General features: G+C 41.5%; 10 protein-coding genes, 5 long non-coding RNA genes, 3 other non-coding genes and 3 pseudogenes across 32 annotated transcripts; 7 read left to right on the forward strand and 14 right to left on the reverse strand.

Moving 5' to 3' along the window:
* Positions 1-9,959: 9,959 nt before the first annotated feature.
* On the forward strand, positions 9,960-10,211 carry LOC101081821 (annotated as a pseudogene).
* A 12,515-nt stretch (positions 10,212-22,726) lies between these two features.
* On the reverse strand, positions 22,727-89,363 carry ARHGAP29 (Rho GTPase activating protein 29). Of its 5 annotated transcripts, XM_045036220.1 has the most exons (24): positions 89,215-89,321; positions 86,993-87,063; positions 83,942-84,178; positions 68,750-68,884; positions 57,278-57,374; positions 56,853-56,925; positions 53,737-53,785; positions 52,970-53,107; positions 52,029-52,093; positions 51,252-51,362; positions 51,079-51,159; positions 50,258-50,446; positions 49,405-49,542; positions 38,021-38,178; positions 37,368-37,507; positions 36,768-36,872; positions 34,454-34,552; positions 33,073-33,212; positions 32,606-32,794; positions 32,199-32,336; positions 27,676-27,908; positions 26,125-26,455; positions 25,894-26,002; positions 22,727-23,871 (listed from the first exon to the last, which is right to left on the reverse strand). In XM_045036220.1, exons 3-24 carry the CDS (start codon positions 84,144-84,146, stop codon positions 22,982-22,984), a joined length of 3,813 nt encoding a protein of 1,270 aa, XP_044892155.1. In that variant the 5' UTR covers positions 84,147-84,178; positions 86,993-87,063; positions 89,215-89,321; the 3' UTR covers positions 22,727-22,981. The 5 variants fall into 5 exon arrangements, with proteins under 5 accessions (XP_044892155.1, XP_044892156.1, XP_044892154.1 ...); XM_045036221.1 differs by lacking the exon at positions 86,993-87,063 and having other exon boundaries at positions 83,942-84,170; positions 89,215-89,352; XM_045036219.1 differs by lacking the exon at positions 86,993-87,063 and having other exon boundaries at positions 89,215-89,348.
* A 20-nt stretch (positions 89,364-89,383) lies between these two features.
* LOC111561635 (basic salivary proline-rich protein 2-like) lies at positions 89,384-103,725 on the forward strand. 2 transcript variants are annotated; one of them, XM_045036223.1, is made up of 3 exons: positions 89,384-89,709; positions 92,614-92,803; positions 100,348-103,725. In XM_045036223.1, the coding sequence occupies exon 3, from the start codon at positions 100,531-100,533 to the stop codon at positions 101,356-101,358; it is 828 nt and encodes a 275-aa protein (XP_044892158.1). In that variant the 5' UTR covers positions 89,384-89,709; positions 92,614-92,803; positions 100,348-100,530; the 3' UTR covers positions 101,359-103,725. The 2 variants fall into 2 exon arrangements, with proteins under 2 accessions (XP_044892158.1, XP_044892159.1); XM_045036224.1 differs by lacking the exon at positions 92,614-92,803.
* Positions 103,726-144,265: 40,540 nt separating this feature from the next.
* LOC109502474 lies at positions 144,266-148,956 on the reverse strand. Its single transcript, XR_002745022.2, has 3 exons — positions 148,625-148,956; positions 145,744-145,847; positions 144,266-144,902 (listed from the first exon to the last, which is right to left on the reverse strand). It is a non-coding gene; the product is annotated as an uncharacterized LOC109502474 (long non-coding RNA).
* Positions 148,957-159,026: 10,070 nt separating this feature from the next.
* Positions 159,027-326,315, forward strand: ABCD3 (ATP binding cassette subfamily D member 3). 6 transcript variants are annotated; one of them, XM_045036227.1, is made up of 27 exons: positions 159,027-159,142; positions 210,717-210,904; positions 212,083-212,224; positions 212,384-212,489; positions 274,645-274,710; positions 275,663-275,699; positions 282,505-282,603; positions 286,411-286,499; positions 293,498-293,567; positions 294,896-294,993; positions 295,338-295,461; positions 295,996-296,052; positions 298,000-298,142; positions 302,200-302,269; positions 304,329-304,398; positions 304,488-304,585; positions 304,698-304,789; positions 306,371-306,462; positions 306,544-306,619; positions 306,746-306,809; positions 312,462-312,539; positions 312,646-312,711; positions 312,808-312,897; positions 313,372-313,491; positions 319,733-319,837; positions 322,825-322,881; positions 324,847-326,315. In XM_045036227.1, the coding sequence occupies exons 8-27, from the start codon at positions 286,438-286,440 to the stop codon at positions 324,922-324,924; spliced, it is 1,710 nt and encodes a 569-aa protein (XP_044892162.1). In that variant the 5' UTR covers positions 159,027-159,142; positions 210,717-210,904; positions 212,083-212,224; positions 212,384-212,489; positions 274,645-274,710; positions 275,663-275,699; positions 282,505-282,603; positions 286,411-286,437; the 3' UTR covers positions 324,925-326,315. The 6 variants fall into 6 exon arrangements, with proteins under 6 accessions (XP_044892162.1, XP_044892161.1, XP_044892165.1 ...); XM_045036226.1 differs by lacking the exon at positions 212,083-212,224; XM_045036230.1 differs by lacking the exons at positions 212,083-212,224; positions 286,411-286,499.
* Positions 161,685-168,828, reverse strand: LOC123379703. Its single transcript, XR_006584561.1, has 3 exons — positions 168,256-168,828; positions 162,257-162,307; positions 161,685-161,882 (listed from the first exon to the last, which is right to left on the reverse strand). It is a non-coding gene; the product is annotated as an uncharacterized LOC123379703 (long non-coding RNA).
* Positions 178,960-183,559, reverse strand: LOC102901205 (60S ribosomal protein L39-like). The gene is given in 1 exon segment (XM_045036231.1): positions 178,960-183,559. A coding segment is annotated over 1 exon segment (156 nt). The 5' UTR covers positions 181,091-183,559; the 3' UTR covers positions 178,960-180,934.
* On the reverse strand, positions 191,348-204,730 carry LOC123379704. The gene is made up of 3 exons (XR_006584562.1): positions 204,616-204,730; positions 193,210-193,279; positions 191,348-192,867 (listed from the first exon to the last, which is right to left on the reverse strand). It is a non-coding gene; the product is annotated as an uncharacterized LOC123379704 (long non-coding RNA).
* LOC123379083 lies at positions 221,535-228,796 on the reverse strand (annotated as a pseudogene).
* LOC111562116 lies at positions 266,462-266,572 on the reverse strand. Its single transcript, XR_002745163.1, has one exon. It is a non-coding gene; the product is annotated as a U6 spliceosomal RNA (small nuclear RNA).
* Positions 326,316-349,730: 23,415 nt separating the features above from the next.
* Positions 349,731-360,781, reverse strand: F3 (coagulation factor III, tissue factor). The gene is made up of 6 exons (XM_006934929.5): positions 360,470-360,781; positions 359,232-359,343; positions 354,912-355,102; positions 352,819-352,997; positions 352,118-352,265; positions 349,731-350,743 (listed from the first exon to the last, which is right to left on the reverse strand). Exons 1-6 carry the CDS (start codon positions 360,567-360,569, stop codon positions 350,607-350,609), a joined length of 867 nt encoding a protein of 288 aa, XP_006934991.3. The 5' UTR covers positions 360,570-360,781; the 3' UTR covers positions 349,731-350,606.
* Positions 360,767-684,352, forward strand: SLC44A3 (solute carrier family 44 member 3). Its single transcript, XM_045036232.1, is given in 22 exon segments — positions 360,767-361,172; positions 371,631-371,851; positions 434,831-434,947; positions 529,942-529,997; positions 534,860-534,976; positions 546,302-546,477; positions 586,944-587,313; positions 587,824-587,931; positions 591,494-591,636; positions 593,774-593,910; positions 594,835-594,928; positions 619,052-619,212; positions 621,099-621,188; positions 622,408-622,532; positions 627,052-627,238; positions 638,439-638,604; positions 647,927-648,083; positions 651,296-651,379; positions 680,106-680,243; positions 682,538-682,633; positions 682,635-682,775; positions 684,165-684,352. Coding segments are annotated over 16 exon segments (1,956 nt in total). The 5' UTR covers positions 360,767-361,172; positions 371,631-371,851; positions 434,831-434,947; positions 529,942-529,997; positions 534,860-534,976; positions 546,302-546,477; positions 586,944-587,286; the 3' UTR covers positions 684,267-684,352.
* Positions 374,889-374,995, reverse strand: LOC111562099. Its single transcript, XR_002745152.1, has one exon. It is a non-coding gene; the product is annotated as a U6 spliceosomal RNA (small nuclear RNA).
* Positions 446,507-449,533, reverse strand: LOC109503019 (annotated as a pseudogene).
* On the reverse strand, positions 484,693-486,985 carry LOC109502477. 2 transcript variants are annotated; one of them, XR_002744605.2, is made up of 3 exons: positions 486,762-486,985; positions 485,380-486,650; positions 484,693-485,290 (listed from the first exon to the last, which is right to left on the reverse strand). It is a non-coding gene; the product is annotated as an uncharacterized LOC109502477 (long non-coding RNA). The 2 variants fall into 2 exon arrangements; XR_006584563.1 differs by having other exon boundaries at positions 484,694-485,497; positions 485,888-486,650; positions 486,762-486,984.
* Positions 684,353-684,815: 463 nt separating the features above from the next.
* Positions 684,816-711,939, reverse strand: CNN3 (calponin 3). The gene is made up of 7 exons (XM_011284861.4): positions 711,652-711,939; positions 690,813-690,934; positions 690,439-690,505; positions 689,576-689,713; positions 689,084-689,200; positions 687,244-687,390; positions 684,816-685,921 (listed from the first exon to the last, which is right to left on the reverse strand). The coding sequence occupies exons 1-7, from the start codon at positions 711,706-711,708 to the stop codon at positions 685,580-685,582; spliced, it is 990 nt and encodes a 329-aa protein (XP_011283163.1). The 5' UTR covers positions 711,709-711,939; the 3' UTR covers positions 684,816-685,579.
* Positions 696,397-711,645, reverse strand: LOC109502478 (40S ribosomal protein S7-like). The gene has a single exon (XM_045036234.1). The coding sequence runs from the start codon at positions 698,190-698,192 to the stop codon at positions 697,560-697,562; it is 633 nt and encodes a 210-aa protein (XP_044892169.1). The 5' UTR covers positions 698,193-711,645; the 3' UTR covers positions 696,397-697,559.
* A 59,681-nt stretch (positions 711,940-771,620) lies between the features above and the next one.
* On the reverse strand, positions 771,621-879,272 carry ALG14 (ALG14 UDP-N-acetylglucosaminyltransferase subunit). Of its 2 annotated transcripts, XM_019837480.3 has the most exons (5): positions 879,020-879,272; positions 873,083-873,234; positions 841,886-842,017; positions 794,403-794,537; positions 772,448-772,550 (listed from the first exon to the last, which is right to left on the reverse strand). In XM_019837480.3, the coding sequence occupies exons 1-4, from the start codon at positions 879,156-879,158 to the stop codon at positions 794,415-794,417; spliced, it is 546 nt and encodes a 181-aa protein (XP_019693039.1). In that variant the 5' UTR covers positions 879,159-879,272; the 3' UTR covers positions 772,448-772,550; positions 794,403-794,414. The 2 variants fall into 2 exon arrangements, with proteins under 2 accessions (XP_003990396.1, XP_019693039.1); XM_003990347.5 differs by lacking the exon at positions 794,403-794,537 and having other exon boundaries at positions 771,621-772,550; positions 879,020-879,260.
* On the forward strand, positions 781,088-785,974 carry LOC123379705. Its single transcript, XR_006584564.1, has 2 exons — positions 781,088-781,176; positions 783,893-785,974. It is a non-coding gene; the product is annotated as an uncharacterized LOC123379705 (long non-coding RNA).
* On the forward strand, positions 804,037-804,140 carry LOC111562064. The gene has a single exon (XR_002745123.1). It is a non-coding gene; the product is annotated as a U6 spliceosomal RNA (small nuclear RNA).
* Positions 879,273-913,173: 33,901 nt separating the features above from the next.
* Positions 913,174-984,634, forward strand: TLCD4 (TLC domain containing 4). Of its 3 annotated transcripts, none has more exons than XM_023258929.2 (7): positions 913,174-913,309; positions 934,060-934,225; positions 938,696-938,785; positions 940,457-940,515; positions 942,827-942,921; positions 963,334-963,407; positions 978,704-984,634. In XM_023258929.2, exons 2-7 carry the CDS (start codon positions 934,071-934,073, stop codon positions 979,020-979,022), a joined length of 792 nt encoding a protein of 263 aa, XP_023114697.1. In that variant the 5' UTR covers positions 913,174-913,309; positions 934,060-934,070; the 3' UTR covers positions 979,023-984,634. The 3 variants fall into 3 exon arrangements, with proteins under 3 accessions (XP_023114697.1, XP_011283149.1, XP_019693041.1); XM_011284847.4 differs by lacking the exon at positions 913,174-913,309 and adding an exon at positions 913,627-913,771; XM_019837482.3 differs by lacking the exon at positions 913,174-913,309 and adding an exon at positions 914,162-914,918.
* The last annotated feature ends 30,343 nt before the right edge of the window (positions 984,635-1,014,977 follow it).

A 1,014,977-nucleotide genomic window follows, 5' to 3' on the forward strand; every position in this document is an offset into this window, starting at 1 on the left:
TGACACACCTAGCATTTGTGAAGCACCACGGAGATCAGGAAGACAGGTCCTTCTTCCTCTAGGGTACCAGGGCTGGCCTTCAGGCCCCATCGTCTAAATCCAGTTCATTCTTGCAGCTTTAGGATTGCCGCAAACTAATCGCCGTTGTTGGAGCTACCAAGCGTGGAAATGGTTTATACCAAGAAAATCTAACACTGACTTCCATTACATTACCCGCAAATCTTCAGGAATTTTAACTTACTGCATCATAAAACTCAGCTCTGGGATCTTATATGTGAAGCGCTTATTGGAATAGATGGTTATTTCCCCACTTTTAAGTCAAGGAAAAGAACTCCATAAATATAAAGAGTGTTTTATGACAACAGAGGCATATTCTTTCTTAGGTTGTTAGCAACTAGAATCTTTACACACAAAAAATTTTTTTAAAGATTTTATTCTATTTCTTTTAAAGTAATCTCCATACCTAAAATGGGGCTCGAACTTACAACCCTGAGATCAAGAGTTGCATGCTCCACCCACTGAGCCAGCCAGGTGTCCCACAAAAGTTTTTTTAGTTATAAAAGAGGTTGGGCCTGTCCTGGTTAAATCAATAATCTGGTGGGCTCAAGGGACACAGGTCAAGTGCATCTGTGGATTTGTCAGCATTGTATTTCCTTAGAATCACTGGACTGACTTGTGCAAGGACTGCCTATGACCCCTCAAGTGAGGCTCCATCTCAAACCAGTTCACCAGTTACAGAAAGAGTTTTTGAGGGTCAGTATGCTGGGTACTATGGACAGGACTTGACATAATATTAAAAAGAGTGCCTCTCAACTCTTACTTGTGCATCAGAATTAGTGGTAAGGCCCACTTCACATATTTTTTTTTTAATTTTTTAATGTTTATTTACTTTTGAGAGAGAGAGAGAGCACAAGCAGGGGAGGGGCAGAGAGAGAGAGAGGGAGACACAGAATCCAAAGCAGGCTCCAGGTTCTGAGCCTGACATGGCGGTCGAACTCACAAACCATGAGATCATGACCTCAGTCCAAGTCGGACGCTTCACTGACTGAGCCACCCACACACCCCAGACCCACCCCACATCTATTGAATAGGAACCTTCAGGGGCAACATCCATGTTTGAATAAACAAATCACCCCAGGTGGGTGTAATGCAGACCCAAGGCTCAAGACATTGGCTATTAAAACTCCTCCCTTCTGAAGGGCACCTGAGATTTTTTAGCCTATAACAAATGCATCTGACATAGGATGTGTATTAAGAACACATTACAGACGGGGCCCTTGAGTGGCTCAGTTGGTTAAGCGTCTGACTATGGCTCAGGTCATGATCTCACGGTTCATGAGTTTGAGCCCCACATTGGGCTCTGTGCTGACAGCTCAGAGTCTGGAGCCTGCTTTGGACTGTGTGTCTCCCTCTCTCTCTGCCCCTCCTCCACTTGCCATTCTGTCTTTCTCTCTCAAAAATAAATAAAACATTAAAAAAAAAAAGAGAGAGAACACATTATAGACAAAACACAACAGCCACAGATAACATCAAATCCAACATAGAAACAAATGCATAGAAGGAAGGATAAATGCAAAATTGGCAGTAGTTCACGAAAGCACAGATGTATTTCTGTGCAGATTCTATGGCCTCTGGTTGATGGGAGGAACAACAGACTTTGCTCTTGGTTTTGGTATTTCAGATTAAAGGCTTAGGGTCAAAACTGGTTCTAGTTTAAAAGGCATTGCTTTAACTTTTTCATAATTCTGATGTATTGGAAGTTATATAAAAATCATATGAAGAAAATACCTAGAGTATATACAATTTGTATTAAGATTGTATGGTCTTTAATTTTTATTTTAGGGTAGAGTGATAATTTAACTGAGTTCTGCATAAGACTGAATATGGTGTCCAGGAAAAATGAAAGACTAAACCGAATATTCTGTGAACACCTATGAACACATATTACATCCATGTTTAAATGAAACCCAGGCAGTCGTATAGCAAGTGAAAAGAAATCAAAGCTTTGCAGTCTGGCTAATGAGAGGTTCTCTGAAGGGCATTCTGCGGAATGCTTTTCTCTTGGCAGTTGATCTAGTGGACTCAATTCACTTCTAAGCAGATTTCTTTAATCCTTAGCTCTAACTGGGTCAGCATCATCTGATTTTAAGTATTATTACAGGAGACATATGCACAATGATTATTGAAATAGCTACAACAAACCTGCCTGGAAAGTTACCTTTTCTTGGAAAAATGCTCAAAAGACCCAATTCACATAAGTGGACAGATCTCTGGTGGGACCACTGCTATCGCGGGGGAAGGAACAAATGGAGGTGGCCCTCAGATGATAAACATGCCAAAACTTCCATTGAGATTTTTGTTTAATAGGCTGCTTAGGAAAAATGTTTAATTAGCTTACCTTATTCTCTGTATTGGCTCAGGAAGATTCTGTTGGGTAATTTGTGGACACGGACTTGAAAAGAATTTTCACAGTTGGGAGGGTAACACATTTTGTTTTTCAATCAGAAAATCTAAATAAAACAATCAATCGTGTGGTTACCCCTTACCAGCGGCAATTATCAACAGGTGGGTCAGTGCTACTCGTTCAAGATAGCTGTTAGGTGCTACTCATTAACTTAGGATCCTTTCCCTGTACCCGATCATCTTGCTGGATTCTCCTACTCTTTATACTTTGTTGGTGATTCTCTTTGAGGTTGTAGGCTTACAATTATATTTCATCTACAAATAGTGATCATTTTATCTTGTCCTTTCCAAGTTTTTTACCTCTACATTCTTTCTCTTGCTTAATTATATTAGCTGATATTTCCAGTACAATGTTCAATAGTAGTTAAATAGCAGTAGTGATCAGCATTCTTACTATGTTTCTCTAGATCAGTTTGCCTCTGGTGTTGTTCATCCATTAAGTATGATGCAGACATTGGGTTACTACTCCACTCCATCCCCAAATACAATTACAAGAATAGATTTTATGTTACAGGACCCTCCAGAGTTTACAAATGTAACAGGCATTATACTGGCTGGGTCCAAGGAAGCCATCGTACCATTTTTCAAGTAAATGATTTAAGGAAGAGAGGGTCTTATTCTGTTTGCTTTTGAGGTCTCTAGATCAAAAATTCACCACAGGAAACACACTTTGTTCATCTCCATATTCCTAAATATTTATTGCCCAAATGTGCACGGTAAGAACCATCTTCAAATGCCCTTTCATCTTTGTAATTAACACTTGAAGTTATGGAGCCAGATTACCTAGAATTCCCCAACTCCTCAGGTACCATTTTCATGCACCTACACAGTTCACTAACCATGAGGACTTCTGGTAGTCAGTAGGCCTTTTAGCTCAATACTACTGCTCTTTTCCCTCAGGCAAATTTCCCTACCCATTTGTAATGTCACCTTCCAGTTAGTGATTTCCACAATAGAAAAAGTAGCAACTCTTCTTGTTTAATGGCCTTCAGAAGCTGGTGAGTGTCAACAGGCTGAGGATTAAAAATAGGATGAGACTCCAGGGACCCTGAAGGCAGGATTTCCTTGCTTGTCTCAGATTATACAGGTAGGGTGTTGGGAATGGACAGAAAAATCAGGCAAGAAAGAAGGAATGACAGCAAGGAACAGTTCTCACATTGACATTTGCCAGTGAGAGGAAACAAAGATGTCAATTTACTGAGTAATTCCATTATATTCTCTGGGTTGGTTATATTAACATGTTAAAGGACATGTGAAAGTATATTAAAGTGCAAAAATACTCACACCTATTTTTAATAGTGAGATTAAGCGCCCTGATTTAGTAATCTGACCATTCTATGTGTGAGTCTTGGTTCTGTTGATTACGGGTTCTGTGATTTTGGGCAAGTGTCTTAATTAAGACTTAGTTTTCTCATTTGTAAAATGGAGAAACTCACCAACCTGTTTCTTCTGCTTATGTGGATGTAATGAGAGAATGTATATAGAGTACCTAGCAGTACCTGGCACATAATGGAGTCTCAATAATTGTTAGGTACCATGATTTTCTATTTAGGCTTCCTTAAGTAATGTGATTTATATTTCATATAGTAAGGACTAAAGGCAAAACTCCAGGGCAAAGAGGGCGGGCTATTCATTTCCCTCTAGTTCTTAGTGCCATTTAGAACTATAATATAACTTCCCATGAAATGTATTTCATTTCATAACCAAAGGAAGTGTGATTCAAAATGTTGAAAACCAAATGTATGGCTCACCGTCTTGAAAAGTATCTGAGGCCATGATTTCAGAGGAGACACGAGTCTTTGAAATAGGTTTTAAAAATGAGTGTATATATGTATACTATATATACTATACTATATATACATATATATATATATATATTAGCTCTAACAAGGTCATAAAAAAATCAACAAGTAAATACGATATGAATGGACTAATGTGGACATTTAGACTATCTTGGCTATCTTTTAAACACATTAGTCAAAAGCCAGAAGAGGGAATTCCTATAGGCACAAACAACACTTACTAGAATAGCAGGTGAAATAGTCAACTCATAGTCGGACTCATTCATCAAATTCAGGGATCAGCAAACTTTTTTCTGTAAAGGGACAGATAGGAAATATTTTAGGCTTTGCAGACCATAGGGTCTCTGTCCTAACTACTCAACTCTGACTTTGCAGCTACAGACACTAGGTAAATGGATGGCATGGCTATGTTCTAATAATACTTTATTTATGAAAACAGGTGGCAGACCAGATGTGCTCTGTGGGCCATAGCTTTTTCATTCTGATTTAAACCATATATCATACTCTAACGTGACGTACTCAACTATTCAGAAACAAACTTAATCTGATCTCTGTACTGGTTAACAATTTGTGCATCGTTCACACATAAAGATCTATAATTATTTATTATATATACTATATATAATTGATGTATTATAAATATGTAACAAAGTTTAAATGTTTTATTTAATTGTGAAAAAACTTAAAACTGTATTGTATTTGTTTTATGCCAATATTTCAGTTGTTCACAATTATGTGTCCCTTTACAATAAAAAAATACAGTTAATCTCATTTGTGAATGTGAGATTCACAGAAGTCATACTATTCAGAATAAGGTTTGATGGCTTTGAAACACTAGGAGTCCATCCCTCTCCCAATATTTCTGCTTTGTTGTGTATACACTTTGATTTTTTAAATCTGTAATCCAGTTCTGGATTTTTTCCACCATTACATAAAATATTTATGTTGTCAGCACTGAATTTGACTGGAAATTTAAAATTTATATATGTCAAAGACTAAGTGCTGAAACTATCAACATATTTTAAAATCCAACTAATGAGATTTAACTAAACCACATGATTCAGAAACAGGCTTAGGTGCATCTTCTTTATGCAATCCAGATGACCATCACTGATAAATACTATGATTCTGGTATAAAAATATATAGGGATGCCTGGGTGGCTCACTCAGTTAAGCATCTAACTCTTGATTTCACCTCAGGTCATGATCTCACAGTTCATGGGACTGAGCCCCATGTGGGACTCTGTGCTGATGGCACAGAGCCTGCTTGTGATTCTCTCTCCCCCTCTCTCTGTCCCTCCACTGCTTGTGCTCTTTTTCTCTTAAAATAAATAAATAAACATTTATACACACACACACACACACACACACACACACACACACACATACATAAACACAGTTGCTAGCCTATGGCTATTACATAAAATATTTGAAAATGAAGCTGTCAATTGTCATTTGGAGGACAGAAGCTTATGTTTACCAGGAGACAACTATTAAAAAAAATCCTGTCATCTCTTTTTACAAGTACATAATTTATATTGGAGACTTTTTTTTTAAACTACTGTAGTCAGAAACATTATTTCTATAAATCAGCACTTAGTTCCATTCTAGAGGGTAAAATTGCTTCTTACTGATTGTACTTATTAGTTTGACAGCTGTGCCTTATTGAAAATAGATTAAAAGAGGGCATTTTATGGAAACAAAATAATCAATGGAATTTAAAAAATTTTAAATCGGCATTTTGTATTTGTAAGCTTCAAAACATAAAATGTAATGATGTCACTCAAGAGGTGTACAGAATGTCACTGCTTGTTTTGGGTGCAATGTTTTCAGTGCTCTGAAAGCACAAATTCGGAAAGAACTCGAAGTTGAGCAAGATCTGGATATTTACTGTTTTTTTTTAAAGAACATCTTGGTCCCAGGCCAAAAACCTGTTGTTTTCTTTAAAAAGGAATGAATGTCAATTAATTTTTTACAAACCCAACTTGAAGGGCATTTAATTAATAGCCAAGTTTGACTGAATTCACAGATGTATAACCTCATAAATCAATAAAGAGCTCACTAGAGTTTGTTGAGAGGTAGAGGCAAAGTATGTAAAACAGTACCTGACCTAATAAAATCTGTTTATTTTAGCTATTTATTATGATCAACATTTCTTGTAATATATACTTCATTATGGGATAGAACTACCACAGTCTTAGAAATCAGATTTGCTTGGGTTCACATCCTGATAAAACTAAATTACTTAACCTCATTGGATGGTTTCACCAGATTCTATAGAAGACCTGAAAAACTGTTCTTAATTTACATTTCTTATTTCTTCTCTCTCTCTCTCTCTTAAAATAAATAACTAAACAAGCAACTAACTCTTGATTTTGGCTCAGGTCATGATCTCATGGTTTGTGGGATCAATCCCCGCTTGGGGCTCTGTGTTGATGGCATAGAGCCTACTTAAGATTCTGTTTCCCTCTCTCTCTCTCTCTGCCCCTCTCATGCTTCAGCGCTCTCTCTCTCTCTCTCTCTCTCTCTCTCTCTCTCTCTCTCTCAAAATAAAGAAACTTAAAAAAGAAGAGGAAGCTGATAAGGGTTTTTTTCAGGCATTTTTCATTTTGAGTTCTTGTCTGCAAACAGGTATATAATGTCCTAAAGAAAAAAAAAGGAAGAGAAAAGAAAGGAAAAGGGTTGTCACTTTATATATCAAAATCAAACTTGGGTATCCCTTGATAAAAAAGCCCAATTGACAGATGGACTCACTCTCAGAATAATAGAGAAATTATATAATTTTTTTAAACAAGTTATTCTCAGTCTACAAGATGCATAGGTATTAGTGAATATTCTTTTCTGCTTTAGAGAAAAACTGTTAGCTACTCACTAGAAATACCTATCCCCAAAATTATATTAAAAGATCAAAGCTATACTTTGAATGAAATAGTAAAGTTATATATGAGTGTGTATTTATTTATTTTTAATGTGTATTTAAGTTAATGTAATAAACAACTACAAAACACAGTTTTTGTTTTGTTTTTTTTAAACACACTTAGTTAAAAAAAACGTTTCTATGAAATTACTTTTATGAAAATTTCAGCAAATATTTCCACAAGACAAATTCATAGGAGTGAAATTGTTGGATCAAAGAGTTGTCATGATTTTAACAGGCATATATTGATAAATAAACCTCAGAAAAGCTACACCAATTTACACAACAACCAAACGCAGGTGTGCCCTGAATCCCAAGGCTTTTGCCAACTCACTCTATTTGCTGTTTTCAGTTACATTCAACCCACAGTGAGAACATATCCTATTAGATGCCTTAGATGCCCCTTCTTATCTGATCAACTAATAAATGCACTATAACATTCGTCCTGTCCCATTAAGGTTGAATTGTTCTGTTTTTGGTAAAGACAACACCATTCTCCCCATTTACTGTTTACCCCCAGGCTTACTTTCTTCTCTCTCCTACAGTCTGGACCCGTGGCCCACGTTTTCTCAAACTAGAATGCTCAGCTCCTTCAAACCTTGTCCTTTTTTGCAGTGTCTGTCTCCCCCGAAAAATTCCCATTCCTGGAAAATTCCAGCCCTCTGCTCATGGCTCCTCTTTACTGCTGGAAAACATCAAACAAGTCTGTGGCTCGGCACCATTCTGGCTTTGAACTTCAGCTGCCCTGAGCACAGCAGGCAGTCCTTTCCCGTTGCCGGGCCCTCCCCCCACATCTCTTAGGCAGAGCTTTGCAGACAGGAGGCCATCAGAATCGCTGGTCAGTCTTCATCTCAGCTGACCTTCCTCCTTACCTGACACCACTGACCTGTCTCCCCTGGGCTTCCAGGGCAATGCTGTCTCGTGTTTCTTTCCCAGGTCCTTCCCCACATTTAAGGACCACTCTAAGGGAACTGAGCGGTTGTGGTCGGGCTATGGGCACCAACTAAAATATGTTCCTTAAGTTCCGAGGGACAAACTTATCGTGTAATGGGTAAGAGTGCATACTCTGAGGCCCACGTGTTGGGTTTAGCTCAGCTCTACTGCTTTTGCACTGGGCAAGGCGATGTCACTGTCCCTGTCTTCATCTAACAAGAAAAAAAAATCATAATTGTATCTATGATGATGTGTGGCCTAAATGATGTAATCATGAAAAGTGTTCACAATTTTCTGGTATATAATAAGCACTTGAAAAATGACATTGCTCTTTCTACCATCTGAAGGTACAGTAATAAAATGGCAGACTGGAGACCAGGAAGAGATTCATCAGACATTGAATCTGCCGACACCTTGATCTTGGAGTTCCCAGTCACAATGAAAAATAAATGTGTTTTCTAAGCAAAAAAAAAAAAGAAAAAAAAAAAGAAAAAAATATTACTATTCATAATTGGGAGCCCTAAATAATAGGATAATGAAATAAGCACAGATACAGGCATCAGACTGGCTTCAAATCCTGACTGAACAATTCACTAGGGGTATGATATGGGGTATGCTGTGACACTGATCTTGGCCTGCTGGACTATGTGTTTAATGAAGCTAATTCTATCTTTTTTATATCACAGCATTCTTATATGAGGTAAAATAAATAGAATTAAGTATCTAGTGCAGTACCCAGAATAAAGCCAGCAGAAATTTTCTGTTTTTTATTGCCATGCTTTTTAGACCCTGTGATTATTGATACTATCAGCAAGCAGATAGTAAGCAGACCAAATTTAACATGTAGGGTTCTACTTTCAAATATATATTGGAATTTAGCTCTACTAGTGTATAAACAGTGCTAGCATAAACTAGCAGTTAACAGTGGAGACTTTGCCATCGTGGCTATGAAGTCCTGCAACTAAAAAAATTGTCATACAGAGAAAAACAGTGAATAAAGTGGTATATTTTAAAGAAATAAAAAATATACATATATATGTATGTGCATAATGAGTTAGAGAGACCATAGCCAAAACCATTTAGGAACAACATAAAATACTCTATAAATTTCAGAAGTCTAGTTTGACCCCTTTTGAGCAGTTAGACTAATATACTTAACTGTGGGACCAGAAGTTGTAAAGAATTCTCACTTTACACAACACATACCTTAGGTGTCATTGATTCATGGCAGAATTTCCAGTCTGTAATTTTAGTACTATGCCAGTACATATTAGATAAATTAGTTTTACTGGCCATTTTAATACCTGTACTTGTAACATTTGATTGACACATTATCAACCCATATTTGTACAAACCAGGGCTATAATTAATTCTGATGCCTTTTGTATCTAGATCCAATAAATGGCTATTTTTCAAATTATCTGCTTTTTGGAAAAATACGAGTCATACTATTTTAGTTTCAATATAAACATTTGCTTGTATCCTCAAACTTTGTATACAGGAAAATTCTGCTATCATTCCTGGAAAAAAAAAAGGTATTTAGCCAAACTGGACTTTTCTAAATGTAAACTAGAACTCCCTGAGGGCCAGCTTCTGACAGTAATAGGTTGTCCGCTTCACAAAGACAGGAAGTATTTTTTAACTTCTATTTTGTCTGCATTATCTGGTATAGTGGATGGCACATGGTAAATTGTCATTAAATGCTTGTTGAATTGAATTACAAAGAAATGTATACAATGTGACCTAAAGCTGTCTAGAATACACAAAAATCTTCCTCTCTCCGGAGGTGCCAACATTTCCACTTGTGCCTGGTGGTCACTGTTCAGGACCTCAAGCCTGGGAGGATGGTGTGCATTGGTAGCCTTGTCATTCCATTTCTTCTCTGAATCTACAAAAAATTCCTGGAGCAATACACATACCCTCTGATATCCCCTTTTGTTAGTCCTATGTGGCCTAAAAAAGTTCTTTGAGAGTCCCGTGATAAAAACAAAGGCAAAGTAGAATATAAGGGTGCAGACATAAATGGATTACCAAGAAAAGGACCAATGGAAATCTCTGGTAAAAAAAAAAAAAAAAAAAAAAAAAGACTGAAATGATTCTTCCAAAAGATCTCATTGTTTTAAATGGACCTGCCAAGGTGAAGCACCTTGCTTATAATGGTCTCTGACCTTTTTCTCTGAGACCAGAATTCGGGATAGATAGCTTAGGTATGTACCTGACACTAATCAGGAAATACATGACATTTATATTTAAAATGTGTTTAGTTATATTTAATGATCTCATTCCCGAGTTCCTTTTTCATTAAAGTAGCTTTCATTGCTATTTTTGTAGTTATGAATAATTAGAAGGTTTGTGCCAGTAGGCCCTGCTCCTAAATCAGTACCCCCAAATCCTTGGGCCTCTAGCTTTTGTTCAGGCTCTTTGAATTTGAGCAGAGTACACTTTTACTATGAAATGGTGCAGTGAAACTGTGCAGTGAAAGGAAAGGGGGGTTGGGGTGATAAGCCTTAAAACATAAAGATATAATTACTGTCCAATACAACCGAGCAGCTTCCTTACGAGAGTAGTAATTATTGCTTATTGCTCTAAGGAAAATAGAACAGGGAAATAGGAGAAACTCCTTTGAAAAATGGAATACCTTTTACAGAAATATCTAATGTATATTATAAAATTCTAGGGGTGCCTGGGTGGCTCAGTTGGTTGAGCTTCCGACTTCAGCTCAGGTCATGATCTCATGGTCTGTGAGTTTGAGCCCTGCATCGGGCTCTATGCTATCAGCTCAGAGCCTGGAGCCTGCTTCAGATTCTGTGTCTTCCTCTCTCTCTGTTCCTCTCCCACTCTCACTCTGTCTCTGTCTCTCTCTCTCAAAAATAAACATTAAAAAATAAATAAATACAATTCTAAAAATAAAATAAAAAAATATCTATGAATACAGCAACAGTGAGATCACATTCATGTTGCCCAGGAAGATGGGAGAACAGGAAACAGGAATAAAGATCTCTGGCAGGGAGGTGAGAGCACAGGACACAAGCCATGTCAGTCAGCAAAGGATGCTGTGTGGACTAGGTAATGAGGTTTATCTGCTCCCTGCTGATGTTACAAAGAGGGCGATATCTAAGAGGAAGATTTCACTCACCTCAAGGCCTTAACGATCTTAGGGCTGAGAGATGACTTAAACCAACATCTTTCCCTCCAAAAGATTCCTTTCGAAATATGTTTAAGAGATATGTGGTCATCTAGTCTTTGTTTTGAATGTGTTCTCACCGACTGAGAAATCATGGGGTCACATGTTCCATTTAGAACTATTCTAACTGTAAAATGGCTTCCTGACATTTTTCAGCAGCAGTCTGCCCACCTATGAATCCCAGCCTCTGGTCACACTTCTCCCTAAAGGAGCAGACAAGCCGTGTCCCTGTAATCTCTTCACACTCCAGTATGTGAGGACGGCTGTCATGTCCCCGGGTTTCCTCATTCCCAGGCCAGTGCGTCCCCAGTGGTCCATCCCCACTACCAACAAGTGTTATGTCTAAAATGTTTTAAAACTATACATTTAATGATCACATATCATACCTCAAATATTTGGCCAGTCACGACTTCTATGTGATTTCAATGGAGTTGGCTAACATCGGGGAAACCCTGAACAGCTCTGGGAACATTATTTTACGAGGAACGTTTTCAGATAATAGCTTAGCCCAAATAAGATTATAGGCTTTAAAGAATTCCCTTTGAAATTAGATTTAGTTTAAACAAAGGGAAGTAGTGAGGAAAGAAAAGACTTATTCAATGGCTAACCAAAAGAATTTGCAACTAACATAACCCACACAACTCTGTCATGTTAGGAGATTTTTGTCTTTATTACATGAAGTCTTTACAGGATCCTAAATAATTTAGGGCTTGTTCTAGAATGGGTCTTAATTTCTGGTGATAGCTAGAAACACTTTGTTTTCTACAAAGCTAATTATAAATATTCAGTTAAATGTTTAGGGCCCACATCTCCAGGGGGTCCCTCAAATAGCACTTGGTTTAAAGTGGGACCCAAAGTAGTTGCTAACAGTCAGCCTATAAGCCCCAGTGCTGTGTGGAGAGGTTTTTCTAAGTTTAAATTCAAGGGATTTATTTAAATGAATAAAATTTCTGTAATATATAGCGTGCACGCACACACAAACACAGCTGTGGACTTTGAGGTAGGTTAAATCCTAGACTGTACCTTATGCAGCCTGGGGTCCTAGGAGGAGGGAACACAGCCAGGAAGAACAAGACTGGAGCAGTCTGGTGGGAGAGTGGAGGAGAAAGAAAAAGGTCAAAAAAAGAAGCTTGTGGGTTCTTCTACCTTCTTCTCTTGTTAGCCATATTACCTCTGGGCAGATATCCTCTTTGAGGCCACTAAAGGAAAGTTCAGAACACCTATTCTGCCTCTGAGGATCATAAGACCGCCTATGTTAATGTACCTTAAAGCACATCTGTAAAAATTAACAAGAATCAGTAAGACTGGGTTGACTGTCTACACCAGTTTGGTGAGAACTACTATCTCCATATTTTTGAATCTTCCAACCCACAAAAATGGAATATCCTTCTATTTGTTTGGTTCTTCATATAAAAAATAGTTTGTGTATTTCAGTATAGAAATAAATATCTCTACACATGTCCCCTTAGACTTCTGAGCTCTTGGATGTTTTGAGTGTTATTTTAAATGATATCACTTCATAAAGTCCATTTTCTATTTGGTATTGATTTATAAATATAAGTGACTTTTGAGTACTGTACTTGTAAGAAGTTTGTTAAATTCACCTACTAATTCTAATAGTCGGTAAATTCATTTGGATTTTCTATGTACATAGTATCTGCAAACAAATGACTATTTTATTTCTTCCTTTTTAGTCTTTATGCCATTCATTTTCTTTTCTTGCCTTATTATATATGGCAAGAATCTCTAGTACAATGTTGAATAGAAGAAGTGATTATGGGAATCCTTGTGTCATTCCTGCTCTCAAGGGCAAAACTTTCAGTATTTTACCACCAGATATGTCTGCTAGTAGACTGTATAGCAGTTTACAGAAGTTCTACTCATAGTTTGCTAAGAATTTTTTATAAATGGTTGTTAAATTTCATCAAATCCTTTTTCCAATTTGTATCAGTTGAGATAACTATTTTTCTCCCTTCATAAAAATTAACGTGGCAGAGTACATTGGTTTCTCAAGTGTTAAGCCACATTTGCATACATTGAGAATTAATGTCACTTGGTAGTGAGATATTATCTTTTGTATCTATTTCAGGTTCCCTTATTATACATCATGATGCCTTTGTCATGTTTTGATATCATGATTAGGATGGACTTAGTTGGGAAATATTCCATTTTTCTATTTATTGGAAGAATTTGTTTAAAATTAAGGTAATTTCTTCCTCAAATGTTTGAAAGAGCTCACTGAAAAGGCTTTATATTGTCTTTGTGGAAAGACTTTTGAATAACTGATTCAACTTCCACTAACAGAAGACACTCTCCAGATTTTCCATTTGTGTTGTCAGTTTAATTTTTTGAGGTATTTGTCCTTATTCACATTTTAAAATTGATGTTAAATGTTCATTTTATCATCACATCTTTTCATTGTTGGTGTAGTCTCCAATGATAATGTATTTTTCATTCCTGATGTTACTTTTTCTCTTTTTTTATTGATGTCTTAATGGGGGTATGTCAGTTCTCTTAAACTTTTCAAAGAACAAGCTTTTAGCTTGTTTTTGTTTAACTTTTTTTTTAAAAAAAAGTTTATTTATTTTGAGGGACAGTGGCGGGGTGGGGCAGAGAATGGGGGAGGGGCAGAGAGAGGGAGAGAGAGAATCCCAGTCTCCATTCAGTCAGTGCAGAGCCCAATGTGGGGCTCCATCTCAGGAACTGTGAGATCATGACCTGAACTGAAGCCAAGAATTAGACACTTAACTGACTGAGCCACCCAAGTGCCCTTAGCTTCATTTTCTATTTCACCGATTTCTGATTTTTATTGTTTTCTTCTTTCTGCATTCTTTGTTTTACTCTTCTTGCTTCTTGAGATGAAGTGTAAATGATTTTAGTCTTTCAACTTTTCTAGTAACTATAGTTAAGGCTATACATTTCTCTCCAAGCATTGTGTTAGCTGTAGCCCACAACTTTTGATATGGCACATCTTCATTATCATTCAGCTTAAAATATTTTCTAAAGCCTGTTATTTCTTCTTCGTTCCATGGATTATTTAGAAGTGTGTTCTGTTTAATTTCCAGGCACCTGAGAATTTTCTAGTGATCTTTTGTTACTGATTTCGAGCATCATTTCCCTGAAGTCAGAGCATATTTTCAATTATTTTGATCCTCTGAAATGTTTTGGGGCTTCCTTTATGGCCTGCTTATTGTCAGTTTTGATAAATTTTAAATATGGTTTTAAGTAAAACATTGTCATTGTTGGCAGTATTTTCTATGTATCAATCACATCAAGTTTGTTAACTGTTCTTCAGATCTATTATTTTTCCTACTTTTTTATCTGTTTGTTTAGAGGTATGTTAAAGTAACCCTTATGATTGTGGATTGTCCATTTTTCTTTTTAGTTGTCTATTTTTTGCCTTATAAATCTGAAATAATGTTATTTACAATTGTGAAATCTTCCTGGTAAACTGGCTTACCATTTCAGAATATCCCTCTTCCTCTCCAGTAATGCTTCCCGACTTCAATCTGTTTTATCTAACATTACTGTAGCTACACCTGTTTTTTTCATTACCTGTTATATGGTTGATTTTCTGCCATCCTTGTACTTTCTACGCACCTTTACTTAACATGTGTGTCTTGTAAATCAGAAATACATACGTAGGCTTTGTTTTCTTCCCCAATCTGACATTAGCTTATTACTTGAAGTATTTGATCCATTTTCATTTAATGTAATTACTGATTTAGGTGATTTTATACCTACTATCCAACTACTTGTTTTCTATCTGACCCACTGTTTCATTTACCTTTTTTTTTTTTTTCTGTCTTGTCTTCTTTTGGATTACTCTTTTTGATGTTATGATACACATTTGGGTTAAATTTAATACAAATTATTGTATTTACCACTTCCTTGATGATACCAGAACTTTATTCTTCCATGTTTTCCACCTTTTCCATATTATTGTTACCATGTATTCTAACTCTACAAAATTTTTAAACTTCACATTGCCAGTATTGTTTTGTAACAGTCAAAATTCACTCGCATTCACTTTTTGTAAAAATCTTCTTTCCATTTCTGTATTTCTACTTAGGATCACTTTCCTTCTGCCTAAAGACCTCTCTACAGACTTTAGTTAATGCAGCCCTGCTAGTAACTTTTTTTTTTAAACTTCTACATTTCACATTTATAGAGAATATTTTTATTCTACATAGAATTTTGGGTTGACTTTTGCCCCCCAGCACTTTAAAAAGTCTTTAATGGGGCGCCTGGGTGGCGCAGTCGGTTAAGCGTCCAACTTCAGCCAGGTCACGATCTCGCGGTCCGTGAGTTCGAGCCCCGCGTCTGGCTCTGGGCTGATGGCTCAGAGCCTGGAGCCTGTTTCTGATTCTGTGTCTCCCTCTCTCTCTGCCCCCGCCCCGTTCATGCTCCGTCTCTCTCTGTCCCAAAAATAAATAAACGTTGAAAAAAAAAGTCTTTAATGATGTCTCTAATGAGGTATAATGTTTCCTTGCCTACATTAATAAGAGGGGCATAATGAAAAAACTAAAATTGCTTAATGCAGTGATTTTAGAAACATCTCCTTCACTTTAAATTCAAGGTCATAAAATTATGATCAGAGCTTGAAGACTTTACAGATCTAGCCCAACTTCCTCCCTAGTAATAATCCTTATAGGAGGTTAGTGTTTGCCTTGAATACTTTTCCGGTTTTGAGGAATTCACCAAATCACAAGATAATGCATTCTATTTATAAACAGTTCTAATCATAAATGGATTCCTTAGAGAGCACTGAAACAAAATCTGCCTCTGTTTTACTACCAGTCATGGGATCTCATTCTGCCTAAAGGAGCAAGTAAGATGTTTAACTTCAATCCTTTGTTTTCACTTCTAGCATGTAAAAAGAACTACTCTGTCCCTGGCTTCCAGGGTAAGCATCACTTTCTCTACCCTGCCAACTCCACCCTCAACCTTCACTAACTCCACATTCACAATGGGTCACTAATCCCTGTCAATTATGTTCCTAAAAATAAACTGGAATTAGGTCAGTGGCTTAATTTAGGACCTATTTCTCACCTGGATTGCTGACTCTTTTCCTGATTATAAACAGAAGCTAGGAGATCTCATGCAAACACTATTCTCTATATACTTAAATTCCTTAATAGCTCTCCATTACAGCACTGTTTTCCAAACTATTCTTTTGGAACTGAGTGTGGAGAGGTAGAATTGTTTGTTTATTCCATCACTGCTCTGTTATTCTCTCATTATTAGCAAAGTTTAACCTACAAAATTTGCTGCAATCCAGAAAAACTTCAATTTTAGATGCAGTGGTTTTAAGAAATGAATAAACTTTAATACGCATGTACACTAAAAATGACCTTGGAGTTGGAATATAACCCTAAATTTTAGTATCCTAGCAACTAGTAGGAAAAACTTTAGCCTGAAAGTATATTATTTATGACAGCCTCTGGCTTAAAAATTGAAGATGAATTTAGAAATGACAGCATTTATAATAAAGACACCTGGGTCCAAGTCTTAGCACCCTTTCTTATTAGCTATATAACATAAAGTTAAGTTATTTAATCTCCTTGAAGTCTATTTGCTCATCTGAAAAAGGCAGTTAAGAATTCTTGCCTTGGTAAATTTACCACAGGGATACTTTACAGTACTTAAAAAAAGGAAAAATATGCTTGCAGCTACAAACATTTACATAGATTAATCTCAAAAATATGAATGTAAGAAGCCACAAAAGACTCTGGTGATGCTCTGGTAAAAGGTTAAAACAGTCAAAATTAAATAATATATAGGTAGCAATTTTTTTTTAAAGCCAGGAAATGGTGAACATAGAATTCAAGACAGAGGTTACACCAGAGAGGGTGTGTGTCGGAGGAGGGGAAGAGACAGTCATGTGATCAGGGAGGCTGCTCTGGTGTCTCCCTAACATTCTCTGAAGGGGATATTGAGAGTACATTTTATTCTTTAAACAATACACATATATTATACACTTCTGCATTTATGACTCAAGTTAAAACAAAAAGTCATTTAAATCTCCCAGTGAATCTGAGTTAAATATGTATCTGCACTTGTCGACGGGGAATTCATAGGTTCACAGCTTTCTCCTGTGCTGAATACCACCACCATGGACTGATTTCACTGGCACCCGGCTAGATGAACTCTCACAACTTTCAAGAAAATAGCTGGATGCAGGAAAGTTTTTAATTCATTGGAAGTAGATCTCAAAAAGCAAATTTCTGGTGTAAAATGAAATGAGATACAGATAATTAATTTAGTGGAGAGCAACCTTGTGTCAGGCTTTGTGCCTACAATTGTAAATAAGATCTTACCATACTTGGTCTGTGCCCTGATTTTATTTCAGGGCCACATTCATTTACCAATTATCACTCTCTAGACAATGAAAAGCTCATTGGTCTATTCACATTTGTAACTCAGAAACATGGGAAAGTAGTCTTTTTCACCCTATTTTCTGAAAAGTATGTTAATTTTATGTATATAGGGTAATAAACTTTGGTTGTAAAGACATTAAAAAACAGCATATGTAATATGGCTTAGTTATTCAGGAAGTATTAATATTTAAAATTTACTTGCAAGTATTAGAGTGGGAACAAAAGGGATATTAAAATAATTTAAAACATTCTATGAATTTCACAAATATACCAATGTATGTTTAAACATTGCTTATATGTATAACCTTTCATTTGCAGACTTGTCCTAGTGAATTTAGTAAACAAATACTTAATACTTGCTTATTATCAAAAGATCATGAATTTGTCCTTTCCCTTCCTTCTGATTGGGGTGGAAGATTCAGCCAGATGACCAGGGCTGAGGATTGAATGGTTAGTATTGACATCATTAGGGTCAAGGCTCAGCTGGCCTGGTCCTTGTGGTTGAGACTAGGGTTTCAACTGGTGTTATTAGGGAGTCGTGTGGTCAGGGCAGTGCAGTGGTGGCTGACATATTTGACATATTTGGAGCTAGGTGGCCCAATGCAGCAGCTAGCATTGTCAGGAGGCTGGAACATAAAAAGTAAGCAAATAATATATTTAGGTTTATGGGAGCCAGATTCCTCACTATGAGAGAAAGGAGTTACAAATATGGAAAGGGAAATACTAAACTCTAAACTATTGAGTTAGAATTGAAGGTACTAATGTGAACTCAAGGTTTTTCAATATATACGTATATATAGATACACATATAGCATATGTCTGTGTGTACACACATGTATTTCTTTGATCTGTCTGCCAATAGGGCTTAAAACCAATGACTCTCCAAAAGCAATGAGCACTTCTCAGGTCTTGGTTTCCATATACTATTTTCCATTTAAAGGAACCAATGTTCCTCAGGAAAAAGTACAAGATAAGCTTGGGATACCTTCATGTGCCAAAAAATAAGGAAGAGCTAAAAAAAAATCAAAAGGACAGGGGAGCCTGGGTGGCTCAAGTCGGTTTAGCGTCCTACTTTGGTTCAGGCCATGATCTCACGGTTCATGAGTTTGAGCCTTGCGTCGGGCTCTGTGCTGACAGTTCAGAGCCTGGAGCCTGCTTCAGATTCTGTCTCCATCACTCTGCCCCTCCCCTGCTCATGCTTCAGCCTCTGTCTCTCAAAAATAAATAAACATTAAAAAAAATTTTTGTTTTAAATCAAAAGGACATAGAAGCAAGGTGTAATAGACTCCCATAGACCAAATCTGGAAAAAGTTCAGTATCGAAATAAATGATAGTCATATATAGGAATTTACTGAATAAAGGAGGAATCCATAAGTTCACATTGATATAAATGAATAAACAATAAATGAATGGAGAAGGGACTGCTTTTCCTCACATCAATCAAAGCATAAGCAATGATGAATTCACCATTTGGCAACCAGAAGAGTAATAATTGATTCAGGCAACAGGTGTTAATAGACTCAAACTGGTGACAATTTGATGGGAAACAGGACCTTCACAGTCTCAAAAACTCTCCTCACAAAGTTCTTTTTATTAATTTTAAAATAGACAAAACTGATAGATACTATCCTAAACCAAGTGATCGAAGTTAACATGACCAGCAATGGGACAATTTGACATTGTGTATCTCCTGGTAGGATATAATGAGAAGAATATCATTTCTGACAAAAATGTGTATCCTGAGGAAAAACTGGATAAATCCAAACTGGATAAACCCATGTAGGGACATGCTACAAAGTACCTGGCTTATACTCTTCAAAAAATCAAGGTCATGAAAGAAAAGACTGAAAAACTGTTCCCGGTCAAAGGAGGTAGTAAGACAGGACAACGAAATGCACCATTTGATCTTGCCTAGGGATGCTGGAGCAAAGAACACTGGGACAATCAGCACATTTGAATGTAGTCTATGGATTGGATGTCCTACATCAATGTTAATTTCCTGATTTTGATTGTCCTACTATGGTTCCATAGGAGTGTTCTTGTTTCAAGGAAATACCGTTAAAGTATTTAGGCGGGATGGGGAATCATGTCTGCAGCCTACTTTCAAAATTACATTGGATGACCCTACATTTGAATCGATAAGTGATAGGTAAATGAACACCTTTACAATTTTGAGGCTTCCATTCCATGCGCATCACAGAGCACCCCATTTTTTCCAAGATCTCTTTAAATGCTTCTTGATGGAGTTTAGATTGTCTCCATGAAGATCTTGTATATATTTTGTTAGATTTATTCTTAGGTATTTCAAACTTATTTTAAGAGATCTTTCTAAAAAATTTTATTGCCTATTAGTTACTGATATGTAGGAATATAATGGACATCTGCATATTGTGAATGTAGCAACTTTGCTAAACTCCAGATGTTACTGAATTATCTACATATATAATCATATCAGCACATCAAAACAATTTCTTGCCTCTAGGAAAGAAAAACCCAGAGATTACATTGATGATAACTTATCATAAAATATACAATGGTTGCCATTGAAAGAGACTTTTATAGCTGTACAAATGCTGTAAGCAACACAATGTTAGCTGGAAGTAGTGTCGCTTTAGTATCATGTTTAAATTAATTTTAATCACTCAAGGAAGGGAGGTGTGATTTCATTTGCTTCTGAGATCTCTGGACAAGTCCTTCACAGGGATCATCTCTTCTTCATCTCTACATCAAAAGAAATACATTGCCTGAAGTGCACCAAAAGTGACTTTAAATATTCATAGATGCTAATTAACTTCTCACTATGTAAAATAAGCCTATCTAAGAAAGTCTGGATCAACCCTTCACAAATGACTTCTTGCAAACTTGAATGAGATGCTTTCCACAAACCTTTCTAGTGGCGTGGCAGCTCTAAAAGGACTCCCCACTATTGCTCTTTCCCTTGACTCACATTCTTTCCATGTGTCATAAAACAATTTCCTATGAGGAATTGCTGCCATGTTACTGAGTAGAGTAGGGCACAGTGAGTACTCTAGAAACAGCAACATCTTCTGGGAGATACTTGCTTAATGTCTCAGGAAACTAGAAGCACCCATAGACTGACGGTTTAAGCTGGATGAGACGCCAGAGGGCCCTAAAGACAGAAAGGCCCAAGTGGAACTCTCACATGTGAGCTTTAACGGTAAGGGGAAACAGAGACGCCAGTTGATTCTATGACATATGTTTTGACTCTGTTGTCTCAATACATTAAAAGAAAACTGAAGGAACTTAAAGGTATATTTTCTAAGTTTCATTATGGGATAATGAGAACGTTCTGGAGATGGGATAGTGGTAACAGTTGCAGAATAATGTGAATGTAGTTAATGTTATTGTATACCTAAAAATGGTTAAAATGGCTAATTTTATGTTACACATATTTTACCACAATGAAAAAACTTTTAAGGTGCATTTTATATTGTTAAATACTACCTGATAATACTTAGTAATAACACAGTAAGAGTAGTAACCACCAAGAGTCTGATAACCAGTTTGAGACTTGACTCCAACTGTGATACCAGTGGAACCTAGAGCACATCATAACTAAGCCTCAGTTTCCTTATCTGTAAGACAGGAATAGTAAAGTACTTACCTACATATTATAGGTTGCAGTGAACCTGAAATGAAATCATTTATGTAGGGATTTAGCAGAGTTCATGGCACAAAGAGAGGGCTCAATAAATGTTGGCTCTTATTTACTTTTTAGGTTTTTGAAGCAATACGATTCTTTTATATTCTGTACAATATAGGCTAACTAACAACAAGGCTCCAGAACAAAGGAGTGATTTACTCATTTCTCCCTAGTCTCTAATGTCATATAGAGCTATAACAGCAATGTCCCATAAATGCATCCCATGTTATATAGTAAGGGATGTATGAGCCCAAGTGTTGACCATTAAGCCAACAGTTAATAAATCTTAAAGTCTCATGCCCTAAGAGGCAACAATTTCAGAGAAGCCATGAGAACTTAATTTATACATGAGAAGCCATGTATACACACACACACACACACACACACACACACACACACACACACACACACATATATTTTTTATCAACTATAACAGGGTCATATAAAAGCATTTTCTACAAATATAATTCACACATAGGAAAAGAGGCTATTTTACTTTTTTAGTCCCTTTTATACCCTATTTTAGGCAAAATAATGAAACCCAGAAAATAACAGGACTGTACTAGTTCTAAAAACTGAGAATTTGATAAATGAAATACATCTGTCCAATCATCTACACCTTCTCTCAAGTTCCAAACAATGATCCTTATCGAACTATACTCTTAGAATCAACTTAAATAAATCTCTGCATGATTTGGATGAAACATACATCGTCAATGGTTAAAAGTCCTGGTAGAAAAAGTACATAGAATTACTTAAAAGCGAAAACATTTCATACCAAAGGAGTGGTTAAAAAAAAAAAAAAACAGACAATATGAAGAGGAAATGCATTGAATTTTAAAACATTTTTGGGCCATTATATAAAATACCAAAAGGTTCAGAACTGTTGAACAACAAAAGTTTATGCAGAACAAAGCCAAGAGGTAAAAAAAAATATTAAATGTATTAAAACCATCTAAAGCCAAATAAGGCATAGCTGAACTATGTAATTTAGAAACAAGCTTAAGTGCACTTTCTTTGTACAATTCAATTGACTACCACATGGAAAATCTGACAATTAACCAAAATGCAATTAAATAGAGATTTGCAAGCCTTTTGGCCATTATGTAAATATTAAAAAGTGAACTGCCAACTGAAAAATAAAAGGTTACATATATACCATACAAATGGTCGAAGACACACTATAAAATTGTGTGAACAAAACAATCCTACCAAACAAAGATCTTTCAGGCACTTGCATTCAGAAATATTTCTTTTATAAATAAGCAACGTAGTTTCACTTCAAAAAATAAAGCTGATTTTCCCCAATTGCACCTGTTAGTTGAGAACTATATCATATATTAGGGATGCATTTAAATGAACCATTTTATGGGAAAAATCAACTGAACTTTAAAAAACATGAGTCCACCTATTTATTCACAACTTTAAAAATACATATAATTCCAGTGAGGCACAGATGGGGCCCTATCAAAACAATCTACCATTCAACATAACCAACACAGTATAATGTAATACGACGACAAATAGCAAAATCCATGATTTGGCATACTATACAAAAGGGGCCCTGTCAAAAGTTTCTTTCACAAAACATAATACCACAAAACAAAACAAAAAGAGAAAAGCTGAATTCTGACAACCCTACACAAACTGTGGGATTTCATCTTCAAGGTCTTCGAATTGTTGCATTCGTTTTAGCCTTGGTCTCTGGCAAGCTGGCGGCACATCAGGCAAGTCCCGCTCCTCAGGGCTCTCTTTAGGCTTCCTGGTGGGCTGTGTGGGGGCAGCTGGGGCGTTTTCAGAGTCTGGCACTGTTCTTAGCGCATGCCCCTGGGGGGTGGGAGTTGTGCTGGGAGGCGGTGCTGGGGAGGGTGCTGCAGCTTTCTCCTCATCCCCTTTCACACCACCCATGGGAGCACGTGGTTTATAAAACGTTGTCCAATGCTGCGGCTGCAGTGTTCTGGGCGCTCGGACAGGAGCAGGAGGACAGGAATCAGAGGACCGTCTCCCAGACACCTGTCTCGCTGGCCTCACTGGTTCTGAGTATGGCTTACTGGGCTGGGCGGCACTGACTGGGTGGCCCCCAGTGATCCTGGGGCTCGTTGTCAGTCCTCTGTCCTGGAGTGCACTGGGCACAGTCACTGCAGTCTTTACAGGTAGGCCATTTTGTTCCCATTGTTGCTCCCAAGGGCTTTGTAGAGTTGACTGCTCAGAGCCATCCAATTTGGAACAACCAACAGAAGGAGTATCTTTCTTACTAACTCCTTCAAAGGTAGGATTCTTGCAAAACTTGTCGGAATTTACAGTCCCCATATTTCTGCCATTTCTCTCATTTGGGGGGCTTGCCAGAAGAAGTAGTCTATCTACAGGCAAACTTACAGGTCTCATCTTGGTCCTTGGAGCATGCCTTTCAACACTGTTTGCTTCCCTATCTGATTTCAGATTAAGTGGCTTGGAGGTTTTACAAACATCGTCCATCTTCTGTGATGCTGATTCAAGCTCTAGGTCTATAAGCAAACCCACTTTGTTGTCTAAAAAAGGAAAAGATTTATTTAAAAATCAAATTTCATGGCATGTGGTTAACAAGAGAGTCTGAATGATTTATAGATGAAGAGCCAATCAAAACAGCAAAAGTCTTATGTATTTTTCCAAGTTATTCTCAATTATCTATGCAGAGCTCAATCTGCTATTTTCAGTTACATTCAACCCACAGTGAGAACATATCCTATTAGATGCCTTAGATGCCCCTTCTTATCTGATCAACTAATAAATGCACTATAACATTCGTCCTGTCCCATTAAGGTTGAATTGTTCTGTTTTTGGTAAAGACAACACCATTCTCCCCATTTACTGTTTACCCCCAGGCTTACTTTCTTCTCTCTCCTACAGTCTGGACCCGTGGCCCACGTTTTCTCAAACTAGAATGCTCAGCTCCTTCAAACCTTGTCCTTTTTTGCAGTGTCTGTCTCCCCCGAAAAATTCCCATTCCTGGAAAATTCCAGCCCTCTGCTCATGGCTCCTCTTTACTGCTGGAAAACATCAAACAAGTCTGTGGCTCGGCACCATTCTGGCTTTGAACTTCAGCTGCCCTGAGCACAGCAGGCAGTCCTTTCCCGTTGCCGGGCCCTCCCCCCACATCTCTTAGGCAGAGCTTTGCAGACAGGAGGCCATCAGAATCGCTGGTCAGTCTTCATCTCAGCTGACCTTCCTCCTTACCTGACACCACTGACCTGTCTCCCCTGGGCTTCCAGGGCAATGCTGTCTCGTGTTTCTTTCCCAGGTCCTTCCCCACATTTAAGGACCACTCTAAGGGAACTGAGCGGTTGTGGTCGGGCTATGGGCACCAACTAAAATATGTTCCTTAAGTTCCGAGGGACAAACTTATCGTGTAATGGGTAAGAGTGCATACTCTGAGGCCCACGTGCTGGGTTTAGCTCAGCTCTACTGCTTTTGCACTGGGCAAGGCGATGTCACTGTCCCTGTCTTCATCTAACAAGAAAAAAAAAATCATAATTGTATCTATGATGATGTGTGGCCTAAATGATGTAATCATGAAAAGTGTTCACAATTTTCTGATATGTAATATGCTTTCAAAAAAAGGACATTTATGAAAACTGCTGTTCCTAATTGGGAGCCCTAGATCACAAGAGTGAAATAAGCACAGGTATAAGTTCAAATACTGACTCAACAATTTATTGGGGGCATGACCTTTGACTTTATTTAACCACCCTCAGACTATTAGGCTATGAGTCAAATGGGGCTGGTACTACCTACCTTACAGCACAGAATTGTTATGAAGATCAACTCAGATATACGGAATCGAACAATAATCACAGTGCTTAGCACAGAGCAGGCAAATACTTAATGAATGTTAGCTTCCTTACCTTTTAGATCCTGTCAGACTATGATCATTGATACAGGATTACACAACAAATTTAATGTGTATCACTGCATTTTTAAAAACTAGAAGTTAGCTCTGGTGATACATCGAATTATAGTAACAAATGGAAGCCTTTCACCAGCTTGACAGCTAACCCCTGCAACTAAACTTATCATACAGTGAATAAATTGACTGTAGTCAAGTAAATAAAAAAAGATATACACATATTTATGCTTAATACATGAAAGGTGACAGGTAAAAGCACTTGAAAAAAGTTTTAGGAGTTTTAAGAGTCTATTTTTAATTTTAGGATTCTAGTTGACTTGGTATGAGCAGTTAGGTCAATACAATACTCTATATACTAACAGATTGTATGATAATTCATACTGTTCAACACATTTCTGCCTTGACTTTACTTGAAGGCAAAAATGAAAAAGAACTTTTTGGAAAGGGAACAAAAGCGACTATGAATTCCAAGATGTCTTATTGTAAAGAATGACATTCATTCAAATGTAAGGTATAGTATAGAGCAACTTTTTAATGGCCAGTAAAGATCCATTTACTAATGAAATTTCTTTCTCTGATTTCTTTTGACTTCACCATTTTGGCTTTTAGACATAGTTAACTGGCACAGTTTTAAGTCAGCAAACATGTATTTTACATGGCCACTCACCGGTGAGACATGCATCACATTTTTCTAATGCGTTTTGCTTTCGTTCTGATTCCTCAAATGATGTAGCTGGCTCAAAACTTTTGGTTTCACTACCCACAGTATGCATATCCTGTTGATGGAGAATTTTAAATGTAAGAAGTAAAACACACTTTAAAACAATTCAAAGATTTTTAACTTACTAATACAAACATTACAAATTTCCAACACAATTCCATAAAGGTCAAAACTCACTTCCTTTGAAGAGAAAAACAGTGACTTCGTAGAATGTTCTGGGTCTCTTTCTTCTGGTGACAATAGAGGCTTTGGAAGACAGCCTTGATCAACATGAGATGCAACACCACCTATACTACACACAACTACATCTTGTGGCTGCAGGGACCCATCGAAGATCTTCTGTGAGTAAGTAATGAGGAACTCTACCAACCGTGCTTGATTTGAGTATTCAGCAAGAGAGGAGATGGTGACAGGTGCTGTTGTGGGCCTTGGCCTAATGAGACTTGGGCCAAATATCACCCCCAAATTTTTGGAGTTCATTTTGTTTTCTTCTGCATGATCCACGACTCTGTGAAATAGAACACAGAAAACTGTGTAAGATTCGCCTATTAGATTTCCTTGATGGTAGTTTACTATGGGTTGGGAAGGGTGGAGGAAAAATGGGTGGTACAAGTCTAGAAAAAGGATATATTTATTTGATTAGATATTGACCACACAGAAAATTGGGTTTCACAGTATTGGATCAAATTTAATTAAGTAGAAAGAACTACTAAAGTTTTACCAGCAGAAAAGCAGAAGCAAAAAAACCCTAAGAGCTGCTCCCATCTTAGTATATATATAGCACATCCTCCAGGTGTTTACGCTGGAAAGTTAAACATTGTCGATTTCTCTCTCACTGCCACAGCTAGTCTTCTGATTCTGCCTCCTAAAGATCTCTCTGCTCTACTGCCTTGTTTCAAGCTCTCCACACCTTTCACTTCTAGACTACCCAAGAAGTTCTGAACTGCAGTAGAGGACCCCCCTCCAACTCATTCTCCATATGGCTGCCAGAAAGACCTAACGAGCAAATCCGAACATGTTAAATTCCTGGATCAAAATTCTTCAGTAGGTACAGAAGGAAGACAGTCAACTCATCTGGCAGGTATGTATGACTTTATCAGGCCTCTACCTAACTCACTTCAAGCTACTGCTTGCTTTGTCCTAGCCTAACTGAATTACCTATACTTCCCAAATGCAAACTTATCTCGTGTCTCTGTGTCTGTTACCTCCTACTCGGAATGCCTTTTCAGATTCTTGGTCACCAAACCACCACCCAGTTCTTCACATCTGGCTAAGGGCTACCTTCTCTGATTCACGACCTTCCAATCCCCCATGTTCCTTTGCATGCTGTGCACGACTCCCTTAGAACAAGAACCGTGCTGCAACTGCACTTGTCTGCAGGTCTGCCCCGAGGCTGACAAGCACAACAGGTGACAGAAACCTTACATTCTCATCCTTATTTTCCCAGCAAGAGCCTGGCACATAGGAGGCAACTGAAGGAAGGATGTTAGCTGTAAGAACATATACTCAATGTCTCCCTTTCCCTAACACATATTAGAAAGAAAATGTTCCTTTTAAAAACATCACAACAATATGAATGCACTTAATACTACTGAACCATACACTTAAAAGTGGTTAAGACGGTCAATTTATGTGTATTTTGCTACAATTTTTAAAAAACCAAAAAAGCAAAACGAAAACACTGATTTCCACCCACTAATGAATGCTTGTCTTATACAAAATTCTTACCGCTTAAGATGAACTATGAGATAATGAAGACTGTTAAAATTTGACACTGGCAGTTGTCTTAGGAGGTCCTTGCTTTTTATAAGAATTCGGTTTATTTCTATACATATACTCGGCCATTTTTTGTCCTCGGAGTTATCCTTTTTTGACTCCTGTTCTTCATTTACATGTTGGATCTCTTTTGCAAGGTCTATAAATTCTTTGTACAATCTGAATAAAATGAATGGTTCTGGGAGCTAAAGAAATAAGATTACATTAGGAATATCAATCTGTCCATTTTTCCCCCGTTAATAATTTACTGACTAGCTACTGAGTGATTTAGCATGTCCATTATGATTCACAAGATTTAAGGTTAATCCTCATTATAAATGTACACGTTTTGTTACCGATGCGATCTATAAGGTGAATCTGACATCGCCAAAAATTATATCTATATTAAATATGAGTTAATTGATAATCAGTAAAACTTTTTTAAAACCTAAAGCTGCATGATGGGAATTTAAAACTCTGCTGTACCCTATACCAATTACATTTATGACTGCCCCAAAGTTAGCTGTTTTATTAAAACCATATTAAAAGTCATATTAATAACATTAACTAGAAAAAGTTTATATTCTGAATTTTATTGGTATGGGGTAGACAGAGAACAAAATAATACAGGGTCCTTGTGTTTTATTTTGGCCAGACTGAAGACCAGCATAAGACAATATGGCTTACAAGAAAGACACTGTCAACATTTTATCTAATTTTTAAGCACAACTTGAATTGCCCTAAGTGGGTTGAAGAAAAGTTCCTCTCTCAAACTATCAAGGGGCATGATCTCCCTACCGGCATAACTGATTCCAACGTTTACACTGCTCAGCAATGGAAACAGCATATCTCTGGCTAGCTGGTGTCCTACACTATCTGTGGTGAGGTTGGCACCCACCTCTCTGATCTCCCCTGCTGGAGGAGAAGCCTTGACATTAATTTTTACCCCTACTACTCTGGGATCTAAAGGAGGTCACTTAGCCTCTTGAGGTTTCAAATTTCCCATATATAAGTAAAATGAAGACTGCTTTCTAAAACTGTAAGAATTGAATAGTTTCCCACACTAAAGTGTTGGTCCCACAGTATTCCTGAGACGGAATAGTACTGGACTCCGTTTATTTCCTCTCCCTGACTGGCTAGGAGAGATAAAGGATGATTCATTGTGAGATTAAAAGTCATTCAGAGGTACTCTGTCTCCATTTCTTAGCTGAATTCTGCAAATGTGAACATCCTGTAAAAAGAAATATAAATAGTTTTGTGGGCTAACATGACGGATCCAACATTTGTACCCAGTTTCTTTCCCTCTGCAACCCCACTAAAACACAGTTAAGCCCACAAGACTAGCAGAAAAGGAATGTAGATAAAAGCAACATTTCACCACTGAAGAGCAGATAAATAAGTAATGACAGCAGTCCTGAGAAAGGTGAAATGAGAAACAACACAATTTATAGGAGACTCAGGAACTGTCAGCACTAGGTACTCTGATCCTGGAGAACGGTGAACTATTTAAGAAGTATTAGATATCCAGATCCTTGTCTCAGCAACATGCTTCTGACCAACCTCTTCCCCAGAAGTGTGAGAATTTTTTTTCTCAGGGCAGTGTAAAAGAGAGGGCTTCTGGATGGGCAAAGTCAAGCACAAACAACAGGTGGTCAACTTCTAAAAATAGGGATTTAGTGATTGTATGCATGCTGAGGCAGAGACCATGGGGTCTTCTTACCCAAATTGGCTCACAGAGTTCTGGCACCACACCTATAGACAGGGAAAGACCCTTCGGTGGGGTATGAAGCCAGCCTGAGAGCACAGACCTAGAGATACAGACATCAGGTGTTTCCCAAATAGCCCTTCTAGATGACACTAAAGCTCAGAATCTTTAAAGCCTTCACGTATTCAAAAACTTCCAAAGAGACTTCAATTTCCAATTCTTCCATTTCAAGTAGACAACCACAGAAGACAGAATCAAAGTAAGTTTCAAAAAAACCAAATGAAGGTCTAGAACTGGCAATATTGCAATCACTAGCCACACAGGGCTACTGAGCACTGAAAATGTGGTTAAATGACATGTACTCTATATGAAAAATACACACCAGAATTCAAAGACTCAGTAACCTTTCCTTCTAATAATTTAAAAATACTGATTAGGGGGGCGCCTGGGTGGCGCAGTCGGTTAAGCGTCCGACTTCAGCCAGGTCACGATCTCGTGGTCCGTGAGTTCGAGCCCCGCGTCGGGCTCTGGGCTGATGGCTCGGAGCCTGGAGCCTGTTTCCGATTCTGTGTCTCCCTCTCTCTCTGCCCCTCCCCCGTTCATGCTCTGTCTCTCTCTGTCCCAAAAATAAATAAACGTTGAAAAAAAAAAATTAAAAAAAAAATACTGATTAGATGTTCAGATGATATTTCAGTATGTTAAGTATGAAAATTAACTTCACCTTTTTATGTGGCTCCTAGAAATTTTACTATTATATATAGGGCTCACATTATATTCCTACTGAATAGTGCTGAAGGCTAAGCAAAGAATCCTTTTTAGAAAAAAAGCTGTGAATATCTCAGATAAATAAAATATTACATTCATTAAAAAAGGATGCTGTGCGGGGCGCCTGGGTGGCGCAGTCGGTTGAGCGTCCGACTTCAGCCGGGTCACGATCTCGCAGTCAGTGAGTTTGAGCCCCGCGTCAGGCTCTGGGCTGATGGCTCAGAGCCTGGAGCCTGTTTCTGATTCTGTGTCTCCCTCTCTCTCTGCCCCTCCCCTGTTCATGCTCTGTCTCTCTCTGTCCCAAAAATAAATAAACGTTGAAAAAAAATAAAAAAAAAAATAAAAAAAAAAATAAAAAAGGATGCTGTAAAAGGAACAGACAGCCAAGTTCTTGGAAATTAAACCATGATCTCAGAAATGAAATAGATCAAAGTAGATGTGGAAAATAAAACTGAGGAAATCTTTTTAAAAAGTGTTAAAACAAAAACAAAACAGAGAGAAGATGAGGGAACTAGAGAACCAGTATAAGGTGTCAGGTATACATATTTAAGTTCCAGAAAGAAAATACAGAGAAAACAGAGAGGAGGAAATGAGCAACAAAATTAGTCCCAAGAACAAAAGGCCAAGGAGGACAGAGCTTGTGGGGTTCCTGGAAGGACAGAGGAGAAGACACATGCATCAAGGCATCAAGGTTGTGAAATTTTAAAACAATGGGGAGAAAAGAAGATTTGACAAGCTTTCAAAGAGAAAACAACAGCCCTCATACAAAAAATCAGAAATGAGAAAGATTTCAGGCTTCAAGGAGAATAAAAAATGTCTCAAAAAAAAAAAAGTCTTCAAAATTGTGAAGGAAAAGAATTTCTAGAGTAAGATACTATAACCTTCCATACTATCCATACTCTTTCATCCCATTTAAGAAAGCAGAATAAAGACATTTACAGATAAAAAAGATTTCAAGAATCTACTCTTATTCCACCTTGCTCAAGGATGGCATGACCTAAACAGGAACATAAACCATGAACAGGAAGACAAGACACAGAAGACAGGTGTCCCCCTCAGAGGGGAGAAGGTGAAGGGAGATCCTAGGATGACAGATATTCACAATAATTAAAAAGGATCTAGATGCAGAACAGAACTCCAGAGATGGACATGGCCAAGACCATCACTGCTCTGCTCTCTGTGACTCTCTCTTCATTTTCACCCAAGGACAGAATGCAGCCACACTTGACCCATATCTTTTTTGTATTTGGCTCATCATAATAATGTGCTGATTGTTTCTACAACTGCTCCATGAACTGCTGCCTGAAGCCACTAAGGCCAATTATTACTTTACCCCACAGGAGTGTTTTCTTTGGATCTACTCCTAAAAGCCCCAGATTCAACAGTGAGCATAAAAAGAAAAAATACAGAGCAGCCCACCCCTGACCATATTCCTGCTAAATCTCCAGTACTCAGCTTATTTGAAAGCCCTGCAGATGCCCCAGATACACTGAACTTCATGTTCCCAGGATGCACTCATGATCTTGCCCACTGGCCTCCCACATTAGCTATGTGAGAATATCAATGAAGGTAAAGTTGGACTATGGCCTTTGCTTACACAGCTAGATTTATGCTTTCCTCTCAGTTACCTAAACTCATTACCTCTTAGTCCTCAATGACACATTAACGACACACTGTGTGGGAACATACAACAGGTATTAAAACTATTAAGAAAAGAGAAGGAGGTATTAACAAGGTTAGACAAGAGCCCAGGGGCCGAGTTGAGCACCACAACTGGAGAAGGGCACACAGGAGCCTTCTACAGGGTGATGTTCTATTTCCTTAAGTGAGGTGATGGGAAATGAATGTTTTATTATTGGTCTTTAAACTATATATGTATTTTATATGCTCTTTGATCTGTACAATTAGAGACACATCAATATAGTCTATGTCAATGAAAATATATGTGTAGTAAATGTTATCAGCAAAACACAAGTCATATTTTTTCTTTCTGTTTAATGGTACTTTTCAAGGATGAAAACGTTACCTGTCGAAGGTATAATTTCAAGACGTCACAGATGTCATGTGAACTAAATTCTGAAATGTCTACCAAGTGCATTCCATTTTCCAAGGCTTGACACAGTTTTTCAGTTTTTATTTTGTTTCCACATACACGATAAATTCCCTTAAGAAAATGGAAAAATTGGGCAAAATTCGCCTTTAGTATCAATGGTTAAATGAAGACATATAAATATATCTGATGTGTCTATTTCAATTTTTCTTAATAATTAAGGAAAAAAACTAGGGCCAAGTGAGGTATTTTCCAAATAAATCTGAATAAATTCAGTTCCTTATTAAAAATTGAGAGCACTGTTTTCCTTTAAAGTCTCACCATTAGAACAAATCACATAGGGATTTGTGTTTTTAAACTTAATTTTAAGAGTTACAATGTACCTGTAGACACAAGGCTCTGTGTTCAATCTCTGAAGCACATATTTTGAGTATAAATGGGATGCCATCTGATTCCTTTTTTGCAACTTGTGTGAATTCTGCTCCAAATAAGTGTATTTTCCCTGGAAGTTTCTGATGACCACAAATGATGACTAAATTTTCCAAACACTTTCGGTGACAAACAAGGAGACACTACAAGAAAATAACAGTTAAAACATGGTTCACTCACTTTAAAGCTGTGAACAACACAGCAAACTAGGTAGAGTGGTAACATAACAAAAACGAGTTTAAAAGGTACTGGTGTTTGAAATACACTCAATATCTGAATGAAATATAAAATTACAGAAAGTACACAATAGTTTAATTTCTTAAAAATATACCTGCAAGAGATCTCAATCAATAAAATTAGCAACAAAAAAGTATACAGAAAAGAGCATAAAGGAGCTAATGTAATTCCAGAAATGTCTTACCTCTTCACATTCAACACCTTGGAATACTACAATGCCTTCACAATCCCTACATTTTGTGGGGGACCTTAATTTTCGAAACTTGTGAGTGAGAGCTGCCTTTGACATCAATGTTTTCTTAAATGTTCCAAGGGAGTTGGGTCCTTGAAACAGAGATAAATTAGTATAAGAATTATAAAATGGCATAAAAATTATAACACATGATACTAAGTTTTAAAAAATCTTTAGACCTTGTAATAATTCATGCATTACAAAAAGCTGTTAATTTGAGTCTGTAACATCAAAATAAACATTCAATTTATAGATCTCTTCAAGGTAAATATTTATTAAATATTTGAGCAATGGGTAAAAATCATGACCAAACCAGTAAGATACTTCTAATATAGCATGGCATAATGTTTTCAGAATCAGTAAATCTACACTGTTATTAATATACTCTTTATAGCGCCTGGAAGGGTGTTATGGAGGTGGCATTACATTCTTAGAAAATGCCCCTATAAAAGCTTGAAAGAAAGAAAACTAGCTGTATGAAACCAGTTTGTATTATTTGCATTGAAGATAAAGCTACTCTTTTTTTTTTTTTAATGTTTTTATTTATTTTTGAGACAGAGAGAGAGCATGAGCAGGGGAGGGGCAGAGAGAGAGGGAGACACAGAATTCAAAGCAGGCTCCAGGCTCTGAGCTGTCAGCACAGAACCCAACACAGGGCTCGAACTCATGGACTGCGAGATCATGACCTGAGCTGAAGTCGGACGCTTAACCGAATGAGCCACCCAGGCACCCCAAGCTACTTATTCTTAATTCATTATAAAATTACAGATAATACTAGCTAGTTCTGTATCAATACCCTACCAGAGGTCAGATGTTCCATATTATTTTAGTTAATGATGCCCAAAAAGGTATATCAAGTTTTCAAATGTGCAAAACTTATTTATATGAGTCTAATTCAAGTCATTAAGGTTAACTGATATCTTTTGTATCTGTCAACCTCTATAACTTTCCTTGTCCTCAAGAATGTATTTACTTTTTCTGCCTAGCTTCTTCCACTATTTCTTTTAAAGAGACTTTTTCTGAGTTTCTCATGCATTGCAACCTTTTAACAGTTCAGTCACTGTATTTGTTTTATAAAAGATCAAAATAACTAGCCTATTTTGGCATCAAATACATTTTAGAGTTAGTTTTGTTGCTTATTCTTTTATTTTTATTTGTAACATTTCACTAGTACATTATTAACCCATACTTTACATAATTTTGGGGGATATATTTAAGTCATTATAATGTCTCAACACACAGCAAAGTAATTCTTTATACTATTTTCCTAATATCATGCAGTGCTGCTGACTCAAAGGGTTTAGTGGGTACTTGATTCACATTAAAGCAATACCAGCTTCTGAAGGGGAAGGTGGCTCTCTCTCATCTAAATCATCGGCAGAAGACATGGTTCCACTGGATGGAGTTCGTGGAAGTTTTCGATGAAAGTCTCCTAAAAGAAAATTGTGAACACAATCACCTGAACAATGTAGAATTTAAGAAATGGGTAATGACACTATTTTTGGAATAACACAATCATACTATTCTGCTCAAGAGAACAAACAGAAATAGAAAAAGCTGCTTCCATTCGCAGACTTTGGATATAGGGAATTATGATATTTATTACTAGGAACAACAGAAAATTCAACCAAACCTGACTTTTCCAAATAAATTTAAAATTGAGGAATCATACATTCCAGTAAGACCTTACTGCCAACTTCTGATAGTAAGTGTTAGACACTGTATGCTTTACAAGGGCAAGGAATACTGGCACAATGGTAAATTGTCATTAAATACTCGTTGAATTGAGTTACAAAGAAATGTATACAGTGTAACCTAAAGCTGTCTAAAACATACAAACATCTATGATTACAGCAACACAACAGTAAGGTCACATTAATGTTGCCCAGGAAGATGGGAGAATGGGAAGCAGGAATAAAGATCCCTGGCAGGGAGGTAAGAACACAGGACACAAGCCACGTCAGCAAAGGACACTGTGCAGGTATCAGAGCAGCTGGACTAGGTAACGAGGTTTATCTGCTCCCTGCTGATATTACAAAGAGGGCGATATCTAAGTGGAAGATTTCACTCACCTCAAGGCCTTAACGATCTTAGGGCTGAGAGATGACTTAAACCAACATCTTTCCCTCCAAAAGATTCCTTTCAAAATATGTTTAAGAGATACGTGGTCATCTAGTTTTTGTTTTGAATGTGTTCTTACCGACTGAGAAATCATGGGGTCACATGTTCCATTCAGAACGATTCCAACTGTAAAATGGTTTCCTTACATTTTTGAGCAGCAGTCTGCCCGCTTATGAAACCCAGCCTCTGGTCACACTTCTCCCTAAAGGAGCAGACAAGCCCTGTCCCTGTAATCTCTTCACACTCCAATATGTGAGGACAGCTGTCATGTCCCCAGGTTTCCTCATTCCCAGGTCAGGCATCCCTAGGTCTTTACCATTTATCTTGTGACTAGTTTACAAATTTTTGTCTTTATCACATGAAGTCTTACAGGATTCCAAATAATTTAGGGTGTGCCCTAGTTTGGGTCTTAATTTCTGGGGATAGCTACAACCGTCTTGTGTTTACAAAGCTAATTAGAAATATCTAGTTAAGTATTTAGGCTCTTATCTCCGGGGTGCCGCCTGAATGGAGCTAGTTTTAAAGGAAAACACAAAGTAAGCCTACAAACCCCAATGCTGCATAGAAGTTATTTCTAAATTTAAACTCAAGAGATGTATTTATATGAATAAAATTTCTGTAACATGTAGAACACTATAAAAAATATCTTGGACTTTTGAGGTAGGCTAAATCTTATAATATATCTCCCACAGTGCCAAGGATCCTAGGAGAAGGGCCAGGAAGAATAGGACTCGAGCAGTCTTTGGTAAAAGAGCGGAGGAGAAAGAATGCCAAAGTAAGAATCTCATGGGTTTGAAGGAAAAATCTCATGGGTTCAAACGCCACCTTCTTTTCTCCTGTTAGCTGTATTACCTATGGCTTATCTTCGTTAAAGCCACTAAAGCAGAGTTCAGAATATCTATCCTGCCTCTCTAAGGAGCATGGAATTCTCTTTATCAAAGTACCTTTTAAGGTGCATTTATAAAAATTAAGTAACTATAGGCACAAAAAGTGGTGTTAACTATATTGTTCATCTTAGCAATTAACTACAAAGCAATCTAAAACATACAGTTATGTTCACAGAATAGTATACTATAGAAGATATGGTATGAAATAAATACAGCTATTCACATCAACATGAATCTTAAAAAAAAAGATGAAAGAAGTCACACACAAAAAATAGTATATAATTCCATCTGTATAACATTCCAAAGAGGGAAAAGCTCAAGTAGATACAGGCACTAACACATTTAAAATAGCTACAGAATTATTAACAAAATTCAGGATGATGGCTTATTCTGGTGGGCAACAGGGCAAGGTTTTCAAGGAGGTGTCCACAGGGCCTTTCTCATATACTGATAATATTTTATTTCTTATAGGCTGGGTGGTGAACACATGAGGATCTGTTTATTTTTCTTTAAACTGTGCGTGTATATACACACACTCCTCTAGGACACAGTTCCTTATAAAAATAGTGTAGTTAAAATATATCCCCCAAAAGGAGTATTTCATTGAATTTTCTCTGCTAGACTTAAATACTTACGTACCTGGACTTATAGATTCAGAATCCAGAGATCTAGATTCACTGCTTCCACCAGTGCTCTCAGAGTCACTAAACATCCCAAATGTCCATGACCTTATAAAAGAAGGACCTTCAAGAAAAGAATATTTAAAGTCAAACTTGGCTACAGAAGGATTTCATCAGGCAAAATACTGACATTACAGAAATGAGACAAGTCAAATTCCTTTAGCAGTGATCAACCATTGACTTTAAGATAGTTGCAGTGTGGGGTGCCTGGGTGGCTCAGTGGGTTAAGCATCCAACTTCATCTGAGGTGATGATGTCACAGTTCATGAGATCGAGCCCTGGATCTGGCTCTCTGCTGTCAGTGCAGAACCTGCTTTGGATCCTCTGTCTCCCTCTCTCTCTGCTTCTCCCTCACTCACACACTCTCTTTCTCAAAAATAAAGATTAAAAAAAAAAAAAAAAAAAAAAGAGCCACAGTGCTTACAACTTTGACTAAGGTCTCACAGAGTTATAATTCAAGGCCTGATTTTTAAACTTCAGAGCTGCAACTCATTTAATAATCACATTTAAATAATTTGATCTTTCATAAATTAGAGCTCCCTTTAATGTTAAACACTACCTGTTACATCAGCACTATTGGAGCATCTGTCCTCTTCAATCTTACTAGAGGGGTCAGCAAGGCGCACTACATCTTCTAACGAGTCACTGGGTCCATATCCAGAAGTGTGAGGACTATTTGTTAACTGCTTATTTACATTCCTAAGAAAAACCCAAATAAAATTCATCATTTAGGAGAATGACTAATTAACAGCTTATTTTATTCTATTTTCAGAAAAATCTGTTGATTTAATGAAGAGTAATTAAACTAAGTGAATATCAAGAATAAACATTATAAGGTTCAGCTTCTTAAAGGAGATGTGAAAAAAATTTATTAATCACTTGAACTTGTTACAGCTGAAACATGGAAAAGAGGAGCAAAAGTATGGTTAATAATTCGTGTCATGGTTAAACGTTTCTAGTATAACCACTGCAGAAAATGGAGGTTGTTAAATGTGTGGGCATTCAAAATTGACATGGTTTGCCACTCTCAGAGGATGTCTAAATCTCAAAGAACTGAGCCTTGTGTCAAACTGAAAAGCTTTAGTCTTACATGAGTTACATCGGGATATTAAAAAAATTCAGAAATTCTGTTGTTAGAAAAGACACCAACTTATACCAGATAGAAACTTATTTTATCTTTTGAAATAATTTCATCTATACATTAATTCTCACCCATCAACTTTTTCTTCTTCAGTTGAATTTGTGGCCTTGACAAACTCACTGTACTCCTGGCCTGGGTCATAGAGTTTGGCGCTATCACAGAGAGACTGTAAATTGCTTGCAAGGGAGGCTGCCTGTAGGTGTTGCATCTGGAAGAGGTTAACTGTTACCTATGGTCACAGAGACAAAAGGCAAAATAACTTATGCTATCCAGAATGCCTTGTAAATATACATTTATTTCAAGTGCCAGCACCAAGAAAAAGGCCACACTGGGAAGCATACAACACTGAACATCATCGTGAGCATATTATGTTGCCTGACTTTGGGCAAGGTCTAGAAAAAACAAACAAACAGATTTAATCCAACATCTAGAAGTAATCATTGCCGCAAAACTGTCTTTAAACTGAAAAGTTCAAATCTTTTTTGTCCCCCAGTCTGCTCCCTGAGTCAGGAACTTAAGTCCTTTTCTTCTGGATCCTCTATGGTGGTAGCACAGTGTCCTAAGTGCTTTGTAAAGGGGAAATGACCAAATGAACAGTAATAGAAAGTGTCATTAGCCAAAGTCATACTGTAATTCTGCACATTTTCTGGTATTGCTCACTCAAACATATACGACTTCCAACTCCATGCCCAGCTTTCATCACCTACATCAAATTTTTAGTTATTCCAGGGTACATGGATTAGAGCAAATGTTTATGACAGCTATTCAACTAGAATTTACCTTAATTTCAAATAAGGGAAAAAGTTTCTTTCATATAAATTAGTAATAAATCTAAAATAAATTTAGTTCAGTGTAATTTTCTACCCTGTATTTTTTAAAGATAAATTTTTCTTAAATGTACTTTAAAACAAAACAAAAAACAAAGCAAAACAATTCTTGTTCTAATTCTTTTCACTCTTCAAAGCCCATTGATTTGCTTAGGTCTTTAATGACTGACCTGGTCATTTCTCCTTCCTCTCAGTCATGTAATTATGGTCTTTATCCCATAACCTTCAACACTTCATAATTCAAGACAATTTTAGATATTCAGAAGTAATCCTTGATGTCCATGATATAACTTACAATTTTTCTGGGATATAATGTCAGTTCTGTATCTTCTCTAAGATAGTGAGAGAACCTGTCTAGCATCTTTGTATCTCAAATAATTTGTCTTTTCTTGCAATCTCTAAAAAATGCGGTATGTCCTAGGGTGAAAATAAAATTTTTTAAAAAACAATTTGAGAGATGGTGTTGAAAAATAAGTCACCCAAGTTCCCAAGTTCTGCTTTTGATGGAGGAGAAGAGAACATAAGGAAATATGAGAAAGTCATGGTTCTTCCTGGAAAATAATATCTATATTCAAGAACTGAATGTTGGATTTGGTATATGTTTGGATCTGCATGTGAATAAATGCTAGTCAGAACAACTAAAATTGATCAACTAAATTGGTTCCAAAGAACTCTAGTCAATAAGAAATTTTTTTCACAAATATATACACAGAACACCTTTATTATAACTGTCTCTATACATTACATGCTGTAGAGATTTTTGTAAGTTTGGGGATTTGTCCAAATTTGAGAGACTTTAACCTCAAAGTCTACTTCATACACTGATAGGTATTGCTCTCCAATTTTTCAGATGGGTTAATTCTCTCTTCCTAAATATATGCTACACTCTTTGAGAGCATATAACTGACTTAAATTTCTTTTATATACATAGTGGGCATTAATAAATACATACATGCTATATACAAAATTAAGTAACCTCTTATTTACATCAAATTAAAGGAAATCATAATTGTTGGATCACCAAATAGCATCATTTTTTAAGAGGTATGTAGACAAATAAGATTATAGTTTGTGAAAGAGCTTAAAACCATGCTGTACGAAAAAAATCTGATTTGCGGGTGTTTAGTCTGAAAAAAAAAAAAACCATCCAGGAAAGGAAGATAACAATTATCTTTAAATATTTAAAGTGTTATTCTGTAGAAGAGGGAGTATATCACAGTATAGTATGGCCTGAAAAGGCCACAAGAAAACATTTTTTTCACTCAGTAGAAACATTATATTAGTTTTGGAGCTGTCACACCCAGGCTAAATAATCATTCAGCAAGACAGCACGGTATTTAAGAGCACAGGTTCTGAAGTCATTCAACCAAGTTCTATCCTAGCTTTACAACTTACATGCTGGGTGACCTTGATCAAGTTATTTGTAACCTCTCTAAGCAAATGCTTCAAAAAAAAAAAAAAGTTAATGTGCAAATGAATCATATGGGGGATTCTGTTCAAAATGCAGATTCAGATTCCAAAAGTCTGAATTGAAACCTAAAATTCTGCATTCCTCACAGGTTCCCAACGTCATGAGAATGGGACTGGACCAAGGACTGCATTTTGAGAAGAAAGGTTTTCTAAACTTTAGTTTCTTTCCCAGTGAGACGGAGCTAAAAAACAGTTATATTTACTTAATGGAATTGTGTGAGAATTAAATGAGTTAATGTAGGCCAGGAACTTAATACACTGGCAGGTGCATACTCAATTTTAGCTATCATTAGCTATTGTCTGAGGTGAAAAGGACTCTTTAAATGTAAAGGGTTGGCCTAAGTGACTCATAAGGTAATTTTGATTCCTGGGATTTTATAATTCTTTTACATCATTTTGTTAAAATTGACTCTATAAGTTAATCACATACTGATTGGAATTTCGTAAATGAATGAGATACAATTTTAAATACTCAGGAACATTTTATGGAGAGCTTCTGATTCAAATGGAATAGGCTCAATGCTCCCAGTCTCCCACCGAATTCTCAACTATCTGAAAATGCTGAAAAGTAAACAGTAGCAGGCAGATTGTAGAAAGGAACCACAGGTGTGCGTGGGTGGCTAGGTCGGTTGAGTGCCCAACTCCTGATTTCGACTCAGGTCGTGATCTCACAGTTGTGGGATTGAGCCCAGTATCTGGCTCTGTGCTGAGCATGGAGCCTGCTTGAGATTCTCATTCTCTCTCCATCCCCCCACCCCCACCCCCGCCTCTCTCCCTCGCTATCTCCCCCTTCTGCCCCTTTCCTGCTCACGTTATCTCTGTCTCTCTCAAAATAAAGAAATAAACATTAAGAGAAGAAAACTACTAACCAAGGTATGAGCAGTCCAGTGCTATGCTTCCTGTATTTCTTTTGCTACTTGTTTCCCAGCCAATACTGAACTCCTATTCAAAGACATGTGACTGAAAGAGTGGGGGGAAACCTTCTGGTTTCTTTTGTATGTTTGTTTTCTCTTGTCCCCCAGCCCCAAAGCAAGTTCCAAGCACAAAGACGCAGTGCTGTGGCAGTGGTGGCAGTAGCAGCTGAGCAGACATCTAAAACTTGGAGAGGAATTCTCTATGATCAGATAAACTGTGATCTGAAGAGGGAGGGGTCTGAAATACCTGTTGTTTTTTGTCTTTATCCTTTTCCTACTTGACCCTCACAGCAGCAGAGTAGGCCTACTAGGTTTCAGAGCTAGAAAACCTGGAAGGGATTCCTTAGGGATTCTAGGGAAACCTAGAAGTGAACCTAACTACGTAGATCAAATGCTTGCTGAAATTTTTTAACAATAAACATTCAGTATAGGTTATAAAGTCACATAAGGTAATACTGGAAAGTGCAGGATATTATCCAAAATTACTTGTTAGAAGAACCAGGAAATCTCAACTGACAAGAGAAAAGACAATAAACAGACACTAACCCTGAGATGACTCAGGTATTGGATTATTAGATAAAGACGTTAAAGCAACTATTATGACAGTTTAAGTACAGGCAAACAATCTTGAAATATGGTAAGACTGAAGTCTCAGCAGAGAAATGGAAGATATTAAAAAATAAAAATTTACTACTGAAAAATATAGTATCCCAAACAAAAAAATTTACTATTTTGCCTGTATAGGAAAATGGAGATAACAAAGGGAAGAGTCCATGAACTCAATGACAGATCCAATAGAACAACAATCAAGATAAAAAAGAGGGGTGCCCGGGGTGGCTAAGTTGGTTAAGCATCCAACTTTGGCTCAGGTCATGATCTCAAGGTTTGTGGGTTCGAGTCCAACGTTGGGCTCTGCGCTGACAGCTTACAGCCTGGAGCCTGCTTCAGATTCTGTGTTTCCCTCTCTCTGTCCCTCCCCCACTCCTGCTCTGTCTCTCTCTGTCTCTGGATAATAAATGTTAAAAAAAAAAGAGAGAAAGAAAAAAGATTAGGAAAAAAAAAAAAGATCCTCCAGCCCCTTAGGATAATAACAAAGGTCTAAAATTTGAGTCACTGAAGTCTCAGAGAAGAGGAGAAAGGGCTACAAAAAAAAAATTTGAAGAAACAATAGCTGACAACCTCCCAAATATTCCAAGGGTCAAACTTGTAGATTCAAAAAGTTCAGGGAACCAAAAAGAGAACAACTTCAACAAAATTCACACTCAAATGAGTGTTGTTTCAAAATGCTGAAAACCAAAAACAAAGGAAAAACCTTGCAAGCAAAAAACAAAACAACCCCCCCAAAAACATTCCATATAGAGGGAGCAATAATTCAAATGACTATGGATTTCTCAAAGCATATAGATGTAGCATACATGTATCAACTACAACCCAAAGCAAGTAAAAGGGACTTACAGTGGGACTACGTGCTTTCTACATTCCACTTGAAGTGGTAAAAATATTAGTTCTAAGTAGAAGAAAGTTTTTATAAACATGTCCCTACAGCAACCATCAAAAAAAAAATTGTATAAAGCAATATAGTCAAAAACCCAATAAATCTAAATGTGGATAACAAATTAATTAAAATGTAAATGAGCATTTTAGGTAAATTAAAATATAACTCTAGGGGCACGTGTGTGGCTCAGTCAGTTAAGTGTCTGATTTTGGCTCAGGTAATTATCTGAAGGTTCATGAGTTCGAGCCCCACATTGGGCTCTCTGATGTCAGCATGGAGCCTGCTTCAGATCTTCTGTCTCCCTCCCTTTGCCCCTCCCCTCCTTGCTCTCTCTCTCTCAAAATTAAATAAACATTTAAAAATATATATAATTGTAATACCTAAATAAAAATAGATTAAATCTGTAATATAGATTAGCTGTAATTCCAAAAAATTATCAATTTATCCAATATAAGGCAACAAAATGGAAACAAAGGGAAACATTAAGGTATAAACAGAAAAAAAGAGTAGGCCTAAATTTGAACATACATTTGCATTAAATAGAATGGTCTAAATATTTCACTTAAAAGACACAGATTATCAACAGATTAAAAAAAAAAAAACAAGACTGAACTATATGTTATATAAGAAATTCACTTTAAATATAATGAAACATAAGATAAAAACAGGGAGGCAAATAAGAGACCCTTAAATACAGATAACGAACCAAGGGTTGCTGGAGGGGAGGTGGGTGGTGGGATGGGTTAAATGGGTGATGGACATTAAGAAGGGCACTTTACAGAATGAGTGCTGGGTATCATATGTAAGAGATGAATCACTGGGTTCTGCTCCTGAGGTCAAGACTACACTGCATGTTAATGAACCTGAATTTAAATAAATAAATAAAATGATAAAGCTAAAACTAGAAGAATGTAAAAAGATATACCATGATAAAAATTACTAAAAGAAAACTGAAATACTTATATCAGTATTAGATAAAGTAGACTAAAAAATAAAATAAAAATTACCAGGATAAAAAGAAACATTTTGTAAGGATAAAAGGATTAATTTACCAAGAATATGTAACAATCATTAATGCACAAGCAACTGAGTTTCAAAATACATAAAGCAAAAACTGATACAACTAAAAATATACAATATGTTGAAGACTTCAAAACTCCTTTCTCTGAACAAACTGATGGTTACCAAAAGGGAGGTGAGTGGGGGTTGGGTTAAATAGATGATGGGGATTAAGGAGGGCACTTGTTGTGATGAGTATACTTATTGTATGGAAGTGTTGAATCACTACATTATACACCCGAACCTAATATTACACTGTATGTTAACTAGTGAATTTAAATAAAAATTTAGGGGCTCCTGGGTTAAGCATCTGACTCTTAATTTCAGCTCAGGTCATAATCTCACAGTTTGTGGGTTTGAGCCCTGGGTAGGGCTCTGCACTTGGGGTTCTCTCTCTCTCCCTCTCTGTCCCTTCCCTACTCTCTTTCTCTCAAAAATAAGTAAACATTAAAAAATTTAATTAAATAAAAACTTAAAAAAAACCCTCCTTCCTCTGTAATTGATAGAAGTAAAAGGTAAATCCTCAAAGATATAGAATAGCACCATAAACCAACAACAACCAATTGACATAAAATACCCGAGAAAACAAAAGCAGAATACATACACATTTTTAAAAATATATGCATGGAACGTTCACCAAGACAGACCATATCCTGAATCATAAAACAAACCACAATAAATCTAAGAAAATTGAAATTATACAAAATATTTCTCTCATTATAACACAATTAAACTAGAAATCAGTATCAGGAATATATCCAGAAAATCCTTAAACACTTGGAAATTAAACAATCAACTTCTACATTACCCATAGGTCAAAGATGAAGTCTCAAGGGAAATTAGGAAATATTTTGTAATGTACAAAAATAGAGCCATAAAATTCAAAATTTGTGGGATGTAAGCATTACTTAGAAATCTAAATACTTAAATATTTGTATTAAAAAAGTACAGAGGTCTCAAAGAACAATCTAAGCTTCCACCTCTAAAAAAGAAGAGCTAAAAGAAACTAAGATGAAGAGCAAAATAAACCCAAAGCAAGCAAAAATAAATGAAATTTTAAAAAGAACAATAGAGAAACCAATGAAATTAAAAGCTAGCTCTGGGACGCCTGGGTGGCTCAGTCAATTAATCATCAGACTCGATTTCAGCTCAGGTCATTATCTCATGGTTCAAGCCCCACATCAAGCTCTGTGCTGACAGAGAACACTTGGGATTCTCTCTCTCCGCCCCCTCCCCCATGTGCCCCTGTGCACTCCCATGTGCTGTACTTTCTCTCAAAAATTAATAAACATTTTAAAATAAATTAAAAACAAATAAATAAAAGCTAGTTTTCTGAAAAGGTCAATCAAAATGATAAACCTCTAGCCAGACTAACCAGAGGGAAAGAAAGAAAGCACAATTACCAATATCAGGAATCAAAGGATATCACTACAGCCTATTGAGACACTGAAAGTTTATAGAAAACCTATGAACAACTTTTTGCACATAAATTACACAACTGAGGTAAAAGGGACTGATTACATGAAAGCCACAAACTACCAAAAATCACCCCAAAAGAAATAATTAACTCAAATAGGCCTATATCAAAATAAATTGAATACATAATTCCAAAAAAATGGGGCACCTAGATGGCTCAGTCAGATGGCATCTGAATCTTGGTTTCGGCTCAGGTCATGATCTCACAGTTTGTGAGTTTGAGCCCCACATTGGGCTTAGCGCTGACAGCACAGAGCCTGCTTGGAATTCTTTCTCTCCCTTTGTCTCTGCCCCTCCCCTGTTCACTCTCTGTCTCTCTCTTAAAATAAACAAACTTAAAAAAAAAAAAAAAGAAAGAAAGAAAGAAAGAAAGAAAAGAAAAACTTTCTAAAAATGAAAACCCTAAGCCCATTTGCTTTCACCAGAGAATGCCACCAAACAATTGAAGAAATAACACCAGTTTCTCTTCCAGAAAACTGATAAGAAGGAACACTTCCCCATTCATTTTATAAGACCAGAATTACCCTGATATAAAACCAGATTAAAAAAAAACAATAGCAAGATACCAATGTCTTTCATTAACAGAGAAGAAAAAGAAAAAAATACTCAACAAAATACTAACCAAATTGAATCCAGCAACATATAAAAAGAACAATGTATAACAACCAAAAGCAGCTTATCCAGAAATAAGACTAGAGATCAACACTCAACTATTAATATAATCCATCATATTAACAGACTACAAAAGAAAAACTGTGTTATCACATCAAATGATGCAAAAAAATCATTTGATAAAATCATCTCTTTTTTTAAAAAACAAAGACACAATTATAAATGTTTATAATAATTTAATTAGCAAACATTGCATATTTAAGTTTTGTAAATTGTATTTATACATTATTTGTTCTAAATATGTTCCTCTCCCATATTTAGGTGTACATGAAATAGTATATAAAGGTACCTATAAAAGAATTTAGAAAATATATACACATATATTAAATACATACTATAGCAGACAGATTTGCTAGTTTATGCTGTAATAAAAAACAATCCCAAAATTCTCAACAGTTAAAAAAAATTCTCTCTTCATGATAAAACTCTCTGCAAATTAGAAAAAGGGAAATTCCTTACCCTGATAAAGGGCATCATCAAAAGACCTATAAGCTATTATATTTAATGGTGAAAGACTAAATGCTTTGCCCTTAAAATCCAGAATAGGACAAAGATATCTTCTGTCACAGCCACAGTCAGTGCAAAAAAGAAAAAGAAATAAAAGGAATACGGACTGGAAATGAAGAAATAAAACTGTCCCTATTAGTAGATAATATGATTTTCTATGTAGAAAAGCCCAATGTTTCTACAAAAAAAGTTCTAGGACTAATTTCAGCAAGGTTGCAAGATTCAAGATCAATACACAAAAATCACTTGTATTTCTGAATACTAACAATGAACAATTGAAATCTGAAATTAAAGAAATGTGTATGCATAGATACATACACATAAATTATATGTGGTATGTATTTAATCTATTTATTTATTTGTACCAATCACATTCACAATAGCCGCCCAAATAAATACATACATGCATAGGTTTAAATCTAACAAAACATGTGGAAAACCTTTATGCTGAAAACTATAAAATTCTGATTAAAAAAATACCATGTTTCTAAATAAGTGGAGAGACATACTCTCTTCATGGATTGAACAACTCTATATATATTTAAGATGCTACATATACAGTCAATTCTTCCTATCTGATCTAAGGTTTAACACAATTCCAATTAAAATACTAGCAGGCTTTGTTTATAGATACAAGCTGATTCCAACATTTTTATGGGCAAAGAATCTTAAATACTCACAACAATTCTAAAAAAGAATAAAGTTGAAGACTCACACTACCTGATTTTAAGACTTGATATAAAACAGTAATCAACATAGTAGAATTTGGGCCAAAGGAAAGGTACATATATCCATGGAACAAAATAGGGAGTCTAGAAACTGACCTATAAAAATTCGGTCAATTGATTTTTCACAAAGATGCAAAGGCAAATCATTGGAGACGGCTCAATGTTTTCAACAAATGGTACTGAAACAAGTGGACACCTGTATTAATGCTTTTCATTTTCCATATTTTATAATGTTTTGATATCTTAAAAAGCTTGCTGGCTGGGGAGAGTCTGCTCCTCCCAGGGCTAACCAATTCTTAGCCCAGGGGTAGAGGGTGGAGGGGGCACATCTTTCATATACAACCTGAACAACCTCATTAACTAACTCTCACACACCAAGTCGATATTTTCTCCTGCTCTGAATCATCCCAGGGCTAGGTACAAGCAACTAGAGACCACCCCTATATCCCAAAGCACACTGGGCTTATTCAAGCTAACCAATCCTATACCGCTTATCCTGATGTACCTTGCTTTTCCCTTGAAAACCCAATAAAGGCTATGTACTCAGCTTTCCCCTCACTCCTGCCTCTGCTTCACCAAACCTGGCACTTCTGTGACCCTGTGTGGCACAGCATGTTCCCTTCTCTCGGGAAATGGAAGTAAGCAGTTCATCTTTCAATAACATTGACCTCTCCATGTCAGCATTCAGTCATTTCCATAAATTAAAACCCCATGGGTATAATTTTAATACATCTATATGCAAAAAAATACACCTCGATCTATACTTCATGCCTTATATAAAAATTAAGTCAAAATAGATCATATATCAATGTCGAACTATAAAATTTTTAGGAGAAAACATAGGAGAGAAGTTTTTGTGACCTTTAGTTGGGTGAAACACTCTTAGATATAATGCCAAAAGCATGACCCATAAAAGAAATTCCTAAGTTAGACTCCATCAAAATTAAAACCCTTTGTTCCCTGAAAGAAACTGATATATGAATAAAGTTTCAGACTGGAAGACAAAATATGCAAACTCAACAATAAGAAAACAAACTCGAGTTTTAAAAACTGGCAAAATAGAGATGGCAAATAAGTCCTTGAAAAGATGCTCAGTATCATTAGTCACTCCAGAAATACAAATTAAAACAACTACCACTACACACGTATTAGAACAGTTAAGATATAAAAACAACAACTGACAAGTGTTGTGAAGGATGCAGAACTACTGGAACTCTCGTATATTACTGGTTAGAATGAAAAATGTTATGGTCATTCTGGAAAACAATTTGGCAATTTCTTGTAACATTAAACAGACATTTACCATACCATCCAGTAATCTCGCTCCTAGGTACTTACCCTAGAAATATGAAAACTTATGTTCACACAAAAACCTGTAAACAAATATTCATAGCAGCTCTATATTCACAATCACCCAAAACCCGAAACAACACAAATGTCCAACTGATAAATGCATAAACACTGTGGTACACTCATGTAACGGAATACTATTCAGCAATAAAAAGAAATGAACTATTGATCCATGCATAGCACTGCTGAATCTCAAAGACATTATGCTGAGGAAAAGAAGCCAGTCTCCAAGTTACATGCTACAGGATTCCATTTATATGACACTCTGGCAAAGACCCACCTATAAACACAGAGCACAGGTCAATATTTGCCAGGGGTCAGGGTTGGGTAGACAGTCTGACTACAAAGGGGCACCATGAGCAAAATTTTTTGGAGTGATGGAATTGTTCTGAATCCTGATTGTGATGGTGGTGGTTACACAAATTTATACATGGGTTACAGCTTGTGAAATGTATACCCAAAAAAGGTATTTTGTATATAAACTTTTAATACAAGTCATTTTAAAGAGGCAAATGAAAATATTTGAGGGAAGGATACTTTTTTCCCAAATAAATCACTGGGTTCAATTTTAATATTTAGTTTATGCAAATTTTGAAGAATAGATCTTATAGTACTGATAGAAGTTTCAATGGTCAAATCCATTTTGTCAACCAAGTTAAGAAAGACAGTGGCTTAGAGGCATGTTCAAACTCTCAGACTTTAATTTTAATTGGACAAATCATCAATCCATGGGGTGGCTGTCCAGATAAAAAATGTAACTCAAATCATATACTGCTATGAAAAACTGAAAGTCAATTTTCAAACTCTAAATGTTTCATTAATCTAAATGTTTCTTTAATTTCATTAAGAAATTAAATCCCTTAAGAATCATGACCCATCAAGCATCGCACTCCCTTCTGCAGATATTTACTCTTTTTTGCCCCTGGCCTTCAAAATACTGAAAGAAAAAAAACTTACAGCTTTAAGGGTAAGATCACACTGAAAAACAAGTTTCTGGAGTTGTGTTAAAATTTCTCTTTTGGTATTTTCTAGATCATTTCGTCTCTCTTCAACATTTGTCACACAAACTTTGTAGAGTTCATTTGCTTCTTCTACCTTCAAGAATATCACAGAAAAAAAAATAACACTGACCACTAGAATTTACATTTTAAAACAAATACATATATAATAGAACTCAATTTAAATAATTGAGAAATCTTTTTATACAAAAATTATGAAATAATCTGTTTCAAAGAGAATATTTCTAAAGATAACAATCTGTTCTGGTCAGTGATTCATGGGTACCTGACTTTAATGGACAGTCAAGTAGGACTTACAATTAGTATACTATGTACGAAATACATGTGTACTTCTATTTAACAGCCTTTTCTATTTACAGTCACCATTTTCTTTATAATCTTCTTATAAACAATATAAAGTTCCAGCCTAGCTTTGCTATCAGGTACTGGAATCAGTATACATATACACACAGTTGCCTAAAAGTTGAACTTCCTGAATAATCAAGTCAAAATATTAAACTACTGCTTTCTCTAAGATACTTTTTCATAAACAAACCCAAAGATTTAGAAGGTAGGCAAAAACCTCTTAGCATACTGATTCTCAGCGTGTGGATCCCACCACCAGCAGCAGCAGCATCACCTGGGGACCTGTTGGAAGTACAAGTTGCCTGGGGCCAATCCTAGAGCTACTCAATCAGAAACTCTGGATGGGGGGAGGAGGGGGCAGTAGCCTGTTTTAACAAGCCTTCCAGGCAATCCTGAGCCTTAGCAGATTATTGCTAATTCAACTTGCAAACAAAAAAGATGATTACTTTTTGAAGAGCCTCCTCTTCCAACCTTCGCTTTTTTTCTAGCTGCTTGTTGAGATTTTTGACTACTCCACCACTTGAGCACAGATGCTCCTCTTCTGCACGAAACATGGAAGATTTTGCTTTTTCGTACTCATCCTGACGTTGCATGCATAACAGTTTTGCCTTTTTAAGAGCAGTCTCTGTTTCAAGCTACACAGAAAAAAAAAAGACTATTAAATGCAGAATAAGAAACCCTAATGTATAAGCTTCTTTAGCATATTGAACAAGCTAATTAAGACAGCATTTTAGAAAAACTACAGAGTAAGATGCATCTTCTACGGTAGATGCTTATATACTGCAGATGATTTTAGATATTCACAAATAGGTAGATGAAACTCCATCATAACTTATTTTTTTGTTTTTGTTTTTTAAATTTACATCCAAATTAGTTAGCATATAGTGCAACAATGATTTCAGGAGTGGATTCCTTAGTGCCCCTTACCCATTTAGCCCATCCCCCCTCCCACAACCCCTCCAGTAACCCTCAGTTTGTTCTCCATATTTATGAGTCTCTTCTGTTTTGTCCCCCTCCCTGTTTTTCTATTATTTTTGTTTCCCTTCCCTTAATGTTCATCTGTTTTGTCTCTTAAAGTCTTCATACGAGTGAAGTCATATGATTTTTGTCTTTCTCTAATTTCACTTAGCATAATACCCTCCAGTTCCATCCATGTAGCTGCAAATGGCAAGATTTCATTCTTTTCAATTGCCGAGTAATACTCCATTGTATACATATACCACATCTTCTTTATCCATTCTAGATGAAACTCCATTATAATACTAACCATTTTATTTTGTTCCTGTTTCCAAAGTTCTTTTATTTCTTTCCTTTGTTTTTCCATTTCATTTTTCCTCCCAAGTAGAGGCTGTCAAGAGCATTTTGAAAAAAGGAAAAAAAGCTGTTATCTAAAGGTATGCTGTTGTTAAAGAAATGTGTATTACACATATACATTTTTACCTGCACAAATTTGTTGGCTTGGAGTGCTGCGATTGTTTGTTGCAAAAGGTGACTGTTTTTGATATCACTAAGAAGAGCACTGGTAAATAGAGACTGCAATGGCATAAACTCCTAGAATTCAAAATTGAAAAGTAAATTTTCCAATAGAAATAGCACTAAAGTTCTAGATCTCCCATTACTCTTCTTCAGAAGGAGAAATTTTAAGTTTAGACTTTTTTTGCAGAAAAACTAGTCATAAATACGACTATATGAAAAAAATACTGAAGAATATTAATTATAAAACTAGGTAGCAAAACTAGTGGCTAACAAGACAATCAATATTTGCATAAAATTGTGAATTTCCTCATTTTTTTCCATAATGGGTATCCATGTAAGTTTAAAAGGATTTTAAGTCTAGGGGTGCCTGGGTGGCTCAGTCAGTTTAGTGTCCAACTTCGGCTCAGGTCATGATCTCATGGTTCACGAGTTCAAGCCCCGCATCAGGCTCTGTGCTGACAGCTCAGAGCCTGGATCCCACTTCCATTCTGTGTCTCACTCTTTCTCTGCCCACACCTGCCACCCCCCAGCCCCCCCCCCCCCCAGCCTGTGCTCTATCTCTGTCTCTCAAAATTAAATAAATGTTAAAAAAAATTTTTTTTTAAATAAAAGGATTTTAAGTTGAGCATTTCATTTCTTTCCTATATTAACTACACAATGTTCTGATTTTGAGAGGCACTATCAGTAGCTCATCTGGGTAACCTCTTGGTACAGAACCCTAGGAGTTCACTGAACACTTACCTGCATTCCAATGTTACTTCTAGTTGCCTCTGCCAACTTGACAATATTTCTAGTGGACTCCAATTCTGAAAAGGTCAAAGAAAGTATCAGAAGGTAAATTATTTTTCCCTTCTATACTCTAAAATTATTTGTAATTCCCAATTCAAAGAGTGAGCACACACAGTAGTCTGCATCATATGATACTGTGACTCTTAACCAGAAATGCTCATGAAACCCACTAGGAAACTTTCAAAATATAGTTGCTTGGCCTCAATTCTTAGGAGATGTGACCTAGGCCTGTGTATTGCCCTTTTATAAGGCTATTCAGGTGATTCTGATGGGCATTCCCTACAAAGGGCAAATAATGTGGTAGAAAGAGCACAGGCTTTGGGTAAATCCCATATTCTTCCAGTTACTTATATAATCCTAGATAAATCTGCTATCTGACCTCAGGCAAATCACCTGTCTTGTTTGCCTGAGCTGTAAAATGGGAAGAATTCTTTTCTTGCCTTCTTTCCAGGGCTTTGGTAAGGATTAAATGAAGTACAGGATGTGAAAGTATTTTGTCAACTGAAAACACTGGGGAAAAAACCTAACTATTAAGATGTTTCCATCGCCTGTGCTCATACACCTATTGTTGCTTTTATTTCTTTTAACCATATTATCTGATTGCAATTCTTTTCACCCACTGAAGTATGACTTCCTTAAAGTCAAAGACAGTATACTAATTGTCTTTGTGTTCCCAGATCGAGTGGTTGGCCCACAGTAAAGTTCAGTAAGTACATTTATTGTAAGAAAAGTCTTTCCTATTTCAAGAAGACAAAATGGACAATGATTTTATTCACTACAATGAAACAGCTACTAATTTGGAATCATATTAGTCATCGTCTGTAGAAAATGAATTGTGAACAATTTAGTTCTTACACTCCAAAGTTAATCAGATGCCCTAAAGGGCAACTCACCCAAGTTAAGCTTCTTCTCAACCCATGAAACTATGTTCTTGGTATATTTTGACCACGTTTTAGCATAAGACAAAGCCAATTCTACAGAATCAGTGTTCTTTAATAGCACGCTGTCTAGCTCTATGGGAGAAAAATTTCCTGAAAATAAAAATACCAAGTATATATTAAATATCAGCACATAACTCTAAACAAAGAAGCATTCAAATCCTAAGATGTTCTTCAATGAAAACTGTTTTAAAAAATTTCAAGTGGCAAATTTAGACATAAAGGTCACAGTTCAAATTTAAAATGGTTTTAAATTATAATGTATGTTTTATTCTTAATATATATTCCTATTATTCATCAAGTTACAAGCCCTATAGAATTTTTTTAAGTTTATTTATTTATTTTGAGAGAGTGAGAGAGAGCGGGGGGTGGGGGCAGAGAGACAGGGACAGAGAGAGACTCCTAAGCAACTCCACACTGTCAGTGCAGAGCCAGATGAGGGGCTCAAATCTGAGATTGTGACCTGAACCAAAGTCGGACGCTTAACCAACTAAGCCACCCAGGGGCCCCAAGCCCTTTAGAATTCTTGACCAGTCTCTCCATTATCTATCTACTGTAGCAGGTTTTTTTCCCTTAAGTATTTATGTAAAGTTTGACACATCAGTTTGTGTTAAAAATGAACACTTTAGGTTACCAAGCAAGACATTAAGTAATCCAAAAACACTTATGAAAAGTAATTGCAAAAAAAATTTGACTAAGATTTTAAGTACCTCAAGCATTACCTTTTTCATTAGATGAGTCCACCGATTCCACAGAGACATTTTCAAAAGACTTACAACATGGAAGAAAACAAACTTAAGATTAGAGCAGAAGCTAACAGATTTTTGCTTCAGAAACTTTTCATTCTGATTTGTTATGTGACATAATTCCTGTTAAAGAATGTCAAGTATTTAGAACTCAAAGGGCTTAAGAAATCTGTTTAAATGCTATGACATCTTATAAGAATTGTATACCTATTTACAACTGCAGTTCTCAAGATCTAAGAATAAATAACCTCATTGTTTGCTAACAGCATTAATTAACATTAATAAATCCATTCAAAACATACAACTCTGCAAATTTTAAAAATATTAGTCAGGAAGTTATAGAAGCAATCTAAATATTTATATTGTCACTTAAACAGAACACAAAGACCTGCTTCTTCCAGCCATCTTTTACCATTTTATCATATAATAAGCATTTCTCTGAAGGTCTAGTGAACAGCTTAGTGCAGAATGTTCTATGATGATGGAAATGTTCTGTATCTGCACTGTACAATAAGGTAGATACTAGTTACATGTGGTTATTTGAGCATATGAAAAGTGGCTAATGTAAATCAGAAGTATATTTTTAATTTTACTTAATTTAAATTTAAAGAGTTACATATGGCAAGTGGCTACCTTACTGGACAGTGTAGGAAAACACATCTACCAAAATTGTGAGATCTTAAACAAATTTGATCTCTTTGGCTGGGCAATACAGACCATGCAGGGATTCAATGCAAAAGGGATTAAAGAGACTGGGTTTGAAGTCCAGCACTCACTTAGTAGCTGTAGGACACTGGGCTCAATATTTAAGCTCACGTAACTTTGGTTTGCCCTCTGTAAAATGGGGATAAGAACACTACTTCCCTAAGGCTACTTTAAGGATTAAGATGGTGGAGGCTGAGCACAGTGCATAGTACATAATAAACAGCATTAAGTAAATGGCCACTAGTATTTAAAGATATTTTTCAAAACTCTTCACCAAAGTAACTTTACTTTATGATTAGAATTCTATCATCATGGACCTTTAAAGCTCAATCTCAGTTTAATTAAAAACTGCAAAAAGGAAAACAAGGTGCAAAAGAAAAAAGGAAAAAGTATTTTCCTATTAAGAATTATTGGGGCGCCTGGGTGGCGCAGTCGGTTAAGCGTCCGACTTCAACCAGGTCACGATCTCGCGGTCCGTGAGTTCGAGCCCCGCGTCAGGCTCTGGGGTGATGGCTCAGAGCCTGGAGCCTGTTTCCAATTCTGTGTCTCCCTCTCTCTCTGCCCCTCCCCCGTTCATGCTCTGTCTCTCTCTGTCCCCAAAATAAATAAACGTTGAAAAAAAAAATTTTTTAAAAAGAATTATTATAATAAGTGTGCACAATAGAGGCACAAAAACAAGAAATACGAGTCACACCAAAAATTTTAATTGTCCAGAGCTGTCACACTGATATAATGTTATTATATCTTCTGAATTAGTAGTTATGTTTGAAAGATAAAATTAAAGGAAAATTATAAATGATAGAAAAATAATTAAAGATCACTAGTGTGATATGGTTTATACATTACCCTCCCTGACTAATCAATGGATGACTTCAGAAATAATCATTATTGTTTTCTCAGTGTTACTGTACATATAACAAATACTTCAATTAGTCGTTCATATTTTGTATCATTTTAAGATCTGCAGTTTTTATACTACTTTGATATAATACAAATACTTGGCACAGTTCCAAGTATTTGCTGAAATCTTTTTGGATTTGAACATTCTTAACAAGAAATGATCAACATATATCCTTATTGCAGTTTTTTAAAAATGATTATTTATTTATTTATTTATTTATTTATTTATTTATTTATTTATTTATTTATTTTGAGAGCAAGTGAGGGAGGGGCAGAGAGAGGGAGGGAGAAGACAGAATCTCAAGCAGTCTCCCAGTTGTCAACCCAGAGCCTGACACAGGGCTCAATCCCATAACCATGAGATCAGGACCTGAACTCAAATCAAGAGTTGACGCTTAACTGAGCCACCCAGTGCCCCCTTATCACAGTTTTGAAAAATAGCTTCTTGCATTTAGAGAACAATTTTTAGTCAAACAAAAATATTACTATTATAAATCTTTAAAGCAATATTCTACAAATATTCTTCATGTTCTATTATTCCACAGCAATTTTTCTTCAAATTGGGAACCAGAACTGGAATCCTCTGACATAATACTCTTAGGCAGAATTAAGACCTTCAGGTCTACTAGTAAGTGTTTCATGGTAACAAACTATAGGCTGTGTAAAAAGATTAACACCCTCTCTACTTCTTGCATTATTTTTCTGTTTCCACCAATCTTTAAGATCTGTGACAATATCAGGAAGAAAAAATGGTTAAGAATTACTTACTAAAATTTTGGACCGTATGACATATAGATTCATTACATAAAACACCATAAAACTATCAGAGACAGTCTTTTAAAATGATAGCTCCATTTAGAAAGTATAATTAAATTTTTTCTCCAGAAACTGACCATAATTATATTTAAAAAAATTTTTTTAGGGGCGCCTAGGTGGCTCAGTCGGTTGATCGTCCGACTTCGGCTCAGGTCATGATCTCGTGGTCCGTGAGTTCCAGCCCCGCGTCGGGCTCTGTGCTGACAGCTCAGAGCCTGAAGCCTGTTTCAGATTCTGTGTCTCCCTCTCTCTGACTCTGCCCCATTCATGCTCTGTCTCAAAAATAAACGTTTAAAAAAAAAAAAATTAAAAAAAAAATTTTTTTTTAATGTTTATTTATTTTTGACAGAGAGAGCATGAGGAAGGGAGGGACAGAGAGAGGGGGAGACACAGAATCGGAAGCAGGCTCCAGGCTCTGAGCTGTCAGCACAGAGCCGGATACGGGGCTCGAACTCACAGACTGCGAGATCATGACCTGAGCTGAAGTCGGACACTCAACCAACTCAGCCACCCAGGTGACCCTACCATAATTATATTTAAAATGAACTGATCTGTTTTTCTTGCTCAACTCAAAAGCTATCAAAGACTACTGCTGAGATTAAAATCAGGAAATTACTGAAATATTATGTTAAAAATATTAAACTCTCTGATTTCACACAAACCTGGCTTACCTTGCTTTCCCGAGAAACAGGCACCCGCAATAATGAATCATTGCCTACATCTCCCATAAGGAAGTTTGTCAGGCTATCCAGGGAAGTAAGAATAAGAAACAGAAATAAAAAGACAAGTCATTACATTGCTCTGTCACAGGCTTTACATTCAACATGTAATCTAGAATAAGTTTTTTTTTAAGTAAGAACCTTAGAAATAAACTCCTAGGAACTTATTCACATAGTCACTTGCAAATGGATGTTGCTTCTGAACAGCTCTAAAGACACTGGCAAATACAGTAATAAAACAATAATGAATATAGCTTTTCCAGTATTGTGATAATATTTTATATTGGTTAATATTTACTTTCCAAGTCTCTACTGAATTATGTGACATATTCTGAGATACCCAGGCCCAAATTCTTTAAATGACAGTCTCTACTTACATATTCCCAAAGGTAAAGGCCAAGGTTTCAATGGAAGAAAATACTTCTTTGAAGAGATCGTTTTTATTTTCTTCATTAACTTCTGTGAAGTTCACAGCTATGGGGAAAGGTTGGTTACAATAAATGAGAGAGAAAACATTTTATTTTTTAATTATTTTTTTAATGTTTATTTTTGAGAGAGAAAGAGAGCACATGTGAGCATGTACATGATCAGGGAGGGGCAGAAAGAGAGGAGGAGAGACAGAATCCCAAGCAGGCTCCGTGCTGCCAGCCTGGAGCCTGACACAGGGCTCAAACTCACTAACTGTGAGATCATGACCTGAGCCAAAATGAAGAGTTGGATGCTTAACTAACTGAGCCATCCAGGTGCCCTGAGGGAGAAAACATTTTAAACTAGATTCACACAAAGTCATTTAATCTCTTAAAAATTCACCATTACTTCTAGAAGCACTAGAAGATTTGGGAACTGAGAAGCCTAATACACAAAATGAATATGATGTTCAAGTTCTTCATTAAAAAAAGTCATACAAAAGAATCAGCTTGCATAAAAGTAGCTGGCATTCCAAACTTCCTACTCCATGCATTACATAATTTGACACATCTAAAAAGTGATGCAATGTGAAATCAATCCATCTTGAAGTCACAGAGTCCATATTACATCAGACCTCTCATTAAGAGCACCCTATTTTCTCTATGTTTATTGCTTTACGGCATTTAAAAAAATAGATAAATGCATTGTGGGCCCACTTTAGTCAAATGAACTATATTTTTCACTAAGAATTACCACTAATTGACACCATATATACATTTGACACAGCATAAATCCTACATACAAAGCATATCACATAAACACCCAATGCTTTAGAAAATTTAAATTCCTAGTTATTTATAGCTTTATTTCTTTCAGGCTCTTGGGCTCTGAGGTTCAGGCTAATTTGATATATATAGCTGTCTCTTGTTTGCCAAAGAGACAGTCCAACCACTTTGCATTTTGTGAAAAGCAAATTGTGAAACATAACTAAAAAAGGTTTCTTATTATAACTTCTCTAGGCACCTTTGTTAAAAGCCCAGATATAATTTACCAAGACAAAATCTGAAGGTGGAATTGGCAATTTTTTTTAAAGTAACCGCTTCTACTTAAGTTGAGTTTAATGAGCAACTGGCTCCCTGTGTCCCGTCCTCCCTAGGATCCTAGCCAGTAAAGGAAAGGTAAAGAGACCAAGTGAAGAGGAAGCCATCCTTTGCTTAAAACAAGATGTTTTAAAGCTTGGCTGCACAATACAATCATTGCTTAAAACCAAAAACCTGGGTCCTACCGCCAAAAATTCAGATTTCAAAGATCTGATGAAGCATTGGTATTTGTTCAAAAATCTAGGAAGTTTAAAAACCAAAAATCTGGTCCTACCACCAAAAATTCAGATTTCAAAGGTCTGATGGAGCATACGTATTTATTCAAAAGCTCTCCCAGGTGATTCTAATGTGCAACTGGGGTTGAAAATGCTTGCTGGAGAGGCGCCTGGGTGGTGCAGTCGGTTAAGTGTCTGACTTCGGCCAGGTCACGATCTCGCAGTCCGTGAGTTTGAGCCCCGCGTCAGGCTCTGGGCTGATGGCTCAGAGCCTGGAGCCTGTTTCCGATTCTGTGTCTCCCTCTCTCTCTGCCCCTCCCCCGTTCATGCTCTGTCTCTCTCTGTCCCAAAAATAAATAAACGTTCAAAAAAAAAAAAATTAAAAAAAAAAAAAAGAAAATGCTTGCTGGAAAGCAAGAATTCCTAAGCAAGGATGAATGAAACCTCAAGCCTCTAAACCTCATGAAATTACAACCAAGCTTTTACATGGATAAGCCTCTGTAGACATGAGGGGCTCAGGTCTATATCTTTTATTAGACTCTTCTAAAGTATCCCCAATACAAACAAAAAGAAAAACTTAAGAACCACAATAAATAATTTAAAAACTATTTTTGGACTTCTGCTCTGGCCAAGATGGAAAATCAGGTTTATACTTCTGTCTGAAACAACTAGAAGAAACTCATACCAAATACATGAAACAAAAATTTTCAAGACATTGGCTATCAGGCAACAAAGGACAAGTATCTTGACAGACAAGAAACATGGGAAACAAGAAACATGGAAAACTCAACAAGAGCCCCAGCTTACTGCCTAACATCACACAAATTACATTTCCCAGCAAAGGAAACTACTATGGATAAAGGTTACTTTATAATAATGCAGTCAATTTATCAAGGACATAATTCTATACAGTTATGCCCCTGATAAACAACTCAAAATGCATGAAGCAAAACCTAGTAGAATTGCAAATAGACAAATTTATTTACAGTTACAGCCAGAGATTTCAATAGCCCTCTCTCAATAATTGACAGAACAGGTAGATGGAAAATCAGTAAGGATATGGAAGACTTCAACGATACTATCAGCCACCTCTCCTAGACAGACATTTATAGAACGTTCCATCCAGTAACAGCAGAACACATGTCTTTTCAAATACACACTAAATATTTGCCAAGATAGACTACATAATGGGCCATAAAACAAGTTAAAATGTGTTTAAAAGGATTCAAATCAGGCAAAAAATGTTCTGTGACTAGATGGAATTAAATTAGAAATAACGGAAAGATCTCTGGAAAATCCCAGATACCAGGAAACTAAATAACACACTTCTAAATAACCCATAGCTTGAAGAAGAAAAAAGGAAATTAGAAAATGTTTTGAACACAAGGAAGATGAAAACACAACATATCAAAATTGATGAAGGAGGGGTGGCGCCTAGGTGGATCAGTAGGTTAAGCATCTGACTCTTGATTTTGGCTTAGATCATGATCTCATAGTTCATGGGATGGAGTTCAGCATCAGGCACTGTGCTGAGAGTGTGGAATCTGCTTGGGATTCTCTCTGCCCTTCCCCCCATGCCTTTCTCTTGAAAGAAAGAAAAAGAAAGAAAGAAAGAAAGAAAGAAAGAAAGAAAGAAAGAAAGAAAGAAAGAAAGAAAGAAAGAAAGAAAGAAAGAAAGAAAGAAAGAAAGAAAGAAAGAAAAAGTTTTAATGAAAGGCAGGCAGGTGTAGAAAGGAGGGTTTACAGAGGGGTACACATCATCTGAACTGTGACAGTTTCACAGGGTATGCATGTCAAAATTGATCAAATTGTGTCCTTTAAATACATGTACTTTATTGCATTATCAGTTATACCCTGCTTTAAACATCTCATTGGAAAGTAAACTTTATTATTTTTTTTATTTGGATTTTATATGGAGGTGGTTTTTTTTTGAAGATTTCATTTTTTATTTTTTATTTATTTTTCAACATATGAAATTTATTGTCAAATTGGTTTCCATACAATACCCAGTGCTCATCCCAAAAGGTGCCCTCCTCAATATCCATCACCCACCCTCCCCTCCCTCCCACCCCCCCATCAACCCTCAGTTTGTTCTCAGTTTTTAAGAGTCTCTTATGCTTTGGCTCTCTCCCACTCTAACCTCTTTTTTTTTTTTTTTTTCCCCCTTGGAAAGTAAACTTTAAATAGTAACTTATAATGTATATTTAAAATAACTTATAACCAGCAAAAATGTAAAGCCTACTTATATTTCCTAACCTTAACCTGTTAGACTTTAAAGAAAAAAAAATACCTTATAACACCACACCAAATTCTACAATTATTGTTTCTTTCCTAAATGGTTTTCATAGCACTAAACATGACTGGGAGATTTAAGAAGTAATTGTGAATAGTGAAAAGACACTTACTTGAACATCTTTCTTTGCCTTCCTCCTTACTTGAATGAGATTACAACCATCCAATGAAAATTCCTATTATTGCCCTTGCCTCCAATTCAAAACAGCCCTATATTTCTAATATCCTTTCTCTTTTTTTTTTTTTTTTTTTTCTTTTTCTTCTGCTCAGTGTTTCAAAGAAAAGTCTTTGGCTCCTTTCCAGTAATAAATCTTCCCACTCTCTCCTGCATTCTCCAAAACTCTGGGCCACCTTCCTCCATAGTTTTATTATCTCTTACTCAACTGACATTTTTTCTGGGGCGCCTGGGTGGCTCAGTCGGTTGAGCGTCTGACTTTGGCTCAGGTCATGAGTTTGAGCCCCACATCGGGCTCTGTGCTGACAGCTCAGGGCCTGGAGCCTGCTTTGAATTCTGTGTCTCCCTCTTTGCTCCTCCCCTGCTCACACTCTTGTCTATCAAAAATAAATAAAAATAAAAAAAAAATTTAACTGACATTTTTTCTTATGCTACTAACATACTCAAATCTTTCCTATGTGAAAAAACTTTAATTTTACCATATTTCCTCTTAAACCTAACATCCAACTTAATATTTATTTATTTATTTATTATTATTATTTTTTTTTACTGCCAAACCTCTATAAATAGGTCATAACTAAATTCACCAGGATTTGGCTTTTCATCCAGTTTGATCGTTATCAGAGGCTGAAAAACTTTGTCTGTAAAGGGCTTGAGAGCAAATAGTTTAGACTTTTCAGACCATACGGTAGGTTGTAACTATTCAACTTGGTCTAAAGGAGCCATACATAAATGAATGAGATATGGTGATACATAAATGAGTAAGAATGGCTGTGCTCTGGTAAAACTTTATTTACAAAAATAGGCAGGCCAGATTTGGCCCACCAGAAGTAGTTTGCTGAGCCTGGTTAAGAGGATGGGTCCCGAAGCCAGTCTGCCTAGGTTAAATCTAACTATGTCTCCTACTAAGTTAAGTAACACAACTGCTCTGTGCCTCAGTTTCCTTAGTTATAAAATATGGATGATAGTATGTATTTTGAGAACTGTTATAAAAACTGAATGAACTCAGAACAGAGCCTGCTACACAGAAAATGCTCAATAAATGTTAGTTATTATTTTCACTCAAAACCACTTTGAACACTGGCAACAAAAACCTATTGGTCAAACTTGGAGGCCTTTTTTCTTCCAAGTTTTCATCCTACCTGACTACTCTGCAACTCTCAACAACTCTACCACCTAATTTGTGTGCAACCTTGGGCAAACCTCTCTATGTCCCAGCTTCCTTATCTGCAAAGTAAGAGTTGACAGAACAATATAGTATTGACCTGAAAAATTTGCTGTGCAGATTAATAGCATAATCCAAGCAAAATTTAACAGTGTCTAGCATACAGGAAGTGTATCGTCAATAATGTCTGCTATTACTACTACAAATATTAACCACTTGCTTCCATCTTGAAGTCTTCTGCACTGTTAGAAGCAGTTTGTTATAGATAGTAACTAGAAGGAGAGGGCTTCAGAGTTTCAGACCAGAGTTCAAATCTAACCATTACCACTTCTGGAGTTATTCTGGATACATCACCTCACTGCAATTTCTTCGTCTGTAAAATGGTGTATTATTCAAAGAAATGTCAAGTGCTTAGAGTACCCTGCTTGACAGTGAACATGGTGCCCTCACGTTCTATATCTATTGACAATTTTACTTAATAGTCATTCCACTCAGCCTGCAGTTCTCACTTTGGCTCTCTTCTCTATACATTATGCCCACAGAATCACATCCTCTTTCATATCTTTGAGGTAAATGGATCCTTAAAAACTACCTGTCTAGTTTTAACCTCTGAGCTCCAGATCCACACTTCCAATGGTCTGTTTGATATATTCCTTCTGCTTCCCAGGCTTTACCCGCATTATAATCTCAACATGTCCTAACTGAACTCTACCCTCTCTTCTAGTCTGCCCTTTAAGCCAACTCTTTTCCATACATTTCTTAGCTCATTATCTTTACTTTCAAGATGCCTCTAAAATATTTTCTTCCTTTCCATTCCCACTGCCACTTAGTTCAAAAGGCCACATTTTACTTCTAGTCTGGACTATTTAACAACCTGCTAACTGGTTTCTCTGTCTCCACTCTCTTCTTCCTATTAGACATTCTTCAAAATTCCATCAAAATTTTGCTCAAGGTTTAAATAATTGTCTCCCTTGGGTTCCTTATTAAGTCACTAAGCACTAAGGCACATTTAGTATCTCTTTAAGAAATCACATGAATAGCTTTCATACATATCATCTATTAGTGACTTTCAAACTTTTTTGACCACAACCTTGCGTAAGAAATACATATTATATCATGACCAAGTATACCATACTCACATAATAGTTATAAGTTATATAACACCTATAAAGTTTCTGAAACATTCTTAGGTCTTTTTTTTTTTTTAAGTTTATTTATTTATTTTGAGAGACAAAGAGTGAGCAGGGGAGGGGCAGAGAGAAAGAGAAAGAATTCCAAGCAGGCTCTGTGCTCTCAGCACAGAGCCTGATGTGAGGGTCCATCTCATGAACCGTGAGATCATGACCTGAGCTGAAATCAAGAGTAGGATGCTTAACCGACTGAGTCACCCAGAAACCCCACATCCTTACATCTGATACAATAGTGTTGTATTCTGGTTTTTCTTTTCTATTCTCTTTTGTATTTTAAAAATGTTGGTCACAATCCACTAACCTGATGTCATAAATTAGGGACCACAGGTGAAAACCACTGAATTAAAAGATATAATGAAGCAAATTTTCACCTTATGCATGGGAAAAAATGTTTAGGGGAAAAAACAAACCAAAAACAGTAAGACTTACAAAATGAAAACCTTAAGTTGCTTCTGAGAAACATAAAAGACAACTTGAAGAAATGAAATGCACACTATGTTTTCAGAAATGCTAAGTATATAACTTCTCCTTAATTCATAACTTTAATTATGACTTTATGAATTTATAAACCTTACTCATCCCCTCAAAAATACCAATAGATATTTTTGAGAACTACATAAGCCAATTCAAAAGTCCTGATGGAAAAATAAAATCCTGAACAAAAAGAGTAATAGAAAGAGGAGTTACTCCTTTCAGACACTAAAACATACTTTACAACTACAATAAAGATGGTGTGTATTGGCACATGACTAAACAAATCAGTGGGACATAATACGGTCCAAACATGGATATAAACACATATGACAGTTTAGTGTATTTATGATAAAAATGGCATCTCAAATCAGTCAGGAAAAGATGAATTATGTGATAAGTAAGCCAGACATGTAGATACTCTAGAATGTATCAAGGACTTAAATTTAGTAAATGACACCATGACAACATTCAATGAAAAAACACTGGAGAATGCTATTATAATCTCAGAGCAGGGAAGTCCTTCCTATTACTTAAAACCCAAGAACCATACAAAAGATTGATAAATTTATTCTTTTTTTAAATGTTTATTTATTTTTGAGAGAAAGAGGGCTGGGGAGAGGCAGAGAGAGAGGGAGACAGAGGATGTGAAGCAGGCTCCGCACTGACAGCACAGAGCCCGATGTGGGGTCTGAACTCGTGAGATCATGACCTGGGCCAGAGTCAGACACTTAACCAAATGAGCCACCCAGGTTCCCAAGACTGATAAATTTAAATGCAAAAATAAAATAAAATACCATAAGCACATCAAAAGATAAAGGAAGTCTGCAACTTACATCAAAGTTTAAGGACTAATTTCACTTAACACAGAGTTTCTACAAATCAAAATAGAAAAAAAAGACCAACCATCAAAAAAAAGGGCCAACTCACATAGAAGGATGTATAAATGCCTCCAAAGCATATGAAAAGACAACTGCACTCAAAATAAGGGAAATTCAAATCAAATCTACACCGAGATGCCAATTTTTACTATTAGACTGGATAACAAAGTGTGGTAACCAACTGTGTTGGCAAAGGTGCAGTAAATCAGCATTTTCAGCACTGCTATCAGAAAGGCAGAACCACTGCAAAGGGTGTTTAGCAATATCAGAAATACAAATACAAATGAATAAGGCTATTCATCAAAGCATTATTTGTAACAGAAAAAAATTGGAAACAATCCAAATATCTATTAGTGAACTGGTTAAATAAATTATATAGCACATAAATATAACAGATTACCATGCAGCTTTGAAAAAAACAGAACAAACCACAACAAAAGAATTAGGAAATGCTTTATGTACAGAACATAACTCAGAACAATGAGCAAGGAGCAAAAAGGCTACCATTTGTGTAAAAAGGAGGGTAAAGAAGAGAACATATTGTATCATTTATATATGCATAACATGTCTCTGGAAAGATACACAAAAAAATCAATAATAGTTGTCGCTTATCCAGGTAAAGGAAAGGGTAGCTAAGTGAGATAAAATAGACACTTCACTGTTGAATACTCTTTTATGCCATTTGCATTATGAACCATTTGAATGTACTGCCTATTAGAAAATTAAGTTTTCAAAACAGAAAGAAGACACGAGGCTTCTACAATTTTAGATATGTAATTAAAAGCTTTTTTTTGTCAATTTTTTGTCAATTTTTAAATCTAGGGCAAAATACAGATCATGAAAAACCTAAATAAATGGTCCTAGTCTTATTAATTTATATTACAAGACTGACCAAAATAACTATAAATCATGAAAACACAAATACTTAAGTACCTAACAAATTACTGAGCGATGAAGATGTCTTTTATCTACTTCAAAAATAAGCTGTATCTCTCTTACCATATTGCAAATATTTTGTCAGACTGAACTTCCTGCTTGGAAACAGGAGGAGACACAGGAAATACAAATCACTATTAGAATGAATGAGGAAAACCTTATCTTTTAAAGTTTTTAATTTAAAGTTTTAAAATGTTCTTTTAAAGTTATTAAAAAGGTAAATTCCAAAGTTAAAATAAAAAGTAAAAGGAGTTAAAGATTCCAATTTCATTCCAATGCATTTAGTATGCAGAGGAAGCAGACAGACTTTATGCATTAACACCTGTAGTAGCACAAACAAGATTAGACCTCCATGATTCTAAAGTCATTCTGTGTATGTCATCTTTTAATGTTTTGGTATATTTGCCAAATGCATCGACAGTGAAGACATTCAGAATAAGTCATGTCACCTTTGTTTTTTTAAATGTAATCACGGGTTTAAAACAAAATGATCTTCACGTTCCTGTCAGCTTTCTGATCCTAATGTATGACAGCTTTTTTCTTTAAATTTTCCCCCTTTAAAATAGAAATAAAAACACGCTTTTATAGGTTTTTTTTTAAATATTAAAATGGCATATGCAAAATATCTAGATTGCCAGAGAACAGAGATTCAAAAATAGTTTCTACCTCCCCCTTGCCTTTCCAGGGTTTTAAAATTAAATTATCATTAGAAGAAAAAATTAAGTATGTTTGAATTTGACCTCAATTTTTCGGGTCACTGAATATTTTTCATTTGAGGTATCAGTGATGTTCTTAGATGGCCTCAACAATAAGAGTGAGCTGGAAAGGTTTTATTTAAACACATAAATTTATACCAAGGAAAACACAATTTAAAAAATTTTCTAATCTCATGGGGCATATTGAAACAGAAGTTTAGGAACAAAAAAGTAATCTTTTAAATTTCACCCAACACAAAAGTAAAATTGTAACAATAATCCCAAGGGTAAAGACACTCATAGTGGGAAATAATATTCAAAAGATTGCTTTACCTCAAAGGAGAAAAGATCTCCAAGGCAGCTGAGGGGCCACTTTCTTCAAGTCTGTTTCTGGAATGTGGACACCAACTATACACAGGCACACTCCTTCCCCAGGACATCCTGACTGCACACAATAGCTACTGACAACAATTGAATGAACTGTGGTCGCTATTTCCAAGCATGGAAATTTTACTATCTATAGACGCAAATTTCCCTATCTAAGTTAAATGACACTTATAAACAATCTATTTAAAAACAAATTTGGTTACCAAGCACATTTTTAACCGACCGTGCCACCCAGGTGCCCCAACCAAGCACATTTTTAAATTTTTTTTTTTTTTCAACGTTTATTTATTTTTGGGACAGAGAGAGACAGAGCATGAACAGGGGAGGGGCAGAGAGAGAGGGAGACACAGAATCGGAAACAGGCTCCAGGCTCTGAGCCATCAGCCCAGAGCCCGACGCGGGGCTCAAACTCACGGACCGTGAGATCGTGACCTGGCTGAAGTCGGACGCTTAACCGACTGCGCCACCCAGGCGCCCCCCAACCAAGCACATTTTTAAAAGTCGCAACAGAAACTACCCATTTTTCTCATTTAAAGCCATCTATATGTTTCTCAATGTTTGAAATACGGGGGGAAAAAAAAGAACCACACAAACACAATACATCTATGTCAAAAAACAGAGGAAGTGTTCCTCAGGTATATGGACCATATTTTATTGACAAGCTTTTTATTTTGTCCTCATGCCTCACTCATCCCTTGACACTTGCCCTTTGCCTTCTCTAGATAGGAGTGTGTTCACCAATTGCACCATGTTCTTCACATCCAGATTTCTCGTGCAAGTGCCCCAAATCACAGTCCCAACCTCCACCACCCCAACTCAAAAATGCCCACTCAACCTCTGAGACCCAGTACAGTAATTTCCCTGCCCCAAAGAATCCTTTCCTTTCCTTACTCAACCTGCAGGTAATCACTTTCTACAATTACATTACTTGAATTCATATTACTTGTAAGTGACATATAACACTGACAATCACTTCTTGTACTCTAATTTAAAATTCCATGACCTCTTTCTCCAGACCATCTCCTTACTTCTTAGGTGTCCATCAGGTTTCTCCATCCTCTCTCTGTCCCTGGGATCTCTTACTCAGCCTATATTTACTCTGCACAGTCTGAGTTGGTCACCTTCTTCCATTACCACCTAGACACCACACCTTTCAAGTCTGCCTCTTTAACTCACATTAATCATCAACATCCTGCATTTCATCAAATCAGTATCCATCCCCTCCTCTAGAACAACCACATTCCACCTCCACCACACTCAAGCTTCTGCCTTAGATCAGACTGCCAATCCACATCCAGTCCCTTATTTCTACTAATCTCCTAACTGAATTCCGTCTCATTCTTCTCAAATACTCCCTTCACTTTCAATCCTTCTTATATACTGTAGTCCAGAAAAACAGATTCTAACACTTTGGGTGGCAAGTCCTTTCATTAGAGGATAAATCCTAATTCTTGATTCTTTATTATATGTAATACACGTGTGTGTGTTTATCCATACATATAATTAGTTTCACTTTTTTTACATTAAAAAAAAGTCTTTCTCTATTCAGCTCCCTCCTTTAAGTGGAGTTGCTACAAATTACCATTTTCCAGCACCAATTGTCCTCACAAAACAAAGACTTTTGTACACTAATGACCTACTTCAAAAGAGCATGCCCTCTTTCAAAAAACTCAAAAATTTTAAATATCATTTGTTTAATTTATTTCAGGTAGTATTTTTAGGCTGCTTCCTGCCAAATAAGTTTTAATTTTCGAAAGGAAAAGAGTTTTAGGTGTGACTCCGTGGGAATATCCACATATCAAAGTATACATAACTCCTACTGACACGTGATACCAATACCACATGGGGAGATGGCACTATAGTCATTATAGACCAAAATGTATCACTTGGATGCCTTTTGCCCACACCACCCACATTTAATAGATCTTTCTTACCTTTTACTTTTGCAGTAAGCATTTCTGCAGCATTTTGAAGATCAACAGAATTGAGGTTCTGATGTTTATTCATTACAGATTTTAAAACACGGAGGAGTTCATCCAGACGTATATGAATGACTTCTTTAAAGCAATCTTAAAGAAAAAAAAAAGGTTTGTTTCCCACCAGGTTTCAGGAATGCAAACTATGACAGATCATTTTGAAACACACTTTAAGTAGAAGCAGTGGCCCCACAATTTTTGCCCACTATACGTCCACTTGTGTTTTCACCATTGCAGTTAGTGTATATAGTTTATACAGCCTTCAAAAATTCATAATCGTTTTAAGTCAGTAAAGATTTCAGTTACAGTCAAGTTAGTACTACCTTTTTCAGTTTTCCCAGTCTAAATATGTCTCCAGATTTCCTTTGAGGCAACTTCGAGGTCAGTTTTTCCTGTTTTATAGTTTCAACCATAACATGCTTTAGAATATATATATGGTAACAGAATTAAAGCTCAACAATGCCTGGTATATAAACTAATACTAAAGAACACTTACATGTCAAGTTTCCACATTAGAATTGATTCTTTGCATTAGGTAATTATTAGATTAAAAGTCATATAAGAACTACCATTTGACCTGCCCATTTTAAAAACCTGTGATATAATTTACATATGATAAAATACACAGATCTTTATATGGTTCAATGAATTTGTGTGCTTTTAGGAAAATCGAATTTGTTGCCAATGATGAAAAATTGAGACATCATTCCAAAAATTCCAGATTTCTGGAATTTACTCTTGAAAACTCAAAATCTGGTTATAGCAGGCTCACATCCTCCTTGGCCATAAGCAGCTGTAACAAAGCGGCACTGCTCTCTTGGGTACCCCCTTCTTCCCAGTCTCTACCTGTCCACCCCAAGCCTGCTCTGCTCATTTATACCAACTCTGGGCAGATGGAGGCAGGCAGGATTTTATAATCCCTGGAAATAAGGTGGCCATATGAATTATCATTCAAACCAAAACACTCTAAGCAAGTAAAAAGGGTAATGCTACCCATAATCGTGTCAGCACAATAGGCATATTCCTGGACTGTCATCCCAGGCAAATAAGAACGTATAATCACCCTAAACTTTGAAATCCCTCAAGTAATCCTCAAACATCTAAAAGGACAACCACCTTAAATGCAATACTCTGATGTAATATTCCTTTCTGTAGCCTTACATATAGTGCTAGTTTAATAATAGTTAACATTTATTAAGGGGTTCCTAGGTGCTAGGCACTGTTAAAAGCACTTAAAAAGGTATTATCTCATTTAACTTTCATATCAATCTAATTAGGTAGATAATTTTAAAATACCTATTGTACAGTTGAGAATATTGAGGTACACCTAAGTTCACCAAGTTACTAAACTGTGGGGCCAGAATTTGAACCCAGAGAGTATAATTACAGAAGCCATGCTCTTAATGTTACACTGCCTCCCTACTGAAATAGCTTAAAAAGCAAACAAAACCCATTTTTTAAACACAATGTCATCTTATACAAATTTTTCAGAAATGTTAAAAAGATAACCATCAGAAAGAAAGACTATCTTTAGATTAAAAAACAAAAATGAAAAACTCTACCACCATCTACCAAATATTCCATTCATTAACTACATTATCAAGAGAAAAAAAATATACATAAGAGGTGTAGGCAAGGTAGGGAGGTAGATCTATCAGGGCAAAGAGTATTCCAGGAAGAGGCAAACAATAGTTCAGGGAGAGATGGAAGCAGAGAGAACAGAGTACCTTCAGGAGAAAACACGACTCATTCATCCAATAAATTTTAATTTTAAAGGTGCTGGCCTAAGTAGCCTTAGAATGAGTGAGTCTATAAGACTAAAAGAAAACAAAACGCACAAAAGTATTATACTCTATTGTATTGACAAAGTGCTTCCAATGAGGCTTTGGTTAATGGTTCTGATGTTGTTATACATATGTACTGGAATTGAACAACTGGGTAAATGGATGGTGGATGGTGGGAACCAGGAATCTCACTGTTGGCACAGAAATTCACAAATAAACAGGAGAAGGAGGCTATAAGGATCCATACTGTGGTAGATTACAGTTGGATGCTTCATAAACCTATGTTTATGGAGCACCTGGCTGGCTCAGTCAGTAGGGCATGCAACTCTTCATCTTGGGGTTGTGAGTTCAAGCCCCACGTTGGGTATAGAGATTATTCAAAAATAAAAGCTTTAAAAAACGAATTCATGTTTAGCTTAATACAGACACAGGTGGCTGTATCTAATATAGAAATGTTTATAGATATGTGTATTTACACAGGTTAGTATACACACATATATTTCTTTGATCTGTCCACTGAAAGGGCCTAAAGGAAATGAAACCTATCACTGTGAGCTTGGTTCTAATACTGTTCTCTAATAAAAGGAAAAGGAACCAGGGCTTCTTAGAGAAAGGGATGACCCTAGGACCAGGGAAGGAAACATGCAAGATGAGTTAGAAGGATACAGTAGAACCAGAAAGTAAGAGCTTAGAAAAACTAACCCTCACACTGAATAAGGTATGCCAAGAGCACAAAGGAGCCAACTGAGAGAGCTCCTAATGGCCAAAGCCAGAAAAATTTGAGCAACAAATAAAGTAGTACTGGATTATAACCCAAAATATAAAATAAATATAAATGAGCACATACTGACACAAATGAATAAATTAACACGTGAAAGAGAAGAGACAAATCTCTTGTATAGAAGAATGCCAAATAATTTATGTAGATCTTTTGTCCTCAAGGAGGTGGAGCATGCACATAGTGGCTTCCTTCCAAAGAATACAGTAGAGAAAGGTGAACAAAATGAGTAACTTTAAAGTAGAGAAACTTTACTATTAAAGACAGGTGATCAAGGTCAACATTAACAGTGATATACCACGTTTATAGTAATTATTCTTGACATGATCCATGATGAAAATGGCACTTCACATATGTTATCTTCCTCCTCAATATCCCAACCTAATCATGAGAAAAACATCAAATTCTAATCAAGGTGCATCTTACAAAAAAACTAGTACTCCCTAAAATCGTAAAGGTCATCAGGGCGCCTGGGTGGCTCAGTCAGTTACGCATCCAACTTCAGCTCAGGTCATGATCTCATGGTTTGGGGGTTGGGGCCGCATGTCCGGCCTTGTGCTGACAGCTCAGCGCCTGGAGCCTGCTTCAGATTCTTTGTTTCCCTCTCTTTCTGCCCCTCCCCAGCTCACGGTCTGTCTCTCTCTCAAAAATAAAATAGACATTAAAAAAATAAATAAATATGGGAATGCAAGCTGGTGCACCCACTCTGGAAAGCAGTATGGAGGTTCCTCAAAAAACAAAACATAGAACTACCCTACAACCCAGCAATTGCACTACTAGCCATTTACCCATGGGATACAGGTGTGCTGTTTCGAAGGGACACATGCACCCCCATGTTTATAGCAGCACTATCAATAATAGCCAAAGTATGGAAAGACCCCAAATGTCCATCGATGGATGAATGGATAAAGAAGATGTGGTATACACACACACACACACACACACACACACACACACACACACACACACACACAATGGAGTATTACTCAGCAATCAAAAAGAATGAAATCTTGCCATTTGCAACTACGTGGATGGAACTGGAGGGCATTACGCTAAGTGAAATTAGAAAAAGACAAAAGTCATATGACTTCACTCATATGAGAACTTTAAGAGACAAAACAGATGAACATAAGGGAAGGGAAACAAAAATAATATAAAAACGGGGGGGGCAAAACAGAAGAGACTCATAAATATGGAGAACAAACTGAGGGTTACTGGAGAGGTTGTGGGAGGGGGGATGGGCTAAATGGGTAAGGGGCACTAAGGAATCCACTCCTGAAATCACTGTTGCACTATATGCTAATTTGGATGTGAATTTTTAAAAATAAAAAATAAAATTTAAATAAATAAATAATAAAATAAAATAACTGTCAAGGGCATCCAAAGTGAAGAAAGTCTGAGAAACTGTCACAATCACGAACAGCCTAAGGAGACATGAGAATTAAATGTAATAGGATAGGATCCTAGAAGAGGAAAACAACATTAGGAACAATTTATGGCAATATGAATAAACTATGGGCTTTAATCAATAAGAATGCATCATTAGTATCAAATATTGGTTCATTAACAGATGTACTCTACTAATGTAAGATATTAATAAATAAGGAAAACTGGGTATAAGAATATATGGGAATTCTCAGTTTTTCTGTAAATCAAAAACTGTTCTAAAAATAAGGTCTATTTAAGCCAAAGTGTGGAAAGAGCCCAAATGTCCATTGACAGATGAATGGATAGAGAAGATGTGGTATATATATACAATGGAGTATCAGCTGGCAGTCAAAAAGCATGAAATCTTGCCATTTGCAACAATGAGAATGGAACTAGAAGGTATTATGCTAAACGAAATAAGTCACAGAAAGACAAATATCATATGACTTCACTCATATGAGGAATTTAAGATACACAAGAGATGAACATAAGGGAAGGGAAGCAAAAAGAATATAAAAACAAGGAGGAGGACAAAACGTAAGAGACTCAAATACAGAGAACAAACTGAGGGTTGCTGAAGGGGCTGTGGGTGGGGGGGATGGGCTAAATAGGTAAGGGGCATTAAGGAAGACACTGGGGATGAGCACTGGGTGTTATACACAGGGGATGAATCACTAGAATCTACTCCTGAAAACATGATTGCACTATATGCTAACTTGGATGTAAATTAAAAATAAATTAATTAATTAAAAATATACATATAATAAAAAAAATGTCTATTTAAAAAATGACATACAAATGGGCAAGAAATATTAGGAATTTTATGTACTGTTGGAATTTTCCCCATAAATATATGTTACTTTTATAATTAAACATTTGTTTTAATTCCTAGGGAAAATGTGGTATGCAATTTAAAGAATTATCTTAAATGATCACTATATGGTCTGTTTTATAATTGTGTATGTTAGCTCATTCAGTAGGTTTACTTGATTGTAACAATACAGCTTAGTGGTTGGTTAAAAACATTATCTCTAGAACCAGATTGCTTGAATTTGAACTTCAGTTCCATGGTTCATAAACCTTGGGTGAGTTACTTAACCTCTCGGTGCCTCAGTTTCCTCATCCATAAAAGGAAGATAATGGTAGCTACTTTATAGGATTATTGGATTAAATGAGTTAAAACACATAATGTACTTGGAACAGTGGCCAGAACATAGTAAGCCCTCCATAAATGTTTATAGCTATTTTTATTAGTGTATGCAATAGTAGAAACAGGTTAATAACATAGATTAGGTCTGAAATGGAACCTCATAGCTTTGAAATAAAACAAACTTCTGGAAAATAATACAATTTGAATAGCTTTAAAAAATAACATATAAAAAACAAAATAAAGCTAGTTAATGGTAATACTGCTGCCTACTTATCAAAATCAAGGTTGAATGATTATCTAATATCATAAACCCTAACCTATGTTAGTCCTAAAAAAGAGAAAGGAAAGCCAGTTATCTCTGTCCTGTATTCTTGATGTTTCACAACAAAATCTACAGATATTAATACACTTGGGGAATGCTGTAAAAATACTTATTTTAAGATCTCAGGTCAAAAGAGCTTGATTGTGGAGTGTCAACAACCATCAATATTCAAAATTAGTGTTGGGTATTAAGCAAGAACTACAAGATACTAACGGCTTAAGTGCCTAAATAAACCAAGGTAATAAATTCTGGACTTTTCAGAGCCAAGGAAATTAAATACGTGGAATTAAATATATTTCAAAACTATTATGTTTTTCAATTTTCTTAGTTTTAATTTCTAACACAATAAATAGTAACAGATACAGCCCACACAAACAAAAATCTTCAGGATCCTCAATAATTTTTAACAGTATTAAGAGGTCTTAAGATCCCTACCATGGTTTTTCTTAAAAATCACTGCAAAACATTCCAATAACTGTTAACATAAATGTTTTATCAACTTGAAATTCTTTTTTTCCTATAAGGAAGCCTTTATAAATAGATATTGAAGTTGTTTCAAATCAAACTATAAAAAACAGTAACTGAGTTCTTTAGTAATAAATTTCAGAAGTGTCTCAAATTACCCTGTAATTCCAATTTCCTGTAACTGAACACTTTTCTGAAGCCTATAAATCAACCGAAATAAACATGATAGCTACTTTTTAGAAATGTTAATTACAAGGATTCATAAACTTTCCTGAGTAGATGAGTCAACTACTAGAACATCGGTATGTCCTGATAATACTTCAAATGGGACTTAATAATTTAGCAAGCTCTTAATTATGTATTATAAGTGGTAAAAAAAAAAAAAAAAAAAAAAGAAGTTCCATTTTTACCAAACGTTCTTTCCCCTTATAATAGACTAAAGCTATCTCATGTTATTTTTATGAAGCAAAAAGCCTCTTAAACTGAAAATACAACTTTGTAAAAAGGGCTTAAGGAATTTAAGCAGCTCTTTCACCAACAGTACTCTTCCCACTCCACACACCCCCCCACCGCCCCCCAAAAACAGTTGCAGTAATGAGCAAAGCAAATGAGGTTAGTAACTGTTCTTCCCCAATACAAAAGAAAGCTGTAAGTGGCTAATTGGTGTGATAGAAAATAATGGATTCGGGGGGGGGGGGGGGGGGGGGGGGCCTGGCTGGCTCAGTCAATAGAGCAGGCAACTCTTGATCTCAGGGTTTTTCACATCAGGTGTGGAGCCTACTCAAAAAAAAAAAGAAAAGATTTAGATCAAGAAACCTGGGTTCCAATGCTTGATCTTCCACTTCCTTGAAATAACCATATGCAACTAACTCTTAGTTTCTCTAATCCCTGATTTATCATCCATAGAACAGAATTAGTAAGAACACTGTTCTAGCTACTTTGTTATTGTGAATGTCAAATAAATGAACAAAAACAAAACTGTTTTACTGACTTAATACACATAAATAGCTATTATTTCTGTTAAACCTGTAAGCCAAACTAAATACCTTTGACAATAGATTTGTCTCACATAGAATTACATTCAACAAATACACTTACAGCAAGGTCCTACAATATTTTGGCTAATGGAAAAGAGACCTTTAAGTTTCAATTTCATTTTACATGTAAATTCTAAATTAATGAATTAACTAGCAATAAAGTTATTATTAAAGATATATTTTATAATATTTCTATTTTTATCACGTTATAGTATTTAATTTAGTCATATAACTAAATACAAGACCATTTTTAAGTTTTATAGTGCCCACATTGTAAATGCAATGAAATTTATACTACAAAGATATTCAATATGCAGTATTATAACATTCAGCCAAAATCTTAATACTAGTTATCTAGAAAAGTAAAACTCCTGTATCCCAATGTTTGCTTACCTACCATCCCTGTAATATGGTAATTTGAATTTTAATTTATCGTTTCACTCATTTGTGCCACTTATTTTCGGCTTCACTCAGCTTATCAAGTGAAAACAGATTAGCTAGCTCCATTTTTTGGTTCTCATATATTAACACAATACCACAGTGTTTATATTGCAAACACTTCATGGAAATGCTTAAGTAAATAAATGAAAAAACCATGGTGTTTTCCTTGATTTAAAAAAACTGACAATAATTTTTAAAACCAGTCTTGTTAATTCAGCTTAACCTCTGTGGGAAAGCAATGAAAACAAGGAGGAAAATAAGTTTCAGAACATATCACTAGGAAACTCCCCTTTTTTGCTGTAATGACTTCTGAATTTACATGATAAAAGCAAAGCCTGAACAGCAGCTTTCTTTATCCAGCCACTTGGGGATTATAAAATAAATAGCTGATGTTCAAAAACACTCATTCTAAGAGCTTTACAAATATGAACTCTAATGTTCACAACATCTCACTGATGTAGATACTATTATTTCCTTTCAACAGATGTAGAAACTGAGGCACTTGAGAAGGTAAGTAACTTGCTCAAGGCTATATACAACCAGCAAGTGTCAGAATGAGGATTCCACCTCAGTGTTCCACCTCTAGAACTGTGCTCTTGATCACTAGGATACATTAACATGATTAAAGAAGTTATAGCTTAATGACAGGTGATCTGCAGTCTGTAACTTCTAATCAAATATGCCAGTTACTATTATAAACGGTGTTAAATTATATAAACCATTCTAGGCAAGTGCAAAAAACAGTCTCCTAAGAGCTGGTACGTGTGTCATGAATGAGCTACCTATATTTCACACTTCATTCCTCAAATGTTCACTTCTAAGTCATAACCTATCAACATTTACCTGAACTTCTCCTAAGTGCTATCCATTAGAAATCACTTCTGGAGAGGTTTCCTTCTAAAAGAACACAGTAGGAGGACATATCTAAGACTAGCAACCTAATGTTTTCAATATTTCACAAAATTTCTGGCACAATATAGAGGATGAAAGTTAAATAATAATATAAATATTAAGTATTAAGTTAAATATAAATATTCATCAATGGTAAAATTAACACTCATTGATATTTGTTGAAATAAATTTACACATTCTCCTATATATTCATCTGAGGAAATCTTAATTAATCAACAAGACAGGATTTCAATTGAAACTCTGAAAATTTATGCAGAACTTCCCTGTCACGACTGAATGTATTAGTTAATGGCATTAATTTTTTTTTTTAAGTTTATTTGAGAGAGAGAGCGCGCGTGAGCGAGCAGGGGAGGGGCAGAGAGAGAGGGAGAAAATCCCAAGCATACTCCATGCTGTCAGCAAGGAGCCCAACGCAGGGCTTGAACTCACGAACTGTGAGATCATGACCTGAGCCAAAAGCAAGAGTCAGACGCTTAACCCACTGAGCCTGAGCCACCCAGCTGCCCAAGCATTAAACTTTTTATCTAACTTCTCCTATTCAAAAAAATTTGCTTTACAAAGTTAACATAACTCTTCTGACTAAAGTTCTGCCAAATTCAGGACCTACACAGAATTCATCAGAAGTTATCACTTATAAGATTCAGTTATATTATTATAAAATAAAAGTGATACACCCTTAAATTAGAAAGTTCTTTTTTAATTAGAGAACTTTATTTGAAACAGATGATAAAGTTTTATCTTCCTTTCTAGCCTATTTAAAGAACAAAACAGGGGCGCCTGGGTGGCTCAGTTAAGCATCTGACTCTTGATCTCGGCTCAGGTCAAGATCTCACAGTTTGTGAGTTCAAGACCTGCACTGGGCTCTGCACTGACAGAGGGGAGCCTGCTTGTGATTCTCTCTCTCCCTCTCTGCCCCTCCCCTGCTCGCTCTCGCTCGCTCTCTCTCTCTCTCTCTCAAAAATAAACATTTGAAAAAATAAAGGACAAAACAAAATAAGGCACCATTGTCACAACAGTAAACTTTTATTAAAATCCATTCTTAAAATAATGTTACATAATAAAGAAGATGTAAGAAGTATTAGACTAACTACTGATTTTCCTTAAAATATATTTTACAGTGGCAATGGACCCTTCTAAGTGCTGAGTGCAGAAAAATTAAGTAATTTGCACTATTCTTTCTAATCTAATTAAAAAGCCTTGCACCTTTCAAAAATCACTGTTGAACCTCCTTGAATGGTGTTTTACCTGGAAATGAGGAGGTATGCCACAGAGTTTAAGATTATTCTATGAACTAGAACAACACTTATGAATGTGTTCTTTGGAATTCAGAACACATTATTCCTCAGGGGGACAGCTGTGAACTTGAAGTAGTTTATACAGCACATATGTTAATCTGCAGTGTTAAATATAAACACAGACAGTATATGTATAACAGAGTGCATTCAGCATTTTAATATAAAATGTAAAATTTGGCCTTGTAATTATTCATACTGCACCTTAATAGCACTGGATAGAAATCTAAAACTTCAAATTCCACATGTGCTACTTATATAAGAGAAGAGGATAACCTCCTCCTGGAAATAAACAGTGGTCAGAGAAGCAGCAAACTCTATCAGTCATCCTATCTAAGTATGTGTTTTCAAAGTCCTCTGATGTCGCACATTAAACTCTCCATTTTTATTTGTAAATAAAAAGAGCAAAAACAAACTGCATACCTATCTTTCATATTACCACAGAGCTCTTTGGTAGATGCTTATTTCTGTCATCAGTTCCTCAACAACTATGGCAATATGAGTTTCACATTCTCACTTGGGAAATTTTCACAAATACCACACTTAAGATAGTTATCATAAAATTCACCTTTAAAAAATCCTATAGGGGCACCTGGCAGCTCAGTCGGTTAAACATCCGACTCTTGGTTTCGGCTCAGGTCATGATCTCACGGTTCATGAGTTCAAGCCTTGCACTGGGCTCTGTGCTGACAGCATGAAGCCTGCGTGGGATTCTCTCTCTCCCTCTCTCCCTGCCCCTCCCCCACTCCCACTGTGTCTCTCTCTCTCTCTCTCAAAATAAATAAACTTAAAAACTTTTTTAAAAATAAAAATTAAAAAATTCTATAGACTGGTGGGAGGCAGATGTCCTCTAAAATGCATTATATAGTTTAAAGACATATACTTAACTGTCTTCTCCAGCTCTGAACTCTTCAATATTTAGAACAATGTAGAATCTCCAACTCCAATCAAATTTTGGGAATCACAGAATTATAAAACTGATAGCATCTGGTATAGCACCTCATTCTTAAATCATTAAATGACTTAAACCATATTCTAAAACTAGTCAGTAGCAGAACAAGGCCTAGAACCTAGAAAATGTGATTCTCTTTCCGGAGCTCTTCTGCCATCAATTACTGACAATTTTTATCAATTTGTATAATTGGGCTGGAAACTGATCTGCTAGTTCAAATCAAAGAAGGGCATGAAAGCTATATACTTCAAAAGCAATTTAACAGGATTCCAAATAGACTAAGAGTTCCTACTTCTAGGTAAAATTTTCTTAAATTTGCTCTGATAACTTTTTCTAGGTTTCTTTTAATGCTATAGAATTAAAAAATATTTACAGTTCAAGAATTCATCTGAATGTTCTTGAGATTGATAAAGATCAAATGTCTATGCCAGCACCATCCAATAGAAATTTCTGCAATAGTGTAAATATTTATATCTTCCACTGTCCAAGATGATAGCCACTAGCCACATGTGGCTAATAAGCACTTGAAATGTGGGTACTGCAACTGAGGAGCTGAATTTATGTTAATTAAACAGCCACATTTCTAGAGATTACCATATTGGACAGTGCAGGTCTAGATAATCTCCACTAAAAACAGAACTGGTTGATGAAATAATGAAGACTGAGTGGTATTTTTAAAGTACTTGCCATGTGAAGCAGTTGAGACACCAAGGAAAGAAACACCATTCTGCATTTATAACCTCCAGATTCCAAACGAAATCACTATATATCAGCAATGAGAGGTTGATGAAATCACACAACCTACGTTATACATACAACTCATCTGTGAAATGGGGCTAAAAGTACCTGTCTTTGGGGGCACCTGGGTTGCTCAGTCTGTTGAGCATCAGACTCTTGATTTTAGCTCTTGTCATGATCTCACGGTTCATAGGATTGAGCACCACATCGGGCTCTGCTCTCATAGTACAAAGCTTGCTTGGGATTCTTTTTCCCTCTCTCTTTGCCCCTCCTCCACTCATGCATGCGCTCGCTCTCTCTCTCTCTCTCTCTCTCTCAAAAATAAACATTTAAAAAATGATAAAAATAAAATTTCCTGTGACTTAGTAAATATGGAAATAAAATGGAAATCACTATGTTTAAAAAAAAAAAAAAGGTACCTGCCTTTGTGGAACTCTGTGATTAAATGCTGTTTCCCTGTAAAATGTAAAGCACCATATATAATTAAGTATCGTTTCTAGAACTAGTTTGAGAAAAAGGAAAACGTGGCTGTAAACCAATCACAAAGCTGTTAATCCAAGCCTAGCCTCAAAAATATGAACACCGGAAGCAACAGTCAACTGATTTTGCATATCATTGCCTCATGACAGGTAACGTATATAAAGAAAATGGTATTCAGATTAAACCAAAAAGTGATTTAACTGTATACCGACATTCTGTATTCTTAAAAGCTAACTTTTCAGCAATTTTAACAGCCAATTGATATGAATTAAAGGGTAACAATGCCAATAATTTGGCATCCTTCCTCTTAAGGAGGCAAAAGACAAAGTATTGACAAGGCCACTGACAAGGCTCTGTCACTCCAAAAGGAAAACAGTGAAACAGCTCTCTGTCTGACCAGTTTACAACTGTGGTGGAATAAAGAACAGCAGAAGTCCAGGGAAATTTCTCAATACCCAGAAGACAAAAGTATGGCCCATGTCTAGTGTAAAGGTATATAATAACACCATATTAAATAATTACAGAATTTTAAACTTTTTATCTGCTTTCCTGAACATTATATCTTGTGTGATTCTTATAATAATTCTGTTAAGGAATAGTCTGATACTCTAACAAGCTAGAAATCATAACCAAGATTAGACACAAACATATTATTATGTAGCATTCTTATTATATATAATGAGGTGAATTTATATATTTATATATAGTCCCTTGTTTAAGAAAAACAAACAAAAAAAGTTTCTATCGACTCAAAACTAGTATATTTCTGGATCTCGATAACAAGGATCCAAAGACAGAAAATAAATTCTTGTTAAATCCAAGGTTTATTTTGAGATAGCATACACATATCCTTTTAACTCTGATTGAAGAACCAAACATTAAAATCAATCCAAGGTAAATAATGAAAATTCTCTGGCCACAGCTTACTAATGACAGCACTGGTTATCCAAAAGATGGTTTTTACATTTTAAAAATTAATTTACCAGCCATAAATGGCAAGCATTTTTATTATTAGCAATAAAATCAAGTATTTAAATTTTGAAGTACTGGCTTTCTTATTAAAAAGATAGTATCTTTACAAAATGTTAATACTAAATGTCCATAAAAACTTTGTTTCCATATGCCTCCTTTCATCTCAGGGGTTGGCCTCCTTTTGCCATATTATAAATTTTTCTCCTTTTTCACTTAGAATCAACTTTCAATCCTCTTCCTTCCTAGTCTCTGAATTGTCTATTCACAAATTAAAACTCACATTAAAAAAACTGAAGTTAAAGAGTTGTCCAACTTGTTTTAAATTACTATCATTTTAAATCTGTGAGAGAAGAGATAAATATGCAAGATCAGGATTTTTAAATGATATCAATCCCCTGAGAACACAAATAAAAACAAAAATCAGACCTAAGAATCTTATTTATATTGATGAACATTTACTTAAATTGATACATTAAAGAAAACCATACTTTACCCTAAATTGAGGTAAATGATTTGTCAACCAAGACATCATTTTAAATTTCACTTTCAAAACTAACCCAGTTAATGAACTTACATCAAAAAGAATGACTCTTACTGTAAAATTTTCAAAACTAATTTAAAACAATCAACCCAATTAAGAACAAGCCTTTATTTAAAGCTAGGCTTTTTTTTTTTAATTTTTTTTTTCAACATTTATTTATTTTTGGGACAGAGAGAGACAGAGCATGAACGTGGGAGGGGCAGAGAGAGAGGGAGACACAGAATCGGAAGCAGGCTCCAGGCTCTGAGCCATCAGCCCAGAGCCTGACGCGGGGCTCGAACTCACGGACCGCGAGATCGTGACCTGGCTGAAGTCGGACGCTTAACCGACTGCGCCACCCAGGCGCCCCTAAAGCTAGGCTTTTTAAAATAAATGGCAGATGGTGTCATTTGGCAGAAATTTGTTCCTAGTATAATGCTTAAAGTATTTAAAATACCTTTTCACAATAAATTAAAACTTTATTACCATTGAATCAACTATAATTAGACTTGAAAATCAAGCTATTAAAATGAACAAGAATATAGGCAACTTATTTATTTATATATATATTTATATATAGTCTCAAAAACATGATTTATGTGACTGTTTTAAGGCAACTTCAAATACTAAAATTTTGAGGCTACAATTCAAGTCCAGTTATTTTGGGCATTTCAAATTGAAAAATTAGGTTAGAAATAAACTCTTAAAAGCAGCATACTTGTACTAAAAGCATCTTAGTACAAGATGTGATTTTATGATATTTCTAGAACATGTATCAGAAAATGAATATTTAACATATATACAAAAAATATTTATTAAACATTTATGTCTATGAAGCCCAAGGAGGTGTCATATAAATAAAACTAGTATCTTCATTCTCTACATCCAGATCTACCATTATGAATATGGAAATGAACTACTATTTATCACAAAAGAATAGGGGCTGTATCTTTTTTATCACTGCCATCAAATATGAATATAAAACAGGCATCAAAAGTTAAAAGACTTAGAGACTAAGATCAAGTTGGGGAATGCAGATGTGTGTAACTCTTTAGAAGAATCAAGTCTTGGGCTTCATTGTCCATTTCTAACTAGACAGAGAATAAATTCTGTGACTATCCCTTAATTCTATAATAGGTTATATATGGGAGGAGCACCTGGGTGGCTTAGTCCGTTAAGCCTCTGACTTCGGCTCAGGTCATGATCTCACCGTTCGTGAGTTCAAGCCCCGTGTCAGACTCTGTGCTGACAGCTCAGAGCCTGGAACCTGCTTCAGATTCTGTGTGTCCCTCTCTCTCTGCCCCTCCCTTGCTTGCACCCTGTCTCTCTCTCTCAAAAATAAATAAACATTAAAAAAATTTTTTTAATAGGTTATGTAGACAGCAAAACAGAATTGCGATTTTTGAGGAACAAAATTCACTCAAATGCAGAGATTCTAGATTAAGTTTTAGGAACAATATAGAAAACTAAATCTAGGTGTAAGTATCAAAAATGTAAATTATAAACATTAGTTTGCTTTTTATAGACCAATCAATGCACCGTGGTACCATTAACAAGAAGGTTACAATTTCAATGATCTAAAATTTTTCCATGTTCAAATGGGCCCAACTGCTTAGAAGCAAAGACTGAGTTTTGGTTTTTGTATTATTATTTCCTCACATCTACCAACGCTTCTATTATGTATTATACTATATCTAATAATAAAATAGTTTACATCGTAACACCAAACACCAAACATCTGTTGGGGAAGAAGCTGTTAATTAACTAAAGCAGAATACCCTGTTCCTACCACTGTGTAAGCATTTATCTGAAACTAGGCTGGCATTTAAAATTTTACCAACTATCCAGTAAGAATGCTAAGAGAAAATAATTGACAAACCTGAAAGAATAGCTTCTTTCAAATATAGTAACATATGCGAGAACTTCCTGATATCATTCACCAACTCCTTGATGTAATCCGGATCAAAAATGGAATTGGAACTTATGGACTTGAGCCCCATTTCAGGAGCTGTAACATCGGTAGAGAGTTGGCCTGATGACAAAACACGTTTTTTCTTTGTCTTTTTCTGTTTGTGAGCAATCATCCTTTCACAGAACAGTCAGAAAAACTGAAATCCTTAAGCAGAAGGGAAAAAAAAGAAAAGAGAGAAACACAAAAACTACATCAACCAGGGGAAACATTATACTAGGTTTTCACAAATAGCCCATAGCCCACCTAGTATTCTATTAGTAGTATTCTATTAACAACAACAAACACTGTACTACTGATGGCAGCAGCTTCCATTTATTAAGTGCCATTGATCTTGACAACTCTATGATGTGCAAACTACTGTTCTCTTCATTTCACAAATAAGCAACCTGAGCTTTGTAGGTGAAATAATTTGTCTCAGTTCTCAGCTAAAAAATGATGAACTGGTACTTAAAACCCAGATCTGTCTTGTTGCCAAAATCCATTCTCTTAATAACTTCCGCTTAACTCCTAGGGTACAGAATTTTTTAAATTGTAAAAGTTATTCTGAAATGTCATTTAGTAGAAGAATATATTCTGCCACCATGACATCAACTTCAAAAATAAAGATGCAGTATGAGTTCTGAAAAAAGAAAAGACCTGTTTTCAAAACCCCCTCCCCATCACTTACTATGTGTATCGTGATAAACTGTTAATCCTCTCTTAACTTTGGTATGCTCATTAATAAAATGGGAATAACATTCTAACAACACCTACATTGTGAGATTATGGTAAGCATTAAAAGATACAATGGTATAGAAGTGTACGACACATAAAAGAAGTTCAATCATTGTTATTTTTCAGTAATAACACAGATAATACACACAGTAATACACACAGACACAGACACACACAGACACACACACAGACACACACACACACACACACACACAGACACAGATTTGAGATTATCAATTTCCAGCAAGAACATTTTTTTGTTGAAAACAAGTTCTAAGGGTGTCTACTAATCTGATACACCCTAATTGATTGAACAAATAAATGTATGAACATCAGAGCAATATTTTTGTTAATTTCAGGATGGTATAGTAAAAACACAGTCTTTTGAAATGAGATTTAGACTTGACTTCTGGCTGAATCCTTTCTAAACATACAACCTATACAATTTGCTTACAGGCTGTGTGAGAATTAAAAGTGACCACAAAATTAAAAGATCTCATATGTTAAAACACAATCCTGGCACATAGTTGGAACTCAAGAAAATCTTAGCTTGTTTCTGCTTCATCCTCACATTTTACCTTTCCAGAACTGAAAGTCCTAATTTTGTTTGCACTTCTTACAATTAAAAGGAAATTACTGGAGAAATTATGTTAGTTCAAGCATATCACTAAGGCATTTTACAAATATTTTGTCTTCAATATTTTGTTACTTTCAGAATGGTAGAATTACTAAGGACTCTGTGAAACTTACAGTGGGAAGTTTTATGTAATATTCACTTCCAGGTCATGTGTAAGATTTATTATTGAATCACTTATTCTTTCCTATACCTCACCCAATTCTCTAAATTTTTTCCTTCCTCATCTACAGTATCTTTAATCTATCTACTTCTATCTATACTATCATACTAGGTAAATTTTGTGAATGTTTCTGTGCGGTATGTGTGTTGGAATGCATAAAACATAAAACAGATTCTAAGGAACCAGGTGATATACTCAGATGTTTTCTATGCTATCGCATTTCATTTTTTAAAATGGTGGCTACAGCCCACCAAATTGGTTTTATACTCATAATGGGTCATGACCCTACAACCTGAAAAACACTGACTATTTGACTCAGGATCCTGTCTATATACATTTCCATTTGCCTGGGGTACTCCTTCCCCTTTGTTTACTCATTCTGACCTCAGCTCAAAGATCATTTCCTCAAAGAAATCTTCCTAGACCACCAATACCCCTGTAAATACCACCACCAAAGCAGAATGGAATCTCCTCTTAGATGCATTCTAGCATCTTACACTTTTCATCACTGCACTTATCAAAGTTCAAATAGACTATTCATATTTTCCTCTCTAGACTATAATCTCAAGGGATCAAGGATTCAGTTTGCTAACCATGTGTTCTCAGCTCACAGCACAGTGCCTGGCATAGGAGGGATGATCTACTCAAAACTATTTGCAGAATAAATGATTTTGTAGAATGAATACTGGGCTTATAAATTTGTAAAGTTGCAATTAATTTTTACAGAAACAAAAAAGGTTAACTTTGGATTATTGCAGTAAAATCTGTAAAAATCTGTCTCTAAAACAGCATATTTCAAAAAAGAAAAAAACAAGTATGTAAAGCCAATAAAGGCAAGGTCACACAAAACTGGAATCAAAGTTGGACTTCTACTCTTCTTTCTCTACTGTTGAGGTTTATATAAGGTTATATAAGGTTTCCCTACCTCTCTTAGCTTTTAAAGTTCTTTTATTAAATATTTTTGTTAATCTCAAATTATTTCTCAGAATGTGATTTCTACATTTAAGCTAGTTCCAACTTACCTAACATTAATCCTTAAATGTGTAGATAATTCTAAAATGAGCCTAGAACAATTTTTTAGTACAATTATTATATGTCTTCCCACCAACACTAAAAACAGGACAGTACCTTGTGTGGGAAGCTTTCACAAATCACTAATTGAGAAGACAACTCCTAACATCACTTTTGCAGCTTACTTATTAAAGTCACTCTGATTAATTCTGACAGCTTTTAGTTTAGTAAAAAGATAGTTATTAAAGACATATATCATAAATTTCAAATAAAACAACTCACCTATCTAAGCAATTCACCTATTTCACCATCTTCCCTTATGTCAAGTTAGTAACCCAAAGTTGTAAAAAGTGTTTCAATACTCAAGACTAAGAAAATCTATAAGCAAACAAAATGGGGGGGGGGGGCAAAGGAACTAAAAAGAGTTATACTTTACCTCTATTCAGCATTATAGTGAGTAATGTACTAACTTTCTTATATATACTTTACTATTTTTCATACTTCAAACTGAAAAAAAAAGGAAAGATGAACAAAGTTTATCCAAGTTTTTATAAAATTGAACTATGACAGTGAAAACATTTGGAGGATATACACTTTCTGAGATCATACTACTTTCCTATGTCCCAAAATGAATACCCTCTAGTTGGTGGTAACATAAAACGTAGTTACTCACATAACATACTGCAAGAGGCAATTTAATTAAATGAGGTGATAATATAAAAAACACTTAATGCTGTGCCTGATTCATCATGAACACTCAAAAACTGTTAGCCATTATGACTAGCTGTGCTTTATTGTGGGAGATTGTGGGGTTTTTTTTAACATACTTAAGTAATGAACAAAATGTGGGTTTTACCACAATATATCTGTAGATTGTGAGCAAGAAATATAGCACTGGAAACACTTCTAGACACTTAACTGACTTCGTGGAAACCTACTAAATGGCTTCCAAGTGAAGTTTGAACTATGCAAACAGACTGTTGAGCAAAATATTTGTTAAACTCTAATTCTCATGCATCTCTTCCAACTTCAAACCATCAACATTTACAACGTGTTTTAATCACTTAGCAAAGAACTTTGTAGCAAACAAAATATTACTATGCAAAACTACTTTCTCTGTATGTTGTAAATTCTAAGTAATATATGCATTAGAAATGTGAACGTTAACTTCCCAGTACCCTGGAATGTGACTTTCCCAAGACTTGAGTAGCCTCTATTAATCAAATGTCCTATGCCCCATGTACATCCTCCCAAGAACACATCATTACAGAAGTGTTTTCATTTTAGGCACTGGGCTGTTTAACAGAAGTATAAAACTGCCCCCAAATATCTACTTAATAGCTCCCATTTTACTATTCCTACGTCAGGAAAAATTGCCAGATATTTCAGAAATCTGCCATTTCAGCACAATTTGTGATTTGGTAAGAATCTACTTAAAAACGCTTTTAAAAATCAGAAAAATTCATTCTGGAGGTTTTTGATTATACTTTTGTACAATACTCCCCACAAAAACAGCATACGGCCATGTCAAAAGGTTTCATCAATAATAAGCAAATAACTAATTTCTAAGAAAGGCATGCAATGCACATACACTTCATTCCTGTGCAGTTAGAACCTAGCACGTTTAAAAAAGAGGAAGCTGCCCAACCTCCCACGCCTCCAGAATGTCTAGCATTCCTGGCAGGCATGGCTCTCTCTTGACCAGCCAAAACTACTCAATGCCAAAGAGCCCGCTCCCCATCCCCATATTTAAATACAGAGTGGGGAAATGGAGCAACCGAAAAGGGCAGCGGACATGGATAGAGACGGACAAGAGATGCCATCACAGAGACAGCTGGAGAAAGGGGAAGGGGTGCTCAGCTCCTGACCTTAGCAGCTAACAGTTCTGCCCTCCCAAATCAGGTGAGGCCAATTCCTTCTTGAGAAGGAGAGTAGGAAAAGATTAACATGGAGACACAAGGCTCATCAGTCGCTAGGGCTCCTGAGCTCACCCACCAAGAATAAAACAACAGTCAAGCCAGAAACAACGGAATTGGGAAAAACAATTGACACTGAGGCCTTAGAACGACAGAGCCCTCCTCAGCCCAAAAGACCGAGACGAGAACAATGCACCACGGAAATCCTGAAATGTCTGAGGAATGGGACCCAGCTGAAGTGAGGACTGCTGTCAGGACAGGTGGGAGCGAGACGGGTCAGAGCCAAGACCAGGCTCTTAGCGGTCAAAAGCATATACTTTAAACCTACACTGACAATTACTAGCCTGTGTGCTCCGGCAGGTTAACCTCATTTTCTCCGCGTAAAAAATGAGTTAAAACAATCATGGAGCTGTCGCAGAGCTTAAAGAAGTTAAAATGTGGAGCATTCTTAACAGTACGTGCACGGTGGGACGTGCTATGTGCCTGCTTTAATTTTAATCGTCATCTGCTCTGGGCTACCGCTCCCGCCGCGCTCCGCTCGCCCCGTCGGACCCCTCCGGGAGGACAGGAGCACGGAGGACACGCGCCCGGCCTCCCGCGCAGCCCTCAGCCGCCTCAGCTCGGGGGCCGCCGCGTGGGCCGCTCACACCCTGGACCGCAACTGGCCGGCAGCACCGCCGACGACCCCAGCCCGGAGCCCTGGCCGCCGCGGCCGGAGCGAGCGCCGCCGCCCCACACTCACCGCGGCGCTCCATCCCGCGTCCTGGACGCGGACGCCCGCCCAGCACTCACGGCCGCCGCCGCCTCCGCCGAGGGCTGGAGCTCGCCGCCCCCATCCCCCACGGCCCGCGGACGCCCGGCCAAGCCGCCGCCGCCGCCGCCGCCCCAGCAGCTACGGCCACCACCGCGCCGCTCGGGCCGCCCCGCCCCCAGGCCTCGCGCCTCGCGCCTCCCGCCCGGCCGCGGCCCGCCCCCTGAGGCCCAGCCCATTGGCCCGCGCGCCCGGGGAGGCGGGGCTCCGGCGGCCAGCCGCAGGTTGGGGCGGCTGCCGGCTCAGGCGCGCGGGGCGCGGGCTGTCAGCTGCGCCCCAGCCGGCAGGCTGTCCCCAACATGGCAGGTCGTGTTAGCCACCCTGTTGGGTTTGTGGCACAACAGGCGAACCTCAGGCACAAGTCACCTGAAGAGTAGATCTGGTTAAATGGAGCTTATCAGATGATCAATCTACATTTCTTTTAAGGTACGTCTTCCTCCCTCTCCAAACCATTTAAGAAAACAAAAACAGGACTCCACACAGGTAAAGTGTAATGCAGGCCTGATCCAAATCCCCTCTATAGAGGAAAAATATTTTCCACTTAGACATATTACTTTCTTAAACTACAATCTCAAAGTTCACTCGGAATGAGAAAAAATGTCTGAGGAAGATAAAATAATTACAGAAAGCATTAGGGACCCAAAGCAGGTAAGCTTCCATATCCTACTACACACTGAAACAAGCAATGTCCTCTGTCTCAGTGCTGGGACATTTAGAAAGAACTGATGGAGAAACACAGGGCATGTGGGGCAGGCGACTGTGGGTAGTGCTGGAGACAGAAAAATTATCACCACGGGAGAAAGGAGAAAAGGACACAAGGAGGGTGTGAGGAGGAAAAGTAGAAAGAAAATGGGGGTACAGACATAGGGAGATGAAACCAAGGAAGGCAGAAAAAGGTGGTGACAGAGAAAATAAGAATGATAAATAAAAGAGAGAAGGAAGAGAGACTACCTACTTAGAAAAAAGAAGTGAGCATGACAGAGCCAACACATGGAGTAGTGAGACTCATTGACAAAGAGATGCATCTTTGAACTTTTACAGGAAAAAACAATGTTGGGGAAATAAATGTGGCCCCTCAGATGCTACCTGGAAAAGATAAATATGAAAACGCTCAGTTCCATGGTTATTTCAGCTGTACACTGGATTTTCAGACTCAACCTATACAAATTTGCCCCTTAAAGACCCCAAACACAGCAGTACTAAACATGCCAGGGATACTGAGTTTCGTCAAAACCAAACTGTCCTTATAAAAACACTTAAAAAGAAAACTGCACCATGGACTCTCACCACAGAAACTGATGATGCCCTGAAAAGAAACAACTAGTAGGAGGAGAGGTCAGGAGTCGCCAGGCCAAAAGGGGACTGGAGCAGTGCAATGCTGATTAAATCATAAGACTTGGGGGAAGAAATCTGAGGTACTCCAGCAACCTCAAACATCCCCTTACATCTATTTTAAACTGTATTAATTACTGAGTGCTATCTTATCCACCATTACCCTTAATAAGGAGGAATGTGTTCCTTACTAAAGTGGAATTTGCAATGTCACTGCCAATGTCATGAATAAGGTCCTGTTGGGGAGAAAAGATGTGTGGGGAGGAGGTGGTGGTATGACAGAAACAGTAAGGAGCACAGAGAAGGGAGGAAGAGGAAACGTGAAGAGAGACAAAGATGTGAGGAGGTGAAAAACAACTGTGAAGAGGAGAGAAAGGCAGAGGGGAAAAGAAGACAGACAAAGATGCAGAGACAAGTGGAAGGAAAGGAAGAATTTAAATGGAGACAGAATAAAGAAGAGAAGAGAGAGAAAAAGAGGTGATAGAGAGAAAGAGATTGACAAACTACCCCCTGATCGAGAAAGGGAAGAGGGATACCTCTCATAGTTCTAGGGAAGAGAAGCCAAGCAGGCCTCTATGTTGTTACATGAAAAAGATAAATATAAGAACCCAGGGTGAAGAGTGAGTCTTCAATGAATATTAGACAGTTGGGGTGCCTGGGCGGCTCAGTAGGTTAAAGCGTCCGACTTCGTCTCAGGTCATGATCTCACTGTTTGTGAGTTCGAGTCCCACCTCGGGCTCTGTGCTGACGCTCAGAGCCTGGAGCCTGTTTCAGATCTGTGTCTCCCTCTCTCTCTCTGCCCCTCCCCTACTCACTCTCTCTCTCTCTCAAAAATAACTAAACATTTTAAAAAAGAATATTAGACAGTTAAATTATAAGTAAGGTTATCTAAGGGAAATTTTAAGAAGTCTCTCAATCCTAATCCTCCTTTTACAATTTTTTAAAAATACATTATCTGTCATCTTCTTCACCCTATTCTTTAGTAAGGATGATAACATTTGGAAACATTTGTAAAAATGTTAGTTCACCTTAAAATTAAAAGGGTTATTTTATTAACTCCCCCAACTTGCATTTTAAGTAATTTTATATCACACAAATAATATCTTTCTGTAAGTTCAAGATTCTTGATTTAATAATTAAATTCTAAAGTGCTAAAAAAGAAAGAAAGAAGAAGTAAAGCCATCTGTATATCTATTGTAGAAGTCCAACATCTTAAAATGTATAACAAGTTGCAGAAAAAACATGGAAGATACATAATGGGGAATAAACTACTTGTGTTTTTACCAGTTTACATTATTATTGTCTCTAGTATTTTTTCCCTCTGAAAGAGAAACTCGCATCCTCTATAATGCTGCTCTTCTGTCAGCCATTCTATAAAGCCTCAACTTGCATATTATTAAAATCTTTTTCATGTGCCCTCTGCAGTGTTAACATAGTCAGCATTGTTATTTTTGCTAGGTATGTGTCTTCATATTCCTGAAGTTATTTCTGTGGTTTAGGTAGCCAACTTTTCATACCAGAACATGGGTCTAAAAACATTTTACAATGTCTGGAGACACTTTTGGTTGTCACAACTGGGGAGGAGGTTGTACTGACATCTAGTGGGTAGAAGACAAGGATGCTGCTAAACAGCCTACTTGCACAGAAGAGCACCCCCCAATTCTTATACCCCCCCACTCCTAACAGAATTGTCAGGTACAAATAGTATCAAGTTTGAGAAATAATGTCAAGGTTGAAAAACTGTGCACAGGCCTAATTACTACTTTATAAGCAATATAGAAAACAGAGGAACATGTTAAATTATATCACAGGATGCACCCAGCAAAATCTAGACTGTGGGTCATTTTATAAAGCAAATAACACAATTTCTTAAAAAGTAAATTGCAAGGAAAAAGATGGAAAGAAAATCTCTACATTAAAAAAGACTTAGAATTTTATATATATCAAGTACAGGAATAAATGAGACAAGACTTATCCTTTCACTTATATCCTTTTCAGAACTGGACTATAGACAGCATAGAACTGTGATCCTTGAGATATGGGGTCCCAAACAAATGACGTAGGCCTTCAACTGCTGCAACTTTCTGCCTGGAGACACATTCTAGACCATGGCACAGGAAATGGAAAGACAAGCAGAGCCAACTGGGGCAGCTGGAATCTTTAGGACAGAGTACCAAAGAGGAAGGAGGTAGGCAAAGGAAGAGCTCCAGAAATTTGCACAGGCAATTCTTGCTGAAGTCTCTTGCTGAATACAAAGTTGCACATGTATGGGTGAAACCCCACAAGGATAGACAAAAAATTTCCAGGGAGCTGTAACTGAACAATTCCCAGGGTTTCCACTGGGTTGGAAGACCTCTGAGTATTCACCAGCCAGTGCTGAGACCTGATGAACACTGAATGGCACGTGTTAGTAGTGTATCTAACCCAGACCTAACAAAAATGGTATTCTAGATTAACCCCCAAAAAAGCTTCAAAACAAGCCTCATTTGGTAAATTAAAAAAATTAATATTTAAAACAAAAGTAATAACAATGTGTCGTGGCATTCACAACATACAGAAGTAAAACGTACAACAATAACACAAAGTAAGAAAGGAGGGAAATGAAACTATACAATAAGGTTCTTACATTATATGTAAAGTAGCATAATATCATTTAAAGGTATATAATAATAATAATTAGAAAAACCGTAACAGGAAAAAAATGTTTATTAAAATCTTCAGAGATATATTTAGGAAGCCAATAGAAGACATAAATGGAATTTATGGAATGAATCCAAAAGAAGGCAGAACAAGAATAAAATGAGAGAGAAAAAAAAAAAGCAGATAAGACAAATTAAAAACAAATAGCAAGATGACAGACCTAAACCCAATCAATATCAATAATTACACTAGATATAAATACTCTAAACACCCCCACAAAAAGGCAGAAATTATCAAATTGAAAAGTAAAACTCAACTACATACTGTCTATAAGAAACAGACTTGAAATATAAAGACTGAGATAGATTGAAAGCAAAACAAAAGAAATAGATATACCATTAAAATACAAATCATAAGAAAGCAGAAGTAACTCAATTACATCAGACAAGGAAGTTTTCCAGGGATAGAGTATCATAATGATAAATGAGTCAATTCATCATAAAGACAATCCTACAAATATATGCATCTAAAAAACCCTCCAGAATATATGAGACAAAAACTGGCAGAAATGTAAGGAAAAATAGACAAATCCCAATGATAGTTAAGATTTAAATCCCCTCTCATTAATCGATAAACAACAGAAAATCTGTAAGGATATAGAAAATTTGAACAATGCTATCTACCAACTTGACCTGATAGATATTTATATAAAACTCCACCCAACAACAGCAGAGTACACGTTCTAATCAAATGTACATGAAATATTCACGAAGATAGACCATATATGGGCCATTCAACAAGTTCCAATACATTTAAGAGAAAATGAAAACATATAGTGTAGGGGCACCCAGATGGCTCAGTCGGTTAAGCATCCAACTCCGGGTTTTGGCTCAGGTCATGATCTCACAGTTTGTAAGTTTGCACTGTCAGTACAGGGCCTGCCTGAGATTGATTCTCTGTCTCCCTCTGTCTTTGCCCTTCCCCTGCTTTCTCTCTCTTTCAAAAATAAATAAGTAAACTTAAAAAGAAAAAGAAAACATAGTGTATGTTCTCTGACCCAAACAAAATTAAATTTGGAGTAACAGTAAAATAATTGGAAAACCCCCCAATACTTGGAAATTATAAAATACATCTTTAAATAATAGTATTCTGAACTGAATGAAAATGAAACATAGCATTTCAAAATGTGTAAGTTACACAGTGAAAGCAGCAGTTAGATAAATATACAGTTCTAGATGCTTTTAAAAAGAAAGTTCTAAAAATCAATGATCCACTTAAAATCAATGTTCTACTTTAAATTTTTTTTTTCAACTTTTTTTTTTTATTTATTTTTGGGACAGAGAGAGAGAGAGCATGAACGGGGGAGGGGCAGAGAGAGAGAGGGAGACACAGAATCGGAAGCAGGCTCCAGGCTCTGAGCCATCAGCCCAGAGCCTGATGCGGGGCTCGAACTCACAGACCGCGAGATCGTGACCTGGCTGAAGTCGGACGCTTAACCGACTGCGCCACCCAGGCGCCCCTCAATGTTCTACTTTAAGAAGCTAGAAAATGAAGAGCAAATTAAACACTAAGTAAGAGCAGAGAAATAATGCAAAGAGTGGAAATCAATGATATAGAAAACAGACAAAAAAGTCAGCATTGTTATTTTTAATTTTTAGATGGAGACAGAATAAAGCATTGTAACAATGTAACTGAAAACTACTTCTTTGAAAAGATCTATTAAACAGATAAATGTCTAGCTAGACTAGTTAAAAAATAAAGGGAGAAAATGCAAATTATTAATATCATGAATTAAGAAGAAACATCAGTATAGACCCTACAAATATTTAAAGAGTAACAGGAATGTTACAAACAAGTTGCCAGTTCAACAACTCAAATGAAATGGGAAAATTCCTAGAAAGACACAAATGACCAAACCTAACACAAGAAATAGAAAATGTGAATAGTGTTATATATATTAAAGAAATTGAATTCATAATTTGAAATGTCTCACAAAGAAAACTGCAGACCCAGATGGCCTCATGATGAAGTCTGTTGAACCAGATAAAATAATCCTACGAAACAGAAAATAGAGAAGGCAGGAGCACTTCTTAACTCATTTTATGAGATCAACATTACCCTGATAACAAAATCAAAGACATTACAAGAACACTTTAGGCCAAATTTCTGAACACAGGATTAGCAAGTCAAATCCAATAATATATGAAAAAGGATAATACATTATGATCAAGAAGGGTTTGTCCCAGGAATGCAAGTTTATTTTAATATTCAATAGAGAAAAACCATCTGACAAAATTCCACATCTATTCATGATTAAAGCAGTCAGCAAAGAATAGAAAATGATTTTTTCAACCTGATAAAAGGCATCTACAAAAAATCTATAGCTAACATTATAGTTAATGATGAAGGGGATCATGTTTTCCGCTTAAGATAAGAATTAATATTGTTACTGAAGGTGTTAGCCAGTACAATAGAACAAGACAAACAAAACACATTGAGGGGCACCTGGGTGGCTCAGTTCATGATCTCCTGGTTTGTGAGTTCAAGTCCCCCTTCGGGCTCTCTACTGTCAGCACCAGAGCCCACTTTGGATCCTCTGCCCCCCCCCCCGCCCCTCCCCTGCTTGTGCTATCTCTCTTTCTCTCTGAAAAATAAACATTAAAAAAAGGGGGGGAAAACAGAAAACACACTGAGATTGAAAAGGAAAAAGTAAAACACTTTATTCTAAGTTGACATGTTTGTGTACCTAGAAAATCCTAAGGAACCTATAAAAAAAAAAAACCACTATACCTAATAAATGAATATTATAAGATCACAGAATATAAAGTCAATATACTTTAATCAATTTTACTTCTATATACTAGAAACAAACAATTGGACAATAAAATTTTAGAAACTCATACCATTTACAATAGCATCAAAAAACAAGATTTTTAAGGAATAAATTTAACGAAATGCATGCAGGATCCTAAATTTAAAACTACCAAACAGTAATGCAAGACATTAAAGAAACAAGTTAAATTAAAATAAATTTACTTAACAAGAAATTAAATGAACAAGTATACCATGTTCATGGATTGGAAGACTCTCTACTGTTAAGACTTTAATATCTCTCAAATTGATCTACAGTTTCAAGCAATCCCAAACAATATTCTCCCTGGGGTTTTTTTGTAGAAATTGACAGACTGGGTCTAAAATGTATAAGAATAAAAAAACTGCAACAGCCAAAACAATTTTGAAAAAGAACAAGTTGGAAGACTTATACTGCCTGATTTCAAGACTTAACTATGGACCTACAGTAGTCAAGACAGCACGACACAATAAGACATAGACCAATAGAATAGAGTCCAGAAATAGAACCATATATATATAGTCAAATGATTTTCAAGAGGTGTCAAAGGAATTCACTGGAGGAAAAGATGGTCTTTTCAATAAATGGTGCTGAAATAACTTGATCTTCACATGAAAAATGATCCTGGACCCTTACTTTACAGCACACCTGAAATTAAACTCAACATGTATCATAGACCTAAACGTATAACCTAAATCTATCAGCCTTTTAAATTCAGGATTCAGAGAGGGCAGGCAGCTGCCTGTTTTTATAAATAAAAGTTTTGGGGGAAGACAGCCATTCCTAATTGTTTACATATTGTCAATAAATGGTTTTGAACTAAAACAACAGTTGAATAGTTGAGGTGCTATAGTCTATAAGCCTAAAATATTTATAATCTAGTCTTTTCAGAAAACAATTGAGGATCCCTCTTTTAAAGAAAACATGAGAGAAAACCTAGGGAACAATTTCTCAAACAGACACAAAAAGCAAAAACCACAAAAGAAAACACTGGTAAATTGGACTTCATGAAAATTTAAAACTTCTGGTCTTTGAAAAGCAACTTATGAAATGAAAGACAGCCAAAAACTGGGAAAAAATATCTGACAAAAGAATTATATCCAAATCATATCAAGAACTGTTACAACTCAATAAGAAACAACCCAATAAATTAATGAGTGAAATATTTGAACAGAAACTGCAAAAAGTGGCACACAAATGGGCAATAAGCACATGAAATAGTGTTCAACATCATTAGTATCAGGGAAATGCAAATTTAAACCGCAATGAGACACCACTAAATATCTACTAGAATTCTTCATTTTAGTTAGGTTGAAATACCAAATTTGGGGTAGGATGTGGAACAACTAAAACTCTCACACATTGCTGCTATATCAGGTACCACTTTGGAAAACAGGGTGGCAGTTTCTTATGCAGTTACACATACGTTTACCATACAACTCAGCAGAAATGAAAACATACATTCATCCAACCTGTACACAGTACATAGCAACTTTTTTCATGATAGTCAAAAACTGGAGAAAAATCAAATGTCCATCAACAGATGAATGAATAAACAAATTGTGTTACAGCCTTACAAGGGAATACTACTTAACCATAGCTATCCATGATACAACAAAAACCATGGATGAAGCTCAAAAGCATACTAAATGAAAGAAGTCAGGCACAAAAGAATATATACTATATAATTCCATTTGCATGAAGTCTAGGAAAGATGAACCTAATCATCTGATGCCTGGGGACAGAGGTTGTGGTGTGGTAGGGGATGGAGGGGAGTTCCAAATGAGCATGAGGGCACTCATCACTTTTTGGAGTGATTGAAATATTCTAATATCTCGATTATGGAGGTGAACACATAATGTACGCATTTGTCAAAACCCAAAGTGTATAAAAACCTAATAGCATGCTAGTGCTTAATGGAAATATTAGGTAAATAAATTATAAAATTATAGAATGTTACATTTGAATAGTCCCTCAAACTCAACTTACTCCCCTTTCTTAGCACTTTTCAATATGTTTTCCATCTTCTTCCTTAAAAGGGAAGACTATGGTATTCGAAAACTTTCTCAATGCAAGTATGAAACATTTTCTAAGAAAAATTCTTATCTAGGGAGGCAGTATAATCAAATGGCTCTTTTGCTTAATCAGAGTAATAATAAAGAAAGGGCAAACGCTCCATAAAAATCCTAGTTCCTGACTTTCGTTTTAAACCTTCCTTGTCTCTTTACACATGAATGTGTCCTTACGTATTGGGGGCACTTCAGTGGCTGAGTCAGGTGAGCATCCGGCTCTTGATTTCAGCTCAGGTCATGATCCCAGGGTTGTGGGATTGAGCCCCATGTCAGGCTCTGTGCTGAGCATGGGTCTTGCTTGAGATTCTCTCTCTCTCTCTCTCTCTCTCTCTCTCTCTCTCTCTCTCTCCCTCCCTCCCTCCCTCCCTCCCCCTCTGCCCCTCTCCCCTGCTCATGCTGTCTCTAAAATAAATAAATAAATAGCAGAATCAGTGGCATCCTGGTAAGCATAGAGATAACCAACAATTCTCTTCAGAAGGGCCTTTCTGCCTGTGCTTATTAAAATCATTCTCTTAATTTCAATCTCACACAAAACATTGTTTCTTCCAAGAAGCCACTGAAAACAAATCATTCTTCTATTTTCCTATAGGACATTCAATATACTTTCTTGGGTAACCCAATATATTATGCGTTGGGCCCTGTTTATTTGAAATTACCTACTTCTACCCAATAGACTGAAAGGATCCACAGGACTCTGTCTAACATAGAGTGGGATGAAACTAAAGTTTCTGGGTGAATACTGAATGAATCATCAATGGCACAGGATTACAAATCCTTCCAGGGGGGCCTTCTGGGTGTGAGCTTTGTTCAACATAGTGCTCACTCCTGAGACCAACAGCAGTGGTTGTAGAAGCTCACATTCCTAGGTCAAGGGCTTCTGCAGCTGGGAAGCCAAGGCTCGATAATTTAGGAGGATGTTCTATTTTAGGCAGGTGGGCAGAGTGGGAATTGACCAGCCACCACAGATTTTGCTGAACAGTGCTTTCTTCGTCTCAGCCAAAGTTCTATTTCCTACCAATTTGGGGACTAAAACATTTTCTACCCAGGCCTACCTTACTTTCCTTCAAGTTCACTCTCAAACCCTTCTCAGAATCCGGAGACCAGAGCTATTTGTACTATAAAGCTAGCAGAAGTTAAGCTCAATGCTCCTCACTTGCACCCTTCCTACAATCAGGAAGCATTTCTAATTACGCATTTCTGGCAAACTGCCTAAAGAAACCTCTGAAGAAAGGAATCTAAATCTCCAGGACTCTCATAATTTGTTCTGACTTCTTTACTGGTGAATTCTTTTTCTTGAAGAAGCTATCCCTTTCCCAAACTGAATAAAGGGGCAAAGCTAATTCCCAATCAAAGATGAGAAAAGGAAAAAAGAAATGAGGAACAAAAAGCTCCTCGGCGATTTTGGCTCTATCACAGTCTTGAAACTTTCACAAAACACTTCTTCACACTCCCAAAAGGTAAAAAAATAAAAACAACAACAACAAAAAAAACCACAAAATCACACACACTCTGGGAAGACCCAACATTAGAAGACAGAGGAACGTCAAAAAATTCAAAAATCCCAATGTATGGAGGGGTGGTAGTGAAAACAGTGATCAAAACAAAAAACAAAAACAAATAAAAAACACCTCACCCTTGTCTGGAAAGAGGAGCGGTGGTGAAAAGGCGAGATAGACCCTGGACATGTCAGAGGGTTTCAAAGACAAGGAAGGTCCCTGGCTACTCTTCAGGTCAAAGGAAGGCCGCCCCCAAGCACCAAGTTTTGATCACAGGGTCCTGGGACATCCAGGGAAACAAACTCACAGGGATACGTTCTCCTATTAGGTAGCTGCAAGCCCCCGCCTGTCAATTCCATTTTGCAAAGCACAGGACTTGTCCTAGAGCCAAGGCTTGGGAAAAGGTGGATGGAGGTGATGGTGAAGGGACAGTTACTCAGGGAAAAGAGAGGAGTGGGGAGAAGGGAGAGTGGAGGGGAGTGGTGTGAAGACAGTGACAGATACGCACAAGTAGGGGCACTCAGAAAGGGAGAGTGTTTTTCTACATTCCGTTCTTTCTCTGCCTCTCCAAATAATAAACAGCCTGGGCCTAGGTTAGGTGAAGTGTGATAAGAAACGGCGGATATAGAATACGAGATGTCTGTTATTTTATCTCATCGTTTCCATTTGTCAGACTGAAATTTCAGCAAATGCCATCAAACTGCCAAAAAGATCCCAAGTGTCGAAGACGAACGTGAAGTCCCAGTGAAGTCCCAACCAAGTAAGGGTAAAGGAACTCCTGAATTGCGCACGGAAGCGATGAGGGCGTGTGGCCAGAAAAGGGAGAGGGGCTGCAGGACGCTCAGGGGCACCAGAAATGGGATGGAAGCCCGGCGAGCCTCTCCCCCGCGGCCGTGCGGCGTCGCCTAATTCAAGACACCCATCCGGGGTCCGGAGTGCCCGCGCAACGACTGCTCGCGCCCTTCCCGGTTCCTCCGCTCCCGCCGCGCCCCGCTCGCCCCGTCGGACCCCTCCGGGAGGACAGGAGCACGGAGGACACGCGCCCGGCCTCCCGCGCAGCCCTCAGCCGCCTCAGCTCGGGGGCCGCCGCGTGGGCCGCTCACACCCTGGACCGCAACTGGCCGGCAGCACCGCCGACGACCCCAGCCCGGAGCCCTGGCCGCCGCGGCCGGAGCGAGCGCCGCCGCCCCACACTCACCGCGGCGCTCCATCCCGCGTCCTGGACGCGGACGCCCGCCCAGCACTCACGGCCGCCGCCGCCTCCGCCGAGGGCTGGAGCTCGCCGCCCCCATCCCCCACGGCCCGCGGACGCCCGGCCAAGCCGCCGCCGCCGCCGCCGCCGCCGCCCCAGCAGCTACGGCCACCACCGCGCCGCTCGGGCCGCCCCGCCCCCAGGCCTCGCGCCTCGCGCCTCCCGCCCGGCCGCGGCCCGCCCCCTGAGGCCCAGCCCATTGGCCCGCGCGCCCGGGGAGGCGGGGCTCCGGCGGCCAGCCGCAGGTTGGGGCGGCTGCCGGCTCAGGCGCGCGGGGCGCGGGCTGTCAGCTGCGCCCCAGCCGGCAGGCTGTCCCCAACATGGCAGGTCGTGTTAGCCACTCTGTGCGGCTTGTGGCACAACAGGCGAACCTTAGGCACAAGTCACCTTTTGCATCCTCCCGCAGGTAGCTGGTCCTCTGTTCTTGTTTAAGTGGACATTCCTTTGGTGGGCACTGAGCACTGAATTTCTCCCAGTCGGGAATCTGGTCTTAACTTGCTTTGTCCGCCTTCTTCCCACACCCTTCTTCTCTCCTTCTGAACAAAAATACATTTTGTGCTCAATTTTAAAACTGCCCCCACGCTCTTCTATCTTCGACTGATTGTCATTGTCAGAAAACAAACTACTCAAAACATGAAAATTTATATATAGTACCTCTCTATATAGAGAAGTATATAGTACTTCTATATATATAGAAGTTGCTCAATAAATACTAGTTGAGTGCATATCCCCCTGATTATGTTCCTTGCTTCTTACCATTAGATGCGCCCTGAGTGATGGGACTCATCAATGCTGTAAGGGAAACGAACAACCAAAATTAAAGCCTTTATCATGATGTTGGATCACACATCATATATGAAAAAAAGTACAGAGTTTCTATTTAATAGAGTATAAATGAGTAACACTTAACATCTTACAGGGAATATCCTTCCTATCATCTATACTGAGACATAACAGGCACCTGATGAATACTAGCTAAGTAAGTGGGCAAAATTATAGGAAGGGACTTTAAAAAAAAATCCCTCAATCTCATACTCCCTTAAATCTTTCTCAAAATATATTAAATACCTGCCATAGTCTCCACTTTTCCTCATTCGTCTGGAGAAATAGGATATTTGAAAGCATTCTCAGAGAAAGATGGTAATTCATTTCAGCAATAAGTACAATTTTTAACTAAGAAAGAATGAACATCAAAAATCTGTGCCCTGGGACAGACAGCTATGGGTTTGGTAAATAAAGAAGGAATAAATGGCAAGCCCTCCACCAAATCCTATAGCAGTGTCCCAGTACATGGCCTTGTAAGCTGAGTTGTTTTTTACCTATAAATGTTTCTTGGTTAAAGAAGTGGTACAGAATCACAGCTTTGGAGCATGAGGAATCACAGACAAACAAAAAGTCAGAGACATATTGGATGCTGAATTAATAATGAAGCTTTTTCACAGATGTATTTCTATTTCATAATTATAATATCTGTTAATAACACATAACCACTCTGTCCATTTAAATGTTCTTCGTTCTTTCCATGATAAAGAGAATACCACTTCTGTTCGCAAGCTTTCCTGTTCTCCCCGAAAATCAATCATCCAATTTGACATTACATGATACATAGAATCCTATTTTTTGTGCCACTTATGATTCTCATGAACTATGTGATTGTTTATTTGTAGTTATTAGCGTATGAAGGCCTACAGTACTATGTTACTTGGCCTATGTCGAATGACCAGTTAGCCCAGGAATGAAAATCCTTCCAGGATGCTTTTTCCTTTTTTTTTTCCCCATAAGCTCTGCTCAACCTGTTGGAACTAGTGAAACCGAGTGCAATGGCCACTAAACACAAAAGCTATTCCAGGTACCCTTTGCCCTGACTTGAAGGGCCTGATAATGAAGGTGGATATTCCATGTGGCCAGTGGAGATGAGAGTCCAGCTCCCACAGAAGAGTACAATAAATAGGTGCTATACTTCTTGGTCATGCTTCAGTGACGGTCTGTTTAGGAGAGTGCAACATGGTCCACCAGACCTCTCCCATGTTTATTTATTCCACAAATACTTAGTACGTCCGATATGCCAGGCATTGTTCTAAGCACAGGGATTATATTAATGAACTTTAAATCCACTTCCAGACTCCCCTCAGCCATGATTAAATGCCTGGAAGAAGAAAAGAAATCATGGAAGCTGGTAGCGGTGGCCCAAAGGCAGGTATATTCCTCTTCTTTGCTATTGTCCTTGACCCTCGCTGCAGGAGCATTTAGAAAGAACCACAGAGAGCCTGACAAGACATAATGAGTACAAAGGCTCCAGATTCCAAAGTGTACAAAACTCACCAAGCAGGTTATTAATCTTGATTCCATGATGGTTGTAATTGAGAAACAAGGAATCAATTCAGACCACATGCTGGAAATGAATGTGAAAGAGATTGCAAACATCCAAGAATTCTGTGTTGTCACAAGGAGAGGAAACTAAGATTGACTGAAAGAAAGAAAGAAAGAAAGAAAGAAAGAAAGAAAGAAAGAAAGAAAGAAAGAAAGAAAAACTCGAGTATACAGATATATCATATTCATTTTATGTCTAAATTAACATATTAAATTTCAAACCCCAGTTCTTTTTCATGTTAAGTTCTCTGTAAGACATTTGATGACATGAACCTCTGTGCTTGAGTCACCACATACCATGACCCTAGCTAATGTCCTAAGAACATGTATGAAGAAACTCCCAATAATTCATGTTGGCACAAAACAATACTATTGGTCTCAAAAATTGAATTATTGACATTATTGTAAATAAAGAGATGATGATAATGATGATGATAGTAATAAAACTAGCCCTCCATGATCTACTCTGTGGTAGATACTGTCTTAACTATTCTTTATATTTGGTAAGTCCTTTCCTTCTCACAACAACCTTATGAGGTACTATTATCATCCTCACCTTACAAATGAAAAACTGAGGCACAGAACCAAAGAAGTGCAATGAAGAGTTTCTGCTGGACTTAATGAAAGTAGATGTTAAGATGAAGATAAGCTTTATTATTTTTTTTTTTTTAATATCATTTGTTGTCAAGTTAGCTAACATACAGTGTGCTCTTGGCTTTGGGAGTAGATTCCCATGATTAAGATGAAGATAAGTTTGATCATTCTTTCCTTGGAAGAGATAATGGATAATCATTCCTCTCATTCTTCCTCTACCACTCTGGCCTTCTTGCTGTTTCCCAGATACCCCAAGGTCCCTCTTGCACAGAGCTTTTGCCTTTGCTGTTCCCTCTATGTGGATTGTATCTCCATGACTTCCTCTCTGTTCCCTCCCAGTCTCTACTGTTGTTCCATATCATTGACATATTCCCTGGCCACTCCATAGAAAACAACATGTCTCCTTTTTGATACTCCCCATCTTTCTTAACCTGTTTTAAATATTGCCACGGCTGTGGACACCTGGGTGGCTCAGTTGGTTAAGCGTCAATTAAGCATCCAACTCTTGGTTTCAGCTCAGGTCATGATTACAGTATGTGAGTTCAAGCCTTGTGTTGGGCTCTGCACTGGCAGTGCAGAGACTGCTTGGGATTCTCTCTCTCTCTCTCTCTCTCTCTCTCTCTCTCTGCTCCTCTCCTGCTCATGCTCTCTCTCTCTCTCAAGATAAATAAACTTAAAAAAAAAGTTGCAATGACACTTACCCCTCTACAGATTTAGTATAGTTATTAGTTTATTTGTACAAATTTTAATTTCCCCTCACTGGTGTGGGAAGGCAAACTCCCTGATGAAGGGATTCTGCTTGTTTTATTCACTATTGCATCCTCAGCCCCTGGAAAAGTACTTGAAATTAATAAACAAATGAAAAAGTTTAAAGAAAATAACATGTGCCTAAATACTAGATTTCTCTTTTGAAAAGATTAGTTTGTTAACCTTTTGAAGATGTTAATCTGAAAGGAGAACCATAATGCTTTGTTCCACAAAAACTTTACATTAGCTGCTTAAAACCAACATATTAACACATGACAAGTTTAATTACTTCACCCAATCTGTATCTGAAAGAACCATAAATAACTCTAAAATCTAAAATCATTTCCTTCCTTCTTTAAAGTGGAGGGGCAAACATTTTCTACTATTGTTTTTCTTACATTTGTTCTGCCAAATGCTGACTAGATAAGAAAGCAAATATGGCTACCCCTCACCTGTACATTCTATTCCACGGTTGACACTACATTTTGGAGTGCATCTTGTTATTTGATCCTCACAAAAACCTTATGAGAGAGGAAGATGAGATCTGTTTTTCCCAAGAGCATATCATAAATTTTCAGAGTCAGAGGGATATTAGAGTTCAAGTACTCCATTTCTCCTTTACTTTATAAGGAAAACCCAGCTCAGCATTCCCAGGGATCACACGGTTAGTCATTGGCCTGATTAGACTGGAACCGAGACCAGAGCTCTTTCTATACTAACTGATAGACTACCTTTTTAGACAATCTGTCAGTATATGAAATGATATTGGAGCACCTACGCAACTCATTCTTTGCTTCATGTGTAAATATTTAAGCTATACTAACATGTTTAAATAGGAAATTTGTTCTACATATTTACTCCTATTATTTTGGAGGTCTGACCTATTAAGTAACTAAAATTAATGGTCTTCAAAAAAATGCATGGCTTAGCATGGACCCAATGAGGAGTTTGGTTTGCTCTTGAAGTAGAAAGTTGTCCTGAGACATTCTGGAACACATGCACAGATTACTGCCTTTCTCCTAGGGAGAAGACTGGCTGGCTTTAGGAAGGAGTAAAGCCCAATGGAAACATTGCTAATCTCTTTCTTTATCTACCCACTGAACAAATATTGCTGAACCCTGAGAAACAATGCTACCACTAGGGACTTTAATGAGTGTTTATCTTTCTAACTGCATATTTATATAGGGGTGGCTGCCTGTGGCATGCTTGCCAGAGGATTGGGAAGTGGCTGCTTGTAAAAGTTGAAAAATATTTAGTTTTACAAACCTGTTTCAGCAAAGTCTCCTTTTAAGTTTATTCAAGAGGAGGTTGCATTCCATAGCATCAGAAGAACTATTATTATCTAGTCATTTAGATGCCTGGATTTAAATGATTTTACTCTGAAACGATCTCAATAGCTAGGGCTTAAATTAGAAGGAAGAAAATATAGGGAAAAACAGTACTATGAGTTAATAATCCTATTTACTCCTATTGGTCTCTGGAAATGTCTGTAAACACTTCTGTTTCAAAGACCTTAGAAAATATTCATTGATTATCATTGATGGACTGATATCGTGTGCCAGTGACAGATTTGACATTCTTATTATGCTTGATGACAAATTCAGTTTAGGATGCTCATCAGTGTAATTAAATTTTGTCTGGGAGCTACAAGGCCCTAAAGTATATGAGGTCACAAATATAATCATATATGCTACTAGCCAGAAAGCTGATGAAATACCTGTTATGTAACATCACTGAAACCATCAGCTTAGAATATTCAGGGTGGAGAACAAATGGAGTGGCAAACAAGGCATCAAGACAGTAAGTTGCCTTGCTTAGGAGTTAGCCTGAGTTGCACTGCAGGGTGAAACATGCTTTAGATCTCTCCTGTGAATAGATAAAGACAAATACTCTTAGTTGGAATGGACAAGATCAAGCCAACTTCTAATGACTTCCTTCTGGGTAATGACTAAGGATCAAGAGGGAAAAAAAAAAGAGTTCCATTCTGGAAAAATGACTAAAAGATAAAACAAACTTACCAAGAAACCAGAATCTAAGGAAATGAGTAGACCGGTAGAGAAGAGGTCTTGATATAGACCTTGGAGTTACTTAGCTGCTAAAATAAGTAGAAGCATAGGATGTGGGTCAAAGAATAGTGGCTTCTAAAAGGACTCTATGAAGATGTCTCACAGACAACTGATACTTTACACAAGTTTTTCTTGAACACCGAGTCAGTGAAATGGAGCTGCCAATCCCAACAGCAATGTTGTATTCATGAATTAGTGTTTGAACTGCTATGAAACTGAAGAGGCTAGATGGTTTTTGTAGTGGGGACAAGGAAGGACCATGGGGAGGAGGAAAAGATAAAGGAGATAGAAAGCACAGGGAAAATTTCTTGAGAACAAAGTAGATCACTGATTTATCTTACGAAGTGTTATGCGCTGAATTTTGTTCCCTTAAAATTCATATGTTGAAGTCCTAACCCCTCATATGTCAGAATGTGACTATATTTGGAGATAGGGTCTCCAAAGAGGTACTAAAATGAGGCCATTAGTGTGGGTCCTAATCCAAGATGACAGGTGTTCTTATAAGAAGAGAAGATTAGAACACAGACACACACAGGGAGACCATGTGAAGAAACAGGGAGAAGATAGCCATCTACAAGCTGAAAGAAGCCTCAGAAGAAACCAGTCACACCAAACTCTTGATCTTAGACTTCTAGCTTCCAGAATTGTGAAAAAGTAAATTTCTGTTAAGCCACCGAATCTTTGGGACTTTGTTATGGCATCTGTAGCAAACTAACACACAAGATAACACCATTTAAGTTCTAGGAATCCAATAACAATACCATTAATGGGTTCTAGTTCGACCTAAGACCATTCCCTTCTCCTGCCCCTTGAAATATTAAGTCCAAGTCTGGCTGAATGTTGCCATTAAGGCATGTCTTCTTCATAATATTCACAAGTCGCAATGAGTCACTATCACTCCCACTCTAGGGTGTAGGCCAGGATGCAGCATCATCTCCATTGTAATATTGTCATTAAAATCAGAAGGCAGGATGTTTATAAGTCTGGTATTCTGTGAGTATTTTCAGTGGGAGGGGACTGGTTTCTGCTCATTGTAGAAGGGATGCTCTGGTCTCTTTATTTGCATCTAACAGAGAAAGATTTAGATTGGCAATTTCAAGGATACCATAGCTGCCACTGCAATTAGTATTGGTAGCTAGTTAATAATAGTCATTCCATTGCAGTTCTTGGTTCATAATAAGAGCTTAATAAATATTAATTTACTTTTTGGTTATTGTTTCACAGCATTTCATAGTGTACAAAGCTGTATCACATATGTTATCTCAATTTATCTTCAAAACAAGTCTGTGAAATATGAATTATTGTTATCATTCTTATTCAGATTTCTGATAAGAAAGTCGTATCTCAATGAGGGTAAGCTATTTACCCAAAGTTGCACAAGCAGTTAATAGCAGAGATTGAACTCAAAGCAAGTTCACCTGTGTCCTCAAGCAGGCCTCTTTACAACTCACCCACCATCTCTAAATAGTCTTGTTGCACACTGTAAGTTTCAAACAATCTACTTTAATCAAAGAATGACATTTCCTCTATATTTCTGCATTACGTACATTTATGTATGTCAAATATTCTGGATAATAAAGAGCTTTGACATTAATTATATATATTGTGCCTATTTTACAAATACTACATGAATAAACATTTTGCACATACAAATTAGCGGAAGAAGAGAATGTCCACAAACCCCCTCGGTAAATTACTTCTCCCACTACTGGCCTTGGTTCAGAATTCCTAAAGAGTGAGTACTCAAAAAAAAAAAAAATAATAATACTTAGGAGATACTTTCTCTTACGTACAGAATTCAAACTACTAATACCAAGGGATAGATTACTACCAGGTACTAATCTTTAGATATACTATGGTGTATTTATTTTATAATATATATAATTTATTTTATTTTGGCTGTATATATGTGTGTGGGGTGGAGAGGCGACAACATTGTTTTATAAGGATATGTCTTTTGATTCTTTATTCTAGACTTACAAGTAAACTTTTGGAACACAATCCATTCATGGATGGGGACTCCTTAAAAGTTCAGAATTGTCAAAGAACTAGTTTATGTTACTCTTAAACCAATTATTTTATGAGTCAGGGGCTCTTCAAGAATCTTACAATGTCTCTAGATTATTGTGACATATGTGACATAACCCAGTGATGTATGCCCTAAAGATGCAGAGAAGGTCTAATTAATAAGACACTGGATAATGACAAAGCATTAATGAAATTACATAGGTGTTACTATGATGTTGGAAATTCTGTAAGAATCCCTGATAGCACCTGAATGAAGTCCAGCAAATGCACTGACTGATGACTCACCTCACACTCTTTCCTTCTTAGAGAAGGAAGATGACAGAAGCCCATGTCAGAGATCTTTGTGGCAACAAAGGGCCAATTATTAGGCATAATATACAAACATGTTAAAATAGAGGTTGAAAATTCAAAACGCTAGAGGTAGAGTAGGGGCTGAGAGCGCCAAGAAATAGGCATTTTTTCCTACTTAGCTCCAGACCACTGGGATCATGGGTAGGGTGACCAAACACATATCCCTACTTGCCTCAGTCAGTTTCACTTCATGCCTGTTGTTCGGGCATAATTATTAATAGAACTTCCTCTGACTCTCAAAAATGTGCCAGTTTGTAAAATCTAGCACATGGCACTCTAGTCATAGGAAAATTTAGGCATAATATTGCCTGGTCTTCTGATTTTTCAACTCAGAAATTTGGGCTTTTAATAAAGAACACCTTTGGATCTTTAATATGGGCAACAAATTCCAAATTTGTAAAAACTTTGTCCAGGCGAAGGGGAAAACTCATGTGGGGCAGAAACTGCCGTGAAAGCTGCCAGTTTCGAGCTCTAGGTTAAAACATCTGGATGATATGAGGGTGCTCTCTGGTTTGTCTCAGGAGAATTTGTCTCTCATTTGGCTGGTGAGAAAAGTTCTTTGGGTCATTCCTATATGGGAAGGCCTTCTTTCTCTAGGAAGTTCCAGTGGAAATCAGTGCAGGCTTTACGAGAATAAAGGCCTTATATGAGCAGCTTGGGCCAGTTGTTTGCCTTAGTAATGATTATAGCTAGCACTTCACATGTACTAAATTCATCACATAGATGATCTCATTTACCCTTCACAATAGTTCTGTGGGGAAGATACTACTATTTCCATTGTTCTAAAGAGGAAACTGAGACTTAAAACGACTAATTAGTTTGAACAAGGTCACCCCGCTAGTAGGTGGTGAAATCGGGATCTGAACTCATGTCAAACTTGACTCCAGGGATGCCTGGGTGGCTCAGTCGGTTAAGCATCTGGCTTTGTCCCAAGTCATGATCTCATGGGTCATGAGTTCAAGCCCTGCATCCAGCTCTCTGGTGTCAGCACAGAGCCTGCTTCGGATCCTCTATCCGCCCCCCACCCCCCATCCCTTCCCTGCTCACAGGCTAACCTGCTCTCTCTCAAAAATAATAAATTGAAACAAAATTTTAAAAAACACAAAACTTGACTCCAAAGCCCACACCTTTATCCTCTGTGTCTTCTGCTTCCCAACATAGTGAGATCAACTTTCCACCACCTTCACTTTGGGACATTTTTTCATTTGAGTGAATCCTTTTTGACCTCTTGTCACTATGGAAAATTACAATCTTGACTATGGGTCTATAAGAAGATATTTTCTTGCTTTTATTTAGGGCTTTAGACCAGAGGACCAGTGGTCAGCCCAAATCCTGGAATGGGGGACACCTTGGAAGTTTAGAGCCAAAGTCCCAGTTAGTTATAAGCAGTGTTCACTTGCCAGGTATCCCTTCTGCTCAGATCGTTTGAGAATCTATGATGATGCTACACAGTTGGTCAAAAATTTAAGGTTTCATAATCTTAGACATCTCTGTATCCTGTATCCATTTTAGAAATATAAGTAAGAATTAGACCTCATCCAATGGAGACTAAGAAAAGCATAGGATTTCCTTTACATTACCAAAGATTGGAGAATGTTTAACATGTTATACTGGGCTGCAATATGTCCCCCTAAAACTCATGTCTGCCTGGAACTTCAGAATGTGGCTTTATTTGGGAAAAAAAGATCTTTGCTTATATAATTTATTAAAATGAGGTCACACCAGATTAGGGTGAACCCTAATCTGATGACTGGAATCCTTATAAGAAGAGAAAGAGACACAGAGACCTACATAGAGGCAAAATGGCTATGCAAAGATGAGTAGAAATTAAGGCAATGCAGCCTTAATTTTAAAACCAAGGAACACCAAGAGCTGCTGGTAACTATCAGAAGCTAGGAAGAGGCAAGATTCTCCTCTAAAGCCTTAAGAAGGAGCATGGTCCTGCCAATACCTTGATTTGGGACTTCAAGCTTCCAGGACTGTAGGAGAATACATTTCTCTTGGTTTTAACATCCAAATATGTGGAAATGTATTACAGCAGCCACAGGAAACTAATACATATGTTAAAGAAAAAATGTTTGCAATTTCTATCAAAATAACACCAGCATTCTTCACTGAGTTAGAACAAACAATCCCAAAATTTGTATGGAACAAGAAAAGACCCTGAATAGCCTAAGCAAGCTTGCAAAAGAAAACCAAAGCTGGAAGCATCACAATCCCAGACTTCAAGATGTATTACAAAGATGTAATCATCAAGACAGCATGGTATTGGCACAAAAGAAAAGACACTCAGATCAATGGAACAGAATAGAGAAGCCAGAAATGGACCCACAAACATATGGCCAGCTAATCTTTGACAAAGCAGGAAAGCATATCGAATGGAATAAAGATAGTCTCTTCAGCAAATGGTACTGGGAAAACTGGACAACACGCAGAAAAATGAACCTGGACCACTTTCTTATACCATACACAAAAATAAACTCAAAATGGATGAAAGACCTAAATGTAAGACAAGAAGCAATCAACAAAGTAGAAAGTAGGCAAAAACCTCTTTGACCTCAGCCACAGCAACTTCTTATTCAACATGTCTCCAGAGACAAGGGAAACCAAAGCAAAAATGAACTATTGGGACCTCCTCAAAATAAAAAGCTTCTGCACAGTGACGGAAACACTCAGCAAAACTAAAAGGCAACAGACAGAATGGGAGAAGATATTTGCAAATGATGTAGCAATAAAGGGTTAGTATCCAAAATCTATAAAGAACTTATCAAATTCAACACCCAAAAACCAAATAATCCAGTGAAGAAATGGGCAAAAGACATGAATAGACACTTCTCGAAAGAAGACATCCAGATGGCTGACAGACACATAAAAAAAATGCTCAACATCACTCATTATCAGGGAAATACAAAACAAAACCACAATAAGATGCCACTTTACACCTGTCAGAATGGCTAATATTAACAACTCAAGCAACAACAGATGTTGGCAAAGTTGCAGAGAAAGAGGAACCCTCTTGCACTGCTGGAGGGAATGCAAACTGGTGCAGCCACTCTGGAAAACAGTATGGAGGTTCCTCAAAAAATTAAAAATAGAACCACTCTATGACCCAGCAATTGCACTACTAGGTATTTATCCAAGGGATACATGTATGCTGTTTCGAAGGGGCACATGTACCCCAATGTTTATAGCAGCACTATCGACAATAGCCTAAGTATGGAAAGAGCCAAAATGTCCATTGACAGATGAATGGATAAAGAAGATGTGGCATATACATGTATACACACACACACACACACACACACACACACACACACACACACTGGAGTATTACTTGGCAATCAAAAAGAATGAAATCTTGCCATTTACAACTACGTGGATGGAACTGGAGGGTATTATGGTAAGCAAAATTAGTCAGAGAAAGACAAATATCATGTGACTGCACTCATATGAGGAATTTATGATATAAAACAGATGAACATAAGGGAAGGGAAGCAAAAAGAAAATAAAAACGATGAGGGAGACAAAATTTAAGAGACTCTTAAATATAGAGAAACAAACAGAGTGTTGCTGGAGGGGTTGTGGGAGGGGGAGTGGGCTAAATGGATAAGGGGCATTAAGGAATCTACTCCTGAAACCATTGTTGCACTATATGCTAACTAACTTGCATGTAAATTTAAAAATTAATTAGTAATTAATTAAAAAGAAAAATAACAAAACGAAAGAAAAAGAAAAGAAAAAAAAATTGATACTGTAATGCCCATTCAGAATAGAATGGAGGAATCTGTGTTGACTGTTTAAATTCAGAGTTTCCAAGTTAAACGTTCAGGAAGTATTTCCTAACACACTGTTAGCTAAAGAATATATTCCTCAGAGAGGCAAAATTCCCTCCCTAGATAATGTGAAACCATCTGTGGAATTTCAGCAGAGGACCTTAGGCATCCAGTGCGTTAGGTGGATATGGCTGACTGTGAGCTAATCTTGACCAAGACTTGTGATAGGAAGTCCATCTAATTAATATACTATCATTTGGAGTATTATCCCAAGTCTGAAATCCAATATGGCTAGGATGAACCATAGACATTTGAATATGTGTGGTAGTCTTTTCCCATTCTCTGCCATGTGTGCCCTGTCTGACTGGCATGTGATTCAGTTTCCTTTGTGGGACTATAATTCCCACAATCTCACCAGCTTTCATTTCTCTAAGGGCAGATCCTTCTGGCTAGGGTCTGTCCCAAATTGGATGGACTCTGTGCAACAGCGAGGAATCCCTTATACTCTCAATTACTAGAATGCCTCCATTCTGAGGAAAGCTAGCCACAGCTTCCATATCCTGGACTCAGCTACCAGGACGCAAATTCTACCACATTTGCATGTCTCATCCAAGAGCAGCCCATATGTAGTATTCTATGAAGTAATCAGACAAGAGAACTCTACCCAATGAGGAAAAAGGTAAGCAACAGCACTAATCAGACCTTCTATGTTGGAGAGTTTAAGTCTCTGGGGAATCCCTACTGTTGGTAGCAGGGACAGAAGTTGGAAAGAAAAAAACCTATATAGAAAAACCATACACAGAAAGTAGAAGCCATGAAGGTGACAGATGCCGTTAGTGAGCAGAAGCCATGAAACAAAAAGAAAACATGAAGTTGGCAGCAAATGGCAGGAATAGTAAAAATAAAGACCATTACTGGTGACTGATGAATGGATAAAGAAATTGTGGTTTATTGTTTCCGATTCTGTGTCTCCCTCTCTCTCTGCCCCTCCCCCGTTCATGCTCTGTCTCTCTCTGTCCCAAAAATAAATAAACATTGAAAAAAAATTAAAAAAAAAAAAGAAATTGTGGTTTATACACGCAATGGAATACTACTTGGCAATAAGAAAGAATGAAATATGGCCTTTTGTAACAACGTGGATGGAACTGGAGTGTTATGCTAAGTGAGAAAAAGTCATACAGAGAAAGATACCGTATGTTTTCACTCTTATGTGGATCCCGAGAAACTTAACAGAAGACCATGGGGGGCGAGGAGGGGAAAAAAAAAGTTAGACATGGAGGGAGGCAGTTTTAAGAGACTCTTAAAAACTGAGAATAAACTGAGGGTTGATGGGAGGTGGGAGGGAAGAGAAAGTGGGTGATGGGCATTGAGGAGGGCACCTGTTGGGATGAGCACTGGGTGTTTTATTGAAACCAATTTGACAATAAATTTCGTATTAAAAAAAAAAGATACAAAATGATGTTTCTACAAGTCCCAAGGAAAATAAAAGATGAACAGTGTAAAAACAAAACAAAACAAAAAACAAGGCCATGAAATCACCATGTGTCACTGCCAAGTTGCATCAGATTAGAATTCTTGGATACCCTTACAGTGATCCTGAGTAGCCAGTCCCCTGTTGGACATTGACACTAAGACTGCTCATTACCATAGCTTGGCTAATCCTTGCTACCTCCACTCTGCTGTTTCCCCTTTCCCAATTTACTTTCTGCAGAAGTTCTGGGGTGCCTCATAAATCAAGACACATGGGTTATAATACTGATTCCATTCGGTGATGAAGTAATAAACATTTGTGTTTATTTCAACAAGGCAGAGTCTCATTTATCTTTACTGTGTTATAAATATGGGTCAAGTATTGCTACATCTCAACAGAATTAAAGATTTCAGCAATTTAGAAGTAAAAAGTTTGGGGCATCACATGTCTGGTTTATCTGCAATCAGAAACAGCAGTGCTCTTTGGGGTGCCTAGGTGGCTCAGTTGGTTAAGCGTCTGACCTCAGCTCAGGTCATGAACTCATGGTTCGTGAGTTTGAGCCCCACATCGGGTTTGCTGCTGTCAGCACAGAGCCTGCTTTGGATCCTCTGTCCCCTTCTCTCTCTACCCTTCCCTTCTCATGCTCTCTCTCTCAAAAATAAATAAACATTAAAACAAAACAAAACAAAACAGCAGTGCTCTAAAGATGTTACGGGGCGCCTGGGTGGCTCAGTCGGTTGAGCGGCCGACTTCAGCTCAGGTCATGATCTCATGGTCCGTGAGTTCGAGCCCCGCGTCGGGCTCTGTGCTGACAGCTCAGAGCCTGGAACCTGTTTCAGATTCTGTGTTGCCCTCTCTCTGACCCTCCCCTGGTCATGCTCTGTCTCTCCCTGTCTCAAAAATAAATAAAATGTTAAAAAATTAAAATTAAAAAAAAAAAAAGAAGGCTTGCAGACCATATGCGCATGTGTGATTTTTGAGGCATGTGCCCATGTGTGAATTTTGAGGCGTGATTATGAAGTGTCAAACAAGGAGACAGAACTCCTCAATGTAATGAATTTCACCCCATGCCCTAATTCCCCTTAGGTATTACACAGTATGTTTCTGCTTTTTGTTTATAATAACACATATTCATTTTAGAAAATTGGTGAGAATGTTAACATGATCTATAACATTCCTACCCAAGATAGTAATTATTAATGTCTTAGTATTCCTCAATTTATTCTTTGTGCATTTGTAGATATATCTAAATTTTTTCACAAACCCACAAACCGTGAGGTCATGACCTGAGCTGAAGTTAGACACTCAACTGACTGAGCCACCCAGACGCCCCTGTATCAATCCTTACTTTCTTAGATTAGATCCCTAGAAATGTACGTTTTGGGGGTGCCTGGGTGGCTCAGTTGGTCGAGCGTTAGACTCTTGATTTTGGCTCAGGTCATGATCACAGGGTCATGGGATCGAGCTCTGCATCAGGCTCTGAGCTGGGCATGGAGCCTGCTTGAGATTCTCATTCTCTCTCTCTCTCTCTCTCTCTCTCTCTCTCTCTCTCTCTCTCTCTCTCTCAAAAAAGAAAAAAGGCAAGGCAAGGCAAGGCAAGGCAAGGCAAGGAAAGGAAAGGAAAGGAATGGAAGTTTTGGGCTAGGCATATTTTCACAGATCTTTCAACATAATGCCAAATTGGTCCCCAGAAAGAATATACCTATTCGCAGTGTTTGCAGTGGCATATCAGAATGGCCATGCCACCATAGTGGCATTTGATTTCTTTCTCCCATGAGTTAGTGTAAGTCCCACTGAACCAAGGAGTTATTGCTGGCTCCTCTCTGAGTCTTTCTTTGTTAGGTTCCATACTGATCCTCATCTCATCTCCACTGTTCATAATTGGCGTCCAGACATTCAAAGACTGCCTCTTCCATCCCAAGAGTGGGAAGGCTTTGGTCAGCAGGAACATCAATAGCCTTTGCCCTGCTAGTCAGTGCAAGTCTGGAAATGGTCTTTGGCTCTCAGGCTGAAATAAGATCTAGGTGCTTTGATGTCTTTGGGCAATGTTTCTCCCTGGATGCCGCTGGGTGTCCCTCTATAGCCCTCTTCCTCTTTGGGCTTTTGAGTTCACTCAGGGGAGTCCCAACTTGTACTCCACAATCAAGCTGGTATCTGCTTTCCCTGCATCACTTTGCCTGCCCCATTTCCTGGGACTGGGCTATCTCTTGCTCTTCCCTACCTCGTTTTGGATGGCTTTCCTTGAAAGATTTAGCTTTATATTTCATAATCCTACATTCCAACAATCTTCCATCCCACCTACTCCTGGTCTCTGCCAGAAGCCATTGAGGCCATTCTCTTTAACTGTTGCCCCGTGTTAGTTATCCTTCTGACCCTGACATCTATAAAATGGGCCAGTTTTTTCAATATTTTTGCTTGGTCTGGGTCTCTTATTACCATCCTCTCCTCGGGGAAGCCACCTCTGCCCTAGATTTGCCCTAGCTTTGCCCTTGACTTTGGCGAGTGCTCTCACTTTGGCTCAGAGTTTTTTCTCTGTTCCCAGCACACCCTGGCCTGTGTGCTGCAAGGCCAGTGAGAAGCTGACAGCTCAAGGCCTTGTTTCAGGATATTAAGGGAGTGTACTAAATGAGCACTGAAGGGCTGTGGCAGATTGCCAGTTTCATCTTAATAAACTGTGTTCCACTCCCCAGACTTATCCTCTCCTCGCTCCACATCCATTTGGTCCTTCCTACCTCCCGTTTATTTAAGCTCCCTCTCTGGCATCAGTACCTTGGTTGACCTTCCCTCTGGCCTCTGGCCCACCGTATGTTATTCCTTTTCCCCACTTGGCTCTTCCCTCCTACCTTGGCATTACTGGCCTGGTCTGGCTTCCCTCTGAGCTGTATCCATAAGCTGTCCTAGCAGGGATGCCCTGGCATTCCTAAGGGCACTGCCTCCTCCTGGGCTTGGCCCTGTTCCAGAAGCTACACAGATGGGATATTTTAACCCCTCCAGTCTCAGTTTTCTTCTGAGAAGATAAAGCATAGTACTTGAACATGGGCAGCTCAAGCTCAGACCATCCCTTTCCAGCAAATCCTTTCCAGGGACATACCTTAGGAAGAAATGTGGAGAATAGGGGCAGCCACTTGGATCTGAAGAAACGCTAAGAAACAAACCATCAGCTGTTGCCTAGAATGCCCTGATCATCTCCCTATGGAATGTCCTTCCCCAATTCCAGATTGTCAGTTGATTGGGAGCTACCACAGTGCTTTCATCACACAAATGGGATCTCTTCTCCTTGCTGTTGCTCCTGTTACTCAAGCCCTCATAACTTTTTCCTTAGACCAGCTACTGACTGTCTAAATCACCCTGCTTCAAGGTTGGGGTAGCTGGTTTCCCTTAGTGAATGCTACACGGCCAGGGGCTACCTCACCAAAAGTAACAGGGGACACCAAAACCAAGAGATTGAAGAGATGTCTCTCAGTGTGTGAATTCAAAGTCCAAAAATCCAAAAGAGTCTGGTGCCTTTCCACTCTGGCAGCTGTTACAGACTTGGCACAGCACCAGGAAAGCAGAGGTAGGAAGAGTGGGAAGAAGCACTCTTCTTGTTTCTGGTCTGTTTTATGAACCAGCAGGCAAGGCACATGATGGTATTCTTTCTAGTCAAGCTTTCTAGTCAATTCTTTCTAGTCAAGCAAGAGCCCAAAACCTACTCAGAGTTCAGGCAAATGGAATGAGAGGAAGGGCTGGCCCAGTTAAAGCTAGTAGGGAAGTAGGGGTGACAGGCTCATTGGCGTGGCCAGAGCAGTGGGTGGTCCAAGGGTCAAATGCCAGGCACTAAATAAACACTGGTCACTGTCATTCCCCTCCTTTTGTAATGCTTATTCCCAGGCTCCCTCCTGCTTCAACAAGGACCGGGAAGTCCTGAAGCCCATGCTATTCCAGAAACAGCTCTCCACAGAATGAATACTCTCTCCCCTCCAGAGTATGTTCAGGAATTATCAGAGCTTTGAATGGGATTCTGAATCTCTCTCCTTAGGGTCTAACTTTTCCTGTGCTTACTGTATAGATCTAAAACCTAATACTATCTTCGCCCTTCTACTTTCTTCTCCTCCCCATTTCATGAACTGGCCCCCTTAGTGCTATGGCCTTTGCTTCTTTTCTTTTGCTCTGTGGTGGCATTTGGGGTGTAGAACACATAGTGATGCTGGGAGAACCAACTTACTCCCCTGGTTCTAAAAAGGACTCTTTCAGGTCAGTAGATTTCCTGTTAGCCAATCCTTACTAAATTCATGATAGCTTACTTCTCAGTATTCATACCCCCCTACCCCCCTCCCCCCCCCCCCCCCCCGCCACTGCCCAGCATTCCTATTCTCAGCTTTCTGAGTCAAACTTTCTGGTTCCAAAGACACATATACAAATAAATTATTTGTGACAACCTATCATTAACTCCTAAAGGAAATACACCTATTGCCATTCTTTAATCTTTACAGCATTGGGCCTTGTATGCATGAGGAAACCAAGGCTCACAGAGGTGAAGTGACTTGTCCCAGGTCACATGAGTCAATAGTAGAGGCAGGACAGAACTCAGATCTTCTGTCTTCAATCCAGGAACCTTTCCATCATCCTATCATGCCATCCTCAGTGCTTGGTTCACTTTGGCTTTTGCAACATTGTCTCTTGAGTCGAAATTACTTCTATAGCTAAGAAATAGGCCAGTTGCCCCTGCAGCATTTTCTTTTTGGCTTTCTACAATGGAGCTTCAAAATAATATGACCTGCTAAGGTATAGAATTGGGGCATCTTGGGAGTATCTTAGATCCTCAACAGCTGTGCTAGTAATCTCCAATCCTGGAAAGTGCTTGTTGGTATGTTCTCACTTAAGATGCAGGGCTACAGCCTTGGTTTCCAAAGGCAATAGTGTCACAAGAATGTGAATGATGGCCATAATGTCTGTAAGTCACTGTTTCTAAAGTTCTGGGACCAAGTAACAGTGCAATATGATTATCAAATCCTGTTTACATTTCTCTTCTGTTCCTGTGAAGATTTAACTCGCTTACATTTTATCTCCCACAATAGACACAAATATAATAGTAAGATGTAGTGGAGTGTGCACTGTCAAGAGTGACATGGTGGATTCTGACATCAAACAAATCTAAGATCATATCCTGACCTTGTTATGATTATCGCATTCCTTTGAACTACCTCAGTCTTCACTATATAACAGGAGACCTTGATATTCAAACTACTAGATGATATAACTGCATTTCTTTGGCATACTGGCAGCGTTAATATTTGTTCTGTTACCTTTTCCCTGTTTCTCTAGCTCTCTTAGTTATTTTTACCCTGTGTAAGCTTTAGTTAAACATAGGCTTCCTTTGACAAACGGAAAAGAATGATGAGTAAATTTCATTAATTATAGTTCTGTTTCATACTTTGATTTTTAAAATTAATTATGTCTGTCTTAATTCAGATACTCATTTTATTTTTTTTTAATTTTTTTTCAACGTTTATTTATTTTTGGGACAGAGAGAGACAGAGCATGAACGGGGGAGGGGCAGAGAGAGAGAGGGAGACACAGAATCGGAAACAGGCTCCAGGCTCTGAGCCATCAGCCCAGAGCCCGACGCGGGGCTCGAACTCACAGACCGCGAGATCGTGACCTGGCTGAAGTCGGACGCTTAACCGACTGCGCCACCCAGGCGCCCGAGATACTCATTTTAAATATAGCCACTGAAACTCTTACCTTAATTAAAACATTTGTATTATATGGCAAGAACTATAGACGATATTCGATATGTTAATTTCAAAGATGTTCACTTTACTAATTCCCTCTCCTTCATATATAAATTTTTGTTCAAATCTCACCTCATTAATAGGGTTTACTCTGGTCATCCCATTTAATTCTGCAAGCTTTCACCTTCCCACACTCCTGCCACAACCCCCACCACTACCACCGGCACTCTTGAATCACTTTATCTTGCTCACTTTTTTCTATAGCACTTATCACCATCAAACATACTATGTAATTTTGTTATGTTTAATGTGTGTTTCCACATGGACAGAAGTTTCTCTCTCTCTCTCTCTCTCTCTCTCTCTCTCTCTCTCTCTCTCTCTTTTTCTTTCCCTCTGTCTTCTTCTCTCTCTTTTTCTCAATATATCTCAAGTCCTAGAAAAGTGCCTGGGACACAGATATTCAGTGACTATGGTATATATTAATATTTGTTAAATGACTACACTGGTGTATTTAATTAAAGCAGGTCCACTTAGAACTACCAAATGATTATCCGCCACAGTAAAAATATAGGCAAATCTCTGGGCCATTATTTCTCTTTTCTTATTTTCCTGCTAAGCTAAACTAGACCTTAATAATGACTATTTATATATACCTACATGTGTATCTATGTGTACTTATAAGTACATATATAATATGCATAGAAATGCACATACATACACATGTGTAAGAAGATAAAATTTTGTTCATACTGCAATAACTTTTAAACCTGTCAACAGAGTGTAACACTTTTTTCCTTTTTTCTATTTTGAGATAATGAATGTTTATTTTTAAAGACATGGATATTTCATCACATATCCCTGGGGTGAATGCCCTGGGGTGAAAGTCCAGAAAAGGTTCCTTTTCAAAACTCCCAGAGATGAGTTCAGGTTTGGCCCTGATCCACTTAGGCAACTGGATCATTCTCCATGTTGGTGCTTGAATATGGAACATCATTTTAGAGGGAAGCTCAGAAGGAATCTGTTTTTATCTAAAGTATAGTTGTTATTTGCTGTTTAGCCCTGGCAGGCTGACTTGATTCATTTGTTGATGAACATTCATTTCATTAATTTATTTCTCATTCTTTGTCAGGCATTATGCTAGGTCCTGGTTATATACAATGAAAGGACAAAGTTCCTCTCTTTAAGGAATCTAATCTAGGACTAGTAATAGACAAGTAAAAAAGGCAATTATAATACAATATGAGTGCCTCTTTACAGCTGACAGGATACTAAAGGAACACAAGGGGTTAGGATATATTTGTGGTCTCTCAGTAATGCAAACCACTGCCAACTTCACCCTTAAATAACCAGATTTTTGAGACTGGATCAGCCCTTCTGACTGCTCTGAAGTGGCAATTGTTCATGGCCAGGAACAGAAGGAGCAAATTTTATTATTATTACCATTATTATTATCATCATATTTTTAATGAAGAAAAGGCAGTTTACAGAACAAGGAATACAATCATACTTATAATTAAAGCAATGCAAATTAAAATAATAATGCAATCGATTTTTTAAATTATTGGGCACCTGGTATGTGCCAGGCAGTATGGAAGGTGCAGGAGATATAGCAGAGACTGAAACCTATGAAGTTGTGGCTTTCAAAGAGCTTATATTCTAGTTGGAGAGACATAAAATAAACAAATGAGTAAGTAATAGGTAAGTGCTTAATCATATAATTAGAGTCCTGGCTAAAGACCCGTTGCAGTGGGTCCACTGGGCCCATGGATCTAAATGGGGGTCACGTCCCTTGTTCTCAAGTGTGTAATTGAGACTAACAGACTTGAAAGTTGGAGATGGAGAAAGCCAAGGGATAAAAAAACAATATTATAGTTTTGCTCCAGAGTTATGCTAATGACCCCACTTATCCCAATATAGTCTGAAAAAGAGAGCTGGATTTCTCTCAGGACATTATTACATTGATAACATCATGCTGATCAGGCAAAAAAACAACAAAAACACAACAAAAACACAAAAAAACAAAAAACAAAACACAAAACAAGAGGTGGTTAGCATCCTGGAGACCTTGGTAAGATACGTGCACTCCAGAGGGTGGGAAATAAACCCTATGGAGATTCAGGGATCTGCCACTTCAATAAAGTTTTCAGGGTCCAGTGGTCAGGGGTGTGCGGGATAAGCCTCCAAAGTAAGACACATGTGACTGCAGCTTACATCGTCTGCCACAAGGAACAAAACACCACGCCTGATAACACTTTTGGGTTCTAGAAGCAACACGTTCTACGCCTAAAAATTGTGCCAGTCCATATACTGGTGTCTTGGAAGACTACCAGCTCTGAGTGGGGCCCAGAGGAGAAAACAGCTTTACACCAGGTCCAATATAAACACCTGAGCTGCTCAGGCTCTAGGTTCCAGCAGATCTATAATGATCAAGTTGTTAGCAGTGGAAAAGTGGAGTTCATGGTAAGTCTCAGTGGGAGAGTCACAATGTAGGCTTCTGGAGTTTTGGAGCATGGTCATGCCATCTGTATGTAAACATTATACACCTTTTGAGAAAGAGTTCTTGATGTGCTACTGAGCCCTAGTAGATGTGAACTATTTGGCAATGGAATACCAAGTACCTAGTGCCTACACCTATCCGTGATGAGTCGGGTCATTTGGGTGCCACCAAGTTATGAAGTCAGACAGATCCAGCAGTAGTCCATTAAAAGACGGAACTAGTACAGCCAGGATTGAGCCTAAGCAGCACCAAGAGGCACAAGTAAGCTTCGTGAGCAGGTGGCCAAAATCCCCATGTCACACACAACAGTTATAAAAGCATTTCTCCTGGGGCATCTGGGTGGCTCAGTCATTTAAGTGTCTGACTTAGCTCAGGTCCTGATCTCACAGTTCGTGAGTTCGAGCTCCGTGTTGGGCTCTATGCTGACAGCTCAGAACCTCGAGCCTGCTTCAGATTCTGTGTCTCCCTCTCTCTGCCCTTCCTCCTCCTCCTCTCTCTCTCAAATAAATAAACATTAAAAAAAAAAAAGTATTTCTCCCTGGGGCACCTGGGTGGCTCAGTTGGTTGAGTGTCTGACTCTTGATTTCAGCTCAGATCATGATCTCATGGTTCATGGGATCAAGCCCCATGTTGGGCTGTGTGCTGACAGCAAAGCCTGCCTGGGATTCCCTCTCTTTCTCTCTCCCTCCCTCCCTCCCTCACTAGAGTTCTCTCTCTCTCTCTCTTTCTCTCTCTCTCTCTCAAAATAAATAAAATATTTAAAAAGAAACCAACAAAAGCACTTTTCCTTCAACCTACACCTATGTATGCTATACAGGGGGTCCCTGGATGAACACCTCAAACAGAAGGACAAAGCCTGAGTCTAAATTATGAATGGGTTGACTTCACATATGGGAGCAAGCCAAAATTGGACAGCAGCTACATTACAGCCACCCTCAGGGTGGGCTTGAGAGAAAGCAAAGAAAGAAAATCTTCCTAATGGACAGCTGCCGGCAGCATGCCTTCCTCTTTGTGAAGAAAGAGAAGTATCCCAAGATAGGAAAGTATATTTCTTAACTACTGCTGTATTACAAATGATCTTACCAGTTTAAAACAACACATATCTCATAGTTTCTGTGGATTAGAAAGCTGGGTGTGGTTTGGCTGGGTCCTCTGGCTCAGAGTTTCTCTCAAGGCTGCAACTAAGATGCCAGCCAAACTGGGGTCATCTCTAGGCTCCACTGAGGGAAGATCTGGAATCAAGCTCACTCACGTAGTTGTTCTCAGGATGCAGTTTCTTACAGGATGCTACTCAGAGGGCCTCTGCTCCTTGCTGCCTGTTAGCCAGAGTTCCTCTGTTCCTTGCCACATAGGCCTCTGTAAAATAACTTACAACATGGCAGCTGGCTTCCATGGGAGTGGGCAAGTAAGAGAGTAAGAGAAGGTGAGCATGATGGAAGCTAGTCTTTTTGTAAGTAATCTCTGAAGTGATATCCCTTTGCTTTTGCTGTGATTGATTTGTGGGAAGTAAGTCACTAGGTCCGGCCTGCAATCAAGGGGGAGGGAATTACATAAGGATATGGACACCACTAGGTGGGGGTCATTAGGAGTTATCTTAGAAACTGCCTTTCACAGTACAGATTCCCAGGCAATGGCCATTAAAGCATGTGAATGGCCTAGTGAAGGTAGAGCTGAGGCATCCATTTGGTTGTAATACTTACAGGATGGAGTGCCATCCTTCAGGATACAGTCTCTTTTAGAGACTTTTTTATGAGACTGTATCCCCTCTAAGAATAATATTAAGGATGGAAGCAGTCTCACCATTATTCCCGATGACTCATCCTAGTTATTCTGGGATCTGCACAGTTAGAAGTCCTTGTCCGCCTTGGGGCGCCTAGGTGGCTCAGCCGGTTAAGCAGCCAACTTAGGCTCAGGTCATGATCTCTCGGTTTGTGAGTTGGAGCCCTGCGACAGGCTTTGTGCTGACAGCTCAGAGGCTAGAACCTGCTTCAGATTCTGTGTCTCCCTCTCTCTCTGCCCACCCCACCTCCCAACCCACTTTTTCTCTCTCTCTCAAAAATAAACATTAAAAAAAAATTTTTTTAAGAAAGTCCTGGTTCTCAAAGGAAGTGCCCCCTTGCCATCAAACAGAGCAAGGAGTGCCATTGAATTACAAGGTTTAGCTCCCTCCCAGATACTTTGAAACCCTTGTATTCAGAGACCAGCTAACAAAGAATAAAATCAGAACAATTAACCCTAATCAGCAAGAGAGATGGGCTGATTTTATACAATGGAGGCATGGATGAACACATGTACTTGGGTACCTCCTGGTAATATAGCAACCCTGGTGCCCAAAGGATACGAACAGCCCTCAGGAATGAGGGTTTGGATTCAACCCCCAGGAAGGTCACCAAAACTTGTTGAAGTGAAGGTAGAGCATGAGGGAGATTTAGAATGGATAGTAGAGGAGGGAGAGGGTGAGTACCAGTGTTGACTCTAAAACTAAGTACAGACATGGGACAATAGCTTATTCTACTAATCTCCTTTTTCTAAGATTCTCCTTAAGACGAAGGGACTATGGGAACCGTGGATGAGCTGCTCTTTGAACTTGTATGAAGTGAGTGCCTTGTGAGGCGCTAGGTGTAGACTATGGTGACCATGGAAGTGTGTGGTTCAGATCTCCCTTCAAGAAAACCAGATGTAAGGCCAGTTGTTGCACCTTTGAGGCCACAGTCATCCTAGGCTGGCCCCAGCTAATGCCTGAGATGGGGGCGGGGGGACGGCTATTGTAGAGCTAGGCCATTTCTGCCTAACATGAGACCTCTCTAGTAGACTATCTCAGCTCAGAGTAGAGCTACAGCACAGTTCTCCCTCCTCTTCCTTCTTCACATGTGTTAGACCTGCATCACAATCAGAAGACTCTTCCTGCCTGCTGCCACTCTCTCTCTAGCCCCTTAATATCCTTTGGGGGCCTTGCCCCCAGTAAATTTGGGCACACCTAATTCCTTCTTGGTGACTGTTTCTCGGAGGACCCGAACTGACACAAGAGCAGAGTGAACTTACCCCTTGGAGTTCAGGGTGAAATTCCGAAAGAAATTTCTTAAATCTAGATAGATTCTAACTCAACACATAGGTATCCCAACTACACACATTCACCCTACAGTCCCACTTATGGAGCATAGATTTGTCCATTAACAAAAACTATAAATTCCTGATGCTCTGGGCAGTTAGCCACAGTGCCCAAGCAGGTAAACCCTCCGATGGGTAGATGAATACTGAAAGAAGTCAAGGTAGGAGTTGCTTGCTGCTGCAAATTCCTGCAGGGCAGAACCTTGGTCAATGCCAAGACTTTGGTGAAATCTTGGATGCTAAGGGAAAAACTAAAATTCTACTTAAGTTCCATGATCAGAAAAGGAAACGAATAAATAAGATGTGAGGTGAGTCAGAGAGCTGTCCTCCTTTACATGAGCTACAATCCACTCTGCAGGACATCTGTCTGATGAAAGGACTTAAGCAATTTAACAGGAGTGGTCAGCAGGCTTTCCAGAAATAAGAGTTACAAGTTAAGTAAAAGATGCCTTTGGAGATTCTTGGCTTGGTTTCCTATTTATTACTCAGACCTTTCTTGCTACAAATAAAAAAAAAAAAAACTGATATATTTTGTGCTCTTCCCTCCCCCCTGCATTTTTTCCAAGACATTTAATAGAAGTGCTGTGGGTGTTTGGTTTTAGAAGCAAGGGAGTAATATGTAAGACTGATGCCAAGCTCAGGGATAAAGTAATATCTAAGACCAATACCAAGTATGTGAGGTCAAGCCCCTCTTCTGTCTCTTACGATTGAAGCTTGTGCAAAAGCAAACTTCTCATATCAAAGCATGTTTATTAAAAGATCTTGTCTTAGATTTTTTTTTTTATAGAAATTAAGACTTGTTTTAGAGTCTCTGTTCTGAGGAACTGAGCATTTTACCATCAAAAAATAGTTGAACCCAAAGTTCTTTCAAATGGCAGTGCTCTAAAGCTAGAGAATGCTCTGGGTTTTTTTAAATTATTATTATTGTTATTATTATTATTATTAAAAAATTGAAAGCAATGAGGAATAGCAGAAAAAAGACAAGAAGGAATTTAGGCAAGTTTTTAAGTAATAAAAATAACAGCTACCATATGCTGAACACGCAGTATGTTCAGGTTTGCAAGGATTAACCCATTTATTCTAAGCAAAAACCCTTTTAGATAGAAGACCATTATTACCCCATTATCCAGATGAGCAAACCGAAATTACAAAAAATTGAGCAACATGTCCAATGTCACACAGGTCTGTACAACTCTAGGACGGGAGCTGGCAAACTCTTCCATAAAGGGCCAGATCATAAATATTTTGGGCTTTTTGTGGGCCATACGGTCCCTGTCTCTCTGTTGCAACTACTCAACCCTGCCTTTGCAGCATGAAAGCAGCTATAAACGATAAGGTAGATGAATGGGCGTGACTGTGTTCCAACAGGACTTTATTTACAAGATCAGGCCAGCTGGGTTTGCAGGTGAGCCTAACCTCTGTGAATGTTGTTTGCTGTTCTCCGGTGGGACAGTGTTTTAAATTGTGAAGCACATGGGTTGCTTTTCAAAATAAACGCATTTGGAATCCTGCAGAGAAAATTCTAACCAAGTTGGAACCATGTAAAATACAAACTCATTCATTCAGCAAACACTGGGTGGGTGCTTGGTGCCAGGATACTGACAATATGGTGATAACAGATACCTTAGATGGAGTTCACAGTGGAAAAAAAATCATGTAAATAGACAATTTTTGTGTTAATTTACTGTGTAAGTGCTATATGATAAGGGCAGTGATTGGGTAGCAAGGGGATGTAGAGGCAGGGCAACTATCTGACCTGAGGAGTCTACCATTGGCAGAATGGGCCAATGATCCAGAGTCAACTCCCCTTAGCTCATTCTCCAGGAGCAAAGGCTATCTGGGTAACAGAGGGAGCATGGCTTCACCCTGCGGTGCAGTCTTCATTCGTTTGAAACTCTGCCTCTTTACAGTGTAGATTTTTCACAGCAAGGGCTTGACGATGTCACCTGGAGGTCTGTTCAAAAAAATTAGCAGTTTATTTTTAGGGATCTTAGCACTGTGTTCACTCTCAGCTGCTATCCACTCCCCCAAACAACAGTGAGTAAGTGGCTAGCTGTGGATTGGTCTACCAGTAGTTCTGAAACCAAGCTGTCTATGAGATACTTGGTGGAAATAGCATTTCCCTGATCCTACAGATCGTGATTTAGAACATCTTGGTTAAGTGTCTGAGAATCCAACTTTTTAATAAGCACCACAAGTGATTTTGATGTGCATGAACTATGTTTAGAAACTGCTGGTCAGGAGGATTTCTAAAGTTGCTTTTAACCTTTCCAGGCAGCTATTCTGTGTTTATTGCCATGACTACACTTACAAACATCCTACCAAGAAGGAAGGAAAAATCTGACTGGTTTTAGGGATGTTTACCATGGTTACTACCTTCCCATCGCTACCATGTAGGGACAATGATTTGTTTGATAGGCTGTTGTGTGGAAGTCAACTTTGTTGCCCTAATATGCTGAAGGATGGTTAGGAGTTCCTCCTTGTTAGGCAACAGAATAAAAATGAGAATCTTGGATAGATCATGCCTGCATGCTTACTTCAGCAAAAAAGTACACACAGCAGAAGAGCAGCACTTGTGTATAAATCAGGTCTAGCAAGGCTCAAGCAAGATTCTTCCTGCCTCCAGGCTCTGGATAGACAGAGGTTGGCGGTCTTCTTAGCTCCTGTGTTGGATTAAACTAATGTTCAGTAGGTGGGGCGCCTGGGTGGCTCAATCGGTTGAGTGTTGCACTTTGGCTCAGGTCATGATCTCGCAGTTCCATTCGTGAGTGTGAGCCCCGCATCAGGCTCTGCACTGACAGCTCGGAGCCTGGAGACTGCTTTGATTCTCTGTCTCCCTCTCTCTGTTTGCCTCTCTCCAGCTTGCGCACGCTCTCTCTCTCTCTCTCTCTCAAAAATAAATAAATAAACATTAACAAAAAATAAACTAATGTCAGTAGGGTCACTGAGTGCCAGCTGGCAAAACTTATAAACTGGAAAAGCAAAAGAGTAAAGGAGAGGGAACAGAGAAGAGAAGGAGTTTTAGAAGGCAATGAGAAAGAAATGCTGGGGTGGCAGAAGGTTTCTAAATTCCTGATTCAGCTGTACAAATTAGTCCAATTATTGGCTTTTCAGTTCTCTGGCTCTCCAAAGACCTGGGATTTTCATCTTTTATTCCAAATTAGGGCACTTGGGTAGAAGCATAGCCATGAGCCCAGCAGGAGGATTTTCAACCTAAAAAAAAAAAGTTCTGGACACCATTCTGGATATTAAATTATTTCATTTGTCTCTTCAGAGAGTATAGGGAAAGGAGTCTTATTAGGCTATAGAAATATGACTAAGATGATCTCATAGGCACAATCTTATAAAGGCATCAAATGATCACATTAAGCTGTAACTGTTCGTGCATAGAGCTGATTTTTAGAGATTTTTAAAAGATATAATATAGGTATTAGAAATTCCTGGGTCCCTGTTTTCTTTTGCCACTGTAGTTCCTATTATTGGTATGTTGAAAAAAAATACTCCGTAGGTTTCTCGTTTTCTTTTTGTAGTGTTTTCCACCCTATTTCTGAGTATTGTAAATGGCCAGCTAACTTTAGCGAATATTATGACTTTAGAGTCTTAGCACTAACCAGCCCATAGGTTTAACTCCCATAGCTGTGACGCCCCCAAATTGTTACCATGGCCTTTACGAATACTAAAAATGAAGACAGGCAATGCTTTCAACTGGTTTTGACACAGCAGAAACTTTCCCAAACAGCCAGCTCTTAATTTTCCATGCTTTAGAGCAGAGTGCACTTTTTCATCTTACTTTGGAATGTGTTTTTATTCTAACATTTGAATATGGATGTTTCTCGAATTCTGGGAATTCAATGGACTTTAAATAAAATCATGTTGCTATTCGGGGAAGATCCAGCTCTGAAGAAATTGGAGAGCAAGCCAACTTCTCATTCTTAAAGATGAGTTAAATATGCAGGGGGAGGGAGTAATGTCACAAAGAAACCGAAAGGCAGATTTGTCATGGATTTGGATAATCAACATTTGGCTGTGCTGAATGAGACAGTTCAGACCTTGTTTTTCCACAGATCATGTTCCTCTAAATTACTGCTCAAGGTGCAAGCAAATGCTCTGTTTTGACTAGGATTTTAAACAAATTATACAATGGGTATATTTAAAGTACCATTTATTTTTTTAGGTGCTAAGTAGATGGGATTTTGTTCTACCACGTGTGTGCTTGCAAGAGTGTGTGCCCGTTTGTGAATAAGATGGTACTCCCCAAGTCTACTGGGGAGGAAGGACCATTCCACTGTAGCAATGAAATAATTTTAACCTTTTAATTTTCCTCTTTCCCTTTCTTTGAAATTCTCTCCTCCTTCCTCCATCAAGGTAAATATCCCAAAGTGTGATCTGCCCGTCAGGGAGAGAGGAGAAGGAAGACAAAAGAGCAAGCTGGTGATTTGCTTTTCCCTAAAATCCCTACTGGAGGAAGGCAGGTTGGTGAGAGCTATTCTTCTCCATCAATGGCTAGGGGATTCTCCAAGATGTAACACCTGAAGGGAAAACAACTCAAGCCCTCAGGAGCAGAGGGGTTAAGTCATCTGGGGAAAATAAACACATCTTGGTAACTCCAAATTTTATCTGTTTATTGACCAGTTGATTAAATCTTGCAAGGAACTTTCTGTACACCGATAACATACCCATTCCTAATTCTACTATTTGCACAAAGCTATGAGATTGAGATTCATTTACACACACACACACACACACACACACACACACACAGAGTGTATTTTGTACAGTTTAGGGTCCTCTGCTTCCCTTAAAGGGGATGTACTGAGAACAGTCATTCCACGTTGCCTTAATAAAAGGTAAGAACTGGAAAGGCCTTTGACAACCTTGTCCAAATCTCTTCCTTTAATAAATCAGGAAGAAGCAGCCCAGAGAGGTTTAGTGATTTTTCCCAAAGTTACACAGCTAGTACCTGGCATTTCAAAGCCTAAAATCCATCGTTAAGGTATATGCATGCATGTGTGTGTTTCTCACCACCAGGGAGGAATGTTCTGAGAGACATTGTGAAACTCATTAAAAAATTAACCTAATGGAGGTTGAAATTGAGGGTGTCTTAATTAGTTATTAAATTTATTAAACCAAACTTTGCTCTGGACCCTCAGGGAACTGTCACATTAAAATATTTTGAGCCATATAAAAACCTCACTTTAATTACTAAGTAGGTGTGCTAGCCTGGAAAGATGGGTTTTGGACCAACCCGACAGTCAATAAATACGAGCAAATGCTTCACAGCATTAGGCTGCTCGTCTGGTAGAACTGCTGCCTTTCTCTGTCACAGGACTGAGAACGAGTGGGGTGAGGAGGACTGTATTTAAGCTAATGGGTAAAGGCACACATGTGACCATTAGGAAAGATACTACCTTCTGATGTGCAGGAGATGAACCGGTAATAATATTGATCAATTTGCATTTGTAAGGAATCAAGGTAGTCTAATTACCACGTACATTTGTAAAGCATCAAGTTTACTAGCAACTTGTTAATCCAGCTAGTATTCATATGAGCGTTGGACACCAGTGTCCTACTTTCCTGCTTCTCTGACCATTTGGCCAGGTTTGCTATTTCTCATGGTTTCCTTTTGTCCCTTAATGCAGTGGTTCTCAAAGAGCAGCTGTGAGGGTCCTCCAGATGGTTAATCTCTAGCAGTCTTAATATTTCTGCGTAGATTAGGGAGCAGCTGCTTATGGTATGAAGCAATACTTCACGTGCCATGTGATTTCATGCCTCTTTTTGTCTGTGTCCTACCCTCTGCCTGGATTGCCCCGCCTCTCTTCTCTGACTGACAACTGTCTACGTTATGCTTCAAAGAGAAGGTTCAAACGTCATCGATGAGGTTTTTCCCTGACCCCAGATGGGTGGCACTAATCTCTCCTTTGTGTGCCATTTCACTTACCACATAACCTCTATGACGACACTTTCAGAGCATGTCAAAATCGCTTCATTTACCTTTCTGTCTTTCAAAGGAGGCCATGATGGCAGTGACTTTTATCCAGTTCTGTGGCTACAGGGACGACCTGAGTGGCCTTTAATTCATGTTTGTCAAATGTGTGCTGTTGTTTCACTATTTTATGACTCACTCCATGAGTGTCTTCATAGGATCTCCTCTCTGATCTAAATTTTGTCTTAATTCTAGGACCCCACCTCTACCCGCATTCCCACTCACTGTCCTAAGGGCCCTCACTTAAGAGTGGGGTTAACTTGGGCTTTCACTATAGCTATAATCTTTCCCTTAGGGTCTTTCTTTCCATTTATTCTGAAATAAATTATTTCCATTTATTATCTCTTTGAGAGAGAGAGAGAGGCAGAGAGAGAGGGAGAGAGAATCCTAAGCAGACTCTGTACTGTCAGTGCATAGCTCAATATGGGGCTTGAACTCCGGAACACAAGATCATGACCTGAGCCAAGATCATCAAGAAGTCAGTCAAGAATCGGACACTTAACCGACTGAGCCACCCCAAGATTTTATTTCATTATGTTTTAAATGTTTATTTACTTTTGAGAGAGAGAGACAGAGACAGAGCACGAGTCAGGGAAGGGCAGAGAGAGAGGGAGACACAGAATCTGAAGCAGGTTCCAAGCTCCGAGCTGTCAGCACAGAGCCCGATGAGGGATGTGAACTTGTGAACTGCAAGATCATGACCTGAACCTAAGTTAGGTGCTTAACTGCCTGAGCCACCCGGGCGCCCCAAGATTTTATTTTTTAAGTAATCTCTATACCCAATGTGGGGCTTGAATTGCAACCCGAGATCAAGAGTCTTGTTCTCTACCTACTGAGCCAGCTAGGTGCCTCTGTCTCCTATCATCTTGATGCTACTCCCCACCACACATCTTGACCACGCCGAGCTCTTACACACCATTCATCAAAGTTTCCTTCTACTTTCACAGTCCCCAGACTTTGCTCAGATTTGGCTCTCATTGATTTATTCATTCACACTTGCATTTCACTCATTTATTCAATAATTTTTGAGCACTTACTATATGCCAAGCACTGTTCTTTCCTGTGTTCTTCCAGGACCACCCTTGTCTTCCTTTAGAAATTTTACTCATCTCCTAATCTCCTCTAGTTAGTCCTGATTCTTCCTTCTTCTTCCACCGTTTAGCATTTGGTTGTTTTGTTTTATTTTGTGTTTGTGTTGCGTTTTGTTTGATTCATTTTTTTTGGTCTGGCTTTCTTCCCCAGCAGATGAAGAGTGCTTGGAGGACAGGAGATGGTCTGCTGGGTTGTGTCTCCTATCCAACCTGGCAGAACCTTTTACAGGGAAATTTCCCACAGGAGAAGTCCCTTGAATTGAGAAGTAAGTAAACTGTTAAGAAACCTGTAGAGGGACATGGAAAGGTTGGAAGCTTCCAGGGTTCTTACTTGTACACTCTTACTAATCTCTCCCAGAAGCAGCATAAGCCAGCTACAGTCAGCATGGTGAGCTCAAGGAATTCACCATTAGGTACAGAAATCTAATGCTACTGGATTGTATACTTACAGATGGTTAAAATGATAAATATTATATTATTTATTTATGTTACCCCAATTTAAAAGAAAGAAATGTTTGCCCTGAGTTAGGAAAATAAAAAAAAAATAAGACAAATAACTTAGGAGCACTATCAGGAAGGGGAGTTGTTTTAGGAATGAAAGAAAGAATGTCTATAGCTTATCCTGATGCCTTTCTGCAAACTACAATCTGATCCACTATCGCATTCCTCTTCCATAACTGGGAGCGGGGGATGGATTTGTCAAATTATCTTACAGATGGAATGATGGTGGGAGAAGTAGAGAAGACCGGTGTTTCTATTCCACTCTCCTGGGCCACATCCTCCATCAGTCCTTACTTTCTGGGCATAGCTTCCCAACTTTGAATAATAACTTCCAGTCACATAGAAGGGTATCCATTTTGAGGTTTAATTATATGGGATGCCTGGCTGGCTCAGTCCTTAGAGCATGTGACTCTTGATCTTGGGGTCGCGAGTTTCAAGTCCCACGTTGGGTGTAGAGCTTAGTTAAAAAAATTGTATCTCCACAGGTAACAACTGTGGTCTGTTATGATCATCAGATACCAAAATGGCCATAATATTGCTCTTTGAGATACAAAAAACACTAGAAAAAAATTTGTGTCATATAATATATTGGTGTACACGTGCATCTTAATATCACCCATATCTACACACATATCCATACCTCTGCACTTACAAAATATTCACACAGATAAGTGTGTACACACATCTAAACTCACTTTCTAAAGCAAGTGTCTGTGATTTTCTAAAATGACACTAAATCCTTGGGTTTGCCAAGCAGGACAGCATGATAGGGAAGGGAATGGAGCCCTTGTGCCATCATATCTCTCTGGGCAAGCACAAGGTGGGAGGTGTGCTAGAGGCTGCTTTTTCTGAAAACAGCCCAGCACTTAAAGCTAACCCTGAGTTCAGCACCATCAGTGAGACAAGCTACAGGACCTCATGGCAGGGCATCACAGAAATTCAGGAGCATATCAAAGCATTCGTCACTCTGATGGCAGGAAATAGGCTGAAAGAATTTGGAGAATTGCAATCACACATAATCGCGTTATCATTGGGAACTGCAGAATTTGGATTATGTGCACATAGGCTTCTCCTTTTAAATGAGTTCCTCTAGCAGGTACTGTTATAAGCACTCAAGGGAAAGGGGATTCTGGATAAAATCAACAAGGAACCAGCTGCCCATAGGTGGGCAAACGCTATACAGTGTGAGCAGTAGGATGAGAAGCAGCTAGAGTGGGTGGTAATCAACTTGGAGTGATAAGCACAGCCTTGGCAGCACTGTTGGGGGAATTTTCCCCCAGGGGACGTGATGAGTTAAGGCTGTCATGTTGATGGACATGCAGTCACTGAGGCCCTGCATGGAATATTCCATAGGGTTGAGCTTCCCAGCATCTACAACAGCATGGTGTATGTGGGGGAGAGCTATAGCTCTAACCAGATCTATCTAATTGTCAAAATGATCCGAGCTCCAGGTAAACCTCTTTTACCAAAGGTAGAGACCAAGGTAGCCCACAGCCTGGCAATCCTCTCAATACCTCCCAAAGTTGGCAGATAACCAGAATCACCAAGGAATTCTTTAAAAAAATACAAATTCCTAGGCTCTACCACCCAAAGAGCCTGATTCAGAAGATCTGTGCTAGAGCCCAGAATCCTGCCTTTTAAAGAAGTTCGACAGGTGGTCTTGAGGTCCGACAGGTTTGGGAACCACTGGTTTAAGTGGCAGTGCATTTTTGGTAATGCTTGGTAAGGAAAAAATTAAAGAGACGAGAACAAGAAAGATGATGGAATGGGATCTAAGAGCTCCTTACCATCTCTCAGGGTCTTCGGTGCCCTTTTCTGCAGAAACCCACAGCCCTGAGGGTTTTGAGTAGCTGATGAGAGAGGAAGCCTCGCAACTCAGAGAGCTCTGAACTGCTTCATGCCGAAGAACTAAGAAAGGGTCAGGTGTAAGCTGGTTAGGATGATTTCCCTCTCTATGTGTTTTGTCCCCAGGTAACAATTAAGACGGAACATCTGAGTGAATCTAAATTACTCACATCTAGTTCAAATCAGTGTTTCTCCCTTGTGAGTAAGAAAGGATGTATTTGTCCCCTGTTTGTGTACATGGTTCCTCGCTTTTCTCTCCCTTGACAGTCTAGGCCCTGGTATTTAGAACTTTAGAAATACCCAGTAAAAAAGTTTAGCAAAGACACAGACCAGCTGTCAGCAACCTTTTTTTAAGCTTATGAAAAAATGCGTAAAGCATTGTTCTAATCCCCCGTGCCAACTCTATAAAATTCCTACTGTTACTGAGCATATTTTAATGAGATTACAAACATGGCAGTCTGTTCTCTTACCAAAAAGGTGGCCACTAGTTTGAATGGCAGCCTAGGTACCACTGCCCTTATCTTCAAAGCACTGCATAATCACAAAGGTATTCTGCACAAGATGACATTGCTGAGGGACAGTCTGGTGGCCATGCACACACAGTTCACAGGGTCGAGTGCTTTATTTTTTTTTAATTTTTTTTAATGTTTACTTATTTTTGACAGAGAGAGAGAGACAGAACATGAGCAGGAGAGGGACAGAGAGAGAGGGAGACACAGAATCCGAAGCAGGCTCCAGGCTCCGAGCTGTCAGCACAGAGCCCGACATGGGGCTTGAACTCACGAACTGTGAGATCGTGACCTGAGCCAAAGTCAGACATTCAACCGACTGAGCCATCCAGGCGCCCCAGGGTTGAGTGCTTTAGACAATTCTTAAAAGGTACCACCCATGTGACTTCTGAGCATCACACCTGTCCCTCACATCAAAAGAGATTTCTTAAGAGGTTAAATAGGAAGATACATAGTATATTTCAAAGTCACACTTTGGAATGCCTCCAACTGCATATTATTTCTTAAATCACATTTGATAGTTCACATGGTTACCAAATTTCTAGAAGAACATAGAATTTCTTTTAGTCATGCTAGGAAAAGTAATGAAAAAGTGGTAAATTGTTATTCTATTTGTTTTTCAGTGGGTGAGTCCAGAAAGCAATCCTACCAGCATTCATGTAACTTGAACTATGTGCCAAATTGGACAACCATGCTCTTTGCTCTGACATCTTGGTAGAAAATGATGTGTAAATTTAATAAATAAGTAAGATTTTTTTTAAAGTAAATATTTCAGGGCACTTGGGTGGCTCAGGCAGTTAAGCATCTGAATCCTGATTTTGGCTCAGGTCACGATCTCACAGTTTGTAGGATCGAACCCTATGTAAGGCTCTGCACTGACTGTGTGGAGCCTGCTTGGGATTCTTCCCTTCTCTGCCCCTCCCCCACTTGTGCATGCGCACTCTCTCTCAAAATAAATAAACATTAAAAAAATTTTTAAGTAATTATCTCAAAATGTAACTATAAACTTAGAAAATCAGTGGATACTGTGAAATGACAACATAAAGTTATTTTATATATGTATATTTTTAAATATTTATTTATTTGGAGAGAGAGAAAGAGATAGCATGAGGGAGGAAGGGGCAGAGAGGGAGGGTGAGAGAGAATCCCAAGCAGGCTCCACAATGTCAGCACAGAGCCTGAAATGGGGCTCGATCTCATGAACCGTGAGATCATGACCTGAGTAGAAATCAAGAGTCACTTAACTGAGACACCCAGGCATCCCAACAACCTAAAGTTCTAATTCCATTTCCAAACATCTTTATTGGCACCAGAAAATCCCCTGGGTGGGGAATTGTACTAGTTTCTAGTCATGCAAAATGTATGAGACATGGCTCTGTCCCAGTTGCTTACAATCCTGTTTGGAAAACAGACTTTGAACATGAAGAAGAAGAAGAAGAAGAAGAAGAAGAAGAAGAAGAAGAAGAAGAAGAAGAAGAAGAAGAAGAAGAAGAAATCACAGAATTTTCATCAAAATGATTTCTTCACAGATCATTTTGATCCTGGCAAGAATCATTTGAGGGACAAAACATCCTACATCTGGAAACATAGTTCAGATAGTTTAAGTGTAGTCTTCAAAGAAAAAAGTCAAAAGAAGAGAGAACTAATTTACTTTATTCTGAAGTGCTTGAAGAGCTTCCCTTCAGTAATTTCTTAAGCTGAATATTAGGATTTGTAAACTTTTAAACCAAAATAGCTACCATTTCCTGAGAGACTTCCATGTATCAAACATTTTACACCCTCACCTTGTCTTCAATGTAGAGATTGTTATAATTATTTTACAAATGATAGAGCAGAGACTTGAACAGGTTAGGACACATACTATGGTAGATCATATTACTGTTCACCCTTATTTGTCGCTCTCTGTGTGAATGCAGATGTGCTCATATGATGCTTCAACCAATAATACAATGTGAGCAGACTTGATGTGGGTCACTTCGGGCAGAAGCTTTAAGGACCGGTGCATGGTTTGCCATGCTTTCTCTCTTTGCCATGAAACCCAGATGGAGGCAGCCCAGGTCCTGGAGTGAACACCACCAGAGTAGAGCCATAGTCAGTCCATGGTGGACATGCGGCATAAATGAGAAACGAAACTGGGATGTGCTAAGCCACTGGTATTTTTGGATTGATTGTTCTGCAGCAAAATCTAGTCTATCCTGACCAATATACATAATAAATGGCAAAACCAGGATTCAAACCCAAGTCTGTTTAATTTCCAAGTCCTGGGCATAGAAGAAAAGTGCTTGGCACAAAGTAGGCACTCCATAAATATTTGCTAAAGGAAGGAACACATAGCTATTGCCCAGAATCAAACATAATACTTCAGATGTGATCTGAGCCACATAAGAGCCATTAGGAGTACACATATTTTTTTTTTGCGCTGAATATCTATTAATAAGGTTTAGACTGCATTAGTTTTTTTGTCAAATATTTTTATTTATTTAACAAAAATGTATTATCTATCTAACATGTACAAGTACAGAGTGAGAGGTCATGGCTGATACAAAATTAAAGGTAAAAATAATTATCTTTTAGATATTAATAATCTCATGAGTGAGAGTCACACATTCGTAACCTACTGTGTCACAAAACAATGCATAAGGAGTTGGAGAGAGTATATTATTGAATGCAGACTGAGAATGGACCCAGACAGCCATGAATTTCAGTCATTAATTCTACAAATATATGTTGAGTATCAAAGAATGATTTGGGTGCTATGTTTGCCTCTGCAGATACAGATTTTAAAAAAATACCAGCCCCTTGATCTCAAAAATCTCACAAGCCAGTAGGAGAGACAGATTCATTAATAGGGAAGAGTTGTGATAAGGTCAAGCTCAGGAAGCTACGATCTATAGAGGAGGAATATGAAATCGGTCTGGAAGAGCCAAAGAACGCCTTATGGAGGAAGTATTCCTTGAGTTGATTACTAACAGATGAGTGAGCTTTTGCAAGATGAAGAAAGGAAGGTTGTACTGGTGAGGAGAAGAAATTGATTCAAGTCCCAGTGGACAGTGGGTAACAAAAGCCAGGCGGGTTGCAAAGGCAAGATGGTATGAAAGAGCATGACTTGCTCTAAGAGACAGCAAGTGGCCCACTGTCTTAGCTCGGGCTACCATAACAAACTAGCATAGGCTAGGTGGCTTAAAGAGTCATGTATTTTCTCATAGAGTCACAGTGGAGGTTAGAGCTTCAGCATATGAATCTTGAGGATACATAAACCTTCAATCCATAACATAAGCCATGGTGGAAAATATGATAAAATTTGAGGAACAGTGGAGGAAAAAAAATGAAGAGGTAAGACGTACAAGGTACGGTAGACACCCATTTAGATATACTCTCAATTCACAGTGATTCCCAGGTCTTTGAGACTGTCCTGTATACAAGAGGGAATCCGTGCCATGTGCTCCTTCCGTGAATATAGAAATGAATTGATTCATCCAAGCCAGGCCACTCAGAATATTATTTCTAGGAATTTTGAACCTAGAAGCAAGGGACACAGAGCCTGAAAGTCTTTAAATTGAGTCACATTAACGACAACCCTATAGAGAGAAGGGCCACCATAAATAGTGCACAATCAGCGCAATGATGAGTGGTAGCCCCGGTTAAGGGTTTTTTTCTTTTTTGTTTTTTAAGTGAGCACTATGCCCAATGTGGGGCTTAAATTCACAACCCTGAGATAAAGAGTTGCATGCTCTACAGACTAACCTAGCCAGGTGCCCCCTGGTTAAGTAAGGTTTTTTTTGCTTTTGCTACTGAAATCCTCAGAACTGTCTTGGTTCAGGTTCTTCCTGGTGGTTGGTTGTTCAATTCCTCCAATTCCATAAGCCTCTCCAATATCTTTCCAATAACTATACTCTTTTTTTTCTTGAGTTAGACAGAAGCTGGTGTTTGTTCCTTGCAGCCAATGGAATTTACACTATTAGAGATTATCATATCATGCTAGTGTGTCTGGATTTTACCCTCAAGACAATAGAGTCACTGAAGGGTTCTGAGAAGGGAAGTAACACGGTAAGACTTTTGTTTTGGAACGTTACACTTCTTGTGGTATAAAAGATGGGTAGATTAGAATTATAGAGATTGGTTAGAAGGTTGTTATAACATTCTAAGCAAGAACTAATGAGGTCAGTAGGAAAAGAGAGGATGAATGGATTTCAAAACTGTTGAGAAATAATTAGAACCAACAAAGGCTTGATGACCAAATGAATGAATAAGAATTAGTGCATTATGAGTGAAAGATGGTGGCAGAAAGATGGATCTCAGTGACTGGGGAAATGGAAAACAGAGCCATTTGGTAAAGGGGGAAGACTTGGGCCGACTGTGAAGAGAAATATCAATCATTTAATTTGTAACCTATTGAGTTCTAGGTAGTGGTCAGACATAAAATTAAAAGTCTCAGCAATTACATATTCTGATTTAGAGCTTAGGAGCAAAATTTGGCCCCTAGACTTAGGAACCATCTGCTTATAGGTTGTTCATGCTGGTGACCATTAGCAGTGGATAAGACCACCTGGAGAGAGGAGAAGAGCATTCAGTGAGAGGAGGATGAGAACAGAGAAAGGAGTGGAACCTCTGGTGACAGGAGATAATGTTGAACTGAAAGGCAAGGCAGCAGAGGGTTTCAAGAAGGAAATTGACAACATGGTCAATGTCTTCAAGAGGCCATATAAGACAAAGCCTGAAAATTCAACTGCGTTGAGAAATTAAGAATGTGTTGCTGACAATGGAAAAACAACGTCAGTGGGCAGTGTGAGACTGAAATGTATTGGAGTGAGTTAAAGTGAGAAAGAGGTGAGAAGGGTAAAATGGCAGTGTAGATGCTCCTTTCAATTCAAGCAGGTTTGAATTCAACTTTTCAGGAGAAAGAAAATGTTGTCTAGGGACGCCTAGAAGGCTTGGAGGTGATTTGGAGATCGTAAAAGAATAGCGCCACCCATATGTACAAATGCATGTTCCTCTCCATCAGTGCTAGGTAGAGAGTGGAGAAGGTGGATAGTTGGATTGACTCAGGAATGGGATTTTTCCAGGTGGACATGTAGCAGAATGAGGGGACATGCAATTGAGAGTATTAAGCAAGAAAGAGATTGAGGGAAAAATATCTTTGTTTTTAAACTGCCTGGAGAAGGAATAAGGACAAGCTGAGACTAAGAAATTGGAGGTGGGGTGTAGGAGTCAAGAGTTTTAGTGCTTTTGATGCAATTATGAAATATGTATTGACAAGTTTAGGAGACTGTGCCCAGATACTGGAGTTTAAGATTTCAGAGATGGAATAGTTCCAGTTGATGACAAGATCTGGGATGTGAGCAAGAGTGTAGGATAGGAGCACCTGGGTGGCTCAGTCAGTTAAACATCTGGCTCTTGCTTTTAGGTCAGACTTTGATCTTAGGGTTGTGGGTTCAAGCCCCATGTTGGGCTCCGTGCTGGATGCTGGGCATGAAGCCTACTTAAAAAAAAAAAAACATATAATAGAAAAAGTAGATAATAGGTAAAGATTAAGGATCTGTGAAGCTAAGCTACTTGAGTACATTTATAAGTCGATGAGAATTCATTAGAGAGGGAGAGTGTATTAGTCCTCAGGAAACATAAATAAATACATCAGGATCATTTGAGGAAGGGAGTGTTTACAATGGTGTAGTTACAATATAGGAAACCTACAAGGGATTGTAGAGTACCCTGGGGCAAGAAATAGTGGAACAAGTAACTCAGATTGAAAGGAATGAGGGAAGGGAGAAATTATCAGAAGCCAGAAGGAAAAGGCTGTCTTGAGAAAACAATGACTTTGCTCAAAGAAATAGCCATCCCCAAAAGACTTTCAGGTGAAGAAGTCAGAGAAATACATGCTCCTATCTCAGGCTCCTCTCTCTCTCTCAGACCTCCTGTTGGGGCTTCCCATTGGCCAACCCCCCAGAGGACAGAGGGCAAAGAAGCCTGCTGATATAGTTCATACAGACTTCACCTCCCCCAGCAAAGGCAGGGTAGAGAAGGATAAAAAGTGGCTCTGAAGAGGCAAACAGAGCTATCTAGACGAGTGAGGTTAGAGATACAGGCTAGAGAAGGGCAAATTGATACTGTGGATTCTTGACAAGGTGGGAGGGGATGAGATCCAAGTCTCAGATAGATGAATGGGGCTTAAATAGGAAAGATAACTCCTTTATTGTGCAAAGAGAATTAATAGAGGATGAGTTCCATTTTGTGAAGCAAAGTCATCAATAGAGATGGAGCGGGGAAGAGATGATGTTCTCATTAGGGAACATAAAAGAAAACCAACCAGAGAATTGTAGAGGATTGCTGACCATCCTGAGAACCTCTATGAGGTCTAGTCATGAACTTGGGGTGAAATCAACCTGACTTTGTGTGATTTTTTTCTCGACTGCTGTTTAATTGCTCATGTTCAGGATGGAGAAAGCAGGTAGTTAGACTCCACAGATTGAATTTTTGCCAAGTGGAGACCAGGGAGTTTTTGAAATGTTGAACCGTAAATCTAAGTTACAAAGGGAGGATACTGAAGGCAGGAGGGGACTAATGCAAATGGAAAGAGGGGAGGAGTTGGTAGAAAACCTGGCATCCTGAGAAGGCATCATTGAGCAAACTAGCAGGAAAGATGAAAGGTGTAGAAAAGAGTATGATGCTTGAACTCATGATTTTGAGGTTTGTATTGGTCTGCAGAGGGGGTTTCAGACATATCTGGATCCATAGATTTGGAGGATACTATTACCATTAGCTATTTGGGTTCTTCCCCCCCCCCCCCATTTCTAAGTTTATTAAAGGTTTCTATTCTTTACTCTCTCCGGCAACAGACAGACTTTCTCCATATGACTCCATATGGAAATATGGCTACTGGCCGCTGCAAACTCACCTCCTGGCATTTCATGATACTTTAGGAAGAGAAACTCTGCTGCTTGAGTCTCAGCCCATCCCTTGGGCACTTATATGCACCGGGCACTATACAAAGTCTTTTACCCATAAGGTTATTTAATCTTCGTGACAACCTCTGTGAAATACTGAACTGGATGGTCACTGGTTGCCTCTTTACTGTCCGTTTCCCCTTCCCTTTTCCTAGTAGTGCCCAGATTTTCTTTGGGGATATAGGAGACCCCCCATTCTTTGCAAAATTCTTAAAGAATGACAGATTCCACTCTCAGATCCAGTGATTGTCTCTGACTGGTTAAACTGAGCCAGAGGCACCCACCCACCTGGTCTTTCATGAAGATTTATTAGCAGCTCTTTTTAACTCACGTACATATACTTTAGAAAGCTTTATACTGCATAAGTATAAAGAAGTAAACTTACTTTAAAAATAACATGTATTTTCTATTATAAAATTATGTTCATTGTAGAAAATAAAAGTAGTATGTCATTTATAGTGAAACTGAGAGTTTATGGTTATTTCTACAAAGATTGAGCATTGGGTCTTTGACCAGGAGAAAACAAAACAAAACAAAAAACCCAACCTTCCTTATTTATCATTCCATAGAAAAATCACCTTGACTTTGATCATTTTCAACTTATATTACCTAATTTAGAAACACCAGTCATGACGAAAATGAAGATCACCTATACTGAAGAAGTCTCTCATTCTCTCTTTTTCTTTCTCACATTCTCTTTAGATTTGTGTTTATTTATATTTATAGGATTTTACATAAGACAAGTTCAGCACAGTCCTTAAAAATTGTTTTTGTTTAGCCTACAATGTACTAATGAAAAACATATACTAAAGAGCGATGAAATAAACATGTCCTTATGGTCAAGAATCTATGAAACTATTTGCCACAAAAGTAGATGGAGACATGGAGGGGGCACCTGGGTGGCTCAGTCAGTTGAGCGTCCAACTTCGGCTCAGGTCATGATCTCACGGTTCATGAGTTCGAGCCCCGCATCAGGCTCTGTGCTGACATCAGAGCCTGGAGCCTGCTTCGGATTCTGTGTCTCCCTCTGTCTCTGCCCCTCCCCTGCTTGCTCTCTTTCTCTCTCTCTCTGTCTCTCAAGAACAAATAAAAATAAAATAAAAATTTAAAAAGTTTAAGAAATAGATGGAGACATAGAAGACTAAATAAGTATACAATGAGATCATTTATATAGTTCCACATATTTAATCTTGCAAACCCAACTCATGACAGCACATTTATGAAAACAAAACAAAAACAAAAAAAAACATTAAAAACCTTAGAAAGTAATAATAAACACAATGCTGCCGAAACTCAGCTCCACCACATCCTCAGTTCTGGTTTGGATGTAACACAAGTGTTTTCAATTGCACTGGGTGGAGGCCCTGGCAGGAAGGAAGCATCGGATATTGCTGGAACATATCTTTGTTTGAGCAACAGCTAATGAGAAAGGTCACCATTATGCTTTGCTTTCAAACACTGTGCCTGTTTTGAAATTAGTACCGAACATTTCATCATAAATGTTGATTTATAATCATGGAAGTCTACAACTGGGTAATATTAACTTTTTTCCTCCTAAGTGGAGAATAAGAACCAAAGCTTATGTTCTCACCACTGTTTTGATCGGAATATGTCAGTAAAAGATAGAATGACTTCCAATTTATGGGCTCAGGGTTCCTGGCTATTTACAAAATTCCAGTAGTGGATTTAAAGAAAATGTAGCCTTATACATTCTACCCCCGCCCCCCCCCCCCCCCCCCCGCCGCCGGAGTTTTAGTGTTATTTGTATTCCTGTTAATCTCACTGCCAGTGTTTGAGATGCAAGACTTTTGGGACTTTGTTTCCTAACATTTTATTGTGTTTGTTTAGTGGATCCAGTCAGTGGACTGAGATCCTAAGAAAGAGCTCAATTTTTTTTCTGTGCCAAGTGTTTACGGACAAATGCAATAAACTTGAGAAGGCCTCCTTCCAGAATGGGCTGACTTATATCAAGGATGGTGAAAGCAGCAATAACAATAAAAGCAGATATTTGGGAGTGGGGAGAGGAATCTCTTAAATCTCTCCGTTTATATTTTTGGTTTTCCCTGTTGGCCAGGCTGTTGTATTCCCATGTCCGCAGCACGTTCCACTGTGGGAGCCTGGAACTCTGAGAATAAACTTTGGGAAAGGCTGGGTCCACCCTCTGGGGATAAGGGAGCCAGAGGGAGGAAGGGGAGGGGGTAAAGGAAAAGGCAAGGGGCCGGCTGTCTTCCTGTGTTTGGATGACCTTTCCTTATGTTTATCTGGCAGGACTGGGCAGCTATGCCGGGTTCGATGTCAGTCTGCCATGTTGGCTGCATGTGACCTCTTTCTTAGCTTCAAGTGGGTAAAGGAGCTTTGTTCCTGCTGGAGGGACTGGATTAAAATCTCTGAGAAAACAAAAAAGTGTACAAGTTTGTGAGGGGTGAGTGCCTAGACAAAGAAGGCTTCGCAAACAGACACATATGCCTGTGTCTAATGGGTTCCCAAGGGAAAGATCTGGGTGTCTCTTGGAGCCATTTGAGGCAGGACCCACCTGTGCCTCTGCCCTCTTGCTGGGCACAAGACTAGAGACTGCCTTCCTTCTCCTGAATCCTCAGCATTTAGTATAATGCTCCCCACCCACAGGGACTCCATAAGTATTTCGTAAATGAGTAAATAAATGAACGAATGAATGAGCAGTCACCAAGAGGTGACTGGGCAACAGGCAGCAGGTCATACAATACCTAATCTATTCTCCAGTCCCTGCTCCAAGGGCCTTGGGTAGTAGCTGTAGCTCCACTTCAAAGCAACCATTTTCAAACCTCCCTGCCTCACATTCCTAATGGGTGAGTCACTTGTTTCTCCTGGGCAGCTGGGTCGAACTTTTTTGGTTTCTACCTTTCCTTTGTATTTCATTGTGAACCTCTCACCCTGGTCTGGCCTTAACTTAAATGTTACTTCCCCATAGAAGCTATCCCTTCATACCATCCCTCTCCTCCATCTAAATTAGAGGCCCCTGAGAAACTTCTTATGAAACTCTGTTTTCTTCATAGCACTTAAGACAATGTCTAATCATATTCATTTGTGTGACAATCCATGCCATGTCTGTTTTCTCCACTAGATTACACACTCCTTAAAGACAGGGAACCATATCTATTTTCTCATCACTATAGCACAATACCTGACATATAAGCACTCAGCAAGTATGTGTTACATGAATGAATGAGCCAATTAGGGAATGGATTATACCTGAGAGGAGAATTCGTAGGTTACTGAGTGGAGGTAGAGGATAAAGGTCAGAGTCCAAAAGTTCTATTCCAGTCAGACCTTGGACACTTCACGAGTTTGAGATTCTGGAAGAGGACAGAGTGGTTAACAGACATAAATAATGTTGTTCATTTACCTTTGGAAGCTAGCTATCACTCAGCGTTCCTGGGAGTACCGTAATTTTCTTTTTCGTACCCAACATAGCAACTTCTTCCACCTTTTCAGTAACAGAGGAGGGTATTTTGGTCACCGGGTATCCAAACTTCAGAAGGACTCTTTTTTCTTCATACCACACAGCTCCATAATACTTCTTGTTAGTTTCATCCTTCCCATTCCATTGAGGACCACTTGATCCAGTGGACTAGTCAGGTTTCTTTCTCTTGCAAGTTATAGAAATTCAACTCCCACTAGCTTAAAACCAGGAATGTATTGGATCATGCATCCAGGAAGTTGATGGGGACAGTTGGCTTTAGATGTGTTTAAATCTAGGGGTCAGACGATTGCTCAGGATTCCGCCATCTCTTTGCTTACCTTAAAAAGGGCAGCTATGACCCCTGGCTCACAACCTCCTCGTAGCCCCAGAGAGGACTCTGAGTGCCCCCATGAGACCACTCCTGAATCAATCCCTTTTTGGGGAGAAGGGGCAAGACTCTGACTGTCCTGGCTTGGGTAACATGCTCACTCTTGTGGTTCTTGTATGAGGCTGGGGGTGGGGCACGGTAGTAGAATCACAGAAGGAGTTCCTCAAGGAAAAGACAGATTGTGTAACTAGGATGACCTGAGGAAATGGTGCTAAATAATCAAGAACAATAGAATGCCTTCCTGCAATAGACACCCTGTGCCAGGTGCAGCGGTAGGTCTTTAACCTACACGAGGCAGAATGTACAGGGGAGATAGGGATGCACTATGGAATCGGATTGCTTCAGTCTAAATCCTACCTCTTCCTCTTACTAGTTATGTTATTTTGGGCAGATTAACCTCTCTAGGTCCAATTTTCTCATGATGAACCAGTGATATAAGACTTTCAATAGACTACTAGCCAGCCTTGAAAGGGAAGGAAATTCTGACACATGCTATAACACCGATGAACTTTGAAGACATTATGCTAAGGGAAATGAGCCTGCCCAGAAGGACGGATGCTGTATGAGTCCACTTATATGAAGTGCCTAGAGTAGTCGAAAACATAGACACAGAAAGTGGAAAGCAAAGGGCTGGGGCTGGCAACTGGGAGTTACTTTTTAATGGGCATGGACTTTCACCTTGGGAAGATGAAAAAAGTTCTGGGGATGGATGGTGATGGCAATTGTGCAATAATTGCATGTTTGTAACCCCACTGAACTGTACGCTTAAAAGAGCTAAAATGGTCAATTTTGTGTTATGTATATTTTACCAGAATAAAATAAAATGGTGATGTAAGGATCAAATGAGACACCAGGCATAAATGTGAAATACTATTAATTCTCATAATAATCCTTAGAATGAGGTATTGTGATCTCTAGCTTTCTCACTGGATGGAGACTTGGAGGTTAAGCAACTGATTCAAGGCTACCCAGCTAGAAAGTGGCAGAGCCAGATTCAAACCCAGTACTTGACCCCTGAGCCCTGCTGTTTTCCATTATACCACATTTCTTCCCAACACACTGCTTACTAGCTACTGTTGCCTGATTAATATTTTAAGATGCTACTTTGATTATATCAAGCTCCTGCTTAACAAAAACTTAAGGGATCTACCCCTGGTCTAAAGCCCAAATGCCTCCCCAATGGCAACTCTCCTTGCCATCTGACCCGTTACTTTTCCAGTTTCACCTCAAGGTCAAGGACCTGCTTTACCATACACTGTGTTATCTATGTCCATAGCATATACTGGTTCTCCTGCTGGGACATTGTTGAAATTCTCCCCACCTTTCAGTGCTCAGCTCAAGACCCAACTCCTCCAGAAAGCCCCACCTAACTGAAAGAAAGACATTATTACTTCTTTCCCTTCCCTGCCACAGTATGTATTATTTGATAGTGATGCATAATGGGCTTTAATAGAAGTTATTACTTCAGGGGTGCCTGGGTGGCTCAGTCAAGCGTCCGACTTCAGCTCAGGTCATGATCTCATAGTTCGTGGGTTCGAGTCCCACATTGGGCTCTGCGCTGACAGCTCAGAGCCTGGAGCCTGCTTCCGATTCTGTGTCTCCTTCTCTCATTGTCCCCCTGTCCCCACCCCCACTCATGCTGTGTCTGTCAAAAATGAATAAACATTTTTTAAAAAGTTATTCCTTCAGTTGTTTATGTCTTATCTCCACAGCAGGCCACCTGCTCAGGGAGAGCAGGGATCGTGTTGGTTCTTCTTTACATTTCCCACAATGCTGCCTTAGTGTTTTGCTTTGCACAGCAACTTAATAACAATGTCTTAATGATGCTGATTCAGGAAACATGACAAATGATGACTAGTTCACTCAACCATGATTTGGACTGAGGAAAAACATGTATTATTCCCTTTCTTGTTAGAGAAGGTGCTGGAACTTTTCCTTGTACTTTTAGGCCAATTCAGGACATAATGTTCCTAGTCAGCTTGGAAATGAAAAGATTGAGTCTGGTTAAAAAGCTGATCTGCTGGTAGGCCTGTGTGAGAGGTAGATGTCTCCTACTGATTAAATTCTGAGAAACAGAAGCAGGCAAAACTATTTACAAAGCCACCAGAGACAAAGCAGTGTTGTTTTGTTTTGTTTTGAGCACATCCCCCAAAATATAAAAGGTCGTTTCAGGTTCTGCAACTAGTATCTACTGTGCAAATACGGTAGTCTCTACAGAGGTACTGGAAATGTTATCATAATGTCTTCAAGTCCATAAACCTTGCTAATGACACTGTCCTTACCTCCAGCCCCTGCTCAAATGCTAGTCCTCTGTGAACCATGTAGAAGATCTGCAGACGTTCTCCAGGAAGAGAATCAAGGTCAAGGTGCTGGAAACAGTGCAGAGATGATATTCAGCAGAAAGCCCTCTTGCAGTAGTTCTGAGTGGTTATCAGGTTTGTCCTGATTGGCCAGTTCCCATTCTTTAAATATTTTGAGCATCATCTCTGAGCAAAGGGACCAGCGCTGGAAGTGCAGGTAATTCCATTTGACTGGAGCACAGAACACCAATAGGAGAATGTCAGATAAGGCGGGGCAAAGGTAAGGACCAGACCTTGAAGGAATTCAAATCAACCATTTGGGCAGATAATCTACAAAAAAACTGTTAAGGAGAAAATGACTATTCAGCACATTTTCAAAAGATGAGAGATACCAGCTAATAGGTTTTTATAATGTACTGGGTGAGAGATGATGAAAACTCAAACCAAGATGGAAACTCAAACCAAGTGCCTGGGTGTTGTATGGAAACCAATTTGACAATAAATTATATTGGGGGAAAAAAAAACTTGGCCGTGCCAATGGATAGGAGGGGATCGATGTAAAAGGTATATTTTTAGGTAAAATTGACTAGATTTATGATTGATTAGAGGTAGTGGGAGAAGAAGTGTCAGGAGGAGTCAGAATCTGAAATGTGAATTTTCCGATTGGTGGTATGTGCAAAGAATACATTGATGTTTCGTGTTTATTTTCCCTCCCTTACCTCGAAGTTCAGGGAATAAGTTGTGGTGGATCATACAAAATACATGAGCAGAGCAGATGACCATGAGGCTGCTGGCCACTCTTAAAAACTGCAGTCACCTGATTTGACCACATTTTGGTTCAGTGAGCCTGCACAGGAACTGCTTATTTGAAATTGCATGAGTTCAGCTTGCCATGACTGAAGCAGGTATGGAGAACATTCTGAAGGCTTATGGCAACTATGAAAGCAGCAGGCAGAAGCCTTTGGATGAGGCCATTTCCAAGCCTTCTCACAGGACATCGTTTCCTCTTTGCAGTAGTTGAGCCCTGGGTATCATCGGGACTGCTACAAATACTTTGGGGCTTTCCTCATCTACAGAGCAGTTGGGATGGGAATGGGGAGCATGCCGCAAGTCTGGAGAGCCCCAGGGGAGAGACTCTGAGTTATTTCCCCAAGGTGGAACAGAGAATCACCTGGGTTTGCAAGGGAGATAAAATGTAAAATGATTGATTTTATGATATCCATCATCGAGTCCCTTATGACTGCCTTCTTGAATAGTTTTTTAACTTTGCTTGTCCAAGTAAAGGAAAACATAATAAACCACAAACAATTTGAAACATTAGTAGACTTTTACATTTCATCTAGATCTTGGCTCTTCGATTTTATAACTCGGGATTTTATTTTGAATGGGATTTCTTCCAAATAGCAGCAATTTCTCCTCTCAGTGAGGACCAAGACTATAGTATCTTTATAATTTTAAAAATAAACTGTTCTTTGGACCTGCAAAGAAGTATTCAGATGTCGTAACCTGAAAATGCCTCAGAATTTTCCCACACTCTAACAAATCCCTAAACAGTCAAATGGATATGCACCAACATTTCTAGATCCCCTTGGGAGCACATTTGAGAATGCTTAGTACCGAAGAAAATGTTAGGGAAATATATACACGCTCAAGAAATAGGGGTTTACACCAAAAGTGTTCTCCTGTCAACACAAGGAAAGTATCTCAAATATAACATGGTAATACGTATAAGATAAATTATTTATACAATACAGAGAGCAGTGTCACTTAACCTTCCTGCCAACAGGTTAACATTTTTATTTTAGTAACATGTTTAAAGAAACAAACCAGTAAAGAAAAAGAGAGAGAGAGACGAACCAAGAAACGGATCCTTAACGACAGAGAACAAACTGATGGTTCCCAGAGGGGAGGTGGTGGGGGATGGGTCAAATAGGTGATGGGAATTAAGGAGTGCACTTGTCATGATGAGCACCGGGTGATGTATGGAAGTGCTGAATCACTATATGTACACCTGAAACTAATATTAAACTGCATGTTAACTGTATTGAAAATAAAAAAAAAAAAGATATTTGAAACAACACAACAGGAAAGTTAAATGCCTCTTCATTTATTTGGTGAATAGAAAACATACATATTTCTTTTTTTTTTTTTAATGTTTATTTTTGAGAGAGGGTGCAAGCAGGGGAGGGGCAGAGGGAGAGGGAAGCAGAGGATCCCAAGTGGGCCCTGGGCTGACAGCCGGGAGCCCTGTGAGGGGTTCTTGAGATCATGACCTGAGCTGAAGTCGGACGCTGAGCCGCCCAGGCACCCCAAGAAATAAAAATATCTTAATTTCTTTTCTCCCTCCCTCCCTCTGTTATGCTTATCTTAGCCACACCCATTCCCAGAATGAGCCCAACGAAACCATTCTTTGGCCTTCTACTTAGGGCTAAGCACTGATGGAAAGCATCACCCAAACTGGAAATAGATGCTGTTATAAATTCTTGGCTGCCTCCTCATCTGCAGGACAATCTAATAAGCTAGCTCTCTATTATCCATAACAATTGTTTCATACTTCACTCTCCTCAAACATCTGATCTTTTCCTCTTCCTCCACGCCTTATTGTAAATGAATGGCTTCGGATAACATTTCATTACAGAAAATATAAGCAATCTTGACCGAAACCATGAAAGGATTTTATCAAGGAACATCAAGTGGTTATAAAGATTGTCCAAAAAGTAAATACACAAGGATAGCCGAGAAAATGGCAAAAACAAAAATGACAGGGGCAATATTGCCCTCCCAATTATCAAACAAACTATAAAGATTCCATAATTAAATAACGTGGGGTTGCTGAAATAGATAATGCCTCAAATGGCACAGGCCGGAGACCACATCTTTAGAATATAAGATAAGATAAAGGTAACATTTCAAAACAGAGGGTAACGATAGAATATTAACAAATGTTGTTGGAAAAATTGGCTGTCCATTTGGAAAAGATAAAGTTTTATCTCTGCTTCTCAGAAATTCAATAAAAATGGATAGATTTTAAAAGCTGTGTGTTAAAATACAAAACAAAATTATAAAAGTACGAACTGGAAATATGGGAGAGCGTTTATAATTTTCCTGACGGGAAAGGCCTCAAAAAGCCAGACTTAAAACCAAGAAATAAATAACCCGAAAATCCGACAAACTGATTATCATCCATCCAGTGTACACCCTGACCTGGTCACCGTGGTAACATCTATCAAAATGTTCCCATCTATTTATTTCCAAGATCCTTTCTCAAAAATGTTCACATATGCATAAAGACATTCCTTGTAGCACTCTTTGAAACCATTAAAAATTAGAGATGAGGGGCGCCTGGGTGGCTAAGCATCCGACTTGGGCTCAGGTCATGATCTCACGGTCCGTGAGTTCGAGCCCCTCGTCGGGCTCTATGTTGACAACTCAGAGCCTGGAGCTCTGATTCTGTGACTCCCTCTCTCTCTGTCCCTCCCCCACTCGTGGTCTGTCTCTCAAAAATAAACAAACAGGGGCGGGCGCCTGGGTGGCTCAGTCGGTTAAGCGTCCGACTTCAGCTCAGGTCACGATCTCACGGTCCGTGAGTTCGAGCCCCGAGTCGGACTCTGGGCTGATGGCTCAGAGCCTGGAGCCTGCTTCCGATTCTGTGTCTCCCTCTCTCTCTGCCCCTCCCCTGTTCATGCTCTGACTCTCTCTGTCTCAAAAATAAATAAAACCTTAAAAAAAATTAAAAAAATAATAAACAAACAAAAATAGTAAAAAAAAGAAATTAGACACACAAAAAAATTAGACATGATCTCACTGTCCTATAGTAGAGTAATACTTTGAATAAATCATATACACTCACGCAATAGAAAGCTACAAACTTTTCTTAAAAATGAGGTGGATAATAATGGATTGACATAAAAATACCTTCAGAGAGAGAGACAGAAGAAAAAAATCAAATTTCAGGACAATAGAATATGTATTTTCACATTTACAAAAAACAATATCAAAAACAGTTGTATGTGTGTGTGCATACATATGTAAATGTGTAGAAAATACTGTCAAAGGATATACATCAAACTGTTAATTCCTAGTACTCTGGTGAGTTGGCAAATTTGATTTGGAAAGATGGAAAGTATTTTAGCTTTTACTATACCTACCTCTGCCCTGTTTGAATTTATTACATTGAACATATATTCTAGTATACTCCTATAATGGAATTAAAAATTAAAAAGAAGAAAATAGAAATTATCAGAACCAGTTGCACATAGCAAAGGCAAACATTGTTTCATTTAACTATTGTTTTCTGAAACATTTGTTTTGATTGTATGTGTGTAGAGTACAATTTGTTTCAATTGTATGTGCTAGAGTACATGCTGAATCAGTGCAAAATAGATTTCTTTCCAGGAGTTAGTTGCATTTGAGTGCATAATAAATGACCAAGGATCTCCTGATTATTCATCCTATTCATTGATTTTTGCTGCCATAGAATCCTGTACATGTGTATTTAATTGTTTAAAAATTATTTTGGGGGCGCCTGGGTGGCTCCGTCAGTTGGGCGTCTGACTTCAGCCCAGGTCATGATCTCATGGTTTGTGGGTTCAAGCCCTGCATCAGACTTTGTGCTGACAGCTCAGAGCCTGGAGCCTGATTCAGATTGTGTCTCCCTCTCTCTGCCCCTCTCCAGCTAATGTTCTCTCTCTGTCTCAAAAATAAATTTAAAAAAAAAATCATGTTGAGGGGTGCCTGGGTGGCTCAGTCGGTTGAACACCTGACTCTTGATTTTGGTTCAGGTCATGACCTCACCATTGTGAGATAGAACCCCTGGGTCAGGCTCTGCCCTGGGCTTGGAGACTCTCTTAAGGTTCTCTCTCCCTCTTCCTCTGTCCCTCCCCCACTCACATGGACACATGCGCACATGTTTGCGTTTTCTCTCTCTCTCTCTCTCTGTCCCTCTCTCTCAAAAAAAAAAAAAAAAAAAGAAAGAAAAAAAAGAAAAGAAAAGAAAAAGAAAAAGGAAATAATTTCGAAAAGTACTCCTGAATTTAGGAGGGTAATTTTAGATAAACACCCTAGACAAGAGCAACGCTATACTTTACTCCCTATTAAACAAATGCTACATTTGGGAAATTAGAGAAAGTTACAAGAAGTCTAATTATTTCAATGGTTTTGACTGCTGGAAAACATATCCACATTTTCAACACCTGTAAGATGTTTGTTTCTGAACAGCTCCATCTAGCAAAGCTTCAATGCTGCTACTTTTTTTTTTTTCAATGTTTATTTATTTCTGAGAGAGAGAGAGAGAGAGAGAGTAAGCAGCAGGGGATGGGGGCGGGTGGTGCAGAGACAGAGACGGAGAGAGAGAGACAGAATCTGAAGCAGGAGCTGTCAGCACAGAGCCCGAGGCGGGGCTCAAACCCGCAAACCGTGAGATCATGACCTGAGCCAAAGTCGGACACTCAAAGGACTGAGCCACCCAGGCGCCCCCTGATGCTGCTACTTTTCATTCCTGTAATAATAGTACTCAAGAATGAGCATAACCGTTTATGTCATTCCTCTTTATGCATCTTTGAATCCTTAGTGGATTACATAGGGCCTGGCACAAAGTAGGTAGTTAGGTCTATTGTTTTGAGTTGATTGAACTTGAATTATTCTGATTATGATAGAATATCTTAGGGTGCACACGGGTGGCTCAGTTGGTTAAGGGTCTGACTCTTGATTTTGGCTCAGGTTGTGGTCTCACGGTTCCTGAGGTTGAGCCCCACATTGGGCTGCATGCTAACAACTCAGAGCCTGCTTGGGATTCTCTCTTTCTCTCTCTCTCTCTCTCTCTCTCTCTCTCTCTCTCTCTCTCTCTCTCCCCCCCCCTTCCTACCCCCTCCCCATCTATCTTTCTAAAAACAGATAAATAAACTTTAAAAAAAGAATATCTTAGAAAAACAGACTTTAGTGATCAATGTTTAATGATACCCAAATGGGAATAATTTTAACTAGTTTACAAAATATGTTCACATGAATTTCCCTTCACCCTGCCACTCTCCCCCCAAACCTCTATAATATAGGGAGGAAAGATAGTACCAGCAGTAGTAGCAATTTACCCCATAAGCCTGCCCTTGCTTCACGGGAGAAATTAAGCAGCCTACTCAAGGCCTCCGTCTGAATCTCTTTCAGTTAGGTCCTACTTTCTCTACTTATAGTTGGGTACACAAAGCCAGGCAGGGCATTTGGAGATTGTATTTCTTGATTGCACAGAAACACACAGTGTCTGGAAAAACACAGGATAGATAACTAATGACTACTCTCTTTTTCTCCAAGGAAGTGGCTTATGATCCCTGCTATAAATGCGAAAGCCAAGTCATGTCACCATCTTCTTCGTTTCCATTTGTGTTGGATGGGCTATATCTTGTGCAGCATTTTAAGTTCTCCTGACCCCACCTCTTACTCCAGCCACTGCTCCAGGCACCCATTCTGAGTAAATTGCAAAGGTATGAGACATGGCCTTCCACTTGCAACTCGGGTATGTACCGCCCAGTCAATGCCCACCAGGCCACCCTTGATCATTGGAGAAATCCTTGGATAAATTCTCCCCTTTAAGTCCTCTGAGGGGACAGTTCTGAAACGCTTGTCATAAGACTCCTCAGAAGCTCATCTGGGATTGAGCACCAGTCACCTGCAGTTCCTATAGCCCTGACCAATTTAGTAACACATCCTTGAACAGCCCTTCCCTCCCTCCTTCCCTGTTTACTCCTCCTCTTCCCAGTCCTGCTCCTCAGGATCACATTCCCAAATGTACAACATGGGGGCTGTGTGTGCGAGCCTTTGGCTCACACTTTCATTTTGGAGGAGCCCAGACTCGGACTGGGGTGGACCCCTTCCTTTAAATGGAGTGAAGAAATATTTCTGTACAATAATACTTACAAATATTTGTTTCACACTTTCAGGAATTCTATTTCATTATCACAAAAAAACTTATGGGGGAGATGTCTCTGCCTCCACTTGATAGATGAGGACCACAGAGGCTCAAAGAAGTTGAGTAACTTGACCGGGGTCACATCAGCTAAAGAATGGTAGGACCAGGACTCTGCAAAATTCTTGGAGGAAAAATCAGTGCCTGCTTTGCTATGACACAGCTGCCTTCTATCAGAATATTTGCAGAGGGCTTTGATCTCCGGGCCTCCCCCTCTGGAAAGTGCTCTTCCTCGTTTATCAGCTCTCTGCCACAGCACTCACAGCTGTTCCAAACACATCCATGATTTTTCCAGCCTCAAATACACCACATGTGGAAGGTTTTCTTTTCTTTTCTTTTCTCTTTTCTTTTCTTTTTCTTTTAAGAAGTTTTGTTGTGAGGGAGTACGAGGAATAGTGCAGTGGCTGGAGAGGGTAATGTGGATCAAGGAAAGGAGTTTTTTTTTTCCAACGTTTATTTATTTTTGGGACAGAGAGAGACAGAGCATGAACAGGGGAGGGGCAGAGAGAGAGGGAGACACAGAATCTGAAGCAGGCTCCAGGCTCTGAGCGGTCAGCCCAGAGCCCGACGCGGGGCTCAAACTCACGGACCGCGAGATCATGACCTGGCTGAAGTCGGACGCTTAACCGACTGCGCCACCCAGGCGCCCCTAAGGAAAGGAGTTTTGAAGGTGAGCAGGTGCATGAGCTGAAGGGAATCCCCCAGAAAAGAGAGAGAGTAGGTAAGAGGAGATGAGTACCAAAGTCAAGTACGGAGCCTGGCTTTCAAAGGGCTAAGAGTTAAGTCCTCTGTTACAACGAGAGGAAAAAAAGAAGAAACTCCAACAAATAAGTTCAGGTCTCTCGGTAAGTTAAAATCTTGCCTAAGCAAAAACACAAACCACAAGCTCCTTCTGATCCCGCCCTGCACATTCTGTGAAAGCAGGGCCATGTCTGGTTTGTCTGCTACTGCTGTATTCTAGTACCACCCTTTTGGAAAGTTCTCAATAAACGTATGTGATTGCTAAATCAATAGATATAAATCAATGGGGTGCCTGGGTGGCTCAGTTGGCTAAGAGTCCAACTCTCGAATTTGGCTCAGGTCATGATCCCAGGATCATGGGGGACGAGCCACGTGTTGGGCTCTGTGCTGAGCATGGAGGCTGCTTAAGTTTCTCCCTCTCTCTCTCTCTCTCCCCCCCACCACCATCTCCACTTGTGCGCGCGCGCACACACACACACACACACACACACACACACTCTGTCTCTCTCTCAAAAAAAAAAAAATAGGCATAAACCAAGTACACACTTCCCTCACTACCAAAAACTCTGAGACTAATAGTAAATGATGAAGAGATTGATAAAAATGTCATTAAGAATTTTAGTAAAAGTTGAAATGACCCGCAAAGAAATCATTCCTCCGAACTTTGCTATTTAATATGGGTAAATACACACATGAGGTCCAAAAAACCCAACTACTCAGGTATGCCATGGCAGAGCCCTCATCTGGCGGCAGTACTTGCACAAAAAAGACCCAGGGGTTGTGGTAGCCAGAGGGCTCAGGGTGAGTTATCAGGGGGAGGGAACCACTGAAAGGGGAACGAGATCCATGGCTTCCAGTACCTGTTGAGGGAGGGTGTCTCTGACCAGGGGAAGAAGGGATTCCTGCCTACTTCTGTAGGACAGAGTCTTTGTTATGGTCTCCCTGTGCCATCTTTTCACAGGAACAAGATTGAGCATGCTCAGTAGAAAGCAACCAGGCTTTTAAAAAATATACTTGAAATATTCTCATACGAGGACCAGTGAAGAAACTGGGTATGTTTCATTGCAGCAAAAAGACTCAAGAGGACCAGAATGGTGATTTTCAAATATGTGGAAGGCTATGTGACCTCTCCAGAACATTCTCCCTGAAACTTCAAAGCCAACCATTCTTTGACCTCACTTGGGTCCCAATTGATTGGTCCTACCTCCTTTTCACTATCTCACTTCCATGTTAGGTTAGCTCAGATTACATAGGTCAACATGGTAATCAATTTCCTGTTTATATCCTCAAAGTTCCCACTCCCTTTTACCTATCTGGTGCTTGCTTCAGGGCTGAAGCAGGGGTAAGGGGACTGGGTAGCCTTTCATGGTCCCCAAGACCTTTCTTTCAATTCATGACTATTCGGAGGGAAACTTCCATCCCCATACCTGCTACTTCCTTCCATGACACATAAATTATGTCCCATTCCTGGCCTCCTTCTCTCCCACTTGCCCTCCCCCACCAACCCCCTCCAGATAAAATGATGTACCTGACTGGTGACTTTGGAAGGAGAAACTGGGACCTGCATCAGATGGGAACACCTTCCTTGCCTTTCTCCTCCTGGCAGTGATATGCCCACATTAGGTCACTTGTTTTCAGCCCTTTCTCCTCCATGCTATGGAGGTCCACTGAAGCTTGGGCCTGGGTGAGTATGCCTAAATAGTAATGTCTGATTCTGGGGTTCAATGTGTCAAAGTTCACTCAGTTCTCAAATTAAAGCCATGTTCTCCAGTTGCCTCTCCCCTCAATCCCGAGGGAGCTTGCTGCCTGCAAGAAGCATCCGTTTGCCTCTGTACATGGGGGATGGATGCCAAAGCCCCAAAGGAATCAACCTTTCCAACCCCTTCTCACGCCTCCCTCCCTACCTCCAAGCCTGACCCTGGAGAGAACATGCCCTCACTGCATCTATGCACCAGGAACTAGGTTAATTGTGACACCAATGTTTGTAGATTGAATAAAATAATAGATGCCATATGTTTTGAAGCAGAGCACACTTGAGGGGTGGGGACAAAGGGAGGCCTGGGAATTGGTGGTTCAATCTTTATGACCCAACAACGACATCGAATCTTAAGTGACCTCAAACCCTTAGTGCTGCCTGGAGATCCTAACCGGTTTCCTCAGATGACTTACTCTCCCCTTCTAAAGAGAGGATTTCACTGATTCTCCTCTCTCCTCAAAACTACTCGCTTGTTGAGAAAATAAAAACATAGTAAGAGAGTTTCTACAGAGGTATCATTAAGGCTATCAAATGTCTGCCTCTGTATCTTTTTATTCTGTTCTTGCAAGCCTCCATCTGCAACTGCCCACGTTCCTCTCCAAGGCCAGCTCTCACCTGTGCCCTGGATCTCTTCCCCCCATCCAAAGTCCTTGCTCTTGTTCCCTGAACACCAGACCCCGGGTGGTCATTGTTAATCATCAATCCTTACAGATGAAGTCTCCTCTCTCCTCCCTGGCTTAGGAGACAGCCTTGAGCTGGTTAAGTCCTCCACCCCTTCTCTGACCCCTTGGCTGGCTTCTCTTCTTCCTGTGGCTCCTTTAAAAGTAAGTGGTATGCAACACTGTTTCTGAATTTCTTCCTTTTTAACACTCTCTCTAAACTCCTGTTAATCATTACCTTTAGATGGTATCAATAGTATGAGAAAGAGTAGCAAAAATGCTAGAAGGAATACTTTAATAAGCAAAATGCACTTTGGTTTGCATTTTAATGACAGTTCTGATTTCCATTAGGAAGACCTAAGATTGAGCCCAGCTCTGCCGCTTACCAGGTTTGTGACTCCTAATTTCTCTGGGCTTCCATTTCTGTGTTTATAAAATGGGGATAATAATATCTTACTTTACATACATTATCTCAATGAAGTTTGAATGATGTATGTGTAGAAAAGTTTTGTAAAATATAACTTGATCTGTAGGCTTAGATTCTATCATGACAGACCATAGAAAGGGGTCACTAAACCATTGTCTATAGGGAATAATAATTGATATAGGGAATTGCCTTTTCATTTCTTTTTTTTTTTTTAAGATTTTATTTTTTAGGTAATCTCTACACTCAATGTGGGGCTCAAACTTACAACCCCAAGATGCACCCTCTACTGACTGAGCCAGCCAGACACCCCTCTTTTCATTTCTATGTACTCGTGAGGAAGAGGCTGTACATGTAGGACCAAGATTGACTTTTAGGTCCTTTGTCAAGACCAGTCAAATCAATAATGCTCTGTAACTGCCCACGACCCAGGGTCAAATCCTCAAATAATCTAAAAATAGGCAACTGACAGATTGAGCTGAAATGCCTCTTTTGCCCAAATCAACCAGGACTCCATTTGGCCCCTAGAAGTTAACAATCCTAGAATCTTCATTGACTTCGCTCCCACCGGCCCTGCCTATTTGCTGATGGTAGCTGGAATCTGGCTGAATCATCCTCCCCAGTAAAGGGGGCTCATTTGGGGTTTCAAGCAGGCACGTCAGCACATTCCTACATAAGAGAGGGGAAGTTGAAACATATTCCAGACTGAGCTTTCCTTTTAGCTGCAGATCAGACAAGGAGCCGACCTTAGTTTAATTTTGCTTGTTTGTTGTTGCTGGGTTTTATTTTGCTTTTTCCCCATGACCTAGAAGTGCACACTTTAGGGGGAAAGGAATCCTACTGTTCTACGGTGGTTCCATGAGAAGCCAAGCTATTTATTAAAAGTAGGAAATAGTTTAAGCTGTTCGGCTGAGATTTTAACAGCTCTTGTCTAATCGTTAACATACAAACCTCCCTTACCAGAACATTTGTAAGGGATGACTTCTTAACAGAATCTGAAATCAACCTTTTCCCAAAAGGCCTGTTAAAAATTACACATTTGGAATTTTGTCCCAGCCTGACTCAGCTGCTGAATTCCCTTTTAATATTTCCTGAGGGGTGGGGTAGAGGCAAACAGCTTTATTCCATTTAATCAAGCACATGTTAAAAACCTGGTGTCAGATTTGAGTACTTGCTAAACGCAGGGTGACCAGCTGTCCTGTCCCAGTTTGCCCTGGAGGGGGGGATTTCCCAAGACATGGGCTGAGTCAATCACCCTAGAAAAGAAACCCGAGTCCAAATCACTCATGGGACAGGTGAGGACGCTGAGGCCCAGCAAGATGAAAGGATTTGCCCCGGTATCACTTGAGTGGCTAACACTCATTGCACTGCTGGACTAGGACCCAGATCTCTTGACTTCATGATCATGGCTGCATTGACACATTGCCCTTGTCCTTGGCAGTAAGATACGGGGTGAACCATGGAGAAGAATTTAGGTTTGATTACTGGCGAGGGACAGAAATCTGGGTGGGTGGGTGAATGCTGCCTTTGGGTTGATTGACAGCACCTCTCTGAGGGGTGGGAGTCAGTTGGCACACTTCCCAAGTGCCAGGCACAGTGCTAGGCCCAATGTCTTGATGGAAGCCAGGAGTGTGAAGGAGGTTTCTAAGCCAGAGACTCTCAATCTGAAGACAGTGGTATCCTCAACAGGAGAATATTTTTATTGTTATTTATTTTTATTTTTTAGGTTTCTTGATGTTTATTTATTTATTTATTTATTTTGAAAGAGAGAGAGAGAGAGAGAGAGAGAGATGGTGAGCAGGGGAGGGGCAGAGAGAGAGGGAGACAGGGAATCCCAAGCAGGCTCTGCACCGATCAGCACAGAATCGTACATGGGGTTTGAACTCACAAACTATAAGATCATGACCTGAGCTGAAATCAAGAGTCGGATGTTTAACTGACTGAGCCACCCAGGCATCCCAAGAGGAGGAAATTTTTTAATCCTGTGACTTTTCAGTTCTGTTCTCTCATGGGTCTCGAGAAATCTTAGAGAAGTAAAAAATTGTACTATTTGCTCCAAGAATCAGAATAAAGACAGGAAGCAGTGGTTGCTGGTTACCTTTTCCGGGAGTGGCCCAGAGGATGTTTACAGGAAGGATTCCTTTCTGCCCTCTGACTTATGGAGCTTTCAGACTAGAAATAGCACCTCCAGAGTAGAAGTCCTAGGGGGCCAGGGCAGATACAAATGCTAGATAAAACCGAAATGCAACATCCTAGGAGACAAAGTGCCTTTGCACATCCCTCATAAGAAAAGGAGAAATGCTGGAGAGCATGTGGAGAATTTTTGTTGATGCCGGATTGCATCTCTGTCCCTTCTGTTCCCCTCTTCAGGCTTGCTCTTTTCCTCCCCCCTCTTCCCTAAATTTCCTTCCATCTACTAAACAAGAATATTAAATGGAGACGGGGGCTGGAGAGGCCTGTAGGATACATGTTTTCCCCAAATCATAGGTTATTTTAAAAGACCAGTCATCATTGTCATTATTATAGTTACATCAAGTGAAATTATAGTATTTATCAAGTACACACCTAATTTAACATTGACTGGAGTCAGGCTTGGCCTCCCCTCCTCGGTGGAATTGTCATGCTAGCCCCACATGCCAGGGGACAAATCCTTGTGGATCACTGCCTTGTGGAGTAACTGTGGTCAAGTTACCCAGTTTCCTCATCTGAGAAATGGAGAGAACACACGGCTGTCAGGAGGGTTACCAGGCAACCACAGAAAGGAGTTAGCAAGTCGTTACCAAGGCAGTAAGTACAGCAGCCCATCCAGGTTTTGTGGGACCTGAAGATGATATAACTTTGGGGGCCCTCTTTCATAAAAAGAATATAAATCTCACTTTTGCAAGTTTTATATGAATATAGGACTATATGAACGTGTTGCTAAGGCCCCTCCCAGGGTCTGGGAAGGGCTTCTTAAATTGAGATTTTGAAGCTTAAGCTTCCTCAGCTTCAAGATATACCTGCTTCTAAATAAATGCTCAGAATAGATGTTAGCCTTCGCCGGTAGTTATATATTTGAAAATGTTTACGGAGCACTTACCATGTGCTGGGCTCGGTGTTGGTGGTGTTGCACATCTGGAAATGCTGTGCCCTAGGTAAAGGGAAGGTCATTAAATATCAAAGCAAACCAAACTCCTTATCTAAAGAATGTACTTTGATTTGACAAAACATCCCAAAGCTAATAAATGGCTGCAAAGCACTTTGCAGACCTCGTTAACAGAAACACTGTACCAATAAACCCGATGAGCTATTTGTGGTCATCATTTTTATCTTTTCCTTCTTTAAAAAAAATTGTGGTAAAATATGCATAATGTAACATTTGCTGTCTTGAGCATTTTTAAGTGTACGGTTCAGGGCATCGAATATACCCATATTGTTGTGCAACCATCACCAGCATCCATTCCCAGAACTAGTTTTATCTTGCAAAACTGAAACTCTATACCCACTAAACACCAACTCTCCATTTTCCCCTCCCCAGAGCCCTTGGAAACTGCCATTTTATTTTCTATCTCTATGATTTTGACTTCTCAGAGTAGTCAAATACTCTAAGATGGTTTGTATTTTAGATTTATAAATACCCACTTACACAGTACTTCATACGGGTAGAGTCATACAGTATTTCTCCTTTTGTGTCTGGCTTATTTCAGTTACCATCGTGTCCTCAAGGTTCATCCATATTGTAGCATAGGTCAGAATTTCCTTCCTTTTTAAGGCCGAATAATATTCCATTGTATGTGTATACTACACTTGGCTTATCTGTTCATCCAGCGGTGGACTTTTGGGTTGCTTCCATGATTTAGTTATTATGACTAATGCTGCTGTAAACATCAGTGTACAAGTGACCATTATGTTTGTGTTCCTTTAGAACACATACTTCAATTATCACTTTCCTTTGCTCACATGCCAGTTAAATAAACCAATCAAGTGCCCAGGAGCCAGTAATCAAACTTAAATTTTCCTCACAGTTGATCCCATATCTTACTGTCCTTTCCTCATTGTCAATTCTTGGCTCCTTTGTCATAAGTTAATTAACCGTATACACGTGGATTTATTTTCTGGGTTCTCTGTTTTGTTCTATTGGTCTGTGTCTGTTTTTATGCCAACACCATAGTGTTTTAATTACTACAGCTTTGCGATATAGTTTGAAATGAGGGAACAATGATGTCTCCAGCTTTGTTCTTTTTTCTCAAGATTTCTTTGGCTGTTTTGATGTCTTTGTAGTTCCATACAAATGTTATAATTATTTGTTCTATTTTTTTGAAAAGCGTCATTGGAATTTTAAGCTCTCTTAGAACACCTTTTGCTGCATCCCATACATTTTGGTATGTTACATTTCCATGTTCATTTGTCTCAGTGTATTTGTTAACTTCACTTTTACTCTATTCTTTGATCCATTGGTACTACAGTAACATGTTACTTGATTCACATATTTGTGAATTTTCCAGTTTTCTTCATGTAATTAATTTCTAGTTTAATACCACTGTGATCAGAAAAGATTCTTAATGTGATTTCAATCCTATTAATTTTACTAAGACTTGCTTTGTGACCCAAGATGTGATCTATTTTGGAAATGTTCCATGCGTACTTGAGAAGAATGTGTGTTCTGTTATTTTTGAATAGAATATTCTCTATATATCTGTTAAGCCCATCTGGTCTAATATGTTGCTTAAAGCTGATGTTTCCTTATTGATTTTCTATCCAGATGATCTATCCGTTGATGTAAGTTGGGTACTAAAATCTTCTACCATTATTGTATTGCTGTCTGTTTCTCTTCTTAGGTCCGTTAATATTTACTTTATATATTTAGGTGTTCCTTTGTTGACTGCATAAATATTTACAAATGTTATATCCTCTTGTTGGGTTGACCCCCTTATCATTATATAACGCCTATTTTTGTCACTTATTACACTCTTTGTTTTCAAGTCTATTGTGTCTGATATGAGCACAACTACCCCAGCTTTCTTTTGGTTTCCATTTGCATGGATTATCTTTTTCCATCCCTTCACTTTTAGTCTATGTGTGTCCTTACATCTGAAGTGAGCCAGCATATAGATGAGACAACATATAGATGGGTCTTGCTTTTCTTTTCTTTTTTTTTCTTTTTTAATCCATTCAACCACTCTATGTCCTTAGATTGGAGAATTCCGTCCATTTACATTTAAAATAACTATTGGTAGGTATGTATTTATTGCTATTGGGCTGTTTTGTAGTTCCCCTCTGTTCCTTTTTTTTCTTGTTCTCTTCGTTTGTGCTTTGATGACTTTGTTAATCTTTTAAAAATAATACTCCTTCAAGGAGGGCACTTGTTGGAATGAGCACTGGGTATTGTATGTAAGCGATGAATCACGGGAATCTACCCCCCGAAACCAAGAGCATACTATATACAATATATGTTGGCTAACTTGACAATAAATTACATTAAAAAAAATAAATAAAAAAAACAATACTCCTTCATGCTACTTTTCTGCTTTAAAACTACCCATTAAAATGCTGCCATTTCTCTAAAGTCTATCTCCTTATTTGGACATTCAAGGCTCTCCATAATCTGCCCCAATTTTACTCTAAAAACTAATTTCCCAGTAATCACCTATATGCACTCCCTACAGAGGACGGCTCCAAGCTGTTCATCTGCATTGTTATCTTGTGGCTTTGTTCATATAACCTCCACACAAAGCATGGTTAAATTCACCTCACCAAAAATGTGCTGAGACTTAATATATAATGTCCATCTGTATCCACTCTGATCATCAAAAGCCTACCCAGTTTATTCCATTTGGTCAATGAGCCCCTCCTGTCCATCCTGTTTGCTCTAATAGCAGCAGTTTCTAGTTTGGGGCATTTATGAATCAGTGTACGACTTCAACATAATAAAGTCCAGTATAGGGTTGTCAATTTTTTTATTCTGCCAAAATAAAGACTTTTTTAAAAAGACCACCATCACAATGATCTTATGAAAGAAAAGATATTTTACCACTCAAAAAGACCAAAAGGCACAGTCTCAGAATAATGGTCAGTTCTTTCAATGTTGTACCCTTAGCTTCAGAAAAACTCATTTATATTCACTTATATATTTTTTTATTATGTGACTGTCTAAGGGAGTGAAAACTACACAGGCTAGCACTTGGGAGTGATTGTACAGCACCTGGTCTTACCACCTGTTTAATACTTACAAGCTGCCTCAGGGCACAGTTTGCATTGGTCTCTTCTAATTTAACTTCTTGTGCATGTGTGTCATTTCCTCAACTAGAAGGTAAGCTTTATAAGGAACCCGTATAAGAATCATCTCTTTAACTCCCCAGAAAGGACATGCATATATAGAATGTTTGATAAATATTTGTTGAGTGCACGAATCAGCCTAGATTAGGCTTTCCAAGTCTGTGTAACCAATAAATCTCCTCTTAATGGAGTATGAGCACCCTATCCTGAGGCAATTTCTTTCAGTATACTTCTTTAAAAAGAGTTAACCAGTACAAATTGTTTTGCTTTTGAGTGAAATCTGAAAAAAAATTTTTTTAACTCTGACATGAAAAGCAAATAGCTTCTTCCTCGAAGCGGTAGCAAGCCACAGCAAAGAGAATCAGCGCAAACATAACCTGTTGTTTCATTGATCCCAGTTATTTGGGGCTTTGTTGGTAGGCATGCATGCAGTGGGTGCTTCTGACCTGACCTGACTTGATAGGGTGGTTGGCTTTTTTCTGTGGCTCCTCCCCGTGTGCGTGAAGCCTCCATAATACCCATGTTATTTCTTTATCTACCTGGGTGATTTAAAAAAGAAAGAAGCTTAACATCTTCCTGGCCAAGGCTTGGTTTTAGATGCTGGAGTTGATGGAGAACGATGTAGAGAAGTGTCTTTTGGACTTAAAACGTATTTTTTTCCCACTCAGCTTCCGGAGTTATCTTCCAAAAATATAAATAAGATCAGGTTGCATCCTTGCTTAAAATGCTCATTGCCTTTCAACTTAATTCCATTCAACAACTATTGATTGAATGCCTGCCACATGTCAGGCTCTGTTCTAGATTTGGGGGTTGTGCCAGTCAACAGAACAGATAAAAATCTGTGCCTTCCTGAAGCTAATGGAAAAGGGTAGGGGGGAGACAAACAAGAAACGTAATAAATAAATACTGTATTATACCGTTAGAAGGTGATATATGCAAAGGAAACTAATCGGAGGGAGGAGGCTATTACAACTTAGATGAGATGGTCATGTTAGGACAAATTGAAAGAGTGGCTGAGCAAAGACTTAAAGGAGCTGAAAGATGTTGGCCACGAGGGCATCTGAGACAAGAAATAATGCTCTCCTACAGCACGACCTCACAGGTACCTTGTCACTTCATCCCATGCACACTGGCCCTCCCTCACTGTTCTCCAGCCAACTCGGGCATCTCATTCCCACCTCAGGACTTTGCCGACACTGTTCCATCCACTCAGCATTCACCCTTCCCATCCCTGGCCCCTGGCCCAGCTCCTTGCTTTCAGGTCTCAATCTAAGGACCACCTCCTCAGGTGGACTTCCTTTGTTCCCCAACGCATTATAGCTTAGGTGCCCTCCCACAATTATTCTTATAGCCCTCCCTCCCTTCAGATACTCAATAACTAAATGAGATACTGGATAAAACAAATAAATATGAAATAATAAATAGGTGTTTGAATAAATGAACAAACAAAAAGGGCTAAAAAGGGGTGAGCTCGTTAAGAACAGGACTTCTGACTTGTTCATTTATCCTCAGTGACAGGCGCATTGTTGCATGTAGTTGATGGACTTTACCTTCATAAATAAATGTCATTATCAAGGATGGATAATAGGGCTTGGGTTATGATTTGCTCAAATTTAAGCATAATAATAGACAAACAAACAAATGAGATTTTAAAAGAAATATGAAGCATTGAATTGGGTTTGGAGAAGGATTTCCCTGCCTGCTTCACTCTTTCAGCAGAGTAACCCTTCCCTCCAGATGAGGTTGTCCTTGGTTTCAGCCCTTGGCCCAGATGGGCCCTTTCAGGACCATTTCCCACCTAGTAAAGGGTCAGATGTTACCTTCCTCCTTTCCTGTGAGTCCTGGTTTGCTCAGTAGTGGTGTCCTACCCTGCAGAGAGTTTTTGCTTCTTCTTCCTCCAGTCTGAAACCAACATGTGCTTCAATTTCCTCTGTGTTTCAGTCAAATTAATTAAAAATGGCTGCTGTATCTCAAATTCTCAATTACCTGGGGTAATAAAAATATTTAAAAACTTTCCCCCATTATCACTCATACTTTTGGGGGTATCTCCAGGGGCTATTTTCTTGTTGATGTTTGCTCAGAAAATGCCATAAGAATGATAAATGTATCCATTTAACTACCCTGACTTATTTCAAAATGTACCTTATGTGACTTATAAAAATCATGCAATAAGAGGTGCCTGGGTGGCTCAGTCATTTAAACATTCAACTCTTGATTTAGGCTCAGGTCATGATCTCATGGTTCATGAGTGTGAGCCCTGCAGTGTGGAACCTGCTTTAGATTCTCGATCTCCCTCTCTTTCTGCCCCTTTGCCACTCACTTATGCTCTCTCTCTCTCTCTCTCTCTCAAAATAATAAATAAACTTTTAAAAAATCATGCAATAAATTGAAACAAAAGAAGAAGAGAAAAAGACAGTAAAGTGAAACAAGAAATAATGCCACTGCAGAGCAATTCCAATTATAGGGATTCAAGCAGTTACTACAGAGGGACCACAGATTTGGCTCTGAGCAACAAAGAAACCATATCAATCATAAAACTCACCCTGTTTTTTTTTATTTTTTATTTTTTTTTATTTAAAAACATTTTTCTTAATGTTGATTGATTTTTGAGACAGAGACAGACAGAGCATGAACAGGGGAGGGTCAGAGAGAGAAGGAGGCACAGAATCTGAAACAGGCCCCAGGCTCTGAGCTGTCAGCACAGAGCCCGACGCGGGGCTCGAACTCACGGAGTGTGAGATCATGACCTGAGCCAAAGTTGGCCGCTTAACCGACTGAGCCACCCAGGCACCCCAAACTTACCCTGTTTTGTAAGATACCTACCAGGGGCTCAGGATACTGGAGACCTGAAAGAAGTTTCTCTGGTGCATCTTCGGAAAGGATACTGATGTCATGAATAATATGTAAAGCAACTCAGTTCCCAATAGTTGTTTCTCACAGGATCACCCAAGGGGACTTAAGTTAGGGCCTCACAGCAAAGTGAAGTCCTCAAGAACGCAGTTCTCTGAGGGAACAAAATGATACAGTTCAAACACGAAGTTCTTTAATTATCTGCCTTGATCCAGGGATTAAGTTTAAAATAGCTGAAAGAAATGACAGAATATATCCTTCCAGAGATGTTCTCTTCTTCAATCAGGCAGCAGAGAAGTCAAGGATAAATTGTGTGGCAGGGGACCTAACGTGTGTCGAAACTCTGTTTCTGATTAGATGCAGGTGCATGCCTAGGAGCTTGGCATCCACAGGTGAAGAACCAGGCCGGGTATCTGCATAGACCTATCTCTGTAAAGACACAAACTAAGGTGGACCCATGGGCCAGGGCCAGATTTTTCCTTCAGAGAACAGTTCACAGTTCACGTTTGCTCTAACACAACAAAGGGACAGCCAAAGCTCCATGGAGCGTGACCACCATGTGACATAAATAACAGCCCTCCCACAAACATACATTCCACAGTTAAATATCAATTCCATTTTCTGTTATCCTGTTTTGGTTTATTTATCCTATGCGTCCCCACCCATTAGTGTAGATAGTTGAGACTATTAAAAACAAAATCAACCTGCAGAGAAAATGTCATTTTGGATTAATGAGCGGGGCCCTTGGCTGTTGGTTTAGTGTTTAATTTGGCTTCCTCTCAATCTGGTCCTGTATAGGAGATAGGTCACCGCCAATAGCTTCCTCTACCAGCAGGATGATTTTGTTTTTTAGAAAATATGTACAATTGGTAAGCTGTCAAAGTGAGTTGCACTTAAAGTATGCGTTATTCAGAGGAAGAACATATTTTCAGCACTACTTGAAGTCTGTATTCCTGACAACGCATTAAGAGTTCAACACGGTAATCTTATTGTTTTAGCTCTTGCTTTTACCATTACTCATGCAGCATGACTGGAAAAAAAACTAATGATGATTTTTCCCTCCCACTGTGCTGTGTGTGTGTGTGTGTGTGTGTGTGTGTGTGTGTGAATTTTTTAAAACTTCTGGTTTGGGATGAATGCTCCTAACAATCCACCATCTGGTGTCCAAATATTTTTACGGACATGAATCCAAATACCACAAAATCACTGCCATGGCTCAGGTTATGGGAGTCCTTTTCTTAGGCAGACTTTTTATTAAACGTGATTATTCTCAAACTATGAGACTCTCAGCCAGGAACATTAAGATTTAGCCTCGATGACCAGTTAAAAAAAAAAAAAAAAAAAACTGATGGAAGGGAGAGAACTCTCCCTGGAGCTAATCTTGGGACCAAAAAAATGAACTTTTCTTTTTATTATCACACTCGGCAGTATACAGACTGAATCAAAGTGACACCTTGTGCCGCATTCCTGCGGTAATCATCACGAATGAAGAAGATAAGGTGTGAGTAGTCTCTGTGGGAATCAAGTTTCAGCCCTGTCAGGTGTAATCAGAACTGCGGTCTTAAAACAAAGGCCTCCACTCCACCTCCTCAGTCAAGGGACAGTTCATTTCCCCATCCCCCAAACCCTAAAAGGAAAAAGAAGGATCAAGTCTGCTGGAGCAAAATAAAACCAAACAAAACAATAGCGAGCTTGAGTGCTACCCCCCCCCGCCCCCCCCACCCCCCCGCCGACACCCTGGGATCAATGAACCTACGTTAAATATTGGATACCCCTCCTTCTCTAATGCAATAATGACACCAGCTTTTAAAAATTAAGATTTCCATTTTAACCCTTGGTGAAGAAACTTGGTGAGTGAGCCTACGTGTTTTGACGGAGTTCCTAGGACACCACCCTGTGGGGAAGGGTAAGAAGAACATTTTTTTTTTCCTCAGAAAAGAGATAATAGGTTTACTCAGGATGTCACTCAGATTTTTACAGCACAGAGAAAATTGCTCTGTCAGTGAATGTGCCACACAGAGAAAATTAGAACTCGTGTGGCTGGATTCCCTCGCAAAGTTAAAAATAGGGGCAAACAGAGCCAAAAGGATGACATATCCTCTCAGCTTCCAGCTTTGCTAGTGAAACCGATTGGAACGTTCATTAAAATAATCACAGAATGCAGCACGCCCATAGTTTGTTATTGGTAAGACTGTCCCAGAAAGACTGAATTTTGATCCAGCGGCTTTGGGAAGAAAGGGAGAGTTACCACTCCCATTTCAGAGATCGGCAAACCCGCGTACAGTGGAAATTAAGCAGTTGTGCTAGGGACCCTGCAGGTCAGCAGTGAGCTGGAGATAGGTCAGAAAGAGAGAGGAAGCGTAGACATTGGTGATAAGGTGATAACTAGAGGAAATTAAAACCAAGTAGTGTGGGAAAAGAACAATTAGCCAAGACAGAGGAGCAGGAAGGAATACAGAATGAATTACAATCAGAGGAAACAGCCAGGAACAAAGGAGAAGGGACGGGAGGTGGGACACCGGGTGGGAGCTTGAGAGGAGTCAGAAGAAATGATTTAGGCAGGCTGGCTCTCTTTGGTTCCGTCAGGGCCTTATTGTTTGGTTGCTGAGGCTCATAATTTAACCCCTTTATACCTCTGAGTGTCAAACTCTACAGTAGCTATCTTTATTCATGAAGCTCTTTGAGACTGTTACAGGAATATTATGAATTCCAGATGAGAATGACTTCATAATTAATTTAGAAAAACCTGTCCGTCACCCCAAAAAAAGGGCAAAAGTCTAAGCTTGGATCAGTCAGCAAAATCTTTCCATCAGAAACCTAAGAAACACCTATACCACAGGTATTAGCAAGTGTAGATGGTTTAAGACCAAGAAGGTAGTTTTCATGAAAATGAGATAGTTTTTTAGAGAAGACACATAGCAGTATTTAAAAGTTATTTCTGTGACTATCATAATTACCTAAGGAGATGAAATGTTTTATAACTAGTAGGAGGTCATGGGAAAAAATACGGTTGCTTTATGACAATAAGCATGTGCTTATTTTTAAATCAATGTGTTTAGCATACATGATTATTGGCACAAGTGAAAAAGAGTTACCATGAGCCCAAAATAAAATTATTTTTGACTCACTCTTAAAAATCATTTGGCAGAAAGCTAAAGGAAGCTCGATTTTGATCAGCCCGGATGTAATATCACGGGAGAAAGGCAAATAGAAGGATGAACCACAGAAGCTGGTCATTGAAGAGAATGGAGAGTTGATTATAAAGTAGATGAGGATGTTAAATAGGATTAGAAGAACCAGATACTATTACAAAGGGTTGATTGAGGGGCAAAGTGGATAATAAGGCAAAGTAAGGCTTCTTTAAAACCCTCTGTGTCCAGGAAATGAATTAACTGCTCAGAAAAACTACTAAATGAGGAAGGACCACATGAGAATAACCAAAAATGACCATGGGAAAAACAGAAGGCTCTTGATTTATAAAACCAGCATGCTTAAAAAGAAGAGGTTTTAAAAAGGGGTAGGAGGACTGAAACAATACTAACAGGGTACAAAAGTGAACTGAGAAAAATCTGGAGTAGACAGTGATGGAAGAATGGCTTTAGAAAAAGCCACACGATGAGAGATTCTTTAAATACCTTAAAAGCCATAGTGGGTAAGGGAGAACATTCAGGAACTTAAAGCATTGAAGTAGGTTTCATTTTAATTTATTTTAGTTTAGTGCTTTGGTCTTGTCTTCATGAAGCCAATAAAATGTATCAGCAATGGAAACAGGGTCAGAGGAGTGATACATTAAGGGCAATTAGGAATTTCCCTCCAATAAACGAAGAGGATTCAGGAAGAGGTAACTCCTGAGCGGGAAGAAACCCTGCAGAGATTAATGCTGCCTTAATGCAGCGTTTGGATGCCTCCTTGGAAAGGTATAGATATTCAGGGAAACCGGAGCCAAGTAAATCTCACACGTTTCTAGCAACAGACCAGGCAAGGAGCAGGAAATTGCTAGCCTTTCCCTTTTAACTCAGGAGCAACTGAACAGTGTAAAGGTAGATAAAACACAAGGATGAAATGACCAAATCCCTAGCTAGGTATAAGTTCAGAATATAAAGCAATCCAATTTTGAGAAAAGTTACCTCTTGATTAAAATCCTTATAGAGGTTTTGGCCACTTACATTTATAGAGAAGGCAGGTAAATACACATTTGTTGGCAATATCATCATATTCTACAGATGTTATGTGTTAACTAGTATCTCAGAGTAGAGACTGGTTAGGACATATTGAAAGCGGACGAAAGTCCTCCCTGCTTTGAGACTGGGACACTCTCAAGGAGCTGACATCCAGGTGGACACAAAGGTTCCCACAAGCTTGGCCATCCAATGATAGGAAAATACCTAAGCTTTACAGTGAACACAAGAGCAAGAGAATCTCAATCTCAGATTCACCCACAAAGAGAGGACCTCACAGAGAAGGTATCCATGAGGAAATCTTTGAAGAGAGGGGGTGGGGAAAACAGTTTGCTTGGCAGAGAGGGAAGGGGACATAGGGTACTTCTGATACAGGAGGAACCTCTGAGAAGGTCCAGAGTCCAGACTGGGAAATCAGACTGAGGATTCCTGGGCAGAGCTTGGTAAGAGCACACGTTTTGTAAGTCATGATGGGAAAGGTAAGGTATTCTAGAAAAAGGCATTTTATGGCATGGGCTGTAAGGTGAGGTGAAGTAGGTTGGAAGTCCAGCTCCATCACTGTAAACATTTTTTAAAACCTCTCCGTGCTTTGGTTTCCACCCCCTCAGAACTTAGCTTAAGGATTGTTTCAAGAGTTAAGTGAGATAATCATGCGGTTTGAAGTGTTGGGGTTCAGAGCCAAGGCCAAGTTTCTTTCTTGAGATGTCTTTGATGCAAAAAGGTGTTTTTATTTTATTTTTTATTTTTTAAGATATTTTATTTCTTTTATTTTTTTGAATGTTTATTTTTGAAAGATACAGAGCACAAGTGGGGAAGGGGCAGAGAGAGAGGGAGACACAGAATCCAAAGCAGGCTCCCAGGCTCTGAGCTGTCAGCACAGAGCCCGATGCAGGGCTTGAACCCACAAACCGTGAGACCATGACCTGAGCTGGATGAAGTAAGATGCTCAACCTACTGAGCCACCCAGGCGCCCCTAAAGATTTTATTTTTAAGTAACCTCTACACCCAGTTTGGGGCTCGAACTTACAACCCTGAGATCAAGAGTTGTGTGCTCCACCGACTAAGACAGCCAGGAGCCCCTTCGGTGCAAAAAGGTGCTTTTATTAAAGCATGAGACAGGACCCATGGGCAGAAAGAGCTGCATTTTAAGTGTGAGGGCTGACAGACTGTATACTTGAGAGTTGGGGAAATAAAGACCAGGGGAAGTTTCCGAAAGGGCTTTCATATGTTAAAGAAGACTTACAGATCCTAAAGACCTGACTATCCTCAAGCTAAGGTTTTTTGTTTTTTGTTTTTTGTGTGTTTTTTTTTGTTTTTGTTTTTTTTGTTTTTGTTTTTTTTTTTTTTTGCCTCTAAGCAGGCATTAGCATTAAGACTGTAGGGAGTTTCAGGAGAAATGTTTTACCCTGCCTGCCTCAAATATTTGTCAATGGGCTGTAGGTTATAAGGAAATTTAATTTTATCTCCATTTCCTTTGGCCTTTGTTCTCCACATCACCTCTGCCCCCCCAACAATTTTGACCCCTAAATCTTTAAGGCTGCTGAGGGAGGAAGGTCTTATCTTCTGTAACTTCTTCCTGCTGAAGAGGGGCAGAGAGATGTCCCTACCTATGGGTCAATATTGGTCAGTCTGGGAATGTATAGGGGAGTTACGAAAGGCAGAGGCAGCTGAATCCAATGTGGACAGTAAAGAAGTATCTCTGTGGAAAGGATCGTCTGTTGATGTGAAGTCATCGTAGTGATGGAGTCTCAGCAGAGAGACACTGAAAAAGGCAACATGTTAGGATGAATACGGCTATAAGAATGAGAAGTGCAACAAAGAGACCCTTAATAGTTGACCATAATGCCCCTCCAAACCAGTAACGTAACCAATCACTGAAAAGGAGGGAAAGATTTTGTAGAGCCTCGATTTGGGTATTCATATCTTTTAATAGCTTTGTGACATTTTTGTGATCATCTGGGATGTATACACAGCATCCTGTGTTAATAATGTCACATGTACCACCTTGTGCTGTTGTTAGGACATCTAAAGCCATTGTATTTTGTAGAACAGCCTTGCTTATCTGTGCGACTTAAGTATTAAGTAAGGAGATGCTGTTCTGTGAATCATTGAGGACCTTCACGGTGCATTTATTAAGGGCTTCTGTACGCCAAATTACACTTTCTAATCCTACAGATGGAGCAAAAATGGACACCAAGTGATCATCTGTTTTCTAGACTGTGTCCATCTTATTTTTAAATTGGGAAGATCACCTGGGGGAAGTGATGGTTGGATAACGCACCCGTGAATCCAGGCAAAACCTAAGGTGCGACGATGACCTAGAGGATATGTGGTTAGTTCCACATAACCAGTGGATTTCATTTGGAGCCAGCCATCTGATTCCAGGTTGCCTTATCCAACCAGTAGTAGCAAGCCAATCGGCTGCCTGGAGCATAATGGTTTGAGAACCTGTTCTAATGATAGCCATCCTAAATGCCATGTGCTATTTGCCCAAGTGTCATATGTATGATTTCTTGCCTCCCCCATAAAATTGCCGTTGGACTGAACTGTCCAGTAGTGGGTGTGAGCCATAAATATCCATCCCAAATTTGATATATGCCATCCTCAGGATAGTGATAAGTGGGGTTTTGTAAGTTAGGCACTCATTAGAGGGCATCAATTCGTGGGTTTGTAAAGTCAGTTAATATTTTAATAGTTTGAGGGTATGAAAAAGTCTGGTTATGTCTTGGTAAATTCCATGTTCTATTGGTCATGGGCTGGGAAGAAACATTCTAAGTAGCGATAGATTTATCAATGAAACGTGGTATCATTATATATTATTTCTGAAATATAAGTATACAGAGAGTGCCAATCAGTGCCTTGCAAAGGGGAAAACCCGCCAGGGAATTCAGATGAACTTGACTTAAGCAAATTCCATATATCCAACAAGTTGTTTGATGTCGCAGTTCAGTATAATACTGTGCCCGTTATAGAAAGGAATTGTCAGCTAAGATAGATGAACAGAAAACAAGGAGAAAATATACAACCTTCATTGTTGTTTGAAGAGGAATTTTAGATTTTCTACAGGTTCACAGGTGTAAGAAGGCATGTTAGTTTGCTCATTGGTTTCCTGTGAAGGAGGTACAGGTTTTATTCTAGATATGAGCCCATGAAGAGTGCCCCTCTAATTTTACTGCAGTGGGAGTACATATGGACCTTTCTATTTTGGATTTAAATCCCCCGCTGTATTTGACTTCCAATCTTTTAAACAAATCATATCTCCAGGACTTACGTGCGGCGGACTTTCAGTTGTAGTTAAATCAGGTTTGGGGAGCATGTGATCAGTATACTCATTAAGTAACTTACCATTAAACCAACCTTAAGTGAAAAATTTGATGGAGTATTATAATCTTGATCTAATAACAAGTCTACTGTAAGAAATGGCTTTCCATATAATAACTCAAAAGGGCTAAGTCCTAGAGGTTGTTTTGGAGCTGTTCTTACTCTGAGAAGTACTATTGGTAAGAGAGTAACCCAATTTTCCTGGGCCTCTGGACTAAGTTTAGTAAGGTATCATTTTAGAGTATGATTAGCTTTTTCCACCTTCCCAGAGGATTGTGGAAGCCAAGCTGAATGTAGAAAATATTTAATTTTTTTTTTTTTTTTTTTTTTTTTTTTTAGAAAGAGAGAGAGAACTGAGGTGGGGGGTGGTGCAAGGAAGGGGCAGAGGGAGAGGGAGAGGAAGAGAGAGAATATTAAGCAAGCTCCATACCCAGCAAGGAGCTGAAATCAAGTCTGATGCTTAACCAACTGAGCCACCCAGGCACCTCCAAAATATTTAATTTTAAAATCTTTGTGCTATTTATTTGCATAGTAAAAGAAGGACCATTGTCACTCTGAAGGGATCATGGAGGCCAAATCTAGGGATAATTTCTGGCAAGAAAACTTTGGTTATTTCCGTGGCTCTTTCCATTTTACATGGAAAGGCTCGATCCACCCAGTGAAAGTATCAGCAAACACCAGTAGGAACTCATAGCCTTTGCAAGGAGGCATCTGTGTGAAATCAGGCTGCCAGTCCTCTTATGGATATGTCCTATGGCTTTGGATTGGTTTTAAAAGTGGGGGAGGGCAGACCGCGTCTTCCAGATTTACTTGTGCAACAAACAATATAGGACCGGCAGACCAGTTTTATTGTAGCTGTTAAATTTATTCGATCAAATATATTTTTAATACAATGTTTTAAAGTATTTTGCCCAAATGAGTAGCCTGGTGTAAACCCTGTATTATCTTCCATTGGTTATTTTTGGGTATAAAGATTTTCCCCTTATTATTAACAAGCCAGTCCTATGCATTTTTTGAATATCCTCATTCCTGCACTTTGTGAATTTCTTGGTCTGAATAGATTGGAATTATGGACTTTATTGGAGTTAAGATTGGTATGAGACTGAATATTTATTTTGTGCTGCCTGTTTGGCTGCATGGTTTGCCAAGTTGTTTCCTTTAGATTCTAAGATCATATCCTTTTTTTTTTTTAAGTTTATTTATGAAAGAGAGAGAGAGAGAGAATGAGAGAATGCTTGCATGCAAGTGGGGGAAGGACAGAGAGAGGGGGAAAGAGAGAATCCCAAGCAGGCTCTGCACTGTCAGCACAAAGCCCTGTGCAGAGCTCAATCTCACAAACTGTGAGATCATGACCTGAGCCAAAATCAAGAGTCAGATGCTTAACCGACTGAGCCACCCAGGTCCCCCTAAGATCATATCCTTCTGAGGTCCTTTGAGGTGAACTGCAGCTACCTCCTTAGATAGATATACAGCCTCAAGAAGAGAAATAATTTCAGAGGCCCCTGGATGGCTCAGTCAGTTAAGCATCCAACTTCGGCTCAGGTCATGATCTTGCACTCTGTGAGTTCAAGCCCTGTTTTGGGCTCTGTGCTGACAGCTCAGGGTCTGGAGCCTGCTTCAGATTCTGTGTCTCCCTGTCTCTCTGCCCCTCCCCTGCTTGTGCTCTGTCTCTTTTTCTCAAAAAATAAATAAACATTAGAAAAAAAAAGAAAAGAAATAGTTTCAGGCCTATATTTGATTGGGGAATTATGGCTTGATAATAATCCCCTTTCCTTCCTCCATGGGTATGTAGCAATTGAAGAGTATGGATAAGTGCTATTAATTGAGCCTTTTGAGCAGAAGTATTTGTTGGAAGGGCTTTTGCCTCAGTGGTCTTAATTAAACTAACTATAGCACATCCAGCTTTTCTCCCTCCCTTATCCAGGAAGCTACTGCCATCAGTAAACCAATTATCATCTGCATTTTCAATAGGGGACTCCTTTAAATCTGGTCTGCTAGAATAAACAAGATCAATAATCTCTGAGTAGTCGCAGTCTATCATACAAGTATAATGGCCAGGCATAAGGATAGCTAGGCTTAAGGTTTGACAGGTTTTAAGTATTATTTCAGGTGTATCTAGCCTGGTATTTGCTAAGTGGCCTCCCGTCATCCATTGGTGGCCTTTGGTTTCTAAGACACTCTGGACCGGATGTGGAGTCATCACTTGCAGAGACTGTGTCAGGGTAAGTTTTGAGGCCTCTTCTACTGGGAGGCCTCTTGCAGCCACCCCTCGAAGACAAGCCGCCACCTTGAGCGACATTATCGAGTGACTTCGGAAAATAGCCCACCGGTCTTGTTTCACTTCCTAATTTCTGGGTAAGAACTCCCAAAGCTTGTCCCTGTTTTTCTGCTTCATATACAGTGAAAGGTTTTTCTAAATTTGGTAAAGCCAAATCGGGGGCTGGCAAAAGCTTTTAATGTTTGAAAGGCCGTCTGTTGGGCTTTAGTTCAGAATAAAGGTTCCTCATCAGGGCTTTTAACTGAACCATACAATGGTTTGGCTAAGAGCCCAAATCCAGGAATCCATACCTAGGAAAGTGTAAACTGGGAAGAACCTGCCGCTCCTAGGAAAGTACGGAGTTGTTTTCTCATAGCTGGGGGTCCAGGATCTAACATAGTCTTTTTCCTGTCAGTAGACAGGATATGGTGACCTGGCGTTAGCTCATATCCCCAATATTGTACTTTCTGTTTAGATATTTGCATCTTTTTCAGGAAGATGCAGTACCCTCTCCTGTCTGCCAAGAAATCAAGTAAAGTTACAGAATTGCCATCAGACATTTCTCTCGTGGGACTACGGATTCAAATATCATCCACATACTGAACTGTAGTCCCTTGAGGCAAGGCAATAGCATGAAGGTCTTTACTAAATGCAGTCTCAAAAAAGGTGAGGACTGTCTCTAAATCCCAGTGGTGGCTTGGGGAGACCATCCATGTTAACTGAGCAGCCTGGGGGCTCAAAGGTGAGCCCCATTCAAAGGCGAATAGTGGCTGCATTTCCTCACTTAGAGGGCTGCAAAAGAAGGTGTCTTTTAAATGAGTACTATAAACCAGTGGGCATCACCAGGGACCTGGGTGAAAATAGTATAGGGATTTGGGCCTATGGGATGAACAGGCATAAAGCTTCATTTATAGTTCTCAAGTCTTGTACCATTCAATAGTCCCCACTTGGCTTTTTGACTGGTAAAATTGGATTGTTATAAGGAGATTGACAAGGCTTTAAAATACTACGTTTGAGAAACTTATCAATAAGTGGTTGCAATCCAGCCTTTGCCTCAGGTTTTAAGGGATATTGTTTTCTATGAAGGGTAGTGATTGGGTCCTTTATTTATTTATCTTTTTTAAATGTTTATTTATTTTAGAGTTGGGGGCAGGGACAATGAGAGGGAGACAGAGGATCCAAAGTGGGGCTCCAATTCAGAACCATGAGATCATGACCTGAGCCAATGTTGGATGCTTAAGCGACTGAGCCACCCAGGCACTCCTGGTTGGGTTCTTTAAAATCACTTTAACTGGTTGGGCTTTAAGAGCCGTCCTAGGACTTCCTAGGACGTCCTAGGACATCCACAATCCCAGACTTGTGGATTTATTTCCTTCCAGCTAGTAGTAGGGATAGCAGGATAAGGTTTTAGCTCTCCAGGTGTTAAAGAGAACAAGCCATCCCCTTCTTTAGTAAGGGAAAACCTGCTTCCCAGTTTACACATTAAGTCTCGTCCAAGTAATGGAGTAGGACAAGACAGAAGGAGTAGAAAAACATGAGTAACCCATTGACTTTTGTATATACAGGTTAAAGGCATTGTCCAATGGCACGTAGTTTCCCCTTCTATGCCAACAATTTTATGGTTAGAAAAACAAGCAGAACCGGAGTGCTGAATAGGAACAGAGAAACTGGCTCCTATATCAATAACAAAATTGATAAACTTGCCTTCCACATCCAGAGTAATCCAGGGCTCAGTCATCTTGATGTCAAAGGGAGCCAGACCAGCCTCAGGGCCCCATCATGCCAGATCCTCTGGTTCCTGCTCTCAGGCAGGGAAGTGAGTTCCTGTCTCCCTCTCTCTCTGGAGATGAGGACAGTTTTTCTTCCAATGTCGTTTTTTTCTTACAGACAGGACATGGCCCTGGTGGAGAACATTTGTTTAGACATTCTTTTTTCCACTGTCTGATCTGACCACAGTGCTAGCATGGAGTCTTACCTGATTCTTTGATACCAGCTTTTTCTTTGGCCCCTAGTTAGTCTGGTGTCGTGGGGAATCCACAATAGTGGCAGCCAATATTTGAGTCTATATTTTACCCTGCAATTCAGCTCTCCGGTCCTTTCCTTGCTTTAAGGCCACATCTGTATTCTTGAGGACTCCAGTTGCTACCTCTAGAGGTTCTGGGGGAAGAGGGAAGATTTGAGGACCTAAGGCCATTTTAGTCAGTTTTTAGTGGCTGTCAGGTGCCAGCTGACTTATAAAATGCAGGTTTCGTATAGTTGTTCCCTCAGGTGAGGTTGGGTCCAGATTTGCATTTCTACGGATAGCTTCTATCAAATGACCCTGAAATAGTGCTGTATTCTCACCAGCTCCTTGAATAACTTCCTGAATGTTATCACAATTTACAGGTATAGTGAATCCTTTTTTCATTCCTTCTGTTAAACAAGTAATCACATGATCTCACCTTTCCCTTCCTTGTCTGTCCTCCGGATAATTTCAGTGTGCTTCGGTATTTGGAACAGCAGCGCCCCCTACCGGATAACGTTCCCTATCTCTGGTTGCCAGAGATATTCCAAATACATCCCCCATACAGTTCCTTTCCTCATGGGTGCAACGAGTTAATATGATGTATATATCTTGCCAGGTCAAATCAAACAGTATATACACTTGTTAATTGTTGTTTCAATAAATTGAGAAGGGTTTTCGCAATATTGTCCTAATTGTTTTTTTCTTTTCAGTCAAAAGTTCTCACATATTTATTACTAACCTACTGGTACAGAAGCATAATAGCAGAGAAAAATCATTTCCCCGATAAAGCATATCTATTGCTCAGGTAGTAGGGAGGTTTACAGAGTGATGGGATAGGAACACGTGACCTTCATGCAGCATAAATATGCGTGCCATCGCACGAGCGATCTCTTACAGACCCAGCTTGGTTCTTCTCCAATGCCGCCTCTTGGAGTTGTACCTGATTTTATTACCAGGCTTCATCTGAACTCACTAGGGAATGGGATGATTCTGCTTTTGTTTCCTGGCCAGAAATCGCTTGATCCCGAAAGTCTTGTGAGAAGACATGGCAAGGATCAGTCACCCGCACACACCATGATCCGTCCTAATTATTATTTTATCTGGGCCAGGTCTGCCATGGAGAAGGGGACATGGACTTGAATCATGCCCATTTCTCCATTGGCAACTTTCCTAAGAAGATGCATTCCAAAGTTAGCTGGAACTCCTGCAAGATAAGGAATCCCACTCCTAGTTTGTCCAGCTGGGCTGGGAGCAGACAGGTCTTAGGGTCTATAAGGAGGAGGGATAGCAACAGAGCCAGTGTCCTCTTTGTCTGGACTGGTCAGTGACTCCTGAAGCAGCCCTGGCTTATTAGGAGGAATGGGCCTATTTAGACGGTCATCATCCAGTATATCCAGATGGGGTTTATGAGCCTGGTTGGTGGTAACACATTCTACAATAGGCCCTCAGGTCCGAATCCTGACTTAGGGCCATGAAGGCCTGGTTATAGGTACCTCAGTCCATTTTCTCTGCTTCTTGCAGAAGAGATCTGATAGATCATACAGAAGCTTAACGTCCCAATAATGGCCATCTCCCCTCATCTCCTAAGGAGTACTGAGGCCATGCAATGTTACAGAAGAAGATCAGTTTTTTCTTTCCTAGATCTTACAATCTGAATTGATTTCCGTGAGTTAAAAGGCATCCCAAGGGAGAATCCTTAGGGGCTGAAGAAGCTCCCATGCTTCTAGAAAAGTAGAAAAGGTCCACTGCCAAACATCCCCTGCCCCTGTCTCCTGGGTGACATCCCAGGCGCAGGACATGTCAGAGCTTCTTGGTATCAAAAGCAATCTGAGGCATTCTTTGAACGAAACCACTGTTGGTCACCATTCCCACTGTAAAGACCTGTAGGAGGGATACTAGCTACCACCTTCCCCTTCCCCATTTGCTTTCTAGACTATAAATGGGTAGCACTGAATGGATCAAAATACATGCTTTGCCTTGAAGAATCCTTCCTTTTTAACCCATAGAAAGCACTAGGAGAGTTTCTCAAGGGGAAATTACCCAACTTTATAATTTAAGTAGCCAGTAAGGGACACTGATGGAAAACAGTAAAGACAGAAATCCATCATGATCTAACTGACATTCCAATACATGTAGTCTTTACAACCAGCTTCCCTAGGGAAAGATCCTGGTTGGGTTTAATTCAGTCGGTTACTGGTTTTGATGTGCTCCAAGTGGAGGTCTCGAGGCCAGAAGCAGCTAGGCCAGAGATGTGAAGGGTATCACATTAGACCAATGAGGAGGAAACCTCACACGGGAGTCTTAAGACTGAGCTGTCCTGGTGAGTTAGGTGGCTGTCCTGTGCCCAACACAGACAACTTTTGTATAAGAATGGGAATAAAGAGAGAGCATCAAGTTTCTGAGTCTTTATTAGCATTCCAGCCAAGGTACTAACTTCCAGCCAAAAGGCAGGCTTTCTCTTCCCCATAGAGGAGCCGTGGGTTAGAGGATTGCAGCCTGAGCAATTGACATGAGAGTGTTCCAATAAGACCATACTCCCTGAAAAGCTCCTGAAATGAAAGTAAAGGGAGAGGAGAGGAGTACTTAACCAAGTTTGCACCGAGACTCAGAGTCCAGATGAGAAGACGCAGGCCTCACGTTGGGGTGCCAAAATGATGCAGTTTGAAGTGTTGGGGTTTGGAGCCGAGGGCCAAGAAAGAATTCTTCAGACTTCTTTGGTGCAACAAGGTGTTTTTATTAAGACACGGGGTCAGGACCCCTTGTGGGCAGAAAGAGCTGCGCTGTAAGTGTGAGGGGTGACTGATCACATAGTTGGGAATTGGGGAAGGTAAAGGCACAGGGAAGTTTCCAAAAGGATTTTGGAATCCTTGGTCTGGTGACCAAGACTTACAGATCCTAGAGGCCTGACTATCCTCAAGCTAAGGTTGTTTTTGCCTCTAGCCAGGCATTAACGTTCAGACAGTTGGGAGTTCCCGGAGGAAGGTCTCACTCTGCCTGCCTCAAGTATTTGTCAATGGGCTATAAGGAAATTTAATTTTATCTACATTTCCTTTTGCCTTTGTTCTCCACATCAATAATATGTGAAAAATAAGAACTCTAACAATAGCTATCACTGTGAATGAATTGCCGTCAGCGTGAGGATGAGAACACACACCTTCCTAGCTTCCTCAAGGTCATCTCTGGCTGACTCCTATGGCCTTTTCCAACCTGTTATGCTCTCCGAAGACCAGAGCCCCACCTGGCCTTCTGTCTCTAAGAGGTGGGAGGAAGGCCCACTTCCCCCTCAATTTCCCTTTTTCCCACTCAGTCCATTTCTTCTGTGTTGATCTGCCCTCCTGTGTAGGAGAACACAGTGCCCCACTCCTTTCCAAGGCTACCTCTGACCCAGCCCAATCAATGGTTGCCTCAAGCCTCTGGCAGCAAGACGGTCTCATCACTAAGTCCCACCCACTCTCCTCTCTGGACCCCTTTCCCTCAGGCTCTGGCCACGCTCTGCTTTTCTCTGGCTTCTCTGGCTTCTCCTCTTTTCCTCCAATGTTCAGTATTCTTTTTTTTTTTTTTTTTTAATTTTTTTTCAACGTTTATTTATTTTTGGGACAGAGAGAGACAGAGCATGAACGAGGGAGGGGCAGACAGAGAGGGAGACACAGAATCGGAAACAGGCTCCAGGCTCTGAGCCATCAGCCCAGAGCCCGACGCGGGGCTCGAACTCACGGACCGCGAGATCGTGACCTGGCTGAAGTCGGACGCTTAACCGACTGCACCACTCAGGCGCCCCCCCAATGTTCAGTATTCTAATGCTAACTTCTCTCCTTCCAGCAAGAGCAAAAGTCCTCTCTGCATTTTGTCCCCTCACTGTTGAAACGGTGGCTCTGAGGGTCACCAAAGAAGAATCTAACCTGTTTTTTCTTCCTCTTCTAGTCTAGCTTCTTGTGATTCTGCATTTACCTTCAGTGACAGGTTGTTACTCTCTGTTCTGATTGTTCCTCTTGGAACAATCTTTTCTTTACTCTTTACTCTGTTTCTGTACACATCTCTGAGGATTCTAGACTTAGTGTGTTCTGTCTCTTATGCTGTCTGATGCTGTTCTGTCTCTGATGTACTGTAATGCCCCCGATTTCGAATCCGAGAGACCACCAAGGAGCCGATACCGATGCAAACGCACGAGGGTTTATTTGCAAGCTCGAGCTTGGGCCCAAGTATACCTGACACAGCAGAGCAGGGACTTGGACCCCTAGGTTAAGAGGAGTAACAGTTTTATACGGGCCAGTGGCCAATGAGATTCTAACACACACAGAAAGGTGCACAGTCATGTCAGTCCACATGCAGGTGGCCAACTGAATTACAATTTACCCTATAGTAACTGTTTGAACTAGCCTATCATTCTGGTCAGAATTGGCGCGCAAATTTGGCGGGCAAAAGGCGGGGTTTACATTCTTTGGCGGTTAGGGGTTCCGTATTCCTATACGAGCCGATTTCCAGTAAGGGTGTGCTCAGCGGCTTGACTAGGGTGGGGGAGTGTCTTAGGCAATAAGTAGGTCATGTGGGGGTTATACATGAGATGGTGGGTGTAGCACAAAATGGAGTTAGTCTTTCTCTGCTTGTCCAGGGGTAGGGGATTTTTGTTAAATTCCTTGGGTCCCACAGTATTTCCACTGGGCAGCCTCATCAAACCTACCACTTAACCATTTCTCTGCAGGCCATTCCTTCACCACCCTCCTAGGGTTGGAATTTCCAGTTACCTTTGAAAAGCTCATGCCATTGCCTTTTCATTTCATTTATTCATCCATTCAGGAAAATATTTGAGCACCGCTGAAACATCATCTATCTCTAAAATCACCTATTTCTCCATTTCCACCCCCATCTGCGTTTCGTCCTGTCCTTTCTCTGGATAAATTACATTAATCACTCCACCTGAACAAGGATCTCAGAAGCCATTTTCAGCCTCCTCATCTAGACATCTGCTCAGCCACTGAGTTGGTAGTGGATCCTTTTACATATCCCTACTTTTCTTTCAAGAAGCCGGAAGCTTATTTCTTAGGGGTAGGAGCTGATTTTATTTCTCTTTGCAAAATGACTTAGTTTAGTTTCTAGGACTGAGGGCAGCTCCATAAATACTGTTGAATTAAACTCAGTTGATGTCACTCATAGAGCAATTGACAGCTACGATAAGGATCTTAGAAGACGCCTCTGTTGGGGCGCCTGGGTGGCGCAGTCGGTTAAGCGTCCGACTTCAGCCAGGTCACGATCTCGCGGTCTGTGAGTTCGAGCCCCGCATCAGGCTCTGGGCTGATGGCTCAGAGCCTGGAGCCTGCTTCCGATTCTGTGTCTCCCTCTCTCTCTGCCCCTCCCCCGTTCATGCTCTGTCTCTCTCTGTCCCAAAAATAAATAAACGTTGAAAAAAAAATTAAAAAAAAAAAAAAAAAAGAAGACGCCTCTGTTAATTCCCTGGCAAAAAAAATGCACTCAGTTTTCAAATAATACCTACAATTAAGATTCTGAAACTCTGTAGAAATTGTACAAAAAAAAAAACATAATTGGCCTAAAAACATTAATTATAAAGATGGAAGTAGAATTGTTCAGAGAGAAGACTATCCTTTGTTTTGTGAAAGACCTGGCACGTGAAAGATGAAATCCCCAAGGATAAATTGCCTTGTATGAGAAGAATAACAAGAATTGAAGGTTAACAGCCAGAGGAAAGAGAAGAAACAAAGGGAAAGAGGAGCCAAGGGAAGTGAGGTGAGGGGGTAATGTGAGGGACCACCACAAAGAGAGCCACAAGTGGTTAGGAATGGCCTAGTAAGTTTAAAACCAGTGGGGTCCAATATTTATTTTCCTCTATTGGCTGTGCTGTGCTTTCACATGACTCCCATCATTTTCTCCTGTATTTTAGAACCTCAATAAAAGTCTGCTATGTGGTGCTCCAAGCCAGCTGTGGAGCGTCATTCACTCAGATCTCTCTTGGGGAGAAACTGCTACAAACAATGCAGTTAGGTTGGCCTCCAGCTCGTGCACCTTGGGGACCCACTGCAATGTTCACACCAAGGCCGCCATCTACCTGGGCTGCTCCAGCCTTGACTGAACTCAGCGGACACCTCTAGCTCAGCCATTTCTGCCCAACGCAGGACTCTTCCACTGGGCGATCTTTGCTCTAGATCTCCCATCTGCCTGCTCAGGACTTTCCCAGAACTGTACTGTCTTCTGAGGCTCTTCTTACAAATCCTCTTCCTTCCCCTTCTCTCGTCACAGGTGTCAGACCTGCATCATGTTCTAAGGTTTCCCCACCCACTCCTGTGTGTGTGTGCATGCGCGTTCTCTCTCTCGCTCTTCCCTCAAGAAATCTCAAGGTTTCCTCAAGAAATCTCTTGCATTTCTAATTCTGTCCTGGTGACCAAATCTCAGAGGAACTGACACAGTGTGTTGTTTTTCTTGACAGTAGGGCAAGGAATTGGAGCATTTTCCCCAGTGGGGTAACATGGTGTGGAAAAGAGGCCATGCACACAGGAGGTGAAGGGTTGAGTGGGGACTGAGAATTAACAGAAGCAGGAAGCTGAGCCCAGAAGTGATTAGGAAAAGAATAATCTAGAGATTTGGAGAGGGAAGCTGGGCTTTCCATTTCATTTTAATCTTAAAGGATAAGTTAACCTTAGTAGCTACAGAACTTTCCAGGGTCTCCAGGCATCTTGCTGTGTGTGAGCAGGTACAAAGCAAGAAGCTCATGATATGCTCCAAGGGAACTGGAGGGTGGTGAGAGAGCACTCACAGAGCTTGCAGCTGTACCCACAGCACCCGCCGCAGGGCCTGGCAAAGAGGAAGCTGGAGAGGCTAGCTGAATGAACAAAATCCGCTGTTCTAAGTGCACACAAATTTCCTGATCTGGGTGAATGACGTTAGATCCTCCATGAACTGTGAATGGTGTCACCAGTTAGTGACCACTAAGAAATTTGGAAGAGGGGAACAGCTATGAACTAGGTATGGAACAATGCCATTGTGCCATTTCAAACAAGATGACCTGCTTTGGTCACTCACAGTCTGAACACGGTATGATCACTTTTACATTACCTTTAATATAACTGCTTCATTCTGCAAGATGATCTGTATCTCTCTGCCTCATGGCCACCTCTGCCTCACTTACTTCCCATTGTCCAAAAACGCTGAGACTCAGTCTAAGAGGAGAGATGAAGAGAGCTGGTCTTACTGGCTACACTAAGTGCTTCCCATGCACTCTATCAAGCTATGTTTACCTAACTAAAAGAGTCCACTAAAGAGACTTTTCCTGAGCAAAGAAAGACTGCTCCATGCCCTGGTGTACATTTTCAACACCTCTCAGACACCCTGTTACCCCAATGTGTCAGGTGATTCTACCAACTAATGACCAGTGAGTTGATGGGATGTTCAACAAGATTCTCGAATGTGTTGTAAAGGCAGTTTCGATAACCTGTTGTATAATAAATACTTGAAGAACTCCCAGTGTTTAACTGAGGGTGTCTGGCCCTGCAGGGCCATGGGACACATGTGAATAGCTATGTAAAAGGGGAGATCCTGTAAAAATTTACTATTCGTGGTCTTAGTTCTGAACTGCCTTTCTGGACCTATTCTTCTTCCTGTTTCTCCTCTACTCCTGACCCTCTGAGCTAACAAATTTATTGTTTGATGTCCTTCCTCTGTTCCCCGATCTACTTTGGACTTGGTGTTCCACTTCCCCTCAGCCATGACTGTTGCTTCTCCCAGAGACGACTCTGATCCTCCCCTGCTCAGGGCTGCTTTTGGCCATTTCAGGTAAACACCTCTCCTGGGTAAACTGGAGAACGTTTCAACGGGTGCTCCGCTCCTGGGGGTAGAACACCTAGCAAGTTTGGAAGTAGAACTGGACACTGGGAAGGCATGAGCTGACACAGTTCTGCCTTCAAATGCTTGGAAAAGGCATTTTTCTTATTCTCTAAGGCCCCAAGAGATAGAATGAGCCATAGAGGGACGTTAAAGGGACAGAGTATAACTCGAAAGAAAAGCAAGAGGTATTTGACAGCAGTCAGAGCAGCCACAGCTGCCATTTCTTGTCACTGGAAGGCGCTCACGCAAAGACTGGCTAGCCATCAAGTGGAAACTGGAAAGTGGAAAAGTGGAAAGTGGAAACACTCGCAAAAGGAGTCACGCATCCTATGGGTCATTTTACTAGAGGTCTGCAGCGTCCTTCAATGTCGTGCTTCTCAGAGTCAAAACTTTCATGATTCTTTAAGTTAAAAACAGAAAAGTCAGATGCTTGCCTAGAGGGAACGGTTTGGAGTGAGGATCATCGGAGGGTCACTTGCATAGAGGAACTGCCAAGAGGGAAATTACAGGTTGGGATGAGAAGCAGGAGAGTTTGAATCTGGGCTGGGAAGGAACCATATCCTCTGAAGGGACCTGGTAAACTGTGCTTTTCTGTCTCAGATGGGTCAGCTTAGACCTGAAGAATGTCAGCGATTTTCCTCTTCCCACAGGGCCAATCTATAATAATTAATTTTACTACTTTTTTCACAAGCTATTAATTATTTTAATTAGCTTGTTCATGCACTCAAGTTGTTTACAAGCACTTTCCTTTTTGTAGCGCATCAATAAACAGTAGAAGGGAAACTACCACCTTGGAGGGACCCAGGAAGTTTTTACCAGGCAGGCCACGGCCCAGAGCATGAAGGAGTTTCTTCTGCTCTACACTGGGGACCTCCCAGCAAGAGCGTCTGAGTCAAATGGGTATCCTCTGTGGTCGTTGCCCCCTCAGTCAAAGCAACAGAGGGCAAACAACCTGTTTTTTGTGTGTTGCTCCGACAACCACCACCACAGAGTAAACCCCAAAGGTTGTGGATGGTTAATAGCAGGCTTTTATTAAAAACCCACATATTTGGCATCTCTTAGTTATCTGGTTTGACTTCTGATTTCACCCCTTACTGGTGTGTGACCTTGTAAAAGTCACTTCTCAAATTCTTTCTTTGCCTGTCAGTGAAGCCAAAAGCACCGAATCAGTGGAATTCTTTTGATTATTAAATGAGTGGGCACGGAGGGTAGGTGCTCACACAGCACCGGCACTGAGCACTCACTCGATCCTCACCTCCTCTTCCCTCTTGCCTTCTTCTCTCCTCCTCCCTCTTCTACTCTTCCCTTCGCTGCCAAAACTGGGACTCTTTGGCTCCAGACTTCAGGGCTCTTACTTCATTATTGTTCTTAAGTCTGTACTTTACAGAAGTATGAAAGAGAGAAAGTGAAATAACAATTTCCAAGGAATTATCGTTATTTGAATAGTCCTATTGGGACGTCTGAAAGACCTCAAGGGCCTTTTCTCCGGGGCTATTACGTCATGCTCTCGAAAATTGTGCACATGCACCATTTGGAAAGTGTGTTTCTCAGTAGGTTCTTTCCACCTCCTGGGGACAACCAGGGGCGGGACGGGGGCGGGGTTTGGTGCGCTAAGGTAAGAGGCTCCTCAGGCTCCACCCACGGCCTCAGGGGATTGACACCCCTCCCCCCCACCCCTCCCCTCCAGGGAGGAGACAGGGACTGGGAAAAAAGACCCTGTGTGCTGTTAATTTTTGTGATTGAAAATCCTATTTGGAGCTTTCCTTTAACAGAGCCCAGCACCCCAGAAGGCCATGCTGCTATGCTCCCCGCACTGTCTCTCATTTGCTCAGGTATGAACTTGGAAGAGAAACCCGGAGTCACCAAGGCAACTCTGCCTTCACAGTAATCTGTCAAAGCAGGGCACTGGGGCTCTTTATAGCAGATCTCAGGAACCCCATTTTTTTTCTATGCGACGGGGGTGCTAAATCACCACCAGTGAAGTGTAATGTTTTTTGAGAAGTTTTTCATTAAATCTTCAATAGATTAATGGAAACAGAAAAATTTTTCCAGGAGTTTTTCTATGACTAGAATCTAGAACAAAGAAAAAAAAAATATGGTGTATGTTGAATTGAAATGTTTGTACTTAACCCCATGTGTTGTATTTTTGTTCCAATTAAATATACTCATGTACTATTTTTTTGGTCTAATTTAAACAACCAAAGAAGGAACTGACCAATCAGGTTTTCAAAAGGAATCTTTTGGCCCCGTCTTGTGACCATTTATGGTACAATTTAAACAGAACCCAAAGCAGCCCTCTTTAAGTTTTTTAAAACGGTCTTCTGGAACTCTCTTGTGGCGCATCGTGGAACTGAAGAAAACAACAGCTACCGAATAAGGCCCCTTGTCTCACACACGGGGAACGCTTTTGCTCCTGCTGCTATTATAACTATGATTCCCTGAAGACTTACAGCGCAGCCACACTCACTGATCTCTTTGTGTGACTTTGAAGCACAGTATGAGAACGACCACGTCTCATTTTCGCCTCAAAGATGGAAATAAAAGGGGACTTGCTCCCACACGTTAACATCTGTCAAGAACCACAGAATTTTAAAGCTGATCAGTGCGATGGTCATGCAAGCAGGCCCACTTCGACTGGTAAAGAGAAGCGCCTGCCATCCTGGGCACCTTATTGTGCTCTCTAATCTCTTTATGTGTGTCAGTAGTTAATTTTCACCACTCTAAGAGGAAGGACTCTGTGATAATCTTATCCCCCACTGAGAAAACTGAAGCCCGGAAAGGCAATTGCCAGAGGCCAGTGGCTGACAAGAAAGTGCCAGAGCTGAGATGTGGCCAGATCATTCCCTCAGAGGCTGTGTCCCCAACCCCTACTTCACACCTCCTCTAACTCTACTAAGACTCTGGGCGTGATTTTAGTGACTATTGTCATTGTGCGTTAACCTTTCCTGTTGTCATAGCCCTTCAGCAATGTCACCTAAGTGCTTGTTAAATTGGTGATGTTAGTGTTAGTCTTGAAAAAAGTGACTGAAAATCCGCCCTTGATGTGAACATGGACTAAAGGTGTGATAAAATTTGAAGTGCAATATTAGCTGTCAACAAAGTCTCCAAAATGGAAATAAAGGAAATCCCTCTACCTTTTCTGCATTTATGAGGAACCACAAAATTTTGAAGCTGGCCAGCCAAACAAGTGCCATAATGTCTGTGCTGTTCATATAGGGGAGACTCTAAGGGTTTCTTGACTTTGGCGCTACTGACATTGGGGCACTATTGACACACAGGGCTCTCCTGTGCATTGTAGGATATTTAGCAGCATCCCTGGTCTCCTCTACCCATTAGATGCCAGTTGTGACGATCAAAATGTTTCCACTTTGGTGGTGGTGGAGGCAGCAGAGAGGCTCAGATTCTTCTGGGTTGAGAACAACTGAGATAGAATATACTATGAAATCATTGCAATAAAATGAGAAAATGCAAGGATTATAGCCAGCATAACTTTAATCTTCTCAAATTGTCCTCAGAAAGGGGGAGAAGAATGGAAACAATGAAAAAAATGCCATTGGCCTGGCTGCAAGATCAGCCCCCCCTGAAAAATGATACAAAACTATCACGTTTATACACCTGACAGCCGAGAATGAACACCCCCCCCCCTTACATTGAGTCCTATGGAAAAACCAACGTTGAGTATGTAAGATTTCCATGATTGCATCGCCACGATTGCATCATAAAATGTGACTGCTATGTTTCCAGAAAATCCTAAAGACTTATTCTCCTGATTTCCTGACCTTCAGGTTCTCTGTGGGCTCTGGCTTTCACCTTCATCAAATATTTCACTCACTTCTCAGCACCCTTCTTGAGCTATTCTCAGGTAATGACTGTAATCCCTCTTCATATCTGATGTCAGCTCAGATTTAGATCTCCTCCTTCCACATATAGAATCTAAGAGTTGCCAAGGATAACCTCATCTACTCCACCATTCTCCATGGATGTCAAAATATCCTAACTTAAATGTTTCAAAATTTCATCACTCTCTGCTAACACTTTTAACCTCTACCTTTTTTCTATGATCAATATTTCATTCATTTATTCACTTGTTCATTCATCACTGATTTGGTGATTACCTATTATATCTTCTAGGCACAGTATTAAATGCCAGGAATACAAAAAGCATTAAGCTGGTCTCTAGGGAGGGCACCTGCAGTCTAACACTGAAGAGGGAGGGAGCAGGGAAATGACAATGCATTGTGTGTGGCAAATGATAGGATTCAGGTGTCCACGAAAGGCTCTGGGAACATAGGAAAGGAACAAATTCTGCGTCAGGGTAGGATAAGGAGGCTTCACTGAGGAGTTGGGAATTAATCTGAGTGTAGAAGAATAAATAGGAGTTTGCCAGGCAAAGAGCATGGGGTGGGGGAGGGGGGGGGAGAGGTGGAGGGAGTGGGGGGGTAGAATGAATAACCTATACATAGACCAGATCTGTGAACAAGTCTGGTGAGTTTCTATTCTTGCCTTTTAGATAGTCTCTCAAGATGGGAATCTTTTCCCTTCCCTTGCATGTTGATGTACTCCATATTGAACTAATGGCCACCACCTCACAGCCACCACCTCACCAGATTCATTTTTTTCTAGCCACACTGTGGCCCTTGCTCCAGAAGGTTCTGTCACTCTCCCACTCACCACCTCCTCAGCTGATTCCTCTCTCCCTTTCTGCTCACATCCAGTTCCCAGAACCTGTCACTTCCATGTCTGTCATCTCTGCCTCGCTCAACCCATATCTCTTGTCCTATGACCATTACTGCTCTTCAGACATACCTTACCTCTGTTCTAGAATCCAGTGAAAGCCTCCTGACTGGCTCGTGACTTGCGGTCTCTCCCTTTTCCCATCTATCTGGCCGTAAGCTACAACTTATGGAACCATTGTGGGGATTTTTGAACGACTCGTTCATGCGTTGACTGAAAGGCAGGCATCTGGTATTTGCAGCCTTTCATGGAGATGAGCTCTGTGGTAGGGAATAAGTAGAGACAGCAGGGTCAGAGCAACCAACAGTGAGGCCACCACAGTTAACAACCAGACCTGGCTGATGTCATCCCTAGCCCCATTCTCACAGTCCTCGCCATGGCTTAGCAGGCTCCACACAGCCCTCGTGGTTGTGAATCACACAGGACATGTGCTCTCCCACCTCAGGCCTTGTGCTGCTTAGTGGCTCCCTGTATTCTTCACTCTCCCTCATTTCCTCCAAATTACGTCTCAGACGTCACCTTTTCTGACCCGTCTCTCCAACAACCCTCTGTAGAACAGCAGCTCTCTGTGATCCCGGGAATTCTTACCCTCCCTGACTTACCTCTGTGCTACTTTTTCATCTCCCCTCCATGACAGCAGCGACTTTGTCCATTTGTTCTCTGTTGTATTCCCTGGGTGTGGAAGAGTGTCTAGTCAGGACTGAGTCAACACCAGCTGAATACATAATGGAAGAGTCAAGTTCCATTTCTTCTTTCCCTAGCAGTATCTATATTTCCCAGCCATGGGATCTGGGTGAGGTTTTCCCACCTCTCCGTACCGGGATAGAGTAGAGGGAGGATTTGACTGGCCTAGAAGCCCCATCCTCTTGCCATCAGTCATTGGCTTAAAGGGGCACTTCCCCAAGTCCAAGTCAAACAGCGCAAGCAGTGGTTGGTTCAGGGCTGGGAAGGTGGCCCAAGTTGGTCTGATACAGGTAACACTCCTTTGGCTTGGTGGTCAGGGAAAAGGAAGCTCTGTTCTGTGGGTGGGCATGACTTGCCTAACAGTCAACAGCTGTAGGTACTTTGCTCTCAGGAGAGACTCCAGCCTGAGGACCAAGTCTGAAAGCCGCGCAGAGAGCATAATAGACAAGTAGAGCCAGGGCCTCCACCACCATGTGAATCTCTCCTTCTGAAGCCATTGCATCTCTACAACTTCTGGATTCCTTGTTTTGTGAACTGATGAATCCCATTATTGTTTAAGTCAGCTTGATGTCAGTTTTTCTTTTTTGTGCAATCCAAAGCATCCTAGCTGATACACTGCCCTTAAAATGCTATTGTGCCCTAGTGATGATTTAAGGACACTGATCAATTAGAATGTTTATTATTGAATCAATAAATTCATTCATCAAATATTTAGGGAGCACCATACAATGACTTTAAAGTCAACTAAACGATCATGGCTATAAAACCGACGTTGGGGCACCTGGGTGGCCCAGTCGGTTAAGCGTCTGACAATTGGTTTCAGCTCTGGTCATGATCTCACAGTTTCAGGGGTTCGAGCCGTGCGTCAGGCTCTGTGCTAGCAGTGTGGAGCCTGCTTGGGATGCCCTGTCTCCCTCTCTCTCTGCCCCTCCCCCACTCACACTGTCTCTGTCTCTCTCAAAATGAATAAATACACTTAAAAACAAAAACAAAAAACACCTCATTTGAGGGAAAATGATAAGAGACAGGGAGTGTTCAGACTCGAGAGAAGGCTTCTTAGACAACAACTTCATGATAGATGTGGCCTCATATTTGAAGAGGATGATGTGTTTAGACATGGATTTGGCTAACACCTGCTGGAATACAAGATATTCTTAATTCTGCTGTAGGTGCCAATCCCTTCTCCTAAGGTACCAGGGGGAAATACATTCACAGAGAACAAAGCAAGGAAAGGCAAGACCTTGTGATTAGCTCAGACTTCAGCTTTAGATCACTGTGCTTCCTCTCAAAAGAAAAGGGGTCTTAACCCAAGGCAGGCTGTCCTGGAGGAGCTAGCATCAAGGCAAACAGAAGGCCTCCTCTGTTTGCTTCCACCCCAAAGTGCAAACCCTTGTTGTGAGTCTTACCACTCCAATGGGAAGAGAGGATATCCATGCCGGTCTGAACCAGATGGGGAATCCAATGCAGGAATAAAAGATGCATATCTCTATCTCTACATTCCTTCCCTCTACTGAGCCACCAGATGAGATCACAGCCTTGGTCAGTAGAAATACAACCTTCTAAGATCTTGATCTGGGGTATCCAGCTAGGCCATGCAGGGATTCCTGCCTGCATGACCTATGAGATAATAAATTCTTGTTTTTAAGAGGCTAAGTTTCTGAAGTTTCCAAAGGTAATTTGTTACACAGCAACAGATAACTGACACAAATGGGTACGTAGAGTTTCATTGTGTAAATTTAGGTTGTTTCCAACCTTTCCCAACTGCAGTATGGCACTGAACACCTTTAGACATATGTCCCTATGTGTTACTGAAAGAAGTTGTGTATGATAATTACACATAGAATTGTTTACTCTTATTTTAAGTTATAATACTGTCAAGTTACCCTCCCAAAAGTTATATACCGATTTGTACTACCAATAAAATATGTTTTTTACCCCATAACCTCGCCAATACCAAGTATTATAGATCTTTATCATTTACCAATTTGAAAGGGGGAAAAAAAGGTTTCATGTATTGACTGCTTACCCCATGTCAAGCCCTGCCTCAGTGCTTGACATACCTTTTCCCATTTGATCCTTAGGGTAACTCTATGATGTGTTATTATGACCCCATTTATTACCCCAGTGATGAGAACAAGACCTAATCAAGAGTACATAATTAAGTAGTAGACCAGGTACTCTCAGGAAGTCTCACTTAGGAATCTGATCTTTAAATGGCTGGTGAGGGAGCCTGGGTGGCTCAGTTGGTTGAACATCCAACTCTTGATTTCAGCTCAGGTCATCATCTCATGGTTCCTGGGATCTGCCAGGTGTTGGGCTCTGAGCTCACTGTACGGAGCCTGCTTGGGCTTCTCAGTCTCCTCTTCTCTCTGCCCCTTCCCTGCTCTTGCACTCTCCTTCTTCCTCTCAAAATCAATAAATAAACTTAAAAAAATAAATGGCTGGGGAAATTTGACCAAGTCTCACATGGCCATTATACTCTTAGTATTTCTTTTCCTGTAATTGCATATTCATATTTTCTCCTTCTGTGCTGGGTGTCTTCTGTCTGCTGCTTGAGGATTCAGTCTTCCTACTCTGCCCTACTGTCTCCTAGAAGTTTGACTTCTCTGTCCTTCATTAGCAATGCCCCAGTGCTCTAAGGCTCCCTGCTGGGTTTAGCCAGTGGAGAACCTGGCAGGAGATTAGAGGTGGGAAGAAAATAAACTCCAAGTATTTACTCTGACTGGCTTTGAAAAAAGGTCATTGTTCTTCTCAGGTGACCCTCTCTTCTTCTAGGCTCCTGTAATTTTTCTCTCCTATTTTCACACATAGAAATGATTCCTGATTGGCTGCCAATAGCCTCAGGTAACTGTGGCTGTCCTATACACACAACTATACAAATAGTCTTTTGTAAATGAAGCCTCCTTGCTTTATCTTGAGTGTGCTATTATTTTATATTTTCTATTATGTTGTCTTTTCTCACTGAATTGTAGGCATTCTGTATGTTGAGGTCATAATTCTTTGTCACTTGATGTGGAAGCATCTATCTTGGTTTATTATTTTTTAGTATCATTCTTAAAAGTGAAACAGCTGTGGGGTGCCGGGGTGGCTCAGTCAGTTGGGCGCCTGACTTTGGCTCAGGTCATGATCCTGTGGTTCGTGAGTTCAAGCGCCACATCAGGCTCTGTGCTGACAGCTCAGAGCCTGGAGCCTCCTTCAGATTGTGTCTCCTTCTCTTTCTGCTCCTCCCCCACTCCACACTCTGTCTTTCTCTCTCCCAAAAGTAAATAAACATTAAAAAAAACAGTGAAACAGTCAGTTACTTTATGAATAAAATGGGTTTATTTGGGAATAGCAGAGGAATTTCAATTTAGGACATGTATGCCATGGCAAACCATAGGCAAGTGCAGAGATCAAAGGAGAGAAACATTACTTTATAGAGGAAAGGTAAACATTGGAAGGGGCTGCTTTGAGCGAGAGTCCAATTAAGGAAAGCATGAGTTCAGGCTGGTGATGGTTTCTCATTGGCTGAGTTGTGGCATTTTCTTATTGGCTGAGTTTGCTACCAGGCAAGAAGAAATACTCCCTTTGCTTTCTACTCCTGCTGGAGTAGTAAAATCGGCTCCTTCCTGTTGGGAAAGTGTATAAATCTCTTCCTGTTAGGGTCTGCAATTGACCATGAGTGATGGGGCTTGAGAATTCCTTTTGGCCTTGGGTTCATTTTATGAGGATTACTTTATTCAGTTGCAATAGTTTTATTTAAGATGATTTCTGTGTAGGGGTGCCTGCATGGCTCAGTCAGTAGAGCTTCTGACTTTGGCTCAGGTCATGATCTCAAGGTTCGTGAGTTTGAGCCCCACATATGGCTTGCTGCTGTCAAAGCAGAGCCTGCTTCAAATCCTTGGTCCCCTCCCCCTGCCCCTTCCCCATTTGCACTCTCTCTATCTCTCAAAAATAAATGAACATTAAACAAAAAGATGATTTCTGGGTAAATATTTTTATATCCTCACCCAAGACCCCACCCTAGAGAATGGGGCCTTGACCTTGACAAATCCATTGCAATTCACTTCTCCACTTTGGGGTGGGATGAAATGTCTGGATCCTAATCCATTTGTGCCCCAAATATCATCTTGCCCTCCTTAAAAGTTTACTTTCCTCTTCAAGTATATGGAAAGGTTTTGTCTGTACTCCACCTGACTTGTCTACTAGATGCTGTTCCTCAATGTCATGTGCTTCCTCCTCTGCTCATGGCTGCATCCTGCCTGGAATTCTTAGGCATGGTCCCCTACCAAAAAGGCTCCTCTACTTGTACCGGTGGAGGAGTGAATGTGGGGCAGGCCATGCTTTGTTTATCATATATTCCCTTTACTTTCTAAGATACCATTACATGAGCCTGTACGGTTAATCAGACTTTGGCTTTGGGGGTGGGAGGAAAGAGAGGATGCATTGCAATTGAGGTGGAAATGATTATAATACGGGATGGTGGAGGAAGGAGACTTACACTGAGGGTCTAATACGATTTTTCCCAAAGTACATGTAGGAGGTTCGGTTATTCATAGGGAGTTCCTTGTGGGCACACCTGGTCACTAACATCACTCCTTATCCTGGTATCTTTCTTCTAACCACCTAACCCCTCCTCTCTGGATTCCTCTCCTGAACCTCCCAGAGAAATGTTGTTCCCTGTCCACATGGTCAGTCTTGCCCCCAGAATTATTTTGTTACCTCTAGTGTTAAACTTTCCTTAGCAGAGTGAAGTGAAAGAGGAGCTCCAGCAGTACACCAATGGAACAATCTTGCCTTTGCAAAAGTCCCCCAGAACTGTGTGCGGAGGTACTCCAAACCCCATGGAAGAGTCTAGGATGGGCAGCCCGAGTCTAGTCCCTTTATGAAGAAGCTCGACCTGCAGAAGCTGCAGACCCTTTTTCATTTTTCCCATTCTCGAATGTATTCATTTCGGTTCTCGATCTCCTGTTTTCCCATTGTGTCCCTTCAGGCTTCACAGAGTAAAAAATGGACCATAAAGGGCCACTCCTTTAGCCATACAACCCCACAGCAGCTTTGAAAGCACCTTTTGTGAAAAGATGGGGTTTCATTTTTAACCAGGGGCTACGCTTACCCTCAGTTTGGGGGAAAAGGAGGGAGGAAGTCTTGGCTACATGTCTTAGGGAGAGGAAGGCAGATGGGAGACAAAAGAAAGAGGTCCATTTCACTCTGTCTCCTTAAAGGACGACAGGCCCAACAGTCAGATTCTAACAGTTGTTACTACAACAATGGAACGGGACACTTTGGAACACAAAAGCTCCCTGTCCTGGGAAGTATGTGATTAATGGGATGTCATAGAAAGGATTACCTGTCTTTTAAGAGCAAACACAAAGTCTTTCTCTTTACCTGACCTTTTAAATCAGTTCTTTACTATTTAAGGATATAAATGTAAAGTCAGAATTGGACTTGGCTGACTGTTCATGAGGGAAGAATGCCAAAGGAAAGGGGGATGGGATCCGGGCATGGGTTAGACAGGTAAAACAGGCTGTGTTACATTGTTGAAAGGAGAAGATATCAGTGTGTGTGTGTGTGTGTGTGTGTGTGTGTGTGTGTGTGTGTGTCTGTGTGTGTCTGTGTGTGTGTTGCATAAAGCTAGATGCTGGTAGGCTGAGCTGGACTAACAGATTCATGAAGAGGTAATTAGCTGGACAGAGGCTTCCCTAGACTCTTGGAACACAATCCACCGCATCCCCAGGTGTTATCTGCCTCTCTTCGCATTGCCCTGTGGGAGCTGGGGCTTGGGACACTGACACAAGTACTGATATTTGGCTACTCCTACTGCTATAATGAGGTCCTTTGTCTATGATCCAAGAGTCTTCTGTTTTCTCCCAATATCCATGAAACTGTGGCAGGCTAACTCAGATTATAGGATGGTAAAATCTCAGACTCTTCGCAGTTCTTGACAGTCTTGGTACCAAGAGGGGATGTAGACAAAGAGGCTAATTAGGAGATTTTCGAGGGAAGTCTCTGGGAATTGGCAGTGAACATGTTGACCAAGTTTTTGATCAATGAGGCACGGTTCTCCATGTTTTTGCCAATTATAAGGAGGAATTGAAGCAAGCTGAGGACTAGGAGGTAGGTTCAAAGTCAGCTGTGTGAAGTGGGGCTTGGAGCATTGCTAATTCATCTCGGTGTAGGGAGACCCTCACCGGTTTGGCAGGCAGCTTCAGGTCTGCCCTTCTGTAACAACTAGTGCTAATATTAATCCTGGATGAGCAGAAGTTTTGGGCCTTTTTAAAAAAAATTTCTTTTAACGTTTATTCATTTTTGAGAGATAGAGACAGAGTGTGAGTGGGGGGAGGGGCAGAGAGAGTGGGAGACACAGAATTTGAAGCAGACTCCAGGCTCTGAGCTGTCAGCACAGGGCCCTACACGGGGCTCAAACTCACAGACCGTGAGATCATGATCTGAGCCGAAGTCGGACGCTTAATCGACTGAGCCACCCAGGCGTCCCGGGCCTTTTTCTAGAAGAATGGCAACAACTGGATCATTAGTCCCTCCTATGGTCTATCATTCCACCCTCAGATTCGTTCAGACAAGAGCAAAGTGTCTCAACGGCTTTGCAGCGGGTCCCAGCCATTATCATGGTTCTTTGGGGGAGATATCCCTGAGACAGCTTCCAAGGGAAGCCACAGAAGAAATCTAATATTTGAACTCGTAAGAGTTCCTGGGATTGGATTTACAATGCCGCTGCAGGTGATCCGCTGGAGAATGAGAAACTGACCCGAAGAATTCTACATAAACTCTTATGGTCAGTTCTCACCCCGCCAAAACTTACACTGGAACTAGATGAAGTCTCAAGAGATGTTATTTTGATAATGGGCAGCAAATGCCCCAGATTGAGGTAGATTCCTTTAAAAAAAAAAAAAGTTGCTGCCGTGTGAGCCATGCCCAAGTCAGCAAAAAGGTGCAAACCCAGTAACACCAGCCAGAATATAAAGTGGCATGGCTACTGAGTCAAGGGGTTCCTAAGGCTAAAACGGGTGGTATTAGCCATGAGGATTTTCACCCAATTTAAATTGTTGAACCAGCCAAAAGCACTGCAAGCTCATTTGGTTGAGCCATGAGCAGACACCATACTGTTTGAAAGTAAAAGTAAATATAAAGCCTTACTGGCCTGGAGAAGCTCTTTTGTCCTGTGTCCCCCTGAACCCTTCCTCTTCCCTCTACCGTTGCCTCAGCTGATGTTAGTACGGATGTTTTATGGACCTTCCAGGATCCATAATGTCCACAGGCATCTGGCATCGACCTTCAAAATTTCTGATTCTGCTCCCATCCCCTTATCCTAGTCCACACACATAAGTAAATCAGGTTTGGTCACCGAATACAGCTGTCCTCGGAAAGGGATCATTTCCTCCTAGCTGCTTTCTGGGTAATGATCAGAACACAAGGGATGAGGTGATAGGGACTTATTTTGAAAATCTGAGATTTCTCCATGACCATTCCTGGGCATGGTATGTCTTTCTCTCCCCTAACAGCGACTCCAGGCCAGCATGGTTGGCACGTCTTCCAGATGGCAGCCCCATCAAAATGGGGCCTGGGAGATTCAGACTTAACTCTGGTTCAGCCACCTGGATTCTCTGGCTGGACTGACACGGCCCCAGATCATAAGGATAGTTGCCATTTGGTTGAGGACACCATCATCAATCCCCTATCACAGGCCAATGTGGAGGCTGCAATGGGTCTGTGTAACTTTTGTTAAAATGTCCAAGTTACTTTTTTTTTCTGAATAAAAGGTCTGAGTATGATTAGGGGATGATTGAAGCAAAGGTGAAATGATCAACGCCAAAAGTGGATGCAGAAATTTGAGGCAATGGAGGACAGGCAGCAGTAGCACCTGGGATGGGAGCATCTCAGACCCTGAGACACATGATAGACAGACAGAGAGAGAGAGAGATCTGAATGATCTTTGTTTTTCCAAATCACCTCTGGAGTCTTCCTCATGAAGGAAAACCTCTGGTGAGATTCTCCCAAACCATTGCAAGGACTTTTTTTTTCCCTCCCAAGGGCTTTTGATTTGACTGACTGCCTGATTTTGTCATCATCTGCCTGATGACTCTGATTGTGATTTGACCACTAGTCACCTTACCTTTACAGGGGAGTCAATCAGAAGAGGCAGAGGATGGTCCCAGCTCCTGCACCTCCCACAAAGATAATACCTGTTAACACATCCAGATGTCTTCACCCCTATTCTTACAACCATCAATAATAGATAATAGATATCTATTATAGATAAATGCCCCCCAACTGCCCTCAGGCAGTCCTTCTATAAAGAAAGACTAAACTCAATTATTTAAACTCAGCCGGGGAAGTTCAAGGTTTACCAGCTGGCCAAAAGGTAATGTTGGATGTTCTGTCAATGTCTCCCTTTAAATGATATAGGTCCTACTTAGCAACCCCCACAACTATAAACAACACTTTCATTTCATGGTCATGATGTACATATGCCCTCAGGACTATACTTGCTTTGTGGAACTAGGACATTAAGCTCCCTGCCTTCTGAAAACACAATGATTTGCAGCTTTGCCATGGTCATAAGAAATCTTCAAGTGGTTAGGGAAGCAATACTAGTAAATCACGAAGCCCTCACAACTAAGAGATCTCTCCCAAAAGATGCCACCCTTGGTTCTCAGGAGAGATTTCCCAAGAGATAACTGACTTGTTATTTATGTGCACCCTGTGTATACCTATCCCTATATCAGGACTCATCCGATTAGAAAAAGTGGTACAAAAAATTAGTCCCTGACTGTGGTTGAGGTGATCAGTGCTAGTGCCTCATCCCCGGGAAGCATTCAAGTGGGCCTCAACTCAGCAGGTAAGGTTGCTACAGATGAGAGAATTGCCCTAAACTTCCTCCTGGAGGGCCAAGCAGAGCCGGTGCCATCACAGATACATCCTGTAGTACCTGAATTAATGTCTCAGGCCAAGTGGGAACACCAATACAGAAATATAAGGAGAAAATCCCCTGGCTTTCTAAGGTAGAACCTGATGATATATGGGATTTGTTCAACTGCCTGGATCTGGAACCCTGGGAGGCATGGTTGGGGTGAATTCTACAGGTTGGTTTCAGCCTACTGGTTTGAGTCCTACTGATAGTAGACTAATTAGATGTTGTACTGTACAAATTGAACAGATTTGGTCTCAGCCTCTGTTGGTCAGATTCATTAGAGTAGCCAATGGAGTGGTAGACCCATCAGAAAAGTTTCCAGAGTATAAGAGAGTGTAGATAGATGTGCTTATCTTCTAATATAATAAAGTTTACTTTCAGAGCAAAGAGCCAGCAGGGTAACTTTTTTTTATTATGAAATATTTGGTTTCTCTAAGCTCAGGGCTCCTTCCCTTTATATGTACATGTGTCAGATGGCCCTTTCTGCATCACCCTGTGGGAATTGGAGCACAAATACTCATGCTTTGGTATTTACTTTGCGAGTAAGAAAGTCCTCAGCCTTTGACCCTGGAGTCTCAGGTCTTCTGCCAGGATCCATGAAATTGTAGCAGGCTAACTTCTTAACTTGTGAGTGAGGTAAAATACCACTCTTCACAGTTTTCAACGTTAATCTGTCCTATTTGTTTTGTACCTAATGGATTAAAGCTTTCCATCAAGTAAATCTAGGATAATCCTGTTCCTCTCCACCCACAAAGGAAGAACTAATGAAGGACTAGAGTGATGTTTGGTGTCCTTCACAGCTTTCTCCCCATTTGTGGGTTGCCCGTGCTCTTTAAACAGCCCTTTCCCAGGGGTAAAATGACCTCAATGGATCGCTCCAGGCTCTTCCTCTTGCTCTCTCTTATGCCATCCTATCTCACCCCTGCAGCCTGTTTCTTCTCTTTGTCCATGTTAGTTATAGTGGCCATTGTTGGTTGGCTCTCTAGTATCCATTGTCTATCATTCCCCCATCCTTTCAGTTGGAGCTCCTGTGGGAGCCCAATACCATTCAGACATATTTCAAAGCATCCAGGGGAAGCGAACCCTGTCCCCAGCTTCAGACGTGGAATTGAGTGGTGTAACAGCAACACATTCATTCTCTTTGCCAGGAGATCTATTCTGGCCAGTGAGATCTTAGAGGAAATCTGAGGAAGAGCTTCTCAGAAAGTTACCTTTCTCTATTAAAAGATAGCCACAGAAAGAAGCCCATCCTATTTCCAGTCGGAAGGTTTGGAGCTTCTGTAGCCATTTGATCCCAGCTTGCAAATGAGGCACCATTCAGGATGGCAGAACAGAGAGACGACCATAATGTCGTCATGTTCAATCAACTGTGAATCCCACTCTCCCTTGGGAGATAATGCATTTCCTAAATGTTTAAGTCTTCTTTTAAAATTTTTTTTTTCAACGTTTATTTATTTTTGGGACAGAGAGAGACAGAGCATGAATGGGGGAGGGGCAGAGAGAGAGGGAGACACAGAATCGGAAACAGGCTCCAGGCTCTGAGCCGTCAGCCCAGAGCCCGACACAGGGCTCGAACTCACGGACCGCGAGATCGTGACCTGGCTGAAGGCGGACGCTTAACTGACTGCGCCACCCAGGCGCCCCATGTTTAAGTCTTCTTGAGTATGCGATTCTATTACTTGTTAGCATACAGTGAACTAAGTTCTGGGCACTCTTCTAAGTACCTTGAATGAACGTGTGTAGTTAAGGCTTATAACAAACCTATGTTTATTATTTTCTTCACTTGGAAGACAAGGAAACCTAGATACAGACAGCGTAAATATCCTGCCCAGGTCACACAGCTACTTAAATGACAAAGCTAGGATTTGAACCCAGATCTGGCTCAGAAGCTACAGATATAACCACTAATCTAGCACTTCTCACTATGCTGTTACTTGCGGTCTAAAGCATTTCAACTGATACTAACTGTTCTTTGCTTCTCAAGGCTACTTCAACTGACACTTAGGCTTTGGACCCCTTTGACCTCCAAGCTCACAGCTGCAAGCCAGTTTCATCCTCCCATGTCCACCTTCAGGGCCCACTGCTTGCCCAGAAGAAGAGATTCAACTTTAATATCTAACTTCATCTCTTATTTGAACACCTAGGAAGGCAGCCCAAAGTTAATACATGAGTTCTTATTTAACAGTTTTAAGCACCTTGATATGACCAACGTGTTCAAAGGGCATCTGCAGTATTGACCAAATAATGCCAATTACCGACTGGCAGTAACTGGGAGCTCTTATATTTGCCCTACTCCCGTCAAGGAAACAGACAAGCAGCTTCTCAAGCCTGTCTCAGGGATATACACACACACATATATACACACACACGCACGCACACATATATCTACACACATGCACACAGCACAGTTACTCACCATGTATGACATGGGGCAATTACCAGATAGCAATTACCTTTGCTCCCCTTCCTTTTGTCTTGGAAGTCCCTTCTCCTCTCCTCATTGACTGTTCTGGCTACTGGTCACATTCTTCCCAGCCTGTGATTAAGGGGAAATCTGGACTTTGCACTGGACGCTTCTGCAGCCCACTGTCCCTGCCCCACCTCTCTCCATCACTATTATCGGTAATGTTTCAGATAAATTGCCAAAATAAATTTTTTTTTTAAATCACTGGAGAAATGAGGGCAAAAGTGAAAGGTGTTCTAAGGTGGGGACAGAGGGTATCAGTGGGTGGATCTGTTTGATTAAATCAGGAGTGCTCTATTGCTTAACATTTTTACAATAGAAATGTTGAGTAACTCATTTCCACATTTTCTCCGAACCACAAGGGGTGTGCCCTTGAGGGAAATGGAGATAGGAAGAGTTCACCTTTGAGAGATTCTTAAATGTTACAAGATTTCCTTAGAGCTACATGTGGAGAACTTGGCTTTTTTCCCCTAAAAGCTTTTGTATTATAAACATCCGAAGCTTCCTTTAAAAAAGATGTTAAATGTAGCAGATGGTTCAAACTGATCTGAATTTGGAGCTCAAAAAACTAGAAAGTCTCTTTTGTAATTCACACTGGACTTTGAAGATAAAGGTCAGAGTCTTGAGAGGTCTCCTTTTCACATGGATAGTTGAAGAAGAGAATGCTAATAGAGGGTTGGGATTTTTCAATGTGTGAAGAAAGTATTTTTTTTATATTTTAAAAATCCAAGTACTCTTTTCTCTAGACCAGACAGAGAGAGAGAGAGAGAGAGAGAGAGAGAGAAATGATCATAGGTATCAGAAAAAAAGACGGAGAACAACGATGAAAGGCTGTGCATTCTATTAGACTTAGTCCCTAAGACAACTCTATGAACCTAAATGCTTAACAAGAACTGAATGCTGAATACATTATGGAATACTCACACAATGAAATACTACATAATGATGTGAGTGAGCAATTTACAATTACGTGCAATAGATCAATCTCAGGATATTGGGTTTCGGAAAGATACCAGATGCAAAATAGTACATTCTGCATGACTCACTGACAAGAAGCACAAAGCAGAGAAAGCTAATCTATGCCATTAGACATCAGGATGGTAAGTACTTTGGGGCATCATGACGGAAAGGGAGCACCAGGAGGATGTCAAAAGTCAGTGAAGTGTTCTGTTTTACAACCGAGGGGCTGGTTAACATGGGTGTGTTAAGTTTGTGAAAATTCAGTGTAGCTTCAAAATTGCAACAAGTCTATGAGAATATAGTTATTACCATTTCCATTTGCACATGGGGAGTCTGTGGTTCTGAGAGGCTGATGACCTGGTCAAGGTTGCACATTTCTTAAGTGCTAGAGTCAGGATTTGATCTAGGCTGCCTGCTTCCAGGGCCCAGGTACATAACCATTCTGAGGAGTTTCTGTTGCTGCATATCCTGGCAACATTTGATGTCAGTTTTTTTGGATTTGGGCCACTCTAATAGGTGTATAGAGGTATCTCGTTGTTGGAATTTGCAGCTCCCTAAGGATATGTTGTACATATTTTCATGTCCTTATTTGCCAACCGTATATCTTCTTTGGTGGAGGGTGTCTGTGCAGATCTTTTGCCCATTTTTTTAACTGGATTGTTCATTCTCTTATTGTTGAGTTTTAAGTGTTCTTTCTATATTTTAGATAACAGTCCCCATCAGATATATCTTTTGCAAATATTTTCTCCTGCTCTAGGCCTTTGTCTTCTCATCCTCTTGACAGTGTCTTTTGCAGAACAGAAGCTTTTAATCTTAGTGAAGTCCAGCTTATCAATTATTTATTTGATGGTTCAGGACTTTGGTCTAAAATAGTCATTGCCAAATTCAAGATCACCTAGATTTTCTCCCATGTTATCTTCTAGGTGTTTTATAGCGTTGCATTTTATATTCAAGTGTGTGCTCCACTTTCACTTAACTTTTTTTGGGTATAAGGTCTGTGTGTAGATACATTTGTTGCTTTGTATGTGGATGTCCAGTTTTTCCAGCGTTAATTCTGAAAAACTATCTTATCCCCATTGTATTGCCATGCCTCATTTTTCAAGAGTTGATTGGCTATTTTATGTGGGTCTATTTCTGAACTCTCTATTTTGTTTCATTTACCTTACTTTTTTTTTTCTCCAGCACTACCCTGTCTTGATTACTGTTACTTTATAGTAAGTCTAGAAGTTGGATAATTTTGTTATTATCCTTTAATATTGTATTGACTCTTCTAGGTCATTCACCTCTTTATATAAATTTCAGAATCAGTTTGTTGAGATCCACAAAATAACTTGCTGGAAATTTCATTAGGATTTCATTAAATCTACAGATGAAGTAGAGAAGAATTGACATCTTGACAATATCGAGTCTTCTTACCCATGAGTATGGAATATCTCTCCGTTTATTTAGTTTTTTAAAATTTCTTTCATGAGAGTTTTTTAGTTTACTTCATATAGATCATGTACATATTTTGTTATATTTATACCTAAATATTTAAAAAATTGGTTCTGGGGAGCCTGGGAGGCTCAGTGAGTTGAGCATCAGACTCTTGATTTCAGTTCAGGTCATGATCCCAGGGTCTTGGGATTGAGCTCTGCATTGGGCTCCATGCTGAATGTGGAGCCTGCTTAGGATTCTCTGTCTCTCCCTCTGCCTCTCTCCCCCACTTGCATTCTCTGTCTCTAAAATTAAAAAAAAAAATTTAAGAAATATATAAATATCTCCTAACAATTTTTTTTATTCTAATGTAAATGATCTTTGTGCTTTTAATTGTAAATTCCATCTGTTTGTTGTTGGTGTATAGGAAAGCAACTGACTTTTATATATTAACTTTGCATCCTGTAACCTTGCTGTAATTATTTATTAGTTCCAGGAGATTTTTATTGATCCTTTCATATTTTCTTCATGGATAATCATGTCATAAATGAAAAAAAAAACAGTTTTATTTTTTCTTTTCCAATATGTATACCCTTTATTTTATCTTCTTGTCCTATTGCATTAGCCAGGACTTAAAGTGTGATATTGAAAAGAAATGGTGAGAGGGGACATCTTTACCTTATTCCTTATCTTAGTAAGAAAGTTTCTAGTTTTTACTTGTAGGTTTTTTGTAGATTAAAAAAAAATCAACTTGAAAAAGTTCTCTTTTCCTGGTGTGTGAGAGTTTTTATCACGAATAGATGTTGGGTTTTGTCAAATGCTTTCTTTGTGTCTATTTGACAAGATAATGTGATTTTTTTTCTTCTTTAGTCCTTGATGTAATGGGTTATGTTAACTGAGTTTTGAATGTTGGATCAGCTTTGCATCCCTGGAAGAAACCCCACTTATTGCAATTGGTCATGCTGTGTAATTCTTTGCTGAATTCAATTTGCTGATACTTTATTAAACTTTTTGTATCCATATTTAAGAGAGATGTTAGTCTTTGGTTCTCCTTTTTTGTACCATTTTAATTTGGGTTTGGTATCAGGACAATGTTGTCTTTATAAAATGAATTAGAAAATACTCTCTCCTCTTCTATTTTCTGAAAGTGATTATATAGAATGAGTGTTAATTGTTCTTTAAATGCTGGGTAGAGTTATCTAGTGAAACCATATAGACTTAGAGATTTCATTTGGGGAGGTTTCAAGATTACAAAGCCAATTTCCTTAATAGTTATGAGCTATTCAAATGGTCTATTTCATATTGACTAATTTATGGTTGTTTGAGCTTTTTGAGGAATTGGTCCATTTCATCTAAGTTGTCAAATTTATGTATGTAGAGTTGTTCATGATATTTTCTTATTATCCCTTTGATGTCTGTAGGGTCTCTAATGATATCTCCTGTTTCATTCTTGATATTGGTAATTTATGTCTTTCTTTCTTTCTTTCTTTCTTGTCAGTGTTGCTTGAGGTATGTCAATTTTACTGATCTTTTCAAAGAACCAGCTCTTTGTTTTATTTATTTTCTATTGTTTTTCTGTTTTAAATTTCATTGATTTCTGCTTTTACCCTTATTATTTATTTTATTCTACTTGCTTTGGGTTTATTTTGCTCTTTCATCTCTAGGTTCTCACGGTGGAAGCTTAGATTATTAATATAAGACTTTTCCTTTTTTCTAATGTATGTTTTTGGTGCTATATATTTCCTTCTCAGCACTGTTTGAGCCATGTACCCAAATTTTGATATGCTGTATTTCCATTTTCATTCAGTTCAATCAATGTATTTTTGTTTGTTTCTCTTGCAACTTCTTCTTTGACTTGTGTCTTACCTAAGTGTGTTGTTTGGTTTTCAAGTGTTTGGAAATTTTCTTGTCATCTTTATTGATTTCTAGTTTGACTCCATTGTTTTTGGAGAGACACTTTGTGTGATTTCAGTTTAGATTTGTCTTATAGCCTAGGATACAGTCTATCTTGGCATATGTTTCACAAGTACTTGTCAAAAATATGTGTTCTACTCTTGTTGAGCGGAGTGTTGTATCAATGTCTCTTAGATCTTATTGGCTGATGCTCTTGTTGAGTTCTTCTGTATCCTTACTAATTTTCTGTCTAGTTGTTCTATCAATTGTTAAGAAGGGGGCCTTGGGACACCTGGGTGGCTCAGTCGGTTGAGCATCCGACTTTGGCTTAGGTCATGATCTCATGGTTCATGAGTTCAAGCCCCACGTTGGGCTCTGTGCTGACAGCTTAGAGCCTGGAGCCTGCTTCGGATTCTGTGTCTCCTTCTCTCTCTCTACCCCTCCCCCACTCACATTCTGTCTCTCTCTCTCTCTCTCTCTCAAAAATAAACATTAAAAAAAAGAAAGGAACCTTGAAATTTCCATCTGTAACTGTAAACCTGTCTATTTCTCCTTGCAATTCTATCAATTTTTTTTCTTACATATTCTGGAGCACTGACATTGGTACATATGTTTGTTTTAATACACAGACTGTGGGGAAAGACTCAGCTAAAACAAGGACATGAACTTTGTCCCATGGAGTGACAGGCTGATATGACTATGCCAGGCACCTGAGAAGGACTAGCATTTAAGGTACAAAGGGCAAGTTCTTACTTCACTGGACAAACCATCACTTACCAGATGCCTCTCGATATTGCTATTTTCTGACTGAAATCTCTGAAATGAATCTCAGGATAGAAGTCTCCAAATTCTCCAATGCCACTTATGATTATCTTGAAATGGAGTCAACCCCACGGTTCTTAATAAGGGCTCTTAAAAATGAGTTTTTAAATGTGAACTGATGTATTTAACTCAACTAGGCATTATGATTTCCATTTTTCAAATAAGGATACTGATGCCCAGAACATTTCATAATTTGCCAGTGGTCACCCCACCAAGGTGACTGGGTCCAGTCCAGGAGCCTGTTTCCTCTTCACTCCAAGCGGTCCCTGCCGTTTGGTTCCCTGCTGTTCAGGAGACTGTATTTGCAAAGTCTGGGTGACTACTTTGTGCTAGGCTCCGAGGGGGATAGAGGAAAACAAGACAGGGGTTTTTGCTCTCAAGCACCTCACAATCTTAAAGCCTCAAGTGCTACCATTTAAACAGTAGTTTAATTCTTAACTGCTCACGTTTCTTGTTGTCTTCACCTATTCACCCTCAGCAGAGGAGGTAAAGCCGTGAAGAGATGGATTGTCTTTCCACGGTGTTGATGAATGACTTGGTGGAGTATAACGTGAGAAAACAGTCTGTACTCCACATTGCTTTAACAAGAAATGACTTGTTTCTTTAAATAGCCGATCCTTCTCGGTCACTTAAGGTATCATTTGATTTAACAAGTTTGACGTGCTACAGGTTTTGGGGGGAAACACACATTCGGTTTTAACCTTTAATCCGATGGCCGAGTTGAAGGAAGCTCAGTCCTGACAAGACTGTGTCCTGTGGCACAGGCTATGGGGAACTGATTGGGTCGCTGTTCGCCTTAACTTTCTCGACAGGTGTTTTGCTTGGCACACGACCTCCCTGGAAAACGTCTGGTCCAACAGGCCCTCACATAACCATTCCCCTCAAAGCAAATCCTGTCCCTGCCCTTTTACGCCTCGGTTCTCGCAGCCCACAGTTTATTTAAATCTTTCATTTCCTTTGAGGGTCAGAACCAGAGCCACAGCTGCCGCGAAGCCCTCCTATCCCAATCCAGCCTGTGGGGGTTTCCTCCCCCGTAGTACAGAATGGAACTTCCTGTACCCTCACTCAAAAACACAGGAAGAGCACAGCATAACGGTTAAGACTTCAGGCTGTTGCTTAGGCTTCTGGATTCAAGTTCATCACTTACTGGGTAAGTTATCTCAGCCTCAGTTTCTTCATCTGAAAATGGAGATCGACCCCACAGGTTAAATTAACTCCTAGGAAAGTGCTTGAGCAACCAAACGCCCGTCAAAAGCTGAATAGACAAACAGAATGTCATAGATACATACAAAGGAATATTATTCAGCCCTTCAAAAGAACAAAATTCTGTCACATGCTGCAATGTGGATGAACCTTAAGACATTATGCTAAATGAAAGAAACCAGACACAAAAGGACAAATACTGTGTGATTCCACTTAAACGAGGTAACTAGAATAGTCCAATACATGGAGACAGAAAGTAGAATAGTAGCTACCAGGAGCTGGAGGAAGGAGAGAAAGGGGGTTATTTTTTGTGGGGTACAGAGTTTCAGTTTGGGATGAGGAGAAAGTTCTGGAGATGGATAGTGGTGATGACTACATAGCAATGTGAATGTACTTAATGCCACTGAACTGTGCACTTAAAAATGACTAAAATGGCAAGTTTTAACAAAAAAAGTGCCTGATGGCACAAAGGCATTCTGGATTCTATTTTCCTGGCCATGGAAAATATTTATAATAATCTTCCAAAACCATTATATTTCAGCACCCCTATGTGTAAGTTATGAATCTTGGAGCAATCATTACCCACAAGTTGAGAAATGTCACCCTAATCCAACTTCAGGAGACATTTACCTATGTTGCTAAGCATTTATCTGGAAATTTTCATAAACAGTGGGGAAATACACACGCACACATACACACACACACACACACACACAGATTCCAATAGCATTTATAGTGCATAATCACAATTAAGAAAAAAGTTCTGGGGCACCTGGGTGGCTCAGTCGTTTAAGCATCCGACTCCTGATGTCAGCTCAGGTCTTGATGTCCAGTTTGTGCACTCAAACCCCATGTTGGGCTCCATGACGGGTGTGGAGACTACTTAAAAAAAGAAGAAGAAAAAGAAAAAATGAAGAAAGAAAAAAAGAAAAAAATTTCAGGAAAAAAAGGACTGGAAGGATATTCACCAAAATGACAGAAGCTATATTCATTTTCTCTTCACATTTAATATATATCTGTAGTTTTCAAATTGTAAGAAAGTGAGGAATTTTTAGAAGTGCAGAAGTTACTTTTACAATCAATCTCTCTCCCCTCACCCAGGCCTCCCCCTGCCTCTCTCTGCAGGAGGTCCTTCTCCTTTCCAAGCAGAATACCTCCCTGTGGGCCAGAGCCTGGGTAGAAATCTTTGTGGGATTGGCGATGGCCATCTATGACTTAAATGATGGCCTTGAAGTCCATGGTGGGCAATGAGTTCCTCAGGACAAAGGTGCGATATCAATTCAAGAGATCCTAAACTATATTTTAATTTGATAATAGAAACAATAAAAGCCTAAAAGTTTCATAAACACAGCTTTATCCTTTTCAAAGCAAATGTTAAATTACTAAGACATCTTAGATTTTATTCTCTTCTATTATATGTAACTAGCCCTGGGAAGACTGTCGATTCAATTCAGCGCATACTCATCACTTACTATAGATGAGGCAGTTTGAAGGAATGCAAAGCTGAACTTCAAACCACTGGAAGAGAAAATGTAAGTACACAAATAATAATATCACAGTTTGGAATATGGTCAACTCAGCAAAGGCAGTCAAATGCTGTAGGATGTCCATAATAATATTTTATACATTTAATACTTTGGAGTCATGATAAAGATTATAAATATAACTATTTGGGTTTTCTAAGTAGTCAATCAAATCTTTAACCATTAAAGAAATTCACTGGAACAAGTAAGGTTTTCAGTGAGTAACATTTCCATTTGATTTAATTTTCAGAGTTAAGCATCTCAGTCTGTAATGATTATTCTGAGCTGCTATAGAAGTGTAACTCATTCTTTGATTCTCTAACATTTTCTTCTCAGTAGATGTGCTCAGATAAATTATTTGACTTTGCTTCTATATTCCAAAACCTTTTTCTATGTGAAACTTACTCTGTTAAGATAAGATTAAATCTCCATTTCACAATTTAAGGAAAGTCTGATGCCCTCCCAAATGTGTCTGTCAAGCCCTTGGGTAAGACAGTGTGGGCATGCTACTGATGCGACCGCTTACCACTGTCACCTTGGATGGGTCACTTACTTCATTTTTCTGAGCCTTTATTTAACAATAGGCCTTGAGTGGTTGTGATAGTGTATGTCATCTACTACTCACTGTTGGTTTGCCAGAGACTAGAAGAGGTGGTCTGCAAAAAAAAAAAAAAGACACTGAAAGTTAGTCATTTCTGTTCTTATAAGTTCTTGGAGCCTCCGTTCCACCAAGCATGACACCAGGCTCTTATCTTGTCTCTCTTGCCTTCTTGCTCCTCCCAACTCTCCCTTTCACTCCACCCCTTCCCTTCAGGGTTCCCTGAAGATTTCCAGACTTTACTATTATGAAGAGCAATTCCATTTCTTGAACCCTTTTCACAAACTCAGTTTTTGGTTTACTTTTGCAAAGCCTTACCAATTAAGATACTCAATTCACAATGCAAATATAGGATCAGGTATTCATCAAACGTTACAGGAGAAAATAGCAACTTGTATTTTGCATGGATGAAGGTGTCAGCTGGACATTGTCAAAGGTATGTGATATTCACTTTTTGTAGATAATCCATGTTCATACAAAGGTAGCTGCAAAATAATTTGTAAGCAATTTATTCTGGGTGTATGCTAAGTTTTTCTAAAGATGTTTTGCATTTTAAAATAATTTTTAGGGAAGAACTTATTAGTAAAATACTGATTTGTGAAGTATATGTTGGCATATTATATTTTTTACAAGATCTTCCTCAGATGTTTATGAAAAAAGAATGTGTGGAATGACTTTAACTTTCCCTCTTACAGCTCATCATACTTTTTTTTTTAAGATTTATTTATTTATTTTGAGAGAGAGAGAGAGTGGGAGCATTAACGGGGGAGGCGCAGAGAGAGGCAGAGAGAATCCCCAGCAGGCTCCGTGCTATCAGCTCACATGGGACTTGATCTCATGAACTGTGAGGTCATGACCTGAGCCAAAATCAAGAGGCAGATGCTTAACCAACTGAGCCACTTAGGCACCTCATCACCACGTTTATTTGAAAGTACAGTCCATGTACAGAGCAAGACTTTGATCTCAGGTGTTTACACAATCTACATTTCCTCATTTGATGATCTGGGGTTATTTATTCTAGTCCCACAGTTTCAATTATATCTTCCACCTGAATCATGCACAAGTAGGTATTTCTGATTCATCCCCTAAGGGCAGCATCTGCTGGCTTCCTGCTGAACATCTTCCCTTGGTGTACATGCATCTCCAAACCAAACCATCCAGAGCAGAAGTCATCTTTTGACCCCAGACACCCCCACCTAGCGTTCCTACTCTACTCTGCCTCCTGTGGCCATCACCTTGAGTAAGTACCATCCTCTCAGTCAATCAAACTTGAAATCTGTGTAATCTCCAGGTTTCTCTAAAATTTCTTGTCAACTTGTTGATTCCATCTCCAAAATGCCTTTTGAATTTTTTCCCTTCTTTCTACTCTTAACCACTATAGCAACTACCCTCACGCAGGCCTCATGCATAGATCTCCTTTCACCTTTGGTCCTCTCCTACACATGGTGCCTAGGAAAGTGTTTCCATAGATTCCACAGTATGGTTGTTCTCTTTGCAATCCTCATATGACTTCCTATCCCATATAGAATGAAGTTCAAACCTTGTATTCAAAGCCCTTTAAATCTTGACCTCAGCCATGTTTTCAGACTCATCTTCAATTTATTCAAAAATATTAAGTCCACTATGTGCAAGGTGCTCTGCTGGGCCCTAATGGTGAGCAACACCAGACATAATTGCTGGCCTCACTGGGCTTCTTCGGGAATACGTTCCCCTGCATCTCTGAATTCAGTAGCCCCAAATCACTCATCGCTAGCCAGGTATGCTTTAGGCTTTCCTCTCTATAGGCTTGTCCTCTACCTGGAATGTCTTTTCCTTCCCCATAGTCACCTGTTGAATTCTTCAAAGACCTAAATCTTGCTTCTTCCAAAATGCTTCCCGGATTTCCTCTTCTGTTTATTCATTATGGTACAGAGTAAAAACTACAAACCTTGTAGCCAAAAAACAGTAGGTTCAAGGCCTGTTTCTGCTACTTATTGACCATGTAAACTGGAGCAGATGACATAGTTCTGCAAAGCCTGTTTCTGCATCTGTAAAATGGAGGCAACAGTATCTATCTCACATGGTTGTTCTATAGATTAAGTAATACAGATAAAGTAATATAAGGGCAGAAAAGATGGTCTCAGTCTATCTTTTATGTTATACATGTGTAGAAATGAATGGTTATCCCATCCCCGTAGAGGTGTTAATAATAAACAGTCCAGATAGATCACAGTTTTTCACCATGGCAGTATCACTTTACCTGCTTTTTGAGTTGAATATTGTTATCATATATTTAATCCTTACTCTGACCCAGTCATTGTATGGAATCTCATTTAATTATCGCCAATCCTATGAAGTATGCATTATCCCCTGTGTTTGATATTGCTTATTAGCAAAACAGCATCTATTTCCACCCTCTTCTGTGCTTTCCCTGGCATTAAAGGGCCTGGAGGTTAGGAACTACATTTCTGGATGCAATTTAAATTCTGCCAATAAGATACACTCAAGATAATTTGGAAACGGTAGAGAAGGTTGAGGGAATTCACCCAAAAGAGAGGCAGATACGATGGCTTGGGCAAATGTGAGTTTTTGCAGATCTGGTCAGACTCTCTGTTCTACCAGTAGTGCCCAGCCTTGGAGGCTATTTTTTCCAGTAGCTCCACATAAAGAAAATTTGGAGAAGCACTCTACTTGGCTCATTTTGTGTGTCTTAACTAACTACTTTGTTTATCCCATAACCGACCACTGTGGCCAAGGAAACAAAGCTCCCTAAGAATATGCAGCTCCATTTGGATCAAGTGGCCATAGAAGATAGAGGTACAGTTCCTCTAAATAAGTGGAGTAACACAGATACGGCCACTGAAGAATCATCTTGGCCTGAGTTTCTGAAAAAGCAGTCTTGCAAGCAGGTTGTTTGTTTAAGAAGGGATCCTAAGTAGTAGGAGTGAGAGTCTGGAGGAATAAGACAGGGAAGGGAAAAAAAATAACCCTAAAATTCCATGACGCATTATTGATTTGGCAATCACTGTGGGTAACTGGTACTCAATTCTGCCAGCATGTATTATTACTTTGATTTGTTAACTTGGCTGAAGGAAGAAACCTAGAGATTCTTACTTCACAGGTTGGGGGACCAATGTGAAGGCACTGTCAGCTACTAACTATATGTGTCCCAACTATACGCTCATAAATGAGAGAAATAACCGCAGGGTGGGTCCAACAGATCTACTGAACCCATAGTGAGACATATTTGAGCTAGGATTCCATTTATCACTTGGCCTCCCTATGACCCCATTTTAAGCAGAGAATAACAAAGGTACTTCAGGTCTCTTGATTCAGTATGAACACATAGCCCTGGTCCCTATATTCAACAGTTCTTAAAAAGTCTGACAATTCCTTTTTGCCAGTGCATATTTACCCGATGAACAGTCTTATATCCCTCTGGGAAAGGATCATGGTAGTGTTTATTATATACTTGCAGTAGCATTGCATTGTCTTTCCTCAAAGGGATCTACCTCTCCCTCAATGAATGGGCTTTGGGTCTGGGAAGTGACATACTTAGAAACTGGGTAAAGGGCTCTTTTTCTCTGAAGTAAGAGCTGGTGAAGATTTCTGTTCTCCAGCTCTCGATTTTTCTGTTTTATTATACAAGTCAAGTAACATTCTGGTTGGCTCTCCATCTGGCTCACCCCTAGGAACACCATGGTTTGTTGGCTAATTCCTGAGGGTCAAAGCATACTGAGTACTACTTACTATAGCCTTGCTGCCCATTAGGACGTATGCCCCCTTTATTCTAACAGGTAAACACTGCCATTGGTGTCTGCCATTCCAGAATCCTACCATTTCCTCGATAGTAGGAATCTCAGTTTCATGGCAACATCTTCTGTCAACCCCAGCCTATACAAGACAGCTGCCACAGAGCTTCTCAAATTAACTGGTATCCCTTAGCAATGCGTTCCTCACCGCGTTAGTGAGAGAAGGGTCCTCTGGTTCCTCCTGGGGAACGCTGTCAAGTATCGGTTTCTCTGATCACAGATAATAACCTCATTCTAATATTCTTATATCCCCCAATCTTCAGACCCCTTCCTCAGCACTATGCCAAGTCAGTTTCAGCACCTCCATCTCATTTATCCTAGGCTATCAGAGTGTGCAAGCTTCAAAGAGCCTTCTCAGCAGCATGTTGGACACATTACTGGTGTCCTTGACAGAACACCAAGCTCCAAGTCATGGAGAAGTACTCCCAATATCAATGAGCTATACTCCACCCAGCTTTCTATTCCTGCCTCCCACCACCATCCTCAATCCAGTATGCTCAAGATCCCTGCACATGTGTCCCCCAGATTCCTAAAATATTCCTATTAACTAGGTCCTGCAATTTTGGGGCTCCTAAGCCCTTCTTCTTGGCACAAGAACGGTATTTCTGCTCAGGGGGCTATGAAGTCTTACTGTAGTAGTCAGCCTGAGGAAGAAAAGTATTGTCTAGAGAAAAACCTGCCTCAGGTGTGATCTTTCAAATGTCTCCAGACCGGGAGAAGTTGCTCTCTTCTACAAAGGTCAAGAGCTAGTGAATAGAGAGCTGGTCTCAGTTGCCACTATGGAAAAAGGTAGTCCACTTCATTTATTGTAGATCTGTGAGAAGCTAGCTCTCCTCCAATGGACTGACATTGGCAGGGATGGTCTATATACCTTCTGGCCAGGTTTGTGCCATGTGGGAAGTTCATAAAAGGATATAAAATCCTGGGGCACATGGCTGGCTCAGTTGGTGTAGAGATTACTTTAAAAAATCGGGGCGCCTGGGTGGCGCCATCGGTTAAGTGTCCGACTTCAGCCAGGTCACGATCTCGCCGTCCGGGAGTTCGAGCCCCGCGTCAGGCTCTGGGCTGATGGCTCAGAGCCTGGAGCCTGTTTCCGATTCTGTGTCTCCCTCTCTCTCTGCCCCTCCCCTGTTCATGCTCTGTCTCTCTCTGTCCCAAAAATAAATAAAAAACGTTGAAAAAAAAATTTAAAAAAAAAAATAAAAAAATAAAATCTTAGGGGAAAAAAAGAATATAAAATTCTAACATAAGAACAAAGGAAATATTTATATTCAAGTTTATTAAATACTCCCCCCAAAAAAGAGGATACCAAACTTACAGGACTAAGTACACCTTGAAGCAGAGTTCATACTGGTCACATTTTATTCAGAACATGTAGCCTGAAGTCAGGACACAATACAGGCAGATAAGGAGAAGGCCTTGAGTAAGCAGAGGAGCTTAGATGCATTGTTTTAGATTTTTGGCTAAGGAAAAAAGAAAACTTAGAAATGGATCTTTAGTGCTTTTCATTGAAATGATAGTCACAGTTGCCTTGCCTCCACTGTAGCACTGAAAAAGTCCTCCAACCTGTGGTAATTCCCAACCATGTGCAGACGCTGTGATTGGTCTCTGTATGTGAACAGGTGAGCGGCTATGAAAAAAAATTAGTGAATTTAGAATTCTGTGTGTGTGATGATTTTTTTGAAATCTTCTTATTTAAAATCTAGCTTAGGGAAGAAAAGCATCATTTGTATTTTAATTGAAAATATTCAGGACTGAGGAATTTGCGGAATTTGCCCCAAAATATTCTTTTCAATAATTTAGTTGTACTGCAAGCAGTTTAAGCAAAGCTGTTTGGATTTACTGTTGTTTTTAATTTTTTTTTCAACGTTTATTTATTTTTGGGACAGAGAGAGACAGAGCATGAACGGGGGAGGGTCAGAGAGAGAGGGAGGGAGACACAGAACCGGAAACAGGCTCCAGGCTCCGAGCCATCAGCCCAGAGCCTGACGCAGGGCTCAAACTCACGGACCGCGAGATCGTGACCTGGCTGAAGTCGGACACTTAACCCGACTGCACCACCCAGGCGCCCCATGGATTTACTGTTTTGAGAACAGTTAGGCCCTCTACAGAAAGAATCCAGTAATTGTGACACCATCTTAAGCATTTTCCTGATGAGAGGGAATCAGATCCCTAAGGCTTGACCCTGGGCGAGAACTTACCCAGGTAGTTAAATTCTTTGCTTGGAATAGGGATGGGGTGAAATAATCCTTACCTTAAGAAATTTGGAACAAAGAGGGGACTGATACAGTATCTGGAACAAAGGTGGGCCTAAGATTCAAAGGAAAGACGTAAGTGTAATTATAGGGTAATATATAGTACAAAGTAAATATTGTTTTTTCTTTTCGTGAAAGCAGTTTAATAGGCGATCAATCATGGATCTAATCACTGGCATCTGCAAAGGGTGAGGAGTTCAAAGATAATCAGCATTTGCCTTATAATCTTGCGTATTTTTGTAATATGTTTTATATGCATTTTTCATGGTTCACAAATGTGAGGCCAGACACCTGCTTTCTTGACCTGCTTTGAAAACATAAGCAGAACTATAGTTGTATTAGTTGCATTATTAACTTAGCTCCACACACCATTTTGTTCCCAACTTATCTAGTATCTGATCTTATCAGGCCCCAAATTGCCTCATTGTCCAGAAGAATGCATACTTCCAGATTGTTTGAGGCCCTCCTTCTAAGGTTTCAAGAAGACCTCTCTTGTGGATAAGCTGTCCTTAAGCACAACAAAGCAAAGCAGCTTTGGCAATGATCCCCTGTCTTCTTGTTGGGCTGCCTTTCTGATAATAAAGCTTCCTTTGGCTTCAAAACCAGTGTCTCAGCCATTGGCTTACTGCACATTGAGTGCCTGGACAAGTTTAAATTAGGCAACATACGCACAACGTTTTTCTCAGCTAAAAGGTAAGTCCTTCCAACAGGAGGCCGAAGTACTAATTATTCAATAAATAACACAATGCCAATTACTATATCTTACAAAACAGTCAATGACTAAATGTTTTCCATAATTCAGAATACCATAACAATGTTCTAGTTTTGTTTTTAAAGTTGATCCCGTCTCTAAGAATTTTAACAGATTCTCTATGTTGAAATTAGTTTGCTTTATGTATTAGAAAGTGTGCCTTAACTTTGGAGCAGACAGATCCTGGTACTCTTATTAGGCATGTAAATTCAACCTCTATAAGATCATCTTACTCTGGAGGATGATCATGACTATTCAGTGAGTTGAATTTTGATTATCAAGCACTTATTAAATGCCTATTATGTACTAATATTATCATGCTGGCCACTGGGGCTAGAATGAAGCAGTATTTTATAAGGCAATTCATGTTCCACAGTACAGGGATTTAGGACCCTTGTACCTCATGTGGCCTAAAGAATTTTGGAACTCAGAGGAAATGAAAAAGATCATCTTGATCAATATCTTCACTTCTCAGATGACTACACAAGGCCAAGGGAGGTTAAATGAATAAAACAAAATCCCAAACCAGTTAGCTGTAGAGTCAGAATTACAAACTAGGTCTCCTTGTTCTTGGCCCTCTGTTTGTCCTGCTATACCTGACAGAGGATGTCCTCTCCCTGGGGATAATAGATGGATGCTTTTCCAGAAATAAAGGCAGAGCTTGAAAATAGCATTTCCTCCATACTTTCTGCCCTATTCTTTTCTTTTTTTTTTAAGTTTATTTATTTATTTTGAGAGAGAGAAGGAGAGAGAGAGAGAGAGAGAGAGAGAGAGAGAGAAAGTGACAGAGCACACAAGTGAGGGAAGAGCAGAGAGAATCTTAAGCAGGCTCTGCACAGCCAGCACAGAACCCAACACGGGGCTCAAAACCCACAAACTGAGATCATGACCTGAGCCGAGATCAAGAGTCAGATGCTTAACTGACTGAGCAACCCATGCACCCCTTATTTATTTTACATTTAAAAATAAAAAAGGGGCACCTGGCTGGCTCAGTCAGAGGAGCATGTGAAACTTTTTTAAATAAATAAAGCTGTGGAGTTTTAAAATTCATCAAAATACAGCCAGTCTAACATTAAAAAAAATTTTTTTTTAATGTTCATTCATCCTTGAGACAGAAAGAGAGCACAAGTGGGGGAGGGGCAGAGAGAGAGGGAGACACAGAACCCGAAGCAGGCTCCAGGCTCCAGGCTCCAGGCTCCAGGCTCCGAGCTGTCAGCACAGAGCCCGATGTGGGGCTCGAACTCACAAACGGTGAGATCATGACCTGAGCTTGTCAGATGCCCAACCAACTGAGCCACCCAGGCACCCCCAGACAGTCTAACATTTTATCTATTTCTTTTGTCCCTGACCACAGATATATGTATCAACATAAATGCAATTGTATGTATTAATTTTTTCACTAAAAAATCATAAGCATCTTTTCTAAGTTATTATAGTCTCATAAACATACTTTACACAATTAAGTTTATTGGTGGTTTCCATTATAAAAGATGCTACTTGGTCACTCTAGGAAATTCACAAGTCAGAAAAGTAAAAAATTAGAAGAAAAGAAAAAAGCACCTATAGTTTCACTGTGTATAAATTCACCCCCTATGTGTATTTTGGAACCATCATTATAATATTCAATGACTGAATAATTTTTAATATTTTTTTCCAACATCTACAATCAATTTTATTCTAATATAATCTAAACACATACCATTTAGGAAATACCAAGAAAAATTTATGTACAAGAGTTGACGCTATTTCATTTGGATAAAGCTGACAAATTCTTGCTATGAGTATAGTCCAGGAAACATCTCCGAGGAAACCTAAAATATTGGAATAGATGCTGTGGCCCCCAGTTTGATAGCTCTCAGAGACAACTGAAGTTGTCAATGTTTGGTACTAGATGTAAAATGTCATTGGTTACCCTGCAACTGTTAAGGCTTCTTATGCATCTTATATCTAAATTCTTAAGCAGATTGTCATCTCATAAATCCAAGTCTTCTGGAATAGCCTGCAGTGCTAAACCTGCAAACCAAATACAAATCTCTATGCCATCAAAACACAGTTTGATGTTTCTTCAACAGCCTTTTGTATGTACTCAACTTGTGAGATCCCAATGTAACAATTTTTCCTCCAACATTTTCAATTACAGATTGTGGAAGATTCTTGCTTTCACTGATTCCTCGGATCCACCCTTTTACCAGATTATTTAATTTTCACAAATTAAAATCCTGCGCTGCAGTTCCTTTTCCTCTTCAAAAACCCCAAAGGGCTTCACAGTCTCAATTAATTTCTGAGTAAGTTGGCAGTCAGTCTCTTTGGGAGCTGCTAAGAGGTGATGTCACGGCGCCTCTGTGGTCCCTGTGTTTGCTGTGATTCCTGAGGTTTTACCTGGAAGCCGCACGCGGTCCAGCGGCCGCAGCGCCTGGTCACTTCTCCGCCCCACCCCGCCCCTCACCTCGCCCCGCCCCGCACCACCTCCCACCGCGCCTCCCGCCGCCGCCGCCGCCGCCCAACTCAGGATCCCCCAGCTCCCAGGAGAGAGGGAGGTAGGGACGCCACAGGTCTGGGTCCAACCTCACTCCCGCACGGCCCCCGCCGCTTTAAGTGCTTCTCCTTCCTCCCCCTTGTCCTAACACAGCAACGCGAGTAATGTTTTATCTTGACAGAAATATTTTTTATTATATTTAGGTGATTGCGTTCAGAATCCTGGAGGGAAGTAGGGGCTGAATGGGTTGTTGAGTTGGTTTGTGATGTTGTGTAGTGCTGTTGTACAATATTTCTCTTTGAAAGCATATGGCAGAATTCTATTTCTCCACTCTCTTGAAGTCAACCATAGCTTTAACCAATGGGACAGGAGTGGAAATGACTTGTGTTTGTTGCAAGTGGAAGCCTTTAAAAGTCAGTGCACGGTTGGCTATGCCTCTTCCCTCCTGCTGCAGTGACATGCAAAGTACCAGATGGTGGAAGTTACATCAGCCTGAGTCTTTGTGTAAGGAGAACAGTGCCCACAGCAGGACAAAAAAAAAAAAAAAAAAAAAAAAAAAAAAAAGGACCTCAGCAAGAAATTATATTTGTTATTTTGAGACAGTGAGATCTTATTACTGCAGTCTATCCAGTTTAATGTTTTTGCTTTAATCGCAGAAGCATTCTATCCATCTCACATTGAAAAGACTGCTGGTTTGTCGTGTGATTGGACTTTGACATCTGCAACTCCCCTGATCACCTCATGTGATTGTACCTTCCCTCTGTTCCTGTTCCATATATATCTTTCCCAAAGACAAGATAATCTCAGATAGAAGAGGACCACTTTTTAATTGTGATAAAAATAGTTGCACTCTGGCCTAAAACCTGAAAACAAAGCAAATTTGGTTTTTATAAAGAGAATTGTGCTGCTTTGAGAAAAGAATCTGTCTCTAAGAGTCCAGATGGTTGTCATAATTCTTTGACTAAAGAACTTGAAGACTAGGAGCACCTGGGTCACTCAGTTGGCTGGGCAACCAACTCTTGATTTTGGCTCAGGTCATGATCTTAGGGTTCGTGGAATCAAGCCCCACCTCTGGGCTCGCACTGACAGCTCAGAGCCTGTGTAGGATTCTCTCTCTCTCTCTCTCTCTCTCTCTCTTTCTGCCCCTCCTCTGCTTGCTCTCTCAAAATAAATAAATAAACTTTTTTTAAAAAAGAACTTAAAGACTAGAATGCCTAGCACAATCTGATAGATGTTCAATATATACTTATTTGGAAAGACAGTCAAGTGAAAGAGGGAGAAGGAAGAGTATGTGGAGTTTTAAAATTCATAAAGTGTATTGACTATATATATATATATATATATATATATATATATATATAATCAGAATAGTATAATTTGCAGAAAGAAAGTGTATCTATCTTAACCAGGAGGCTCCTTACAACATCCATCTGATAGAGACATTTCCAACACCGTTGGGCCTATGAGATCATAAGGTCCAAGTAGCCTGAACCTAATGCGGAGCCTTTTCTTGATCTGGATGCCACTCAGGACTGGATGCCTCATGTGCTACTACTAAAAGAGTCAGAAAACCATGCTTAAGTATGGTATGTCCAAAAAGGTCTTGTCCTTGTGGTGGGACATTCCAGGTACAACTTTTCTATAACATTTTGAGGTGATATCTTAACATTGGACCCACAGACACTCACTGGTGTGCCAGAGCCCTGAACTCTCAGAATTTAGCTCCATCTTTAGCACCCATGTTTTTCATTAAAGCATCTATCTGTGATGGTTTATTTTTCTAATGCTTTCTTTTTCCCACTCACCAGGCACAATTAGCACAATGTAACCAATGTAATGGACCGATGTGATAATGTGTGAGATATTAAGATTGAAATTTTACTGATAACGAGTGAATAAAAGCATTTTCTAGGTCAGTATCTGCATGGTAGAGCCAGACTGCAAATGACATCATTACCTAATTAAGGCTTGCAAAATTCCACTGTTATCCTCCGAGACTTACTTCGGTTTTGCCACCAACTAGATGGACAGTGAGTGGGAAACTGAAGCCATTGGTAGGTTTTTATGCAGGGGCAGTTTGGTTCCCTTGGAGCAAGGGGAGGTGATGTTGCTGCTGGCAGTGAAAACTCAGAGGCTATGGGGATTTGAAGTTCTCAGCCCCATCTCTTCTGCTTAAAAGTCTTAGGTTCCTACTCCTTTCCTATTCGTGTCTTAACTGAGCATAAGAGCCTTAATGGTATTGTGCATTTAATGGACACTGAAACTCTGGAACTTTTACAGTTAGGTTCTATGTTTAATTCTCAGCTGCATCTGCCCCGTGCCTATAGGATCCAAGGGATTACTTTAAAAATGTGATGCTTTCTGATTATCCACCCATGCCCTGCATTGGGCTTTAAATGCCTTAAATTTTACCCTTTTTTTCTATATATGCTCTCCAGAGTTGTAAGACATGGCCATCCCAATCCACACAATCTTTGTACCTACCATTGCCACTAAATGCCATTCCTACTTGGTCTTCTAGTGCCTCGCTTTTAACCTTTCCGTCCCATGCTATGAGTGATCTGTGTCCCCATTTCTCCCTAGCAGGAAGGTTATTTATGTGTTCCATTTCCTGGAGCCATCCCACTCCCCTTTAACTGCTTGATCAGTCAGGGGCCTGGCAGGAAAGAGATGGAACCCTCAAAAAGATGACTAAAGAAAATTTAATGAGATTACTACTTACAATGTGTGACAAGATATAGGGAAACTATACAGGCTGGAGGAGTTCTACAGGGCTGGCAACAGCAGGAAGTCTACGGTCTCTAAACTGGGGAAAGCAAGAAGAGGGAGGGATGGCTGAAACCAGTGAGAATGCAGTAGTAGCAGGGAGCGAGGGAGCTGTGGCCTCAGGTGTAGGAATGCATAACCTGTCACTTCACAAACAGGCAGTCAAGGGAATCGACCCATCACACTTTCGCTGCCCTCTCATTTTCTGGTCTCTGGCCCGTCCCAGTTGGAAATCTGGTTAATGCTGTTGATAAAAGTCAGGGGCACAGAGCAGAGTGTGAAAAGATGGTGAATGGATATGAAAGAGCAAATAAAGACTCTGCCCTCAGTCAACCCTCTTCCCTTTTCCCCATCAGCATCCACCATTAGTCTTTTTTTTTTCTCCCCTAGGTGAAAAATTCATTTCCCCCAAACAGGGTGCATACCCAGAGTCCCATCAGCTAGTATAGCATTCCTGGGTGTTAACAATGCAGTCATATTCTCACCCGAAACCTAAGACATTGGCCACCACCAGCCATCGGTGCTCTTCATATAAAACTGTAGATCTTTTAGGGCACTTGGGTGGCTCAGTCGGTTGAGTGTCTGACTTTGGCTTGGGTCACGATCTCAAGGTTGGTGAGTTTGAGCCCTGTGCGTTGGGCTCTGTGCTGACAGTTCGGAGTCTGAAGCCTGCTTCAGGTTCGGTCTTCATCTCTCTCTGCCCCCTCCCTGCTTACATTCTGTCTCTCTCAAAAATAAATAAACATTAAAAAAATTAAAATAGGGGGCGCCTGGGTGGCGCAGTCGGTTAAGCGTCCGACTTCAGCCAGGTCACGATCTCGCGGTCTGTGAGTTCGAGCCCCGCGTCAGGCTCTGGGCTGATGGCTCGGAGCCTGGAGCCTGTTTCCGATTCTGTGTCTCCCTCTCTCTCTGCCCCTCCCCCGTTCATGCTCTGTCTCTCTCTGTCCCAAAAATAAATAAATGTTAAAAAAAAAATTTAAAAAAAAAAAAAAAAAAATTAAAATATTTATTTTTTTTGTAAATTTTTAAAAATGTTTTTATTTACTTCTGAGACAGAAAGAGACAGAGCATGAGAGGGGGAGGGGCAGAGAGGGAGGGAGACACAGAATCCCAAGCAGGCTCCAGGCTCTGAGCTGTCAGCACAGAGCCCGATGTAGGGCTCAAACTCACAAACCGTGAGATCATGACCTGAGCCGAAGTTGGACACTCAACCAACTGAGCCACCCAGGCGCCCCCAAAATTAAAATATTTAATAAAAAAAACCCTGTAGATCTTTTAAAAAGAAGAGAAATAGTCAATTACCATAGAACATTGTTGCTGCCATCTAACATGGACAATATCCAGCACAGTATGGTCCTCTGGCCCCTTAGCATCTATGTGACTCATAACATGTGTGCTCTAAGAGGCAGTTGGAGCTCCTTGGAAGAAAATGTTTCTCAGGTAAGAGACAATTTGATACCAGGGTAGCAAGGGCAGAAGGACAAATCAAGAGCTTCTGAGCTGAGTTGTTTTCATCATCAGGATCCAATTATCAGTCTTGATCAGCATGCTTTGATCACCATTTTTAGAGGAAAGCAGGATCCAGGTTCAGAGACGGGACTTAGTAGAAAAGTAGTGAGGTGGCAGTAAGAACTTCAACCTGTTAGGCCGGTGTTCAGGAGTGGGTACTACTTCTATCTGGTAACAGTACAGAAGGTGAAGGAGATGAGCCTCTTCCAGCCAATGGTTAGATAGACAGAAAGCAGCCCAATGCTCATGTAGCACACTGTCAATCCACAAATACTGAGCGTTACCATGTGTCAAGTATTGTCTTGAAAACTGGAGGTAGGATGTTTGAAAAAAAGAAAAAAAAAAATCCCTGTCTTTACGGAGCTTGGGTAGAAGCGAGGAAGGCAGAGGTCAGATACATTAATTCAAATGGTTAATTAGTTAGGGGCGCCTGGGTGGCTCGGTAGGCTAAGCATCCGACTCTTGATCTCTGCTCAGGTCATGATCTTATGGTTAGCGAGATAGAGCCCCAGGTGGGGCTCTGTGCTGACAGTGTGGAGCCTGCTTGGGATTCTCTCTCCCTTGCTCTCTGCCCCTGCCCCACTCGCATGCATGCTCTCTCTCAAAATAAATAAATAAAAAGGGGCGCCTGGGTGGCTCAGTTGGTCAGGCATCCGAATTCGGCTCAGGTCATGATCTCATGGTTCCCGAGTTCAAGCCCTGCGTCAGGCTCTGTGCTAACAGTTCAGAGCCTGGAGCCTGTATCAGATTCTGTGTCTCCCTCTCTGTCTCTGCCCCTCCCCAGCTCACGCTCTTCTCTCTCTCTCAAAAATAAATAAACATTAAAAAAATAAATAAATAAACTTGGGGCGCCTGGGTGGCTCAGTTGGTTGGGCGGCCGACTTCGGCTCAGGTCATGATCTCGCGGTCCGTGGGTTCGAGCCCCGCGTCAGGCTCTGTGCTGACAGCTCAGAGCCTGGAGCCTGTTTCAGATTCTGTGTCTCCCTCTCTCTGACCCTCCCCCATTCATGCTCTGTCTCTCTCTGTCTCAAAAATAAATAAACGTTAAAAAAAAAATTAAATAAATAAATAAATAAATAAACTTAAAAAAAGAAAAACCAAACGGTTAATTAATTAATACAGTGAAATGTGCCATGGAGAACTCTTTGGCAATATCAGAGCACATACCAGGGCCCTACCTAATCTGGAGAGTCGGGGAAGACTTCTCAGGGAAACAAATGTATCTCACGATCATTAGTGAGCAGGTGTGAGGGCAGCAGACCACTTCCAGATACCACACCTGTGAAAGGGCACCTAATCACTAGCCCACCAGCCTTGACTCTGCCGAGTTCTAGGCCCACACAGGATAGAGCTAGATGGAAAACTGGCCCCAGGAGAGTCCAGAAGAGACATAGCTGTGAGTGGTCACATGTAGTGGCTCCAATTCCATTTCCTCCGTGAGTCTAATATTTCTCTTTGTGTGGGTGTATATGACAGAGAGAGAGAGAGAGAGGGACAGAGAGAGGGAGAGAGAACACTTTCATGTCTTTGTCTCCATTGCTATTTCCTTGTTTGCTCCATTGTTGGGTCTTTAAACCTGGAAACCGACCCCAGCAACCATTGAAAGTGACTCTCAGATACTTGAGGTAAATGCTAAACTTTCTCACATTATTCCTGCCTTTCTTTCTCTCCGTGGTTCCTGCGTCTGCTCAGATTTTACTCTTTCTGTGTTGTGGCTAAGAACTCTGAAGTCCTATAAACCTGGGTCCCAATGCTGGCTTTGCCAGTCACCAGCTGTGAGACCTGGGACAAGTTCCTTAGTGTCCCTTAACTTCAATTTCCCCAGTTAGAATCGGAGGCTAGTAACAGTACCTCCCTCACAGAGCTCGTGTGAGAATAGAACGGGATATGCCACTGTAGGTGGAAGCTCTAGTTGTTCATTCAGTTTTTCCTTTTTCACCACTTGGACCTGACAGCAAAGTCTCGATACCGAACTTTGACACTCATCCTCCACTGGGACGCCGACTGCAGTTACTCTCAGGTCCCTTTCATGCTGGGCCACTTCCCATGAACCCCTCATCCAGCCTCGTGCTCTAGGATGCCATGACAGGTTTAGCCATGAAGTCAATGGCCCCGCAGGGGTATCAGGCAGCTCCTCCTCATCTCGCTTCTCAACTTCAACCTCTCTCATTCCTTAAACTGTTCCTAATGAGGAAACAAATTTCTGTGGATTTTTCCCATATTTATGGAACAATTTTACGTAAATTCTTAATTTTAAAGTCACACAAATATAATGATACACATTTCGCTATATGAAAAAAACTCCCAACAACTGAAATGGCATGAAGTTGCTTTGTACTAATGCTAATGTTTTCTATGTGTCTGTGAGCCTGGATGGGGATGAAATGGTTCCCCAGCCCAGGACTAGATGATCTCTTGAGGTTCTTTTAGAGATATGAACAGGAAACTAATGACGAAATAATGAGTTCTAGTCTTACATGATGTGCAAGGTGTATGCCCGGGCTTTGTTGATAGGTTCAAGATGTTGTTGGCCGGTATTTCAAGAAAAAAAGAGTGTTGTGGTCTATAATTCTCTATTTACATTTTTTAAAAAGAGTTATTTATTTATACTAGTTTCTTACTTGATCTCTGGATGCAACAATAAGGCTCCTGACTGGGCAAATATATTTTTAACTGCAACACTAAATGTACTTTAAAAAATACATTTTTAATGTTTGTTTATTTTTTTTTTAATTTTTTTTTCAACGTTTTTTATTTATTTTTGGGACAGAGAGAGACAGAGCATGAACGGGGCAGGGGCAGAGAGAGAGGGAGACACAGAATCGGAAACAGGCTCCAGGCTCCGAGCCATCAGCCCAGAGCCTGACGCGGGGCTCGAACTCCCGGACCGCGAGATCGTGACCTGGCTGAAGTCGGACGCTTAACCGACTGCGCCACCCAGGCGCCCCAATGTTTGTTTATTTTTGAGAGAGAGAGAGACAGAGAGAGAGTGGGGAGGGGCAGAGAGAAAGGGGGACACAGAATCTAAAGCAGGCCCCAGGCTCTGTGCTGGGGCTCTGTTCTGTCAGCACAGAGCCTGATGCGGGGCTTGAACTCATGAACTCCAAGATCATGACCCAAGGCGAAGTCAGACATTTAACTGACTGAGCCACCCAGGTGCCCCAACACTGAATGCATTTTATCCTAACATTTTTCTGAACTTTTCTTTCTTTTAAACAATTTAGATTTACAGATGTTTCAAAGATACTACACTGTGCACTATTTGGGCACCTGGGTGGCTCAGTTGGTTGAGTATCCAAATCTTGACTTTGGCTTAGGTTATGATCTCATGGTTCCCAGGATCAAGCCCATGCTGGGCTCTGCACTGATGGAGTGGAGCCTGCCTGGGATTCTCTCTCTGCCTTTCTCTCTGCCTCTCCCTCCCTCACGTCTGTGCACATGCTTTTTTTCTCTCTCTCAAAATAAACATTAAAAAAAAGATAGTACAAAGGTAAGTTAGAAAGATAGCACAGAGATGGGTTACAAAGATAGTTTAGAGAATTAATTCTTATATGTACATTTCTTGGAGATCCTGAGGGTTTGGTTCTGGATCTACCAAAATAAAGTGAATATCACAGTAAAGCAAGTCAAATGAATGTTTTGGTTTCCCAGTGCATGTAAAAGCTATGTTTATACTGTACTGCAGTCTATTAAGTGTATAATAGCATTACATCTTAAAAAAAAAGAATGTATATACCTTGATTAAAAAATATTGCTAAAAAATGCTAACCAATCATCAGAGCTACCAGTGAGTTGTAATCTTCTTGCTGGTGGAGGGTCTTGCCTCGATGTTGATGGCTGCTGACTGATCACGGCGGTGGTTGCTGAATGGTAGGTGGCAGTGGTCATCTCTTAAAATACAACAGTGAGGCAACTGGGTGGCTCAGTCAGTTAAGCATCAAAGTCTTGAGATTGAGCCCCACCTTGAGCATTGGGCTTCATGCTGGGAGTGGAGCCCGCTTAAGATTCTGTCTCCCCATCTCCTTCTGCCCCTCCCCCACTCATTAGCACACACACATAATCCCCCCCCTCAAAAAAAGAGACAACAATGAAGTTTATTACACCAGTCAACTCCTCCTTTCACAATTTCTCTGTAGCATGCGGTGCTGTTTGATAACACTTTACTGAAAGTAGAACTTCTTTCAAAATTTGAATCAATCATCTCAAACCTTGCCTTTGCTTAATCAGCTAAGTTGATATAACATTCTAAATCCTTTGTTATCGTTTCAACTTCAAAAAGGTCTTCACAGCATCTTTGCCAGGAGTAGATGCCATCACAGGAAACTACTATGTTTGCTCATCCATAAGAAACAACTCCTCATCCGTGAAAGTTTTATCATGAGATTGCAGCCGTTCAGTCACATATTCAGGCTTCACTTCTAGTTCTCTTGCTATTTCCACCACACCTGCAGTTACTTCCTCCCCTGCAGTCCTGAGCCCCTCCAAGTCATCCACGAGGATGGGAATCAGCTTCTTCCAAACTTCTGCACATGTTGATATCATGACCTCTTCCCATGAATATGAGTGTTCCTAATCACATCTAGAATGGTGAAATCCTTCCCAGAGGGTTTTCAATGAACTTTGCCCAGATCCATTAGAGGAATCACTATCTATGATTCCTCTATCTATAAGGCAGCTATAGCCTTATGAAATGTATTTCTTACATAGTAAGACTTGAAAGTCAAAGTTACTCCTTGAACCATAGGCTGCAGAATGGATGTTGTGTTAGCAGACATTAGTGACATTAATCTTGTTGTGCATTTCCATCAGACCTCTTGGGTGACAGGTTCATTGTCAATGTGCAGCAATATTTAACAAAGAATGTTTTTTGTGAGAAGTGGTTCTCAACTGTGGGTTTAAAATATTCAGTAAACCATGTTGTAAACAGATGTATGTCATTTAGGCTTTATTGTTCCATTTACAGAGCACAGGAAGACCAAATTTAGCAAAATTCTTGAGGCCCTAGGACTTTCAGAATGGTAAGTGAGCAATGGCTTCAACTTAAAGTTAGCAGCTGTGTCAGCCCCTGACAAGAGAGTCAGCCTATCTTTTGAAGCTTTGAGGCCAGGCGTTGACATCTCCTCTCTGGTGATAAAAGTCCTACATGGCAGCTTCTTCCAATAGACAGCTGTTTCATGTACATTGAAAATATGTTGTGTAGTGTAGCCACCTTTACGAATTCTCTTAGCTGGATCTTCTGGATAACTTGCTTCCGCTTCTATATCAGCACTTGCTGCTTCACCTTGCACTTCTATGTTATGGAAATGGCTTCTTTCCTTAAGCCTCATGACACAACCTCTACTAGCTTCAAATTCTTCTTCTGCACCTTCCTCACCTCTCTCAGACTTCATACAATTGAGGAGTTAGGGCCTTGCTCTAGATTAGGCTTTGGCTTAAGCGAAATGTGGCTGGTTTGCTCTTCCATCCAGACCACTAAAACTGTCTCCAAATCAGTAATAAGGCTGTTTTGTTTTCTTATATTCGTGTGTTCGCTGGAGTAGCACTTTCAGTTTCCTTCAAGAACTTTTCTTTTGCATGCAAACTTTGGCTACCAGTTTGGTGCAAGAGGCCTAGCTTTTGGCCTGTCTCAGCTTTTGACGTGCCTTCCTCACTAAGCTTAGTCATCGTTAGCTTTTGATTTAAAGTGAGAGATGTGTAACTCTTTCCTTCACTTGAACACTTGGAGGCCACTGTAGGGTTATTAATTGGCCTAATTTCAATATTGTTGTGTCTTAGGAAATAGGGAGGCCTGAGGAGGGGAAGAAAGATGGGGAAATGGTCCATCGGTGGAGCAGTGAGAACACACACAAAATTTATCACTTAAGTCTGCTATCTTATATGGGTGCGGTTTGTGGCAGCCCGGAACAATTACAATAGTAACAGATCATTGCTTTGTTCTTCAGAGATCATTGATCACAGATCACCATAACAAATGGAATAATAATGAAAAGTTTGAAATATTGTAGGAATTACCAAAATGTGACACAGAGACATGAAGTGAACAAATGCGGTTTGAAAAATGGTGCCAGCAGGTTTGTTTAAAACAGGGTTGCCACAAGCCTCCAATTTGTAAAAACAAAAACAAAAGCAAAAACGCAAGATCTGTGAAGTATAAGAAAGTTAGATATACCTAGATGGTTTTCATGCAGCTCTTTTAATGTTATTACATTGCATGTAAGTAGGTACCTTTACCAAACCTAAGGAATCAGCATTGGTACAGCACTATTAACTAAACCTCAGACTTCATTGAACTTTCACCAGTCTTTCACTTACTTTTTTTTTCTGCTCCAGGGTTCAGTAGGTTACCACATTGCATTTGATTACCATATCTCTCTTGTCTCCTCCAAACTGGGACAGTTTCTCAGTCTTTCCTTGTTTTTCACGAACTTGACACATTTGAGGAGCACTAGCTAGATATTTTGTAGAACGTCCCTCAATTTGGGTTTGTCTGATGTATTGTAATGACCAGACTGGAGTTTATGGGTGTTTTAGAATGTCACAGAGATGAAATGCCTTTCTCATTTCATCATATGAGGGATGTATGATATCAACATGTGCTAATCAACTTATTACAGTGCTGTAAACCTTGACCACTTGGTTAAGATGGTATGTGTCTGTCAGTTTTCTCTACTGTAATATTACTGGGTTCCCCCCTCCCCCTTTTAATACTCTGTCCATTAGAAGTCACTTACTAAATCCAGTTAACACTCAAGAGCCAGGAAAATAAATGACTCCTCCTAGAGGTGGGATTATCAAAACATTTGTGAACATACATTAAAAACACCAAAACATTTCATAAATGTTTTGGGGGAGATGCTTTGAGGCTATGCAACTATTCGGTTCCTCTTTAAAGTTTCACCCACTAATTTTAGCATTCATCCCAAATCTTGCCCACAATAATTATTGCTCAAGTGGTGCTCAAATGGTAACTTTTCTATTGCCCTTGTTCCTTCTATATTTATCATTCAGAACTTTGGAATTTTTCTATAAGGAAGGATTTTGCTTCTCCCCCATTTATCTGTTTCATCATTTGTTTATATCAGTTAAGGACTAATAGATACTTATTCTATTCTTGGGTCATAATCAAATACTATTGTCATTACTTTTTGTTGTTCAAATTGGTCCGAGTTTGGCCAATGAAAACTCCTTATTATTTCTGTACCATCCATCTATCTACATGGGTTCATACTGATATCTTTGACTCATTCAACTCCACAGGGTTCTTTCTAGCCTTCCTGTCTTTACTTGTTTGTAATTTACTCTCCCTGACAGCAAGACATGTGACTTCCATCATCTGTAATTTATTTATGTGTTTGTTCAACCCTGGTATCCTTGTAAAGCAGTTATCAGAATTGCTAACCTGTCCTCTCATGTGAAACATGGTTACTAAGTAGACTACAGTGTTTTTTGTCCATTCTTTTTGTCTTTAGTCTTATAGTTTCCAATAAAAATTACTTGGGTCAACTCTTCCTCCCCACTCCCATGCAGTTATGTCATACTTTCTCATATAGTTAGATGCATTTGTTGTGGTTGGTCTTCATTCTGTCTTGGGATTCCCCAACAATCCTGAGTTAGCTTTTCAAATTGCATGCAGTAAAAGAGTAAAAAAGTTTACTCTTTGTGGTATATAGTTCAGTGGGTTTTACCAAACACAGAGGGTCATGTATTCACCACCACAGTACCACATAGAATAGTCTTGTCATCATAAAATTCCCTTGTGCTGCTCCTTGTACTGAACTCCTTTCCTCTGCCCTAACACCCTATGATAGTGTTTTCAAAAATAAGCCTTTTTAAGTGATAAAGAATGTTAGGAAGCAACTTGTCCTAAACTTTTCCATTTTATAATTTTTGGTATTTAAAAAAGTTATGAAAGTACTGTATACACATTTCTGTTTACAGGTAGAGAAAGCCACAATATAAAAAACAATCCTCCTTCAGTAGTTAGCATGTGTGAAGATGTAAGAGCTTGTCTATCGGTATGTTTTTGGCACAGCCTTGGACCTTTAAATCTGAAGTCTTTCATGGTAGTAATAGTTCCAAGCCCCAATCTCAGAAGTAACCAGTGTGAAGCCCTTTATTTCCCATATGAGAAAGTTGAGAACCAGAAATTAAGGTCATGTAGTTATTTATGACAACACATGAGGTGGAACTCACACTCAAGGCTCCCAGTCCATTGTTCTTTCCACATCCTGGTGTTTTTTCAAGGCATGAGCTCGGATCAATCTGCCACCCAAATGCAGATGAATGTGAATCGGATAACTTGAAACCACCCATGAGGTAGTAAGTAGGCGGCTTTGACGTCGGTTGCTGCTGCTGTAGACAAAGGGACACTTGTGTGTGTGTCTAAATCCAGATGATTTTTATTTTCTAAGTTATGCCAGGAGGACTATAAAAAAAATCTTTCCACTCTGGCCACAGCAGGTATGTGATAGGGATTTGTAGAGAAGCTCATAGACAGAAGGCATCAGCAAAGATTCTCTTATGGAAGTCCCTGTTTTGCAAAGATTTAAGCAGTAGCAATTAGAAGCACAGATTCTAGAACAATAAAAGAATCATTGATAAAATCTGTGCCCTTGAAACTGGACGTGGAGGAACTGAAGAGAATGAGAAACTCTGGAATATGTATAACTGTGAAAACGGAAGCCCACCCCTCCCCCACCCACCCCACCAAAGGACCAATGTGGCACTCTGGAGCGAAAGGAGTCAAGGAGTGAATGAGCAGAACCAACCTGACCAAAAACATAGAGCTGCTTGCCACAGGACTGGCACAGGACGTCAGTCACCCTAGTGCTACCTGGCTGAAGGCTCCACCAGCATCTAGAGCACGGGAGCTGTGCAACACTAAAATTATACTGTGATTATAATACGTGTACTTGAAATATGGCACAGCTATCTCAACTTACATTATTTCCACTGTGTAATTTAGTTGCCTTGAACTAATCCTTCTATTGCTTGAGTAAAGAGAACTCCTTAAAAAAAAAAAGAGAGAGAACTCCTTTATTCTGTTAAAGATAGATGTCTGAACTGGGTGGAACTCACTAACGTGTGCTTACAGCCCTGATTGTTGCCCAGCGTCGGCAGACCAGGACAACATCCCCAGGAGAGGATGGTGCCCAAACAGACCCCAGTTCCATGGAGATATGCCACTTCTTACATATATGAAACAAAAGCTCCACGCAGCAAAATCCAGAAATCCTTCCAAGTGTAGAAATACATACATTTTTCGGGATTACAAACTTACTATTTTATTTTTTTTTTTTAATTTTTAACGTTTATTTATTTTTGAGACAGAGAGAGACACAGCACGAATGGGGGAGGGGCAGAGAGAGAGGGAGACACAGAATCGGAAGCAGGTTCCAGGCTCCGAGCCATCAGCCCAGAGCCCGACGCGGGGCTCGAACTCGCGGACCGCGAGACAGTGACCTGGCTGAAGTCGGACGCTTAACCGACTGTGCCACCCAGGCGCCCCTAAACTTACTATTTTATGTGTGAAATTAACTGTACATCTCACAGGGCATTCTTAAATATTCTAAAGGTTATCTGAGTGAATGGCAAGATAAATTATTTCCCTTGAATGTTTTTAAATACCCTAGGTCTTCATAAAATAAATTATGTCCCATTCATATTTTTAGATATTCCACGTCTTTCTCGGGACACGACAGCCTTAACACTGGAACAAATTCCAAGGACATTTAAGTGGATGCAACTTCTCTTTCAACCTGAATTTACCTTTAGATATCTCCTTTAAAAAAATAGCTTGTTTATTCATCATTTAATTGGAGTTACAATTTAAGGCACAGATCTAAAATGTTCAGTTTGATGAGTTTTGGCATTTGTAAATATCTATGAAACCACCACCCCAAACAAAATATGGAACATTTTCATCATCAGAAATTTCTCTTATGCTATCTTCCAGTCAGTTTTACCCCACTTCTAAATCCAACCACTTTCTGACTTCCATCATGACTTTATTTTGCCTGTTCTTACATTTCATATTCATTCAATCAAGTAGTGTGTTGTGTGTGTGTGTGTGTGTGTGTGTGTGTGTGTGTGTGTATTCTTTCATTCAGTGTTTTTGAGATTCATCCATGTTGCTGTACTTACCAGAAGTTCTTCCTTTTTACTGCTGAATGGTGTCCCATCATGTGGCTATGCCATAATCTGTTTACACATTCTGTTGTTGACACTGGGAGTTTTCCAGTTTAAGGCTGTTATGGGAAAGGCTGCTATAGATATTCTTGAATTAGTCTTTCTTTTTTCCTTTTTCTTTTTTAAGAGTTTATTTTTTAAAGTTTATTTATTTATTTTGAGAGAGAGAGAAAGAGAGAGGAAGTGTGTGTGTGTGTGTGTGAGAGAGAGAGAGAGAGAGAGAGAGACAGAGAGAGTGTGGGGGAGGGGCACAGAGAGAGGGAGAGAGAATCCCAAGCAGGCTCTGAGCTGTCAGCAGAGAGACTGATGTGGGGCTCAAACTCATGAACTGTGAGATCGTGACCTGAGTTGAAGTCAGAAGCTTAGCCAACTGAGCCACCCAGGAGCCCCTATATTTTTCTTTTTTTAAAAGTCTTATTTTGAAATAATTTCAAAATTATTCAAATAATTTCATAATTGAAATAATTTCAAAAATTATTTTTGCAGCTACCAAAGTTACAAAAATTAAAATGACACAAAATCACACATATACCCTTTATCCAGATTTATTGATTGTAAATATCTAACTTTTGTTTTATCATTTGTGTGTGTGCTATTTTGTGTGTGTGTGTGTGTGTGTGTGTGTGTGTGTGTTCTTGAATCATGTGAAGGCCCTTTACCCCAAAATGATGGCCCTTTACTCCTACAAAGTTCAGTGTAGGTTTCCTTAAAATATGGATATTCTCTAATATAATCACAGTACAGATCTTCCTTGACTTATAATGGGGTTACATTCTGATAAGCCCATCAGAAGTTGAAAATATTGTAGGGTCATCTGGGTGGCTCAGTCGGTTAAGCGTCTGACTTCACCTCAGGTCATGATCTCATGGTTCGTGAGTTGGAGCCCCACGTCGGGGTCTGTGCTGACAGCTCGGAGCCTGGAGCCTGCTTCGGATTCTGTGTCTCCCTCTCTCTCTGCCCCTCTCCCACTCCTGCTCGCTCTCTCTTTCAAAAATAAATAAATCAAAAAAATTAAAAAACAAAAAAGAAGTTGAAAATATTGTAAATTGAAAATGCATTTAATACCCCATGACCTACTGAACACTATAGCTTAGCCTAGCCTACCTTGATCATGCTTAGAACACTCACATTAGCCCACAGCTGAGCAACATCATCTCACACACAAAGCCTATTTTATAATAAAGTGTTGAAAGTCTTACGTAATTTATCGAGTACTGTACTGAAAGTGAAAACCAAAATGGTTGTATGGTTACAGAATGGTTGTCAGTGTATCTGTCGTTGCCCTTGTGATCGCATGGCTGATGAAACCTTGGTGGCCACTGCCCAGCCTCCCAAGAGAGGATTGTACCGCATATCACTAGCCTAGGAGAAGATCAAAATTCAAAACTCAAAGAACAGTTTCTACTGAATGTGTACTGCTTTTACATCATAAAGTTGAAGAATTGTAAGTCAAACCATCATAACTCAGGGACCCTTTACATAGTTAGCAATTTCAGTGAATTTTACATTGATATAATACTCTAAGCCATCAATCATATTCCAATTTTATCAGTTACTGACCCAATTATTGACCCAATAACATCTTTAAGGAAATCCTCTGCTGTCCCTCATCCCACAAACAACAAAATCCAGTTTAGGGTTAGCTACTGCTTTAATTGTCACCTCTTTTTAGCCTCCTTTAATCTGGAATGTTTTTAAAGCCTTTCTTTTTATGACACTGACATTTTTCACAACAACAGTACCCCTCTCTTGTTTAAAAAATGTTCTTCATTTTGGGTTGTTCTGATGTATCTTCCTGGTTAGACTCACATTATGCATTCTAGACCAAAACACTGCATAGGGGATGTTGTATCCTCAGAATAGCACATTTACAGGCATAAGATATCCATCTGTCCCACCCTGGTGTTGTTGATTTGAATTGCTTAGTCAAGATGTTGTCCAATTTATTCACTAAAATCACCATTTTTTACTGTTGTAATTAATAAATGGTCTATGGGAAGATAATTTAGGATTATGAAAATATCCTGTTCCTTATCAAAATTTCCTCCTGGATTTAGCATCCATTGGTGGTTTTTGCCTGATTCAATCTTTACTATGATTATTGCAAAATGGTAATCTTTCAACTTGTGTACTCCTCTACATTTACCAGTTTGTCCTCAGCATTGAACTATAATTAAGAGCTCTCTCCTCTGCTTCCTTATTTATTTATTATAGATATGAACTCATTAATTTCTGTTTCTTCATTGGCTTATAATTCGTTACTGTGCTTATTTTGGTGCCCAAATTATCCCAGATTTGGCCAAGAGGAGTCTCTTCAAGAGGGCTCTTGTGTTTTTGTGACATGCTTCATCTTTTTTTTTAACCACTTCTTATTTTCTGGCATAAGTAGCGCTTTCAGACTTGTACTCACTTTGTTCCATGCCTAGAATTAGCCGTGTCTTTGAGGGGCCCTCGTTCATTTTAGTGAAGAATGATATTAAAGACCAAGATCTTTAATAGGTACTAGGCATGATCATTGCTACCAGCATCTTTGCTTCTTGGTCCTTTCAGTGGACAGAATTAAGAAATACACAAATGTATACACATATATACGAATGTACACCTGCAAAAACATACACATACATGTTGCGACCAGCGCAACAAACACCGAGCTCAGGGTCCTGAGGGTAGGGGAATGTAAGAAAGAAAAGAAGAGAAGCCAGTTTGGGAACAGGAGGGTCCCCTGGGCTGATGGCCCAAGTGACGGCTTTATTGTTGCTGTACACAATCTTTTATATCAAGACTCTTATGGATCAGGTCATTCTAAGAAGAAACAGGTTTCACATGATCGCTGCCAGCCAAAACATTTAGTTCTGTGTACCTTGAACTTTCTAAACAGGTCACAACAAGACCTTGTTGATTGATTGCTAGCAAAACACAGTTCCCATGTTTGTTTCTCTTTTACCCGGGGTAGAAAAAGGGAGGTAACATTACTGCCAACACCCACAGACCACAGGCTTCAGGAATTAGCTTTCTCAGCCTTGACAAGGCTTTCGTATGCCTTTGCAAGTGGGGGAATGGGAGGGGGAACCACCGGGTTGGCTGAGTCAACAGGGAGCCGTTGCTCGACCCGGTCTCAGCCTGGCACCGGGGTCCGGCCTCCCACACATACATACTTATACACACACACCATATACATATTTTAGAAGTCATAAATTCATGCCTGAGATCTCCAATTCCAATCCATCCCCTCAGCATCCTTTTCTCATTTTCTTCCATTCCTTATTTGTATGCTCCCTCTCTCCACAAGATATCTAGCTCCCAACAACATCTGTATGTTGCTCAGTCCTGTAATACACTCTAACGTAACTTAGAATCACTTTGCTGACACTACTATAATAAACGAATCTCTAAAATGAGTCCAAGATTCACTTGTAATTCTTTTCTACTCCCCACCTTGCCCAAGACTAAGGGTGTACAGTCAAACATTTATCTGTAAGTTACTTGGCTTCCTTCCATCTTTCCTTCCTTGGTTCTTTTCTTCCTTAATCTTTTTCCTTCCAGTATGGTTATGGTATTCATTTGAAATACAGTTAGGTTCGTGTCTTTTCTTTTGCTTAGAGTTTTTTATTTTCCTCCCATTCTTAGCATTTGAATTTAATTTTTGAATGTGTAGGACATAAATATGCTTTCAAGATCCAAAATTTTGCAAAAAGATATTCTCAGAAAAGTGATACTCCCTTCACATCCCTTCCCATCCTCTTTCTTCCCACCCTTTGTATGCCACCAATTTCATTGTTATCTGGTTTGCTGGTTAGCATTTCTTTTTGTAAAGATTAAGCAAATATATGTATATATCCCATTTTCCCTTCTTTTGTATGTAAAAGGTAGGACCTGTTTAAGCTCTTATGCTTTATTTTTTTTAAGCTTATTTATTTATTTTGGGGTGGGAGGGGCAGAGAGAGGGAGAGAGAGAGAGAATTCCAAGCAGACTCTGCACTGTCCGCATGGAGCCCAATGTGGGGCTCAAACCCATGAGCCATGCAATCATAACCCAAAACAAAACCAAGGGCTGCAATCATAACCCAGTACAAAACCAAGGGCTGGATGCTTAATTGACTGAGCCACCTAGGCTCCTCTCTTACGCTTTTTTAAAATCTTAAGGGTACCTCCTGAAATAACTTCCTTGCAGTTTTTAGAGATCTGCTCTGTTATTTTTTACAGCTGCATAGAATTCATTGTGTGTCTGTGCCAAAGATTTTTCAATCCATATCCTATATTTAAGTCTTTGATTAGTTTCCATTATTTCATAACATCAAATCATGCTTCAAGAAGAAGTAATCCTGTGCCTATATGTTTTTTTGTTTTGTTTTGTTTTGTTTTGTTTAAATTTCTGGAGTGTACCTACTTCCTTGTGTATCTAAATTCCTAGAAGTAAGATTGCTGGGTTGAGGCACATATGCATGTATGGTTTTGTATTTGTTTCCATATTGCCAAATTCCCCATACTTTTTTCATTCTCACGGTGATGTATGAGGGTGTCTGTTTTCCCCATAGTCTTCTCACAGAGTAACATTGTCAAGCTTTTCAATTTTTGCCGATGTTACAGGTAAGAAACGTATATCAGTAGAGTTTATTTTTCATTTCTCTTATGAGTGAAGTTGAACATCTTTCAATATATCTAAAGGCCATTTTTTATATCTCTTTTTGTGAATTGTCTTTTTTTTGTCATTTGTCCATTCTTCTTTGTTTTTTCCCAAGTTTTATAAATTCTTTATAAATTCGGGAGATTAGCCCATTATCTGCAAAACAGTTTGCAAATATGTTCTTCTAGTTTGTCATTTATCTTTTGACATTGCTTACACTGTTTTTTGACATATCGAAGCTTAAAAATTTTCATTACTTATATTTTTTCTTTTTTTCTTTTACTGCATCAGGATTTGTTAGTCATAGTTAGAACACCTTTTCTGATACATAGGTTATAGAAGAATTCACCCACCTTTTCCTATAGATTCCCCATACACGTGTAGCAGGATAATTTCTTAAGATATCAGTTTTTGTTTTCTCTCATCAGTTTTCCCTCTCCCTTCTCCTACTCAGGGAGCAAGTTCTATGCATCATTACCTCAGCTGGGCTCTGTACGAGGGCTGCATGACTTTTGATCATCAAAGCTTAAAGGGAGCCTGAGGTTTGAGGAGAATGAAAAGGTCCTGCCAGAGACTGCAGGAGACAGGGGTTCTTTAACTGTATAGTGTACCAGCTCCAGCTGGAGGCTAGGTCAGAACACCTAGCCTCATCCAAGATCTCCTGACTTGAAGGGAACTGTGCAGGCTGAGACAATGACACTCCAGTCACAGTGAGTGCAGAGGACTGATAAATGGAGGGGCCTCTACAAAGCCTTTGTGAAGTGTTAGACTCCAGAACTTTGACACCCTCCATCCCAAAAGGAAAAAAGACTAAGTTTATCTATTTGTTTTATATTTCAATTTCATTTTAAATATATAACAGTTTCAAAATAGTTCTGGGATAACTGGAGATCCACATGCAAATGAGACAAATGAAATGAGAATGAAATTAGACAAATACTTCACATCATATGCAAAAATTAACCATAGGGGTGCCTGGATGGCTCATTCAGTTAAGCGTCTGCCTTTGGCTCAGGTCATGATCTCAAGGTTTGTGACTTTGAGCCCCTCATCAGGCTCTGTGCTGACAGCTCAGAGCCTAGAGCCTGCTTCGGATTTGGTGTCTCCCTCTCTGTATGCTCCACACTCCTGCTCGTGTTCTGTCTGTCTCTCAAAAATAAACAAAGGGGTAACTGGGTGGCTCAGTCGGTTGACTTCTGGCTTTGGCTCATGTCATGATCTTGTGGTTCATGGGTTCGAGCCCTGCATCGGACTCTGTGCTGACAGCTCAGAGCCTGGATCCCATTTTGGATTCTGTGTCTCCCTCTCTCTCTGTCCCTCCCTCGCGCTTAGTCTGTCTCTCTCTCTCTTAAAAATAAACATTAAAAAATTTTTTTAATTAAAAAAATTAAAAAACATTAACTCCAAATCGATCAAAGATCCAAATGTAAGAGCTAAAACTATAAAACACTTAGGAAGAAACACAGGGAATACATTTTCATAACCTTAGATTTGGCAGTGGATCCTTTGATATGTCATTAAAAGTACAAGCAACAAAGGAAAAAATAGATAAATTTGACTTGAACAAAATTAAAAAGTTTTGTGCATTAAGGGACATTATCAAGAAAGTGAAAAGACAGCCTAAAGAATGGAAAAAACTATATGCAAATCATGTATCTGATAAGGATCTAATGACCAGAATACATAAAGAACTTTACTTGACTTGAAAAGACATTTCTCCAGAGAAGGTGCGCAAATGACCAGCAAGCACATGAAAAGATACTCAGCATCATAGGTCATTAGGGAGATGCAAATCATTACCACAATTCACATTCACTAAGATTGCTATAATAAAAACAAACAAACAAATAATAGGTGTTGATGAGAACAGGGAGAAGTTGAAACCCTCATTCACTGTTGGTGGGAATATAAAATAATTCAGTTGATGTAAAAGGAGTTTGGTGGCTCCTCAAAAAATTTAACATAGATAGGACATCTAGCTGGCTCAGTCAGTAGAGTATGTGACTCTTGATCTCAGGGTTGTGAGTTCAAGACTCACGTTACATGAAAAGCTTATGTAAAAAAGAAAAATTGTCATAGAATTACCATATGTCCAAGTAATTATATTTCTAGGTATATATCCCAAAGAGTTGAAAACAGGTGTTCAAGCAAATACTTCAACATAGCTGTTCATAGCAGCACTATTAACAATGTCCAAATGTCCATTAGCTGATGAGTGGGTAAATAAAAAAAGTGGCTGGGGCGCCTGGGTGGCGCAGTCGGTTAAGCGTCCGACTTCAGCCAGGTCACGATCTCGCGGTCCGTGAGTTCGAGCCCCGCGTCAGGCTCTGGGCTGATGGCTCAGAGCCTGGAGCCTGTTTCCGATTCTGTGTCTCCCTCTCTCTCTGCCCCTCCCCCATTCATGCTCTGTCTCTCTCTGTCCCAAAAATAAATAAAAAAACAAAACAAAAACGTTGAAAAAAAAAGTGGCTGGTTCGTAACATAGACTATTATTCAGCCATAAAAAGATTGAAGTACTAATAAATGCTACAATGTGGATAAACCTTGAAAACATTATGCTATGTAAAATAATCCAGACACAAAATGTCACACAATGGATGATTTCGTTTATTTGAAATATCTGGAATAGATAAATCCATAGAGATGGAGAGCAGATTGGTAGTTGCTGGGGCTGGGATCAAGGGAGAGTGGGGAGCAACTGCTTAATAGGTATGGGGTTTTCTTTTGGAACGATGAAAATATTTTAGATCTAGGCAGAGGTGGTAGTTGCATAATCTTGTGAGTGTTCTAAATGCCGCTGAATTGTTGACTTTAAAAGACTTAATTTTAGGGGTGCTTGGGTAGCTCAGTTGGTTAAGTATCCGCCTTTGGCTCAGGTCATGATGTTCAAGCCCGGTGTTGGGATCTATGCTGACAGCTCAGAGCCTGGAGCCTGTTTTTGGATTCTGTGTCTCCCTCTTTCTCTGGCCCTTCCCTGCTTGAGCTCTCTCTCTCTCTTGTTCTCTCTCTTTCTCAAAAATAAACATTAAAAAAGTTTTTAAAAAGATTAAAATATTTAATTGTTATGTGAACTTCACCTCATTAGAATTTTTCTTAAATGTAATATATGATGTATTTACATGGTTAAAAACTTAAAGATACAAATTTATTCAGTGTAAATATTTCTTTCTGCATCTTACCCCCACTCAGTTACCTTTCCTACAGTCAATATTATCAGCCTCATGAATATCCTTCTAAAGATATTATATTTGCCCATAAGCAAATAAGTAGATGTTATTTCCTTTCTACTCTTTTTATGAATGGTAACATTTAACATACTATTCTGCTCCTGGCTCTTTCTTCTGCTTAATGTTATATTTTGAGATCATTTCATATTAGTACATATAATCAATATTCCATCACATTCATCTAACCTGTCCTCCACTTGTGGGACTTAAAGAATGTTCCTAATTCTTTGCTTTTACAAAGGTACCTTATATCTATGATATTTCACTGCCTGAGAGTACATTTAAAGAGTCAATTCCCTGAAGTAATTTACTGAGTCATAGGATGTGTGCATTTCTAACTATTTTTAAGCTTTTGATCAATTGTTCTACAATCTGTACTAATTTACATGCCTCCCAGAAATGTTAATAAAAAATTACATAATGTGTTATCAAACTTTGGATCTTTGCCATTTTGATAGGTGAGAGTAGTATCTAAGTGAGGCTTTATTTTCTCTATGTGTGAGAAAAACATCTTTTCCTATTAATTTTAATTTTTTATTATATGAACTATATTTCTCATATTATTTACCCATTTTAAAAATTCAGATTATGGCCTTTTTCTTACAGATTTGAAGGTACTTTTAGGAAAATAACCACTGGTCTATGAAATGAAGTACAATTTTTTTTCCTACAGTTTTCTTTCTGCTCTGTTTGCAGTGTTTTTTGTCACGAAAAAAAAATTTTTAAAGTAGGCTTCATGCCAAGCATGGAGCCCAATGTGGGGCTGAACTCATGACCCTGAGATCGAGAGATGGACACTTAACCAACTGAGACACTCAGGTACCTCAAGAAATTATTTTTAAGAGGCCAAATTTATTAATTTTTTTCTTTGATAGCTTCTGGATTTTAATATTTGTGAAGGTCTTCCCCATACCAAGATTATAAGATAATTATTTCATGAAGAATTCTTTCCTCTCTTTTTTTTCTCATAGTTTTGAGGTTTCTTTAATTTTTTTTTCTTTTTGTTCATTCTTTGAGCAATTTGGAAATTATTCTGTTTGGAGAATGAAGTATGTATGGATCATAGTCATTTTTCAGATGATTCGGGATTAGAGAAAAATAAGACTTGGTTTCTTCCCTTGTGATGGTTCCTTCCATTTAAATAAATAAGCATTATAGAAGCTGTGACAGAAATCTGAACAGAGTGCTTTGGGGACACCAAGGGAAGGAAAACAGAGTCCAGAAAGGGCTTCATAAAGAAATAGATATCCAATACTTACTGACAATCTCAATCACCATTCCTATACCCTTCTGGAAACTCTTCCATCGTGACTTCTGTGATCCTCATGACTCCAGATTCCCATATTGCCTCTTTAATTATTCTCACTGTCCTGGATTGTTTTCTTTCCTCCATTGATCAAATATATGTGTTCTACAGGATTATATTTCACTTCCCAACTGCCCATTCTTCTTTCTAATTCTTTTTCAGTTCCAAATATTCTCTTTTTTGTATATGAAGACCTCTAAGTCCATATACATTTTTTTCTGAGTGTATAACTAAAACTGTTTATTATATCTGGGATTTTATGAGTATTTGATTAGTATGTGTTCCCCTACGAGACTGTTCTGCATGAAGACTGTTTTGTTTTTATCACCACTGGTCCCAGTTCCTGGCATATAGTAAGTCGTCAATAAATATTTTCATATAAATAAATGTTTAGTACTGATCTTTTTTCCTAAAAACTAGTTCTTAATTTTTTGATTACTTGCTGAGCATTTCCACCAGGTATTCCTTTTAGCTCCTCAAAATCAATTTGCTCAGTTTAACAAACACTTACTGAGATTCTGGCTAACACTGTATAGGACCTGAGGATATATTTACTCTAAATAACAGAAAACACAATAGTAAGTGCATATGGTTTTAATCCGTATGACTTAGGGCAGCACTCTGCCGTAAGTTAAGTTCTATTTTTAACTTTTTGTTGAAACTCCACACTGGTTTCCACAGTGGCTGCACCAGTTTGCATTCCTACAAACAATGCAACTTACCAACAAGTGATTCTTTTTTAAGCAAAGATGAAAATGATGAATTTTTCCTGGTGACTTGAGGTGTTTACCTTGTTAGAGAAATGAATGCTAGTTTCTCTTAAAAAACATGCAACTATTCATTAATAGAATTATATATGAGACAGAGGTAGCACAAAGGGAATGATTAACTTGGCAGGAGGTGGGGAGTTGGGGAATGTGGTCAGAAAAGACAGTTTGCAGGAGGAGACCATCAAAGCTTTATTTTAAAGGATGAACTGAGTGGGGAGTGAGGATATTAGGGGAGAAAGGGGTTGGTATTTCAGGTAGAAGGAATAGAATATTCTAGGGAAGACCACAGAGGGGGAATATTAGTGTGTATTTATCTCCTAGGGCAGAGGTGGAATATGTCTTTTCCAGGAGAGGAGTGCCAGGGTAGGAATTCAGAGAGGTAGGCAGGGCTTATGTCATAACTAGCTTTGTGTAAGGTGCTTCAAGGCGGATTTGGAATTTACCTTGGTGATTAGGAACTAGTGAGGAATCAGTCATCTGCATTATCTTCCCTGGCAAGAATGTTCCCCTTCTGTGCTCCTGACTTCAGGTGACTAATGTCATCCTCTCAGGCACTCAACCAGGAAATCTCAAAGTAAATTGAAAACTTTCCTTTCCATTAAATAACAACCTCACCATCCCCAACCAATTTGAACCCACAAAGTGTTTTCCTTCCTGTTTGCTCTGTGCTGCCTGACTCAGGTACTTACAACCTTTCACCTAGATTATTTCAAGAGTGTTCAGACTGGATTCTCTGCTTGGTTATTTCTTCCTGCAATCCATCCTACACGCTGCCACTGGCATGGTCTTTTTAAATAAAAGCTGAGATCATAACTCTTCCCCCAAACCTGGACTCCTCCCTCTTACATGCAGAATAAAATTCTACCTGGTTGAATGGGTGTTTTAGATCTTCCACCTTGACCTCCATTAAACATTTCAAGCTTTTTTCTTATTTCACACCCTTTCATGAACCTCCACCCAACACCAGACTTAATCATCTTGCTTTGTGCCTTCTTGTCTTTGTATCTTTGCTTCTGTTATATCTTCTCCTTTTTAAAAAATTTTACTTATTTTGAGAGAGAGAGAGACGTAAGAGGGGCAGACAGAGAAGGAGAGAGAGAGAATCCCAAGCAGGCACTGTGCCATCAACGCAAGAGCCTGAGGCAAGGCTCAAACTTACAAACTGTGAAGTCATGACCTGAGCTGAAACCAAGAGTCGGACGCTTAATCCACTGAGCCACCCAGGCAGTTCTTCTCCTAAAGCCCCTTCCTTCCATCTGTTTTTCAAGGCTTGGCCCCAATCACATCAGCTGCATGACAAATTACCCCCAAACTTAGTGGCATAAAACAATGGTAAACATTTATTGTCTCTCACAGTTTTTATGGGTTATTTTGGAGCATCTTGGTGGAGCGTTCTGGCTCTGGATCGTTCATAAGGCTGCATTCACCCGTGGGGGTGGAAGATTCTGCTTCCAAGGCTGGTAAGCAGGTACTGGCTCTTGGTGGGAATCCATAATTCTTCTCTAGAGCTGTTTGAGTGTGCTTCGTAGTTTCCCTGAGAGCAAGCAATCCAAGAGACCAAGGTGGAAGCCACAATGCCTTTTATGATCTGGTCTCAGGAGTCACATGCTGTCACCCTCACCACATTCTTTCTGTCACAAAGACTAATCCTGATGTGAGGGAGATTACACAAGGGCATGAATACTGGAAAGCAAGGATCATTGGGGAGGATAATGGAGTATGGCTAACATAACAACTCTTCAAGAGGCTTTCCAGATTCTCTAGCTCCCTGTGCCCTTCTTTTCTCTGTCCGCTATCCTGTGCATACCAAATTGCCTGATTGTTAACGGAGATGTAAAAATCAGAGCTCTTGGATAGCTTCCAATAAAACCACATTTTTCTTAATTATTAACTATTATAAAGTGTGGACCTGAAAAATTGCTTTGGTTAATTATCAGAGGGCATGTACTGAGGAAATTTGTTCTCTAAAATCTTAAGTTGTCAGAAACTCTGTTGTTTCAAACTCATATTAGTGAGAGAGAGGGAGATGTAAACCATCGAAGTAAGTCACTTTGACTTGGAGAAGCTGCCTCTGAGTTTCAGAAAAGGGGTTTTTGGACACAACATTCTACATTGCTCTTAAATTTAAGTTACTAAGGGAATAGAACCCAGAGTAGACTTCTCAACTCAGGTCTGATTATTAACTCTTTATATACAGATCTGATTTGCTCTGAGTCTATTAAATACTGTTTCATTTAGATTTTATCTAAACTCCCTTCTTCTAATAGTATAATGACCCCCATTTCTCCCTTTTTTTTTGGAGACACACCCGTAATTCCTCTGCTGTGTGGCATCCTCTCTGTAGCAAGTTAATAAACTTAACTTTGTTGGGTTACAGGTTTGTCCTTTGTGGTTTTACCTGATGGGCTTTATGAACAGCTAAAATTATTTGAACACACATTAACTGATTTCATTTTTTTAGAATCGCTTATGCTTTTTGAACAAGGGTACCTTTTAGAATATTTTGCCCAATGAGTCATTTTTATCTTTCCTCTGATCTGTAGTCTATTTCCTAAGTATATCTTTCCTCTAAACTTGCATGCCCTTCCTTCATTGCTACAAACTTCAATATGTCACTTTCTCTTATGGTTCCTAACACTTTTATGTTACTATGCAATTTATTGGTGAATTAGTAATATTCCCTCTTGTCCTCTTGCATGGCTCTTTCTCTGGTCCTTTAGGATTCAGCTACAAAATCGTTTTCTGTCAAGCCCTAATTGAAAGTCCTTGTCAAAACTAAACATTTTCTTTTTTCATGCTGTCATAGTGCTTTGTCCATACCTTTAATGTGACACTTACATATTTATAATTTTTTTCAGGGGCACCTGGTGTCTCAGTCGGTTAAGCATCCAACATCAGCTCAGGTCATGATCTCACCGTTTGTGGGTTCGAACCCCACGTCAGGCTCTGTGCTGACAGCAGAGGGTCTAGAGCCTGCTTCCGATTCTGTCTCCAATGCTGTCTGCCCTCTCCTGTTCACACTCTGTCTCTCTCTCTCTCAGAAATAAATAAAACATTAAAAAAGATTTAAAAAAAATATTTTTTTTCATATTTTTTCCTCCTCTACCAGCCTTTGGAGAACAGGGATTGTGATCTGTTTATCTTTGTATCCTCTGTGCGTACCAAATTGCCTAATTGTTGAATGAGGTAATGAAAATGTCTACATGCCAAATGGAGAATTTAGTAGAAAGCTCCACCTTCGAAAAATGTAAACAGTTAACCCCACCACCCCCTTTGTGATTCTTGTAATCTGTATTAGGTTATCTCCCAGTTTATACTGGGAAAACACCTAGGAAAAGTTTTGTGGGCTGCTTTAATATGGGCTACTTTAACACGTAGGCTACTTCAATATGTTTTTATTATGCAAGGTTTTCTGCATTTATTTTCTGACTCCAGCTTCTTCAACCAAAGACAAGGATTCACTAAGTTACTGTACATATGCCAGTCTAAATGCTAGGGATAATGATTTCTGCAGCATAGTGCCAGCCAGAAGAATGCTGTAATCTGTAATGCCCTTCTGATTCTGGGAGTAAGGCCAACGCTCCCACAACGCACGATTGTTATTTCTGAATGTCCCTTTGCAAAGAACAGTGTTTCTCAAACTTTTTGTTTGATCAGACCCACATTAAAGAAATACACTTTATCACTGCTTGGGACACGTGGATACAAGACTGGAATAAAAATTTCTCAAAACAACTCGTTTACATGTGATGCACTATGAGATTTTTCTGTCGTCTATCCTTACCGATCTCTCTCTCCAACACACATAGACACACAGATGGTCTCAATCTACCAAACTGATTCCACAGTCTCCTAGAGATTATAACCCTTGGCTTAGAAAAACTGGCTTGTAAAAAGGTTCTCGATTTGTAGTCATTCTTCCCACATTTTCCTATATCTCTTCGGAGTTTCCGACGGTTATTTTCGTCTGGATAATTACGGTGCCTTCGGTTTTGTGTAAATGTTCTGTGATGAGGCCATTCCCCTTCTTCCTGCGCTCCTTTAAGAGGGTGGTAACGGCCCTTCACCGTGCAGGGGGGGAAAAGGGGAGGTGGAGTGGCAGGTCCCACCAGGTCCGGTGCAGGGCAGGCTCGCTTTTCCAGTTCTTGGGAAAGGTCGGTGTGCGCGGAGGTGGGAGTAGAGGTGAGGCAAGGGAAGCAACCAGGCCGGGGAGAAGTAACGAGCACCAGACCAAGGACCCACAGCGCCTCCGCGCCGGCAATCCCGGCGACGCTGCGGGGGTCCGCGCGTGCGCAGAAAGCATCCCAGGACTGTTCCGGCCTCCGTGGCGCCCGCGCGCGCTCCCGCCGAGCTGAAGTCAGTGGTGGGCAACAGCGCGCGGACGACGCGGCGGCGCGCGCTAGGGGGCGGTCCTGCGCGGCCGGCACCGCCCTCCCTCCGCGCGCCCCTCTCCTCCCAGTCTGCCCCGCGCTTCCTGCTCTAGGGTATCCGCTGCCGCCGCCGTCGCTGCCGCCGCGTCCCCGTTCCCGGCTCGCTTGCACTGGCGGTGCTATGGCGGCCTTCAGCAAGTACTTGACGGCGCGAAACTCCACGCTGGCCGGGGCCGCGCTCCTGTTGCTCTGCCTGCTTCACAAGAGGCGCCGCGCCCTCGGCCTGCACGGGTAAGAAGGCCCCTGGCCGCGCCGCCTTCCCGGGCCCGAGCGGGCGCGCCCCGCGCGCTCTCCCTTCTCTCCTGGCGCCGGGTGGCGGGTCCCTTTGCCCGGCGGGGTCAAGCGTAGAGGCCGGCCACGGCTGCTGCCAGGTTCCAATGTCAGGGTGTCTGGGTTTCCCTGCGGCGCCGTTGTCCCCAGTGTTCCCTGCGCCCCGCACTCTGCCCCCGGGATGTGACTCCCCACACCCTCTGGCAAACCTGTGCCTCTGCCCCGGGGCCTCGTTTCTAGTCCTCTCTGTGCCTTTTCACTGCCTCCAGGAGTGTGAATCTTTCTCCAGCGCCCGCTGGCATTCTTGTGCCCCGGCCGCGAGGCTGTTGCCCCCAGCCCACCTGCTGTGCCAACTTTCTGGGTATGTTCTAGTTTTGTCATCTCATTTCCTGAGAGACCGTGGGTTTGCCTTGTGGACGTGTATGTATGATTTGAGACAGGATTGTACTCACCAGGCTGGAGGCTGTTGTCTCAGTCACTTGGCTGGGGTTTGACACGATTCCCTAGTAGTTGCTGTTGAAAGTCGTGATGATGGTTCCTGCCAACTATCCTGGGTTCATTTGGCAAGATTGCTTTTGTAAAGTGGTTTCCCCATGGAGGTGGGTCAGTGAACTCCCTGGCATTTCATCCGGGAAGGCTCAAGTGGTTCCATAGCATTTGGAAAGCAAGTTTCCCTCCCCTGGCTCTTGAGGTGGAAGGTCAAAGTGTGATTTAGCTGGGGATCAAGATCCTTTTTGATTATGTTCCGCTGCTTTCTCCTCGAGAGAATCTTAAGGTTTAGCTTTAACTTTGGGCGATTGTAAGATAAGAGGAAGGAAAAGAGTATTGAGTTACTGTTGTGGGGTTACAGACATAATTTTTTATTAGCTGGGAGACACTTGGCTTCAGCAAATGAATGAGGAAAGGTTACTTCCCAAGCTTTCTTGCCATTCATTGGATATTCCACGTTAAATCTTGGCATACCGCTCTCATGTATTTTATTTCATTCATCTCCCTGGGCAGGTACTGTTGCCTCTTGTTTTTGTTTTGCTTAAAATGTCTGACTAGTAGTAGACTTAGGACTAAATCACTAAGAAGTGACCTTCCTTTCATGAAGTGTTTACTAACGTTCTCCTAGAAGTCTTCCCTATCTTACTAAGGTTTGAAGTGATGGTCTTTCTTTTCCTTTCTAAATTTGATTAACAAAGTTGAAAATGATCTGCATCTTTGTCCAGACACTACAGCCCCAACTTACTTTTCTTCTATTCAATTTGCTTTTAAAATGATTTATTCTGGAAAATATAAACAGTTTTTTTTCTATTGGATTGTATGCTTTCTGAGCTCCCAGTTGGAAATGGAAGTTGTTTTCTGGAATATGTCAAAATGTTAAATGCTATAAAATAGCGTTGAATTTTATTAGAGAAATGTTTCAGTGCATAGAACAGGTATTTTAGTGTCAGGGAGGGGATTTGAGGACAGCTCTAACAGATCTGGCTTACTTTGTTTTATCAGAGTATTACATGTGTAATGTGTTTGTCTGTAATATAGAAAAGTACACATAAGTGGAGAGCTTCAAGATTTTTACAGATAGAACTCACCCATGTAATCAGCCTTCAGATCTGTACCCAGATAAGAATATTATCAGCATCCCAGCATCTCTTCATGTCCTTTACAGTTACAGTTTAGGTGGCTCCTGATTTATAAGACCATAGATTATTGAGTAAGGAAAGTTTTATTTTATTTTATGTTATTTTATTTTACATTTACTTATTTTTTGAGAGAGAGAGACAGAGGGAGGCACAGAATCAGAAACAGGCTCCAGGCTCTGAGCTGTCAGCACAGAGCCTGAGGCGGGGCTTGAGCCCACGTGCAGTGAGATCATGACCTGAGCCGAAGTCGGACAATTAACCGACTGAGACACCCAGGGGCCCCGAGTAAGGAAAGTTTTAAATATAATCTCCTGGGAAAGAGTAGCAAAACAATACAATAGAAATGGTTTTACTGAATTTTAGGTGTTTTTATCATTTACATTTTATTGTAAAATGCGTTAAAACTATCTTTTTTGAGAAACTTAGTAAACTTTTGGGGGATTACATTATGCAACAGTTAATTTACTGAACAGAAGATTGTTTACCTTGTGTATTGGCATGAGTAAGGAAAATCTTTATTTTCCACATTAAATATTTTGTGGGAGGAGAATGCAAATTAAGAGCAGATAAGCATGATGTTTAAATTACTGAGATAAAGTAAGTGAATTACTTTAAAACCATTAAGAATGGCATTGAGTCTATTTTTGTAGATGTTATATTTCCAGAAACTTTTGGAGATCTTTCAGATGCTATCTTTGGCTGCACAGTTTGAAGATTAGAGGATTAGAAAATTCTGCCTTTATATTTTACTGGCTTTTCGGGCATCGTTTGTAACAGGGCTAATTAATTTTCCTATCTGGTGCTTAATTAAGGAACCTGTGGCTGCTTGACCTTTTTTCATCTGTGCTTTTATTTTTTTTTTATTTAAAAAAAAATTTTTTTTTTTAACATTTATTTATTTTTGAGACAGAGAGACAGACCATGAGCAGAGGAGGGTCAGAGAAGAGAGGGAGACACAGAATCCGAAACAGGTTCCAGGCTCCGAGCTGTCAGCCCAGAGCCCGACGCGGGGCTCGAACTCAGGGACCGCGAGGTCATGACCTGAGCGGAAGTCGGACCCCCAACCGACTGAGCCACCCAGGCGCCCCTCATCTGTGCTTTTAATAATAAGTTTGTCTTAGAAGATATCCCTTAGAATCAAATAGGTAATAGAGCTAGAAAAGCCACTTTAAAAGTTATAATGTCACATTATTCCAAACATTAGGAGAACAAGTAATTTAACTTCCTGAGTTATTTTTTAGTTTTGTTAATGCAGTTTTTTCCAAGTAGGCAGAATAACTACCTATACATACACTTCACCGAAGAAGTACCATCAACATTCTGCCATTCATGTTTCATCTATAGCCCCTTGCCTCCCACTCCTTATTTTTACAGATTTTTAGGTAAATATATATATTGAACAGTATAAATCTTGCTTATACATTTTTTACGTAAATGCAGTACAACAGTGTAACATACCCCTATCATAAATGAGAACATTTTCATCTTCCTAGAAAGTTGCCTTGTGTTCATTCCTCACTACAGTATACTAACTTTTTTCACCTTAATTTTGCTTAGTCATGCATTTTATTTTATTTATTATTTATGGGGAATAGTGGAATCTTTATTTATGGATAAAGGAGAACGCATAATCAGTTGAAAGGAAGTTAATGGGTTTCAGAATGTTGTGGGATGGAGAGAGTGTGTGTGTGTGTGTGTGTGTGTGTGTGTGTGTGTGTATGTGTATGTATTACTCACACATTAAAAAAATGTATGACAGGGATGCCTGGGTGGCTCAGTCAGTTAAGCATCTGACTCTTGATTTTGATGCAGGTCATGATCCCATGGTTTGTGAGTTCAAGTCCGGTGTCAGACTCTGTGCTGACAGTGTGGAGCCTGCTTGGGATTCTGTCTCTCCCTTTCTCTCTGCCCCTCCCCTGCTTGCACTCTCTCTTTCCCTCTCAAACTAAATAAATAAACTTCAAAAAATATATGACATCTTAGAAAGGATACATTTTTGTTAGGGAGAAGAAATTTAAATGCAAGTTAGTTAAAAATGTAAGGTGGTTACAGAATGCATTGTACAGACAGATATGCCTTAGAAGTTCTGAGAAAGGGGAGATTAATGTGTTTGAGAAAAGTTAGGGAAGGTTTTATGAAGAATATGAGCTAAGCCCAGAAAGGGGGTAGGAATGGATAACTGCAGATAAATTGAACGTTAATAGCAGCCTTTATCAGATTTTTGTTGCATTTTGTGATATGAAGATGCTTTGTGGTTCCTTTTTAATCCAGCTTCCACTGCCACTAGAACTCTTTTTAAGAAGCACAAATGTGATCATGTTATTCCTTCATTAAAGTCTTTTGGCTCTTCTAAAATACAAAATTCTTTTTTAAAATTAAAAAAATTTTTTTTGATGTTTATTTTGAGAGAGAGAAAGGGAAAGAGAGAGAGAAAGAAAACGAGTGGGTGAGAGGCAGAGGGAGAGAGAGAATCCCAAGCAGGCTCCATGTGGTCAGTGCAGAGCCAGACTTGGGGCTCGAACCCACGAACTGTGAGATCATGGCCTGAGCTGAAGTTGGACGCTTAACCAACTGAGCCACCTAGGTGCCCCTCTAAAATGCAAAGTTCTTATCATGAGAAAATCGTGTTCATGATCTGGTTCTTTCGTACTGCTTCTTATCCTCATCCAGCCAAATGGAATAGCAGTTCTGAGTAGGAGAGTTTGCTCAGCCTTTGCAGTTTGATTGCAATAACTGTCATCCCCACTACTTCTCCCCTACCCTTTGGTGTTTATTTTCTTTCAAAACTCAGTCCAGTTAACACTTTCTCTTAGGTGTTTTCTGTCTTTTCCTGATTTCCAAATTGATGTTGTCCTTTGCTCTAATGATACTCTAAGCATTTCTCGACTTTAGTAGTTAGCACTCTGCACTCTGTATTGTAGTAGTTTGTTTTCTTGGCTTCTGCCTGCATCATATTGAGTCTCTTGAGGGCATGTACTGTGTCATTCTTAAATTCCTAGTTTGCATATGTTACAGGATAGACAATTAAGTGTTTTATGGGGTACACAAATTACATAGGGTAGTTGAAGAATTTTTAAGTGTAATTGTCTGATAGACAGTTGGAGATGTAGGACCGGTAAAAACATGAGTAGAAATTACATGAGTGGGAAATTATAAGCCAATTTTAGAGGGCAAAGACACCAGTCTGCACTGCTGTAGTATTTTATGATCTTAAAACAAACAAACAAACAAACAAAAAACACGAAAAACAAAAACAGAACAAAGCAGTTTCTTTCCCTTCCCATGAATGCTTGTCAAGTTCAGATTTCTCATCCTGAATTTCAGAGCCCTCCCTCACCTGGTCTCACCTTACCTGGCTAATCTTATCTGCCATTGCCTGCCAATGAGTACTCCGTGTTCCAAATAGGCAATTTTGCACTGTTCTCTGAACAGGCCACACTCATTCTAGGTTTTGAAGCTTTATTCATATTAACCATCCTTGGAATATCTCTAGATTTTCTGTTTTTCAGCTCTTATCCTTTAAGGTTTAGGTTAGAGTCACCCTTTTCGTGAAGTATCATTCAACAACTCTGGATGATCTAAATAATGATTCTTTTAACTTTCTGAAGCATGAATTTAGCATACCTTTTCCTTTGGATCAAACCATTTTATTGAGGGGCTTCTGCAAAAGGTCATTAGGCTGGGAGCACAGTGAGATCTGACATCTGCAAGCCTGGCTGGGAATCTCTCCAGCTTCACATGTGCAAAAGGTGAGGCATTTTTAATTGCTTGACTGGGTGTGAACTAGTTGTCAGCTATCAGGGTATAGCTAAGTAAACCAGCTTATAGAGTGATCCTTTATCCTTTTCAGAGCCCAGTCTATATAGATGGTGGGAACACTGTTTCCTCCCCCAAATATTTTTCAGGAGTTTCAGGGAGATTGTGTTTTTCTTAATTACACCTTATTTCACTTTTTTGTCTCTGCTTTGTTTTATTTTATTATTTATTTTTTAAAATTTTAAAATATATATTTTCATTTTTTTTTAATTTATTTTTTTTAAAGGTCTTATTTGTAATTAATCTCTATGCCCAATGAGGGGCTCAAACCCATGACTCTGAGATCAAGAGTTGCATGCTCTTCCAACTGAACCAGCCAGGCACCTCTAATATGTATATGTGTATACACACATATACGTATACACATATACATATGTATGTTTTAACTCTAAGTATAGTTGACATACAGTGTTACATTAGTTACTGTTTTACAACATAGTGATTTTACAAGTTTATTAGTTATGCTTTGCATCACAAGTGTAGCTACTGTCACAGTACAGTGCTGTTACAATACCATTGACTATATTCCCTGTGCTGTACCTTTTATCCCTGTGACTTATTCATCCCATAACTGGAAGCCTGTACTTTCCACTCCCCTTCACCCATTTTACCCATCCCCCGCACTCCACCCCCATCCCTCTGGCTACCATCAGATCTCTCTGTGTATGAGTCTGTTTCTGCTTTTTGTTTATTTGTGTGGTTTTTTTGGGGATCCCACATATAAGTAAAATCATATGGTTTTTGTCTTTCCCTGATTTATTTCACTTAGCATACTGTTGTCTGAGTGCATCCATTTTGTCTCAAATGGTAAAATCTCCTTTTTTTTATGGCTGAGTAACACTCGTGTGTGTGTGTGTGTGTGTGTGTGTGTGTGTGTGTGTGTGTGTTTACCACAACTTTATCCATTCATCTATCAGTGGGTGCTTAGGTTGTGTTCATATCTGGCTGTTGTAAATAATGCTGCAATAAACATAGGGGTGCATGTATCCTTTTTTTTTTTTTTAATGTTTATTTTTGAGAGAGAGTGCAAGTAGGGGAGGGGCAGAGAGAGAGGGAGACAGAATCTGAAGCAGGCTCCAAGCTCTGAACTGGACGTGGGGCTTGAACCCACAAATCACAAGATCATGACCTGAGCCGAGATGGATGCTTACCCAACTGAGCCACCCTGGCGTCCTGCATGTGTATTTTTGAGTTAGTGTTTTTGTTTTCGTTGGGTAAATACTCAGTAGTGGAATTAATGGATCATATGGTATTTCTATTTCTAATATTTTGAGGAACCTCCATACTGTTTTCCACAGTGGTTATACCAATTTACATTCTACCAACAATGCATGAGGGTTCCCTTTTCTCCACATCCTTGACAACACTTGTTATTTTTTGTTGTTTTGATTTTAGCCATAGTGACAGGTATAAGGTGGTATTTCATTGTGGTTTGTTGTTGTTTTTTGTTTGTTTTAAATGTTTATCCATCTATTTTGAGAGAGAAAGAAGGAACCCCAAGCAGGCTCCACACCCCCAGCACAGAGCCAGATGTGGACCAGAACACATACATTGTGAGACCACGACCTGAGCCAAAATCAAGAGTTGGACACTCAACTGATTGAGCCACCCAGGCGCCCTTTTTTGTGGTTTTGATTTGCATTTGCCTGATTAGTGATGTTGATCATCTTTTCATGTGTCTGTTGGCCATTTGTATGTCTTCTTTGGAAAAATGTCTATTCAGATCCTCTGCCCATTTTTAATTGGATTATTTTTTGTCTTTTTTTTTTTAATTTTTTTTTTTGGTTGTTGAGTTGTAGTTTTTTTTTTATATATATATATTTTGGATATTATCAGATATATCATTTGCAAGTATCTTCTCCCATTCAGCAGGCTGCCTTTTTGTTTTGTTGATAGTTTCCTTCACTTTGCAAAAGCTGTTTTAGATCCCATTTACATGGTCTCTCTTTTTTATTTTTTCATCTTGAACCTGTCTTTTTAGTATCTGCCTTGATTCCTGTAAAGCATCAGCCACAAAGCAGGTAATTGTGATAGAGTTTTGTTGAAAATTTGGGAGTGGTGGCAGGAATTATATCTCAGCATAGCGAACAGCTTAAAATGGAGACATTCTTTTATTTATAAATTCCTTTGATATTTCCACTGTTTTAAGTTTGTTGACTATTTTTCCCTGAGCCTCAGCCATGTGGCCTGTTGCTAGATCTTCTCTGTACCTTTTGGATATTCTCATATCTCTAGCTTCTACTCCCTGTACTCCCTCCCCACTAACTTTACAGCTTTCCTGCATACTTCAAATTCAGCTTTCTTTCCTTCCTGAGATCTGTTCCTTTCAAATCAAGCTCTAGAAGGGGCTGGCTTCCCTTTGCTCAGTTTGACAGGCCCACTAAATGTTTTGCAAAGTTCAAGTATGAGTCAGGTGAGGGGCTGGAGCTGCATAAGCTCTTGGGATGAACTATGAATGGAGTTTTTAGGCCCCATTTAGAACCTCAGAATAAAAAGATGGTGGTTAAGCGAAAGACCTGAAGGAATTTGCCAAGAAAAGCATCTGTGTACTGAAACCAACTAATGCAGGTCAAGTCCAGAAGCAGTGTTCTCAGAACAGTAGAGCTGTCTGGGGTCTATTGGGCAGGGACTGAGTACAAACTCTTTAATTAATTACACTTCTCAGTTTCTGGCACATTAGCATCACTGGCCAGGCATTCGTTTTCAAGGCTTTTTGTACTTGCTGTTGCCTTGCCTGATATGCTCTTCCCCAGGTACCACACTGCTAACTCCCTCCCCTTTTTCAGTCTTTCTTCAGATAACTTCTCAGGGAGACCTTCCAATGCCATTCAGTTTACAAAAGCATTCTCGATACACACACTGTCCACTTTCCCAGCTTTTCCTTATCAGTCAAAATGTGATATTTATTTTACATATTTATCTTGTTTATTATATGTCTCTGCCTTCAGGATGTAAGCTCCATGAGGGCAGCAATTTTTGTCTGTTTTGTTTATTGATACAACCTCAGTGGCTAGAACTATGTCTGGCATATAGTAGGCTCTCAGATAAAAATTGTTGAATGACTCTGTTTCTGAGATGCTCATTTCTTAGGGCTGTGGTTACTTTTATCTTAAATAACAAATTTTTCTTGCTATGAATGTTGTCTTTTTTTTTTTTTTTAATTTTTTTTTTCAATGTTTATTTATTTTTGGGACAGAGAGAGACAGAGCATGAACGGGGGAGGGGCAGAGAGAGAGGGAGACACAGAATCGGAAACAGGCTCCAGGCTCTGAGCCATCAGCCCAGAGCCCGACGCGGGGCTCAAACTCACGGACCGTGAGATCGTGACCTGGCTGAAGTCGGACGCTTAACCGACTGCGCCACTCAGGCGCTGCATGAATGTTGTCTTTTTAAGTATATTATGAGCCATTTAGGAGCTGACCCCTTTTATATGCATTGGTAAAACAAGTCTTAGAAATTTATAAAAATGGTATTATTGTTTTATAATCTGTTTTTCACAGTTACAATACAGTGGAACAATACAGTGGAAACATTAAAGACAATTAAAAAAATTAAATTGTCCATAATGTCATCACTATAACATACATATTGTTTTTATTACCTCTTATTTCTCGTTTATATGTATATAGTTTTACATAATTATAATGTATGTGTTTTGCTGTTTTCATTTAACATGTAGACATCTTCCCTATGTTTCATCATTAACTTCATAACTATAATTTTAAAGAAGTACATAAATACTCTTTCCTGTGACTGTATCATAATTTATTTTGAGCATCTAGTTTGCTTCTGTAATTTTTCTAGATAATACTAGATATATTTGCAGGTAAACATTTCTGTCTCTGCAGAATTATTTCCTTGGAATAAATTGCCAGAAATGCGATTATACAATTAAAGCTTATGAACTTTTCTTAGTTCATGCCACTATTGGGTTCTCAAAAACTGTCGAGCCTTCCTAAAAATTTCCTCAAAGGTGCCCCTGAAAATCTCCTCAAGAAGCCTTTTTGAATTGATAGAATCATTTACTCTCAGAGTTTGGAAGGTATTTAAGTTACTAGGCCTCTGTATTTTTTCCGTTGCTGCTTTCTGAATATGATACTCATTTCTCCACCTCTTAAAGAAGAAGTCTAAAACTCAGTTTATTATTTTAAGTGTGGTCTGACTGACACAGAGTGGAATGGCTTGTTATCTCCTTAGTGATCCTAAGCTTTGTTAAAATCAAGGGAATTACATTTATTTTTGTGACAGTCGTCAATACTCTTCACTCATATTTAGCTTTACACAGTTGTTTTCCCTCCATTTGCCTTCCTTAACCTGTTGTTGTATTTGATTTTTTTTTTTTTAATTAAAACTGGGTGCAGGTATTTATGCTTATCTTTGGACATACCACTTACTCTAAATTTTTTCTTTTTGATTCTGCTCATTTAATTAATATTCCTTCTGTATATTTTCTCAATAAATTTAAGTTATTGGATAGGACCAAATATAGAACAGTGGATTTATACCTCTGTAACCTTTCTTTAATTGATACTCTTTGGGTGTTGGATTGGTTCTCATCTTCAACTTACCGAGCACTTTTCACACCTTTCCTTCCAGTAATGACCTGGCACTCTGACAGTAGGGCAAGGAATCTAATCCATACTGGGCCAGTTAAAGTCCTTTAAGTTGTTACTGCTGGAGGGTCTTTCTTTTCTGGTCATGGAGCTGTGAAAATGAGACCTTAGAGCTGTATGTGGCATTGGTTTCTTTTGCGTGGAAAAGGTGGAGAACTCCTGATTTGGGCCATCGTCAAATGCTTTGTAGCATAGTAAACAAAGGTTACAGAATTTTCATGATCCCTTCAGAGAAGGGAATGAATTTGGTTCCATATGACTTTTTGGTGAACTTGTGCTTGTTCTTAGAATTTACCATTTCTGGGGCGCCTGGGTGGCGCAGTCGGTTAAGCGTCCGACTTCAGCCAGGTCACGATCTCGCGGTCCGTGAGTTCGAGCCCCGCGTCAGGCTCTGGGCTGATGGCTCAGAGCCTGGAGCCTGTTTCCGATTCTGTGTCTCCCTCTCTCTCTGCCCCTCCCCCGTCCATGCTCTGTCTCTCTCTGTCCCAAAAATAAATAAACGTTGAAAAAAAAATTAAAAAAAAAAAAAAGAATTTACCATTTCTGATAACTGATACCATGTTGTCCATTTGGATAAATTGTAATTCCACCCTCCCCCCCATCATTGTCACTCTCATCCATGACCTGAAGAATATCATTACCTTCTAATCTATTACAATAAAATACAAGCTGGAATTATGAAGAAGAAGGATAGGCTCTTTACAGTTTTCTTTGCAATTATATATGCCAAATTGAATTTTATAAAAATGGGTACTGTATTTCTCTATTGTTATTTCTTTTGCAATGATTTGCATAGAATGTTAGAGTTGTTTAAAAATGGCATTTCTAGTCATTTCTACAAAAAATTTCACATCAGGCCCTTGCTTAAGAACATTGCTCTCATTATGACAGTCTTTTTATGAAGAAATCACTTTTGTTTTAGGCATTTCTGTCAATGATCCAGCCTTGCATAAATGCAAGGATAAAATTCTTTTACTAAGTGATGGTTGTGCTCTTCAGTGGGAACTAATGTACATAGTAAGAGCATTTGAAGTCTTCTTAAGTACAACCATAGTGAGTGTGTTTAAAAATGGTTTATTTTTATTTATTATATAAAATGTTTATTTTTGAGAGAGAGAGAGAGCATGCAAGTGGGGTATAGGCAGAGAGAGGGAGACACGGAATCTGAAGCAGGCTCTAGGCTCTGTCTGAGCTGTCAGGACAGAGCCCGACATGGGGCTTGAACTCATGAATTATGAGATCATGACCTGAGCCAAAAGTCTGAGGCTTAACCGACTGAGCCACCCAGGGGCCCTTAAGTGGTTTTTTTTGTTTGTTTAGAAACATGCATTAGTAATCCTTTTGCTAGATTAACAGCTTTGAATGAATGCAATTAAATTAGTATAAAATTGAAAATAAAGCTCATCAAAGCATATTCAGCTAATTTGGTATCTGTTGTTACCCTGGGAGACTTCACATTTGAGTTTGACTTTAAGAGATTTTAGTGTTTTGCTAATGGGCGGGGGGTGGGGGGTGGGTAGGGGTAGAATGTCTTCTGTGTGGGGAAAACAGCATGAGCAAGGGCATGGAGTTAATGGAGTTATGATTTGAGAACAGACTGTGAAGACATGAAGCTGGAGGTATGACTATTAACTATTTATTGAGCACTTACCATATTTTCAGCATTGTTCTAAGTATTTTACATTTATTCCTTACAAATGGTCTTTTGGGATAGTTGTTTTACTATCTTCGTTTTACCAGTGATGAGTCAGGTAAAAATGGTACCTGATTATGAGAGTGTTTCAGTTTGAATTAGCCATGTGGAAGGTAAAAGACAGAATAAAGCATTTTTATCAAATCCTTCAGGTGGGCTTAGATTCAAAAGAATAGTCAGTCAGTAGTCACTCAGGAGTTAAAAAAAAAAGTCTGAGGTTCAATGCAAAATTAATTGTTAAAATTTTATGACAAATGTTGCTACTAAAATACTGGAATCATCACGAAATAGTCTAAGATTTCTAATGTCTTTTTATTGTATATTACCCTACAGATAAAGAAAACTGCATAAAAACACGTACATAACTTAATGACTTTTTGCTTTTAAGATAAACACCCTTGTAACTACACACAGGTCTAGAAATAAATCTTTGCCAGCCACTCCAGGAGGCTTCCATGTGCCCCTTCCAATCACAGCCCATTCCTCTCCCTTGCTATATAATTGCTATCCTGACTTCTATAGTAATTGCATCTGTACATCTCTTTTTTAATTTTATTGTCCAAAGGTGCATTCCCAAGCATTGTTGTGTGTTTTCTTGTCTCTCTTAATCTACATGTCCTGCTTGCTTTTTGTCTTGCCCCTTTCTTACAGTTTGTAGATTGCACTGATTGCATACATTTTTCTTCATTCTCTGTATTTCCTGTAAATTAGTAATTGGATCTAAAAGCTTCATCAAAGTTTAGATTTTGTTTATTTTTTATTTTTTTGGACAAGAATACTTCTAGGTGTTGAGAGATACTCTCCATCAAGATGTATGTAGTGTCTGGTTGTTTCTTTTTGTGATTTTTAGCAGCCATCGTTGCCTGATGCCTTGATCAGTGCATTTATTATGGCTTGTAATATGGTGATATTTGAATTGTCATTCTTTATTTGTAAGGTGGAATGCTTCCATAATAAGAAACTTTTCTTTACTATTTGGTTACCCAGTGGTACAATTCAATTAGGAAAGGTAGGATAGATACATGCTTCTTAATTTACCAGTTTTCAAAATAATCCGTCAGTTCCCTTGTTCTCTGAAGGTGACCAGTGAGTTGTTCTTAAGTGTCATTATGAACCTATTGATTTACCACAAGTAAATATTTAATGCTATTTTATAGATGCTTTGGTAGAACTCTATTTTATGAATGTAGTGGATCTTATAAATGAAATATAAAATGTGCCTCAGTTATCAACTCTTTCCACTATGTATTACTTCTATATAAATTTTAAGAGCAGCATGTTGGGATTTTGATGAAGATTGCTTCTAATCTGGATCAGTGTATGATTGCCTTTTTTTTTTTTTTGATTAGTCTTGCCATAAGTTTGTAAAATGTGTGAAGTTTAAAAAAAAAATCCAGCTTCCAGTTTTGCTTTACCTCTATTTAGTGTCTGTTTCTTACTTCATTATTGTTTTCCTTTCTGTATTCTTTTGTTCTTTACACTTTCTTCAGTTAATTTTATTTTTCTAATGTTCTGAGAGATACGAATTTCCAGACTTTGTTTTCCCTAGAGTGTGCAGTTAAGGTTATAAAGTCTTCTCTAAGCACTGCTTTCGTTGCAGCACACAGGTTTTTTGATGTATAAACTTTACCATTTTGTAAACGTATTTGATATGTCTATTATACATTTCAAAAATATTTTTATTTTGTTGACCCATGACTTTTCCCAAGTGTATGTCTTTATTTATGTCAGTTATCTATTGTTGCATAAAAAACCACCCCACAACTTAATGGCTTTTTGCCACAATTCTGTGGGTGGCTCGTTTTGTCTGGGTTTGCTTGTGAGGCTGCATTCAACTAGAGGATTGGCTGCACAGGAAGATTCAAGATGGCTTTACTTCTTTCTGGCTGATGGTGCTGGCTGGTGGCTTGGGTAGTAGGTGCCTTGGTTCTCATCTAAGTAACTTTTTATTATCCAGTAGGCTTGACCAGTTTCCTCATGTGGTAGTCTCAGGTCAATATTCCAAGAGGCAAAAGTAAAAGAAAGGGTTTTGCCACATTCTTTTGGTTAGAGCAAGTCATAAGCTCGGCCCAGATTCAAGGATGAGAAAACAGATTCCTCCTTTTTAGGAGGAACACAAAGAATATGTCTCATATTTAATTTACCAGAATTTCAGGACATTTGGAAATTTTTCTTCAATTTTTTCTTTGTGTTATTGATTAACAGCACAATTGCTTTGTAGTTAGTATTTCTTTTTTCATTATTTTTATTCCTTCTAGTAGTTTGGAAATTATTCTTTATTTTAATTTTTTCTTTTACTGGTGACCCTAGAAATTTTAACATATATTAAAATTTTCAAGGTTAAACATTAATAATCCTTTATCATCCTTGTAAGCAGTAAAATGACTTTAGAGCAGTGGCTCCTCTTAGTTTCCTCCTGATTTATATGCGTTTGGTGTGGTGTTGTTTTTCTTTTTTTTAAAGTACTAAAAGACATTATTATTGTTTTATGTAATTTTCATTTAGAGTTATATTTACTACTCTTTAGTCTTCATTCATTTTTGCAATCTGCACCTTCCAACTAGAATCATTCTCCCCACCACCAGCAATATGATCTTTAGTACAAATCTACTGATAATGAACTTTATGCATTTTGTCAGATAATATCTTTATTTGCTTTCATTCGTGGAAGTGTTTTTCCCCTGAATATTTAATTCTTTATTTATTTTGGGAGAGAGAAAGACAGCACAAGTAGGGGAGGGGCAGAGAGGGAGAATCCCAAGCAGGCTCTGCATTGTCAGCGAAGAGCCTGATGTAGGGCTTGATCCCACAAACTGTGAGATCATGACCTGAGCCTACACCAAGAGTCAAATGCTTAACCAACTGAGCCACCCAGGTGCCCCTAGAATATTTAATTCTTGATTGTCAGTGACTGTCTTTCCACTGAAGATTTGATTCCACCATCTTCTGATTTCCATTATTAATATTGAGAAGTCAGCTATCAGTTTATAACTGTTGCCCCTTTGATGGTAATGGGTCTTTTTCTCCTCTAGCTCTAACTTTTAGGGATTTATCTTTATCTTTGACTTTTCCGGAGCTCAATATGATTTGGTTAGGTGTGGATGTTTTTATCTACCCTGCTTAGGATTCCCAGGGCCTTTTTGACTTTGTGGATTGGTTCTTCTTCCATTTTGGAATATTCTCAGCCATATACCTTGTTCTCTTTCTTTATTCTTCCCGGACACCAACTAAGATAGTCTTGTTATAACCACAGTCTCTTACTTTTTTTTTTTTCTTTTAAAACACTTCATAAATTTGTGTTTCATCCTAGTGTGGGGACCATGCTGATCTTCCTTCTCAGTATTATTCCAATTTTAGTACATGTTTTGCTCACGTGAGCACTCTCTTGTTTTCCATTTTTTTTTTTTTGTTTACTTTTTATTACACTCTGGATAGTAAATTCTGATTTAGCCTCGAGATTATTAACTAGTCTCTTCAGCTGTGTGAAATCTGCTAAAACTATTAAATATTTAATTTCATTTGTTTCTGTGTTATTTTTTTAAATGTCATTTGGTTCTCTTAGGTTTGTGTTGCTTTTTATAATTTACTTGGTTTGGTAGATATCTTTGTTTTATTTTGTGTATTTCTTTTTTTTTTTTTTAATGTTTTTATTGATTTTTGAGACAGAGAGACAGAGCATGAGCAGGGGAGGGGCAGAGAGAGAGGGAGACACAGAACCTGAAGTAGGCTCCAGGCTCTGAGCTGTCAGCACAGAGCCCAACGCGGGGCTTGAACTGCAAACTGTGAGATCATGACCTGAGCCGAAGTTGGACACTTAACCAACTGAGCCACCCAGGCGCCCCTTTGTGTATTTCTTTATATACAGTCTGGGGGAGGCTGGGTGGCTCAGTCGGTTAAGCAGCCAACTTCAGCTCAGGTCATGATCTCACAGTTCGTGGAGTTGAGCCCCATGTCAGGCTCTGTGCTGACAGCTCAGAGTCTGGAGCCTGTTTCAGATTCTCTGTCTCCCTCTCTCTTTGCCCCTCTCCAGCTCTCACTCTGTCTCTGTCTCTCTCAAAAATAAAATAAAAAACGTTAAAAAAATTTTTTTAAGACAGTCTGCATTGTCTTTTAGGATGTGTTTGGCAGTTCCAACGTCGGAAATCTTTTTGGGTCTCCTGTTTTCTTTAATTTCTTCTGGCTCCTGTTTATGGAGTCCGTTTGCTGTGTTCTTGGTTACTTTGATTATGGTCTGGACATTTTATTTCAAATTACTTACAGGGTTGTGCCTAGGTGGCTCAGTTGGTTAAACAATCCAGCTCTTGACTTTGGCTTAGGTCATGATCTCACAGTTTGTGGGTTCAAGCCCTGTGTTGGGCTCTGTGCTGGCAGTTTGGAACCTGCTTGGGATTCTCTCTCTCTGCCTCTCCCCCTACTCATGTGCTCTGTCTCTCTCACTCTCTCAAAATAAATAAATAAATAAACTTAAAAAAAAAACTAAAATTACTTGTAGGAATAGTTTTGAGGCTTATAGTAAACATACTTTTCTTTTAAGAGGAAAGTTTGCTTTTTACAGTACCTGGAGGCATTATCATTCAGGTATCATTCAGGTTCAACTTAAACCAAATTCCTTAAGAGCACAGTCTAAAATTTTTTTTTTTTAATGTTTATTTATTATTGAGACACAGGGAGAGACAGAGCATGAGCAGGGGAGGGGCTGAGAGAGAGGGAGGCACAGAATCTGAAGCAGGTTCCAGGCTCTGAGCTGTCAGCACAAAGCCCCATGCGGGGCCTGAACTCAAACCGTGAGATCATGACCTGAGCCGAAGTCAGATGCTCAACCAACTGAGCCACCCAGGCGCCCCCAGTCTAAAATTTTTAGTACAGCATTTTAATAAACGCAAAACTGACATTTCAGAGTCCATATTTTTGTTTCCCAGAGGAGTCATATCATTATGTGTCCACATTATTGTCATGTTAACAACGCCTTTCAAATCAATAACTCTACTCTTGAACTTCAAATGTAAAATTTTTAAAAATTGTCTTCTGGACAATTCCATATAGTTATCTTACGGGGACTTGAAATCGAACATGTTTACAGTGAGTCCACTTACTTCCCTAACTGCTTTGTCTTTTTTTTTTTTTTTTTAATTTTTTTTTTTCAACGTTTATTTATTTTTGGGACAGAGAGAGACAGAGCATGAACGGGGGAGGGGCAGAGAGAGAGGGAGACACAGAATCGGAAACAGGCTCCAGGCTCTGAGCCATCAGCCCAGAGCCTGACGCGGGGCTCGAACTCACGGACCGCGAGATCGTGACCTGGCTGAAGTCGGACGCTTAACCGACTGCGCCACCCAGGCGCCCCCCCCCCTTTTTTTTTTTTTTTTTAGTGTTTATTTATTTTTGACAGAGAGAGAAGGGGGGGTGGAGACAGACTCTGGGGCATGAGCGTAGGAGGAGCAGAGAGAGAGAGGGAGATACAGAATCCGAAGCAGGTTCCAGGCTCTAAGCTGTCAACACACAGCCTGACGCAAGGCATGAACTCAGGAACTGAGAGATCATGACCTCAGCTGAAGTTGGATGCTTGACCGACTGAGCCACCCAGGCGCCCCTCTGAATGCTTTTTCTACCGTTATTTTTTTTTATGGCTAACAGAATCACTGTCCTCCAGTCACTCACGGTGTAATTGTTTGTGAAACCTGAGGAAAATGATCTTTGCCTTTCATGGCATCAGTTTGGAACTGATGGTTTCTACTATCTCCTCTATCTTTACACAGTTTTTAAAGTCTATGTTCTTCTCCACTTTTTTCCATATTCATTCGAACCTTGAACAATGTAGGGATTAGGAGTACTGAACTCCCACGCATTTGACAATCTGTGTATAATTTTGGACTTCCCCCAAATTTAACTACTAATAGCCTATTATTAACTGACCAGAAGAAGCCTTACTGATAACATAAATATTGATGAACACATATTTAGTATATTATATGCATTATGTACTGTATTCTTATAGTGAAGTAAGCTAGAGAAAAGAAACTATTACTCAGAAAATCATAAGAGAAAAATGCATTTACAGTCTCATACTGTAAAAAATCTGTGTGTAAGTGGTCCCGCACAGTTCAAACCTGTATTGTTAAGGGTTGGCTGTAGTCCCAGCTCTGATCTATTCCCTCACTCTGTCATTTCTAGCAGTTTCCCTATCTTTCTTTCCACTCTGATAGCCACCGCCTATGTTCAGGTCTTCACCTTCGGGCCCTAATTAACCTCATTTGGGTGTATGCCATGTATGCGCACGCACACACACACACACACACGCGCGCGCGCGCACACACACACACACACACACACGCACAATTTGATGTGGCTATGGAAATGAATTGAAAGAGCTTAGAGATGATAAGGAAACATTTAGAAAGTAGGTAGGAAGAGTATAGTACTTCATGTGAGAAATTTTGATGGCCTGAATTGAAGTCCTGGAAGCACAGATGAAATGAAGAGCATAAGAGAGCGATTGGATATGAAGAGTATGAGAAAGGGAGAATACTTAAGAATAATTCCCAAGTTTGTGGTTTGGGTGGTAGCTTAGATGAAGGTACATTCACTGAGTTAGGGCCCAGGTTCAGTATGAGAAGATGAAAGACTAGATTTGGGGTAGAAAAGTAAGTTTAGAAGTATTCATTAAATATTATTTAATTTTTAGAATTTTATTTTGGAATATACTAATAAATTGATTATTCCATCAACACTAATGAAGCAGTGATTTAAAACCAATGCATTGTTTACAAAAGAAAAATAATATAAAATAATCTTGGACATTAACTGGAATAAATAATTCTTTATACTCTTTTACCCCCAGCACTGGTAATGAATTGTAGCAATATTATTTCACCTATCACTTTAAATGAATGTTGGTTCCATTTTTATTGACCTTAAAATTTTTGCCTGTATTTAAATGGTAAATTTGTAGAAGAACTGTAAGAAAAAAAGTAGTATATGCTTAATTTCATGCTTATACATATTTAAGGAAGAACCAGTTTCATTTAAGGCCAATGGTGGGATCTGTAAGAATTTGTTTTTTTTCCTTCAAAAGAGGTTCATACATTATCCCAAGTCTGAGAAATACTGGCCTGGAAGAATGAACTAGGTGAGAAAAGCTTTAGGGACAAAATTACTGTTCTGGTTAAATAAATTCTGATTAAGGTTTTCAGAATTGTTTGCTTCCTTTTTTAGTTTGAAAGCTCTTATCTAAAAACTTCTTTGTTTTAATTCTTGACAATTTCTTTTTCCTAGTCTTTAGTTGTCTCTTCCCATCTTTAGGGAACTTCCTGCCTGTTAATTTTATATGTTTTGCCAGCAGTATTAATGAACAGTTAACTCCATCTCCCCCTCCCTCACCTCTCCAAAAATAAAGAACAAACAAAATGCACTATTCTCTTATGTTCTTAGGAAAGAATCTTTCCTAGGTATCTGTTAGTATTTTTTTTTATGGCTTTATTGAAACATTATTGATAGTAAACTGCTGATATTTAAAGTATACAACTTGATGAGTTTTGGCATGTAACACCTCTGAAATAATTATTGTAATCAAGGTAACGAACATTTCCATCATCCCAAAGTTCCTTGTGACCCTTTGTAGTCAGTCTCCTCCTTGCCCTTAGCTTGAAGCAACCACTAATCTGCCTTCTGTAACTACAGATTGGTTTTAGTTGCTCTAGAATTTCCTAAGTGGAATCATACGTTATATACTTTTTTGTCTAACTACTTTCTGTCAGCATATTGCTGTTGAGATTCATCCATGTTGTGTGTATCAGTAGTTTGTTTTTTAAATTGTTGAGTACATTTTATGGATATACCACTTGCTTGTTGATGGACATTTGGATTGTTTCCAGTTTTTGACCATTAAAAATAAAGCTGCTGTGAACATTTATGTAGAGTATATGTATGGATGTATGCTTTCATTTCTCTTGAGCAAACAGGAATGGCTAGGTTGTATGGTAGGTGTATGTTTAACATTTTTTTTTGAGACAGAGCATGAGCGGGGTGGGGGGGAGGGTGGGGGGGGGGCAGAGAGAGAGGGAGACATAGAATCTGAAGCAGGCTCCAGGCTCTGAGCTGTCAGCACAGAGCCCAACGCGGGCCTCAAACTCACAGAATGTGAGATCATGACCTGAGCCAAAGTCGGACCCTCAACCGGCTGAGCCACCCAGGCGCCCCTGTTTAACTTTTTAAGAAACTGTTTTCCAAAGTGATTGTATCATTTTATATTCCCATCAACAGTATATAGGAAGATTCCAGTTATTCCACATCCTTGATAATTCTTGGTATGATCAGTCTTTTTAATCTGAGCCATTCTAGTGGATGAGTGTAGTGGTGTCTCACTGTGATTTAATTTGCATTTCTCTAAGAACTAAGGGAACGTTTGAGCATTATTCATGTGTTTATTTTCCATCCATACATTTTCCTTGGCACAGTGTCTGTTTAAATCTTTAAAGGAATTGTCTTCTTATTTGACTTAAGATTATTATGTATTCTGAATATGCCTTTTTCTGGGATATATGTTTTGTTTTGTTTTGTTTTTAACGTTTATTTATTTTTGGGACAGAGAGAGACAGAGCATGAACGGGGGAGGGGCAGAGAGAGAGGGAGACACAGAATCGGAAACAGGCTCCAGGCTCTGAGCCATCAGCCCAGAGCCCAATGCGGGGCTCGAACTCCCGGACCGCGAGATTGTGACCTGGCTGAAGTCGGACGCTTAACCGACTGCGCCACCCAGGCGCCCCTTGTTTTGTTTTTAAGTTTATTTATTCTGAGAGAAAGCACATGAGGTGGGGAGGAGCAGAGAGAGAATCCCAAGCAGGCTCTGCACTAGTAGCCTGAGACCACCACATGAGCCGAGATCAAGAGTTGCATGGTTAACTGAGCCATCCAGGTGCTTCTGGAAATATGCTTTATAAATATTTTCTTTATCTTTTGAAGAACAAACATTTAAAATTTTGATGAAATCCAAGTTATTGATTTTTTTTTTTTTTTTCTGGTACAGCTTGTATTTTGTGTGTCCTATTTAAGAAGTCTTTGTTTTAACTCAGGGTTACTAAGGTTTTTTTCCTGTTTTCTTCTAGAAGTTTCATAGTTTTAGCTCTTACATTTAGGTCTGTGTTCCACTTCCAATTCTTTTTTGTATATGGTGTGCAATAAGTGGTAGGATTAATTTATTTTACATATGGCTGTCCAGTTGATCTGGTACATTTGTTAAAAAGATTGTTCTTGGGGCACCTGGGTGGCTCAGTTGGTTAAGTGTCTGACTTTGGCTCAGGTCATGATCTGGTGGTTTGTGAGTTTGAGTCCTGTGTTGGGCTCTGTGCTGACAGTTCAGAACCTGGAGCCTTTGTCTCCCTCTTTGTCCCTCCCCTACTTGTGTTCTATCTCTCTTTCTTTTTCTCTCAAAAATAAATAAACATTAAAAAATTTACATAAAAAAAGATTATTCTTTCCCCATTCAATTATCTTAGCACCTTTGTCTTAAATCAATTGGCCATAGGTGGAGCTGGATGCTGCACTTGATCCCGCAACCCTGGGATCATGACCTGAGCCAAAATGAAGAGTCGGATGCCAAGGGTGCCTGGGTGGCTCAGTCATTTGAGCATCTGACTCTTGATTTTGGCTTAGGTTATGATCCCAGGGTCAAGGGATTGAGCCCCTGTGTCTGGTTCCACACTGAGCATGGAGCCTGGTTAAGATTCTCTCTCTCTCTCTCTCTCTCTCTCTCTCTCTCTCTCTCTCTCTCTCTCTGCCTCTGCCCCTCTGCCACTTGCACTTACCCTCTGTCTCTAAAATTAAAAAAAAAAAAAAAAACTTTTCTGATGAGATTGGTGGCAGTATTAACAAATATAATTTTTAAAATATTGCATAATAAAATATATTACATTTGGAAGGTCTGCTACACAACTCAGTGAATCAGTATTTTCCAAAACTCAAATGCATATTACAAAATTTTGCATGGATAAAATATCCACTAAAAGTAATGTACCATAGACCAATGGATTTTATTGTATAGGGTACAAAGAGGTTCATTGATTTCATACTGCACTGTAACATTATAGTTATGAAAATTATGAAGTACTCCCATTTGACAACTATCTGTATCACAATAGAAAGAATGACTCTGATATGAGAACCCAGTTTTCTTCTATTAAGTCAGACATGAATAAGATTTTCCGAAATATAAGACAGTGCCACTTTGCTAACTAACTTTTTTGTTCGGGAAAATATAGCTATTTTTATAAAAAATTTATGTAACATTATCTTTAAATGAATTTTGTTGTACTCTGAGATGTAACAAGACAACTATTGACTAATGACTGTTGTAGTTATTACAGATACCTTGCCATTAGTGTAAAAATCAGCAATATATTTTGAACACGTTGACCTTTATTTTAATGCATTTAGCTGGTTAGTTGATCTTTTTGGTAGCCAAAGAATACACAAGAGTAGAAGACATGACTGTCGTAGAGCCTTTTTTAGTTTCATAAGATAAAAATCAAGAAAAGGTAAATATTGAATATTTGTTAGAATTGAATCTGCCTACTGGTAAGTAGATCATGTTTTGGAAGTAAATTAACTTCTCTCCAGGCTGTAGCATGACATTTCAAGTGAAAACATGTAACTCAATAATTAGGATTCTGGCATACTAATTCTAATAAATTCTAATTTATCATAAAATTTATCATAAAATTCTAATTTATCCAAAATGATCTACATATATTTATGTAGCTAGTGTCTTCAATATTGAGAACTTTCATGGAAAACATTAAATAATTCTTTTTTTAAAAGTTTATTTATTTATTTGGAGACAGAGAGTGCGAGTGGGGGAGGGGCAGAGAAAGGGGGAGAATCTCAAGCAGGCTCCATGCTGTCAGTGCCTGACGCCAGGCTAGAACTCACAAAACTGAGATCGTGACCTGAGTCAAAATCAAGAGTGGGATGCTCAACTGACTGAGCCACCCAGACACCCCTTAAAGAATTGTTTTAAAAAGTGGAATTTAGAAAGCCTGCATAAGAGAGCTCATAATTAATTGCGCCCGCCTGAACATACATATAAAGGCATTTTCTAAAACAGTTTTACAATCTCATAAAAAATTTAAAACAGAAAAGCAATCCTGTAATACAATTGAAAATAGAAAAAATAATAAACCCAAGCACTCTTAGAATAAGAGCATTTACTAAACTGTAGTTAAGTTTGGCTTGCTAGCCTTGTTCAGTGATCTGGTATCTTATAACTGAAAGTGTTCATTTTAGATTGTTGGAGCCCCACTAAGTGTTGAACATAGAGGATTGAACAATATATGCCCCCTGTAGACACGGAGGTATGCTACCCACATTCCCCTCAAATAAGGGCTTACTGTCCAGCTATAAGGAGTTGGATAACCAAGTGACCCCTTCTACCTGCATCTTAGAGTCTGCCTTTGTTACAGAGTCACCTTCCCCAAGTGATTGACCTTTCTGGACCAGCATGCATTTGTAGACTGAACAAGGAAAAGGTAAAAAGACCTGGTCTTTTCAACCTTTCACAGAGCACTCTTATGGACAGTACTTGCTACAGGGTTTCCTGCCTGGTTGGTTGAAATTTTATTGGGCCTGCATCACAGTTTGAGTTTTGTCCAGACTTGCTTTCCTTGCTTTCCTTTCATAGGTATTGATCCCCAGTAAACATTTTGTACCCCAAACAGCACCTCATGTCTACTTTGGAGCGACCAACCTGCAGTAGTTCCTGATCTCATGGAACTGATTTATAGGGAGGAATTATCCATCAAATGAGATTTAAAATGTGATCAGTGTTGTACAGAATTATAGGGTTCTATGATAGTGTGTTACAAAAAGAACCTAAGCCTGATTATTATGTTGTTTAGGGAGGTAACCTAAATTAGTGGTCAGACCTAGATGTAATTACCAGATTAATTGCTTTTGAGTAGCATGAACCATGCCACTTAGGTACCAAGTCAGTTTTCTATTTGTAATATGGAATGGCACATGGTCCTTCCTCCTTTAGGGGATTGCTGACCTGGGATTGCTCACATGGCTGGGAGAAGATTCCTAGCAGCAAGAGAGCCCAGTGCACAAATAGTTTGCAAGCCCTCGCTTGTGTTAATTTGCTAATATCCCATTGGTGGAAGCAGTTTGCATGGCCAAACCTTGATTCAAAGATGGAGAAATAGACTCTGCCTCTCCATGGGAAAATGAGTGTGTGTGTATTAAAAATTAATAATCCAATGCTTGATATAGTAGTAGTTAACATATTGAGCATTTTCTCTAAATAATACTTAGTAAGGGGCAGCTGGAGTATTATATTTAATATATTCTATCTTTGTGTGATATGAAAGAGAAGGAACTCACTTGGAGAATTTGGTATATTCTTCTGATGTCTTAAAATAATTTTTATGATGGGAACAGTTTGCAAATAAAGCTCTTTCTCTTTTCTTTTTTCCTCTGCAGTAAGAAAAATGGAAAACCACCATTACAGAACAATGAGGTAAAATTTTAAATAACCTACTCTTTGGGATTTCATGTATTTCATTTATTTTGTTACATAAATTTGAATTAGGATAAAATAATACGATATTAGAATTAGAAGGGAACTTATTATTCAATCCACTGTTTATTATAGGAATTCTTTTTGAAATAGGATTCCTTGATAGGTGACTTCCAGTATTTACTTGAATCTGTTCATATGATGAGGAGTAGTAACACCTGGGAGGCAGCCATTACTGTATTAGTTCCAGCCCATAATGAGATTAATCTTCCCCTCTACCCTCTTAGTGATTGATTCTATTTTGTCTTCTGTAGCCATACAGGACAAGCCTGCTCTGTTTTCTCTAATAGACTTTCATATTGTTTGAAGATAGTATATCTATCTTCTATCTATCTGTCATGGTTTCCAATCTTTTTCAATTCCATATACATTCTTCTGGACCTACACTGATTAGTTTCTCTAGACATTATTCTTAGTCTAGAACACTTGACTAGCATGGAATATATCAGCACTATTACCTCTCTTAATATGAAAGCCATATTGCCGAAATTCAGCCTAGAATTACATTTATGTCTTTGCTCCTAACTGCTGTTTACATTGAATTGAGTTTTTGGTAGATTGTAACCTTCATTTATCCTTTAAAAAAATTATTTTAATGTTTGTTTATTTTTGAGAGAGAGACAGAGTGCGAGCGGGGGAGGAGCAGAGAGAGAGAAGGAAACACAGTCTGAAACAGGTTTCAGGCTTTGAGCTGTCAGCACAGAGCCCAATGCAGGGCTCAAACTCATGAACTGCAAGATCATGACCTGAGCCCAAGTTGGACACTTAATTGATTGAGCCACCCAGGCGTCCTTCCTTCAGTTACTTTCTGTTGAACAACTCTGTTGGCAGATTCCCTACATCTGTATTCATCAGTTGAATTTCTTCTTTAATAACAGCTTTATTGAGATGTAATTTATAGACTACAAGATTTATCCATTCAAGGATACAGTTCAGTATATTTGCAGAGTTGTGTGGACTAATTTTAGGAAATTGTCATCTCCCCAAAAAGAAATTCCATACCCATTAACAATCACTCCTCATTAACCTCTTCTTTTAGAACCCAGTAATCACTAATCTATTTTCTGTTTCTGTGATTTGCCTATTTCAGAAATTTTATGTAAAAAGAATCATATAATATGTGGTATGTTATGACTGCTTTTATTTAGCATGACATTTTCAAGGTTCATTTGTGTTGTTGCATGTATCAATATTTCATTCCTTTTTATTGCCAAATAATATTCTGTTGCATAGATTTACCACATTTTATTTATCCATTTATCAGTTGAGGGAAATTTAGGTTGTTTTCATTTTTAGGTTATAAGGAATAATGCTGCTATGAACATTCATGGGTAAATTTTTGTGTGAACCTGTGTTTTCATTTCTTTTGAGTAAATACCTAGGAGTGGAATTGCTGGATCATATGGTAACTTAGTTGATTTATTTTAAATAAATATTTATTTCTATACATGGCAGCTTATTGGATATGTGCTATTAGTCTATATTATAGTATGTCTGTACTGTTAGTGTAATTTTGAATGTAATTCTTACATCCAATAAGTCCGGTAGAAGGCATTCTCCATAATTAAAATTTTATTTATTTATTTATTTTAATATTTATTTATTTTTGAGAGAGAGAGAGAGAGAGAGAGAGAGAGCGCGAGCGAGCATGAGCGGGGGAGGGGCAGAGAGAGAGGGAGACACAGAATCTGAAGCAGGCTCTAGGTGCTGAGCTGTCAGCAAAGAGCCTGACGTGGGACTCAAACTCACAAACTGTGAGATCATGACCTGAGCCGAAGTCAGATACTTCACTGACTGAGCCACCCAGGCGCCCTAAAATTTTTTTTTCATGCTTGTTTATTTTTGAGAGAGATACAGAGAGCTCAAGTGGGGGAGGGGCAGAGAGACAGGGAGACACAGAATCCAAAGCAGGCCCCAGGCTCTGAGCTGTCAGCACAGAGCCTGATGTGGGGCTCAAACCCGTGACACATGAGATCATGACCTGGACCACCCAGGTGCCCCATTTTCAGTAATTTAAATTGGCCTTCTCATTGTTCTTCAGAATTGCTGATATTATTGACTATGTAATTAGGACCAAGGAGGTGACTCCAGCATCTCTTAATCTTTATTTGTTTGCTTGTTTTCGGTTATGGTTTATTTGGCTATGACCGTATCCAACTATAGCAAAATCAGGTTCATATTTCTTTATTAAGGGCCACAGTAATTTTCTAAGAACATCAATTCTTGATAAGTTTATTGATTCATTTATAAAGTCAATCTCTCAACAAATATTGATTGATCCCTTCATATATGCCTAGTTACTGGTCTTGTCTCTGGGTGTACAGCAGATATGAATATAAGTCCTTACCCTTGTGGAGCTTACATTATACATGTCAGTTAATATACTAGTAAAATGTTCTTAACAAAGAAGAAAATGGGAAGAGTTAGACATGACTTATTCCTAGTAAACTCATGCTGGCTTCTAGTAATTAGTGTCTCTTAATGTAGCCAGATCTTCCATATAATGTCTATTCTCTGAATATTCCAGAGATTGATGTCAAAATTGCTGTTCTTTGGTTTCTGTGATCTTTTTCTCTGACTGTGAAGAATGGGACAAGGTTTGTTTATCTCAATGTCTGGCATATTTCTATCTTCATAATCTCATATCTAAATTATATCTGAGTAATCAAACCTTAATTATCTTAGTTATATCTACCATCTGCATCGTATCATATCAAGTTCTAGGACATCATTAAAACTTGTCATTACAGCTAAATTCATTCACTGATTCTTTAATTTCTGTTTTTGTATAACTTTTTTTTAGCATATACTTATTTGCTCATTGTATAGTGTGAGCAAGGTAACTTTATGTTAGATTAAATAGTTGACAAAGGGATATAATACAGTATGCACACTTATACTACATTTGTAAAATTTATAGGAAGTGAGCACATATACACATACATACATATATGCTGAAATGAAATCTGGTGGGATATTTGCCTGGTAGTTGATGTCTCTAAATGATAGGTATAGGCTCCTTATTTTTGCTCTTCAGACTTTTTAATTTTTCTGTAGTTAATGTGTTACTTAGGAGGGAAAGCAGTTAAAAAGGGAATGTTTTTTTCATTGAAATTTTTTTATAATGTTTGGTGGGATGGTACAATTTTCACAAGACATGGGATTTAAGAAGAAGATTTAATAGAGTTACACAGTAGTATAAAGACATAGTTGAGTTGATTTAAAAATACTTCTTTAATTTTGATGGCAGTATACATGACATAAAACTCAAAATATATAAAGGTAAACACAGTACTGTGTTTATGGGGAACCATAAATGCAAATGGGGAATTTAGCATTCCCATGCATGTTTTATACTGATGGGGTGTTTGTATGTATGTGTATCTTCATAAACGTTAGTGTAAGTAGAACTATTTTGCATATTAAAAATTCTATAAATTGAATCATGGATGTATCATTCTACTTTTTTTCAGCTTAATGTTTTTTAGTTTCAATGTTAATGTCTGTGTTGATAGCTGAAGATCTAGTTAATGTAACTGCTCTGTAGTATTTTGTTGTATAAATAGGAGCTGCTTCCTTTTTTACAGGTGTGTAGAATTTTCATTGCATAAATTTTCTATAATTTATATACTATATCATTATTGATGCATATTTAGGTTTTGATTTTATGATAATATACGGTGTGCAGATGTTTTTCATTTATGTGTTTAAGCATATGTGCAGGAACACCAATAGGATAAGTTCCTAAAAGTAAATATGCTGAGTTATTTTACATTTTACAGCCCGTGTACGTTTTACATTTTGTTAGTTGCTATTATAGGTATTACATGATAGTTGTATCAATTTGCACTTTCCCAACAATATACCGGAATGCTTACACTCTTGTCAGCGCCATATGACCTTTATTTTATTTGCTGTTTCAAACATCTATTTTAGTTCATTCTAGTTCATCTCACCTTTCTGAGTTGATTGGCACATCAGTTGGAACTTCTTTTTGTCCTTTGACCTAGTTCCTCCTGAGTGTTAGGTACATTATTTTCTGGTTGCATTTTTCTTTCATTATTTAAATGGTCTTTATCTAATGGTTTGCTTTTTCTATAATTTAAGTTTTAAATTTGTAACCTCAGAGTGTTTTTTTGTATTTTTAAAGAAATAGTGGGAAGTTCCAGGTGGGGAAAGTCAATTGTGAAATTGAAGTGAATTCATAGGATGGGCTGATAGTGTTTATGAAATGTACTGTCTCTGTAGATGCTCTCCTTTAGATTGGTTTCAGGTATGAGTTTTATTACGTGTCAAGACTGGTAGAGCATTTTGGTACGTCTTCAGCCTTTCTGAGCCAGCCTTCTAGTCCAGGGGTGTCTTTGCAAAACATGCGGTGATGACTTTAGGAAGTATGTATGCAGTTCCTTCATGGCTTGAAATGAAATGCAAATCAAGTCAGGCTTTCAGAAAGCTTATGGGTTAGGAGTGGTGACAATAGGAGCAGTAATAAAAGAGGAGGAAGAATTATATACCAAGTAGCTGTTAAGATTTTAAAGTGCTTCAATGTGACTTTCTTATAACTTTTCTAAAACTGTCCTCGTTGTTTTCCCTAGATCGTTTTTTGAAAGCAACTAGAAATAGGTAATCCTCTGTTTAAGTCAGAAGATGGCCATTTAATTTATTACTACTCTGGTTATTCAAGGTATTGACTACATGTGCAGTGAGGTGTGGTAGGGAGGCAGTGACAGTATAAGTTTTAACTTTTTTTTTTAAAGGCAGTTGATATCTATTGCCTTGTCTTTATTTTTTTCTTCCTATATTTTGTCAGTTGGGGGAAGTAAAAAGGGGGATTTCAGTTGAAGTTGTAGGGTTTAGCTTGAGAAGAATAAGCTAGCTAAAGTAAATAGACTGGGGGTGCCTGAGTGGCTCAGTTGGTTAAGCATCCCACTTTGGCTCAGGCCATGATCTCACGGTTCATGAATTTGAGTCCCACGTTGGGCTTGCTGCTGTCCGTGCAGAGCCTGCTTCAGATTCTCTCTCAGTCTCCCGCCCCTAACCCATTCCCACTCGCTCTCTCTCAAAAATAAATAAAAACATTAAAAAATATATTTAAAAAACCAAATAGACTGTAAGTAGCACGTTTGGTCTGTTTTACTTACTGGTGTATCCACATCATTCAGAACAGTGCCTGGGACTGAGTGAGTATTTATTGAATGAATGCATGCATGTGTGAATGAAGTAGACTGGGCCTCTAATTCAGTAGAACGAGTTTTGGAACCTTCATAAGGTTTGAAAGACCTAAGCTCTGTTCTAGCAGTAACATGGTAGGCTGATTGTTACCCATCTTAGTCTTCCTGATGTAACTGTACAAATACAGCGCCTTCAGACTTCCTTTCTTGGTTTACAGTTCTGTAATGCAGTCAGTGCCTGTTAAGATTATATAAAATATAAGGCACTATAAATATAAGATTATATAAAATATAAGGTTCATCAGCTTAGATGAAACATATTTACACTAAAGTTTAACTATAGAATTTACTATACCATGGGTATTGTTTATCAAGAGCCTAGTAGTTAACAAATAAGTAACTTTGATTATGGGAAGTGGGGAAGGGTCTAGGGAGGGGATGGGATCCTTCTGGTGTGTGTTGCCTACTGCAGGAAGTTTCTCCTGTATATTCTTCCAAACAGTCCAGGGGTAATAAAGTAAATAGCCTCTACCATACCCAGTTCATCTTACATTTTCTTTATCCTTGCAAACACTTAAAAGAAGAAATGTCTGAGGATGGTAAGATTAATCACTGCTCTTAAGTTTCTTCAGTGGTTTCCCACTACACTGGCAATAAACTCTAAGTCCTTACTGTGGCCTCAGGGGTCTGTCTTTTGCAGGCCATGTCAACCTCTTCAGCTTTTCTCATTTTTATTCTCTTTGCTTTAGCATTTCTACACTCTTGCTCTTTGGTGTACGCACTAATTTTAATTCTCGACGCTGGGTTTTTGTGTTTGGTGTTCCCTGTGCTTGACTACCCTCCTGTCCCAAAGTTACCACATGGCTTCACTTTATGTCGCAGCTTAAATGTCACCTCCCCAAAGAGCTCTTGCTTTCATCCTACCTGAATCCGTCTTTTTCTTCTGGTCCTGCCTAGTGTACCTGTAACAATTTATTGGTTTATTTTTATCTGTATTTCTCCTGTTAGAATGTGAGCTGTAGGAGTAAAGGTACCTTGTCTTAGAGTTTACGAGGAAGAGAGAGTGAGTTGGTAGATTGCATGTTGGAAATGCTAAATGATAAATATAGGAAACTAAAAGTTCCCGGTAATTAATACCAGGAAAATTCCTGTTCAGGATTTTAAAAACATTCTACTGTTAATCAGGAAGTGGATAATAGTAAGTACTTGACCATTTCTTAGCTGTCTCTCTGATCTCATCTTCTGCTTCTATCCTTTGCTTCTAGTTCCAGCCAGATTGCCATTTCGTTGTTCCTCAAGCAACTAAATGAGCTTTCACCTTGGCATTTTACACTTGCTGTTTCTTCTGCTTGCAGTGTTCTCCCGGATATTCCCGTGGCCCAGAACTTCTCACTTCTTTATTCAGTTTCTGATAACATTTTATTTTCTTGAAAGCATGTTTGAAGAGCAGTGCAAGTTTGCACTCTCTGAATGCAATATCCATTTTGATAATTGTTACTACTGACTTCGATGAAATGTGGTTCTTTAATCTTATTTGTTATAAATATCTTAAAACTTTTTTTGTTTTAATGTAGAAAGAGGGGAAAAAAGAGCGAGCTGTGGTGGACAAGGTGTTTCTTTTAAGACTCACACGGATTCTGAGAATCGTGGTCCCTAGAACATTTTGTAAAGAGGTAAGTCTCATGAAATTATATTGTTTAACTTTTGAGGTTACATGAGATCAGACCAATAGCTTTTGTTATTCTACAGGTCAGATGTTTTCTGTGTAGGTAATGAAGACTACTACTAAATTTTAATTTTTTTTTAATCATCTCCTGTCATGTAAGTACTCTTGTTGTTTGGTGCCAGTTTTTAAATAGTTTTCTCTTGTTTATGAAATATTCATTATATTTTGTGTGACATGCTAGATAGAGTGCTTCACTGCAGCTACCTTAAATGGTGTTGTTGTATTTTTCATTAATTTGAGGGAGACAGAGAGGGTGCGTGTGCACTTGAGCTGGGGAGGGGCGGGGAGAGGGGAGGGGGGAGAGGGAGAGGGAGAGGGAGAGGGAGAGAGAGAGAGAGAGAGAGAGAGAGAGAGAGAAAGAGAGAGAGAGAAAGAGAAAGAGAAAGAGAAAGAGAAAGAGAAAGAGAAAGAGAAAGAATGAATATCCTAAACAATCTTGGAGGAGCCTGGTACGGGGCTTAATCCCATGACCGTGAGACCATGAGCTGTGCTGAAGTTGAGTCAGATGCTTAACCAACTGAGCCACCCAAGTGCCCCCGTATTGTTTTCTTATAGCTAAATTCTGTTAATAAAAACAAGATTAAATTTAGAAAGACAAACATTTTTATATCATTGAGATATTAACAAGTCACATTGATTTATGGATGGAATATGTTTGAGGGTTATGCTTTTGTATTTGATTAAATATGTTTTTGAGATGCCCAAAATGATATATGAATTCTCCCAGTAGTTTCAGGAAGTGAGCTGGTTCTAGGAATAAGTTTTTATTATCTTTTCCTTTGCCCTTTTAATCAGTATTACCTTTATCATTATTTGAGGAGTATTTTTAATGATTAAAAAATAAGATAATGCTGTGTTCTCCATCTTTAGTCACCGTCTGTACCACTAGAAATATCATTACCTTTCACTCTCTTTCCCATAATTCATCTTTTCAGTCACTGGGATTGGATCATTTTTCATTCTGAATATTCTTAACCTGGATATTGTAGTGTTCTTTAGTTAGTTTCACTTCAAAGAAGCTCCCCTTTTTATCTTCTCTGCCAAATTTATTTTCTTGAAACGTGTTTTCCATTGTTCACATTTTAAAAACCATTAGCCTTATAATCTGTGAATAGCAAGAAAAAGATAGGAAGTTCCCAGTGCACTGTAATCCCCAAAGAGAATGCACATTCCTTCGTCACACTGGACTTGCTCTCTTTCTACTTCACTTTGGCATGGTGGCTTGTGGATTCCACCGTTATGCAACTGTAAAAAATAATTTAGTAGCATTTTCCCCCCAAATAAGATAGAGATAATACATGTTCCTTGAAGAAAAATTGGAAAATGCAGGTAGATTTTTTTCTTCTTGGTACCTGTTAGCCTCTCAGAACTTCTGTTGTTATTTTGGTGTATAGTACATATTTTAATAAAAATGAGATCACCCTGACACTTTTTAAATCTGCTCCTTTCTTTATTTTTGAGTGTTTTGTAGGGTAAGTCACAACCTGACTTTGACCTGTCTTTCAGTATCATCTGCTTAGAATATTCTTTGCTATTTTGTAGTCAGGCTCTGTGCTCTTGTGCTTTCATGACCTCATGTCTATGACGTCCTGCCCTCTACCCCAGCAAAAACACATATTGATAAAAAGTAGCTTCATGCTCAGTATCTTCTTGTGAAGTTTTCTCATTCTCCAACCACCTGACTGAAGAATTCTTATTTAAAATACAAACTTCTCTGGAAAGATTTGTATATTCCCCTCTTATGAGTTAGCAGTTCAGTACTTATTTGACCTTTTAGCAAGGGTTTGCTGAGCGTAAAATGAATGTGAGACATTGGATGGGTCTCCGGGAATTAGTAAGGAAGATAAGAAGGGCCTAAATTGGCCAACCTCACAGCTTTGTCTAGGCCTAGCCATGCTGCAGAGTCATTTTACACGCTATCTTTGAGAAATATAAAAATCCAAGTTTAACCCCAGTTCACCAAAGTGAAGTAAACTCCCATAGAAATCACAGGAGATTGGAAGTAGGGATAGAGAGACTAACTGATTTAGGAAATAGAGAAATGATAATACTGCATATGAATATATGGAAGTTGATCTATATCATGAGGTAAAGGACTGCCTAAATCAGTGCAGATCTTTAGTTTATGACATGTTCACAGACCCATTAACCGTGGGAATAGTAGTGATTCTAAGGGCTTCATTGTAGAAAAGTGCTTCAGGAGTGTCAGTAATCAAAGTTTGCCAGATTTTGCTAAAGTGAGCCAAGTCAGGTTGGTACTTATTTCAGGGAAAAATTAAGCCAAGAGCATAAAATGAAGGAAAAAAGAAACTATCTTTGTCTAGTGTTTCCTTTATATGTCAGTGATTAATTTAGGATCGAAATTGTGTTTAAGATCTGAATTGAAAGTTAGCATTACAGTTAAAGTGACATCTGCCCATAGTGTTTATTGAAATGAAGAGATTCTTCTGTTGCCAGTTGCATACCTAACTTTCAGATGGTGAAGAGTGTAGGAAGATGGTATCTTTGCTTTCTGGCAGATGTTGGGGTAGCAGCTTTCACTGCTCAGTTACACAGACTTTATTTGACATTGTCTTTTCTTGTGGTTTCGTTATTCTGTGTTTATGACTCCCTGCCTCGTCTTCACGTAAAGTGCTGTATTTTGAGTACCTTCACCTTTTTAAAAAACTATTTGTTTTGTAAAATTTACATAAATAATAGTTGCAGTTGCCACTCAACTCCATATCTTTGACTTTAAATACATTATCCAACAAATGTCCCTGCTGCCACATGTCCTCTTCCCTGACTTGAGCTTCTATGTTACTGTCATTATTCTTCCAGTTTAGAAGATTTAAGTGGGGTCAGCTTTGAATGGTGTGTGTGTTGGAGGTTGGAGGGTAGGCTCTCATCTCGCAGAGAGAGAGTTGACTCCTCACTCAGTCTCTCATCTTTTCCCCTCGGTGATCTGTTTTCCACAGCATTGTTTAAGTAATGTCCCCTAAATGACACTTTTTCACATTTTGTTCTACTTAGAGGCTTACAGTAGCTTAACACTGGTAAATTCTGCTGGATATGCAATACCATTATTCATATGGTTTTAATCTATTTTCTGTTTCCCATTAAATCCTTCATCTTTCTTTACTCATAATCCTCATTCTCTCCTTTGTTTTCCTTGGTCTATTTGATTTGTTCCTAATGTCATAACCCTCTTTTGCCACCCCAGGCCTTCCTGTCCTGCCACTTATCACATGAAGCGATGGAAATATACTTGTCTCCTATGCTCTGTTTTCTTATTTTTTATTTCTTATTTTATATGTAAATCTTACTTTATTTCTTATTTTATGTGTAAATAACTAAATTGAGGGCAGGGGCTCAGTAACTTTAACTTTAAAAAGTTACTGTCCTTTTTCTTTATTACACTTGTGTATTCACAGTACAGGACAATCATAATACACTGTGCCTCAGGTAATTTAAGTTCTACTGCTACCTTCTGTTATTGGCTAATTGTATGAAGGGAAGTCGTTTGACCTGCCTGGGATTCACTTTTGAATTCTGGATGACAGTTAGATTGAATGATTTATAAGGCTTTTTTCATTTGTATTTTTAAATTCTTTTAAAATTATATTTAAAAATTACCTGTAGGTAAAATGTCAGCTTCTGTATTAAAGCTAGAATAAAGATTTGAATTTAGAAATCAAAAATCTTCACCAAAGTAATGTTTCTTTTAACCTTTAAAAATGCATTAATTTAATTTACTGTGCCTGGTTTATTTTAGACAGGTTACTTGATACTTATTGCTGTTATGCTGGTGTCTCGAACATACTGTGATGTTTGGATGATTCAAAATGGGACACTCATTGAAAGGTACTTTTCTATTCACCTTCCTCCTATATGTATAAAATACTAATTTGTCTCCTATATAACATTATCTTAAGCAAGAAATAGATTCTAAATTACATATAAATATTTAACTCAGGTGATGTATTTGTTCATTTACTTAAATGAGTGTTTCCCATGTGCCAGGCACCATGCTACTCTGTGATAGGGATATATTGGTGAGCAGGAGAGACTCTGTACCAAGCCCTGCAGAGCTGACAGTTTATACAGGGCTCGGGACAAATAAACAAATTAAAAGGCAGTGTATTAAATGCTGTAATAGGGGTTTAAAAAAGTCACCAAGTTGGATATTTGAAATTAATCAGATGATTTGGAGGAAAAGATCAGAGCATTTCAGGGAATCACATTGAGAATGTTTACTGGAAAGAAGAAGACAATTCTTAGACATTTTCTTCAATTTTTGAAGTTAGTGCTTTATTATGTTTTTTTCAATATAGTCTTTCTGCATATTATCACTACATTTGATCATTTTGAATTTAAAAACAGTAACAGCTGGGATATTAACATTTATCTTAATAAAGATTTTACTCCTTATGATACCAATTTGAACATCAGAGTAAAATATTTTTCTTGGAATTCTATTTCCTAGTGTGCAATATTTTATCGGAGAATTTCTTAAAGTACTTAATTAATCTAAATTCGTTCATTTTGAATGACAGTACTTAAAATTTTTTAATGTTCCCAAATTTTGAAATAAGGGTTGATTTTTTTTTTTTTTTTCTTTCTCGATTTGCTTCTCAGGATTTATAGGATGAGAAAGAATGCTTTGTGCCCTTGTTCTGACTCATCTCTCTAGGAGAATACAGAAAGTCATTTGCAAAGGACTAAAGCCCCAACTACACGTCTTAGAACATGCGTAATTGTGTGGGCTCTTGTAGTCGACACAAGTCTCCCTGAAACCTGTGGTCAGTCCCCTGTCTTTTTCTTTTAATCAGAGTAGTACGTGAACAAGAGCTTAAAAAGGAGTACATGAACTGGACTTAGTCATAAACACACCAGTCCTGTGCCCCATTCTTCCACTTTAACTGTCGCTCCCAGAGTCAGTTCTTTTCTTTTCTTTTGTTTTTACCATTTCATCTCTGTCTCTGCGTTTCAGTGTAACTTATGTTACTGTCCTAGATTTTTCAGTGTTAGAGAACATGCATTTATTTCCTACTTTGGAAGATGAGAATTTGCTCTTTTATACTCCTACCCGTGCTCACCCTCTCATGTTCTACCTCATTTATTGTTAAGTCAGAATTTATTGTTTACGTGATTTTGACTGTTTACCGCTGAGCTACATGCTGCACTTTGGTAGTTTCTTTTATGTACAACTTTTTGTTTTTCCTGGCATTTAAAAATCACAAGTTTTTGTTTGTTTGCCTTAGTTCTTTGCCTACTTCTTACTAATTCGGCTCAGACTTCCTGACAAACTGTAAAATCTTTACAGTGTTGTAATATGGTCCTGCACACCAGGATTTGGTTTTTATCTCTATTTCCACTGCACCTCATACCTCTTGTCAATTTCTTGTCTTCCTGCTCTACTCAGTATTGATTGCACTTTAGGCTCACTAAATAGCAGTCCTTTTTGAATTTGCTTGTATCATGATCTTGGGAATTTCCTTTATCTTTCTCTTTTGCATTAAATAACCTGTTTTCTGAATCCTTTGTCTCCCTCTTCCTTAGTTTACTTTCTCATTTTGGCAGGTGCAGTCTTTTTCTGAGAAAGGATACCAGGGAAGTAAATTTTTGAGGCCTTCCTTGTAGATCTGATAGTCTTTCTTCTCCTCTTAAACTTGACTGATAATTTAGCTATTAATGCATTCCAACTTGGAATTCATTTTTTGTTAGAATTTTGAAAACATCACCTGTTTGTTATCTTCTGTAGAGCTTGGCAGTTCTCAACCTTGGTTGCAGGATGATTTGAATCATCTGGGGAATTTTGAGAAGGAATAATATCTGGGCTCACCCCTACACATTCTGATTCAATTAGTCATTACTTTTTGAAACATCCCAGTGATTCTGATTTGCAGCCATGGTTAAACACTGCTGGTCTAGCTGCCATGTTGGGTGTGGAGGCCCATTCTTGTGCAGATTGCCCTTCCTTGGCAGAACATCTATTTTAAGTCCCTATAGAAGCTTTTATTATCATTTTTTTATTGTTCACGTATTGCTGTATTTGGGAATTTTACTGAATATTGCTGTGAATTTTTTTTTTCATTGTTCTGGGCACTAGGTGGGCCTTTTTCTCCCCTCCCCTCCCCAGGTAGGCTTCATGCCCAGCGCAGAGTCTAACGGTGGGGCTTGAACTCACAACCCCGAGATCAAGACCTGAGCTGAGATCTAGTCAGATGCTTAAGTGACTGAGCCACCCAGGTGTCCCACTAGGTGGGTTCTTTTCTTTCTTTCTTTAAAATGTATTTATTTATTTTTGAAAGAGACAGAGCGAGCAGGCAAGGGGCAGAGAGAAAGGGAGAATTCCAAGCAGGTCCCAAGCGCTGTCAGCACAGAGCCTGATGCAGGGTTCGAACTCACAAACGGTGAGATCATGACCTGAGCTGAAACCAAGAGCCAGATGCTTAATTGACTGAGCCACCCACGCACCCCATAGGTGAGCTTTTTTCAATTTGAGGAACTCATTCTGCATTCTGAGATATTTTCTTGTGCTTTTGAAAAATTTTTTTCTCTCCCTTTTTTCTGGAATCCTTATTACTTGAGTGTTGGAACCCTAGACTGATCATCTGATTCTTATAATTTCTCTACTGTTTTCATCTCTGACATTTTCAGGGAAATTTCCTTTTACTGTATCATCCAGTGAATCTGTATTTGTCATAATTTTATTTCCAAGAGTTATCTTTTTGTATGGATGTTCATTTTTAGAGCAGTCATTCTTTCAAGTGTGTGACTTTTCTTTCCTTTTTTCTTTCCTCCCTTCTTCCTTTCTTTCCCTTCTTTTTTCTTTCTCTGTCTGTCTGTCTGTCTGTCTGTCTTTTCTCTCTCACTGTCACTCTCACTCTCTCCCTGTCTCCCTGCATTGTTTCTGTTTCCTTCTTGGCCTTTTGTTCTCATCTTTGTTGTTTATGTTAGCAACTCTGTCACTCTTGCCTCTCTATTCACATTTAAAAGTGAGGGCTGAAGGAAGCCAAGTTGAGGGCTTATTGACGGTCTGGTCTTCCTGAATAGTGTTTTACAGAGAGTGGTCATTTTTGTGTGTGTACTCTAGTGAGGAATTCACTAAAAAATTCTAAGAAGTTTGTCATAAACATAAGTGTTTATTCATTGCTGCTAGCATATCAGCTTTGGAGGATCAATTTTATTGCTAAGTTCTGTTTATATGGGCTGTGTGCCTAAGTAATTTGAGTCTTTTGTATAACGTAGAGAAGACATTTATACCCTTTTACATGATTGTAGAATTTATAGTTTTTCCTTTGATGACTTTATTACCTAAATGCCATATCTATTAATAAAAATACAGTCTCACCAATTACAGCATTGTTAAATACTTAACAGCAAAAAAATGTGCAGGTTATAAACACTATGAACTTATTAGCTATCTGTGTAGAAAGTTACATATTATCTATAAATAACCTTGCACAACCTTGGTATAGTATAGGAAAAGTAGTTTATTTCGTAAACTTTTTTCCCCTTTTATTTACATTTTGTGATTTCACGTTTTGTAATCTAAAATAATATTTACTCTTATAAACTATGGATTTCCAACTTTAACTGAATAGACACTGATATTAGTTTTCTCACAGACTTAATGCCCTGGAGAAAATGCATTGCCAAGAGTAGGTGGTACATTATTTGGTGATGATGGACAGGAGGAAGATTATTATCTGGCATAAGCCAGGTTATAATTCTGTTAGATAGAGTAATCAATTTGTTGGGTACTCCGTTTTTTTTTTTTTTCAACTTTTTTTTTTTTTTTTATTTTTTTTAATTTATTTTGGGACAGAGAGAGACAGAGCATGAACGGGGGAGGGGCAGAGAGAGAGGGAGACACAGAATCGGAAACAGGCTCCAGGCTCTGAGCCATCAGCCCAGAGCCTGACGCGGGGCTCGAACTCACAGACCGCGAGATCGTGACCTGGCTGAAGTCGGACGCTTAACCGACTGCGCCACCCAGGCGCCCCGGGTACTCAGTTTTAAAATGTAGTTTTGAGATGTAGAAAAAAAATGAAAAACAAAACTACTTAAGGGTTTCTAAATAACATATTATTTTGATACTATTTAAACGTACAGAAGAGTTGCAAGAACAGTGCAAGGAGCTTCCTTACACTCTTAACCCATATTCATCAATTGTGAAATGGTCATTTTAAAGTTAATTGTTAATTTTCTCCTTGATAAATATTTTTGAGCTTCTGTGTATGAGATCTTTGATCTTTGGTTAAATTTAACATCTTTTAAATGTGAATTCATAATATGAAAGTTTTATTTGAAAAATAACACATTCCTCTAACTCGGTACTAATGCCACATTGTAAATTGGTTTATCTGTCTTTTCCTTTTTGCCTCTGCCACGGAGGTTTAGATTCATGTATTTCTCCTAAAAAAAAAAAAAAAAAAAAAAAAAAAGAGTCTCAAAAAGACTCATGATGGTCCGTAATGTACATTTTAATATCCCTTACATGTTTATTTGTTAGCAGTGGCTAAAAGCTTTGGAGTATGGGCACATTTTAACAGGACAGACTCCTTCTTTAAGGTAGAGACTGGTAATTCCATGATTTGAAGGAGAATCCTTCATACCTTGTTGCTGCTATAGTGGAATCATAACGATATATTTTATTTTCACCCAGGCTATAGGCAGCATTTTAAAATCACCAAATCATCATTTATAAAAGGCTTAAATGTTTTGGAAGTAATAATGATGTAAATAAACTGTAAAATTATTCTTTATTATTATTTTTCCTTTGCAGCGGAATAATAAGCAGAAATAAGGCTTTATTCAAGAAACCATTTTTTAAATTTATAGCTGCTACTCCAATGGTAAACCATTGCTGAATGATAGCATGTGCTTTACCAAGTTTTATAATCTTGTGTGTTTCACAGCTTGGGCTAAAGCTAAAGCACTTTGGTTTTATGTAAAGTTTGGTTCAAGTCATTTTAACTTAAACCTCTAAACTTTTTGTACTGTCTTAATTGCTTCTTGTTTTTAATATTCTTTTAAAAAATTTTTTTAATGTTTATTTTTGAGAGAGAGAGAGACAGAGCATGAGTGGGGGAGGAGCTGAGAGAGAGGGAGACACAAAACAGGCTCCAGGCTCAGAGCTGTCAGCACGGAGCCCGACGCAGGGCTCGAACTCACGAACGGTCAGATCATGACCTGAGCTGAAGTCGGACGCTTAACTGACTAAGCCACCCAGACGCCCCTTTAGTTTTCTTGTTTCTACAAACATTTTTATATGATTCTATTTTAGCTTTTTCTAGTTCAACATAAAATTAAAAAACAAATTGTTTAGCACTTCTATCAAATTTGGACTATTAATTTTTTATCAGTCTAAAGGAGCATTTCCCTAAGTATGTCCTGTCTGTGTATGACAGAGGAGATGCTACACGCTATAGAACTGTCTCAAAAGAGTTTCAGTGCAACACGTCATACTGTAAGAGCTTTGAGAAGACCTTTTGTAAAGACACTTGCTAGCTTTGTTTAGCCCAGATTTTCCAAATTTATTTGACCATACAACTTTTTTGCTCTAAAAGACCAGTTAACATTACATGGCATTATTCACCTATTCCCTCATAAAAATAAAATTATTACCATATCATTTTTTTGTGGTGTGGAGCTAGGTTTTGTTTTGTTCTGTTTTTTCAGTTATTTTGAAAGAGCAGAGGAGGGGCACAGAGAGAGAGAGAATCCCAAGCAGACCCTGTGCTGTCAGCATGGAACCCAACTCTGGGCTTGATTCCACAAACTGAGATCATGACCTAAGCCAAAATCAAGAGTCAGATGCTTAACCGACTGAGTACCCAGGTCCCCGTGGAGCTAGGTTAAATCATTTAGTGCATTGTTTTTCAAAATATATTTTACTTATATTTGAATATTAATAAATGCTATTTGAGAAAAGAATGTGTGACCAAAGAAGTTCTATCATTTTAGTAGATCACAGACATAAGGTACTCAGAGATCCTTTACTTATATGATAGTTTTCAAAAAAGTAGTGGAACCCTTATTTTGAATAAGTTCTTAATGGATATTTTTAGAACAGATAACTATGTAAAACAAATGAACATAAAAGAAGAGTTGGTTTAGTTTAAGTGTGTTAACACTTCTGAAGCCTCTGCAAAACCATCCTGAGGCTCTGAGGAACCCCACTAATCTACTTTCTGACTTATCATTTAGTCCTGGGGTCAGCAAACAAGCCTCCACAGGACAAATCCCACTGCCATCTGCTTTGGAAAATTTTATTAGGACACAGCCAGTCTCATTCTTGGCTGTTCTTGCTTCTGCAACTGCAGAATTGACTAGTTGGAACAGAGACCTTCCTGCCCACGAAAGCTTAAAATATTTACTCTTGACCTTTTGCAGTGAGTTTGCTGATCTGTCATTAGTCTGTCTCTGCAATTAGTTCATACAAATGAGAATCATGGTATTAAAATATTTAAAAACAAAGAAATACTAGCTAATTTCATCCATAATAACCCATTCCTGACTCTATAAAGTTAATTGTTTTGCCATCTAAGCTCCTTTTGTGGCAGTTTAAGCCTTTTTTTAAATTGCCATTTTTACTGAGGAAAGAACTAAGGAAATTATTCGTATTTGATTTTGCCATTTATAGAGGGATTTGCAGGCAGCCTATGTAAAATGATTAAATTTCAAAAGTTAGAAACATGTTTTTGCAAGAAAATGTTTTTCAGCAGCTTTTTTTCTTATTGATTCTTTTGAGTCAATAAAAATTTCCAAGAGTAATTTTAGAGCTTTACAGGGTTTTTAGTGTGAAATATTGCTTCTTTTGCAACTAATGCATTGCATGTGGTGGTTTGCAGTGGTATCATTGGTCGTAGCAGGAAAGATTTCAAGAGATACTTATTCAACTTCATCGCTGTCATGCCTCTCGTAAGTGTAATTCTTTAAAAATCTTTACATATGGACAAATTTGTATCTTATTAAAATCTTCAAAGATTTGTTTGTACTTCTTAACTTTAAAGATTTATGGTACTAAGTTCCTATTCCGAGTTTAGTTTTGTAACTTACAGCAGAATCTTTCAATGTAAACCTTTATCCTAGATAGAAAAATAAATTGGATTGATGTGTATTTTTTTTTTTTTTAACCTTTAGGCCAGGGTATCTCTGATGTTTAGTAGCATTGCACTTGATGGTAGTAGTGCCCCTCCCCCAGTTTTGATGACCAAGTATGTCTCTAGGACATTGCCATATGTTCCATGGAGGCTGGGGTGGGGGTAGGCACGGTGGCAAAATCACCCTGGTTGAGAACCATTGCTTTAGGCCATTTATAGTAACTTGAACCACTGATGTAGTTTAAGTTAAATTGGATTTATTTATTTATTTATTTGTTTGTTTGTTTGTTTAAAATGGGAATTTATTATCTATTTATTAAAAATAAAGGTCAGTGTTTGGTTTAAATCATAAGTGATTTTCTTAGCTTGGTTCTTTATTGTCACTATAAAAATTTTAATATAAATATATCAGTGAAAAAAACTTGATTGTAAAATCCAGTTAATCAAAAAATATGTCAGAGATTTAATAAAGCTTGAGGAATATACATACATGGCTTTTAGACCTTTAAAAAATTGAGATAAGTAGTATAGATATCAGTAAAAGATTGAGATTCAGTAGGCGGCCAGTGTTTTCTTGAGAAAATGTTCATGTAAATGAGTTTGGAACTGTGGAAGAATTAATTTATTAATTTTAATATAATGATGGAAAAGAAATAAAGATGACTCTAGAAATACTCTGGAAATGGTATTAGTTGGTGTGAAACTTAGAGTACTTTTTTTTAACAAATGCAAATGAAAATAGAATTTCATTGTCTAGGGTTGTCAGTGCTTGTAGTAGGAAACAAAATATAAACGCAAATGTTAGGACTCCTTTACATTGGATACAAAGGTGACAGATTAGGCTTTTTGTTTGTTTACAAAAAAAGTAGCAAGGTGCTTCTCATAATTGATGATACTAACATATTCTAAAATTGAGTGTCAAGTTAGGTTTTAATAATATATCACGATAGTATAGCCAATTGCATTTGGTTTAGCATATTGTCTTTGTATCTTTGTAAACTCTAAGTAAAACAGAACTGAAGTACATCAGTTTGGACTGTTGGTAATAAAAATCATAGGATTTAGGGACATACCCAATGAAAGAGAAATAAATTGTCATTTTATAAGTAGAAATGTAGTGAAACCAGTAATATCTGTTTGTTTCAGATCTCTCTGGTTAATAACTTCTTGAAGTTTGGGTTAAATGAGCTCAAACTGTGCTTCCGCGTAAGACTAACTAAATACCTCTATGAGGAGTATCTCCAGTAAGTGATAACCTATTTTTGTATTAAAAATGCTTAAATCGAATAGAAATGCTTATGATATTGAGATATAGAGGTTTTTCCTTTGTATTGAATATGTTTTTCAAGGGAATTGCTCTTGGACCCAGAAGCATACAGGGAAAGCCCTCAGTAATTTAGACTCTCCTACGGGCCTTTCCGTTAATCGACAAGTCATCCTTCTCTGGATGTTCTTCCTTGTTTCTAAAATCAGTTAGGACAATCTTTAGGGACTCTTCCAGCTCTGGACTTTTCTGTTTCTATGAATTTACACTATGTGGTAAAATGTGATTGTTTGTTTTAATGTCATTTTTTTACTGCTATTATAGAGCTTTCACATATTATAAAATGGGAAATCTGGACAACAGAATAGCCAATCCAGACCAGCTGCTTACACAAGATGTAGAAAAGTTTTGTAACAGTGTAGTTGATCTGTATTCAAATCTTAGTAAGGTAAGTTTCTTTATTTTCTTTTTTTAAACTATCAGAAAATTATAGGTTCATTCAATTATTTCAACACATGGATGTTTTGATAAAGTAATAGAATTAAACAATATTACAAGTAGAAAGAGCCTTTTGTTTTATAGGTGCAGATATATAGAAACCAGAAAAGGTGGTACTAGGTTTGGGGTTCCATCTTAGGTCCTTGTATTCAGTGTCTTTACACTACATTGAGAAACTACTGAGTTACTCATGGTTAATTATCACAGTAGAGCTTCCTTAGTTGTTGGAAGGTGATACATGTTTTTCCCACTTGATGGTCAGTAGACATTGGTCATGCTGTCTCTATTTTAAGTTTTTAAGAACTGTTTCTTTTATGTATTTGTTGATCTATATACTGTTATAGTACATTATATATAGTGGGAACTCTGCGTGTTGACAAGTATGTGTTAAATGTTGAATAGTATTTTATATTTGTTGTGTTAGCTATATATCTATGCATTCCAGTTCTTTTTAATTCCTTACCTTCTAATATTTACGTTACAGCCATTTTTAGACATAGTTTTGTATATCTTCAAGTTAACAAGTGCAATAGGAGCTCAGGTGAGTTTAATCTCTTTTAAATTGCTCTAATATGGTGTTGTAAATAGCTGGAGTGTTTGTAGGAGTTTTTATATATCTCAAAGAATGTGCTTTTATGACATGTACCTAATAAAGTCTAGTTTATAAACTCATACTGTACTAGAGACTTAGAAAGTATTCTAATTTGGTGTTTTAATTTTCCTTAAGGCAGATACTTGGAAAGTTTCTGTGGCATTTATAACCGGAAGTGCTTTAACAATGACATACATGTACTTACTGTTGTAAAGTAATGGCTAAATAAGAAGAGATTTGGTGGCAGCCATTTTAATATGAAACTTGAATGTTAAAATGTCAGAAATACCTTTAGAGTGGCTATAACTGTTTATTACATCATATATAATTTTATAAAAATGTAAATGGTTGACTATCTCATGAGCCTTATTACCCTGTCTTTCTGATACTCGTGTTGGTAAGAATGACCTTTAGATTTTCTCTGAGTATTCTCATTGAAGTATTACTTTAGGCATTTAATACATTATTGTTACATATTTATCACACAACCATGTAATAATGTGGCCATTGTATATATATGTGCACGTGTATGTGTACACATTTTGTAGTTGAGAATATATGATTTCTATAGTGGATTTAGCTTTTTTTCCAGAATACTGGGAAAGTAGTTTTTTATTTGAATTCTCTTATCTACCTTACTTTTTGCTACCCTGTGATCCAAGTTTAATCATTCTTCTAGTTTGTTTTTACTATAAGCAAGTGAATAGGCCTAATGCCTCTCATCTGTGTGCTCCAATATTTTTATGGTACTTAGTACATTTTTATACTTAAATAATCTTTCCATGTATCCCTGTTATCCAATTCTGATTCTCAAAGGTAGAAACTATGTTTTAGTTCTTTCCTTTGCCCATTCTTGCAGTAATTGTTGAACTGCATTGAATCAATCATATTTAATTAAAAAAAATATTGAATACACATTATAGTCCACACATCTTGTGTTAGGTGGTAAGGATAAAAAGATGAATAAGACCCAGTTCTTGCTGAAGAAGGTTTACAATCTAATAAAAGAATAGATATTCAGATTATTATAAGGTCGAGTGCTAAGTTCAGTAACAGAAGTTTGAATAAAATCTTTAGTGTCCGGAAGAATTGGAGGTGATATTTGAGCTGCTCTGAGGAGGATGAGTAGGTATCCATTAGATATGTCAGGTTTGCCAGGCATAAGAACAACTTCATTGAATGGCGTGTTCAGGAAGTTGTTTTTTCAGCATGGCAGAACATACGATATAGGTGGGAGTGAGGGAGTACCTGTGATGAACTTGGAGATGTGAGCTTAAAGCTTCTCCCTTGGGTTGGTCAGTGGGTGATGTGGTGACTCACCAAGTTACAAGCTGTGGCAGCTACAGGCAAGATGTAGAGGGAAGGGCAATTAGAGCTGGCTTGGGGGACTTTGCTTGAGGCCCTACAGAGTAGTGAGGTGTTAAGTGTATGGTACTTACTTGGAGATATTATCTTGGATTCTTAAGAGTGATGGGGGTAGAGATAAAAATTTGGGAGAAGAGATCTAAGGAAGAAACCTCAGGGAATATTAACATTCCAGGAGAAGGCAAAAAAAAAGAGGTCTGAGACTTTCTGTGGAATCTTAAGGGAATATCAGGAAGAGTTTCATCAGAAGAGTTTTAGATGCTATAGGAAGAGTGTAGACTGCAATTAGGAATTTTTGGGTGAACAAATTCAGGAGAGCGTACAGTGTTGGAGGAAGAGTTGATGAGTAGTTAAAAGGATGAAATGCCCAGTGTGTCCTTTCTCAAAAAAGAGTTAAGGGGAAAAAATTAACCAAAAGAGCAGTTTTTCTCAAAGCCACTGGAGCTAATTATAGAAATTGTACATGTTGCATCCGGTGAATGTATTATGATATCCTTAAACTTTGTATATTCTCTCTTCCAATAATAATAGGGCCCAGCAAGTATGATGGCCTACTTGATTGTTTCCGGGCTATTCCTAACTCGACTTAGAAGACCCGTTGGTAAGATGACAATAACTGAGCAAAAGTATGAGGGAGAGTATAGATACGTTAATTCCCGGCTCATCACCAACAGGTAAGGAGCAATGTATTAAAGGAATTTAGCTGTGGGGCACCTGGGTGACCCAGTCAGTTAAGCGTCCGACTTTGGCTCAGGTCATGATCTCATGGTTCGTGAGTTCGAGTCCCACATCAGGCTCTGTGCTGTCAGCACAGAGGCTGCTTTAGATCTCTGTCCCCCTCTCTTTCTGCCCTTCCTCTGCTCCCGCTCTCTCTCTCAAAAATAAACATTAAAAAATAATAATAATCATTAAAAAATGAAGGAATTTAGGGGCGCCTGGGTGGCGCAGTCGGTTAAGCGTCCGATTTCAGCCAGGTCACGATCTCGCGGTCCGTGAGTTCGAGCCCCGCGTCAGGCTCTGGGCTGATGGCTCAGAGCCTGGAGCCTGTTTCCGATTCTGTGTCTCCCTCTCTCTGACCCTCCCCCATTCATGCTGTGTCTCTCTCTGTCCCAAAAATAAATAAACGTTGAAAAAAAAAAAAAAAAATTAAAAAAAAAAAAAAAAAAATGAAGGAATTTAGCGGTATTAAAAATGTGTTTTTATGAATATTGATGTCATGTAAGTTAATTCCAAAAAGTGTGGTAGACAGTGTTACTAAAATTGTGTTTGTGAATTTCCCTCTTTTGAAAATATACATTATGAAAGATAATCAGTTTTATACAAGAGTAATCTTCCACATTTCTAATTCTTTTTCTTAACTGTGTAGTATCCTTGGTTCACCTCTTCATATCTTTTATTGACTAATTTTCTGTTCATTTCACTTTAAACATGCTCAAAATATAATTCAAATTCTGATTTACTTACAATACTTCTTCAAGGAAAATTCTATCTCAGCTTATCCACAAATACTTTTGAGACTGTTTGGAATTCTTAGTAATTCAGTCTTCCTGCATCTGTCTCTATTTTCCTATTTTCCAGATAGTTTCCAAAATAGGAAGAAAAAGTATTAGGCTTTGGAGCCAGCCTGACTAGTTTCAAAATCTGCCTCCTCCATTTACCAGTTATATATTACACAACTTTCGGCAAGTTAGTTATAGCTTCACTTTTCTTGTTTATGATAGATAATATAGGGCTGTTGTGAGGATTAAATATGAAATATATACAAAGCTTCCAGCACAGGTTTTGATATGTAGTTTGTACTCAGTAAATTTTCTCATGTATTAATGTATGTATATATTAATCTGTCAACCTTACCTCATTTTGAGAATCCTGATCTTTATTTAGTACCCCATAAGCATTTACAGACTTATTCAGAATACTTTTTACAGGGGCACCTGGGTGGCTCAGTTGGTTAAGCGTCTGACTCTTGACTTCAGTTCAGGTTATGATCTCACGGTTCGTGGGCTTGAGCCCTGGTCAGGCTCTGCGCTGACAGTGTGGAGCCTGCTTGGGATTCTCTCTTTGTCCCTCTCTTTCTCTGCCCCTCCTCTGCTTTCTCTCTCTCTCTCTCTCTCTCTCTCTCTCAAAATAAATAAACTTAAAAAATATTTTTAGGGGCGCCTGGGTGGCGCAGTCGGTTAAGCGTCGGACTTCAGCCAGGTCACGATCTCGCGGTCCGTGAGTTCGAGCCCCGCGTCAGGCTCTGGGCTGATGGCTCGGAGCCTGGAGCCTGTTTCCGATTCTGTGTCTCCCTCTCTCTCTGCCCCTCCCCCGTTCATGCTCTGTCTCTCTCTGTCCCAAAAATAAATAAAAAACGTTGAAAAAAAAATTAAAAAAAAAATATTTTTAAAATATTACTCTTTTAATAATTCCCTCTTCCTTTATTTCCTTGCATTGCTAAAATGGTACCAATGTTAAATAGAATTTTGTGCTCTAGGGAGGCTGAGGAATAGATGATTGGTTGAGTAGAGAGGTGATTTACCAAGTGAATGGAAGATGGTATCAGCTAGAATGCTTTCTTTTACAAGAAACAGAAAACCCTGATTTCAGGTGGCTGTAACAATAAGGACATTTACTACTTGACATAAGAACTCATAAGATGCCTGTTCCAGGCACAGCATGATCAGGGCTCTGGCTTCTTTTATGTTCTCTTGGCTCAGCCCTCCTTTGTACGTTTCTCTTTTCCTCAGCCTAAGTTTTCTTGTGATTACAAGATGGCGAAGCAGTTCCAGATGTCACCAGCACTCCTCCCCTGTAAAAAGTCCAGAAATCAGGCCATCTCTTCACGAGAGCAGGAAAACTTTCCCGGAAGTCCCATGGCTGACTTTGTTTCACCTCTCATTGACCAGAATTATCACTTACCCATGTCTGAAGCAGTCACAGTAAAGTGATTGCCTGAGACCAAATGGAACTCATTCCTTGTAGATAGATAACTAAGAAAATTGGAGTTCTCTTAGGAAGAAGGATGTGGAAGAGAATTAATGGTAGATGCCCAGCCATAGTATTCTAGGATGTTTTTGCCCTTTCAGGTTTTAGATTGGGGCTAAAATGACTCAGTGGAATGTTCTCTTTATCTTCCTCCATGGGCTTAAATGTGCAGAGGAGGTAGAAGGAAGCGAGAAACTAATTATAGGTATAGAATTGTTTTTAAACTGGAACTCTGATACCCTGGGGCTCGATATGATTGTGTCAAGGAAATGGTGAAACACAGGTCAAACGTGATTCATTTTTATACAAAGTTAATTTTACTTGAAGGGGCTGAGGCAAGAGCTTACCTTGTTTTTATAATGGGAAAAATGCAGGTACATTTTGGAGTAGAATATGCAATTCACATAAATTTTTTTTTTCAATGTTTTTTATTTATTTTTGGGACAGAGAGAGACAGAGCATGAACGGGGGAGGGGCAGAGAGAGAGGGAGACACAGAATCGGAAACAGGCTCCAGGCTCCGAGCCATCAGCCCAGAGCCTGACGCGGGGCTCGAACTCACGGACCGCGAGATCGTGACCTGGGTGAAGTCGGACGCTTAACCGACTGCGCCACCCAGGCGCCCCAATAAATTTTTAAGGGAAAAAGAGACTTTAAGGAAATATTGGGTGTTTATTGAAGGCTTTTCAACTCTGCCCTCTAGACTCCTATTTAAATCTTTACTTTTCTCTGCTGTAAGAGCTACTTTTCTGGGAATGTTTACATCATACTGATGTATGGGAAGACTAGACTTGAGGGTCAGATATGGTTTACAATCTTACCTGCTTGACTTGCTAGCTGTATGATAACAGATTTTCTTAACTGCACTGAACCTTTCTTCATCCGTAAGAATGCCCTTTTTCTTCTAGTCAATATTCTTGTGGCCCTTATGGACCCATTCAGTCCAGCTCAAGAAAAGGAGAGTTGTTGTGAGGAAATGGTGGGGTTCCCAGAATAAGAATGACTGTTCAGCTGGGCCTCCTGGAAGCTGGCACTGTGAAATCATTTGGAGTTGGTTTGCTTTTCAGTCTTTCAAAGGCTGCATGTCATGGCATCGCTCAGTAGCTTCTTCTACCTGTTATTTATCCTCTCCCTCCTGCATGTAGGGTCTATACTCCATTTGTCATCTATAATGGCTGTCCCAGCCCTGCTTTCCTATATATCATAGCAGCTTCCTTCTTATTTTTTATTAAAGAAATTAATTAAATTTCTGAGGACTCACCCGGCACATCTTTTCCAACCAGGCTACAGGTGGCATATGCAACATATGGCTGCAGTTCAGTCTGTGATCCGGTTAGGTGTGTGTGTTCCTGTGCTCTCTGGTCAGCTGAGCTTGGAGCAGGATCTCCAGCACAGAACTGTGGCAAGACACACCCATTAAGCCTATAGTCTTAAGTGTCCACTGAAGTTTTTTTTTAATGTTTATTTATATTTGAGAGACAGAGACAGAGCATGAGTGGGGAAGGGCTAGAGAGAGGGAGCTACAGAATCTGAAGCAGGCTCCAGGCTCTGAGCCATGAGCATAGAGCCCAATGTGGGTCTCGAACCCACAAACCGTGAGGAGATCATGACCTGAGCCAAAGTCATATGCTTAACCTGCTGAGCCACCCAGGCGCCCCCTAAATGTCCATATCAATAAAATATTCAGTCATCAAATACTCTATTTCAGTTGTTTTTCAGGCATAGATAATATTAAAATTAATTACTAAATTATTTTCTTTAATAGTGAAGAAATTGCCTTTTACAATGGAAATAAGAGAGAAAAGCAGACAATCCACTCAGTCTTCCGAAAACTGGTAAGATAACATGCTTGAGGCTCGTGTACTTATGGAAAGATTATTTTTGGCCCGTGATTATCTGTATCTTTAGGTATATATCTTTAATCTATGGGTATATATCTTTAATCCTTAAGCTATTCATTTTTAAACAGCTATGAAATATTTTTATGCTGTATTTTCATAAAAAATATAAGAATAAAAACTATCCTATTAGTGTATTAAGCCTCCTGTTACAAACATTATTTATTTATTAAAATAATTGTCAGTGTATTTTTAGAGATGCACAGGCGTCTTATTTAGAGATAAATTCTTTGGTTTCTGTAGCATTCTTGAAGTATTATTATGATGATTATTATTTAGAATAGGGGTCGGCAAACTGTTTCTGTAAAAGACAAGATAGTAGATCTGTAGCGTAGGCTTCTTAGACCGTATGGTCTGTGTTGTACCTATTCAGCTCTGCCCTTCAGAAGTAACTCTACACTCTGTAAATCAGTGGGTGTGACTGTGTTCCAATAATACTTTATTTACAAAAATACGTGGCAGGCTGCATTTGTACTTTGGGCCATATGGTTGGTTGATCCTTGATTTAGGGTTCCAAACATTGTTTCTTGTGAAAACTGTACATACATCAGTTCTTTTCTTGCCATTTGGAAAATTTGAATTCAAGGAATTTTATTCATTTAAAAGATACTGAATGCCATCTAGGTGCCCATGCTTGTTCTAGGTGCTGGTAATATTGTGGACGTGACATACAAAATCCTGCCTGTAAGGAGCTTACATTTAAGTGGAAGTTTGTGAAATTAAGTGTATATTTGAAGTGATTTAAAAAGGTTAAGGAAACTCCTTTTAAATTCCTTATTTCAGAAATTGGATTTTTGCCTTGCTTATATTTAACGTGACTGAACTTTGATAGTGCTTACTGATAAAATGCATTTAGGGTAATTTTCCAGGGAACTGCTGCTGTTCACCAGCTCACTCTTTACATGGCTTGCTTATTCTTATCCTTAGATTTTAGCCCCAAAGTTAACAGCTTATTGTGCCCTTGCCTTCTCTGGTTAGTCTATGTGAAATGGCCTTCCCGATTTAACGATCTGTTTCTTTAAAAGCATATATTGCAATTTATATTTATCTTATTTGTTTTCTAGTTTGTCTCTTTCATGAGGATGTAAACTCCATGAGCTCAGGAACCTTGTCTGTTTTATTCACTGTTGTATCTCCAGCATTGAGCATAGCATATAACACATGGCATTTGGTGAATAAACGTTCCAGTCATTGTACTTTCACAAGAGGTAGTAAGAGTAAGCCACCCTGACGTGCATGGAGTGAGCAAGTTAGTCACAGAATAGAAATATCAAGGAAGATGGTATTCCTGGCCAAGAGAACAACAGAAGGAAAGCCTTAAGACAGGAACATGTTTGAGGAACCAGTATTTCTGGAACTCAGAGGAGGAGCAGCTTAGATTAAATTTAGGATAGAGCCCAGTGCCAGATCATGCAGGGCCTTGAATAATCTGATAAAAAGGCAGAATACAAAACATTTTTAGATTTGTTATTTTAAGGTACTGCATTTAACTGAGATTAAAGCTACAGACTAGGGCTGCGCAGCATTGATTACATTAGCACTTGGTTCAGATAGAGTGTAATATGATTCTTAGAGAAAGCATAGACCAGATGTCTCCAACTAAAGCAAAGCACTGAGTGCCAATCTAAGCAGCTAGTGTTTTACCTAAATTAGCGCATCCTTCTGTTTTGTTGTTGTTGTTTTAGTTATTGATCATTTTCAGCATATATGTATCTGACCATATTCTGAATACAATATTATGTGCAAATAATACCACATTATCATTTATATGTGATTTCCATTCTGTTTGCATAAAAATGGTTTCATAGAGTATTTGTGTGGCATTTACTCTGTGATCAGCACTGTGCTCAAGAAAATGTGATGTACAGTGTAATCAGAGATCGTAGGCACTCTAAATATTCATGGAATAAATCTTATAATTTTTTTTATTTTTAGGGTAGATTCATATTTTTATATACGTACAAAATATGTATGTTTTTGTTTTTGCTTCTGCCAGGTGGAGCACCTACATAATTTCATTTTGTTTCGGTTTTCTATGGGCTTCATTGATAGCATAATTGCCAAATGTAAGTATGCTTTAAAATGGATAGTGGAATGAGATTTGTGGAAAAAGTGAAGTGTTACTAATGTTTCAATCCTAACTGTTTTGTGTCAGATCTTGCCACTGTCGTCGGTTACCTGGTTGTCAGTCGTCCTTTCCTAGATTTGTCTCATCCTCGACATGTCAAGAGTACACATTCAGAACTTCTAGAGGTAAAGTATTAGTAACCGTTGTCATAATAAATGGAAAATTTCAATATAAAAACAAAAGCTGATTTTTAGTCTTAGAAACATAAGTGAAAACCAATATTTATTTCTTTTTAAGGATTACTACCAAAGTGGAAGAATGCTTTTGCGAATGTCTCAAGCTCTGGGTCGGATAGTTTTGGCTGGCCGTGAGATGACGAGATTGGCCGGGTAAGTAAGATTAGTAATGATGAACAAACAGTTGCAGAGAAGTTTTAAAACTGTGTAATACTTAATGATTGTGCCCAGTTGAGGTTAAGATAAGGGGCAACTGAAGTCCCGTTTCCTACTCCTGGAAGCTGATTTAGGACCTTTAGAGAAGATTTTTCTCTGATAGTAAACTTTTCATGTTTGCTTAAGACAGCTGTTTTGAGCCTTCAACCAGGTTAGTGGTTCTCAAGCTGTCTGCTCTACAGACACTAGTATTCGATAAGTTGGGAAATGTTAAGTCATGGCAGTCTTTTCTTAATTTACAGAAAGTTAAGTTAATGAAGAGAATTTTCGCATTTGAACTTTTTTGTCCTCCTCTGTACTTTTTTTCCCCATAGGTCTTGTTACTGGCAACCTAGCAAAGGATAAACACAGATGAAGTTGATTTTAATGGGTAAAAAGTAAAAAGTCACTTCGTGGTGTCTGTGGCTGCAGTTGTAAATATGGTCATACTGTTAGGTGAAATTGTTCTTAGACCATAAAATGGAATTAAATATTTCAGTATTTTAAGCTCTAATATAAAGGACTTGGTATGGTATAAAAAACACCATCATGTCAAAAGTACTTCTGAAGAAATTGGATCACATCGGATCCTTCCCAGACCTGTGACCCATCCGCATGTTTCTTCTTTCTTCTTCCTTATCTTCTATGGCAGTTTAGGGCTTCATTGCAAGATAGAGGAGATTGTCTACTGCTATGAGGAGTCTGTTTCTCTTGAGAATGCGGACACTCTTCCTGCTTGTTAATAACTTTTCTCATGTCTTTATGGGTTCATGGTAGATGGGGTGCTTCTGTTCCTTTGGAAGGTTTCTGCTTGATTTTCACTCTTTTGATTCTTTGATGCAGATTGCTTTCTCTTTGACCATCATGTTATTTTTATTTCCTCAATGTCTTGGCGTTAGCTTTGATTTCTCTCTATTGCCACAGTGATTTCCAGCTAATATTAACACTTCATTTTTTCTCCCTTTTGAAGTAGGAAAGAGAGGAATCTTCCGTATTTGTCCATGTTTATAGGAAGGTAGCAGGCATTTTGGCATACTTGTAATAAATGCCTTCCTCAGACGGAGAAGCTAACTATACTTGGCATTGTAGCTCATTCTAGCAGGAACTCGGTCCATACTTCCTATGTCTAAGGAATGCACTAGTACTAGTCCTTAGTCTACTAGTCTAGTGTCTACTAGAAACTTCCTTAAAATTCTAGTGGCATACAACTTTTCTTGTCTCACCTGTTAAAAGAAGTAACTATGTGTTGAGGTGGGGATCCTATGAAACCTCTTCCCTTATCCTGTTCCTGTTGTCCTACTGAAACATAATAAAGCATGCATACACTATTAGCGCTCATACTTTCTGATGATAAGACGACTTCTTTTAGGTTCATTTAAACTAAATTATAATTTTGGAAACTTGAGTTCAGTTTGAATAAGTTTTGAACTTACACAATGTCATATGTCGTTACATCTCAAATAAATAACAAAAATAATAGAGATATGATGGCCTTTGGAGTTTTCATTAGGACTTTTTTGTGTGTGTTTTTTTTTTTAGTTTTACTGCTCGGATTACAGAATTAATGCAAGTACTAAAGGATTTAAATCAAGGCAAATATGAACGCACCATGGTCTCACAACAGGAAAGGGGTAAATATGAATGCACTGGGCCATATAGTTTAAAATTTGGCTGACATAATGTGGTGCTTTAATACTTATTTTCCACTTAAGGTATTGAAGAAGGAACAGAAGTCATTCCCTTGATACCTGGTGCTGGAGAGATCTTCAATGCTGATAACATTATAAAGTATGTATTGAAAAGTTCTTTAGCACCAAAAACATTTGCTAACTGCATAATAGCCTTTCTCTTTCAGCTGCATTTGCTTAGTATTTAATGTAAAATTTTAATTTTTTTTATCAATTTCCTCTGTAGATTTGATCATGTTCCTTTAGCAACGCCAAATGGAGATATCTTGATTCGAGACCTTAATTTTGAAGTAAGTTTTTAAATGATTGTATAAAAGCTTAGATCAGATTCAGAATGTGAAATGGAAAACTGTTTTCTGAATATTTAAAATAACTGTAAGGCTTGTCTTAGTCTCTGAATCCGCAAAATTGTTTTAAAAAGTAAGTCTTTGAAACACTTAGAAATCTATTTTTCTTAATTGTCAGAACTTTAAAGTTTCCTATATTACTATGAAAAAATCTTTTGCAAATGAAGTCTGTCTCAAGAAAGCGATAGAAGGTATAGTTACTTGTAATCTCCGGTGAGGAATGAATATTTAAGCATGCAATATAATTTTATTCTAAGTTAAAAAAAAATATGGTTTGGTATTGTTTTGACCGTGCAGGAGGGTCTATACCTATACAAACAAAATACAGAATTTGTTATAACTGAAAACATGGAAGAGCAGCACAGTAGCACTGCAGTAACATCTCATGCCAAGTGAATAGTGCTGCTGAGTCAGTGTGGTCTGTTAATCAAATGGGGATATAGCAGATGCCATTAAAAAGAAGAAGCAAAGATGTGTAGTTTTGTGATTTATAAGACATTCCCAGACCTGAGGAACTATAACTATTAGGTTATATGTCTGTTACGACTTTATGAATAGTTTAGATCTGAAAATCTTGTTGATTAGTAACAAATTCCTATCATGGAGGCTGTCTCCCCAGGTCTAGATATCATTTCTCTAGAACAACACTGTCCCATTGAACCGTCTGCAGTGATGGAAATGTGCCATGTTTGCTTTGTCCAATATAGTAGCCACACTTAAAATTTAATTTTAATAAGTTAGATCTTTTTTTTCTTTTTTTAACTTTTTTTTTAACTTTTATTTATTTTTGAGATAGAGAGAGACAGAGCATGAATGGGGGAGGGTCAGAGAGAGGGAGACACAGAATCTGAAACAGGCTCCAGGCTCTGAGCTGTCAGCACAGAGCCCGACGCGGGGCTCGAACTCACGGACCGCGAGATCATGACCTGAGCCGAAGTCGGCCGCCCAACCGACTGAGCCACCCAGGCGCCCCAATAAGTTAGATCTTAAATAGCTACACGTGACTGACCTCGTGGCTACCATATTGGACAGCACAGCTCTAGAATTCTTCTCCACATGCCTACATGAGTGGCCTTCTATAATTTGTTTTATGTGGAGCGTCTTTTCAACTACTTTCACTTTAGAAATATCTGATAGTTGGGGCCCCTGGGTGGCTCAGTCGGTTAAGTGTCTGACTGCGGCTCAGGTCATGATCTCATGGTTCGTGAGTTCAAGCCCTGTGTTGGGCTCTGAGCTGTCAGCTCAGAGCCTGGAACCTGCTTCAGATTCTGTGTCTCCCTCTCTCTGCCCCTCCCCGCCCTTCACTTTCTCTCTCTCTCCCTCTCAAAAATAAATAAACATTAAAATAATAATAAAAAAGAAATGTCTGAGAGTTGATAAAATAAGTATCATTACTGGATTTGTTTTGCAATTGTTATAATCTTCAGCAAGTCTTCGATTTTGTTCCTCTTAGTAATGTATATTTTTTAAGTACATCCCCACTTTCTTTTTAAGGAACTATAAAAATGAAAAATGTTAGCTATGCAAAGTACTTTGAACTTATTTGACAATGAGTGTTATATATTACCATATTTATTTTCAAGCCAGGAAACACAAGAATACATAGGGAAAGTGTAAATATAATTGGTAAATAATGAATGACTCCCAAGTATCCCAGAAGTGTCTCATTTAATTCTTGGTGTGCCAGTCATTGTGGTGTGCTCCCTTGGCATAGTAGGTAGCCACCTACGTGGCTTGATTTCAGAGATAAAGAAGAGCTCAGAACCCCATTTTTGTTACACCAGGGTGAAGGAGGGCCATGGGATTTCTCCAGTGAAGAATCCTCTTGGCCCTTTCTCCTGCTTTCCCTCACTTTGTCTTGATGCAGAAATAGATTACACCAACAATACAGATGTATACTTGATTAAGCATAGTGAGAATGGATTTGGGATCTTTACGTACAGATACACGGAATAGAAAAGATCCCGATTATTGTCTGAGGTATTACCTACTTTGTCACATGGGTATCATGCTAAAGGTGTCACTCTCCTTTTAGTCCTGAAGCCCTTCTTTTTAAAGTCCCTATGTTTGGATTTAATAAACTTCTGGCTAGTCCCTATAGCTTCACTTTTATAGTCTCAGAAAGACCATTACTTTTTGCTCGTATTTTGGTTTCACTTGGAAAGTCTTTTGAGTCCCTAGTTATGGCCCTGCTTGTGTTTTACTTTGTGACCATGTTTCGTAGGACCTGTGATCTCTCCTGTTGATTCTTATTTTGTTTTCTCTTCCAATGGAAACTGTTTCTTTGACTTGTGCTCTTTGGGCCTAGTGTAATATATTCCTCTTCTGTCTCTCTCTGAGTTAGGTGTTTTAAGTTAGACTTGGCTTTTTCTCCTTTATTTCTGTCATTTTCTTTAATGTAGCCTTCCTTTATTTAACAAACATCCTTTACTTCTTTGTAACCTTTAGTTATTTTCTACCCATTTGGCTTACTTGAAAATAAGGATTCCTTTCTCCTGAAAAGAGGCATAATAAAACAGACTTGGCCACCAAAAAATAAATGTTTAATGCTTTATGATTATTTTGTCTTTTGGGTCACCTAATGACAAGATAATATATACCTCCTTAGGGTAGGGGATTTTATCCCTCATTCCTTTATAAACTCCCCCACCACAGATGTATTTATCCATTCAGATGTAGACTGAAGAGACCCTCAGAGATTAAAGACTTGTGGATTATAATGTAGGCATTAAAATAGTACTTTGTAAGTTACTCAGATTTTTACTTTTTTAGTAAGGCACATTTATAATGTTTGAAGAAGCCTGTGAATCTTCATAAGCAGCATACTTTTGTATATTCTCTTTTTTACTTAAATCATATTTATGTGTATAACTGTTTTTGATGAAGTCTTATATCTGGGGGAATATTTTATTGGTAAAAATACAGTGGTACAGAGCATTTGTTGACCCCTTAAACCAATCCTGGAACCTCAGTAATTATAGTGTTATTAAGAACTTCGTAACTATAAAAGGCCATAAGTGAAAGTTACCCTTGTGTTTTAGTCTTCATTTAAGCTGGGGTGGGGGGACATTTTTATAAATCTTTACCATGGAAAAATTATCGCTGGCTTATCATGACTGAGTCATAATCGGAAGTTTGCCCACCATTACCAAAAGTCATGGGGGTAAAGTTATGGCTGAATCCAAGACATTTGAGCATAAGAGAGTGCTTACAGATGTCTGTAAGTCTAATTATTATTTTTACATGTCATTATAAATTTGGTTTTTGGATTTCCTGGCATATTGCACCAAATAGAGTGGAGAAGTATTGGATATCAGTGAAAACCACAATGAACAGTTAGGAACAGAAGAAGGTCTATATGATTGATATGACTCAAAGCGTAGTAGTGGGGAACCATTTAATTAACAGCCCTGAACTTTAGGAGCTCCTAAGGAATCACCATTATAGTAAAGTAAAATTATTGTATATAATCAGAAATATTCACTATATTCAGTTTCACAGGAAAAGGTAATAGGTAATTCCTTAGGAAGTCCATCAAAAAGATTCTTTAAAAATAACTTCTCGGAAAATGGGATAGTTCATTTTTCTGGAAAAATCATTCAGTATAGTTCATTCTCTAACACTGAAGTACATGATGTGGTGTTTTATTGTAGATCAGATATGTGGTAGGCTAGTCATTCTCAACCATTTTTAGAAAGAAGCTCATTCTTTTGTTACTGTGGTAAAATATACATAACGTACAATTTATCCCTTTCTACCATTAAATTTTTTTATTGTGGCAAAATGCACATAACGTAAAATTGACTCTTTTAACCATTTTTTTGTAAACAGTTCAGTGCCATTAAGTTCATTTACAGTGTTGTGCAGCCGTCACCACTAACCATCTCCACAAATTTTTATCGTAACCAACAGAAACTCTGGACCCATTAAACAATAATTCCTGATTTCCCACTCTCCCCAACCCCTGGTAACTACTATTCTACTTTACGGATATGACTGTTCTAAGGACCTCATATAAGTGGAATCATACAGCAGTTGTCCTTTTGTGTCTAGCTTATTTCTTGAAGTTTCATCCATGTTGTAGCACATGTCAGAATGTCCTTCCTTTTCAAGGCTGAATCCTATTCCATTGTACGTACAGTCTACATTTTGTTTATCCCTTCATCCTTCTGGGTTGCTGCCACCTTTGGCTGTTGTGGCTAATGCTGATGGCTCTGTGTTTCATCAGAGTAAAAGGCAGTCCTTTCAGTGGCTCCCAGTGCCCTGTAGGATTTGCCTGCACTGCTTTCCACCAACCTCTTCTCTCAGCTCTTTTCCTACTACTCCTTCCTCCCTCTCAGTTTTCTCAACCTCTTTTCTGTTTTTTGACAAGGATACGTACATTCCTGCTTCAGTGCCTTTGAACCAGCTTTTTGTGGGTAGGGTTAGGCTATAGCAGTCTTCCTCTAGATAAACTCGTAATTTACTCCTTTCAAAGTTGCCCCGTTGTCATTTCCAATGAGTCCTGGTCTGGCCACCTTAAAAACATAACCTCCCCTAACCGCTTCCAAATTTCCTTACCTTGGTATATATTTTTTTCCATAGCACTTATTTTCTAAGATACTATTTAGTTTACTCATTTATTGTGTGTATTCTTTATTTTATGTCTCTCCCACTAGAATGTAAACTGGTACGGGCAGGTTTTGTTTGTTTTGTTTTTTATTCGTTAGTATAGCTCCATTACCTAAAGCAGAACCTGACACTGCGCATTCTATAAGTATTCATTCAATTAAGTAATAAGAACATAAGGCCTCAACAGTTAAAAAAAATTGTCAAAGGCAGGTTCCACAGCTAGAGTAACTCATACCTTTGTTGTCTCCTTTCCTGCTGTGATACATTGCTCTGTAATGTTGTGAGCTGAAATTCTAACCCAGGTTTCTGATTCTTTACAGGGTTGATTAACACTTATATGAGACCATAAGCTCAGAACTTAACCACTCTTGATTACGTTTTTTTCATTTAACTTTACATCATTGCAGAGCGATTTGGTGGCACTTGTAAATATTAATAATGCGTATACACTTCTAAGAATCTGATCTGTATAGAAACATTTCTCACCAATGCATAAATTCACTCACTGATTCCAGTTCTTTGCTGTATTATCTAAAAGAGCAAAGCAAAATGCAAAAGACCTAACAAAAAGGAGGTAGTTAAATAAATCAGGGTGCATTCTTAGAATGGAATACACTGTAGGCATTTAAAAATAGAATGGGAGGAATCTGAGTATACTGACTTAGAATATTTGTGATATATTATTAAATAATAACATATAGAACATACATAGTATGATTGCTTTTTTTAAAAAACATATACACACATACTTGTTTTCAAGAATTCTCAAAATTTATAAGCTGCAGTCATTGACTTTTAAATGAAAAAAGTGAGTAAATATTGACAGTAAACAAAAATGAAAGGTCAACCAAACCCTCCACTGCTTCTACCTATTATCACATTTATAGACAAACTAGAAAGCTTATCGTTAGCAAAGAACAAATTGATTCAAAAGAAATGTTCACTGAGTATATATTCCCTATTAATTCATGGACTGATTTTCAGGTTCGATCTGGGGCCAATGTTTTAATTTGTGGTCCAAATGGCTGTGGGAAGAGCTCACTTTTCCGTGTTCTTGGCGAAGTAAGTACAAATTGGCCTCAAGATATTGTAGTCTTGTTTAGCCATACAATCTACTACATGGTGAAATTTATAATTGCTCCTCTCCCCCTTCCTTTTCCTTTTATAGTTATGGCCTCTTTTTGGAGGACGTCTAACTAAACCTGAGAGAGGAAAGTTATTCTATGTTCCTCAGGTAAGACCTTGTTTATTTTGTAATCTTTGATTTAAAGATCTTTTCATTTATTTTTAAAGAATTCACTTATAATGATTTTTGCTCTGCCACTATCAGAGACCTTATATGACCCTTGGAACACTTCGAGACCAAGTGATATATCCCGATGGAAGAGAAGATCAGAAAAGGAAGGGGATATCTGACCTAGTAAGGAAATGCTTATGGACTAGACCTACTGGAAATCCTCCATATCAGATTCTTTATCTTAATCAGTTAAGCATTTTAACTGCCAGGTAGTTTATCCTAGCCTGAAAAGCCTTCTAAAACCTTGTCATTAATTATAACTTTCCAAGTTGAGGTAAGATATTAACTACTTTGCTTAAATATGGTTTGGCGAATTTAACCTTGTCTTTGAACTATTACTTTTTTTTTTTCATTGCCCTTATCTTTTAATTATATGCAATAGTGTTACTCTTTTTAAGCTACCACATATGTCAAAGTTAGCATAGATAGGAAGTAAAGGATTTAGGGCTATCTTTGTGCCACATTCTTTTGTGAAATGTGCCCCTTTAAGTAATATTGGCAGTAGAATTACAGCAATTCTAGTTTAAAAAATAAAGCAAGCTAGAAAATGTTGGTTTACATTAAGTGTGATTTAATCTTTAATCATTTCGGTGAAAGGTACTAAAGGAATACTTAGATAATGTCCAGTTGGGTCATATCCTTGAACGTGAAGGAGGCTGGGACAGTGTTCAGGATTGGATGGATGTCCTCAGTGGTGGAGAGAAACAAAGAATGGCGGTAAGTTATTCTTGGACTACATTGCATGACAGGGCAACTGATTGCTTAGGGTCACTCTTACAGTCCAATATTTTGATTAATCAAGGCGCACAGTTTTATCTTAATCTTTTATTTAGCAAGTATTGTTGAATGGATTAGTTTAAATGATAATAGAAATGCTTGAAAATATATAACTTGCATGTACATTTAGAAGTCTGAAAAATCCATAAATTTTCTAATTATATTACTATTAATTCATTGGGGATTAATTAAAGTTGGGGAAACTTTCCATCACATTGATCCTGGGTTATATGGTAGTCCGAGATGTCTTATATCTTTTTCCTGTTGACCTCTCACTGAAGCTGTTCTTTCTGAAATATCAGAAGGTAGTAGAAATCATCCACTCTAACTTTGTTCCCACTTTATTCTGTTCCTGCCCTTCCCTCTACCATTATGTGTGTCCTGGTTTCAGGACTCAGTATCTGCTACCCAAAATTATTTAGATTTCTTACATTTTCCTAATGTGAAGAAGGGTTTGCAAGGAACTGTTTTAATTTTGTGATTGTCTAAACTTATTCCTGATCAAACTTGACTACAGGACACTGCATATTAAGAGTGATACCTTGAGTACTCTGTTAAGAGGGATAACTTTTAAAGAGTCATTTTCTAACCCTGCATACCATAGTTTGCGCAGATCCAGAGGAATTTTTTTTCCAGTGTGTTAACCTTGTGGAAATTAGAACTGTGGCTGAGGAAAAACAGTAAAAGAAATGGCTTATTGCTGAATTGCTTACTCATTATCTTTAGATTCTATTCTCCCTTTTCTGTTGCCTCCTATTCCCTGATACTGCATATTATTTTTCCCAAAACATACCCATTCTATATGAACTTAATAGTGATTTGTCTGGCTAGTGCTATAGCATAAGATTAATTGATAGAGTGAAGAATGAGTCATAAACAAAAGAAAAGAGATGTCAGCCACACTCAAAATGGAAATTGGGTGGTAGGAGTGAGAATTTGAAGTGATTGGGGTTTCTGGAATCAATTTAGTAGATGACTATGGAAATAACTGCTAGTCAGTAGAGCAAATTTAAATTCTTGTTACCATGACTTCAAAGAAGATGGAGGGATAAGTCAAGATTCACAAATGGACACAGTATAAATCCAGAGAAAGAAAAATAAATGTGCTGAACTAAGAACTCTATGTGTAGGGTACAGAAGGGATAGTTCTTCTTTGAAGATAAGAAGTTCAAGGTCTGGAGGAGTGAGAGAATATGTTAGGGAGAGGACAAGGGCCAAAGAAGGAGCCCTGTAAAACTAGATGAGCCACTCTGGAGCGCCTGGGTGGCTCAGTCGGCTAAGTGTCGCACTTCGCCTCAGGTCATGATCTCACAGTCTGTGAGTTCGAGCCCTGCGTCGGGCTCTGTGCTGACAGTTCAGAGCCTGGAGCCTGTTTCAGATTCTGTGTCTCCCTCTCTCTCTGACCCTCCCCCATTCATGCTCTGTCTCTCTCTCTGTCTCAAAAATAAATAAACGTTAGAAAAAAAAATTAAAAAATAAAATAAAACCAGGTGAGCCACTCTAGAGTTGGTTGGGAAATGGAGGAGCTTACCCATGACAGGACTGCACGACCAAGCCATTGGCAGGTGTGTTCTGTGTAGACCAGTGTTTGCAGAACTGACTGTGAAATTTAAAACCGAGCATATTGCTTTGCTACCTTCAAAAGGTTTGTGGGGAGAGAGAGAAGGCTAATGCAACAGATGTTGATGTTGGTGAAATTGGGCGAAGAGTTTTTGTGTGGTCACTTTACTGTTCCTACAGTTCTGGGTAGGCTTGAAAATTCTCAAAGTAAACAATTGAGGGAAGAGAGGACATAATTTTTATAAGTTATAAAAATTATAATTTTTTAGGAGTAATAAGCTTGAAAGGTCTAACCACCCCAAACAGTGAATCTGTAAGAGTGATAGTTGGTATAAACAGATGAACCAAAAGAACTTTTGGGTAAGGAAAGTCACGTTTAAATTTGAGGGAATGGAATAATACCTTTGAATAAAGGGAGGTCTGGTGAACACTTTCTAAAAGTTCCTTGAAAAATGTCAGTATAAATGTAGGGAAATGAGATTATTATTCCATGATCTTAGTGAAAAAAACCTTAATTATGGTATAATTTTCACAGAGTTCACTATTAGCTGGGAATCTACTCTGTGCAGGCACTGAGATAGGTGCCTGCCCTTGATAATTCAGTGAGGAGATACAGATATTCTCAGCTATCTCACACACAAGGCAGTCTTCAGTTACAGCTGTAAGGAAGGTGCACTGGGATAACACGAGGGAAGGATTGGTTTTGCCTGGCAAACTCTAACTCTCCTGACAACCCTGTCAGTTAAGGTACAGACAAGGGAAAGCCTTGCAGGCTACTGAGTGGCAGAACGGAGATTCAAGTGCAGGTGGGTCTGACACCAGGATTCTTGCTCTTTTTTTTTTTTTTTTTAAGTTTATTCATTTATTTTTGAGAGGGAGAGTGGGAGAGGGGCAGAGAAAGAATCCCAAGCAGGCTCCACACTGTCCTCGTGGAGCCCAATATGGGGCTGAAACCTATGAACTGTGAGATCATGACCTGACCTGAGTCAGATGCTTAACTGACTGAGCCTCCCAGGCGCCCCCAGAATTCTTGCTCTTGACCAATATGTGATACAGCCTCCAGTGTCCAGGTGGACTGTCTGTCCAGTTCCCTTCTCTCACTGTCTGTTACAGTCTCAAGTAACATCTTCCTTACCTCCCCTGCACTTGTTTGGGCCCAGCCATTACCAGCCAGGGTTGCTCTACCCAGTATCGTAAGTTGCAATATCTTACTTCTCTGATTGATAGTTATTTTTCCTACTCCTCTATTCTTGTTCTTCCTATTTAGTAAAGTTTTTTTTTTTTTAATTATGAAAAAGTATGTATGATAGAAAAGTTGGAATATTTTTAAAAGTATAAAGAAGGGCCAAAACCCCCCTTACCAGAGATACCATTGTCATAAAATTTTTAGTGTTTTTTAAATCATTTTTGCAATTCTTTTTCTTTTACCTAATTGGCAACTGTCTCCTTGCTTCAGACACCCTGATATTTTGAATATTGACTCCTCCCTTTTCTTATGATTGACAAGTCCCCTTCTGACTCTGCCTCCTTTCTGTCCAGTACAAACTTAATAATCCAGGTCCTGGCACATAGAAGGTACTCAGGTAGTATTTCTTAAAGGAATGAACAAATGATCCCTTCCCTTTAACTTCCTTTCCCACTTTTTGTTTCCTCTTATTACCCAGCCTCAGCCCAAGAGCAGTTGTTTGCCTTGGCATTTGTGTACATAGGCTCCTGAGCAGAGCTGAAAGATCAGAGTGACGGGGGTTGGTACCGTCACGCTTTCATGGCTTCCAGTCTTCCAGGGGCTCACAGCACGGTCGGGCGGTCATTTACTTACTTTTGCCCCTCTCTCTTATTTTCCACGAGTATCATTTATAAACTACCAATCTCAGGCTTTCTACCCCACTGCCTACTCCATGTCTCTCTGCAGAACAGCTCAACTTCTCAGAGGAGAAAGAGAAGCTGTTATGTCAGTGAGATGATAGTTTATTTTTATTGAGTGCTTAATAGGTGATAGGCGGTAGGCTAAGCCCTCTCCATTCAATTCTCACAAGTCCCCTGGGGCAGGAACTACGGAGCACCCCATGTATGGAGTAAGGTGAGCTATAGCACAGTGAAGTGTGCTGCCACACAAGGCTGGGGGTGAAGGTGACCACCGAGGCGTAGGCGGTGGCGTGTCCAGCTCAGGTGGCAGTACAGCTGCAGGGGTCATGGACTTATTCACGTCACGATCTCGTACTGTGGGATCAAGTACTGACGGCGGAGTGGGAGAGAGAGAGACGTGAGAAAACCGCTACACGATGTGCTGGGTGTGGTGAGGTAGGTATGCAGAGACTTCCATGGGGACACAGAGGAGGCGCATTTGTGGAATGCCTTTAGATAACCAATCCTCTTCATTGAGCTTGCACTAGGCTGCCCTGACCTCCCTCATTCTGTCTGTGGAGGCTATGTCATCCTTCCTCTTGAGAAAAGCTCAGTGTCTCCATGTTTTTGGACCCTCTCTCCTCTGACTTAATCATATTCTTTCCTTCGGTTATGCACATGTGCAGACACACACCCTGTATTCAATCTCTTCTGGTCCTTCTCTTTCAGAAAGACATTCCAGGTCTCCCTGATCTAAAAGGCAAACTCAGCCTTAACCTCTGTCGTCTGTACCTTTCATTCTCTGCACAGCTGAACTTCTTCATAGTCTATACTTAATGCTTCCCCTTCCTCACCTCATCAAATAGATACAAACCCCAAGAGAGCTGCTTATGTTCTGGCCATTAATTTATCAAATATTTAAATGTTTCCTTCATGCAAATATCGAGTGCACAGTCGTGATTAAAATAATCTCTGCTTATGTAAATATACTAGCCTAGAGGAGTAGACAAAGAAACAAGACAACACACAGTTCAAAACCTATGAAGCACTGCAGAGATGTTAAGGAGGGACCCGCTTAGACTGTGGGACAGGGGTCAGGGTAGGTTTGAGGAGGTGGTCTAAACAGAAATTTCAAAGATGCGAGAAGCAGAGTGCGGTGCGGTGTTTGAGACGTAAGAAAAATGACATGTGCTAAGCCTCTATGGCCTTAGACACCTTGTGTCCTGGTCATACCTTGGCCAGAATGTGGAGGTTAGAAAGTAAGTAGGAATCCGATTATGCAGGGTCTGTGGGCCATGCTAAGGAGTTTGGGTTTTGTTCTTAGTGAAGTGAGAAGTTGTTGAAGGGGTTTAAGCAGAAGAGTGAAATTCTCGGATTTACATTTCTGAAGAATCCTTCTAGTTACAGGGAAAATGGATTGGAGAGGAGTGAAAGAGGAAATAGGCCATTTGTGGCCCTCTAGGCAGGAGAGGATTGTAGTCTGGGCTGAGGGCATGATTTTGGAGATGCAGTAAAGTGAATGGACTACAAAAGACTGAAGGACTTACTCAAATAGACTAAAAAAAATGAGGGGTAGAAATGTGGAAGGAAGGAGAAGAAGGGAAGATCAAGGAGGACTCATGGCCTTCTAGGTTGAGCAGCTGTTTGATAGTGTGATTTGCTGAAATGTTTAAGATGGGGGTGGAGTACATGAATGGATTTTAAGGGGAAAATCAGATAACTAAGTAGAAATATCAAAGAGGAATATTTACATATCAGTCTCGTAATTAGAAGAGAAGGATGGGCAAGAGATACATATTGAGAGTTTACAAATGTAAATAATACTTGAGATAATGAGATTCAATGAGATCACTCAGACAATGTAGGAAAAAGAGGAGAGGACTTAGGAATTGGCCTTGAGGAACCCCAACATTTAGTGGTCCAGCAGAAAAGAAAATGCTGGAAAAGAAACTGAGGAAGCAGCCTAAGAAGTGAGAAGAAACGTTAAGACTGGTTTCATTGTTACTTTCTCAAGAAGGAGGAAGTGGTCATTTGAGTTGCATGTAGCAGAGAAGATAAATTGGGTAAGGATGGAAAAGTGTCCATTGGTCTTGCTTGCAACATGGCGATCGTTGTTGGGGGCTGATGACCAGTTGGAATATCTGTTAGACAAAGGATCAGGGTAAATAATTCCCAGAAAATAAAATACGTATGGAAAATAAATGAGCAAATGTCCAGCATTTTTGCCAATCAAAGAAATGGAAGCTGTAACGATCTTGATGTTAATTTTTACTTACAAAATTTGCAGAGCCTTTAAAAAATGAGCACACCCAGTACTGGCCTCAGGGATATAAAACGGGGGCACTCAAAAATAATTGGCGGAAATAGTAATTGGCAGCTTAATATCAATTGCCGTGACTGAGGTAACAGAATATTTAGAAGTAAACACATATTTGCACTTGAACCATCTAGAGTCTGAATTCCAAGATTTGGTTACAATGTATACCCTCTAATCTTGTTTAGAGAACTTTCTCTGATAGTTTAAAACTCAACTTCATTTCACATCACATCTTAAATGTTTTGATGAACTCTTAACAGTATTTCCCATGTGTTACATTTTCCCCTTTGTTTGGGAAGACAGTAAAAACAGGTTTTTTGATATTGTTTCTGTTTTGGGGCAACATTTTTTGAGTTAAAATAATTTTTGTACTTCTTTACAAGACTAAGTGTAAATCTAGTTGAGCTTACTAATTTTTGCATGTTGTGATTACACAAAATATTTCTTTCTGTGCTTCAGATGGCAAGGTTATTTTATCATAAACCCCAGTTTGCCATTTTGGACGAATGCACAAGTGCTGTGAGTGTGGATGTGGAAGGCTACATTTACAGTCATTGTCGAAAGGTAAGCACTTCAGGTTCTCAGTTCTAGGGTTTGTGTCATTCTTCTCTGTGTACTCTGTGTCCAGTGAAATATCTGTCCAAAGAGAAGATTTCAAGTTATTAAGTAACGAAATTACTATCAAAGAAGGATGTATCCACTTTAATAAAGATTTCAAATGATAATTAGTAGATACGAATAAAAGAAAAAGAATTGTAAATGATTTCTGTATATAATTCTTTAGCCATATCTTAGATTTGAAACAAATAGTATATTTAAACTTACTTCCAACTTTCTTACCAAAGTTTCTTTTGGTAGCCTTTTCTTTAAGTAACTATTGAGTGGTTACTAGCAGTATATCCTAACCATTCGCAGCATTGTGTAAGTAAACGAAGTACAGGAGTCTTTTAACAACTTGTAGCTGTTCTTTGGAGGTTTATAGTACATATAAAAGGTCATATCGCATATTTACAGTGTGAATTCCTACCCATCAGTGTTGGTACTAGCAGCAGCAGCAGCAGCAGCAGCAGCATCTCCCGGGAACTTGTTAGGATGAGGACTCTCTGGCCCTACCAAGTCAGAGTCCACATTTTAACAAAATTCCCAGAAGATTCAAATACACATTAAGGTTTGAGAAGCATTGGCATGATGACAAAGGAATGCATGTGTTACATTCATCTTTGTAGGAAGATTTTCATTACTGATTTTACTTCTGTAATGGTTTGTTTTCTATTCTTGAATCCATTTCAGTCATTTATAATTTCTCTATGTATTTGTTCATATAAACTTTCAGATTTATAGGTATTGGAGGTATTTATAGGTATAGTCCATTTGATCAATGATTTAGAGGCTGGTAGTTTTGACCATGCGACTTCCCCTTACATCTAGTTGTAGGCTGTGAGTCCCCACATAAGATGTGATTCTCCTATAAAGCATAGATTCCATTTAAAAGAAAAAAAATTCTCATGGGACTCCCAGTTGATAATTTAACTTATACTACTATAACAGCAATTGAATATATATAAGTATGAAATCAAATATGAGCCCCTTGAACTTAGAGCTGAATTACAGCCACAAAACTAGTAAATTCACAAATTAAGTACAGACAAAACAGAGTTTCAATTTGGTAACATTAAAGAGACCTGTAAATACTGTTTTGCTGAAACCAAACCACTGGTTTAGGATTTAATTATGGAAAGATACAGTCTGAGGTCCAGATCTTATATTTTGAATTTTGTTTATGTATCTTCAGCAATTCTAACAAAAAGAATGCTTTCATTAAGTTGAGATCTGATCCAATTATTGTGGAATCATAAGAATAAATAATTTTTGAAGTGAGCTCTCAAAGATTAAATAAATGTTGTACCACTGAAATGTATTTTATTAGTAACTTATTTTGTCATGCAGTTTCTGACCAATTTGAGAACCTTTCCACGTGACATCCAAAGTCACGGCACATTAAAAGTTTTAAGTGCTGTCACGTTAAGTAATCACTTGGTACCAGCAGAAGTATAAATCCAGACTTGGGCACTTAAATCTCATGTCGAAATGATCCGGAATGTACTTAGGCTAATTTTTAAAAAATTATCAAAATGAAAATAAAATTAGAACTCATGATGGAATTTTCTGGATATTCTGGCATTTATCTCTGTCAGCCTTGAGAGATCCATTTTAGGAAGCCATGATCTAGAGCAGAGCTTCTCAGTCACCACTCTTCTGACATTTTGGGCTGGATAATCCTTAGTTGTGGTGGGCTCTCCTTTGCGTTACAGGATATTTGGCAGCATCTCTGACCTCCATTCATTAGATGCCAGTAGCTCTCTCAGTTGTGACAATCAAGAATGTCTCCACGACATTGCCAAGTGTCCTCTAAGGGATAAAAATCCTCCCATCCCCAGTTGAGAACTACTGATCCAAAGCATCTGTAGTTATATTGATTAGTGTTTTGTTCTTAATCTTTATTACAGTCTAAATCTTTATATACAGTTTAAAAACCAATAAGCTTTTTGGGGCGCCTGGGTGGCTCAGTTGGTTAAGCATCTGACTCTTGATTTTAGCTCAGGTCATGATCCCAGGGTCGTGGGATTGAGCCTCCCCCCGCCCCGCTCCCATGTTGGTCTCCGAGCTGGATGTGGAGCCTGCTTAAGATATTCTCTCTCTCTTTCTCTCGTTCTCTCCCTCTCTCCCTCCCTCCCTCCCTCCCTCCCTCCCTCTCTCCCTCTCTCCCTCCCCTTCTACCTCTCCCCCACTCATGCTCATGCTTGCTCTGCTCTCTTGCTCCCTCTCTCTCAAAAAAAATTAAAAACAAAATAAAAAAATGAAAACCAATAAGCTTTTAAAACCACAAGATTTTTCATTATTTTGCAGCAAGCTCAACTGGGTAGCCAAACCTTGCCTGAACTAACAAAAGATATTTAAACTCTTAGACGTCTCAATGTCAGTGTTCTTACATGCTGCCACAGAAACATTCGTGTGTTTAGTTACAGAATTCTTTCCCAGAACCCTCCGGTGATGATACTACTTTTCCAAAATCTGAATTCCAAGACCTATTCCAAAACAGGGGTTCCAATAAAGGATTATGATCCTGTATTTGAAAAACAGATGTACTGTAGACAACACTATATTATATAGATTTAATTTTCCTGATTTTGACCTTTTGCTATTTTTACTGTTCTTGTACTCTTTTCATACATTTTTCGCAGTAAAATAGGAAATGTGTTGGGATGTATATTTTCTGCTCTATACAAAATAGTATACTTAATGCTAGTGCCTGTTAGTTGTTTTTTTATTTTTAAAGACTTTATTGATACTTGTTTGTTTTTGTTATGTGGTCAATGGTCAGTACTTTGCATTACCTTGAACATCGGCGTCCATTGTAATTTTTTCTCTTTCACATTGATTTTTAACTATAGCTTCTGAAGACAGTCATTTTAATAGCTTAAAAATATAGACTAGTTTAATTTGTGATTCTGTGTTATTGATGTAAACCTAAATCATTTTCTTTCTATTAGGTCGGCATCACCCTCTTTACTGTGTCACATAGAAAGTCTCTTTGGAAACACCATGAGGTTTGTATTTCTTAACATTGAATGGTATAGGGGAATTTTATCTTATTTAAATATGTGCATTCAGGTGGTTATATGCTTTTAGATTTCTTGGTGTATGTTCCCTTTTAAATACATACCTTGAAGTACAAAAGGTGATTTTATTTCAGGTATATAAAATAAAATCGGTTTTTCTTAAATATTATTGTAGTTGTCAGTTTTGAAAGTTCTAATACATATAAACAAGCCTCCGTTGTATTTGAGAGATACTAGAAAACCACTTGTGGTTCTCTGTTTTTATAAATGACTGTTGTATAATAACTGACTAAAATTTACACAACCTTATCACAGCTATTGCTAAGTAAAGTTTTTCTCACCACCCAGTATTGGCAGGAGGGGAAAGAGTCTCGAGGATTAGATGGCAGAAGGTTTAGGGACATTTTTAGTGAGATCATGGCTCTAAAGGGGAAACTGAATAATGTCGGCTATGTTTACCATTGCACTGTAACAAAATAGAATCATTAAGTAGTCGCTATAATTTACACAGAGATTGCGTGAGGTTTGCACTGGTACAGTACCCTATTTATTCTGGTGCTTAAGCAGAGCCATTCTCGGTGTGGCAGTTCTTTTCAGCTCTTGATGTAAGGTGATCACACCCCCAAACTAAACCCTGTTGATTCATTTTCCCTCCCTCCCTACTTTCTTTTTCTCTTTCTTCCTTCTTTTTCTTCCTAAATGATACATTTTAGGTAGAAGAACGGGTTTGAGAAAAATTAGAACAATGGTATAGGGTATCTTGTGCCTTAAAATACATACCTCATGGAGCAGCGTTTTCACCAAGTACTGGGCTACATAAGTGTCCTTGAGGGATACAGAGTACTGTCTTTACCCCCAAGAACCTTATGGTTTATGTGATCGTGTACAAATGATCAAATGAAGAGCATGGGATTTAAAGTCAGAAAACCTGGGTTTAAGCACCACTGTTTCTGGCATCAGTTGCTTCCTTCATTAATAAAGTTTCTTATCCTTGCCTTCCTGTCTCCTAGATTACCATGAGCATCAGAGAGATAGCCTCTATGAAAGTGTTTTGTGAAAAATAATGGAATTCTGTATAGCTGCTTGACTTTTAAAGATTCTTTTTATGATCTTATGACATAATTTGACCATTTTTTCATGAATGAAGTGAGAAAGTGAATAACAAAGCAGTTTAAAAAATGTCCAGGCCTTTGTGTTTTCTCAGGGGTTCATAAACATTACAGCCAGAGGGCTGTGAGAGGACTTGGGCTTGATTTCCCCTCTTTTTCTGGTGGTGCACACAAGCAAAACATCAAGAAGTGATTATGTGAAGGAGGGGTGACGCGTTACGATGTCAGAGGCCACAATAGCTAAGAAATAACAACATAGAAGACGGAAAAACAAGTCCTTTCTGTAAATAAAAAGCCACTAAATAAAACAGAAGCCTTTGTAACTGCCGTCCTAAGTGTCTTCAGTGGATAGGGTATATAGGAACTCTGTATAGCTCTTCTCCTCCTCTGCTAAGACCAAGAACTAACAAAAGCCTTAAGTTAGAGATCCCACACTGATCCAGGAAACCAGATAAAGGAAGTGTTCAAGACTGCCCTGTTGATCAGTGTGTTTTTACACAACCAAGATCAGATCCTTGTTTTTGTGGAGTTACAGAAGCATTCTGATTTGTAGGAGGCTTATACATTTGGTTCCTTCAAGCTAATAAGGAATTCTGGTATTTTAGTTCTCATAAAGGAAAGTACTATATCCACTCTAAGCAGAATTATATTGTTGCTATTTTTAAAAAAGATAAGACATCTTCATTGAGTCTTATTACCTTTCTGTGTATAAAACTTTTGACGGTTTTAGTAAAGCTTAAAGTAATTCCCAATCGTACTCTTGCATAATAACCTCTACATAAATTGCTGACAAAAAGGAAATTCTCTTAGTCATTGATTTTTCTCCCCTGCTTCTTTCCTACAGTACTACCTGCATATGGATGGGAGAGGCAATTATGAATTCAAACAGATAACAGAAGATACAGTTGAGTTTGGCTCTTAGAATCCAGAGAGCTGTACTGCTTCAATGAATTCATTACAGAACACACTTAGAAATATACAGTACATTGTAAAATAAAGTTGAGCTTGTTTGTTTTTAAACAAAGCAACAAATTAGCTATGAAATGATTGAGAACAAGTTGTTACAATTAATATTATATAGGAGATTGCTAATTGTGTATATGTTGGTTTAATTATTAATATGTACTAAGAATGTCCTTATTCTTGTGGTTAAAAACCTGCCTAAATTAAATTGGGCTTAAATCAGTGTAACCTGATTCATCCTGGGATGTAAACCATTTGAAGTCAGCTAATTTGACTTTGATGGCTCTATCTTTTCCTTCAGTGAAGAACCCTATTAAAAACTGGGGTCATCATTTATCCTGTTCTAACAAGATAGTTTTGAGTTTCATTTTCTTGTGCTCCATGATAGTGGGAAACAAATCAGTGTATTATCAAAATGTACAACATCAATGCATAATAGCATTTATTACACGGTGGCAGATTTCTTTAGCTGCCACCACTACACTCATTCCTTGTATATGTCTTGGGGTACATTTGACTCCAGGAAAGCCATTTGAATTTTCTTTGGCTAAATCATAAATGTGCCCCTCTCGATCTGCAGTATTGAGTTGTTTTGAGGGTTCTTTGTGGTGATATAACAAAAATTTATGTGCAGTCTTGCTTACAAGGGGTGGTTACTATGTTTCACACCTGATCTTCCCAATGTTTGGGATATTAAAACACAAAGTCCTTATGTATCAAGCTCAAGGTCTTTAAGAGTGTTAGATTTTTAAAAAGAATCGGATGGATTTGTGTATGGTAGAAACCCATTCATTAGAAGTATGGTGGTTACACGGCATTAAACTCCGGATGAGCCATAGGAATGCACTACAGGAAGTAATGCACTGAGTATGCAATGTTATCACTGTCTTTGACCGTGATTTTATGTTGGAGAAATATGTTATAAATGATTATGCACATGGGTGAATTATGTTTCTTAGGCACTGGTTTATCTCTGTGAATCTTGAATAGCTTTTTTATATTTGGGTTATTATGTTGAACTATCCTAAGAGAAATTGATTTCAGCTCACCAAACCACATTAATGACTTGTATTATTTGCACAGGGAAAACTGAAACTGAATATTATCAATAAGCTAGATATGAAATCAGTTTTATCAAATTAGGGTTTAGAAAGGGGCATTTTATATTCTTGTTTCTGTATAACTGATTTTGGTTTTTTGCAGAATTAACTATGAGAATCACCGGCTACCAAAGTAAAACTTGATGTACTGATTCCATAATACATAACTTTCAGTTTTTACCACTCTCTTTGGCAAACTTGTATACTTACTTATTTTCTGTTCAGATTAAAAAGAATCAGATATCCTGTACAACCTTTGCTTGTTCTTTTTATTCTGCTATCTAAAAACTGGGTAGTTCATACATAGTTCATATAATCTTGACTTGAAAAACACAAAAATAAATTGTCATTCAGAAATCTCTTTTAGCACCCAATGTCTCTTTTAAAAAAGTTTTGTTAAATTTGATTTTAACAGAATGAATTTCTCTTTTAGAAAAACCACCATAACACCTTCAGTGTATCTCACGGCACCTGGCTGGCTCAGTTAGTAGAGCATGTGACTCTTGATCCTCGGGGTCATGAGTTTGAACCCCACGTTGGATGTAGAGATTACTTAAAAAAAAAAAAAGTTAAACTACAAACTTCAGTGTACCTCACAAATGCTGCCAAATAACCAGGAGACCTTAAAAGATATCAGTCCTGGGAAAGATTTTAAGTTACGGAGGAAATTTTAGATTTTCAGATTTCAAGATTACCCTAAACCTACTAATAGCTGCCTCCTAATCCCTTCTGTAATGGATGTTTACCATCAAAAAACCATTTTGGGTTTTTTTAAAAATTTTGTCTTCCTTTTAAAATTTAACAAACATTAAAGCGCCTCACCATTTGAGGCATAGAGGAATATCCTTCTCCTGGAGAATCACCATTACATTAATGTAATGATGGTTCTGAGAAGATCTACAATAAAGAAACCAAACATTCCTAAAACATGATTGAACAGGGAACATCTTTTTCATCATAGTTCCTCGTGACATCGACTATAGGCTGCACTGGGAAATAGCAGTTTAATCTGAAAAATAAGCCAAAGGATAAGTTTTATCCAGGAGCAACATACTATTGCGTACCAAGCGTATCACTCTGTTCTAACACCAAGCTTCTAGTTTTCATACAACAGAAAATAGGGATGTAAACAACTAAGGTTGTTTGCTATGCATTAATGGAATAAACATGTATCTAGGGTTTGCCTCTGCAGGGCAGGAAAAACGTTACCTTCCCATTCTTTGGGTTTTTGGCTGGGCCTGAGAATTAAGTTGACACAGACGGACGAACAGGAAAGAAACAGATTTATTTAATACAAGTTTTCGGTGGCACAGAAGCCCTCATAAGGAGATGACCCAAAGAGGTGGCATAACCTAAAGGCTTTGATACTGGGTTGAACAAAGAGAGGCAGCTGTGGAAAAGCAGATAAGGTATGTGAGGAAGCCAAGAAAAAAGGTTTTGTATAGAATTCTCTCAGTCTCAACATCCTGCCCTTGAATGGATGGTACTTTCCTTCTGGTTGAGGGAGGACATCTTCAGAATGGGAAGGACAAGTATTAGCTTGTTTTCAGAAAGAAAAAGGGCAGAGTCAAAGTGCCCTTCTTGTACCTGTTTTTTTCTGTGTCTTTAGATCGCAACTGTCATTATGCCGAAGTAAGCATATCTTGGAGCGGCATATTTTGCCACTCTTCACCTTTTTCCTCCTCTCCTAATGATTAGCATTTGACTTAAAACTGTAGTGATACTATAGGTTGTATCATTTCCTTATGTAATTTTCACACTTTTAAAATCGGTGTTTAAAAGTGTAGTTTGCCTAAGGGCGGAGTGAATTGTCTTCTGTCAGATGGACTTGAGCATTGTTAGTTGTAGGAAACTTTACATTTTTACCTACACCAGTCATTTTTCCTTTGCAAGTCATTGAAATGTTCTGACCTATAAACATATGCATGTCACTTGGAAAAAATCTACCAAAAATTACTGAAAAACAGTCCCCTCCTCATCCCTAGAGGCAACCATTTTTAATTGTTTTGTGGTAATTCTTATTTTTAAAACAATATGCTCTACAGCTATTTCTAGATTTATCAATTTTAAAACCCTTCCTATTGCCCATTTGTCACTGGCTCTGAACTCAGGACTGACCTCCTGAACTCAAACTCCTAGAAGCTTCTGCCTCAGTCATACTTTTTGAAAACTAACTTAAATGCTGGAACAGAAAAAAGAAAAATCTGAAGAAGACACCTGAGCAGATGAATCAAAAAATGCTTCAGCCTCATTATAATGGTAAAATCCCCTGATGTTCATCCCAAGCCCTACTAACAGGAGCCTGTCTTCTCTTGTTCAGGGAGTCACTGCTTTGGAAATTACACCCTGTGATCTCATTGTGCACCTGAGGACCTTGTGAGGCAACTCCCATCTGGTGCAGTCTGTCTATAGGTCACCAAGAAGCGGACCAACTTTGGTCCCATAACAGATTTGGTGACCCAGATGACACTCTCGTCCTTCTGAGGTTCTATATTTCAGTTCCCTGGTTTCCCACGGGCAGAGCAGTGGGTAACAGCGGCTGCCCAGGCTATTGGGGCCAAGCGAGGATTCCTTGGGGGGACTCTCCCTTGTTGGTGCCTGTGTTACCCTACAGCATAGAGACGAGGCTGGACCCAAAAGTCAAAGCCACCTGCAAGGTTTTAACAGGTGTTACAGGTCTAGCTGAAGGGAGGTACCTTATAAAGAGGGAGGCTACGCTTACATAAAGTTCCCGCTCCAATCCAATCCGCTAATAAGAGAAAAAAAAGCCACCTCATCCTGATTGGTTGGAAGGGCCGTGTCCCTACTGGTCGATATTGGCAGGCAATTCAGGTTGGCACTTTTGGGAGCGAGAGTCTTCTGTGTTAAGCCAGACTTGTATATGGGGACACGTCGTGGTCACAGTCTCCTTCTGCTCTGTAACAGAAGCAGTTTAACAATAACAGCCCCAGGTGCATAAGGTTTTTCACTTGGAGCCTGTTCCATAGTCCCTAACTGTCTCAACCTGTGTTGCTGGAGCAGCCTCACTGCCCCATTGGGAGACCCAGCAGCTACACTGAGCCTTCTGTTCAGAAGATCCTTCCACGGAGGTAAGTGGTGCTGATCCCACAGCACAGCTAGAAGAGTTACTCTTCGAGTTGTCTCACAAAATGTGGGTAATCGGCAAAAAAAAAAAAAAAAAAAAAAAAAAAAATCTCGTTAGTCAAGCCTACTTTGTTCAAGTCAAGCTGGGGGATTGAATGCTCCTTTAAATCCAGCCTAATCATCCCTGGGTTGAAGGATTGCAGCAGCCGGCTGTTTAGAGACTCGGAAGCACCGGCCCAGCAAAGCGGGAACAATCTATTGAGGGCTCATTTAGGGCCTGGATACCTGGTTGGTCTATTTGTCTCAGATACCTGACATTGTTGTGTTGTTTAAAAACCCATCAGCCTTCCCAGAAAGGCTGTGAGATTGTGTAAAAATGCATACAAATTGGGACCCTGAGGCCCAAGGTAGTCAAGTGGTCCTTAATACCCGTTTCTTCCTTTTTTTTAATATATTTTTTAAATAAAAATTTTTTTTTTTTAATTCATGTTTATTTTTGAGAGAGAGACACACAGAGAGTGTGAGTGGAGGAGGGGTTAGAGAGAGAGACAGAATCTGAAGGAGGCTCTAGGCTCTGAGGTGTCAGCACAGAGTCCGACGCGGGGCTTGAACCCACAAACTGTGAGATCATGACCTGGGCTGAAGTCAGACACTTAACCGACTGAGCCACCCAGGCACCCCTAAATGTTTATTTTTGAGAGAGAGACAGAGTGCGGCGAGCAGGGGAGGGACAAAGAGAGGGAGACAGAATCCTAAGCAGGCTTCAGGCTCCAAGCTGTCAGTCCAGAGCCCGTCTTGTGGCTTGAACTCAAGGACCACGAGACCGTGACCTGAGCTGAAGTTGGCCGCTTAACCGACCGAACCACCCAGGCGCCCCTTAATACCTATTGCATATCTCAAAGTGCTCCAGATATCTGCAGAAAACTTCAAAAATTGGCCATAGGTCCCAACACTAACTCCACTCAGTGGACAGAGACAGCTTTTAGGGTATTCAATAACTGATATGTGACAGAGGGTGAAGAAGAAGACAAGAAAATGAAGACAGACTGCCGTTGCGACAGTGGCTCCAGTCTGCATGAGGTAACTCAGGGGAAGAAAGGAAGGCCCCATGGGTGAGTGTCCCTAGTCCCAATCGTGGGACCAAGATACCAAAGACAAGATAGGGTTACAGTCAGTGTGCGTATTGTAAGCACGAGGAGTGCTGGGAATGGGATTGCCCATCCTGCCCCGGGGAAGGAGAGGGGATGGGCAAAACCAAATCATTCCAGGTGCCCCTCATAGAAAATCAGATCCTCATCTCCCACGAGGAGCACCTGTGGCCCTAGTAGACGAGCCAGTTGGCTTTTTCCTTGATACTGGGGCTGCCTCGTCTCTGCGGATCACCCAGGACGATAGCCTTTCCAGTCAAAATATAAAAAGAGTCTCGGGAAAAAGAGACCAAAAGATTTCTGGAGCTTTTGACCTATGAAACAGGGCCCAAATTACTAAAGCACCCCTGTTCAAACCTGGTCCGCAGCTTCCATAGACTTACTTGCCATCAAGGTTAAGTACAAATCTTAATAAGGTTTTTGTGTCTAAGTGTGCTATGTTTGACCTCCGGATGGTTGTAAAAAGTAATTTGTAAAAGAACTCCATTTGATTTAAAGGCAAGTGCTTATAAGAATTGGGCATTGTTGGGGTGCCTGGGTGGCTCAGTCGTTTAAGTGACCTGCTCTCTATTTTGGTTCAGGTCATGATCTCACGGTTTGTGAGATCGAGCCTTGTGTTGGGCTCTGTGGTGGCAGCAAGGAGCCTGCTTGGGATTCTCTCCCTCTCGCCTGATTGTTCTTCTCTCTCAAAAATAAACAAATAAACTTAAAAAAATTGGGCACTCTAGAACTCCAAAATATAAACTAATGCAAATGCTTTTCAAGTTCACATGATCTGTGATAATCTCTTGTAAATTAAAATCCAAGTTTGTTGAGCATCAGCATATCTTTTGGAGTTATCAACATCAAACTTATTACAGTAATCAACTTTTATTCTACCTGAATTTATGGTGCATCTGTAGCACCTTGTCAATAAAAATGGCTTCAGGTGATGGTTGATTTTTGTCTGCGAAATCGTTAAGAACAAGTAGGTTGAATAGATAAAAAGGCCTGTAGGTAAACTTGTGAGTGGCTTCCAAAATCTGTGGTAACCTAAAACTTTAAATCTTTGCTGGATTAGATGATAAACTGGGTTGAACTCACTGGATATATAAGTTGGATAAAATATGGAAACGTTGATCACTAAAAATAAGCTTATTCACTTTTGTCCTATTACAGAGAAACTAACAATAACTTGGGTCTGTTAGTAATCATATTTTATGCTTTATGAAAAATGGTATTGTGAAAAGTAATGTTTTTAGGAATGATGAAATATATCCAGAAATTTGCTGACCTAAATGGTTCTGGTGTAACAGCTCACAATTGCTTTACTACTTAGTTTTTACTAGAAATTAGAGTCTCTAAGCATTTAGAATTCTAATAATTGTAACTAAGACTACTGGAAATAATATGGGAAATAACTCTGTATGCAAGGAAAGTAAGATATGTGTTTTTGGTAAGAAAGGTATGAGGAATGGAAATACATTTTTGTTGAGGAGAAAGAAAGTAACTTGTCCTAAAATGAGACTGGTTGTATAGGAGAGGGAAAATTCAGAATAAAATCTGAAGTTAAAAAGAAAATTGTAGAAAGCCTGCGAAAAAGAAATCTCTGGAAAGGAGTTTTATGTGTGATCAGGACTGAGATGGGAATGAATGAGTTTTATTTATTTATTTATTTATTTATTTATTTATTTATTTATAACTCTACCATTTAATCACTTATTTATTCAGTCACTACCATTGAAGACTCTGTGGGCCGGTTACTGGGCATTCCTGGATTTATTCAATATTTATTCATTCAATATACATTATTTTAGTGCTTACCACATGCTCTTTACTATTCCAGACTCCTTACTGTATTCTCTCCCTAGGACTATAATCCTGGGAGGTTCTGAAGATGGTCAGTCATGGGAAACTGCATGGCCATGGAGCCCAAATTGAACTTTTTAAAAAATATAATTTATTGTCAAATTAGTTTCCATACAACACCCGCTGCTCATCCCAACTGCCCTCCTCAATGCCCATCACCCACTTTCCCCTCTCCCCCACCCCCACCAACCCTCAGTTTGTTCTCAGCATCCAAGAGTCTCTTATGGTTTGCCTCCCTCCCTCTCTGTAACTTTTTTCCCCCTTCTCTTCCCCCACGGTCTTCTGTTAAGTTTCTCAAGATCTACATACGAGTGAAAATATAGGGTATCTGTCTTTCTCTGACTGACTTATTTCACTTAGCATAACACCCTCCAGTTCTATCCACATTGCTGCAAATGGCCAGATTTCATTCTTTCTCATTGCCAAGTAGTATTCCATTGTGTATATAAATCATATCTTTTTTATCCATTAGTCAGTTGATGGACGTTTAGGCTCTTTCCATAATTTGGCTATTGTTGAGAGTGCTGCTATAAACATTGGGGTACACGTACCCCTATGCATCAGCACTCCTGTATCCCTTGGGTAAATTCCTAGCAGTGCTATCTCTGGGTCATAGGGTAGTTCCATTTTTAATTTTTTGAGGAACCTCCACACTGTTTTCCAGAGTGGCTGCACTAGTTTGCATTCCCACCAACAGTGCAAGAGGGTTCCCGTTTCTCCACATCCTCACCAGCATCTATAGTTTCCTGATTTGTTCATTTTAGCCACTCGGACTGGCGTGAGGTGGTATCTGAGTGTGGTTTTGATTTGTATTTCCCTGATGATGAGTGACGTTCAGCATCTTTTCATGTGTCTGTTAGCCATCTGGATGTCTTCTTTGGAAAAGTATCTATTCATGTCTTCTGCCCATTTCTTCACTGGATTATTTGTTTTTCAGATGTGGAGTTTGGTGAGCTCTTTATAGATTTTGGATACTAACCCTTTGTCCGATATGTCATTTGCAAATATCTTTTCCCATGAAATGAGTGAGTTTTAAAAATACACTGGTATAGGGGCACCTGGCCTAGCTCAGTCAGAGGAGCGTGTGACTCTTGATCTTGGCTTGGGGTCATGGGTTTGAGCCCCACATTGGGTGTAGAGATAACTAAAAAAATAGAATAAACTTAAAAATATATACTGGCATAGGTTGGAATTTGATTTACTCCTGATAAAAAATTGTAAACAAAGTTTTTTCTTGGGGCGCCTGGGTGGCTCAGTTGGTTGAGCATCCGACTCTTGATTTCAGCTCAGGTCATGATCATGGGATTGAGGCCTGCTTTGGACTCTGCACTGAGCGTGGAACTTGCTTAAGATTCTCTCTTTCCCTTTGCCCCTCTCCCTTCTCGTGTTCTCTCTCTCTCTCAAATCAATCAATCAATAAATAAGTAAAGATTTTTCTTTATCTACCCAGGAAAAACAGTTTCTATGCTTTGTTTTTTATCAGGTCTTTGATTATTTAAGAAAACAGAATCTTCTTAATAACCTCCTGTTGAATCTCTTATTACCAACTTGGGCAAAAGTTTCATAATGATCTGTGATCCCACTTAGACATGGGCTTTAAAACCTTCCAATATTTTTTTTTTACAAACTTCCCCAAATTCAAAATCTAAATGAAGTCTTTGACTAATTAGGCTTGTTTATTTGGTTTGGGAAGCATTATCAACTAAGCGATGATAAACCTTCTTAGGTTATCTTGTATGGGTAAATGCTATGGCTGTTCTAGAAATTAAATGAAATCCCTCAAGTTCTAGTAGGTCCTGGTATAATGTCATCACTTGTAATTCTGATTATTGAGGTGTTGTATATCACAAAAATACTATAGCCAGCAAGGGATATATAAGGTATTTGAAAGGAAAGGCCCAAATTTTGAAGGAAGCTGTAAAATACTTGGGGTTTATGATGTCTGAGGGGCAGTGAGGTCTTCCTCAAGAAAGGAAAATAGTATTATGTCAGCTGGCCCACCAAGGACCCACAGTTGTGTGGGTTTTTGGGAATGGCTGGTTTTGCCGCATCTGGATTCCTAATTTTGCCAATTGCAAAACCCCTTTAGGATAATCTTAAAAAAAATTTTTTTTTAATGTTTATTTTTGACAGAGAGAGAGAGAGACAGAGCATGAGCAGGGGAGGGGCAGAGAGAGAGGGAGACACAGAATCCAAAGCAGGCTCCAGGCTCTGAGCTGTCAGCACAGAGCCTGATGTGGGGCTTGAACCCACAGACCGCGGGATCATGACCTGAGCCAAAGTTGGACACTCAACCGACTGAGCCACCCAGACGCCCCCCTTTAGGATAATCTTTTTTTTTTTTTTATTTTTTTTTCAACGTTTTTTTAAATTTATTTTTGGGACAGAGAGAGACAGAGCATGAACGGGGGAGGGGCAGAGAGAGAGGGAGACACAGAATCAGAAACAGGCTCCAGGCTCTGAGCCATCAGCCCAGAGCCCGACGCGGGGCTCGAACCCACGGACTGCGAGATCGTGACCTGGCTGAAGTCAGACGCTTAACTGACTACGCCACCCAGGCGCCCCAAGGATAATCTTAAAAAGACTTGAGACAGACCTGTTTGAGTGGGATTCAAGCATGTGATCAGGTTTGCTCTAGTCACAAAGGTCTCAAAAGTGAACTTGTGTTCAATGCAGAAGAAGTATAGGTATTTGTTTCCATTTTAGATGGGGGGGGGGGGGGAAGGGCAGACAGTCCTCACTGTGAAGATAATATATATTTTTTAGTGTTTCTTTATTTATTTTGGGGGGCTGGAGAGAGAGAGTGATCATGAGCAGGGGAGGGGCAGAGAGAGAGAGGGAGGGAGGGAGAGAGATAGAGAGAGAGAGAGAGAGAGAGAGAGAGAGAGAGAGAATCCCAAGCAGGCTCTGTGCTGTCAGCACAGAGTCTGATGTGGGGCTCGATCTCACAAACTGTGGGATCATGACCTGAGCTGAAATCAAGAGTCGGATGCTTAACTGACTGAGCCGCCCAGGTATCCCAAAGATAATATTTAAAAAGATGTAAAGGAAGTGAGGGAGCTGGCCATATGGACATCGGGGGAAGAACATTTTAAACAGAAGGAAGTGGTAAATGTGAAGGTCATGAGGCGGCCATGCCTGGCCAGATAAAGTGTGATAGGCAGCCTCCCTATTCTCACCCCCTGGTGTTCGTGCCTTTGTATGATTGGCTCTCACACTGAGTTAGTGCTGGCCCAGTATGATGAAAGAGCACAACAGAAGTGACCATGTATGACTTCTTTTTAAAAAAAAATTTTTTTTAACATTTATTTACTTTCTTGAGACAGAGAGAGCATCTGAGCTGTCAGCACAGAGCCCGACACGGGGCCCGAACTCACGGACTGTGAGATCATGACCTGAGCTGAAGTCGGACACTTAACCAACTGAGCCACCCAGGCGCCCCGACCGTGTGTGATTTCTGAGGCCAAGTCAGCAAAGGCATTGTGGCTTTGCCTCGATTGCTTGGATCGCTCACCCTGAGGGAAACCAACTGCTGTGATGTTGACACCCAGGCAGCGTGAGGAAAGGTCCCAGGCTATAGCCAGTGCTGATGTGCCAGCGTGTAAGTGGGCCATCACCGAAGCAGGTCTAATCCCAGCTCCAGTCTAGCCTTCAGACAGCCATAGCTCCAGATAATATCTTGAGTGCAGGCCTCTTGAATACCCTGATTGAGAAGTGCTTCTGATCCCTTCCTGAAGTCTTGACCAAAGGAAAACATGACTTTTGATGTTTTCTTTTCATTAAAAAAATTTTGTTTTAAGTTTATTTATTTATTTTGAGAGAGAGAGAGAGTATACAAGTGAGGAAGGGTCAGAGAGAGGGAGAGAAAGAGAGTCCCCAGCAGACTCTGCACCATCAGCACAGAGCCTGATGTGGGGCTTGATCTCACAATCTGTGAGATCATGACCTGAGCCGAAACTGAGAGGCGGACGCTAACCTAAACTGAGCCACCCATGTGCCCTGCTTTTGTTGTTTTTAACTGCCAGACTTGGGGATGCTTTGTTATGCAGCACTGGATTACTAACGCCTGATGAAACATTAAAGAGGCAAAAGTAATAAGACAGTGGGTCAAGGGTTCAGAGAAGCAATGAGGGCCTAGATTATGTGGGACTTTTTGGTCACAGAAAGCACTTTGACTTTCGTGTCTGATGGGAAGTCATTGGGGTGACATGATATGACTTAGGTTTGAATAGGCTCCCTCGGGCCGCTGTGTTGAGGCATGGACTGCACACACAGGGGTAGAGGCAGAGGAGTGGGTGACGAGGTCCTTGCAATAATCGCCTAAGAGGCCGAGAGGACCTGAGGACTGGGGCAGGGTAGTGGTAGTGAGTGTGGTGAGCAGTGGTAAAATTCTGGATGTATTTTGAAGGTAGAATGGATAAGACTTGCTGAAAATAAGTTAAAAGCCTGGACAGAATATAAAAAAGCAACCTCTTAAAAACATTCTAGAGCCAGCATATAGTGAAGAATTACCTAGCCGAGATCACAGAAAGGCCTAGAGCTCAGAAGGATAAGCTAGAGATGCTCTCTCCTGGAAGTAATTGCAGAGTCCAGAGCAGGAAGCTGAGAGCTAGAGTGAGTCTTCGAATTGGGCTCATAAGGGTCAGTCAGCTGCTGCCGAGAATGGGAACCACTGCACGCTCCGAGCAGCTATCCTGGAAAGACAGAACAGGCTAAAAAACCCTGAAAAAGATCCTGGCTAGTTTGTGCCAAGAAACACAGGAAAATTGGTTGCGACTATTATTACCAATATCCCTTTCTAGGATAAGGGCTGCCTCAAGAGGTAAAGTAAAACTTAGCTTATTCAAGATGACTTATGGGAAGGGCGCCTGTGTGACTCAGTGGGTTGAGAGTCCAACTCTTGATTTTGGCTCGGGTCATGATCTCACGGTTCATGAGATCGAGCCCCATGTCAGGCCCTGCGTTGACAGTGTAGAGCCTTCTTGGGATTTTCTCTCTCTGTCTCTCTCTGCCCCTCCTCCACTTTCTCTTTCACTCTCTTTCTTTCTCTCTCTGCTCCTCCCTCAAAATAAATAAATAAACTAAAAAAAAAAAATGATGTATGGGAGGCCCTTTCCTACAAACTCTACTCCTCCTCACTGCCAGACCCAGAGGGTTCTCTGGCTATTAAGCATATAATTAACCTTTGACAAGTGGTGGAGACACTCAACGAGTATGGAAGCTTTTACTGAAATTGGACTTCACCCAATGGACCTGGGGAGAATGTGTACCTCAAAAGTTGGAAAAATGGGTTGTTGCAGGACCAGTTACACCCAACTAGACAGGGCTCCACCTAGTAGTATTAGCCACACATTCTTCCTTAATATTAGAGGGAGGGGTTCAGTTGGGTAGCTCAGTTGGTTAAGCGGCCGACTTCGGCTCAGGTCATGATCTCACGGTTAGTGAGTTCAAGCCCCGCGTCGGTCTCCGTGCTGACAGCTCAGAGCCTGGAGCCTGCTTCACATTCTGTGTCTCCCTCTCTCTCTGCCCCTCCCCTGCTTGCTCTTTCTCTCTCCCTCTCTCTCTCAAACATAAAAATAGACATTTAAAAAAATAAAATAAAATAAAATTAGAGGGAGTCATGGCCTGGATCCACCACTCCAGAGTGAAAAAGGCACCGGCACCAGAAACTCAGGAGGAGGTGCTCCCAAAACAAATGACCACAAGTACAGGTATGAGTCACTTACAGGCCTGTAACTTCTGTTCTTCTGCATCCACGAGGTAAGTGAAGCCCCCACGGATAGAGGTTCTCAGGTTTGAACTCTGAGAGTTTCAATCTGAACGATACTGGCTCTGCTGATGTGGTTTCTTCAGTCTTGTCTCACCCCTTGAGTGGGTGAAATCATTTTCTCTGCGACTGTTCAATAACGAGAGCCACAGATCATAGTTAACACAGTAAATGGATGGTTTTCTGGTTCTCTTTGTCCACTGGGTTCTAGAAACTGGGTGCGATGTTTTAGCCTTACGATCTCAAAATGAATGCTTTTCCTGATGTTAGTTTTTGTCACAGTCGTTCTAGGGATATCTAAAACTATCAACACAGCAGGGCACTCTTGGGAATTAAATTCTCTGGTGAATTTAAGTAAGAGATACTAGACTGGCTGTGGACTCCCTGTTAGTGGGAGGAAGGTCTGTGCAGTAATTAATACTTCATGTAGTACCTGGATTAATACCTCAGCTGTAGTAGAAGTAAATATTAAGAAAATCTTTGATCAGGCAGCTTGCCTACCTACCTTCAACCAAAGAGGAGGACCCTCCAGAATGTGCAGAATGGCACTACCCACCCAGGATCACATGGTTCCTCTCTTCTCTGGGGTCACTAATAATCCTGCTATTCTCATCAGTTTTTGGACCCTGCATACCCAACTCTTGGGTAGTTTGGGGTCAAGCGTATGGAGGCTGCAAAACTGCAGATGGTACTAACACAAGGGTGTGAACAGCTAGAGGTTAAACCCAGTGACACACAAGCATGTCTCAGACTAGCGGGGAAAACAGTTCTGCTCCTCTACTAACCCCTGTGACGTCACACACGTCAGGCAGGAAGTAGCTGCGGGAGATGGCCCTTTGGCCTGTGCCCCTTAAGGATGAGGAGCAGAGTAAAACTAGAGGAGGGGTTTTGTCACCAGCCTGACCTCCTGAACTCAGGAACCTCCTAGAAGCTTCTGCCTGTCCATCTTACCTTTTAGAAACTAACAAACGGCTGGAACAGAAAAAGAAACATTTGAGGGAGACACCTGAGCAGATGAATCAGAAAGTGCCAGAAAGTGTCTCGGCCTCCTTATAATGTTACGTTGACCCTCTGAATCTTCATCCCAAGTGCTTATAAAAGGAGCCTGCTCTGCCTTGTTCAGGGGGTCATGGCTTGGGGAATCAGCATTCCCTGTGGTCTCGTTTCTTGTACAAATAACACGACCTTGTGAGGCAATTCCACATGGAACTGGTGTCTGTAGCTCACGCAGGAGTGGCACCCACTTTGGTCTGCCACATCCTCCACTGAGAGTTAAATCCTTTAAACCATTTAAATTCACTTAAAATGAATTTTAAACACTCTATTGAAGCATAATACATAGGCAGCAAAGTCCATCAATCTTAAGCTCCATGAGTTTTTGGAAAGTGTGCATACTCATTATCACCCTCCAAATCAAGAAACAGAACATTTTTACATCGCAAAGGTCACCCTCCTGTTGCCTTCTAATTCTCAGCCCCTAAGAGCCACTATTCTCAGTTCTGTCACGTAAATTACTTGGTCTGTTTTTGAACTTCATATATAGTAGATACCCTTCTGTGTACGACTTCTGTTCCTCAACCTTGTGAAACTGATCCATTGTAGATGTGGCAAGAGGTCCCTCATTTTTATTGCTGTATAATATTGAATCATATGAATAGACCATACTTTATTCATCTTCCCGTTGGTGGGCATTGGGTTTTCTGTTTGGGGCTATTACAAATAGCCCTAATAAACATTCTTATGCACATCTTTTGGTGCCCATGTGTGTACAATTTTGGAGTGGAATGTGTTCAGCTTTGTTATGTTTTGCAGACTGTTCTCTGAAGTAGTTGTACCATTTTTACACTCCCACCGTTAAGTATATGAGAATTCCAGTTTCCCCAGTCCTTGCCAATATTTGATATTGCTAGTGGGTTTTTTTTTACTTTTTTCTTTTCATTTACGTATTTTTAGCCATCAGCAGCAAATCTTGTGGTTTCATTCTGCATTTCCCTGATCGGTAATGAGGCTGAACTTCCGTTGCGTGTTTATTGCCCATTTGGATAGCCTCTTTTTTGAAGTGGCCATATAAATCTTTGGGCCAGCTTTTATAAATTGTCCTAGTGATATTACAGATTTTTATATATTCTGGGTATAAGTCCCTTATTACATAAATGTTCTAAGATCAGACAACGCAGACTTTAGGACAATGAGCATTTCTCAAAAAATAGACAAACAAAAAACCACATAAATGCTTAAGCACAATTAACCAACTTGACCTAACTGGCCTGTGTAAATGGCAACTGTAGATTTCTTCCAATCCTTGAATATGATAGATTGTCCATTTAAGACTTCTTTAATGTTTGTCAGTAACATTTGGTAGTTTTCTGTGTAGAGGTCTTATATATCTTCCATTAGCTTTGTTGCTAGACATCTGATGTTTGTCGTGGCCTGGTATAAATTGTATCTATTTAATACTCCTAACCGTTGCTACTGAATAGAAATGCAGTTAATTTTTGTATATGGATCTTAGTGACAGATTGTATTTTTCCAAGAATGGTTCCCTGAATATATATCCCATCCCACATACTCTTTACAGTGTGGAGAGGTGAAGTCTGTATTCCCTCCTCTTGAACGTGGAAACGTTTGTAATTTGTTATAAGTTGGGAGATTTGGGCGTTGATCAAGGAGACAGGATCAGGAGAGGCAGTAACATGCAAACCTTATTTGGGTGGCGCTTGAACACAATTGCCTGAGAGGGAAGTTCCTCCCAGTAGCAGGGTCAAAACCCATAAGAACTGACAGAACTAAGAAGAAATTAGTTCCAGAGATGGTGGTGTGAGACCAGCACCCATGAGGGGAACAGGACAAGGGGACCCCCGGTGGGGGGGGGGCGGGGGGAGGGAAAATCAAATGGACTCCTCTGTCTAGGTAATGCCGTTCAGCAGCAACCGCTCTGAAGGGCAGCAGGAGTTTGGGTCTCTTACAGCTGTAGTGTTGTCTCGTCTGTGGTTGGCAGATGTTCAAGGCAGTTTCATGGGCTATGTACAGTAAGTATGCTCTAATTGGCTAAAAATATGGGAGGGTTTTTTGTTGTTGTTTGTTTTGGGTTTTTTGTTTTGTTTTGTTTTGTTTTTTTACTATATTTAAAGCAAATGGATGTGTGAAGATTTGAGTTTGGCACTGGTGGGCTTTGGGCTGATGGTCCTAGACTGCTGTGAAGAAAGAAACAGCAGGCCATTATAGGCTAATTTACAGGGACCATCTTGAGCCCATTTATAGAACACTTCTGCAACGAATAGAATGTAGCAGAAATTCCAGTTAAATCATTTTATGATTTTTAAAGTTTATTTTATTTTTGAGAGAGGCAGTGGGGGGGTGGGCAGGCAAGGAGAATCCCAAGCAGGCTCTGCACTATCAGCACAGAGCCCAATGTGGGGCTTGAACTCAGGAACCGCGAGACCATGATTTGAGCTGAAATCAAGAGTCAGAGGCTCAACCGACTGAGCCACCCAGGTGGCCCCCAGTTAAATCATTTTGAATTCATAATCAGCATTTGCTTTCTGATGAATGTATAATATAGTTCATTGCAGAGCCAAGCAGAGAGCTGTGTTTGTTTCTTACTGTCTTTTCTCTCTAGTGTCCCATAGCCTTCTTTTTTTTTTTTTTAACCTTGCTCTATCTGCCGTAATTATCATAACAGATAATCTTTAATTACTTCCCGCTGTGCCACCATCAATGTTTTATTACTTTCCAGAGGTGTTCTTCCTGGGGTCTTCCGGTTTCTCCTTCCCTCTGGTTCTGGAGACCGGCTGAGCTGCTAGCCTGACACTGGGCTCTCCTGCGTTGAATCCCATGTCCTCCTCTACTTTGGGTTTACTCCTTTAGAGTGGAACATGTCCTGCTGTGGCTTTCTGGGACAGGGTGCATGGGAGGAAAATTCTTTGAAGTCTTTCATGTCTGAAAATATCCTTATTCTGTTATACTGGTGGGATATTTGGCTGGAATGCTGAATTTAAGCTGAAGATCATTATCCCTTAAAATTTTTATATATTCATCAGCCTCTTTGTTTTCTTAATATCCAGTTTGCTGTCGAGACTTTTTCTCCTATCCCCCCGCCCCAACACCCGTCCCACGCCAGATACTCCCCTGCCATATCTGGCAAGTCCTATTGTCTGAGTTTCTTCAGATCTCTTTGCCAAACACACTTTATTTTTGGTATTATCTCATGCCCAAGATACGGTTTTAATGATGCAAGCATTCCCCTTCCTGGAGGACTTCTGCTACTCTCCCGTCTCCCTTTCCCCCTTTGCCTGATTAACTCTGTATCCTTTCCTGGAGATTTTACTTACTTACTTATTTATATTATATTTATATTTTGAGGGGGACAGAGAGAGTGTGGGCGGGGATGAGGGGCAGAGAGAAAGGGAGAGCAAGAATCCCAAGCAGGCTCTGTGCTGTCAGCACAGAGCCCGATGCCGGACTCAAAATCACTAACTGTGAGATCATGACCTGAGCTGAAACCAAGAGTCAGAAACTTAACCGACTGAGCCACCCAGGTGTCCCTTTAGCTGAGATTTTTAAGTAGTTCTTCCAAGTCTAAGTTAGATGGCCCCCAAACACCTTATTCTTGACCCACATATTGTTATCGATGACCTATTATTCTGTTATCATTATTTGACATTTTACTCTACAAATATATGAGCTCTATAAGTGCTGGGATTGTGCCCGTTGTATTTTAATCAAATGCATAATGCCTGGCACATAGTAGGTGCTTAGAATTAGAATAAATTAATGAATTCAAATGCATAATCATGGCTCTTTTTTTTTCAAGGCAATTATGATTGAAAAAAGGAGCCAAGGCAAGTAAAGAATTATTTTGTACAACAGTAAGGGTCCTGAGAAGGAGCGTAAGGGTGTAGAGGGGTAGTGGGGAGAGTGTTCTGGGAATCCAGGGGAGGAAAGCTTCTGGCTGACATCCAGGAGACATTATCAACTACCTTGAAGGGGGAGCTCGGTAGACACAAGCCACATGAATCAGTGGAATTGAGGCAGGAAAGCTTTCGGTCTTTAGACAGCTGCGGATGAAGCAGAGGTCCTCAAAGTACTGTCTTTGGAAAATAACAGAGTGCGTCTTTGGAAAATGTAATATTTGTAATATCATGGCTCTGCTTTTACTCTTGGCATGGGTTAATAACTTGCTGATATTTAACGCTAATGAACGGCATCCTCTCATCAAGTGTGTGCAGTTCTATCCGTTGGTGAGGTGTGTTTTCCTTCTCCACCCTATGTCCCCTAACCTGCTTTTGTGAAATCGGGAATAGTGGCCTCAGTCGTTGGGAAAGCACACAGAACAGAGCTTCTCAGACCTCGGTGAGGGTACACATCACCTGGAAACTGAAGATTCTGATCGAGTAGGTCTGGAGTGGGGCTTGAGAATTTCCATCTCTCACTAGATCTCAAAGCATGCTCAAGCCGCTGTCCCCCCCGACCGCACTTGAGGTAGCAGGATCTGGGGTAGAGCTCTAGCTCTGGACCGCAGAGACCATCACGGGTAGAGTTGCAGCAGCTTGGAGAAGGTACTGTGGTTCCACGACTCTGGCCACTCCTGCACTTACAGGTGTTTGGTTTTACCACGACTCCCTTCTTTTTCTAACCTAGTCTACAAGCAGTCTGGTCATGCTGTCGATCCTCCTCAGGGCCTGAAGATGGCGCCACGATCTTAGTTATCAACCACTCTTCCATCTGCAGTTCTGGTAGGGAAAAGCATTTCCTGCCCCTCTGAATGTTCCGGTTCTCATTCTCTGGCTTGATACGTGCTGGGAGAACAAAAGTAACTTTGCAGATGAAGCATCGTCTTTTGGTGGTGTTTGAAAATCAAGTTGGAGAAAGAATTTTAGGTCAGGAACCTTTTCCTTAAAGCGTTGTTTTAGAACCCTATTTAAAAGTTTATTTAATTTTGCGTGTTCAAGATGAATTGCAGTTTTTCGGTTTCAAAATTCTTGGTTTTTTTTTTTTTTTGTATTTTCATTTCCCCAGAGGAAGAGTGTTATTCTTAGTTGTTAATTATTGATGGTCTAATAACGTGTTATAATGTAATTTAGGCTCAAAGGAGCTGAAGAGCTTTAGGTCAATTAGTGCATTTGACGAAAGAGAAAACAGGCTTCCCAATTTCATTTAAGTTCTCTTGAAAGAGTTTCTGTTCCTTGCAACAGGAAAAATCCTAAGAGATTCCTACATGACAAATGTTCTCCAAGACAGTATAGTCTATAGTTGGGGAATCTTATCATGCTGTATGTGTTAATTTGATTGTGGCTCTACAGCTGCATTCTGACCTTTGCAAGGGCTAGGAATGCCCCGTTTGGGTCTATAGCTACTCTTACTGCAGTAAATAATAGATTAAGCCAGTGGTTCTCAAACTTGATTGGGCATTAGAATAACTTGGAGAGTTTCTTGTTACAACACAGATTGCTGACTCCTGTTCTTATCCCACTCGCAAAAATTAACTCAGAGTGGATTACAAACTTAAATGTAAGATTTGAAATCATGAAACTCCTAGAAGAAAACATAGGAACGAAGCTCCTTCGTAATGAATTTTTGGAAATGACACCTAAAGCACAAGCAACAGAATAAAAAATAAACATGTGGGACTACATCAAAATATAAAGTTTCTCCACAGCAAAGGAAGTCATCAACAAAATGAAAAGACAACCTATGGAATGGGAAAAAATATTTGCAAACTATATATCCGACGAGGAATTAATATCCAAAATATATACAGTACTCATATAATGTAACATCAAAAACCAAAAACTAAAAGTAAAAAATGAGCAAAGGACCTGAATAGACATTTTCCCAAAGAAGACATACAAATGGTCAACAGGTACATGAGAAGATGCTCAACATCGCCGGTCATTAGGGAAATGCGAATCAAAACCATGACGAGATATCACCTCACAGCTGTCAGAATGGCCATGGTCAAAAAGACAGGAGATAACCAAAGCTGGTGAGGATGTTGGTGAAAGGGAGCCCCTGTGCACTGTTGGTGGGAATGTAATTGGTGCAGCCACTGTGGAAACAGTATGGAGGATTCTCTAAAAATTAAAAATAGAAATACCATACAATCCAGCGATTCCACTTCTGGGAATATATCTAAAGGAAATAAAAACACTAACTCGAAAAGATGCCTGTACCGCCTCATTCATAGCAGTATTATTCGCAACAGCCAAGACATGGAAACAATCCTAAGTGTCCATCGATGGATGCGTGGATAAAGAAGTTGTTGTGCCATGAAATACTCTCCAGCCATAAAAAAGACAGCTGAGACAGTTCTACCGTTTGCAACAACATGGATGTACCTTGAAGGCATTATGTTCAATGGAATAAGTCAGAGAAACACAGATACTGTATGATCTCACTCAGAGGTGGAGTCTAACAAGAACACCACCACCAGTGTCACAGAAAGAGATCAGACTTGCAGTTACCAGAGTGAGGGTTGTTGGCCAGAAAGGGGAATTGGAGGGAGGTGGTCGAAAGCACAAAGGTCCAGTTAGAAGATAAAGCTGCACTAGGGCGGGCTGGAAAGTACAATAGACGACTAGCCAGTGCGGCTGTGAGATGCGCAGGAAAGCTGTTACGGGAGTCGGTCCTAAGAGTTGGCAGCACAAGGCGAATTTTTTTTTCTTTTTATCCTATCTGTGTGAGATGATGGATGTTAACTAAACCTGTTGTGATCATCATTTCGCAATATGTGAAAATCAAACCATCATGCTGTATACCTTAAACGTATACAGTGATGTATACCAATCATTTCTCAATAAAACTGTGAAAAAAACCTGCACAGATTTCCAGTTCTGTAAGTCTGAGGTCAGGGTTATAAATTTGCTTTTCTAACAAGCTCTGGGGTGATGGTAATGCTGCTAGTTTGGGGATCCTCACACTTGCAGAACCATTGGATTAAGCTAACACAGGAGCACAGCAATGGTTTGGAAGTATCCAGGAAAGTGAATACAGTTTCTTTCAGGGAATCAGATATGCACACAAGATTTAATCTTTGCCAACACGCAGACAGCTTCCCTTTAAAAGGAAACAGTGTGGTTTAGCTGTTGGTCAGGGGAGGATATTAAAAATGTGAACAAGTGGGAACCCAGGCATGGAGCAAAGTGTAAGCAGTATTTTTTTAAATGTTTATTTATTTATTGAGAGAGAGAGAGAATCCCAAGCAGGCTCTGCACTGTCAGCACACGGCCCGACATGGGGTTCGACCCCACAAACCCGTGAGATCATGACGTGAGTTGAAATCAAGAGTCCGACGCTTAACCGACTGAGCCACCCAGGTGCCCCAAAGTATAAGCCGTATCATGGGCGGATGCCGGCAGGGCCAGGGATCTGTCCTACAGAGTGGCAGACCTGCGTGTGCTCTGATTTAGGACAGAGAAAACTCTTCTTCTGTCTCCACAACAGCTGATGAGTGAAATCCCACCAGCACTCTCTCATTCTTCTTCAAAGTATGACTCTAGGTAAAATATTGTGATGAGTCACTGACCCCTTACTCTAAGTGATTTTCAAATGATTTTTTTTCCGTTGGGACAGTGGGATGATGTGCTCTAAAATACCCTTGACCCTTCTCCCTGTTCAGTCAGTCCGCAGTCCTGTGCTCCTTGTTCGGGAGAGATAACAGGAGCCGAAAGCAGAGAAGAGTGGAGTTTCCTCTGGTTCTGGACAGTCTGGACAGATAGGACTAGTGCACAGACAGCAGATTGAAAGAGGACATGGCCGTGAGTGCGAGCGAGGCTCCTGCCACCTCCAGCCCACCACGCCCGCCTAGAAAAGATTTCCTTGAACAGGAGGGAGAGACTAGACACGGGAAGTGGAGGGACCCAAGGCAGGAACAGTGGCAGTGGACACAACTCCAGGGAAAAAGTGGACGTCCCAGGGAACCACCACATTACTCGGGATGGTTTCTGCCAGCTGGTGCAAAGAGAGCCTAAATGAAAATTAAGTCAAGTGTTAAGAAAATGAAGAACAATCCTCCACTATAAGCTTCTGAATGAAAGTCACATTGCAACAGCGATGAACCTCAGGCAACCCTTGGAGAAGAAATAACACGCTAAATACACATGTCCTAGAACAGGTAAAAATTGCGTTTGGGAATGAGTTTATTTCCTATTTGATGGACAGAGATCATTGTTCATTTATAGAAGAGATGGATATTTGGATTATAAGCCATCAGTTGTAACGAGGGTAAAATGTCTTTGGACTTCACAAGTCAAACTTCATCAGTATTTTAAGATCATAATTTAAGGTCATAGAAATCCCTTTTCAAAGCTTGGAAGTTGACTTTAGTAACAATCAGTTTTATGATACTTTAAGGGCGGGGATCATATACTCTGGCCCGCTGGAGGGCAGTAGTCTCCGGATGCCCGCCAGGCAGGACTCTAGGCTTTTTCTGCTCCCAGCGCTAACTGCTGTACTGATTTTAGAGGCAGCTGTTTAGTCTCAGCCATAAGGACAGGTGGGGAAACCTGAGGCGCGGCGACAATGTGCGGTATGAAGCCTCCCGAACGTGGCCTCGTCGGGATGTGTAATGAATTCCTTCCCTGTGAACAGCCAGCCACCTCATTAGTACCCCGACCTGCTTTCACTCGGCCTGTGCTCTCTTTAATGGGACCATTCAAATTCCTGAGATTAGGAGGCCGCGCGGTCACGTAACGCTGCGATTATGCCTGGCAGGGAACAAGCAGCCTGATGGAAAGGCTGCGTCGGATGCCCTCTCTGGGACGTGTTCTCCCACCCCGCCCCCACCCCCGCCCCTCCCACGTCTAGTGCACTAAGCTCTTTGTCCCGGCCAGCCCCGCGTGAGCAGGACTTCCAGGTAATGGCCCAAGCACACCTACCTCAGGACATGCGCCCCTGCCAAGCTCTCTGTTGTTGACACTGCTGCACACGCACACGCACCCCGTCCGTTCTCTGCCACGCTGCAACAGGGTACGATTCAGCCTCTCCCGCATCCGTACGGATTGTCCAAGGCAAGCGCGCCAACAAAACTAGCCCAATAAACCAACATGTTCTCCTTGACGTCTCCAAAGTTTCGACCATGTATTCGCCTTTCAGGCTACCACTGGTAGGGGAACAGCAAAGGGGTTTTTGCCCATTCTTCCACAGACTGTGATGTTCTATCACACATTTCATGTTTAGAGTTTTACTGATAATGCTTGGAGTTCTTTGGAGCAGAGGAACAGATGAACTTAAAATTTATGAACAGCTGGACAGTGAACGGATTCTTTGCTTTTTTTTTTTTTTAATGTTTTTATTTATTTTTGAGACAGAGACAGAGCATGAGCAGGGGAGGGGCAGAGAGAGAGGGAGACACAGAATCTGAAGCAGGCTCCAGGCTCTGAGCTGTCAGCACAGAGCCCCACGTGGGGCTTGAACTCACGGACCATGAGATCATGACCTGAGCTGAAGTCAGACGCTTAGCTGACTGAGCCACCCAGGCGCCCCTCTTTGCTTATTTTAATGTCTGCTCGGGTCTCCTTGGCGGCGCCGCTTCCGGGTGGGTGTGCCATCGGGAGGCTTTAACTACACTGACTGCACCGGCCCAGCCTTTCACAGTGGGAAGCAAACACGGTTGAGGCCCAGCTACGTGCTGGGAACGTCACTTCCATTTCGAGTTAGAATCCTCTTCCAACACATTCGTGAGATCGAGACTTCTGCTGCGTTTTATTTGTATTTGAATATTTCCATTTCTCTTCTCTAGAGGGAGCTAATGCAGTCAGTTGGACCGAGCCATGACTAAGAGCCTGCTGGCCCCGCCACCATACAGGGGAAGTAGATGTGAGCCAGACCCAGTCCCGCCCACAAAGAGCTCTCCATTTAGTTTTTGTTATTTTTAAATGTTTGTTTATTTTTGAGAGAGAAAGAAAGAGAGAGGGAGTACAAGTAGGGAAGGGGCAGAGAGAGAGAGAGAGAGAGGGAGACACAGGATCCAAAGCAGGTTCCAAGCCTATAGCAGAGAGTCCGATGCAGGGCTTGAACTCAGAACTGTGGCATCATGACCTAAACCAAAGGTCATGACACTCAAACGACTGAGCCACCCAGGTGTCCCTCAATTTAGTTTGCTTTTAATGAACTCTAGACACTCCACTTCTCTATCTTACATTGTCCTTTTGTCCAATTTTCTTTGAAGACAATAATCCAAAGAATTTTTCCTTTCTCCTCTCCAACTTTCATCTCCAACTCAAACTGATGCCCATGGGAAGAAATCACATCTTCTAAATCTGCAGTCAGTTGTATCATTTTCTGTCTTCCCTGTAATGCCATGTGTCGCGGCCATTGCCATGAGACGGGCGCTGCCTCCTTGCAGGCAGAATATTGTCAGGCGTGGTCAGGTATCTTGCCTGGGGCAGTTGCACGGGAGCAGAAGTTTTGTGTTTTTCTTTTTTTAACAATTTCTTTTTGATTTTAATTTAATTTAGTTTTATTGAGAGAGAGAGAAAGCCCATGCACAAGTAGGGAGGGAGCAGAGGGAGAGAGAGAGAGAGTTTTAAGAGGTGGGCTTAAAGCTTGAAGATGTGACTACTCTTCCTCCTAATTTTTTGCTTTTCCCTCTGCCCTGACCCAAACAGAGCCTTCACCTTCGGTGTGGGTTCTAGAATGAGAACCCAATTAAGAACAGCTGTGGTCAACTTGCAGCCACCAAACTAATGTACGCGAGAATTCAAGGTAATGCTGTTGTGAGCCACTGAGAATTTGGGGGTCATTTGTTACCACAGCAGTGCCAACTCGTACAATGGCCAAATGGCAAACAATACGTGGAAGATATAATCAAGACAATAGCCACAATTCCCAGTCACCTTTATTTATATAAAAGTATATTAAATAAATTATCTCAATATATACAAACAGAACAATATTACTTCTATAAATAGATAATCCCCATGTATAAAACCTCTTAAAAATATATAAATATACACAATATTGGCCATAAAAGCTCGAAGTACCTTAAATCATAAACTCTATGTGGTTTGTATAGTAGTCTTATAAAAATATAGTTAATTGTCAAGTGCTTAATCAACAGCATGGAAGTCAGTTAAAGTGCTACCCCTAAGGTGCTTTAGGAATGTGCCCCAAACAGAAGTCTTCTGCATTTCACACATTCACATAAACGTTTGCCAATTGTTTTGAACCTCCAAGAGAACTCAGAAAAGAAGCAGCAGAAGACCCTAAACACCATATATCACAAAAGCAGAGACACGGGTTAGACAAGTCCACCCAATTTCCATTTTACTCTCCTGTGTGATTTGAAGTCAGCTTCTCAAAAGCCTTCCAAAAGTCTACCCAGGAGTTTTTTGTTTTTGTTTTTGTTTTAAGGCATTTGTTCATTCGTTTTCGATGAGACAACCTGGTTTCATCTTGGGTGTAGAATATACATTCTAGAACATGATATGTGCAAAGGATGTCATAGTGTTAAACAGAAATTTTAAAAACTTGGAATGGGTCGTACCGTTCGTTACATTCCACAGCGTCTAATGCTGCTGTCGAAACCAGAATGCTAACTGTGAGAACAGGTCGGATAAAGAGCTATTGTTGAGCCCAAGAGTCTCCGTGCTCCAAAATACTCATTTGTGTTTCCATATATTCTATTCTCTTCAAAGTTCTTGGTCACAGTGCGACATGAACTGTGCCGTGGTCGGCAGCTCCAAGGGTGTGTTCTTTATGCAGCATTGAGTGGGGAGCCCTCCTTCCAACCTTGCCCCCTGCGCACCTTCCTGCACTTGTACAGGGCCACCCCCAGGATGATGGTCAGGATGATGACTGCAAGCACCACCATTCCAATGACGAGGAACATTTCTGGAAAACAAAAGGTCCCAGTCAACTTTGAGAGCTTGAACCCCATTGATCAGCGGGCAGAACGGAGGGTGTAACTCTAAATTACACCAGCCTGCTTTTGCGTAATTTGAAATTTCTTTCTTCCACCCTTTCCACCACAACATATTTTGATTAGGAAAGAACTGGTCAAACCCTAGATGTTTTAGGGCAATTGACAGTGGCGAAATCATTTAATGGGCTACTTAATAAACTGGATAATGTTCACAGCCAGGAGATGGTACACGCAAATGGGAGCAAGAACAGCTTTTGGAAACAAGTGGCTAAAAATAATGCTGGGTTTGGTGGCAACAATTATCATAGTACAAGATAAATGATTAGTGCAAAGAGCAAGATGCAGAGTGCTGGCAGGGTTCGGGTCAATAGAGATGATCATTGGTTGGGGCAACAGGAAGGGCTTCCTGGTGGAGGAGGCATGTGAGACGGTTCTCAAAGACACATTTCAGTAGATGGAGCAGAGGCAGGGAAGCAGCGATCTGGGTGTGCATGAAGACAGAGAGGCAGCAGAACCCCAGCTGGCTTGAGGGAGATGGCTGTGAGGACTGTGGGTAATGATGGCCCAGAGGGGTACAGGACCAGAGCGAAGGCCAGCCCTTTTCTTCCATTATGGTTAATCAGCAGGAAATATTTGTTTAAAAGTGCTTTTAAATTTTCAAGTCTCATCTTAGCAAGGAGCCATCCTGTGACTTTTGATCTCAGAATGTCCTCAGAGTACTATCCCTATAAAGCCTGGAGGGAGACTCAGGCTGTCAGTTTCATGGACGAGTCTGAACCCCTCTCAGCACTGCCAATTAGGAACTAGTCCTCACAAGGGGTCTGGGCCCCATGTAGGCACACACACTCACGTAGGTATATTTGCTAGAGGCAATCCCCTTCCTTCGTGGGTTAAACTTCCTGTCTTCTGTGACAACAGCCCATAGCAAGTGCTCACAGATGTCTATTGGGTGCAGCTGCAGCTGGCCCAGAAACTCCCCCATAACCCACAGAATCAGAATTTAAGTGTGAAAAAAATACCCAGAGAAATCTGTGATTTGATGCTAAATGCTAAACATGCACCGTGTGTCCGTTGCTCAGCAGCGAGCTTGGCACACGGTAGGTGCTCAAGAAAACACTAGCTAAAACAAGGGAACAACGCAGAAACATTTTCAAATGCCTAAAATTGTAAGAGTCTCCCCCAAACGACATGACCCAAACAAACAAACAGCAACAACAACCAAAAACAAGGCTGTTTCTCCCTGAACAAAAATACTTCCTGGTTCTAAGGGTGCATTCGAACTCTGGAAATTCTCCATGCCTCCCAGAAGAATAACGGACAGAGCCATTCACCTCTGGACATACCTTTCTCTTGGCTAGTACACTCGATGAGACTTTCTGGACTCTTTTGGTTTACTTTCCGTGATGGAATCACTGCTTGAACATTGAAACAGTAGCTTTCTCCTTTATCCACATCAATCAAAAACTCGTTAGTGTTTGTCTTGGCTGTTTTCTGTTAAAAGATCAAGAGTTCTTAATTTATCTGGGCTCAGAGTGAATTCTTTCCCCTTCACTACGTCAACTGTGGAAGCAAAAGCCTGCAGGGGCACACCAGACATATAATGGATTAGAAGTGACTTGGCTGGTCAGTTCCCCCTGATAACTGCTAAGGATGCTTCTTCCTAGACCGAAAATACCCAACTTAGGCCCATCCAACCCAATTTAGCTCCTTTAGAAGATATTTGCAATAAAGGGAAAAAGGAATGAAGCATTAGTTGTGAATGGAAAACAGACTTTGTCTCTGGGATCCTCAAGAGAGGAAGAAATGGGAGAGCCAGCAGGAGCCTCAGAGAAGACCTGGTCCAGCCCTTGGCTGAGCAGCCTGTGTATCCGAGGGGCCACGCCCAGAGTCACAGAGCCGGGACAGCAGGCACCCCTGCCCCTCCACCACACTGCTCTCTCAACCACCCCATTCTGGCATCTTTGAATTGAGGGAAGAAGTGGGCTGTAAAGTCAAGGATCCACAATTTAAAACAAGTCCTAAGACCAAATGAAAGAATCCTCACCTTTCCCGTACTTGAAGCTTTCCAATAATAAAGTGTGTAACTTAAGTCTTTGCCAAAAACATCCCGGAGGCTTAGGAATGTGCCGTTCATCCTGACTAAGGTACGTGCATCTTGTACGGTCACATTCAGTTTTGTCCCAACTTGTTTGTAACTCTGAATCATGGGCTGTCCGAGCTTTGCTAAAACATAGAAAATGAGCTTCATTGGAACCAAAGAATTCTATACCAAGTAGAATCGCATTTAGTTATCACAGTTAATAACAAGCCAGTACCCCCCCCCCCCTTGTAAAACAGCCACATGGAATACGCTCCCTGCAGGAGTTCGCTCAGTGGCTCCAGAGCGGGACATCCTACGGCAGTGCTATCCAGTGCAAATATAACAGCCACAGATGTGATTTAAAATTTCCTTGTAGTCGCATTAGAAAATGTAAAAAGGAACAGCTGAAATTAAACTTTAATAATACATTTCATTTAATCCAAAATAGCTAAAATATTATCATTTGGCATGTAATCAATAGAAAAAACTTTGGAGATATTTTTCAAAATCCAGTGTGTATTTTATACTTACGGCATTTAGCTGTGGGTGCTCAGTGGCCATATGTGGCTAGTGGCTGTTGTATTAAACAATACAGTTGTATACGGTTCCACATTTGAGATAGAGTAAATTAGGGGCTGTGGGAAGCCCAGGAAATGTCCTTGGAACCTCAAGGAACCAGTGTTAACTGGTCATCTCCTATGCTTAGGCTGAAGGACAGTAGAATAATCCCAGTAATTTAACACGAATTATATGCAGTTATATGTGTGTGTGTGTGAGCACATGCAAAATTAATATATAAAATACTTTCTATCTCACGTCAAGGAAGGATTTGAAGTGACTTAGAAGAAACTCAAGAATTATAAAAAGGGGAATGAGTGTCACTGAGCCTGCACCGTCACTGAGGTGGCTGTGGCTGTGGTGGCCATGATCCAGCTGAGGGCCCAGAGAGGGAGCAAAGGCCACAGAGGAGTTTGAAGGCAGACTCTGGCCAACAGGGGCTCAGGAAAGGCACACAGATTCGCTCGGGGGTCAGGCCGCCCCCTATTTCCACCCTCCAAGTAGATACCTGAGGGACCAGGTGGTTGACGGTCCCTCCCCCCTCCCCCCTCCCTGCCGGGAGAGAGCGTTCTCACTGGGCAGCCGCAGGGCTACACACAAAAGCACCAGATAAAAAACATGACACGCTTCCATTCTAACCTTTCGTTCTAATTCTTCTTAAAAGAGCAACTGATTTCACCCAGCACGATGTGCTGCATCTGTTCATTTAAAATACCTAGTTCTGACCAAAAAAAAAAAAAAAAAGTTGAAATCTCCTACTTGGCAGGAATCCTCTGCATTCCCTTTTTAGATGCTCAGGTCAGCTTACTGGGACAAAGGCTGGGGAGGAAAGCATTCCTCGTTTTCAAAACCAGCACGAAGGAGGCAGGCTGGGAGCCGGCCCAGCACGGCATCACGTGACGCGGAGCATGGTCAGGTTATTTAAAAAGGTCAACGAGCCTGATTGTGGACTCAGAGGGACACCGGACCTACCCCCTGGATTTGTGACTGTTTGTGAAAACCCGAAACGGGGACTTCTGGTCTGATAATGGAAGAGAAAATTCAGGAGATTTAGTTGCATCTGTAATATATAATGTAAATATCCTCCTAGAGGCTGAATCTCCAGCTTTGATGGATTTCCTACTCCCCAGCCCCTCCATCCAGGCAGTTGCTGGGAGGGCCTGGTGACAGAAAAAAGTTACTCAATGACACTGTTACCAACTCCAGAGTTCACATTCTGTGACCCTCCTAGCATGCCTGGATGGAGCCAACAGCGCTGTGGCACTTACCAATTTCTGAGAAAGAGAACATGTTTAAGGATGAATATTCTTTTCTTTTAAATTTATTCTTATTTTTTAATTTACATCCAAGTTAATTAGCATATAGTGCTATAACGATTTCAGGAGTAGATTCCAGTGACTCAACGGATGAGTATTCTTTATGGAATAGCCCCTGCAAGTCACAAGCTCACAAAAACATTCAGACCATGAATGAAAGGGTATTACACATTGAGCACTTACTCTCTAAGTAAGGTGTGAACTCTGGGGAGTTTGTAAAGTGAGGCTCCCCAGCGTAATCGGTGGCATCAGCTGGGTAGGAAAAGACCCGGGCCAGGTACGTCTGATTCACATTGTTCACGATCTCGTCGGTGAGGTCACACTCCGTGTCTGTGGTGTAGAAGCATTTGCTTTTCCAGTTGCCTAATCTGGGGCTGAAGGAAGGAGGAGGAGCGTATGAGGATCTGCAGCTGAGACAGACGGCTTTCTGGTGCGGTGCCGGGTTCCAACACCACTCACAAGCAGTCTGAGTAGGCATTTGCTACGCCGAGTCCTTTGGACGTATTTGAGTCCTCACAGCAAACTGGGGATGGCTCTGTAATTACTGTTTTCACAGATAAGGCAACTGAGGCAAAGTGAGATTGGGTGACCAGCTCATACAGCAGGACTTTGGGCCACACAGCACTCTGCCTGCCGAGTCTGTGCCCTTAACCATTTGTTAAATGTCTTTCTTAAAATGTAGACAATTTGTTAGGGTCACACGGGAGAGAGAGCAACATCCCATCAAGACCCAGTTATTTGTTCCACACGTATCTTTATCACGTTCTATAGTCTGTGTGGAACATAGCCAATGTAGTAATAATAGAATCTACATAATAATCTATATCTTACATTTGACTGACCATTGCTGGTATGGTTATTTATCATTGAATCTACTGTATGCCAGGTACTATACAGGGCCCTTTACACAGGCTACCTCATTTGATAGAATCCTTTCAGGAAGGGATTGGATCTTTTTTACACATAAGGACACATGCTCAGGACCACTAAGTGACTTGTACAAGGTCACCTAGCTGATGAGGTGCGGGCTGAGTCTGTCCATCTCATTTTACTACATGCCTCCCTCACTTTACAAGATATGAATACAGCCCATCAAAGTTTACAACATAACAATAAAGGCAGGATCGGAGAGTCTGAGAGACTAAGAGACTGGAACAGATCTTTCTTTTGTAAGACGCCATTGAAGGGGAAATACTTTAAAGAACTGCTAAACATGAAATTATTCTAAAGGACCAAAACAATTTGTAGATGAATGCCCCTGCTCCTGGATCCACACACTTCTGACCCACGTACATTGACAGCCACACCGTTCTCTCCTTTGGCATCATGGACCGCCAGAGAGCCCTGCCCACCATTTAAGACCATGCTCCAGTCCCACTTTCTCCAGGAATCTCCAGATCTCCTTTCTCAGAATTGACCTCTCTCCCTTGTTCCCAGCAATGATACCTCCATTAAAGCACTTACTGTGAACTTGGTCCCACTCCCCATTAAGCAACAGGGCTAACCTGAAGGATCATACATAGCCAGGCCTCGCTGAGTGTTAGGCAGTTTGCACTTCCGGGTTGGATCAGGGGGGAAAATGGAGCTGCCATAGGATTCAACTGTCTCAGTCCACACACGAGAGCCGTAAGTACATATTTTTTTTAAAAAATCTGAACTAAATACCGAGGCTAAGAGGATGTGGGCAAACACACTCTGTGCCCTAAAATTCACAAACTGAGATCGACACAGAAATATTTTTGTTTTCTAGATTTCTCTTTCTGTGAAAAAGTAGAGTCTGTCTCAATTCCAGAATGACAAAAATGTTTTTTTTAATAGTTATATCACTTCTCTTTTAAACAGTGAATCAGAGCATGACGATTCCTCTCCATCACTGTGGCACACACATGGTTCAGATTATCAGGGGAAAGACTCCTGGGCTCTGTGACTACGTTCCATCTGAGAGACAGGTATTGGGCTCCCCCAGCTCATTCGTAGAAATCACAGTACTCTATGGTGAAATTTAGCACAAGCACCTGGATCACTGAACATAGTAAAGGCATGTGAACAGGTAATGAAGGGGCGATTCTGTACTACATTCCTCTAAATGCTATTGCCAGCATTAATATTTAAAAGACTTCAAGGTTCCTCTAGGTATTGTACACCCTCCTGATTTGGAAATCATAAATGTCCTATCTGAATTACTAAAAAATTCCAGCAGAATCCAGATTCACCAATTTAGGAGCAGGTTGTTTTCTAGAAGGTGTGGAAGTTTAGTGTTAGAATTCAGAACATTTCTGTGGAATCAACATCACAGATGGTGGTTGGGTGCTAAGGCTTGAGCCAACAGCGCTTCCCAGCTACCTCTAGAAAGTGTTTCCAAAGAGGAAAAGTGCAGCTGGATCTCCAGGCACAGCGGTGGCACCCCGTGGCTGGGGACAGGCCGGCAGCGAGGTGGGGGGGAGTGGGTGAAGAGGGACAGTAGGTTAAAGTGCTTTCTTTAGGGACAGAGAACCGGGAAGAAAGAAAGCCCACAGAGGAGATGCAGTGGGAATGACCTTCCTTCCTCCTCCCAGCCTTGGGGCCTCACATCAGACTGTGGCAGACCCACCCAAGTAGGTGGTGGTATGGGGTCCTGGGGAGACCTTGGTTCCAGACCTGGGTGGGCACTCGCTATCAGGGCAGGCAGTCACGAATAAACCCCTCACTTGCCCATGGCAACAGTGTCCTCTCCTATAATAGGATTGCTGTGGTCCTTTTCACCCAGGAATCCTACTTACTCATGGGGAGGCTGCAGGAGAGTATGTGTCTCCCAGGAGCAGGATTGGGGACTGTTCACAGGCCTTGGGGTGCAGGGCCAAGAGTACGGGGAGATCCCTCTCTTGGCAGGAACTCCCCACCCCCACCCTCAGGCACCGCCAAGCTTCAGCTCAGCTAGGATGTGCGCACATCGCACTTCATGGGGGACGTGTTCATTTAAATATTAGCAGTCTTGCAAAGTCTAAGAACTTAGGGTTAACTAAGGCTTAGGTTTAAAAATCAGGTAGGGGCACCTGGGTGGCTCTACCGGTTGAGGGTCTCTCAATATTGGCTCAGGTTGTGATCCCAGGGTCATGGAACCGAGCCCGTATTGGGCTCCATGCTCAGCAATGGATTCTCTCTCATTCTCCCTCTCCCTCTGCAAACCACCCCCCACCCCACTCTTCTCTCCTGCTTGTGTGCTCTCTCTCTCAAATTAAAAATAAAAAGAATAATCTTGGGAGATTATTTACAGTTGTGATGGGGAAGTGATTTGTTAAAAAAGAATAAAAAATAAAAATTAAGTAAATCATAAATGTTTCCACATGTTCACCAAACATAAGACTGAGTATATTTAGGATTAAGCATTCTTCCTAAAATCTTATTTTCTCAATCCAGAAGGAAGGTGTTTTACTAAAGTAAGCTTCAGCTCTCTATCAGAGGAATTAATTACTAATTCTCAATTAGTGGAATCTGAATTGACAAGTTTGACCACAATTATAATTATTCCCTGGGGTTATGTAACCCCCGTATCTCTATCTATACATGAACGAACACACACACACACACACACACACACACACAAATTCTCTTTGTCTAGCAAACAGTCGTCATGAAGTTCATTTTGAAAAGCAAGAACATCCACCTAAAAGACCCACTGCGTACTTAGGAGCTGTGTTCAAACACAACAGCAAAACATCTTTAATTCTTAGCCAGTGATACTATTGTGCCTTTATTCAGTTAGTGTTAAAATAACTTCCACAGCAGCTCTTCTCTATTTAATAAGATCTCTAGCAAGCCTCCTAGAACATTTCAGAGACCCCAAACTCGCCAAGAATATGGTGAAAACCATCAAGGAACAGAGATGGCACACGTCCGACATTCAGACTGAACGTGCAAATTACCAGCTCTTGGAGAGAGCTGCCAATCAGAGCAGGATGGATGAGTGCAGACAGAGGAGGATTTCTCCCGGGCTTAGTGAGTCACAGATTTGACCTCCGAGATCGTGGATGCAACTGAATTTTGAACCAGTGTCTAAAGATTAATGAATCAAACACTGCTTAAGGGCAATGTACACATTTGTACTCCTCCCCACTTCCTCCTGAACATGTTAGATCTGGCTCACAGTCTAGACAGTTAGCGAGGAAAAAGACGGGTGTGCTGAGAGGATGTTAGTTATCTTCACTTGCGACCCACACCTACCCATGCTGCCATAGTCTGCTCAAGAGAGTTCACCTACCTACGGCTTACACTCCATTTGAGAATCTTCCCATCCTGTCCAAAACCAAGTAAAACATTCTATCAGTTTAAGCTGAGGAAATGTTGCAGGCTTCATAGACTATGCCTCTGGCCAGCAAATTACCACCAATGCCCTCTTTGTCATCTGTTAAATACTCTCATCCATTAATCAGCTTTAAAGACATTTGTATTCAGCACAGGGAAGTGGAAACATCAAAAACCTTAATTTTCTTTTTTCTTTTTTTTTTTTTTTTGTACGTAGCTTACCTTATCTGAACAGTGTAGACATGATTGATGGGTTTGGGTTCCCACTCCAAAATTGTCTTGAAATTAGTTGATTTCCAAGTTAAATTATATGCTGCCACTACATCTGTAATGCCTTTAAACAACAGAGAAACAGCTATTATTACGTGAACTCAGTACATGATTTCATGTTGATGCTATAAAACATCTTCCCATCCCTCCCACATCACTATAAACTTCATATTAATATTTTTTTGCAACCACGAAAGCTTCCATTCACTACTGAATTATCAAGACAAAAAAACATTCAGGTTTTTCTTAATTTTCTTAACTTCTCTTAATTTTCTCCTGGCAAGATTGACCTTGTAATCTAAGAAAATCCTTGTTTGAAATGATTTATGGAGGAAGCCCTGTGATAACGTGACCTAGCACACAGCCCAGGAGCTATCAGCCTCCTGGGAGGTCCCAGGCCAGCCCAGGAAGTGCAGGACTCCAGAGGTCCCACTCACCAGGGAGGGCCAGGTAGGATGGGTTTGGGGTAAGCTATGGAAGAGAGCAGATCCCACATGTGTGAGAGAGGTTAGGGCCGCATACCATAAGAAAGTCAAATCTTGACTTTTCTCATTTGTATCTAGCATGTCTCTATACTGAAACTTTCAGACAGCCAGGCGGAAGTGTGGCCTGTCACACCATCAGATATATTCAGTTAGAACGCTTTATTATTAAGGTCTGCTTTGCCAATACGCAGCAGGTCACAGTCTCTGCCCTGCCCCCCCCCCCCCCCCCCCCCACCGAATAAGCATAAGGGTCATGCACCATGTGGTGTCTACGCCAATCCAAGCGACTTTTTGCCACAGGATTGCCTCTGATTGAATCTAAAAGGCGATCGAGGAACCACAAGTGCCTCTCCCGCTCCATCAGGGAACGTGCACGCGCAGTGAAGGATGGTATCTCTCCAAACCCTGCACGACGGTGACCAGTGCAGGTGCGGGTCCACGTCCACCACCTTCAAGGTCGCGGACCACTGGAAAAGACTGGCTAAACTTAGAGCGGGAGCCACACTCCACGTGTGCAATCCCAGCGGCCGGACACCGAGCAAGCCTCTCCAGCAGAAGCGGCAGCCGCCTCCTACCCTCCAACTCCCGCCTGCGCGCCCCGGGGGCCGGCTTCGCTGACACTTGGGTGAGAGCTGCCGCTTCAGGCGGGCGAGTCCATTCCTTCGAGCCTCGCGCTCCTGGGCTTCGGGGGCGGCCGCCACTCACCGGAGGCTCCGGTCACCTGCAGGAGAACCAAGCCGAGCAGGAGCATCCGAGCGACGGTGTCCTCGAGGCAGGGAGTCCGGGGTCCGGGGAGGGTCTCCATGTCCACGAGCTGGCGGCGAGGTCGGGAGGATTCCGTTGCGCCGCGAAGACTGGGGAGGCTGGGCTGGAGGCCCCTTTGGGCACCGGCGGCAACGGAAACGATCGCGGGGAACCCCGAGTCTGGGGGAGCTCTGGCCGCGCGCGCTTTAAAGAGTCGCGCGGACGCCGGCGCCTCCGCAAGCCCCCGACCCGCCCCCGCCGCTCCTCCCCACTCCCGCCCCCGGCCCGATCACTGGCCGTCGTGCTGGGCGGACCCCGGGACCGGTCCCCACCCCTGCTCCGCCCCCTCCGGGTAGGAAACTCCGAGGAGTGATTCACGCGTGATTCAACCGCGCCACCGAGCGCGGTGCTGCCCTTCGGTCCGGCGGCTCCAGGTGCTGCGGGGAACCGGGTCCCCCGGCCCCCAGCGCTCCCCGCCCGGTCCCCGGGTCGCCCAGGCCGGCGACCCCGACGTCCGGCCTGAGTGGGCAGGTCTTGGGGCTGAAAGCGGGGGCGCTTTGGAAGCAGTTCTCGAGGTGGAGGGAAAGGATTCTTCTCTACCGTTTGGAGACCCAGTGCTGTCCCGGCCGGTGGGAGCGGCAGCATTGACGGGGTCTGACGGCAGGTAGGGGCTCCGGGCTCGGTATTTTCCCCGCGCTTCGCCCACGTGGGGCCGAGCCTCGGAATCTGCAGCCAGGTGGCCGCGTGACTCTGAGCAGGACTCCCTCCCAGCCTTCGTCTTCTCCCCCGAAAGCAATCATACCTGGCCTTCCCACCTCACAGGGCCCTTAGCGTGGGTCGCATCCCACAAAGGTGGTGCGAATGCAGGTGTCTGCCCACAGGCCCGAAGGTCAGTTAGCGAGGCTCAGGCCAGCCCCGCTGGGGGTAGAAACTGGGGAAGAGCTGCTTCAGGCTGGCAGTTTGCCCCTGGGAGAATTCCAGCATGACATCTGCAGCCCTGTGGTTCCCGAAAAGACCGCTCTCACACCGAAGAAGACGTTCGTGGGACTGAGTCCCACCCAAGTGTAGAGAAACCAAAAATGAAAAAAAAAAAAAAAAAAAAAATCAGACTTTTTTTTTTTTTCCCCCACTAGTCTTCAGCATTGGTTTTTGGAACCTATTTCTGGCTTCCTCTTCTGGGCTTTCCTGTAAAATTGTCAGGCGATAGGATGTTACCTTGTATTCTACTAAAGCGGCATTGTAGAAAGCCTTGTTAAAGTATTTGCCATCATTCCTTTATTATTACTCCTTAGTTGCCTCCAAGACAGACTGGAGAGGTGTTCGGGAGAAAGTAGGTAGAGTCTCCCACTTTTTTCTAGGGAAGTCAGCCTTGCATTTGCATTTAGTGTATACTAAATACTGTATATTTCCATACAGCCCGGGAAACCGTAGCATACACTCGTTTTAAAAGAAATAAAACCTCGCAAAAGTTTTGTTTTCTCCCTTCGCCTGAACTGAAATAGCACATCCAGTTCTTGTTCTTTTTTCCTAGAAGCTGAACGCTGCACTTGGTGGTTTCTTTTTGTGGTCTCTTCCAGCTCTATACCCCACAAAGTTTGTATTTGCAAAACGAGACCATGTGGGCCTCCTTTTTGTAGTCTCCCGCCTGAGTCATTTTCCCTAACAGATCTTTAGCCCAGCCTGGGATGTGATTCTTTGTACCGGAGTTGAAGGTACCTAGGAGAAAACGTTACACTTGCTTTCCGAGACTCAGGGAATCGTTGCTGTGTCTACAGAGTGATTGGCTCCACTCGGAGTCCCTGACTCTCCTGAAACATAAAGGGACTTAAGTGTGTCAAGGTCAGCAATTTGGCAAGAAAAGTATGTTTCACGTTAGATGGTGACACAGAAAAAATGCCTTAAAAGTTGATACATTAGATACTTATTTTGCAAATTCACCCAAATTATCAGACAGGGAAGAGAGGAATTTGTTGAGTTTCTGCGTAGGTTTTTGAGTAAATATAGAATTATATCCTTCAAGGTTTGAAAAATGCTAAAAATTTTTTTACTACTTCCAAGAAAAAGAGGAAGCAGACTGGCTATAGTAAATAATATCTCTGTGATATCGCAGTCAATCAGACTGTGGCCAGACGATTTCTAGATCTCTGATGCTTGGCACTGTTAAAAGTACATTCCTAAAATTTCACTGTTGATATTTATTGCACAGAAACCAAGTGATTGTTAAAAGTTATTCCCTACCCTTACACATTTTTTTTAACCTCCTTCGGTAAACCTGAGCTTAGCAGTTGCCAAAGTTCCCTCCGGTTTCGTATATCTTGGAGACTCTGAGAAGTTGGAAAAATTCTTAAACTATAATGATAATCAGGCTGGCTGGACCACTCCCTTTATGGTTAAGTCGTAGAGTATCAGAAGCCTGGTGGGGACCTCACAAACATTCTTTTAGGGATGAGGGTCCTACAGACAGCCTCACCATGCAGCTCTGGTCTTCTGACCTCAGGAACTTTTCTTTCCACAACCATGCTTTCCTCTATTCCAGTGCATGGAAATAAGACTGGCTTATAAACCGTGACTTACTTGATTAATTTATTCATCCATAGGCACTCAACAATGCTCTCCAAGTAGGTATAGAAAATGTTTGCAGTTTGGGGAACTCACTGTTCTCCGGCGGAAATATCCTGATGGTTATTCCTTGAAGCGTGCATACATGGAGACTTGTGGAGCAGCTGCATAGCTTTTGCATAACCAGTGATGCACTGTGGTTGATGAGGAGTGTGAGGATGAGGGCCATGTTGCAGCCCTTCCTCTGTGCCCCCCCCGAGAACTTCACTGACTTGATTTCATGGAGTACTTCACTTGATTTCAACTCTGTGTTTGTTGTCTTTCTTCCCCACTAGAGCTCCTTGGAGGTAGTCAGGACTGGATTTTTCTTCTTCACATCTCTCAACGCTTTGTGCAATTACCAGCACAGGGTAGGCTTTTATACATTTGAATCAATGAAAACTTTTTTTTGGAACCATGCATGCAGCCAAATATTTTCACTGGCATTCAAGAGATGAGATTTGCCATTGAAGTTTTTCTGTCTAATGGCTGGGCGGTGAGTGTTCCATAAAGCTCAGATTGGTAAGAAAATACGAATCCATCATGGGTTGCAAGGTGTCCCTTGACAGTAAGCTCTGGCTGTCTCACTAGTGACTAATGATTCTTGCTACAGCAAGAAAATCTAATCTGGAGGAGAGGTAGCCGAAGAGCAGAAAACAAATGTGGAAGTTTGGAAATGGTTAGCAGTTTTCTAACAGCCTGGATTCTGGGGTGATTCAGAAGATTTTCAGTCATATGATGAGGCTGTTCTTGCATGGAAAGGCTTCACGGCTTTTCAGAAGAAACTGCACAAAATGTATACCTCTCCAGGAAGGGGACAGGCTAAGCTTTATTATCGCAGGTGAGATTGGGAGTAATTTATGTAAAACTATTATATTCATATAGAATGGTAAAAAGAGCAATGGATCCTTTTTACCCCAAATTCAGGAAAAGGGCTAAGTCTGAGAAAAGGCCAGAGGGACTTAGGAGTGGGAGGGAACACAGAGTTCTGGAAAAAGAAAATATGACTTAGCAGAACTTGAAACAACATCTGGGAGGGTATAGTTAGTCATGGAAAAATTGGCAGTCATGATTGTGCATTTTATGAAAATAATTATCTACTAGTTCAAAAGTTAGCGTTTAGACTGAAATTAAATAGTCGAAAGCCTGTACGATGAACTCTATTATCCTCGCCATGCAAAAATACTTCTATTAGCTGTCTAAAATCATTTACAGGAAGCTTTACCAAGTACATTATCGCACAGCACCAATATTTTCAAAGCATAATTTTAGAGAAATAACTTCCAGTTCAAACCTTACACAGGATTAGTATGTTCCGCACAAAAGTATCTTTATAAACCCAAGGCTTATCAAACAGCTTGTCAACCTCCATTTCATGAGCAGTAAATGTTATTTTTATTCTGTGCGTACAATGTTGATAAACTAGATACATCCTAAACACAAGTCGTGGATATTGTTTTAGCAACAAAAAGTCATTTAAAATGAAAACCTTTAACGTATATTCTCATTAATATAGCACATATACTTTTAAAGTTTGTACATGGTATCATTTTATGTAAGCATCCCTTAGTTCCCAATTTCTATAGCTCCTTATGCTTGACATATGCACTAACTCGATGAATAGAAATCCATTCATTCAATAAATACTTGACTGTCTTCCTGATGCTGAGTTCTCCCTAGACCTTGGATATACAGAATAAAACAAGGAGTCTCTTTCCAATTAAATATATGAGCACTCCTACTTACTGTCCTGGTTTTAATTGTTTGAATGACTTCCTGTCAGCATTTTGGATTGGATATAAAACAATCTTAATGTTATTTATTAATAAATTTTCTTCCATGCCAAAAAAATTTATAAGGTTAGGCATGTCATGGTCAATCCATCGAATAGGTGTCTTCAACTCAGAAAATTATCTGTAGCCTTAAAATCCACGTACTTTATCAGTTTGAAAGTATGGCTGAACTTTCAAAATTTTGCACGTGGAAAAAAAGTCACTATCCCAATATAGAGAGCCATGTCTATAAACAGACAAAAGATAGCTAAGTATGGGATTCCTCAGATGAAGAGTTAAAAAAAAAATTGGTGAAATAACTAGTTTAAAAGTACTCGCATCTGGAGGCCTTGTTCTTTTTTTTAGATAATTTGTTGACATTTTATAAAATAGCATAGTTTACAGATGCTGTAACGTATTAGCTCGCAATCCATCCAGTCACTTGCCGCCTTTAATGGATGATACTCCATCCTGTTACAGCAATGCCTCTTTCACACAGAGCTTGCAAGCTGGAAAGTAATTGCTGAATAAGCAAAGTTTTCTGCACATTGGAAGCATGGTTCTAGCATTCGGCTAGTTGTACTTGCCAACCTAAACCACTACCCTCTGTTACTATATTGCAGCAACTCGAAGTTCTAAATCAGCTACGCACCAACCACAAAATGACTCCTCTCCCCTGTCATAAGGACCATGACAGGACATAGACTATAGAGGGAGCTTGTGGTACCATGACAGGACTGGGTTTTCAGGATTTGGTAAACTTTATAGACAGCTGTTAAATTGACCAAATCAAAAGGATGGGCCTTAAACCTGGCCCTTATTTTTAAAAATAGGTTTTGTCTTACATCTCCTATCTTTTATGGATTTGTCAACCCAGATCTTCCCGTATACAGGCTAATAAATATGTACTGAAGGATTACTGTGTGTAAGGCAAGGTACTAGGAACATTATGAGTCCTTTTTTTTCTTTTTCTTAATGTTTATTTATTTTAGAGAGTGACAGGGCAGGAGCAGGGAAGGGGCAGAGAGAGAGAGAGAGACCCAGAATCCAAAGCAGGTTCTAGGGTCTGAGCTGTCAGCACAGAGCCAGACCTGGGGCTTGAACTCACAAACCGAGAGATCATGACCTGAGCTGAAGTCGGATGCTTAACTGACTGGGCCACCCAGGCGCCCCATGAGTACTTTTTCTAAAATATCTTGCAAGCTAGTCAGAGAGCTGAAGCAAATGTGTAAGCTTCCACAGGAGAAGGGGGGGAGGGGTAAGTGAAATGCGACACGTCGCCATGTCTCTCACTAGTAGATTGAGAGCTCTGTGCCAGCAGAGTCTGCTTTATCTTTATTGGCATCCCTAGTGCCTGGTGTAGTGCCTGGCACGTAGTGGGTCCTCCACACCCATAAAGCTTTGTTTAAAGATATAGGAGATATTTGGGACTTCGAGGAGACAGTTCACTGTTGTTGTTGTCTTTTTTTAAGTTTCTTTATTTATTTTGAGACAGAGAGAAAGGGTGAGGGAGGGACATGGAGAGGGAGAGAGAGAATCCCAAGCAGTCTCTGTGCTGTTTGCATACTCAGGGGTTGAACTCGCAAACCATGAGATCGTGAAATGAGCCAAGATCAAAAGTCAAACGTTTAACCTGCCGAGCCCGCAGGTGTCCTGAGAGAATTCACTTTTCACTGGGATGATGAGAGAAGGTTCCCTGGAGGAAAGCATTAGCTGAGCTGGATCCCAGGGGAATGGGTAAGGGGGGATGGGTAAGGGGGGAAAGGGTGAGCCAAGGGCTGAGGCCTTTGTGAGCAGAGTGGGGGCCACACACACCGGGTTTGGAGATCCTGCAGGTGACAAGTGTTGCCAAAACCTAGAACATTGGGTCATGGGCAGCTCTGTGGGCTCCACTAAGAAGTCTGGACTTGGTTCAGCAGACAGTACCTTAAGAGGCTTACTCTTCTGGTCGTGGAATGTCACAAGAATTGAGTCAAGGGGCATAGCGGGAATCTAACCCCCTAACCCAAATGGTGGCTGAGACATGGAAGAGAAGGACAGCTGTAGGAAACTGTATGAAGGAAGAAGCTGCAGGACTCAGTGACTGATCGTAGGTGGGGGCAGGAAGGAGAGAGAAGAGTAAGGTCTTGGGGCAGAGAGAAATGGCGGCACAGGTCAAGATGGAGCCTGGAATGGAAGGTTGGCAGCTCAGAAGCTGTGAATTTACACATGTTGAAGGGGAGGGGCAGTGGACATCTAGGACGAGCGCCCAGCACAAAGAGTTGGGAGCGGGGCACTAAGGCTTGCGAAGAGATTGAGGGTAGAGCTAGAAATTGGGAGACATTTGCCTAGAGGTTTGGTCAAAGATGTAAAAGTGGACAAGGTCTCCAAAGGAGGGTCTTTAGTGACAGCAAATCCCTTAGCAAGCACTAACAACTTGCTCAGCCTGGCTCAAATCAAAGGGGCATTTATAAGTTTGTGAGTCTGGGAAGCTCATAGCCCAGTGGAAGGGTTACAGAACCAGGGCCTCTGAGACTGGGTTTCTCTCTTGCTCTTGCCTGCTCTTTCTCCCACTGAAGCTGGTCTCCATTTGTGTCTGCACATGGACTCTACGTGGTAGGGCCTGGTTACTGCCAACAGTGTAGGGCAACATTCTCTCAGCTCTATCACACCAGGGTCCAGCCATCATTCTGGGGAAGGACTTTGTCCCTATTTGCGGCATTTATTCACTCCTTGGCCAGTCACCATTGCCAGAGGAATACTAGGCCTGGCCATGTGTCCACTCCTGGGGTCAGGGAGTGGGTCTCCTCTACTAGAAAGAACAGGTCAATAAAGTTAGCCATCAGACAGAAACAATCGCTACCAGTGGGTCTAGAACTGAGGCTGGGACATGACTGGAGGAGGAAGATGACCTAGGGAAGAAAGTAGAAGAGAGTCCGGAGAGATGGGGGAGGACAGATGGGACCCCAACACTGAAGGAGAAGAGTTTTAATAAGAGAGAAGGGGCCAGGGCACCTGGGTGGCTCAGTTGGTTAAGCATCTGACTCTTGATTTTGGCTCAAGTCGTGATCTCACAGTTTGTGAGTTTGAGCCCCCGTCCAGCACTGTGATGACAATGCAGAGCCTGCTTGGGATTCTCTCTCTCTCCGTCTCTCTCTGCCCCTCTCTCAAATGAATGCTCTCTCTCTATCTCTCTCTCTCAAAATAAATAAACTTATAAAAAATTTTTAATTAAAAAAGGAAGGGACCATGGCAGCTAACAGTAAGCAGAAAACCAGTTATGTATGTAATTTTAATGGGTACTAAAAAACAACCCCAACTCCTAAAATTAACTTGGCTACCCATCTTGTCAAGTTTCTTATTTCTTTGGGTTAAAACTAGAAAGATCTACACGGCTGAATAGGGGAGAGACACATTAGGTTTCCTTAGTCATTCAGATCAATTCAATAAACTTTTATTAACCCCTTTCCCCCATGTGCTAGGCGTGATGTCAGGTGCTGGGGACACAAAAAGAAAGATGTATTCTTGCTCTGAAGATTCTGAGACGAAGGACAACCTGAAATTTACAATAAAGCACAGGAAGTGCTATGTTCCTTAATCCCATGAATGTTTATGGACCAGCTACTATGGACTTGACTAGTGCTGGGTACTTGGGGGAGGTCCCGTCTTCTGCCTGGTCAGTGGCCAGAATCCCGATCTCACCCTCCTACCACAGTCAATGCCCCGTACTGAAGTTAGTTGTGAGGTCATTCTCTTCTGCTCTGGTCTAAGCATCATGCAGGCAGGAACATGTCTGCCTTGTTCCTGCACTGAAGGCCAGTAGCTTAGATGCTAGTATCACATATTTGCCAAATGAGAGAATAATAAACTATACATAGCCCTGACATGATGTCATTTTCGAGAATCCAGGAAACATGCAAAATAACTTTGTTCTCTCTACATTTTCTTTCTTCTTAGCTAATATCATGCCGCCAGTGGAAAAGCGAATGGTCATTTGGAAGCATTCAGCAGCCCTCAGTAGCTGTCCATTTCTATTATTTGTGGCGAGTAAAAATCACCAGAAAATACTCTTCTAGCATTCTCTAGGTATTAGCTTATTTAGTCCTCACAACAACCCTGTGAGATGTAGGTAGAATTTTATACACATGAGTTAACCCAAAGCCCAGAGAGGTTAAGTAACTCACTCAGGGTTACCCAGCTGGGAGGTGGCGAGAGCTGGGATTTGACCATAGGCAGTTAGCTCCGAGGTGCACCTCCGCACCCACTATACCAGGCCACCTCTCCACAGGGCAGCGTTAAGGTGCGCACCTTCTCTGCTGCCCATCCCTTTTCCTTTTTCCCAGTGTTTCCTGCCCTTGTGAAGCTGGCCCTCTCTGAGGTTCCTAGCTTTGAAATACGGGGAATTTCCAATAGAAAACCATGGCAAAACCAGGCCTTAGTTGAGAATAAAGGGCTCCTTCTTTTGCTTTGTTTCCACCTCATTTAGTCCTTAATATTTTTTGACATCCAGATTTTTTTTCTCTCCGCAGTGGCGAAAAAAAAGGAGACCCTAGCCTGAAGATGTCTTTTCCCCCCGCTGACAACATGAAACGAAAGCTCTTCCCTGTTTCTGTTTTTCATTAAGAAATAGGGGTCATGATGATAATTAACAAATCAGAGTTTAGGTTAGGAAGGCCCTTCTGACGTACTTCTTGCTTATGCCATAATTGAGCTGATGAGCTAGTTGAATCTAGAATCACCTCCACCTATCGATCCACCTTCCACATGCCTTTTCTAACATGTGAATTCTCGCCCTATTTGATACACATGTCCAGGCTTGAGATGGAACTTGTCGTAGAATCACTTATATTTCCACTGGTCTGTGTGTACGCTGATTTCTCCTTATTCGAGAGCCCAGAGGGGATGCTCAGGCAGGTAAGCTCCCTCCCTCGGGATGCAGAAGCCATCTCCACCTCCGTGGCCCCTCACTTGCCCACACCTTCTGCCTCCTGCTAACCCCTGAGCTTGCCTCTGGAAACAAGTCAAGTGGCCCCAGTGCCGGGGTGACAGAGGCCTTTCTTAGCTGAACAGCTACGATCTTTTTGCCTTTCCTATGTGGTCATTTCCACGTCACCTTTAAAGCATCTTAGAAAAATGTCGATGGTATCTGAGATGGTATCTTCTCCCCCCTCCCACTGGAAACATTTTTATCATTTGGCAGTCAGGTTCCAATAATCATTAAGGGCATCCACGAGGCACCACCCCCTGGGGGCAGCAGGAGCTGAGTGAGACAGCGTGTGCGATGTTAGGGGGCTACGGGGAAAGATAGGGAGAAATCTGTGTTTGTAATAGGGAGGAGTTTGGGTCTGACTCTATGACATGAACCACAGGTTCCCACCAGCTGCCCCCGAATACTCCAAGAGGTACTTCGGGGTATGAGAACACTTAGTCCCCATACCCGAGGAAGTCACTTTGCCTCTTTTTATGTGGGGCAGAAAGGTTGTGTTGTAACTGGGGATATTACTCTAATGCTATCAGGCAGTACTCACAGACTCTGATTCCCGGTGGCTGTTTAGCCCAGTGGGGCAAGGATGGTTACCGCACTCACGCCGTGATGGGTACCAAGAACATCAGGTGTGTGAGAGATGCCATTCCGTGGGTCTTTCACAGAGAGTTCCACCCACCCTGAGTTACCCAAGAGAGCTGCTCCCTACAGCGCAGCCTCAGCTCTCGCTGCCACGCTATTTCCTGATAGTATCTGGTGCCTCTCCAGATAGCCTCCACTTCTCTCTGCCTCTGCTTTGATCTCTAACCTCGGTAAGCTGGATCTGACATCGGCTCCATAAAAATCTGGTCCTGGACCTCTGACCAGGAACTTTGTGTCGCTAAAGAAGTGTGCATGCAGGCTCCTTGCTTCCTTCTGTGCCTGTGACCGGTTGGGCAGGGCACTAATTCTTTAAGTCAGCATTTCAAAGAGAAGATTAAGAACAAGTTAAGCCTTTAGTTCAAAAAGTTCAGTTAATCCTAGAGCAAAGCACACTGGGTTTTGAGGCCATGTGAAATAGCCAAGCCTTAAAGTCAACAGTGGTCATGGAAAAGTCACACGCAGTCCTTCCACTAAGAGGGAGAAATTTATATGGTGAGTGTGTGTGTGCGCGTATGTGTGTGTGTGTGTATGCGTGTGCACGTGTGTGCACAAGCTGTTTGATTTCTCAGGGTTTTCCTTTTCCTATCTGTAAAATGGGCACAATGAATCAGTGGTCTAGATGTCCTATCCTCTGTTTTGCTATCTTAGAGACGGATGTGTGGACCAGAGCTTTTCTTCCTGGCTGCTACATGCTTGTTGTATCAAATAGTTACTATTTCCAATTTTTTAAAAAAGTTTTAAATTGACATTTGTCTTCTTCTAAGGATTATATAGTTTATAGTTTCTGTGAACATACCTCCTGAACTGACTTGGTTCAAAGCATCCAGTGGTTCCAGACATAAACTGGTTATGCGAGCTGGAGACCAAACTGGAATTCACTCAGATATTAGGGGCCATTTACTTGTGGGCCTGCTCATTTTATCTCGGCATTGGCACATGCAGTATTATGGTTATCACGGTCTCAGCAATACCCATGATTTACTGAGGTCCAGACATGCAGTGGCGCACAATGGGTGCACAGCTCTCGGGGCAGATAAACCTAACCAGGTACACCGGTGGGACACATCACTCAGAGGGGGGAGGCTTGCTGGCAGCTGATTGCATGACAAGGTCTGCACCTGTTCCTTAGTGCCCATCTCTTTCCAAGGTCAGTGGGAGGTGCTGTTCCGGGAGGAAGAGAACTTGAGAGGGAACGGCTCAGAAGGTGAAGCACAGAGCATTTTCTGCGACTCTCCTACGTGCCTGTAAGACTCTTCTGTGAAAACTCACTGGGTTCTCCCTTCACCTAAAAGCTCCTGAAACCTCCATTCTTCAAAGTGTTCTTCATCAAGAAGGGATGTTCACAGAAACTATAATCCTTAGAAGAAGGTAAGTGCCAATTTAAAACGTTTTTTCACAATTGGAAAAGGTAAAAGCATGTAGTAGCCATCGAGAAATGCTCTGGTCCACACGTCCGTCTCTAAGATAGCAAAACAGAGAATAGGACATCTGGACCACTGATTCATTGTGCCCATTTTACAGACGGGAAAAGGAAAACCCTGAGAAATCAAACGGCTTGTGTGCGTGCATGGGCATGCACACACACACACACACACACACACACACACACACACACACACCATATAAATTTCTCTCTCTTAGTGGAAGGAGTGTGTGCGACTTTTCCATGACCGCTTTTGATTTTAAGACTTGGCTATTTCACCTGGCCTCAAAACCCTGGACAAGCTGGTGGTCTCTCCCCAATACCCACCTCTGAACACTCCCCTCTTTGCGAAGCACCATCTAAATGAGCAGGTTTTCATTTGCCCGAACACTTCATAAATAAGTAATTGTTTGGCTCGAATTGATGAACTTTTGCATCTAGATCATCAAGATTTAGTCACAATAACCATGTACTGGGATGATCTAATTTACGTCTGATGAAAATCCTGGAGAGGAGGTGCTGTGGTTTCCCCCGTGAGAAAACTGAAGCGTAGCAAGGCTAAAGTAACCTGGTCAAGATCACACACTGGGACGAGGCCGAGCTCACTCTCAAACCAGGTTGTGCAGCTCCAGAGCGTGTACAGTTGAGCACGACCCAGCCTGCTAGCACCTCATCCTGGGCACTCACTCTGCGCCCGCTCAGGGCCGGGTGCTGCAGGGAACCGGGGAGAGCAAGATGTTCCCCCTGCCCTCACGGGGGCCCAGGGAGGTGAAGGCAGCAGTGTGTGCTATAACATGGGAGATGCCGTGCTAAGTCCGTGACCCAGGAAGGACAGAAAGTGCTGCAACGGCCTGAGAAAGGAGTCCTGAGTTCTCCCCGGGGAACTGTTTTATCTTTTCAGTCTCACCTGGCTAACTTGAATTTTTTGTGTATTAAAAGGATGACTCAGACTTTGTAAACTGGGAGAAAGTACCTATACAACAAAACAAAACAAAATAGAAAAAAAAAAAAAAAGACTTTATGGCTTTAAATAAAACCCCTTGTTTGCCTCCCCTGGTGAGTGGCAGGTAGTCTGGGACGCCCTTCTGTTTATTCTGTTTGCCTTTTTCTTGTATTGTCTGTTCTGCCCAACGGTGAAATTCAGCTTCCTTCAGCAGCTAACTTCATTGCCTTGCAAGGCATTGACCTTGATAGAAAGTTTTCTAATTAACGCCCAGGAGGAAGGGCAGGCTCTGAAGCCTTTCCTGCCCTCCCATACCTGTTCAACGACTCCGGCAGCTTTCTTTGGCAAGCCAGAGAAGCAAACAAACGGAAAATCCAACCCGTCTTCAAGTTTATCCCCAAACAGTTGTTGGATTAATGTATGAGGTGGACTTGACTGCTCCAGCCAGTGACGGTAGTGACACTGTTTTGAGCTTATAGACAAAGCCTAAACCTTCAGTGATGTCTCCAGGTGTTGAAAGTAACAAAACCCCTGAGGGAAGTGTCATGATTAAAATACCACTTGGGAATGGGCCTGAGCAGACTTTTTTTTCCTTGACAAATTCACTGAGAATGAGGCAGCAGGAAGCCATGGGTGGGGAGGGGGTGAGCAGATCTACCCTGGGTCAGAACAGAGGAGAGGTGCTTCCTGGGCAATCGGGCTGAGCTCCAGGCTGCAAGTCTGGGTGAGGGTGAAGGGTAAGGAAGTCCCCCCACCCCAAGCAGGCTTCCAGCAGCCCTTATTCTTTCTGGAAAACATAAACAGATTGAGGGCTCTGTACAAATTGCTACACGATACCCAACATCCTGTGTCTGAGTAAATGGACATGGCTAGCTCAGGCCTTGATTGTGCTTCAAAATTTAACCTCTCAGGGTGCCTGGGTAGCTCAGTCAGTTAAGCGTCCAGCGTCCAACTTCAGCTCAGGTCATGATCTCACAGCTCCTGTGTTTGAGCCCGGAGTCAGTTTCTGTGCTGCCCATTCAGAGTCTGGAGCCTGCTTTGGCTTCTGTGTCTCGCTCTCTCTCTCTCTGCCCCTCTCCTGCTTGTGCTCTGTCTCTCAAAAATAAGTAAACATTAAAAAAAATTAAAATAAAATTTAATTTCTCAAGGCAAACAGATATGTAGGGACGCAGAGATTCTATACCAAGGATGTTCGGGTTTGGGCATGACTTATTCTCTTTTAGAAAACAGAAACATATCTTCACTTTTAAGATAACAGTACTGTCCCAGGACAGCATAATACCAGGAGAAACAAATATCTTAAATAACAAATAGAGTCTTCATTTCCCCTTATCGGTCCAGAGGAACACATTAAAAAAAAAAAAAAGATTTGCAATGTAAGAAGTCTTGTCCAGATGTATTTTCCCCCTAAATATTAATAAATCAAAAAGTAAATTATGGTACTAGACTATTTAAATTAGGTATATTTTTGCAAGGCATTAATATAAAAGGAAGAAATTAGAGTCAGATATACTGGGCTCTACTCCCTTCCTTCTTCCAGAAGGAAAGAAGGACTGTGAGGCCTCCCCAGCCCCACGGGACCGTTCGAACTTCCTCAGGCCTCAGCAGAGCAGTGCAGGGTCCCGTCTTGTGTCTGTCTGGTGGCTCCAGGGAATTTCCTCAGCTGCTTTCCTGCCTGAACTTCTTTCTTTTTTTTACTCATTTAAAAAAAATTAAGACTTTGTGTTTTTTTAAGAGCAGTTTTAGGTTGACAGCAAAATTGAGCAGAAAGTAGAGATTTCCCATAGGCCCCGCCCCCCCCCCCCCCACATGCACAGCCTCCCCCATTGCGAACATCCCCACCAGAGTGGTACGTTTCTTACAACAGGTGAACCCACACTGACACATTGTTGTCACCCAAAGTCCGCAGTGCACGTTACGGTCCACTCATGCTGGTGTGCATTCTACAAGTTTGGATAACTGTGTAATGGCCTGAATCCATTATTATGGTGTCATACAGAGTATTTCACTGCCTTCAAAACCCTCTGTGTTCTACTCACAAAAATAGGGAATGTTTCATGCATTCGTGTGTCATTCTTGTAGGGGGGCCAAGCTAATCTTCTCTGCGTGGTTATAGCTTTAGGACATGGGCGGCCGAAGAGGGCACTGAACTTCTTATGAGGCAAAACCAAAAAGACTCTCCCTTGTTGAAAATCAGCCCTCAGTGACTGGAGGGCTGCAGAGTTGGCTCAGGTCAGCTTTGTGTTGCCCTGACCGGTATTGCCACCCCTTTGCCCTGGTGGGGAAACCAATCTCCATCGTCTACGTGAATCTGTGGAGGACTCAGGTCCCTGGCAGCAATTTCTGGGTTTGGAATTGCATGGATTCGCCAGTCTTCCTATGCTGAGGGCAGGTTCATTGCTTTTCTAATAAAATGTTCATAGCTCTGGTTCCAGGCAGAGAATTGGCACACAGTAAGTGTTTGTTGAGTTCAACTGAATAAAATAGAATTCAGGGGAGAAGTATCCTTGTTCTTTATAGTAACATCTCTATTAATGAAGCAGGTGTGTCCCTAGCGCATGTGTAATTGCCATTAACGTGTCCGGCAGAGCCAGGAATAACAGAGGAAGTGAGAGTTTTGGTTTCTCTGTGGCCACATCCTTCCAGGACATTCCCCCTTCCCTCTCCTCCAGATAGAGTGGATGGTATTGCTCTGGCTCATGTGAAGGGTTGAGGGGTTTCTATTCATCTGCAGTGCTTAGAGTAGTGCCTGGCACACTGCAAGTGTTCAGTGAATTTCTGTGGAATCAATGAATAAACCATGGTTCCGCACCCCAGCAATGGGAGGGCCTTGGGAAGCTGCAGCCTGGGCAGTGCTTTTGCTGTTCTGGAATTAGACCCATGAGAGTCCAGACACACAGCCATCCACCCTCTGCCAGAGCTGGGGCTGATTCTATCCTGTTTGGCTCCTTAGCTGCTGCTTTCAATCTCCATTCTTCTAGACGAGCTTTTTTAGAATGAGTTGTATCTACAGGAAGCGAGTTCTGTTTACCTTCTGAATCTTCTACTTTGCAATCCAACCATGCATTATGATTCTTTAATACTCCCTTGGAGTTCATGCTTCCTGGATTTCAGCCCATTCTGATGGCCATCTTCCTCACTTTCCTAAAAGTGCTTTAATATATTTGATAATATATTTGATAAAATATATATGATATTTGTTGTCACGGATGAGCAGGAAAAAGTCCTTTGTGCCACCTAATCCTCTTCAATCAGTGGCCTACAGCAATACTTTCAAGCTCTCCTTTCCCCACCCCATCCTACCCACCACCATATTTGCAGCCTATTCACCACCCCATTGTTGATTTCTGAATAGTGTATTTCCCATTAGATTAGGGATTGGTCCTTCTCTGTCCAGCCCTGTATGGTAGGGGAGTACATTTCCCAGGCTCCCTTTTAGCTTCTTAGCATAGTCATTGGGAAGAAGTGGTGGGAGACTGATGGATGACAGGAAGGGAGAAGCCAGGGTATCTCTCTCCATCTCTAGCCCCCACTTTGGTCAGCACGCCCCCTGTCAGCTGCACCTCTTCCGTGGACCCAGCATGGCAGTTCTATCCCTGGGATCTGGTAACACTACCTATTGTGCCTCCATCCCTAGGGATAGTGGCAGATGTTTGCTCGTGTTCTTCTTGAGATTGCTTCCCTGTGTCCTCTTTGGTTTCTTAGCTCTTCCATGATCTCTGTAACCAATTCCATGTATTAAAAAAAATGTTTATTTACTTTTGAGAACGAGAGAGAGAGAGAGAGAGGGAGAGAGAGGGAGAGAGAGAAAGAGGACCATGTGGGTGGGGGAAGGGCAGAGAGAGGGGGGAGCCAGAGGATCCAAAGTGGGCTCTGTGGTGACAGCAGAGAGTGTGACACGGGGCTCAAACTCATGAACCGCGAGATCCTGACCTGAGCCGAAGTCGGACGCTTAACCAACTGAGCCACCCAGGCACCCCATGTAACCAATTCCCTGTATTAAATCCAGCCTGGCTTGAGACACCTAGAGTGGTTTCTGGCTTTTGACTAGACTCTAGTGGATACAGCATGCAAATACTACTGCTGACTTCATGTGAACTCCTCACTTTTCTTCTGACTCCTCTGTGGACTGAAGCACTTACCTCACAAGGTGTTGTCATAATAAGTTGTTTGTGGAAGATCTCTGAGATCCTGGAGTGGCTGGTAAATTGTAAGCAAGTGCAATATGTCATTAATTAGCTTTCATCCAAATACTCTGTGCATGCTAAAGAAGGCTTAATTTCTATTCTTTTTGGAGGGACTATTTGAAAAGTCCCTGGTTGAAGAGGCTGCAGCACTCCCTTGACAATGCTTTGGCTTGCCTTCTAAGCCTGGAGGCAGTTGTGGTACCTGACTTGTCACTCACTCAGTGCTGGGTCACCTTGCACCTGTCCCAAAGCCATTCATCCTCTCAACTTTGGGTTCCAGTGGGCACCCAAACCTATATTTAGGGTAGCTGTCCCAAGGGACCCGGCAAATGACTCAGGGCTGCAGGTTTGGGTGGAGCATGGCTTTGAGGGCTGGATACACTTGGATTTGAATCCCAGCTTTGTATCTCCTGAGATGTGTAAGTTTGGAAAAATTACTTCACTTCTTTAAACCTCAATTTTTGTTTAATGTCAAATGAAGAGAAGAAAGTTTCACATCAGGCTTTACATTAGATGGTTGCCTCAAAGAAAAAGATCTATCTTAAGGCCCCAACCAGAGTTTACAAATATTAAGAGTTGGCTACTGAGAGTTGGATCTTCTCCTTTCCCATCAACACAGTATGTAAAGTAATACATGTTCTGTATGGTCTGTGGAGAATCCCAAACCCGCCCCTGTCCAAATCCAGATAGGCTCGGAAGTAACCTAGAACCTAAGACTTTTTATTTTTATTTTTTTTATATTAAAATGCTTATTTACTTATTTTTGAGAGACAGAGAGTGCATGCAAGCAAGGGAGGGGCAGAGAGAAAGGGAGACAGAGAACCCCAAGCAGGCTCTGTCAGCACAGAGCCTGATGTGGGGTTCGAACTCATGAACTGTGAGATCATGACCTGAGCCAAAATCAAGAGTCAGAGGCTTAACTGACTGAGCCGCCCAGGTGCCCCAAACCCAAGACTTTTTAAAGAATACAATAATTATGTTTCTGATAAAACATCAGCCTCCTTAATTTATTTCTTGTCTGTGTTTATTCACCTTGCCTATTTATTAAACATGTTTGATTTCTTATTCTTTGCAAGTAGGATATGAAAAGGGAGAGATAAGGAATGTTTAACTTTGGATAGCTCTGATTTCACACCTGGTAAATACTGGATGGTGTTGACAGGAATCCAGGTCCTGAACGTCTGATCTTGAGGGACTAGGCAAGAGTCTTTCATTATGAGATGTAGTCTAAGCTCTGGCTTGACCAAACTCTAAGCTGGAGGGCATCACATCGGCATTATGCTTTTGTTTTGAGCTCCCTTGAAAGGAATTGATTTCTGCTGTTTGGGGGGAATGGGCAAAATATGCCACTAACTTAATTTTATTTAATAACTCTGTTAAATGGTTTTAGCCAGTGCTTTCACTATTTAAAAGGGAAAATGTAAGCCAGTCAACCCACATTATGATCTAAAAAGCAAACCCTGTTAGATGAATGGGAATGTGGAGGAGGAGGAATTCCACATCTCAAACTATCCTACCAAGTGCTGATTTGCATAGATTTGAACCGCCTGGCTGGGAAAGAAACTGGGGCACAGCTTTGTCAATGAGGTATCAGAGATCTAAAGACTGAGATGTTCTCAGATGAAGAACCTCAGAACCTCAACTCTCGTCAAAGAGGGACTTTTGCCATAGGAGGTGGTCAAGGGACTTTTGGGGCAGCTGAAAGAAGCCTTTCCCCTTCTTGCCCTTTGAGGAGTCAGGGGAAGGGTGGGCCAGGTGGTGTGAGGAATTGCTGGTCTGTCAGAATACATATAGCTTAAATAGCAGCAGAGTCAAAGTTCTTCTGACTCTGAAACAATAATTCAAAAAGCAGCATGTCTCTGGGGGCTGGTCCTAAAGAAGCCCCCAATGAGAATACGAGGAAAGCCCAGGTAAAACCGCCCTTATGTAGGACAGATGTGATCAATGTGCTTAGCTTCTCTTTTCAGCTTTCTTGCCCAGCCTGCAGGTTTGCAAAGGAGCCTTTGGAGAACATGTGTGGTCATATGTTCACTCTCATGGGCCTAAACCAGGCAGCACCCAATTGAGCCTTTTTCATTCTGCAATCTTTCTATTAAGTACTCTGGATTCTTCTTACCTGAATTTAAATAACACTTATCTCTTTCTAAAATGCTACGTACATATTTTTAATTTTGTTAAATGATAAATGATTGTCCACACTCCAGGACTATAATTTCCTTGAGAATAGATATCTTTGTGTGTTTTATTCGCCCACATATGTCCCCAGCACTTAGAACAGAGCTTGAAACATAGCAGATCTTCAATAAATATTTGTTGAATGCATGAGTGAATAAACCACAATCCTGGTTTCATATTTTCAGTATATCAGAAGGCTAATAATAGACACTTACATTTAAAAAACATTCAAGAGTAGGTAAAAATTCAGCTCAGTATCTTTTCCCTCTCTATACCTATAGTCTACACAGCTGGTTGGACCTGTGTAGATTCCAAGTTGGATATCTTAGCCAGATTAGAACAGGATTCTTTGTGGTCACTCTGGAGATAGTACTGGAAGGCAGTGGAATTTGGGGACACAGAGGGCTCTCAACAGGAGGGAGACACTAGCTGGACTTAATGAATTTGCCACTTGAGTAAGTCGTATAGACCGGGAAACACAATTCATTTATGTGCTTCATTATGTAAATGAACTCCATGCTTAAAAATTCATAAGAGACTACTATCTCTAATCATAAATTCAATGAACTTACCAGGCTGGAAAAACAGAATTCAGGCAGACAAGATAATCAAGCCAAGCTTACTACATTGGTCTCTCCCATTGGAATACTGAACAGGAAGGCAATGATCAGCTTAGTAATGCTGGATTCAGAGCCAGGTATCTTAGTTCTAGAACTCAGATGTTGGAGCCCACACTCTGAGGGCTGATGTGTGCCACAACTGGGCACTCTACACCCCCATTGGCCTCCATTCTACTTCCAGGCAAGACACCCTCTGGTCTCTTGGGATGGTGTGTGGATGGGCCAGCCAGATTCTGAAACTTCCCCTTTTCTGTGCTTCTGTAGGTGATTAACACATTCCATGAAATATGTTCATGCTTCAGTCAAGTCTTGGTCTGGCCTAGGAATCATTCCATCTCACTACTTCTTAGATTAAATATGCATGCAGATCATATTTTTTGAGTGTTTGCCCCATGCTGACCAATCCAAATGGTTCTTCTGCAACCCACTGGATGGTTTGACTCTTCAGAAGTTATGCATTTCTGTCGTTTCCAAATGTTTGGGATATCCCTCTATATCCCCTATTCACTGTCTTTGCCTATCAAGTAAGCTCCAAATACTGATGGATCTGCCCTCCTGAGCAGCCTCTCCCCCAGAGAGCAAAGCGATGACTCTCTGAGCCAAACCTTCTGGTCCCTGATGATTAGTTTCTTCCTATAAATCAGTAAGTTGTCTTTTGAGTGTATATGACCACCTCCAGTGAAGTGAACTCCCCTCTAGTGAGTTCAGCTTGTTCCTCTAGAGCTTGATCATTCCTGGCACATTGGAAAGTCACCACAGGATTGAGAGATGTGGCCTGAAGGAAGCTCACATTAGTGGCTGTCTCTGCATGGGTTCCCCACCCATTCCCACACCACAGCCTCTCTCGCATAAATCCACCCACCTTTAGAGCCCCTAAGCCCCTGTGCAGCGGATCCACCCTGTAGTTTGGGGCCCAGCCCATGACTTTTGGGAGGTGAAAAGCTGAATTAGCAAGATGACAGATAGAATGATCCAGAAAATCCTGTCCTTCTGGGAAGTCACTGGTCTCACACCAACTCTTGAGAAATGTGTCCCTATGATCCCAGCCAAGAAACCTATTAAGTTCATGTTCTGAAACCTGTGAAGCTAAGGACCCCAAGCCCGGGGGCCCCTCCATGGGCAGCACCAGTGTGGGAGAGCCATTTTTACCACCCTTAGGACAACGGGGCCACTGAGTAATGTTTAGAACAAAGCTTTGATGATGCAGAATAACTGACACACTCTCCACATTAATGAAAGTAAATTCAATTACATTAGTTATACTTTGCATGGTTTTGTTTATTAAAACTAGGAAATGGACAATACACTTTGGAAAAAAAACATGAAGCAAGGCTTGAAATAACAAGAGATTTCTTCAAATAATTCCGTTTATAATACCAGGGCTATCCAATAGAAATATAATCCACACCACAAATGTAACTTAAAATTTTCTAGTAGCGATATTAAAAAAGTAAAAACAGGGGCGCCTGGGTGGCGCAGTCGGTTAAGCGTCCAACTTCAGCCAGGTCACGATCTCGCGGTCCGTGAGTTCGAGCCCCGCCTCAGGCTCTGGGCTGATGGCTCAGAGCCTAGAGCCTGTTTCGGATTCTGTGTCTCCCTCTCTCTCTGCCCCTCCCCCGTTCGTGCTCTGTCTCTCTCTGTCCCAAAAATAAATAAACGTTGAAAAAAAAAATTAAAAAAAAAAAAGTAAAAACAATTTCCCTACCTACTTTTGTCATATCCTAGTAATAAACTATGAAAAAGGTAAAAAGAAACAGGTGAAATTAATTTCAAGAGTATGTTTTTCCAGTCCTGAGGAGAACGTGCCTCCTCTCGGTTGGGCAGATAAACCTTCATCCTAACATATGGAATCATGGACCCTAAGGCAAGACTTGTCTACATTCATCACCGACAGCGGGGGACATTCAGGACTGAATCTTGGCACAAAGAATGATTAACAGCTGTGGGGACCAGAGGTAGCAGGTGAAAAAGAGCCCGTAATCAAAGCTTCTGACTTCATTTGGAAAATGTGGCCCTAACTTAAAAGTGAGATTACTTTCCCTTTTCACTGCTTTGCCAAATTAACTCCTTTGAGAAGAAAAGCCACGTTATTCTTTTTTTTTAATGTTTATTTTTAATGTGTATTTTTGAGAGAGAGCACGTGAGGGCACATGAGTAGGGGAGGGGCAGAGAGAGGGACAGAGGATCCGAAACCCACTCCAAGCTGTCAGCAGAGCCCCCCGACGCGGGGCTCGCTCGAACTCACCAACCACAAGATCGTGACCTGAGCCGAAGTCACTCAACCGACTGAGCCACCCAGGCACCCCCCACATTATTCTTTTTATTGCAACTTGTCCGTAGGCTGCTGTAGGAATGGCCGTACATAGTAAGACAAACTGGATCTCGATAATTGTGAGAGCAGCTTGCCTGCAGCTTGGCTGGCATTCATGGGCTTCCTTTTGATACAAGATCAAGCACTTACAAAGCACATGTTGTGGGACCAACAGGGTGTACTGGGCCCTGTAATGTATAAAGAAAAAAACCAAGCCCTTGTCATTTTGCCGAAGTTAGGCTTTTTTAGAAAACAATACAATATCTAATATAATGCTAATTATGTGGCATGCACGCTACATGTAATGAAGGTTTTGAGGAGAGAAAAAAATATGTTTCACTCAACCAATACATCCAAAGCATTATCATTTCAATATGTAATCATATAAAAATTATTAATGAGGTATTTTATATTCTGGTTTTGGGGAGTTTTGTTTTTTCTACCAAATCTTCAAAACTCAGTATAATTTATACTTCTAGAACATCTCCATTTAGGCCAGCTGTATTGCAAGTTCTCAATAGCCACATGTGGCTGGTGGCTACTATGCTGGACAGTAATGAGACCCTTCCATCCCACAAACTTTTTTTTTTTAATAATGTTCATTTATTTTGAAGGAGAGAGAGAGACAGAGCATGAGCAGCAGAGGGGCAGAGAGAGAGGGAGACACAGAATCTGAAACGGGCTGCAGGCTCCATGCTGTCGCACAGAGCCCGATGTGGGGCTTGAACCCATGGACCGTGAGATCATGACCTGAGCCGAAGTCAGATGCTCAACTGACTGAGCCACCCAGGCGCCCCCACAAACTTTCTAATTAATTGAGGTTCCGTGGTTTTGAACTCAAAGAAGGCATTATTAATTTACCTTGACCTGGGCTTCTGGGCACAGATGACAAAGCTCATGTTAATAATGTGCTAACGAGCTACACCCTGGGGTTGTCCCTGGAGTATTCCTGCTTCTGTTCTGTTTTGCAGACACAGCCAGAGTGATCCCTATAAAGTCTAAATTAGATACCATCACTTCTCTGCTCAGAACCTTTCCACGGCTTCCTAGCTCAGTCTTCTCATGGCTTACAAGGCCCCACACAGTAGAGCCCCTGCCTACATTTCTGTCTCATTTCCTGCCATTCCTGCCTGTCCCTCATTTGCTCAGCCACACCATTTGTTGCTGTTGCTTGACCTTGCCAGCACACTCTTGCCCCAGGGACTTTGCACTTGCTCCTCCCCTTCTGCCTGGAACACTTTCCCCCCACAACTTCCCAGGGTTTACCCTGCACTTTCTGCACAAATGTCACTCATCAGAGGAGCCTTCCCTGGCCATTCTATACACTTGCCCTTAAAGAGGGTTTCTCTTGAGGCCCCCTTCTTGTCATCTTGCATCCCCACCCGCTTACTACCTGCCTTATTGCTTTTCATGGCACTTGCTTATTTATTAGTTAATTTTCTGTCTTCCCCAGCCCCACCCTACTAAAATGTGAGTTCTATGAGGGCAGGGACTTTCTCTGTTTCTTTTGGAGGCACTGAAGCCCCAGCGGCAATAGTATCTGGCACATAGTAGGTGCTTAACAAACACTGGTGAGTAAAGGAAAGAATCCAACTCGGCAAGAAATGCTTATAGGAATAGGAATCACAGGCTTTCATAACAATAATAGATTTATATTTAAGATCCTTATTTGAGTTCAGTCTTGGAACTAAGCAAGAGTTCTCCTGGTGGTGAGTAACTCACCTGAACAGAAAGGCAACGGCCTCTCATCCAGGTCACCCCGCCCAGCTGGGGTCTCTCTCTCCATGACCTCCTTATTGCTCTTATCACTTCTCAGCTGTTACAGGCCTGGATTAGACACACTGTTTTTATTTGATGAACCATAAACTGACAGTCACCTAACGGTCCTAGATGTGCTGCTTTGCCATGTTGCCTGCTTATAGCACCTCAGATTGCTTAAAACCAGATCAATAATCTCCAAGAATTCCTGTCCCATGAGTATCTGACTGCCCTTCTCTTCATCAGTATTTAGATACATTCCCATCAGGAGTGCGGGGTGGTGGGGGGGGGGTGGGAAAGGCTCCATATTCGTTCTTTAGGTCTCTGGAATTCACAATTATTTTCCTGTCTGGGTTGGGTGTGCACAGACGCAGCCGTCAGCGGCTCCTAGCTCCTTCGTGCCTCTCAGGCTCCTGTGTTTCCTTTGTTCTGCTTTGGGGCAGATCGAGGGAGCTGCCTCAGAACCCACCATTTAGCGGGATTTATAAAAAGCCCTCCTGCATTAACTCTGTAAGGTTGTGTAGTATCTACCCTAATTAGTCTATATTCTCACAGGCTCCTCCCGCCCCGGCCCCCAGGGCCTACGGCACAGAGCTGTGAAGTCACTGGGCAGGGGTGGAATGAGACCAGTGGCCACGGGATGGACGACATCACCAGGATCCAACCTGAACGTCCCCCAAATGCGCCAAAGACATCATGTTCTCACCGGGTGAACCGTGAGAACTGTAACCCACCGGGCTTCTGATGTGTTAGCTGTGACATTGGACCAGTGTGAGCCCACAGAGGTCTGCACGCTTGGAACTACTCAGAGGGATCGTTAGGAAACACAGCCGCAAATGCCGCCACTCAACCCAGCTTCAGCGCGTGATGAAACGCGTGCTCCAGGGAGGTGCGGAAGAGAGCGTCGTCTTCTTGATAAGCGTTCTTACTTTACAGTGACAGTGTAGAGTAAACGCACAGTGAATTATCACTAGTTGTAGGACAAACCTAAAAAATCTTTTTATATAAGGACGTAGAAAAATGTAATGGCCACAGGCCATGAGAAACAGCCTGTCAGGATTAAGCAAATTATTCAGAATTTATTTGAAGCTGTGAGAGCCATTCCTTTTTTGCACAGCTGAGTCATGGTGTAATTGTCAGACATTCTGTGAGCACACTGAGCAAATTTCTCCCTGCTATTCTCTATCCTATATGTTGTTTGTTTCTTTAATAGTAGTAATTGTAGGGGCGCCTGGGTGGCTCAGTTGGTAAGGCGTCTGACTTCGGCTTAGGTCATGATCTCGCGTTTTGCAAGTTCGAGCCCCCTGCCAGGCTCTGTGTGGACAGCTCAGGGCCTGGAGCCTGCTCCAGATTCTGTATCTCCCTCTCTCTCTGCCCCTCCCCTGCTCACACTCTGTCTCTCTCCCTCCCCCAAATAAATAAACATTAAAAAAATTTTTTTTAAATCGTAGTAATTACACATTTATTTGTTTTTTTCTTTCTTACCTGTATCCCTGACAAGACTATAAAGTCCACAAGGCAACAGAACATTATGTATTTTATTCACCAGTGTGTACCCAAGAACAAGCACCATACCTAGCCCCTGGAAGTTTTTAAAAATAATATTGACCACTAATAATATAAATTGAATGAATAGATCAGTGTCAGTCTTTCAACAACATGTTTAAACAAAACGGCCAAATCAAGATAAAACATTTTCCACAAGTCACTGTTGTAGATATCAATTTCCAAAGTGTAAACTATTTTTTTTAAATTTTTTTTTCAACATTTATTTTATTTTTGGGACAGAGAGAGACAGAGCATGAACGGGGGAGGGGCAGAGAGAGAGGGAGACACAGAATCGGAAAGAGGCTCCAGGCCCTGAGCCATCAGCCCAGAGCGTGACGCGGGGCTCGAACTCCCGGACCGCGAGGTCGTGACCTGGCTGAAGTTGGACGCTTAACTGACTGCGCCACCCAGGCACCCCAGTGTAAACTATTTTTGAAAGAGATAATCAACTAATCCAATCCAGGAGTTAAAGCATGTTAATTCTTGAGAACAAAGTGATTCCAACTAGGCGAACAGTGATTTGTGTTCCAGAATTTTATGTTCATGTAATGCAGGTGTCCCCCACTATCTGAAAGTAGAGTGTTCTGGTGAAACTTTCATAGGCCCAAATGGCATAAAGCCCAGTGTATCTGCCGCTAATTTAGGTCTTTCTTAAAAGTCGAGTGGTCTTTCCTAAACTTTCAGAAGGGAGGGGATACCTGTATTGATTTATTAAAGTTCACAAACTTTGTCAAGTTTTACCCAGAGAGAACTGGAGCATGAGGACGCTAGCTTAACACGGTCCAGGAATGTGAGTAAGGATTGACCTACAGCTCAGTAATGGGAGGCTCTGCCTGCCACGTTAGGACCCTAAGCGCCATTCACTTCACGTCCACAGATACTGATCCGTGACTTACAGTGCTCCAGGTAGCATGATGGGAATTAGATGCCGTTCTTGTATTCAATGGACCCATAGTCTGTCAGAGGGAGATAAGCTTGATGACGTTGACAAGCACACACATAGGAATACGGTCGCTGTGCTTTAGTCACTCAGAAGAGAGGTGGCTTGTTTCCCTGGTGTGCTGGGGACACTTCCCACCGGAGGTGGCTGTGGGGGTCAGCCCCTGAAGAGCCCATGTTATGGCCCTGGCACCTGCTATTTCCACTCCCGGAATAGATCCTGGCCCTAGATTTTCCAAACCCCCTCACACCACCTCGGATTACCCCCTCAGTCACTATTTCTCTGTTTTCTTCTCGGAACTTAACATTATCTGAAGTTATCTTGATGTTTTTTGGTTTCCTTATTTGGTGTCTGTCTTATCCTTCAAGTACATAAGCTCTGTGAGAGCAGGAACCTAGTTTTCATTGTGCATTCGTGTATGCACAGGGGCTAGAAAAGTGTCTGAGACGCAGAAGGAAACCAGTAAATGCTTGTGGAGGGATGGAAGGGCATAGTAGCATGAAGGAGCCATTGGAGCTTCTTGATTGTGAGATGCCGTGATGAAATTGTTCTGGAAAAGCCATTCTGGCAGTTGGTTTAAGATGAATTGTGTGGGACATAGACTTGGGACAAGAACAATGAGGAGATTCCTGCAGTAAGTTAGATGTGAGTGCTACAGGTCAGGAAAGGGTTGTGGCAGGAGGAAAAACACGTTGAATCCAAGGCATATGTTGAGAGAAGAGACTCCACTCGCTCTGGCCTGCCTTTTCATCTTACAGACACAGCTCATTCCCACCTCAGCTTTGTGGTTGTCCCCTCTTCCTATAGCTCCCCTTCCCCAGATCTTTGCTTTTTTTTTTTTTTTTTTTTGAGAGAGAGAGAGAGAGGGAGAGAATCTTAGGCAGGTTCCACACTCAGCATGGAGCCCAATGTGGGGCTCAATCCCACAACCCTGGGACCATGACCTGAGCTGAAATCAAGAGTTGGATGTTCAACTGACTGAGCCACCCAGGCAGCCCCAGGTCTTTGCATTTTATTTAGGTTTCTGTTAATATATCAGAAGTTCTTTATTTAGAGAGTTCTTTCCTGACCCCCTTAAGCATCCCCACACTATACCCTGGTTTTGATTTTCTTCCAGCATGCTTACCCCCTGTCATTTACACTATATATACTACGTGACATTACACATCACAAGGACGTTCCTTGAGGCCAGGGGGCAAAAACTCCATCTGCCTTGTCTACCACTGTATCTCTAATGGATGACACATCACAGGGGCTCAACACGTATTTGCTGAGTGAATAAATAGATTAGATTGAGTGTGGTGGTGATTAATGAGAGAATCTATCAAGGAAGACCTGAGTCACTAGGAAATTAAAATAACAAAAATAGAGAGCTTTCCATTAAGACAGACTCCGCTAAGCCTCTATGTTGCCGCATCGAACAGTACCTGACACATAATAGGCCCACACAATAGACTGATTTAAAGTGAATGAAAGAACACTTGTTTGCTCTTCCAGTTACTGTATTGAGAAACCAATAAAAATGATGTCCTCAGTGAAGAACTTTCTTTCTTCAGAGATTTGACTAATTCATACTGGTTCTTGCACTGTTTTATATGTACCAGTAAAGCTTTGCTGGATTAAACTAAACCGTTCGTATCACTGATTCATGGTTGCCCTGGGAATTACAGTGAACATCTCATAATACTCTAGTGTGAATGAATGACAACTTACTTTTAAAAGTATATAAAACTTTGCTCCTTTATAGCCTCATTCTCTCCCCCTCCTTCACAGTTATTGTCATAAAAATTATGTTTTTATGCATTTTTCACCAATCAACACAGATTTATACTGATTGTTTTATAGAGTTGTCTTTTAAATCAAAGAGGAGAAAACAAGTTACAAACAAAAAAATACATCTATACTGTCTTTCATATTTGCAACGTCATCGTTACCAGTTTATTTCTCCATATGGATTCAAGTTATTATCTAGAGTACTTTCACCTAAGCCTGAAGGAAGGATTCCCTTTAATATTTTTTGTAGGGCAGGTTTGCTACTGACAAATTCTCTCCATGTTTGTTTATCTTGGAATGTCTTAATTTCTCTTTCATTTTTTAAAAATGTTTATTTATTGTGTGTGAGAGAGAGAGTGCAAGCAGAGGAGGGGCAGAGAGAGAGAGAGAGAGAGAGAGAGGGAGAGAGAGAATCCAAGCAGTCTCTGCACTGTCAGCACAGGGCTCAATCCCACAAACCCATTAGATCATGATCTGAGCTGAAATCAAGAGTCGGACGTTTAACCGACTGAGCCAAAGGTGCCCCTCGCTTTCAGTTCTGAAGGATAGTTTTGCTGGACATAGAATTCTTGTGGCAATCTTTCTGTCAGTACTCTGAATATGCCACCCCACTGCCTTGTGGCCTCCTTGGTCATGGATGAGAAATCAGCTGTCAATCTCATCGAGACTCCCTTACATATGATAAGTCCCTTCTCTCTTGCTGCCTTCAAGATTTTCTCTTTGTCTTTAGTATTCAGCAGTTTGATTATGATCTAAATGTTAATCTCTTTCTGTGTATCCTACTTGGAGGATTTTTGTTTTTTTCTTTCTCTTTCTTTCTTTCTTTCTTTCTTTCTTTCTTTCTTTCTTTCTTTCTTTCTTTCTGTTTTTAGCTTCTTGGATGTGTAGATTGTTTTTCATGAACTTTGGGAAGTTTTCAGTCATTATTTCTTCAAATATTTTTTCTATCTCTTTTTGTCCTTTTCTGGAACCATCATTATGCATATTTTGGTATGCTTGATGGTGTTCCACAGGTCACTGGGAGTTCTGTTCATCTTTCTTTATTTTTTGTTTTTTTTCTTTTCATCAGACTGTATAATCTCAATTGACGTGTCTTAAAATTCATTGCTTCTTTCTTCTGCCAGCTTAAATATGCTGTTGAACTCCTGTAATGAGTTTTTACATTTCACTTATTATATTTTTTAACTTCAGAGTTCCTATCTGGTTCTTTCTTATAATTTCTATCTATTTATTTGGTAAGACATCCTTCTCATACTTGCCTTTAGCTCTTTAGACATAGTTTTTTTTTTTTTTTTAGTTCTTTGGACACATTTAAAATAGCTGATTTGAAATCTTTGTCTAGTGTAAGTCTAATACCTTGGCTTCCTCAGGGACAGTTTCTACTGACTGTTTTTTCCCCCTGAAAAAAGGCCATATGGGCCATATGTTCCTGTTTCTTTGCACGTTTCATATTTTTTTTTATTGAAAATTGGACATTTAAAAAATATAATTTGGTGGTTTTGGGAATCATTGTATCCCCTCTCAGCATTTGTTGTTGCTGCCGATTTGGTTAGTAGCTTTTCCGAACTAAGTCTGGAGTTCAATTCTGTATACTTTGTCATGTATGGCCACTGAAGTCTCTGCCCATTTAGTGTTGTGGTCAGTTAACGATTGGACAGAAATTTCATTAAAATGTGTGGGACTAATAAGTCTGCCGAGGAGCTCTGTGTGAGTATTTGGGGGCACACCTTCAACGTTTGGATAGGCAGTTTCCAACTCTTAGTCTTCACTTCCTGCTTGCATGCAGGCTCACTGTCAGCCAGAGGTGAGAATTTAGGCCCTTTCTCAGGTCTTTCCTGAGGTTTATGGCCCTGGGCATGCACGAAGCCTTCTAGATTCCCAGGAATATATGAAAGCTTTTCAAAGTTCCCTATAGATGTTTCACTCCCCAGCTTTTTCTTTAAAGCTTTTTGGTCAGCCTGTTTGACCCAGCTGTTATCTGCCACCTTGGGCAGCTGTAATGTTTTCAGCTAATGCTTCTGGGGAAAGGGCTTTTCATAGTGGGTAAGTTCCAAGTCAGTCCAAATGAAGACGGTTTTGTGAGTGGGGTCTTCTAAGAACCACCAGAGAGATCAAATATTGCCAGTTCTCTGAGAATAGAAATTTAAAAGAGCCCCAGCTCCATTCTGCCCCCTCCAGTGGTTGCAAGGATGCTGGTTTTCACCGTGCTTGAGGGTCGTTGGTTATCAAGGCTACTTTTGGGTTGGGGAGGCGAACTAGAGATAGAGCAAGTTAAAATGTCACAAAGCTTGCCAGTCTTGCTGAGATTCAGCCTTTTTTCTTTCTTTCTTTCCTTTTGAGAGAGCACATGCATGTGGAGGAGGGGCAGAGAGAGAGAATCCCAAGCAGACTCCACACTGACAGTGTGAATTTTTACATTTCATTTATATTTCACTGACAGTGTGGAGCCCTATGTGGGGCTTGATCTCACGAACTGCGAGATCATGACCTGAACCGAAACCAAGAGTCAGACACTTAACTGACCGAGCTGCTCAGGCACCCCTCAGCCTTTTTTTCTCAAATAAACTCTTCTCAGATTGCCATAACTCTTTGACTAATTTCCAGAGTTGTGAGAAAGTAGATTCTGACAATTTTTGCAAGTGTTCTCACTGCTTTTATTGAGATTTTTCAGAGGCCCACTCTCTGCCAGTTTTGCTGCTATCCCTCCACAGATTCTTTCAGTGCAATTTATCCTTTCCTTGACATAAACTACTATTTTCGAAATATTGACCACCTAAAGCCACAAAGTGTTTAGATTTATTCTAAATTTTCAGGAACTGAGTTTTCTGAGACAAACGTTCACTTTTATAAAACTACCAAGGAAACAAGGCAATTTAAGTCGGTACAAACAGAAAGCCACAGAGAAAAGATAAATTGTTCGTGGCTGTCTACAACTTTCACCATTACTTATGTCTTTTTGCTTTTTGTTTTAGCACGGACCTGGTTACTTTGAAAATACCTGGTTAAGGTTCACCTGTGTGTCTGTTTCCCATCTCCTCCCCGGGCTTGGGTAAGCTTGAGACAGTGTAAGACTGAAGCAGTCTTCAGCAGCCCCTTCACTGTTGGCCATCTTTGTTGTATTAGTCAGCTTGGGCTGCCATAATGAAATACCACAGACTAAATAACAGGATGGCTTAAAACAGAATGGCTTACTGGCAGAAATAACAGCAATTGACTTTCTCATAGTTCTGGAAGTTTGATGTCCAAGATCAATCAGTGCCAACAGGTTTGGTTTCTTCTGAGGTCTCTCCTTGGCTTGCAGATGGCCACCTTCTTTTTTTATTATATTATATTATATTATATTATATTATATTATATTATATTATATTATATTAATTTATTTAAATTCAAGTTAGTTAACATACAGTGTAGTATTGGTTTCAGGAGTAGAATCCAGTGATTCATCACTTAAATATGACACCCAGTGCTCATCCCAAGTGCCCACCTTAATGCCCATCATCACCCATTTAGCCCGTCTTCTTATTATGTCCTCCATGGCTTTTCCTCTGATCACATAGGCTCCTTCCTATAAGGACACCAGTCCTATTGGATTAGGGCCCCAAACTTGTAACCTCATTTAATCCTAATTACTTCCTCAAGGTCCTGTCTCCAAATACAGTCACAATGGGGGTTAGGTTTCAACATATGAATGCCGGTGTAGCGGGAGGAGGAGGGGGCACAATCCAATCTGTAACAAGTGTCCAACATGCAATAAGTAGGTTCTCCATAAACATTTCTATTGATGATATGCATCCTCTTTTGTCCCTTGTCCTTTATGCTTCTGTACCATCCGTCCTTTATCCCTCTGTAACACGTCCCAAACTAGGCACAGTGGCTTCTGGTCTATTAGGAGAGCAGCACTGTGTGGAGCTTCCAGAGTAATCTCAATGCCACAGTTCAAATCCCCACTCTGGTACCAACTAGATCAGTTAACTCACTTTCTCTGGCTTTTGTATTCTCGGGTGCTTTGGCTCTATTCTCTTTCACTTCTCTCTACCCTCTAGGCCCTGGACTTTATACCGACTCCTACTCTAAACCGTCTTTACTTCAGCCTCTGTGTAGCACATCTAGGGGTCCACTAGTAAAATATATCCTGGGACATGCACTGATTAAACACTTCTGAGTGGTCTCCATCTCCATCTGGGTAACATATGTGTTTTCAGAGATGCTGTCCCTGCTATGGCTGCTCAGGCAAGAGTGGCATTAGCATTGCTGGGCAATGTAGTTCAGGAGGGAAGGGAAGGTGCAGTGTGGGCTAGTGGCAAGATAACAAGGGGTAGACCAGAAGCTGGGAGTCCCCTCACATATACTTACTTCACCAACTTTCGCCGAGAATCTGCTTTGTTCTGGGCGCTGTGCAAAGTGATGGGCCAGAGCTCCTATCAGTGGCTTCTCTGACCAAAGGATTGGGCTTGGCATAAACTACAGCACTGTAGTGGAAAAAATGGCCTGAATTTAAGTCTTGGGTTTATTGTTTATTTCTTTCTGACCATAGACAAGCCACTTCGTTTCTCAGAGTCTTAGTTATTCCAGTTTTATTTATTTATTTATTTATTTATTTATTTATTTATTTATTTATTTGAGTTTATGTATTTATTTTGAGAGAGAGAGAGAAAGGAAGAGAGTGAGGAAGGGGCAGAGAGAGAGAGAGGGAGAGAAAGAATCCCAAGCGGGCTCCACAACACAGGGTTAAATTCACCAACTGTGAGATCATGACCTAAGCTGAAATCAAGAGTCAGATACTCAACCAACTAAGCCATCCAGGTTCCCCTAAGTTATTCTGTTTTTATTTTTTTATTTTACTACTGTTTTTAATATTTATTTATTTTTGACAGAGAGAGAGAGAGAGAGAGAGAGGCAGAGAGAGAGGGAGACACAGAAACCAAAGCAGGCTCCAGGCTGTGAGCTGTCAGCACAGAGACCAGCAGGAGATTGAACTCATGAATCCTGAGATCATGACCTGAGCTGAAGTCAGATGCTTAACTGACTGAGCCACCCAGGTGGCCCAGTTATTCCATTTTTAAAATAACGGATGGGTCAGGTGATCTATATGCTTAGTTCTACCATGTTGGCTCTCATCTTCTAGAATTCTCTACTGGGAGTGTGGATTCTGCCTAAGGAAGAATCTTGTATCTTTAATGTTGATTTCAGCACATGGCCACTCCAGCTGGGATGATGGGAGGAGAGAGATACATACAAGCGGTTAATGTTTGGGGGAGAAAGTTAACCCTACAGTTCATTCAGAAAACATGGAAGTGAATTTTTAAAGGAACCAAATGTTTGCATTCTTATGCTATCCTTCGATGATATTATTCACGAATAGCTCACATACAGTGAGAAAGAACTCACCTTCACAGTTTAGGCAAAGAGAGGTCCATTGTGGGTTATTAATCCTAAAGAAATTAATAGTAAATGCAGACTTAAGAGGCAAAACTCTCGTTTGCCCAGTGTCACAGATGAAGTATCACATGTTGATATGTTGCAATGCAGGAGCCATGTTTTCTTAGCTTCCCTATTCCTAGCACCAGGCTGCACAGAATGGACATTCGATGGACACAATAGTCCTTGTTCTCCAAAGGGAATTTTCTTCACCTTACTTGCTGAAAAAGAGAGGTAAAATCAAGACCCAATTTTAACACTGACTTTGTCCCTTAAATTGTTGGAGAACTGGATTTCATCATTTTCAACAAATTCAGTGGAAATTGTCCTCACCTTTGGAATAAACAATTTAAGCCTTTGGCTCCCCAGAGCCTCGTGTTCAGGCTAACCGCCTTGGTGGCAGCCTTCAGGGACAGCTTGTATGTCTGAGGGTGGCAGCAGATAACAAGAGGGAGGAGGCTCAGGCTGCTGGCTAGAGCTGGATTCACGGTCAGGCTCTGCCACTCACAATTTGTAACCCCGGCAAGGTGTTAATCTCTCGAAGTTCACTTTCCTTATCTGTCAAATGGGGATGATACTGTCACCTACCTCACAGAGTCATTATGAAGATCAATTTTAAAAAGGCCTGAAAGTTTACAGTGGCTGGCATGCAAGTTAAAAGCACAGAAAATCTTAGCTTGAAGAACTGACAGTAATGGGCAGGAAGAACTTTTCTATTTCTTTTATTTTTTCAAGATCCACGCAGCCTACTATAATAATAATTATTATTATTATATTTTTTATAACTAGTTTTAATAGCATGATTATTTTTATAATATTTTAAATATTATTGTCGTATTTGGGAACTTTAAGCCTTTGTACTTTAACATAATTGAGAAACTTGGATGCTTGTGAACTATGGGTACTCAACCAACCTGGGAAGTCATTAGTTTGTCTTTTAGGTGTCCTTTTAGAAAGTCTCATAAACCACCATCTCTTATCATTGGGGTGCTTATAAAGGTCGGAAAAAACAAGTCAAAAGATAGATGCAGTCAAAGAAGGTCAGAAAAAGAAAATACCAATAAGAGCCTTAATTCTTTTAAAGAACATTTACTCTCATCTCATACATTTGTGTTTATAAACAGCAGCATATTCTCTATGAAATAATGCTTAAAATTGTTGAGGATTTATTACATGTAATTTCTTCAAAGCCTTCCCAGGAAATAAAACATAAATAAGTTCTTGATACTGATATAAATATTTTTAAAGTCTTTCCAAACCAGTGAACCTAAACACTTCCTTTCTTTGTGCCTTGCCCGCCTTCCTCCTTCAAATGAGTACTGTTGTTATCTTTAGATCCCAAAGGCGCTTTGGATTTATGTACTGATGATTAGAGAGTAAAATTTTAAGAGTCTTATCTCTAAAGTTTTTAGAAATACAGTAGTCTCCCTTATCCACAGGGATATATTCCAACACCCCCAGCGGGTCCTCAAAATCATGGGTAGTGCTGAACCCGACATATACTAGGTTTCTTCCTATACATACCTACCTATAATAAGGTTTAATTGATAAATTAGGTACATTAGAGATTAACAACAGTGAGTAATAATAAATAGGCAATTATAATAATATAACTGTAATAAAAGTTAGGTGAATGTGGTCTCTTCCTCTCTCAAAATACCTTTTCGTAAAAAAAAAAAACAAAAAAAAATCAAAATACCTTTTTGTGTTATATTCATGCTTCTTGAGATGATAGGAGGTGATAAAATGCCTACGTGAGGAGATGAAGTGAGGTAAATGGTGTAGGTGTTGTGACACAATGTTAGGCTACTACCGACCTTCTGATGATACATCGGGAGGATTACCTACTTCCAGAAACTGCAAATGATGGGAAACTACTGTATTTTAAACCACTACAGCCAGGTAAAAAGAGATTGTCTGAAAATCAAGCTAGCTTTGCCTCAAATTATCAGAAATTTAGTGAGCACTGATTCCTTTAGAATCCCCAAAGAAATCTTTTTTTTTTCTCCCAAAGAAATCTTAAGCAGGGTCGTGGTGATCTTGGAGAAGGGAGAAAAATATGAGCTACGTGCTAGAGAAAGGTTTTGGTCAAAATTCTATTAAAAACAGGAAGGTTAATCTGCCAGGACCTGATTAAGCTTCATTGGATCAAATACACAGCTCATGATAACCGTTTTTTCTAGAGAACTTTGGGGGTAAGAAATGAATGACCTGATATCTACACTTGTTGAGATGCCAGAGATTGAAGTCACAATAACCTGGGGTTGAGTGAGGTGTCCTAGCTGCTCTATCTGCAGAGGATTTTTCCATGGACCAGAGGCTTCTCTGAAGTTTACATACATGCACAACTTCCTGTGTCCACTCCCTGCAGACCCGAGGCCTCCCTCATTATCTGGGACTCCAGATCTCACCCACCTTGTAACAGTTACACTCACAATTTTTCCTGAGTCAGGGGCAGGGTCAGTGAAAGCACAGAACAAGACTGGAGGTCTAAGTAAATGAAATGACCCTGCTATTTTCTTTCCCTCTGCTGGCACAGCCTTCTCCTGAGTGTCTCACTCAAATATGGGACTGTTTGTTGTTGTTGTTGTTGTTGTTGTTGTTGTTGTTTTTAATTTTTTTTAACGTTTATTTATTTTTTGAGAGACAGAGACAGAGCATGGGCTGGGGGGGGAACAGAGAGAGAGGCAGAGTCACAGATTCCGAAGAAGGCTCCAGGCTCCGAGCTGTCAGCACAGAGCCTGATGCAAGGCTCGAACTCATGAACCACGAGATCATGACCTGAGCTGAAGTCAGATGCTTAACCGACTGAGCCACCCAGGCCCTCCCAAATATGGGATTGTTTTTAAAAAACGTCTCGAGCCAGACAATAACCTTTGGTTCACAGTGAATGGACCAAATGCCCATCAGTAATAGAATGATTAATCTGAGCCATATTCAACACAGTGGGATGCATTGCAGTGGTTAGAAGGAGCCACCTGCTACTAAAACCACAATATGGGTGACTCTCATAAACATGGCATTAAGTGAAAGAAGCCAGGCACTATAGGGTATACGCTATTTTCTTTCTTTTATATAAAACCCAGAAACAGGCAAACTAACCAGGTAGGTCTCCCTTTGGGGAAGGAGGTATAGGAGGGCCTTCTGGGGTGCTGGTGATATATTTTTTTAAACATTTATTTATTTTTGAGAGACAGAGAGAGAGTGTAAGTGGGGGAAGGGCAGAGAGAGAGAGAGGGAGACACAGAATCCGAAGCAGGCTCCAGGCTCTGAGCTGTCAGCACAGAGCCTGACGCGGGGCTCAAACCCATGAACCTGAGCCGAAGTCAGACACTTAACTGACTGAGCCACCCAGGTGCCCTGATACTCTGTTTTTTGTTGTTGTTATAGTTCTGAGTGCTGGTCACATAGCTGTGTTCTTTGTTAAAATTCACTAACCTGTACACTAATAATACATGCCCCTGATGTATTCTTAATTTCATTAAAAAGCTTTTTAAAATAATATATGGAAGGGTGCCTGGGTGGCTCAGTCGGTTGAGCATCTGACTTTGGCTCAGGTGATGATCTCCTGGTTCACAAGTTGGGTTTCTTAGAGTCGCCAAATTTTAGAGGGCAGCTGAGGTAGAACAGATGTGAGGGTGCTGGGGCACAGGTCACACAAAGGCCTTTTGAGCATCGAAATGCTTGTAGTTCTGTGAGTGTTCTATTTGTTCTTTGTTTTTATACTGATTGGTTGTTTTATACTGATTGGTAGATGATCACTGTTGTCCCGTGAGTTTTAACAAACAAGAAAGAAAAGCAAATAAATGAATTGAGCAATAGAGGCATCTTTTGTTAAAATATTTGGATTTTGTCCTCAGCTCTTGAAATAGCTTCAGAGTAATAAATGTGAGGTGGATATTTTTTGTTATTCATAACAAACCCTTGTTAAGCACATCTGTGTTTATGTTAATGGAGTGACTTTTGGAAAGCCCCTAGGTCACCACTGGATGGGGACTGGTTGCCAAGAGAACTAGTTATGATTAGAAGGTTGGAACTTCCCATGTGGGAAGGGGAGACAGGCTGGAGGTTGAATTCATCACCAATGGCTAATGATTTGATCAATCATGCCTATGGAATGACGCCTCTATAACAAGCCCAAAGGACAGGGTTTAGGGAGCTTCCAAGTTGGCTAGGAAGGTGGCACACTGGGAGAGGGCATAGAAACTCCACACCCCTTCCCACATACTTTGTTCTCTGCATCTCTCCCATCTGGCTTTCCTGAGTTAGACCTTTGGCTTTGAGTGTCCCTCTCTTGCAACCCTGGCTCAGAAGTCTTCTTTGGTACCTGAAATTGACTTCAAAGCAGAGCTAGAGAGTTCCTCCCTGTATGACCAGGGCTCCTGTATCAAAAGCCAGATTAAGCCTATTCATTTTGTGTGACCTCTCAAGCTAGCACCTTGCTTAGATTTCATCCTACACAAAGACCTACGATTCATTGAAGACCGAAAACATTTCACGGTTTTTCCAAATCTGCCCCCTGGTATATGAAACAAATTTCATGCAAAACGAGATAATTTCTCGGGATGCTTGCCTTTCCAATGCACATTGCCAAAAACTGGCACTGCCTTGATTAGCGAGAGCCCAGGGGTCATCTACATTAAACACCATACCCTTGTGTGCTTCTGCTGAAGGGTCTGCCTTAGCCATATCTGGTACGCAGGATCCTCTTTCTCTCCATCCCCACCCCCCAAGGCACTTGTGCAGCCATAGAAGATGGCCTGGGATGGGCTGTTGACCCAGGGTCATGCATAGTCTGTCTAGCTCAAAATAATGAGCTCATCCCAGGAACTTCAATGAAAAATATCGAGAGGATGAGTTAGCACCAGGAGCTGAATCACAAAGGGACATATTCAGGAGTGGATGAAGCCAGGACCATGCAGGGCCCATGGTCATGACATCCAAAGTTAGGGGCGAGGAGGAGTGACACCCTAAGCACCAGCCAGGAGGGAAAATGAGACTGAACAAGCGGGAAAGAACACGGCAGAAGGTGGAAGAGCAGAAAAAGAGTAGCTGAGAATATTTCCTGAATATTCTGTTTCTTTGCCTGCGTTTCTGTGCACTCCTTAGAATAAGGAATGAACGTCCGTTCTTTGTATGTGACCTGGATAAATATCTATGTCTTGCATCCAAAGCCCAGAAAAGTTGGAGCAGATGCACACACTGCTCCCTTCTTTCTGCCCAGTGGAGGAATCCCAGATTATTCTTGTTATGGATTTTCGGTGCTGATAGGGCTTGCTAACTCATCAGTGACCCTACAAACTTTCCAGGCCTCAGATGGACAGGTCTCTACATTACAAGACTAAATAATTATACCTCACTGAGTTCCCTCATTTCCGGCTCCCTTCCAGTTTATAGACAGGACCCTCCTTCCGGGTGAGAAATGGCTTGGGGGAATAAAGGTCATTGATTCTCATGGCTTTTCTTCCTGTGATTTGTAAGGAGGGGGAGGAGGGAATTCCTCAAGAAGGCATTTTGCATTTCTGTACAAGAAGACACTAGAAAAAGTCCATCACCTTGCAGCACTGACTATTCTTTGATTTTGCATGATCATGCCGTTAGGCGTTAAAAGAAAAAAGGCCCAAGCAGCAGTGCTGAATTTTAGGGCACTTCTAGCTCATCTGGTGCTTGCTGATTAGACTGGATGGTTCTGGGCGGGATGGGTGCAAACTTCATCCCTGCAACCGAACAGTGGGGGTGCCCACATCAGCCCGAGGGCAGAACCGCCAGATCCCGGACTGTGTCTCCCCAGTGTGCCTGTCACCGGTCTGTCCTCCAAGCGGGGCTTTATTGCACAAATGAATGCTTTACGGCTTTTTTGCACTTGGAAGTTCACTGAAGGTTGATTGATTCAGTTAGTTGCTCTTAAAAAGAGTTCTCTCATTGTAAACTTGCTTTGTGAGATGAATTTAAAGCAAGCCAGGCTGATCTGACTAGCTCTGCTTCTCTCCTTGTCTACCGCCTTGAGAAGCATTTGAAGCTGTTTGCCGAGGAAATCGTGTTTTCTTCAAACGTTCATTCCTTTCCGTCTTGTGGATAATTGGACTGTTAAGGCCCCACCGCTTGCCGCTTTCCACCTGTAAAAGCAATTGAAATCTGGGCTGTGGGCTGAAGCAGTTAACAGCGTGTCCCCTCCACTCTGGGGAGCGGCCCCCTGAATGGGAACAGTCCAGAAATTCCTAACTGCTAGGCCACTGCAGGTGCCCTCCTAACTTGAGGCGCTCTGACTCATTTCTCTCACCCCACTTCTGAGAGGCTCAGGAGCCCAGTTCCGTCCCGGGGAGGGGGGCAGCATGTGGCTGGGACTTAGAAAGGCTTACAGAGACAAGAAAAGAGTCCCATGTTTTCCCTGCCAAACATGAAACAGAGGCCCGCTTGTGCCCCTTCTCTTCGGTCATCCTGCCTCTGTTCCGGAATAATTTGCTCCGTGAAGAGTGGGCAGGGGCCCCAAGTTGCAGCTCCCTCCCCACCCCCACCCCCAGAGCTGTTCTTTCATCCCTGTGGTAATTCCCATCCGAGGAATGTCTCTGGTTTACCTCAGAATAAACCCCCTTCAGGAAGAAGTGTCCAAACAACCCTCCAAAACAATAGTGCTGATGAGCGTGGTGGCATTCCTTCCCTAGCGGGAAGGGGGATGGTCCCGAAGATGAATTAACCCTGTTGCTAAGCAACCGTCTCTAACCCCAGTCCCAGATGAGCAAGATGAGAAAGAACCAGGCCACTGATTTCCCAGTCTCTGCTCATTACCAGTCACGGCTTTGTCGGAACTGAGGGCGTGCAGATGTCCTCGGGCTTGCTCTAGTGGCAGTGCTGGCTTTCATGACAGAGTGACCAAACAGCCGTGGCCTGGAAGCGGGCTGGGTCACTTCCTGCAGCCCTGATGAAGTGTCCAAGGCAGCGAGGCTGTGCCAGAGACCAGCCCTGTACAGCGCGGCTCTCTATACCTTTTCTCAAGCCACACAACCCTGGGCGCTGAGTGCCAGTTACGCTTGACAGATGATAGGCTTGAAGCTCAGAGAGATGCAGCGACTGGGCTAAGGTCGCCCAGGAAGTGAGCAGCTCATTTACCCGGCTCTGTCTGGGAGAAAGCGCGGCGGTCCCCCCACGTCGTCAGCTGCGGTTGCCAGGCTTCTGCCGCACCGCTGGGGAAGAAGAGTGGGGCCAGCCACGCGGGTACTGGTGTTCGTTATCAGACTAAATATTTGCAGATGAAGAAGGCCTGCGGAGCTGTCACAGCCGGTCACGATGTGATTTCTTTCTGGTCACACAGCAGCTTACCGTCTGTCCACGTAGTTATGCTCATCTGGAGTTGAGGGAGAGGCTGAGCCTTCCCCGCTGGGCGCGGGAGGGATGAAGTCAGGTCTTCCTGGCGGGCGAGGAGTGTTACCCTCTTACTTCCTCTCAATGCAGCCCCCCAGTCTCTGGGGCAACAGCAACCCTGAGGCCCTGCGACTCGAATTTACCACACTTTTTCTTCCTGAAAGCTCTTCTCATCCTCCCAGACTCTTCTCAGTGGAGCCTTCGTGACTGTTCCCTTCCCTGTTCTCAGAGCGCTCTGGGTGACGGGGTGGCCACCGTGGTCCCGCACGCAGGTTCCCGTGATGGGCGGACGTGTTGCCCGACTGCTGGAAGCTTTGCCGGCGGACGGTCTTCAGCCGCCTGGCTCCCCAGGGATGGCCCCGGCTGCCCGAGTCGTGCCCCATTCCGGGGGCCCCAGCCAAAGATTAATCAGTGCAGTGACCTTCCCTCGGCCTAACTCTGTGAGGCCTTTCTAGCACCGGCGCTGCCCGTGCGTGGCGGAGGCCATCACCAGGCCTACGCTGCCGTTGGACGTCCCCCTCTCCCCATCCTGCATCCCTCCCTGCCCTTCCACACGTGTGGATCCCAAGGGCACCCTGCACGCTCAGCTCTGTCTCAGTGTCTGCTTCCTGTAGCGCTCACCTGCCACATTCTCCCTTAGACCTTCTCTGTACGTGACTGTCCTGCCCTTTAGACTGAGCTCCTTAAGGGCAGGGGCTGAACCTTGTTTATTTCCCAACCCACAGTGCCCAGGGCAGGCGTGTAGTAGGTCCTCAGGAGAAGTTTGAGGATAAATAAATGTAGTCATTTACAAGCTGTTGTGAGACAGAGGAAATGAAAGGCGGGATAGGGCACCTCGTTCAGTGCCTTTTGTTTACTGTCGCCTTCCCAGAAGAGTATGAGTTTCTCTTATCCTGTCCTCCCCTCCCCTGCGTCACTTCCCACAGGCAACTCCAGTCTCCAAACCGGGATTTCCCCCCAGACTCCATCTGTCTTTCTGGACTAAAAACTGGGTTCGGGATGTGGTCTCTCAGGAGCTGTTGAAGTAACAGGAGAAGCCAATGTGTGGGCTGGAGGCTGCTTATTCCAGAAGAACGACCTTGTGCTCCCCGGCTCTCTCCACGTGTAGACATTTTTCTCTTAGTTGATTCCTATTTATCTCAACCTTGGCACTTTTCATTAAATACTCTGTTTCAGGTGAGATCAACGTGTTGCTGACACCTAGCCAGGCCCGTCCCAGGGCTCTCAGGAGGTGGCACCCGTGGGGTTGGCGCTTGTGGAGGGAAATGCCATGTTGAGCTGGGACACAGTTAGCAGTCAAGACGAGGGACTTGGGCAGAACAGCAATTCCTTTCCACGATCCTTCCTGGAAGACACTTCAGGGACGGGTGCTCCCATCTGCATTACCCCCACAGAGTTAGGAGGAATGGGCAGTTCTCTCTCTGAAGGGAGAAGCTCTGATAAGCTTCACATGAGGGACCCCAGCGGGCACGCTGAAGAAAGCTTCGTGGGTCTCAAGTCACAACCCTGACTGATCCTGGGATTATTGTGTCAGGAGCTTCAGTACTCTACCCCAGGTGCACGTTTGAATAGCCTGAGCCCAGCCACCGCGGCTGTAGAGGCTCCTCGCTGGGCCTCCTTGAGGACTGGAAGGAAATTGGCCCAAAGGAAAAATCGACTGAGAGTCTTATCCCCTCATGGAGGACTCTCCTCCTCTCCTAAGCAGGCCAGGCACTTTCCTCGTGTCATCTCAGGCCCAAAGTGGCTCCCGGTGACGTGACATTGGAGGCCCCCCCGAGGGAGGACATTCCTCTGATCAGCAGTCGTGCAGCTGTGCTTGTGTGGGGATCAACACATAAACAAGAGCCGCCCAGGCGGCATGGCAGACTCCTAAGGTAATCAGAACGCATTTTTATCTGTAGTCTCAGCATTCTTCACGATCTGTTTACTGTTGGTAATTCTTCCCTGCCCCTGCACGAGAACTCCAGCAGGCCCCAGAATGTTTTTGCTTATTAAGTAGGAGACAATCCTTGAGTCCTTTTAGGCTTCAAGTGCTGACTTAGCCCAGCAACGAGCGTGTCTAGTTCCCAAGAGCAGTCAACATCCTGAACCCAGTAAGAGGCCAAACCTTGTCTCCTTCCCCAGTGGCTGCCTGTGGGCTGGAAGCCAGCTGTGGGGAACTGGATGGCAGTCCGGTTGACTTCTCCTCAGTCTCTCTGTGGCTGGCCCATGGGCTCATGGCACAGGGGAGGACGAGGAAAAAGGTGAGGAAAAGTCTCACTTCATGGATGGAATCGTCATAAACTGGCCTCACCTTTCAGGGACGACCAGTCATCTAAAGCCGGCTCTCCCTCTCTTGGGGTGTTCTCATGAGCCACTTATAGGTTCCCCCCGGACTCCCCACTGTGACAGTGCCCTTGGCCTCCACATCAGGACATTTCCATTTCAAGAGGTTATTGACACTCCTTTTTCAGTCTTTAGTCATTTACCTCCAACTACTCTCTACTAGAGTCTCTCTGCACCTCACAGAGGTGCAAGATCCTTAGGCCAAGATCCTAGGTGACCCCACATGAGATCTCTCTCCTTAAAGTCCATTGTCCCAACACTACACAACCCTTACCCCAACAAGCCTGGTGTTTTGGCCAATCCTGCCACGGTAGCAGTGTCCTGGCTCAGCTTCCAAAGCTGGGGGCTCAGTCAGTTGACTGTCTGACTCTTGATTTCTGCTCAGGTCATGATCTCACAGGTTGGGAGATCGAGCCCTGTGTTGTGTTCTGTGTTGAAAGTGTGGATCCTGCTTGAGCAATCTCTCTCTCTCTCTCTCTCTCTCTCTCTCTCTCTGTCCCCCTCTCCCTCTTTCTGCCACCCCCCAAAACCTATGGCTCACAGGGATGATGTTACCAATAAACTTGTTGCTTACCTCATAGAGTCAAGATCACTAGCAAGAGGACAAAGTCCCAGATTTAGTCATTAGTGAAAAGGCAATCTTTTTGGCAATCTTGCTTATAAAACTCAAGGAACTGAGCTGTGCAAACTCGTGACCACAGCTCTGCCCCTGTGGACTGAGAGGGAGAAAGAAAGGCTGGAAATGGACCCACATGTCACTTTGGGTGACAGCAGAGGTGGAAGGGGGTGATTAACAGGAAAATCTTCTGCTCTTTGAGCAGCAGTGTGGTCAATGGCATGGATTCTAGACCCAGGTAGCTCTGGATTTGAATCCCAGCACCTGCTGACCACCCATGATCTGTGTAATTTGGGGTAAATATTTCACGACCTTGAATCTCAGCTTCTTTAGTAAAATGTGGATGTCCCTTACCTCACGTGGTGCATTCATGATAACAAGATGAGATTTTAGGTGGAAAGTGACTGCACAGTGACCGGCATCTGGCAAGCTCCCCATAAGTCAGTTCAGCCCCACCAGATGCTGTGTTTTACGGCGACCCAGGAGAAGAACTCTGAAGAGGTCATACATGTTACCCTGGTGAAAGTCACAGCAAAACCTTTCAACCCTGAGCTGGAAAAGCAGGGACGTAGGAAAAGGTATTTATCGATCACATCCTGTGTGTCAAACTAAGACTTAAGAAGAGTCTTCTTAAAGAGCATTTTGAGAGCTTTCTCGTTTAGTATTCCAAATAATGCTATGACATTGGTAGTTTTTATAAAAAGAAATCAAGGCTCAGAAATGTCTCAGATTGGCTTAGATTTGAATGCATGGGACAGAAAAACTGAAAATAATAATGACTTAAATAGGAAAGAGAGAGACATAGTGTTAGCGCCCAAGCTTCTCCTATCTTGTTGCTCTCCCATCCTCAGCATTGGCTTCCACTCCGTGGCTCAAGATGGCTGCTTAAGCTTCAGCCATCCCCTCCACATTCCAGCCAGTACGAAGGAGGAAGGACTAAAGAAGGGTGCACCTTCTTCCTTCAATGACACTTCCTGGAAGTTGTACACATACTACTTTCCCTTACAAGCTATTGGCTAAAACTTAGTCACCTGGCTACACATAGCTGTCAGGGAGTTGGGAAATGCAGTCTTTATTCTAGGCAGCTCTGATTTAAAAATCAGAGCTTCTGTTACCAAAGGAGTAAAGAATGGATAGTGGGCCGAACAACAAACAATTTCTGCTATGGATATTAAGTAACTTGCCCAGAGTTTTCCAGTTGAACTCTGTCTGAAGAAGATGCTGGTGCTACCAGAGGGAAGAGGCAGTAAGGATATAGGAGTGTGAGGAGGTAGAAGCTTAGGATAATGTCGTCCCTGCTCCAGGGTCTCCTGTCTGCTCTGCTGAAACCCCAGTTGCTTTGCCAGGAGTCTAGTCAAGTACCTGGCCACCTGAATCTTCACTGAAGAAGAAAGCCACATGGCTTTGGCCATTGGACGCTGGTGCTAAAACCTACATGGCAGAGGAGAGAGGAAATATGTCAAAGTCAGTGTTGAAAGGGTGGGAAGGGGTAAAAAGTAGAGCGATTTTCATTTCCCTTCAGCTTTCTGCCTCTTGGCTTCTCTTCAACAATGGTTGACTCATGGTTCCATTCTATTTTAGCTGATACGTGGTCAGCTTTTACTCCATGGAAGACCCCAAATGGGCCCTGGGGCGGGGGGTTGTCGGGGGAAGATCACTGAAAAGATGTGATGGCCAGGGGACCTGTGAGATGGACCTGGGAAATCTGAGTCTGGATAGCAAGAAGAACTGGAATTTGAATTGTGATCTTTTGACTTCACGTTACGAACAAGCAAGACGAATGAAATCAAGACTAAGCAAACCCAGCTCTCTCCAGAGTAGAGACCCCTAATGCCAACACCAGACATGGGTACCCCACTTTACAAAATGTCCCTCAGTCTCTTGTCCAGGCAATGATCCAGGGCCATTAATGGCTAACAGAAGCATCACAGCCACCAGACCCAACTGAGGACAGGTGCAAATAGTCAACATGCTTCAGTAGCCCCAGGGGGCAATGCAGAACTGAGAATGGTCTCCAAACTGGTTTTCATAACAATGACCTTAAGCCAGCAAGGCAAATGGGATCCTATCCTCATTGCACTCTTATTTCAGAAAACAGTGAGTGCGCAAGAGATTTGAGGAAATCAAAAATGTTTAACACAGATGTTTAACCAAGAGTAAATTGTTTAGAGCACTTGTAAGTTTTCAATAACGTGGAGAGGAGTTGTTGACTCTGGCAGATGGAGTAGGCGGCTTCCGAGGAGAAGGGATCGCCCCAGAATTTCCCACCGTGAAGCTGAGCGCCCAGGACACTGTGGTGGATGAGCATTGGGGTTCCGCAGCATATGCCAATTCCCTTTCCTTTCATCAGGACACGAAGAAGGGAATGAGCTTCCAAAATCCCTGTTGGAAATTACATTGATTTACCATTTCCATTCTTTATGACATTTTTCAGGGATTGTTAAATGTTTCTGGTCAGGGCTGTGTTATTATTTCAGCCTTAGTAGCCCTTTAAGGGTTCCCGACACCTCTGGAGAGCAGCATGTGGACTGCATCAGCACTGAGTGGGTCTGAGCTAGAATAGGGTGTCCTCTGACCCTAATCCCAACCGCCGTCTGGATTTATGGGCTCCCACCAGTGCAGAGGGTGGGTGGAAGGACCAGGGAGGCTCACTAGCTGCGCGATCAGCCTAGGGAGCTGGGATTACATAGCTGGGATCTGCTCAAAGCACCAGCTTCATAAGATTCCCCCATTTTGCACAACCCTGCAACAGAAGCCACATCCTCATTGTGCAAGTTCAGGTTTAACCACAGGCCAAACAGCCTGTGCCTTGCTAGGCAAGGAGGGGCCTGACCCACTGAAGAGTTCTTTCTTTTAATAAGGAGGAAGGGGTTTTTTGGAGGGTGGGAATCAGGGACCCTAAAGTTTCAGATTAGGACACTGTGCAAGATATTGTCTTATAAGTTGTTAGGTCACTGTTCCAACATGTGATTAAAATGAGCAACTGATTAAAATCCAGACATAATGCTATTATAAAATATTTTAGTTTGGACAAAGCCTGAGAAAAACTCAGGCTTCTCCTCCACAAAAACTGACAAAACAATTTATGCAGAAAACTCACGGTTGTCCAGTGAGTTGAATGAATGAATACACGCAAACCATGGGGGAAATTCTAAAGGCTGAGTTGAGAGAACAGTGGATGGTAGAAATAAAACTTTTATCTTGAAGTTGTAATAAAAGGAAACCCAATAAATTAAATGGGCTACAGGATTCATGAAGCTGAGTTATAAAAAAAAATAATAATAAACACAAAATCCCGTGGGTCAGGCAACATAAAGATAAGAATTCAGAGTCTGTTTGTTTAATAATAGGCTCTTTCCTGTTTAGACAAAGAGCATATCAAGGAATTAATGCAAATGTGTTTCTGTTTCTATTCTCATAGTTCCACTTTCCCGCTAAAATTACTTTCTGTAGCAGATGTAACAATTAAATGAGATACTATGTGTCACTAAGCTTCGGTGCACAAGAAAAACAAAATACATGTGGTTAAATTGGAATCTGAATAGTGCTGTTCTTCCTCCTATTCCTTCTCCTTTCTCTTTAAAAAAAAAATTTTTTTTTAACGTTTATTTATTTTTGAGACAGAGAAAGAGCATGAACGGGGCAGGGTCAGAGAGAGGGAGACACGGAATCTGAAACAGGCTCCAGGCTCTGAGCGGTCAGCACAGAGCCCGACGCGGGGCTCGAACTCATGGACCGCGAGATCATGACCTGGGCCGAAGTTGGCCGCTTAACCGACTGAGCCACCCAGGCGCCCCACCTTCTCCTTTTTCCAGTCTCCTCTGCTTTGTTGGTTCTGTTTGAGAACTCTGTCCCTGGATCAGTGCTGACGTGGCCCTGATCTCCAGGAATTTTGCTCATTCACATCCTCAGTCAATATTTATTGAGTTCCTATGATGTACCAGGCTCTCTTCAAGGCCCTGGAGACTCAGTGTTTAAGGATGACAAAGTCCCTGTTTACACGTGAGGGGTAATAAACCAACAGATGCATAAGTCTATGGTATAACTTGGAGTCCTGTAAAGTGCTCTCAAGAAACGCAAAGGAGAGCAATGGGATAGAGACCAGCAGGTGGGGGTTGGGGGACATTTCTGTGGAAAGATCAGGGAACCCTCTCTAGAGAAGGTGGAGCAGTGTCCTGAATCATGTGAGGAGTAAATCCACAGGAGGATCTGGGCAAAGGACGTGGCAGAGGCAGAAGAAACAGCATGTGCAAAGGGCCCGGAGGTGGGAAACGAGACTGGTGTGATTTTAGGAAAACAAAAAGGCCGTGTGGCCGGAACAGAGTGAATTGCAGAGAAGGTTGTTGGTGATGAGCCTAGAGGCTTGCTGAGGGGCCAGGTCACGTGGGGCCTCATGGGACATGCTAAGCGGTTCATTCAGATTGTTGAGACGTTATTGATGAAAACAGGGTTGATGAAAAGTTATTGGAGGGTTTGAGTCACAATATCGTTTATGTGTATTAAAAGGATCAGTCTGCCTACTGGACAAAAGGGCAAACCAGAAACAGAGACACCAGTTAGGAGAGGCAGTGTAACATAGTGGGCAAGGCTCTGGAACCGGACTGCCTATGCCGTTAATGAGCAACGTGAACATAGCCAAGTTAAATGACTCGTCTGTGCCTCGGCTTCCTGATCTGTAAAATGGGGTGATCGTAGTAAAGTCTGCCACTTTGTATAGGTGGAACCGCCCCCTGGAGCAGTGAACACCGTGTGAAGGGTACCTTTTGGAGCTGTGCAACACTGTGGTCTTACTAATAACAGAGGTGGGTCTTTCTACCTCGTTGGGTTAAACGGTCAAACACAGAGAAGTGCTTAGAACAATGCCTGGCACCTAGGAAGAGTTTAATAAATATTAGCTATTATTTGTAGTCCGGGTGAGAGATGATGGCGGCTTGGACTAAGGTGCTGGTGGTACCAACCGGGGTGGTGAGTGCTCAAGTTTGAAATAAAATGTGAAGAAAGAGCCTGCGCTGGCTCCCAGGGGCACAACGGGTCCCGATGATGGAACTCGAGGGCTCCATCTTCGCCAAGACTTCTAGGTGGGGGGTTTTTTCAGTCTGATTCATTTTGGAGCTGAGTTTTTCAGCATCTTCCCCACCAGTATGTTTCCCGCCTCGAACGATGAGTGTACGTAGTATCTCATTGATAGAGTGACCGTGCAGGGAAGAGAGTTCAGTGCTTCTCTTGTCTTGTGAGGATAAAGGGTGCAGAGGCTTCAGGAGTTACTGTCTTGAGGCCACAGTGTCCCTGAAGTCCTTAGTGTCCCTGGTTCCTGAAATGCCTGTCCTTGTGCCCTCGGACACCCTCCATGGCCCCAAAAGGGCTCAGTTAAGAAGCAGCCCAACCAGGAAAACAAGCACCAGAACATACATAAAAGCAGACGGTTCAAAGGCACCATTCATTTTCATTTCATTGCTTTCATCAACCACAGAACCCAAGTCAACCATTTAAGGTTAAGAAATTTGTTTAGGGGGGCACCTGGGTGGCTCAAGGTGGTTAAGCGTCTGACTCTCGGTTTCCCCTCAGGCCATGATCTCACGGTTTGTGAGTTCGAGCCCCACCTTGGGCTCTGCACTGGCAGCCTGGAGCCTGCTGGGGATTCTCTCTCTCTCTCTGCCCCTCCCCACTCTCTCTCAAAATAAATAAATAAATAAACCCTGAAATTTGTTTAGGTTCTGTTCCATTTTCTCACCCACTTGGCCCTAAGGAATCTCAAACACGAATCTTGGAGGCGGCAGGGGCATCGGGCGGGCTCAAGAGTGCAGACGCCTAACTGCTCCAGGGTCTTCCTCAACCCCCCAGCACGGCAGCCATGGGGTAGGAGGTGTGAGTAGCTCTACGTAGCTGCTCTGCCACCCTCGGCCTTAGGTGCCGGTGACATTGCTGTCTGGTAACTCATACGTGAGGTAATCTCATTTTATTTGTTCTGGACGCGTGAGGCATGCGATTCTTTCTTCAGAAGTTATAAAGTGGGGCCCCAGCCAATAACTCAACATAAAAAGAGGCTGCCGTTTTCTCATTCTCAGGCGCGGTAATAATTCCTGCCGTGAGCCAGTCATCATGGAAATGACTCAGGCTTTCTCTCCTGTCTTAATAAGGTTTAACTGTCTTTGGTCCTGACTCAAACTGGCTGGGAGCAAAGCCCAAATATTAGAAGCTATACCGAAGTGTGCCACTGTGTAACTGTTTACTTGACTTACCCGGATACTCTGCAACCCGGTCATGCCAGCCCTTGGCCTTCCTTCTGAGTCGGCTGCCTTCTTAGCCCAGTTCACCCAATGGGGGTATCTGTTGCCCTCTGTCCTCTCTTGCCAGGGAGCTGAGACCACGGTTCTGAACTCAAAATCAGGCATCTGGCTCCCTTTGCATCTCTAATATTAGCGATGCTTCGTGTCTTCTGGGGGGGGGGGGTCCCAGTATGAGAACTGATCCAACCCCAGGTCTCAAGTGAACCCTCTGGTTAGAGGGCTATGACGGAGGGACCCTCCGGTCTTCTTTTAGTTGAAATGATCACTCTGGGCTACACCTGAGATCCTGGCAGTTCAGAAGTGAGCCAGAGGCCCTTCATTTATCTGCAGACATTATCGATTATCCACCCAGCACCCGGCAGTGCTAGACATCAAGGACAGAGAGACAAAGGCACAGTTCCTAACATCAGGGACCCCGGTATGGTGGGCTGATGAGAAAATAAACAATTGGAGAACAGTGTGGCCAGTGTTGTAACAGATCTTCGGGTGCTACAGGGAATTCAGGGGGTACCTGACCCACACCGGTGGCGAAGAAAGAATTCCTCAAGTCCGGCATGCTTAAATGTCTCCAGAAGGGTGCACAGAGCCATGTAATCAGAGAAGGGTCAGGAAGGGTGTTCCTAAAGAGAGAGGGAACAGCATGAAAGGCATGTGTGACAAAGCCAGCTAGCTGTGACGGGAAGATCTACTTTCTCCCCCTTCCTGGGCTCACAGCCCCTCTTGCAGTGTGACAGAAGGTGTGCAGACATGATGGGTGGGCCTGACCCAGAAGACCCTGTCCTATATGCCCTTCCCTGGGCTTTCCCATGTCAGCTAACTGGGAGCAGGTAGGAACCAGAGCTCGAAGGGCTCGCATGCCACTTGCAGGAGCTCCAAAACTGAGGTGCGGGTGAGAAGAAATCACATTTTGTTTTTAGAATAAAAGAGATGGTACATTGTCAGTGGTGAGGTTGAACTTGACCTGGGCTCTGTGCTCCTGGAAAACAGTGCTATTTAAGAAATCCCCTGCCCAGGGGCGCCTGGGTGGCGCAGTCGATTAAGTGTCCGACTTCAGCCAGGTCACGATCTCGAGGTCCGTGAGTTCGAGCCCCGCGTCAGGCTCTGGGCTGATGGCTCAGAGCCTGGAGCCTGTTTCTGATTCTGTGTCTCCCTCTCTCTCTGCCCCTCCCCCGTTCATGCTCTGTCTCTCTCTGTCTCAAAAATAAATAAACATTAAAAAAAAAATTAAAAAAAAAAAAAGAAATCCCCTGCCCTTTTGTTTTCCCAAACCCTTTACCCTTTGCTGTTCCAAGGCTAAGCCTCAGAGGACCACCGTGGCCTCCAGTGTTTCAAGATAATAAGACCCATCTGCCTCCTTTCTCAAGGCTTCTATAGGACTCGAGGGTGACTCCCTTCTTTACCAACCCACCTAGAACCCCAGGGCCCCTTCCTTTTTTGTTTGAGACTTTCCTCCCCCATCATTATTCTCCTGATTGCAATAGCTGGAATGAAAGCAGCTCTTTCATTGTCTGTGGCATTTGGTCTTTATGTTAATACAGTAGCATCGATCTGAAACTCACTTCTACTTGGGAGTAGACGGCTATCTGCTTTATTTTTCTTTAACAACTTTTATTATATATTAATTTGTCACCAGTCAGCCATGAGAATATAGACTCCTTGAGGGAAGAGTTTGTCTTCTTCACCATTTACCACCATATCCCCAAAGGCCTAGAACAGTTCCTGGTACACAGTAGGCACTCAATATTTAGGACAACTCATGGTATGGTGACCCCCCCAGCCCATGTGAGCTTTCTGCCATCCTCCCTGAGCTCCTCCTGCCCTTCTCTCTCTTGTCTCTCTCCCTCTTTCTCTGTGTCTGGTTGTCTCCTGCTCTAGCCCCTTTCTGCCCACCTGCCTGCCCCTCTCTTCCCTCTCTCTTTTTTTATTCAAGGTTTTTTTTTCTTTTCTGAGAGAGAGAGAGAGAGAGAGAGAGAAATCTCATGAACTGTGAGATCGTGACCTGAGCTGAAATTAAGACTGAAGCACGTGGACGCCCCTTCATTTTGATCTCTTTCCTAATCCCTCTCTTCCTCTTGCTTCCCTCTCTCCTCCTCAGGCCTGGCAGTCCCGTCTCCTCCCTTCAGCCCCTATTCTCTAGTCAGGTTGTTCAGTTGCGAGTGTGCAGGGTCAAGTGAGAAGGCTCCACCTGTGGCAGGAGCGAACCAGCCAAGCTCATGTCTGTATCTGCTGGGTCAGGACAATTCTAGTGATTTTGGACATGCATTTGGCCAAGGGACCCTTCAAAGTTAAAGATTCACTCAAAACTAGCCAAGTGAGTGCTTGGAAAACAACCAACAATTGGTCACTAAGCTTTGCTCTAAGCAAAATGCTGAGAGCGGGGGAGGAAACAGGGAACAGGATGAGGCCCCTGCCTTTGAGGAGCTCCCAGTCTATTAGCCAGGGAGGTTAAGGCCCACAGGTGATCTTCTGGGAAACAGTGGGGGAACAGAAACAGGCAGACATAGGGTGCCCGTGTGGAAGCCAGAGAGTTCTGGAAGGCATCAGATGCTGTTAACTTTGGGGCGTGTGGCCTATATGTGAACGATGGCAGCCAGACAGAAGAGGAGACCAGGCATTCAGCTGCAGAAGGGAAAGCGTCTGCCCGTGACTGCCAGGCTCCTCCGGGCCACTTGGGCCAGGGCTTGGAGAGAAGCCCCTTCGCTTGTCCAACACCTGCACTGCCTCCTCTCCCTGCCCCCTCCCCGAGGCTGAGGAAAGGAGCCCAAATCAATGCCTGCAGATTTTGGGAGAGCACAGAATCAGCACTGATGAGCGGGACCTTCAGTCGTGGCTACAGAAAGCATCACAAAGCCTCAGTGTCCCGCCGCTGGGTGACCTACCCTCGGTCCTCAACGGGACAAAGTGTCTCAGCAGAGTCGGGCACAAGCCCTCCCCCTAGTTTCTTACTAATTATCAGCTGAACTGGTTTAGCTGCTCGGAAGCTGATTAACAAGACCTGCCGTATCAACCCCTTCCTCTCCACATCAGCGTCCAATACTCTGGGGCACAGGGTGGGGCGAGCCAGCTGGAGGCAAGGGGAGAAAGAAGGCGGGTGGTCCGTGCTGGTGCACCCACTCCAGGCAGATGGCAGCCTGCCCAGTGTGAGAACTGTTTATGCTGAACACAACCTGGTCCTCTTGCAGCTGCTTCTACAAGAAGGGTGGGCCAGAGTCCTCCTGGGAAATTCCTGGGGGAACCTTGTGGCCTCCTAAGGTGGGTCCTTGTTCTATAACTCTGGGAAGGCAGAGGAGGGAGAGAGTGTTCTAGAGCCCTGGCATTTACAGATGTGCTTTGGGGAAGGAAAGAGAGGAGAATGGCAGTAATGAGTAAAGCCAGCGATGAGTGCGTGTTTGCCCAGGAGGCTGATTCTCGGAGCCCAGAGGGAATAGCGAGGGACGGGGTTAGCAGAAAGGGGTTAGAGTGAGTGTTTGCTCGAGCCACCCCCGAGTTCCTCCAGGAAGAGAGCCCCCATTTGGTTATCCTGATAACTTGTGCCGCTCTCCCCAATAACTGTGAACAAAGTACCCACTGAAAATATCCCCTCGAAGGCTTGTTGGCTTAGTCATTCCTTCCTTATCAGTGACGGTCTCCCTACGTGTATTTCACTCCCCTGGCTGACTCACAGATTCCCTTAAAAGCTGCACTTTTTGCGCCTTGGAAAGATAGTTTTATAATACCACAGCTGCTCCCTGGCCTGTGTGCTGTGTGAGTTGGTGCGTTATGAGTGTGCTGACAATATCTGAAACCAAAGTTCATGGCCCAGGTTAATGGATATTTAGGACAAAGTTCCTGGTTCCATTTCCAAATCTCCCTCCCCCATCAACTGGGATATTTTAAAACATGTCTAAATAGCAATGCAAAAAAGACTAACTTGATTTACTTCTGTCTCCACTAAAAAAAAAAAAAAAAAAAAAATTAGCATTTTCCAGGTTCCACATTTCAATATTAAGATGCCTTACGTTATTGAAATGTCAATAGCAGTAAAGCAACACAAGGAATCCTGGAGGCAGGAGAGCGACAAGGGGTAGATATTTCTAATATTTAATGGCTATCTGTGCTGTGCCAGGCACCATGCTTTGCACACATTTTATCCCTCACAGGAATGGGGTGTTAAAAATTGTGATGGATCTCATTCCACGGTTGAAGAAAGTTGAACAAAGGCTCAGAAATACAAGTTCACTTGGCCAGTAGAAGATGCAGCTAAGACCCGAGTCCACATCTGCGTGACTTCAAGGCCCAGATCCTTCCCACCACACCAGAGTCTGTCCACAAAACCCAGGATGCCTTCCTCAGCCACTGGAGTCTCCCTTGACCATCCAGCGGCACAGACAATGGTTGTTGCCTTTGGTTATAGTATCAACGCAATGTATCTTTTTTGTGTGTGTGGAAAAGCAGAATTATCTACTTAATGAAAAAAAAACAACTTTTAGATATAATTGCTTTATGTTTTACAAACTTCTAAAAAATCCATATGATTTAACTCTTACCACAACCCTGTAGAGTAGTATCATTGTTAGGGATTATGGTAAACACCTGTTGTTTTTGCCAGTCCATTGTTTTGTTTGGTTTTTTTTCTGGTACCTTCTGCTTCCTTTAGGGGATCACTCTTTATTCACCAAAGTCCGCGTATTTTGTCTGAGGCTGATCCCACCCACTGGCTCTGGGGGTCTAGACCCAAACCTAGCCGGTGAGGGCACGTCATCTTTGATCGGCTTTGGGGTGACCACACTGGGCCAATCAGAGCAAATGGGAGTCAGCTCCTGAACTTTGGCGGGAGTTTTCTTTTTGTCGGTGATGCAAAGCTCGAGGAAATGCTGCTCATTGTCTCTGCCTGTCTTTGCGGAAGGCTGCTCTGAGGATGGAACCGCTACAGGGGAAGTAGAGCTGAAGAAAAGGCAGGGAGCTGGGCCCTGATGACGGTGTCTGTGCACCTGGTGGGTCCAGTGGCACTCTAGGTCCCGGAAGCCTGGACTTCTCGATTCATTTTTTGCTAATTAATTTGCTTTTGCCTAATCTACTTTGAATTGGGTTTTTATCGTTTTGTTATGTATCATTCAAGTTATTGCTCTCCATCATCAAAGGAAATCTGGTTCATGTCATTGCCTTCATCATTGTCAACCTTAGCGACTGCTTATTAACTGGGGGCTCTGCAGACAAAAGAAGCATCTAGCCCCAGAGATCTCATATTTTGTTATGGGGTGGCAGGGCGTGGTGGTGGAGTGAGTGCTGATAATAACAGTATAAGGCATTGTGGACTAAAAATTGCACTTAAAACCACCCTTCCTCTTTCCCTTCCTCTTTCCCTTCCTTCTCCTCAATCTCTCTCTCTCATTGGAAAGGGTACAGAGGAGTCTAGAGAAATGACAGAAGTGGGGAACTAGGAGGAAGAAGTGGTGTTTGGAGACGTTGTCTATTGGGAAGGAAACAGGACTCCATGTGAAATGCACATTAGGCAATATCAAATGTGACCCTGGGTATTTGATGAGAGGTCAGAAATGAAGATGCAGCTTTAGGTGTTACCCACAGAGGTGAAAGATGAATTTTCAGAAGCTTATACCGTGAAGGGAGAGCAGGGTGCTAGCACTGAGCCGTGGAAGAGACGACTAATCAGCATCAGCATCATTCAAGGGAAAACTCACGCAGAAAATTTACTTGAGAACACGGGATAGGTGTGTCTTCAGGTATATACACTGATTTTCAGAAAATGCAGACTCTTGTTAGAGTAATAAAATGTATTATTCCTCCATACCTCATTAATTTCTTTGTCAGTTGGAAAAAATGTATTTAGGGCAAGATGCCTCCAGCGATTTTGACCACAATAGATAGTCGTCATTTGAAAATAATTTCAGAGTCAGAGAATTAAATAATGTTTATGCGTAATTTTGACTAAATTTGGAATCGAAACAAAATGCCCACTCAAATGATAAGACTGAAGTGTTATTGTAGAGCAGAGCCTTGTCAACTTTGTGTGTAAGTCAAGGGTCTTTTAATTATTTTGAGAAGTCTGCAGGCTAGAAAGCACATCACATGAGAAGATGGTACTCTGATTGGAACTACTATTGGAAATTCGTATGTAAGGATTTTGTTTTTTCCTGGCTTCGTGGAGCCAATGTTTATTATTATTTTTTTTAATGTTTGTTTAATTTTGAGAGAGAGAGAGAGCGCGCGCATGTGCACACAAGTGGGGGAAGGGCAGAGAGAGAGGAGACACAGAATCCGAAGCAGGCTCCAGGCTCTGAGCTGTCAGCACAGAGCCCGACGCGGGGCTCGAACTCACGAACCCTGCCATCATGACCTGAGCCAAAGTCAGACGCTTAAGTGACTGAGCCACCCAGGCTCCTGGGAACCAACCCTTATTTATCTAGAATGAGAGAGAAAAAAGAAAGCAGGGGGCATATCACACTCCTAAGAGTGTGTGTACTTAAATGCAAGTATCCTGGACAATAGTAGTAGACAGATTTTGAGCCCACTTGATTTTTGAAGCATTTCCCTACTTTTCCTAAAGTAAGCCCTGCCCTCCAGGTCACAGGCTCTTTGTACATATTTATTGAGGCTGAGGCTGATGATGACGTCAGTCCTTTTTCAACAAAGTCCCCTGAAGATAAAGCTCAGATTGGCTATGTAGAGTTTCAGACCAGATCCAGAGCTGAGCACCACTCCGAGGGCATGGACCCATCCAGGAGTGCAGCTGACATTTGAGACGGGATGTTCTTCATAATGCAGAACTGTCCCTTCACTGCAGGATGGTTGGCATCCCTGACCCCTGCATTAAATGTTTGCAACACCCCCCAGTCACTCTGACAACCATATCACCATCCGCATTTCCAAATGCCCTCCAAAGGGTACTGTCTCCCTTTCTTAGGCTAGGGGATTGCCTCTTTGGGTCTGAAGACGTTAGCTCTGGAGAACTTGGAGGGTTAAGTGTTAAAAGATAAACTGAGGCACGTTAAACGTTTTTTAAGAGTTTATTTGAGCACAAATTGACCTGAATGGGATGCAGCACCAAACCAGAAGTTGTCAAGAGTGCTTGGGGGAAAGGAGCTGAGGGTGTATGTGTTGGGGGCTTATATAGAAAAAGTGCAGAAGCAAAGAAAGGAAATTATTTGGTTGGCTGTAGCTTACAGCCTAGTTGGCTGTTTGTGGTTGGTTGTCCTTAGGGTTTGATTTCATAACCTTGGGGCATTTACAGACTCAGAATCTGGTCTCTTTCCATAGACTGCCATTGAACTAGAGCCACCTCAGTCTAACGGCCTGCTTGTCTAATTAATTTAACATGAGAGACATACATGCCTAACCCAACCTCACTCCACCATCCATTTCTGCTCTTGACATGTTTCTTTCATCTCTTTGGTTGTCAAGCAGAAATAACAGATCTGTTGGGATCTCATTCATGACTGTCATCACCTGACTTTCTTACTAAATTACATACAAACGATACAGGCCTGTACATTAGAGTTAAGACTTTGGAGTCATTCCCTGGGAAGGAAAAGTTCCACAAATCCAGAAACCTGGGAAGTGGTGTGGAGCCAAAAAGACAAAGAGAAGAATGAAACTGGACCACTTTCTTACACATACACAAAAATAAATTCAAAATGAATGAAAAACCTAAATGTGAGACAGGAAACCATCACAATCCTAGAGGAGAAAATAGGCAACAACCTCTTCAATCTTGGCCACAGCAGCTTCTTCTTACCTGACATGTCTCTGAAGGCAAGGGAAATGAAATAAAAAATGAACTATTGGGACCTCATCAGGATAAAATCTTCTGCAGAGCAAAGAAAACAATCAACAAAACTAAAAGGCAACCAATGGAATGGGAGACGATATTTGCAAATGACATATTGTATAAAGGGTTAGTATCCAAAATCCATAAAGAACTTACCAAACTCAACACCCAAAAAACAAATAATCCAGTGAAGATATGGGTAGAAGACATGAATAGACACTTTTCTAAAGAAGACATCCAGATGGGCAATAGACACATGAAAAGATGCTCAACATCACTCATCATCAGGGAAATACAAATCAAAACCACACTGAGATACCACCTCACACTGGTCAGAGTGGCTAAAATGAACAAATCAGGGAACAACACATGTTGGCGAGGATGTGGAGAAGAGGGAACCCTCTTGCACTGTTGGTGGGAATGCAAACTGGTGCAGCCGCTCTGGGAAACAGTGTGGAGTTTCCTCAGAAAATTAAAAATAGAACTACCCTATGACCCAGCAATAGCACTGCTAGGAATTTACCCAAGGGATACAGGAGTGCTGGTGCATAGGGGCACTTGTATCCCACTTGTATCTCCCTGTATCCAGGAGTGGTGATGCATAGGGGCACTTGTCCATCAACTGATGAATGGATAAAGAAGATGTGGTGCACATACACACACACACACACACACACACACACACACACACTGGAATACTACTTGGCAATGGAAAATAATGAAATCTTTCCATTTGCAACAACATGGATGGAACTGGATGATATTATGCTAAGTGAAATAAGTCAGTCAGAGAAAGACAGATATCATATGTTTTCACTGATATGTGAAATTTGAGAAACTTAACAAAAGACCAAAGGCGAAGAGAAGGAAAAATGAGATACAGAGAGAGGGGAAAACCATAAGAGACTCTTAAATACAGAGAACAAACTGAGGGTTGGTGAAGGTGGGGAAAATGGGTGATGGGCATTGAGGAGGGCACTTGTTGAGATGAGCACTGTATGTAAGTGATGAACCACGGGATTCTACTCCTGAAGCCAAGACTACACCATATGTTAGCTAACGTGACAATAAATTAAAACAAAACAAAACAAAAAGAGTAGCAATCCTTCCTTGGAGCAAACACATGGCTTGTGAAACCCTTCTTGGGGTGGAGGTGTGGTGGGAAGATGACCTTGGTCTGTGACCCACTTTGCACTTACCTTTGCACCTGAGGCGCTCAGCCAGAAGCCTCTCCCTGCATCTGTCTGTCAGACATATGACACTCCAGCTGCACCCCTGCCCTGACTGTGCCTGTTCCCAGTTGTGCTGTTTTATTTGTTGTTGATCCCAGTGCCTGAGGCCCTAATGTGCAGAAACTGTCATAGCTAGGCTGTTGTATTTCTGAGAAAAAACATTTAAAGGATTTTTTTAGAGGGATAACAGAACTTGGCTTCCGTGGGGGAACACGTGGGATGTCACAGTATAGGCCTGCTATCCTAAGAGCATTAAGTCGTGGTTTCTACAATGTTTGCAAGGCCACACGGCTGTCCACACCACTTTCAAGTACACCTAGATCACAATGCCAACCTGGGCAGCTGCTTTAAGGTGCCTTGTAACTGCTTCCTTGGATATAATAATGTATCTGGAACGGAGCGACCACTCAGCCCTCAGAAATATAATTATTTGGGCCACCAAAAGCAATGTAGAGGGTTCTTGATGGTCTGTAGAAACCTGGAGAATGTAGTGTAATGATAAAGAAGAGAACAGTCATTGGCATTCTGGATTCAAGTCATAGATTTTCTCTACTGGCTAGGTGACCTTGGGAAAGTTACTTACCCTCTCTTATCCTACCATTCTCAGGTATGAAATAGGAACGGTAACAATATAACAGGCGCTTGTGACAGAGGGTTGTTGAGAGCATTACATGAAGTAAAGTAAGTGGAGAATTTTGCCCATTCCTGGCATGTTGTTGGGCATGTATTTATTACTCAATACATTGTAGTTATTGTGATGAATATCTCTGTAGAAAGAAGAGTAGGCATTTGAGAAAATAAAGCTTTTGTGGGAGAGAAAGTAAGGGAAGAGGTGAGGCCAAAGAAGTAAAATCCCTGTTTACAATTACAAATTAATTTTATTTTTTTTAATTTTTTTTTCAACGTTTATTTATTTTTGGGACAGAGAGAGACAGAGCATGAACGGGGGAGGGGCAGAGAGAGAGGGAGACACAGAATCGGAAACAGGCTCCAGGCTCTGAGCCATCAGCCCAGAGCCCGACGCGGGGCTCGAACTCACGGACCGCGAGATCGTGACCTGGCTGAAGTCGGACGCTTAACCGACTGCGCCACCCAGGCGCCCCTAATTTTATTAATATTAACAAAATATTGTTATATTTTGTCATAAAGTTTCAGAGAAAATTAGGAACATAGGAAAAAAGCAAAAAAAAAATTGTGGTGATATATATGGAGTTAATTGAAGGAAAAGGCATTGCTTTAAGAAGCAAGAATTGGGAAGCCTTTGAGTTGAGATGGTAGAATTTATAGCTGGTCTCCTTGCCCACCAAGAAGCCTTGTTAATCCAGATTCCTTCGAGAACTAAGAGATTTCTTACATTCCTCTGGGGGCAGTGGAGTGGCCTGGCCAGCAGCAGCCCCATTTATGGGCAGAGCCTCCAAAGCCCCCAGACTGAACTGCACATAACAAAGCTGCCTTCTGGACAGGCGCGAAAAGATCAGGGTTTACCTCTTTCAAAGGGCAGGAGACAGTGGGCAGTGGAGGGTTAATACAGAAATGCAGGCGGCTGGACTTGATTTTAACATAAAAGAAAAACCCGCTGACAGTTGTATTTCCTGTTGGAAAACCCTGTGGGTGGGTGGGGTCTGAGGGTTCCTAAGAGTGAATGACAGATATGAGATGTGCAGCATGTAGCCGGGCATCGAGAAGGTAACAAGCTGTCGGATTAAAACTCACCTACCATCCACTGAGCCCCGTTCCTCCTTCAGGGCCCTCTCTGGTCTCCTGTCTTCCAAGAAGCATTATTAATGTCACCCGTACCGGAGATGATGATGAGACTATATTAACTACAGTAATGACCATTCATTTCAAAGCCAGCAGGTGCTAGGCCCCATGCTAAGAGCTTACCACATATCTATTTCTTAACAATCCAATCCTAGAAACAGTCCAACATGCTTTACGCATATCCTAATTCTTACAACAATCAACATAGGTTTTATGATCCTTGTCTTACAGACGAGAAAGTGCACTTAGGTTGTAGTGTGCCTAGGGCCACATGGCCTGCTGCAGACAGAGCTGGCGTTTGGACCCTGACCTTCTCGAGGTCAAGGGTCTTCTTGTGTCCATCATGCCCCTCACAACATGACCCCTTAGCCCATTGTTCTGCAGAAGGTTCTCAGCAAATACTAATTTCTTAAGTGATCCAAATTCATGTTTGCCGTCTACACCCAGGAGTGGTACTATGAGATGTGCCTTTGTGTGTACGTCCTAGGAGTAGCAGGAAAAAGAATGTGGATGCAGTCTCTGAAGGCGCTCGGGCACCAGCAGCCACCTGCCCTGGGCTGGCAGCAGCCAGGCTGCCCCCTCTAACCCTGCTCTTCCACGTCTCAGAGGATGCCAGGATTTAGAGCTGGAACTGGCCCCACAGACTGGCTGGCCCTGACCCCTTTGTTGTATAGATAATGCCATCCATAAATCTATAGGTCTACAGCCTTGATGAGTGAGGCCCAGAGAGGTTGAGTGAGTTCACTAAGGTCACACAGCTAGGAAGAGGCAGGGCTAGAACATGAACGCAGGCCACCTCTTAAACCTGCATCCAGCCCCCTTTCCATAATACACCAACAAGACATAGTGTGAGGGCACGTGAGAGCAGAAGGGGTCTTTGCTTGGCTGACCATGGTGATGCCAAATCCTCCCTGGAGCTGAGATAGAGTGACACAGAGCACTCGCTTGCCCGCCATGATCTGCCCAGCCATCACTTACAATCAGCCCCGGGTGCCTCTGTGGGGCAGGCAGGGAATCTGCCTGTCTGGACCATTTTGTCTGCCAAGAGTCAGGCCTTAGGGAAAGGTTTATTTTCTTAAAGTATAATTCTGCATGTTCCCTTAAAGACCCATCATGATGTTCACCCAAACAGGCTGAAAATTTGTGGTAGCTGTCTCTAGATTATATTTGGTTTGCTTTGCTTATCTCAGCTTTCAACTGTTATCCCTGTCTGAACACTCCAGGATGAGCTATAGGTATGGACATCGTGGTTAATTATTTTATTTTATTATTTAAAAAAAAATTTTTTTAATGTTTATTTATTTTTGAGACAGAGAGAGACAGAGCATGAATGGGGGAGGGTCAGAGAGAGGGAGACACAGAATCCGAAGCAGGCTCTAAGCTCTGAGCCATTAGCCCAGAGCCCGACGCAGGGCTCAAACTCACAGACCACAAGATCATGACCTGAGCTGAAGTCGGACGCTTAACTGACTGAGCCACCCAGGCGCCCCATGGTTAATTATTTTAAAATATGCAATTGAAAATAATTTTATTGGAGGAAGAGACTTTTTCATGGTCTGTACCAAGTTTCATGAATTCACTGTTTTTTCTTTCCTGAAGGAAATTGTCCTCCACAATGGAAGATCAAAGATCAGCACATTCTTGGGTATATGTTAGTTGCAAGGCCCTGTGGAAAATAACTAAGTACTGTGAGAATTAGCCTCTGCCCTCAAGGGATGTACAGTTTAGTTGTAGAAACATAGTAATAAAGGTGGCAGATATTGAATACTTCCCAGGGGCCAAGTCCAGCGGGGACTGTGACCCTCCTGGACTATACCATCTGCGACATTTGAAGCCATTTCCAACCAAACTTTTAGTTCCTGGGCAGAGGGGTCTGACTAGCCTCCCTTCCCACCCGCCCCCCTCCACTTCCATTTGGTGCTTCCTTGGCCAAGAACACGAGGGCGCTACCTGTGTGAGTTGGTCAGGTTGGTCTGCAGCCAGAGAATGTGGGGGCTGGCCACGTCCCAGCAACACCACACCCAGATCTGCACACCCTCCACATTTCTCCGCATTGCTCGGGGAGAGGAGGTAAGCCTGCTTGGCATGACTCAGGCCACGGAAGTGAAAAGCCCAGACGCGGTGGTTCGTCAGTTTCTCCCAGGTCTTAGTCCACGCTTACTAACCCGGCAGCATGTATAGACTCTGAGACCTCAAGGCAGTAACAGGGAGTCTCTGGGGACCAGCTGTCTGAGACCCGTGGGTGACAAATATCATTTGATTTCATTTCCAGGGCCGGCAGGTTTTTTTCCTCTTTCCTTCTTTATGAGGGGATTTTTCAGTAGGGTTATATGAAACAGCACCCCTCAAGCTTGTTCCCAAGCTCAGATCTAAGCAGGAGTTTTCAACATCTTCCTGGTTCTCTCCAGTTATGGGCAAGAAACAAATGCCATAACCAAATTTTATGACATTGTGGGAGCAGTGTCCAAGGTGAGCCTTGTGGAAATGACACGTAAAGGGGCCCTGCACATCCTGTTTGCAGTTATAGGGACAGGGCAACGTTCACTTTACGGCTTGGCCTTGTGACCCAGAGGCCAGGCCTAGCTCCAAGCTTCTCCTCTGAAGACAGCCTCACAGTTCTCACCCAAGGAGTCCTAGGCCGCTCATGAGCCCTGCGGTAGAAGTTGACTCCTCCAGTGCTAGAGAGAAATGGGATGGCCCGGTGCCTGAACGGTTTCTCCTTAGCGGCTTCAGATGGATGGAAAGTCAAAGAGCCCTTCTCTCTCATGAGGTGTGTGTGGGGGGGTGTCTTTGAAGAGCCCCTCTCAGTGAGCTTCCGTGGGGGTGCTCTGCCTATTACAGCACTTATCGGGAACCTACTGAACACCATACCTGTGCCAGGCACCATAGAAGGAAGGACGGATGTGCCTTAGTTGTGTCCCCGAGGGCCTCAAAGCCTGTGGTTGCTGAGATAGACATAATTACTAACCCAAGATGGCGGTAAGAGCCCACTCCTCCCATATTCATTGCGGTCTGCTTTTCTCCTGGATTTGGGCTTGATAGAATCCTAAAGGAAGCACTGTCTCTTCAATGTTCCCTCTTTTTTTCCCCTCATTTTTATTTGTTTGAGAGAGAGAGAGAATGAACGGGGGAGAGGGACAGAGGGAGAGAGAGAGAATCTTAGGCAGGCTCCATGCTCAGTGTGGAGTCTGATGTGGGCTCAATCCCATGACCCTGAGATCATGACCTGAACTGAAATCAAGGGTTGGATGCTCAACTGACTGAGCCACCCAGAAGCCCCTCCTCTTTCTTTCTAACACTGATCATCCCTCTGCGGGTTTAAGTGGGCTGACAAGGGAAGGAAGCACATTCGAAGTGCATTGAACGAGCAGGTTACCACACTCTCATTCCTACTAGGGGGCGTCTGGGAAATGGTGTGGAGTCTGCCTGGCCTTGCCCCCTCCCTGTCCCATGCACGGGGCCAGGAAGCTGGGAGAGGTGCCTGCCAGTTCTCTCCATCCCTGGTGGGGGGCACAAACTCCCAGCAAGCCCGGCCTGCCCTGCCTGGAGGCTGAGCACCTTCCCGCAGAGAAATCCCTCAGGCAGGTTCACAGAGTGCACAGGCCCGTGGAAGGGGGAACATGGCTGGATGTGGCTGAAGCATCCCAGTGGCTGCCTCACCCACCCAGGCCTGGGCCTGGAGATGCCACTCGGAGATGGAGGCCAAACATTCTGAGGCTGAGAGGAACCCCAGCTGGCTGCGTGGGAATGGCCAAATTAATACCCAACCCCGGCAAGAGGAATGGAGCCCCACTGGTGTTGACCTCTCAGCCTCTTCCCAGCAGGGGAAGCGGGGGCAGACGTGTTGTCTCCTACAGCTCTCTGTCTTTATGAAAATGTAGGTGCTCAGGGATGTGGGTTTGAATTAACCTCACACATACATAATGATGCTTCCTCGGTCCTTGGCTGGTCTGACCACAAGCTCAGAGTGTCACCTGCACAATTCTTACAGCAACTCAACACACAGCTTTTGCGGGGTGGTGGCGGGGGCAGCTGCTGGGTAGGAATGTTCTGGTTCCTGCTTTTCAGCATCATGTAAATGTTCTGAGACCAGGGACTGATCTTGGGCTTTCTGGAAGCTGCTCCACATTGTGAGTATCGGGGTGGGTTCAGTGTTCATGCCTGCCTGTCAGAAGGAAGTTTCTGTGACAGTGAAACGGGTCTGTGAGATGCCCAGTATGGCTGTCATGAGCCAGCTTCCTGGGAACAGCGGTGAACCGTCCTGCCTGGCTCCCCCATCCAGACTCGACAGGGGCTAGCAAAACCCTCAGTCCGCATGGGGGGGGGGCTACACTTGGCCCAAGTTCACTTGGGAAGTGACTGGGCCTGCTCCTGCGTGCCAAGGAGCTTGTTAGTATTTATGAGCTGTTTATTAGCCTTGAAGGAAATCAGCCCAAACCCTGGTGGGAAGGGAGGGCTGAGGAGGGAGGCTGTCTTCACCTCAGCGCCCCAGCTTTTGTTTGTATAAATAGCTGGGTGCTTGGCCAGCTGCCCTCCTGGTGGCGGAGTCTGCGATGCCCCGATGCCTGGGGCTGGCAGGCAGATGAGGACCTGGGACAAACCAGCAGCTCCTCCTTCCCCAGGCTCTGAATGTGGGGAAGGAAACATTCAGGTGTAAGGCCCCTTCATCCTCACACTAGGGTAGATTGAAACCTGCCAGGTGTCTTTCCAACGCTCTCACTTTTCAACTGCATCACACCTGAGTTTTTTAATCAGGAGCGCTCACAGGGCAAAGGAAAGGTGAGTTTTCCCCTGTCGACCAATCACTCGCTCCGTGGTTGGGCCTCTGCTCTGGAGCAGAGCAGGCGGACCAGCCGAGGGACCTTTCTGAGGTGAGTCTCCTCTAGCTCAGAGATCACGAGCACTTACATCCAGCCCGACCTGCCGAGGCCGTGATGCTCTTCTAAAGAGGCCAACATAACCTCTTTAGTTTGAGCAGGGAGCAGCCGCTGACCAGAAAAACCGGTCATTCTCCAAAGATCCTGCCTGGGAAGAAAGCAGTTAGAGTTCGACCTCAAATTCTGTATCAGATTCAGGGGGCCACACCCAGCAAAGCCCAGGCATTTTCCTCCTCTGCTGGGAATCTGGGCCTCTCTGGTGCAGCTTGGGCTGCCTGAGAGTGGTCTATTTTTAAGGGGGTATAGGAGCCTTCCGGAGAACTCATTCCAGGGAGAGAGCCGGTGCAGTGAGCCAAGTTGGGAGCAGAGCGTTAGGTGTTAGAGGCCAGGCATGATTCTATCCTCAGCCTGGCTTCTCAGACTTGTTACTGGGCCACAGGGAGACAAGGGCTGGGAGTAAACCACACGTTTAAAAAAATTCTAGCCCCGTCCCACCACTCACAGAGTGACTTCGGGCAAGTTGCCTAACCCTTCAAGGGCGGCCCCCTCTAGCAAATAGCCATATATGTGTGGTTCCTAGCTCAGAGAGTTGCTATGAAGTCGTGTGAGTTCGTGCTTGCAAACTGCTTCGAATATTGTAAGTGCAAAATATTGCGTGAAATGAAACCCAAAGCATCTGTAAGATTACGGGCCCAGGTAGCACTACTTTGGGACTCTACCAGTGCATGAGGAAGGGAATGGAGCACTTTCTCACCTCTTTCCACAGACCACTCACTTCTCCAGCGCGTGAGAGAGCAGCGCTCAGAACAGTAACTGTGCATCCAAGGTGCCCCCCACCCCCACCAAGCGAGCACCCCCTGGGGACACAGACCCCTGGGACTGAGGGGTGGTTACTGGGAGGAAGCCTTGTAGGAGCAGGTGAGAGGGTACAAGCAGGTACACATTACTGTTAATGTGGCCTCTTCCACACCCTGTAACCAGCGAGGCCTGAGGAGCTGGGTCACAGGCAGAAGCCCTAGGCGCCACCCAGAGTCACAATTTCTTAGCAGCCTGAAGCTCAGAGAATGGGAAGGGATGTTTCCTGGTAGGGGCCTAAGGCTCGTGGGCCTAGCTTCTCCCCACCCCAGCTATTAGTTTATGGTATTTAGTAAAACTCTTTGGTTCTTTTCTCACTTCTGTGGTGCTGAAATCTAACTCTCATGATCCCCACTCACAGAGAGCTGCGTTTCAGATCCTCTGTGTAAATCATTGGGGTGGTTGTTAAAACTGACCAAAAAGATTTCTAGAAAAGGCATCACCAAAAGACAGGATTTTTGAAAAGCAGCTGGAACCGGAAGTTAAGCCGGAAAACGGAGGCCCATGCTCTATTGGACAACAGGAGTGCTCGGAGCCCCTCATTCTAAGGCAGGGCCAGACCACTCACTCCACGCTTAACAAGAGGCTGACTCCCTGTAACCTTCACCCCACTCCCTTCCGCAATATAATTAGAGACCTGAGGAAGGAGAGAGAAAGAGGGCAAGTTTCGGCCAGTGCAGTGTTCACGGGGGAAGGTTACTTCCTCCCCGAAGTGAGGTGGAGAGCCAGGTGTGCTCTAAGACTGAGGGGCCATCTGCGTGGATCAGAACGTGGCAGGACTCGGAAAGTTCTTGCGGGAGCACAACTGATGTTCCTGTCGTTTGCAGGTACCCATAAAACTTTTAGGTCAAAACCTCGAGATTTCCCAAGGCAGAAGGCCTGTGGGAGCAGCCTGGGCAGAGGGCTGCGGAGGCCGCTTGGTAGTTGCTTGACAACAAGCCAAGTGGCCAAGTGAGGCAATACCCACCCAGAGAAGAGGTTAACGGCGCAGACTAATGCTGGCCAGACGGAGGTATGGCTGTCGCCAAGGGGGCCTCAGTTCCGGGGCTTTCTCAGGGAGAGAGGGAAGGAGAGGCTTACGCTGGATCTGAGATTGGAATTTTGACCCAGACTGGGCTGGACGGGCAAAGGTGGTGACTGGGGAAATGCACCTTATTATATTTCTTTCCCACTTAGTTGAGGCTCCTCAAACTATTTTTGCAGCCATGAATTCTAGGGGCTTTAAGGACATATTTTCTTCTTGAAACACACGATCTGGAGAAACCCAGAAAACAGAGCAAGAATGGATGCCTTGTTTGCAGCAGAGTTCTGAAAACGCTGAAGCATTCCTCAACGCCCTGACACCTGTTTCTCAACCGGCTAATACATAGCATATTAGTTTCCTATTGCTGCTGTATCAAGTTACCGCGGACTTAGCGACTGACTATAACAACTTTATCACCTTATGGTTCTGTAGGCTAAAAGTCCAACATGGGTTTCATTGCGCTGAAATCAAGATGTCAGCAGAGTTACACGGAGTCCTCACATGACGTCACTTCAACCTCTCCCCTTGCCTTTCTCTTCCATTGTTAAGCACCCTTGATGTTATATCAGGCTCGCTTAGATAATCCGGGCTAATCTCTCAATCTTAGAGTGAATTGGTTAGCAACCTTAATTTCATCTGTAATCTTGTTTCCCCTTTGTCATGTGACCTAACATAGTCACAGGTTCTGGGGATGACGACGTGGACAACTTTGGGGGGGATCATTATTCTCCTAACACATGTGACTTATGTATTACTGAATTCAGTTTAATTAAAAATACACGTGAGTCCCAGGTCACCCAAGCTAAGATTCAGCCACATTCCATCGCCTTGCCTCCGGGGGTTGGGGGAGGCTTACTGTGAACTGGGAGGCTGTGGCCAAGGGACTGCTGGACTTTCGTCATGTCTGGAAGGCCCCACAAAAGGCATTCAATCCCTCTTAGGCCCCGAGCAGGGGCGACTGGAGGAGCACGTGCCCTGCATTCACCCCTAGAGGTAAAGGGGCTCCGAACCCCACTCTGAGCTGCCACACGTGCGCATCAGCTGACACCAGGACTTACTCTTTCCACTGATAAGCATCTTCTGCAGTAAGTGCCCGAATTTCAAAATTCCAGGCAGTTTTAACCGGTTTCTGGTGCTGGAGATGCTGCCGACTTTGGGAACAAGGAAGGAGGTGAATGTTGTCACAGCGTTCCTGAGCATTGAGGCTCACCTTTCTCTGGGTGGAATCTTCTGGTTAAAGGCTGCATTGGTACAGGTGTGGAGGAGGAGGGAGCTAGAGCCGACCCCTCCTGACCTGCCTGGAGGGTTGGTGGTAAGAGGGCTCTGCAGACACTGGGGCTCCAGCACCATTAACTGTGCTTAGTGGGATGGGGAAGCATGCATTTCGTACAACTTTTCTGTGTATCACAGCACTGGTGTCTAGTCTCTTGCTTCCCAGCTTAAGATGCACCAGCAGCTCTTGTACCGCCTCTAGATATAAAAATGAGGATCGGCCCCCATGCTAAGAGCTGGTTCCCTGGGCCCTATAGGTGTCCTGGGAGTAGAAAGAGGCTTTTGTGCAGCTTCACTTCTTGCGTTTCCATCAGTCACTTGGGTACTCACTCTCATTAGTGGGCCCCCACAGTTTAGGTTGGCCCTGGGGCAGGGGCAGGCACAGGTCCAGCAAAGCTCCTGGGGCAGGAGAATGTTTCTGCTAGTGCTCCCCATCCCCCATCCCATCACCAGGGCACCTTGAGGGCACCAAACCTTCCTTCAGGCCACCCTCAGGGTTGGTGTCCAGGCAGCTGAGGCCCCTGGCCCTGGAGCACTGCTCCCCCCCCACACCCCCTTCAGTTCTTGGGCACAATGACTCTCATTGTCTCTCTTCTCTTATGCAATAAAGCTTAACAGCTTGTTGGAAAGAACACGATGGCCTGTTAAGTCAGAAAATCAAGCGTAAAAACTTATTTACCCTCTTGGAGAGTGGAAAGGGTCCAGTCCTCTCTTAGAAACACAAAACCGCTGGGACCTTGACACAACTCTTTTCCAGGAGCATTCATTCCTTTAAGATGAGGTCACTTTCCCCCAGGGATGGTCCAAAGTCTCTACCTTGGAAACACAAAAATCCACAAATCCGCTCTCTAAACACGTTTTCTAGAATGAACATTATTACTATCATAATGGGAACAATAATCACCTGTATTTCTGAATGTTTGAAGAGCAAGGCCTTGCAGATCGAAGCCAAATGCAGTCACGTTTCCAAATTGGTAGGAGCGGTTTCTTTCGTTTGGATGTGGAGCCCTAGCCTTGCATCATGATTGTGTCACAGTTATTTGAGGGGTAAAAAAACAGGACGTTTCCTACCCCAGAAAGACCTCTGGATTAAGTCCAAAGACCTGGTTGCTGATTCCAGCCCTTTTACTGACTTGAATTTGAGACTCCGTTTCTTTGGTCAGGCACGGAAACCTCGTAACACTGCCTGCCCACCTGTGACAAGCCAGGGAGGGGGGGCAGTGCATGCATATTGGAGGCTCCCGGTGGCCCTGCGTCATTATTAGGTGGCCCTGGAGAGGGGAAGTGGTGGATAATTCCTGAGATTTTAGTGATTCTATAGGCAAGGGTAGCAGAAAGCATCCTGCTTACAACCCCTGCCACCCCCAAGTGCAGCATCCGAAGGACTCCCTCGGCAGAGATTGTGACAGCAGCCACAATGGCAGAATGAGCCAAGGAGAAGCAGGGGCTGGGAGAGGGGCAGAAGAGGTCAGACTTGCTGTCACTTCCCTTGTGGTGTCGGTGAGAGCACTGCCCAACCTGGCCGTGAGGCAGGGCAAGACCCACTTCCAGGACAGAGTTCTAGCAGAGTCCTTTAGGAAACCTCAAGGCTGAGATTCTCCCCCTTGTCGGCATGTCCCCAGGCCCAAGCTGTGGCCCCAGGAGAGCCGTGCTGCCCGCCACAGAAGCTGTCATAACCCTACGCTCCAAGACTTTGCCTCTAATCCTGTCTTTTTAAAAGATTTTATTATTTTTGAGTAATCTGTACATCCAACGTAACCCAACCCTTTCAACCTCGAGATCAAGGGTCACACACTCTATGGGGCCCCTGGGTGGCTCAGTCAGTTAAGGGTCCCACTCTTGATTTTGGCTCAAGTCATGATCTCACTGCTCTGGGACCATATCTGGTCCATGGAGCCTATTTGAGATTCCCTCTCTGCCCCTCCCCAACTTGCACTCTTGCTCGCTCTCTCTCTCTTAACTACCAGTTGCCCAAATCTGCATTTGTGCCAGTGGGCTCTTTCACCCATCTCCCAGTTCAGATCTGGGGAAGGATGCATAATTTGTGCTTCCTTTAGGCAGCCAGATGTGCTGAGAAATTAACATATGCCCTGCATATGCTCAACTGGACTCTGGAATTAGCCTTACAAACATTCCAGCAACCTGGCCTTTGGGTGGAATACATTTTCCAGACAGTTTTATACCTTTCCCCAGAGTTTCCCTTTAGGTGGAAGCTTTAGTAGCTCACTATGGTAGCTGATTTCTTGGCTTCCTTTCCTTCCCTGGATCCCTTTCTCACTCCCCTGCAAGTATTAGCCGCACTGGCCAAAAAAACTATTTCCGCTTGAGTCTTTGTCTCAGGATCTGCTTCTGGGAGAACTCCAACTAAAAGAGGTACAAATAAACAAAAATGAATAGGAACTAGTAAAATGCTTGACACATTACAAATATTCAAATAAACGTTTGTTCCTTTGAAGAGACAACAACGCAAAATCTATTCTCAATGCTTATCCCAGAGCTGAGTGCATAGTAGACATTCAATAAAAGCTTGGAGAGTGGGGAAGACAGCCTAGTCAAGTATAAGCTAGGTAATCACCTGGTAAGGATATTATAGAGAGGTTGAAGAATCACCAGCTAAGTGGGTAAGACAGCATTTGAAAATCCATACGTTCAGAGCTCTATGGGTGTGACTGTTGCCACAGCAGTGGTGGGGAGCCTGCCAGGTGCTAAGAATGGGATTTTTGGTTAGCCTGTCTCATTTTCCTATTGAATTTCCCACAAGCATTATTTTAAACAGCTTTATTGAGGTATAATTTATATATCAGAGTATTCGCCACTTTCAGAGTTGTACCACTATTACAACTTTTCAATTCCGGAATATTTTCATCACCAACCCCCCCCCCCAAAAAAAAACCGGTGCCTATTCTCAGTCACCCCATTGTTGCTCCTTCCAGTCCCTGGCAAGCATTGTCCTATTGTCTGCTTCTGTAGATTTGCCTATTCTGGATATGTCATATAAATGGAATCGTGTAATGTGTGGTCTTTGTGGATGGATTCTTTCACTTGGCATAACATGCTCAAGGGTCGTCGATTGTTGTAACATGAATCAGTGCTTCGTTCCTTTTGATTGCCAAATAGTATTCCATTGCATGTATATGCATCCTTCGTTTATCCATTCCTTACTTGATGAATATTGGGTTATTCCCACCTCCTGGCTATTATGACTAATACTGCTATGAACGTTCATGTACAAGTTTTTGCACATTTAAATGTTTTCATGTGTGTATGTATATGCACACCCTAGGAGTAGAAATGCTGGGTCATGTGGTAGCTCCGTGTTGAACTTTTTGAGCACTATTTTACATACCTACCAGCAGTGAAGGAGGGTTCCAATTCCTCGTCATCCTCACTATTCTTGTTATTAGCTGTCTTTTTCTTTTACAGCCATCCTAGGCTGTACAGAGTGACATCTTATTATCGTTTTGACTTATATTTCCCTAATGCTTAATGATGTTGAATATCTTTTCACATGCTTATTAAGCATTTGTTCATCTTATTATGAGAAATGGCTATTCAAATCCTTTACCATTTTAAAGTTGTGTTTGTTTTGCCTTTTTTATAGTTTAATGTATTTTCATAGAAATCTTACAGGAACAGCATAGAAGACAGACTTGCATGTAGGACAACTCAGAAAAGTATAGTGAATGTGTTTTTTGTCTTTTTATTCTTGAGTTGTTAAGTACTCTTTATATATTCTGGATACTGGACCCGTATCAGATATATAATTTGCTAATATTTTCTCCCATGCTGTGGCTTTTCTTTTTAGTTTCTTCATGGTGTCATTTGAAGCACAGAAGTTTTCAATTTTGATGAAATCCAACCTGTATATTTTTTGCCTTTGGCTGCTTGTGCTTTTGGTGTCACATGTAAGAAACTGTTGCCCAATTCAAGGTCATGACAATTTATACCTCTATTTTCTTCTAAGAGTTTTATAGCGTTAGTTCTTATGTTTAGGTCTTTGGTCCATTTTGAATTAATTTTGATACATGAGGTGAGCTAGGAGTCCAACATCATTCTTTTGCATGGTGATATCCACTTGTCCCAGAACTATTTGTTACAAAGCAAAGAACTATAGAATTGTCTTAGCACCCTTGTCGAAATTAGTTGACCACAAATATAAGAATTTCTTTCTACATTCTCAATTCTACTCTACTGATCTATATATCTTTATTCTAGTGTTACAATATCTTGATTCCTATACTTTGCAATTTTTTTCAAAAAATTTTTCAATGTTTTATTTATTTTTGAGAAAGAGAGAGGGAGGGTGGGAGAGAGAGAGAAAGAGAGCAAGAGAGAGAGAGAGAGGACGAGCAGGGGAGGGGCAGAGAGAGAGGGAGACACAAAACCTAAAGCAGGCTCCAGGCTTCAACACAGAGCCTGACACAGGACTTGAACTCACAAACTGTGAGATCATGACCTAATCCAAAGTCAGACATTTAACTGACCAAGCCACCCAGGTACCCCTGAAATTTTGAAATCAGGGAGTATAAGTCTTCTAACTTTGTTCTTTGTAAGATTGTTTTGGCTATTCTGGGTCCCTTGCATTTATATGTACATTTTAGTATCAGTTTGTCAATTTCTGTAAAAAAAAAGTCAGCTTTTTGATAGGGATTGTGTGTGATCTGTGAATCAGTTTAGGGAATGTGGCCATCTTAGCAGTGTTAAGTCATTCAGTCTACAGACATGGGATATCTCCCTATGTATTTAGGTCTTCAGTTTTCTCAACAACGTGTTTTAATTTTCAGCGTGCCAGTATTGCACTTCTGTTGTTAAATGTGTTTCTAAGTATTTTATTCTTTTTGATACTATGGCAAATGAAAATGTTAATTTCATTTTTGATTTTTCATTGTTAGTGTATAGAAATACAGTTGTTTCTTTTATGATCCCACAAAATTTTAAAGTCTGTTTTTTTCCCTTCAAAATCAAGAGTTATCATATCCAAGAAATATTTTGTCCATCTTAAGGCATGGGATTCTTTGAGGCCTGCCACAAACCACCAAAAGCTGGCTGCTGTCCTTGAGAGAAAACTGGGAAAGAAAATCTTGATGTCGGGAAGTAAAGTATGTGATTTATTTAGTCCAGATAAGGCAGGTTCACGTAGCCATGAACTTTAAAAAAGAAGAAGTCCTTGAGCATAGAGTACGGCTCTGGGGGTGCTACAAATAGGTTACAAAGTGAAAGGTTAAACTCAAAGAGCCAATAGTATTATGAGGGCAGGAAAAATGCATGGTAACATAAAACACACAAGAAGCCTCCTAGAGAAACCAGGTATGCATTCGAGTACCAACTTTGGCATTAGCTATGAAATACCATGAGATCATCCAGTCTGCTCCTCCAAATTTACAGATGAGAAGACTCAGTATGATGTGCTATATAGGAGAAAAAGCAAAGGGTTTAGAGAGAAGTGACTGAGTCATCACTATCAGGAGACCTTGGGAGAGGCTCCTTAGCTCCTGTCCACTTCAGTTCTTCATCTGTAAGAGGAGAAAAATGGTGCCTGCTTTGTAGGGTGATTGTAAGGAATCAGTGATTGAGTGAGTCACCAGTCTTTCCTAGCACCATGTGCCAGGCACTGTGATCGGTGCTGGGGACACAGCGGAGAACAAAAGGGACACAGTGCATGACCACAAAAGAGCAGATTTAGGGTGATGCTTAAAGGGCACAAGGCTCAGCATGGTTTTTCTCTGGCTCATTGTAAGTTTCAGTTAAATTTCCCAAGGGCAGGGCCCCGTTGCATTTATGTCTAAATCTTGAGTGCCAAGCACATGCCTGACATCTTGTAGTTACTCAATAAGTTTGTTGAATTAAACAAATTTTCTTTTCTTACCCCAACGCAAAGGAGGACTTCAGACACTGAAGGGGAGAAGAGCGTTTTCCTGGCAAGAGCAGAGTGTTTCAGGAGGAGGTGACGACAGGCATGGAGATTGGAAAGAGAGGTGCTGGGCCAAAGGAGAAGGTACGTGATCGGTTGAACCACAGCTTATTTTATTTTTAAAAGAAAGATATCTCATGATAAATTAAAACAAAAACAGAAGAGCCTTTCTGGTCCTCTCTCCCTTTCTGCTAACATCTACATGTGAATGCATTTCCTCCTCAAATACATCAGTTATTCTTAAACATGTAGGCTAAGTTTTAAAAGAAGGAACTGTGGTGTGTGTTAGCATCACTCTGAGAAAAAAAATGCAAGGAGTTCTGTGCATACTATCACAAGTTTGAGCCCATCCAAACTGGGATGATAAGAATTCTGAGGACGGGGCGCCTGGGTGCCTCAGTCGGTTGAGCCTCTGACTTGGGCTCAGGTCATGAACTTGCGGTTGGTGAGTTTGAGCCCTGCATCGGGCTCTGTGCTGACGACTCAGAGCCTGGAGCCCGCTTCTGATTCTGTGTCTCCCTCTCCCTCTGTTCCTCCTCTGCTCGCACTTGCTTTCTCTCTCTTTCAAAAATAAAGATTTAAAAAATTAAAAAAAAAAAAGAATTCTGAGGGCAACATGGCTGCAGGCAGGAGGAAATAACATCATGCTCTGGGTCAGGAGCCCAGGCCCCTGTGAATCACTGTAGATTTCTGCATGGGGAGGGCCCCTCATTCTTCTTGCCAGGTCCACAATAGCTTGAGGACCGCAGAACTGCTGGGAGGGAGCAGACGGAGTGGGAATCAGGCTGGGACCACTGAGGCAACGGATCACCGTGAGCCGTGCGTCAGGCATTACACAGAGCCAGCCGGGTCCCCGGTCCTTCCTTGCCTTATGAAGTCAGCCCTTTATAGACTTTATGAGTGAGAGCAAAGAAGAGTAAATGTTGAAAGTGATCCTCAGGTGGAAATCCAGACACTTGGATTCTAGGTCTGGCTCTGCTTCCCACTGTCGGTATGATCTTGATGGAGTCACCTCAGTTCTCTGAGCATCCGTTCCCTCAGCTGTAAAATGAGAAGTTGGCAGTAGGTCAGACGTGGCAAATACCCAAGAGGCAGGCCCCTGTACTGTGTCTCATCCATGGCAGACATTACCGGTCAATCACCCCTCACTTCCTTCCCACCCAGCCGCCTGCAACTCCTTCACAGACCAGCGTTCTGTGGAGCCTACACCAGGCACGTGGAACTGGAGCACAAGACATGACCTCCTTGCCTTCCTTTACCTGAAATTATGTGATTCTAAATCCTGTATGGACTTGTCCAGGCTTCCTACTAAAGTTGTCATGAGGCAGAAAACTAATGAGTCCATAAAGTCAAGAAATAGCCTGACGTGGCTCAGTGTAATGCAAGCTGTACTATTATTTATGCAGAGCGCTCGCAATACCGCTATCACACAGGGCTTTCCAGTTGCTGACGGAAGGGGCGTACCTACTGAGCTTGGTCAAAGATGGACCCTGGGGGTGGAGATTGAGTAGCCGGGCAGAAACAGAGAAAAGGATTTTGAAAGATTTTTTTTTTTTTTCGGAAATATAAACTTCCAGTGCTATGCCAGAATGAATGAATTCCATGCCGTGCCAGAACTGTTAGGGCAGCGTTGCTAGGAAATTAGCAGCTGTTAGTCTGGATGAGTTTCGACAGGAATGTGTCATTCGTGCAATGCAAACAGAGAGGGCTTTGAAGTGGATGGAGCTGGTCTCTGTCAAGTGCTATTTAAGGAAGCGTAGCACAGGGCTTTTGAGACAGAGCCAAGGTGGAGAATCTTTCCCAAGGTGATCCAATTCCTGGGGCTGGACGGCGTGCGGTCACCTTGCATCCGCCAGGCTTGGCATTGCCCTCCCTCACCACCGCTGCCTGGCTTTCCCTGCTGGGCCTGGCTGCTGGTGCCTGGGACCAGAGCGACGGCTGAACTGGAAGGAGGGTGATAGATACCTCTTTAGAAATGAGCCCCGGAAAAATAAGAGAAAAACAGAGAGGGAGGCGAGCCGTAAGAGACTCTTAAATACGGGGAACAAACTGAGGGTGGCTGGAGGGATGTTGGGTGGGGGGGGGGGATGGGCTAAATGGGGGCTGGGCATAAAGGAGGGCGCTTGTTGGGATGAGCACTGGGTGTTATATGTAAGTGATGAATCACTCCTGAAACCAATACTACACGGTATGTTAACTAACTTGAATATAAATAAATTAATTAAAAAACAGAAACAAAAACAGAAAAACCAGAAATGAGCCTTAGAAAGCTAACTCACCCCCCAAAATTCAGCCTTTGGAACTGTGAATTGGACACCTTAGGAGTACCCCTCCTCATCTCCAGCTTCACCTCTGATGTGTCTTAACAATTTATTTGTTTAGAATCTTTCTCCTTTCTCTCTCCTTTCTCGCTGGAAGCTCCATGAAGGTGTGGAGTTTTGTCTGGTTTGCTCATAGCTGCTTCTTTGGTACCTGGAACAGTCTCTGGAACACAATAGGCACCAAAAAGTGTTTGTCAAATGACCAAATCCATTTATCTCTTCAATATTTTGTTCGTCCAGAAACTGGATTTGTTTCAGCTAAGGAAACTTCTGTTGAATCTGAATGTCTGGAATTATTCCTGGGGTTTGGGTTTGGGATCCAGGATGGAGTTTGAAAGGAAAGAAGGTTCCCACTGCAGCGGTGTGGTCACTGTGCCTCAAACAGCCCTGGGAAGTAAACGAGCAAAACAAGTAACCTTAGTTCAGGTTTTCAGAGGAAGAGATGGAGGTTTAAAGAAAGTCCAGTAGAACCTTGGATTGAGAGTGATTTGTTCTGTGAGTGTTCTGCACGGTGAGCAAATATTTCTAACAAATTTTAACTTGATAAATGAGGGATGTCTTGAAATATGAGTAGTATGTGATGGCATCACATGACCCCAGCTGAGCCAATGGTTCTTGAAATTCGGTTTGACGAACAAGTTTGGATTACAGACATGTTTCCAGAACGAATTATGCTCGCAAATCAAGGTTTTACTGTAATTTGCCCGAAAACACATGTCTACAACGTGGTAAAGCCCAGGCCTTTATAAAATATACAAGTGCCTCCCTCAGCTGCTGGCCACCAGCCCTTCTTTCTCCTCCTTGCACCGTCTGTCCAGCTAGCTGCTTTCCAGAGGGGCAAAGCTGTTCTAATGACCAGGGTCGGACAGAAGTCCCTCGGAGAGTAGAGTATCGTGTAAATGACTGCAGACTTGCCTGTTTGTTTGATCTGCCTTGGTTCGAGATTTCTCCTACTGTGAGCTCTAAAAAGCAGACTAATTCACTGTGATTCTTACTCATAGGATGAGAGAATGTGTGTCAGAGAGGAGAGAGATGTTCAAGTTTGGAATCAGATTTCCCAAATAACTAAGGTGGGAGTCCTGGGTAGGATCAGAGTCAGCTGGCTCTGTTTTAGGGAACCCTTGGTTTGCACTACAAAATCAAATTTGTTTCCAATCAAGTTTAGGCTTAGAGATCTTAGTGATGTACCCCTGTTCCAGGCCACCAGACAGCCCTCTAGTCTGCAAACTGCAGGCTGGAAACACCGAAAATCTTCTGACTGAGCAACTGAAGATTCCAAATTAACCTCCCAGCAGTCTGGAAACATCCTCTGTGTGAGATGGTTGGCCTGAGATCTTTCTGAAGGAAGTTTAAATTCTGGTCCTGAGAAAGTACCATTGATCTGTGCATATTACAGGATCACTGGATGTCCAGGGCAGTGACATTGGCCTGCCTAGCGTAGTGGGGTGAAAGAAGTCGGGGTTTCACTGCAAATAAATATCCTCCAAGCAAATATTTAAATAATACCATTTTCTTCTAATGGAGCTTCTCTTATGTCTTATTCATGCCAATTTTTTTTTTCTCTTTACTCATTCAGTTTGTGAAATAATTTTAAAACTTTAACATTAATTTCTTTTGCTAGGTTGTCAGGCAAAAACCACATCTGTTTTCAGAAAGGGCCTTGAAACGATGTTTGCTCACACCCTGATGAAACATGTTCCTCTGTTAGCTCTGACGGGAGGGTCGGCAGCATGGTCTAAATACAGCCATGTCCCGGCATCCCAGCCCAGGGATCCAAAACCCCGCAGGCCAGAAACTGACAGATGAAAAGATATTCCGCATCATGAGATTAGGAAAATGTGAATCAAGGCCACAGCGAGATATCACTTCCTTCACACTAGGATGGCTAAGATAAAAAAGATAATACAGACATAACAAGTGTCGGTGAGGATGTGGAGAAATTGAAACCCTCCTCAAACATTGCTGGTGGGAGTGTAACACTGAACGAATGTGGGACATTCTTTGTAGGTAACATACAGAATTGCAAAGTGACCAGTATGCAGCTCAAATTTACCACAGCTGGACTGGAACTCTTCATTTCTCAGGGAAACCTGCCCCTCTTCCAGTTTGTCCAGCCTCTTGTCAACAGCATGGACGTCCGTATAGTTACTCAAGCCAAATCCCAGGAGTTACTGAGGACTTCTCTGTGCCTTCGTTCAGTCCATCGAGAAGGACTTCAAATACCCGTGCACCGTCTCCTACTTGTACTGCTCCCGTCCTAGTGCAGCCCCCGTTGGCTGGCTCCTCATCCATCCGGAACCCTCCATTCCAGTCTCTCTGTTTCTTACAGGCCGGGCTATACTCCACAGTTGGGGTAAATCACATCCCATCGCTGCTCTGCTGAGAATCCACAGAGACTCCCCAGCACACTCAAAATAAAACCCAAAGTTCTTGCCATGCTGGCAGGACTCAACACGGGTGACTTTTTGTCCCTCTGGCTTTGCCTCGTACCTCAGTCTCCCTTTCACTGTGTCCCAGGCACACCAGTCAGCCTACTTCCTGTCACTCGACACGTCAAGCTCATTCCCATCTCAGGCCTTTGCACTGGCTCCTCCCTCTGCCTGGAATGCTCTTCCTCTGGAACATTGCATGGCTCCTTCTTTTCACTTTGGTTCAGTTCCAATAGCATGTCCTCAGGGAAGCCACAGCTCCTGTCCTCTGCTTTTTCTGTTCTAGTTTCTTTATAGCACCCGATACAATCTGAAACTGTCTTGCGTGTTCGTTTACATGTCAAGTACTGTCCTTCTCCTCGACTGTAACATAAGCTTCACAAGGCCAGAGGCTTTGTCTGGTCACCCCCAGCTCCTAATGCCTGCCGTGTAATGGCTCTGAGTAAACAGTTCTTAAATGACTGACATGATATCAGTGCTGCAGCACTGGTTTCAACCGTGCCTTCTTCTAAGCATCACATAAGGAGGTTTATAGAAAATAAGATGGCTTGTTGAATACCAGCCTAGGAAATTAGGTTTAAAAAAAAAAGTGGATAGGACGCTTAGATGAGCTCTTAGCTTTGCGATACCCCAGGGCTCTGTTGTTGGGGCACCTCTTCTCCGCCCGCACTCACCCTGGGACCGTCGCCTCCGGTGTCATGACCCCAAGAACTCCCAGTTTGTTTACACCCAGCCCAGGTATCTGCCTGAAACTCCAGCCCACTCATCCTCACCTGGTGTCTAGCAAGCCCCTCAAACTTAGCGTGTCCAAATCCACTGTCCCCCTATTCTGCCACCATATTCAGGGGTCGACTGTACACCCGCCATATGACCCTTTCTCACCTGCCCCTGCTACCAGGTGGCTCGAGCCCCATCACCTCTGAACTTCTGCAAGTGTGTCCTAACTGGTCTGCCTCTGTCTCCTCTGTCTGATCTCAAGTCATTAGCTAGAGTGACCCCTGGGGATTATTCACTCCCCCGCTCAGAACCCTGCTCAGAAATCCGCTCAGATGGTTTTCATCTTAGGCAGCATGGGGTCCTAGCGCATCAAAGTCCTCCCAGGCCTGACGAGGCTCTTCTTCCGGGCACATGATACATGTGACTGTGTCACTACCTCCCTTGCGGCTCTCCAGCCACGCCGGCCCCCTTCCTGTTTCTTCCACATGCCCAGCACACTCCTGCCTCAGGAATTTTGAACTTGCTGCTCCCTCTGTCTGGAATGTTCTTCCCCGGGGATCCACACAGCACACTCCCTCACCACCTCAGGCTTTGCTCAAAGAGCAACTTCCCAGAAAGTTTTTCTCAGATCTCCACTCTAAAATTTACCTTGCCTACCATCTTCCCCTTTCCTGATTTGTTTTCTCCTTTTTACCACACTAATATACATATATGCATATGTAATATATGTAATATCACAGGTATGTGTAGGTAGAGGTAATTACAATGTATATATAATATTGCATATATGCACACGTAACATACATAATATTGCATATGTACATAGGCATGTGTAGGTAATTATATAGGTAACACACACACACCATTGCCAATAGGCGTATGTAATTTGTTTCCCATGTATCCCCCACTAGAAGGTAAGCTTCCTTGTGGGAACTTCTGTCCGTTTTCTTCAGGGTAGGATCTAGATGAGTGCTTGCTGTGTAGTGAGCATGCAGTAGCTTTTCTTGAATTTATTAACGTTGACGAAGCCAGGAATGAGGCAAGAACACAAAACACATGGTGTGAGGTCTTCATACTGGTTAGTATCGGGCCACTGACTTAACCCTCAGCTTTCCGACAGTCAATACACACATGAAAGCGGCTTCAGTTGTGTGAGTCAGAGCGCCTGTCTGTCAAATCACACCGTTCGGGAAAAGCATAACTCTTCCTGAGAGTAGGGCCGGAGAGAAATTTCTCCCATGGACCCCTCCGAAGAGATTATATATTGTGAGCAAGGTCCTCCACCAGAACATTTAGAGAACTACGGTCAGGCTCGTAATGTTTCTTATGACATTCTCCAATGGGTCGATGCATTATGCCAGAGCGTAATTAAGTAAAAGCAATTGCATGCAGGGTCAGAACAATGTGGTCCAGAAGACAGCCTTTTATTCATCTGGATTGTTCCAGGAACAAACCTTCAGTACCCAGGAACAGACATGCTTCGTGGCTCCTGGGCTGCTGCTCTCAGTCAAGCTCTTGCTGAGCTCTACCTGGCAGAGTTCAAGCATACACCTGCTGAGAAGTTTGTGGATAATCTATTAGATGAGGCTTTCTTGGAGTATTATGGAGGTTGTTACCAGTATAGCTTTGGAGGGGCCATCGTGGTCCATGCAAGTAACACACCTCGGGGCCATGCAGTGCACAACCTGCACAACCGTATGAGACTTTCCTGTTTATGAGGCTGGGTAAGTGTAGAGTCATAGGCTTTAACCTGTAGCCAAAGCAGATATATTTATAAAAATATAACAAGTGCAGCACATATTTATAAAAGTTCCAGTTCCAAAAAAGAACACATATCATCTCACTTACTACAGAAATGAGCTAAAGGAGCAGCAGCGGGCAGGACCAAGATGCTCCATTAGAAATAACTTAGAGTTGGATCTAACACAGAGAATGGCCACAAGAATGTTGGTCTGAACATTTTCAAAGCAGGTAAAACAAACTGTGTCCTTCCCACCCACCCCTACCCCATGCCAGCTATAAAGTATCTCAGTAGAACTCCCATTGATCTGCTCACTTGGGAGGGTGGTTTCCAGTTCAGTGCACAAACTGTGAAGGAAACATTGAGGTAGATGACTGAATTACCTTGCTCTCTGGGATTGCTAGTCATTAGACACTCAAATCGGAGCAGTTACCCAAACTCATGACTATGGTAAGCTTTTCCACTCAGAAAGAATGATTCTATAAAATTTACGTTAATACAAACATTCACTCTTCCACGCAAGGCCTCTGAACTTGCACAGCATAGGAAAATTTATATTTCCCTGTATCCATGTGTAAGCAGCACATTTCTTGCATTTTTGTAGTGAGTCAAGGACTTTCATGAGAATTAATTTCACACATCCTCCCTCTCCCAAAGATATGCATTTTTTGTCTTTCGTTTATTGGAGGATGTGAAGAAATCGCATGGTAATTAAGTTGAAAAGTATGTAAGTCGGTGATGACTAAGCAAACACCTCAGCTTTCATAATCACAGCTGGCTGAAGTCTCCAGGAATGCACTCACTGGGGGAGGTGGGGGAGGGGTTAGAAATCAAACCCTCCCGGAGAACTGACCATGTGCCAAGCGCTAAAACTAGGCACTCCCCTGAAGTTGAGTAGAGAGTGGGGTGGACGTGACTCTTGACCTTAAAGGAGCTCCCAGTCTGGTGGTGCAAAGTTACCTAGCACGGGGAGGCAGTGCGTGCTGAGTCCACTGAGCGGAGCTGACCATGCGTGATGCCTGTGGATGAGAGGGCTCTGTAGCCTCTGAGGGAAGTAGGCTCTGAGTTGGTCCTAAAGAAGAACAGGATGTGGAAATTTGGGGTCTTATAGAGGAGAGGGGCTCACCACCCTCCTACCTGTGACTTCTTATGATCTCTGTTAATAAGAGGGAAGTTAAACTTGGACATGTTCAGGCCACTGTATTTGTGGGTCTCTTTGCTATAGCAGCTTCACCTAGAGCCTAACTGAGACACCTGTGGAGTTTTTCTTTGGCTCACTTCTTCCTAATACATCCAGCCCAATATGACTCAGCAAGAAGGAAGCAAGGGGGCCAATGACAAGTGGATCCATCATTCTAAAAAACAAACAAACAAACAATAACTTCCCACTGACTCTGCCAGGCAGGGGCTATCACTCACTTCTAGAGATAAAGGACGAGAGGTGCCAAGATTTTCCAAGGTCACTCACAGCTAGTAAGCAGCAAAGACCAAGAACGCACATAGATGTGACTTCCTGTGACTCACGTGTAATTGAGTGTAGACAGGGAGAGCCTCAAAGTACCATATCAGGTGTCACCCTGGGTCTCTCTTCACTCCAGGAGGGCAAGGGTAGGATCCCTGATGTGCTACTGAATCAGACAGGTGCAGGTGGCCTGGGGAATGGAGGAGCAACATTCTTTTAGAACTAGAAAGGCACTTGAAAATTTCCAGTTTAACCACCTCATTTTACAGATGAGAAAACTGACGATGTGGAGGTTAAGTGGTTTGTCCAAAACAAAATGATGCCTAGATAGTTCATGGCTCTATTCGGCACAGCATGCTGAGAACATCATACCCACGATCTTCATGGACAAAAGGCAAATTAGGGTATATGTTTTCTTGTAGACCTTTCTCCTGTGTTTCTGCGTTCAAGAAGCAGATAATGAGGGAGGGTGTTCAATGTTGATGGAGAAGCCAAGGACGGAAATACGCTTCAGCTATGGTGGTACAGAGCTGACCCTTGACCATGTATGTTTATTTTGGCTGTCTCTTTAATGACCAATGAAAAACGGGGTCCTCATCAAAGAGAGTCCAGGCCCGGCCAGCAAGTAGAGAGGGATTTGGGGGGAGGGGCAGGGCTGTGGGTGAGCATAGGAGGAAGGAGGGCCATTGGGAAAATCTGATAATGGGGAGGCCATCAATGCAAGCACCCTGGGACCCTGAGGATTGGAGGCACGCTGGTTTGTGTGTTGGAGCTCAGCATTGCCTTCCAGAAAAGATATTTCGGTGATGAAATAAGAGCTTTTGTATCTGTTTAGGGAGCTCACTACATTCCCTGAAGGCCCCTGACTTGAGCAGGCTGAGTCAGGAACTGGCCCATTTGTTAGATAAACGCAAGAGATTTATTGGTTTCTCAAGACTTTGTTAACTGGTCCTGTATGGGAGTATTTCCCTTTCCTTAAATGGATCATTAGGAAATATTGGACACAAATCAGGAATTCAATTTCTAAATAAACACACGTCTACCCACACAGATAACTTGACTCATTCTAGTACAGGCAACTTCTAATAAAGAAAAGGTTTTCTTCATTTCCGAGACTGACTTTGGACTGGAACCTAGGTGAGTGCCTACAGGGGTCCCTTAAGAGTCTCTGCCTCGGCTGCTGTAATCCGACATGTCACAGACAAAATGCACCATGTACGTGAAAGTTTTTAAATCTACATGTTTTCATATGCTGGTCACTCAGGATGATGTCTGTAGATCATATTCTTATTCCCACTTGATAGATAGGATAAACTGAGGCCCAGAGTAACAGAGAACTGGCCCAAATTCACACAGCAAGAAACCATCCCCAGTGCCTTTTTCCGCCTTCACACAACACATGCGCTCTTGGCACGTAAGTGAAATGGCACAGGTTAAAAGAGAGGGGGTGAGCCACCAAGAACCCATGGAATTTGTTCATTCATTTAAAAAAGTTTTACTGAGTACCAGCTGTATGCCAGGCACCATTCTAGGTGCCAGGGATTCAGCAGTAAATGAAGCAGAGAAGAATCCCATGGCTGGCTCTTCTGGTCCTTTGATTCCTGTCCCTTTCTGGCTACTCACACCTGATATTAGAGCTTACTGGTTTACATTGTGCTTTCCCACACACTGTCCCCTGGGCCCCTCACAGCCATGCTCAGCTAGGCTAAGTGCGTTGCCCAGAGGCTCACGGTAGGGCTACAGGCATGTTCCTACTGAGCTTTTCTGACAGAGCTCTCTCCAGTGGCCCTGAGGCTATAGGCAGTCTCTCCACAACCAGCCAAGGGTCAGAGCTACTGTTGGGAGCCTCCAGGAAGGAGCCCTCCCAGCTGCTCCACCGCTACTCCCACCCTCCATGCCTTACACAGTCTAGCGGGTTTCTCAAGAGCCAAGTGGTGGGGAAGAGAGTCCACCCAACACCTGGTAAGTTCAACTGTCAAAGCCAAAGGGTATGACCACAGGCAGAGAAAAGACACAGGTATTGGTGCCCTTTCCTTGTGACCTGTGTGTGGCTTGGAAGAGACCAGGGCTTGGTGGAGGGTCCACAGGAGCTAGAGAAAGAGGCTATGCCGTGTTAGGTTGGGGCGTATGCACATCCATGATTCATACTTATTTGCTCTAAAAGCAGCATTGGGCCTCCTGCTGGCAGGGAGCTTCCAAGGAGGCAGGAGGCAGGGTCCCTCTGGACCAGGGTGGGCTCAGCCTGTAGGAGGCAGGAAGTGGGGAGTGAGTGCCAAACTATACAAGGGAAGGTAAGCTGGTTGTGCCTGAGATGTTCTGATTAGACAGGTGTGCTGTCAGATCCTGGACCATCCGTGAGAGCTGTGTGACCTCGGATAATGTGCTTAACTGCCTGAGACTTGATATCTTCTAGATCTAGAAAACAAGGACACTGATACCTTTCCCAGTCCTGTTGTAAGGACACACATGATACTTGAGATGCATGTAAACTTACCTGCACACAGTCACTCCTCTGTTTTATGTGTATTTTAAATTTTTGTAATGTTTACTTATTTTTGAGAGAGAAAGAGACAGAGTGTGAGCGGGGGAGGGGCAGAGAGAGAGGGAGACACAGAATCCGAAGAAGGCTCCAGGCTCTGAGCTGTCAGCACAGAGCCCAGTGCGGAGCTTGAATCTACAAACTGTGAGATCTGAGCCAAAGTCAGACACTCAATCGACTGAGCCACCCAGGTGCCCCTGTTTTATGCTTTTAATTGTTATATGAGGAACTTTTCTGCATATGCTTTTCTCTTTTTCATATCTTTAGGATATTTTTTTCACTTCAGTGTGAAATACATTGATAAGGTTTCATTAGTGGGTTCTTTATGTGGCTTTTTTTTTTTTTTACAAGATCAAAGATGGTTTTGATTTTTTCCAGAGTCCCAAATTCTCAGATGAGGCATGTTTCTGGAAGTCATATAGTTCAGGGATGTTTCAAATAACAACACACTCTTTAGTAGATGAAGTCTCCGAATGAGGCTGTAATAAATAAGTGTCTATGTCCTCAGCTGATACTACCAGTATATCTTGAAACCAAAAGCAAGATGATTTTCCTGTTCCCACAGTCTACTTAATTCTTGTTTTAAAATAGGAATATTTCTACCGTTTATAATTTTCTGTTTTGGAGGATTATTCTGACCACCACCTTTATGATGTTTTCTAATTTGCTTCTAAGTAGTGACTTTACTAGAGGCAACAAGTCTACCCAGTAGTCCAGTGAGATGTATTTTCCCTCCTGTGAGTTCTTGGTGACCATAGGAGGGCTCCTATCATCACCAAAAGCTACAGGTTCACCTGTAATTCTCATTCTTCAGAAAGTTAAAGCCATTCAGTCTTAAATTCCTGCTAAACAAAACATGAGCCATTGTCTCACGGTTCTGAAAAGCCTCAGGGGAAAACATCCACTGTAGTTTGATGATGGGCTTTCTGTCCATGAAGAATCACTGAAATTAACCAAATCTGTGGACTCTCATGGGGGTAATTAATTGTTCAGGCAGGTGGCCGGCTCAAGACAGTTCCTTTTCTCTGCCCCATCACAGCGCCCACTTCTAGGAGACTGTTTTCTGTGACAAGGATTTGGAAGAGGATGAGCTTTTTTCTGCCACAGATCACCTTGTGTAGTTTATTTGGGCATTCTGTAGCTGGTCTAACTGTTGTATCTACGTACACAGCCAACGTTTTTGGAGATCTCTTAACTTACCGTCCTGTTCTTATTAGTGAGATTAGACATTGTTTTTTGTTTTTTCCAGGAACCTCATTGGAGTGATCCTCCATATTACTACAAAAGTTCTGTGTTTGTTTGCTTGTTTGTTTTTATAATTTATTGTCAAGTTAGCTAACATACAGTGTATACAGTATGCTCTTGGTTTTGGGGGTAGATTCCCGTGATTCATCGCTTACATACAACACTCAGTGCTCATCCCAACAACTGCCCTTCTCAGTGACCATAACCCACTTTCCCCTCCCTCTGGCCCCCCCCATCAACCCTCAATTTGTTCTCTGTATTTAAGAGTCTTGTCGGTTTTTTTTTTTAATGTTTATTTATTTATTTAAGAGAGAGAGGGAGAGAGAGAATCCCAAGCAGGCTCTGCACTGGCCCTGCCCTTCTCAGAGCACAAAGAACCTGATGGAACAGAAAGAGCTAAAACACGTGAAACTTCCAAGGCAATACTGCCAATTTCTTGCCCAGAAAAGTTGCACCAATTTATTTTTTTATCAGCAGGTGCCAAAAGGAAAGATTTGGGAACGTTTGTGAATTCCTCAAGCCTGTTATTACTGTTACAGCAATTAACAATAAAACCTATAAAAGACAAGGAGGTCTTTAAAAGATGTCCCCACAAAGGGGACATTGAGAAGTTGGTCTGAGTTCCCAGGGTGTGGAAAAGTGACAGCAGGAAATTGATAAGACAAAGCTTTAAAAAGTCCAAGGGATGAGGGTGCCTAGGTGGCTCAGTCAGTTAAGAGTCTGACTCCTGCTCAGGTTACAATCTCACAGTTCGTGAGTTTGAGCCCCACATCAGGCTCTGTGCTGACAGCTTGAAGCCTGGAGCCTGTTTCAGATTCTGTGTCTCCCTCACTCTCTGCTCCACCCTGGCTCACACTCTGACTCTCAAAAATAGATAAACATTAAAATAAATCAATAAATAAGTCCCAGAGATAGAAGGAAGGCCGATGTGGGGGAAGGGTGCCTGTGGAGGTACTCCCCATGTGTGTTTTCATGCCTGAACTACACAGAAGCCTCCTGGGGGCAGGATGGTAGCTCTACTTTACCCTTGCACTGATGTCTGGGTCAGCGCTGGGCACACAGTGGAGCTGGCTCCCACTTGGAGGAGGATCTGAAAGTGGATTTAAAAATGGCTGCCCGCAGGAGGAAGGGACAGTGGAATGCTGGGGCCCGGTCCGCCCCAGGCATAACTAGGAGCAAGTATCAGGTGGAAGAGACCTAAATGCCTTCAGATAACCAGCTCTCAACAACTTTGGCCACATTCTCAACAAAGCATTGAAAGGAGAGTATCATCCAGGCTTTATGGACCCTGTAACCTAATCAACTCACCATCAACCAGCTTGCACCCAGCACCTATTTAAATGCCTAGCCCTTGAATTGGGCCCTGCGGGGCTGCAGATGGGGTGCAAGCTGTGTATCTGCTTAAGAAGAGCCTGTGGTCTTGGTGGGGAGGCGAGACCGGTGTGCCCAGGAAAGCACCACAACCCACACAAGCTTGTGCAATGTCAGACCATACACCGGGTGCAAGATGGTGTGGCGGAACCCTGAGGATAGGAGAGGGATGGACAGGACGGGGGCTTTGGCGAGGAAGCGAGGCTCGAGGCTTGGAGACCCCAGGGTGGCTGCCTTATGTCCTTGCTTCTTGTGAGGTGTGAAGAGCTGACCCTTCTGACAGGAGGAAAAGCAGCACCCACCACTTTCTAGGCTCCCTGCTCCTCTCAGCAGCCCCCGGCTCCACAAAGGGCTACTGGTGAAGGGAGAAGGCAGAAGGAGCAAAGAGGGGTGATCACAGAGCAGACAGAGCCCCAGCTCCTTCAACCTGGCCACCTTTGCAGCTGGCTCTCTGGCTGCAAAAGTGGATCTTCAGGGTCGCTTGCCCCTGGCAGGGAGGGTTGGGGACGCATCTAAGTACATCTTCTGAGAGTCCCCCGGATCTGATAAAAGCCCCAAAACCCAGCTCTGCAGCAAGGGATCTGTCAACATCCTCACAATTGGATATCTGAAGTGCTGGCGTATTCACCCTGCTTAATCACCGCCCCACCCCTCTGAGGAAAAAAGCTGATTTCAGTCCCTTGAGGAGAGAGAAATAGCAGCGACCTTTCCGCAGGACTGATAACTCGCTCCTTATAAGGAGTGGACAAACAAAAGTCCCATGCTCATGGCTCAGGAATGCGCGTCTCTGTGTGTGTTCTTTCTAACGTTACCTGGTAATAAGCCTCCACACCTGAGCCCGGCATTTCCAGGACAGCGGAATGGAGTGGACCTGCCTTCTCCTGGAGCCAAGAGAGTATTGATTGCTGTGGATAATCCCAACCATGAAGTTTCTCAATCAGGGCTGTAATTGGATTTAATGTGACCAATGAGCTGTTAAGAGGGGGAAAAAATGTTTTCTAAATTTGAGAAGCAAACTTTCTAACAGTTATATAAACTCCTGCCTCAGGGTGGATTATTATATAACCCTTGATAAAAAGAAGGGTCAAAATTCACAGCAATCAAAACTAAACATCCCTCCAGGAGCTAACAGAGTAATAAACCGTCAATAATTTTAGCTATTCTTTCTTTATAGTGTCTCCCCTGCATCACACACCTGGCTTAGATTGGTCAATTCCTCCGGTAACCCAAGGATCATGTCCGTTTTACTGATAAAGTCTACTGAAGTTCAAGGAGAGGTTAAGTCATTTGCCTCAGTTCACACAGCTAGCGAGTGGAAGCAGAGAACTTAAACCCAAGTATTTTTGACACCAAAGCCAGAAGAGTTCTTTCAGTGGGAACCTCAAATACTTTCATGACTCTTCTCCCACCCCCAAATGACCAGGGTCCCTTCTGGGCTGTGCACAGTGAAAAATGAGTTTGTCACTCCAACTTGTCCTGTTCCTCATGAGGACTTCCCAGACTTTCAAGGAATAAAAGAATGTTGTGTTTCTTCCTAAACTGTTTTTCCCTCCAGTCTTGTGCTGCTCAGAAAAAAAAAAAAAAAAAAAAACATGGAACCAGGAAGACAAATCCCAGAGTGCTCTCTCTGCTCAACATTGGAGGCGTCCAGCCGGCAGGGCAGCCTGAGGTCTTTTTGTGAAATGCTTCATGGCTGAACTGCCCTGTCCCTATCCTCTGGCCTCCACCAACACCCACCCAGGCTTCGTGTCTCTGGTTCCTGGAGCTAGTCAGCTGGGCCAAACTCACCCCAATATTTGGTGTCGCTGCACAGACATTCTGACACCTCGACCCCCCTCATTATTCATTCAAACAAATATTTTGTATTCATTATATATGCAAGGCACAGTCCTAAGTTCTTGTGGGATAAGGCAGAGATGGTCACTGCCCTCTGGGAGCTGACATTCAGGAATGTGGAGTAAATCACCAACTAGTTAATTGCTTGACTGCAATTATGTAAGTCCTGTAGGGATTGCTAAGTTACTAGAAGAGTCCGTAACTGGATGAAGGGATGAAGGTCCTGCTAGGACTGAGGGATCAGGAAGTCTCCCCAGGAAGAAGACAAGATGGCTGGATGCACAGAAAGAGGGGTCAGTGGTACAGAGGGGTAAGTAGGATCTGAACCTGAGGGCCCTGTGTAGATCTGGGCTTGATCTTTGAAATGATGAGACTCATGTGTAGGGTTTAGGTGGTGACTTATATGTGCATGTAAATCAGGGAAGAAAGAAATGATGTGTATGTCAACAAATTCTAGATCATGCTGAGAATTAACAATTGCTATCTGGCTTTTGGTCCCCCTGAAACAGTAAATTTCTAGTCAGTTAAATGCTATCATTCAGAAGGGGGTCATAATGTTCGCTCTTGACAATGGTGATTTATGCTCAGGAAGTGGAAGCATTCCCTCGCCTGTGCCCCAGTCTGGACCTGGAATGGTCTTCTCCCATAGCCACACTCAGAGGTAGGCCCCTTGAGGCCAATTCAGAGAGGTGGATCTGGGAGCGGAGGGTGGGGGGGAGAGGCAAGACAAAGAGTAGCGTGGTGCTGAGACCTGGTCCCTTTTGTCAGGATGTCCTTTCCCACAAACCCAAACAGCATTCTCACAGTCTGCCCTGACATGTCACCACTGACGCCTTTGACTCTGGAGACTTTTTCCATGGCAATAATTAAGGCCTTGCCCCAGAGGACCCAATGAAGTCTCCTCTCACCCTACCATCCTGGGTCTTAAGTGCCTAGAAGGAGACACGCTGTTCCCAACTGAATCCCTAGGAGGAATGTTTATAGTGGACAACTCTGAGAGCTAGTTGGGGCCTAGGGAGGGGATGGAAAGGAAAAGTTCGGGTATCAGGAAGGATTTTTTGATCAATCGAATGGTGGGGAGGCAGCAGGCAAAAAACCTCTGTGACTATAGCATGACGCACCAAAAGATATTTGAAAGCTTTGAAAGCTCGACTTGTCCAGAACCGAGGAAGATTGAAACACACACACACACACACACACACACACACACATACACACTCCATATGCTTCTTATGTAAGGGAATGTTAACCTTTCTTTAAAGTATTGTTCTTGGGGCGCCTGGGTGGCTCAGTCGGTTAAGCATCTGACTGTGGCTCAGGTCATGATCTCACGGTTTGTGGTTTCGAGCCCCACATTGGGCTCCGTGCTGACAGCTCAGAGCCTGGAGCCTGATTCAGATTCTGTGTCTCCCTTTCTCTCTGCCCCTCCCCCACGCGCTCTCTCTCTCCCTCTTAAATATAAACATTAAAAAAATTTTCTTAATGTTCTTAAAATTATATTGGGAGACCATATTTTTTTAACTTGTGAGAATGTATCTCCCAATCTCAATAAAACGTAACTAAAAAAATCACAAACATCCCCTAACCATGACTATATTTAGTGTCAGTGACCAAAACGCATGCCGACTTGCAGTATTAGCAACCTAGTGGCAATGCCTCTTCTGCCAGGCTCTTTTCCTAGTATTTTGTACATTATCACACATCTGAAAATTTTCCATGGAGCTTGTCCCCTCCAGAAAAGTGCTGGGAGCGAGTTCCCAGGCAGTGCTGCTATCATGTGCTGAAAAGAATGTGAGAAAAAGGAGATAACATTTGAAATGGGGAAAAAAAAAAGGTGGCAATTTCTAAACCACATGTTGTTAGTTCTGCTTCACAGCTATGATGAATTGACAACCAATTAGCAAAAGGCCAAATTTATGTGTGTGGCATTGTCTTGGGTGGTGGCTGGATCCCAGAATGTCATGTCACCAGTTCCACATTGCGTGGCTTACGAGCCAAGGCGTTGTAGAGTCTTTGCCCCACGCTGGGGCTCTGTTCCCAGCAGAGGAGGAAATGTTTCCTTGTTCTCCAGCTTGATATAGTGGCTTGTGCCTTGGCTGAGGCATCAGGAGACTGTTCTAGAAGCAATCAGCTCTGCTTATTATCAGCTGTGTACTTTGGCCTAGTATTGTAACCTCCTGGAATCTCTATTTCTGTATCTCTAAAATGACAGCAACAACTCAACAGCATTTGACTGACGACAGACTATGTTAAGATTTATTTTTTAAATGAGTTTATTTATTTCGAGACAGAGAGAGAGGGAGAGAGAGAGATGAGGGAGGGGTAGAGAGAGAGGGAGAGAGAGAGAATCCCAAGCAGGCTCCACACCATCAGCAGAGAGGCCAATGTGGGGCTCCAGCTCACAAACCCTGAGATCACGAGCTGAGCTGAAACCAAGAGTTGGATGCCTAACAGACTGAGCCACCCAGGCGCCCCTGTATGCTAGGCTTAAGTGTGTATGAGTTAGGGTGAAGTCATGGATATAAGACGTTGAATGATTACTGCATGTAAGATGACTCCAAATATTAGAGCGTCCCCATTTATCCAATGAGAGTTTAATAGAGGATTCTGTTGATACGAATATAAAAATATATATACGTATGAATAGAGGATTCATATTTATATCAATAGACATAAATGAATGAGACAATTATCTGTGTATAATAGTTAACAAATTTTAATTACCTATATATAAAATCACAAATGCTGTTTATTAATTTATAAACACTGATTAATATGTTAATAGTTTAAGTGATATAAGTAAAATCTTGGATTGCGAGTAACTTATTCTGCAAGTGTTCTGCAAGATGAACAAACATTTCTGATTTTAACTTGATAAACGAGTGATGTCTTCAATACGAGTAGTATGTGATGCCAACCATCACGTGATCAACTGAGCCAATGGTTCTTGAAATTCGCTTTGATATCCAAGCACTTTGGATTGTAAGCATGTTTCTGGAATGAATCATGCTCACAAACTAAGGTTTTACTCTATTTAAAAAATCACATCATGTTAACAATGTAGACATGTAGTCTTTACCCACTCGCAATGCAATGCTTTTAATCAGACTCTTCCAAAGTGCCTTATGCATAAATGTCTTGGTCTTCAGGCCAGTTTTCTGGAGCACATCATCTGCATATCCACCCAGGTTGCTTGATATTCAGCACTTTTTGAATCTAAGTACAATGTTGTCATTGGAAAATTTACCCCAAGCTACAAGAATCCTTTCCTTATTTGTGATCTCATAAGATAACCACTTATTTTTAAACTATAGCATGGAGTAGTATTGATTTTTAACATGATCTTTATATGGTTTGTTTACTGTGGCCTCTAACACTCAATAGTCAGGGGTCAGATCCCCAGGAATAAGTGTGTCAGATTCCTCTTTCCCCTACCTTCCTGTATTGCCAAGAATCTTCCATAGGATCCCACATTAGCATTGCTTTAGATGGCTTAAGACTAAGATGTCTTCATTTTGTTGTTCAACATAAAGTGATTAAAGAAGTTTCCTGTATTCTGTAAGGATTCCAACATAAGATGACTCTGAGGTATGATTTTGGAGGTAAAAGGCATGATCATATTTGACAATTGCAATAGAAGTTAGAGGGTATTCAAAATCCCAGCTGCCATCCTCCTGACAGGACATTAATAAAATATCCTTGCCTTTTGTTCAGTTGAGACAGATTAGAGTTTTTCCCGAGGAGCCTTACCAAGAACCGAAGGAAATCTAAGAACTAAAGATAGAGACCTCCGAGGGTCTCAGTGTTACTGTTCCATTCTGCATTCTGCAGGCTGCAGGCATTGTCTGTCCTGTGCTTGTCTCAGCTTTTCCCCCCTCTACATCACTGTGGGATTGGGGTCGGTGTGGGGATGATAATAGAAAGCCACTGGGATTTGGAGGAAGGCGAACAGAATTCAAACCAACATCTACCTCTCACTGGCTTGAAGACTTTGGATACATCACTTCACCTGTCCAAGCCTTGATTTCTTCATCCATATAATGGTGAGAAATCTCTTAGAGAATCTTTGAATATTCTCTCTGAAGATTAACTGGGATTGTGTATCCAAGGTTCTCAGCCCAGGGCCAGTCCTCTGAGGTAAGAGTTGTTGGACCCATTGACAACCATCAAGTCCATTTTGTTCTCTTGTGTATTTCCTGGGGTGGGCAGTGAATGGGCAGGGGAAGATGGCCCATTTCCCCTTTCTAGGGATGGCTTAATAATATGGTAGCCCTAGCAATGACTCTGAACCACTCTATTACCTTTTTTCCAGTGAGGGTTAAAGTTTTATTTGATATTTACTAAATGAAATACCTTTGTCAGGGGCGACCTCCAGGTGTCAAGTTAGCTTTTTTGATTTAGCATCTGATCTAGAAAGAGCACCCACCACCATGGTCCAAAGTTATTCCTCGATCTTTGGAGAGGAAGCAAGTTTGTAATTTTTCCCACCTGCACAGGGAATGTTCCCCAGGCAGAGGAAGGAGAGGCACTTGTCAATGCACCTTTGCCTCCTGAACCAGCCACACATATTTCACAGGGCCTAAGAAGTCTTAGCTTGGCCCCCCAAAAAGTAGCATCCTTCCGCTTCTGTGGTCTCCCCTCAGTCAGGCCTAGCTAGGCAAGACAAAAAATTAGTTTAACTCTCTCTTAGATGGGCCTATCTTTATTGAAGAACAGACCTTGATAAGTATCTAGAGAAAGAAGGTGAGATCCTGAATCATGCCTTAGCTGAGGACAAGCACATTAAAAATTAAATTGATTTAATTGGGGTGCTGGGTGGCTCAGTCAGTTGAGTGTCTGACTCTTGGTTTTGGCTCAGGTCACAATCTCACATTCATAAGTTGGAGCCCTGTGTCAGGCTTTGTTCTGACAGTGTGGAACCTGCTTGGGATTTCCTCTCTCTCTCTCTCTCTTTCCCTCTCTCTCTCTCTCAAAATAAAGTTAAAAAAATTTTAAATTGATTTCATTAACAATTAAATTTTTCTGAATTAGAATTTAATGGGAGCTCAGAGGTAGGGGAGAGCAGATAAAGGTTAGTTGTGGAGGGATTGATGAGAAAAGAAAGATGACAAGCTGCATGGTTGGGGGCAAAACAAACTGGTAAGAACAAGGAAGTCTACTTGATGATCTGCAATCATCTGCTCTGTGCTGGCATGATCTGCCGCCATGCTTCCTTGCCCCTCCAGGAAAACCCATTTCACATGCATTCACACAGGCTTGGTGGGAATCTAGGGAAAGTGCCGAGTTCCACATAGGTCGCCCTGGCGTGAAACTGGGACAGCATCTACAGAACAGGGAGCAGAGGTAGAAACTGAATTCAATGGGAAGTCAGCCTCAAGGCTGACTATGAAGAAGACTCCTCAGAATTTGCGGATGTCTGAGGGGGTGATTTGTAGTTCTGATAAGTCTGTATTTGAGCCAAGGTTGATGTATCTTAAGGGACAAGATGTACTCTCTGGGTGTCGTGTGCATGATGCATCTTGGACAAACTCGGCCAGTTTATCCCAGCATCTTTGGGGAAGCCTTGCTGGGGCCTCAGGGGTGTGTGGCTCTAGAGCAGGGAACTCTGTACTGCATAATCTCAGAGATAGCCACCATCTTCCTAGCCTGTCTCTCTCCCAGAGCAGAATCAGGACCTGCGGGCAGAATTCTTCGGCATTCCCTCCTTCCCTTGTTCTGGGTCTCCAGTCTTCATTGGGTTTACATCTACCATGTCCCTCTGAGATGGAGGTGGGCAGGTGGTGGGTCCTCACCTTCAAGATATACAGAAAGAGTTCCAGAGAAGTTTAACTGCAGGTTCCAGGATCAAAGGGAGGCTCTTCCCATGAATCACAGTATCCTCCCCATCCTAGCCCTGACTCCTGTGTTCCAGGAACGAGCTGGCCAAAAGAAGCCTGTGGGACATCTTTAGGGCATTCACTCCCCTTCTCTGCCGGACACAGAATTATCTGGTCTCTCTGTATCACCCAGATGTCTGATTCCCAGCCAGGGTCTCTCCCTTCTCCAGACATTCCAGTGGGTTTGTAGAAGTGGCCATGTTGACTGTGGAACCCCTCGGCCTTAGACCTGGCATTTTTCCCTCCTTCAACTTCTTATCAGCTGCTTCCTCAAGGAATATTTAATAGAGAAGAGCCAGGGACTGACAGGATCACAGGCTCTGATTTGTCCTCTCAAAGCCTCAGGAGACTCCCTGGCTGATGGTTTGCCCTTATCAGGATCCTGCAAGATTTCTGCCACATAGATCTTCTGATCTGCCCCCTCTGTTCTTCCTGGGGACATTCCCCCATCCCCTGGCTTTTCCTGACAGGATGCTTTTTGGCAGAACTGTTGGCTTGAACTGTTGCTGGACCTCTGGGAATATGAAGACAAACATATTAAGAAAACCTTAGGTTTTAACTTACTCCTCTCTGGGGCACCTGGATGGCTCAGTCGGTTAAGCGTCCAACTCTTGATTTTGGCTCAGGTCATGATTTCATGGATTATAAGTTTGAGCCCTGCGTTGGGCTCTGCGCTGACAGTGCAGAGCCTCCTTGAGATTATCTCTCTCTCCTTCTCTTTCTGTTCCTCCCACATCTCTCTCTCTCTATCAAAATAAGTAAACTTGAAAAAAATTTTACAAATTTAACTTAACCCTCTCTTCATCAATCAACTTGCTCCCTCCATGCCCATGGCTGGGGCATTTATAAAGTATCCCCAGAGCCTGGTCATGACCTCTGACACATCTTTCTGCCCCTTAGGAAACTCCCCCTTCTCACTACCTTTTAGACTCTACAGAATTCACTGGGTCTTCCTACTTTGAAAAATACTAGCTAAAATTTATTGAACACATTATATATTCCAGGCACTGTACTAAACACTTTATAGTCATTGTTTATGCAGTTCTTGCAGCAAGCCAGTAGAATAGGAGCTATTATTGTTCCTTCATTTTACAGAGGAGGGAACTGAGGCACCCAAAGGCTAGATAACTTTCCTACATGGTCAGAAAGGGACTGCTAACTCCAGAGTCTGTTCTCTTTTTTTTTTTTTAATGTTTATTTATTTTTGAGAGAGCCAAGTAACAGAGGGGCAGAGAGAGGGGAACAGAGGATCTAAAGTGGGCTCTGTACTGACAGCAGTGAGCCCAGCCTGATATGGGGCTTCAACTCACGAACTGAGAGATCATGACCTGAGCTAAAGTCAAATGTTCAACCAACTGAGCCACCCAGGTGTCCCCAGAGTCTGTGCTCTTTATGTCTGTCTTACTGGGCCTTATTATGTCTGTCAGTTATTTCCTTTGCTAAAAGAAAAGAACTGCCTACTTCCTGCCCACACAGTGAGTACATGAGTATATGTGGCTGGTTGTCCTTTGCCTCATATACGTAATGAGTAACAAGTAGTGTTGGATGGGTAGAAGAATGGATGAGTGGATAGGTGGATAGATGGGTGGACAGATAGACAATAGGTGGGTAGGTGGGAGATGGATGGATGGATGGATGGACAGACGGACAGACAGATGGGTGGATAAGTGAATGATGGGTGGATGGATGGATGGATGGATGGATGGATAATGGGTAGACAGACACATGCATGGATGGGTGGACTGCCATGTGATCTAAGATCTTTTGTATAGAAAAACATTTTGGAATACAAGGGATGCAGATAATCCAGTGATGCACCCTCTCTGGCTGCTTTGTTGCTTTTTTGTCCAAATCCTACAGGCTGTTATGTTTGCAAGAAGAGGGCTTTCTCCAGGTACCTAAGCCCACAGAACAAACAGAGCGGCTTTGTTCCTACTAATAGTTATTTCCGCCTGCATTTATTTTCTTAGATGCTTCATGCTAACTTTGGAATTCGAAACATATTTGCTTAGGGAGGCTCAGTTTTTAGGAAGGCTAGTTGTTCTCTGATCCCAGCGGGGGCCTGTGGCCCAAACCTAGCTCAGGAGCATCAGGCTGTGGGATTTGTTGTTTATGTCTGCAAGTCTGAGGCACCCCTGTTGTGCGGAAACAAGGAAATACACGTGTCCCAATATACTGCTACAAAACAGAGGCTAGAACTGGGTATAGCCCTTCCTTTTAACCCAGAACAAGTTCTGGAAAAGGTGAGCTTGCAGGATGAGAACAAACTTACCATCAGGCCTCCCTGCCCCTTCACTTCCAGATTCCCACCTATCTTCACTCTGTTTATACAGCTCTCAGATTTGTCTTCTTTTTCTGTTCGTTCCATATGACAAACTCACTCTTGCTAAAGTAGTAGTGAGTTACCACTTTCCTCTCCTGTTAGAAAGATGCCCCTCAGTAAAAGCCATGTTAAACTCAAAGGAAGACTTGCTCAAATTATACCAAGCAAGTGGCCCAGGCCACTGGGCCTGTCATTCAGGCTAGCCTGTTCATTTGTGATTCAGCTTTATGTATTCTTTTACTAACCTGAAGTCAGACAGGTCTAGAGAACAACTCAAGGCCAAGTCTTTTTCTCCTTGACTCTGGTATCTCTAGAGAGGCTCTTCCTGTCTTATTCAGGACCAGGATTTGGGCACAAATATGCGAACTGCTCTCACCAACCCCAGCACCCTCATTCCGTGTCTCAGTGGCAGGTCTGTAACTTACCAGAAATGGCCTGCCCTGCCCCTTACATGGGGTCCATCTGCCTTTTCAGAGTGACCAACAGGCCCTGGTTATGAGGCCTGGGCTGCCGTGTGCCTCTGGCAGGACCTGACATTCATCTTCAGGTACTTGTGGTGCAAGAAGGTAGAGTTACCTCCATGGTAAAGTTTCCAAGATATTGACTAATACATACATTTTGGCCTGGACATAAAAAAAAAAAAAAAAAAAAAAAAAAAGGAAAGAAAAGAAAAATTGTATTTTCCCATCTTTGGTCTCACTCTAAGCTTTTCAATAAAATCCACATGCCCAGCTCTAATCGTTTTGTCTGAGTATGTGCTAAGATTACAAGTAATCTTAGTGAACTCTCTGCATGAAAATCATCTTTCCAAAAAAAATAAATAAATATGAGTTCTTTATTTAGTAAAGCGAGTTCTTTCCATAGTGCTCCAAATCCTTTTTGTTATTGAAATGACAATGAGAGATTTAGTTGTCATATCCAATCAGCCGATTTAATGTGAAAACGAATTAAGTCTTTATGTCCCATGAACTGTGAACAAACTTGCCCATTACAGGTATGCCCCAGTCCCTGGCAATCATTTATGCCAGGTTCCGGAATTTCTTTTTAATTCAGATGGGAGAATGATTAGAGGGAGGGAAGATATGCTCCTGGCAGAGGGAAAGTTGCCAGTGTGGTGCCTGTGGCAACCACAATTGGGAGAAAGGCATCCTGTCTTCTGGGCGGATGCAGTGTCTCCTGGTCCCAGGGCTCGGGGAGCAGAGTGCAGACTGATTTCAGCCCTCAGCCCCTCAGCAGGTGGTATGTGAGGCAGCCCCAGCCCCTGGCCACACAGCCTTGTGAGAGGGTCTCTGTCCTGCTCTGGAGAGGGTTAGTCCAACCTCAGCTCTTGGAATGCCTGCTTTAGATTTGCCCACCAGAGACCTGAGGACAGTGAACAAGTCAGTGACAGAGTGATGAGGGTGAGAGAGTTCCCAGGCTGGCCAAAGGCCGCATTATCCCTGCTTATTCAGAGGCTTTCATCGACCATGTCTACTCAGCAAAAACGACATTGGATCTCAACCCATGCAAACTGCAAATTTCTCTGAAATCATCTATTCAAGATAGCTCTTAGCTATGTAAAGCATAATTGATAGCAAAGCTGGAAGCATCCTTGAGAGGCAGTCTAGGTCACTCCCAGCCTTTAGGCAAAACCACCTCTAAACTGTCCTAGAATTCCTGGCAGCTGATGGAGAGGTCACTGGTTTGAGCCTTCCTTGGAAAAAACATTAAAAAAAATTTTTTTTAATGTTTATTCATTTTTGAGAGACAGTGACAGAGTGTGAACAGGGGAGGGGCAGAGAGAGAGGGAGATGCAGAATTCGAAGCAGGCTCCAGGCTCTGAGCTGTCAGCACAGAGCCCGACGCGGGGCTCAAACTCACGAATTGTGAGATCATAACCTGAGCACAAGTTGGATGCTCAACCGACTGAGCCACCCAGGCACCCCAGAAAAAGATTTCAGATGGACTCTCAAGGCTTCCTGAATGCTTATATTTTTATTTGTAATTATACCATGCAATAGAAGGAAAATTCGCTATTAAGTCAGATATCAGCATCCTACCCCCACCACAATTCTCTTCGTCCTCCTCCTCCTTCTCCTCCCTTTCCTCCTTTTCCTCCTTTTTTTCTGGTATGTTCCCTGGGAGACCACTCTGAAAAAGTTATTAACAAGTTGGAATTTGTTTGAGCGAGTGCTCAGGCACCACATCTGTGACGGAGTAGAGGAAGCAGGACCAGGCAGAGGTAGAGGCAATTGTCACTGTAACCACCCTAGTCCCAGCTTAACCCAGCAGAACACGCTCCTCGCTCCCAGCATCAAAGGCATCTGTCTCCAGAAAGGACTGTGATGGGTGCAGGAAGGGTCCTATGCCCACTCCTTGGTCCAATCAGTATGGCCAGCAGGGGATGAGCAATTATGATTGGCCAGTCCTTGGTCACATGGCCACTGATATCAGGATAATGGGGGAGCTTCCTGCACAGACAACCATATCTACCACACACCTCTAATGCTATATCTCTCTGAAAATTGCTGAAAATATTAGTGCCTTAATACAGTGACTAATAGGAGACACTCAGTAGATGGTCATCTTCATTTCTTTTATCGGCATCATTAGAACTAATACAAACAATGTTTTCTCTAGTCTTGGGGCAAATGGGTGCTGATAAAATCAACATTGGCTCAAATCTCAGCCCCAAATTTGAACTGAGCCTGAACTTTTCTGAACCGAGAATGTTTAGCAAACATGTTACTCTAACAAATTTGATCTTTGTGTGTCCTTATACTTTATGAGCCAGAATGGGCCTGAATCATGGCAACCATCATAAGGATGCTTATCTCTCTAACAGCTTCAGTGCTCTGAAAGTATTTCCCAACAAAGATAGTCACCAGTGTTTTTCTGACCTTTTCATAGAGCCAAAGCATTTGGATAAAATGTAGAAAATTCCTGTCTCTGAACTGAGTGTCCGCTTCTTTCAGGGTCTCATTCCTAAGGATGGATCTTATATGTCCTTCCCCACCTCAAAACCTTAGGCCTCTCCAGAGCCTCATGAAGAATTAAGGACAGAGAGGTATGGGCCTTCAGTGACAATCCCACCACCCCTACTCCCCTGCATAGTGCTATACTGTGCCAACTGGATACCTGGACATTCCCCAAACTCCCGGCACCCTGCCCTTTGCATCTGTAACATGCCATTCCCTCTGCAGAGAACACATTCTTTCCACTTCCTACCCACCCCTCAAAATCCTATCCATTTTCAAGCCCCACCTCAATGATCTCTCCTCCAGGAAGGCTCTCCTACCCTTTCAACCAGCTGTGATTTTGACTACCTTTTAATCTTTTTATGGAATATACATTGTGCCTTATGCTGTGTTCACCTGAATGATGAGTTTTGTAATTCAACTCAAGGACATTTATTGAGAACATACTATGTGCTGTGCCAACCAACAGGGGTCTCTTAGTAGCCTAGGTATTGCACATTTCAACAGATGAATTTCCAGGATTTTATTTTATTTTATTTATTTATTTTTAATTTTTTTCAACGTTTATTTATTTTTGGGACAGAGAGAGACAGAGCAAAATTTCCAGGATTTTAAAAAAGATTTACTTCTAGCTCATGTTTCAGATAATACTGTCACTGCCTGCTCAGAGCTTTGCTGTCCTCAACTACAGAATGAGCTTTGGGCTACATGGTCACCAAAGATCCTTTCTCACTCAGCAATGAATCTTTTTATATTCCTTTTTTACCCTGTTTATTTATTTTTGAGAGAGACAGGGGGAGCATGAGCAGGGGACAGGCAGAGAGAGGGGGAGACACAGAATCTGAAGCAGGCTCCAGGCTCTGAGCGGTCAGCACAGAGCCCATGTGGGGCTCGAACTCAAGGACTGTGAGATCATGACCTGAGCTGAGGTCAGATGCTTTAGGCGGCCTGAATCTTTCTTATATTCTATATTCACCTTGTCAGCACTTCCAGTGATCAATTCTGCTCCTCTTATTATCATCCAGTGATACAGTGTCCCTCTGAGCTTCAGAGAATGTGGGCAGAAGTTTGAAATTAATATGTAATTAGCATATCTGTGTTTGCTGAACATGGTCAACCTCGTGGTTAAGTTGATGACAGCCACCCTGTCTATCTAGACCTCAGTCACCTCATCTGTAAAGTGGGATGGTTGCAGTAGAGGCCACTATGACCCCTTCCAACTCTGATGTTCCTTGATTGGTTATCATTCTCTGTCTCTCTCTTCCCACAAAGAACTCATTGCACTCTTTAAAGACATTGCTGCCAAGCACCGAAACACATACTCAGCCACTCCCAACCTCACTGAGGGAAATGAGTCAGTTTTAAAGTGGCTGCAACTTGGTCTAGAAGGCTTGAAGTTCAGTCACCAGCCACCATTCTCAATGCAAATTTGCTGTGGGAATCAGTGGATCAAATTTAATCTCTGGAGAGGAAAGGACAGTAGCCAACACTACTTCATTGAAAAACTCCCCCATCTTACCTCATCTCCCACCTCCCTTTGCCCTCTTTGCTGCCTCCACTCCTGGCCACGTTTCCCTCTGTGGAATGAAGCTTTGTCTGTGGCACCATGTTGACTCTTCATCGGACTCAGCCTGTTTCTTGGCCAGCTACCCATCACTCAAAGAATATGATGTTCAATGAAAATTTCAGTCCGTTAATTCCAATTTTTCTAAGTAGAAGAGAAGGGTTTTTTTTTTTTAACTGACTTCCTTTCAGACTACTATATTAGCCATGATTTCCATCTTCCTGTCAAATATGCCGGTGGGATGCCCCACACGAGAAGTCTGCACCATGTGCTTAAATGCTCCCACCAGCTGAGCTCTGTGTTTACCAAGAATCAGCCACGCTCGTCCCCCAGCCTGTTTATAGGAGTCCTTGTGACTATGGTGATGAACTTTACTTGAATATTATATAAATCAATTAAGTATGAGTACAAAGAGAGTTGTGTGTTGTCTAAAAACCGAAGGAAATGCTCAGTAAAGAGTAGACAAAATTAAATTCCTAAAAATATTTGCAGTCAGTTTTGCTGTATGGCATAAGTGTTGCTGTTGTGTGGCAAACAATGAAAATACAGAAACATCCTACATTCAGGTTGTTATGCACTGTCTATGTCTTCTTGTTCCACTTTGAAGAAGCTATAATTAAAAATTGTAGATGAGACCTTATGGTGGTAGCGGATGCAAAAGCGACAACACAAATGCCAATCAAAAGGCCCCAACTCAAAAGAAAAAAGTCTTAGCCCAATCAAAACATTGACTCACATAGTAAGTTTTAAGTTAAAACACAATACATAAGCTGTGTTTGAATCAATTGTTTCATGTATTACATCTAAGAAGATTTCAACTGAACATAGATGAACACCATTCTGCAATGTAGGACCCAAGTATTTCACAGAACTTTTCAGTTCACAGTTTACATTCAGATCTTAGAGTGTCTCCGTAATTTTTATTATTATTATTAAAAGTTTTAAGCACGTACAAAAGTAGAGAGAAAAGTAGAGTGAACCTCCGTATCCCATCATCCAAATTTGCCATCCGTGTTTCATGTACTTCTTTTTTTCCTTTCTGATATATTTTCAGCACACTTTAGATATTGTGTCATTTTTATCCCCACTTACTTTATTAGATATCTCTAAAAAATATAAAATTAAAAAATAAACAGTGTCTTATCTAACTACAGCACCATCATCATGCTTAACATAACTAGCAGCAATTCTATGGTATCCTTTGCTACTTTGCACATACTCAATTTTCTCAGAATGCCCCTAAAATGCCTTTGTACTGTTAGTTTGTTCAAATCGTGATACAAATACAATGTACACATTAGGCTTGGTTATGTCTCTTTGGTGTTTGTTTGTTTGTTTGTTTCCCAACATTTATTTATTTTTGGGACAGAGAGAGACAGAGCATGAACAGGGGAGGGGCAGAGAGAGGGAGACACAGAATCAGAAACAGGCTCCAGGCTCCGAGCCATCAGCCCAGAGCCTGACGCGGGGCTCGAACTCACGGACCACGAGATCGTGACCTGGCTGAAGTCGGACGCTTAACCGACTGCGCCACCCAGGCGCCCCTCTTTGGTGTTTTTAAATTCAGAACACTATTTTCTCATTTTTTGTTTCTGCTCTTACTGTTGAAGAATTCTTACTTTTATTAAGAGAGATGTGAGAAGTTCAAAGTAATTGACAAGGGTTAGTGTAATGGCAAGGAATCTCAAAAAAATGCCAGAATGAGCCCAAAGTCTTTCAAGGTGGTCAGTGAGCTGATGCTCTTATGGCCCACAGAAAAGATTTTACTCCTCTCTGACAAAATAGGCAGAGATCTGGAGTCTGGATTTAAAGGTGAAAGGTTTAAGTTCTAAAACAGGTTCATTCTATCAAGAACAAAGGCTTAAGCCATCAAGGAAATGCAAATCAAGACCACAGTGAGAGACCACTTTGTATCCACTAGGCTGGCTATAACACATATAACGTATAATAATACATGACCCACTAGAAATGCAAGGTGGTATGCTGAAATGGTGCCTTGGAAAAACATTCTAGAAGTTTCTCAAAAGGCTAAACAGAGCTTACCACATGATCTAGCAATTCTACTCCTAGGTTTATACCCAACAGAACTGAAAACATGTCCACACAAAACTTATACATAAATGTTCCTAGCAGATAAGTGGAAACAACCCAAATGTCCACAATGAATGGCTACATTCCTGTGCTACATCCACAAAATGAAATGTTATTCACCATAAGGAGGAATGCAGTATTGATACATGCTACAACATGGATGAACCTTAAAAGTACATTAGGTGAAAGAAGACAGTCCAAAAAGACACGTATATGAGTGCATTGATATGAAATGTTTAGAATTGGCAAGTCTGCGAGAAAGAAAGCAGGTTCGAGGTTGTCTAGACTAGGGAGATGGGGGAATGTTAGAGGGGGTGGTGGCTGAGGAGCGTAGGATTTCTTCTGAGGGTGATGAAGATGTTCAGAATTAGTGGTAATAGTTGCACCCCGCTGTGAACATACCACAAGTCATGTACTTGATACTGCCAAGGGTGAATTGTGTGGCATATGAATTGTATCTCAGCAACACTGTTAAAGCATACACACACACACACACACACACACACACAAAGGTTTGAATCCATTTTTAGCCAGCTTTGAGCATGCAGAAGGACCCTGCTGGGAGGGTCCACCTCCAGAGAGGACAGGAGGCCTGCCTGTTGCTGTCACAAAGTATGACTCAGTGCCAGTGCAGGCCACCAAGGGAGAGTACATGGTCTCCTCTATTGGTCCCTACTGTCTTCTGGAGTGGGTTGGTCCTGGATTATGAACTAGACAACCTCCTGACCTTGGTTTCAGTAAGACCATGAAAGGAAACCCAAGAGGGTCATAAAGGAAAATTCATTTTCATTTTCGCCCACCTGATTTCCCACCGACTGACCACATTTCCTCTGAGGCCTGCGCTAACCCTTGTTTCCTGCCTTGCCTTCGTGGAAGACAGTGCAGTTCGGGTCCAGATGCTTCACACTCAGGGAAGTAGAAAGAGAGGGAGAAGCTGTGGGTCAGCCACACCACCTTGACAGCCTCCTTGCCCCCTGAGAAAGCTGGAAATACCCAGACAAGAGGTCAAAAGTGGGCTTTTCTAGGCAGTCGATGAAGATAAGACTCCATTGCCACATGGGTTCAGCCTGGGCTTCTGTGTGATTGGCGGGACTGTTGAGCAATGCCTAGCATGAGATTATAGCTAGGGAGCAGTGGGATGTTGGTACAGACGTTTCCTTGCCTGATTTTGAAATCTTCAGGCTGTTCAAACTATTGCTCTTGTCAGAAATGGAATCTGCCTGGCCCACGCATCTCCAATTATCCCTCAGGCCACAGGATCCTATGCCCATTTGGCAAAGGCACAGGCCTCAGGAGAAGCATGTGAACCCCCTGAAATTGCAGGGCAAGTAGGTCTTCAGAAAGGCCTCCGGGTCTGCTGTTTATAAGGAAAGCTCCATTGACGGAAGGGCAGCCGTGGGTGGGCCAAATTCCCATGAGGCTTTGAGGACTCTCCTGGGACAGCAGAGACCTTACAATGCCCTCCATCCTTGCTCCCATTGCTTCCCATTCCTTATCCCACTCAGAGGAAGAGGAGTCACAGGCCACAGCCCTTACTAGCAGCTCCAAGGGAACAGGTAAATAAACAGAAGACAAACATCAGTAAGAAAGAGGGAAACTCACAAAGCAGGTGTATCCAGGGAGAAGAATCCGGAGAAAATATTAAGTCGTTGTTTGGAGCCTCGATGCTAAAGTAGTGCCCTCTCTACCCCTGCCACTCCATCCCCTTGCTCTTGTCCCTAGCTCTGGACCCCAGGAACCCACACCAGGAGCTGGTTGTTCTGTGTACCTGGCCTTCAACATGTCCTCTGTCCCCCCACCTCTTCTCCTTCCTCTCCACCAGCGCCCAGGCCCTGCAGTCGGGCAGGTGGGAGTTAGAATCCTTGCTGGGTGATCGTGGCCGAGAGACCAGCCTCATGCTTCCCACTTAGGCTGTGCCTGTCCCAGGAGCACTACCAGTGTGCACCTCCTGGGGCCATCCGTGGTAAGGGTTAAATGAGAGATGTTAAGCGTAGGAAGTTTTTTCTTTTTTTTTTAATTCTCTTTTCTCTCTCTTCTTCCACTCTTTTCATTCCTTCCCCTAAACTTAACCTTTGCCAGGCTCAAGCATCAGTTGTAAGCTGGGAGTGCCCCATTTATAGCTGGTTTTCAGGGTGCCATGCAGCACCCTCTGACCCCCTGTGCCTGGCTCTGGAGTCCCCTGAGCTGCTCCCTCAAGCCCTGTCTCATGCACAGGAAAGGGGTCCCGACAAGGTTCAGCACATCGTCAATGGCAGCCCCACGTTGTGACTTGCAGTAATTCTGTGTTAGATGACATTCAATCCTGTGTCTGATATGGAAACAAGGGGCTTTTTAGCTGTTGCCCTTTGAGGGCCTGAACATCATCCTCCCAAGACTGGAGGCTCCTGTGAGGGGCACAGCTCTGGTTTGCTTCCTTTTCAACTTCGGCAGGCCCTTTGTGCAACAACACAGTCCACACGTGCTGTGGCTGCTACCTGGACCCGTTTCAGTCCTGTGGAGGAAGCACCCGAGCAAGCATGAAAGGATTGAGGGGAGGGGGTGTTTGGTTCAATTCTAGAACTCTATAAATAAGGATTCAACCTTTCACTTTGGGGCTCACACATCACCCTGTAACATTGAAGCCTTGTAACTCCCCTCCAGTGGGAGCAGAGTCCCTGGGTAGGGGGAGAGGGCAGTGATCAACCCCTCTCCCCCTCCACACCCTGTGCCTAGAGAAGCCTAGTCTCTGTAGGGAGTACCCACCAGGAAGGTTTTATGCACCGAGACTCCTGCCTGTCACCATGAGGTCTCCTGACTATATGGCAAATGTCTGTCCAGCTGCTGGGAGGTCAGCCTGCCCTGCCTTGGCCCCACTCCTGAAGCAAGGGCCTCAGTAGTTGCTGGAGGTCAGCAGTATTAGTCAGCGTTCTCCAGAGAGACAGAACCAATAGGGTGCATAGACAGATGACAGATAGATGGAAGAGAAAGAAGAATTTTCCTTCTACCTTTCTAAAGTCTCAGCTGAGGTCTCTGTAACAAAAGACAGATTAACAAAAGAAAAATAAAGTTTATTGACATGTATATTTCATGCATGTATGGAAGAAATTCAGAGATGAGTAATTCAAAGGTGGCTAGACTTCAGAATTAAATACCATCTTCAGCTAAAACAGAGGAAGAAGGGTGTGGGAAGGCCAGATAAAGGGTGGCCAGGAAAAGAACAGTAAGCAAAAGTAGTTTGTTATACAGATTTAAGCTGGTGCTTTCTCCATTGATGAGTCTCCAGTGATTTAGTCACCCTTCTCTTTCTGGTACAGAGGAGATACCCTTAGAAGTGGAGATCTCCTTATCAATGTAAATTTCCCTTACAAAAGCTCTGTTTTTAGAGCTTCTCCTGTGTATGCTGTTTTTCAAAATAATCAACTCAAAATAATCCTGATGCCAAAGAGGGATTATTTCGGAGTGGCATCTTCTGGTCTCCTACAATAGATAGAGAGAGATTCATTCTAAGGAATTGGCTCAGGAGATTATGAAGGCTGACAAGTCCCAAGATCCGTAGGATGAGTTGACAAACTAGAGACCCAGGACACCCAATGATGTAGTTCCAGTCTGAAGGCCAACTGGTTCAAGACCCAGGAAAAGCTGATGTTTCGATTTAAGTCTGAAGACAGGATAAAAGCTGATGTCCCAGTTTGAATGCAGTGGCTCAGAAGGGAGCTGGGAGTAGATAAAGACCCGACCTTCCTCTCCTCCTCTCTTCCAATCTCTTGTTAGAACCTCCTTGGGAAACCCAACCAGAGGTCAGAGGACAAAGGAGGCTGCCGATACAAATCTTCAGCCTCCTGGAGCATAGAGCATGGTGGGAAGATAGGAAAATCCATCTGAAGGGGCAAGTGGAAAATATCCAGTGCATCAGCCCTTGATTAAAAAATAAAAATCACATTCTTTTATTTAATATCCAAATCACAGCAATTCTGAGCCCCTCCCTCCCCCAGTTATAATCTATTCTCCTCAACCCTTATAGAGGGTACATGCGCCCAACTTTTCCTACCAGTGGCACACAAGTCCTGGGACATTGCCTGCTGTTGGTTTTGGCAGGATCCATGCTCTTGTATGATGTATGCTCTTTTTAAGTCCTAGGTCACATGGGTTAAGAGAGGATAATTTTAGAGATTTTCAGAACTTCGTGGGTACCTTATCTATAAAAGTCACAGATCTGGCTATCTTCTAAAGTAAAACTACCTCTAGGTCATGAGTTTAATATACTAGATTTCTGGGTCATGTTATTGGACATGAAATTAGGAGATATGTCTTTATCTTCTAGTCAGGGGACGATGGGGATGATGATGTATCAGATATCTAGGTTTCATATGAATTAAATATAAGGAAGATGAAGAAGTTTGAAGGTTAATATGATTCTAAGTCATGGGAAAACTCTGCTTTCAAAATTTCTTGATCATTTTGGATAAAACTTGGGCCATGTCTGAATCCAAATGGCATTGCCTATTTTCAAATGGAACTGGTTTTGTGACTTTGTGAGCTTTAGAGCCGGATTATTCACTTACAGCTACTATTACAAATCTTTTCTTGAGCTAAAATGCTACATGCTATTGTAATGAACTTATGAAATTCATTGGCAACTTCCCAGCACCCCTAGACTGGGACAGATTGGCGCCCAGAAACATTTGGTATGCCAAAAATTATCATTCTTATTATTAAGAATTGTGGTTCTGTAGTCACTGGTGACAGTTCTTAGAACTACTTTGGCGACTTGGGAGTGTGTATCAATCAATGTCTACCTCTTTCACCTCCAATAGGGAGTGATGAAATTCTGTCTAATCTGTACTCGTAGCCAGGATGCCTTTTTCTTTTTAAGTTTTTGAAATTAAATCCAGTTGATTTTTTTTTTTAAATAAACGCTATGTGTATTGTGGGGCTTGAACTCGTGACACTGAGATCAAGAGTCACATGCTCTATTGACTTGAGTCAGCCAGGTGCCCCACCAGGATGCCATTTGGAATGTTTTTCCTGGAAGAGAGGAAGGTGGAGAGGAGATGCTAGATGTTTCTAACATCACCTAGTGCTGGTTAGAAACTTTGGGGATATGAAAACATTAGGGGATTGTATGAGAATATTTTTGGTTACGAGGAACTGAAAATCTCAGCTCAAAAAGCTGTACACAACAAAGAAAATTTCTTATTTTACCAAACAAAAATCTCTGTGATAAAATGGCTCCCAAATTAATGACTTTCCTGCAAATCCTTATGGCAAATCTTCTGGCTTGTCCTCAGATTATCAATTTGTAGTTATAAAATGGCAGCCACGGCTGTAAGTATCACATGAAAACACAACAATGTCAAATAAGAGAAATATCCCTTTGCCTCTTTCTCAGAACCCTCCAGCAGGATACTCTTATTTCCTATCGGTTAGAATTTAATCACATGTTCAGGCTTTAATCTATTACTAGCAAAATAATCAACCGGACTGGCTAAATTTCATCAAGACCCAACTTCTGGAAGCTGGGGGTGGCCTCAGTCCACCCCAAAGCACAACGTCCTCACCAAGGAGGGGACACTGAATTGAATGGTGGTTTAGTTAAGAAGGAGGGTGGGCACAAGGCCCATGGTAGACAGCAGTCTCACAGTGCCCACTGCAAACATCTAGCCACATGCCTGAAAAAGTGTTGCAGGTTTGAAGACCCAGGTAGGATGGAAGTGATGGACAAGTCGATAAACTCGGGGCGAGATGTTTTCTCAGGGATGCTGCCATCTGGTACTCATTCTCTACATAGGTAAAAAGAGCTCTGTTCTAGGAAACTGGGTGGAAAACAAAAACCTAGTAGATGTCCTTTCAGCATATGCTTGCAAATGTAAAATAATTTTGTACTTTTAACTGGATAAGTGTCTTAAAGTATAGCTCTCAAGTGGATTTTAAAAGATTGAGGGGTAGAATTCTCAGTGTCAAACACTTGAGTACTCTCAAGTACTGGTTTCCCCAGAATGGTCCTCTACTCTGACTCATTAGACAACAATATGTTGGACCCCTGTACCAATTGTTAATTGGGAACATGTGGTCCCTGGACCTATGAGGAAGCTAAAAACTTTCAGGTGGAGTTTTCACATCATCATAAACTGCCTACAGGTGAAAGGAAATGTTTGCTTTTCTGGGTCACACCTAGTCTTTCTACCGCTGATGACTGGAGGACTGTTATTTCATAAGGTCTAGACTTTTTATCCTGCCCCAAGCACACACCTGTCTATGTGTGACTCAGCCACCGGAGAGCCAGCCGATAGCCACTTAGCCTGTCCAAACAGGCTGTTTTTTGAAAGCCCCTCAAACAGCCTCAAAAAGCCTCCCTTTTCCCATTCTTGTCCCTTCTATCAATCTGAGGTAAAATTTATAAGCATTATGTTGAAAATTTCAGGGTGAGTTTTTATACTATTTAGGCACAGGCTAGTAATTTTCCAGAAACATGGGTTACTGAGACAAATGAGTCATCTCTCCAGCCAAATTACCAATCCTTTCATGACTAAAGGCAACATTTTCTCAACCAAGGAGCTGTTGGCTGGGCTCAGAAAGGCAGAAAGAAAATTCTATCTTGAAAGGGTAAAAAATGAAATGTCTTTGCTCCATGTAAAGTCACCAGTGGGGGACATTATTATTCATTGGTGTCCCCCATGATGTCAAATAAATATGTCCACCAATAGCAAGTGGTCTGTCTTCTGGTAGCACGTGGCCTATTGGGTTAAAGTCCTGCTTGTGGAAGGCTGTCCTTCCTTCAAGCCCTAATATGTTCCACTCTTTTATAAATATGTCTTCTGACTCTCTCAGGAAGGCAGGATTGTGTAGAAGTTAAGGGCTCCAAGCTAGAGTTTCTGCATTCAAATCCTAGTTCTGCCACTTACCCTCTGTGGGATCTTAGGCAAGTTATTTCATGTTTCCTTACCTGTCAAATGGTACAAGGGTGTCTACTTCACATGTGTGTTGTGACTCTTATGTGTAAAGTAATTGGGTTACAGCAAGTGCTCAATAAATGTCAACCTATTATTATTTTTTAAGTGATTATGCCCTCTAACCCAGAAATTCTGCTTCTAGGAATTCATTCTAGGGAATTTATCATGGATTTGTATTAAGAAAACTATTCCTTTAGCATTTTTAATAACATCAAAAACTAGGTACATTCTGAGTAACCCAGAATAGGGAATTGGTTGAATAAATTATACTACACCCATAAAATGAAACACTATTCAATAATTAAATACCAGTATATTTCTAGTTATGATGTGGAATGATATTCATGAGTTATGGTCAATAAGTGATATACATATAAAATAATATGCACAGTGATACAGTATTTTATAAAAAGGATGAGAACATGTATATGCAAGGAAAGGGCATACCAGATGTTAATAATGTCTAGGATTTTAGAATATTTTTTTCTTACATATATTTTTAACTTTTCTGATATTATAAGTAATCATGTAAAAATTCAGTGAATTCCAAACTGCCTTTTATTATTTACTTCTTCAACTTGGCTGACTGACCTGAACCTGGGTCCCTCTCAGGGAACTAGAAGAAGGCTGTTCTAAGAATGGGTACCTGGTCAAGGAAAGCTCACCTTTGGGTGGGCCCGGTGACCCATGAGGAGTGAGAGGCTCTGCCCTACATGGAGAGAGTGAACATCAGGCAGAATGGCTCTTTTGGGATCTAGACAAGAGAGTCAGGAATAGGGTGGGCAACTGGCAGGTGAAGAGAACAAACCAGGGCCTGGTAGATGGGCCAGAAACACTACCATAGAGAGAAACCATGGGAGAAAAGAAAAAGAAGGAGGTTCCCTGTGCTGCCTTTGGCTTGCTTGTTCTTGGACCCATTTGGTTAAAACCAGCTTCAATTTATGAGACCATTTTTGAGTGAATCTTTGCGTCTCATGGCAAAAACAACTGAACTACCAGCTGTCTTAGCACCGTCTTTCAAGATGGATTCTGAATTTCTTCAGGGCAGGCAGCATGCCTTCTTTATCATGCACATGGAGCTCAAGTCTTGGCATATTAGTTGTTCATTTAAGCTTCATTCATTCATGTCTTCACTCAACAAATATGTAATATGCATTTAGGGTGTGCTAAGTATGCTTTTAAGCACCAGGGTTACAACCATGAAAAAAACAGACCCCAAATCCTGGCTCTATGGATTGGTAAAACACAATAAATAAAATGTATGGTGTGTTAGGTCATGACACATGCTAGTGAAAAAAATATATCAAGAACAGCAGTACCAAGGGTGGAGGGAGAGTGGGAAGAAGGAGTTGCAATTGTAAATAGCACATCCAGGGAAGGCCTCCCAAGAAAGAAGCACTTTAGCAGAATCCTAAAGGAGATGAGGGGGCATGCCATGCTATTATTTGGGCCAAGAGCATTCCAGGCAGAAAAAACAGCAAGTGCAAATGCCACGGGGCACAGAGAGCCTGATATGTTAGAGAAAGAGCAATGGCACCAATGTGGCAGGAGGAAAGTGAGCAAGGGGGAGAGAAGGGAGATCGGGAAGCAGGTTTTTGCGATAACCCAGGGGAAAGGTAATGGTCATGCAGAGGAGTGTGGTAGTGATAGCAGTGGTAGGAAGAGGCAAGACGATGTTGTAGATGTAATTTGAAGGTGGAACACTGCAGGAGACATGATATCCTAAAGAGATATGACCCCAAACAAAGGTTGTGGCTTCCCTTTCCAGTTTTAGATTGAAGGCCAAGGTTACCCCTCAACATGTCCCTGCCTGGAAAAACTATTGACTTTTCTGGCATAACATGACTCATGTTGGTTTTAGACAATAGGACATTTCCCTGGCCCTCTGCCTGGATGAATATTCCTTCTCAAACTACTCCCACCTTTCTGCCTTTCTGACTATTCACTAATAGCCTGAAATAATTGAATTGTCCTCTTCGATATCTACTTATCAAGTTTTTGGCAAGCTCAGATGAAATAGCAAAATTCCCCGTTATTTTTTTTTTAATTTTTAAGTTTATTTATTTTGAGAGAGAGCATGTGCGCACCAAGAGAGAGGGAGAGAGAATCCCAAGCAACCCCTGATGTGGGGCTCAAACTCACAAACCTGTGAGATCATGACCTGAGCCGAAATCAATAGTCAGATGCTTAACCAACTGAGCCACCCATGCACCCCAAAAAAGTCCCTTTAAAAATAATCCACATATTTATTTTTTGAAGATGGAAAACAAACTCCCCATAGCCTTGGAAGGGAGTAGAACAAGGTGGAATGGAAGGGAGATGGTAAGGAATGCTCAGGTTCAATGCTCCTGGTGTATAGTCGCCCTTGGCTTGAAAGCTGGGAAGACCCTTGGGAAAGTGATTAAGGTTCCTCTTAATATGCTGTGAATCACTGCTGAGAACATCAAACAGCATCATGTGACCTCCAAGACTTAACACACTTCCAAATATAGCTCATAAGTTACTAGGAAGAATCTTAGCCCCTTAAAAAACACCTCACTGAGGCTGAACAACATAGCTTCTGTGAAATCAATAACCAACCCTTCTCCTCCACCTCCGTCCCCCACCAACTGAACACTGTTAATCATAGGACGACCAGACAGCTCTGAAACATACATTGTCCCCATCTTCCCAGCTCCTAACAAAGTGTTCTGAATATGAGTTAATAACAGGGAGAAAATTATGCTCGAAAGCATGCCAGGAACGGGACTGTTGAGTTTCTGAGTCAACTAGAACTAGAGCTAGTATCTGCTAGAATGTGTGGTTTAATTGCTCAAGGTCATTTTCAAGGAGCTGTACTAGAGGCTGACAAGCTTTATTGGAATTATTGGAATTTTTTCAAGCTTGGTCTTGTTGGCCCTCTCTCATGTAGGCGTCAGATAAAATATCAGAAGTCTGACTGACCAAACTTCAAGTCACATATTTTCTTCCTTGCCTGTGCTCACTAGTTTTTCCTAAATCCATTAGTTCTAGTGTCAAATGATCTGGTTTTGAGATTTCACTTTACCACTAACTGGTTGTATGGTCTTTAACAAGAAGCTTAACAACACTCAACAAATATTTATTGAATACCTACTGTGTTCAGGTTCTGTAAATATTGAAGAGTATACAGTTGTTTGAGCCTTGGTTTTCTCATATGTAGATGGCACTAATGTCTCCTCCCTTGGTAGTACACTCAGCAGGGAGCAAGATTAGGGGGAGAATTAAGTCAGATGCTTGCTCAGCAGCCGGCACGTAGTAGGTGCACAGTAAATGATATCCACTACTGTAATTTTAAGAAAAGATGTAGATTTTAAAAAGGGGTAAGGAACATTTTCTCAATCTACCACCCCTTGAACAGGCAGGTAATAAAATCTGGTCCTCTCTGAGAAAGTAAGCAAAAGTTGACTCTAGTGCTTTACAATCTTTTGAAATGGCCTCTCACTGGTTCATGCCTATGATTCTTTGATGATTAATTTTACGTGTCAACTTGACTGGGCCATAAAGTGCCCAGATATTTGGCCAAACATTATCCTGGGTGTTTCTGTGAGGGTGTTCTTAGATAAGGTTAACATTTAAACTGGTAAACTGAGTAAAAACAGATTGCTCTCTCTAGTGTGGGTGGGCCTTATTCAATCAGTTGAAGCCCTGAATAGAACAAAAAGGCTGATCCTCCTCCAGGTAAGAGAGAATTCTTTCCTGCCTGACTGCTTTCCAAATAGGACATCAGCCTTCTTTCCTGCCTTTAGTTGTGAACTGAAACCTCAACTCTTTCTGGGTCTTTAGCCTGCCAGCCTTTGGACACAGACAGCATCACTAGTTCCCCTGGTTCTCAGGCCTTTGAACTTGGACTGAAAGTAAACCATTAGCTCTCCTGGGTCTTGCTGGCTCACCCAACAGGTCTTGGGACTTTCGAGCCTCATAATCACATGAGCCAATTTCTTATCCTAAATATATATATATATATATATATATATATATATATATATATATACACACACACATTTACATTTATATATAAATGTATTTATATATATACATATATATTAATATATATGGTGTATATATATATATAGTCTCCAATAGACTATATATACACATATATACACAAATAAAGATATATACATACATGTACATGTATGTACACAGAGATAGATATATACATATCTATAGCATATGTATGTATATATCCTATTGGTCTTTTTCTAGAGAAACTTTTTTTTTTTAGAGAGAGAGCATGCACATGTGAGCTGGGGAGAGGCAGAGAGAGAGGGAGAGAGAGGGGGAGAGAGAGAGAGAGAGAGAATCCCAAGCAGACTCTGCATTGTTGTGCAAAGCCCAACGTGGGGCTCAAACTCACCAACCATGAGACCATGCCCTGAGCTGAAATCAAGAGTTGGATGCTCAACCAACTGAGCCACCCATGTTCCCCTAGAGAAAGGTTTCTAATACAGTTCCTCAACTGATTTTCTACCACTCCCCATAATCTATCCTGTACTCCAGCTGCGCTAAACCCATAAATCTCCTTGGCCTCCCATGCTCTCATGTGTCTTTCTGCCTTTGTCCAAACTTTGCCTTTGCCCTAAAGCCCTCCTCCACCCTAATCTTCAGGGTCAAGTCCTGCTCACTTGTGAAGACTCAACCTTAGTTTCACCTCACTCAGAATGTAATGCTTTTGAATTGGGGCCTTCTCTGACAACTCCCAATGCTTACTTCATTCCAGCACCTATATCCTGTCATTTATTGTGACTGTGACTTTATCTGGCTCCAACAATAGAAGGTGAACCCCTTGATGACATGGGTGGGGACCTATTATTCATGGTATCTAGCGCTACATTAGTTGCATAAGAGAGAACCAATAAGTGTTTGTTGCAAGAATAAAGGAGTAAATGATTGAGCAAATGAACAAAGGCATCTCTTTCCCCATTGAGATATAAAATGCAAAGGTTAAGAGAAAAGTTATCCTAGAATCATTCAGCCAAATCAATGAATTCACGTGGTCACTAGCCACTGGCTTCAAAACCCTATTGAACAAGGGCTTCACAAAGAGCAGTACAGGTTTGGAGTAGATGTTGAGGAGAGAAATATCCCTTTCACAAGCCAAGAAAGCATATGGGCATATTTCCTTTAGTTTTGACTGAGGTAATATTTCTAGAGTGATTCAAGATAGTCCTCCTTCAAGATTTTTGAAATTGAAAAGAATAACCATGGCCAATTCTATGAGTGAAGGAGGTTCATAAGCCCCAATAAAAGAATGCAATGCAACTTCAGATCTCCCACTGACCATGAGATTTCTTCCACGTTAGATACTTACTACTATTACGAGCCCACCTGTGAATGCCCTTTTGTAATTCAAGATGAAAACTCCACCCTTCCACGGAGGCAGTCCTAGCTAGAGAGGGTGGAAGGCAAGGCCCACACAAAGTGATGCAAAGGGTTCAATGCTAATCAAATCTTCCATGGGCCGCTGCTCTTTGTCCTGAGATCCAAAGGGAGATGTTGGCAGATCCGGGTCATCTGTGACCCGTCACGCTGAGATTCAGAGGGCAGCTGCCATGGATTCTTACTTCAGAAGCACCATTAATGGCATCACAGGCAACCATGTCCTGTTGGTGCCTAGGAGGTCTCAGTGAGACGAAGAATCCAGAAGACAAGAGATAACAGAATTGCAAAGTTGAGAGTTAGGGGCAGGTATATTTCCTGATGGGTCAGGGACTTGTAGGGAAAAGAGAAGAGAGTCCAGCAATCCTGGGCAGGTCAGGTTGGGCTAAGGAAGAGCCTGGGATAGAAGACTGCCCTCTTATCCTAGACATCTGGAGTTCTTGTGTCTCATCCTAGTGTCTGCAAACCCAGAGAGGTTTTCCTAGAGATGAGGAGTCTCCTCTTGACATCCAAGGGTCAGAACTGGGGAGAGCAGTGAAAAGAGGTTAGTGTGCTGTGGACAGATGAGTGGAGAACTAGAAGAAATTGGAATCCACGTGGAGTATAAGGAGGTAGCCTTGCACATGAAGAGGATAAAGCACCAACTTCATTTGATTTGAAAAGTCTCATACTGCCAGGATCTGGATCTCAGAGATAAAACTCTCTTGGCTACTCCCAGTCACTTTCGAAGCTGTTAAAACAGTGTTGTCATAACACCACTCTAAGAGCCGTTAAGTTGCATATGGTGTGGTCCAGACCACAGAAGCAATAAGAATTTAGTGCCCTCTATTAACTAAATTTTGCCTTTAAATTTTCTTCCAATTTATCATTTTCTTTTTTATTTTATTTTTTTAAATTTTTTTTCAACGTTTTTTATTTATTTTTGGGACAGAGAGAGACAGAGCATGAATGGGGGAGGGGCAGAGAGAGAGGGAGACACAGAATCGGAAACAGGCTCCAGGCTCTGAGCCATCAGCCCAGAGCCTGATGCGGGGCTCGAACTCACGGACCGCGAGATCATGATCTGGCTGAAGTTGGATGCTTAACCGACTGCGCCACCCAGGCGCCCCCCAATTTATCATTTTCAAGATACCTTTAGCTTTAAAAAAGTATATTGTCATCTCTTGCTTTCCTGAAAGTGGATGAAAATATCTTACTATTCCAGATGAAATAAATCTCTCCATAGCCAAGCATGTGCCAGGGAGAACTGGGCTCACTTTTTTTTTTTTTCGCCTCCTTAAACATATCTACCTTTAACAAATGTGTTGATTAAGTACATTTAACAAATGTGTACTGATTGCACACAGTATATTTTAGTATATTCGAGCCATGAATTGCCCAACATTTTATCCAAGAAGTAAATGTCACCGTGATTAACAAAACCCTGAGTAGTTTAGGTAAACACAGATTTCATTGTACAGAATCCCTTTGCTCACATGGCATTGTTTATACATTGCCATGGTCAGTTCCAGGGTCCCTACGTTCAGCCCTGGCTCTGGGTTTCCAGGTGATGTGGCAGGATTTTTTGCCACAATATCCAGGATTCATTGTCTCACCACTTCGAAGAATGAAGAGATGGACACAAAATGAGCAGCAGGCAAACGTTTATCAGAATATGAGATTAGAAAGGAAGAATAGGAAAGCTCTCTTTACAGACGGGGAGGGGGGACATTCGAAAGTGAATGCCTGAGGACTACAGGCAAGGCTCCTTGTTTTATAAGGTTCTGGTCAGCCCTGTCCCTCCCCTTCCCCTTGTTCCTTCTCAGGTTCTACCCTTATTGGCTGGATAGCTCTGGGTGCTGGGTTGTCCATTCCTGACTGGTTGGACTCCATTATATGAGGGGTGGTCTATGGCCATACTCAGGTCTTTTGTCAAATTCCTGAGCGGATACCTGAGGGGGAGTAGGTGGGGTCTGTTAGATTCTTAAGAGGAACCTTATGCCTGAGAGGGTTTGCTGTGGTCAGACACTCCCAGCATTGTTCCAAAATATGTGTTTTTCCATACCCAGGGACCTCAGGTCCTATGCTTTCCCTCTCTGCCTATTTTATCTTATCTTTTCCTATCATAGTGGTGTCAGGGACACAGTTCTCCTTGCTCTGCCCAGATTCGTTACCACTGAGAACAAGAGCATTATCTGGTTTTCCTGGTCTCCAACCACCCCTAAACCCACATCCTGCAGGACCCCTGTGTCTCAGCTCAGAGGGAGAGGAAACAGTAGTGCCCCACACATGCCCCTGGAAACCCATCTGGATCCCAGGTGAGAGAAGACCCTCCTCAGATTTCCGAAGGCCTCCCCCCACCCTCTGCCCAGACCAGAAGTGAGCCCTGCTCCCGGCCCACCTTCAGGAGGCCTCAATCTATCCCAGTCCTGGAAGAAAGGTTGCTTATCTCCCAGGGTGGGCTTTGAGAAAGCCTACCCAAAGTCTGGGTGGCCCTCACCTCAGGGAACAAACAGTACCCAGAGTCACCCTTCAATGACCCTGGCTCATGGAGGAGGCATGATGTGAAAAGTCCCCAAATCCTCCCTCTTTGGCTTTACAATGCATCGTCTTATTACTTCCAGATGTTTTTACTAATAACATTTGCTTGATCTAATGTACCAGTGAGTTTGTGTTCCCCGAACATCCAGTGGATGTGGGGAAATAATCTAGAAGTGAGTGAGAAAATTGAGTATTTTAGACTAAATACATTTTTTGCCTGGATGATTCTCACAGTTGATAATCCACCCACAACAGCATACAGATTGGAAAGGAACAAATAAAACTATCTTCATTTTTAGATAACATAATGACTAGTGTAGAAAATCCCAAGGAATCTAAGAACAAACAAACAAATCCCTCTTGGAACTAATCGTTTAGCTAGGTTGCAGGATACAAGATCAACATTCACAGAATGACCCCATGGAAATCAAAATTTAAGACAGTACCATTTCTAGGGTCCATCCTACACCTTCCAAGGGAGTGCAAGCTCTTTGAGGAGGGGTCTGCTTCTGTTGTGTACACGTCTGTATCCCCATCCCCTAGAATAGTGCCAACAGATTGTAGGGACTTAGAAAATATTTATGGACCGAGTGACTGACGGTTGATTAAACAAATAATGAAAAAGAACAGAAACAATCTTGCATACAAGCAAAGAACAGGTCCGAGCTCCTGGTAAGAACAAGGCAGTGATGTTTACATGTGCATGTTTTATACAAGGTCCACCTCACAGACCTTCATGGGCTACCCCGTAAGCAGCCATTTGTCCTTCTTCAGAATTCCTACAAATAATGCAAAAAGGGTCACTGTGCAGTACCCTCCATTCAACTCTAGTTAAAGCATTTCCTGAGCCATACTGTGTGGCTGCCACTGTGCTGACAATGGGGCTTCGGAGATGAGCAAAGCCCACTTCCTACCTAGAAGAAGCTCCTGATGCGGCTGGGTGAGACAGACAGGCAAGAGGATGTTCCCATCGGTGAGGACAGTGAGCAGAGCAGAACCCAAGTCCGGCCCGAGGGTGATGCAGAAGGCTCCCCAAGCCATTAGACAGATAGGGAGATGGGCAGACAGGCAGATAATCACTCCTGAGAGTGTAATTTCTGTCACACAGCCTGCTGAACACTACTTGCAGGGTCGTCTCGGTGATCCTTCTACTGCCCTGAAAGGCTAAGTTTATTCTTCCACTCACCTGAACCTGAGAGAACAAGCAGCATTAGGCAGGTAAGAGGAGGGGAGAAGGTGCTCCCAGGTCAAGAGAGGATTATGGCCAAAAGCAGGGGTGTGTGCCCTGCCTGGGATGTCTGAGGGTTTTCCAGCACAGATCCTTTGTATTACTGTGGAAAACTAGACCAAGACTGAGGTGGGAAAGGAACCAGAAGTAGTTTACGGGAGCCAGACCCTGGAAGGCTTTGTTCACAATGCCAGAGACTGTCAGTGACCTTCAGACGGGGCTCTGTGGAAGCCTGGCACTCACAGGGCTCGGCCACGGTGCTGCAAATGTTTTGGTTCAAATTTCCCTCAAGAGGTTTTAGAAGAATGTTCGTGCTTTGCCCATACATCCTGCTCCTTAACACTTGAGTGCACACCTGCTTGCACTAAGCTCCCAGCCCTTGCGTTCCTTGAGATCTTGCTCTAATCGCCTGAGTCCACTGTGCCTGGCCACGTAGCTGGTTGCCCACACCCCATAGCCCTCAAATAATACAATTGGGTCTAAAACCCCAGCTTCATTTCCCCTCGGGAGAAATAACACTGAGCCATGTGGCCTGTGCTGGCTCCCAGAGCTCCCCGGTGGAACCAAGCTCTGGTTGTCCACGGAGCAATTGATTCCATCTCCCCCTCCCCCCACCCCCATTCCCAGTATCACATCCCTAGCCCCTCTAGGGGTTTTGCAGGAGCTCCTCCCAGAGAAACAGCTGCATTTAAATCCTTGTATCAAGGTCTGTTTCCAGGGCAGCCCAAGCTAAGACACGTGTGCACTCACACAGTATCTCTGGGAGGACTCAAAGAGACAGAACAGTGAGGAAAAGCAGTGGTTGGGTATGAGGTGGAGGGAAGTTTATTAATCACTAAATATTATTTTTTGCCTTTTGGCTTTTGGACTATATCTATGGATTTTCTATTTAAAAATACTTAAAAAAAAAAAAAAAGGCTACCCAAAAGGTGCTTGGGTGGTTCATTCAGTTGAGCGTCCAACTCTTGATTTCAGCTCAGGTCATAATCTCAGGGTCGTGGGATTATGCTCAGCGTGGAGCCTGCTTAAGATTCTCTCTCTCTCTCTCTCTCTCTCTCTCTCTCTCTCCCCCCCTCTCCCTCTGACCCTTTCTCCACTCGTGCACTCCCTCTCTCTAAAATAATAGTAATAATAAATAAATAAAAGGTACCCAAAATATGTACCTTAAATTGTTAAAAAATCAACGGTAATTTTACATCAATAAAATCGTATGTGCTGCGTATCAAATGTTTACCTATTGGTGACTGCCAGTGCATTAATTCATGCTGCCAGGCAAATGCTCTTTGATATGCTCAGAAGAATTGACCTTTTCTGCTAATTTGATTCATGATTTTGAATATTCAGTAAAGCTATCAGTGAGGAGAAAGACTATCTCTGGGTGATTTCTTAAAATTAAGGTCTGTTGGGGTGCCTGGGTGGCTCACTCGGTTAAGTTTTCGACTCCGGCTCAGGTCATGATCTCGCCATCTGTGAGTTCAAGGCCCCCGTTGGGCTCTGTGCCGACAGCTCGGAGCCTGGAGCCCGTTTCAGATTCGGTGTCTCCCTCTCTCTCTGCCCCACCCCACCATCGTGCTTGCTCTCTCTCTCTCTCAAAATAAATAAATAAGCAAAAAATAAATTAATTAAATTAAATAAGTCTGCACACACCCTCTCCCCTCAATGTGTACAAATGCACTGATGGGAAACTGAGTAACCAAACGCAGGCCGACAAAGCCTAGATGATCACGTTCACGCCCTGCCACATAACTGGTTAGCTGTGCAGTCAGGATAATATTGTACAAGCACCTACCTGTCCTAAGTTTGGGCTACTTTTGATGTGACTTTTTACGTTTAACCTAAATAATGAAAGCCATTAGACACTGTGAATGATTCAACATTAAACTCAATGTTTCCTCCTACTCCACACTCAAGATCTTGGGTTTGTTTAATTGAGAGCAGCCTGAGGTGGCAAGGCCAGCTGTGCGAAAATAAAAAGTTCTGTTCCTAGTTTGATTACTTATCTCTGTGAGTCAACCTTTCTCCATCTCGACTGATAGAAACCAATGCAGGAATAAATCAGATACCGAGGCAGATCTAAAACTGTAAATGCTGTTTTCTTTCTCTCTCTCAAAAATGAATACACGTTAAAAAAATTTTTTTTCAACGTAAATGTATTCATGAATGTGGAAAGTGCATGCTTTTCGAAATAGCCTGACGTTCAGAGTGGTTGGCTTTCTAACAAGCAAAGGTTATAAATGAATGGCTATGAAGTACGTGTCTACCAGTGAAACCACTCATCTGCTTCTTCTATAGGCGTTCAGTGCAATGTTTTATTTGGAAAGTGAGTTACGGTCCCCATTGTTCGGACCTGTGGTCTGGAAGATGGCCAGCACGCAGGCTCCTACAGAGACTGGCACTCTGGTCAGATGCATGAGTCGGGCAGGCCACCCTGAGCTGGGAGGGGAGGGGACTGCGAGGAGGGAGATAGAAGCTCCTCTGTGGGTCTGGAAACCAACTTCGGAAAGTCAGGCTGGAGACAAAGATCGGGCACTGAAAGCTTACTAGGAAGGAGGTGGCTGTTGTTTTGGGTGTAGGTGCAAGAGTCCAGGGAACACTATAAAATAAGAAGAGCCGTAGGTCCGGAGTGCAGCCTGAGGAGTGAGGCCATTCTCACCAACCATTCTTCTTACAGGCGTGAGCGTTAACTTCATAACCTGACCAAAGACTCCTCGAGGAGTCTGACTTTGGGTTCAAGGCCCTTGAACACCCCCACAGGGACCAGAATAAAACTCTCCAGACAGCAGGTACACTGTATTTATTGCTCGGTCGACTGATTCATCTCAGAAGGTGAAGGATTGTATTACAACAAGAATCCCATTTAAACAAATTTATCAAAATTCCCACATGATAACCAGACTTGTTTAAATGTCTCCACCTAGATAGGGCTTCTGGGTGGCTCAGTCGGTTAAGCATCTGGCTTTGGCTCAAGTCATGATCTCACAGTCCATGAGTTTGAGCCCCAAGTCAGACTCTATGCTGACCGCTCAGAGCCTGGAGCTACTCAGATCCTGTGTAGCTCTTTCTCTGCCCCTCCCCCACTCATGCTCTGTTTCTCTCTCTCAAAAATAAATAAACATTTTTTAAAAATTAAAAGAAAGGGGCGCCTGGGTGGCTCAGTGGGTTGAGCATCTAACTTTGGCTCAGGTCATGATCTCATGGCTTGTGGGTTCAAGCCCTGCGTCAGGCTCTGCGCTGACAGCTCAGAGCCTGGATCCTGCTTCAGATTCTGTGTCTCCCTCTCTCTCTGCCCCTCCCCTGCTCGTGCTCTATCTCTCAAAAATAAATAAACATTAAAAAAATTAAAAGAAAAAAATGTCTCCACCTTGACAGAAATAGCAGCTAGCAACTTTATTACGAGATTTTTTAATTGGAAAAAATGTACACACACTGGCTACTTTTAGATGGCATCCTTTCCCAGGAGCAAAAGAGAGAGAAAAGAGTGATGGAGAAAGTAGGAGGGAGGGAGGAAGAGAAGGAAGAAGAAAGGGGGAAGAAAGCAAGGCATACGAGGCCCCTCAGCAGCCACATCTTGTGGAAGTAAGAAAGGCTGTTGGTCTGCACGCTGCTTCCCTGCCTCTGGTAAGGTAGTGAGGACTGTACATAATGCCTGCCCTTACCTCTCCGGCCTGCTCCACTCGGCCCCCCGGCCCCTTCCAGCTTTCCAAAGCAGACTCTGGGCCCCTGGGGTGGGGCTCATGCAGCCAGCTCAAGAGAGTCCCACGCTCGGGTCTGTGGGGCCCGGCCCCTCCCTGCCACCCCGAAAGCTCACAGTGGGGGGCCTGGAGGGGGACCCCCAGCCTCCTTTCCGGGTGTATGCCTTGTCCTCCTGATTTCTCTTCCTGGGTGGGGGCAGAACCACTAAAATCAGAGAACTGTTCTCTTTGGAGAAGAGAGTCCTTCACCTCTGAGGAGGGACTTATGTGCCTACCCTCACTGTTGGTGTTGTCCCTGTGGGCTGGCCAGGCTGGGACACGCTGTGGACTCGACTCCTCTCCGTCCCGATTTCTATGTAGGCAATCTCTGGTTGACATGGAAGGCCAGTAAGTCTGGAATGGGAAAAAAGTCACAGAAGGGCAGCACTGTAGGGGAGGAAAGGGGGGTGGGAGGGATGCTAGCTTGGGGTGAGTGGGATGCTCTGGGGTGATCCCAAGCCCAGGCCCCACGTCCTCTGCTTCATCAGCAGGAAGCTAAGGAGTCCAAGCTTCAGGGTCCCTTGCTTGCCTTTCCAAAACCCCGTGCTTTAATTTCGTATTTGTAATTTTATTTTATTTTTTCCTTAAAGAAGACATTCCTAAACTATAAGGGCTTCAAGGACCCAAACGAAAGCCAGCCCTTATCACCAGCTGGTTTGGAGCCACTCTCCTCCCGTTATCACTTGCCAGGACGACTCCACACCTGGCCTGCTGGTCTCCCTAATTACTACTTCCCTGACTCACCGGTCTCATGCCACGGGTCCCCTTGTTCCTCAAACACACCAGGTGGTGGCCAAGGTGTCACTCTCTGTCCTGGCTGTTCCCCCTGACCAGAATGTTCCTTTCCTGATGCTCACCTCCTATATCAGCTCTGGTGGCACCTTCTCCATGAGCCTTCCTGGAGCTCCCTAGTTAAGGTGAAATTCCCTGCCCCCTCCACCCTGCAGCACCCCACCCTGCAGATCCTACTAACTTCCACGTCATTTATCATTTAAGATACCTCGCAACCTAGCTACTGATTGCTTCTTTCCTGTACCTCACCCCACACCATGAGAACGTAAGTCCCATGAAGAAAGGGAAATTCAAAATCTGTTTTGTTCACTGATGTCTTCCTGGCGTCTAATACATAGTGTGGGAGGCATTTGGTTAATATTTGCCTCATTAATGCGTGAAGTTGCAACACCTGAGGCAGGGACCCTGCCGGCTGCAGTGTGGACACATGTCTGGCCAATGAATATCCAAATGAGAGAAAACCAAGTTCCTTCTCAGACGTGACTCGGCTTTACAGGCTGGGGAGGTCACCGGACCACAGGCTGAGGACACAGGCGCCAGGACATCCTGGCCCTGCCTGTCTGCTTCAGGATGCATCATCTCGTCCCTGGACAGTGCTGCTACCCAAGAAGTATCCAGAACTGCTGAGCCTGGGATAAGAGAGGGGCTGGAGCCTGCTGTCTGTCTCGAGGGTTGGTGGCAGGGACCGTGGGACTTTTCATGTATGTGTCCAATCCTAGGAGAGCATAGCCAATTAGTAATACGCCAAGAGCAGAGATGTTTACTCAGAGCCGGGGCTGATTTCCTGCCTTTGCACATCTGGCAGACACACACCCGCTGGCCTGACCTGGGGATGCGGTGGCGGAGCTCCCTGGTATGAGGGCCTCGTGTCGTTTTAACCCCACGGGGACACATCTCTGAGTGGGATTTGTCCTGGCGCCGGGAAGAGGGTGTGTGTCTGTGAAGTGCAGGGTGTGGGGGACACCGAGATGTCCACGAGGCACCCCCTTCCTGGAGCCGGTGATCCACAGTCAGCCGATCAGGACCCCTCCCCCCTGCAGACAATGCTGATGACATCATGGTGACCCCGGGCTTTATGTAGTCATGTAGGGTTGCCAAAACTCTTGGTCATGCAGCTTTTATTTCATGGTTATCCAAACCTGTGAGGAAGACAGACCAGGAAATATCATCCCATTTTCCACAGGAAGAATGTGAGGCCGAGTGGCTAAGGGATGCACAGGGTCACGGAGACAGCACAGGTCAAGGAGAGACTGGCTTCTGCAGTCACAGCCATGCCCTGTCCCGTCTGCTCAGTGACATGGGCCCTTTACATCCCAGGTTTAACACTTGCCACTTCAACTCTTTCCTAGAAGCTTCCAAGCCCCCAGGTGCAGTGACTTATTCCCTCGCAGTGGCTGGAATCAGTCGCTTAGCTGGCAGAACAGTGCCCCTGGCCTTGGTGCCCCCAGCACACTTAGCTTGCTATCCTCTAATCACTGTCGGGACACCGTAAATGTCCTGCCATGATTACCAAATAAGAACAAATAGAAAAAGACATTTCTTTTTGAAAAATGCTCTGAGAGTCAGTAAAAATTGAAGGGGCCACGGCTGGGTAAAATTCATGATGGGAGGAACGAGGCTGTGTACGGAAGTAACAGTCACAGCTGTCTTCTCCTACAAGCTTGCAGGTGTCAGACGTCGTGTTGAGTGCTTTGCACGCTATCTCATTTATGCCTCCCGGCTGCTCTATGATGTAGGTGATACTGTTATGCCCATCTAACAGGTAGGGAAACTGAGGCCTAGAGTTTCATTCAGTGCTTAAAGCCTTACTGCTGGTTAGCAGTGGAGCCCAGAGTCCTATCTGGGGTCTGTGTGGTACAGCCCAAGTTCTGAACGTCTACATTGTACTGCCCCCCACCCCCACCTCCCGTGCGAATGCAGTTCAGCAGCCTGTGAGGAAGGAGTCCTACATGAGTCTGAACCCACCCGTCTCTTCATTCATCCTCTGGCTCTCCGTCCCCTCTTTCTCCCCCTTATCTCAGGGTCTCTTTCTTGGCCTGACCTGGAAACTCAAAATCCGTCTCTTTTGGTCATGCAAACAATCTATTTGTCCAACACATGGTTTCGGGCGACTATCCTGTGCCGAGCTCCGTTCTAGACGCTGGGGAAGTGGCAGCGAACAAAACAGACAAGAACCCCTGACTTCACAAGGTGATCATGCTAGCGGAGAGATAACCACGAGCCCGTGTACAGGGTAAAGTCAGGGAGAAGGCTGTGGGGGAAATAGGGCGAGATGAGGTGGGATAGAGAAGGATGGGGCGCTGCTGCTCTTTGAGATGTGGGGTCGGGGAAGCTCTCCCTAAAGAAGAGGCTTTTGGGCAGAAACCAGAGTCTGGCAAGGAGGAAGTCACACCGCTGTCAGGGGAAGAACATCCCAGTGACAGGAAGGAGCTTGGCATTATCTCCAGATTTAGCAAAATAATAGTAATAATGATATAAAGAAATAAGGAAAAATTGGGCACCTGTTAAATTTAAATTTCAGGTAAACGGTTTAATTTGAGACATATTCATACTAAAATAAATATTTGTTGTTGATCTGAAATTTAAACTTAACTGGGAATCCTCTTGCTTTATCTGGCAACCCTCGCCTTGCGTGAGTTTATGGAACGGCAAGAAGACCGACGTGGCCGAAGCGGAGGCAGCAAGAAGGTGGAGGGAGACGAGGAGGGGAACTTGCGGACGGGAGGGAGGCTGACATTTCAGACCTGGAGAAACCATCTAAATATGTTTCCAGTTGTCCCGGTGGAATTTCCTCTGGGTTGTCCAAGAGAGAACCGTGTCCTAGGCGCTATAAAAGAGGAGATAGGAAAGCAGGCGCCACAGGAGGAATTATCTAGTCTGGGTCACAGAGACGTTTGGGACTGCATCATCTCTTCTCCAAAGGCGAAGCTCTAGGAAACCTCCTGACGTCAACGTGACCCTGTGTCTTTGACCCAGCAAAGAAGCTGGACCCCGAGCAGACAGAATGAAGGAGGTGGCATGGAGTGTGAACCATTAGCCCAGGGATTAAGCTGTAGGAAGTGCAGTGCTGGCGGTGGGGGAAGGGCATCTCCTCTCTTGATGGAGTAAGGAGGTGTGTGGAGTCAGAGATCAGCAAGGTGTTTGGGTTCCAGGATTCCTGGCGGCTGTAACCCGCAGAGGGGATGGAGCAACTGCCGGAAGGAAACCGCAGTGACACTTCCAAGCTGTAAGTATTAAGGTTGAAATAGAAAACACCCTTTGAGGGGCGCCTGGGTGGCTCAGTCGGTTAAGCGTCTGATTCTTGATTTCAGCTCAGGTCATGGTCTCACAGTTCATAAGATAGAGCCCCGTGTTGGGCTCTGTGCTGGCAGTGGAGAGCCTGCTTGGGGTTCTCTCTCTCCCTCTCTCTCTCTCTCCCTGCCCCTCCCCTGCACTCTCTCTCTCTCTCTAAATAAACATTAAAAAAAAAATCACCCTTTGAGGTTAAAATGTAAATAATCCAATGAGTCTCCTCCTGGCTGACTTCGGAATCTCCAGACAAGCAAGATAAACCAGAGTAGACATTTCGGGGAAACTTTCCGCTATAACCCCAAACACCTACTTCATAGGTCACCTCAAGGATTAGATGGGGAGACATAGGTAAAGCCCTGTGCTTGGTATGTATGACTTTAAATGTTCTACGTCTCTACCCTATCCTACCCTCCCTTCCCAAGTTCTGGGACCCGGATGGACCTTGAGTGCCTCACAGAAATTAAAAAGAGAAACGGTAATGTCAGATCCTGGACAGCCTGACGCTCAGCACTGCAACTAGACCTCTTCCCTTTCTGTAAGCGGTAACCCCACGGGGTTCGTGAGCCTGGCACACAGCAGCGACCCAGAACGTGCTGCTGCATGCGTAGCGTGGAAATCATTGGCTCATCCTTATGGGCCTCCTGGAGTCAGATTTCTCACATTCAAACCGACAGAAAAGGAAGTAGGGCTGCCAGACTGGGGCTCCAGAGAATCAGGAGCAGGCTGTTCCCCACCCTTCCCAGGCCCAGGCGGTTGCCTCATAGCCCTACCAAAACGCAGGCCAGAAGCAGCCGGCGCCCAGCACAGCATCTGCCTTATAAGGACATTGGCCAGGCCTGCCAGGTGTGTCATCCCCGGGTCCACCAGGAGGCCGGTGACGTCCCCAGTGAGTCAAGGCCGGGTGGGTGAAGCGGCCTCGGAAAGCCGCATGGGTGGCAAGTGAGAGTTTTCTCACTTCCCTCTCCCCTACATCTTTCCATGTGTTTTAGATTATTATCTCATTTACCTTAGCAATTAGAGAAACAGAGAAAAGGATTTTTGAATGAAAAAAAAAATACCCATGAGTATTACTTCAGGAACAAACGAAAGGCTCTCTGTACTTTTTTTTTTTTTTTTCTTCCTGGCAGGGTGGGTGGGGAGATGAAAAGAAGAACATGTAGTTCTGTGGACACATCCCCTTGAGAATTAACACATGGGCAGCTCCTGTCCAAGCCCAGGCAACGTCCACAGTGAGGGCCAGACTGTGGCCCTCGACCGAGGGGCGGCCTCCGGGAGACCCGGGCTCCTCCTATGGTCTCCCAAGGAAGACAAGCCAGGATTGGGCAGGGAGCCTTGGGGGAAAGCACCCTTATGAATTATATGAAGGCAAAGCAAGGGCTGTCGGCCTGTCCAGAGACAGTGTGGAGTTGAAGTTAAGTGATAAGGTTTTGAAATCATACAGATCTGGGTTTGAATCCTCAATGTGCCACTTCCACTGGGTGAACTTGAGCAAGTCAATTAGTCTTTGTTAAGTCTTTTTTTTTTTTTTAATGTTTATTTATTTATTTTTGAGAGAGAGAGTGCACAGCGGAAAAGGGGCAGAGAGAGAGACACAGAATCCGAAGCAGGCTCCGGGTTCTGAGCTGTCAGCACAGAGCCTGACACGGGGCTCAAACCCAGGAGCCATGAGATCATGACCTCAGCTGAAATCAGATGCTCAACCAACTGAGCCATCCAGGTGCCCCAGTCTTTGTTAAATCTTGACTGCCCCTCGTGTGAAGTAATCGTTCATTTAACAAATACCTACAGAGCTCTTTCCAGTGCTTTACTCGCATTAACTCTTCAAATATTCATAACCAACCTATGAAGCAGACTCTATTACCCCATTTCACAGGTGAGGAAAGTAACTTGCCCACGGTCACTCAGCTGGTCATCGGTGGTATCAAAATCCCACCCCAGATTGAACCCCCTCTTGGGCCTGTGCCCCAAAATGCTAAGCTGTGCCGCTGAGAGTTTATAATTGTGCCCACTTCACCTGATAGGATTAAGTGGACCAGAGCACGTAAAAGCTCCTACCGCCGAAGCACGCATGTGGTAAATGTTCAATGGACGTGACCTGTTGGTGCCCATTATCTAAGATATGGGGGATTACTTGGAAGCAGACCTTGAGAGGAAGGTGCCAGTGCAGGTGACCGAGAAAAGTCACCCCTGGAAGCAACTGGTGCAAGAGTGGGGGAAGCAAGCAGGGAACTGGAAGGAGACACAGTTGTGAGATTTTAGGCAAAGTATCGCAAGGGAAGGATTTGTGAGTTTATCCCCATCAAGGTGGTGTCGGGCTTTGTGCTCCCAAAGGCTGTCGGGCCCTGGCTGAGGGGTGCCCTGAGGAAATGGAAACACCCAGGCCCTCTGGGCTCTGCACTCCAGTCATCCGCAGGCAGTCTTCCAAAGGGAGTTGAAGGCATGGGGCTGTTAGAAGAAATGCAGCAGAAGGCAGCTCCCCCTACCCCACTCCTGCAGCTGGGCCCCAGGCTGGACTGATTTTCACCATCTCCCTCCCCTCCCACTCTTTCTAGATTCCCCTCACTCTTCACCAGCACTCCCGCTGGTCTGGGTGGCCTTCTGGCTGAGGTGACATAGATCACCGGAGGTTCTGAACCCCCTGTTACCAAGCCCTTGGCAGGTGTGTTTGCTAGAATTGCCCATCTACAACTAGAACTGGGCACCAACAGATGTCCCAACGGATCCCCTAAGTTCCAGGCCTGTTTCTCCTCATCCCCACGATGCGGCAGCAAACCCACCTCCTCATGATGATCAGATGCAATTGCTCTGCCATGTCGGGTGTGTGCCTTGTCCCCGTCTCTGCCACCACGACGACAACTCTGTTCACAGACCAGTGGTGTCAGCACGGGGGCGGCTAAGAGCAGGCCGCCTGATGTCTCCAGGTCAAGTCACTCTTTTCGGCCGGTTGTGGAGTCTCTGATTCTACAGTGGATTCTCTGTGCGTCATGTATGATATAACAATCCCTACACTTCAGGCTTCCTCTGTATACCCTTCTCCCATATCACCTCATCCCCAATCTTCTGATCTTGCTCTTTCCAGACCCCTGACCAGGTGGCCAAACCACTTGTCACAGCTCAGGATTCCCAGTATAGTCTTACCTAAAGCCATTTCTCTCTTCACAATCTGGATGACTAGGTACACTGCCTGAATCTCTGCCCATCTGGAGGATTTTCTCCCACCCTCTTACTCTTCGTAGGTCCCCTGAGCAGAGCTGTGATTCAGTACGGCCTATTCTCAGCTCATACCAACATATCTAGTCAAGCCCTTCATGAGCTGGGCCTGGATTTTCTGTTTCTCCTCTGCCAAGGGGCCCCAAAGCAATGGAAATGACCAGACATGCGAGTCTGGTCAACTTGATCAGTTAACTTACTCCTGCTCTCTGGACCTGCTCAGGCCCAGTCCTGGTAGTGCCAGGATCACTCTAAGACAGATACTGCTGGCCCTCTCCAACCTCATGACTTGGTGGGAATGGCAGTACTCAGTCCATGATGGGTAGCTCTAGATGCAAAAATATCTGAGGACTTCTGGCAAGATGTTCAGTCTCTTCCCATGTTCAGTAGCCTGCCAAGACTTCCCTTTCAAAAAGTGCATCCTTTTTTGCTGCAGATAGCATACCCTGGCTCCAGAACTTAGAGCAACTCTCCAAATACAACTTGTCAGATGCACATGGTGCTTTTGATTATCACAGATACCTCCTGCATCATGGAATTTTTCCAGTTTATGGAGCCCAAGGACTGCATGTACATAACCTGGACCTCCCTCAGAGACCTCTCTTGCTCTGGGACCAAATCAAAATTGCCAGCCATTCGAGTCCTCAGATAAATGGGATGGAGCCGTGTTCTCAAGTCCCAGCTCCTAGCCAGACTTCTAGAGATGAGAGCAGGAGCCTGTTCTGAACACTGAAACCTTGGAAATGGATGGCATCACCCCTTGTAATGTTAGAATGAGCAATAGAGCTGGCATGGAACCCTAGGGAAAATCAAGAGAGGGAGAGAGAGGATGGGAGAGAGGGTGGGAGACTGAGAATCCCGGTACACATGCTGCCTCTCCACAGGCTCTGAGATGTCACAGTGGTGAGTCAAAACCAATCTAAGTCTCACTCTTTAGCTCACTTAGTGAGCCAAGCTCAACACTTGACTGTCACTGTAGTTTGCAATGCTGATTTAAAGTCACTAGTGTAGGGAATTCAATGCTTCTGTTTCCCGTGTCATGACCCCAACCCAGTCAAATGTGTTTCTGCTCACATTAGTTCTTTATGGTCAGAGCAACCAGCCTCCACATGGGTGGTATTTCTGCCCTTGTATTCACACAGTGACTTTTGCATAATCCCAAGTAGCTCTCTATGCCCCCCGGCTCTGCTTCCTCACCATCTACCCTCTTCATCCCAGGCATAGCCCCTTGGAGAAGATATTTCAACACAAGGAAGTAGATTATTGTGAAGGAAAAGAAAACACACCCTTTAAGTGTCCATGCTGTCTTGGAAATGAGGCACATCCCTCAGCTGCCCAAGATTCCCAGCTGAGGGTCGGGCAGGTTGGGCTGACCGGGAGCCAGACTTGTCCACCAGACACGTGTGTTTGGCACTTACCTAAAAGAGAAGTAATTTTCAGCAAATGTTAAAGGGTGTTTACTCTTCCTTTAAGATGATCCATTTTCCACTAATTCAGCTGCCTTCCCAGAGCCCTCGTACCCTGGCCCAAATCACACTTTGGGAAATTAAGTACTCATTCTCTTTACCATCAGTTGTGTCCTCGGTTACATTAGAAACTGCCTGAGGAGGCTAGAGGCTATGATGGAGCCCACAAGTGCCTAGGCCTGGGTTGCATCCATTGGAGACCCATAGGGAAATGAAGTGAATCCAGGAATGCGGCCCACTGGGACCCATGGGCCTCGTCCAGTGTTTCACCCATAGCAGCCTGTCTAGTCACACAGCCTGTTGATGACGGTACCAGGACTATTGCACAAGGAAGCAAGGAGACACAAAAGAGTGGCTGGACAAGAGCATGGCCTTGGCCAGGCCTCCTTCTCTTACCAGCCATGTGAGCTTGAGCAAATCGCCATGCCTCTGTTTCCTTGTCTATAAGACAGAGATAGCTGAGGAGCCATAGCTCAGAGCTGACAAGACCAAGAAGGCAGATCGGTGGAAAGCTCATGGCAAAAGGCTGGAGTAGAATAAGTACTCGATGAACATTTAGCAAACAGAAAACAGAACTTCAAAAGAAAACCATATAAACTCAATGAAGCATTTGGTACTTCTAAGCATATTAGCACAATTTTGTTAAATATCTTGACATTTCCAATTTAACTCTACCCAGAATGCAGTTGGGAATTGGGGCTCTTGGTTCCCTAAGCACAAGACCGTTCCTTTCTGAGAGAAAGGCCCACGTGGCTTTGAACACTGTCCAGGCTGTACTGAAACATGCATTGGCCATGCAGTGACCTGCACCCAACCCGGAAGCCAGAAATGGAAATGTGGAGTTATACAACCAGAGGCAAAATGGGGAAGTGGTCAGCATTCTGTGGCGGAAGTGGAGTGAGGTTCATAAAAGCAAAGGTTTTCCCTGTTCACAAACACTGTCCTCCTGTGGCCTCACTTGCTGTAGGTTGGTAGGAAGGGAGGGGAGAGGTGGCCTCAACCCCCCAGAACCCCTCCCACGCCTTGGCTCATGCTGTGTCCTCTCAGTCACACTACTCTGTTGAGATCCTCATTACCTGTTTATGCCACTTCCGTGTGTCTGCCTGCCTGCCCATCATGACAGGTTTCTCTGGTTTCTAGAACCTCAGCAACTGGCATATCTTTTTTTTTTTTTTCTTTCATCCCCATTGCTGTTTTCACCAAACAGGCTCTGTGCACCTCTCTGTTTGTTCACCTGCTGGGTGGTTTTATGCTACGATTCCATGAATCCAGAGGTCAACATCTAGCCAATTGGACCATATTCGCTCAGTGTTGTGGATTTAGGTGGCATGCTGTGAGAAGCATCTAAGGTTTCACATTCTAAGCACTTCACATGTATCAACTCATGTTTCATCTTTCAGACAACTTCCTCAGCTTGCATTCAATAATTATCCTCACATCATGGGTACGGAAAGCAAGCACAGAGAGGTGAAATAGTCTGCCCAAGGATACAAGGTAGGGAGAGGAACCAATATGCAAACCTCCTGGCTCCAGAATCCGTTTGTACCACTGCACCATGCTGCAAAAACAAAACAAACAAAAACATGGAAATGATTGTTCTCAAAGGCAGCGTAGTAATTACCTTTACGGGGAGGCAAGGGATAGAAATAAGAAATGGGTGAGGGAGAGATCCCTGGGTACCGGCAGTGGTACCCCCATGACCTAGGTGGTGGTGACATAGGAGTTCACTTTTTGATGATTTGTTCAAATGCAAGTATCTCTCATGCAACACCTCTTATCAAGAGGCAGGGAGGTAGGAGGGCACTGAGCCTTGTGATTGTGCCTATACTCTAGGGTTTGACTTCTCAGCCCATTCTATTCCATGATGCAGTGGGGTCCCCAACTTTGTGTTGTGGAGACTCTGGCACCACAAAACCTTCCAAGGGGAAATACCTCCTGGGCACTGAAGGAGCCAGAGTACCTGAGGGGCTCATGTCATTTAAATAACTGTTATCCTGGGCTCCCTAATCCCTGGGGCCTGGATCTGAAAGTAGAAGCAGGGGCTTCTACCAAACTTCCTGTCAGGCAGCTGAGAAGCCCCTGGGAAGTCTTTCAGAAAAATCATCCAGAAAGGCCAGGGCAAGGCACAGCCCAGGACAGCAAGGGCCGGAGCCATGCCTGGGCCTCCAGTCCTCCATGCTCTCGTCTTGCCTGACCTGTGACCTCCCAGTGCCTCGACCCTTATCTCTGCACCGTCTGAGACCCCCATGGGAACAGCAGCCTCAGACCTCTGCCTCCTCAGAGCTCTCTGGCTGGTGACAAAGAGCCATTTTCCACTTCTGCCCAGAATGAGGTTCTAGCTCTTTCATGGAATTTCCAAGTAGTGAGGCACATCTGAACCCAGTCTGAGGTAGGTGGGACCCTGCCACATTACTGTGTTCTTCTCATGGCCCCTTGCTCCTTGCGGGGGCCCCCACAGTGTCATACCTCCTGGGAGGAATGACTTGTGGCTTTAGGGAGAGTCAGTCTCTACAGTGCTTTAGGGTTCTGGCACTGGTATGCTGATGATGACACCAGAATTCCCCTTCCACCCCCTAAAAAGCCTTTAAAGTCCAGCATGCTTCCCAGCTCCCCTTCATGGTTCCATTCCTATGAACTCAGCAGTCAGTAGAGTCCTGTCTTCCCCCCACACCCCGCCCCAGCCCCCGCAACCCCTCTCCACCCCCTACTCCTAGGCCAACTCAGCCTCTCCCAGGACACTCACTCCCAGATCAGCATCCCACAGCCCTGTCTGCTGACTGCCTAATGTTCCCTCTTCTGCTAATACTCAGTAAACAGTAACATCTACAGAGGGTTTACAATATGGCAGACACAATGTCCAAGGCTTCTACACATTATCTCATTGAATTCCCATTAAACAAAGCTCCTGGAACATGGGAGGGGTTCCATAAATATTTCTTGACTGGATGCATCCTCGTGACAATCTTTTGTGGGAGGTACTATTAATCTCATTTCACAGGTGAGTAAATTAAGGTTAAGAGATGTTAAATAACCAGCCCAAGGTCACAATGACAAGTGTCAGAGCTGGTATTCCAAAGCATGTCTGTTTCTAGAACTTATGTACTCACCCCCATTGATTTACTGCAGTTTATTGGTTCATTCAACAAATATTAATCCAGTATCTACTATATGCTAGGAACTATTCCATTTACAGCGGATACAGCAAAGAATAAAACAGACAGAATTTCAGCCTTATGGAGCTTACATTCTAATAAGGGAGACATACATTAAGCATAATAGATAAGCAACATTTATAGTATGAGATTAATTGTGGTAAGAGCTAATGAAAAGGAAGGGGTGGAAAGAGTAGGGGTGTCATTTTAGATGGAGTGAGCAGGAAGTCCTCACAGAGCAGGGGATAGTTGAATAAAGACCTAAAGGAGGTTAGGAAGACAGCTCTTCACAAATGCAAGAGAAGAGTGACGGGTGCAAAGGCCCTGAGGCAGGAAGGTTCTTGGTGAGTTCTAGAAACACTGAGGAAGTCAGTGTTGTTACAGCAGAATCACTGACGGAAAGAATACTGGGAGCCCAGAGAGTAGTGGGGTTAGCTTATATTGGGCCTTAGGTCATTGTACAGAGTAGTATGACCGCTGAATGCCATGGAATCCAGTGGAAGATTATGAGTGGAGGTGTGCCGTGTTCTGATGTGGCTTTTAACATGATTACTCTGGCCGTTGATGGAGACTTGAGACAAAGCAAGGCAAATGTATCAGCAAGGAGACCGGATGGAAGGCTGTGGCAAAAACCCAGATAAGATATTACAGTGGCTTGGATTGGGGTGGTAGCAGTAGAGCTAGGAGGAGACAGTTGGTTTGGGATGTGGCTTTAAGATGGTGCCAACAGGATTTCAGACCCTCTGCGCCCAGTTGCAAGTCCCCTAGCCCCTCGGACACAGCACTTCGGAAACTGAACTCATTCTCTTGCCTTGTGAAATTTTCATCCCTCCTATACTTTTATTTCTGTTTATACAACTCCCATCCAGTTGCCCAGGCAAGAAACCTAGGCATCACCCTCGATTCCTCCCTCTGTCCACCTCCCACATCCAGCTGGCCACCCTGTCCCGTCCCATGTGTTCTCTCCTTCTTTATCCCCACCTCCTCTGCCTTCATGCAGTCCCACATCCCTCAGGCCTGGCCTCTGTCAAGTTCCTCTCCTCTGGCTTGGCCTCAGCAGACTCCACACGCACCAGATGGATCTTTAATGGGAAGCAGACCGCATCCATTTAAAACTCTGCTAAGACTGTGTTGAATAAAGCCCAAGTCCTCTGGCCCAAAGCTGTCTAAAAGAAATGCAATGCAAGCCACATACGTAGTTTGGAATTTTCTGGTAGCTGCATTTTTATGAGTAAAAAAAAAAAAATAGATGATATTCATTGTAAATATATGATTAACCCAACAGCATGAAAAATATTAAGGAGATATTTTATATTCTTTTTTCACTGAGTCTTCAGAACCCAGTGTATAGTTTACACTTACAGCCGATCTCAGTGTGGACCAACCATGTGTCAAGCGCTCAGTAGTAATGAGTGGGCACCGGATTGGATAATGTGGCTCTAGCTATTCAGCCAGAGCCCCTTTCCTCATGGCCTTTTCTACTGCACTGCAGTCTCCTCCCTGTTCCCATATCACCTTCCTCCATTACTTGTGCCTTGTGCTCTGGCAGATCTCATCACCTTGTAGTGCCACAAACATGCCACGCTGCTAACAACGCCCTGCCCTTGCACGTAAGTTCAGTGGTGTCCCTACCGGCTCTCGCGGACCAACTGTGCACATCTCTTCCCCACGTCCCATCCAGGGATGCCATATCAGTGGCTGACATCCTCCATGGTGGGAGTACTTCACCACAGAAATTGACAAACACTACAAATCAGGGCTGTGGGGGCGGCTGGAAGACCATTTGTTAAACATTTAGCAGCAAATCACTGCACATGATGTTTCCCTTTCATAGTGTTCCTCTCTCACCCTTAGTTCATCTATAAAGCTTTCATCGTCCGTGGTCTGTGTATATTTGCACCCCTACTAGACTTCCAGTTCAGAAAATAGAGCCTAGTTTTCTCTATGCAATTCTTGGCACATAGTAGAGTTACTCTCTTCTCTGCTTTTTGGTTCCCTGAACACCCGATCAAAATGGTTAGTGTATAGAAGAGGACGTAAAGAGAAGTTTAATACATAAGCTTAAAAATGAAACCTATCTGGGGCGCCTGGGTGGCGCAGTCGGTTAAGCGTCCGACTTCAGCCAGGTCACGATCTCGCGGTCCGTGAGTTCGAGCCCCGTGTCGGGCTCTGGGCTGATGGCTCAGAGCATGGAGCCTGTTTCCGATTCTGTGTCTCCTTCTCTCTCTGCCCCTCCCCCGTTCATGCTCTGTCTCTCTCTGTCCCAAAAATAAAAAAAAATTAAAAAAATAAAAAAAAAATGAAACCTATCTGGGTTTAAATCACACTTCCTCTACTTACTAGTGATGTGGGCCCAGGCAGCATACGTAACCCTAAAGAACATTGATTTACATGCCTGCAAAGAGGTTTAAAAACATATTCACCTCAAGATTATTGAGATGATTAAATCATATAAACCTGTCTAAGAACTGGCATGTACCAAAAACTTGAAAAGGTTTAGATATTATTATTAAGTCCTTCAGTTTTATCACTTGTAGAAAGTAGTTGCTCAAAACCTTTTTGTTAAAGTAAATGTTGAATGAAATTTCAGAAGTTCCTCGTGTCTGATTCATAGTGTGTATGAGTCAGAATTCCAGCTGGAGACAGATGATATGTATACTCAAAGGGCTGACTAAGGAGAGTTTATTGAAGGACAGTTTACAAAGGTCTGAGCAGGGCTATGCCTGTTACCACCTTTACAACTGAAGGTGTGACGGGGGGGCATCTCCCTGTGCCCAGTGAGAAATGTAGCCGCAGGAAAGGTCACACAATGAGAGTTGGCACCCACCCTTCCCTAAAGGAATCCAGCAGCCATCAAGCTGTCAGGGAGGGGTTGGATAGATAGCCCACCTTGCTTTCCTCCAGCTCTTCTGGAGGACCTTCTGCCAGTGCTTCCTCTTGGCCGAGCCCAACTACAACCCCAAGGGCAGAGAGCCCTTGCACAGTTTCTGAAGGGCAGACTCTTGGACAATGAACGTGATGGGGAAGGTGGAAGGTGGGCTGGAGGCCCAAAAGGAGGCTTGAGATCAGAGTCTTCTAGTAGCCCTAAACCACCCAGCCCCTGGTGCCGGGGCTTGTTTACCCACTGGAGATGACAATCATTGAGACTAGGCAGTGGTTCCTTGGTTTTGGCCTTGAATGATAACATCAGACAGCAAGCATTCATATGGGCTAAGTTTGGTTACTTAATCTGCGAGTCTGTTCCCTCAAATGCAAGAAAGCTGATTTCATTTCATAACCCTCCACTTTGTGGGCATCCAACCATTCTAAGAGGATGTTGCCTACATCCAACCTAACAGATTCCCACTACAGCAGAAATATTTTGAATCTTCAATAATTCTCTGCAGAAAAAGAGAAGAATTGGTGTATATGTACAGCCTTAATTAAGACACTTCTATAGCAATTTTACCTTTATCATCCTTATAGTTCTTATAATTTTTCACCTGTGGTCCTCTTCTCTAGTCTTCTTTTTTTTTTTTTAAAAATTAACATTTATTTATTGTTGAGAGAGTGTGAGCAGGGAAGGGGCAGAGAGAGGGGGAGACACAGTATCTGAAGCAAGTTCCAGGCTCTGGGATTTCTGCACAGAGCCTGATGTGGGGCTTGAACTCATGAACTGTGAGATCATGACCTGAGCTGAAGTCAGACACTTAACCGGCTGAGCCACCCAGGTGCTCCATCTTTTCTCATCTTCTAATCAGTCTCTAACACTGGCAAAAAATCTCCTGATTTCAGAAGAACTCTGAAAATACTGGTTTATTTTTGCTATTGGTGTAATCCTGGAAATGATGTATGGGTTTTCTTGGGAAAGCCTGGAAGGAGGCTGTAATCATTTCCTAGCTTTATTTTGGAACTCTTTATCTCCTCTGTAAATCCTTTGTGCTGGCAAGAATGGTTAGGGCCAGAAGATCAGTTTCACTTTCCTATTTGTTCTGAAGTGTGGCATTTTGAGTCTTCCCTTCCCTGCTAACAATTTCTAAAAGTACTAGCTGAAGCCTCTTCCACAGGAAACGGGGGGGGGGGGGGGGGGGGGGGGGAGACAGTCAGTGAAAGACCCAGATTCAACCAACATTTTGATTGGTCCCATAGACCATAAGTAAGCCCCATCAGGGCGGGGACCACATCTAAGTGCTCACCTGTGTCCCTGGTGCCTGGCACATAGCAAGTGCCTGGTATTTTGTAGAATTTGAGTGAACGAATGAATGCACACTACCTGCTAAACACTTACAGGTAGGAGATGGTGGAGATCTTGTTTTTCACAGGAGAAAACTGAGGGCCCCAGAATATTTATAATGTCAGCAGTGGGCAAGGCCTCCATCTCAGGCCTTCTGGCTTTTGTGGTGCCAACGCACCCCACTGCTTCCCATCCAGGATGTGGCCTCTCTTCATCAAGCCACTTGCTTTACCTTTGCTATTCCCTCACCCAAGTTCAACTTTTCAGTAATAAGCCTGGACGACAGGAGCTTCCATGATCAAGAGCCCCTCTCCCCACAGCTCATCCCCCCATATGTGCGGCTGTCTCTTTAACGTTGACCTTGCCCCAGGGATCTGCCCCTTCTAATCTGAAAATCTGCAGCTCTGTGGGGGGAATTCTGAGCATGTCCCAGAGACTTCTCTTTGAGTAAACTGTTGTTGAGATATTAGAAACGGTGGCTGCCCTGGAGCCACCACCAGCCAGTAGTGGCCTCTGTGACCCAGTGGCTTGGCAGCTCCTGGCGCTCTCCCGGTCTGGGGGGAAGCCCGGCTACTTTCAGGCTGTCCGAGGGTTGGTCCCCACATCTAGCCATGACCTGCTTCCAAACAGTTTCCCCTTCCTGCCTCCAGCTCGTCCCCACAGGCCCCTGAACAGCCCTGGCTGAAGAGCACCGGTGAATGGTGAAGACAGTGCCTTGTTTGGGTCGCCCTCCACCCTGCCCCCAAGATCCAATGCTTCACTGTCCAAGCTGTCTCCCCACCGGCAGCCAGACTGACCAGCTTGGGGACCTTTGCTCGTCCTGGCTCCATCCTCTGTGACGGAGGCAGCTGTGGAGCCAGCTAGCAAAGCTGTGACCGAGAGGCATGACTTTGTCTTTCTGCCGGCCCTTCTCCCCCATTTATAAATGGTGCCACTTTGACAAAGCCTGGACTCTTGTGTGTTGGCCTTGGGACCATGTCACATTTAAGCACAATAGCCAAAATGTCATTTAAAAGGAAGTTCTTTCTTTGCTCATCCCTCATGCAAGTCATTACAAAAGACGAACACAGATAGGAACAAACATTACATTTTCTTTTGTGTCTCCTTTGCTCATAGCTGCTCTGATGGGGCTGTGCTCATATCCCTGAAGAAAATTCCTCTACTCCCTTGTCCTCATGACTGCTCTTTCTCCTCCACCCCCATATTCCTCCTCCCTTAAGGTTTTATTGCAGAGCTTGACTTGGCTCCTCTCCCAGCAACAAGGAATCTTACTTCTTTGGAAGAGCGGAGAAGTCGGGGCTGCGGCAATGAAAGAATTCTCTTCAGGGTGCAGTGGGGGAGGGGGTAGCAAATACACAGAAATGAGCTTGGACCCATCACCTCGACATTTTTCAGAATACGTACAGCCCCGTTCGTTATTTTATTATTAGTCGCCAACCATTAGAAATACATTTCCAATTGATCTTTGTGATGGTTAAAGTGCCACATCAACAATTACCCTTCCAGCTTGGAAACCAACCTACAAGCTGGTGAAGGGCAACTCTGGGCTTGCGTCTGGCTTAGGAATAGGGCTGGGCTGAGTTCTAGTTGGTCAGCATATCTGGTAGATCAAGTGTGGCCTGTGACTACATCATGGCTCTGCCTGGTGTGCAAGAGCCTGTTCACCCATTCACTCACTCACCTGTCCGTTCGTTCATTCATTCATCATTCATTCATTCAACCGAGATTTTCTGTGCAGCCATTATCAGTCCAGCTCTCTACTAGATATGGAAGAGGCAGAGATGAATACGCCTCACCTTCAAGGAGCTCACCTCAAGTTGGGCAGACACATACACGATCTCATCAGCTATAACAGTGGTGTAACAGCAGACACAGAAACAGGGGACCACGGGGCCACTGGAACAGAACAACTAAGTCTGATGTGGGTCAGGGGTGCATCAGTCTAGGAAGGCTTCGGAGAGGTGATATTTGAGCTGGGTCAAGCAAGAAAAGCAGAAGTGTTTCAGACGAAGACTGGAGTACAGGCATTCCAGGCAGAAGGCATAGGATGGGATGTGGTGGTGACAGGAAGGAGGGTGCTTCCTTTGGGGAAGAATGAGAAGTTCAGAGGGCATGCGGCACAGTAGTAAGGGAGGATGCCCATGGGGAGTACAGGGGGCAAGACTGGCAAAGACCTTGGACGTTTAAAAAAATGTTTTGGTAGAACACAGGAAAAGTTTAAAGTCACCATACTCTCCGTCATTTATTAAATGTTATAAAGGCAAGACATGATGAAAATTTCATCTCTGCCCATCCAAAACGACCCCACTGAGGAAACCACTGCTAATAGTTAGAAAATGCCCCCTCTTTTTCCTCAGTGTATGCAGGGATTTTTATACATACTTAAATCACATTTTAAAAAGAAAAACCAGGGGCGCCTGAGTGGCTCAGTCAGTTAAGCATCTGACTTGGGCTCAGGTTGTGGTTTTGCGGTCCGTGAGCTTGAGGCCCGCATCAGGCTCTGTGCTGACAGCTTGGAGCCTGCTTCCAAGGCTCCCTCTCTCTCTGCCCCTCCCCCACTCATGCATTTTCTCTCTCTCTCTCCTCTCTCTCTCAAAAAATAAATAAACATTAAAATTTTAAAAAGAAAAACTGAAGTATTTTATACCTAACGATCTGCAATTTTTTTCCAGTTAGTAATACGATAGAGATATTTTTATGGGTCAATTTATACAGGACTATTTTGTTATTTTTAACAGGCTATGAGGAATGAGTAAAGGACTCTAAATGTGAAGATGAGTGAATCGGATCTATTTTATGTGGAAGCTGCATGAGAGAGAAGAGGCCAGGGAGTCGGCTCAGGGAGGGTAAGGGTAAGAACTTCATTGAAAAGGCCGCAAGGATGAGATTTATGAGCAATTTCTCAGGTAAAATCAGCAGTGTTCAGGGACCAGCAATAGATGGGCAATGCAAGGGATTTGGTGAAGGTTCATTTCGTTGTATGTATAGAAACTACGCCAAGTAGATTCCAAAGAAACATTTGGAAGGGGAGATTGAAGAGCGGGAGCTACTTGGAACCCAGAACCAGAAATCTATCAGGAGTCAAGATGACCGACTACCCTTTCTTTTTTTTTTTTTAATGTTTATTTATTTTCGAGAGAGAGAGAGAGAGAGAGAGAGCGCAAGTCGGGGAGGGACAGAGCAGAGAGCCTGATGCGGGGCTCAAACTCATGAACTGTGAAATCATGACCCGAGCCGAAGTCAGATGCTCAACTGACTGAGTCACCCGGGCACCCTGACTGACTACCCTTTCTAGAACCTCAGTCTCTCATTCCAGCCTCTCTCTGTAGGTCCTCCTCAGGGTCCTCTGTCTGCTCCTCCAGGCACTCATGTCACTCCTAGCTGTACTAGGAGGCACTACAGAGCAGGCTCCAGTATAGATAGATCGTGAATGTGTGTGTGTGTGTGTGTTCAAAATTCCCTGGACAATGTTAACACAGAGCAAAGGTGAGAAACTCTAGTTGGCATGTGTTTGCTGTCTCAAGACACCATTCCCAAATTCCCAGGAGAGGATGTGATTGGTCCAGACAGGTCAGGGGTCGCTCTGGTCCAGTCAACTGTGTACGTTGCGGAGCAACGTGCAGAATAAACCTGGTGGTAGCCCAGCCTCCAGAGCAAGGACGGGAATGGGGAGGCAGGGAGTGGCCTGTGACAACATCAAGATTTTGTGGTTCCACACAGCACAGGCAAATCAGGTTTCATGTTTACCTCCTGCTGTGCTCCCGAGGGACAGAGCCCCGGCCTCAGTGAAAAAATGAGTGCTCTGTGTCACTGACAAGGGTCCTATCACACCCCTCTCTGCCTAAAAGGACAAAGGGAGTGACTTAGTCCCTGGGCTAAGTCAGTCTTCAGGTCTGCTCTCTGGGAGCTGTCCTCCCCAAGGAGCCAGCACGGCCTGAATCTGCCCCAGTCTCAGAGCCTTTTATGTCGTAGGGATGGCAGAACTCAGACCCTGCATCTCAGACCCTGAGATGCAGATCTCAGACCCTGCATGTCGTAGGGATGGCAGGAAACACTTCTCCCGAAAAATGGAAGCAGAAACAAACAGCTGCAAAATGATATTCCATTAGAATCAGCTTCTTGTCTGTCAGAATGAGTAACAGGGAGTGACTTGTGGCTTCATATTTCCATCCAGGTTTGGGGGAGGAAGGGAGACGAGAAAGAACCGACCAGAGGAATTTGAGTCGTAGAGGAGGCGGCCATTTGTTGTGTCTTTCCCCATATTTACTTGAGGTTGTTAGGTCTCTACTCCCACTCAACTAAGATACTCTCCTTAAATGGATAATTCCCCACATGGGGCTTCCACCAGAGGAAGGGGAAGCTTGGTGACATCTGAGGGGACTTAGCCCAACCACAAGATATTTCTGTTTCCTACTCCTCCAACTCAAAGTCACATCACTCCGGGTGGGACTGCATCTTAATATAGTTTAGCAAACCTCAAGAACAGCCCAGTGGTGGGTCTAAAGCCAGCAGCCTCTTTGTGTTTCTGTTTTGCTAGGTCTTATCTTTCCTTTTAACATCCTACCACTCTTTCAACAGTGTTTCAATGCTTTGCCCGCTCCAAAATTTATGGATGTGTTTTCGAATGATTTTCTTCAGTTTTGTTTTCACATCTCTGCAAAAGATAAGGGAGTTACATTGTTGTGCCAAGACAGAAAACTTACTTGAGACTCAAAAGACCTTAAGACAAGTTCCAGATCTGCCAATTACTAGTTTTGTAACCTCAGGCAAATGACTTTGGTTTCCTCCCCCGTTCTCCCATGGCTGTGTTTATACTTCTATTATTATATGTATCACATCTCCCTGTCCCCTAGGAGATTTTAAACTTCTTAAGACCAAGCTTTTGTCTGTCTGGGTAACAACCACAATGCCTAGCACAGTGCCTGACACAGAGCAGAAGTCCAAAAATGATTAAAATTTAACCTCTCAGAATCTATGAAATTAGGATAATCATACCAAATTGTAAACATTAAATAAGGCAGTTTGCATGATTTATAAACTATAAATAATAATGTCTAAAAGCTGTCATGATGTCATTATAAAAATTTGTGTAGTTTTTTTAAAACTATGGTTCTACTTTTTTAACATTTACTTATTTATTTTTGAGAGAGAGAGAGAGAGAGAGAGAGAGAGAGAGAGAGAGAGAGCACCACAGGGGATCAGAGAGAGAGGGAGAATCCCAAGCAGGCTCAGCACTCTTATCACAGAGCCCTATGTGGGGCTTGATCCCATGAACCATGAGATCATTTGAGATCAACTCCTGATCTGAAATCAGGAGTTGGACACTTGATCAACTGAGCCACCCAGGCACCCCAAAAAATATTAAATTAATTAAATTAATTTTACTTTATAATTGAAAAGTTTAGGGTAAGGGATTTGTGGGGGAAAGCTAAGATTTCTCATTTGTAATAATCTTATTAATCATGTGTCTTACTCTGTTTCTAGTATAAGCCTCTGTTCTCCCTCGCTGTGTTTTTTCATTCAACTAGTTACATTGTTTAATGGCTGATATATTTGGTATAAAGGATGATAGCTATAAACCAGGGTTTCTAAACCTCCCCATTATTGACATTCTGAGGTAGATCATTTTTTTAGTGTTTATTTATTTTGAAAGAGAGAGAGAGCATGAGTAGGGGAGAGGCAGAGAGAGAGAGAGGGAGAGAGAGAATCCCAAGCAGGCTCCACACTGTCAGCACAGAGCCTGATGTGGGGCTTGATCTCATGAACCATGAGATCAGTACCTGAGCTGAAATCAAGAGTTGGACGCTTAACAGACTGAACCCCCCCCAGGCGCCCTAGAGCCAGATCCTTCTTTGTTGGGGGTGGAGGGCTGTCCTGTGTATTGCAGGATATTGAGCAGCATCTCTTCCTGCCTCTACCCACTAGGAGCCAATATCACTCCCTCCCAGTTATAAGAACCCCAAATATCTCCAGACGTCAAATATCCTCTGGAAGGAGGTATAGGGCAAAATCGTTCCTCCTCCCTTCTCTGTTGAGCACCATAGCTCTGTTGAGCTCTGAAGTTTTGATTTATGCTTTTTTCTTCTTTGATCTTCTATTATTAACTTTCTCAATATTTAAATGTATCAGCTCAGATTACTCAAGCGCTGAGTCCTACTCAAAGCATTTTTTGCTGACTTGGGTTTGAAGATATGCGTGTCCTTCCACACATCTCATTTGTCAGAGAGGATTTTCTAGCTTTCCAGAAGAATTCCCTCTTTCTGCTTCCTTCTTCCATACCCAGGGTTGGCACAGCCTTCATATCTATCTTTTACTCCAGGACTTTGGAGATCAAGCCCACAATTCTATCCTCATTTCTTCTAAGAAGGAAGCAGGCTTCTTACCCCTAGGGCCTCTGAAGGCCTGACTTCTCAGAGTTCCCCCAAGTAGACACATAATCGAGGCCCCTCTGTGAGTCTCACTGTACTCAGGGACCCTAGGTATATGGCATATATACACGTAGGTGTGATCACTTCATATTACCACAAAGAACAAGTGTCTCTTAAGCGAACTACGCCTATCTTCCTATTCACACATGTACCTTTGTTCTTCACTTCTTTCCTTGCCTCTGCATTTGGTGCCTTCATGGACCTACCCCAATTCACAGGCAATAACTTAACTTTTCCATCCCTTTGATAACTGGAGCCAGTGCCATAGTCTTCTCACTAAAGATGAGATGCCTACCCTCTGCCCCATCACCTGTCTACCCACCCTCCTTTGAAGAGCACAGAAGTTCATGGTCTTGTCTGACATTTGTTTTCTCCAACATGCAAAATCTGTTATTAATAGTCTCAACTTGTTTGCCTATGAACTTGGAAAGCGTCAATTTACCAAGTACAAATGCTACCCACTTCTCTGAACACCCACAATACTGGCACTCAACAAATGCCTCTCTCCCTGCTAGAAAGGATGCTGCCCCATCAATGGAGAATGTCCTATACCATGCACACAGCTTCCACACCTCCTTGAGAAACCACATTCGGAATGGGACTTGCTGTCATCTGATTGTGTTACACACATGTTGGAGGCTCAGTATCTGATACATAACACTTCTATGGCTGTTTTTGGCAAGACGGTTTGCTAACTCAAAATTGCAGTCTTAACAAAGTAGTGTGACCAGCTACTTTTTAAGTTAATATTGTGAAGATGAGTTGACATCTTAGAAGACAGGAGAGCAGTTAATTAGGAACCCATCTGAAGAGATTTGGAAAGGCTGTTTAATGTCCAAAACGTTTTGAAATAATTCTCTTCACATTGACAACCACCATCACCACCACCAGCTTGAGCTCTGACTTAGTTCCTGCTGTATATTGAAAAAATCCTGGTGAGGTTTTACTGGAGATAAATATTAGTATCTCCTTCTTAAAAATGAGGAAACTGAAACTCTGAGAGATTGTGTGAACTGGACCAAGGGCACAAAGTAGTTAAGTAGCAAATTTGGGATCTAACCCAAAGCTGGACATTACCATAAAGGACACGGTTTTCTACAAAACTTGAAGCAGAGTAAAGATCCTCTTGTCTAATGCCGACAACTATCGCAGTAAGGAGCTCTAAGAAAAAAACATAGACTAGTGTGAAAAAACACAAGATTAGGCATCAGAAGACCTAGATTTTAATCCCCACTTGAGTACTTTCTAGCAGAATGATCGTGGACAAACTTATTTACCGTGGCTGAGCATCAATTTTCTCATTGAAAATAGAGATTAAGAGCTGTTGTGAATAATTATATTAACTGTTTTCTCATAAAATTCTTGTGTGACTGTAAGCATTTCCCAAGGGGCACATCATCAAATCACGGGAAGAACCTGGCTTCCCTACTCAAGTCAAGCTGGACAGCCATTGCTGAGGTGGTCATAAGGCAATGGTGCTCTCTTTCCCATAATATCAGTGATGACACAGGCAGAGTGGCCATGTCAGGCCACGGGGGACGCCTCTCTAATAGGCTGACCACACTTGGAACACAGACAGGGCCTCTTCTGAGTAACCACAAGGAGAGGACAAACAGACTCAAAGGCACTCCTCCAAGCAGCTGGCCAGCACCCGTAGGCTTTGGAACACTGGTTAACCCCAGACCCTGGCAGGAGGGAAAAGTCCCAGCTCTCCAGTTAGTTGCTTCCACAAAAGTAAACCGAAATGAGTCAGATGAGGATGGAGAAGCCTGCAGAGACACAGCCTTCCATGTAAGGATCACCAGAAAGAATTAAAACTGGAGATGGGAGAACGCGAAGAACCTGGGCAGCTGATGTTCCTTCCCAGTGAGTCAACATGTGAGACACGGGCAGGACGTGAGCAGCTTGTGTGTGTGCATGTTCACACTCACGTGCAAGGAAGGGCCTTGTGTATTCTTCTGCCTCCTCTTGGTTCGTTTGTCAGCTGCTGCTCACTGTTTTTGTGGATTGGAAACTTTAAAATATTAGTATTAGAGGGAGAGCCTAGTTCTTTTTAATATTACAAAATTGCCCTTTGAAAAGTTGGGATCAGAAGAAGCTTTTCATTCTTGAAAATAGAGTATAAGAAGCTTTCATTCTTGAAAATAGAGTATAAGAGGGTCTGTTTACTTCACCAGTGGCAACACTTTGGGATAATATTATTATCTCCATTTATATATTTTTTAAATTTTAAATGTTTATTTTTTATTCTTTTGAGAGAGAAAGCATGAGCGGGGGAGGGACAGAGAGAGGAGGGGACAGAGGATCCGAAGCGGGCTCTGTGCCAACAGCAGCAAGCCTTATGTAGGGCTCAAACCCACGAACCACAAGATCATGATCTGAGTCAAAGTCAGACACTCAACCGACTGGGACACCCAGGTGCCCCTCTCCATTTAGATTTTTAAAGTAATACATACTTGTGATGAAAATTACATTCATATAGTGTATAACGCTGAAAAATCTGCATCTCCCCCTCCTTACCCTGTTCTACTTCCTGTGTTAACCAACTTCAGCCAACCTGATTTTCGTTCTCCTGATGATTGCCACAAAACTAAATAATATGTTTATACCTCAATTGCTTGATTTATCCACTTTCTATAGTATTTATCGCCTCCTTACTTGAGGATTTGTGATAACTTATCCTCACTATGTAAATGAGGAAATTGTCCCTTTACTCTGCCCCCCATACCCATTCTCCCTATTTTCTTCACATCCTGTCTTCTGCCATAACTGCCCCATTCCTTTTATAATATTTATTGGGTTTTCCATAGTTATATTCCATTCTGAAACCAAAGTCTTTCATACTTTTTCTAAAAATTTATTCTAAAATTTGAAAACCAATAAGAAGCTTTTATAACCGTAAACATATAAAAATTATTTACTAAAGAATCAAGGAAGGAAGGAAATAATCTAAGCTACTCAAAAGAGATTGTTCAAAAATCAAAATCAGAGAAGTCCTCTTTTCTTACCTTAATTAGTTTCTCACATCTATACCTTAATTTAGGTTGCTTCTTATTTTTTTTAAAGTTTTTTTTTTTTACATTTATTTATTTTTGAGAGACAGAGTGAGACAGAGCCGTGAGTGGGGAAGGGACAGAGATAGAGGGGGACACAGAATCTGAAGCAGGCTCTAGGCTCTGAGCTGTCAGCACAGAGCCCGACACGGGGCTCAAACCCATGAACTGTGAGATCATGACCTGAGCAGAAGTCGGACGCTCAACCGACCGAGCCGCCCAGGCATCCCTAGGATTTTACCTCTGATTTTACACTAGGATTTTACACTAGGATTTTACCTCTGATTTTTTTTTTCTGGGGTTTCTACTTACTTTTTTAAAACTAATTTACAATAGAAACATATCCTCATGATCATATCATTAAGAACATCCAATTTCTGGGAGCCTGGGTGGCTCAGTTGGTTAAGCATCTGACTCTTGATTTTGGCTCGGGTCATGATCTCATGGTTTGTGAGATCGAGCCCTGCATGGAGCTCTGCTCTGACTGTGAGGAGCCCGCTTGAGATTCTCTCTCTCCCTCTCTCTGCCCCTAACCCGCTCGTGTGTGTTCTCTCTCTCAACATAAATAAACTTTAAAAAAAATCCTATTTCTTTTTTTTTTTTTAATTTTTTTTAACGTTTATTTATTTTTGAGACAGAGAGAGACAGAGCATGAACGGGGGAGGGTCAGAGAGAGGAAGACACAGAATCTGAAACAGGCTCCAGGCTCTGAGCTGTCAGCACAGAGCTCGACGTGGGGCTCGAACTCATGGAGCGCGAGATCACCACCTGAGCCGAAGTCGGACGCTCAACCGACTGAGCCACCCAGGTGCCCCAAAAAAATCCTATTTCTTAAAGATAACATTTTGAATGGCCTAATTTTATCTCACTGTGGTGTAGGTATATACCAGTTGCCACCACGTGGTTTGTTTTTTGTTTTTTGTTTTTTTCATTTTAATTATACCCTTAAGTTATTTATAATATCTCTTGGATCCCTTGACTTTCTCTTTCTTGGATTCTTCTTTCATCTCATTGAAGAACACACACAAGTAATCTTTCAATGCTATGGTCTGAATGTTTGAGTCCTCCCTCCCCCCAAATTCATATGTTGGAATCCTAATCTCCAATGTAACGGTACTGGAAGGTGGGACCTTTAGGAGCTGCTTAGGTCATGAGGGTGGATCCCTTGTGAATATAATTAGCGCCCTTATAAAAGAGGCTCCAGAGAGTTTATTTTCTCCTTCTTCCATGTGAGTTAGTGGCAGTTTGCGCCCCAGAAGAGGGCCTTCACAAACACCTGACCATGCTGCACCCTGATCTTGGCCTTCTAGCTCTCAGAACTGTAGAATAAAAATTTCCATTATTTATAAGCTACCCAGTCTGTGGTATTTTGTTATAGCAGCCCCCAAACAAAGACAGTGGATAAATGTTTGAGTCTCTGTTTTGTCTATAGACATTCTGAAAGTTGAAAATCAATAGTCAATATTTTGTCAATATTATAACATACAATATTATAACTATATAAATACAATATTATAATATTATAACTGAATGAATATTATTAACTGAAAGATTGAGTAGTGCGGTTCTGAAAAACTCTTTATGTGCCCTGATATTCACTTAGTGAATAATTTGGTTGAATTGATAATTCTGGAAAGAAAAATCACATTCCTTTGGTATTTAAAGGCATTGTTGCACTAGGTTACTCTTCTGGCATCTGAAATTACTGACAAGAAGGCCATGGCCATGTTAATTATTCTTTTATGATACTGTGTCTTTACTCCCTGGAGGCATTGAAAATCCTCTCTTTGCATTTCATGTTCTAAATTTTATCACAACATATTTGGGTCCTTTTAAAAATTCTTTTTGTTCAGTCCTCAGCAACTCCTTCCAATTTGAAAACTCATTTTTCTATTGATAATGTTTCTCCTTCATGTTCTCTGTTCTTTCTGGAATTCCTGCCAGATAGATGTTAGACATTTTTTTTTTTTGAGAGAAAGAGAGGAGGGGGGAGAAGGGGAGAGGGAGAGAGAGAATCTTAAGCAGGCTCCATGCTCAGCAGGGAGCCAGACATGGAGCTTGATCCCACAACCCTGGGATCATGACCTGAGCCAAAATCAAGAGTCGGGCGCTCAATCGACAGAGCCACTCAGGCTCCCTAGATGTTAGACATTTTGAATTGATCCTACGTGCCTTTTAACTTACCCCTCATATTTTTCATCTCTCTCTTTCTAGACTATATTCTGGCGTATTTCTTCAACTTTCTTTCAGCCCTTCTACTGAAATGTTTAATTGTCATGAACTCTGGCTGTCCTTGGTATATCCATTCACATTTACGAGTATATGTTAATAGTAGAGCATATGGCCTTGCACTGCTCACTTTAGATACAGGGGTAGAAGTCAGGCTGGTGGGATGCTTCTCACACCCCCGCACATCCCCTTTTCATGGCCTTCGCAAGGACAGGCTCACTGTGGAGGGCCCACCGTCCCTCAAGGAGCCCTAGATCTCCCCGGGCCGACTGTTGAATTCCCCTAAAGAGCACACTCGTCTCTGAAGGGAGCCAGTACATGGCCAGCTGCTCTGCACCCGTGACAGGGAAGCGGTGTGAGTGAAGGTGGCCAACTGGCTCAGCTGCCCACAGCCTGCCCCACAAATGGTCATCCTGATAGCCAACCCGCATTCCATTCCTACTTGACCGTTCTGTCAACTCAGAGCTTGGCATCGCTTCTGGAAGATGGCTCTCCTTCCAGGAGTCCATCTCTCTCACTGCAGCGTCCTCTCATACCTCATATACAGCTTTCCCCTCTGAGATTTATTTGGCATTTCAAGCCCAGTGACTTTCTATCTTCTAGAAAATTATCACAAACTCTGCTGATGCCCCTACCTGCTACATTCGGCACCACAGTGAATTTATTCTCTTGTGTACATCTTTGTTGCCATTTCAGTAGAGCTTCTGAGTGGGAGGGAAGGATCTAGGTGGGCTCACTTCAACTCTCTGAACTAAAACCTAGCGTGGTACTGTTACCCGTTGTAAACTTTGCGTGGGACGCGAAAAACGTACATCTCATCTTTCATTTGCCTTTCTATAACTTCTAGTGAGGTCGAGTTGCTCATACTTGGTTGGTCATTTTAGCTTCTTAATTGGCAGCCTGCTTACATGATGCATGGTTCCAACATCATCCAGGTCCAACAGATGTTTTTCTCCAGCTCCTTGCACAGGCCACGTGAGGTCACCAAGGCATGCCGCTCGTGAGCTCTCAGTCCCTGTGTGTAGTAAGTCGTTCTTTATGAATTATTCATCCACAAAAATAGAGCTGCCAGTTAAAAGAGCTCAATGTTCTCCTTTCTCAATGTTTCCTCCTGCTTCCGTTTCCTGACTTTGTTGAGGAATGAAGGGATGTACCACGTCCAGATGTTCTCTCCTGAAGGCAGGTTTCCATCGTGCCACCTCCCTGAATTCTGACTCTCTGCTCTCGGGCCTCGTGGTTGGAGCCCCCTCTTCTTGCCCATAAAAGGCCTCTGGAACATTCCAGGCTGGCACCCCTGCCCCAGATTCCACTCCCCGGCAGGACGTCAGTGTGAGATGAAAGGCTCTGTGAGTGGCGCCATTCCTGCATCTGGTGGTCACAGTGACAGGTACCAATGCCCATGATGTCAACATCCCGGGACCCCCCCACACACACTTTGGTTTATATAAACTGAACGCTCTCTGTCTCCTGTAGCTCAGAATCACAATGCTACTTGATTTCAATAATCTGAGTTACTCTTTGAACAAAGCTCTCTATTTGGGGAAAGGCATCAAACCCCTTCTGAAAATTAACCCTTGGAAAAAAGGCATGATAATCCTGAGAAGACTTGAAGTCATATATGTGCCTCTTAGGAGTTTTATTTTAAGTAAGACAAGGAACTTTAATACACTCATGCAGCAAACTGGGAAGATCTGGGGACTTCAGAACCCACGTTCTCCCTCCCAGCAGGGCAGGGGTCCACGGGACTGTGACTCTACCTGTGGCAGATAGCCTGTGCCTCAAAGCCTCAAGAATGATCCTTCTCCTGCTTACCTCGCAGGTGCACAAACTTCTAAATTTAGGACAGATAAAGAGGAGCCAGACAGAATGGCCTCTAATGAAAGATGAGGGGTGGCTTCTCACAAAACTTCTGGGAAAGCCACAATTTTATCTTAAACTATACTGTCACGGGAAGAAATGCTGCCTAAGGAGACTCAAAGAATGGGACTCAAACAGGAACATCCCATAGAAACCTTCCAGGCATCCTCTCTTGCAACCCGTAAAGGCAAAGGACTTTGCATATAGTAGATACTTGTATCATTCTGCTAGGGCTGTCCTAACGGAATACACAGGTTGGGTGGCTTCAACAGCAGACATGTGTTTTCTCACGGTTCCTGGAGGTTTGTGGAAGGCTTGGGAGACAGAAGGACTGAGGCATACTGCCCACACTTGAGGAGCTCAGAGAGCCCTGCAGGCAATAGACAATGTCACCATACCACTCAGTATGATAGGTTCTGTGAGAGGAGGGAGCCCTGAGGCAGCCTATTCTGACTCAGGTGGGACCAGAGTGGTGTCTCCAGGGAGAATATGGATCTCAGTAGGGGCTGGGCGGGCAATAAAGAGGGTCAGAGAATACCAGGCAAGGGAGCAGGCCATTCAAGTCATACGAGAGAAAGTCTTGCCCCTTTGTGGCACTCTGAGTAGTTGAGTGTGGTGAGAGGTAGAGCATAAAGTGGGGGATGGAGGGGCGCCTGGCTAGCTCAGTTGGCTGAGCGTCTGACTCTTGATTTGGGCTCAGGTTGTCATCCCAGGGTCATGGGATCTAGCCCCGTGTCGGTCTCTGTGCTGAGCATGAATGAAGTCTGCTTAGGATTCTCTCTCTCTCCCTCTGCCCCTCTCCTGGCTCACACACTCTCTAAAAAAAAATAAAAGAAATTAATTAATTACTTAATTAAAGAGTGGGGGAGGGAAGGTAGGCAGGAAGTGAGTCAAGAGAGGAACCAGGACATATTAAGGAGTTTGAATTCTTAGCCCAAAGGAAATAAATAGGTAATCACTAAGGGCGTTAAGTAGGAGAGTCACAAGAGCTTTGCAGTTTAGAAAAAGCAATCGTGTAGCAGGGATTCCAGACTGAAGGGTGAGACAGGAGGTCAGTGCATTGGCCCCAGAGAGAGACGGTACAATTTCAGTCCAGAGCAGTGGCAGTGAGGATGGAGAGCAGGATTGGATTCAAGAGACATTTAAGAGCCTGTATTGGACTTGTGACAGAATGTTGGAGGTACAGGAGAGGCTAGGGCAAACATCTTGCTTTCTTTTGGGTACATGGGTGAATGACAGTGTCATTCACCGCAGTGTAACTAGGAAGAGGAGCAGGTTTGGAAAAAAAGGTGAGCAGGTCAATGGAGCACACTAAGCTCTGGGGGTCCGTGGATCCCAAACAGAGATATTCAGGAAGATTGGATTCAGGGCTCCGGAACTTGGGAGGAGACTGGCTTCGTGACTGGAATTTGGGAGACACTGGCATATTACAGTAGGTGCTATAACAGGACGGTGTGAGGTCACCCAGCAGAAAGATGCAGACACTTATGTCATTTGATGGATGGGGAAACTGAGGCCAACCCAAGCTCTCTCAGCTGATACATGGCCGAGCTGGGCCTGGAGTCAGGTCGTCTGCCCTCCAGTTCCATTGCCATTGCCAAGCTTCTCCAGGGAGCCTGGAAATGAGCCCAGCCATACCTGGGAACCAACAGATTGTACTTCTGTGGTTCTTCTGCTTTATCTGTAGTTAGCAGCCCTGGAGCAGCACCTCAGGTGGAAAAGACTTTGCTGTGTTGCTCTTGGGGCTTCTTGGAGGTTAGTGCACATACCCATCCTGGAAATGCCCTTGCACGGGATAAGGCATGAGATGCACACATCTGCTGCCATGTTCATGCTTGCATTTGAGGCTTACAGCTGCCCAACAGCCCCCTCACTTCCCTGCCTCCTTCTCTAGACTCTGCCCACATTAGGCTCTTTGCTTTACCTCTCCTCTCCACCAGACTTTGCCTGTGTTAGTCCCATTCCATCTCCACTCTAGAATCTAGGTTCTCTGCTAGACCAGTGAGAAAGCAATTCCTGCTAAGATGAGCGCTAATAGGTTCATGAGAAATCCACCCCATGGTACCTACTCTTTCTAACCAGAGTTCCTGGAGACATGTAGGCAGCGATGCTAACGGCAAGAATTTCAAGTGACTTGAAATTCAGATTATTGAGGAAAGGATAGGAGTGTGAGCAGGATAGGAAGCAGAGAGAAAGCTGGGAGGTAGATCTCCATGAGTATATTTCATATCACACTAAGGTGTTCGGATTTGACTTTTATTCAACATCGTGAGATAGGAGTCTGCCGGTCCACAAACCCCTTTTTGTAATGACAGTTGATGTTCTATTTTACCACCTGGCAAAACAATTATGTGTGTTCACTGTGTACACACACACACACACACACACACACACACATGCCGCACAAGCATCTCTCACCTCCTGGTATGAAATACAACAGAGGCAGAGTAAGAGCAGTTTTCAAATCAAGGCTGCAAGTTTCAAATCTACTTTCTCAAGTATTGTGAGTGATATTGGTGGATCCAGGGCTGGGCCAGCTTTGAAGCCCACTCAGAAATAGTGTTTACTAAGGGATGGGTTGAGAAGAAATCCTCTGCATGAGGGATGTTTTTTCTCTCTTGGCAAAATATAGTTTGCTGCTTTCAAGTTAATGAAAAGAAGAGTGGAAAAATAAACATCTGAAAGGTCCTTTAAAGGAAGTGCAAATCTGGACAGACTGAGAAACGCAAAACAGTCTGTCCTGCTCCTGCTTGTCCTGTTCCAGCCAAGACTCAAGCCACAGTGACCTCAGGGTCACTGAAATAAAGAGCCCATTGGGGTTGGGGCTTGGAATGGAGTAAGGTTGTCTGGCCCATGAGACACAGACAGCGGGCTTATCACAAGGGTCTAAAACTCTATGCAGGCCCTGGGGCATCCTGCCTGCCTGCCTGCCTGGGTAGCAGATGGTTGGCGGCCTGACCCTCTGCTGTAACTCCCAGAGAAGCGCTAGACCTCAGGTGGCGGGTCAAGCCCAGCCTTCGTCCCAGCTGCAGACAGGAAATGCTGAAGCACTGGGAACCAGGGCAATGGAGTTCAAGAAATCACATGCTCTCTGGCTGGAATAGAATCGCAAGGCTGTCCAGTCACACTCCCACCAGTTGGCGTCTGAATTTCCTCTACAACATTCCCATCCGGTGGTCATTAAGCCAGAGCTTGAGGAGCCCCCATGACAGGACATGATTATCCTTTAAGGAAGGCCGTTTTATCTTCGCACGGTTCTGACTGGAGGGGCAGTCTTGCTGACACTGAGTCTGAGCGCCTTCCGAATCTCAACTACCCAGTGCGAGATGATCCGCAGTCACATAGATGCAAAAATTCTTAACCAAAATTTAACAAACAAAACCCACAGCACACAAAAAAACAAAACAAAAAAACAATCAGCTGTGACCAAATGGAGTCCAGCACAGCTATGCAGGATGGATTAATGTTTGAATACTAACCAGTATAATTCTTCATATTAGCAGACTCCAAAGGAAAAACCGTATGTATGATCAAGTCAACCGATGCAGAAAAAGCATTTGACAAAATTCAGTGATTCCTAATAAAAACTGACATCAAACTAGGAACGGAATGGAATTTTCTCAGCTTAATATGGAACATCTACGAAAAACCAACAGCCAGCATCATACTTATTAGTGAAAGACTGAATTCTTTCTAAGAATAGAAACAGGAAGGTTATCTGTTCTCATCACTCATATTTAACATAATACTGGAAATTATAACCACAGCACTAGGGTAAGAAGAAAGAAATTAAAAGCATACAGTTTGGAAAGGAAGAAATAAAGCTGTCTTTATTTGCAGATGTTATGATTATCTACATAGAAAATCCCAAGGAATCTACAAAAACAAAAAAAACACCTCTTTCAATTTATAAGTGAATGCAGGAAGATAGAATACAAGAAAAACACACACAAAACACTCACAGTTCTGTGGACACCAAAATTAAAACCACAATACCAGGGGCACCTGAGTGGTTCCGTTGGTTCAGTGTCTGACTCTTGATTTAGGGTCAGGTCATGATCTAACAGTTTGTGAGATTGAGCCCCATGTCAGGCTCTGTGCTCTCTCTCTCTCAAAATAAATAAATAAACTTAAAAAAACCCACCGTATCATTTATAATCACTTTAAAGAAAACGAAATACTTACATATACAGTTAGCAAAACAATGTATAGTACCTATAGGCTGAAAATTGCAAAAAGCTAGTGAAAGAAATTAAAACCTAAATAAGCATAGGGGGTGCCTGGGTGGCACAGTCATTTAAGTGTTTGACTCTTGATTTCGGCTTAGCTCATGATCTCGCGGTTTATGGGATCAAGCCCTGCATCTGGCTCTATGCTGACAACATGGAGCTTGCTTGGGATTCTCTCTTTCCCTCTTTCTCTCTGTCCCTACCCTGCTCTCCCTCTCTCAAAATAAATAAACTTTAAAAGAAATAAATAAAACCTAAATAAATGAAAAGACATACCCTATTTATGGACTAGAAGGCTCAATATAGTTAAAGATATCACTTCTCTCCAAATTGATCTGTAGGTTTAATGTAATTTCTTTTCTTAATTTTAATTCCAGTATAATTAACATGCAGTGTCATGTCAGCTTCAGGTGTATAATATAGTGATTCAAAATTCTGTATGTCACCCAGTGCTCATCATGACTGAGTGTACTCTTAATCCCTTTCACCTATTTCACCCATCCCCTCATCCACAACTCCTCTGGTAACCATCTCTCTGTTCTCTATAGTTAAGAATCTGTTTTTTGGTCTGTCTCTGTTTTTTTTTTTTTTGCTGTTGTTCGTTTGTTTTGTTTTGTTTTGTTTTTAAAGTTTATTTATTTTAAGAGAGAGAAAGCGGGGAATGGGCAGAGAGAGAAGGAGAGAGAGAATCCCAAGCAGGCTCAGTGCTGTCAGTGCAGAGCCCAACACGGGGCTCGAACTCACAAACCATGAGATCATTACCTGAGCTGAAATCAAGAGTTGGTCACTTAACCGATTGAGCCATCCAGGCTCCCTGTTTTCTTTTTTAATTTCACATATGAGTGAAATCATATGGTATTTGTGAAATGCTATTTCACTTAGCATTATACTCTCTAGATCCATCCATGTTGTTGCAAATGGCAAGGCTTCATTCTTTCCATGGTTGAGCAATATCCCATTGTGTATATACACCACATATTCTTTATCCTGCATCTATTGATAGGCACTTGGGATGCTTCTATACCTTGGCTATTGTAAATAATGCTGCAATAAACAAGAGTACATATATCTTTTTAGACTAGTGTTTTTGTATTCTTTGGGTAAATACCCAGTCGTGGAATTACTAGATCATATGGGAATTCCTATTTTTAACTTTTTGAGGAACCTCCATACTGTTTTCCACAGTGGCTGCCCCAGTTTGCATTCCCACCAGTAGTGCACAAGGGTTGCTTTTTCTTCACATCCTTGCCAACACTTGTAGATTCTTGCAGTTTTGTTTTTAGCCATTCTGACAGGTGTGAAGGATGCTCATTGTGCTTTTGACTTGCATTTCCCTGATGATGAGTGAGGCTGAGCATCTTTTCATGTGTCTTTGGCCATCTGTCTTTGGCCATCTGTCTTTGGCCCATTGGTCTTCTTTGGAGAAATGTCTATTCATGTCTTCTGCCCATTTTTTAATTGGGTTATTTGTTTTTATGGTGTTGATTTGTATAAGTTCTTCATATATTTTGGATACTAACTCATTATTGGATGTGTCATTTGCAAATATCTTCTCTCATTCAGTAGGTCGTCTTTTTACTTCTGTTGATTGTTTCCTTTGCTCTGCAGAAGCTTTTTGTTTTGATCTACTCCCAATAGTTTATTTTTGCTTTTGTTTCCCTTACTTCAAGAGACATATCTTTTAAAAATGTTGCTATGGCCGATGTCAGAGAAACAAACTGCTGCCTATTCTCATCCAGGATTTTTGAGGTTTTATGTCTCATATTTAAGCCTTTAATCCATTTTGAGTTTGTTTTTGTGTATGGTGTAAGAAAGTGGTCCCATTTCATTCTTTTGCATATAGCCATCTAGTTTTCCCAACACCATTTGTTGAAGAGACTTTTTCCTGTTGCATAATCTTGCCTCCTTCATCAAAGATTGACCATATAATCATGACTATATTTCTGGACTCTCTATTCTGTTCCATTGATCTATGTGTTTATTTCTGTGTCTGTACCATACTGTTTTGATTACCGTAGCTTTGTACTTTATTTTGAAATCTGGGATTGTAATACCTCCAGTTTTGTTCTTCTTCTTTCAAGTGTGCTTTTGACCATTCAGGGTCTTTTATGGTTCCATATAAATTAGGATTATTTGTTCTAATTCTGTGAAAAATGTTGTTGGTATTTTCATAGAGATTGCATTAAATCTGTAGATTGTTTTGGGTGGTATAGATATTGTAACAACATTTGTTCTTTTAATCCATGACCATGGAATGTCTTTCCATTTGTTTGTGTCATCTTCAATTTCTTTCATCAGTATTTTATAGTTTTCAGAGTGCAGGTCTTTCACCTTTTTGGTTAAATTTATTTCTAGGTATTTTATTATTTTTGGTGCAGTTGAAAATGAGATTGTTTTCTTAATGTCTCACTTGCCATTTCATTATTAGTGTATAGAAATGCAACAGATTTTTATATATTGATTTTTTATCCTGTGACCTTACTGAATTCATTGATTAGTTCTAGTAGTTTTTTGGTGGAGTCTTTCGGGTTTTCTATATATAGTGTCATGTCATCTGCAAGTAGTTAAAGTTTTACTTCTTCATTATTAATTTGGATGGCTTCTATTTCTTTTTCTTGTATGACTGCTGTGGCTTGGACTTTAGTACTTTGTTGAATAAAAGTGGTGAGAGTGGGAATCCTTGCCTTGTACCTGACCTTAGGGGAAAAACTTTCAGTTTTTCACCATTGAGTATGATGTTAGCTGAGGGTTTTTCATAGGAGGCCTTTATTATGTTGAGGTGGTTTTAATGTAACTTCTATCAAAATCTCAGCAAGGTTTTTTGTAGATATATACAAACTTATTCTAAAATTTATAAGGAAAGGCAAAGACTCTAGAATAATGAAAACAATCCTGAAAGGGAAGAAGGTGGGAAGAATCACTTTCCCCAATATTAAGACTTAATATACATTTAAAGTAATAAAAACAGTGTGGCTTTTAGTAGACGGATAGACACATAGAGCAATAAAACAAAACAGAGGACCAAGAAAGACTCACACAATATGCCTGATTTTTGACAAAGGTGCAACAGCAATTCAAAGGAGGAAAGATCACCTTTTCAACAAATATTGCTCAAGAAATTGGACATGGATGGGGAAAAAAAAAAGGGTTTTGGCAGGGAGTCCTGCCTTTTGTTTGTGAAAAAACATGGATGGACCTTGAGGGCGTTATGCTAAGTGAAGTAAGTCAGACAGAGAAAGACGCTGCATGGTACCACTTAAATGTGAAATCTAAAAAAAGTCAAACTCATAGAAACAGAGGGTAAAGTGGTTAACAGGGCCTGGGGGGAGAGAAAGAAGGAAAGGTTGGTGAAAGGGTCCAGACTGCCAGCTATAAGATGAAAAAGTCTGAGGATCTAATGTATAACATGGTGAGTCTTGTTGATAACATTGTATTTTACAATTGAAATTTGCTAAGAAATTAGAACGTTAAGTGTTCTTACCGAAGCAAAACAAAACAAGGCAAGGATGTAAGGTGATAGATATGTTAATTAACTCAAGGGAGGGAATAGGTTAATAGCATATATGTCTATCAAATCATCATGATGTACACTTTAAATATTTTATAATTTTATTTGTCAATTGTACTTCAATAAGGGTGAAAAGACCCAGAGTGAGTGGCTAAAGAAACTATGTATATCCATATCATAGAATACTACTTAGCAGTACAAGGACATGAACTATGGGGCCCCTGGGTGGCTCAGTCAGTTAAGCACCCAACTCTTGAATTCCAGCTCAAGTCGTGATCTCGCAGTTTGGGAGATGGAACCCCACTTTGGGCCCACACTTGGGATTCTCTTTTTCTCTGCCCCTCCCCCACTTGCACGCGCTCTCTCTCTCTCTCTCTCTCTCTTTCTCTCTCTCTCTCTTTCAAAAATAAATAAATAAATTTTTAAAAAAGAAATGAACTATTGATACGCTTAACTTGTATAAATCTCCAGAAAACTGTGTTGTGTGAAAAAAGCCAATCTCAAAAGATTATAGTCTGTGCAATTCCATATGTATGACATTTTTGAAATGACAAAATAGTAGAAATGGAGAACAGATTCATGGTTGCCAGTGGTCAGAGATGGGTGGAGAGGAGGGAAGTGGTATGGCTATAAAAAGGCAACAGAAGAGATCTTTGTGGAAATGGGAAGATTCTACACCTCGACTGCCTTACCTAGCTGTGATATTGTACTAAGTTTTTTAAGATGTGACCATTTGGGGAAACTGGATAAAGAATACAATGGATCTCAGGGGACGCCTGGGTGGCTCAGTCGGTTAAGCATCTGACTTTGGCTCAGGTCATGATCTCACAGTTTGTGAATTTGAGCCCCACATCAAGCTCTGTGCTGACAGCATGGAGCCTGCTTTGGATTCTCTGTCCCCCTCTCTCTGCCCCTCCACAGCTCTGTCTCTCTCTGTCAAAAATAAATAAACATTATAAAGAAATTATGTGTATACACACACACACACACACACACATATATATATATATATATATACACACACACACATACACATACACACGGACTCCCAAGGCCCAGAATCAGAATCTTCAAGGGTGAGATGCAGGTGTCTAATATAAAATCTGCCTGGATTTGAAACCACTGAGACGGGGAATAACATGAGGTAAGCAATAAGAATGAAATAGGTTGGGATGGAGTGTGGTGCTATGTGATGGAATGGGCCTTGAATCTCTTGCTCAAAAGTTTTAAGATTACGAAATAGAAATACATATGATTTCTGAGAAGGGAAGTGATGTGAGTAAAACAAAGCTGCCACAACTGAAGAAGTTTCAGAAGTGGTGGTTCCTGTGTATCCATAGAATGGTAACGACTGGTTGACTCTTCCTAAGTTTCAAGAATGCCAAAGGCTGGTCAATGCTTTCTTTGCTGACCACATTAATAAATGATGTAATTGCATCATGTGATTCTACAATTCTGGATGATGATTTTTCTCAGTGATTTTTGTGCCAGAAGTTCTTTATCTTTATGAACATATTCCTAGTCTCTGCATTTCAAATATTCTGCCATGCAGGATGAGAGGTTTGATCCTGTCATGATTTTTAAAGGGGCATCAGAAGGTGGCTGTCCAGCTCATGACACTCTTCCCTGAGAACCGCCCCTGCTCTGTCCATAGTAGTGCACAACGTTTAGCAGCTATGCTTGAGCTATATGGCCTTGTTCACCTAGGTGAGACAGAGTCCCCAGGAGATCGGAATTAAGATAAATAGACATGAACTGGCCTTCTCTGTTCCCGTAACCTGTGCACGGGCCATTCAGGTGTTGCGGGACGGGATGGCTGAAGTGGTGAAGGTCATCCTGCAGAGAGAGAGAAGGCAGCTGATTCAGGGAGAGGCAGAAGCCAGGACTGACTGGGGCTCTTGGGGCTCAGTGACTCTCAGCTCTCAGTCACTTCCTGTCTTGGGTGACCCCAAAGCCCCCACAACCTTGCAATATGCCCTTTTTCCTGCCACAGCTGCTTTGAAGTGGCATTCTGTGATGAGCCAATTCAGGGACTTGATTTTCATAGTGAATACCGTCATAAACCCACTTACACCTGTTACTTTCAGTATGCCGATTGAAAATTAACAAAGGAATTTTGTACAATTATCTCCAAAGGTGAATTCATATCCAGTGCTTTTTGCTTTTCCTTAAAGTAACAGTGATGCTGACTTTTCCCGTCAAAGAGGAAACCACTGACCAAGGCGGGACTGAGGTGGTTTTCTGGAAGGGAGATGGAAGGAGGAACCTCTTCCCATGTCCAGGCAGTGGCGCAAAGATTGAAGCTCAGAAACAAGACCATCCTGAAGTTCAAACACTTCCTGCTATTGGCCTCTCTTTCTCCATTTGGAAATTCTGTCTTAATATCTCCTTTAAACTCTCCAGACCTTAACGTGAGCCTTTTTCTGAGGAGACCGGGAAACAGCTGTGATTGGTGTCTCTCCTGTACAGACAAGCTGTCACTAAGGTGCTGTTCAGCCCTTTTTTGGTAGGCTAACCAACTCCCTTCCCCTCAGCTCTGCAACCTGTGATCTTTGCCGCTCTACCCAGACTGTTATTCACTTGCTCTTCCTTTCCTTGCTGCCCCTCCCGGCTCAGTGCCCACATTGGGGTTGGTGCAGAGAAATGGAGGTTAAATCCTCTCTTTCTCCCTCCCAAAGTTTCCATTAGTGTCTTCTCTTCCTTCCCTTCCATTCTTTCTGCCATTTCCAAAGTTCGGGTCTCATCAACTCTTACCTGCCTTGTGGGACTAAGACCTCTGCCCTCCCCTGCCTTCCTGCCGCCTGCATTTATCCGCCCACAGATTCCTTCCTTGACCAAGTCACGTTCTAAGGCCTTGCTGTGATCCTATCACTCCCTTGCTCCAAAGCCTTTCCTCTTGCATATGGAAGAAAGTGTAGACTCTAGGTTCGTGTATTCACTCCGTTCTCTATGAGCGGGTCCAACTGATCTCCCACCGAACCCCCTTTGTGCTTCCTGTGGTCCAATCCAGCATGCTGGGTGCCCAACATGACCCCGTGAACCTGCCTATGTTTTCTGGCTTCTGCACACCCTCTGTCCAAACTTTCTTCCCCTTTCTCAGCTTGTCCAAGTCCTACGTGTTCTCCTCTAGCTGGGTGTGTCTTTCTTTGTGATTCTCCTAGTCAGAATGAATTAATCTGCGCCACCCAGTCACACAGTTTATGTTTTTGTTCATAAAACTTTTCAGGGTCTGGCCTGTAGTCCTAGAATATGCACCTGTCCTTCCCACTAGAAAGCCAGTGCTTTGAGGACAAGCCGGGCCCTGCTGCTCCCAGTAAGTTCCAGGTCCCTAATTCAACGCAGAGCACGGCAGTGTGTGATCTCCGCATGTTGGTTGGGTTAAGTTTGCAAAACTACGTGCCCGTAGGCAAGCTGTGTGCCCACAGCAGTTTCCTCTGGTCATGTGACTACTGTTTTAGAAGATGCATGAGGTCAAATGACTCAGCAAAATTTTGCAGGCCAAATGACAGGAAGTAAGAGCTTCAGAAGCTGACTCGATTAACACTGATCTGAAACACATGTGTCTGGAGCCCCGGTGCCGGTGTGGGAAGATTTTCCACGGCATATGCCAAGGGTCTGCAGCCTGATCCTGTGCCCCGGGAGGAGCCAATGCACCACAGGCTCCCCTTGGCATCTGCTTCCGCATCGAGGGCACTTAGGAAGCCTGCGGGGCCTTGAGCACACCTGGAGTTACGCCTCCCCTAGCCAAGAAATCCATCTGCCCGGATTTCCCAGATAATGGAAACTTGCCCCTAAAGGCACCAAAACTTTTCAAAGTAAAATCCGTTTTTGATCAACAGTTTCCAAACAGAGGAACACATTCCTGTGCTTTCATGTCTTCTCAAGCTGTCATGAATGTTATTTGACCACCTCTTGATAGCTCTGGGCTGACCTCAGGTATATTAGTTGCCGTTTTTCCCACGGGTGGCCCACTTCACTGCTACTGTTTTACCTTCAAATAATAACAATTACAACAAAAATAGCCAGCATTTATGAGCCCTTCCTATGTGTGCGGCTCACGGAGGGACACTGTACGTAATGATTTCATTTTGGCTTCACGACATCCCTAAAAGGGAGATGTTATTTTTCCCAGGTTAGGGGTGTGAAAACTGAGGAGCTGGTTAAGTAACTCGCCCACGGTTACATGGCAAGTTAAATAATGGACAGTGGTCCTAACTCGAGCAGTCAGCTCCAGAGCCCACGCTGGCAAGTCCTTTACTCTGCGGCTTCCCTAGGCACAAGTTGGCCTGAAATACGGTGATCGACTCATCCAGGGACTTTCCTGGGCTTAACACTGAAAACTCTCAGTCCAGGAAAAACCACGGTGGTTGGCCACCCTAGCTTGAAAGCAAGAAAGCTTTCGCTCACCAGAACACCTGGCTTTTGTAAACCGGACCTGTGACTTGCTGTCATCTACCCCTGACCATCGACGATCGGAAAAGAACCTCTGAACCGGGTCAGACCAGGAGGGCCCGACAGAGAAACAGGTCCCTTAAGACAGTTAATGTTGCTCTCCTTGAAGACATGTTTGTTCAACACGAGTGGGGGGTGAGAAACTTCTACGAGTAAAAATCGCATATTTCTTTCTTTATATTCGAAACAGGAAATGGCTACACACATTTATTGTGGGCAGTTTTCTACGTCAGACTGTGTTTGTGAGGCATGTTAAAGAACATCTCATTCAGTTAGCGAAAAATAAAGAACACCTCACTTCCAAGGAACAGTATCTCAGGCGTTACGCATTACTCAGCTTCACAGGCCAGCTGACCGTGACTCATCTCTGCGCATGCACACAGGTGGCAGGGAGACAGGTCCGCCTGCAGCCGTGCCCCACTGCTTGCCCGGAGACATCGCAAAAAGGAAGGCTTCCCTGGAAAGACCGACAACGGTGAAGTCTGCATTAAGGAACCTCTTCCATCCAGAGGAATAGTTGCAAGTGAAACCCTGAGTTAACTGATCCCACACTTCTGGTTTATTCCAGTGGGGTTTTAGCGCTCCTTCAAAACCAGTGGCTGCACCTTTCCGGGGACCTCCTCCTTAATCTGCCTGGCGCTCTGGCCCAAGGAAAGTGGATGGGCTTTGTGACTGCCTTTTCCTCAAAGGCCTTTTCCAAAATCTTTCATAGCTGGGAAATCAAGGTCAATGGCAATCTGGCCCCCAGAATGGCAGGGCTGCTGTATTTGGAGAGTGTTGCTTCCACAGGATATTAAGTGCTCCTCTGAGAGTTCAAGATTAATTTCTAGGCAAAGCAAGTGAAGTGGCTTTCTGCCTCACTTCTCGCATTTGTGTAAGCCTGGACATTATCTTGGCGGGAAGACAACGTTTTGAGGAAAGAGGAGGCAGAGGAAAACTGATCAGCCTAATGGCAAGATGGATGCTGCCGTCTTCCCCACAGAAGCTCCTGGCTTATCTTGCATTTGCTTTGAGGCAGCTTCCGACAGGAACTGCGCTCAGAGCCAGGCCCTTGGGGGTGCCCTTGAGCCTCTCCAGAGGGATCCCCAGCTCCAAGCAGGCAGTGGGCATTTGATCAGTCAGCCACATTACTCTTCAATGAGTTAAATAATTTTTTTAGGAATCAGAAACCAAAGAGTTTGAGATTGCCAGAAAAGGTAACAAATTTGCTTTTCCTTAACTGTATAAAAAATTGTCCCATGGAAAATTATAAGGGCATTTTTAAAGGGCATTGGAGTTTTGTTTTCCATTTTCTTCTTAAATTTAATTTAGCTATTTAGGGAATTGCTTATTAAAACCAAAAGATCAAGATATTTTCTCCCTTAAAGCCACATCTGGTCTGTTTTCTTTCATGGGACGTTCATAGCATCTTCAGGGAGGGAAGTGATCACCTCTACTGGGGGAGCCAGCACTATTCTGGTCCAGTCTCCATAAATACTATTATTCAGTTTGTGCTCTTTCCAACTCTCAACTACCTGGCCCATTCATGGGCTTTTGAATGTTGCACGGAATTTCTGCAAATTGCCACTGACACGGTATTGAAAGCCTGCACAGGCAAACACCTCTGTGCTATGGTGGGATCCTGGATGGACTTGGCTGTGACCCACAGCAAAGTTAGACCCTGAAACACAGTCTCTCTCTGCAGGAGCCTGTCTTCCCCAAGAACATTAAGTGAGGACCCCAACTTATTCTGTTCAGTTACCTCAATACCCAAATAGAAAAACCTGTTCAGACCATCCACTTAATGGGAATAGAGGCAGAAAAGGCTGACCAAAGTGGGTAGGCTCAGAAATGTAAAGCCATTTTCAAAGTAATAAAATCTGACTTCAAATTAATGCGATCAAAATGAACTATAATTTGAGTTATTTGTGTAAAGCGTTAAGGCCCAAAGTAATAATGACATCTTGAAAGTTAAAATGAAAGAAAGAAAGAAAGAAAGAAAGAAAGAAAGAAAGAAAGAAAAAATGTACTGAAGTTATGACCCCTTCCAAATGGATGTACCGAGGCAAAAGCTATGAAACCCTTGTTCTTTGGCCCTTTACATTCAGTTTAACGCAAGGTAGATCCAGTCATCCTCATGATTCACAGATTCCATATTTGCAAATGTGCCAGTGGCTAGAATGTATCTGTTCTCCCCAAATCAGCGCTCCCTGTTCTTCTGCGCTCACTAGAGACAGCATGAAATTTGAGGCGCCCACTGCACTGCTTTCTGGCTTTCTAGCTGAGCAACACCACTGAGTTCCAACAACAGTATGCTCTACCTTCTTGTTTCCACTCTCTTCCTATAAATAAACATCCTTTTCACAGTCTATTTAGTGTCACGTTTTTCACATTTTGGTGTCTTTTCCTGGTGATTTCGTGGTTTAAAGTGACTCCCAAGCGATGTGCTGACGTGCTGGCCAAGGTTGCAAAGCTCCAGGCTCTAAGGGGCCTTATGGAGAGAATACATGCATTAGACGCCATGCAGGCATGAGTTACGGTGCTGTTTGCCGCAAGTTCAATGTTAATGAATCAACAGTATATATAATAAGGTGTCTTTCAACAGAAACATACATAAAACAAGGTTATATATTGATGGGTGGAGGAAACCGCTGTGACCAGAGGATCACAGGAATCTAACCCTGTATTTACATTGAAAGGGTGGTTCAGTGTTTGCTAATTCAACGTTCATAGAAACTTTATGAAACATAACTACCACAAATAATGAGAATATTTTCTCAAGCTTATAACTGCCCTTTTAAGGAATTTCAACTCACATGTGTCTCTTTGTTGTCAGTTTCTGTTCACCCTCACTTATTAAGTATCGATTGTGTGGGAAACATGATGATAGTTCCTTAGGGGGTCCAGAGATGACTAATGCCAGTATCCTTGCCTTTCAGAAGCTTCTGGTCCAACAGAGACAAGAATTTGGATTGATGGAGCCTAACAGCATGAGGTAAGAAAACTAATACCTGTTCAGGTGTTTATCATCACAGAATCATAAACTGCAAGACTTCGAAAAACCTGGCCCACTGCCTCCTCCTCCAATACCGCTCTCACCTGGCTTCCAGGGTACCAAACCATATCCCCATTCTCTCCTAATCCCCACATTCTCCTGCTGCTAAATGTCGGGGTGCCCCAGAACTGAATCCTTGGATCACATTCTATCTACACTCACTTCCTTTGTCATATTATCTGCCTTTCTGATTTTAAATATTAACACTGATGACACTCCCTGACCTCAAAATTCACATATCCACCTACCTATCTGACTTCTCCATTTGAAAGTGCAAGGGGATGGGGTGCCTGGGTGGCTCAGTTGGTTAAACCATCCAACTCTTGATTTTGGCTTGGGTCATGATGCTACGGTTCATGAGATCAAGTCCCACATCTCCCTCTCTCTCTCTCTCTCTCTGCCCCTTCCCTGTTCTCTCTCATTCTCTCTCTCTCTCTCTCTCTCTCTCTCTCAAAATAAATAAATCAACATTTTTTTTAAAAAAAGAAAACAAAGGTCAAGGGGCATGTCAGAATTATCTCAAACTCCTAATATCGGCTTCTGATCTCACCCCACTCCAACCTTCTTCATGTCAATAAATATGTCACTTTGTCTGTAGAAGATTTATTTCATTTATTTTATTCTATTTATTTTTTCCAAAAATAAATCACACAATATATCCACTCACATGTGCTCTTGCCATTTCCCCATCAAGAGATGGAGTCTATTTCCCTCTCTTTGACTCTTGGCAGAACTTTGTAATTGCCTTGATGCATAATGTTGCAGAAGTGAGGCAAGACTTCCACGGTGATGTCATAAGTTTGATACACAAAATACCAACAGCATTTTTCACAAAATTAGAATAAATAATCCTAAAATTTGTATGGCAACACAAAAGACCCCAAACAGTCAAATCAATCTTGAAAAAGAAGAACAAAACTGGAGGTATCACAATCCCAGATTTCAAGATATACTACAAAACTATAGTAATTAAGACAATATGGTAATGGCACAAAAATAGACACATAGATCAATAGAACAGAAAGCCCAGATATAAACTTATGATTATATGGTCAATTAATCTTTGGCAAAGGTGGCAAGAATATGCAATGGAAAAAGTCTCCCTAAATAATGGTGTTAGGAAAACTGGACAGCAAAAGAATTCTGCAAAAGAATGAAATTGGACCACTTTCTTATACCATACACAAAAACAAACTCAAAATGGATCAAAGGCCTAACTGTGACCTCTGAAACCATAAAAATTCTAGATGAAAGCACAGGCAGTAATTTCTCTGACATCAGCCATAGCAACATTTTTTTAGGTATGTCTCCTGAAGCAAGAGAAACAAAAGCAAAAATTATCTATTAGGACTATATCAATATAAAAACTTCTGCACAACAAAGGGAACAATCAACAAAACTAAAAGACAACCTACTGAGTGGGAGAAGATATTTACAAATGACAAATCTAATACAGGATTAGTATCCAAAATATATAAAGAACTTATACAAATCAACATCATAAAACCAAATAGCCCAATTAAAAAATGGGCAGAAGACATGCACAGACATTTCTCCAAAGAAGACATTCAGATGACCAATAGACACATGAAAAGCTACTCAACTTCACTCATCATCGGGGAAATGCAAATAAAACCGGAGTGAGATATCACCTCACACCTGTCAGAATGGCTAAAATCAAAGCCACAGAAACAACAAGTGTTGGCAAGGATGTGGAGAAAAAGGAACCCTCTTGCACTGTGGTGGGAAGGCAAACTGGTGCAGCCACTGTGAAACACAGTATGGAAGTCCCTCAAAAAAATAAAAATAGGAGGGGCGCCTGGGTGGCACAGTCGGTTAAGCATCCAACTTCAGCCAGGTCACGATCTCGCGGTCCGGGAGTTCGAGCCCCGCGTCAGGCTCTGGGCTGATGGCTCAGAGCCTGGAGCCTGTTTCCGATTCTGTGTCTCCCTCTCTCTCTGCCCCTCCCCCGTTCATGCTCTGTCTCTCTCTGTTCCAAAAATAAATAAACGTTGAAAAAAAAAATAAAACTAGGAATTACCATATGACCTAATAATGCCACTACTGGGTATTTACCCAAAGAATACAAAAACGCTAATTCAAAAGATATATGTACTCCTCTGTTTATTGCAGCATTATTTACAGTAGCCAAGATACGGAAGCAACCCAAGTGTCCATTGGCAGATGAAGGATAAAGATGTGGTATAGGGGCACCCGAGTGGCTTAGTTGGTTAGGCGTCCAACTCTTGATTTTGGCTCCAGTCATGATTTCACAGTTCGTGGGTTCGAGCCCCACCTCAGGCTCCACAGGTGTGGACCCTGTTTGAGATATTCTCTCTCTCTCCCCACCCCTGCTCCTCCTGTGCTCATGTTTTCTCTCAAAATAAATAAATAAACTTAAAAAAAATATCTGGAAAGATGTGGTATATATATGCAATAGAATACTACTCAGACATGAAAAGAATAAAATTTGCCATTTGCAACAGCATGGATGGATCTAGATAGCATAATGTTAACTGAATTAAGTCAGTCAGAGAAAGACAATACCATATGATTTCACTCATGTGGAATTTAGGAAATGAAACAAATGAACAAAGAAAGAAAGAGACACCAAAAACTTAAATATAGAGAACTGATGGTTATCAGAGGGAAGGTGGGTGGGGGGATGGGTGAAATAGGTGAAGGGGATTAAGAGTGCACTTATCGTGATGAGCACTGAGTAATGTATGGAATTGTTGAATCATTACATTGTGCATCGGAAACTAATAAAAACACTGTATTTTAATTATGCTGGAATTAAGAAAATACTTTTGAGGAAAGAAGTTTTTGGTACAAGCTCCACCTGGCTCTCTCTCTTTCTGAGGTGACTCACCCCTGGAACCTTCGAACCCAGACACCAAGGCATGAGGAAGCCAATCAGCCACATGGAAAGGCCACATATAGATGTGGCCAACAATCAGCATCAACCACCACATATGTGAGTGAGCAAACTCTCAGAAGAAACAAGCCCCCAACGTTGGAGCTGCCTCAGCTGACACGGAGTGAGCAGAGGCAAGCTGTTCCCTCAGAGCGCTACCCAAACTGCAGATTTGTGCGCAAAACAAATGTTGCTGTTGTTTATGCCACCAAGGTAGGACATGACTAGTTATGCAGCAATAGAAATCTGAAACACTCTTGTTAGAAATGCTCAGGCCCAAACCTGTGGTCATCCTTGCCACCTCTCTTTCTCTCATACCCCACTCCCAATCGGTCAGAAAACGCTCACAAAACATATCCAGAATCTGACCTCTTCTCGCCACCACCATTGCTACCAATCTTTCAACATAGTTCCTCACAGGAGTTATTTTGGTAGCTTCCCAACTAGCCTCCCTGTTTCCACCCTTGCCCCTCTTCGATCTCATGCTCAACACAGCAGCTAAAGTGATCCTACTAAAAGTATGTCAGATCACATTAACCCTCTAATCAAAAGCTCTAATGGCTTCCCATACCGTGATGCAATTTCTTCCAACCTCCCCATGAGCTCTCTGTCCCCATTTCCTACTCTTTTCAGTCCCCAGGTACACTGACTTACTTAATGCTCCCCAGACACACAGGTCTGTTCCCACCTGGGCCTTTGCACATGGTTTACTCCTTTACTTCCCTCAAGTCTTTACTCAAATGTCACCTTTTTCATGAGGATGTTCCCTGCCACCTTAGCCTCCTTCCCTGCTTCGTTTTTCTCCACAGCACTCCTCACCACTCACATAATTTTAATTATTTATCTGCTTTCTCAGTTGCCACTTTTCACACCACCACCACACTCACACACAGAGAGACCACAGAACACATAGTAGAATGTTAGCTACAGGATGTCAGGAGTTTCTGTTTTAGTCACTATTCTATCCCTGGCATCTTAAACAGTACCTGATTGACACATTGAAGGCCATTGATAAGTATCTGTTGAATAAGTGGATGGGATTAAATGCTTAGATCAAGTCATATTATCTAAGTGGCCTTAGGAAAATTTGAGCCCAGTCTTTTGCTCTAGCTTTTATACCATGTAAAATACAGTAAGAGAATACCCAAATTAATCAATAAAGAAAATGTACTGTCTTAGAAATGAGACATCCTGAAATGCTTCCCAAGTTGATTATTTTAGAAGCATGATGATGGTTCCCAGGACATGGCATTTTCTATCTTTTCTCTCTACCATCTTTACTTATTGTATGTTATGGACTAAATGTTTGTGTCCTCCCCACCGCCCCCCCCCCCCCAAAATTCTTCTGTTGAAACCCTAACCCCAATGTCATGGTATTTGGAGGTGAGCCCTTCAGGAGGTAATCATGACTAGGTTAGGTGATGAGGGTGGGACCCTCATTATGGGATTAATGCCCTTATAAAAAAGAGGAGGAGACACGGGATTTTTCTTTCCATGTGTGCATACCAAGAAAAGACCATATGAAGACAACCAAAAAGAGTGCCCTCACCAAAAGCCTGAGCACCCTTATTTTGGACTTACAGCCTCCAGAACTGTGAGAAATTAATATTTGTTGTTTAAGCCACAGAGCCCATTGTATTTTTTATGGCAGCTCAAGCAGACTAGGGCGGTATGGCAGATATTTCCCCAAGATGGCCACCCCTATATATTTCTTCTATGGCATGTTTTTCATGCAACGAGGCTGATGTTCCTCCCACCAAGAGGTGGTGTCTATGTTGTAGGGGTTGTAGACTGTCAATCCTAATCAACAGATTGAGGTGGAAGTGATGCTATGTGAAACCAGATTACCGAAAGCATACAGCTTCCACTTGGCTCTCTCTTTCAGGATGCTTCCTTGGGAACCTTGACAACATATTGTGAGGAGGCCCGTGCCACACGGAGAAGCTGACATGGAGAGGAACTCAGCCCTCCCGCCAGCAGGCAGTTCCAATTTGCCAGGCATGTGAGTGAGCCATTTTGGAAGCGGGTCCTTCAGCCACAGTCAAAACTTCAAATAGGTACACCTCCAGCCAACATGTGTTTGCAACCTCATGGGAAACTCCTAAGCCAGAACCTCTCCCAAATTCCTGGCTCACAGAAACCATGAGAGATTTTTGTTGTTTTAAGCCATTAAGTTTTGGGGTAATTTGTTAAGGAGTATTTGTGTGAACCAGATTGATGTCATCTTGGACAAATCCACCGCGATGACTCCTCTGTGACATGAAGCCTTCTTGAGCACAGCACCCACCCCCCAAATTCTTCCTTTTTGTTTAACCACACCCTTAAGTACACTCTTGGAGCATGACATCCTTGATCTGCTCTGGAGATATGACTGTGATTCTCAAACATTCTCCTCCTGAGTGGTCTCCCAGTCTCTAAGGCTATGAAAACAGGTCAAAACAGATCTTACAGGAGGTGGGGTCGCAGAGATATCCTCTTGCCACCAGCCAAGACATCCTTCTGTCCATAAGTCCCTTTAATGAATCATTTCTTGACAAGCTGTACTTGTTGGCCTTATTCTTCAGTCTTACAGCCCCTTTGGCCTTTGGAGGACATTCTGTATATACCTCCCTTTCACAGAGCAGTATTGGCTAAATTAATACACTCAACATGTTAGCTTTGTCCTTCATAGTTAAGGCATGGCTGCTACAGCTTCTGACATCTCATCACCGTTTCAGAAAAGCATGACAATATTCTAAGAGCAGAATTAAATTAACCTTATAAGCACCAAGCAACTAGAATCTTTGGAGTTCAACTCTGAACATAGGATTGCAACATTAAGAGCTACAGGACTAGCTAGTTTTTTGTACTCTTGTCAAGCTAGGGCAGGGACCCACTCTAAAATCCACATTATCTTCGCCACTAGTAATCTCACTGATGAAACTGCATTGGTAGCATCCATTATGCTAATTAGAAAGCCACCAATTTCATCAGCAGAAACCTATTTCTAACATTAATTATGTCAGCTGATAAATTGTCTGTCGCTGATCAGAGATAAAGATAGTGGAAGCTTTTGCAGTAGCTGTTTCTGGAATACAGGTTTCCTAATTAGAGTGCTGGCTTTCCACCTTAGGATGTAAATTCTCAATTAGGACAAATGATAGTACCTAGGCTATCACGTAACTCTGGTATATGAGAACACTCTGCCTGTGGTAAAATATTTTAAAGTGTATTACAGACATTACAATGCCCAATTGGGTCTCTTATCTCAAGTTCATTTCTACATCCCCTTTCACACATCCCCTTCAAGTCTCCCTGTTAGTTTCATTAGTTTCTGAGGAACCAAATCTACTCATACAGGGATAGGTTTGGGGTTTTTTTTAATTTAAAAAAAAAAATTTTTTAAGATGTATTTATTTTTGAGAGAGACAGAGACAGAGCTTGAGCAGGAGAGGGGAAGAGCAAGGGGGAGACACAGAATCTGAAGCAGGCTCCGGGCTCCGAGCTGTCAGCACAGAGCCCGATGCGGGGCTTGCACCCACAGACGGTGATATTATGACCTGAGCCGAAGTCGGATGCCCAACTGACTGAGCCACCCAGGCGCCCTGGGATAGGTGGGTTTTTTTTGGGTTTTTTTGGTTTTTTTTTTTTGATACTCCATCTAGGACAAGCTGCAGAAACTGTTTTGGCTCTGAGATCCGCTAAATGCGTGCCCATTTCCCAAGGAAGGTAGTGATCCGTGCAGGTAGTTGAGTCCAAACCCGTGTTCAAGAAGGACATACCCCGCATTTCTTTCACTGCCTCATCACTTGCATCTTGAGTCAGGGATCCTCATTCCGGTTGCAGATAGGATTTAGTCCCCTGGTGCCTAACAGATTAAGACCAGAACTGTGTTACTCCGGGCCCCAAGCCCAGCACAGAGCCCAGCATGGGGCTTGATCCCACGACCCTGGGATCATGACCTAAGACGAAATACAGAGTCGGGCACTCAACCGAGCCACCCAGGCACCCCAACATGCTAAGTGTTTTTTGTGCATCAGCTGGTGTAATTCTGGCAGCAGCCCTACATGGAAGGAAGTGTTGTCCTACTATGTGTTTCAGGGAAGTCAAATACCACACCTCAAGTCTCACAGAGCGTCTTGTCCAGGTGAAAGAAATCACTGTGCAACACAGCAAGTGCTACCACAGTGGCATGTCCAAAAGCAGAAATGCTGACAAGGAAGAGAGAAGAAACCTCCCTCCCCACATGAATCTGGAAAGATTCTTTGAAGAGGTACCATTGAAGAATGAGAGGAACTTTACCTGATCAGGAAGAATCTGTTGCCATATTAGATTAACTCAAAAATCAGAAAATGATAAAGAAGAAATCAAGAAGGTCACTGCCACCTAAAAATATCACAATAACGGAAATTACTTGGGTTTTCATAAGGCTATAGATTAACGTAGATGCTGCATCTTTTTTTTTTTTTTGCAAAGAACAAACAAAAAAAAAAACCCACCTCATGATTTCAGTTCTTGCTTCATTTCCTCCTTTATGCTAAGTAATACTGCCCATGAGGCTTCTCTCTTAACCTCCTGCCTGCCCTTCCCCCAGCTTCCAGTCCATATGTCTGTTAATCACGTGGTTATTTTTCCCAGAGCCGAGTGCTTGAGCATACTGTATCTTAAGAAATGTGCCAGTACAGGTCAGGGGAGGCCCCTTCACTTTCTAGGAACATTGGCAGCTGCATGAAGGCCTTAAGTGACTGGTTCTCCATTTAGGTTCTGGCTTTAACTTACACGCAATCACATATTTGTAAGTCAGGAAATGTGGAAATGTGAGATTTTTGCTGTTCAGCACTCATGTTCTCCTCCTAGATGATAGGAACTCAGGTGTTCTTGGGGAATCACCTCTCCCCCCAATCTCAGTCCAAGAGCTTGAAAGTGGTCACCTGTCCCCAGGCCTGGCCAATCAAGGTCACAGTCACACCACATGACCCATGCAGGGCCGATGAGCATCAGCTTGGAACTTTCACGGGTCCTCTTGGGGAAGAGGAATACTCTTCCCATGTTGGTGACAAAGCTGGTGCGATATGAACTTGGCACTATAGCTGCCCATCTTCTCCACCACCTGAGGAGAGCCTACCTGACAATGAGGCTAACATAGTGTCGGTGTTTCTGCTCAGGCTGGTTGTGCCCTTCGTGGCTTTCTTCTTGCCCACGCATAAGGCTACTAGTGTCACTGCAACTGCACTACCAGACGAGCTTCTGATGGGGACACAGTGACTGCCGTTATTGCCTTTATTCAAGAGATCAGTGGGGCGCCTGGGTGGCTCAGTCGGTTGAGCGACCAACTTCAGCTCAGGTCATAATCTCGCGGTTTGTGAGTTTGAGCCCCGCGTCGGTCTCTGTGCTGACAGCTTGGAGCCTGGAACCTGCTTTGGATTCTGTGTCTCCCTCTCTCTCTGCCCCTCCCCAACTCACGCTCTGTCTCTCTGTCTCAGAAATAAATGAACATTAAAAAAAAAAAAAAAAAGAAGTCAGTGCTGTCCCTCACCCCTACCTAGATTCCTGACATCCTGGCTGAGACCCTATAACCTGTCCAATTACTTAAAAATCTCTCTTGCTGGGGCAGCTGGGTGGCTCAGTCGGTTAAGCGTCTGACTTCAGCTCAGGTCATGATCTCACACCCCATGAGTTTGAGCCCCATGCTGACAGCTCAGAGCCTGGAGCCTGCTTCGGATTCTGTGTCTCCCTCTCTCTCTGCCCCTGCCCTGCTCACACTCTGTCTCTCTCTCCGTCTCAAAAATAAATAAATACATTTTTTAAAAAATTTTTTTAAATCTCTTTCTTGCTTAGTGCATTCCAACATTGTCCTTGTCCCTGGCCAAGACCTGCCAGCCCCTTCTTCATGTCCCAGAAAGTATATCTGAGTTAGTCTGGAACTCTCTCAAAGCCAGTATCAGCTCCTCCATCAGGAGGGTGACACTGTTTTATGGCCGTTTTATGAAGATTTAGACTCTCTACCTTCCCCTGAAGCTCCAGGGTCTTCAGGCAGAAGAACAAGGTGCCAGACTGCCACCTGGACGTCTGTGACCTCAACACAGGTGCCGTGTGAGACTGCCTGCTTTTCACACCAACTCCAGACTCCAGGAGAGCCTGAATGAGGCTACATGGAGCATAGCCCTTCAAACCAGCATCAATATGTGACAGTGCTGTTCCTTATGTATGACGCCCAGCTGTCCCTCAGATAGCAGCCTCGTGCCCAACCTTATGATTTTCTGAGAGGATACCCTGATTTTGCTCTGCTCCATCTGAATCTCTCTGAAAGTCACGACTGCTGGTGGCCAGGTATGATGTTTCTGGGCCACATTCTGTCCAGCCGGAGCATCTAAGGTATTAACATAACTGGAGGGACTCCTCTGTGGTTTATTTAAGATCCTCTGGTCTTCCTGGGCCACTGAAGGAAATATCATAGCTGCATAATGGTCTATAAAATCCGAATCTACATTCCTGATACTCTACCACACTTCCTGCTAGGAATTAATCACAAGAACAAAGGCCATTCGTGTTTCTTAGCAATGCCTTATTTGTGAGCAGATTGCAAAACAACCACAGCTAAACCAGAATTTCAGTCAGATCTCAACTAAGTTTGGTTTGTACTTGTCAAGGTCACTTATCAGCCAATTCCTGGAACTCAGCTGCGTTTTCCCATGGAAACAGTATGACAGACTGTATGAAGGCCTCAGGTCAAGCCATAAGTGCCTGCAGTAACCATGATACCGGGAGTACAATTTCAAGAACTCCCAGTCACTATGTACGATGTTGCCTCTGTAGGAAAATGCCTGTCAAGCTCTCATGCCGGGTTCTCAGAACATCTTTCTAAGCCCCACATTTATCCTGGCAGCATGAGAGAATTTCCTCCTTTGATTAAGCGTTCATTCATTCCTACAAATATTTATTGTGCAGCTAATCTGTACCAGCCATTGCTCTAAATACTATAGATATAGCAGTGAACAAAATTTACTCCCTAGATGTTCTGAAATGGGGGCATAGGGTCAGCTGCTACCATATTAACCAGCATAAGGGAGGAAGGGCTACCCAACTGTTTCTTCCAAAATAACTAGGGTGTCCCAAAGGTAAATTTTCATTTATACCCTTGAATGCATACATGAAGACTCTCAGCGTGTCAGTTTTCTATCTTAGCAATGTTTACATCTGGGCTTCATTTTGCATCCCCTTTTTCACATCTGGCTGTTGATTCTCAAATGGACCAAAAGCAAATCACCAAGACAAGAAATATTTTCTCATTTTGCATGGGGCAGAGAAGACCCTGGGAAGCACACCGTGTCTTGATTGACTTTGGCTTGAGGGCTTCTAGTACCCTGGGAATCATGAAAGGGCTTGGAATCAGGGAGTGATAGCAATGTTCCTCACATCGGTGGAGGTGGCTTTCCAGCCAATCCAGATGGCAAGAAAGAAGTTACATTCTTCTGCTTCCCAACCGCTCTGGGAGAACCTTCTGGGTAAAATCAACTGGACTCTTCACCTCTCTAAACGCTGCTTGTTTCCTTCTGTAATTGAGCATGCTGCTACAAGACTAACTGAAAAACGGGGTTTATGCATTAGTCCTTCACATTCATTCGCTCAGAGCACCCAAACTGTCTCTAAATTGAAAGGAATATTGATAATTTTCAAGTACTCTTGCTCCTTATAAAGTGGTCCTATAGGTTTACTCCCTACCACCGTGTTTGATGTGTTTGTGATTGCTTTAAAAAACAAAATAAAACAAAATCCTTTTTGCTATGGCAGCAAAATGAACTCCAAGAATAAAAGACCTTCTGGCATTTGATGGCTCTTCCTTTTCTTTCTTAATAGGCTATTTATATGAAAATATACTTAAGGGGCGCCTGGGTGGCGCAGTCGGTTAAGTGTCCGACTTCAGCCAGGTCACGATCTCACGGTCCATGAGTTCGAGCCCCGCGTCAGGCTCTGGGCTGATGGCTCGGAGCCTGGAGCCTGTTTCCGATTCTGTGTCTCCCTCTCTCTCTGCCCCTCCCCCGTTCATGCTCTGTCTCTCTCTGTCCCAAAAATAAAAAATAAACGTTGAAAAAAAAATTTTTTTTAAAGAAAATATACTTAAAATGCATATTTAAGTATTTTTTTTTTTTGCTTTGCAAAATATCCAAAATAAAAATCACTGACTTCCCAATAGCATCATTAGATCACAGGCTTCCTTGGGACAGGGAATCTTTAGTTCTGTTGTGGAGTGTATGGTGAACAAGATACAAATAATAAACAAAATTTACTAATTTCTAATTAAACAAAAATACTAATAATAAAATAAAATCTAAGAGCTCTACAGATATTGTTCAAAAACTGGTCTGGGCTTTCACTACTAGGGCGTCACATTTTTCTAGTGACCCGACACCAGACAAAGATAAGCAATCTTCTAAAGACACGCACAAAATGTTTCTCCAATATGTCTGCTTAAGTTTATGGGGAGGGGAAAATCATACTTGTTTTATTTGGCAATCATAAACATGACCTAGATATGCGTAGAAGATAACAAAATTCCTTCTCCATAACTCTTATTCCCATTAGAGAATGACTTCTCAAAGGTCACTAGACTAAGTTCAGAGACTCGATGTCGGTAAACAGAGCCTCCCTCTGTCCTCCCGGGAGCAAGTGCAGTCGTGATCCAAACCCTTTCACCAGAACTTGAGATCAGGTATGAGCCCATCGCACCAGAGTCCGGTCCATCCTCATCCCTGTGGCCACTGGTGCCAAACACTGAGAGGGCAGGTGGGGGCGGCTGGGCCTCCTCTCCTTGTTTTTCATCCTCCCATGGGGATAGAATATGGAGGTGGCAACAGAGGAAAGGAGACATGAACAAGTGTCCACCCCCTTTAGGGGTCTGAACATGAAGAACAGGAGCCCAGCCTCGGGGGGAGGTAGCAGCTCGGTGGGGCTTCCTCCCCAGGAGCCCTCCTGCTCTGTCTTCAGACATTTCTGGATTGGAGGGCTTACGGTCACCCAATTTGACTCCAAGCTCTGCCTTGTTCTGGCTGTGTGACCTTGGACATGCAACTTTCTCATTCATAAAATTAGGAATAATATAAATTCTACCACTTAGGCCTGAGGATAGAATGAGCTAACATTTGTACAGGGTAACAGAGCACCACATCTGGTACCTGCAAAGCAGGCCACAGTGGGTTTTACTTCTGTGAAACTACAAAGCTTACACTTCCTCTCCCATATTGGAGAAGAGGCTTCTCCGTTTGAGCCCAAAAGATCCAGAGACTCGACAGCGTACAGGTGATGCCCTGAACTCAGCATGATGGTCAATAAAGGGATTCCAACCTCCAGTGCTCTGCAAGTCCCTGAAAACAAGCTCGGTTTGTTCTTTGCGTTCGAGAGTGGTTGACATCACTGCTCTATTTTTTGAAAACGAAATGCCAAAGTCCTGGAGGATGCCTTGCAGAATTTCCCCACACATTTCTCATGCATTTCCTGCAAGTTGACGTTGCAACCCCAGCAGATCAAAAGTTAGGCAACCCTTTTTTTCAATACCACCTACGTAAAGAGCACTGTGCTCTGCTTACAGAGTCATGAAGAGTTGGGGAAAAGTATTTCATAAAATACCCGGGGCTGAATACGAGGATGGTAGGAGTGTAGATGGTGGACTGAGCGCTGAGTTGGGAGGCAGGAAAGCCTGGGTCTTGGACCCATCCCTTCTGTTTCATAACTGTGTGATCTTGGGGCGCCTGGGTGGCTCAGTCAGTTGAGCGTCTGACTTCAGCTCAGGTCATGATCTCTCACTGTCCGTGAGTTTGAGCCCCGCATCGGGCTCTGTGCTGACAGCTCAGAGCCTGGAGCCTGCTTCGGAGTCTGTCTCCCTCCCTCTCTCTCTGCCCCTCCCCTTCTCTCTCTCTCTCTCTCTCTTTCTCTCAAAAATAAATAAACATTAAAAAAAAAACAACCTTGTGATCTCAGTGTAGCAGTCAACCTCTCTGGGCCTATGTGTTCACTTGTACAATGCAGGGGGTGGCCTAAATTGACTAGAAGGTGCCTTTCAGTCTGAGGTTGTGGTTATGGAGGAGAAAGGGGACGTGAAGAGATGTGAGATAAATAACAGAGCAGCAGTGCATCCCAAATCTGGAGACGGCCAGACTAGAGCAAAGGGGTCATCAATTGAGTGGAAAATATAAATTCCCACTTTTCCCAATTAGGGTTAAATGTTTTACATTCTTGAACTGTCTGCTTTCCTCAGCTTATTGGAAGGAACTCGTAATGAGAACATTATGAATCCTCTGAGTTCATGGGGACAGAAACCTGAGCCGCCGGTGAGAAACTGACCCTCTGGAATGCGGAAATTCTCAGGAGCCTTAATAAGAACATGCACCACTAATCACTTTATTGTGACAAAAGTGTTACAAAACCCTGAGTGAGCCTGGGTCAGAAAGGAAGCTTTAGCTTCCAGGTGGGAGCAAAATGACCTCATGGGAAAGCCAGGCTTTGTTGTTTTTCACCTGTGGATAAAATCCTGCCCTCCACCCACCCCCCCCCCACCCCCCACCACATCATTTCACAAGAAGAATCCGTGTCAACATACACAGACAGCCTTGAGGGAAAACACAGCAGCTTGCTGTGCTGAGGAACAGGCCGAACTGAGGGTGTGCCTCTCCCGGGCCTACTGCCCAGCCATCCACCCTAAAGATAAGCCAGCCCAAACTGGCTAAGGCCGGGTTCTTCCACGAGCCAGCTAGGGGCGAGCAGGCAGCCCACTGGAATTTTCCAGAGCTTGCAGGCATCAGTGTCGGGGGGCGGGGGGCAGCCAAAGTGCCCGTTCAGCCCGCCCACCTCCCCCAGGCCCAAAGAACCTCACTCCAGTTCCCACCTCTGTTGGAAGAGCTTAGGCAAGAGGTCTCCCATTTCCCAAACCTGGAAAGACCCTGAAATGAATCATAAATATGGAAACACAGAGCTCTCTTGGGATCTCCGTTATAGAAACAGCCGGAAACAGCATGCCTTCTCATCTCCCCATTGATGTCAGCTGACCAGGAGAGTGGGTTTTCAGATCATATGTGGCGACCACTCACGTACACACTGCAAGGTGAGAAAGCCCACTGTCAACCAAAACAAACACCACCAAACACCGCTACCACGAGGAGGAGCAAACAGTAGCCATTAAACCATACATTCGCCCTGAGAAAACAGGCAGAGATGGGTTCCGAACTTGCCAGGAGTTCCCACACCTTCGTGGCTTTCAATCTTGTCCTCTCCACCTGGAACGCCTTCTTTTGCTGGTTAAGTTGTCCTTATCTTCAAGACTCTCCGGAGATCAGAAGACCTCTCTCAGAGCGCCTGGCCTGCCTCCCACAGCACATGTAGACCGTGTCCTCATTACCAATGCGTGCCAGTGTCTGCATCCTGAGAAGCTCCTGTGTGGGCCCCACGTGCCCAGCTCAGTGTGTAGCCAAGAAAGAGCTCAACAAAAGATTTCAGGCAGATGATTAATGGCCAAATGATGGCCTTCAAAGGGCTTCTACTCCAGGAGTTCCTCGAGAAATTTTATCTCATGTTCCTTTACAACATGATAGGACTTTGGTTTGGGGTATAAATTTATAATTTTATTGAGTCTTGTCAGTGGTAACGTCCTCCTTGCAACTAATCACGGGTGGGGAAAGAGGATAAATTAGCCCCGGCTGCCAAATACACAGCACCCTGGGAGTGCTACTGGAACGGCAGCATTTTCCAAGCAATGACATCTCCCAACGAAGAGAGAGGCAACTGATTCTTGAGAGAGTATGTTCTATTATTTCCATTGAATTGATTAGCAACTGAGGCAGAAAAGTTTCATGGTCAAGAGTCATGATCATGCAGAATTGCTACAAGAAAGCCCGTTGTTCATTCATTGACCTGACATCTATTTGTCAGGGACCTCCACGGTGCCAGACACTTTGTTAGGCACACGGGGTGGTGATCGAAATGGACTTGGTCTCTGTCATCATGGCGTGGGCGTGGGAGCACGGACATCAGACACATAAATATATAATTGAAGGTTGCAATTAACCTTATAAAGGAAAAGCACAGGATACCATGAGAGACAATATAATGGGGGCTGCTGATGTTTATTTATTAAGAACCTAGTGTGTGTCAGTGATTCTGCAATGTTCAGACTTGGCTCATTTGACCACAGCCCTCAAGAACGAAGTCATGGCAGAGACCCAGTGTTCTCCGCTAGGGAGGTCCTGTGGCTTTTCTGTGGTCCCGGTCTTCTCACGTGTCAGACATAGAGACCACAGCAACCTCTCTACTTGCTGTACATCTGAGCGTGATCAATGCTCAAGCACTTTGTCTTCTAAAAATACTGGGTAAAGCTAGTACTGAATAAAAGCTTTTACAGAAATAAGCTGTTATTTCCTCGAGTTCAGATTTATATTCAACAAACAGAACTCATTTCCTCAGCCATCCCAACTCCAAATTTTTATATACAAAGGGTTGTGGGGTGGGGGGTTTGTTTTGTTTTGTCTGTTTGCCGTTTTTAAAAAGCCTATATAGGGGTGCCTGGGTGGCTCAGTTGGTTAAGCGTCCGACTTCAGCTCACGTCATGATCTCACGGTCCATGAGTTCGAGCCCCGGGTCGGGCTCTGTGCTGACCGCTCAGAGCCTGGAGCCTGCTTCAGATTCTGTGTCTCCCTCTCTCTCTGAGCCTCCCCCATTCATGCTCTGTCTCTCTGTCTCAAAAATAAATAAACGTTAAAAAAATAAATAAATAAAAATAAAAAGCCTATGTAGCACTGTTAAAGGTAAAACCACAGGGACGAAGATGTATGCTTTCCCCAGGAGCACAGCATGGGAAGGTCACCTTTCCTTCTCTGAGTCTGAGACATGGAGCCTCCTCATCTGAGATCAGCCAGGGAGCGTCTGGCCTCATGTTTGTTGTCTCCTCCACCTTAGTCCACCCCACAAGGAGACAGTGTGAGACAACAAAGAGAATGAGACAGAAACCGGGGCCCTCTGGCTCTGAGGGGGAGGCCAACCACCCACCCCGGACTTTTCCCTTTCATCCCGCGGGCAGCTGCAGGCCTCCACCTGCAGGCTGGGCTTCCGGGCCCTGACCTCCAGCTAAGGCAGGGAGGGAGGGAGGGATCCCCAGTCCTCGGGCCCAGGTGATTAAAATAGAGCCCAGAATGAGGTCTTGCCAGACCAGACAGAGCGTGAAGGTCCAGTGCCGGGGGGCCAGGGCTGGCTGGTGTTGGGGTGCAGCTCTGGGCAGGCGAACTGCAGGACGCCAGGAGGGCCGCGGGGGGGAAGCTATGTGGCAAGAAAGCAGAGTTTGGCTCAGGCCCTGCCCTCCCCCCAGGTCTGACTTTTCTCCTGCACTGCCTCCTTCCTGCCTGGGGCAACCGGGGACTCAGCCTCTGCCCTGTGAGAGAAGAGAGAGGAGATTCACCTGGTGAATTCCTTGTGGCCCAAGTGCAAGAGGCTGGAAGGACCTCCTCTAGAGAAGCACTGCACAGGAGACGCATCGGCAGAGCGGTAGGTCTCAGAGGTCAGCCTCTTTCTTCTCATATGGGGCTGGGGGGTGACGGCGCACAGTTCAGTGGGGCTCCCCGGGCCCTTTCATCCTTGCAGCTACCGTTGGAGATTCTTGTTTAATTATTATTATGTACTTTTTAAAGTTTATTTCCTTCTTGTAATTTTTGAGAGAGCGATCACCAGTGGAGGGGGGGCAGGGAGACGGGGAGAGAGAATCCCAAGAAGGCTCTGCACCGTCAGCACAGAGCTCCATGTGGGGCTCAAACTCACAAACCGCGAGACCATGCGTGACCTGAGCCGAAGGGGGATGCTTAACCACCTGAGCCACCAAGGTGCCCCTGCATTTGGAGATTCCAAAGGAAGAAGTTCGTGGGTCCCTGGCACTCTTCATTTTTTTTTTTCCTTGCTCATAAAAAGTGTGGCTACTATTGGCCTCCTTACAACGCTGTTACAGAACCATTGGCTACATTCTCTATGCTGTACGTTTCACCAGTAGTTCAGGGCTATTTTTGTTTGTAAATATGGGTTTTCAATATGGCAAACAGATTGAATGAAAGAACAAATATTTAAACATATTCTGAAAGTGAATACTTCTAATTCCATTATTTAAAAATAATCTATTTCTTATCAAAAGCAACATCTTGTAGGCTTCTCAAGAATTCTCGTTTATTATCCACCATTGTTTGATCCCACGAGAACATTTGCTTCTCATTTGTAAATATGTCTTCTTTGGAGCCCTTCCGTGATTTATTTGGTTGTTATAACTCCTAACTTAGAAAGGATTATCTAAAATTTATTCAGTCATAGAACTTCACATCTGGAAGGGTCATTAATGGTCATTTAGTCCAATATCCCTCCCAGAGCAGAAATTCCTTCCACAACCTTGGTCAGTGGTATGCTTGAATACCTCCTACATCGGCAAGCTCACTACCTTATTCTATGAAAGCCTCATCTGTTTTTTTTTTCTGTGCTGTTTATTTTTTTTTTTTTTGAAATTTATTGTCAAATTGGTTTTCATACAACACCCAGTGCTCATCCCAAAAGGTGCCCTCCTCAATACCCATTACCCACCCTCCCCTGCCTCCCACCCCCCATCAACCCTCAGTTTGTTCTCAGTTTTTAAGAATCTCTTATGCTTTGGCTCTCTCCCACTCTAACCTCTTTTCTTTTTTTTTTTTTTTTTCCTTTCCCTCCCCCATGGGTTTCTGTTAAGTTTCTCAGGATCCACATAAGAGTGAAAACATATGGTATCTGTCTTTCTCTGTATGGCTTATTTAACTTAGCCTCACACTCTCCAGTTCCATCCACGTTGCTACAAAGGGCCATATTTCATTCTTTCTCATTGCCACATAGTACTCCATTGGGTATATAAATCACAATTTCTTTATCCATTCATCAGTTGATGAACATTTAGGCTCTTTCCATAATTTGGCTATTGTTGAGAGTGCTGCTATAAACATTGGGGTACAAGTGCCCCTATGCATCAGTACTCCTGTATCCCTTGGGTAAATTCCTAGCAGTGCTACTGCTGGGTCATAGGGTAGGTCTATTTTTAATTTTTTGAGGAACCTCCACACTGTTTTCCAGAGTGGCTGCACCAATTTGCATTCCCACCAACAGTGCAAGAGGGTTCCCGTTTCTCCACATCCTCTCCAGCATTGATAGTCTCTTGATTTGTTCATTTTGGCCACTCGGACTGGTGTGAGGTGATATCTGAGTGTGGTTTTGATTTGTATTTCCCTGATGAGGAGCGACATTGAGCATCTTTTCATGTGCCTGTTGGCCATCGGATATCTTCTTTAGAGAAGTGTCTATTCATGTTTTCTGCCCATTTCTTCACTGGATTATATGTTTTTCAGGTCTGGAGTTTGGTGAGCTCTTTACAGATTTTGGATACTAGCCCTTTGTCTGATATGTCATTTGCAAATATCTTTTCCCATTCCGTTGGTTGCCTTTTAGTTTTGTTGGCTGTTTCCTTTGCTGTGCAGAAGCTTTTTATCTTCATAAGGTCCCAGTAGTTCATTTTTGCTTTTAATTCCCTTGCCTTTGGGGATGTGTCAAGTAAGAAATTGCTACAACTGAGATCAGAGAGGTCTTTTCCTGCTTTCTCCTCTAGGGTTTTGATGGTTTCCTGTCTCACATTCAGGTCCTTTATCCATTTTGAGTTTATTTTTGTGAATGGTGTGAGAAAGTGGTCTAGTTTCAACCTTCTGCATGTTGCTGTCCAGTTCTCCCAGCACCATTTGTTAAAGAGACTGTCTTTTTTCCGTTGGATGTTCTTTCCTGCTTTGTCAAAGATGAGTTGGCCATACGTTTGTGGGTCTAGTTCTGGGGTTTCTATTCTATTCCATTGGTCTATGTGTCTGTTTTTGTGCCAATACCATGCTGTCTTGATGATGACAGCTTTGTAGTAGAGGCTAAAGTCTGGGATTGTGATGCCTCCTGCTTTGGTCTTCTTCTTCAAAATTCCTTTTGCTATTCGGGGCCTTTTGTGGTTCCATACAAATTTTAGGATTGCTTGTTCTAGCTTCAAGAAGAATGCTGGTGCAATTTCGATTGGGATTGCATTGAATGTGTAGATAGCTTTGGGTAGTATTGACATTTTGACAATATTTATTCTTCCAATCCATGAGCATGGAATGTTTTCCAATTTCTTTATATCTTCTTCAATTTCCTTCATAAGCTTTCTATAGTTTTCAGCATACAGATCTTTTACATCTTTGGTTAAATTTATTCCTAAGTATTTTATGCTTCTTGGTGCAATTGTGAATGGGATCAATTTCTTTATTTGTCTTTCTGTTGCTTCATTATTAGTGTATAAGAATGCAACTGATTTCTGTACATTGATTTTGTATCCTGCAACTTTGCTGAATTCCTGTATCAGTTCTAGCAGACTTTTGGTGGATTCTATCAGATTTTCCTTGTATAATATCATGTCATCTGCAAAAAGTGAAAGCTTAACTTCATCTTTGCCAATTTTGATGCCTTTGATTTCCTTTTGTTGTCTGATTACTGATGCTAGAACTTCCAACACTATGTTAAACAACAGCGGTGAGAGTGGGCATCCCTGTCGTGTTCCTGATCTCAGGGAAAAAGCTCTCAGTTTTTCCCCATTGAGGATGATGTTAGCTGTGGGCTTTTCATAAATGGCTTTTATGATCTTTAAGTATGTTCCTTCTATCCCGACTTTCTCAAGGGATTTTATTAAGAAAGCTTGCTGAATTTTGTCAAATGCCTTTTCTGCAACGATTGACAGGATAATATGGTTCTTATCTTTTCTTTTATTAATGTGATGTATCACGTTGATTGATTTGCGAATGTTGAACCAGCCCTGCAGCCCAGGAATAAATCCCACTTGATCATGGTGAATAATTCTTTTTATATGCTGTTGAATTCGATTTGCTAGTATCTTATTGAGAATTTTTACATCCATATTCATCAGGGATATTGGCCTGTAGTTCTCTTTTTTTACTGGGTCTCTGTCTGGTTTAGGAATCAAAGTAATACTGGCTTCATAGAATGAGTCTGGAAGTTTTCCTTCCCTTTCTATTTTTTGGAATAGCTTGAGAAGGATAGGTATTATCTCTGCTTTAAACGTCTGGTAAAACTCCCCTGGGAAGCCATCTGGTCCTGGACTCTTATTTGTTGGGAGATTTTTGATAACTGATTCAATTTCTTCGCTGGTTATGGGTCTGTTCAATCTTTCTATTTCCTCCTGACTGAGTTTTGGAAATGTGTGGGTGTTTAGGAATTTGTCCATTTCTTCCAGGTTGTCCAGTTTGTTGGCATGTAATTTTTCATAGTATTCCCTGATGATTGCTTGTATCTCTGAGGGATTGGTTGTAATAATTCCATTTTCATTCATGATTTTATCTATTTGGGTCATCTCCCTTTTCTTTTTGAGAAGCCTGGCTAGAGGTTTATCAATTTTGTTTATTTTTTTGAAAACCCAACTCTTGTTTTCATTGATCTGCTCTACAATTTTTTTTAGATTCTATGTTTTTTAAATTTTTTTTCAACGTTTATTTATTTTTGGGACAGAGAGAGACAGAGCATGAACAGGGGAGGGGCCGAGAGAGAGGGAGACACAGAATCGGAAACAGGCTCCAGGCTCTGAGCCATCAGCCCAGAGCCTGACACGGGGCTCAAACCCATGGACTGTGAGATCGTGACCTGGCTGAAGTCGGACACTTAACCGACTGCACCACCCAGGCACCCCAGATTCTATGTTTTTTAGATTCTAGTTTATGTCTGCTCTGATCTTTATTATTTCTCTTCTTCTGCTGGGTTTAGGCTGTCTTTGCTGTTCTGCTATTTCCTTTAGGTGTGCTGTTAGATTTTGTATTTGGGATTTTTCTTGTTTCTTGAGATAGGCCTTGATTGCAATGTATTTTCCTCTCAGGACTGCCTTCACTGCATCCCAAAGCGTTTGGATTGTTGTATTTTCATTTTCATTTGTTTCCATATATTTTTTAATTTCTTCTCTAATTGCCTGATTGACCCATTCATTCTTTAGTAGGGTGTTCTTTAACCTCCATGCTTTTGGAGGTTTTCCAGACTTTTTCCTGTGGTTGATTTCAAGCTTCATAGCATTGTGGTCTGAAAGTATGCATGGTATGATCTCAGTTTTTGTATACTTATGAAGGACTGTTTGGTGACCCAGTATGTGATCTATCTTGGAGAATGTTCCATGTGCACTTGAGAAGAAAGTATATTCTGTTGCTTTGGGATGCAGAGTTCTAAATATATGTGTCAAGTCCATCTGATCCAATGTCTCATTCAGGGCCCTTGTTTCTTTATTGACCGTGTGTCTAGATGATCTATCCATTTCTGTAAGTGGAGTGTTAAAGTCCCCTGCAATTACCACATTCTAATCAATAAGGTTGCTTATGTTTGTGAGTAATTGTTTTATATATATGGGGGCTCCTGTATTCAGCACATAGACATTTATAATTGTTAGTTCTTCCTGATGGATACACCCTGTAATTATTATAAAATGTCCTTCTTCATCTCTTGTTACAGCCTTTAATTTAAAATCTAGGGGCGCCTGGGTGGTTCAGTTGGTTAAGTGTCCGACTTCGACTCAGGTCACGATCTCACGGTCCGTGAGTTCGAACCCCGCGTCAGGCTCTGTGCTGACAGCTCAGAGCCTGGAGCCTGTTTCAGATTCTGTGTCTCCCTCTCTCTGACCCTCCCCTGTTCATGCTCTCTCTCTGTCTCAAAAATAAATAAACGTTAAAAAAATAAAAAATAAAAAATAAATAAAATAAAATAAAATCTAGTTTGTCTGATATATGTATGGCTACTCCAGCTTTCTTTTGACTTCCAGTAGCATGATAGACAGTTCTCCATCCCCTCACTTTCAATCTAAAGGTATCCTCAGGTCTAAAATGAGTCTCTTGTAGACAGCAAATAGATGGGTCTTGTTTTTTTATACATTCTGATACCCTATGTCTTTTGGTTGGCACATTTAGTCCATTTACGTTCAATGTTATTATAGAAAGATATGGGTTTAGAGTCATTGTGATGTCTGTAGGCTTCATGTTTGTAGCGATGTCTCCGGTACTTTGTCTCACAGGATCCCCCTTAGGATCTCTTGTAGGGCTGGTTTAGTGGTGACGAATTCCTTCAGTTTTTGTTTGTTTGGGAAGACCTTTATCTCTCCTTCTATTCTAAATGACAGACTTGCTGGATAAAGGATTCTCGGCTGCATATTTTTTCTGTTCATCACATGGAAGATCTCCTACCATTCCTTTCTGGCCTGCCAAGTTTCAGTAGAGAGATCGGTCACGAGTCTTATCGGTCTCCCCTTATATGTTAGAGCACGTTTATCCCTAGCTGTTTTCAGAATTTTCTCTTTATCCTTGTATTTTGCCAGTTTGACTATGATATGTCGTGTAGAAGATCGATTCAAGTTACGTCTGAAGGGAGTTCTCTGTGCCTCTTGGATTTCAATGCCTTTTTCCTTCCCCAGATCAGGGAAGTTCTCAGCTATGATTTCTTCAAGTACCCCTGCAGCACCTTTCCCTCTCTCTTCCTCCTCTGGGATACCAATTATGCATAGATTATTTCTCTTTAGTGCATCACTTAGTTCTCTCATTTTCCCCTCATACTCCTGGATTTTTTTATCTCTCTTTTTCTCAGCTTCCTCTTTTTCCATAATTTTATCTTCTAGTTCACCTATTCTCTCCTCTGCCTCTTCAATCTAAGCTGTAGTCGTCTCCATTTTATTTTGCAGTTCACTTATAGCATTTTTTAGCTCCTCCTGACTGTTCCTTAGTCCCTTGATCTCTGTAGCAATAGATTCTCTGCTGTCCTCTATACTGTTTTCAAGCCCAGCAATTAATTTTATGACTATTATTCTAAATTCACTTTCTGTTATATTGTTTAAATCCTTTTTGATCAGTTCGTTAGCTGTTGTTATTTCCTGGAGATTCTTTTGAGGGGAATTCTTCCATTTCGTCATTTTGGATAGAACTGCAGGGCACTTCCCCTGTGCTGTCTTGAATAACTTGCGTTGGTGGGTGGGGCCGCAGTCCGACCTGATGTCTGCCCCCAGCCCACCGCTGGGGCCACAGTCAGACTGGTGTGTGCCTTCTCTTCCCCTCTCCTAGGGGTGGGATTCACTGTGGGGTGGCGTGGCCCGTCTGGGCTACTTGCACACTGCCAGGCTTGTGGTGCTGGGGATCTGGCGTATTAGCTGGGGTGGGTAGGCAAGGTGCACGGGGGCAGGAGGGGCAGGCTCAGCTCGCTTATCCTTCGGTGATCCACTTCGGGAGGGGCCCTGCGGCACTGGGAGGGAGTCAGACCTGCCGCCAGAGGGATGGATCCGCAGAAGGATAGCATTCGGTGTTTGCGCAGTGCAAGCAAGTTCCCTGGCAGAAACTGGTTCCCTTTGGGATTTTGGCTGGGGGATGGGCGAGGGAGATGGCGCTGGCGAGCGCCTTTGTTCCCCGCCAAGCTGAGCTCTGTCGTCCGACAACTCTCCCACCCGTTGTCCTCCAGCCCTCCCGCTCTCCAAGCAGAGCTGTTAACTTATAACCTTCCAGATGTTAAGTCCCGCTTGCTGTCAGAACACACTCCGTCCGACCCCTCCGCTTTTGCAAGCCGGACTCAGGGGCTCTGCTTGACCAGCGGGCCGCCCCTCCACCCCGGCTCCCTCCCGCCAGTCCGTGGAGCGCGCACCGCCTCTCCTCCCTTCCTACCCTCTTCCGTGGGCCTCTCGTCTGCGTTTGGCTCCGGAGAGTCCATTCTGCTAATCTTCTGGTGGTTTTCTGGGTTTTTTAGGCAGGTGTAAGTGGAATCTAAGTGATCAGCAGGACGCGGTGAGCCTAAAGTCCTCCTATGCCGCCATCTTCTTCCCAGAAAGAGCCTCATCTGTTTTTTAAATCTGCTTATCTTTAAGTTCTGTCCATCACAGATGAAAGTTTCATGTTGTCTACGTGTGTGCCTCCAACCCCCAACGCAGAACTCAGCACATGAAAAATGTTCAATAAATGTTCATTGCATGAACAAGTAGAAGTTTGAATTCATTCACTCAGTTGTTTAGTGAACATCTATCCTAGGGCGGGTGTTGTTTGCAATGTTGAGGGTATGACTTTGGACAAGAAAGACACAGTTCCAGGCCCAGGAGGTGTTTTCACTTCAATTGGAATGAATTGTCCATCCAGAATCCCCTTTCCTATTTAAATCTCAGGTACAAATAGAGGGCAGACAGGGAGCAGTACCATTAGGACAGGCTGAGGAATAAGTAGGGGTTTCTTGAATAGTCCTAGAGAACTTCCTTGACAACCCCAGAAGAAGACAAGACTTCCTGTCAGGCTAGGCTGGTGGGCATTCTAAGTGAGTGCTATTGGAACATTCAAGAAATGCAGGGATGCCTGGGTGGCTCAGTTGGTTAAGCATCTGACTCTTGATTTCGGTTCAGGTCATGATCTCAGGGTTCGTGAGATTGAGCCCCACATCAGGCTTACACTGATAGCACAGAGCCTGCTTGGGATTCTCTCTCCCTTTCTCTCTGCCCCTCCCCTGCTTATTCTCTCTCTCTGTCTCAAAATAAATAAACATTAAAGAAAAAAGAAATGTAAACTTATTTTATCCCTAAAACAAGTAAAGCAGGATATTCAGTATAGATAGAGATAAGGTAGAGAGGTGTTAGTACATACATTTATACTTCCCTACTTATCGACATATGTGTACATATGTGTGTATGTAGACATACACATACATATATATACACACATGTATTCCTTCTTCTATGGTTTCAGGGATAGAATTTAGTGATTTGTCACTTACCTGTAACACCCAGTACTCATCCCAAGTGCCTCCTTAATGCCCATCACCCCTTTAGCCCATTCCCCCACCCACCCCACATCCAGCAACCCTCAGTTTGCTCTCTATATTTAAGAGTCTCTTATGGCTTGCCTCCCTCTCTGTTTTTATCTTATTTGCCCTTCTCTTACCCTATGTTCATCTGTTTTGTTTCTTAAATTCCACATGAATGAAATCATATGATATTTGTCTTTCTCTGACTTATTTAGCTTAGCATAATACACTCCAGCCCCATCCACATTGTTGTAAATGGCAAGATTTCATTCTTTTTTATCGCCAAGTAATATTCCATTATTTATATATGTGTATATATATACATATATATATGTGTGTATATATATATATACACATATGGTATATATGTGTATATACATGTGGTGTGTGTGTGTGTGTGTGTGTGTGTGTGTGTGTGTGTATACCACATCTTCTTTATCCATTGGTCAGTTGACGGACATTTGTGCTCTTTCCGTAATTTGGCTATCGTTGATAGTGCTGCTATAAACATTGGGGTGCATGTGCTCCTTCGAAACAGCATACCTATATCCCTTGGATAAATACCTAGTAGTACAATTGCTGGGTCATAGGGTAGTTCTATTTTTAATTTTTTGAGGAACCTCCCTACTGTTTTCCAGAGTGGCTGTGCCAGCTTGCATTCCCACCAGCAATGCAAAAGAGAGCCTCTTTCTCCGCAACCTCACCAACATCTGTTGCCTGAGTTGTTAACGTTAGCCCTTCTGACAGGTGGGAGGTGGTATCCCATTGTGGTTTTGATTTGTATTTCCCTGATGATGAGCGATGTTGAACATTTTTCATGTCTGTTAGCCATCTGGATTCTTCTTTGGATGCACATTTATTCTTATTCAAGCATACATACTCACATAAAAATGGAAGGATATTGACTAAATTTTTAAAATAATCATCTCTAGGCATTAGGATTATAAACTTATTCTTTTTGTTTTCTATATTTTATACATCTTATATAATAAGCATTACATATGCAAAAGAAATTTTATAAAGCAAAACAAACAAACAAACAAACAAAACCCAGCGGGTCCCGTGAACTGGTGGTACTCTTGATGCCTTGGTGCTATCTTCTTGCCAGTGCCTCCCTCCACCTCACCTCTGCCTCTCCACACCTTCAGGTCAGGTAAATAGAGTCCCAGCTCAAACATCACCTCCCCTAGAAGTTTTCCTGATGCCCCCGGCCCCAGGGACCCTGCATCTTTCTTTCTTTGTGTGCAGACATTCATGATGGCACCTACAAGTGTGCGTTGGGTACTCCTCTGGCAGTTTGCAAACTGGTTGTGAGCATCTGGCAGCCTGGCTCTGTGCCGCTTGGTTCTGGACTCCAGTCCCCAGCTTGGTGCCTCACCCTCCACCATCCCCCCCCCAAGATGTGTGATGAATGCTTGGGCCTCGCCTAGCTCACTGCCTCAGCTTGTTCCTGGTTTCTGGTCTCCCACTCAGGTCACATTGGCTCCTCCTAGAATGCTCCCTGCTGTCTACTAAGAAATGCAGTGCCTTAGGGCATCCAAGAGCCTCTACGATAGGGCACCAGCTCACCTTTCCAGCCCTACTTTTCTCCTTTGTATCCCTTCCTGGGACCACCCATCCTGCCCCCAACAGGTCATGCTTCCCCACCTGTGCTCCTGCTGTTGTTTTAAACTGAAATTCTCTTCTCCGTCTCCATCTAAAGAATTCCTAAAAATTCACCAGAAATTAGGATAACACCAACAGCTACCCTTAGAACTGTGATGGGACCGAATGATACAAGGCGTGTGGAGCTCGTGACACTGTGCTTTGCAACTGCTAAGTATATAATGAATAATAGCTGTTATTATTACCATCAGCAGCAACATCATTGCTACGTGTCAGGCACCACCCTCCACCCTAATGATAAAGAGTTTTATAAAAAGGTTCTTGCACCCAGGCCAGGTAAAAAACTCACTATCCCACAATATGATAGGTATTATGACAGAGCCAGAAACAAAAAAAGCTATGGGAGCAAAGGATTGGGGGAGCGACATGGCGTCTTCCCAGAAGACAGGCTGTTTTTACTGAGTCTTAAAGGTCAAATGGGAATTTCACCAGGAGAAAAGTAAAGAATAGGGGAAGGTGCTCCCAGCAGAGGAAATACCAAAAGCAAAGGTATGGAGGAAAAAATGAGTTTGGACAGCTGCGTGGACTAAATAGCCGAGGCCTTCGTCTTTTCTAGCACATTGCAGAGAATCGCCTTCTACTGCCCAGAGAGCACAGCTGAGGTGCTGGGCTGATGGAGGGAGTGTGCAGAGCCCCAGCACTCTTGGCCGTCACTCGCCAAGTGAGGGGACAAGAGGCCTAATCCCTGGTGGGAAGGGCAGAGTCGCTAAGCTCCTAGCTGAGGGAGATGAGAGACCTGGGCCACCCTTCCAGCAGAGGCTTGGGGAAGCCACGGTTGGCAGTAACTGTGAAGAGACAGCCAAGGGGCCGGAGTGCAGCCAGCGGGCCGCCCATGCAGCCCTCCTCATAACAACCATTGTTTACTTTGGATGCTGGCTGTCCCCGCAGTCTGCACACAAGATTTATCACCAGAAGCTAGTCACTCAGACTGTAACACTAACAGCCTTTTCAAACACAAGTCTTCCCCCACACGGCGAGAAGTGGAGGATGTGAAGGGAAAAATAGTGTCCATTCTGGAGACAGCTATCATGCCTAATGGATTTAGAGAAAGGAAGTTCTCGAGACAGGTGAGGAAGTATCCCCCTCTGTATTCAACAACTTCGGTATCGCATTCCTACCACGGAGTAATATCCTAAAATGTTAAACTGTGTACATACATGTTCCCTGTGTTTTCCCCTACCCTCCTTTCAATCAGGAAACCAAGCCTTGTGATGTCTCGAGAGGGGATTTCAGCAACAAAGAAAGCAGATGTCAATTCTAGAGAAATAGAGGTCTCTATTCTTCTGAGGTCGGGACAGGAAGAGTGTCCTTGAGGAGCAGTAAGATAGGAAATAGAGATTCCTGGAAGTGGAAAGCAAATAACAAGACTCCAGAGAGGAATGGCTCAGTGGTTACAGACGCACCAAAGATTCCTGGAGCCCAGGCAGGGCCGTGAGGGGGAAACGCAGAAAATAGGCAAACAGGTGTAATTAGAGACCTGCAGAGGTCTCCCTGATGCCCCAATACTTGAAACCCTGGGACAAGGCTGAGTCTTTAAAATGACTAGGTTGAAAATTTTTGCTAGTCAAGTCAAATGGGAGCTCAAATAAGTCTTCTTTGCCAGTGGAAACAGCCCTTCCGCGGTCATCTGCATTGCCTAAGGAAACTGTAATGGTGTCCCCTGAGGCAGTTGCCTTGTAGGACACTGTCAATCCTCCTCAGGACCCACCCCCATCCCCTCTCTTTTCTTCCAGACCTGTAACTAGACTAAGTCCCAGCAGGCCCCAAAAGAGGAACAAAATGTGGCCCGTGGGGTGGCACGCCACCCTGCCAAAGAAGTACATGATTTTTCCAGTTTATATGAATGGAAATCTGGGGAATATGTGTAGGAATGGTTACTAAGGGTGTAAGATAATCGCAGAAGGAACACAAAGTTGGATCGGGCCAAACTGATTGATATGGGCCTACTAAGCAGACACTCTGAACTTAATGCTGTGGCTCAAGGGATTAGAAAGGACTCTAACAGTTTGGTTCGTTGGCTGAAGCATGGACCAAAGAGTAGCCTATACTAAATGAAATTAAAATTGCAGAACTGTCTTGGTGGATTGTAGAAGAAGGTATCTAAAAGCTTAGGGTGACTAGAACATTAGAATGGACTTAAAGTTTTTTTGTGTTTTGGGTTTTGTGGGGTTTTTTTGTTTTTTTTGGTTTTTTTTTTAGCAGGGGAGGTGTGGAGAGAGGGAGAGAGAGAATCCCAAGCAAGCTCTGTGCTGTCAGCACAGAGCTCAACATGGGGTTCGAACCCAAGAACAATGAGATCATGACCTGAGCTGAAATCAAGAGTTGAATGTTCAACCAACTGAGCCACCCAGGCACCTCTAGAGTGGATTTATCATATAAGATCTGCTCAAAGGTCCAGAGGGCATATTTACCACTATGACTATGAGAAATTAATTTCTGAGGGAACCCTAGCATCCTGCAGAAACTCTGTGGTCACTCTTCTCTGAGGCCAGTAATCTCCATAATAACTGCTATCACTAAATTGCAGTCCTTAGATGTAATGGGGATAATTAGATCCTGGGGTAGCAGGGGCCAAGTGGTGACACTTAATTGCCAAAGACAAGGTGGGTATGGTCACCCTACTGGATTATAGTCACCCTACTGGATAGCAGTAATCAGAATAGTCGGACTTACAGAGACCTATGGCCTTGACTAGCTGATCATGGTGTCCCTAGAAGTGACACAGACAGGCAGCCTATTAAATTCTTACTTATCTATGTAAGAAGAGTTGAAACCAAATGAACTGAAGTCTAACTTGAATCATGAGAATAGAGATCCCTGGCCCCTCAGTGAATTCCTGGACTTGAGCCAGTTTAGAGACCCAGGACCTTGAATGAAGAAGAGGCTGGACTTCACCATACTGCCCCAAATTTATACTTTTAATATATCTTCTAAGGTAAAGGGTAAGTTGTGTGTCTGGCACCTCCTACCACCAAAAAGTGTGACTCTGTATTTTGGAAAGAACATGCTTCTCATTTGGGTATACTACTCCAGCCCGTTTATTGAGTGACCTGAAGAGCTACTAGTTTTGAGTGGAGCCCAGAACAAAAATGGTCAGCAGCAGAGCCAGCTACCATGCAGGCTATTATGCCACTTGGGCCATACAGCCCAGCAGATCCAAGAGTGCTTGAAGTGTCAGTGGCAGAGGGGCACCCAGGCTCAGTTAGTTAAGCATCTGACTCTTGATTTTGGCTCAGGTCATGATTTCATGGTTGTTGAGTTCTAGCCCCAAGTCTGCTTGGGATTTCCTCTCTCTGCCCCTCCCCTACATGTCCTCTCTCTCTCTCTCTCTCTCTCTCTCTCTCTCTCTCTCACACACACACACACACACACACACACACACACACACATTAAATAAATAAGTTTTTTTTAATGGTGATTAGAACTTACAGAAATTTTTTTAAAAAGTATCATTGGCAGGTAGAAATGCTATTCGGAGCCTTTGTCAGGCCTGTATAGGTGCATCATAGCACAAATCCTTAGGAACAAAGCCCTGCCATCTCCTGCAGATAACTACTGTCCTCTTGAGAAACAGCTCTTGGTCAGTTACTGGGTCTTAGTAGAGAGTGAACACTTACCTGTGAGTCACCATGTTACCATTAGACCTGAGCTGCCCATCATGAACTAGGTGTTTTTTGACCCATCAAGACTTAAAGTTGGGCATGCAGAGCAGCACTCCACCATCAAATGCAAGTGGAATATACAGTCAGTCTGGAAGGCACAAGCAAATTACATGAAGAAGTGGCCCAAGTGCCCTTTATCCATCATCCCCACTGCTGGTCTCCACATTACTTTTTCTCTCCCAGCCTACATCTATGGCCTCAAGGGGCATTCCCTACAACCAGCTGACTGATAGAAAACTCAGGTCTGTTTTACATATGGTTCTGCAACTTATGCAAACACCACATGAAAGCAGATGGCTTGAGCACTTATAGCCCCTTTCTGGAACATCCCTGAAGGACAGTGGTGAAGAGGAATCTTCCCTGTGGGCAGAACTTCAAGCAATGTACCTGCTTGTCCATTTTATGTGGAAGGAGAAAGGGCCAGATGTGTGATTGTAAGCTGATTCATGGACTATGGCCAATGGTTTGGCTGGATGGGCATGGGCAGAGATTTGGAAGGAACATGATTAGCAAATTGGTAAAAAGGAAATTTGGGGAAGAAGTGTGTGTATAGACTTCTCTGAATAAGTGAAGATATTTGTGTTACGTGCTCACCAAAGGGTAACCTCAGCAGAAGCTTTTAATAATCAAGTAGATAGGATGACCCATTTTGTAAATACCGGTTAGCTTCTTTCTCCAGCCACCCCTGTCACTGCCCAATGGGTTCATGAACAAAATGTCCCTGGTGACAAGGTTGGAGGTTATACATGGCTTAGCAGCTTAGACTTCTACTCACCAAGGTCAACCTGGTTATGGCCACTGCTGAGTGACGAATCTGCCAGCAGCAGAGACCAACCCAGAGTCCCCAATATAATATCATTCCCCAGCATGATCAGTCAGCTACCTGGTGACAGGTTGATTACATTGGACTTCTTCCATTATGGAAAGGACAGTGTTTTGTTCTTGCTGAAATAGACACTCTAGATATGGATTTGTGGTCCCTGTGCACAGTGTTTCTGCCAAAACTACCATCTGTGGACTTGTAGAATGCCTTATCTATCATCACAGTATTCCATACAACATTGTGGTTTTTTTTTTTACCAAGGAACTCACTTCACAGCAAATGAAATGCAGCCATGGGCCCATGCTCATGGAATTAACTGGTCTTACCATGTTGTCCACCATCTTGAAGCAGCTGGCTTGGCCTTTTAAGAACTCAGTTATAACACCAGCTAGGTGGCAATATCTTCCAGGGCTGAGATGAGGTTCTCTAGATATATGGTCCTCTGTATATGCTCTGAATCGGTGTCCAATAGATGGCATTGTTTCTCTCATAGCCAGGATTCACGGGTTCCAGAATCAAGAGGCGCAAATAGGAGTGGCACCACTATAACTCTTCGTGATCTACCAGCAACATTTTGCTTCTTGTGCCCACAGCCAAATTCTCTGTTGCTCTAGATATCTTGGTTCCAAGAAGGAAAACGCTTCCACTAAGAGACACAGCAATGATTTTGCCGCCCAGCCACCTCAGTCTCCTCACAATTCTGAATCAATAGCAAAGACAGGAGTTACAATTCTGGTGAGGGCGACTGATCCTGATTACCAATGGGAAATTGGAGTGTTAACATACAGTGGAAGTAAGAATCTCCGGAAATACAGGAGATTCTTTACAGCATCTCTTAGTACTTACTACCATGCCCTTGTGATTAAAGTTAATGGAAAATTATAACAACCCAATTCAAGCAGCACTACCCTGCGGAAAATGAAAGGATTATTTGAACAACTTATTCCAACAAAACAGACCATCTATATGAAATGGAAAAATTCCAAAACAAACAAAAACAAAAGCAAAATCCATGAATTATCAAAACTTGACTCAAGAAAAAGTAGAAAATCTGAGTCGATACACCAATATCAAGTAAGAACATTGAATTAGCAATTAAAAATCTTTCCACAATCGCTTCTTGGCCTTTGGCTAAGATCAAGTGTAAAAATCTTTCCACAAAGAACAGCCCAGGTCTGATGGCTTTCACTATTGACCTCTATCAAACATTTAAGGAAGAAACAATGTCAAACCTATATAAATGCTTTCAGAAAATAGAATTTGAGGGAATATTCTCAAATTCATTTTAGTGGACCAGTATTAACCTAATATAAAAGCCACACAAAGAAATCACATGGAAAGGCAATTATATTTTAATATCCCTTATAAATAAAGATGCAAAATCCTTAACAAAAAATAGCAAACCATAGGGCTCCTGGGTGGCTCAGTTGGTTAAGCATCCCACTCTTGCTATCGGCTCAAGTCGTGATCTTGCAGTGGTGAAATTGAGCCTCTCATCAGACTCTGTGCTGAGCATGGAGCCTGCTTAAGATTCTCTCCCTCTCCCACCCTTCCTCCCTCCCTCCCTCTCTCTCTCTCTCTCTCTCTCTCTCTCCCTCTCCCTCTCCCTCTTTCTCTCCGTATCTGCCCCTCCTCCCCCTCAAACTAAATAAATAAATATTTAAAACAATAGCAAACCAAATCTAGCAGTAACAACAACAAAATCACCAGGACCAAATGAAATTCATCCCAGAAATACAAGATCGGCTTAATATCCAAAAATCAGTAAATGTAGTATACCTTAACAAAAGAATAAAAGACAAGTCCATAGACTCATCTCCACAAATACAGAAAAACATTTGGCAAAATCTAATATTTATGATTTTTAAAAAACTCAACAAGCAAGGAACAGAAGTTAGCTTTCTCCACCTGATAAGGGGCATCTATAGGAAAACCTACAGCTAACCACATAATTAATGGTAAAGCCTGCATGCTTCCCCCCTGAGATTGGGAATAAGGCAAGGATGTCCATCCTACCATTTCTATTCAACATTATGCTGCAGGTTCCAAGCAGGGCAATAAGGCAATGGAAAGAAATTAAAGGCATACATACTGAAAAGGAAGAAGCAAAATTGTCTTTATGTTCAGATGACATAATCCTGTAGACAGAAAGTTTTACAAAATCTACAAGAAAAAAAAATTAGACCTAATAAGTAAGTGTGGCAAAATCACAAGATAAAAGATCCTGTTTTGTAGAAATTAACAAGCAATTTCTAAAATGTATATGAAAATCCAAGAGACTTAAGATAATGAAGAAAAAGAAAAAACTGAACAAGAGCAACATTAAAGGACTTACTATAAAGCTACAGTAATGGAGACAGTGTGATATTGGGGTAAGGAGCAACATATAGACCAATGAAACAGAATAGAGAGAACAGAAGTAAACCCTTATATTTAGGGTAAATGAATTTTTACAAAGATACCAAGGCAATTCAATAAGGAAAATGATAGCTTTTCAACAAATGCTCCTGAAACAATTGGATATCCACATGCAAAACCAAAATGAAACCAGAAAACAAACTTAGACCTTCACCCCCCGACTGTACACACCGTGCATGGTTTTAACTAGCTCATAGGCCAAGATGTAAATTCTAAACGGATGCAAATTTCTAGAAGAATATCCTTGTAACCTAGGGTTGGGCAAACACTAGCTAGAGCTAATCAAACAAAAGCAAGATCTATAAAAGGGGAAAAAATGCTAAATTGGGCTTCAGCAAGATTTTATTCTTCAAAAATACCATGAAGAAAATGAAAAGACAGATGGTGGCTACACTTGTGGTGAGCATAGCGTCACATACAGAAAAGCTGAATCACTGTGTTGCACACCTAAAACTAATGTAACACTCTATGTCAACTATACTCAAGGAAAAAAAAGTTTTTTTTATTTAAAAGGCAAGTCACAAATTGGGAGACAAGTCTTGCAAATCCTACACCTGATAAAAGCCTTGTATGTGAATCTAATCAAGAACTCCTAGAATTCAATGAGACAAACAACCAATTAAAAAATGGGCAAAAAATTTGAATAGTTACTTTCCCAAAAAAGATACACATGAAAAGAACTCAACACTGGGAGTCGTTAGGGAAATGCAAACTAATACTTCAATAAAATACTTAACCCCTAGAATGACTATAATAAAGAAGACTGACCACACCAACTCATACGGTGTTGGCGAAAAAATAAAACGGTAGATCAACTTTGGAAAACGTTTTCAGTTTCTCAAAAGGATAAACATACCCTTACCACTTGACCCAGGAATTGCACTCAGTATCTATCTGTGAGCAATGAAAACCTATGTCCACAGAAAAACTTGTGAGCGAGTACTCATAACAACCTAGTTGATAATAACCACAAACTGGAAACAATCTAAATGTTCATCAAATAGTGAATGAATAAATCTGCTGTGGTTTGTCCCTACACTGGTGTCCCGCTCAGCAGCGGAAGGAGCGACTACTGATACATGCAGCAACACGGATGAGACTCAAAACGCCACAGAGGGAAAGACACCGGACACAGAAGACTACATGTTGCCCAATTCTGTTTACATGAAATTCCTAGCAAAGGCAAAACTATGGAAACAGGAATTAGATCAGCAGTTGCCTGGGGCTGAGGGTAGGAGCCTGGATTGACTCTAAACAGGCAAAAAGGAACTTTTGGGGGGAGACAGAAGTGCTCCAAGAATTGCTCCAAGTGGCAAGGCTACATGAATTTACTAAAAGTCAGCCAACTACGCAGTTGCAACGGATGAGTTGAATGGTATAAAAGCTGTCCCTTAATGCCGCTGTTTTTGAGAACTGGACTAATTCTTACACACTTGAATTTGTAGATATAAATTCATTCCTATTTCATCAGTTATAATTTTCCCCAAACAGAAATCATCCTTTTTACTATAAGAATCTGTTTGGACAAAAGCGGGCAATTTGCCCTCATCATTCTGTAATTTATTTTGAAATTACAAAAGCTGCAGTCACATGCCTTTGATGACATCTCCTTCCAGATATCTGCTGCTTTGCAATTATTCCATTTGGGAACGGCTCAGTCAAAACAAAGAGTACGCAGTAATCACAAGGCCCAGGTACGATACCATCCCCTTAGCGTACTGTCTTTCTTCCCAATCTATAGCAAGGATTACTTGGAGCCAAGAGGACTGCATTTCAAAGACTGAGAAGACCTTCTGGAAAATTTAAATTTCTTGTCGTATTAAGTCTTACTCCCATTAAAATAGGGAAGGAATGAAGTTCCTCATGAAGCCACTATCTGGAGCCTGTTCAGGAAGCCTTCCAGATCCAGTGCCATCCATGATCTGAGTTCTGGGATCTTGGAAACCCTGGATAAACTTAATTGGCCTCTTTGGCCACACATTTTGCAAATCTTCCATACTTGGAAAGTTCCAAGAGTGGCTTAAAAGGCTTTTAAAATTTTCACAAAACAAAATTCAAATCGTGTTTATGCTCTTTCTAAACCTATAAATTTCAACTTAATTGGATGGCTGATGGAATTATCACTCCAAATAATACAGCTGTATGAAATTTGAACCAAACTATATACCTACCAGTTAGTGCAGCAAAATACACAAAATAAACACGCAGAGCAAAGTACAATTCCCGGACGAGATACCCAAATCTAGTAGCAGAAAACCATGGCTCAATTTCCAAATGGTGGGCTTTAAGGGAAATGTAACTTTTATGTCAAGATAATGGTTATTTCTCCAGTGGAAATAATAATGGAAATAATAGTGGAAATAATAGTGGAAAAAGTAGTGGAAATAATAACATCTTTAAATTTGCTTTTCTTTAGAGATCACCGTTTCTTCCCAGCTACCACCAGCATGCTGCCCCAGAGAAGGAGAATGTCTGTCACTAGCTTTCATTCAGAACATTATTTTGACCAAACAACTCTGAGAGTCCAGGTGGCTGAAAATGGTCTCCCAGAAAAAAACTCAACAGACCTAGCAGCGTAAAAAGTCACAGAATGATGTAATCTCAGAGGTGAAGGAGACCACTCATCTAACTCAGTGATCATCTGTATATTTTCCCTGGTGTTCATCTATGTAATTCTACAAAACCATTACTCTCAAAGTTAGGAATTCCATATTCCAGCCATTTCTTCATGTTTGGTTAGACCCTTGGATCCTTCACACAGAGTAGGGAATCAGTTCTGGCTGTATTTGAGGTAGATGACAGGACTTCTGAACCTGGGGAGAATTATACCAAAAAGCAAAGGTACATGTCATGAATGTAAGCACAAGCAAGAAAATGGTTCCTTCTCTCTTCCCAGGATCATCCCATTCATGGCCCATCAAGTCATTTTGAAGACTTCAAATGCTATCCACAGCTCTGCCTGGGGAAGGGAGGAGGATCTTGCAGAGGTCTGCAGTTTCTGTTCCTGGTTTATAGTTTATATTTTTGTGAGACAGCGATAGACAGATACTTCCTCTATCCAACTTAGTACGTTTAAATTGTGAGTCATTTACAGGAAGTAAAAGGAATTCCCAAAGCCCTATATATATATATCCTTTGGGGGGTTTTTTATTAACTGAGGTTTCAACATATCACAAATAATACACACGAATTTAAAAAAAAACAAAACACAACAATCCGTAACCCTTCCAAAGAAGGACTTTAGAGTGACTATCTGGCATAAGAATCATCTTGCCAAACAGTCATTACTCATGGGCCTGGGGGTACCTTGCATTCTTTCTAAAAATGGATCTTTCCATGAAAAAGCACAATATGTTGGTGCTGGGTGAGCTAAAACTACAAAAGAAGCTATTTTTGTCCTCCAGGCAGTTAATATTATATTCTAAACGGAGACAGCCAAATAGTTCACAAAAGAAGGGAAAAAAGGAAACGAGATATACGGAAACACACTGTTTTTCTTTTGCTCCAGTTTACATTTCTGAAATATCTTTTCCTATTACATAAAACCATATTCTCTAGACAATTATGTCTGCTAATGACCGTCCCCACCTTGTAGAAGGCAGTGACAGTAAATTCAAACAACAAAAACGAAAGAAAATAGAGATCATATCATTCGATAGAATAGGCAGCCGATTCTAAAACACATCTTCTCTTTCTATCTTCTGAACCAGGCTCTGCGTAAAAAGGTAGTGTTGGGAAAGCATGTGATCTATAATTAAAAAGATGTCATTACAAAGATCTGTGTGGGCACAGGAGCTCCAGTCACTTACAAACTGATTTCGAGCAAGATACTCCATCACCACCAGCTCAGTTTCCTCATCTGCAAAGTGGGCATCACAGAAACCGCCTCATCGAGGAGCAGGAGTAAATGAGGCGGGAGGAAAGACGTTAGCACATTGCCTATCACAAAGCAGGCACCACAGCGATGAGCAAGTAGAATCCTTGCTCTTAGACTTAGGCAGGATTTTGGAGGAAGGAACGGTTGGGAAGAGTGAGCAGAGAAAAGAAAACTAAGAAGTAAAAGGACAAGGACAAAAGAGGGGAGTTTGCCTGGTGACCTTCCCAGATATTGAGGTCCTTTCAGTATCATGGCATTGGAGACCACATTTTTCCATTGTGGTCATTCTGAAATCATGCACCACTTACTTTTCTGTCCAGTGAATTTGTAAGGCAACTAGTCATAAGCTCCTACTTTTCACAGACTGAACTGAAGTACTGAAATGCTGGAGACCCAGGGGCAGAGCCAGAAAGGAAACCCACAACTTACTGTGGACATTCAGCTGCTCTGTCCATAGGCAACAGAAATGGGTCTGTCATTTTAAAAAAATCTCTTATGCACGAATGTAGGTGAAAATATAAAATACTTATGATGATACTGTAAATAGGTTTAAAATACACATCATAAGAACTAGAAGAGCACATCGACAAATAAAAACATTATTTTAGAAAATTACATGCAATATTTCTGCTGGATTTCCATTATTTGAAATCTTCACAATAAAAACTACACTATGAATGCATAGATCCTAACACAATCAATACCATTCTTTTATCTTTCTTTCTTTCTTTCTTTCTTTCTTTCTTTCTTTCTTTCTTTCTTTCTTTCTTTCTTTCTTTCCTTCTTTCCTTCTTTCCTTCTTTCTCTTTCTTTCTTTCTTTCTTTCTTTCTTTCTTTCTTTCTTTCTTTCTTTCTTTCTTTCTTTCTTTCTCTTTCTCTAAATACTAAAGCCTGAAACCAGTAGTGAAGAAGCAGGCGTACCTACCTGGAAGGTTCCCTTCCATCAAGTTCCATGATGCATGGATATACCCAAGAGCTAATTTTCTAGTAACTAGGGCCCATTCCTAGCACACTTACTTGCCATAGTCTAAAGAAATTCAGGAAGAAAGTCAGAAAACCACTGACAACTAGTTGCAAAGCGCCTGGTTTTTAAACCTTAAAGGCAGATTCTAGGGACCAGCAATCCAAAAGTTTGAGCACCACCATCTTGAATACTTGCCTTAATGTAGAAGCACTACACTCCCGAGTAACTAGATAGTCCAGAGCTGGAGTGAACCTTTCAAATCGCCTCCTGAAGGATGCTAACAATCAACATCAAACCTGAAAGATGGTCGTGGCTTCCTCCTTAATCCCACCCTCATGCAAAGCAGCATGGAACCATTGAGCAGCCATCGTCTCATCATGAAACACATGCAAGAGAAGGGGAGAGAAGAAACAGAAGGTGAGTGAGAGCAGTGAAGGTGTAGAGAAAGGAGCAGACAGAACGCCTGCATTCCCGAGTTCAAGAAGCCCGTTTGTCAGCTGAGGCAGCTGCCTGAAGGAAAGCCAAGCTGTGCTTCGAGCAGGGGACGCTGTGTGTCAGCAATTCCCCAGGAGCCTGGTGCCTCCGGGAAGAAGCACTAGAGATTGCCCACACTGGGACAATCCATCCTCCCCTTCGAGAGAGACCACAGAGCTCCTATTTCTGGGCAATGTCCACAATCTTATACTCGCTAAGACTGCCACTGAGAAGTTCCTAGCGTTGCACTCTGATTCCTGGACGAGTTTTCTGGCGGCAAATAGGATATTTTTCTCTTTCTTAGATTGGTATGATTATAGATGGAACACAGTCATATAATAAAGAGGTGGCTTTTGGCCAGTTTTATTTCACAAGAAGCTTGAGGACTTCCAAAAAGCATGATATATGAGTTTTGATTCATAGCATCTTAAAAAAATTGTGTACCAAAACGTACATACACACATAGCATGCAAATGCTTCGTAAGCGTCATGTTTTTCTAACCATCTTGGTCTGCTGCTCCACTTCCTGCCTTCGTGAACAGGATGTGACCCAACAGGATGTAGCTCTCCCTTGTTTTCCATTTTTCAGTTCTAAAAGCCCTATGTCTGGGTTTGATGACTTGATTATTGACCTCTGGTAAGCATGGCCACAAGAGGAAAATCCATACTCCAATAATCTGAGCCCCTAAGATTGTGGGACTTTCTGTTCTTCCCCTTGGTGTCTGGTAATCTCCTCTCTCCAAGTAGATGAATAGCAGGTAACAACTGAACAGCCGATTCATCGTCTGACTGCATCCACAACGGTTCTGCTACATCTCTGCCAAGGGCTGTGCTTCTCCGGAGGGTGGACATTTTACAGGAGGGAGAAGATGGCAGGGTCCTAATAAGCTCACAGTCCAACCACTGCACCCCAGCCCCGTTGATCATCTGAGATCTTGGGCACTTGCCCAGCTGGGAGTATACAGGGGCCTGACCCTGGCCATCAGAGCTGCTCCCCTCTAACAGGCTGTCATTTGTCCGGTTTTCATAGATGAATTAACTGAGGCACAGAAAAGTGACGTAACTTGCTCAAGGACAAAGCTTATTCTCCTCCAGCACGCTTCTCAGGGAGCAGTAGTAGAGGAACTTGGAGACTTGAGGATTGCCAAGTGTGGCCAAATAGATTAAAGACAGATGCCATGAGAGAGCATGAATGACTCCCTTTGACTTCAATCCCCAGCTCCTCTTAGCCACCTGCCATTCGCCAATTTCTGGAACACTTTTGGAATCCAGTTGCGTATCTCACTTGTGCCATTCCCCACCCCACCCCCTGCCCCGGGGAGGGGGGCACCTTCTGTAGATTTACCACTCTCCCATCTTCACTTCTCCAAAACAGTCTTGGGACCAGGCGCCGGTCCTAGTGGCCTTCAGAGAGCTTCCTATGAGTGTCATTCCTCTCCTGAGGTCCTTTCCATGTACAACAGAGAAACAAAAACAGGAAAAGGGAGGGAGGAAGAGGTTGTCCCAGGCTGGCCTTCTTGAGATTTCAGAGCTGGGATCACACGGTCAGCACCTCCAGCCAGTGTTCAGGCCCTCAGACCACCCACAATCCCCTAGACTGGTTTGGGCCAGCAAGTGGTGTATTTTCCTATCTGAGGAGACAGCATCAGAGATGTAAAGTAGCCTCTGTCTTACTGCAAAGCACACAACTGCCCACTGTGCCACAATGAGAGGAGGGAAAATGGCTCGAGGGAGAGGTGGGAAGGAGCTAAGACCTCTGCTGAGGAGACACATTAAATTTGGGGTTCTAGGGGACAATCTAGGTGGACTGCCTAGTAGGCGATTCGAATTCTGTATTGGATGGGACTCTGACCTATTAAATAACACATTGGCTCTCCCATAATGTGGTTTTATTCATGAGAATCTACACTATCTCCCTTGAGTTTCCTTGCTATAATTCACCACTAAATCACACTCAAATAAGCATAACTGTGATTTGTGCAGCTGACAGTTCATAAGCCAATCTTGGGACCCTTCTTTAACTTCATACTTAAGATGGAGTTAAGTCATACCTTCAGACGACTATGATATTTCAAAAATAGGTAGTGTTTAACGGACAAACAGAACAATTCAAATACAGTTTTTGAATTTTCTTATTACTTCTTGGTATAAATAATAGAAATGGTCATAAATTGGCTATATTATGAGGATATTGGAGACACAATTTTTAATTATCTTATTTCTAAATTCCCACGATTATGAAACTATCACTTTCTTAACAGTGTCATAGTTACTTGCATGCACAGCATGGAGTACCTATTACATGGTGAGCTGCTGGCTCATCGTCTAACCCAACAAGTCTGGCACTGTGCTTTGCACACAGTAGGCTTGCAAAAAATATTAGAGGTCTTAAATTTAAATAGTGACCCTCAAAAGTGACCCGTGCTTAATAGCGAGAACACTTACACTTAACCAAACTGTTTAGAAAGCTAATCACATTGCTTTGTTTAAATAGGTATCAAGTTGAAAGGGACATCAAACCAAAGCAGTTTTCCAAAGTAACAATCTAGGCATGTCACTAATAATACCATCACATAAATCTCTCATAAATTAACTCATTAATGTGGATTATGGCATTATAGCATTTGTTCTCAGCCTTGGCCACCAATTTGGATACCTGAGGCCAATCTCTAGAAATTACTTGGTCCAGCAATTAATTAAAGGATAGGAATTTTGGGGGGCACCTGGTGGTGGCTCAGTCGGTTAAGGATCTGACTTCGGCTCAGGTCATGAACTCGCGTTTCATAAGTTTGAGCCCTCGTTGGGCTCTGTGCTGACAGTTCAGAGCCTGGACCCTGCTTTGGATTCTGTGTCTCCCTCGCTCTCTGCCCCTCCCCCACTCATGCTCTGTCTGTCTCTCTCTCTCTCAAAAATAAACATTAAAAAGCTTTTTTAAAAAAATCATAGGAATTTTTAAAATTCTAATGTTCAGTGGAAGCTGAGAAACAATGAACTATATTTTACTCTTTCCAAAAATATGATTTTCCAAAATATTCAACCTCTCTAGTAACTTAAAAAATTAAGAAAGAAACAATAACTTGTCACTATCTCAGATTTTCACATAGGCAAAAACTAAAAAGAATACTAATATTGAAGCATTGACATAGTGTTTGTTCAAACTGTGAGTTACCACCCATTGGTGGCTCATGTAATTAACTTAGTGGACCATATCTGGCTTTTTTTTTTTTTTTTAAGAGAGAGGGAGGGCCCAAATGAGCAGGGGGCAGGGCAGAGAGAGAGAGAGAGAGAGAGAATCCCAGGAAGGGCAGAGAGAGAGAGAGAGAGAGAGAGAGAGAGAGAGAGAGAAGCAGGGCTCACCCAAAGTGGGGCTCAAGCTCAAAGCAGGACTTAAACTCAGGAACTGTGAGATCATGACCTGAGCCAAAGTCAGATGTTTACCGACTAAGCCACCCAAGCACCGCATGTCTGGTATTTAAGAAACTTTTGAAAAGGAGAGGGAGGGGAGATGAGAGAAAAAGTTAATTCCATCTAGTCAGGAAAATAGTAAACTTTGTTTAATGTGTATATACCAAATCACTATATAAAATGTATTTCTTACAGTAAGTCAAGCTGCACAAGTTTGAAAAACACTCTAGAATGTAGAGGAAAAACATACCATCCTGCAGCTCTGGGAGGTTGTACATGTGCACAAGTTTTCCTGAGAGCCCTTTAGCAACAGGCGTTTAGAGCCTTGAAAATGTTCACTTCGACCCAAACGTTTCTCATCTAGGAATTTATCCTAACGAAATAACACCCCTAATGCACATTTTTGTGTAAGGGAGGTGCATTCCATTGCTGTTTATTATAGTGAGAATTTTTAAATGTCCAGCTATGTGGATTATGGTTAAATACATTATGAGATACCATGCAATAAAATACAATGCAGTCGTTAAGAGCACTGAAGTTGATTGATCTCCATTGACTTGGAATGATGTTCAGGTACGTTAAAAAGAAAAAACAGGTTATGATTCAGTAGATGCAGTATGATCCCACTTTGGTGTCTTTATATGTGTATTGAAGCTATGGAGAGAAAGGTTAAGTGCATAGACTTGGAGCCCAGGGAGTTAGGTCTCACGACCTGGCTCTGCCATCCCCCGGCTGCCTGGTCTTAAACAAGAAGCTGAATTTCACCAATGCGATGGGGATAATTCGTGTGTCTATTTTGAAAGGGTGCTGTGAGAATAAATTTCCTTATCACATGTAAAATTCTCCAAGCAGTGCCTAGCACTTAGTAATCGCTCAAGGAATGCTAGCTGTATCTACCCCAGAGAGAGAATGAGAAATTTCCCACTATAAAGTCTAATTAACAGTGGTCATTCTCTGGGTGCTGGGTTTACTGATGAATTGCTCTCATTAATTAATACATTTTGTATACTTAAAATTTATAATCCAAAAAGTCAATACACAGCATAAAATTAAAGTATATAACTCTATCTTTGAGTTCTAAAATGTCTTTAATGACTTTAGGCTAAAAAATAAATAATATTAAAACGGGAATAGCAGTAAAACACGTTTTAATTGGATTTTACTTGCTACTTTAAAGAGATAAAGTTTGAGGGAATTTTTTTCCCCCTATCAGGCAATGAATTCTGCTCTGGAATTCGGTTTCCCTGATTTTGGAATTTCTGTAACTTCCGTGACTGGTACAAAGACTCTGCTTCCCCATCCCCTTCTCTAAAGGTGTCCTGTTTTCCCTCACGCTATCAGTCCAAGCAAGGATGCTGACAGAAATCTATATTAATTTGCCCCATTACACAGGCCCCCAAGCTATTCCCTGTCCGATATCATAGCTTAGGCAATTGAATGTCTCATAATAATGATGACATCCTATCCAAAGAAAACAGTTCAAACTGAGCTGTCCTCTGTGTTTATCCATGAGTTATGAACAGAGTCCTTAAATGGCATTGTATGTGGGTGGGGAATTCATTATTAAAGAAAGCTGGGAATTACAGAAGCACGTGGAGAAAGAGATTTGAAATTCACCCATTGTTTCTCTGTTTAAAACCCATTAACATGCTGGTATATTTCCGTCCAGGCTCTGTCTTTATAGACTATCGCAGGCTGCTGTAGTCATGTTACAGACACAATTAAGTCCATTGTTCTTTCCTCTTGGCATTACATCATGAGCCTTTGCCATTCTGTCATATAAATTTCCAAAACATTATTTTAATGACTGAATAAAGTTTTCTTGGATGAATAATTTAGCCACTTCTCTTTTAAAAGGCATTCAGATTGTTTTTAAGTTTTGGCTAATATAAATAGAACTATGGGAAAATTTTGGTGAACGAGCTTTTCACATAGGTAAAATTGTTTCAGCTTTTTATCATGTGGAGAGTCCAAAAGGAAATTACTGTGTCAAAAGTAATGAGCAGTGTATGTCTTAGGATAGATGCTGTCACATTACAACTGATCTTGTTTTCTACTTCCTGTCCTACGTTGGAGTTGCTATCATACATTGATACAACTCTTTAAAGAGGCACTGGCGATATGGATTATTCATTTATACATGGCCTTGTTCCCCAAAGAAATCTGAAGCCGCTTACAAAAGCAAGTACAGCTAAACAAACATTTTTAAAGTGGGAAAGTTAGGCTGAAGACGAAAAATAAGTAACAGCTAGCATTTATTGAATACTTACTGTGCACCAAGCATTAAGACTAGCACATCTAATCTCATTTAACTCCCACAGAAAAGAGGTAGGCATTGTCATGCCCATTTTACAGATAACAAAACCGAGACCTGAAAAGTTAATAACTTGTCCAATTCCACAAAACCAGTATGGGACAGAGTAGATATTCAAGCCCTTAACTTTTATGCTGTACTTCATTCGGGGCTACACTGAGTTACCTTTATTAGAGGTGAGCCAAAATAAGAAAACAAAACTGTGGATAAGGGAGACTACTGTATATGAAAACTTGAAAACAAACAAAAAAAGCTCATTGATGTGGAGAACAGACTAGTGGTTGCCAGAGGTGGGGGTGAAATGGGTGGAGAGAATCAAAAGGTACAAACTTCCAGCTATAAAAGAAGTCAGTCCTGGGGATATAACGTACAGCATGATGACTACAGTTAATAATACCATATTGCATATTTGAAAGTTGCTTAAGAGAATAGATGTTAGAAGTTCTCATCACAAGAAAATAGTTCTGTAACTCTGAGTAGTATTGGACATTAACTAGACTTAGTGTGGTGATCATTTTGCAATATGTACAAACACTGAATCATTAGGTTGTACACCTGAATATAATGTTATATGTCAATTTAAAAAAAAAAGATGTCTTGCCAAATAAGATAGAAAAGGACATCAGAGACGAAGTGACTCGAGGAGCAAGAGGCACACACAGTAACAAGTGGACTCTGGCCCAGGAAGCAGAGCCAGGAGGGGGACAGAGGTATCAGACACAAGGAGGGCTGGGCAAATGGGCCTGCCCACCGCCATTGCACAGAAGCTGTTCACAATAATTCTCAAAATGGTCACACAGTACAACACTTTCTGTTCCTAATAGTGATCTGTTGTCATTGAGAAAGATAAGGCACACATACCCCCCCATTTGAAGCCACCACACTATTCTGTGTCATTATAATACCATTTGTCTCTGAAATAACACACTAGAAAAGTAGATAGATCTGCCAGCCCTTACAGGAAACAGCGATCTGTGTTTTCCCATGCTCTGAGTGCAGTTGTAAGCTCTGTGATAATGACAGCTGAGTCTTCTGGCCGTTGAGTATTAACTCACATCTGTAAATGCTCTCCGCCATGGAGCCCTCTACTGTTCCATCCTGAACTGATGTTCAGCACTGCGTGTGACTTATTCCACTGTGGTCTTGTCCCCTGTCATTTAACGTGTGTCCTAGAAAACAACTTTGACCTGGTACAGACCTTGGTACAGTAGACCAAGTGTGCAGAAGTGATAATGTGCTCGACCTGCCACAAAATAGACACATTTGTGTATGTGTGTGCACGCGCCTGTGTGTATAGACACAGATTATAGATTCAAGTTGTTCTGACACTTTAAGTTGCCCTCAAGGCAACTATTTGCGGAGGAATAAAGTTAAGTTCAGCAGGCAACTTGATATTTTGAGGGGCAGCGTAAATATTACTGGAGCCTTGATAGTCCAACCAAAATTATTTGACCGGCATCTAAAAGAACACATGTCTGGACACAAGTCACGACAGAGAGGATTGGATGGTTCTGGGAGGGCTTCTTCCCAGAAACCTTGCTGTGTGGGGCGAGCTGATCCAGCTGGCTCTCCCCTTGCCCAATTCCACGTGCTCTAGTCCTTGTGTTCTGCAGGCTGAGAAACAGTTTGAGCCTGGGATCTAGGAAGCCATCAACAAGTATTTGTTGAATAAATGATTTTCATCAAAATTCTCAAAATAGTGGAGACATCTAAAAAGTTAGATGTCAGTTATCTAGAACTCTCACCAACTTAGAATTCTCATTTTCTGACTGTATCATTGGCGTTGTTGTCATATCAGACCCATTCATCTTTTTTACTTTTTTAATTGAGATATAATTGACATACAGCATTGTGTAAGTTTAAGGTGTACCGTGTGTTGGTATGATATATTTGTATATTGCAACATCATCACCGTAGGGTTGGCTAACACCTCCATTACATCACGGAATTACGATTCCTTTTTTTTTTTTTATGTTTATCCATTTCTTTTGAGAGAAAAAGAGAGAGCATGAGCAGGCAAGAGGGGCAGAGAGAGAGAAGGAGAGAGAATCTTAAGCAGGCACCATGCTCAGCATGGAGCCCAATGTGGGGCTCGATCCCATGACTGTGACATCATGACGTGAGCCGAAATCAAGAGTTGGACGCTTAACCGACTGAGCCACCCAGGGACCCTCATTTCTTTTTTGTGCTGAGAACATTTAAGATGGTGTCTCTTCGCAACTTTGAAATATAAATACAGCATTGTTAATGATAAGCTCTATGCTGTGCATGAGATCTCCAGAACTTACTCATTTTGCAAGTTCAAGACCCATTCGCAAAGGTAGTAGAAACCACTGCACCCACAGCTGACCCATGACAGATGAGCAGCACATGGGAAGCAGAAAGGGCAGCAGGAACCAGACCAGTCCTGTAGTTTTGTTTTTCCACTGCCCAATAAGCAAATTAAAAATCATAATATCATTCAATCCAGTACTACAGAAATTCAGCTAAGTGAATATGATCCCAACGCTAGTCTGTCAGAGTTGCCAAACAATACATACAAACAATGTGGAGAACTTGTTTTGAAGACACATTTTGTGCCCCACCTCCAGAGATTTTGACTTAGCAGGTCTGGGTGGGTCTGGGAAATCTACCTGTTGAACAAACATCTCAGGAGATTTTGCTCCAGGAACCAAACTGTCGGACCGTAAAGCAGTGCCATATGGTCTGCGCACCAAACGAGGGCCCAGGATCCACAGCCCCAAGTCAATTAGCTAACTGGGTGAATAGCACAGGTGCACTCTCCCTATTGTAAATTAACAGGTCTGTTTCACATTCTGTTGCTAACCTAAGCTTTTAAAAATTATATTACACTAGCTGGAGTTCATTGAAACTGTTGTAAGCCAAGTTCTAGGGTAGGCATACGATAATAATCTTCCAAATTAGCCATTTTTTCTCACCATTGTTTTATTTTTGTTTTTTAGTTTATGTATTATTTTGAGACAGAGAGAGAGAGAGAACAAGTGGGGGAGGAGCAGAGAGGGGGGAGGAGAGAATCCCAAGCAGGCTCTGCACTGACATATATCAGTACAGGGCTCAAACTCACAAACTGTGAGATCGTGACCTGAGCTGAAGTCGGACTTTTAACCAATTGTCACCCAGGTGCCCCTGTTCTCACCATTTTAAAGATGAGGAAACTGAGGCTTAGAGAGGGTAACAAGTTTACCCAAGATCACACAGCTGGTGAGTGTAAGAATCTGGTTTCAAACTCCAGAGTCTGTCCAACCCCAAATGTGCAGTGAGTCCCAGACAACTTTTCTTTCTTCGGTAAGACCTTGCATTCAGTGATTTTGAATATTATCCATGGGTAATTGATGCATTCCTGGCAGTGCTAAGGTTCATAACATATTGAAATGTCCCCCATTCTAAGACAGTGTTAAGATTTGATAAGAAGCCACATCAATTTAATAACAGCTTTCAATGGGCATAAAATTCTACAGTATATGTATATACTGAGTGTAAGAAGCCTCACAATTTTGGAAACGTAAAAATGCAAACATAAATAATAAAGGAAGAGATCTTAGAACCAATGAGGGGGGGAACACCACAATTTATGAATTTATGGCTGGTTTGACTACCCAGTCACTGGCTTACAGTGCCACCTGCTGTAAGAAAGTGGCAACTACATTAGCCCTCCATGCCAGGACTTGGCCAGAACGCTGGTCTGCGGTTTACAACTGCCAGGGGTCTAACAGAGCAAGTGCCAATATCAGATATGATATGGGGATACAGAATGAAGGCAAAAATAAAATATAAGAAGAAGAAAAGTAAGGATGATGGGAGAGAAATATAAAATCAAAGTAGAGAGGTGCTATCACATCGTTGATCATTGTGTACCTAATACCTACCTCTTTGTCACATGCAGGACATTTTGCATATTTTATCTCTAACCTATGTTATTGATCTGTCTTATAGAAGCTTGCCTTTTTTTATTTTTTCAGTCTTTTCAAAGAATAAGGTTTTGTTTTGTTTTCATTGATCATCTCTACTGTAGTGTCACTTCTGTTTCACATATATGCATTCATCTCTGCCATTTGCTTCCTTTACCTTACTCTGGGTTTTTGGTCTCCCTACCTGTGCCATGTAGTTTTAAATCATAGAATTTCCGAGCTGGAAATAGACATAGAAGAATCTGGCTCTCCTCCCCCATTTTACGAAGAGGCCCGAAGAGATAGAAGGTTTGCCTAACTTCCTACAGCTGGTAACGAGGTTCCCACACTCTTGATTTATTGCCCTTTCTTCATATCTCCCCCTCCCATATTTTCTCTCTCCTTTCCTTTTCCTCTTTCCCCTCCCAGAACAGAAAAAGACAAGATTGCTGGATTGATAAAATTCAGGAGAATTAGGCACACTTGTCCCTTAAAAGGTTTTGGCGTGTAAGAATTTTTAAATTTTTTTAATGTTTTTTTTTTTTTGAGAGAGACACACACAGTAAGAGTGGAGGAGGGACAGAAAGAGAGGGAGACACAGAATCTGAAACAGGCTCCAGGCTCTGAGCTGTCAGCACAGAGCCCGACATGGGGCTCCAACCCACGAACCGCGAGATCATGACCTGAGCTGAAGTCAGATGTTTAACCGACTGAGCCCCCCAGGTGCCCCCGCATGTAAGAATTTTTAAAACACAGTACTTTGGTGTTAGTGGTTAGGTTTTTTTCCTGTTTTTACAACACTATACATTTAATCCAAATGGACAGATCACCTATTGAATGAGAAGAGAGAAAAAGTCACAGGTAATCAAATATAACACAATATTAGAAAATAAAATTCAAAGTGCCTTCTAGATGTTTATACCTGTATCTATTAAACTTCTGATATTTATATCAGATATTTGGCAAGAAGCAAAAGTAGATGATATCTTTATGTATCAATTATTGGTGTCAAAATGCAAGTGGAGTCCTATGCAGGTTAAACAGATGAGCACTTCCAGCCATGAAGTATTAAACGGTGCAATAAAAAACACTGGTGCTGATAAGGTTAAAAAACACTAAAATTTGACTCCTGGGCTTCTGTCCAGCCCTTGAATGCCACCCCCCGATCTTCAGAAACCCTGGTGACCTTGACGTCTAGGTATCCCCTGCCCTCTATCAACACTTTTAATAAGAAAGGAATCTGGCATTAGTCGTTCATAGCTTAGTATGGAGTTATTACTCAAATGCCCTCTCCCAAGGCCATTTGTATTTTGTTTTCCTTCAGAGTGGATTAAAAGCCTTTTGTGTCTAAGAAGTTTGAGGTAGTTCTGACCAGGTCAGCTAGGCATGGGGAGGAGGGCTTTTCAGGTGTCTTGGAAATCATTCCTTCCACCCACACTATCAAAGACCCTGCATATTTCAACCTGTTAAATTGACCATGTCCTCCAAAAATATACAGTCCCTAAGAGCACTTCTCAAAGCAGTGTTAATAGTTGTTAACACACACACACACACACACACACACACACACACACCCCACAACGTGGGTCAGTCTATAATATACTGATGAACAGTGTGATGCTGTGAGAGGGATATATTTCTAAAATATATCTCACCGCATGGGGCGCCTGGGTGGCTCAGTCAGTTGAGCATCCAACTTTGGCTCAGGTCATGATCTCCTGATTCATGAGTTTGAGTCCCACGTTGGGCTCTGTGCTGACAGCTCAAAGACTGGAGCCTGTTTCGGATTCTGTGTCTCCCTCTCTCTCTGCCCCTTCCCTACTGACTCCCCTCTGTCTCCCTCTGTCTCTCAAAAATAAATAAATGTAAAAAAATTTTTTAAATGTATCTCACCACAGGACATTTTCTTCAAGTAGCATCTGCAGGTCTGTAATGGGTAAAATAATGCCACCCCCCCAAAAAAAAGATTACATCTACTGGAACCTCAGAATGTGACTTTATTTGGAATAAAGATAGGTAAGGTAAGGATCTTAAGAGGAAGTCATCCCAGATTGACTAGAGGAGGCTCTAAATCCAAGGTAAGGGTGTCCTTATAAAAGACAAAAGAGAAGATACATGGTGGCCCAGGGAATACGGCCATGTGGAGACAGTGGCAGGGACTGGGGCAATGCCAAGGGGCACTCTGGGCCAGTTGAGAGGAAAGAGTCTCCCTCTCTAGAGTCTTTAGAGGGAGGGTGGCCCTGCAAACATGTTGATTTCAGACTTGCAGCCTCCAGAACTGTGGGAAAACACATTTCTGTTGTTTTAGGCCACCAGAGTTGTGATAATGTGTCACAGCAGCCTTAGGATGCTAACACAAGGCCGAATGTCCCTAGGAACACACAGGGGACCGGGTCCTACTTCCTTCTGTTCAGTCGCCAGTCCTAGCAAAGAATTATTCTAAAGGCTTTCTGATGGCTTTGCTGTTAGAACGCTGGTCGTTCATATAGAGATCTAGGAAGAAGACTGTTTCTGCAGATGGGTGTGGACACAAAGTGTCCTAGAGATGGCTACAAACATTTGGTGAAGGAAAGTAGCAAGTGGCTTCAGTTCATTTATGGCAGTGTTCACCCTGCACAAGTGTGGAAACCGAGGAAGTAAGAGATTAATATACAAATAACATGGAAAGCTGACTAAATGGAAATTGTGGGACAAAGGAAAACAGACTAGACCAAGCAGTCAACCTCTAGTAGTGCAAGTGTTTTTATCTCAGAATTTGAAGACTCAGAAATTTGATGGTTCTGCTTTTCTATATTACAGTCAATAAGTCTGTGTTTAAAATGTCCGGTTAAGTCTATGAAGGACCAGCCTCAAATTTAAAACCAAACGTGAAAAGCACAACGTTGAGTGAGAAAAGTTTCTTACAACTGTGTACCATTTACCACTAGTTTTTATAACATCCCCTTAAAAAGCAAACTAAATTATATTAGTTAAGGTTTAAGATACTGTGAGATGAGTATGTTTAGCCAAGAGATTGAAAAACAAAATTCAGCACAGCGGTTATGTCTGAGATTGAAGGTTTGACAGGGGTTGTGTTTGAGGAGGGACATTATGGAAATGTTCTATTCCTTTTTAAAAAAAATTTTTTTAATGTTTATTTATTTTTGAGAGATAGAGAGAGACCAAGTGCGAGCAGGGAAAGGTCAGAGAGAGAGGGAAATACAGGATCCGAAGCAGGAACCAGGCTCCAAGCTGCCAGCACACAGACTGACACAGGGCTCGATCTCACAAACTGTGGGATCATGACCTGAGCTGAAACCAAGAATCAGATGTTTAACTGACTGAGCCACCCAGGCACCCTCCATTTCTTTTTTTTTAAATGTTTGTTTGTTTGTTTGTTTGTTTGTTTGTTTGTTTATTTATTTGGGGGGGGAGAGAGCATTAGTGAGCAGGGGAGGGACAGAGAGAGAGGGAGAGAGGGAATCCCAAGCAGGCTCTGTGCTGCCAGCACAGACCCCAACGTAGGGCTTGAAGGCACCAACTGTGATACCGTGACCTGAGCCAAAATCAAGACTCGGACACTTAACCAAATGAGCCATCCAGGCACCTGGGAAATGTTCTAGTTCATAAAATGGGTGGTGGGTTTGACTGTTCATGTTATTATGTCTTATAACTTAGATATGTTACATATATGACACATGTGTGTTACATATAATTTTACCATGCAATATGTGATGCATACAAAAGAATATATGAACATAAATAATGTAATTAAACATATTTAAACCAATGTAAAAAGACAACAATTTTTTAACCCACCTGAAAGTCCCTTGGGGCCGGAAGAAGAGTTCCAAGGATCACATTTAGGAAGAGAGCCTGATGGCCGTCCTGTCCCCATGTCTCGCTTCCCCATGAGAGTTTTCATACTTGGTTCTCACCACGTGGGTTCTCCCATACCATGCCCAGCCCCCAAACTGTCGCTCCTGCTCCCAGCTCCTCTGAGGTACAAGGAGGACACAAGCCCCTCTCCTTCCAGCCCTCTGAGCACAACCAGGCCAATAGCAATCTCCAAAAGCTGTTCTACAACGTGAGGGTGAATGGGAAAGGTCTAAGCGCAGAAACACAAGCAGAAACTTGATGTGGCGTGCTGGCCCTAAATGGCTGGGGACTCTTTGCCCTCAGACTCATCATACCCTCTCCCTTTCCCTTCTTCCCTCGCTCACGTTCATCCTCCAGCAGTTCTATGTTGCTTGGGGTTTTCCAGGCACTTCCGTGCATCCAGGCTTTGTTCAGGCTGTTTCTTCAGCCTAGAATGCCCTCTTCACCTTTCTGTGCGTCATCATGTCTTATTCACCCTTCACCACTCAGCTCAGACATGCTTTCCCACGAAGGCTTCCGGGACCATCACACTGGGCAGAGAACCCCCCACCACATGGCTTATCACCAGCCCTCATGTGAGCATGAGCTCCATGAAAGGGCAAATATTCCTATGTGGTGCCTGTGCCCCTTGAGTTGGCCCAAGTCCTAGCACAAAGCAAAATGCTCAGTCATTGTAGGATCAAGATAAGCTAAAAATAATCAGAGTTCCAAAGACCAGATTTCTGATCCAAAGATCTCAAGGAGAAAAGAAGACTTTTCTGAGCCTCCAACTTCCTCACCCTGAAATTACCTCAATCCAGCTCCAAAGGGCTGGGACTCCTTTGCACACACACCTTGCTCGACTCCCTTATCCACCATACCCCCGTTCGTAGCGAAATCGTTCCTCGCAGCCCCCTATTCTGTCCAAGTGCATCTTGGGCCATTCCTGAACCAACTATAAACACCAAAGTTCAAACCCAAGACCCCTTGGATCCTTCATCTCCTTTCTGGCTTCCAATCCGAGGGATGACTATTCCTGGCTGACAGGAAAGGCAAGATGATAAAAGATCTGGACCCTCAGGCCTGAGTTCATAATCCTGCCTCCTCTGGAGCTTTATCACATCCAATATCACACTATTTTCACCATCGTGTGTCAGGCTATAGTTCAAAGCATGCTGGGAACTCAGCCACAGAGCTAGTGAGGCAGGGGAGGAAGCCTGAGGAAAGTGAGGTGAGGGGTGGGAAATCTGGCCTTCCCCCGGTGCTGGCCCCAAAGCACAGATACTCAGTAAGAATAAGCAATAAGATACCCAGGCTGAAGCTGAGCTCACGCCGTAGCCTGCACCTAAGAGACCTGACCCAAAGGGATGACGGTCACGCACTTGAAAGCAAAGTGGGCAACTGGAGTGGCTCTAATTGCATCTCCATCTGGCCAGATTGCAAGCTGCTAGAAGTTAAGGAAGTGCCAGAAACTTGGGAAGAGGTGCAGATGAGAACATCTGGAAGGCCAAGGGTGAGAATCATGACAAACAGGGATAGGTGGGCAGGAGAGGTGGTATGAGGAAGGGGATGGGGAGGTTCCCGCAGAAGGGGCGAAAATGTTCTGGCCAAAGCGCTACAGGAGCACCAGGGACCCAGGTGGGGTTGGAGAAGAGACCGTGAGAACGTGGCACCTTGGGAAGCCAACAGCTCTGAAGACACAACCACCCTAAGGCCAAGCAGGGGCTGTTGCCTCTTGAGGAATGCATGGGGTCAGGTGGAGCGGGGGGGGGGGGGGGGGGGGGGGGCGGCGGGGGGAGTAAAGAAGGGGGAAAGGCAAGTGTGCTCAATAACAGGTGCCTGCAGACAATAAGTGTCAGAAGCTTCCTAAGTGGAGGCTCTGGAGGCGGCAGGCACCGTGGTTTACTCTGTATGTGTGCGCAAGGGTGTGTGTGGAGGTTCAAACACACAAGAGTAGAGAAAACAATTTAATGAGCCTCACGTATACTTCCCCAACTTCAGCAATTATCAGCTGGTGGTCAATCTCGTTTCCCTCCACACCTCCACCCGTTGCCCTTTGCCTTGGATTTTTTTTTTTTTTAAAAACTTTATTTTAAATGTTTATTTATTTTTGAGAGGTGGGGGAGGGACAGAAAGAGGGGAACAGAGGATCCGAAACAGGCTCTGTGCTGAGAGCCCAGTGTGCAGATAGAATTCACAAACAGTGAGATCACGACATGGGCCGAAGTCGGATGCTTAACTGACTGAGCCATCCAGGGGCCCTTGCCCCGGAGTTTTGTTTTGTTTTGTTTTGTTTTGTTTTTAGTTTTTTTTTCAACGTTTTTATTTATTTTTGGGACAGAGAGAGAAAGAGCATGAACGGGGGAGGGGCAGAGAGAGAGGGAGACACAGAATCGGAAACAGGCTCCAGGCTCTGAGCCATCAGCCCACAGCCTGACGCGGGGCTCGAACTCACGGACCGCGAGATCGTGACCTGGCTGAAGTCGGACGCTGAACCGACTGCACCACCCAGGCGCCCCAACCCCGGAGTTTTTAAAGTAAATCTCAGACAGCCTACTATTTTGTATAAGTTTCAGTATGTAAATCTAAATGGTAAGAACTTCCCTTAAATTTAACCCCAATGACATCATCAGATCCCCAAATTCCTTAATATAAATTGCTTCAAATTATCCAATATCCAGTGAGGATTCGTATACCCTAGATGGTCCTCTGAAGGTCTTTCCTTTTATTTTGCCAGTTGGTGTAATTTGGATCTAAACAATGTCCTCTGTTCTCTGTTAAAATACCTCCCAACTCTCTTTTAATTTTTAGGTTCCCCCCCTTTTTTTTTCTTAAAATCTTTTTGCTGCTGCTACTGTTGTTGATGTTAAAACAAGGTCCTGTGTCTGAGACTCTCCCATTCTCGGTTTTGCTGATGGCATCCTGAGGTGTCATTTGACTTGTCCCTCTGTTCCCTATATTTCTTGTAAATTGGTAGGGGCGCCTGGGTGGCTCAGTCGGTTGAGCGTCCAACTTCAGCTCTGGTCATGATCTCGCCGTCTGTGAGTTCAAGCCCCACGTCGGGCTCTGTGCTGGCAGCTTGGAGCCTGGAGCCTGCTTCAGATTCTGTGTCTCCCTCTCTCTCTGCCTCTCCCCTGCTCATGCTCATGCTCTGTCTCTGTCAAAAATAAATAAAACATTAAAAAATAAATAAAAAATAAATTGGTAGATTTGTGTAGATTTTTCTGGTTGATTACCTCACAGGGGGCAATGTGTTCTTTCTTCATTGGGAGAAGACTAATGTCTGGTTGTCCCTTTGTTGTCATGTTTGGCAGACTGTGATATCCTAAATTCTGTCATTCCTTCTGCACTTATATAAGCCAGAATATTTCTATAAAGAGAAATCTCCATCAATTATGTGATTACCCCACAGCACAGTTCATATAGGAGAGGCGGGATACGTGCTTGATTCCTCCCCTTTCCTTAACCAGTTTTCAAAATGAGTCTGACCCCTAGAAACTTTAAGAGAGAGAGAGAGCACACGAACAAGAGAGGGGCAGAGAGGGAGAGGGAGAGAGAGAATCCCAAGTAGGTTCCGTACTGTCAGTGCAGAGCCCAACGCGGGACTAGAACCCATGAACTGTGAGATCATGACCTAAGCCAAAATCAAGAGTTGGACACTTAACTGACTGAGCCAGCCAGGCACCCCTGACCCCTAGAAACTGCTAAAGGCAACCAATGAGGCTTTATTTTTATTTAGTATTATTATAAATGTATTAATACAAACACATTTGATGTGTTTCAAGGATGGGGGTATTTATAGGTTTTTCAGGGTCTGATTAAGATGCGTCCTTCAGTGCAGACAGGCTGATTAGATTGGACAACTTGGTCATGTCATAGTTGACACGGACATGGGAAGGGGAAGGTTTGAAGTGAGTCTTGAAGGGTACAGTTGTGTGATAACTCTGTTGACTGATCTGTGGGTCACAGGAAGAACTGTTATTCTGACAAGAACTAGTTGGGCAGTTGGTCCATGGCTCCAATAAATGGATTTTTAGGAAATTCCTAAAACAAACGATAAAAATATTTGAAATATTTCTGTACGGCTTGAGATGCACCCTTGCAGTCTGAGGTTTCTTTCTTTCTTTCAACCTTGGAATTTAGCTCCATTAGGTCTTCAAATATTTCCTCCTCTCCTTTTTTATAACATTCCTTTTCCTGTCCTAGTTCTATACCTGATACTCCTTAGGAAATTTTAAAATAAGCTGCCTTATTTCCTTTTTTTAATGCTTTCCTGCTTCCGCTGGGGAGTTGCTGAAACCGCTCTTCTAATCACTAATTCCTCTTCAGCCGCATTGATTCTACTAGATTTATCCCACATTATTATTAATAAATAGCATCAATAAACAGTCATTCCAATTATTATATTTTTCATGCTTCATATTTCTCTGATTTAGATTCATGGGTTTTTTTTTTTTTCCTGATTCATATTCGCTCTTCCCATCCCTCACGTAGTGTTTGCACAGAACCACTTGAAAGCGCCCGCCTGAGGGCTTGGGTTCAACTCCTAGTTCTACAGCTTACAGCTGTGTCTCACTGAGCATGTCCCATCGCTGCTTCCCCGTGCCTCGGTTTCTCTCACTGCAGACCAGGGACAACAATGATTTCTGCTTTGTTGATGATTTTACAATGCTTGTCGAGCCGCTAGAACAGAATCCGACACAGGTAAGTGCTACTTCCTTGTCGGCTGGGCATAACGCAGTACTTCACCCCTCGGGGAGGATTTGTTGAGACTCTGCTTTTTACTCTTCGCAGAGGCGCTAATTAGGACGCGCGCAGGATCCTGGCTGAGCCGGCTGCGCTGGAGCGGCCGCGGACTCCGCGCTTCGGTCGGCGAGATGGGCATCCCGGGAACCACCACCGCGCAGGTGGTGGACGCCGAGGGCCTGGGAACACGGCGGCCCTCCCGCTGACAGGTGACTGCCCCGGGCGGGCCCGGAGCCGCTCCGGTGACGCCGAGGGCCAAGCTCGAGGCTCGCGGAGGCGGCCGCGGGGCGGCGCTGCGCCCCTTCCGGCCGCTGGGCCTTCTGGCCGCAGGCTCCTCTGCCGCGGGGCGCTTCGTGGGCTCCCAGTCTTCGGCCCGGCGCCGCGGCACAGGATGCAGTGTCCCGGCGCCGAGTACCTGGTGAGTAGCCCCCGCGCGCAAAAAGGCCCCGCGGGAAGGCTGGGAGCCCCAGGGGAAGGTTCGGGCAACTCCTAGCACCTGCCCGTCCGGAAGCTTCCGCCTTCCCTATCCACCGGGATAGAGCCCAGCCCGCCCCTCGCCTTGTTCTGGGGACACGTGGCGGGGAGGATCTAGGACCCCACTCGTGTGCTCAGGCGGAGGCGCGGGAGAGGCTGGCTGCAGAGCACAAACTTGGGGCGGCCTACAGGTGCACCTCCAGGTAAGGAGTTAGCGACTGGGGACTTCACTTCTGCTCCGCACAGAGCAGGTTGTTTCAGAGTCTCTGTTGAAAGTTTCAGGAGGCCACGTTAAAAAAAAAAAAAAAAATGAAAGGAAGAAAGAAAAGTTACTTTGAACAATCTTCAGTACATTTGGATTCAGTTTCCAGGTTATGACCCATATGGTTATTTATCCCCTTTTCCTCAACTCTCCAACCCCCCCCCCTTTTTTTTTTTTTTTTTGGTCTGGAAGGTTTCTGCAGAGAGAACCCCCCGGAAAAGAGAGTGGAGACCTCAGATTTATAGGAAGTGCACAGATACGACATGGCTATTCCTCTTCTTTCTCTTTTGGACTGGTTTGGTAAGTATAGATGCCTAGTAGGGAAGAGACCACAGTGTGTTTCCTGAAATAACTGTGCCCACATGTAAATCGTATTCCTAGTGCCTTCCCTGAGGAAGCCTAGGGATCCAGGTGGTACCAGGTTAAAGTGTGTGCTACAATGAGAGACACCTGCCATTACCACACAGTCAGCATCGGTCCTGGGGAAGTCCTATCAGGTGTCTCTTAATCTCCTAGGCCGGCTAATTTGGAGAGGCTGTCTTATTACTGCAGGCCACAGTCTAATGAAAGACTCCATTAGGAAGTGAGAGTCACTTCTTAGGATTGTTACTTAATAGGCCAGCGTGTGATCCCTTATTATCTGAGCTCACTGCCTGGAAGTTCTTTTACCATCACAGCCCCCCAAACAAAATGTTCATGAACTATTTGCCGTTCGGGCGAAAATCCTAGAGAGAAATTACTCTCACTTCAGCTGAGCGTCACACACACACACTCTGTATGTTGTGTTTAGCAAAGGAAATGAGCCTTTGATAGAAACTCTCTAGTTAGGTGCTGAATTTTTTCCCCATTCTAGTTTCTAGGTACATAGGATTGCTGGTAGACCTCATCAGGCTGTGCCACATGAGTCCTGGGAGGGTTTCTTGGCAGCTAAATCTGGATGCTTTGATACTTATTTTAGATACTTTATTGTGGGTAACAGCAGAAGGAGCCCTTCTCAGCTTCTTTAAAGATCATGTTCTTGAAAACATCCATTCTAGACTGAGGCACTCTGTTTGCTGTGCGGTTAATGATTAATTTACAAAGCAGCATAATAGCTACCCCATAGTAATTACCTTTGTTGCAAAGATTTCAATTTGAATAGACCCTAAAATGCCATGTTTGTTCCTCTTTCTTTGGAAAAGCATTTTTTCGCTGGCCGACTTTACCTACCGGTGTCTCACAGACATGGTTACAGGCACAGTGGAAGGTCGGGTCTTAAAGGTGTAACTGAATGTCCTGTGTTGTCCCTTTCATGGCTCTCGGAGCCCTCCTACGGGAGGAGCCGGGAGAGAGCATGTGTGTATACACCGCATCCTTCTTAGCTTCCCCAGACGGCTGCTGTTCCTCTCTGGGCCTGCTGGGGTTCCGGTGCAGGGAGCAGCTGTCCTGCAGGCACCGGGCAGCTTCCGCCTCAGGTTGTCCATGTTCCTCGGCGATCTTCCCTAGCCCCTCCACGGTTCAGACCTAGCACATCGCTGCCAAACTCTCAGCCCAACAGCCGCCTGGGGAAAGGATTTGTAGATGGCTCATCACAGCCTGAAGAATTATGAGCCATCTGAGAGGTGGCACAGAGCTGGGAACTGTTTTCAAATTACATGTCATTTACAGAATAAATTTGAAGGCTTCAATATGCCAGCATTCTCTTTCCTGTATTGCATTTGAATAATGAGAGCCCTTCAAGCTGACTGGCTTTTCGTATCTTCTGCAACTTTTTTTTTTTTTTTAACCACAGATACTTAAAAAAGGGCAAGGAGGCTTTTCCGCCTCTGCTGTTTAGCTTCCTGATCTTGTGACATCTTGAGCAGTAGTGAGGTAACATGCTAAATGGGGTTATTGATGGTACTGCCCACCCCCCCGAGTTAAGACAAAGGAGGTTTAGGGTAGGGGCTAGAATTACAGGCAGAGACAGTCTACTGCCAAGAGAAAGAGTAGCCTGCCTGTGTTTATATTTGCATAAGACGCACAGAACAGAATGTCTCAAATTCTGGACTGTCTCTGCCTCTACTTACCTCTCCAGTGTCCTCCCCCACCTGCCCGCTTCCATCCCCTTTTAAGACTCCGTTTTCTGGATCTCCCCTGGCACAGTTGACGGTGACCTCCTTGACAGCTTCACCATACCTCGTAGACACGCCTATTGTATCACTGTCATACGGAATTGTAATTGTGTGTTTGAAATTAGAACAAAGTTCGAAGGTATAAAGTAGAAATATGGCAAGGACTCAGTGTGCACCAAATCCCTCCCGCCCTAAAATACAACAAAAACAAAATGTCCGCTCCTCCCACAGGCTTCCCGAGGGAGATATTAACATAAAGAATGCTGGTAAGTGGAAAATACCGCTTTGCTATTAGCTCTCTGGTGAGCCGGGCAGCGGCACAGGACCCCTTTCCTCCAAGTCCAGACCCAGTCAGGACCTTCCCACGCTCCAAGCCGAGAGGGAGGAGAAGCTGCAGCCCGGGGCTGAGTATTCCCATCCCCACAGCCTCTAAGTACAGGATGAGCCAGCTGTCCCCCAGCAAAGGTGATACTCTCGTCCTGGAATCAGACCATGAGACTGAGGAGGTGCTGGGTGTGGGAGGGACAGAGAACCTGCCCATCTTCTGGGCTGAGTTCCTTAAGGCAGGGACTTGGTTTTGTTCATATTTACGTCCCCTGGTCACAGTCTCTGGCACACACTGGGCATTTCAAGACTATTATTTTGATTTCTAAGTAACGAATGCAGACTATCTGAAACATATTTGACTTTGGGACAGTCTGCCTTTAGGACATAGGGCATCATTACTACATTTTATCGAATGATGTACTGTATCCTCACTCCCGAACGATCATGTCAGCACTAGTTTTTCAATGCTGTTCAATGCACTGTAAATTGGGAAACTTACAACACTAAGATCACATCATGGGGGGAGGTACACACTCAATCTTAGTGGAGGGCCCCATCACTACATATGATGAATGGGACAGTGGTTTGAGTTGAAGTTTCAAGTATTCCATATTCATGATGGTATTGGGGAAAAAAGTGACTATAGTTGCAAGAGGTTGTTGTCCAGAATTCCTGAGATTCTTTATTTTGTATATTTTAAGCACTTATTCCAAAACACCATTTTCTCACTTGTTATGAACAGTATCTTGCTACACATCAACTGTGTTGTCTCTGCCCCTGAGGGTCAGAGTCCCCTAAATATAAGACAAAAAAAAAAAAAAAAAAAAGGAGAGAGAGAGAGAGGATGGGTGGGGTGGGGAGAAGGAAGGGAGGAAAAGAGGGAAGGCAGGACCAGTGAAGGAAACTTGGTGGGGGTGGGGTGGGGAGGACAAGGAAAGGAAGAGAAGGGAGAGAGTTGGAAGGGGATAGAAGGAAGCTTGGGGAAAGATGTGGCATGGGGGGGGGGGCTTAGATAAAGCAAGAACCTCCAGGGGGAAGAAAATTTGAGTTGCCCTGGTAAAGTTAGGCCCAGAAGAAAAAATGACAGACTCATGGAGAAAAGGATACAGAGGACACGGAGGTAAGAACACAGGCAAGGAGAAGAAAAAATGACAGACTCATGGAGAAAAGGATACAGAGGACACGGAGGTAAGAACACAGGCAAGGATCCGTTCAGCCTTTTAGGATGTTCTCCCTACCTAACCTGTTAAAACAAGGGTGAGAGTGACAGCCTCCTGACTGATTTGAATTGTTGACATTGTTGCTGAAGGAGAGAAGTACAGTGATGCTGGGGAGATTCATTGTCTACCTGGCTTCACTTGATATCAACATCTTGAGGGATGCGGGGGCCCGTGTTTTCAGCCTGTTGGCCAACCTCTCATGTGCCACTTGAATTTTACCAGCTGTTCATCATGGGCTACTCGATGGTGGCGGGAGCCACGGGAAGACTCCTCTTTGGCTATGACAGCTTTGGCAACGTGTGTGGCAAGAAGAACTCCCCTGTAGAAGGGGCCCCTCTTTCAGGGCAGGACATGACCCTGAAAAGGTAAGTGTTCAAGTAAGTCCCCAACCTACAGGGGCTATCCTGTATTTCAAAACTGTATAAATTCGCCATTTTGAGTCTGGAAAATGTTTTCTCCTTTAAAACAATCAGCCCATCTCATAAAAAAGGAGGCATGTGTACGGTAGTGAAGACACAGGTTTTGGAATCAGCTGGTCCTCTGTTCAGATTCAGCCGGTGCTAATTTTCAGCCATGTGACCTTGGGCAGAGTACTTAACTTCTCTGAACCCGGTTTTCATCTTTTCAACTGGTTGTTATGCCGGTCTCACAAGGTTATTTTAAGGATCCACTGAGACACTGCATGAGCTAAAGACTTAATCTGTTAGTGGCTACTATTGTTATCCATAATGTATCAGAATCATGTTACCAATTGATGTTACCAGTTGTACATCATCCACAGTATTTTATCTGTGTGGTAATTCCTGAATCCCACCTGGGAATTCTGGGAACTTGTGTTCCACTCCCTCCCCAGTTTGTGGTCTCAACTATGGCACTGTAGTCTCACTACCCCCCAACTCCAACACAGAAACAGAAAAGGAAGAGAAGAAATTGGAATCCCCTGAGAGGCAAGAAAGCCTTGGCCATGGTTTTTCTAAGATGGAGGCTGCCTTGAAGTAATTTTTGAGACTTGATGATCAAAAGCCCCTCCTACGAGAGAATGTTGCAGGTCTGAATAGGTCCTGAGTACAAGTTTGGAGTCACCAAATACAGTTCTCAGACCACGCCCCTTCTATCACTCAGTGTTGCCCCTGAGGAGAGGGGCTCTGCATTGCTGGATGTGGATCACGTGGACACATTTCCTCCTGCACTTAGGGATCACTTTAAAAGAGAAGGAAGAAGGGGGCAGCCCCCCCCCGAGGGGGGGATGTATGCGTGCATGCTGAGAAATAGTCATCCTCTTGGAGATGTAAAGTATGCATTCCCAGGAGCCAACAAGTAGAGGCAACCAGGTGTCCCATCAGCAAACACAGTGTTGTACGTGTATATAATGGGATATTAGTCGGTCTTAAAGAGGAAGGAAATTCTAACACGAGGTATAACTTGAGTAAATCTTGAGGATGTTAGGCTAAGTGAAATAAGCCAGTCACAAAAAGAAAAATACTTTGTGATCTCACTATCTCAAGTCCCTAGAGTAGTCAAACGCACAGAGACAGAAAGAATAGTGGTTGCCTGGCACAGGGCTTGCTTAGTGGGTACAGAGCTTGGGTTTTGCAAGGTTATAAGGAGTTCTGTGGGTGAGTGGTGGGGATATACTTAATGCCACTGCGCTCTACACCTAAAATGGTTAGTATGGTAAAATTTTACGTGTATTTTACCACAATTTCAAAAAAAATTAAACTGTGTATTCTAAATTTGGGAAATCTGTTCCCCCGTCTCCTATCATACCACCTCCCTCTGTTCCGCCCCCTCCCCGCGCCCCTTCACCAGGTCCCTCCAGGACTGCCTGTCTGGCAGGCTCCGGGGCTCCCCTTCTGGCATCCCTCTGATCTCAACAGCCTGGGGAGGTGTTGGGCATGGTCTGGGAGCTACCGGTGCCAACCTGGCTCACGACCCCGCTAATAGCAACAACCAGCTTTGTTCTCGGCCCCATCTACCCACTGGTGGAACAGTTGGAGTGGGAAGGGTCTCGTGACTTTCCTGGCTCTCAAACTGGCAGGTGGGGGAGAGAGGCAGGCTTTTCATTCACAGCCGGGGCCTCCCTCTTTCTGCTCACTCCCCTGAGGTCAGCTATTCTCTGAAGTACAGTTCAACACTCGAGTGCAAATATGTCTTCCGTGGACTTGGCTAGTAGTTCACGCACTGGCCTGATCTAGCATTCCATGTGCAGTTTAATCCTTTCCCTTCCTCGGCGCCTTCCTCAGGTCACCCCTTAGGTTCTCTCCCAGGAAATGCTGAATCTGGAAAAAGGAAGTTTTATTACTATTTGAGCATGATTCCTCTGCTGCACAACTCCATAGATGACCCCCAGTAGGCATAATACATGGTAAATTATTCTGAGGTGCTTGGCTATAAAAGTTTGCCTTAATTATTCCCACATTTGATAACATGGGTTTTAAGGCCCCTAATTAAACCCAGTGAGAGGATACGCTCTAAGATATTCTCATTTTATCTGTTTCCTAGACACGTATTCTTTATGAATTCCTGCAACCCGGAAGTCAAGGACGTGAGGCTCAGTTCCACCATCCTGTGCGTGTCGAGCTGCCCTGAAGAGCAGCTTGATACCCTGGAAGAGGTCCAGCTCTTTGCAGACAAGAATGGTAGGCACCAGGGGACGGGGCTCGCTCTTCCCCCTGAGGGCGGGAACCACAGTGGGGTAACCTGTGCAGACCTAGGTGACAGATGCCCCTGGCACTGCTTTCTCTGCAAAACTGGAGATTGTCATTGCCTGTGGTAGCCTCTTCTTGTGTGCAAGAGGCCATCAGTGCTTTCTCCTGGGCCTTGTACAGCTTCATTCAGCTTTATCTGGAATTTATCTGAAACCCTAGCTGTTCTCTGCTCACTGCCAGGGGATGGCCTTGCATACAGAGTATAGTGTAGACTGACGCTTAGGGTCCAAAGGCAGCGTCAGACGGAGGTCAGAGAGCTCTGTGCACAGGGCACATCCAGTCCTAGAGAGGAGCTGCCGGCTTTGTAGCGAATTGCTGACAAGTATGTTCTTTCATTACAATGTTGGGGCCCATGGATACTTGGCACTAATTGTTTACGTAACTGAAGCACCTTGCCCTGAGCCTGCTCGTGAGATTTATGTTACAGGGATTAAACAAGAAAAGGAAAGTAAAAGAAATTCGAGACAACCCGCTGCAAATTCTATCTGCCTGTGAAATGATGTGCCAGATTTTTAAAAAATTATTTGCAAGGCTGGGTTAAAAATATCAAGCCTATGCAATAAATCATTCCTCCCCCCCCCCCCCAAAAAAAAAACCTTCAAATAATTTTTGTGCCAATTGTATAACTTTTAGTTTTAAGTTGAGATTTAGGAGAGAGAGAAAGAGAGGCCTCAGTCTGACCTCGAATTGGATGCTTATTCTTACTGTGTTTAGATCATCTATAGACGTGTTTTCTAAACCTGAGTGATTGATTCCATCTCCTTCTCGGTTTGGTAAAAGGATGGTAGCTTTCTTACTGGCTCCCCTAGAAAGATGAGAGGGAGATAGTATAGTCTGTGTGTCTTCTGCTTCCAGGGTCCTTCCTGTGTGTTTACAGTTTGAATTCCATCAACTACACCCAGAATCCAAATGCAGACTCATTGTGTCCCAGGCTGCCGGTTCCTCCGAGGTAAAAAGCTTCCATATTTTTTCTTTATCCATCAACAGAAGTTATGGAGTACTTGCATCTGTTGCTCTTGTGGGTATTGTTGGAAGCAGGAAGGAGATATTTGGTAGAGCCCTACGGTCTACAGAAGGCCAGGGATAAACAAGGAGGAGCTATCTGCACTATACATGATGGACAGTAGATTAGGAACCAGGCTACAGAAGGAGAAAACTCACCACTGGAAATACACATAGTCAGAAAATGACAACACTGGAGCTAGCAGGATTCGTATGCGAATCAGCAGTTGAGTGGTTTGATAAGGTAGTTGGTGTGTGTTTTTTCTACTCCAACTACTTATTACAAAGTAGAATGTATTTTCTCTTTTATTGCAACCAGACATTGTTTTTACAACTCTAGATGTCTCCATAAGAAACAGACCTATATGGGCGAGGCCAAGTGGCCACCAAAAGCACCTGCTCAATGAGGACAGAAAACAGGTCCTTCTCAAGGATTCCACTTGTGAACTCCTTTTAGAGTCAGCCGTTCCTATCAACTAGTGTAGTACCTGGCACATAGGAGGTACCTTACAAATATTTGTAGAATAAAGCTGTAATGGTGACACGGTAGTTGTATTGCCACGGTAAATGGCTCACATTTGAGCCATCGAGAAAGGTAATGGGGAAAACACAATTACTAATCATTGCCACCGTCAGGATGCTGAGATGTTCTGAAGGAAGACTTGGTTTGTTTTGCATTACCATGCTTTTAAAAGTTGTAAATATAGGGGCGCCTGGGTGGCTCAGTCGGTTGAGCGTCCGACTTCGGCTCAGGTCACGATCTCACGGTCTGTGAGTTCGAGCCCCACGTCAGGCTCTGGGCTGATGGCTCAGAGCCTGGAGCCTGCTTCCAATTCTGTGTCTCCCTCTCTCTCTGCCCCTCTCCCGTTCATGCTCTGTCTCTCTCTGTCTCAAAAATAAATAAATGTTAAAAAAAAAATTTTTTTTTAAAGTTGTAAATATACTTACAGTGAATGAGACCTCTGTGCAAAATCCCTGAGAAGTAATGATAATTGAAGTAGAACAGGGCATTGGGCCAACCGTCCAGTAGAGTGTTTATCAAACTCTTGGCTGGGACCCACAGTAAAGAATGTATTCATTCCATCTATACATACACCTTCACGCATCCTTGTGAGTATAAAACAGAAATGCAAGTCTGTCAAAACAAGATTTCCCTTACTGCAAATGATTTGTCCTAATGGTTTCAATTCTGTTTCACTTTTTAAAAACAGTTTATTTCACCATCTTCTAATGGGTTGTGAGTATAGCTTGAAAAACGCTGATCTAACAGGTGCTAAAAAATAAAAAATAAAACTCCAGTCGATTTTAGCTACATAGGAGGAAAGAATATAGTTAGCCATTGTCCTGGCATCTAAAGTAAATACTTTGTGTTACAAGTAACTGGAAGGAGAGAATTATTTGCAGAGGAGAGTCCCATTGCATTTTTCTGTATCTTATTTTTTAAATTCTGAGTTTTGTTAGATATCATAAACATCTCTCAGTGAAACATAACCAAAGCCAAAAAAGTAAACTACAGTGGCTTAGTAGGTTAAAGGAAAATTATTTAACGCTTGAAGAGAGGGGTTTAACTTTGTACATTTTGACCATCATTTTGCCATTTCCCCTCCCCCAGGCCCCAGCCAACACCTTTCTACTCTCTGCTCCTGTGAAATTGACTATTTTAGATTCCAGTATAAGTGAGGTCATATGGTATTTGTCTTCTGAGAAGATTGTTCTAGGGAACACAATTTGTAAGTGTGCCTGCAGAGGGAACTGGAAGAGAACGGAATTTTTCAGGCTGTAATTTAACCAGAGGTAGATAAATTCTTCCTATCAATGGGATGGCGGCTGTAATTCTATGGGAAGCTTGTATCTTGATATTGCTGCTGATAATAGCGAGCATTTATTGAGCTTTTGATGCTTGCCAGGTACTTTCTAAGCTCTTGACATATTCATTGACCTGGACCTCCTCAAACCACTGTGCTGTAGGCCTTGTCTTCATCCCTGTTTTATGGTAGAAAAAACTCACGCAGGAGCAGCATAAAGTGGCATAAGCAGCAGGTGGAGCTGGCCTGCAAACCCAAACAGGGTCCGTATCTTTCTGTAATCCAAAACCAACCGTCAAGGCTTCATTGCTGTTATTTTACCTGGCAGATGGCCTCCTTGGGCGCACACCAAGGTGGGGGTATGGGGAGCCCCATAGCATGTGTCCTAGGGTCCCCATTTTTCTGCGACACCTGTCCTAGGCCTTTCACCCCCCAAATGCAGACCTTTCCATGGAAAGACAAACCTGCTGGTTGACCTTTCTCAACAGAGGGAGAGAGAAATCGCCTTGAGGGCTCCGTTTCCTTTTCCTACACAAGCAAGAGTTTGTTCTAAGATGGAAATTATCATATTTATCATGGAAGAGCAGTGCCAAGAGTGAAAGCTTGAAATCATGAGAAGTGTGGCCACAGGGCCAAAAAACATTTTCTAAATACCTCTATTGACTAAACCAATTGTTTCTTCTCCCTCTGTCGATCACGTGAGGAGAAACATACCCTTTTAGAGTAGTGGCTGAATATCAAGAAGGTTTGTGTCCCGAGGTAGGAGCTTTTAAGAGCAGTGAAAAACGACAGAAGATAACAAGCAAGCGTATCTTTTTCCCTTTGGGGTTCCACATAATATTGTATTTTGAGTCCCCATGTATTTAAAATCCAAAAGGCTTGGGGTTTTCCATCAATTAAGTTCTAGTCCTCACCTCCCACGTGGGTGCCCGTGCACATCACTGAGTTGCTCGTTGAATTCCAACAGCGTCATCGAAATGTACAGTCAGCTCTACGAATTACTTCCTGCAAATCTGAGTGGTTTTGCTGGTGAGAGAGGAAAAGGAGAAGTGGGGAAGAAACCACGGTCTGGGGCCCAGTCACACCCCCTGCCCCAGCTAATCAAGTCCTCAGAGGGCAGCTGGTCAACCACACACATCAGGGGTGACCCACACTTTACATGCTTCTCTGTCACTCTCAGGGCTGAGATGGGTCATTCTTTACCAGCACAGGGTTATGAAATGCCTGAAAAGCACCATCTTAACAAACCTTGTTGACAAAATTAATGTCTTAGGGAGAATTGTGTTTGGGGAAAAACAAAATGGCATTAGATTTACATCTGACCTTATTTTTCAGAAATACTAATTGAAAGTTCAGAAAACATTTGCTCTAAAAACAATTCAGATTTATTGGTATTAAGACTATTTAGTAGGGGCATGCCTGGGTGGCTCAGTCGGTTAAGCGTCCAACTTTGGCTCAGGTCATGATCTCACAGCTTGTGAATTCGAGCCCTGCATCGGGGTCTGTGCTGGCAGCTCAGAGCCTGGAGCCTGCTTTGGATTCTGTTTCTCCCTCTCTCTCTGCCCCTCCCCTGCTCGCACTCTGTCTCTTTCTCAAAAATAAATAAACGTTAAAAAATTGTTTAAAAAAAGACTGTTTAGTACTAGAAAAGGAAAAAAATTAGAGGTTTAAAACTCAGAGAGCAGGAAGTAAAATTACTCTGCGGTGGTAAGAAAATTAGCTGAGGGGCCCCTGGGTGGCTCAGTCAGTTGAACATCCGACTTCGGCTCGGTCATGATGTCATGGTTCGTGGGTTCGAGCCCCGCGTCTGTGCTGATAGCTCAGAGCCTGGAGCCTGCTTCAGATTCTGTGTCTCTCTCTGCCCCTCCCCAACTCATGCTCGCTCTCGCTCTCTCTCTCTCTCTCTCTCTCTCTCTGTCAAAAATAAATAAACATTTGAAAAAAAAAAACTTTTTTAAAGAAATTAGCTGAAAAACTACAACTGATAAGAGAATTTATTTAGGTGTCAGGGAACACAATTGATAAACTGAAATCTGCAGCATTCCTATATTTTTTAAAAGACAACTTTTACCGCAGTGAGAAGAAATACAAAAACGAACTGGGTACTTCAGTGCCTAGAGACAAATGTAACAAATATACAAGAACCATGAAAAGAACACTTTATTTATTTATTTATGACATCATTTTTTTTTCAAGTTTTTGTTAAATTCTAGTTATACAGTGCAATAGTGGCTTCAGGAGTAGAATTCAGTGATTCACTTACATACAACACCCAGTGCTCATGATAGCAAGTACCCGCCTTAGTACCCATCACCCATCTAGCCCGCCTCCCTCCCACCTCCCTCTGTCATCAACCCTCAGTTCTCTAAGACATTCACATGGTTTGTTTCCCTCTCTCTTTTCCCCCTCCCATATGTTTATCAGTTTTGTTTCTTATATTCCACATATGAGTGAAATCATATGGTTTTTGTCTTTCTCTGACTTATTTCACTTAGCATAATACATCCTAGCTCTATCCACATCATTGCAAATGGCAAGATTTCATTCCTTCTGATGGCTGAGTAATATTCCACTGTATATATATATACCACATCATCTTTATCCATTCATCGGTTGATGGACATTTGGGCTCTCTCCATAGCTTGGCTATTGTTGATAATGCTTCTGTAAACATCAGGGTGCATGTACCCCTTTGAATCTGTATTTTTGTATCCTTTGGGTAGATACCTAGTCGTGCAGTTGCTGGATCATAGGGTAGTTCTATTTTTAACTTTTTAAGGACCCTCCATACTATTCTCTAGAGTGCCTACACCAGTTTGTGTTCCCACCAGCAGTGTAAGAGTGTTTCCCTTTCTCTGCATCCTCACCAACACCTGTTGTTTATTCTTTTGTTAATCTTAGCCATTCTGACAGGCATGAGATGGTATCTCATCATGGTTTTGATTTGTATTTTTTTGATAATGAATGTGGTCGAGCATCTTTTCATGTATCTGTTAGCCTTCTGGATGTCTTCTTTGGAAAATTGTCTATTCACGTCTTCTGCCCATTTCTTAACTGGGTTATTTGGTTTTTGGGTATTAAGTTTGCTGAGTTCTTTATAGATTTTTGGATACTAACCCTTTATCAGATATTTCATTTGCAAATATCTTCTCCCATTCCATAGGCTGCCTTTTAGTTTTGTTGATTGTTTCCGTAGCTGTACAGAAGCTTTTTATTTTAATGAGGCCCCAGTAATTCATTTTTGCTTTTATTTCCCTTGCCTCAGGGACATATCTAGTAAGAAGTTGCTATGTCTGATGTCAAAGACGTTACTACCTGTGTTCTCTTCTAGGATACTGATGGTTTCCTGTCTTACATTTAGGTCTTTCATCCATTTTGAGTTTATTTCTGTATATGGTGTCAGAAGGTGGGCCAGTTTCATTCTTCTGCATGTTGCTGTCTAGTTTTTCCAACACCATTTATTAAAGAGACTGCCTTTATTTTTCTGTTGAATATTCTTTCCTGCTTTGTTGAAGATTAGTTGACCATAGAGTTGTGGGTCCATTTCTGGATTTTCTATTCTATTCCGTTGATATATGTTTGCTTTTGTGCCCATACTAGATTGTCTTAATGACTAGAGCTTTATAATATAGCTTGAAATCTGGAATTGTGATACGTCTGGTTTTGTTTTTCTTTTTCAGGATTGCTTTGACTTTTCGGGTCTTTTGTGGTTCCATACAAATTTTAGGATTGTTTGTTCTAGCTTCGAGAAGAATGCTGTGGTATTTTGATGGGGATTATATTAAATGCGTAGGTCGCTTTGGGTGGTATAGACATTTTGACGATGTTTGTTCTTCCAATCCATAAGCATGGAATGTTTTTCCATTTTCGTGTGTCCTCTTCCATTTCTTTCATAAATGTTCTATAGTTTTCATAGTATAGATCTTTTGCCTCTTTGGTTAAGTTTATTCCTAGGTATCTAATTGGTTTTGGTGAAGTTGCAAATGGGATTGATTTTTTTTATTAAAAAGAACATTTTAATATGTTCCTGAGGTATAAGGAATACTTAAATGGAAAGACGGTGTTGTTGACAGTATGACTCAGCATTATAAAAAATGTCATTTCTCCCTAAGTCAAGCTATAAATTTGTCATGATTACAAACAAAGCAAGCAGATTTTTTTTTCAGTAACTAGATAAGTTGATTTTAAATTTGTAAGGAAAGTTTTTTAAAAATTAAAAAAAAAAATCTGAAAAAGAAAAACAATGGAGACTAGCCCTTACAGTTTTTAAAAATTATTGTATTATAAAATTTAATAATTAAAATACTGTGGCCCTGTAACTGAACTAAAATGAGTTTCCTCCTTGGTGAGTCCCAGGTAGAAACTCCACCAGGTAAGTCATCACACAAAGGAAACTTTATTTGCCAAGAAGAAGGAAATTATGGGGAATAATTTACAAAGCTGTGACTTCCCCAGCAGGGGTGAATGGGTTCCTTTTATTTACAGTTAAGATGAATATTTAGAAAGCAAAGCCTTGTCACCTAATGTAGAGGGAGGCAAGTTCGTGCTTGCACCTTGAGGAAACGTGCCTGTGGGTACATTGTATGTTACGTAAATGAGACTTGTGCTTCTCTTTGGGTGGACATTTTAGTATTATAATGAGGTAAAGGTAACTGTCTCTCACTCCATGGGTCACTCCATGGTCCTATGCAGGTGTGAGTCAGGGGTTAAGCTCAAACTTGTGTGGGTGGTCTGGGCCAGCTGGCACTCTTCCTCAGGACAGTCATTATTGTTTGAGGGATAGTTTCTGTTTCGACCACAGTTGCTATGCCCCTTGGGTCTTTTGTCTGGATTAAGAGAGAAGTTGGAAAGAAGGATTTAAGGGAAAATGTAGGACAGAGGTCAGCAGGTACCAGCAGACGAGCAATAAAGACCCTGTCTTGGGGTCTAGCTGGTGACAGCACTAGTTCATGTGTAGAAAAATCAATAGAAGATACTAAGCAATCCAGGAATAGACCCAAAGGCTTACAGGAATTTAGTACATGATAAAAGTGACAAATCAGTGACAAAATGACTGGCTATTGAGCGACTGTCCCAACTGGACAGGCATCCAGGGGAAGAGCTGGATCCAAACCTCATGCCTTATATGAATAAATTCCAAGTGGATTCAAGATTTTAATGTATAAAGTGAAACTGGAAAGTATAAGAAGCCATGGGAGAATTCTTCTATAACCTGAAAGTAAAGGAGCCTTCTATCCATGACTTAAAACTCAGAAGACATAAAATTAAACAATTGATGAAATGAACATCTCTGCCTGAGAAAACACTAGAAGCAAAGTTAACAGGCAAATAAGTTGCAATTTGTATAAATATGTTAGTTTCTCTAATTTGTAAAAAATCTTATTAATCCAACTTCTAGAAGACCATATCTCAGTATAAAAAATGAGATAAAAAATGTGAATAGATGCTTCAAAGAAAAAAATAGTGTTGTTTAAACATATTAAAAGAGGCTGGACCTCCCTCACGATAGGGGAAATGCTGATGTTTTCACACTCCCGATGTTTAGGTGACAGCATCCAAAAGTTGGATGGTGCACTCCACTGACAAAGGTGTAGGGAAATAGATACTTTCATACATTGCTGAGGCAGAGATCTGAGGAGGGCAATTCATCAATATTCATTGGTGAAGAATGTATATGCCTTTAAGTTAATCATTTGTGCTTCTAGAAATTTAATCTACAGGTATACCTGTAGAGTATGAAATGACATTTGTACAAATGTATTCACTGCAGTGTTTGTAAGAGCAGAAGAGTGCAAACAATCTCCGTGGCTGTCAGTAGCAGACTGCTTAAATAAATTACAGCATTGCATTTAATGTAACAATATTTAGAAACCTAGGAATAGCTGAGAATGTTCTCTGATAAAAGAGCGTCAGTGAGAAGTCTCCAATTAATAGTATACTTAACTGCGAACTATTGAATTCTTGCCTACCTGAGAACAAAGCAAGATTATCTTCTCTGACCACTTCCATTCAGCATTGTAATGGAGATCCTAGGAATTGCAAAAGAGGAAGGAAAAGAAATAGAAAGGAAGAAATGAAACCATCTTTTTTACAGATGACCTAATTGTTTATATAGAAAAGCCAAAAGAATCTATAAAGTAACTACTAAATGAACTTAACAAAATTGCAATATACAAGGTCAAATTGCATTTGTATGTATTTGCAACAATTAGGAAATAATTTGTAAAGTCCATGTTTAGCGTCAGAAGAATATAGCTAGGAATAAATTTAACAGAAGACATGGAAGATGTGGACTGAAAACGTTAAGACCTTGCTGAAATTAAAGAACTCCAAAATAAGTGGAGAGATAGACCTTGTTCACGAGTTGGAAGTTTTAATATTGTTAGGATGTCATTTCTCCACAAATTGTCCTACGTATTCAATGTAGCGCCCCCAACATAATTTTTGTAGAAATTGACAAGTTCATGCCAAAAAAAAAAAAAAAAAAAAAAGCAGAAAAGCTGAAGACCTACAGTCACACAAAAAATTCTTGAAGAACAAAGTTAGAAGACTCATACCAGCTGATTTCAGGAGTTACTATGAAGTTACAGTGATTAAGACAATGTGGTGTTAAAAAACAAAGTTCAGGTGTACCTGGGTGTCTCAGTCAGTTAAGCATCAAACTTCGGCTCAGGTCATGATCTCACGGTCTGTGAGTTCGAGCCCCGTGTCGGGCCCTGTGCTGACAGCTCAGAGCGTGGAGCCTGCTTTGGATGCTGTGTCTCTCTCTCTCTGCCCCTCCCCCACTCGTGCTCTGTCTCTGTGTCTCAAAAGTAAATAAATGTAAAAAAAAAAAAAAAGTTCAACTGAATACATTTGAAATTCTAATTGGCTTTATTAAAGAATTCATGAATCAGACAGCATGTACCCAGCAGGTAGAGGAGAGCTCTGAGAAGTTGCACAAAATGGTTTTTATAGGAAGGTGGGTGGGATAAGAAAGTTATTAGCAAAAGGAAAGGATTGTTCCAGGCAAGGTAGCTTTCTTTCCCTTAGGAAAAGGAAGGGGCTTTATGTAGATTACTTCATCCATATGGTGCTAACTGAAAAATTCCTGGCTGACTGGTTAAGACTACACGGTGGGGGGGGGGGGGGGGGGCGGGGACTTGAAAGTGCAGCTAGATTAGATATTAAGCCCCAGGCTTGGAAATTTGGTCTAAGTGACACCATTTGGGGCATATAGATTTCTTTCTTTCTTTCTTTCTTTCTTTCTTTCTTTCTTTCTTTCTTTTTCAATGTTTGTTTATTTTTGAGAGAGAGAGACAGAGTGTGAGCAAGGGAGGGTCAGAGAGAGAGAGGGAGACACAGAATCTGAAGCCAGCTACAAGCTCTGAGCCAGCAGCACAGAGCCAATGTGGGTCTCCAAGTCACGAACTGTGAGATCATGACCTGGGCCGAAGTCAGACGCTTAACCAAGTCACCCAGGTGCCCTTGTAGTTTTGTTTTTTAAATTTTTTTTTAATGTTTATTTATTTTTGAGAGACAGTATGAGCAGGGGAGGGACAGAGAGAGAGACAGAATCTGAAGCAGGGTTCAGGCTCTGAGCTGTCATCAGCACAGAGCCCATCGCAAGGCTTGAACCCACAAACTGTGAGATCAAGACCTGAGCCGAAGTCGGATGCTCAACTGATTGAGTCACCCAGGTGCCCTTATAGTTTTCTTTTTTTAACAGTTACTCCATTTTGATTAGATTCTCCAAGTAACTGAGAGATGTGATCAAAATTGAACTATTGCTCTGAAGTTCTTGCAGTTTTTATTGTTCCTTTGTGTTGTATCCAAAGGTCATGATATTTTTGCTTAACCTCTGTAATAGTCACAGGACATGGCTTCAGGTGTACATTCTTTAAGTGGTTTATTTTCTTCGTTCCTTAGACATTCCAGTCTTAGGGAGATCGTTTGTTTGTTGGTGAGCCACTGTGATCATGCATGTAAAGCTTTTGAGAGAATACAGTGCACCAGGGAGATTATTATGACCCCTGTAAATAGGATAATTCCCAACATTTGGAGTGCACTTTAGAACCATGGTCCCCAGGACCCCATGGAAGGGGTCATCTTTTTAAGTCAAGTGATGTGTTCTGTGATTTTATGTAATTGAATTTCAGTTTCCCCATAAGTGTTAATCCAGACACAGCAGGTGATGTTGGCCAAGGCACAGACACTTCCTTGCTCAGCTAAAAGATAATCAAGAATTGTTCTAGTATCAAGGACAAGTTTGGCTAGAGGGATCTTTGCTGGGCTGCTATTGTTTTAACAGCAGATTTTGCAATAATTTTAAGACTTAAGGGAGAGTTTTTAATCATAGCCTCCCTTACATTTATCTCTAACCAGAGAAATAAGGACCTGCCATAAGAAGTGAATTCTGGTCATGAAACTCTCCTTGGTAGGTCCTTTTTAACTCAGCAATGTAAATTAAGGAGAGTCAACCAATTAGATGTCTGATTTTGCTTGTGAAATGTTAGAGGCACCGTTAGATTTTTCTCTTAGCCTGAAACAAGAGGTTCCCCCCTTAGCAACAGCCTGGGAGATACTGATGAGGGAGCTATCTTTCCAGGCCAGTGCCACAGTACAGGAAAGGAAGAGAAGGAAAAGGGGGTTTACGTTTAAAGTATGAAGTCTAAGTCTGGCTAGATTGATGCAGAGGTATCCAGCGTGTGTGCAGAACAGTGTCAGGTAGATCTTTCTTTAGCTGTGAGATGTGTTTCCAAGGCTCAATGTCTTTTAGTTTTACAGCTGTGTCAGTGTTCTGGAACACTTGGTAGGGTCCCTTCCTGCGGGCTCAGAGCCGTTTTTTCAGCAATGATGTTTCCACAATATCCAGTCACCAGGTTCCAGACTGTGACCAATAGGATCCTTTGAACTTGGGGTAAGGGAAAGCATCTTTAACATGTTGATGGTGGGCTTTAGCATAAGACTTAAAAGACTTACAGTAGCTTATCATGCTAGCACGGGAGAGGATCAGCAGAAAGTTGTTTACTGATAGAATTCTACAACATTAGCGAGGTCTTGTTAAGGTTTGTATGATTTGCTCCATGCAGTGGTGCTTTGATCATGGGGGATGGTGAAGGAAACATACTTTCTGACAGTTTCTTTGCTTTTGTTGGGAGGCATCAACCTTGCAGCAGGAAAAACCTTCAGCCCCTCCAGAAAACATACCTCCAGTAACAAGAACATGTTAATCCATGCTAGGTGGCAGTTGAATGAAGTCCAGCTGGAGATGTTCAAAGAGGGAGGAGGTTTGAGGCCTCTGTGAACAAAAATTTTTCCAGACCTATGGACCTGACAGGTTAGACATTGATGGTAAATGTTTTTCACAGTCTTATTATAGAAGTCTCCCCAGCAGTGTTTAATTATAATTCATCTTAGTGTTTATATTTGTTTTTGAGACAGAGACAGAGCATGAGCAGGGGAGGGGCAGAGAGGGAGGGAGACACAGAATCCGAAGCAGGCTCCAGGCTCTGAGCTGTCAGCACAGAGCCCAACACGCGGGGCTGGAATCCATGAACCGTGAGATCATGACTTGAGCCGGTTTGAAGCTTAACTGACTGAGCCACCCAGGAGCCCCAATTGTAATTCATCTTAAACACCCCAGAGTGGGTAGAGGAATGCAAAAATTAAAAAATGGGGTTTGTCAGGGAATCAGGAAGAACCAGTTGGCCATCTTGGCCACAACACTTAACACTTAACTAACACTGTAAACTGTTTAATGTACAGCTATTGTTTACCCATCTTAATTTCTCCAGGTTTAGAGCAGACTGTTGGCATGTTACAAGCACATTTATCCTTCTGTGGACTGTAACAGAATGGACTTTATCCACATGTGACATAATCTTACAAATATGATGTAAAGGACAGAGGCTTAGAATTACTTATTTGACGAGGTGTCCCCTGTAATTTACATATCAAATAAGCCTAATTCGTTTAACAAAGTTTTGGAATATTCCAGGTCAAAGACTTCACTTAACATGTGATTTTAGGAAGTTTGTCAAAGTATCAAAAAAAAAAAAGAAAAAAAGGTGTTAAACCATTTGCCTAAATAGGGTCACAGGTCATTATGAAATTTAATACTTAAAATGTAAAGACATTTTCACCATTTTATGAAAGGAGACCAAAAGTCCAAGAAAATCTTGCCTTTTTACCAGAGAGAAAACCAAATTCTAATTTTGTACCAGCTTACCTGATATCAAAACTTATTTTTTAAAATGAATTCATTTTAATCTTAACCAGCTTGACTGCACATTAAAATTCCTTTTCAGAGATTCCTTTTCCACAAATGTTCTACAACTTTTCTACATTCTGATTTTGTCCTATGTTTTTCCTCTTTAAACAACCAGCCTTATTTTAGGACAAAATTACTTTTTTTCTCCATAACAAAAAATGCATCTCCATTTCTCACACCTTTGTTTTTTTCACTGAAAACACATCCTTCTTCCTTTGAATATGGAGACATTCATATCAACCTATCAGGTGTCATATCAGCATTCTTTTTTTTTTTTTTTTAGAAAGAGCACGTGTGTGTGTGTGTGTGTGTGTGTGTGTGTGTGCGCGCGCACGCGCGTGCAGGGGAAGGGCAGAGAGAGAGAGAGAGAGCACACAAGAGACAGAGAATCCCAAACAGATTTCACTTGGAGCCCAATGTGTGGGGCTCTATCTCAGAACACGACATCATGACCTGAGCTGAAGCCAAGAGTCAGACACTTAACCTACTGAGCCACATAGGTGCATTCTTTAAATTTGCAAATTTATGAATATATTTCAAAATTTCTAAAAGCATGTACCTTTTGGAATATGTTAAAGTATAGCATTAACATATCCAAATATCTTTTAATTTCTCTGTAACCAAAAGTGGATAAACCTATGCTTAGCAATTAATATTTTAGTATTTTGTCTTATTTGGAAATGATGTGTAGGTATTGAATGAATTTATTCCTCATTTAACTTAACTCCTCATTTAACCTAACTCAGCAAAACATTAAGGTTTTTAGGTTACCAAAAAAAAATTGTTTTGAGAAAACTATTTAAGTAGACATAAATAGTGCTAAAAAGTTCATTTGTAAACTTTTATCTTGCTTACATCTACTTAAAGTACTTGTCCTTAATAATTATGTTAGCTTACCTACAAAAACTTCATTAAACATTAGGTAAAGTCAGCCATTATCCTAAGCTATCTTTTTTTTTTTTTTTTTGACAGATCTTACAAGTGCTAACATGAATTTATTTGGCTAGTAAACTCCGAATAAAAATTTTATGTTGGGGTGCCTGGGTGGCTCAGTCAGTTAAGTATCTCACTTTGGCTCAGGTCATGATCTCACAGTTTGGGAATTCAAGCCCCACCTGGGGCTCTGTCCTGGCAGCTCAGAGCCTGGAACCGGCTTCAGATTCTGTGTCTCCCTCTCTCTCTGCCCCTTCCCCACTCGCACTCCGTGTTTGTTTGTTTCTCTCTTTCTCTCTCTCTCTCTCAAAAATAAACATTAAGAAAAAAGTTTTATATTTAATCTTGATGATTCTACTGTGTCTCCCTCTCTCTCTGCCCCTCCCCCGCTCTCGCGCTCTCTCAAAAATAAATACACGTTAAAAAAAAATTTATATTTAATCTTGACCACCCTAAAGACACGTCTGTTTAATTAAACCATCAAACTTCAGTTAGCTCTCATATCAAATATTTTTCCAAATCAGGTGAATTTGAAAAACATTTGGGTTTCTAGTTTCTGGGTTTTTTTTTTTTAATGTTTATTTATTTTGGAGAAAGAGTGAGAATGTGTGTGTGCATGAGCACAGGAGGGACAGAGAGAGAGGGGAACAGAGGATCCAAAGCGGGCTCTGTGCTGACAGCAAAGAACCCAGCGCAGGGCTCAAATTCACAAACCATGAGAGATCATGACCTGAGCTGAAGTTTGACTCTTAACCAGCTGAGCCACCCATGCGCCCCTGGGTTTCTAGTTTCTACCTAAGAGTTTTAGAATGGCCAAACTATATGAGCACTTTCCTTCAAACCATCTAAATAGAGCTCTTTTACAGATTAATTTTAGCAATACCATCTGAAGGTAGAAAATATCACATAACTACAGCATACATATACATACATACATATATATGTACACGGTGTGCAGGGGCACATAGCACCTGGCTCTGGGGGCCCCAAGCAGACCAGGTTCGGCCACTTACCGCTAACAAGATCCAAAAGCAGAGAGACCAGTGGTGGGGAAACAAGAAAATTTATTTCAGCGAGTCCCCTATCAGGACCACAGCTGACTAGTGTCTCAAAGACTGTCTCAAAGTGCCGAAAATACTCCCAGGTTTTATATTAGGAAAATCTGAAACAAAGGTCGATGGGTAGGTGCAGGGGGACAGTGAAAGTCAAGCTGATCATTGTCTTGAGGTCAGTCCTGTGGGGTCTTGCAGGCTCCAGACGGTCCTTACTGCTTGAGGGGCAGTTTCGGTCCCATCCTGGGATGCCTTCCCCACCAGGTCTTTTGCCTGAGTTAAGAGATAAACTGGAAAGAACTTAATCGGTGAGAAAATACAAACTGATGTCAAAAATGAGGTAGTTGAAGTCCTCTTTCATTTGACACACAGGAACATTGAGAGAGACAGAAAACTTACAGCTTCTATTTTAAAATTACCTGCCATGAAATAGGTATGAAATTGACTAGTTATAAAATTTGGATCTGAGTTAGTTTTTCCCGTAGATGGAATAAGTTAAGCTGAACTATCGAGATGACTACAGCGTTTTAAAAAATATTTGTGGAGAAGACACTGAAGATGTGTTGTCTTTGGCAAGTCAGGTTCCAAATGACCTTTCCCCCTTTTGTTTTTTCTTGATAAGAATACCTCCCTAAAATTTGCACTTCAAAGAGATGGGCTGGAAAAGCCCAGGAGAACACTAGACAGAACACTGAGCAAGGACAGTTTAAAGGCACAGGGAAAACACTCCACTACCCTGCCCCCCCAATGACTTTGATCTCCTTAAAGCCAAAAGTTTTATACTTACCAGCCTTTTGAGATAAATAGGGGAGGCTTGGGAATTGGTAGAAAGGACTGGTGTTCTTTGAATTGTTTCTGGAGTCACACCTCTGGCCCTGTGAAGACAGCTTTATAAAACCAGGACGGCTGTTTTTAATTCCTCAGAGAACTGGGTTGCCACCTAATATCAAAGTGTGTATAAATACACACCCACCCACCTATAGGCATACCTTCTTTTCCTCTGGGTACATTTAGCTTGGGGGCAGAAGACCCCCCCCTCCAAAAAAAAAAAGTTCCTCTCAGGCTCTGAATATCAGTTTCCAATTTGACCAGATTTCTGATTCTGGAGTTATTAAGTCCTTTCAAATATCTTGTCAAGTTCCAGCCAGGTCAAACAGTGAATATTTTTGGCAATATTAAACAACCCCCTGGACCCAAGAGGCATCCTCAAAGAGGGTTGTGTAAAATATAGCATCTTCACAAGATCTAAAGTCGCTTGCAAAGACAGCCCAGGAAAGAACCAACAATCTGCATATCCCAGGCAGAAAAAAAGAAAGTCAGGCTATGTTCTTAAGATGCAAAAGGAGACAAGCAAGAAGGAAATAGTTATTCCCAGGACAGAAAGGAAGGGATAATGTATGTGTATGTGGAAAGGAAGGGACAATGGTGAATTTTTATTCCCTTCTCTCAACTGGGTTCAGGAGGTGATCTGTTTTGGTTTTTTTTATTTTTGTTAATGTTTATTTTTGAGAGAGAGAGAGAGAAAGAGACCACCAGTGGGGAAGAGGCAGAGAGAGAGAGAGAGACAGACAGACAGACAGAATCCGAAGTGGGCTCCAGGCTCTGAGCTGTCAGCACAGAGCCCCACATGCGGCTCGAACTAACAAACTGTGAGATCATGACCTGAGCCAAAGTCGGATGCTTAACCGACTGAACCACCCAGGCACCCCAGGAGGTAATTTATAAAAACTCTTGAGGATCCTCCTGGAGTTGAAGAAACACTTTAACTATGGCCGTTAGTTCGACCTTTGACCAAGGAGTGAGAGATATCTGAAGTGGATCACCTGTAGCCTGGAATGGTCTTATTTCAAAAGGTCACTGTGTCCCAGTCTCTTCAGAATGGGAAGCCAGTTCAGCCTGAGGCTTACTGGGGTGGGTACTCAAAGAGTAGAGGGGAGCAGTAAGAGTTACCACAGTCTTAGTCTTGCGTTAGATACCTTTCCTCCTTTTTCATTAGACTTTTGTAATGAATCTTTCACTGAAGCTATTTTGGAATCTTGAAATCTTTTGGAGGCTTCTGCATGCCAGCTGCAACAGGTATCCCATTCTGTTTAATTTGGGAACTCTTGCTTTGCTTTGGAGTGTACTTCTTAAAGGAATGATCTTGTCTAATTGGAAAGTTCACCATAATGGCCATTGTAATTACACATTGTTCTTGGTGAAACTTTTTTTTTTTTTTTTTTTTTTTTTGCTACATACCTGCAACTTCCAGGAGTGTAGTTCTTAGACACAAAATAAGCGAGTGCCCCGGAAGGTGACCTGCTCAGCCCTCTGGATACAGAGGATCTCATTCCTTTTAGTTAGGCCTTCGGGTTCCCAGCTAAACTAATACCAGAGAGGGAGCCACTGCTGTGATGGGGATTGTGTTTTACAGCGTGCCTCATCGCACAGTTTTCTTGAGGTTGGCAGGTGACCTAGTGTTAATCTAACCTGTTCCACGACCAACCGTCCTAATGCAGGAGCCTTTAAGTTAGGCGGCAAGCACTCTAACAGATCTTAAATGCTCCACCCATGCCCACCAATTTTTGCGGCATTTTGGCCTCCAAGATCCCTGCTAGCAATAGCCTTTATTTACATAAAACAAGACAAACATGTGCCCCAACATACCAGCAGTAACCAGACCATGGCATTGCAGACTGGCCAAGAGAGGGGCGTGCAACTAAAAGGAATGAACCAGCAATACACATCACAGCTAAGTGGAGGAAGCTTTACACAGAAGAATACGTACTGGATGATTCCACTGAAATAGGAACATGGCAAGAATCAAAAGTAGTTTATAGCTGTATAAATCAAATTAATAGTGCCTCTAAGTGTTGGAGGTTGATTGGAAGAAGGTTTGAAAGGACTGTCTGGGATGATAGAAATGTCCTACATCTTGAAAGGGGTGATAGTTACATGAACATCTATATTTGTCAGAGGTCCTCATTGTTTATTTAAGATCTGTATATTTCACTCTATGGAAATGTTATTTCAGTAAAAGTAAAGGGAATCCCTTATATACTGATATAGACAGAGCTGCAAGATGTTTTCGTTTTAAGAAGAAAACAGACTACAGGGGCACATGGGTGGCTCAGTCGGCTAAGTGTTTGACTCTGGGTTCTGGCGCTCATGGTCTCGTGGTCTGTAGGATCAAACCCAAGTGAGGCTCCACGCTGACAGCACAGAGCCTGCTTGGGATTCTGTCTCTCCCTCTGCCCCTCCCCAACTCATGTGCATGCTCTCTCTCTTTCAAAATAAATTAATTAAAAAAAAAAGACTATAGAGCAGTATGCTGTATACTAAGTATAATTTATGTGTTCACATACATGTAAGTGTATATATATGTGCACGTATTTGCTCATATAACTTATATCAAGCAATCATAACCTATAGGATGTAGTCAGAGAGCAATTTTATTTTTGTGTCTCTTTTTATTTATTATTAAAGTATTACATAGAGTTATGTTAGTTTCCGATGTGCAACATATTGATTCTATACGTGACTCAGTGCTCACAATGGCGTTTGTCACCAAATGATATTACAATATTATTGACTATATTCCCTATGCTGTACTTTTCATCTCTGTGTCTTAGGTCTTTTGTAACTGGATGTTGTACCTCTTAATGCCCTTTTGCCTATTTCACCATTCTCCTATTTACCTCCCCTCTGGCAACTATCAGTTCTCTATATTTATGAGTCTGTTTTTTGTTTTGTTTATTTGTTCATTTCTTTGTTTTTAGATTCTACATATAAATGAAATCATATGGTATTTTTTTCCTCTGTCTTATTTCACTTAGCATAATAACCTCCAAGTTCATCTATGCTGTTGCAAATGACAAGATCTCATTCTTTTTTAGGGCTGAATGATTATATAGTTATATATATAGCTATACAGTTATATATATATATATATACATAGTCATATATATATAGTTATGTATATATATAGTTATGTACATAGTTACATATGTATATATAGTGTTATATATATATACATAGTTATATATACGTAGTTGTATATAGTTATATATACATAGCTATATATATATACAGTTATATATATACACATAGTTATATATAGTTATATATATACACGGTTATGTATATAGTTTTTTATATATATAGTTATATATGTAGTTGTATATATAGTTATATATATATAGTTGTATAGTTATATATAGAGAGTTGTATAGTTATATATATAATTGTATATATAGTTATATATATAATCATATGTATAGTTATATGTACATAGTTATATGTATATAGTTATATATACACATAGTTGTATGTATATAGTTATATATACACATAGTTATATGTATATAGTTATATATATAGGTATATATATACTTAGTTATATATAGTTATATATATAGTTATATAGTTATATATATGTACCACCTCTTTATCCACTCATGTATCAATGGACACTTGGGCTTCTTGCGTATCTTGGCTATTGTAAATAATGCTGCAAAAACATAGAAGTGTATATATCTTTTTGAAATAGTGTTTTTGTTTTTTTGGGATGTAAATACCCAGTGGTAGAGTTGTTAGATCATATGGTAATTCTATTTTTAATTTTTTGAGGACCGTCTGTACTGTTTTCCCCAGTGGCTGCATCCATTTATATTCCCACCAACAGTGCAGTTTCCTTTTTCTTCACATCCTTGCCAACACTTGCTATTTCTTGTCTTTTTGATTCTAGCCATTCTGAAAAGGGTAAGGTAATATCTCACTGTGGTTTTGGTTTTCATTTCCCTGATGATTAGTGGTGTTGAGCATCTTTTTGTGGGTCTGTTGGCCATCTGTATGTCTTCTTTGGAAAAATGTTTATTCAGGTCTTCTGCCCATGTTTTAATTGGATTATTGGTTTTTTGGTGTTGAGTGGTAGAAGTTCTTTTTATATATTGGATATCAGCTGCCTATCAGATATATCATTTGCATATATCTTTTGCTATTCAGTAAGGGTTAGGGCTAGGGCTAGTAGGTTGCTTTTTTGTTTTGTTGATGGTCTCCTTCACTATACAAAAGCTTTTTATTTTGAGGGAGTTCCAATAGTTGATGTTTGCTTTTGTTTCCCTTCCTTGATAAGACATATCTAGAAAAATGTTGCTAAGGCCAATGTCAAAGAAATTACTGCCTATGTTTTTTTTTTAATAGTTTTATGGTTTCAGGTCTAGATTTAGATCTTTAATCCATTTTGAGTTTAGTTTTGTTCGTGGTGTTAGAAAGTGGTCCGGTTTAATTCTTTTGCATATGGCTGTTCAGTTTTCCCAGCGCCATTTATTGAAGAGACCATCTTTTCCCTGCTGCATGTTCTTCCCTCCTTTGTTCTAGATTGATTAACCATAAAAATGTAGGTTTATTTCTTGGCTCTCTACTCTGTTCTATTGATCTGTGGGTCTGTTTTTGTGCCAGAACCATACTGTTTGGATTACTATAGCTTTGTAGTATATCTTGAAATCTAGGATTATGATACCTCTAGCTTTGTTCTTCTCTCTCAAGATAGCTTTGGATATTCAAGGTCTTTTGTGGTTCCATGCAAACTTTAGGATTATTTGTTCCAGTTCTGTGAAAAAAATGCTTTTGGTATTTTGATAGGGATTACGCTGAATCTGTAGATTGCTTTGGGTAGTATGGACATTTTAACAGTATCAATTCTTCCAACCCATGAGCATGGAGTATCTTTCCATTTGTGTTGTCTTCAATTTCTTTCATCAGTGTTTTATACTTTCCAGAGATTAGGTCTTTCACCTCCTTGATTAAGTTAATTTCTTGGCATTTTACTTTTGTTTGGTGGAGTTGTGAATGATTCTTAATTTCTCTTGCTCCTACTTTCTGTCTCTTTAAATTTATTCAGTGGGACTAGTTTTTCTCTGTCCCTGAATGAAAACACAGTTCCCAAGACTGCTTTGGTTACTTTTAAGCAATAATTACTCAGTCACTTTAAGTTGTAATAGATACTTTCCATCCAGTAATTAAAATGTTCAGTCCAATATGATAGACTTTAGACTTGACTGACAGTTGAAACTTCTCCCTCCCCCAGCGTGGGCCAGGAGCAGATGGGAAGGCTTTGGCTAGGGAAGGGGGCTGCAGTCCTCTGCTCCATTCTCTTCTCCTCCTCATCTCTTTCTCTGCCAGTCCACTGAGACAGGCTTCTGACTCTCAGGCCTGGCACAGCAAAAGTGAGGAGGATTAAGAGGGAATAGGGGTGTTCTTATTTGACTGATACAAGTACCAGTTTTCTGGGTTTGGGAGGTGTTCCAGCCAGCTTTCTTCCATAGAGACTTTTTGGATTCTTTGGAGATTTCCCGTCCCTGGGGCTCTCTCAGCTGCAGTACTCTTTACATGGTCAAATGCATCTCTGCTCTGGCTGGTTATTTGCTAAGTCTTCCTTCGTCCTGTGACATTAAGCAGCCACTTCCAGCTTCTTTCTGCTGAGGGCCCTACAATTTTCTATGTAGCTCTCTTGGACACCAAGGACACTAGCCTCCACTTCCCAGGGCTCAGACCTTAACCCATGGTGTCATCTGAGCCCTCTGAGTTTTCCAGGAAACCCTTCTCATCTGACTTGGGAGTGGTATCTCTCACCTTCTTTCCCTTGGGGGGTGGGGGGGAAGCATGGATGGATTCATGTGAAAATTCTCTCTTTCAAAAAACAAAAAGTCTTTAGAATTTCTCTTTTACATGATTCAGTGTACTTACCAATGCCTGTAGAGAGTCAACTTTACTGTATCCAAATAAAAAATAAAATCAACCAAAATATCAAGAGTTCTCGGGGTAGAATGTAGACCACGACATATGAATTTAACTTAATACGAATATATGACATAACCTCACTGAAGGGGAAAGAGAGAAAAGGACCTGACCTAAGTACTTTGGAAAACAGCTTTGTGACTAAATACCATGAGCTGAAGACAAAAATAACTGTACATAAGCACCATGCTCTAGTTGGCAAGTTTGTTTGTCACAAACAAACTAGTTAGCAATTCTGACAATACATACGAGGATTGATTATAAGAGGGCCCAGGATCAGTGACACCCCAGTAGCAATGAGCATACCTACTACCCAGATATTGGTTTCTAAATACCATTTTCCAAGGTATTGACTGATTTTAGGGCTTAGATAAGGAAAATAGTTTGGCATAATCTTACAGAGCCAGAAAGTGAAAATGTTCTCCAGGAAACAAAAAAAGGTAGGGTGTGTCAAAATTACCCAGGGCCAACATGAAAGACCTCCTAGTGGCCAAAGCTGGAATGATTTGAGCAACAGAATAAATAATGATCATACTAGATTATAACCTCAAGAGCAAAGTAAATATCCATGAGTCCACTGATAAATGATTGAATAAATAAATGGGAGGAGTGCACAAAGGAATAAATCTTTACAAAAGAATCCCGAATAATATTTGTAGATACGTCCTGCTTAACTTCCCTCCCCTTGAGAGTGGGCTGGGCTTAATGACTCACTCCCAAAGAATATAGAATATATTCTGTAGAATATAGAATAGTAACATGCCAATGGAGAAACCTAGCAGATACCAGCTTCTTTAACCACGTGATCAAGGTTAACTTCATCAGTGATGTCATGTTGTTCTTCATGTTCCCCAGTGTGGTTCTATGGAAAGTGCAGTTCACCTCCATGGTGTTCTTCCCCCAAACCCAAAAACAGCAGTCTAATTATGAGAAAACATGAGGGACATTGTACAGTGTGAGGGACAATTTACCAAATACCTGACCATGAATCTTCAAAAGTGTCAAGGTCATGGGAAACAAAGAAGGACTAAGAAACTGTCATAGACCGATGGAGACATGACAACTAAATGCAACGGGGCATCCTGGATTGGATCCTGGAAGAGAAAATAAAGGACATTAGTGGAAAATGGTAAAATCCAAATAAAGACTGTAGTTTAGTTAATAGTATAGTACCAATGCTAATTTCTGAATTTTCACAAATGTACTGTGGTTATGTAAGATGTTAGGGGAAGGTGGGTGAGGTATACACAGGAACTCTCTGTAGCATCTTTGCAAGTTTTCTGTAACTCAAAAATTATTCCAAAATTATAAGTTTATTTTCTAAAACGTTCTTCTAATCTCCAACTCCCAACCCTTTTATACTCTCTGTGGAACATAGGGGTGGTAAGGACAAGCCACCTAGTTTTCTAAACAGTGTTTTTGGCAAGCCCAGAATGGTGGGGTCTGGCATCTCATTTTGGAGTATAATTTTTATTATCTTTGAGCTTCAGCTATAGACTTCCATTTAAATTTCCTGTTATACTCACATATGTTTTTAAAAGTCTCTAGAACAATTTATAGAGGGGCACCTGGCTGGCTCTGCCAGCAGAGCATGCAGCTCTTGTTCTTGGGGTTTTGAGTTTGAGCCCCACATTGGGCGTACAGTTTACTTTAAAAAAAAGAGAGAGAGAGAGAGAAATTAGGATGATACACTAGATAAACCAAAACAACAGTTGCCTGTGAAGAAATAATTTTCCTTAAAGAGAAGAGACAGCCATTTCTCACAATTTATTCGTTCTATTGTACCTTCTGGAACTTGAGCCATGTGACTGTATTACACCTTCAAATTTTTTAACTAGGGAAAAACTGCTTAGTTGTTTTACTCTTCTCTTGAATCACTATTCAGGGAGTCAGGAACTATTCCTGTAATGTTATGACTTCCTGAGAGAGATTCTTCTATGTTCTATGTTGCGTTCATTGAAAGTTCAGAAGCCATTTTTCTTCATGATAATACAATATTGTTTGCATTTGGGTTCTCCCTTGTTTCATCTTCACACATTTCAAAAAAATGCTTGGTTTTTAGCAATGTGTCTGATAATTTGATGCTTCTTGGGTTGGGATTATTTCCACTGTTGGGTGGCTCAGTCCGGTAAGTGTCCAACTTCAGGTCAGGTCATGATCTCTTGGTTCATGACTTCAAGCCTCGTGTCGGACTCTGTGCTGACAGTTTGGAGCCTGGAGCCTGTTTCGGATTCTTTGTCTCCTTCTCTGTCTGCTCCTCCCCTGCTTTGTCTCTCTCTCTCTCTCTCTCTCTCTCTGTCTCTGTCTCTGTCTCTATCTCTCAAAAATAAATAAACATTAAAAAAATTTTTGTCATTAGAATGGATATCCCTGAGCATTTTTACGTTCCAGGAAGGGACCCCAAAAAGATCAGCTTTTTCATCTACCCAAGGCAGTTACCAACCACAGCTTTATTCACATATTCATCGCTCGCTATCCACTCTGTTCGTAGCAAGCCTCTCAAGCCTTATGCACCTACCTTCTCAAAGAGGACAGAATGGTAGTTTCATTGACCCAACTTCCAGTTAAACCAGCTCTTATCTCTACCAGTTCCTTAAATGCCATTCTTGTGTTGGAGTTGGTAGTTTGTATCCAAAAAGGGCCAAGACAGGAGAATCAGAAATGTCACTCTCCAAGTGTAGCGTTCCAGTTTCTCTGGGTCCCCATCATCATTCCCCACCCAGAGCATCAGCTAATTACTGTAGCAGAGCGTACAGAAAGAGCTTGCTTTCTTTTCATTTTTCTTTTCTTTTCTTTTCTTTTCTCTTCTCTTCTCTTCTCTTCTCTTCTCTTCTCTTTTCTTTCTTTCTTTCTTTCTTTCTTTCTTTCTTTCTTTCTTTCTTTCTTTCTTTCTTTCTTTCTTTCTTTCTATGTTTATTTATTTATTTTGAGGGAGAGAGAGAAAGCAAGCAGGGGAGGGGCAGATAGAATTCTAAGCAGGCTCCATGCTGTCGGTGCAGAACCTGATGGGGGGCTCAATTGTATGAACCCTGAGATCATGCCCTGAGTTGAAATGCAGAGTCGGACACTTAACCATCTGAGCCACCCAGGTGCCCCTTGCCTGGCTTTCCAAGGTGTATTTTGCAAACAGGATGCTAAACTTCTTCTTATTACTGCAGATCTTATGCTTTCTTGGTTGTTGAAATTTTTAAATAAGCATTTTTTTAAGTTAACTAATTAAATATCTTTGCCGTTTCTTCTTTTCTTTTTAGCAAGTCTTTCCCCTTGTTTAACAGATGCGTCCCTCAAACACCCGAGTGCTATTCCTTGTTTGCATCTGTTTTGATAAATGATGTTGACACCCTCCATCAAATTCTAAGTGGAATAATGTCAGGAAGAGACACAATCCTTGGTCTGTGTATCCTCGCATTAGGTAACTTTAAATTGCGTTTCTTTCAGTGACTCTGCCAAAGTTTCTAGCACTTGCGTATGTTGTATGATGAGAATTAGCCTCTTAAAGATAAAAGTTCACATGTTTTCTTTATAAAGATTTTCAGTGTTTCAGGTTCAAGTGGGAGAGGGGACAATAAAATTAGGGAGACACCAGCTGGCTCTCTGCCAAGAGGCCTCACCGAGTGTGGGTTGTCTTAACATAGTGGCCATGTTCCGGTACCTGGTCCTCAGCTCTGCATAAGGATGGATGTGTAAAGCATATTGCCAATTTGCTAACTGGTCATGAAAAGTACAACTGTCAGGGGGAAAAGAAAGCCATGTCTTCTGGCCAGAATGCCCTCTCCCCATAGGCAAGCCAGATTAGAAGGCCGCATGGGAGCAAGAGAAGGAGGCGTGTGTATCTGTGTTGAATAGCATCAGAAGGCAATGGCCTGAGGTAGCCAACTGCCTGCTTTGGGTTATAGGCAGGTCAAGGCCTTGAGCTGTGACATGCCTCTTCTGGGCATTTCTGGAAGCAGCTACCCACTCTTGACCCTTTAACTTCCCATTTCAACTTGATGAGCCCCTTTAAGAGTTGACTTTCTCTTTGAACAAGTTGCTACATTCTGCTGTGTGGGCACTCGTAGTGGCCTGCTATCTACCCCTTCTCCAGTGGCTGCTTCCCAACCTTTTTGTTGAAAGGAATTCTTTGATCAGCCATGATTTTGCCAGTTTACTCATCAGATTTTCCCTAATTTCCTTACCAAAATGTTACTAATTCCTGAATCCTTGGGAATACTTAACTCATCACCATTATGTAACTTCCGGACTTCTTAGGGCCCAGATGTGCCAGGCATTGTGCTTACTTTACTTTACTCATTAAAGCCTTGTCAGAATCCTGTCACCATTTGTAGGAAGGGAAACTGAGGCATAGAGAGGTTAAGTGACTTGGCCAAAGTCAGGCAGTGAGTAGAGTAGGTGGCAGAGCTGAGACCCAACCCAGATGTATCTGATCCTCAAATCCACATTCTTAACCACTACACCAAAGTGTCTGTAAGTAATGCTGATTTCTTTTTTTTTTTTAATGTTTATTTTTGAGAGAGACAGAGCATGAGTGGGGAAGGGGCAGAGAGAGAGAGAGGGAGACACAGAATCCTAAGCAGCCTCCAGGCTCTGAGCTATCAGCACAGAGCCCCACGCGGGGCTCGAACCCATAAACGGTGAGATCATGACCTGAGCCAAAGTTGGATGTTTAACCTACTGAGCCACCCAGGCGGCCCCAAGTAACACTGATCTCTTGTTTAGGAAAAATGTAAAATTATATATAAACTCACTGCAATACTTAACATAAGGTCATAAGCTTAAAACCCCAAATACTGGAAAATAATATGCGGATTTTTTTACATATACAGCTTACCATATAATTGGAACCTTAAATTTTTCATTTCTAAAGGCATTAATTTTTCATATTTAATAAGAATTCCTGAGAACATTTAAAGTTAAAACTTTATATAAGCCCAATAAGAAGTGAAAAGAATTAAGTGTGGTCAATAATAAACCATTATTATTATTATTATTATTATTATTATTATTAGGACTTAAAAAAACATTTTGGGTATTTGGGAATAAGACCTGATTTAAAAAAAATTAATAAAAGAAGAATTGCTAGGATTTCAGAAACTGGCTTACTGTAGCAGACTGAACTTATATATGCTTTAGACAGTACCCTGTGTATGTCTTGTTATTTTTTTTAGTAGATCTTTAAGATATTTAGCGATTGAAGGAAATTCTCAGTCCTCCCTCCTCTGGGAGTCATTAAAGCCCTGCCATCATTACCTTCACACCTCGGTTGCTGTTGGGGTTTATATATTTTGCTTAATTTTTCAGCCTTGTCTTTGGCCATGATGTTCACCTTCTGGTTCATCACCACCCTTCTGGTTCACATTTTCATTGCACTGACTATTTCGGGACTGCTGTGTAAGTATTTCTACTTGATTGATTTCTTTTTGATTAAATGCAAAGCCTTTCCATTAAGTACGGAACTTACAAGTTGGCACTTTTAAGCTAAATGGGGCTCAGAGAGTCTCTCATCCAACCCTGTCATTTTACATATGAGAAAACTTGGGCCCAGAGAGGACAAAGGGAGTTGTTTGTGTTGCAGATATTAGCAAATTTGATGCCAATCTGTTGTCTCTGCTGCACTCGGCTGCTGCTTAGTCAGGCCTGCCAATCCAGAGTGGTCCTGGTGACCATACCATTAACAGACGACTCCAAGTCTTGTGGAAGCCTTTTAAAGAATGTCTTCTGAACTTCCACATCAACCATTGATCTTGGGTTCCCACAGTTGTCATGCAAAGCCTCCAGTCTAAAAAGACTCAGGCCCTGAGCTGGGGAGGGTCCCAAAGAGCCTCTCCTGTACCTGCTGGTTCCCCTTTTGTGGCTGGAATGTGGGTCCATCCAAGAGTTATCAGGAAAGGAGGTCTGAGAGGTAGGCGCACACAGGAAGTTCAAGGCAGCAGCTATTTACCAACTGGCTTCGGACATTTTAACTTTTAATAATCGATATGACTATAGAGTCTCATTCCCCTTAATCTGCCCTCAGCAACTTAGCCCTACGCCTCACAGGTGCACAGCGTGCCATGCTGGAAGACAGGCACCACAGCTTGTGATGGACACTTTCTCACTTAGGACAAGTAAAGACGAACATGACCTTCCTGTGGTGGTGCTGTAGGTGGCGTTGTAGTGTTTAAACAGAGAGCGGTTGCAATATCAGAGTGTCTACCCTGTCTTGTGACCGCCAAGCCGACCTCCCAGTTCCCACAGGAGTTGTCACCAGTGGAGCTCACTGGGCAGGTCTAGACTTTGGATTCTAATGTTGTTCCCCTCACTGTCCTGTCCGTGCACTTTCCTCCCTGCTCACGCCCATGCCCAGTCTGTAGGCTGGGCTGACAGGATGCACCTGTGTTCTAGCATCACCTTCCCGTGCCTCCCAAGGACAAGCAGCCACTGAGGGTCTGGGCGGTCCTTGGGGAGGCCACCCTGGCCATGCCCAGCTCCTGCAGAGGGTCGGTTGTTACACATCAAGCCCCAGGCCTGTGGGACCCACTGCCGGAGCCAGGCCACCCAGTGCTGGGGGTTGGGGGAGGCGGTTATCCCATGCGCATGTGCTGAGTTCCCCTGGTGTTTTGCCTTCTAGTTGTCTGTGGTGTCTTATGGTGGCTGTATTACGACTATACCCATGACCTCAGCATAGAATTGGACACAGAAAGGGAAAATATGAAGTGTTTGCTGGGGTTTGCTCTTGTATCTACAGTAATCACGGTAAGAGACACTCTTCCAGCAGGAGGTCAAGTAGCTCGCTAGAACTCTGAAATCCAAATAATTTAACCAAAAACAACTAGAATTTGGTTTTGTTGTTGTTGTTTTTTAATCTCAGAGTATGCATTACGTAATAGTATGGTGAATACACATACATGTTTAGGACTTTCTCTCTTTTATTTGCAATACCTGCATAGGGATAAATCAAAACCTTCCAAAAAACAGGAAAAAAGAAGGCCTTACCTTCTTTCCAAGTCATTTCTGCCATCTCTCAGAGGTTAATTTCCTACCTGTGCTGATTCGTTTTCCTTGAAGACAGTAGAACCATTTTTACCCCCAAGCAGCTATAAGGTGGACCCTGGAGGGGGGCAGACTTACGACAGTTCCTCTTTCCTGTTTGTGAGCAGACTCCCCCGTTCCAGCCAATGGATGCTCTGCTCCCTCCAGGGTGTGACAGCTCCCACTGCCCTTGAACACAGAGAGTCCTTTATTTCCAGACCTGCTGGCCACTGGGTTATTTTGGTTTTCAGAGAACCTGCCGCCACCTCTGTGAGCTCCCTAGATGAAAACAGGCACACGCGGAGTTATGGAGGCAGCAGATACTGGTTGTTGCGGGAGAGAGGTTGGCTGTTGCGAACCGTTGAGGTCACTCCCCAGGTGGCACTAAATGGGCTAGAATCACAAGGCCCTGGAGGGACCACGGCCATCCTTGCTTGTGCCTTGCTTGCTAACCGTTTTGTGGATGAGCCACAGCTAGGTTTTCCACAAGCCCTTTAATTCTTCCAGCAAACGCAGACTCTCTCACAACTCACTTCTCTCCTGAGGAGATCCTTCAGTTCCCCTATTTGGTGGTCTTCACATTTTCTCATTTCTAGTGAGGTTTCAGGTTTGTGTTCTTCACATAAACTGCATCTCAGGAAGCAAGTGTGTGATTAAGTAAAGCTTCTGATTTGTCCTGCCTCAGGCAGGGACCAAGCCCATAACTGCTCCAAGGGCCTGAAAAGGAGGCTGGAGAAAAAAGGAATCCCCTGTGACCCAGCCGGTGCCGAGCTGTTGGGCATGGAGGAGGGGGTGGGGAGCAGGTCTCCAAGCTGGGGGGGAGAGTGTACCTTCTCCCTTAGCCCTCCCCAGGGCTCCCTTTGTCTCCACACACTGAACCAGTAACAGCCACCAGACACCAAAGTCAGGGGAAGTTCTCTTCACTAAGGTTGGTGAGAGGTGAGGCTGTGAAGGAAGAAAGGCTGTTTGCACCTGTGTCTGTGAGGACTGTTCAGGGGATGGTATAGAGGGTAGAAGTGAACCACAGCTCATACGCCATTGCTTTGGCACACCTATCACAGCTACTTACTGAGTTCCCACCACGTGCTGGCTGCTGGGTGGGCATGTCCTCACAAGAGCCCTAGATTGTTGATTGCTGTGTACTTGAGTCCCTGTCATACACTGGGCCATGCACTAGGCAACAGAGCTAGCAAGATACAATACACAGATAGCACCTGCCCCATGACTAGATAAATTACAGAGCAAGCAATGTCATGACCTGGCGCACAAGGAAAGATTCCAGCCTTTGCGGTCTGAGGCGGACGTCCCAGCCCATGGCCCACTACCCACTGTGTGACCTCACAGAAATGTCTTGGCCTTAGGCTTGGCTCTCCTCATCTGTTGAATGGGAATATTTCTACAAGATTCCCCTAGGGCCACGGACTTCCCTCCTCCCTGGGGAGCATCTGCCATGGAAACTCAGCATTCCCACAGAGAGCCACCCCTCATGCTCCCTGACAGGGGACCCAGGGCTAGGAAGCTGGGCTGGCTATGGGGCAAGAGAAAATCACTTTCCACCTGCTCCTCCCCCCGCCAGCCCAGCTTGGCTCCCACAGACCCCTGCACAAGATGAGGGAAAGAGGTCAGGGAGAGAACGTCATACTGTGTCCCCTAGTCAGGTACCACTCCCTGTCCTCAGTGCTGGTATCCAAGAGGAAAGAGGAGTTAGCAGCTGCTCCCCTTCTCCCTCACTCCGCCTTTCTTACCCCACTTTTCCAGAGAAGCAAAAGAGGGAAACAACACTAGCAAGAGGGGAATAGAATCAGGAGAAAGGTCGCCTCCTTCAACCCTCATCCTTCTTGCTCACGTGGGAGGCCCATCTCACTTCTTCCCTGACCTGTATGTTGGAGCCCAACAGAGACCCTGAAAGTCTCATCTAGTGAAGATTTCCCAGGGAGATCCTTGTCTGCTACCAGGACACTTGGCTGGGATATGTTCCTGTCTCCTGAGTTCCCAGAAACTGCCTCACAAATCAACTAGGAAACATGGTTCAGGGAAGATGGGGGCTGCCTATGAATATTATTTAAATAGTTTTGTTATAAGCGCTAGCAGCAATGGAGAAAAGAGGGTAAATGGCCTTAAATGCACACCTCAGGGCATCAGCCTAGGAGCACAGGCTGAAGGGCAGCTCCCTGCAGCTTAGAGCCCAGATGAGTGAAGCCAGGACGTGGCCCCCATGGTAAGTCAGCCCTGCTGCTCAGCCCAGCCTGGCCCACACCCCGGTACCCGGCACCATCCCCGGTAGGTTATGTTGATCCCTGCTGAAAGTTGACTCTACGCTTCCTTGCAGTGTACTTAGAGTGTGAGAGGAGTATTTTATGCATATATATAACTTGTAAAACACACATGTATTTAAATATACATATGTTAGCTTTCCACTCAGGAGCTAGAAGCCAAGTTTATTTGCCTAAAGATCATATCATTTTGCTTCATGAAAATTTTAAGTGAAACAAAAAAGGTTCCTCTTTTTTGTTGATTGTGGTAGGCATCGAGAATGCAGAGTTGGAAATTCCTGCTTAGCCTTTACCACTTACAGGGGTCCGGACATCTTCCCCAGTTCCTCCAGACACCCATGACTGGGTTGGGAGGCTCTGCTCCCATTTTATCCCACCTTCCTTCAACTTTCTTCCACTGGATTGTAAGATCCTTTGGGCCAGGAATGCCCCAGCCCAGCTGGGGGAGAAAGGGTATCTAAGGCTAAAGGAGAAAGGGTATCTTGTCATGAACACAAGAGGGAGCTGTGGAGGTTCCTTTGGCAGAAGGCTGAGAGGCAGATACAGGAGGGGCCATGCCAGGAAGTTCCTTATCTGTAGTGATAATGACCTTGATCTTTATCCAGAAGCACAGGGGAACCATGGAGGGATTTTGAGCTGGGAGGTGACATCATTGATTCTACTCTTTACAAAGACCCCTTTAGCTGTGGGTTAGAGGAGGGAAAGGGGTAGGGGTTGGGGACCAGTGGAATTAAAGACAGAGGCTAAGGAGGTGGCTATTTGGGTGCAGATAATTGATAAGACCTGAAATAATTGATAAACTTGGGAAGAGAGGGGAGGTTAGACTGAGATATCTGTCAGGAAACTGAATGCAGGAGATGGGGAATGTGCCCTGCACTGGGCCAGTTCTTGACAGTAAGGGACGGCTCTGCTCTCAGCGAGCTTAATCTAATGAGAAAGTCAGATGAGTAAACATTTGCCGTATAAATTCTGAGTGCTACAATTCCTAAGTTTGGGATAATATGGAAGCACACAAGAGGGGAACCATCCTTACTCTTGGAGAGGCCAGAAAAATTAGGGCCACTGGAATAGGAAATATAGAAGAAGGAGAAGATTCTTCTATGAAGATAATGAACTTGGTTCAGGATGGGATGAATTCGAGACACTGTATGACATCCACGGCCTGGCCGGTAACTGATGTGTTTATCTAGCACCTAGAGAGAGGTGAGGCTGGAGGTTCTTCTTTGAAGGTTATCAGCCTCTAGGAAGGACGCTAAGACCACAAAGGAAAAGGAGTCCAAAGACTGTAGATACAAGAGGTAGGAGGAGAGCCAGAAGAAAGAACAATCACAGAGGTCAAGAGAGGAGACCGTTTTAAGAAAAGAGGAATGGGCAGAGATTCACATGCTGTGCTCTAGGTTAGGTTGCGGGAGTATGGGTGGCAGGTGGAGACTAGTCAGTGCCGATGCTTGTGTGTGAAGAGCATGAGGAGATGGCAATGACTGGGCTGGGATGTGGCGGTGAAGGGTGATTTCTTTCTTTAGTAAGAAATTTATATGGAGGGAGGCCAAAACCAGCAGAGAAGAAGGCACAGAAGGTTGCTTTGAGGCATAACCACTGTCTTTTCCCTCATACTTACATCCCTTGCCTTTTGCAGTCTTCGAGCATTCTCTGAGTATCTTGCGTATTGTGGGGAGGAGGTGAGAGATAGAAGACAGTTCTCTGACCCTAGAGGACTTTCTTTGCGTTTTCTCTTGTTCTCTGACAGGGACTGTGTCTCGTTCATGGTTACAGCTGCAGGATCTAGCACAGGGGCCAACACATGGTAGATGCCCACTTAGGATGTGAATATTTTTCTGTTTAATTATAATAAAAGTATGAGTAGCTATCTTAAAGGAGCTGTTGGCTGACACGTCAGTAAAATATTAAGGTTTGCTTTAAGCCTTTCTGTTATCATTTTGAGTAATTTGCTCTAACTCCTTATTCTCCAGGCAGTTCTGCTCAGCTTGATTTTTGTCTTCAGAAAGAGAATAAAATTGACAGTCGAACTTTTCCAAGTCATAAATAAAGCCATCAGCAACTCTCCATTCCTGCTGTTCCAACCACTATGGACTTTCGCCATCCTCATTTTCTTCTGGGTCCTCTGGGTGGCCGTGCTGCTGAGCCTGGGAACTGCAGGTAAGGGTAGAGGGTTCCATCGCCTCTGAGTTGTGCGTGGAAGACCCTGCCATTTTGGAACCATTGACCTGTTTTGTAGGGACCGAGCCTCCGGTGGAACTGGAGCAGTCTGATGACAGCAGTGATGGTGCCAGGGGCTCTGTCGTGGGAGGGAGGGGGAGCAGGAAAATCCTTTTCCTTTTTTATACTGGCTTTAAAGAAGCTGAGTGTGTTTCTCGAGAGAGCAAATTCAGTAAGGACTAAAAGAGCTTTTGAAAAAACTACAACATGAACAAAAGCCTCTAGAAAGAGTATTAGCAGGGCACCCGGGTGGCTCGGTCGGTTGAGCATCTGATTTTAGCTCAGGTCATGATCTCTCGGTTTGTGGGTTCGAGTCCCCCATCGGGCTCACTACTGTCAGCCTGTCGTGCAGAGCCCGCTTTGGACCCTCTGTCCCTCTCTCTGTCTCTGCCTCTCCCCAGCTTACGCTTTTCTCTCTCAAAAAAATAAACAGTAAAAAAAAAAAAAAAAAAAAAAAAGTTTATGGAAACAATACTATCAAATGTCTCTGGATTTAAATTTTGTCCAAGGTAATCTGCCAACTCCTCTCAATTCGGGCAATCAAGAAGGGCCCAGGAAAGGCCCTGTTAAGAGTCTGGCGTGCTCAGCGGAGCCAGCATAAGTTTAAAACAAGTGCAGATGGACGTTCACATTGCTTAGGTCCTGAGAAGACAATACTGAATCCTCCACCTTCCTGTTATATCTGTACGATGGTTTTCCACCATGGGCATTCCTCAGAGTCAGCTAAGGTGCTTTATTAAAATGCAGTTGCCTGGGCCCTGTCCTCAGAGATGCTGATTCATTTGGTTTGAGGTAGGGCAAACTATATATTTTTGAAGCCCCATAACAGAGCAAAGAAATGCTATGTAAAGTACTGTCTGAAATGAGGTAAGGAGCTTTGTCAGAATATATATCACTCCCTCATGGAGAAAGTCTTGCTGTGGGGGAAAAGAAGTCACCAGAAGGAAACGATGGGCTTAGTCAAGCAGTAGGTCTGTGTTCTGGCTCAAGCTCCGCATCTCGCTGTGGGCTAGTAACAAACTGTGAGGACACGCAGCTAGGCTCGCAGGCACATGTCAAGCGGCCCTGTTCTGGATCGTCTCTGACTCCCGTGTTTGATTTGGATAAGGCCCACATCCACACTACGATGGGAGTACGAAAGAGTAAGTTGCTTTCTGGGACTGTCACCAGACAGATAAGAGCCACAGCAGATGTCAAATCAATAAGGCTAATGTAACTCCTTACCGTTTTATCAAGTTTATTTGGTCCCCTGTCAGCTCTGGTCAAATATGTGAGAACTGCTGTTTTGTAGATTCTTAGGAAATTGGGGTCTCCTCTCTGTCCTCTGGAGTAGAAGGCTCATTGGAGATGGCTTCGAGATTGTCAGCAGGCTCCCTGGGAGACACAGCCCACACTTCCAGCCTCAGACGCGCTTAGGAGCAATCTCTTCTGTTGCTCTCTAGAAGCTTTCTGAAGACCTGCAGTGAACTCAGAATAATTATCCATGAAGAATCCTTGGTTAACCAGATACGTGACTGTAATCAATCAGGATGAGTTTGGGAGTAACAAAAGACTAAAAAAAGCAGTGAATTAAATAAGATATAAGGTAATTTCTCTCTCACATAAATGAAGTTCGCAAGGAGGAGACACCGTGCTAGCATGGTCCTGTAGAGGTCAAGGACCTGGGCACTATCCTTCTTCCATTTCATTTCAGCACCTTGTGGCTGACATCCTCTACCACTGGCTTCCATCTAGTAGCTGAAGCGGACACTCAGGCTCCAACCATGTCATTCCAGCCCTTAGGAAGGTGGTGGAGAGGAAGGTGAACATGCCCTCTGCCCCCGCCCCCCAATTCCCGAAGTCAGGCCCTCACTTCCACCCCCTTGGCCACATCCTAGTTACCGGGCAACACCTACCTGCAGGGGAGAGACGGGAGATGCGGTGTCATTGGGGGCAGCCATGCGCAGTGCAAAAATTAGAAGTTCTGTTGCCAAGGAAGAGGGAAGAACAGATGTTGTGGGGCAATTGGAAGTCTCAGCTGAGGGCAACACTGAACAATTCCAGTTTGCCCACATGAGGTCGTCTCAGTCCTGGTCAGAAAGGCGGGCAGTGGCCTTGGTACGTGCAGAAAACAAGCATTTGTTGGAAAGGGCCCAAATTCCTGGCTCGGGATTAAGACCTTTCTTATGTCCTCTGTGTTAAGCAGTGCAGTCCCCCTTTGTCGTACGCGCTGTTCTGCTCCAGTTATGGGTAAGGGAATTGAGGAAGGTCACGCAGCTAGGAAGTGGGAGGCTCTCTCTGGCTCCGGAGCCCTAGGAAGGGACCCGTGCTCTCTCCACCATCTCACATTTCCCATGGCTGCTGGGACACAGAATGGGCCTCCTCAGTTTTCTGTCAAGTCAAAGCAGTATTGTGACCACAGCAGCTGGCTGGCGGATGTGGCCTGTGCCCATAATGGTGTGTTTGGGGTCTGTGGTTACAGGACAACATGGCAGGGCCAGAGGTCAAAGCCAATTTGGGCTGGGAGGGAAGGGTGGCAGGGGGTGACAGGGGGTGGCACACTGGGTGTTGGACTGTAGTATGTGAACCCCTGCCATAAAGAATCACCAGAGAAAGGGTGAGGTCGTGGGAAATATGGCTCATGACCAGGGAAGGAACTTCATTCCTCCTCCAGCCTCTAGGGCACAGCCACCCACCCCAGCCGTTCACAGTCGGCTGTGAGCATGGCTGAAGGAAATTGTCCCCATGTTATCCCACAGTGCTTTGGGGTGAGGCACGTTCATTTGTTCTTGCTTTAATTCGTAAGGGTTAGGGGAGCGTCTCGGGGCTGAGGCCCTGGGCAAGGCCCTAGGGAGGAATGGTGGTCTCTCCTCACAGCACTTAGAGTTGAGTAGGACACAGTGACAATTAGACATGCGCTCATGGTGAAAATCGATGAATGTCACACTAGGAAAAATTTGGGGAAGCTCCAAGAGCAGCGGAACGGGGCTCTAACCCACTTTGGGAGTCAGGGAGGGCTTCTCAGAGGATGGGCTAGAAATTGCCAGATCAGAAAATGCAGAAAGAAGCCGGAGGGGATTCAACAGGGGTCACAGGCCAGCACCAGGAGAGGACAAGGAGAGAGCCAGTCCTGGGATTGGGATGCGGCTGGAAGGGAACAAGCCCAGGGCTGCCTTGGGAGTGAGCTGCCAGCGTGGTGCCCCTTCAGCTCCCCTTGAGGCCCAAGTTGGGCCCAGGACTTAGGGGGCATGAAGTAGCCTCTGCCCCAGGACTGAGAACAGGAGAGGCAGGGAGCCAGGAAGGTGATTCCGTGGGGCCGAAGGGAGCGCCTCAGGGGCCGTGTGCTGAAGTGCGGCCATTCCCTGTCAGCGGAAGGAGGAAACCAGGCAAGAGGGTGAGGAGCAGAAGGGCAGGAAAAGCTGGGTCCCCGGGGCCTGACCTAGGCCGGGGAGCTAACTGATCTTCCCTTTACAGGAGAGAAGGGATCACACAGAGCTGTAGCCTTCCCTCCGCCCTGGGCTTGGGCATCGTTAAAAAAAAAAACAAAACAAAACACAAACAGACTGCTGTCCCCTCAGGCCACCTGACTCTCCTTTCCACTCACCTGTGGGCTGAACCAGGTGCACAGAACTCCTTTGTTCTCAAAGGCCTTTTCACTCGGTGCCAAGCCACCACTCTGGGTGTGGGCGGGTCATTTCTTTGCCTCATGTCATTTTGACCTCTGGGAGATGCCCCGGCCGCACTTGTGGGAGGCTGGGGGCTGCCCTCAGAGCTTGTGAAAAGAAGCCAGGTGATGTGGGTGGTCAGAGATGGCTACGCAGCGCCTGACGGTCTCATTTCACGTCCCCTCAGGCAGTTACAGGATCCTCCAGTTCTTCAGTGCTGTGGCGGTGTCCACAGTGGGTAATGTCGTGTCAGATGGTTGAAGAAACTAATATTTTAATGTGTAGAAAAGAAAAAAAAATACAGAAAGAGTGAACTTGGGTTGTTTTTGTCCAGGTGAGCAATTTCTCCAGTGACTATAAATCAGCCTCTGAGCTAGTTGACAAATTCTGGCTTGTTTGGGGATTGTTTCAGCAGAGCACATCAAGGCCCTCCAGCAATGACATTTATTAGCCCATCGGGACTTGTCTGCTACCGACAATGTGACAAAAAGTGCTAAAATCCAGTGGAAGAAAGTGAAAACTGTAATAACCTTGGGAACCCAGCAGTTGCAGGTGGCAGGTTGGAAGGAACCCACGTGGTCTCATTATGCGCCGTTGTCATTTAAGGTGGTCTGGAAGCCCCAGGGTCAACCGTGGAAGAGGCCCATCTTGGGCCGGCACTTTCTCCCCCTGCGTGCTGCAGTTAGGTGATCACAGGGATGGATTTGGCATGCTTGGGACAGGCAGAGGGCCGTGCTTGGAAAGGAGGTAGTAGGGTTGGACAAAGGGTGTCCCTCCCATCAAGGGACCCAGGATCTAGCTGGCTCTGGGCTTCTTTGGGCATTAATCTCCTGTGCTTCCCTTTCCCCAGTTTTGCAATAGAAAAATGATGCTTTCCCCGGATGCTTTACAGGGATGTGAGGAGGCCGAGATGGGGCCAGAACTTTGCTTTGCAAATAAAGGACCATATATGTTCCTTATATTGGGAATTACTGTTAACTAAAGAGTACCTGGAACTAGCTTCAGCTTTACTCTCCGCTCTGCCTGGCATATTTGAGAGCACAGTTTAAAAGACAATTGTCTTCTTTTTTAAGTGATGAGAGATCTAGAAAATGATTGACATTAGTTCACAAAAACCTCCTAGCAGCCCCCACCTGTCCTAGGAACAGGTGGAGGGAACTTGCACAAGAGAGATTTGAAGCAGCTCCTGCTTTTTGGAAGTTTATAGCCCCTTTGGGAAAGTGCAAAGGAAAACAGTCTCCATGAACATCTTCGTGCCTTTGCCCCTGCTGTGACCTTCATCTGGAAACATCTCCTCTTCCCAACTTGCCCCTTTCTACCTGAAACGGCTTAGAAAGCTAGTCATTCTCCAAGAATTGCTTTGAATATTATATTTCTTAGAAAATCTATGAATTCCCCAGGCATACTTAATAGTGCTTCTTCATTTTCCTTGCATTTTTTAATATTCTTCGTTCTTTCAGCAGATATTCATTGCATGTGTACTGTTGCAGGCCTGGGAACTGGAGGTACAGCCGTGAATGAGGCAGAGGCACTAGTGAGTGGGGAAAGAGGGAATAAATAAGTAAATATATGTCAGACGGTGAGAAGTCCTATGAAGATCAATAACACAAGTTAATGACTTGTTACCATCCAACTAGGGAATGGACATCCTGAGGGCAGGGGCCATGTCTTTTTCTTTCTGTGTCTCTTTATTCAGCGTACAGCCCCTAAATGAGTCCAGTAAATGTGTCCTGAATCAGTGAGTGGATTTGCATCAGTGCTGTGTGAAATGAGATATACACATAGGTTCTACATCGAGATTTTCTTCTCTTTCCCCCTAATCTTCATGCTGTCAGAGTAGAAGCTGAGCCAGTGGGAGACACAGGCAGGAGGGATGTCACTAGGACGCTTGAGCCAATTTGCTGGAAGAGGCCAGTATATAGAATGTACTAGAAAGTCGAGCCCTTCCAAGTTGGGCCTGCTTCCTTTGGGAAATTATCCCAACCATCTGGACTGCCTTCCTTGAGAAATTGCCATGTATATGATCATGAATGTCACCTTAGTCTTTCAAAATGCTTTAAAGCTTGCTTATAGTTTCTAGATTTATGGTTAGCTTCATGATGAATTTCCTCCAGGTTATATGGATGATGTCCAGAAAATTGTCTCAGATCTCTATAGTAGGATATATTAGGGATATATAGGATACATTGAGATATACATATGCTATGCTGAGGAAGTTTGATTCAGTTGTTCATTCAATAAATATTTATTGAATATTTACTGTATCAGACCCTGTTGTAGAAGCTAACGGTACAGCTTTCCTTCTAGTTTTATAGCTAGAGGAGGATAGGGGGACAGGCATTAAATAAAATATGTAAGTGAATTCACAATACATTAAAAGTTGATAAGTGGTATGGGGAAAATTAAAGCAGAGGGGAAGAATGAGAAATGCTTAAGAGGAGGTGCAATTTTAAAAAACAATTTTTTTTTTATCTTTATTTATTTTTGAGAGAGAGAGACAGAGTGCGAGCAGGGGAGGAGCAGAGAGAGAGGGAGACATGGAATCCGAAGCAGGCTCTAGGCCCTGAGCTGTCAGCACAGAGCCCAATGCGGGGCTCGAACTCACGAACCATGAGATCATGACCTGAGCTGAAGTCGGACGCTCAAGTGGCTGAGCCACCCAGGTGCCCCAAGGGGCGGTGAAATTTTAAATGTGGTGAGTGGGGGAGGGCTTCATTGAGAAGGGGATATGTGAACAAAGATTTGAAGGCGGTAGGGGCAGAGCCATGAGGCTGTATAAGGGAAGGGACTGTGTTCTTGGCAAAGGGAACAGCAAGAGGCATGGGTACTGGGGGCACAGCAGGCAGTCCTCTTCCACTGGAGTGGAGTCAGAAGGGGGTCAGAGAGGGCATGGTCAAATCCTCTGGGCTTGCAGCCTTTATAGGAGCTCTGGTTCCAATCTGAGATGGGAAGCCATTACAGTTTTAAGTAGAATATTTACATGATCTGACTGACGTTTTACAGGCAGCCGTCTAGGGAGGAGCATAATGGCCGTGATGTGACGTATTGGATTCTGTGTCTATTCTGAAGGATCTCCCGATTTATTTGTGGAGGGATGTGAAGGAAAGAGATTTAAAGATGGCAGTGAGCAGCTGGAGGATGGGACTGCCATCAGCTGAGATGGGGCAAGACTCTGAGTGGAGCATTTCAGGGGAGATCATATTGGTTTTGATTGTGTTAACTGAGATGTCTCTTCGGCAGCCAGATGGAGATGTCAAGTGGGCAGTTAGCTGGTTGAGTCTGAAGTTTCTGGAGAGGTCCCAGTTAGAGATCTCACTTGGAAATTTGGGAGCATATAAATGGTATTTAAAACCATGAGAATAGAATGAGTGCAGAGAGAGAAGAGTGGAAATTTAAGGACTATACTCTGGGAATCTTCAGTGGTTGAGCGGTCCTGGAGCTGAGGAGGAATACAGAAATGAGGCTGGCTGGGGCTTCAGGGATATGTGGGTGGCGTCCAGTGTGTCAAATGCTGCTACCAAGTGGGATAAGACCCAAAGACTATCCACTGAATTTAGCAACGTAGAGGTGAAACAAAACCGCTTGAGGGAGTGGATCATGATTGCAGTGGGTTTAAGAGAAAGAGGGAGAAAAGAATTGAAAAGAGTAAGTAGAGGCAGTCTTGAGGAATTGGGCCATAAAGAGGAGCAGAGGAGTGCCTGGCTGGCTCAGTCAGAAGAGCATGTGACTTGTGATCTCAGGGTTGTGAGTTTGAGCCCCACATTGGGTGTAGAGATTATTTTAAAATAAATAAATAAATAAACTATTTTTAAAAAATTAAGAGGAATAGACAGATGGCAAGGAAGCTGGAGGAGAGTCAAGAGTAGGTTTTGTTAAAGACGAGAAGTGGTTAAAAATGATTCGGTTGAGAGGAATTCTTGGATGAAAGAAAAAAGAGGGGAATATTGCTGAACAGCTATCATCAGTAGGTGAGAAGGGAGATCCAGAGGAGGGGTTAGCCTTAGGGTCACTGACAATTTATCATATTAAGTAGGGGTCAGGTAATGGGCTCATGCTGATGGCAGGTAGATGTCAGGGGTAGGTACTGGCAGAGGTTTTCGGATTGCTTCAATTTTCTCAGAGAAACCAGAGGTGAGATCATTGAGAGAACGTGACAATGGGGGGGGGGACCCTTAGAGGTTGAAGGAGAAATTAGGAACAGTCCAGAAGAAGGAGAGGTGAATAGACCAATAAAGCAGTATGTGAGTTCCTGAGAGTCCCTCAGATGGTATCTTCTTTTTGATTTCTTGTTTGCTTCTTTCACATCCCCCACCTTAATTGCTGATGTCTAGCATAATTCCAACGTATAGTAGATACTTAATAAATATACGTTAAGTCCAGAACTGGAATTCTGTCTACCTGTATTTCAGTTACAGCTAACCTGTCTTGAACTCATTTGTTCAAGTGTCTTACCCATTTAATCCTAAGAGTAGCTGCATGCATGGTGCTCGGAGCCACAAGACTGGACCGGGTCACCAAGGACATGAGGAGTAGGTACAAATGTCTTCAGATTGCACGTGAGGAGACAGATGTTACAAGGTCCCCTCTGCCTGAGCCTGGTCAGTCATTAGGGGATGGGTGCGGAGATAGATATAAATCTCAGCCTGTGTGACTCAAGCCTAAGCCTATAACCACTGCCTCAGGGTTCATCTTGTCCACCCTTTTTATCTTTACAATGAGAGAACAGGGGCCCAGGTTGCTTATCACAAGTGTCACAGCCGAGACTGGAACCAAGTCCTCTCCCATTTCAGTACCCTTTGCACCTGTATTCTTGAGATCCACAATATCTTGGGATCTATCTGAAGTCCAGTGCCCATTAGCCCGTGTTAGCTACACGTTATAGTGACTATGTTGTTAACAGTCCTTATCCACAAAGCCGCTCCTCCTTTGATGAGGGGCTCTTGCCTGCACCGACACTGTCATCCAGGAGAGGGCAGTCTTGTGCACATAAACACGCCTGCCCCACCCACAGGCTGTAACCACTAGTTGCTAGGCTTTCACCCTGGAGCCACAGCACCTCATTCTTCAGAAAATGTTTGCCTGAAACTGTGCTTCTTGAGTAACAGGTTTATCCCCCAGGTGGCATTTGGCAGTGTCTGGAGACATTTCGGGTTGTTGTAACTAGAGGAGGGGAGGGAGGTTGCTCCTGGCACGTAGTGGGTAGAGGCCAGGGATAATGCTAAATATCCTACAGTGCACAGGCAGCCCCCCCCCCCAACAAAGGATTATCTGGTCTGAAATGTCAGTTGGCATGTTGAGAAGTTGAGAAACCCTGCCCTAAAGGAAAATCTGTAAACAGCCTGGTATAAATGAACCAGAGGAACAAACAGAAGATGGTTTAGACAAAGATATTTAAAGACAGCAGTGACCAGAATTTCTAGATCCTGCTTCTTTGGTGACTGCCATGGATTTGAAGGCTTATGTGAACCTTGACTTACTTTAGCCACTCACTCTTGCCCCTCAGTGTGCCGAGCTGGAATATGTATGACTGTGCTCTTGATGGCACAAGGCAGCCAAGAAGAGACCGTCCCCCATTAGCCTCCCGGGCCTCTGTATTTACCTTTCATCTGTCAAAGAAAGCATCCCTCCTATTCTATGGAAATGTTCACCCCCAAACCACGGGACACGCTGTCGGCATGTTCTTGTGAAACCACAGTCTATCCCCAGGAAATACAGTGTGCTTGTTGGTTGACCTTGCTCACTTCTGATATTCTTTGGAGCGATTCTCCAAGTCTCCATCGACCTGACCTACCTAAGCCCGTGTGTTAGTGGTGAGGGGTTGCTTCCTTTAGCGTTGGGAATGCTTTCCTGAGGCACACTTATTTTGGAAAAGCATAAACACTTATCAGTGCTGTACCTGAAACAGAAGTTGCCTCTAAGGCAGAAAGAGCCCAGCGCTCAATCAAATATTAACTTCTCTGTAAATCAAGCTGCCCCACTGTTTTTTCACAATGTGACTCTTGTTCAGCAGAACACAGAGCCTAAGGAACTAAGGCCAGCCTTCGTCTGTGGAATCACATTGCGCTACAGCATGGTTATCTTCTCCCACTTCCTTTGCAGAGACCCTATTGTGAATGTCTACAGACATGTGAATTATGAACCTAAAATCGATTTATACCTAAGAAGGAAAATCTGAAACTATCTTTAAATGTTGTCCAAGTTGTTGGTTTTGCCAAAGACTGAAGTGCCTATCTCTTACTTAACAGTAGTTTATTTTAAATACGTAATGGAGAACATCTAGAAATCAAGCATAGCCACTGAGCTGGGATTTGGATTTACTAAATCCAAACTGAACTGAATTGAATTGCAGGGCTAATTGCAGGGTATAATTCAGGAGCTTCTTTAGATGAGGGCAAATAAAGCAGGGTATAGCCATGGGAATGGCAGGGCATTGTTGGGGTTACCATGCTGGTCTTGATTTAATGCAGTATTGAGTTCCTGAAATTTAATAAAATCATGACCACTCACAAAGTGAAATTTCCATGGACCAGGCCCTATCTTCAGCACTTACCATGTAATCTCATTTAAACTACCAGCAGGAAGTTTAGTCTCCCAAAGGAGACTAAATAGCTTGCCCTAGTCTAACCAGGAAAGGATAAAGGCAAGATATGAACCTAGAAGTTTAACACGGAAACCCAATAGATATTTTATTATTTTTTTAATCTTTATTTATTTTTGAGAGAAAGAGACTGCGAGCGGGGGAGGAACAGAGAGAGAGGGAGACACAGAAATTCGCAGCAGGCTCCAGGCTCTGAGCTGTCAACATAGAGCCTGACGCAAGACTCGAACTCATGAACTGTGAGGTCATGACCTGAGCCAAAGTCAGACACTTAACTGAGCCACCCAGGCGCCCCTCCAATAGATACTATAAATGTGTTAGAAGAGTTAGTCCTTGAAATGAAACCTGAAGTGAATCCCTTGGAAAAATGAAGACCTTGTCTCTTTTAGGAACTCTATGTTTTTGGTGGAGCAGGGGTCTAGAATATAGTCCTAATGGCATTGTATGATTTCACCAATTTAACAAGCTTTATTTGTGTCACAAAGTGGTGTGGTAGAAAAACCATGGGTTTTAGAGTCAAATGTGTCTGGGCTTATGTGCTCCTTCCACTAATCATGAGCAGTGAGACTTTCTGAAAGTTTCTTGATTCTTCCAGACCTCAGTTTTCATATCTACAAAGTGAAATGACCATTGCGTACAGGTCAAGTGTCTCACAAGTCGCCCACCCCTCAGTCATTATAAATATTGTTATGGATATTATTCCTAAGTTAAAAGTGTGTTCTCATTTTTTAGTTTGTGCTATGAAGACCTTCAATTATGGCAGATGCTTCAAACTTGACTTTGGCATCTGTGTTTCACATAACGCCAACAGCCAGCCGTGAGGAAGTGTGGCCTGTTGAATCATCTTCCGTGCTTAGGAAAACATTGGTGTAAAGCATGTTTGTGTTTTAAACTTTAGGAGCTGCACAGGTTATTGAAGGTGGCCAAGTGGAATATAAGCCTATTTTAGGCATTCGGTATATGTGGTGGTACCATTTGATTGGCCTCATCTGGACCAGCGAATTCATCCTTGCGTGCCAGCAAATGACTGTAGCCGGCGCACTTGTTACTTGCTATTTCAACAGGTAGGTCTAGCGTGTGGCTCCTATTGATTTGTCTGTGTGCTTCATGTTGGGTGTCACAAAAGATATTTTGGAGTCTTAAAAGCAGTTGGCAGAAAACTAAGGTAAAAATGGGAGCAGGATGCCTATTTGGTAGTGAAAAGAAGTAGTATACCTTAAATTTGTCACATTTCCAAGCTCTCTTGCCTTGAGCTAGAAAATTCAGAAGGAAGCAAAGCAGGGGCATAACCAAACTACTTAGAATTGAAAGACAGCTGAAAGGAAAGGTTGACTTCGGGAAATATTCATTCTCATTGTCTTCAAACTTAAAAAAAATTACCGGTCTATTTGGAACACATGTCAGTAAGTTCTGTGAGCATCATTTTATCCTATGTAAATGAGAATGTCTTCTTGGAAAACTGTTTTAATGTTTATTTATTTTTGAGAGAAAGAGAGGGCACATGTGCAGGGCAGGGGCAAAGAGAGAGGGAGACAGAGGATCCAAAGTGGACTCTGCGCTGACAGAAGAAAGCCCAGCACGGGACTCAAACCGGGGTCAGGGGACCCCAGAAAATAATTTTTAATCCTAAGGAAATTGTATACAACTCTAAAATACAGTTCGTGTTCATATAGTTAAATACTAGTGAGTTAATGACTTCTTTGTTCACTGTGACACTTATTTAAATGTTTTCACCCCATTACCTCATCAAAATAACTGAGGACTCCCCACCCCCCCCCCCCAAAAATTTGTGTGTGTGACTCTCCATGGGGCAAAGATAAAACCACAGGCAAGCGGAGCAGGCCAGGACAATGACAGGGTTGGACTGAGAACAGGAAGTTTACTCCCAATAGGGCTGATCCTCCTCTAATCTTTCAGACCAAATGAGCAGATAAGCATGAGTATTCATGGGGGTAAGAAAGTCAACCAGGGATGATTCATCCCAGTGAGCAATTACCTCCCGACAGTAAGGAACCCCGTGGGTTTTAATACAAGGGTGCTGTTTTGGAGTCTTCGTCCCTACAGACTCTGTGGGACGCACACAGGGGCTGTAGCCCTTGGCCTTGAGAACCTCTGCGCCCCTGGGGGTGGGTGGCATGTGCTGCTTGCTCCTGAGTATGGGAGCAAAGATTATTTTAACCACATTGGCCAGCAGGTAACTTACATCTGTCTGATAGCAGTGATTTTGTGTTATCTTAGAAGCACAAAGCCAAATCATTTTCGATGAGGGTTTTGCTTTACACTTCCAGTGAAGCATATATCTGTGTCTCCTAACCCCTCCTCCTCCTCCCACTCCCCTCCCCACCAAACCCGAAAGAATGAAAGAGGAGGCATGAACACACCAGGACAGTAGGAAATGACAGAGAGAGGAAACATCAACCAAATGACAAAAGCTGGAGAGAGGATGGATGGGTAGCGACTGAGCAGATTGCATAAACCTAAAAAGGTCTGTCTCTGGGGTGAGGAGGTGAAAATAAGATACAGGCGGACTTGAGTCACAAAAATTCCAGTCAAAAAACTGGAATTCAAGTGTGAAATGTACTTCTGAAGGTTAGTTACAGGTCTTCCTAAAGAGTAGTTAGGCTCCAGGGCCCTTCCCCCAAACCAGCAGAAGACAGGTGCTTTGTTCTCTGGAGAGGTAAAGCAGAAAGGGTCTGGACTTGGGGCATCTGGCACAGCTGAGGTTGGGGGCGAGGCTGTGTACTGAAAGAAGGGGGGATAAGTGAAAGGGGGGCCCTGGTGAAGAATAGTGAGGACCCCCTCCCCCTCACTGCCACCACCAACACGCATTCCATGGCTCAGCTCCTAGGATGTTGAGAGCAAGCAGGTTGATATCCTGCCCTCACCTCCACCCCCACCCCCACAAGAGATTAGAGGATTCTTTGGAGAAATTACCAACCCAAAGTAAGGACCTACAGGTAACCTGGTTGGGGCAGAGGGAGGAGTCCCTCAGTGAAATGATTCCCTGACTGAATCAGACAGTGAAACTCACCAGGCAACTGTCACCCCTCATACAGAGCTTCCAATTCTCTCTTTAGGGCCTCAGTCTTAAATATGGATTGGTAGCCAGTGATTATTAAACATTCACAGAAAGCCTCTAGTGAATGAAAAAGTTTGAAATGAACAAAACAAACAGAGGGAATTAGGGAAAATGGAGACAGAGCAGGCACTAGGAAAAAAAACTGCAAAAAAAAATGAACTATAATATTCTCAGAAAGAACAAAGAAATACTGCATCCATAAAATAAGTACCAAAAAAAAGGAATGAAATACCTCTTAGTAATTAAAAATATGATTGCAAAAGTGAAATTTTTCTATTCAAGGATTAAAATATAAAATTAAATAATTTTTCCAGAAGGTACAGCAAAAGGACAAAGCAAATGGAAAATAAAGGAAAATAAGTAAAGTTAGAGGAAACATTTTGGAGACCCAATATCTGACTAATAAGAGTTCCAGAAATAGAGAACAAAGGAAAAAGAAGGGAGGAAATTATCAAAGAAAATTTCCCAGAGCTGGAGGACATGAGTAAAGGGGAAGATCCCAGAAGTTTCTAAAGGGAAGACTGGATCACAGGCAAAGGATCAAGAACTAGAATGGGGTCTGATGTTCAACAGCAACTCTGAAGCAGGAATACAATGGAGCAAACAAGGAGAGATTATTTCCCAATCTAGAATTCTATGCCTATCCATACTATCAGTCAAGGGTAAAGGAGAATAAAGTCATGTTCAGGACTGCAACATCCCAAAAGACTTCACTCCCCATATCCTTTTTTAGAAAGGGTGTTCTGCTCTGAAATGGACAAGTAAACCAGAGAGGAAAACATGAGTTTCAGGAAATGGGCTCCAACACCATAAAAAAGAACAGGGAAATCCCAGAAGGGTAGCTATGTGGCAGGTATAAAAAACATCTATGGGGTGACTGAGTAGCTCAGTCAGTTAAGCATCTGACTGGATTTTGGCTCAGGTCATGATCTCATCGTTATGAGATCGAGCCCTGCATCAGGCTCTGCACTGGGTAGAGAGCATGCTTGAGACTCTCTGTCTCTTTCTTCCCCTCCCTTGCTTGCTTGCCCAGGAGCACTCTCTCAAAAACAAACAAACAAACAAACAAACAAACAAACAAACAAACCTAGTCCAAGGAGAAGCAGGAGAGCAGTGGACTCTAGGAGGCATGTCTCCAAGGAGGAAAAAAAGGGAAAAAAGAAACTAAGAGAATACCAGATGTATTTGAACATGCAGAGGAAAGATTTACACTTTGGTGAAGCATTCAGTAAAGCCAATGGGAAACCAGACAAAATAAAAAATGTGAAACAATTATTAACTTCAGGAAAACCCAAAAGTTGCGTAGGAAAGGAATTATAATCAGAATACAGTACTTGGTTTATAAGTCAATAAAGATAAATATACAATTTTTTTTAAAGAATATACTACTTAGATCAGTTGTGAATGTTACTTATACATGGATAATGTAAACACTAAATATTAACTAAAACATACTCAATGGTAAAAGATTGAAAGTTTTTTCTCTAAGATCATGAACAAAAGTGCCCACTCTCACCACTCCTATTCAACATAGTACTGGAAGTCCTTGCCAGAGCAGCAAAAAGAAATAAAAGATATCTAAATCAGAGAAAGAGGTAAAATTGTCTTTGTTTGCAGATGATATGGTCTTATATGAGAAAAATTCTAAAAACTTCAGTAAAAAACTGTTAGAAGTAATCATTGGATTCAGGAAAATTGCAAGATACAAAATCAACATTGCAGAAAACAGTTGTGTTTCAGTATTCTAACAACATATTGGAAAAACAAAACAATCTCATTCACAATAGCATTAAGAACAATAAGATACTTAGGAATAAGTTTATCAAGGAAGTAAACAATCTGTATCCTGAAAACCGTAAGATTTTGATGAAGGAAATTGAAGAATACACAAATAGACATTTCATGTTAAAATGTTCATACTGTCCAAAGCCATATATAAATTCAATGCATTTCCTATCAAAATTCCAATGTCATTTTTCACAGGAAAAAGAAAGCAATTCTAAAACATGTGTGGTATTAAAAGATCCTGAATAGTCAAAGCAGTCATGAGAAAGAAGAACAAACCTGGAGGCATCACACTTCTTGATTTCAAATTACGCTTCAAAGCTATTGTAATCAAAACAGTGTGGCACTGGCATGTAAATGACATATAGATCAGTGGAACAGAATCAAGAGCCCAGAAAGGGAAAAGGATAGTCTCTTTAATAGGTGTTGGGAAAACTAGTAACTATAGACGAATGAAATTACACCCCTATCTTATATCACAAAAAATTAATTTGAAATGGTTTAAAGACTTAAACATAGGAACTGAAACCATAAAGCTCCTAAAGAAAACAGGGACAAAGCTCCTTGACATTGGCCTTAGCAATGTTTTTTTGAATATGATACAAAAGCATAGCAACAAAAGCAAAAACTGCAAAAAAAAGTGAGACTACATCAAACTAAAAAACTCTGCACAGTGAAAAAAATAAAATGAAAAGGGAAAAAACATTTTCACATCAAATATTTCATGAGAAGTTACTATCCAAAATATATGAAGAACTCATATAATTCAATAATAACAACAACAAAAAAAATCCGGTTAAAAACTGGACAAATGAACTGAATAGATATCTTTCCAAAGAAGACATATAAATGACAAACAAGTACATGAAAAGGTGTTCAGCATCACTAATCATCAGGGAAATGCAAATCCAAACCACAGGGAGATATCACCTCACACCTGTTAGAATGGCTGTCATCAAAAAGATAAGAGATAAGAGTGTTGGCAAGGATGTGGAGAAAGGGAGCCCTTGTGCACTGTTGGTGGGAATGTAAATTGGTACAGCCACTATGGAAAAACCAGTATGGAGTTTCCTCAGAAATTAAAAATAGAACTACCGTATGATCCTGCAATCCCACTTCTGGGTATATATCCAAAGGAAATGAAAATAGGATCTCAAAGAGATATTTGCACTCCCGTGTTTATTGCAGTTTTATTCACAATGCCAAGCTATGGAAACAACCCAGATGCTAATCAACAGATGAATGGATAAAGATGTGGTGTATACACACAATGGAATTTTATTCAGTCATGAGAAAGAAGAGAATCTTGCCATTTGTGAAAATATTGGCTCTTGAGGGCATCATGCTAATAAGTGAAATAAGTCAGAGAAAGACAAATACTATATGATCTCGTTTATATGCAGAATCTTAAAAAGCGAAACGGAGAAACATAGAAACAGAGTGGTGACTAACAGGTGTTGGTACAGCTGGGGGAAATGGGCAGATGTTGATTAAAGGGCATAAACTTCAAGTTAAGATGAATAAGTTCTAGGGATCTAATGTCCAGCGTGGTGATAATAGTTAATAAGACTGTATCATATACTTGAAAATTGCTAAGAGGAGCGCCTGGGTGGCTCAGTCAGTTAAGTGTCAGACTTTGGCTCAGGGCATGATCTCACCACTTGTGAGTTCGAGCCCTGCATCAGGCTCTGTGCTGATAGCGCAGAGAAAATTGCTAAGAGAGTAGAACTTAAATGTTTTTACCACAATAAAGAATGTAATTATACGACATAATGGGGGTGTTAGCTACTGCTGTGTTGGTACTCATGTTGCTGTGTGTAAGTATAAGATCAAACACCGCACACCTTAAATTTGCACAATGTCATCTGTCAATTATATCTCAATAAAGCGTGGGGAAAAACCCTAAAAACTTCAATGTAATTATATTGAGAAGGGGCGAATGGGAAGATGTTTAGGTTGTATAAGAGAAACAATCAACAAACATCTTTCAAAGTGAGAAGTCAGTAGACAATATAAGAGGCTGAAAAAATAAGACCTGGCAGGAAGAATGTAATTGGGAAGCATAAGGGGAGAGTTTCAGAAGAAATAGCTAGGATGTTACCTCTGGGGAAGGAAACTAGCAGTGGGGAAAGCAAATTGCTATCTTTCCTGGTTAGCCTCATGCTATTTGACTTAAGATAGTTCACGTATTACTCTGGGGCACCTGGGTGGCTCTGTCAGTTAAGTGTCTGACTCTTGATTTTGGCTCACGTCACAATCTCACAGTCATAAGGTCGAGCCCCATGTCTGTTGTAGAGCCTGCTTAAGATTCTCTCTCTCCCTCTGCCCTTCCCCTGCACATGCTCGCTCTCTCGCTCTCTCTCAAAAAAAATATTTGATATATTACTTTGATAAAAATAAAATGCATGATGACTGATTTAAGCACTGTTTCTTTATTAAAGAGTTCCACTGTCTTTTTTGCTTTGTGTCTAATTTTGAAATAAGGTTTTTCTTTATCTCAAGGTTGCCAATATCTCATTTTAGCCTGCACTCAGGGTAAGGAGTAAATATAGCCAGAATGCATTCAGCTCTGTCATTCATTTAAGCAGTAAGAGAGCTGACGAGTTCATACAAGCACCATCAAGTATCAGGATATGGCAACCTGTAAAATTTCTCTTTTACAACCATTTGCTTGAAGAGGGGTCAAGGGAGAGCCATAAAGATGTGGCTGGGGATGTGATAGAAGGAACTAGGACCATGCAATTTGCAGAAGGGACGCTTGAGGCATGACGTCTTCATCACTTTCAAATACACAAAAGATGGTTTCCAGCTGCTCTTGATTCACTGAGAAGGAAGTGAGGGAAATGGGCTAACAGATGAGCCTGTAGAATTTAGCTAGGAGACAGATTTCCTAATCCTAACAGGAGTTGATGAGGACAGCTACAGAATCCTGTTCTTCATAATAAAGACAATTTCCTTTTTCCGTAGAATTGGGAACATGAGCCTTGCAGGGATCTTGCTGCAAGAAACATCAGGAAAAGAGGGTCTCTTCAGGGACCACACTGTGCTCCTTTGCTTGGGACCCATTTGCATTGGAGGCCATCCCTCCCATTCATGTCCGTCCTTGTCCAGGAGCCTTGGCACAAAATTCATTTCCCATCCTATTGAAGAGTTCGCACCACGAGGCTGCATCTAAGTAGAGCTCAGACTTGCCTCTAGCGCCCTGAAGTTGCCGGCTTGGCCTTCTGCTCTGTTGTCCGCAGGACTGGTAGTTGCAGTACGGTGCTTGTGTATCATGACCGGAAGCTGCTACAGGACTTGGGTGGATGGGACCATTAGCCCTCTGCCCAGCGAACTTGAGTTGCTGCTGTGTGCTGGGGCTCTGGCTCCCTTGCATGGGGCCGGGCACCTTTCGCACTCAGGACAGCCACAAGTTTAAAAGAAGGGAGAAGCTGGGCTTGTGGGGCACATCCTGGAGTCCTCTACCCTCTCCTGCTACCCAGGTCTTTCTCATGCCACGCCCCCAGAACTGGGGTGGCAGGGGCTCCACACGGAGCAGGCTCTAAAGACGGAAGGTAGGCCTGAGAGGAGGCCCCAGCTTCCTCGTAGCTCGCCGCTGGGTGGCCCAATACGCCCAGCACTGCATTGCCACCATTGCCATTCCACAAGCCAGTGCTCCAAATACAATGAAATTCAGAGATAAGTATTATTGTAAGTCCCAGCAGACACACTCTGTTACTCCTCCTGGGGACAGGCTTTGCTGATTGTAAAGGAGACAGAGACAAAGGCCCCAGGCAGAAACGCAGCAGGGAGGGATAACAGGGTGATGTTACCTTTGAACATGGAGAAAGGTCTAAGAAGAGAATGTGGGAGCCTCAAAGACACTCCACTCATTTAACCCTTTTCTGTAGGGTCGTTTCTAATTTGGGGGGGTGGGGGCAGGTCTTGAATGACTCCTGGCTCCACGGAGCCAGCCTAAGTGTAAAGGGCCGCCTTTTAAAGTTGTCTCTCTCATCACATGATAACCCAGCTTCTGGAACTTCTGCATCTTCTTCCAACCAAGCCCCGGAGAGCCTGGCATGATAGCCAGGATGTGTCATGGACCACAGCAGTCACTCCGCCTGAAATGGTTAATCTCGTCCCCGCTAAACCTTCTCAGCAAGATGATGCTCAACCCCAGACTTCAAAACCTGGGGGACCAGACTCCAAAGCCTCCATTCACAGTGGCCTACGCATCATTTGTTTCCCCACCAGATGGAAAGCAGGTGTTGTCCTCTTGTCCCTGCACCCTCTCTCGAGCACGATAACGAGTTCTGAGGCACATAAATCTCCTAAATGGAAAAGTAAACATTCTTCCTTTAAAAAAAAAAAAAAAAAAAAGCTGAGGAAAGGGAAAAAATGTGTCAGATTTTCCTGGCCTGTATTAGTCTCCTCGTTTATCAGATCAAAATGAATTCGTATCAGCAATAGCTTCCTTGGTATTTCCTATTTTCAGTAATATTGAATTGAAACACACATCACCCTTTTTGTGGGATGATTGGATTACAGTTCCTCCGCTCCCAGTATTACTTTTCACGTTCTCTTTTCCTTCCTGGATGATTTCAGTAACAGCAAAATACAGCCATTGCCAACACTTGAGACATTTCTGGCCGTATTCCTTTTCTCCCTCAAAACCTAGGCTGTTGTCAAAACCTTAATTCATCGTGACTTATTAGCAACCGGAGCAAGTTGTAGAATAATCCATTATGAAGAAACCAAGCTTCACTTGGAATCCGCGAGGTGGCTTCTCGGAAAGAGCCTCATTTTCTAGAACTGGCACCAGCGGGAATTCAGAGGGTCAGGGGAGGGGTTGCACCAGCCCTCCCTCCTTTGTTTTATCTTTCAGGTTTGGGGTAGAGTGAAGGCTGTGCCGTTTTTTCTCCCCCCGCCCCCGCCCCTGCCTGTGAAACTGACTTTTGCATTCTTGTTTGCTGTGTCATGACAAGTTCCACAAATGATTCACACTGAAGTGACCTTTAAAGAGCAGAGCAGAAATCAGCTGGATTTTAGGAGCCTAGAGCTGTGCAGAAGCCAGAATTTTCTATCCCTTAACATTAAGCTGGAGCTCACTGGTGTCTCTGTGGCTGCCTTTCCTGGTCATGTGATTCTGGTGGTGATTTTAATCACTAAGCTAATGCTGGCAGTATTTACACATGTAATTGAAACCTTGGAAATTATTATATCATCAAGCTTCTGAAAATGAGATTTATAGGGTGACTTAAAGAATTGGTGGAGGGGGAGGTGTTGTAAAGAGGGAAACGTTTATTTTAACTCATCAGTGCTTTTTTTTTTTAATTTTCTGTTCTGTTTGTTTGTAGCATTGAGGGCCATGAAAAGGAGTCAGTCCAAGAAAGAATTTAACCTTAGCTACCAAGGAGTATAAAAGTTTTGCCAAATGCTTATTGCATTACTGCTTTATAAATGCTAGTACCATTGATGATTTGAACCAGAGAGAAGTTTTAAATGGTGTTTTTTAAATGTCGCCTTTTTTCCCCTGTTCCCAGAAATAAAAATGACCCTCCTGATCGCCCAATCCTTTGGTCTCTCTCCACTCTTTTCTGCTACCATCAAGGAACAGCCATAAAAGGGTCATTTTTAATCACTGTGGCAAGGATTCCAAGAACCATTCTCAAGTACATTTACAACACTCTGAAAGACAAGGTAAGGCAGCTCAGTCATGCATATTGCACGGGGTGTTTGACTTGCAGAAAAGTTAGTCACTGGAAAACTACAGCAGGTCCCTGGACAGGAATGCGAACCTGTGACAGTGGCCATTCAGCAGGCTCCAGTGTTCTTGAGCTCCCATCCCTTACCCGGCCCCTAGCAACCTTTTGGTCCCCAGCCTCTGTTTTGTTTATGGTTTTGTTTGTTGGGGTTTTTTTGCCAACAAACTGGCAGAGGTGGGGTGGGGAGGGAGTCCTGCCTTAGCTGGTTTTCCTTCTCACATAAATGCTGAACAAATGGGAGGAATTTTCAGATGAAATTCACACACTTTTTTGTGGGCATGCTTTTTGTTTAAATATTAAATATTTGTATATATATTAGTATATATAGTAAATATATATTATATATTATTTAAATATGTTTAAATATATTAAATATTAAACATACTAAATATATTATTTGAATACATTTAAATATATTAAATATTAAATATCATGCTTTTTGTTTGAATAAGAAAAAATACTACCAGATAGGAATAATATTTGTTTCTGTTTTAATGTAAAATATTCCTTACTCCTTTGTTTTTTAGAGGTGCCATGGGAAGTGACCTGTGTGTATATGAGGGACAGAGGGAGCTTTAATGAGTGAGTGAGTGTGAGAGAGAATGTGTGTTTGTGTGTGAGAGAGTTGTGAGAGAATGTGTGTAAGAGAGAATGTGTGAGAGCATGTGTGAGTGTGTCAGAGTGTGTAAGAGAGTTGTGAAAGAATATAAGAGAGAGGATATGTGTGTGACAGAGTCTGTGTGTGAGAGAACACATGTGTGAGAATATGTGTGAGAGAATGTGTGTGGGAAAGAGTTGGGAGAGAATGTGTGTAAGAGTGTGTGAGAGTGCTTGAGAGAGTGTGTGAGAGAGCTGTGTGAGTGTGTTAGAGTGTGTGTGAGAGAGTTGTGAGAGAATGTGTGTTAAGAGTGTGTGAGAGAGCTGTGTGTGGGAGAGAGAGAGGGAGAGAGAGAAAAAACGTCCTAAAGAATGAGAAATGGACAAGTTGACCTAAATCTCAGCTCAAAAGACCGAAAACTGTAGGGCTTTTGTGCCTGGGGGTTTTTCTCCTCCCTGGTTTTTATTTCCATGCACATTTGGTTATGAATGCCAGTGGAAACCAGAACACCAGGAAAACAGCTGTTCTCATGGTATTTCTGGCCTGCCAAACAAGGGAGGGTTGGACTTTTCCCAACTTTTCCGTTCTCACACAATGTTAATCTCTCCCCATCCCCACCTCCGTGCTTGTGACTTGGTCAGAGTTTCACAAGTTTACCTAATTCTAACCTTTTGGGTATAACTATGTGTCCTTGGTAAATTAGGGAGATTTTTTATTATATTTTAAATTGTTTGATTTTTTATTATATTTTAAATTGTTTGATATTTTTAAGGCCATGATCAAGACTTAAGATTAGCTTATCAATTAGGAATAATTGATTGAATTTCACATAAAATTATCTAGCTTCCTCATCATGAAGTGCACGTTAAGAAGCTGCCCTGATCATAGAGTATTTTCTTGTATTTCTATTGAAAGATTACATTGTAGATACTAATTATGTACCCAAATTAAAAAAGAATCAAGTCTGGGGTGTCTGGGTGGCTCAGTCGGTTGACTACCCGACTCTTGATTTTGGCTCAGGTCATGATCTCATGGTTAGTGGGTTGGAACCCCCGGTTGGGCTCTGTGCTGACAGCTCAGAGCCTGCTTGTGATTATCTTTCCCCCTGTCTCTCTGCCCCTGCCCCCCCCCACCTCAAAAATAAATAAATAAACTTTAAAAAATAGAAAATAAGTGTAACTTTTTGGAAATCCTATAGTGAGGTTTTCAGGGCTAAATTTCAAGTGATAAAAATATATATGCGTTTTGGTCACTTGAAGAGGCATTCCAGTTGCAAGCCAAATCTAACTACTCTGGTTCCTGCATTTTCCAATTGATCCTTCAATCTCAAGAAGGATTTTTTTGAAGAACAAAATAGGTTTTTTTTAATTTTAAATATATTTATTGTATGCATCAGTAATAGATAATCACAAATTATTGAGCAGTAGGGGACCTTACCATCCTTCCTAGAGCTAGAACACCTTAAACTCTGGGGCAGCAGCCTTCCCTAAATGTAAAAGAGAAGTCATTGAATTGGTCACTTTGGCAAAGGTCCGAAGATTATTTATCACTCCTGAGATCCCAAAAGGATCAATGGGCCAAACTCCCCTTCAGTGATGTCACTACTGTAGAAATGTGTCCTGTCTTAGGTTAAAAAGATACACTTTTTCTCAGCAGTACAGCTCCGTACTGTGTCTACAATTTAAACACTTCATACAGCCACTGTGTGATCTTCCCTATGTGAAATGGCTCATTCACAACCACAGCCAGGCTGAAAAGTATCCAGATAAAGTTTCATCCAATTGAAGTAACACTGGGACAAGAAAATGTCCATATAAGGTTGAGTGACTCCTGGGGTCCTCAGAGAGCACTATTTCAGGATTGTTTACAGGGATTTTTTTTTTTTAATCTGGGAAGTGGGTGGGACACATTGAATTACCCCTCCTCCGTGAGTTTTATTAAATTATTCACTCTTGAGTTATACACATGTCCAAATTATATTTCAGAGGATTAATTTGTGCCTTGAAATTTAGCCCTGAAAGTCTCAGTATAGGATTTTTTTTTTTTGCAGAAAAACTTGATTCTTTTTCTTTTTCTTTTTTTTTTTTTTTAATGGGCACATAACTAGTATTTACAATGCATGGTTTTATTGTCTTTGGACATGAATTTTTCGTGAATACACACTGGTTTGAAAAAGCAAAGTTTAATTGATGGCACTCAGGGGAAGACGCAAAGAGATTTTTTTGTTTCTTACTAGAACCAGAAGGCTTAGTTTACCTTTGCTAGTAAATATAAACTAACCCGTATCCATTTTTGCTGAGGTCAACAGCAATCACAACAAGGTAAGCCCGCAGGAGAGACACTTCACTCATCAGTGATAATAATGGTAATAATTAGTAGCATATGTAGAATAGAAGGACTTCTCCCACACTGAGAGAAAATTGCTACCGTGCTTCCCCAGGTGCATAAATCTCAAATAGAAACATACTGTGTGTCTGCGGAAACTGCCTGCTTGCTTCTTTCCTGTGTTTCTGACTCTGTTCATTTGGTTTTGATCCCGGTCCCACCAGCATAATGCATGGTCGACGTACATGTTCAGATGCTGCTTCTGCTGTTTCTGGTGTCTTGACAAATGCCTGTGCCATCTCAACCAGGTACGCACCCTACCACATATCCCGGGGACACACAGAGGGGCCCTCGAGTGGACTCCATCTCTTAGGTCAGGGGTTAGCAAATTTTTCTGTAAAAGGCTAGACTGTATAAATATTTTAGGCTTTCGGGCCATTCAGTCTTGGTTGCCACTACTCAGTTCTGCCGTGGTAGTAGGAAGGCAGCCGTAGACAATATGCAAATGAATGGGTATGACTGCGTTCCAAAAAACTTTATTCATGGACACTGAAATGTGAATTTCATGTAATTTTCACATGTCAAGAAATCTTATTCTTCTTTTGATTTTTTTTCAACAGTTTTGAAAATATGAAAGTTATTCTTGAAAGCAGGCTGTCTGATGGATCTGGTTCCTGGGCTGTAGATTATAGATCGTTACCTTAGAATCTTAGGTCATTAAAGCCATTCTTCACATTCTGAAAGAGATGTGTTTCTCTTCTCAGAAATAAAAAGGGGAGGAGCCTTTAGAAATTCCAGCATAATGAGTATGTGTCAACTGAGAGCTAATTTTCAATGTCTTCTTCGAGAACTATAATTTTCCTAAAATAGGAAAAGAATTGCCTCTCTGATTTTTATATATTTCACCAGCTTTTCCCTTTCAAGCTATAAATATTCCTTTAAAAATCAGAAAAGTTATATACTGCAGTTGTTTGAATTTCAATTTTTTTCTCGAGTCTTTCAAATTGATGGAAATTTAAATATATGTTACGTTTTTCTGTAGATAATTTAGGAAATTAATAGCCCTTAGTCAGATTTACACAAAGCAGTATTTTTCTAAGTCAGCAGACTGTTTTATAATTTAAAAGTCCACAGAAATCTCACTTAGCAAAGTATTCCTTAATATTGCCCCTCTTCCCAATAAATATAACGGCAGAACTAAAGGGACTAATTAATTAGACCATCCATGTTTAATGTCTTGTTACAAGTGGTATTGAGAATACCTTTCATTGTTCAGGGGAAAGTGTAATCTTCTTATAGTAAAGCTCTATTTTTAAGGCTCTTAAGAATTTTAGAGTTCATCTTAGATTGTATTTAGTTTTCATTTGGTTTGCTCTCAGCCAGCATGTATAAAACACAGTAAAATACGAAACAGCACCTTTCAGAATGGTGGGTTGTATAGCAAGTGAAACCAAATCCTGTGAATGTCTTATCATGGATGTAATATTCCAGCCTCCCTCTTCCTAGAACTGTGTGCACATATCCCGACACCGAGTTACTCTGCAAAGATTTTGAGATGCTTTATAAAAATATACCAATTGTAATAAAATATATATATGTGAAAATCCAGGCTAAGAAACATATAAACTAGAAAGACAAAAGCAATGGGACCATTGATATGCAGATATCTATGTTGTCCACATGGTCCTACAAGGCCTGTCACTGTATATGTAAATTCATGTTCTTTCCCTGTCCCTCTTTCACTCATGGAAGCCTAGGGGCTCCTTGTGGATGCTGTAGGAACCAGCACGTCAGGAGAGGAGGGCAAGGGCTGAGGAGGAAGAAAGGTGGGCTCGGTCCCATACCTGCACCACCTTACCCTGCCTTCCAAACAGAACTTATCTGAGCCAGGAGTGGGATTCCGCTGAAGGTTTCCTTTGAGGACAGGGCTCTACTGCTAAGATACATTTGTGAACCACTGTCCTGTGTTATGTTTATGTTTATTTCCTCTGCCTTGTTATCCTAAGGGACGTATGTTCTGCATTCTGAAATTTCACCACCTCATATTAACCCAATACCCTTTCCCTTGGGAGTTCAAAATGTTCCCAAGATCATAAGTAGCACCGGTGTTAGCCACACTATAGTTACCATTATGAAGGTGAGGGACCCTGTAACAGATGTACAATGACAGTGATTGTCTGAGTCACGAAAAAGCTCAACTAGCCTTGATCCCGTTCGTGGTGAGTCAGTGTTGCAAACAAGGATAGATCCTTCAGATTCTGATCATGGTGCTGGTGCAGTAGGCCTTGGCCTAAACCAGCTGTCAGAGCATCGTTCATTTGGGGTGGCTCCTACGGGACCAGGCAGGTCCAGCTAACACAGTCATTGCTGGGAGGCCTGAGATTTAGGAGATGGAGAAAAAGGAGGCAGCATGGAGAAGGAAGAGGAAGAATTGATGTGAATACTGATAGGGAGGGAACAGTCACCTCTGGTCTGTCTGAATCAACTACCGAGGGGTGCCTGGGTGGCTCACTTGGTTAAGCATCTGACTCTTGATTTTGGCTCAAGTCGTGATCTCATGGTTCATGAGACTGAGCCCTGACTCAGGCTCTGCATTGACAGGGCAGAGCCTGCTTGGGATTCTCTCTCTTTGTCTCTCTCTGCCCCTCTTCCACTTTCTCTCTCTCACTTTCTTTCTTTCTCTGCCTCTCCCCTACTCTCTCACTCTTGAAATAGATAAACTTTTAAAAAAACAAATCAACAACTAGAAAGCAGAGTAAAATAAAGATTTTAAGAATAAAGCTAGTTACCATCTAATGGTGGTCAGAGTTGTTGTGATCTCCTTAGGCAGGAGACAAAGGAAAGGGAGGCTAAAGTGAGAAAGAATTTAGATTTGCCTTTTGAAAAATATCCTGGCACTGTCATGAGCTACCAGAATATTTCTCTGGAGAGCTGAGACCTATTTTATTTGCCTTGTTTTGTGCAGTCAGGGCTGGGAAAGGCTAAAAGAGAATGAGCCCCATTTGTTTGCATCAGAACCCAGATACTCTTCTTTACTTAACATCAAGGAGCTGGTTGTGTTCCACCGCTGCTGCTCAGAAGCCCAATCCATTTTCACCAGCCCCGGAAGGATGGCAGGTGGTAGTTGCTGCATTTTATAGACACCCAGCCTGTGGCTGGGCGGTAATTCACTCGCACACTGGGAGATGAAACCCCACATCTCATCGTTTCTCATTACTTGTCTCTCTGTGTCGTAAATGCCAAATATGTGCATGCCTGAAAAAAATTACACGTGTGCGCTTCGCCCGTTTTTTTATCCAACAACTTATTTGCTTGTTTGTGGTGTATTTGAACCACTTGAACCCCAGCATCAAGGGGAAGGGGACTGTGGTGAAAGAACCAATATACAGCAAAGCCAGGCCTTCCAGGAGCTGACAAGCTAGTTTGAGGGACGGGGAAACAGTATGAGGCATTTGCATGAGATCTTTACATAACTGTGCGGAGAAGTGCGTGTTGAAGTGTTGGAACGGGGACGATGGAAGTTGAGGAAAGGAGAATCTCGGTGGTTAGGAGAGGTGTCACAGAAGACGTCGCGTTTGCCGTAGAGCACAGAGCACCCGCTGGAGGTCAGCGGCTGGTAACAGCAGCAGGAGCAGTGGGCTTTTAGCACTCACTCTGCTGCCAGCTGTAAGCTAAGTAATCTTCCTGCATTCATGTCCATTGTTGTTCGTTTTCACCACAGCCCTCTGAGATAGTATCTCCAATGTATAGATAAGGAAACTAAGGCTTGAGAGGGCATATAGCTAGTAGACCTAGGATTTAAATCCATATCTATTTTGTCTCTGGGACCCAAGCCCTTAACCACCATGCATTTTTTTCAAGTTTATTTATTTATTTTGAAAAAGAGTGATAGAGCGAATAGGGGAGGGGCAGAGAGAGAGAGGGAGGGAGAGAGAGAGAATGAATCCCAAGCAGGCTCTGCATTGTCAACACAGAGCCCGGCACGGGGCTCGAACTCATAAACCGTGAGGTCACGACCTGAGCCAAAACCAAGAGTTGGACACTTAACCAACTGAGCCACCCAGGTGCCCCGCCACCGTGCGTTTTTAAACAAGAGGAGGGAGTCACAGCTCCTGTCTGTGGTAGATCTCTCCGTGCCTGTCCAAGCCAGGGTCCAAACCAGTCAGTTTTCTGGCAGTTGAGCAGATCGTTTATAGGGCAGATTTTGGTGGAGGACAAGAAAAATTGAAAAGGGTGAAGGATGAATCATGCAATTATAGATCCAGAAAAGGCTTGTCAGGGCCCACCTCCTCCCCTCTGACAAGTCGAGTGTCAAAGTTTCTGAGAGGATGGACTGGCTGTTCTCAGAGATTTCCAGCGGAGCAGATCCTGTAGCCTCCCCCTCCCTTCCAGCACTTTCCAGGAGCCTGACTGAGAAGTTCCCCTGTGAGGCTCTGCAAGCTAACCCAATGGCAGACACACCTCTTATTTCTTATGGTGTCCACACACAGTTCCTTATGGAAATGTGTCTCTGAGTGCACATCTCTTGTCCATTGATGACACGAATGTCTATCCCAGCTCTGATGGTAGTTTTAGATCAGTGTTCCTCTAAGTTTGAAACCTACTCGTAGGCCACAAGACTCTTCCTGATGTTTGCAACCAGGCCTGCAACATTCCAGAATGTTCTGTCTTCAATTCTTGTAGGCAAATGGCAAAATTTCATGGGTTTTCCTTGTCGCATACAACAAAGAGCTATTAACCAATCAGCCAAGTACATAGTGTGTTACTAAAGCTTTACTAAAGTGTGCTATTTATGAACTAAAATTGATGTTTTACTTTGTTTCCTGAGGACGCAAATTGATAATTCTGTCAAGACGTCAGGCTGCCAAAGCTGTGCCTGGCAACGCTGCCAAGCTTGTGAATGTGCTCGCACAGTTGGGCGTCAGCAAAGTGGGGAAAGAACACTTTGCGGTGGGTGTACCGCCAGAGTCACTCCGGGTTGGCTGTCCTGTTCAACTGTAGTTCTTCCTGCCTTAACTAACATTTTACTGTGTGGACTACTTGGCTCTTGTTTAACGTGTGTCTTTTTGTCACGTTGAGCATTGCATTCCTCTTTGATCCTTTGTTCTTCCAGCAGAAGTGGGAAAGGGGGTGCAGGAAGTGAGCTGTGGGCTCTGGGCAAACCATCTGAGGATGACTCTTCCCGCTCCGTGTCCTGGAAGGAGCTCCTGGGTAAAGCAACCCCTAGTCAGATGTCGCAGCAACTGCCTTCTGCCTACCTTGTGGCGCTGGGGTGAATCCCTCCACCTTCCTGAGCTTCCATGGAATGAGAGGCTCAGTTTACGTGACCCCAAGGTGTTCATATCGCTTTCTGACCGTGTGGTGGTCACACCGCCCCATCGCAGAGTGGGGAAAATTTGAACCGCATGTTTCTCTGTCAGATTCCAAACGACAGGCTTGGTTTTTTTCACATTTACTTTTCATCCATGGTGAGGACTTGCCCTGGGATCCCAAAGATCAGCGAGCCACAGTTTATGTGGCCCCCATCTCCAGCCTCAGAGTCTCGTGGAGTACACCGAACACGTGAGGGGGCCATGTGGCTGCATCCTCTCCTGGCAGTTCCCCTGGACCACTGCTACGCAGGGATAACAGCAAGTATGCAAAATGACTGGTGACAACATACTGATGAGACGCCAATCACCTCTGTCATTCTCACGAGTGGAGAGCACGGTACCGCCCGGCAGCTTTCACGTCCCTCCTTTCCTGCCGTGGGCCATCGTGCAGGTGGCTGGCTGACTGATGGAAATCTGCCGAATCTCCTGTTCGCCTTAATGCAGGCCATAAAGCCACAGCCTACCGCCCCGGGCATCTGTCTAGATAGGAGAGACTAAGTTGATCAGAAATGCCTGTGGCTTCCTGTCTTCCCGAGTAACAGATATACCGGCCCGAAAAGCCCCAGACAATCCTGTCCAGTCCGGGGCAGAGAAAAACTTGCTGCTGCCCGGAAAACACACGCATCTCTCCCTTCCCTTCTTCATAGCCCACCCCCGCACCACACACTGCCTGCCAGTCCCTTTCTTTCAGTGCACATAATGTTGGTCTCTGTCTTCCAAGCCTTTGGCAGGCTTGATTTTGTAATATCTCAAAGCCTTCTCTCCCCACTGCTGACTTTCCCTGCATTAGCTTGGTTTCAATGACCCTCTTTCTCATAGTCCATCAATAGCAAAGGCACTCGGTGACCCGTCCATGTCAGGTTCTGGTTCATCCCAAGCCAACTGGCAGATCTCCAGTGACTCCTCTCCTCTCTCCCCAGGGCAGCATGTACATCTCATGGAAAAAAAAACAGTGATGAATATTGTGCAATTTCTCTAGCTAAATTATGAAAATGATGTAAAGGGTCTTAAAAGGACACAGTGCTTTTGGTAGCGGACATTGCCATAATAGGTAGCATCATCCCAGAGCGTCCAGACAGCCATTCCCTCAGTGACAGCGGTTCTGGATCCTGCCACTCCCCAGCTATTCTGGGGCAGCCAGCTGATGGTGAGGGCCCTCAGAGGTGCCCCCAAGTGTGCGCGTTTTAGGAAGAAGCTAACATGTGTGTCAATATGATAGTTTACATTAAAGCCCATTTATAGACGATGGTAATCCTCACAGCCCAGCTGTTTGGTGGCAAATGCTGCTACCCTGGCTTTAGATAGAAAGGAATCGAGACACCTATTTGTCAGGGGCCCCAGACTGTCTGGGGAAAACGAACTGTCTCCTCACGTTGCCTGGTGCATGGCTCTGAACCCGCTGTGCTTAGGGCCATGGCTGTATGTGCCTTCCTTGGGAACGGCCTCTCTGGAGCCCAGCTCCCACCTGCTGTGGGTGTGACAAGAGTCACAGCTCAGGAGGGTGAGGCCCCAAAGCCCTCTTCCCCAAGTGGGCCATAGCAGCTTCTCCTGTTTTGGGGGTAAGGCCCAGTGAACAGCTGCCATCTTAGGTTGGACTCTGAAGTCCTTCCTGACTTGAAATTCTTCTGTCTTCTCAGAGAGGCAATTAATATTTGTTGAGTGAATGCATCACCATGGGGTAGGGAGGGTAGGCTGTGCATGCAGCCCTCAGCTAATCAGAAAACCCTCCAGAGAGGCAACTGTTAGGCATTATTACCTTGGCTCTCCATGGGGTGTAAGTCCTGGAGACAAGAATACCTCCACTTACTGGGCACTTGCATTGTGCCAAGCACTGTGCTAACTACATGTATTAACCATCTCCATCTCACAAATAATCCTGTGAGGAAGGTATGATTATCCTTTTTTGTTTGTTTTTGTTTTAAATAGATGATGCAGTCAGGTTCGTACAAGTTAAGTAGCAGCCTGCTCTAGGACAGGAAGAAAGTAACAGAGCTGAGTGTTGAAGTTTTGGAGACCTAATAAATCCTTGTCCAAGTTCTGAACAACTGAGAGACACAAGAGTTAAGCAGGTGAGGATTAAAAATATCACCTTGAGAGGCGCCTGGCTGGCTCAGTTGGTGGAGAGTGTGACTCTTGATCTCAGGGTTGTGAGTTTGAGCCCCTTGTTGGGTACAGAGATTTCTTTAAAAAAAAAAAAAGTCTTTTAAAAAATGCCTTAAAACATTAAAAAAAAAATCACCTTGAGTACCTAAGAAGTGTGTCAGAAAATGTATTGTAGGAACAGTTTATTAATGTCTCATTCCTGAAACAGACCAACTCACCCTCTCCTTGGCCCAGCCAATGATGTAGACCTGCCTCTAGGTTCTCCTCTGTAAGCTTACCTCTGAGGAGCTAAGAAGGTGCTCTCTCAGTGACAGGTGGATCCCAAAGAGAAGGACAAAGGGCTGAGCCAGCCTGAGGTCTCCTCCTACCCCTCAAAATTACCTTAAGTCAGCCTCCCCTTCAGGGAGCACATGAGAGGTAATATCCTAAAGGAAGTCTCTGGCCATGGAAACACAAATACAAGGTTACCCCACACCAGGATTCAAACCCAGGTCTCCCGCAGTCTATTAGGGCATTTCTTCCACAGGGTACGAATCCAGACCCTAGAATTCTAGAGATCATGGCACACCCTCACCTCATGATAGCAGAGTCTGGGGTCCAGTGGGCTTCAGAGCCTCAACCGGGGTCAGCGCTTTTTATCCTCTTCTCTACCTTGTATCATTTTCTCTCTCTGCCTCACAAACATCATTGAGACACTGGGGACAGACAGGTATGCCGCATTACACAATGTGAGCTGCCCTAGCTTACCTTTTAAGCAGAACCATATGTAAATCTCCTCCATTCCTTGGGCACCATGGAAGTCAGTCTCATGCTCGTGAGCAAAACAGTGGGGAACATTTGGATCCTGAAATGGGTGGGATCTCCGTTCTTATTAATGGTTCCAAGCTCTCAGATTCCTTCTCCAAGCCTCTTCTCTTCTCACACTTTAGTCCCTTTTTCTGGAAGACATTTATCCATATCTGATGAGAGCTCCTTCTTCCTCCCCCACTTTTCCCCCTCCCTGGGTCTGGACCATATACCCATTTCCCAGCAGTTTGATAAAGTAGAAAGAAGGCAGGCAGGTCTGGGCTCTTCCACTTATTGTGTGACATTGGACAGGTTGTTTAACTTTTCAGCCTCAGTTTTCCTACACATAAAGCAAAATTCTTAAAGAATTTTTAAATTTTATTTTAGAGAGATCTAGGGGGTAGAGGGGCGGAGGGAGGGAGGGAGGGAGGGAGGGAGGGAGAGAGAGAGAGAGAGAGAGAGAGAGAGAGAGAGAATCCTAAGCAGACTCAACGCTCAGCGCAGAGCCTGACATGAGGCTTGATCCCACAATCCTGGGATCATGATCTGAGCCAAAACCAACTCAGACACTCAACCAACTCAGCCACCCAGGTGCCCCAAGCAAAATTCTTAAACCTATCTCATAGGCAGTGAGAAGGTCAGCCCAGCGAATACATATAAATATGATAGCATGGTGTCTGGCTCAGTACATACTCCATAAGTGTTAGTTTCTTTTGTGAGGGGAAGGGGGGGATTTGCTTACTTTAGTTGACTTATTCACGCATCAAATACTGGGAGTCTTCCATGTGCCAAATTGGGTAGAACAATGCCTATCTCCCAGGATTATATATAAATAAATAATGTTTGCAACGCTCTTAGTTTTGTGCTTGACGTGTAGAGGCAGGTATTGACTACATGGAAGTCACTATCATGATTATCAGCCCACTAAGTGAAGAGCTCTGCTTCTGTCCTGTGCATTTAGAGTGGAGCTACTGGGGTTATTCATGAAGCCTGCTCAGAAGTGTATCAGCATCCATAGAGAATTCCTCAAAATACACCTTTCTCTTCCCCACCCACCCTCAGCCATAACCACTGCACTAATGACTTGCTGGAGGCAGTCGAAATAGGAGTGGTGCTGCCAGTCCCCGCGGTCCAGAATAATGCCCAGGTTTCCCTCTCACGAAGGGTGACGGTGACGGAAATCAACATTCACATCCAAACCCGTGATCAGACCACCAGAAAGGACTGTAGCCTGAAGTTAAGGACACATGCCCTGCACAGCAATGCATTTGGCCCCTCTTTTCCTTACCTAGAACTCATTTTCTGGCTCTTCACACCCATTTTCAGCAGTCCAGGGCCACTGTGTCACTTCCTACCAAGGGCAGCTGGGACTTTTTCCAACAACACTAGTTCAAAGGGCATCGGACCCAAGGAATTACCATGTGCTTCACTGTAAGTCTCTTTTCACAAGTCAGAGCAACCATGAAGCAACCCCTTAATGTCCTTCGTACCTTCTCATCATGGCATGCTCTAACCACACTCAGGAAATATGCTGAGGGAGATGGCCCGTGTTTTTAACTTTGGTTTATGAAAATTACCTTTGAAGTTAGCAAAATGCAGTTTCCTCATAAGTAAGCAGGTGACACATGAAAATACTGCTCTGAACAGCACCTGATATGGGGCTGTGGCAGCTGCAGACAGACTGTGTTCTTCTCATCCGCAAGCTTGTGTCTGCTGCGGGTGCCACGCTTGCTGGGCCACCGAGGCTGGGCCTGCCGTCATCTGTGATTCAGGGCCAGGAGTGGGGCTGAGTTGGGGAAGGCGGTTCAGAATGGAAGATGGAACTTAGTTCTCAGCATTACCCTAAGTGCTTAAGAAATGTAAACGTTAGGGGCGCCTGGGTGGCGCAGTCGGTTAAGCGACCGACTTCAGCCAGGTCACGATCTCGCGGTCCGTGAGTTCGAGCCCCACGTCAGGCTCTGGGCTGATGGCTCAGAGCCTGGAGCCTGTTTCCGATTCTGTGTCTCCCTCTCTCTCTGCCCCTCGCCCATTCATGCTCTGTCTCTCTCTCTCCCAAAAATAAATAAACGTTGAAAAAAAAAAATTAAAAAAAAAAAAAAAGAAATGTAAACGTTATTTAACCCATCCTGTAGGTGATGGGGATTAAGAAGCACATTTGTTGTGGTGAGCACCGGCTGTTCTAAGGAAGTGTAGAATCACTATGTTGTACACCTGAAACTAATATTACATTGTATATTAACTGGGATTTAAATAAAATTTTTTAAAAATGTAAGATGATAGATTAAGTTTCAACATTTCCCAAATTCATTTAGCATGGGAAATGAAATTAATCCATGAAGTAGCTCCTACCCCAAATCTAATCTTCCCCGTGATGGAAAGCAGGTTTCTTCATGTCATTTCTCTCTGAGACTGCTTCTGGAACAGCTATTGTCAAAAGGCTCAGACCGCCCACCTCGGAACTTGTGCCTTCCCCTCCATACCCTTCTAAGCAAGACCGTGACTGTGAGGACATTCCTCTCCTGTCATCCCCCAGTCGTCTTTGTCCTCGACATTGAGACTAGTTTGGGAGGAAGGAGTGATTGGTGGCCAGGGACTAAAGGATGTATTTGTAGACAACAACCTGAAAGATGTGCATCATAGTGGTTGAGGAAATAAAGGCCCCTTCGATGCCCCAGTCACTGATTCATGTTCTGCTGCAGGCTGGAATCTGACAGTGCTTTGGGCCCCCTGACTTCCGTGTGTCATCCTTGCCTGACTTCATATGGGTGTGAATCTCAATCACAAAGTCAGGTGTGTAGAAAATACTGTATCGTGTCTCTTAACCTAATTTCTGACTTGAGCTCCATTATACTGGACTGGAAGTAAATTCCAGCTGTTACTCTTGGGCTATCCCCCCATGGGCTTTTAGGAGATTTCAGGTGTCCCCAAGTATTAGTACACATGGGTTGCCCTTAGACATCCACCTTTCCTCTTCATGGCATCCCATCTTCAGGCTGTGTTTTGGGGAGCAGGAATCTTTTGCAAGTCTCTTCATGGTCCTGTCTGCCTGGATGCGTAGTGGTCAGATAACCAACCTTCCTGCTTTGTGTGAGACGGTTCAGGTTTTAGCCCTGAAAGCCTGTGTCTCTGGAAGCCCTTCGCTCCTGGCAAACCCAGACCCTAGGAGTGAGCACTTCCCGTTAGAGTCTTGCCTCTTCTTCATGCTCTGCTGAGAAAAAGGAGACCTAGTGTCCCGGGTCAGGACCCACAGATCTCTTTTCCCTCTTTCCTTCAGCCCAGGGGAGTCTCATCTTCTAATCTAGGGGTGGAAGAAGACCTACAAGCTCACCTATGGCTCCGAGACGTTTAGTTCATATCGAGAATCCCCTTCCTTCACCTTCTCCACTGGTAGGTAAGAGCTAAAGAGCTTAAAATTTTGGAAAGCAAAAGCTAGTAAGAGTTGCCAACTGGGTGTCCTCATGCCCCCAGCCCTCAATTGCCCCCTAATCTCACATAAGGGAATGAGTGCACAGCCTGAGTCCTTCTGGAGTGGGGGACGTGGAGAAGAGGAAAAGGAGAAAGTACACAGGGAAAAGAAACAGTCCAAGAGAGCAGAGGAAGAGGAAGCCGCCACACCTGTATTTGTGGTCACTGGACACTCCTTCCATTTACAGTGTCATCTCTATAGATGGTTGAGGAGCAAGGTCTGAAACTAGAAGGGGAAACAAGGGATCTGGGTTCAGTTTGCTTCCTTATCTAGGTGGGGCTAGACAGTTCCTAAAAGTTTTGGCAGGTGGATCCAGGCTTTAACAGTTCATCGAGTGGGTGCCTCTTCACCCTCCTTTTGCCTTTTACAGAAAGCCTCAGTTGGCGTCGGGCTGGGGTGGGGCAGCGAGGAGCATTTGCTATACTTGCGTTCATCCGGGCAGTGAGACAGCTGAGGCCAAATGCCTTCATCAGGACGCATCTCAGCGGGGGCAGGGAAAGGCACTCGGGGTCTGTCTGCTGTGCCTGTGTCTTGCCTCCATCAAGGTGGCAACGAAGAAGCTTGGTGAGGTCCCAAGAACACGAGGCTGCTGACCTGGCTCAGTGCCCTGCCCCTAGCCCCGACCTTGTCTGTGGATGGAAGGGTGATTGAATACAAGGGTCTGAACTTTCTCAGTACCAGCCCTGGCTTCATGCCGCCCTCACACAGCTTTTAGCATCTGCTAAGACTAGCAGGGAGGCAATAAAGAAAGCAGAAATTCCGGCTCAAAAGAGCTACCCTTTCTCGTTAGAGCTGCACTACTTTCTTGTTAGAGCTGCACTAACCAACACCTCAGGCTGACTTCCAGGGAAACTGCTTTCTGAGAAGTGGCCATGGACAGAGGATGCTAATGTGGAAGGGCTGATAGTCTTTCGAAGCTTCAGAAGGAAAAGATCTGCAATTACAGTCAGTGTCTTTAAGCAAATGCATTTTTCTTAAGAGTTTTTGTGCTGCAAGCTGGGCCGAGCTATGGTACAAACCAGTAATCATTCTCTGCAAGCAGTGACCTTTCCATTGAGCACCAGGCTCTCTGTCACTAGGCCTTTCCATGCAGGTCAGTCTTTGCCTTAGCAGCCCCAAGCCCACCAAAAACGTGTTCGTGAAGGGACAGACACTTGACCTAAAATTATCTGCCCAAACCGTGCAGTATATGAAAACATGTAAACATTCCCATTTCTGCACCCTGTGTCCTCTTGGCGTTTCCACAGTCCTGCGCTTCAGATCAGAGATGCGTGACATTCTTTTATGGTTCTAGAGAACCAGTCTTCTAGTCTATAGATAATAGCCATTTATTGAGTTTTTACGGTATGCCAGGCGCCATGGTAGACATTCTACATGCAGTCTGACTTTATCCTCTCGGGGATGCTCCGTATCAGGTGGTGTTACCCTCTTTGTACAAACGAGAAAGCTGAGGCCTACCCAGAGGTTGAAGAGCTTATCTAGGGTGATGGCACTACGATGTGATCCGTAGGACTGCAGTTCTGTACCTTAGTGGCTTCATGGTGCTTCCTGGAGTTGCTTGTCAAGGAGAAGGGTGAAGGGGAGAGGAAGCCAGTGGTCTCCACTAAAAGGGACAGCCCATCTATTTAATCTCTATCTACTAAAGCCTGAAGTCAAAAAAACAGAACAAGCATTTCCCATTTCATGGATCCACAAGTTGCATCTTGCCTTATGGAAGATCAAGCCTCCCTTCTGCCTTAGTCATTCCCTCCACTGAATATGCACGGGTCAAAGGAGATAAATGGACAGGAGAGCCCTTTGTGATGGTCAAGGGCATACTGGACCAAGGCAGCACTTCCTTCAAAGCTCTGTATCCTGGACACGCCTCATCAATTTTAATGAAATTGTTGTTCTGGTGGGTTTGCTTTGCAGAGTGCCAATGACAGGTCAGGTTCAGCAAGATGCAGGTGCCTGATTTGGCTTTTTCTGGATTTGTGGGAAGAAGGGGCATTGCCTGTGAAGGCCTAATCCATGTTTGTCACCTATGTCTGGTCACTTGACCTGTTGAGATTTCCATTTCCTCATCAGTAAAAGAAGAGGATGTTCCTGGGTGATGTCTGGGGTGCCTTTTAATCCTAACATTCTACCGAAAGAACAAAGGTAACAAACATCTGAGTTTGGGTTTTGTGTGAGGAAATATTATTTAGAAAACATTCTTGGGTTGCCAAAAGCAAACCTTTATCATTCAACAAATGTTAGCTTCACACAGAGAGTTGGGTCTCTGGAAGAGCATCTGAGCAGAAGGAACAGCATTAGAGGGATCGGGAGGGGCCCTGCAGACACTGTAAAGAATAACAATGAAACTCACTAAAATCAGGAGGTGGGACAAAGTGTGCAGGGGACTCTCATCTTCCTTTTTTTTTTTTTTTTTTTTTTTTTTAGAAATTACTCTCTGGGGAGTCAGAATCTCCTTTAAACCTCTATCTTTATTCTTTTTTTTTTTTTAAATTATTGAAGTCTGGTTGACACATGGTGTTATGTTAGTTTCAGTTGTACCCCATAGTGATTGCACAGCTCTGTGGTATCCTGTGCTCCCACAAGTGCAATTACTTTCTGACACCACACACCCTATTAAAGTACCATTGACTCTATTCCCTATGCTGTGCCTTTCATCCCCATGACTTACTCATTCCCTAATTGAAGTCTGTGTCTCCCACTCCCCCTCACCCATTTTGCCCCCTCCCCCTCCGGCAACCATCAGTTCTCTGTATTTTCGGGTCTGTTTCTGCTCTTTGTTTTGTTTTTTAGATTCCATATATAAGTGAAATCATATGCATTTCTTTGTTTGACTTATTTCACTCAGCATAATACCCTCTAGGTCCATCCATGTCACAAATGGAAAAGATTGCATTATTTTTTTTTTTATAACTGAGTAACATTTCATGATGTATATATGCTACACCTCCTTTACCCATTTATCTGTTGATGAACACTTGGATTGCTTCTGTATCTTGGCTATTATAAATAATGCTGCAGTAAACATAGGGGCACATCAATCTCTCCAAATTAGTGTTTTCGTCTTCTTTAGGTGAATATGTAATAGTGGAATAACTGGATAATGTGGTATTTCTGTTTTTGATTTTTTGAGAAACCTCCATACTGTTTTCCACAGTGGCTGCACCAATTTATATGTTCCTTCCCACCACCAGTACACAAGGGTTCTTTTTTCTTCACATCCTTGCCAATACTTATTTCTTGTCTTTTTGATTCCAGCCATTCTGACAGGGGTGAGGTGATACCTCATTGTGGTTTTGATTTGTATTTCCCTGATGACGAGTGTTGTTGAGCATCTCTTCACGTGTCTGTTGGCCATCTGGATGTCTTTGGAAAAATGTGTATTCAGGTCCTCTGCCCATTTTTTAATTGAGTGATTTGGTTTTTTGTGTGTGTTGACTTAGTATAAGTTCTTTATATATTTTGAATACTAACCCCCTACTATAGATACAGCATTTGCAAATATCTTCTCCCATTCAGTAGGTTTCCTTTTGTTGTTGATAGTTTCCTTTGCTGTGCAAAAGCTTTTTATTTTTCGTGTAGTCTCAATAGATTATGTTTGCTTTTTGTTTCCCTTACCTTCAGAGACATGTCTAGAAACATGTTGCCGAGGCCGATGTCAAAGAGATTACTGCCTCTTTCTGCTAGGAGTTTTATGGTTTCAGGTCTCACATTTAGGTCTTTAATCCACTTTGAGTTTAGCTTTGTGTGTAAGAAAATGCTACAGTTTCACTCTTTTGCACAGAACTCTCTAGTTTTCCCAGCACCATTTATTGAAAAGTCTGTCTTTTCCCAGTTAAATATTGTTGCCTCCTTTGTTGTAGATGAATTGACCATATAAGTGTGGGTTATTTCTGGGCTCTCTGTTCTATCCATGTGTCTATTTTGTGCCGTACCATACTGATTTTATTATTATAGCTTTGTCGTGTATATTGAAATCTAGAATTGTGATACCTCCAGCTTTGTTCTTTCTCAAGATTGCTTTGGCTATTTGGAGTCTCTTGTGGTTCCACGGACATTTTAGTATTATATGTTCTAGTTCTTTGAAAAATATTATTGGTATTTTAGTAGGGATTGTATTGAATTTGTAGATCGCTTTGGGCACTATGGACATTTTAACAATATTGATTCCTCCATTCCATGGTTGTGGTATGTCTTTCCATTTGTTTCTGTGTCTACAGTTTTTTTCATCAGTGTTTTATAATTTTCTAAAATCAGGTCTTTCACTTCCTCAACTAAGTTTATTCTTAGATATTTTATTTATTTTGGTACAAGTGTAAATGGAATTGTTTTCTTAATTTCTCTTTCTGCTACTTTGTTATTAGTATATAGAAACGAAACAGATTTCTATATACTAATTTTGTATCCTGAAACTTTACTGAATTTATTTATTCTACTAGTTTTTTGGTGGAGTCTTAAAGGCTTTCTGTGTACAGTATTATGTCATCTGCAAATAGTGACAGTTTACTTCTTCCTTACTAATTTGGATGCCTTTTCTTTTTCTTGTCTGTTTGCTGTCGCTAGGACTTACTTCCAGTCCTTTGTGGTTTTTTCCCCAGTACTTTATTGAAAGAAGTGGTAAGAGTGGACATCCCTGTCTTGTTCCTGATTTTAGAGGGGAAGCTGTCAGTTTTTCACCATCAAGTATGCTACTAGCTGTGGGTTTTCATATATGGCTCTTATTAGGTTGAGGTATATTCCCTCTAAACCCATTTTCTTTTTTGTTGTTGTTGTTGTTTTAAATTTTTTTTAATTTTTTAATATGAAATTTATTGTCAAATTGGTTTCCATACAACACCCAGAGCTCATCTCAACAGGTGCCCTCCTCCATGCCCATCACCCACTTTTCCCTCCTTTCCACCCCCCCCCCCCCCATCAACCCTCAGTCTATTCTCAGTTTTTAAGAGTCTCTTATGGTCTAAACCTATTTTAGATGAGAGTTTTTATCATGAACAAATGTTGAATTTTGTCGAATACTTTTTCTGCATCTATTGAGATGATCATGTTTTTTTTTAATCTTGATGTTGTTAATGTAGTGTATGATATTGATTGATTTGTGGATATTTGAACCATCCTTATAACCCTGGAATAAACCCCACTTGGTTTGATAAATGATCCTTTTAAGTATTGTTGAATGCAGTTTGCTATTATTTTGTTGATCATTTTTTGTTCAACAGGGATCTTGGCCTGTGGTTTTCTTTTTGTGTGTGGTGTCTCTGTCTGGTTTTGGTATCAGGGTAATGCTGGCCTCATAGGACTTATCTGAGAGCTTTCCTTCCTCTTATTTTTTGGAACACTTTGAGAAGAATTGGTATTAACTCATCTTTAAATGTTTGGTGGAATTCACCTGTGATTCCATCTGGTCCTGGATTTTTGTTTGTTGGTGGTTTTTGATTAGCAATTCAATTGTGTTACTATTAATTGATCTTATCAGATCTTCTGTTTTTTTCCTGATTCACTTTCGGAAGATTGCATGTTTCTAGGAATTTATCCATTTCTTCTAGGTTGTCTAATTTGTTGGTTTGTAATTTTTCATGGTAGTCTCTTAAAACCCTTTGTATTTCTGTGGCGTCAGCTCTTTTATTTCTGATTTTATCTATTTGGATCATCTTTTTTTCATGATGAGTCTGGCTAAAAGTTTATCAATTTTATCTTTTCAAAGAACCAGCTCTTGGTTTCATTGGTCTTTTCTATTTTTTTAAATCTCTATTTTATTTGATATGATGTTTATTATTTCCTTCCTTCGACTAACTTTGGGTTTTGTTCTTTTTCTAGTTCCTTTAGAACTAGAACCTGTAAGGTTTGGTTGGGGTTTTTTTGAGATTTTTCTTGTTTCTTGAGGTCGGCCTATATCACTATGAACTTCCCTGTTAGAGCTGTTACTGATGTATCCCAGAGATTTCGGACTGTTGTGTTTTCATTTTTATTTGTCTTTACATATTTTTAATGTTTTGGGGTGGGGTTTTTTTGTTTGTTTTGTTTATTGTTTTTGTTTTGTTTTATTTTGTTTTTTGTTTTTTTTTTTTTTTTTGAGAGAAAGAGACAGAACACAAGGTGCGGAGGGGCAGAGAGAGAGGGAGACAGAATCTGAAGCAGGCTCCAGGCTCTGAGGTGTCAGCACAGAAACTGATACAGGGCTCGAACTCCCAAACTACTAGATTATAGCCTGAGCTGAAGTTGGACGCTTCACCAACTGAGCCACCCAGGCACCCCGTCTTAATATATTTTTAAATTTCCTCTTTGACTTCTTCATTGACTCATTGGTTGTTTAGTAGCATGTTGTTTAGCCTCCATGTGTTTGTGTTTTTTCCAGTTTTTTTCTTGTAATTGATTTCTAATTTCATACTGTTGTGGTCCAAAAATATGCATGATATGATTTCAGTCTTTTTAAATCTGTTGAGATTGGTTTGGTGGCCTAACGTGTGATCTGTCCTGGAGAATGTTCCACGTATACTTGAAAAGAATATGTATTCTGTTGGTTTTGGATGGAATATTCTGTATATATCTCTTAAGTCCATCTGGTTTACTGTGTCAATCACACTGTTTCCTTAATGATTTTCTGCCTGAATATCTATCCACTGATGTAAGTGGGGTGTTAAAGTCACTATTATTATCGTATTACTGTCAGTTTCTCCCTTTATGTCTATTAATATCTGCTTTATATGTCTAGGTGCTCCGACATTGAATACATAGATAGTCATGATTGTTAAATCCTCCTGTTGGATTGATCCCTTTATCATCATGTAATGCCCTTTTTCATTTCTTGTTACAGCCCGTGTTTTAAAGTCTATTTTGTCTGATACAAGTATTGCTATCCTAGTTTTTCTTTTTTTTTTTCCTCTTCCATTTGCATGGCAGATCTTTTCCTATCATTTCACTTTGAGTCTGTATATGTCTAGGTCTGAACTGAGTCTCTTATAGGCAGTATATAGATAAGTCTTAGTTTTTAATCCATTGTGCCACCCTATGACTTTTGATTAGAACAATTAGACCAGTTACATTTAAACTTCTTATTGACTTGTTGCCATTTTGTTGTTTTTGTAGTTCTTCTCTGTTTCTTTTTCTCTGACTCTCGTTATGATTGATGACTTTCATTAGTGTTACGTGTGGTTTTCTTTCTCTTTATTTTGTGTGTATCTATTATAGGGTTTGTAGTTACCATGAAGTTCATATATAATATCCTAAGTATAAAGCAGTCTATACTAAGTTGATGGTCCCTTAAGTTCAAACACATTCTAAAAGAACTTTTTTTTTTACTCCTCCCTAATATTTTATGTATATGTTGTCCTATTTTACATCTTTTTGTTTTGTGAGTCATCTTACTAATTTCTTTAGGTATAATTGATTTTACTACTTTTGTCTTATAACTTTCATGTTAGCTTTATAAATGATTGCTCTACTCCATTTACTATATGTTTGCTTTTTTAAAAAGTGTTCATTTCGAGAGAGAAAAAACTGAGTGGGGAAAGGGCAGAGAGAGAGAGGGAGAGAGAATCCCAAGCAGGCTCCATACTCAGGGTAGAGCCTGACATGGGACTTGATCTCACAATTGTAAGATCATGGGGGCACCTGGGTGGCTCAGTTGGTTGACCTTCCGACTTTGGCTCAGGTCATGATCTCACAGCCTGTGAGTTCAAGCCCCGCGTCAGGCTCTGTGCTGACAGCTGAGAGCCTGGAGCCTGTTTCAGATTCTGTGTCTCCCTCTCTCTCTGACCTTCCCCCGTTCATGCTTTGTCTCTCTGTGTCTCAAAAATAAATAAACATTAAAAAAAATAAAAAACAAAAAAACAAAAACCAATTGTAAGATCATGACCTGAGCTGAAACAAGAGTCAGACACTTAACCGTCTGAGCCATCCAGATGCCCCTGTTTGTTTTTACCAGTGAAACTTTTTCCTTTTGTAACTGTCTTACTTCTAGCTATGGCCTTTTGTTCTCCACTTAAAGGAGTTCCTTCAATGTTTCTTGTAAGGCCAGTTGTGTGGTGATTAACTCATTTATCTTTTCTTTGTCTGGAAGACTCTCTATTTCTCCTTCACTTTTGAATGATAACCTTGCTGAGTAGAGTATTCTTGGTTGTAAGTTTTTTTCCTTCCAGCTCTTTGAATATATCATGCCACTCCCTTCTAGCATGCATAGTTTTTGCTAAACCTCAATGGATAGTCTTATGGGTTTCTCTTGTGTGTTACTAATTGCTTCTCTATTGCTGTTTTTTAAATTTTCTCTTTATCCTTAACTTTTGACAATTATGTGTCATGGTGTGGATCTCCCTGGGTTCCTCTTGTTTGGAACTCTCTGTGCTTCCTGGCTGTTTGTTCTCTACCCCAGGTTAGGGAAGTAGTCAGCCATTGTATCTTCAAATAAGTTTTCTGCCCCTTTCTATCTCTTGTCTCCTTCTGAGACCCCTAGAATGTTTATTTACTTGAAGTTGTCCAAGAGATCCCTTAGTCTGTCCTCATTTTTAATATTCTTTTTCCTTTTTGCTATTCAAGTTGGACGCCTCCCACTCTAATCTGTCTTCCAGATCACTGACCATTCTTCCATATCTTCTAATCTACTGTTGATACCCTCTAGTGTGTTTTTTACTTCAGTTATCATATTTTTCAACTCTGATTGGTTCTTTTTTATGTTTTCCATCTTTTTGTTGAAGTTTTTACTGAGTTCTTCCACTCTTCTCTCCAGTCTGGTGAGCGTCTTTATGACCATTACTTTGAACTCTTTATCAGGTAGATTGATTATCTCCATTTTATTTAGTTCTTTTTCTGAGTTTTGTTTTGTTTTTTTTTTCCTTTCATTTGGAGCATGTTCGTCTGTCTCCTCAGTTTGCTTGACTTTCTATTTGTGTTTCTATGAATTAGACAGAACAGCTACTTCTCCTAAACTTGAAAGAATGGTCTTGTGTATGGTGATCCCCTGGGGTGAAAGACCACCCATCTTTCACCACCAGTGTTGCCTAAACTTAAGATACAGTGTTAAATAAACAAAACCAGTAAGTGATCTTTTAACACTTTTTTTTCTTTTAAGATTTTTAATGCTGAGTTTAGAAAGATTCTTTTAGAAACCTAAGGATAATTTATGAAGATACATTTGCCTAAAATTCAAATATTCCTTTACTTCCAGTTTAGTTTCATTTTCTTCTGGTGAAGTGAAATTAACATTAGTATTTTTATTTAAAATAACATAGGGAAGGGTGCCTGATTGGCTCAGTCAGTGGAGCATGTGACTCTTGATCTCAGGGTTGTGAGTTTGAACCCCATGTTGAGCATGGAGATTACTTAAAAATAAAATCTTTAGGGGTGCCTGGGTGGCTCAGTCAGTTAAGCATCTGATTTCAGCTCAGGTCATGATCTCACAGTTTGTGGGTTCAAACCCTGCATCAGGTTCTGTGTTGACAGAACAGAGCCTGGAGCTTGCTTTGGATTCTTTGATTCTTTGTCTCCTTCTTTGTCTGCCCCGCCGCTGCTCGTTTGCTCTCTATCTCGCTCTCTCAAATAAACATTAAAAAAAATTAAAATCTTTAAAAATAAATAAACAAATAGAAATAAAATAACACATAGAGTGTTCCATTTTATAACATATGTTTGCCCATCCACTCTTCCTTCCTTTTGTCTGGTATACTTGCAGAGAAATGTTGGGGTACGGTCCACATGATGTTAGCAATGGTTATTTCTGAGGAGTGGGACCAGAGTGATTGCCTTGCTTTCTTTCTTAAAAAAATTTTTTTACTATTTATTTTTGAGAGAGAGACACACAGAGTGTGAGCAGGGAAGGGGCAGAGAGAGAGGGAGACACAGAATCCGAAGCAGGCTCCAGGCTCTGAGCTGTCAACACAGAGCCTGACATGGGGCTCGAACCCACGAACCGTGCGATCATGACCTGAGCTGAAGTCGGACGCTTAACCGACTGAGCCACCCAGGCGCCCCTCCTTGCTTTGTCTCTCTGTTGCTTAATTTTTTAATAACGGGCATAGAATAATAAAGCCATTATTCTAAAAATGAGCAAAGAGCAAATAAATTTAAAAAGAACAAACCAGACAGCACTGCCATGGCTCTACAGGCAGCACAGCTCTCAGCATAGGTACGGTCCTTTTTCCATCCACCTCCCACCTGGCCCCCACCCTGGAGGAGACTGGCAGATTTCCCCTGCTCACCATCTCATTGAGCTTTTGCAGCTAGTGACAACTGAACTCCTGAATGGCTCTGAAGGGTGGCTGCAAGGCCCTGGAAGGCCCAGAGGCTATTTGTGTGTACACCTCACTGGGCATGCGTTCCTGCCAAAAACAGAGCTCAAGATGAAACAGGCTTGGGATGCTTCCTGCAAGTTTTACTGTAATCCCAAGGATGTATGGGGATGTATCTGGGCTCAGGTTTCACTGTATTTCTTTTAGTTTTGAGGGAAGTGTGAATACCAGGGTTATTTATTCACCATCCAGTCTCTCAAGTTTGTTTTAGGAGTTCTTGTTGAATTTTGAGTTGATAAATATCAGAACTTTATGAGGAAGGCATGCCAGAAATAAATCTGGCTATTCATGGCATGTTGTTTGCCACATGCCTTCCTGCCTATGCGGAGGGAAACTCTGTTTACCTTTTTGAAGAGTCAGTAGAACCTCAGGTTCACATCTTCTCCAGTAAAAGAAGGAACCACTTCAGTTTGGTGGGGGGACAAACGGCTGCCCTTAGCTGAGGAAGGACACAGGGCTGAACTGTGCAGGCTTCAGTTTTGACTTAAGGAGCAAAAATGTTCCTTCTGCCAAAGGTGCGATTAACGTTCTTGGACAACTCTCAGAGTAAATTACGGAGGTAACCCAGCTTTTCTGTCACCTAAAAGTATACTTCGGTCTCTTTCATTTTTCTTCAGCGATTAGCATTTTCTGTAAAAGGGGGATAATAGTACCTGTGGTGATGACTTCAGTGAATGGTCATAAACCGATGAGATTACATAACATGATAATAGGAGGGTGACTCGTCCACTACAAAGTAGAGGGCAAACATAAAGCATTTTTAACACAGAACTTAAGAGCAGGCAGACGCCTTTTACAAGCTGTGGAACAGGGCAACTGAGAAGTGACATTACTTGGTGGCGGCCACGAGGCCAGTCTTTGGAGGCAATGTGATTGGAACCCAGCCTCTTTCCACTGAGCCTTCCTGCCCCATCCTTACCCCGTCTTCACGATACATCTCATGAGAGCACCACTTTGTTATTTGGAGACTTCTGGAAGGAAAAGCACAAAGAACAGCTCACAGTAAATGTTTTCCTGAATGAGTCAGAGATCTACTACGTGGGAGTGATGCAACATGGGTTGCATGTGCAAGCCCCAGGGGCGTGCTGCCTCACCTCTCTGTGCTGTAGTTTCCTCAACAACCTTATCATCCAGCTGGGGTTTGCAGACGAGTAAATGAGGTAATGCATTCAGGGGAATATAGAATAAGAACAGGGGTTGGCACATTGTGTGTACTCCATGAATACTTGCCATTATTACTATTTATTATTATTATTATTATTAATTTGCACACAGAAGTTTCACTTGTGTGAAACTTTGCCTGCTGACAGCAAAAGAAAGAAAGAAAAAGACCGCAGAAACGAATTAGGAAACTGCCATAAGGACTATGGCAAACCATTTGGGATATATTGCTAAGGTGCGTCTTGATGTGGGGTGCAGGGGAACCGAGAACCTTGGGAAGAATCCTACAAGTATTACGATTCCTAATAATCTTGTTTCCTCCCCAGAGAAGGGCTCCTTTTCACTGGGCCTGGCCCCTGGCTTGTGACTGCTAATGGTACCAGCGTGCTCAGTGGATGGATGATTGCACCGTATTTATGCATAATTTAAGCAGAGCCCAGTAGACACTGTGGAGGTGCTTAGGGCTCCCCAAAGGCTTAGGTGAGAGGAGGTACGGGGCTTGGTAGCTAAATAGGAGACAGTGATGAGGGGAGAGCTGCCCTGGGAGAGCTTCCAGAAGCACAGGCTGAAAATGACAGGACTCCTGAAACTTTCTGTCTCTCCCCTTGCTCCACAGGATGGCCTATCAGCCTCACTGAGGTCCAGCTCAGGACTCCTCCAGACCCATTTCCCACCACAATCTCTTCTGGGCACTTCGGTCTCATTCACTGCCTCCTGCTGCTGCCTCAGCCCCTGCCTATCCCAGTTTTCTGCAGGGAACAGTCAACTTCACCAGCTATGCGCCACTTCTGTGAGCTCTTCCTCGCTGCTCCCCTCCCGCCTGCTCCTTCCTCCCCGTCACCCCCAGCCTGTGCTTCTCCTCCATGTTGCTTTCACATTCGTTCCTGAGTTAGAATTCATTGTTCACCAGTCCTCACTGCCATGCAGGACCTTCCTTGTCTGTGTCCTTCCCCACACCCTCCCCACCTGCTTGTGACAGTCCTTGAAAGCTGGAAAGCTAATCAAACCACATCTAGAGGGGTCTCTAATCCCAGGCAAGGGAGTGAGAAATGGAGGTGTAATATTGAGGCGCTCCCATCGTCGAGTTGGAAATCTTTCTTTTCCGTTTGATTTCAAGACGCAGAAGTATCCACTTGTTTGGTGGCACTAAAGAAACGTGCACACTTACTGTTGTCTGGTAACAAATTAGGAGCCTGAAACCACTACCTCTTGTCTTGCTTAAAGATTAGCCTCCTGGGGTGCCTGGGTGGCTCAGTCGGTTAAGCGTCCAACTTCAGCTCAGGTCACGATCTCACGGTCCGTGAGTTCGAGCCCCGCGTCGGGCTCTGGGCTGATGGCTCAGAGCCTGGAGCCTGCTTCCAATTCTGTGTCTCCCTCTCTCTCTGCCCCTCACCCATTCATGCTCTGTCTCTCTCTGTCTCGAAAATAAATAAACGCTAAAAAAAAAATTACAATAAAGATTAGCCTTCAGGATCTCCTGATTAACACTCACAACCAACAAAACATGTTAACCCAGTCCTTATTATATCCAGTCCTTTCCACACATTGTTAGGGTCTGCAAATTGGCTTAGCTCGTTCACCCCAAGTTCGGTCAGCCCAGGCAAATACAAATGCTCTGAGCGAGGACTCACCACCTCGAACATTTAGGGCAGTCCATCTTCCAGCTGCCTGACAAGGAAGCAGCATCTACTGAGAGTAAATATAAATTAGCTAATGCTGAAACTGCAGGAATTTTCAGTCCATATCCTGTGTCTCGAGTGATGCTTCGCTCCTCCAGCTATTCATTCAGACATTAATTCTAGGTCTGTCTGTTGCACTCAGGGTTGAACCTTGTGGTAAAATACTAGTGGTGTAGCAACTGCAGGAAGGCATATCTAATTTCCCCGTCAGAGTGGTTTTAATGCTCTCTTTCAGTGGGCATGAAACATGAAAAAAAAGATCAATGGTTATAGGCCCCCAAAAATCTGCAGAGTCAACACATGTGCGAGAAATTACCATTTTAACCTTGAATCATTTTAGCCAAGAAGCAGAATCTATTTTTACTGCTTATGACCAGTAGTGCTGAACTAACCATGGGATGTTGATCTGAAGGGAAAGGAAGGCCTCGTGAAAACTGTAGTCCCCGGTGTAAATTGGGAAGTACACGGAGAACCCCAGTTTAGAGGCCGGAAGTGGTGGGCTGGTGAGCTGGGGACAGAGCCTCACGGCAAAGAAAGACCCAGCTGGGCCCTGGAATGTGGTCTGGGAAGCCAGGCCTGCCCTTCCTGGATCTCTGAGAGTGTGAGGGATCAAAGCCCAGGGATAAAGAAACCCTGGGCCCTTTCCACACCTCCTCAGGGCTGAAAGAGAGGCCTGTGTTTCCCAGTTGTAAATGAGGTCATCCTTGGCGAGGTCTGGATGATAATAGCTCCCCTTTACTACGAGCTTTCTGTGCGCGCTAGGCGCTTTGCTGACTGCTTTATAGGGAATATGTTCTTTAATCCTCCCGACGCCCCCTTGCAGTAGGTGCTATAACTCACTTATAGATGAGGAAATGGAAGTCGGAGAGAGGTTAAATCACTTGCCCAAGACTGACAGCCGGTGGGTGGCAGAACTGGGATTTGAACCCAGAGACTGCCTGGCTTACCTTAACCACCATGCCTTTAAATAGCACTTTGTCCTAATGAAAACTGATTGTGTAATGTCCGGAAAGTTAGAATTAAAAAAAAAAAAAAATTTACTAGGGGATCTGGAGAAATGCCCTTGATCTTGGTTTCTGGTCTCTAAAAGAAGAATTATGTTATTCTTTATCCACCTACCATACAAAAGTATTTTCAGGATAATGAGTTGGTCATCAGGGCTCATAGAATCTTAGGTGACTGAAGATGCTAAGCAAAAAGCAAATGAGTTTCCACCTCCCTACTCAAGACTTAAGTCCCCAAACTGGGGCCGGCTTTAGTTCAGTTTAGTTTTTTTTTTTTTTAATATTTACTTATTTTGAGAGAGAGAGGGCATGCCTATGCATGCATGTGTGCAAGGGCACAAGCAGGGGCATAAGTGGGGGAAGGGACAGAAAGAAAGGAGAGAGAATCCCAAGCAGGCTCCACACTATCAGCACAGAGCCTGGCATGGGGCTTGATGCCATAAACCATGAGATCATGACCTGAGCCGAAATCAGGGGTCAGACACAACCAACTGAGCCACCCAGGTGCCCCTGGGGTCAGCTTTCTGCAACAACCAGTTTGGGATTTTAAAAGCAGATTTTATGTTCCATCCAAGTCAGAAACCAAAAGTTCTTTGTGGAACACCATTAAGGCATTTCTACAGGGAAGTCATCTGACATCTGACTGAGAATATCCCCTCTGAGGCAAGCAGGGTACCCTTTGGGGGGAGGTGGGTACCCAGCCTTTTGTCTTTGAAAACCAGACTTTGATCTCTAGTTGGCCTTGGTCAAGAGGGAGTTTGGTAAATTCTACCCCTTTATTTTCCGTGTCCTCTATCACTTACTCTAAGAGCTGTATCACAGGGAGATGGGTTATTGCAATAGGCTCCAAATTGGTCTCCCTACAGTGTTTTTGAATGGGCGTAGGAAAAGATTAATTTGTATATCAAGAGATAAAAAAAAAAAAAAAAACTTGCATCTTTTTCCTAAGCTGAAAGAAATGACAAAACTCCAACAGGTAGTATTACGGTGTATTTTTCCAGGGAAGTTACAAATTCTGAGTTGTAAACTGCAGTGCAAATAGCATTTTTAAAGGTTTCAAGGGAAATATAAGAAATAGACGGTTTTGAAATTTTCATATGGTCATAAGAAGAAGGTATTTTGGAAAAAGATCCAGGAAATCTTCCCTTGTGAACATAAACACCACAAACACATACACTTGTCCTTTTTGATTTAGTTACCTCGTTTTTGAAATTTATCCTTAAGAAATTATCCAAAATCCATTGGGTGCCTGAGTGGTTCAGTTGGTTAAGCATCTCATTCAGTTGGTTGAGCTCGGGTCATGATCTCACAGTTTGTGAGTTCGAGCCCTGTGTTGGGCTCTATGCTGAGAGCTCAGAGCCTGGAGCCTGCTTCAGGTCTGTGTCTCCCTCTCCCTCTGCCCCTCCCCTGCTCACGCTGTCTCTCTCTCTCTCTCTCTCTCTCTCTCTCTGTCTCTTTCTCAAAAATACATAAACATTAAAAAAAAGATCCAAAATCCAGAAATTAAGATGTCCATTGCATAGTTTTTATAATAGCAAAATATTTAAAATAGTCTATATATGCCCTGTCTACACACACACACACACACACACCCCTGACAGAATGTGTATTTATTAAAAATTAAAATTATAAAAGCCATGGAGCAACAAGAAAATGCTCATGATATAAAGGAAGAAGATACGTAAAGTGATACTGTGCCACGAAAATTATATATTTTTTCATTTCTAGGATTTCTATTTGATTTGCTTTTGACTCTGTCTCTTCACTTTTCATACCAAGCTCTTCCTTCCTTATGGTCACTATTCTTTCCATTGTCTTAGCACCTTTATTTATTTTTTATTTTTTTTTAAGATTTTATTTTTGGGGCGCCTGGGTGGCTTGGTCAGTTAAGCGTCCGACTTCGGCTCACGGCCCGTGAGTTCGAGCCCCGCGTCGGGCTCTGTGCTGACCGCTCAGAGCCTGCAGCCTGTTTCAGATTCTGTGTCTCCCTCTCTCTGACCCTCCCCTGCTCATGCTCTGTCTCTCTCTGTCTCAAAAATAAATAAACGTTAAAAAAAAAAAATTAAAAAAAAAAAGATTTTATTTTTAAAGTAGCCCTCTGGGTGGCTCAGTCAGTTAAGCATCTGACTGCGGCTCAAGTCATGATCTCACGGTTCATGGGTTTGAGCCCCGCATTGGGCTCTGTGCTAACAGTTCAGAGCATGGAGCCTGCTTCTGATTCCGTGTCTCCCTCTCACTCTGCCCCTCCCCTGCTCACACTCTGTGTCTTTCTCTCTCTCTCTGTCAAAAAATAAACATAAAAAAAGGAAAAAAATATTTTGTTTTTAAAGTAATCTCTACACCAAACGTGGGGCCCAAATTTACAACTTTGAGATCAAGAATTGCATGCTCTCATACTCTACCCACTGAGCCAGCCAGGTGCCCCCCAACCCCATTGTCTTAGCATCTTAAACGCACTTTCTTGAATATTTCAGATTTTTTTTCAGGGTACTGATTCTCTTGTTTGTTGTGGTGTTCTTTTCCTTGGGCCTGGGCCATCTGAAATTTTCCTATGAGCATTACTTCACTGTCTTCAAGGGTGGTTGTCTGTGGGACTCCATCATTCCCTGGCCTACGAGGATGTGGTTTTGCTTGGCCCCTGCCTAGACTCTAGTAATTTCAATGGCCCCAGGCAGATAGTGTATTTCTGTACCACTTTCCCGGGATAGTTGGTTGAGTCTGAATTTATGCTGAGAGTTCAGTTCCCTAACAAGGGCCTGAATATTGTCTTTTACCCCTAAGGGATTAAGTTTCCAGCCCCAACCTCTAAAGCCTTTACTGATTTCCTGCCCGTTGAGCCTGTGGGTTCATGTCTCATTAATTGCCAGGGTCTGCTTTGTTTCTAGCACCTAAACTTCCTTCTCTGCCCTCAAACTCTGCCGTTCATTAAAAAAGTTTCTGCTTTACCCCCATCCACACCGTATTGACCAGAAATACTTAATTTTTCCGTTTACTGCAACTATGTGAAAATATATGTGAATATAACCAGAGACCAGAAGGTGACTTTGAAACTGAAATGATTTATTATGGGTAGAGATGGTGGGTTTATAGCAACCATTTTTCTCTATTTTGCAACTATTCTGTATTGTCATGATATTGTCTCTAAAACAATATAAGAAGCATCATCTTTTTCACCATTGTCTTTTGTTTCAGAATGCGTATGCTGCAACTGCCATTAATGGGACAGATTTTTGTACATCAGCAAAAGATGCGCTCAAACTCTTATCCAAGAATTCAAGTCATTTCACATCTGTTAACTGCTTTGGAGACTTCATAATTTTTCTAGGAAAGGTGAGATGTCTTCACTAAAATAATAAATAGAGAAACTTGGGATCCAGACGTTAAGCCACAGAGCTAGACTTGAAAGAGAACGAATGTTTCTTGAGTGCTTGCTCTATAGTGGATGCTGTGCCTTATTCTCTCATTTAATCCTTAGTCCTGTGAGGTAACTTATTTTGCACTTGGGAAAACTAAGGCTTAATAACTTGTCCAGGATCGCACAATGGGTAGAGTCAGGATTTGCATCCTAACCCTTCTCTCTCGGCAATGCTCAGTTCTCTAGACCATTCTGGCTCCCACTTTTTCATAGCTAAAATGAAAATGCTACTAGACTCATTAAATGGATATATTTTGGGGGGCTTCTGTCATAAAACATATGGAAATAGTACTGAAACCTAATGAAATGTCTGGATTATTTAAAGGCATTAAGTCCATAAATACAAAGGCAGGTTGTTAACGTCCCAAGTGGAGCCAGAGGTACATTTCCACTGTCATCTGAATAGCATTTTTCAAGGAATTGTGAGTAGTCTTATGTGCAGTGCAGTGAACGAGCATCTTAGAGCTCCATCTCATGTGTAAAGGACAATGCCTGAACTTGGGGTCTTTAACAACTCCAGACCTCAGGCTGGACCAAAGATAACACGTGTCCTTTCTAGGTTAACTAAAATATGGATGCGACTGGTATGATAGCCTCTAACTGACCATGCTTCAAGCTGAAGGTTCTTTACACTGGACCACATGGTGTGTCCCTTTGCTTGTGATTGTCACCCACGGGGCCTAATTCTGCACACCTGTTTGCCTGATCCCACTTCCACTTGATTGCCTGCCCTTCGAATCCCTGACCCCAGACCTCCTGACCTTCCTGCCACGTCTGTGCTATTCCAAGCTAGACATCCTGGCTCCTTCCAACCATTCCTTCTCAAGGACGTGAATGCTGAGGCCTTCAGTGGTGCCCCAAAGTGAACAAGATCTTGGTCTCCACTTGTGACCCGGCCACAGCCAAATGTGAGGACTCCTGGCTCATTTAGCATTTTGGGCCTCCGTGGTTTGGTAAATATCTCTGGTGTATTAAGTAACAAGTTATAACATGCACGATTTCACAGGTGTGTGTGTTAGTTGCACATATATTTTAAGGCTCAGATGGGCCCCCCAGAGATTTTTCATGCAACGGTAGCTCAAACTGATTATGCCTTTCAAGACAGCCTAAATCATCTAAGTTGCAGTTGTTTTTAAATGGATAATATTGCCTATGTTAGTTTGGTAAGATGTTCTCTAATAACTGCTTCCAAAAATTTTAGAATGAGGTTTCATCTTTATAACAGAATTATCTTTTATTTTAGGTAATAATTCATTTTCCTATATTTCCCATAAGGAACATGTAATTGCTAATAAGCTTCTAGTGAGCATGTAACAACCAGTGATTCTTTGTTTTTGAATGAAGTCCCATTCAGACATTCATGTCCGTCTTTGTGGGTATCCGAGGGCAACAGGGGTTCCAGATGGACTCCATACTCCATTTTATTTGTTTAAGAATTAGGTATAAAATTTTTTTTAAAAAATATAAAAAGGAACATCATGGTCTGTAATCATGTTGCTGGAAATATAATTACATATGGCAAAAGCCTGAATTAATCCTATTATCTCCCCACACCAGCACTGGAAAGCCCTTCCAGTAATTCCTAGGGTAAAAACAATCACATATTAAATTACAGTATATCCACCCAGTGGATTGTTGCACTGTTATTTAAAAATGGCACTTATTAAAAAGTATTAAATGAAGACACGCCCGGGTGGCTTAGTTGGTTGAGCGTCCAACTCTTGATTTTGGTTCAGGTCATGATCTCACAGTTCGTGAGACTGAGCCCTGCGTCAGGGTTCTCTCTCCCTCTGTCTCTCTGCCTCTGACCAGCCTGTGTGCACACACACGCACACACGCTCTCAAAACCAATCAACAACAACAACAAAAGTATTAAATGAAGATGCTTATGGAGTGGCACGTGAAAAAACTAAAAATTTTCAGCTATCATTACATCTATATAAATACAAAAACTAGGCACAGATAAAAAATGTAAATATGTAAATACATCTACTCTCTTATCCTTACTCTGAATTAACTGGGTCGTCTTGTGGTATCATAGCTCCTTTTTTTCTTAATTTCATTGGACCACATTTTCTGACAAGCCTTCTTTACAACAGGGCACCCACATATGCATGTATATGAAACTACTACTTGTAAATGACAGAAAGCATTTCTCAAATAGTCTGGCCAATTTATAAAGTTTCTCAGCAAAGTCTTGTTTTGCCAGGTGTTGGTGATGTGTCTCACTGTTTTTGGAGGACTGATGGCATTTAACTACAACCGTGCCCTCCAGGTGTGGGCAGTCCCTCTGCTGCTGGTTGCTTTTTTTTGCCTACTTTGTAGCCCATAGTTTCTTATCTGTGTTTGAAACTGTGCTGGATGCACTCTTCCTGTGTTTTGCTGCTGATCTGGAAACAAATGATGGATCGTCGGAAAAGCCCTACTTTATGGACCAAGAGTTTTTGGTAAGCAGACATTTCACTTCCTGCTGCAGTCTCTATCCTCAAAATCTCAAAAAGTGTTCAAGACTCACCCGTAAAGGAGGCTTGTACCTAGCCTCATTTGTTCTTCCAGAGGGCTCTGTGTGCTTCTGCCACTGGCCTGAATGTCTAGAGTGAGATTTGGGTTCTGTTTTCTGAGGCTGAACCCACTTCCCTTATTGGAAACTCTCCCTGGAGAGAAGTGAAGCTGAACAATTAATACGGACCAAATGACCTTGGGCAGGTGTTCTGGACAGAGCAGTCCAAGTCCCTTTGGTGCTGTTGGCCGGGTCCGGCTTTTTGGGTGGTCTCGAGGTTTAATGGTTGATCTTTCTCTAAAGCATTTTTGCCTCCTCAAGCGTCATAACAGACCCTTTGTGTTTTAGGGGGCGCACACATCACCATCTGTGCCAGTATTGACAGATCTGAGGTTTTCAGGCCTTTTATTAACTGAGGCCCCACCGATGCAGGAAAAGCCACACCCTGTCAAGTCCCTTACAGCTTCTATCTGGAAATAGCAGGCAGCTGTTTCCAACACAGTCGTTGCTAATTTGTCTTATCAGGAGTAGACAGGGATATTTTAACAACTGAATGAAGTCTCTTGGTTGTCTGGGTCAAGTGAGTTTTAGTACTTTTATTCTGTTGTCATAAAACCTAGGTGTTAAAGCCCATTTGCTCTTTTTAAGATTTATTTTTAAACTATTTAGTGTTTATTTTTGGGGAGAGAGAGTGCAAGTAGGGGAGAGGCAGAGAGAGAGGGAGGCACAGAATCTGAAGCAGGCTCCAGGCTCTGAGCTGTCAGCACAGAGCCCGACATGGGGCTCAAACTCCCAAACCGTGAGATCATGACCTGGGCTGAAGTTGGACGCTTAACCGACGGAGCCACCCAGCTGCCCCGTTAAGATTTTAAGTACACTCTGTACCCAACATGGGCTCGAACCCACAACCCTGAGATCAAGAGTCTCATGCTCCACCGACTGAGCCAGCCAGGCGCCCCTAGCCCCTTTGCTTTTAAAGAGCATTCAGAGCACTCCTTGGCTCAGCCAGGTGGTGAGGTTTAACAAGCACATCTATGGTTTTACAATCAAATAGATTCTCCACCTCCTCCAGAGAAAACCTAAAAATACAATAGCACTTTATTTGTATCTAGCCTAAAGAAATTCTTCCCGATGATGGTAGGAAGCTAACCGAGGCTTCTTTCTCAGATTTATACTTTTCTGATTACAAATCCACTTGGGAATCTACCCCCTAAAAAACTTGAATTCAACAGGGAAAACTTTAAGGATTAAATTCCCCTAAATGATATGGTCAAATAAATAGTTGCGGTTGGTGCAGATAGCTAACACTGGTCTAACTCATTCTTTTATTTTTCAGAGTTTTGTAAAAAGGATCAACAAGTTAAAAGACACGAGAGCACAGGGGGAGGAGAACTCACTAAGGAACGAGGAGGGAACAGAACTCCAACCCGTTGTGTGATAGGTGCCCATTAGAGTGTTGCCCCTGGAAAGTGTCCTTCTTCTAAGAGCCATTCACAGAATAAATGGTAAGGCCGAAAGACCCTATTCTTCACTGTCTTTGTCCTTATTGTTTGGCCATTATAATACCAGAACCATAAAAGTATATCCTATTCCAGATTCAGTAGTTCCTTATCGATGTATATCCACCTTGGGGTATGAATATAAAATACTCCCACCCCGTCCCCACCAATGTTCCTGAAGATGATTTGAAGATTATTCCAAGTTGGATTTAAGGTGCTTTTGAGGCACGTGAGTCTCGATGGAGTAAGCGAGGGCCAAATAAGGGTCAAATACTAGTTTGAATCTTGGCTGTCATTTTCTGTGTACGATGGGCAGGTCCCTACAGTTTCCCAAGCCTCAGTCTCTAGCATAGAGTGCATTGTTATGTGGATTAAGTAAAGAAATGATAAAGTATCTTATAAGACCTGGGAAAGAGGACTTTTTAAACAAAATCTGCCTTCACCTATCTGGTAGCTAGCCAGAAAATAATCAGCCTGTGGCTCATATGAATGTTCAAAAAAAATATTTATTTATAAAAAATACAACGGGATAAGTTTATGCTGAGAAATGCAGCAATAAATACAGTTGAAGGAAACAGCAACTCTACATTGATACATTGGCACAAACAGGAAGAGCACACACACCACCCAGACCTAACTGTCTGCAGGCCGATTTTGTACACGCTCCTTTAGAAACACCACTCTGAAAAGATCTTGTCGGTTTAGGTAAGAGAATGAGTACACATATAATCACAAATGCACACGGATCAGGACTTTATTTAAAAGTTAGCAAACAATACTGTAGACATTGATATGTAAATTTCTAAAATGCTGCATCTTAAATTTAGTTGGCAAAGACCACATTTAGCTCTAAGCATGACTTTAGTCTTCCACATAGAAACCAGATAACTGTAAAAAAAAAAAAAAAAAGCTTCCTATTGTTTGAAAATCCCAGTCTAGTAAGTAGATTGTAAAAATGCATAGGTCTTTAATAAGAGAATTGGCTGTACAAGAGTACTCCCCTTTCACAGTATTCCTTTTTACTTCATATGTGAGTTATTGCTTCTGCTGTAGGATTTAACTGTTACAGCACTAAAAGGGAACTATTTAGGGAAGAGGCAGAAAAAGGAAAAGGGAATGTACGTAAGGCAATATTTCTTTTAGGTACAATAAGCATAATAGTGTTTTAGGAAGACAAGATAAAAATTACTCAAGGCTAGCTTGGTTCTCACTGAATAAAAACGGGCTAAATACTGAGCTCCTCTGTGTAAATCTAATAATCAATGCCTTGGTCGCCATATTGGTAATCTCTGGGGTAGTCATCTTGGTACTCTCCATGATATTCATCTGGGTATTCTGCCTGATAATCACTATCACTAATTTCAGACCCATTTGTTCCCGTTCCTTGGCTTCCATTGTGAATGACAGGTTCTGTGGGAGCGGCACAGTATTTCGGATCATATACTTGCCGCCCAAGCCCATACACACTCATTCCTTTCTGGGAAGCAACTTTGTTGGTTCCCATCTGTAGAGAAATTGTCGAGTTGTCCACCGGTTGTAATGTTAGCTTCTGATCATAGATGTCTCTTCTGGTACCTGGTGCTAACATCCCCGCCTGGTATTAGAACATAGTATAAAAGTTAAAACAGCAGCTAAAATCTATTCTGCTGAACATTTTCTAAGTTATGAAATTCACATTGTGAACGCTAATGTAATAATAACTTCATTTCAGGGGTAAAGCTAGCTTACCAAATAGTCCTGATGCTGAATCTTTCTTAAGTACCAATACTCACTGGCTTTCAAACTAGGTCAGCCCTTCCTTTAAATCCTTGCTCTGCTATAAAACTGCTAGGTGGCCTCTAAACAAGCTAATACTTTTGGTTTTAGGTTTCTCATGTGCAAAATGGAGAAAATACCACCTACTTTGGATTTAGGAGAGGATTCAACATAAGCAATGTAAAAAGCACAGCGTAATGTGGGCACCCTGGAGAGTTACATGTGAGTACCTATTATGACCACATACACTCTCCAGGCCATCCATTTCAGAAGCTCATCACACATTCAGCAGAACTTATGCCGAGCAGTCCTTAAGGCCTGAAGTCTCAAAGAGCCAGCCACAAGTACAGTAACTCATTTCTCCATTTATGCCAAGCAGACAGTCCAGGTTTAACTGGTAAAAAAGGAAACTTGAATGGCTCCTATACAAGACAATGCCACATGTGGCAGGACATCTCAACTTTAGGTCACAAGGAGAAAGCTTTTTCAAACCTTATCCCCCACTCCTGTTGGATGTGAGCCCTGCCTGCTCTCCAGTGGTTATGGGAACCTCCCTATGAGGGGCTGATCTATTTTTAACAAGGAAATACTTCCATCTTGCATGGTGTTAGAATGCTGGCATTCTCACCGTGCTAGAGCCCCACCTAACTCCTCCTCAGAACACCAGATCATTTTACCTACCAAGGTTCAGAGGCATTAGAAGGAGCAATTTACTTGGATCTGGAGCAAGAAATAAACTTGCTATAATAAACGTATCTCTTTTCTTCTGGTTAGACGGAAAGACCAGCTGTTCTGACCGCCAGCACACCATACTTGTGTTCCTACAGAAAGGTCCTCTGATTCTTGTGCTTTCTCAGCAAAACCAACTTTCCTGAAGGAATGTACTTTATACCATACAAAAAATACGTCCTTTGAACTTAGTTAAGTGTGGGATGCCTGGGTGGCTCAGTTGGTTAAGCATCCAACTTCAGCTTGGGTCATGATCTCACTGTTCCTGAGTTCAAGCCCCACATCAGGCTTCCTGCTGTCAGCACAGAGCCCTATGTCCCCCCCGGCTCGCTCCCTCTCTAAAAATTAAACATTAAAAAAAGAGTAAGTTAAGTGCTAATTCAAATGATCCTTCTCTACTCTTTGCTCCAAGTATAAAAAGGCACTGCTTACCTGGCTGGCTCCTTTGTTGGTGCCCATCTGCAGACTAATTGTGGTCTGGTCAAAAGGTTTGTCAGTTTGCATTTTGGGATCATAAAGATGCCTCCTGGTCCCATAGGCCGTCATACCTGCCTGGCTGGCGCACTTGTTGGTTCCCATCTTTGAAGTTAAAATTAGCAATGATTATCACAGGTCACCACCATATATGACAAGCAAAACTTTGTGTTCTACTAAAAAGACAGGGGCACAATTGACAAGTCCCTTTTTGTGCTGAGGCTAGCTAGATACAAAATCTCCATGCTTTCACAACTTTCAAGGTGCTCACTTTATTATTTTAATTTTAACGTTTTTTTAATTTATTTTTTTTGACACAGAGAAAGATGGAGCATGAACGGGGGAGGGTCAGAGAGAGAGGGAGACACAGAATCCGAAGCAGGCTCTGAGCTGTCAGCACGGAGCCCCATGCGGGGCTCGAACTCACAGACCGTGAGATCATGACCTGAGCCGAAGTCGGACGCTCAACCGACTGAGCCACCCAGGCGCCCCCAAGGTGCTCACTCTAAAAAGAAAAATCTCAAACAAGGTTTTAGAGGGCAGAATTATGAATAATTACCCCTGCTCCTCTTCTCCCTACTGTCTATACAGCACAGATAACCAAATTAAGAGGTACTGCATCAGCCACTTAAAGGGACAGAGGCACTCTGACTAGGCAGCATGCTTTTCTACTCCAGGGGTTTGTATAAAAAGTGACAGCAAATGCCAGGTGTCTTCTCTGGCACCTCAACAAGGGCTTCTTTAAAGTCTCGTTGAGATCACCAGCATCTTCATGGGAAAAGGACCACATTTTATTCCTCCAACTCTCACGTCACCGGAGAGAAAGAGTGAGGAATGTGAACTCAACCAAATTCAGAGGAACAAGAATTCTTTTCTCCACTGAGAATATGGCTTTAAGGCCAACCGATATACCCAGTTCTATTAGCTGGGGACACATTTCTGATGGTCTTTTTCCTTAAAAAGGAAGGGAGGAAAAAAAAAATCATTACAATCCTACCACCCAGATATTAGCTGTAAACCTTTGTGTGTGTCCTTCTAGGCTTTATCTTCTCTACCTGTGTATATATTTATCAATACACATGCATGTAAATACACGTACATTCAAAAATAGGCATGTGCATCTTTAAAGTAAAATTGTGATCGCACTGACCACTGTATTTTGTAACCTGATTTGTTTTCCTTAATCTCTGAATTCTTGTGTATCATTTTTACCTTACTCTGGTTCCTTCTGTGCGGTTATAATCAACTGACTACTGTTTGGAATTTCAGGTTTCCAGTTTCTTACCAGATACGATTTTGTAGTGTACAAAAATAAATCCACCTCACATGATGCAGTGGCCGCGAGGGCACACTTCTCAGTGGTGGTTTCGTGACATTCTCCAGGGGAACGATGTGAAGGGGAAAAAAATACCTGCGCTAAGTACTTCCAGTAGTGCTTGGCTGCTGTATTGTGCAAATAAATGACTTCGGCATTGAGGTTTTATAAAATTGCCGCATTTGGTCAGTATCATTTAGGAATTTATAAAACACGTTTTCTTAAAAAAATAAAGACAATGTAATTAGGGAGGAAAAGTCATTTCCTAGAGAAACAATTGTCAAGTCTGATGGCATGCCTGAGGTTTCTTCTGAAACCATCATCAACGTCTCAGGGGCTTTGAATGGACATAAATTATATAAACCACATATCCATCCCCAAAACCTACATTAACATGGATCTCACCCATTCCTTACTTATGAGAGACACACTTTACATGGTGAGAACTGACAATACCGAATCAAGCAGTAACACGTTGCTTACCTGCAAACCAATTACACTCTGGCCAGCTTTTAATTTTCCTTCATCAAAACGTCTTGTTTGTTTTTCTGCATACTTAACTCCGATGTCAATGGTTGTATGGAATCCTTTTGTTTTAGCCTAGACAGAAATTTGCACACTAACTAAAAAGGAACACTGAAGTGGAGATTCTGCCAATAGTTTTTCACAGAAGGAACAACAAAGAAACGCTACTGTCCGTAGATGAAGGCTTCACTAGGTAATACTCAAACGGAGGGGTTGAAAAACATATTTAAGGCCAGTCAGTAATACCTGTGGCTCTGAAATGTTAAGTGTTCTGATTAAGCTCTCTTATATGAGGCAGCTGATGTCAGCAGCCTTTCCATGAAGCTAATAATTATGGAGGAGACAGAGGCTGCTCCCCGCCTAGCCAGAACGCCCATGGGAAAGAAAAGACATAATTCATCACCAACATGGTGGGACTTTTAAAAGCAGCCATTAAAGACATATACGTACCAGACCTGCCAGAGCCACCAGTGTAGTCTGAACCTGGGTCATGTTTCCATTCTCAAAAAGATCGTTCGCTTCAAATATGTCATGTGGCTTCATGCCATAAGCTTGAATAGCCTTAATAAAGTTGCCAATATTCTCCAACTATAAAGGAAAAGAGCCATATAACTTTGGGAGCTGAACACTGACATTCACATTATCTAAACATTATAAGCCTTCGTGACTACTGTAAGATGCCAGGCAGAAAGTTACTTGGCAAGGAGTCTTGACCAGATACATACTAAGCACAGCTCTGTCTGGAAACGGAAAGAGTAAATAAAGAGTATTTTACAGTAGGTCACATGATGGTCTTTTTATTTTTACGTAGTCATTTTTTTTTTTTCAGTTCTTTGAAGGCAAGATCTTCCTTAGATAGTTTTAAGAATTCTGTGATTCTGTCTGAGCTATCCAGGGCTAAAATTCTGTCAAAAGGTACAGGATTACTCACCTTAATAATTTATTATCTCAAAATATATAGTCAAAATATCCAATTTTACGTAACCACACCCATTTGTGAACTAAGACTGCCTAATATGGTGTTCTACAATCAACCATTAGTTGTTAAACTCCTTGCTTTTTCCCTCGTTTATCATTATGGTCTAGATTGTATTTCTCTGTATAAGCTGTGTCAAATCCTCTCCAAGAGTTGACAGACTAAATACAACTTCTAAGCTAAGGATCTAATAATCACAGAACTAATTCTAAGTAATTATGGAAGCAGAGTAAAAAATAAAATATAGCCATGTGCATTAATTTCTGCTAAGATGTCTACTTTAATCAAATCTTCGCTGCATAAAGAATAACCAGAGGTTGCAGGTTCAGCTGTTTACCTGAGGCCAGTTTAACGAGGACTCATTAACCTTCTTCACTGAGCCCGGCTGTAGCTTGTTTATGAGTCTGAAAAGTAAAGTACAGGTGACATTTATTGTTCAGACGAAAACAAGGACTGGAATGTAAAGTTGGCTCCTTTAACATCAGTAAGAAAGCATTAAAGGAGCCTGTTTCCGATTCTGTGTCTCCTTCTCTCTCTGCCCCTCCCCCGTTCATGCTCTGTCTCTCTGTCCCAAAAATAAATAAACGTTGAAAAAAAGAAAGCATTAAAAACATTTCTGAAATGTTAAGGCTTGACACCCTGGATTGGGAAGGAGGACAGCACGGAAGCCTTGTGGAAAGGACCAGAAGAACAGAAATGGCCAAAACTTACTCGCAGAGGATTATGCCATCTTTTAAGCCCAGCTGAAAGTTGGTGCCAATGCTCATGCCTGTCACCTCTTCTATCCAGTTTCGAAGATCTTCTTCTGCCTGATGATCATACTTGGAAGCGATCTGAAATACAAGTTAACCAACTTTGGAAGAATTTTCATTAAAGCATCAAAAACTGCTGACTTCAGCTTGCTCTACTTTTCTTATCCATTAAGACCACAACTGTGACATGCAGTAAATTACACTCATTGGAATTCACTGGCAATCCTAACCAACTATTACAGCTTCAGTAACTAATAAAAAACTTTGGTTAAGGCGGTTCTTAGAGAAAATTTGAACAGTACAGGGAGAGAAGCTGGGATTGAGAAGGAGAAACTATGGATCAAAACAAGACAGATTTCCACTCATGACACGCAGGAAGTGACAAGAGTTAATAGCATATTACAGTATGGCAGTCGTCATATTAAATTTCAAAGATTAAGTCATTAAACACCAAATTCCCAAAAAAGAGAATGGCAGGATTCTGACACATGCACCTATTTTACACAGTGTCTTAACCTGACAACGCATCTCGGCCAATAGTTTTGCTGCCTGCAGGGTTCTGGTGTTTCTACGCCTCTATTCAGCCAAATGCACACTATGTGCATGTGCACACACATGCACGCACTCCTTGGTACTGACCGTTGAACTGTAAGTACAATTTACACTAAGAAGCTCTGTTTATGTAGTCTATATCCTATAAACTCACAGGAGTCACTTCTAGACTCTTAGTGTACCTAGCATACTACCTGACTTCCAAACATTTAATACAACTAAAAGAAAAATTCCTTACTTAACAGAATTCTATGATAAAGGCAATTTACAAACATAGATCCTATACTATTATACACGCTAAAACCTACTACACACAGATTTTCAAAGATCTCTTCATAATAAGACCAGAAACCTCAATTAAAAAAAAAATTTTACACAAAATATTATTAAAAACCAGTTCTCAAGCTATTCCTTGTCCTAGGAATATTAAAGAGGTCGGTCAACCAATTAAGAAGAACACAGCTGGAAAGAAGAGATTATGTGTCATTTTTCTTCTCACACAGGTGAAATGCCAGCAACACGCAGATCATGCCCAGGGGGATGGAGAGATGATGAGCTTGTAACTGACTGTTGCAGCATCTATGGAAACGGAAATGAACACAGAAACATTTGCTTCCATAAAACATGATTAGGTTTCATTACTGAAATAAATAGTTTGTTGTGGAGAGGGCCCTCAAGTTCTAGTTCCACAGGGAACCCTCTCCCGAACCCTCACCACCAAGTGGCCGGGCAGGGTTTCTGATTCACCGTCTTCACTGTGGAGGGCAGAATCATTGGATTCCACTCATTACTGTATCATTTAGAGAGAAGCAGTCCTTGATCTGCAGATTTACTTAGCCAGAATTCTAAATGCAAATTCAATGAGTTTACATTTTCATGTTAAAATAACTAATGCTGTGCAAGGTGTCCTGGATCAAATTTTGGCCTGGAGGTTAGTTTATAAAAGACAGGTCAGGCACAATATAAAGCTAGTACACAATGTGTGTTAACTGCCTGCCCTCTGGTACTTCCATCCCCCCCCCCCCCCCAAAAAAAAAAACGCCACATTTATTTGATTTCCTGCCAGTCTGGGTTACTGGATGTGGGAACAGGAAAGAAGGAGGCAGTGATGATGGAAGGTGTTGCCAACGGGACACATTCACCTCTGGTGAGCAGGAAGGAGGCATTACTCCTATTACACCTCAGATACGTATTCTTACATAATGAATGTATCTCCCCCAACATAGGGGACATATCTATTTAGATAAATGGCACCTTTAGAAAATGCAATAAATAATGTGACAGAAAAAAGTTTAAGATTTTCACACTAGATTTTGGTTCTAGGTGACTAGAAAAAAAAGCTAGAAATGTGGGCGGGGTGGGGTGTGTGTGGTATGGCTGGAAAGGGACCAGCAAAGAAGAAAAGGAAAAACCAGCACTCTGTAAGTGTTAGCTGTGGAAAACAATCTCCCAGTTGAATTTTTTTTCAAAAGCAAAACACTCAACTAGGAGTTGCATTTCAATGAATCTGAAGACAAACCTGGTAGGCTAGGGTGGGAGGGGTGCGGCCAGGGCTCTGAGCTGGCTCCACGCATCTTGCTATGGGCCCTAGTTCACAGTCAATCCATCTAGCTTCTGATCCATTTCCTGTCTACACAAAAAGAAGGCTGAATCCAATGAGCGCACTAGGTCTCTTTCCATTCTAAATTGTCTACACAGTTTGGCCAACCAGCAAAAATTAGAGGGAAATTCGTTCTCTTAATTTTTCCAAACGTAAAAATGTAAGTAACGCTGGAGGGGCTGGGGGTGTTTTGGAGGGGGGGATGAGCCCCAATGAGACAAATTTTTATTCAACAACAAAAAAACCCCTAAAAGCATATTTATGTTTCCTTTATGCAAATGTGTCTGACAGATTCAATGCCATGCCCCAAACCACAAAGTGATTACAGATCTAACTTGAAATATCCTAGCAGAAAAGCCAGAGAGAAATTCATCTTCCCTGTGGACTGTTCTCATCAAGGGAGTGAGGAGAGAAAAATCAAGGACTGGAATTAGCTGGAATTAGTCAGGCTTCAAACCCTGACTCCACCACTGACTAGTTGCAAGCTGGAGCTCTCTGGACGGCCGACTCCGTCTCCAGACTTAATGTAATAGCACATGCACGAAAAAAATTCATAAGCACATCCAGGCAAAGCTCAAGACCCCAAGTGCTAATCTAAAGATGAAAAGTAGGAATGCATCCCCATCCTGTAACTGTTGCTCCTGGCCTAGGATTCTACTGTAAGTAAAGGAGCAGCAAGGATTTTTCTACTCAAATACCACTTTTTTAAATAAGTGAGCTTTCTGCGGACAGCCCAGCTAAATGGAATTCAAAATTTCAGAATATGTACTTGTGAGTTTAAGAAGAAAAAAAAATTCCTATGAAATCATCCAGGAAAAAAAAAAAATCTATTTCAAATTTTCTTTTAGCTCCCGGCCTGCAGCACTGTTCCACAGGACACAGAAATCGGAAGTGCTTCCTTTAAAAGTGTATCAGAACACAACCCAAGCAAATATGGTTATATTCTTTAATTACAGAGGATATTTTTTTAACTGTTTTATATACACAACTTGTAAAATCAAGGGACTGAGAGCAATTAAAAATAAAAAGTAAGGTCTGGCCAATAACACTTATTCACTATTTCTATCTAAAAAAGCTTTAATTTCTGAACATCAGGCAGAAAATGCTGACAAGAAAACTAGCTTAAAAGATGACTTAATCTCACTTCATTAATACATCATGGAAATGTCACTCTGATTTGTTTAAAAATGACTCTTCTGGGGGGCCTGGGGAGCTCAGTCGGTTGAGCGTCTAACTCTTGATTCTGGCTCAGGTCATGATCCTAGGGTCATGGGATTGAGCCTCGTGTTGGGCTTCACGCTGAGTGTGGAGCCTGCTGGAGATTGATATTCTCTCTTTCTCTCTGCCCCTCTCCCCTAGTTATGTTCTCTCTCTCTGAAATAATAAAATAATTTAAAAAAATCACTCTCCTGAGCTATTTATAAACATCATTTTCTTTACTCTTCTTCAAGATTTATTTGATTTGATCTTCCCAAGCCACTTTCACAGACCTTCTGCCTGGGTCCCTCAAGTGCACAGCAGCGTTTCCCAGAGCCCTGCCTCCTGACCCCTCTCCCGGGGAGGTGCACGTCCGGACACTTTGGTACCATCACTGGAGAACCCCCGCTGCAGGCTCCTAACTAAAGCTCACCAACATTGCCAAACACAATCAAAGTTGAAGAAAAGGAAGACAGAAAAGCCTCTGGGGCATCTGGGCTGGAGGTGAAGAGAAAGCTCCTGCCAGTCATCCTCCTGGCCAGTCAGAGCTCTGCCAGTCCTGCTGCCACCCCCCTGGTACTTCGGTTGCCCACCCCCGCTTCCTCTTGTGCTGGGGCTGCCGCTCAGGCCCAGGTGGCTTCAGCCTTCTGCCCTCCCCTGGGCTCGCTCCTCAGAGCTAAGAGCAACCAGTGTGGAGTCACCCTCTGGTTTAAGGGCAGCTCAATCCTTTCTAGCTGTATGACCTTTCTCCTGGATCTCTAAAATAACACTTGTTTAAAAAAAGAATAATAATAAATAAACAGTACAGAAGCATGCAGAGTGTGCATTTTCAATGGGGGTAACACGGCCCCGCAAAGGGACGACAGTGGGTTCTTGTGGTGGGAGTGAAAACAACCGTAGACCTTATGGTAACCTGTGACCCTCCCCAACAAACTCTATCCCTTTGTACTAAATCTGGTGGGAGTCAAGAGGTAATTAGGAAAAACATCTAAAAACTTTCTTTGGGGAAGCAGTGATGGAAAAAAGGTTGAGGAGCATGGAGACAGTAAAAATGCACAGGTTTCTCTTCACCTCCCTCCCCTCCCCCTGCCAAATCCTCCTCCCTTCCCAGAGGTGAGCACCTGTCTGTCTGCCACTTCTGCCACGTGCACACATACATTAGGGCGAATCAAGTATAAAATAACACTACATCTCCCTTCACAAGCACAAGACCCAAGGGCCGACGCCTCAACAGTAAAGGGAGACACTAGATCAGAGGAAAGCCTGCTCATTGCCAATAGCCAAGCCCTGCCAGCCAAGGAGGTCTGAGAAGTTCCCCGACAAAATCCCTAAAAGGGGATTCGGAGCAATGAGGGAAATGGAGCTTCAAAACCATCTCAACAAGTGACCCCAAAGTGCACTGTTGTATGCACTGTTTTATGGTGCTTCTCAGTGTAAGCAGGGAGCATTCAGCCAAAGTGCAATTTAGTAAGAAGCTGGGGGTGCACCTGTGTGAGGGGCAGTGATTATATATATAACAAGAACTGTCGGATGGCCCCGCTTACACCCAGGGATGTTCTAGAATCTTCGAAAGAATGAAGATGTGTCTTTCCCATGCACTCCTCACAATATATTCTTCTCACAGTGCTTGGTAAAACCTGGAGGCGGGCAATTCCAGATCACTAGGCTCCCTGTCTCACACCACCAAGGTAACCCAGCATTACCCCAAACCCTCTAAGTATGATCCTATTCAGTGCAGCGTCCCTCTGTTTCAAGAGTTCCTGTGCCTCATGGATTCTTCCTCCAACGTCCTTCTCCATTACTCCTTCCTTCCGTCCATTATTCAAGTGGCTACTACATACCAGTTAGGTTCAAAGGCAAAGTCTCCGCCTGAAAAGCTTACATTCTAGTGGAAAGAGACAAATACCTATTAAATACAGTGTTAACACCCTTCCAAAAAAAATTGTAATCAGAAAGGGGATGTTTAAAATAAAGAAAAGATGCCTGGCTGGCATATGCCTGAAGCATATGACTCTTAATCTCGGAGTTGTGGTTTCGAGCTCCATGTTGTGTGTAGAGGTTATTTAAAAATAAAACCTTAAAATAAAGAACAGAACCCCCTGGGACTACCAAATAGATTTCCACCTGAAATACCACGATGCCTCTTCCCTTCTTTATCACCTGCTATATAAAAATATATTTCTTTCTTTTTATCTATCTATCTATCTAGATATCTAGATATCCTTCATGCCCAGTGCAGACCCCAACATGGGGCTTGAGCTCATGACCCTGAGATCAAGACCTGAGCTGAGCTAACAATCTAACGCTTAATCCAATGAGCCACAGGCACCCCCAGCATCTGCCATTCTTGATACCTCATGAAGACAATGAAGAGGCTTTAACATTTTTTTTTACCTACCTTAACCTTCCCCACCCTTGGCAAATTTTTAAAGTATTAACATTGTGGATACAACAAGCTAAAGATCACATGTCTTGAAATCAAACTTTTAAAACTTCCTAAAACTGTGTTCCCAATTCTAGTGCGACCTAAGTAAATAACTTAACCCTGGTGAGGGAGGTCGTCTTCCTCCCAGGACCGTTGTGAGAATGAAGCCTGCTCCACAGGTAAAGAAGGGCCCATCTCAATGCCTGACACATCAGAGTTAAGGTTCTCCTTTTTTAGCGGCTTGAGCACAGAAATTACAAACTATTAACCGAACCCCACTACAAACTGTTCCCTTTATTGTCTATGATTCAAAAAGTTCCACTGGGACTCATCCGGGATACTGCCCTTTGCCACTCATCAGCAAGCCCACTCCTGCATGTCTTTGCATCCCCAATTCTCGTCCTTTTTCCGATTACTGCTGATGAAAAGGATAAAGTAACTACTTTTTGAAAAACAGATTTATATCTTTAAAAAAATTTTTTTAATGTTTATTTTTGAGAGAGACAGAGCATGAGTAGGGGAGGGGCAGAGAGAGAGGGAGACACAAAATCCGAAACTGGCTCCCGGCTCTGAGCTGTCAGCACAGAGCCCGGCGCGGGGCTTGAACTCACAAACTGCGAGACCATGACCTGAGCTGAAGTTGGCTGCTCAACTGACCGAGCCATCCAGGCGCCCTAAAACAGATTTATATCTTAAGGGTGATAGAGGTGGGAATTCTAGAGAAAAAAATCACTTTTACGTTTGGGATAAGAAGGTCAAGGTAGATTGCATGCCTTCCTCAAGGTCACTATAGAATCTGAGGCTCCTTCCACGGTCTGAACTGTGCTAAAGATCTGATGGCAAATGAGTATATTCCAGGGCTATGGAAAACCAGATCTGCCTCAGGTAAACAAGAGGGACACCTAACGGCATTTTTTTTAAATCATATTTGTTTACGACAGAAACTCTGGGAACTCAAAGTGAACATCCTTGCCAGTGAGCTTCCGATAGATGCCAGAGAAAGTTTCAACCCTGTGCTCCCCATTGTTCTGCTGTGCTTTAGCCAAATGAACCTTTATAAGCTGGCTGCCATCCAGTTTCACGTGGATTCTCTTGCCCACAATTTTGCTTGGGAAAACCAAGTCCTCCAGGATCGCGTCGTGCACGCCTGTCAAAGTGCAGCTCCTGGGACACTTTTGCTTATTTTCTGTATGGCTTTTTTGAGTTGGCCGAGGCAGAATTCTCCTCTGAGCAATAAAGACAACATGCTTCCCACTGAACTTTTTCTCCAATTCACAGACGAGCCGGACTTGGATTTTCTGGAAAGATTTCAGTTGAGGAACGGGAATAAAGATGATAATAGCTTTTGGACCACCACCAACTCCAATTTCCTTGGCGGCTGTTATATTCAGCTCCTTTAGCTGGGCTTTGAGGTCCGAGTTCATCCCCAGCTTGAGGAGAGCCTGGTATATGCCGGACATGAAGCTGTCCAGCTTCTTGTCATTGGGCCTCATGATCTTCATGCTCAAACTGAACATGGCCTTCTCCTTGGTGAGAGCACTGGCCCAGGAAGAGCCTAAATGCATTGTAAAGCCGGGCCCTTTTCTCAGAGGTACAGCTGGACCTTCAGATCAACATGTCAGCATACGGCACTAGCACAATTTTTTCTCTCCGAATACGTATAGTCAGATAAATGCAAAGATATTATGGCTCAATGTACCAATACTATGAAACTGACAAAGTTTTTTAAATGCCCTAAGAGGAGTTAGTCCAATGCATAAAGCAAACCGCATAACTAATAAATAAGAAAATGCAGAAAAAACAGAATGTCAACTTTGCCTTCTCTAACTAGAAAAAGACCTTCAGTTTAGAATATACAATTTAGAATATACATAGTTAAAAGTTGGACTTTGAAATTTCAATTAAACAAGGTGGGAGTGAGCACAGAGGCTGGATTCCCAGAAGAATCCAGACTCAGAAAGAACGATGAACAAAGATGCATGGATTAAACAGCTCACTGATGTGAGATGCCCTGGCAAACAAAAGAACAGGAACCTGCATGAGGGCCCGCTGCTTCCTGACCCCCACCCGAAAGGCGAGGACCTCTCTACTATAGGCTGAAGAGCCTGGCTGTCATGCTAGAGTGGACTCCTGGAGAGAGAGTGTGCAGGTACCTGGGCAGAGGTGGGTAGAGAAAGTCATCCATTACCAGGAGCCAGCATACCTATGCAAGACACATCTAACATGCCTGTACTCTCCTTGGGGACAAGACAGGCTTTAGTCATTTTGTACCCCTAGAGCCCATGCCTAGCGCAAAGTAGGTATTCAACAAATGATTTTTCATCCATTGGTAGTAGTACCCAACTAGAGAAATGCCACAGATTTAAAGATCTATCTTGTTTCGGAAAGACATCTGCATTTGAATACTGCTGGTTTTTACAGGCGCCACATCTCCTTGATCTACCAATCTAGTAATCTTAGATGGACCACTAGGGACATATTTGTTTTACTTTCTCATAAAAGTCCCTATGTCCATGGCACTCCTTAGGTCCAGTTTAGTAACTCTAGAAGTAGGGCCTGGTCAGAAGCAACAACCATGCCCGCTGTGCTGATCTACGTCAAGGTAGGAGGAGCTTCCAGTGATATGTACCTTGAGGCTTAGATTTAGATCTGTTCTCTTCTGTCTTGGTAACAAATTAACAATTGGCAATCTGGAAACTATTGGACATACTTATCAAACGGATAGAAAATTAAATTAGGAATAGCTCAAAAGAAACACAGTTCAGATTCAGAACATCCTAGCTTAATAAATTATTCCAGGTATATGTAAAATCCTGCACCAAAGTTCTAGAACTAACTCATCATGCATACTCAATAAGCTAAACAACTCTGTCTAAAAAAAGCTAACACTCTCTCGGTCTGCACAGGTATACAATTCTTTATAAAATACTATTGCCTGTGTTATTTGCTTGATAATAACAGCTCTATGAGGTAGCCAAGGAAAGGATTACTTAAATAAAACAGGTGTGAGAGGAGCATGTAAACTAGAAAACCTTATGCAATTATCATCATCCTTACTTTATAAAGAGGGAAAACCAACTTGCCAAGCAAGGATTGGAATCCTCTGACATGGAGGTGCCTCATCTACCTCATTACAGTGATCAAAACAGAATGACTCAGTGCTTTGTAGTCAAACAAAGGAGTTAGTTAATAATCCCACTGGACTTTGGTAGGTTAAACCATATCTGTGGCATTACCGTGATGAATTCTGAGTGCTGCAGCCTAGAAGGGGACACTGACAAATGGGCGACAGTTTCTAGAAGGGGCAAACTGAATGGGGACAAGATCAGAAAAATCATACACAGCCTATAATGAGAGACTGTGCGCCAGGAATGGCTATATATAACCTAGAAGGGACTTTGGGGGCAGGAGAAGAAACAGGCTAGTACCATCTGAATATTTAAATGAAAGTCCTGTAGAAGAGGAAGTCAATCTGTTCTGAATGCCACACTGCAGGCAGACCCAAGACAAGTTTGTGGCAATTCTAAGGAGACATACAATCAGCATGTAAGGATGGAGAGCACGTGAGTGCCAGCAAAGCACAGGGGGAAGGAGACCCCCAAGAAAACCTGCTGGAGAACGTTCTCTTGCTTCGGAAGGAGGCTGGCTGGGTCTTGAATTTGATGTTGCTGTAGAAATCCTGCTGAAAGGGGACTGTCACAGAAGCCCCTCAGGTCAAAGAGATGAAAACAGGTGCTCCTGAACACTCTGCTTCCTTCACCTCACCTCTAGGATATTTGAGGGTCCGCCTCACTCATCGCTCATCAGACTTGCAGCCATCTGCCATTTTTACTGCCATCTACATCTTCAGGTACTGGTGTCCTCAGTAGGCACCTAGGTGCCTCCTGAATAACTTGTGAGTCAGCCACATGGTCGGCTGGTTTCTCTCATTACAAGGGGCATCAAGGCAGGAAGTCTTCCTTCCATAGCTTTAGAATGTATACTCACTCCTCATCGACTATACAGCAAGTCTGCTTAGTAGGAAGGGCCTTGTGACCTGAGGAGGCATGAAATCCACCTCCAAAGCCCTGAGTGTACATTGTATTTACACGGAACTCATCTCTACCAACCTGGGAAATGCTCCCTGCTCCCAGATCGCTGACCACATTCATCGAAGTGCTCCCAGCTGTCCACCCCAAAAGTGAGTCAAACACACACTGCCCCCTTACTCTGAGCTACTGTTGGGCCATGGGCAGAAAGAAGGCCAAGGAGGAGCAGGACCCCAGCCTTCTGGTCAGCCCTCAGTACATCAGGAGCTCCTGCTGGGGGCCCAGTTCTAGGTCTCAGATCTTGAATGCCTTTTCTAACCAGAGCGGAGTCTGTCCCTTTGAGAGACCTGGCTTTACACAACCGGTGAAGAACAGAGTTGAAATACCTCACTTTAGACACAGGCTAGATGCTGCTAGTGAGGTTTCACAGGAGTCTTAAGGATATATTAACTGTGCAAGATACCAGGGCCTTTTTCTTCACAGTGAAAATTAGATATGAAATTTCCATTAAAAAAGCAGGATGGGATTTCACATTTCCTCTTTTTAAAAACTTGTATGACCTACATCATGAAATAGCATATGAAGATATAGGATACCCAACTTGTTGAGACACTAAGTAAAAAGGTTTTTGGTTTGATTTGCTTTAATGGGGAGTGTGAAAAAAGATGAAGTCAAAAAGAAGGTTCAAACACCTTCATGACACCAAGTCCTACACAACTGCCACCAAAGACGGGACAGATGCAAACTATGGCCCAGGCTTCTTATACACTGCAACAAAGAAGGAAAAAGTTACAAGACTGACAGAGTTCCTTAAAAAAATACGTTTCCACGTGGCTCCCTTTTCCAGTCCTGAAGCCCAAGAAGACCCCGTGATGAGGTCACACGGCGCCCTCCACATCTCAACAATAAAGCCAACTGCACATTTTACCCAACCTAATGCTATCTGAGAGCAGGGAGCAAGGGAAAATAAGTTCCTCTGGAAGCTCTGGATCCCCCATCAGCATGCTGTGCAAAAGTCTCTTGGAGAAAAAAAAAAAAAAAAAAAAAGCCTCTTGGAGACTATGTAATAAAGGCTTGCTATAGACATCCAGGCACAAAAACAAAATAAACCCAACTCTGCATCCCTTCCAGATGAAGGGCCCAGGGAATGAGGACAGAGAGCAGTACACAGGCTGCAAAGGGGCCTCAGCAGGACTCAGCAGAGAGCGGCAGCTGAATCAACAGTATATTCCACAGGCAGGCGTCAGCCTGGCCGGTCCCCTCCCACTGCTGCTGCCTGCACCATCAGACCCCAGTGGCTCCGGGAAAACAAGGCCAGGAGCAAAGGAACACCCTGATTTCACATGAGGAGGGGAACACAACGGTGGTAAGGAGGAGGAGAGGTCTCACCCACCTCAGTTGTTTCCCGGTCCTCTTTCTTGCTCCTTCCCAGCTTTTCACAGTGAACCTTCTTCCTTCTATTGCTTTGGTCCCACTCAAAGTGCACACCAAGGCCTTCCCCTTATTTGGTCCATCAGTGGGCACACACCACCCCCTATGTTGTCTGAAAAAGTGCCTTTCCCCCCCTTTTTTGAATGCAGTTGACACACAGTGTTACGTAGTTTCAGGTATACAGCACAGTGATCCTATTTCTCTATACATTATGCTATGCTCGTCACGACAAGCACTCATCACTTTTTTTTTTTTTTTAAGTATTATCTTCATCCAACGAGGGGCTCGAACTAACAACCTCGAGATCAGTCTCCTGCTCTACCGACTAAGCCACCCAGGTGTCCCAATCTTTGATTAAACCTGCTGCCGGCTACAAACACCGTCCTGTTTTCTCTTTCATTTCATGACAAACCTCTCCATTTCCTCACTTAGTACTTCTTCCTAATATCTCTGGAAATTACCTCTATGGAAGACCATCTCTCAGAAGGTCACCAGTGACCCCTCAGTAGCCAACTCCAGTGGCCTGTTTCTGCAGCACTCCGGAAAGCCCCTCCAATCCCACTCCCTGTGGCCGCTTGTTAAAGAACTTCATCCTAGAGCTTCCGTCTCTGGTCTGCCTTCTCCTCTTCACCTTGAAAGATGCAAGTTCTCCCTGAGTTCTGGCTTCTGATTAAAACAGTTAAGAGCATGGGCTCTGGCAACTAAATGCTCTGGTTGAAATCCCAGCTCTACTGTGCTGGGACCTCCTCACCTGTAGACCAGAGATCATCAATAGCACTTAACATCAGAGAGTTGTTGGGAAGAATCAAGGATTTAATTCACGTTAATCATGAAGAAGTCAATAAATGTCAACCCTTACCCTTCTGCATGTGCTTTGCTGGCCACTCCTGTCCAGATACCATCAAGATTTCCTCCTTCAAACTCAGAACATCATACGGAACAATCACTTGACACTATTTGATAGCCATTTTGATAAGAAATCATCTTGATGCTGCCTAGACTTTCTATTTTAAAAACTACGTATCATCAAATAATTTGTAAAAGAGATGCCCCCACCTCACTCTGCTGCCAACTCACACCTGAGTGGCGGGGTGACTGAGACAGTAGGCATCAACAGATGTCAGTGACCCATGACTTGATAATAATGAACTAAAACAAGTGACTTGAATTTTGACAAGCCTGCTCTGATATCGTTTTGGTTTACCACCAAGAGAACCACTTTCTCTTTCCCACCTTTGGTGGGAAGGATAAACTAATTTTTTTTAGAGTGTCATCTGGTACTACCTATAACACTTTTATGTATTAGGTCAACAGTTATGCGCTTTTCTACACAAGTACTTTTTAAGGAAATATCCACCAGAAGGGAGGTAATGAATAAGTAACCAGAATCTCTACAAAAGTCTACAATTCAGTTCTAAAATGGTCGAATGATATTCAAAGTTGCACCAGTGGTTGGGTGGGGGGTAAGGGATACAGGATACTTTCACTACTTCACTGTCTGCACTCTTCACAACAAATATTTCAGTCACAAAATCAGAACAGAAAAAGAGAAGAGGTTCTCACAGGCAAGGAAGATGGCGCCCCAAGGTAGATGCACTGTGTCCATACAGAGATCACTTGTCCAAAAGTCATGGGCTCAGCGGGGATTTGGACCCAGGTCTGGCCCCAAAGCCTACGTCTTTTCCTCCACTAATGTTCTCCCACCCCCACCCCCCTGAACCAGCCCGACAGGAAGTGTCTACGCTGCACACGGAGCCTTTGGCAGAGGGCTGTGCTGCCAGCCAGCCAGAGGAGGGTTAGCCAGCAGGCTGGGCCTCTGCGGCTTCACATGAAGTCCTTTCCACTCGTGGAGGAGGAGAGGGCATCCAGAAGCAACCTCTACCACCATCACCGCATCAGACTGATGCACCATGAACATGCTGCAGAGTTCGAGAAAATGTTGATTCAAACCAGCCCATGGGGAATCAGCAGTCTCAAAGGGCGTTGCCAGCGTGGTTCAAAAGTTCGTAAGAAGATATTTGGCAGAGATGTCTCAGACGAGAAACACTTTAACTCCTCCACGGGCCCCTATAAAAAGGAACCTCCTACGACAGGCATGTTTTAGAAGGTGCTGTAAGACGGAATGCAGGAAAGGGTGTCAACAGAGCAGTCATGGAAAAGAGGAAAAGAAGAAAATTTAAAAATCAAGCCCAGAGGGGAAGAAAATTCAAAACCAAAGCCTGGCTGGCAAAGCACACGCCTGTGTGTATGTGTGGCCGAGATGGGTGGGGCTGAGGGATTTCTACAACATACAGGTCTCTCAAGAAAGGTAAGGAAAAAGCAGAGGCAAATGCCTCCCAGTCTTCAGAGCAGAGAATGGGCCCATTCAGGGGGAGGGATGTGGCCATACGTGAACTCTCGTGAACTCTCGAGAACGGCCCCAGAGTTCCGGCTTAGCTGTGAAGGCCAAGGACCCTGACAAGCTCACAATATGACGTTTAACCTAAGTATGATTTCTGTACTCGATCAGAACTATGATTGCTGTTGCTATTTTTGCATTCAAAGTAGAATCACATGTTTGAATTATGAGAGACTTACTACACATGGTATTGATTATTTTCTCTCCAATTTCCTCCCATGTGAAACAAAAGGAGGGAGGGAAAATTGCGATCATGAAGCACACACTCTCTCTCCCATTTGTGGAGACTTGTGTAGCACGAAGCAGGCTGAGAGGCGGGGGATAATGAAGAAAGATCAATGTCCAAACACTTGGGAAGGGGAGAGAAACAACGAAGTCCTGGCCAGCCCTGTCTAGCCACTCCACAGCCAGGATCCCCTGGAAACGTGTCAGCGAGGAGAGGAAAATGGCCATAAATGCTTAGGTTATGTCTCACCCGAAAGAGTCCTTCCACGCCCAAAGATCTCTTTTCCCTGCACTCCTGCCTCCAATCCCCTGGCCTGCCCACTGCAGGCCACTGATGGCACTCATACCCTGAAGCTTCCTGTTGGCAGAAGGAAGATGCTGAAGAAGTTCCCTCCCTTCCTTATGGGGGAAAACTAATACTACATCTTCTGGGCCCATGGACTTCCTTCACACAGGTCTATGCGAAGCCTTCCTAAGACCATTTGACACTAAAGGCCTCCAGTGCAACCAAGATTTAAACACAAAGGGGTAGGGGCAGGCTCAGGCGGTGGAGCATGTGACTCTTGATCTCCAGGTTGTGAGTTGGAAGCCCACGCTGGGTGGAGAGATCACTTAAAAAATAAAATCTTAAAAATAAATGAATAAACACAAAGAGGTAAATATGTTCATCAGTGCACTGTGGAGGAATATGAGCCCTATCTGAAAGCAAGAAATGAAAGAGGCATCTTATCTTGTTTAACAGAAATCTATCTCTTAAGAAGAAAAAGCCAAATAATAACATGGCCAGAAAGCAAAGCCTCGAGATCTCTGAGAAGCACCTGGCTCTGGGGGCAATGTGGACACAATGAGAACAGGCTTCGAACCCCGGCATTTCACAGAGGGAGCACAGGCTACCAGGGGAAGGAGTCCTGGATAAGGACTCTAGGGGCAGATCATATTCTGGACACAGAAGTGAAATCCAGAGGTATTGTTTGGCATTGTGGTCCCCTATGTGCCAGAAGCCTCATTCAGATACAGATTCCTGAATGAATGTCCAAGTCCTGGAGATAATCTCAATATCTAGAAAACAAGAGAAGCTCAGTAGAACACAGGACTGAACGTAACCAGCAGAGAACCAGCCAGCAACGTGGAACAATGGCAAACATTTACATGATGTGTGCTTATAGTTCCAGGCATGATTCTAAACACTTTACAAGGACTGTCTATTTTACTTCTCCCAACAACCCTATGAAGGCAGGTATTTCCATATCCTTATTTTGCAGATGAAACACAGGTTACTTGCCCAGAGTCGCAGAGTAAGGGGCAGAAACAAGATTCAAACGCAGTCTCCGTAGTCCACGGTCTTAGGCACGAGAATCTACTTTCTCACTGACAAGAACCAGGTATCTTCAAGTTCACAAGGATTCCCACGGTCGTTATGTTTTTATAAAATCTGCCAGGTATTTTTGTATTTCTGGGAATGACTGACATGTTCCGCCCTCCCACACTGCATATGCTTCAGGCCCCACAACCAGGATCTACTCTGGGCTCAAGAAATCCTTAACAAAAACCTGAGCACAAGGATGTGTGAATAACAGCTAAAAGCCCAGTATGGCCAGGAGTTTAGGGTTAGGAAGAACCAACACACACAGAATATATGCTGTAGGAGGCTAATGCCTAGAATAAAATGAAACTTGCCAAAAAACTCTAAGGACGAGCCCTCTCCCACCACCTAGTCATACTGAGAGAGTAAGTTAAGCATTTTCTCATTCTGCTGGGTGTAATGGTATAATTGGCTAAAAACCAAAGCCATCCAATTGTGCTTCATTTTCTTCTTTTTTTAATGTCACAGATAATAGTGATCGGTTCATAAAACACTTTTAGGTGAAAATACTCACTAGCCCCCACGATCCAAACCTGGAAGGGAAACGGTACAGGGGGAAGGATGCACCTCTGGTTGATGACAGTACTTGTGACATCTTCCTCATCAAGCTTTTTTTTTTTTTTTTTTTTTAACGTAAACTCTACACCCAACATGGGGCTCCAACTCACAACCCTGAGATCAGTCAAGAGTCACATGTTCTACCACCAACTGAGCCAGCCAGGCACCCCATCAAGCTTATTTCTGAAATCTAAAGGAGTGGATAGAGACAGACAAATAGTACAATTTCCACAAAGGAAAGAGTGTAAAAAGCTGTGGGTCACAGCACAGTGAACTTGATAATGATCTTCATTAAAATTCCAGAGTAAATATGTCTCAGCATTTTAGAGAAGAAACATGGTACCCCTTCTCAATTTAGCAAATGTATTTTCTTAAACTGTTTTGGTCAAGAGAGGGGGAGATAAAAAGAGAGCAGGTAAACCACAATGGCATCTCCCAGCCAGGAGGCCAGATCCGCTGAGTGACCACTTTGCAGGTGGTCTTTGGGAGATGCAGGTATCCCACAGAGCCTTACAGAGGGGCCTTCTACTGTTCCTCCCTAATCTGGGAGTCTAAGAAAGAGCCTCAGCAAAAGCACAGGAATTATCTTGCTAATAAGTTTTCCAGTGTAACATTAATAAAACAAACTGAAGAAAAGCAATCTGTGAAAATCACCTTGTCCTTCCAAATTATCACATTGCACTACAGAATTCTATTGCGAAGAATAATAGGGTTAACTTCCAATTTTTAAAGATGGCAAAATCTACTCCTGATGGATAAATTCATTAAATCAACAAATACTTATTAGCATCAACTATATCCCAAGTTGTATTCTGAAATACAGATCTTGACGTAGCTCATCAATGAATAAGACTGGAACCCCTATGGCTGGTGGAAAGAGACCGTAAAGAAAAGCTTTGAATTAAAAGCCTATGTCTGGGGACGCCTGGCTGGCTCAGTCAATAGAGCATGCGACTCTTGATCTCAGGGTTGTGAGTTCAAGCCCCACGTTGGTTGTGGAACAACAATAACAAACTAAAGCTAGACCCAGCTACATTTTTACCATGATTCCGGTGCTCTACCAGGCAGACCACCTTAGGGTGCAATCTGCGGCTGGAGTCCACAATCACCTGGGGTTAATGTGATCAGGAACACTCTTAGAGCAACTGCTTGTCCAAAGGCAGGCTGGCTGGCAGGCCTCGTGGGACATTTGGTCCTATTTGTTACTATATGATTGTTTAACTTACTCTTCAGTGATTTACAATTTTAGTAGTAAGTCTTCCAACATGATTTTTAACCGTTGAGGGCTACCATTGTTGCAACCAAGAAGATTCCGCAAGAAGCTATTTTGCTCAAACCATACATTCCAGGTGAGAAAACTGTGAGAACGCTCATTCCAGTTCCCGTTCTTCTTAATATTTCAGAGAGACGACCCCCCTCAAAGATACGGAGGTAATTTCAGCTCCACCCACTCCCTCCACAACTGATTTCCTCCACCTTCCCTGGGACCTATAAGCTCCCCACAGCATTTGCTGTGAGCCCAGGGAGGGTATGCTTCCCTGCATCCTCAACTTTACAAGGAGGTCTACTGGCTCCAACATCTTGTTCAGAGCCAAGCGTCAGGAAATGCTGTGCTTTCCTTGAGGACCCGTCACGTTTTCTCACAGCTTAAAAGGCACAAAACTGTTTTCCTTTTCATTTTGGTCCCCAAAATGCAGTGGGGGGGTCTGGCTCAACCTTACTCCGTTCTTTCTTCCTATTTCTTTCTTTTCAGGACCGTACTACTTTATGAGTGTTTACATATCCCACAGAATTATCTACACCAGCTTCCGTGTTATCTGTATTATCCCTGACCCTACTATTCTATTAAGATCTTTGCAGATTGCAAGTTATTGACCCTTTTGTTGTTTAAAGATGCAGTTCACAGTCCATGCTGAAAGATTCTACTTTTTTAGGCTGTTTTCAAACTTTTGCCATTAAAAAAAAAAAAAAAAGTAAGTCTGATATGTTTTGCCATGTATTATCTATCATCTTGTCAAATAAATATCTTAAGTTTACAGATTTTTTCCCCTGCACTTTTACTAATTAAAAGTACTTAAGATCAAAGATTTCCTCAATTCATTGACGAACTGCTTTCACAGCTGGAATATAAAAAGACCAAAGGCTTATTTAATAGAAATGGAATACTTACAGAGTCAGTGACAAGTCTAAGAAATAGAATATCGATACTAATTTTCAATTACTAAGAATTCATAGCTACAACATAGTCACCGAGTACGTACTACAAGCAGACACATCTCACCGTAGTGTTTAGGGGTGGTAACTATTATTTCCCCCATTTTACTGATTAGGAAACTGGGACAGAGATATATCCATGAACTTGCCCAACATCATACAAGGCAGAGTGACAGAGGGAGGACTAGAACCCATGTCTGCTTGAATCCAAGGTCTGTTCCACACTGCTTCCTGAGGACGTTTATATTTTTTCCACTTTGTTAAATGAAGTTTTAAGAGGGGGGAAAAACACACCTTACATTTAAGCAACATATCAGTTATGCAATACATAAAGAAAACAGAGGAAGAAATCAAAAAGTGTCCAAACCAAGCAGTGTCAAAGTTCGTGTTCCATATACCCACTCCTCTGTTGGCACTGTGTCCACAGCTGAAATGCAGTATCTCATACAAAAGCCTTACCAAACATGGATATTTGATTTCCAAGCCCAGAGCAGATGAAAACGGCATTGGATGAGTAATTACAATGTCAAGAAGTGACAGGTGGACAGCAAAAGTGGGGGGGGGGGGGTGGGCAGACAACAGTGACTGGTAGTAGAATATCCCTAACTACTTCACTAAGATATCACTTTGAGAGTTTACATTCTTAGAATATTCCAACTCTCTTCTGTGATCTTGAGCAAATCACACCCTTTCTGAGCTTTGGCATCCTGACCTATAAACGATGTTGGATAGCCCCAGCAATCCCTCCCACCTCGAGGGGCTGCTGTGCTGTTAAGATCAAAAGACTTCCTATGAAAGGGTACTGTATGAAGGGCCCATATAAATGAATGGGGTAGTTAAAATATGCCTTTTGTGCTTAAAGGAATAAACCCGCAGTTATAGAAACTCGAAGCTATAACTTTCCAAAGGCTCTGAAAACTGAGGTTTTACTGTTTTTAAAAATGTACAATTACAGTGATCCAGCCAGTGTGTGCAATTCCTTCAGTCTGCTCAATAAAAAGGAGGAAAAGGGCAGAAGCTGCTTCATTAGTCAGCAAAAAGAAATTAATACAGATATGAACATCCAAGAAAAATAAGTCACTTGAAGGACTGCCAAAGTTATCAGGACCTCATTTACAATGCAAAAGGTAGAGACTCAACCGTTCAACCGTCCCCAGCCAAGAATCACAAGGGCGAATTAAAATTAATGTGTACACGCCAGGCCAGGGTATCACATCCAATAGTTTGGACTTGCGGATTCCTCTGAAAGGATTCCTAAAGCTCCATTTGTAAACCCTGGAAAGAACCGAACAATCAGACACAAACCATTTCTCTGTCCTCTAAAAAAAATGTTCAGGAAACTATTTTCGAATAAGGGCAACGCACTAGACAAAGTAAAGAACCCAAACGTTCCAATGTTGGATTCGTAGGTTAAAATCAACTCTTTGACTCAACTCAACTCAAAGACTGTTCAGAATTTATTAACTGAATCAGGATGCGCAGGCTGTAACGGGGGGGAGAAGAGCTATAACTCTCCCTTGGGGTTTGACAACGGTGCGCTTCATTGCCTCTATATAATTCACTCCACACCGCGTGCACCCTAAACACTGGGATGCTGCAGCTTTGACAATGCCAGCGTATTCTAACAGCGGTCGGACGATGCGGTGGCAATCCTGACATGCTTCGGCTCCCGGGAGGTTAATGGGAATTAAACCACAGCAGCCCTCCTTTGTGGCGCTTTGGCCAGAACAGCAGAAAGGAGACAATGAGCGTTCTGTGCGCAGTTCCGCGCCGATTGGCTGCTCTCTCCCCCCAGAAACCCCTGATGTCATGGGCTTGGAATGCAGGGAGGGAGGGAGGAAGGAAGGAGAGGATTTGGGGAGGGGGGACGCCTCTCATCTCTTTCCCAGACCAAAAGTCCCAAAGATAAGCCCAATGCATTCCTAATGCTAGGCAGTGGCAAAGCTGAGAGTTTCCAAACGCAAATCACTCCACACTACAACCCGCCTCGGCAAACATACCCTAAACAAAAGCAACCCACGAAAATATCCTTGATACCGTTGAAGTCTAATGTACTACAAACTTCGGTTTTACAAAAAAATCTCAACTCTACAGCAGATATCGCTTCCAAAGCGGCGCACTCAGGCTTTGTCTCCGTTTTCCGCAGCAACAGTAGCAGTTAATTTGCCTCAAGGCACCGCAATTCGGAAACTGTGAAGCGTCCGGGGGTCCCTGGGGTCGGTGGACCGCTCAACGGCCCCCCTCCCCGGGAAGAGGCAAGGAACAATGGGGGGCCCAGTTTGGCCACGTAACCGCCTGACTCGGCTTGTGGCTGAATTCGGCCGGGGGGTTGGGGTGAGGGAAGACGCACGGTCCGGCAGCAGCCCAGGCCCGGGAGGACGGCGGGGGCTGCTTGCCGGGTCCCCAGCCGCGCCGATGGGCCCCACCTAAGGGCGAATGACCAGGCAGGAGCGCCCCCTTCCCGGAGGGGCGCGTCCTGCAGCCACGGACCGGCTCCGGTAGCTGCAGGCCGGCGCTGCGGGATTCCAGGAGCCCGGGAACCCACCGCCCGCCGCCAGTCCTGGCCCGCGGCGCTGAACAAAGCTAGGAGAGCGCGCCTGGGAGACCGGCGCTTCGAGCCCGGGGCCAGGACCTAGACCCGCGGCCACTCTCGCGCCGCCCCGACGTCTCCTCCCCGCGTAGCCGGACAGCCACCGAGCGCAGAGAAGAGCGGCCCAGCGCCGCCGCAGTCCCAGGGACCCTCGGGCGGCTTCTAGCCTCCCACCCCTCGCCCTGGGCGTGGCCGCCCCACCAGAGCCCGGGCGTACCTTGTTCTTGACCTCGGCAGAGAGCCCGTAGGAAGGGCCCTTGTTGAAGTGGGTCATGGTGGTTCGGGAGGCGGGAAGAGGCTGCGCTCGGGTCTGGGGGTTTCTAGTACTCGTCTTCCCCGCTCCTGGCCCCGAGGAGTGGCCGCAGCGCGAGATGCTCGGAGCTCGCTCCCCTGGGCGGCGCAGGAGACGCCCAGACGCGGCGGCGGAGCGCGGGCGGTGCCTCGGCGGCTCGGTCCGACTGGGTCCCGCAGAGCCTCCCGCTCCGCTCCCGAGTCCCCCACGAACTGCCCCCGCCTCCTGCCCCGGGCCTTCGGGGATTGGCCGACGGGCCGGACCAATAGAGAGCCGCCTCCTCCCGCCTCTTCGACGAGGGGGCGGGCCGGCCAACCGAAGGGCTAGGGGCGCTGCGCTGTCTCCCGCGCGGGTCTCGGGCTCCCGCCCTCATCCTCACGCCACGGAGACCCGCGGCGAGGCGGCCCCTCCTCCCTGCCGGGCCGGGGCTGGGCGGCGAGGGCGGAGGCCGGCCGGCGGACTGCAGCGGCCCTCGGGCGCCTAGGGGCTTCCCAGCGGCCCAGAATGCACGTCAACTTCCAGGCATCCGCCGCTGCGCTCGGGGCTGGCCCAGGGCGGGAAGCCCACCAGCGTCTCTTTCCCGGCCCGGGGCCCCAGATACCGGGCAGGGCTCCTCCGCCCGCTGCTGGGAACACTGCGAGCAGCCTTGGAGCCCCTGTGCCAGAGAAAGGGGGGCGGGGGGGCGGGCCCTCCTCTGACACCTGCTCCTTGCTCTCTACCTCGAAGCCTCCCACACCTGTTGGTCTGACCTCTACCCCGCGGCCGCCACGGGAACAGTCGAGGCTTTGGGCCAAATTTGAGCTCACTCTGTCTTTAAACCTCTAAATGCAGTGCGGAAAAAACTGGGGACTGTGCCATGGCAAAGCCTGGGGCATTTCAAATCTTTTTCTGGATTCGCACCAGCTCCTTTTTACAAGCATCTTTATCCGAAACTCAGTCCAAAAACCCAGGTGGCTGTTGCTCAACTTTTTTTTTTTTTTTTTTTTTTTTTTTTTTAAATCTAGCGGCTTCTTTGAATAGGAGACCTTTGTACAAGAGATAAATATCCTCCTTTGGGCAAGAAGCGGCCTCCATTCTTTCATGGTTCTGCTTCCTACCCACCACTTTCTCTCCTCTAATCTCAAAGTAACTTAATAAATAGGAAGAAGGGAACATAACTTTCGTTGTTCGCCTAAGCTCCTAGCACTGTACTAGACGTCTTCCAAACATGATCTCATTTACCCCCACAAACAGCTGGTAGGTAGACATCATATCCGTTGTAGAGATGAGAAAAATGAAACTCAGAGACCTAAGTATCCTGGCCAAGGTCTGCCCATCTCTAAAGCTTCACCTCCTCGCCATCACTTTCCTGAGCACACCTAGGACATGTTTCAACCCCTGAAATCCTAATATGAGTTTTGTTTACCAAATACCGGCTACTGTGCCAGAAGAGATCATAGAATCAGGAGGAGACAACAAACATCTCACCACAGTTGAGCCATCCTTCCAAGGAGGCACTTTTAAAAAAACCCGCAGAAAACTGCTATGGACTTTCGAAAGACTGGGGGTAGGGAGTGGGAAGGTGAAGGAGGCTAATAGGGAGGAAAGTGAATGATTTGTGTATGATTTGCTAATTTAGACAGTAGGTAGTAATGATAATTAAGTCATTCTTCCCACACAAATGACACAATTGACCCACAATTAGCAAGACAAGCAGTTTGGGCTGTTTTTCCAGTAGTGTGATAATGGCCATGTGTCATCGACAAGACCTCACCCACTTTTTTTTGGAGTGTGGGAAATGGCAGCCAGATTTGAGGTACAGTGGCGATGGAAAACATAAGATCACAATCATTTTATTCATTCATTTATTTATTTAAGAGAGAGAGAGAGAGAGAGAGAGGAGGTACACGCACAAGCAGGGAAGGGGTAGAGAGAGGGGGAGAGAATCCCACACAGGCTCCACACTCTCAGCACAGAGCCTAACAGGGGGCCCGATCTTACAACCATGAGATCATGACCTAAGCAGAAATCAAGACTCAGAAGCTTAACCAACTGAGCCACCCAGGTGCCACATAATCATGTTAATCTACTTAAAAGTCATCCCTTAAGAGCCTAAATGTCCACCAACTGATGAATGGATAAAGAAATTGTGGTTTATATACACAATGGAGTACTACGTGACAATGAGAAAGAATGAAATATGGCCCTTTGTAACAATGTGGATGGAACTGGAGAGTGTGATGCTAAGTGAAGTAAGCCATACAGAGAAAGACAGATACCATATGGCTTCACTCTTATGTGGATCCTGAGAAACTTAACAGAAACCCATGGGGGAGGGGAAGGAAGAAAAAAAAAACAAAAAAAGAGGTTAGAGTGGGAGAGAGCCAAAGCATAAGAGACTCTTAAAAACTGAGAACAAACTGAGGGTTGATGGGGGGTGGGAGGGAGGGGAGGGCGGGTGATGGGTATTGAGGAGGGCACCTTTTGGGATGAGCACTGGGTGTTTGTATGGAAACCAATTTGACAATAAATTTCATGTATTGAAACAATAAATAAATAAATAAATAAATAAATAAATAAATAAATAAGTCATTCCTTGTAGAATGTTCAAGAATTATATTCAATTTTGTTATGAAAATCCTACAAAGGTGAGTTTTGTTTAATGGGAGTTATTGTTTAATGGGTATAGAATTTTCATTTGGAATGATGAAAAAGCTCTAGAAATGGACAGCAATGATAGTCACAAAACAATATAAGTATACTGGATGCCACTGTGTACCTAACAGTAGATCTTTTGTAACCCTTCCTCTTTCTCCTCTTTGCTACCCTACCTGACCAAGCAACCACTGACAGGCTTTCTGTTTCTCACATCAGTTTGTATTTCCTAGAATTTTATGTAAATAGAACCATACCTTGTGTATTCCATTTTAACTGGCTTCTTTCACTAAGCAAAATTACTCTGAGATTCAACCATGTGGTAGCATATATCAATAGTTCATTTCTTTGTATTGCTGAGTAGTATTCTATGGTAAGGGTATATCACAGTGTACATATCCATTCCCTTGTTGAATATTTGGGTTTCTAGTTTTTGGCTATTGCAAGTAAAGCTGTATGAATATTCACGTGCAAGCCTTTTTATGGACATATGCTTTCATTTCTCACAGATAAATATGAATAGAATGGGTGGGTTATATGAAAGGTATATGTTTAATTTTTTAAGAAATTGCTAAATTTTTCCGGAGTGATTGTACCACCTTGCATTCCCATCAGCAAGATGGGGCACCTGGGTGGCTCAGTCAGTTAAGCCTCTGACTCTTGATGTCAGTTTAGATTATGATCTCACAGTTCGTGGGTTTGAGCCCCACGTCAGGCTTTGCTCTGGCAGCACGCAGAGCCTGCTTGGAATTCTCTCTCTCCTCTCTCTCTGCCCTCCACCTGCTAGCGTATGTGCGTGCCCTTTATCTCCCTCTCTCAAAATAAATAAATAAACTTTTAAAAATTAAAAGAGAGAGAGAGAGAGGTTCCAGTTATTCTACATCCTCACCAACACTTGGTATGATCAATCTTTTTAAGTTTAGCCATTCTAATAGGTGTGAAGTGGTATCTCACTATAGTTTTAATTAGCTAAATTAAGTGAATTTAAAAAAATTAATGTGCCTGTCATCTGTGTATCTTTTTCGTCAAGTGTTTGTTCAATCTTTTGCCCATATTTTGTGTTTTAACTTATCCCTCCCAGGATGGATTTAGAAAATCCCGACCGACTTCTAGCAATAGAATGTGTCAGCAAGGTTTAAGTAAAATTTCATATTACAAAATAACTTCCAGGGTGTGTCCCAGCAATCCTAAGCATTTTAGCTGGAACCGCCTTTAATATGCAGAACACTTTGAACTGAAATAAATGCTCTTAAGTCAATGCTACCTTCCCAAATTCCCACATTAAGCAGTTGGGGGGAAGTTGTAAGAAAAGATTCTTTCACAGATACAAATCTGTAGATCATATTGCCACGTATCTTGCCACCGGAACGATCATAACAAATGTTTTGGAGAATACATCCTATACATCCACAATACAGAAGTACAAAGAACTATGAAGGCATCAGTCAGTTGTATGAAAGGCAGAGGGGACCCTAGAAGGCTCAGAGGAGGCTAAGACTTCAGCACCTAGTATGTACTAATCAGTATTAGCAATGGATGATGGGCAGTGAGATCTTATAATTTATCACCCAAATGGGGACGCTTTTGAGAGTGAAATGTGGTACTACTAATATTTTTTATCTCATCCAGTCCCAGTAAGTCTCCTTAGTAGCATTCCTTTTCACTCTCAAAAGTGTCCCTGTTTAGATGATAAATTATATGTGGTCAGCTCACAGATATCACTCACGACAATTCTGTGATGGCAAATATTATCTATTTACATTAACAATCAGAAATTATGATTCAGGGAGAAAGGATATACAACTTGACCAAAGTCAAACAGTGAATAGAGAGCAGAATTGGGGTTTGAAATCAGGCCCCAATTGAGAAATTTTCGGATTTCTCAAAAATCAACTTCCTAGATGCCATAAGAATCTCAAATCACTCTTGCGCCTGGGTGGCGCAATCGGTTAAGCGCCCGACTTCAGCCAGGTCACGATCTCACGTCCATGAGTTCGAGCACCGCGTCAGGCTCGGGCCCAGAGCCTGGAGCCTGTTTAGGATTCTGTGACTCCCTCTCTCTCTGCCCCTCCTCCGTTCATGCTCTGTCTCTCTCTGTCCCAAAATAAATAAAAAACGTTGAAAAAAAATTAAAAAAAAAAAAAAGAATCTCAAATCACTCTTGCAAGGTATATCTGCTCTTTTTTTTTTTTTTTGGCTACACTGTATGTCCTTTTGAGGAGTGCCCACCACTCACTCCTGTGATACTATTAATCTATCAGTCACAAAGCTACCTCCTTCCACAACAGTCGCAGGCATGTGGCAGATCTGTCAAAGGGTTTACCCCCTAAGCACAGTTATGGGTTTGAAGGAGACCTAACCCAGGCTGGGTCCATCAGGTTTCTTTTTGGTGAATAGATATGGAAGTTGAATATTTTGGTTATTCAGACAGAAAACTAACTCAAACTGACTTAGACAAAAAATGGGCTTAGTGGGCTCATGTCTCAGAAAAGTTTGGAGAAGATGTACCTTCAGGCATGACTGGATTCAGGGACTCAGTCACAGGGTTCACCAGCCAGTATCTCCACATACTGCTTCTCTTCTGTTGACTCTCTCCCCTTGGGATCAAATACACCACCAGAAGGTTCAGGTTTGCATCCTAACCTCTCAGGAGCCACAACACAAAAGAAAGCATAACAAGAAAGTGAACGGGGGACCTGGGTGGCTCAGTCGGTTGAGCGTCTGACTTCAGCTCAGGTCATGAGCTCATAGTTTGTGAGTTCAAACCCTGCATCAGGCTCACTGCTGTCCGGGCAGAGCTTGCTTAGGATCCTCTGTCCCCTTCTCCCTCTGCCCCTCCCCTGCTCACACTCTCAAAAATAAACATGAAAAACAAACAAACGAACAAAAAAACAAAAACAAAAAAGAGAACAGTTTCCCAAAAGTTCCAACAAAAAGTCCTAGAACTGAGTCTTGTTGGCCTGGTTTGGGTCACCTACCCATCTTCACCACAATCACTTGGCCACAGGAAGAAAAGCTCTGATGGTTGGTCTAGAAGGGGTGTCTGAAATGGCGTGGGACGTGAGGAGGCACCTGCCTGCTCTCCCAAAAAGAGGAGCTGAGGGAGGGAAGGTGCACAAACCCAAAGGCAAACCAAAGGAAAGCGATGTTGGCAGACCACATAAACATGATGCCCACTGCACGTGTTCTTTTCAGTGTATGTGAGAAGGGCCCCCTCACTTCCAAGGACACTTTTCAGAGCCCTGCACTTAAGTTTTTATTCATTGCTTTTTATTCTTTTTCTCAAAGATGGCAGCTAAAATTATATAAGCTCCAGCTCCCCCAAATCGGGAGATACCCTATAAAGGAGTCAACCAGAGGGGCGCCTGGGTGGCTCAGTCGGTTAAGCGGCCGACTTCACTCAGGTCATGATCTCGCGGTCTGTGAGTTTGAGCCCCACGTCGGGCTCTGTGCTGACAGCTCAGAGCCTGGAGCCTGTTTCAGATTCTGTGTCTCCCTCTCTCTCTGACCCTCCCCTGTTCATGCTCTGTCTCTCTCTGTCTCAAAAATAAATAAACGTTAAAAAAAAAAAAATTAAAAAAAAAAAAGGAGTCAACCAGAATGCCACTTCCCCCTTCACTTACATTAAGCACCCCGTTCTCATCAAATTCTTTTCCCTCCCTTCCCGAAAGCCTGAAATTGAGGTTCTTATCATCTGTGGCCAAGGAATGACATCCTGACGCCAGCCTTCTTCTCCCAGATTCATCTTCAAAATTGAGGCCTTAGAGCATGGATTTCCTTTAAGAAAATAAATAAAATTTAAATTTAAAATTACCAGGGGCACCTGGCAAGCTCAGCAGGAAGAGCATGTGACCCTTGATCTTGGGATTATGAATTTGAGCCCCACGTGAGGGGTGTAGAGATTACTTATATAAATCTAAAAAAAACTTAAAAAAATAGAATTACCGTATGATGAAGGAATTCCACTCTTAAATATATACCCCAAAAACTTGAAAGCAGGATCATGTAGACATATTTGTACACTCATGTTCACAGCAGCATTGTTTGCAATAGCCAAGAGGTAGCAACAACCCAAGTGTCCATCAATGAATGGATGAACAAAATGTGACCTATACACTGAAGGGATGAAAACATTTTGCCTTCCTCCTTTCCAGATTCTTTGGCTGGTCTAATAATTAAGTTGATGTAAGACGGATTAGCAGAGAAAAGCAAAGTTAACTGCATACATATGGGAATCCCGTAAAGATATGAAGACTCAAAGGGCAGCCAGGTAATATCTTCTGTAAAATATAAATATAAGATCGTGGAGCTAAGGAAAAAGGTAAGGATCCGGAGAGATGAAGGGAAGATAGACCATTCACAGGAAGGCAGAGGAGATATTTGAAAAACAAAGGTAACCCTGTTACAGAGATAAGTTTCCTAGGTAAAAAGGTTATCTCTAGCAATAGTTCCTTTCCTGCTATAGACCCCCTTTATAATGGATATTTAGTCAGTTGAAGGGGAAGTAAAGAGCTTTTCCCTAAATTTGCTGGGTTTTGAATGGTTTTAGTTCAAAATAATCCTTATGCTGCAAAGAGACACATTTTGAGGTGGTAAAATCTGCTCCCCTTCAACATGTAATATGGAATATCATTCAGCCTTGAAAAGGAAGGAAATGCTGACATGTGCTACAACATGGACAAACCTTGAGGATATTATGCTAAGTAAAACAGACCAGTTGCAAAAGGACAAATACTACAGGATTCTGCTTTTTGAGGTTTCTAGAGTAGATAAAAATCACAGAAGCAGAAAGTAGAATGGTGTCTACCTGACTTAAAAATCTAGCCGCTTGGGGTGCCTGGCTGGCTTAGTCGGAGGAACATGTGACTCTTGATCCCAGGGTCATGAGTTCAAGCCCCACACTGGGTATAGAGATTACTTACTTACATTCATACATACATAAGAAAAAAAATTTATAAGTCTAGAGGCTCCTCATTTGGCCACAGGGCCAAGCCCAACCTCTACTCACAGGGTTGCTGTAAGGAAGATTTCAAGAAATCACGTATGCAAAGTGCTTAACTATGTGGCAGTGCCTGACCCAGAGTAATAACTCAATAATTGGATGTTACTGTCATTATTACCATACTTTTACTTGGCCTCTCCATACCTCTCCAGCCTGAACAGTCTGGGCCGTTTCACACTTAGGTGCCTCCATATAAGCTGTTTTCTCTGCTTCTTTTTGTTGACATTTATCCTTCAAAATCCAACTCAAATATCATCTTACCCCAATAGCCTTCCTGGTCTCACAAGCCTCCAGGGATTTATTCATCCCCTTTTCTTGTGTCTCCTTTCTATTTCGTTAATGTTCTTTACAGTTGCTACCGACACTGTACTTAACTTATGTGTTTACGTGCCAATGTCGATCCTAGATTGTGAATAAATTTAGGGCAGAAAACTATGTATTATTGATTGATTCATTCCTCAGTGTATTATACTGAATCCAGCATATAATAGATGGTCAATATGTTTGCTCAATGAAAGACTATGATAAGCACATTCTTACAAATATTATCCCATTTAATCATCACAAAAACAATTCCAGGGAGATATGACCGTCCTCAGTTTTTTTCACATGGAAGAAATAGGCTCAGAGAGGTTAGTAACTTGTTCAAGGTTGCACAGCAGTGATGCTAGAACTACAGTTTTGTTTTTTTTTCTGCTTCTTAAATCCATGTTTTTCTTATCACACTATGCTACATCATTATAATTCACAGTTTCCTCAGGGACGGTGTGTAAAGAAAACAGAAAGGTGAAGCTGAGCTGTAGGATGGCTCAGATTTGGAGGGAAAAAAAGAGATGGAGGGAGAGAAACAAAAAAGTACAAAGAAAATCGCTACAATGAACCTAGAAAACACCAAAGAAGAGAGTTGTGGGTTTTTGTTTTTTTAACATTTTTTAAAAATTTACTGGTAATGTGGTTTCATTTGTTTATTTATTTTTAAAGTAATCTCTACACCCAATGTGGGGCTCGAACTCACAAGCCTGACATTAAGAGTTGCATGCTCTACCTACTGAGCCAGCCGGGTGCCCCAAAGCAAAATTTTTTTTTCCATAGAGGAGTGTTTTATGGGAAAAGGCAAGTAACTACCTAAAATGAAGCTTAAAAAAAAGACCATTTAATTTTTCACTATGGTCCTTCTGGATGAGAAGCCTTGGGACCACAGGTTTGGTAGAAATCTAATTATTGGGTTAAAAAGGGAAGAACTGGTGAAGCCCTGGAGGCAGGAGGGGTAGAAACTTCATCCCTAGTGGAAGGAGGCAGAGAAGCAGGGCAGTCCTTAACCCCCAGCCAGCTGGGCAGAGAGAAGCAGAGAGGAGAATCCACAGGGGTACACAAAAGCCCAGGGGCCAGGAAAGCTGGCGAGATGAGAGTTCAGGCAGTCACAGGGGCTCACAGTTGCTGAGGGAGGCAAGGGCTTCTTCTGGACTTCTGGAAGAGCCCGCCACCTCTCAGCATCACCCAGCTCCTGCCTCTGTGTCCCCTTCTCCATGTCTCTGTCTCCTTGTCACGCGTTCTGTCTTCTGCATCCTTTTACCTTTATCTTGCTTCATTCCCTACTTGAAGCAGTTGGTAATATCCTAGTAATTGTATCTACTGTTATTCAGATCAGAGAAATTGCTGACTGTTGGCAGTTCAGCGTTCAAAACAAAACCAGCGCTTAACCAGCTGCCATAGAACATGGCGGTCTGGAGAAGGAGAGTTCAGAAAGAGAGGAGAGGCCGGTCAGGTGTTCACAACCTTCCCAGGACTTTTATACAATAATTGTATGTATGTGCTCATGTACATTCTTCTGGGAAAGGATCGTACTCCTTTCATTAATTCTCAAGGGAAAAAGCGATCAAAGAGGTTCAGGATTGGGCACCTGGGCAGATCAGTAGGTTAAGCCTCTGGCTCTTGATTTCATGGTCATGATCTCATGGTTCATGGAATTGAGCCCTACATCAGGCCTCTGCGCTGATAGTGCAGAACCTGCTTGGGATTCTCTCTCTCTCTTTCCCTCTCTCTCTCTCTCTCTCTCTCTGTCTTCCTCCTCTCTCTCCCCACTCTCTATCTCTAAAAAAAATAAAAGTTCCGATCTCACTGCCTTTCACCTCTATCAAATACAGCTGCTTAATTTTAGCTTTTTATTTTTTTAATTTTAGCTTCTTTATAATAATTTTTTCTCTTGATTTTGATAAGGATATAGTCTAAAAGCTTCTGCTTATAATGAATAGGATTAACATCAAGAAACTCAGCTCAGCGATCATTTTGAAGTACAAAATGACTCATATTCCAGTGTCACATTCCAATCTTCCTGGTTGGTTATCAAAAATCATAGATAATTTAAGATGGTATCAAAATACTAATGCAGTTTAATTCCTTTGTAAACTTGTTTACTCCAAAACATAAAGGCCAGAGTTCCTATTGAAATGCAATCCCTTTTCATTGAGGCAGCGGGAACCCATTTTTCTAATGATCTAATGGTCTAAATTTCAGCACATAGCACTGTTCTGACAAAGGAGAGTATTTCCAGATTATGCTGAAAGTTGCTCAGCACCTGTTTCTTGAAATAAATGTGTTTAGCTTTTGGCAAAGGAGACATCTGGAAAAGAGGCATTTTGCTCAATAATATTAAAAGCATTAATATAATAAACAGAAAACTAAACTAACTGAATTTTTCTTTTGGTTGTCATTAGATTAGAAACTCCAGAAGGGCAGGAACCATTCCCTTCAACACTGTATCCCCATATTTAATAGGCAGTAGCCATTCAATAAATAAGGAGATGAAAAATAACAAGCCCCTAACAGAATGGATTTTATAGAAAGCATTTTTTTTCTTTTTTTCCTCCTTTTTTACAGCTTTATTGAGATGTAAGTGCTATATAACACTGTGTAAATTTAAAGTGTCCAATATGCGGATTTTTTCGATACATTTATCTATTGCGAAGAGTTTACCAAAATAAGGTTAGTTAATACAACCTTCACCTCACATAGTTCTCATTTTTGTTGTTGGTGGTGGTGAGAACATCTAAGTCCTACTCTCAGAGCAACTTTCAAGCATACAAGATGTATTATTAATTGTAGTCATCATGCTGTACATTAGATCCCTGGAACTTATTCATCCTATAACTGAAAGTTTATACCCTTTGACCAACATCTCGCCATTTCCTCCACTTCCCTTAACCCCTGGTAACGATCAATCTATTCTCTGTTTCTGGAAGTTAAATTTTTTTAATTGCAGTATAGTTGACATACAATATCCTATTAATTTCAGGTGCACATCATGTGATTTGAGGTTTTTATACATTGGGAAATGATACCCACAATAAGTCTAGTTACCATCTGTCACCGTACAAAGTTATTACAATATAATTGACTATATTTCCTGCGCTGTACATTACATCCCCGTGACTTATTTATTTTATAACTGGAAGTTCGTGCCTCTTAAGAATCTTTATCTATGTTGCCCGCCTCCCAGAGGCAAGGTATTGGAGGCTACGAGGCGTTTGGCCTTGAAGGAATAAAGTCCTTTACTCAGGAGTAAAGGTCCTGAAAAATCCTCCTGTGCTCGTCTTCTGAATTAAAGAAAGCTTCAAGTAAGCCCAGATAAGTCAAGTATGGAGGTGACTTAAAAATAAAAATTCTTGGGTGGTGTATCTGATAACCCATCCAAAACAAATGAAATTAAGTAGGTGGGCTCATTTTCCAGCGATTCTAGATAAATAAGCACCTATTATATTATTATGTTTGTTCAAGTAAAATCCTTATTACTTAGGAGAGGAATGTGGTCAACACAGTAGGAAAAATTTTTCCACTCTTTTTTTTTTGTGTGTTTAGAATTGGCGACTCTACTAGTTTCCATTTCTTTCTCCAACTTCGCATTTTAAAATGCTTGGATCATGATCATAGATTTGAAAAATATTGTGGCCTCACCTAGTCTTTTTTCGAAAAGTTTTCAAGGAAACTGCTTTGTAAAGTGATGCAGGTGCACTTTACTTTCAGCTTGAAGAAGGTATGGTATGATTTATGGGCATTACTCCCAATACAAAAATAAATCCATTTCAGCTGTTAAAATTTGCCTTTGAGTTGTTTCATTTTACTGCTGTCTTGCCATAAGTTATGTCAGAAAAATAAAAACAAAACATATACTTACATGGAATTTAAATGATAACACAGTTAACCTTGAACAATACAGGGGTTATTGGATCTTACCACCTACTCTCCGTCCCTATGCTCAAAAATCCACATACAACTTTTGATTCCCCAGAAACGTAATTCGCCTGCTGTTGGCATAAACAGTTAATTGACATATTTTTTGTACATTGTGTGTTTTTTTAATTTATTTATTTTTGAGTAATCTCCACACCCAATATGGGGCTCGAACTTACGACCCCGAGATTAAGAGTTTGCCAGGTTTTCCTACTGCATCAGCGAGATGCCCTTGTTAGGTTTTTACATACTATATTCTTACAATAAAATAAGCTAGAGAAAAGAAAATGTTACCAAGAAAATCCTAAGGAAGAGGAAATACATCTATAGTACTGTACTGTAAAGAATCTGCATATAACAGGGGCGCCTGGGTGTCTCGGTCAGTTAAGTGCTGGACTTCGGCTCAGGTCATGATCTCATGGCTCGTGGGTTTGAGCCCCACTGTGGGCTCTGTGCTGACAGCTCAGAGCCTCAGATTCTGTGTCTTCATCTCTCTCTGCCCCTCCCCCACTCACACTCTTGTCTCCCTCTCTCTAAAAAATAAACATTTTTGGGGCGCCTGGGTGGCGCAGTCGGTTAAGCGTCCGACTTCAGCCAGGTCACGATCTCGCGGTCTGTGAGTTCGAGCCCCGCGTCAGGCTCTGGGCTGATGGCCCGGAGCCTGTTTCCGATTCTGTGTCTCCCTCTCTCTCTGCCCCTCCCCCGTTCATGCTCTGTCTCTCTCTGTCCCAAAAATAAATAAATGTTGAAAAAAAATTAAAAAAAAAATAAATAAACATTTTTAAAATTTTTAATTTAAAAAATCTGCATATAAGAGACCCGCACAGTTCAGATCCGTGTTGTTCAAGAGTCAACTGCATAGTATTACATTTTAAACATATGTCCCCAAGGTGAAATTGCACTTTATGAAGACCTAACTCTCAATTATTTATCTTGCACTCCATTTATTCACATATCCTTATATTGGTACATGTGTGTTAAACCCTTCATTATTATCACACAATCAGCCATGGTAGTGATCACCTTTCTATGATGCACGCTTAGGGGAGGAAAACACTTTTCTTCTAACCTCTTAGGTTTTGTAAATGATGACTGTAAATTAAACCAACAAAAGACAGATTAACACAACAGATTTATCTGCAAGCACATGGGAGCTTCTCAGAGAAGTGAAAACCCAAAGGACAGGGTTAGGCTTGAGAACTTCTATACTCTTTTAGCATGGGGCAATAAATTGTGGAGAAGGGACAAAGTTAAAAGATTTTGGCTTCCAGGGGTATTAAATTGTGGGAAGGTAAATATATGGGGGAAGAATGAGTAGAGAGAAGGGTTATTTTAGTAAGGTTTGTTATGCAAACTCAGCGATAAGATTCTCCAGTGATTAAGAATCCTTCTTCTCAAGGTGCCTGGGTGGCTCAGTCGGTTGAGCAACCGACTTCTGGAGCCTGCTTCGGATTCTGTGTCTCCCTCTCTCTCTCTGCCCCTGCCCCACTCATGCTCTGTCTCAGAAATAAACATTAAAAAAAAAAAATTTTTTTTTTAAAGAATCCTTCTTCTCTTCCCGGTACAGAAGAGGGGAGGAGGAAGACCTTCACAACGGGCAATCTGTGCCTTGATTTTAGGCAGAATGGGGGAGGGCAGAGGGTTCCTCCTGGGTCTGCTGTTTCTTAATTGTCTCCACCTCAAAAAAACACCTTAAATCCATGGGAGGGGCTCATGTTATATATCTGCTCCTTACTGGTTCCTATCAGCATTCCAAGTGTGCAGCAAGTGGCCACAGTTACATTTATGAGTTAAAATTGTGGTGTAGCTGGGGCGCCTGGGTGACTCGGTTAAGTGTCTAACTCTTGATTTCAGCTCAGATCACGATCTCGTGGTTCATGAGATGGAACCCTGTCTCGGGCTCTGCGCTGACAGCATGGAGCTGGGCTTGGGATTCTCTCTCCCTCTCTCTCTGCCCCTCCCCAGCTCTCTCTCTTTCTCAAAATAAATAAATAAACATTTAAAACTTTTTAAAAAATTGTGATGTAGTCAATTATACCTCAAAAGAAATTTCACTGTTACCTCCTCAGGACTGCAGAGTCATTTATATACCCATCCGAAAGACTGGTTAATAAATAACTTACTACTTTGTCAGCTCCTTCAGATGTAAACACAAGATACTGTTCTAGTCAGCATCAACCCCCAAAAGATAAATGAAGATTGGCAAATGTGCTCCTAAAGCACTCATCTTTTCATCCAACTTATTTATTCATTCAACAAATGTCTGTTGAGTGTTTATTGTGTGCCAAGTTCCCTCCTAGACTTTGGAGCGACAGGAGTCAGCAAGACAAAGTCCATAACTTCAAAGTTGTGGCTTCCCCTGCTTGGATTTTGCTATCTGAACTGATTCAGGGCAAGTCAAGATATTTGTCCTTACATCTTTCATTTAACCCAAAGACACGTGCCCGAGGATAGCAGCACATCTAGTTATTTTTTCTAGTTACTGTAGGACTCACCTGTGCTTCTAGGATAAACTCCAAACCACTTGGAGTTTACAAAGCCCTTTTTACATAAAATGTCTAATAACTAGCCTGAACACACACACACACACACACACACACACACACACATACACACACCCAACAACAACCAAAAAATGCTCTCTGAGCCTTCTGTGTCTCACCTTTGTATTCTGTGTTCTACGCAAGGGTCAGCTTTTAGTAATTTAGGAAACCAGCTGTGTCCAGAAAACAGCTGTGTCCTTTTCCATATGTTCTCTTCTGCTTTACTTGGCTCGCTTCCACTAGGCTCATTAATCACCTCCTCTGGGAAGCCTTCCCTGCTCCTAGTCTCAGTCTGGTTAAGGACCCTTCTGGGTTCCTAGGACTCAATTTTTAACCTCCGTCCTAGAAATGATTGTACTATATTATACCGGTCTAGCCTCTCTTTTCACTAAACTGTGTGCTTCTTAAATTTAGACACTCGTTCTTTTACATCTATGATGACCATATTAAAAGAAGGGAAAAAAGAAAGAAGGGTGGATGTGTGTAGAAATCGGTAAGAATTCGCCTCAGAGCCCCCACTCTTTTTTTTTTTTAATGGAAGCAGACCCACCTGGTCCAAACCAGCACCAGTACTTGTCAGATAAGGGACTTTGGGCAAGTTATTTAACTCAGCTGGGCCTCTTACTCTTAATAATAAGTGCTTAATAAACACTTGCTTAATGAAAGAAAAATAATGATTGTTAGAGGCTTAATTAATATGATAGTTAACATATACAGCACTTAGTCTGTGCCAGGTATTGTTTTGAGCACTTTCTATACATTATCTGTATTAATCCTTACAACCTTGTGACGCGGCACAGTATATTCCTTCTATAGAAGAAAATGAAGACACGGTGGCCCCGCGATGGTGACCTGCCAAGTTACTGAGCGGGCTTCAGAGCCCATTCTCTGAATTATCACTCCCTCCTGCTGGTTGCTGGCTGCAAGAGAGGAGAGAATAGCGGAAGAGACAAGATGATGAACATAAGGATCTCCTGCCCTGCTCAAGAAAAGCATTCTTGGGGCGCCTGGGTGGCTCAGTCGGTTAAGCGTCAGACTTTGGCTCATGTCATGATATGGCGGTTCATGGGTTCAAGCCCCACTTCGGGCTCTGTGCTGACGGCTCGGAGCCTGGAGCCTGCTTCGGATTCTGTGTCTGCCTCTCTCTCTGTCCCTCCTCCACTCGCACTCTGTCTCTCTCTCTTTCTCAAAAATAAAATAAAACATTTAAGAAAATTTTTTAAATTATCCTTTACTGCTATTATCGCATTTCCTGGGGATGACCCACCAAAATCCTCAAAGTGCTGCTCTTCAATCTGACATTCCTAGCTTTTAGCTAAAATTCCCCCTACCTACCAAAAACATCTCATATTAATTATATGTGGTTTGCGGGTCTAGAGGGACAACATAGCTCCTTGACTATGCTTGACTGAAGAGTCTTTCTTCTTAATTGGGACTGTCATCCTCTTTGGCAGAATAGGCAGCTACAGAAGGTCTTTGTGGGAGGATGAGGTCACCCCCTAGCTAGCCAGTCCACCTCACATCCACAGGAGACCCTATTAATTGGGAGAGGGATGTTGGTTTCCTTTCCAATTTCTGAGACTTCCTTCTCATTCACTAAACCACTTAATGCTTATACTTTACTTTTACCTATTATAAATTATTTATTTCTAAAATAACTCATACGTGTCTCTAGGAATTGTTAGTCTCAGGACAGAAGCCTGGGTCAATAAAGCAGACAACTGTCCTCTAAAGACCCCTCTCCCTTCACCTTGTCCACAGGGTGAGTTCCAGCAGTGAGGCTTGTATTTCTTTCTTTCTTTCTTTCTTTCTTTCTTTCTTTCTTTCTTTCTTTCTTTCTTTCTTTCTTTCTTTCTTTCTTTCTTTCTTTCTTTCTTTCTTTCTTTCTTTCTTTCTTTCTTTCTTTCTTTTTCTTTTTCTTTTTCTTTCGTTTATTTAAAAACATTAGAAAGAGAGAGAAAGAGCAGGGGAGGGGCAGAGAGAGAGGGGACCAAAGTGGGCTCTGTACTGACAGAAGACAGCCCTATATGGGGCTCGGACTCACAAACCATGAGATCATGACCTGAGCCGAAGCCGGACACTCAACCAACTGAGACACCCAGGCTCCTGGCACTTGTATTTCTTGACTCTCCCGTGACAGCATAGCTGACTAGAAGACCAAGATAGGGCAATTGATTCTCTTGCCTGGGTATTTGATTCTTGGCCGGTCACTTCAACTTCCTATAAATTTAGAAGCTATAAGGTGGTCACCTTCCATTTTATATGTAGAAAAGCAAATAAAGCAGGTTTATTGGTCAGGTTCCAGATTCCAGCTTCTTTATTAAAGACCCAATATAACCCCAGCTTAAATGAGATAGAAGCATGTTTCCCTTTCACATAAGAGTCCAGGGCTAATATGACAGCTCCATGCATTTGGAGACCCAAGCTCCTACCTTATGGCTCCAACAACCTCTACCGGCAGCTTTCATCTCCAGGTCAAAGACGATGGCTTCAGGTCCCACCATCTTTATCCATGTGCAGGCAGTAAGGAGAGAAAAGAAAGGAGAGGGGAGCTCATTTTTTTTCCATTTAAGAGCATACTCTGCAAGTTGTGCATATCACTTCTGTCTGTATTGCACTGACCGGAGCCTAATAAAATGGCTACAATTAGCAGAAGGGAGGCTTGGAAGAGTGGCCTTTAGCTGGGTAGCCTTGCGTCTGGCTAAAACTCTATCCTCGTAGAAGGGGCAAGACAACAAGCAGCTTCAGCTGCTTTCAAGCTCACACAGCTGGTCAGCAAAGAGTCAACATGAAATAGAGACAATGAGAAAAAAGCAGCAATGAGAGACTTGGGACCTCTGAGGCGAGGAGAGCCACACTGCTTCCTTTTGGCACCCATTTCTTGGTTTCAGTCTCTTATTGATTACCAGCAGCTTGCTTTCTCTTGCTTATCCTAAGTCCTTGGCTTTGCATAAGCCAGCCCAGGGAACCTCTGTTCCTTGACACCAAAAAGCCATGTCTAAGACAGTCAACCTGGTGATGTGCTCCTAGAAGGCAACAGTCGTTTTGTTGTTGTTGTTCCTACTCAGGGTTTCCATAGTGCTGAAGTTCTGTACGTAAATATTGATTGAACTTATGTATCCTTTTGCAGCTGGGTGCATTTACTAGCTGTCTCCCTTATTTTTGCCAGCGATAGTTTGTAGACTTCCAAATTACTTCAAAGAACAGAAAGGGTGGGCCTACAAGAGGATCAGAGAATGTCTCAGTCTGAGACTGGAAGAGGAGAATACTAACAGTTTTGGCACAGGCCCTTTCCTGAAATCTGTCAGCGCTCTGAGGGTGGGGTTGTGCTCCGCTGCACCAAGGCAGCGGCCATCTTCAGCCACGGTTATGTAAACCAGGAAGACTAGAAGGTCTCCCTCCCTCCTGTGCCTGGACAAATGTTTGTGATGTGTGCATTCAATATTGACGCCTCCAGCTCACCCTCAAATGAAAACGCTCTAGCCTCGACTTGGAGAAGAGTCTTACATGCAACTTTTCTCAGTGTTCTAAGTTTAACCAGCTGGAAAGAAGTACCATTCTATTAAATGCTTTTTAAATGAAGGATTTGCTTTTTTTAATGGAAAAATCTGCATTTCATCAAAGGGATGGAAAACAATACCCTTGACTAGTTCATTTGATACAAAGCCCAGCATAACAACATACCCAAACCCATGCTTTTGTTGATATTCTTGAAGAGAAAATAAAGCAAGGGATTTTGAGAGGCTTGCCTAACAAGGGCCCATAAGCCGTATTCTGAGGTATCATAATGAAAACAGCAGGATTCAAGTTATATCCAAGAACTTTACAAGTCTGCCTGGCATGTAGAAGGTATTCAATTAATTCTTGTTGAATAGGTATGTTTCAAACTGATGCTGAAACCATTAGTCTAGAAATCTCTATAACATGATACATTTAAACATTTCGCTCTTAAAACACACAGGATTTGTGAATGAATATCAAAATCAGCTTCATTTATAGTGGGAATGAAATCAAGTCCGCTGGGGAGGAATAGTATGAGTTGAGCAGGAGGACTTGTAAAGCTCTGTGATCTAAAAATTGTAAATGGGAGTGCCTGGGTGGCTCAGTCAGTTGAGCATCTGACTCTTGACTTTGGCTCAGGTCATGATCTCAGGGTCATAGGATCGATCCCTGCGTCAGGCTCTGTGCTGAGCAAGGAGCCTGTTTAAGAGTCTCTCCTTCTCTCTCTCTCTCTCTGCCCCTTTCCCCCCTCACACTCTTTCTCTCTCAAAAAATAAAAATAAAAAATAAAAATAAACATCGTAAATGATAGCACTGCCATTTTCTGCTTTACTCTAAACATTACAGTTAACTTTTACAGTGCTGAAAGATTCCTAACAGCTCCTAATTTTAGAGAACAGTCATTGAGGACAGAACGCTACTTGGCAGCATTTGTATTCTTTACTTCTTCCGGGACATTTTTTCAGATGTTATGGTTCAGAGTCTTTTTATGAATGGTATGTTCATTTATTGACATTACGTTAGATAGTGCTGTGGTATTTTCCCAAAAACTGTTTTGTTCAGAGGCAACTAGTTTAGCACTCTGTTGGGAGGTCTCCAAGACCACGTCCAGGTTCGATGATTCATGAGATCTCACAGGACTCCGCTTCCCATGGTACTCATGGCTCTGCTTTATTACAACCAAAGGGCACCAACCAGTCAGCAAAAGAAGAAACACATGGGCAAAGTCTGGGGAAAACCAGGGATGAGCTTCCAAGGGTCCTTTCCATACAGGACATGCTAATCCTTCAGGCAACGAGTTCTACGGGGTGACAGCACATGTAAAATACTGCCAAGCAGGGAAGTTCATTAGAGACTCAGTGCCCAGGGTTTTGACTGGGGGCTGGGCATAGAGGCAGCCTCTGCCTGGCACACACACAAATGCTAGACTCTCAGAAGGAAAGCAGGTGTTCAGCAAAGATCATGCTGTTTGTATACGTAATTTAGGCGCAGCAAGCCACCCTCATCAGTTAAGTGTGGGAACCTTCTCAAAACCTAAGTTCTTAGACAACAGCCAAGGGCCGATCTTACAAGCAGGCCTCTTTGTGGATAACACAGTTCAGGCCTGCTATGCTAGCTTTTTTCTGCACAAACGCCATCAGTAGAGTATGAATAATTGTGATAATGATGTTAATAAGTTTGATGGTTTCGGGGTGCCTGGGTGGCTCAGTCGGTGAAGCATCTGACTTTGGCTCAGGTCATGATCTCACAGTTCGTGGGTTCCAGCCCCTCATTGGGCTCAGCTCAGAGCCTAGAGGCTGCCTTGGATTCTGTGTCTCCCTCTCTCTCTGCCCCTCCCCCATTTGTGCTCTGTCTCTCTCTCTCTCTCTCTGTCTCTCTCTCAAAAATAAATAAGCATTAAAAAAAAATTTTAAATAAGTTTGATGTCTAGTTGCTTTACTTTATTTATTTTTCTTAAAGATTTCATTTTTAAGTAATCTCTACACCCAACATAAGGCTCAAACTCACAACCCTGAGATCAAGAGTTGCACGTTCCATGGACTGAGCCAGCCAGGCACTCCTAGTCCCTTTCTTTAATCATTATGCATTATGTAATTAATGTTTATGGAACCCTTATCACATGCCAGACCCATGGTGAAAGTCATTTAATTTTTATAGTATACTTAAAAAGCAGGTCATGTTTCTGTCCCCATTTGATAGATAAGAACATCAGATCCAATGCAGTTAAATACCTTGCTCCAGTCTTACAACTAATAATTGGTAGTGCTAGGATTGGACTAGGAGGGGCTGACTTTAAAACATGGGCCCAGCGGGGAGTTCTTAAAAATTTCACCCCACACTTTTTTTTTCTTTCTTTTTTTCCTTTCTTCTCACGTGGTCATCAAAAAATTTACACGTACGCGGGCACACACATCTCTCTCTCTCTCCATGTTGTGTTGGTAGGACACAAACACAACCAAGTACAGAACCTAGTACAAGCTGGCTTTCAAATACATGTTGAAATGAATGAATGATTAAGCATAACAACCGAATATCTAGCATTTATGTATCGCATCTTTAAATACCAACATGTTAACCCTTGAAATTCAGTAGAAGGAGCCTAATGCAAGAAACCTGGGTCAGTCATACCACGAAGTACTGTATCTGTCCGTGTGGCCTTTTGTGAATTGTTGTAGTATTTTTCGAAGTTTAGAAAACTTAATACCTTATGGAATAATACACAGATTCATCATCCCTTTTTGATTCTTACCAGTGTGCAGAGCACAGGATTACTGCTTTTTTTTTTAAAAAAGCAAAAGCCATGAGCCATTGAAAGTATGCTTCAATTTTGTCAAAAAGTCTCGGAGCCTCCCATGCCTTTGGAAAGAAGACTATCTGCCCTAGAGATGCTGCAAAGGGTGTAGAGGTCACGAAGCTGGGAATACCGTCAGGGCAGGGGGAGAAGCAAGTTTTGACAAAGCAGAAGCAGAGTTGAAAAGGATTTCAGAAAGTATGAAATTTAAGGGAGTGATGATTGCTTCTTTGGAATCCATTCTTTCGGGGCTCTGTCCCAAGGTGCTAACAGTACTTAACATTTGGATGGGGCTTTCCTATCCTTTCAAAGTGCTTTCACACATATCTTCCTACATTCTCCTCACAGCAGCCTAGAAGGGAGGCCAGTCTGTATTATGTCCATTTTGCAGATGAGAAACTAAGGCAAGGATAAGGTAACTTTCCCAATACCTCAGGACTAGTGACTTGTGGTCTTTTCATCTTGGACGGTGCTTCTCAATCTTTAATGTGCAGATGAACCACCTAGGGATCAGTAGGCTTATTAGGTCTGAGGAAGGATCCAGATTCTTTATCTCTAACAAGTTGTCAAGTGATACAGTAAGAAATAAGAATACAAAATGTGTTACCTTTAAAATGATGGGTTTTCTTATCGTGAGATAAAACCTATATCCACACGGGGCACCTGGGTGGCTCAGTTGGTTGAACGTCGACTTTAGCTCAGGTCATGATCTCGTGGTCTGTGAGTTCGAGCCCTGCATCAGGCTCTGTGCTGACAGCTCAGAGCCTGGAGCCTGCTTCGGATTCTGTGTGTGTCTTTCTCTCTGCCCCTCCCGCTCTCATGCTCTGTCTCTCTCTCTCTCTCTCTGTCAAAAATAAACAAACATTAAAAAAAAATTTAAACAAAACCTATATCCACAAAAGAGTATAAACATTACGTGACTACTTTAAAAAATTATTATGAAGCAAATGCCATGTGACCCCACTACCCAGATGAGACATAGAACATTACTGGAAGCCTTCTCTCTCCCTCTCTCCCTGATCATTAAGACTCTCCCTCCCCCTGGGAGGAAACACTATCTTGACTTTGGGGGTCATCATTTTCTTCCTTTTTTTTTTTTAGGAAAACTGAATATTTGAGGTGATATTTTTTCATTACTCTGGTTTCTGATACTTTGGAGTCACCAGTATTTCACGCATGATAATGATACACAGGCCAAGGGACAGATCTTGTCTGTGGAAATCTTTAGTAGGAGAAAGTCCCTTAGAGGAGTCCACCTGGAGTCTGCTATGCAAAAGTGTGCAGGAACAGAGGCAAGCCCCACACTTTAGGAGTGGAGCGTACTAGAATAAATGAATTCTGGATCTTTGTTGCTGTATCAAGTCAATATTTAACAGGTCAGTTATAGCTGGTTAAAGTCTGTTACTGACAGATAAGAAAGGTCAGTATCCAGGAGAGACAATAAAACAAGAATAGTGTTATTAATGTTCTGCCTGCCTGTGGGTGGTCTTGCTCATGGCCGTTCTGATTCCCCTCACTTCATGAAGTCATCCCTCCTGATTTTCAACAAAACATATTTTCCTAAAACTACTGCTTATAAATATGGATCTCCACTTTGCTCAGTACAGTTAAAAGTTTGAGTGGGCAGCATATTCAAAGGGCCAAGGGCATCAAGAGCTGCCAATGTTTCTGTTCAGCACCAGGTGGCCAGGAAGTTTCGCTTCCTGCAAAAAGGAAGATCAAAATTGCCCAGATAGCCTGTGATAGGACAATGATGCCTACAGGAAGGCATTTTTTTTTTTTATAGTTAATTTCTGAGTGGCCTGTTTCGGTGTCACTAACTAATGTATATTAATTATAAGTCTGTCTATGCTTAAAAAAAATATCAGAACGGCGGCGACGCCCCTGACTTGTGCCCTCCGGCCTCTCTGGCACCTCCCAGCCGCTCCCACCCGGGGCCCGCTCCGAAAGAAGACAGAACGTGGCCTCTGCTCGGGGCAGGATAGGTCTTGCGGTGCAGGCGCCCGGGGCGGAGGTGGCGCTCTGTGGGGCCCCGCGCAGCGTCCCCAGCAGGGGACCGGCTGGCTGGCTGGCTGGTGGGGGCAGGCTGGGCGCGCGTGACATGACGGATGGTGACGAGGACTGGGGGCGGGGCTGGCCTGCTGGCTGTCATGGGGCGCGGGGGCTCCGGCTCAGACCCTCATCTGGGCAGACCGCCGTCTGGACAGCTTGGACCGTATGGTCCCGGCCAGGAGGGGGTTGAATGCGTACAGCCAGTCGTGCATGTCCTTGTCGCTGTTGGCCTGCAGCAGGATGCCGCGGTGCTCCGTGCACACCGCAAATGTGTTGGGTGTCTTGAGCATGGCCTGCTGGTCCTCGCTGTACTCCACCTGGGCGGTGGACAGGTTGAGCACGAACCTCTCCACAGAGTCCTTGTCACTGTTGTACATGTAGGCATACGGCCGCGGTACCACCACGAAGCGCTTGGCCCAGCCGGCCGTGTGCGGCTCCAGGAAGTGCAGGTAGCCCTTCTTGGAGACGATGGGGCTGACCCGGATCTCCTGGATGTCAGGAACCAGCAGGCGCGGGGGCTCTTTGTCCGCCTCCCGCCCCACTTGTCTATTGAGCAGCTCTTTCCCCATGCAATCTGTACATTATGTGTAGTAGTTAGCTATTGCTGTATAACAAACCATCCCAAAAGTTAGTGGCTTAATAAACAGCTTATGATTACTCATGACTCTTCGGTTTGGCTGAGAGGTTCTTGTGCTGGGTTTGCCTGGACACACTTTGGCTGGAGAGTCAGTTGGGCTGGAAAGACCAACATAGTTTCCCACACATAGCTGACAGCTGATACTGGCTGTTGTCTGGGGCACCTCAGATTTCCTCCATGCAGCAACTTGTTCCTAAATGTTTGTCCCAGAGAAGCTAAGTATTCAGGATTTTTGTAAGTCAGTTGTTAAACCACTGGTAGCTTGAAATCAGCCATGGTGGAAGTGTTTATACTGAAAAAATGAGCAAATACTACAAATCAGGTGTTTTTGTTTTTGTTTTTTTTTTCTGGAGTGCTGATTTACCAGGATACCACTGCCTACATCTATGTGTGTCCTACAGAGCCCCACACAGTGTAGGTCCTCAGTATATGTTTGTTACATTGAATCTTTGGTTAAGAGGCAGGAAGTTGTAAACAGTGCTGCAGTCTCATAAAAAAATGTCAAAAAAATTGTGAAATGAGGGGACCAAATCCAAGATAGTGGGGTTTGTTTGAGGGATGTGATACAATTACTAAGCACACATTCACATACCCCGCATATCATAAAGAGTATCAGTGGCTCTGTTAATTTAAACTGTTATGGTGGAGCTTTGGATGGAGAGTTTCTGACTCTGGTGTAAATGTGTAATGTATACTTACATATCCCGGAATCGAAGCGGAATAATCAAGTTTCCCACAGGACAATATTTGTAAAGCTATATTGGTGTTGTGTCTGATAGAGATACAAAGTTATGGAGAGGTAGGACAGTTCAAGAAACACACCTCTCTGCTATTTTCATGTATCTTTCATCCTATTTCTGTGTTCTACAGATTTTGATTTGTGTCCCTCTTTGACCACCTCTGCACACACCTCTGCCTCTTCCGGTATTGAGTAGACTGGCTAGTTTGTCTATATTTCTCTGAATTTGTTTGGGTTTTCCTCAGATCTCTGCCTGGGTAAAAGAAGGGCATGGGCAGCAAAGTTGGTTTAAAAAAATCTGTTGTTTTTTTTGTTGTTGTTTTTTCACACGGTCTGCCATGCCACTTAGCTAAGCATTTCACCTGTGCCCTGCCATGGGCTACATCTCACTGCTGACCTGCTGCGTTTCCAAGGGTGGTTTGCATCCTGAGAATGACCAATTAGGTCCTTGGGACAGCCTTACATTACCATCCCAGGTAGCTTCGTGGCTTCTTCTACTGCTTCTCTTTTTTTCCTTTTTGACCAACCTGAAAGAAGTAAAGAATAAAAGCAAAGCATAAAAACACTCTGTCCCTTTTTTTAACTGTGTTACAAAACTATCTCCTCTACTGCATTTCATTCCTCTGCCCATCTTTAAACGTCAGTGTTCCCCAAGGTTTTCTCTTCTGACCTTGGCTTCTGCCCGCTCTCACTCACTGGGTAATCCTGGGTGATTTCATCCACTCCCAGCTATTGAAACTCATGATGCAACCAGGCATCCCCAGATCCACGCACTCACTACCTGCTGGACAGCCCCGCTGGAAAATCCCAAAGGCTCCCCATCCTCATTACCCCCTCATACGAACTCATTCCCTATTTCCCTAAACCTCAGTTAATGGGAGTCATTCTGGTCTTCTTCTCCCTCACCTTCAAACAAATCCTATTGATTCTATCTGTTTCAGTTATCCAATTTCCGCAAAACAAAATGCCCCGAGACTTAGTGGTTTAAAACAACAATGGTTTAGTATTTCTCGTGATACTACAGTTTGGCCCCGTATCTCGCTATTGTTTTTCTTGGGCTTATTAGAGAAGCTGCATACAGCCAGAGAATTAGCTGGCTGGGAGGTCCAAGACGACCTCACTCATAAGTCTGACAGTTGGTGTTGGGTGTTGGCTAGAAAGCCTCAGTTCTTCCCCACGTGGCTTCTTATCCCCACTGGGACAGACGGGCTTCCTTACATCAGAGTCTCAGGGCAGTGCTCCAAACAAGCCAAGCCGAAGCTGCCAGGCCTGTTAGGCTTGAGCTTCAGAACGCTCATGTCACATCTGCTGCATTTCATTTGTCAAACCAAATCACAAGACCAGCCCAGATTCAAGGAGGCAGGGAAACAGGCTCCATGCCTCAACAAGAGAAGCCGTGAAGTCATGTGGCAAAGGAGCGTAATACAGGGAGGGGAGGAATTTATGTGCATTAAACAAACGACCACATCACCATAGTAAGGATTACGGAATTCTTTCTATGTCAAGGTCCATCACAACCAGACCTGCATTTTGGGAAGATGACTCTGGTGGTTTGTACATGATGACTTAGAGAGTTCAGAGATTAGAGGCAGGAAGCCCAGCAGGGAGTTTGTTTCAGGAGGCCAGGCAAGAAGCAGGAGGGCATTATTCAGAGACAGAGCTGAGTGTTTACTATATGCTTTCGCACTAGCACAGCTGCTGTAGGGAGATGAGATGTAAGAGATTAGTAAAACCTGATCCAGCCAAGGGAAAGGCACTCAAATGTTTGCTTGTTTAATGAAGAACTTAAAATATTATTTTTATTTTATTTTTAATTTTTTAACATTTATTTATTTTTGAGAGAGAAGGACAGAGCACGAGCAGGGGAGGGGCAGAGAGACAGGGAGACACAGAATCCGAAGCAGCCTGCCGGCTCTGAGCTGTCAGCACAGAGCCCGACGCAGGGCTCGAACTCATGGACTGTGAGATCATGACCTGAGCTAAAGTCAGATGCTTAACTGACTGAGCCACCCAAATGCCCCTATAATAAATGCCTTTTTTTTTTTTTAAAGGAAAGCCTAATGCAAAAAAAGTGGAAGTTGTAGTGAACCACCCTCTTTTCCTTCTTCTGATAATAAATTATCTTTCTCATGGTAAACCCATTCTGATATCTCAGATGGGACAGGTTAGCCTCACCACACCCTGTGCAAAATACATTTATCCTCTCCCCCCCCCCCCACCCCCGGGAGCACATGTCCCAGCACCTGCCAGAGGGGTCCACCCCTCTCCACAGGGTAGGCTCAGGCACATACGAGTCAAACCTGGACAAGAGGCAGCTGCCCTAGGACTTCCCTACAGACGCGATCTAGGCAGGCTGTCTCTTTCTGCCAGGCCTGCGGAGGATGGGAGGGTGGGGCTGCCAATGCCGTGTTGTCCATCATACAGACAAGGGTTGCATCCAGAGTCAAGCGGCGCTGAGAGATGGGGAGACTGAACTCTAATGGTGTGCTTTTGCTCCTGGATTCCAGCCATGCCTAGAACAGGTGCAGCCTAGATCACACTTTTATATAAACCAAGATGTTCTCTTTTTGCTTGAGCCTGATTAAGTTGTCCTTCTTTCACACACAACTAAAACAGTTCTGACTTAACACAAAGACAATCACAAGATTGTATCATCAGGGGTCATGAAGGTTCTGGGCTCTGCCCCTGTGGGCTCCCCTCTAAACCATTCTGTATACTTCCACTATGTTATTCTTCGAAAATATTAATTTTTTCATGAAAAAATCTTCCAAGGACCTCCAGTATTTACAGACTACTTTGATTCACTTCAAACAAAACCTAGGTGTAATTTGCACCCCTCCCCTCTTTTAAACTGGTATTCTTCCTACTATTCCCTCCAGTCAGATTGGCTTATTGACTTCTTCCAAAATTCCTTTTTCATGCCTGACTCTGTTTTCTTGCTCATGCCTCCTATTTACCCTCCTTGGAATGTTCTCCCCATTCCCTTGTGCCTATTGAAATCCCACTCATATGTAATGTCTCAGTTCAAGTACACTTCTTCCCTAAATGCTTTCTCAGAACATAACAACTCAAGAATTCTTTCCCTTTTCTGAACACCCATTGTACTTACCATCTGTCCCGCTCCTGACACATACAATAATATGAACTGCCTTCTATTATTTTTCTAGCTTTATTTATGTATTGAGGGAGAGAGAGAGAGAGAGAGAAGAGAGAGCAGGGGAGGGGCGGAGAGAGCAGGAGAGGAGAATCCCAAGCAGTCTCCGCACTGTTGGTGCGGAGCCTGATGCGAGATCATGTGATCTCATGATCACAAACCATGAGATCATGACCTGAGCTGAAATCAAGAGTGAGATGCTTACCCAACTGAGCCCACCCAGGCACCCCATCTTTGCCTTCCTTATTAGATTTCAAATCTGTAAAGGCCTAATGATATGAGGTTAATCACGCAGAAAATTGACAAAAGAGGCTCTGTGTCATGTCAGAAGGAAGCAAATTCACCAAAGAAAACCCAAAAGGAATGACAGTTGAGGTGAAGTCCTAAACACACAGATAAGAAAGTGAGTGTTCACGAAGAAGATTGTGGTAGTTACCAAATTCCTGCTTCTTTTTCTATGGTAGAAAGTTGTTGGCAGGTAGCTTCCTAGTCAAGGACCACATGTCCCAGCCCCACCATCCTTCTTGATGGAGAGTCACGTGACTCGTTTCCAGCAAGGGAAAGTGAGTGGAAATGTTGTGTGTCTCATCTGGCCAAAGTGGTTGAGAAGCACATGTGCTTCTCTACTCTTACTTTCCTTCCTACTGGCTAGACAGAGAGGACTTGGGAGGGTCTGGAGGATAATGGCTCATAGGATGGAAGAAGCCTGGGTCTCTGAATCACCACAAGGTGAAAAACCAGCCCCTGACAAGGAACTCTGGCACTGGACTGCTCCTTGAGCAAGACATTAATTTTGTGTCCAGTCACTGAAATGTGCAGGACTATTTGTTACAGCAGTGCATTAGGGTTCTCCAGAAAAAGAGAACCAATAGGATGTGTGTATCTATTTACCTCCTTAATCTATTGAGAAATTTATTCTAAGGCACTGACTCATGTGATTTTGATAGATGGCAAGTCCCAGACCTGTAAGGGGGGCCAGCAGGCTAGAGATCCAGAAAGAGCTGATGTTGCAGTTCAAGTCCAAAAGCCATCTGCTGGCAGGATTCCCTCTTGCCCAGGGAAGGTCGGATTTCTACTCTATTCAGGTCTTCAGCTGACTGGATCCATCCACATCATGGAGAGTGATGTGCTTCACACAAAATCAACCAATTTAAATATTAATCTCATCCAAAATACCCTTACAGAAACATCCAAAATAATGTTTGACTACATATCTGCGTACCACAGCCCAGCCAAGGTGACACATAAAGTTAACCATCACAAGCAGATAGTACTTCCTTAATATACACCAAAATGTGTTGAGACTAGCCACCAACACCTGCAGAAATGGCATATTTCTCATTCCCTTGTCTTCACCCAGAAGTGGTTCCTACTCTGGTAAAGGAAGACATGTTCTTTTCTTTTCTTTTTTTAATGTTTATTTATTTTTGAGAGAGAAAGACAGAGTGTGAGCGGAGGAGGGGCAGAGAGGGAGACACAGAATCTGAAGCAGGTTCCAGGCTCTGAGCTGTCAGTGGAGCCTGACACGGGGCTCGAACCCACGAACTGTGAGATCATGACCTGAGCCGAAGTCGAACACTTAACCAGCTGCGCCACCCAGGTGCCCCAAGAATACATGTTATTTTCAAAATATGCTGAACACATGAAACTTTCTACAGAGATACAATATTTGAAATGGCACTGGAGAATACACTATAGTCATTACACCACGATTTGTCACGTTTGCTTGAGGAAAGATATGGTCACTGGCGCTTTACTGACCAATTGATCTCCCTGCCTAGAATCAGGCACAGTGAAGATTATCACCAAGGACACTGCCCTACACGTCCATCTTTGACAAAACCAAGGTTTTTTTCTTGCCATGAGAGGCTCTTAGAGGAAGATCACCTGACTCCTGTTGGGCACCAGTGGGGCTTTTATGTCTTGGTTCTTATTAAGAAGCTTGTAAGCAGAGTAGAAAAACAGGACTGAAAATAGGACAGCTATACATATGGACCTCTGGAAACATCTTCCTTACCTTCAGTAGCAAAAAGATCAGTCAAAAACTAAGTGGTCTCCTTCCCCCCCCCCCCCCATCATGTCGCACAAGATGGAAGCAGAGGGAATTGGTGTTGTTTCTGAATATTTACTGGCTGCTAGAGGCTTTGTAGTTCTCACGATAACACTGACAAATTTACCATAACCAACATTCTGGTCAATGCCCCATAATGATCTAGGTAACTTACTACCTTTTCCATGAACTCACTCTCAACCACCCCAGACTCTTTATTTCAACAGGCGGACATTCATTTATTCAACAATCAGCAGTTGAGAATCAACTATGGATATAACACTGTATCAGGTAATTGTAAATAATTCAGAGACGCACAGGGCGTAGTGTTACATATCTCCGTAAACTCTCTCTCTACACTGTGTGGATATGTGCATGCACATGCACTTAAAAAATAATGCTATCCTACTTGAACCCTGTGTCCTTTCTGTACTTTCCTTGGCTGAAGTATCTAAACACTTTTTGCCTGTGACCAGTTACAAGGGGGCCAGATTTCTGGGTCTCCTCCCTTGAAAGCTACTGTGTGTCTCTGACTTTGAATTGTTATGGCATTACATGCTCACTACCAGGACAAGAGGGGACACAGATCTAATTTGAGGGGTTGAGGTGGGCATGCCCAGTAGCCTATGGCCCCTTATGCACTTCCTGAAGGTCCCACCCCAATTCTAGAAGATCTTGACAGGTGTGGTATAAGGAGGAAGTCTGTTCATTTGTTGACTTGCAAAAGGGCTTAGCAAAGGGCCAGAGCTGCTGTGCCCCCAGACCATAGGGAATCTTGCACATGACAAGCTCGTACCAGCTTGGCTGGTACACATATAACTGGAACTTCTGGAGACCAGATTCTGGGAAAGAAACACACCTGTCGGTTGCCTCCCTCCCCCTCATTTTTTTTTTTTTTTCCCATCCCTGGTTCTTGAAGCTCAGTGGGGGTTGGAACCATGACTCTGGAGCAAATCTCCCTGCTTGACAGTGTTGGGGGGATATCTAGGCTTTCAGCCCACAGGCCTGTCAGTCCTTCAGGCGCCTCTCGTGCCTCAGGGAGGAGGGGGGCAGTCAGGGGGAGACTTCCTACCTCACCATATGGTGCAGCTCTTGGTTTATTTATCAGACTGAAAAGTTTACGCTTAAGTTTAGGTATTTTTGTTGAATGGAAGCTTTAATTATTCCTCTGGCTAGGCTACAGTTCCAACATCTCAGTTTTCCAGCCCTCGCTCCCGAATTTAACTGCTGCTTTATTTTTCCCTGGCTGAGCCTCAAAAGGGCAGCCTGGAGAGGCTGCAGGAGGGTGGGATTTCCCCTCCTCTTGTCACATAAACAAGGAAGTGAAGGAGGCCTCTGTACTCTCAGAACTCCAAGCACGAAGTGCGGCGAGTCTAAGCATTTATATCATATGGAAAGCGCTCTTTTTTCATACTAATTAAACGTGAACCTCTGTGATGCGTTTTGGGACTTGGGGTTATCGTTGGGATTATACTTCGATTCCTGCACTGGGTGTTCCACAAAGCTTTAATAAACAACAACAATAACAGTAGCTACCATTTATAGCTATGCTCCAGGCACTATCCCAGGGACTTTAATGCCGAACCCTGAACATTTGTAATTATTCTCATTTCGCAGTGGAAATGACGCAGACCCACAGTGGTAAAAGAGACAAATGAAAACCTGCCCAAGGCACACAATAGGTCAGAGTTAGAAGTTGAATTTGACCCAGGGCTACTGTTTAACTGAAGTGCTTTTTTTTTTTTTTTTTTTTTTTTAAGTAGACTTCACACCCAGAGCAGAGCCTAATGGGGCTTAAACTCACCACCCTGAGATCAAGACCTGAGCTGAGATCAAGAGTCAGACGTTTAACTGACTGAGCCACCCAAGTGCCACTACCAAAGTGCTTTCAATTGACTCCACTGTTTCATAGGAAAAATGAAAATCAAATTATACTTTAAAGCTTTTTTGTTTTTAATGTTTATTTATTTTGAGAAAATGCGAATGAGCAAGGGAGAGACAGAGAGAGAGAGAGAGAGAGAGAGAGAGAGAGAGAGAGAATACCAAGCAGGCTCCTCACTGTCAGTCCACAGCCCCACGTGGGACTCGATCTTGTGAGATCATGACCTGAGCCAAAATCAAGAGTCGGATGCTTAACCGACTAAGCCACCCAGGCACCTCCTCAAATTATACCTTAAACCTATGGAGATTTGCTATATATTAGGATCTGGTGAATCCTCTCATTAAGTAAATAATATTTAGTCTGTGTGTCAATCCAGATATATACAGGTATAGAGATAGATTTATATTATAAATATAAAATACATAATATTTCGTGTGTGTAATATATAATTTTGGACATGTTTAAGGTGACCTACAGTGTTTGGTCTTTTTATTTGGGACAGTAAAGATGTTTAAAAGAATAGTAAAGAGGGGCGCCTGGGTGGCTCAGTTGGTTGAGCGTCTGACTTCAGCCAGGTCACGATCTCGCGGTCCGGGAGTTCGAGCCCCGCGTCAGGTTCTGGGCTGATGGCTCGGATCCTGGAGCCTGTTTCCGATTCTGTGTCTCCCTCTCTCTCTGCCCCTCCCCCGTTCATGCTCTGTCTCTCTCTGTCCCAAAAATAAATAAACGTTAAAAAAAAAAAAAAAAAGAATAGCAAAGAGACCTCTGTTCATTCCTCAGCAGGTATTTATCAAGTGTCCCTCCATGGGAAGACGAAGATAAGAAAAGCAGATGAGCTGTGTCCTCATGGACTGTGTGGTTCTTGGCTTTCTGGAGTGTCACTCCTTACTAGCGGACCACTTAGAAACAGAATGCCCACTTTCTTTGTGGTAATAAGTCAACAGCTGAAAAATTTTTATTTCTTTTTCCGCTTACCACGGTCATGCCTCTCACTGTAAAAATTTTAGAAAGCAACATTATAAGAATATATAACACAAAAAGTTACTCTCCAGGATTGCCGGCCCCAGAGAAACCAGCAGAATTATAGAGGAAAACTGTAATATTGAAATCTCTTGCTCCCAAGGGGGAACTGAGGATCGAGGGTGCTAACTCCCTTCACTGGCTCCAGCGCGGCCCTGCAGGACTTGGGGGAGACTTTCCTACTCGGTGACTCCTAACTTAGGGCAAGCAGAAACACAGCTAAATGGAAATATGGAGCAAAATCCTGGCCAGAAGTTCTGACAAAGCCTCTTCTCCCCCTGCCTTGTTAATTTATTTCCATGAAAAGTCGCCAAAGACGTTTAAAATTAGGATTGTTCTGGAAAATCCAGACTAGATGGACACCAGATGTATATAGGAAACCAGGGCCTACCCCCAGGAAACAATAGATGTCTGCTCAATGAAGGATCGAAAACTCTGTACTGATATTTAGAAAATTAAACCAAAACAACCCTGAAATTTATCATGCCTGCCTTCATAGGTTTTATAGGTCTTCAATTTACCATTTTTTTTTTTTTAATACACAGCAAAGGGAAAAATAGCCAAGCATTTCTTGGCTGAATTTTTCTATTTTGCTTTCAGTTTCTGCCATTTCAGTTCCTGTTATCACGCTTTGAGGTCCACTGAAGTGCAGCAAACCCCGGGGGTACCCGAGGCCGCTGAAAAACTTGGGCAGGCAGCAGAAGATATTAATAATGTGATGTCAACACAGCGCGCACTCAGGAAACTCCAGGAAAAGGACACAGACATAACCCTGGTACGAAGCACTTTTTGGAAAGGCTTTAGTGCAAAAGGATGGTCAGGGTTTTTACAAGGGCTATGAAGAAACGTATTTAAGTTAATAAAGCTCTTTATTGAGTGTTTACTGTGTTTTACAATGTGCCTTACATCTATTAACTTGCTTTATCTTCAAAACGACCCCATAAAGAAGTCACAACTATAATCCCCACCTTACAAATGAAACAACTGAGGCACAAAGCAGCTCAGGAACTTGCCCAGGGTGAAGGTAACTGGCAGAGACAGAGTTAAACCAGACAGGGAAGCGGGTGCGTGGGAGGGGCTGAGTCGAGTTGTGGAAGGGAATTAAGAGGTACAAATTCTCAGTTATAAAATAATTAAGTCACAGGGATGAAAAGTACAGCACAATGAATCCAGCCAATAATGCTGTAATCACGTCGTGTGGTGACAGCTGGTGACTACACTTATCGTGGTGAGCATTTTGTAACGTCTATAAATGTCCAATCGCTATGTCGTACACCTGAAACTAATATAATATTATATGTCGACTATATTCCAATTAAAAAAAAAAATAAAGAAGAAGTCAAAGCAGGCAGCCTGGCACCAGGGCCCTGGTGTTAAACCACTCTGCTACACTGCCTGTCAAGAGGACAGGGACACACGATTTATTCCTGGGCTGCTGAATGTTAGGTTATGTACATTGATCCCCACCCCTGCCCCCCAAATTAAGAGGTGAACAAAACATACTGGAAATGTTGGCAATAACATGTTAAAAAGCTCTTATGCTTCGTTCTTACTAAATCTAGCATTTATTCATTCATACATTTTCCAAAGCATTTATTGCGTATCTGCTGTATACCTATATAGTAACGTGCTAGCACCTCTCAGCTACTCAAAGGTGCATAAAGCACAGTCCTACCACCAGTGTTTCCAGTGAGTTTTGGAATCATACATAAACAGGTTTGAGTCTCAGTCTTGCCACCTACCAGCTGTAGGACTTAGACAAGTTTTTTCACCTCTTAGAGTTCAGTTTCCTCACTGAGACATGAGGGGTAGCAGCGGTTACCGTATCAGGTTGTCCTGAGGAGTAAATGTGCTAACGTATGTAGCCTGTCCAGCAGAGTGCCTGAAACATTATACGCACACGGCAACTGTTAGCCAGGCTCTGATTCACACCCTCGCACCTTGTGAGAAAGAGGACACACAGAGACAAACAGAACGCTGCCTCACCAGGGCTTACCCAAGGCAGGCCACACAAAACCAGAGGAAGCGAGCTGGATAACGTATGCCCAGGACTGCTCCCCTGCAGGAACACACTCCCTGTGGGCAATGGCAAGACCAGTGGCAGAGTACAGGCTTGGATGTGAGCGCTGGCAACCTTGTTTACTTCAGGGAGCCCCGTAGCCTCAGGAGGTCTGCTTCCTCACGTCTAGTAAATTATAAGTTGGCCCAAGTGACACCAAAGTTTCTTCTGTTCTTTTTTTTTAAGTAGGCTCTATGCCCAACATGAGACTTAAACTCATGACCCTGAGATCAAGAGTCACATGCTATACAGACTGAGCCACCCAGACACCCCTATAAATTCTATTTTAATCACATTTTTGGTCTTTCTTCCTTCTAAGGCCAAAAGAAAGGAGGCATAATTACATTCCACCACAAAAAGGGTGAGGTTTTTTTTTTTCCCCCTCTTCTTTTGAATTCCTTAGATGGGCTGAGCATTGAGAACAGTCAACTGCTAGCCACTATCAGATTTGTAGAACAGAACACCGGAGCCATAGTGCATCAAACAAAGACCTCAGGGTATAGGATTCTTTTTCTTTTTAACTTCAATTATCCAAGAAACAGAAGATCACATGACCAGGGAGAAAATTCAGATACACAAAACTCCATACCTTCAAAAGTCCCCTAATTTTATCTTCTCCACAAGTACAACTTTAAATGCAGAAAATGATTTTAATAAAGTCAACTTAAAAAATGGCTTCTGCCCAAAGAACCAGAATGACAACATTAGACCTCGACTCTACTTTGTGTTCTCGTTATCAGTTATTCAGAGGTAGGCAGTGTTTCTTTTAGCTCTCACGGTTCATGCTGTTACCTGAGTTCTAGGTATCGTAAGTGTGTTTCATCTGTGTGCTCTTGAAGAGAACTCTATCATAAGTCAAGTCAAGTGTCCTCACTTTCGTTCCTTGGGTGACATGCGGTGGAAAGTAAGCCTGGAGTGACAACATGTGGGTGTCAGTTAGAGCTTCTGTGACTCTACAGCTCTGGGTCTTGAAATGTCTTTTGTCCTGTGTCCTCACCTGTTAAAGAAAAATAATAAGGGGTGTCCTCACTTCCAACCCTTGGACCTCTAAATTCCATGCTTTCACATCTGAGTTATTAACTTCTCTGTATGGTACTCACAGAAGAAGGAAAATAAAATATCCAATTGAAATTATTTTTCTTTTGCTGACTACAAGCAGGGTTAGCTTATTCGTGCTTTGGCAAGCTTCTCCTCCTATCGTTCTGTCTTTTGTTTCAACCCCAAAATGGTTTATTTTATATCTCAGACTTATATTCAAATGATTACACTTGATTTATTTTGCATGTCAGTCTAACCACTGAGCATATGTCATCACATCACTTAATTTATACCAGAACAGAAATTTGCTGTGTCGGCTCTGTTAGCCAAAATAGAATCTAGTAATTTACAGTCATCCACAGAAGAATTTACAGTGAAGAGTACTAAATAACAATAGTAATCGTCAAGAAACTCAGGAGGATCGGGGCGCCTGGGTGGCGCAGTTGGTTAGGCGTCCGACTTCAGCCAGGTCACGATCTCACGGTCCGGGAGTTCGAGCCCCGCGTCGGGCTCTGAGCTGATGGCTCAGAACCTGGAGCCTGTTTCCGATTCTGTGTCTCCCTCTCTCTCTGTCCCTCCCCCGTTCATGCTCTGTCTCTCTCTGTCCCCAAAATAAATAAACGTTGAAAAAAAAAAAAACTTTAAGAAAAAAAGAAACTCAGGAGGAAAAGTAAAAAATAAATAAATAAAGGCAGATTTCTGTTAAAAAAAAGAAAATTTCTACCACCGTTTAAAAAAAGTTTTGTTTTCTTTTGTTTTGTTTTTCTGGGCCACCTGGGTGGCTCAATCAGTTAAGCGACGGACTCTTAATTTCAGCTCAGGTTCTGATCTCATGGTTCGTGAGTTCGAGCCCTACATTGGGCTCTGCACTGACAGCATAGAGCCTGCTTGGGATCCTCTTTCTCTGCCCCTTCCCCTCTTACTCTCTCTCTCTTTCAAAATGAATAAATAAACATTAAGTTGTTTTTTTTTTTTTTTTTTTTGCATCCTGCTGCCCTCAGAGAAAACTTTACAGATGCACCACCCCTCCCCCTCCCACCACATCATTCATTTTCAGATGTGCGGGGTGACCAAACAGGCATAAAGAGAAAGGAAGATTAGATTGTTTTTTCATTAAACTTCAACCCTCAGACTGAAAAAAAAAAAGGTAATAAAATAAATTTTAAGTGTAAGTTTTGTATCCTTTTGGGGGTGGGGTGGGGGTGGGGAAAGGGTTACAGAGAATCTAATGAAAGCTATAGACAATCCTTCCAGAAAATACATAGATAAATCCCCCAAATTTCAAACCTTCCTGTGGACTCCAGTTTAAGAATCCTTGGCTTGGTCACTGTGGAAAAAATATTTTAAAATATTGTATGTATAATTAGCAGACACTTTATGTAGGTAATAATGGTAAGCCAGACCCTTAGTTTTTCAAACTATTTAATACATTATTTGTGTATGGTGTAGATTAACTCCCATTTACAATCCAGCGAATTTATGAAAAGTTAACAGATTTGGTTAAACAAATCTGAGTTTTAGACCATTGTACCCGTTGGAACAGTAGAGGAAAAAGTAAGGAAATCCTTCCATTGTGTAACTGACTTGTTTCCTTTTCATAACTGGAATATGCCTTTTAACACACACTGCCTTAAATCTATACATTCGGCATCCTATGTAAGCCAGGACTCTGGTGGCCCTTAGGTACTTTAATTATATGCACATTCACCTCTAAAATGTTGTTAGACGATGGAAGAAACAACAATTTCATAAAAACCCTGATGCTAAATCAGAATGATCTCAATTAATATCAAGTTAGAAGTGCCAGATCCCTCTAGCCAATGCTGGTATGAAGAATGTGCTGGCAGCTCACCAAAGACATGTGGCCACTTACCCCATTGTTTTTAGGATAGAAATAAAAACTTATCCTGGCTCCTTATGAATCCCTCCAGGAGTTCTCACTGATCTCCAGAGAAAGGCAGTCTTCTAAGAAAACTTAAAAAAAAAAAAAAAAAAAAGGTCACAGACTGGAGATTGTAGTAATAATTTGAAACATGGAGTATCTAAAGAGAAAACCAGAAAGAAAGAGAAAAAGAGGTTCCACATTAGAGATCTAGAGTGGCTTTATTAAGCCCATGACTTTAAAGCATGTTGAGAGGCAGACAAGTTACTTCTCTAAACAGCATCACGAATGGAGCTTTCTAAATCAAAAAAAAAAAAAAAAAAAAAAAAGACCTTTGGGAGGTGATTAGGTCATGAGGGTGGAGCCCTCGTGAATGGGATCAGTGCTCTTATAAAAGAGACCTCAGAGGGGCACCTGGGTGGCTGTCTGTTGAGCGGCTGACTTCAGCTCAGGTCGCCATCTCACGGTTTGAGATTTTAAGCCCCACCTTGGGCTCACTGCTGTCAGCCTGTCTGTGCAGAGCCTGCCTCCAAACTTCTGTCCTCCTCTCTCTGTCCCTCCCCTGCTTGCATTCTCTCTCCCTCAAAAAAAAATAAAAATAAAAATAATAATAATAAACATTTAAAAAAAGAGAGAGATACCTCAGAGAGCTGTCCTGTCCCTCCCTTCCTCCATGAGAAGATACAGCAAAATACGGCCATCTATGAACCAGAAAGTCATCTACACCAGACACCAAATCTGCCAGTTGGATTCCCAGACTCCAGAAGTGTGAGAAATAAATTTCTGTGGTTTATAAGCCATCCAGTCCATGGTATTTCTGTTATAGTAATTTGGAGACACTAACAAAGAAGACATGGCAAAAATGAAACAGGAAAATAGACTCTATAACCATGTCAGTAACAGGGCAGCTGGGTGGCTCAGTCAGTTGAGCATCCGACTTTGGATTTCAGCTCAGGTTATGACCCCAGGGTGCTGGGACCAAGCCCCACATCAGGCTCCATGCTTGGGAGCCTGCTTGGGATTCTCTCTCTCCCTCTGCCCCTCGCCCCTGCCTGCAGGCTCTCTCTTCAAAATTAAAAAAAAAAAAAAATTAAAACCATGTCAGTAGTCCCAGAGACCCCACACTTGGGGTGAGGAAGGAGCAGGAGTGGGGAAGTGGTATAGTAAAGCACAGAGGCTCAAAGCACGGCATCTCGACTCAGGCAGGTCTGGGCTGAATCCTGGAGCTGCTGCCCAGGGGCTGTCTGACTTTAGGCAAGTCACAAAAAGTCTCTAAACCTCATACCCTTGCTGAGGAAAGGAGTGTAATAATAGCACCTACAGTCCACTGGATTGTGAAAGTTCAAGGTAAGGTAATTAGTGCTAAGAAGCCCTGTGGGTGCCCAGTAAATATTTGCTATAATTATCAGTTATCTTCGAAGGAGATGCTATTGATGGGGTTCAGGGCAGGCCAGCCCAGGGTGTGTCACTCTGGCATGTTGATTATTTTGAATTAAGATTACTTGGGAAACAGCAAGTGCAAGAAGGGCACTCTGACCCTCCTCTGTGCCTCTGAAAGCAAGAAACAAAGTCCCTATGTGAGGGGTACCTTCCCCGCACCTGGAGGGCAGAGGCATCCTTTGCCTTGTCAGTTCTTTACAAATGTATTCTTTGTCTGAAAGGTACAAAAGCTCTGCTCTGCTCCCTACTTTGGGTGTCATAACTTTGGGGCCCCTGTATGTACTAGATGAAATTAAACTTGTTGTTCTCCTACTCATCTCTTTTATTACAGTGTGTGTCTTGGCCAAGAAACTAGAAGGGTAGAGGGAAACTTATTTTTTCCCCTACAGATGTGGCAAGCCAACCAGGAGATTTCACCAGCTGGACACTGCTTGCTCCAGGGCTGCTGTAGCTAAGAGATCTTGGGACTTCTGACAAGCACTGGAAGAAGCTAGGAATTCTTACTGTGTCAGTCTCCTGGACTTCCGCCTGCGGGGTCTGTTGGAAATGAGTGGTGAAAGGCCTTTTTAAAAATTGAGATTGGCAGGAGAAAATACCTGGGCAGCTATTTCTATAGCAACTCTGGTGAAGATTTGGTAACGAGAACGCTTGTTTTCTATCGATCCTCTTCCTCCCAGAGACGGTCATTATTTTCTCCTGTCTCTGTCTTTTGTGTCATTTGTCATAAAGGGAAACATCATGGGTCTTGTGAGGTTTTCCTTTGTCTTATTCTGTGTCCTGAGAGTTTGGCTTCATGACCACTAAGAATATTCCCTCGGCGTACCTGGCTGACTCAGTTGGTTAAGCGTCCGACTTTGGCTCAGGTCATGATGTAGCCGATCACAAGTTCAAGCCCCATGTTGGGTTCTGGGCTGACAGCTTGGAGCCTGGAGCCTGTTTGAGATTCTGTATCTCCCTCTCTCTCTCTCTGCCCCTCCCCTGCTTGAGCTCTGTCTCTCTCTCTCTCAAAAACAAACACTAAAAAAAAGTTTGTTTGTTTTTTTTAAAAAAAAATTAAAAAAAAAAAAAGAATATTGCCTCTGGCCTGGGCCATCTGGAAGGTGTATATACCGGCATGCATCTTGTGGCCAGGTGAATAGACTGGGATTCTGAGACACGAAGTCAAGCAGTGCTCTCTTTGTAGACTGTGCCAGCAATCAGGGGAGTTTGTTACAAGGGGTTCCAGTACACAAGTGGCCTCTGTAATCTCAACCTTCATTGTCTTGTTAGTGCTGGAAAAGTCCCACTGCAGTAGTATGTGCCCCCGTGCCACAGGTTAGTTTTCGCATGAGAAACTTGGAGACACTATTTTCACTACACAATTCTCACCACCTAGGACAACAAAGGTCTTTGCTTCCTGGATCTTGTGAGGACTCTGTCTTTTGCACCCTCCTTTGGGGATGCATCTTATATCCTGATGAAGCCAAAAACAGGTTTGTTGGTTTGAGTGGCTACGGGGATTCATAGATCCAGTAGTCAATGGCCAGACAGTGCATCTTTTGAATTTGAAAAACTTCTGTATTTGAAAAAAAAATTTTAGGAGCATTCATCCTAAACAATTGTTTCATTAGTACCTCTGGAAAGACCAAATTAAAAAGTGGATTCAAAGAAGTAGAATGGCTAGTCCTGGGGACTCCTTTAACTAGATGAAAGAGCAGAGATTAAACTTAGAACAAAATTAAAGTTCATATCCAATGTAAATTCCCTCTCCTAAAACCTGGCTCTCTCTCCTCAGCAAGAAAGCTAGCACCCCTAACTCCTCCACCTTCCCCAGAAAATCCCTTCAACACCAAGCTGCTTATTTTAACTTCCCTTTCCCTGCAAGATATACAGAGAACACTCCAGACTAATCTCTGGGCCCAGGGTCTGCAGGTTATTCATGTAAATGCTAAAAGCCAGGAGATAAATTCAGCAGAAGTGCCTGGGCTGGGCAATAAGGCTCATTTCGGGGCGCCTGGGTGGCGCAGTCGGTTAAGCGTCCGACTTCAGCCAGGTCACGATCTCGCGGTCCGTGAGTTCGAGCCCCGCGTCGGGCTCTGGGCTGATGGCTCAGAGCCTGGAGCCTGTTTCCTATTCTGTGTTTCCCTCTCTCTCTGCCCCTCGCCCGTTCATGCTCTGTCTCTCTCTGTCCCAAAAATAAATAAACGTTGAAAAAAAAATTAAAAAAAAAAATTAAAAAAAAAAAATAATAAGGCTCATTTTGCTGGCCTCTATGATCAGGCCCTGCTGGCTTCAGGCCTTCCTATGCAATGTCCTTTGTGGATATATTCTAGGCCCCCACCCAAAGAATTCATGTCTCCTGGACAACAAAACATCATTATCTTTTGATTCCCATATTAGTTGGAAATTTCCTCTCTGATATAAAAAGGCAAATTCAGGGGTGCCTGGGTGGCTCAGTCGGTTAAGTGTCCAACTTCGGCTCAGGTCATGATCTCACTGTCCGTGAGTTCGAGCCCCGCATCAGGCTCTGTGCTGACTGCTCAGAGCCTGGAGCCTGTTTTCGATTCTGTGTCTCCCTCTCTCTCTGACCCTCCCCCGTTCATGCTCTGTCTCTCTCTCTGTCTCAAAAATAAATAAACGTTAAAAAAAAAAAAAGGCAAATTCAAAATAGTACGGTTGAGTAGGCAAATCAAACTCTAAGTGTTTTAATGAAAAAGGTTATGCAATTCTTTGAAGACAGCTTGCAGGAATGAAAATTTTAAAAAGAGCTAAAAGTCAATAATTCTTTTTTTTTTTAAATTTTTATTTTTAAGCAATCTCTACACCCAACGTGGGGCTCGAACTCACAACCACAAGATCAAGACTGAACACTCCAGGTGTCCCAATAATTCTTAATTTACAACTTAACTTTTCAGAAAAACAAAAGCATAACTCTGAAAGCAACGCAAAATCCACTCAGACCCTTTCCTACCTGCCTTCAGACATGTATAGATGCCGCAGAAATCAGGGCACTGGAAATACAATGGTCCTGCCCTTAAGAAGAAGAAAAAGAATTTAGATAGCAATTACCCTAGACTTCTGATAATGGAGAAATATATCAAATTCCTAGAAGAAAACTTGCATTCTTTCTCTGTCCCTTGAAGACGTAAATCTTACCACGTCTTTGAAATGTAAACACCGAAGGAGGTAACTAAAACTCACTGGAGACTGGGAAATAAAGAGAAAGAGGCCTTTTTAAAATACAGATGGATGGCTGTGAAGGCTCTCTTGCTTAAACTCTATAGACTACAGCCTCCTTAAGATTACTTCTCAAGGGCAAATACACATCTTAAAAGTCATCTTCACAAATAGTAAAAAGCTTTAGGCATCTGAATGAATAAACTTATTCCAGCTGTTATTTATAAACTAGCGAGTTTTATATCGTCATATCTGATTCACGGCTAAAATTGTAAAATGTAAGGTATCTGTCTTTGGCTGTATGTATGTCTATGTGTGTGATTAGCAGTATGGCCATTTATCTACCTCCGAATGGCATTGCCAAAGTTAATTTGTAAAAGAGCTCTGTTTAACTGGCTTAAAAATAAGCGCTTTTAACTGAAGTATTTCTACATCTCAGAAAATAGTAGGAACTAACCCAAAGGTTTTTCAAACCCACATTATCTAGGATAATTTTTGGCAAATAAAAAGCAGTTTAAATTTGTTGGTTTAATTAATACAGACATGTATTATACTTTTAGAGTACTCAGCAGTTAGTATGATACTTTTATTCTACCTAGGTTTACTAAAAATCAAAAAAGCTCATGCTATCTGTTACAAAAATTTGTCAGCAAAGGAAAAAAATTAAGATGGTGGCTAACTAATGTCTCATGGAATCTTGAAGAGTAATCTAAGCATGATTGTTAAGAACAAATGAACTCAATACACGTAAATGAGATGAGTCTTTAGGTGCACTTTTCAGCAGTGATTATTGCTTAAATAGTTTTCCAGATCTTTTTGGTAACTTCCACCATCTAAATTAAATCAGATGATGGGAATTCAACGAATGTCTAGGGGCATTTCCAAATAAGATAACATATGGAAACACTAATTGCTAAACAAATCTAAGCTCACCTATTTTGACCTTTTATTACAGAGGAACTAAGGATATTGGGGCCAATTATTAAACATGTCTAATGCCACATTAAAAACTCTGCCATAAGGAAATTATGTTTCTAGAAATTATGAAATGTATTCATAAATTTGCCAATCTAAAGAGTGCTGGTATAACAGTTCACAATTGCTTACTTCTTAGTTTTCACTAGAAATTAAAGTTTCTTAGGATTAAGACTTCTAATTAATATATGCAATTCAAGTTACTTGAAATAATAAGGGAAACACCTCCATATGCAAGAAATGTAGGATACACGGGGTGTTTGTTTGTTTGTTTGTTGGTGAGAAAAGGTATGGAGAATGGAGATGCATCTTTTTGTTGAGGGAAAAGAAAGTAATTTTGTCCTAAAGTAAAGCTGATTATTTATGAGTGGGAAAGATGACAGGGGACAAACTAAAATGGACATAGAAAGTTGTAGAACGTTTCTGGGAAAAAAAAAAAAAAAGACCTTGGAAAAGGAATTTTATGTGTGATCAACCCGAGCGAAACTGAATGGATTTGTTACAGGGTTTTAAACGTAAGCTTTATACCAATAGTGTACTTATGTAAAACTGAAACTTAATTTTCTTTCATGCACTAAAAGGACAAAGTTTGCTTGGATTCTTGGTCTGTTCCTGATAAGGGATTGTAAAAGGTTTTCCCTTACCTTTTAAGTAATCTGCCTAGAAAGCAAATTTTGTGTTTTAATGTGTTCAGGCCTTTGATTACTTAAAACAAACATACGCACAAAAACAACCCAACAACTGAGTCTTTTCTATTAAAAGAGCTCAGTTTTACTTACAACTACTTAACTTCTGGTATTTGCCTGCAAATCTTTAATTGTTACCATGGTTAAATGGGTAAGTATTGTTTCATAGTGACCTATGATCCTATCTGACCAAGTGTTTTAAAACTTCTTTGATATTTTTGACAAAATTCCCCCCAATCAGATTCTAAATGACGTCTCTTTGACCTCAAACAAACTTTGGGAATTTCCAGAGGGTTCCTGGGACAAGTTAAAGGATTTGTTCTCTCTCCTAATAAGAAGAGAGATGTTACACTAATTAGCTTTATTTGTTAGCTTTATTTGTTAGCTTTATTTATATAATTTATAATTATAATTAGCTTTATTTATTTATTACATGGGAAGCATTTGCCAAATAAATGGTGATAAACCTTCCTAGGTTATATTAAATGGGTGAATGTTATTAATATAAGTATACAGAAATTATATAAAATTTCTAAGAATCTGGTATGTCCTGGTATAATATTATCAGTCATACTTGTAGTTATTATCATAAATTTTGTATGGCATAAAAATAACCAAATTTCCTTGTCAGTTACATTATAATGAACTCTCATCAGATATTTAACTATGGGCATTTTTAAATCTTTGGTCATTTATAGACAGTTATTGTTTTCCTCTGATACTTTTGCAAATGTATTTCACCTTCAGAGAGATTCATGGAAAGGATTCTGACAAGTACTCTAGAACACAGTTTCTGATAACTTTGAGATCATCAAACGAAACTGATGGAATTTCCAGAACTAATGGAAACACTGGATTTAAGCAGAACAAGAACTATTAAATGGAACTGAATGCATTGAGTAGGATAATTATACTTATGACTTTGAAACACTGCTGATTTAAAAAATCTTTTGTTCTTTCAGATTTAAGGAAACCCAATTTTCTCTTTAACTATGACTTAGAGCAATTTAGCAAAATATGCCCTTGTGAACAAGTATGACCCATTTATCTTTTTCTCCCCACTTCATCCCCCTAGAATTTGGAAACTCTCAGTGAGTATTCTTATATTTGTATGCGTTCAATCAGAATTTGTTCTCCTTATAATAAGACACTGGAGGCGTTGGTTATATTACCAAGATGTTGACTGGAATGTCATGTTTGAGAGAGACGTGCATAGACTCAGACACAATCAGGCAGCTTTAAGGAACTAAGGTTGACTTTATGGAGCCAATAAAGTCTCTTGGAAAAATTGGCCTGGTACTTTGTTTACACAGTTCCCAGCAGTCTTACCACGTGAGTAAGGAAGGTTACTTCCTGGCAAGACCAGGAGTCTCAGAATATTGTGGGGACCTTATGAAGTCAACAATTTACCCAAAACTATGGGTGTTACAGTGAAGTCTGATGACTGGTCCTTGGGTTGGCTTCTTAGCCTCGAGAGGCTTTTAAAAGTCCAATCTGAAATTCTTTATGAAAAGTTCCAGTAAAGCAGATTAAAGATTCTGTATGATCAAAAGGTATTCTTGCTGCACTTATACAAATAATCAAGCTCAATTTGTAAATAAATTGGTCTTACTGTGGTTATTGTTGACAGAAATGCGGTGATTGTAGACAGAAAAAAACACATTTCAGTAGAAACTATAATATGCCCTTGTGGATATATTAGATTCCAGTTCTGTTAATTGTCTTTGAGGTTTCATTTTCTACCTGTAAACTGGACTGGATCTTGAATTCTTCTAGTTTCCTCCAATGTCTGGCAACAACTCTCCAAACTAACATTCCAACTTTTCTCCCACCCTTTCGACTTAAAATCATTGAGGACTAAAGCTGCCCAGTTTCCAAAGCTACACAAGCTAAACCTGGACAACTTGATATGAACTACAGAAATCAACACAACAACATGAAAAGAAAAGAAAAGAAAAGAAAAGAAAAGAAAAGAAAAGAAAAGAAAAGAAAAGAAAAGAAAAGAAAAGAAAATGAAAAATCAACACAACAGCTCATGTATGGACAATCTTCATGCCTATTGCTATATGGGCCACTTAGAGAGATCTCACTCAGACATTCAAACTGCATATCAGGGGAATCTGTCAGATTGCCCCTGCCTGCCCTCCCTTTGTCTAAAGATAATTTGAGCCAGACATCTAGAAATCTTTGCAACTAACTGCCTCCAGAACTCAGAAACTAGAATAGAGTCTGCTCTATTAACCACTGCTTTTCGTTTGTTTCTGATCACTAAATCACTAAACACCTGATTGCTTGTACCATACAGGACTAACTTCGGAAGCCTACCTGCAAGAACACCTACTGAAGTTATAGACACAGATATTTAACTGGACTGACCTATTCTCTGAGCTGAGAGAGAGTCAAGGAGACATGGATACCAACTCAGCATCTAAACTGTAAAACTTCCAGGGAAGTTTCAGAGGAGGGAACTAATGGGGCTCAGGACAGGCTGCCGCAGGGGGTGCCACTCTGGCATACTGATTATTTTGAATTTAAGTTACTTGGGCAACAGCCAGCATGAGAAGGATCCTCTGACCCCCTCTGTCCCCCTGGAAGCAGGTAATAAATTCCCCATGTGAAGGGTACCCTCCCTTTTTTGGGGCCCCCGTATGTACTAAATTAAATTTATTTTATTCTTGTTAATCTCTCTTTACAGGGGGCATCTCAGCTAAAAACCTAGAAGGGTAGAGGGATTCCCCCTCCCCCCCCCCCCCCCCCCCCCCCCGCCCCACAGCATTATGCATTTACTTCACTGGAGTCACAGAATTATTAAAAAAAAAAAAATAGAGCCAGGAGTTCCTTTAAGAACAGTAAGTACTCGCCTCTTATTTTATATGTAATACTAAAAAAAATGATTAGTAATTCAAGGACTCCCTATTCCCCCACAGGCTGCCTTTGGCTGGATGCACACGGAAGCTGAGACCAGGTTGGATTACTCTGTGCAAGAAAGGCTGGACTGTAAAGTCCATTGCTGTATCCTCCAGCATCAAGAACAGTCCTGAGAAACGGCAGGCATGAAATAAATATGTTAAGTGCAAACAGAGTTGGAATAGGGAGAAATCATAAAGAGTGTGACTCGGAAAAAGAAGGGGCGAAAAGATTTTTGTTTTGTTTTTGTTTTAAAGGGAGAAAGAAATAGAAAAAGAGAATTTTGGCAGCTGGTCATGGAAGAGGGAATTGGCGGTGGGGGTGGGGGGTGGTGGGGGGAAGGAAGTATTTAAAGGAAACCTTAAGGGTGTTTTGCTGGTGATATGTGATGCAACCCCCCCCACCACCCCCCCCCCCTCCCCATCCTCAGGAGAAATTAACATTGTCAGTCAAAGCTTCTGGAATCGTATTAGGGGATTTGGGCATGTGACAACGCAGGCAGCTGACCTCCAGGACAGGCACTGGGCCTAAGAAGCTCGATTACATTTCTGTTGGATCTAGGTGAACAGAGAAGTCAACGGATTTGCCCACAGACCTAATTAATGGCAGACTAGACTAGAACTCAGATCTCTAGATCCAATTTCACTGACCTTCCCATAAATTGGCATGAGGCTTAGTCGGCTGCCATACTTATTCAATTTCATGTTGAATAAGTCAGACTGTGGTCGGGACAACACATTTCTGGCTGCCCACACACTGGGCCTGTGTTCACAGATGCCTCATTGTGATTGAATGTCCCAAGACTCTAGCCCTGGCTTGACCACGTACCGTCTGTGGAGCCTTGGAAAAGCCACAACCCCTCAAAGTTTTATTTTCATCATCTGAAAAATGGGGGCTAAGAGTCCTACCTCTCAGTGCCTTTGCAGGATCGAGTGAGATGTCGTGAAAGCTGCATGTAAGACACTAAGTGTCAGACACATGTTTATTAAGTAGTTACTTCTATTCGTAATTGTTACACTTGCCAGTATGGTATTTCTTTGGACATACTATGTTCTCCTTTTTTCTACTTCCTGAACTGATGCTTCCCAAGAAGACAGTCATTTTTGAAAATCTTATTTTCTTTCATTATGTTATATATAATCAAAATAGAAGTTAAATAATTATGGGAGAAACTTGATACATAATTCCTCAACTCAGAGATATATCTTTAGCCCTTTAACAACTTTGCATATATTTAGAGTTTCAAACCATGTTCATAATATACACTTTTTGCATCATTTTGAAAAATTTACTCAATATAACATCTTAAGCATTTTCTATACCATTAATTATTCTTCAGCAATATGATTTTTAATGCCTGCACACTAGTCCATTGTCTGGACATACAACGTATAGAACATTTTTCAATTTAGATTGTGTCCAATTTTTTTTTTCTATTATACATGATACCCTGATAAACGCCTTTGTGTATAGACTTAGTTCTAAGCTTACTAACCTGTCTCTTCACGTGGTTGTTGTGAGGGTCGAGCGAGAGAGTACATGTAAAAGATGAAGAATTGTACCTGGCATACTGTAAGTACTCAATACTGCTAGCTACTATTCTTATCACTAACTTCAGATATTTGTGGTTAGTATCCAAACATACCTAGATCGAGTACTTGGTATTAAGTACATCAAATTATGCCTTCTAAAAATACTCTAAGATTATTTTTATAGTTTTGTTCAGAAATGTGCTTTTTCAAACGACCTCGAATTTGCTGGATGTTTCATTACGAATAGTAATTGAAAGTATGTTTGTTTAGATTTTATTCCTGTGCCTCAGGATGTCCTTGGAGGGAAGGTGGGGGTCTTAACATATTTGAAGTGATTTCCTGGCTTTAGAGTTTAAAGGAAGTCAACAAAGACCTACTTATTGGATTGGTCAAACACTTGTCCGACAGGGTCAAAATCTAGTTAAGTTACCTTCTTGATATTCCGTGGCGGGACCCGCAGCTGTGGGTCAGAAGTTCGGAACAAAAAGTGAAATCCTAGGATTAACTGTCATACTCTTGTATCAAATACTTTGCTGTTGAATCGACTTTCCCATGGTAATTGTGTTTGGATGAGGCTTTGCCACCAGGGCCGTCTGCTGCATTCTCAGCTGGCACGGAGAACACAGCATGCAGGAGAAAAGCAGCTCGACGGGTGGCGGACAGCTTTTCAGGACCGGCTCTGCGTCTCCTGAGAGCCCCTGGGATGGCCGATCCTGGGCTTTTGTTGGGTGACAGCACGAAAGGGAAGAGCCTGAATCCCAAGGTGGTAACCTGAGCCCCGCTCTGCCACTGGCCAGCTGTGTGACCTTGGGCAAAGGGCTCAAGCTTCTGCATCTCCGTTTTAGTCTCTGGAAAATAGATATAATAATAATAATAATAATAATAATAATAATAATAATAGAAGAAGCAGCAGCAGCAGCAGCAGCTCATTAGGCCCACCTCTAACACTTACAGGACCCCAGCCAAGAGTATAAATAAAACACCTCAGGCCCACAGCCCATCCCCCTTTTCTTTCTACCTGGTCCCTGTCTCACACTGTGAGGACCTTTCTGAAGTGTCCACACTCCCACCTGTAGGTCCATATCTTTCCACCCTGCCTCCTCCCCCACCCTTTCCAGGAAGCCAGACTTGGGAAAGCATACCTGGGGAAGAGGCCCATGCAAGCCCTACAAGGAGGCTTGGGCCACTGAAGCAGGTGATTCAGGGGTCCAAGGCAGCCAGGGTTTGGTCTAGAAAGGGAGTATGGGCCCAGGTGGTCACGCCATTCTGGCCCTGCAAGGAGGGAAGTGGCAAGTGTGGGGCTTCTATTGCCTGGATCTGAGGGTTAAATGGGTCGATACACATACTGTGCTTTGTGCGGCACCTGGCACGTTGCTAGCGCTCGGTAGATTTAATGGCCACAATAATCATGGTAGCAGTTCAATTCTCGGATGAGACTTCAAGTCCTTCATGTTATGTGGTGAGGAAGCACAGAAATATTAAAATTCACCACTATGAAGCACATACAGGACCTGAGCCCAGGGCTCTTACCACGCAGTTGCCTTTCCTCTGCTCCGCAAGGCGCTCTCTTCAGCAACATGAATACGTGGGGTCAGAATCACCTTTAATAGTCAAGGTCCACAGAGGTGACTTGTGCTATCGTGATTTTCTGAAAAGGGGGAGGGAGTGTGTCCGCCTTGCAGAAAGGGGCACCTTCAGTGGGGGTCAGCACTCCGAGGCCTCCTGTGAGTAACTCCCCATGTTGATGTTGGAACATGACAAATATTTACCGAATGATGAGAAGCACACGGATAAAGAAGGTGACATTTTGTACTTGAAAGCAGTGTATTGAAAGGCCCAGGAGTGAATACTTTAAGTCAGAAAAACCTATGCTGGTTCAGGTATCCGATCTGTAGACTGACTGAATTTCTTTTTTGTGAGTTAAATATGAACTAAAAGTAATTTTGAAATTTCCTTTCTTGTTCTCATGGTAAACCCTGGTTTGTTTCATTTTATCTCTAATAATACCTTCTTTGACTTTTTAGCGTCTGTAGATTTCTCACATGATATTTTATTTTGTTTTTTTATTTTATTTATTTATTTTTATTTTTATTTTATTTTGTAGGTTTCAAGCCCGGCAAGGAGCCCAACACAGGGCTTGAGCTCACGGCCCTGAGATCAAGACCTGAGCTGAGATCAAGAGTCACCCACTTAACTGACTGAGTCATCCAGGTGCCCCTTCATGATTTATATTTTTGAAACTTTTCATTATGGAAACGTTTAAACACATAGGAAAGTAGAGGGAATAACATGATGAGTTTGGTGTATGATGCTCCATGCACCCACTGTCCCCAGTTTCTGCAGTAATTATGTACAGCTAATCCTGTTTTATCCATAAACTCTCCTTCTTTCCCTATCCTGGAGATGAGTTCTGAATCAAATCTCAGAGCTTCTATCATTTCATCCATAAATCCAGTAATTTGTTTTCTCTAAGATTTTTGGCGAACGTTATAAGCTCTCTCTTCATCTGGCCACTTCAGATTCAGCCTGTTCTGCAGGGGAGTCAACGGACCAAAGCTTGGGCCTTTCTAGAGGCCTTGCACGGTTACACATCCAGAGAATTCAGGCTTATCAGCTTGAAAATGGAGCCTCTTTTCATTGGGTTGCCTGGTGGGAACTGAATAAGGGACCATTTTGGATACTTTTTATTCCATGCCGAATTTCTGCCAACTCTGTATATGGTATTACCATAAAAGTCTTGTTTTCTTTCCCTTTTATTTGAAGAATGAAACTGCTTTTCCCTTTTTTTCAGAGAGAAGACGGTCTCAGTTCCAGACTCCTTCATCCCCCCTGCTGCTGTTCAGCTTTCCTTCCATTTGGTTCCTGCACAAGTCTCAGTTTGCATATTCTGGGCTTTTGCAAATCCCTGGGTCTCCCTGGGCGGGGAGGGTGGCCCTAGTCAATGCCTTCGAAAGATTATTGCGCTTCGATCACTAGGGTTCAACTGAAAACTTAAAAAAAAGTTATCTGTGTAGGCACTGAATTTTAAATCATTACCCTAAAAAGACTCAGGGGTGGGGGGTGAGGGTGGGGGGAAGAATACCAAGTTAGAAAAAAGATTTCACATTTCCCTGCCAGAAACACTGTTCTTATTTTCGGTTGAATGGCTTGGCTATTAATTAAGTTTTTGTGCTCAGCAACTATCTCGTTTTCTACATTCTTGCTGTTAATCGTCATATATGTGACACATGACTTCTGTTTAAATGCTAAAGTTTATTAGAGTGGAAAAAAAAGGTATTCAGGGAAGGAAAAGAGATTAGGAACCAAGTCCAACCATTTGCTTATTCATCTGCATATGGTTAAAAGATTTAAAAGAATTCATTGGTTTCTGTTTCACTGCTACATGCAGGCCAAGGAGCAAGGGTTTTGAAAAAAAGCCTTTTCCTATCCATGGTGTAGAAATACATTTTCTTCCTTTTGCCTTGGGGGCAAGAAATCGTTTCCTCTCCTAATATTAAGCCAAAGTAACCAAACTTTGGAAGGACTGGCTCCTTCTGAGAGGTTATTGTTCCAATTACCTCTTGCTTTGTAACAAATCCTTCAAAATTTAGTGGCAGAAAACAGCAACCAGTTCATCTCGTTCATGGACTCTGTGGGTCAGAAATTCACAGGGCACAGAGGGGCCTCTTCTCTCTTCCAGTGTTTATGCCTCAGCTGGGAGGACTAGAGAGTCATGGAGGGACGAAAATGGTGGGCTGGAATCATCTGGAGGCTTCTCTCCTCACACGTCTAGTACTTTGGATCAAGATGACTCCAAGTCTGTACTTGGAGGTGACTGGGAACCGGAACACTCCCACGTGGTCTCTGCGTGTGGCTTGGGCTTCTCGGAGCATGATGGCTGGATACCGAGAGGACATCCCAAGGTGGAGCATCCAGAGGGCAAGCATTTCAAGACCAAGTCAGAACATCACTTCCTACTCTTGCTGCATTCTAGTGGCTAAACAAATCACTCAGGCCAGTTTAGATTCAAAGGGAGCGCCACTGGACTCTACCTCTTGACGGGGAAGTCAAGGTCATTCTGCAGAAGAACACGTGGATGGCTGACTTTGACAACACAATTACTCAGTCATCTTGGCTCTTGGCTGGTTGTGAGGCTGTATAATGGGGCGTCTTTAGTGAGGAGGTTGGGGAAGGAGTTATTTCATGCTGAGACCATCTTCTTCCTCTGGGCCCCCTCACTATGCTATTTCATCCAGTCCTTACTCAGCTTTTCCCCAAAGCCATGCTTTGTCTCCAGCACCTTGTCTTTGTTTAGTCTCTGGCCGTGGGCAGAGCTGGAATCACAATAAACAAAAACACTCCCTGTGGCAGCTTCCTGGCTGCTGTGCTTACTTTTCTGTTTGGTCTTTTTTTATCTGCATGCGCACCCACAAATATCTATATATATGGATAGATTCCTTGACTATTGACTGAAAAATAATGTTTTTTGAGAAATAATTCACATACCATAAAATTCACCCATTTAAAGTGTGCATATGATTCAGTACTTTTTGGTATAGCCACCGAGGTGTACAACCATAACCACTATCTACTTCCGGAACATTTTCATGACCCTAAAAAGAAATCCCATATCCATTAGGAGTTACCTCCACTGCTCCCTTCCACAGCCCCTGACAACAATGAATTTGCTTTCCGTCTATGGATTTGTCTACTTTGGACATTTCATGTAAAGGGAGTGGTAGGATATGTGGCCTTTTGTGGCTGCTTCTTTCACTGAGCATGTTTTCATGGTTCATTTATCCATGTTGCAGCAGGTTATGCATTAGTATTTCACTCCTTTTTGTGACCAAGTAATATTCCCTTGTATGGACATACCACATTTTGTTAATCTGTCGTTGCTCAGGGGACCTTTGGGTTGTTTCTGCTTTTTTCCTATTACGTAATGCCAATATGAACATCTGTGTACAAGTTTTTGTGTGAATGTATATTTTCAATTCTCTGGCAGTATATACCTGGGTGTAGAACTGCTGGGTCATACAGCAACTTTATGTTTAACTTTTTTTGACTTTTTTAAAAATGTTTTTATTCATTTTTGAGACAGAGAGAGACAGAGCATGAGCAGGGGAGGGCAGAGAGAGAGAGAGAGAGGGAGACACAGAATCTGAAGCAGGCCCCAGGCTCTGCTGTGAGCCCAGAGCCCAATGCAGGGCTCAAACTCAACGGACTGTGAGATCATGACCTGAGCTGAAGTCAGACGCCCAACTGACTGAGCCACCCAGGTGCCCCTATGTTTAAGTTTTTAAGGAATGCCTAAACTGTTTTCCACAGCTGCTGAACCATCCTTTATCCCCACCAGCAACATACGAGGGTTTCAATTTCTCCATGTCCTTGGCGATCCTTGTTATTTTCTGCTTAAAACGTTAATAGCCATCCTAGAGAGTGGGAAATGGTGGTTACACTTTGTTTAAGGACACCCTTCCTTCAGGCCACTTACGTACCATGGAAGTCACCTTGGTTACGTGGAGTTATTGAGGGCTTCTTGTGTGCCAGGCTCTGTGGTAAAGGCAGCACATGTACCACCTTAGTTTGGTGCACACAAGTCTGTAAGCAGGGACCATCATTATGCCTATTTGATGGCAAAACAAACCAAGGCACAAAATAAATTGCTAGAAAAGTGATGCAGTTTGGAAGACATGCATTTCCTGTGTTAAAAAAAAAAAAGAGAAAACATGGATACTAAGGTAGGAATTAAGTAGTTTAAGTGACAGGTTTGAAAAACATTTTTTCTTCCCAAAACAAAACAAAACAAAACAAAACAAAAAACCTCTGGCAGGCTGTGGTTGGCAGAATTCTCACATGGCCGCCAAAATTCCAGACCATGGCATCTACACCCTTATAATCCCCAAGTATGGGCGGGGCCTATGAATAATATCATGAGATATCGCTTCCCTGATTATGTTTCATTAACATGGCAAAAGGGACTCTACAGATGTAATTATGGTCCCTCAGCAGTTAATTTGGAGTTAATTACACGGGAGATTATCCTATGTGTGCCTGACCCAGTCACGTGAGTCCTCAAAAGAGACCAGCAGCAATATACACTCTCTCTCTGGTCTTTACGGAACAGGTCACCATGAGTCCTACAACTGCTAGGAAATGAACTCTGCCAGCAGCAACCTGAATGAGCTTGGAAGAAGGTCCAGAGCTCCAGATCGGAACTCTGCCCGGCTGTCTCCTTGACTAAAACCTCATGAGACTCTGAGTAGAGAAGCAGTTATGCCCTGCCTGGATTTCTAACCTACAGAACAGTGGGATAATGGGTGTTGTTTTAAGCCGCTAAATACAAGGCAATCTGTTACACAGCAATAGAAAACTAGTACACTGGGGTGCCTGGGTAGCTCAGCTGGTTAAACGTCCGACTTTGGCTCAGGTCATGATCTCGTGGTTCATGGGTTTGAGCCCCGCATCGGGCTCTGTGCCAGAGCCTGGAGCCTGCTTTAGATTCTGTCTCCCTCTCTCTCTGTCCCTCCCTCCCCCGCTTGCATTCTGTCTCTCTCTCAAAATAATAAACATTAGGGGCACCTGGGTGGCGCAGTCAGTTAAGCGTCCGACTTCAGCCAGGTCACGATCTCGCGGTCCGTGAGTTCCAGCCCCGCGTCGGGCTCTGGGCTGATGGCTCAGAGCCTGGAGCCTGTTTCCGATTCTGTGTCTCCCTCTCTCTCTGCCCCTCCCCCGTTCATGCTCTGTCTCTCTCTGTCCCAAAAATAAATAAACGTTGAAAAAAAAAAAATTAAAAAAAAAAAAATAAACATTAAAAAAAATACTTAAAAAAAAAAACTAGTAACAGAGATGGATCATTGACTAAAGGCTGGTAGAGGAGATGGAAGTTATTGATATGCCATTGTGTAGAGCAACCGTTCTTAAAATGTAGCCCAGAGACCCCCAGGGGGTCCTCAAGACCTTTTCAGGGGCCTGGGAGGTCAAAACTATTTTCATAATAATACAAAGATGTCATTTTCCTTTTTCCTGCTCATTCTCTCCTGATTTTAGTTTTCTAGATGCTACATGATGTGTGAGGATATCATTGCTCTGACGGCTAACAGAATGTGTCCTTGTGTATTCTTGTGTTTAAAAAGTTTCCCTGTCTTAATTTCTAATGCAGTAAATGGTGACAAATATATCCCCCATAAACAAAAGTTTGTTGGGGTCTTTAATAGTTTTCAAGGGTGTAATGATGTCCTGAGACCAAAAAGTTTGAGAATACTGGTCTAGAAGAGCTGTACTAAGTAGGTCTACACCAAGTCTGTAGGTATGAGAATTTATGTTTGGTCAATGCCTACATTTTGTCCAAAACTGTGGCAGGTGTGACCAAGAGTGGAGCACGTTTCTAAGTACAAGGTATTGCAATATGATGGTATGTAGCTTAGGGCTAATCTTCGGTATGGGTGGCTATGTCACAGAGGTGTTTAGAGAACAAGTTGCTAAAACAAGGCTGTGGGAGGTGGGGAAAAGTTTGTGGGGAGTAAGTTGGGAGGGGAAGTGGAAGGAGGACAAGTATTCAAGGCGTATCCTTCAGATCTCAGCTAAAATGTGCCTCTTAGAGAGGCCTTCCCTGATATCCCTTGCTAGAGCACCCAATACCTTCTCCTCCATCACAGCACCCTATTCCTTTCCTTTCTAGCCTTTTTATTATTAAGTTTATTTATTTTGAGAGGGCATGTGGGTGTGAGTGGGGGAGGGGCAGAGAGAGAGAGAGAGAGAGAGAGAGAGAGAGAGAGAGAGAAACCCAGGTGGGCTCCACACTCTCAGTGCAGAGCGTGATGCAGGACTCAAACTCACAAACCTTCTGTGAAATCATGACCTGAGTTGAAATCAAGAGTCAGATGGCTTAACTGACTGAGCCACCCAGGCACTCCTAGCAATTTTTTTTTTTTTTAAACCTAACCTCGCTGTTAAGGTAAGTCTGGCTGGAGCTAGAGTGCCTTGGTTCAAATCCCAGCTCTGCAACTTTCTAGTTATAAAATCTTGGATAAGATACTTAATCTCTGTATGCCTCAGTTCCTCAACAAATGTGCTAATAAAATGAGGAATTTATGTTGAAGAGTTGGCTTAGGTTGTGACCATGGGACTGAAGAGGAAAGGGTGGATGTGAACTAGTCCAAAGGCAGATTAAATAGGTGAATTCAGATGACAAGGAGCCAAGAGGACAGAAAGACAAGGGAAAATTCTGGGGACATTAATAGAAAGCGGCGGGCGGGGGGAAGGGCAACCAGTTACATATAGATTAAGGAAAGAGAGTAGAAAACAAAAACGATTCCAAAGTTTGTTGCTTGAGAGGTAGGGCGGAGGCTAGGATCTGTTAACCACTCTGGAGGGAAAAGGGAGCGCTATATCTAATCCACGTTGAAAGTGAGCTGGCAGCAAGGGGCACCTGGGTGGCTCAGTTGGTTCTGGCTCAGGTCATCCCATGAGATTGAGCCCCACCTCGGGCTCTGCACACAGTGCAGAATCTGCTTGGGATTCTCTCTCTCCCTCTCTCTGCCCCTCCCCTGCTCATACTCCCACATGCACACACACACACTCTCTCTCTCAAAATAAATAAACGTTAAAAAAAATAAAGTGAGTTGGCAGCAAGAACTAAGTGTAGATAATTTGTCTTTAGAGTGCTAGAGTGACAGGCTGAACAGAAGAAAGTTCAGGGCAGACAAGAAAATCTCGGTGTCTGCTCACTGCTGGACAGAGCTGAAAATCACGGGGAAGCAACTCCACCTGGCCCCAAATACTGAACTGTATGGACGAGGACAGTATTCTTTAACACTCACAAAGATGTTCTTATTGTGGATAAAAGAGGCTTAATACATTGCTGTCAAACTCCTTTTGGTGAGATGGGGCTTTTCAGAAGAAATAAAGCACTGATTCAATCTAAGGAACTGCACAGTAAGGGGGTAGTACATTTCCCAGTTTGAATCTATCTTTGGAAGGCCAAATAAACACCATGTTTTAAGTTGCTTTTATGAGGGAAAGCGAGGGTCATCTCCTTCCTAGCAGTCTTGCTCTTCAGTCTAAAATGGCACAACATTCCTCTTGTTGACACGGTTTCACAGCACTCTAAGTTCCTGGCTAAAGCTTCCTGTGATGACTTTTGGATGTCCTATTTGAAACAGTCAGACTTTCTGCCCTGGCAAACTGCTGAGACCCTTTAGGACAACTGAACTGTAGATAAAAATCTTCCAGGGAAGTAGGTGTGGGCAGGATGTGTGGTTTCCTTGCCTCTCATTTAAAGACTGATGCAATTAATTTTTCATGAACAGTCTCTTCCAGTAAGAGGTACATTCCAGAGTGTTTCAAGAGAAATCAGAAAAGACAAGCTAGGTCCTGATCCTCAGTTTGAGTCGAGACTATAGCACTGTTTTTTAATGTCACAGAAAGACACAGCAAGGAAGCTGTGCCCCCACTATCATCTCAAACCAGGCCCCTTTGCAAACGTGACCTTGAGGACCTGAGTTAGCCATAACACCAACACAACACACACCAGACCATGTACTCGTTTATCAAATAATCTGGAGCCGAGCCAACCTCACTCCGAATGTGTCCACAGTAGTCAGAACCCAGGAAGATTTTCCTAAATTTTTAGTGATAACACACACACGAGATTCTTTCTCTGACATTCCAGGCTAACCACGGTCTAGGTTAAGGCTCTGCAAAACATCTGGGACATACATTGCTGGAAAAAATTATGGTATCTTTTCTACAACTCTCCATGGCCTGACGGGATTCTCTGCAGCAGGATTACCTGTGGGGACCCGGGGGAAGCTGCACTGGCACACTGACAGGCATTAAGTGACCTGAAAACGGTCCAATTTCACTTATTTACCTAGGGCCACTTAAACAAAGTGCAGAAAAAAAATTCAAAGGTGAAGAAATATACATGCTATTATCCCTAAAAAGATCACTTTCTGTCTAGAAAAGTAGAGGCTTATTTCATCTGACATTCTAGGCCTTTCCATCAATGGAAGCAGGGACAGCACCTGAGATTTGATGATTAAAGCCAAGGCACACAATGAACTACCACTAGGCTGACCTGTGGCAAAATACCATCCTTATTCTGAGAGTTTTCTCAGCCAAACACCTAGGAAAATGTCCTGACGACAGACGCTCCTACTTTAGCCAGAGATGTTCCGAGAGAACAACAAAGGCTGGATCAGCCTCAGCATTTTAATTTCACGGCATCTCAGGTACTCATGCCTATTTTCACTGACAGTCGATCTCTTCATTAATTTCCGTATTAGGTTTACATCATCCTTATTAAGCAGATTTAAAAGGGAAAAATAAAAACTCGAACACTACAAGAGCTCTTCTCACTGTCTGTTGCCTTGTTAAAGGCGAGAGCTTGGAGAAGGGGGAATGGAATGTCTGTTCGCTGAGGAGCCACCAGGCCAGGCTCTGCGCTGTGTGTTGTCACAGATTCTCAAGCAGGACCAACTAAATAACTGGTGGTGTCCAGTGCAAAACAAAACATGGGTCCTTTGTCCCATATGCATTTGAGAGTGACAGCAGAGTACTAACCCAAGTGCAGGGCCCTCCTGAGTGTGGGTCCCTATGTGGCTGCACAGGCCACATGCCCATGAAACTGGCTTTGCTCTCAAGCTAGGCTGCCCTAGGCTTGAATCTGGTCATGTGATTTTACTTTATTTTATTTTATTTTATTTTTTTTAACGTTTATTCATTTTTGAGACAGAGAGAGACAGAGCATGAACGGGGGAGGGTCAGAGAGAGGGAGACACAGAATCTGAAACAGGCTCCAGGCTCTGAGCTGTCAGCACAGAGCCTGACACAGGGCTCGAACTCACGGACCGCGAGATCATGACCTGAGCCGAAGTCGGACACCCAACCGACAGAGCCACCCAGGCGCCCCTCTGGTCATGTGATTTTAGACAAGTCACCTGTAAAAGGGGGATAGTAATAGTCCCTACCTCATTGAGTTGTTATTAGGATTAAATGAGTTAATATTTGACAAGGGCTTAGAAGAATACCTGGCCAGCAAGAACTTACCTAAATGCTTAGTAAAACTACACTCTGCCAAGGGGTGCCTGGGTGGCTTAGTCGGTTAAGCGTCCGACTTCAGCTCAGGTCATGGATTTGCGGTTTGTGAGTTTGAGCCCCACGTCGGGCTCTGCAACAGCTCAGAGCCTGGAGCCTGCTTCAGATTCTGTGTCTCTCCATCTCTCGACCCCTCCCCTGCTCATGCTCTGTGTCTCTCAATAATAAATAAATGTTAAACAAAAAAAATTGTTTTAAATGTACTCTGCCAAGCCTAAACATCCCAAAATGCTAGGACGGTTACAGCCATGACAATGTGAGTTTACTAAAGCATTTTTTTTTTTTTAAGTAGGCTCTATGCCCAGCATGTAGCCCAATGTGGGGCTTGAACTCACAACCCTGAAATCAAGACCTGAGCGGAGATCAAGAGTCAGACGCTTAACTAAATGAGCCACCCAGGAGGTCCCAATTGAACATTTAAAAAAAATTTTTTTTTTTTTACATTTATTTATTTTTGATAGAGACAGAGCACAAGTGGGGGAGGAGCAGAGAGAGAGGGAGACACAGAATCCGAAGCAGGCTCCAGGCTCTGAGCTGTCAGCACAGAGCCCGATGCGGGGCTCAAACTCATGAACCGCGAGATCATGACCTGAGCCGAAGTCGGATGCTTAACCGACTGAGCCACCCAGGCACCCCTCCACTTGAACATTTGTAAAAATGTTTTTGAGTTTCAGGGGTTGGGTGGTTCAGTTTAGTGTCCGACTCTTCATTTCGGCTCTGGTCATGATCTCACAGTTCATGAGTTCAAAACCGTTATTGGGCTCTGGGATGACGGTGTAGAGCTTGCTTTGGATTCTCTCATTCTCTACCCCCACCCCGCCCCTTCCCTACTCATGTGCTTGCACACACATTCTAAATAGATAAATAAACTTAACATAAACAAATACAAAATACAAAGGAAAAAAATGTTTTGAGTTTGGATTCCTGAAACATAGAATCATGTTTTTATTACTATGACAGTAGTCACCTTTTAATTTATTTTAACAATTAAACAAGACATTTCAAAAGATATTCTGGATTCAGGGCAACTACTCACAAAGCAAAACCAAAGAATAAAAAAAGGTACTGGTGTATGCTCACGGTTCTGGAAGCCTGTGGAGTGCAAATTGTCATGAAGCCCATTTAATATAACTGCTTCCTTTATACTGAAAGGATTCACTAGGGACTTTACTGCTTCCATACAGGAAATAAAGCCTGTTGTATCTGAACAAAAACTAAGAAATATCTTTCTCTGCTACAATGCAGAATATTGTAAACAAAACAAAACAAAACAAAGAGCTGCAGAACAGGAAATGTTACTAATCATACTAATTCTATATTTAGTTGTAGGAAAAATATTACTAAGTCAAGTCAGCAGATAACTTGCAGGTAGTGACAGAAAAGAAAAGAAATTTGGTGCACAGAAGCATAAATACTTAATGATTTATAAACGTTTGTTTTATAAGAGCACCCTCAGTTTCTTTACTGAGTTACACATTTTTTACTCCTCACCACCAATAATTCTCAGGACCTTCAGAAACCTTTATAATAAACATGTAGTTTTTCTCTCCCCCAATTATGATAAATATGTTTGACTGCAAAATTCTAGAGAAGAAAGTTGTCATTTGTCAGACAATTCGCCCGAGGTACACCGACTTGGGATACTTCTCCTTAAGAGCCGGCCACTGAACAATGAAGTAATCGGAGAGGTGAAACAGAATCTTTCCGGACAGGGATAAATGTTCTACTCGGCAGATGCTTTCAACATAGACAATGATCACTTTCTTTATTCCTAGTATCCCAAGGAGAAGGGCAGATATGCAGACAGGAACACATGTTCCTGGTCCATTACACAACACCTTAAAAAAAAAAAAAAGTTGAAGGTCAAATTAACATACAGAATACTAATCTAAATGAGGCATTTAAAGTTAAAAACAGTCACATCTTAGAGGAGACTTTTTATTATTCTAAGCCTTGAATTATTCCTTGTCACGATCTAGTGTGCAGCAAACCCCATGCACATAGGAGTAGACAGGGCTCCGTGCTGGCTCTCCTGCTTACCAGCTGTGTGGCTCGAGGCAAACAACTTAACTTCTCTGCTACCACAGGGTGTCTAGCACAGTGCCTGATGCTCAGCCAGGATCCACTGTGTTGTGTTGCGCTTCTCCAATTGCTTGCGGGTCACACAAATACACAGAAGACAGATAAAGTCGGCTATGAGTCACTATTTTCTCATGTACCAACTTGTTCTTGTTGATTTTCTAAAATAATCTTTATAACGGTTGGAGCATTGACATGTAAGATGTAGAAGAAAATGTCTTTAAATGACTATGTAGGGTATTTTTGTGGGGTATATATAATCATTTTAGGAGTCCAGGCCAACAAATGGGATATTTGAGAGAAGGCTACTAAATGAATGAGGTTTTTTTTCTCCCCACGAGAATTTAATCTGTGTTTGTGGTCCAGAGATTTTGATGCTTTTGAATTTTGCTAATTTTTATAAAAAGCCACCGGTTAAAAACAATTTAGAAATAACAATTGTTATTTGGCAAAAGTAACAAGAGAAACAGAAATCCAACTCCTAGAGCAACTGCAAAGACTTTTTAGAAGACTTTTAAGAAAATGAGAGGAAGCCTATTTCATGGAATTGTCGGTAAGATAATTTATTATTATTTTCTGAGAAAAATTGTTTTGCACAACATTGTAATCATGTGCCCGTATTTACTTAGCAAAGCCTAATAAAGCATTTTTTTTTTACTCCACAAATCATAAAATAGGAGATTTGTGGCTGTCTACACGTGCCTGCTGGGCATTATCTACAATGTCACATGATCTTTCCAGCACATAGTCCACAAAACTTATCAGACATCAGAGAATCTTAGAGTTGAAAGGGTCTCCAGATATATTGTCTGACCATCTCGGCATTTCAGAGACTGTCCCGATAGAATATGGACTGGACGGACATTCTGCCAGGGCTGTAAGACTCGGTCAGGGCTCTCAGGGTTTGATAAGTTATCTGATCTAGGCTCCGCCCTTCCTGGAGGCAAGCCCACCTGACACACCATCCACAGGACTTTGGGAAGAGAGAAGGTAGCCTGTTTCAGGTGGGAACCAATCTTTTTTATGCCTTCCTTAAAGTGGCTACCTACCTACCCCCTGTCTTTATGAAGAGTTTTTGTTTAGTTTTTCTTGAATCACCAGCTACTAAGCTGCTCTCCAGACCAATCTTCTTTGATCCCTATTGAGTTGCCCTTATAACTTTTTCTTCACAGACCCTGAAGACACTGTAATAGGAAGAACATGGGACTGAGAGTCGGGAACAGGGTACAACCCTGTTCAACAGTGTTGAACTGAACAGGGTTCAATTACTGTCTCTTTACTGTTGGGACAGTAACGAGAATCACCACCTAGGCTCTCACTGCCACTCTTTATCAACAATTCACTGTGGCCAGGTACTGTACTAAACAGTCCACACACATTATTTTAATTACTCCTCACAGCAATCATTTGAGGCAAGTTTTATTGTCCCTTTTTGCAGAATAGGAAACTGAGGCACAGAGACATTTGGCAAGTTGCCTGATCGCATGTTGAGGAGTGGAGGACGTCTATTGCTTCAGTCACTTTTTACCTGGGACTCGGTTACCATATGTACAGGGAGAGTGGACTCAATGACTTTCCCTGTCAGCTCCAGGATTCTTCTAATTCTATGACTCTAATTCGCCTCTAGTTTTGTCTTATGCCTAAATTACAAGATTGTTCTGAATCCTTTCAGAGTTCAGAATTCTAAAAATCCTATTGATGCAAGGTTTCTCAACAGTGGCATTACTGACATTTTGGACAGGATAATTTTTCATTGTGGTGGCCTGTCCTGCACATTGTAGGATGTTTAACAGCACCCCTGGCCTCTACCCACAAGATTCCAGTAGGCAAGACAATTAAGAATGTCTCCAGGCATTGCCAAATGTCTCTAGTTGAGAATCACTGCATTAATGTATTCCCTGATCCTTGGCTTATTTGTGTTGCATTTCTCAATCTTTTTTTCCATGGGACTGAACAAAATAAAACTTACAGCTAAAAAATAATGTATAGATTGCTTGTTGGGTCTTCAATGTCACAAAAATATTTTCATGTTCATTGCCTTTGAAACAAATGTACATATCCATGTGTGTTCATTTCACTACCTGAACATACAAACTGTGAATGTTCTGATGGAAATGTCTGTATACAGGCAGGGAAATGACTGGCCATTGGTGGGAGATGCATTAACAACCTGCTACAGATCAGAAATAGAGACTGTTAAGCTAAAAGTGGAAATTAAAGGTATTCATTTGTTTATCTCTGTCCTTTATTTCTATTTTGAGGCACCTTACTATCAAAGTCCTCGATACGATAAAACCACAAAACCATAAATCAAGTATTTAAAAAAAAAAAATGGCATGGGGCGCCTGGGTGGCTCAGTTGGTTAAGTGTCCGACTTCAGCTCAGGTCATGAACTTGCGGTCTGTGAGTTTGAGCCCCGCATCAGGCTCTGTGCTGACAGCTCGGAGCCTGGAGCCTACTTCGGATTCTGTGTCTCCCTCTCTCTCTGCCCCTCCCCCACTCATGCTCTGTCTCTCTGTCTCAGAAATAAATAAACATTAAAAAAAATTTTTTTTAAATGGCAAATGCATCTTGAGGAAAACTTTGGCGAAGGAAAGCTACTTTTAATTAAGCACAGGTTTTGACCCTGCATTTTACAGAAGCCTAGGCGAGACAATTAAAAAATCGTGGACTGTGGAATTTCCACTGTTTAACGAAGCATATCAGAAAGACTTATTCCAAGCATTGAACAAAACAGAATTTTAAGTAAAAAAGATGTTAAACAATATAATGGTTGATCTTGTCTTTTTAAAAAAACACAGAAATACTCTTCATATTTCTATTTCTTAAAATGGACATTCTCAAGAAATATGGGGGCATTGCTTTTATTGTCTTTCCTCCTTTCTACTTTGTAAGCTCCTTATGGGCAACTTCTAGGACCATCTATGTTCTACACCTGGAACAACAAAAGGCACTCACTAAATTTTGCTCAAAGGAAGGAGTGAAGGGGTAAAGGAGGGGGGAATCCTTTGCCCATTGTATATAGAGTGGAATGCTCCATTTGCTACACTCAACTCCATTTGTAACTCTATCATACACACTTACCATAAACATAAAGGCTGTAACTGACAGCTTTTTTTATATTAAATATAATTTATTGTCAAGTTGGTTTCCATACAACACTCAGTGCTCATCCCAACAGGTGCCCTCCTCAATGCCCATCACCCACTTTCCCCTCTCCCCCATCTCCCATCAACCCTCAGTTTGTTCTCAGTATTTAAGAGTCTCTTAAGGTTTGCCTCCTTCTCTCTCTGTAACTTTTTTCCCCCCTTCCCCTCCCCCATTGTCTTCTGTTAAGTTTCTCAGGTTCTACATATGAGTGAAAACATATGGTATCTGTCTTTCTCTGCTTGACTTATTTCACTTAGCATAATACCCTCCAGTTCCATCACGGTGCTGCAAATGGCCAGATTTCATTCTTTCTCATTGCCAAGTAGTATTCCATTGTATATATAAACCACACCTTCTTTATCCATTCATCTGTAACTGACAGCTTTTTAGAAAATCATCCCACATCCACTTGCCCTTTCTTCAGGGAACCATCGTACTGTATTTCTCTCTCTCTCTCAACTTAAGTGCTTGGGTAGACTCCATAACCAACTATAAGGAGAGGACATATGACTCCAGTCTGACCAGTCCTGGCATCGAATTCCCCTGACAAAAGTCACTTGTTCCGGGAAGAGCACCTAGTCCAGTGAGAAACCACAAGATGGAGCGGGACATTTGTTGGGGCTGCTGAGAGAGCAGTGACTTTTCTGCTATACGAAAACCTTGGAGGATGTAGGCCTGGCACTGTTAACACTTCTCTTGCTACCCTGAGAATGAAGCCATCACAAAGCAGAACAGAGCAGAACTGAGAGATGAAGACAGGCCAGGTCCCAAAGGTAGCATTTATGATCCATGAATCCAGCTGTGCCTGAAGGAAACCAGATCTATCTCTAGACTTGCCAGGTATGTGAGGGAATACATTCCATTTTTACTTAAGACAGCATGAATCAGGACTTCTGTCACTAGTAATAAAAAGTGTACTAATTGACGTAGCCCTTGATTTTGTCTAACTCCCTGACTAGCCTCTGACTAGTTGTAGTGCCAACTGTTAAGTGTTCAATATGTGCCTGCTAGATGAATTAACGAGCCAATAAATAAACTTTCTCTGAGAGCAGAAAATCCAAGAGATGTACTAAGGATAATACAAGTTATAGGTCAAGAAAACAGAAAGAGGTCAGGGCTAATATAAAGTCATGAGGGTAGATGAGCTGGATCAAGGATCAATGGTTACAAAAGGATTCTTGCTCTGTAGATGTGGGTCACCACAGGCCCAAGTCCTGTTGGCTGAAACGTAACACTGGCATGTATGAAGAAATGTAGTTAATTTGGGGAGTCTGAACTCAACTTCTGGCCTAGTGGGAACTCCATACACACAATGTGGGCCAAGACCTTTGGGGTCTGGATTGTTTTGAAGGTAAGAGACCATGAAGCTGAGAGCAATCCAACAGGCAGCACGTGAAGGAGAGATTAAAAGCCAGATGGGGAGCCCAACTAGGGCTGCAAGTGCAGGGAATGGGCAGAAAAGCAGAGTCTGACTCTAAGGTACCTGCCTGAAAGCTAGGCTTTCAAACAGCTTCTTGCTGGTGGAGGTGGAGGCTGGAGACAGCTCGTGAACGGCAGGGACAGAGCTGCAGGGAAGGTTCTGCAGAGCTTCCAGGGTCATGGATAAAGCTGGAGAACTAGAGGCCACTGTCAAAGCTGAGCTGGCTTAAGCAGGTAGTCTCTGTGGAGGTCACAGGTTTCAAAATCAACAGTCCTGTTTATTAGGATACTGGTTTCACTTTGTAGACAGGTAAATGGGGAAGATGCGGGAGGGAGCAAACACTGAGGTGGAGGAATAGTCCAGAGACACAGGGAGAAAAACGTCATAGATATAGGCTTAACAGGAAGCAAAGTCAGATAAAGTGCTTAAGAGCGCATCTTCTTATTTTAGAAAAATAAGAAACCCACAAGGTCACCTGACTTAGCCTATGACCCAAAGTGTGTCAAAGATAACGAATCAAAGTTTCTTATAGCCAAGAAAGCTACAAAGATAAAGATCATCAGATTTGGCCAAGAGAAGAGTAATGGAAACCTCAGGGATAGCTATTCCAGTGAATCTTTGGGCTAAAATACAGGGCAGGAGAAGAGTGAGCCCAAAGGGGAAGAGAGCTCCAGTAGGAGCTGGGTGAATGAAGCAGGCTGGGGAAAAGGTTTATAGAATGGAATGAATGATCTATATGTGAACATAAAGATCAGTGGAACTGGTGGTGAGGGAGGAACTTACTCTACAGAAAAGAGTGAGTTCTTTCAACACCAGGAGAAAAGAGTTAGAATTCTGAGTATTTTTGAGGTTGGTTTGGGAAAAATTGTATTTTTTGAGAACACGACAAAGGATAAGAATGATGCCACTGGAAGTTTGCTCCCAGTGGATTTTCTTTTAAATGATAATAATTTTCAGCTCATTGTGTAAACCACGAAAAGCATAAAGAAAAAAAGTAACCTTTCCAATCTCATCAATCTGTTAAATTTGGGTGTATTCTCTTTCAGTGAATGTCTTTATATAAACATTTATATTTTACTAGAAAATAGGATCACATATGCACATACATAATTGTGAGAGCTTATATATAAATATTGTAGAATTCTGGTTAGCTATAGTTTTGTGTGTTATAAAAAGTCTTTAAAATTCCATGATTTTTAATGACTGCCTATATTTAATTCTATGGCTAGCTCATAATTCAATTAACTCTTCCCTGTTAGAAATTTAGATTGACTCCTTTTCTTTCTGTTCTAAATCATGCTGTTTGATGTCTTTGTATAGATATCTGTGACCCCTAATGTTTTAATTTTGGATTGAACTACGTTCCAGAGTTCTTGCTGAGGGAGAGGTTAGAAGAAACAGCTTCAAGGACTTAAGGAAGTTGCAGAAAGTTTATTAAAACAACTGTCATGAATTGGGAATGGGCCATGTGGTGTTTTGGGTTTTGTTCCTGCCTAGAATCTGTTTGAACAATTTCTTACCCTATGAACTGTGGCAGCAAGCAGAGCCCAGCTCTCATGGCCTAAGTGAGACTCCTTTCTAGGTCCCCTCAGCAGCTCGTGGACGGGCCAGTGACTTGGCCAGATGTTTCTGTCTAGATCTGACCAAAAGCCAGGGGTGTAGAAAAGCAACTCTGGAGAAGAAACGGTTTCTGTGACAAAGGTGCCATTGAAGAGACTCCTGTCCAGTACTCGCAGTGGCAGGTACAGTGTTCACTCTCCAGTAGTACTGGCAGAAGTGTCTTCCCAAACCAGGTCTGTGGCCATGGAATTTTGGCCATGGCCCTAACTGTTCTGCTCCCATCTTGTCCCTCCATGTTTTCTAGTCCAACCTCACTGGCTTTCTCAGTAATTCTGAGAGTTCTTCTTTTAAGGTTCCCAGACCCAATTCCAAAGTGTGTGTGTGTGTGTGTGTGTGTGTGTGTGTGTAGGGGGGAGGAGTGTGGATGGTGTCCCTACACACAGTACCAAGCAATTCTCGGATATCAGCAGCATGACTGAGAATGCAACTCAATTTTGACGTTATCTGGGGATAGTACCAGCATTCACAAGTTTAAGGACCAGTCCTAGGAGAATGCTCCTCACTCCCTACTTCAGACATCAGTCACAAGCCCCAGGCTATTAAACCTGTATTTCTGATTGACAGGCTATAGCCTGGAAGTTAGAATGACTTCCTCGGTAGGTTCTTTTAATTTTCTAGAGCAGCTCACAGAACTCAGGGAAACATTTATGTTTACCAATTTATTAAAGGACGTGAATAGTCAGAGGAAGGGGGAGGTATAGCACGACACTGTCCCCAATCTCCAAGTGTCCACCAACCCAGTTCTCTGAACCCAGTCCTTTTGGGTGTTTATGGGGACTTTACTATATAGTCATGACTAAGTCACTGGCCATTGGCTGATTCAACCTCCAGCGCTTCTTCCCTCCCCTGAGATGGGGTTTGGGGGGAACTTGAAAGTTCCAACCTTCTAATCACAGGGTTGGTCCTCCTGGCAACTAGGACCCGAAAGTCACCTTCATTACTGTAACACAAGACTCATTCATTGCCCTATCACAGGAAATTCCAAGGGTTTTAGGAGCCTTGAGCTGGAAATCTTGGACCAAGACTAAATACATATGAGAAATATATTCATTTCATTCATTCATTCAAATGACCAAATAATATATTTATTATAAATCACATAATTTTAGCTTTCAATAGCCTTTCACTAAATTCTTTTCCTATTTCAATTAGCCAGAGTGGATTTAAAAAAAATTTTTTTTAAGTTTATTTATTTTGAGAGAGAGAGAGGCAGAAAGAGAGGAGACAGAAAATCCCAAGCAGGCTCTGCACCATCAGTGCAGAGCCTGATGTGGGGCTCGAACCCCTGAACTGTGAAATCATGACCTGAGCCGAAACCAAGTTTCAGATGCTTAACCGACTGAGCCACCCAGGTGCCCCAGCCAGAGTATATTTACCAAGAATCTGTACTGGTATGGGAAGAACAAAGACGCAGAGTAGCAAATGCAGAGTCAGACGAGGAATGGATCATGTCAGGGCAGAAACAACATTTGCGCTGGCAGGGCTAAGAGCACCGAAGCACAGGGAGCAGACACAGTGAGACATGGATGAGGGCAATGCCACAGGAAGGGCCAGGTGAGCAAGTACTCCAGTATGGGAAGGGGAGGTGAAAGACCTCAGCCACAGAGGAGGAGGGCAAGAGCAGTGAGGAAACGGCTCTGAAAACTGGAGGGAGAAGCATCTGTGAATAATCAAGGGAGGGAGGAAGAAAATGCAGTTGGAGAGCAGGTGATCTGTAACATGTAGAGGTTAGTCAGGGGACCAGAAAGCTCGGGTGAAGCCTGAGGAAAGGCAGTGCTGAGTGTCCACGACCAGTGGAAGTGGATGGCAGGAAGGAAAAGGATGAGTAGCAGATGGGATGACGTATTCCTTGGCTCACAATGTAGTACATTGCATTTCTTCTTTTTTATGGATATTTGATCATCTGAGTATTAACAGTTAAACAGAAACATCTAAATATCAAAAATAATGTGAAATAACCAAATGAATCCTAAACGCTAGAATCAACAGCTATTTATGAACCTTAAGGTCTCTTACAATTCCACTGCTAACACACAGAATTTTCAGAGTTGTCATCATTGTGTATGTAGCATTCTGAGGTCTACTTTTCCAATTCCATCACTGCTTCCATTCCATGTGCTACCTAGGCATTCGCTGCTTTGCAGCATGAACGTGCTATAGTCTACCTGGATACTTCCTAGCTTCTCTTGACACAGGTATAGATTTCATCTTCTTCTTTTTTTTTGTGAGTGAAGAATGAAACTGAACTTATTAATGTAATGACATCATTTGTAATGATGCTTTAAGCAGTGTTCACAGAAAAACAGACCGCCAATTTACACATGCTGAACAAGAGGTAATTGTGTTTACCACCAAAATACTTAGGTTAGATAAAGAATTGACACCTTTGAGAGAGAGATACCGGTTTCCAGGTACGGAATGAGTAAGTCCTAGGGATACAAGGTACAGCCAATGGCATACAGTCAATCCTATAGTAATACTGTTGTGTGCTTTCACATGATAGCTACACTTGTGGTTAAGTACAACTTAATTTATAGACATATGGAATGACTACGATGTATGCCTAAAACTAATACAACAAATGTATGAACAGTATTTCAATGAAAAACTGACATCCTTTACACTATCTTTAATTTCTCCTTCTTTGCCATTAAAAAATCATTCCTGGGGCACCTGGGTGGCTTAGTCAGCTAAGCGTCCGACTTCGACTCAGGTCATGATCTTGCTTTCATCTTCTTTTAAAAAGGTAAATTTAATAAATTGCTTTTTATCTAGGCTAATGTGCTCATGTTGTAAGGATACTGATTTTATTGCTGGCTCCTCAAATTATCAATTACTTGTACTTCGCTTGGTGACAACTCAAAAAAACTGTAAATTAGGTTCCTGGACCAAATTCCAACGTGTGTGTGTTTTGTGTGTGTGTGTGTGTGTGTGTGTGTGTGTGTGTAGGCTTCCCCACACCAACAGTGATCTAGATACCAGCCGGGTGTCTTACGATTTAACTCAATTCTGACACTACCTACACAGAGACAGAATCAGATTCCAAAGGTAAAGGGCTCAGTCCTGTAAGTCCACCCTTCACTTCAGATACCAGTCACACACTCAGGATGGTACCTGTGCTTCTGGCTGACAGGCTACAAACTGGAGGCTCCAGCCACCTGCTCGAACTCAGGATACCACAAGCCCATGTTGTTACTGGTACTTCTGCCTGAATGGCTCTAAATCAGAGGTTCCCACAATCCCTTGCTTGAGTTCAATTAATTTGCTAGAATAGCTCACAGAACCCAGAAAAAGCCATTTACTCGCTAGATTACTGATTTATTACAAAGGATGTTAAGGGATATGAATCAACAGCCAGATGAGGAGATACACAGGGCAAGGTATGGGGAAAGGGCATGTGGAGCTTCCATGCCCTCTTGGAACTTGCCATTCTCCCCAAATCGCCATGTGTTCACTAACCTAGAAGCTCTCTGAACCCTGTCTTCTCGGGTTTTTGTGGAGGTTTCCTTACACAGTCATGATTGACTAAATCATTGGCCACTGGTGACTGAATGTACCTCCAGCCTCTCTCCCCTCCCTGAAGATTGGGAAGGGGGTTGGCACTTAAAGTGCTAACCCTCTAATCACACGGTTGGCTACACTGGCAACCAGCCCCCATCTTAAGGACTCTCCAAATAAAACCTTCACTGCTCTCATCACTTAGGAAATTCTAAGGGCTTTAGAGGAGCTTTGAGTCAGGAACTGTGGATTAAGACCAAATATATACGAGAAATATATTTTGGGTCACCTGAATGGCCATAAACATGCTTTTCTTCTAAATCACAATATCGCACATTGCAACAAAAAAACAACAGTAAATTTTCATCCTGTAGGATCTTCTCCAGTTAAGTTCCCTATATTGACACTGATTACTCCAGTTCAGTCAGAATATTCTTGTTTATGTTGCATTCACATAATCCATCAAGAGGCTGGACAACATGGTGCTTATGGGCCAGGGATTTACGATCACACAGACGTGGGTTGGCTGTTTCACAGCAGTGTGACCAGGGACAAACTGCTTATCCATTCCATGGCTCAGTTTCCTCACTTATGGATTACTTCATTCAAGAAGTATTTATTGAGCAAAGATAACATGCCAGGTACTATTCTGGGTATTAGGAATGCACTGCTGAACAAAAGTCCCTGACTTCACAAAGTGTACGTTCCAGTGGGTAGACAGAAAATAACAGATGCATGTGTGAACATACAACACAGAGCAGGCTAAGGAAAGAGGAGATACAGAGGTCAAGTAAGAGCTGGGAGGAGGTGACTTGTAAGCAAATATGTGACGAAGTGGTGTGGTCTTCCGAGGAAAAGAGACACCAGAGCAAGAGGCAGGAAAGAAGAGGCAGATTTTGTGGACTGACTGTAAGTTACTGAGGGCTAATGAAAGGGTTTGGGGGGTTAGGGAGGGGCAGGAGCTTGAGACAGATCATAATCTCACAGAGCTGTTACGTCCAGGTGAAACTCTATCTTCGGGGTTTGGCTTCTCGTGGTAAATACTGGAAACAAAGACACACAGGGCCAGATGACACTGGCATGATGGTGTCGTGGGGAGGCAAGTAATAAGCTTTAATGCATTCTTCTTCTTGGGAGCTTGTAGTAGGTAGGGAGAGAATGTCAGGGGTGGGGAAGAGTCATTAACCAGAAACAAACCAGAACATGAGGAAAACGGCATCTACTTAATAGTGTTACTGTGGAGATTAAATAAGCTAATACGTGTAAAAGCATCTGATGTAGTGCTTGGGCCATTTTAAAAATTCAATAAATGGCAGTTATTATTATGATCCATCCAAAAGTCAAGGAGTGTAATTATGGCATTTTTCAAACTCTTGAGAGTATTCACAAGGCTCTTCCCTCACTCTGTCACAGGCATAGTGCTGACCTGGCGCGATTCATCTTATCCGTCAGAGGACACCTCAGAAGAGTAACCCAACCATCCATTTTGTCTTTACCTTCCAGTCATGTTTTTTTGCCCTGCCTGCTCCCCTACAAGTGACGCCGGTGCAAGAAAATGATGGAAGGAGCCTGATCACCAGCAGTGGTATTTTCCGGATTTCCACAGACGGTAGACAACTGAAGGATCCTTGAGCATCCCTGCTTTGGGCCTGCAGAGCCCCAGTAGTGTATCTCTCAGCCTGTGGCCAAATGGCCGTGAAAGTTGGCGGCTGCAACACGGTCAGCAAGCCTGATAACGTGATGAATAAGCCTCATCTTGTTCATTTCAAAACAGGAGAGGGCTATTTTATCCTTGCATGGGAAACTAGACTCCCAACCTTCTGGTGACCTTCCTGATTTGTCAGGTTTGGGTTCATCAACAGGGGTGGCAGGTAAACAGGGAGCAGAGACATGCAGACATTGGGCTCCAGTGTCCCCTCCATAACTCAGGATGGTCAACTGTAGTTTCAGTACGTGTCAGCAGGATCGTACAGACCAAGGCTCCACAGAGCTGGGCACTCTATACATGTTGACGGCCAATCCTCCCACTCTGAGTGCGGAGTAGGCGAAGGAACTCAGAGCTTGTTGGGGACACACTGGGTTGGCGTTTCATTTCCTTGCCCTGATCTTCCATCATGAAAAAGTAAATACGTATGTAAAATTAACACTTAAATTTTTTTTTTGGTCTGGTTAAGCCATGCTTGCTCTGCATCAATATTAAAGATCATTGTCAGGCTAATCAAACATTGTTCTCCTAACCCTTCCTGGAAGCAGATGAGGAAACTGAATTTTTTAGTTTTCCGGTTCTCAGGACCAAACGGTCAAGGTGACGTTCATTTCCTGCCTTCTTGGTGTTTGTTTGTTTTCACTGTATTTTCCATGGTCTGAAATGATTTCACAGAGATCTTTGAATTGTAGTAAGTCAGTATTTTTTCCTTTGTTTTCCCTGCACCCTATACTCACTTGCTCTCCCAGAAGCAGATGGCTAGCGCTAGATGCGGCCTCTGGGAGTCATTTAGCTCAATCCTCTCCCTATTGCCTGAGAAAGAAGGGCAAGACCTCGACCTTTACAGGCACCTACTATTGCCAGGCACAGGACCTGTGTGACATTTTGCATAATTACCTCACTTAAACCTCACAATCGTTCTCTGGAGTGGATGCTGTTGCTTTCATGTTCTGGACAAGAAAACTAAAGCACAGAGAAATGAAATGACCTATGTAAGATCATACAGCTGAGACTCCAACCCAACTTCTAGAAGACGAGTCTCTCCTGTCCACCATCCCGGTCTGGCTCTGCCCTGCACCTGTTAACCAGATCCGACATTAGTTGGAAGTAGGCTTAAAGGCAAGGAGGGCTCCAGGGCAGATAGGACGCAGGGAGTTTAATTGAAGGTGAAATTCTGACAACTGTTACTAATATTTTATAGCTTTAATAGAGACATAAGTGGCAGACCAGAACATGCCACTGGACTCGGATGGATTAGGAAAGGCTTTCAGCAGATTAAATAGAAAAAAATGGTTAACATTTTTATAAGAAAAGGGAGTACCCTTTCTAAACAGGAAGAACTGGCTTGATCAGAGCAGTTATATAATTCCTGACTTCTGTCAAGGCCCTCTCTTAACTAGATAAGTGATAGTCTTCATGATCTAGTCAGCAGTTCTCCTTAGATAATTTATGCACAGATTATTTTTGCACTACAGGCATATCTTGTTTTACTGCACTTTGCTTTATTATGTTCCGCAGATACAGTGGTTTTTGTTTTTGCTTTTGTTTTTAACAAACTGAAGGTCTGTGGCAGCCCTGCATCGAGCAAGTCCATCAGTGCTGTTTTTGCAACAGCATTTGCTCACTTCAGGTCTCCGGGTCACATCTTGGTAATTCTTGCACTATTTCAAATGTTTTCATTATTATTAGATTTATTATGGCAATCTGTGACAAATGATATTTGATGTTACTATTGTAATTGTTGTAAGGTGCCACAAACTGTACCCATATAAAACAGCAAACGTGACTGATAAATGTGTTATGTTCTGACTGCTCCACCAACCAGCCATTCCCCTCATCTCTCTCCCTCTCCTCGGGCCTCTCTGGTTCCGAGACACAATGTGTTGAAATTAGGCCAATTAATAACCCTACCAGAGCCTCCAAGTGTTCAAGTGACAGGAAGAGGCACATGTCTCTCACTTTAAATCAAAAGCTAGAAATGACCTAAACTTAGTGAGGAAGGCATGATGAAAGCCGAGATAGGCCAAAAGCTGCCGAACAGTTAGCCAAGTTGTGAATGCAACGGAAAAGTTCTTGAAGGAAATTAAAGGTGCTGCTCCAGGGAACACACCAATGATAAGAAAGCAAAACAATCCTATTGCTGATATGAATAAAGTTTTAGTGGTCTGGATAGAAGATCAAACCAGCCACAACATTCTCTTAATGCAAGGCCGAATCCAGAGCCAGACCCCAACTCTCTTCGATTCTAAGAAGGCTGAAGGCGACACTAATGACTCTTTCCTAAAATAGGAGCACTGGTAGGAAATGAGAGAAGCAATTAATTCTAGCAGGAGTTGTTTCAAGGGATTTAAGGGAAGAAGCCATTTCAGTAAATAAAAGTGCAAGGTAATGCAGAAATGCTGATGTAGAAGCTGTAGCAGGGTATCCAGAAGACCTACCTAAGTCAAGTCATGAAGGGGGCTCCACTAAATGAGATTTTCAATGTAGACAAAGCATCCTTCTATTGGATGAAGATGCCATCTAAGACTTTCACTGCTAGAGATACCTGGCTTCAAATACTGGGCTTCAAAGCTTCAAAGGACAGGAGGACTCTCTAGGAGCTGATCCAGCTGGTGACTTTAAGCTGAAGCCAATGCGCACTTACTATTTTTTTTTTAATATGTTTTTTAGTGTTTACTTATTTATTTTGAGAGAGAGAGAAAGACAGAGAGAGAGTGCACAAGTGGGGAAGAGGCAGAAAGAGAGGGAGAGAGACAGAATCCCAAGTAGGCTCAGCACTGTCAGCACAGAGCCAAACGTGGGGCTTGAGCTCATGAACCATGAGATTGTGACCTGAGCTGAAATCAAGAGTCAGATACTTAACTGATGAGCTGCCCAGGCACCCTGCTCACTTATCATTCTGAAAGCCCTAGGCCTCTTAAGAATTATGCTAAACCCACTCTGCTTGTGCTCTAGAAATGGAACCACAAAGCGTGGATTACGGCACATCTGTTCATAACATAATTTACTGAATATTTTAAGCCCACTGTTGAGACTTCCTGCTCAGAAAAAATATTCTTTTCAAAATATTACTACTCACTGACATTGCACCTGGTCACCCAAGAGCCTGGAAGATGTAGAACTAGATTAATGTTGTTTCATGCCTAACACAACACATATAGATATAGATATATGGTTCCCCTGGTGGACCTGGGCAAAGTCCATTAAAAACCTTCTGGAAAGGATTCACCATTCTAGATGACATTAAGAACATTCATGATTCGTGGTCAAATTGTCAACATGATTTGGAGTTTGGAAGAAGTTGATTCCCACCCTCATGGATGGCTTGGAGGGGCTCAGGACTTCAGTGAGAGAAGTAACAGCAGGTGCGGTAGAAATAGCAAGAGAACTAGAATGGGAAGTGGAGCCTGAACATGAGACTGAATGGCTGTAATCATGATAAAACTTTCACGGATGAGGAATTGTTTATGAATGAGCATAGACAGTGGTTTCTTGAGATGAAATCTACTCCTGGTGAAGATGCTGTGAAGACTGTTGAAATGACAGCAAAGGATTGAGAATATGACATCAACTTACATGATAAAGCAGTGTCAGGGTTTGAGAGGATTGATTCCAATATTGAAAGGAGTTCTACTGTGGGTAAAATGCTTGCAAACAGCCTCATATGCTGCAGAGAAATAATTCATGAAAAGAAGATTCAATCAATGTGTCAAACTTCACTGCTGTCTTGTTTTAAGAAATTGCCTCCACAGCTATCACCCTGATCAGTGAGAAGCAGTCAACATCAAGGCAAAACCCCCCACCAGCAAAAAAAATTACAATTCACTAAGAGCTCTGATGATGTAGCATCTTTTAGCAATAAAGTGTATTTATTTTTTTAAATGTTTGTTTTTGAGAGAGAGAGAGAGAGAGAGAGAGAGAGAGAGAGAGAGAGAGAGAAAGCGTGGAGGAGGGGCAGAGAGAGAGAGGAACAGAGGATCCCAAACAGGCTCCACGCTACCACCAGACGGCCGATGTTGGGTTTGGGCTCATAAACCACAAGATCATGACCTGAGCCGAAGTTGGACGCTCAACCAACTGAACCACCCAGGCGCCCTGACAATAAAGTATATTTAAATAAAGGCATTTGTACTGTTTGTTTTTTAGATATAATGCTATCACACACTTAGCAGAATATTAGTAGAGTATTATATGCACTAAATAATGCACTAAAATACTAATATTATTAGTATTATATGCACTGGGAAACCAACAAAATTCATTTGACTTGCTTTATTGTGATATTTGCTTTATTGCTGTGGCCTGGAACTAAACCCGCAATATCTTTAACCTATGTATAAAGAAATGTTTATGAATTTTTATAGGGGATTATCTGATTCTTTAATTCTGAGTCAAAAGGATACATAAAAGCACTTGTTTCCGATATTCTGATTGTGTATTCGTGCATGCGTGTGTGTGTGTGTGTGTGTGTGTGTGTGTGTGTAAAAGAGAGAGAGACACTAAGACAATGAAACAGAGGCAAAATGATAATATTCAACAAACTTAGACGCATTAAGTAGTTGTACTTTGTTGTGGTTAAACACGGTACTCTGCAGCCAAGCCTGGACTCTACACCTTGAATAAGCTGTGAAGGTTTTCCAAAGAACATGTGCTTCACTCTGTTTTCAGGTATTCAAAAGTTATTTTCCTTTCATTGTCCATCACACATTTATCAAAATCAGGGTGTTTTTTGAGGTTTTTATTGACTTCAATCTTTAGCTGAGTTTTGTTAATAAGTATGTTTCACTGCACTAATGACTCTCTCGTATTATAGACTCAGAAGACAGGTACCTTAGCAGGCGCTGAGAGAAGCAATGAGTTTATCCCAGTTCCATTCAGAGAGGACCCCTTTAAACCAGAAAGTAGAGGAAAAAAGACAGTCTCTTTAGCAAATGGTGCTGGGAGAACTGGACAGCAACATACAGAAGAATGAAACTAGATCACTTATACCATACACAAAAATAAACTCAAAATGGATGAAAGACCTAAATGTGAGACAGGAAACCATCAAAAACCTAGAGGAAAGAGCAGGCAACAACCTCTTTGACCTCAGCCACAGCAATTCCTTGCTCGACACATCTCCAAAGGCAAGGGAACTAAAAGCAAAAATGAACTACTGGGACCTCATCAAGATTAAAAACTTCTGCACTGCAAAGGAAACAATCAACAAAACTAAAAGGCAACTGACAGAATGAGAAAAGATATTTGCAAATGACCTATCGGATAAAGGGTTAGTATCCAAAATCTATAAAGAGTTTACCAAACTCAACACCCAAAAAACAAATAATCCAGTGAAGAAATGGGCAGAAGACATGAATACATACTTTTCCAAAGAAGACATCCAGATGGCCAACAGACACATGAAAAGATATTCAATGTCACTTATCATCAAGGAAATACAAATCAAAGCCACACTGAGATACCACCTCATGCTGGTCAGAGTGGCTAAAATGAACAACTCAGGAAACTACAGATGCTGGTGAGGGATGTGGAGAAATGGGAACTCTCTTGCACTGTTGGTGGGAATGCAAACTGGTGCAGCCACTCTGAAAACAGTGTGGAGGTTCCTCAAAAAGTTAAAAATAGAACTACCCCTATGACCCGGCAATAGCACTACGAGGAATTTATCCAAGGGATACAGGAGTGCTGATGCATAGGGGCACGTGTACCCCAATGTTTATAGCAGCACTTTCAACAATAGCCAAATTATGGAAAGAGCCTAAATGTCCATGATCAACTGATGAATGGATAAAGAAGATGTGATTTATGTATACGGTGGAATACTACTTGGCAATGAGAAAGAATGAAATCATGCCATTTGCAGCAATATGGATGGAACTGGAAGGTATTATGTTGAGTGAAATAAGTCAGTCAGAGAAGGACAGATATATGTTTTCACTCATATGTGGATCTTGAGAAACTTAACAGAAGACCATGGGGGAAGGGAAGGGGAAAAAATAGTTACAAACAGAGAGGGAGGGAGGCAAACCACAAGGGACTCTTAAATACAGAGAAGAAACTGAGGGTGGATGGGGGTGGGGGAGAGGGGAAAATGGGTGATGGCCATTGAGGAGGGCACTTGTTGGGATGAGCACTGGTGTTGTATGTAAGCCAATGTGACAATAAATTATATTTAAAAAAATAAACCAGCAAGTAGAGAGATGACTCTATGCTACTATTTCTCAGGCCTCCATATCACATTCACCCAGGGGCACTTGCCCAAAATGTATTCTTTCTAAAGCAGAATCTCTGGGTCCAGAATCCTGGAATACGCATTTGAAACAAGCTCCCATGTGATTCTGGTGCAAACTATAGCTTGTAAACCTCTGTTCTATACTATAAGAAGGGGTTGGCACCCCAACTACATTTATTCCTGCAAAAGGGGTCTGTATGTGCTAAGGGAGAAGGAGATGTGGCTACCTGTGATCCATCAAAGGCCATCCTCTCTCTCATCCTGCAAGACCATTTTGGGGGCAGGAATGCAGCTGAACTCATCTGGAGGAGTTTTTTAGTGAGTCCGAGCTTCCTACTAGCAGAGAGAACTGCCAGAACTCTGTTGGCTAGACTCTTCAAAATCAAGTAGCCTAAGATAGGGAGGAGACCTATATTAAAGGACTTGAAGTTAGCTCCTTAATTATCGGTTAATGCTTTACAAAGGATTAGTTAACAGCATTCTGAGAGTAAGGACAGGAGACAGAGAAGGCACCTGAGGACAGAAAGGGACATTAAATAGGGAGGTAGCAGGTGTCCAGGCAGCATCTCTTCTGTCACTCAAAGTCATCTTAGCTGCCAAGGGGCCCCATTTCTCCTGGGCTAAAAAAGCATCTGTGCAGACGTGGGGAATGGTTTGCTGCTTGCTTTTTGGCATAACAACCTGGGTTGTTGGGAAGGAGGACCCGCTGGACAAGCGGGACCTCAGTAGCAGGGCTGTGCCAGAGTCATCTCAAGGGCAGGGGCGACAGGTTTTAATCTAGCAGGTAATCTGAGAAATATCCTGCCTGACCCAAAGCCAAATCTTGTTAAAGAAGAGATTCTCAACCACTCTGGAGAGAATACCAAACCTCTGGGTTTTCTAATTCAAATATGGAGCCCCTGTTTTTTGAAACAATAGTTTCTGTCTAACTGCGAACAAGATGGCGTCTCCGAGCAGTTGACAGTCCAAGGAAAGGGCATGACTCGAGGTGAGAGCATGGATTCTGGAGCCACACTGCCTGGGAGTGAATCCTGGCTCTGCCACTTCCTACCTGTGTGAACTGGTGGGAACTATTTCACCTCTCTGTGCCTCAGTTTCATCATCTACAAAAGGGGGATTCAAGCAGTGCTTTCGACATAAGGACTAAGTGGGGTAAGGCCTACAAAGCACTTAGAGCTCAGCAAGTCCCTTATGCATATTTGCTATTTTTTTTCTTAGTCTCTCTGCCCAGGGTTGCCTCACAACAAATACCAAAAGATGGGTCTCAGAGCTGACGGGGGAAAAGAATCCTTGTGTCATCGGTACGGCTGATGTTCTTTCAAGATCAACAGTGGCTCTTTTGATTTCATTACAGTCTTCCCTCCTCCCCCAAACCCTGCGGAGGGCACTGCTGGGCCACGGTCCAGGCATCTTCTGTCGGGGCAGCAGGTTCTCAGGTCCCCTCTGAAGAGCCTTTTAAGGGAAAAGGACGTAGGCTGGCAGAAGAACAAACCCCTATTTTGTGTAGTTCAGCTACCAGGGCAAATATAATGCCCTCCAAATTATTTACTGGTAAAGCTTCCCAGGGCGAGACTGAAAATAAAATTCTGTTAGAAATCCACTCTAGGGTATGAAATAGAATTATCTCCACCAGGATTAAATCACACTTCCTGAGTCTGACAGAGCGTTTCCAGGGAGAGTGAGTGCCATGCAGCCTTTCAAGCCACATTGTCATTCCTGACTCCTGCCCCCACTGACTGTCAGCCCATGCAGCCTCGCCTGCCAGCTCTTTGCGGCTTGAGTCTTTGAAACGAGGAGCTGGGTCCAAAGACAAAGCCGGGGTACTTTTGGTTGGGGGAAATGTTGGCAACGGGAATTCTGGAGAAGAGCTGGAGCGAGGCACTCACTCACACACCTGACACACGCGAAGTTTAAATTTGATGTGAATTATAATCAAGTGTGTTAAAACCCACGTTGCAGTTCTAATAGCTACCACCAGCCAATCACTCTGGGCTTCTCAACCTGCTATGACTTTATTAAGAAATTTCTTCACGAAGTCAACAGTTATGGCCTGAGCAGAATGGGAAGCACGGTGTAATGATTACAGTATGGATGCTGCAGTTTCAGACTATTTCGGTTTGAATCCTATCTCAGCCATTTAGTAGTCATCAAACTTTGGGCAAGTCAATTTTTTTCCTTATGCCCCTATTTTCTTAGCCACAGAATGGGGCTAAAAAAAAAAAAAAAAAAAAAAAAAAAACGGCAGGTAACTAACTCATAGGGTCGTTCTAAGGATTAAGTGAATTAACGTGTATATTGAATTGGAATGATGCCTGGCATTTTTCTTGGCACAGGGGCCTGGGAAGATGAGTGAACCACCAGGGAGCCTACAATCCATAAACACGGTACTGTATTCAGCTCCTATCGTGTACTTTGCACAAAATGTGTGCACAGAAAAAGTCTTTGAGGGGTGGGGCGCCTGGGTGGCTCAGGTGGTAAAGTCCTACTCTTGGTTTTGGCTCAGGTCATGATTTCATGGTTTGTGGGATCAAGCCCTGCATTGGGCTCTGTGCCGACAGCATGGAGCCTGCTTGGGATTCTGTCTCTATCCCCCCCTCACTTGCTCACGTATGCGCACATGACATATTTCTCTCTGTGTCAAATTAAATAAATAAACATTAAAAAAAGTCTCAGGGAGAGTTGGCAGAAATTGCTGATTCACTATTGGATCTCTAGTGGTGCTGGGCAGTTTAGCATCACAAAATACCTCAAACAACAACAACAACAACAACAACGCTTTGTACACTGCTTCTATAAATAAGAACAAAAGCTTTGTAACATGTCATTAGTTAAAAACTATCCACTCCAATACTGAGTGTCTTTAAAAACTATGAAATGAACAGAAAAGTTTGTCTTTCAACAGAGGAAATAGTTTTTCACTGCCTTATATAATCACTTCTAAAATTTAAAGCATATGTTCACCATTGATGTGCCAATAATGCTCTGCTACGAGGGACCAGAGCACTATGTTCAATCAAGAAAATCCTTTAGACAATATATAGATATAAAAGGGTGAGAAGAACATCATGGACTGTTCTAAAGCCATAAAATCACTCCCCTCTCCTTCCCCTTCCACTTTGCAAGAGTATTCACTGATCTTTTCTTATTCAGTTTTTAGATCTTTGTTTTTAAAATCTAAGAGTTCTTGTAGCATCCTATAAAAACAGACTACAAGGAGAGAGCCTGTCGCAGGGACTGAATTCTTTCTAACCCAGGCAATTTAAGGCAAAAGAAGAATCCAATTAAAAAAAAAACCCAGAGATAAAGATACAGTCCACAATACAAATAACATCTAGCAACGTATCTAATGAAGTACTTTTGCTAGATCTGTGTTTGAAAACAAAACAAAACAAAACTAGGTAGACATAATTATGCAAGAGTGAGGAGAGTTTATAACATCCTCACATTCTCGAAAGCATGTGGCCCCCAAATGTCCCTAACAGAGTGACTTCTTTTTCTGCCTTCCTTTCTCCTCTTCTCTCTTTGCAGTCAGTGCAGGCAAATCACTGTGTTATGCCAGACCCTGCAGTTCTGGCTGGGCAGGGGGTTCCTTCTCCAGCTCCCTCCTGGGGGAGTGGTCCACCCCTTTTATTGGCCAACTCCATCTTTCTTTTGGCTCCAACTGTCTTCCTAGGCTGGATTCCCCATTTTAACCCTCTAATCCTGCTGGGAAAGGGCCTCTGGCAGGACTACCATTTGAAATCCTGTAATTTTAAAAAACAGTCTTTTTATCCGATACAACTCTCTTTCCGCCTCTCACCCAAACCTTGCCAATTCTGTTCCTAAACCCTCTTCAATGTGGCCCTGCCCTTGATCTCCACTACCTGAGGTGAGCCTCTCACCTGACTCACTCAGAGCCTCCCACCTGTTTTCCCGGACTCGCTTCCTCCTGCTCCTCCACTCCACTCTCCAAGTGCTGCTGCATGACTTCTTCCTAAAATACAAACCTGATCGTGTTGTCAGTTATCGTCAACAGACTCCTGCTTTATGTTCCTGCTGAACATAAAGTCCAAATGCCCTGAAAGATCCTTCCCGAAACTCCTTAGCTTCATCATTGTGGTTTCAAGGCTCACCTCTATTTTCTATGGTAAAAGAGAAACACACGAGTATCACTGAATATAACAACAATAAATGTGAGGAATCAAGACATATATTTCACAAATAATAATACCTGTTTGTGACTACATATTGTACTTTAGTGACCCTTCAGGTACAACCGGTTTTGTAGTTCTAAAGTAGACTTAATTGTTCTAAATGCTTTCTTTGTCCAAATTAATGAGTTTTTCTAAAACACATAAGCCAGGATTAGAAAAGATTTGGCCAGTGTGGGTATTGGAAATCAAAACTTTAGGACTGGTATTCCCACTTCCTATTTTTTTTTTTTAACGGGGATGAGGAGGGGAGAAATGACCAAATTAGGGCTCAGAAAGAGAAGAGAGAGAGGGCAACAAAGACATATCAGATTCCTGAATGACCATTTGTACTTCAGGCTGGTCCTGACCAAAGCAGGACAGTTTACAGGGACTCATATTCTTTGTAAATAGTATCTCATGTCATTCTAGTCCCCACGGCCACAGAAAGAGATGGGTATGATTGTCTGTATTCTACAGGTGAAGAAACACAGCAGCAATATTAATTTTGCTTACTATGGCAATCACTGATTAAGTGTAATGCTTACAGTTAAGAGGGAAAACTCACCCCTCCTGTTTCCCTGGATGGGAGAGTAAAGTGCCTTTTTCTCAGCCTTCTCACTCAACCCTTCCCTGGGGAGGAGGACTGCCAGGCTTGCCTGAGCAGTGAGTTTAGGAGAACAGACTAAGAATGCTCAGCCCTGCCAAGCCCATGGGCCTTTTCACTCTCTTCCCGCTAGCCCTTCTTCCACACCCACCCTCTACACTGGCTTGTGTGCTGGGTAGAGAAGAGAGGCAGGCCTGCAGTCTAATTCAGGGGAGAAGATTAGTAAACCTAGGGTGGCTGCACATCAAAGCCACACCCTCCAATCTGGCTTTCATCACTCAATAAAGCTAATATTTTCCTCTCTAGGTCTTATTTCTCAATTGGTTATGAACATAAAAGGGGAAGACAGAGGGCTATTAACTGGCTCCCTAAAAACTAAGCACGGTACATCATAGGTGCTCAATAAATATCTGTTAAATGAATGAATGAATTTGCCCAAGGCCACAAAGCTAATAAGCGAAACAACAGAAACTTCAATCTATGTCTGACAGAAAAGCCCATGGTTTCTTAAAATTCCACTTTAGTGCTTCTCGTCGAATGTTCTATTTCCAGGTTCCAATTCATGCTTCTGCATGGCGGCCAGGAAACTGGAAGCCCTGGCATCCGCTGGCGTAAAAACACATGTATGCCTAACAATTTGGTGGGTAATCCATTCGTCTACAAGAGTGGTTACGGGTGGGTTCAGCATGTACACTTGTTCTCAGCTGTATCGTGGGCCACTACTGAGGGAGCCCTGTAGGTACATGAGATGGACCTAGAAGACACGGAGAAGTAGAGAAGGTGGCACCAGCACTGTGTGGAACAGACAGGGACGGGAGAGACAGGCAGCCGGGCAAGAAGCAGCAAGTGCAAAAAAGGGGCAGGGCAAGGAACTGGGGACCAAGAGAGAACGAAGGCCCAACAGGGCTCTGGGGGTTTGCGGGAATGGGGAGGAGGCAGGCGAAGGAAGAAGGATCATGAAAATCCCAGCAGAACAAAAGGCCACAGACACAGGAGATAAAAATATGTCCAAACAAAGAACATGAAGGGGAGACGGATACAAGAACAGGAGTAAATCACAGGCTATGAAAATAGCCACAAACTGATTTTCCATTTCATGTCAAGATGATGAAAAGTGAGAGCTAATCTGTGTGCCAGTAGCCTTCAGGAACTAAGAAATAAAACACCCAGGTTGAAAATAGTTTGGGGAGCCAGAAGATGACAAGATTCCTCCTGCAGGCAAAAGTGAAATTAATGACAGCATCCCCTACCCCTTTCCCCTACCTTCCCGTCCCCCTCCAGTCACAAAAGAGTGGGGAGCTGTCTGGCTGGCAACCATGTATGATCTCAGCGGGGACCCTGTTCAGGCTGAGCTAATATAGTTGCTTTTTAAGAGTATCTGGTAGAATTCAGGATTGTGTGTTCACAAACACCATATAAAAACAGGGTCGTCTTTGCCTTCCAAGCAGTTTTTTTCGCTCCGTTTAAAGGCCGGGCTGAGTCTTTTTTTCCCCTGGCTGGAGTGGCACACAAAGAATTCTCTGACACGCTGCACCCACTGCAGATGAAAGCGCTTAAGTGTGAGTGAAAGCAACAATGTTTAGAGTGACATTTACTAGCTGCAAACAGTGAAATCAGAGAGCTTCAGTTCTCGGAGATTAAATGTCAGGCTTTAAACATTTAGCAGAGTATTAGCTATGGAAGTTTTTAAAATTTAGGATTTAGCTTTAGACTGCAAGCAGGACTTGAGACAGAAAAGAAAGTCTTCTTAAAGCAAGGAAACAATTGAGCCATAAGCTGAATGCGACTATGTATTTTTAACTGAAGGTGAGACAGCCGCAGGGCAGTTACTGAGTTCAGCTCACCAAACCAGTGGTGCTGGCTGTTCTTTACTGTTCCAGATTAGTATGAGGAAGTGGACGTTCCCTGCACTTCACATTTCGGAAGACATAAGCCAAAGGTCTAAAACATGGGAGTTTGTAGGCATATAGTTTTTCCACAGCAGATATGGACTTTACAAGCCCAGGAGTTTTCACATTACTGTTTCAGAATGAATGCTTTTTAATGCATCTAAAAAGGTTAGGAAAATAGATCACTTAAAAATATTTTTTTCCAAGGTTAACTTTATTGGTGACAAAATTGGCTATAACTGCCAAATAGAACATCCGCTTTTGTGACTAATAAAATCTCAAATTTGACAATAGTAGCAATTCTTTCTTTCCTTCATTCAAAATGGCTGATAAGCAATTTCTCTACGATGCTTATTTGGGGTGCTGGGCAGATACAAAGCCCATGATAATGGTTAACATTTCAAGCTTTATTTTAAACACTTTATAAGCGTTACATTATCCCCATTTTACAGATAAGAAAACTGGGGCTTCAAGAGATTAACGACTTTGCCCAAGATCACAGGACTGCTAAATCAGGTGGCATTCAAACTCTAGCCACTGTCTCCCAAGCCTGAGCACTTAGCTTCCGCCCCAGGAACTCTCAGTCTGGCAGAGACCACAGGCATGTGGACAAATAAAGTTTAATGCAAGAAAGCCACAACAAGATATGAACAGAGGCACAGATTCTATCTCAGGTCTGAGAGCTGAGGAGACATTGAAGGCAGGTCTTGACACAGGACGTAGAGTTTTTCTAGGTGAAAAAGGTAACGTTGTTTCAGGCATAGGAAGCTACGCTCCCAAAGCATGGAGGGCTTGGCATGTGTGTGGAGGCGCCAGAGTTCACCGTGTATTTGATGGGGCAAGTATGGGAATGGGAAACAAGATTACAAGAGGCCGAGTGGAGACATAGAGGGAGGCTGGAGTGGGGGAAATAGAGGCCACCAGAGTTAGGAAGGGCAGAAGCAAAATGATCTGGCAACTGGCTGGATGTGCACAGGGAGGGAGAGGAATCTATAGTGGCTAGCATTTTAGACTGCTGTAAAGACTGACAACGATGGAGGTAAGACAGGTTGGGAGTGGGAGTAAAGAAGAGGAAGAGGACACTTCAGTTCAGTTTTAGAAAAGCTGAGTTACAGACACTTGAGGGATACCTGGGTATCTGCTCTACTACAACTTTACAAACACTGAGCACCTTTTGTACCAAGTACTAAGGAGGCCACAAGAGAACAAAACTGGGTCTTGCCTTCCCGGAGTTTACGTACCATGTGGTCTTATTCTTAATGGTGGCAATGTGTCGGGCAACTAACAGGATAATTTCTGGTTGTGATAGTGACCTGGGCGGGGGGGGGGGGGGGGGGGGGGGTGGTGGTGGTGGTGGTGATACTATTTGTGCTTAGCAGACAAGTGCCACAGATACAGACATTCTGTGATATTTGGGACAAATATCTGGGATATTTGTTTAATAAAACAAAGCACTATCTTATATCCCACTGGATGTCCATATAGGTGATAAGTATTTGAGCTCATACCCTAATCATCTTTCACATAGAAGGACGAAAAAATTTTTTTTTGCAAGTTTCATATACACATTGAATTTTCCCAACTAGAAGTACCATGAGAATTGAGCAAAGACTATACATTGCTTTGTTTCCCAAGAGCTAGCTGTTCACTATTTAAGAAAATTACATCAAGAATTGGAGGAGTTGAAAAAGTTCTGGAGATGGAGAGCAGTGATAGTTGCACAATAACATGCATGTACTTAATTCCACAAAATTGTCTACTTGAAAATGGTTAAAATGGTCAATTTTATGTTATATATATTTTAAAAGAAAAAAGTTACAAGTTAAGAAAGAAAAAAGATAATTACACGGCAGGCAGCAAACCCACTGTTTTCGAGCTACCATATGATACATTGCATCAGTCTGCACTGCAGCTGCCCTAATCATGCAGACTCCACATTCTCATCTACCTCCCTGACTGCATCTCCTGGTGTGGTCATGCCTGGAGATACTATAAAACATGTAATGTGATGACAAATCGCTTGCTTTTTATTTCTTTTTATTACAGCTAGGGCATTACATTGCATTTTTGGAATTCTGTGATACAGGAGAGGGTTATATTAACTATGAATTTCAGTTCAGCATAGGAAGGGGCATGTTACAGAATATGTGTTAGGTAAAGGATACATTATGTCGAAAGGTTGAGAACCCTATTGAGAGACAGACATAGGTAAGTGCAACTAAAACACAAGGCAACCACGGAAATACCTCAGAGAGGAAAAAGTATAAAGGGAGAACAAGGGAAAGAGATGTTATTGGCCATGGGGGATCTGGAAAGATCCGTGGAGTAAGGAAAATGTGAGCAGGCACTGACTGATGTCCTCTGTTAGAAGAACTACACAGATGTGGGGCTTGGGACCTGATGCCTCCAATGATGACCATTCCTTTTGGCATGACTTTGATTTTTATCAAGTTCTTTTTGATGTTCTTCCTGTTTCTCCCCTGCAGTGGCCCTCGTTCTGGGAAGTTCTAGTAGGTAGAGAATGACAAATCTCTAGCCCATGTAGTATCTTTTCCAGAATCTAAAAACTGTGGTCTCTTTAATAGTCTCTGGTTAATCTCTTCTTCAAGCTAATCTCCTTACTTCCTCCAACTGTTTCTCTTATAACTTGGTTTCATATTCCCTCGCCATCTGGGTCATTTTCCTCTGAACATGTTCCCATTTGTCAGCGGCCCTTTAAAAGTGTGGTACCTAGCATTAAATGTGATTTCCAGAGCTGAAATATGGAACTGTATTTCCTAATATCCCAAAAAGGGGGAAGTGTTATCGCTCTACACAGTGAGATCAGGATGGAGAAGGGAGCAGGGGAGGATCTATCTTAATCATCACTGTACTGCCAATATTGAAAACTTTTTCTTTTTTGTTTAAGCAAGTTAAATCTGAATTAAAAAAAAAATTTATTTAGTTTTGAGAGGCAGAGAGAGACAGAGCACAAGTGGGGAAGGGGCAGAAAGAGAGGGAGACAAGGAATCTGAAGCAGGCTCCAGGCTCTGAGCTGTCAACACTGAGCCCGACTCAGGCTCGAACTCACAAACTGTGAGATCATGACCCGAGCTGAAGTTGGACGCTTAACCGACTGAGCCACCCAGGTGCCCCTAAACTTGCAACTACAGTTCTGATTTCTGTGTCTTTTATTCATAGTTTTTGTTTTGAGGATTAAATGAAAATGTGGGTCTTATTAAAAGACACTAACAATTATTTTTTTTTTTAATGCTTATTTATTTTGAGAGGGAGGGAGGGAGGGAGAGTCTGAGTGTGCATGCGCAGGGGAGGGGCAGAGAGAGAGGGAGAGAGAGAATCCCAAGCAGGCTCTGTGCCGTCAGTGCTGAGCCTAACACAGGGCTCGATCCCACAAACCATGAGATCATGACCTGAGCCAACATCAAGTCACATGCCTAACCAACTGAGCCACCCAGGTGCCCCAACACTAGCAATTATTTTTATTTGCTGATAGGATGTGCATACTGCCATTGTATAGTAATTTCTTATCTGAAGACTTAACAGATTGGGCCCTGCCCACGTCCCAAGTCAATCTAACCAAGACTGGCAGGTATACCACCTTTTCTAGGGGGTTGGTCCATAAAGTGGAGTTAGTATTTCTGCCTTAAGGATGGATCTGATGTGTGTGTGGAAAGCCCCTGAATTCCTGTGTGTCCAGTGAACCTCTGCTTGAGCCCCACCATACGGATAATTTCACCTAGGCTCCTTATTTTTTCATCTCATTTTGGTCTGAGACTGAAACCCTGCAGTAACCTCACTGGCTCCTGACAACAGGCTGTCCCCTGGGGCTGAAACAGTCCCAGTTCATCTCCCTATTCTGATGCTACAGACACTTGAACCACAGTGACATCATCCATTGGTCTGAAACTTTGGAAGCCACAGAGAACCTCTACAAAGACATCACTGAGGCATAAATACTAGCTTGCTATCCACCATGAATTCAATGCCCTCGAATGACTGACCAAGGAATAGGGGACAGATTAGCCTCAGAAGTCTAAGCACTCTATGTCATTTCTACTGGCCACCCAAGTTCCAACATGCTTTTGCAGCTGAACAAGACGAGCTTGAAGGTAAACCAGGAGAGCAGGTCTGTTAGCTGATGTATCCCACCCCCTTAGAACAGTGCTTAGCACGTAACAGATGCTTAGATATGGTAGACATCTATCTTTGTTTTGCCCAGCATTCCTTTTTTTGAGAACTGCTTTTTCCCTACTCCACATTATTCTGATGGGGCTCCCAATCATGAGACTGAACAAGGTAGGAAATCATGTCATAAATCTGGAGCTCATTAATCTCCATGTCCCTAGTCCCTAGATTCCCTGCAGTTAAGCAGATATCTGCACTCCTTACTTCTGGAGAATCTGAGTCATGATGTCAAGAGGGCTGATGAATGTAGGTGGGTACATTCTGCAAGTACATCATTCAGAGACTAAACTTTATATGAATGTTGATCATGAAACCCAAGCCAACAAGGTAATACCAGTACCAGAATTTATCTTATTCACATTCAAATAAATTGGAGATAAAACTTTTTCAAAGTTCTGATAGATGGAATACAGTTTTTATAATGTCAGCTTTTCTGTTTCCTCAGAAAAAAATTTAATCTGTGAAATATGAAAAAAAATACATATTGGATTAAAATAATCCAACAAATTGGGGGGGGGACAGGAAAAGTTATGGTTTGCTTAAGGCTTTTTAAAAACTGTGGTAAAATATATAACATAAAATTTACCCTCTTACCCATTTTTAAGTGCACAGTTCATTGGTGTTAAGTATATTTACAATGCTGTCCAACTATCACCACTACCTCCCTCCAGAACTTTTTTATCATACCAAATGAAAACTCTGTACTCAAAAATTCGCCTTTCCGCCACTCTTCCCAGCTCCAGGTAACTGCTATTCTTTCTGTCTCTATGAATTTGCCTATTCTAGGCAAATTAACTAGAATTATGACTGCATTACATTAGAATTATAAGTTATACAATATTTTCTCCTTTTGTCTGGCTTATGTTATTTAGCACACATTTTCAAGGTTTATCGATATTGTGGCATGTATTAGAATTTCATTCTTCTTTAGGGCTAAATAATACTCCATTATTTGTATGTACCACATTCTATTATCCACTTATCTGTTGACAGACACTTGGGTTGTTTTCATCTTTTGGCTATTGTGCTATGAACACTGGGGTACAAGTATCTGGTTGAGTCCCTGCTTTCAATTATCTTGGGTATACCTAGAAGTGAAATTGGGTGGATCATGCAGTAATTCTATGCTTAACATTTTGAGGAATCTGTATAAAGCTTTTCAAAATGACTTATGAAGTAAAAATTTATTAACTTAGGAACTATATAAGCAATAAGTTATTCTTCACCTAATAATTCACGTATCATTACTGGAGACAGAAAGAGTGTTGTATTAAATAGAACAGAAGATACATCATTTCCCTGTAGTAAAGGAGGGAACAGGAATTTCCAAGTAGCTACAAGTCCCCAAAAAGTAAGAAGTCACAATAACTGCAACTTGCTAAAATGTAAACACCAGGATCTTTACACACATGAAATATAGTCTTAATAAAACTTAAAACTTTTATTCCTAAATTGTGTAAGAATAAATCCCAGGATGTGATCACACAACTGGTCTCTTTTATGCAAAATAATTGATCAGTACCTATCTAAAGTGCAAAGGTTATGAAAGATAATGAAAGACTGAAGAAAGTAGGGAACTAAGGAGCTCTGATATTGGATCTGGAACAGAAAAAGGACAATGGTGAAAAAACTAGTAAAATCCAAATAAAGACTGTTAGCTAACAGTACTGTATACCAGTATTAATATCGTCATTGTGATAACTATACTATGGTTACATAAGGTGCCAACCCTAGTGGAAGCTGGATGAATGATATATAGGAATTCTCTACCATTTCTGCAATTTTTGTGTGAATTTTAAGTGATTCCAAAATAAACGCTAAAAAGAATTATAATCTCTGGACTTCAGTGGGCACCTGAAATTGTTAAGCCAAATAATCAGAAATAGCAATAATAAATTTGAAGTTATAAGTCTCTTCCTTGAAAAGAGGCTTCAACATTCACGAAGAGGAGAAAAGACAATAATTTTATAGTTAGTGCCTCCAATAACCAATTTTCTCTTGCACCCTATTGCCATCTTGGCCTTACGTTTCTTCCTTCTAGATCCATCCTCCCAACACTTTTAACTCAGACTTTATTAAGAAGGCTCTCCCAACATTATATCTTCTTTAAAAAATTTTTTTTAAGGTTTATTTATTATTGAGAGACAGAGAGAGACAGAGCATAAGCATGGGGGGCAGAGAGAGAGGAGGAGACACAGAATCCGAAACAGGCTCCAGGCTCTGAGCCGTCGGCACAGAGCCCGATGCGGGGCTCAAACCCACAAACCGCAAGATCATGACCTGAGCCGAAGTCAGATGCTTAACTGACTGAGCCACCCAGGAGCGCCGAACATTTATATCTTCTTAACCATCCCTTTCAACTGTTGCCAAATCAATGTTTACAGTCCAGATTGTTCTCTGACCTTTGACAGTACACCCACTGGCCTACTGGACATCCCCACTTCCAAAGGCCACTGAAATTCAGCATGTATCTAAAGCTAATCCTTCATTTCACTCACTTACCCAAGTCAGAAATGTAGGACTCAGCTTAGACTTGTCCTCAATCATCCCCATCCCTACTCCTATGAGCAGACAGACCATCCTACCTACCATTATAACATTCAATATCTTCCATTTGCTAAAATATAAAGTTGAAATCCAGCCATCTTTATCATTGATAGACACAGTGAATTTGTACCCAAAAAAGCCAAAAGAGATTGTAGAAAGCAGTACTTATAAACTCAGAACATTTTCAATGTTGAAAACACATTTTTTTTTTTTGAAGGAGAGAGTACTTGCTTTGAAAGCACATATGCCAGAATTGGAATGATACAGAGATTAGCATGGCCCTTGTGTAAGGGTGACATGCAAATTTATGAAGTACACTTTTTTTTTAATAAAAGAGAGAGTGAGTGCAAGTGATAGAGAGAGAAAGGGACTCTTAAGCAGGCTCCACGCTCAGAGCAGAGCCCAATGTGGGGCTCGATCCCATGACCCTGAGATCATGATCTGAGCCGAAATCAAGAGTTGGACACTTAACTGACTGAGACACCCAGATGTCCCTGAGGTATACCATATTTTTAAGAAATTATACCAATTTTCCACAATCTCTGTCAGAGGACAGAAATAGAAGGAATACTTCCTAACTTATTCTAGGACACCATAATTACCCTAATACTAAAACCAGACTATGACATTACAGGAAAAGAAAACTACAAACCGGTATCTCTCATGAAGATAGATGCAAAAATCCTCAATAAAAATATTAGCAAATCAAATCCAACAATGTTTAAAAATAATTATACACCATAATCGAGTGGGATTTATCCCATGTATGTAAGGTGGTTTCAACATTCAAAAATCAACTGATGTAATGTATCACATCAACAGGCTAAAGAAGAAATATCACATGATAACATCAATAGATGGAGAAAAAGCATTTGACAAAATCCAATACCCATTTGTGATAAAAGCTCTTAGTAAAGTAGGAAGAGATGAAAACTTCCTCGATTTGATAAAGAATATTTCTAGAAAATACTTAATGGTGAGAAGCTTTCCCACTCAGATTAGGAACAAAGCAGGGATGTCCCCTTTCATCACTCTATTTCAACATTGTACTAGAAGTCCTAGCCAACGTAATAAGATAAAGAAATAAAAGATGTACTGATTAAGAAGGAAGGAATAAAACTGTCTTTGTTTGTAGATGGCATGATCATCTATGTAGAATATCTGAAAGAACTGACCAAAAAATTCCCAGAATAAGTGATTATAGCAAGGTTATAGAATATAAGGTTAATACATAAAAAGTTAATCACTGGTTTTGAAGCGGCAAGATGGCGGCTTAGGAGGACGCTGGGCTCACCGCGCGTCCTGCTGATCACTTAGATTCCACCTACACCTGCCTAAATAACCCAGAAAACCGCGAGAGGATTAGCAGAACGGAGTCACTGGAGCCAAACGCAGACGAGAGGCCCACGGAAGAGGGTAGGAAGGGCGGCGAGGCGGTGCGCGCTCCACGGACTGGCGGGAGGGAGCCGGGGCGGAGGGGCGGCTCCCCGGCCAAGCAGAGCCCCCGAGTCTGGCTTGCAAAAGCGGAGGGGCCTGACGGACTGTGCTCCCACAACAAGCGCGACTTAGCGTCTAGGAGGTCATAAGTTAACAGCTCTGCTCGGAAAGCGGGAAGGCTGGAGGACAAAGGGAGGGAGAGCTGCTGAGCCCCCTGACGACAGAGCTCAGTTTGGTGGGGAACAAAGGCGCTCGCCAGTGCCATCTCCCCCGCCCATCCCCCAGCCAAAATCCCAAAGAGAACCAGTTCCTGCCAGGGAACTTGCTCGCTCTTGCTTGTTCAGCGCAAACACCCAACTCTGTGCTTCTGCGGAGCCGGAGCCAAACCTCCAGCAGCGGATCTGACTCCCTCCCGCTGCCACAGGGCCCCTCCTGAAGTGGATCACCTAAGGAGAAGCGATCTAAGCCTGCCCCTCCTGCCCCTGTGCACCTTGCCTACCCACCCCAGCTAATATGCCAGATCCCCAGCATCACAAGCCTGGCAGTGTGCAAGTAGCCCAGACGGGCCACACCACCCCACAGTGAATCCCGCCCCTAGGAGAGGGGAAGAGAAGGCACACACCAGTCTGACTGTGGCCCCAGCGGTGGGCTGGGGGCACACATCAGGTCTGACTGCGGCCCCGCCCACCGACTCCAGTTATACACCACAGCACAGGGGAAGTGCCCTGCAGGTCCTCACCACGCCAGGGACTATCCAAAATGACCAAGCGGAAGAATTCCCCTCAGAAGAATCTCCAGGAAATAACAACAGCTAATGAGCTGATCAAAAAGGATTTAAATAATATAACAGAAAGTGAATTTAGAATAATAGTCATAAAATTAATTGCTGGGCTTGAAAACAGTATACAGGACAGCACAGAATCTCTTGCTACAGAGATCAAGGGACTAAGGAACAGTCACGAGGAGCTGAAAAACGCTTTAAACGAAATGCATAACAAAATGGAAACCACCACAGCTCGGCTTGAAGAGGCAGAGGAGAGAATAGGTGAACTAGAAGATAAAATTATGGAAAAAGAGGAAGCCGAGAAAAAGAGAGATAAAAAAATCCAGGAGTATGAGGGGAAAATTAGAGAACTAAGTGATACACTAAAAAGAAATAATATACGCATAATTGGTATCCCAGAGGAGGAAGAGAGAGGGAAAGGTGCTGAAGGGGTACTTGAAGAAATAATAGCTGAGAACTTCCCTGAACTGGGGAAGGAAAAACGCATTGAAATCCAAGAGGCACAGAGAACTCCCTTCAGACGTAACTTGAATCGATCTTCTGCACGACATATCATAGTGAAACTGGCAAAATACAAGGATAAAGAGAAAATTCTGAAAGCAGCAAGGGGTAAACGTGCCCTCACATATAAAGGGAGACCTATAAGACTCGTGACTGATCTCTCTTTTGAAACTTGGCAGGCCAGAAAGGATTGCCACGAGATTTTCAGGGTGCTAGACAGAAAAAATATGCAGCCGAGAATCCTTTATCCAGCAAGTCTGTCATTTAGAATAGAAGGAGAGATAAAGGTCTTCCCAAACAAACAAAAACTGAAGGAATTTGTCACCACTAAACCAGCCCTACAAGAGATCCTAAGGGGGACCCTGTGAGACAAAGTCCCAGAGACATCACTATAAGCATAAAACATACAGACATCACAATGACTCTAAACCCGTATCTTTCTATAATAACACTGAATGTAAATGGATTAAATGCGCCAACCAAAAGACATAGGGTATCAGAATGGATAAAAAAACAAGACCCATCTATTTGCTGTCTACAAGAGACTCAGTTTAGACCTGAGGACACCTTTAGATTGAGAGTGAGGGGATGGAGAACTATTTATCATGCGACTGGAAGCCAAAAGAAAGCTGGAGTAGCCATACTTATATCAGACAAACTAGACTTTAAAGTAAAGGCTGTAACAAGAGATGAAGAAGGACATTATATAATAGTTACAGGGTCTATCCATCAGGAAGAGCTAACAATTATAAATGTCTATGCGCCGAATACCGGAGCCCCCAAATATATAAAACAATTACTCATAAACATAAGCAACCATATTGATAAGAATGTGGTAATTACAGGGGACTTTAACACCCCACTTACAGAAATGGACAGATCATCTAGACACACGGTCAATAAAGAAACAAGGGCCCTGAATGAGACATTGGATCAGATGGACTTGACAGATATATTTAGAACTCTGCATCCCAAAGCAACAGAATATACTTTCTTCTCGAGTGCACATGGAACATTCTCCAAGATAGATCATATACTGGGTCACAAAACAGCCCTTCATAAGTTTACAAGAATTGAAATGATACCATGCATACTTTCAGACCACAATGCTATGAAGCTTGAAATCAACCACAGAAAAAAGTCTGGAAAACCTCCAAAGGCATGGAGGTTAAAGAACACCCTACTAACGAATGAGTGGGTCAACCAGGCAATTAGAGAAGAAATTAAAAAATATATGGAAACAAATGAAAATGAAAATACAACAATCCAAACGCTTTGGGACGCAGCGAAGGCAGTCCTGAGAGGAAAATACATTGCAATCCAGGCCTATCTCAAGAAACAAGAAAAATCCCAAATACAAAATCTAACAGCACACCTAAAGGAACTAGAAGCAGAACAGCAAAGGCAGCCTAAACCCAGCAGAAGAAGAGAAATAATAAAGATCAGAGCAGAAATAAACAATATAGAATCTAAAAAAACCGTAGAGCAGATCAACGAAACCAAGAGTTGGTTTTTTGAAAAAATAAACAAAATTGACAAACCTCTAGCCAGGCTTCTCAAAAAGAAAAGGGAGATGACCCAAATAGATAAAATCATGAATGAAAATGGAATTATTACAACCAATCCCTCAGAGATACAAACAATTATCAGGGAATACTATGAAAAATTATATGCCAACAAATTGGACAACCTGGAAGAAATGGACAAATTCCTGAACACCCACACTCTTCCAAAACTCAATCAGGAGGAAATAGAAAGCTTGAACAGACCTATCACCAGCGAAGAAATTGAATCAGTTATCAAAAATCTCCCAACAAATAAGAGTCCAGGATCAGATGGCTTCCCAGGGGAGTTCTACCAGACGTTTAAAGCAGAGATAATGCCTATCCTTCTCAAGCTATTCCAAGAAATAGAAAGGGAAGGAAAACTTCCAGACTCATTCTATGAAGCCAGTATTACTTTGATTCCTAAACCAGACAGAGACCCAGTAAAAAAAAGAGAACTACAGGCCAATATCCCTGATGAATATGGATGCAAAAATTCTCAATAAGATACTAGCAAATCGAATTCAACGGCATATAAAAAGAATTATTCACCATGATCAAGTGGGATTCATTCCTGGGATGCAGGGCTGGTTCAACATTCGCAAATCAATCAACGTGATACATCACATTAACAAAAAAAAAGAGAAGAACCATATGATCCTGTCAATCGATGCAGAAAAGGCCTTTGACAAAATCCAGCACCCTTTCTTAATAAAAACCCTTGAGAAAGTCGGGATAGAAGGAACATACTTAAAGATCATAAAAGCCATTTATGAAAAGCCCACAACTAATATCATCCTCAATGGGGAAAAACTGAGAGCTCTTTCCCTGAGATCAGGAACACGACAAGGATGCCCACTCTCACCGCTGCTGTTTAACATAGTGCTGGAAGTTCTAGCATCAGCAATCAGACAACAAAAGGAAATCAAAGGCATCAAAATTGGCAAAGATGAAGTCAAGCTTTCGCTTTTTGCAGATGACATGATAGTATACATGGAAAATCCGATAGACTCCACCAAAAGTCTGCTAGAACTGATACAGGAATTCAGCAAAGTTGCAGGATACAAAATCAATGTACAGAAATCAGTTGCATTCTTATACACTAACAATGAAGCAACAGAAAGACAAATAAAGAAACTGATCCCATTCACAATTGCACCAAGAAGCATAAAATACCTAGGAATAAATCTAACCAAAGATGTAAAGGATCTGTATGCTGAAAACTATAGAAAGCTTATGAAGGAAATTGAAGAAGATTTAAAGAAATGGAAAGACATTCCCTGCTCATGGATTGGAAGAATAAATATTGTCAAAATGTCAATACTACCCAAAGCTATCTACACATTCAATGCAATCCCAATCAAAATTGCACCAACATTCTTCTCGAAACTAGAACAAGCAATCCTAAAATTCATATGGAACCACAAAAGGCCCCAAATAGCAAAAGGAATTTTGAAGAAGAAGACCAAAGCAGGAGGCATCACAATCCCAGACTTTAGCCTCTACTACAAAGCTGTCATCATCAAGACAGCATGGTATTGGCGCAAAAACAGACACATAGACCAATGGAATAGAATAGAAACCCCAGAACTAGACCCACAAACGTATGGCCAACTCATCTTTGACAAAGCAGGAAAGAACATCCAATGGAAAAAAGACAGCCTCTTTAACAAATGGTGCTGGGAGAACTGGACAGCAACATGCAGAAGGTTGAAACTAGACCACTTTCTCACACCATTCACAAAAATAAACTCAAAATGGATAAAGGACCTAAATGTGAGACAGGAAACCATCAAAACCTTAGAGGAGAAAGCAGGAAAAGACCTCTCTGACCTCAGCCGTAGCAATCTCTTACTCGACACATGCCCAAAGGCAAGGGAATTAAAAGCAAAAGTGAATTACTGGGACCTTATGAAGATAAAAAGCTTCTGCACAGCAAAGGAAACAACCAACAAAACTAAAAGGCAACCAACGGAATGGGAAAAGATATTCGCGAATGACATATCGGACAAAGGGCTAGTATCCAAAATCTATAAAGAGCTCACCAAACTCCACACCCGAAAAACAAATAACCCAGTGAAGAAATGGGCAGAAAACATGAATAGACACTTCTCTAAAGAAGACATCCGGATGGCCAACAGGCACATGAAAAGATGTTCAGCGTCGCTCCTCATCAGGGAAATACAAATCAAAACCACACTCAGGTATCACCTCACGCCAGTCAGGGTGGCCAAAATGAACAAATCAGGAGACTATCGATGCTGGAGAGGATGTGGAGAAACGGGAACCCTCTTGCACTGTTGGTGGGAATGCAAATTGGTGCAGCCGCTCTGGAAAGCAGTGTGGAGGTTCCTCAGAAAATTAAAAATAGACCTACCCTATGACCCAGCAATAGCACTGCTAGGAATTTATCCAAGGGATACAGGAGTACTGATGCATAGGGCCACTTGTACCCCAATGTTCATAGCAGCACTCTCAACGATAGCCAAATTATGGAAAGAGCCTAAATGTCCATCAACTGATGAATGGATAAAGAAATTGTGGTTTATATACACAATGGAATATTACGTGGCAATGAGAAAAAATGAAATATGGCCTTTTGTAGCAACGTGGATGGAACTGGAGAGTGTGATGCTAAGTGAAATAAGCCATACAGAGAAAGACAGATACCATATGGTTTCATTCTTATGTGGATCCTGAGAAACTTAACAGGAACCCATGGGGGAGGGGAAGGAAAAAAAAAAAAAAAACAGGTTAGAATGGGAGAGAGCCAAAGCATAAGAGACTCTTAAAAACTGAGAACAAACTGAGGGTTGATGGGGGGTGGGAGGGAGGAGAGGGTGGGTGATGGGTATTGAAGAGGGCACCTTTTGGGATGAGCACTGGATGTTGTATGGAAACCAATTAGTCAATAAATTTCATAAAAAAAAAAAGAATAAACATTAAAAAAAGAAATGGAGAAATAAAAAAAAAACAAAAAAAAAGTTAATCACTTTCCTACTAAACACTGACTTTAGAAGTTAAAAACATATTACCATTTACATTAGCACCCTAAACAATGAAATACTTAGGTAAAAATCTAACAAAATATGTTCAGATCTGTCTATATGAAGAAAACTATGAAACTCAGATGAAAAAAATCAAAGAAGTAAATAAATAGAGAGATACTCTACGTTTGTGTATAGGAAAACTCAATATTGTCAAGATGTCAGTTCTTCTCAATTTGATCTACAGATTCAAAGTAATCCCACTCAAAATCTCAGCAAGTTATCTTACAGATTTCAACAAACTGATTTTAAAGTTTGAATAGAGAGGCAAAAGACAGAGACTAGCCAACACAACACTGAAGAAGAACAAAGTTGGAGGACTAACACTATTCAACTTCAAGACTAACTATAAAGCTATACAATCAAGACAGTGTGGTATTGGTGAAAGAAGAGATACATAGATTAAAAGAATAGAACAGAGAGGGGTGCCTGGGTGGCTCAGTCAGTTGGGCAGCCAACTTTGGCTCAGGTCATTATCTCACGGTTCGTGGGTTCGAGCTCCACATTGGGCTCTGTGCTGACAGCTCAGAGCCTGGAGTCTGCTTCGGATTCTGTGTCTCCCTCTCTCTCTCACCCTCCCCGGCTAATGCTCTGTGTGTGTGTGTGTGTCTCTTCCTCAAAAATAAATAAACATAAAAAAAAAAAAAAGAATAGAACAGAGAGCCAGAATACGATTAATTGACATTTGACAAAAGAGCAAAGGCAACACAATGGAGCAAAGACAGCCTTTTCAACAACTGGATATCCACGTGCAAAAAAGAACTTCGACACAGACCCTACACCTTTCACAAAAACTAACTCAAAATGTATTACAGACCTAAATGTAAAATGCAAAACTATGAAATTCCTAGAAGATAACATAGGAGAAAATCTAGATGACCTTGTTTTCAGAGATAACACCAAAGGCATGATCCATGAGAAAAATAATTGATATGCTGGCCTTCAATAAAATAAAAAATTTCTCTCCTTCAAAAGACATTGTCAAGAGAATGAAAGAACAAGCCACAGACTGGGAGAAAATATTTATAAAAGATGTGCCTAGTAAAGGACTGGTACCCAAAATATACCAAAAAAAAAAAAAAGTTTTAAAACTTAACAGTAAGAAAATGAGCAACCCAATTAAGAAATGGACCAAAGATCTTAACAGGTACTTCATCAAAGAAGATAGACAGATGGCAAACCAGCATATGACAAGATGCTCCACATCATATGTCATTATGGAAATGCAAACTAAAACAACAAAATACCCATAAGAATGGGTACCCATAAGAAGTATAAATAAGCAGAGCACAAAAGATGTTTAAGGCAGTAAAACTATCTTGTATGAAATTGCAATGCTAAATACATGTCATTATACATTTGTCAACACCTACAGAATATACAACACCAAGAGTGAAAGATAGTGTTAACTATGGACTGTGGGTGATAATGATGTGCCAGTGTAGGTTCATCGGTTGTAATAAATGTACCACTCTGGTACAGGATGCTGACAATGGAAGAGGCTATGCGTATACAGTGGCAGAGGGCATATGGGAAATTTCTGTGCCTCCTGCTGAATTCTGCTGTAAACTTAAAATTGCTCTAAAAAATAAATTTAAAAAGTGAGAGAAAGAAACAAACGAGTATACTAACATTTCTATTAGCCATGTGATCATCTATTTGTGTATTATGGATTAGAAAATACCGCAAGGATGAGTTAGTTCTTTTTGCTGTTCGTAAGTTCTACAAAGAAAAGAAATTTATTGTTGACTGGAAGGCAAAAAAAAATATCAGAATATCATTCCACATTTAGTGAAAGGTTGTACAAATTTGGAAGATAGAATTCCAATTCCAACCAGGCCTAGCAGAAATAAAAACAAGCAAAGTTCTTCATTGTATAAACAATGAAATTGAATAAAGTCAGAGGAATTGTTCTGACCATATATTTAGAATACTTTGTGCTGATCTGGCCACACTATGATCAGAAAGCCAACTCAGAAAAGAATGAGGTATGGTGGGGGAATCTGAATTAGCCTAGAAACCTAAATACCCTAATTACTTCCATATAAAACGGGATTAAGATTCTTTACCATTCCTTATTATTGAAATTCACAAACTAAATTTGACTATTGCTTCAGTCGTCACTTTTAATGAATCAAAGTGATAGAAAGTAAAAATCATGAAAACATTTAACCAAACTTCATTTAATTATTGTTTTATCATATGAACTTTCATGTAAACATGATTTAGATCTTTTGGTGAATGTCACTGTAATCCCAAATCTCTAGTTTAGGGAAATAATAACATCCAACTCAATCAGAAGTGGAGTTGGAACTAAACTTTTATGAACTATCTTATAGTCATTTTCTCTTATTAGAGTAAGCTACCATGTTGTTGTAGTAGAGCTCAGTAAGGTTTTGCTGCTCATTAAGTTAATAATTAGTTCTCCATATTGGTTACTAAGACATACAAATGCCAGATATGGTGGTCCCCAAGAGTGTGTTAGCAGAGTTAGGAAAAGTTCTAAGGTACCTCTAATCAGACAATATTCTACAAGTTAGTCACATACCACATCTTCATATACTGGCTTCCCCTCTTGAGAACATCTATGCTTCAGAGCCAACTGGGCCTGTTCCAAATAGCCCTGCTTTGGTGGACTTTCCTAGTACATCATTTTAGAATCAAGAATCAAAGACTCTTAAAGCTGGGAGGAAACTTAAAGATCAAAAATGATATCACAGGAAAAAGTATAATCTGGTAAGATGCTGTTCAACCCTTTCTTGTGTCTACCCTGTTGATTAAAACAACAAAACAAAACAAAACAAATAATCCAGAAGAATCTTCCCCTTTTATTACAGATATCAGGGTTGCTTTATGTGTAAATATAGAATTGTCTCATTTTTCCAGTGCAGGATCAAAAGCAGCCTGTATCGGAACTTTACCAAAACCTATTGTTTATTCACAATTTATCCTAACCCTTCATTTCTTCTGATGGAAGTAATTTTCCTGTGCTTTATAATAAAAACACAGCAACCAGAACCTGGATGTTTACAGTGTTTTGCCAACAACTAAAGCAAACAATACCCCAAATCTGAACTGGCTATGTAGACAAAAGAAATCAAATAATTACTTCAGAGTTCCAAAACCAATTTATTGGTCTAATGAGGGCTAGACTCCAACTTGGACACTCAACTGTTTTCAGGTCCCTAGTGAGATAAATGTTTTAGCATGTATTTTTAGCTAGGAGTTATTTTTATTTTAATAGCACTGCTTTTAAATAACTTTTCCTTAAAAAAAAACCCCAAACCCAAAAACCAAATAAAAGACCCTCCAGCATTTCTAACTTTATGATTCTCTAATTGAATTATGTGATTCAATTATGAAGCAATGGTTAGTTCACTTTACCCAACTTTTATCTTTTTGCGTTTAGAATCATTCTCAGAAATCCAAATTGGCTGATTACTGAACAAGTTCTAATTACTCCCCAAAGTCCAGGGAGCCTGGACTTTTAGGATTGTTCACTGTTTGGCTGGGAAACAGGCTTCTTCTTGTAGTGCCTGATCTGCTATGGATTTAAAAACTGTCTTAAATGGCTATTTGTTCTAGGTTCTTTGAAGTACATTTGCTGCTCCTGCCTTCTGGAACTATTCTGACAGACATGCTGAAGCCTCATGCCATATTCTTCACTATGTAGTTTGTGCAGCCGGGAAAAATGGGATAACGGCTCATAAACCTGCTCTCACCTCCAAAAGAGGGCTTGGGATTTAAAACACCTCCGAATAATCGCAATGATGTTTCTGTCTAGAACCCTGACGGAAGTCAGCCAGTTCAGTCCCTAGTCCGCATGATCCCTCCTTCCTAGCCTTGCTCTTGGGGCCATGCCCGCCTCCTACATTCTATACCCCTCTGAGCATAAATGCCCTCCATGTCTCGTTGTCATCTCGGTCATCTACGGTGCCCAGCTCACAGCAGTTATTTGATGAAAAATAGTAACACATTTGTGAATAATTTATTTGCAAATAATTATAACCAGCTGTAAATAATAGCAAGCTTATAAAATAGTAATTCAGAAATAAAGAACTTCAAAGGATAGACATTCAGATTATAATCAGTAAAATCTTGCTCTGATACCTAGGTCTTAACATCCAAGGAAATGGCATCAGAAAGCAATTCTACATCAGGGCGCCTGGGTAGCTCAGTCGTTAAGTGTCCAAGTCTTAATGTCGGCTCAGGTCATGATCTCATAGTTTGTGAGATTGAGCCCTCACAGAGCAGAACCTGCTTGGAATTCTCTCTCTCACACTCTCTCAAAATAAATAAATAAGCATTAAAAAAAAAGAAAAAGAAAAAGAAAACAAGTCTACATTGATAGCTGCAGGTCCTTTCCAAAAATAAAAAATAATTCAATGAATAACATTTTCCTTAAGAATCAAGCAGCATTTTGGCAGAATGGCAATAAAGGAAGACCTGAGTTCCTAAGGCTTGGTTATGTTTCCTAACCCTTTTCAATATGAAGAGAGCTCAGCCATTTTAAACTTGCCGTGGCACTCTGAGGAGAGGTGAGGTCCACGATCCCACGCTTTTTGGTAAGTAGGAGGACACGGCACACCTGGCTAGTGGGGATGGAGAGAGTCCCAGTAATAAAGATGTCCCAGGGAGCAGTGGATCACAATTCACTTCTCAGTGGAATCAAGAGGGACAAAAGGGGGGTAGTAGAAGCGGAGATATTTAGCTGACTGACCAAGAAGGAAGACAGTGCTTTGGTGGGAGCTGAGATCAGGAGTGGCTGATTTCTATCACAGTGTGTTCCAGTTCCCTCCGTGTGAGTTATTAATGAAAGACCTCTCTAAGCACCTGACACATCACTAAACTCTATAGGGGATAACGACAAAACTAGAAGACTTAGTTTTTGAACCTTAAAGTGCTCACAATCTAATCTGGGGAAGGAGAAAATTAACGGAGGTTAAGATGACTAGAAAACAATTACATGCTAACTTATAAGTTCAAGAGGAGTTCACAGAAGGGACAGATCTGGATAGAATGACAGCATAAGGCAAAGCTCTGAAGAAGCTTCCAGAAATGAGGGAATGAATTATGTAACTGAGAATCGGTCCCATGTTGATGAGCTCCTCCTTGATTCAGAAAGATGTCCTTGAATGGTGGCCCAGCAGAAGAAAGCTGAGATTCACTGGTAAATCCTGACAGACTGCTTTTGGAAGGGCTGGAGACTGTGATGAAAATACAACAAGAGAGCCAAAAAAGAAAGAACAGAGAAGCAAATAATCCTTGGTTGTTTTCATGCCTGAAGGGGCTCACTGTGGCATGAAAATCAACATGAAAACAGTTAGGCATACCACATCATCCAAGCTGGGCACTGTGCAGACATTCCTTGGCTTAAGTTAAAAAAAAAAAAAAATTAACTCCTTGTTAGCCTCTCGGTTTTTGGAAGAGAACATTTAACCTAGTGACCAAGGGGGCGGAGGAGGACCTAGGAATTATCACAGAGGACCCTTATGTACATACTAGTTTTGTTCACATAAGACTGTGAAGTAGGTGTTATGGTCCCTGTCGTAAAGATGAAGAAAAGGAAGTTTATGGACATTAAACAGGTCACTTAAGCTTGCCTAAATATCAGAATGGCAGACCTAGATTCTGAACCCCAGTATGTGTGTTGCCCAAGCCCATTTCCTCTTTTCCATGTAAAGAATATATACTTGGTTACCCTTAGAGAGGAGAGAAATCTATGTTTCATTTGTAGTGTAGCCTAGAGCTGAGCCTGGAGCTGGGAGTGAGAAGAACTGGTTTTTCTTGTTCATGCTTTGCTATTAGTCCTAAGACTCTGGACAAGGCATCCCCCCCCCCCCCTCCACACCCCTTAACTCTATTATCTAAGCTTTAAAAAGAGAGTGTGAGATTAAATCATTGCTAAGGTATTATCTGTACAAGTTTATGATTATATGTGTACAAGTATCCCCACCAGGGAATAACTTACTGTGACTATTCTAACAAAAAGAAGAAGGGAAATATGAAGGAACACATTGATCTTTGTATATAGAAATCCACCAAGATAATAATAATAAGCAATTTTACAAGTATTAACTCTTCTGTCACAGGCTCTAGGACTCTAAAGAGGAAGGGTTCAGGGACAGCAGATTTGTCTTGATACTGTGCATAATAAGCCTACTGCCCTCACTAACATGACCTGCGTCTAGTCCTTCATGATGTGTATGAGACCTACTAGTCACCCCTTTATACTGCTACCACCCTTTATGGTCCTCAAGACAGAGTGTGAAGGCTAGAAAGCAACACGGTCCACTCAGGGAGCCCACACATAAGTGAAACAGAGGTAAGAGACCACACAGACCACATATCCTGCATGGGGAAGTCACTAGTGAGCTCTGGCTAATTTTTGCACTGTGGTCACGTGCCCTTCCAATTTTTCAAAAAGAGCCAGAAATGTGGGTTTTGTGCAATGTGAAATACGCTGATCAACTACATGGTCCAACTACTGACCAACTATATGAATAAGACAAAACATGTCTGTATCTGTATGTGGCCCAAAGAGCATCAGTCTGCTTCAGAATTAGCTGATAAAAAAGAAGAGTCAGGAGGCCTGAGGAGTGCTTGTCTTAGAAATGAAAAAAAGAGCTTACTGAAGCAGACGAAGAATAGGCACTGGGAAAAACCTTATCCAATTCACATCTGGATGAAGTCCATCAGTGACCCACAAGCTCTTACACATCTATCTCATAATGCTTCGAGTTTTTGTCAACACCTATCTGCTTCCTACAGCCCACAGCAACAAAACCCTTCAAACAAAGGTGAGTGCGCTGGGTTCAGGGACAGAAAAAAGGGACAGAACTGTTAAACATTAAAACTAAGTTCTATTTCTCAATAGACCTGAGGTAACAGTGTAGTTTCTGTAGCAGAAACTGATCAAGGCAGCTGCCCAAGATTGGAGGTTAACAGGCTAAACCCCAGGGTCTTTGTAAAGAAAGTAAGGTAGGAGAGGATGTCAAGGGGAAGATGAAAACTGGGGCTTCAACGTGGATCCCTCTGGGAGGTCAGAGGTATGAATGAGAGAGAGGCAGAAAGAAAGAATGGTCAAAGCATGAAAAGAGACACAAGAGAGAAGGCTATTGGATAGGCAAGACGGCAGGCGCATAACCAAGCTTTTGAATGCATGTATGTGAGTGATAGGTGTTCCTTGAATAAACCGTGAGGAACCCCAGAAAGAATCTAAGAGCTAAGTCACCGTCACGATTTCAAGAACACATTTTGGGCTTCCACTCTATCTATGACACTATGAGGTCCAGTACATTCAAGGAGCATGAAGTCATTCCAGCAGGAGGTGAGGAGTTAGCAGTTTTGAGTGGTAGGCAATCACCTTCTCAGCAGAGACAGTGGCCTGTTTAAAAGCAAGTGGATCTGACATTTGTGCTTCTTAGACTGTGGCCTTTTATCATTCCCATTTGATAGGGAGGAGAAATTAAGCTCAGAGAGGCCAGATGATTAGTTTCAAGTCACACACCTAATTATCGACAAAGCTGATAGTAAAACCCAAACCTCCTGATTCCCAGTATGGCACTTTTTCTCCCGTACCACAACTAAGATATAGCACATGGATGCAAACCAGAGAAAACAATACTATGGCACTTTAAAGAAAAAATGTTTAGCAAATACTCAGGGGGAATTCTTCATGAAGCCTGTAAAATAAAAAGGGGGAATTCTTCTATGACCCGAAGATTGGAAGTGTGCCACACAGAAGCCTCACCCAGTTCCCAGAGAGAGAAGGGAAATCCACACCTCCACGGACTCCCAGCCCCCACCCTGCCCCACTTCTGGCCTCCTTTGGCAGTGAACAGTGAGGAACTTTTTTCTCCCCATGTGACTGCACACAGGTGAATCACAGCTCCTTGAAAAGCTGAAACAGGACAGTTGGCTTAGGAATAATAAAAACAGCAACAGATCAAGTCCCTTGAGCTTCGGGTGCTGCCTCCACTAACAAGACTTATCTACAAAATCCGGTATCGTGTAAGCAAATCTTTAGAAAAACAGCATCTGGAGCTTTGAAGATGTGGACACAATTGATCTGAGCATGTGACACCTGTCTTTAGAGAAAAGCAATTATTTAGCCCATAAGAGCAAATGTGTTTTCACAAACTGTCAGCTATAAACACTTGTAAAAAATTGCTTTGTGAAAGATCTGTATAAATGGCTTAAAGGTGAAATCAGAAAGACCAAGAATGCAAAACGGTATTCTGGTAACAAATGGAATTTGCTGCCCTTTGCAACTCTACAGCTGATCCTGCCACAGATTTCATTCTTTATGATAGAATATGGAATTTGTGACATCATGACATATGAAAGTTATAAACCTAGTATTCACACTTCTCAAAAGGAATGATCCACATGTTCTTCCTATAATTCAAAGGTCTTCTCAGCAGGAAACTTCTTGCTGTTTGTTAAGTTTACTAATTTGTTTTGAGAGAGAGAGAAAGAAAGTGCAAGCAGGGAAGGGACAGAGAGAAGGAGAGACAGAATCCCAAGTAGGCCCTGCACTGACAGTGCCCAATGCGGGGCTCAAACTCACGAACCGTGAGATCATGAGCTGATCAAGGTCGGATGCTTAACCAATTGAGCCACCCAGGCACCCGACTTCCTACTGTTTTTAAGAGTGTGCGATACCAGCTCAAGTTCTCTGGCCTATTTCTAATCCAACCCTTCCACTCCTTTAAACAAAAATGCTAAAGTATCTTTTTGTGTAAGCCACAATAGTGTTTGAAATTTGCAAGGTGTTTACTCGTTCCCCTTAGTAAACCAAAGATAATCATAGTTATCAACGCTGACTGGAAAGTCTTTTTGAAGAATATTTTTATAATTATTTGCCAATGTGCCTTAGAGAAAATCAGAGTTTGTCCTTTTGACCCTGTGGAAAAGGCTCCATGGAAGGCGAGAAACACGTGGCTGACATCTAATAAAATGCTGTCCTGGTGTAAGGAGAATCTTAACGCCCATACTCCACGTAGAGAAGTAGTAACTTTTCCACAGCTGATTTAACTTCATACATGTCTAACACTAGAAAAAGAAATTCATGACCAGGAAGCTTCACTGTATTCATGCTACAAAATAAGGATTATACCAGGAGGCCAGGAGAAAAATCACCAAAAAGCAGCTACCAAAGAGGAAATGCTAGCCTAAAAAGGTATGGTTTCACCCAATGACTTGTGGGGAGGGAAATAAGAAATCCAAAAGACAGACTATGAAGAAGATGGCATTTAGTCCCCAGAGACTGTTACAAAACGTTTGCATGTATACACTGTATGCATGTATACTTAGGGGGTGTGTGTGTGTGTGTGTGTGTGTGTGTGTGTGTGTGTGTATCTCTATCTCTATAGATATATATCTAGATAAATCTCTATCGATATACACACATATCTATACATGGATATCTATATATTTATATCTATATCTATGTATTTTTAAAAATAAGGTAAAGCCCTAAGTTGTTCCAGGACACTCAGGCATTAAAGTAAAGCAACTGTTCATGAAAATGTTTTGGAGCCTAATATAGGCGGTGGCTGTACAACACTGCATGTACTCACTGCCACTGAATCGTACACTTTAAAATGGTTAATTTTATGCTGTGTGAATTTCACCTCAATGAAGAAAATAAAGTAAAGCAACAGTATTCTGCTTAAGATGAATGTGAAACTTGCCACTTCCTTTTGCTTTCTTTGACAAAGGCAATATTTAAATGTTATCAAAAAATCCTTAGATGAATTCCAGGGATTAATTTAGCGGGGGCAAAAGTTAACCAAGGAGCAGTTATGCAGTGCTTTGACTCTTTCCTTCCTGTATCCTTCCCTCGCCAACTTCTCTTTAACAGGTGCTGGGATTGCCAAGATGAGTAACACATCCCACCTTTCCTCAAGTTCAGAGACTGCATTTAATTTCTCAACTCTCCAGGCTGCTTCCATAGGAGCTCTGGTTCTAGACATCTCCAAATCTTTAATGAGGGCACTTGACTAGGACCGCTCCCATCCCATACTCAATTATTTGTGTTTTCTGCGTTCCCTTCTTATCCTTTTTCCCTCACACCAGATGGAGGTTTTTAAAATGCTAAGCTAAAACGGGTGTTTATTGATTTTCAGATGCTATAAAAATAGAGCTATCCCCATTCATTTGAAACTTTAAAGAAAGGCCCTTCAGAGGCTGTGAAACTAAGACTGATTCTAGGAATCACATATTTAACTGAAGATTGTTTCAAAGATTTTCTTTCTCTTCATCCCACCCTCTGTTCTCACTTAGCCAACCAGTGCCTCCCACCATTCTCTCCCACAAGGCCAGAGCTCTCCCAGTTCCTGCCTCTGACCACACGTGAGCCCTTTCTTTGGAAACAGCTTTGTTTTCATCGCGCTTCCCTTTCTCATCCTCTCGCCACTGAATTCCTTTTCCTTCGGCGTTCATTTTTGTTTTCACTGTAGCCACATTGTTATCCTTAGGAAAACATGCTAGCTTTCACCCTGAAAGGAAGAGGCCCCACCAGGCCCCGGAGCTCACAAGTGCCTGTGATGGACTGGCACAGTGACAAGTCAGAGAGTGACGCAGGCAGAGTGAAACGGGAGAGAAAACCGGTAGGCAAAGCCACGCTGGCTTCTGCAGAGAGGAAAAACATCACGTTTGCCAAGTGGAAAAAGGATCAATTTAGAAAGGAAAGAAAAATCATTTTCAAGCTTTGGAGAGTCCCCCAAAATGAAGAAAAAGAAAAACAACTCAAAGCAATCTCTGATGATATACAGCCTAATTTTGACCCAGATTTTGTTCTGAGGTCACTCAAAATGTGAAACAGAAGTCATAACGTTTAAATTAAATACCTCATTTGTGGATGGAAGCAGCTACGGGTTGTCACCCAGCCAATGTGTCAGTGGCACAGCTGGTAATTTCACCATGCAGCTGGGAAAGGCAGTCTGTCAGTCATAAGAAACCAGATACGTGGGAGGATTTTCACATAAAATCACTTCTCACAGTGGACTCTGACCATCGTCAGACTTGCTAAATGCACGTATCACGATACTCAGTTTGTTCTTCCATACCTTTATGAAAGTTGTGAAGTTTACAATGCGTGTACTGAGGAGAAATACAAGCTGGGAAAAAGGAACACTGGCATCACTTTAAGGTGGTACAGAGGACTGGTTAACAGAGGTACAGGAACTGAATGAATTTAAACAAATGTCTCCCAAGTATGATTTCATTAATCGTAGACAACTGTGGTCTAATCGTTTCTTATTTGACTTGGCTGGAAAAGTCTTATTCTCACTTTACTCCATTTATAGATAGGCATCTTGGGTCAGCTGACCCTTTCTTTGTCTCGCTAAGTTTCCTTTGAACACGTTATAAAGGTTTTTGATCACCAAAAAATATAATACCAGATGAAGGTCATTATACAAAGAGAATGAAACTAACAGCAATCCAGCGGGAAAAGAAATTTACTGTAAGGATTCTGGCTTATCAACAAGAAGTTAATTGACTTCTTAATGTTTCAAACACATGTCAATCAACAGGCCAATAAAATTTTTATATACTATGCAAACAGTGGTAATTACAGTTTGTGGCTCACCACAGAAACTATCTAATGAAAAAAAAAATCATGGTATGGACAATAATCCACTCTCCATGTCATCAACTTGCTACTGAACTTAGAAATTTCACTCCTCCAACTGGGTATGGAACATGGGAAAAACTAACTAAGTAAAATAATGGCCTTCTTTCATACAAAGCATGATCGTACATGTAATAAATACATCTAAATTTGTCATGGTGAATTAAACCAGCTTCAGCTTCAGGCAAAGAGGCAGAGTATTAAAATGGACCAATTCTTTCCAATTTGTTATACATGTAGAATCTGAAATTTATTGTTTACTTGATTTAGAAATTAAATCAGGTTTCATTTTTGTATGCAGAGTGCTTTCTTTGCATATTTCATTTAACAATAGCCAGGCTGGAATGAAGCCAGTAATCAAACACTGCAGACTTGGGAAACCCTTCTGGTTTTCCAAACTCTCAATAAAGCCTGAGAAGAGTACCAGTTTAGGGAGTGGGCGTCTTTGTTTTTGTGATGACTCACATCGTCCAGTATTCATTCATTTATTTTGAAGTCATTCCACAAATATGTGGAAGGCACTTTTCTAGGAAGGGACCATGGGAAACACAAAAACACACAGCCCTTGCCCTAAAGAACTGTACAGATTTTCCCCCCAACATAAGCAGTCCTTTTACTGTAGTTTAATGATTAGCAACCTCACAAATTCAACTTTCTCTTCTTCTCCTTGAAACAAACTAATTTTTCCTCAGGAGTATGTTTTCAAGAGAGTAGGAGATCAGTCTACTCACTCAAAGACTGACTCAAAGAGGCCTACCTTCAGGAGAAACTAAAGAAGACACAATAGTGAAGAAATATTTGGGTTTTAAGATGGAAACAATGAACTACAAGGAATACTGAAAATTCATATTACTGTGATATCAACATGTCTATTACACTAGGGGGGAAAGGGCTTAGAACAGATTATGAAGGGCCAAGATCAAGGGGACTATTTTAGCCATGGTTTTAGAAGGGCTAACAAAAATGTGTTCCGTGTCTCTTGTGGCTATCAGTAGATCTGTTAAATAAAAAATCAGCAAAGACACAGAAGAACTCAACAACACTGTCCACCAACGCCATTTAACAGGAAATCCCAGAACACTCCACACAACAGCAGAATACACATTCTTTTCAAGCACCCGTGGAATATTCACCAAGATAGATTGTATCCTGGCTCATAAAACAGACCTCCACATATTTAAAAACAAAGCATGAGGGGTGCCTGGGTGGCTCAGTCGGTTGAGCGTCTGACTTCGGCTCAGGTCATGATCTCGCGGTTTGTGAGTACGAGCCCTGCATCAGGCTCTAGCTCGGAGCCTGGAGCCTGCTTCAGATTCTATGTCTCCCTCTCTCTCTCTGCCCCTCCTCCGCTTGTGCTCTGTCTCTCTCTGTCTCTCAAAAATGAATAAATGTAAAAAATTAAAAAAAAAAAACAAAAAAAACCCAAAGCATGTTTCGTGATCACAATGGGATCAAACGTGAAATCAATAACAGAAGTGTAATAGGAAAAAAAAACGCTAAATAGTCAAAAATTAAGCAAAGCACTCTAAATAATCCATCGGTCAAAGAGGAAGTCTCAAAGGACATAAAAAAATACTCAGAACCAAATAAAAATGCAACATATCTACATTAGCAGGATGAAACTAAAACAGTGCTGAAAGAGAAATCTGTGGCACTAAATGCTTACATTAGAAAAGAGGAAAGGTCCTAAATCAATAACCTAAGCTTCTACCTTAAGAAACCAAAAAAAGTGATACCTGGGTGGTTCAGTCGGGTAAGTGTCTGACTCTTAATCTCAGTTCAGGTCTTGATATCAGGGTCCTGGGTTTAAGCCCCACGTTGGGCTCCGTGCTGTGCATGGAGCCTACTTAAAAAACAGAAAACAATCCCCCAAAAAGAAGAGCAAAATTATCCTAAAGCAAACAGGAGAAAAGAAATAATAAAGAACAGAGAAAAGAAATGAAACAAAAAGCTGATTCTTTACAAAGATCACTATTGTCAAGACTGACAAACATAAAAAGAGAAAAAAGGGAAGACAGACTTTGCCAATATCAAGAAACAGAGGGTATAATTACAGATCCTAAAGCTGTAAAAACAACAACAACAAGGCAACAAAAGGACAATAAGGGAATAACACAAACAACTCTATGCATGTGAATGTGATAATATAGATGAAATGGAACAATTCCTTGAAAATCACAAACTACCAAAATTCACCCAAAATGAGACAGATAATCTGAATATTCTTATGACTGCTAAAAAGCTTCTGAAAAAGAAATCTTCAGGGCCCGATGGCTTAACTGGGGTATTTTACCAAACATTTAAAGGAAAATTAACATCAATTCTAAACAATCTCTTCCAGGAAACAAACAGGGTGAAACACTTCCTAATCATTTTATAAGGCCAATATAATTTCATGACCAAAAGCAGACAAAGAAAGTTCAAAACAGAAAGCTAAAGACCAACATCCCTCACAACTATCATCATAAAAATTCTCAACAAGTTACTGGCAAATCAAATCCATGTATATATAAAAAGAATTATATACCATGATCAGGTGAGATTTATTCCAGGAATGAAAGTATGTTTCAATATCTGAAAATCAATCAATGTAATGCACCATATTAATAGGCTAAAGAAAGATCACATGATCCCATGTATTAACTGATGCAACAAAAATAAATGACAAGGGGCACCTGGCTGGTTCAGTAGGTTGAGCGTCCAACTCTTGGTTTTGGCTCAGGTCATTATTTCAGGGTTGGGGGACTGAGCCCTGCATCAGGCTCCACAGTGATTAAAACTCTCTCTCTCCTTCCTTCTGCCTCTCTGCCCTGCTCTCTCAAAAAAAAAAAAAAAGTGACAAAACTCATTGTGTCATTAATGATATTAATTTTTTTTCATTTGCAGCAAATCATGAACAGAAGTTGTGATGATTAATATTATGTGTCAAGTTTGGCAATGGGGTGCCCAGACATTTGGTCAAACTTCATGCTGGGTATGTCTGTGAGGGTATTTTGGGGTGAAATTAATAACTGAATTGGTAGAATGAGTAAAGCAGATTGTTCTCCCTACTAATGTGGATGTTCCTCATCCAATCAATTGAAGACCTGACTAGAACAAAAAGCCTGAGTAATATCCTATCTTATTGGCTCTGGTTCAGTTTTTCTGGAGAACCCTAACTAATACATAATGGAAACTTTCCCAACTTGACAAAGAGCATCTATAAAAAACCCACAGCTGACATCATCCTTAGTGGTGAAAGACTGAATGCACTGCCCTAAAATTTGGAACAGGAGAAAGATACATGCTTATTCAATATAGTACTAGAAGTAGTAGTCAGTGTAATAAGGCAAGAAAAGGAAATAAATGATATACTGGTTGGAAGGGAAAAAATAAAACTTTCCCTTTTTGCAGAATACATGATTATCTAGAAAGTCCCAGGAAATCTATTTTAAAACTCCTAGGATTTGTGCTGATTCATAGGGGCACATGTACCCCAATGTTTACAGCAGAGCTATCAATAATAGCCAAAATATGGAAAGAGCCCAAATGTCTATCAACTGATGAATGGATAAAGAAAATGTGGCTTATATATACAATGGAATACTACTTGGCAATGAAAAAATGAAATCTTGCCATTTGTAACAACGTGGATGGAACTGGAGGGTATTATGCTAAGTGAAATAAGTTAGAGAAAGACAGACATCACCTGTTTCACGCATATGTGGATGTTGAGAAACTTAACAGAAGACCATGGGGGAAGGAAAGGGAAAAAAATGGTTTCAAACAGAGAGGGAGGCAAGTCATAAGAGACTCTTAAATACAGAGAACAAATTGAGGGTTGATGGGGGCGTGGAGGGGAGGAGAAAAAGGGTGATGGGCACTGAGGAGGGCACTTGTCGGGATGAACAGTGGGTGTTGTATGTAAGCAATGAATCACGGGAATCTACTCCTGAAACCAAGAGCATACTGTATACACCATATGTTAGCTAACTTGACAAATTATATTTAAAAAAAAAATGGGAATAAATAGGGGCGCCTGGGTGGCTCAGTTGGTTAAGTGTCCAACTTTGGCCCAGGTCATGATCTCACAGCTCGTGAGTTTGAGCCCCACAATGGGCTCTGTGCTGAGAGCTCAGAGCCTGGAGCCTGCTTTGGATTCTGTGTCTCCCTCTCTCTGCCCCTCCTCCCACCTCAAAAATAAATGGCCTTAAAAAAATGTTTTTTTAAATAAAAAATAAATACTCCTAGAATTTAATAAGTGAGTTCAGCAAGATCACAGGATATGAGATTAAAAAAAAAGGTCAATGGTATTTCTCTATGTTAGCAACAAACATACCAAAACCAAAATTAAAAATGCAATTACCATTTAAAATTTACAATCATTTCAAAAAAAGTAAAATACCAACATATCAATTAAAAAAAAAAGCATGTATGTTGTGTGTGTGTATGCTGAAAATTACAAAATGATAATGAAAGAAATAAAAGAAGACCTAAATAAGTGCAGACACATCCATGGCCATGGATTGGAAGACTCAATATAGTAGAAATGCTGATTTCCCAAAAAATGATTTATACATATAATGTAATTCCTAACAAAATCCTGACAAAATTTTATCGTATATGTACACAAGCTTATTCTAAAATCTGATAGAAAGGCAAAGGAACTGGAATAGCTAAAACGATTTTGAAAAAGAATAAAGTGGGAGAAATCACACTGTTAACACTTCCTATACAGCTATAGCATTCATAATAGCGAACTGGCAGAGGGACAGACACAGAGATCAATGAAACAAAGAATCCAGGAATAGACAACACAAACACACCAACCAAACTGATTTTTTTAAAAAATTTCCATCAGGGGTGCCTGGGTGGTGCAGTCGGTTAAGCGTCCGACTTCAGCCAGGTCACGATCTCGCGGTCCATGAGTTCGAGCCCCGCGTCAGGCTCTGGGCTGATGGCTCAGAGCCTGGAGCCTGTTTCTGATTCTGTGTCTCCCTCTCTCTCTGCCCCTCCCCCGTTCATGCTCTGTCTCTCTCTGTCCCAAAAATAAATAAACGTTGAAAAAAAAAATTTCCATCAGATTTTTGACAAAGAGGCAAAAACAATTCCATGGAGAAATGACAGTTTAAAAAAAAATGTTTATTGGGGCGCCTGGGTGGCTCAGTGGGTTGAGCGACCGACTTTGGCTCAGGTCATGATCTCACGGTTTGTGAGCTCGAGCCCCGCGTTGGGCTCTGTGCTGATGGCTTGGAGCCTGGAGCCTGCTTCGGATTCTGTGTCTCCCTCTCTCTCTCTGTCCCTCCCCTGCTCATGTTCTGTCTCTGTCTCAGAAATAAATAAATATAAAAAAAATTTTTTTAAAAATGTTTATTTAAACAGTGTGCATGTGTGCCCAAGTGGTGAAGGGGCAGAGAGAGAAAGAGGAAGAGAGAGATTCCCAAGCAGGTTCTGCGCTGTCAGTATTATGTCAGTGTTGTGTCTCATGAACCATGAGATCATGACCTGAGCTGAGATCAAGAGTCAGACGCTTAACTGATTAAGCCACCCAGGCGCCCCAGGAAGGTTTAAAACAAATTGTACTCGACATCTATAGGAAAAATGAGGCTTCATCTAAGCACTATATTTTACACAAAAATTGATTCAAAATGATCTATGGATTCATGGGCACCCAGATGACTCCATCAGCTAAGCATCTAACTTTGACTCAGGTCATGATCTCACGGTTCATGGGTTTGAGCCCCGCATCTGGCTCTGTGCTGACAGCTCAGAGCCTAGAGCCTAGAGCCTGCTTCGGATTCTGTGTCTCCCTGACTCTCCGCCCCTCCCCCACTCACACTCTGTCTCTCTCTCAAAAATAAATAAACACTAAAAAATTTTTTCAAAATGATCTATGGATTCAAAAGTAAAACAAAACTATAAAACTTTTAGAAGAAAACATGAGGAAGTCTTTGGAATCTAGGACTACCTGGAATCTAGAACTCTTCACCTGAGTTCTTAGATGTGACAACCAAAATAAACAATTGATAAATTAGATTTCATCAAAATAAAAACTTTTGCCTGTGAAAAAACCTGTTAGAGAGATGAAAAGAGAAGTTATGACCTGGAAGAAAATATTTGTAAACCATAATACTGGACAAAAGCCTCATATCTAGAATATATTTAAGAACTCTCAAAACCCAAAAGTAAAACAAACAATTCAGTTAGAATATGGGCAAAAAGACATCAAGAAACCCCTCAATGAAGAAGGGATACTATGACAAGCACACAAAAAGATACTTACCATCATTAGCAACTAAGGAAATACAAAATAAAATCATGATGGCATATCACTACACACCTAAGAAAGAGAGATAACATCAAATGCTGGAGAGAATGGAGAGAAACTGGATCTCGCATACATTGCTAGTAAGATGTAAAGTGATTTGGCCACTATGGAAAATAGTTGGCAGTTTCTTGCCAAACTTAACTGGAATCTTCTATCAGACCCAGCAATCTCATTTGTAGGCATTTACCTACAGAAATGAAAACTTAACACCTATAGAAAAACCTGTACATAAATGTTCACAGTAGCTTTATTTATAGCAGCAAAAATCTGAAAACAATTCAAATGTCCTTCAATGTATGAATGGCTAAGCAAACTGTGGTACATCTATACAACGGAATTCTATTCATCAATAAAAAGGAATTACTGATACATGTAAAAAACTGAAGAGATCTCAAGGGCATTATACTCAGTAAAAAAAGGTCAATCTCAGAAGGTTTCCAACTCTTTGATTCTATTTACAGAACATTAAAAATTTTTTTTATTTAAATTCTAGTTAGGTAACATACTGTGCCATACTGGTTTCAGGAGTAGAATTCAATGATTCATCATTTACATACAACACCCAGTGCTCATCACAAAAAGTGCCCTCCTTAATACCCATCTCCCACACATCTCCCTCCATCAACCCTGTTTGTTCTCTATCATTAAGAGTCTTATGGCTTATTTCCCTCTCTCTCTTTTTTCCATTCTTCCTGTGTGTTCGTCTGTTTTGTTTCTTAAATTCCACATATGAGTGAAATCATATGATATTTGTCTTTCTCTGACTTATTTGGCTTAGCATAATACACTCTAGCTCCATCCACACCATTGCAAATGGCAAGATCTCATTGTGTTTGATGGCTGAATAATATTCCATTGTATATATATGCCACCTCTTCTTTATTCATTGGTCAATGGACATTTGGGCTCCTCTCTACAGTTTGGCTATTGTTGATAATGCTGCTAAACATACAGGTGCATGTGCTCCTTCGAGTCTGTATTTTTGTATCCTTTGGGTAAATACCTAGTAGTAGTGCAACTGCTGGATTGTAAGGTAGTTCTATTTTTAACTTTTTGAGGAACCTCCATACTGTTCTCAAGAGAGACTGGACCAGTTTGCATTTCTACCAATAATGCAGCAATAATGCAAGAGGGTTCCCATTTCTCCACATCCTCCTCAACACCTCTTATTTCTTGTGTTGTTGATTTTAGCCATTCTGACAGGTGTGAGGTGATATCTCATTATAGTTTTTATTTGTATTTCCATGATGATGACTGATGTTGAGCATTTGTCATGAGTGTTGGCCATCTGGATGTCTTCTTTGGAGAAATGTCTATTCATGTCTTCTGCCCATTTTTTAAACTGGATTATTTTTTTGGGTGTTGAGTTTTACAAGTTCTTTATATATTTTGGATAGTAACCCTTTATCACATATGTCATTTGCAAATATCTTCTCCCATTCCAAAGGCTGACTTTTAGTTTTGTTGACTGTTTCCTTTACTGTGCAGGTTTTTTTATCTTGCTCAAGTCCCAATAGTTCATTTTTTCTTTTGTTTCGTTTGTCTCTGGTGACATGTCTAGTAAAAAATTGCTATGGCCAAGGTCAAAGAGGTTGTTGCCTGTGTTCTCCTCTAGGATTTGGATGGTTTCCTGTCACACATTTAGGTCTTTAATCCATTTTGATTTTATTTTTGTGTATGGTGTAAGAAAGTGGTCCACTTTCATTGTTCTGTGTGTTGCTATCCAGTTTTCCCACCGTTTGTTGAAGAGACTGTTTTTTTATGCAAGAACATGAAACTGTCTTGATGACTACAGTTTTGTAATATAGCCTGAAATCCAGCATTGTGATGCCTCCAGCTTTGTTTTTCTCCTTCAGGATTGCTTTGGCTGTTTGGGATCTTTTGAGGTTACACACAAATTTTAGGGTTGTTTCTTCTAGCTCTATGAAAGATGCTCGTGTTATTTTGGTTGGGATTGCATTAAATGTATAGATTGCTTTGGGTAGTATAGACATTTTAACAATGTTTGTTCTTTTAATCCATGAGCATGGGATGCTTTTCCATTTCTTTGTGTTCTCTTCAATTTCTTCCGTAAGTGTTATAAAGTTTCAGAGTACAGATCTTTTACCTCTTTGGTTAGGTTTATTCCTAGGTATCATGGTTTTCAGTGCAATTATACACGGGACTGATTCTTTGAGTTTTCTGCTGCTTCAATGCTGGTGTATAGAAATACAACAGACTTCTGTACATTGATTTTGTATCTTGTAGGTTGCTGAATTCATGAGTTAGTGCTAGCAGTTTTTTGTAGAGTGTTTTGGGTTTTCTACCTAGTGGAACATGTCGTCTGCAAATAGTCCAACTTTGACTTCTTCCTTGCCGATCTGGATGCTTTTTACTTCTTTTTGTTGTCTGATTGTGGAGGCTAAGACTTCCAGTACTATGTTAAATAGTAATAGTGAGAGTGGACATCCTTGTGTTGTTGCTGACTGTAGGGGAAAGGCTCTCAGTTTTTTTTCCAATAAGGATGATAGTGGTTGTGGGTTCTTTGTATACGGCCTTTATGGTATTGAAGTATGTTCCATCTACCCCTACTTTGTCGAGGGTTTTTTTTTTTTTTTTTTTTTTTTAGTCAAGAATAGATGCTGTACTTTGTCAAATGCTTTTTCTGTATCTATTGGCAGGATCATATGGTTCTTATTCTTTCTTTTATTAATGTGGTATATCATATTGATTGGTTTCTGAATACTGAACCAGCCCTGCAGTCCAGCAATAAATCCTGCTTGATCATGGTGAATAATTCTTTTAATGTACTGTTGAATTCGATTTGCTGGTATCTTGTTGAGAAGTTGTGCATCCCTGTTCATCAAGAATACTGACCTTTAATTCTCCTTTTTAGTGACGTCTTTGTCTGCTTTTGGAATCAAGGTAATGTTGGCCTCATAGAATGAGTTTGGAAGTTTTCCTTCCATTTCTATTTTTTGGAACGGTTTGAGAAAAATAGGTATTAATTCTTCTTTAAATGTCTGGTAAATTCCCCTGGGAAGCCTTCTGACCCTGAACTTTTGTTTGTTGGGAGATTTTCTATTACTGATTCAATTTCGTTGTTGGTCATGGTTCCGTTCAAATTTTCTATTTCTTCCTGTTTCAGTTTTGGTACTTTGTATGTTCCTAGGAATTTGTTAATTTCTTCCAGATTGTTCAGTGTGTTGGCATATAATTTTTCATAATATTTTCTTATAATTGTTTGCCTTTCTGTGGTGTTCAGTGTGATCTCTCCTCTTTTGTTCATGATTTTATTTGGGTCCTTTCTCTTTTCTTTTTGATTAGTCTAGATAGGAGTTTATCACTTTTATTAGTTCTTTCAAAGTACCAGCTCTTACTTTGTTGATCTGTTCTACTGTTTTGTTGGTTTGTTTGTTTCTATATCATTTATATCTGCTCCAATCTCTATTATGTCCATTCTTATACTGGCTTTTGGCTTTATTTGCTATTCCTTTTCTAGCTCCTTTACGTGTAAGGTTAGGTTGTGTATTTGAGAGTTTTCTTGCTTCTTGAGATAGGCCTGTATTGCAATATACTTCCCTCTTAGGACTGCCTTTGCTGCATCCCAAAGGTTTGGGACTGCTGTGTTTCATTTTCATTTGCTTCCATGTACTTTTTAATTTCTTCTTTAATTTCCTGGTTAACCCATTCATTTTTAGTAGGATGTTCTGTTACCTCCATGTATTTTGGATCTTTCCAAATATTTTCTTGTGCTTGATTTCAAGTTTCATAGCATTATGGTATGAAAATATACATGGTATGATCTCAGTCTTTTTGTACCTGTTGAGGGCTGATTTGTGACCCAGTATGTGATCTATTCTGGAAAATGTTCCGTGTGCACTTGAAAAGAATGTATATTCTGCTGCTTTTGGATGAAATGTTCTGAATATATGTTAAGTTCATCCAGACTATGTTATAGCTACTGTTTACTTATTGATTTTCTCTTAGATGATCTGCCCATTGCTTAAGCAGGGGATTAAAGTTCCCTACTATTACTGTATTATTATCAATGAGATAGTTTGTATTTGTTATTGATTTATATATATGGGTACTTCCAAGTTGGGGGTATAAATATTTACAACTCTTAGATCTTCTTGGTGGACAGACCCCTTAATTTTGATATAATGCCCTTCTTCATCTCTTGTTACAGTCTTTGTTTTAAAATCTAGTTTGTCTGATATAAGTATGGCTGCTCTGGCTTTCTTTTGATGTCCATCAGTATGATAGATGGTTCTCCATTCCTTCACTTTCAATCTGCAGGTGTCTTTAGGTTTGAAAAGAGTCTCTTGTAGGCAGCATATAGATGGATCTTGTTTTTATTATCCATTCTAATGCCCTATACATGTCTTTGATTGGAGCAATTAGTCCATTTACATTCAGAGTGATTATTGAAAGATATGAATTTAGTGCCATTGTGTTACCTGTAGAGTTGGTGTTTCTGGTGATGTTCTCTGGTCCTTTGTATTCTTTGTTGCTTTGGTCTTTTTTTTTTTTTTTCCCCTCCACTCAAAAGACTCCCCCTTAAAATTTCTTGTGGGGCTAGTTTAGTGGTCACAAACTCCTTTAGTTTTTGTTTGTCTGGGAAACACTTTATCTCTCCTTCTATTCTGGTTGACAGCCTTGATGGATAAAGTACTGTTAGCTGCATATTCTTCCCATTCAGCATGTTGAATATATCCTGTCATTCCCTTCTGGCCTGCCAAGTTTCTGTGGACAAATCTGCTGTGAACCTGCTTTGTCTTCCCTTGTAGGTTAAGGACTTTTTTCCTTTGCTACTTTCAGGATTCTTTCCTTGTCTGTGTATTTTGTGAATTTGAGTATGATATGCCTTGGTAATGGCTGGCTTTTGTTGAATTTAATGAGAGCTCTCTGTTCACCTTGGATTTTGATGTCTGTGTTCTTCCCTAAATTAAGTAGCTTTTAGCTATAATTTGCTCAAATACACCTTCTGCTTCTTTCTCTCTCTCTTCATCTTCTAAGTCTCCTATGATATAAATGTTATTACATTTTAATAAGTCATTGAGTTCCATAAGTCTACTTTTGTGATTCATTACTTTTGCTTCTCTCTTCCTTTCAGCTTCATTATTTTCCATAATTTTATCTTCTTTATCAGTGATTTGTTCCTCTGCTTCATCTATCCTTGTTTTTATGGCATACATTTGGATTTGCATCTTGGTTATAGCATTTTTAATTTTGGCCTGACTAGATTTTAGTTCTTTTATCTCTGCCGTAAGGATTCTCTAATGTCTTTTATATTTTTGTCAAGCCCAGCTAGTATCCTTATAACTGTTGTTTTAAATTCTAGTTCAGATGTTTTATTATATCTGTATTGATTAAATCCCTGGCCAACATTTCTTCCTGTTTTTTGGGGTTGGATTCTTCCATCTTGTCATTTTGGAGGTGAAAAATGAAGGAAGGAAGGAAGGAAGGAAGGAAGGAAGGAAGGAAGGAAGGAAGGAAGGTCCTAGATGTGTTTTGGGTTGATTGTTAAGAGAAGCTTGATAGAAAAAAATATATATAAAAACTTAAAAATAATTCAAAAAGTAAAGAAATTGCTCTTTCTGTATAAACCCCCCCCCCCAAAAAAAAACGAAACCAAAACAAACAAACCCAAAGGAAGGTAGATCCTGTTTCCCTCAGAGCTGAAGCTTTGCAGCACTCTATGATCAGTAGACTTGGTGCGTGCAAGGGGGTTATGCTGGTCTGGGAGAGGGGTCTACTGCTCTGATTCTCAGGTGGACTTACTCTAGTGGAAATACACCTGTAGGGTACAGTGGGGGCAGGGCTAGGTGTAAGTTGCTCAGGTCTTCATTTGGTGGCACTCTTTTTCTCTCAATGAGGTCGGTCACTGCTGGTGGGCAAGGGGTAAAAATGGTTCCACCCTGCTCTCTCCTCTCTGGAACAGGGAGCTCGTGCCCACCACTCCTCAGGAAGTCCTCACAGACAAACAACTGCCTCTCCAGGGGGTCCCTGTCTTTGAGCTGTCTGCCTGCCAGACAGCAGAGAACACCTGTGTTTTATCTTAGGCACAGCTAGGTTTCAAACCCCACACATCAGAGACCCTCGTGGCAGAGACCCATGCTGATCCTCTGGGGGAGGGTCTCACTGCGCTGTGTTGGATGCTGGCTTGTCCCAGAAAATAGTTACATGACTGCACAGAGGTTCAGAGTTTATGGTAAATTGTAATACATAGCCAGCACCAGGGTTGTTGTCCTCAGCTAGCATCTTTGTTCCTATGCTGGTGAATGGGGTAGCTCAATGGTGCCCGCAGGATCCCTTGCCTATGGAGCTGCTGTTATCACCTCTACCAAATGCTCTTCAAGCAGGGGAACCACTTCTCCCCGTGAACCGCAGGGAATCCTCAGACTGCACTGCCCACTCCTGGGGCTCCTCCCTCGTCCCCCACTAAGCACAGCCATGCGCAATCCTGGTAATGCTCTTGACCTCCAAAACTTCAGACACTACACTCTGCTGTTTATAAAAAACTAGCAGTATTGAAATCCTCTCCTTGAGACAAAGCATAAGAGACTCTTAAAAACTGAGAACAAACTGAGGGTTGATGGGGGGTGGGAGGGAGAGGAGGGTAGGTGATGGGTATTGAAGAGGGCATCTTTTGGGATGAGCACTGGGTGTTGTATGGAAACCAATTTGACAATAAATTTCATATATTATAAAAAAAAAAAAGAAAAAAAAAAAGAAATCCTCTCCTTTTTCCAGTCAATGGTTTTGGGGAAAATTTTTTTTGTGCAGTCCCCTGTGAATGTTTTCACCCTTTTTTTCCCACTCTTTCTCTCTTGTTCTCTCTTGCTCCTCTCTCTGTGATCAGGGCTCCTTCCCCACTGCTGCAATCATGGCTCTTTTCTCCCCAAATCAACTCTCAGCATTTCCTCCCTTCCACGGGTCATTTTTTTCTGCTTGTAGATGTGCAGCTTTGTTCTCCAAGACATCTGATCGATTTCTTGAGTGTTCAGAATGATTTGATATTTCTCTAGCTGTGCTTGAGGCAGGAGGCAAGCTTAGGGTTGCCCTACACTTCTGACATCTTAACATTCTCCAGAACATTTTGAAATGACAAACTGTATAGAGGTAAAACTAATTAGTGGCTGCCAGGAGACAGGGATGGGGGGAGCACAGGGAAGCTCCTTTGCAGTGATGGAACAGTTTTGTATCTTGATTTTCGTGGTGGTTACACAACTACACAAATAAAATAGCATAGAACTATACATATGCACACATGCAACTGCACACGAATACATATAGAAAAACAGTGAAAACTGAGTAAGGTCTGTAGTCTGGTTAACAGTACAGTATCATACTAATATAAATCTTCTGGCTTTGACACTGTACTACAGTTATATATGATGTCACCTTTAAGGAAAGCTGGGTGAAGAATATAGGAACATCTATGTATTATTTCTGCAACTTCTTGTGATATTGTTTCAAATTTTTTAAAAAGCTAAAAAAATGATGTGTTCAAATGCTTTTTAAAATTTTTTTTTCAACGTTTATTTATTTTTGGAACAGAGAGAGACAGAGCATGAACGGGGGAGGGGCAGAGAGAGAGGGAGACACAGAATCGGAAACAGGCTCCAGGCTCTGAGCCATCAGCCCAGAGCCCGACGCGGGGCTCGAACTCACGGACCGCGAGATCGTGACCTGGCTGAAGTCGGACGCTTAACCGACTGCGCCACCCAGGCGCCCCTCAAATGCTTTTTAAAAAGAATCTTGAGTAGCAGAACAAGCTGTTGCTGCAGAAATGGAAGAAAAATTTCTGATTTCGTTTTTTTCCAACAGAATTACTCTCTATTGCATGTCTACCTATCATTTCTTTACTCTATTTTTCTTGAGGCTAACTAAATAAAAGCTTCTCAAGGACATAGGCTCTATTCTAGTAACCCCTTTCAGTGCCTACTGCAATACAGATGTTAAAAATAAAATACTAGTTTTGAATTGAGCAAGTTAGCTAATTCTGGCAGAATCCGATACATTTATAAAGAGAACTACAGTTAAGTTACACTGACTAGTTTTGCGATCTTGGTTACTTACACCTCTCTGGACTTCGGGCTCCTCATCTATGGAATGAATATAATGAGTATTATGTGAGAAGACTGTTAGGAAAATTAAGTGAGTTAATGTATGCAAAGTACTTAGAAGAGTACCAGACAAATCAGAATAGCTCAATGTTATTTTTCTAAAAGATTTTAAAAATATGACTTTTAGGTGGATCCATTCTGATGAATCAAAATGATAATCAATAAAATGGTTAAGTGGCTATTTCCTTTAACTATTAGGTTTCAATGAAAAAATTCTGTGGGGATTTTAAATTTTTTTAAGTTTATTTATTTTGAGAGAGAGACAGTGAGCAATTGAGCACAAAGAGGAGAGAAGCAGAGAGGGGGAAGAGAATCCCAAGCAGGCTTTGCACTGTCAGCATGGAGCCCAACATGGGGCTCAAACTCACAAACCATGAGATCATGACCTGAGCCAAAACCAAGAGTTGGATGCTTAGCTGACTAAGCCACCCAGGCGTCCCTGTTTGTGGGGATTTTAAAGAAAAAAGCCCAATATACCATCTTAAAAGTACCTATGATATTTAGCCTTTTAAAAATGACTACTTATTACTTGTACTGAGTTAAGTTCCAGGTCCTAATAATTTCTAATAACAATAAAATATTATATGTAAAATTTCAATTAATAAAGGTTTAGTCTAAAGATTTCGACTTTATGTACATTATGTGACTCTCTTACCTAGCTGACTTATTAATCTTCACTCTTTTTTTTTTAATTTATTTTTGAGACACAGAGAGAGAGAGCAGGGGAGATACAGAGAGGAAGGGGACAGAGGATCCAAAGTGGGCTCTGTGCTGACAGCAGCGAGCCTGATGCAGGGCTTGAACTCACAAACCGTGAAATCATGACCTGAGCCAAAGTTGGACTGCTTAACTGACTGAGCCACCCAAGTGCCCCTAATCTTGACTCTTCTTAAAATGACAGTTTTGTATTCTCTCTTACCCACCTTTGCTTAAATGTCATCTCTACTCGGAAGCCTTACCCCACTTCCCAGAGAGGATGTATCACACTACAACCATCTAGCTATAGGCAAGACTGCTCTACTGTGCTAACTTTTATAATCTCTTGCACACAGTATAAATCCTGGCACAGAGTAGGTCAACAAATATTTGTGAATGAACCAACCACTGACATATTCCCATGGCAATTTTTACTTGCTACCATTAAGGAACTTGGCATATTGAATTATAATTATTTTCCCATTTGTCTCCTCCATTAGAGTGTAACCTTTTTGAGGCCAGGGCCCATGTCTCACTCATGTCTGCACCCTCAGTAACTAGCACAGTGAGTGGAACATTTATCAAAGATATGTACTGAGAGGCTACCATGGGCCAGGTATCATTTTCCAACAGTGGACAAGGCAGTCACAGTTTCTTATGGAATGACAATAAAGGATAATAAAAAGGATAATTTTTATTGGGACTAATACTATGAAGACAATAAAACATAACAATGCGGCAGAGGAATAAGGAGAAGTACTAGTAGTCAGGCCTTTGTAAGGAGATGATACTTGAGCTCAGAACAAAATGGAGCCGGTCATGTTTAGGTCAGGAGTAAAGAGTCCCAAGTACAGGGAACAGCAAGTACAAAGGCTCTGAGATAGGAATCAGTTGGGTTTGTTTAAAAAAAAAAAAAAAAAAGGCAGGTGTGGCTGGCACATAATAAACTAAGGGAAGAGAGGAGAAAAGGTCAAAGAAGCAGGTCAGGGCTGGAGCATGCAGGCTATCCTAAGTTTAAACTCTATTCTAAGAGCACCACTGGAGGATTTTAAGCATGAAGTAACAGAATCTAGTTTACATTAAAAAAATTACATTGGTTGTTAAATGGTAAAGAAAAATTGTGGGGGATCATGAACTTCCTTCCACAGGCAGACAAGTTAGGAGACTATGCAGTGGGGTGGGGGGGCGGACGGCATGGAGGCAGTCAAGATGGACTGAAATAGACAGATGGGTGATAAATTTCAAAGACATGGCTGGCAGGACTTGCTACTGAACACGGGAAGTAGGGTGTGGGAAAGAAGAATCAAAGATGTCTCCTGGGGATCTGACTCGAGCAAATTTACTAAAACGGGGAAAGAAGAGGAAATATCTACTATTCTGGACTAAGAAAGTTTCAGATGTCTATTAGATAACCAACTGGAAAAGTAGCACACAGCAGGCACTTGCTGCATACTTTTAAAAATTACCACTTTCGGGATAGACTCATCTACAAATCAAACATATAATACAGCATTCCAAATTTGGCTAACTCTATTTGCTGCTTCCAAGATAACAAAGATAAACAGAAAAGAGTAAGTGACTGAAAGGACCAGAGATCTCAGTTCATTTGATGAAATCTCATTTTTGCTATTATTGATGCTCCTTGACCCAGATTTTTAATATAAAGGTGCCATATAACCTCCTGCGGCTTAGTGCCTCAGTTTCCTCAGCCATTAAACGAGAATAACAGTACCACCTATCTTGAATGGCAATCGCTTAGTGCCACATCTGGCATATATAAGTGCTCAATAAACATTATCTGTTATGTTCCAGACAGAATTTCCATTTAAAAAACATTAAAATGTTCTATTATTCAACACTCATTCTGGAACAACAGGGAAGTGTCTGTGTTTATATTTTATAGATGGCAAAGTGAGGTACAGAGACAGTTGAATGGAGCAGTACACTCAGGTGCACACAGTTAAAGTAGAACAGACAGGCACCTGGCCGTTCAGGCAACTCTAGTGATTTAAGGTATGATGCTGCTATCCCTTCTAAGAGTGGGTTTTTCTTTCACTTTTTTTTTTAAAGAAGTAAAAAAGGAATAGTGCTTTGTGACCAAAGTCATAAGAAAGTCAAGGATGAATGCAGAGAGATCTGCATGTTGTAAAAAGGCCTCTTGACCCTTAACTTTTCTCTGTAAAGTGAAGGGAAATACATTAAATGCAAGTTCATTTTGTGAAGCCAACTGTATGGGAACAGCTGATCGGGTAACGCTCAGGTTTGAAATGATTTTCACTAACTCAGCTAAGAATGGAAAGAAGTACTTCACATCCCCCAACCCCTTTTCACTCTTATTCCTTTAGAAACGTCATAATAGTTTTTTCCTTCCATTCTTTCACAAGCAAATTTATAGCATTCATAAAATTTTAGACTAAGTCAGAAGGAAACTGAGAGGATATCTAATATATTCTTTCATTTTAAGGTAAAGAATGAGGCCCAGAAGGGAACTGACGAAAATGAAATGAAAGCCAAAGTGGCCTGGGACCAAGTGTCCTAATGCCCCACGGGTTACTCTTCCCACTACAAGGGTATCAAATGCCGGGCCAGGCAGTCACCAGAGCTCCTCTGTGTCTATGACAGCCATCATCCATCATGTCACTACTTCCTTCTGAGCCTTAACCCTTTGGAGTCCTAAACCACACTCAAGCTAGCTGCTGCCAGTGATGGTGGCCACGCCTCTAGTGATCTAGTAAATATAAACACCAGATTTCCTGCTTAAAATATCAAGACCTTTTCTCCCTTCCATTCTACCTTTTGAATTTTAGAAATAAATAAACTTTTCTGGGCAGTAATGATCTTTTTAGGGAAATATCTAAATTCTACACGCTGAAAATGTGGCTGGAGACTGTGAAATAAACTCACTTTGTCTAAAATTTAAAAATAAATATAAGCAAAAGTAATCTATGGTGACAAAAATCAGAAAGTGGTTGCTCAGGGCCAGGGAATGACTGGGAAGAAGCAGGAGAAAACTTTCTGGGGTGACAGAAATGTCCTCTATCTTGAGAAGGACACAGTCAGACTATACACAAGATCTGTGCAACTCACTGTTTGTAAACTGTATCTTTTAAAAACAATCTAAATACTCATGCAGAAAATTCAGATTTTAAAATTCTCATCCAAAGAAGGGACTTGAACCGCAGTTCAGCTGATGAAAGGCAATGACCAAACTCAGAGATCGTTCAAAGTCAAGCTACACATTTCTGTTCCAACTACTCATGACAATAATACCCACTAGACCAGAACTTGTGTATGTGGAGGGCAAGTGAAGAGCTTCCTTTCAGGATATGCTGATGAATGGATTCTGTCTTAAAATAGGAAAGAAAGTATTAAAGAACTGTGTACACTCCTATGATAACATATCCACCACTCTCCATGGTCTACTAAAATGCATTTAGAATTTAATAACAGAACTTCATCCTAAAGACCACTGAGAACTTAAGATGATAAGGAAAGTAAGCTTGAACACAGTGCAGTAATTATGTTTTTAGGTTTCTATTTTCTGTATTATTCTCCTATAAAAACTTGGGTATGTGTAACATTCTGCCCACTGCATTCCATATCTGGTAACACAGTCTTGACAAAAAACAAGAGTACTGAAAAGGAATAAAAAATTGGCTCTCCTCTGGCTGATAAGCACATGATGTTGGCTCAGGAACCATAGGTGAGTAGGAAGACAAATTGGTTAAAGACACTGCTCTGTTAGGGCTTATCACAAGAGGAGGGGGGAGAAGAGGGCAAATTTAGAGTTTAAGTTACAGCTAGAAAGGGAAGACAAATCTCTCACCTCTTTCAGCAAAGTGCATTGCATGATAAATTTTAGCATATGATCATAAAAAGGTCCAGTATAGAATCTGGCATACTGATAAAGGGTAGCTGTGTAAGAAAACACTGTGTTCCATTACTAATGAAAGACCCACAGGAGACTGACTGTCCCTCTCCTTAGTGATGGTCATACATACCAAATCTGGCTTCACTCGGTGAGTCAGGGGAAAGGAGAGCCACATAGAGTACAAAGTGGTGAGCACTGTGGACAGCCAGGACTGCTGAACCTCACGGCTTCTGGGAATGCGGTGAATAAAGTATTCGGGAAACTAGAAGGAAAATAGTAACAATCCAAGTCAACCGGGCCATTGATAACCAAGGTAAACACAGCAACAGTTAATGCTTGTAGACACAGGTCATGCTTTATTTAAAATTGTCATTCTAACTACTTGTAAATTAAGTTACAAAGCCCTTTCCATGCTTTATATGACACACATCATCAGGTTATGACAGAAAAGTTCCCAAATATGATTAAAAATGTTAAAGTTGGTGTTGACAATAAGTTGGGATAAATTTTCTACAAAATATGTTTTGGGCAAAGAGGTTAACATGCTGATACACAAATTGTTCTTACAAACCAACATGTAAGGCAAATAATCTAATACCAAGATGGCCAAAGGAGATGGACAGAGAACCCCAAACAGAAGAAACTCAAACAGCCAATAAACACAAAAAGATGGTTAATAATTAAACATAAAAGAAAGCAATAAATCATTTTTTACTTACCCAATTGTCAAAGACCATGGTTACCCAGTGTTTTTTGAGGGTGCTGGGAAATAGACACTTACATTCCCTGGTACAACTTTTGCTTACAGCTTTTTGCGAGGGCAATCCAAAAATATCTATCAGAATTTTAAGTGTGTCTACTTTTGATCCACATTTCTGTTTCCAGAAATATATCCCACAGATTCACCTACATGCTTATTCACTGTATCATGCATTGTCGTTGTGGAAATCAGAGACAGCCCAAATATCCTCCAATAGGAAATGGAGATGTTCACACAACAAAATATATGAAGATAAATTAACAAATGACAGATTTATATGAGCTTACATGGAAGATGTGCCAAGCTAAATTGTTAAAAAGAATATGCAAGTGGCAGGACAGTATGTTTAATACGGTCCAGGGTGTATTAACAAATCACAACACATGTGTGTTGGTATACACAGATGTACACATATTAGTATCTGCTCAGAGAAAATCTGGAACTATGCACCATAAACTGCAAAGAGGGGATATTTTTATTTTCCAGGTCATGTATGTCCACACTTAAAATTTGCAACAAGCATGTACTGTTACTTTCATAATAAAAGAAATGAACATTTCTCCTTGAATCAAAGTTCTTGGTATACTTGTTATCTTTTGCTATGTAACAGATTACCTCCAAACCCAGTAGCTTGAAACAACAAATATTTTTGTTTCTAACTTTCTGGGGGGTCAGGAATCCAGAAGTGGTTTAGCAGGGTTATTATGGTTTGGAATCTCTCATGAAATTGAAGTCAAGTTGTTGGCTGGGGCTGCAGTCATCTGACGGCTTGACTGGGGCTGGAGGATCCACTTCTAAGGTGGCTCACTCACATGGCTGGCAATTTAGTGCTGGTTTTTTAGCAGAAGATCTTACTTCTCTGCTACATGGACTTTTCCATAGGGCTACTTGGGTATTCTCATTACACAGCAACTAGCTTCCCAAAAGCAAGTGATTCGAGAGAGGGAAAGGCAGACACCACAATGTCTTTTATGACCTAACCTCAGAAGTCACACTTTGTCATTTGCACAAAGTCCTACTGGTTACAAAGGTCAACCCTATTTAACATGAAAGAGACTACACAGGGGGCTTGAAACCCTGGGGGTTTCTTGGAGCTTGGCTACCACACAGGTTAAGTCAGACAATAAAGGACTAAGTATTTAATACACTCTTCTCCCCATCCCCCTATTGGCTTAGAGGTACAATATACTCCTTGAGAAAATAGAAAAGGCTTTTCCTAAACTAGTGGAAGACATACAATTATTGGTCCTGAGATTGTGTGTTTAGAAAAAGATACGAAATTGTGTCTGGAGGCTTTTGTTGAGCCTAAAGTATGAGCCTTCAGTATGAGCCTTCCTCATACTCCAGGAAGGCATGAGTATAGTTCTTATATATACTGCACAAAATGCAAATGTACTGCACATGTGACTACTTTGTTTCACATGTGACTGTAAAGACTATTTCCTCCTCCTTTCATGTTACACCAGTGGAGAAGGAGAGATCTGGATTCAATATATTATTCACTATTTCTATTTATTCATCATTTATTAAACCAACATTGTTTTTCCTTCCAAAGGATTAAAGTACTAAATGTTGAACTAGAAAATAATACCGAATAGTTCCCAAACTACAGAGCAAACAGGGAGCAGTAAATAACCAAGTGGGGACAAACCTGTGAGGTGTTTTCTTTGAGATCTGTGCTTGCCTAATTTATGATTATTAATTGGAAAACACATAACTGGCAAAACAGTACTATGAGCCAAAATCCCTAATCAGAAAACTTTTGGGTCAGAAGTATTTTTAACAGGTAATATGGGGCATCCTTGGAAGTTTGGGGGAAGTAACCAAACATATTAATATCTCTGCAGCAAAACATGAATATTCACACTAACAAGGATAAATAAAGACTATAAGCCTCAGGCCAATTCAAATCAGGTTTTGCTGCCAAAGGTGCGACAAACTTCAGATCCCCTCCATCCCCCAGTTTTCTGAACTTTTTGGTAATTTAGATATGGGATTGTGGAACTTGTACTGCAAAACACATTTGAATCCAATAAGATGTCATTGCTATTATTATGGCAAAAATAACCCAGTAGGGTCTCATTCTAAAGGTTTTTTGGATGTTACTTCCCAGTTTTGAGGCCTGATCTCCGTATCTATAAAAATTTCTTCAAAAATGCATGGGTGTTTATAATGTCCCTTGAATCTCTTAAAGCTGCAAGCATATAACTTTGTAAAGAAGCAATGAGCAATATTTCTGGATATTTTTAGTGTCTTGAGGGGCTGGAAGCAGTTTGACTAAGGCTCTAGCAGCCCAACTCCTCAGATTCCATCTGCGCTCCAGAGGGGCAAACACACAGGCCTGGTAGGGAGGGGTTTTTCAAGGGCGTCTGTCTGGGTCTGAAGACGGCAGTCTCAGACTAGGACATGGAAAAAGAGACTACATCTCATCCCAGGAAGCAGCTTGAAGAAGCAGAGAAGATGGGTTTAGGAAGTCTTGTCCATTCTCAGAGGAGGAACAGAAACTAGTAGTGGGATGTTCTGGGGTGGAGACTGAGGGACTTCCAAGATGGAAACTAGAAAACAGGCCTGAGGGTGAAAAACAAGGCTAGTGACCAGCATGATGGCCTCTGCTTCTGGAGGTGCATGCAAGAAGCCTGACCTCAGCCTCCAGATCAGATGCCAGGCTGGGGAGCGGAGTCCCAGTTCCACTTGTGGCTGGAGCTAACTGGGCCAATGATCACACACCTAAGTGGCCAATCACCCAGTTTGCAGAGGAGAGTCCCAGTATAATTATTAACAGTGCCTCTTCTGCTCTCAGAAATGTCCCAGTTGAAATGATAAACTATGTAGTGACCCACAGGGCAGGACAATGAGTAGGTTCTTCCAAGTCACAGGGAAATAAATTTATTCAGAACAGCAGGAGGCAACATGATGGGAGAATCTGCATTATCATTAAGGATAAGAGTGTAAGTGGTAGCTGGGAAGAAAGCCAAGCTGAAAGTTCTGTCAGTGAGATAAACAGGAAAAGAGTCAGGTGATGATGAACTCGGGGAAGGGCAGTGATGAGGAGCTAGACAAGGGATCAGAACCATGACCCTGACTGGCAGGGACAGCACAGTCCACAGAGTCCACAGCTCTATACTGGAGAGGCCCTCCAGCTCCAGATCCCATCCAAATCTTGCCTACATTATCATTTTTTTGATAAGTTCAGATAATTGGAAATCCTACCCAAAAGATTTCTCTCTAAATCCAAGTCTCTCACCACCCATTCCCCCACTACAGCAGGTCAGTTCTCCTTAGACACACCTTCCCGACTAACCTTTCTAAGATACCCCCACCCCATGTGTACCCGTACTCTTCCTTCCCCCATGGACAGGCTTGCTCTACGTTTTTGTTTTTGTATTTTGGGCTTTTTTTTTTGAGAGAGAGAGAGAGAGAGAGAGAGAGAGAGAGAGAGAGAGAGAGGTTGGAGGAGAGAGAATCTTAAGCAGGCTCCACTATCAGCATGGAGCCTGACAGAGGGCTCCATCTCATGAACCATGAGATCATGACCTGAGCCAAAATCAAGAGTCGGGTGCTTAACCAAATGAGTCACCCATGCCACTCTACTGGCATACTATATACTTATTTATTTACTACCTGTCTGCCCCATTAGAATATAACTTACCTGAGGATGCCAGGAAATTTAATCACTGCAATCTCAGCGCTTGTGAAGAGTACCTGGTTTACAGTTGATGCTCAGTATTTATTGAATGAGTGATTCAATGTTATTTATTGCATGTTAGTAGATATTAATCCAATCTTCTTGTCACCTAGCTGAGGTATATTTAGACAGACGATATAAAAGGGCACAAAGACAGTGATTTCAGAGTGCACCTTTAGGGCCTTATTTGTAGGGGCCACTCAGTAAACAGATTAAAATGAATGGAATTCTTGGGGCTAGAGAAAAAACCTGAGCAAAGCGGGGGAATGGAAATTTATAAAGAGCCAGAGCCAGGAGGCACCAAGTTCTAAGGGCTTGGGGAAACAGGAGGGAGAATGAGAATGAACCAAAGACCAATGCCCTCTTCCTTAACAATGTGTCCCAGGTAGAGAGCCTAGACTGCTCTCTATGAAACTGACCACTCACAAGGGCCTCAAGAAATGTCTCAACCTTTGTGGGTCCTCTCCCTAGAAAACAGATCCATGAGAAAAGAGTGTCCCCAAAGCTTTGAGGTCTGAGCATACAAGGGAAGGGAGCCTGTTAGGCTAGACAAGAACAGCAACCCATTCTGCACCTGACACTACTTGGAAAATTCTATGCCTTCAGTTTCGGTATTATACCTTCTACACGGGTGTGTATTGAAGTGGATGGGAACCTGGGCCATTTTGGTAAGAACAGGGCTCTCAGATTAACTATGCTTGACACACAGAAACTGGTACTAGGGTATTTGATGTCCCATATTGCCTAAAGGAAATACTAAGGGTCAGGCCATGGAAAAATCTTGAGAGGTTTTTTTGTTTTTTTTTTTGTTTTTTTTTTTTACATATAAAATAATCAAATACATGAAGAAATCAAGGAAAATTTATTAATAGAAAGATTGTATTTTGGTTTTAACAAAAGTTCCTTTGAAGACAAAAGAATGGGATGGAGTTTCAGAGAGGGACAGTTCAGGCCTGGCTATGACCTTTGGCCAGACATTCTCAGGGATTGGGGCATCTGGAGAAATCCAAATGAAGGCATCCTCACAGACATAACTATTTTTGTTAATCTGTACCTTTGCCTTGAGGGAAATGTCCCTGACCCTCTTTTATGTCCTACTAATGGGATGCAGGACACAAAGGAAGCCTCATCCATCATTTTACCACCCCTACCCCTCACCTCTAGACCCAATATTTAGTTTAGGAGAGGCCACACAACCCAAGCAGGGTCAGTCTTCCCTGGATCCTGGACCCAAGAAAAGTAATTCCTTTGAAAGACACTGTGGGATGTTAAACTGGCTCTGAATCCATTCCACTGGGGCCATGAAATGCATACTTTAGTGTTCCTCTATTCACTAGGCTTTTCTATAATGACTCAAAAGTACTATCATATTTGCCACCAAAACATGCTATTCCGCATTCCCAAGCCAGGAGTCGACAAAGGAACAGCAGAATCTATCATAAATAAATTTCCTGGTTATATATGAAGATCATGAAAATATACATTGGCGCTGGCAGGGACGGAAGGTGGGGCACCTGCTCCTGTGGCTCCTTCTTCTAAAACCTCTACACACATTCCATATCTAGCTACTTATTCCCAACATCCCTGCTATTCTTGGTCCAAACTATGACCATCTCTCACCATGACTACAATAACCTCTCAACTCATCTCTAACTCTCCTCTGGCTCCCCTACACTTTATTCTCTACAGAATCACCAGAGATTATAATGTATAGCAGATCTTTCCTTTCATCCTCCTGCTTAAAACCCTCCAAAGGCTTACCAATGCACTTGGGATAAAATCCAAATTTCTGACAACTGTCTCTGAGGTCCTGTGTAACCTGGGCTGCCTTATCTCTCTAATGGTTCCTTGTTCACTCACCAACCACATCAGCCTTCTTTCTTGTTGTGTGAATATGTCAAATACATTCCTTCCTGAGGGCCTTTTCGGTTCATTCTGAGTGGTCTACCGTGCTCCCTAGATTGGATCAATCCAGGTCTTGCTTGAACATTACCTCCTCAGAGAGGAGGCAGGCTCCCCACGTGGCCCTCCCCCGATACACGGTCACCCTCCACCACACTGTCTTATTTTGCCATCTTCACAGCAATTACTCATACTTCCAATTAACTTGTTTGTTTGTGTGTTTGACTGGTGTCTGCCTCTCTCTTCAGAACACAAGCTCCATGAGAGGAAAGGATTTCATCTTGCTCACTGCTGTAACCCCACTGTGCAGAACGGTGTTTCATACATCATGGGCGCTCAGTCAATACCTGCTGAACAGATAAATGACTGTCACTATAGTTTCTAGAAGTCCAGTCTGTGGTCTATGCTGGATAGGATGCTGACTCTTTACCTTGTAACATCTCAGGATTGTAAGAGACCAACTAATCCAACCTCTCCACTTCACGGATGAGAAATCTGAAATCTCCCAAGGTGACACCGCCAGCAAGTGGTAGAACAGGTCTTCCATGTGCCCTGAAATATGCTCCTGACTCACCCTTCTAAAGGCCCTTCTTTGATCTCTGCACCTCAGTTCTGAGGAATACATAATGAGCTGAACCAACTTCCCATGGAGCCGTGTTCCCTGCCTTCTGTTGCTTCTATATATAGCCAGCTACCCATTCTGACCCATTTTCTTTTCCTTCTCTGTTCTTCAACTCACCTACCCTCTATATCTACAGCCTCCAACCCACAGAGCTTGCCTGCTTCCCTGGCTCTGTGGGGACTGAGCTCCCTGTGGCCTCCGGTCACCTTCTCCTTCATACCCTGTTCTGTGCTGTAGGTTTGGCATACCAGCCCCAACTACCACTGTTACCAAGGTGTCCTTCCCGGCCTCCAAGCCTTTTTGGTAAAAACAAACAAAAAACCTCCAAGAAAACAAACAAACAAAACAGAGTAAAAATACAGGGACTCAGAAATCCTCAGAGTTTTTGTTGAACCTTAGCAAGTCCCGTTGTTTTGCTATTGCTCCTGCCTGGTAGCCAACTGGGTTACATAGAAAGTATATTCTACTTGAGTCCTTTTTTTTTTTTTTTTATGTTTATTTATTTTGAGAGAGAGAGAGACAGAGAGAGAACGTGAGCAGGGGAGGGGCAGACAGAGACGGAGAGAGAGAATCCCAAACAGTCTTTAAGCACTGTCAAGCTCAGAGCGCAGTGTGGGGCGTGATCTCACAAACTGCTAGATCATGACCTGAGCCAAAATCCAGAATCGGATGCTTAACTGACCCAGGCACCCCCTGAGTCCTTTCTTTCTGTGCAGTTCTATATGTATATCCTGCAGTGTGTGCATTTCTTGCAACATGATTCGGTCTCTTTCACGCAACTGGCAGTAATATAAAAGACAAAAAAGTGAGATTCTCTCTCTCCCTTATTCTCTCTGCACCATATCTTAGAAAAAGACACATACTAGTTAGTGAAACCTCCTTTTCATCCATCTATCTAAACGTCCTAATTAAGAAGGGGCAGAGGCCATGTGCTATAGTACTGTATGTATACCCACAGAGCCTCCCGGTGTATCCTACACAACCTTGATTGATGCCTAACTAGACATAGAGTGTCAAGACAGCCAAGAAAGGGAGAATGTTTACTAAAAAAAATAATAATAATAAAGTAGAGAAATGGATTTTTTTCCTCAGTCTCTAGTTTGTCTGAAATTATGTGAAACACTGAGTTAAATGCTAATAGTATATGACAACTTGTAACTTTCAAAGTATCTTCCAGAATTACATCACTGCTAAAACCCACAAACATATCTGGCTTTAGATCTGTGACAACCTAAATAGAAGTTTATAGTGATTTAGATGGAAATAATTCCACCAAGGAATCCAGATGGCATCATAAACCACAACAGAGCAGATTAAGTGGTCTATGAAGTCATTCTCTGCTGTTACCACACACTGAAATGTACAATATGTTTATTATTTAATGAATGCCACACTATTGCAGAATCTTGGAAACAAGACAAAACTAAAATGGTAAAATTTCATTCAACCAAAAAGGGTTTCAGCTTTCTTTTATAACTGTTTTCTTAACAATGCAAAGTATAATGTACATACTAAAAGAAAACTATGTTGGATGGTTCTATCATTCTGAAATCAAGATGACCATAATTCACTGTACACACAAAAATGTCCTTATGTGCATGTCCTTGAAGTACTTGGTAGGTGCTCACTTCATGGTAGCTGATGAAGGAGCGAAGAGGCCAAGGGTCCCAGACTGGGTCTTGCTGATAACCAGTTCTGTCACCTTGGGTAAGTCAACTTCTCTAGACCTCAGTCTTTCACAAGGAGGCCTTGCAAGATCAGGATCCTCAACTAGCCACCATGATTCTACAACTGGCCCTCAAGTCGAACTCGTTAAAGACAAGCAAGGCTGATGCTCCCTGCTTGTCCCATGGCTTTCAAGCCACTCCTCACTTCACCTTTAGAAGCATTCCACTCCTGGAGGTCAGGGCAGCAAGGAAATAAAAAAAGTCATTTGTTCTTAAAACAATTATGGGACTCTGGCCACTCAAATTTTTAATGTCCTTTGTAATGAATATGAGTTGTCCTCTTCTCAGCCTCTTACTGCCCCCTTCTTTTGCCAACAATAACCAATTTTCTTTTGGGTAACTCACTCCTCTCACACTCTCAGGCACAGTTTTGGTGGGATGTTAGCCCCTGTCTCCTTCAGTTCCAAACCTCTAGTACCATGAGGAGGCCTGGAATGGCTTAAGCAACATGGGAATAACCCTCATCCCTGGCCACAATGACTGGCTGAAAGACAGGGCTATAACCCAGCTGAAGACCATGAGACTGGAGACATTAGGAATTTGCTGGAGTTTCTGGGAAAAAGAAGTTTCCTCTCTCTCTATCTTCTACACGTTGTAAGAGACCTTTTTCCCTGCAGGCTAGTGCAAAGATAGAAAGCTAGGAGGTAGTACTGGGTTTTGCCACCCTGACGGGAGAGCATAGCTGCTGGAGCCAGCACTGTGGGGAGCCTGATGGAGGTGAGGCTGCAGAAGATAGAGCAGACAGACATTGACCATCGCTAGTGAAATTGCTGGGTATGTGGACCAAGTCTCACCCAGAAGAAATAAGACTGAATTTTTCCCCTTTGCAAGTAAACAAATTCCCTTTAGTGTTCAAGCCAGTTTTGAGTTTAGTTTTATGTCACTTGCAACTTAAACACCCTTCCTTTTAAACCGATATGAATGTTTAAAAAATTTAAAAAAAGGGGGGGGCGCCTGGGTGGCTCAGTCAGTTAAGCATCCAACTTTGCTCATGATTCATGATTCATCATCGGCTCATGATTCATCCGATCTCACAGTTCATGAGTTCAAGCCCCGCATTGGGCTCTGTGCTAACAGCTCAGAGCCTGGAACCTGCTTCAGATTCTGTGTCTCTCTTGCTCTCTGCCCCTCCCCTGCTCACACTCTGTTTCTCTCTAAAAAATAAACATTTAAAATAAATAAATAAATAAATAAATAAATAAATAAATAAATAAATGTAAGACTATTTCCCTTTTTTACAAAAGAAAACATATCAATATCATAGATGAACACTGAATTGCAGTGCTGTGTTTTTCATTTCATTCATTAAATACCTACCAGGTGACAGGAACGGGGTTGGAAACACATGGGTGAGGAAGGCATTCATAAGGAATTCAGTAGAGAGTAGCAGAGCAATACAGAAAAACTAGCAATTGCAATCAAAGAGCATAATACAAAAGGAGATGTAAGTATTAAATATAATGTTAGCACCAAGTAAGAAATGATGCACTATACTTTGAGAAGCTAAATCAGGCTTTATGGAAGAGATACTTGATCTCACTTCTTGGCAGGATGTGAAATTTACCAGGGATAGCAGAGGGGGAAAAAGGGTCTTCCAGACAAGTTCAGAGCAGTGACACATGAAATTGCATGAAATTTGGGGGGAACTGTTTGGTATACAAGGAGCACAGGAGAGAACAGCAGAAAATGGAGCTAGGGAGGCAGGGCCTTCAAAGCCATGCTGAGGAGCATGTACATGAAGCTAAAGGCAATGAGGAATCCTTGGAGGATGATGAGAGCAATGTGACCACATCTGCATTCAGGAACCACCACTCTGGCAGAAGGGGTGGGGCTCCCCCAGAAGCAGATCCCTGAAATATATCAGGAGAACGATGTCCAAGGCCTAAAGGATACTTGCAGCACTGAGGTGAAGGAATGGAGAGGGCCAATGGTGGGAAGGAGGGACTTAGGGAGGCTGGAGAGTTTGGGGTGACTCTCAGGTTTTTAGGTGGGGTGAATGGTGAAAGGGGAAACAGGCTGAGAGCATATCATTATTCATTATGGTCTGGTTTTCAGCATAATTTTATGAGTCAGTAAAACAGTAAGTATAAAATATATCAATGTTAGAAGATATTACAGATAATTTTTAGGTTGAAATGGGGCAGATGGGTTTGTACCTAAAATGGGGCAATGGGTTGACCTGGCAGGTACACAGAACAAGATAACCTAGGAATCCAGGAAAAGAGAGCGCTCAGAAATGCAGGTTCTAGGCAGGCACCAGAGGGCCCTACCTGGAGCAGCAGCCTCATTTGTCTTTCGTAAGTCAGGCTTGAGAGCCAGTTGTGGGGATCACGGTGGCTTTCTGAGGACCCCCTGATCTCGTCCAGGCCTCTACTTCGCAGTAAGAGAATGAGGTCTGGAGAAGCTACCTCCCCTGGTTATCAGCAGGACCCAGTCTGGAACCCATGGCTCCTCCACCCACAGGTCACTCGGTGGCACTTCCTCATCAGCTGCCATGAACTGAGCATCTATCAGGTCCTTGACATGCCTCTGCACTCATCACTTTCACTTCCCGACCATGATCTGCCCTTTGGTCAATCCTGAAACTGAAAGTACAATAGTCAACTTCATTAGTTGCGTGGCTTGGAATTATGTTATGCCTGGCATGATTCTAACTACCAGCTCCATAATTATTTCCTGGTGCCTAATGGCTAAAAGGCACGAAAGAACCTTCGTTTATGCAAAAGGAAGGACAAAGGGAAAGAGGCCACATCCTGATTTTATGACAACAACAATGACAAATTATTGTATGCTTGGGACCATAATATAAGTATACATTAAAAAAATATGCTTTATGTAAATGTTTATATGTAGACATCGGTTATTAGAATGTCTCTAATTCACTTCAAAATGGAGAAGTAGCAGCACTGTATTCTACACTGCTACTGGCTCTGCATGTTGTAAGAACCCCACATATATTAAACTGGCACAGGCATTCTGGATACATGATCAGAAAGTCGAACAACTGCAATGTTATTCATAGTTTCTTCAATTCCATCAATTCAGAATCTGATGCAGAGAAAGTTTAACCTGACTTGCCTTTGTTGTAGAGATGGAGAATGGGATAATTAAGATTTAGGAAAGAATTTAAGAGACTCAGCTATTGAAAATACTTCAGAACCATGTATACATCTACCTGATAACAGCATTTTGAAAATACTCATCTATTCACTGAAACAGCCACATCAGAATCTCTGTTTGCAATAAACTACCAACATTTTATTTTGGTATTTCACTCATTTATAATGGCCTTCACCAAATTAGACGTATTCTTGACATCTATTAGACGTATTACGTCTATTAGACGTATTAGACGTATAATTGAATGCAGTCAAGATACGCTCTAAAGAGGAAAAGTGTTTATATAGATTAATCACACTCTAAAAATGAATACCACGAGTTTAACAGAATTCACAAACTGAAACGAAACCCACGATTGCAACTATATAATTTACAAAAGTATTTCTTTCAGGATTGCTTGGGAATTGTGAAAGAGAATGAGCAGATGCATTAGATTTAGAAGTTTCAGTAAGTTATAGCCAACTTCAGCCCACTCTGTGAAGTTAGCACCCCACCTTGTGGAAAATAGTAGGTGTTGTTGAATGGAAGCACGCCATGTTAATTTCAGAGGCCATGCTTGATAAATCCTGCAACCACCAAATTGCCACTGAGTTATACACATATGTAGAATAAAAGATACAAAACAAAATATTTCTATTTATTAAAGTAGCAGAAAACTAATGTGTTTCCAAGATACAAGTATACCCGTCCCAAAAGACTGGTCCTTATGATATGTGTTTGGGTTATTTAGAAAATAAATATTTCCTATGCATAGATTACTATTTCCACAGGTGCTTTTACCACTTCTTAGTTTGTTTCAAAACATAACTTTAATTGTTTTCTAATTGTAACTTAGAAAATACAGAAAAATGTTCAAAGACAAAAGCAAACATCAACCATTATTCACAACCAATCGATGATCCCTCTACCCTCTGCACAAACTTAAAAAATATTGGGTCACTTAAATCCTTTCTGTAACTGAAAGCATTCTAAGATGACCTCAGGTTTCTAAAACTGAAATAATTTTTTATCTTTTAATTTCACCAACTTCTTTCCCAATCTCCTGTCATGGTTCAAAAACACACCCACCATTTGTCCGAATGTGTCCTGTGTTTTCCAATTTCCTAGCCCTGAGATCTCTCCTTCCCCTGTATTCAAAGCACTTACTTTTTTTTTAATCAAAGCTATATAAATAAATATATGTATACACACACACACATACACACACACATATATTTGTATGTATGCATGCGTGCACACACACACGGTTTTGAAGTTTCCTATGAGACTCTCAGTTTGGTCAGACACCTGAGGTAATTCATCATCATTACTGGCTTCTTGGAAGCATCCTTTCTGGAGTTCTCTGTCTCCCTGCTCAACTTCCAACTCCCAACCAGTTGCTCTCTAGGTCTGCTGTATGTGGTGGTCTTCATATGGAAACTCCCTTCACTGCCATCCTGAAAATTTCCTTCATTTCTCTTCTGGGCTGGAACCTAGATTCTAGGACCACAGTCTTCCTCCTTCTTAGGTCCTCCTTGTTTTGGTGGAGCACATCCTCTATGAAACGTCATATGGGAACTGGTGTGAGGATTGCTCTAATCATTATTCTGAATGCCACTTGGACTCCGAACGTGACTCATTTTCCTTCGCTTTTTGGAAATTTTATCTTCAGTTCTGAAATTGCATGATGATATATCTTCTGTGACTATAGTTTTACTGGGCTGGGGATATTCCTTTAGTTTGAAGTTCACATCCTTTAGTTGTAGGCATTTTTCTTGGGTGATTTTTTTTTTTAATGACACCTGCCTGTGTTATTGTTCTTTCTGGATAGTAGCCTTCCAACATCCAGTTTGATTATCTAATTTTATTATCTTTTCTCTGTTGGTTTTATCTTTTTGTTCCGCTTTATACCAGAATTCTTCAACATGATCTTCCAATATTTTCATTTTTTTATTCCTACATCAAAATTTTAATAGGCAAGGATCTTTCTAGCTATATGAGGTTTTTTTAAAAAATGGATATCATTCTTTATTTAAAGACACAATGTCCTTTCATTTCCCCGAAGATACTGTTTTCCTTTAAGCCCCTCCCCTATGCCCTGGCTCATGATTTGCCCTTTCCTCTGATTCCTTTTCTCAAAGTTGCTTCCTCAAATAGTTTTGCTTTTTCTTATGTTGAGACTTCCCTCCAATGTCTGTAACTGTGGATGTCAGTTCACGCCAGTGATTCTCAGGATGGGGGTGGATTTCTCCCCCAGGGACATTCAAGCAAGGTCTAGTCTTCAAGACTGGCGGGGGCAGGGGTGGGGGTGGTGGTGAGGGGCTAGGAAGACAGGGATTCTACTGGCATCTAGTGGTTGAGGCCAGAGATGCTGCTTAATTAACATCCCACAACACCTCCTCACACGATTTACCTGACCTCAAATGTCAATAGTGTCGAGGCTTGGAAACCCTGGTTCATACTAAAGAATGAGGCATTAAAAGGCAGACTCGAAGCTCCATGCCCTGGGTAGGGTTGTCAAGGGGAAGATAAAAATAGTCATAGTGAAATAGCCATTTCACTGGGGGAAATCCTAAATATCAGAATCTATACTTCTATTCTCCTGAGCAAATCAGTTTTCTGAAAGCTAATCTTCAATCTTGTGCCTGGGGGAAATAAATGTAGCATTCTGGGAGCTTATTGGAAAGGAGATCTAAGGGGTGCATATTGGAGGGACAAGGAGTAGTTAGCTGTTCACTCTCCTTACATCTTCTGTTCACAGGGCAGTGTCTATCCAAAATATGGCTGGGTGTTCCCAGAGCCAAAACCTTTTTAGTTCAACCTCTCCAGGGGTAAATGTTGGGTTTTCTACCATGATAGGGTAGAGGGTCTACCTGGTCTATAGGCAGATTTCAACCAAGAGGTCTCGTTTCAGCCCCAATTTGTACTCCGGCCTCCAGAGGTAGCACTGCCCAGGGGTACTTTGATTAATTAACTAGCACTACCCAATGACACTTCACTTGTTAATTAATTCTGAAGGTTGCCAGTATTTGTGCTTACGCCTCTCCAACTGCACAAAACATTTCTTGAGGCAAAAGGGCACTTCCTTTCCTTATTTGAGTTCTTTGCAAAACTTGGTCCAAATTTTGCACATAGAAGCTAATCAACCAACATCCACTTTCGATTTTCAAGAAGGATTTTACCTTGGGGAAGCCGCAACTTCTAGGAGCTGTTCTGCCCATCTCAAACAAAGAAGAGCCTATTACACAAATGCCAGTACTGCAGCCTCAGCAAGGTGCTTGGTGAATCAAATCTTTAAATAAAAATACTCTCCAGGTGGAAAGACTGCTCTCAAGGCATATAAAGCCTTCTCAAGTCAGGAGAGGAAAATTATCCTTAGCAAGGATCTATGTTTCTAAATAAGAAATGAGACTGCTTCTCGTCACCCTCCCCACACGGATTAGTCTGTAACACATACTAGAAATGTCCCCTCTGGCAGCCATTCTGAAGATCGGCCCTCCGGCCTCCACGGAGCGGTGATGCAGGGTGCCACCACTCCATGTTCAGCGGTGCACTGCCACCTGGTGGGAGCAGGAGGGGATAACAGCGACACAGTACAACGATGCAAGTCTTTCAACACCTGGAAGGGCTCTCGGGGACCATTTCTAAAGGCTGAAGGACCTTTTCGGTTGGGAGAGAGGGAGAGGAAAGAGAAAAAAAGGGACAGAGCGCAAGGGCGCAGGACTCAGGAAATGGTTTTGAATCAGTGCAGGGAGGGCCCGTGCAGTCCCTCTGACTCCCAGGGTGCCTGTAAGTTCTTCAAGGCAGAGGCTGTTGACTCTTTTAGGTGGTGCGAAATGTTGTTTACAAAGACACTGACACACAGGGATGCTCCACCTACAGAGTTCCCCAGGTCAGTGATGACAACTTCATTCTTAAAATTGCTCAGACCCAAAGCTTTGTAGTTCTGCTTGATTTCTCTCTTTTCTTCACATTTCTCATTTCTCTCTTTTCTTCATATCCAATCTGTCAGGAAATTCTATTAACACTATTTTTAAAAAAATATCCAGAGTCCAACCATTTCCCCCATTCCTACCCCTTTCGGTGCAAGCCACACCACGTCTTTTGTGCACTGATTCAACCGCCTCCTCAGTGGTCTCCTTGCTTTCATCCTTTGCCCTTAGTCTATCTGTACAGAGTGATCGGTTTAAAACCGCTCCCCATTTCCCTCAAAGTAAGACAGGGAGTCCTTACAGTGGCTGATGAGGCCCTATATCATCTGGCCCCTGCACCAACCCCTCCCATCTCCTCTATAGAGCCTCCCTCCTCTGACTCCCCTCCAGCTACCAGGATTCTCTGCTGTTTCCCCAACATCCAGGAATGCCCCACTCTATGGCTTTTCCAGAGACTATCCCTTCTGCCCAAAACCCTTTTTTTCCCAGGTATCCCCATCTTCTTTAAGGACCTACAAGCAACTGCAATTTTTTTCTTCCCTGTCAGAATTCCCAATCCCACTACCCCTGTGCAATCTTCCCACAGCACTGACGGCCTTCTAACAAGCTTTAAGATTTTTTTATTTACTATGTCCAGTGTTACTGTCTTTCTGATCCAGCTCACGTTCAGTAAGCTCCATGATGGCAGGAATTTTTTTGGTATGTTTTGTTCATGGGTGTATCCCAACTGCCTATAATAATGCCTGGTCAATGGAAAGCAAATATTTATTGTTGAATAAACAAAGTTTAAAAAAAGAAGGAAAACATTAGAATTCTGACTACTATTGCATTATGAATTTTGTAAAACTGAAAATCTTTCCTTAAAAAAAAAGATTTTATCTTAAGTAATCTCTACACCCAAATTGGGGCTCAAACCCACAACTCTGAGATCAAGAGTCGCATGCTGTACCTACTGAGCCAACCAAGGGACCTGGAAAAGTGAACATCTTTGTAAAAGATTAAACATCAGAAACCCGTTTCTGTATTTATTCCTGTCATATTTAACATCTATGGATATGAATAGAGGGCATAACAGGTTTTACTTAGTGACCAGAACAACAACTGTTTGGGATATCTCTTCTATTTGTCTCTGTCCCACATGATATTTATACTCTTTAATAAGTTTATTACATTTACTCTAAAACAAGAGTTCAATCAACAACCTAGCAGAATGCGAAGTGCGAAAGGGTTGACGTGCCCTTCAATGTCAGCAAGTTACTTAATTCGGGCTTTTTTGTTAACTTTTTCCCTAATCAAGGTAAAACCCACATTTAGAATATTATAGAAACCCACGTTTACATACTAAAGACAATTTGGAAAGTTAAAAGAATACTTGCGTGTGTGTGTGTGTGTGTGTGTGTGTGTGTGTGTGTGTGAGTACAAAAATGTTTACTGCAGTATTCAGTGAAAAATTGAAAAACTGCTGAAAACTGCAACAGGGAAATGGTACATCAATACCACAAACCACTATGCAATCATTAAAAAGTGTAAGGTAGACCTATATGTACCAACATGGACAGCCATCAAGGTATAGAGTTAAATGCAAAAACACTGAAAACAATAGATAGGTTTGATTTATGAACTAGCCATCCCCTGCCCCCAACCCATTTATGTAGCTATGTGTGTATGTGTACATGTAATTCACAGTATTTTCTTACAGTAAATGTACAAGAGAGAAAAAGTCATACCAGCAGGTATAACTCGAGCTTGCAGTGTTTATTTCTAGAGAGTGGGACTGGGGCAGGAACAGGGAGCTCCTACTTTTTATTTTACATAAAGTTAAGTAAAGAAGTTCTTTACTGTCCAAAGTTTTTAAATTAAGAAATTAAAAAATGGGGGGGTTGGTGCCTGGGTGGCTCAGTGAGTTAAGCATCCGACTTCGGCTCAGGTCATTATCTCGCCATTGGTGAGCTCGAGCCCTGCATCAGGCTCTGTGCTGACAGCTCAGAGCCTGGAGCCTACATCAGATTGTGGATTGTGTGTCTCCCTCTCTCTCTGCCCCTCCCCTGCTCGCACTCTCTCCCCCTTCTCTCTGTCTCAAAACTAAATAAACGTTAAAAAAAAAAGAAAACTATAGGAAAGAAGATTTGGAGAGAAAAGAGTAAAGAAACAGAAAATAATCACTTACAATCCTGCCTCGGTTGATTGTGGGGCAAATTTAATAAGGATTTGCCGAAATATACACATAAGTATAGTGTCTTATACAGAATGGGCACTCATTTAATATTTTTTGAATAAATGAACAAATAATCTTTCTTGGTAAAACAGTATAAGCTTATTTATAGAGCAGTGGGAAATCTTGTTAAATGACCCCAAAGTAAAGCTGGCTTCAAATCAGTTTTCAGCACCTTCTGTTATTTTATGTAAGAAAAATGCCTACTCTGTAATTTTTACATGTAGTTTTGAAAATGTTTTATTCAAGTGTTGCTGAGCTTTTTTCTTTAATGATATGATCTAAAAGGGCTAACTCATGCTCTAATAGAAGTTGCTCCGAGTAATGGTTGTCAAGAAAGGCAGTTAACAGATAAGGCTCAGACACAGAAGCAAACGGAAGGATGAACCAAAATCCACCGTGCAATGCCCTGAGCCTCGTTTCCTTCCACATCTCGCAGGGGTGGGTGTCCCTGGTGAAACAAAGGCCAATGTGGGGACACTGTTGCTCTCCAGGAGGAAAGCTCTGGTTTGATTTTTCACCTCCCTTCATATAGCACAGCTCTAGTAATTGGTTCTACTTGGGAAAGTTACCATCCAATCTTTCTGAAAGATATTACTTTAGCTACACTTTACTTTAGAACTAATCCCAGTGGAAATTACATTTCCTTTAGAAGGCTTTTTGAGATATTTTTTTCATAGAAGTTATTTCACAGCTAAACATTTGTTTCCTTGTTTGTTTGTTTGTTTGTTTGTTTTGGCTTAGCTTTTGCTCATCTTTCTAATCTCAGTTGCCTCATTCCAGTAGGATTGAGATGTTTCTCCCAAGGAAACCCCGTTTCTCTTTAAATGCCAACCACGCAGAGAAACATAAGCTACGAGTAGAGTTAAAAAGTACACCACAAGGGGCGCCTGGGTGGCGCAGTCGGTTAAGCGTCCGACTTCAGCCAGGTCACGATCTCGCAGTCTGTGAGTTCGAGCCCCGCGTCGGGCTCTGGGCTGATGGCTCAGAGCCTGGAGCCTGTTTCCGATTCTGTGTCTCCCTCTCTCTCTGCCCCTCCCCCTGTTCATGCTCTGTCTCTCTCTGTCCCAAAAGTAAATAAACGTTGAAAAAAAAATTAAAAAAAAAAAGTACACCACAAGTAATTATTTCTCTTTACTCCTGTGTAATTATAAATACGGTGAATTGCACGCCTTAAGATTTTAAATACCATTTTAAAAATTACACTCAATCAAAGGAATCAGGAGAAATTTGAATGAAGTTTCTGCAACAAAAATAGGTCATCCCTACCATTTCATTAGCAAAATTACATTAATTTAAAATTTAGCTTAAAAATTTGCTGTATGATTAACAACTGGTAATCTGTATCTCCTGATTTCTGAGACGGAAGGTCTATCTGTTTTTGGAAGAGCAGTCTTGTGTTGCAAATGTGGGCTTTGGCTTCTCACCAGAACCAAGTGTGAATCGATGCACTTTTACTCCTAAAGGGCTCTGAGCGATGTGAATGAGACACCTTGCCCAGGCACAGAGTGCAATTACTGTTAATGCTTTCAAATGGTGCAGATTTCCTGCTTCACTTAAAAAGGCTGAAAATCAAACTATAAAGGGAGAGTCAAAGTCTTTAACCACAAGAATATTATCTGTAGCTAGGAAATTGCAGTTGGTACAGTTATGTCAGAAAAAAAAAAAAAAAGCAAATTGGGTGAGCGGGGGTTGCTATTTATACAAACAGCCCAGAGCAGACATCAACACAGAGAACGCAATAAAACGCCAACTTTGATTAGAAAATTAATGTGGCTTTGGTTCTGGCAAGACGGCAATATAAACTAACCTGAAAACCCTCCTTCTGTAAGCACATTAAAATGCTATAATAAATGTAACAAAATATGGTTTTATCTGAAGTAGAAAGAAGGGAAATCCCTACTTGCCAGACATAAGAAAAAAATGAGAAAGGAGAGGCAGCCTTTGACACAGAGGCCTGGGAGGAAGATATAACTATGCCAGTGACCCTGGGTTGGGCTCTGAGGACCCCCGTCCTGTGTTTGGGGGGAGAGGCCACAAAGAAACAACAAACTGAGAGCTGATATTTGTAGAGCAATAACAGCTTCCTGTATTTGAAAGTTAGAGTACCCTGGGGCTCAGTTCTTCGTCTTCCACTAATTTCTAACTATACGCAATCCCTTGGTGATCTCATCCAGTTTCTTCTTTTAAGTACCATCATGTAAACACCGAAGAGTCCAAAATTCACATTCAGTCAGACCGGAGCTCTCTCCTGAACTTTGCATTCACAGATCAAACTGCATAGCCAACATCTTTGCATGTATATTTAAAGACATAGCACACTTGGTCCTCCTGCTCCCTCATGCAATCCTCTTTGCTTTTTTCTGATAGCTTGGGCCAAAAATCTAGATGTCATCCTCTACTTATCTCTTCCCCACACCCACACACATCGTATCTGCCTATAGACAAAATTTATCTCTACCTTCAAAATTTATCCAGAATCTGACCACTTCGCATCACATCCATTTTTGCCATTCTTATCCAAACCACACTGCTCTCTCACAGGATTACTGCTAAGGCCTCCAAACTCCTTTCCTTGCTTCTGCCCTTCTCCTCTTTAGTTTAGTCAGCAGCCAAAATGATCCTACTAAAATATAAATCAGGGGCGCCTAAACAACATGCTACAAACCACCAATGAGTCAACGAAGAAATCAAATAAATAAATAAATAAATAAATACATGGAGACAAATGAAACTGGAAACATAATGGTCCAGAAATCTTTGGGACACAGCAAAAGCAGCTCTGTGAGAAAAATTCATAGCAATACAGGCCTACCACAAGAAACAAGAAAAATCTCGAGCAAGCAAACCTTACACCTAAAGGAATTAGGAAAAAAAAAACAAACAAAACCCAAAGTTAATAAAAGGTAGGAAATAATAAAGATCTGAGTGGAAATGAGTGAAACAGAGACTTTAAAAAAGCAATAGAAAAGATCAATGAAACCAAGAGCTGGTTCTTGGCAAAGATAAGCAAAATTGATAAAACTGTAGCCAGACTCATCAAGAAAAAAAGAGAAAGGACCCAAGTAAGTAAATCAGAAATGAAAGAGAAGTAACAACCAACACCACAGAAATGTAAAGGATTGTAAGAGACTTCTCTGAAAAAATTACATACCAACAAATTAGACAACCTAGAAGAAATGGATAAATTCTTAGAAAAAGATAATCTTCCAAAATTGAATCAGGACAAAATCTGAACAGAATGATTACTAGTAACAAAATTAAGTCAGTAATCCAAAAAACTCCCCCAAAACAAAAGTCCAGGACCAGATAGATATACAGAATTCCTCTTAAACTATTCCAAAATATAGAAGAGGAAGGAAAGCTTTCACATACATTCTATAAGGCCAGCATTACCCTGATACCAAAACTAGACAAAGACACCACAAGGAAATAAAAAACCCACAGGCCAATATCTCTGATGAACATAGATGCAAAAATCCTCAACAAAATGTCAGCAAACCACACTCAACAATATGTTAAAAGGATTATTTACCACCACCAAGTGGGATTTATTCCAGGGGTGCAAGAATGGTTCAATATTCACAAATCAATCAATGTGATACACATATCAAACAAAATGAAGGATAAAAATCATGATCATTTCAGATGCAGAGAAAGCATTTGACAAAATTCAACATCCATTCGTGATAAAAACTCTCAACAAAGTGAGGTATAATAAAGGCCATATATGAAAACACACAGCTGACACCATACTCAATGGTAAAAAACTGAGAGCTTTTCCCCTTATATCAGGAGCAAGACAAGCATATCCACTCTTACCACTTCTTGCAACATAGTACTGGAAGACCTAGTCACAGCAATCAGACAAGAAAAAGAAATAAAAGGCATACAAACTGGTAAGAAAGAAGTTAAACTGTCATTATTTACAGATGACATGATATATGCATAGAAGACTTTATAGACTCCACCCAAAAACTATCATAATAATTGGATTCAGTAAAGTTGCAGGGGATGGAATTAATATACAGAGATTGGATTGCATTCCTATACACTTAACAAAGTAGTAGAAAGAGAAATTAAGAAAACAATTCATTTACAACCGCACCAAAGGAAATAAAATGCCTATGAATAAACTTAGCCAAACAGGTGAAAGATCTGATCTCTGAAAATTATAAAACACTGATAAAAGAAACTGAAGACAACACAAACAAATGGAAAGACATGCCACAATCATGGATTGGAATAACATTCAAAGTAATCTATACATTCACTGCAACTCCTATCAAAATACCAACAGCACTGTTGACAGAACTGTAACAAATGATCCTAAAATTTGTACGAAACCACAGAAGACCCTGAACAGTCAAAGCAATCTTGAGAAAGAAGAACAAAGCTGGAAACATCACAGTTTCAGATTTCAAGATATACTACAAAGCTATAGTATAAAAAAAGTATGCTACTGGCACAAATACAGACTCATAGATTAATGTAACGGAATAGAGAATCCAGAAATAAACCTATGCTTATACGGTCAGTTAATCTATTGACAAGGGAGGAAAGAATATACAGTGAGGTGCTGGAAAATGGTGCTGGAAAAATTGAACAGCTATATGCAAAACAACGAAACTAGACCACTTTCTAACACCATACCTTAAAAAAAAAAAACCAAAAAAATTAAAATGAATTAAAGGTGAGACAGGAAACCATAATACTCCTAGAATAAAGCACTGGCAATAATTTCTTGGATATCTGCCATAGAAACATTTTTCTAGATATGCTTCCTAAGGCAAGGGAAACAAAAGCAAGAATAAAATATTGGGATTACATAAAAATAACAAGTTTTTGCACAGCAAAGGAAACCATCAACAAAACAAAAGGCAACCAAATGAATGGGAGAAGATATATGCAAATGATATATTCAATGGAAGGTTAATATTCCCCATATATAAACAGCTTATACAACTCAACACCAAAAAACCAAATAACCTGATTAAAAATGGACAAAAGACCTTAACAGACGTTTTTCCAAATAAGACATGCAGATAGCCAATATACACATGAAAAGATGTTCAACATCACTAATTATCAGAGAAATGCAAATCAAAGCCACAATGAAATATCTCCTTATCCCTGTCAGAATGCCTTGAATCAAAAAGGTAAGGAATAACAATGGTTGGTGAAGATGTGGAGAAAAAGGAACTCTTGTGCACTGTTGGTGGGAATGTAAATTGGCACAGCAACTGTGGAAAACTATATGACGATTCCTCAAAATATTATAAATAGAAATACCATATGATTCAATGATTCCACTCTTGGGAATTTGCCCAAAGAAAACAAAAACACTAATTCAAAAGATATACGCACCCCTACGTTTATCGCAGCATTATTTACAATAACCAAGATATGGAAGTAACCCAGTGTCCACTGACAGATTAATGGGTAAAGAAGATTTATACACATGGATTATCAACTATAAAAAGGAGGAGATCTTGCCATTTGTGGCAACATGCACGGACCTAGAGAGTATTATGCTAAGTGAAATGAGTTTTTCTTTTTCTTTTTTTTTTTTTTTTGAAGAGAGTCAATCTTTTATATGTTTAATTTTAAGTGAGCAAAGATCTTTATAGCATTGGACAAAAAGGAAATTCAGTTCTTTACTAGAATGGCACTACAAACTCCCTTTTGCATCATAATAATCAAAGAATAGTTGCTTTTTTTTTTAAAATTTTAATGTTTATTTATTTTTGACAGAGAGAGAGAGACAGAGCATGAGCGGCGGAGGGGCAGAGAGAGAGGGAGACACAGAATCTGAAGCAGGCTCCAGGCTCTGAGCTGTCAGCACAGAGCCCGACGCAGGGCTCGAACTCACAGACCATGAGATCATGACCCGAGATGAAGTCGGACACTCAACTGACTGAGCCACCCAGGCACCCCAAAGTGCAGTTGCTTTTTAAATTTTGTAGAACATGGGGCGCCTGGGTCGAAGCGGCCGACTTCGGCTCAGGTCATGATCTCACGGTCCGTGAGTTCGAGCCCCGCATCAGGCTCTGTGCTGACAGCTCAGAGCCTGGAGCCTGTTTCAGATTCTGTGTCTCCCTCTCTCTCTGTCCCTCCCCCGTTCATGCTCTGTCTCTCTCTGTCTCAAAAATAAATAAACGTTAAAAAAAAAAATTAAATTTTGTAGAACTTGTTTATAAAAATACCTAGCCCTGGTGTGTGGGGCTATGATTTCCCTTACATGTGGAATCTAAAAACAAACGAATAAACAAAAAACAGAAACAAACCCATAAACAGAGAACAAACTGACGGTTGCCAGAGGGAGGGAACACAGCTGGGAGGATGGGCAAAATAGGTGAAAGCCAGTGGGAGATACAGGCTTTCAGTTATGGAATGAATAAGTCACGGGAATAAAAGGTACAGTACAGGGAATATAGTCAATAGTACTATAAAAACGTTTTATTGTAACAGATGGCAGCTACACTTGTGGTGAACGCAGCATAACATACAACCTTGTCAAATCACTATGCTGTACACCTGAAAGTAATGTAACATTGTGTGTCAACTACACTTCAACTAAAGAAAAAGTAAAAATAATAACAATAAAAATAAAAGATCATTTCGCTCCTCTACCTAAAGCTTCCCAATTGCTCCCCATTTCACACACAGGGAAAAAAATTCTAAGACTAAAAACGGACAATATGGCCTTAAAAAAATCTGATCCCAACATCCCCACCTTGATGTCTATGGGCTCATAATCTGTTCAGCTCTTCCTCACTTACTTTGCTTTGGCCAATTTGACCTCTTTGTTATTTCAAGAACATGCCAGGCATAGCCCCACCTCAAGACGTTCTTTGCAGTTATTGTTTTCTCCAAGAATTCTCTTTCCTCAGATGGCTTTATACTTCACCTCCCTCAGGTCTTTGTTCAAATGCCACCTTTCGTGGCCACTCTAACCTAAAATTGCAACCTCCCAAACCTAAAATTTAACCCAATATTCCCTATTTCCTTGCCTTGCTTAGCATTTTTTCTCCTTAGCATTTATCACTAACACATTACAAATTTTACTTGATTATCTTGTTTATTGTTTCCCCATTGGAATGCAGCCACCATGAGGGCAGAGATTCTTGCATGTTTTATTTACTACTATATCACTAGCACGCAGTAGGTGTTCAATAAGAATCTGTTAAATAAATGAATGAATACTAAATATATATTTATGAAGGAAAAAAATTCAACCTAGAATTCCAAATGCAGTATGCAATCAAAGGAAGATCAAAACCAAAATATATTCTCAGGAAAACGAAAAACACGGAAAGAATAAATCACTTAACAGACCTTCCATGAAAGAATTAATAAAAGATATACTCTGGAAAAAAGACATTTGATCCAAAAGGAAGGCGTAGAAAGAATAAGCAAAGAAAATGCTATATAAATCTAAATAAGCACTGACTGTATAAAATAATAGTAATAAGTAATTTGGGTGGTATAAAAACAAGGTAGAACCAAAACACTAAACAATAGTATGTAAGATGGGAAGGGGTGCTTACACTTAAAACATTCTAGGGGCGCCTCAGTCAGTTAAGCGTCTGATTTCGGCTCAGGTCATGATCTTGCTATCTGTGAGTTCGAGACCCACGTCAGGCTCTGTGCTGACAGCTCAGAGCCTGGGGCCTGCTTTGGATTCTGTGTCTCCCTCTCTCTCTCTCTCTGCAACTCCCCCGCTCACACTCTGTCTCTCTCTCTCTCAAAAATAAACATTAAAAAAAAATTGTTTTAATTCTAAAAGCCTTGTTTTTCAGGAGGAGGATGGAGATATTAAGTTTTTGACTTTGAGTTAGGTATCTATGTAGACATTTAAGAATAATGTCTTGGGAGAATAGAATAATTTCCATTCCAGGGGAAGGAAAAAAGGGAATATAAAGAAAGCTAATTAACCCAAACAGAAGATAGGAAGGGAGGATGAAAAGAGTCAAAAATCTTTCGGTAAGTAGAAAGAATCAAATAAAATAGTAGAAATAAATTTAATACATTAATAATCACAATAAATGTACAGGTACCAAACAAGCTACTTCAAAACCAAAAATCATTGTCTTTTAATTTTAAAAAGTGTTATATGTCATTTATAAAAGACACACCTAAAACACAACATATCAAAAAGTAAAAATAAAGAGATGGATAAAGATATACCATGTGAACACTGTAGCACAGATTACAAAAGTGGCAGGAGAATATTATGAAAATAATTATGTTAACACATTTGTAAACTCATAAAAAATGGACATATTCCTAGAAAAATATCTTAGCAACATTGTCTTAAGAACAAACAGAAAGTCTGAGGAGTCTATAACCACAACAAAAAGAACACATCAGGGCTAGGTATTTTTATAGACAAGTTCTACAAAATTTAAAAAGCAACTGCGTTTTGATTATTATGATGCAGAAATGAGTTTGTAGTGCCATTCTAGTAAAGAACTGAATTTCTTTTTTGTTCAATGCTATAAAGAGCTTTGCTCGGGGCGCCTGGGTGGCTCAGTTGGTTAAGCGTCCGACTTCAGCTCAGGTCACGATCTTATAGTCTGTGAGTTCGAGCCCCGCGTCGGGCTCTGTGCTGACAGCTCAGAGCCTGGAGCCTGCTTCGGATTCTGTGTCTCCCTCTCTCTCTGCCCCTTCCCCACTCATGCTCTGTCTCTGTCTCAAAAATAAATAAAAAAAAATTAAAAAGAAAAAAAAAGATCTTTGCTCACTTAAAATAAGCAAATATATAAAAGATTGACTCTGTTCAAAAAAAAAAAAAAGAAAGAAAGAAAGAGCAACTGATATTTACCCAAATTTCTCCACAGAACAAAAAGCTGTATACTCACATAATGAGATTAGTTTAACCTTGATACTTAGGAACAGCACAAGAAAGGACAAGTACAGGGGAATCCTATTCATGAATATTAATGAAAAAACCCTACAAATATATTTGTAAACAAAATCCAGCAATGTGTTAAAATATAACTCGCTATGAACAAACTGGGTTTATTCCAAGAATACCACAATAGTTTATACCATGTAACTGCCCATGAAAACAGATAAAATGGGAAAAACAATATGATTATTTGAGACGAAGAAAAGACATTTGATAAAAATCAACTAAGTATGATTTAAAATTAAACTCTTGGAAAATTTTTAAAATCAGAAAAGAATATAAGGATGACCAGTACATTGCTTCTATTAGTCATTGTTCTGGAGAGTCTAACAACAAAATGAGAAAAAGAAAGAAAAGGTGTAAAGATTAGAAAGAATCACAATTGGGGGCGCCTGGGTGGCGCAGTCGGTTAAGCGTCCGACTTCAGCCAGGTCACGATCTCACGGCCCGTGAGTTCGAGCCCCGCATCAGGCTCTGGGCTGATGGCTCGGAGCCTGGAGCCTGTTTCCGATTCTGTGTCTCCCTCTCTCTCTGCCCCTCTCCCGTTCATGCTCTGTCTCTCTCTGTCCCAAAAATAAATAAATGTTGAAAAAAAAAATTAAAAAAAAAAAAAGAATCACAATTGTTACTATTTGCAGATGATATTATTTTGATAACATAAAAGTGTACTTAACATAATATGATATCTTGATACCATAAAAGTGTACAAATTATTGGAATTAATTAGAGTGTAGCAAGGTGGTTCTTACAAGATCACTATACTCCAATCAATTATATTTCTATATACTGAAACACAGGAAAGATCATTAAAAGGTATATCACTTACAATGATAATGAGACAATACAAGGTATGTAGAAATAAAAACAACAAAAAATATGCAAAACTCTTGTGATGAAAATTAAAAATGTTACTGAAAAGCATTAAAGGAAACCTAAATAATGGGAGAGATGGATGATGTCCCGGGACAGGAAGATACCATCACGTAGATTTAAGTTCTCTTCAAACTGATGCGTGGATTCAATTCAATTCATACAAACATTTTAGTATGTTTCTTTGTGAACTTGCCAAAGCTAACTCAAAAACCCATGTGAAAAAGAAAGAACCCCTAAAATACTCCTGAAGAGTAAGACTATGGGAGCTTGATATTAGCAGCAGACAAACCAGTTAACAAAGAAGAAAGCTCACACACAGATCTATACATACGCAGCAACTTGATATAACAGGGGTAGCACTGCACATTAGTGAAAAAAGGAGCATTCAGTAAATGGTGCTGAGCCAGTACTCGTAACTACTGTACCAGACAGTGCAGATCTAGACTGTTCAATATTCTTGGCTAATAAGGGCTCTGCCAGCAAATGTATTGATCACTACTGATTTCTTCACCAAGACTCCCTCTTCCCAGTCTTGTGAGCCCCATGGAAGATACACAATGGACAGCTGTCTGTGGGGGAGGTGGGGGTTGCAGGTACATCCCCCCCTTAATCCGTAGTGAAAACAAGAGAAGAGGAAGTGGATTCCTCCCCTTATCAAGTCTTGGTGGGAAGGTGTCTCTCCACCTGCCCTCTCTTCTAAGTGTGGCACATGGGGTGGCCAGCAGAAAGGACAACAGGCATGTTCATGCTATCACCCTCAGTGGCTCTCCTCTGCATTTTTGCAGAAACTCTTCCCAGCTTCAGATTCATAAGTATAAAACCTTTTAGGAATGAGATAGTATTTCTTTTCTAAGGAGACTTGCATTGCCCCAGCAGTAAATTAACTGATGGAAGGAGGTAGCCTAACAGAAATGCTTAGTCCTACAGTGGTGGTACCACTTTGATAGTAAGAAAAAATAATGGCACTTGAAAAATTCAAAATCTTTGGCTTTTGTATTAAGGTGAATCAAATCTTGTATGGACCTAGATGATATTATGTTAAGTAAAATAAGTCAGACAGAGAAAGACAAGTGCCATACGATTTCACTTAGAATGGAATCTAAAAAGCAAAAGAAACAAACGAAGCAGAAACAGACCCATATAAACAGAGAACAAACTGGTGGCTGCCAGAGGTGAAAGGGCGAGGGAATGGGCAAAATGGATGAAGGAGAATGGGAAGTACAGGCTTCCAGTTATGGAATGAGTAAGTCACAGGGATGAAAGGCGCAGCATAGGGAATAGAGTCAGTGGTACTGTGACAGTTTTGCATGGTGACAGATGGCAGCTATACTTGTGGTGAGCACAGCATAACATAGAGTTATCAAATCACTATGTTTACACCTGAAACTAACGTAACACTGTGTGTCAACTAGACTTAAATTAAAAAATAAATAAAATAAAGTGAATGACACCCAACTTATTGGGCTCTAAAGTGTCTACAATAACGTTCCCAATGTTTCATTAAACCATGAAATTCAGCAAATAAACAATCCATATGCTGATGGACCTGGAGGGAAATATTCAGTATATATACTAAATCAAAACTGGAGCCTCCGATTGGATGCAACTTTAGAAAGAAGAAAATAATATATACACTAATAATTGGGTAAAAAGCTACCTGTTCCTTATATTGAAAAAAACAATTTGTAATTTTTTAAATTTTATATTTTTAAGTAAACTTTATCACTGCTGTAATATAATACTATATTCCTCTTGTGCAAAAAATCACCATCATATTCTCCAAATTCTCTACCAATTCTAACATACACCATGATTCAATGACATTTTTAAGTCTCTGATGCCGCGAATAAACCCTGAAGCATTCTTTTCTAACTTAGTTTTTTGGATTGGAAAAGAGTACACAAAAGAGGCCTATGAAGAAAAAGTTTCAGAGAAGACACATTTAGGTAAGTGACACGTATTAGGCAGGACCTTACTTCTACTTCTCGGTCTCACTTTTCTCATTTGTGAAATAAGGATCTCGTTATCTGTCTCACACATTATTAAGAGGGTCAATAACTAGCACACAGGGATGAGTAGTGTCCCCCCTCAAATTCCTGTCCAGCTGGGATCTGTCAACGTGACCTTATTTGGAAACAGGTCTTGTAGATGGATCAAGTTAAGATGAGGTCATAGCGAATTAGGGTGGGCCATACATCCAATGACTGGTGTCTTTATGAGAAGGGAATGTGAAGACAGAGACACAGAAATGGCCCTATGACAATGGAGGCAGAGATTAAAATGATGCTGCTACAAGCCAAGGAACACCAAGGACTGCTGGCAACCATGAGAAGTGAGGAAGATTCTGTCCCCTTCAGAGAGAACACGGCCCAGCAGACTCCTTGACTGCAGACTTGTAGCCTGAACACTCAGAACGTGGTACTCTGTTACAGCAGACCACAAGAAACAAATACAGCATTGATGCCTAAAACAGAAATGAAGCATTTGGCTCATCTCCCACATAGCAAAAACATACCATACGTTTTGTTAGGGCTCAATTCACAGCAGGCAGATTCTAATGTTGTTTGACATGGACTCTCCAAGAACACATTTCCATAGTGTTTTAGTTAGGGATCATGTTTACAAGTGACTAATACTCAACTGGAGTTTAAAAGGCCTGGGAATGGAGTGGAGTGGGGTGGGGAGGTGAGAGAGGGATTTGAGGGAGAGTGAGAGAGGGGTGATATTAGTGGATCCTGATTTTCCCATGCAGATGCAGCTGGGCGTCTGGAGTTACTAAAGGCAGGACTCACCATCTGGTTTCTTATTTTATTCTTCCTGTGCATTAATTTCCTTCTTTCCTCCAACTGTAGTCTGTCTTTACCCACCACATGAAAACATGACTGCCAGCAGCTCCCAAGTCTTAGCTTTCACAGAGTTTGCCCCCAAAGAAAGACTGTCTCCATTTTCTGGGTCCCCAAGTCCAAAATGCCCAGTGAAACACTTTGAGGGGCCTGAGCGGGGTCAGCTTCCACTCCTGAACCACCTGCTGCCACCCCATGGCTGGGAAGGCACCAGAGGAGGGATGGATGGAGACAATCTACACAAGCACTAGCTCCAGTTTCCTTCATGATAAAGCACAGTTTCACTTGGGTTCTTTTACCCCAAATTCTCACTAAAATGCTAAAGCGAGCAGCCAGAGGTACAGAAGTAATTGTAAAGGCAGATACAAAGACAATTTGAAGACAAAGAAGTTGTCATAGATAAATCATCGAGAAATGCAGGACCTTGATAAAGAACTTTTAGTGAAGAGCCAATAAGCACATCAACTGGATGTCTTATGCAAGTTTAAATAAAACAATTTTCACAGTTGGACTTAACTGAAAAATAATTTCCTTCCTTTACAAGAATAAAAAAGAATTTAACAAATTAAGCTACCACTCGAAGATACACTTTAAAGGAAGTCTTATCTTTTGGTAGTAGAGGAAATACATTTCATCAGCAATAAACATTTGACTGCCCTGTAAGGGCAGGGCACTGAGGTGCCACAAGATTGTTTCCAGAGATAATTAAACTCAATATATGACTTTTAACTTTCTTAGAAATAGAAATGATCACTTACCATGGTACTGGGGTCTCTATCAGCTCGATTTCGTTCAAAAGAATTTATTTTATGGGCACTCATTTCATCAGTATCAGCAATGATATAATGTCTGGGAGAGTAAGCATTGGACAGGTGCTCAAGCAGCCTCAGGATCTCAGTGGTGTGCCCACCTGGAAAAAATATTGAAAGGCCTAAGATTAAAAATCCCACAATGTGGGGGCACCTGGGTGGCTCAGTTAGTTTGGCTCAGGTCATGATCTCCCCGTTCATGGGTTCCAGCCCCGCATCGGGCTCTGTGTTGACAGCTCAGAGCCTGGAGCCTACTTCAGAATCTGTGTCTCTCCCTCTCTCTACCCCTCCCCTGCTTGCACTCTGTCTCTCTGTGTCTCTCTCTCTTTCAAAAATAAATTTTAAAACAATTTTTAAAAATTAAAAATGCCACAATGTGGTTATTAGAGGGGAGGCAGGTGGGGGGATGAATTAAATAGGTGATGGGGATTAAGCAGTGTACTTGTGATGAGCACTGGATGAGCACTGGAAGTGTTGAATGTACATTGTACTTTACACCTGAAACTGATATTACGCTGTGTTAACTAACTGGAATTGAAATAAACATTGAAAAGAAGAAAGAAATGCCCAACGGACATATCCATTTGGCTCTGCTATACTAGTGTTATGTTTTATGTATTCCTCAAAAGACAAAAGCAACATCTGGAAACAATAATCGATGCCCTTGTATAAATACTACTTTTATATGGGGGAAGAGGATAATAAAAGTAAAACAATAAAACTGGCACTAGCAGTAGGTGCTAAGGAGGCACAAAGAAGTAGAAGACACAAGTCCTGTTATCAAGAAGCCTGGTACGAGGGGAAAGAATGTACACAAACATGTAAAGAGTGATGCAAGACAGCATGAAAAATTTAAATGAGGGCAGAGGGGAGGCAAGCAAATGGTTATGAAAACAACCTTGTAAGAGTAGGGGAGATCCCTGATAAAGCTGAAGCCGAAGCTAATGGACACAGAGCAGTAGGGAGGCCACTGGGTGGGATCATTAGGACATGAGATGGCAAAATCTGAGATGTGGGCTCAAGGAATGGGGGAAATACTGGGGAGAAGGACGAGAATGAAAGCAGATCAGGAAAGTAGGTTGAAAAATGGAAAAACTGTCACTGAAGGTTTCTGGGCTGCGAAGTAATGTCAGGGGGGCATGAGCACTGACCCGCAGGGCTCGGGGATTCCTAAGGAAGACTTTTGTTCATCACTGTAACCCCAGCTCCTAAGAGAAGTCTCAGCACACTGCAGGCCATCAAATATTTACCAGTTTCACCAAACAATGGTTCAAAGTTTGAAACTGTACAATCTCCAACATTTTAATGCTTTAATTTCAAAACCATGAATTCAAAAATCGACTGTGTACATTGAGGTTTCCTTCATGAAAAAAAAAAACACAAAAGCACATCAATCTATCGCATTAACTATGCAGCATTTTTAAGCAAAGCAATCAAACTCCTTCTCAACGAGCCCTATCATACCCATTTAGTTTCATTTCACAATCTCTCAGCCTCAGCCAGGTTGATGTCCTTAACATTCTCTCTATTCATCTTGTTATCTCCTCCTTGTCTCTGGTCACACTGTTCCCCCCACCTACTAAACTCTCCTCCACTGCTACTGTTGCAAGAAAGTGCTTTCGATAGTGGAACAGTGAACATAGAGAACAAATTAAGCGTGTGGTTTCTCCCCATACACATATTTTATTATAGTAGAAAGGGAAGGATTACTCTCTACATTGCAGAAGGGACTAGATGTAGAAATAAAATTGGCATAGATTATGTGTGAGTTTCAGGAATTAGAATCATACTTTAGCTTTGTAACTTGTCACCCATCTTTGTGTCTGGGGCATGTAATTTACACATCTGATTTATGCTCATTTTTGTATTTTTGTTTTTAGCCTTGAGAAAGTGTGGTGGTTTGCAAAGTAGGTACTTGCTTTCACAGCTGGACCAATTAAGGATAAAAAGGATAATTTCCACATTTTCCACTGCAATTAAAACTTCATTATACCTGCTTTAACAGTCTTTTCTTTTCTTAAAAGGAAACACTTACTGAATACATTCTTTGAAGATTTAACCTTGCCACCAACTGAAGTCGTTACAATGATGGGCCTTGTCTTCCATTTTACTCTTTTATTAAGATATATTCTTTGGGAACAAAATCTTCTCAGTTCTACCTTACATAATGCTCAATGTTACTCATCATCAGGGAAATAAAAATCAAAGCCACACTGAGATACCACCTCACACTGGTCAGAATGGCTAAAATGAACAAATCAGGAAACTACAGATGCTGGCAAGGATGTGGAGAAACGGGAACCCTCTTGCAGTGTTGGTGGGAATGCAAACTGGTGAAGCCTCTCTGGAAAACAGTGTGGAGGTTCCTCAAAAAAATTAAAAATAGATCTACCCTGTGACCCAGCAATAGCACTACTAGGAATTTACCCAAAGGGTACAGGAGTGCTGATGCATAGGGGCACATGTACTCCAATGTTTATAGCAGCACTTTCAACAATAGCCAAATTATGGAAAGAGCCCAAATGTCCATCAATTGACGAATGGATAAAGAAGATGTGGTTTATGTATATAATGGAATACTACCTGGCAATGAGAAAGAATGAAATCTGGCCATTTGCAGCAATGTGGATGACACTAGAAGGTATTATGCTGAGTGAAATAAGTCAGAGAAGGACAGGTATCATATGTTTTCACTCATATGTGGATCTTAAGAAACTTAACAGAAGACCATGGGGGAAGGGAAGGGGAGAAAATAGTTACAGAGAGGGAGGGAGGCAAACCACAAGAGACTCTGAAATACAGAGAACAAACTGAGGGTGGACACAGGGGTGGGAGAGAGGGGAAAATGAGTGACGGGCATTGAGGAGGTCACTCGTTGGGATGAGCACTGGGTGTTGTATGTCAGCCAATTTGACAATAAATTGTATTTAAAAAAATACACCCAGAATCCAATCTCTTCTCTCCATCTCCTTTGCTCCTACCCAGCTCCAAGCCATATTACTCACATTGATTATGACCATAGCTTCCTGGTCTGCTCCCCCAGCTCCATTTGTCTATTCAAGTGTCTACGTCCATCTATTCTCAACACAGCATCCACTGTGACCCTATTAGAAAGAGTTGATCAAATGATTTACCTCCGCTCAAAACCCTCCTGTGGCTTCCCTTCTCACATGGAATAAAAGTCATCTTGTAATCTAACCCCTTAATTTGTTACCTTATGGGCCTCATCTGCTTCTACCCAGTTTTAAGTCTACTCCAGCCACTGTGGCCTCCCTGCTGTTGGACATCCTGTCATTCCCCCAAGGAGGCTTTCCCTTACAATTCTAAAATGCAATCCCCCTCCCTACCCCCTAGTATTTATCACCATATAATTTAATATGAAATCTATTTATTTCTTTTGTTTTTGTCTCCCCCTACCCTTGCTCAACCATGACATGACGGCAGGGACTTCTGTTCATTTTATTACTACTGTATCTCCAGTGCTTAGAAAACAGTAGGCACTCCTATTATCGAATGAATGGGTAGATGAGCATTTGTATTAAATCTAAAATTTGGAGATCATATGTTGTTTCAAGGAAAAGTAGTAATTTCGATTGATGTTCTTTGAATGTAAGTGGTTGATTAATATCGTTTTATGGTATCTAAAGACTACTTTTTTGGTAGTCAAGGTAAACACTGAAAATGCCTTCCCCCTCCTCCAACATTTTGGGCATGAAGTGTTAAACTGTTCATCTGAATATAAGTCTTTCTTTGACTTGGATGATTCTTTGAGGGCCTTGACCTCTCCCTACCCTGAATGGTTTGAATGACAAGGACCATTTGCCAGAGTAATTATCAGTCTTAATTTTGGTTCTCAGTCCACCAAATCTAATACTGTCAAATGAATGGCGGTAACATCCATTCATCCATTTGTTCAAGACAGACACCTGGACATCATTCCTGAACCTTTCCTTTCCTTACTTCCTACTTTCAAACCACAAGATCTGTGATTTTTTTATCTCCTAAATCTTATTTAAATGCATATACTTCTCTCCATCCCCAAACCCATCACCCTAGTTAGGCTGTCATCATTTGTCATCTGAATTATTCAAAATGTTCCTACTTGTCTCCCTACTTCAATCTTTGTCAAAACATTCCCTTGACAATGCAGACTGAATGATCTATGTAAAAGCTTAGATTTAATTGGGTCACTCTCCACTCAAAAGTGTTTTAAAAGATCCTTTGCTACCAGGATTAACAACAGTCACCATTTACTAAATGGGGTGCCTAGGTGGCTCAGTCGGTTAAGCATCTGACTCTTGATTTGGGCTCAGGTCATGATCTCACAGTCCTGAGACTGAGCTCTGACTCGGGCCCTGCGCTGAGCATGGAGGCTGCTTGAGATTCTCTTTCTCCCTCTGCCCTGCCCTGACATGCACGCTTGCTCTCTCTCTCTCTCTAATTTTTTTTTAAATGCTTATTATATGCCAAGCACTTTGCTAAACCCTTTTAATACTTCCATACTTAACCTCTCTTCACCTCTTCTCATCCCATATTTTTTAAGGTGGAAACAGAAGGCTCAGTGAGGTTAAATAATTTGCCCAAGATCACCAAGTCAGTAAGTGGCAGAGATGTGACTCCACTCCAGGATTATGTCAATCTAGAACCTGTGTTCCTAACCCCTACATGGAACGAAGCAGTGGAGTAGTGCTAATAGCTTTATAGAGCATGGTTTACAATGCTCTTAAGGATCTGCGCCTCGTTTACCTCTCCACGTTGAACTCAAAGCAACAGTGCCCTCCCACCGCCAGCCCTTGCAAGTGCTATCAACTTCTTTTCACACCCTTCCAGTCCTCAAAGCCCCAGCTCCCCTTCCCTGGTCATCTCTCAAGTCTCAGTTTAGACAGCACTTCTTCCCAGAATTTTCCGGTCTCACATTCAGATAAAGCGGTGCCCTTCCTGAAGACTTCCATAGCAGTCTGTACGTCCCAGATTACAGCAATTACCTATTCTGTTTTTTTGTTTTAGTTTTATCTAATCTCCATTCCCTTCACTGCCGTACCCTTGCACCTTTCACACTGCTTGGGACACAGTCACTACTCCACCGTAAGTAGTAGTATTAGTTCTGTTATTTCCAGAGTTTAGCATAATACCTGGTCTCTCCTAAATCTTCACGTGAGTAAGCGAATAAAGTAATGAATTATACTTGAACATAAGTTTACAACATTTGCTCATCCTAAAATTATTATTGTATCTGGATGCAATCTCCTAGCATTTCTAAATATACACAATATATGTGACTCTGTCAGAACTAGACCATTTCAAATTGTAAACGCCTACAGAGCTGGTAATCTCTGTTTTGACTGTATTACCCGATAGGACAGCTTGTTGTTCATACTGTGACACAATATTCTGAAACGTGTATTGTTCTATGGTCAGGAGATAGTTGTTTCTATCCTCATGGATTTTGTGTATTTATAAATGTGGCAATTCACTTTGCTTCATTTATCATGCAGTATTCGTGATTTCTAAACGAAACACAACATGCCTAGATTAACAACGCAAAACAGCTTTTACTACTCAGGAAAATTGCAAGCTGGCATCATAAAGCTGCTGCGTCCCCTCCGTTCAATATACATAATATAGTAATATAATAATTTGTTAGAAAAATATACGCTACAGGGAAGCTCAATTATAGACAAGCGTAAGTTACTCATTTGTCATTAAAAGATGCCTGGGCCGCGTCAGCAAGTCAGTATTTCGCCCTGGCTGGGCTGACCGGTTCCGGTAACGCAGGGAAACTACAAATTGCAGCATGCAATGCTCCAAAAGCGCTAAGGAGACCAGAGAAGAGCGTCGCGGTGCACTCTGGGGTTTGTAGTCACCGACCCACGCCCCACTACTTACCGGACCCAGCCACCACCAAGAGACTGAGAGACTGACGAGGCTCAAGGACCCGAGAATGGAGCACTACCCACAGCCGCAGTGCCAGAAGAAGCACCGCCACCGCAGCTCCCGCCGCGGCTAGAATAAGGACGCTAACCATGCGTAGCAACGACACATGCGTACAGCCCCCACCCGTGCGGCCTCTGAGAAGAGGTCAAAGTTCAACAAGTACGGGCGCTGTGGAGACTCAACCAGGGCGTGGCGACCCTCTTGATGGGCGGGGCTTGTCTACGCTGGGAGGAGTTCGGGGCGAGACGCGGAAGCCCCAGCCCCGAGGACTTTGATGGCTTGCCTCCCGGATTCTGCGCTGCTGCCGTCCAAGCACAAAGTGAAATTCGGCAAGTAAAGCGCAGAAGTGTCATTTCCCCCCGTGACGAAGTCAGGCCGCCTGTGCGCCCTAAAGGCCCCAGAGCTCCCAAGTTAGGAGGTGTTCCAGCGCCACTAACTGTGAATTCCACCTGAAGCCAATAGCACATACAGCCTTTTTTCTTCTCTTTTCTCTCCTCTCCCCTTTCCTTCTTCCTCTTTTTTTTTTTTTTTGTCTTCCTTGCTCTCTCCCTCTCTCTCCCTCTCTCTCTCTCTCTCTCTCTCTCTCTCTCTCTCTCTCTCTCTCTCTGCCAAGGAAAATGTTTCTGTTGCACATGCAGACATTACTGTGCTTGCCTATAAAAGGTACCTTGGTACAAAAAGTTGAATTGAGGGCCCTCATCTGAATCTCTTTCCGAACACTCGTGTATTTAACTTTTTCTAGGCATTTTCTCAGATCTCAGTGTGATCAGAGTGGCAGAGGGTGATCACCTCCAGTTATGCCATGGTCCTGAGAGGAGTGGAAGCTCAGTGGCTCAAGGTAGCAGGATAGAGAAGGCAGCGTCCTACAATTAGTATTCAGTTACTACAAAGCCAAAACCTCCCCCAGCTCCAATTTTGCTCATTTTTGTTGTCTATTTAATCCACATGGCAGCAATATAAAAATACTGAGATTACAGAAGTCCCTTCACCCCAAGTGTAATTTGCCTTCAGTCCAGTACAGACCTATAGGTTAGATAGGACAAGTGTACAGATAAACAGGTCCTGAAAGATGAAACAGACTGCCCAAGTGAAATAGTGGCAAATCTAGGTTTAGAAATCAGAAATCCTAACTCCTGCTTCATAGGAGTGTTACATTGTGTATTCCTTTGCTAAGCTCAGGCTTGCTCGATTATCACATTTGCCTAGAGCCTATAATGTGTCTTCCCTTTGAAAAAATTTTTTTTAAATGTTTATTTACTTATTTTGAGAGCGAGAGCAAATGGGGGAAGGGCAGAGAGAGAATCCTTAGCAGCCTCCGTGCTGTCGGCACTCGATCATAGGAACCATGAAATCATAACGTGAGCCAAAATCAAGAGTCAGATGCATAACCAACTGAACCACTCAGGCACCCCTAAAATGCGTCTTTTAATGTTTAGTTATTTTTGAGACAGAGGGAGATGGAGCATGAGCAGAGAAGGGGCAGAGAGAGAGGGAGACACAGAATCTGAAGCAGGCTTCAGGCTCTGAACTCTGAGCACAGAGCCTCATGTGGGGCTTGAACTCGTCAACCATGAGATCATGATCTGAGCTGAAGTCAGACATTCAACCAACTGAGCCGCTCAGGTGCCCCTAGAATGTATCTTCTAAAATGCAGTCTTTTAAGAGAGGCCTGGGATCAGGTTATTTAACCAGTGTGTCAATTTCCCTTAGGCAAGTGTGGAAAACATTTAGGGATGTGAAAGCATCATTTTCTGGCTAATGGACCTCACAGCACGGAATATTCAGTCTTCCATCAAATCGTCTTAACCCTACATCCTTACAATAAGACCAAAAAGTGATTATTATTTCCCTCTTTACAGATAAAGACGCGGATTCTATAACAAATAGTTTGGGGCACGTGGGTGGCTCAGTCGGCCAAGTGTCTTGCTTTTGATTTCGGCTCAGGTCATGATCTCATGATTCCTGAGATTGAGACCTGCATCAGGCTCTGTGCTCTTGGGATTCTCTCTCTCCCTCTCTCTCTTCCCTTCCCCAACTCGTGCTTTCTCTCTCTCAAAGTAAATTAATAAATAAACATTAAAAAAAAGTTAGTTTGCCTAAGATTTCTCAGCTAGTAATAATTGTGGGCTTAGAATTCAGTGCATCAAATTTTGATGAATTCAGAATCCCTTGGGCTTATAAATACATAGTTCAAAGTCCAGAGGTAGGGCCTCTGGCACGGTATAAAAAACAACTTAAGTATATTACAAAGGATATAGTTTTCTTTCATCTGCCCACTCTACTATTCCCAACAAGCGTTTCAACCTAAGACTCTCCCCTCATACTTAAAAGAAGATGTTAAGGTCTTAGAAATTACATCCAGATGGGGAAATCTCTGGAGCCAAAAAAAAAAAAAAAAGAGGTTATCTTGTCATTGGGTCTCTTTTTTAAGGGCGAGGAAACCTTTTCTGGAACCCCTCACAGCAGACTTTCTTTCACTCTGTCTGGCTGTGTTTATATCACTTGATTATTCATAAAAGGAATGACACCTCAGAGCTGGCTGGGGTTGGGTGGAGGATGGCGTACAGTTACCTGTTGTATCTGGCTATTTGATGGAGGGTGGGTACTGAACACAATGGTCATTCTCTTGGAGAGAAGAAGTTGGAAGAGAGTAGAGGAGAGATGATTGTTGGTTAGGCAAATAATAGTGTTTGGATTGCTGTGAGACTGTTGTGTTCCAGACGGCTTTGTAACCCGACACAGGCAACGTAGATGTCAAGCATATTAATAATTACTAGACTGCAGGTCTCAGAAGACACCCATGCATTCTCCTTTACCCCATCTCCTCACTTTTGTAGTTACCTGTATCTGTAGGGAATATCAGCTTGACCACATTGGCATGCAGCTGGAATGAATGGAGATGATCAAGCATTTAGGGGCTGCCAATAAACGGAGCGAATGGAGGTGGAGTAGCAGACACTGTTTAGAGTTATTGGTTGAGTTATTCTGAATTAAGGCTAGGGTCAAACTGTTCAGTGTTCCTGACAAGAAAGCTGAGGAATGCAGAGAGGAGCTAGGTGGCAGGCAGGGACAGGAACAAAGTTGGGAACTCCTGAGCAAAATCAATGTCTATTGGGCTGTGACAGGCGCAAAATGTATAGATAATCACAAGGTCAAGGAGCTGTCCTGGATTAATCAGGAAAGGCAAGGCTTAGTGGCAAGAGGCAGTAACTAAAATTTCTCTTGGGCAGGTAAGTTGCACTGACAATGCAAATTACAGATAGATGAAAGTAAATTGTATGCTGTGAAAGCACGAAAAATGTATTAATAATTGACAAAATGAATAATAATTTTGAGCCATAACTAATTTTAAGTAAAGTCTGTGGGAAGTGATTTTTATTATCTTCTTAACTCTATTTTCTTAAGTTTCTTTGGCAAATATCTGTAATTCATGAATATTTTAAAAGTTAGGATTATTTTGCACTATTCAGTAGGATTATACTGAATACTCAGAACCTGCTATGTGCCAGATTTAGGTACAGAGGATCTCATATGAATAGGACAGGACAATAGCCCAGACAAGAAACTTAGATTAGAAAGATGACAGCGGAAATAGAAGAGGGTAGATTTGAGATATATTTTATGGATAGAGTCATTAAGACTTGTTGATGGATTAGATATTGGGGATCAAGATGGCTTCTAGAGTTTTCACCTCAAAACTGGTTGGATGGTGTCATTTGCTAAGAATAGACAGGAAGAGAAACGAGCCTTTTGTGGGTAGAGAAAGGGGAGGAGAGGATGAAAATGAAGTGTTCTGGTTTGGATGTTACTTTGAATAGCCTGTTAGACATCCAAGTGGTTATGTCAAATAGGTAGTTTCATGTACAAATCTGAAGCTTGGGTCAGAGCTAGAGGTATAAATTTAGAACTCAGCATAAACATGGTGCTGAAAGCCATGGGAATGAGTGAGATTACCTAGGGAGGGAGTATAGGTCAGACCTGTGCAATAGAACTTTCTGCTTTCATGGAAAGGTTTTACGTCCATGTTGTCCACTATCTACATGCACCTACTGAGCACTTGAAATGTGGTTAGTACAATTGAGGAACTGGATTTTAATTTTATTTCATTTAAATTATTTTAATTTTAGATAGACACATGTGGATAGTGCTACTATATTGGACAGCTCAGGATTGAGAAGAGTATGGGGTCATCAACATTTTGAGGTCTAATAAAGGAGATTTAGCCAGCAAGGAAGATAGAGAAGGGAAAGCCAGGGAGATAGAGGAAAATCAGGAAAGGATGGTGTCCACAAAACCAAGAGAGGAAAATGATTCAAGAATGGGAATGCAGGGGCACCTGGGTGGCTCAGTCGGTTAAGCATCTGACTTTCACTCAGGTCATGATCTCACGGTTTGTGCGTTTGAGCCCCGCTTTGGGCTCTGTGCTGACAGCTTGGAGCCTGGAGCCTGCTTTGGATTCTGTGTCTCCTTCTCTCTCTGTTCCTCCCCCACTTGTTTTCTGTCTCTCCCTGTCTCTCAAAAATAAATAAATTTTTAAAAATTTTATAAAAAAAAAGAATGGGAATGCAGTCAGCTATGTCATATGCTGTTCATAGGTAGGACACAATGACTTGAAAACAAGCTAGTCACTGAGGATCTAAACAGGAGTAGCATTTCCATGAAATGGTGGTTATAGAAAGCAGTTGGAAATGGGCAGAAGAGTCAATGGAAGATGAAGAAAATCAACGTCTGTAGACAATTACTTCAAGTTTTTCTTTGAAAGGTAATGGATAAATTGGATGGGAGATGAAAGAGAATTTGGAATTGAGGAAACTTATTTTCTTAATATGGGAGTTACTGGACATACTCATTTGCTTTTTAAAATGATCCAGTGGAGGGGCGCCTGGGTGGCTCAGTAGGTTAAGCATCCGACTTCGGCTCAGGTCATGATCTCACAGTTCGAGTGAGTTCGAGCCCTGAGTTGGGCTTTGTGCTGACAGCCTGGAGCCTGCTGCTGATTCTGTGTCTCCCTCTCTCTCTGTTCCTCCCCCACTTACACTCTATCTCTGTCTCTCTCAAAAATAAATAAAGATTAAAAAAAAATAAAATGATCCAGTGGAGGAAAGTTGATGCAGGAGAGAAAGGGAATGAGAATAGGAACAAAATTCTTCAAAAGATGAAAAGCGTTGGAATGTACAGCACAAGTGGAGGCGGTTGGGCTTTGATAGAAGGAGGGACCCTTGTCATATCCTGCAGGGACATAATGCAGGTACTGAGAGGTTTATAGAATTGGTGGTAAATAGATGAGGGTGTTGAGATGGGAGTACAGAGTATGAGAGGCTTGAGGAGAAAGAAGATATGAAATAAGTGTCTTGAAAAGTAATTGGCATATTCATTAGGATCAGCGTAGGATTTCTGGGCAGATTGGAATGTCCATTTGAAGCTTGTGATAACAAATTTAGAGAGAAACCAGTCAGCCTAATTTTATGTCTTTTTCCCCCTACTGGAAAAGGCAGATTGTTGGCTTTAACCAAAGTTAGATTTTTGGCAGGTGAATATTTTAGCGAGATAAGGTTCTTCTCAAGGGGGTGAGGTCCATGGAACTTTCTCTGCATGTAGTGGGAAGTGAAGACAGGAGAATAAAGGTAGGAGAGTGGAGGAATAGTGGCAGACTGTGAGGTCAGGGGGTTGGAAGCCAAAAGAAGGTTGAAAATTGCAATGAAAGAACTAGAGCCAGTGAACTGTAGAGACAAGTGGTGGTGGTCAGAGAGTGGGATGCTTGAAGTCACTGTTGTGTTATTATTGGTAGTAGTTTTTAGGGTATGACTATAAAAATGGATGAAAAAGACATGGGGGGGCCACACACATGGATGCTGAAGTCACTAAGGGGTGGAGAGGACGATAATGAGCTCAAGTCTTCAAAAAGTAAGAGTTTGGAAGATGAGAGCAACCAAAAAGAACTTTGGGTATAAGCTGGATTATCTTCCATTTGTCCCTCAAGATTCACGCTTCTCCACCCCACTCAGAGCCATGGGAGCTGAAACCTATGGATTCAATCAACAGTTTTCCTTGCTGTCTGGTTCTAGTTGGGTTTGGCCAATGGAGAGCCTCAGCAGATCTGATGCAGGGAGGCCGTGTCCCTGAATGGGAGATTTCTGCTCTTCAATATGACTTCTACGCACCTCTCTCCTTCTGGGCCCCAGATCTTCCTTTCCTTGTTCCTTCAGGCCAAGGGGTGGTAAGAGTTCCACTGTTACCAGCCCTGAATCCCTGCACTATTCCTCGTGCTTTCTTTACCTCATTCACACCTCTGTAAATAGTCCCTTTGTTAAATCATCTTCAACTTTATACAAATGTACCATCTCTGTCCTGTTGGGGAAGTACAACTGCATGAGAAGAACTTCAGAGGAGCTAGAGCTTTTGAAGGGAGGAGACCAGTGGCTTGGAGGCAGTGATGTGAATTGAGTTTCCCCGCCTTCTGTGGAGGTGTGAGAAACAAATGGCCTCTATTTGAGAGACGTATTGAGGAAATGTGGGAGAGCAAGTCTTCATCTTCTGCCGGGAAGTGGAGAAGTCATTCAGAAAGAAGTTGAAGGTGTAGGAGGGGTTTGCAGGTTACAGATTAGGAGGTTTCAAAGAATTCGGTGAAAGGGTTTGAAGGGTGGTGAGGAATGCGAGTTGGTTCAGATTGGGGGAATTTACAAATAACCGTGGAGGTAAGAATCAGGATGATAATGGTTAATCTGGAAGGCTTCTGGGCATTGAAGTAAATAGGGATGAGGGCAGGCTCTCAATTCATTTCAGTTCAGTTCTACTAGTACCTAGTATGTGCAACTTGCTGGGGGTACAGTGGTAAGGCAGTAAGAGTTAATACCCAAGCAGTGACTTAACAATGAGCCTGACTATGTGAACTGCACACCTCTTGACAGGGCCTCCTAGAGAAAAGCCACCCAACCCATGCTTTCATGGACTGCTTGGAGTATGGGCCACTAGGGACCCTGGCAGGTAGGCCCCTTCCCACCAGAGTTCAACAATCTTCAATCCTAATGAGGGTAGTAAAGTGCGGAATAAAGAAGACTGAAGCTCTTCTGCAAGAGCCAGAAAGACCGCTTTGGTCAGCATTATGTTTGCCCATGACATGGTAGGGTAAAGCTGGAAGGGAGTTCTTAGTGTGGGCCACAGACAGAACTGTGAACACCAGGACCAATGGTAGTATGCCTTACCATTAAAGATGTTCTGCAAGGTTGGGTAGGATAGGTGATAGAAATTGTCCCCGTACAACCCAAATGATCTGCATTATAGCCAAGTCCTTGTGAGATATACTAATATATGTTTACATTGCACTCTTTCCTGGATAAAGCCACTTGCCAGGATTCCTTGAATGCTAACCGTTGAAGGCTAAGGCAATTGTTAATACGTAATTGGCATTTATTGTGTGCTTACTGTATGCAGGCACTTGGAGCATGAATTAACTAATTCTCACAATAACCCTACAAGGTAGGCATTATAATGATACCATTTTACAAATGAAGACATTAAGGTATAGAGAGATCATTCGCTCTGGGTCACACAGCCAGGAATTGGCAGTCAGAATTCCAAAAGGCTCACACTCTTCCCTTCTACAGTATCATTAAAAGTATTCATCATATATTTACACCAGCTGTTGTGCTATATATACCAAAGGAAGGAAGATAGAAATATAATGCTATTTACTATGACTAACTTTTCCTTTATAAAATTAGAACTAAATAGCAGGCAAAGGATTTTTAAAATGTGGCTTTTTCAGGGGTACTTGGCAGATTCAGTTGGTGAAACTGAACTCTTGATCTAGGAGTTGTGAGTTCAAGATCCATGTCGGGCTTAGAGCCTACCAAAAACAAATTTTTTTCAGTGGCTCTTTCATATGCCAGTAAAGAGTTGCTTCTCTGTTTTCTAGATTTTTGTCCAACTGCATTCCAAAATGATACCAGGTTAAATAGATATATATCTGTCTGTCTGTCTCTCTGTGTATAATCACTCTTGATTCATGCCTTTTTAAGATAAATTTGCAGTGGGGGCGCCTGGGTGGCTTAGTCGGTTAAGCGGCCGACATTGGCTCAGGTCATGATCTCGCGGTCCGTGAGTTCGAGCCCCACATCGGGCTCTGTGCTGACTGCTCAGAGCCTTGACCCTGTTTCAGATTCTGTGTCTCCCTCTCTCTCTGACCCTCCCCCGTTCATGCTCTGTCTCTTTCTGTCTCAAAAATAAATAAACGTTAAAAAAATTTTTTTTTAAAAGATAAATTTGCAGTGAAATTACTAGACACACTAATTTTATTGCCTTACCTTATGTTCACTTATCTCAGATACATCTTTCCAGATATCTTTATAAATTCCTTGCCCTAGCCCTATACACACAAAATGCCTTATCATTTCCAAATTTAACTAGACATTAAAATCTCATTTAAAAATACATTTCCAGACAATCATGGTATCACACCATGTCATACTGTTTATTAATGACAACCACAGCAGTAATAGCTCCTTTCAGTTACCATATTTCCAGTTTTAGACCTATAAATAAAATCAGAAACAACTCTGTTTCTGTACTAAACACTGTTTGTCTTTGAAATCTTGCGAATTAGTTTTCTTCTCATCCAAACCCTCCTTCCCCGCAAAGCCTCTGCCTGGCACGTCTATCAAGTCTGTCTTGTCTTCTTCATTGTACATCTGCCCTTTTTACAATATCTTTCCCAAATTCTTTTTTTTAACTTTATTTACAGACCCTGAAACTTGATTGCCATATGCTTTTTTTCAATGTCTATTTGAGAGAGGGAAGAGAGAGTGCATGTGTGAGCATGCGTGGGGGAGGGGCAGAGAGAGGGAGCCCAAAAAGTTCAGGTCCCGTCTTGAACGCATGCACCATGAGATCATGACCTAGGCTGAAACCAAGAGTCGGATGCTTAACTGACTGAGCCACCCAGCACCACCCCCCCAAATTCTTTTTTTGCTGCGGCAGTGCTCTTTGTCCTTGTCAAACACACAAATTTATATCTTCTCTCTTATCTGACTATACATTATTCCTTAACTTTCTATGAAGAGAAAACATGGTCAACATGTGAAATTCACATGCATGATAAAACATGCAGGCTACCATTTTGTAGGCATTTATGTACTTTCCCAACTACCCCTCATTACCTCCTATGAACTTAAGCACTGTTATTATCCCTATTTTGTAGGTGAGGAAGTTGAGGCTTTACCACGCTAAATCATCACTGCTGCTGCTTTGATTTGATTTCCTGTGGATATACTGTGGCCATCTAGTGGCTTCAGGAATATGGTGATGTTACCTAGGGAAGGGACTTAATGCAGAAAACATGTTACGTTAGAAGAAGGGGATAAGAGGAATGAAATATACAGATGTGCTTCTTAAAGGTTAGTGTTATTTTCTCTTGGAAGTGTTGTGTAAATAATATGTGAATACACTTTACAACAGCAGGTAAATAGCTCTTGCTGTGCCCTTTAACCTTGTTTGTTCCCAGCATCTCCATGATTTATTTAATATCCTGTTCATATTTCCTCAACATTAGGTACCCTCTTCATTGGGAATCCCTTCTCAATTTGTTACAAACAGGCTTGTTAATTTACCAACAACAGCTTTTGATAGAAATCTCAGATGACTTAGCTGTTTCCCAAACTTAAGATTCCCTTCGCCACACTAGTACTCCCATGGGACTTTGCTGGTTGTATTTGTTTTGGAGTAAGTTAAAAGACAACTTAAATGAACCTGAGAAAGTCTTACGACTTTGTAATACTTAATTAGTATTTACCTAGGGAACTGTGGAATAACTGCATCTTAACTTGGAAATTTAAAAGAATCTTTAAATTTCCCTTTCTGAACAAATGCTATAAACTAAATAAAACCTTTTATGGTCAGTGTCCTCCATCAATTATGCCCTGTCTTTCCTGAATATGTAACCACTGACTCGCTGTGTCTTTATCCTTAGCCTATAAAGCTCAAGTCTCTCCCATTAAAAAAATAAAAGCAAAATCAATAAAACCCTCCCTCAATCAGTCTGGCTCAGCATAACTCCTTGAAACTACCAGCCAGGCACAGCCCAACCACATGAAAATGGCACTCCAGTCTTTAACCACACCTTTTACACTTTTGCCAGAGTGTTTTTCCACTCCCAGTCTATTTCTATGCAATTGGGCTATTTCATGGAACTGAAGCCTTCTGGTGAGCACAGAGCAGTTTTATTTCAGTTTTTGAGAGGCAGTCATCCTCATCATGTAGCCAGGCAGCCTATTCTGTGGACTCCTAGCATGTGGAGGGTTCCTCTCAGCATATGGAGGAAGCATGGCCCTCTCAATGCTACAGAAATAGGTATTGATTGACACAGGCCTTGCCCTAGAATGACACTGTCCTATGCATAATGGATCCCTCTATGGTGTACTGACCCAAAGAGTGTCTGAGTGTCTAAGAGCTTGGTTGAATTTGAGCAGACCTGATTTGCTCCTACAAAAAGAAACAGAGCCTTTCTCTGATAAAACTTTCAAATAAATAGGGTATGTCAGATTTGCCCTATCTTAGCCTGTGTTCCCTAGCAGCCACCACCATATGGCCATGCCATAACTTTCTGAAAATACTTGACAAACCACCCAAGAAAGGGATTTTCAGATGCTTCCTCTCCATTTTTTTTTACATTTCTTTCTTCTAAGTCTCTCATTCTGGTGGTCTCTCTCATCCTTCAGAAATATTCAACCACTTTCCATCAAAGGAGGCTTTATTTCTTGGTTTCTTTTTCCATATCCCAATACCTCAGACTTTATCAGAATGAGCATTCTTTTTTTTTTCTTTTTAACTCAGTCATTTGGGGCTCCAGAGGATAATGGGCTTAAGTCTCATGACTGAGGGTGAAGGTGAATCTTCCGATAGTTGGTTAGCCTCCCACCAAAGTGATCTCTGTGTCTTCTGAAATGTAAGCACACATTGCAACAAGAAGCACTTCTTTTCCTCAGAGACAATACACTCTTCTCCATTATTCATGAAATATTCTTTTTTCTTTAAAGAATTTTGGCCTTATAGTATAAGAACAAGAGATTGCTACTTTCTCTTCCACTTTGCAGAAACAGCAGCAACTTTAAGTAGAATTTGTTGATTCTGGGTCTCTTATGGGAGTTTGGGGTAGAAGTGAGTTATTTTTAGTTTGGTCTGCCAAACAAAAGTACCTAATGTTTATATTTTACTATTGCTGATTCATATTCCTCTGGTTCATTCATATCTATTGATTTATTGCCCCCCTCCACTCCCCACAATTGATATTCTGAAGAGGAAGGGTTTTGCCCAAAGTCCACCTGTGGCTGAGATGTTTTGGGTCCTTCATTTCCACGCGAGCTTAGATCCCTGATTGTCCAGGGAACAAGCCATCTATCTCATGCAGACATGGCAACTGAGAGTGGAGTAGATGGAGGCACTGTCTCTGGAGGCCCCAGGACCCCATTACTGTGGGATTCAACCACTGTATCCAAGAGTAGTTCTGAACTGGGGGAAAACTTTACCAGCCTAAGATGCAGAGCACTTTGCTTTCCAGCTGTTCAGGGCACACATTATGTATATTCTGGGCAGCTGGAACTGGAGGTCACCCTCATCTCCAGAACCCGATACCCCAATTGGTCCCTGGGGGCTGGTTCTCATCTTAGTCCACACGTAAGTGGAACTAGTCATAACTAGTTACCATTTTATCTCTCTCTCTCTCTCTCTCTCTCTCTCTTTTTTTTTTTTGCCAAAAACTCAGTGTTTTTAAAAGAGACAAGTCCATGTTTGCTGCCTCATTTTTCTTTGTTCATTTTCATTCTGTATTTCGCAGCAATCTAGCTTCTGCCACAGTGATTCACCAGGAACCTCTAGATTTTTGAGTCCAGAAGAGCATTTCCTCTTCTAGCCTTTCTTCTCTTCTCTCAGGCAATTGCATTTTTTTTCCCTCCCATTGACTTTCATTACTATATTTTCTTCTGATTCTCCTCACATCACTATTGTTCTATCTTGATATTCTTCTTTAGTTTTTCTTTTATCTACTTCCCTTAAAATAAAAAAAAGCTTAAAAACATATTTGGAAGATACTAGAAATAATAAAATGGAAACTTGCGTAGCCACCAGCTGCATTTTCCCTTTCTTTTATTCTTTTTCACACTGCTGTTCTCTTTCCTTCTAAGAAATAAATTCCTACTTACCACATTTTGGTCTTTGAATTTCTAAGGATTCTTAACTTTGGGAATCCTTTCTTCTTCTGTGGCAGATGAATGGCTGCCACCATAACATCTGTTCTTTCTGGTGCATGTTCGCTTAGCTGGAGACTCCTTCTTGTCCTCTTTTACAGGTAAGTATGGTTTTGTGGGGACGTTCTTGCCAATGGACTATAACTAGAAGTGGAGAGTACAACTTTGTCCTTACGTTTTTGAAAGAAGGCGGCTTGCCTTGCATTGTTTGCTGTCTCCTCCATGGATGGGTCTATGACCAGTTGCACCCATCAAGATGAGGAAGACATCCTAGGAGAGACCAGAACAACAAGATAGAAGGAATCTGGGTCCTGAATGACCTCACAGAACAGAGTGCCCTTTCAGTCTAGGCCCAACTATTAGGTGAGGAGGGAAGAAATTATTTTCATTTTTCATTTCTTTACTTTCATTTTTCACTGCTTTCTGGGGTTTCTGTGACAGCAACTTAGCCTTTAATACAAAAATTGATACCTGGAAATGGGGGACCTCTAACAAAATCTTAAAACATATAGTATTACCTAAATGGTCAGAGAATTGTCAGTGAAGAAACAGATCTTTACAAGCTGGAAAACTAGTGATTCTTGTAGTGCCCTTGCAAAACATTTGGTAAAAATCTTACTCAATTTGGAAGACTGACCATATTTCTCATATGGCTGCATTTTAGAGGAAGCATTTGGAAAGAACCAGAATACAAATGTGTAACTGTTGTTCCTTGGTTAGTTTAGGAAGGTTTTTCAAGACAGAAATGAGCTCACATAGGAAATGATGGGTTTTCAAAGAGAGATGGAAGGCAATAGAGCATATAGAAAATTGGGGCCTCACAAGGTTGGAAAATCCAATTATTTCTATAGTCAAACAGGAGAAGACTGTTTTTCAGAGACTTTCTTAAAGCCCACCCGTTAAGATCCCTTAGCCAAAGAAATCTAGCCTTGCAGCAAAGGTCAGATTAGGAGTGTTACCCTCACTTATTTTTTTAAAGATTACCTCACAGTAGCCACCATTAAAACAATGAAAAGAAGAACAAATAAAGCATAGAAACTAGAGAATAAGCAAGTCTAAGAGCTCGGTCCAGAAAAGAACTTTGGGTATAGTTTCTGGCACATGTAACAGATTGGAGATGAATAGCATGGAAGCCTCCTAAGATCTTGAGGAATTGTATTGCCAAAGAAACCCAAAATCTGACGTGCAAAAGCCAATCATTGTGTCCTCAAGCCATCTCCAGGAAAGCATACTCTCCAATATTCACTGAAATTTTGAACCTGGAGGATTACAGGCAAGGGAGAACCTCCCGGAGTATTGAACCCAGGGGCACTGTGGGCATAACCAAATGCATCCAGGTGGGTTAATCAGGAAACTCCTTCCATGGCCAGGGCAGGAATTTCTGTCTGCAAAAAAAACTATGAAGGACTACTGGTTGTTGCATGTTCCCATTCTGTCCTTTTTGAAATGGAAGTTTTGTTATAATTAATTCTATTCCTGCTTCACCACTGCATATTGGGTTAAGAGTGGGAATCAAGTGGGGTGCCTGGGTGGCCCTGTCAGTTAAGCATCCGACTTCAGCTCAGGTCATGATCTCATGGTCAGTGAGTTTGAGCCCCGCATCGGGCTCTGTGCTGACAGCTCAGAGCCTGGAGCCTGCTTTGGATTCTGTGTCTCCCTCTCTCTCTGCCCCTGCCCTGCTCACACTCTGTCTCTCTCTCAGTCTCAAAAATAAATAAACATTAAAAAAATAAAAAAAAAAGAGTGGGAATCAAGTAACTTCTTTTTAGTTTATAGATTGTTGGACCGTATGTAGCTACATCTACATATAACAGAGAAGGCTATACTTTTCCCAGAGATACTGCACTTTGAGCTGGGTACAGAAATTGGATAGGGCCACATATAGTCTCTCTTAGAGAGAGAGGTCAAGAGGTTTGGGAAGAAGAGTACACTCAGATATTTGAGTGTCTGAAGGATAAAGTGAACTTCTTTGTTCACCTTTGCCTTAATTAATGCAATCTTTCTGGGGATTCTGATTTGCTTATTCAGAAACCTATCACCTACATGTTGACAACTCCCAAACCTGTATGTCATGCCAGGATTCCCTTTTATGTTCTAGATCTGTATTATCCAACTAAAGTTAACCCTTAACAACATGTACAGGTCCACTTATATGTGACTTTTTTTTTTTTACAGTACATGACTGTAAATATATTTTCCTTATAATTTTCTTGACATTTTCTTTTCTGTAGCTTACTTTATTGTAAGAATACAGTATACAATGTGTATAACATACAAAATGTGTTAATCGACTGTTTATGTTATCAGTAAGGTTTCCAGTCAACAATAGGCTATTAGTAGTTCAATTTTTGTAGAATCAAAATTTATGTGCAGATTTTTGACTGCATGGGGGTCAGTGCCCCTAACCGCCATGTTGTTCAAGGGTCAGCTGCACCAAAGGTATCCAGGATACCTTTGCCTGGACTGACCGCAGGAGAGATCATAATCACAATATGGCCAAGACTAAAATTATTTTTGTTTAAACATGTACCTGCTCTGTGATAGATTGCAATTAATGGTCACAAACTCATCCCCCCACTATATATGCCCCTTGCACTGTGACTTTTCTTCCTATCAAGAAGTAGATTCTGGATCTCCACCTCCTAATATCTGGGCTTGCTTTGTGACTTGCTTTGGTCAGTAAAATGCAGCAAAAGTAAGGAGGTGGGAATTGTGAGTCTAGAGTAAGAAGCCTTGCAAGCTTTGCTGTCACCCTCTTGGCAAGTTTCTGTCATCATGTAAAAAAATGTGGGCTGACTTCTTTGAGAATGAGAGGCTATGTGGTAAAAGATGCCCAGCTGGCATCCAGCATGAACCACCAGCATGACCGGTGACATAATTTGCAAGGCCCAGTAGCCTCTTTATTCTATAATTATTGAGAATCTCAAGACAGGAATAGCAGAACAATAAAGTCAGCACAAGTTGCATGCCCATGAAGCTGGCCTTGACCTTAGAGAAACCATCTTGGGCCATCAAAGCTCCTGCTAAGCTGCCATAGCTGACTGTCACTATGAGTGAGCCCAGGCAAAACCAGCAGAATTTCTCAACCAAGTCCAGCCCAGATTGTTCACCCACAGAAGTGTTAGCTAATAAATGATTATTATTTTAAGCCATGAAATTTTGTGATTGTTTAGGCAGCAATAACTAACTAAGAAATCCTTGGTTGTAATCTCCTATCTGGGATGAGTAAAGCCTGAATCATTCACCCTCACCCATATATTGTCACATCATCTTATGAGGCCTGAAGAATCCTTTGTGCTTTTAATCTCCCTACATTTAATCTCTCTACATTTTAATCTCCCTACATTTAATCTCTCCACATTCTTGCCTAGGAATGTGGGTTGTGGAGTCAAGAGTGTCCAAGTGTAAATCCTAGGTCCTCCCATTACTAATTGTGTGACCTTGGACACCTATTTTACTTCTTTGTGCCTCTATTTCCTTATCTGTAAAATAGGGCTAACCTTATCTTTCATTTTAGGGTCTGAGCAGGTTAAATGAGGGAACACTTACATAAACAGCACTTAGCACAGTGACCATGGTGTTACTATGATTGCCTTGTTTGCACGCTGTCTGTGAGATTTAGGATGAACTGTGTGGGAGCCCCACCAAAGCCCTCTGGGGCACACAGACAGGTAAGCAGACACAGTCCTAGAAGAAGTGCAAAGTAGTATGAGGGTAGCAACTCGAGCTCTGGAGTCAGACTTGCATCCCTTCCATCTCAGCTCTGCCTTTGGTTCTGTTTCTTTTGCAAGTTATTCTCTCCCTTTAGGTCTTACTTTTTGTGAACTGTAAAGTGGAAATAATAAGAGCAGATTTCTGATACCATTGTGAGGCTAGGAGGACTAAGTGATTAAGTGAGGCCTGGCGTATAGAGGAAGCCCATGAGCCTGGCCTGTAGAATATGCCTGCCATGTGACATCCGAAATTGAGTATTGGTCAGAAAGGCAGGCCAAGATCTCTCTGCGAGGGTAATTACCAAATATAAAGTACACTATATACAAGACTGTAAACAGGATGTGAGGTGAGAGATCAGGTGCCAAAGAGAGGGTGAACAGATTACATCTGGAGACCAAGGCAGAAGTGAAACCTTTCGGGACTGTGGTTGCTGCATCAGAAAGTCTGGACAATGTAGTGTATGTGTTTCCCAAAACTCTCGGTAAGCTACAATAGAAAGCAAAGTGCTCTAGAAGCTGATTTTGGATTAGAGGGAACAATTCAAACAAATCTCAGCTTGCCTTCCACCAATTAGCCTTTGAGGGCCCTCCCCCTTCATTTTTAGGTTGGTTCTTGTCTTTTCTTTCCTCATCAGTAAAGAATCCATTTATTCACCAATTATTTATTGAGTACTTTGGAATACAGTGGTGAGGGGCAAACCAGTTTCCTGTCCTCCTAGAGCTTCAAACTAGCAGGAGAATCAGACAATGAAACCAGCAATCTCAGCACTTTGTGAGAATTTAGGAATCAGGGAAACCTTCCTGGAGGAAGTTAGACTTAATGTGAAACTTGAAATTTAGATGAGAAAGGATCAACTAGTCAGAGGATTGGGGGAAGAGAAGAAGATTCCAGGCCAAAGAACAGCATATGCAAATGCATGGAAGGAAGAGATAACCAGAACTTTGTGGGATTTAAAGCCGTTCAATAGTGCTGAAAAATTGAGTTCAGAGCCAGAAATGGCTAGAGAGGAGATAATGAGGTGAAATTTATTTACCCTGTTAAGGAATTTGGACTGTATCCTAAGACCAATGGGAAGCCAATCAAGTGTTTAAGCAGAGGAATCACATTTTGAAAGAGTACTCTGATTATAATGTGGAGAACAGAAGGAGCAGGATAGAAAGTGCACCACCTGATTTTGTAAATAAAGTTTTATTGGAACACGACCATACCCATTCATTTACATATTGTCTTTAGCTGCTTCTATTCTGACTGTCCTGCCCTTTCAAGAAAATGTTTGCTGATCCCATGGTGACTGTTACAGTGACATGGGTAGGACAATGGTGGTCAGCTGTGGGGAAGGCAGTAGGAAAGTCGGAAAGGCATACCTATGGAGTTTGTACCAAATCATGAATGACTGTCAAGAAATCATGACCCGGATATCGGCTAAGATCATCTGTTGTTTTTTAACACGTTAAAATGGGTTCAGGCCCCTATTACACAACTCTTAAATGAGCACAGTACGTGCTGATTGTTTTGCCAATTTCCCAGACATGTATGATTTGAGCATTACCTTGGGCCCTGCTCCTACTATTGGGTTCAGTTATGGACTCTGTTCAGGGTTTGCTGTCTCCATTTTGCTCCTTTTCTCTTTTAGAGTGGACCCTGGTCCCGTCATTTCTTCACTTACCCCACCCCCACCCCCACTCACATGGTGTATGTGTTTGTGGAGAGGGATGGGAGCTTAGGGATTATGGAAGGTTTACTGAAGATTTGGAAGACATGAGAGGAGTCAAAAAATGCAAAGAAGATAGAGTGTTATAAAAAGATATACTATTTTATTATAAATATTATAAAAATATTTTATGTGTGCTGTGAAGTTACTCTGTCTTCCATCTCTTTTCTCTCTCTTCTCTTTTCTAACTATTTCTTTCATATACCGAAGTGAGTGTCTGATGTGGAACAGTTTGGTCTCTTATGATCCTGTCTCTTGCTAAACCCAGCTCTTGATCATACCATCTACTCACAATAACTCATCTAGGTGCTTTCCTCTGAGAAGACTTCTAGGACCAACTGTTGAGAAAATTGGTTTAACTTGACCATAGTAACAAGGTGGCTCAGAACCAGGGTACTAAGGATAGGTTTGGATCAAATAGGTGTAATGTGATATGTCCAGCTGGAATAGCCAAGAAAGGAAGTAGTCCAAGGTGGAGGAGAAGGGCAGGTAACCAAGTAGGGAAACCAAGATCATTTCTGCAAGAGTAGTGTAAGAATAAGACCTTAGGGGAAGGTGAGGTTGGAAATAAGAGAGGAGGCCAAGATTCTCGGATAAGGCTGTTTTGCTATAAATCAATCTACTGTGTCTGAACAAATCAAACAACCCAGGTAAAAGAGTATTGTAATATGTTCTTCCTTCAAAAAAACCTAAACTAGGTCTCTGTGTATTTGTATCACAACAAAAGTAGCAATAAACAGCTGTTAGTACCACCACCGTCATGTACTGAATGCCTATTAGATCTGAAGTACAGTAGCAGATGCTTACCTACCTTCTTTCATTTAAGCCTCATGATGACACTATTATTATATTCATTTTACAGATGACGAGAGGTTCTCCTCAAAGGGGTTCGCCTTACTTAGGTCATGATAAGTGGCAGGTTGTTTGACTTCAAAAGTCTTGATCTCAATAATACTAGTCTTTGCTGTCTCATAAGTGTTTGCCTTGCCCCCAATTTCTAAACCTTTGAACCCATTCCCTTGTTTAAAATCTGTCATTGCTTTCATACCCTCCTGAGCAGAGTCTGCAATAGTTAGTATGGCATAATTTGTTTTCTCACAGTCATTGCCTACTTGACTGGTCTTACCTTTTATTGCTGTTTCCATAAATGCATGTTGAGTTCCAAACATTTCTGGTTCCTGGGACCATGCTAAGCTCCTCCATGCTTCTAGGGTTTTGCGTGTTCTCCTTGTTTCCGCAGTATGTTTCCTTCCTATCTGCCTGGCCTTTAAAACCAAGGACACAATTTCTGATCAGTCTCTCTGGGAGATCTCATAATCTCTCTCAGTTTTGATTCTTCTATTAGTAAATTGAGATGATATTTCCTACACTTTGGAAAGAGTTATCTGGGATGCATTGTGGCTTTGCCACTCACTGGCTGTATCATCTTGGGAGAGTTACTTGATTTCTCTAAACCTCAGGATTTTTTCTTCATAAAATAGGATAGTGATGGTTATTTAAAACAGCACCTGGCACAAAGTAAGTATTCAGTTAGAGTGAATAATACAGCTATTATTATATGGCTCTTCTGTGAATTAAATAAGATTAACAAGCATAATGATCTAGCACAGTAATTGTGAGCACACTGCACTTTCTTAGTGATTTCCTGCTCACCCTTTAAGATTCAGCTCGAATTCCCCTTTATAATTCTTTTCTGTGAGCATTCTGTACATTGCACACATGGTTGGCCATTTTGTCAATTGTGCTCACATACCTTTATTTTCACTCATTATATCCCCTTATAATCATTTGCCTAAGTTCTCATCTCCTTTGCTAGCCCAGACTTCTTGATGACAAGGACTATTTTATTATCCACCCAAACCTCGCATGAATAGGTATTTCACACACATTGGTTGACTGACTGACTGAATACAGCCATTAATAAATGAGGATGAATCTCAAGGAACTTAGAGTCAGTGGTAAGACTACCACTAGTCCTAGCACCACTATGTAATGTTTCTCGAGTATCACGTGCTCAACATCATCCTGGGCGCTTGGTGCTCATTAACTCATTTCATTCTCACAAGAGCAATATTAGTATTATCCCCATTAAAATGGTTTTTTTTAATTATGAAATCTTATTACCATTTTATAGATAAAGCAACTGAGGCTCAGAGAAGTTAAGTAACATACTCAAAGTCACACAGCTAGCAAGAGGTGTAGAAAAAATTTTATGTTTCAGTGGAGAACTGCATTGCCCAGAGGACATTATCTAGACCCACCTGATTCACTGTCTTTGAGCTATTGCACATCTTTCTGGATTATCTGATGGTAGCCTTTTGTCATGTTCAAGCCATTTTATAGCTCTGTAAGTGTGTTTCTTTTGGATTCTGTTTCGACCAGGTTACAACATCTGCCTGGTTCCCTCATTGAATGAGTTAAGTGAAGTCTTTAACGTTTTTTTTTCTTTGTACCAGAGTCATGGTTTTAGCTTTTTCTGAAAATTATCTTTTGACAGAGACATAACTGGAATACAACTCCCAGTCTGACTGACTTCCAGGCTCTGTTCTGCAACTCTGAGGTCTCCGGGATCACCACACACTGTCCTGGGGCGCTTTGCTCTTAGATTGTAGAGCTCTTACCTTGACCTCCCGAGACTCCGCTTCTATAGCATTTCTGTTTTCGTTTTTTTTTTTAATTTTTTATTTTTAACGTTTATTTATTTTTGAGACAGAGACACAGCATGAACGGGGGAGGGTCAGAGAGAGAGGGAGACACAGAATCTGAAACAGGCTCCAGGCTCTGAGCTGTCAGCACAGAGCCCGACGCAGGGCTTGAACTCACGGACTGCGAGATCATGACCTGAGCCGAAGTCGGACGCTTAACGGACTGAGCCACCCAGGCGCCCCTATGTTTTCGTTTTTTTAACAAGGTTCCAGTTATTCTGTTCCAGGTGGTCTGAAAAACACTCTTTGAACAACTTTTTTTAGTAGAAGAAATGGAATGCCTGTACAAAGTGAGTTGTAAATTAAGTTTCAAAGAAGGAGAGAAGAGGAAGAGGGAGATTCTGTCTGGAGGAATCTGTAAGTTTTGTAAAGAAAGTGGCATTCTGTTAGGGTCTTAAACTAGGAATGCTTTTCGCGGGGAAAGAGGGGGAAGAAAAGACTTTCTGTGTTCCAGAACACAGCATGAGCCAAAGCAAGGAGTCAGGAAAATGCATGGCGTTTTGGGGGAATGGCTAGTGGCTGGATTTAGCTAGACTGAGTAAAGAATGTGAGAGGGAGAATATGAACCATAAGCCTGGAAAGGATAGGTTCCAGCTGGAATGGAGGCCTTTCATGCCATTCATGTATTTGATAGGTAATAAAGAAAGCTGACTGAAAGGGAAAGAGTAAGATCATCAACAGCAAGTTAGAAGAATCCTGAAGAAACATGAGGATGGAGAGACAGAGTCAATCTCTGAATGCCAAGGAATGGAAAGATGTGAGATCACAAGGATTTGATGTCTAACTAATGAATATTTACTAAGGGTTTGTTGTGTGTGAAACGAAGTGCTAAGCACTAGAAGAACATGGGAAGAGAAATTATTATCCTGATATACAAAGGCTCAAAAAGGGAAGATGCCAGAGAGACATCAGAGGTTGTCTGAGAAGGTATACAGGTCTAAATTTGGAAAGTCATGGAGGAAGGGTGGAGGAGGTAATTATACGGAAGGTGATTAGCAAGTAGAATTGACAGAATTTGTTGTCTACTTAGATGCGGAGGAGAGTGTGTAGGGAGAGTCTAGGAAAATTGAGGTTTCTTAGGTTTGATGATTAGAGGCCTGATGACCCCAGGTCATCTATTTTATTGCATTTAAAGAACCTGGAACCTTTTATTGCATTTAAAGAACATACTATGTAGTAGGATGTTGGGAATAAAGATCTGGAGCTCAAGAAAGAGAGTGTTAGGTATTGTATAAGTTGAGTTGGTACCAGATATACCTCAGTGTTTGGGAGAATACAGAGGACAAAGATAAATACAAGCTGAGATCGGGTCCAAATTGGACGAAGCCATTTCCTGGAGTGTGTGGAAGTGAACTGAGCAAAAGGTTAATTGCAGACTTTGGAGCTCAGAATTAAGCAGAAAGGCCCATGTGGTATTGGGTGCAAGGAATCATCAAAGCTTGGAGATGAAAAGGTCAAGGGCTAGGAGTATGCAAGAGCTTATTAAGAAATGAGAGCAAAGAAGGGGGATCACACCAGAGAATGTGTTTCCCAGGACTGACTTTAGGGGTTACTGCTACATTTGTTTGGAAGAGCTACTTTCGGCGAGCAGTGAAGCTCCCAAGGAGTTTAAGCGACAGAAAATACTCCTTCAATTCCCACGGAGGGAAGAAAAGAGAGAAGTACACAGAGCTGATGGGAGGCCATTCAACTCTCCAGGAACTCCCTAATGTTAGGTGAAGTTGGGGAAAAATCTTGAAATTCTTGGAGATAATCTTCTACAGAAACTAGGAAGGGCTGAATTCTGGGTTCAGGATGATTAGGTGATAACAGGTATGTCAGTGAGTTAACTCTGTATTTTTATATTGATTTCCAAATTCAAAGAATGGCTAGTTTTTCTTGTTGGAATGGTCATTACAAACCAAAGAAGGGCAGATCTGCAAAAAACAAACAAACAAACAAACAAAAAACAAACACACACATCTGTGGCTCCATTGTTTAGGAGACACGTGGTTTTGAACTTTAGCTCTATTTGTCCCCTCCACTTTCCAAATCAGTATAACAAATGTTCAAGGTAAATAGTTGTTTTTAACTGTTGGTTATAGTTACTTATTTCTAAGAATTTCTTACATGGCTAGCAATCAGAATTTACACAATTGTTTAAAAGTCTCCCAGGATGCTCTTAAAATGTGTATTCTTTGTTGAATTAATAATTTGGGTTAAGACAGGGTGAATTGAAATGGAATTCCTTTCACCTCTACATTGATACATTGGGGGGCTACTTTCCCTTTCCCTCCTAGTAGAATACTGTGTGCATAAAACTGTGTTAAAAGCCACATCCTGATAGTTTTTAAAATGTCATCTGGTACAGGACTTCCAGTGCAAACCAGTGGTCAGTTCCTCTGTAGGGGCTCTAAAAGGAAAGGCAAAGTAGTTCTTTAAATTACTTGATTTTTTCATCTTTTAATTTTTTAAATGTTTTTTATTTTTTGAGAGAGAGAGAGAGAGAGAGAGAGAGAGAGCGAGCGAGCGGAGGAGAGGCAGAGAGAGAGAGGGAGGCAGAGAGGCAGAGTCCCAAGTAGGCTACCCGCTATCAGCACAGAGCCCCACGCGGGGCTCAGACTCACAAACTGTGAGATCATGACCTGAGTGGAAACTAAGAGTTCAGACGCTTAGCTGACTGAGCCAGCCAGGTGCCCCTTGATTGCCTTTTATTAACTTTAATTGCTCAGGATAAAAAAGGAGGAGAAATAAGTCATTCTTTTGCTCTTTTCCTCTGTAGGGTGTAGATTATGGTTAAGATTCTCCCTGAGCTGTAGAATTTTGGATTCCCAAAAGAATTCCTTGACAGGCCAGGAAAAGCGGGGAAAAGATGTGAGGGGAGAAGCCATGCGGAGCACCCCGCTTGCAGGGTGCAGTATAAGGTGCAAAGATGTATAGACAGAAACTTTGTCCTTAGGCAGCTTAAAATACAGGTGTCTTTAGTGACTGATCTCCCAGAACACAGTTGTGAGACTCTCAATTGTGCTTTGGACTCTGATGGACCGTAATGTTGCCTTTTCCTTCAGCGATGGGCCTTGATAACAGGGCACTTGTCCAGAACTCAGCTGGACTTTGGAGGAATATATGATCTAATTTATTTATAAATTCAGAAAATATTTATTATTTTCCTACTGATGATAACAGAGGTGAATTAGAAGTTGTACAAAGAGGGCTGGAGCCAAGGAGAGTAGTTTGGTGATGGTGGCTCTGAGGCACACAGGGGATGCTTCTGTGGGGCAGTAGGGAGTCAGAAGTGACTCCGTGGTTGGTGGATCATGTAGCCTTGCAGAGAGATTGAGAACCACTGAAGATAGTGTTCCAAAGGTCCAAATCCTGGAGGCTTTAACTTGTGTCCGTAACTATTTAGGGGAAAAATGAGTTTCCTATTTACATCAAAAGAAATAATTTCTATGCTTCAAAAAATTTGGACATTTTGTTTCAATTTGGTGTACATAATATTTTTTGTGAAATGTTTGATTTATATTTTAGGGGAAGAATTCAGTGATTAAGTTAAATATCCTGATGGTCTTTTCATTATTGATATTATAGTTTCTAATGCATTATGCATAGTTAGTACTAATAATTAACCTTTCCTGTACCCCACAATCAATTTCTTCCTACATTTTGGTTATTAAACATTATGTTAGCATTTTGGGATACTCCATGTGTTGTTATGAAACATATCTGAGAAAGATTGAAAATATTTCATTGTAACCATCTTTCAAAAACCTTTTTTTACCTCATATTTTGTAGCAATGTGAATTTTAAAATCTGCGACTAGAATCATACCTTTCCTTGTGGAAAATAAATTCCCACAAGGTGATTTCTTTTTAATTAAAACTATATTGGCTTCTTTTTGAAGTAAGAAAAATTTCTTAGTATATTGCAAAGCATAACAAAAGGATTTTGAAAAGAGATGGCAAAACATTTACTTGCTGGAGGGCAAAAAATTTTTTTTACCAAAATGCAAAGAATGCAGACCTCAAGATTAAGTGGGAGATCTGAATGCAGCATATACATTTTCTATGTAAATAATAATTATAACTTTTCATGTAGAGTGTCTAGAACAGGAACATATGTTGGTGATGACCACGATTTAGATGTATGGGCGTGGGTTTATTATAGTAATAGTATATTGCATGAGCATTTGTTATAATGACACTGGGAAATCAATTTGATTGGGACATGTAAGGGAGAGAATATGTATATTAAATAAATACTGTTTTTTCTCTTTTCAGTTATTTTTAGGATCGTTCATATAAATAGTGCAAGTAAACATATAACCAGTGAAGTAGTAGATTTATATGACTACAAAGATTTGATTTGGAATTTAATATGCTTATGAGTGGATGTGGTGGGGCAGATGTTTATACTAAGGAATATTTCTAAATTCTAAAATTGCATTTAGCTGTAAGGTCTGTAAAAACTACTTAGGAATAATTCAACTATCAACTTTATTTTTAAAGAACATCTTTGTTCATAGAATAGGATAGGGAATAGATTCTGACTTCTATCATATGGTATATGGGTTTTTCATGCTTTAAAACATTAAGCATGAATTTTAATATGTTGATAAACAATAATACTCTACTCTTACCCAGTTAAATCCTATCTGCCTTCTTAGAGGTGTTTGGGATCTAGAACTTAAAAAAAAAAGGTGGGGGGCATCTGGATGGCTCAGTCAGTTAGGTGTCCGACTCTGGCTCAGATCATGATCTCGCAGTTCGTAGGTTCGAGCCCCATGTCGGGCTCTGTGCTGACAGCTCAGAGCCTGGAGCCTACTTTGGATTCTGTCTCCCTTTCTCTCTGCCCCTCCCCCACTCACGTTCTGTCTCTGTCTCTCAAAAATGAAAATGTTAAAAAAAATTTTTTTTAAAGATATAGCTTCATAAATTTCCCACTTTTTCCTAAAACGATGATAGAGCCAATCAGAAGAGAACATAGTGAGAAGTAAATGCTCCCGAGTCAGAGTAGTGGGAAAGTAGAATAACAATCTATTTCTGGGATGAAGTCGGTTAATTTTAATTTGTATGTCTTTTATGAATGAGGGCCACTTATAATGTGTACAGGTCATTTTTGTATTTCTTTTTCTGTCACCTGTCTGTTAATGCCCTTTATTTTTTTTTGGAGTGACAGGTCTTTTTCTTCTTGATTTCTAGAAGCCTGTTATATATGTTAAGGAGGGAGGCCTTCTTTATCTGTGATTTGAGTATCAAAATTTTTTTTCTTGGTTTGTAATTTGTGTTTCGACTTTGCATATGTTATTATTGGTATTTTTTTTAACCTCATAGTGGTTTTTGATTCTTTTTTTTTTAATGTTTATTTATTTTTGAGAGAAAGACAGCGCAGTCAGGGGTGGGGCAGAGAGAAAGGTAAAAACAGAATCTGAAGCAGACTCTAGGCTCTGAACTGTGAGCACAGAGCCTGACACAGGGCTCCAACCCACAAACTGCAAGATCATGACCTGAGCCAAAGTTGGACACTTAACCAAGTAAGCCACCCAGGCGCCACTGGTTTTTGATTCTTAATTAGTTAGATTTATTAATATTTATGGCTTCTAGATTTTAAGTCCTAGTTAGAAAGACCTTCCCATTCCAAGGTAAGAAGAGAACTCACTCATATTTTCTTATAGTACATTTGAGTGTTCATACTTTACATATTTGACCCATTTGGAATTTGTCTCATACAATGTGAGATATAGTTTTAACTTCATTTTTTCTAGATAATACACATTTATTAAAAAGTCCTTCTTATCTCACTGATTTGAGATGCCACTTATTTGGGTCTATTTCTGGGTTTTCTATTCAATTCCATTAGTCTATTCCTATGGTAATCCCTAATTTTTCATTTTTGAGGTTTTGTAGTATTGGCTATTCCTTTTCAAAAGTGTTTTGCTGGTCATTCTTGCTTGTTTACTTTTTCATATGAGCTTCAGAATCAGCTTGTCCTATTCTAAAAAAATAGCCTCTTGGTATTTTCATTGAAATCGCAATACATTTAAAAATTAAAATTTAGGGAGACTTGACACACATGAACTTTTCCTATCTAAGAACATGGTCTGTCTTTTCATTTATTCAGTCTACTTTTGTTTCCTGCAGGAGTGTTTTAAAGTTTTCCTCATATAAGCTTTGTATATTCCCTGTTAAGTTTATTCCTAGGAACTTTACATTTTTGCTATAATTGTAAGTGGAATCTTTTCTTTCTTTTATTTTGTAAGGGGATATTGTGTAGGTGTATGTGTACAAATATACACGTGTGCATATATATATTTATATGTACACACACATATATATCATAGACTTTCATAAATTTTATATCCTGCTTCCATACTTAATTTTCTGTTGTTTATATATTTTCTCAGTTGATTTTCTTGGGTCTCCTAGGTATATAATCATATAATCCACAAATAATGACAACTTTGTAATTTTTTCCCAATAGTTCCCAATTTCTCTTTCACTACCTTGACTGATACTTTAATTATCACTGTATTATCAGTGGGAGAGTGGGTATCCCCTTGTCCTCCTCTACCTAAGCAGGAACCCTCCAGTCTTTCTCCATCTAATCTAAACTGACTTTGAATCTTAGAATTAATTGCTAGTCAGACATTGCTATTTTGCTCTTCCTGGAAAACTGACAGTTTGGTCCAACAGTAAGGTCCATAAATGTCTAGCAGTAAGGGATTGCACATTATGGTGCATCTGGTGAATGGGATAGTCTGAACAATTACAAAATAATATGTATGTGTTAGTCCTTTTTGTTTAAAAATATCAAAGTATACACAAATACGCATGGAAAAGTATCTGGGAGGATATTCAACAAACTAGTCTAAAAGTTATAAATATATTGTTGTAGCATTATTTATAGTAGCCAAAATACGGATGCAACCTAAGTGTCCATTAATGGATGAATGGATAAATAAGATGTGGAATATTACTTAGCCATAAAAAAGAATGAGATTTTGCCATTTGCGACAACATGGATGGAACTAGAGTGTATTATGCAGAGTGAAATAAGTCAGACAGAGAAAGACAAAAACTATATGATTTTACTTACATGTGAAATCTAAAAATCACAACAAACAAAGCAAAAACATCTATAAACAGAGAACAAACTGATGGTTGCCAGAGGGGAGGAGGATGGGTGATGTTTAAAATGGGTGAAATGGAGTGAAAGGGACAGACTTCCACTTATGGAATGAATAAGTCATGGCAATGAAAGGTATAGCTTAGAGAATATAATCAATGGTGCTGTAATAGTATTGCATGGTGACAGATGGCAACACACTTATGATGAGCATAGCATAATGTATAAAGTTGTTGAATCACTATGTTGTCTATCTAAAACTAATGTAACATCGTGTGTCAACTATGCTTCAATAAAAAAGAAAGGAAAGGAAGAATAAATAAGTTTATAAAATGGAAAAAAGTTATGAATATAATCTGGTGATTGGTAACATCAATTTCAACTAATTTGAAAAATTTATAAAAATTTTTAAAAGTTCATGAAAATATTTTAGAACAATTAAAAACAAGTTAAGAAAAACAGTTAAGAAAAATAGATTTGTGTTTTTCCCTTTTTCTGTTCTGTATCCCTTTCTGTTATTAAAAAAAATTTTTTTTGTTTATCCTTATTCTTTGCAAAGTGGTACTAAAATGATAGTATAGAAAGGGGTTAACAGGATACAATCCACAAGGAAAAAGAAAAGAGGCGAAAAGTCTACAATAGATGAAAGATTTCAATAAATTCCAGAAGTTGGATGGAGTAGAGATAATTGACTTGACAAAGTGGAAGGGGGGTTTAACCAAAGTGCTTCAAAGAGACTTAGCGCTTGGCCATCAGTGTACCACAAAGGCAGAGGTGAGGCATGGAAAGCAGGAGTGAGGCACAGACCTGGAGAAGGAGAATTGCCCTCAAGTTGTTTACGAAGTTCTTGGACACCACTGGGTCACTTCTCCCCCTCCTTCAGCCATCCTGCATTCATGCACTTCACACTGACTGTACTACCACCGAAGTCCCTCCATGAAGTAGGAAGTTTCTTTTCTGGGAGAAAGGAGTTTATCTTTTGATGGAGAGTTCCCATAACAAAAGGGCTGATTGGAGAATGGGAAAGAAAAAGATGTTTGAAATGGAAACTTCAGTAGAAGGTTGGAAGTAATTCTCCTGGTCCAGGATTTCTCAATCTCGGCATGACAGACGTTTGCGATTGGGAATTCTTTGTTGTGGGAGGCTGTCCTGTGCATTGTAACGTGGTTAGCAGCCTCCCTGGCCTCTACTCACTAGATGCCCATGCATGCCAACCAAAAGTATCACCAGACATTGCCAAATGGCAATGAATCAACACCCCCTGCCCTTGCCCCAATTGAGAACCTCTATCTTAGACAATAAAGAATAGAAAATGAAAGATGCAGAGATCACCAGTGGAATAAAAGGAAAACAAGTCTAGAGAATAATAAAGAAGTCCCAACATCCTTCTCACAACAGTTCACAAAGAGAGAAAATACAATATGAGGAAATTAGTGAAGAAATAATAAAAGAAAAAAATTTGCAGATAAGATTCAAAGCACCCCTGAGGGTCTAGCACAATCAAAGAAAAAAGACCCATTCTAAGGTACATCGTTGTGAAATTTGAGAGTATAAAGATAGTAGGAAGATTCTAGAAAGAAAAACAGGCCAGATACAAAGGAAGGGGAACTGGAAAGGCACTAGGCATGTATTTCACTGGCAACCACAGGAAGTAAAAGACGGTGAAACGGTGCTTTTAAAATGCTGAGGGAACATGATCTTCAACCTATCCAAATTATCAATCAAGGATGAGACTAGAATATAGACATTTTCAGATATGCTAGCACTCTAAAAAATTTACCTTCCAGCACACCGTCTTAGTCAACTACCAAAATCTGCTTTAGCTTAAATCAGAGAGTGAACTTCCAATGTTTGGGCTTGGAAGATATTATTGATGGGCATTTGATAGATATGTTGAAGAATCTGAATAAAATTTGGGTTAGATACATTAAAAAAAAGTGAAAAAGCTGGGCAGTTATTAACTCCAGGGAGAACAGGAGATTGTCAAGAGAAGCATTATCATGGCACCTTACTTGATTCAGCAATGGACTGTATTTACACTGACAGGATGATATAAACACAAATTATTGATTTGAATAAAAGTTGTGATGTAGCTGTGTGAGAAGGAAGGGTGGAGGCAAAGTGGAGGTGGTGGTATGTGGAAAAGAGCTAAATCCTCAATACCATTGCAAGAAGTCAATGAATAATGTCTAACACTAAGAGTCAGAAAACATTGGCATAAGCATATCATTTAGGAAATGAACACCTAGCAGGGTCATGTGAAACGTGGGGTGATGCTATGTGGGGGAAAGTTGGGCAGGGGATTGATGTGACTTGGTGTTTTTGCTATAAGCCTTTCTGAACTATTTGAATTTTCACTTATATGTATTACTTTCATTAAAAATAAAAATAAACACAAATTACTGCATACATATAGGAAAGAAATCAAAGAAGATAAGCAAAAAGTACACAAAATACGTAAAGATCTCACCCACCCAGAGATAACCATTATATCCTGAAATAGTTTTTTCTTCAAAAATTCGGAAAAACAAATGAAAGGACTTTTAAGTACTCAAAAAAAACCCTCACAATTTTTTATAATTAAAACTACCAATAATAATTATAAAAAGTAGTACCGGTTATTAATTTTTGACTAAATCAATCTTTCTGATCAAATGCTTGGTGTTATTTTGGTTATATCCTCACTAACAGAGCAGAGTGGATATTGCAGCAGTCTTCCAAAATATTTTTACTTTAATTATCTTGTTATTTTAGAGAGAAGCAGCTTTTGGTCTCAGTTTGCTAAATAATTGTTTCTATTTAGTAGGTTAGGAATTTTTGGAAACAAATTCATCAGGAAAATTTGTCTTCAACAAGTAGTTCTGGGAAAACTGGACAGCAGCTTGCAAAAGAATGAAATTGGACCACTTTCTTACAGCATACACAAAAATAAACTCAAAATGGATTAAAGAGCTGAATGTGAGACCTGAAACCATAAAAATCCTAGAAGAGAGCACAGGCAGTAATTTCTTTGATGTCAGCCATAGCAACATTTTTCTAGATATGGCGTCGTCATCTTCTTCTTCTTCTTCTTTTTTTTTTTTTTTTTGAGAGAGAGAGCACCTGTGTGCCTGTAGGGCAGAGAGGGGCAAAAGGAGAGAGAGAGAGAAAGAGAGAGAGAGAATCTTAAGCAGGCTCCACACCCATCATGGAGCCTGACACAAGAGTCGATCTCAGAAATGTGAGATCTTGACCTGAACGGAAATCAAGAGTTGGACTTTTAACCAACTGAGCCACCCAGGTGCCCCTCTAGATAGGTCTTCTAAGGCAAGGGGAGAAAAAGAAAAAAAAAAAACTATTGGGACTACATAAAACAAAAACAAAAACAAACAAAAAACTTCTGCACGGCAAAGGAAGCAGTCAGTCAACAAAACTAAAAGGCAACCCACTGAATGGGAGAAAATACTTGCAAATGACATTCCTGATAAAGGGTTAGTATCCAAAATATATAAAGAACATATACAACTCAACACCAAAAAAACAAATAATCCAATTTTTAAATGGGCAGAAGATACGAACAGACATTTCTCCAAAGAAGACATACAGATAGATGGCCAACAGACGTGTTCAAAGATGCACAACATCACTCATCAGGGAAATGCAAGTCAAAACTACGAGATATTTCCTCGCTCCTGTCAGAATGGTTAAAATCAAAACCACAAAAAACAGTAAGTGTTGGCAAGGACATGGAGAAAAAGGACCCCTCGTGCTCTGTTGGTGGGAATGCAAACTGTGGAAAACAGTATGTATGAAAAACAGTCGCTGTGGAAAACAGTATGGAGTTTTCTCTGAAAATCAAAAGTAGAATTACCATATGATCCAGTAACTCCACTAGTGAGTATCTACCCAAAGAATCCCAAAAAACACTAATTTGAAAAGATATATGCATCCGTATGCTTATTTCAGCATCATTTACAATAGCCAAATTATGGAAACGGCCCAAGTGTCTGACAGATGAATGGATAAAGTAGATATTGTGTGTGTATATACACGTGTGTGAGGATGGGTGAAATAGGTGAGGGGGATTAAATGTACACTTATGATGAGGACTGAGTAATGTATAGAATTATAGAATTGTTGAATCACTATATTGCTCACCTGAAACTAATATAACACTTTATGTTAATCATACTGGAATTAAAAAAACAAATACAGAAAAGATACATAGAGAGGAACAGGTGTAATAAACCATATCTCTTGTCTAGAGACTATGAAAAAAAATTTTATCAGAAAAATTTGCCTCAAGAATTTTTGTATTTTCCTCTATTTTTAAGCAAAGATAAATTTCATCTCTCTGAATTTCATTTCTCTGTTTCAATGAACAAAAGTACGAAAAGTACTGCTCAGCTTTGATAGTTCACAGTTAACAAACAGACAAACTTCAGATAGTAAATATAGAATTGGGGGGAACTTTCCATGGAAATATTGGGAAAACAAAGTTAAGAATGATTAAAGACTTAAATGGGAATAATGAAATGACTATTTTTAAAGAAATTAAGCTGCATTACAGTTTTCATGAAAAATATGCAGTTGATACATTTTTCTACCTCCTAAGGTCATTTTGAGTTTTGACTAGTTTAAAATTTCAAAATTCACCTAATATTTACTGAATTCCTTTCCTTATCTCAGGCCTTGTCCTTGATGTATTCACTTACATGCTCTGTATAATCTCACAATAATCCTGCAGATTTGATGGTGCATTTGCAGAGGCCTAACATGAAGGAATATAGTGGGACATAGAGTAGAGTGGATTTCTGTGGGTTTACTTGGCTTTGGCTGCTGCTGTGGGTGTTAGAAAATATGCATATTAAAGATAATGATGGTGCATTTATCAGGAAAAAAAAGCAACTATCAGACACGAGACAGGCACAGGGGAGGGTCTGGAGGAAGTATCTTGAGGCAGAGTCCTGAGATGACACGTGCAGTCTATACACTTAGGGCTGACCCCACAGAAGTGTACACACAACCATCCTGCCCACGCAGATATGGGGCAAACCAAAGTGAACTGTGTGAAATAAATATGATGGGGCAGGTTGTGGTCAAACGGCACTGGTGCCCTGGTATGTCCCTAGAGTCTTAGGGAGAGAATGGAGAAATGCACTTGGAGGCCTACAGGATCTTCCTCCCTGCTTGACTGCAAGCAGGTTCCTGTCCCTATAGGGTAGAATAGGTTTTGTCTTTCTAGGTTAGTCTGAGGTACTTTAGCCAAGACTGGGTCTCCATGGGTAACTGTGAATTATTATCGCCATTTTATAGATGGAGAAATTGAGCCTCAGTGAAGTTCAGTTAGCTAACATGTATTTGTGTGCATGTAAATATTAGGCAAAACATATTAGCTCTATTGATAGGCATTTCTTTTTAATTTTTTTTAACGGTTATTTTTTCTTGAGACAGAGAGAGACAGCATGAACGGGGGAGGGTCAGAGAGAGGGAGACACAGAATCCGAAGCAGGCTCCAGGCTCTGAGCTGTCAGCAAAGAGCCCCATGCAGGGCTCAAACTCACGGACCACGAGATCATGACCTGAGCCGAGGTCGGCCGCTCAACCGACTGAGCCACCCAGGCGCCCCTTGATAGGCATTTCTTACAAATAACTGCTCTACATTATTAATAGAGGTGCTTACTAATTAACATTAGAACTCACCTCTTTCTGAGAAAATATTTGTGATCACTTTTCACAAACTATAACAGCCTAAATGTACTTCTTCATTGTTTTGTTTTATTCAAAACAATTCCATCCTGTTGATCCAGAACATTTGAAGGTTTTTGAGGCTCTATTTAGTAGGTCAGAAGAGCTACTATTGAATGGCAAACTTTATGCGCTGGACAACTTGGAATTCTCTACCAGCACCAAAAATCAAATCCTACTTCCCCACCCTGACAGCAGAGGGGCTCCAGGTGTTGGGTGTAGGCGCCTTGCTAGTGCACTCTCTAGGGTTTTTCAGGGATTCCGGAGGAGGCTGCTCCGAGAGAACGTGCCTCTTCCACACGCCCCCTACCCAGTTTGGAGTGCACCTGCAGCCCCAAGCAAGAATAGGGCTGACTCGGATTTGGCCAAGTCAGACGTGGCATGAAAAACCAGCAGTTATTCTTCCATCTCCTTTCTGTTATAAATACAATATAAATTGATAATCTGAAAAGAATTTGGGTTACGTGGCGAGCCCGGATACTGACCGCTGCGGATGCGGACTGAGACCGTTCTCGTCACTTGCTAGTTTCGCTACTTGTTTTGGGAAACCGAGGCACCGCACGCCCTGTCCCTAGCGAGGTGGGTTTTGCACGATCCCACCGCAGCCCGCCTTGGGTGTTCCCGTTTCCGAGCCCTTTCCGGGACCCAAGTCCCAGCTCCCGAAGGTCGGCCCCACAGCTGGCCTCGGGGCCCCGCCCCCTTTGGCCGCGGGTCGGAGCCGCCACGAGCCGGAGCGGGAGCTGGAGCCGGAGCCGGAGCCGGAGCCGCCGCGGCCCCTTTAAGAAGCCGCTCTGCGGTAACCCGAGCCCGCAGTCCGGGCGGGCGCGGCGGCCGCGGCGGTAGCTGTAGCCTCCGTGTGACTGCTCCTCTAAGCGGCCCGGGGCCCGCGGCTCCCCTGGCTCCCGCCGAGCATCTCGAGCGGCGGCTCTGGCCGGCGCCAGCCCTCGGGCCGGGCCGGCTGACCAGGCGCCCGTGACCACCCGCCGCCCTCCCCGGCCCGGTGCAGCCGCCGCCCGCGCGCTAGTCGCCCCGGGACCCGGCACAGGTGACGCTGTTTGGAGGGGGTTCGGGGAAAAGGGCGGGCTCGCTTTGCCCCGCGGCTCCCCCGCGCCGCCGAGCGCAGTCCCCGGGCAGGGGCGCCGCGGCTTCCCGCCCCCGGCCTAGCGCGGCCGCGGGCTCCGGCGCCCGGAGCTGGGTGGGCGTCCCGAGCGCGGGAGGCGGCCAGGGGCGCCCGGGCGGGCTGCAGCAGGTGTGTGCGGCCGCGCAGCATCTTCCCGGCCCCGCGGGCTCGGGCGCCGCTCGGGGCGCTGGCGGGTGTCCCGGGGCCCGCGGCCCCGCGCCGCCCGGGCGCTCCGCGTCCCGCCCCCGCCCCCGGTGTGCGCGATTCGTGCTGCGGGGTCTGCCCGGCGCTGCCTCTCGGGTCTCAGCTCAAAGGGATGGGTGCGTGGGGGCAGCCAGGGAAAGCTTTCTTGTTAGAGGCCGGTACATAGTCTGGTGCATCAAGTGGGTAAGTCTCCCCCTCTCCCACCTCCCCTCTACTAAATAAAACAAGCTTTTATTCACCCTTGTAGTTCTCAAGTGGGTCCCATTTTTAGCCACCTCACGCAGTAGGGTCTAGTGGGAAAGGGGCTGGGTTCTGTTTACAGCTCTACCATTGTAACCCCCTCAAGTTTATTGAACTGAGAACCTCGGCTTACCCAGCCTTGAAATGGGATCCCTAATGCTAGCATTTTCCTACAGCCCAAGAGGGTGGGAAACCCTCTGTGAAAGTACTTTGAGTTGTCAAAGTTCATTAAAGAAAGGCTCACTGTTGCTAGCCAGTATTCTTTTTTTTTTTTTTAAGTACACATCTGAGTGTTAGTTTAGCTCACATTTTAATGTGAAATTATAAAATTGTTCTTAAAGAGTGATCTGTGACCAGGTTGAAATGAATCTGATACCAGTTTGGGGACAAGATGGAAGAGTTTGTGTGGATGTTGGGAGTTAACATGTGAAGCAGGAAGAAACCGTCATTTTGGTGAAATCTTCGCTCAGTCGTAAGCGGAGTTGAGACAAATGGATCTTGGATTGTGTGTGTGTTAAGAAAGATACTGCCGTCTGGGCACATGGTATAGGCTAGAATGCAGCTTCATCTTTGTGGAGCCAGTGAAGGTAACATGACAGAATCCCAGTTTCCTTTTACGTGTGAAGTAGAGAATTTTTTCCCCGTGTTAATCTTTTCCTTAAATTGGAGGGATGAAACTGAATTAGACACGTGGCCCCCTGCCGTGCTAGAAAATTGGAAAGAATGGCGTGGGGAGCGGTGGACTTCGGATGACTTACCACCTCCCTGCTCCTGTGCCATCATCAGATGATCCGGAGAATGTATTTGGAGAGTGCTTCTTTTCTTCCTGCCCCTGCAATTCCTTTTGCTGCAATACCTCCCTCCAGCGTTGGGATCCTTGCTGTGTGATCTCCTGTGAGTTTTACCTGCTGGAGCTGGGCACCTGGCATCCAGCCGCTCAGCGGTCATAATTGTGTACACTATGAGCTTTCTATGCCTACGCATTTCAGTCTAAGCCTTCTTGACCTTGTTGGAAAGAATAAAGGCTCTTTGCAGCTAAAGCTGTGTACACTTGGAGGTGCCTAGGAAGCTGAAGGTCAAGAAGCTGAAGGTAACCCAAAGAAGCTGGGTCTTCTCAAAGACCCTGGGGGTATGGTGCAAGAGTTGGCTTATCTTTTCCTTGCTTTTTTGAAACCTCCATGGAGAGAGGTTGATTTGATTACCAAGGGAGACGGAGGCCTTGGGAGCAGGGAGCTATCAGAAACGTAACTCCGAGCTACACTGGTTGAGAGCATTCCCAGCAACGGAGTTGGGAGGAGGAAGTGGCGACTTGGGAGGGGATGGAGGGCCATCCCAGCAACCAGAGAGGTAGTAAAGGGGCCCTGGAATCCCGACTGGGAAGTGGGAAAGGAGTCGGGCTACAGAAAGGGAGTAGTGGAGCTTGCAGGCAAATTCTAGAATGTGCCCTAGGTGTGACCTCTCCTTCTCTCCCTTACCCTCAGAGAGTGTCTCTTGCCATTCTGAGTCTAGTGCAGCCCTCCCCTCCCCCGGTGCTCTAAAAGAGGCCCACCCAGCTCTTATGTTTCTCCCTCCAAGCTGGCCTTCCAAGTCTGAGAAGAAACTGAGCAGAAAACTTCAGACCTCCATGTCTCCCCACCCCCTTCTTCTCAGATCAGTGTCCCATATCCTACACATTAAGGCTCCTTTTAGCTTTGATATCTCTTGGAAGGTTAAAAAGTGGGGTAGTCATTTTGGCAGAAAAAAGTAAACTGAACAGTGTACAGGAAGATACAGCAAACTAGTTTTTTCTGTGGAGGAAGATAATGAATTAATTGTCTGGGCGAGAATTGTGGGCGGTTGGACAAGGGAGGGCAGGAGGGGGTGGTGGAACTGTGCCGGACAGCTTGTGCTCTCGTCCTTGAGAGAGGAAAGGATGCCACCACACGCGTGGAGCCACCTTGCTGTGCTCTCCCTCCTTCCATTTGTCTTGTGAGTGGAAGAAGATAGCAATATGGAGGTGGAGTAACCATCTGTTCTCAAGGATGGGAACCAGACTTTAACTCACCACTCGAGATGAGCTATATTCACCTGCCATTGCTATCAGGCACTGAACGTATGACACCAGAGAATGCATTACATCAGGAAAGCAAGGTTCATTTTGTAAGAAAATCTGAGGTATTGTGAGAGTGACTTTGGTGGTGGTTTTTTCTTGTTGGAGATGAAAGGTAGCACACAAAGAAATGGAGTCCTACTGCTCTGAGGTTTGTTATTCATAGGGAGACAGTTGGATGTTCTGCAAGCAGATCCCAGACCTGAAAAGAAGGCAGGAATAGCAAAGGATTTTTTGTTTTTTTCTCAGAACATTGGTCTGTTCAAGGAGAAGGCAATCCTGTGGCTACATGAGAAGGAGCTTGTGAATCATTGTAAAAGGCCAAGGTTTGTGAAAACAGCGGGTAAAGAAGACAGCTGGAAGTCAGTTCAGAGCTTGAGCCAGCATGAGGAAGAGAGTTGCTGAGCAGTGGGACGGATAGCAAGGGGTGGGGTGGGGGGGGAGTCTGACTAGAGGGACAAAGGCTTGTCTATAGCAGTGTTTCAAACGTTTTTGGATTACAACACAGTACAGAATGGGTTTTGCACTGCGACCCAGGACAGAAGTAAGTATGTGTGAGTCTGAAACCAGTTTCATGAAACAATATGTACTCTCTTGTGTACCGCATTCTGGTTTCTGTTTCTATGCTTCTGTTCCTATTCAGTGTTCTGAAAAACTCATCATCTATTAGTGGATCAGAGTCCATTGTCAGGAAACCATTTGCCTAATGGATGGATAAACAGGTTGCATTTGGGTTGGAGATGCTGGAGGAGGTGGAGGAGAGCACAGAGTTGATCGGGAAATCTGGACCCCTGTTGGTCCACATAGGACAGGTGGGAGTGTGGGAGCCCATCTGGTATGCTCATTCATGCAGGGCTCACATTAGTGAACGCACCTGGATGGACGGGTGCCAAAGGGGACTTCCTATCAATTGTATCCACTTCAAAGCAAAATGGTTTTGAGGGAAAAGGTAGCGTGGAAGGAGTAAACTTGAATTTGAAAACAGTGTCTTTAGAGCAGATTTTTCTCTGTAGGTGAAGAGGACAAATGGATCCAAAACAAATTGGCTGGTGGATTTAGGCCACGTCCACTTTCATCAGCTGGATAGGGAGCAGAGGGGCTCATAGTGCGAAGTGTAGGCTCATAACTTTCCTCACAGCTTTGAGAAGTTCTTACAGAAGAAGTCAGTGCAGTGTGTTGTTTCAAAACTCCATGTGCTGATCAAACTCATTAGGAAATTAGCTGCTTGCCTCCCAGAGAAATGGAAAAGTACTCTCATTACCTTGTGTAAAAGGGTTAGGTTATCAAAGCTTCCTTAGACCTCTAGTTCAAGATCTACAATCAAACTGGAATCATCATCCATAGGCTTTGGGATTGCCAAAAAAAGCTTCTTGGAGAAATAGGTGAGGCAGCATGCAGCATCCCTGAGCTAATTTCCAGGATCTGTGGCCTGGAGTTAATGAGGGGCAGTGTATCTGCACGCCTTTGATCGCCTTTTCAGAACACTTACCACCTGCCTCCTCCACCTGACACCATCACCAGTGGGCAAGCACAACAGAGCACAGAAGAAAACGTGCACGGGGGTCAGGGTTCACTCTGGTTGCCTCCTTATTTGCTTGTTTTCATCATCCATATTCTGACCTAGGTGGAGACTCCCTTTGACTCATCCTTGCTTTGTTTGATTTTCTTACCTCAGTTGATATGTTTTCAGTGTGTGGCTTTACTTCTCTTCAGCTGTCTGGTATATATATCTAATGCTTTCTCCACTGTTACCTCTGAGCTCTGGACTTAGCGGTGTCCACCTGACTATTTGCATAGAGTCCCGTGGTTGGATTCTGGCCTGTGTTGTGTTGGTCACCACCATATCCCGTCATGGCCACCCTAGAAATAACTGTACATTGATGGGTTAATACATTGGTTTTGATTTAATTTTTACATTTTGCGGACATGGAGAATCTATCTTGGTCAAGTTAATTTAATTACCTTCTACAAATAGGCTTAAAAATACCTTTCAAAATTACATTTTGAAGACAGAGAAAACTTCTATTTGGTATATATGTATTTGGTGCGATGGGGAAGAAGGAATTTTCATTCAGGAAAAAATTTAGAACAATTAACCCCCCATCCTCCTTTACAAAGTGTTAACATTTTAGGGACACAATTCCCCAAACTGGTCTTGCTCAATTAACATGTTTTGCTCTAATACTTGCAAAAACATTGAGACAGTTAAAGAATTTAAATGTTTTCTAATTTATTACCTGCTATTTTAAGGACTTGTAAAGACTTCGGCTGTATGCTAATTGAGAAAGATTCGTTGCCTTTTCAAATTTTAAAACCGTGTGTGAATGTCAGGAAACAGTCCAATTTCCTACCTGCTTAGTGGAGGAACCCAAGGTGGGATGAAGGCTGTAAGAGGGGGGAACCAAGTTGCCCACCTGGGAGGCCTGGCTGCCTGGACTGAAGGGCAGCTGGTTGGGAGTATCCCAGCTTAGGATCTCCTAACCAAAACCTCGAGACGTTAGGCATCTTGAGGATTGGCGAATGCTTTAAAACCTAAGGTCGCGGGGCGCCTGGGTGGCTCAGTCGGTTAAGCGGCCGACTTCGGCTCAGGTCACGATCTCACGGTTCGTGAGTTCAAGCCCCGCGTCGGTCTCCGTGCTGACAGCTCAGAGCCTGGAGCCTGTTTCAGATTCTGTGTCTCCCTCTCTCTGACCCTCCCCCGTTCATGCTCTGTCTCTCTCTGTCTCAAAAATAAACGTTAAAAAAAAAATTAAAAAAAAAAACCTCAAGTCGCTACATGTTTTCTGCAGTGTTCTTTATTTTTAAATGACAAAAGCGAAACTTGCTCATTAAAAAAAGAAAGAAAAAGAAAAACCATTAAAACAGCCAACACTGAAGAGAATGACAGTTCACACTTTCCCCTTTCTCCACCTGCTGTCTCCTCTGGTTTGACTCCCAAACACAGCCAGGTAGCAATTTGGGGGCACAGCCCTTCTTCTCTACAAATGCCAAAATAATCCAGTTAGGTATTTATGAAATATGTATTATTTCACAGCCTGCTTTCCACCCCCCCCCCCCCCACTCCATAGTGAATGGTGAATGCCTTTCTGTATCATCTTGTGCATTTGAATGTCTGTGTAAGCTGTGATGGTGTGGCTGTGCCAGTATAATCATTTCCCCATCATTGGACCTTAGGGTTTCTTCGAATGCTATATTAAACACCCTTGGACATGCATCCTTTCACACATCTGTGCATTTGTTTTGATGATAAAAGATGAAATCATCAGTATACTGCTCATTTTATAATCTAGTTAACACAGTGCTATCAAAATTTACATATTCTACCATTTAGTTCCCCAAATATTCATTCAGCTGTAAAAGTAGAGTGCTAGACACATAGTGGGGCAATGCACAGCCCTTGCTTCCAGGAGCTCCCCATCTGAAGTGGGGGGGGGGGCTAGGCATAAACACTGGTTATAATTCATTTAGTTTTTTTTTTTAATTTTTTTTTTACATTTTATTTATTTTTGATAGAGAGCACAAGTGGGGGAGGGGCAGAGAGAGAGAGAGAAGGAGACACAGAATCCGAAGCAGGCTCTAGGCTCTAAGTTGTCAGCACAGAGCCCGACGCAGGGCTCAAACTCACAAACCGCGAGATCATGACCTGAGCCGATGTTGGACGCTTAACTGACTGAGCCACCCAGGCACCCCATAATGCCTTTAGTTTTATTTATACCCTACCTTGTTCCAAAAGTGATCTGGGATGGCTTACAAAGATCCATACGATATGACAAGATACAGTAGATTTAGGATGAGAAAGAAAAATAAGCCAAAAGAAAATAAGACGGAGTTATGAGTGAGGTTGTAAGGGTACCTTCAAGTTCTGGCTGTAGGCTTTGCAGCAGCCTAGGAGAAGAGACAAATAGCCCACAGCAAGGTTTAAGGGGTCCAGAAGAGAAACCAAATTGGAGAAATCCATCTATTCCTGATTCTGGGAGGTGAGAGAAACTTCTTTGGATTTTCAGCAAGAAAACACTGCATATGCAATGGCCAGCATTCTCAACAATGTCCCCAGTGTTGTACAAAACCTAGTGACCTTGCTACAGGATGCCATTTCATGTCCTGTTCCTCCTTGCTAGCGAGGGGTAACATACCTTGGCCCTCCTCAGTAAGAGTCATTAGGGTGAGGGGTAAATTCATGGGTTTAATCCAGAGAGAGCTTTAGGAGTACCAATGAAAGTAGCAATCTGGTATTATTCTTAGACCATGTTTTCTACAAGGTAGTACAGGATATATAATCTTAGTGGAATTTCTGTGAGTAGAACCCACTTCCCTAAGATTACTAGCCTTGCAACTTACAAAGCAAGAAGTGAGGATATTTATTGTTATAGTTTTTTTAATTTTTTTTAAAGTTTATTCATTATTGAGAGAGAGAGACAGAGCATAAGTGGAGGAGGGGCAGAGAGAGGGGGAGACAGAGAATACGAAGCAGGAGGCTCCAGGCTCTGAGCTGTCAGCACAGAGCCCGACATGGGGCTCGAACTCACAAACCATGAGATCAGGACCTGAACCGAAGTCGGATGCCCAACTGACTGAGCCACCCAGGCGCCCCCATTGTTATAGTTTCTATTTAAATTCCAGTTGACATAGAGTATAATGTCAGTTTCAGGTGTGCAATTTACTGATTCAGCGCTTCTGTACATCACCCAGTGCTCATCACGACAAGCGCGCTTCTCTATCCCCATTACCTATTTAACCCCTGCCCCTCACCCACCTCCCAGAAGTGAAGATTATGTTTAAATTTTTTTTTTCAACATTTATTTATTTTTGGGACAGAGAGAGACAGAGCATGAACGGGGGAGGGGCAGAGAGAGGGAGACACAGAATCGGAAACAAGCTCCAGGCTCTGAGCCATCAGTCCAGAGCCTGACGTGGGGCTCAAACTCACGGACCGCGAGATCGTGACCTGGCTGAAGTCAGACGCTTAACCGACTGCACCACCCAGGTGCCCCGTGAGGATTATGTTTAAATGGCATTAATGTATTGGGACTGTAACAATGAACAAGATATTTTCCTCTTAAAAACACACATGCCCAAGTCTGCAGTTGGTCCATGCAGGAAGGATGGTATGTGTTGACACTGAGGAGCTCCGCAAGTGAGAAGGCCCAGAGCCATCATTCCAAGAAATCTTGAGAGCATCTCCAAGCTTTCAGTTATTACTAGGTGGTAGCATGGGAGAGTATTAGCAAGACTCAGAGGTCTACAGATTGGGGCAGTGTGACCCTGTTTTGTGAAGCTGGGAAAGTTCCACTCTCATGAGCCACCTGGGTCTGCGTTTCCATGACCACATCCACTTAAGTCTTGCCTCAGAACATCGTCCCAGGACAGTTCTTTGTTACCAAGTCTGTCGGTCAAGCTGAGGTACTTTAACAGGACCTACCCTAAAGTTAAACGTGAGGTTTGTATGTTTGTCAGTGTTAACCTTGAGGTCACCCAGAGCAACGTGTGACTGATTTGCACATCACCTCTTAGCTTGTGAAGTGTTTCAGAGAAACGTGTCTGTGTGTTCAGATTTTTTCGGCTGCCTGATTAAGTGTCAAACCAGATACTGAATCAGGCTGCTAAGTGCCACATGTATTGGGAAACAGTGCATTTGGCAAAGGCAATCTATGGGAAGAGGTCAGAAGAGAAACCGCTCTCAAAGTACCTTAGTAAGGGTGTTAAGTGGCCCTTAGGGACCAGCATGAAAATTCACCTAGAAAATTTAGAAACTCCTTGGCTGTCTTCTCATTTAAGCCACTACACCGCCCAATCAGATTAGAGGTGAAGGTAAGCTGCCGGGCTCCTAAGCCAAAGGTGAAAAAGGAGAGGGAAACGATGACACAGCTTCAGATACCAAATATCTATCCCGCTGTGACTTGGTAACATTTGAGAGATGGGTGTAACATTTCTTGGTTAGGAAAAGGTGGTGATAATAAGTGCCATCCTTTATTGAGTGGTGTTTTGATGTATTCCTGAATAACCACCCCCGGAACCTAGTGGTTTACAACAATGATTTCTTATTTGTCGTGACTCTGTGGGTGGCCAGGCAGTTACCCTGCCGCTTCTAGGCTCATTCGTATGGCAGTATTCAGCTGGAGGGTCCGCTGGGCTGGAAGATGGAAACAGGCTTGCCTGCGAGGCTGGGAGCCCGTACTGAGTGTTGTCTATCAGCTGGGCGTCTTGGTTCTCCAGGTGGTCTCATGCTCCAATAGACTAGACAGGTTTCTTCACGTGGCAGGTTTAGAGCAGGGCTCAAGAGAGCAAAAGGCAGATGCTGCAAGGTCTTTTGAGGCCTACCTATGCTTCAGAAACCTCACAGCCTCTCTCCTACCGATTGCGTGTCAGCAGATGGCAAGGTCAGCCCAGATTCATGGGGGCAGAGACATAAACTCCACTTCTGGGTGACAGGGGTGGCAATGTCACACTACTGAGGAATTATCACAAGTAGCTACGTGTGCCGAGCACTGTGCCTGGTGCATTGATTTCATCTCACGTAAGCCAGACAACCCTCTTGCACTGTAGGCCTTCTTACTCCCTTTCATCGGACTTGCAAGTTAGAAAGGTCATATTCTTCTTGCCCATGGCAACTTGATAAATCCTGGGACTAGGATTTGATTCTAGGTCTCTCTCTAGTTGAATGAAATGCATTTTAAGACTCAACAGGTGGGAGATTTGCTCAATTGTTCTTCAGCTCCTCTAACGCAGTTAATATTGTCTCTGATTCCTGTATAGAGCAGGCGAACAGAGAGAAACATAGAAGGCAGGCAGGCTTTGTTCTACCTCAGCCACTTCCCTGCATCCCAGAGACTCTCTCAGGGGGAATTGGATCAACAATTTGAAGGTGGGACGGACCTCCCTCTCTCCTTAGGTTCTGATTTCCCAGCTTGCTTGGCAGTGATTCCTTTAGAAAAGGAACAAAACATATTTTGAAAAATCTTGCTCTGTCCAGCTTTTCCTTGATTTCACAGTGTTGGCAGGAACCCAAGAGATATCCCAAGCCAAGAGGCTCCCTTCCAGAAAGGGAATTGCAGGGAAATCAGGACATCCAAAGTTGGGTAGAGGTTGGCTGCAGAACCTCATTCCTCTTCCTGAGTCCCCCAGGTGACATGACACCACCTGCTTCAGCTGTAGGGCTCCTCACACGCTAACCTCTTCTAAGACTAGGAGAGTGTGTTTGTTGTATTTGAAATGTTGATTTCCTTAAAGGTGACACCTCCAATTGTACACATTTTCAACCCCTTATTATTTGTGCCAAGTACTGTATTTGTGTGATCTTCCAATTACTGTTGTCTCTTGGTTTAAGGCATTCTGGTTTAACCAAAAGCTAATGGCTACCATTGGAGCTCTTAGGTTTGAAAAACAAAAACTTCTTTACAATAAACTTTTAAGTGGGTTGAGATGCTAGGAAACATTTACCAAGTAAATAAAATGTGCCATCTGTGCTCTCAGGCTTAAGGCCCTAGAAAGTGAACTGAATTTCTAAGGGGAGAATTCTATGGTGGATTGGGGGCTGGGAACCAGCAGAGTAGAAGGGAAAGCTGGGGAAGGTGGCCTTTTTTCAATTGTCACTCCCTTATACTTCTTGTTAGGCATTAAAAAACAAATCCCATATCAGAGAGTAGGTGTAAAATGAAATAAAAAAATGTAAATAAGACAAAAAACTTAAAAAGTTGACACAACATAGATTAACTATATTAGATTTCATTTTATTTATTTTTAAGTTAGTAGCCAGAATATGTAAAAAGTATAAATGAGCATAAGTTAGGAAAATAAGAATAAATGTTTTATTAAAATCCTAATTGAAAATACCTGTAATAGGGGCACCTGGATTGTCCAGTTGGTTAAGCTTCTGACTCTTTTTTTTTTTTTAAATGCTTATTTATTTTTGAGAGAGACAGAGACAGAATGTGAGTGGGTTGGGGCAGAGAGAGAGGGAGGCACAGAATCTGAAGCAGACTCCAGGCTCTGAGCTGTCAGCACAGACCCTGACATGGGGCTCAAACTCACGAACTGTGAGATCACAACCTGAGTGAAAGTCAGTTGCTCAACCGACTGAGCCACCCAGGTGCCCCTAAGCTTCTGACTCTTGATCTCAGTTTAGGCCTTGATCTCAGGGCTGTGAGTTCAAGCCCCGCATTGGGCTCTGCGCTGGGCATGAAGCCTTCTTAAACAAAACAAAACAAACAAACAAACAAACAAAACCTGTAATAGAAGGGAGACCTAATCAAGTGCTGTAGGAAACAGAGGAGAGAAATTATTTCTTGAAAGAGCAGGAATTCTCAGGGAGGGGTTAAGGAGGAGATACCCACCCGTCCTTGCTATGCCAGAATGTCATGGTGGGGACTCTGGGCTGAGTGAAAAAATATCAACCTCCCAACCCCCCAACAACAACCAAACTTTAAAAAGAAGACTACAGAATCTTCTTGACTGGTCTGCATAAGAATACATACAGAGAAAGTACTGTATGAGCACATGTGAGAGGGGCAGGGAGAAGCTCTGGGATATGAAATTTTGAAAAACAATGAGAAGGGTCAGAGAAAGATCTAGAAGGCACTAGCATAAGGAGACAAAAGGGAAATCTTGGACTAAAGTGATTTGTAGCAATATGAATTAGCTATTACAACAGTTCTGCAAGTTGTTGCAAGATGGGGCCACCCCACAGCCCCTGAGTGTGGGGGGTCTCTTACAGAGCCAGTTTGGGGAACAGAATTTTAGCCTCCCTCCTGCTTGTACATCCTGTGATTGTAATTATTACATAGGACGATGGGAAAAATAAAGGTCAGGTAGAAAAGTATGACTCTTTAACCTTAAATATTTAAAATTTTGTTATTAAGACAATCTATAAACAAAAAAAATTTCAGGGAGGTGTCCATTGCCAGGGTGTGTAACATGGAGAATTGAATGATTTCTCTTTGATTTGAATTCTGTTATATGCTCTTGGAAGAAAAAGGATTGAAGGAATGGGAAAAATATAAAGGATACCCTTATTCAAAGTTTAGTATCTTAAGTGACAGGGAAGAGCCATAGAGAATTCTTTTCTTATCCTCATGAGCAGTTCCTTGTTAAATCTTAAGTATCATCATATATCTGAGAAAGGGAGTGTAATTTAATCATTTTAATATAGGGTTCCTTACTCCTTCCTGGTTTAGTCTTCATTTTCTTCCCATTGCTTCTGTTTAAAAAGCAGTACCATGAATATTGGAGGATTTATGGAAGTTAGGTTGATTTCTTATGTAGCTGCCTTCTGGTAGACCTTCACACTAATGCTGATGGCACTTGATACTCAGGAAATGAAAGGAGGTGGAATGTTTCTGCACATAGTTTTCCTAACTTTTTTTCATATAGCTTTTGATGTAGAATGAAAATAACAGTAATGACAATAAAAAACAAAAAGTATAACTGTAGTTAGTTGAGAGCTTTGTACATATTTGATTAGATGTTTAATGGTTTTTACAAGAATAAAAAGACAAAAGTGGGTAGTGTGCTAGTTATTTTTTACTAAGGGGGGGTGTTATTGTCTCCGTTAATTACTAACATTTCACAAGCACTTAGATGAGCATTTACCCATGTGTAAATGCAAACAGAAACCAGAATGAATAGGTGAGGTGCTGGTATGGCTTTTTTGAAAGAGTTTTTGTTTGGTTTGGTAAATGTCTCATCTTCTGCAGTCATGTGTTCATTTAAAAATGGCTTATAGTGGGGCGCCTGGGTGGCGAGTCGGTTGAGCGTCCGACTTCAGCCAGGTCACGATCTCGCGGTCCGTGAGTTAGAGCCCCGTGTGGGGCTCTGGGCTGATGGCTCAGAGCCTGGAGCCTGTTTCCGATTCTGTGTCTCCCTCTCTCTCTGCCCCTCCCCCGTTCATGCTCTGTCTCTCTCTGTCCCAAAAATAAATAAACGTTGAAAAATAAATAAATAAATAAATAAATAAATAAATAAATAAATAAAAATGGCTTATAGTTTGCAAGTAGACACTTTTAAAACACTTTCACATGTTAGGCTTACTGACATGGTAGATAAATCAGTAAGTACTTCTGTAGTTGGTAAGAGTATGAAAATACAGTGCAGATGATAATTATTATGAAACCTTTGAACACATACTATTTGTTGTAAGGAATTTGGGGTAGACAAACTATATATGCTACTGCTATGACCTAAATGTTTGTTTTCCCCTCCCCACCCTGCAAATTCATATGTTGAAATCCTACCCCCAGGAGGTGGTAGTATGAGCCAGCAGGGTCTTTGGGAAGTGATTAGGTCATGAGGGTGGAGCCCTCATGAATGGGATCAGTGCTCTTGTAAGAGACCCCACTTGAGCCACCTTGCCCCTTCTGCCAGGTGAAGCCTGTGACCTGGAGGAGGGCCCTCACCAAACCATACTGGTACCCTGATCTCAAACTTCCAGCCTCCAGAACTGTAGGCAGTAATAAATTTCTGATGTTTATAAGCCACCCAGTCTGTGGTATTTTGTTACAGCTGTACAAATGGACTGAAGCACTTATTCAGTATTAGGTCACTTTAAAATATTGATGGGTACTTTTTGCTCTTGGACATTTGAAGTGATTTTCCTTTTGAAGGAAATATGTTCTCAGGTTTTCCCAATGTTCTGACTACACTGTAAAATGAGGGACCTGTTGCTGATGAGATACTAGCAGAATGAAAAGCACATATAAGAATATGAGTATCTGTTATTGTCATTTTATTTAATAGACGTTTATTGAGCACATGCTATATGGCAGGCCTGCACTAGGCATAGGAATGCAGTGGTGAGGGAGAAAATGTTCATGTTTCCCACCTTTATGGGGCTCACATTTCTCTGGGGGAAGGAGACATTCATTGAAATTGCAGCTACATCTGACAGAGACAAATACCATATGATCTCACTCATGTGGAATCTAAAAAAAACCAGATTAATATACAAGCAAACAAATAGAATCAGATCTATAAATACAGAGACCAAACTGATGGTTGCTAGAGGGGAGGGTGGTGGGGAGTAGGCAAAATGGGGAAAGGGGAGAGGGAGACACAAGTTTCCAGTTAAGGAATAAGTCACAGGGATGGAGGGCACTGTGTAGGGAATATAGTCAGTGGTACTGCAGTAATGTCGTATGGTGACAGATGGTAGCTATGCCTGTGGTGAGCCTGCTGTAACATACAGAATTGTTGAATTGCTATGTTGTGCACATAAACTAATATAACATTGTGTGTCAACTATACTCAAGTTAAAAACAAATTTTTAAAAATAAATTGCAGCTGTAAAGGCGAGGGACTTGGCACTCTGAGAGCAGATGAGGGGAGGGGGACTAGATCTGGTGCTGGAGCTGGAGAAGGCTTCTCTGAGGAAGTGAGGGTTGACCTCAGAGCTGAAGAAGTTTGAGAGTTAACTCGGGAGTAGCCAATAGAAAGATCAAGTTGCAGAGAATAAAGGGTAATGGGGAGCAGAAGACTCCCAAGGCAGCCAGAAAGGGTGGATTCAAAGTGCACGGGTTAGAGAGCTTGCCCTGAGGTGGAAGGACAGATGGGTGAAGGTGCAGGTAGTTTCTGTGCAGGTAGTGTTTTCATATGTTGGCTTCTATTTGTGTGTGTGTGTGTGTGTGTGTGTGTGTGTGTGTGTGTGTGTGTGTGAAGTCAGATGGGGGTTATCTGTTAAGAATGGGGGTGGATGGTTAGAGGTTTGAAAAGTAGAGATGATTTGGAAAATCATTTGTGGAGTGGGAAAGGATTGGTTGGCCTAGGCAGTGCGTGGGAGCCCTGTGCAGCCTTGAGGGTTGTTTGATCCCACTGTCATTCCTCACTCACCAGCCTAAATCTCTGCGGGTATGTGACATTTCCCAACAGCGCTCTGATTGTTTAGGGCTCATCACTGAGTAAATAGTTGAGCAGCTCTGGGGTTGGAGTTTTGCCAGCTCTTGGCAGTGGAAAGGGAATGTGGGGTGTTAGTAAGAGTATTACTGAAATGATGGTCTCTAGGATCTAAGCTGATGAAAGAGGGAAATAAAACAGAGGAAAGGACTAATGCATTAGCAACAAGCAAAGAGGTCAAGTAGTCTTGAGAATGTTGTAATACTGAGCATACCTGAAGGAAATGTCAACAGGGGAATACTTGAAATGCTGTTTCTGAGGCAGATAAACAATGAGTAAGGGACAATAAAGGTCCCTGATTGGTTGAGGTGGCATGGAAGAGGTGCCATTTCTGATAAAGAAGGACTGAGTTGTTAAGGAAATCTCGGCCTCCTACATAGTAAGAAGTCACTCAGGATGATATCAGGGCTGGAGGAGATCAGTGAACTGAGACCAAAGTCCCCGAATGGAAGGAAATGTTCAGGAGGTTGGAATATAACACTGAGGAGGGGGAGAGGAGGCATTACTGAATAGTAGGACCAAAACACTCTGGGTGTTTCCAGGGAGCAGGGGAATGGAGGAGTAGGGCCTGAAGGAGACCACAAGGAGCAAAGAGTATATAGGCTGGCCTCCTGACTCTGAAGTGTGGGAGACTAAGGCATCCGCTCCCTGAGAGGGGCTGCTGGGGAGGAGGAGTGTCTTCAGAGCACGTGGAGGAGAGGCAGGGGATATGGGTGGGGAGCAGCAGCCCCAGGGGGTTTAGTGGACAGGTTGGAGAGGTGGAGGGAGAGAGGGACTGGGTCAGGTGGCTGCCGGCAAGGAACTTTGGAGCATGACAGAGGTAGTCCCGTGGTAGAGGATAGATTTCTGCAGTAGGGTCTGCCTGCATGGGTGTGTGTTGACTGATGTAAACAGGGATGAGTTAGGGGCCTAGGGCTAGTGGCCAGACACTGGTCTTGTTACCCTTGGCTGGAGTGGTAACAGACCCAGAAACTGCATGCCATCTTGCTGCCGGGGATGGATGACGGTGGAAGCAGAAACTTCGTGTCTACTATATGCTGAGTACTGTTCTAAGTATCTAGCACACATGTGGTTTGTGCCTTAGGACAGCTGTACCAGGTTAGGACTGCTGTTACCTCCACTGTGCAGGAAACTGAGGGCCAGATAAGGCAAATTTAGAAATCTGTCCCGGGTCACACAGCAAGCAGTGGAATAAGGTTCAATCCCAAGACCACGACTGAGCCTGTGTTTGTCCCATCATGTTACGTGTACTTAATGTTTTCCTACAGATGTAGTTGTGATTTTTAAAAATCTAAATGATGGACTGTTAGAAGGTTATGTAGTATTTAATGCAAAATTGTCTTTTTAAAAAAAATTTTTTTTCAACGTTTATTTATTTTTGGGACAGAGAGAGACAGAGCATGAACGGGGGAGGGGCAGAGAGAGAGGGAGACACAGAATCGGAAACAGGCTCCAGGCTCTGAGCCATCAGCCCAGAGCCCGATGCGGGGCTCGAACTCACGGACCGCAAGATCGTGACCTGGCTGAAGTTGGACGCTTAACCGACTGCGCCACCCAGGCGCCCCCAAAATTGCCTTTTTAGATTCCAAAGTTCAGTTCAGTCCTAGAATCCCAGAATCTTTGAGAGCTCTCTGAAGGCTAGACTTGGGCTCAACATCTCTCTCCCCACCCCCACCCCCACCCCATGTCCTTTTATCTCTTCTGTGATGGATGCCCAGGCACCTCTAAATTGTTAGAAGGTTCTTCCTTGAATTAAGCTGAACTCTCCTCTCCCTGTAATTTTTGCCCATTTGTGCCTTTTTGAGTAATGCAGAATAAGTTCCATCTTTTACTTTTTTACACGACAATGAAGATGTTTGAAGGATGCTCTTGAGTCCTTTCTAAGTAATCTTGTTCCCAATGGTTTGTGATTAATTCAGAGTAAAGTGGGACTGGTAAGTGTCTTGATCCAAAGGTACATTTTTATGCTAACTACCTGAGCCTGAAGTTTGTTTTTTGTTATTAGTATCTTCATTACATTATCATCTCTCATAGGTTTGTGTATCTTCAACTGCTGAGGCTTCCACTGTGTGTGTGTGTGTGTGTGTGTGTGTGTGTGTGTCAGAGAGAGAGAGAGAGAGAGAGAGAGAGAGAGAGATGTAGCCAATATGTTAAGTCCTATACTTAGGCATTGCCTTTGGACAATTTATTCCTGTTATACTTTTTCTTTTTGATTGGGACTCACTATTTCCACTTATGAAGAGAATTTAGGAACCTGATTCTGTTAACCCATTACATTAGCTATCCTTCCCAGCTCTGCATTATGTGCAGGTTGAGTATCATATAAATATTTGTAAAAATGTTACTAATACAAACCAAAAAGAACCTTATGGGATATTAGAATATATTTCTCAAGTTTATTTTAGCTCATTGATCCACAGGCTGCTTCTAGTTTTTCAGCTAGCTCTGGATTTACCTAATTTTGTTTTCCAGCCACATTTCTTCATATTATTCATAAAGCTTTCAAGAGGAACTTTCAGAACTCTCCTGGAATCAAGTTATCCTTCATTTGGTATTCTTCATTCTGCCAGGATTTGACAGTCAGTTAATTGTGGGAATAAGGGATAGGAAGGGGACCAGAGTGACTGAGCTATTCTAGATTGGAAGATGGGAAAGTGTGGTGGATAGCACCATTCTCTGAGCTGTGGTACTCTGGGAGAAGTACTGGTTTGGGATTAAGTTCAGCTTGAGTCATGTAGAGCCCATGGGGCCTCCAAGATGCCCCTAAGGAGCCATCCAGAGGGAAGGTGATCATCCAGGACTAGTATGCTGGGGGATGGTGAGGTTTGGTTGCACACAACAGAAGCTACGTTAAAGATTTGGGTCATATACCCAGGCAGAGCCTATAGAGTGCAAAGAAGAGGTTCTGGGTTGGGGCAGGGGAGGTAGACATTTCAACACTTGAGGGAGTTCATGCTCGACAGCCTCCACTTTTTGGTGAAATGCGAAGGAACCATATCTATTATAAGAGAGAGAGAACTGAAGATTTAAGTCCAGTGAGTGTTTGGAATCAATGTGGGAAATAGGAAAGGGAACTTAGGAAGGACGGGAAAAGGAATGCTAAACACAAGGAAGCATTCTTCCCAGCTTCCCCCTTCCTTGCTGCCCTTAAAGACAACCACACAAGACCTTTTCCTCTTTAACATTTTTACTGCTGATCACTACAGCAGTGGTTCATGCTGTGTCAGAATGGGAAGGAGTGCAGTTCTGCATGTGTCTGGAAGTGGCATACTTCCTAGGGAAGCCCTTGTATTACAAGAGAATAACGAACATGGGAAGTGAGAGTAATCATTGTGTTTCCAGGTTGGTAGTTCTAGATTCAGCTGGTGGAACTGAGTCTTGCACTTCAGCCTTAAAGAGTCTTGTTGGGACTTTAACAGAAGAGAAGATGTCCTGTTGGTTTGCACTAAATACCTTCCGTTATTTCCTCACTGTTTACGTGTCCTCTCTGTTGGGTATTTATTTCACAGAAAGTGGGGAATACTCCCTTAGCACCCTGAGCTTGGCACTTTATGTGCTAGTGATCAGTGTCTTTGCTTCCCTACTGGCCTATAAGCGTGTCCCTTTTTGTATTCGAGACCTGGCACAGGAGTTGGCTGGTGGGCATGTGACAGATGTCCAATGAACTGTTGGCTGAAGTGAGGTCTGAGTCAGTTTGGCTGCGCTTTTTCCGGTGACCCTGCCTCTGGGAGTCCTGCTGGAGGGGGCTCGTATAAGCTGACGGCAAAGAGATGTACTTCAAACTTTCTCATGTTTTTCTTCTAAGAAACCAGCTTGAATGGAAGCTTATGGAAACCGTCTTGGGAGAAAATGTTCAAACATCATTGCATTCTGGAGGCCTCTGGAAGAGTTTCTCTGGTGTGAATCAAGATGGGCTAATTACATTGTAAAGTTCATGTCTAGACACTCCCCTTGTAAATTGCCACAGAAATATTTCCCACTTCCTGTTCTGGCTGCTCCTTCCTAGCCTAGAATCCCCACTTTCTACCAACTCCTAGCCACATGTAGAGGTGTAGGAACCAGGTCTAATACTTTTCTCCTTTTACTGTGTAGTCTTCTACTCAATAATCTCCAAACTCTCAAAAGTTCTTAATCTATTTCAGTTATTAGTGTTGTTTGGCTTTGTCCATTTTCCTCCTTCTCTTGCCTGATTTGGTGAATGAACAGAGGTACTTGCTTTCTACCAGAAGCCTTGGTTTTCTGGGGGAAATTTATAAAAAAAATCACAAGATTTGTCCTTGATTTGGCATGACTAATGAAGCAAGCAGCTGCTTAATAAGAAGCAAAGCTGAGAGTAGAACAATTTAATTAGCTTCTGTCTGTTGAGCCTTTAATAGAAGCCACAACTGGACTATATGGAGCTCTTTAGTTTTAAATGAAATGTTTTTGTGAAGGGAGACTCTCAACATGTCCCTCAAAGACCCCAGTTAAGTGAAAGGAAATCTGTTAAAAATATAAAGTAGCCAGTATAACAAAGACTTAATAAAAACTAGCTGTTTTAGGAATGGGAGAATTTCTTAATGGTGAGTTGTTAGAGTGCTTTTGTTTTTTAATGTATTGATTACATCAACAGTTCATAAAATGGATAATGTGTAATAGTATGTTTTGTAATACAAATTTTAGCAAACATTACTGAAATAAATGCTCATTATATACGTTGAATTTTAACAAAAGTGAATGAGTAGCTCACATCCAGCACCCTCCAGGACTCGTAGGAAATGTGTAGAAAGAACCCTTCAGGGCAAACCATCCTCACATTTAAGATTAGACTGTCCACTCTTTTCTGGTTAGTGGCTTCATTTTCTTCATTTATCTGTCCACCTGGCCCCCATTTGCTTTAATCTTAGAAAACCATTTTGCCTTTTACATCTCACTTAGTGAATTATAATGATGTTTAATTTATGCACAAAACTTACTTTTATGTATTATTTGGTTAATAGGCTAAAAGATCACAAATTAAAAAATGTAATACCCCAAAACACATGTTGAATTAAAAAAAAAAGTAAATGAGCAATAAAGTTAATGGAACCTCCTGCAGAAGAATGGTATTATCAATATTTTCACTGAGCACACACACCAGAAAGAAAGAATGGGGAAAGAACTCATTACAGACACATGAGTTCTGTCAGAAGGGGCCCTGTGGGAGCCTGATTCTTATTACAAGGTCCTGGCTGGAAGGGAATGAAGTGGGGTTATTGCTAGTGCAGTCAATGACTTGGTTTTTCTCTAGTGAATTGGCTCCACGAGGTGACTTTATTTCTTCACATTAGGCAGCTGGGAATATGTATTGATTCATTTCCTTTTCATTTGAGGGTCAGCTCTATCAAAGATGGAGCCATTTCTAGAAATGCTATATTTGCTAGATATGAGTAAATGCTTTAGTGTCTTTCTTTTGGTCTGAATGTTCCTAAGATTTTTAGGAGACAAATAAAGTTCAGTTCAATGAGAAAGGAAACATACTTTGAATGTGTATATATGCATATTCTTTCTGCTAACTCTACCCTTAAAACCTAAAATGCTTTTATAAAAATCTTTTATTATAAAGATAAAAAGTCATGGAGGATTTTTGGTCCAAGGATGTGTGTGATTGCAGAATTATTTTTAAAAGTAAAATACTAATTTAAGTAGAAAAGAACCAGATGGTATTATTCTTCTTAAGATTTTAATTTTGGTTTAAATGTTTTTTGTCTCAGTGTACAATTAGTTTTTATAACATAATTATTTTTTGTTTTGCTGTTGCAGATAATGTTAGTTTTATTATGATTTTTGGCTTGTTTCCTAGAAATTATCTAATGAACTCATTTTATAGATGAGGAAATAGAGGCATAGAGAAATCAGGTGATTTGTCCTAAGTTTAATTAAAAATTAATATTACTAAAAGAATACCTTCAGTTATAGTACTTGAAATTTCCTCTTAATGTTAAACACTAAGACTTAGATAATTTTGAATATCATGCTATTAAATTTGCCACCTGAGATTTGTAAGAGTGAAATATTTAAGATAACCGATTTTTCCCCTTTTTTATTTTAATACAGATATAAGATACATGACAAATAGCTGGTAAAGACTTAAAAGTCTTTTAGTTTCTTTGTATTCTTAGATTTGTGCTAAATTAAAATAAATTACTAAAAATATAACCACATACTCTTTTAAAATTAAAAATTAATGTAGATTTATTATGAGCAATTTAAAGCAATTTATAGCCATCATTTCTCTTAACAGGTTGAAGAAATATGGATACCAACACCAAACTGATCTTCAGCATTATTTTTACCAGCTTTTTCACCTTTCAGCTTCTTTTCCACTTTATAAGTTACTGGTTTTCAGCAAAAGTTTCTCCAGGTTTTAATAGTCTCAGCTTTGAAAAGAAGATTGAATGGAACTCAAGGTAAAGCATATGAAAATGTAATTGATTTTAAAAAGTGAGTTTTATGAAATAAAATCATTTAAAATATTTCCAAAAAGTCTTTCATTTAAGATCTAACAAAATTTAAGGTCAGATTTTTTTTTAAGTTTATTTTTTATTTTGAGAGAGAGAGCACGCAGTTGAGTGGGAGAGGGGCAGAGAGGGAGGGTGAGAGAATCCCAAGCAGGCTTTGTGCTGCCGTAGAGCCCGACTTGGGCCTCGAACTCAGGAACTGTGAGTTGTAACCTTAGCCAATATCAGGAGTGGGACATTTAACTGACTGAGCCATTCAGGCACCCCTACGGTCCGATTTTTTTTAATTTGACCTTGGGAATAAATAAAAGGAAAGTAAGTAGATAGATCTTGTATGAGAAAATTCTAAAAATTCTTATATTGAAAGATGTTGGCAAAAATTGAACTTTCTGGCGAAGTGTGGGAAGGTTAAGTAGGCTTCAGCTGATTGCAGAAGAGTCCTGTTTTGCATTCTTCTCTGAAACATTTATGAGAACAAACACATGTCTTTGGAAATGATAACATAAATAAACGTTAGTTAGGGCTGTGAGTAGCCTATATATAGTGTTGGCTGGCTTAGCCAGACTGGGGGAAGTTATGCTACTCACCAAAGAACATGGTGTATGGTTAGCACATCTGTATCTCTCTTTTAATGAACTTTTCATTATAATTCAGAGACCAGAATCGACTCTTTTGCTAAAATAAAAATTGCTTTTTAGATTTTTTTAAACAAAGAATAAAGGGAAAATGAGTAGTACATGTAAGTGATAGAAATCTGCAGGAGTTTTAATTCGTTGGTTTACAGTTTTTGTGTGAGTGCAACTCATTAATCTTTCACAATATGTCAAACACAAAATGACTCTGATGAGTGCTTCATGTGCTTTGGAGCATTTCGCCCCCAAACCACCGGGCATTTGCAAACTGCAGTGCATTGGAGCAACTATGGGTATATTCTTTTGTTGTTACTTACTTGAAGTTGATGCTAACTGTAAAATGAATTCAGCAGGTCTCTAAAATCGCTATAATGATTTCTCACTGAATTTTCCTTTTAGAATAACTTCTGCCAAAGTCGAAGTGTTTATTTGAGGATGGTCACATTTGACCAGAAATTCCCTGTCTTTGAGCCAAATTGTTTTGTAGGCATCCACTTTTATAACTCAGACTGGGAATAAGACTCGAGTTTCCTTCTGTACCTTACAGTGATTTGTCCAGTTCATACATGCTGTAGCTCTTTTTACCCCAAAAGTGAGAATTATTTCTCTCTGTATTTTTGAAAAATGAGAAGTAGGATTTTTGTTTTGTCTTAAGAATAGTGCGAAGCTGCTGTTAAAATGTGGGATACAAAAGATACTAACCATTATTTTAAAAAACCCTTTCTAACCTGGAGATAGGTGGAGAATAGGGAAAGAGAAGGAAGGGGCCAGGGACTGGGTTAGGAGACCAGATTTGCTGAGAGTCAATTTTGAACTGTTTTTCATTTCCTTTTCACCATGGTTAGGGTAGGTAAGGGCATTTGAATCTTGGAGAGCAGCAGGCCAAAGAAATAGGGATGGTACAGAGAGAGAGGCAAAGATGAAAATGAAACGAAATTGAAAACTACTTTGCATTATTCAGTCTTACCGCTGCCATTCTATGATGCACGGAATCACCATTTGGGAAACCAAGTTCCTATTTGAAAAGGAGTCTAGGATTATAGAAGATTCATTACCCTACTCAAATGATGTTCTCTTCTCTCTCTTTCTCTATCATATTTACTCCTGTTCCCACTCCAGCTTGGTTTACATGAGACTTAAGCTGTGAGGTAGAGTGCAAAGAAAGAAAAAAAATTGGCTGCTTTTTGTGTAAAGTACATGTATATGTCTTGAAATTCAGCTTCTAGTCTTAAAACACCAAGATCAATATAGCTCACATAATTCTTACTAATAATCAGGGAAGTTTCTGAACAACTAGTCGTCTAAGCCGTACAGTAGCAAAAGGAGGGAAAAAAACCCAGAAAATTCACACCCGAGGGATAACAGTTTAATTAATTATAAGTGATAAATTGCTATAATTCATCGTTGCTTTTTCTGGAAAAAAGCATACCTGTAGGTATTATTTATATCTTATAATTAAAAACCATTTTCGTATATCCACTTGTTTTCCTATGGTATAGAAAGCCCAATTGTGTTGAATACTCCTAATTTTGAAATCTACTTCTCTAATTTTTAACTCTTATCTGTTTGAGCTAAATAATTTCTTTGGCAATATTCTTAATACTTGTGAATGATTAAGTCAGTAACTTTAAATTGCTGTTCTACGGTGGTCATTATTTCACTGCCTTTTCATTAGCATAAACATTTCTTTTTAACCTTCTTTGAAAAAAAAGTATGTTCTTTTGGGTAGAATCTTGGTGTTTCATTTTAGACAGTGAGGAATCTACATCTTGCTTTACCAGGAATCTGATTTTAAAGAATACACGGAAATGTTTATTAACAGAAGTTTCTGAATGAATAGATTTTTAATGCAGCATGCAGTATGTAAGCACAGGGTTTTTTCTTTTTCTGCTCATTGTAGTGGGAGGTTGTTTGACCCAAGTTAAGTTTTAACTTTTCTCTCATGAATTATATGCCATTTCAATCAGCTAAGCCATTTTAATCCTTCCCATTTACCATGTAACATTTCAACACAAAAGGGAATTTGAGGACTAAGTATCAGGAACAAAAAGTTGTCATTTTTCCAAGGGGAAACATTCTGATCTAAGTTTACTAAACACTAGAGCAAGTTAGTAAGAAGTTGTGGTTTCTCCTTTCGTAGAATTTTTGAATGGCAGTAGAATGCTGGTTGTATGATTATTTAAATGGAGTGTTTTATTTGACATAAAGGAACTTAAATCCTTAGACTGCTATGTTCAGTATATAGGTGTGTTTGGCGTGAAAATTCCAGACTTGTAAACCAGATAAACGGGGTTAATTATTCACACTTCAAAATGATCCTTTGGTATTACAAAGGATTCTTTGTTAGTGCCTTTAAATTAGTGAGGATTTTTGAGCATTTAAATATGATTTGATTTAACATGATATATCTATTTAGGACCACATCATTTATTAGATCGAGGATATTGATTTTTCAAGTTACAGTAAAATTTTCTAATGTCAAGCTTTATGTTAGTTAATGTATATTTTTATGTTTATATGTTTTATGTTTATGTTATATATTTTTATGTATTTTATGTTTATGTTATATATTTTAAGTTTATATATATATTTTTTAATGTTTATTTTTGAGAGAGAGACAGAGACAGAGCTTGAGTGGAGGAGAGGCAGAGAGAGGGAGACAGAATCCGAAGCAGGTTCCAGGCTCTGAGCTGTCAGCACAGAGTCCGATGCGGGGCTCAGACTCCCGAAATGAGAGATCATGACCTGAGCGGAAGTCGGATGCTTAACCGACGGAGCCATCCAGGGACCCCTATTAGTTGATATATTTCACTGTTAAAGAATTGGGGTCATATTTTAGACAGAAGCTTATTGTGCCCCATTAATTTCTAAAGAGAAAGTTTTGTCATTCCTTTGTCCTTTATTCTAACGAAGAGAAAAGAATCTTCATTACTTGTCAACATTTTCATTATGTGAATAAATATATTGCATCCTGTGTACAGTTCTTTAGCAAATCCGAGAGCTTGGGTATTGGTTGAACCATTAAATTATTAGCAAGATTTCTTTGTAGAAACATGTTTTTCATCTAAACCTTTCTCCTTCTATACAAGAAAATTCAGCCTGGATTTCGTGAACATTTTGCTTCGCTTGAGCATGTCTTTTAAAAATAGATTTTCTGTATAAATTCATGGTCCTCAATTTTTCTGTTTAGAAGTGGTTTCATAATAATGACAAAAAGAGACTAATAATAGCTGCTCTAGCTTCCTCATGAATTGGTTACAGGAATCAAGTGCAGCAATGCATGTGAATGTGCATTTGACACTGAAATCTCCAAGGTAGTAAGTTTTCATTTCATGATCCATTCGAACCCTGATTCAAGGATATGGAATTGGTTAAGGCCAGTACCTAACTGATTGGAACGGGAAACTAATGGCACAGCAGTGCTGTTAGTGATGGAGCTTGGAGTCAGGTGCCAGGTAGTGGGCTCACCAGTTGCCGTCTGTCTGCACAAAACTCTGTCAGCTGCATCATCAGATATGCTTCCACTTTGGAACTTTTAACGAATAAGTGATTCCACAGTCTTCTAGCAGGAAGCTGTAGACCTGGGCAACCTTCTCATTATTAATTCCAAAGTAAAGTTGTAGCCCTTGGATTTCCAAGTGACAATTTTGTTATGCTTTTAGAGCTACTCCATTCCTATACGTAAATGCTTCCAGATTTCACATCTTCAAATGTTAAATGTCTTTGCCAGAATTAAAGTTTATTGCAAAGAATCTAAAATCTTTGTATGTATTTTGTTTCTTTTCAGGGTAGGATCTACATGCCATTCTTTGGTGGCTGGGATTTTTGCCCTCTACATTTTCTTTTTTGATGAGGCTGCAAAAGCTGATCCACTTTGGTAAGCTGTTTCTTTCCAATATAGTCCATTTGATTCATGTTTTGATATTAATTATTAATAAGAACATTTCTTACTTTAAAACGGAAAATGTATTGATGGTGCATGGTTTATTAAAATGCTTGTGCTCAGACTTATTTTAGCGAGGTGCAATAAAATGATTTATTTTAGATTTGAATACAAATAATGAAGGCCACTTTGCACTAGCATTGCAATTGTTACCCAAGACAGAGAATGTGATGATAACGATGTAAACATTTATACTGACTTAGTGAGTAAAACCAAGTTGTTGTTACCACTGTTCTGAGCAAAAAATGAGTTCCTATTGAGATAGGATAGTCAACTTGGATAATATCTACTGAAGACTCAGTTTTGTGTTTAACCCATCATTTGATATCAAAGGTATAACAATGAGAATCATTCATATCCATGTGAGAGGACTTTAGTACCACACGAGAAGATTTGAAGCACTAATAATAACTGTGTTCAGCCATAATAGGATAATTTGTAAGGTGATTCTTTTTGAAAAAATTAAATGTTGTTGCAATGGCAGAGATACTGAAAACTGTTCCCTAGAATTATAGGAGAGGGCTTAATTCAGCTTGGTTTGAGAGGTGAGGTATGTTTTGAGAAAGCCCTGCATAGGGATGCAGTAGATGTGGGGCTCTGGGGGATGTGGGACGATATAACTTTTGACTATTTGTTTGACTGCAACGATGTCATTTTAATAAATATGGAATTATGCCCATCAGGATAGTACCAGTATTGGTAAATTTTCATCGGGAAGGTATTTTTCAGTGAATCAACTTAGTGAATTTAATTCCATGATGAGGTTTTTTATGTAATCTACCTAAACAGTTTCTAAGGGTTTTTTTCATAATTTTATTAGAGTAATATGGTTGTCAACAGAACCAGTTCTTTTGGGAGATGAATTTTATGACAAAGGTTTGATTCACTGATCAATTTTTGTCCCTATCAAATGTTTACCTTGTATAATTTTTGATATTTTCACATTTTCTTTGATGCTATAATTTATTCCAGGTTCAATTTTCCTGGGCCATATTTGCAGATCAACATTTGTTAAGAAGACAGGGCATCTAACCTTTACATTTGCATTTCAGTTTAATTTTGTCTTCATTTCACCAAGAGTTCACATTATAAATTGATGAAAAGACTGATAATTCGTATTTGTTTCTTGGAGTAAAGATGATTATTAAGGCAAATTGTAGGACCTTGATATGTATAGGTGTTGAAACAGCAGGATTAAGCTGTCTTGTTCCAACCATTTCCCAATAGTATATGGTCTCAAGATCAGGGGCAGGCTAGAAGATTTCTTGAAGTATTTGAGTCTCTGATTTAGAATAAGGAATCAAAAAACATCAGCATCTGGAATTCTGTTGGAATCCTTTCACAAACAAATCATATGAGAACACATTTATAACAAGTTATCTTTTGGTAAAATTGTTTATGTAAAACTTTTAGCTCATATAAGAAATTATGATCATTCGTGCAGTTAGAAGTATATCACAGCTAACACAGTGCCTTGTGCAAATGACAATTCACCATTCAAGAATCTATAGAAAGCATTTTAATTATACTCTTCAGTAGAATAAATGTAGCTGTCATCTATAACGCATGTGCTAAAAAAAGAATTTTTTTTTAAAATATTTATAGGGGTGACTCATCGTTTGTGAAAGTGAATATCTCTATTTCTTCAGGCTACCTCATTTCTGGTATGTGATAAGTTGATCACTGTCTGTTTCTTTTTAAACTACTCATGGGATGTTGCAAAGAATACATAGTCTATGCTTTTGGTTTATTTATTTGAGAAGTAGCTTGTAGGACTCATACACAGGAAAAAAAATATCTGCTGTGATGGTAGAGCATGAAACTTTTTTCCTGTTGGCTCTCTGGTTCTCTTTGAAGATAGAGCTGCAGAGTGGGGCCTCAGTTAGGCCTGGATATATATATATATGTGTGTGTGTGTATATATGTGTATATATATATATATGTGTGTGTGTGTGTGTGTGTGTGTATACATATATACATATATATGTATATATATATATATATATATATATTTTTTTTTTTTTTTTTACTAGCAATGGTCCATTTTTGGCTTAAAGAATCTCTTAGGTGGAATTCCTGGAAAACTCACAAAGCTAAGCATCAAAGTCTCTCACTTGTAACGGCCCTTGAAACGTGTTCCTATGCTCATGGTTTGTAGTGTTTGGGTAAAGATTGCAAAGGGAAACTTTTAGTCATAATCAGTTAAGATCAAGAACTCTTCCTACACCATGTTTCCTTCTGTCATATTTCCCCTTGTGTGGGATGGAGTTGGAATAGCCTTTTACATTATGAGACAAAGGGGGAAATTAAGTGACGGTATGCCATTTAAACTCTTTGCAAAGATGTTGTAGACCATCTCAATAAGACAAAAGAAAGAACAGTTCCCTGATTTGGACATTTTATAGAGAGCCCTGTTTTATAATTTTCAAATTTAATAAATAGCTGACAGAGAATCTAAATAAAAATAAGGAGATATGAAACAGAGGTGATACGATGAGTGATGGGACTCAGTAGAAAATTTTCTGCCATCAAGAAGTGAATTGTAAGGAAAAAATTAGATTATTATACCCAAACACATTCATTATGAGGAAGAGATAAATTTTGAATTAAAATAATGAGTAAGCTGTTGAGTTATTTGATGGCCCAATTAAAAGAAGAGTGAATCATGTGAACACATTAGAAAAAGATTTGCTTGTTTGGCACAGAATGTGCTGTCATTGACAAAGATGACCCAAAATTTATAATACGTTTGCCTCATGCACTGGTTGATGAGCGTTGTCAGTTCAGAGAGTAATCAGTACCCAAAAAGTTTTATATGAAGGAAACTTGATAAAGTTTTCTCCAAATAAGATAATAATCTGAAGCACTTATGAATTATGAACTGAAACAAACTTTTTTAAACCAAGCTAAATGAAAAGCGAACTCTCTATGGAAAATATTACAAGGTCATTATCATATAAATTGGTGAACAAAGACTATACAGCCAAAGTATATAGAGAAGATGTATCCAGAGAGGTATATCATGCAGTTAATTACTAATATGATTTGCACATTTGTGCTGTTTATTTTCCCTTTAAAATTTCCCTTTAAAATTTCTAATCTGATTTTTTCTTTTTATACATATTCACATCAGTAATTTTTATTTTTTGTGAAAAAAGGTTCCCATATTATATAAGCTCCAACCCATTAAACCTGAATCCTCCCCTGGTTTCCATCTATGATGGCCAATTCTTCCATGTCTAAATTTCACATTTAACCATTTGGTAAAGAAAATAATTGCATTTACATTTTTGAGAAGTTTCTGTTTTGTTAAACATTGTTTTGTTAAAGGAAACCATTTTCTGAATTGTGGTGTTTAGGTTCAGGATCTTTTAAAGAGAAATTGCCTTGATGTCTTTCTTTGCATATCTTTTTAATAGTCATAGTTCTTGTTTTGTTTTTTCCTTTTTTTAGCTGTTTTGAATTAATATTTAATCACATCCTTTAATTTTTAAAGGTTGTTTGTTGAATTTGTCTTATAAACGAGTTGGTCGTTATGTACCTTTTCTGCAACCAGCTTACCTGTTGGAATTGTTGTAGTAACAAACATCAGTAATTTAAGCTTACTTAAAAGTTGTTTTCATTCAATAGTATTTCCATTTTATTTAACCCCAGAAACAAGTTATTTATTTATACTTTCAACAAATATGTAACCTGTGAATATATTCGGCAAGTAAGTATTAACTATATAGGCATTGTGTTAGACTCCCACGCTTGTTCTTCGTCCTGGAGCAGTCACAGTAGAGTGGGGGAAACAGCCGTAGGGAAACAGATACTTTACAATAAAGTGGGTATTGGGACTGGTGCAATATGAACAAAGTGGGGTGGGCTCAGGGTGGCCTGTGACCAGTTGTCAGGAAGACAGAGTTAAATACACTTGAGAAACAGGACAGCTTTCTTCCTATGTGATATCTCACTTATGTTTCCTTCTTTCAGATTTGTTGATTCTCATTTTGTATTGGAAAGTGATTGGTGACAAATATTTTATAATCCATCATTGTACAGCGCTGTATGCATACTCCTTTGTACTGGTGAGTGCCAGGATCTGTGGTAGCCTGACAAGTAGACAAGATTGGGAGTAATGACTTACTGGTGAGCAGAAACCTAAACATCCAGTTCCCGGTGTATCAAGACCAACTCCAGATTCATTCAGGGCTCATGCTTGTGATAGGTTATCTTATTCATTAACAAAAATAATTACGTGTGTGTTTGTATTAGTGTGTCTGTTTGGATTCATAAAATTTAAGAAAGGCGGATGACCCCAATTTCACTTAATTTCACTTAATTTTTTCACTTAATTCAATTTCACTTGAATTTTCACTTAAAATTTTTACGATTGTGTAGCTGTTGGTATTTGCCCGTCTTTCTAGATGCGTTTATGACTTAACAGCCAGAGCTAGGGATAGATTCTTGTATAACTAGATTCAGTATTTCTTCTCTATTCAATTCCCATACAATTACATGTACATATGTGATTACATTTAAGTAGACCGGAGCAGTGGAGGAGTCTTGCTCAGAGACTTCATCAGACTTCCAAGCCTGAGCTGATAGAGGATACTCACAGCAAATCTCAGGCAGTAATGCATAATAAATTTTAGATCTAAAATTATTTTTCTACATTACACATTTGTAAATTAGTGATTTTACATTCCTTTTACATTAGATAGGTTTCTTCACAATCAGTTATTTTTTAGTCAATCTAGATATACCAACAAGCCCCAAATAGATATTTGGAAATAATAGATATACGTAAACCAGAATAGTATAAATTTTATGTAATAGTTATGGTATACCATTTCATGTTTTCTCCTTTTTAAAACTTAAATATAGCCACTGGCTTTTTTTTTTTCTGACTTGGTATTGCTAAAGTCCTTATGTTACCAGATATCTGTGACTATTTGGAGGGCTTTAAAATATTAATGTGTATTAGTATTCTTCTATTTTTCTTTATATTGGCCTGCACAAAGATAGCTGGTGAATCAGATGTCAGTTTGGCATTATTTCTGCAAGAACCAGATATATCAAAATCTCTCTCTGTATCACCCACTTGAAGTAATAAATCTAAAAAGTTAATACGAATATTTAAAAAACTATGCTGGTTTTAATGCTATCAATAAGGGCTTATGTATACCCAAAAGGTATCCTTAATCACTTTGTTTTTCTGAAGAAATCTGCTATTTTTAACTGGCATTTCCTACTGTTTGTCTTCTTTTTAGATTTTAATTGATTATAGGTAGTTGTGAAATATAGACTCTTACCTTTTACAGGTCTTAAATATCTGGTGTACAAGAGCTTATTTCCTAAACACTTGGTAAAAAGCATGAAAGCTGACTAACAAAACACTGGTTAAATCTGGGAAGAATGTGTAGGTGCCCATGTGAGTTTAATATCATGCTGCAGTGTAGAAGTATGTTCTCTGAACATGAATCACAAATAACCATTGTGCTATGAAAAGAATATAAGCTGGTGAAAGATAACAGGTCACTTACGTGGATTTGTAAATGTGAATACTATGAGCTGCTATTGTGCCTCGGCCACTGAATCACGGGCTTGGCAAACGGCTGGCTGTGCGTGCATTGGCAAGTTGAGTATTTAATTATGTGGGATGGATACTGTTTCCTCTTTGGACTTTTATGCCTTTATTAAAAAAATCAATAAAGTGCATGCTGGATATTAAAAAAAAAATGAACTCTTCATTTAGTTAAGTTGATAAGAAAATCAACTGCAGTGTTTTCTAGAGGTGATTGCTTTTTTGATACCTTCCTGTGTTCTATTGTATGAAATGAATGATATGAAGTAAGTCTATCGAATTAAAGTGAATCTATTCATAGGGAAACAAGAAAATTAGAAAATAATAATTGTCCATAGATGTAGTGATCCTGTGTCATTTATAGATTTTACATTTCCTATTTGACTATAATGAATTCCCAGGTCACTTTGTGCTGTTTAAGGCTAACAAAATAACAACAGCTACTACTACTATTATTATTTTATATAAACTTTTATGAAGTTCTTCACTTATATGATGAGAACTGGTATTTGGAAAGTACTTTGACTTGATACGTATGAGACTGTTTAAGCTGTTTGTAGCAGCTTCTTAAAAGATTTTCTGCTGTAACTAAATAAAACTTAAAGTGGAAAATGGAGGCAAGTTATCCGTAGGTTTTAAACATATGCTGTACTGAATAGTTGAAAAGTAAGATTCTTCTAGATTTAGGTTATGAAATAAGTTATATGTAGGTTATATAATGTCTGGATCACTAGTTTTGTACCTTTCTTTAGTGTATTTACTGGCATTTTAAGATTCTCTGGGGGGAATAAGTTAGAGCTTAAGGAATCTTCTATATATAAAAAGGTAAAAATCCTACAGATTTTTCCCTAATATTCAGCTTTTCCTCCCTTGGTCAGGATCCTAGTTGTCAGGGAAAATATGACAGGGTAATCTCTTATAAAGGGTGTGAACACATTTATGCTTTAAGGTCTCTTTCTAAGGATAAACCGCTGTCTTTTGTACTCCCATTGTGATCTCTCTGGTAGCCTTAGTTTTCTTCTGTGTTTCCTATGAATCACCCTCTCTCCTCAAATCACACCTTTAGGTAACAAGTTATATAACAATGGAAAACATTTAAATTCGAAAAGAAAAGCACTCCTGTAACAAACTTTCCCCCACTCTTATGCATTGGTTACACTACCCTGGAATTTAATCATTACACCATTCAGCTGCAATCCAGGAAGAAAATTTGGTTTCAGAGGCTCTCAGTGCCTTTATTTAAGGGTATTTAAGGTGCAGTGTGAATACCTTGAAGGTGAGAACTTGTTTCTTGTTTAATGTTCTGCCCCAGTGTCCACATTTTAAAAACACTTTGCAAGGAGGTATGTAGGAAGTGGTGCTGAAAAATGAAAGGCTTGTTATGTCAGATATGGTAAAGTTGTCATTTATATCAGGAGACAAGAATTAGAAAAATATTAGTCTTAGGTTTAGTCTAAAGAATTTCCACAACACCATGCAACAAATGCCATGACTCACTAACAGTTTATCATTAACAGTGTTAAACTGTTTAAATGTTTTAAGATGGTTTGAATAGTGTTGCCTATTCTCAGTTACGCATAAATAATGTATTTCCTTCTTTTCTCCCATTGAGATAGTCTTAAAGAAAAATTTTAAGTAACTATCATGGCTGTTACAACAACATTTTAAAAGTAATAAAATTTCAAAAATTAACATTTCTGTTGACTAGGCAAGTATTAAAATAGCCACCTAATATAGCTTAACTAAAGCAAGATTCAGTAGTAAGGTCTGTGTGATTTCTATTTCCCACTAAATTTTCATATGATATAACATGTTAGGGGCACCTGGGTGGTTCATTCAGTTAAGTGTCTAATTCTTGGTTTCAGCTCAGGTCATGATCTCATAATTAGTGGGATCCAGCCCCGCTCGGGCTCCACACTAACAGCGAGGATCCTGCTTGGGATTCTTTCTCTCCCTCTTCTCTGTCCTTCCCCCACATGCACACTCTCAAATAAACTTAAAAACATATTAAATATTGGGGCTCCTGGGTGGCTCAGTCGGTTAATCGTCCAACTTCGGCTCATGTCATGAGCTCACACTCTGTGACTTCGAGCCCCGCATCGGGTTCTGTGCTGACAGCTCAGAGCCTGGAGCCTGCTTCAGATTCTGTGTTTCCCTCTCTCTCTGCCCCTCCCCTGTTCATGCTTTGTTTTTCTGTCTCAAAAATAAATAAAAACATTAAAAAAAGTTTTTAAGTAAAAAAAACATTAGTTAAATCAAAGAAAATATTTTAAAAACTGGAATAACATGTTAACCTTTTTTCCACTGAAATAAAAGATTATCAAAATATTGTCATCTTATACTGTAATGAGCAATAGACTAGCAGAAGTAAGTCTTAAAGTATTTTATTATTATTTATATAGCTTACTTATTCAAATCTGCATACAACTAGAATTATACAGTGAGCTTATAACTCTTTCTACTAATTGAGGGATTTAGTCATGGTAAAAATGTTAAGTGGCCATTTAAAAAATAATATGTTTGTGCATCTATGTAAAGACATGTGATGTACATATGTAGGGGTGAAAAAATGTGTTTGGGTTTTGGAATTTGTTTTAATATTTACTTTTTTAAATGTTTGTTTATTTTTTAAAGAGTGGGGGGATGGGCAGAGAGAGAAGGAGACAAGAGAATCCCAAGCAGGCTTCCTGCCATCAGTGCAGAGCCTGATGCAGAGAGAGAGAGAGAGAGAGAGAGAGAGAGAGAGAGAGAGGCAGAGAGAGAGGGAGACAGAGAATCCCAAGTAGTCTCCCGCCCTAAGCACAGAGCCTGATGCAGGGCTTGATCTCACAAACTGTGAGATCATGATCTGAGCCAAAATCAAGAGTCAGACACAGAACTGACTGAGCCTCCTAGGTGCCCCTAATATTTACTTTTTCTTATAGAATATCTGAAGTGACCATTGCTGATATTTCATGAACATAACAAACCTCCTTAAGGCCTTCCTCCATTTTGTTTTAGGAAGAGTTCAAGGCTACCTCTTCTTTCCTTATACTGTGCTTACCACTTCACTCTTTTCTGTGTGGAAAAGCATCCCCTCAGATTTGCATAGTTGGATCATTTTAGCAGAACTATCTCCCTTTCTTTCTCTAACCTGGCTTGGCTTTTGAAGCCTGTTTCCTTTCAATACCGGGAAAGGAAATAGTTCATATATTGGACTTATGTGTGAAGATAAAATAGATGTCAGCCAAGATGATTGCCATGTCTACCCATGTCAATATTTTGTTCTTAATTGGATTTTTATTTTATTTTATTATTATTATTTTTTTTTACAGTTTATGTGTGGTGAAGCTAGTGATTTTTTTTTTCTTAATTAGATTAAAAAAAAAAAAACCCAGTCTTATATGATTCTCCTTGTACGATGTGCTAGAACAGTTAAATCCTTGGACACAGAAAATAGGATAGTTACCAGGGGCTGGGTGGAGGGGTTATTGTAAAGTTACTGTTGAATGGAGGAGTTTCGTTTTGGGGATATGAAAAGTTCTAGAGACTTAAACATTTAAAAGTAGTTAAAAGAGTAAATTTTATGTTATGTATATTTTACCACAATAAAAAGATTTTTTTTTTTTTAACAAGCTTATCAAATGACTGAAACAAGGTTAGGAAGGGGAACTAATAATATGCTGGATGATGTATTACATTTTTAAAAAGTTTCAAGCTGGAGCAGTAGGCTGAAAAAAATAGATGGAACCTAATAATGATAAATGTTAGGTTTTGCGGTTAGGTATGACGATGTATATAGGTGGGGAGGAATGATCTGGAAGTGATAAATGACCACAACTTCAGTTGAGCCAATAGCATGTCACATCTGCTTAAAAAGAAAGCTACTCTATTAGGGGAGGCACAGCATCCAATTCAATCAAAAATTACAGTTTTCCTTGTTAGACCACACCCAAGCTCATTATCTGGAGCCCTTGACCTTGAATATACCGGGGGTAGGGGAAAGGGCTGCCAGATGACAGAGCAGAGATTAGAATAGGAAGCTATTGTCCTGAGACAAACAATTGAAGGGCCCAGAGAGGTCAGCCCACAAAAGATAAGTTGTAGGACATGATGGTTTGGAAAGGTCCTGGGGAATGTGAGAGGATTATTAAGTAGAAGAGAATGGACTAATTCTGGATTAATTCAGGTGTTAGAACTAGGACCTTTGGGGACAGTAAAAGTGAGGCAGGTGAGACTTCTGTTTTACAGAAGAGACACCATTGAATAAAAAGAAAATTATAACAATGGCCTTTTAAAGTAGTTCTTCCTACCATAAGATATCTTCAATCAGATAGATACGAAAATAGATATAATAAGTAGAAACTTTGAGTAGGAGTTTGCACTAAAAAATCTTTGAAGTTTTATTTTAATGATGAAATTCTGTGATTCAGCTGTTTTGTTAAAATGATTTGATTTGGTTCTAATGCTCGGGGGGTAGGCAGTGGGCAAGTAATAAGCTAAGCTATGTCACCAGGTTCCTAAGTAACCCTGGAAGGAAGGGGTGAAAGCAGCTGGCCTGCCAAACCATTTGTTTCTTGGGAGAAAGGGAGGGGAAGAAAGGAGGGCCGGTGACTCTAGTCTAACCTTGGCAGCAGGACCTTTGGGTAGACAGAGTACTGACACTTGCTGGGAGAAGAGACCTTAACTGTGGAATGCCTTTAGGATGTCCCTGGTTAAAGACAACCCATGGTAAAGAGAACAGAGGAATGTGAGGCCTGCCTCCTTGGAGAATGTCATGTGCACTGTACAGCTTTTGGAGAGTGTAGAATGGACATGTTTTATAAGTTAAACTCTCACTGCTGTGTGGGAAACTTGGCGAACCTCGCTTAGTAGAGTGTTCATACCTTCTGGGCCGGAGTTGCCTGTTCAGCACAGGGAGGACCTGACTTACCAGCTGCCTTTGATATCCCGCACCTCTCTCTGTGTCCTCTGAATCATTTGATGGCCTGTATCCTTGGAACATTTACTAAAAGCTCAGTACCGGGAAAGATCACGGTTTCACATGAGTCTGATTTGGCAATCATCTGATCCTGTGTGTTCACTCAGACCTTCGATTGTCTTGTAAATAAATGATCAAAAACCTTTAATGATTAAAGTTTAGCAAAAAGTTATTAAATATAGGATGGGTTTTGTTCCCAAATGTCACTTTTAGATTGGTGGAACTCTGAAAGGGGTTTCCATGGAAATGTGTTAAGGCTCCGGGTCCGTGCAATAACCTATAAAACACCTCACTATTGCTCCCATGGAACACAGTCACATTTTTACACGAGTGTCCGGTGTGGGATGCTCAGAATTTCTCTCCAGCCCTATGGTGGGAAAGGGTGGCCACCCCACTCCCACCCATCGATGGCAGCACAGTATGTAGCACCACGCCAACAGAAGTAGGTGCGTCATACTTTTAGTTCTCTTTCTCCCTTCCCTTTGAAGGCCCTGACCCTAGCTACTCTCAGCTGTTAGAAAATTAAGTTTCCCATGGTAAGAAAATCCAGATTTTCATAATCACTGGCCAAAAGGAGAATTTTCTTTTAAGCTCCGGAAGGGATCAGACAAATCCTGTTTTGTTTTCCCTCACAGAATCACGTAGAGGCCAAGGCAAGTATGAGTTTTACTACAGGCAGAGAGCTCCTTAAAGGTAGATGGCAGAGGTGGAAAAGCCATATTGACCAGAAGTGAATTGTGAGTTTTGTCATAATTTGCTAACAGTAAAGTATCAAAATTTGTAATTTATTTGTCTAAAACTATTAGACTTGAGCCTGTCCCTTTAATCGCATCTATCTCATTTGTATTTCAGTAGGTTTTCTTGAGTAGGAGAGAAGGGGATACGGTGGTGAGGAATCACGCATAACCTAAAGCTTATCTCATGGTTGCCATGTCCCACCTAATGCTGTCACAGGTGTACTGGATTAAACAGGTGATGAGTCATTGATATACAGGAGCAGAAAATATAGAAGCAAGACTGAAGCATAGTCCTCCACCCCTGTGTGGTTTTGAACGAAGGAGCTCTGGGGGTACAGGGGACAAGGCATATGATGGAACCTGTGCAATTCCGTTAGGTAGCTAAGATTTGAGCGTAAGAAACTATCAAAAAATTCAAGGAACACATCGCCCACTGATAAATCGGTAATGCCATTACAATTTAGGGAACGGAAAGATGACTGTGTTAACTTCTGTTAATTTTTTTAGTCTGAACATGGATATATGTAAAAAAAAATCTGAGACTGTTGAAATATAGGGCTTAGTAAGTCCAATGTTGTCTAGGTCTGATTCTTCAGAGATAACTACTGATGTGTATTCTTGTAGTGAATATGAGTTGTGCATAAATCTTCCTATATATATTTGTGCTTTTTTGAATTTTCTAAAAGAGCTTTTGAGGTAGATGGGACTTAACCTCATTCTCAAAAAAAAAAATGTTTAGATTAGCAGGAAAAAGTGGGGAAGACTTCCTAGGTCAGAAGACATGAGGAAAATCCCTGAAGAGAAGAAGTCAGACCTTCAGAGGTGATAGTAAGGGCTAGGGTGTCAGGGTGGATCTGTGTGCGCTTGGTAGTGGTTGTACGTTTGGATGAATAAGATGGAGTCACTTGATGGAGTCAACATCCCAGATCACCAGACTTGCATTTTCACTTTTCACAGAGTTGTTGTAGTCCCATTAGCCAAAAAAACCCCAAAAAAACAAAAAACAAAAAAACTTGATACAACTGGCATACTAGAAAGATAAGACTGATGGTGATATGTAGAAAAAAAATGCTACATGGGGGGAGGAAATGTTGTAGGAGGTTATTGGAATAATATGAGTGATAGATTATGAAGGAATTTAATTTTAGGGGTTATGGTGGTGGTCATGTTAATGAAGGGAAAAAAAAATCTAAGAGCCATTTTGTAGTCAACAGAGCAGGGTGACTAATTTGGATTTCACAGAATGAAGGGAAAGAAGAGGGCAAAAGGATCCAGAGCACTAAAGGGATGTGATACCATGGAAGGACATGGGAGACCGTTTGGGCAGAAAGATACTTTGAGATGCTGTGAGACCTTGTGGCAGTAGCACAGCTGTCCCAGGGGCAAGGGGCCCATATGCATTAGAAGTAAGGTTTGTCTTGTGGGGGCAGGGGCAGGAACCAGAAGAAGGATGATCCTCTAAAAGAGGCAGAGGAGAACTTCAGAGAGGTAGAAAGAGAACCACAAAAGTGTACATTTGGGAAGACCGTGATTAAGGCCCCTTATAGCAACACGGTGAATTGAAAAAGGGCACTGGGGAGGCTCATTTGGTTAAGTGACCCACTCTTGATTCCGGCTCAGGTCCTGATCTCACAGTTCATGAGATAGAATCCTGCATCCGGCTCTGCGCTGACAGTGTGGAGCCTACTTGGGATTCTCTCTTCCTCTCCCTCTGCCCCTTATCTCTCTCTCTCTCTCTCTCTCTCCCTCTCTCTCTCTCTCCCTCTCTCTCTCTCTCTCTCTCTCTCTCTTTCTCTCTCTCTCTCTCAAAAATAAATAAACATTTAAAAAAGCTATGAAAAATGTATAGGCAGAGGCCATTTGAAGAAATTAGACAGGTCATTAATTTTTATTTGAGGATTAGAAAATATTGACAAGCAAAAAGAAAAAATAATTCCCAAATCCCACAACCCAGAGATGACTATATTTACTTAATTACCATTTACATTTAGGTATTTCCACTTTTTTCCAATGGGTGTGTGCATAAGTCAAAAATAGCATTCTGTGTTTGATTATATATGACAAAAATGGGCTCAAAATTTAAAATTTATTTTACACATTGAAGTATTGCATACAACAAAATAACTGGCAATCTTATGTCAGAAAGCAAGAAGCCTATCAAAGACTAATGGGGTTATGTCTAAAGGACATAAGAACTAACATGAAAGCTCTCTCATTGGCTAAAAATGTGACATTTTGATCATCAATTAGAATAACTATTGTAGCCATTGAAAACCATTGACTCATGAGTTCTTAATAATATAAAAAAAAAAAAGTGGGACAGTTCTTGCATGGGATCTCTCATGTGGGTGCTGTTAAGTAGCATTTGGGACTGGAGTCCTCTAAAGACTCAACTGGGTTGAAAGAGGCTCATTCCAGTGTCTGGCAATTGGTGCTGGCTCTCTGCTGGGACCTCAGCAGGGCTGTCGCCTACAGTGCCTGTTTGTGGCCCCTCCTGCGGCCCCTCTGCAAAGCTTCTCATGACTGAGCTTCAGAAGACCCAGGATGTTACTTCCACTGCATTCTGGTGGTCACGTGAGTTTTCTAGGGCAGCCTAGCTTCAAGAGGAGGAAAATAAGACCCCACCTCTTCATATGAGGAGCACTGTGCACATCTAGGAAGGGAAGGAAGTGATGGCAGCCATCTTTGGAGACTGTCACCGTCTTGTCAATGTTGGATGACATTATCTTCTTGTTACGATAAGCATTTAACTCTCACATCTCTCTTTCCTTTCCCTTCTTCCTCTCAGTGTTGTTAAAGGAATTTTAGTTTCTAAGTTCCTCTGAAAACTTCCATTTCTGGTTCTGTAGCACCTCTTGATACTTTTTAAGGTGAGGGTATTAGTGCTCCTATGCTACTTTTTGTGTCTCTAACCACTACTTCACTTCTCAGTTTGTCATTTGTACTTGGTGGGGGGGTGGGTTGTATTGTCAAGATTTTGAACCAAGTTTTCCTTTACATCTGTTTGATCCTACACAGAGAAAACCAATTTGAAAATTATGACAATCAATTATGACAATCATATTAAAATAGTGGACTGCACAAACAAGATTACATTTCCTGTCTAATTTTTGTTTAGAGTTTCCAATGCTTCCCTTTTTTCTTGCAACATGTTCTTGGCCTTTATCATATATTTGAGTTGTTCCATACTCTCAAGGATAGCATCACATCTCTGCGATCGTTTTTTCCCAGATACCTGCCCTTGGAACCCTCCATTCTCCACTTCAGTCTGAACAGACTGCTCTCTAGGTCTGCTGCCCAGTGTCCTGGGCTTCCTGCCATGACTTTCCTGGTTTGGGGCCACTGTTTTCCTGGATCCCATGTCTGTCTTTCTTGGTTCACTCATTCATTGTGCTGCAGCATAACTTCAAATGATTTCCTAAGGAAGAGTGTGAAGGAGGTAAATTCTCTAAGTTTTTTGTAGTTCTGAAAATGTGTTTTATTCTCAGGCCATCTGGTTGGATCATTAGCTCTATTGGCAGCATGTGGATATATAATCATATTTAACCAATTCCCTATTGTTATATGTTTGTTCTGAGTTTCACTATTGTATATAACTTGCGTGAACATCCTTATATCTTTTCATATTTGTGCCATACACAATTATTTTCAAAGAATAATTCTGTAGAGAGGAAATCCTGGGAAAATGGGATGCATTTTTAAGTATATGGACACGTTCTGCTAAAATTCTCTTTGGAAAGGTTACCCTGCACCTTCAAAAAGATGTTTGTACATGTTTGACTTTACTGGCTAATGTGTAGAGATTATTGTGTGTAAACATTTTTTTTTTCACCAAGAGATTGGTTGGTTTTTGTTGTTTGTCCTCTTTGTTCTTGTTGTCTGAAGACTGCCAGTTAATAAGGTTCAGGAACTCTGAAGGGGGTAGACCAGAATTTTCTGAGCAAATTGGAAATGGTGCCTGGAAAGAAGATAGACATGAATGGTCTTTAAATATTTCAAGGGTTATCATGTGAAGAAGAGATTTTGGATTACCATGATCAGAAGTAGGACTGGTAGATGGAAGTCAGAGAGGGTGCATTAGAGTTCTGAAACTTATGAATAGCACTCCCAGGAAGGAGCAGACAGCTTTAGGAGATGCTACACTTCTCACCATGGAGTTGTACAGGCTGAAGGGCAAATTGGAAGAGCTTTGGTAGATGGGATTTAAATATCAGTTGGTAATAGAACGAGGCCATCTTCAGAGTCCATTTCAACCCTACCACATTATGATGGTAAGAAACATAAAGTTGTCCTGAACAGAGTGAAATTTGAGCTGAGTGAAATATAGTTGTGAGGTGGAAAGTTGGCGTCACCTATTTGGTAGATAAAACTGTTCCCCCGTGGAAGTATTTATTTTCCTTTTCAAACTGGATGTTTTTTTCCTGCAACAATTAGAAAGTAAGATTGACGACTTTTTGAGAAGTGATGTGTGGACATAATTTATGTTTTATCTTGAAATAGCAATAGTGAACCAACATTTAGTCCTCACTAATTGTGATGGCGACCTGTCATTCTTATTATCATCCCTTTCTGCTCATCATTTCAGGCTGGGCCCTTGGTCCTGTGAAGTCACTCAAATGTCAGTGAGGTGGAGACTTCTACATAGACAGGATGGCATAGGCCCTTTTAGGACTTGTTCTTAAACTTAATCAGTCTTCTGTACAATCAGGATATGAAAAATTACTGGGTTCAGTTTCACCTTTAACTGCAAAATTTTTTCCACTATTTTACTTTTTATTTATTTTATTAGTATTATTTTTTTTAGAGAGTGGGAGAGCAGGGGAAAGGGGTCGAGAGAGAGAGAATGTTAAGCAGGCTCCACACTCCGCATGGAGCACAACATCGGGCTTCATCCCACAACCCTGGGGTCATAACCTGAACTGAAATCAAGAGTCGAATGCTCAACTGACTGAGCCCCCGATATGCCCCTTTTTTCCACTTTTTGAGTGCCTTTTCTATTTTCATATTTTTCTTGGTTGCTATTAGTACATATCTTGTTCTCACATCAGTTCTGTCAAAAAAGATGGTATTATGCCCATTTTACAAATGGAGAAACTTAAATTTATTTATTTAAAAAAATTTTTTTAACGTTTATTCATTTTTGAGAGACAGAAGAAGACACGGCACAAGCAGGGGAGGGGCAGAGAGAGAGGGAGACACAGAATCAGAAGCAGGCTCCAGGCTCTGAGCTGTCAGCACAGAGCCGACACGGGGCTCCAACTCACAAACCATGAGATCATGACCTGAGCTAATGTCGGATGCTTAACCAGATCTCGGTGCCCTGAGAAACTGAAATTTAGATCAGCTCGGCCAGAGGTCACCCAGGAGTGCTAGGGTTCAAATCCTGGCCTCCATGCCACAGGCTTGTGATCCTGTCCTAACATCCCTGCCTCTCCAGACTTACTTGCTTAATTATCATAATGAATTGCCCAAATAGAATAAGAGTTTGAAAGATTCTAGCAGTCAGCTGGCCAATAAATATTTATGGAAATTCTGCCATCAGCAGCAGGATATAGTGGTTCATAGACACTTCCATTTCTCAGTTAATTCTGTCATTCCACTGTTTCATAAAATGGGGAAGATGAGGATGGTGGGAGGGACAGCCATACACTCCTAATAGCAGCTCTTTAAAAAGTATTCACCATATTTATAGAGAGATATGGAAATGGGGTTAGAGAAGTTCAGTAATAGTCACAAATCATGCAGTTAAGAAAGGGCTTCTTAGTTTGCTGGCATGCTCATACATAACCAGCTTCTAGCCATTTTCCTTCTGATCCATAGCTGTCATGCAGGTCTCAAATTCTCCTACCTCTTTTTTTTTTTTTTCAATTGAAGTATACTTAAACAATATCCTATTAGTTTCAGCCTTACATTATCATGATTTTATGTTTTTATTTATTTATTTTTTAAATGTTTATTTATTTTTGAGACAGAGAGAGACAGAGCATGAACGGGGAAGGGGCAGAGAGAGAGGGAGACACAGAATTGGAAGCAGGCTCCAGGCTCTGAGCCATCAGTCCAGAGCCCGACGCGGGGCTTGAACTCAAGAACCGTGAGATCGTGACCTGAGCTGAAGTCGGTCGCTCAACCGACTGAGCCACCCAGGCGCCCCGATTTTATGTTTTTATACATTGCCAAGTGATCTCCATGTTAAGTCTAGTACCATCTATCACCATATAAAATTATTACAATATTGTTGACTATATTCTCCTTGCTGTACATTATATCTTTATGACCTACTTATAACTGGAAGTTTGTACCTCTTAACACCCTTCCCTTTCCATTCTGTTAGCCTTCTGACACCGCCCCCCAACTAACACGCCTCTCCTCTGCCAATCATTAGTTTGTTCTTTGTGTCTAGAATCTGTTTCTTTTCCCTTTTGTTTATTCATTTGTTTTTTTAGATTCCACATATAAGTGAAATCATATGGTATTTGCTTCTTTGTCTGACTTATTTAATGTAGCCTAAAACCCTCCAGGTCCAGTCCATCCTTGTTCTCAAATATGGCAAGATTTCATTCTTTTTGATGGCTAATATTCCATTGTATATACATACCACATCTTCTTTATCCATTCATCTATTGATGGGCACTTCAGTTGCTTCCACAGCTTAGCTGTTGTAAATAATGTGATGAATATAGGGGTGCATTGGTGTTCTTGTTTTTTTTTCAGGTGAATACTGAGAAGTGGAATTGCCGTATCATATGATAGTTTTATTCTTAATTTTTTGAGGACCCTCTATTGTTTTCCACAGTGGCTGCATCAGGTTATATTCCCACCGACAGTGCATGAGGGTCCCCTTTTCTCCATACCCTTGCCAGCACTTACTTTTTGTCTTTGATATTAGCCAATGTGATGGGTGTGAGGTGATCTTCCCCACCTCTTACTTGCCAACCCACTTTTTTCTGTCTTGTTTCACTAATCTAAATGTATCAAGTTTTGGAGATTAAATATCAAGACTTTTTTAATCATAACACATTTCTCATGACCTCTAATTCTTTTCTACTGATCTCTTTACAAAATTAAAATCTGGATATTTTTCTCCTTTTCTTTTACAATGGAACACTTACATTCTCATCAGAGTGCTCACCCACTCAGATATAGGTTTGCAGGACTCTTAGGAATTGGTTTTGGAGGTGATTCTCCTTGCTTCACACTGAGGAGTAGGCGAGGTTCAACTCAGGAAATATGCACCAGGCACTGTACTAGGCTTTATGGATACAACAGTAAACGAGACACAAGGAATATAGATAATTTGCAAGGGTGTAAGTACTTTAACAGACAGGCAGAGAAATCTGTTGAAACACCTGACCTAGCTCAGGATTCAGGAGTCAGGAAAATATTTCTAGAGGGATGCAGCTGGTCTACCTTGATAATGCTGTAGGATCTGATGGGGGGGGGGGTTGTAAATCTTCACTAATTACAATTTCAGAGAAGTATGGAGCTAGTTCCCTGAGGGCTTAGAGATTCCTAGATCATCTGTAAGCTAGGATGGTAGTTCTCTAACTTTAGTCAATATTGGAATCACCTGGAGGGCCTATTAGAACTATATTGCTCATCTGACCTCCACGGTTACTAATTCAGTAAGTCTGTGACGGGGCCCAAGAAAATGTGCATCTAGCAAATTTCCAGGTGTTGGTGATGCTGCTAGTCTGGGGACCACATTTTGAGAACGACTGTGTTAGATATGAGAGAACCATTTTCTTTGGGAAAAGGGAAGAGAAATTAGAAGAAAAGCCAGGATGCTATGCCCATTTCTTTTATAAACTCAAGAGGTTTTTTCAGTGTGGAGATACTGCATTTTGGCTAAATTTAGATGAAAGCAACATATCAAATTGACTATTTTTACTAGTAACTTTTAGTATTTAAAGACTATTATAGAGTCCGGTTTTATCTGATACTAATTTGACACTTTGGTTAATAGTTACTTTTAATTTTATAACCACTTGAAAGGAGTTCGAAGAAATCTTCTAACTCTCAAAAAAGTCTTAGACATAGTATAGTTAATAAGTTTGTATTTTTAAAATTCACTAGAGAGAAATGTTTACGATTGTTTCTTAAAATTTAAGAGTAAGGCGATTGCTACTATTTCAATATTTTGCATGACTTTGGACTGTCTGCTTAAAAGTATTTTAGAAATCACAAACAAAAACTTAAAAAATTTCAGTATTGCATTTCATATTTGGATAAAATGATTTATTTGAAAGATATAGTAAATAATTTAGCAAGGCTTTGGCTGACCTTAGGAATATATTAACTCATATTTTATAGCAATTTGGTATGTCATATTCTCTAAACATTGGGTATAGTTACCTAGAATGCCACACATTTAAAAAAAACTAAACAAAAGAAGATTGTTAGGAAAAGTAGATTGGAAAAAGAGCTACCTTTAACTGAGGGAGAAAGGCAATGTTATAGATGGGAAAATTTATCTTTAAAAACAAAAGTGAGTGTTAAGTACATGAAGTTATTATGATAGAGGATTATACTAATCAACTATTTCTGAAATTTTTCTGTCTGGTTCAAGTAAGAATCTCACTAAAGTAACTCTTTTCTTTGCATTTGTTGCCTCCCCAAGGGTCATGTTCTAGTTGTGCACTATTTTCAAAGCTCTTCTCCCTTCCCCTAGTCACTGAAGAATTTAACTATGGGAGAAGAGGAAAGCAGAACATTTCAGCTTTTTAATTTTACCAGGATGGTCTCCAACTAAACACAATTACTTATTTTTCTGACCTTTTCTTAACTGAAATATCCCAGTCACTTCCTTTGCAAACACTCACCTAAACTTTAAATAAATCACCAAAACTAAAAAATAAGTCCATAAAACATCCAGGAACTTGGAATATGAAAGGCAATTTGCTTCCTATTACTTGAAAGTGCTTCTTTGTGCTGGATGAGTTAGAGAGGTCAGACATTTACTCTTTATTCATTCCTCTTTCTCAGAGCTAGGAATGTGATTTTAATTATGTATAAAATGAAAAAGTTTACCTACCATTTGGGATTCATTATAATAAAATTCATAATAAAGAAGGGAGTGGCCTGCCCAAGTCCATCCTGGTTTTACTGTTTTACTACTGAAAATCCCGTATCCTGTGAAGTCTTTCCCTTTGATGCAAAAAGATTGTGGCACCCATGATTTGCAGTTCATAATAATGGATCATTTATTGTCGCATTACACTGAATGATACCATGGAAGTGTGTTGTAATCATGAGCATTAACAGTCATCTTTGCCCTTTGGAAGATCAGATGAGAATGAGAACACTATGATACCAACACCAGAATGCCCCCAAAGTTCACCAATAAAGAAGGTTATAGTTATTATATATGGAAATATGTATAATATATATTATTATATACATTAGTATATAATGATGGTATTATGGGTGGATGGAAAGACACATGGGTTAGGGTATTAGATAACCAAAAGAGACTAGACTGTACAATATGCAGAAAAGAATTTAGGATTGGGCATTGTTACGGATTGAATTGTATCCTACCCCCAAATTCTTATGTTGAGGATCTGAGCCCTAGTACCACTGAATGTGACTTTATTTGCAAATAGGGTCATTACAGATGTTTTTGGTTAAGTGAACACGAGGTCATAGGTGAATAGGATGGGTCCTTTAATCCAACATGACTGGTATCCTTATAAAAAGGGGAAGTTTGGACACATACATGCATGTAGGGAAAATGCCATGTGAAGATTGGAGTTGGGATGCCTAGAAGCCAAGGAACTGCAAGAAACTAGGAGAGAGGCCTGGAACAGATCCTTCCCTAGAACCTCCAGAAGGAGCATGGGCCTGCCAACACCTTGATCTCAGACTTCTAGCCTCAGGAACTGTTAAGACAATACATTTCTGTTGTTTAAGCCACCCATCCTGTGGTACTTTGTTATGGCACCCCCAGCAATCTAATACAGGCCTGCTAGAGATGGAAAAGCGCCTAAAGAGACTGCGTCTCACAAGTCTGAAATGAGACGGACAAGTACATCTAAATGGAGCTGTACTTTTTTCATCTTCCAAAAAGACACTGACGCTCAGTTGAAATAATAGCAGGCATAAAACTTGGACATACCACATGGATATACACATTTTATTGTTCCCTTGACTGTTCTACGAAACTGAGTAAAGTTACATTTCCCGATTCAGAGGTTGCAACGAAAACATCCTGTCGGCGAAAAAGGGGTAAATTCTAATAACAGATGTGTTGGTTTCTCACAGTAGAGAGAGATTATTCTGTTGGATATTCCCAATAATCGTGCTTTCTTTCCTCTAGCAGATGTTGCATGGAATGACAGCAATAAAAACATGTTCCCCTAGCTCTTAGCTCCTGGGGTTTGAAAAATGGAGTTTCAAGTTGAATTTTTGACTCCTATGAAGATTATAAAGAAACCACATGAAATAACAATTGTTGATGTGTTGTTCAAAGACGAATTAGATTTTGCTCAATACGTCTGCACATTTGGCAGGCAGTGCAAATGTAAACGTGGCAAATTCCATTCGGTCTATACACTTCTCACCAAAGAAAATGAAAAGATACTACCTGTGAAACACCTTCTACACCTCGTGTGGAAAAGTGCCACAAAGAGATGTGATTTGCTTACCTCTGAGGTTGAGGCTTTCATAATGAAAGTTCTTTCTCACCTTTAGCTTCCTCAAAACCTGAAGAACCAATGAGAGTTTTGACTTCACAGAAATGGAGGGAGATGGCTTCCATAGACCTGTGCCTATAAGATAGCTACAATTATTGCCAGCATGCGTTGGCCAGCCATAAAATCATATGTGTAGAGTGTGAGGTAAAGAGAATGTCCTTCTGTAATTTGGAAATAAATCGAGGATGAGAAAACAGAAAAGTATTACATTAAATAATCAGATATTCATGTACTGTTTCTTTAAAACTGATGACTGCTGAGGAACCCGCAAGCATCTACAAAAGGATGAACTATTAGCACCTCTGTTAGTTAATGTAGTCTGAGGGTTGTGACAAGCATACAATGGAAGAATGGCTCATTTGGGGAAATAAGACTGCTTCTGAACTCAAAAGCATTACCAGAAAATGGTGCCACATTGAACAGGATTTTCTTCACTAGAACTGTAACTTATTTGGAATCCATTTTGTATGCTTTGCAGTATTGAAAAAGGATGGATATTCTAGAAGTGGATAGTTTATATGATGAATTTGTACATGCAAAAGACCTTAGAGACAAATAGCTGGTCTATCAAAACAAGCCTATAGATACAAGGTGGATGGACCTTTTCAGAGAGCTGGGAACTTAATTCTTGTAACTCCAAAAAGCCTGCTGTTGCTAGTAAAAGTCTCAAGTATTTTATGCTCACACCTTTGTTAAGAAAATATTTAGGTTGAGGTCATCCTATTAGAGTGATACTGTAATGTGGATTCCTAAGAGCAGAGCTACAAGTCAAAGTAATTTTATGTTGGACTGTATTTCATTCTTGAAAAAAAAATATGTGTGTGTGCGTGTATATGTGTGTGTGTGTGTACTTGCTTGTGTACATGCACACACGCACACACACACGCACACACACACACCAAAGGCTGTAGGAAGTTCAGAGAAGTAATACTGGAAAAAGAAAAAGAAAAATCTGTATTGTGAATAAGAAGATGTCACTATTATTTTTATTAAATATAGGTAACAACTATTTAATTAGTCCCATTGTATTTACATTCTCCTTTTACAAAGTCTCAGATTTATGTCTCTTAAAAATATATAATAACGTAGCCTCCTAAATTTAAATACCCAAAAGAAAGTTAAAAGGGCAAAAGGAAACCTAAAAATATTACAGTTTCACGCATTTTATTTGTTAAATTAGTCCTATTTTTAATTACGACTAATTACCACTATTAACTAATCTTGTTTGTTTAAATAAAAGCTTTTATTGTAACAGAAAAGTAAATAATACAGAAAAATATATAATTTCAAATAAACACCGACTCTTTATATTTCCGTGATAAAGTCGTGACAAATGTACATAGTTATTTCTCCTATGTTGTCATGTGTGCTTGGACTGGTATGGCTATGCCTCTCTTGACTTGAGGTAAAGCCAGTCACCCCCTGTGCACAGTACTCACCTTGCCCACTGCCTTTGCCCCTTTGTCCCTCCTCCTTCCGTTTCTCCTCATCACACGTTTCAGTTTCCCTAAGGCCAGTGAGTTTGAGATTATAAAAAATTCTAGATTAGTCTTGGAAAAGCTAATTCTTGAAACCAGCTCTGAATTTTTAATCTCTAAAATAATTTCCGTGGAGAAGAACTGAAAACCCTTCAAATAAAAAGGGTTTTTTTGTTTTTTGGTTTTGCTTTATATTCCCATTTGGAAGGCAGCATGTATATAGCTTTTAGGACTGAAGTTCCATGTATACCTAATGTTTTGGGGGCAGGTAGGATTATTTCTTTTTATGTACAATCATAATTCTGATTTAACTGGAAGTGGTGGAATGACTCTATTTACCTAGTAACAGTTTTTAAATTACATGAATTTTTGGAATGTATACGTTTGGTGTTCTTTCTAATGCTTATTAACTCTGCTCTACTTTTCCTATTATTAAACTCATACAGTGTACCAGGTATTATGTTTCTAAATTCAGAAAGGTCCTGAAAGCATGGGTTTTAGCTGTAGGATCTTCCGACTGACAAATATTTTTTCAGGTCAAATGTGATAGATCAGTTTTAGCATGTGTTGTTACGTTTGGCAGATAAGCATCGGCTCACAGGCTCACATGTTAATTAGGATATGAAGTACACTTTTGAGATTTTAAGGTGCTTTCATTAATAGATATAAGAATGAGTTTCTATTAGGTATTTAATTGCTCTAAAATTCCTTAAGTGCTGAAATTCACACTACTTTGGTAATTATTTCTACAGCAATTTGAGGGTGCCGTTACTGATGGCTATTTGCAGAATTCATTAATTCAACATGAGACAACAGTTTAAAATCTGTTTTTATAAATGAACATAAGTGTATACAATATGCTATCTTTTAAAAATAATGTAGAATTCTAGTGACATTTCTAATTTCTCATGAAGAAAATTAGGAGACTTGGTCTGTTTTGACATTGATTGTTATTTTATGCTGAGAAGTTATTGAATGTTCCTTTAATATTTGGAAATTTTGATAAGAATGGCCTCCCTGACATCGTGTTTTATGTTTATCATCCAGAAGGATGGAGTACTGGCATACATTGGGAATTTTCGCCTGCTTGCAGAACTTTCCAGCCCCTTTGTGAATCAGCGGTAAGTTATTGATATCATTATTTTACACTTATGCTGTTTACCTTTAGTTTGGGGAAATTTTTTTCCAAGATCCTAAAGCTACTAAATAAAAATGAGAATATGTGATATGAACTGTTACCACCATTGTGCAAGTGAGGAAAGTAAACGTTGGAGGGGTTGGAGAAACTTGTCCAAGATCCCCTAGCTAGAAAGTGGTGGTCCTAGCTTTTGAACAGAGCTCTCTCAGAAAGGTGATGATGCTTTATTATACTTGGGTTCATCTTGGGTCCTGTTCATATTCTTTTTTTTTTTTTAAGTTTATTTACTTTGAGAGAGAGCATGTGTGAGCACTTGTGTGCATGCGTGCGAGCAGGGGAGTGGCAGAGAGAGCGTGGGGGAGGGAGGGAGAAAGAGAGAATCCCAAGCAAGTCCAAACTGTCAGTGGGGAGCCCTATGCAGGGCTCAACGCAGGGTTCAAACTCGAGAACCATGAGATTACGACCTGAGCCCAAATCAAGAGTCAGATGCTTAACCGACTAAGTCACCCAGGTGCCTTTCCTGTTCATATTCTTGACACCAACTTACTCCTGTTCCCACATTCTGATATTGACATTACCTGAGTTCCTCATTTAAGAAAAACAGTGTTCTAATTTTAGATTTACAGAAAAGTTGCAAAGATAGCACAGGAACTCTTATATCCTCCTCACCTAGTTTTTCCTATTGCTGATGTCTTCTATTACCCTGGGACATTTGTCAAAACTGAGAAACCAATATTGATACATCACTCTTAAGTGACCTACAGACTTTGTCGGATTACACCAGTTTTTCCATCAGTGTTTTCTTTTTTGTTCTAGGATTCAATCCAGACTGCCACACTGCATTTAGTTGTCATGTCTTCCTGGTCTCCTGTAGTCTGTAACAGTTCTGAGTCTTTCCCTATTTTTCTGACTTTGACAGTGTTAAGAAGTACTGTCCAGTTATTCTATAAAGAGTCCCCCAGTCTGGATTTGTCTGTTTTTCTTATGACTAGATGGAGGTTATGGGGTTTGGGGAGGAATTCCATGGAGGCAGAGTGCCCTTGTCATCACATCGTATCAGGAGGTACATGCGTCCACATGACATCAGTGGGGATTTGAACTTTCATCACATGGTTGAGGTGGTATTTGCCAGGTTTTTCCACTGTGAAGTTTTTTCTTTTCCTTACTCTGTTCTTTAAGAGCAAGATACAAAATGTAGCCCACTCTCAAGGGAGAGAGGGAATTAAGCTCCACCTCATGGAGGGAGGTAGTTACTCATATTTGCCAATGGATTTGTAATGAGGCTTTATTACCCTTATCCTGTCATTTAACGAGGTCTACTGATGTTTTTTTCTGTGCAGTGTTGGCTGTTCCTTTCACTCCATATCCATGGTCCTAGTTGGGGACCTTTGGGATGTCCATGGTTCACTTACTGCCATAGCCTTCCAACTGACTTCCCTTGTTCCAGATTCACCCTCTCTTCAATCCTTTCCTCACGGTGCGGCCGACGTAGTGTTCCCTGTGTTCCATTTTCTATACCTTATTTTCTTCCAAAAACTGAATCCTGTTTAGACTCTTCTCTTTGACATTCATTGCAGCATGCTCCCTGTGTCTCCAGCTTTATTTCTTACTACTCATTAGAATCAGGTTTGAACACTTACTGTCTCATGCACCTCTGGGTTATTCTGACGTTTCTTTCTTTATTCACATCATCCATTTACCCTACATCTTTGAAAAATTTACCTATCTTTAAAATCTTAGGTCAAAGTCCCAAGCCAGGGGAGGCTCCCATGATTGCATGTAGCCTTTTGTGACGTAGTATAGAGATAACCCAGAGAATTGAAACTGTCAAATCAGACTCATGTGAGTTAGAGAATATATAATAATAATAATCTCAAGGATCCTGATACATCAAAATGGCTCCCTGGGTCCTTTTTGCATTGGGCACACTCTGGAAGTTATCTATGAGGGCCATAAACAATATGCATAGTTCATATTGCGGACATAGAAGGACCTTTCTTGGTTATGACACATCTCCATATAATACTCAGATAATTACATAACTTATGTAACATTCCCCAGAGGGTCAGGCCCCATAAATCTGTACATCCTAGGTTTGTTTGCCATAAGCAATCCTAGAGTAGGTTAAGTCCTAAAAGCATTCGTGGATGAGACTCTCCAGCAACACATACCATTAGTCTATTTATCGGGAGGCCTGTCATTAGTATGCTTACCAAGCAATTAGCCTGATCTTTTTTTCTTGCCAAAGGTGGTGGGGGAAGGGGGAGGAGTGGTCCTTCCACCCGCAAAACAGGAAAGAATGGGTTATAGATCTGCTGCTTAACCTTTTCTTTCCCAAGTGCTTATACACTATCTTATTTTGTATGCCACTGTTGCGGATGGTGTAATCTTTTTTTAACATTTACTTATTTTTGAGAGAGAGAGGGAACATGAGCAGGAGAGGGGCAGAGAAAGAGAGAGAGACACAGAATCTGAAGCAGGCGCCAGGCTCTGAGCTGTCAGCACAGAGCCCGACGCGGGGCTCCAACCCATGAATCGTGAGATCGTGACCTGAGCCAAAGTTAGACGCTTAACCAACTGAGCCACCCAGGCACCCCTATGTAATCTTATTTTTTGAGGAAGATAATCAGTTCCTTGGGCTCTGCCATTTAATTTTTTAAAATAATAATTCTTCTGCAATCCTCAAAGACTGAAATCGTGGAAGTATAGAGCAAAGAGCACGTTCTTTGAAGTCAAAAGACCCACATTCAGACCCAAGCTCTCCCACTTACCATTGGACATGAGTGGAAGACTATTTAATCTCTCTAAGCCTGGTTTCTTACCTATAAAACAGGGATAACGATGCCTATAGGCCTCACAGTTTGTTGTGAGATTCAATGAGATTTCGTGCTTGCCGTTTGGTATATGTTCAATAAGTTCTAAATGATGTACATATTCAGTATGCTAAACTGGAAGTGCATAGTCTATACTTACTTTCTCTACTTTTTTGTATCTTTTTTTCTCTTTAACTCATTAAAGTTAGGCTTCCTCCTCTGTCATTCTGCTGGAACCGCTTCATTAGAGGCACCAGTGACTTCTAGTTGCAAAATCGAGTGAACTCCCTTGGTGCCTGTCTTGTGTCTCTCTGTGGACTCGATGCTATTCCTCACCTCCTTCTAAGGCCCAACTCCCTTTGCTTTCATGACACTGCACTCATCTGGTACTTGTATTTCTCTGACCATCCTCTCTCACTCTCCTTAGTAAGAGACAGTTCCGTACATGCTGGTGTTCCCTGAGGCTCTCTTCTGGGCCCACTGATCTTCCTCTGGGGTGGCCCAGTGCTTCTCCCTGGGGTGAGTTCTATTTTCAAGGCAGCAGCGATTACCTCTTTGCTCATTTCAGCATAATGAGCAATGTGTGAGTTTTAAAATCAGATACACTTGGGGCGCCTGGGTGGCGCAGTCGGTTAAGCGTCCGACTTCAGCCAGGTCACAATCTCGCGGTCCGTGAGTTTGAGCCCCGCGTCGGGCTCTGGGCTGATGGCTCAGAGCCTGGAGCCTGTTTCCGATTCTGTGTCTCCCTCTCTCTCTGCCCCTCCCCTGTTCATGCTCTGTCTCTCTCTGTCCCAAAAATAAAAAATAAACGTTGAAAAAAAAATAAAATAAAATCAGATACACTCAAGTTGCAATTCAACCTTGCCACTTACCTGCCCTGACCTTGGGTAAGTTATTTAACATCCCTGTACTACAGTTGTTTTCTCCTTAAAAAGAACATATTTAATACTACGCACTTCTTTGTGTCTTAGTCAAGTGTTTTCTCCTCCCAGGTGGCACATCAAATTCAACATGTCTAAAATAGAATGCAACATATTTCCCTCTGTAGTCTCATATCCTCTCGTTCAGCATGTGGCCCAGCCATTCTTGGTCACTCCCGCTCGATATGTGGGAATCACCTTTGCCTGTTCTCCCTTACCCACATTTGGTCCATCACCAGGTCTTACCAGAAAACCTCCTAAATATTTCTTGCCTTGGCCACTGACTCTCCATCTCTACCGTCAGTGCCCTCGATCATCATCTCTTGCCTAAGCTACTGTACCAGTACTCTAACCCTGTACTACCCAGTAGGGTAACCACAAGCCACATGTAACTATTTAACATTTAAATTAAGTTAAAAATTCAGTTCTCAGTCTAACTTGTAACATTTCAAATGCTTCACAGCCCCATGTGGCTAGTGTCTACTGAATTGGGTAGCACATCCATAAACCATTTTCGTTACTGCAGAAAGCTTTTTAGGACAGTGCTGTTCTAGACTGCAGGTTGGCAAACTAAGGCTCGAGGGCCAAACCCATTGCTGTTCTTTCGCAAATGAAGTTTTATTGGGGCACAGCTCTGTTCACTTGTTTACATGACTGCTGATACACTGCAACAGCAAAGTTGATTGTGACAGAGACCATACAGCTTCCAAAACCTCCTACTTTATGTCTACTCTCTCTTTGTGGAAGAAGTTTTGCTGATCCCTGCTCTAGATCGTCTACCTGTCTCCGGTCCTGTTCCCCTTTTGTCTCTCTTCTCTATCAGTATCTTCCATGATGATGCCCCTAAAGCCCAAAAACGAACATGCAGCTTCCCTGGTTGAATCCCCTCAGTGGCTCCTGCTGCATTACAGGATAAGATGTGGGCTCTTCAATGTGATACAAAATTTTCCAAGAATAGCTGTCTTCTCTCTTTCCACCACATTTTTCCCTCCAAAATCTCCTCTCATTCCAACTTGTCCATATGCTGAAAAGGTCTCCTGGCTCATCCTTCAAGACTCAGCCTGAGGATTATTTCCATCACTGAATCCCATCTCTTTTCAGTTGAGCTGGGTGTCCCTCACCTGTGCTTCCACAATAGTGACATACATTTACCCCATTAGGATTAGTGTATTTTATGATAATGTTCTCTCTCTCTCTCTCTCTCTCTCTCTCTCTCTCTCTCTCTCTGTTTCTTCTGGTTCATCTCTGTGTTCATTAGATCAAGGGTGCAATTTTGTTCAACTTTGCATGGTCCAGCACTCCAACATTGTCTGGCACATAGTAGCCATTTAATTGCTTTTTGAAAAAATGACCCCTGGGAAGTGATCAGTTAAACTTTAGCATCTCTTGAATGTGATTCAGATTATGAGACTTTGAAGCAGGAGGAAATTAACTGACGCTTCAAGGAACTTCAATTTGTTTTTGTTTGAAACTCTCTGAGAACTCATAAAATTAGAGATAGCTTAATTCTACACCTTTATCTAAAATCTTTGAGTCTTTAGTAAATTAAGAAAGGGAGAAGTGTGTTTGGAATGTGAACAAGAAATGGTATCACGGAAGAGCAAGCAGATAGTAACAAAATCAAGCGCAGCCACTTAAGCTCTCTTAGAGTTTTCTGTTGGTTAATTGTTTTCTTTAGAGTTTGTGGTATTTTTATGTTTTCTCTATTTTGGAGCTTTGTATAATTTAAGAAGACACATGGGATGCATGTGGTGGCTTCTAGAGGGAAGAGGACTAAAATAAAGCTTAGACACCTGGGCTTCAGTTAAATTTCTGCTGCTGAGTTATACCCGTGCATCAGGTTTCTTTTTATAAAAACTAATTCAGTGGTGGTAACTTCTTTCTTCCCTAAATGCAATGAACTGTCATGAGGACATATTTATGCATTGCATTGATATTAAAATTCAATATCTTATAAGAACTTTGTACATATGCTCCTTGATATGTGAATTCAGCACTTACTAAATACCTCCTCAGTACCCAAATGTCCCAGTCCCTGCCTTCCGGGACCTTCAAGTATGGTGTCTAGTGGTGTGTCTGTGTTTGAGAAAATAGGACTTAAAAATAGAAAATAATGAGCTAGTAAAACAAGACATTATGTGAAAACAAAAAAGTGCTGGTATTAATGGTGTAAAACAGCTGCTCTCAAACTTGTAGATCTCATAAATTATTGAGGACTTGAATGAACTTTTATTTCCTGTGGGCTTCTATCTATTGATATTTGCCAGATTGGAACTTCAGACTGCGACATTAAAAATATTTATTAATTCATTTAATAGCAACAATAATATTTTATGTCAACATAATGTGTTTTTTGTATGAAAAATAACTACATTGCCAAAATGAAAACAATCCTAGAGGGAACAGTGTCCCGGGTGTACATTTTTGCAGATCTTTCTGGTGTCTGGCATGATGGTATTTAGCCGGATTCTCAGGGCTGGCTCTGTTTTCAGTCTGTTGTGAAATGTTGTTTTTGGTAGAAGCACATGAAAAAAAACAAAAAACAAAAAACCCTGGCCTCTCAGAGTTAATAACGTAGTAGGAAAAGGTAGAAACACTTTAGTAGCCTTTTCACATAATTGTGGATATTCTTCTTGAACATTACCCCAAAATACACCAAGAGGTAGTTTCTTAAAGGTTAGTTAAATGTAGAATCTGAAACCATATCAACAAACTTTCTATACATAGTTACATTCAAGTCCATTGGTCTTTCTTGCGCTTTGAATCTTTTGCACATGCCTAATTATGTAACATCATGCTTTGGTCATTTGGCCGTTTGGGTCGCTGAGTTATGTAGGTCTTCCAAATGTTGGTACATTTATTAGTAATATTAAAAAAAGTCACATTAGTATCACCACTGATCTCATTTAAAGAGTCTAAGTATTGGGAGGCTACCAAATTCATAGTGGCAGATAAAAATTTTCCAAAATTCTGATTTTCATTTGAAAGTTCAAATTCTGTTATTGGCAACAAATACAAGCTTCTTCTCTCGATGTGACAAACTCACTTTTCATTTTTGAGAAAACGCCTGCCAAATACCCAAGTTGAAATAACCATAGTTTTTCAGGGTTTTTTTTTTTTTCAAGTACAAATGATGGTCCATGGAAAAAGCATGTAGTTTAGCTCACAATTCAAATCATCATCCAAGGGTATTTCCTCCAGACAACTATTATACTTTGTAGCAGACGTGTGTTGTATATACTTCCCATTTTATCACACAGAATATTAAAACGATATACTCAAAGGCCATGATTCAATGAAATTATTATTCTTCATTAGGGGCATTCTTAAGTGAAACTGGCTTTACCCCCCCCCCTTTTTTTAACTTTTTTTTTTTTACTCCCTTGTTTTGTTTTAAACTGCAAGAGTGTGGCAGGAGAGAATACAATGTCTACTAGTACCATTTTGTGCCATTGCCATGATTTGCACTAAGATGTCAGGTTTATCTACCAGTGCTTTGCACCGTCGTTATAGAAGTCAGCCCAAGGAGCAAGGTGGATAATATTTTAATATTATTATGAAAATAGTTTTCCCCTGTGCCCCCTCCAAAAAGTCTCAGAGGTCCAGGGACCACATTTTAAGATCTATCATTGATTGATATTTGCCATGCAAGTCTTCACCTGAGAAGGTGGGAGCTATCCTTAAAATGTTTTGGGATGATTTTAGAAGTGGGTGGGGAGGGGAGGCCCTCCATTCAAGCAGGAAGAAATGAACACGAGTTTTTAAAAAGTGACATAAACATGCCATGTGAAAGAGAAACCCAGACTTGTAGGATTAAAGAGTATGCCTTAGGAAGAGGGTGGATAGGCATAGACGGTATTAAGTGTCAGAGAGAGCTGATTGAACTCGATCCAGTGGACAGTGAGAATGTAGTCTAGTAGAGGAAGACGTTCTGAAAATAGCCCTGAGTTAATTGTAGTTTTTGGTATTTGTAGGATAGATTGGAAGGTTGGAGGCAAAATGTAGTGTTAGGAGGTTAGCAGACAGCTCTTAGTTTTGTGAATGAATGGTGTGATTTCATTAGTCCTGAAAATAAATAGGAGTCCAAATTAGGCTGTGGGGATAGAGAAAAGACAACGAAATAGAGATTTTCAGGGAAGAAAAGGGGATTTTGGCAATGGATGAGAAATTAGAGGTAGATAAGAGGGATGAGTTTAAGATCACTTAACTATATACCTTTGAGGAATTGACCCGCGAAAAGATACGGGGTATGAGGAAGATTGGGGGCGGGGAAGGTGGTGGATTTGGCCTGGAGATGTTAGATAAGAGGACAAACAGAGCATCTGAGTGGGAATGTAGTGAGAGGTACAGAGAGGAATTTTGGGATGATCAGGTAGAGGTGACATTTGAAGCCATGAGAAAAGATGGCATTTAAATGATAAAGTTGAGTGTCTAGAATTGAAGCATAAGATAAGGAAGAGTACATACAATGAAGGAATAGTTTAGAAGGGGAAGGAGAGCCAAAATAATATTGGGGTGTGGGGCAACTTTTCTAAAATTCAGTTCCTGAACCCCTAAAATTTCAGGATTAATATTAAATACCAGTGTTTACATGCCTGAAAGAATTACATTTGCAACCAGGATATAACCAGGGTCAGCTCACTGCCCAGTCTCTGTGTAGAGTCCCAGAAACAGTACAGCATCCAAACCTTTTTGGAGTTTTTCCAAGGATGTCAACAAAGATCGTTTGTTACTCACAGAAACACTTCTTAAAATTCTCTTCGCTCCTCTTGAACTCACAATATCTCCAAGACCGTGCAGTTTTCCCAAGGCTCATTCAAACTTCTGATCCTTAACTCCCAACTCCAGAAACTCCCGGAACCATTGCTGTGTGGAGGGATTGATTCTATGATCCCATCCTCTTTCCTCACGTTTTTTCTTTCTCTATCTGCAAAGAACCTTCCTGCTCTTTCCAGATGTGAATTACACCAAATAATACCTTGTTTTTACATGATTTGTAGTTAGTACCACACTCTGCACAGTTAATTCCCAGGACTTAATTGAAAGATTCAATTTTCTTTAGAAGGGCAGTGGAGGAAGAAGTGCTAAATGACCAAAGACAGATTTTTCTCTGTGGGGTTGGGTGAAGATTATAAACGCCTACAATTTTCTATCTTTCCTGTACACCTGTCTTAGTAATAACTGTGGATGGTGGGTAAAAGAGTGTTTTCCCTCTGTTCTTTCTTCTCACATGCATGTCTTCCTTCTTCTTCCTGCCTGTTTCCCTTTCAGCTTCAATACATATGTTCACAAACTGTTAGCCTTTATTTGATGGAATGAAAGTGTGTTCAAATTAGGGAAGATGTAGATGCCAACAAAATAAGTGGTCCTTATGACGTGAGAGAGGAAGATAAGAGTATATAAATATTATTTCACCTTGTATTAATGTATGAGCTCTTCCCTTTAAAAGAGACTGACTTAAAGACCAGGCACTAGTCACATGGAAAAATTGGCAGACGATGAATATGGTTGGTGATTGCATAATAAAGCCAAAGGACAAGTTCCATAAGTCTGGATTTTTACATAATCACCTTTCCACACAATCAAAAATTTGGAAAGTACACGAAGTGCTTGGAGAACAGGAAGTAGTCTGGACCAAATATAGGACTTATGAAAAGAGAAAAGACTAGAATCAAGGGAGACCAGTTAGGTCAATGTAGTCATCGAGGTAAGACATACTGAGGACCAAAAATTATAATGGCAGCAGCGGGAATGGAATGAATCAGGAAGGGATAAGGAAGACTTTTAGCAAATAAAATAGGGCTTGGTTACAGCCTGTGGAAATAGTCTAGGGTGACTGCAAGTTTCTGATTTGGATGACTAAGTCATTGGTGACACCGTTGTTGAAGATTGGGAAGATCAGTAGGTATAAACTTCCAGTTATAAAATGAGTGGGGATGTAAGGTACAGTGTGGGGAATACAATCAATAATGTATCAGCTTTGTATGATGACAAACATTAACTAGACTTACTGTGGTGATCAATTCTGGTGTATACAAATGTGGAACCACTATGTTGTATACCTGAAACTAATACACTATGTTATGTCAACTATACTTCAGTTTCATCAATCAATAAAATCTACAAACCACGCACATGCACGCACACACGCACATACACACGCACGCGCATTTTTCACAGAAAGACCTGAATTTGAACAAAGAAAAAGCAGACATTGGGATGCTTGTGACACACGAACACACAAACTGTACTGAAAAGATGGCCCCTGCACTCTTTCTAGTCTTATCTGGCTGTCTGAAATATGGCCATTTAATTATACAAAACAACTTTGTATGGCTCAGTGTCATATGAAAGCTTGCTTGTGCAAATTCCTTAATTTTTATATTAGAATGGCATTTATTCATGAAAATAAAAATGTTTCCATGTGTCAAAAACAAACAAACAAACAAATGATTGGGAGGGTCAGAAGAGAAACAGGCGGTTTTTGTGGTGGTGGTAATGGAGAGGAGGGGTTGCCAGGCAGGGAGTAAGGTATTGATTCTTGGCATGTTGAGTTTTAGGCATATTTGAGAATTTGTGATTTGTAAATGCTCACCAAAAATTAGGTGAAAATGTTCAACAGTAACTTAGAAATATGCAACTACAAGTAGTCTGTGTGAGAGAACTTGAAGTCAAAGATTTGTGCTAGGGTGGTGAGCCTCTGAGAGTGGATGAAATGACCTTGGTAGCACATATAGAAGGGAATGGTGTTTGGGAGACACACATATTTAAAAAAATTTTTTGTTTAATGTTTATATTTTGAGACAGGGAGAGACAGAGCACAAGCAGGGGAGGGGCAGAGAGAGAGGGAGACAGAATCCAAAGCAGGCTCCAGGCTCTGAGCTGTCAGCACAGAGCCCAGTATGGCTCTAACTCACGAACCATAAGATCATGACCTGAGCTGAAATCAGACGCTTAACTGACTGAGCCACCCATGCACCCCTGGGGGCACACATATTTAAGGGACAGGCAGAAGAAGTGGAGACTGAGAAGTGTGATTATAGGGAATCAAGAGGAAATAGTATCATGGAAGTCAGGAGAGACGGAAGTGTGATGGTTGGCAGTGTCATATGCTATAGAAAGGCCACCTGAGATGAAGGCTAAGGTGAGCCCACTGTCTTGGGCCTGGGGAAGCCACTGGTGACCAGTTCCTTTGCAGGGGAATGTGATCATATTGTACTGGGCTGTGAAGTATCACAAAAATGTCTGTGAATATACTGTTGACTTCTCTTTCAAAAAGTTGATAGGGAAGACAAGCAGAGGAGAGACTTTTGGATTAGAATTGAGCATGTTGGTGAGAAAGAAGAAAGGATCGATCTAGATGGAACAGAGGAAGGGGAGAATTGATGGACTAAAGTCCCAGAAGGTGGAGTCGGGTCCTGAGCATGGCAAAGAAGTATACATCTGAGTGTAAAGGTAAAGGTACCCGAAAAGAAGTTTCGAGACCCTGAGGTCAGAGTTTGGGGAATTCATGCTTGATGGAACCTTAATACCTCAGTAGTTAGAAGAGGCCAGTTCCTCTGCAGGGACTAAGAGGTAGAAAGGAATGAGGAAGAGAAGTGACTTGAGTGGTGACACAGAGGTTGGAAGCACTTTATGGAGAGTGTAGAGTTAAGTAAAGGGACTAAAGCAAACTTGAGAATTCAGCAGAAGCCCAGCTCTCTTTAAATTATAGTTGTGCCGGGGCGCCTGGGTGGCTCAGTTGGTTAAGCGGCCGACTTCGGCTCAGGTCATGATCTCACGGTTCGTGAGTTCAAGCCCCGTGTCGGGCTCTGTGCTGACAGCTCAGAGCCTGGAGCCTGTTTCAGATTCTGTGTCTCCCCTCTCTCTCTCTGACCCTCCCCCGTTCATGCTCTGTCTCTCTCTGTCTCAAAAATAAATAAACGTTAAAAAAAATTAAAAAATAAATAAATAAATAAATTATAGTTGTGCCTGCCATTTCCCTTAATATCTGTATGGGTGAGGAGGGGCGCCTGGCTGGCTCAGTCAGTTAAATGTCCAACGTCGGCTCAGGTCATGATCTCACAGTTTGTGGGTCCGAGCCCTGCGTTCGGCTCTGTGCTTGGACAGCCCAGAGCCTGGAACCTGCTTCAGATTCTCTCTCAGCCCCTCCCCTGCTCATGCTCTGACCTTCCTTCTCTCAAAAATAAACATTTAAAAAAATATATGTGGGTGAGGAATAGTTATTTATTGAGTTCTTAATATGGCAGGGGGAGATTCTTACTGTGTGTCGTAACAGCTTCCTAGCAGAAAGGAGGTCCTGTCGTCGTCCCCAGGTTTGTAGAGCTAAACCTGAGGCATAGAGGTCAATAACAGGAAAGCCCATGCAGGTGTTAAGTGGCAGAGGCAGGCTCTGAGCCCCGGCAGCCTGTCTGCAGAGCACAGCACCCACCTGCGGTGTATGTGACATGCCTGGGAAAGCTGGTGTGATGAGCTTTTGGAGGTAGGCAACAAGGGTGGGATGGGTGAAGTGGCGAGAGACCTGAGGGCGCTGATAGGTCTTCTGAAGCCAACCAAGGTCAGGGAGGTAGGAACGGAAGTAATCAAAGTCTGAAGGCTGATACTGAGGGTCAGGATACTGATACTGAGAGTCAGGAGGTCAAAGAATGGCTTTAGGTGGAAATGGGCAAAGTGAAACGTGGGATGCTAAGGGTTGTGATGACAGAGGTCATTTGAGTGATCCCAAGGCCACCGTATAGTCGAAGAGGTGAATGGCTGAGGGTAACGGGAAGTCCTTGGAGTAGAGGAGACTGTAGGATGGAAGATCTGGATTAGAACAAAAGATTTTGACTTGACTGCTTCAGTGACACTTTTCCCATTTGTGATATTTTATTAATTTGACCATTGCTGCCTAAATAGTTTCTCTTTTAATTGCCTTGAATAATTGAGCTTCTCTCTTGTCACCCTACGTACACTTAGAAATTGTAACATACCTCTTATCCTACCAATTACTCCTACTTGATCTTTTGATCTCTCTTAGTAAAATATTTTAAGGTTTTCTTAACTGTTAAGCTTTAGCTACCGAGGCTGAGCAGTTTCTAGCTTAGTCATAACTAATTCAGCCAAGTTAAATATTAAGATACATGGACATATTTTACTATAGTTACAACTTAATCTCTAAAATAATGAGGTAAAATTAGGCAAGATCTTTTTTTTAAGGAGAAAAAAGCAGAATAGAGAAAGTACTGCAATTTTAAGAAGAAGCTTCATTTAAGAATAATTTTAGGGGTGCCTGGGTGGCTCATTTGGTTAAGCGTCCGACTTCAGCTCAGGTCGTGATCTCACGGTTCATGAGTTCGAGCTCCATGTCGGGCTCTGTGCTGACAACTCAGAGCCCTGGAGCCTGCTTCAGATTCTGTGTCTCCCCCTCTCTCTGCCCCTCCCCTGTTCATGCTCGGTCCCTCAAAAATGAACAAACATTGTGGGGCGCCTGGGTGGCGCAGTCGGTTAAGCGTCCGACTTCAGCCAGGTCACGATCTCGTGGTCCGGGAGTTCGAGCCCCGCGTCAGGCTCTGGGCTGATGGCTCAGAGCCTGGAGCCTGTTTCCGATTCTGTGTCTCCCTCTCTCTCTGCCCCTCCCCCGTTCATGCTCTGTCTCTCTCTGTCCCAAAAATAAATAAACGTTGAAAAAAAAAATTAAAAAAAAAAAAATGAACAAACATTGAAAAATTTAAAATAAAAAAATAATTTTAGACGTCTCCAAAAGTTGCAAGGAAGTTACAGAAGGTTCTCAAAGACTCCTCTCTGTTGTGATGGTTTCTCAGACTTTGGTTGTTTTTTGAGGAGTCCCGGTCAGGTGTTTTGCAGAGTAGTTCTCAATTTGGATTTGTCTCATGTTTTCCTCATCATTAGACTCGGGTTATGGGTTTTTGGAGGAAGACAGTGGAAGTAAAGTGCCATTCTCACAACAGCGTGCCAGGCCTGAACACTATAAACACGACTTATCACTGTTGATGTTCACCTTGCTCACCTGGTTGAAGTAGAGTTTGTCACATTTCTGTTTTAAAGTTACTCTTACTACATCACCTGCCTTCTATACTGAACTCTGGAAGGGAGTCCCTGTGAATAGCAGTGGGGAGTTATGTTTCAACTCGTTGAGATTACAATATCTACATAAATCATTTGTAATTATTTTGTACAGGATATTTATCTTTTCTCCTCCAATCATTAATTCCTTCATTTGTTTATATTACTGTGGATCCATGAATATTTATTTTATACATCAGGTGTTTTTTTAAATCCAATACCACATTATTTATTCATTGTTTACTTTGTTCAGAATGTTACAGCTTTTGCCATTGAATTCTTTCACTTGGCTTCTGTGGCCCTTTGATATAACCTTATCATTTTGCTTTTGAGCACTTTCTTACTTTCTGGTAGTAAAAAATATTCTAGATCCATATTGTATGTATGTTTGCTTTCATTTTTTTGTGTGGACATAAATCAGTCGGGAAAAGTACCTAAGAGTGTGATTGCTGGGTTGTATGCTATGAATATGTTTAGCATTGTAACTGCCATATTGTTTTCCGAAGTGGCTTTACCATTTTATTCTCACCAGCAATGCTTGAGGGTTCCTGTTGTTCCATATCCTTGCCAGCAATCGGGATTTTCAGATTTTGGGATCTTCATTATGTTTATAAATATGCAGTAGTATCTCATTGTTTTAATTTACAGTTTTCTAATGACCAATGATGTTGAACATCTTATCATATTCTTATTTTCCTTTTGTGTATCTTCCCTGATGAGGTGTTTAAGGTCTTTGGCCCATGTTTTAATTGGGTTGTTGCCTTATGGTTGAGTTGTAAGTGTTCTTTTCATACATTGGGTATATATCCTGTATGTATTTTGAAATATTCTCTTCCAGTGTGTGGGTGTCTATTTTAACAGTGACTTTCACAGAGCAAGTTTTTAACTTTAGTAAAGTCCAACTTATCAACATTTTTTTCCTACAGTTTATGCTTTTGGTGTTATATCTAAAGTACTATCGCCAAACCTCAGATCATGCAGATTTTTTTCTGGGTTTTCTTCTAGAAGTTTCATAGTTTTTCATTTTACATTTATGTCTGTGGTTCATTTTGAGTTATTTTTTGTGCAAAGTGTGAGGTCTCTGTGTAGGTTCATCTTTCGGCATCTGAACATCCATTTGTTCCAGCTGTTTGTTGGAAAAATGATGCTTTCTCCATTGAATTACCTTTACACCATAGCCAAAAGTCAGCTCAGTATATTTCTGTGGGTCTGTTTCCAAGCTAACACTGTTGATCTTTCACCAATGCCATGCTGTCTTGATAACTGTAGCTTTATATAGCAAGTCAGTCTTGAAAGTGGGTAGTATGAGTCTGCCAACTTTCTTCCTTTTCGGTATTGTGTTGGCTATTCTAGGCCCTTTGCCTCTCCATATAAATCTTAGGGGGAATGTTCACTGAATTTTAAAAACTGGAAACTAAAATTAAAATGGTTAATCCTCAGCGATGCAGAGTAAATGTGATGCTTTTAAAAATTTTTTCCAGGTGGTTCTTTGAAGCTCTGAAGTATCCTAAGTTTTCCAAGGCTAACGTCATCAATGGAATTCTCATGACAGTGGTGTTCTTCATCGTGCGGATTGTCTCGATGCCTCCTTTTTATAGCTACATTTATTCTGTGTTAGGAACAGAACCCTACATAAGGCTTGGATTTTTAACCCAATGCTCCTGGATCTCTACTTGTATTGTTTTGGATGTGATGAATGTCATGTGGATGATCAAAATTACAAAAGGTTGCGTCAAAGTCATCTCTCTCATCAGACAAGAGAAAGCCAAAAGTAGTCTTCAGAATGGAAAACTTGACTAAAAGTCGGCTATTGATAAGCATACTTTATTACTACCCGCATTATATCTACTGATAGGATGAATTCTCGGCATGTTCTTGTGCTTCTTATTAATTATACTTGTTATCGAGGGTTTCAGTGCTTTCTTTTTTTTTTAACCTTTAGAAAAGAGAAACTAAAACTTAGCTGTTAGTCCAAAATTTCGTTTCTGATTTTCTTCTGCATTATAAGCATGGATAAAATCTTAAAGGTTCAAATAAAAAAATTATAAATATAGTGGAGAATCGTTCCAGAAATCTGTTAACCTGCATTGGTATTTTTCTCTGTGAAAAGATGACTATTCTAATTTGATGCGCTTGTTTTGTGTCACCAGGTTTTCTGAAAGAATGGAAACTGCTTTTAAATTTGTAAATAGCTCTCAACCTTTCGTTGTACTGCGCTCATTTTGTGCTATGGCTGTCAATACCTGTGGAGGGTTTAATTTCTGAATTGTTGAGCTGTTCTTTTTCTTAGGCTATTAGTAATAATGTATTTTTTTTTTGTTTAGATATTCTATCATCTATTAATGGTGAAGTATTTTGCTTGCTTTGGGAATATTTAATTAGTTCAGTCATGGAAAATACTTCTTTCATTTTTCGATTTTTCAGACCTCACTTTATTATTTCTATTTTTAACATTTTATCAAAGTACTGCTTTTTTATTTGTAGTAAGGCTTAAGACAGATCTTTCAGAGCTCCTTGAGAGATGAATTCCTCTTTCTAAAAATGCATGTTGTAGATGACTATTTAGGCTAATAAGAGGAATCATTAAGAAAAAAGCTTTAACACTGCTATCTCGGTTTCCCTGGCACTTTTTCCATGAAAAAAAATATATGATTTCTATTTGCAAAACCTCCCTTAAGTTCAGAACCCAACATCATCAGCACCAAAGTGTTATGCAGTATGTATATATCATGCTCCTAAGGTAGGCCTCTCCTTGATGAGGCCAAAACTCTAAAAAAATCAGTATTCACATTTTACTCACAGTTCACACCCATGCTTGCTTAGTCAATATTTTGAGTGCTTTGACTTTCTATCTTTCCTAAAGTACAGGGAAAAAAAAAATAGATAATTTAATCCAAGTATTCTGATCATCAATATTCTTGTCTTATGGGATAATACATGACTAGGGACTCTGGTTTTTTGTTTTTTGGGTTTTGTGTGTGTGTGTGTGTGTGTGTGTGTGTGTGTGTGTGTGTGTGTGAGTATATGTTTGCTTTTTCTTTGATTCTTGCAACCCAAATATAGAATTATATAGTTATCTATTATTGCCTTTATTTTTCTCAAGTACTTGACTTTAATGATTGTTCTTACGTAAGAAAAAAAGAAATTTAACCAGTGACAGATACTTGAATTTAATTGAACCCAAACCAAAAGATCGAATCCACTCAGTTTCTCAGTTGGTAGAAGAATGATTCTCTTTCATTGTTCATGTTATGATGAATCAACTTTGATTTAATTTGACTTGATTTGATTTGATTTGATTTGATTTGATTTGATCTGGCTGTCTAATGCAGATAGAGCCTGATAAGTTTTAGACCATTTAAAGAAGGTAATTGAAATCTCAGTCAGTGAGAAAATCAAATTGATCAGCTTATACTAGGTATACTTATTTTTGAATGACTTAAAGTAATGTAAAGTATAGGTATTTGCTTTTAAAGCTACTGATATTACATTGATAATTTGTTACCAAATCTTGTGCCTTCCACATCATAGGCACTTAAATGTGTATTGGTGGTTTAGAGAGGGTAGGAAAGCACATGGTTTTATCTTGTTCTTTTCTTGCTCTTTTGCAAGAAAACTGACTTTTTAAAAGGAACACATTTATATTAGAAAACTATTTTGGAAATCAATTCCTTTAGAAAGAAGCAAAACTTGAAATAAATATTTTTGACTCTTTGGATATTTCTATAGTTTCTGAACAGATTTTAAACCCACCACAAAACGAAGTCAGTATAAAGCAATATATTGCAATGTATTGTAACATAAAACTCACTGCTCAGTGAGTTTCCATATAGTAGTTTGGGTTTTTATGCTTGCTACTTCATGCTTAAAACTTCATTTTTACTTTCATTGACAGTACTTTTCATCAGTATAGCTGCTCAGTGAGCAAGTGTGTTTAAAATAGCAATGCTTTGAACTAAAGTTTGTCATTCCCTTGGTCAGCAATTCTTATTTTGTGCTGGCTGCATGACAGCTAATTCAACATCCAGATTCAATACCCAAAAGTAGAAGCTCCATGTTTCCTCTCACAACGCACATGAAATGGAAGAGACACTGCAAACTGCCGTGCTACTTTAAATCAGATTTTCATAGGAACTATACTTCGCTCTTCTAGGATTGTGTCCACCTACCTAAGATACAAGGCGTTAAAGACAGAACATATCATTTATTAAACGATGAATTTTTCATTTATTAAATGACAAACTTTTGCTAGACATTTTACATATTAAATATTTTGACTACATGGATTAATTTAAATGATTCTATTAGGCGTTCTGATATTTAACAACTCTATTAAAATATTTGTAGAACATAAAAGCAAATTGGTATAAATTTTTAAGCAACTCTATTTTTATAGAAAATGATTAGTGACAACCTGTAACTATAAAGATGTTCTTTGAACATGTAGTAGTCTAAAAAAATAAACGATTCTTACAAAATTTTAGAAATGAATGAAAATCAGCATGCAAGATCATAGATTCTGCATCTGACATTTAGGAGAATTTAAAAATTATGAGTTTGAGTTCATAGAGTTTGCATTCTTGTGTCGAAAATCTTTCTAGTGAGTATTGTTTGCATTTATTTAAAACTCAAAATGGAGTTACCTATGAGTAAAAAAAAAATTAACTCCTGCATAAGTTGTGTCTTGATACCTTATAGTGAGTTAAGATGCAATTTTTATTCCACCTGTTTTATTCCACCTGTTTAGTTTTGTTGTTTCATGGGCTAGCACTGTGTTAAGAGAAATAATAATGTCTTCACCATTCCTAAGGGTGACTGATATACCGTGGATGCCCCAGTACTATTGTAAAGGTCTAGTTTTAAAAACTGCCTAGTATATGGGTGTTTGAATCAAATCCTTTTCTAAATTTTAACCTACTTGATTCAATCTTTTGCTAAACTATCAGTTTTTAAATTGGATACTTTCTTTGAGGTGTATCCGGTGTTTGGAGAACCGTCCCTTCACGGGCATGAAGGGCCAGCTTTATGCGTTACACCATTTGTCATCCTGGGTTAGAAACAGTCTTATGGAGATGTCTAGGGGAGAGTTGTAATATTCATGTTCTGTTTTGCTTTTGAGGGAAATAAACATGTTCCAAAAGACACTATTAAAATAAACGTTTGAACAAATTTCTGTTTCTAGGTTACTCTTAACTCCAATACATAAATATACATATGAACTGGCTTATCAGTGGTTTACTCTGTTGCTTGAAATGGAAAAGTCCATGTCATTGTTGACATCATCACTTATATTCGTGGAAGACTGCATTTATATGTTTTGAATTCCAGAAGAAGCAAACTCGTAGAATTTTATCAGAAATGTGGCACAGTGTTTCTCCGCAGTTATGAACCAGCACAGCAGTGAGACCCCTTCTGTGTCTGGAGACCGTGGGCACACGCACAAACCGCCCAGCCTTACCCACAGCTGGTTGACGACACGCACACTAAAGCTACCGAAAGTGAGTTTTGACACGAGACATACGTAGTACGTGTGAGAACAGTGGGAAGCCAGCAGGACCTGGAGTTGGAGACACCACGACTGATTTTCCCTTAAAAGTCATGATGCTCCTCCATCATGTAGAAGTTTCTCTCTGAATCCTCCCAGCCCTTCCATCTCCTCCTCTTAACACCCTGACGACTTTATCGACTTTATCGGCACCTCCATCTCTTATGCCAACACCTTTCAATGTCAACTCTCGAGGCTTCCCCATGCCCTTAAGCTTCCCAGCCTATTGTGGCAAATTTCAGAGTATTCAAATATGTTCTTCCGGGGCGGGGGGTGGGGGGGAAGCATTACAGTAAGTTTAAGTGGGAATCAGACAAACCATAATTGCTAAGAGGCTTTGGGAAGCCATTTAGTACTTAATAACACTTGTTATAAGATGAGACAAGGCTAATGAGACTATAGTTTTATTGAGAAACATCTGTAGTCTCTTTCTTAAACTGGCTCAGCAGGAAGAGCTTTAGAATACGTTTCAGCTGGGGAGTCATTGCAGGCATGCACATTATCTAAATGCTCTTCCTTAGACCCTATGACTGGAAGAGGAGGAACTGAGGTGTCTGTGGCAGCGTTACTGAGTCCTGCTCTTTAGTTGACCAAATTTAGTTATGGTCGTGTATCCTTTAAAAACAAGCCGACCAGCAAGTGGATTACTCAGCATATTTTACAAGTGCAACACCCAAGGACTTGAGCCCTGTCCCTTTCCAGCCTAGACTTCCAACTGCCTCTATATAGCCTTGGTAGTAAGTTGTACCTTTATTTGAAGATATTTTGGGTAACAATGAAGAACTGAAGGCTAGCTGCTAAAGATTGGGTTGTTTGCATTGAAAATGTTTACACTGATTCCCTTGAGCAGTAGACAGTTTTGATATCAGGCCCTATATATAAGACCAAAAACAATGAGAAATATTTCTAAATCTTAAAGATAGAAATACAATACCTCTGGCTAAAAACTCGTTAATTATCATCTGTATATGTTTTTCTTTATATCTTTACATAATTCTTTCTGTAATTAAGCACGCGTTAGGTGTTTGCTGCTTCTTGGTTAATGAAGCCTGAAAATATAACTGTAAATAAAATATGCTATATTTTTTCTGTTTCTTGCTTGGTTTGCTTCTAGTGTGGTCATATCTGCTTTTTACTTAAGGAATTTTTGCATAGATAATATTCTCTTACTGACTTGTAACTAGGATGGTTATGAGGTTTTTCTGGTAATTAGAATTTGTAAAAATAACCTTTAGACATAGATTTCATTTGAAAAAGTTACTCGAAAATTGCAGCAAATGTGATAGCTATAGTGATATATACAATTTTTTTTCTGGGAATATATACACATTACTACTTAATTGTTAGAACGATTTTGGAAGTCTTTCAAAATACTTTTAACACTTTGAGAACACGCCTTCTAATTTACTTCCATAACGCTGAATGAAGAACTTTGTTTTCTTTACAAAATGTGAGACTTGGTAATTTACACATCAGTGTTCTTCAGATTTATCAGCATTTAAAATAGCAATTTAGTATTCTTTACTTTCGTCTCTGGTTGTGCTTAATTTGGAGGGGATTACTTAATATCTCTAGGTAATTCCCTTAACATTTTCAAATGTTTGTATACTTTATATGTGTGCCAATTTAAGGTATATGCAACTCCTAAGCAATAATCTGCATGTTATACAAGGTTGGCATTCCTTTATCATGACAATTTTATTTGATATGAATTTTAAGAATGTGTATAAAATCAATATCCTATATATAAATCATCCCACCTCCCAAGGAAAACCTTCAGATTTTCTTGTGTTAGAACACTAATGTGGTGCGAAGCTTTGTATTTTGTGAGAGAAAATTAATAAAACCACAGTTATTTAGTGCAAAAGTTCGAGTCTGCAAAGTGTACACTTTAATAGTAATTAATGAATACATTGATGAGAAAAATTACTTTCCTCCAACCCAATCCTCTCTTCTAGCTCTTGAATCCTAAAGCTCCTATTTATTCTTCATGATGCTTATAGGACTTGTTCACCCTGCTCCCTCCCTTCTCTCCCTGAGGTCCCCGCCTTGGAACAACCCTGAAGGCCTAGCAGACAGCATAGTCATGCTTGTTGATGGAAGGAATGGCGCTATCTAATCAATAGGCTCTTTTAGATTAGGTAAAACTTTGGCAGTTATGTTTTTAATCTCCCTCCCCGTGTCCTTTAGGCCTCTCATGCGGTCTCAAGTGTTTTTTGCCAAATGTCTTGGCTGAAATTCCTCCCTTCTCAAATTGCCCCTGGCCTTAATCTTGCATCTTGGTCCGAGAATATCCAGTAGATCAGGAAGCAGAGAGCTAATTGAATAGAATACTGAAGTGGTTTGGCCTTTGGAAAGAGTATCATGAGTCATGCTTCAGAACATGCCTAAAATGTTGTGTCAAGACTGGCAAAGGAACAGCTGAATTTCAAAATTAAAATAGCAGCCACAGCTGTTAGTGGAGATAGGCCACAGGTAAAATTACAAGGACTGAAAACCCCTCGAAGCAAGTGTAAATGGGTGCTCTCTCTCTCACACCTCAGGCGGTCTCAAAGATGAGCCACCCTTTATTTCCTGTTCCTTCGTCTTTACCAAAGTTAACTTACTGCTTTCCCTCCCTGTCATGGGTCTTGGACATGCACAAAATAAGCAAGTTGGCAAATTTGCAATTTCCCCCCATTCTAGTAACTGATAATCTGTTCCTAGATGCTCCTCACAAATCAGACTCTTCGCAGCTGCTTGAGTAGCCCATGGTTGCTTACAGCACAGTGCTACTAGGCTTGGAGCCTGACTCCCACCTTGGCGAAATAGCCCCTTCCTCTGCTCATCTGCCTCCCGCTAAATTCTTCCACGTCTAGTCTTGTCTTCTTACCCAATTATACCACTCCAGAAATTACCCGGGCAGTACTTTCAAAGAGGACTTTTAGGGAGAAATGAAATGTAATATGGATGATGGGCTGCATTTCTAGGAAGTATAAAGTTCAGGGATAGATGGAAATTTGGGAAGAACGACACAGAAAAGGCGAGGTAAACTTCAGGAAATAGGAAAAACAAAGTAATAAAATGCTATGCAGGTAAGCTTTGCATTTTGGGTGACACGAACTTCTCAAAAGTGACTACGGTGAAATTCGTGTACACGTTGCAAGAATTTTTGTCTTTTCTTTATTAAATTGCAATATGAACATTCATTGTATATGCCTTTTTTCCTTCAAAATTTTATTTAAGTCCCAATTAGGTAACATGCAGTGTAATATTGGTTTCTGGTATAGAATTTAGTGACTCATCACTTCCGTACAACACCCAGTGCTCATCACAATTGCCCCCCCCTCATCCCCATCACCTATTTCACCCATCCCCCCACCCACCTCCACTCCGGTAACCATCTGGTTTGTTTCTTAAATTCCATTTATGAGTGAAATCCTATGGTATTTGTCTTTGTGTATGCATATACATGCAGGTATGGTGTGTGTGCATGAATCTATCATCTTTCCATCTTAGCAGTGTGTCACCCACTGCTGACAGATGTCTCTTTTTTTTTAAATTTTTTTTATTTTTAATTTTAAATTAAATAAATTTTAATTTAATTTAATTTAATTTTAAATTAAATAAATTTTAATTTTATTTATTTTTTTGAGAGACAGAGTCTGAGCGGTAGAGGGGCAGAGAGAGAGGGAGTCACAGATTTGAAAGCAGGCTCTAGGCTCTGAGCTGTCAGCACACAGCCCAACATGGGGCTCGAACTCACGAACGCGAGATCCTGACCTGAGCTGAAGTCAGATGCTTAACTGACTGAGCCACCCGGGTGCCCCTGACGGATGTCTCCATGCAGAGGCAGGACTGAGCAGGCACCCCAGTGGAACAGTGATTCTGGTGGACTGCCTGAGCCCACAGCAGACCCCGAGTCCTGGTCTGTTGTAGTTACCAAAAAACCCAACTATGCCCAATGATTAAGCTTTGTGGAATGATTTGTGTTGTCAGGTTCATCATGAGAGGTTTTAGAAGATGAAATGAGCAATTTCAAAAGTGTACTGTGCTGTGGACAGAAAGGATGTCTGAATGGATGTGGCACAAGAGGGTAGGATTTTGTTTGAATTGTAAATTGGAAAAGAGCAATGTGCAAAGAGTGAGGTGCCCGAGAGCCTAAGGTACCGGTGAAGAAGTATCTTCATTTCTGAGAGTCTTAGTTTTGTGATCTGTAAAATCATGTTTCAAGTATCTCTGATGTTCCTTCCAACTCTCCCATCCTGTTAGTAAGAGCTTTAATTCGAAACAAAGCAATTAGAACGGAGCAAGTGTAGTTTTAAGGCTTAGTGAATGTGATTGGAACAGCATCTGAGGGAGTTTCTCAGATGGGAGTACAGAGAAATAGGCAGTAATGGAGAAATTGACTAAGCAGCGGTGAAATGGTTAAGCCTGATGTGTGGCCTTGGACAAGGAAGAAAAACAAAAGGGCCAGATCTGGTAAATATTGCAAAGGGAGAACCAGAATGGTTTAGAAAAACTGAACGGAACTGACGGCTAAGGCTGTGGAGCGGGGAGGTGACAGATGCCATTGGATGTGATGTCAGAACGTGGGGAGCCGAGGACTCAGCTGGAGGTTGGAGAATGACTACTGTCGGCAGCTCTTAAGGGGACACTGTGGATGAGAGGAAAGAGGGAAGTCAGGGACTGAGGCATTTTTCTATAAATGAGGAAGGGCAAGGTACAGTAGTTGGAAGAGCAGAGTAGAGCCTGGGGTGGACTTCTAACATAATGGCAATGTGAAGAATTCTATCTGGGGGAAAGAAGAAGTCTCTCAAAATGCCTCACTGTTGTAGTTTCTATTGCTTTTCTCATTTCTGAACCATGGCCTTGCCTTGACCCCTCATATCTGTGTGTTCCGGGTTCCTGACTGTCACCCATAGTCTCCCCACGGTCCTTTCAGAGCTTGGGTACGGCCTAGAGATGATACCCAGGGGCCTTATTCTCTGGGTATCATCTCTAGACCGTACTAAGGCCCCTTCTGGAGAGTCTGGCTGCAGGTCCGGTAGTTGGGGGCTGCTGCAGATGGAGAGAGCTGCAGCCTTGGGGGTGGGGGGGTGTTAACTGCCTAGGTGCAGTGGTCTTTGGATGGCGGTGGGGGGCAAGGTTCAAAGCAGGGAGCGGAAGCCGGTATAACCTGGAGCAGGCACAGGGAGGCTGCCGTGAATGTGTTAGGTCTCCAGTTTCTGTGTATGAATTGCCAGGAAGGCGACACGGAGAAGCACTCTAAAACGTTCCCTCTTGGACTGCCATACGGTCTCCTAATTGGTCTCTCCCACTACACACTCTCTTCCTGCCCATCTGTCACACACGCTACTGACTGACTCACTTTCAAACACATCCTTAATATGTGTCACAGCCCTGCTCAGAATTTCTGAATATTCTGAGAATACTCTCCTCCCAAGTCTAAACTCCTACAAGGAAATTTAAAGTTCTCCGTGATCTTGCCACACCCTATCCATCCAGGTTCCAGCACGCGGGTGCCACTATCTGCACCTGCTCGGTCAGCTGCACATACCCTTGCACACTTGCTGTGCCTGTAGCCTAGAGGGCCTTGACTCTCACAAATCTGTCACCTGCATATCCTCAAGACACATGCTAAGAGAATCCGTTCCTCTTTTCTCCACTAAAAACAAAACAAACACGTCCAGATAGAGTTAAGAGGAATACACTCATTGAATCATGTTAGTATTTATTAAGCACTGGCTAGATTGCCCAGTGAGTTCCTGGAACAACCAGGATAAATAAATTCATTCTTGACTGAGCCTGGATCTCAGAACTTTCTGTCCTGGGGAAGCTTCTACGGCCATAGCCAAGCTGTTATGTTTTCTGTCAGCCTAAAGATCAAAGACATTAGTTCACCACCCCCACCGGCTAGGGCAAGTAGTAGGAGCTCAGCCCTCCTCAGACTTCTGCACAGGCTTTCATATTTTGAGTAGCACGGTGGAAGGACTTCATCTGGGAGTCTGAAAACCTGGATTCCAGTTCCAGTTCACCACCTGCTAGTGACCAGTTTAGGCAAGTGTTTTCGCCTTCTTGACATTTGGTTTTCATCTGTCAGGTGATGAGTTCGGCTGGGTGAATCGAAGGGCCCTTTTCTTTCAAATTCCAACATCCTATGATAATAGTAATTGGAATTGAGGTTGGGCAGCCTATGAGCATAATTCCCATCAGCCAGCAATTCTAGAATATTGGTTTCAGTTGCATAAGTTTTTGGAGGTGGCTTAAATTCAAGCTTTGATTGTGATGGTGTGCCCTTGAGTAAAGCCCCTTGTCTATGCCTCCTTCTTCCCCACTTGCAGGAGGAGATGGTATCACTTGCAATCGATGAACCTAGCCAAAAGAGGCTGAGTATAATATTTGCTGAGTGCTTCAAGATTCTTAGGGGAAAGAGATAAAGTTTTAATGATGTACTTTCCCACTATACTTGAAGCCAAGTTGATTTTTTAAATACTCTTCCCAGTGTTAACCTTTGAAAGATGTAAACATCTTGATCATGGTATCCAAAAATGGAACCCATTTTCTTTATTTCCCACAAGAAAATATAATCAGAAAGGAAAAGAGACAACTAATGAAAATGTAAATAGTAAGTTATTTTTTCCTGTCTCACCAAAACAAAAAATCTGAATCCTCCAATTATCTTGAGAAGTCAGTCTACCACTAATAGGTCAATTACCTTGGTTGACTCAGTACTGGGTAAATCAGACTTTCCATAAGATTTCTGTGTTCTTACTGACTCTAAGCATCATGGCCTGCTAGGGCTATTTGATGGGCTCTGTGCAGAGTGAAGTCCAGGATCAACTAGGATGGGGAAATTATTTTAACAATGTTTATTGTCTGTGACTTAGTTGGGCGGTACACTTAGTTGTTTCCTGTAACTTTATTGGTCTTCAGCTGACTGGTAATGGAATAATCTATAGTAAAGATCCACTCCAGGTTTTTGCACCCTAAGACACCATGTCATGAAGAAAAGTAATGAAATAAGTAAATCTCCATTGCTCTAGGGGAAGATGTGAATGATTCCTTAGCATTCTAATGAGTAAAAATAAATACTAATTAGGATTTATGTTCTAAAGAATGGAGTGAGAAAATGAATATGTCAGTATGTTAATTTTTTTCTTTAAAAATGACTAAAATACTTTTATTTATAACTTTGGACCATTCTTTTTAGTAAGGCGTCTAAGCTGTGTATTAAAAATGTGAGGCACCCTGGGGTGCCTAGGGGGCTCAGTTGGTTAAATGTCCGACTTTGGCTCAGGTCATAATCTCACAGTTCGTTGAGTTCAAGCCCCACATTGGGCTGTCTGCTGTCAACACAGAGCCTGCTTTGGATCCTCTGTCTCCCTCTCTCTCTCTCTGCCCTTCCCCTGCTTGCTCTCTGTCTCTCTCTCAAAATCATTAAAAAAATATTAAAACTGCAAAGCCAGAAAGAAGTCTACACTCCACTGTCCATCCCTTTCGTGACTCCCCAGTCATTAGCTTCAACTCTTAAATATCCTTATCCCGGATCTAACCAAATGCCTACATTTTCTATGTTTGACTCGGGCTCCAGAGACCTGCCGGAAAGCCTGTGTAATTGGAGTCATCACAAGTTCATGGTCTCAGTCATTCACTTAAAAAACACTTACACATTAGGTACCAGGTACCATGCAAGGCAGAGGGTATAAACAGTGAACAAAACTGTCGGGTCCTTCTCCACAGGGAACAGAGGTAAGGAGCAGCAAAGCATATATATGTCAAGCGACTCCATGGGCCATGTCTCCTTTCCTCTTTCATCCCAGATCTAGCACAGTGTTTCACATATAGTAGGTCACGCGATCAGAAAACATCTAGTCAGCACTTACTATGTGCCAGGCTCTATTTTAGGCTCTGGAGGACATCACTGAACAAGGTAGACAAGGAAGGCTCTGCCTGCTTAGAACTTACATTCTAGCCACTGGAGAACAGCAGTAAACAAGCCCGAAAAAAAGAAATTACAAGGTAATTTCAGGCAATGCTAGGTGCTGTGAAAGAAATAAAAGACAGTGGGGATTGGGAGGCATTTTAGAAAGGCCATTTTGTGGAGATGACCCTTGTACTAAGACCAAGTGTTGTGATGAGCAGTCCGGGCAGAGGAAATAGCCAGTGCAAAGTCCCCGAGGTGGGGATGCTTTGGTGTGTTTCATTAAAGGAAGTCGCTGTGACTGGAGTATGGTTAGTGAGGGGGAGGAGAGAGATAAGATGTGGTCTGAGAGGTAAGCACGCACCAGATCATACTGGGCCGTTAGGCCATTGTAAGGTGTTTGGCTTCTCATCATGCTTAGACGAAGCATTCCAGGTTGGAAGCAGTCCAGGGGAGAAATATTGCGGCTTACATGCAGGCTTTCGCACATTTGCTAGCACAATACCCAAGAAGACACATATTCTATGTTATGACTCTGTACATAAACACATATGCATAAACAACAAGTTCATGAGATGGTCCCCTTACCATGAGTGATGTGCTCTGAGATATTCTTTTCGATTTCACTGTAAAAGAAGAAATACTGGTTGTCACCCACTAAACTGATTTCATAACTCATCAATGGGTTGCAACTCGCGATTTTTGTAAAATACTAGTTCAAACTAAAATGCTGACAGTAGAGATGGAGAGAAATGAACAGATTCGGGGTATATTTTAGAAGTAGGGTTGACAGCGGTTATTGACAGACTTGTGGGGAGGTAAGGAAAAAAGCATGATAAATGATGATTCCCTATGATTTTGGCTTGAACAAATGGGAGGATGGCTCTATATCCTGAGATGGGGAAGACCAAGGAAGGAATATGTTTGAAGGGAGGGGTAGAGGGGGAATCAAGAAATCTTTAAACACTTTGAAAAATTCTGATTACAAATGTTCATATACATATAGAATATGTGTAACATTAATTGCGCAAATCACAAACCAACAATAAAAAATCTTTTCATGTAGACTCTTAAAAATGCTTCTAAAATGTTAATTTTATTTTCATGATAGAAGTAAAGCCTGGTTACTAAAACAAAAGAGAAAGAAATGGGATCCATGGTATGGCCGCATAAAAATGACCACGATTGGTTTTTTTAATGTAGGAAAGTTTGTTTTTAAAAAATGTTTATTTATTTATTTTTGAGAGAGAGAGCACACAGAGGCATGCCTACATGCTTGAGCAGAGGAGGGGGAGAGAGAGAATCCCAAGCAGGCTCCACACTGTCAAGCGCAGAGCCTGACACAGGGCTCCAGCCCACAAACCATGAGATCATGACCTGAGCCAAGATCAAGAGTCAGATGCTTCTAACCAATTGAGCCCCCCAGGCCCCCCCATGATGAATGTTTTAAATGTTTCCTTAATGTAACTTTTTCTATGCATTTTTTTTTTTGTCATCACCTAGGCTTTTATACAGACAATTGTTTAGGATTGGAATTATGTAAGTAGTTTAGAGCTAATCAGTGGATTTGGAAACAGTGAGGTTCATGGTCACTGATGCTTAATAAGTAGTTTTATTTTGTAATAATAGGTGATTTTAATGGGAAACCTAGTTATTTAATCCACTATTTCTCAAACTTTAAATATCTACACACATGACCACATCATATTTTCTCATCACTTTCATATATGTGCCCAGATTGGGACATATATACTCCATACACTCTCCAACATCCAGGATTTAAAATTTTCTTCAAATATAAAATAATAACTAAACATGCTTGTCTAAACTACATGTGTCATTTCTGGCCTCCTTCACTCTTCATTCAGATGCATCTCTTTAAAATCTCTATACTTTGAAACTTACTCCATGACCCCATTCCTTGATGACCAGGGCTTTCATCAAGCCCGATTGGTCTTTAGATACAGCAAAGCTTATTTCGTGGTTCTGATAACTGTTAGATACTGTGTCTATAGTAATCTCAAATCCACAAAAATGCATACTCTTATATTTCATTACTTACTAGTCACTCTGTTGAAGCATTGTCTTGGGTTTTATATAAACAAATATGAGGAAGAACATGGTCCTTGCTTCAAGGAGTTTATAAATCCAGTCTCCTCATTAGACAACTTTTTTTAAAAAATATAAAGTATATCTTTTTAAAGTTTATTTACTTATTTTTTTGAGAGGGGGTGAGGAGAGAGAGAGAGAGAGAGAGAGAGAGAGAGAGAGAGAGAGAGAGAGAGAGAATCCTAACCAGGCTCTTGCTGTCAGCACAGAGCCCAATGTGGGGCTTGATCTCATGAACCACAAGATTATGACCTGAACCAAAATCAAGAGTCAGGCACTTAACCAACTGAGCCACCCAGGCACCCCATCAAATAACTTTTAAAAGATAAACTTTTAATTTTAGAACAGTTTTAATTTATTGAAATATCGTGAAGATAGTACAGTGCCCATGTATCCCAGACCCAGTTTCCCCTTTTATTATCATTTGTTACTATGGTACATAGTTTTACAGTCAGTTTGAATCATACCATTTATAGAATTTTGAATTCTCAACTTTTCACTTTACAGTAGATCATAAGTATTGTTTCCACTTAAAGTGAATATTAGTGCTAGCCAGGTACTCTAGATTTTCCCTGTGCCACTCACCTCATTCATCAGATGAGGAAGTGGAGGTTAACACCAGAGTATGAAGTAAAACCACAGCTGAAGGCGCCCATCCCCAGGTCCACGAGTATAACATGGCTGCTTCTCACCTACCAGTGAGAAGATGTGAGGATGTAGGGAATAGTCCTTCATGCAGTCATTCAACCACCCAGTGCTCACTGAATGCCCCCTGTATATCAGAGATTATTCAGTTGGTATGGAAACAGCAATACAGCTGTTCACTCCCTACTTTCCCTACTCTCCAGTAATTTATAAATGTTTTTGAGTTGAGATCACAGAATAAAAGGACATTGAGTTTCTGCTTTCCTTCGGTGAAGTGGGAAGGGCAAAATGTACTGGGTAAAGACAGCTGAATGTAATTTCAGAGGGTTGTTGTGGTAGGCTGATGATGGCCCTCCAAAGATGTCTATGTCCTAATCCCTGTAGTCTGTGAATGTTACTTTACATAGCGAAAGGGCTTTTGCGGATGTGATTAAGTTAAGGATCTTGATTATACAGGATTCTCCAGATGGGTCCAATGTAATCACAAGAGTTCTTATAATACAGATGGTCCCTGACTCACAGTGGTTCAACTTCCAATGGTGTGAAAGCAATATGCATTCCGTAGAAACTGTGCTTTGAATTCTGAATTTTGATCTTTTCCCAGGCTAGCAGAATGCGGTATGATGCTCTCTTGAGAGGCGGGCAGCGGCAGCCCCAGATCCCAGTCAGCCACGTGATCACGAGGGTAAACAACCAAAACCATTTTGTGCCCATTCGGTCATTCTGTTTCTCATTTTTATAGTAGTCGATAAATTAACATGAGTATTCACAACTTTATTATAAAATAGGCTTTGTGTGAGATGACTTTACTCAACTGTAACGTTGGTGTTCTGAGCACATTGAGGGTAGGCCTGGCTGAGGTACGATGTGCAGTAAGTTAGGAGTATTAAATGCATTTTTGTCTTATGTTATTTTCAATTTCTGATGGGTTTTTCAGGATGTAACTTCATCCTAAATTGAGGAAGATCTGTATAGGGAAGGAGGCAGGGGAGGTGACAAGAGGTGCCCATGGCAGGGATGGGATTACCGGCTGGAGACTCTGAGACGGAGAACATGGGCAGCCTCTAGAGGCTGGAAAAGGCAAGAAACAGTTTTTCCTAGAGCCTCCAGAAGGAATGCAGCCTTGTCCGTGGTTTGCTTTTAGTTTTTTAAGACCCATTCTGGACTTCTGACCTCCAGACCTATGAGGGAACAAATTTGTGTTGCCTTAAGCCACCAAATTGGTGGTAATTTGTTACAGCAGCAATAGAAACTAGTGCACTTGGTAAGCTGACTACTTTTTAGAAAAAGAAGAAAGTATTCCTAAGATATTGTAGGATTATAGAATGTTTGCCTCTAAGGCTCAACACTCCTCTATCTAATCCAATAGCTTCGTTTTTTAGAAGAAAATAATGATGAAAAGGAAAGTATCGGACAAACTCTTCCCTATTCAAACTGATCATAATACTTGGGGTTTGAAACCATATATGTAGCAACATGATTCATAATAGCCCTGAACTGGAAACAACTCAAATTTCATCAATAATAGAATGGAAAACCCATTACTATCTATTCCCACAACGGAACACTACACGGCAATGACAAAGTATGAACACAATTACAAGGAATAATATGGATGAATCACATGAACTCATGTTATTGTTGAGTGAAAGAAGACAGATACAGAGTTAATACCATATAATTGCATTTACATAAATTTCAAAAACAGGCAAAACTAATCTATGATGTTAACAGTTACCTTGGAGAGGGATGGGGGCTGGGTAAATATAGGGAGGGGTCAGGATGGAGGCTTCTGGGATCTGGCCGTGTTCCGTCTCTTGACCTCAGTGCTGGATACATGAGTGAGTTCATTTGGTAAAATTCAGGTGATTTGTGCAAACTTCTGGATGCTATACAGCAATAAAAAGTTTACTTAAAATAAAACCATGTAAATGTGTGCTCCCAATGGTTGTTTTAACAGTTGTTTGATATAAAAGAATATGAGCCTTTAGGGGGAAAATAATGAGCAAAATCCCCTGCTGGAGCCTTCTTGGATTCATTGCCCAAAAAGGGAACCAACACCCCTCCTTGGCTTTAGAATATTGGATTTAAAAGTTTGTTCTAAAACACTTGAAACACTTACTTTATGCTGTAGGGAGAGCTTCTCTCTCGTTCTTCCCCAGAACACAGTATTTTCAAGCTAATATTTTAAAATATTATTTAATTGTGGGGAAGTACTTTGGTTGGAAGGAAAGTCTTTAATAAGTTAGCGATAAATAGTGATTGTGTAATTATGGTTCTGTGGAAGAATGAGGCTTTCTGGTGTGCTTGGAATTGTATCTACCTGGGGCATCCTTTATTTTGAGCAGACTGCTGGTAGAAAGCTAAGACTAGAGTCTGACTAAGGAGGGTAATCTGTACAAGTCTGGTGGATTCATTTATAGAATGCTGAACAATTTAAATTTAAATACTAAATAATCTATCGATTAAATGGTTTCAATAACAAACATTTAAATAATAAACATCCTAAACAGATTCCATGGGGAAAAAAAATTTCCTATAACAAATATTATTTGTAAGCTGCGTGGTCCTCACATAACTTTTGATTTCCTGGAAATAAACAAAAAAATTATAGCTAATGGTTGACTATCTTGGGGGAACTTCTTGCTCTTCAGCAAACGTTGAGGAGAAGTGCAATTAAATTTAAGTAAAGCTTTACCCTGGCAGGCTAGTGCTCTGTTTATTGTGCTCTTGAGGTCACTGGAGTGTGAGCACTTCCAACATTCTCTTATCTTTGCTGAGGAGGATGAGAGCCAGCACAGCACTTAGAATTCTCAAAGCACTTCTACAAACAGGATTACTTCAGCACAAGGTTCATTATCAAATGTCATTGTGACCTCCAGCATTTCTTTAATTTTACCAAAGCCCGAAAAAGTTTGAAGGGTGCTTGTAATTTTATTTCACAATGTTGAGGGAGCTGAAATTATAAAGTGAATATTGACTTAGTACAACTTTAGTTTTGGCACCTTACTTTCTACCAAAACAAAATGTATGAAAGTTGGTGCTCAACTCTGGTGGAGAATATTAACAACAACAACAACAATCAAAGGGACATAATATGTAAAAACTGCAGTGCTGATCAGGGTAGCTAAGAGAGAGTATAGATGCCCTTATTTTTTTAAGTCAAAGCTGGCAGCATTTTTGTGTCAAATTAAGTAAGCTATAGAAAAAGATGATTTCATGTATTACTTCATCCGTAATAGCACTTAAGTTAAAAAAATCAGTTGGAAGAAGTTGTGTAGCAACAATATGAGATCTTAGAGAACAAACAGAACAAAAAGCATATGATGGACTAGATAACATTTATGAATTTCAGTGAAAAATATTTTCCTTATTATCTCTCCATTTTTAAAGACCTCAATACTCATTTATTAATAGCCTAGCATAAGGGAAGATTGCCTTCCTTCCTTCTTTCTACTTTCTTTCCTTCCACAATGAGTGAGGTATAGTACCAGACTCAAACCTCTTCTCATTGTGCTTACAAAGAATCAAGGGTTTTATTCAAATGCAGATTCTCATTCTGTAGTTTGTGCAGGGTTGGTGCTGGGATTGACTGGAATTCCTGTTTTTTGGGTTTTTTTAGTACATTTTATTTTATTATTTTTTTAAATTTTATTATTATTTTTAATGTTTATTTATTTTTGAGAGAGAGAGAGTGTGTGTGAGCAGGGGAGGGGCAGAGAGAGAGAGGGAGACACAGAATCCAAGGCAGGCTCCAGGCTCCGAGCTGTCAGCACAGAGCCAGATGCGGGGCTTGAACCCACGAACCGTGAGATAGTGACCTGAGCCAACCAACTGAGTCACTCAGGCACCCCTTATTATTTTTTTAATATAATTTATTGTCAGGTTGGTTAACATAAAATGTGTACAGTGTGCTCTTGGTTTTGGGGGTGGATTCCCGTGATTCATCGCTTACAATTCCTGTTTCTAATAAGCTTCTAGGTGATGCCAATGCTGTGGTACCTTAGACCACACTTTGAGTAGCAAGGATGGGGGAATGGTCCGTCCTCAAAAAGTCCATAGCATAGTGACAGCCATTTCCATTCTCCGCTGTAGTTCAAAAAGTCTCAGCTTATTTTTCAGATTACGTGTACAACCCAGATGTCAACAGAAAACTTCTCTTCCCTCTCAAGATCTAGATAAAATTAGATCAAAACACATCACTAATTCTGTAGCCTCTGAAAAACCAAAGATTTTCCCACAATTTATGGAATGAACTCAGAGGCGAGACCTGGCCTTTCTCTCATTTCCTCAAAAAATCCCCCTGAACAAAGATGTTGTCTGCAGGCTTTACCAAGAGGGGAGAAAACAAAGGAGTTGACGTGACACAAGCACAAATACTCTGAAAGGAACTGTGGGCTCCTGCTTCCACAGGATGAGTCCAACATCTGAGTCTTCTCACTGTGCGAGGTGCTGTATCCGCCCTGTACTACATGGTATCAGTGTCACCCATGAGCTCATGCTTCCTAAGGGAGGCAGGGAGCTGGTAGTTGAGCTACGTATGATCACACACCCATCTGAACTCTCCTTTAAAACAAGCTGGCCAGGGGTGCCTGGGTGGCGCAGTCGGTTAAGCGTCCGACTTCAGCCAGGTCACGATCTCGCGGTCCGTGAGTTCGAGCCCCGCGTCAGGCTCTGGGCTGATGGCTTGGAGCCTGGAGCCTGTTTCCGATTCTGTGTCTCCCTCTCTCTCTGCCCCTCCCCCGTTCATGCTCTGTCTCTCTCTGTCCCAAAAATAAATAAACGTTGGGAAAAAAAATTTTTTTTTAAATAAATAAATAAAACAAGCCAGCCAAAACTTTCTTTTGTCTGGATAGATCCAGGAAAATCTATCGTTTAGCAGCGCTCATGGCAGAAAGGAAGAATGCACACCATGGGGAGCTGTGGGGTGTCTCCACATGATAGGATTTGGGCTTATGCTAAGTGATTTGGGGAGAACTTGAGGAAGTAGGGCTGTGCTTAGGATTGGATGTTGTCAGGAAACAGGTAATTCTATGATTGAGTATCTTAATCAATCTTACCTAAAAGGAGAGAAGACTGGGGTGCCTGGGTGGCTCAGTCCGTTAAGTGTCCGACTCTTGATTTCAGCTCAGGTCATGATCTTATGGTTCATGGGATCAAGTCTGGCTTCAGGCTCTGCGCTGACAGTGTGGAGCCTGCTTGGGATTCTCTCTCTCCCTCTCTCTCTGCCCCTCCCCTGCTCTCTCTCTCTCTCTCTCTCTCTCTCTCTTTCCTGTATGCTCTCTCTCTCAAAGTAAATAAACATTAAAAAAATATTCTCTCTCTCCCCCTCTCTCTGCCCCTTTCCCACTCATATGCACGCACTCTCTCTCAAAATAAATAAATAAACATTAAAAAAAGAGAGAGAAGACTAGATGGAGGCTAGCCTATAATTGGTAAAGAAGCAGCAGTCATTCATATCAGGCAGGATAGAAGGCTGTTTAGTAATTTCTGTGGTTTGCACAATGTTTATGTCTGTGTGCAGACATGATTACGGAGTGGCCTTTTTTTATGGTCCTTCACGGTCATGGTCACAAAGTGGCCTTGCCTGATGTTGACGTTCTATGAAATTGTTGATGTGCAACAGGAGAGCCCCAAGGCCTAGCTGACAGTGCCAGGCCAATTTCCGGAGGTCAAGAGCTGCTTTTCTCTTTCTCAATACATTTCAGAAGAAAAATATAATTACCTTTGTGTTTTTTCTCAGAGTCGTATAACATGGAGATAGTAAAGTGACAGACTGGACGGAATTTTCTAGATGAAGCACATAATCTTCCAAAATGGCAATATTTGTGGGTTAGGCAGAGAGAGCAAAACCCGTGTCGCTGGTGTGACCTTTACAAATTTACAAACGTGATCACATGTTTCGTTTAATAAGTTGAGTCCATGTTAGCAAGGAGTTTCCATACTTGTCTTCCTCAAAAATGTCCAATAATGGCAAGTACAGATTCAACCCGAGCGCGGAGCTTTGTGGGTCCGTCCTCTTCCAGGAATCAAGTGAACACTGGACTCTGATAAGTCGGTTGCCTCCGTTTGAGTCCACAGGTACCACCATTGAAGACCGGTTTTGCAGTTTGATGGACGATGTTGGGATGCCCTTGCTGGTCTGATCGATGGCTGTGCTGATCGCAGAAGTGCATACACTGGGCACTAGGTTATAGCTGGTCTTGTTTTGTTTTGTTTTATTTTTCAGCTTCTCGGTGTCTCTTTGCGGGGCTACAGTTCCCAGATGTGGGTTAGGCAGCCAGGGTGCCAGCAAGCTGGAGAGATGCCTGGCTGCAGAGTACTAGCTGAGACCTGAGACCCAAGAAGTGAATTCAGTGCCTAGAGTAGTGTCAGGACACGCCAGTTCTTTTTTCTTTTCCTTTTCCTGAGAGAAGAGATGTGGACTTCTGCATCAAGTAGCTTTGCTTTAATTTCCAGCATAGCAACATATGAGCTGTGTATCCTTAGATAAGTTAGTCTCTCTGAGCCTTTTCTCATCTGTTAAGACTAGGAGTAACAGTGGCCTTGTGCTTTCCGCTTCCTTTGTATATGGCATCTTCCTTCACATAGCAAGCCTCTCCTTTTCCTCCCCTTTCCACTTAATGGGAATCCTACCCATCCTTGAAGACCAAGTTCCAGTCGCTGTTTCCTCAGTGGCTCCAACCTACTGTGATCTCTGCTTCTTTTGAGCTTTTTATAGTAAACAGATACTCAACGTACTCCTCAGTTGGCACTTATCAGTCCCTTCCTTTGTAGAACATTATTCTTACGGAGAGAGAAAAGAGCCAAAGAGGTAGGTTTAGAATAAACTGTTTTGTTTATTTTTTCACCAACTTTCTGGTTCAGGTCTCCTCTTTCTGCATCCTTTTCTTTTTATTTTCTTAAGATTTTATTTTTAAGAAATCTCTACCCCCAACGTGGGGCTCAAATTCATGACACCGAGACCAAGAGTCCACATACTCCTCTGACTGAGCCAGCCAGGCATAACCTCCTCATGCATTCTTGATCTCTCAGCAGTAAAACATATTGCCCTGGTACTTCTTAGATATTCCACTGTGAGTTCTCATTGTAGTTTGAATGGGGGGGGGGGGGGAAGAGGCAAAAATGCCATTGGATGCTGCTTCTCCACCAGGGGTGTCAGGCTTCTCACTTTCCTGGCCATTCCCCTCACCTCCCACTAGATTAGGAGAGCTATACGCTTTCCCTCTAATGACTGAGATCAGCTCCACCATTGCTACCAAATGACAAAACGTCAGGCGAATTTCTCGCCAGTTGTTGGAACCATCTGGCTAACACGGGACCCAAGCTAAACTTAAATCCTTTCACCCCTGCTGGTCTCCAGCAAGAACTTTCTCCAAATTGCTCCTGACGCTGCAACCAACGGTGTTTTCTTGCTCCCGAATCTTTGGCCAGGCCCTGCAGTGATCTAAAATGGTCATCTGGAAGCTCTACTCCATTTCAAAGCCGATCCCCAGCCTACAAAGAGCTTATTCACTCTGGCTCTGTGTCTGGCCCTACCCCACTTCTGTCTGGGATTGTGTCATACCATTAGCTTGGAATAATTTTTTATTATTATTAAAAATGTTTTTCTACCTCTTGACCCCCTTCACCCCTTTCTCTCATCCCCCACCTCTCGCCTCTGCCAACCACCAGTCTGTTCTCTGTATCTCTGAGCTTGTTTTAGTTATTTAGTTTTTCAGATTCTACCTATAAGAAGGATCATATGGTATTTTTCTTTCTCTGCCTGACTTAACTTCACTTGGCATGATGCCCTTGAGGTTCATCCATATCATCACAAACGGCAAGATTTCATTCTTTTTTGTGGCTGAACAATATTCATTGTATGTGGATATATGCCCCAATTTCTTCATCCATTCATTCATCAGTGTACCCTTAGGTTACTTCCATATCTTGGCTATTATAAGTAATCCTGCAGAGAACATGGTGGCGTGTATATCTTTTCAAGTTGGTGCTTTTATTTTCTTCAGATAAATACCTGAAGTGGAATTACTGGATCATATGACAGTTCTATTTTTAACTTTTTGAGAAACCTCCATACTATGTTTCGTAATGGCTGCACCAATTTACATCCCCACCGACAGTGCACAAGTGTTTCCTTTTCTCTACGTCTTTGCCAACGCTTGTTATTTCTTGTCTTTTTGGTAATAGCTATTCTGACAAGTGTGAAGGGCCATCTCATTGTGGTTTTGACTTGTATTTCCTTGATGATTAATAATGTTGAGCATCTTTTCATGTACTTGTTGGTCATACATGTCTTCTCTGGAAAAGTTTATTCAGATCTTCTGCCCATTTTTAATTGGATTGTGGGGTGGTTCTTTTTTTGCTATTGTTTATGAGTTCTTTGTGTGTTTATCAAATATATAATATGCAAATATTTTCTCCCATTCAATAGGTTGTCTTTTAATTTTGTTGATGGTTTCCTTTGTTGTACAAAAGCTTTTTAATTGGATGTAGTCTCCAATTTTATTTAATTTTGTACTCTCCAAATTTATTTTTGCTTTTGTTGCTTTTGTTTGTGGTGTCACATCCAAAAAAATTATTGCCAAGATCTATGTCAGGGAGTTTACTGCCTATGTTTTCTTCTAGGAGTTTATGATTTTAGGTCTAAAGTTCAAGTCTTTTAATCGATTTTGAGTTGATTTTTGTGTGTGGTGTAAGAAAGTGGTCCAGTTTTCCCAGAATCATTTATTGAAGACACTATCCTCTCCCCATTGTATATTCTTGGCTCCTTTGTCATAAGTTAATCAACCATATATGTATGGGTTTATTTCTGAGCTCTTCATTGTGTCTATTGATCTATGTATCTGTTTTTATGCCAATATGTTTTAATTGCTATAGCTTTGTAATATAGTTTGGAATCAAGGAGCATAATGCCTCCAGGTTTGTTCTTCTTTCCCAAGATTGTTTTGGCTATTCAGGGTCTTTTGGTTCCATACAAATTTCAAGATTATTTGTTCTATTTCCATGAACAATGCCACTGGAATTTTGATAGGGATTGCACTGAATATGTACATTGCTTTGATCGGTATGGACATTTTAACAATATTGATTCTTCCAATCCATGAGCACAGATATCTTTCCACTTTTTTGTGTCTTCTTCAATTTCTTTCATTAGTGTCTTGTGGTTTCCAACATACAGGTCTTTCACCTTCCTGGTTAAATTTATTCCTAGGTATTTTATTCTTCTGATGCAATTGCAAATGGGATTGTTTTCTTAACTTTTCTTTTTAATAGCTCATTATTTGTGTATAGAAATGCAACAGATTTTTGTGTTATTGATTTTGTATCCTACAACTTTACTGAGTTTATTAGTTCTATCAGTGTTTTGATGGAATCTTTAGGGGTTCCTATATATAATATCATGTCATCTGCAAATAATGATGGTTTTACTTCTGTTTTTCCAATTTGGATGCCTTTTATTTCTTTTTCTTGCCTAATTGCTCTGACTAGGACTTCCCACACTATGTTAAAATGAGGAGAGGGGGCATCCTTGTCTTATTTTTGATGTTAGAGGAAACGCTTTAGGCTTTTCACCATTGAGTATGATATTAGCTGTGGGCTTATCATATATGGCCTTATTATGTTGAGGTACATTCCTTTTGTATTCACTTTGTTGAGAGTTTTTATCATAAGTGGATGTTGAATTTTGATAAAATTTTCTACACTTTTTCTACTTCCATTGAGATGATCATATGATTTTTATCTTTCATTTTGTTATTGTTATGTGTCACACTGATTTGCAGAAGATAAACCATTGTTACATCCTTGAGATAAATTACATTGATCAGGGTCGGGTGTGTGATCCTTTTAATGCAATGCATTGTTAAATTTGGTTAGCTAATATATTATTAAGAATTTTTGCATCTATATTCATGTTCTTGTGGTATCCTTGTCTGGTTCTGGTGTCGAGGTAATGCTGGCTTCATAAAATTAGTTTGGAAGTGTTCCCTCCTCTTCTATGGAATTGACTCCTGGTTCCAGTTCATTATGGCAACATAGGAAGATCCTGAACTGACCTCCACCCACAGACACACTACATACGGAACAACTCCTCTTTATTTATTTATTTTTTAATATATGAAATTTATTGTCAAATTGGTTTCCATACAACACCCAGTGCTCATCCCAAAAGGTGCCCTCCTCAATACCCATCACCCACCCTCCCCTCCCTCCCACCCCCCATAAACCCTCAGTTTGTTCTCAGTTTTTAACAGTCTCTTATGTTTTGGCTCTCTCCCACTCTAACCTCTTTTTTTTTTTTCCTTCCCTTCCCCCATGGGTTTCTGTTAAATTTCTTAGGATCCACATAAGAGTGAAACCATATGGTATCTGTCTTTCTCTGTATGGCTTATTTCACTTAGCATCACACTCTCCAGTTCATCCACGTTGCTACAAAAGGCCATATTTCATTCTTTCTCATTGCCACGTAGTATTCCATTGTGTATATAAACCACAATTTCTTTATCCATTCATCAGTTGATGGACATTTAGGCTCTTTCCATAATTTGGCTATTGTTGAGAGTGCTGCTATGAACATTGGGGTACAAGTGGCCCTATGCATCAGTACTCCTGTATCCCTTGGGTAAATTCCTAGCAGTGCTATTGCTGGGTCATAGGGTAGGTCTATTTTTAATTTTCTAAGGAACCTCCACACTGCTTTCCAGAGCGGCTGCACCAATTTGCATTCCCACCAACAGTGCAAGAGGGTTCCCGTTTCTCCACATCCTCTCCAGCATCTATAGTCTCCTGATTTGTTCATTTTGGCCACTCTGACTGGCGTGAGGTGATATCTGAGTGTGGTTTTGATTTGTATTTCCTTGATAAGGAGCGACGTTGAACATCTTTTCATGTGCCTATTGGCCATCCGTATGTCTTCTTTAGAGAAGTGTCTATTCATGTTTTCTGCCCATTTCTTCACTGGGTTATTTGTTTTTCGGGTGTGGAGTTTGGTGAGCTCTTTATAGATTTTGGATACTAGCCCTTTGTCTGATATGTCATTTGCAAATATCTTTTCCCATTCCGTTGGTTGCCTTTTAGTTTTGTTGGTTGTTTCCTTTGCTGTGCAGAAGCTTTTTATCTTCATAAGGTCCCAGTAATTCACTTTTGCTTTTAATTCCCTTGCCTTTGGGGATGTGTTGAGTAAGAGATTGCTACGGCTGAGGTCAGAGAGGTCTTTTCCTGCTTTCTCCTCTAGGGTTTTGATGGTTTCCTGTCTCACATTCAGGTCCTTTATCCATTTTGAGTTTATTTTTGTGAATGGTGTGAGAAAGTGATCTAGTTTCAACCTTCTGCATGTTGTTGTCCAGTTCTCCCAGCATCATTTGTTAAAGAGACTGTCTTTTTTCCATTGGATGTTCTTTCCTGCTTTGTCAAAGATGAGTTGGCCATACGTTTGTGGGTCTAGTTCTGGGGTTTCTATTCTATTCCATTGGTCTATGTGTCTGTTTTTGTGCCAATACCATGCTGTCTTGATGATGACAGCTTTGTAGTAGAGGCTAAAGTCTGGGATTGTGATGCCTCCTGCTTTGGTCTTCTTCTTCAAAATTACTTTGGCTATGTGGGGCCTTTTGTGGTTCCATATGAATTTTAGGATTGCTTGTTCTAGCTTTGAGAAGAATGCTGGTGCAATTTTGATTGGGATTGCATTGAATGTGTAGATAGCTTTGGGTAGTATTGACATTTTGACAATATTTATTCTTCCAATCCATGAGCAGGGAATGTCTTTCCATTTCTTTATATCTTCTTCAATTACCTTCATAAGCTTTCTATAGTTTTCAGCATACAGATCTTTTACATCTTTGGTTAGATTTATTCCTAGGTAATTTTATGCTTCTTGGTGCAATTGTGAAGGGGATCAGTTTCTTTATTTGTCTTTCTGTTGCTTGTTAGTGTATAAGAATGCAACTGATTTCTGTACATTGATTTTGTATCCTGCAACTTTGCTGAATTCCTGTATCAGTTCTAGCAGACTTTTGGTGGAGTCTATCGGATTTTCCATGTATAATATCATGTCATCTGCAAAAAGCGAAAGATTGACTTCATCTTTGCCAATTTTGATGCCTTTGATTTCCTTTTGTTGTCTGATTGCTGATGCTAGAACTTCCAGCACTATGTTAAACAGCAGCGGTGAGAGTGGACATCCCTGTCGTGTTCCTGATCTCAGGGAAAAAGCTCTCGGTTTTTGCCCGTTGAGGATGATGTTAGCTGTGGGCTTTTCATAAATGGCTTTTATGATCTTTAAGTATGTTCCTTCTATCCCGACTTTCTCAAGGGTTTTTATTAAGAAAGGGTGCTGGATTTTGTCAAAGGCCTTTTCTGCATCGATTGACAGGATCATATGGTTCTTGTCTTTTTTTTGTTAATGTGATGTATCACGTTGATTGATTTGCGAATGTTGAACCAGCCCTGCATCCCAGGAATGAATCCCACTTGATCATGGTGAATAATTCTTTTTATATGCCGTTGAATTCGATTTGCTAGTATCTTCTTGAGAATTTTTGCATCCATATTCATCAGGGATATTGGCCTGTAGTTCTCTTTTTTTACTGGGTCTCTGTCTGGTTTAGGAATCAAAGTAATACTGGCTTCATAGAATGAGTCTGGAAGTTTTCCTTCCCTTTCTATTTCTTGGAATAGCTTGAGAAGGATAGGCATTATCTCTGCTTTAAACGTCTGGTAGAACTCCCCTGGGAAGCCATCTGGTCCTGGACTCTTATTTGTTGGGAGATTTTTGATAACCAATTCAATTTCTTCACTGGTTATGGGTCTGTTCAAGCTTTCTATTTCCTCCTGATTGAGTTTTGGAAGAGTGTAGGTGTTCAGGAATTTGTCCATTTCTTCCATGTTGTCCAATTTGTTGGCATATAATTTTTCATAGTATTCCCTGATAATTGTTTGTATCTCTGAGGGATTGGTTGTAATAATTCCATTTTCATTCATGATTTTATCTATTTGGGTCATCTCCCTTTTCTTTTTGAGAAGCCTGGCTAGAGGTTTGTCAATTTTATTTTTTCAAAAAACCAACTCTTGGTTTCGTTGATCTGCCCTACAGTTTTTTTAGATTCTATATTGTTTATTTCTTCTCTGATCTTTATTATTTCTCTTCTTCTGCTGGGTTTAGGCTGCCTTTGCTGTTCTGCTTCTAGTTCCTTTAGGTGTGCTGTTAGATTTTGTATTTGGGATTTTTCTTGTTTCTTGAGATAGGCCTGGATTGCAATGTATTTTCCTCTCAGGACTGCCTTCGCTGCGTCCCAAAGCGTTTGGATTGTTGTATTTTCATTTTCGTTTGTTTCCATATATTTTTTAATTTCTTCTCTAATTGCCTGGTTGACCCACTCATTCGTTAGTAGGGTGTTCTTTAACCTCCATGCCTTTGGAGGTTTTCCAGACTTTTTTCTGTGGTTGATTTCAAGCTTCATAGCATTGTGGTCTGAAAGTATGCATGGTATAATTTCAATTCTTGTAAACTTATGAAGGGCTGTTTTGTGACCCAGTATATGATCTATCTTGGAGAATGTTCCATGTGCACTCAAGAAGAAAGTATATTCTGTTGCTTTGGGATGCAGAGTTCTAAATATATCTGTCAAGTCCATCTGATCCAATGTATCATTCAGGGCCCTTGTTTCTTTATTGACCGTGTATCTAGATGATCTATCCATTTCTGTAAGTGGGGTGTTAAAGTCCCCTGCAATTACCACATTCTTATCAATAAGGTTGCTTATGTTTATGAGTAATTGTTTTATATATTTGGGGGCTCCGGTATTCGGCGCATAGACATTTATAATTGTTAGCTCTTCCTGATGGATAGACCATGTAATTATTATATAATGCCCTTCTTCATCTCTTGTTACAGCCTTTAATTTAAAGTCTAGTTTGTCTGATATAAGTATGGCCACTCCAGCTTTCTTCTGGCTTCCAGTAGCATGATAAATAGTTCTCCATCCCCTCACTCTCAATCTAATGGTGTCCTCAGGTCTAAAATGAGTCTCTTGTAGACAGCAAATAGATGGGTCTTGTTTTTTTTATCCATTCTGATACCCTATGTCTTTTGGTTGGCGCATTTAATCCATTTACATTCAGTGTTATTATAGAAAGATGCGGGTTTAGAGTCATTGTGATGTCTGTATGTTTTATGCTTGTAGTGATGTCTCTGGGACTTTGTCTCACAGGATCCCCCTTAGGATCTCTTGTAGGGCTGGTTTAGTGGTGACACATTCCTTCAGTTTTTGTTTGTTTGGGAAGACCTTTATCTCTCCTTCTATTCTAAATGACAGACTTGCTGGATAAAGGATTCTCGGCTGCATATTTTTCCTGTCTAGCACCCTGAAAATCTCGTGGCAATCCTTTCTGGCCTGCCAAGTTTCAGTAGAGAGATCAGTCACGAGTCTTATAGGTCTCCCTTTATATGTGAGGGCACGTTTATCCCTTGCTGCTTTCAGAATTTTCTCTTTATCCTTGTATTTTGCCAGTTTCACTATGATATGTCATGCAGAAGATCGATTCAAGTTATGTCTGAAGGGAGTTCTCTGTGCCTCTTGGATTTCAATACCTTTTTCCTTCCCCAGTTCAGGGAAGTTCTCAGCTATAATTTCTTCAAGTACCCCTTCAGCACCTTTCCCTCTCTCTTCCTCCTCTGGGATACCAATTATGCGTATATTATTTCTTTTTAGTGTATCACTTAGTTCTCTAATTTCCCCTCATACTCCTGGATTTTTTTTTTATCTCTCTTTCTCTCAGCTTCCTCTTTTTCCATAACTTTATCTTCTAGTTCACCTATTCTCTCCTCTGCCTCTTCAATCCGAGCTGTCGTCCTTTCCATTTTGTTTTGCATTTCGTTTAAAGCACTTTTCAGCTCCTCGTGACTGTTCCTTAGTCCCTTGATCTCTGTAGCAAGAGATTCTCTGCTGTCCTCTATACTGTTTTCAAGCCCAGCGATTAATTTTATGACTATTATTCTAAATTCACTTTCTGTTGTATTATTTAAATCCTTTTTGATCAGTTCATTAGCTGTTGTTATTTCCTGGAGATTCTTCTGAGGGGAATTCTTCCGTTTGGTCATTTTGGATAGTCCCTGGCATGGTGAGGACCTGCAGGGCACTTCCCCTGTGCTGTGGTGTATAACTGGAGTTGGTGGGTGGGGCCGCAGTCAGTCCTGATGTCTGCCCCCAGCCCACCGCTGGGGCCACAGTCAGACTGGTATGTGCCTTCTCTTCCCCTCTCCTAGGGGCAGGATTCACTGTGGGGTGGCATGGCCTGTCTGGGCTACTTGTGGTGCTGGGGATCTGGCGTATTAGCTGGGGTGGGTAGGCAAGGTGCACGGGGGCAGGAGGGGCAGGCTTAGCTCGCTTCTCCTTAGGTGATCCACTTCAGGAGGGGCCCTGTGGCAGTGGAGGGCATCAGATCCGCTGCCGGAGGTTTGGCTCTGCAGAAGCACAGAGTTGGGTGTTTGCGCGGAGCGAGCAAGTTCCCTGGCAGGAACTGGTTCCCTTTGGGATTTTGGCTGGGGGATGGGCGGGGGAGATGGCGCTGGCGAGCGCCTTTGTTCCCCACCAAGCTGAGCTCTGTCCTCCGGGGGCTCAGCAGCTCTCCCTCCCTTTGTCCTCCAGCCTTCCCGCTTTCCGAGCAGAGCTGTTTAACTTATGACCTCCCAGACGCTAAGTCGCGCTTGTTGTGGGAACACAGTCCGTCAGGCCCCTCCGCTTTTGCCAGCCAGACTCGGGGGCTCTGCTTGGCTGGCGAGCCGCCCCTCCGCCCCGGCTCCCTCCCGCCAGTCCGTGGAGCGCGCACCGCCTCGCCGCCCTTCCTACCCTCTTCCGTGGGCCTCTCGTCTGCGTTTGGCTCCAGTGACTCCGTTCTGCTAATCCTCTGGCGGTTTTCTGGGTTATTTAGGCAGGTGTAGGTGGAATCTAAGTGATCAGCAGGACGTGCGGGGAGCCCAGCGTCCTCTTACGCCGCCATCTTCTTCCCCTCTGTCCGGAACAACTCCTCTTTAAAGAACCTAAAGTGTGACTGAGTGATGACTACATTTTGGGCAAATGAGAAGAAAACCACACTGAAGCAGATAAGAAAGGCTGGGACACAATCTCACAATCTCACCCTCCTCAGCATGTTGACCCACAACCAGGACAAAATTCAAAGCCTGGAAAACTCAAAACCTCTTCACTCCAAAAAACAAGGGGTTTATACCCCATATCAGTCAATTTAACTTTTAAGATCTGCACTGGAGAAATGAGCCCCCAGAACATCTAACTTTGGAAACCAGTGGGACTCATGTCTCAATGCCTACAAGACTGAAGTGATATAAGAAACAGCTCTTAAAGGGCCAGCCTCGCCCGGCCCAGCTCAGAGGCAGCTGATTGCACCCAGGCTTAAAGCGAAGAAGGCTCATATGAAAGCATCTGCTTGAAGGTCAGTCACCTAACTTAACACACACATGTAGGAGCCTGCTGGAGCATCCTCTGGGATGGACTCTAGCAGGTACCACCTTTGCCCTATCCCTTTGCCATGCTCCAGAGCACTCGCATCTTCTGGAAGGGAGCTTTTTTGCGGTTGCAGCCTGGGGGATGCCTTGGCTACCTGGCTCTGGAAGTCAGCAGAGCTTGTGTTCTTGCTCCCATGGGATTATAATTATTGGTGTCACCCAGAAAGGAGCTCATACCCCTTTCTGGTACCCCAATTTTTGCAGCTGCCACCATGGCACTTCTATATCACCTGGCTCTGGTGGCCTGGGGGGCTTGTGCTCACAGGTCCCACAGGACTGTAATAAAGGGAGAAAGGATTCTTAAACAGTACTACCCCCAGAGCACAGCAAGACTCAACAGACCCAGGAGCTTGGTCTTTCTGTGAAGGAGGCTTCTTAGCTAATCATCATGGCTGCAGCCTGTGGGGAAGGAGGCTTCTAATTTAACACCCATATAGTGGCTGACTGTAATTCCTTCCAGAGACTTCAGAGGGTCAGCACTATCTTCACACTCTCCCTGTGCTGTGCTCCAGAGTGCAACTCTCTCCTGGAGGGGAGGGTTACATGCATCTGGTACCCTGGTTTTTGTCTGGTGCCCTGGTTCTTGTGTTTGCTACCCAGGTGACACCACCTGATTTCCTGGCTTTGGTGGCTATGGGGGCTTGCATTCCCAGATCCCACAGAACTGTGGCAATCAGAGATAGTTCTTAGTAGGCTACCACCCCCAGGCTCCTGCAGAGAGCAGAGTCTTTGTGCTGACATATATCTTCTTTTCCTGGTGCATTCAGCTCTTGGAATCCTTGGTCAATTCTTCTTCTATCAGACTTTGGTCACAATTCCTTGATGGACCCTTCACAGGTTTTTCTACACTTGAATCATGGAGATTGGAGTATGGGGCCCTGATATCTTCTCTCCAAGAAGGCCCTAGGTTTCTAACAGGGACTGAGTCATCTCCTCCCCAATGACCAGCTCAGCACACCAATGGGAGAGACAGGTTTTGTTAAGACCAAAAAAAAAAAAAAAAAGTCCCTTATTCCAGAATGTTGGGTGTCCACTCACCCTATATTTGCATAACTAAGAGGGTTACTCAAGTGATCCTTCTCCAGATCCAGAAGCTCAAGTTCTATCAAGTTTAAAAAGGCAAAAATAAAAATAGTGGAGGATAGGTATCCTGCTATATTAGCAAAGGAGAAGAAAAGTTTAAGAGGAGAACAAGAGAGACTGTGGTAAGGAAACCAGGAGTTTTATAGAGGTGAGTGATTAATAATTTCAGTCTTTATCAGGTTACATAAGTGGAGACTAAGAAGGATTTGGTCTTTGAGTCATTGTTGGGTGGACACATGATTGCACTGGTTTGAAAAATGAATGAGGGTGAAGAGACTAAGTCTGCACATTCCTTATAAGAACCTTGGCTGTGAAAAGGAAGTGAGAAGGGATGATTTTGTATGTATGTGTGTCTGTGGGGAGGTGATATTGGAGCTAGCCTTTCTCAGAATAAAGGCAGCTTCAAGGAATTCTAGCCTCACTTTTATTATCTGCTTCTTTAGGGATTTTGAGTTAACTAAGACCTGGTGTTTCTTGTTACAGGATCCCATTCAGGATACATAACATTTAGTCATCATATCCCTGTGGGCTCCTCTTGGCTCTGACAATGTCTCAGAGTTTCCTAGTTTTAGATGACCTTGACAGGTGATTTGTTTTTTTTTTTTTAAACTAGGCTCCACACCCAACGTGGGGCTTGAATTTATGCCCCTGAGATCCAGAGTCTCATGTTCTACCGACTGAGCTAGCCAGGCACTCCATGACCTTGACAGTTTTGAGGAGTACTGCCCAGGTATTTTTTGTGGAATGTCCCTTGACTGGGTTTTGTCTGGTGCTTTTCTCCTAATTAGACTGGGGTTATGGGTCTCTGAGAGGAAGACCTCAGAATGTCATTTTAATCACATCATATCAAAGGTACATACCATCGACATGACTCATCACTAATGATGTTAAGCTTGATCACCTGGCCAAGGTAATATTTGTCAAATTTCTCCACTGTAAAGTTACTTCCCTCCCTCCCCTTCCATACTGTCCTGTTTGGATGGAAGTCACTATGCAAAGCCCCCTCTTAAGGAGTCAGGGGCCAGGTTCCACTTCCTTGAGGGTGGAGTATTTACATAAATTATCGGGAGTTTTTCTGAATAAGAACTTTGTCTCTTCTCTCCCAGATAAGTCAATTCTTAGTCCCCCTGTGAAAGACTCGATGACTTCTTGCCTTCCTTACTGAGATTAAACTCGTAGGATAAAGTTCATCCAGGAAGTTAGCTATTTGATTCATATTTTTCAATACAGATTAACATACTGACATAGCAGAAATTGAGAGCTTTGAAGAAGAGCCTCACAAAAATAATACTGAAAGCGTCTTACTCACATATTTCTGCTAGCCGTTAACATTTCCACAGACCAAGAAAAAAAGTCATTTAATGGGACTGACTTAAAACTGAGTGATTTGAATAACATGAAGTTGAAATACTGTTATCAACACTTCTGTCATTTAAAATTTTCTAGTTTCTGCATACATAAGACTGTTTAAAAAATTCAAGTTACTGAGTTTCATGTCCTGATAATTAGCATTGATAATGAAAGAGAAACTACAGAGTAAAACTGGTACAGTAAGCAGCCGTACTTCATCTAGGCTCTACCACTTACTAGTTGTGACCCACTGCTTCTGTCAGCAAACCTCCATTTCCTCACCTATAAATTAGAAAAAGAGGGGTGCCTGGGTGGCGCAGTCGGTTAAGCGTCTGACTTCAGCCAGGTCACGATCTCGCAGTCCGTGAGTTCGAGCCCCGCGTCAGGCTCTGGGCTGATGGCTCGGAGTCTGGAGCCTGTTTCCGATTCTGTGTCTCCCTCTCTCTCTGCCCCTCCCCCGTTCATGCTCTGTCTCTCTCTCTCCCAAAAATAAATAAAAACGTTGAAAAAAAAATTAAAAAAAAAAAAGAATAATCCCTACATAACAAAATTTTTGAGGATTAAGTTTCTGTCTCTCTCTCTCTGTATATATATATATATATACATACACACATATATATGAAATATATATATATATATATTTAATTTTTTATTTAAATTCCAGTTAGTTAGGGGCACCTCTACCCCTCCTCTACTCACACTCTCTCTCTCTCTCTTTCAAAAATAAGTAAACATTCCAAAAAAAATTAAAAAACAATAAATTCCAGTTAGTTAATATACAGTGTAATATTCGTTTCAGGTATACAATATGGTGATTCAACACTTGCATACAACACTCAGTGCTCATTAAGAGAAGCGCATTCCTTAATGCCCATCACCTATTTCACCCATGCCCCAACCCACATCCCCTCTGGTAACCTCAGTTTGCTCTCTATAGTTAGTCTGTTTCTTGGTTTGCTTCTCTCTCTCTTTTTCCCTTTTCTCATTTGTTTTGTTTCTTAAATTCCACGGATGACTGAAGATAATATATTTCAAGATGTATTTGTGACCTATATGTATATATATTTATGCCTCACGTTCATTAGATTGGTCAGGGCCCAGGCTGCATTAGTGTTAAGTATGTTGAACATCTCTGCTGTCAGCTACTGGGGAGACACGCAGAGTCAGCTTCCCACTGGCCCTCACAGCCATTAATTTATGTACTGTTGGAACTAGCAGTGTCATCTGGGCCTGCCCTCACTACATGTAAATAATTAAGATGCCTTGATTCCCTGAGATCCGGAGGTGTGGAGCCAGGGATTGGTTCACCGTGATGGATTTTGAAAGGGAAACCTTGCTCTTGCAGAAGGTATTCTTGCTCTGCCTAAATCAGCAAGGCATGCTGGGAACCCCTTCCTAGTGTGAGCACAGACAGGTGGACACACATGCCTGTACTCACACCTGAGGTTCTGTCTGTCGGTGTGAACATTGCAGGCGGTGGACATAATGAGTATTCAGTAAAGATAGTTTTGTTCTTTTCCTTGATTTCCTTTTGTTAAAAGGTTACCCCAAGCAATGAACACGGGAGGGAAACCAGTCCCTGAATAATTTCCCGAGTATAAGCAAGTTAGATATCATAGAAAGCCATGAAAAATTCCAAGCCATATTTAATACTGAGTTAGGAAATAGCTGCACCAGGTGATTACAAGACATCACAGGGGTGTCTCCTCAAATACATTGTAAATTGAAGTCAGTTTATTGAATCAATTCCACTTCTGTTGAAAAAAATGTCCTAGTGCTTTTGGAAGAAATACTTAATAATATCAGAATTGTCCAATCACATTCCATGTTTTGTTTTTCCAAGTCAACATTTTGGCTAAAGCATTCAGTTTTTTATTTGTTAAACTGTATCGGTTACCTAAGATTGAATACACACATTTTAATAATTGTAAATCATTTACTAATATATATTTTTAAGGTCATCATTTTGGGGAAAAAAGTAATTATCTACTCTGTTTTGGTATTAAAATTTGAAATCAATAGTGCATATGGAAAAGCAAGGACAACTCAGCCTCCTTCTTATTGCCTAATGTTAAAGATCTGACTTCCATTTCAAGGATGTATGCCACTATTCTGGGGTAAGAATGAGAAATCAGTGCACCATCCCAGAACTTGGCGGTTTTCCTTCCATGAGTCACGAGTCTTGTGGTAAAAAAAAGTATCTTCAGATAGTTCCTGGAGATAAGGTTTTTAACATCATTTTATTCTTCTATATCATCCATTAATATTTTATAGTTAAAAAAAATTCTTACCACTGAGCGTAACTGTCTTAATTTAATCTTGTTAAGCATATCACTTGAAATATTGAATCTGAATTCTACTAAAAAAAATACGTATTATCAAAGAAATTGGGGGTGGAACTGGCCATGAAAGCCACTGGATTTACTTACATATAGTGTGACTCATGCAATATCTGGATGTCTTTAATTGGTGCAGGAGCCAAGAATTTTAAAAACCAGAGAAGTTCTTAGAAATCATCTTGTAATTTGCATCTTTTTACAGTTGGGGAAATTGAGTTCTCAGAGTTAAGGAGCTTGTGGTGAAACAGAATGCTACTCT

This window comes from Felis catus, chromosome C1, assembly GCF_018350175.1.
Source record: "Felis catus isolate Fca126 chromosome C1, F.catus_Fca126_mat1.0, whole genome shotgun sequence".
In the NCBI taxonomy this organism is placed as follows: Eukaryota; Metazoa; Chordata; class Mammalia; order Carnivora; family Felidae; genus Felis; species Felis catus.

What these genes read in the sequence shown, in the direction of transcription:
- ARHGAP29 (XM_045036221.1), bottom strand. Translation starts at nt 84,146, where the DNA reads ATGATTGCTCACAAACAGAAAAAGACAAAGAAAAAACGTGTTTTGTCA. An exon ending in GAAAGAAGCTATTCTTTCAG is followed by an intron (nt 68,885 to 83,941) that starts GTTTGTCAATTA and finishes TTTTTCTTTAAG; the next exon opens with ATTGCTTTAAAGAAGTCATT. An exon ending in TGTTTTTCTCTTCAAAGGAA is followed by an intron (nt 26,003 to 26,124) that starts GTGAGTTTTGAC and finishes CTCCATCAACAG; the next exon opens with GATATGCATACTGTGGGTAG.
- LOC111561635 (XM_045036223.1), top strand. Translation starts at nt 100,531, where the DNA reads ATGGGATGGAAGCCCGGCGAGCCTCTCCCCCGCGGCCGTGCGGCGTCG.
- ABCD3 (XM_003990341.6), top strand. Translation starts at nt 251,293, where the DNA reads ATGGCGGCCTTCAGCAAGTACTTGACGGCGCGAAACTCCACGCTGGCC. An exon ending in TCATCGCTGTCATGCCTCTC is followed by an intron (nt 293,568 to 294,895) that starts GTAAGTGTAATT and finishes TGTTTGTTTCAG; the next exon opens with ATCTCTCTGGTTAATAACTT. An exon ending in GAGAGAAACAAAGAATGGCG is followed by an intron (nt 313,492 to 319,732) that starts GTAAGTTATTCT and finishes TCTGTGCTTCAG; the next exon opens with ATGGCAAGGTTATTTTATCA.
- F3 (XM_006934929.5), bottom strand. Translation starts at nt 360,569, where the DNA reads ATGGAGACCCTCCCCGGACCCCGGACTCCCTGCCTCGAGGACACCGTC. An exon ending in GTTCACACCTTACTTAGAGA is followed by an intron (nt 352,998 to 354,911) that starts GTAAGTGCTCAA and finishes TCTATGTTTTAG; the next exon opens with CAAAGCTCGGACAGCCCATG. An exon ending in GTGTACTAGCCAAGAGAAAG is followed by an intron (nt 350,744 to 352,117) that starts GTATGTCCAGAG and finishes TTTGTTTTCCAG; the next exon opens with AAATGTTCCTCGTCATTGGA.
- LOC109502478 (XM_045036234.1), bottom strand. Translation starts at nt 698,192, where the DNA reads ATGCATTTAGGCTCTTCCTGGGCCAGTGCTCTCACCAAGGAGAAGGCC.
- CNN3 (XM_011284861.4), bottom strand. Translation starts at nt 711,708, where the DNA reads ATGACCCACTTCAACAAGGGCCCTTCCTACGGGCTCTCTGCCGAGGTC. An exon ending in GATGGCATAATCCTCTGCGA is followed by an intron (nt 690,506 to 690,812) that starts GTAAGTTTTGGC and finishes TTTACTTTTCAG; the next exon opens with ACTCATAAACAAGCTACAGC. An exon ending in TGGTGGCTCTGGCAGGTCTG is followed by an intron (nt 689,201 to 689,575) that starts GTACGTATATGT and finishes ATTTCTGTCTAG; the next exon opens with GCTAAAACAAAAGGATTCCA.
- ALG14 (XM_003990347.5), bottom strand. Translation starts at nt 879,158, where the DNA reads ATGGTTAGCGTCCTTATTCTAGCCGCGGCGGGAGCTGCGGTGGCGGTG. An exon ending in CTTGGTGGTGGCTGGGTCCG is followed by an intron (nt 873,235 to 879,019) that starts GTAAGTAGTGGG and finishes TATTTTTTCCAG; the next exon opens with GTGGGCACACCACTGAGATC. An exon ending in ACCGAGTGAAGCCAGATTTG is followed by an intron (nt 772,551 to 841,885) that starts GTATGTATGACC and finishes TTTTTTTTTAAG; the next exon opens with GTGTTGTGTAATGGACCAGG.
- TLCD4 (XM_023258929.2), top strand. Translation starts at nt 934,071, where the DNA reads ATGGATACCAACACCAAACTGATCTTCAGCATTATTTTTACCAGCTTT. An exon ending in GCAAAAGCTGATCCACTTTG is followed by an intron (nt 938,786 to 940,456) that starts GTAAGCTGTTTC and finishes AAATATTTATAG; the next exon opens with GGGTGACTCATCGTTTGTGA. An exon ending in ATGCATACTCCTTTGTACTG is followed by an intron (nt 942,922 to 963,333) that starts GTGAGTGCCAGG and finishes TTTATCATCCAG; the next exon opens with AAGGATGGAGTACTGGCATA.